Genomic DNA, 861725 nt, shown 5'->3' with positions numbered 1-861725 from the left:
AGATTTTACAATAGTAATGACACTAAAGTTGTCATCAATATCCATCCACTCTGTGAAACATGCACCGTCCTTCTAATGTCTGCCATTGGATCATTTAGCCTAGAAATTCCAAACTAGCTGTCAGGGGTTTACAAAAGAAGATTTTGAATTGATGCACCTGAGTATTTTTAAATGTCAGGAATGCTACAGTGGGTGTGAAGGGCCTGGGAATGAGAGACCAACAAGGTAAGTGGATAATGAAAAAATGTAGAAGGTACTACTGAGAATTGTTGTAGACATAAACACTAGAGGTTCTGTTTTTACTAGAAATGCAGAGTAACACGCACAATATGCCGGAGAAACTCAGCAGGTCAGGCAGCATCTATGCAGAGGAATAAACGGTTAATATTTCTGGCCAAGAACCTTCATCAAGACAGGAAGGGGGAAGAAGCCAGAAAGGAAGGGGAGAGGAAGGAGCATAAACTGGAAGGTGATAAGTGAGGGGGAAGGGTGTTGAGTGAGTGGGAAGCTGGGAGATGATAGGTGAAGAAGAGGGAATCTGATAGGGGAGGAGCAGCAACATCAGAGGGTTTGATAGGCAAGTAAGAAGAGAAAAGGGTAAGAGAAGAGCCAGAATGAGGAAAGTTAAAGGAGAGAAGGGGGAGGGGAGAGAAATAACAAAAGTTTGAAAAATCGATGTTCATGCTGTCAGCTTAACAAATACCCAGTTGGAATCTTAAGTGTTGCTCCTCCAACTTGAGAGTGGCCTCATTGTTTTTCATTTTGGAAGATAACTGGATGTAAGAACATACAACAGCACAGCACAGGAATGGGTCCTTCAGAAATTGTTTCTATTACTGAGTGGTTTAAAGACTGTTGAATGCAACTTCAAAAGTGATGGGCAAAATGTACAAAGGGGTTGTAAGGATCAACAGTGAATTGATTAATCTGGAGCTCATTACTTAGAAGGTTGGAAAAATGAATCAGGTTTTTCAGCAAGAGTTGGGTAGGCACCTGAGAGAAAAGTACTTGGCAGGGATCCAGTGAAATAATGGGATCAATATAGGTGAATGGCTCTGTCGAGAATAATCATGGATAACTTAATTGTGGAATGTTTCTAATAATTTTAAATAGGCATTAAATATTTCTGAAATTGTCTAATATTTAGATTTTTAAGAATTTAAAACATTGTCTTTGAATCAGGACAGAGGTGAACGTGGTTTTCAGTCCACAATGCCTGTGCTGACCATGATGGCAATGTAAACTACTTCCATCTGCCTCCATATCATATGTATTTCTCCATTTCCTACCTCATTGTGTGTCTGTCTATGAACAGTATCTCCAGTAAGTATTGAACGCAGTTCGCTGGAGCTGTGAGGCAGCAACTACACCACTCTTGTTAATTTGGTTCTAGTTCACTTTATCCTTTTTTCCCTAAAGGAAAGTACTCCCATGTCCTTTGTACTATCTTACTGACCAGTCCTGCTAACATGAGGAATCTGTCAAAGTACACTCCAGGTCCCTGTTATTCCAGCCCACCATTCAATGGCCTCCCATTTATTGTATATTCATTTTTCTGGATTTTATGAGCAGTGCGAGTTATAATTGTGCTCCTTGATGTTACTTTTGCAGCCAGTTGAAAGTTTTGCTGTGCTCTTGTATCGTCTGTCTGGAGCTCCCAGCAGAAAGCTGGCTGAAGGTACGTATGCCAGAACACTTTAGTATAGTGGTACAGAGTGACATGTGCACTGTTTATGAATATTGTGAAGAAATGATTATCCATCACAGTGATTTCTTGTCCCTTGTTCTGATTAGTCTAGAAGTTAGCAAATCTCACCACAGGATATACAGCCTCTGGCCTACAGAGTTGTAGCTGCAGTGTTTTTTGTGACAGTCCTGGCAGTGGTTTCTGAGGGTATGCCTTTGTGATCATTTGCATTACAGCAGAGGAGGTACTGAATGTCTTAAAGCATATGAAGCTAAATAAATCTCCAGGACCTGCTCAGGTATGTCCCAGAAGACTGGGAAGCTGGAGAAGTAATTGCAGGAACCCTGGCTGAGGTTCATGCATAAGTGTTAGCCGAAGTGAATTGGTGGAAGACTGGTGGGTGGCTAATTTTGTGTTTCTACTTAAGAAGGGCTGCAAAGGCAAGCCTGTAAACTATAGCCCAATAATACCAACGGCTGTGGTTACAGGGGATTCTGAAGGGTGAAATGAACAAGTAATTGGAACGACTGGTTGATTAGGCCTGGTCAAGATGACTTTGAGCATATAAAATCCTGAATCTGACTGGGTTTGTTGAAGAAGTAACCAAGAAGGTTGATGATGGTAGGCCAATTGATGTGTATGTATTGATAACATGGTATACACTATGGCAGGGGATCCCTACCTTTTTTATGCCTGTGGAACCCTACCATTAACCAAAGTCTCTGTGGACCCCAGGTTGGGAACCGCTGCACTATGGGATCCAGGGAATTGGTAGGAAGAAGAGGGTGATGATCGGAGGTTTTGTTTTGGATCGGCGTTCCCTGGGGCTTGATGCTAATTAAAAATGCTTAATGTAAAAATTAAAGCAAGATACTTAAAGTACATCTTGAACAGTTCAATTTTATCCACCTCGTAGGCTCTTTGAATGCTTACAGCATCCAAAGTTCTAATTTCATTTTATTTCATCCTCCTGTGAATTGTTCAGCTCACCACTTACCATGTAGATCTTTTTCTTGTAGCAATGGTGTTTGTAAAGCTGTCATCCTCTAAGTGATCAAACTTTCCTACAACAATGGTCCCAGGGAGAGAGTAGGTAAATGGTGAGTTGTGGCTTTATGATTACACCTCTGACTCCTGAGCATCGAGTCAGTTATGTGCAGACATTGCACCTTTCTCTGCAGTGTCCAAGGAATGTTCTTATGTTTAAATTTATTTTTGGAATAGGAGGAACAAAACTCCTGTTCCTTTGAACATATGATAGCATATTTAAAGAGAATGAAAGAGCCATTGCCTGTAAGAAGTTTGCACATTCTCCCTGTGACCACATGGGTTTCCTCCAGGGGCTCCAGGTTCCTCACACAGTCCAAAGACCTGCTGGTAGATTGGTTGGTTAATTGGTGATTGTAAATTGTCCTGGGGTTAAATTAGGGGATAGCAGGGCAGCACAGCTAGAAGGGCCTGCACTGCACCGTATCTCAATAAGTAAATACAATTCTCCTGGTTTGTAGCTGGCTTTTCTCTGTCTTTCAACAACAGAGGGTTACTGATCCATGTTGTAAACAAAAGTGTTACAAAAGGGAGTTTGTAAAAAAAAATTGGTGTGTAGAAAGTCATGGTGAAATGTTACACAGGAAAGGCCTTTAAACAAATAGGCAATCTGTCTATTTTCATTGGTGTTAATGAAAACCCAAAATAAGGGATAAGATGCCACGTGTCCACTTGGGCCTGCTCTACCATCTCACCTGAGCTTTGCCCCAGCCCCACATCCTGAGTACCCTCGATTTTTGCTGGTAGTCAGATAACCTTTTACTCAGAAAGCTTTTGCCAGTTCCATTCATGGCATGAATTTTGTCTATAACAAAACCAACATTTGTTTTCAATAATTGGATAAGGAACATTCAGGAGCATTTTGGGGATCTTCAGCTGTTGATGGGGAAACTTTAAATGCAAATATGGAAATGAACATAATTATTTTGTAATCTTCTTTAGGAGAATAGATAGCATGCTGAGTAGTGAATTAGAGCAGGACTCAGTAAAGCAACAGCAGTGAAGAAAATGACATACTCAATAGTGGGAAATCGCTGTCACCAGATATCCACTTGAATTGGGTAAGAACAGTGCATTATGTCTTAATTATAATCTTCCCAAATTCTTCTGACTTTGGAACGGTTCCTGTCCCTCTAATTATGGAACCAGGCAATTGCAAACTAACTAACCCAATGTCTATTATTGGGAAATGAATTGAGTCCATAACTTGATTAAGTTATAATGGATCTTGCAAATTTCAACTGGAGAGAGGCAGCAGAGAAGTACAAAGTGTACTTACAGATCTTAAGTTGAAATGGCTGAGAACTAGACAGTACAATGTTTATTGATGTTATTAGGTGTTCCAGAATACATGTAAATTAGATTATTATTGTAACATGTTCCAAGGTACAGTGAAAAAAACTTTGTTTTGTGTGCCATTCACACAGATTATTTCATTTATTGGATTTATTATGTTATTAAATTTATTATTTTATTGTTATTATTTTATTAATATTATTAATGTTGTTGTTGTCAGGGAACCACCAAGTTTTCTAGCAGCAATGGGTTAAGAACAGTATATTTCTAGCAGTACAAGCAGAGTATTTTTTATCAGCAGACCAGTGGTGTGACTCCAAAAACAATTACTATGTGGCGACCCATTTCCTGGCACATCTGAACCGACTCACAATTAGATAGCCTACGGGGGTTTGCGAGCACAGAGCTTTGGAGCCTCTGCGCCATGGGGGGCAGGTTGAGGGAGGCTTAAAAGTGAGGCTGAAGATTTCGAATAAAGTTTTTTCCTTCGACTGCAGTTACCGACTCCGGGTCGTAATTTTAGCGCTGCGTGTAGCACACCGCTACAATTGGTGACCCCGACAGTCCAAACGATTTTTGGACCAGAAATGACCGACGCCGCCTCTGTTCATGCGGTTTCGTTGAAACTGCTGGGTTTCTGGACACAGCGCCCGAACCTATGGTTCCAGCAAGCCGAAGCCCAATTCCACGTTCGCCAGATCACCTCAGAAGACACCCGCTACTACTACGTGGTGAGCTCCCTCGACCAGGACACAGCGGCCCAGGTCGCGGAGTTCGTACAGTTGCCCCCAGCAGACGGCAAGTACACGGGATTCAAAGCCCTGCTCCTCAGGACTTTCGGACTCTCACGGCGCGAGCGGGCTGCCCGTTTACTGCACCTGGATGGCTTGGGCGACAGACCTCCATCGGCTTTAATGAATGAGATGTTGTCTCTCACCGACGGACACACACCCTGCCTCATGTTTGAGCAGGCATTCCTGGAGCAGCTGCCCGAGGACATACGCCTGCTGCTGTCCGACGCGGATTTCAGTGACCCCCGGAAGGTGGCAGCCCGGGCGGACTTGCTGTGGAACGCCAAAAAGGTGAGCGGGGCATCCATCGCACAGATCTCCCAGCCACGCTCCCGGCAGCAAACCATTCCAGGCCCGGCCGCAGAGCCCGCCAACCCCCGGCCCAATGAACACTGGTGCTTCTACCACCAGCGGTGGGGCGCAGCAGCCCACCGTTGTCGCCCGCCCTGCAAGTTCCCAGGAAACGCCAGGGCCAGCCGCCGCTGATGGCTACGGCAGCTGGCCATCGGGATAGCCTCCTGTATGTGTGGGATAGAAGGTCGGGACGTTTTTGGTCGATACTGGGGCTGAGATCAGCGTTTTACCCCTGACGAGTTACGACACCCGCAACAGGGCACCGGGTCCCCCCCGAGGGCCGTGAATGGCAGCACAGTAAGGACCTATGGCACCCGTCAGGTGCAGCTACAGTTCGGCTCCAGCCAGTTCACGTGGGACTTCACACTGGCCGCCGTAGCCCAACCGCTTCTGGGTGCGGATTTTTTGCGGGCTCACAGCCTACTGGTCGACCTGCCCAGGAAGAGACTGGTCCACGCCGAGACCTTTCAGACGTTCTCCCTGGGTGCAGCCCAGTTGCCAGCCCCTCACCTCGGCTCCATCACGCTGTCCGACAACGACTTCACCAGGGTCCTGGCGGATTTCCCATCGGTTCTGGCACCGCAGTTCACAGCGGCCATGCCCAGGCACGGCGTACAGCACCACATCCCGACCCAGGGACCACCCCTCCACGCCCGCGCTCGGCGGCTTCCCCCGGACAAGCTCCGACTGGCGAAGGAGGAGTTCCAGAGGATGGAGGAATTGGGGATCATCCGGCGGTCTGACAGCCCATGGGCCTCCCCACTGCACATGGTGCCCAAAGCGATGGGGGGCTGGAGACCGTGCGGCGACTACCGCAGGCTGAACGAGGCTACCACACCGGACCGCTACCCTGTGCCGCACATTCAGGACTTTGCAGCAAACCTGCACGGCGCACGGATCTTCTCCAAGGTAGACCTCGTCCGAGGATACCATCAAATCCCGATGCATCCTGACGACGTCCCCAAAACAGCTCTCATCACCCCGTTTGGCCTTTTCGAGTTCCTCCGCATGCCGTTCGGCCTGAAGAATGCCGCACAGACGTTCCAGCGGTTAATGGACGCGGTGGGACGGGACCTGGACTTCGCGTTCATCTATTTGGATGACATCCTCATAGCCAGCAGCAGTCATCAGGAGCATCTGTCCCACCTCCGTCAACTCTGCGCCCGACTGAGTGAGTACGGTGTTACAATCAACCCCGCCAAATGCCAGTTCGGACTCGATACCATTGACTTCCTGGGCCACAGGATTACTAAAGACGGGGCAACCCCTCTGCCCGCTAAGGTAGATGCGGTCCGCCTCTTTCCCCGACCCACCACGATCAAAGGCCTTCAGGAATTCGTAGGTATGGTCAATTTCTACCGCCGCTTCCTCCCTTCAGCTGCCCGGATCATGCGCCCCCTGTTCGCCCTGATGTCGGGTCCGAGCAAGGACATTACCTGGGACGAGGAGTCCGCCGCCGCTTTCGTTCAAACGAAGGAAGCTTTGGCGAACGCCGCGATGCTAGTACATCCCAGAATGGACGCCCCTACCGCCCTCACAGTGGACACATCAAACACGGCAGTCGGTGGGGTACTGGAGCAACTCATCACAGGTTGCTGGGAACCCCTGGTGTTTTTCAGCAAACACCTGCGACCACCCGAGCTCAAATACAGTGCTTTCGACCGGGAACTGTTGGCGCTCTACCTGGCAATCCAGCATTTCAGGTACTTCCTAGAAGGTCGGCCCTTCACCGCGTTCACGGACCACAAACCGCTTACCTTTGCGTTTACGAAAGTGTCCGACCCCTGGTCATCCCGCCAGCAACGCCACCTGTCCTACATCTCTGAATACACGACGGATGTCCGGCACGTCTCGGGTAAGGACAATGTCGTGGCGGATGCGCTCTCTCGCCCTACCGTTCATGCCCTTTCCCAAGGGGTAGACTTTGAGGCACTGGCAGAGGCGCAGCAGGCGGATGAGGAGATTCCGAGTTACAGAACCGCAGTCTCCGGTTTGCAGCTCCAGGACCTCCCCGTGGGCCCGGGTGAGAGGACCCTACTCTGTAATGTCGCCACCGGCCAGCCCCGTCCCGTCGTCCCGACAGCCTGGCGGCGCCGCATTTTCGACTCCATTCATAACTTGGCGCATCCCTCCATCCGGACAACTGTCCGGATGGTTTCCAGCAGGTTTGTTTGGCACGGACTCCGCAAACAGGTCAGTGAATGGGCCAAAACGTGCATGCACTGCCAGACAGCCAAGGTGCAGCGGCACACCAAAGCCCCACCGCAGCAGTTCCATCCCGCCCACCGGCGTTTCGACCACATTCATGTGGATATTGTGGGCCCCCTGCCAGTGTCGCGTGGAGCGCGGCACCTCCTGACTATTGTGGACCGGTTCACAAGATGGCCAGAGGCGGTCCCGCTCACCGACACCACCTCCGAATCTTGCGCCCGGGCACTGATCACCACCTGGGTGTCCCGCTTTGGTGTACCAGCCCACATTACCTCCGACAGAGGCGCCCAGTTCACCTCCAGCCTGTGGTCAGCTATGGCCAGCCTTTTGGGGACTCAGCTGCACCACACCACTGCCTACCACCCACAGTCGAACGGGCTAGTGGAGCGTTTCCACCGTCACCTGAAGTCGGCCCTCATGGCCCGCCTGCGAGGAGCCAACTGGGCGGATGAGCTTCCCTGGGTCCTACTCGGCATCCGCACAGCGCCCAAGGACGACCTGCATGCCTTGTCGGCCGAGTTGGTGTACGGCGCGCCCCTGGTCGTCCCCGGGGAGTTCCTACCAGCCCCAAGGGGGCAAGAGGAAGATCCCGCAGCAGTCCTGGGCAGACTACGCGAGAAGCTCGGTAACCTGGCCCCCATACCCACTTCACAGCACGGGCGGCACCCGACCTGCGTACCCAAAGACCTACAGAACTGTAAGTTTGTGTTTGTACGAAGGGGCGGGCAGCGGCCATACGAGGGGCCGTTTATGGTGCTCCGGAACAACAGGTCCACGTTCGTGCTGGACGTTGGGGGGAAGAGAAGGTTTTCACGGTGGACCGCCTCAAACCGGCCCATGTGGACCTGGCGCAACCGGCCGAGTTTCCGGCACCTCGGCACAGAGGCCAACCTCCCAAGCAGGTTCTGGCCCAGACTGTGGACATTGGGGGGGTGTATCGCCGGTTCTGGGGGGGAGGTTATGTGGCGACCCATTTCCTGGCACATCCGAACCGACTCACAATTAGATAGCCTACGGGGGTTTGCGAGCACAGAGCTTTGGAGCCTCTGCGCCATGGGGGGCAGGTTGAGGGAGGCTTAAAAGTGAGGCTGAAGATTTCGAATAAAGTTTTTTCCTTCGACTGCAGTTACCGACTCCGTGTCGTAATTTTAGCGCTGTGTGTAGCACACCACTACAACCTCATATTTGTTTCATGACCCAATATTGACATGAAGCTACTGATGAATCTGATGTGTTGAATTGACAAAAGAGTGGGTCAAGAATAAATCTGTACACTTACAGGTCAATATTTTATCCCCCAACAATCCAGAATTTTTAAAGATAGCTGAACAATTTACAATACTGTACAAAAGTCTTAGGCACATATAGAGAGAGAGAGAGAAAGCGCTAGTGTGCACAGTCCCAAATTTGTCAATGTGGAATGGTGTGCGAGTTTGTAAATCTGATGGGAACAAAGGATGTTAGGAATGGCGAGGGTGGAACACCACAGGAGGGGTGTGGGACCAGTGGCAGAGAAGGAGCGTCACTCTGGTTCCCAGTACTCTATCAAGTTAGTTTAAACCCTCCCGAACAATTCTAGCCAACTTGTCCACAAGGATATTGGACCCCTCAGGTTCAGGTTCAGGTGTAACTGGGCCGCTTTGTACAGGTCTTACCTTACCCAGAAGATCCCAATGATCCATAAATCTGGGTCCCTGCACCAGTTCCTCAACCAATCATCCTATTTTTACCCCTGCAGGCAGCAAATCAGAGATTACTACCCTGGAGTCTCTGTTTTTCAGCTTTCTACCGAGCTCCTTAAAATCTCTCTTCAGGACCTCATCACCTTGTCTATGCAAGTCATTGCTGCCAATATGCACCAAGACTACTGGCTGCTCACCCTCGCCCTTGATAATGGCACGGACCCGATCTGAGACTACCCTAATTCTGGCACCAGGGAGGTGGAGCACCACACGGGGAGTGTGGGACTAGTGGCAGAGAGGGACTGTCAGGGGCAGGGGGTTGTGCGGGTGCAGATACTCTCAGCCCTGAGAAACCAGACAAGGTCATTTGATTCCAAACAGTTGGTTTAGTGATCACTGCAGAGTGTTTCTGTGATGCTTCTTGGTCCCTCTGCTCTCCGTTCCTCTTTTCCCAACCACGATTCCCCTCTCCCTGCTCCCTTCCCACTTTCAGTCCACAATAGAGATCCATTTTAGAATCAGGTTTACTAGCACTCACATGTATCATGAAATTTGTTTTTTTGAGCAGCGGTATAGTACCAACACCTAAAATTGCTACAGTACTATGCAAAAGTTCTGGTCATCGAATTATAGGAAAGATGTTAACAAAATAGAATACAGAGGAGATTTACTAGAACGTTACCTGGGTTTCAGCACCTAAGTTACAGAGAAAGGTTGAACAAGTTAGGTCTTTATTCTTTGGAACATAGAAGGTTGAGGGGGGACTTGATAGAAGTATTTAAAATTATGAGGGGGATAGATAGAGTTGACGTGGATAGGCTTTTTCCATTGAGAGTAGGGGAGATTCAAACAAGAGGACATGAGTTGAGAGTAAGGGGCAAAAGTTTAGGGGTAACAAGGGGGGAACTTCTTTACTTAGAGAGTGGTAGCTGTGTGGAATGAGTTTCCAGTACAAGTAGTAGAGGCAGGTTCGATATTGTCATTTAAAAAAAAATTGGATAAGTATATGGACAGGAAAGGAATGGAGGGTTATGGGCTGAGAGCAGGTCGGTGGGACTAGGTGAGAGTAAGCGTTCGGCATGGACTAGAAGGGCCAAGATGGCCTGTTTCTGTGCTGTAATTGTTATATGGTTATAAACGTCTTAGGCATCCTAACTATATATATAATGTGCTGAAGACTCTTGCACAGCAGTGTGTGTTCTATAAAAGCTGTATTTAATAAAATAGTTTCTGGCAATCAATCACTTGGAAAGAAAGCAGTCCTCTGAGGTTTCTTTGTGGGGATTGGGTATGTTAGCAGTTGAGCATTAGGGTTTTGATTCATAGCCTTCAGTGGGCTATTGATGTTCAGCCATGTCTTTTGGTACATGCGTGAAAGGGTTTTCAATTAAAGATTTACTTGGCCAAGGTCTGTGCCATAAATAAAAATGCTATTCATTTAAACTCCTGCCAGTTCCTTTAGTATTTTTCTATATCTTGCTCCTACTTTAGTGGGATTTGTATTGAATTACAACACACTATTAGGATAAAAATTAGCTTTAAACTCACAACATTTAATAAGCTTGACCTTAATGTGTATGTCTGAAATAAAGGTGTAAAATTTTAACCTATTTCACATCATCTCAAAGCAATGGGATTGCACTGTTGTATGCTTGTAATCTGGTGCTATCATGGCACAGCAACAAAGTCCAGGCTAAATTAAGTGTTAAATGAAGCTGTGGACTATCAGTCCAGTGACCCGAGTTCAGATCACACCATGTGGAGTACAAATTCAGTTAATAATCTGGAATTATTTTTAAAGCAAATCATTGTAGATCACAAAACTTCCTTTTGTCTTGAGTTTAGTAATGTCATTCAAGGACAAAAAAACCCATTAATGTAGTTGACTCTTGAAATTCGAACAGGCCACTCAGTTTAAGGGAAACAAAGCATTGGCTGTGACAGTTTTTTTAAAAAGTGATACTGTAGCAGTGTGCTACATGCAGCGCTAAAATTACGACACGGAGTCGGTAACTGCAGTCGAAGAAAAACTTTATTCAAAAGCCTCAGCCTCACTTTTAAGCCTCCCTCAACCAGCCCGCCGTGGCGCAGAGGCTCCAAAGCTCTGTGCTCGCAAACCCCTGTAGGCTATTTCCCTTAGCCGGAACGCAGGCTAATCGTGAGCCGGTTCGGATGTGCCAGGAAATGGGTCGCCACATAACCCCCCCACCCCCCCAGAACCGGCGATAAACCCCCCAATGTCCACAGCCTGGGCCGGAACCTGTTTGGGAGGTCGGCCCCTGCACCGTGGTGCCGGAAACTCGACCGGTTGCACCAGGTCCACATGGGCCGGTTTGAGTCGGTCCACCGTGAAAACCTCCTCTCTCCCCCCAACGTCCAGCACGAACATGGACCCGTTGTTCCTGAGCACCGTAAACTGCCCCTCGTAGGGTCGTTGCAGCAGTGGCCGATGCCCACCCCTTCGGACAAACACAAACTTACAGTTCTGCAGGTCTTCGAGTACGCAGGTCAGGTTCTGCCCATGCTGCGAAGTGGGCATGGGGGCCAGGTTACCGAGGTTTTCACGTAGTCTGCCCAGGACTGCTGTGGGTTTTTCCTCTTGTCCCCTTGGGGCTGGTATGAACTCCCCGGGGACGACCAGGGGCGTGCCGTACACCAACTCGGCCGACGAGGTGTGCAGATCGTCTTTGGGCGCCGTGCGGATGCCGAGTAGGACCCAGGGAAGCTCGTCCGCCCAGTTGGCTCCTTGCAGGCGGGCCATGAGGGCCGACTTCAGGTGACGGTGGAAATGCTCCACTAGCCCGTTCGACTGCGGGTGGTAGGTAATGGTGTGGTGCAGCTGAGTCCCCAAAAGCCTGGCCATAGCTGACCACAGGCTGGAGGTGAACTGGGTGCCTCTGTCGGAGGTAATGTGGGCTGGCACACCAAAGCGGGACACCCAGGTGGTGATCAGTGCCCGGGCGCAAGATTCGGAGGTGGTGTCGGTGAGCGAGATCGCATCCGGCCATCTTGTGAACCGGTCCACGATAGTCAGGAGGTGCCGCGCTCTGTGCGACACTGGCAGGGGGCCCACGATATCCACATGAATGTGATCGAAACGCCGGTGGGTGGGATGGAACTGCTGCAGTGGGGCTTTGGTGTGCCACTGCACCTTGGCCGTCTGGTAGTGCATGCACGTTTTGGCCCATTCACTGACCTGCTTGCGGAGTCCGTGCCAAACAAACCTGCTGGAAACCATCCAGACAGTTGTCTGGATGGAGGGATGTGCCAAGTTATGAATGGAGTCGAAAACGCGTGGCCACCAAGGTGCCGGGACGACGGGATGGGGTTGGCTGGTGGCGACGTCACAGAGTAGGGTCCTCTCACCTGGGCCTATGGGGAGGTCCTGGAGCTGCAAACCGGAGACAGCGGTTCTGTAACTCGGAATCTCCTCATCTGCCTGCTGTGCCTCTGCCAGCGCCTCAAAGTCTACCCCTTGGGAAAGGGCATGAATGGTAGGGCAAGAGAGCGCATCTGCCACGACATTGTCCTTACCTGAGATGTGCCGGACATCCATCGTGTATTCAGAGATGTAGGACAGGTGGCTTTGCTGGCAGGACAACCAGGGGTCGGACGCTTTCGTGAATGCAAAGGTAAGCGGTTTGTGGTCTGTGAACGCGGTGAAGGGCCGACCTTCTAGGAAGTACCTGAAATGCCGGATTGCCAGGTATAGCGCCAACAGTTCCCGGTCGAAAGCACTGTATTTGAGCTCGGGCGGTCGCAGGTGTTTGCTGAAAAACGCCAGGGGTTGCCAGCGACCTGCGATGAGTTGCTCCAGTACCCCACCGACTGCCGTGTTAGAGGCGTCCACTGTGAGGGCGGTAGGGACATCATTCTGGGTTGCACTAGCATCGCAGCGTTCGCCAAAGCTTCCTTCGTTTGAACGAAAGCGGCGGCGGACTCCTTGTCCCAGGTAATGTCCTTGCCTGGACCAGACAGCAGGGCGAACAGGGGGCGCATGATCCGGGCAGCTGAAGGGAGGAAGAGGTGGTAGAAATTGACCATACCTACAAATTCCTGAAGGCCTTTGACCGTGGTGGGTCGGGGGAAGTGGCGGACTGCATCTACCTTAGCGGGCAGAGGGGTTGCCCCGTCTTTAGTAATCCTGTGGCCCAGGAAGTCAATGGTGTCGAGCCCGAACTGGCATTTGGCGGGGTTGATTGTTAAACCGTACTCACTCAGTCAGGCGCAGAGTTGACGAAGGTGGGACAGATGCTCCTGACGACTGCTGCTGGCTATGAGGATGTCGTCCAAATAGATGAATGCGAAGTCCAGGTCCCGTCCCACCGCGTCCATTAACTGCTGGAACATCTGTGCGGCATTCTTCATGCCGAACGGCATGTGAAGGAACTCGAAAAGGCCAAACGGGGTGATGAGAGCTGTTTTGGGGACATCGTCCGGATGCATCGGGATTTGATGGTACCCTCGGACGAGGTCTACCTTGGAGAAGATCCGTGCGCCGTGCAGGTTTGCTGCAAAGTCCTGAATGTGCGGCACAGGGTAGCGGTCCAGTGTGGTAGCCTCGTTCAGCCTGCAGTAGTCGCCGCATGGTCTCCAGCCCCCTGTCGCTTTGGGCACCATGTGCAGGGGGGAGGCCCATGGGCTGTCGGACCGCCAGATGATCCCCAATTCCTCCATCCTCTTGAACTCCACCTTTGCCAGTCGGAGCTTGTCCGGGGGAAGCCACCGAGCATGGGTGTGGAGGGGTGGTCCCTGTGTCGGGATGTGGTGCTGTACGCCGTGCCTGGGCATGGCTGCTGTGAACTGCGGTGCCAGAACCGATGGGAACTCCGCCAGGACCCTGGTGAAGTCGTTGTCGGACAGCGTGATGGAGCCGAGGTGAGGGGCTGGCAACTGGGCTGCACCCAGGGAGAACGTCTGAAAGGTCTTGGTGTGGACCAGTCTCTTCCTGGGCAGGTCGGCCAGTAGGCTGTGAGTCCGCAAAAAATCCGCACCCAGAAGCGGTTGGGCTACGGCGGCCAGTGTGAAGTCCCACGTGAACTGGCTGGAGCCGAACTGTAGCTGCACCTGACGGGTGCCATAGGTCCTTACTGTGCTGCCGTTCGCGGCCCTCAGGGGGGAACCCGGTGCCCTGCTGCGGGTGTCGTAACTCGTCGGAGGTAAGACGCTAACCTCAGCACCGGTGTCAACCAAAAAGCGACGTCCTGACCGCTTGTCCCACACATACAGGAGGCTATCCCGATGGCCAGCCGCCGTAGTGGCCAGTGGCGGCTGGCCCTGGCGTTTCCTGGGAACTTGCAGGGCGGGCGACAACGGCGATGGACGCCCCACTCACTTTTTTGGCGTTCGGGCTGCCACCTTCCAGGGGTCACTGAAATCCGTGTCGGACAGCAGCAGGCGTATGTCCTTGGGCAACTGCTCCAGGAATGCCTGCTCAAACATGAGGCAGGGTGTGTGTCGGTCGGCCAGAGACAACATCTCATTCATTAAAGCCAATGGAGGTCTGTCGCCCAAGCCATCCAGGTGCAGTAAACGGGCAGCTCGCTCGCGCCGTGAGAGTCCAAAAGTCCTGAGGAGCAGGGCTTTGAATTCCGTGTACTTGCCGTCTGCCAGGGGCGACTGTACGAACTCCGCAACCTGTGCCGCTGTGTCCTGGTCGAGGGAGCTCACCATGCAGTAGTAATGGGTGTCCTCTGAGGTTATCTGCTGAACGTGGAATTGGGCTTCAGCTTGCTGAAACCATAGGTGAGGTCGCTGTGTCCAGAAACCCGGCAGTTTCAACGAAACCGCATGAACAGAGGCGGCGTCGGTCATTTCTGGTCCAAAAATCGTTTGGACCGTCGGGGTCACCAATTGTAGCGGTGTGCTACATGCAGCGCTAAAATTACGACACGGAATCGGTAACTGCAGTCGAAGGAAAACTTTATTCGAGATACCCAGCCTTGCTTTTAAGACTCTGTCAACCTGACCCCCGTGGCGCAGAGGCTCCAAAGCTCTGTGCTCGCAAACCCCCATAGGCTATCTCCCATAGCCGGAACGCTGGCTAATTGTGAGCCGGTTTGGATGTGCCAGGAAATGGGTCGCCACAATACCAGCATAAGACCATAAGATACAGAATCAGGCCATTTGGCCCTTGTCCATCCTGCCATATCATCATGGCCGATTTATTATCCTTTTCAATCCCATTCTCCTGTTTTTTTCCCTGTAATCTTTGACTCCCTGACTTCGCAGAAACCTGTCAAAGACCCCTTTATATATACTCAATAACCTGGCCTCCACTACTGTTGGTAGCAATGAATTCCACAGATACGCTTCTTCGGCTGTCCATCGATTTCGATGTTGACTATGCCGAGAGTTTAGTCTCTGCAGGCTCGTTTATGGGCCACAAGACTTGCATTGGATCGGTCGCATTTGTGATTTGACAGGTCTAGCACCAAATGTCTGCGTTCATGACCTGCTTCAAATTTCTTCTACCTTTTCTCCTCAATAGCTGGGATTGACTTCTTGACAATCCAGTGCCAACTTCTGTGCAACGCATCTTTCTCCCAGGTGTTGACATTCGTGTCAGTGTTCTTCATTTGGCGCTTGAACACATCTTTGTAGCGCAGCTTCTGACCACCATGCTTCCTCTTTCCTTCACGTAGCTCGCCATAGAAAAAGGCTTTGGGTAAACAATCATCACTCATTCATGTGACATGACCAGTCCAACGCAGCTGAGAAGCTGTGATGAGTGATTCTGCGCTGACAGTCCCAGCACGTTTGAGCACCTCCACATCTGGTACCTCCTCTTGCCACTTGATGTGCTTCCGATACAATGTCATTTTTTCAGTTGAATAAAGCTGAGATGGTAAAACAGCTGTGTTATACACTTTGACCTTGGTTGCCTTTTTAATGTTGTGGTGAGACCAAAGTCACTTCTGTAAAGCACCGAAGACTTTTGTAGCTGATTGAATTCTCCTCTCAACTGCCAGATCTGATGAGTTGGTGCTGGTCACAGCGCTTCCTAAGTATGTGAGAGAGTCAGAACATTTCAGCTCTATCCCATTGACCGATATGACTGATGGTTGGGTCTCACAGGGACTACACAGAGGAGGAGGCTGGTACAGAAGTTCGGTTTTGGAGACATTGATTCTTAGGCCAAAAAGTGACAGCAAACGAGAAGCAGTCTACAATTACTTGAATCACATTAACATCAGTAGCAACCAGGGCTGAGTCGTCTGCATACAGAAGCTCTCTGACACATATCTCTTGATTTGGTTGAGGCTTTGAGTCTTGACAGCTTGAACAATTTTCCATCTGAGCGAGTCCTAATGTACACACCTTTGTCCGAATTATGGTCCATTATTTCCAAAACTGCAGCAAGATATAGTCTGAACAAAGTTGGAGCAAAAAACACATCCCTGTTTTACCCCATGGTTGATGGTGAAGGCTTCACTGACGTCTCCTCCGATAGATACTTTGCCAGACACGTTCTCGTGAAACAACTTGATCACCATAACCAGCCATCTGGACAGCCATAAGCTTAGAGCACTTCCCAGAGTGTTTCTCTGTCCGCCGTATCAAATGCTTGTGAGAAATCAACAAAGACGATGTATAACGGTTGCTGCTGTTCTACTGCCTTCTCCTGGAGTTGCCTCAAAGTGTCAGTGGTTGCTCTTCCAGCCCTAAAGCCACATTGGCTTTCAGGAAGCACATCTTCTGAGATGATCTTGAGCCGGTCGAGCAGTATCTTTGCCATAATCTTGCCAGCTGTGGACAGAAGGGAGATTGCTCGGTGGTTTCCACAAACACTACGGTCGCCTTTCTTCTTGTAGGTGGTGACTATCAGCGCATCTTTGAAGTCCTGAGGGAGACATTGATTCTGCCAAGCATTGTATAAATTCAACAGTTCAGTCTTCAGAGCAGGGCCACCTTGCTTAGAAACATAGAAAATAGGTGCAGGAGTAGGCCATTCGGCCCTTCAAGCTTGCACTGCCATTCAGTATGATCATGGCCAATCATCCAACTCAGAACCCTGTACCTGCTTTCTCTCTATACCCCCGATCCCTTTAGCCACAAGGGCCGCATCTAACTTCCTCTTAAATATAGCCAATGAACCGGCCTCAACTGTTTCCTCTGGCAGAGAATTCCACAGATTCACCACTCTCTGTGTAAAGAAGTTTTTCCTCATCTCGGTCCTAAAAGGCTTCCCCTTTATCCTTAAACTGTGACCCATCGTTCTGGACTTCGACAGCATCGGAAACAATCTTCCTGCATCCAGCCTGTCCAACCTTTTTAGAATTTTATACGTTTCAATAAGATGCCCCCTCAATCTTCTAAATTCCAGTGAGTATAAGCCTAGTCGATCCAGTCTTTCTTCATATGAAGGTCCTGCCATCCCAGGAATCAATCTAGTGAACCTTCTCTGTACTCCCTCTATGGCAAGAATGTCTTTCCTCAGATTAGGGGACCAAAACTGCACACAATATTCTAGGTGCGGTCTCACCAAGGCCTTGTACGACTGCATTAGAACCTCCCTGCTCCTGTACTCAAATCCTTTTGCTATGAATGCCAACATACTATTTGCCTTTTTCACCGCCTGCTGTACCTGCATGCCCACCTTCAGTGACTGGTGTACAATGACACCCAGGTCTCGTTGCATCTCCCCTTTTCCTAATTGGCCACCATTCAGATAATAATCTGTTTTCCCGTTCTTGCAACCAAAGTGGATAACCTCACATTTATCCACATTAAATTGCATCTGCCATGAATTTGCCCACTCACCTAACCTATCCAAGTCATCCTGCATCCTCTTAGCATCCTCCTCACAGCTAACACTGCCGCCCAGCTTCGTGTCATCCGCAAACTTGGAGATGCTGTATTTAATTCCCTCATCTAAATCATTAATATATATTGTAAACAACTGGGGTCCCAGCACTGAGCCTTGCGGTACCCCACTAGTCACTGCCTGCCGTTCTGAAAAGGTCCCATTTACTCCCACTCTTTGCTACCTGTCTGCCAACCAATTCTCTATCCACATCAATACCATACCCCCAATACCGTGTGCTTTAAGTTTGCACACTAGTCTCCTGTGTGGGACCTTGTCAAAAGCCTTTTGAAAATCTAAATACACCACATCCACTGGCTCTCCCCTATCCACTCTACTAGTTACATCTTCAAAAAATTCTATAAGATTCGTCAGACATGATTTTCCTTTCACAAATCCATGCTGACTTTGTCCGATGATTTCACCATTTTCCAAATGTGCTGTTATCACATCTTTGATAACTGACTCTAGCATTTTCCCCACCACCGATGTCAGACTAACTGGTCTATAATTCCCTGGTTTCTCTCTCCTTTTTTAAAAAGTGGGGTTACATTAGCCACCCTCCAATCCTCAGGAATTAATCCAGAATCTAAGGAGTTTTGAAAAATTATCACTAATGTATCCACTATTTCTTGGGCTACTTCCTTAAGCACTCTGGGATGCAGACCATCTGGCCCTGGGGATTTATCTACCTTTAATCCCTTCAATTAACCTAACACCACTTCCCTACTAACGTGTATTTCCCTCAGTTCCTCTATCTCACTAGACACTCAGTCCCTTACTATTTCCAGAAGATTATTTATGTCCTCCTTAGTGAAGACAGAACCAAAGTAGTTATTCAATTGGTCTGCCATGTCTTTGTTCCCTATGATCAATTCACCTGTTTCTGACTGTAAAGGACCTACATTTGTCTTGACCAATCTTTTTCTTTTCATGTATCTATAAAAGCTTTTACAGTCAGCTTTTATGTTCCCTGCCAGCTTTCTCTCATAACCTTTTTTCCCTTTCCTAATTAAGCCCTTTGTCCTCCTCTGCTGGTCTCTGAATTTCTCCCAGTCCTCAGGTGTGCCACTTGTTTTTTTTTTTGCTAATTTGTATGTTTCTTATTTGGACTTGATACTATCCCTAATTTCCCTTGTCAGCCACAGGTGCGGCTTCAGTACATCTGATGGAATGCTGTCTTGTCTGGGTGCTTTACCACTTCTGGTATCTTTTAAAGCCTTATTAAGTTCTGTCATAGTGATGATCCCACATAGCTCTTCTCATACTGGTCTAGTTGTGAGCCTTTCACATGCATTGCAGTCAGCTGCACCTTGTTGATTTAGAAGGTTACAGAAGTGTTCCCTCCATCGCTCAGTGATGTCTTTCCTGTCAGTGCATAGCTTGCTTCCATCTGCAGTTTTTACTGGGGCCACTGTATTGCTTCTTGGACCATAGACTGAGTTATAAGGAAAGATTGAAGAGGTTAGGACATTATTCCTTGGAACGTAGGAGAATGAGGAAGAGGTTGATAGCGGTATACAAAATGATGAGGGGTATTAATAGGGTAATAGTGTAAACGAAGGCAGGCATTTTCCAGTGAGGTTGGTTGGGACTATAACTAGAGGTCATGGGTTTAGGGTCAAAAGTGAAATGTTTAAGGGAACATGAAGGGAACCTTCTTCACTCAAGAGGACTGTAAGTGTGCAGAATGAGCTGCCAGTGCAAGTGGTTCATGTGAGTTCGACTTCAATGTTTTGGAAAAGTTTGGATAGGTACCTGAATGGTAGGGGTATGGCCCAGGAGCAAGATGATGGGTGTAAGCAGTTTAAATGGTTTGGTGCAGACTAGATGGGCCAAAGGACCTGTTTCTGTGCTGTTCTTTTCTATGACTCTAATATGCAAAAGGTTTCAACAAGATCCTCCCTCATTCTTCTAAACTCCATCAAGTACAAGCCCAGAGCCATTAAACACGCCTCATGTGTTAACCCTTTCATTCCTGGAATCATTCTCATTAACCTCCTCTGGACTTTCTCCAATGTCAGCACATCTAAAAGTGGCCCAAAGCTGCTTACAGTATTCCAATTGTGGTCTGACCAATGGCTTATAGAGCCTCAGCATTACATCCTTTAATATTCTACTCTTCTAAAAATGCATTTGCTTTTCATACCAGTGACTCAACCTAAAAGTTAACCTTTAGGGAATCCTGCACGACAACTCTGAAGTCCCTTTGCACCTCTAAATTTTGAATTTCCTCCCAATTTACAAAAGAGTCCACACTTTATTTCTTCTACCAGAGTGCTGTACTATACACTGCCTTATATTCTATCTGACACTTCTTCCCCATTTTCCCAATCTGACGAAGTCCTTCTGCAGCCGCCTTGCTTCCTAACACTACCTGTCCTTCCTTTCTTTGTATTGTCTGCAAACTTGGCCGCAAAGCCATCAATTCCATCATCCAAATCATTGACATATAATGTGGGAAAAAGGTGATCCCAACACACCACCTGTCACTGGCAACACACACAAAATGCTGGTGGAACGCAGCAGGCCAGGCGAAACATTGACAGCGCTTCTCCCTGTAGATGCTGCCTGACCTGTTGTGTTCCACCAGCATTTTCTGTGTGTTGCTTGAATTTCCAACATCTGTAGATTTCCTTGTGTTTACCTGTTACTGGCAGCTAACCAGAAGAGGCCCCCTTTATTCCCTCTCTTTGCCTCCTGCTAGTCAACCAATCTTCTATCCATGCTAGTATTTTTTCTGTAATATCACAGGCTCTTATCTTGTCAAGGAGCCTCATGTGTGTCGCCTGGTCAAAGCCCTTCTGAAAATCCAAGTAAACAACATCCACTGACTCCCCTTTGTCTATTCTGCCTGTTACTTCCTCAGAGAATTGCAACAGAAATAGAATCAGAAAAGCAGCATAGAAACAGGCTCTTTGGTTCACCTAGCCCATGCCAAACCATTTATACAGCCCGCTGCCATTGACCTGCACGACGATTACAGCCCTTTATACCCCTACCATCCAAATTTCTCTCATGTTGAAATCGAGCTCACATGCACCACTTGTGCTGACAGCTCGTTCCACACTCTTACCACCCTCTGAGTGAAGAAGTTTCCCCTCATATTCCCTTTAAACAATTCACCTTTCACCTCTAGTTCTAGTCACACCCAACGTCAGTGGAAAGGCCTGTTTGCATTTACCCTATCTATACCCCTCAGAATTTTTGTGTACCTCCAAATCTCCTCTCAATCTTTTATGTTCCAAAGATTTAAGTCCTAACCTATACAATCTTTCATATAACTCAGGCCCTCCAGACCTGGCAACATTCTTGTAAATTTTCTCTGTATTCTTTCAATCTTATTTACATCTTTCCTGCAGGTAACCGAAACAGCAACCGAAATATTCCAAATTAGGCCTCACCAATGTCTTATACTACTTAAATGTCTCATACCATTTCCTGTACTCAATGCTTTGATTTACGAAGGCCAATGTGCCAGAAGCTTTCTTTCTGGCCCTATCTACCTGTGATGTCACTTCCAATGAATTATGGACCTCTCGTCCCAGATCCCCTTTGTTCCACCACACTCCTCAGTGCCCTACCATTCACTGTTTAAGACCTACTCTGATAGGTCTTACCAAAGTGCAACACTAAGCATTTGTCTGCATTCAATTCCATCAGCTTTTTTTCAGCTGATGCAGATCCCTCTGCAAGCCATAATGGTCTTCCTCACTGTCTACTATACCCCCAATCTTGGTGTCATCAGCAAATTTGCTGATCCAGTTAACCACATTATCATTCAAATCGTTGGCATAGAAGACAAACAGTAACAATCCCTGAAGCATTCCACTAGGTACAGTGGAACAGGCCTCCAATCGGAGAGACAACCACTCTCTGGGTTCTCCCACAAAGGCCATGTCTAATCCATTTACTGTCTTATCTTGAATGCCAAGCAACTGAACCTTCTTGACCAACCTCCCATGCAGGACCTTGTCAAATGCCTTGCTAAAATCCATGTAGACAACAGCCAGTGCCTTGCCTTTGTCAACTTTCTCAAAAACTCTATATTGGATATCACGACCTACCACACATGAAGCCATGCTGACTTTGGCCTATTTTATCATGTGCCTCCAAGTACCCTGAGATGTCATCCATGATAATGGACTCCCATCCACTCCATAATGTACTGGTTAGGCATAGGAGTACATTCAACCAGAGACTCATTCCACCGAGATGTAACACTGAGCGTCATAGGAAATCATTCCTGCCTGTGGCCATCAAACTTTACAACTCCTCCCTTGGAGTGTCAGACTCCCTGAGCCAATAGGCTGGTCCTGGACTTATTTCCACTTGGCATGATTAACTTATTATTATTTAATTATTTATGGTTTTATATTGCTATATTTCTACACTATTCTTGGTTGGTGCAGCTGTAACAAAACCCAATTTCCCTCAGGATCAATAAAGTATGTCTGTCTGTCTGTCTGCATCTTCCCAGCCACTGAAGTCAGGCTAACTGGCCTCTCTCCCTTCTTGAAGAGTGAAGTGACATTTGTAATTTTCCACTCCTCTGGAACTATTCCAGAATTTAGTGATTCTTAAAAGATCATTATTAATGCTTCCGCATTCTCTTTCAGAACACTGGGATGTATTTTATCTGATCCAGGTGGCTGATCTACCTTCAGACCTTTCAGCTTCCCAAGCTCCTCCTTAGTAATAGCAACTGCCCTCACTTCTACTCCCAACACTCTTGAATTTCTGACATACTGCTGATGTTTTCTACAGTGAGAACTGATGTAAAGTAATTATTAAGTTAGTATGCCATTTTTGTCCCCCATTGCTACCTCTCCAGTGTCATTTTCCAGCAGTCTAATATCCCCTCTCATCTCCCTTTTACTCTATATATTTGAATAATCTTCCAGTATTCTCTTTTGCAGTTTTGTCTATTTCATCTTTTCTCACCTTATGGCTTTTTAATTGCCTTCTATTGGTTTTTAAAAGCTTCCCAATCCTTTAGCATAACAATCTTCTAACATGAGGTGATGCCTAATGATCAGGGGGTTCAAAAGGAGTGTTGAGTGATTGTGTTTATGATAGTTGATATTGCCTGTAATAATAAAACTACTTCTTACTAAAGTGCAATCTTGAATTGCCACTGCAAAAAAAATTTAACCTTGGGATTCTTGATGTTGTATTTTTAAAAGACAGTAGCATTTCTTTTGGTAATTATTGCAAGTAAATTTTTACAAGCAGTTCAGTTCTGTTTAAATTTTCTGTCCAATTTGTCAAGAAAATAGGAGAAGGTAGATAACACATGAAAAATTGGAAGTATTAAATTTACAAAATAGATGGTAAAAATCCTGGATTTAATTGTATTCACTCATGAACTTCTTAACATGCTAAACCTGCCTCATATTTTGTTCTTGGTTCAGAATTCCTATGCAAATTACAGCATTTTCCTTAAAATTACATGTATATTTCATTCTTAGCTGCCTTCACTTTTGTTCACTCAAATGACTAGAACCCTTACAAGCTGCATGGGGCAAGTTCCTTCACCATTTGGCTTACAGTGGTTCAAGTCCTCAGCACCATTACTTCACTGTAACTCGGGAAAGGCCAGTCACCCACATCTTCATTCAGCAGTGTCAGCCATGGCTATGCAAGATTGAGAGAGCCAAGCTAAATGCGATAAAGAGGAGGTGAGTCATTTGCCTCATGGCAAACCGATTACTTTAGAAAGTTAAAGTAGTTTAATTTGTAAATTTCATTTGACTTCCAGTTTCTTATGAGATTAAGTTGCCATTAGTAAAGGAGACAAATGATTGGCTGCAATGGCAGCAACAGAAACGCGAAATGAAGCCTGAGGAGGGAAATGGGTGTGATGAAAGTACAACTTTGTAATATACATGCTTTTATTTGTAACTTTCACCCATCACATATCAAAGCTACATATTTGTGGTCTGCTGTTTAAGAACACTGAGAAAAGACTTGGCCCCTCCTGTAGTAAAGTAAGCAGGATGCTTGTAATGGTGAAGAAAATGCTATGTTGCAGCAAAGGGCAATCATTTTGAACACCAGGGCAAAGGGTAATTCTTATGTACGGACAAACTGATTTTGTGAAAAGGCCTGGGAATCAATTTGGTCTTCTGAAAGCAGGATTGCAGGGGTTGTGCACAGAAGGGGGCTCAGAGCACCCGCGGGTTTGGACATGGGTAAATCACTCACACACACCAATGTCCAAATTAAACCATCTGCTATCTTCCTGATAAATTTTCATGACCTCCCAACTCTCTCATTGTCTATGGAACAACAGTGGCAAGGGGATCTCATTTCAAGGTTAAGGCTATTCTGTGCAGATGTTTTGAAAAGATGTCATTGGTAATGTATGCAACATTTTGCAGGTAGCTCACGATACTACCAGATATGTGCTCTCTGAACTACTTTGAACTTCTGAGTAATTTGCAAGCCACCATCTTACTATTGATTTGTGGAAGCAATCAGGTCTTTGAGCACTTTTCTATCCCAAGAGGGCAAATTCTTGGAAATTAAACTGCAAAAGCCTAACAGTTCATTAATTTGGCAATCTACCAACCTGCTGCATCAAACTTAGAATTTTGTCAGTCATTAGGAGTTCAACCAAAGTTGAATGTAAAAAAAAACCTTTTAATGAAATGCATGATAGATAATGTGTGAAATCTGTGATCTATTTGGCAACAACATATACACTTCAAATTTGTTAGCATATGTTTGAATACTTTTAAGAATCTGTTTGTACACAAGATGTACTTAAATATAGAAATAAGTCAAGTGCCAGGATGATAATTTAAATTAGCTTGGAGGTTCATTTCTTTCCAAGAGCTTTGTGCAAGTGCAGAATTGTATGAGACTAAGTTATTTTGATAAAGATGCTTTCAGAAACTCTTTCTTTGATGTGGGTTGCCTTGAAGGGTGGTCCAGTACTCCACAAGACCATGCAGTTTTAAGATTTAGCTTCCCCTTCCTCGTGGCCAAACTACATGGGGATCAGTGGAAAGAAACTGTTGGTCCACACTGAAATTGATGTTAATTCTGCTGTGACCCCAAGGGCAAATCCTCGATCACAATTGGCAAATGCCTGGAGTCAAGGTTGTCTGATTACTTCTATTTGGTAAATATGAAAAACTAGTATAACAGAACTGAGAACAGAATTCCCCAGAAAGATAAACTAGTCTTGTCCGTTGTGCAGTCCTCAGAATCTCAGATGGGAAACATTTCTTTTTATATATTTATGAAAAGGCCTCTCTTACTCAGTATCTGGTCAAGTAAGTGTAGCAGTTTACCTCAGTTCTGTGGATGTGAGAGAAAACAGAATGTATTCCTGCTTGGTAGCATGAATGACTTGTGTCAGGTCAGTCCTGAATGCAGGAAACTTGCCCGTGGCAGATCTGGCACTGAGGAGGGGGAAACTAGGGAATTGGCAAGTTTCAAAATGTGCAACCTGGATCCTGCCCGAATTGTAACTCTTGAGTTAGGGATAGTCAGTATAATGGATGTGCCAATAAGATCTCATTGATGACTACTTTGGCGATGATCAACAAATTTGCTAGAATCAAACCAAAGGAGATATGAAGGTGGACTACGAAGTGTTTTGATTTTAATGAAACTTTGATTTTAATGGGTCTTAAGAAGAGACAGAAAGTAGGTTAGTGACCCTTCTGAAGGCATTTAAAAATGCTTAAGAGACAGAAGCTGGAGAATTAAAACCCTTTGAACATAGGATGAAAATTTGAATGCAATGTTCGTACTGAAACTACAGTAGGTCATTAATGAAGGGTGAACAGGATTCATGAGGATAGGCTGCTAGAATGGTGTTTCTTTGTATCAGTACAATTATTAGGAAGGATTTCCAGGATAACATATGACTAGTTGTGCTTACATGACAAAAAAAAGTAGATGAGGGATTCAGAATGTTGAGCAGCAGAATAATACTGCAGAGGCAGCTGAAATGATAGTCATGATAGTAGTGACAAGGTATTGTTTGAGCACTTTGAACTTAAGGAATTAAATGTATGGACAAGACCATCATTTATTTATTTTTTTTTATTTAGAGATACAGCATATAGACCATTCTGGCCCTTCAAGCCATGCCCCCCCCCCCCAGCAATCCCTGATTTAACCCTTTAGACTGTGTAAGGAATCTGGAGAACCTGCAGAAAATGCACACATTCCACGGGGAGGATGTACAAACTCCTTACAGATGATGTGAGAATTGAGCTCCAAACTCCAATACCATGAGCTGTAGTAGCGTCGCATTAACACTAGTCTACTGTAACGCCCAGAATCATAATCAGAATCAGGTTTATTATCACCGGCATGTGACGTGTAATTTGTTAATTTAGCAGCAGCAGTTCAATGCAATACATAATCTAGCAGAGAGAAAAAAATAATAAAAAATAAAAATAGTAATAAATAAACAAGTAAATCAATTGTATAATTTTATTGAATAAATAGATTACAAAAAACGTGCAAAAACAGAAATACTCTATATTTTAAAAAATGTGAGGTAGTGTCTAAAGATTCAATGTTCATTTAGGAATCGGATGGCAGAGGGAGAGAAGCTGTTCCTGAATCGCTGAGTGTGTGCCTTCAAGCTTCCGTACCTCCTACTTGATGGTAACAGTGAGAAAAGGGCATGCCCTGGGTGGAGGTCCTTAATAATGGACACTGCCTTTCTGAGACAGCACTCACTAAAGATGTCCTGGGTACTTTGTAGGCTAGTACCCAAGATGGAGCTGACTAGATTTACAACCTTCTGCAGCTACTTTCAGTCCCATGCAGTAGCCCCTCCATACCAGACAGTGATGCTGCCTGTCAGAATGCTCTCCATGGTACATCTACAGAAGTTTCTTGAGTGTATTTGTTGACATGCCAAATCCCTTCAAGCTCCTAATAAAGTATAGCTGCTGTCTTGCCTTCTTTATAACTACATCAATATGTTGGGACCAGGTTAGATCCTCAGAGATCTTGACACCCAGAAACCTGAAGCTGCTCATTCTCTCCAGTTCTGATCCCCCTATTAGGATTGGTATGTGACAAAGCCAAAAATAAAACTAAGTAATAATAAATGCAAAAGTACAAAGTTCTTCCAGGTTGAGGGCTAAAGACTGAAATAAGAGCTTGATGGTGTTGCTGCTTGAGTCTTGAGTGCTTTCTTCAAAACTGATGCAATGAGATTGGGTTTGGTTGGTACAGTGATGTGAGAGTGTGGGGAGTGTACCCTCTTAAGATGCAATTCTAAAGTTGCACGGTTCAAGGGAGTAGTTAAGGGAAAAGAAGTTCATAATTCTAAAGGGAGAGAAGCTGATCAGAACTGGAAGAGCAGAACAGTCTTGATGATAAACTCTGGGAGGTGGGCTCAGTTAAACCATAAAGTTTCAAAGACAAAAGGGAGTGCGGGAATGAAAATGAGATGTGCAAGAGCAGTGCAGGTGCTGGAGGAGTGACAAGGCTGATCAGGATAGGGTATGGTAATAATGGACTGCATTCAGAACTTGTATGGCTGAGGAGGCTTCAATAATGGCATACAGCTATTACCTATATGCCAAGTTTCCATCAAAGCCAAATTATTGTTCAGTTATGTATACTACTTCTGAAGCAATCCCTCTGAGCCAATGTGACTTCTTTGTACAAAAAAATGAGAAAGACAGAATTTAAAATTGAAGAGGAAATAGCTAACCATTCAGAAAGGCAGAATTTATCTAAACCTTAGAATGCAATGATATTAGTAAATAATCTTTCAAGAATGACTAACTTCTGGAATAGTTCCAGGGGGCTGGAGAATTGGAAAGTCACTCCACTCTTCTAGATGTGAGAGAGGTAGAAGAAAGGAAATTATAGGCCTGTTCGTCTGACCTCTTGTCAATGGGAGGATGTTGGAGTCGATTGTTAAGGATGTAGTTTTGTAGTATTTGGAAGCACATAGGCCAATCTTGCCTGACAGATCTGTTGGAATTAACAAGCAGGATAGACAAAAGAGAATCAGTGAATGTTGTGTACGTGGATTTTCGTAAAGCCTTTGACAAGATGCTGCACATGAGGCTGCATAACAAGAGCCCATGGTGTTACAGGATAGATAGTAGCATTGGCTGTTTGGCAGGAGGCAAAGACTGGGAATAAAGGGAACATTTTCTAGTTGGCTGTTGGTGACCAGTGATGTTCCACTAGTGTCTGTGTTGGGACCACTTCTTTTAACACTATATGTCAGTGATTTGGATGACAGAATTGATGATTTTGTGGCCAAGTTTGCAAATGATACAAAGATAGATGGAGGGCAGGGAGTGTTGAGGAAGCAGGGAGACTGCAGAAGGACTTGGACAGATGAGAACGGGCAAAGAAGTGGAAGGTGGAATACAGCAATGGGAAATGTATGGTCATGCACTTTAGGAGAAGAATTAAAAGCACTCTTTTTTCTAAATGGAGAGAATATTCAAAAATCTGAGGCGCAAAGGGTCTTGGGAGATCTCGTGCACAATTCCCTGAAGGTTAATTTGTAGGTTGAGTTGGTGGTGCGGAAGGCAAATGCAATGTTAGTATTCACTTTGAGAGGACTAGAATATAAAAGCAAGGTTGTAATGTTGGGGCTTTATAAGGCACTGGTAAGGCCTCACTTGGAGTATTGTGAGTACTTTTAAGCCACTTACCTAAGAAAGGATGTGCTGGACGTTGGAGAGGTTTCAGTGGAGGTTCATGAGAATGATTCAGGAATGAAGGTGTTATCATGTGAGTACCAATAGGTGACTTTGGGCCCATACTCATGGAATTCTGAAGAATGAAGGAGATCTAACTGAAACCTATCGAATGTTGAAGGGCCTCGATAGAGTTGATGTGGCGGAATGTTTCCTTTGGTGGGGGAGTGTAAGACTAGAAGGCACAGCCTCAGAATAGAGGTGCATCCATTTCGAATGGAGATGAGGAATTTGTTTAGCTAAAGAGTGATGAATCTGTGGAATTCGTTGTCACAGGCAGCAGTGGAGGCCAAGTCATTTGGGTATATTTAAGACAGAGGTTCTTAATTAGTCAGTAATGAACCGTTACAGGGAAGTAGGCAGTAGATTAGGGCTGAGAGGAAAAAGGCAGAGCAGACTCGATGGGCCAAATGGCCTAATTCTGCAGTTATATCTTATGGTTTTATGTTGGGATGTTTCACCAGTGATAGAATCATGAACAAGGTGACACCAAAGCACTGGTCACTTAAAACTAAGAGGGTGGTGTAGCTGAAAATTTCTGCCCTGGCAGGTGGTTGGAAGGGGGAATCAAGGTCATAAGCATGTAGGAAAGCAGGGATTGCTAGTATGCAGCGTATTGTGAACCTTTGTGCCTGTTTGGAAATCTTGATCTTAAAATATTCTTTTGAATCAGCCCAAGGCTCTGCTGGCAGTAATGAAATTCTGCCTTTGCTGAGAGGAGGCTCCTGAGATCTGGAAAGTGGCTCATATTTTCAAGGGTCTTCGTGTGAACATTGAATCGTAAGCTTGTGTTGTACTAATAAAGAGCTTGAGAGTCAAGGACCTTTGCCTTCTGAATGTTGAGTTTAAAGTCCATTCTCTATGAACAAGTCCACAATGAATCGGAACTTGACTTCTCAACGTCTGTTGATGCAACTACAGATTAGAGACTGAAGTGACCTTGGTTCTGGAATGCAGATGCTGTAGATTGAACAGTTACCCATAGATTAGTTTCATTCCTGCAGTTTGTTAGAGGTGAGGTGCAGCATTCATGGAGAAAGCATTTGTGACGCTAAGGTTTCAATAGTAAATTAATGTTACATTCTGGATGGCAATGCAGAACTTGACCTCCTCAGATCAGCTGGGAGAGGGAAAGTAAGTCTGAATTCGGTTTAATTTGAATCAATTTGATGCAGCTCCTTCAATCCCCCTTGTCAAATTAGTAATATTGTATACTTTCAATAGCACATTTAATAACAATTAAATGAAAATGTCTCCAGCCATTTCATACAACAGTATTCCTTTGATTCTTTCAAGTTATCATTTCAAATAGGCCGGAAAGCTTTGAATAGAGGGTAGGTTGGTGATTATGATTTTAATCTGGATGTCTGTATCAGAACCATCCATACTAAACACTTTAACCTTTTAACTACCACAAGGTTTAGAATATTATTGGATTCACCATGTAATAATAGATGAAAGAGATCATTTTAATAATGTATAATATAATTACAATTTATGCATGTGTCATACATAATACATGATAAAATCTTAATTAAATGGCTCTATGGAAATGTAATTCACATTATATATTGTAAATTGTTTGTGACATTTGTTAAAAACTGATGCAACCCTGTCAATTTTAGAACAATCATATGACTGATGTTTATAAATAATAATTAAAAACTTGATACAGTATTTTAAACCATTTCAAACTTAGTCATCTCATGATGTCCATAGAATCTGCGGCAAAAATAGAAAAATATTTTGTGGTAAAACTATTATTTTAAATCAATATAATCAACAAAGTGAAACATTTGAGATGAAGATCCTGTCAGGGATTTCCTGACTTCGTGTTGCAACATGTATTTCTAGCTTTTCTTGCTCCTGAGAGATATTTCTCAACAGTGATTCAGTCGTCTTCATAAACCACTTTTGAAAGCCCACTTCTCCGTCAACTCTCCATTTGCCATTGCTGAGCAGCAGAGCCATCACAGATTGCCATGGCGATGTATCCTTTCATGCTGCCAGGGTTTACCACCTGAAGGCACTGCCCAGCTGAGACTTGGTATATGCGGTTATTTATCTGTAAATTTTAAAGCATTTTCCTGGATTAATTTCACTCCCACATGATGTCAAGATAGAGAATAATGAAACTTCCTCACTATACTCTTAGTGATATTGACTGTCCTTACCAAAGGAAGGATTGCAAGAACAGGTGCTCAAAGGGCTGCTTCTACTTGCTGTAACTAAGGGATTGTCTGAAGGTAATGGCTACTTAGACCTGAGATGTGATGAACTTCCTACACCATGACCTGCATTATTTGTTCAAGTGGGGTACTGGGCACAACAGAATATTGAAACCTCAGGTAAGTATCAATCATGATTTGATAAGGCTTGAGTGCTGCTGGACCTGTGACGCTTGCAGTCTGTGGTAGCAGATAGACTTCCCTGGCACATTGTTTGATCTGTGCAGCAGCTGCAAATTTTTTTTATAACGCTGATGACATGTTCGGCAGATGGTTCTGGAGAAATGAAATGCTCTGTATGCATGGGAATGCAAAAGGATTTCCACTGTACTCCCTTCATTTCTGTGGGGACAAGTTTACCATGTATTCCCATTTTATGTTCCCTTTGTCCTTGCGTACCACACCATGAGCCTCTTACACCTTATTCTCCACAACTTCCACCGTCTCCAAAGGGATCCTACCACCAAACATAGCTTTATCTTACCCAGCTGACCCCCACTCTCTGCAGGGATTACTCCCTCCATAATTCCCTTGTCCATTTGACCCTCCCCACTATTTTTCCCTTCTGGTATTTATCTCTGCAAATGGCAGAAGTGCCGCATTCACCTTCTCCCTCACCTCCATCCCGGGTCCCCAACAGTCCTTCCATGTGAGGCAACACTTCACCTGGGAACGTACTGGGGCCATCTATTGTATCCGGTGCTCCCAGTGCGGCCTCCTCTACATTGGTGAGACCCATCACAAATCGGGGGACAGTTTCATTGAACACATCTGCTCCATCCACCTAAAGTAGAACTTCACGGTGTAATTCCAATATCTATTTTCAATCTGACATATTGGTCCATGGCCTCCTCTTGTGCCTCGATGAAGCTACCCTCAAGGTGGAGGTGCAACACCTTATATTCTGTCTGGGTAACCTCCAACCTGATGGCATAAATATCAATTTCTCCTTACGGTAAAAAAAAAATTTCTATTCCCCACTCAGGCCACTTACCTCTTCTCACCTGCCTATCACTGCCCACCCCTGTCCTCTCCTTCCCTACCCACCTATTACCTTCCAGCTAGCCTCCATCCCCTCTTGGCACCCTTGTATTCTGGCATCTTCCCCTTCCTTTCCAGTCCTGAGAAAGGGTCTCAGCCCGAAATGTCAACTATTTGTTCTTTTCCATGGATGCTGCCCGACCTGCTGAGTTCCTCCAGCATTTTGTGTGTGTTGCTTTGTATTTCCAGCATCTGCAGACTTTCTTGTGATTACGTTTTATTTTCCATTATTAAGATCAAACTGAACGATGACCACCATAAAAGTATTTTCCAATTAACTCATCTACCACCTGCTCATTGCTTGAAATAAACCCAGAATTGCTGCATATTGGCTTACAATTCCCGATTTTGTTAGAAATTATCTGAGCACTATAGTTTCATGCAGAACCTCCAGTTAATACAGCAATTGAAAGTTCCCATTGTTACTTCTCCAGGGGCTTTAGCACTTGTCAAAATTTTGCCTCGCCTTTCCCTCAGTTGCAGATACCTACAGCATGTTAGTCCCTTAGTTTTGCTCAATAAGCCTCATATTATTTCCAATCTATCATCCCTCTCAAAGCTATGATTAAGTTACAATTGCAGCCACCCATTCGTTATTTTTTTCATGATCCTGTAGCGGTGTGCTACAAACAGCGCTAAAATTACGACACGGAGTCGGTAACTGCAGTCGAAGGAAAAACTTTATTCGAAAACTTCAGCCTCACTTTTAAGCCTCTGTCAACCGGCCCCCCATGGCGAAGAGGCTCCAAAGCTCTGTGCTCGCAAACCCCCGTAGGCTATCTAATTGTGAGTCGGTTCGCATACGCTAGGAAATGAGCCGCCACATAACCCCCCCCCAGAACCGGCGATACACCCCCCAATGTCCACAGCCTGGGCCAGAACCTGCTTGGGAGGTCGGCCTCTGCGCCGAGGCGCCGGAAACTTGGCCGGTTGCGCCAGGTCCACATGGGCCGGCTTGAGGCGGTCCACCGTGAAAACCTCCTCCTTCCCCCCAACGTCCAGCACGAACGTGGACCCGTTGTTCCGGAGCACCGTAAACGGCCCCTCGTATGGCCGCTGCAGCGGTGGCCGATGCCCGCCCCTTCGTACAAACACAAACTTACAGTTCCGTAGGTCTTTGGGTACGCAGGTCGGGTGCCGCCCATGCTGTGAAGTGGGTATGGGGGCCAGGTTACCGAGCTTCTCGCGAAGTCTGCCCAGGACTGCAGCGGGTTCTTCCTCTTGCCCCCTCGGGGCTGGTAGGAACTCCCCGGGGACGGCCAGGGGCGCGCCGTATACCAACTCGGCCGACGAGGCGTGCAGGTCGTCCTTGGGCGCTGTGCGGATGCCGAGAAGGACCCAGGGAAGCTCGTCCGCCCAGTTGGCTCCTCGCAGGCGGGCCATGAGGGCCGACTTCAGGTGACGGTGGAAACGCTCCACTAGCCCGTTCGACTGTGGGTGGTAGGCAGTGGTGTGGTGCAGCTGAGTCCCCAAAAGGCTGGCCATAGCTGACCACAGGCTGGAGGTGAACTGGGCGCCTCTGTCGGAGGTAATGTGGGCTGGTACACCAAAGCGGGATATCCAGGTGGCGATCAGGGCTCGGGCGCAAGATTCGGAGGTGGTGTCGGTGAGCGGGACCGCCTCTGGCCATCTTGTGAACCGGTCCACGATAGTCAGGAGGTAACGCGCTCCGCGCGACACTGGCAGGGGGCCCACGATATCCACATGAATGTGGTCGAAACGCCGGTGGGCGGGATGGAACTGCTGCGGTGGGGCTTTGGTGTGCCGCTGAACCTTGGCCGTCTGGCAGTGCATGCACGTCCTGGCCCATTCACTGACCTGTTTGCGGAGTCCGTGCCAAACGAACCTGCTGGAAACCATCCGGACAATTGTCCGGATGGAGGGATGCGCCAAGTTATGAATGGAGTCGAAAACACATCGCCGCCAGGCTGCGGGGACGACCGGACGGGGCTGGTTGGTGGCGACGTCACAGAGTAGGGTCCTCTCACCTGGGCCCACGGGGAAGTCCTGGAGCTGCAAACCAGAGACTGCAGTCCTGTAACTCGGAATCTCCTCATCTACCTGCTGTGCCTCTGCCAGTGCCTCAAAGTCTACCCCTTGGGAAAGGGCATGAACGGTAGGGCGAGAGAGCGCATCCGCCACGACATTGTCCTTACCCGAGACGTGCCGGACATCCGTTGTGTATTCAGAGATGTAGGACAGGTGGCGTTGCTGGCGGGATGACCAGGGGTCGGATGCTTTCGTAAACGCAAAGGTAAGCGGTTTGTGGTCCGTGAACGCGGTGAAGGGCCGACCTTCTAGGAAGTACCTGAAATGCCGGATTGCCAGGTAGAGCGCCAACAGTTCCCGGTCAAAAGCACTGTACTTGAGCTCGGGTGGCCGCAGGTGTTTGCTGAAAAACGCCAGGGGTTGCCAGCGACCTGCGATGAGCTGCTCCAGCACCCCACCGACTGCCGTGTTTGATGCGTCCACTGTGAGGGCGGTAGGGGTGTCCATTCTGGGATGTACTAGCATTGCGGCGTCAGCCAAAGCTTCCTTCGTTTGAACGAAAGCGGCGGCGGACTCCTCGTCCCAGGTAATGTCCTTGCTCGGACCCGACATCAGGGCGAACAGGGGGCGCATGATCCGGGCAGCTGAAGGGAGGAAGCGGCGGTAGAAATTGACCATACCTACGAATTCCTGAAGGCCTTTGACCGTGGTGGGTCGGGGGAAGTGGCGGACCGCATCTACCTTAGCGGGCAGAGGGGTTGCCCCGTCTTTAGTAATCCTGTGGCCCAGGAAGTCAATGGTATCAAGTCCGAACTGGCATTTGGCAGGGTTAATTGTAAGACCGTACTCACGCAGTCGGGCGCAGAGTTGACGGAGGTGGGACAGATGCTCCTGACGACTGCCGCTGGCTATGAGGATGTCATCCAAATAGATGAACGCGAAGTCCAGGTCCCGTCCCACCGCGTCCATTAACCGCTGGAACGTCTGTGCGGCATTCTTCAGGCCGAACGGCATGCGGAGGAACTCGAAGAGGCCAAACGGGGTGATGAGAGCCGTCTTGGGGACGTCGTCAGGATGCATCGGGATTTGATGGTACCCTCGGACAAGGTCGACCTTGGAGAAGATCCGGGCGCCGTGCAGGTTTGCCGCAAAGTCCTGAATGTGCGGCACAGGGTAGCGGTCCGGTGTGGTAGCCTCGTTCAGCCTGCGGTAGTCGCCGCACGGTCTCCAGCCCCCCGTCGCTTTGGGCACCATGTGCAGGGGGGAAGCCCAGGGGCTGTCGGACCGCCGGATGATCCCCAATTCCTCCATTCTCTGGAACTCCTCCTTCGCCAGTCGGAGCTTGTCCGGGGGAAGCCGCCGAGCACGGGCATGGAGGGGTGGTCCCTGTGTCGGGATGTGGTGCTGTACGCCGTGCCTGGGCATGGCTGCTGTGAACTGCGGTGCCAGAACCGATGGGAACTCCGCCAGGACCCTGGTGAAGTCGTTGTCGGACAGCGTGATGGAGCCGAGGTGAGGGGCTGGCAACTGGGCCGCGCCCAGGGAGAACGTCTGAAAGGTCTCGGCGTGTACCAGTCTCTTCCTGGGCAGGTCAACCAGCAGGCTGTGAGCTCGCAAAAAATCCGCACCCAGAAGCGGTTGGGCTACGGCGGCCAGTGTGAAGTCCCACGTGAACTGGCTGGGGCCGAACTGTAGCTGCACCTGACGGGTGCCATAGGTCCTTACTGTGCTGCCATTCACGGCCCTCAGGGGGGGACCCGGTGCCCTGCTGCGAGTGTCGTAACTTGTCGGAGGTAAAACGCTGACCTCAGCCCCAGTATCGACCAAAAAGCGGCGTCCCGACCTGCTATCCCACACATACAGGAGGCTATCCCGATGGCCAGCCGCCGTAGCCATCAGCGGCGGCTGGCCCTGGCGTTTCCCGGGAACTTGCAGGGCGGGCGGCAACGGCGGGCTTCTGCGCCCCACCGCTGGTGGTAGAAGCACCAGTGGTCATTGGGCCGGGGGTTAGTGGGCTCTGCGGCCGGGCCTGGACTGGTTTGCTGCCGGGAGCGTGGCTGGGTGATCTGTGCGATGGACACCTTTCTGGCGTTCCACAGCAAGTCCGCCCGGGCTGCCACCTTCCGGGGGTCACTGAAATCCGCGTCGGACAGCAGCAGGCGTATGTCCTCGGGCAGCTGCTCCAGGAATGCCTGCTCAAACATGAGGCCTGTGTGTCCCTCGGCCAGAGACAACATCTCGTTCATTAAAGCCGATGGAGGTCTGTCGCCCAAGCCATCCACGTGCAGTAAACGGGCAGCCCGCTCGCGCCGTGAGAGTCCGAAAGTCCTGAGGAGCAGGGCTTTGAATTCCGTGTACTTGCCGTCTGCCGGGGGCGACTGTACGAACTCCGCGACCTGGGCAGCTGTGTCCTGGTCGAGGGAGCCCACCACGTAGTAGTAGCGGGTGTCTTCTGAGGTGATCCGGCGAACGTGGAATTGGGCTTCGGCTTGCTGGAACCATAGGTCCGGGCGCTGTGTCCAGAAACCCGGCAGTTTCAACGAAACCGCATGAACAGAGGCGGCGTCGGTCATTTCTGGTCCAAAAATCGTTTGGACCGTCGGGGTCACCAATTGTAGCGGTGTGCTACAAACAGCGCTAAAATTACGACACGGAGTCGGTAACTGCAGTCGAAGGAAAAACTTTATTCGAAAACTTCAGCCTCACTTTTAAGCCTCTGTCAACCGGCCCCCCATGGCGAAGAGGCTCCAAAGCTCTGTGCTCGCAAACCCCCGTAGGCTATCTAATTGTGAGTCGGTTCGCATACGCTAGGAAATGAGCCGCATCCAGCCATTACTGGCATTTATCCCCTATTGCTCTCGAGAAGGTGGTAGTGAATTAATTAATGCAGATGGTACTGCCACAAATCTGTTGAGTCAGAAGTTCCATGTTTTAGACTCAACACCAAAGGCAAGTTATTTCCAAGACAGGATGGTGTGAGTTTTGGTGGATAACCTGCACATGGGGATTCTATTTTTCATGACGGCATTGTCCATTTGATGAGAGCAGACACAACTCTGAGAGGCATTTTGGAGTCATCTACATAAGAAATTGAAGTTCTTTTTGTAGATGGCACATATTGCAGGCCCAGTGTGCCAGTGGTGTACAGAATTGAAAGTTTAGGAAGTTGGATGAGCTACCAAGTAGGCTACTTTGTCTTATATTGTGCTATAAGAGTGTTGAAGCCGCATTTCTTAGCTAGGAGAATTTTCTACGGTGCCACAGCTTTTGAATCTGGTCTATTTGAGTCATTGATGAAACCACACTCAGGTTGGAGTAACAACACCTTATATACTGGCTGGGTAGCCTCCAACCTGATGGCATGAACACTGACTTCTCTAACTTCCACTGAATATGTCCCTCCTCCCCTTCTTACCCCATCCCTGATAAATTTAGTTTTTCTCCCCCCTCCTCTTTTTTCCTCTCTCTCTCTGCCCATCACTCTGCCTGTTCTCCATCTCCCTCTGGTGCTCCCCTCCCCCTTTCTTTCTCCCTAGGTCTCCCGTCCCATGATTCTTTCCCTTCTCCAGCTCTGTATCCCTTTTGCCAATCACCTTTCTGGCTCTCAGCTTCACCCCACCCACTCTGGTCTTCTATCATTTCGCATTTTCCCCTGCCCCTCCTACTTTCAAATCTCTTACTATCTTTCAGTTAGTCCTGACGAAGGGTCTAGGCCCGAAATGTCGACAGTGCTTCTCCCTATAGATGCTGCCTGGCCTCCTGTGTTCCACCAGCATTTTGTATGTTGTTTGAATTTCCAGCATCTGCAGATTTCCTTGTAGTTGAGTCTCTGATCATTTGGCGAGACTCTGTATATTGAAGATGGTAGTTCCTGCTGCGTCGGCTGTTTAGTTTTCTGAGGACTTGTGAATAGATTTTAACCAAGTTGCACTTATTCCAACTTTAGAAGGAAAGTCATCGATGAAGTAAGTGAAAATGGTTGAGCCTAGGTCACTACCCTAAGGAATTCCTGCAGGCTGTCCTGGTGGTGAGGTGATTGAATGTCAAGAAATATTTCCCATTGATTTCAATTTTACCAGCATGTCTTAATGTTTTGACATCAAGAACAATCTCCTATTAAATTGAGTATTTTATTCCATTATAAAATTCCATATAGAAACTGAGGGCTTGAGCCAAGTGATCTTGGGTAGACGAACACTATGAGCAAGTAACTGATGAGTAAGTGCTGTTTAATAGCATTATTGACAGGACTTTCCGTAATTTTGCCGGCTGACGGATTTTTAGGAGGGGGTCTCATTGGTCATTTCTGCCTCCTGTATTATCACAATGTCAACATTCCCGATTCCTGGGATTAAGTCTCACTGACTGACTGTGGGAAGTGAAATGTACCAGTGCAAAAGTAAAAACACTCAAAATGTACTTCTAACATATCCATATAAAATCCCTTTAGACGCATTTTGCTATGGAGCTATTTATTTATTTAGAGATACAGCACAGTTCTGGCCAGCAACCCAGCTATTTAACCCTAACCTAATCACCGGCATTTTGTGTATGTTGTTCACTGGACAATTTACAATGTCCAATTTACCTATTAACCACTGTGTCTTCCTATGGAAGGACTTCCATTGAAAGTGGCATCACAGGTAGATAGAGTCGTAAAGAAAGCCTTTATTAATCAAAGCAGTGAGTACAGGAGATGGGATGCTACTTGTTGTATGAAATGTTGGTGAGGCCTAATTTGGAGTAGTGTCTGCAGTTTTGGTCACCTACCTACTGGAAAGATATAAACAATGTTGAAAGAGTTCAGAGAAAATTTACAAGAATGTTGCCAGGTCTGGAGGACCTGAATTATAAGAATAGGTTAGCACTGTACTGTTTTAGAATGTAGAAGACTGAGAAGAGATTTGATCAAGGTATACAAAACTATGTGTGTTAAACATGGGGTAAATGCAAGTAGGCTTTATCCACTGAGGCTGGGTGGGACTATAACCAGAGGTCATGGGTTAAGGGTGAAAGGTGAGAAGTTTAACGAGAACTTGAGGGGAAACTTATTCACTCAGAGGGTCACAAAAGTGTGGAATGAGCTGCCAGCACAGGTGGTGCTTGTGAGCTTCATTTCAGCATTTAAGAGAAGTTTGGATAGGTACATGGATAGTAGGGATATGGAAGGCTCTGGTTCCAGTACAGGTCGATAGAAGTAGGCAGTTTAAATAGTTTTGGCCTGGACTATATTGGCTGAAGGGCCTGTTTCTGTGCTGTACTTCCCAAGATCTCTAAACTAGAGAACATGGAGGAAACATGCAGTCATGGGGAGAACATAAAAATTCCTTACACACAACTCCGGAATTGAACTCCGAACTCTGAAGCCCCAAGCTGTAATGGCATTGTGCTAACCGCTATATTACTATGCACCCAGTAAGAATTACATAATGATTTGTTGCAAGTTTACTTAAACATTAGGCATTACAATTAATCAAAGATGCTCTAGCACCTCAAAGTTAAAAAAAAAACTGCTTACCCCCAAAATCCACTGTTGGGATCCCCCAGATCCATGACATTTCATAAGACGTGGAGAATCTGATTGGTGAGTCTCTGCCATGTCCAAGCAGAGAAGGTTGGCAAGAATTAGTTCGTGTTCTTCATTATAAACCCAAACCTGCAAATACCACCACTGATGAGAATAGTAAATACAAATCAAATACACAAACAGAAACTTATCTTCTATCGTTCTGTGCTTGAACTCAGCTTCTGAAAATCTTCTGACTTAAAGGGATCATCAGAATCAGGTTTAATATCACTGGCATATGTTGGGAAATTTGTTAATTTACTGGCAGCTGTACAATGATAAATATAGGAAAAAATAAAGGATTTACAGTAAGTATATACATGTGTGTATTAGTTTAATTAAATAGTGCAAAAACAAATAATTTAAAAATGAACTTGCTTTCTTGGGTTCAATGTTCATTTCAAAATTGGATGGTGGTTGGGAGGAAGAGGGGAAATAAAAGAGAGATGAGAGTGGATATAGGACCATTAGAAAATGAGGCTGGGGAAATAATAATAGGGGAGAAGGAGATGGCCAATGAACTAAATGAGTATTTTGCATCTGTCTTCACTGTGGAAGACACTAGCGGTGTGCCAGATGTTGAAGGGTGTGAGGGAAGAGAAGTGAGAGCAGTTACTATTACAAGGGAGAAGGTGCTCAAAAAGCTGAAAGACCTCACAAAGTACATAGCCAGCCAGACCAGATGAACTGCACCCTAAGGTTTGGAAAGAGGTAGCAGTAGAGATTGTGGCAGCATTAGAAATGATCTTTCAAAAATCATTGGACTCTGGCATGGTGCCAGAGGACTGGAAAATTGCAAATATTATTCCACTCTTTTAAGAAAGGAGGAAGGCAGCAGAAAGGAAATTATAGGCCAGTTAGCCTGACCTCAGTGGTTGGGAAGATGTTAGAGTCAACTGTCAAGGATGAGGTAATGAAGTATTTGGTGACACAGGACTAGACAGGACAAATCATGCTGGTTTGCTTAAAGGAAAATCCTGCCTGACGAACTTGTTAGAATTCTTTGATGAGGTTACAAGTAGGATAGTTGAAGGGGATGCAATGGATGTCGTATATTTGGACTTTCAGAAGGCCTTTGACAAGGTGCCACACATGAGGCTGCTTACCAAGTTAAGAGCCTGTGGTATTACAGGAAAGCAACTAAGATGATTAGAGCATTGGCTGATTGGAAGGAGGCAGTGGGAGGGAATAAAAGGATCCTTGACTGGTTGGCTGCCAGTGACTAGAGGTGTTCCACAGGGGTTGGTGTGGGACCACTTCTTTTTATGCTGTATATAAATGATTTAGATGATGGAATAGATGGCTTTGTTGCCAAGTTTGCAGATGATATGAAGATTAGTGGAGGGGCAGGTGGTGTTGAGGAAACAGGAAGGCTGCAGAAAGACTTAGACAGATTAGGAGAATGGAGAAGTAAGTGGCAAATGAAATATAATGTTGGAAAACGCATGGTCATGCATTTTGGTAGTAGAAATAAATGTGCAGACTATTTTCTAAACAGGGAGAAAATCCAAAAATCTGCTATGCAAAAGGACTAGGGAATCCTTGTGAAGAACACACTGAAGGTTAACTTGCAGGTTGAGTCGGTGGTGAGGAATGCAAATGCAACGTTAGCATTCATTTCAAGAGGTCTAGAATATAAGAGCAAGGATGTGATGCTGAGGTTTTTTGAGGCACTGGTGAGGCCTCACCTCGAATATTTTGAACAGTTTTGGGCTCCTCATCTTAGAAGAGATTTGTTGGCATTGGAAAGGGTCCAGAGAAGGTTCACAAGGATGATTCCAGGAATGAAACGGTTATTATACAAGGAACATTCGATGTCTCTAGGTCTGTGCTCACTGGAATTTAGAAGGATGTGGAGGGGATCTCATTGAAACCTTTTGAATGTTGAAAGGACTAGACAGAGTAAATGTGGAAAGGATGTTTCCCATGGTGGGAGGGTCTAGGACAAGAGGGCACAGCATCAGGATAGAGAGGCATACAAAGTGTATCCATCCAAACAGAGATGCAGAGAAATTTCTTTAGTGAATTTGTGGAATGTGCTGCCAGATGCAATCATGGAGACCAGGTCATTGGGTATATTTAAGCAACACACACAAAATGCTGGTGGAACGCAGCAGGCCAGGTAGCATCTACAGGAAAAAGTACAGTCGATGTTTCAGGCCAGGACCATTCGTCAGGACTAACTGAAAGAACAGATAGTAAGAGATTTGGAAGTGGAAGGGGAAGGGGAGATCTGAAATGACAGAAGACAGGAGAGGGTGGGGTGAAGCTAAGAGCTAGAAGGGTGATTGGCAAAAGGGATACAGAGCTGGAGAAGGGAGAGGATCATGGGCTGGGAGGCCTTTATGAGAAAGAAAGGGGGAGGGGAGCATCAGAGGAAGGTGGAGAGCAGGCAAGGAGTGATTGTGAGAGGGACAGAGAGAAAAAAGGGGAAATTAATGAATAAATAAATAAGGAATGGGTAAGAAGGGGAGGAGGGGCATTAACGGAAGTTAGAGAAATCAATGTTCAAGCCATCAGGTTGGAGGCTACCCAGTCGCAATATAAGGTGCTGTTCCTCCAACCTGAGTGTGGCTTCATCTTGGCAGTAGAGGAGGCCATGGATAGACATATCGGAATGGGAATGGGACATGGAATTAAAATGTGTGGCCACTGGGAGATCCTGCTTTCTCTGGCGGACAGAGCATAGGTGTTCAGCGAAACAGTCTCCCAGTCTGCGTAAGGCATGTAGAAGGCTACACTGGGAGCACCAGATGCAGTATGTCACACCAGCCGACTCACAGGTGAAGTGTCGCCTCACCTGGAAGGACTGTCTGGGACCCTGAATGCTGGTGAGGGAGGAAGTGTAAGGGCAGGTGTAGCACTTGTTCCGCTTACAAGGATAAGTACCAGGAGGGAGATCGGCGGGGGCAATCAAATGGACAAGGCTGTCACGTAGGGAGTGATCCCTGTGGAAAGCAGAAAGGGCAGATAGAAAAATGGAGGGCTCTGTGGGAGGGAAGGGTTACACTGATCTTAGAATAAGTTAAAAGTTCAGCACAACACTGTGGGCCAAAAAGCCTGTACTGTTCTATGTGCTAAGGGTTTATTTATCAAAACAAAATCACAAATTAAATTCAGCATTTTCATCTCCCCAACTTCGTACAGAAAGTCTAAGTGAGCTGGTTATAACCCAAACCCAGTAGGAACAACCTACTCACCTGATCTGGGTCTGATAAGTTGCATTCTTTGACTACCACTATTCCTCCTTTTTGGCTAGGATGGTTCTGAGCACTGATACATTTGGCTGTCTGTAGATGTCTTATCTGTGAAGACAGGCACCAAGTTTGGTCACATCACATCAAAATGGGATTCATCTATCCAATGGTTCCCAGACGTGGCACATAAAATGCTTGCATTCTAATTACTCACACAGATGAGGCTCAGGTTATTGATACATAAGAAAAAGTGGCCCACAAAGTGTATCCAGTTCTACAGGAGGGATTCATTATAATAGCAAATAGATTGAGAGCTTTGACTGATATTATCAACCCTCCCTTGACTGCAATAATACATTCTAATTACTTTTTACATCTAGATATTTCTCCCGAGTTAATTTACGGATTTACAGTGACAGTGGTTCTGATCTGGTCCAATGAGTATCTTACTTCCTTAAATCTGACCTGTCAGACGCATATGATAACATGGGGAAGAGGTTACTAGGCTGGCATCTGGCAGTCCAGACCATCCACAAATTACACCACAGCAGCTGGGGAATTTAAATTCAAGTAATTAAATAATATTGTAATTAAAAGCTGGTATTACTCATGGCAATCATGAAACTATAGGATTGTTATACGTGGTCCATTCATAACTATTCAAAAGGAAATGTGTCTTACCAAATTCTGACCTCCAAGCCTTAAGAATCACCAATGTGATCGACTCTGACTTTTAAGTGCCTCCTCAGTTTGAGGGTAAACACTGGTGGACAATGAATTCTGATGTTCTCAGCAAGATCAGTATCCCCAGAATAAATTCAACAAAAATTCCTTTTGGATTTGAAGAATCCCTTTCTCCTTCCCCTAGCAAATCAAATCAAATCACTGTCATACTCATTGAATTTAAGAAGCCTCCCAACAGCCACCCACACGTGAGGTTGCTCAGTTCATACTCTCCACCTTCAGATTCTAACTCCATACCTCCTGAGCTTCTGTCATTGTCTCCTGAGAAATGTCCTGTTATAAGGCTTGGAGGTCTGTTAACGAGTTTCCTTTTATCTATCATAGATGTCAGTTTCCTAACTCAATTGCTATCTGTGATCATCTCTTCAGATACATGTACTAATTACTGTGACATATGCATGCCAAAACTAGTTCCTCAGGGTCTCCAATCTCACTTCTCTCTGCTTGGATGTTCCTCATGACTTGTACCACTTTTAAGCAATTTGTGATTTAGATATATATTTATCTCACAGTAGAAATAAATAACTTAATATTTAACTCAAAGTCATACTCTTTGGCTCTTTCAGCCAAACAAGATGCCTACCTTGGCTAGTCCTATTTGCCTGTGTTTGGCACCCACCCCTTAAACTTTTCCTTTCAATATATGTACTCTTCTAGAAGTCTTTTAAACACTGTAATTGTACCCACTCTTACCATTTCTTCTGGCAACTTGTTTCATCCCACGACTCTGTGTGGAGAAACTTTTCTCTCAGATTCCCTTTAAACCTATGCCCTCTAGATTTTAGACTCCCCTGTTCCTGAAAAATGAGTGTATCAATTTACTCTGTCCATCAAGTGCCTCCTCCATTCCAGGGTAAACAGCCTCACGCTACGCAATCTTTCCTTACAACTCAAATACTCCAGTCATTGTCATGTATCTGCATCTTTCTAGCTCATTGACATCTCTCCCACAGCTAAGCAATTTATCAGCCTCACAGAGGTTGATATGGCAACTTCTACTCTATATGCACATGCAATGTGAAATGACCCTGTGGATGCTGGCACTGACCCATCCATAAATGATTAGTGTAAAAAGGGCACCATGATCAATATTGACAAGCACCAAAAGAGCTCATTTGTGTTGCATGACCCAGCACTCATTTCTATATATTCAGTTTCTTTAGCTGAGTCAAAACCTCAATTTTTCTTCTCACTTAAGTCTAAGTCACAATGAAAATGCAAACACTTAAGGGAATTTCTCCCCCCCACAAAATGTTCAAGGAACTTTTGCCTCATCAGCTGCTGTTACCAGTGTAAAATATTAGCACTAGCTGCAGTGGAAGTGATTGGTGATTCTCCCATCAATCACAACTAGAGATCATTCTGATGTAGGTGACTGGAATTGATTTTAACCCTACAATTTATGTTACCATCATTGCAACTTAGGGAGCAATCACCCTGCTATTTTTGGAAAATCTCACAATAGTTATGACTACAAGTTCTTGTTCCATTCTATAGATGATTTTCCTGTAGTGCACAGTAGATTGTTCACTGAACCCTCTATATTTCCAATTCACTGGTTAATACAGTCCTGTCACTGCACATTAGATCAATACAGGTTTTGGTTTTAGAGTTTTGGCCAAAAGCAAATTAGTTGAAAGAGCCATGAGTTTCTTTATAACGTATTTTATTTCAAACACAAGACTGTCGCAATCTGTTGAAAATGAAAAGCAATATCAAAGAATGAAAAAAGGAAGCCAGCCATTTTACAATGATATTTTTTATAACTGAGAAAGGGAAATTGATGAGCAGCAGTAGAATATTGAGGTAGAATATTTAAAATACTTCCCAAGAGCGATTAATTGGTCTCACAGGTACAGGACAGGTTAGCGGTGAAGCAATATAACCACAATCCAGAGACTGGCAAGTACTGCCACTGGAACTCAGGAACTTGATTTAAAACTCTCCAGATTTTTTTAATATATAGATTTTACACTTATTAATATAAACAGTTTCATCCAATTACAATTACAAACTGAAGCAGTTTCACAGAAATGTATCAACATGCTTCATACTTGATACTAGGTATGGTCAACTTGCAAGATTGACTTCAATGTGATAGGTATCCAGTACATGTTAATACAAAACAGTTTAAACTTCCTGTTTCCACCTTGAATACTCTTGCTTTTTACATTGCAGAGTTTTGGTTCAGATGCACAGGCATAAACATAGGTTTGTCCAGCAGCCGGGATAAACTTGGGAACAATGCCCACCACATTCAAAAAGGCTGAAACATTTACATAGGGCCAAATACTGGACAGGAATAAGGAGAAATGAAAGATTACTCGGGGAACAAATAATTTAATTATGCAAAGGTTACTCACTTCTCTGCAAAGCACTGTAGCCATTTTATTTCTCAAGGGTTCTGAATTAATTCCAATCTTATTACAGCAAATTAATTGCCCTTCAGTTAAACTGATTCACAGAAATTGACAGGAAAAAAATGACTGTCAAACACTACTGAATGTTGGTGAACTAACTGTCATTGTCCTATGAAGTTATCACATTTTGGAGAATTGAGCAATAGTTTAACAATGCAGAATTTAGAATACTTTAAGAATGCATTATTTCTGTGAAATTACTGGATGTAAGTTCTATTATTGCATCCATTACTGGACTAAATAATTCTACACTTTTAAACATTTCACATGTCACACTGACAATTGCCACAGTGGAATGTGTTATAGGTGACAGAATTTTGAGAAGTATTTCTCCAAGGACAGAGTGAAGGAAACCAGAGTAGGTATAGCCAATATTATCACAGCTGTTATATTCAGCCAGGAACTAACATTTCAGAGACAATTTTCTTTGTTTTTCAAGATTTCTTTTTCACTACTTAAGCAACACATGTTTTTAAGAAGCTTGTCATTTCGTACCACAAGAATCGCAACCAATAATCAGAGGCAGGAACCGAATTGAAGTTATTGCACTTCAGGTTGCTGGCTTCTGGGGCTTCCAGGCTGAGTTGGTGGATAATGATAATGAGGTTAGCCAATTGTTCCCTTCAGCATTAAGGAGATGAATAATATCAGGTGTAACTGAGCAAATGGCTTTATCATTTTTTTTACAGGAATCCAGCTGGCAGGACAGGTTTGTAAATTATAAACATGAGATTTTACAGAAAATTCAGAGCAACACATACAAACTGCTGGAGGAACTCAGCAGGTCAGGCAGCATCTATAGAGAGGAATAAACTGTCAATGTCAGGACTGGAAAGGAACAAGGTTGGGGGGGGGGGGGGGAGAGAGGATTACAAGGTGGTAGGTGATGGTGAAACCAGGTGAGTGGATGGAGGTGGGGGGGATGAAATGACAAGCTTGGAGATAATTTTTGGAAACAAAGGGCTGAAGAAGGGATCGAAAAGGAGGGGAGAATGGACCATGGGAGAAAGGGAAGAGGAGAGACAGCAGAAGGAGGTGATGGGCAGGTGAGGAAAAGAGAAGGGGCAGTGGAAACCCAGAATGGAGAAGGGGGAAGGGAGAGAAAGTTACCAGAAGTTAGAGAACTCTATGTTCATGTCATCAGGTTTGTCGCTCCCCAGATGGAATAGGAGTTGTTGCTTCTCCAACCTGAAAGTGCCCTCATCATTGTAGTACAGGAGTTCCATGGACTGACATATCAGAGTGGGAAGTGGGTAGCCACCAGAAAATCCCACCTTCCTTTGTTTGACAGAAGGACAGGTTGATTTGAGTTGCTCTGTTATTTCCGCAACTGTTTAATATGTTGGTTCCATTTCACTGACTAGCCTCTGGAATATGATCCATGAACAACAGACCTTCCTAGTCTACACCCACTTCATCAGAGCAGCAGAAATAGTTAAAAAGCAGTTTCTTTCCACCTATAGATCATGGAAATAAAATCAGTTAGGTCCAGGCACTTCTCGGGAAACTGACCTCAGTGACTGAAATACAGTGCAATCAAAATCCAAGGATCATCTAGAGCCCCATGATAAGTTGGACACTGGAAATTTTCAAATAATGATTCCAATGCCTAGTACTTCCCAGCAAATTCAATACATTCTATGTTTCAAGTCTTGTACTCTGGCTGGGTCTGCAATGGACTCTACCTACGGATTCACATAATAAGACCATAAGACACAGGAGGAGGATTAGGCCCTTGATTCTATACCACCATTCCAGAGAGTGGTGAGTGCGTGGAATGGGCTGCCGGCAATGGTGGTGGAGGCGGATATGCTAGGGTACATGGATACTTTTGGATAGGTACATGGAGCTTAGAAAAATAGAGGGCTATGCGTAACCCTAGTAATTTCTAGGGTAGGGACATGTTGGGCACAACCTTGTGGGCCAAAGAGCCTGTATTGTGCTGTAGGGTTTCTATGTTTAATGCTTTTCAAAAGCTCCAGCACACACTCTTTCTTAATGTCTATATACTCAAGTGTTTCAGTCTGTTGTAAATCATCCCCACAATTGCCAGGGTCCTTTTCACTGGTGAATACCGAAGCAAAGTATTCGTTAAATACCTCCGCTACCTCCTCTGACTCTATGCACACCTTTCGACTATCGCACCTGATTGGTCCTATTCTCACGTGACTCATCCTCTTGCTCTTCATGCACTTGTAGAATGCCTTGGGGTTTTTCTTAATTTTGCTCGCCAAGTTCTCATGGCCACTTCTCACTCTCCTAATTTCATTATTAAGCTCCCTGCCAATTTTCTAGAAATCCATCAGTACCTAGTTTCTTAAACTTTCGTAAGCATTTCTTTTCTTAACTAGATTTTCCACATCCTTAGTACAGCATAGTTCTTTTACCCTACTATCCTTTCTGTCTCAATGGAACATATCTCTGCAGAACACCATGCAAATGTTCCCTGAACTTCTGCCACATTTCTGCCGTGCATTTCCCCGAGAACATCTGCTTCCAAGCTCCTGCCTAACAGCACCATATTTCCCCCTACCCCAATTAAATGTTTTCCCAAACTGTCTGCTCTTATCCTTCTCCACTGCTATGGTAAAGGAAATAAGAGTTATGATCACTACCTCCAAAAAGCTCTGCCACTGAGAGATCTGACACCTGACCAGGTTCATTTCCCCAATACCAGATCATGAATCTATCAACCTCCACTTCAAATATACCCAATGACGTACTTCTAGGGGCGTATAGCCCGATGGGAGTTCGGGGAGCTGAGTTAAGCACAATAGGCAGCGATTCAAACAGAGAGAGGAGAAATGGGTTAAAAATTCTATATCTGAATGCACGAAGTGTCAGAAATAAGGCGGATGAGCTTGAAGCCCAGGTGCGAATGGGTAACTATGATGTTGTTGGGATAACAGAGACATGGCTGCAGGGAGATCAGACCTGGGAAATGAACGTACAAGGGTATATGTGCTATCGTAGGGACAGAAATGTGGGCAGAGGGGGTGGGGTGGCCCTGTTGGTGAGGAATGAGATTCAGTCCTTTGCAAGGGGGGACATAGGGTCAGGAGAAGTAGAGTCTGTGTGGATAGAACTGAGGAACAATAAGGGCAAAAGGACCCAAATGGGTGTTGTCTACAGGCCTCCAAACAGTAGCATGGATATTGGGTGCAAGTTGAATAGGGAGTTAACATTGGCATGTGGCAAAGGTAACGTCGCAGTAGTTATGGGGGATGTCAACATGCAGGTGAACTGGGAGAATCAGGTTGGTGCTGGACCCCAGGATAGGGAGTTTGTAGAGTGCCTACAGGATGCACTCTTGGAACATCTTGTACAAGAGCCGACCAGGGACAAGACTATTCTGGATTTAGTGTTATGTAATGAACAGGATTTGATAAGCGATCTCGCAGTAAAGGAGCCATTAGGAGGTAGTGATCACAATATGATAAGCTGCAATTTGAGAAGGATAAGGGCAGCTCGGAGGTGTCAGTGTTGCAGATGAATGGGGAAACTATGGAGCCATGAGGGAGGAGCTGGCCAAAGTTGACTGGACGGATAGCCTAGCAGAAAAGACAGTGGAACAGCAATGGCAGGTATTCTTGGGAATAATGCACAAGGTGCAAAATCAGTTCATCCCCCAGAGAAGGAAGGATTCAAAGGGGGGAAAGGGGCCACAGTGGTTGACAAAGGAAGTCAGAGATTGCATAGCATTAAAAAAAAGGAAATATGATAGAGCTAAGGTGAGTGGAGGACAGATGATTAGGAAGTTTTTAAGGAACAACAGAACTTAACTAAAAAGACAATACGGGGAGAAAAAATGAGGTACGAACGCAAGCTAACCAGGAATATAAAGGAAGATAGCAAAAGCTTTTTTAGGTATGTGAAGAGAAAGAAGATAATTAAGAACAATGTTGGGCCCTTGAAGAATGAATTGGGTGAAATTATTATGGGAAACAGAAATGGCAGAAGAATTTAATGAGTACTTTAGATCTGCACAAGCAATCTCCCAGATGTATGGATGGGCCAAGGACATAGGGTAACAGAGGAAATGAAACAGATTGACATTTGGAAGGAAACGGTGATGAGTAGACTGATGGGACTGAAGGCTGACAAATCCCCAGGTCCAGATGGTCTGCACCCTAGGGTACTAAAGGAGGTAGCCCTGGAAATTGCGGGTGCATTGGTAATCATTTCCCAATGTTCCTTAGATTCAGGATCAGTTCCTGAGGATTGGAGAATGGCTAATGTTATCCCACTTTTTAAAAAAGGAGGGAGAAAACAGAACTAGTGACTTGTCAGCCTGACATCGGTGGTGGGAAAGATGCTAGAGTCCAGTATTAAGGATGAAATAGTGGCATATTTAGATAGCAGTGATAGGATTGGGCCGAGCCAGCATGGATATACCAAGGGTAAATCACGCTTGACTAATCTGTTGGGGTTTTTCGAGGATGTAACTAGGAAGTTAGACGGGGGAGATCCAGTGGATGTAGTGAAGGCGATTTTCAGAAGGCATTTGATAAGGTCCCACATAGAAGATTGGTGGGTAAAATCAAAGCTCAGGGCATTGGGGGAAAGGCATTGACATGGATAGAAAACTGGTTGGCAGATAGAAAGCAAAGGGTAGCGGTGAATGGGTGTTTCTCGGAATGGCAGGTGGTGACTAGTGGGGTACCACAGGGCTCGGTATTGGGACCACAGCTGTTTACCATTTACGTTAACGATTTGGATGAAGGCATAAAAAATAACATCAGCAAATTTGCTGATGATACTAAGCTGGGTGACAGTGTAACATGTGATGAGGATGTTAGGAGAATTCAGGGTGACTTAGATAGGCTGGGTGAGTGGGCAGATACTTGGCAGATGACATTTAATGTGAATAAGTGTGAGGTTATCCACTTTGGGAGTAAGAACAGGAAGGCAGATTATTATCTGAACGGTGTAGAGTTGGGTAAGGGAGAAATACAAAGAGATCTTGGAGTCCTTGTTCATCAGTCACTGAAGGTGAATGAGCAAGTGCAGCAGGCAATGAAGAAGGCTAATGGAATGTTGGCCTTTATTACAAAGGGAATTGAGTACAAGAGCAAGGAAATCCTCTTGCATTTGTACAGAGCCCTGGTGAGACCACACCTGGAGTATTGTGTACAGTTTTGGTCTCTAGGGTTAAGGAAGGACATCCTGGCTGTAGAGGAAGTGCAGCGTAGATTCACGAGGTTAATTCCTGGGATGTCTGGGCTGTCTTACGCAGAGAGATTAGAGAGACTGGGCTTGTACACGCTGGAATTAAGGAGATTGAGAGGGGATCTGATTGAAACATATAAGATTATTAAGGGATTGGACAAGATAGAGGCAGGAAATATGTTCCAGATGCTGGGAGAGTCCAGTACCAGAGGGCATGGTCTGAGAATAAGGGGTAGGTCATTTAGGACAGAGTTAAGGAAAAACTTCTTCTACCAGAGAGTTGTGGGGGTCTGGAATGCACTGCCTCGGAAGGTAGTGGAGGCTAATTCACTGGATGCTTTAAAGAAGGAGCTAGATAGGTATCCTATGGATAGGGGAATCAAGGGATATGGGGACAAGGCAGGAACACCGGGTATTGATAGTAATTGATCAGCCATGATCTCAAAATGGCGGTGCAGGCTCAAAGGGCAGAATGGTCTACTTCTGCACCTATTGTCATATTGACAGCCTCCACAGCTGCCTATGTCAATGAATTCCAGATTCACCACCCTCTGGCTATTCCTCCTCATCTCTGTTCTAAAGGGGCAGCATTCCTCCCCCCAGTATTGAAAACATCCCCTCCATATCCACTCTATCTAAGCCTTTCAATATTTGATAGGTTTCAACGAGGTCCCCCTTCATTCTTCTAAACTCCAGCAAGTACAAGCTCAGAGCCATCAAACACTTGTCATATGTTAACCCTTTCATTCCTGGGATCATTCTTGCACACCTCCTCTGGAACTTCTACAATGCCAGCACATTATTTTTAGGTAAGGAGCTCAAAATACTCTTACATGCAGTCTGACCAATATCTTACAAACCCTGAATATTACACCCTTGCTTTTATATTCTAGTCTTCTTGAAATGAATGCTAACATTGCATTCCCTTTCTTCACACAGCACGGTTGTGTAGTGGTTTCGGTGACCCAGGTTCAGTTCCTGCCACTGCCTGTAAGGAGTTTGTACATTCTTCCCATAACCACGTTTCCTCTGGTTTCCTCCCACAGTCCAAACATGTAACAGTTAATTGGTCATTGTAAATTGTCCCATGATTAGGCTAGGATTTGTGATTTGAAGGTCCAGAAATGCCCATTCCATGCTGTATCTCAACAGATAAATTAACAAATAAAGACTTGCACAGTTGATAATGTGCCTGTAACTAGAGCAGATCAGTCACAATTCACTAAAAAGAGCTCTTTATCTGACCACTCCTGCTATGACAGAATATGCAGCAAGTCTCCCACTTGAGTGCACCTCAGATCCTACAAATCATCCAACGTTGCAGAGTCATGAGCAAATGCTGTATTTCCACAATTTCATAAATACTTAATATTTTATTGCCAGACATAAAGGTTTAACATTGACTATCACAATTCATCATTAATGCTTGTTAAGTGTTCATTACATACAACTTCACTTAGGAGGCACTCTCCAACAGTATGCAACAAGATATGAGGATAATGTGGATACTGAATTTCTGAGATGCTGATGGATGGAAATTTCTAGCTTAGTTTAGAGAGCTCCTTGCTTTGTACATGGAAACATAATCAGTTGGAAACCTAGTATCCATTGGTTGTGGGACTGAGAGGATTCTTCTGTACTGTGATTTCAAGAGGTAGTAATATGCTCTACTCCCATTCTGTTCTACTGTAGAGCATCTCTTACCTAATCTGCAGGACCAGCACAGAGGAAATTAAAGGATACTTTTGATAGCTTTAATCTTAGACTGGATACAGTGAAAGTGTTGTTTCTGATCAGGATGGAAATTACTATTTTCACCGTCAATTGGGCACTAGTATGAATGATTGAAAGTGATTTTGTGCACATTAACTGGCCTTAATTATCTTCCACCCACTGCATTTCTTGCAAGGGATATCACTCTGCTTTTAAAAGGAAAACCTGCTGTATTTTTCCGTCACAAATTTTTCCAAACAATAATTAACTATTTATTATGGCCACTGTCATAAACCCTGTACTAAATTCATTTATTTGGCTGACAAGACTACTGTCGATACTCATACTTCAAAATGCAGCCTGTTTTTTTTTATTGTCAAGGATTTTGGTGCAAGTTGCAAACAGAAAGTTATTAAATGTAAATTTTGTGTTAAGATATTGGTTGTGGAAATTCAGGATAATTGGGATGATCATAATACTAGATTACTATAGGCACCCATTATGCTGTAACTGAAAAACTTCATAAAAAAAACTGAAAAGTACAACAGAAGGACTAATAATACTCACTTAGAAGTTCTGAAAACTAACACCAGGATTTTAGAACAGTTTTTCAAAATGTCTTTGTTAATTTGGCACGATGTGACTGAGCCTTACCCTTCCATGCTGAAGAACCTTTGGCCGTTTCAGAACTCTATTAACCAATACCGGCTGCTGCACTCTGCCTTTTTCATTTGGTCCAAGAACTTGCATCTCTGGGTAGATATTGTCCAGGTACCACTTGAATGATTTGCAACCGAGTCTCTTTCTCAACTGAACACGTTCACTGATGTTACCGTAGCTCTGGGCTGTGAGCTCAGGCCGGAGGGCAAAGTATTGTTCCTAAATTTTTTTTTAAAGAAAAGAGTTTTGCAGTTAAAATTGAAGATGATTTTTAGATTTTTCTTTAACTTTAGATTTTTCTAAAGCCTCAAGTGCAGAGTAATGATGGCACTAAACAGCGACTCCTTTGCTCGCATCTTTGGAAACTGTTAGCTTTATTTCCATCTTTAATACAGTATCTTTATTTTCCCCTTCAGGATTCTTTTGAAGACCCTGACCTGGAGTTACACGCTGACTATGCTTCTTTGCGGGATTGGGACCCACTCTCGGGGTTTCATAACCGGCTATTGTTCGGCATGCCAAGGGCTTGGCCTAAGAGTTCAACGCGGCTTTGTAGGCCTAGGATCTCGGGGCTCTGGAGACGGGTGGATCTAAAGTTGGTGTCACGGCAGGAGACCCGTGTGTTGTCACTGGAATCGGAATATCTACAGCTGTGAGCGCAGATCTTTGGGCACAGAGCTAAAAAAAAAGTGATGTAACAGACACCTCTTTCTCCCTTATTAGGGGGAGAGAGAGAGCCTATGGTATGTCAAATACTGGATGAAACGCCATGTCTTTGGGATATCTGCAAGTCTATGTTTTTGCTGTTGCTTTGCTCACGCTTGAGTGCTTAGTGGCAGGTGTCAATGCTTTTTTAGCTGGTGGATTTAGGGGGTTAATATTGCTTACTGCCACTTATGTGTGGGAGGGAGGGGAGTTGGGGGGGGTAACTTTAGGTTCTAACCTTTAACTGTCATTCATTCTTTGGGGCACTCCTGTTTTTGTGGATGTTTGCAAAGAAAAAGCATTTCAGGATGTATATTGTATACAGTTCTCTGACATTAAATGTACCTTTGAAACCCTTGAAGTGAAGAAACCCTGACAATTATATAATAGGAGAAGAAAACATCTTGATAGAGATATCGTGAAAATAATTAAATTTACATAAATTAATCACAGCATTTGATTAAATAAAGTTCAAAGTTCAGGGTAAATTTATTACCAAAGTAAATCTGAAATATGAATCCTGAAACAATCAGACTGTCATAAAGCCATGTGAAGATAATAGTGATAAATTATAGAAGGATACATACAGGTTGGTAGAACAGACAGATGCACAGAAGATGCAGTTAATGAGGATAAATGTGAGGCGATGCATTTCATTTGGGAGAATGAGGCGAGGAAATATAGAATACTGATCTGAAGGAGCAGGAGCCTGAAATATGGGTGCATACATAATTGAAAGTGGCTTCATTAATAGAGGTTTAGAGTGGGAAAGTGGGGAATTCATGTCTCAGCTGGAGATTTGTGTTCATAGCTGGTCACCCCACTATGGGAAGTACATGAAGATACAGAAGAGATTTATGATGACTGTTTCTGGAATGAAGGATAGTTAGGGAAGGCTGGGTCTGTATTCTTGGAGAAAGCAGAGGAGTGATTTGATAATATATGATATGGAATCTGGATAGAGTGATCAGTGGGAGGAGGGGACATGAACTACAGGTCACAGATACAAAGCAAAGAGAAATGAATTAAATTAAAAATTATTATACAGAAAAAATCCTCATTTTTAATTTTATATATGACTGGAATCTGGAAATCCCTGATGGAAGCAGGTTCCAATGTGGTCTAAAGGAGGAAAATGGATAAAATATATTGTGAGGGAAAATATTACAAGGGTCAGGGTGTAGATCTGGTAGAGAGCCAGAGTGGATACAGTGAGCTGAATGACCTGCTTTTGTGTTGTAGCCATTATATCAAATGGCCAACAATCTTAAACGGACCAGAAATACTTTTGCTACATCTCAAAGCAACTCATTCTATACATCCAACCTTGATAACTTATCCTTTATATGGTCTATGATATAACATACCTTATACTCATCCATCCAGACGTGTGCCAGACGAAGAGAATTGTGCGTCATGGTATCCCGCCCTTTAGGCGAACCATATGGTCGGCGTTTTCGGAAAATATGCCCTACCCTGGAGCATGGAATTATTTCTAGCCGACCGCCGCACATCCAAATCTGAACCAAAGGATAATGAGGGAATATTACCAAATTGCACAAAGCAGGAATCACGAGTAATGGACATAACTTAATATTTCTGAAACTAGGAAGATTTTTAATTATCCATTTTAATTTTTCACAATCAAAAACCCCACTCACCCTGGATATTTAACTCTTCTTCCACCACCCCCCACTCCCTCCAATTAGGCAGAGCCTGAAAGCATCAAGGACAGCTTCTACCCCCACTGTCATAAGACAACTGAATCCATCTCTGGTACAATAAGCTGGACTCTTGACCTCAGAATCTACCTTGTTATGACCTTGCACGTTATACTGTCAGTCGGCAAGGCATTTTCTCTATATTTCTAACAGTTTATTCTGCACTCTGTTCTGGTTTTAAACTTGTATTACCTCAATATACCGTTGTGATAAACTGATCTGTATGAATGGTATGTAAACCAAGTTTCTCACTGTACTCAAGTACATGTGATAATAGCAAACCAATTTACCAATTTGATTTACCGGTTTTGTGGAAGTTCCATTTTAAAGAGTTGACCTGCACATTAACTGCCTAAGCTGCAATAAGATACAGTACTACTGTGAAATCCTTAAATTTATGTATGTTGGTGCCTTACTTGGGGACCAGAGACCAGCTGTGGGGGCCCAATCTGCTGGTTTATAATGAAATGCAAATTTCCAAATGGTAATTTCAACAAAATCATTAGGAGTAGCTGACAAGCAGAGGCCAAGTGTTGTAGTACAGAGGGAGGGGGAGCTCTGACCAGGGGATTGCCCGACTCTTTTCACAACTACATTTAAGAGTGAGACAGGTCAGTTATAAAGTTGACTTAAAAACAGGCTGATACAAAATAGAATTCATGTCACGGATGTGAATCATAAGTCCACTTTTTAATTTTGTTTTGTATTTGGTTTCTCCTGCCTTTCAAATTTTTCAAAAAATTTGATGTTAAAACATACTTCCAGTAGGAGCCATTATGATTTAGGTTATTCCATGTCAATTCTACATAGTTGCATCCACTGAATAAAGGATGGAAATACCATCGTCTTTGGAAAAGAAAAAATTTAATATTAAAATGTCTTGTGTGATCTCAAGATGCCTCAAAGCTCTTTACTTTCTCCATTGTGAGGTAGGATCAATGCCTGCAGTGAGCTTCCACAACCTGGATAACCTACTTTTGCAGTGGTCTTGGGGGGGGGGGGGGGGGGATAATTATCCAGAATGCCAGTTCTTCTCTGAAGCACATTTAAAGCTAACTGAAGGTAGACAAGGCCACTTTTTTAACCTAACATGTCCCATGACATTCACCTAGTTGAACTACATTTGGGATGCAGATGCTGCAATCTACAAATATTATTACACTGTATTTAAGTTATTTGTTTAACACAGCAATTTATCCTTTCTTAGGAAAGTCATTAAAAACTGTAAATTATGACACCAAGCCACATAAGACATATAGACCAGAAGATGCAAAGCTTGGACCAAAAGGTGGATTCTAAGTGAGGTCTTTAAAAAAAATGAGAAATTTCAGACGAAGGCCTAAGCAGCCAAAGGCACAGTCACCGTCACCACTGTCAAAGCAGTGGCATGACTGAAAAAGCATAGATTTCTGGGCCGGCTCCAAGACTGGAGACAAGGATATAAGTAGGAACGAAATCTAGGAGGGAGCTGAAATCCAAGGATGAGAAATGAGGTGTTGCTCAACCAGGAGCCAACACAAGTCTGCAAGAAAACAGTGATGGGCCAACATGCTAACATACTTGTTGGGAGAAGAGCAGCAATTTTGAAAGAACTTACATTTAAAACAGAAAAAGTGAGACATGTTCACCTGGAGTCTATCCTAAAGTAGCAAAGATTAGGGTGAGGGTTTCATCAGAAGATGAGCTGAGCGCAAGGCAGAGCTGTGTGGGTGGAAATGGGCACATTGGCATGCTATTTAAATTAAGTTGGAAACTTATCTTACGGCTAAATAAGAGACTGTGATCATGAAGAACCTTATTCAGTTTCCCAAGGACAGAGAGGAAAGCAATGACTGGAAACAAGTGCAATCCCGTGCTGTTGAATGAACGAGGTACATTTTAAAAGGCTGGTATGTGGTCAGCTTTGTGAAACCATTGCATCAAGCTAAGAAACTGAGGATTATCTTTGTCACCCAAGTTTTGGAAGATGGGAATATGGTCTTATGGGGCTGAGAGGGATAATAAATCAGCCATGATGGAATGACGGAGCAGACTCAATGGGTTGAATGGCCTAATCCTGCTCTTATGTCTTATGGAAACTTGGAGGTTACAAAATATCTGGGGACAGAGGGTTCAAAGGTTGCTTTTTGAGCACAGGGATACATTACCTGATGGGAATGAACCTATGAACCAGTCCCAGTATCAGCCAGTATAGATTTCAGGAATTAATGCGTGGATTAAGCAGTTTAGTGGAAATAGGGTGGAATTCCAAGTTGACGTAAAGGGAAAATGATGGGTGTGTAGGGCTAGGATGGGGGGTAGCTTTAAAAGTCTGGCCTGGTACACTGGAGAAAAGATAAAATGCAGCAGAGACAGATGATTGGATCCACACTTCAGAAGCATTTATTCATAAATCTGTTCAAAATCGTTTTCTTTGGATCTCAGGGAGCAGGCAGAAAGAGAGGAGACTAATTATTTTAACAGGGGCTTAAGACATCAAAAATGATGCTAGGTTGCTAGCTTGGCAGTTGCCGAGGTGAAGGGAGAGCTACTCAGATGGCTGAGATTTTGAAAGTGCAGATGAAAATAAGAGGAGTGGTGCTTGTATTGGGAGAGTATCACAAGGAAGTGATCGTGGAAATACCAATAAAGAATGAGGCGGACAAAGGGAGAAATGGGAAAATATTTACAAATAACTAAGCTCTTTAGCTGACCAAGATTTGTAGAAAATGTATACGTATTATCATTTGGAAAGAAATTTATCTCAGTAAATTTGACCATATTAAAACAGTGCACTCTACTATATTTTAAAACTGAGGGAAAATTCAAATAGCATTACCCTAAATGAAATTTCCAGATTTTCTCCTCCCCAAATATCCATGCCACTGTCATACTGTCCAAGTTCATAGAAGTAATGCCTGTCCATTGCAAATAATCCTCCTGCCATTGTAGGTGACCTGAGTAGGAAGAATTTGTAAAGAACTTTGTAAATGTATATACCAGTGATACAGATCTGAATTATCTTTCAGTTTCTAACTCTGTATACACTAACTGCATTTTAATGACATTAGAACATGGTTGTCCCCTGTTCTTTTCCTAAAAATTGTCAAATGTGTATTTCCTAGAGAGCATCAGCATGGCTGAACCCCAAAATAAAAAGAACCCCTTTCAACACGCTGGTTTTTGTATTATGCAACAATATCCCTCTGCTGACAAAGTAGTAACTATTGTCAGATCAGCAGATTACAAGCTACTGAATGCACAGCCGTTTATCTTCCTGTGACCCCAGATCATGCTGGTATTTTCCTCCCACCTGTGGATATGTTAGGAGAAACTGGGCAAGAAATTGAAACAGCAGCAAGAAGTAGGAAACAAGGATCTGCTGACAACGGAAGATGGGAGAAAATGTGCACATTTATTGGTGTGAGGGGAAAATAATCAGGAAAGGAGGATGCCAGCCTGCAGGATTTAGGCAGAGGCAGAAAGAATTATAGCAATATTTTACCAAGGAGGTATAGCAAATCAAATGAAAAGATCAGGAAGGTCTGCAGGTTGACATAGATGAGTTCAAAGAAATGGCAGAGGGGTATCAGAGACAAAGTGCAAAGAATTATAAAATATTAGGAAATTTAGAGATTATTTTCTGGCATGTTCTGCCTGATGGGATGATAACATTCAAAAGGAAGTTGAACTTGTGCTTGAAAAGAGGACTTTTATTTTTGCCAGACAGATGCAAAGAGCCAATGGCCATCCTCCATGGACGGGGATCACAGAAAGGAAAGCAGAAGTCAGAATACACCCAATATTACAATTCAACAGCACGAAACAATAACAAAAAAGCTGAATGTGAAAATGAAAAGAGAAATAAAGGTTGGTTATCTCAGATACCTTTGCTGGTTGCAAGAGAAATTTTGGTTTAAATTATCAGGCAGTACATTCCCCTTCATAAAGGCAGATTTGCCAGTTGATATTTTCATGAAGGAACCTTTATCCCAGACTGCAAAATAGTTAAGAAAAACTCATATATAAAAAGCATACAAGGAATAAAATAGGTTTACTACTTGATTGGTGCTGTTGATCCCTCCGGTCCATTCAACATTGAGGCAGGCACTGGATCCCACTTGAAATGCAGACCCCAGTTAAACCCTCCCCTCACAATTGGGGAAGAGCTGTAGATTAATGTGTCAGTATTGATGATGTCAATCACCGGGCACACCACAGTCTTGCGATCCTGCATCACGGGAGTCAGCAGGGGTTGCAGCCACAACTCATTCACCTCACAGTGACTGTCAAGAAACACCAGCACATCCCCTATGGAAAGAAAATGCTAAACAATTAGGTGACAGCACTGATTTCAACGCTAAAAATATATTAACACCAAAAAGACAACTCAATTGGTGAATCATTAGTAGGGCCCTTACATTATTTAGAATTTAATTTAAAAAAAGAAAATAATTAGCTCTATCATTATTAATCTTTGGAAGGCCAAGTGAAGTTAATTCAAAAAATCATAAGAAATGCACAGACTTTTATGATATTTAAAAGGGCAGGTCAAAAAAAGCAGTGCAGTAAGAATTTTTTTTTAAGGTTTTCTTTGTGACAATAATTTGGTACAGCAATCTGTCTAATCACAACACAACATTTATTCCAATATTGTACTTTGAATATTGGGAAACAAATCAGGCTTGTACCAAGGTGTCCAGTTGGGTAGGGTGAGGCAAGAAGTGGGTAGGAGGAGCCTGCAATTTTGCCTTAGAAATCAGCTTGTAGAAAATGCACCCCAGACTAGCGGGCATGCTCATTTGGCTACCAAGGAATGACTGTGATGAGAAGAATAAGTACAAACTAATTTCCAGTTTTACTCTATTTGAGTTGCTATAAATATACCTCACTATTTTAAGAGCTTTTGTATTTTAATTTAATTATTAACCACAAATTAATTGCATTTTTAATTTTTAACAGCTCTTGTGTTATTCTGTCAACATTAAACCTAGCCTGAAGGCGTGGAATAAATAACTTTCAAGGACGAGATTCTGCAGATGCTAGAAATCCAAAGCAACACACACAAAATGCTAGAGGAACTTTCAAGGACTTATGGGAATGAGTTGGTACTTGAAAGAATTGGCCCCGAAATAGACTGGACACACTTATCAGCTGTGAAACCGTTTCTGGCAGAAGACAGTGTCAGATCCACTGTAGCTTTAAAAAAAAAGATTTCAACGGCAGTTCACTCAGGCTCTGCAAAAGGTGATCCAGGCATTCAGTTCAATGGAACTGAATGTGCAAGAGGCGAATATAATTTATAACAATACTCTCATGTGATTAAGCTCTGGCAACCCAGACAAACTGCACCACCATTCACCGTAATCTACAATATAATACCACTCTCACAATAAAATGTTCATGAAGTATTACAATGAGGTGGCAGTTAACATTTGCATGATCAGTCTTCTATGGCCTGATTCTATGATGCTCTGACTCAGAGGAGAGATAATGCTTCCTTAAAGCTAATGCTTGCATTATAAAGCAAAAAAAAATTTATACTTCTGTAACCGATATACAGGTTAATGAAGGTTTGTAGAACTCGTGCCAAAGTGTGGGATGACTCTGGGCAGATCTTTTTTGACTGGTATCAGTAAGATGGGCTCTAACACCTCTTCTGTGTTATAAACATTCTGTGATTATGTACTTCACAGTGGCATGTTATTATGCATTCAGTCAGAACTACAGACCTCCTGCATCGTTACCTTTGGAATCCCTCAGTAATCTATTTTAGCACTCCAGCCCATTTTCCCTCCACATGGCAACTGCGTCAGGTTACCTGTTGCATGGGATGCTCCAATCATTCTGCCACGTATCAATCCCTCTCGTTCAGAGTTTCGCACTAGCTTCACTTTTTTGGGTAGACTTTTCCAGATGTAGTTCTCGAGCTCATCTTTCAGATTAACTGGCAAAGCAAATCAGAATGTTAACCTATCTTTTGATGCTGATTCACAAAACCATAAGACACAGGAGCAAAAGTAGGTAATTCAGCCCATTGGGTCTGCTCCACCATTCTATTATAGCTCATTTATTCTACTGCCTTCTCCCCATAACCTTTGACACCCTGATTTATCAAGAACCTAATGAACCACTTTAATGATTTGGCCTCCACAGCCATCTGTGGTATTGAATTCTAGAGACTCACTGCACTCTGGCTAAAGAAATTCCTCCTCATCTCTGTTCTAAAGGGACATCCTTCTATTCTGAGGCGGTGTCCTCTGGTCCTAGACTCCCATACTGTAGAAAACATCCTGTCTTTGTCACTCTATCTAGGCCTTTCGATATTCAATAGGCTTCATTGAAATTCGCCCCTCATTTTTCTAAACTCCAGCAAGTATAGGCCCAGAGCCACCAGAGGCTCCTCATGTGTTAACCCTTTCACTTCCAGGATCATTCTCATGAACTCCTCTGGACACTCTTCACCTGCTAACAGGTGGTCTTGATACTGTGCATCAAGAGATGAAGCTGCCTTTCAGGAGGTTGACTGCTTTTTGGGGTCTTAACCCTTTCCATATGAAGACATCAACTGTAAATGACTGTGGTAAACAGGTACATGGTTGGAATTCGTGTCCCGTGCTGGTGTCTGGTCTGTCTAATCATGGATTATATCTGCTGATTTTGGAATCTGGTCTAAGAATGATACAAAATTCAGCACAGACCAAGGGAGGGATGAATAGAAGAGAAAAACTGAATATGACTCACTGAAATCACTGTTGTCATCTACAAGGATAATTTCATGCAGCAAGTTTGCAGGAGAACGATCCAGCACCGTTTGTACTGTCCGCAGTAGAGCTGATAAAGCCTCATTATAAAAACAGATAATAATGCTGGCAGAAGGCAAATTCACTGGGTAGCTTTTTGCTTTACACCTGATAACAAAAGAGCCATTTAGGGTTAAACCCAAAAGAAGGAAGTCATAAACTTCAAAAAGAAAACTAACTTTGCCAACTAAAACTCTGCAACTTTGGCTTGATTGACCATGTGGCAATAAGGTGGTGTAAATCGCATTAAAACATATTCTAGCGTGGTGATAATTAAATTCTGCAAGTAATGTTTAAATAAATATTCCTCTTGGTGTTAGAGACAATACTTTTCTTTATAAGATTATGTTCCACATGATAAGTTGACGTATTGTCTACCTGCCTAGATTATGATCTATCAGTGGATACAAATCTAACTCATCCAAACATTCCTCAAAAGACACCCATTATATGTATTAGTCCTGAAGACTTTCTCTGAACTGCTTCTGATGAAATAACATCTTTTCCTAAGAATACTGACATTGTCCTTTTGACACACAATAATACTTTGATCTATAATACTGTATTTTTGACTAATGTCTTTTGCCTCAAATCCAGTAAAATTGGAAATTGCATATGTAATGTGCTTTTCAATTGAAAAAGCTCACTGTCCTAATTATTTCTACCATTTACACCTTTTTAATGCAAAGACACTACAATTTCAAGTCCATGAATTTACTGCAGAATACCATCTGATAATCATAGAACCTCACAAACTTTAGATACACCTTTCTGCAAAACAGAACTATCATGCTGTGGCGACCCATTTCCTGGCGTATCCGAACCGACTCACAATTAGATAGCCTACGGGGGTTTGCGAGCACAGAGCTTTGGAGCCTCTGCGCCATGGGGGGCCGGTTGACAGAGGCTTAAAAGTGAGGCTGAAGTTTTCGAATAAAGTTTTTTCCTTCGACTGCAGTTACCGACTCCGTGTCGTAATTTTAGCGCTGCGTGTAGCACACCGCTACAATGCTATAGCATCTTCAATATGGTCACTTAGGAAATTCCAGAGACTAAAGAGTAGAGCAGAGCTCATGACAATATGGTTTAATGAGGTTACAAAGATGGATAATATAAAGATGTCAAATCATGGATTATTCAGCTTACTATGTCCATTTTGCCCACAAATGGTGCTATTCATGCTATTCACTTTCCAGGTGTTCATTCTTCATGCCTTGAGAGGTTGGTCAGGCCCAAATCAGCCCCTGCCTATGCAAGGACCCAAACCTGGTGCAATTTGCCTATCACCACAATAGGTCTACAGCAAGTGCAACCTCATTGGCTCTCCACTCAGCCTTGGAACACCTAGATAACAGCATTACCTACATCGGGCTGCTGTTTATTCATTACAGCTCAACATTCCACATCGTTGTACCCTCAGTTCTAATCAACAAATTCCAAAACCTGGGCCTCTGTGCCTTCCTCTGCAACTGGATCCTTCACTTCCTCACTGAGAGACCAGTTTTTGTGGATTGGAAATAATATTTCCTCCTAACTGATAATCAACACAGACGCACCTCAAGGATGTGTGTTTAGCCTGCTGTTCTACTCTTGCAATACTATGTGGCTAGGCATAGGTCGAACACCGTCTATAAACTTGCCAATGACAGAACAATTGTTGGCAAAATTTCAGATGGTGACGAGGGAGATAGATCAGCTAGTTGAGTAGTGAAGCAACAGCAACCTTGCACTCAACATCTGTAAGACCAAAGAATTGATTGTGGACTTCAGGAAGAGGAAGTCAAGGAAACACACACCAGTCATCAAGGGATCAGAAGTGGAAAGGGTGAGCAGTTTCAAGTTCCTGAGTAAACATCTCTGAAGATACAATATTTCCTTGGTCTAACATATTGATGCAATTAAACAGAAGGCACGGGAGCAGCTATAGGAATTTAAGGAGACTTGGTATGTCACCAGAGACTCTTGCAAATTTCTACAAGCGTGCCATGAAGAGCATTCTATCTAGCTGCGTCTGGTTTGCAGGGGCCACTGCACAGGATCAGAAAAAGCTGCAGAAAGTTGTAAACTCAGTCAGCTCTATCATGGGTACTAGCCTCCCCAGCATCGAGGATATCTTCAAAAGACAACATGTATTCCTAAGGCCCCCATCACACAGGACATGCCCTCTTCTCATTGCTACCATCAAGGAGAAAGTATAGGAGCCTTAAAGCTTAATGTTTTAGATACAGCTTCCTTACCTCCTCCATTATATATATATGTTTGTAAATCTGGCCTGAGCAAAGGATGTTGGGAATGGTGAGGGTGGAGCGCAGTGGAAGAGGTGTGGGATAAGCAGCAGAGAAAGAATGCCAAGGACAGAGAGTGGCACAAGCGCAGACACACCCAACCCTGAGACACTGGCAAGGTCATTTGATTCTAAACAAATGATTTATTGATCATTACAGAACGTCTCTCTCATGCTTCCCGTTCCCTCCCCTCTCCCTTACCCTTTTCCCAACCATGATTCCCCTCTCCCTTCCCCTTTTCCCAACCATGATTCCCCTCTCCCTTCCCCTTTTCCCAACCATGATTCCCCTCTCCCTTCCCCTTTTCCCATGATTCCCCTTAACTTAGCTCCTTCCCACTTTCAATTCACAATAGAGACCCATATCAGAATCAGGTTTATCATCACTCGCATATGAGGTGAAATGAGTTCTTTTTTACAGCAGCAATACATAAAATGAGTATAGTACTGTGCAAAGGTCTTAGGCACCCTAGCTATATATATGTGACTTTTGCACAGTACTGTGTGCCAGTGATGTAACTCAAATATGATTAAGTTATCTGCCTCAACCACACTTTTGCGCAATTCAGATGTAGACCCTCATTACACTTCCAAAAAAAAACTCAACTCACTAAGAGGTGACTTGATAGAAGTGTACAAGATGACAAGAGACATACATTAAGTGGACAGTCAGAGACTTTCTCCCAGGGTAGCAATGGCTAATACAAGGGTTCATAACTAAGATGTCTTGAGGAAGGTATTGGAGGGATGTCAGAGGTAGGTTTTTTTCTGTTTTTATTAAATACACAGACAGTGGTGGATGTATGGAATGTGCTGCCAGGGTTGGCAGTAGACGCAGATACATTAGGAACACTAAAAAGACTCTTAACTAAGACATGGATGAAAGAAAACTGGACAGTTGTGTGGGAGAAATGGTTAGACTGATCTTGGAATGAATTGAAGGGTCTGTATGGTGTAATGTTCGATATTCACTAACAGTTCTTCTACCAAATCAATTTATATTGGCGTCCCTTGTTATTGACCTCCATTCCAAGGGAAGTAGATCTTTTCTATTCATTCCAGCCAGCCTTCTTGGAATTGCTTACACTACACTTAATTTTCCATCAGAAAACAATGTAGACCTGGCAACATCCTTGCACTCTCTGTGTTTTATCCTTCCAGAAGTCTAAAGAGAACTCCAGGGGTATCCTAGCTAGTATTTTCTAGCTCCACCCTGCTCTTATCATTCAGAAGTTTCGCATTTACTTATTTCACTACTTTCAGGGATCTATAGACATGCACCCTGCGCCAACTTTGCTCAGTTACAAGCAGTATTTCAGCATTTACTACGAATAACCTGCCTTTATTGCTCTTCGCAGTTGTAATGGACCCGACGCCTATGGGGATCAGCGTGAATCTGACTGACATGGTGAAAAGGATTAAATAAACCATCACATGCAAGCAGAAGGCCTCTAAAAGAAAAGGGTGATGGACATTTGTCAGCAAGGAAGGCACTGCTAGTATCATGTTCAGAGGAAATGAAGGTACCATGACAGCTTTGAAACTCAGCATTAATATACATCTATACATGCAAATATGAATATGCATCTTTAAGTCAAGTGATAATTAAAGAATAAGAACTTGCTTTGGGTCTCTGGTATCAGGAATAGCTCTTCTGTATCCCAAACGATTACTGATGAGCACATTGAAGGCATGTTTCTGGTAACCAGCATTCCGAATCTCCTGATCCACTTCATTGAAAATCATACCTGAAAAAACATCATTGATATTATTAATATATTCCAGAATACAAAGGCAGATTAGTCTGTTTTAACAGACTATAAACTTCAAAGTCAGAAAATCCATCAATCTGGGACTATGCACGTGTCTACAGCTCTAATCTTATTCTCCACGTTGGCTGATTCCACTCACCAACTCTCAAGCCCCCAAGCAATGCCGTTAGGTACTGACTGCTAGAGGGAGAGAGAGAAAAGGCAGCAAGGATAAAAGGAGCATTATCTGATTGAAGAGATGTGATGACTCTTGTTATCCAGGCAAATATATAGAGGGAGAAAAAACACAAAATACTGGAGAAACTCAGCAGGCCAGGCAGCATTTATGTTAAAGAGTAAACAGTCAACGTTTCAGGCCGAGACTCTTCATCTGGACTACAAAGGCTCTTGGCCGAAATGTCACCTATTTACTCTCCGAAGGCTCTTGGTCCGAATCATTGACAGTTTACTTTCTTCCATAGATGTTGCCTGGCCTGCTGAGTTCCTTTAGCATTTTGTGTATATTACTTTGATTTCCAGCACCTGCAGATTTTCTCATTTGAAATATACAGGGGCCTCAGTTTTTCACAACACACATTATTGATGGTTTAAGGAATAGACTAACTGGGCAGGGGGATGGGAGCCAGAGTTATAGGACTGAGGATGGGGCAGTTGGTATACAAGTAGGTGCAGTGTGTAGTGAGACTATGACTTCAGGAAGGGTAAGATGAAAGAACACATACCAGTCCTCAGAGGGATCAGAAGTGGAGAGAGTGAGCAGCTTCAAGTTCCTGGATGTCAAGATCTCTGAGGATCTAACCTGGTCCCAACACATTGATGCAGTCATAAAGAAGGTAAGACAACTATTAAGAGTTTGAAGAGATTTGACATGTTCACAAATGTTCTCAAAAACCTCTATAGTTGTACTGTGGAGACCATTCTGACAGGCTACATCACTGTCTGGTATGGAGAGAGGGGCTACTGCACAGGACCAAAAGAAGCTGCAGAAGGTTGTAAATCTAGACAGCTCCATTTTGGGCACTAGCCTACAAAGTATCTAAGACATCTTTAGGGAGCGGTGTCTCAGAAAGGCAGTGTCCATTATTAAAGTCCTCCAACACCCAGGGCATGTCCTTTTCTCACTGTTACCATTGGGAAGGAGATACAGAAGCCTGAAGGCACACACTCAGTGATTCAGGAACAGCTTCTTCCCCTCTGCCATCCGATTCCTAAATGGACTTTGAAGCTTTGGACACCACCTCATATTTTTTAATATACAGTATTTCTGCTTTTGCACATTTTTTAATTATTCAATATACGTAATTATTTCACTTAATTATTTATGTTTTATTTTATTTTTTCTCTCTGCTAGACTATGTATTGCATTGAACTGCTGCTGCTAAGTTAACAAATCTCACGTCACATCAGTTCAGTTCAGTTTCAGTTTACTGTCATTTAGAAACCATAAATGCAATGCAGTTAAAAAATGAGACAACATTCTCCAGAATGATATCACAAAAGCACTCGACAAAACAGACTACACCAGAAAATCCACATAACTTTTGGTAATCCCCAAATCCAAAGTCCAGAGAGGCTGCTGCGTATTAATATCGCGCTACCATCTTAGCGCGTTCCCCAGAAAGGAGCTCCAAATCCACCAGACAAGATTACCCAGACACACCAAGTCAGGAGACCAACTACCACCCAACAAACCAAAAACTAAAGTTACAAGACCTACACAAAACCACATAGTTACATATAGTTATAGTTAACATATAGTTACAACAGTGCAGACAATACCATAATTGATTAAAAAAAAGACTATGGGCACAGTAAAAATAGTCCAAAGATGTTAAAAGATTATAAGTTCGAAAGAAACCAGCACACAGTTTGTACAAGTCCTCGGGGTCCCAATAGACTCATCACCCCACGCAGGCGGCAGAAGGGAATACCCCCACTATGGACTTCCACGGCGCTGGACTCAGCCTCGCAGACGCAGCACACGATGAAAGCTCTGGTGATATGCTGGTGATAATAAACTTGATTCTGATTTTGATAGGGCAAAATTAGAGTCAGTTGGAAATGGTGAAGTGTAACATGGGAGCAAAATCAAAGGAGGTAACATATACAAGAATGAAAGTGTTATATTTGAATAATGCAGTATATTGTATAAAGTAGATGATCTGGTAGTGCAGCTAAAGATTGGCAGGTACGATACTATAGGCATCAGTTAACCGTGGCTGAAAGAAGATCATAGTTGGGATCTTAACATCCAAGGATACAGATCAAAAGGGCTAGTAGTAGGTAGACAGAGATGTGGGGTGGCTCTACTGGTAAAAAAATGAAATTAAGTCTTCAGAAAGAGGTGACATGGGATTGGAGACGTAGAATCCTTGTGGGTAGAGTAAAACTGCAAGGGTAAAAAGAACCCTGATGGCAGTTATATACAGGCCTTCAAATAGTAGCCAGGGTGTGCTATAGATTACAACAGGACATAGAAAAGGGATGTCAAAAGGGCAATGCTACAATATTCATGGGGGATTTCAATCAGCAAACAGATTGGAAAATCAAGATGGTACTGGATCCCAAGAGATGGAATTCGCAGAATGCCAAAGAGATACCTTTTTAGATCAGTCTGTGGTTGAGTTCACTATGCGAAAGGCAATTCTGGACTTGGTGTTGTGTAATTTGATTAGGGAGCTTAAGGTAAAAAAAACCTTTCAGAGACGGTGATCATAATATTACAGAATTCACCCTGCAGTTTTAAAGGGGGAAGATAAAGTCAGATGTATCAGTATTACAGTGGAGAAAAGGGAATAACAGAGGCTGGAAAAGCTGACATGAAGGAGATATTTTCAGCGATGATGGCAAAACTGCAATGGCTGGAGTTTCTGGGGGTAATTCAGAAGGTGCAGGAGATATACATTCCAAAGATAAAAAAGTATTCTAAAGGGAGAATTAGGCAATTGTAGCTGACAAGTCAAAGAGAGCAAAAAAGGGGGCATATAATATAGCAAAAATTAGTGAGCAGTTAGAAGGTTGAGAAGCCTTTAAAAACAAACAGGAGGTAACAAAAAAAAGCCATAAGGAGAGAAAAGAAGAAATATGAAGGCAAACTAGCCAATAATATAAAAAGGGATAAAAGTTTTTTTCAGATATATAAAAAGTAAAGAGAGAAGACTGCTGGAAAATGATGCTGGAGAGTTAGGAACTGGGGACAAAGAAATGTGATGCACCATCAATAACTCACACTGAGACGCAAGGCGAGATATCGGCTTTTATTGACTGGAAGAAGGAACCAGGAGTGAGTGTCCATCATACTATGTCCTGGAGACTGAGGCTGAGCGTCAGGCCTCAGATCGCCTTTATACAGGGGCCTGTGGGAGGAGCCACAGGAGCAGTCAGCAGGGGGCGTGTCCAGACAGGCACATAGTTCACCACAAAATGGCATACAAATTTTAAAAATATTATGCATCAGTCTTCATTGTAGAAGACACTAGCAGTATTCCACAAATTCTAGTGTGTGCCAGGGGGAGAAGTGAGTGTAGTTGCTATTACTAGGGATAAGGTGCTTGGGAAAACTGAAAGGTCTGAAGGTAGATAAATTACCCAGACCAGATGGGTTACATTCTAGGGTTCTGAAAGAGGTAGCTGCTGAGATTATACAGGCATTGGTAATAACCTATGAAGAATCAATTCTTGAATGGTTCTGAAGGTCAGGAAAATTGCAAATGGCACTACTTAAGAAAGGAGGTGAGGCAGAAGAAAGGAAATTACTGGCTCATGGATTGGCAGCGTGATGACTGGCTTCATGGCTGTGGACTCACTTCCATGAACTTCCATTCTGAATGTATTTGCTTACTTTTATTGTTCGCACAATTTCCTTTTTTCTGCACATTGAATGTTTGAGGGTCTTTTTTTATAAATGGGTTCTATTGGGTTTCTTTGTTTTGTGGCTGCTTGTAAGGAAATGGATTGTGTATATAGTACACATACTTTGATAATAAATATATTTGAACTTTCATTTTGAATGTTGCAATTATGACGCGATCATTATGGACTGTGCCTTTAAAGAGACAGAGAGAGTGTGTGCACCACTGATTCAGCTCGTGAGTCGCCATGGTGATGGAAGGGCGGAGCTATATGATGGACAACTGGCATTCAGCATGTTTGGGATATATACAAGGTCAGCTGCCGTTCAGACACACGGAAGGCACACAGAGACACAAAAGAAACAGACACTAGATGAATGCCCATGAAAGAGTGGGTTTTGCTCGCAGTGTGGAAAAGCGGCTGACCAGTGGAAAGTTATCAGTGTGTTTAACCCTTGCCTGGGTTGATAGCTTTACTGCGTGAAGACGGAGCCCTTAGTGTGGTCACAGTCGGTGACTTTAACAGGACTTTGGAGGACAAAGTGGGAAGATTGACAGCATCGGCTTACTTGGAAAAACAATCACCTCTCCTCAATTCTACTCAACTCAATATCACGAACTGAACAGATTTTCTTCCTATACTATTGTAAGACTGTATCATTTACCACCTAAGCTTGAAGAAGTTTAGGGTTTTATATTTCCACACTTATATATGCATAAACTCTGCTAACCTGTTTGATTTATCTGGTTTTATATTACTATATTATGTAGATACTAATAAATAGTGTTTCGTTTATAGCAAAACCAGACTCCAGGTGTGTTCATTCCATTTCTGCTGGTTCTTTTAACCCGTTACAGGGTACATAATACAATGAAAATGAAGATCTGAAGAATGCGATTGTCAAAAGCCATTTACGAAGACAGTCTGCATTACCTGTCTATGCTGATTTTGTTAACTTGATGAATTCTATCGATAACTATTAGGAACTAATACACAGTTTTATAGTACTATAATAGTATAGGTAATGTTCTAATTTATTCTGTATTTCATTTAAATACAGAATTGGTTGCTCGGTTAAATGGTGGTTTGCCTTCTATACCTTTTTAACTATTTCCCTGAAACTTTGACTAATTAGTGCAGCCTCTTAATTCAACCAAGATGTACTGTTCCCAATGTGTTCCAAGCAATCGGAATCCCCTGTATAACCCAAGTCCTTCGATGGCATGGCCTGAAGGTTGATAGTGCATGGGATGCTGTCCTGGAGCCATGTTTCTGAAAGAGCAAGCACACAGTAGTTCACTATCACACACCAGTGCAGCCGCAGACAAATGCAATCTAGTCAGTCTTTCACTGAGCAAACACTGAGAGTAGCACCAACAGGACGGATCAGCCCCCAAACCAGTGCACACTTCAGTGTGCCCATCATGCCCATGCTCCCTCCCACATCACTTCCGGCATCTCCTCCCTTGGGTGGCTGCCATGGTGACGGACGCCACGGCATAAGGGCCTCATCTGCACAACAACTGAGGCTATACAGTTTTTCCTTATGCTCTTTTTCATCTTTTACCCACGACCTCTAGTTCTAGTCTCACCCAAACCTCAGTGGAAAAAGCGTGCTTACATTAACTCTATCTATACCCCTCCCCATAACTCTGTATACCTCTATCAAAGCTCCCCTCATTCTTCCTACACTCTAGGGAATAAAGTCCTAACCTATTCAATCTTTCCCTGTAACTGTGGACATATTCTCAACCTATCAAAGTTCTTCTTAATTTTATACACCTGTATTTGGTCACAGCAATGCTGTTTTTCACAATTAAAAGAAACTTCATGTGTTCATCATTTCCTGATAATATACAGTACTGTGTAAAAGTTTTGGACAAATCTATATAGGTAGGGTGCCTAAGACTTTTGTGCCGTACTGTATTTATCAACATGGAGCAGAGAGTAAATTTGTAAATGTGGCGGGAACAAAGGATGTTGAAAATCGTGAGCAGAGTGCCAAAGGAGAGGCGTGGGACAAGTGGCAGAGAAGGAGTGGCAGGTGGTAAAGGTGCAGACACACCCAACCGAGACACCAGGCAAGGTCATTTGATTCCAAACAATTGATTTACTGATCATTATAGACCAGGGGTGGGCAAACTTTTTGACTTTTGGGCCACAAAGGGTTCTAAAATTTGACAGGGGGGCCGGACCAGGAGCAGATGGACGGAGTGTTTTAGTAATACACATCATAAGAGAAAATAAAATATCATGGGATATGTAAAAAACATGTGCTTTAATTTCAATTAAAAATGAACAAATGCATTACAACAAAATATCTGTCTTTGAAGTCCCATGATATTTAGCTATTTATTGAAATGACTTTTAAAACACTGAAAATTCTGTTATCCTTCAAGGTATTATCATCATCACTCTCCTCCTGACTGTCTTTATTTCAAAAACGGTAGGAGATGCGGGTCTACTTGTCCTGCTCCTTCTTATTCAATTGTCCCCTATGCCAAAACTCAACAACGACCAGCACAAGGACAGAACAGTGACAGCGCGCCAGTATGCGGAGCACGTTATTTGATCTGGAGCGCATTTTTTAATTTTGAGAACGTACGTGCACCTGCGCACTACTCATGTCCATCACTTAACAGAAATGACATGTAACATGTAAGGCTTATTGAAAAAAATATTTTCAAATGCATTTTTTACATAACACAACGAAGAAACTTATTTTTAATTTCAGTGGGAACAGTGTTGTTGGTCTCCCTTTTTAGCCAGCGTGTCAAAGTCTGGATTTAGTTTTGTTGTGGCGATTCTCAGGATGGATCTGAGGTGTTGGTCACTTAACTTGGATCTGTGGCTGGCTTTGTTGATGTTCATGACGCTGAACGCCTGTTCATACAAATAGGTCGAGCCGAACAAAGAGTAAAGCCCAAATGTGGAGTAATACGCTGCACCTCAACAAAGGTCAATGTATATAGAGTGCGTCATCTATTGGGAAAACGCCAGAATTGCGGGGAAAAAACGTTAACAAGGTTTATTAATATAATTTCATCAAGTTCTGCGGGCCGGATTAAAAAGCTTAACGGGCCACATATGGCCCCCGGGCCATAGTTTGCCCGTGCCTGTTATAGACTATCCTTCTGGTGCTCCCTGCCCCTTTCCCAACCAAGATTCCCCTCTCCTTGCCCCTTTCCCACTCAGTCCACAATTGAGACCTCTGTCAGAATCAGATCACTTAAATATATCATTAGATTTCTTCTATTTTGCGGCAGCAATACAGTGCAATATGTACTGTGCAAAAGTCTTAGGCATCCTAGCTATATATATGTGCCTAGGACTTTTGCACAGTACTGTATACCCCTGCACTTCAGGCATTAAGCCTCTTCATTGCTTGAATATCCCTTTGCATAATATGACAACTAAAACCACTATATTACTCTTAGATACAGTCTAGCCAAATTTCGGTAAAAGCTCAGCACAACTTCACCCGTTTTGGCAGCAACTGTACACATTTGACTCTGTGGTTCACCATTCTACTGGCAGACAATTTTTGCTCTAAATAGTTAGATATTGTGAACACTTGGAAAAGTCTAAAAGAAAGGAGAAACTACAGGACAAGACAAGACAGTGTCAAGAAAAAACAGTGACAAAAGCAAGTCAGGTAAGCTTACAAACAAATGAATACAGCAAAAACTGCACAAACTTATCTATAGATTTTGGGATTTTTCAGAGCAGTTCACAGCCAATGAAGCACCTCTGAAGTTTAGTCACTGGTGTAACGAAGGAAGCAAGATTTTACATTCAGCAGCTATGTGATAATCTTCATATAATTTGTTTTTCATCTGGGATAAGTTAGCCTCAGATTTTTTCCTCAGGCTAGGGAAGTACAAAACTAAAGGGTATAAATGAGAGGGGAAAGATTTAAAAGGGTCCTGAGGGCAGGTTTTTCCCCACACAGAAGGTACTGAATATATGAAATGAGCCACCAGAGGAAGTGGTAGAGGTGGGTATAATGACCATATGTAAAAGTCATTTGGGATAAGTAAATGGATAAGAGAAGTTTAGAGGGATATGGGCCAGATGCAGGCAAATGTGACTAATTCAGTTTGGCTTCAACAAGTTGGGTGGGAGATGCTGTTTTTCATGCCATAACTATAATTATGACTAAATCAAGGCTGAGACATCATGAGAAACAGTATTTTTAAATAATGCAGTCTTTTATAGCCACTGGAGAAAGTTGCTTTAGAAGTTGTTTTAGCTGAGGATTAAAACATCAGCTAATATTCTGTCTTCTAATCAATGGAGTGGAACTGGAACACATAATCACTGACTTGAAGGTGAGTACTTTCAATTGAGCTACTGTCTACTCCAAGTTGAAAATGCACTTCAGTCTTAAATTTCTGAACAGCTTTCATCAGCATTATCAATAGGATTTAAATTCTGTCTGCTTTGATATTTTTTATTATTTTATTATTTCATCCATTTTGAAAGTATTTTTAAAACTCATGCAGGAGGGAGCCATGGGATGTTCCTGAAGGGCTAAATTATATTTGGAGTTTAAGTTTTAAAAGCATACATAATTCAGAGATAGAATTCTTGCCTATTCAGTCAATAAGCTAAGAATCTTTCCATGATCAGTAACGTAAAATCTTCTAAAGTCCCTTAATACTTTATGAGGGGCATTGATCGTATGAGAGGCTGTTTCCCAGGACTAACACGAGGGTGCACAGTTTTAAGGTGCTTGGAAATAGGTACCAAGAGGATGTCAGGGGTAAGTTTCTCACACAAAGAGTGGTGGGTGCATGGAAAGCACTGCTGGCAGCAGTGGTGGAAGCAGATACAATAGGTTCTTTTAAGAGTCTCTCAGATAGAAGCTAGGGAAATTCTAGGCAGTTTCTAGAGTAGGTTACATGGTCGGCACAACATTGTGGGCCGAAGGGCTGTAATGTGCTGTAGATTTCTATGTTCTAATACCTTGTCAAAATATTGTTTTTATAACAATTCTATTCAGTGTATCTTTAATCTTGACATTAGTACCAGTTGCAATTACAAACCTGCCCAGGAGTTACTGATGACAAAATACCCTGGCCAATATATTTTTAAACATTTTACATTTATAAAATTTGCTATCATATTTAATTTAGCAAAGTTACACTGCCATTCACCAGTAAAATTCAACCCATTCTAATTGTATAATATCAGCATGGCATAATTTTTTCTCAACGTAGATTCCTTAAGCAAACAGTCTGAAAAGCGTCTCCACAGATTCTAGTCTCCAATGTGCAAAAGCAACAGGGCTTTGCCCCAAGGAACACTTGCACCAGCTGCATCACTCTGCACCAGCTGCATCACTCTTCCGAGCATAGTTTTGGATTATGGAATGTGCAAGTAACAAATTTCTATCATGAACAGCTGCTTGCAGTGTAAGACTAATGAGTTTCAGTCAAATTAGAGAGTATTTTCAGCAAATTTGTAATCTTTGAGAAGCTGATATTCATCTGTGGATGCCTCCAGAAACAGCCCACAGTGCAGAGCTGTGTTACACAAATGTTTGAGATGAACTTTGACAAAAAATACTAACACTTTTCAGACCTTAGCAAAGAGATTTTTCAAATGGACTATTGGTCTCCTCCCTAGTGCAGATGCCTCAAAGACAAGTGGTGATGAAGAGACTCGGGCTGTGGGTGAAGGATCTGATGAGGAGGCCCTTATTCACCACCAGCCAAACATGGGTTTGGTACTTGTTTGGAAGTTTTGATGAGAGAATGTTGAGAGAATCATAATGCACAATCATAACGCATAATGTTGAGAGAATCATTTATAACCATATAACCATATAACTGCTAGGCTTACTTCTAGAACCCTTTTTAAACAATGGAACCACATGAGCAATACGCCAATCCTCCGGCACAATCCCCGTTTCTAATGACATCTTAAAGATCTCCGTCAGAGCTCCTGCTATTTCTACACAAACTTCCCTCAAGGTCCTGGGGAATATCCTGTCAGGACCCGGAGATTTATCCACTTTTAAATTTTTTAAAAGCGTCAGTACTTCCACCTCTTTAATTGTCATAGGTTCCATAACTTCCTTACTTGTTTCCCACACCTTACACAATTCAATATCCTTCTCCTTAGTGAATACCGAAGAGAAGAAATCACTCAAAATCTCTGCCATCTCCCTCGGCTCCACACATAGCTGACCACTCTGATTCTCTAAGGGGCCAATTTTATCCCTCACTATCCTCTTGCTTTTAATATAACTGTAGAAACCTTTCGGATTTACTTTCACCTTATTTGCCAAACCAACCTCGAATCTTCTTTTAGCTTTTCTAATCTCTTTCTTAAGATTCCTTTTACATTCTTTATATTCCTCGAGCAATTCCTTTACTCCATGCTGCCTATATCTATTGTAGACATCCCTCTTTTTCCGAACCAAATTTCTAATATCCTTTGAAAACCATGGTGCTTTCAAACCTTTAACCTTTCCTTTCAACCTAACAGGAACATAAAGATTCTGTACCCTCATAATTTCACCATCTCCTTTTTCCACATGGCCTCAAGGACATCCTACATAGCCCACTGTCTGAATGACATGGTCAAAGGTGGTCTTGAACAACTTTTTTATGGAGACAGCATGGTCTAATTGAGGGAACATTCAGCAAGCTGACTCAAAACAGTAACTGGTTTCTTTTTCCATAGTAACTGCTAAACTGGCTGAGTTCTTCCAATGTTTTCTGTTTTTTTTGTTTCAGATTCCAACATCTGCAGTTTTGTTTTCTATTTGTTGTGCATGAATCTGTTGACAAGTGGAAAAATGGATGAATTATTAGACAAAATTTCATCCAGTTTTTCCTGCTTGCCAATTGACTCATGCACAAAACGTTTTTTAAAAATATCATAGTTAAGGCAGCACAGACAGCACTCCAGAACTACCTGCAGTGTAACTTTGATTAAATCCACCGTCAATGTTAATTTATGAACAGCAGAGCAGTATTGAGCTTTGCACCTTGGTGTTTAATGGACGCAGACTTACTGGGTTGAAGTATTTTATGAAATCAGTTATTTAAGAAAAGGTAATATATTCCAAATCAAATGCAACATTACTAATCTGCCTTCTTAAATTACAGTGTCAAACTGAAAGAAATACTCACCCAGTTCTGAGAAGTGTTCTAATTTTTTCTTTGACTTATTTGGTATATGTTTAAGGAACTGGCTGTCTATTTTGTCTTGACGCTGGGATTCAAGCAGATGTTTGGATCCTTTGGTAAATCGGGGCTTGAATCTCCGCTGTACTTGCTGGCTCCCCGGGAAGGGCACATTTCCGAATGTGTAGCTTTCGTTGCTCAAGTTGAAGTAGATGAAAAGGAGAAGTGTCCAGGTCACGGACGTGAAAAGACATCCATAGCAGAAATAGCGAAGCATGACACTGCCCATGGTAGCCGAAGCATTGTTAGAGGCCCATTTTTATTCCTCTGAAACACACAAAGTCAGAGCTGCTTGACAAGTGAACTGTTGGTGATTATCTGCACAACAGAAACTTCACAAAAGTTCCTCTGGAACAACCAACAAAGCATTACAGATAAAAGATTTATTTTCCAATATAAATACTGCAACCACTGCCAATACAGTATAATGAAACATTGAAAAGCTACGGCACAATACAGACCCTTCAGCCTACAAAGCTGTGCCAAATCTGCCCCTACCTTAGAACTACCAAGGCTTTACTTTACTTTACTAAGCCCTCTACTTTACTAAGCTCTACGTAGCCATCCAGGAGTCTCTTAAAAGACCCTATTGTTTCCGCCTCCATTCCGCCATTGGCAGCCCATTCCACACACTCACCTCTCTCTGCATAGAAAACTTACCCCTGACATCTCCTCTGTACCTACTCCCCAGAAAAGGACAGCAACCATCCGAAACAAACATCAATAACCATCTGAATTTGTGTAGCATCTTCTATACAGTTACATACCTCAAACCAACACTGAAAAATAATCAGTTTGCTTGTTGACATGGGTTTTCATGTATATTAGTTGTTAATTAACAAAAAGCCATGTAACATCCCATTATAACACTGTGCTGGTTACTGGACAAAGTTCATTGGTAAGACTAGCACGTTACAGATCAATTATTAACAGTAATTTTTCACAATGAAAATGTTTATTTAACATTTGTAGATACCTGAGGCCCAGGCCTAAACTATCCACTGCTACAATGTGCCTATCTGAAATAAACAGAGGGAAATCTAAGCAGTGAGAGTTATGAAGTCATAGAAAAGTACAGCACAGAAACAGGCCCTTTAACCCTTCTAGTCCATGCTGAACCATTTAAACTGACTAGTCCCATTGACCTCGTTGTCCACAGGAATGGTACCGGAGGATTGTAGGGAGGCTAATGTTGTCCACTTGTTCAAAAATGGTAGTAGGGATAGTCCAGGTAATTACAGACCAATGAGCCTTACATATGTGGTGGGAAAGCTGTTGGAAAAGATTCTTAGAGATAGGATCTATGGGCATTTACAGAATCATGAACTGATCAGGGACAGTCAGCATGGCTTTGTGAAGGGCAGATCGTGTCTAACAAGCCTGACAGAATTCTTTGAGGTGACCAGGCATATAGATGAGGGTAGTGCAGTGGATGTGAACTACATGGATTTTAGTAAGGCATTTGACAAGGTTCCACAAGGTAGGCTTATTCAGAAAGTCAGAAGGCACGGGATCCAGAGAAGTTTGGCCAGGTGGATTCAGAATTGGCTTGCCTGCAGAAAGCAAAGGGTCGTGGTGGAGGGAGTACATTTGGATTGGAGGGTTGTGACTAGTGGTGCCCCACAAGGATTGGTTCTGGGACCTCTACTTTTCATGATTTTTATTAACGACCTGGATGTGGGGGTAGAAGGGTGGGTTGGCAAATTTGCAGACGACACAAAGGTTGGTGGTATTGTAGATAGTGTAGAGGATTGCCGAAGATTGAAGAGAAACATTGATAGGATGCAGAAGTGGGCTGAGAAGTGGCAGATGGAGTTCAACCCGGAGAAGTGTGAGGTGGTACACTTTGGAAGGACAAACTCCAAGGCAGAGTACAAAGTAAATGGCAGGATACTTGGTAGTGTGGAGGAGCAGAGGGATCTGGGGGTACATGTCCACAGATCCCTGAAAGTTGCCTCACAGGTAGATAAGGTAGTTAAGAAAGCTTATGGGGTGTTAGCTTTCATAAGTCGAGGGAGAGAGTTTATGAGTCGCGAGGTAATGATGCAGCTCTGTAAAACTCTAGTTAGGCCACACTTGGAGTACTGTGTCCAGTTCTGGTCGCCTCACTATAGGAAGGATGCGGAAGCATTGGAAAGGGTACAGAGGAGGTTTACCAGGATGCTGCCTGGTTTAGAGAGTATGGATTATGATCAGAGTTTAAGGGTGCTAGGGCTTTACTCTTTGGAGAGAAGGAGGATGAGAGGAGACATGATAGAGGTGTACAAGATATTAAGAGGAATAGACAGAGTGGACAGCCAGCGCCTCTTCCCCAGGGCACCACTGCTCAGTACAAGAGGACTTGGCTTTAAGGTAAGGGGTGAGAAGTTCAAGGGGAATATTAGAGGAAAGTTTTTTTTAACTCAGAGTGGTTGGTGCGTGGAATGCACTGCCTGGGTCAGTGGTGGAGGCAGATAGACTAGTGAAATTTAAGAGACTACTAGACAGGTATATGGAGGAATTTAAGGTGGGGGGTTATATGGGAGGCACAACACTGTGGGCCAAAGGGCCTGTACTGTGCTGTACTATTCTATGTTCTATTACCTGCACCTTGACAATAGCTCTCCATACTCCTACTATCCATGTACCTATCCAAACTTCTCTCAAACACTGAAATTGAGCTTGCATGCACCACCTGCACTAACTGATCATTCCACAATCTCATGACCTTCTGAGTGAAGAGGTTTCCCTGTATGTCCCCTTAAACTTTTCACCCTTCACCCTTACATCATGACCTCTAGTTGTAGGCCCACTCAACCTCAGGAGAAAAAGCCTGCCTGTACTTACCCCATCTATACCCCTCATAATTTTGTATACCTCTATCAATATATTCTCAATCTTCTATGTTCCAAGGAATAAAGTCCTAACTTATTCAATCTGTCTTCAAATTTCAGGTCCTCCAGACCTGACAAAATCCTTGTAAATTTTCTCTGCACTCTTTCAACCTTATTCACATCTTTCCTGTGGGTAGCTGACAAAAACTGAACACAATACTCCAAATTAGGCTTCACCAATGTTTTATACATTTTCAAAATAAAATCCTGTCTCCTGTATTCAATACTTTGATTTATGAAAGCCAATATGCCAAAAACTTTCTTTATGACTCTATATCTACCTGTGACGACACTTTCAATGCATCATGGACATGTATTCCTAGATCCCTTTGCTTTACTGCATTCCTCAGTGCTCTACTGTTCACTGTGCAAGACTGACCCTAGTTGGTCCTACCAAAGTGCAACACCTCATACTTGTCTGCAATAATTTTCATCTGCCATTTTTCACCCCATTTTTCCAGCTGGTGCATTTCCCACTGCAAGCTGTAATCATCATCCTCACTGCCACTACTCCCCCAATCTTGGTGTCATCCACGAAATTGCTGATCCAGTTAACCACATTATCATCCAGACCATCGATATAGATGACAAACAACAATGGAGCCAGCACCTACCCCTGTGGCACACCACTAGTTGCAGGCCTCCAGTCAGAGAGGTATCATCTATTACCACTCTTTGATTTCTTCCACAAAGCAGATGTCTAATCCAATTTACTACCTCATCTTGATTACCAAGCAAATCTTAACCAACCTCCCATGTGGGACCTTATTAACTGCCTTGCTAAAGTCCATGTAGACAACATCCACCGAACTGCCTTCATCAACTTTCCTGGTAACTTTCTCGAAAAACTCTGTGAGATTGATTAGACATGACCTACCGTGCACAAAGCCATGCTAACTGTCCTTAATCAGTTCCTGTCTATCCAAATACTCATACATCAGGTCCATCAGAGAACCTTCCAGTAACTTTCCCACTACTAATGTCAGACTCACTGGCCTACGATTTCCTGGTTTATTTTTAGAGCCTTTCTTAAAGAGTGGAACAACATCATCTATCCTCCTGTCCTCCAGTAGCTCACCTGCCATTAAAGATGATTTAAGTATCTCTACTAAGGGCCCCTACAATTTCTGCACTTGCCTCCCACAGGGCCTGGCTGAACACCTTGTCAAGCCCCGGGGATTTATCCACCCTAACTTGCCTTAACACATCAAACACCTCCTCCTCTGTAATCTGATCATGGCCTTGCTGCTGCTTTGTCTTACTACTACAGACTCCGTTTACTGAGTAAATAGAAATGCAGAGTAAATACAGATACAGAGTAAATACGGGTTATTGCTGTGCAGATAGCTCTAAATGAGAAATATTAGTTCATTACCTTTTGTCATCCCAACCTTTGTAAATGAGTTGAAGAGGCAAAAAAACATAGCAACGTCCAATTTCCCTGGCCACCCACTAACCCCACAGAAAATACCTTGCTGTAATTGTAAAACAACTGCAGGAGCACTGTATGGAGTTCTGGTCTCTTTATCTAGGAAAGGATGGACTTGCATTTGACGGAGTGCAACAAAGGTTCAACAGGCTGACTCCTGGGATAGTGGGACTACCACGTGAGGTGAGATTCGTTTCACTATCTCTGTATTTACCAGGTATTAATGAATTGTTCAATGCACTTGGAAGTAGTTAATTGTATTAAATGTTTCCAGTTTTAAATGTCTTACCATAAAATCTGCTCTACAAGTTGTACATGTTTACAGTATAAGTTGCTTTCCCATTTTTTTTGTAAGGATGTTAATTCTAGGAATGTCCATTTCTTGATGGATTGCTAACAATTTTTCACAAAACTTTTCTCCACCCACATGAGCAAAAGTTGCTCACTTTGCACACTATACAGAATGCGAGAAAACTTGCTGCCCGAATTACAAGGTTTAAAAAAGTTTGCAAAACAAAACTTGAAACTTGCATTCTTACCTGTGGGGTGAATGCTGGCAGGAAGAATGGAATCAAACCAGATCACTATATTGGCAGAATATTGCAGGGGGAGAAAGGAAAGAGCTGACTAGGCTATTCTTGTCCAAATTCAATGAGTCAGAGATGGACCAAGCCATAAGACATAGGAGCAGTTAGGCCATTGGGCCCATCGCGTCTGCTCCACCACTCCATTATGGCTGATTTATTACCCCTTTCAACCCCATTCTCCTATAAAGCCATAAGATACAGGATATATCAAAGAGTTGAGAAGGGAAGGAAAGAGAGGCACTGCATGGTGAGCTTACAGAAATATATGCCAGTGAGAGAGAGAAAAAGATGGTATCTAGGCTAAGATAGATGGGAGAAATGGGATGTGTAGGAAAGGAGAAAGTCTACAGTGAGGATATATGAGGGAGGGAGAAAGAAATGTGGGGGAAGGATCATAAGAGGTAGCTAGGCCATTCAGCCCAATGAGTCTGTTCACCAGTCACTCACAGCTGAAGTATTTAAGGGAAAAAGAGGAAATTCTTGAGTTAGAGAGATGGTATGTAAATAAGAAGGAGATTGTGCATCAGGACATATGGACGTGCAGAAAGATGATATATTAGGTACAAACAGGTGATGTGCGGGCAGAAGAGAAATGGTGTTGGTGGTGTAAGATTGTGCACATTGATAGAGCTGTTGTGGAGAGAAAAGAGATGTCTGTAGGGAGAAAGATGGTGCATGGGGGGGGGGGGATTTTTTATAGTTAGGAGAGATGATGTAAAGGAGAGAGAAAGTGTACATTCAGAACCCTTCACAAACCTCTAACTCTCATTCCCCAAAGCCCACACACTCCATCTTTCCCCCTTGAATACACCAGGGAAGGCATGTCAAAAAAAAGCCCTCCCACAAAAAAGCAGCAGGAAATAGGGGGAGGGCCCAAAAAAGAGATCCAAAATCAGCAACTGGGGCTTGGTGTGCACCACATTAGGATCAGGTGGAATGGCTTACTCAATATGGCGGAGATAATTCTCAGTTTATAGAGCTACCAATAAATGTACTAGTGTATTAAGTTTTAAACACTTCAAATTTTGTAGAAAACAAAAATTCCAGATTATTTAATAATTTTAAAAATGTTTTAATAGAAAGAATTAAGTGTATTGATTTTAATCGATTTGTTTTTAAACTATATTAATTTTAATAGCATTTTGTATTTTTGTATCAGTTATTGGCTGACTGCTGCTTAACCAGTTGACAAGGTGATGCAAGCTCACCAATGACACCTGAGACAAAGTTTTATTGGACTGGACATAGTGGAAAACAAATAATTGCACAAAAGGTGGGGAAAAAAACAAATGAGAATCGTTGCAGTTTTTCTGTACCACTTGGGATCAACAAGTGTGAGCAAAATAATCAGCAATTAAAGAATTCTGAATATAGGTTCAAGTTCAGCTAGACTGATATTTCTTCTTCCAATTTGACCTCCAGGTAACATGGATATAGGGAGGCTTAACCAACCATATGTTTGCAAACCCATTGAGGTCTGCTGTCCCAAGAATGGCTGGTATGAGAAACTAAATAAAATTGCCCTTCGTGGCTCTAACAAGTTTGACGTTGCTACATTTCTGACCATTGCCATTTCCAGGTCACAGAGCAGCAAGAAACAACAGCTTGAGCTCACCAAAGTGGACTGGATGGAATTGTCCCATGGGCCAGATCCTGCCAGCCGGCCATATGTTGTGCACCATGAAGTTATGTGAAACACTTGTCAAACCACACAGCACAGGAGGTTACCATTGAGCTTGCTGAGAAATCCAATTAGTTCCACCCCTTTCTGCTTTTTCCTTATAAGTCTATATTTTATTTAGAGTAAATATCCACCACCCTGCTGAAAGTTGCTAATGAATTTGTTTCTAGGTCCTGCACTGAGACAATAACCTACACAATTCTAATTAATTCTCTCGCTTTCACCAATTACCTTATGATAGAAACTTTTAGAACCTCTATTATTTCTCTGCTAACAATAACAACTTCTATCTCCTTAAGAGTGTTGAGGATTGAGTGAAGCTGCCCAAGGACTCAGCAACCCAGGGAAAAAAACGTAAATTTTTGTTAACACACAGATTCTTGTTTATTAAATAGATCAATCTTATTCCTTATCATTAGCTGTTAATAATGAGTCATTAAAAATAATACATTATGATTGGGATTGATTCAGGTAAAATGGATACCAACTGTGCTCTGCCTGGAAATAAATTGCCTGACAATTACCTGGCAAGTTTGGAATTAGAAATGCTTTTTAAAAAAAAATCAAAGACGCTGCTTACTCAGGTTAAATTGCAAAAGACATGAGGATAAGAGAAACCCAGCCCTGCAGAAATTGTACTTAATATTGATGGAAAAAGCATCTTTAAAGCAAACTGCCACAGGCAAACAACCGGATGGCAAGTATATTAGGCAAGATTACTAAAAGCATTATTAAAATCTATTATTATATACATGATAGAAGAGAGACATCTTTGTAAAGGTCTAAGAAGAGGAAGCAGAGGGACTTGAGACTTAATGAGGAAATTCCAGCTATACTCCTGAAAGCAAGATCTGCAAAGATGGGACGAAGTAAAAATCCAGGGCAACACGGAAGCGCAACTATTAGCGTGACACTATTACAGCTCAGGTCATCAGAGTTCAATTCCAGTGTCCTCTGTAAAGAATTTGTATGTTCTCATCGTGAACGTGTGGGTTTCCTCTGACTGTCCAAAGATGTACCAGTTGATAGGTTAATTGGTCATTGTAAATTGTTCTGTGATTAGGCTAGGGTTAATTAGGTGGGCTGCTGGACAGTGTGGTTCATTGAGCCAGAAAGGCCTGTTCCCACTGTACCTCGAAATAAAATAAAAATAGAATGCACAAACTGGAGGATCACAGGGCTTCAAAAGATTTCAAGGAAGAGTTGCGCCATCATGTAAAGGTTCAAAGAACAGGTTCAGAGTACTAAAATTCCGGCAACATTGGTCAAGAAATACATCAGTGGTAAATGAACAAGACTTGCTGATGGGCTATGTTCAATGAATGGGGGAGGGTAAATATTGAGAGATCTGGCAGAAAAGATGTACGAAGATATTGCCAGAACTAGAGGGCCCCACTTATAGGAAGAGGAGAATGAGGGGCAATATTACTGACATGTTTAAAAATGTTTTTTTCCCCAGGGTAGGGGAGACGAGATCTAGGGGGCATAGATTTAGGGTAAGGAGTATGGGGCAACCTTTTCACGTCAAGGATGGCGAGTACAGGGAATGAGCTGCCAAAGGAGATGGTTAAGGCAGATATTGTAGTAACATTTAAAAAGTACTCGGAAGGGTAGGACTTAGCGGGATACAGACCGAACACAGGAAATTGGGACTAGACAGGTCAGCATGGACTTGTTCAAGTACAAGTTTGGTGCACTGGCATTCAACCATGCATGTATACATTGCCAAAAGAAATAATGTTTTTCTGGACAAAAGTGCACAAGACAGTAAACGCAACTCACAAACACAACATAAAGTAATAATACCACAAATAAATTGTGCATTTACGACACAATCTCAGAAGTAAACAGTATAACTGACACTTCATATGTGATGAGACCAGGGTGGCAGAGAATGCAACAGTTTCACGGCCTGGGGAAAGAAACTGTTTCCTTCCCATCCCATCCCAACAGTTCTTCTCTTAGTGCTACAGCACCTTCTGCCTGATGCTAGGTGGTCAAAGAGATTGTTGGGGTGGATGGGAGGGATCATTGACATTGCTGAGAGCCCTTGTATACAGGGCTCAGCGGTCCTGATAAATATTTGCTAAGACTACAAGATACTGGAGCAGAATTAGGCCATTTGGCCCACTGGGCCTGCTCCGCCTTTTCATCATGGCTGATCCATTCTTCTTCTCAGCCCCAATCTCCTGCCTTCCCCTCCATATCCCCTCATCCCCTGACCAATCAAGAATCTATCAATATCTGCCTTAAATATACTTAAAGACTTGGCCTCCACAGCTGCTTGTGGCAAAGGATTCTGCAGGTTCACTACTCTCTGATTCAGAAATTCCTCCTCATCTCCATCCTAACAGGACACCCCTCTATTCTGTGTCCTCGGGCCTTAAACACTCCCACCATAGGAAACATTCTCTCCACATCCACTCTATTAAAGCCCTTTAACATTGATAGGTTTCAATGAGGTCATCCCTCATTCTTCTGAATTCCAGTGAATACAGGCCCAGAGTCATCAAACGCTCTTCATATGACAAGCCATTCACTCCAGTGTCAGCACATCTTTTCTAAAGTAAAGGACCCAAAACCACTCACAATACTCCAAATGGGGTCTCACCAGGGCTTTATAAAGTCTCAACATTAACATCCTTGCTTTTATATTCTAGTCCTCTCGAAATGAATGCCAACATCACATTTGCCTCCCTCACCACAGACTCAACCAGGAAATTAACCTTCAGGGAATCCTGCACAGGGATTCCCAAAAATCCTTTTGTGCCTCAGATTTTTGTACTTTCTCTTCAGTTAGAAAGTAGTCAACCCTTTCATTTCTTCTACTAAATTGCATTACCATACACTTCCCGACACTGTATTTCATCTGCTACTTCTTTACCCATTCTCCTAATCTGTTAGAGTCTTTTTGTGGCCTATTTCCTCAAAACTACCTGCCTCTCCACCTACCTTCATGTCATTTGTAAACTTTACAACAGAGTCATGAATTCCATCATTCAAATCATTGACGTATACCATAAAAGAATTGGTCCCAACACAGACCCCTGTGGAACACCACTGGCACCTTGTAAAAAGGCCTTCTGAAAATCCAAGTACACAAAATCACAAAATCTTTCTCTATCCTGCTGGTTATTTCTTCAATGAATTCCAACAGATTTGTCATGCAAGATTTTCCCTTGTGGAAACCATGCTATGGTCTATTTTATCATGTGCCTCCAAGAACCCTGAAACCACATCCTTAACAATTGATTCCAACATCTTCCCAAACACTAAGGTTGGAACAACTAGCCCACAGTTTCCTTTCTTCCGCCGCTCTCTCTTCCTGAAGATTGGAGTGTCATTTGCAATTTTCCAGTTTTCCAGAACCATTTCAGAATCTAGTAATACTTGAAAGATCATTACTAATGCATCCACAATCTCTTCAGCTACCTCGTTCAGATCACTGGGGTGTACACCATCTGGTCCAGGTGACTTATTCACCTTCAGTTTTCTAAGAACCTTTTCTCTAGTAATGGTACCTTCATACACCTCATGACCCATGATACCTGGAACTTAAAACATAGAATAGTACAGCACATTACAGGCCCTTCGGCCCACAATGTACTGCTGACCCTCAAACCCTCCCTCACATATAACCCCCCACCTTAAATTCCTCCATATACTTGTCTAGTAGTTTCTCAAACTTCACTAATGTGTCCGCCTCCACCACTGACTCAGGCAGCGCATTCCATGCACCAACCACTCTCTGAGTGAAAAACATTCCTCTAATATTCCCCTTGAACTTTCCTCCCCTTAAATTGAAGCCATGTCCTCTTGTACTGAGCAGTGGTGCCCTGGGGAAGAGGCACTGGCTGTCCACTCTGTTTATTCCTTGTAATATCTTGTACACCTCTATCATGTCTTCTCTCATCCTCCTTCTCTCCAAAGAGTAAAGCCCTAGCTCCCTTAATCTCTGATCATAATCCATACTCTCTAAACCAGGCAGCATCCTGGTACATCTCCTCTGTAACCTTTCCAATGCTTCCACATCCTTCCTATAGTGAGGCGACCAGAACTGGACACAGTATTCCAAGTGTGGCCTAACTAGAGTTCTATAGAGCTGCATCATTATATCACGTCTCTTAAACTCTATCCCTTGACTTATGAAAGCTAACACCTCATAAGCTTTCTTAACTACCCTATCTACCTGTGAGGCAACTTTCAGGGATCTGTGGACATGTACCCCTAGATCCCTCTGCTCCTCCACACTACCAAGTATCCTGCCATTTACTTTGTACTCTACCTTAGAGTTTGCCTTTCCAAAGTGTACCACCTCACACTTCTTCAAGTTGAACTCCATCTGCCACTGCTCAGCCCACTTCTGCATCCTATCAATGTCTCTCTGCAATCTTCGACAATCCTCTACACTATCTACAACACCACCAACCTTTGTGTCGTCTGCAAACTTGCCAACCCACCCTTCTACCCCGACATCCAGGTCATTAATAAAAATCATGAAAAGTAGAGGTCCCAGAACCGATCCTTGTGGGACACCACTAGTCACAACCCTCCAATCTGAATGTACTCCCTCCACCACAACCCTCTGCCTTCTGTAGGCAAGCCAATTCTGGATCCACCTGGCCAAACTTCCTTGGTCCCATGCCTTCTGACTTTCTGAATAAGCCTACCGTGTGGAACCTTGTCAAATGCCTTACTAAAATCCATGTAGATCACATCCACTACACTACCCTCATCTATATGCCCGGTCACCTCCTCAAAGAACTCTATCAGGCTTGTTAGGCATGATCTGCCCTTCTCAAAGCCATGCTGACTGTCCCTGATCAGACCATGATTCTCTAAATGCCCATAGATCCTATCTCTAAGAATCTTTTCCAACAGCTTTCCCACCACAGACATAAGGCTCACTGGTCTATAATTACCCGGACTCTCCCTACTACCTTTTTTGAACAAGGGGACAACAATCGCCTCCCTCCAATCCATTCCCGTGGACAACAAGGACATAAAGATCCTAGCCAGAGGCTCAGCAATCTCTTCCCTCGCCTCGTGGAGCAGCCTGGGGAATATTCCGTCAGGCCCCGGGGACTTACCCGTCCTAATGTATTTTAACAACTCCAACACCTCCTCTCCCTTAATATCAACATGCTCCAGAACATCAACCTCACTCATATTGTCCTCACCGTCATCAAGTTCCCTCTCATTGGTGAATACCGAAGAGAAGTATTCATTGAGGACCTCGCTCACTTCCACAGCCTCCAGGCACATCTTCCCACTTTTATCTCTAATCGGTCCTACCTTCACTCCTGTCATCCTTTTGTTCTTCACATAATTGAAGAATGCCTTGGGGTTTTCCTTTACCCTACTCGCCAAGGCCTTCTCATGCCCCCTTCTTGTTCTTCTCAGCCCCTTCTTAAGCTCTTTTCCTGCTACCCTATATTCCTCAATTGACCCATCTGATCCTTGCTCCTAAACCTCATGTATGCTGCCTTCTTCCACCTGACTAGATTTTCCACTTCACTTGTTACCCATGGTTCCTTCACCCTACTATTCTTTATCTTCCTCACCAGAACAAATTTATCCCTCACATCCTGCAAGATATTGCTGAACATCAACCACATGTCCATAGTACATTTCCATTGCAAAAACATCATCCCAATTCACACCCACAAGTTCTAGCCTTATAGCCTCATAATTTGCCCTTCCCCAATTAAAAATGTTCCTGTCCTCTCTGATTCTATCCTTTTCCATGATAATGCTAAAGGTCAGGGAGCGGTTATCACTGTCCCCCAGATGCTCACTCACTGACAGATCTGTGACCTGACCCCATTCGTTACCTAATACTAGATCTAGTGTGGCATTCCCCCAGTCGGCCTGTCAACATACTGTGACAGGAATCCATCCTGGACACACTTAACAAACCCTGCCCCATCTAAAACCCTTGGAACTAATCAAGTGCCAATCAATATTAGGGAAGTTAAAGTCACCCATGATAACAACCCTGTTATTCTTGCACCTTTCCAAACTTTGCCTCCCAATCTGCTCCTTGGTATCTCTGCTGCTACCAGGGGGCCTATAGAATACCCCCAGTAGAGTAACTGCTCCCTTCCTGTTCCTGACTTCCACCCATACTGATTCAAAAGAGGATCCTGCTACATTACCCACCCTTTCTGCAGCTGTAATAGTATCCCTGACCAGTAATGCCACCTCTCCTCCCCTTCCCCCCCTCCCTATCCCTTCTAAAGCACTGAAATCCAGGAATATTGAGAATCCATTTCTGCCCTGGTGCCAGCCAAGACTCCGTAATGGCCACTACATCATAATTCCATGTATGTATCCAAGCTCTCAGTTCATCACCTTTGTTCCTGATGCTTCTTGCATTGAAGTATACACACTTTAGCCATTCTACCTGACTACCTTTATACCCTTTATTCTGCTGCTCTTTCCTCAAAGCCTCTCTATATGTTAGATCTGGCTTTATCCCATGCACTACTTTCACTACTCTATCCCTCCGGGTCCCATCCCCCTTGCAAATTAGTTTAAACCTTCCCAAACCATGTTAGCAAACCTACCAGCAAGGATATTGCTCCCCCTTGAGTTCAGGTGCAAACCATCCAATCCAATCTGTACAGGTCACTGTATTAGGGACATCCACCATACTGCTAGTGTCCTCCACAGTGAAGACTTTTATATCCCATCTTTACCCTCTTAATTACTTTTTCAGTTGCCTTCTGTTGGCTTTTAAAAGCTTCCCAATCCTCAGCTTTCCCACTAATTTTTGCTCTATTATATGCCCTCTCTTAGGCTTTTATGTTGGCTTTGACTTCTCGTTAGCCACGGTTGTGTCATCTTGCCAGCAGAATACTTCTTCCCTTTTGGGATGTATATGTCCTGAGCCTTCGAAATTGCTTCCAGAAATTCCAGCCGCTGATCTGCCATCATCCCTGCTAGTGTTCTCCAATCAATTCTGGCAAACTCCTCTCCTCTCTCAGGCCTCTGTCATTTCCTTTACTCTACTGTAATACTGATACATCTGACTTTAGCTTCTCCTAAAATTTCAGGGCGAATTTGATCATATTATGACCACATTCCCCAAAGGGTTCTTTTACCTTAAGCTCTTTAATCAATTCCAGTTCATTACACAACATTCAATGCAGACTATCTGATCCTCTAGTGGGCTCAACCTCGAGCTGCTCTAAAAATTAGTCATCTCATAGGCATTTTAGCAATTCCCCCTCTTGGAATCCCACACCAACCTGATTTTCCCCAATCAACATGCAAATTGAAATCCCCCTTGACTATTATAACATTGACTTTTCCCATGCATTTTCTACCTCCTATTGTAACTTGTAGATCACATCCTTACTGCTGTTTGGAGGTCTATATATAACTCCCACCAGGGTCTTTTTACCCTTGCAGTTCCTTAGCCCTATTCACAATGATTCAACACTTTCCAACCCTATGTCACCTCTTTCTAATGATTTGATTTCATTTTTTACCAACAGAGCAACGCCACCTCTTCTGCTTTCCTAACTATTCTTTCGTGTATCCTTGCTCATTAAGCTCCCAGCTATAATCTTCTTTCAGCTATGATTCAGTGATGCCTCCTACATCATACGTGCTAATGTGTACTTGTGCTACAAGTTCTCTGACCTTATTCTGTATTCTGCATGCATTCAAATATAACATCTTTAGTCCTATATTTACCCTTTTCGATTTTTTCCACCTTTTACACTGTAACTCATCCTGTTGACTGCAATTTTACCTTATCATCTTGTTAGGAGTTTCACTGCACATTGCCTCTGTTTGTAAACCAACCTCCTCACCTTCAGCACCATCACTTCAGTTCCCATCCCCCTGCCAAATCATTTTAAATCTACCTAAACAACTCTAGCCAACCTGCCCACAAGGATATTGGACCCCCTTGGGTTCAGGTGTAACTCATCCCTTTTGTACAGTTCATACCTTCCCCAGAAGAGATCCCAATGATCCATAAATATGAACCCCTGCCCCCTACACCAGTTCCTCAGCCATGCATTCAGCTGCCAAACCATCCTATTTTTACCCTCACTGGCATTTGGTACAGGCAGCCATCCACAGATGATTATTCTGGAGGACCTGTTTCTCAGCTTTCTATCTGGCTCCCTAAAATCTCTCTTCAGAACCTTCTCACCTTGTCTACCTATGTCATTGGTGCCAATACGTACCAATACTTCTGGTTGCTCACCCTCGCCCTTGAAAATACCATGGACACAATCCCTAATCCTGGCACCAGGGAAGCAACATACCACTGGGTGTCTCTATCACATCCACAGAACCTTGTCTCTGTTCCTCTGACTAAAGAGTCTTTTATCAACACTGCAGTCCTCTTCATCTCTCTGCTCTTCGGAGCCACAGCACCAGACTCGGTGTCTGGTCACTCTGGCTTCCCCCCCACCCCCCGGCAGGTCGGCCCCCTCAATATTATTTAAAGTTATATACTGACGGATAAAAGAGAGACCATAATGATCCTCTCAGCAATCCTCACAATCCTTTGTAGGGACTTGTGGTCTGATGCCCTGTAATTCCCATACTAGATAGTGATGTAGCTGGTCAGGACACTCTCAAAGGTGCTCCTGTAAAAATTGGTTAGAATGGGGGTGGGGGTGGGGGTTCAGGAGGGGCCTTGTTCACCTCAATCTCCACAGGAAGTGGAGACACTACTGTGTATCCTTGTGGACCAAAAAGGTGATGTTGACGGACCAGGTGAGATCCTCGGTTAGGTGTGCTCCCAGAAACTCTGTCCTTCTAACTCTATATGGAAGAGCTCTTTGTCCTGAGAGGAGTAGTCAGCCTTTACCTTCCTAAAATCCAGAATCATCTCTTGACCAAGTTGAGACTCAAGTTGTTGCGTTCACATCTCTGTATGCTGCCTCGTCATCATTGATGAGGCCAACCACTGCTGTGTCATCAGCAAACTTGATGATTTAGTTTGAACTGTATCTAGAAATGCAGTTATGTGTCAGCAGTGTGAACAACAGCAGGCTGAGCACAGCCCTGGGGAGTGTTGGTGCTCAGTGTGACTGAGCTATTAATGTTTCTGCCAACACTGACTGACTGTGGTCTTTCTGTCAATAAGTCCAGGATCCAGTTACAGAAACAGGCAATGAGATCCAACGAGGATCGTTTACCCACCAGTTTCTGATCGTGTTAAATGCCAAGTTGGAAGTTAATAAGTAGTATCCTGACATATGAGGTCAGAGTAAGTGCAGAGGCTATATGGCATTGATGATGGCATTCTGAACACGAACTGGAAAGGTTCCAATGTAGCAGGAAAATAGGATTTAATGAGATTTATAACCAGCTACTCAAAGCACTTCATTATTGCTGACATCAGTGCCACTGGATGGTAGGTTACTGTCACCCTCTTTAGCATGAGGATGATGGTGGCCACCTTTAAGCTCGTGAGGACAATGGACTGTCCACAGCAATGCTCAAGATGTCTGTTCAAACCTCTGTATAACTTACCAGGTAGTATATTATCAGGCCTCACAGCCTTATATGGGCTGGCCCCAGATAAGGTCGTTCTTACATCAGCTGTGACCAGACAGAGTGCCTGCTCTTTGAGGATAAGGCTGGCCTTTTTCCATGCAACAAACCAAGCGTAAAAGTCATTCAGCCGTATCAGGAAGAGATGCGCCACTGTTGTTGACAGTAGGGTGGACTTGTAGTCTTTTCATTCAGCCCACCAGAGAGGTGTCCATTATGACCTGCATGCCTTGTACATGTGCTTCATGTCCCTGGTGTCACAGAAATGGATGCACATTCTCTATGAATAATCCTGTTGTCTTCCTGATGGAATGTGAAAGCACAGGTCTTGCTGACCAGAGAACCATCTTGTCTACCTTGCCCCCACACCCCACTAATCTGAAAGAAGCATCCTGACTTCTCAGCCATACCCAGACTTCTGCTGTCAGCCAAGGCTTCTGACATCACTCACATAGTTGTGTTTAATAACAGTGATGTCCTCTATTAAGCAAACACGAGGAAATCTGCAGATGCTGGAAATCCAAACAACACAGTGTCCTCTATTAGTTGGGCTGATGCTCCACCATTCTATAAATAGCTGGATGTGGAGGTACAGAAGCACGGTGGTAATCTGAAGAGGCAGGGACAGCCAGTATTTGTCATATTCAGGATATGGGACAAGAAATTGAATTTAAACAGACAAAGGTAACAGAATAAAGAAATGTGCACACAAGAGATAGACAAGAATATAAGCAGAAATATGAGACAGATTTTATCATTCTTATTAATCACACACTGGGAGCACATAGTCAATGCAAAATTGTGCAGAACAGGTCCATCAAATACTGTGAGGCAGCTTGAGAGTATTTCATTACAAATTCCAGCAATTTTTCAGATATTGTACATCCAGATTCTCTATTCAAAATGTTGAGTTACGGTTCAAGGAATTAAGATTTAAGATAGATCAAGACAGGTTAATTAAATTTTAGATGTTGCAGGTCTAAACACAAACCAGACTACATGTATAATGTAAGACTGAAAGCCCAACTTTTTTCTCAAAGCATTATTTGAGAGAGAAATGTTAAACTTTCTTGGAAAGCTTAATCTTAATTGAAGTAACATCCTCTGAACTACACAGGATGGTTTTCCCCTATGTTATTTTATCGATAAACGCACAGATTCACCAAAACAATCTCTTTTATCTAACAACACACACAAAATGCTGGTGGAACGCAGCAGTCCAGGCAGCATCTATAGGGAAAAGTACAGTCGACGTTTTGGGACAAGACCCTTCGTCATGACTAACTGAAAGAAAGGATAGTAGTGGATTTGAAAGTGCGAGGGGGAGGGGGATATCCGAAATGATAGGAGAAGACAGGAGGGGAAGGGGTGAAGCTAAGAGCTGGAAAGGTGATTGGTAAAAGAGATACAGAGCTGGAGAAGGGAAAGGATCATGGGAGGGGAGGCCTAGGGAGAAAGAAAGGGGGAGGGAAGCACCAGAGGGAGATGGAGAACAGGCAAAGAGTGATTGTGAGAGGGGCAGAAAGAGGAAAAAAAAGGGAGAGAGAAAAAAGAGAGGGGCAATAAATAAATAAATAAATAAATAAATAAATGGATGAATGAATAAATAAATAAATAAATAAATAAATAAGGGATGGGGTCAGAAGGGGAGGAGGGGCATTAACAGAAGTTAGAGAAATCAATGTTCATGCCATCAGGTTGGAGGCTACCCAGACAGAATATAAGGTGTTGTTCCTCCAACCTGAGTGTGGCTTCATCTTGACAGTAGATGAGGCCATGGATAGACATATCAGAATCGGAATGGGATGTGGAATTAAAATGTGTGGCCACTGGGAGATCCTGTTTTTCCTGGCGGACCGAGCGTAGGTGTTCAGCAAAACAGTCTCCCAGTCTGCATCGGGTCTCACCAATACACAAAAGGCCGCACAGGAGCACCGGATGCAGTATATCACACCAGCCCACTCACAGGTGAAATGTCGCCTCACCTGGAAGGACTGTCTGGGGCCCTGAATGGTGGTGAGGGAGGAGGTGTAAGGGCAGGTGTAGCACTTGTTCCACTTACAAGGGTATGTGCAAGGTGGGAGATTGGTGGGATGGGATGGGGGAGACGAATGAACAAGGGAGTTGTGTAGGGAGTGATCCCTGCGGAAGGCAGGGGGGTGGGGAAGGGGAAGATGTGCTTGGTAGTGGGATCCCATTGGAGGTGGCGGAAGTTACGGAGAATTATACGTTCGACCTGGAGGCTGGTGGGGTGGTAGTTCAGGACAAGGGAAACCCTATCCCGAGTGGGGTGGCAGGCAGATGGGGTGAGAACAGATGTGCGTGAAATGGAAGAGATGCGTTTGAGAGCGAAGTTGATGGTGGAGGAAGGGAAGCCCGTTTCTTTAAAAAAAGGAAAACATCTGCTTCGTCCTGGAATGAAAAGCCTCATCCTGAGAGCAGATGCAGTGGAGATGGAGGAATTGTGAGAAGGGGATAGCATTTTTGCAAGTGACAGGGTGGGAAGAGGAATAGTCCAGGTAGCTGTGAGAGTCAGTAGGCTTATAGTAGATATCAGTAGATAAGCCGTCTCCAGAGATGAAGACAGAAAGATCAAGAAAGGGGAGGGAGGTGTTGGAAATGGACCAGGTAAATTTGAGAGCAGAGTGAAAGTTGGAGGCAAAGTTAATGAAGTCAATGAGCTCAACATGTGTGCAGGAGGCAGCACCAATGCAGTCATCGATGTAGCAAAAGAAAAGTAGGGGGTGGATACCCCCATAGGCTTGGAACATGGACTGTTCCACAAAGCCAACAAAAAGGCAGGCATAGCTGTGACCCATACGGGTGCCCATAGCTACATCTTTGGTTTGGAGGAAGTGGGAGGAGCCAAAGGAGAAATTATTGAGAGTAAGGACTAATAGTAAGGAATAATATTCCTCCCACTTCCTCCAATAATGTTGAATGTATGTCTTCAGGCCCCTGCACCTCCTCCTTGTAGGTAAAAATGAGATCAGGACATGTCTTGGATATTGGGTGTGCTTAATGATGGATGCCACCTTTTTAAGGCATCACCTTTTGAAGATGTCCTCCAAGCTGGGGAGGCCAGTCACCATGATGTAGCTGGTTGAGTATGCAACTTTCTGCAGCTTTTTCCGATCCTGTGCAGTAGCCTTTTCACCAGATGATGGTGCAACCAGATAGAATGCTCTTCATGGTACATTTGTAGAAATTCACTAGTCTTAGGTGACATACCAAGTGACCTCAAACGCCTACTGAAACATAGCCATGGCCATGCCTTCTTAGTAATTATGTCAATACACTGGACCCAGGAGAGATCTTCAGAGATGTCAACACACAGGAATATGAAACTGCTCACTTTTCCACTGCAGATCCCTCAATGAGGACTAGTGTGTGAGAATTATACCATTCAGCCACTCTGCTCCACCATTACATCATGCTGATTTATTACCCCCTCTGAACCCCATTCTTCTGTCTTCTTGTAACTTTTTCTGCCATTATAATCAAGAACCAATCAACCTTTAAATATACCTAATGACCCAGCTTCCACAACCGTCTATTGCAATGAATTCCAAAGATTTACCACACTGTGGCAAAAAAACAGTCCTTCTTATCTCTGTTCTATAGGCACATCCTTGTTTTCAGCAGCTGTGCCCTCTTGTCCTAGAATTCCACCACCACAGGAAACATCCACTCAAAATAGGCCTTCCAATATTCAACAGGTTTCAATGAAATCCCCCTTATTCTTCTAAACTCCAGCAAGTACAGGTCCAGAGCCATGAAACGCTCCACATAAATGAACCCTTTTATTCAGGAATCATACTAGTAACTCTCCTCTGAAGCCTCTCCAATTCCAGCATATCCTTTCTTAAATAAGGGTTCCAAAACTGTTAACAATACCTAAGCATGGTCTGACCAATGTCTTTTAAAGCCTCAGCATTACATTCTTGCTTTTGTATTCTAGTCCTCTTGTCACAAATGCTAACATTGCATTTGCCTTCTACAAAACCTACTCAACCTGCAGCTTAACCTTTAAGGAATCCTGCAAAAGGACCCACGAAAAGTGGTACCTTTCTGGGTAGATGCTTTTTATGGGCTCCCCCACTTGAAGGCCATTCACATGTCAGTCCCATTGGGGGCTGTGTGAGTCTGTGATGACTCCTCTATGTAGTGTGCTCATCCCCCTGCTCTACTCACTTTTTGTGCAGCTAAGCACAGTTCCAATGTCATATTCAAGTTTGCTGATGACACCAGTGTTGTAGGCTGAATCAAAGGTGGTGGCAATCAGCATATAAGGAGATTGAAAATCTGGCTGAGTGGAGCTGTGGCGACCCATTTCCTGGCGCATCCGAACCGACTCACAATTAGATAGCCTACGGGAGTTTGCGAGCACAGAACTTTGGAGCCTCTGCGCCATGGGGGGCAGGTTGAGGGAGGCTTAAAAGTGAGGCTGAAGTTTTCAAATAAAGTTTTTTCCTTCGACTGCAGTTACCAACTCCATGTCGTAATTTTAGCGCTGCGTGTAGCACACCGCTACAATTGGTGACCCCGACGGTCCAAACGATTTTCGGATCAGAAATGACCGACGCCGCCTCTGTTCATGCGGTTTCGTTGAAACTGCCGGGTTTCTGGACACAGCGCCCGGACCTATGGTTCCAGCAAGCTGAAGCCCAATTCCACGTTCGCCAGATCACCTCAGAAGACACCCGCTACTACTACGTGGTGAGCTCCCTCGACCAGGACACAGCGGCCCAGGTCGCGGAGTTCGTACAGTCGCCCCCGGCAGACGGCAAGTACACGGAATTCAAAGCCCTGCTCCTCAGGACTTTCGGACTCTCACGGCGCGAGCGGGCTGCCCGTTTACTGCACCTGGATGGCTTGGGCGACAGACCTCCATCGGCTTTAATGAATGAGATGTTGTCTCTGGCCGACGGACACACATGCCTCATGTTTGAGCAGGCATTCCTGGAGCAGCTGCCCGAGGACATACGCCTGCTGCTGTCCGATGCGGATTTCAGTGATCCCCGGAAGGTGGCACCCCGGGCGGACTTGCTGTGGAACGCCAAAAAGGTGAGCGGGGCGTCCATCGCACAGATCTCCCAGCCACGCTCCCGGCAGCAAACCAGACCAGGCCCGGCCGCAGAGCCCGCCAACCCCCGGCCCAATGAACACTGGTGCTTCTACCACCAGCGGTGGGGCGCAGAAGCCCGCCGTTGTCGCCCGCCCTGCAAGTTCCCGGGAAACGCCAGGGCCAGCCGCCGCTGATGGCTACGGCGGCTGGCCATCGGGATAGCCTCCTGTATGTGTGGGATAGAAGGTCGGGACGCCGGTTTTTGGTCGATACTGGGGCTGAGATCAGCGTTTTACCTCCGACGAGTTACGACACCCGCAGCAGGGCACCGGGTCCCCCCCTGAGGGCCATGAATGGCAGCACAGTAAGGACCTATGGCACCCGTCAGGTGCAGCTACAGTTCGGCTCCAGCCAGTTCACGTGGGACTTCACACTGGCCGCCGTAGCCCAACCACTTCTGGGTGCGGATTTTTTGCGGGCTCACAGCCTACTGGTCGACCTGCCCAGGAAGAGACTGGTACACGCCGAGACCTTTCAGACGTTCTCCCTGGGTGCAGCCCAGTTGCCAGCCCCTCACCTCGGCTCCATCACGCTGTCCGACAACGACTTCACCAGGGTCCTGGCGGAGTTCCCATCGGTTCTGGCACCGCAGTTCACAGCGGCCATGCCCAGGCACGGCGTACAGCACCACATCCCGACCCAGGGACCACCCCTCCACGCCCGCGCTCGGTGGCTTCCCCCGGACAAGCTCCGACTGGCGAAGGAGGAGTTCCAGAGGATGGAGGAATTGGGGATCATCCGGCAGTCCGACAGCCCATGGGCCTCCCCCCTGCACACGGTGCCCAAAGCGACGGGGGGCTAGAGACCGTGCGGCGACTACCGCAAGCTGAACGAGGCTACCACACCGGACCGCTACCCTGTGCCAAACATTCAGGACTTTGCAGCAAACCTGCACGGCGCACGGATCTTCTCCAAGGTAGACCTCGTCCGAGGGTACCATCAAATCCCAATGCATCCTGACGACGTCCCCAAAACGGCTCTCATCACCCCTTTCGGCCTTTTCGAGTTCCTCCGCATGCCGTTCGGCCTGAAGAATGCCGCACAGACGTTCCAGCGGTTAATGGACGCGGTGGGACGGGACCTGGACTTCGCGTTCATCTATTTGGATGACATCCTCATAGCCAGCAGCAGTCGTCAGGAGCATCTGTCCCACCTCCGTAAACTCTGCACCCGACTGAGTGAGTACGGTCTTACAATCAACCCCGCCAAATGCCAGTTCGGACTCGATACCATTGACTTCCTGGGCCACAGGATTACTAAAGACGGGGCAACCCCTCTGCCTGCTAAGGTAGATGCGGTCCGCCTCTTTCCCCGACCCACCACGATCAAAGGCCTTCAGGAATTCGTAGGTATGGTCAATTTCTACCGCCGCTTCCACCCTTCAGCTGCCCGGATCATGCGCCCCCTGTTCGCCCTGATGTCGAGTCCGAGCAAGGACATTACCTGGGACGAGGAGTCCGCCGCCGCTTTCGTTCAAACGAAGGAAGCTTTGGCGGACGCCGCAATGCTAGTACATCCCAGAATGGACGCCCCTACCGCCCTCACAGTGGACGCATCAAACACGGCAGTCGGTGGGGTGCTGGAGCAGCTCATCGCAGGTCGCTGGCAACCCCTGGCGTTTTTCAGCAAACACCTGCGACCACCCGAGCTTAAGTACAGTGCTTTCGACCGGGAACTGTTTGCGCTCTACCTGGCAATCCGGCATTTCAGGTACTTCCTAGAAGGTCGGCCCTTCACCGCGTTCACGGACCACAAACCGCTTACCTTTGCGTTTACGAAAGCATCCGACCCCTGGTCGTCCCGCCAGCAACGCCACCTGTCCTACATGTCTGAATACACGACGGATGTCCGGCACGTCTCGGGTAAGGACAATGTCGTGGCGGATGCGCTCTCTCGCCCTACCGTTCATGCCCTTTCCCAAGGGGTAGACTTTGAGGCACTGGCAGAGGCGCAGCAGGCGGATGAGGAGATTCCGAGTTACAGAACCGCAGTCTCCGGTTTGCAGCTCCAGGACCTCCCCGTAGGCCCAGGTGAGAGGACCCTACTCTGTGACGTCGCCACCGGCCAGCCCCGTCCAGTCGTCCCGACAGCATGGCGGCGCCGCGTTTTCAACTCCATTCATAACTTGGCGCATCCCTCCATCCAGACAACTGTCCGGATGGTTTCCAGCAGGTTCGTTTGGCACGGACTCCGCAAACAGGTCAGTGAATGGGCCAAAACGTGCATGCACTGCCAGACGGCCAAGGTGCAGCGGCACACCAAAGCCCCACCGCAGCAGTTCCATCCCGCCCACCGGCGTTTCGACCACATTCATGTGGATATCGTGGGCCCCCTGCCAGTGTCGCGCGGAGCACGGCACCTCCTGACTATCGTGGACCAGTTCACAAGATGGCCAGAGGCGGTCCCGCTCACCGACACCACCTCCGAATCTTGCGCCCGAGCCCTGATCGCCACCTGGATATCTTGCTTTGGTGTACCAGCCCACATTACCTCCGACAGAGGCGCCCAGTTCACCTCCAGCCTGTGGTCAGCTATGGCCAGCCTTTTGGGGACTCAGCTGCACCACACAACTGCCTACCACCCACAGTCGAACGGGCTAGTGGAGCGTTTCCACCGTCACCTGAAGTCGGCCCTCATGGCCCGCCTGCGAGGAGCCAACTCGGCGGACGAGCTTCCCTGGGTCCTACTCGGCATCCGCACAGCGCCCAAGGACGACCTGCACGCCTCGTCGGCCGAGTTGGTATACAGCGCGCCCCTGGTCGTCCCCGGGGAGTTCCTACCAGCCCCAAGGGGGCAAGAGGAAGAACCCGCAGCAGTCCTGGGCAGACTACGCGAGAAGCTCGGTAACCTGGCCCCCATACCCACTTCACAGCACGGGCGGCACCCGACCTGCGTACCCAAAGACCTACAGAACTGTAAGTTTGTGTTTGTATGAAGGGGCGGGCATCGGCCGCCGCTGCAGCGGCCATACGAGTGGCCTTTTATGGTGCTCCGGAACAACGGGTCCACGTTCGTGCTGGACGTTGGGGGGAAAGAGGAGGTTTTCACGGTGGACCGCCTCAAACCGGCCCATGTGGACCTGGCGCAACCGGCCGAGTTTCCGGCGCCTCGGCGCAGAGGCCGACCTCCCAAGCAGGTTCTGGCCCAGACTGTGGACATTGGGGGGTGTATCGCCGGTTCTGGGGGGGGGGTTATGTGGCGACCCATTTCCTGGCGCATCCGAACCGACTCACAATTAGATAGCCTACGGGGGTTTGCGAGCACAGAACTTTGGAGCCTCTGCGCCATGGGGGGCCGGTTGAGGGAGGCTTAAAAGTGAGGCTGAAGTTTTCGAATAAAGTTTTTTCCTTCGACTGCAGTTACCGACTCCGTGTCGTAATTTTAGCGCTGCGTGTAGCACACCGCTACAGAGCCATAACAACAATCTGTTACTCAACTCTTACCAAGAAGCTGATACTGATTTCAGGAGGGAACCAAAGGTCCATAAGCTAGACCTCATTGAAGGATCAGATGTGGAGAGGGTCAGCAACTTTAAATTCCTCAGTGTTATCATTTCAGAGGACCTGTCCTGGGACTGGCACTTAAGTGCAATTTCAAAGAAAGCACAGCAGTGCCTTTACTTCCTTAAAGGTTTGCATAGATTTGGCATGACATCTAAAACTTTGTCAAACTTCTATAGATGTGTGCTGGAAAGTATGCTGAATAACTGCATCACAGCCTGGTATGGAAACACCAATGCCCTTGAATGGAAAATCCTGCAAAATGTAGTGGATACGGCCCAGTCCTTCACGGGTAAAGCCCTCCCCACCACTGAGCACATCAACACAAGGCATTGTTGCAGGAAAGCAGTATCCATCATATGGCAATGCTGCACTATTTTCATACAAAATCATGATAAATTCCTAAAATCCGATGGCACCTATCTCTTAATGACTAAGGACATGATGGAACACTGGTTTTCATTATCTAAAGATTGAACTTGAGGACTAAAGGAAAGAGAATATGGAAAATTCCAGATCGGATAGCTTGATGACAACAGTAGGGGAGATGGTTCAAATTATCCCTTGGAGCAGGCATTCCCAACCTTGGATCCACGGACATCTCGGTCAATGGTAGGAGTCCACGGCATAAAAAAAATGGCTGGGAACCCATGCTCAAGAGAAATAGTAACAAGGTGCTAAAAAGGGCCGACCAATGATGTAGTGGTATCAGCACTGGACTTCAAGGCGGATGGTACCGAGTTCAAATCTGGTCGGGTCCCAACCTGGGGCAATATGCACAGAAGAAAGGCCTGGCAATCTACTTCCATATCTTGCCATGAAAACCCCATGGACAACTACACTATCATTAGGGTTGCCACAAGTCAATGATGATCCAATGGCACTCAACAACAACAATAACTAAAAAGACATCACTGGGCAGAGTGGCATTTGACAAATTTGTTTATTTTTGGGTTGGAAATAGCAGATTAGATTATATAAAATCAGTAGATAAATGCATTTGGACTCAAAAATTATTTTTAATAAGTTACACAAGAGCTTATTAAATGGAATAACAGTACAGGGAATGGGAATTATATACTGATATAGACTAAAAATTAGACAACAAACAATAAGAATAAACAGGTCATTTTCAGGTTGGGTACTACTTAGTAATTAGTGCTTATTTCCTTACTGTTTATGATCTATATTGATGATTGATCTTGAGAAAATCAAGAGTAAGAGAGTAAGTAATATTTGCTGGGTGGCAAAACAAATTCTTAGATGGATACAGAATGGCTCCAGAGGATAGCTTAGTGAATATTCAAGGTCATGTCAGACGGAATGTACTGTGGAAAAGTATGAGGTTATTCACTTTGGTCAAAGAAATACAGAAGACTGAAGAGTGAACTGTGAGAGACAACTGTGTTGATATCCACAGCAACCTAGATATCTTTGAGCAGAAATCATTCAAAAGTACAATTAGGAAAGCAAATGGCCTTTACTGCAAGAAGCCATGAATGAAAAATGAAATTACATGGAACTCTAATGAAACTACATCTGTAATATTGTCTAAAGTCTGGTCTTTCTTATGAAAAAGTATCCAACAATAGGAAAGCTTATGAGAGATGAAGTAGACCAGACATACCCTCTCGAGTTTGTGAAGATGAGAAGTGAACTCATTGAAATGCACACAGTTAATATGGGATTTTATAGAGTTGCTGTTTCCTCTGGCTAGGGTGTCTAAACAGGTCACATTCTCAAAATAAAAGAGGTGGCAACTGACGAATCAGAGGAAGCATTGGAAATCTCAACACAAGAGGGCTGCAGAGTCTCAGTTGCTGAGTACTTTAGCTACTTTAGTGGTTAGTGTGGGAAAATGGCATTAAGGTAGATGATTAACCATGATTAAATTGAATGGCAAAGCTGGCAAGAGGAGCCTTGTGGCTCCTCCTGCTTCAGTTTCTTGTGTTCTTAGATTCAAAACTAAGCAACCATTTTACTTTGCCTTGTTTATAACTAGAGTGATGGATCTTAATCCTCCATTACATTTCAAACACTTAAAAATACAATTTTGTGAAATGCAGTATAATGGCTCTTGTTTGTACATATCAAAAAAAATAAGCAAGGACTTCCTTTTGAGTAAGTAGAACACTACTCTAAGATATTTACAAAGAATTATCCCTCAAAGGAGCTTTCACATGATCAAACTCTAAATACTTTAACATTTTTGCAACAATAGAATTGGATGTTAGCCTAGCAATCCCTTTATAGAGTGCTCTTCAGAATCTTGAAGCAACTCCAAAGGGCTCTTAGAAGAACTGGGATTTTTCTTTGCTTCTGTGGAGATAATATTAACTGTTAAATAACCTACAGTAGCAGATGTATCCAGGCAGTGTTAATTGTCCGTCCTGAACTGTCATTAGGAAGATAATGTTGAGTCACCATCTTGAAGATACTCTCACGTTCTTGTCAGGACGACAAATAATTTGTTTTGTCCACAATGAAATAAATAGTATATTTACACATAAGAATGGTTTATGACTTGTAAGAAAGCTTGTGAGAGAGATGAATTTCTTGGCTCAGAAATACCTATTTTTTAACCTGCTTGGAGCCTGTATTCACATACCCTGGTCAAGTTGGGTTTGGTTTCAGTAAATGATGAGCTCTTTGATCTTGATGAGGGGAGGTGTGGTATGAATAACTCCAATGAATGTCAAAAGAAAGGAATAAATTCTCACTTACTGGGATTGGATATTGCCTGATACTCCTACAGAGAAGATGTTACATTTACTTATATTCTTAATTGTAAGAGTACACTTAGGATTAGTAAAGTGTTCACCGTTGGCTCTTAGAATAGTGTGTTCATCATAACAGAAGTTATGCTCTGAGTTTAGAAGGATCTCATGCAAAATATATGCAGGGGTCACATTCTCAAGATAAGGTTTGGACATTCAGTAGAAAGGTAAAATATTTCACCCCAAATAGTAGTGAATCTTTGATATTCTCAATTCAAGATTCAAAAGCGATGTCAAGGAAAGGGTACAGAGGAGATTTACCAGGATGTTGCCTGGATTAGAGAGTATGGATTATGATCAGAGATTAAGGGAGCTAGGGCTTTACCCTTTGGAGAGAAGGATGAGAGGAGACATGATAGAGGTGTACAAGATATTAAGAGGAATAGACAGAGTGGACAGCCAGCGCCTCTTCCCCAGGGCACCACTGCTCAGTACAAGAGGACATGGCTTTAAGGTAAGGGGAGGGAAGTTCAAGGGGGATATTAGAGGAAGGTTTTTTTTAAAAACTCAGAGCGATTGGTGCATGGAATGCACTGCCTGAGTCAGAGGTGGAGGCAGATACACTAGTGAAATTTAAGAGACTACTAGACAGGTATATGGAGGAATTTAAGGTGGAGGGTTATATAGGAGGCAGGGTTTGAGGATCGGCACAACATTGTGGGCCGAAAGGCCTGTAATGTGCTGTACTGTTCTATGTTCTATGTCCAATAGTATTTTGGTTCCTAAAGGAATCAAAAGTTCTGGTTTGAGTGAAAGAAAATGCCTCTTAAGTTAAAGATAAACCTTGGTCTTACTGAATGGTGGAGCAGAAGGAGAGATTGCATTCTTGCTCCTGCTTCTTAAATTCTTGTCGTCAAAATGATTACATTCAGTAAAGAATGCTATCATTCAGAAAACCTGATAGTATTTCAAGGGTCATCAGATGAAATACTTGGCATTGACTGTCATGCAGTCAATCTCCTATTCATTTCTATAAATGTCAATGATTGGAGTAAGGACAGACAGTGGATAACTTCACTCACTTCAACACTGAGATGATCATTGAACAATCCATGGATTCACTTTCAAGGACTATACAACTTATATTCTCAGTATTATTTATTTAATATTAGTAGCAGTAGTATCTTTAGTCCTTGTCTTTTTCACACACTGGTTGTTTTTCAGTCATTGTGTGTAGTTTTTCATTGATTCTATTGTATCTCTTTATTCAATTGTGTATGCCTGCAAGAAAATGAATCCTTGGATAGTGTACGGTGACATACATGTACTAATCTATTTTGAACTTTGAGAAATCACATATGGAGGCACAACAATCAATTCATTACTAGCTACCTTTTGAATGCCTATCAACCACATTTTCACAAAAGGTTTTGCTGGAGGATAAAGTCAATAACTATATGCATAGAAATTATAGCAAGCAAAGAATGTCATCAATCAAGTTTGAAAGTTTTATTTAATACTGTTCATAATCATCTGTTAGAAGAAATTATAAACATTGCCAAATCCAAATAAATATCTACAATATAAAACTATAAAACTGCTTACCAAATTTTAAAAATTCAAAGGCCATTATACTGGTATTATTCAGAACTTTGTAAATTATCTGCAATCCTGTCACTTTAGTGTTCTCTACTCGAGATTTGAGGTGGTTTTACTAATTGCTTATCTATATTATACATTGACTGTTAATATTCTTTCATTGTGAAGCTTTGCATCTGTTCAATTGCTCTAGGCTCTTGAAATCATATGAAATGTCATACAAGAAAATTACAATTTTCTGTAATTGGCCTTAATGAAATGTGGCTTTCATTGTGCTTTTCCCTTACTCAGTTTCTGATAATTATTTCCAAAATGATGTAACCTTTTCTCAAAAGGGTTGGGTGACTTGCGTATAGTATAGCTGCAGAGAGTACATGCTAGAAATACCAGTACTTACATGAAGAGTGTTTAATGGCTCTGGGCTTGTATATGCTGGAGGGAGAATCAGGGAGGATCCTACTGAAAGATATTGAATACTGAAAATCCTTGATAAAGTGGATGTTTCCCATAGAGAAGTCATCTAGGACCAGAAGGCATAGCCTCCGAATACAAAGGTTGCCCCTTTAGAATATAGACGAGGAAAAGTTTCTTTAGCTAGAGGTGGTGAGTCTGTGGAATTCATTGCCAGTGACTATGAAGGCCAAGCCATTGGGTATATTTAAAGCAGAGTTTGATAAGTTCTTCATTAGTAAGGGTGCCAAAAGTTATGGGAAGAAGGCAGGAGAATGGGGTCGAGGGATAATAAACCAATCATAATGGAATGGTGGATCCTTATAAAAATATAGCTTCTTTACCAATAAAAAAAAGTATAGGTCTGTTAAATGCCAGACTGTTTAAGCTCAATCTGCTTTTAAGTTAATGTTACAAATGACTCTTGCAAAACTAACATAGCTTGAAATTTTCTGTTTTAGATGAGTAGGTAAGAAGCTGCATTTTTCACCATTTTAAGGACATATTTGGTACTTACTACATTAGTGCCTGCAATAATGATGTAATCGTGCTGCAATGCAATGATACTGTCATACATGGGACAATTTGGTCCACAGGCATCCAATGCATCAGTCTGCACATGCAATCCCTACTGCACGAAAGCCGTATTATTGCCACTGAATGCAGAATTACACTGCTGAAAGAGGTAGAGAATTCCAGTATGTGGTACCTCAGTCAGCAGAATACAATTACAAATGGTAGGTGCAGCTGGTAATAAATCACTCATTTAACAACACAAATCAATCTGATTTCCAAGACACAGGACTCCAAGCAGTGCCTTAATCTGTGTACCTGTAAAGAACTTAAAAGTATAGAAAGTGAATAAAAGATTATGTTATATGGTCTACGGAGTAGCAAGGAAGATGTTGCTATATAAAGCAGCATTGTCAATCTTCAAGACAGATTTGGGATGTTGGAAAGTTCACTCATATCTGCTCCAGTACCAAGAAAACATAATTGGTTTCCATTTCTTGCCAGCATTCCAGAGGAAGACAACTACTACAATTGAGTAAACTGCCATTTGCTTCAGACATTCTGAAACACAGTTATGAATTATTAGCATCTAGAACTATATGAACAGCATTTATTTCTGATGGCCCTCCAGTGTGCTGAAGATGACTGAGACTTAAATGAACAAATTCTTAGAATCCTTTGGTAACAAAGTGTTGTCAAGCTTCTCTAGCGTTAAATTATTGCCAAGAAGGGAGTCTGCAGAAGGACTTAGATTAGGAGAATGGGAAAGAAGTAGCTGATGGAGTGTAGAATAGGGAAATGAGTGATCATGCTCGTTGGCAGAAGGAATACAGGCATAACACTATTTTCTAAATGGGGAGAAAATATAGTGGGAGAGTCTAGCTCCAAAGGACACAGCCTCAGAATAGAAAGATGTCCCAATAGAAGAGATGAGGAGAAGTTTCCTTTGACAAAGAGTGGAGAATCTGTGGAATTCATTGCCACAGACAGTTGTGGAGACCAAGTTAAAGCAGAGGTTGATAGGTTCTTCAATTAGTAAAGGTAACAAAGGTTATAAGGAAAGGGCAGGATAATGATGCTGTTTTTGCAAGTAAAAACTCTCAACCATGCTTTTGTCTTTTATGAAAGAAACACGATCTCTGCTAAGCAAAGATTCACTGCTTAGCAAAGTTGACTTATCCAACTGAAGTGCAAATTCTATTATCCTAATTCTTCCACATTTTCACACATTTCATCTATTCATCTTTGAACAGTTGCCGCTGAGTTGAACTGATTTAAAAACTATTTGGTCTGGTGACAGTTGGCAAAATCATTTCTTCTGATTGTATGGGGCTTTCCAGATTTAGCAATGAAACACTGTATGCAGCACGCAAACCAGCACTACTTTATTGTGAAGTGCTGGCTAACATGTTTTAAAGTGTTTTACATTTCTGAAACTTTTCACGAGGTGACTGAAAATAAGCCAAGTGCTTCTTTGCTTCATCACAGTATAGTCTCTTCAAATGTTCAAGAAGCCTGAATGATTTCATTGCCTCAGCAGACACATAGGTGGCTGCTTGGTGCTGATACAAATCTATATTCCAAATACTCCACACTATACTGTCTATATTTCTTTTTCATTTGGCCTGCTTCTGCCATCTTCATCATAGATTAACAACCACAGTCAATCACTTACTGTTGTTTAAGTTCAACCTCAAGTGCTGCAATCAATACAGGGGAACGTGACATCATCATAGCTCAGGCAAAACCTGCTTCCTGCCTGAAGGTACATAAAAGGAGGGGGGGTGGTAGTGATATCTCAGTTGGGCTAGAGAAATGCAGTCAAGACCCTTCAAAAGGGCAGAATCTGAACTTTACCCCAATGAACGCCTAATTCACAGGAATTGTGCCACTGCGTGATTAGAGTATGGGACTTGTACCAGTTAACACTTTACTACCGTTGTTGTTTCTCTCTGCACCTTTTGGTGCATCAGGCGACCACCTTGCCATTTCTTTAGCATTTGTCTGTTTTTAACTAGGCTAAGTTGCTAGCTCAACACTCAACACAGCTCAGTAGCAAGAATCCAGATGGATTCAAACTCCAGGCCACTCGCCTCAAATTCCAATGCAGATTCTATAAACCACCAGCCAGCAACTGTACTACAGTATTGAATGGAAATAATGTGCAGGCTAGGCCCATAAATACCATGACTTTTTTCAGTTCAGATCTTTCATGCTATGACTAAAAACAAAAGTGTCACTTTATTCTCTCCCTCTTTTTAATCTCTGTCTCTCCCAGTGTAGAGTGCCATCCTGCTTCAAATTATCCATTGTTCCTGTACCAAAAAAGACCAAGGTGACATGCCTGAACAACTGCAGTCCTGTTGCACTCACCTCAATAATAAGCAAATGCTTTGAGAGGCTGGTCAAGGGCTACATCTGCAGCATGCTGCCACCCACACTGGACCCCTACAATTCACCTAACAACACAACCGATTGACAGATGACACAATAGCCACTGCTCTACATACCGTCCTTACACACCCGGAGAAGAGAGAGAATGTGTGAATGCTGTTCTTGGACTACAGTTCAGCATTCAACACCACAGTTCCATCCAAGCTCGACAAGAAGCTCAGAGACCTCGGCAACCAATCCTGCCTTATGCAGCTGGATCCTGGATTTCCTGCCAAGTTGCCAGCAGGTTGTAAGAGTGGGTTCCCTCATCTCCAACACTCTGACTCTCAATACAGGAGCCCCTCAGGGCCGTGTACTGAGTCCCCTCCTTTACTCCCTATATGCCCATGACTGTATCGCCACCTTCCGCTCCAATCTACTAATTAAATTTGCCAACAACACTACATTGATTGGTCTTATCTCAAACAATGATGAGGTGGCCTACAGGGAAGAAGTTATCTCTCTGACACAGAGGTGTCTAGAAAACAACCTCTCCCTCAATGTCGCAAAAACAAAGGAGCTGGTTGTGGATTACAGGAGGAATGGAGACATCAATGGATCTGGGGTTGAGAGGGTAAACAGCTTCAAGATCCTCAGCATCCACATCACTGAGGACCTCACATGGTCTGTACACACCAGCTTGTGTAGTGAAAAAGGCACAACAGTGCCTTCATCTCAGACGGTTGAGGAAGTTTGGTATGGGCCCCAAATCCTAAGAACTTTCTACAGGGGCACAATTGAGAGCATCCTGACTGGCTGCATCACCACCTGGTATGGGAACTGTACCTCCCTTAATCACAGGACTCTGCAGACAGCCCAGTGCATCTGTAGTTGTGAACTTCCTACTATTCAGGATATTTACAAGGACAGGTGAGTAAAATAGGCCCGTAGGATCATTGGGGACCCAAACCATCCCAACCACAATCTATTCCAGCTGCTACCATCCAGGAAATGGTACCGCAGCATAAAAGCCAGGGCCAATGGGCTCCAAGACAGCTTCTTCCACCAGGCCATCAGACTGATGAACTCACACTGATTTGAGTGTACTCTATATTACATTGACTGTTCTATTTACTATAAATTATTATTAAGTACTATGATTGCACATTTAGATGGAGACACAACGTAAAGATTTTAACTTATGTATGTGAAGGATGTAAGAAATAAAGTCAATTCAATTTGCTTTTCAACAGCTATAACACACTTCGAACAGTCATAGAGAACGATGGGCTAGCAAGAGATGAGGTGATTATAATAATCAATTATGAGGCACGGAGGATCAAATGCTTATAAATAAGCAAATAATTTCTTAAATTAAACCTGTAATCCCTCAGTTGCCCCCATTGCTTCCAAGCATTCCCCCCCCCCCCCCCGTGCCCTCTATCTGTATCGCTCCCCAGGGGGGCTATATCACCCACTTTTGGAACCACTGGTCTAAAGTGTATCTTATTAAAATTATAATCTTTCATCTCTACAGGATGACTTTCCTGTTATGGACGGAAAAAAAGGACAAGTTGTGCAGGAAGGTAAGCAATAGAGTGCTCACTTGCCAGCAAAAACATTGCCATTAAATTAGTATTAAAAGCTGACTATGCTTGATGTAAGTAATTTACATTAGGTCAATTTTATGTGCCACATGAACCAAATGAAAAAGGCTTGCAACACACTCAAAACCAGTGGAATCAAACAGTTAATTTTAGTTTCATATAAAATAAATGCCTTCTTGGATCTGGCTGTATCCCATAGGACAATTTTTGCACAAAGGCTTCAACAACAGCAGTGTATGAGAAAATCTCTCCTGCAGCAGCACCTCCCACTGAGATCACTGACACTTCATTCCACATGTAGCTGCCAGATTGAGCACCAGCCACTTAACCTTGGCACAGAGTGATGCAATCATCCAGGGAACAATGCTCGCTGATGGCTACTGTAAAAAATGTAAGCGTTAATCAACAGAAAGTGCTTGAAATTTACCTGCGAACCTCTTTTGAAGAAATGAAGTGACTTGTGGCCTTTCTTCTTTTATTGGTAGTGCCGAACAGGAAACACAACAGGTACAACAATGTATGTCTTTAGCCCTAAAACAGCTTGACTATTTTCTTTCCAGAAGCACTGCAACTGGGAAAGGTTTCACTGCTAACGTAATGGTCTCTGTAGAAGCAGTGTTTGGGGTATGGCTAGAGATAACGGGTGCTTTGGAATGTGAGCTGGGTCCTTTGTTCAGTTGGAGATGAAGAGGGAAGACGCCAGAGAGAACCAGTTGTAGGATTCGACCCGGTGGGGACTGTGATTCAATGGAGCCAGGTGTCACAGTCAACTGAGGATCGCTGAATATGACTTTTGGAAGAGTTAAACCCCAACTTTGCACATTTGACTTTTAATTATAAAGAGCCCTATTGTTTTTTTCTTTTCTTTACTAACCCTTTAGTTAAGATTCATAAATATAATTTATTTAATTGACAGCAGAGTGCTGTCATTTCTTGGCACTGTGCTGTATGTAACAGGGCAGCAAATTACACAATATCCACACAAACCGGGGTCTGGCGTGGGAGAGCCATCTTAATCTCATGGGCTTGGCGGCACCGGAGTGGGTATTCCCCAGACTTACACAGCCAAGGAAACCAGTGAGGTTTCACACATACACTCAGTGGCCACTTTATTAGGTACATGAGGTATTCTAAAGCCACAGAGTGTATGTTTGTAGTCTTCTGCTGCTGCAGCCCACCCTCTCAAGGTCTGATGAGCTGTGCGTTCTGTGCTCTTCCGCTAACTACTGTTGCAATGTGTGGTTATCTGAGATACTGTCGTCTTCCTGCCAGCTTGAACCAGTTAGGCCATGCTTTTCTGATTTATTTTAATAGCAAAGCATTTTTGTCCACAGAATTATCTCTCAATGTTTTTTTGTTGTTGCACTGTTCTCAGTAAACCCTAGAGACTGGTGTGTGTGAAAATCCCAAGAAATCAGCAGTTTCAGAGATATTCCTTCATAATAAGTATAATAATAATCATGTTTTGACAATGTCCTTCAACTAAATTAACTTCAATGGGTCGATACAAAATCAGTCCAAATTCTGAAGAAAAAAATTGGAATACCAATTCTTATTTAGGAGTTGCTAATACAGAAACTCCTTTCAGTTAGGCAGGATAACTCAATGATTGTAATTGGAGTCTAAGGTTGTAAAAAGTGAAAGAACGCAATTAACCATATCTCAGCAAACTATAAAATAATTCAGTTACACCTCTCGTAACTACATGTGACATTTCAAATTACTTTTTAATAAGCAAAATACACATGTAAATAACTGGATTTTCCATCAATTTACTTATTTCTGAAAATCATAGTTGAAAAAGCTGCAGAGCTATCCACCTTATAAAAGAGCATGACAGCAGCTTCCAGATTTCTACATCTAACATCATTACAAATGCAAAAGTTGAGCCAATAGTAACTTCTTAAAAGAAACTGGATAAATATTTAATGGGGGAAAATCTGTAGGGCAATGGTAATAAGTAGTTGGTTTTTGACCAAGCTACTTAAGAGCTTATCTCCTTCTGTGTCACATCATTCTTTCCTTTCATAAATTCTTGAATACCTACCTTTCTGCTTCCCTGCACTGTTTTCAAAATGTTAGAATCTGATTGCTCAATTTCAAGCCAATATCAGAAGTTTGCCAATTCTTGGATACTTCCGTCCACCAGAGGGAGTAACTATTATCTAACATTTAACATACAAATTCAAATTTATAAAGGGTTTCTGGAAGAAATATGCTGTCCCCAGAGTATTTCTTTCATCAAATAGTGATTTTGGCAATTTGCTCAAATAAACAAGTGTTTTGACAGCAAAATAGTTTTCCCCCTGGCTCTGGCACAGGTAGATGCCTTGTCTGTACTTCTGTATCTGTAGTTTTATTTAGGAAATTTTTGAATATTTTTCTGGCATGATATTTTGCAGCACATTCTTTAGATACATTTTTTTAAACTGACAGCTTCCAAAAAAAAATTGTGTAACTTTTTTTTTTGAAGGCTGCACAATCTTTAGTGACTTAGCCACCTCAACTGGAAAATATCCTGGCAACTATTTCTGCTACAAGCAAAATGAAACCAAGTGGTATACGCTCAAGTAAAAAATATAATTCCCAATTTCAGTTTAACACAGTAAATTTCACGGGTGCTAATGAACATTAGAAGCCAAACAGCAAAATTCTGCCTTCTTGGCTTCAGCTCCTCTGGTATTTGCTCACTTCAGAATCACAAACATGTGAAAATAGCTAAGTAAAACAATGTCCTTTACTCCAATTACACTTTTTAAATCTATGTGGGAACCTACGTACAGATGAGTATTTGCGCATTGAGTTATCTTGGTCTCTATTCGTGCCTTACAGTACAAACACTTCCCATTTCCTATGTCTTTTACCCCTTTCTCCTTCATGAAGTTCCCTATTAGTACACCTATGCCAGTAATAAAGTGTATTACATTTGCTTCAGCAACTCCGTGTTGACAGTTGCAGTCAATTTTGTTTGAATTCCTTCATGGATTTAAAAATCCTTTATTTATGGCTGAGCTATTTAGACTCCCAATTTTCTGTGCAATGGAAATAAACATTACGTACTTATTATGTGCTTATGAGTGCAATTTAGATTTTTTTTAAATGGAATGTTACATGTCTAATAGTTTTTTCTATTAATTTCTCAAGGCAATATTATTTCCATTTCTCCAAATGTCCCAAGGGCATCAATGTCAACCATGCAATGACAGACTAGAGTCACATATATGCTTGGTTAACAGGAACAATAAATTTGTTTCCCTGAAGGGCATGAGTGAATTCATTGGAATGTTTATGACATTGTTACTTGGCACATTTCTAAAAACTGAGTGATTTCAAAATTTGCCCTGGTATGATCTGGGCTCAACAGTTTGCTGTGCACGTATATTACCATAAACACAAAACAAATGACATCTTTCTTGTAATTACTTTAAAAATTAGGAGATTTGCTGATGAATGGCTGGGAAACTAGAAAAATCCAAAAAATCTGGTATCTCATCGGAAGAACAGTGCCCCTGACTGCACAACAAAAATGCAGGACAGTAATTTGACATTTCAGAATATGCTAAGGCACGACCAGAACAAAACTTCCAATATCCTGTAAATGTTTACCTCATCGATATTTTGTGACCTAAAAATTGTTAAGACAGTTAGATATAACACTATACATGATCAAAACAGTTATTTCACAGACATTATGCCAAATAATTTCAGTAAAGTCCTGTAGCACGTACACCATAAAATGTGAAACTTTGAAAACTAGTGTAATATAATGATTACCAGTCTATCTGATTTTTTGCTTACCTTTGTCATTAAACTGTCATATGAAAGTATTAGAATGGCTACAAAAATGATTAAGCTGAAAAAATGCAGTCATTAAACTGAGTTATTATACCTTTTAATAAGTCAATGATCTGTGAAATTGAAATTGAAAAGCAAAGAACAAGTCAGGTTTATTAACAAAGCATGTAATTTAAAATATATTACCAGCTGCACCAAGTTAAAATATCTGTGACACTTTAGTTTTCATACAAAGGAAAATAACTTTTACTAGCAACAGAGCAACATAACTGCTAATGAATTACTTTAAAATATTTCTTCTTCAGAATCCTCAGCAATTTGATAGCCTTCTGCATTTTTAGCATTTCACTGGAATTTATCCAAGTCTGATCAAAATCTAATTACACATGAGCTTAAACAGAGTGGAAACTAATTTTCTAATGTCTGAGATGACATTTGGGGAAATCATTAGTGAGATACTATTTAAGTAAAACAAAGATTGAAGGCCTAAAAAAAGTGGTAACAAAATCTGGAGTCTATGCATTTTCTTTTCAGATGTAGCTTTTACTTTTATATACAATGCCCATAGAAATACTCCGCCCCCAGAAGTTTTTATGTTATATTGTTTTACAACACTGAATCATAGTGGAGTTAATTTGGATTTTTTTGACACTGACCAACAAAAAAATGCTCGTCTCAAAGTGAAAGCAGATCAATACTAAGTGATTCAAATTAATTGCAAATATAAAGCACAAAACAATTGATTGTATTCATCCCCTTTAATAAGAAATACCAAATCATCACTGGAGCAGCAATTGGTTTTGGAAGTCAACATAATTAAACGGGGATCACCGTTAAGGAGGTTCACAGATAAGGAGGTTCTACTGATTATAGTAAAAATACACTTGTGTCGGGAAGGTCCAACTGTTGGTGAGTCAGTGACCCAGCAAAAACTACACCATGAAGACAAAAGAACACTCCAAGCAAATCTGCAAAAAGGTTATTGAGAAGCACAAGTCAGGAGATGGATACAAGATAATTTCCAAGACACAGAATATCCCTTGGAGTACAGTTGTCGCCCATCAAGAAATGGAAAGAATATGGCATGGCTATAAATTTGCCTAGAGCAGGTCATCCTCAAAAACTGAGTGACTGTGCAAGAAGGGGAACAGTGAGGGAGGCCACCAAGAGATCCATGACAACTCTGGAGGAGTTACAAGCTTCAGTGGCTGAGATAGGAGAGTCTGTGCATACAACAACTGTTCCTCGGGTGCTTCTTCAGTCGTAGCTTTATGGGAGAGTGGCAAAGAGAAAGCTACTGTTGAAATAAAACTCACATGAAATCTCGGCTAGAGTTTGCCAGAAGGCATGTGGGAGACCCTTAAGTCAACGGGAGGAAGGTTCTATGGTTTGATAATATCAAAATTGATCTTTTTGGCCATCAGATTAAATGCTATGTTTGGCATAAGCCAAATACCACACATCATCAAAAACACACCATTCCTACCGTGAAGCATTGTGGTGGCTGCATCAAGCTGTGGGAATGCTTCACTGTAGTAGCCCTGGAAGGCTTGTGAAGGTAGAGGGTAAAGTAAATTCAGCAAAATACAAAGAAATCCTGGAGGAAAATCTGATGCAGTCTGCAAAAGAGCAGCAATTTGGGATAAGATTTGTTTTCCAGTAAGACAATGACCCCAAGCATAAAGCCAAAGCTACACAAGAATGGCTTAAAACAACAAAGTTAATGTCCTGGAGTGGCCCAGTCAGAGTCCAGACCTCAATCCAATTGAGAATTTGTGGCTGGACTTGAAAAGTGCTGTTCACTCATGATCCCCATGCAATCTGACAGAGCTTCAGTAATTTTGTAAAGAAAAATAGGGGAAAATTGCAGTGCCCAGATGTGCAAAGCTGATAAAGACCTATCCACACAGACTCAAGGCTAATTGCTGCCAAAGGTGCATCTACTAAAAACTGACTTGAAGGGGGAAGTGAATACTAACGCAATCAATTATTTTACATTTTATATTTGTAACTATTTAGATAACTTTGTAGAGATCGGTTTTCACTTTGACATGAAAGAGTCCTTTTCTGTTGATCAGAGTGGGAAAAAAAAGCCAAATTTAAATCCACCGTGGAATAAATGAGGTGCTCAAGGAATGTAAAGAATGTAAGAAGAATCTTAAGAAAGGAATTAGTAAAGCTAAAAGAAGATACGAGTTTGCTTTGGCAAGTAAGGTGAAAATAAATCAGAAGGGTTTCTACAGTTATATTAATAGCAAAAGGATAGTGAGGGATAAAATTGGTCCCTTAGAGAATCAGAGTGGACAGCTATGAGTAGAGCCAAAAGAGATGGGGGAGATTTTGAACAATTTCTTTTCTTCGGTATTCACTAAGGAGAAGGACATTGAATTGTGTAAGGTAAGAGAAACAAGTAGGAAGTTAAGGAAACTATGACGACTAAAGAGGAGGATGTACTGGCACTTTTAAGGAATATAAAAGTGGATAAATCTCCAGATCCTTGCAGGATATTCCCTAGGACCTTGAGGGAAGTTGGTGTGGAAATATCTGGGGCTCTGACAGAAATATTTCAAATACCATTAGAAATGGGGATGGTGCCAGAGGATTGGCATATTGCTCATGTGGTTCCATTGTTTAAAAAAGGGTTCTAAGAGTAACCTAGCAATTATAGGTCTATCAGTTTGACATCAGTAGTGGGTAAATTAATGGAAAGTATTCTTAGAGATAGTATATATAATTATCTGGATAGACAGGGTCTGATTAGGAATAGTCAGCATGGATTTGTGCGAGGAAAATCATGTTTGACAAATCTTAAGTGAATTTTTTGAAGAGGTTATGAGGAAAGTTGATGCAGGTAAAGCAGTGGATGTTGTCTATATGGAGTTCAGTAAGGCCTTTGACAAGGTTCTGCATGGAAGGTTAGTTAGGAAGGTTCAATTGTTAGGTATTAATATTGAAGTAGTAAAATGGATTCAACAGTGGCTGGATGGGAGATGCCAGAGAGTAGTGGTGGATAACTGTTTGTCAGGTTGGAGGCCGGTGACTAGTGGTGTGCCTCAGGGATCTGTACTGGGTCCAATGTTGTTTGTCATTTACATTAATGATCCGGATGATGGGCTGGTAAATTGGATTAGTAAGTATGCAGGTAATACTAAGGTAGGTAGCATTGTGCATAATGAAGTAAGTTTTCAAAGCTCGCAGAGAGATTTAGGCCAGTGAGAAGAGTGGGCTGAACGATGGCAGATGGAGTTTAATGTTGATAAGCCTGAGGTACTACATTTTGGTAGGAATAATCCAAATAGGACATACATGGTAAATGGTAGGGCATTGAGGAATGCAGTAGAACAGAGTGATATAGGAATAATGGTGCATAGTTCCCTGAAGGTGGAATTTTATGTGGATAGGGTGGTGAAGAAAGCTTTTGGTATGTTGGCCTTCATAAATCACAGCATTGAGTATAGGAGTTGGGATGTAATGTTAAAATTGTACAAGGCATTGGTAAGGCCGAATTTGGAGTATTGTGTACAATTCTGGTCACCGAATTACAGGAAAGATGTCAACAAAATAGAGAGAGTACAGAGAAGATTTACTAGAATGTTACCTGGGTTTCAGCACCTAAGTTACAGGGAAAGGTTGAACAAGTTAGGTCTTTATTTTCTGGAGCGTAGAAAGTTGAGGGGGGGCCTTGATAGAGGTATTTAAAATTATGAGGGGGATAGATCGAATTGACGTGGATATCTTTTTCCATTGAGAGTAGGGGAGATTCAAACAAGAGGATATGATTTGAGAGTTAGGGGGCAAAAGTTTAAAGGTAACACAAGGGGGATTTTATTTACTCAGAGAGTGGTAGCTGTGTGGAACGAGTTTCCAGTAGAAGTGATAGAGGCAGGTTCAGTATTGTCAATTAAAGTAAAATTGGATAGGTATATGGACAGGAAAGGAATGGAGGGTTATGGGCTGAGTGCAGGTCAGTGGGACTAGGTGAGAGTAAGCGTTTGGCACCGACTAGAAGAGCCGAGGTGGCCTGTTTCCGTGCTGTAATTGTTATATGGTTATATGATTCAGTGTTGTAAAACAATAAAACAAGGAAATTTCTGGGGGGGGGTGAGTACTTTTTATGGGCACTGCAGATGTTATCATTTATTTAATATATGTTACATGTGATTGAGTTAAAAACATAACTGGCTATAAAGTTATTTGAGTTATAGAGAATGAATAATGAAAGATGCTGTTCAAATACAAAGCTTCCCAAATGGTTTCCAATCTAGCCCCAGTCAATAATCACAGATTTAAGGAGGGCTCATAACTACGGAAATAATATAATTAACAAGAGGGCCAGAAGAAAGATTGCAACATTCAAATGGACTCTGGATGAATATTTGAACAGGAAGTCAATTGAATAGTTCTTAGTCTTAATGGTAAGACTCTTGGCAGTGTGGAGGATCAGAAGGATCTTGGGGTCTGAGTCCACAGGACACTCAAAGCCGCTACACAGGTTGTCTCTGTGGTTAAGAAGGCATACGGTGCATTGGACTTCATCAATCATAGGATTGAGTTTAAGAGTCGAGAGGTAATGCTGCAGCTATATAGGATCCTGGTCAGACCCCACTTTGAGTACTGTGCTCAATACTGGTTGCCTCACTACAGGAAGGATGTGGAAACCATAGAAAGGGTGCAGCGGAGATTTACAAGGATGTTACCTGGATCAGGGAGCATGCCCTATGAGAATAGGTTGTGTAAACGGACTTTTCTCCTTGGAGCAACGGATGATGAGCAGTGACCTGATAGAGGTATACCAAGATAATGAGGGGCACTGATCGTGTGGATAGTCAGAGGCTTTTTCCCAGGGCTGAAATGGCTAGCATGAGAGGGCATAGTTTTAAGGTGCTTGGAAGTAGGTACAGAGGAGATGTCAAGGGTAAGTGCTGTTTTTTTTTTTTTACGCAGAGGGTAGTGAGTGCACGGAATGGGCTGCTGGTGGCGGTGGTGGAGGCGGAAATGATAGGGTCTTTTAAGAGGCGCCTGGATAGGCACAGGGAGCTTAGAAAAAGAGGGCTACGGGTAAGCCTAGGTAATTCTAAGGAAAGGACATGTTCAGCACAGCTTTGAGGGCCAAAGGGCCTGTATTGTGCTGTAGGTTTTCTATGTTTTTAGCTCCATAAAATAGCCGCTGTGGGATTGATGGCTCCAAGGACCTCCTTTTGTGTTCTGCTTTTCTAATGTTCACCGACATACAATGGCATGCAGAAGTTTTGGCAGCCCCAGTCAAAACTTCTGTTACTGTGAATAGCTAAGCGACTAAAAGATGAACTGATTTCTAAAAGGCATAAAGTTAAAGATGACATATTTCTTTTATTTCCAACTTTTACAGTTTCAAAATAACAAAAAAGGAAAAGGGCGTGAAGCAAAAGTTTGGGCACCCTGCATGGCAGTACTTAGTAACACCTCCTTTGGCAAGAATCACAGCTTGTAAATGCTTTCTGTAGCCAGCTAAGAGTCTTTCAATTCTTGTTTGGGGAATTTTCACCCAATTATCCTTGCAAAAGGCTTCTAGTTCTGTGAGATTCTTGGGCCCTCTTGCATGCGCTGCTCTTTTGAGGTCTATCCACAGATTCTTGATGATGTTTAGTTCGGGTGACTGTGAGGGCCATGGGAAAACTTTCAGCTTACGCCTCTTGAGGAAGTCCATTGTGGATATTGAGGTTTGTTTAGGATCGTTATCCTGTTGTAGAAGCCATCCTCTTTTTATCTTCCCCAAAATTCAGCATCAGAAGTTTGTAAAGGACCATCTAAACAAGCCTGATGCATTTTGGAAGCAAGTCCTCTAGACTGATGAAGTTAAAATAGAGCTTTTTGGCCACAATGAGCAAAGGTATGGTTGGAGAAAAAAGGGTGCAGAATTTCATGAAATGTACACCTCTCCAACTGTTAAGCACAGGGGTGGATTGATCATGCTTTGGGCTTGTGTTGCAGCCAGTGGCACAGGGAACATTTACTGGTAGAGGGAAGAATGAATTCAATTAAGTACCAGCAAATTCTGGAAGCAAGCATCACACTGTTTGTGAAAAAAAAACTGTAAAAGAGGATGGCCTCTACAACAGGATAATGATCCTAAACACACCTCAAAATCCAGAATGGACTACCTCAAGAGGCGCAAGCTGAAGGTTTTGCCATGGCCCTCACAGTCACCCGACCTAAACATCATCAAGAATCTGTGGATAGACCTCAAAAGACCAGCACATGCAAGACAGCCCATGAATCTCACAGAACTTGAAGCCTTTTGCAAGGATGATTGGGTGAAAATCCCCCAAACAAGAATTGAAAGACTCTTAGCTGGCTACAGAAAGCGTTTACAAGCTGTGATACTTGCCAAAGGGGATGTTACTAAGTGCTGCCAAGCAGGGTGCCCAAACTTTTGTTCTGCGCTCCTTTCTGTTTATGCTATTTTGAAAATATAAAAGACGGAAATAAAAGTTTTCTTGCTTAAAATATTAAAGAAATGTGTAATCTTTAACTTTATGCCTTTTGGAAATCAGTTCATATTTTACTTGCTTAGCTATTCACAGTAACAGAAATTTTGACTGGGGGTGCCCAAACTTTTGCATCCCACCGTATATTCTTTAAAGGCAACATCCCCACATAGCAATGATGTTCTAAACAAATAACAAATAGAGTCTGTTGATTAAAAAAAACAAGAATGATAAAATACAAATGTTTTCGTAAATTGAAAATCCATTTACTCTAATCATGCTACTTTATTATATATAGTGGGGCTTCATATCAAAAGGGGTTTGCACGTCACGAGACAATAATTTTCTCCAATTTAGCTACCCTAGAAATAAAAAGCTTTTATGCTCAAGTAATGGAAGCTTCTGACCTTTCTGTTTAACATTTCACCATTAACAGACAGGTGGAATGGTACTTAAGTAATTTCTAATCTTTCTGCTCATTAATGCAACTAGTGGGATTTAATGAGAAATCATATTAAAGGAATCTATTATTCTGAAAACATTCAAAGTCTAAACTGTTGAATAGAAGTGGAATTTCATAACACACAGTTGACAAGTTCCAGTATGTGCCTGTATAGAAGGAATCGCATTGCAGATTTTTGAAGGTATAACACCATTTGATGCTAGATTTCATATAACACCATAGATTTCAGCCTAGTTGAGTGCATAGGAAATATACAGTTTGCAAAATAATCTTAAATGACGTACAAACCAATCCCATTATTAGAGCAGGCTCAGAGATTCCCTGGACCGAGGGCGAGAAGATAGTGAAGGCCCTCTAAATGGTTGCTAACAAAATGTTGGCAGATTAATTTAAAATAAGATAATAACACATATGGATATATAAAATTGTGTACCTTGATAAAAATGCTTTGAGTACTAGAGAGTTTAAGTCACTTCAAAAGCTGTTAGAGCAGCAATAACAAAGATGCTCATTACCAACCCTTCTAAATGCTAAAGTAATTGCAGAGCAAGAAACATGCATCTCTTAAACTATATCTGGTATACTGGTTCTGCTAATATATTCGATAGACGCAGACAGCAAACGTTTCCTATTCTGGGGCAAATTCCCCCAGAATGTTTGGTAGTAGATGGCAGTTACCAACAAATACACTGAAGCAACTTCTAAACTCAGACCAAGGTGGAAAAAGGTCAGTACATGGGAAGACCACCACCTGAGATTTCCTTTCCAGGTGACACCTTTGTCTCCCAAAAATCATCATTCCTTTATCATCGTTCATCCATTAAGTGCCATATCATATAACGTAAGCAAACATTGTCATTTGATGATCATGATTGTTCTTGGCAAATTTTTCCCAAGTGAAGTGGTTTGCCATTGCCTTCTTCTGAGCAGTGTCTTTACAAGACAGGCAACCCCATCCATTTTCAATAGTCTTCAGAAACTGTCCGCCTGGCATCAGTAGTTTCATAACCATGACTTGTGATATGCACCAGTTGCTCATACCACGGTCAGTCACCTGCTCCCATGGCTATACGTGGCCTTGATCTGGAGGGCTATGCAGGAGATACACCTTGCCCAAGGGTGATCTGCAGGTTAATAGATGGAAGAAGCCCTTAACACCTCCTTTAGCTGAGACTTATCTCCACCCCACCACTCCTTTATCATCACTGGGTCTAAATCTTAAACAGTTGGCCCTCCTTTTCCGCAGAGGTTTGGTTCTGGGACCCCCTGCAGATACCAAAAATCCAAGTCCCTTATTTAACCAGTCTCAGTGCAGTGGACTTTAGGACCCGTCACCCACGAGTGCTGCTGAATCCGCAGAGTTTCTGTTCCGTTGATGGAAAATTATCATGATTGAAAATAAAGTGATCAGAAAGAAGTGAAACGCCACCGGTCATTGGAAAAGTGTTGGTCTACAGTCTGTCAACGATTGGAATAATTTTAATAGATAAAGTGAGAATAATGGAGCATGTGAAAGGCCCTGCCCCGATAAAAGCTACAATTGTTACTAAGCAATGCAGTGGTTTAATTATTGAAATACATACGTTTCTTAAGTGTTTTATATTCATAGAAATGTCGGGAAGCTGCCTGGTCGAGGGAAGTGCCTGGTGTGAAAAGTGCTAGTCTTTGGCTCGAGAGTCTTTGGCGAGGAGACTACACCAGGCACAATTGCAGAGGGTGACGACATGACCACTAAGCTGATTCAGTGTGCTACGTGCATGACGTGGGAGGTCAGGGACACTGATGGTGCCCCCGGCTGCTACAGCTGTGGAAAGTGTGTCTAGATTCAGCTTCTGAAGGAGCATGTTGCAGCACTGAAGAAAGAACTGGATGACCTCAGGTTTATCCGCGAAAACGAGGGTTTTCTGGACAGGACCTACAGTGAGGTTGTTACACCGAGGATACCAGAAGAGAGAAAGGGGGCAACGATGAGGAAGGAAAGGATGCTTGAAGTACAGGAGATCCCAGGGGACGTACCTCTCGTAAACAGGTTCACCTTCTTGGAAGCTGTCAGGATAGAAGATACTGCCAGTCTAAGAGGCGGACAGGTCTGCGAGCCGAAAATTGGTGCAGAAGCAGAGCCGAGGAGTCAGACATCAGGAAGAGCCGTGGTAGTAGGGGACTCCATAGTAAGAGGTACGGAAAGGGGTTTCTGCCGCAACAGGCAAGATTTAAGGATGGTGTGTTGCCTCCCTGGTGCTAGGATCCAGGACATCACGGACCGATCGCAGGGAATCCTCAAGGGTGAAGGTGAACAGCCGGAAGTGGTAGTGCATGTCAGCACAAATGACACCGGGAAGAAAAGGAAGGACATTCTGCAGCGGGACTTCAGAGAACTCGGAAGAAGGCTGAAAAGCAGGACTTCAAGGGTGGTTATCTCTGGTTTGCTTCCAGTTCCTAGTGCTGGAGAGGGCAGGAACAGAGAGATAATGGATCTGAATGTGTGGCTAAGGAACTGGTGCAGAAAGCAAGGATTTACATTCTTGGACCACTGGGATCTCTTTTGGGGTAGGGATGAATTGTACAAAAGGGACGGGTTACAGCTTAATAGGTGGGGGACCAGCATTCTAGCAGACAGGTTTGCCACTGCAACACAGATGTGTTTAAACTAAGTAGTGGGGGGAGGGAATGAACTGGAAATATAAGGATGGAGTTAAAGGGAAAGTGAAAATAAGAAAAGTTAAAAAGGACAACAGAATCAATGGAGTAAAAAGCTCAAGAAGAGATCATACAGTATGGCCAAGTGAAATAGGAATTGATATGAAAGGAGAGGGGAGTACCGAATTAAAAGTATTATATATGAATGTACAAAGTATAAGGAATAAAGTAGATGAACTTGAGACTCAGTTGGAAATTGGCAAGTACGATGTTGTGGGAATAACTGAGACATGGCTTCAAGCGGACAGGACCTGGGAAATGAATATTCAAGGATATACATCTTATCGAAAGGACAGACTGACTGGCAGAGGGGGTGGGGTGGCTCTGTTGGTGAGGAATGATATTCAGTCCCCTGCGAGGGGGGGACATAGAATCGGGGGATGTAGAGTCGGTATGGATAGAACTGAGAAATTCTAAGGGCAGAAAGACCCTAATGGGAGTTATCTACAGGCCCACAAACAGGAGTCTGGATGTAGGGTGTAAGTTGAATGAAGAGTTAAAATTGGCATGTCGCAAAGGTAATGATACAGTTGTCATGGGGGATTTCAACATGCAGGTAGACTGGGAGAATCAGAATGGTACTGGGCCCCAAGAAAGGGAGTTAGTGGAGTGCCTCCAAGATGGATTCTTAGAACAGCTTGTACTGGAGCCTACCAGGGAGAAGGCAATTCTAGATTTAGTGTTATGCAATGAACCGGATTTGATCAGGGACCTGGAGGTAAAGGAACCATTAGGAGGTAGTGACCATAATATGATATGTTTTAACCTACAATTTGAGAAGGAGAAGGGAAAATCGGATGTGTCAGTATTACAGTTGAACAAAGGGAACTATGGAGCTATGAGGGAGGAGCTGGCCAAAGTTCAATGGAACAATACCCTAGCAGGGAAGACAGTGGAACAAAAATGGCAGGTATTTCTGGGAATAATGCAGAAGGTACAGGATCCTAAGGGGAGTAAGGGGCGGCCGTGGCTGACAAGGGAAGTAAAGGGCAGAATAAAAATAAAACAGAAGTATAACATAGCAAAGATGAGCGGGAAACCGGAGGATGGGAAGCTTTTAAAGAGTAACAGAAGATAACAAAAAAGGCAATACGCCAAGAAAAAATGAGGTACGAAGGTAAACTAGCCAAGAATATAAAGGAGGATAGTAGAAGCTTCTTTAGGTATGTGAATAGCAAAAAAATAGTTAAGACCAAAATTGGGCCATTGAAGACAGAAACGGGTGAATTTATTATGGGGAACAAGGAAATGGCAGATGAGTTGAACAGGTACTTTGGATCTGTCTTCACTAGGAAAGACACAATCTCCCAGATGTAATAGTGGCCAAAGGAACTAGGGTAAAGGATGAACTGAAGGAAATTTATATTAGGCAAGAAACGGTGTTGGATAGACTGTTGAGTCTGAAGGCTGTTAAGTCCCCAGGACCTGATGGTCTGCATCCCAGGGTACTTAAAGAGGTGGCTCTAGAAATCGTGGACACATTGGTAATCATTTTCCAATGTTCTATAGCAGGGGTCAGCAACCTTTACCACTGAAAGAGCCACTTGGACCCGTTTCCCACAGAAAAGAAAACACTGGGAGCCGCAAAACCCGTTTGACATTTAAAATGAAATAACACTGCATACAACGTTTTTTTTGCCTTTATGCTATGTATAAACAAACTATAATGTGTTGCATTTATGAAATTGATGAACTCCTGCAGAGAAAACGAAATTACATTTCTGCATGCAACAAAAACATTTTGAACTCCGAAAAAAAGACGTTGGGTTGAAAGTTACTTTTAAGTAAAATATTCAATGTCTATTTGAGTCCTTCTTGTATTTATGAAAAACGCCGAACTTAAATTTTCCGCCAGCAGCAAACCAAAAATAACGTCAGCCAGCTGTCATCCTGAAAAATGAAAGGACTATTTCACTGAACTATGAAAAAATATGAATATAAGTAAAATAATAGGCAATTAAAATATTTATCATACTTGGTTAATGGGATTTCTGCTCCTGGACCTCAGCGCACAGCGTCTGCACATCAGGGCTGTATGATGTCACCTTCATCTTTACACAGGATCGCAAGCTGTCATCTGTGAGGTTTTCAATATCACTCCATTTGTGTTTCTGAGCAAGAACGGCCTTCTGACGGGCAACATCTTCAAGGTCTGCTGTCAAGCGTCTAAACTTGGACACCCATATGTCTTTGTCGGCTATGTCGGCCAGTTCCATCTCAAGATCAGGTTGACTCACACCTGCCAATGCAGTCGTATTCAGTAGGGAAGGATCGATGCTTAAGGGAGTGACCGGGAAGGATAATGTGTTTTTTTCCTCTCTGAACTCACAGAAGCGTTTCCCAAACGATGTTTGCATTGCGATGATTGCAGAATGTAAATACTCCGAAATTATCATGTCGTGACCTTGTTTGAACTCTCTCAAATTGGGGAAGTGAGACAAAGTGCCTTTCTGTAAATCTCTGGCAAGCACTGTCAACTTGCGCTCGAATGCCAAAACATCCTCCAACATGTGCAGGGCTGTACGTCCTTTCCCCTGAAGAGCTGTGTTCAGCGTGTTCAGGTGCGCTGTCATGTCTACCATGAAGTGTAGCTTTTCCAGCCACTCTGGCTGTTCCAGCTCAGGAAAGGTGAGCCCTTTGCTGCCCAGGAAAGTTTTCACTTCTTCCAGACACGCGACAAAGCGTTTCAGCACCTTCCGTCTGGACAGCCAGCGATAAAAACACGTTGTAGCGGTGTCAGTAAACTGCAGTCAAAGATAGCTTTATTCGAACTAAACAGCCTTGCTTTTCAGCTTCCCTCAACCCAGCCCCCATGGACGCAGATGCTGCAAAAGACGCGTACTCACAAACCCCCGTAGGCTATCTCCCTTAGCCGGAATGCCGGCTAATTGTGAGCCGTTTCGGATGTGGCAGGAAATGTACAAGATCACCATAATTACATTTCAAAAGCTAACAAACTAACATAAAATACATTTTAATTAAATACTGACCAATTATTTCCCAAAGCCACAGGGAGCCGCAGCACAGAGGTGAAAGAGCCACAAATGGCTCGGGAGCCGCAGGTTGCCGACCCCCGTTCTATAGATTCAGGAACAGTTCCTGCTGATTAGAGGGTGGCTAATATTGTCTCACTTTTCAAGAAAGGAGGGAGAGAGAAAACAGGGAATTATAGACCGGTTAGCCCAACGTCAGTGGTGGGAAAGATGCTGAAGTCAATTATAAAAGAGGAAATTACGACACATTTGGACAGCAGTAGAAGGATCAGTCCGAGTCAGCATGGGATTTATGAAGGGAAAATCATGCTTGACTAATCTTCTGGAGTTTTTTGAGGATGTAACTATGAAAATGGAAAAGGGAGAGCCAGTAGATGTAGTGTACCTGGACTTCCAGAAAGCTTTTGATAAAGTCCCACATAGGAGATTAGTGGGCAAAATTAGGGCACATGGTATTGGGGGCAGAGTACTGACATGGATTGAAAATTGGCTGGCTGACAGGAAACAAAGAGTAGTGATTAACGGGTCCCTTTCGAAATGGCAGGCTGTGACCAGTGGGGTACCACAAGGTTCAGTGCTGGGACTGCAGCTGAAGGGATTAAAAGTAACATTAGCAAATTTGCTGATGACACAAAGCTGGGTGGCAGTGTGAAATGTCAGCAGGATGTTATGAGAATGCAGGGTGACTTGGGCAGGTTGGGTGAGTGGGCAAATGTATGGCAGATGCAGTTTAATGTGGATAAATGTGAGGTTATCCACTTTGGTGGCAAGAACAAGAAGGCAGATTACTATCTAAATGGAGTCAAGTTAGGAATAGGGGAAGTACAACGAGATCTAGGTGTTCTTGTACATCAGTCAATGAAAGCAAGCATGCAGGTACAGTAGGCAGTGAAGAAAGCTAATGGCATGCTGGCCTTTATAACAAGAGGAATTGAGTATGGGAGTAAAGAGGTCCTTCTGCAGCTGTACAGGGCCCTGGTGAGACCCCACCTGGAGTATTGTGTGCAGTTTTGGTCTCCAAATTTGAGGAAGGACATTCTTGCTATTGAGGGAGTGCAGCATAGGTTCCCAAGGTTAATTCAAGGAATGGTGGGACTGTCATATGTTGAAAGATTGGAGCGACTGGGCTTGTATACACTGGAATTTAGAAGGATGAGAGGGGATCTGATTGAAACATATAAGATTATTAAGGGATTGGACACACTGGAGGCAGGAAGCATGTTCCTGCTGATGGGTGGGTCCAGAACTAGAGGCCACAGTTTAAGAATAAGGGGTAGGCCATTTAGAACAGAGATGCTGAAAAACCTTTTCACCCAGAGAGTGGTGGATATGTGGAATGCTCTGTCCCAGAAGGCAGTGGAGGCCTAGTCTCTAGATGCATTCAAGAGAGAGTTAGATAGAGTTCTTATAGATAGCGGGGTCAAGGGATATGGGGAGAGGGCAGGAACAGGGTACTGATTGTGTATGATCAGCCATGATCACAGTGAATGGCGGTGCTGGCTAGAAGGGCCGAAGGGCCTATTCCTGCACCTACTGTGTATTGTCTATAAAGGTAAAATATATGCTATATACCAAGACAAATGTTTGTCTAACTGACGCCAAATAATACCGGATGTACCTGTTCCGAATTACTTATAATACCTAATACAATGTAAATGCTATGTAAAATAGTTGTTATACTGTATTGTTTAGGGAACAATTGTGTGTACATGCTCAAACAACAAGCGCTGGGTTTGTCAAATCTTACAGCACATTTGACTTCATACATTAAAACAAAATGAAAGAAGGAAGAAGGGATAATTATATCTGAGGAAGAATGGACAATAATATGGAGGCAACGATGGAAGTGTACCAGTTCACAGAAATGGAGGGAATTCAGATGGAAAAACTTGATAAGATATTTTATTACACCCTCTCAGAAATCCCATTATGATAGTAATCTCCGTTTGCTGGAGAAATGGAGGAAATCAAAATGCAAACTATTATCATATTTTCTGGGAATGCCCCATTATCAAAGACTATTGGAGGCCCCACAAGACATCTTTAAATGTGAAATACCCTTAGAAAGTAAGACCATATATTTTGTGTATATACCCCAAGAATGTTTGAAAAGAGATAAATATTTAATGAATATACTGTTGGTGGCTGGTAAAAAGACTCTTACTAGGAAATGGTTACCACATGAGAGGCAAACCTTAAATGCATGGATGGAAATTACAATGGACATTTATAAAATGGAGAAGATAACAGCATCTGTTAATCATAAGCTGGAACATTGATTCATACTGGGAAAAATGGTTTAACTACATAACACCTCATAGGCCTGATTTTAACCTCACAAATCAATTAATATGTTATATAAAAAAAGATCACTCCCTACTTGTACATAGCTTTCGCTTGTTCTTTCTTTCCTCTCTTTTCTACAAGTGTATACCTCAGATAAATATTATGTAGATATTTGTGGCAAATATGACTGTATGATATATATGTACAATATCTGAAATACAGCTTATGGAAATGTTTGTTTGATGAACTACAATAAAAAATAAATTAGGAAAAAAAAAAGAAATCCTGGATCAACAGTTCCATGCGAGAAGCACTTACCACACAACAGAGCTTACATTGCCAGCGGTCAACAGGAACTCAAGAAATGCAGCTACGATCTGCACAAAGTCAGCAAGGCAGCAAAACAACAATACAGGGACAAGAATCAGACACCAACAATACACACAGCTTATGGCAAGGTCTGCATACCACTGCAGACTTCAAAGCGAAACACAGTGGAGTTTCCAACATCGCTACCTCTCTCTCAGATGAGCTAAATTTATTTACCCTTGATTCGATGTTGCCAACACCGAACCCCTGAGGAGAGCCACTGATACGACCTGCAGCTTGGTCATCTCCGAGGCTGTGTTTCCAACAAGTGGCCGGTTGCAAGGCTGCGGGCATCCCAGAGCGGGTATTCAGAACGTGCACGGCACAACTGGCAGGTGTGTTTACAGACATTTTTAACCCTTCCCTCTCCCAGTGAGTGCCATCCTGCTTCAAAACATCCACCATTATTCCTGTACCTAAAAAGACCAAGGTAACATGACTGAAAGACTGGGATCCTGTCACATTCACCTTAATAATAAGCAAATGTTTTGAGAGGCTGGTCAAGGACTACATCTACAGCCTGCTACCACCCACACTGGACCCCCTACAATTCACCTACTGACACAACCGATCGACAGATGACACAATAGCCACAGTTCTACACACCATCCTTACACATCTGGAGAAGGAAGATGCTTATGTGAGAATGCTGTTCTGGGATGACAGTTCAGCATTCAACGCCATAATCATAATTCTCTTCAGGTTTGATAAGAAGCTCAGAGACCTTGCCATTCACTCTGCCTTCTGTAGTCGGATCATGGACTTCCTGTCAGATCACAGACAGGTGGTAAGAATGGGCTCCCTCACCTCTGCCCCTTTGACTCTCAACACAGGTCCTCAGGACTGCATACTAAGCCCCCTCCTTTACTCTCTGTATACTGTCGACTCTGTCACCACCCACAGCTCCAATCTGCTAATTTGCTGATGACACGACACTGATTGTGCAAATCTGAAATAACAATGAGGCATCCTACAGAGAAGTCATCATCCTGACATAGCGGTGTCAAGAAAACAACCTCTCCCTCAATGTCGCAAAAACAAAGGAGCTGGTTGTGAACTACAGGAGAAATGGAGTCAGACTAACCCCTATTGACAACATTGGATCTGGGGTTGAGAGGGTGAACAGCTTTAAGATCTTCAGCATAAACATCACCGAGGATCCCACATATCAGCTGTGTGGTGAAAAAGGCACAACAGCACCTTTCACCTCAAACCGATGAAGAAGTTTGGTATGGCCCTCAAACATTCTACAGGGGCACAACTGAGACCACCCTGACTGGCTGCATCACTGCCCAGTATGGAGACTGTAATCGCAGGACTGCAGAGAGTGGTGCAGACAGCCTAGCGCATCTGTAGATGTGAACTTCCCACTTTTCAGGACATTTACAAAGTGTGTAAAAAAGGCCTGAAGGATTATTGGGGATCCGAGTTATCCCAACCACAAATTGTTCCAGCCACTACCATCCAGGAAACGGTACCGCAGCATAAAGGCCAGGACCAACAGACTCCAGGACAGCTTCTTCCACTAGGCCATCAAACTGATTAATTTATGCTGACAATTGTATTTCTGCATTATATTGACTGTCCTGTTATACATACTATTTATAAATCACTATAAATTGCACATTGCACATTTAGAGAGACGTAATATAAAGATTTTACTCATGTATGTGAAGGACATAAGTAATAAATTCAATAGAGCAGACCAGCAGAATTTCATTTCCTTTCAACAGAAACCTATGACAATGAGGTAGTTTATTTACTAGATTATTTTCAGAACAGTTGCTATGAATCCCAACCTCCTATGTGTTTCAGATACATGGACAATTTAAGATAGCTCCTAGCAGACCTATTTAAGATGTCTAGCCCATTATTGATTAATTAAATCTAGGGAAGCTAGAAAGAGTTTCCAAAAGGCAAAGCTCGGCTTGAAAACAGCTAGTTAAATTTTACTTCTTCTCAGACAGTATCTAAAAAAGGGATGATTGGCTTCCTTCCATTCCAGTTAAATGGCCTCTACACACTCAAGGATTCCCATGATTCGACGAGGATGATATTTTCTTTTAAGGAGGCCCAAAATGGCTGGTTTGTCTATTTGAACAATGGAATTGGCAGTTTTTTAAAAGAAGAACAGCGATGGCATGGATGGTACCTTGCCTCTGCTTTAACGCACAAGATTACCCCATTTCCAAAACGTAAAGGAGAGTAGGATCCACTGTTGCTAGATTTGAGGTCTTGATCTTTGAAACACTTTTCCTCATTCAGTCAAAGGTGATGCTGATGCAATGGAAACAAGAAAATCTTCAAATGTTTCCTTTACTGTCTCACAACTATCTCACTAATCCATATCTTCAGGGTCCAATCCTGAATCTTGATTGACAAGAGCAGTATACTAGGTTCACTGGTAGAAGACTTTTGTCTTCTGAATATTTGTTGTAAAGCCCATTCTCTTATATACTTATGAGGAGTCAACTTGATTGGAACTCTACCTCTTAATGTGCACTTAGCCGAGATCTTTTACTCTCAGAAACTGTGACTGAAGTTAGGATGAACTCTGGTTGTAGAGTGGAGTAGACAAAAACTGAATAGTTTCCATTCCTGCTAAAGATTAAATCCAGCAGAAGCTTGTTGAAGGCAAAGTGCAGGAAGGAAAATTGAGGGAAAGTTTTGTGAGATGATATACCTATCCTTGCTTAACACCATAGTACAGTGAGATTGGGTGAGTGATGAACTCTTTGATCAAAGTCATGGAATTCCATAGCATTTTTTAAAAAGATGTAGATTGGTACTGAATTTGAGGATTGCCAAATTTGAGATAGATTCTTCTCAAAGCTATCTAAAGCACAAATACCCAGGATCCAACCTAATGCAGTCAATACAGCTTATCAAAGACAGAAGTAGCCAGCAAAGATTTTACCATGTGAGATTATGATTTACACAAGGGTCCTTGATTTCATCTCACAAGGTACTCACAACCTCAACCACAGGCCAGAAAGAGGATCAAAAGACTATTCAACAAGCAGACAAAAAAAATCCTACTGGAGTACCAAACAACTAATTTAGACATAAATTCATGAATTTATGCCTCACCAGGGTAAAGGAAATCATTAAGAAAGGAGGTTGTGATTGCATTAGAACCAAAGAACATTACAGCACAGAAACAGGCCCTTTGGCCCTTCTTGGCTGTGGCAAACCATTTTTCTGCCTAGTCCCACTGACCTGCACCTAGACCATATCCCTCCATACACCTCTAATCTGTATACCTGTCCAAGTTTTTCTTAATGTTAAAAGTGAGCATGCACTTACCACTTCATCCGGCAGCTCATTCCATACTCCCACCACTCTCTGTGTGAAGAAGCCCCTCCTAATGTTCCCTTTAAACATTTCCCCCTTCACCCTTAACCCATGTCCTCTGGATTTTTTTTCTCCCCTAGTCTCAGTGGAAAAAGCCTGCTATCTATATTCACTCTATCTATACCCATCATAATTTTATATACCTCTATCAAATCTCCCCTCATTCTTCTACGCTCCAGGGAATAAAGTCCTAACCTACTCGATCTTTCTCTGTAACACAGTTTTTCAAGTCCCAGCAACATCCTTGTAAACCCCTCTCTGCACTCTTTCAACCTTATTAATATCCTTCCAGTAATTCAGTGACCAAAACTGCTCACAATACTCCAAATTCAGCCTCACCAATGTCTTATTAATTATGAAGGAATCTCTATATTGACTGCCACAGGTATCACAAGGATTCTTAACTACTTCCTCCCAGTCACTGAAGAGCATCTCCTATTTAAACTACGAATTCCATCTATCAAAAGAATAGACATGATTTTCACTGTGCTTCAAATGCAAGTGTCAAGAACAGCATCAGTTGCTGTACCTGACTCTATTGACTTTTTAACCTCAGAGGTGATTTTGTTTCCATCAATGGAGAGGCATTATAACGAATCTGCAAACGTGTCTGCCCTCATCAATTTATTAGCATTCTACATCTGCTACACAATGACATGCAAGCCATGATCCTGACCTTTATATCCCTAGAGTGAAAGGACATACATATGTATCACTGCATTAAATTGTGCATTGTTCATTAATCTATTTTATGGAGACATACACACACACACACACACACACTCACTCAAATGTTTTGTCCCAATTTAGCTATTCTACAATTTGCACATTAAAGATTATAACTGCTAATGTACAGAGCATGTTGTCCAATTATCATCTTTACATCTCACCTTAGTTTACCCAAATACAATTCAAACTGGATTGTAAGTGTGACAACTGAGGCTTCATCCACACTAGACCAGATAATTTTGAAAACGCCGGTTTCGCGTAAAAACGATAGGCGTCCACACTATGCGTTTTTGAAACTATCTCTATCCATACTGAAATGGAGATTTCGGTGAATCTCCTCCTCCTGCGCATGCAGGAAAACAAGCAAAAACAACCGAAAACAAGCAACATGTTTGGTGTTGAATCTCGCTGTAAAAGTGCGAGTTTGTGTAGTTACAGACCAAAAAAAACTTAAAACGACGGACAGCTGTTGGCTCTCGTGCAGGAGAACTTAAAACTAAAAAAAAACAAATACTGGAGCGTACAGCGGCAACCGACAGGGAATTCACAGACAGATTGACCCGGCTGAAGACGAACATTGAAAAACTGACCAACTCTGTTGCATTAATAACGCACCTTGTTAAATGTATAAAACATGTCTGCATCAGTGTTATCTTGTATTTCCATACAATGTTACATTAGGCTGCTACACATCTATTGTCAGAGAAGTACTTGCATAAATAGGTAAACCACCCTAACTCTTCTGGCTTCAGTCTCGTTGCCGTCTGTTCTGAAATTGTTAGGTTGCGTTCAAGAAAACAATGAAATAGCGTGCTGCCGTCTGACAGCGTTTTCAAAAGTCTCTGGTTACCCCGTCCACACTGATCTGCCTGAGCAGCATTTTCAAAAATACCCACGGTGAAAAGCGTTTCTGAAAAGCTACGGTTTCAGGGGACAAAAACGCCGTTTTAGTGTGGACGGAGGGTAAAAATGAAAACAAAAAGCTTCTGTTACGGATTTATCCGGCATTGTGTGGGTGTAGCCTGAATGTTAACTGTGAACAACTATGTGGTAGACAAGAGATTCATTCCGTTGCTACAGGTACCGAAGTTCCGGCTGTCTGCAAACCAAATATAAGTAAAGCTCACTAAAATTAGTGGCCAATAAAATAATCCAGTGAATACTAGAGAACCTGAAACTTGTTTTTAATGAATCCCAGTAGATTTACCTCTGGCAGGTGGCCAACTACTCAAGTTCAGTGCTTCAAAAGCCGGCTTTCAGACAGTGTCCTCTATGTTCTCATCCATTAAGATTTCCAATTCATTTTATTAAAAGTAATAAATCACAAATTGTGCCTCAGCTAGAGTACCAATTGGGAAAAAGATGTCAAGGTCCAGAAAGAACACAAACGAACCATGTAATACCAAGACTTTCAGTTATGTAGGAAGACTAGAAAAACTGGTACTGTTGACCACAGGACTGAGAAGGGTAATGGTAAATTTAACAGCAATGTTCAACATTATGTGGGATTTTAATCAAGGAGACAGAAACTCTTTTCACTGACTCAAGCAGTCATGAACCCCAGTTAACCATTTTCACAGACGAGATGGGCTGAAGGGCCTATAGCAAAAGAACCACTAATGACAGGAGGAGAGTGACTATGATCTGGTTGATTGGGTACTGTTAGCAGATTCAATATGAATTTCAAAAGAATTACAATTTAAAAGAGGGAACAAAGAGCAGGACCTTAATGAAACAGGAGATGGCCCTTGCAAAGGGCTGTTTTTCAGTTAGATGGTTTAATCAGGAAGCAGCACGGCAACACAGAGGTGAGCACAACGTTTTACCATACAGTTCAATTCCTGCCACTGCCTGCAAGGAGTTTGTACCTTCTCCTCATGACTGTATGGGTTTTCTCTGGGGGCTCTGGTTTCTCCCCACAGTCCAAACATGTACCAGTTGGTAATTTAATTGGTCTTTGTAAATTGTCCCATAATTAGGCTCACATTAAATCAGGAGTCTGCTCGGTGGCATAGCTCGAAGGGCCAGTTCCACGCCATACTTCAATAAACAAATTCATAAATAAATAATGGGAGGGAGTTTGAATAATCAGCAGATTAAATAGCTTCATTTGGTTAATGGTACGCATAAGGATGGAAAACAGAGCTGCAAATAAACACCACATTATAAACGATTTAAATGATGGGACAGAAACCTACCTATCCAGGTTATTTGTTGATACAAAGACAGACAGCATTCTAGCCAGAATGGATGGAAGTAATGAAGAAATGCTAAATGACAAGAGCAAACGAGAAAACTGTCGTAAATGGATTTTAAAATAAACAAATGTGAGGTCATCTATTTTAAACTCAATGTACTTTCTAAATGGTAAAAAGCTGGAAGTAGTGGAGGCCCAATAATACTCCAGGATCCATGACTTATACATTATGGGAAAATCAAGAGCCTCGGCCTAAAACATCAAATGTTTATTTCCCACCACAGAAGCTGCTTGAATGCTGAGTTCCTTCAGCATTTCACACACGTTGCTCTGGATTGCCAGCATCTGCAGAATCTCATGCCTATGTGTAGGTAACTGATGAATTGCAATAAAAGTGAGTTGAATGTTACAAGTATATAAAGTTTAATTAGACCACAGCTGGAAGTTTCAAATATGTACTCTATTCTTTATGTACCAAAGAACTATCTTACTTCACTCCTAAAATTCTGGTTCTGGGATTTTGGAATTTTTTTTGCAACCAACATGGAAAAGTACAGCACAGAAACAGGCCCTTCAGCCCATCTAGTCTGTGACAAAATGCTTAATTGCTGGTCCCATTGACCTGCACCCGGACTATAGTCCTCCATACCCCACCAATCCATGTACCCATCCAAACTTGGAATGATGTGTGGTCATATTTTAATTTTAAATCTGAGGTTGATAAATTTTCATAAATCACCAATGCTTTATAAAGAGTTTTCATTATTTTTAAGTTACCATGTTTGCTTTGATCTGACTCACTTAATTAAAAATAAACTTGCTTTGAAATACTGGATGCCTATATTCTAAAGGTTGTTGGTGCACTTAATCATGATCAGTCTGCCAGAGCATTTTGAAGAACTGGGTTGCAATCATTTGGGGAATTAAATATAGCAACAATTTTTTTCCACAGCTGCTATATCATTTCTACAATAGTCTACAATAGCAAGCAGATAAAAAGCTGAAGACATTTACGACTGAAGACATATAGTGACCACAAAACAGCCAGAAAGAGTACACTGCAAAAATATCCCTGATGTAGGTTAAGGATGCAGTTACAGCAATCAAGACTATAATGACCAATTAATGACAGCATCATCTGACCCACCCTAGTTTATCACAATAGCAAGGTCCCAACCCACTGGTGGCAAGAGTGCTGGGTGTTTCACTGCTGAATTTTTAATGATCATAGCCTGTCCAATCCCCTCCCATCAATGACGCCCCTGCCAAAAACAGAATTTTATCTCATTCAGTGCTCAGAGCTGAATGCAATTAATTTTCATCAAAAGCATTGATGCAAAGAACATCTTAAACCTGCTTGACTTTGGATATTAAAGGAAATTCAAGGCACTTTGTTTAAATTCTTTTATAAACATTCAAAGACAAAAGCTGGAAGCTGAAATCCTTAATTGTTAGGCAATTTAAATATAATCTTATCTCTGAGTCTATCAGTGTAGTTATCCTACATCCTAGGCAAATTAGCTTTTTCCATCACTAAATCAACAGAAAGTGACACTATTGAAAATAACCCCTTTAAATCAAGATGAAAGTGACAGTGGAGAAAATTACACAGTGCACAAGCCATTAATTAAACTGACCAAAAACTTCAGCTGACAGCTTTCAAACTAGAACAGCCAGGTAAATTATGTTTGTAATTTCAAATTATACCTGTCATGCACTGTAAAACTTGAGATATAAGGAGACAGAATTCCATTTACCTTGAAAATCTGGGTTATAACTCAAAAGAATGAAAAAGACACTACTCAATCTATCTTTGTGAAAAGGCACCGATATAGCCCTAATTACCATAAGAAAGGCATATAGGTTACACTTTTGTTAAGCGTCAGGAAATGTAGCAAATGTTATGAATCCATTAGGAACAATTTTAATTTAGTACTAATTGATCAATTACACAGATTAAAGATGGGTTCTATTACTACAAATATTAACTGTCGGGACTGAACCACCTCTTTCCATGTTCTAATCTCCACCACCGGATTTGAAAAAAAGATATCTAAACAACGCATGCCATCATTAAACTATAATATTTGAAACTGCCACAGTTTCTGGACAATTTATGCCACTATCCTGTTAATTTTCCAAATTTTACCTCTAACTATTCTTCATGAAATGAAAGCACATTAATCTTGGCACAAAAGGTTAACAGTAAATTGACGTGATTACTAATCAACATTCTTTAAAAGAGTGGCGTCTTATTCCCTTAAGAACAAAAAACATTATAGCCCAGTACAGGCCTTGATGTTGTGCTAACCTTTTTCTCTATTCTAAGATCATTCTAAACATTCCCTCCAAGTGTTGGACTGGTCTGGGAAATCTAGAAATTCCTAATATTTAATGAGAATTAATAGATTTTAATATAATTCATCTACTTTGAACTCAGAGTTAGAATAACAATGCTTGCTAAAAAGGCAAAATGATTTAGGCAGAGTAGATCTAAAAATATAGAAAATAACCAAAACATTTCATGGAAAACCTGGTATTTACTTCTAAAGAACTGGGATAATAAAGAAGACAGACTTTAGTCCAGTATGTTATGTGGTTATCCAAACTTTAGATTAGAGCAGTGCCTGGATATTGAAAACAATTCTGGGCACCGTACAATTTCAAATTCTAATTTTAACATTTTTTCTATCTACCTCTTTTTTTAAAATTCAGATATATTATTTTGTACCTAGCATCATACTGATATTGTCCTCCTTCTCACCCTGTAATTCTGAATATTGCCTCAAAGAAAGACAAAGCAATAATCTGAGCAAAACAAGTCTAGCAATGAGCAAATATCTTTCCTTGATTGTACAGCTGTGTTAAGTAAATATGTACTAAGGACATTGAGAAAACCTTCACCAGTAAAGTTTCTCCAGACTTTGATAGCCTTCGAGGAAGACAGCATAACAAAGGAGTGTTAACTTGTTAAAGCAAACAATAAAAACATACCAATACAAAATGGAAACAATGACAAAGCAGTGTTCACTTCTTACCATTTCCTCCAATACCAGGGCCACAGTTTATATACCTCAATAAAGCAGGGATTTGTGACTTATCTTTCACCTCCAGACAGTTGTACCAATTATCATTTTGAGTCAAAGCTAACTGGTCTGAATATTTTGGACTATTCAAAACTATTTTACTCACCTTTTTCACTCTCCGTAACATCTGAGAAACAAGATAACTATTAGTGAATGGAAAATACTTTTGAAAAAATGTATATTAAAACCAAGCTACTCATTTGTTTTCGATCCAAATACACTACTGTTACCTGAAAACACCTAGTTTGTAATTGTGCTTAAAACTTTAATGAAAATCTGTTTTTCAAATCTAATGGCATAACTGAATAAAAAGTGACTGTTATTGTGTTAGCATTATTTATTACAAATCTGAGGTAAGCATTTTCTTTACTGTTAGGTATCATTAGTCCACTAATTTATTTGACCAATGACACAGTCCACTCTTTACTGATAATATCAGACAAATGCTGCCAATTGTTTTAATTACCATAACAATTAATTGCACAAGACATCCCTTATTAAATTATCCATATTATCTTGGAAATTTCAATCGCAGTTTTGAAGGCTGTGCTGATTTTAGGCAAAGCCAAGTTTCAAGTTGCTGCAATCAGCTATTGTCAATTTGTTATGACTATAGTAATAAGATTTCAAATGCAACAAATTACAATTTAGGAAGGAACATCTACAAAGTGAAGTCATTTTTTTACAATATTTTTCTCTTTTAAGTTATGAAATTTTCTTCAGAAAACACTTCAAAAAAAACTTAAAAATTGTAAAAAAGGAAAATCTTCAATGCAGTATGAAAAGGCTTAATGACTTTAAGGCATATTGATTTAATACTTAAAATAAGGGAAGCCAAATAGAATGCTATGTATAAATGGATTCAAGGATACCAGAGGATGTTTGCCTAAAACAGTGATTATGGGGTTTTTTTGCACCCTCCAGCACTATTGAATTTGCATTTCTTCCCCTTGTATTCTCCAGATTGTTGTTTAATAAGACATCTAACAAGGTCAGTCTCTTAGAATAGCATTTTCTGGAGCCAACCAGTGCGCAAGCCATTCTAGACCTGGAATCGTGTACCAAGATAGAATAAATTAATGACTAATTGAGAAGGTGTTCAAAGCTGTAGCAATCATAACACAATTAAATTTTATACTTTGTTTGGGGGAGAGATTTTCAAGGCAATTACAAGGACATAAAAGCTGAGCTCATAGATCATAAAGATTGCTACACTGAACTGGAAATAGGTAAATTGATATGCAGTGGCAAATACTTTTAAGGGGATTTTCAGAATACACAGCGTGTAGTCTAATGAGAAAGGAAGAAAGTCAACGGGGAGGACCAACCATCCACTGTTAACTAACAAAGCTAGTTGGTATCAAACAAACAAAGCATACACTCAGTGGCCACTTTATTAGGCATGCCTGTATACCTATTCATTAATACAAATAGCAAATCAGCCAATCGTGTGGCAGCAACTCAGTGTGTATAAGTATGCACAAATGGTCAAGAGGTTCCGTTGTTGGTTTGACCAAACATCAGAATGGAGAAGAAACGTAATCTAAGTGGATGACTTTGGTGCCAAACAGGGTGTTTGAGGATCTCAGAAACCGGGATTTCCAGACACAACAGTCTCTAGGGTTTACAGAGAATGGTGCAATAAACAGAAAAAAAATCAGTGTGTGGCAGTTCTGTGGGCGAAAATGCCTTGTTAATGAGAGAGGTCAGAAGAATGGCCAGACTGGCTCAAGTTGACAGGAAGGCGACAGTAACTTAAATAACCACGCAGTACAACAGTGGTGTGCAGAACAGCATCTCTAAATGCACAACCTTGAAGTGATTGGGCTACAGCAGAAGAAGAAAACGAATATACACTCAGTGGACACTTTATTAGACACAGGAGGTGCCCAATAAAATGGTCACTGAATGTACATTTATGCCAAATATGGCACATATATTGTAAGTCAAAAGACTAGGTAGAATAAAAGACGACAAAGAATAACTAAAATATTAAAGAAAAAAAATTAATTATGAGATAAACCTGGCCAGGCATACAAAACCAAGAGTCACTATTGATGTTTAAAGCAAAGTTCATAAAGTGTAATTAGTTTTGGGAATTAACAATGGAAACTAAGAGATGGCAAATGAATTACTAGAGGATAGCTGTAAATAAGTGGAAGGGGAGAAGGGGACTCAGGAATTTTACAATGATCAGAGAAGTGGTGGAGCTACGATCTGACCTGTCTCGAGGTCCTCATGCACTTCTTCCTAGCAGCTTTAAAGTAGTGTTTGGTGAGTTATGCATTGCTTTTACATAGAGTTGTGCCAGACTCATTAACTAATTCAGTTTTAATTTTCCAATATTTTCCAGATTGGAAGAAGGTTCCATTAGGTTATAATCTTTCAAATGGAACGTCTTTATTAAAAAAAGGGAAGTGACATAAATCAATTTGTCCTAGAGAAAATACTTCTAGATATTATTGAAAGCATGATAGCAGATCATTTAGATTCAGGAAAAGTTAGTGATGTGTCTGAGCAGTAAGGACAGAAGAGATGGTTGCTGTGTTTTCTGATGGTACACAGATAGAAAAGTGAGAAGAAATATAGAGACTACAAAGTGCTTTTGATACTGAAATAATGAGTTAATGACCTGGCAAATGTAGTTCAGTGAGGGGGAAAAAAAACACTTAACCCATGAGGTTTTTTTGGGGGGGGGGGGGGGAAGAGGAGTGAGAGAGACTTTCCTGGCTTTCCTGATGAATAAACTCTTCTTTGGCTTCCAGCCAGGTACAGGTATCAATTACAACTTTGTTATAAACAATATCTGTACCCGGCTAAAAACTCAAGAAGAGCATATTCTTCAGATCCTTATGTGATCTACAAGGGAGCAATCAATTCCATGCTTCTCTATAACTAATAGCAATAATCAGAATGTAACTAGTCGCTATTAGGTCAATAAGTACGCAGTTGAAGTGGAAGATATGGAAATAATACTGTGGCAACCACTAGTCCAGGACAAAGACAGACAAAATGGATTTCATCTTGACTGGACTACTGATGTGAGCAATCATATTGGATGAGAACAGAAGAAATAGTAAAGATAGTTCCTGGAAACAGGATTTAAGTCATTACTCAACACCGGAGCAAAATAAAATCCTGGGATCACAAAGGAATCCCCAAACCAACACTAGTAAGAAGATTTTTGAAGTCCGAGACACAGAGGCTTAAAGGAAGCAGAAAGTCAAACTTGATCCAGTCCTGAAGAAGAAGGGTCTTGGCCTGAAACGTCAACTGTTTGTTCATTTCTGTGGATGCTGCCTGACCTGCTGGCTCCAGCATTTTGTGTGTGTTGCTCTGGACATCCAGCATCTGCAGAATCTCACATCTTGATTCTAATCTCCTTATGTTTTGATGAATAGTAGACTATGCAAGGTGTGAATGTTTGTATATTGTCTTTGCATTTAAGTATTTGAATAAATCCATGTACAATTTTCACCAGTTGTTAGTAGAAAATTTCTAATGTAAATGTGGATGTAACACAGCAAGCTTCGGCATTCTTGGTCCCATTCTCTATGATCTCCTTTAAGAATTCATCAACCTTTTAGAAATCTTCTGTAAACCTAACCCTCCAGACAGGTTTTCAGGAATTCCACTTAAAAGGTTTTCTGACTCTGCTGAGCAACAAACTTATATTGTGTTTTGTTTTCTTAAGAAATAGAAACTACTTAAAAGCACCTTTAAAATAATTTATAAGCATAACAGTTTAAAAGACCACAAGACCATTACACCGTAAGACCATAAGACATAAGAGCAGAATTAAGTCACTGGCCCACCTTTAAACTATTTCAATTCAATATCATGAGATACATGAAACCAAATACTTAAGATATATACAAGGCACAACCCAAAACACCAACTCAGAGAACAGAAAATAAGAAGCGGTTAATCTGCAAGTTCAAGGTCTCTATAAATAACAATTCTACTCAATTCCTGAAATGAGACAAAGCAATGAAGTAAAAAAAATGCAGCACTCATCATTACCCAGAGAAAAACAAAGACAAAGCTTTCTTTATCCCAATATAAATCACTATGGAGATTGTCAGCATGTATTTGCTATGCAAATTTAAAGAATAAAGTTCTAAAATACCTGATCAAATTCCAACAGTGCATTTTAGTTTCCAAAACCGCCATGGACAGTCCCAAACCCAGATGCAAAAGGAAGAGGGTTGTGCATGGGGTAGGAACCACATCTCGTAAAACCCACAACTACAGAAACACCAACAGAAGCTCCAAAGACCTCATCCCTAGACAGAGGACTCTGGCAAGCTGCTGTCAACAGCCTGTGCTGCAGTAGGGATGGGTTTAAGTAAATATATCAGTTCCCATTGTGTAACAGTCAGTAACTTAAGGGTTATGCAGAACAGAAATGGGTCCTTTGCCCTATCATGTCCTTGCCAACCTTTTTGATCTCCACTAATCCTATTAGCTTGCATTAGATCCATATGCTTCTCTACCTTACCTTTTTAAAATATCTATCAAAATGAATTTTAGAAGTACTGATTGTACCCAAGTCCATCACATCACCTGATATCAAGTTCCAATTATAACCATGCTTTATGTAAAAAAAAATTCCCCTTGAATCAGTTTAAAACTCTTTCCTCTCACCTCTGCCATCTTCTTTTTGATACTCAAGATAACAGCTTTCCCCAGGTTGTGGCAGGAATTGTTTTGTAACCCAGACAGTTTGTAAGTTGGAAATGTAGCTATGAATCTAATTCCCAGGTGGTAGGAGATACCTGCAGCCCTGTAGCAGCTGGTAAATTGATTTCAACAGCCTCACAAAACACTCATTTATGTGCACAAGTTGTTCTCAGTTGGGAATTGGTAACCTGAAGATCTGTAGTGGAAATCTGCGGGGAAACCATACTTCCTATAAGTTTATATACTTCTGAAGTTAATATTTTCCAAATACTAACACCAATCTATTTTCAACTCTTCATACTCACATATCTTACAACTCTATCTTCGAGAAACACCATTTACCTCGACACAGCACATTACCCTTTCAAAATTCCAGCACAACAAAACCTTGGATAGTTCAAATATAATGTACAACAAGCAGTTTTCAAACATTGCTAATATGAACCCACATCTACAAATACTTTTCCACCAATCACTTCCCAACTTCTTATTTCATCCACTCATATGACTTCACCTACCACCTGCTGAAACGTCGATTGTACTTTTTTTCCCATAATGCTGCCTGACCTGCTGAGTTCCTCCAGCATTTTGTGTATGTTGCTCAGATTTCCAGCATCTGCAGGCTTTCTCTTGTTTGTGACTGATCACCTATCCCCTTCTAGCTTGCCCTCCTTCCTAACCCTCTCCCACCACCATTTTATACTGGCACTTTCCCCCTTCCTCTCCAGTCCTGATTAAGAGCCTTCAACTGAAATGTCAACTGTTTATTCGTTTCCATAGATGCTGCCTGATCTGCAGAGTTCATCCAGAAATTTGGATTTATTTACAAATACCAGTTTAATTCAACAATGAAGACATCAGCGGAAACGACAAATGGGCCAGAACCATTGGATACAACCATCAACTTGTTCTGTTTTTTCCCTCTCTCCACAGATTTCCACTACAGATCTTCTCCAGGTTACCAATTCCCAACTGATGACAACTTGTGCACATAAATAAGTGTTTTGAGAGGCTGTTGAAATCAATTTACCAGCTGCTACAGGGCTGCAGATATCTCCTACCACCTGGGAATTAGATTCATAGCTACATTTCCAACTTACAAGCTGCCCATGTTACAAATAATTCCCGCCACAACCTGGGGAGCGCCTGTAAGTTGTGTTTTCATTTTTGATTCCCATTCCAGCATTATTTTATTTACTGGTCAACCATGCTGCCCTTATCCACAAATCATCACTCAACATATCCAAACACAATCCATGCTAAAGTAAAAACAAAAAAATGTAAAAAAAAACACCTACCTAATGGTTCCAAAGTTCCTTTGGAAACATAAACAGCTTTGTCAGTCCAGTTACTCACTATCCCATTCACCTGTCTAACATTCACTCTCTCCAACACCAGCATACAATGGCAGGTGTTTACTATCAAGCACTGTAGCAACTGTTAAAGCTGTCAAAAGCACTTCCACCTCAGCCACCACCTAAAAGTAAAAGATCAGCAGAAGAATCACCTTCAAGCTCCCCTTTAAATTGTGCACCATTCCAAAGTGGCAGGGCTTTATTCTTGCTCAGCCAAAAGCCCTGACAAACACTTTGGGAGCTCTTCATCACATTAAATAAACTCTTGGTAGTAAATAAGAAAGGCAATAAATGTTATCTATCACTAATGCTCATAACCAAACAAAAAGTCAGAGGTCACCTTCCAACTTTTCTGATCATTCCTGATAATAAATCAAGAATTATTAAAACTGACAAGTTATATCTGAAATATTTAATGTGTTTCTCTATACACAATTGTTCTCTTGATATGAGTAATCCCATAATTTTCTATTTTGATTATGATTTCCAAGACTTCAACATTTATATAACCTGTGATTTAAAATCCTCACTGCTGATTGAGTGCAGTCATGACAGTAATCAAGCCTAATAATACCAAAATTATCAGTACAGAAGCAGCACTTAAGAAACATCTAAATCAGACGAGCTCATATGATCCGATCCTCAATAACTCACCGGAATATTTATCCCATTAATCAGTAACTGACTAGTTAACCTAGTTAAATGCACTATGTATTGCTGTAATTCACAAACACTCAAATTTTACTGCAACTTTCAGTTATGAATAGTAATACAGTACTGGGTGAAAAGACCCCACATTCACTCCCCATACCAATTAAGCTAGTCATACATCAATCACTACTACTTTCTTGTCTCTTGGTCACTATCCTGGAAATTCCTTAGAAGTTTACTGCTGTGGCATCACCTCCTACAAAGTAAAACTACGTGATGTATGTGACAAAAACAGCTCAGAGCTTTTTATGCTTGTTTTGACTCACAGAGCATGTGGGCACCATCACATGTAATATATAGTAAAGTCTATGTATTGCACTGTACTGCTGCTGTAAAACACTAAGTTTTATGGCATATGTCAGTGATAATAAACCTGATTAAATGTACTGTAACCTTGGACAAACATTTTTTGTTTCTACACACTTTTTTAAATAATTATATATTTTCTTCAAATTCATCTATATTTGCAGATGAATGGTGCAACTCTGGGTCACACAATACTCATTAGTTGCAATTAATTCAGTCCTCCATGACAGGTTTAATTGCTGGTTTAATTGTTCAGTATAATTGATATAATGATCAGCATAGTAGAAGTTGATAAATCTTGAGAAAATTTACACAAATTAAGAAAAGAAACAGATTAAACTAACACTTACCCCTGCTATATATACTGCTTTGCTTCATTCCTTCAAAAAGCACTGAATGTCTTTTTCACCTAAAGAAAGAAAAACTGTATTACCAAAATCATCCAAGTATGCTCAAGAATCATTTAAGAAACAGTAAATATTGTACACAGGATAGTGGTAAAAATTCTAAAAGAATAAAGAATGTCCTAAGTTAGATAAGTCGTTTGTTTGTTTTATTTGGTGGGGATTCAATTTTAAATGATATAGTGTAAATTGTTAACAAGTACGTAATGTATCTAGATGATTTATACAATTTTAAAAATTATACTGCAGAGATGTGCAAGGAAAATAATTGCTTCATGAGCTAAAATAAGGCAGAAATTACAGTCACATATTTTTTTTTAAGGGCCATTGCCGGACAACTGAAAAACTAGTCATTCAACACAAAAAAAAGCTCTTTGGCAAGGTAATCCCATTAATGGTTTGGCCTTCTAAACATTTCCAATCCATGAAACTGTCCAAATGTCTTTTAAAAGTTGTCTTTTAAAAATCTAAGCTGCAAGAGAAGAGAGAGCACTCAGTGTTGGGTAAACTACTGGAAACAATAATCTGGGCAAATTGTGTGGATTAGTTGGAAGCTAACAGAGAACTATAATATTGTATTCATTGACCAGGGGACCAAATATTCATCCACCATTGAAATGAAAATCAAAAACTTTACAGCTACTAGAATAGAGGCACACAGCATTTTGTCATCGATCACCAATTTTTGTCCCCCACCTAGTTTACTCCACCTACTACCCACAGATTTTAACTACCAGATTCCACTCCCCTATCTGACTTATATTGCTACTTCTCCACTAATGGTTCCCATTATCACCTTGCATGCTCAGATTACAGCACTGGTGGTCTTGTGTGCCTACTTATTCTCATCTTCCAAGCGCCTCCACCTTCATACTCCTCTCTCCTCACCTGCTCCATCCACCTCTTTTGCCAGCCTCCATTTATTATCCACCTCCCTATCTCCATCCTTCCATCTATCATTATTCACCCACACGAAGTACACCAATCTTCCCTCTCCAAACATAGTGTTGATATAGGACTTTGACCCAAAAACATTAACAATTCTTTCTCCTCCCCCCCCCAAGGCTAATTGACCACTGAGTTCCTCCAGTAACTTATTTGTTGCAGATACTGGAAATCTGAAAAACTCACAGATCAGTCTGCATCTGTGCAAAGGGAAACAGTTAAACATTACCTTTGTTGCCCTTCAGCCCAGAACGTTAACTGATTATCTTACCACATTTGCTACCTGATTTGCTGAACTTTTAAAATATTTTCTGTTTCTATTTCCCCTCACTTATCTTCCTTTGTTTGGCTAAATGCATTTTCACTTATTTACTCCAAACCTGCATAGATCCAAGTCATGCTTTTGTCTTTTATGGGATACATGGAACAGTCATCATTGGGTGTTCGTCTCTCATTCGTTCATTATGTGCCACGTTGTATGACCATGACTATGATTGCTCTTGGCAAATTTTTCTACAGAAGCCATTGCCTCTCTTGGACACTGTCTTTACAAGATGGGTGACCCCAGCCTTAACCAATACTCTGCAGAGATAATCTGCCTGGTGTCAGCGGTCGCATAACCACGATTTATGACATGCACCAGCTGCTCATACGACCATCCACCAACTGCTCACATGGCTATATAGGCCCTTGATCTGGAGGGCTAAGCAGGAGCTACATCTTGCCCAAGGGTGACTGGCAGGCTAGCGGAGGGAAGGAACACCTTACACCTCCTTTGGTAAACATGTATCTCCACCCCACCACCCTTGCTCCTCTGTCGCCTCTTCTGCTCCCTGTTCTCATAAAATATTCAAGTGTTGACAATCTACGTTTCCAGATTCCATTCTGCTCTTACTTTCAAATGGTCCATTTCTGATTTTTCTAATGTTTTCCTTGACTTTTATCTCAGGGACACAAGTTGGTTACAAGCAATTCTGCAGATGCTGAACATCCAGAGCAACACACACAAAATGGATGAACTCAGCAAGTCAGGCTGCGTTTATGCAAAGGAATAAACAATCGACATTTTGGGCCAAAACCCTTCTTCAAGACAGGAAAGAAGGGGGCAGATGCCAGAATTAGAAGATGAGGGGAGGGGTAAGAGGACTAGCTAGAAAGTGATAGATGAAGTCAGGTGGGTGGGAATGGTAAAGGGCTGGAGAAGAAGGAATCTGATAGGGGAGAAAAGCAGACCATGGGAGAATGGGAAGGAGGGGATCCAGAGGGAGGCGATAGGTAGGTGAGGAGAAGAGGCAAGAGGCCAGAGTGGGAACAGAAGATGATGGAAGGGGGAAAGAAGTAAAATCACCAGAAGGAGAAATCAATGTCAATATTCATGCTATCAATGTTGGAATTTACCTTGATGGAGAGTGACAAAAGAGAAGACCATGAACTGACATGTTGGAACGGGAATGGGGGGCAAGAATTAACATGGTTGGACATGGTTGAGAAATTTCACTTTGGTGAACGGAGCACAGAGTCTTTACATTGCGTCCTAAAATGTTGAAGAGGCCACATAGGGAGCAATGGATACAATAGACAACCCCAACAGATTCACAGGTGAAGTTTGCATCATCTGAAACGACTGTTTGGGGTCCTGAATGGAGGTATAACCCTCTCACCGTAAGCTCATAATGAGTTAGCCAATACTGTGAATGCAAACTAAACAGTAACACTACTCAACAATGCACGGGAATAACGATGAAAAGGTAATTTCCAATAAATAAACACATCTAGAGTAAATACTATTTGGGTAAACACAAAACGTAACAGTTTGAGAGTTCCTTTAAGGGAAAGTAGGGCTGTTACTTGTATGAATACTGACACATCCATGCAAATTTACTGCTCGCCAGGAAGCAAAATTTAACTCACACCAGTATAAGCAAGTAGAAATTGTATTGACAAAATATTTTAAATTATAACAAACAAAATAAAGACAAGGGCCCATTACATGTATATTAGCCTATAGTCACAAAATCACTGGAGCCCATTATTGCATAATCAATCTGGTTTGCTTCACTTCATTTGCTCACAGTACCAAACAATTCTGCCTGAAAACACAGTCCAAGTGAAAAATAAATAAATATCCACACAATATCAAAGGACAAAGTGTCTGACTTTCTCAAAGGTCATGTGAGAACTAGCTAACTAAAAGTTATCTGCACATTCTCTGTGAGACCAAAGTATGCAAGAAGATTTTCGGATAGCAATATCTGTTCTTCTGAATAAGTTCATGTTCCTCTGCTATTTTGTTGTCTTTTTCCATTTTCCTTCTTTCTCCTTCTTCCCCCAAAACTCACACGCTCTCTCCAGAAAATGGCTACCCCTAATTCCCCTAGAATGTTCCAAGGCATCTTACTGGACAAACCATTAACAAGACAAATCCTATTGGCTATTACAACAAGCCTAACTTTATCAGCTGAATTATTATTTTAAGTAAAAAAATAAATACCTGATTGTATAATGAAAGGAACACATTGCATTTTGAGAAAATCTGCAGAAAATAGAACACCTAACAGCATAACTGTATTACTGCAATAAACCAGGTTATTACAGAGGTAAGAAAGGTGAATGGGCAGGTGTAGTATTTTCGCCACTTGCAGTGATATGTGCTAGTAGGGAGATTACTGGGGAGGGACAAATGGACAAGGGAATCACAGACGGAACGATCCCTGCAGAAAGCAGATTGTGAGGAGGAGGAGGTAAACATGTGTTTGGTGAAAGGATCATGTTGAAGATAGCAGAAGTTGCAGAGAATGAAGTGCTGGATGACGAGGTTCCATTACAAGATCACAGCTGTATAACTAGGTCTTCCCCAATCCAGTATTATATAACATTCTATTCTCTCAGTTTCTCCGGTGCTGTTACGTGTTCTGATAATGACATTTTCAACTCGAGTAATTCAGAGATGCCTTCGTTTTTCCACAATCTCAACTTCTACTCCATTAAAGCTCCATTTCCTAAATTACTCCATTAGTTTTATTCTTTAAAATTTGTCCCAAATAAGCAGTTGCCCTGATTAAATAGCCCAATTAATCAGAATCCACTCTATATTCTTATTGTAGTATATAGTAATTTTAAGTATTGTACTGCACTGTTGCCGCAGAATAACACTCATCAGTGATATTAAACCTGATTCTGATACATTTCCCTCTCCTCTCAGCTTACAACTGAGATTATTCCCTCCATCGTACCCGAGTTCACTCTTCTATTTCCACGATCCCCCATCACCTTCTCAATAGACACTCTCAAGTGACCACTTTCCTCTTTCCTGCACAAGGACCCAAAACGTACCTTCCATGTTGAGCAATGATGCACTTGTACATTTACTAATTTAGTTAACAACATTCAGTGATCACTTCATAGTTAGCTCTACAGTGGATAACTCCAGATTAGATGACTATTATCCATGGCGTCTGCAAGTATAATTCTGAGTGCTTGCCACTTTAATTCTCCATTGCACTCTCACCTCTGTCTTCTACACCTTTGTAATTGAAGCAAAATATTAAGCTCAAGGTACAACGTCTATCTATCTAGGCCAGGGGTCAGCAACCTTTACCACTGAAAGAGCCACTTGGACCCGTTTCCCACAGAAAACACTGGGAGCCGCAAAACCCGTTTGACATTTAAAATGAAATAACACTGCATACAATGTTTTGTTTTGCCTTTATGCTATGTATAAACAAACTATAATGTGTTGCATTTATGAAATTGATGAACTCCTGCAGAGAAAATGAAATTACATTTCTGCATGCAACAAAAACATTTTGAACTCCGAAAAAAAGACGTTGGGTTGAAGGTTACTTTTAAGTAAAATACTCAACGTCTATTTGAGTCCTTCTTGTATTTATGAAAAACGCCAAACTTAAATTTGCCGCCAGCAGCAAACCAAAAATAACGTCAGCCAGCTGTCAACCTGAAAAATAAAAGGACTATTTCACTGAACAATGAAAACATATGAATATACGTAAAATAATAGGCAATTAAAATATTTATCATACTTGTTCAGGTTGACTCACACCTGACAATGCAGTCGTATTTAGTAGGGATGGATCGATGCTTAGGGGAGTGACCGGGAAGGATAATGTGTTTTTTTCCTCTCTGAACTCACAGAAGCGTTTCCCAAACGATGTTTGCATTGCGATGATTGCAGAATGTAAATACTCCGAATTTATCATGTCGTGACCTTGTTTGAACTCTCTCAAATTGGGGAAGTGAGACAATGTGCCTTTCTGTAAATCTCTGGCAAGCAACGTCAACTTGCGCTCGAATGCCAAAACATCCTCCAACACGTGCAGGGCTGTACGTCCTTACCCCGTTGAAGAGCTGTGTTCAGCGTGTTCAGGTGCGCTGTCATGTCTACCATGAAGTGTAGCTTTTCCAGCCACTCTGGCTGTTCCAGCTCAGGAAAGTTGAGCCCTTTGCTGCCCAGGAAAGTTTTCACTTCTTCCAGACACGCGACAAAGCGTTTCAGCACCTCCCCTTTGGACAGCCACTGGACTTTGTTGTGCAGCAGGTGCCCCATCAGTGGTCTTTATTCCTTTGGCTCTTAAACAATTCAAGACAGCCTCACAGATGTCCTCCCCCCGTGTTTGGTCTTTTAGAGGTATCAACTCAATCAGTTCTTCCTGTGGCCCGGCAGAGTTTACATACCGGCAGAACAACGCTATTTGTTCAATATCACCTTTGTCTTTAGACTCGTCACAGGCAATCGAGTAGGCCACAGCTGAATTGATGTCTTTAATTTGCTGTCTTGTGATGTCTTCTGCCATTTTTATGGTTCTGTCTTTGACAGTCTTTGCAGAGAGGGGCATATCCCTGATTTTCTGCACAATTTCACTCTTGTTTTTAAAGTCCGTGAATAGATGTTCTGAAATCTTAATGAAAGATTCTTTTATATATTCACCATCTGTAAACTGCTTCCCGTGCCTGACTATTTCCTGAGCGTCAATATAACTGGCGTATGTCGTTGATTTTCCAGACTTCATCCATTTCTGGAAATGATTTTTGCTCAGATCAACCTTCCGCATCAGTTCCGAAACGGCTTTTTTTCTCTCATCTCCATCCGGATATATTTGAGCAAAGGCTGCGTGTTTATTCTGGAAATGCCTTGCGACATTTGACTTTTTGTTGTTTGCTAGTTTCTCATTGCATATTAAGCATACCGGTAAACCAGTCTCGTCAACAGTGAAAGCAAATGAATCTGTCCACGTATCATTAAACGTTCTGTTTTCTTCAGTCACTTTTCTTTTTTTAGAATTCTCCATAGTTGGCTTACCTTGGATCGAAAAATTAAAGAAATCGCGCACTGGCGGGTGTCAGGTATTGGCAGTGGTGACGTATATTAATAGCGATAAAAACACGTTGTAGCGGTGTGCTCACGCAGTCAGTAAACTGCAGTCGAATAACTTTATTCGAACTAAACAGCCTTGCTTTTAAGCCTCCCTCAACCCAGCCCCCATGGACGCAGATGCTGCAAAAGACACGTACTCACAAACCCCCGTAGGCTATCTCCCTTAGCCGGAATGCTGGCTAATTGTGAGCCGTTTCGGATGTGCCAGGAAATGTGTCGCCACACTTAGATTGTACAAGATCACCATAATCTTCAAATTTAGAATTACATTTCAAAAGCTAACAAACTAACATAAAATACATTTTAATTAAATACTGACCAATTATTTCCCAAAGCCACAGGGAGCCGCAGCACAGAGGTGAAAGAGCCACAAATGACTCGGGAGCCGCAGGTTGCCGACCCCCGATCTAGGCATTTTAGAGCCCTTGCGACCTGCTTTTATTTCAATCTTAATGAAAAATCAACAGATTCCTTAGACACTGATAATCTTATTATTTCAAGCATTATTTTATTTCAGCAGCTGTGTTCTGTATCTCAGTTTAAAAATGTGTTTCTTTATTCCTGTCCTTATCTATCTCATTCTATTTTACAATTCCTCCAAATAGATTAATTGCAATTAACAAGCCTTCACCAGCTTCTCGCAGATGCACCTGGGTCATTAATTCTGGTTCTGAGGCTAAGAGAAACATCACTGACAAATGTTGTAAAACATGCTGTTTTGGGGCAGCAGTACAGTGTGATATATAAAAAGATTACAATAAGAAATAGAAAAATAATAAGTAGTGCAAGAAGAGAGCAAATTAGTAAGGAAGTGTCCATGGGATCGTGGACAATTAAGAAATCTGATGGGAATGATAACAAAGCTATTCCTAAGACACTGAGCGTGTGTCTTCAAGATCCTGTACTTTCTCCCTGATGGTAATGAGACAAGGGCATGTTCTAGGTGTTGAGGGCCTTAATGAAGGTCCTTCATCCTATCACACATTGTTTTATTCTGAAGACACCCCCCCCCCCCAGTGTAGCATTTTCTGTGGAATACAATGTACCATCTCCACGTTGTTCAGTTTTTTTGAGGTTTTGAAAGAAAAAGTGATTTTGCTGATTTTCACAAAATACTCCTCAGCATTATAGGCACTACTTGCTAGTCACCTCTTTTTTTAAGGTCAGTATCTGATCTTAGAAAGAATAAATAAGAAATCCAGAAAAACACATAAAATACTCTTACATACAAATGTTTGTTTCCAAGATAAAATGAAAATGTGCTAGCATAGCATTACTGGAGAGTGAAGTCTGAACAGCAGAGATATTAATTGGTGTTTCCATCAGCCTGTCTGTCACCACAATCACTTTGGTGTTTTCAACCATTTTATACATGTGGCAATTCAACAGTAGGTTGTAACTAACTCTAGTTAAAAATATCAATAGTTCATTCTGTACATCAGCATGAGAAGTACAATAAGCATGTATGACAGAAAGAACTGAGGCTCTGTGCAGCCAGTACTTCCTGAGCACACCAAATAGTCTTTTAGATTTCCCACTATCTTTGTCGTCAGCTGACCAAGGATGATCAGATGACCATTCCCTTTCAAGTTTTCACTAGACTAATCAAAATAATCAGGACATAAATAAGAAGCACATAAATCTGCATTAAGCTTCATCTTTTCTAAAAACCTCAAATTCAACAAAGAACATAGAACAGTACAGGTCCACCCACCCCCCCCCCACCCCCCCCGCTATCCGAAGGTAGAGTGTTTGTATGAAACCATTTGTAAGCCGAAATGTCATAAAGTGAAGAAGCAATTACCATTAATTTATATGGGAAAATTTTTTGAGCGTTCCCTGACCCAAAAAATAACCTACCAAATCAAACCAAATAACACATAAAACCTAAAATAACATGAACATATAGTAAAAGCAGGAATGATATGATAAATATACAGCCCATATAAAATAGAAATATTGTATGTACGGTGTAGTTTCACTTATCAAAATCGGGAAGACAGCGAGCCAAAATTAATGTGGAGAAAAAAAATTTGGCACATACACACATGCGCACACAACTGTCCACACAAGGCTTCACCGTCATGGTAGTCTTTCTCAGGGTAACACACGTATTAAGCAGGTGTCTTTTTTTTGTAAAAGCGAAAATCCTCTTTGGTTAGTGAAAACAGGTGCTAATGTAGGTCTTCCGTAACAGTGAGCTGTGGTAAAGCGAACGTTCGAAAAACAGGGGTCACTTGTATAAGACAGTATAGGCCTTTCAGAATATGATGTTGTGTCTACCTTTTAACCCACTCCAAGATCAATCTAACCCTTTCCTCCCACATGGCCCTCTATTTTTCTTTGTTAATGTGCCTATCTAGGAAATCATTTTAAATGTCCATAATGTAACTGCCCCTAGCACCACCATCGGGAGTGGCTTCCACGCACTCACCACTCCGTAAAAAGAAACCTAACTCTTGACATCTCTCCTATACTTTCTTCTAATTACCTTAAAATGATGGCACCACATATAAACCATTGCTGCACTGGGAAAAGGCACTGGCTGTCCACTCTATACCTCTTATTATCCTATGCATTTCTAGTAAGTCCCCTCTCATCCTCCTTTGCTTCAAAGAGAAAAGCCCTAGCTCACTCAATCTTCCCTCATAAGACATGCTCTCTAATCCAGCCAGCATACTGGTAAATCTCATCTGCATTGTCCCTAAAGCTTCCACATCGCTCCTATAAAGAGGCAACCGGAACTAAACACAAGCAACACACACAAAATGCTGGAGGAACTCAGCAGGCCAGGCAGCATCTATGGAAAAGTATACAGTTGACATTCGGGCCGAGACCCTTCAACCCTTCTCCTTCAACTGGAGAAAAAAAGATGAAGAGTCGGAGTAAGAAGGTGAGTGGAAGAGAGGAAGAAAGTCGGTGAGAGGTAAAACCGGGGAGGGAGAGGAGTGAAGTAAAGAGCTGTTAAGTTTATTGGTGAAAGAGATACAGAGCTGCAGAAGAGGGGATCTGATAGGAGAGGACAGAAGGCCATGGAAGAAAGAAAAGGGGAAGGAGCACCAGAGGGAGGTGATGGGCAGGTAAAGAGATAAGGTATGAGAGAGCAATAGGAATGGGAAATAGTGAAGCAGGGGTATTACCAGAAGTTCAAGAAATCAATGTTCATGCCATCAGCCTGGAGGCCACCCAGACGGGATACAAGATCCTCCAACCCTGAGGGTGGCCTCATCTTGGCACAAGAGGAGGCCACAGCTGATTGTTTGGATAACCCCAGAGAATTTTTTTCCCAGGGCTGAAATGGCTAACACAAGGGGGATTTCAGAGGCCAGTTTTAAGGTGCTGGAAGTAGGTAAAAGGAGGATGTCAAAGATAAGTTTTTCCACACAGAGAGTGGTGGGTGAGCGGAATGCATTGCCATTGAAGGTGGTAGAGAGGCAGATACAATAGGGTCTTTTAAGAGACTCTTAGATAGATACACGGAACTTGGGAAATTAGAGGGCTGTGCGGTAGGGTAATTCTCGGCAGCTTCTAGAGTAGGTTGCATGGCCGACACGGCATTGTAGGCTGAAGAGCCTGTAATGTGCTGTAGATTTCTATGTTCTATGACAAGTTGTAAGGGGAAATGGGAAGTGGAACTAAAATGGGTGGCCACTGGGATATCCTGCTTTTCCTGGCAGGCGGAGGATAGGTGCTTGGTGAAGCAATCTCCCAGTCTATGTTGTTTGAGTGTTAGACTTTCTCAAAGAAAGCTTGATGGAACAGGCAGGTAATATTTTAGAAAACTTAGCACATTTACTTTTCAACATAGTCCCCTCCTACATTTACAAACTTAGTCCAGTGGTCACGGAGCATACGGATCCCTTCTTTGCAGGTCAGTGTCTTGGACCTCCAGAAAGTGGACAACAGCAGGGGTGATTGATAAGTTTGTGGCCCAAGGTAGGCGATGAGTTATACAGCTCATTACATGCATGTGCAGTTCAACTCTAAGCGATTGTGCAGAAAGTTTGAAGTTAATAACTTTTGTGGTATTTCTGTTTCAGATAATTGAAAATTGCAAGTAAGCACTGTCTGAGAAAATGGACAACATCGGCCTTCGTGCAGTCATCCGCTACCTTGGTCTCAAGGGCTTATCACCCAAGGAGATCCAGAAGGACATAGTGGCACACTTGAGGAGGGTGAAAAAGAAATGTGCTAGGTTTTCTAAAATTGACTCCTTCTACCTCCTTACCTACGTATATATTGTGAGCTTTCACTGACTCAGGTTATTATAAGGTTCCCAGGTCCTCCTCCTCCATTTTGATCAGTCACCGGTCATGGATTCCTACCTATCCCGTGGTGTCTTGATAGGATGGAAATGAAGAGGACAAGTGCTCATGTGAGTTAACAATTAGGTATCACCGTTTAAAAGTAAAGAGTCATCTATTTAAGCTTAAAATGAAGCACATCCTTTTCTCTGATACTTTGGAACTCAATTTCTCAAAGGCCTGTCAAACAGTTTTTGATTAATTTAAATGTATTAGGAGATAAAATTGGTGAGGATGTTACAGTTTTTATCCCCCCCAAAGGACATTTTGGGTGAGCCTTGAACACTTTTGCTATTCTCGTGGTGATATCTTGATAATGATAGAGCTTAATGTTTTCAGAGCTTGCAGAGGGATTTGGACCAGTTGGAGGAATGGGCTGAAAAATGACAGATGGAGTTTAATGCGGACAAGTGGGAGGTATTGCACTTCAGAAGGTCAAACCAAGGTAGAACATACAAAGTAAATGGTAGGACACTGAGGAGCGCAGTAGAGCAGAGGGATCTGGGAGTACAGATATATAATTCCCTAAAAGTGGCGTCACAGATGAATAGGGTCGTAAAGAGAGCTTTTGGTACATTGGCCTTTATAAATCAAAGTATTGAGTATAAGAGATGGAATGTAATGGTGAGGTTGTACAAGACATTGGTGAGACCGAATTTGGAGTATTGTGTGCAGTTTTGGTCACCTAATTACAGGAAGGCTATTAATACAGCTGAAAGAGTGCAGAGAAGGTTTACAAGGATATTGCCAGGACTTGAGAAACTGAGTTACAGAGAAAGGTTGAATAGGTTAGGAGTTTATTCCCTGGAGCGTAGGAGAATGAGGGGTGACTTGATAGAGGTGTATAAGATTATGATGTGTGTAGATAGAGTGAATGCAGGCGGGCTTTTTCCACTGAGGCTAGGGGAGAAAAAAACCAGAGGTCATAGGTTAATGGTGAAGCAGGAAAAGTTTAAAGGGAACATTGGGGGGGCTTCTTCAGACAAGAGTGGTGGGAGTGTGGACTGAGCTGCCAGATGAAGTGGTGAATGCGGGCTCACTTTTGACACTTAAGAAAAACTTGGACAGGTATATGGATGAGAGGGGTTTGGAGATGCAGGTCAGTGGGACTAGGCAGAAAAATGGTTCGGCATCGCCAAGAAGGGCCAAAAGGCCTGTTTCTGTGCTGTAATGTTCTATGGTTCTAATGAGGAATATTTGTTTCAGGAGGGTTGATTCAGGAATGTGCAAGTGGAATCTCAATGCTAGAATGTTAGCTTGAAATAGAGCATTCATGTTCACACATTGGATTGCTGGTGGATTGGAAAATCTTGCAGTGATCTTGCAGTAATAACTTTCCAGTATTTTGAGGTGTCAGCTACAAGTTATCATTAAATACAGTAGACAGGCATCTCCATGATCAGGCTAGCATTAAATCAGTGGATTGCTGGGCAGCGTGACTCAGAGCAAGAAGGGCCTACTCCACACTGCATCTCAATAAATAAATGGGAAGATCTGTTGTTTGATAGACCATAAACTTAATGCATAGCTTAAGGCCTCAATGTTTGAATAATTTTCTTCAAATAACCAAAGTATGTGGAGGGTGTGGGAGGTAAAGTTGAATTTTATCAGCAATGTTGGCTTTTAACAAAATATCGTTCCCAAGTTAACCAATAAATTCTAGGGTGTTGCCATTAATATTATGCAAAAGCGGGAAGAGGGTGGTGGAGGAAGGGTGGTTATTGTAATATTGAGCAGCAGGTACAAGATGGAAGACTACATCTGTTTTATAGATGCTCAGTGAGAAGATCCAATCTCACATATGCATCAGTTATTGATGACCTGAGCCTCAGCTTCCAAGTTTGATATATGGATAATTTGTAACAGAATTAATGCCTTCTATTCTTACAAATGTGGCTCTTTTGTCATGGGGAAAGTATTAAAAGCCATATTAAAAGAAATTATAGCAAGGCACTTGAACATACTCAAGATAATTGGGCAAATTTGTCAAAGTTTTGTGCAAGACAAGTCACGTTTGACTACGTTATAATCAGAGAGCCATGGAGTTGTACAACATGGAAATAGGACTTCCAGCCCAACTGGTCCATGTGGCCGACAAAGTTCCCAACAATTTCTTTTAAAAACAGTTGCGCTGACCAACCATTGCTCCAACCAGGTGTGGCACTTTATGTCAACATTATATAAAATAAAACCCCAGCTGCGTGGCAACAGCTATATGCATGGGAGCTTTTCAGTTACTGCGCTGCTGCACACCTGCACAACTTGGAGGGAACAGTGCCGACCAAGATTCCCATCTAGGCTAGTCTCATTTGCCCACTTTTGGCCCACATTTCTCTGAACCACAGAATGTCAACTTTTTTTATGCCATGGACCCTATTAACCGAGGTATCCATGAAGCCCAGGTTGGGAAACACTGCTCTAAACCCTTCCTAACCATGTACCTGTGTAAGTACCTTTTAAATGTTATTGTACTTGCCTCAATCACTTCCTCTGGCAGGTCATTCCATATACTGACTACTCTTTGGGTGAAAAAGTTGCTGCTCCTCAAGTTGCTACTAAATCTCTCTCCTCTCGCCTTAAACCCATGCCCTCAGGCTCTTGATTTCCCAACCCTGAGAAAATTACTGTGCGTATGCACCTTATCTATGCACCAATGAAAAACATCCCAAACTGTTCAACCTCTCTCCATAACTCAATCCCTCATGCCTATGCAACATTACTTTAGTACTTTGAAGTTTTAAGTGCTGTGGCTAAAAGGAAATCAGTATATGTACAAGCCTTACATTTCCAAAAAACATTTATAAAGGTGGAAAATAGCAGTGTGGGAAGTAAGACATTGGCACAGATATACTATTGGCTAGCTACCAGGAAAAAGAGTTGGCATAAATTAGTCTCTAACTAATTGAGAAATGATAGTTCAAAGATTGATGCTGAGCCTCAGCATTTTACTAATTATATAAATGATGTCTGAAGGTACCAATTCTAAGGTTGTTAAAATTATGAACAACATTAAGTTAGAAAGCATGTTATGAAAGAACATAAAAGTGGAAATAGAAAGGTTGTGAGTTTGCAAAGATCTGGTAATTATTGTATGATATGGGAAAATGTGAAATTGTCCATTCTGGCCAGCAAAATAAAGGAAAGCATCACATACAGCACGCTGGAGGAACGCAGCAGGTCGGACAGCATCCGAGGAAACAAGCAGTCAACATTTCGGGCCTAGACTACTTATTTCCACGGATGCTGTCCGACCTGTTGAGTTCCTTCAGCGTGTTGTACATGTTGCTTTGACCACAATATCTGCAGTGTACTTTATGTAAAGGAAAGCGTATTGTCCAGAGGCTGAAGGATCTCAGTGACCCAGTGTAAGATTTGCAATAGGCTGACATGCAGGGGTACTATGTAATCCTGAAAATATATATTGTTTAATGCAAAATGAATACAGAACTAAAAAAACAATGCCTCCATTCAGGAATTGGTAAGACTAAATCCAGAGTCATGAAGTCTTCTCACAGCTACCATCAGGCAGGAGGCACAGAAGCCTGAAGCCCCACCTCATCGGTCCAAGAACCATTCAGCAAACCCTAATCACTAAAGAAGGGTCTCTGCCTGAAACACTGTTTATTCATTTCCAGAGATGCCGCCTGACCTGTTCAGTTCATCCAGCATTTTGTGTGTTACCCTAACCAGTACTTTAGCAACACTATGACCACTGTGCAAGACATTGGACTTTTTTTTGTTCTAATTGAGTTCCCTCCTGTTAAAAATTTCTACTTTATGTTTGTCTTTCTTGTAAGTGTTGCTTATTAGATGTTATGGGCCCGTGATGCCATTATGTTTTTCATTGTACTTGTCCATACTGTACATCTGAATATGATAACACACTCAATTTGGTCTTTGTCTTAGTATGTTGCATTAAACATTGGCCTTCTAATTGCATAAACAGCTTAAGAGGCTTACTGGGCTGATAACAGGAATGGATTGGTTATCTGTTGAGCAAAAGTTGGCAAGTTAGGCTTGCGTTCATGGGAATTTAAAAATGGGTGAAGGGGCTTGAATTAAAAACATTCTTAGAGTCCTAACAGAGTGAACATGGATAATGATTCTTCTTGTCAGAGTTTAACAGGAGGAATCACAGTCTAAAAGTAAAAGGGTCACCTATTTTAGCTGGGGACAACTCTCCTTTTGTCCTAGAGGGGTCAAGGTACTTTTGAACTTTCTTCCTTCCAGAATAGTGGAAAAAAGTCTTTTAATGTTTTATGAATGTTTTAAAGTTAATAGTTGACAGATTCATTATAAGCATGGTACTGAAAGATTTCTGGCACAGGGATGCAGATTCATGATCTTAGTGAATGGCATAGCACGTTAATTGAGCCAAGTGAACTTCATGTTCCTAATTAATATGTTTATGTTAAAAAATGTTGCTCTAAATTAAACTAGTACAACTGCAATGCCCTAGTGAGTCAGGGAACTGTCATACATTTCTCAGTAAACATCTTGAAATTATTTCTTGTAACTCAGTTAGGTTTAGCTCAAAATAGTCTCCCATGGAAACAATATTCATTTTAGCAAAGTAAAGCAAATGGAGACAGTGGAAATCTCTATAACAAAGCTGAGTATATTCAGTAGGTCAGGGAGTAGCTGTTGAGAGAGAGAAATTAAAATAATGACCTTTCATCAAAATGTCTGAATTTCCTGATCAAAGATCAACATGAAATGTTAATTTTATATATCCATACAGAAGCTGCCTGACCAATAGATGTATGGTGGAAAGTGCAATGACTGGCTGCATTACAGCCCGGTACAGGAATACCAATGCCTTTGAACATAAAATCCTACAGAAGTAGTGGATTCGGCCCAGTACATCATGGTTAAAGCCTTCCAAACCATTGAGCACATCTACATGATACGCTGTTGTAGGAAAGCAGAATCCATCAAAGATCCTTAACACCCAGGCCTTGCTATTTTCTTGTTGCTGCCATCAAGTAGAAGGTACAGGAGCCTCAGGGTTCGCACCACCAGGTTCAAGAACAGTTACTGCCCCTCAACCATCAGGCTCTTGAACTAAAGAGGGTAACAACACTCATCTATTGAGATGTTCCCAGAACCAACGATCTCACTTTAAGGACTCTTTATCTTGTTATTTCATGCTCTGATTATTTATTGCTATTTGCATAGTTTGTTGTCTTCTATGCGCCTGCTTTTTCATTGCTCCTGCTTATGGTTACTACTCCATAGATTCGCTGAGTGTGCCTACAGAAGAAGAATCGCAGGGTTGTATGTGGCAACATGCATCTACTCTGATAATAAATCTTAATTTGAACTATTGAATTTTTCCAGCTATTTTTATTTTTAAGTAATATTTTCTCATTCTTTGATTTTCATGTAGTTTGTCAAATGATAAATCTACCGTCCTCAAAAAAAATGTTAATTTTTCTAGTCACAGATTCTCATGAGTCAATCTAAAAGAGATGTGCATGTGCTATACAAATCAACCACATTCCCTCCCAAAGGAAAACATTTACATCCTTGTCAGCGTTGCCTCTCACAATAACCCAACAGCTTCACTAATTTGCTTAAGACAGATAAGTCACCATTTCTTCTCTACTTCCATTTCACTTGAGAACCCTTTGCTAAAATGACAATCTACGATGAAAAAAAATACCCCATCTATTCGCATTTCAGACTGTTTTCAGTATTTGACTTGGATGACTGTTTTAAAAGCCACAGATTAAACCTTTTTACCAACATTAAGTTATTAGTAAATAATGCAGACAGGAAAAAGAGAGAGAATTAAAAAAATTAGGAGTACACCTGTGCCAGATAGAATATTGAATGTGGGGTCTTTCATTTTGGGTTTCAATCAAATAATTAACTTTAAAAAAAAGACTATGGATAAGCAAAGGTTTAAGGATCTATACATAGAACCCAAGTGGAAAGTTATAACTGCATTACAAAGACCAAATGAATTTTTGCCTTAACCTCAAGAATACCCTTACAAATCTAAGAGTTAGACGCATTCCTGGAGTACTCTGTTCAATACTGGTAACCATATCAGCAAGGAAGGGACGATCTATGTGATCGTATACACGATCTACATGAGTGTATGTGTGTGTGTACATTGATTAAAGGATATAATAAAATAAATTAATAGCTCAGTTGTACAGAATATGGAACATAGCTTTTGAAAGCTAGAGTTGTCCTGTTAATGGATGGTGTCAGGCAGCATTTCCTTGCTCAAATTATAGCGGAAGTGTGTAATTTTTCTGCCACAAAAACAACTAAGGTTGGAATTGTTGTATATCTGAATTAAATTTGTTTAGATTTTGTTAGGAAGGTAAACAATGAAATTAGATATTTATAAGACCGTTAAAATACAAGGTTGGCAATGACAAAGGGAGGGGAACAAGTCAAAATATAAAACCACAAGCAAAAATTTTAGTGCAAAAGTTAAAATTTGGCATAAGTTTAATGATGACTTTATTTTTAAATGTATTTTTGCCAACAATTGAATTGTGATTGCCTAAAAAGTTTTAAACAAATTTCACTCTCATACTACATTTATGCCTACATCAACTTAGATATTGTTTTAACTTTTAATCCAGCATCAATAAATAACCATTCCTAGAGAGTCCTGCGACTCAAGGGAGGGTCTACTTTCTGCAAGTTTGCAACAGTATTTTTAAGCAAATACTATTTGAGAGCAGGTCTCGATCGCAACAGAAATAATTTTGAAAGAACTAGCAAACGTTAACAAGGATATATAAACAGGTTAACTAAAGATGCAAATGCGTAATTCCTTCAAAGTACACATGCAGTGCAAAAAAAACACTAGCCAATGCATTCTGAATCTATAAACACTTGCCATAATTAATATAGCGAATCAAAGGATACGAGATTAGTGCGAGTGAATTGCAACGAGATAATGGATCAGCCATGATGTTATTGAATGGCGGAGCATGTCGGAGAAGCCGAATGGTCCTTTTTAGTGTTCTTCTCCACACATGCAGAACCAGCCTTCACCGAGAACGGGACGCAATTTACACTACAACCTCCCCAGCCTCCTGTCTATTTACAGCCAAGGTAAAAACGTCACCCCACCTTGCATTGGAATGGCCTTTACCCACTGAGAAGGGAGACGTCTTCCCACGCCGCGCGTTCTGACGTGAACCTCCCCCTTTCCCTCCCCCCGTCGACGGCAAGAGGCTGCTCGCAGATCTGCCATCTTAGTAAAGGAGGTCAGTGAACAGTGGGGGGGGGGGCAAAAAGGGCATTTCGGACGCTGTAAAAGCAAACCGTTTTGTGATTGGAATTGGAGGGAAGAGAAAAATTATTTCTCATCCCTCCTGATAATGCCAACCAGTTGCGCGGCCTATGGGTGCACGGCAGTGTACAGGAAGAACACCAACACCAGCTTCCACAGGTAGGAGAGGGGATGGGGATGGGGAGCGGGCTGGGAGGGAGGAGGTGGTGGGTGGGGAGAAGCGCTTCAGGTGACGGCGGGCGTTGGGGGGCATTGACCATGGGCCTACATTAGTGAGAGAAGCCTACCTGCTACCCAGCTGCGTCGAAGTCCCGCCCACTGCCCGGACGCGGCATTTTGTGTTTTTTTTTAAATTATTAATATATATTCTTGTTTTCTTGTCGCCCAATGATGTAGGGGGTGGGGCGGCGGAAGTCCCGGGGCCCGGCGCGTGCCCGCTTCTCGAGCCCGGCGGCTGCCACCATTTCCGCTGCACGGCGGGGACGCGCGGGCTCGACCCCGGCCGTGCCCGTGCCCCTGGCGGGGGCGCGCGGCCTAATTGCTGTATGTGAGACATTGCAGCTTCAGAATCCTATTTCTCACCCAAACGTGTCGTGGATTTTGTTGTTAAGCAGCAGTACATTGCAATACATGAAAAAATTACAAATACTAAGTGCATAGTGTAAATGAGGAATAATGACAATTTATACGTAGAGAGGAGAAAATCTGCGGATGCTGGAAATACAAGTAACACACACGATGTTGTAGGGATTCAGCAGGCCAGGCAGCTTCTATGGAAAACAGTACAGGCGGAGTCCCTTCAGCAGGACTGGGGGAAAAAATAACAGGAGTCAGACTAAAAGGGTGGGTGGAGCAGAGGGAGAAACACAAGATGATAGGTGAAACTGGGAGCGGTGAGGTAAAAAGTTGGGAGGCAGACTGGTGAAAGAGACTTGGGGCTGGAGGCGGGAGAATCTAATAGGAGAGGACAGAGGTGGTGGAGGAAAGAAAAAGGGGGAGGAGCACCAAAGGGAGGTGATGGGTAGGGAAGGAGATGAGGTAAGAGGTGGGAATGCGGGTGGGGGGAGGGAGTATTCCAGGAATTTCAAAAAATCAATGTTCATGCCATCAGGTTGGAGGCAACCCAGATGGAACGTAAGGCGTTGCTTCTCCAACCTGATGTGGCTTCATTGCTGGCAGTAGAGGAGGCCATTGACTGACATGTCAGAATGGGAAGTGGAATTAAAATGGATAGTCACTGGGAAATCCTGCTTTTTCTGGCAGACAGAGCGTAGATGGTCAGCGAAGTGGTCTCCCAATCTGCACTGGGTCTCACCAATATATATGAGGTCACGCCAGCAGCATCGGTTACAATAGATGACCCCAGCAAACTCACAGGTGAAGTGTCACCTCACCTGGAAAGACAGTTTGGGGCCCTGAATGGTAGTGAGGGAGTAGATGTAGGGGTAGGTGTAGCACTTGTTCCACTTGCAAAGGTAAGTGCCAAGAGGGAGATCAGTGGGGAGGGATGAATGGACAAGTGAGTGATTCCTGCTGAAAGTTGGGGGGGGGGGGGAAATAGAAAACCTAGAGCACAGTACAGGCCCTTTGGCCCACAAAGTTGTGTCGAACATGTCCTGACCTTAGAAATTACTAGGGTTACCCATAGCCCTCTATTTTTCTAAGCTCCATGTACCTATCCAAAAGTCTCTTAAAAGACCCTATCGTATCCGCTTGGTGATGGGATCCCATTGAAGATGGCGGAATTTACGGATAATTAGGTGCCAGATGTGGAGGCTGGTGGGGTGGTAGGTGAGGGTAAGAGGAATGCTATCCCTGGTGTAGTGGCGAGAGGATAGGGTGAGGGCAGATGTGTGAAGTGGAAGAGATGCAGCTGAGGGTAGCATTGATGGTAGGGGTAGGGAAACCCCTGTCTTTGAAGGAGGAGGACATCTCCTTCACTCTGGAATGGAAAAACCTCATCCTGAGAGCAGATGCAGCAGATACAGAGGAATTGAGAGAAGGGGATGGGATTTTTACAAGTAACAGAGTGGAAAGAGCTGTAGACCAGGTAGCTGTGAGAGTCAGTGGGTTTGTAATAATCATCAGTGGACAAGTTGTCCCAGAGATAGAGACAGAGAGATCGAGAAAGGGAAGTGAGATATCAGAAATAGACCAGGTAAATTTGAGGGCAGGGTGGAAGTTGGAAGCTAGTTGATGAAATTGACTAGCTCAGCATGGGTGCAGGAAGCAGAACAGATGCAGTCATCAATGTAGCATAGAAAAAGTGGGGGAGTGACACCAGTGTAGGCTTGGTGCATGGACTGTTCCACAAAGCCGACAAAAAGACAGGCAAGGCTGGGCCCTATGTGAGCTCCCATATCTACACCTTTTGTTTGACAGAAGTGGGAGGAGCCAAAAGAGAAATTATTGACAGTGAGGACAAATTCCGCTAAATAGAGCAGAGTGGTGGTGGAGGAGAACTGGTTGGGTCTGGTGTCCAGAAAGAAACAGAGAGCTTTGAGGCCTTCCTGGTGGGGGATATAGGGACTGGACATCCATGGTGACAATAAGATGCTCAGGGCCAAAGAATTTGAAATCATTGAAGAGATCAAGAGCATATGAAGTGTTACAGATGTAGGTAGGAAGGGACTGAAGCGAGGTGGATAAAACTGAGTCGATGTGTTCAGGTACGAGTTCAGTGGGGCAGGAACAAGCTGAAACAATGGGTCTACCTGGACAGGCAGATTTGTGGATCTTGGCAAATTTATTTATAGAGCATTTTTTCATACAAACAATGTAGTTCATTGTGCTTTACAATGGAATAAAGTGCAAACGTAATAACAAAAGACAAAATGATGTTAGTTAAAAGCAAGGTTAAAGAAATAGGTTTTGAGCTGGCATTTAAAATTGTCAACTGTATCTGCATCCCTTATAGTTTTAAGTATTGAGTTCCACAGTTCAGGAGTGTAGTTAAAATAAGCTGACCTGCCAGTTTTCTTTTGAGTGAGATTGAGGTAATATTCATGGACCATTCAGAAATCTGATTGCAAAAGGGAAGAAGCTGTAACTAAAACATGGAGTGCAGGTCTTCAGGTTCCTCTACATCCACCCTGACGGTACCAATGAGAACAGAGTATGTCCCAAATGAGACTGACTGAAACTGGGCAATACTGAAGCTGTAACTGGGAAGTATGGGTGTCTTTATTCACAGCAAATCTCTGGGAGAGAGAATCCAGGAAGATTCAAGAGAGTCTCACTCGCTTGACTTGATGTTTTGTACTACTACTTCAACACAAAGATAATAAACAATTAACTACAGTTCAACTGCCAGAATCACTTACTTTGACATTTTGAAAATAGATAAAATTTACATATTTACAACAGCAGCACATCAAAACCAGCAGAACTCCTTTAAATATTCAATACTGGTGTTGTTCCAAAAGCTTCTGAGTACAAACTGGGGATATCCAAAATATATCCCTTTTGTTATCGTGTTGAAAGATGGCTCCATGAATACGTAACTAACCAGAAGGTTGAATGATAAAACAGGCTTGTCCTGAACTGTTCATTATGTGGCAGGGACACTTTTGTCCACTAGCCGCAAAATGTCCATTGGAAGTTAAATCGTGTAGTTTTAATTTCCGCAAGACCGTAAGACAGGAGCAGAATTAGGCTGTTCAACCCATCAAGTTTTGCTCCACCATTATATCATGGCTGATTTATTATCCCTCTCAACCCCATTCTTCTGCTTTCTCCCTGTAACATTTGACACCCTTACTAATCAAGATCCACTTTAATTATACCTAATAACTTGGCCTTTGTCTGCAGCAATAAATTTCACAGATTCACCACCTTCTGGCTGAAGAAATTCCTTCTCATCTCTGTTCTAAAGAGGCATTCTTCTATTCTGAGACTGTGCCTTCTGGTCCTGGACCCCCTGCTTTAGGAAACATCCTCTCCAGGTCCACTCTATCCAGGTCTTTTAATATTCAGTGGGTTTTGATGAGATCCCCCACCCCCAATCTGCTAAACTCCAGCAAGAACAAATGCTCTTCGTATGTTAACCCTTATCATCCCAGAGATAATTCTTGTGAATCTAGACCAATTTCCTGAAGCCTGGCTCTCCTTTCAGTTAGTCCATAATTATGCTTTCCATCACTTTTCACCCTCCAGATAATGATCGCTAACAACATCAACAATTTGGCTCTTGTGTCATATTGTTAGAGCAGGATAGGTTTGATTTATTAATAGTTTCTTTGCCAAAGACAAAGGTTCCTGAATTAATAAATAAAAAGGGAGATTGAAGAGGCAGGGAGATTTTCAGAAAACCTTACAGAGATAGTGATCAAAACTGCCAAATTGATAAATGGCAAAGATAAAATTTACATAAGACATTAGGAGCAGAGTCAGGCCATTCAGCCCATCAAATTATCACTGCAAAAATAAGCAATTTACCCAAATGATCCATGTTATTCTCAATGCTCCATGTGCATGCTGTGTATTACCACAGTACTTATCAAACCTCTGAGTATGTCCTGTTCTTTATTTCTTCATGTACTTAATGAACTTTCCCTTGAATCCATTTTTGATATTTATCTAATTATTGAACGATTTCAGATTTTACATTCCACATATACTCTGGGCAAAGTTTTCCCCTAAGTTTTGTTTTAGGTTGTCACTGGATGTCTATAACTTTAAAATGGGAATTTTCCACTAAGTGGCAATATCTGGACCTCTTCCTCTCAAACCTCTTTGTGATGTTAAAGAACTCTATTGATTCACTAACACATATTCGTACATGTAAGGAAAAGAGCTCCAGTCTACTCAATCTTTAAAAATGAGGATGGGATTTTAAAATTTAAGAGTTTATGGAACTTGGAACAATGTAGGCTTTTAAAGACTAGATGGGTCAGCGTAAACATCAGAATATGGACCCTTTTGAGGGTCATGAATGATGTGTCTGAGCTGTCTAGATATGCAAGCAAGGGCAAAACAATGTGGAAAGCAAGCTGTTGCTCGTGTAGCAAACTCACACGCTTCTAATGAATGTTGGAGACCCATACAGTTTGGCACCACCAGCAACAGAGGAACTGAATTGTCTTTGTTTCTTACATCCTTTATATACACGAGGGTAAAAAGTTTACATTGCATCTCTGTTTAAGTGTGCAATTTTTAATAAATAGTGTGTACAACTGGAAAATGTAACATAGAAGTACAGTTGTGTTAGCAAGAGTTAATCAGTCTCATGGCCCAGTGAAGGAAGCTGTCCTGGAGCCTGTTGGTCCTGGCTTTTATGCGGCTGCTGCAGTACTGCTTCCCAGATGGTAGCAGCTGGAACAGTTTGTGGTTGGAGTGACTTGGGCCCCCAATGATCCTTCAGGCGTGTTTTTTTTTAAATGCACACCTGTCTTTGTAAATGTCCCAAATAGTGGGAAGTTCACATCTATGGATGTGCTGGGCTGTCTGCACCACTCTCTGTAGGGTCCTGTGATTGAGGGAAGTACAGTTCTAATACCAGGCAGTGATGCAGCCAGTCAGGATGCTCTCAATTGTGCCCTTGTTGCCAGTCAGCATTGAAGTCAAACATTGTACTGCCTTAGGGACTCCAGCTCCAGATATTTTCCTTGGAATTTACTCCCAAAGACTTCCTCATGAATGGGAATAGCTGCAAGGCAGCAGAGGCTAAAGGTCAGTTTTCCTTCTCCTAGGTGAGATGCGAGCCACAGCTGATGAGCCCCATCAGCCCGAAGCAACTGGTTTTAAGGTGCCAATAACCTATCTTTGTCCCTTCTTCTGTCAGTAGAAATGGCTCCATCAGGCTTGGTAGCTACGCCACATGTGCAGGAGATGCGAGTGACAGCAGCATAGAAACATAGAAAATAGGTGCAGGAGTAGGCCATTCGGCCCTTCAAGCCTGCACCGCCATTCAGTATGATCATGGCTGATCATCCAACTCAGAACCCTGTACCTGCTTTCTCTCCATACCCCCTGATCCCTTTAGCCACAAGGGCCATATCTAACTTCCTCTTAAATACAGCCAATGAACCAGCCTCAACTGTTTCCTGTGGCAGAGAATTCCACAGATTCACCACTCTCTGTGGGAAGAAGCTTTTCCCTCATCTCGGTCCTAAAAGGCTTCCCCTTTATCCTTAAACTGTGACCCCTCATTCTGGACTTCCCCAACATTGGAAACAATCTTCCTGCATTAGCCTGTCCAATCCCTTTAGAATTTTATACATTTCAATAAGATCACCCCTCAATCTTCTAAATTCCAGTGAGTATAAGCCTAGTCGATACAGTCTTTCTTCATATGAAAGTCCTGCCATCCCAGGAAACTATCTAGTGAACCTTCTCTGTACTCCCTCTATGGCAAGAATGTCTTTCCTCAGATTAGGGGGCCAAAACTGCACGCAATATTCTAAGTGTGGTCTCACCAAGGTCTTGTAGAACCTCCCTGCTCCTGTACTCAAATCCTTTTGCTATGAATGCCAACATACCATTTGCCTTTTCTACCACCTGCTGTACCTGCATGCCCACCTTCAATGACTGGTATACAATGACACGTTGCATCTCCCTTTTCCTAATTGGCCACCACTCAGATAATAATCTGTTTCCCTGTTCTTGCAACCAAAGTGGATAACCTCACATTTATCCACATTAAATTGGATCTACCATGAATTTGCCCACTCACCTAACCTATCCAAGTCACCCTGCATCCTCTTAGCATCCTCCTCACAGCTAACACCGCCGCCCAGCTTCATGTCATCTGCAAACTTGGAGATGCTGCATTTAATTCCCTCGTCTAAATCATTAATATATATTGTAAACAACTGGAGTCCCAGCACTGAGCCTTGCGGTACCCCACTAGTCACTGCCTGCCATTCTGAAAAGATCCCATTTACTCCCACTCTTTGCTTCCTGTCTGCCAACCAATTCTCTATCCACATCAATACCATACCCCCAATACCGTGTGCCTTAAGTTTGCACACTAATCTCCTGTGTGGGACCTTGTCAAAAGCCTTTTGAAAATCTAAGTATACCACATCTACTGGCTCTCCCCTATCCACTCTACTAGTTACATTTTCAAAAAATTCTATAAGGTTCGTCAGACATGATTTTCCTTTCACAAATCCATGCTGACTTTGTCCGATAATTTCACCTCTTTCCAAATGTGCTGTTATCACATCTTTGATAACTGGCTCTAGCATTTTCCCCACCACCGATGTCAGACTAACCGGTCTATAATTCCCCGGTTTCTCTCTCCCTCCTTTTTTAAAAAGTGGGGTTACATTAGCCACCCTCCAATCCTGAGGAACTAATCCAGGATCTAAGGAGTTTTTAAAAATTAACACTAATGTATCCACTATTTCTTGGGCTACTTCCTTAAGCACTCTGGGATGCAGACCATCTTGGCCCTGGGGATTTATCTGCCTTTAATCCCTTCAATTTACCTAACACCACTTCCCTACTAACATGTATTTCCCTCAGTTCCTCCAACTCACTCGACCCTCGGTCCCTTACTATTTCTGGAAGATTATTTATGTCCTCCTTAGTGAAGACAGAACCAAAGTAGTTATTCAATTGGTCTGCCATGTCTTGTTCCCTTTGATCAATTCACCTGTTTCTGACTGCAAAGGACCTACATTTGTCTTGACCAATCTTTTTCTTTTCACGTATCTATAAAAGCTTTTACAGTCAGTTTTTATGTTCCCTGCCAGCTTTCTCTCATAATCTTTTTTCCCTTTCCTAATTATGCCCTTTGTCCTCCTCTACTGGTCTCTGAATTTCTCCCAGTCCTCAGGTGTGCCGCTTTTTTTTGCTAATTTATATGTTTCTTCTTTGGACTTGATACTATCCCTAATTTCCCTTGTCAGCCACGGGTGCACTACCTTCCCTGGTTTATTCTTTTGCCAAACTGGGATGAACAATTGTTGTAGTTCATCCATGCGATCTTTAAATGCTTGCCATTGCATATCCACCGTCAGCCCTTTAAGTATCATTTGCCAGTCTATCTTAGCTAATTCATGTCTCATACCTTCAAAGTTACCCTTCTTTAAGTTCAGAACCTTTGTTTCTGAATTAACTATGTCACTCTCCATCTTAATGAAGAATTCCACCATATTATGGTCACTCTTACCCAAGGGGCCTTGCACGACAAGATTGCTAACTAACCCTTCCTCATTGCTCAATACCCAATCTAGAATGGCCTGCTGTCTAGTTGGTTCTTTGACATGTTGGTTCAGAAAACCATCCCGCATACATTCCAAGAAATCGTCTTCCTCAGCACCCTTACCAATTTGGTTCACCCAGTCTATATGTAGACTGAAGTCACCCATTATAACTACTGTTCCTTTATTGCATGCATTTCTAATTTACTGTTTAATGCCATCCCCAACCTCACTACTACTGTTAAGTGGCCTGTAAACAACTCCCACCAGTGTTTTCTGCCCCTTAGTGTTATGCAGCTCTACCCATATCGATTCCACATCCTCCAGGCTAATGTCATTCCTTTCTATTGCGTTAATCTCCTCTCTAACCAGCAATGCTACCCCACCTCCTTTTCTTTCCTGTCTATCCCTCCTGAATATTGAATATCCCTGGATGTTGAGCTCCCATCCGTGGTCACCCTGGAGCCATGTCTCTGTGATCCCAATTATATCATATTCATTAATAACTATCTGCACATTCAATTCATCCACCTTGTTACGAATTCTCCTCGCATTGACACACAAAGCCTTCAGGCTTGTTTTTACAACACTCTTCACCCTTATACAATTATGTTGAAAAGTGGCTCTTTTTGCTTTCTGCCCTGGATTTGCCTGCCTGCCACTTTTACTTTTCATCTTACTACTTTTTGCTTCTTCCCTCATTTTACACCCCTCTGTCTCTCTGCACTTGTTCCCATCCCCCTTCCACATTAGTTTAAAGCCTCCTGAACAGCAGTAGCAAACGCTCCCCCTAGGACATTGGTTCCAGTCCAGCCCAGGTGCAGACCGAGCTATTTATACCGGTCCCACCTCCCCTAGAACTGGTTCCAATGCCCCAGAAACTTGAGTCCCTCCCCATTGCACCATTTTTCAAGCCACGTATTCAACTGAAATATCCTCCTATTTCTACTCTGACTAGCACGTGGCTCTGGTAGTAATCCAGAGATTATTACCTTTGTGGTCCTACTTTTTAGTTTATCTCCTTACTCCCTAAGTTCACCTTGTAGGATCTCATCCCGTTTTTTTACCTATATTGTTGGTACCTATGTGCACCACGACCACTGGCTGTTCACCCTCCCACTCCAGAATGTCCTGCAGCCACACAGAGACATCCTTGACCCTTGCACCAGAGAGGCAACATACCATCCTGGAGTCTCGTTTGCGGCCTATGGTGGAGGAAGGGAAGCCCCATCCTTTGAAGATGTCAGGATGCTGATAGCCGTAGAGGAGTCAAGGGATATGGGGAGAAGGCAGGAATGGGGTACTGATTGTAGATGATCAGCCATGATCACTGTGAATGACGGTGCTGGTTCAAAGGGCTGAATGGCCGACTCCTGCACCCATTGTCTATTGGAGCAGGGATCCATTCACAGACCCAGTACTGTGACGCTGACTTTGTTTGCACCTTGGGATTTGTTACTTGATTAATATCACTGTGTGCACAGTTCAGGCAGAGATCAAAACATCCAGAGAAATCGGGAAACAGGCAGAGTCAATATTCGGATGGACAGAGTACAGATACAAATGCTGGAAATTCACTGGCACAATCTTGCAACAAACAGGTGAAAACACAGGACTGAAATACACTGAGCAGTAAACCGAGAGGCAGATGATAGGTGGAACACAATGAGACAGGGGTGGCAGCAATACAGGTAATAATGAGAAACAAGTGAGAGACGGAGTAATCAGTGATACGGGCTGGAGTAGAGCAGGAACGTGGACAGGAGCACATGGGACATGAAAACAAACAAGAGCACGTGGCAATACGAAACCACAGACTGACAGCTGTGGGAAAACACACAAGACAGAGTTCAGCTGGAGGTACTGACAGAAGAAGGAGGATGTCCTGGAAAAGAAAGCCTCACACTGGGAGCAGATGTGTTGGAGACGAAGGATCTGAGCTGTTATATACCCCGTAACTGGGTGTCTAACCAGCAGAGAAAGAAGAATTCGTTGGAGTCTGGTGGTACTATACTAAAGGTGTTTATTAATAAAAATAAGCAAAACCATTTCAATGATGCAAATATACATATAAAACAAGTTAGCAGTAATAAACCTAAAAGTGTAGGAATAATAATAAACAAGCCCTATGGATGTCTAGAGGTAAATAAATTGTCATAGAATATAAAGTTCAGTTCATGAGTGCTGATGTAGTTATGGTTGTTGTAATTGTTGGAGAGAGAGAGAGAGAGAGAGCGAGCGAGATGTAACAGCTACAGTCAGGCAAACCTTCCTTTGCTTTCTTAATCTGTCGTGTCGGTGTGGTCATTCAGTTATGACCTCTCCGTCCTTCTGCTAGACCGTTCTTCTGTGGTGAACTCGTCACTCTGGCATGAGTGGACACACACACACAAGTGCCCACCGGCCCTGCTTTAACACTGTGAACTTTACTGACCGATCTCCTGGTTCGGTCTCGAAGCCCCCACCTTTCTTGTGGGTTCCAACACTCAATCAGTGTCCACTGGCATGTCTGGAGGGTGTCTCTCCAGACCTGTCTTTTATCCCTACTCACAGGGACTCAGCTATCCATCACTCCTGAATGACTGTGTCCTTCAAATAAGGCCACTCCTTCAGTCCGCTGAGGAATGTTTATGAGCAAACTATTGTCCTTGCAGTGAGACAATAAATAATTCGAAAAGGAGTCACAATACGGTTCATCAGCAATTTCCTCCTCTCTCTTATCTGTCGCCGATGTTCTTGCTCGTTTTTCCGTCTCTCTTTCTCATGGTCAGCATAGCAACAGTAATAGTTCGTGGTTCTCAGAAGGGGAATGGTTAACTCTGTACCCCATTGTCCATCAGGTCTGTTCATCACTCATAACAGAGCAAAGAGAATAACATTTTTACAGGGAAAGGGTTGGGAGAGATTAAGTCAGGATAGCCATGGGAATCAGTAGTTTTATGAATGATGTCAGTAGACTGTTTTGTCTCCTGAGATGGAAACAGAGATCAAGAAAGGAGTGAGGGGTGTCAGAAATAGATCAAGGGAAGTTAGAGGCAAAGTTGATGAAGCTGATGAGCTTAGCAAGGGTGCATGAAGCAGCACCAATGCATTGCATAAGAGTTGGAGAGCTTGGGACATGGACTGTTCGATGTAGCCAGTGAAAGGGCAGGCACAGCTGGGGTCTGTGGGAGTAGCCATGGCTAGCCCTTGAGTTTGTAGAAAGTAGAAGGAGCTGAAGAAAAAATTGTTGAGGGTGAGGACCAATTCTTGCAGATGGAGAAGGGTAGTAGAGGAGGGGAACTGGTTGGGTCTTTTGTTGGGAAAGAAACAAAGAGTTTTAAGGCCTTCTTGACAGAGGATAGAAGTGTATAGGGACTGGACATCCATAGTGAAAATGAGGCAGTCAGGGCTAGGAAAGTTGTTGAAGGGATCGAGAGCATGTGAAGTATCACAGATGTAGGTGGGAAGGGACGGAACCAAGGGGGATAGAGTCGAGGTTTGTGGGCACGAGCAGGCAGAGACAACAGGCCTACCTGGACAGTCATGTTTGTGAATCTTGGGTAGGAGGTAGAAACAGGGTAAGAGAACTGTGAGTTTCGTGGCAGTGAGTGGGAGTCCTTCAGCGCTAATGAGGTTCGTGAAAGTGTCAGAGTCAATCTTCTGATGGTCTGGAGTGGTGATCTTTTCAAGGGGTAAGGAAGAGGAGGTGTCTGAGAGTTGCCGCCTGGCCTCTGCAAGGTAGATGTCAGTTCGCCACACTGCAACAGCAACTCCATTGTCTGCGAGTTTGATGGTAAGGTTGGGATTGGTGTGGGGAGACTGAAGGACAGTGCATTCAGAGGGGGTAAGGTTTGAGGAGGAGAGAGGAGTGCTGAAGTCCAAACAGCTTCCCAGATTCCTCAGATTACCTGATAAATTCTTGTACTTAAAAAGTTTGTCCAAGTCACTCTTTCTTTTCTAGTCATTCTTTTCTTTTCTTTTAGTCATTCTGGTAAATTTATACTGCAGTTCAGGTAAGGCCACTTTATCTACCCTAAAGTAGTTTGGATGATCGATCAAGGCTTTGTATACTTCTAGTTAACTTCTACACTCTTGATGCTCCATTCCTTTAAAATATAAAGACCACCATTCCACTGGCTATTTGATTATTTTCTGCATCACTTCAAACTCCATTGTTGTAATCTTTTACTATTTGTAAGTTATTAAAATCTATCCACGTTATGTCCAAAGTTTATGACTGCAATCTTGCCTGCGGTGAAATCTTTGAACCACAACTACTTATGATTTTACCTAGTCAAGTGCTAGAACCTTTTACTTTAAATAGTTAATAGTTCATGGTACCTCAAAAAAATTACAGAAATATCCCCAAAGTGTATAACAATATTTCAATATATTAAATAATCTAGAACAATGTAAGATAATTCATATTTTATTGTTCTAATGACTTATAAAGTAATCTTAGCACATTGTGGTGGTTTAATTCCATTATTAATGTATTAATATGTAAATAAAATATCATTAATATATAATAAGTGGGATCAGGGCGGCATGGTAGTGTAACAGTTAGCACAATGTTTTACGGCACTAGCTGTAAGAACGGGATTTGATACCCGCCACTATCTGTAAGGAGTTTATACGTTCTCCCCATGGCTGCATGGGTTTCTCCAAGTGTTCCAGCTTCCTCCCACATGCATTTGGGGTTAATAAGTTGTAGCCATGACATGTTGGTGCCAGAACTGTGGCAATATTTGGGGACTACGCAGCACAATTCCCTCTGCCCCCCAGCACTCCATACCAGACAGAGATGCAACCAGTCAGTATGCTTTCCATGTACACAAGAGGTGACCTGATAAAGATGGAGAAGATGATGAGAAGCATTGATTGTGTGGATAGTCAGAGGCTTTTTCCCAGGGCTGAAATGGCTAGCACGAGAGGGCACAGTTCTAAGGTGCTTGGAAGTAGGTACAGAGGAGATGTCAGGCATAAGTTTTTTTTACGCAGAGAGTGGTGAGCGGGTGGAATGGGCCGCCAGCAACGGATAGGGTCTTTTGAGAGACTACTGGAAATATACATGGATTTCAGAAAAATAGAGGGCTATGGGGAACCCTAGGTAATTTCTAAGTTAAGGACATGTTCGGCACAGCATTGTGGACCAATGGGCCTGTATTGTGCTGTAGGTTTTCTATGTTTCTATCTGTCGATCAGTAAAATCGACTCACCATAGATTCTACCGCTCGCTTACATTAACGTTGGATTGGACTGTATAATTGTTACTTCCTTTTTAGCTTAACTTTCCTATGCTTGCATGTATTTTTATGTAATCACCTACATACGTGTAATTCAGTGAATTTTCCAGTGGTTGTGGTGCAGTTACCTCTGTATTTTTCTGGAAACTTCTTGGTTTCAGTGACAAGTGTCAAATTACTTGAATTTGCCTATCCTATTGCTTAACTGTTACAATGGAATACAGTCGGCCTTCCTTATCCACAAGTTCCATATGCATGAATTCAACCAACCACAGATCGAGAAAGCCTGTAAGTTCTCTGTCTAGCACTTGTTGTTCGAGCACGTACAGACTTTTTTTTCTTGTCATTATTCCCTAAACAATGCAGTATAACAACTATTTTACATAGCATTTACATTATATTAGGTATTATAAGTAATCTAGAGATGATTTAAAGTATACAGCAGGATGTGCGTGGGTTATCATGGATCAGGATCGAAAAAAAATCGGAAGTTCTCTTATTAAGTAAGTCAGAACAGGTACATCCGGTATTATTTAGCATCAGTTAGTCAAACATTTGTCGTATATATTTTACCTTTCTGTGCATATAAAACACTTAAGAACATACGTTTCAGCGCCGGGCTTGGGAACTGAAATTCCCGAGTTCGATCCAGTGACAGATCGCTCCTGAGTGCGCTCTCCATCCGTGCCCGGTTGATGTGGAGGATCAAAAACTCAAAACCCAATGTTTAAACCACTGTGTTGCTTAGTATTAATTGTAGCTTTCATCGGGACAGGGCCTTTCTCACTTTATCCTTTAAAATTGTTCCGATGTTTGACCGTCTAGCCTAATGCTTTTCCAATGACCGATGGCGCTTTACCTCTTTCCGATCGCTTTATTATTTCCACTTTATTTTCAATCGTGATTATTTTTGTGAACAGAAACACTACGGATTCAGAGCACCGCCGCCGGGTCCTAATGTCCACCACACTGAGACAGGTTAAATAAGGTCTGGGGTTCTGCTGGGTCCTAAGGTCCACCAAATTGAGACAGGTTGAATAAGGGACTTGAACATCTGCATTTTTTGGTATCCGCAAGGGGTCCCGGAACCAATCCCTCGCGTATAAGCAGGGCCGATTGTATTCTGTTGTAGTTGGGTATGAGGAGTCCATGACTACTTTCTACTCTGATCTTTCCTTTGATTCTCTGCTCTTGAAACACTTGATACGGCCTTAAGCCACAAGTTTTATACCTCATTCTTGACTTCCAAATGACTTTTGGATTGCAAAGGCATCAGGATCTGACAGTACAGACAGTTTACAAAGGGCAGCTAATCTAACAACCCACATCCAGCAGCCCAATCAGTGGCCACAGCACAAGGTTTCTCACAGGTTGGCAACACTTGTTTAAAAGTACAGAAGGGGCCATTGTTGTGAGTAGGCCAGTGGTGAGAGGAGGAGTGTCAGGTTTTGGCTCAAAGGCTTCAGTTCAAAAGAGGCATTGTTTCTAGGTAAGCTTTCATTGAGGTTCCCTTTTTTTTCTCGTACTGTACCTGGTGTAGTAAATGGCTGTTACCTGTTCTTTATGCCAGATGTGGAGTCCCGGGAGACCCCGAGTCTCACAGGGAACCTTATTTGCATGAAGAGCATCTGGCTGCAGCTCCTTGAAGACCATGTTGGGGATCTGGAGCAGCAGGTGATTGACCTTTGGCTTGTACAGGAGAGTGAGGAGATAATTGCTCATAGTAACAGGGAAATAGTTACCCCGAAGTTGCAGGGGGCGAGTTGCTGGGTGACTGTCAGGAGAAATGGAAACTGGCAGTTAGAGCAGAGCACCCTAGTGGCTATTCCCCTGAATAATAGGTATACTAGTCTGGATATTGTTGAGGGGGATGGTCTCCCAGGGGAACGCCGTGGAGACCGGGTTAATGGGACTGAGCATAGTTTTGTGGTGGAGAAAGGAAAAAGGGAGAAGAGGGGAGCAGTAGTGATAGGGGACTCAGAAGTCAGGGGAACAGACAAGAGATTCTGTGGATGTGAACGGGACACCCAAATGGTATGTTGCCTCCCAGGTGTCGGGGTTAGGGATGTCTCAGATCTCATCCACAACATTTTGGAGGGGAAGGGAGAACAGCCAGATGTCTTGATACATATTGGTACCAATGACTGAGGAAGAAAAAGCAAAAAGGTCCTAAAGAGAGAATTTAGAGAGCTAGGTAGAAAGCTGAGTCGCAGGACCTCACGGGTAGTAATTTCTAGATTGCTACCTGTGCCACATGCCAGTGAGGGTAGACATAGAATGATTTGACAAATTAATGCATGGCTGAGAAGCTGGTTCAGGGGACAGGGTTTCAGGTTCTTGGATCATTGGGATCTCTTCTGGGGAAGATATGTTCAAAAGTGATGGTGACTAATATTCTTATGGACAGGTTTGTTAGAGCTGTTGAGGAATGTTTAAACTAATTTGGCAGGGGGGTGGGAACTGGAGTGAAGGGACTCAGGATAGGATGGATAGCTTAAAAAAAAGCAAAGATAGCCTTCAGTCAGACTGTTAGAAAGGGCAGGCAGATAATAAGATGTAATTGCAGCCAGTGGGTTGAGTGCATAAAGGAGGCAGAATCAAAAAGGGTAGCAAATACAGTGTTATATCTCAATGCACAGACTGTATAAGAAATAAGGTGGATTACCTTGTTGCAGTTTTGTCAGGTATGATGTGGCCATCACTGGATTGTAGCTGAAGGTTGGTTGTAGTTGGGAGCTGAATGTCCATGGTTACACATTGTATCTGAGGGATAGGAAGGTAGGCAGAGGGGGTGATGTGGCTCTGTTGGTAAGGAATGGCATTAAATCAGTAAAAAGATGTGATATAGGATCGGAAGATGTTGAATCCTTGTGGGTTGAGTTAAAAAACTGCTAGAGCAAATGGACCCTGATGGCAGTTATATACAGGCCTCCCTACAATAGGTGGGATATGGACCACAGATTACAACAGGAAATCAGAAAGCTGTGTTATAAGGGCAATATTATGATAGTCATGGGAGATTTAAACATGCAGGTCAGTAATGGGAAAATCAGGTTGATAATGGATTTCAAGGGAGTGAGTTTGTTGAATGCCTGCAAGATGGCTTTTTAGAGCAGTTTTTCATTGACCCTACTGGGGATCAGCTATACTGGTTTGGGTGTTGTGTAATGAACTGGAGGCAATTGGGGTGCTTAAGGTAAATGAACCCTGAGGAGACAGGGTGTGAGGGAAGAGACGTGAGTGCAGTTAGTAGCTCAGAAAGCTTAAAGACCTAAGGGTACACAAGTCACCCAGACCAGATGAACTGCACCCTACGGTTCTGAAAGAGGTAGTGGTGGAGATTGTGGAGGCATTAGTAATAATCTTTCAAAAACCATTAGACTTGGGCATGGTGCCAGAGGACTGGAAAATTACAAATATCATTCTACTCTTTAAGAAAGGAGGAAGGCAGCAGAAAGGAAATTATAGACCAGTTAGCTTGACCTCAGTAGTTGGGAAGATGTTGGAGTCAATTATTGATGGAACAGGACAAGATAGGACAAAGTCAGCATGGTTTCCTCAAGGGACAATCTTGCTTGATCAACCTGTTGGAATTCTTTGAGGAGTTTACAAGTAAGATAGATAAAAGGGATGCAATGAACATTATATATTTGGACTTTAAGAAGGCCTTTGACAAGGTGCCACACATAAGGCTGCTTATCAATTTAAGAGACCATGGTATTAAAGGAAAATTACTGGCATGGTTAGAGCATTGGCTGATTAGTAGAAGGCAATGAGTGAGAAGAAGAGGCTCCTTTTCTGGTTGGCTGCCAGTGACTAGTTATGTTCCGCAGGGGTTGGTGTTGGGACCATTTCTTTTATATTGTATGTCCATGATTTAGATGATGGAATAGATGGCTTTGTTGCCAAGTTTGCAGATGATATGAAGATTGGTGGAGGATCAGGTAGTATTGAGGAAACAGGAGGCTGCAGAAGAACTTAGATTAGGAGAATAGGCAAGGAAGTGGCAAATGAAATACAGTATTGGAAAATGCATGGTCATGCACCTGGTAGTAAAAATAAAGGTACAGACTATTTTCTAAATGGGGAGAAAATCCAAAACTCTTGAGATGCAAAGTGACTTGGGTGTCCTTGTGCAGAACAACCTAAAGGTTAACTTGAAGGTCAAGTCAATGATGAGGAAGGAAAATTCAATGTTAGCATTCATTTCAAGAGGTCTAGAATACAAGAGCAGGGGTGTGATGCTGAGTCTTTATAAGCACCTGAGTATTGTGAACAGTTCTGGGCTTCACATCTAAGAAAAGATGTGCTGGCGTTGGAGAGGGTTCAGAGGAGGTTCACAAGGGTGATTCTGGGAATGAAAGAGTTATCATATGAGGAACATTTGATGGCTCTGGGTCTGTACTCACTGGAATTTAGAAGGGTGAGGGGGAATCTCATTGAAACCTTTCAAATATTGAAAGGCCTAGACAGAGTAGATGTAGAAAGGATGTTTCCCATGGTGGGGGAGTCTAGGACAAGAGGGCACAACTTCAGGATCAAGGGATGTCCATTTAAAACAGATGAGGAGAAATTTCTTTAGTCAATAGGTTGTGAATTTGATACCACAGGCATCTGTGGAGGCCAGGTTGTTGGGTGCATTTAAGGCAGAGCTTGATAGGTTCTTGATTAGACACATAACAAAGGTAACGGGGAGTGGGGCTGGGGGGGGGGAGGATCAGCCATGATTGAATGGGGGGGGCAGACTTGATGGACCAAATGGCCTAATTCTGTTCCTCGGTCTTATGGACTTTGAGGTGTGGTAGGAAATGAGCCCGTTGGAAAAAGCTACACAGTTACAGGGAGAACGTGCAATCTCCACACAGACAGTGCCTGAGCTTAGCAATGAACAATGTAAGGTACAGCTCCAGTGTCTGTGGTTGTTTATTTTTCTCCCTTTCAGTATTTCTAAGAAATTGCATTTTTTAAAATCTTTCCCGAAATTTAGGTCTACAGTTCCCAGTAAGATAACTTTTTACTTTTTATTATTAAGGTTTCCCTCTAACCCCAGGAGACGGATGGAGTGGATACAACTTGTTCGGCGGGAAAACTTCAAGCCAAGCAAACACACTTTCCTTTGCTCCAAACATTTTGAGCAAACCTGCTTTGACCGGACAGGACAGACCAGACGCTTGCGAGAAGATGCCGTCCCTACAATATTTGATTTCCCTCCACATATTCAAAAAGTAAGAGAGGGGTTGCACAGGTGTTCTGATCTCCAAATGATCTCAGGCAGCACTGGGATATGGTCTCACTTTCGGTGTGTATGCTAAATTTGCAACTTATTAATTTATGTCATGAACTTTGCAATTCTTTGGAAGAAGCGGAGCTGAAGTGAGATCATTTTAATAGGAAAGTCGATAACCAGAGAATATAGATTTAAGGGTTGAGGGTAAAAAAAATCACCCAAAGGATAGTATGGGTTTGAAAGTTGCCACTATAAAAGGGTGTTGGAGGGGCTCCTATTCAATTAAAGAAAGTCTGAACATGCAGGTGAGTATTTGTAATCTACAAACCAGTGGACTGAGAGCTGAGAAATGGGAGTAACCTTATCAGATTTTTCTTAAGCCAACAAATATTCCATTAACTTTTCGTATCCACTTCTGACTTGGTTTACTAGAACTACATTTCAGGCTCAAGGACATAACGAGCAGAAACTGGAACCTCAGCCCCTCTGCCATTCAGATTCAGATTAATTTTTTGCATGTACGTCAAAACATACAGTGAATTGTGGTGTTTGCATTAACAACCAACACACCTAGGAATGTATTGGGGGCAAACGCAAATGTCGCCGCATATTTGTGCACCAACATAGCGTGTCCACAATGCTTGGCACAGCAACACAGATTAGAACACAACAAGCATCAAAACAGCAATATGAAACCAAGGCACGGTAGTATAGTGGTTAGCATGATGCTTTACAGTACCAGTGACTTGGGTTCAATTCCTGCTGCTGTCTGTAAGGAATCTGTATGTTCTCCCCATGAATGCATGGTTTTCCTCCAGGTGCTCTGGTTTCCTCCCACATTCCACAGACATGCTGGTTGGTAGGTTAATTGGCCATTGTAAATTGTCTCATGATTAGGCTATGGATAAATCAGGGGTTAGGACATTCATTGCTGCCGTAAACATCAGTGGCATAACAGGTATAACTAATTAAATCAGGGATTGCTGGGCAGTGCGGCTCAAGGGGCCAGAAGGGCCTATTCCACACTGCATCTCAATAAAAACATTTTTAAAGGACCCTTTCTTCCTGCCCACTTACAGACATACACAATCACACCTCCAGGCTTTCAGCCTCCAATCTCCAGGCTTCAGTAATTGGGTTTTGACTTCCAGATGGCCAATCAGCCTTTGGGCTCTGACTTTCAGTATTGACCCCAAACTCCAGCCCCATTCAGTAAAGATCATGGTTGACCTTGTCGTGGTTTCTCGTGCCCCACAAACGACCAGGAGATGCATAAGATTCTTCAAGAAGTATTAAACTTTAATTTGCAAATCAAAGCTGAGACAGTCATTGAGCTAGTCGCTGATTGCCCACCGATCCTTGTACATAGCATTTTTTATAGCCATCTCCTGGTTTAGTTGCATTAGCATATCCAATTGGTCTACAGTTGCATATCACAAGTACATCCGCCACTATTGTTTCTACCCATTGACTTAATCATGTTCTAATCTACATCTCTTAGCTACCTCTCATTAACACACCATTATCTTCCACATTCTTAAGATTTCATTCTCCTACTAAATTGGATACATGCATAGCAAATAGCAAACTCAGACTACATAATCTACATCCCTTAGCTACCTCTCATTAACACACCATTGTCTTCTAAATTCTTAAGATTTCATTCTCCTACTAAATTGGATACATGCATAGCAAATAGCAAACTCAGACTACATAATCTACATCAAAACTGACTACATAGTTTTGGTTACACAGCAAACAATGCAACTTTTTTACTCCAATAACCTTTAAGCTCTGTACCACGTTCTGTTTAAATCCAATCTTCCTTGATTTTATTAGCATCAAGATCTATTGGTCTGTCCAGAAAATAGTAATTGAACCTCAACTCTCTTGCATATGAAAATTCAAGGCTTCACTGGTCTTTCTTCTTCTCTCTTCATAAGCTAATCATTTCTAGACTCCCAGCCAAGGGAATTATCAATTTCACATCTACCCTATCAAACTGCATAATAAATTTATGTTTAGTGAGATCAATGACAGACATCTCAATACATTTTTAAAATTGAAATGATCATCAATTTAATTTTTTTTAATTATTGGCATCAATACTGATTTCTGAAAAGTTTAATGTTACAGAAATAATGTTTTCCTTGTGTCTTATTAGCAAAACTTACTGCTTTTGTAAAAGGAACCAAGTACAGGATGTCAAAGGTAGGATGAAAATGCTGAGAGAAAGTAGATTATAGAGACTACAAAGAAAGGGAGTTAATAGAGAGTCATTGAAACACCAAAACAAGTTTTAGCTTAGACAATTGTTCAGTTTTTTCAGTGTCACACTCGTTATCATTGTAAAAGCTGCTGACTCGTGCTTTCTCTCCTTTATTGCTGCCTCCTCTATCTCTTCCACCTCTCTACGCTCCTGTCAACTTCTCCATCCATTTCTTCTATTGCTCCACTTCCTATGCGTGGTAGTGTAGTGGTTAACACTTTCCTTTACAGCGCTAGTTGTGAGATCAGGGTTTGTTTCTCACCTTTGCCTGTAAGGAGCTGAATGTTCTCGCCAGGTGTTCCAGTTTCCTCCCGCATCCAAAGTTAGTTAGCGCCAGAAGCATGGCAGCGCTTACGAGCTGCCCAGCAAATCCTGGCTGATTTGATTTGGCATAAATCAATGTATATTTCAAAGTACATGTGACATCTTTAATCTTTTCTTTGTCAACCCCAACCCATGGTTACCTGCCTGTCACAAGTAAGATTAGGAAGTCAAAAGAGTGGAAATTGGAAATGTGATCAGAAAATTCTGAAAAACACTCAGAAGGTCAAGCAGCTTCTGTGGAAAGCGAGAATTAACATTTCAGGTTAGAAGCACATGAGCAATACGTCAGGTTAGTATTAAGATGCAGAAGGGTTGGGATGGAGTGGAGAGAAAGTTTGTAAATCTGGCTAGAGCAAAGAATGTTGGGAATAGTGAGGTTGGAGTGCCACAGGAGGGGTTTGGGACATGTGGCAGAGAAGGAATGCCAGTGCAGGGGGTGTGGAAAAGGTGTTCAGATACACCCAGCTCTGAGACACCAGGCAAGGCAATTTGATTCCAAGCAATTGATTTGAACATTATAGAATGTCTGTCTGGTGCTTCCTCTCTCTTCCCCTTTTCCCAACCTGTCCCTGCCCCCTTCCCAATCTCTCCACAAAAGAGACCCATATCAGAATCAGGTTTATGATCAGTGACAAATGTAATGAATGTTTTTTTTTACAGCAGCAGTACAGTGCAATACATAAAATTATGGAGTACTGTGCAAAAGGTGCCCTAGCTATTGATATGTGTATATAGTAGGAATTTGCTACAGTGAATTGGCTTGAGAAGCAACAAAGAGCAACATTCAACAATTATAAAGAACTATATAAAAATAAGTTAAAGGTTAAACTAAGGATTTGGAATAAAAATGTGGGTAAATACATAAATACTAGCATGCATTTACATTGCAACCATGTTTATAATAAGCAGTTTAAAATGTTTAAAGTGCGTTGCGGCGTCTGAGGTACTAAATTAGAGGGGGTGGGTGGGAGCTAACTAGAAAGGTTGATCAGATTATTGGCCTGAGGGGAAGAAATTTTTAAAGTGGCATAAAGTACTAATAGTAATTCTTCTTCTTTTTCTTTTGAAGAAATTAGCAGGCAGAAAGTCCCCCCTGACTTCTGGGGGCATCAGTAACGAACAAACCCCACCCAAGTCCTTCACCAGCTCTGGCAGTAACACTAACATTAGCACAAATACATGTAGTAGTACCAGTACCCAAACCAGCAGCATCAAGGAAGTGTTCCAAGAGCACAGTTACTGTTTGGCAAATCCTGTTGTCGCCAAGAGGAAGATAATCCAGCTACAGGATGAAGTGGATTACCTCAGGCAGCAGATAAAGATCAGCAAGCAGCGGGAACGCCGCGTGGTCAAGAAGTGGAGAGGGGTCAGCAATCTTCTCGTGGAGCTCAGAGAGAAAAACCTTCTGCCTAGTGACAAGGAGCCAGAGCTTATTCAGACCGTCTTAAGTGACAAATCGCTTAAAAAGCTATGAGCTGACAGAAATTCACCAGGGCAAATGGTTCTGTGGCCCAGAAAAGGCAGTTTGTTTCATTATCTTTAACTCTAAAGCACAGAAGCAAAATGGTTTTCAGCAGCCTTTCATTCACCAAATTGCAATGCCTGGGTGCTTTTGTGTATTTATTGTTTATCAACAAATCATTCACAAGTGATGCACATTGCATTTGTTGATGTAAAGTGTAACAGTGTTACATGGCACCAGTGTTTGCGTTGGCAATAAATGTCTGCTCAGAAACACAGTCAGACAGGTGCTTTATCATGGTTTGTCAGAAGGTGTTGGACAGTTAAACCATGCTGTGACATTTTTATTCAGCGAACCCTGACAAATAACCAGCTTGAAATGTGCCTTGACACCTCATAACCATTCTGAACTACAGCCTCAAAACCTTTCAGTGATGCATTCGATTTCGATACCAATAGTTCTGTCTGGAAGTGCCCAAGAAGACTTGTGCCAGACAATGGCACACCACAAACACAATTGAGACTTCATTTGATACAGGATTTCTGTGGATAGCAGTAAAAGAGATAAGGTGCTTATTTGACTAACTGGAAAGAACATTTGTCAATAACTGGTGCTACACCTGCTATTGTTTGAGCAACAAGAGGATTCCCCGGCAGATGCAGTCTTTTGATGTGCCATCCGTGGTGGTAGGTCTTTGGCATTTGATTGCCTTTTTTTATGTTTTTTTTAGAAAGTGATAAAATATATTTTGATTTACAGGAAATCTAATGGGAGCACACCAAGCACTTGTGCCAAATCAGAATCCAAACAGTAAACAGGGGAATCAAAACCTAACATCAGATAATAATCTGTTGTTAACTCTTTTGTGTGACACTGAAGGAACTCGTACTAATGAAGTATTACCGTTCATTGAGGTAAATGAGGTCAGTGTGTTCTAATAATAGATTAGTATGGTTTTAGTGAATGTCAAAGAGACACTGCTGGCTAATACAATGAGTCTTGTGTGCCTCACCCTTTCCCAAAGTAATCTTTCAAAATTATGTTGTAATATCTTTCCATAACATACAAAGCCTGCTCCAAATTTCTGTCTCTCCCTGTACCTCCCACTAATTTTTTCCTTATATCTATCCCAACCCAAATGTCATTTCTTTGTGTGGAATTTCTCTGGCCACGTTGTTTGAATTTTCACTGTTGCTATTTGCAGACCCTCACATTCATTAGAGTCATACAGTATTGAAACAGGGCCACCTAACAGGCCTATCTAAGCTGATCTAAATTGCCCATGTTTGACCCATATCCTTCTAAACCAGGGATTCCTATCCTGGGATCCATGGGCCCCTTGGTTAATGGTAGGGACACATGGCATTAAAATAAAGGTTGGGATGCCCTACTCTAAACCACTCCTATCCACATTCTTATTCAAATCTCTTTTAAATGTCGTTAATGTGTTTGCCTCAGTCACTTCCTCCGACAGCATGTCCCATATACTGGTAAAAAAGTTACCCTTCAGGTTCTTTTGTGTGCCGAAGGGCCTGTACTGTGCTGTATTATTCTATGTTCTATGTTCTCATTAAATCTCCTCCCTCACCCTAACCTTGGATCTTCAAGTTCTTGATTACACAATCCATGGAAACAGATTCTGTGCATTCACTCTATCTATGCCCCTCATAATTTTATACACCTCCATAAGATCACCCCTCATTCCCCCATGCTCCAAGTTATAAAGCCCTAGCCTGCTGAATCTCTCTCTTTATAACACAGTCCTTCGAGTCCTTGTAAATCTCCTTTGCACTCTTTCTAGCTTAATGGCATCTTTCCTGTAGCAGGCTGATAAAACTGAGTACAGTGTTCCAAATGTGCCTCATCAACATTTTATTCAGTTGCAAAGTGACATTCCTACTCCTATCATCACTGCCCTGACTGATGAAGGCTGGTGTGCCAAAAGCTGCCTTCACCACCCTACCTACCTGCAACACCACTTTTGGGGAATCTATCCTGCCCTTTCCCTTGCACTGTTTTCCTTCTTGTTATTTAATCTTGGCTGCCTTCCACCCCATTACAGACTTCCTTCGTTTTACTCCCATTTCTTCTCCCTACCCATCCCCAACCCAACCAACTGTGTCTCTTAATATCTTAATATCCATTTCTGATAATAGTCCGCCAAATTATTCTTCTGTTTCTCTCAGCAGGAACCACGTAAACTCCTGGGCAGTTCCACTATTTTCTGATTTTTATCTCAGATTTTCAAGATCTGCAGTATGTACAGTGCATGCAAGATACAGTGCCTATAAAAAGATTTCACCCCCTTGAAAGTTTGTGTGTTTTATTGTCTTACAACATTGAATCACAGTGGGTTTTTTTGGCTGATCTGGCTTTTTAGACACTGATGAACAGAAAAAGACTCTTCCATGTGAAAGTGAAAACTGATCTCTACAAATGATCTAAATTAATTACAAATATAAAACACAAAATAACTGATTGTATAATTGATTCAAGTCAGTATTTAGTAGATGCACCTTTGGCAGCAATTACAGCCTTGAGTCAGTGTGGAAAGGTCTCTATTAGCTTTGCACATCTGGACACTAATTTTTCCCCATTCTTCTTTACAAAACTGCTCAAACTCTGTCAGATTGCATGGGGATCATGAATGAACAGCACTTTTCAAGTTTAGCCACAAATTCTCAATTGGATCTGGACTCTGACTTGGCCACTCCAGGACATTAACTTTGTTGTTTTAGGCCATTCTTGTGTAGCTTTGGCTTTATGCTTGGGGTCATTGTCTTGCTGGAAAACAAATCTTCTCCCAAGTCTCAGTTCTCTTGCAGACTGCATCAGGTTTTCCTCCAGGATTTCCCTGTATTTTACAGCATTCATTTTACCCTCTACCTTCACAAGCCTTTTAGGGCCTACTGCAGTGAAGCATCCCCACTGCATGATGCAGTCACCACCGTGATTCACGGTAGTGATGGTGTGTTTTTGATGATGTGCAGTGTCTGGCTTATACCAAACATAGTGTTTAGTCTGATGATCAAAAAGCTCAATTTTGATTTCATCAGACCATAGATCCTTCTTCCAGCTGACTTCAGAGTCTCCCACAAGCTTTCTGGCAAACTCTTGCCAAAATTTTATGTGAGTTTTTATCAACAGTGTCTTTCTCGTTGTCACTCTTCCATAAAGCTGCGACTGGTGAAGCACCCAGGCAACAGTTGTTGATTGCGCAGTCTCTCCCATCTCAGCCACTAAAACTTGTAACTTCTCCAGAGTTGACATAGATCTCTTGGTGGCCTCCCTCACTGGTCCCCTTCTTTCAGGGTCACTCAGTTTTTGAGGATGGCCTGCTCTAGGCAGATTTACAGTGTGTGCCATATTCTTTCCATCTCTTGATGATTGACTTAACTGTACTCCAAGAGATATTCAGTGACTTGGAAATTGTCTTGTATCCATTTCCTGACTTGTGTGTTTCAGTAACCTTTTGACAGAGTTGCTTGGAGTATTCTTTTGTCTTCATGGTGTAGCTTTTAACCAGGATACTGACTCTCCAGCAGCTGGCCCTTCTAGATACAGGTGTATTTTTACAACAATCAATTGAAACACCTTGACTGCACATGGTGATCTCCAATTAACTAATTGTGTGACTTCCAAAACCAATTGGTTGTACCAGGGATGATTTGGTGTGTCAAGGTGCACTTCAGCACAGTACAGACCCTTCAGCCCATGATGTGCTGACCTTTTAACCTGCTCTAAGATCAATCTAACCCTTCCATCCTCCATGTTTCTTTCATCTGTGTGCTTACTTAAGAGTTTTTTAAATGGCTCCAGTATAGCTGCTTCGACCACCACCCCAGGCAGTGTGTTCTATGGACCCATCACTCTCTGTGTAATGAACATGCCTCTGACATCAACACTCTCCCGCCCCCCCCCCCCACCCTATACATTTCTCCAATTACGTTCTTTTGTATTAGCCATTTCCACCCTGGGGAAAAGTGTTGTGGCAATCCACTCACTCTATGCCTTTTGGTAATACACAAGAGCTGAAAAGCATGCATTGACTTATGGAAATAATAGAAAGAATTGAAGAATACTTGGCATTTACTAGTGATAAACAGAATATCAAACTGTAAGAGGACAATGTCTGGGTTATTTAAAATTTTGAATGTGGAATGAAGACCTGAATTCCCTCCTCCACAGAGACAACGGAGGAGTAAAGAATGGAGTGGAGGTTTAAAATTAAGCATCTTGGAATAAGCTGCCGAGTTGCTGTACACGTCCCTGTTTGAGCCATGCAAATCCAAGCTGATGTTTCATGAGATCGGCCTTTATCAGCACAGTCAGATTCCATGTGCCAAGCCCTGATCACTTCCTCCTGCATTCTGGCTACAACCTCTTGCTGCCTGCCTTCCTGGCCAGACTATTAATCAGTCGGGCTGCCAAGGAGAGAGATGTGGGTGTTGTTGACTATGTCAGTGTAAACCTCTAACCCCTGAACTGTGTGGTTTGTAAGGCTATTTCACCAAAAAATGTACTACGTTGCAGTGGTTCTGGTGTACACTGCAAGGGAGGATAGTAGAATTCCTCCCTTGAGCAGCATTAATGATCCTTTATTTCTGGATCTGGATAAATCTGGATTTATCTGAATTTGAATTTTCTGTGTCGGTATTCAAACATCTACCCAGTTCAACAATCCATGTTTTGGATACACATCCAGCAATTTAACCACTTATGATCTTGAATCCATTCTAGTCTAACCGAACACTACAACACAGAAACAGGCCCTTTGGCCCATTTAGTCTGTGACAAACAATTATTCTGCCTAGTCTCATCTACTTGCATCTGAAACATAGCCCTTCAAACCCCTCCCATCCATGTACCTATCCAAATTTCTCTTAAATATTCAAAACAAAACTGCATCCACTACTCCCATTGGTTCCACACTCTCACCACCCTTTGACTGAAAAAGTACCCCCTCATGTTAAATGTTTCACCTTTAACCCATGACCTATAGTGCGAGTCTCACCCAACCTCAGTGGAAAAAGCCTGCTTGCATTTACCCACCACTCATAATTTTGTATACTGCTATCAAATCTCCCTTCATTCTCCTACATTCCAGGAATAAAGTCCTAATCCATTCAATTTTTCCTCATAATTAAGGTCCTCAAGTCCCAGCAAAATCCTTGTAAATTTTCTCAGCACTCTTTCAATCTGATTGATATCTTGATCAGAACTGCACACAATAATGTGATGGTGGTGTTACTATCAAATGATTCTCCATATCTTGAGGAATCTACATTCACCATTCACTTCTCGGTATCCATCATTCAAACATTGGGCCCCATTATATCTTTGATCAGGTATGTACTTGCAAGGCAGTATAAATTTTACATTCATCATGGATGTGTAAGGGAACATATTTCTGTCATGGTTATTAATGAATTAATCACCAGGAATGGTTGTTGGAATTAAATGTGTCTTAACTTTTAAATAAAGATTTTAATAAGTTGAAAAGAAAGAGGGATTAATTTGGAAAATATCCATCACATACCTAATGATTCAAACTGTGGCACCTATCATTTTCAATTACTACTGGCAACTGCCTGTAAGGAGTTTCTACATTCTCTCCATAACTGTGTGGGTTTCTTCAGGGTGCTCCAGTTTCCTCTCTCAGTCCAAAGTTGGTAGGTTAATTGGTCATTATAAATTATTCTGTGATTAGGCTAGGATTAAATTGGAGAATTGCTGGGTGGTGCGGCTCTAAGGGCTAGAAGGGCCTATTCCGCACTTTATCTCAATAAATAAATTAATATATTCTCAGTGAGACGTATATTTTTTAACAACAATGATGAGTATCTGAGTCCATTTTTTCTCTCTTTTTCATTTTTAGGGCCTTATTCAGAACTCCAGGAAATTCTGAAATGGCTCCCTCTTCCCTACAAACTAAAGCCCTGTGACTGCAATTTACTCCCACTTGGCCACACATTAGTGTCTTCCGTTGAGTCTGCTGGCTGTCCAACCGTGTACTGCAACTGTCGTAAATATGAAATAAACTGAGTGAGGAAAGAGTCATTGAATGCTGACACCTGGCTATTGACCAATTGGAGAAGGAGAAGTATTCATTGTCACATCAGTAGGTCTCATCAAAGAATGATTATGTTCCCTTTAGGATTCACTTGCAGAACTTATAAAACAACTGATATAAGCATACTGGCATGGTTAGATAGCATATTGACAGAATACATATTCAGGAAACCCAATGCAGAATTTTTAATGTCAGTCACATGAGGAGGATGTCAGTTGACTTTTAGGTACTTGCCTGCATCAAGAAGATGGATCATTTCATTAGACATTCTGATACTACATATTGTGGTATTATAGGATCATCGTAACTGGTCTATCAAACATTCAGCTAATTGCATGATGAGTTCAAAAAGCCAGAGACTAATTTCCACCCCAATTCATTATTAAAGAGAAGATGGAATTTACACAATGCTACAGCTGCCCTGAAAATTACAGGTACCGGGGACATGGGACAGGAATAAGGCCATTTAGCCTGTTCTAATTAGTGTACATCTGATCAAATCTTAATGCTGCCCAAGACCTTGGATCACTCTTACCTGACAAAAGCATACCAACTGTGCTGTTTATTTTTTGTGTTACCCATTGAGTTCCCACTGCCAAAGGAACAAATATAGGATTACAGGTTGAAATAGGTCACAGGTTGGATTTCTGTGGTCTGATGATTCCCATGGTCTGACATGTTTTGAGTCTATAATACAGATCTGTACTAATCAACTAACTCTACCTAAAACCTAACCAAGATCTAAAGTAAAATTTGTATTAATCCATATTTAATTGACCAGTGCAACTTTAGCAATATCAGCCAAAAGTTTTCCCAGTTGACAGAAACTTAAGTTGACAGACAGTTCTTACAATCTTCCCATTTCCATTGCCCCAACTTTCCCATTATAAGGATCCTTCTCAGCTATCAAAGGCCCTGCTTGAATGCACGCAAATGAACATTTGGGAGACTGGTGGAATGTATGGAGATGGATTTGTTGGCTGCTGCTGGCATCTTATGCTACCTGGAAAACTGGTTCACAGCTGCCTTTCCACCTTGTGAGTTTATGACCCCTAACGATGACGTGACTGGTCAGGGCAAGATAATCGGGAGAAATTCCTGATCAGCTCCCAAGGGGTCAAGTACTTGTTTGCTGGTATGTTGTAAAAGTGTAGCTCATTAATACTAGACAATCTATATTACTTGCAACTTTTTGTCCGTGAATATTGTTAGCTGCAGGTAAAAACGAAATTCATGCTACACGTTTGTATATTCAAACCAGTTTGCCCAATGCGATTCACAAAATGACACTTTATGAATGTAAAGTTTGTAACATTGAATGTATTTTGAAAGGAGTTTCAATTTAAATTTCAACTACCTGCATGTTGAGAATAAGTGCACCTAATTTAAAGTTTAAAGTCAACCTCCTCTCAGCTCCAACTAATTCAGTATCTCTTTCACCAAATTCAAAAAAAGTTGATTAAAAAGTAGCTTGAAGATTCATAATCTCCAGGACCATGAGGCAACAGCTGGGAACTAGTTTTAAACAAGAGTCCATTTTTGGTTGCCATGGTCACAAGCCAAATGGTGTCCTTTTGTACTGTAAATGCCCCTGCTATTTTCCAGCCACTACACTGAATAGTCTCTGAAAATCTCTTCCTTCTACACTGAATAGTCTCTGAAAATCTCTTCCTAATCTACAACTCTCCATTCCCTTTTTTGTTTAAGAATTTACTTATTTCAAGATATTTTGGTCACCTACCTCTCACATTTTAATTCAGTTTTGGTGTTTACTTTCCATGTGCCCATCTGTGAAGTACCTTGTGATTATTTTTCTGCATTACATTCACTCTATAAATAGGGGTGGTAATCATTAATAAGGGGAACTTAATGTCAATAATAGTTTCAATATGCTATACAAACCATTCAAAGATGCATAATGTTTGACAAATTGAGTGCACAAAGTACAGGAAAACATTTGTGATAGTATGTAGCATGTGAGAGCAGATTTGGAAGCTCATAATTCATTTACTCCTGTTTGGGACTTGTTTTGAGATTTCTTTCAGTCTGTGTTAGTACAAAAACAAAAAAGGCTGGGAATCTGCTCTCAGACTACCATAACAATAGCTACCAGCAAAGGACAGGATATGGGTCCTTATTATTAAATGGAATAACTGACTGAACCTTTCCATGTAAGCAGCAGTTTTGTGCACTAATGAATATCACCATCACAAATATTTGAACAGTACAGAACAGGAAGCACTATCTGACCCACACAGACTGCAATAATTCTGTTGAAGGAATGTACTCCCCTTCATGCCCCTGCGCTGTTTTTACCCCTTAAAGTATTTGTTCAAATAACTTGTAGTAGTTTCTCTCCAGTGTCCTGCAAACAATACATTCATGTGCTAACCCTTCATTATATATGATGCTTTTCTTCTTATCACCTAATTATTTTGCCAATTACCTTAAACCTGTGCCTCTAATTATAGCCCCTGGCATCAGTTTCTTTCTCTAATCTCTTTAAGTGTTTCAAGATTTTTGATATCCCTGTCAAATTTCCCCGAGCCTCCTCCATCATATGTTGTGAACAACAGATTTCATGACATGTCAGTGATAACAAACCTGATTCTGATCCCTAAAGAAACTAATCCTTTATCCCATTAACCATTAAACAAGTGGGCTATAACCATTGGTTTTGGAAAAGACTGCCTCAGTGAGATCACTCTCAGGTTTGATATCTCATATTCTGTCTGGGTAGACTTCAACCTGATGGCATGAACCTTGATTTCTATACTTTCTAGTCATTTCTCTAAACCCCCCACCTTCTCTTTTTCCATTCCCCATTCTGGCTTCTCTCTTGCCCTTCTCACCTTCCCATTGGTGCCCCTCTCCCTTCTCTTTCTCCCATGGTCCACTTTCTTCTATTAGATTCCTTCTTCAGCCCTTTACCTCTTCCGTCTATCACCTCCCAGCTTCTCACATCACCCCTTTCCACACCCACCCACCTTACCTGGCTTCACCTGTCAGCTGCCAGCTTGTGGCATTTCCCTTTTCCTCACCTTCTGGCTTCTTTCCCCTAATTCCCAGTCCTGATGAGTGGTCTTGACCCAAAATGACAACTGTTTATTCTTCTCCATAGATGGTACCTCAAATGCTGAGTTCCTCCAGCATTATGTAGGTTGTTCTCGTTTGTGGAAAAGAAACTACCTGTGCTGTTTTTTTAAAAACTACCCTTTTTTTCTTGTGGAATAATGTTTGCAATTGACCAGAGGAAGAATGGTGTGGATGTAACAGGATAGTGATTGCTGTCCCATTGTGTGCTGTTATTCCACAAATCATTTCAGGGGAGAATTCTGGTATGGCATAGATCAAATGCACCATTTCACAAAGAGACTCTAAAGATGCTGGAAATCCAGAGCAACACACACAAAATGCTGGAGCAACCCAGCAAGTCAGGCAGCCTCCACAGAAGGGAATAAACAGTCTGCGTTTCGACCCCAGATCCTTCATAAGGACTCACGAGGATCTGGTGATGGGTCTCGGCCCGAAACTTCAAATGTTTATTCCCTCTGTAGATGCTGCCTGACCTGCAGGGTTCCTCCAGCATTTTGTGTGAGCTTCGTAAGGGTGAATGCAAAGGAGAAATAAACAGTGAATCAGACTTAACAACTTGCTCCTTTCAAATTTGTGTGTTTAATTTGTTTACAGTGACTAGAGAGGCCAAGGTGCTAGTATTTCAGATTAACTAAAGGAGGTTGAGGAGTACCATCTTTCTAGTCTTGCAGTCACAGATCCAGGCATGAGACTTAACATGGATTCTATTTTATTTAATATTGGTGTTCAGAACACTGTGCATTGTGACAAATGCAATAAAGAATACTTTTCCAAAAAAAAAATCAAGCTCATGTTCTTTAATATTTTTAAGTCTTCGTGCTAGTATTTGTGAATATACTTTGGCTCCATTCTGTGATTACAAATTTCAAGCCTGAGCCAAAGAAAATTAAGTATTTGCTTCCCAAACAACCGCATGAGGATGATAAAAAGGTATTGAATAAGTCAGCCAGGAAACTCTTCCCACGCCTAGAAAAGACCAATAAATGATGTTTGTTTTTACTCCTATCAACAACTATGTCACAAGTAAACTATGCTTTGACTTACTTGTAGCATGATTGGAGTTGTCAGTTGCCAGGCAGTTGTCTATCTAACTGGTGACAAATTACAGTATTATGATTGTAAATAGTTTAATAATCAATTGGATCCATTCATGTAGTTATCCTTTTCAGGGTAATACACACAAAATGCTGGAGGAACTCAACAGGTCAGGCAGCCTCAAAAATAGAGGAATAAAGAGTTGATATTTTGAGTTGATATTTCATCAGGACTGGACTGGAAAGGAAGGGGGAAGATGCTGGAATAAGGTGGTGGTGGGGGGGGGGAATGAAGTACAAGCTGGCAGGTGATTGGTGAAACCTGGTGGGGGTGTGTGAAATGAAGTGAGAAGCTGGGAGGTGATAGGTGGAAAAGGTAAAGGGCTGAAGAAGAAGGAATCTGATAGGAGAGGAGAGTGGACCAGAGGAGAAAGGGAAGGAGGAGGGGAACCAACTGGAGATGAAAGGCAAGTGAAGAGAAGTAAGAAGGGAACAAAATGGGGAATGGAAAAGGAGAGAGTGGAGAATGTACTGGAAGCTGGAGAAATTGATGTTCATGCCATCAGGTTGGAGAGGATAACCAAACAGAATATGAAGTCCTCCAACCTGAGAGTGGCCTCATTGTGGCAATAGAGGAGAGTATGGACCAACATGTTGGAATGGGGAGTGGAATTAAAATCGTCGGCCAGTGGGAAACCTGTGAGTGCTTTAGTTTTTGAGATATAGGTATCCCTGCAAAGGCTGTCATTTGTTATCTACCCATGGTTACCCCTCAAAATTGTGATGAATAATCGTGTTAGACTTCTGTTGGTGAAGGGGATGCCACAGTAATTTTTTCCAGTGAGTTTCAGGAGTCGTAAGCAGCTATAGCGAAAGTACAACTCTGCCATTTACAGTTCCAAGCCTGTCTGAGAGCAGCAGGGTTAAGCATGGGTATAGAAACCCAATTCATAAAAACTCAATGCTACAAAAAGGCCCCCAAAGACCACATCCGTGGGATGGAAGCTCCAAAGACCACATTCTGGGAGAGGAAGGATCTTCGATGGCTGCACGGGGGGACAACTTGAAAGATTGACCCTGGGCGGAGGACTCTGGCAAGCTGCTTGGGCAGTAATTAGGGTGATGGACTCAAGAAGAAGAACAAGACAGTGATTAATTTTCAAATGAAGAAGTTGTGTGACATGAAGGGAAACTTGCAGAAGTTGACATTCTCTTATGCTTGCTGCCCACAAGTAGACAGAGATTAATCTTACATAATTGAATTTGCGTTTGCATTGGTTATTAGAATACATTTAAGAATCCCACTGAAATAATTTATGTACTGGTACTGCAAAATGGTAAACACAAAGAGAACGCAACCATCTCAGTGGGTTATAAACACTACTGTATTGTCTATTAACATAGTTCACATGTCTAGACAGGGTAGATATTAAGAAACCTTTCCTCACGCCAGAAGTATCTGTGACTAGAGGATTTAGGTTCAAGGTGAGGAAGAATTATTTTCACCCAAAGAGTGTTTGAAATCTGGAAGACACTGCCTAAGAAGGTGTAGACAGATGTTCCTGCAACATTTAGGAGGCATTTAGATGAGCACTTGAATTCCACAGCTTTAATTGGTTATGGACCAAGTATTAGTAAATGGGATTAGTGTAGTCATACATGCACAAAACGGCCCTTCGGCCCACAATGTTTGAAATACGTTGTAGAAAGTTGTGAACTCAGCTCCATCATAGGCACTAGCCTCCCCAGCATCCAGGGAATTTTCAAGAAGTGATGCTTCAAAAAGGCAGCATCCATCATTAAGGAACCCTATCACCCAGGATATGCCTTCTTTTCATTGCTACCATCAGGGAGGAGGTACAGGAGCTTGAAGATACACACTGAACGTTTAAGGAACGTTTTAATCCCCTCCGCCATCAATTTTCTGAATGGACATTTAACACATGAACACTACCTCAGTACTACTTTTTTCTCTTTTTGCACTATATTTTAATTTAACTTTTTTAATATGTATACTCACAGTAATTTACACTTTATATTACTATGTATTGCAATGTACTGCTGCCACAAAACAACAAATTTCACAAGGTAAGCCAGTGATATTATACCTGATTCTGATTCTGTTTCTGTGTTATATGATTCTACATCGTAGAATGTTGGCTATTGGTTCCTGCTGCCGTCTATTAGAAGTTTGTTTATGCTGCCCAAGACTGCATGGGCTTCCTCCAACTGCTCCAGTTTCCTTCCACATTCCAAAGATGTACAGGCTAGGATTAGGGTTAGTGAGTTGTGGACATGCTATGTTGACATTGGAACTATGGTGCCATTTGTGGAGCTAATCTCTTTCTTCGTTATGCTTGAGCCAATCCTCTTTGGGAGCTATCAAAGTTCTATCTTTATAGTCTGATGTGCAGCTGAGCCACATAAACAGGAAGGTTCAGTCCCCAGCTTGCACTGTTTGTGAATACAGGCACAAGAGACCCTGCGGGTGCTGGAAATTCATAGTGTAGTGTTGGAGATCCTTCATCAGGATTGGAGAGGAAGGAAGAAGATGCCAGAGGAGGGGTGAGGGGAGGGAGTACAAGCCAGAAAGTGATAGGTGAAGCCAGGTGAGGGAGAGGGGATGTAGTGAAAAGCTGGGAGGTGACAGGTGGAAAAGGTAAAGAGTTGAAGAATAATTAGCAGAAGAGGAGAGTGGGCCATGGGAGAAAGTGAGGAGGAGGGGCACTAGAGGAAGGTAATGGTAGTCCTGTTGAAGGGTTTTGGTCCAAAACATTGACAGTTTATTCCTTTCCATAAATGCTACCTGGCTTGCTGAATTCCTCCAGCATTTTGTATGTGCTACATGTATGTGAATCATCATGAAGTGTTTCGAGAGGCTTGTCATGAGGCATATCACTGGACCCTCTGCAGTTTGTATACCGTCCCAACCGCTCAATAGATGATGCCATTGCCACCACCCTCCACCTGGCCCTAACCCACCTGGACAAAAAAGACACATACGTTCGCATGCAGTTCAGCATTCAACACAATCATCCCTCAGAAACTGATTGGAAAGCTGATCCTACTGGGCCTGAACACCTCCCTCTTCAACTGGATCCTAGACTTCCTGACTGGGAAACTTAAGTCAGTTCGGATCAAGAGCGGCATCTCCAACACCATCACACTGAGCACGGGGGCCCCCGGGGCTGTGTGCTCAATCCACTGCCGTTCACCTGCTGACCCACGACTGTGCTGCAACACACAGCTTGAACCATATCACCAAGTTCGCCGATGACACAACTGTGGTGGGTCTCATCAGCAAGAACGATGAGTCAGCTTACAGAGAGGAGGTGCAGCGGCTAACAGACTGGTGCAGAGCCAACAACCTGTCTCTTAATGTGAACAAAACAAAAAAGAGATGGTTGTTGACTTCAGGAGGGCACAGAGTGACCACCCCCCGCTGAACATCGATGGCTCCTCGGTAGAGATCGTAAAGAGCACCAAATTTCTTGGTGTTCACCTGGTGGAGAATCTCACTTGGTCCTTCAACACCAGCTCCATAGCAAAGAAAGCCCAGCAGTGTCTATACTTTCTGCGAAGGCTGAGGAAAGTCCATCTCCCACCCCCCATCCTCATCACATTCTACAGGGGTTGTATTGAGAGCATCCTGAGCAGCTGCATCACTGCCTGGTTCAGAAATTGCACCATCTCGGATTGCAAGACCCTGCAGCGGATAGTGAAGTCAGCAGAGAAGATCATCGGGGTCTCTCTTCCCGTCATCACGGACATTTACACTACACGCGGCATCTGCAAAGGAAACAGCATTATGAAGGACCCCATGCACCCCTCATACAATCTCTTCTCCCTCCTGCTGTCTGGGAAAAGGCTCCGAAGCATTCGGGCTGTCACGACCAGACTATATAACAGTTTCTTTCCCCAAACTATCAGACTCCTCAATACCCGAAGCCTGGACTGACACCTTACTGCCCTATTAATGCCTGCACTGTTTTTGTGCACTTTATGTAGTCCTGTGAAGTCTGTAGTCTAGTGTAGCTTTCTCTGTGTTTTTTTTACGTAGTTCAGTCTAGTTTTTGTACTGTGCCATGTAACACCATGGTTCTGAAAAACATCTCATTTTTACTATGTACTGTACCAGCAGTTATGGTCGAAATGACAATAAAAGTGACTTGACTTGAATATAAGTGTGTTTTAATTTACCACTGTATTTTCATCTGCAGAAGAGTGAGGGTGGGAAAGATATTTGAGGATGGAAATCAGTCAGCTTTTTTTTTCCCCTGACCTTCAATGACCGATATTGAAAAGTATGCATTTGGCAAACACAGGGTTTGGCTTGGCCAAGATGCAACCACAAATAGCCTGCCAATATTCACTGACCTGGCAGGCATATGAAAATGTTGGCCTAGCATCTGGAGAAGGATAAAGACCATGAAGAACAACTCAACAATTTCAGGGAGGGAGAAAATAGACAATAAAATCAGTAAGATTGTCATCATTATTAAAGCCTTTCTCCATGGAAAAAATAAGAATATAATTTAGAGAACAAACATCTTCTAGCTCTGGTGATTAAAAATTTTGGAACAAGAATTGGATATCGAGGCCACATATGGGATTTCGACCCAAGTGAAAAATCATTATTCTGAATAACAGGAATTATCAGTTAATTGTGAATCTCGATTCTGCCAGCACATCGATTTAAAATTCTACCAACTAGGCTGAAATCACTGAATTTCATGAAAATCAATGAAATACTGGGAATTTAAAATTGTAACAGAACCTGCTAGAGAAGTTTGGTATTGTTGCAGTCTGATGAGCTGGTCTATATCTTGAGGGGCCAAACATCAGGTCTCAAACGCGTCCTTTGCTTGGTAGCTGGAGGAATCCTTTTGATCGACAGTGTGTTTAATATCATAAGATACCTTTTGATCTTGACAGCACCTCTTGGACTTCAAAGAATAGGGGAAACAAACAATTTATAGAATAGATTATTTTACATATTTTCTTCCTAACATGGGAATACTTCTCGAGCTGGTGGGTTGAGGTCCAGAGAGCTCAGCACATAGAAGCACTCACATGGAAGGCATGCCAGCATCTTTACTTTCTTAAAAATGTTCCACCTTGCTTCCTGTAGATACTACTGATGGTGGGGAGGATTGTGACATATTCAGCTGAGTCCACTGTTCTCTGCAGTCTCCTGTGTTCCTGTGCATTCAAATCGCTGTACCAGTCTCCCCTACTATGTGAAATATCCCCTCCATTAACTTACTCCAATCTACTCCTCATCTCTTTTTTCTCCAGTCCTGCTGAAACGTCAACTGTACTCCTTTCCACGGATGCTGCCTGGCCTACTGGGTTCCTCCAGCATTTTGTATGTGTTGCTCTCCATTAATTGTATGGTAACTGGAGCCCCCCCCCCCCAACACACACACATACACACACACACACACACACACACACACACACACACACACACACACACACACACACACAAACACAAACACACTAATGAGTACATTTACAAGGAGAACAGTCACAGGAAGACAACATCAATCATCAAAGACCCCCGCCATCCAGACCATGCCATCTTCTTGCAGTTACCATCAAGCAGGAGATACAGAGATAAAAGTCCCACACCACCAGGTTCAAGAACAGCTACTTCCTTTCCCTTCAACTATTTCGTTTTTGAACCAACTGACAAAACCCTAACCATGATTTTATAGCAAGATTATAACCACTTTGCACTACAATAGACATTTTTTGTTCAAAATGTGATATTCCTTGTTAAAAAAGTGTATAATATATATGTAATTTATGTTTTCCATGTGAATGCTGCTCATGTACTTGTGTTTATGAGAATAATTTTAATTTTGACTTTGACTGAACAAAGCAAATGTAAATTGAATTATCACTTTGGGACCACCTGTATTCAACCCACAAGATTAATCCTGAGCGTCGTATTCCCCAGCTTTTGAATTCCCTGCTCCACTCCCATGACCTAACTGTATGTGGCCTCCTGCAATGTTATGGTTGAGAGACACCACCTCATTTTCTGTCTGGACATGTTGAAGCCTTCTAAGCTGAATGTGAAATTGTACAACTTTTGGTAACTTGCTCGTCCTGTCTGTCTACGCTGGAACCGGTCAATTCTGTGCATCATTATATTGGTTCAGTTTCTTTTCTATTAGTGAAGTCTGGCCTTGTTAAGAACAGCTTATACAAAGAGACACTATATGCTTCCACACTCCCTTGTTTTACCCATCCCTCCCTCTTCCCACCCACCTTCTCTGCTACTGAAATCTAACTTGTTTTCTCTTACCCTCTGTTCTGATGAAACGTCACATACCTAAGATATTGTAGAAAGAGAAATGGTTAGAGGCTGTGTCCTGCTAAATGTCTCCAGCATATAACCATATAACAATTACAGCACGGAAACAGGCCATCTCGGCCCTTCTAGTCCGTGCCGACGCTTACACTCACCTAGTCCCACTGGCCTGCACTCATAGAAACATAGAAAATAGGTGCAGGAGTAGGCCATTTGGCCCTTCGAGCCAGCACTGCCATTCAGTATAATCATGGCTGATCATCCAACTCAGAACTCTGTACCTGCTTTCTCTCCATACTCCCTGATCCCTTTAGCCACAAAGGCCATGTCTAACTTCCTCTTAAATATAGCCAATGAACCAGCCTCAATTGTTTCCTGTGGCAGCAAATTCCACAGATTCACCACTCTCTGTGTGAAGAAGTTTTTCCTCATCTCGGTCCTAAAAGGCTTCCCCTTTATCCTTAAACTGTGACCCCTCGTTCTGGACTTCCCCAACATTGGAAACAATCTTCCTGCATCTAGTCTGTCCAATCCCTTTAGAATTTTATACTTTTCAATAAGATCCCCCCTCAATCTTCTAACACTCAGCCCATAACCCTCATTCCTTTCCTGTTCGTATACCTATCCAATTTTATTTTAAATGACAATACCGAACCTGCCTCTATCACTTCTACTGGAAGCTCATTCCACACAGCTACCACTCTCTGAGTAAAGAAACTCTCCCTTGTGTTACCCTTAAACTTTTGCCCCCTAACTCTCAAATCATGTCCTCTTGTTTGAATCTCCCCTACTCTCAAAGGAAAAAGCCTATCCATGTCAACTCGATCTATCTCTCTCATTATTTTAAATACCTCTATCAAGTCCCCCCTCAACCTTCTACGCTTACCAAAGAATAAAGACTAACTTGTTCAGCCTTTCCCTGTAACTTAGGTGCTGAAACCCAGGTAACATTTTAGTAAATCTTCTCTGTACTCCCTCTTTTTTGTTGATATCTTTCCTATAACTCAGTGACCAGAACTGTACACAATACTCCAAATGCGGCCTTACCAATGCCTTGTACAATTTTAACATTACATCCCAACTTCTATACTCAATGCTCTGATTTATGAAGGCCAACATACCAAAAGCTTTCTTCACCACCTTATACACATGAGATTCCACCTTCAGGGAACTATGCACCATTATTCCTAGATCACTCTGTTCTAGGGCATTCTTCAATGCCCTACCATTTACCATGTATGTCCTATTTGGATTATACCTACTAAAATGTAGCACCTCACACTTATCAGCAATAAACTCCATCTGCCATCGTTCAGCCCACTCTTCTAACTGGCCTAAATCTCTCTGAGAGCTTTGAAAACCTACTTCATCATCCACAATGCCGCCTATCTTAGTATCATCTGCATACTTACTAGTCCAATTTACCACCCCATCATCCAGATCATTAATGTAAATGACAAACAACCTTGGACACAATATAGATCTCTGAGGCACACCAGTAGTCACCGGCCTCCAACCAGACAAACAGTTATCCACCACTACTCTCTGGCATCTCCCATCCAGCCACTGTTGAATCCATTTTACTACTTCAATATTAATAACTAACAATTGAACCTTCCTAACTAACCTTCCGTGCTGAAGCTTGTCAAAGGCCTTATTGAAGTCCATATAGACAACATCCACTGCTTTACCTGCGTCAACTTTCCTCGTAACCTCTTCAAAAAATTCAATAAGATTTGTCAAACATGACCTTCCACGCACAAATCCATGCTGACTATTCCTAAGTCTATCCAGATAATTATATATACCATCTCTAAGAATACCTTCCATTAATTTACCCACCACTGACGTCAAACTGACAGGCTTATAATTGTTAGGTTTATTCTTAGAACCCTTTTTAAACAATGGAACCACATGAGCTATATGCCAATCCTCTGGCACCATCCCCGTTTCTAATGACATTTGAAATATTTCTGACAGAGCCCCTGCTATTTCTACACCAACTTCCCTCAAGGTCCTAGAGAATATTCTGTCAGAACCCGAAGATTTATCCACTATTACATTCCTTAAAAGTGCCAGTACTTCCTCCTCTTTAATTGTCATAGTTTCCATAACTTCCCTACTTGTTTCCCTTACCTTACACAATTCAATATCTTTCTCCTTAGTGAATACCGAAGAAAAGAAATTGTTCAAAATCTCCCCCATCTCTTTTGGCTCCACACATAGCTGTCCACTCTGATTCTCTAAGGGACCAATTTTATCCCTCACTATCCTTTTGTTATTAATATATATCAGCATTTTCTGATTTTATTCACTACACTTGTTTCCATGCTGGATAGGATGTAGTCAGTTATTTGATTCCTGTTGGCTTATTGTCTAAAACAAGGTTGTTTGTCCATCATTGTCGATGAAGACCTCGACACCATTATGATGATGATGGTATCGAGACTAGCGCTTGATTTGGATTTAAGTGAGGGGGAGTTGCGCAGCGAGGGGGAGGACGGGGGGGGGGGGTGCAGAGGCACTGCATAGGATCAAAGTAAGCTGCAGAAAGTTGTGAACTCAGTCAACTCCAAAATGGGCACTAGACTCCCCAGCATCCAGAGCATTTTCAAGGAGCAATGTCTCAAAAAAATGGCCTCCATCATGAAGGCCCTCTTCTCATTGCTACCATCAGAGGCGAAGTACAGGAGCCTCAGAGATTCAGGAATAGCTTCTTCCCCTCTGCCATTAGATTTCTGATTGTACCCATAAACCTTACCTCACTACTTTTTTCTCTTTTTACACAAATTTAACATTTTAAGTGTATACGTATTTACTGTAATGTAGTTTTTATTATGTATTGTAATGTACTGTTGCTGCATAACAACAAACTTCACGACATATACTGGTGATATTATACCTGATTCTGATTTTGTTGCTGTTTCTGAAGCTCTGAAATTTTATGGGATGGGATTGCTAGCCCCATGCCCAACCCTCCTTCTTTTGTAATTGGGCTCGGGACCGTCCATGGTGGAGATGCAAGTTATTTGCTCCAAGTGATTTATGCTGTTAACTCTTTTGCTGAACAATGCAAATCATTCTCTTCTATTTCTTTTTGTTTCCATCATCCTAATAGCATTGAAGTTTAGATCAAAACTTGTACTGCAGGACTCTTTGTTCATTGTTCCACATACTGGGTTCTAAATTTAAATGCGCAATGCCCTGATACAGAGAAAATGACATTATAAAGTCAAGCTAACTCCAACACAGCGACTCTTCAGGGTAGTCACATGGGAAAGAGTATTGTCTGTATGAAAGCAGAGTGGGGAGTAGCTTTATTTGTCCTTTTTGCATGGAAACATTGAAACAAACAGAGAAATGCATTGTTTTGTGTCATTGACCAACAGAGCCTAAGGATTGTGCTGGGGGCAGCCCAGACATGTCGCACCAATGTAGCATGCCAACAATAGTAACTGTTATAAATGTAGAATAATGGTGTTTTCCCAGCAAATTAAACATTTCCAACAAATGAGACATTGTTGTGTTTTTTTATTGGAATCCATATAAACAAATCAGTAAAATAGAAGATGCAATACATTGATAAAATCTTCCAGTTTTTGCTATACAAGAACCTAGTTTATAGATTTGTGTGACTAGACTAACTATTGGGTAAGAGCCCATCGGAGAATGAGTGAATCTGAGAAAATCTGTTCTTCCAGGCCTTTTCATGTTAGTTAGCTAAGATACGCTACCTTTTTTCAGTCATTCAGAAATTATTCTCAAGCTAAATTTCATACCACAATGTGGAATTACAGCCTCCAGTCTCTTGGCTAAGAAAGTATATAAGAGGTTCAGAAGGTTCACAAGTCGATTCCCTACATGTGTTGAGTTGAACATTACTAACCCTTTAATAGAATATTGTTCTTCAACAACAATTGGGTTGCAACAACAAGAGGGAGCAGAAGGAATGTGTGGAGAATAAAATGGATTAGGGTAAGATTAGTACAAAAGTATGTGCAGACTCAATTGTCTCATGGGCCTTTTCCATACTATGTTCGTCAAAGTTCAAAGTAAATTTATTTTCAAAATACATATATGTCACCATATGCAACCTTGAGATTAGTTGTCTTTCAGGCATACACAGTAAATCCAAGAAACACAATAGAATCAATAGGGGGTGAGAGTTGATATTGAACAACTGGAAAATGATGCTAGTGAGGTATTAATGGGGACCAAAGAAATGGAGATGAACTTAATGAATATTTTGCATCAGTCTTCACTGTGGAAGTCTTTTGGTACGCTGGCCTTTATAAATCAGAGCATTGAGTATAGGAGTTGAGATGTAATGTTAAAATTGTACAAGGCATCGATGAGGCTGAATTTGGAGTATTGTGTACAGTTCTGGTCACCAAATTACAGGAAAGATGTCAAAAAAATAGAGTACAGAGAAAATTTACTAGAATGTTACCTGGGTTTCAGCACCAAAGTTATGGGGAAAGGTTGAACAAGTTAAGCCTTTATTCTTTGGAGCATAGAAGGTTGAGGGGGGACTTGAATGAGGTATTTAAAATTATGAGGGGGATAGATAGAGTTGAGGTGGATAGGCTTTTTCCATTGAGAGTAGGGGAGATTCAAACAAGAGGACATGAGTTGAGAGTCAGGGGGCAAAAGTTTAGGGGTAACACAAGGGGGAATTTTTTTACTCAGAGAGTGGTAGCTGTGTGGAACGAGCTTCCAGTAGAAGTGGTAGAGGCAGGTTCGGTATTGTCATTTAAAGTAAAATTGGATAGGTATACAGACAGAAAAGGAATGGAGGGTTATGGGCTGAGTGCGGGTCAGTGGGACTAGGTGAGAGTAAGTGTTCGGCATGGTCTAGAAGGGCCAAGATGGCCTGTTTCTGTGCTGTAATTGTTATATGGTTATAAGTCACTAGCGGTGTGCCAGAGGCCCGTGTGTGTCAGGGAGCAGGAGCGGGTGTCATTGCTATTACAAAGGAAAAAGGCAAACTCAAAGGTCTTAAGGTGGATAAGACACCTAGACCAGATGGACTACATCACAGTGTCCTGAGAGAGGTTACTGAAGAAATAATGGATGCATTGGTCATGATCTTTCAAGAATCCCTTGATTCTGGCATGGTTTCAGAAGACTGGAAAATTGCAAATGTCACTCCACTCTTTAAGAAGGGAGGAAGGCAAAAGAAAAGAAATTATAGACCAATTAGCGTAACCTCAATTGTTGGGAAAGTGTTGGAGACTATTATTAAGGATGAGGTATGAGGTTTTGGGGTACTTGGAGACTAATGATAAAATAAGCCAAAGTCAGCATGGTTTCTGACAAGGGAAATCTTGCCTGACAAATCTGTTAGAGTTCTTTGAGGAAGTAACATGCAGGGTGAACAAAGGAGAGGCAATGGATGTCATTTACTTGGACTTTCAGAAGGCATTTGATAAGGTGCCACACATGCGGCTGCTTAACAGGATAAAATCCTATGGCATTACAAGAAAGATACTGGCAGAAAAGTGGCAGATGGAATATAGGGTTGGAAAATGTATGATAATGCATTTTGGTAAAAGGAATAATAGTACAGACAATTATCTAAATGGGGAGAAAATTCAAACATCACAGTTGCAAAGGGACTTGGGAGTCCTCGTGAAAGACACCTAGAAGATTAATTTACAGGTTGAGTCTGTTGTAAACAACACAAATGTAATATTGGCATTTATTTCAAGGGGAATAGAATATAAAAAACAAGGAGATAATGCTGAAGCTTTATAGGCACTGGTCAGGCTGCACTTGGAGTATTGTCAACAGTTTTAGGCCCCATATCTCAGAAAGGATGTGTTGTCATTGGAGAGAGTCCAGGAAAGAAGGGGTTAACATATGAGGAGCATTTGGCAGCTTTGGGCCTGTACTCACTGAAATGTAGAAGAATGCGGGAGGGTGGGGAATCTCATTGAAACCTACCAAATGTTGAAAGGACTAGATAAGGTGATGTGGAGAGGATGTTTCCTGCCATGGGTGTATCCAGAACAAGAGGGCACAGCCTCAAAATTGAGGGGCAAACTCTTTTAGAAGAGGTAAGGTTTAGCCAGAGAGTAGTGAATCTGTTTAATGCTCTACCACAGACTGTGGTGGGCACCAAGTCCATGGGTATATTTAAAGTGGAAGTTGATAGTTTCCTGATTGGTCAGGGCATCAAAGGATATGGTGAGATGGCAGGTGTAAGGGATTGAGTGGGATCCGGGATCAGCCATGATGGAATGGCAGAGCAGACACAATGGGCTGAATGGCCTAATTCTGTTCCTATGTCTTATGGTCTAATCAATGAAAGACTGCATCCAACAGGACAAACAACCAATGTGCAAAAGACAACAAACTGTGCAAATGAAAGAAAAAATACTAATTAATAAATAAATAAGCAGAAGTTGTCGAGAACAGATGAGGAAGAATGATTGAAAGTGAATCCATTGGTTGTGGGAACAGTTCAGTGATGGGGTGAGTGAAGTTATCCCCATTGATTCAAGAGTCTGACGGGTGTGGGGTAATAACTCTTCCTAAACCTGGTGGTGTGAGGGTACCTTCTTCCTGATGGCAGCAGTGAGAACAGAGCATGGCCGAGGTGGTGGAGGTCCTTGAAGAATATATTTCACGATCGTACACAATCACGTTTCTTTTTCTGGCTTCTGATGCAGACAGTGTTGACAACATGGAGTTTGTGATGAGTTGTCTGCAGGTTTTAAAACTGGCTTATTTATACTGTTTTTATTGAAGAAATTATTGATGCAAAATTTAGTGTGCACATGTTGTCACTGGGCAAATAAATTGCACAGCACAAGAGTTTTGCGCATGATTATCATTACAAATAAGAGGGAACATTGACTCTGAAGGATTTTGTGGAGACACACTCATCTACGACTGTTTATATAATGTCAATGACAACTGTGGTGTATTCATTCACATCCTCTGATGACTAACTGAATATGGTCCAGTTGAATGTCTTGAAGCAATTCCATGGCCACTCCTCTGCCTTCTGCAACCACCTCTCTGTTGTCCTTATCTCAGGAGCCTAGCTCTTTATCTTCTTCCTGGATGCCAGTAGGGGAAGCACAGACAAGTGATCAGATTGAAACGTGATCCAGATAGGCATGGTTAATCGTAGTATAGCAGTGATCAAGTGGGGTGGGACCCTTGGTGCTGCAGGTTACACTGATGATAATTGCACAGAGATTTCCTCAAACAAAACTGATTGAAGTCCCAGACTATGATTTGAAATGTGTTGTGGTAGGATGTTTCTTTTTTGGTGACAGCAGCATTCAATAACTTGAGTGCCTGATGAACATTATTAACTTCAAACTTTCTACAGAATCAGTCAAAGAGTTGAACTGCATGTGCATGTAATGAGAGCTGTATAATTCATCTCCTTCTACCTTAGGTCATGAACTTATCAATCACCCCTCGTACATCTGTGCAAATAGACCATAAGACTTTAAGATATAGGAGTGGGAGTAGGCCATTTGGCCCATCGAGTCTGCTCCGCCATTCAATCATGGGCTGATCCAATTCTTCTAGTCATCTCCATGCCCCTGCTTTCACCCCATATCCTTCGATATGGCTGATCAAGAACTTATCTATCCCTGCCTTAAATACATCCGATGACTGGGCCTCCACAGCCGCTTGTGGCAACAAATTCCACAGATTTACCACCTTCTGACTAAAGTAATTTCTCCGCATCTCTGGTCTAAAAGGACGTCCTTCAATCCTGAAGTCGTGCCTTCTTGTCTTAGAATCCTCTACCACAGGAAATAACTTTGCTATATCTAATCTGTTCAAGCCTTTTAACATTCAGAATGTTTCTATGAGATCTCCCTTCATTCTCCTGAACTCTTGGGAATACAGCCGAAGAGCTGCCAGACATTCCTCATACAATAACCCTTTTATTTCTGGAATCATTCTCGCGAATCTTCTCTGAACCCACTCCAATGTCAGTATATCCTTTCCAAAATAAGGAGCCCAAAACTGCACACAATATTCCAAGTGTGGTCTCATGAGTGATTTATAGTGCCTCGACATCACATCCCTGCTCTTATATTCTAGAAATGAATGCCAACATTGCATTCGCCCTCTTCACAACCGACTCAACCTGGAGGTTAACCTTTAGGTTTAGGTACAACCTTTAACCTTGTACAAGGATTCCCATGTCCCTTTGTATCTCTGCATTTTGAATTCTCTCCCCATCTAAATAATAGTCTGCCCATTTATTTTTTCCACCAAAGAGCATGACCATACACTTTCCAACATTGTATTTCATTTGCCACTTCTTTGCCCATTCCCCTAAACTATCCAAGTCTCTCTGCAGGCTCTCTGTTTCCTCAACGCTACCCGCTCCTCCACTTACCTTTGTATCATCAGCAAATTTAGCTAGAAATGCTCCCCAACTCTTTACGCACTACATTGATGACTACATTGGTGCTGCTTCATTCATGCATGCAGAGCTCCTCAACTTCATCAACTTTGCCTCCAGTTTCCACCCTGCCCTTAAATTCATGGTCCATTTCTGACACTTCTTTCCCCCTTCTTGATCTGTCTCCATCTCTGGAGACAAACAGCCTTAAGACCCTCCGTTGGTTGTGGTAGGCCATGAATGCTACGTCTTAGTTGTCTATGTGATATTCAAGCCAGGGCAACATAATATAGAGAGAGCTAGTTCTTGCCTGTTTAGCAGACTCCCCCTCTCCACACAGCTGATGAATCAAAAGAACGACAAAGATCAATACAGTTTGGCACCAATGGTGTTACGGGAGTTGCCAGTCAGCATTGAACTTAGTATAGGACTGTCGTAGGGACTCTAGCTCCAGATATTTCATCAGAGTTTACTACTGAACCCCTCTCCATAAGTGGGTATAGCTGCAAGGCAGTGGAGGTTTAAGATCAAATTTTTTCTTCTCTTATACGAGCTGCCAGCCATAGCTGATGAGCCCCATCTGCCCAAAGTGACAGGTTTTAAGGCACCAGTAACCTTTGCCTCTTCTGTCAATAGAAACAGTTCCATTTTGTTTAGTAGCTAAACCACATGTGAAGGCCAGGAGCTGGACTTGGTTGTCAGAGGCTTTTTGAGATGCACACCGTTGGGAGCATTTAATAGCTCCCACTACCTTCCCCAACCCAGCTATAACAATCTTAAGGAACCACAAACCAGAAACTGCCTACCAACATCTTTTATAAACTATTAATTCTCACAGCTATTTTGACTATACCTTGTTCCACCCTGTCTCCTGTAAACATGCTATTCACTTTTCTCAGTTCCTTCATCTCTGCTGTATCTGTTCCCAGGATGAGGCTTTCCTCCCCAGAACATCAGAGATGGTCTCCTTCTTCAAAGAACGGTGTTTTCCTTCCTCCACCATTGATGCTGCCTTCAGCTGCATCTCTTCCATTTTCCTGACATCTGCGTTCACCCCTTCTTCCCGCTGCCTTAGGGCTCTTCTTGTCCTCACCTACCACCCCATGAGATTCTGCAGCCGACACATCATTCTTTGCAACTTCCGCCATCCTCAATGGGATCCTACCAGCAGACACACCTTTACTTCCTCTCCACTCTCTGCCTTCCACAGGGTTTGCTTGCTCCATGGTTCACTTCTCCATTTGTTCTTCTCCACTAATCTCCCTCCTGGCACATATCCCTGCAAGCAAGAGAAATGCTATACCTCCGCATTCACCTCCATCTATGGCCTCAAACAGTCCTTCCAAGTGAGGCAACACTTCACCTGCAAATCTGCTGGAGTCGTTAATCTATCTAATGCAGCCTCCTCTACACAGGTGAGATCCAATGTAAATTGAAGGACTGCTTTGTCGAGTACTTATGCTAAAAAGTGGAATTTCCCGGTGGCCAACCATTTTAATTCCTTCCCTCATTCCCATTCTGACATGTCGGTCAATGGTCTCCTCTTCTGCCATGATGAGGCCACTCTCAGGGTGGAGGAACACCTGATATTACTCGCCTTCCTGTAATTTTTTTTTCTCTCACACTCCTCTTTCCCTCTCCGTCTACTCCCCACTCTGGCCTCTTACTTCTTCTCCTCCCTATTAGCTCCCCCTGGGTCTCCTCCTTTTCCCCTTTCTCCCATGGTCCAGTCTCCTCTCCTATCAGATTCCTTCTACTCCCGTCCTTTACCTTTCCCACGAACCTGCTGTCATCTATCACCTTCGTCCTTGTCCTCCTTCCCGTTCGCTCCACCTTTCAATTCAGGCACCTTCCCCCTCCCTTTCCAGCCCTGATGAAGGGCGAAAACATCGACTGTTTATTCATTTCCACAGACGCCGCGTGACCTGCTGAGCTCCTCCAGCATTTTGTCTGCGTGTTTTTGCCCGTTTTAATTACAGATTTTGCTAAATAATTGCTAATTTGAGGGAAAGCCATGAAAGGAGGCGAAAAAAAAAATTAGATGAAGGAGAATGTCGTAGAACATAAACCATATAATTTGGCCGAAATGACCAGCTTCAGCATAAAAAAATTCTCATTTATTATTCACCGAAGTAACTTTATAAGGCAATATTTTCAAGCATGTTGTTCACTATGATAGTTTTAAAAGGGTTACAGAGGGATCTCTGAATACGTTTGACAGCTTTGCGCTGTTGTTATAAGAGCCCCCCTACCTGTGTGTTTGTCTTTTCCCGCCCACGGCCTGAGGGAGCTTTGCGCCTGCGCTCTGGCGCCTCGGACTCCAGCTGTCAGTCAGCAACTATGTAAGAACACTTGCCAACAAAGAGTTTCAGGGTTGCTGTCTCCTTAACGTTCATCATGGAATACAAACGTGGCTCAAAGGGTGTTCTTCTGGAAGGCGACTGCAACCAGGTACGTTCGAAACTTGTGAGGCGTGAAACGGGAATAGTTTTTTTTTGGTGTGGGGGGGGGCAGTTGTCGCCTGAGGAAGTGAGTGAACCACTGTGAGTTCGCTTCGGGTTAATTACGGAGGATGGTTGCAAGTCAGCATTTTTAGGTTAATATCTTTGGGGCACGCATCTGCGGAGTTAGAGCGCCGATACGTTGAGTGCAGGAAGCACCCAGGCGGCACTTGACTCCATCGGTGGGTGAGTCGCTCTCAAACGAGCAAAAAAAAATCCTAACGGGTGCTGGATCCTGAAGTCTGTTCTCGCGGAATTCGGCAATACTCTTCACTGCCAGGTCAATAAGTCTTTTAGCGAAGAATAATTTTTACCTCAATCACCAAATGGTGAAAAAAGGATTTTTCTTCCATCCATTATCATTCAGTCACTGTCGACCTCTGTCGTTTCTTCGATGCACTTTAATCTGTAGAAGCATAGTTATCCAATATCTTCACGGCTGAGAGGTCATGGCAAGAGTTAGCCCGTAGTTCCTGGCTCTGAATAAAGTGAAAAAGGAGGATATTCAGCCTTCCAGCGCCGTGGGGCGATCGCTTCAATATGGTTGAACCATATAATAACTTAATTTTACCTGCTTTGGCTCATATTCCCCAATATCCACGCAAACAAATATATCTTAGCGTTGGTCATGAAAGCACACATTGTCTGATCATTCAGGGTCTTTTGCAGGAGAAAATTCCAGATTTCTACAGAAAGTTACATGGCTTGGTAAATAGTGCTCGGCACAACGCTTTACAACACCAGGGGCCTGGGTTCTATTATCGACACTGCCTGCAGGGAGTTTGTACGTTCTCCCCATGGCCAGTGGGGCTTTTCCCACAATCTGAAAACCCCAATCAAAACCCCATAACGATGTTATGTGCTGGGGCAGCAGGCTGAGGGTAGCAGTATATATATTGACGTGTATATAATCAAGTAAAACAATATTCCTCATGACAGTGCACTCACAATACATATACCACACATAGCACTTAAAACAGATATGCAAAGTGCATGTAGTATGTAACACAGGTAAATAGCTTGATGTCCTGGTCGCGAGACCTCAGTGGTGACAGTGTATTCATTAGTTTCACAGCTTGAGGGAACATGCTGTTACCCAGTCTGGCATTCATAGTCCTGATGCTCTGCACCTTTTTAAAAGCCTATGCCTCAAAAAACAGCAGCACCAGTCATTAAGGAACCCTACCACTCAGCAAATGCCCTCTTCTCATTACACCATTAAAGAGGAGTTGCAGGAGCCTGAAGCTATACACTCAAAATTTTAGGAACAGCTTCTTCCTCTCTACCATCAGATTTCTGAACAAGCAGTGAACCCATGAACACCACCTCACTATTTTTTCTCTCTTTTGCAAGTAATGAAGAAAAAAAATTAGCACAGCAGCTGGTTATGTCAGTGGTAGTAGTGGTAATATGTTGAATTTCAGTACTGTGAAAGGAGCTGGTTAAGTCTCTTAAATAATTTGCAGAGGTGTGAAGGTTATGTTTCATTAGGAGTTTGAGGACAATTGGTATGTTACCAAAGACTCTAGCAAATTTCTACAGAGGTACTGTGGAAAGCATTCTAACTGGTTGCGTCACTGTCTGTTATGGAGGGGCCACTACACATCTACAGACAGTTGCATACTCAGCCACCTCCATCAGGGCACTAGCCTCCCTGGCATCGAGAACATCTTCAAAAGGCGATGCTTCTAAAACTCAGATGTGGGAGGTCCTGGAGACTCCCAGCCTCCTGGATGGCCATATCTGCACCAGGTGCGTCGAGCTGCAGCTCCTTAGGGACTGGGTTAATGAACTGGAGATGCAGCTCGATGACCTTTGTCTGGTCAGGGAAAGTGAGGAGGTGATGGAGAGGAGCTGTAGGCAAGTGGTCACACTGGGGCCTCGGGAGGCAGATAAGCGGCTAACAGTCAGGAGAGGGAAGGGCAAGAGTCAGATATTAGAGAGTACCCCTGTGGCTGTACCCCTTGACATTAAATACTCCTGTTTGACTACTGTTGGGGGGGGGAGAACTACCTGGGGGAAGCAACAGTGGCTGTGCCTCTGGCACAGAGTCTGGCCCTGTGGCTCAGAAGGGTAGGGAAAGGAAGAAGATGGCAGCAATGATAGGGGACTCTAGAGTTTGTGGATCAGTCAGGTGATTCTGTGGACACAGGAAAGAAGCACGGATGGTAGTTTGCCTCCCAGGTGCCGGGGTCCGGGATGTTTCAATTCGTGTCCAAGATATCCTGAAGTGAGAAGGAGAACAGCCAGAGGTCGTGGTACATATTGGTACCAATGACGTAGGTAGGAAAAGGGAGGAGGTCCTGAAAGCAGAATACAGGGAGTTAGGAAGGAAGCTGAGAAGCAGGACCACAAAGGTAGTAATCTCAGGATTACTGCCTGTGTCACATGACAGTGAGTACAGGAATAGAGTGAGGTGGAGGATAAATGCGTGGCTGAGGGATTGGAGCAGGGGACAGGGATTCAGATCTCTGGATCATTGGGACCTCTTTTGGGGCAGGTGTTACCTGTACAAAAAGGATGGGTTGCATTTGAAACCCAGGGGGACCAATACCCTGGTGGGGAGGTTTGCTAAGGCTATTGAGGAGAGTTTAAACTAGAGTTGCTGGGGGGTGGGAACCAAACTGAGGAGACAGAGGAAAGGGCGGTTGGCTCACAAATAGAGAAATCTTGGAGACAGTGCAAGAGGGAGAATAGGCAGGTGATAGAAAAGGGATGCACTCAGACTGATGGTTTGAGATGTGTCTATTTTAATGCAAGGAGATTTATGAACAAAGCAGATGAGCTTAGAGCATGGATCAGTACCTGGAGCTATGACGTTGTGGCCATTACAGAGACTTGGATGGCTCAGGGGCAGGAATGGTTACTTCTAGTGCCAGGCTTTAAATGTTTCAGAAATGATGGGGAGGGAGGCAAAAGAGGGGGGTGGGGTATGGCACTGTTGATACTGTCACGGCTGCAGAAAAAGAGGAAGCCATGGAGGGATTGTCTATAGAGTCTCTGTGGGTGGAAGCTCTGGGTGTTTGTTATAGACCACCCAACAGTAACGGACATTGAGGTGCAGATAGAAGATAGGTACAGAGGAGATGTCAGGGGTAAGTTTTTTACACAGAGAGTGGTGAGTGTGTGGAATGGGCTGCCGGTGACTGTGGTGGAGGTAGATACAATACGGTCTTTTAAGAGACTCCTGGATAGGTACATGGAGCTTAGAAAAATAGAGGGCTGTGGGAAACCCCAGGTAACGTGCGGCTCAGCATTGTGGGCCGAAGGACCTGTATTGTGTTGTAGGTTTTCTATGTTTCTATAAGTTAATCCTTTCAATCCTGGAACCATTCTCATGAACCTCCTCTGGATCCTTTCCAATGCCAGCACATCCTTTCTTAGGTAAGGGGCCCAACTGTTACTGACTGTACAGAGTCAAATGTATCCATAGTCCTGGTGCTGAGTTGCTGACTAGTCCAAGTTTGTTTCTTGTAGATGGCTGATGATCCTGGATGATGATGGATACAAATGCTGTGCTCTTACTTAAGTCTGTGTGCTCAGTTTCTGTAATTGTCCCATCAGGCTGCTTCTTGACAATGAATTATGTAAGTCTGGCAGAAGCAAAAACTAGCTGAATTAGACCATAAAACATATAAACATAATTAGGTCATTCGACCCCTCAAGTCTTCTCTGCCATTCCGTCAAGCTCATTCTCCAGCCTTCACCACATAACCTTTCTTGCCCTTTCTAATCGAGAACCTGTCAACCTCCGCTTTAAATATACCCAATGACTTGGCCTCCACAGCCATCTACGGCAATGAATTCCACAGATTCAGCACTTTCTGCTAAATAAATTTCTCATCATCTCTGTTCTGAAGGGACGTGCTTCTATTCTGAGGCTGGACCCTCTGGTCCCAGACTCCCCTATTACAGAAAACTTGGTCTCCATTCATTTTCTATTAACTGGAGGAATTCTTTTGAAATTCAGTTTTGTTTGACAAATTCTTTCATGTCAGAAGATACCTTTTGATTTTGTTTGCACATTTTGGACTTTGAATGGTGGGGAAGCAAATAATTTATAGAACAGATCCTTCCTGATGGGGGAATATATCTAGCTGTGAGGGGCTGTTGGAGTGAGGTGCAGGGAGCTTGGTGCTGAGCAATGTGTTTAGCCCTCACTGAAGCATGATACAGGCTCTAAAGCATTTCTGTGGCTTTGGGGTTATTGCCTAGAAATTGGTTATATATTAAATATATCCCATACAAAATGCAAATACCCAAGAGGACACCCTGTTTAAGATAAAATCATGATGATCAGAAAATGGTCGCTGATGTTGTGCATAGTTGTCAAAATAAAATGCATTGTCAAAGTATGTTTCTATGTATGTTGCCATATACTATCTTGAGGTTCATTTTCCTGCAGGCAATTGCAGAAAAATAAAGAAATAAATAGAATTACAAAATCCTATACATAAACAAAGACTCAGCAACCAATGTGCAGAAGAAGACAAATTAGTATGCAAAAAGTATACAACAATACTGAGAATATGAGTTTTAGAGTACTTGAAAGTGAGTCTGTAGTGTTACGAAGGTGAACAGCTCTGATGGGCAGAAGGGTGCAAGGTTGCCCATGTCCCCCTCCCCTGGGAGAATCACAAACTGTTACTGTTACCATGCTGCTCATGAGGGAGAATGAGAGAGACACACAGATAAGAGGAAAACAAATTGGAACATCTGCTGCTGATAAGAGAGAGGAGAGGAGCCATTGATTTACTGTTATGTCTTTTGGAGAGGGCTGTTTACTTGGTACCATTCTGTTCATTAAAATTCCTCAATGGACAGCCAGAGTGGGCTGGTTTGATGGGCTGAGCCATTCAAAAGTGATTGACACCTGAGACCCTGTGAGTAGGGATAAAAGTGAGGTCTGGGGAGACACCCCTCAGACGCACCAAGAGACACACTAGTGAGCACTGCTTAAGTGTTGGAACCCACGAGAAAAGTGTGGGGCATCGGAGACCGAACGAAGGATCGGTCAATTTTAACTCATAGTGTTTATAGCTAGGTCAGTGGGGGCTTATGTGTGTGTCCACCCTTGCCTGGGTGACGAGTCCACCATAGAAGAACGGTCTAGCTAAAGGTGAGAAGGGTCATATCTGAATGGCCACAACACATCGACAGATCAAGAACGTAAAGGAAGGTTTGACTGACTGTAGCTGTCACTGTTTGCTCGCTCTCTCTCTCTCTCCCTCCAACGGTTACAACAAAAGAACCAACAACTATCGCAGCCTACATGAACAGAACTGAACTTTATACTTTCCCATGATAATTCCTTATCCCCTAGACAACGATAGAGCTTGTTTATTATTGATTATTATTATACCCACACTTTTAGGTTTAGTATTGCTAACATGTATTATCTGTATATTTGCATTGTTGATATTGATTTGTATATTTTAGACAATAGACAATAGGTGCAGAAGTAGACCATTCGGCCCCTCGAGTCTGCACCGCCATTCTGAGATCATGGCTAATCATTCACTATCAATACCCAGTCCCTGCCTTGTCCCCATATCCCTTGATTCCCCTATCCATCAGATATCTATCCAGCTCCTTCTTGAAAGCATCCAGAGAATTGGCCTCCACCGTCTTCTGAGGCAGTGCATTCCACACCTCCACAACTCTCTGGGAGAAGAAGCTCTTCCTCAACTCTGTTTTAAATAACTGACCTCTTATTCTCAATCCATGCCCTCTGGTACTGGACTCTCCCAACATCTGGAACATATTTCCTGCCTCAATCCTATCAAATCCTTTAATTATCTTAAACGTTTCAATCAGATCCCCTCTCAATCTTCTCAATTCCAGCGTGTACAAGCCCAATCTCTCCGATCTCCCTGCGTAAGACAGCCCTGCCATCCCAGGATTCAACCTAGTGAATCTACGCTGCACTTCCTCAATTGCCAGAATGTCCTTCCTTAAACCTGGAGACCAAAACTGTACACAATATTCCAGGTGTGGTCTCACCAGGGCCCTGTACAAATGCAAAAGGACATCCTTGCTCTTGTATTCAATTCCCCTTGTAACAAAGGCCAACATTCCATTTGCCCTCTTCACTGCCTGTTGCACTTGCTCATTCACCTTCATTGACTGGTGAACTAGGACTCCTAGGTCTCTTTGCATTTCTCCCTTACCTAACTCGACACCGTTCAGACAATACTCTGCCCTCTTGTTCCAGCTTCCAAAGTGGATAACTTCACATTTATTCACATTGAATGACATCTGCCAAGTATCTGCCCACTCACTCAGCCTATCCAAGTCTCCCTGTATTCTCCTAACGTCCTCTTCGCATGTCACACTGCCACCCAGTTTAGTATCGTCAGCAAACTTGCTGATATAGTTTTCAATGCCCTCATCTAAATCATTGACATAAATCGTAAAGAGCTGTGGTCCGAATACAGAGCCCTGTGGTACCCCACTAGTCACCTCCAGCCAGTCTGAGAAACACCCATTCACTGCTACCCTTTGCTTTCTATCTGCCAACCAGTTTTCTATCCATGTTGAAACCCTGCCCCCAATGCCATGAGCTCTGATTTTACTCACCAATCTCCTATGTGGCACCTTATCGAATGCCTTCTGAAAGTCTAGGTACACAACATCTACTGGCTTACCCTCATCTAACATCCTTGTTACACCCTCAAAAAACTCCAACAGATTAGTCAAGCATGATTTGTCCTTGGTAAATCCATGCTGGCTCGGCCTAATCCTATTTCTGCCATCTAGATGTGCCACTATTTCGTCCTTAATAATGGACTCAAGCATCTTCCCCACGACTGACGTTAGGCTAACAGGGTGATAGTTCTCCGTTTTCTCCTTCCCTCCCTTCTTGAAAAGTGGGACAACATTAGCCACTCTCCAATCTTCAGGAACTGATCCTGAATCTAAGGAACATTGGAAAATGATTACCAATGCATCCGCAATTTCCTGAGCCACCTCTTTTAGAACCCTCGGATGCAGACCATCTGGACCCGGGGATTTATTAGCCTTCAGTCCTACCAGTCTACTCATCACAGTTTCTTTCCTAATGTCAATCTGTCTCAATTCCTCTGATATCTTATGACCCTGGCCCATCCATACATCTGGGAGATTGCTTGTGTCCTCCCTGGTGAAGACAGATCTAAAGTATGCATTAAATTCTGTTGCCATTTCCCTGTTTCCCATAACAATTTCTCCCAATTCATTCTTCAAGGGGCCAACATTGTTCTTAACTATCTTCTTTCTCTTTACATAGCTAAAAAAGCTTTTGCTATCCCCTTTTATATTCCTGGCTAGACTGAGCTCATACCTGATTTTTTCTCTCCGTATTGCTTTTTTAGTTAAGATCTGCTGTTCCTTAAAACTTTCCCAATCATCTGTATTCCCACTCATCTTAGCCCTGTCATACTTCTTTTTCTTTAATGCTATACAATCTCTGACTTCCTTTGTCAATCACTGTGGCCCCTTCCCCCTCTTTGAATCCTTCCTTCTCATTGGAATGAACTGCATTTGCATCTTTTGTATTATGCCCAAGAATATCTGCCACTGCTGATCCACTGTCTTTCCTGCCAGGGCATCTGCCCATTTAACTTTGGCCAGCTCATCCCTCATGGCTCCGTAGTCTCCTTTATTTAATTGCAACACTGACACCTCTGATCTGCCCCTATCCCTCTCAAATTGTAGATAAAAACTTATCATGTTATGATCACTACTTCCTAATGGCTCCTTTACTTCAAGATCACTTATCAATTCCTGTTCATTACACATCACCAGGTCCAAAATAGCCTCGTTCCTGGTTGGCTCAAGCACAAGCTGTTCCAAAAATACATCCCTTAGACACTCCACAAACTCCCTATCCTGGGGTCCAGCACCTACCTGATTGTCCCAGTCCACCTGCATGTTGAAATCTCCCATAACGACTGCATTACCTTTAGCACATGCCAATGTTAACTCCCTAATCAACTTGTACCCAATATCCACACTACTGTTTGGGGGCCTGTACACAACACCCATTAGGGTCTTTTTACCCTTACTGTTCCTCAGCTCAATCCACACAGACTCTACTTCCCCTGTTCCCAAGTCACCTCTTGCTAAGGACTGAATCTCATTCCTCACCAACAGGGCCACCCCACCCCCTCTTCCCATATTTCTGTCTCTACGATAGCACGTATACCCTGGTACACTCAATTCCCAGGCCTGATCCCCTTGCAGCCATGTCTCCGTTATCCCAACAATATCGTAGTTCCCCATTTTCATCTGAGCTTCAAGCTCATCTGTCTTATTTCTGACACTACACGCATTCAAGTATAGAAGTATATTTTACTAATAAACACTGTTTTGAAAATAGTACCAGACTCCAACGCATACTTCTGTCTTTGCTGGTAAGACACCCAGTTACGGGGTACGTAACAGTAGGTTGTAGAATCAATTTAGATTTGTGGTGAGTGAAGTTATCCACATTGGTTCAGAAGCCTGATGGTTGTAGGGTAATAACTGTTCTTTAACCTATAGCTTCTGTATTTCCTACCCTATGGCAATAGCAAGAAGAGAGCATGGCCATGGTGGGGGTCCTTGATGATGAACACTGATTTCTTGCAGCTAAATAGTGAGGAGGGCTTTGCCTGTGATGGACTGGGCTGTATCCACCACTTCCTGTGGTCTTTCCCATTCCTGGACGTTGACATTTCTGTACCCTGATGCAATCAGTTAGGATACTCTTCACTATGCATCTATAGATGTTTGCCATAGATTTTGGTGACATGTTGAATCTATGCAGACTTCTATGAAAATAGATGTGCTTTTGTTCCTTTTTTGTGACAGCACTTGTGTGCTGCTCACAGGAGTTGGATAAAATCTTTGTCCTTACCTTGTAATGTGCTGTTCTGCTGCTGGAAAATACTCTGTGTTTACAGTATATGCCTATGACGGTGAATGTGAATTTGAATCAACTTCAAAAGAAGTCTCCCCATGTCAGAAACAAAACAACTTTGGACGAAGGTAAAATGAGAGGGGGAAACATTGCATCGTCACTCACCATGTATTCCTATTCCCCAAATGAGTTTCAATCCATGAGTGACTCCAGAGCTCTTTGAGATGTCCGATTATCAAGAGGCCAGAGAACACAGCACATGTGGCACGTAGTAAATTGAGCTCTGACCAGCGACCAATCCAGACAGCAGAAGCTTGAGTGAAGGGGGTTTCAATCAGGTCACTGACTGAGTAGAAAAAGGCAGTGGTGGATTGTGGTAGCGTAAATTGAGCTCTGACCGGTAACCAATCGGTGTTTGGGGTTAATTAGCTATAGCAAATTAAAGGAAAGAAGGGTCAAGCGCAGCAGCCTTCATTGCAGCTCCCACCGTCTGAGTGGACAGAGTTAGAGTGGAATTATGGAGGTTTCAGCAAAGAGGGGCTTCATTCAGAGAAAGCAAAGGAAAGTAAAGCTCAAGGTTTTTTTTCCTGCCCTTCTTTATATCTTCTCAGCTAAGACAGCAGAGGTGCCAGGCAGGATAGTTAAATGCTCCTCCTGCAGGATGTGGGAAGGTGGGGAGGCCTCCAGTATCCCTAATGACTACATCTACGAGAAGTGCATCCAGCTACAGCTTCTAACAATTCGTGTTAAGGAGTTGGAGCTGGAACTGGATGAACTCTGGATCATTTGGGAGGCTGAGGGGGTGGTAGATAGAACATATAGAGAGTTAATTACACCCAAGGTGCAGGACGCAGGAAACTGGGTGACAGTCAGGAAGGGGAAAGGGGTTAACAGCCTGTGCAGAGTACCTCTGTGATCATACTGTCAACAACAGGTGTACCACTTTTGATACTATTTGTGGGGGATGACCTAACAGAGAAAAGTCACAGTGATTGGGTCTCTGGCACTGTCTGCCTCTGCGTCTCAGAAGAGCAGGGTGGAGAAGAGGTACACTGTGGTGAAAGGGGATTCCTTAGTTAGGGCAAGGGACAGGAGGTTTTGTGGAAAAGAAAAAGATTCCCGGATTGTATGTTGCCTCCCAGGTGTCAGGGTTCAGGACATCTCAGATTAAGTCCTCTACATTCTTAAATGAACAACCAGTAGTCGTGGTCCATATAGGTACCAATGACATGGGTTAGACGAGTGACTAGGTTCTGCATAGTGAGTTCAGGAAGTTGGATGTTAAGTTAAAGGACAGGATTTCCTGGGTTGTGATCTCAGGATTGCTACACGTGCTAGTGAGGCCAGAACTACAAATATTATACAGTTGCTAAGGAGTTGTGTAGGAGGGAGGCTGAAGATTTTTGGATCATTGGACTCTCTTCCAGGGAAGGTGGGGCCTGTACAGAAGGGACATTTTGCACTTGAACTGGAGGGGGACTAATATCCTAATGCTGCATGGTCGGGTTTAAACTAGAATTGTCGGGGAAAGGGAACCAGAGTGCTAGTACAATTAGTGGAGAAGTTGTAGAGGCAGATGTTGTAAGACCTCAGACAAAGTTATGAATGGAATTATTGATTATGGTGTGACTAGTGTCCTGAGCTGTGTTTGAAGAAGCAAACATTCAAATTCTTCATCATTATCTTGGCATAACAAGCAAAATATTCTACTATTTAGAATATTTTTGTGTGTGTATATGGTACTCCATCAGTTGTACAAGAAATTGTGTTCCTAATCAAAACGATGAACTACAGAGTTATTATTCAGAGGAATTGATTTTAAAATACTGGTATCCATTTTGAGAACAGTGATGCACACTTCTGATACTGCAGGCATTACTAATTTTTCATCAGTTTTATGAGATTTTCCACACTTTGTGATGACGAGTGCTCACCGCCTGCAGAGCTATGGTATTTCCTGTGTTCTCATGCCTCATCCTTTTTTTTTGGAAGTGCCTGCTCTACTAACGGCTGGTCAGGTCTCGTGCCTCAAGTTAGGGTGCCACTTACTGCCCCCCACCCCCAAGAATATTCTAATATTTGGCTGACATGGACATCCTGTGCGGAATGCCTTACTTCTGTTAATGTAATTAAATGAATATTGTCTTTTGGATTGCTACAAAACCAGACAGCAACTTGTTTTTTTCTACTACAAGAACTCAGAATCAGGTTTATTATCACTGTCATGTGTCGTGAAATTTGTTAACTTAGCAGCAGCAGTTCAATGCAATACGTAATATAGAAGAGAGAAAAAAATAAGTAAATCAATTACAGTACACGTAAACATAAGCTGGAACTGAGAAGTATATAAGTCTTTATTCACAACAAATCTCCAGAAGGATCCAAGAGAGTCTCACTGTCTTGACATGATGTTTAATACTTCTTCAACACAGATAGCAATAAACAATTACCTACAGTTTCAACTGCTAGAATCACCAGCTTTAACATTTTGAATATAGATAAATTTATATATTTACCACAGCAGCACATCCCATCCAGCAGAACCACTTTGAATATTCAATATTGGTGTCTGTTCCAAAAGCCCGAGTACAAACAGCAGACACCAAAATATATTGCTTTTGATTCTCTGTTGATAATTGTTTTTAACTTGAGAACAGTGATGCGCACTTCTGATACTGCAGGTATCAGTAATCTTTCACCAATTGTATGAGATTTTCCACACTTTGCTACCATTTTGGAAATGTAATAACAAGCAATGAGACTGCTATCAAAATTATTTTCAGCTTTCTTCGCAAATAACTTAAGTGTGTGCCACACTTTTCAAATGCTTCTTTAATCTTCTGGAACCGAGTAATACCATAAGTAGCCTTTTCAGGCTCTCTTTTATGGAAGTGTTCCTGCAATCTTTATGGTTTCATGGCTTCATTAGACAGTACAGTATTACAAGTAAGGCACATGGGGCGTCACTGGTCTGACGGGAATTAAATAAAACCATACTCCAGGTACGTAACATTGTATTAATCATATAACCATATAACAATTACAGCACGGAAACAGGCCATCTCGGCCCTTCTAGTCCGTGCCGAACGCTTACTCTCACCTAGTCCAACTGACCCGCACTCAACCCATAACCCTCCATTCCTTTCCTGTCCATATACCTATCTAATTTTACTTTAAGTGACAATACCGAACCTGCCTCTACCACTTCTACTGGAAGCTCGTTCCACACAGCAACCACTCTCTGAGTAAAGAAATTCCCCCTCGTGTTACCCTTAAAGTTTTGCCCCCTAACTCTCAACTCATGTCCTCTTGTTTGAATCTCCCCTACTCTCAATGGAAAAAGCCTATCCTCGTCAACTCGATCTATCCCCCTCATAATTTTAAATACCTCATTCAAGTCCCCCCTCAACCTTCTATGCTCCAAAGAATAAAGACCTAACTTGTTCAATCTTTCCCTGTAACTTAGGTGCTGAAACTCAGGTAACATTCTAGTCAATCTTCTCTGTACTCTCTCTATTTTGTTGACATCTTTCCTATAATTCAGTGACCAGAACTGTACACAATACTCCAAATTCGGCCTTACCAATGCCCTGTGCAATTTTAAAATTACATCCCAACTCCTATACTCAATGCTCTGATTTATAAAGGCCAACATACCAAAAGCTTTCTTCACCACCCTATCCACATGAGATTCCACCTTCAGAGAACTATGCACCATTATTCATAGATCACTCTGTTCTGCATTCTTCAATGCCCTACCATTTACCATGTATGTCCTATTTGGATTATTCCTACCAAATGCAGCACCTCACACTTATCAGCATTAAACTCCATCTGCCATCGTTCAGCCCACTCTTCTCACTGGCCTAAATCTCTCTGCAAACTTTGAAAACCTACTTCATTATCCACAACGCCACCTACCTTAGTATCATCTGCATACTTACTAATCCAATTTACCAGCCCATCATCCAGATCATTAATGTATATGACAAACAACATTGGACCCAGTACAGATCCCTGAGGCACACCACGAGTCACCGGCCTCCAACCTGACAAACAGTTATCCACCACTACTCTCTGGCATCTCCCATCCAGCCACTGTTGAATCCATTTTACTACTTCAATATTAATACCTAATGATTGAACCTTCCTAACTAACTTACTGTGCTGAACCTTGTCAAAGGCCTTACCGAAGTCCATATAGACAACATTCACTGCTTTATTTTCGTCAACTTTCTTCGAAACCTCTTCAAAAAATGAAGAGAAACCTCGTCAAACTGACAGGCCTATAATTGCTAGGTTTACTCTTAGGACCCTTTTTAAACAATGGAACCACATGAGCAATACGCCAATCCTCCGGCACCATCCCCGTTTCTAATGACATCTGAAATATTTCTGTCAGAGCCCCTATTTCTACACTAACCTCCTTCAAAGTCCTAGGGAATATCCTGTCAGGACCTGAAGAGTTATCCACTTTTATATTCCTTAAAAGCGCCAGTACTTCCTCCTCTTTAGTCATCATAGTTTCCATAACTTCCCAACTCGTTTTCCTTACCTTACACAATTCAATATCCTTCTCCTTAGTGAATACCGAAGAAAAGAAATTGTTCAAAATCTCCCCCATCTTTTTCGACGCCACACATAGCTGTCCACTCTGATTCTCTAAGGGACCAATTTTATCCCTCACTATCTTTTTGCTATTAATATAACTGTAGAAACCGGATTTATTTTCATCTTACTTGCCAAAGCAACCTCGTATCTTCTTTTAGCTTTTCTAATTTCTTTCCTAAGATTCTTCTTACACTCTTTATATTCCTTGAGCACCTCATTTACTCCATGCTACCTATATTTATTGTAGATATCTCTCTTTTTCCTAATCAAGTTTCCAATATCTCTTGAAAACCATGGCTTTGTCAATCTTTTAACCTTTCCTTTCAACCTAACAGGAACATAAAGATTCTGTGCCCTCAAAATTTCACCTTTAAATGGCCGCCATTTCTCTATTACATCTTTCCCATAAAACAAATTGTCCCAATCCACTCCTTCTAAATCCTTTCACATCTCCTCAAAGTTAGCCTTTCTCCAATCAAAAATCTCAACCCTGGGTCCAGTCCTATTCTTCTCCATAATTATATTGAAACTAATGGCATTGTGATCACTGGACCTGAAGTGCTCCCCAACACATACCTCCGTCACCTGACCTATTTCATTCCCTAACAGAAGATCCAACACTGCCCCTTCTCCAGTTGGTACCTCTATGTATTGCTGCAAAAAACTATCCTGCACACATTTTACAAACTCCAAACCATCCATCCCTTGTACAGTATGGGCTTCCCAGTCTATGTGTGGAAAATTAAAATCTCCCACAATCATAACCCTGTGTTTACTACAAATATCTGCTATCTCCTTGCAAATTTGCTCCTCCAATTCTCGCTCCCCATTAGGTTGTCTATAATACACCCCTATAAGTGTTACTACACCTTTCCCATTCCTCAATTCCACCCAAACAGCCTCCCTAGACGAGCCCTCTAATCCATCCTGCCAGAGCACCACTGTAATATTTTCTCTGACAAGCAACGCAACACCTCCCCGTCTTGTCCCTCCAATTCTGTCACACCTGAAGCAACGAAATCCAAGAATATTTAGTTGTCAATCACACCCCTCCTGCAACCCTGTTTCACTAACAGCTACAACATCATATTTCCATGTATCAATCCATGCTCTAAGTTCATCCACCTTTTTTACAATGCTCCTAGCATTAGAATAAATGCACTTAAGAAATTCTCCACCTCTTCCTCTCTGTTTATCTCTAACAGTACAAAGAACTTTACTGTCTTCTTTTTCTTCCTTCTCCCATATATCTGTTCCTACAGTCTGGTTCCCCTCCCCCCTCATATCTAGTTTAAATCCACTGGAGCCTCTCTAGCAAACCTACCTGCAAGAATATTTGTCCACCTCCAGTTCAGATGTAAACCGTCCTGCCGGAACAGGTCCCACCTTCCCTGGAAAACTGCCCAATTGTCTATAAATCTGAAGCCCTCCCTCCTGCACCATGTCTTCAGCCACATGTTGATCTGCACTGTCTTACTATTTCTAAACCCACCTACACGTGGCACTTGGTAGCAATCCTGAGATTGCTATCCTGGAGGTCCTGTCCTTTAATTTGGCACCTAGCTCCCTAAACTCACCTTTCAGGACCTCCTCACTCTTTCTACCCACGTCATTGGTCCCTACATGGACCACGACATCTGGCTGCTCACCCTCCCTCTTGAGAATACTGAGAACTCGATCCGAGATATCATGGACCCTGGCAGGTTCTGAGGAGGTTCCACAGACCCTCCTATCTGTCCCCCTAACTATCGAATCCCCCATCACTACTGCTCTCCTCTTTTCCCTCCTTCCCTTCTGAGTTGAGGGTCCAGTCTCGGTGCCAGAGACGCAACCACTGCAACTTGTCCCTGGTAGGTCGTCGCCACCAACAGTATCCAAAATGGTATACTTATTGTTGATGGAAATGGTCACAGGGGCGCTCTGCTCTTCCTGTCTATTCCCCTTCCTTCTCCTGACAGTCACCCAACTACCTGTCTCCCTGAAACTCCTGTCTATTTCTGCCTTTGCCTCCCAAATGATCCGAAGTTCATCCAGCTCCAGCTCCAGTTCCCTAACACGGTTTGTCAGGAGCTGCAGCTGGATGCACCTTTTGCAGGTGTAGTCATCAGGGACAACAGTGCTCATCCTGACTTCCCACATACTGAAATGGAGCACTCAACTGCCCTAACTGCTGCCTCCATTAGCTACTCCTAAGCTAATTAGATTAATTAAAGGAGCTTACCCGGCCTTACCTCACCTGGAGTGAAGCTTGTACTCAGCCTCTGCTCGCTTTTAAAATTCCGCCTCTGATCTCAGAGGCCGACTTCCATGCGCCTGCGCAGTCTAGCCTCTTTGCCGCAATCAGTTAGAAAAACAGCTTCTCTCTGAGCTTCTTTTACCTCTTCCCTCTCCGCCTCTTGCTGCGATTTAAATATTGACGCACTTTCTGTAGTTTCTTTTTCTTAGCAAGATTAGAATTCTAGGCTTCACTGCCTTCAGATTAATAGAGAGCAGGTATTTATCCATCATTAGTGAGGTTAAAATAAAATTAAAGTTAACACAAACTGGGAATGCCTATCAGATGTTGATGACGGCAGTGAGTTGACACGGATGGAATGATGGTAGTGGCACGCAAAGGAATGGCAAGATGAAGATGATGATGATCACAACAGCAAAAATTACATTGACCAGGTTTCAGATTGGAATCTTAATGCTAGTCGAGTTAGAGCTACTGTTTGGTAAGCTACCTTTAAACTATTCCAGTTAGCACAATTGACCAATTGCTTAAGGTCTCATAATCCCCAAAGATGGTTCTTGATGTAACATCTGCCCAACAGACTGATATATGTCTAGGGCAGGGGTCGGCAACCTGCGGCTCCAGAGCCACATGCGATTCTTTCATCTCTGTGCTGCGGCTCCCCGTGGTTTGTTAGTTTTTGAAATGTAATTCGAAATTTGAAGATTATGGTGATCTTGTACAATCTAAAAACGTTGTGGAGACCCCATTTCCTGGCACATCCGAACCGGCTCACAATTAGTCACCGTTCCGGCTAAGGGAGATAGCCTACGGGGGGTTTGTGAGTACGTGTCTTTTGGAGCATCCGCGCCCACGGGGACGGGTTGAGGGAGGCTTTAAAGCAAGGCTGTTTAGTTCAAATAAAGTTACCTTTGACTACAGTGTCTTTATTTTAGCGCTGCGTGTAGCACACCGCTACAACGTGTTTTTTATCGCTATTAATATACATCACCACTGCCAATGCCTGACACCCGCCAGTGCGCGCTTTCTTTTAATTCTTCGATCCAAGGTCGGCTAACTATGGAATAACCTTCAACCCAACATCTTTTTTTCGGAGTTCAAAATGTTTTTGTTGCATGCAGAAATGTAATTTCGTTTTCTCTGCAGGAGTTCATCAATTTCATAAATGCAACACATTATAGTTTGTTTATACATAGCATAAAGGCAAAAAAAACCGTTGTATGCAGTGTTATTTCATTTTAAATGTCAAACGGGTTTTGTGGCTCCTAGTGTTTTCTTTTCTGTGGGAAATGGGTCCATATTGGCTCTTTCAGTGGTAAACGTTGCCGACCCCTGGTCTAGGGGAAGAACTCCAGCCACTCTCCAACCCCACCTCCCGTATACGCAGGTGCTGTGGAAAACAAGTTAATGCAGCGACGCACACACAATATCAAACTCACACCGGATACCGTTATAGAATATACTTTAAAGATTTTACTAGAAATAAAAGGTTACTAACAATACAGTATATATGAAGGAAAAAGGCACCAAAACTTATCAGAGTTCAGTCAGTTTAGTGCACATCGTTGGAGCTCAACCATCAAACCATTTGACCCCTTGTCGCTTTCCACCGACCTCCATGACCTTGCACCTGGGACCACCCTGGTGGTCGACCGAGCAATGCCGCACATGTCCACTTTCCTCGGCGTCCTCTTCACGACTTCTTGAAAAGACCGTGAAAACCCCCCCAGCCCGCAGCCACGAGACAAAATAACATTTCCCCATTGGTTAACAAATGAATACAATCCCGATATCAGCAAGTCTAAAGCTAAACAACTGCGAGAGAAAGCACTTATCATAACAAAGAAGCATTCCTACTCTTAACAAACAGAGAAGCCATTTTGATTAACATACACAGTACGTTGTACATTCTCTCCCCACCAGCAAATGTTATGCCCTCATGACATTACCAGAGTTCCCCAAGGCTTCTTGCAACACACAAAACCCAACCCAGGTGCAGAAAGCAGCAACATAACTACCCAGGGCGGTAGAAATCACACTCGGTTCTCCTGGCACTGCATATGTCAACCGCTCCGGGGGGCACCTACTTCTCTGAGATCTCCGTACTCTTCTGCCAACCCTTCCGACTCAGACCCCGCAGGGGACACTCCTGTCGGACCCTCCCCCTCCCCCTCACTGGGCTCCCTCTTCACCTGTGAACCCACTGCCTCGGACACCCCAGGTCTACCTTGACTACACATATGAAGCTGAGGTAACTTTGAACACCTCAAGAAGAATCCTCAGGGTCGACAGGTTCACTGAGTGGTTATGTTTCACTCTTTGGTTTGGCCAGCGCTGTATCATTAAACGACCTGTTTTCTATAGATCTGTAGAGAAAGTTGAGAGGGTGTACTTGACATAGGAACTGTTAAATTTCATGAACTCATTCCATGCCTGAGTCAAGGGGAATTGTTGGGCACCCTGGTTGCTGATTTATGAATCCCCAATAAGGTCTGTTTGGTTGGTAAGGTCGGATGAGATTGCTGAGTTTCAGACATGTTGCAACGACAAGTGCTCACCACCTGCAAAACAATGTTTCTTCCTGTGTTCCAGTGCCTCATTCTTTAGAAGTACCTGCTCTATTAACTGTCGGTCAGGTCTTGTGCTTCAAGTTAGGGTGCTACTTACCACCTCCTACCCCCAAGAAACTTTGAATGCCCCACTGACGACTTCTATATTCCCTAACCCTTCTTAGACCACATAACTGTCTCTTTGCGGGGGCGGTACCACCCCCCATTGGTAATCACTGGGATAGAGTTTGTCAAATGTGTTCAGTAAAGTTTCCTTCATCAGTATGTAGAAGTCCCAACAAGAGAGTGAGCGGTACTGGATCTGCTATTAGGGAATTAGACAGGGTAGGTGATAAAGGTTTTCATCCAGTGACCACAATGCCATTAGTTTCAAAGTAAAAGTGCAGAAAGATCCGGGCCCGTGGGTTAAGATTCTAAATTGGAGAAAGGCCAATATTGATGGTATTGGAAATGATCTGGCAAATGTAGATTGGGACAGGCAAAGATGCACTTCAATAAAATTTTGAGAGTACAAAGCTTGTATGTCCCTGTCAGAATGAGAGATATGAATGTGTGGGGAACCTTGGTTTTCAAGAGATGTTGAGGCACTGGCTAAGCGAAAAAGAAAGTGCATAGTAGGAACAAATGAGGTGCTTATGGAGTACAAATAATGCAAAAGAACACTTTAAAAATAAATCAGGAAGGCAAGAAGAAGGCATGAAGTTGCTCTAGCAGACAAGGTGAAGGAGAATCCTAAGGAATTCCACAGATATGTTAAGAGCAAAAGGATTGCAAGGGACAAAATTTGTCATCTGGAAGACCAGAATGGGAATCCATGTGTGGAGCCAAACAGATAGGGGATATTTTAAATGAATTCTTTGCATCTGTATTTACTCAGGAGACGGATACAGACTTTAGAAGTGAGGCAAAGCGGCGTCAACTTCACGGACCCTGTACAGATTACAGAGGTGGAAGTGTTTCCTACTGTTACATACCCCATAACTGGGTCACTTACCAGCAAAGATAGAGAGGTCCGTTGAAGTCTGATGGTACTATTTTTAACAGTATTTATTGATAAAAATACACAAAGATAATATCAATGCAAACATACAGATAATATACGTCATCAATACTAAATCTAAAAGCGAGGGTATAATAATAATCAATAAGAAATACCTCTATCGTTGTCTAGGGGATAATGTATTGTCCGATGGAAATGTAAAAGTCACTCAAGTTCATTCAAGCTGCAGCTTTTTGGTTGGAGAGAAAGACGGAGGTTTAACTTGCCCATTCCTTTTATGATGTCAATCCTTCAAGAGTTGTTGGGGACTGATTTCCCCTTTGTGGTTAGCTAAAGCCATGCTTCTGTGGTAAAGGCCCCACCAATTCCAAGGCAAATGGAAAAGGACACAAGTGGGCTTTCCCACCGGCTTTCGCTGTTACGCTGTTACAGGAGTTCTAGCATTTCTTCTGGTGCATCTGAAGGGGCTATTCCCCAGACCCTCTTTTATCCTGACTCACAGGGTCTCAGATGTCAATCAGTTTGGGATGATGCAATCCCTCCACCAACCCCCCCGGGTTCATTGCCTGGGGGGCTTCGATGCATCGTACAGGATTCAATACACAATTCAGTCTCCAAGAGACAATAGCCGTTATCAATGGTTCCGCCTTTCGCAGGCCAGGACACATTCCAAACTCTTTGTGGATTCTGCATGTCTTTCTCATTTCCTGGGTCTCCTGAACTGACTTAATAGTGATCTTGCAATTCTCAAAAAGGAGGGGGCCACGGACGTAACAACTACCCTGAGACAAATTAGGGTGGATAAATCCCAGGGCCTGACAAAGTGTTGCCTTGGTTTCTGTGGCAGGCAAGTGCAGAAATAGTTGGGACCCTAGCAGAGATATTTAAATCATTCTTAGTGATAGAAGAGGTACCAGTAAATTGGAGGATAGCTAATGTTGTTCCGCTGTTTAAAAAGGCAATGTAAACCAAAAAATCATAGGCTGGCGAGTCTGATATCAGTTGTGCAAAAGTTATTGGAAGGTATTCTAAGGCACCAGATATATAAGTATTTGGATAGATGCGGACTAATTAAGGATAGTCAGCATGACTTCATGTGTGATAGGTCACAACCGACCAATCTCATGGAGTTTTTCGAGCAAGTTACCAGGAAAGTGGATGAAGGCGAGACAGTGGATGTTGTCTACGTGGACTTTAGTAAGGCATTTGACAAGGTCCCACATAGAAGGCAGGACAAGAAGCTTCAGTAGCTTGGCATTCAGGATCAGGTAGTTAATTGGATTTGCCATTGGTTTTGTGGGAGAAGCCAGAGAGTGATAGTAGAGGGTTACCTCTCTAACTGGAGGTCTGTGACTTGTGGTGAGTGACTGGGATTGGTGCTGGGTCTTTTGTTTGTCATCTATGTCAGTGATCTGAATGATAATATGGTTAACTGGATCAGCAAATTTACAGATGATTCCAAGATTGGGGGTGTAGTGGTCAGTGAGGAAGGTTATCATCGCTTGCAGAGATATGCACCTGCTGGAAAAATGGGCCGAAAATGGCGGATAGAATTTAATGCAGACAAGTGCGAGGTTTTGCAGTTTGATAGAATCAACCAGGGTAGGTCTTCCAAAGTGAACCGTAGGGCACTGAGGAGTGTGGTAGAACAAAGGGATCTGGGAATACAGGTCCATAATTCATTGAAGGTGGCATCAAGGATAGTAAGGAAAGCTTTTGGCACATTGGCCTTCATAAATCAGTCTATTGAGTACAGGAGATGGTCATTATATTGAAGTTGTATAAGACATCGGTGAGGCCTAATTTGGAGTGTTGTGTGCAGTTTTGGCCACCTACTTACAGGAAAGAGGTAAACAAGGTTGAAAGAGTGTAGAGAAAATTTACAAGTATATTGCCAGGTCTGGAGGACCTGAGTTCTAAGGAAAGATTGAATAGGTTAAGACTGTATTCTTTAAAATATAGATGATTGAGAGGAGATTTGATAGAGGTATACAAAATTATGGGAAATGCAAGTAGGTTGGTTAGGACTACAACCAGAGGTCATGGGTTAAGGGTGAACGGTGGGAAGTTTAAGAGGGACAGGAGGGGAAACTTCTTCACTCAGAGGGTGGAATGAGCAGCCAGTACAAGTGGTGCATGCAAGCTTGATTTCAACACTTATGGGAAGTTTGAATAGGTATGTGGATAGTAGGGGCATGCAGGGCTTTGGTCTCCATGCAGGTCAGCGGGAGTAGGCAGTGGGCCAAAGGGTCTGTCTCTGTGTTGTACTTCTCGGTGACTCTATAGAACAATACAGCACAGATGAAGGGTCTTGATGAAGTGTCTTGGCCTGAAATGTTGATTGTTTATTTCTTTCCATAGATGCTGCCTGACCTGCTGAGTTCTGTCAGCATTTTGTGTGTGTTACTCTGGATTTACGGCATCTGCAGGATATCTTGTGTTTAGAGTATAGCACAGTAGAAGCCCTTCAGCCCATAATGTTGTGCCAACCCTTTAACCTACTCTAGGAATCAAAATCAGGTTTGCTATCACCGGCATACTGCATATCATGAGATCTGTTGTTATGCGGCAGTACATTGTATTACTTAATAGTAAAAACTGTAAATTACACTGAGTACATATGTCTATATTTTAAAAGTTAAATTTAATAAATAGTGCAAAAAGAGAAAAAAAAGCAGTAAGGCAGTGTTCATGAGTTCAATGTCCATTCAGAAAGCTGATAGCAGAATGGAAGAAGCTGTTCCTGAATTGTTAAGTGTGTGCCTTCAGGCTCTTGAACCTCTTCCCTGATGGTGTCAATGAGAATAGGCCATGTCCTGGGTGATGCAGGTCCTTAATGATGGATGCCACCTTTTTGAGGCATTGCTCCTTGCAGATTTCCTGGATGCTGGACAGGCTATTGCCCAAGGTGCAGCTGACTGAGTTTGCAAGTTTCTGCAGCTTATTTCAATCCTATCCAGTGCTCCCGTGGCCCACCAGACTTGATGCAGCTGGTTAAAATACTCTCCACAGTACATCTGTAGATATTTGCGAGTGTCTTTGGCTGATGTAACCAAATGTCCTCAAACTCTTAATGAAATATACCTGCTGTCACACCTTCTTTGTAACTATTGATATGCTGAGTCATGGATAGATTCTCAGAGATGTTGACAGCATAAACAAAACACTGGAGGAGTTCAGCAGATCGGGCAGCATCCTCCAGCATCTTGTGTATTAAGATAGGATGCTTTCCGTAATGTGCCAACAAAAATTGGTGAAGGTCAAGGAAAATGTTTTGAGCTGAGGGAGTCGAGGCGCTAGTGCGCTTTCTTGGCCGCGGTACCTATGCTGCGGAAGCAGGGCATGCTCTTGGTGATGTTTACTCCCAGGAACGTGACCCACTCAACCATCTCTACTTCAGCACTATTGATGTATTGTGTGCATTGTACCCCTCATGAAGTCAATGAACAGATCTTGTTTTGCTGACAGTGAGGGGAAGGTTGTTGTCATGTTGCCAGGCTCTATATCTCTTTCCTGTATGCCAACTCATCATTACTTGAGATCTAAGATCATAAGTGGGTTCTATAATAAGGCAGCAAAATGGATGTAGCAATCAGTCATCGGATTTCTAACATTGTAAGAGTATGCAGCATATAGATATTAGAACAAAACTGATCTCAGTAGAGCTTTTTATTGGATTTTTAGTGAAGATCTTGGTTTGCACCTATGAGCTTTGATTTACTTCATTAAGTATGTTGTGCAACATTTGCTGCATCACAAGTACCAGCTGTACTAAGGTAAATTCCACCTGGGAATGCCTGCTCCCACTGGACATAATTTTGCCCAGAAATAGTTCAATAACTTTTATCTAACTCAGGCAAAATTAATTTTTAAGTGCAATTTATACATGAGAAACAGGTGCTGATGGATCCAAATTCTCTCTATCATTATTCTGTAGCATAAAAGAATTTAAATGCTTGATGTTTTTGTTTATTAAAGATCAGAATCAGGTTTAATACAGTACTTTGCTACTGTATATATAACTAGGGTGACTGAGTGCCCAACATGGAGCAGAGAGTGAGTTTGTAAATCTGGTGGGAGTAATGGATGTTGGGAATGGCAAGGGTGGGATGTCGCGAGAGGGGTGTGGGACAGATGGCAGAGAAGGAGTGCTAGGGTGTGTGGGGGGGGGGGGGGTGAGGGGTAGTGCAAGTGCAATGTGCCCAGCTCTGAGATACCAGGCAAGGTTACTCGATTACAAACAACTGGTTTATTGATCATTACAGAATGTCTCTGGTGCTTCCCACTCCCTTTCCCTTCCCTCTCCCTTCCCCTTTTCCCAACCATGATTCCCCTCTCCCTGTCTCCTTCAGTCCACAGTTTTTTTGTTGCAGCAGTGCAGCACAATATATAAAAAACAAACTATAAATGAGGATAAGAAATACATTTAATTAAATAAATAGTGGAAATAGCAAAAATAGTGAAGTGCTCATGGGTTGGTTCATTGTCCATTCGGAAATCTGACAATGGAGGGGAAGAAACTATTCCTAAAACATTGAGTGTGTGTCTTCAGGCTCCTGTACATTAGCAATGAGAAGAGGGCATGTCTTGGGTGATGGGGTTTTTTAATATTTCTTGCTGCCTTTTTGAGGCATCATGTTTTGAAGATCTCCTTGATGTTATTGGGGAGGCCAGTGCTCATGATGGAGCTGGCTGAGTTTGCAATTTATTGACTTTGATTTAATGCAACTTAATGAGTCCTCACGAAGGGTCTCGGCCCGACACGTCGACAGTGCTTCTCTTTATAGATGCTGCCTGGCCTGTTGTGTTCCACCAGTATTTTGTGTGTGTTGTTGCAATTTACTGCAGCTTTTTCCAACCCTGTGCAACGGTGATGCAACCAGTTAGAATGCTCTGTATGGCACATCTGTAGAGATTCGCTGGAGTCTTTGGTGACACACCAGATCCTATTGGAATATTTCTGAATCTGCAAAGTGCTTTGAAGTAAAGAGTAATGGGAAAAAATGAATAGTGGTGGGTTGCTATGGTAGCTGTTACATAAAGTAGTAATGAGCAGTTAGATAATCCACTTCTAGTGAAGCTAACGTTTTAAAAATCAGTTTTTTACACACATGCAGGACCTGATTGATGGTTATTATGCAAATAAATCATGGGGTTGCTATGGATTCATAAATTATTCTGTTTTCTTTAATGAACCAGTTGGGAGGGAACAAAAATTTGGCTTTCTGGGGTAAAGGGGAAAGAAAATGCATCTTAGCCCAAACACAGCTGAATGATGAAAAATTGGGTAGTACCGAAGTAGGCCATCAGTCTGTTGGAGACTGAGAGGTAATTTCAGAGACATGGCAGGATCCTGGTTAAAACAGGGCAAAGAGAAAAAGCTTCAAAGCTTCACTGACAGCAGGTTAGTCGCAATCAAAAACATTATATACAGAAAGGTACTGGGAAAAAGGCCAGCAATACCATGAAGGATCCCATCCACCCTGCTCATGCTCTGTTTAGACCATAATATATAGGAGCAGAATTAGGTCATTTGGTCCCAAAACTTTATTCCGTGGATGCTGCCTGACCTGCTGAATTCCTCCAGCATTTTGTGTGTGTTGCTTGGATTTCCAGCACTTGAAGATTTTCTCTTGTTTATGCTTCAGCCTGCTTTGCCATTCCATCATGGCTGATTTATTATCCTTCTGAATCCCATTCTCTTCCCTTTTCCTCATAACCTTTGATGCCCTATCTAATCAAGAACCTATCAACCTCTGCTTTAAGTATACTCAATGACTTGGCCTCTAGTAACATCTGTGGCAATGAATTTGCCAGATTCACTATCCTCTTGCTAAAAAAAAATTCCTCCTTATCTCTGTTCTAAAAGGATGTCTCTCTGTTCTGAGGCTGTACCCTCTGGTCCAAGACTCCCTCAGTATAGGAAACATACTTCCCACATCCACTCTATCCAGACCTTTCAGTGTTTAATAGATTTCAGTGAGATCCACCCTTAAACATCAATACTAATGCTTTATTAATCTCTTCAGCTACCTTTTTCAGAACCTTGGATGTAGTCCATCTGGTTCAGGTGACTTATTTACCTTCAGACCTTTCAGTTTCTCAAGCACCTACTTAGTAATAGCAATTACACTCACTTCTTCTCACAACACTCTTGAATTTCTGACATACTGCTAGTGTCTTCCACAGTGTTTCAATACTTGTTAAGTTCATCTTCCATTACTTTGTCCACAGTTACTACCTCTCCAGCATCATTTTCCAGTGATTTGATATCCACTCTCACTTCTTTTTTTATTCTTTACATATTTGAAAAATCTTTTGGTATCCTCCTTATGACTTTTTTGTTGCCTTCCTTTTATTCTTAAAAGCATCCTAATCTTCTAACTTCCCACTAGTTTGTGCGATATTATATGCCTTCTCTTTTTCTTTTATTCTGTCTGACCTCTCTTGTCAGCCATGGTGGCCTCATCTTCCCTTTCAGAATGTTTTCATCTTTGGGATATATCTATCCTGCACCTTCTGAATTCCCCCCAGAAACTCTAGCCATTGCTGTTCTGTTAGTGTTCCCTTCGAATTAACTTTGGCCAGCAACTTTCTGATGCCTCTGTAATTCCCTTTACTCCTCTGTATACTGATACATGTGACTTTATCTTCTCCCGCTCAAATTTCAAAGTAACTTTACAAGGTATCATCACTATCTCCTAAAATTTCCTTTACGTTAAGCTCCCTGAGGAGCTCATCCCACTCCTATCACAGAAGAGGCTATGCAGCATCCACTCCAGAAGCAGCAGACTCAAAAACAGTTCCTTCCCCTAAGACAAACACGAGGAAATCTGCAGGTGCTGGAAATTCAAGCAACACACACAAAATGCTGGTGGAATGCAGCAGGCCAGGCAGCATCTATAGGGAGAAGCACTATTGATGTTTTGGGCCGAGACCCTTCATCAGGTCTCAGCCTGAAACGTCGACAGCGCTTCTCCCTATAGATGCTGCCTGGCCTGCTGTGTTCCACCAGCATTTTGTGTGTGTTGCTTCCCCTAAGCCGTTAGGCTGATCAACACCCCCACCCACCCTTCCACACTCCCTCCCACCACTACTTCATCATTTTCTGTCTGTAACCTTATGCACAGTTACTCCTGTACCTAGTATCACTCTATGCACATAAGCTAATCTTATGAATTTATACTTACTGTTTTTCATTGTGTTCCTTATGCTTGTTTTTTTTTGTTGATGCTGCATTGGATCCAGAGTAACAATAATTTTGTTCTCCTTTACACTTGTGTACTGACGAATGACAATAAACAATTTTGAATCTTGAGTATATCATCAAAGGACTGGAGGTGCAGATTTAAAATTCTGGGTAAAAGGCACAAGGGGGATGTGAGGGAAAACATTTTTATACATGGAGAGGACTTAAAATTTGGAAGTGTACTTGAAATAAAGTCAATCAGAAATTCAGAGGTACAGTGTGGAACAGGCTACTCTGGTCCAACGAACTGCGCCATCCAACTACCCACCTTTTTACCCTAGCCTAATTACCGGACAATTTACAATGACCAATTTACCATGCTAATGCTGCTAACAAGCCTTTACACTGTGGGAGGAAACTGGAGCACCCAAAGGAAACCCACATGGATATGAAGAGAATGCACAAACTCCTTACAGATAGTAGTGGAATTAAACTCTGAACTCTGATGGCCCAAGCTGTAATAGTGGTGTACAATCCACTAAACCACTGTGATGCCCCAAATTATTCCTTATCATCAGAATCAAAATCAGGTTTACTATCACTGATGTATGCCATGAAGTTTGTTGTTTTGCAACAGCAGTACAATGAAATCCATAAAAACAGTACTATAAGTTACAATGAGAAATGTAAAAAAATACCTAAGGGCACAAAAGGAGAGAAAAATAATGACGTAGTGTTCATGGGCTGTTCAGAAATCTGATGGCGGTGGGGAAGAAGCTGTTCCTAAAACACTGAGTGTGTGTCTTCAGGCTCCTGTACCTCCTCTCTGATGGCAGCAATGAGAAGAGAAATGGTCTTTCGGTTTGGGCTATGATGCTTTAAAATGGAAAGCAATGTTGCTTAGTCTGTTCCACCACCCAAAGCAACTGAATTCCTCTGGAGTCAACAGTTCAAGTTGATTCCAGTGCTGGACTGGAATGGGTTTGACCCCATGCACAGACTTCAATTTGCTTCTGAACAAAAGCATTAATTGGAATGTCTTTCAGGAGTTCCAACTCCATCTCTGAGCATGTCGACAGGAATAAATTGGATTTATTATCTAAAGACCTATTGCATTGGGATGACTGCCCTTTTCTTATACTAAGGAAAAACCATGTCCAGAAATGTGGTATTTATACAGTGTTGAACTTGTAATCAATGATCAAGAAACTGTGATTGATCAATAGACCCTTTCATTGTAATGTTAACTGGGACAAAGCATCCAAATCTAATACTAGAGAGCATTCATTTAAGATGAATTGGGGAAAGTACAAAGGAGATGAATGAGACAGATTTTTTTTACATAGAGTGATGGTACCAGGATGTACTACCAGGATGGTGGTGGATGTAAATATGAAGGAAGAATTTAAGAGGCTCTTGTATAGCAATGTTAATGTGCAGGACATGGAAATGAGTGGGTCATGTGCAGGCAGAAGGGATTAGTTTAATTGGGCACTGAATTAGTTTCTTAATTAGTTTGGCACAACATCATGGGCTGAAAGACCTGTTCCTGTGCAATACTGAAATGATCTACGTTCTTTGATTTGCTTTGTGAATCAGAACTATACACCATCTATAAATTTGTGAGGGACACAACTCTTGTTGGCAGAATCAGATAGTGACAAGGAGATGTCCAGGTGTGAGATAGATTGGCTGGTTCAGTGGTGTTGAAAATTTTCACTGGATGTCAGTAAGACCAAGGAATTGATTGTGGACTTCAGGAAGGGGAAGTCGGGAGAACACACACCAGACCTCATTGAGGGGTTAGCAGTGGAATGGGTGACCAACTTCAAGTTCCTGGGTGTCAGCATCATAGCGAGCCATCCTGGCCCAACATATCAATGCAGTCACAAAGAAGACATGCTAGCCGCTATATTTCATTAGGAGTTTAAGGGGATTCGGTATGTCACCAAAGACTCTAGCAAATTTCTGTAGCTGTACTGTGGAGAGCATGGTGACCGGTTGCATCCCCATCTGCAATGTAGGTTCCAATGCACAGCATCAGAAAAAACAGAGCACTTTTTCCAGTTGTAATGGTGTGTTGGGCCACTAGAGGGGGATATCCCACTTCAGGAGAAATCAATCATCTTTTATCTTCTTGCCTTGTCTTTGGAGAATAATTAGTTTCTCTGTGTATGTCTGTGGAGAGCCGAGTGGCTTAAATTCTTATAGCCATGCCAATTATTAATTCTAATAGAATACTTTCAGTCTCAAAGAACTATGCTGGCTAAACTAAACTAATCCCTGTTTAATCCTGCTTTGAATAATACTACAGTTGTTTAATTTCCATAAAACAATAACTGGAGATAGACATTGCAAGTTCAAAATTTATTGCCATTCTGAGATAACTGTATAAAATCCTTGGAATTCATCTCGTGAAGGGGTTGCCACTTTCTATTAGAGGGAGATTTACAGAGATTTCATATATAGAATGAAAGAACAGGATATATTTCCTACAACTCATGTACCGAAGCCATTGCCTCTGTTTATTAGCGGGAGATTTACAGGGATTTCATTTATAGGATGGAGGGACGGGATATACAAACAGTGGCCGCTTTATTAGGTACACCTATACAACTGCTTGTTAATTCAAATATCTAATCAGCCAATCATGTGGCAGCAACTCAGTACATAAAAGCATGCAGACATGGTTAAGAGGTTCACCTGTTATTCAAGCCAAATGTCAAAATGGGGAAGAAGTGTGATTTAGTGACTATGACTGTGAAATGATGGTTGGCGCCAGGCAGGGTGGTTTGAGTATCTCAGAAACTGCTGAATTCCTGGGATTTTCATGCACAACAGTCTCTAGAGTTTACAGAGAATGGTGCGGAAAACAAAAATCCAATGAGCGTTATTTCTGCGGGTAAAATGCTGTGTTAATAAGAGGTCAGAGGAGAACGGCTGACCAGGGGTTTAGCTGACAGGAAGGTGATAGTAACTCAGATAACCACATATTAAAATAGTACTGTGTGGAAGAGCATCTCTGAACTTACAGCATGTCAAACCTTGAAGTGGATAGGCTACAGTAATGGAGGGCCACAAATACGTATACACTAGTGACTACTTTATTAGGTACCTAAAACTAGGTACCTAAAATAAATCACAATGTAAGAGACTAGTCTTCTGTTTCCTCCCCTTGTTCCAGGAAGTGATAAATCTGCTTTAAACGTCACAATGATAATGCTAATCTGGACAAGATAGCTTCTTAATAAGTCACATGGGATATTGTGGTGATGATCTAGTATTGCTAGTGAGCTATGTGTTCAGCTACTCTCTTAATTCCCATTCACCAAACTGTGGACCAGGGTACTGATTTGGAAAACAATGATTGGAAGTATTATACTATTTCATCGTCTTTATACTCTAGACCTGTCTGGTAATTGACTCAGTCTCCGTCATTCACAGCTGATTAACTCAAACTGTTTGTCCCTCTCCCATCAGGAGGAGGCTGCACAGCATCCATGCCAGGACCACCAGACTCATAAACAGCAAGATTATCAACAACTCCACCCACAAACCCACCTCTCCACACCCCCAACCACCACTGCTTTATCATTTCCTGTCAGAGTCACTTTATGTACAGACAATCCTGTGCCTAGCCTCACTTTATGGACATACATTCTATCTAGATATGACAGAGGGTCTCGGTCCGAAACATCGACAGTGCTTCTCCTTATAGATGTTGCCTGGCCTGCTGTGTTCCACATTTTTTTGTTCTCCTTTATACTTGTGTACTGGAAACGGCATTAAAAATTTTGAGTCATGAATATACACTTGATTAATTCACAAATTGAAATATTGCTATATCCTGTGACCTTCAAATTTTTATGATTTTATACACATCTGTAAAGTCACCCTTTAACCTCTTACATTTCAAGGAATAAAACCTTCGCCTGTCCAAACTCTGTATAAATCAAGCTCTCAGGTCCTCATAGCATCCTCATAAATCTTTACTGCACTTGTTCCAGCTTAATGTGGTCTTCCATAAAACAGGTAACTGTTTATATAACAACACACACAAAATGCTGGTGGAACACAGCAGGCCAGGCAGCATCTATAGGGAGAAGCGCTGTCGACGTTTTGGGCCGAGACCCTTTGTCAGGACTGTTTATATGTAATTTTTCATTGATTCTATTGTGTATCTTTGTTCTACTGTGAATACATGTAAGAAAGTGAATTTCAGGGTAGTATATCGTGACAATAATAAATTTATCTTGAACTTTGATCATTATATGTCTGAACGTCTCTCCCTGATCTCTTGTACAAATAAGCTTATTGATTTCTCTTTAAACTAAAGTCTCTTATCTACCCTTTGGCTCGAAACACTGCAACACACAAGTGAAAGTTTCCATGTGAGAATGTTGAGTAATTATGAACTTCATAAACTGTTCACGATACTCCAAGTGGTTTGTTATTGCATTGCTGGTAGTACAGTTGCAAATTGGGAAGAAATTAATTGCTAAGACAGAGCATTTAAGCTTGGGGCATTCTGCACTGTGCTTAGCAAATGAACCTGAAAAGAGTCCTCTACTGTAATGTACAGTAGATGAACCCATGGACTCTCATAGCTACTTGGACTATACCTCCTCCCACCCTGTTACTTGTAAAAACAATATCCCCTTCTCTCAATTCCTCTGGCTCTGGTGCTGCTCTCAGGATGAGTCTTTTCATTTCAGAACAAAGGAGATGTCCTCCTTCTTCAAAGAAAGGGGCTTCCCTTCCTCCACCATTAATGCTGCTTTCAACCACATCTCTTCCATTTCACGCACATCTGCTCTCACCCCATTCTCCCGCCACCATAAAAGGGATTGGGGTCCTCTTATCCTCACCAACCACCCCACCAGCACATAATTCTCCACAATTTCCGCCATCTCCCAACGGGATCTCACCACCAAGCACATCTTTTCTCCTCCCCCTATTTTCTGCTTTCCACAGGGATCGCTCCCTACATGACTCGCTTGTCAATTTGTCCGCTGATATCCCTCCTGACTCTTTCCTTGTAAGTGGAACAAGTGTTCCACCTGCCCATACACCTCCTCCCCCACTACCATTTAGGGCCCCAAACATTTCTTCCAGGTGTGGCAACACTTCACCTGTGAGTCTCTTGGGGTCATTTACTGTGTCTGGTGCTCCTGGTGTGGCCTGCTATATGTCAGTGAGACCCGATGTAGATTGGGAGACTGCTTCACAGATTACCTATGCTCTGTCTGCCAGAAAAAGTGGGATCTCTCAGTGGCCACCCATTTTAATTCCACTTCCCATTTCCATTCTGATATGTCTGTCCATGGCCTCCTCCACTGTAGTGAAGAGACCACATTCATGTTGGAGGAACAATACCTTATATTCCGTCTGGGTAGCCTCCAATCAGATGGCACGAACATCAATTTCTTAAACTTTAAGTAATGGCCCTCTTCACCATTCCCCATCCCCTCTCCCTCTCTCACCTTACTCCTTGCCTGCCCATTGCCTCCATCTGGTGCTTCTCCTCCCTTTTCTTTCTTCCATGGCCTTCTATCCTCTGCTATTAACCTCTTTTTCTAGCCCTGTATCTCTTTCACCAATCAAGTTCCCAACTCTTTACTTCACCCCTTCCCCTCCTGGTGTCACCTATCACCTTGTGTTACTCCCTCCCATCTCCCCACCTTTTAACTCTACTCCTCATCTTTCTTTCTCCATCCTGCTGAAGGGTCCCAGGGTACAGTCAACTGTACTCTTTTCCACAGATGCTGCCTGGCCCTCTGAGTTCTTCCAGCATTTTGTGTGAGTTGCTTAGATTTCCAGCATCTACAGGTTTTCTCTTATTTGTCACAGAAAATGATGGTGGAACGCAGCAGGCCAGGCAGCATCTACGGAAAAGAGTAAACAGTCAACATTTGGGTAAGACCCTTCATCAGGACTCATGATGAAGGATTCAGCCCAAAACTTCAACTGCTTAGTCTTTTCCATAGATGCCACTTGGCCTCCTGAGTTCCTTTAGCGTTTTGCTTCAGTATCTACAATTGTTTTTTTTAACTTTCTTAATGACCTTTTATCAGCTGATATACATTCTCATGCAAGTCAGAATAAGGCACTGATTTAATCAGAATCAGGTTTATTATCACTGGCATATGTTGTGAAATTTGTTGTTCAAAACTGAAAATTTAAGGGTTCATTTGAATACCAGTTTAGTAGATGTTGACTTAATCAATCAGGAAAAGACACAAACTGTTCTATGATTTAATAGTAAATAGAGTAAAGCAAAAATAATCTGGATAAATAGTATGTTAATTTCTTAAGAGGCCAGACAATTGTGGTCTTAATTTCTACTGCATATTAATTTAAAATGTCTCTGTATATTACTCTTGCATAGAAACTTACACTTGTTGTTGCAGTGTTTCAAGCCAAGGGGCAGATAAAGTGTGAGAGGCTTTAGTTTGGAGAAAATCAATGAGGCTGTTTGTAGAAGAGGTCAAGGAGAGGCATTCAAACATACAGCATTAAGTTAACAGTAAATTCATAATCAAAGTTTGTATATGTCACCACATGCTACCTGGAGATTTATTTTCTTCAAGCATTCACGGCAGAACAAAAAATATATATTAGAATCAATGAAAAGTACACTCAAAGACTGACAGCCAATGTGCAAAAGAAGGCAAAATAAATAAATAAGACTGACAACATGAGTTGTAGAGTCTTTGAAATTAAAAAAAACAGTTTAAGATGCTAATATCCCTTATGCCAATGGGTTGTGAACACTTGCTCGAGATTGCCTTGATGTTGGGAGTGACCAGGGTTGACATGGAGTTTTTAAGTGGGCACCCTCCTTCCTCAATGTTTCATTGATTAGCCCACTACATCTCCAGAGAACTCAACAATGACTTCTGGTGTCCGAGAGACACTCCCGTTGTGTCTTCCCACTCTCTTGATACTATCTTGAAGCCCAGGAAATGTCTTTCGCTTGATTCAGAGCCAATGGCTACTTCTTTCTGCTGCCTCTGATGTGTCTGTGATGGTTTGCCGTAGAGTCTGACCATGGATCCCTAGCTCCTTCAGCAGTTTGATTGTGAATGTGGCTATAAATCCCCTACAATCTACTTCTGCAGGACAAACTTTGGTTTCCCAGCCCCATCACTGAGCTAAAGCTGCTAGATCTGCATAGCGTAGCTTCTTGCACTCATATGCTTCAACCACTAAATCCTCCCACGGGACTGTGAGTTCCACAATGTAGACAATCTGTAATGAATTGGACCAGAGAACCCAGTCTGGCATAAGGTTGGTGGTAGCAATTGACATCCACCAGCATTTACCAGTCACAGGCCATGTTCATCTGTCCTGTTTCTGGATAAGGAGGAGCTGGGCTTGTACATGCTTGAATTAAGGAGATTGAGAGGGGATCTGATTGAAACATATAAGATTATTAAGGGATTGGACAAGATAGAGGCAGGAAATATGTTCCAGATGCAGTTCCACAATGTAGACAATCTGTAATGAATTGGACCAGAGAACCCAGTCTGGCATAAGGTTGGTGGTAGCAATTGACATCCACCAGCATTTACCAGTCACAGGCCATGTTCATCTGTCCTGTTTCTGGATAAGGAGGAGCTGGGCTTGTACATGCTTGAATTAAGGAGATTGAGAGGGGATCTGATTGAAACATATAAGATTATTAAGGGATTGGACAAGATAGAGGCAGGAAATATGTTCCAGATGCTGGGAGAGTCCAGTACCAGAGGGCATGGTTTGAGAATAAGGGGTAGGTCATTTAGGACAGAGTTAAGGAAAATCTTCTTCTCCCAGAGAGTTGTGGGAGTCTGGAATGCACTGCCTCGGAAGGTAGTGGAAGCCAGTTCTCTGGATGCTTTCAAGAAGGAGCTTGATAGGTATCTTATGGATAGGGGAATCAAGGGATATGGGGACAAGGCAGGAACTGGGTATTGATAGTAATTGATCTGCCATGATCTCAAAATGGTGGTGCAGGCTCAAAGGGCCGAATGGTCTACTTCTGCACCTATTGTCTATTGTCTATTAGTTGGTCTTTTCCCTCTCTCCTGGATGAATGCTACTGGTGTCAGAACATTACTCGTTCTAGGGGGCAAGGAGTTTGTTGCTATCCTCTTGTCTTAATTGCCGGTACCAGACTCTCCAAGACCCGTTTGTGATGCCAAGTGTATCTGCCTTGTGTGAGGCTGGTTTTGCAGCTGGTCAGGATATGCTGCAATCGGGCACAGGGCATGTTTGGTCCTCACTGACCACTGGTGGAGGTATTATTTTGTGAGGGAAGTACATCATATGCAGCTCAGATAAGAGAGCTAGGTCTGTGTGCTTCCATCTCTCATATCTCCTTCCAGCTGATTTTCCTCCTCTCAGTGCTTTCCCACTGCTTCCATTGCCCCTGCTTAGCAAGGGAGATAGCCTTTGCACTTCTGTCTCACTCTTCTTATCGCCGCACTTCCTCGACGACCATCTTCCTTCGCTCTGGAATTGTGGCCTTGTGCCAGGTGGGTCCACTTACTGCCAGACCAAAGCTGCCCCTGCCCTTTTGCACTTGCCCCATAATGTCCCTGTGCCTAAGGGCTGCCGTTGCTTGTTGCACTGCATCAGCTGGGGTCCATTTTCGCTTAGTTTATAAGGTCCATAGCATACTGATGGTCTTGTCACAAGAGTCTTTGAGTGTCATCTGTAGACACATTTTAGAACACTTGAATTCCCCTGTAAGGCCAGTGAAAGGTAGTTGAAGGACTCCTTTACCATTGAGATTGATGTTACTGATACACCTTGGGACACCGAGCCACTTATTTTTGAATGACATGATGGTTCACTTGTGTTTCTTTACAGTTGTTAGTGGGATCTCATAGACAGTGAGTGGCCACATTACCTGGGGTAGGAATCCAAACTATAAGCAATGGAGCTTCAGTTTTCCAGGCAGCATGGTCTTGTCGATATTATCCAGACCGTTGGCGATGTGCTACTTTAGTTGCTGCTCTTTGTCCATGAGGCTGGCGTTGTACCATCTACCCAGGCTTTTGATAGGCTGTTCAGACACTGTTGGAATTGGGTCATCACCGATGAAGAACTTTATGTCTTTCAGTATTCCCTTGACAATGGAGATGCTTCATGACTTGCTGGGTTTGATTTTCATTTTGGTTCGCTTGATGTTTTCCTGCAGCTTTCCAAGTAGTTGAAGTCCAGCACTTACTCTTTCACTGCCTGCCACCCATCTTGAGGCCCTGATGATGACCTCCATGGCCATTATCTAGGCCAAGGTGATACAGTGCAACCTGCCATTGCGCTCATTGCTTGCGGAAGCAGTTCAGAGTAGAAGTGAGTTAGATTATCCACACTGGTTCCTGAAGTTCAGGAGCCTGATGGTAGAGGGGTAATAGTGTTGTATTTGACCCTTCTATTAAATTTGAAAAGACATGGAGACCATTTATTCAATATTTTCATATGACGTAATTTGACACTGTTCCAAACCTATTTGTTTTTCCGGTTTTGATTATACATATGTTGAGAGGATCGGAGTTGGCCACACTGATGAGTTTGTATTTTTTTTTAATAGATATTATAAACAGCCCACTATTCATTATTTTTTTTTCTTTTTTCTTCCTTTTTTTTCTCTTTATTAGTTATAAGGTTATTAGATTAGTTTTCTTAGGGTTATTTTTTTTTTCTTTTTCTTTTTTCTGTTTTTTTACATATAATATGATATACCTAGTTTTGCTTTGTTTATATGATATTTGTATCATTCATGATTTGGGAAGACTTAACTATATTGTAACTATTGCTTGTGTATCCTTTCATGTTCAGTTTAAATTTGTAAGTTTGTAATCCCACTATCTATGTATTAATCTTATCATGTTGATATTAATAATAATAATAAAAAGATTGCAAAAGGTAGAGGGGTAATAACTACTTGTGAACTTGGTAGTGTGGAACCTAAGGCTCCTGTACCTGCTTCTCAATGACAGAAACCAGACAAGAGCATGGCTTGGATGGTGATTCCCTTGATAATACTTTCTTGTGGTAGCAGTCCTCGTAGAGATGATGTGGAGGGCTTGGCCTGTGATGGACTGGGTTATATTCCCCACTTTTTGTAGGTTTTTCTGTTCCTGGGCGTTGGTGTTTCCATACCAGGTCATGATGCAATCAGTCAGGATACTCTCCACTGTGCATATATAGAATATTGTCAAAGTTCTACATGACATGCCAAGTCTGTGCAAACCTCTAAGTAAAGGCTATGTCATGCCTTATAATTCTCTGATATAATATAAAACCAGAGGGTATGGGAACAGAATTAGGCCATTTGGCCTATTGTGTCTGCTCTGCCATTCCATTATAGCTGATTTATTATCCCTACCTCATGCCTTCTCCCCATAACCTTTGACACCCTTACTAATCAAAAACCTATCAACTTCTGTTTTAAATATACCTAATGACTTGGCCTCCACAGCCACCTATGGCAATGAATTCCACAGAATCACCACTAAAGAAATTCCTCCTCATTTCAGTTCTAAATGGACATCCCTCTATTCTGAGGCTGTGGCCTCTGGTACTCCCCCACTGTAGGAAACACCCTCTCCACATCCACTCTATCTAGGCCTTTCAGTTTTTGGTAAGTTCTAATGAGATACTGATACACTCTGATGTGATGATACTGGCAAGAGAGTTTACAATTAGAGGATACAGACTGAGGGTATAGAATTAGAGAGGAAATGATCTTGCACATTATAATAGCGCAGCAGGAGGCCATTCAAGGACAGCTTCCATCCCATGGTTATCAGACACTTTAATGGACTTCTCATATGCTAAAAGATGAACTCCTGGTCTCCCAATCTATCTTCTTGTTCTTCTTATGGCCCTTCTAATAACATTCCTGATTGCTGGGATTAGGAGATTGTGGGGGGGGGTATGGAAATATCTGATGTAGTTAAAAACCCCTTTTGCCCTTCAGAATGCATCAGTCGATGAGATGATGAGGTGAAGTGATGATGAGTGACATAGGAGCAGAATTAGGCTATTCAGGCCATCAAGTCTGCTCTGCCATTCCATCATGGCTGATCCTGGATCCCATTCACCCCATGCACCTGTCTTCTCGCCATATCCTTTGATGCCTTAACTGATCAGTAAACGATTAACTTCTGCCTTAAGTGCAGTCTGTGGCAGAGCATTCCAGATTTACTTCTTTCTAGTTAAAAAATAAAATCCGTATCTCTGTTCTAAAAGGCCGCCTCTCAATTTTGAGGCTATTCCTTCTAGTTCTGGATACCCCCACCATAGGAAACATCCTCATCACATCCATCCTATCAAATCCTTTCAATATTCGATAGGTTTCAATAAGATCTCCCCCCGCATCCTTCTAAATTCTGAATACAGGACTGAACATGTTATATTTGAATGCACACAGTGCATTACTTGGATTCCTGGAGTGCATTACTGGAATTATCACAGTACCTGGAATAAGGTAGATGATCTTGTAGTGCAATTAGAGATCGGCAATATGATGTTGTGGGCATCACTGAGATACGGCTGAAAGAAGATTATAGCTGGGACCTTGTATTGAAAGGACAAGCAGATAGGCAGAGGGGGTGGGGTGGCTTTGTTGGTAAAGAAATGAAAACAAATCCTTAGACACAGATGACACAGGATTGGAAGATGTAGAATCCTTGAGAGTGGAGTTAAGAAACCTTGTGGGTTGAGCCCACAAGGTGGAAAGGTAATTCTGGATTAGGTGTTATGTAATGATGGGTGGCAGGATGAAGATATGACTGTACCAAAGGAGGAGTAAGGCGTTCCTTCCCTCTGCTAGCCTGCAGGTCACCCTTGGGGAAGGATCACGAGAAGCCATGGGAGCAGGTAGTGGATGGTCATATGAGCAGCTGGTGAATATCACAAGTCCTGGTTATGTATTTCAAAGTTTCAAAGTGCATTTACTATCTAAGAATGTATAAATTATACAACCTTGAGATTTGTTTGCTTACAGGCAGTCGCAAAGCAAGGAACCTGAAAGAACACTGATGCCAGGCAGACAATCTCCAAAGAGTATTGATAATGGCTTGGCTCATTTGTCTTTAAATACACTGCTCAGAAGAAGACAATGGCAAACTATTTCTATAGAAAAAAATTTCCATGAGCGCCTATGTCATACTACACAGCATATAATGATGATGATGTGTACTGAACCAGTTTGATTAAAAAGCTTAAGGTGAAAGAATTGTTGGAAGGCAGTGATCATACTATGATAGAATTCACTTTGCAGTTTGATAGGGAGAGATAAAGTCAGATGTACCAGCATTATTGTGGAGTGAATGGAATTCCAGGGGCAGGAGAGAGGAGCTGGTCAAAGCTCATTGGAAGGGGATACTAACAGAGATGATGACAGAGAAGCAATAGCTGGAGTATCTGGGGGCAATTTGGAAGGCATTGGACAGGAGAGGTATATCCCAAAGATGAAGAAGTATTCTGAAGGGAAGGATGAGGCAACTGCAGGTGACAAGGGAAGTCAATGACAGCATAACAGCAAAATAGAGCAAAAATTAGTGGAACGTTAGAGGATTGCAAAGCTTTTCAAAGCCAACACAAAGCAACTAAAAAAAATTTAAGGAGAAAAAGGATGAAATAATATGAAAGAGGATACTAAAAGTTTTTTTTCAGATATATAAGGAGTAAAAGAGAAGCAGGAGTGTATATTGGACTGTTGGAAAATTACGCTGTAAGGTAGTAATGGGAGACAAAGAAATGGTGGGCGAACTTAATAAGTACTTTGCACCAGACTTTACTGTGGAAGCTATGTGCCAAAAATTCAAGAGTGTCAGGAGGCAGAAATAAAGGTAGTTGTTGTTACTGAGGAGAAGGTGCTTGGGAAGCTGAAAGGTCTGAAGGTAGTTAAGTCACCTGGACCAGATGGACTGCACTGCAGGGTACTGAAAGTGGTGGCTGAAGAGATTGTGGAGGGATTAGTAATGATCTTTCAAGAACCGCTAGATTTTGGAACGGTTCTGGAGGACTGGAAAATTATAAATGTCACTCCACTCTTTAAGAGAGAGGCAGAAGAAAGGAAATGATAGGCTAGTCAGCCTAACTTCAGTGGTTGAGATGTTGGAGTCCATTAGTAAGGATGAGGTTTTGGGGTACTTGGAGGCTTTTGATAAAATAGGCGAAATTCAGCATGCTTTCCTTAAGGGGAAATCTTGCCTTACTAATCTGTTGGAATTATTTGAGGAAATAACAGCAGGATAGACAAAGAGTCAGTGGATGTTGTTTACTTGGATTTTTAGAAGGCCTTTGACAAATGCTACACATGAGGTTGCTTAGCAAGATAAGGGCCCATAGTCTTACAGGAAAGATATTAGCATGGATAGAAGATTGGTTGATTGGTAGGAGGCAAACAGTTGGAAAAAGGGGGGCCTATTCTGGTCAGCTGCTGGTGATTAATGTTGTTTCGTGGGGTGAGGGGGTATTGGGCTTGCTTCTTTTCACAATATAGCCAGTGATATTAATCCTGATTCTGATTCTGGAATTGATGGCTTTGTGGCCAAGTTTACAAATGATACAAAGATAAATAGAAGGACAGGTAGTATTGAGGAAGCAGAGAGTCCACAGAAGGACTTGGACAGATAGGGAGAATGGACAAAGAAATGGCAGACAGAATATAGTGTAGGGAAATGTATGACCATGCACCTTGATAGAAGGAATAAGGCATAGACTATATTGTAAATGGGGAAACAATTTAAAAATCTGAGTCCTCATGCACAATTCCCTAAAGGTTAACTTACAGGTTGAGTTACTAGTAAGGAAGGCAAATGCAATGTTGCTTAATAAGGCATTGGTTAGATCGCACTTGGCATACTGAGCAGTTTTGGGCCCCTTATGTGCTGGCATTGGACAGGCTCCAGAGGAGGTTCATGAGAATTATTCTGAGAATGAAAGTGTTAATACATGCTAAGGTTTGAAGGCTCTGGGCCATTACTCATGGGAGTTTAGAAGAATGCTTTGGGATCTCATTGAAACATATGGAATATTGAAAATTGGATGTAGAGAGAATGTTAGTTATAGTGTTTCCTATAGAGTCTAGGGCATAATCTCAGAATAGAGGGACATCCCTTTAGAACAGAAATGCAAGCTAATTTCTTTAGCCAGAGGGTAGTGAATCTGGAATTCATTGCCACGGACGGCTGTGGAGGCCAAGTCATTGAGTATATTTAAAGCAGCAGTTAGGTTCTTGGTTGGTCAAGGCATCAAATGTTATGGGGAGAAGGCAGGGCAATGGGCTTGAGAGCGATAGTGAATTAGCTATGATGGAATGGCAGAGCAGACTTGATGGACCAAGTGGCCTAATTTTAAGCCTATGTCTTATGGTTTTATAGTCTTAAGATGGATATACTTTGTCTATACTCTTTAAATATTATTGACATCTTTCCTGTAGGTAGGTGACCAGAACTGTACACAAGGCTCTAAAACAGATCTCACCAATGTCTTAAGTTTATTTATTTATTAAGTTACAGCGCAGAATTGGCTTTATCATACCTTTGAGCCACACCACCCAGCAACCTATGATTTAATCCTAGCCTAATCATGGGACAATTTACAATTAACCTACTATCCGGTATATCTTTGGACCGTGGGAAGAAACGGTAGCACCTGGAGGAAATTGGAAGAACATAGGAAGTCCTTACACAAAATGGAAAATCTTATCTAACTTCAACATCCCAACTCCGGTACACAGTACTCTTGATTTATGAAAGCTGCTATTCACATATATTAAGAAAAACTCTGATTCTTGTATCAACCGTTGGGAGAACTTGATTCAGTAGTGACTTCTCATCTGGAAAATCAATTTTCCCCTACTGCAAACATGAGGAAATCTGCAGATGCTGGAAATTCAAACAACAACACACACAAAATGCTGGTGGAACACAGCAGGCCAGGCAGCATCTATAGGGAGAAGCGCTGTCAATGTTTCGGGCCGAGACCCTTCGTCAGGACTACTTCCAGTACTGCTGTGTGTTTCTTGTTTCTTAATCTATTTTCTGTTCATGTAGCCACAACATCCTTTATTCCATGGCATTAAAGTTGATAACATTTTAAAACACTTTAGGACTATTACATGGATAAATACGATTTAGAGCAGGGGTTCCCAACCTGGGGTCCATGGACCCCGTGGTTAATGGTATGGAGCCATCATATAAAAAAAAACTAGTGGGATATTGGCCAAATGCAGGCAAGCGGCATTAGCTAAGGTAGACAACTTGGTCAGTATGGATGAGTTGAGCCAAAGGAGCCTGTCTTCTGTGCTGCGTAACTCTACAACTCCATGACAAGCCTATTGTGTGGAAACCTAGAGAAGTCTATAATTCCATACCAAACACAATTTGCTCATTTACCCTTGCAAGGTACAGTAGCTAGAATTGATTTACATTTAATAAAGTCTTGGTTGCTTTCTCTAATCAACCCCTAAAATGATATTTACTCAAAATCAGTGATAATCTGACTCTTGTTCACTATTACATTTGCTAACACCGCAATTCAGAATCAGGGTCATTATTACTGACTTGTATATCGTGAAAAGACATAGAATTACTGCAGGTAACATGACACTATTAAAGCTCGGAGTCGTCAGAGTTCAGAGTTCAATTCCAATGTCATCCATAAGGAATTTGAATGTCCTCCCCGTGAACCCATAGGTTTCTTCCAGGTACTCTGTTTTCCAAAGGCATACACATTAGTAGGTTCTTTTTTCATTGTAAATTGATCCATGATTAGGCTAGGGTTGTATTGGAATTAGCAGGTTGCTCATAGCACTGCTCATTAGGCTAGGAGGGCCTATTCTGCATTGTATTGCTAAATAAATAATCAATAAATTGTTGGGGTGGGGCCAAGACTAATAAAATAGCATTTATGAGTTAATGGACTGTTCAGAAATCTAAGGGCAGAGGGGAAAAATCTGTTCCTAAAAAAAAGAGTGTGAGTCTTCTGTACTTACACCCTGGTGGTACTAACAAGAAGTGATTGTGTGGGTCCTTGGTGATGGATGCCACCTTCTTAAGGCATCACATATTGAAGATGTCCTCAGTGGTGGGGAGGTTTGTATCCATGATGGAGCTGGCTCAGTCTACAACCCTCTGGAGCCTCTTTCAAACTTGTGAATTGGGGCCTTCATACCAGGCTGTGACAGAATCACTCAGAATGCCCTCCATTGCACATCTATAGAAATTTGTGTCTTGGTGGCATACCAAATCCTATCAAACTCTTAATGGAGTAGAACTGCTAGCATCCTGCCTGCTGGGTTGTATAAATTTGTTAGGACAGGATAAGATTCTCAGAGATGTTGATGCCCAAGAACTTGAAGTTACTCACCCTTTCCACTGCTGACTCAGCAATGAGGGCTAGTGTGTATTTTTCTGTCTTCTCCTTCCTCAAGCCCACAATCAGTTCCTTGGTCTTGCTGCCACTGAATGTGAGGTTGTTGTTGCGACGCCATTCAACCAGCTGATCTTTCTCACTCCTGTATGCTTCCTTGTCACCACCTGAGATTCTATTAAATATGGTTGTGTCATTCGCAAATTTATAGATGGCATTTGAGCTCTGCCTGGCTCAATAAAAGAATAAACTTTATTGTCTTTACGCAAGATGAGGTTGCGGTGCACGGATCCTTGAGGTGCACCTTGTGTTGATTGTCAGTAAGGCAGTATTTCCATGCAAGTTTGCTGTCTTCCCTTGTCTCTGTTCCCATTGAGCAGAAGATACTAAATACTAAGAGCATGAACCACCAGACTCAAGGACAGCTTCTATCCCTTTTCTCTGTTACTACAAATCAACATTGTGAACTCTGTTTTCTTTTTACTGCCTTGGTGTAATTATGTCTGGTATGATCTATCTGGATGGCTTTTCACTGTTTATGAGACAATAATAAATCATTAGAATTTCTTCAGCATCTTTTCCACTAGTTGGTCATAGTTCCTGTCCTTGGACATTTTCTCCCCTGACAGCACTGCACAAGACTTCTTCATCCAGACAATAATTAAACTTCCCCTCCTGAAACTCTTCTACTCTCTCCGGCACTCATTTCTCCAACGGGACATATTTTGGTGGCGGGGAGAAGCATTAACCTAGATTTTCTGAAGACGGGGGAGAGTCTGTGATGCGTATCTTGCATCTGCAGTGAAAGGTTAGAGACGCTGGAATCTGGAGGGGAGGGGATACAAAGAAAAACACTAGTTTCTCCTCCAGCAGGTTGTGCTTTCTCTTGCACGTTAGTTAAAAGTTTGCTTTTTTCTGCACTCTGTACAATTTAGGATTGGGGATAAGGTTTCCAACTAGCTGCGTTAATGATTATGTAGGAGGTGTGTGGAAGGAATGTGACAGCAAGGTCAGGAACACAAACTGAGCGATGCAAAAAGTTTTATCAAACAGATCTCTGAGAGATGATGGGGAGGGGGGTGGTGGTGAGATGAGTTGTGCTGGGAGGGGTGGTGTCCCAGCATTTATGAAACAGTGTTTCAGATTTCTTTAAGGTTATTAAATAACGAGTAGAGCCTCCCATTGATTGCTACACTTCTAACAAATTATTAAGGATGGCGAGAAGGTGTTACGTAACACGGGGGTCGAAATACTAATGCGGCAGTGTTTGTGTGTTCAGGGAAGGAACGTTCTGGTAGTTTGAAATTGGTTTACAACGTTGCAATCGTCCACCGCCATTTAGTTAAAAACCTACGTTGTGACTTTAAAAGGGATATTTTTTTTCTTTTGCACATTGCCCACGAGCGTTGAGGTGATGCCGGGAGGGGTTACAGCCGGACTGATTGGGTTGAAGAGGTGTGCCTGAATATTGGGACATGACGGGGCTTGGATAGGTCGACACCAACCTCACCCGTTGTCGAGCGGAGAGTTCATTTCCTGAAACTTTTTTTTTCTCTATTCTTTCCTCCCACCGGACTGACGGATGTTTACAGTCGATTTAGACCCAAGTTTCACCAGTTGCAATCTGTGCTCAGACTTCACTGTTACCAGTTGACAGGCGAGCGAATTCGAAAACAGATTAGCTCCTTTAAAACAAAGCTATCTCTCTCTCTCTTCCCCTCAATGTGCATTTGTTTTTTTTTGGAGAGCCTCTGGATTGGGGACTATACTCACGTGTGCAGTGCGAGGAGATATTAATAAACATCTCGTCGGCGTGGAGTTGGACAGTAGGCACGGAGCTCGCAGTGGGCTACGGGTCGCGATCGTGGGTAACTGAGAGCTCCGAGACGGATGGTTGCTGCAACCCGGATTGGCTTTAGAAGTATCGTGGGACTCTCGGAAGGGGGGGTGGGAGACAACTTCGGAGTTTCCTCCCTTCGTAACCCCCGCCCCGACCCAAGGGGTGCGCGGTGCAGCTGTCAACAAGGACGCAGGTTCAAGGCTTGGACCGTCCTCTCCGGCCACCAAGACACCTCACATGGGAAGCACGGCCCTGGACACCAGCAAAAAGAAAGGGGGGATGAAGAGAAACAAACGGCGCATGTTGCGCCTGAATATCCCGGTAGGTTTCGTGTTGCCGAGCGAGGAAGGGGACTGGGTTGCGAGTCGTGGGTTTTGAGGGTTTAGGCCGGATCTCCATGGGGGCGGGCGGCGCGTCGCTGAAATAAGGGAAGTTGCTGCGAGATGCTGATTGGGGGAGGACGGTGTGAGAGCAACGCGCCAAACACTGGCCGCTGAAGCCAAAGTCATTTTAAAGGGGGCTTCCGAAACACCTGGCCAAAGTACTTCACGCCGGACCCAACGGCATCTGTCGGTTTCAGACAAATAGAGCCTGAGGTCCATCAGTGCATAAAACAGACTCCAGGGAACCAAATGCTGGTTAGCTACCCTAATCCTTTTGCCGAAAACCTGGGGAAGACAGCAACATTAAAACAGTATTGAAAGGTGCTGAAATTTAGCAAGTGGTGTTTGAGAATAACATAGAGGAAACCTGATAGTTTTCATTTTCTTACAGAAAATTGCAGTCTTAATTCCCTCTAAGTATTTAAAACAACTATCCCCTGGAGCAGGCGTTCCCAACATGGGGTCCAGGAACCCCACTGTTAATGGTAGGGCTCCATGGCATTAAAAAAAATCTTTGGGAACCCCTGCCCTGGAGGGAAAGGGATATTCTGTCTTGAATACAAAAGCCCCTCTTGGGGATGTACAACCTGCTGAGTCCTGTGCAAATCTTAAACGAGAAAATTTCCAGATGCTGGAAATCAAAGAAATACACACAAAATGCTGGAGAAACTCAGCAGGCCAGGCAATATCTATGGAGAAGAGTACAGCAGCTGTTTCAGGCCGAGACCCTTCATCTGTCCTGATCTGTTCTGGCCCAAGACGTTGACTGTTTATTCTTGCTTGGCCTGCTGAGCTCCTCCAGCATTTACTGTGCAAATCTTGGTGGTATGTGGGTGGGAAGGGCTCATCCCTTATGGCTTTCATTTTAATAGCAGATATTTAAACCAAATGCCACTTAAAGTGAGGCAAAGAATAAGCCCAGCATCTTGAGACAACAGGGTTAACACCGTGGCCTTTAGTTTTTTTAAAACAATTATTCCTGATGTGTTGCATGATGTAAATTGGGAGGTGGGGGCGGAGTAGGAAGCTGGAAAGGAGATGGACAACAGATGGTGTTATTAATTTTCTCTCCAAGATATATCTCCATTCACAGTGGAGGATGTATCATTCTGTTTATGTAGATTTTCACTTCATCAGTGCATCATTGGTTTTCTTTTCATGTATGCTCCATGAGCAATAATATAATGCTGAGACTCTCTAAGGCATTGGACAGAGCACACGGAGTACTGTGAGCTGTTTTGGGTCCCTTATCTAAGAAAGGATGTACTGGCATCAGAGAGGGTCCAGAGGTGGTACATGAGAATTATCCCAGGGATGAAAGGGTTAATTTATGAGCCACTTTGGGCCTGTACTTGCTGGAGTTTAAAAGAATGAGGAGGGAGCTTATTGAGACTTCTCGAATATTGAAAAGCCTACATAGAGTGGAGATGATGTGCTATAGTGGGGGAAGTCTAGGACCAGAGGGTACAGCCTCAGAATACACAGATGTCCCTTTAGAACAGAAATGTGGCAGAATTTGTTTAGCCAGAGGGTGGTAAATCTCTGGAATTCATTGCCACAGATGGGTGTGGAGGCCAAGTCATTGAATATATTTAAAATGGAGGTCGATGGGTTCTTGATTATTAAGGGCATCAAAGGTTATGGGGAGAAAGCAGGAGAATGGGTTCAAAGGGATAATAAACTAGCCATGAAGGAATGGCGGAGCAGATTTGATGGGCTGAATGGCCCAAATCTTCTACTGTGTCTCATAGTCTTGTAAATCTGAGAGGTTTTGCGGCTTCTCTCTGTGCAAAAGGGGAGGATTGTTGAGCTGTGGCGTTTCCCAATGGAGCCTGGGTGACAGCTGCACCAAGCTTTAGTGTATCCCTCAACAACAGGTGGTCTTTCGAGGGTGTGAGACTGCATATTCTGAAGTGGACAGCTTGCTGTTGCTGACCAGAGGGCAGCCTTTAGAGCTGATGACTCTTCAGTAGCTGTGCATGTTTGTTTTGGTGGGTGTTCACGGGAGCAGCCTAAGGAGTGCAGGAAAGCAATACAGCAGGACCTTGGCAGAGGGCAGCACTTCATTTTATTTTAACAACAATATTTATTTTCACAACCAAATTGTAATTAACTTGTATTCAAAGCTCAAGTCCTAGCTACATCCTCACAAATTTCCTCTGCACTCTTTCCAGCTTAATGGCATTTTCCTTATAGCAGATTGACCAAAAACTGAACACAATATTTGCAAACGTGGCCTCACCGATAACTTGTACAACTGCTTTCACGCTTAGTATTCTGCCTGATGAAGATCATCATGCCAAAAGCCTTCTTCCCCACCCTGTCTGCCTGTGGCACTAGCTGTGGCAACTGTGGACTTGTACTTCTAGGTCACTCTGTTCTATAAGACTCCTGAGGGTCCTGCCGTTCACTGTGAAAGTCTTATTTTGACTTGTTTTCCCTAAAGAGCAGTTTCTCCCACTTCTTTGCCTGCTCATCACTGTCGGTGACACCGTCTATTTCACTGTCATTTGCAAACTTACTAAACATACAATGTGCATTCTCACTCTAAATTATTGATAAAGATGACAAATAGCTGCTGTCAGAGATGCAGTGCTGTTTTGTTAACTTTGTGTGACTGATATCTTACTGGTTCATCACTGAAATATTTTCCATATATCATATTTTAAAATTTAAGATAGTCAAAACTGCCTAATGCATCACTGACACCAGCCTACTTGCCATTGAGGACATATATAATGGAAGGTTCTGGAAATCATGAATGAACGAACCCACCCACCCACCCAGCTCATGGACTGTTTGTCCTCCACTCACTAACCTACCCCAGCACACCTGCGCCACCACTATGTACACATCACCCAGTGTCATTTTATGCACATAAATCTGAGTTTATAACGGTTACAGTTCTGTGCAAGTCTTAGGCCCATTTTCATAGTACTGTAGTAATTTTATGTATTGGACTGTACTGCTGCCACAAAAAATAACAAATATAATAACATCCGTGAGTAATGATAAACCTGATTCTAATATGAGTCTCTATTGTCGCAAGAGAGTGGGAAAGGGGTAGGAATAGAGGAAGCATGGTTGGGTAAGGGTAAGGGCAAGGGAGAGGAGAGGGAGCAGGAAGCACCAGAGAGACATTCTGTAATGATCATAAAATTCCCAGAACTCTCCCGCAACGATCCACTCTCACCATACCTAACATCCTTTGCTCCCACCAGATTTACAAAATTCACTTGCCACTTCGTGTTGACAAATACAGTACTGTGCAAAAGGCTTAGGCATCCTAGCTGTGCATGTGCGTAAGTCTTTAGCACGGTATTGAACTTGTACATTGTGTTTTAAAAAATAACATTTATATGCATACTTATTGTGTTTTCTTTTGTTTCTTATTGCGTGTTAGGGTTAGTGAGTTGTTAGTGTACTGTGTTGATGCTGGAAGTGTGGTGACACTTGCAGGCTGCTTGCAGCACAACCCTCGGACTTTGGTTGTTAATGCAAAGCTGTTCATTTCATTGTGTTTCAATGTACGTTACAAATAAATCCAATCCTTAATCTTTAACTATTCCTAGAGTGAGAGCCAGAGAAATATAGAAAAATAGGAAGCAGGAACTGGTCGAGCAGCTGTTTGCACCAGCTCTATTACTCAGAATAATCATGGGTGATCCATTTTTTGCAGAGGTTAACTATTTCCTATACAGTGGATTTCAGTTAATTGGGCCAGTGGTTAATCGAGGCAGACTCCTATTTGGGACAGCTCTTAAAGAACAAAAACTAATCAAGAAAATAGCCGCGCAGTAGCATAGTTGTTAGCACAATGCTTTTTAGTGCCAATGACCTGGGGTCAATTGCTGCCACTCTCTGCAAGGAGTTTGTATGTTCTTCCCGTGACTGCATGGGTTTCCCCTGGGTGCTCCGGTTTCCTCCCAGAATCCAGAGAGGTACTGGTGAGCAGATTAATTAGTGGTTGTAAATTGTTCTGTGATTAGGCTAGGATAGAATCTGGCATTGCTGGGCAGTGCGGTTCAAAGGGCCTATTCCGCACTACCAGCTAGCGGGAGTATTCAAGGACATTTTCAACCTCTCACTGCTACGGGCAGAAATTCCCACTTGCTTTGAAAAAGGGAATAATCATACCAGTGCCTAAGAAGAATAATGTGGGCTCCCTTAATGACTATCGCCTGGTAGCACTCACGTCAACAGTGATGAAATGCTTTGAGAGGTTGGTCATGACTAGAATGAACATCTGCCTCAGCAAGGACCTGGACCCATTGTAATTTGCCTATTACCACAATAGATCAACGGCAGATGCAATCTCAGTGGCTCTTCACACTACTTCAGACCACCTGGACAACACAAACAGCTATGTTAGGATGCTGTTCATCGACTATAGCTCAGCATTTAATACCATCATTCCCACAATCCTGATTGAGAAGTTGCAGAACCTGGGCCTCTGTACCTCCATCTGCAATTGGATCCTCGACTTCCTAACCAGAAGACAACAGTCTGTGCAGATTGGTGATAACATCCTCCTCGCTGACGGTCAACACTGGCGCACCTCTGGGGTGTGTGCTTAGCCCACTGCTCTACTCTCTATATACACATGACTGTGTGGCTAGACATAGCTCAAATACCATCTACAAATTTGCTGTTGATACAACCATTGTTGGTGGAATCTCAAGTAGTGACAAGAGGGCGTACAGGACTGAGATATGTCAACTAGTGGAATGGTGCCACAACAACCTGGCACTCAGTGTCAGTAAGACGAAAGAGCTGATTGTGGTCTTCAGGAAGGGTAAGATGAAGGAACACATACCAATCATCATAGAGGGATCAGTAGTGGAGAGAGTGAGCAGCTTCAAGTTCCTTGGTGTCAAAATCTCTGAGGATCTAACCTGGTCCTAACATATCGATGTAGTCATACAGAAGGCAAGACAGCAGCTATACTTTATTAGGAGTTTGAAGAGATCTGGTATGTCAACAAATACTCTTAAAAACTTCTATAGTTGTACCGTGGAGAGCATTCTGACAGGCTGCATCACAGTCTGGTATGGAGGGGCTACTGCACAGGACTGAAAGAAGCTGCAGAGGTTGTAAATCTTTTCAGCTCCATCATTGTAGGTATTTACCTACAAAGTACCTAGGCCATGTTTAGGCAGCAGTGTCTCAAAAAGGCAGTGTCCATTATTAAGGACCTCCAGCAGCCAGGGCATGCCCTTTTCTCACTGTTACCATCAGATAGGAGGTACAGAAGCCTGAAGGCACACACTCAGTGATTCAGGAACAGCTTCTTCCCCTCTGCTATCCGATTCCTAAATGGACATTGAATCTTTGGACACTACCTCACTTTTTTTAATATACTGTACAGTATTTTTGTTTTTGCACATTTAAACAAATCTATTCAATATACATAATTGATTTACTTGTTTATTTATTATGTTTTATTTATTATAATTTTTTTTCTCTCTCTGTTAGATTATGTATTGCATTGAACTGCTGTTGCTAAGTTAACAAATTTCACGTCACATGCCAGTGATAAGAAACCCGATTCTGATAAACAAGGCGTTTTCCCTCACAGAACTGCCGCTGTCTGGATGCTTTTTGTTTTTCGCACCATTCTCTGTAAACTCTAGAGATTGTTGTGCATGAAAATCCCAGGAGATCAGTAGTTTCTGATGTACTCAAACTGTCCATCACCAAAAATTATTCCATGGTCAAAGTCACTTAGATCACATTTTTTCTTCCTTGTTCTGAAGTTTTGTCTGAACAACAATTCTTGACCTTCTCTGTGTGCTTTTATGCTTTGAGTTGCTGCCACGTGATTGGCTGATTAGATATTTGTATTAACAAGCAGATGTACCTAATAAAGTAGTCACTGAGTGTATGCCATTTGTGTGATAGATCATGCCCAGTTCTCAAATATTTTTCTCCCCTTTTCACTCCCATTCCCTGATGATTTCATTTACTGTACTGTTGTTGATTTATTGCTGCCTTTGTATAAGTAACATTGACTGCAATTCAAAGTCTTTCATTTTGGCTGAAGTACTTTGAGATGTCCTGAAAATTCGAAAGAGGCATCATCAGCATCTCTCACACATTTGTGGTTGGGGACAAACAATATTCTTGGGCCAGATGCCATTTATCCTATGATGATAATGAGGCGGAGGAAATCTGCAGGGTGCAGGCTGCGGTAACAACATATTTATTAGCTCTGGTAGTTGCTCGAGATTAGAAAGTAGCGAATATAATTCCAGGTTTAGTTTGTCATGTTTTGTTTAAAACCTGGTAAATAGAACCCGGTCAACAATAACTGGAAAGAAATAATAGAAACTATGCAAGGAAGGAAGTTACATGAAATTCCACGCACAAATGACTTGGCAGTATGAATTTTAGAAACTTGAGTTTGACAAATTTTTCACTACTGGGTAAGTCATAAAGTTGCAGCAATATCAAAAGACTTGCAGAAATCCTAACAAAAAAGCTTTGTTAAAATAGAAACAATGGAACTATCAAAAACTGGATTAAAAGATTTGGGTGGTGACTGAATGTGCTGATCTGAATACCATCTTAATCCACATTTGGACTGGATATAGAAACAGGACATTATGCTAGTATTTCCAATGATAGTAGTTGTCCTGTGAAATTATTAAGCCTCAGAACAATTGGCTTCACAAGACCATAAGATATAAAGCAGAGTTTAGCCATATGGCATAACGAGTCTGCTCCATTCAATCATGGCTGATTAATTTCACTCTTAACACCACTAACTTTTGGAGAATCTGCAGCTCATGTTCTCAGTATTACTTGTTTACTTTTACTTGAAACTATTTGCATGATTTGACCTTTTTTGCTCATTGGATGTTTGTCGGTCTTTGGTTTTTCGTGGCTATTATATATATTTCTTTGCTTTCTTGAAGGTGAAAATATGAATCTCAAGGTTGTATGTGGTATAGGTAATTTAATAATAAATGTACATTGAACTTGAATTATTTCCATGGTATTACTTTACATCTGCCATTTAGGAGCTGATTTATTTATCTAATCATGGTCGGCAAAGGCAATGCTATTAACTTCATAGTTTTTGTCAGGTCTAGAAGCAATTTTCATGTTGATGGCTTCTAGGTTAAACTATTTGCTTTTCCTCAGCCAGTCATTATCCTGAATTTCTGATCAAAGATGGAAGCAATGCTCTCCTGTTTAAAGAGGAAGAATTTCTGCATGTAGTTTTAAAATTCTGGTATTTTGGCTGGACAGAAACTTTCATTCCTTGGCTTCCTTGTTCCACAAATGAGCTGTCAGGTTCTACCCCTCCTGTTGGTTCAAAGCATAGCTGGTAAAATACTCTGGTTCAAACTTCAAAATATCAAAGTAATCTTATTATTAAAGTGCATATATGTCACCATAAACCACTTCGAGATTTATTTTTTTGCAGAAATTTACGATGGGGGGGGAGAAATACAATAGAATTTTACAAAAGAGACTACATAAAAACAGACGAACATCAATGTGCAAAACAAAACAAGCTTTGTAAATGAAAATCAGTACATGTAAATACAAGTAGGCTTTTTCCACTGAGGTTGGGTGGGACTACAATCAGAGGTCATGGTCTAAGGGTGAAAGGTGAAAAGTTCCGTTCCATTTCCACAGAGCAAAGATGCCTGTGTGTGTATTTGTTTAACGCGTACCTGATGTTGCACTCCAAGAAGCACACAATAATTCACAAATCAACCAACTGATTCCAGTGGCATGGAAACTACAACAATTGGAGCTGATGGATTTGTTGCAGCCTTCATCCGCCTTCACAGCTGTTGAGTTCGAAGTGACTTTGTCCACCTGCTCCACCGTTGAGGTCTTGGTTGGATTGTTCTTTGTCAGGGACCTCACCCTCGACCTTACCACCATGGATGACCCTACCAGGAGCATAGCTGCAGACGGCATCGCTCTCGGGATCTCAGGACCACACAGGCTTCTCCACCACGTCAAGGTGACAATCCACGGAGAAGTTTCATTGTTTTTGAGAAGTTTGGATAGGTACATGGATGGTAGGGGGATGGAGGGCTGTGGTCCCGGTGCAGGTTTAAATAGTTCAGCGTGGACTAGATGGGCCGAGGGGCCTGTTTCTGTACTGTATGTTTCTATCACTCTACATAAGTTGTAAAGAGTCCTTGAAAGTGAGTCTGTAGATCATAGGATCAGTTAGAGTTTTACCCATTGACTCTGTGCTCACATTCACGTACCCATTTACAATAATCCTACATTAATCTCATTTCCTTTCTCCCCATGTAATCACTCGGGTGATTAACCACCCAACTGTACATCATCAGGATGAGAAGGAAACAAAAGCACCCTGAGGAAACCCATGTGGTCAACGTACAAGCCGCACACTGAGAGTGTCGGGTGTCAGGATTGAGCCCTCATCGCAGTGGCTGTACAAGCTGTACCAGTTCTGCTGAGTGCCAAGTGTGTCACTCCTCAATGCATGTGAATGTGAGAAGAGCAATTTAGCTAAGACGTTTTCAAGCCACGTTGACTGCCACACATGATGCACAGTCTCACTCTGTTGTTACTCTTGACACTGTCGTTTTTTTTATTGGTGGGGGGAAGACATGAGATTTTTTTTTTGCTTTAAGTTAAACAGTTAATTAACATCAAACTAAAAGAAAACTGGAGTAGTAACGCACTGGGTGCGGGGTGCCGGGAAGGGTGGGGAGAAGCTGTCCTGGAGAAATGTTCTGCCATCTGTTACCACTGCTGGCATTTTCCTTTGGGAAGAAATGGCAAACTGTGACCCTGAGTAGATGCATCGAAGCAGCAGTTAATAAAGAGAATGAGTCATCCAACCGATTTTCCTTCACAATCTTTTCAGCAGTCACTCAGTTTATTCAATTATTTTGCTTCTGCATCCCCCACGAGGTCATCATGTTTCAGTGGTCAGCTAAGCTGTCTGATTGTAAGTACATTTATTGGCCGCTTTATTAGGAATGTAAGTGTCCACTGAGTGTATGTCGTGGTCTTCTGCTGCTGTAGCCCATCCACTTACAAGGTTCAACGTGGTATGCGTTCAGGGATGCTCTTCTGTGCACCACTGTTGTAACGTGTGGTTATTTGAATTACTGTCGCCTTCCTGTCAACTTGAACCAGCATGGCCATTCTCCTCTGACCTCTCTGATTATACAAGGTGGTTTTTGCCCACAGAACTGCTGCTCACTGGATTTTTTCTTTGTTAGTCACACCATTCTCTGTGAACTCTGGAGACTGTTGTACGTGAAAATCGCAGCAGTTTACCACCCCAGCTGGCACCAGCATTCTTCCACGGTCAAAGTCACTTAGGTCACATTTCTTTCCCATGATGTTTGGTCAGCTGAACATCTTGAACATCTCCACATGCTTTTCAGCACTGAATTGCTGATAATTAGACATTTATGTTACCACATATGTGTACAGGTGTACATAATAAAGTGCCGCTGAGTGTATGTTAGTGTTTTCCAGGTATATAATTCACTTTCTTCCAATTCCTTTGTTTCCTTCTACTTGCTATTTCTGTAATCTCCTCCAGCCATATGATCTTCAGAAATTTCCACTTTTGACCTTATGTGCTTTCCAAGAGACAATTTACAGTGATCAATCAGCCTACTAACCCACATACCTTTTGGATGTGGGAGAAAGTTGGAGCACTTCTAGGAAACAGTTGTTCCACCTTTGTTGGCCCTGCATCTTGTTTTGCAGTCCTGCTGCTCTGAAGCTTCCTTCTCAAACCTCTCTGCTCATCGCCCATCTCTCATTTAGAAAGACATTGACTAAACACTGGCAACTTATTTAAACTTGATAATAAAGTACGTATGTGTCAACATATACAGCTACATATCAAAGTACATATATGTCACCGTATACAACTTTGTGGTTCATTTTCTTGCGGGCATATTCAATAAATCCATAATGGAATCAACTTGGGCATTCAATCAGTGAGCAAAAGACAGCAAACTGTGCAAATAGGAAAGCTAAACTACCAGAAAAATAACAATTCTATGCCCTAATCCAACATTTGATTGTTCATTCTCAAAATTTCTTGGTTAAGTATCTTAGCAAAGGGCTTTGGGATATTAAAGGTGCTATACAATTGCAAGCCATTGCTGTTCCTGAGTTTAAGCTGCCCTATTATTGCCATATTTTAATGTTCTTTGGAGTTGTACCAGATGCACTATCTGTTCATTTGTCTCTTCCCACATTCCCACTGCTCAGTTAAAGTTAACCTCTGTAAGAAAGAATAGGTAACTTTCCCTCCCTGAGTCAGGAAGTTTTAGTGTCAGCAGCCCCAGTGCACAATCTAGGCTGTTGTAATGAAGCATGTCTATCATTAATTTGCATGAGCTGTTGGTATTACTGGCAAGATCAGCATGTATTGCCCATTCCAATAGTCTTCAAAATGACGATAGTGGGCATTCCTTGTCATTGATGACAATCCATGTGTTTTGCAGTGGCACAACAGATGAAAGGTTTGTTTCTATGTTGTATGACTCTACTTCCATGAGTTCTTAGGATGTGGAAAGAGGCCATTCATCCCTTTGAGTAGATACTGGCTCACAGGTCAATGCAGTTATCCCATAATTTTCCTATCATGTTCTGATATTAATTTCAATTCAACCACACACTCTACACATAAGTCAAGTTCCAGTATGTTGCATTTACCAGGTATAAATGTCATGAAAATTAGCTTTTGTTTTCGCAGAAGCAGCACAATGTACCATGAGTTTGACAAGGAGAAATTACATGATCTTAAGTGTACAATGTCCTGTGTATGTTACTCAAAATGGCCTCTTTGGTTTGTTACAAGTAGGAATGCTTCTTTGTCGGATAAGTGTTTCTCTCGCTGTTGTTTCACTTTAGAATGGCTGATATGGTAATTGTATTCATTTGTTAATCAATGGGGAATGTTATTGTGTGTTGTGATGCTGGGAATTTGGGGGAGGGGTTTTTCGCGGGTTTTTGGTGGAAGGAGGAGGCCGAGGAAGACGCCGAGGAAGGTGGACGTGTGCTGGACTGCACGTAAGACCACCGGGGTGGTCCCAGGTGCGACGGCCGGATGGGTCGATTGGTTCGTTGATTGAGCTCCAACGAGTGCACTAAACAGACTGAACTTTGATAAGTTGGCGCCTTTTGTTTTTTTCCTTGTATATATATATATTGTATTGCCTACTACTCTTTTAATTTTAGTAAACTCTTTAAAGTGTATTTCATAACGGTATTTGTTGTGGGTTTGATACTGTTGGCGGGTGCGAGGCATTAACTCGATTCTCACAGCACCTGTGTGTACGGGAGGTGGGTTGGTGAGTGGCTGGATCTTTTTCCCCTAGACATATACCAGCCTGTTGGCTAAGTGTTACATTTGTGGGGGCTCGTCCGGGATTGGATTGTCAGGGGCTGTGGAATCGCGCAGGCAGCAGAGCGGAGATGGACAGAGATAAGATTTTTTGTTGGTGCCAGTTTGAAGATGTACCAGTACAGTACGCATGCGTAGTGAGCGGAGTGGATTTTCGAGTTTCGGGAGACGCGATAGTGCGGGGCTTAAGTTCGGTGAAGGGAATTGGGCAGGTAGAATTGGTAGCTAGACGGTGTGGTAAAGAGGTAGAGTCTTGCTGGGTGTTGGTTCGTACGAGTGCTGAAGTCAGGACGTTGGAACTGCCGGCGACGGTCAGTGTACCGGGGGAGGAGGGGCTGTGGGGGCTCCACTTCTACAAGGATGAAGCTGAGGAGACATCGGAGAAGGAGTTAGAGCTAGAGGTGGACCCCAGAGAGGTGCCCGGCACTAGTAAAGGGAGGTGGGAGGACGGAGTCGTGACTAAGCCCCACTCCCCAGGTAGGGTGGAAGTCTCGGAGCTGGCAGCCGCACTTAACTCCCTGGTGGGGGTGGCCGAGAGGCCACGGCTGAAGCTGGGGGTGTTCTCCGGAGCCAAGCCTACTCCGGATGGGGAGGTGGACTATGAGACCTGGATCGAGCATACGTCTTTGATGTTAGAGGAATGGCCAGGCTCAGAGGAGGAGAAGAGGCAGCGATTGGTGGGAAGTTTGAGGGGTTTAGCAGCCAAAACCGTCCGGGAGTTGAAAGCTGAGAAGCCTGGGGCCTCAGTGGAGGACTGTATAGAAGTTTTGGAGGGAGCGTTTGGGTTGTCAGGGGAACCCTGGCTGCTTTTAGCAGAGTTCCAACGCCTGGAACAATGGAGAGGGGAAAAGCTCTCCGAGTACATATTTAGGATGGAGGGGATGCTTACGGGGCTGCGGCGCCGGGGGGTAGTGAAGGCGACTGATGTGGATAGCGTGAGGATGAGTCAGCTATTCAGTGGCTCTCTGGAGGAGGACAAGGTGGCGTGGACTATCCGGCAGGCTTATAGGAAAGGTCCCCCTCCATCCTTCGGGCAACTGATTAGAGAGGTGCGAGAGGAAGAGAGAGCGTTGGGGCGGAAAAGGGTCACGGGCCTACGGGAGCGATCCTCAGCGATACAGGAAGTGGTGGCTGAGTGGAGGAATGACAATCCCCCGGGGAGTAGGGAACCCCCTTTGGAGGGGAGGGACAGGGGAGGTACCTACTCTCAGGGGTGATCAGTGCAGTGGATTGGGAGCAGGAGCCACTGGGAGAGCCACTGGGAGAGGAGGGGCGGCAGGCAGCGTGTGCTTTAACTGTGGGAAAGAGGGGCATTTCAGGCGGGACTGTGGAAGGCCGAGGGTGTGCTATAGCTGTGGAGAGGAGGGTCACTTTAGGTAGGATTGTGAGAGACAAGGAGTCCCGCGGAGGACAATCCCCCCCATGACTAAAAAGGGAGAGGTGTCAGGAAACTTAGGAGAGGCTCAGTGAGGGAACGGACTGGAGCCTCTGGAGGGACACGTTCCCAGAGATCAGCCGGAAGACCACCGGGTGCCCAGGCCTCTATTCCGGATGGGCTGGTAGGACCCCGTGCCAGTGTGGGTCTACGGATAGAGGGAATTTACGCAAAAGCCGTTCTTTATACGGGATCGCAGGTGACCTTATTGTACCGGTCTTTCTACAATCAATATCTAAAGCATTTGCCCGTAACCCCATTTGACGCCCTGCAGATTTGGGGTGTGAGCGAGGGTGACTACCCGTACAATGGGTACCTATCGGTGAGATTGGAATTCTCGGAGGGCGATGTGGGAGTGTCGGAAGCTATTGAGACGTTGGTGTTGGTGTGTCCTGACCCGGTGGAAACCGGTGGTACTGCCCTCCTGGTGGGGACTAACTCCCCAGTTGTGCGATGGCTCCTGGGAGCTTGTAAGGAGAAAGGGGGGGAAGACTTTCTGGAGACCCTCTTGGTGCATCCAGTGTTTCGAGCAGTGTTCGCAGAAGGGGTTGCCTCCCAAGGGCTGGACCCGGAGTGTAAACGAGGGACGGTATGGTGTACGCAGGCGAGGCCCAAGGTGATCCGACCCGGGGAGGTAGCCCTAGTGATGGGGACCCCCAGATTCCCAGGAGTGCCGACAGGAGAAGCCCTGTTAGTAGATGCCCCAGACGATCTTGAAGGGGAGACACGATTTCCGGCGGGGGCGCTGGTGAGGCCCGAAGTGCAGAGACCAGGGGTGGCACATGCGAGGCGTATAGCTATAAGTGTCAGGAACACCACGGCAAGAGAAATCACCTTTAAGAGGGGAATGCCGCTGGCACATCTGTTCCCGGTGACTGTAATGTCCAGCGCACCAGTGAGGACCCCTACCAGGGAGGGATCGGAACATCGAAGGGAGCTGACCGCTGAAGACTTTAACTTCGGGGATTCCCCAGTGTCGCCGGAGTGGAAACGCAGGCTAGTGGAGAAGATGCTGAAGATGGAAACTGTTTTTTCTCGGGGCGAGTTTGATGTTGGCTGCGCCAAAAGCACTCGCCACACCATCCGGGTAACAGAGGACACCCCGTTCTGAGAGAGATCCCGGCGGCTGGCTCCGGCAGATGTTGAGGACGTGCGACAGCACTTGTGCAAGTTGAAGGAGGCCGGAATCATAGCTGAGTCTCGAAGTCCTTATACATCCCCAGTAGTGGTGGCATGGAAGAAGAATGGGCAAGTGCGCATGTGTGTTGACTACAGGACGTTGAATCGGCGAACTGTCCCTGATCAATATACTGTCCCAAGAGTTGAGGATGCGTTGGCCTGCCTGAGTGGTGCGAAGTGGTTCAGTGTGCTGGATTTAAGAAGTGGGTATTACCAGATCCCAATGAGTGCGGCCGATAAAGAGAAGACCGCTTTTATCTGCCCGCTGGGGTTCTTTCAGTTCGAACGAATGCCCCAAGGCATATCCGGAGCCCCAGCCACCTTCCAGAGGCTCATGGAGAGAACTGTGGGGGATATGAATCTGTTGGAGGTGCTGGTGTACCTGGACGATTTGATAGTGTTTGGATCGACTTTGGAGGAACATGAGGAGAGGCTGTTGAAGGTGTTGGGCCGGCTTAATGAAGAAGGGTTGAAGCTTTCCTTGGACAAATGCCAGTTCTGCAAGTCATCGGTTAACTACATTGGCCATATCATTTCGCAAGAGGGAGTGGCTACTGATCCAACCAAGATAGAGGCCGTGACCACCTGGCCGAGACCCCAGAAAGTGGGTGCTCTGTGCTCATTTTTGGGGTTCTGTGGGTATTACCGGCGATTTGTGAAAGGATACGCCAAAGTGTGTCACCCGTTGACTCAGCTGTTGTGTGGCTATCCCCCGGTGGGGAAGAAGAGGACGGGGAACCAGAGGCAGGAAGCTGGAGGATACTGGAACCCGGCGGAACCTTTTGGCTCGAGATGGGATGATCAATGTGAAGAGGCGTTCCGATCTTTGAAAAGGGCACTGACCCAGGCCCCGGTGTTGTCTTTTGCCGATCCCCAGAAGCCATATGTGCTGCACACGGATGCCAGCCGAAAGGGTCTCGAGGCTGTTCTGTACCAGGAGCATGGCAAAGCATTGAGACTGGTAGCCTTTGTCAGCCGAAGCTTGTCGCCATCGGAGAGAAACTATCCCACTCACAAGTTGGAGTTCCTGGCGCTGAAGTGGGCGGTGGTGGACAAGCTAGGTGATTACCTGTACGGAGCCAAGTTTGAGGTGAGAACGGATAACAATCCTCTCACTTATATTTTGACTTCGGCGAAGCTGGATGCCACAGGACATCGGTGGCTGGCGGCCTTGTCGGTATATGATTTCAGCCTGAGGTACCGCCCCGGAAGCAAGAATGTCGATGCGGATGCATTGTTTCGTCGGGAGCCGGGGGAGGAGGAGAGGGACGAGGAGTGGGAGAGTGTCCCTGCCCCTGGAGTGAAGGCGATGTGTCAGTTTGTTATCACAGTGAAGGCCGAGGGAAGAGGAAGGCTGGAGCGAGCCGTGGACCATTTGGGGGTTTTTGACGACGCCATACCCCTAGTTTACTGTGACCTGACCGCACTGGGGACTAAACAGTTGCCGGAACTGAGTCTGGGGGAAGTGGCAGCTGCTCAGCAAAATGACCCGGGCATTGGCACAGTGTGGAGAGCGGTCGAGAAGGGGGATGGGGCGAAACACCCATGCGTGCCTCTGTTGTTGAAGGAGTGGTCTCGGTTGAAGTTAAAGAACAAAATCTTGTACCGGGTAACGACGCCTCCAGACCAACCCCGCTGTTGGCAACTGGTCCTGCCGGAGGAGTATCGCCAGGCTGTACTCCAGGCCTTACATGATGATTCTGGACACTTGGGGGTGGAAAAGACCTATGGATTACTCAAAGACCAGTTCTACTGGCCCCGGATGAGGGGGGACGTCGAAGAATACTGTAGGGGATGCCGTCGTTGCATCCAGAGGAAGACCCTGCCAGCGTCAGTGGCTCCACTGTCGCACTTGCAGAGTGCGGGACCTCTGGACCTGGTATGTATGGATTTCCTGTCGATTGAGCCTGACACCAGCAACACCGCGATTGTCTTAGTCATCACCGATCATTACACTCGCTACGCTCAGGCATTTCCCACCAAGGATCAGAAGGCGACGACAGTGGCAAAGGTGTTATGGGAGAAGTATTTTGTGCATTATGGCCTTCCCAGGCGAATCCATAGTGATCAGGGGCGGGACTTTGAGAGCTGCCTTATCCAGGAATTACTGACTATGCTTGGGGTTGAGAAATCCAGGACTACCCCTTACCACCCACAGGGAGATCCTCAGCCAGAGAGATTCAACAGGACCCTGTTGGATATGCTCGGGACGCTGGAGATTGGGCAGAAAAGCAGGTGGAGTCGTCATATTGGACAATTGGTTCACTGTTACAATTGTACTCGCAATGATGCTACAGGGTATTCGCCCTATTATCTGATGTTCGGGCAGGAAGCGAGGTTGCCCATTGACGTGTGTTTTGGAGGTGGAGTGGGTGAATTTCCCGGGAAGTCCCATCTAAAGTAGGTGTCCGACATGAAGAGGAAGTTACAGCGGGCGTACGAGTTGGCCGAGGCGGCGGCTACCAAACAAAATCAGAGGAATAAGATGCGGTATGATCGAAAGGTGAAGTTTGTACAATTATTACCGGGCAACCGGGTCCTTTTACGGAATTTGGGACTTCCTGGTAAGCACAAGTTGGCAGATCGATGGGCGGCCAGCCCCTATGTAATAGAGAGCCAGATGCCGAACCTGCCCGTTTACCGGGTGAAACCTGATGATGGAAAAGGGCCTATCAAGGTACTCCATAGGAATCACCTGCTGCCACTGGGTCAAGCGGTGCAGGTGGATAAGGAGCCCGAGTGGGAGGTTACGCCTAGTACAAGGATTCTGCGAGGGCGCAGAGAACGGGAAGAGCCCGCTGCTGAAGAGCGGGGACGGGTCCCTCACCCGGGAATGGCTACCAATTCAGAGGAGGACGACTCAGATGAGTGGGCCCTGTTCCCATTCGCTGGTGCTCCAGTACCAGGAGAGGAGGCTCCTGGCCCTTCCCATACTGAATTGGGTGAAAGGAGGGAAGGTCTTGAGGGTCAGATGGAGAGGCAGCCTACATTGGTGGGAGAGAGGGTGGAACCCGAGCGTGAGCCGGAGAGATCTCAGGTGAGGGAGGACCCCTGTGAGGAAGGGGGTGCGGGTCTGTCAGGTAGACCTGAGGTGTCCGAGACAGTGGGTTCGCAGGTGACGAGGGAGCCCAGTGGGGCAGAAGGGGTATGGAGATCTCAGAGGATTTAGGCGCCTCCCGGAGCGGTTGACATATGTGGTGCCGGGAGAACTGAGTGTGATTTCTACTGCTCTGGGTAGTTATGTCACTGCGTTCTGCACCTGGGTTGGGTTTTGTGTGTTGCAAGAAGCTTTGGGGAACTCTAGTAATGCCATGAGGGCATGACATTTGCTGGTGGGGAGAGAATGTACAATGTCCTGTGTATGTTACTCAGAATGGCCTCTTTGGTTTGTTACAAGTAGGAATGCTTCTTTGTCGGATAAGTGTTTCTCTCGCCGTTGTTTCACTTTAGAATGGCTGATATGGTAATTGTATTCATTTGTTAATCAATGGGGAATGTTATTGTGTCTTGTGATGCTGGGAATTTGGGGGAGGGGTTTTTCGCGGGTTTTTGGTGGAAGGAGGAGGCCGAGGAAGATGCCAAGGAAGGTGGATGTGTGCTGGACTGCGCGTAAGACCACCGGGGTGGTCCCAGGTGCGACGGCCGGATGGGTCGATTGGTTCGTTGATTGAGCTCCAACGAGTGCACTAAACAGACTGAACTTTGATAAGTTGGCGCCTTTTGTTTTTTTCCTTGTATATATATATATATATTGTATTGCCTACTACTTTTTTAATTTTAGTAAACTCTTTAAAGTGTATTTCATAACGGTATTTGTTGTGGGTTTGATACTGTTGGCGGGCGCGAGGCATTAACTCGATTCTCACAGCACCTGCGTGTACAGGAGGTGGGTTGGTGAGTGGCTGGATCTCCTTTTTCCCCTAGACATATACCAGCCTGTTGGCTAAGTGTTACATAAGCGACAAACACAAAATGCTGGAGGGACTTAACAGGCCAGGCAGCATCAATGGAAAAGAGTAAATAGTTGCTGTTTCGGGCTGAGATCCTTCACCAGGATTCCACTCCTGATGAAGGGTCTCAGCCCAAAATGTTGACTGTTTACTCTTTTCCATAGATGCTGCCTGGCCTGCTGAGTTCCTCCAGCATATCTTGTTTGTTGCTTGGATTTCCAGCATCTATAGATTTTCCCATGTTTATGATCTTAAGTAAACTTTACACAACTTCCACGATACCATAAACAAAATAAATTTTAGTGATCAATTAACCTACCAACCCACACACCTTTGAGTTATGGGAGGAATCTACTTCTTCCCATGTGGTCAAAGTGAGCATGTGCAAACTCCTTGTAACAAGGAGCACACAAATTGCTGGAGGAACTCAGGAGGTCAAGCAGCAACTATGGAGAGGAATAAAGAGTTGAAGTTTTGGGCCAACACCCTTCATCAGGACCTTGTAACAAGCTCTGGAAGTCAAGACAGTATCATTTTTCCAGTGCTGTGAAGCAGTTGTGTGCTCCTGAGATCAGTTCTGGCTGAGATGATAAATATGTTCTGACTGCCATTTTAAAAGATTTTGAAGTGGAGAGGAAGTGTCCATGTTATTCTTTGGTCCTCTACTCGTACATTTTAAATTCACAATCTATTTGATATATGTACATATATACAGTATACTTAATGTATTTCACAGGTTTTTCCCCTATGTTATTATGTATTGTGTTATACTGCTGCCGCAAAGTTAACAAATTTCATGACATATGAAATGGCTGGCACGAGAGGCCACAGTTGCTTGCAAGTATGTACAGAGGAGATGTCAGGGGTAAGTTTTTTATGCAGAGAGTGGTGAGTATGTGGAATGGGCTACCGGCAACAGTGGTAGAGGCAGATATGATAGGGTCTTTTAAGAGACTCCTGGATTGGTACATGCAGCTCAGAAAAATGGAGAGCTATGGGTAACCCAAGGTAATTTCTAAGGTAAGGATGCGTTCGGCACAGAATTGTGGGCCGAAGGGCCTGTATTATGCTGTAGGTCTTCTGTTTCTATATGCCAGTGGTATTAAACAAGATTCTGATTCTGAAATGCGAATCTTTTTTAACTTGTGAGCCTAATATCTCAGACTGTGTTGGTCATTGACACAAACTACATGTTTCACTGTATGTTTTTAAATGTTTTGATGTACATGTGACAAATAAAGCTAATCTTTAAATCTTCATCTTCCACCAGCAGTTTGTGTTTTATTTGTTTTCCAGCATCTGCATCACTATCTTGAAAGTGATATTCCCTATTTTCTAATCATTTATTTTGTCTTTAGATGTTGCCACCTCTGGCACTGCCTGCATTTATTGAACATCTCTTGTGACATCATCTGTTTGTTTCAGATTCCTAACTGCTAAGAGGGTAATTGAATCATTTAGACTCTTCAAAGAAATATGTAAATAGTGTTCTATTTTTGCCCAGCAGTGGTTTGCCATTGCCACCTTCTGGGCAGTGTCTTTACAAGACGGGTGACCCCAGCCTTTATCAACACTCTTCAAGGATTGTCTACCTGGCATCAGTGATCGCATAACCTGGATTTGTGATATGCACCAGCTGTTCATACGACCATCCACCACCTTCTCCCATGGCTTCATGTGACCCTGAATGGGGTGGAGGGGGAGGCTAAGCAGGTGCTACACCTTGCCCAAAGATGACCTGCAGGCAAGTGAAGGGAAAGAGTGCCTTACACCTCCTTTGGTAGAGACGTATCTCCACCCTGACACCCAATGATGGTATAATACCCTGCAAAAAAAAGTAGAAGTCTGTTTAAAGAGAGAAGCAAACAGAAAGATCAACATTTTTCCCAGCAGAAAATCAGTGAGTGGAGAATGAATCAAATAACATAAATTAATTTGGCATAATACTATTACAATGTCAGCAACCTGGGTTCATTTCCCGCCCTTCCGCCATGCTCATCCCCCGCTGTAATGAGCTTGCACAGTACTGTATGTTCTTCCTGTAAATGCATGGGATTCCTCTGGGTGCTCCAGTTTCTTCCTGCATTCCAGAGATGCACCGGTTAGTAAGTTAATTGGTCACATGGGTGCAATTGGCCTGCGTGGACTTGAGCTTTTTTACTATGCTGTATTTCTCAATGAAAATTCACCATCAGTCACTTGGAAAATGTGGTTACCAAGTTTGATTGATAGATGATTTACCCAACTTTCTCCACACTGACTACAAGCCCAGAAATAAAAACCCTAGCTGCTGCTTGAACTGATTGACTGCTCCATAATTTAGTCTTGATGGAATAAAAGGAGATGAATTTTGTTTGTGTCAACTTGAAAAACAAGTATCCACTTTCACTTGTGTCAAACAGAATTTGAGGTTAATGCTGCATTTGTTGATGGATATCACAGACTGACAGGCCTAAATTCTGTTTGTAAGGGATATTTTGGATATTTAAAGTTGGCAGTAACATAGATTTTAAAATCCAATAACAATTTGGAAGCACAGAGAGAATATGGCTGAGTAACATGTAGTAATGCAACAGATGCATGTTAATTTTAGATTCTCATTTAGAGGGCTAATTTGATCTTGAACTTTTCTTGGATTGACTGCAATTAATCATAGCACAGATTTTTGAATACCATTTATGATATACTGTTGGTTCAGTGTGTGTGAATTCTAGTTGTAAGATTAGCAAACATTTTTATGGCATTTGACTGTTTGTTATGCTTCTGCATCTTGCATGTTCCATCTCTTATTTGTAGCATTCTAAACACTAATCTCTTTGCACCTTTAATCTTACTTGCTGCTCATTATGCCACCGGCATTTAGGGCGGCAGTGAAAGTCCTCCATCTCTGGTGGTGTTCAGGGCTTCCTTCATCGTGTCAGCAGTTTCCTCATGATTTTCACTACTGTCAGTCATGCACGTCCTGGGTGGAGACTCAGGAATACCATCCTCATTGCTGTTTCTGTAATAATTTTGTTTTACCAGTCAGGGTTGTTAGCCTTGAACTGAACGGAGACTCCTCTTTCTCCCGTATTAGGGAGAGAGCGAGCCTGTGGGATGTCGAATGCCGGGTGAATAAAGTAGTCTGAGGAGTACTGCAAGTCTGTGTCTTTACTGTTGCTTTGCTCATGCTTGAGTGCTCGGTGGCGGGTGCCGATGCTTTTTTTTTGGTCAGTGGGGGGAGGGCAATTGTTGCTTGCTGCCGCTTACACAGGGGAGGGAGGGGAGCTGCAGGGTACTTTGGGGTTCTAACATTTAACTATCATTCATTCTTTGGGGACACTCTTCTGTTTTCCTGGATGGTTGCGAAGGAAAAGCATTTGTGGATATATATTATATACATTTCTGACATTAACTCTGACATCCCCGAATCTGGAAGATGGTGGACCACTCTTCGTCTGGCTCTACCTTTTTGGCATGGGTGACCCTACCATGTGCCAAAGCATAAAGCCCCTAACATCAGCCAACATAGCTCTCTGGATCATTGAGGCACTCACACCTCCAAACGATAACAAGGTTGCGGTCCTCTTGGAGTTTTGCACCTTTTAAATACAAGTTTAATTGTCATTCAACATTACAGATGTATACAGTTAAATGAAATGGTGGGTGTACCTCTGGGGCCAAGATGCAAAATATAGTTTAAATAATCACACACAGCACACATAGCTACAGTAGCACATACAGTCACAAAAAATAATTAGCACAAGTTCCTGAGTGGCAGAACCTGAAGATTGAAGGTGCATGGTATGTTATTCTGGAGCCACATTTCTGCCAGGACAAGTAGGCAGCAGTTCTTCAACTTTCGGTCGAGGGCCTGGTCCATGTAACAGCTGAGCACACAGCTCCAACAGGGTCTTGGGATCACAAGAAAAGCGTTGATACACATTTGCACCATATGTTGGACCCAGAGAGACAATTGTGACCAAGCGTGCTGTCATCTCACTGGGTTTTAATTTAAAATGATTTAAGGCACATGAGATCCAATTGGATCCAAAATTAGAGTGGTCATAGAAGAAAGTGGGTCATGTTGGAAGAAGGTTATTTAGACTGGAGGCCTGTGACTAGTGATGTTCTGCAGGGGCCTCTTGTGATGTATAATAAACTAGATGGGTAAAAAAGTGGGTGGCTGTTTACTAAATTTGCAGATGATCCTAAAAAAAAGGTAAAGTTATGGATCATGAAGGAGGTTGTCAATGGATAAAAGAGTTTAGCTCAGTTGGAAATATAAGAGGACGAATGGCATTTGGAGTTTAATGTGATGTGTTGAACTTTGAGGGAAAAGTATAGAGTAAATAGCAGGATACTTGAAAGCATTAATTTACAGCGCAATCCTGGAGTGCACATCACTGGAAGTATAAGTACAAGTAGATTGGTACAGAAGGTGCATGGTACATTTGCCTTCATCAGTTGGGGCAGTTGCAGCTACATAAAACTTCAGGCTACGTTTGGAGGATTGTGTGCAGTTCTGGTGTCTGTATTATGGGAAGGATGTGGGGGCTTTGGAGAGGATGCAGAAGAGGTTCCTGGTTTAGAGAATATTGTTTAATAATGAGAGGTTGGACAAAGTTGAAATTGTTTTTCCTGGAGCACCTGAGGCTGAGGGGAGCCTGATAGAAATATATAAAATAATGAGGGACATAGCCAGGATTCTTTTTTTTAAAGATGGAAATGTCCAATAATGCAAGGGTGAATTGAAAGTGAGTGGGATAAAGCTGAAAAATGTATTTACAAGGGGTCGATGTGCCTGAACTATTTTGTTTTTTTTTGTTCGGGAGGAGGGATTTAGGGGTCAATGTGCCTGATCTGTTTTGCTCAGTTTTTGTGCTGGAAGGGTGAATTGGCTGATCCATTTTGTTCATTTTTTTGTTATGTGGGAGGAGGGGTTTTGGGGGTGATGATTGTGATGCCTTTTTTTCCTTTCTTGGTTTTGTGGCTGTCCGAAGAACTAAAGAATTTCAGAGTTGCATACTTTGATAATAAATTAACTTTTGAACCATTGAAATATTTCATGTATTATTTGAGGTGTCTCTTTTCTCCTTATGATTTTCATTCAGTAATCTTCAGCATATGACTGAGTGCAAATTAAAAAGTATTTGAAGTACAGAAACTTTCAATAATAAAATCAGAAACTGCTAGAAAAGAGCTCAATAGATCAGGCGGGATATGATGAAAGAAAATCAGGTTAACTTTTCATGACCTGCCATTAGAAGTGTTCTGTCAAAAAGATATGGGTGAATAGCATGGTGGTACAGTGGTGAGTGTAATGCTATTACTGCGACTGAGTTTTGGAATGATTAGGGTTTCAACATTGGAGATCAGATAATTTGCCATTACATTCTTAATGTAAAGCCTCTCTGAGACATCAACAAGAATTGTTCTCTTTCTTCCTGATCTCCTGAGACTTCTGTTTGTGGGGAATTGATCTACTGGTATTTGCAGTATTTTCATATTTCAGTCTTCCAGTCTCTGTACTTCTTTGCTCTTGATTTAGAAACCTGCTTCTAAATGGTTCAAAGAAGACTAATCAGTCACAAAAAACACTTTTTAAAAAAATGCATTTTATTTCATGGAGATCTCAGAATGTGGCAATGACTTTTCAGTTCATAAAGGATTGTTGCCTGCTTGATGGCTTTGAGTTATTCTGCCAGGTCATTGTGACTTCTTGGCTTGTGATTTCCTGTGCATCTTTTTAAAAATAAATTTGTCAGCAGAAGAATAGCTTGTTTGTGGTAATATTGGGAATTTGCCTAAACAATAGTTGATTAAATGTTATTGTAGTCAGGAGGAAAAAGCAAGTTCAAGAAACAAGTTTCTTGCATAACAAGCAAGATGCATTGCTGAACAGATTGTCTGTTGGCTTCAGAATTTGCTTTTTGATTTAGCTAGCCTGTGTCAAGTCCTGGGGACACAAGAGACCACAGTTGCTGGAATCTGGAGCAACACACGAAACACTCCAGGATCACAGTAGGGTAGATAGCATCTATGGGAGAAGTGGAGAGTGATATTTGGGTAAGACTCTTCATCTGGACTGAAAGGTAGAAAGGAGAATAGAGGGGAGACAAGATGACCTGGATTGAAAAAAGTCTGGGTGTTAGAGTGGTGGCACTTCTATGGCTGGTGCTGTCCTACAGATTTATCACTATTGTCCTTGCCTACTTTCATTTAGTCTCCAAATTTAGGGATCAACCATCTAAAATGGAGATCAGAAGGAATTTCCTTAAATTATATTAAATCTTCTAAACCTCTATACCCCAACTATTACATCCCATGTACCATTAAGCATGTCCATCTTTACAATTTTTCATTTGCAAGTTCAAAGTAAATTTATTATCAAAGTAGATATAAGTTGCAATATACAACTACAGAAGTCATTTTCTTGTGGGCATAGTCAATAAATCCATTGTAGAATAATAACCATACTAGAATGAATAAAAGACCATACCAACTTGGGCATTCAGTCAGTGTACAAAATACAACAAACTGTGTAAATGCAAAAAGAAAGAATAAAAAAGCAGGAGCAATAATAATAATAATATATAAGCAATAAATATAGAGAACATGAGATGAAGAGTCCTTGAAAGTGAGTCCATAGTTTGTAGGAACGGTTCAGTGATAGGACAAGTGAAGTTGAGCGAAGTTATCCCCTCTGTTTAAAGAGCCAGATGATTGAGGGGTAGTAACTGTTCCTGAATTTAATGGTGTGAGTCCTGAGGCTCCTGTACCTTCTTCCTGATGGCCGCAGTGAGAAAAAAGCATGTCCTGAGTGGTGGAGGTTCCTGATGATGGAGGCTGCTTTCCTACAATAGTCTGCAGTACCTTGTTTTGAGGGTTTGATCTTATATATAAAGATTAGTTTTATTTGTCATACGTACATCCAAGAAAACAGTAAAATGCATTTTTTGCATCAAATCAAATCAGCAAGGATTGTGCTGGGCAGCTCACAAATATCACCATGTTTGTGTCACCAAGGTAGAATGCCCACAATTCACTAATCCAAACTGTACATCTTTAGATTGTGGCAGGAACCTGGAATACCTTGGAAGAAACACCCATAGTCACAGAGAGAATGTACAAACTCCTTAACTTACAACGGAGGAATAGAACCCCGATCTTTCTGCTGGTGTTGTAATAGCTTTAGGCTAATCATTATACTATCATACCATCCATACTTTGATTATTTGGTGAAGATTAGACAATTGTAATATTGTTTGTAGAATAACTTGCTGGAGGTTCTCAGTGGGTAGAGCAGCATCTATGGGTGGGGAGGGGGAGGAGAGGGAATAGTCAACATTTTTAGTCAAATTTGCATCAGGACTGAGGATGGTAAAGAAAGACAGCTGGTATAAAGAGGAGAGAGAGTGCCGAGGCAGTGTTGTAGGATGTTGGCATGTAGAAAGAGCTGGATGTCCTTGTCCATGAAACACAAAGTCATATAAAGATTCAGATAAGTGGAAATTTCCTTTTATTCTTTTGAGTTCAAGTGCCATGGGGTAATGTTACAGTTCTATAAAACCCTGCTTAGACCACACTTGGAGCATTGTTTTCAGTTCCGGTCACCTCATTATAGGAGGGATGTGGAAGTTTTAGAGAGGATGCAGAGGAGATTTGCCAGGCTTCTTCCTGGACTAGAGAGCATTGTCTTATGAGGGTAGGTTGAGTGGACTAGAGCTTTTCTCTTTAAAGTGAAGGAGTATGAGGGGTTGACTTGACAGAGGTGCATAAGGTGATAAGAGGCATAGATTAAGTGGATAGCCAAAGACTTCTTCCCAGAGTGGAAATAGTTAATGTCTGGGGTGTAATTTTAAGATGATTGGAGGAAAGTATAGGAGTGATGTCAAAGGTAAGTTCTGTACACAGTGGTGGGTGCATGGAATGTCCTGCCAGTAGAGGTGAAAGAGGCAGCTACATTAGGGGCTTATAAGAAACTCTTGGATATATATATGGATGATTTAAAAAAAATGGAGGGCTATGTAGGAGGGAAGGGTTAGATTCATCTGAGAGTAGATTAAAAGATCGGCATAATCTTGAGGACTGAAGCGTCTGTACTGTGCTGTGAAGTTCCCTGCCACACCTAATTACTCTGATCTCCGTCTCAGAGGCCACTGTTAGGCTGTCTTTAAAGAGAGTGAACCCTCATAAGGCTGAAGGTCCCAATGGAGTACCTAGTAAGGCTCTGAAAACCTGTGCCAACCAACAAGCGGGAGTATTCAAGGACATTTTCAATTTCTCTCTGCAATGGGTGGAAGTTCCCACTTGCTCCAAAAAGGCTATAGTGCCTAAGAAGAATAATAATGACAATTGTCCAGTAGCATTCACATCAACAGTGATGAAATGCTTTGGTCATGACTAGACTGAACTCCTGCCTCAGCAAGGACCTGGACCCATTGCAATTTGCCTACTGCCACAATAGGTCAACGGCAGACGCAATCTCAATGGCTCTCCACATGGTTTTAGACCACCTGGATAACACAAACACCTACTTCAGGATGCTGTTCATTGACTATACCTCAACATTTAATACCATCATTCCCACAATCCTGATTAAGAAGTTGCAGAACCTGGGCCTCTACCTCCCTCTGCAATTGGATCCTCGGCTTCCTAACTGGAAAACCACAGTCTGTGCGGATTGGTGATAACGTATCCTCCTCGCTGATGATCAACACTGGAGCACCTCAGGAGTGCGTGTTTAGCCCACTGCTCTACTCTCTATATACACATGACTGTGTGGCTCGGCATAGCTCAAATACCATCTACAAATTTGCTGATGATACAACCATTGTTGGTAGAATCTCAGATAGTGACGAGAGGTTGTACAGGAGTGAGATATGACAACTAGTGGAATGGTACCGCATCAACAACCTGGCACTCAACATCAGTAAAGTGTAAGTGCTGATTGTAGTCTTCAGGAAGGGTAAGATGAAAGAACACATCCCAATCCTCATAGAGAGATCAGAAGTGAAGAAAGTGAGCAGCTTCAAGTTCCTGGGTGTCAAGATCTCTGAGGATCTAACCTGGTCCCAACATATTGATGTAGTTATAAAGAAGGCAAGACAGCAGCTGTACTTTATTAGGAGTTTGAAAAGATTTGGCATGTCAACAAATACACTCAAAAACTCCAAAGTTGTACCGTGGAGAGCATTCTGACAGGCTGCATCACAGTCTGAAAGAAGCTGCAGAAAGTTGTAAATCTAGTCAGTTCCATCTTGAGCACTAGCCTACAAAGTACTCAGGACATCTTTAGGGAACGTTGTCTCAGAAAGGCAGCATCCATTATTAAGGACCTCCAGCACCCAAGGCATGCCCTTTTCTCACTGTTACCATCAGGTAGGAGGTACAGAAGCCTGAAGGTACACACAGTGATTCAGGAACAGCTTCTTCCCCTCTGCCATCTGATTCCTAAATGGACATTGATGCTTTGGACACTACCTCACTTTTTTTGATATACAGTATTTCTGTTTTTGCACATTTAAAACAAATATGTTCAATATACATAATTGATAGACATGTTTATTATTATTTTTATTTTATTATTGTTATCTCTACTAGATTATGAATTGCATTGAAATGCTGCTGCTAAATTAACAAATATCACATCACATGCCGGTGATGGTAAATCTGATTCTGTTTATCTTTTTATTGTGTGAAGTCTCCATTGGTGGGAGTTGACCATGGATGTTGCTTCCTAGCCTTCTGGGCAGTACAATATCAGACATCCCATCTCTCCTGGAAGTTCAGGGAGTCTCCCACATATTAATAGCGGCTCCCTGATGCCTGCAAATTAGATACGATATCCCGGAAATCGATTTTTTTTTGAGAGAGAGAAAGCACGAGAGAGAGAGGGAGAGAGCGGAGAGAGTGAGCCATGACAGAGTGTTGCAAAAAAAGAAAATATAAAACATACTTCACCCCAGACTACACTAAAGTATACCCCTGCCTAATAGGGGTCAAAAATAATGAAATTGCCCTTTTAAGGCTGAGAGAAAGTTATTTAATTCAGAAGAGCCTTGAATCAGTTGTGAAGGCTGAGACATCGAATGTGTTCCAGGATGAGATAGGGATATCTCTGGAAAAGCCCAAGGTCATGGAAAGACGGGCATGAGGAACCAGCTGGAGACCTGATTGGCCTACGTCTGTTCCAATTCTTCGGTTCTTGTGTAACTAACATTAAACTTATTAGGAAATATATTTCCATAATTTAAACCTTACACAAAAATTAACACTTGTGCATAAAAATGGATTTAAAATAAATGTAAAAACACAAAATGCTGGCAGAACTCAGCAGGCCAGACAGCATCTTTGGGAGGAGGTAGTGACGATGTTTCAGGCCGAAACCCTTCATCAGGAGTGAAGTATCATGGGCACTTGGCATCAAAAGCTAATGAGTTCTCAGAGTGGAGTTTATAAACCAAGTGCTGGAGGAATTCAGCTGGTCAGGCAGCATCTATGGAGATGAATGAACTGTCAGCATTTCAAATCCTTCATCAAGGCTGGAAAGGGGAAGAAGCCAGAATAAGAAGGTGGGGGGGTGGGAAGGAGTCCAGTCTCAAAGGTGATGGGTGAAGTTTGGTGGGTGAGGGAGGGGGATGAAATAAGAAGTTGGAAGGTGACAGGTAGATAAAATAAAGGACTGGAGAAGAAGGAAACAGGTAGCAGAGGAGAGTGTATCATGGAAGAAAGGGAAGGATGAGGGTGAGGAGAAGAGATAAGAAGGAAGCCAGAGTAAGGAATGAAAAAAAGAGGGAAGGGGGCATGGAATTATTATCAGAAGATAGAGAAGTTGATGTTCATGCCATCAGGATGGAGGCTACCTAAGCAGAATATGAGGTGTTGTTCCTCCGATCAGAGAGTGGCCTCATTGCGGCAGTAGAGGAGGCCAACATGTCAGAATGGGAAAGGGGATTGGAATAACATTGGTTGGCCACTAGGAAATCCTGCTTTTTGCAAATAGAGCAAAGGTGCTAGATAAAGCAGTCCTCCAAACTATGTCAGTTTTCACCAATGAAGAGAATGTTGCTTCAGGAACACTGGATACAGTTGATGACCCTAGCAGATTCACAGGTGAAGTGCTGTTTGGGTCCTGAATGGAGGTGAAGGTTGAAGTGAATGGATAGGTGTAGCACTTCTCTCACTTGCAGGGATAAGTGCAGGAGGGAGATTAATGGAGAAGGATGAATAGACAAGAGAAATAGGGAGGAAGTGATCCCTGCGGAAACTGGAAAGTGGGGAGGAGGTAAAGATGTCTTTGGTGGTTGGATCCCATTTAAGATGGGATCTTACCATCAAAAGTAATCTCCCTCCTTGCACATACCACCTCTACTCAGGGCCCCAAATAACAACACTTCTGCAAATGTCGGCTCCTGTTTTCCTCTTCATGAATGCTGCCTGACCTGCTGAGTTCCTCTATCATTTTGCATGTGTCGCTGGATTTCCAGCATCTGCGGAATCTCTTGTGTTCATAACCAAGCGGATGGAAAGGGACACACACAACATGCTGGAGGAGCTCAGCAGATCAGACAACATCAATTGAGAGGAAAAATGTGGTCTGTGTCTTGGCCCTAAACTACTTCTGACATTTCCCCTGTGCTTTTCTCAAATCACCTTAAAATCATGCCCTCTCATATTCGCCATTTCCGACGGGGGGGGGGGGGGGGAGGCACTGACTGACTACTCAATCTATTCCTTTCATCATCTTGCATACCTCTGTCAAGTCACCTCTTATTCCCCTCTACTCCAAAGAGAAAAGCCCTAGCTTGCTCAATATATCCTCATAAGACATGGTCTTTCATATCAGTCACTTAATGTCAAGCAAGGATAATTGGTCAGACTAGAAATGGTCATTCCCTTGCAGTAATGTTACTTTCCACTTATCAACCCCTGCCTGAATGTTGTGCTAAAGTGTAATGATGTTGCCTGGTTTAGAGGGCTGGTGAGGTTGGATAAATGTGTGTTGTTTTCTCTGGAGCAGCAGAGGCTGAGGGGAGATCTGATAGAGGTTGATAAAATTATGAGAGGCATAGATAGAGTGGACAGGTAGTATCTTTTTCCCAGGGCTGAAATACTGGTTAAGGTGAGAGGAGATAATTTTAAAGCTGATTGGAAGGATATGGACATTTTCTCTGCAGAAGGGATTAGTTTAGCTGGCCATTTGCTTACTAATTTAATTGGTTTGGCACGACATTATGAGCTGACGGGCCCATTCCTGTGCTGTACTGTTCTGTGTTCTATGACTCTTCAATTGTTGAGGAAATGCAAATAGAAATAAACACAATGCAAAATGATCAGTAAACGTCTTGACTTCTGACTTTACGAATGGAAGGAAGTTCACTCATAAAGCTGTCGATAATGATTGGGCCTGAGAAACCATTGCAGTCATGTCCTGGGGGTGGGGTGATTCAACTTAATCAATCACAACCATTTTTCCTTGCGTGACACGTGACTCAAACTACTGAGGCATTTTCTCCTTGATGCTGGTCTATTTCACTTTTCCCTGGACCACACCCTCAAGTGCTGCCTTGATGTCAAGGGCAGTCGCCTCACCTCTGGAATTCCAATCTCATGTTTTTCTAAACCATGGCCGCATTGAACTCGAGCACCATGTGGTTTTGGCCAATCCCAAACCAGGCATCAGTGTTCAGGTTACTGGTCAGTGCTGCCTGATGAGTGTTTTGACTAATCCAACCATGACTGGGAAAACTGAAGGGGCCTCTGTATGTGCACTGACTGTTACTAATTGGTGTTAAGTATGCATTTCCTCATGTGAAAAGAAAAATCTTGTACGATACCTCACGCAACCACAAGAAATGGTTTCTATTGTGCTGAACCATTCTGTTGAACAGACTGCTCATGTGCTAAAATAATAACTCCTGATCTCCCCAGTCTACCTTGACATTTATTATTTGTCTACTTTCACGGAGCTTTCTCTGTAAATGGAACACTATATCCTGGAGCCTGTCTTGACTTCTGTGTCCTACCTCGATATGTTTACTCATGACGTAATAAGTCTAGATGGAAAGGCAAAGCTTTTCACTATATCTCAGTACATATATCTCGGCCCACAATTTTGTTGCCAACCTTTAATCTACTTTAAGATCAACTTAACCTATCTAAGATCAATCTAACACAGCCCTCCAGTTTTCTTGCATCCATGTGCTGAAAAGGGTTCTAATGTATCTCCCTCTACCACCATCCCTGGTAGCGTGTCCCACGCATCTATCACTCTGTTTTTAAAACAAACTTCTGACATGACACATGATATTGATAAATATCCCAAAGTACCTTGCAGCCCATGAGGCACTTTTGATAGAAAATCCCAATTAAAACATAGAAACAGAGGCACCTAATTTATGCATAACAAGAGCCCCTGAGCAGCTGTGCGATAAAGAGCTGGTGATCCATTTTAGTTAAGGAATAAGTATTAGCCAAAAGACATTATAACTATCCTTGACTATTAAAAGTTTGCCCTTCTGATTTTGTTTACCCAGAACTACTTTTGATCCACCTGCCTATGTTACGAAGGACATGAGCACTTTTAACACTGATGCCATCAAGAGGCAAACTCTGGCCCCATTAAGAAACCGAATAAGTTCATCTGCAATATTCATTCATATACCCAAGTTCTAATTTCTCACTTAACAGCTTTCCATAAATACAGGAGGTTTTGCAGATGCTGGAAATCTTGAGGGACTCAAGTGTTGGAGGAACTCAGCAGGTCAAGCAGCATCTATGGAGGGGAATAAACAGACAATGTTTTGGGGCTGAGACCCATCATTAGGGCTGGAAAGGAAGGGGGAAGAAGCCGGGGAGAGGGAGAGGAGTACAAGCTGGTAGGTGATAGGTGAAGCGAGGTGAGAAGGAAGGTGGATGTGTGGCAAAGGGGGGGGGGTGGACAAAGTATAAAGCTGGGAGGTGGTAGGTGTCGAAGAGCTGAAGAGAAAGGAATATGATGGAGAAGAGAGTGGGAGAAAGGGAAGCAGGAGAGGCAATCGGCAAGTGAGGAGAGAAGGGGCAAAGGGGAGCTAGAATAGGGAATGGAAGGAAAGAGAAGGGGAAGGGTGTAGAAATTACCAGATGTTAGAGAAATCGCATTCATTATGATGCTTCTGCACAGTGGTGACAGTGTGTACCATCCACATAATGTAAAAGGCTAGTAAGTTCAACTGGGTGACACCAGCAGTACCAGCTAACCCATGACCTCTATCACCAAGGCAACAGGCACATGACATCACCTCCCAGCACCTCCCCACCCACCACCACCATGTTACACACCATTGTATCGCTGGTCCTTGATTGCCGCTGGATCTGAATCCTGAAACTCCCTGCATTGTTGGGAGTACCTTTACCAAAAGAACTCCAGCTGTATAAGAAGACACGGTAACATAGTGTAACTCTCTTACAGCGCCAGCAAACAGGGTTCAGTTCTGCCGCTGTCTGTAAGGAATTTGTGCGTTCTCCCCTTTATACCGTGTTGGTTCCCTCCTACATTCCAAAGAAGTACAAGTTGATAGGTTAATTAGTCACACGTGTAATTAGGTGGTGCGGGTTTTTTGGGCCAAAAGGGCTTGTTACTGTGCTGTATCTCTAAAAAAAAAATAAATATTCACAAGCATTTACGGATGGGCATAAACTCTTGTCTTGCCCATATTCTGAAAAATGAATTCGGTTATGTAAGATTATTTCTTCGTACTTGTCATCATAAGGAATGAATAGCTGGCCATTCTGTGTCAGCATGCTTTTAGATTTGGAAAATATGATCTGAGTAATCAATACATTGGCTATTTTAGTTGCTGCGCCCTTGTCAAGTCAGTGATAGCTGATCATAAAGGCTATGAAATCCATTTTCTGTTGAAATATAATGCTTGGTATTTTTTGTTACGGGATCCTCTCATACTTGCATGAGGGAAAATCTGTCTGGGTCACTTGAGGCAAGAGATGGTTATTCCAGAAGGTCAAATACACCTGGAAAATTGACTGTGGACAGCTGAATGTTTTTTAGATCGAATTCCAAAAAAAAACTATTTGACAGAAGGAACACACACAAAATGCTGGTGGAACACAGCAGGCCAGTGAGTATCCATAGGGAGAAGCACTATCAACGTTTCGGGCCGAGACCCTTTGTCCTTGTAAGGGAGGCCACCACACATGTCCGGTTAGGATGACACTATCGAACCATAAGACATAGGAGTAGAATTAGGCCATTCAGCCCATTGAGTCTGCTCCATCATTCCATATAACAATCAATCACAGCACGGAAACAGGTCATCTCGGCCCTCCTAGTCCGTGCCGAAATCTTAATCTCAGCTAGTCCCACCTACCCGCACTCAGCCTATAACCCTCCACTCCTTTCCTGTCCATATACCTATCCAATTTTACCTTAAATGACACAACTGAACTGGCCTCTACTACTTCTACAGGAAGCTCATTCCACACAGCTATCACTCTCTGAGTAAAGAAATACCCCCTCGTGTTTCCCTTAAACTTCTGCCCCCTAACTCTCAAATCATGTCCTCTCATTTGAATCTCCCCTACTCTCAATGGAAACAGCCGATTCACGTCAACTCTATCTATCCCTCTCAAAATTTTAAATACCTCGATCAAATCCCCCCTCAACCTTCTACACTCCAATGAATAGAGACCTAACTTGTTCAACCTTTCTCTGTTACTTAAGTGCTGAAACCCAGGTAACATCCTAGTAAATCGTCTCTGCACTCTCTCTAATTTATTGATATCTTTCCTATAATTCGGTGACCAGAACTGTACACAATATTCCAAATTTGGCCTTACCAATGCCTTGTACAATTTTAACATTGCATCCCAACTTCTGTACTCAATGCTCTGATTTATAAAGGCCAGCGTTCCAAAAGCCTTCTTCACCACCCTATCTACATGAGACTCCACCTTCAGGGAACTATGCACTGTTATTCCTAGATCTCTCTGTTCCTCTGCATTCCTCAATGCACTACCATTTACCCTGTATGTTCTATTTGGATTATTCCTGCCAAAATGTAGAACCTCACACTTCTCAGCATTAAACTCCATCTGCCAACGTTCAGCCCATTCTTCTAACCAACATAAATCTCCCTGCAAGCTTTGAAAACCCACCTCATTATCAACAACACCTCCTACCTTAGTATCATCTGCATACTTACTAATCCAATTTACCACCCCATCATCCAGAGCATTTATGTATATTACAAACAACATTGGGCCCAAAACAGATCCCTGAGGCACCCCGCTAGTCACTGGCCTCCATCCCGATAAACAATTATCCACCACTACTCTCTGGCATCTCCCATCTAGCCACTGTTGAATCCATTTTATTACTCCAGCATTAATACCTAACGACTGAACCTTCTTAACTAACCTTCCATGTGGAACTTTGTCAAAGGCTTTGCTGAAGTCCATATAGACTACATCCACTGCCTTACCCTCGTCAACATTCCTCGTAACTTCTTCAAAAAATTCAATAAGGTTTGTCAAACATGACCTTCCACGCACAAATCCATGCTGGCTACTCCTAATCAGATCCTGTCTATCCAGATAATTATTAATACTATCTCTAAGAATACTTTCCATTAATTTACCCACCACTGATGTCAAACTGACAGGTTTATAATTGCTAGGCTTACTTCTAGAACCCTTTTTAAACAATGGAACCACATGAGCAATACGCCAATCCTCCGGCACAATCCCCGTTTCTAATGACATCTTAAAGATCTCCGTCAGAGCTCCTGCTATTTCTACATGAACTTCCCTCAAGGTCCTGGGGAATATCCTGTCAGGACCCGGAGATTTATCCACTTTTAAATTTCTTAAAAGCGCCAGTACTTCCACCTCTTTAATTGTCATAGGTTCCATAACTTCCTTACTTGTTTCCCACACCTTACACAATTCAATATCCTTCTTCTTAGTGAATACCGAAGAGAAGAAATTGTTCAAAATCTCTCCCATCTCCCTCGGCTCCACACATAGCTGACCACTCTGATTCTCTAAGGGGCCAATTTCATCCCTCACTATCCTCTTGCTTTTAATATAACTGTAGAAACCTTTTGGATTTACTTTCACCTTATTTGCCAAACCAACCTCGTATCTTCTTTTAGCTTTTCTAATCTCTTTCTTAAGATTCCTTTTACATTCTTTATATTCCTCGAGCAATTCCTTTACTCCATGCTGCCTACATCTATTGTAGACATCTCTTTTTCCGAAGCAAATTTCTAATATCCCTTGAAAACCATGGTGCTTTCAAACCTTTAACCTTTCCTTTCAACCTAACAGGAACATAAAGATTCTGTACCCTCATAATTTCACCCTTAAATGACCTCCATTTCTCTATTACATCCTTCCCATAAAACAACTTGACCCAATCCACTCTCTCTAAATCCCTTCGCATCTCCTCAAAGTTAGCCTTGAGGATATAGGGTCATAACTGTAAACATAAACTTAAACCCCTTTTTACCGGGCATCTCTAAAGTTAGGGTAAGGACCTAATTTAGGCACCCTGTTGCCCTGGCCATAGTCTGGCTGGACTACTGCTAACTGTTTTCTGTTCCAGTTCATTGATTGTTTCCCCCCACTAAGACTACTCTAAGCCAGCAGTGTGACAAGTTTATCCTTTCCTGGAATCCAATGCATTTGTTAAGTTCACTTTCCCTACTAACAAACCTGAGGAACAGACTCTCTGTAACATGATCTTATCTGACCCAGTTTAGCAATTCTTTATTTATTTGTGGGATATACAGTGGCGCAGAAGTTTGTGAACCCTGTAGAATCTTCTCTGTTTCTGCGTAAATATAACCTAAAATGTGATCAGATCTTCATATAAGTCCTAAAACTGGATAAAGAGAACCCAATTAAGTAAATAACACAAAAAAATTATACTACAAACAAGAGAAAATTTGCAGATGCTGGAAATCCAAGGAACATGCACAAACTGCTGGAGGACTCTGCAGGCCAGGCAGCGTCCATGGAAAAAAGTACAGTTGACGTTTCTGGCCGAGACTCTTCTTCAGGGCTGGAGGAAAAAAAGATGAGGAGTAAGATGAAGCCCTGCTGACACTTGCCTCCCTCTCATCGAGGACATCTTCAAAAGGCAATGGCTCTAGAAGGCAGCATCCATCATTAAGCACCTCCACCACCCAGGATATGCTGTTTTCTTTTCATCGGTATCAAGGAGGAGCTACACTCAGCATTTTAGGAACAGCTTCTTCTGTCATATTTCTGAATGGTCCATGAATGCTGCCAAATGGCCTGATTCTCCTATATCTTATGGTCTTATGATATTGTATGCTCTATGTGATAAATGTTGTGTGGATATACCGTGGTTGGAGGAATATTGTTTTGTTTGGATGTATTTATGTGCAGCCAGATGACAATAAGCTTGAGCTGGAATTTTTTGTTTCATATGCGTTGTATTGTACCACTGCCACAAACAACATATTTTGCAACATATGTCAGTGATAATGTACCTGATTCTGATAACTGAAACCATTGTTGTGGCTAAAGACAGATAATGTAGCATCTTTTGATCTCCTCATTGTCCAAGGTCAGGCTGTTCAGTTAATCTTCTTGCCAAGGATGTGTTGCATTGTAGCTATCCGTGGAAAGGAGGCTGCTAGATGGCCAGAAGAAGGAGATAATGATGAATCTTTTCAGTTATGGATGGTCAACAATAAACTATTGTTAAACAATGTGGCTGAACTTTCTTAGGAAAATAGAGACCCAAGTAGCTTTTTTTTCCACTATTAGTTGAATAGGGTTTTCATTTAAAACTGTTTAATTTAGGAAGGCATTGGGATGTTGTAGAACAATATGGAGTTCTAGGCAGATGGAGTTCATCCCAGATAAATGTGAGGTGGTTCATTTTGGTAGGTCAGATATGATGGCAGAAGATAGTATTAATGGTAAGACTCTTGGTAGTGTAGAGGATCAGAGGGATCTTGGGGCCCGAGTCCATAAGACACTCAAAGCTGCTATGCAGGTTGAGTCTGTGGTTAAGAAGGTAAACGTGCATTGGCCTTCATCAACCATGGGATTGAGTTTAGGATCCGAGAGGTAATGTTGCATTTACATAGGACCATGGTCAGACCCCACTTGGAGGACTGAGTTCAGTTCTGGTGACCTCACTACAGGAAGGATGTGGAAGCCATAGAAAGGGTGCAGAGGAGATTTACAAGGATGTTGCCTGGATTGGGGAGCATGCCTAATGAGAGTAGGTTGAGTGAATTTGGCCTTTTCTCCTTGGAGCGAAGGGGGATGAGAGGTGACCTGATAGAGGTGTATAAGATGATGAAAGACATTGGTTGTGTGGATAGTCAGAGGCTTTCTCCCAAGGTTGATCTGGCTAACATGAGAGGGCACAGTTTTAAAGTGCTTGGAAGTAGGTACAGAGGAGATGTCAAGGGTAATTTTTATATGCAGAGAGTGGTGAGTACGTGGAATGGGCTGCTGGCGACGGTGGTGGAGATGGATATGATAGGGTCTTTTAAGAGATTCCTGGATAGGTACATGGAGCTTAGAAAAATAGAGGGATAAGGGTAACCCTAGGTAATTTCTGAAGTCAGTACACGTTTGGCACAGCATTGTGGGCTGAAGGGCCTGTATTATGCTATAGGGTTTTCTATGCTTCTGATGGCCTTTACAAAGTTGGAACAATTTTTTTTCAGCTGGAAGCTGGCGATTTGATGACAAACTAGGATTTGAGACCCCTGGATTGCTGGTCTGGCAACAATCACAGGGCAGGGATTCTGTACCTTTGTGAAATTTTCTGCTTGACACACCACATACCCTATAGCCCTATTCTTCAGTTGAGCATTTAAGTGAATGTGGGCTTACACTGGGGGTGGGGGGAAGTGTGTGGATTTGGGAATTGGCTAGATTTACTTTACTGTTAACAAAGATGAGGAAGTAAGCATTTTGGCAAGTGGCAGGGGCTGGAGATGAAAGTTTCATTACTTAAAATAAAGTTTTGCCTTTATGGAGTCAGAGAGTAATACAACATGAAACTAGTAAAAATAATACCGAGTACATGAGTTGTAGAGTCCTTGAAAGTAAGTCAGTAGGTTGTGGAAACAATTCAGTATTGAGGTGAGTGAAGTTATCCATACTGGTTCAGGAGCCTGGTTAATAACTGTTCCTGAAGCTAGTGGTGTGGGTCAAAGGCTTCTAAATCTCTTTCCTGATGGCAGCAGTGAGAAGAGAGCATGGCTTTGGATGATAAGGTTCCTTGGTCAGGAGATGGTCCATGACACAGGCTCATGTACACCGATCTCTTTGTCTATATCCTATTAAAAAAAATTAAGCAATGTCTTACTCTTGCTGGAAATTGAAGTCCACAAATCTCTACAAACTATTACACTCAAGTTTTACAAAAGCCCTTGGTGAAAATGGCACAATTCCCTAAGAATAATTTTTTTTGAAATTAATCTAATTTTCTTCACTAAATATCTTCACTTGCAACCAATGTAATTTTTCTCGTGCCTGAGACTACTAAAATTAGCTTTATTTGTCACATTTACGTCAAAACATTGAAACATACAGTGAAGTACGTTGTTTGTGTCAAATAAAAACGGTCAAGCATCCATCATTAGACCCAAGCCATGCCCTGTTCTCATTATTACCATCGTGCAGGAAGGGCAAAAGCCTTAGCTCCCACAACACCACCTTCACAAACAGTTATGACCCTATATCCTCAAGGCTAACTTTGAGGAGATGCGAAGGGATTTAGAGAGAGTGGATTGGGTCAAGTTGTTTTATGGGAAGGATGTAATAGAGAAATGGAGGTCATTTAAGGGTGAAATTATGAGGGTACAGAATCTTTATGTTCCTGTTAGGTTGAAAGGAAAGGTTAAAGGTTTGAAAGCACCATGGTTTTCAAGGGATATTAGAAATTTGCTTCGGAAAAAGAGATGTCTACAATAGATGTAGGCAGCATGGAGTAAAGGAATTGCTCGAGGAATATAAAGAATGTAAAAGGAATCTTAAGAAAGAGATTAGAAAAGCTAAAAGAAGATACGAGGTTGGTTTGGCAAATAAGGTGAAAGTAAATCCAAAAGGTTTCTACAGTTATATTAAAAGCAAGAGGATAGTGAGGGATAAAATTGGCCCCTTAGAGAATCAGAGTGGTCAGCTATGTGTGGAGCCGAGGGAGATGGGAGAGATTTTGAACAATTTCTTCTCTTCGGTATTCACTAAGAAGAAGGATATTGAATTGTGTAAGGTGTGGGAAACAAGTAAGGAAGTTATGGAACCTATGACAATTAAAGGGGTGGAAGTACTGGCGCTTTTAAGAAATTTAAAAGTGGATAAATCTCCGGGTCCTGACAGGATATTCCCCAGGACCTTGAGGGAAGTTCATGTAGAAATAGCAGGAGCTCTGACGGAGATCTTTAAGATGTCATTAGAAACGGGGATTGTGCCGGAGGATTGGCGTATTGTTCATGTGGTTCCATTGTTTAAAAAGGGTTCTAGAAGTAAGCCTAGCAATTATAAACCTGTCAGTTTGACATCAGTGGTGGGTAAATTAATGGAAAGTATTCTTAGAGATAGTATTAATAATTATCTGGATAGACAGGATCTGATTAGGAGTAGCCAGCATGGATTTGTGCGTGGAAGGTCATGTTTGACAAACCTTATTGAATTTTTTGAAGAAGTTACGAGGAATGTTGACGAGGGTAAGGCAGTGGATGTAGTCTATATGGACTTCAGCAAAGCCTTTGACAAAGTTCCACATGGAAGGTTAGTTAAGAAGGTTCAGTCGTTAGGTATTAATGCTGGAGTAATAAAATGGATTCAACAGTGGCTAGATGGGAGATGCCAGAGAGTAGTGGTGGATAATTGTTTATCGGGATGGAGGCCAGTGACTAGCGGGGTGCCTCAGGGATCTGTTTTGGGCCCAATGTTGTTTGTAATATACATAAATGCTCTGGATGATGGGGTGGTAAATTGGATTAGTAAGTATGCAGATGATACTAAGGTAGGAGGTGTTGTTGATAATGAGGTGGGTTTTCAAAGCTTGCAGGGAGATTTATGTTGGTTAGAAGAATGGGCTGAACGTTGGCAGATGGAGTTTAATGCTGAGAAGTGTGAGGTTCTACATTTTGGCAGGAATAATCCAAATAGAACATACAGGGTAAATGGTAGTGCATTGAGGAATGCAGAGGAACAGAGAGATCTAGGAATAACAGTGCATAGTTCCCTGAAGGTGGAGTCTCATGTAGATAGGGTGGTGAAGAAGGCTTTTGGAACGCTGGCCTTTATAAATCAGAGCATTGAGTACAGAAGTTGGGATGCAATGTTAAAATTGTACAAGGCATTGGTAAGGCCAAATTTGGAATATTGTGTACAGTTCTGGTCACCGAATTATAGGAAAGATATCAATAAATTAGAGAGAGTGCAGAGACGATTTACTAGGATGTTACCTGGGTTTCAGCACTTAAGTAACAGAGAAAGGTTGAACAAGTTAGGTCTCTATTCATTGGAGTGTAGAAGGTTGAGGGGGGATTTGATCGAGGTATTTAAAATTTTGAGAGGGATAGATAGAGTTGACATGAATCGGCTGTTTCCATTGAGAGTAGGGGAGATTCAAATGAGAGGACATGATTTGAGAGTTAGGGGGCAGAAGTTTAAGGGAAACACGAGGGGGTATTTCTTTACTCAGAGAGTGATAGCTGTGTGGAATGAGCTTCCTGTAGAAGTATTTCAGTTGTGTCATTTAAGGTAAAATTAGATAGGTATATGGACAGGAAAGGAGTGGAGGGTTATGGACTGAGTGCGGGTAGGTGGGACTAGCTGAGATTAAGAGTACAGCACGGACTAGGAGGGCCGAGATGGCCTGTATCCGTGCTGTGATTGTTATATGGTTATATGGTTATCCATCAGGCTCCTGGACTGGCATGGATAACTTCAATCACCACTACTCTGAACTGATTCTACAACCTAAACTCAATTTCAAGGGCTGTTTACAGCTCATTTTCACAGTATTTTTTTTGTATTTGCACAGTTCGTCTTTTTTTGGCACGTTGGTTGTTTGTCAGTGTTTGTCTGACAAATGGGAAAAACAAAAATTTGTTTCAGATTGGGTGTTGAGCTGAAGTTGTGAGACTGGGGGTCAGGTCTGAAATGGACTAACAGCGTACAAGTGCCAGTCGTGGCCTAGTTGGTCGCAGTCTCACCCAGGTCAGAATGTGAAGGATTCCCTTGAACGTAAAATCCTACAAAAGGTAGTGGATTCGGCCCAGTACATTGAGCACATCTACGTGAAATATTGCTGTAGAGAAGTAGCATTCGTCATGAAAGATCCTCACCAGCCAGGCCATGCTCTTTTCTCACTGCTTTCCATCAGGTAGAAGGTAAAGGAGCCTCAGGACTCACACCACCAGGTTCAAGAACAGTTACTACCCCCAACCATCAGACTTTTGAACAAAAGGGGATAACTACATTCACTTAAGGACTTGTTTATCTTGTTATTTCATGCTCGTTATTTCTTGCTATTTATTTATTTATTTATTATCTGCATTTGCGCTGTTTGTTTATAGTTTACAGTTCCTGATTTTTACGGTTTATTTATATCTGCATTTGCAGAAAAACATTCTAAACCCCAGGCAAAAAGATAATTTGAAACTCTGGAGAAGCACTGTGAGGTGTCTGTAATGCCAGGGGTGCCACATTTAGGAAGGGATATGAAACAGTGGTCCCCTTTGGAGTTGAACAAAGGAGCAGAAGGGGCATTGTTTTGATCCAGGCCAGCATTTATCTTTTAAATAACTTATTAAAAGAATGCTCAAGATAATTTGATCATTACCACACGTAGATATTTGTGACAACATGCACAATCACTCACCCAAACTCTGAACTGATTCCACAACTTATGGACTCACTTTCAAGGTGTCTGCAGCTCTTGTCATCAGAATTAATTAATTAATCAATCAATCAATCAATCAGTCATTTATATTTATTTATTGTTTGTTTGTACAGTTTGTCATCATTTGCACATTGGCTGTTTGAAGGAATGGAACCAAATAAAGCAGGAAATGAAGTCTGGATATCTTTTCTATACCTTTTCATAATACACTCATGTGGTTCATAGTCATGTGTCAATTGGAATAAACACTGATTTTTATCTTTGGAACGATAAGGTCTTTGTGGTCTTTTTGTTATCTCGATGCTGTAGGTATAAACCTTATCAGAATTGCACAAAGCTAGAACATTTAATATATTTTGCTTAGTTTAATGTGGATGTGGTAATAACTTAAGCTCATTAAGTAGAATAATATAATTGTTCAGCTCCCTCTATTAGAGGCCTGATGAGCACGGATTTCCAACCTTCCCAGTAGACTTTGAGGTGGACGGTGCAGAAAAAAGGCACAGCTCCGAAGTACCTGGTTCAGTCCTGACCTCTGGCACTCTCAGTGTGTAGTGTTCCCAACTTGAGGAGCAAGTTTCGTTACAATCCACATTCAGAGGCCACTTTATTAGGTACACCTGCTTGTTAATACAAATATCAATCAGCCAATCACGTGGCAGCAACTCAATGCATAAAGGCACGCAGACATAGTCAGGAGGTGAAGTTGTTGTTCAGTGCAAACATCAGAATGGAGAAGCAATGTGATCTAATTGACTTGGACTGTGGCATGATTGTTGGTTTCAGTATTTCAGAAACTGCTGATCTCCTGGGATTTTGACACATAGTAGTCTCTAGTTTACAGAGAGAGGTGCAAAAACAAAAAAAAAAATCCAGTGAGTGACAGTTCTGTGGGCAAGGACACCTTGCTCAAGAGAGAAGTCAGAAGAGAATGGCTAGACTGGTTCAAGCTGACAGAAAGGGAACGGGAACTCAAGTAACCATGTGTTACAATGGTGATGGGCAATGTGCAGAAGAGCATCTCTGAATGCACAACGGGTTGAACCTTGAGGTGGAGGGCCACAGCAGCAGAAGTCAACAAATGTGGGATCAGTGGCCACTTTATTAGGTACAGGATGAATGTAATAAAATGGCCACTGAGTGTACATTTACATGTCTCCATGTGGTGTTAATTCCATGTTCTAGTTTCCCCAGTTTCCTCTTGAATGCCAAAGATCTCAAGTAAGTCACTGGTCAATTGTCTGCTGTAGATTAACCCTTGTGTGTGCATCTGTCAAGGAAACACAGGGACAGGTAAACTCGTCTTGGGCTTGCAGCTGGGTATAAGTATTGATTTTAACTGAAGTTTCAACGACAAGCCGCCATCTTCATCAGGGATGATGCCTGGGCATGTCTAGTCCAGAGGTATTTATAACCCTGTAGTCCATCCCTCCTGATTGGTTAGTCCTCATCCAGTCAGATTTCCACTCTCCCACCTTGTTTACAGTCCAATTTTAGTTCTGTTTGGAGTGAGACCTTTGTCTTTGTTAAAATTCTTTTCCTCTAGTTTTATTTCAATGGCTTCTTTTATGAGGTGGTCCCAAAATCCATTGGTGCAGCACAGTAGTTTTGTGCCATCGAAGTCAATCCTATGATTATCGTGAATGCAGTGTTCTGCTACCACCGATTTCTCTGGATAACCCAAACGGATACGCCTTCTATGCTCCTTGATGTGGCTTGGATGAGGGTTAACCAATCAGGAGGGACAGACTACTGGGGTATAAATACCATCAGATTGCACATGCCCAGGCATCATCCCTGATGAAGGTGGCAGAGTTTGTCATTGAAACGTCCATTATAATAGATACCTGTACCTGGCTGGAAACCTGAGAAGTTTATTTCTGATATATGCCGGAGAAGCACTAAGCCTTTTCTCCCAGGGTCAGGTGTTGGGATGAAGGGGATGAGAGAAGGAAAATGGGCTATTGGGCCTTGTTTCTGCACTGTCCAGCTTGATGACTGGGAGACTGGGAATGAAAGAGTAATCTCTCAGGTAGAACAGGTTCTCCAATGGGAGAAAAATCTTCCTCTCGCTGTTTTTAAAATGAAGTTGTTTTATATTTAGTGCTCTTTGAAAAGTTAAGATTCATCTTCTTTGGGGAAATAAAACTGTTTGATTAGGTAGAGGAAAATACCTAAGGCACACTAAGTGAGGAAGAAGATTTGGAAGACAGAATTTTTTCAGAAGACACACATGAAGAATATAGAGCATTACAGTATACTACAGGCCATCTGGCCCACAATGTTCTGCTGACCTTTTAACCTTTTCTGAGATCAACCTAACCCTTCGTTCCCACATCACCCTCCATTTTTCTGTAGCCATGGATGCAATATACGACTTGGACAGAATATTGGACAAAGATTGTATCAGCTGCTATCTATTAAGTTAGGATTAACCCAAATTATTTAATGAAACAGTGTGTTATAGATTATGTATATTAATATTAAATATTTTATAAAAAGTCTTAAAAGTTCCATTGTAAATAATAAACTTCAGAAACTCTGCAGATGCTGGAAATCCAGAGCAATACACATAAAATGCTGGAGGAACTCAGCAGGTCAGGCAGCATCTATGGACTTGAATAAACAGCCGATGTCCTGAAGAAGGGTCTTGGCACAAGACATTGACAGTTTATTATTTCTGTAAATGCTTCTTGACCTGCTGAGTTCCTCACAAACAAGAGAAAATCTGCAGATGTAGGAAATCCAAGCAACACACACAAAATGCTGGAGGAATTGAGCTGGTCAGGCAGCATCGATGGAAAAGAGTACAGTTGACATTTCAGGCCGAGACTCTTCATCAGGACTGGAGAAAAAAGATGGGGAGTCAGATGAAGTCCTGCTGAAGGGTCTCAGCCTGAAACATCAACTGTACTCTTTTCCATAGATGTTACCTGGCCTGCAGAGATCCTCCAGCATTTTTTGTCTGTTTCCATAGTAAATAGTTGTCAGCATGCTTCACTTTGCTTTTGAAAATGCATCCACCCTGCACCACACAATTCCTCATAATTTTCTCATTTCCATGGCATCAAGCCAAAGAAATTGGGACGCGTCTCAACTCTTATTCTCAATGCGAAGATCACAAATCTCACATCGAACACACAACAGATCTGAGATTGGCAAACACAGCGGAGAAGACAATGCAAATTAATCACAGTTTCACAGCAACAAAACTGCTACAAAAATCCAACTTTTGTTCAACATTTTACCAGCTTCGGGATAGCATGCAAATCTTTATCAGGTCTTCAATCTTCCAGCAGTACTTGGAAAGTGCTGGCATGGTGCTGCGCAGCATATTTCCAAGAAATGACTCAGTAGGGAGCATTCAGCGCACTGAGACCATTCTGGCTCCCAAAAAAGCAGTCTCCTCAGTGTCATTCCTTTCTCTTTAATTTCTCTGTATTTCCGCAATTTATTTCTTAAGAAATCCACCAATTCCTCATTCACACTCAGTGGCCAATTCATTAGGTACCTCCTGTGTGGCCACTGAGTTTACATTTGTTGTCTTCTGCTGCTCTAGCCCATCCACTTCAAGGTTCGGCTTGTTGTGCATTCAGAGATGCTCTTCTGCGCACCGCTGTGGTAGTGCGTAGTTAGGTGGGTTACTGTCACCTTCCTGTCAACACGAACCAGTCTGGCCACTTGCCTCTGACCTCTCTCGTTAACAAAGAATTTTTGTCCACAGAGCTGCTGCTCACTGGGTGTTTTTTGTTTCTTGTACCAGTCTGTAAACTCTAAAAACTGTTGTGCATGAAAATCCCAGGAGATCAGGAGTTTCTGAGGTACACAAACCACCTGGTCTGGCACTAATAATAACTCCACAGTCAAAGTCACTTAGATCATGCTTCTTCCCCATTCTGATGTTTGGTCTGAATAACAACTGAACCTCGGCAAAAAACAAAGAATGGGAATAAAGGGATCCTATACCAACTGGCTGCTGGTTACCAGTGGAGTTCCACAAGGGTTGATGTTGAGACCGTTACTTTTTACAATGTATGTCAATGATTTGGACTATGGTATTAAGGGATTTGTGGCTAAATTTGCCAACGATGCAAAGATAGGTGGAGGGATGGGTAGGGTTCAGGAAACTGAGAGACTTAGATAGTTTAGCGGAATGGGCAAAGAAGTGGCAAATGAAATACAGTGTTGGAAAGTATATGATCATGCGCTTTGGTGGAAGAAATAAATGGGTGGACTATTATTTAGATGAGGAGAGAATTCAAAATGCAGAGATGCAAAGACACTTGGGAGTCTCTGAGCAAGATACCCTAAAGGTAAAGGTTAACCTGCAGGTTGAGTCAGTTGTGAAGAAGGCGAATGCAATGTTGGCATTCATTTCTAGAGGTATAAGAGCTGGGATGTGCTGTTGAGGCTCTATAAGGCACTCGTGAGACCACACTTAGAGTATTGTGTGCAGTTTTGGGCTCCTTATTTTGGAAAGGATATACTGAAATTGGAGCGGGTTCAGAGAAGATTCACGAGAATGATTACAAGAACAAAAGAGTTACCGTATGAGGAACATCTGACAACTGTCGGACTGTATTCCCTGGAGTTCAGAAGAATGGGGGGGGGGGGTGGAATCTCATAGAAACATTCCAAATGATAAAAGGCCTGAACGGATTAGATATGGCAAAATTATTTCCCATGGTAGGGGATTCTAGGACAAGAGGGCATGACTTCAGGATTGAAGAATGGAGATGCAGAGAAATTACTTTAGTCAGAAGGTGGTAAATCTTTGGAATTTGTCACCACGAGCGGCTGAGGAGGCCAAGTCATTGGGTGTACGTAAGGCAGAGATAGATAGGTTCTTGATTAGCCAGGGCATGAAAGGATATGGGGTGAAAGCAGGGGAATGGGGATGACTGGATGAAGTGGATCAGGCCATGATTGGGTGGCAGAGCAGATTCAATGGGCTGAATGGGCTACTTCTGCTCCTAAATCTTACGGTCTTGACCATGTCTGCATGCTTTTCTACATCGAGTTGCTGCCACATGACTGGCTGATTAAATATTTGCATTAATGAAGTGTACCTAATAGTGGCCACTGTATGTATACATTCTGCTACAGCAGCTAGTGAACTCATCCGTACATGCTTGGGATGTGGGAGGAGACCGTATTGTCCAATAGAAACTCAGATGTTGGGGCCTTCTGGTGGAGACATGTAAACTTCATACAGTCGGCACCAAAATTGGCTCATCTCCCAATCTTGAACTCCACTGGGGATGGATTGATCCTGTGGTCTCCTAGTAGGAATTTCTACTTAAGTCAGGAGTGAATTGTTAAATCACAGTCAGAATCAGGTTTATTATCACTGACATATGTTGTGAAGCTTGTTGTTTCACAGCAGCAGTACAAAGTAATACATGACATCACATAATAAAAAAAATCTCTGTACTGGGAGGCAAGAATACTTATTTTTGGGTACCAACACTAAAATTACTTACAGTGATCCAGCTACAGTTGCATGAAGATTCCTACAGCTGCAGGAAGAATTTGTTACTTGGATGGTCAAGATGGACTCTTGATCTCACAATCTACCTCACTGAAACCTTGTATTTTATTGTCCACCTGCACCACACTATTATTTTGCCTCATACAACTTCAATGCATTGTGGCGATGAGAAGATCTGTATTGATGACAGGCAGAACAAGTTTTTCACTGTACTTTGGCACATGTGACAATAATAAACTGGACTGTAATTTAGTCTTGTCTTCCGTGTCTCTTAAAATGAAGAATGAATTTTAATTTTTTATCTCATCACAAATTCTTTGCCCCATTGACCAAACACCTTCCCTCTAGACACTTCTTTCTATATCCGTCAATCTACTTCCAACTCTCACCACCTTTATTTTGTTGACCTACCTCCAACTGCATCTGCCCATCACCCACATACTCCACAACCAGATCCCCTTCACCTCCTCCCCCCCACCTGCTATTCCTATCTACCCATCCCACCTTCCTCATTTGATTCCATAAAACCACAAGACGCAGGATCAGAATTAGGCCATTTGGCCCATCGATTCTTTTCTGCCTTTCCATCATGGCTGATTTATTGTCCCTCTCAACCCTATTCTTCTGCCTTCTCCCCATAACTTTTGACACCCTTAATAATCAAGAACCTATCCATCTCCTCTTTAAATATACCCAATTACTTTGCCTCCATAGCCTTCTGCAGCAGTGAAATACACAAATTCACTACTCTCTGGCTGAAAGAATTCCTCCTCATCTCTGTTCTGAAGAGACATCTATCTGTTCTGAGGCTGTCCCCTCTGGTCCTAGACTTCCCACTATGGGAAACATCATCTCCAGATTCACTCTTGTCTAGGCATTTCAATATTCAGTAGGTTTCAATGAGGTGCCCCACCTCTATTCCATTCTCCCTTTCTAACATCTGCAGCCCTTTGTTGTCTCTACCTCTCACCTCCCAGCCTCTGTCACTATTTTCACCCCTCCTTCCTCCATCTGCCAATCAACTCATTCTCACATGAATCCACCCATCCCTTTCCCTTACATCTTGACATGGGCTAACTCCCTTCTACTCTTTAAATTCAGATGAAGGATCTTAACGTAAAATGGCGACTCTCCATTTCCCTCCGCTGATGTACCTGACCTGCTAAGTTCCTCCTACAGCTCAATTTGTACACACATTTCCAAAATCTGCAGATTCTTGTGTCCCTCTTATATTGTCATTTGTGTATAACACATCAAATCTCTTTTGATAGTGAATTTCAACTACTCCCCTCTCTGAGGTGCTGGTTGTGCAGACCAGAGCTTCCAGCATTTCTTGCTTTTACATCGGCATTTAACCTTATTTAATTGAATTCCTCCTTTTATCCCAAGGGTAGTTCTCAAACGTATTTCTCCAAGAATTCAAAGTTCAGGAACAGTTATTACCCTCAGCCTTCAGACTCTTGGACCAGAGGGGGCAATCATAATCGATTGAAAACGGACATGGGAGCAAGGAGGAACATCTGGAAATTTCCAGGAAGACCTTCTTTGTTGCTGCTGCTGCTGAGAGGTCCGGGTCTCTGCTGGGAAAAACAGTCCTCGGGGTTGCATTGCCGATGGCAGTTGGCGGAGCCGTCTTAATGCACTCAGCAGAGGATGGTGCTCGGAGAAGTTGTGCCGGAGGGGATGGTCGTCGGCTCCGATGTTTGACAGACTTGGAGTCCGCTGTCGGTGTGTGCTGTGTCTGCAAGGCTGGTTTCGATGGAGCTTTCATTGTCTGCTGCGTCTGCGAGGCTGAGTCGGGTGGCGCCATGGAAGTCCATAGCGGGGGTATTCCCTTCTGCCGCCAGTGTGGGATGGCGAGTCTGTCGGGACCCTGGGGACTTGTGGAAACTGTGTGGTGATTTCTTTTGAAATTATAGTCCTTTAACATCTTTGGACTATTGTTACTGTGCCCATGGTCTTTTTTAAATCAATTATGCTATTTGTTTGCACTGCTGTAACTATGTGGTTTTGTGCAGGTCTTGTTGCTTTAGTTTTTGGTTTTGTTTGTCTGGTGGATTTGGAGCTCCTTTCCAGGGAACGCGCTACGATGGTAGCGCGATATTAATACGCAGCAGCCTCTCCGGACTCTGGATTGAGGATTGCCAAAAGTTATGTGGATTTTCTGGTGTAGTCTGTTTTGTCGTATGCTTCTGTGATATCATTCTGGAGTAATGTTGTCTCATTTTTTAACTGCATTCCATTTGTGGTTTCTAAATGACAATAAACTGAATCAGAATCCGAATAGCTTCACTTGCCCATTATTGAACCCATTATCCCACAGCCTATGGCCTAATTTTCAAGGACTCTTCATCTCATGTTTTTGATACTTATTGTTTATTTAATTATTATTATTTCGTTTTGTATTTGCAGTGTGTTGTCTACTGCACTCTGGTTGAATGCCCAAGTTGGGCAGTCTTTCATTGATTCTGTTACGGTTATTATTTTATTATGGACTTATTGAAAATACCCACAAGACAATGAATCCCGGTGTTGTATATGGTGACGTAGATGTACTTTTGTTCTAAGTTCAAAGTAAATTTATTATCAATGTGCAAAAGAAGGCAAACTGTGCAAATACAAAAAAAAAGAAAGAAGTATTGGGAACTAAATAATAAAGTGAGGATTTACCACAAAAGCATACAGATGCCAGAAATCTGAAATAGTTAGTCAGTAGGATTGAGGAGAGAGAAACAAGTGACAAATGTTTCAGATCAAGAACCTTGCACAAGGCACTGAAAATAAATGAGGCAAACTTAGGATTAGTTCTCAAACTGAATAATAAGCTTTCAGTCATTTGGAAGAACCTGGATATGAAGCTTTCAGAAAGGTTTTTATTTTATTCACTGATAGGATGTGAGTGTTTCTGCAAGGCAAAGTATTTATTGGCCAGTCTACTGATGATAGAAAACCAGGCCATTTCAGTAGGGGGTTAAGGGTCAATCGCATATCCTTAGACCGGCTAAAGAGAGCAGGTTACTCTTCGCTGAAGCACAGCGATGAAGCAGGTGAGCTTTTGTGCTCCCAAACCACTGGGATCAGTGGGCTCTTGAATCAGTGTGGATAACTTCATTCAACTCAATACTGAACTGATTCCACAACCTATTGGCTCCCCTTCAAGGACTCTGCATCTCATATTCTCAATATTTATTTATTTATTTATAGCTTGTCTTCTTTTGCACATTGATTGTCAGTCTTTGCGTATAGTTTTTCATTCATTCTATTGCATTTCTTTGTTCTACTGCGAAGATCTGTAAGAAAATGAATCTCATGGTGTATATGGTGACATATACAAACTTTGATAATAAATTTACTTTGACTTTCAACAATCCAGAATTTCAGTGTTATAGTTCTCAATGCTAGCTTTATGTTCCAGATCCACTTATTAACCTCAAAATTTGCTTGTTGCCATGATAGGTGTGAACTCTTGCCTTGAGATCAGTAGTCCAGATCTCTGAATTCTTTGATGTTTACGTATGCAAGCCCCATAACAATAAAGGAAGCACAGCATGGTATGGTATGGTGGTTTGTGCAAAGCTTTACAGTACCAGTGATTAACCATATAACAATCACAGCACGGAAACAGGCCATCTCGGCCCTCCTAGTCCGCGCCGAACTCTTAATCTCACCTAGTCCCACCGACCTGCACTCAGCCCATAACCCTCCACTCCTTTCCTGTCCATATACCTATCCAATTTTACCTTAAATGACACAACTGAACTGGCCTCTACTACTTCTACAGGAAGCTCATTCCACACAGCCATCACTCTCTGAGTAAAGAAATACCCCCTCGTGTTTCCCTTAAACTTCTGCCCCCTAACTCTCAAATCATGTCCTCTCGTTTGAATCTCCCCTACTCTTACTGGAAACAGCCTATTCACGTCAACTCTATCTATCCCTCTCAAAATTTTAAATACCTCGATCAAATCCCCCCTCAACCTTCTACGCTCCAATGAATAGAGACCTAACTTGTTCAACCTTTCTCTGTAACTTAAGTGCTGAAACCCAGGTAACATCCTAGTAAATTGTCTCTGCACTCTCTCTAATTTATTGATATCTTTCCTATAATTCGGTGACCAGAACTGTACACAGTTCAATTAGGGTTCAATTCCTGCAGGTATCTGTAAGGAGATTGCATGTTCCTCTCTGGACCGCATGGATTTCCTCCGAGTGCTTCGGCTTCCTCCCACATTCCAAACCACATGCGGTTTGTTGGCACTAGAAGCGTAGCAACAATTGCACCAAGTACACCCTGAGACTGTGTTGGTCACTGTGTTTTGATTTACGTGTGACAAATAAAACTAATCACGTAAAACACTAGTTAGACCACACGGAGTATTGAGTTCAGTTTCTGGTTGCCTCTTTCTAAGAAGGATGTGAAAGCTTTAGAGGGTGCATAGGAGATTTACCAGGATGCTATCTAGATTAGAGAGCATCTTTTATGAGGATCGGTTAAACAAGCTAGGGCTTTTCTCCTTGGAGTGAAGGAGGATAAGAGGTGACAAAAGAGGTGTACAAGATAATACAAGGCATAGATTGAGTAGATTGCCAGAGACTTATTCCCAGGGGAAAAATGGTTAATATCAGGTCAGCATAATTTAAAGGTGATTGGGGGAAAGTATCAGAGTAAGGTTTTTTTTACACAGAGTGGTGGATGTGTGGATTGTACTGCCAGGGGTGGTAATAGAGGCAAATATTTTAAAGATATTTACGAAGCTGTTAGATTGGCACATGGATGATAGAAGAATAGAGGTCTATGTAGGAGGAAAGGGCTAGACTGATTTTAGAGTAGGTTAAAAGCTTGGCACGTCATTGGCCAAGAGGCCTGTATTGTGTTGAAGTGTTCTATGTTCTCTGGAAGGGTCTGTTTCTGTGCTGTATGACTCTGACTTTTGCTGGATCTTTGGCTTGCAAGATACTACAGGGAAGTGCCAACTGTTAACTGTGAGGGAATTGCTTCTGAACACCCTTGGTAGACCCTGTGTGGTTCCTCTTGTTCCCTTGTCCATCTCTGTGTTGCCTGTGCTTATCCTCCTTGTCTGATACTGCCACATGTCTGATTTTTTTTTGTAGAAGCCTCTTCATTCTGGTCAAAGTTCATCCCCACCCAGTGCACCACTCCCTGTAGACTTCAACAACTTTAAAGGAAATCTGGAAAACACTAAGCAGTAGCACTGTGTGCAGCAGCTAAGTTCAAAGTAGTTAATGATCTTAGTAAACTGAGCTGTTGAGGGATTCTTCCTGTTGTTGTTCAACTCTGGATGATTAGTGTTGAGTGTTAGCTGGAACATTAAGTTATGAACTGAAACCACTGATATTATATTCATCAGTGTTACGGTCTGGCTTCTCTGTGTTCAGCCCGAGGATAATGGCTTTGTGCCCTTGCTAAAAATGGGGCAGGGCAGTAGTGTAACACGATTACAGCATCAGTGACCTGGATTCAATTCCACTGGAGCTTGTACATTCTCCACATGACCGAGTGAATTTCCTCCGGGTGCTCTGGTTTCCTCTTATGTTCCAAAGATGTACGGGTTAATTGGTCACATGGGTGTAATTGAGTGGCACAGACTTGAAGATCAAAATAAATTTATCATCAAGGCACATATACTGTATGTCACCATATACTACCCTGAGATTCATTTTCTTGCAGACATTGGCAGTAAATACAAAGAGATACAGTAGAGTCAGTGAAAAACCAGATACAACAAAGGTGGACAAACAACTAATGTGCAAGAGATGACAAACTGCAAATACATAAAAAGGGGAAATAAAACAATAAACATCGAGAACATGAGTCATAGAGTCCTTAAGAGTGAATGGATAGGTTGTGGAATCAGTTCTGTGTTGGGGTGACTGAAGTTATCCCCTCTAGTTCAAGAGCCTGATGGTGAGGGTTAATAACTGTTCTTGAATGCAAAGCATGATAATTGCACCAGTATTTGAGTGAGACAGAGCAGATACCCACAGGCCTGCGCTCTTGACGATTCTACTCGCTAGTGTCTGATTGATAGAAAATATGCTGGATTACCTGCATCTACATCTGAACCAATGGGAGATGAGGGACTGCTGCACACTTTTCCTGAAAGAAACCTGGCTCCAGGACACAATTCCGAACTTGGCCATCCAGCTAGAAGGCCTAGTTTCCTTTTGGGCAGACAGAAATGTTGTGACTTCTGATAAGATCCGCGGAGGAGATCTGTATGTCTACATCAACTACATCAACAGGACTGGAGAAGGGTCTTGGCCCAAAACGTCAACTGTACTCTTTTGCATAGATGCTGCCTGGTCTGCTGAATTCCTCCAGCGTTTTGTGTGATGCTTGGATGTCCAGCATCTGTGGACTTTCCCTTGTTTGTGCTTGGACCCTTTCCAGTTCACCTACCACTCAGACTGGTCCACTGATGATGCCATAGCCTCAGCCCTGCACTCTGTCCTGTCTCACCTGGAAAGTGATACCTCGTACTCCAGGATGTCGTTCATCAACTTCAACTGGGTGTTTAACACAATCATCCCTCAGAGGCTGGTGGGAAGATTGTCCTTGTTGGAACTCACCACATTTTCTGTAACTTGATCATAGACTTCTTGAGGGAAAGACCCCAATCTGTCCAAGTTGGCAGCAACACCTCAAGCTTCATCACGCTGAGCCCAGGGTTGTGTGCTCAGCCCGCTGCTGACTCATGACTACCAGATTCAGCTGAAACCACATCATCAAGTTCGCTGATGATACTACAGTGGCTGGCCTCATCAGTCAGCATACAGAGAGGAGGTAGAGAGGCTTGTCAAATGGTGCAGGAACAACAACCTGAGTCTCAAAGAGGACAAGACAAAAGAGATGATTATGGACTTCAGAAAGGCACATCAATGGCTCTGCTGTGGAGAGAGTGAAGAGCACAAAATTCCTTGGTGTGCACATAACGAACGATCTAACCTGGACCCACAACACCTCATCACTAGTCCAGAAGGCACAGCAGTGATTACACTTTATGAGGAGACTGAGGAGTGCAAGGCTCCCTGTCTCCATTCTAACTTTCCACGGTGGGGGGATGCATCGTAAGGGTTCTGTTGGACTGCATCATTGCATGGTAGGGAAGCTGCAAGGCACGTCCCTACAGAGGAGAGTAAAAACCACTGAGAGGATCATCAGGGACGACCTTCTCCCTATTTGTCACATTTACTGGGAGCATTGCTGATGAAGGGCCTGAAGCATTGTTGAGAATCCCTGGTACTGGCAGGAAGAGGTACAGGAGCATCAGGACTAGGACTGCCAGACTGGGTAACAGCTTCCTCCCGCAGACTGTGTGATTAATGAATACCCTGCCACCACTGAGGTCTCATCACTGGGACAACAAACTGCTTACTCTGTTGTTTATTGTGTAATCCCCTGGGTCGCCTCAGGCTCGCTCAGCTCGTTCTCGTCTAGGGGGAGCAGCCTTCGGCCCCGCCAAACTGGGTAATCAGCTGGTGTGGATGCTGTGTGATGTCCCCGCCTCGCCCAAAAACAGACAGTACACCATATGCGATTAAATGAGTACAATTTATAAAGGTTACTATAACTAAGTGATTAATAACGATACAGTATATATGAAGAGAAAATTAAAGAAAAGGCACCAAACTTATCAAAGTCCAAACCACTTCGTGCACAGCCGTTGGAGCTCAATTTCTGAAGTCTTCTGGCCACCATTCGATCCCCTCCGAACTCCTCGACTCGCAGCTCAGGACCCTCTGAACTCCTCGACTCTCCAAACAGCTCAGGACCCTCCGAGTGGTCAACCAAGCACATCTAGCTTCATCCCCCCCCCCCCTCGGAGAATCTCCCGGCCTCGGACCCCCCTTTGGGGTCCGATCCTCACCCAGCTTAGAGCATTGCGTCCTCTCTCTCGACCCCCTCGCGCCGATCTCCCCAAAAGCCCGTCAACAAAAGCTTACAGACTCAGAAGAAAGAACATTAATCTCCATTTGCTTTACAAAGGAATACCATTCTCGTTATCAGTAAATTAGCATTCCTGCGAGTTAACAAAAGGAAACCCTTTCCCAACAGTAACAAAAGAAAAAAAAGAAACCCCCTTTACAATTGTTTACCTCTGCTGCACTATGCATGCACTTTGAATTAAATTTTATAACTTATTTATGGTAATATATAGTTTTAATGCTATGTGTGATGTAGTATGTCTTATGGGTCCTTCATGGTCTGGAGGAACTTTGTTTCATTTGGTTGTGAATGTGTACAGTCAGATGGCTCCTGTACCATCCCCTCAGTGGCAACAGCAAGAAGGCATGGCCTTGATACTGAGGGTTTCTGATGATGGATGCTTTCCTCCGACATTGCTCCTCATAGATGTGCTCAATGGTGCAGGGGGCTTTACCTGTGATGGTCTGGGCTGTATCCACTAATTTTTGTAGGTTTTTCTGTTCAAGAGCATCGGTGTTTCCATACCAGGCCATGATTTAACCAGTCAGTATGCTTTCCGCCGCACATATATAGAATTTTGTCAAAGTTTTAGATGACATGCTGAATATTCACAAACTTCTAAGAAATTAAAGGCACTGCTCTGACTTCTTCCTAATGGCTGTCAAATGCTGGACCCAGGATAGATGCTCTGAAATAATAAAGCCAAAGAATTTAAAGTTGCTGATCCTTTCCACCTCTGATCCCCAATGAGGACTGGCTCATGGATCTCTGGTTTCCTCCTCCTGCAGTGAATAATCAGCTCTTTGATCTTCCTAACCTAACTGTAAGCCTTTGGGATGTGGGAGGAAACCAGGGCACCCGGAGGAAACCCACGTGGTCACAGAGGGAACTTACATATCCTTACAGACTGTGACGGGAATTAAACTCCGACTGGTGATCGCTGTAAAGCGATACACTTCCTGCTATGTTACCAAGCCACACATTCTTTTGCACCCAGTGGAAGGACTGGAATTAGGGCACAGAATAAACAAGAGGGTATGAAAGAAGAGGATTAAAGTGTTATGATGTAAAGAAAACCAAACGACTGCCTTCAAGCTGTTGCCGAAGGGGCATTGTAGATAAGGTTCTCTTGGTGTTGAATAGTTTAGTTAAATCCACAGAGGTGATTCTGATGGCTGATTTTGTTTTGTGTTCTTTTCTTGTTGGCATGGAAAACATCACATCTGTAAAGTGATCTTCCTGCACTTCATGTGCCTGTCTAAATGCCTTTTAAAAGCCTACTTGAAGGTCTATACTTCTGTTAAAGCATCATGTCGAATCTCTCTGTTTATACACAGCAGCATTCTTCTATCTACGAATATTCCATTTATGAAATAATGCCATTAACTCTAGGATATCAGATTCAGGTTCAGGTTCAATATCACTGGCATACGTTGTGAAATTTGTTGTTTTGCAGCAGTAGTACAGTACAATTCATCATAAAGTACAATAAAAAAGTATATAAAAATTAAATTAACTAAGTAGTGCAAAAAAAAAGAGGTACTATGCATGGATTCATTGTTCACTCAGAAACCTGATGGCAGAGGAGAAGAAGCTATTCCTAAAACACTGAGTATGTGTCTTCAGGCTCCTGCACCACCTCCTTGATGGTAGCAATGAGAAGAGGGCAGGTCCTGGGTGATGGGGGTCCTTAATAACGTATACCACTTTTTTGAGGCATCGTCTTTTGAAGGATGTTTGGGAGACTTGTTCCCATGATTGAGATGGCTGAGTTTACAATTTTCTGCAGCTTTTTCTGACCCTGTGCAGTGGCCCCACTCCATACCAGACAGTGATGCAGCCAGTCACATCTGTAGAAATTTGCAGGTGTCTTTATATAAATTTTCCTGAAACTCCTAATGAAATGAAGCCACTGTGTGCCTCCTTTGTAATTACACCAATATGTTGGGCCCAGGATAGATCCTCGGAGTTACTGACACCCAGGAATTTGAAACTGCTCACCCTTTTCACTTACAATTCCCCAATGAGGACTGGTGTGTGTTCCTTTGACTTTCCCTTCCTGAAGTCCACAATCAGTTCTTCGGTCTTACTGACATTGAGGGCAAGGTTTTTGTTGCGACACCACTCAACCACCTGACCTATCTCGCTCCTGTAAGCCTTATCGTCACTATCTGAAATTTTGCCAACAATAGTTGTAGCATCAGCAATTTTACAGATGGTGTTTGAGCTGTGCCTAGCCACAGTCTATCAGTCTATATCTTTGAAACGTATCTTTGATTTACGGATCTGTATGAAGTTCCATTTTTTTTCAATTTATAAAACTTTTGCTTAAGAAAGCCAGATACCCCTTTCATAAAGTGAAAAAAGACTGTAGCCTTTTATTTCCTTCTCCCTTGCATATTTACCCCAATTATCTATAAATCAAATGAATGGGGTAATGTAATCCACTCTCAGAGTACGTACATAAAAATACTGTACCTCTAAATCGGATACTGCATGAATACTTTATATTTGCCTGCTTGATATTATTTGGGCTGAGGATCTGGTTTTGGCCACAGTCAATAAGGTCTTTCTTACCCCACTCATAGGTGTAGTTGATCCTTACCCTCCATGAATCTTTGTCACCTGTACTGCTTTCACTAAATGGTGATTGTTGACCAGAGTAGCAGCAGTCATGACCATTATACTCTCTGTAAGGGGTGCAGTAGTATAGTGGCTTTTGGGCACATGATCCAGGATCTTCTAGTATTGACCCAGGGATAAAAATTTGTAGCACTCTTTTGCAGCTGAGGCATTTAAATTTGCTAAAGTATATCAAATTGTAATATCAAACACTTGTGACAGTAACTCCAAATGGCACGATTGTTGAAAGACCCAGAAAGAGAGGATGTTTCCAATAGTGGGAGAATCTAGGTCCAGAAGGCACAGCCTCAGAATAAAGAGACATCCCTTTAGAACCGAGAAGAGGAGGATTTTTTTTTAGTCAGAGGTTGATGAATCTGTTTGATTCATTGCCTTAGACAGCAAGCCACTGGTTATATTTGAAGTGCAGGTTGATAGGTTCTTGATTAGTCAGGACGTCAAATGTCAGAGCAGACTCGGTCGGCCAAATGGTCTAATTCTGCTCCTATGTCTCATGGTCTTATGGGCCAGGCAGCATCTATGGAGGGAAATGGACTGTTGATGTTTGAGGCTGAAATGCTCCTTCATTGACTTCTGGAAGTCTTCTGGCAAACCACCAGTGTTGAAGTGCTTATAGAAAAAGCAACTGAATTCTTGCCAACAATAATTTGCAATGAATTATCAAAAGAAATTTGCAAATGTTGTATGATTTGTAATTTCTTTCTGACTGGGGTGACTCCAGATTTTATCTTGGCTTGGAAAGTTGTGGGAAATAGATGTTCAGTTGTGTTTAGATCTCAGACAGACAGCATTTCAAAAGTGTTTGGCAATGAAATAAATAGATAAACTGGCAGCTTTTTAATCATAAAGAGAACTGAGAAGTGTCCTTGTATAAAGACTTATTGCCATAGTAACCGAGTGAATGAAGCGGTACTATGAGACGGCAAATCTTCTTGAAGTGTTTCTGTGTACATGCAGATAAAGGTGCTTAATTATTTTATATACAATGTTAAATAAGCCTAATTCCTGCCAATGTTGTAATCAACACTACTTTGTAACCTGGCTGTTTGATTATTCATACTAATTTATTAGGTTGTCATTGCTCTCATCTGAGATCACAGCAACTGGAAGCAACAACATAATATATATCCAGAAATTCCTGGTAATGTGGTTTAATATTGTCACATGTGCCAAGGTACGATGAAAATCTTCGTGCCATCCACATTTTATCACGTTAGTACATTCAGGTAGTAATATGAGGGATGCTGGATATGGTGTTACAGTTACAGAGAAAAAGCAGTGCAAGCAGACAGTAAGATGTAAGACCCTCGACAAGGTAGATTGTGAGGTCAAGAGTCCACCATATCATACTGGGAAATCGTTCTGTAATCTTATAACAGTGAGGTAGAAGTTGTTCTTGAGCCTGGTGGTACGTTCTTTCATTCTTGTGTATCTTCTGCCTGCTGGGAGAGGGGAGAACAGAGAACGTCCAGGCTGGGAGGAGTTTGTAATTATTCTGGATGTTTTACCAAGGCTTTAAGAAGAGTAGACGGAGTCTGTGGAGGGGACGCCGAATTCCTTGATATGCTGAGCTGTGCCTACAACTCTCTGCAATTTCTTGTGGTCATCAGCCACAGTTGTCATTACCAAGAAATGCATCTAAATGTGATGCTTTCCATGGTGCATCAAAAAGAAATGGGACAGTTGGCACATATTTGTCAGTGGAAGATGCTATCGGAGTAAATTAATTGAGTTTTTTCATTGAACATACCTACTTACTGCCTGTTATGGCACTGTTGCTTAAGGTAACAATAAAGGTCCTCCATCTCTATCTGTCCTTGGTCGCACACAGATATAGAAGCATTCTTCATTGCTGGTTTCATAATAGTTTCTTTAACCATCAGGGTTGTTAGCCTTCAGCTGGTGGCCCTCTATTGGTCTGCCCTCTACCTTTTGACCTTTTTGGCATAGGTGACCCTACCAAGAGCCGATGCACAAGACCCTGACTCTAGCCAGCATAACTCTCTGGGTAACTGAGGCATGCAAACCCTACAAGGTTGTGGTCCTCTTGGAGTATTTTGTTTTCTTTGAAAGGTAGCAAAATATTTTGATCAGTAAAAGATCTATACAGCACAAAAATGCGCCCTTTGGCCCATCTACTCTAATCCCATTTACCTGCATTAGGTCATTTTCATTCATGACTGCTGTCTGTGTAATGAGTAGGGGAGGGTGTGCCTTCAACACCTAAGCTAGGGTTAAAGTGGGTGCTGCTAGAAGGCATGGCTCAAAGGGCTTATTCTGCACTGTATCCCAATAAGTAGATAGATTGCTCAATCAATCAACCATATGATAAAGTTATTGTGGGGCATTCTAAAGGGGAAGGATAAAGAGCCAGAGGTCCTATTGTCAACCTGTAACTGTTACCTGCTCAGTTGAGGAAAAACACCAGAGACACGAAATTATCTGTGAAACTGTTTTTATTCAGAGAGGAGTTCACAGCCCCGCACACTTCGGGCATAAGGTAGCCAACTCCCAATTTGTCGGTTTACAAAGGTCATACTTATACCCAAAAGCAGGGCACTACATTTGCAAATATGGTTACCGATTCAAATTCATCAATTGATTGGCTATTGCATAGCTAAGCATGCGAAATACTCAGAATTTAGCAAAGGTTAAAGTGTAATACCTAGAATTAATACTGACGTACTTCAGGACACTTGAAATAGGTATCCTTAAAATAGTTTGCCAAGCACATTGTCTTGTGGTCATAGGTTCCCTTTTCCTTGTGGTCTCCACGTCTGGCCTGGCACCTTATTTTAGCTACCTCTCCTTACTTCCCCAATGACGTACCTCTCTCTTGTCCTATCTACATATTTTGCTACATTTACCCCTCGCCCACTCCTCTACACGTACCCCTTACCCTCTTCACATTCTGATTCCCTCCTGTGATCATGAAATGATCACTTGTCAATATTGTGAAAATCCTCTGGTGCAGGTTCAAGGAGTTCGGTGGCCTCGCCGGTTGCCCGCATTATCATCAGTGGCTTAGCTGGCAGCATGTCCCCTAGCGAGGCCATCATACGGTTCAGGACACATTTGACAATGACGATAGAGACAAAAATCCCAATAATAGCCATCAGCGTGTAAATAGCCCCATTGATCAACCAGTCCTTCCACGCACTTAGTCCCCAGTCCCCCCACCCTGTCCAACCTGTTCCTTCCTTGATGGATCCTAACTGTTCATCTATTTTGTTCATGTACCGTGTTATGTTGGTGGTAGCATCGTCTAGCCCCATAATGCATTTGTCCTTTACGACAGCACAGAGCCCACCCTCCCTGGCGAGGAGATAATCAAGTGCATAGTGGTTTTGCATGGAGAAGAGCCGCAGTTGGTTAAGGCTGTCAGTTATGAGTCTTAATGCTCCCCTGGTGGCGTTCCTGAGGCTCATGAGACCACAGGCCAGATAATTCCGATTGTGGGCCGCCATAGCGGCTCCTGATGCCCCCAAAGAGAAAAAGCCAGCTGCCCTGTATCCGGCCACCTGACCTGCGGTTAGGGTGGTCAGGACTCGGTAATCTGCACAAAATTCTTTGGAGACTTCTCTCTTGTACCTCCCAGGCGGGTGGCGTGAGGGACCCCAAGTTCCAGGGCAAGGGACTGCTGTAGGGAGGAGGGTGCCATAGGCCATCGAGGAAGGGTAAGGGTACTTCAGGAAGTTGGTGGCAATGCCGTTATAGAAGAAAAAATACCCTGGGAGGGTATACATGGTCTCAATGCAACCCTCACCCTTTAGGTGTACGGTATCACTCCATTCTGCTACACCGGCAGGGGCGTACATGCATTTGGCGCCCCTGTGATACTTAGGTCGTAGGAATACCTGATTGTTGACTCGGAGGTGGGTGCAGTTCCCCTCCCCACAAAGAAGTTGCACCCCCTTTGGCCAGGGACTGGCACTTTGTCTCATGGCAAGAGCAAGAGATCCCTAAGGGGTCCTTGGTGGGGTGACACTCCCTTTTCCTACAGGGCTTGGAGAGGCAGGCGATGTTTTTTTGAGACATACACTTCTAAACACTCCCACCCTGTTCCGAAGTAGCAGTTCTCATATACTCGGTCACCTTTCGGGGGCTTGGGATTCCCCTCCCACCAGAGATCTTTTCTCATCCACCTGTTGGACGGGGGAAGTAAACAGTCCACGACCGGGGCCGTGGAAGAGTCATAGGTGGGTTCCACCCTCTTTCCCTCAGGCAATGTTTTGCTGGCGGGGGCACATTGGAAGGGCTGATCAACACGGTCCCAGTGCGGGAAAACGGTGAAGAGCGAGGAGACACTGGCAGGGTGGGGATAGGAAACGATGGTTGTAGTGCCATACAGTCGTTTGTGCACGTTTTGGAAATAGTTGCCACTTATAAACTCCAAGGAGGATTTTTCAAGGGTGGGGCCTTTGGGGAAGCCCCAATCCCTTTTCTGCCTTGAAATGTCCCCCTTTGATCCTTTTAGGGTTTTGGTTCCTCGTCCAGTTGTTCCTCAACCTCTGTCCTATACCCCACTATCCCTAAAAGAATATAGATAACCAAGAGCATCCTACCTTCCATTGCCAGAGCACAATTTCAACGATGTGACACCACACCACAAGGAAAAAGGAATTTAAACACACAACAGTTCAATCAAGTCCGTTTATCAGTTCCTTCATTTATCTGTGCTTTCTAGCGAGTCCGAGGTCCAGCACTTGCAATCGCTCAGATGAATCCAACGTTCTTGTCCTTTCACTTTGACAGCACAGGGGGTCTGCAAGAGGACCTGGTACAGTCCTTTCCACCGGGGTCCCAGCTTGGGTCGATCCCAGTTCCTTATTAACACCCAATCTCCTGGTTCTGCTCCCTGCCACTCACCTTCTCTGTCAGGAACAGGTCTTGAGGCTTCCTTCACCTGAGTGTGTAGGGACTTAAGAGACAAAGTTAAATGCTTGAGGTAACACTGCAGTTCCTCACCCATCATTTGTAGATCTACTTGTATTGGCGGGGGGTTGTGGTCACTGCCCCACGGGGTTTTGTTTGGGCGCCCATAAACTATTTCAGCAGCAGTTAGCCCGGTACTGGTTTGAGGTGTAATGCGCATATGATACAGTGCCAGGGGAAGGACTTTAAGCCAATTTAGTCCTATTTCAAGGGTCAATTTAGTTAGTTTGTCCTTCAGGGTGCCGTTTGCACGTTCCACGATTCCTGCAGCTCAGGAGTGGTAGGCACAGTGGAATTGTTGTTCAGTCTTTAGTATTTCGCGGAGTTCTTTGTTTACTTTCCCAACGAAGTGCGGGCCGTTAGCAGATGACAGTCTTTGTGGGATACCAAAATGAAGAATAACTTCTTTCAGTAGCATCCGCACTCCTGTGGAAGCCTTGTTGTTCGTTGTGGGGAAGGCTTCAATCCATTTACTAAAGACGTCGATTATAACCAAACAGTACTTATAACAATTTACCTTAGGTAACTTGATAGAGTCCATTTGTAATGTGTCAAACAATCCTGCTGGGGTTGGGGTGCACCCCTTATCACATCTAATAGATTTACCCGGGTTTACTTTTTGGCAAATTAAGCAACCCCTTGCCCGTCTCTCCACTGCCTCATTCAAACTGGGGGACAACCATGTTTTTAACAACAACATACACATTCCCTCCTGGCCGAGGTGAGTGTCAGAGTGGAGGCGGTCGACCAGGACAGGCAGGAGAGTATCAGGAATACAAATCTGACCTGCTGGGGTCTGCCAGAGGCCCGTTGCGTTATTAATAATACAACCATGTTTTTTTCCAACATCAATTTCTGCTGCAGGGGTGTCCCCCTGTAATCGCACGATGTTGGATATGCCTGGGTTATCAACCGACTGCCTGACAGGCAGAAGGCGTGGGGTCAAATCCGCAGTTATTGCTTTAGAGGAGGAGGCTTGCTTGGCTGCCAGGTCTGCTCTGGCATTGCCTTTACTAACGGGAGAGTCATCGGCTAAGTGGGAGATAGTTTGTGTCCTCCTCACAGGCGTACTGAGTGTCGCTAGCCAAAAGCAGGTCATCAACGTACTGGATGAGTGCTGAGTTTTTAGGGAAGGTGAGATCCTTCAGTTGGCCACAAAGGGTCTGTGGGAAAACAGTGGGGGAGTCCCTAAAGCCCTGGGGAAGTCGGGTCCAGGTGATTCGGCAATCCCGGCAAGTGAAGGCGAATAAGTAGCGCGAATCCTCATGTAAGGGTATGCAGAAGAAAGCATGTTTTAAATCTATAATGGTGAACCATCGTGCAGTGGCGGGTATCTGGCCCAGAATGGTTGTGGGGTTGGGGGCAGCGGCATGTAGAGGAGGGATTATGTCATTAATTGCCCTTAAATCTTGCACAAGGCGCCACTCAGGGCGTCCGGGCTTTGGCACCGCTAAGATCGTGGTATTACAGGGCGAAAGGCAGGGGACCAAGACCCCTATTCTAAGAAGGAGGTAATAAGCAGGTGGACACCCTGAACGGCTTCCGCTTTGAGAGGGTACTGCGGGATCCGGGGCAATCGTAAGTTGGGCTTTACCTGTATCTGGACGGGGGCTACCGGGGTAAAGCCTACGTCGGTTTTGGAGGTTGCCCATATTTGGGGGGATTCACAGCAGGGGTCAGTTGGAGGCTGATGGTGGTGCAGGGTTCCTGAGGTGTCAGATTGCTTGTTGAAGAAAAGAATGCTACCACTTTCCACTTCCTGCGGGTTTCCTATCAGGGAAGGGTCTGCCTGCTGCAGCACCCTAAAGGCGGCAGGGCCTAATTCCTAGCTGCATGACCCTCATTTACGCGGAAGGTTATATGAGGACTTATTCCAGGGGACTGCTGCCACAGGAAGTCGGGGATATAGGCAGCTAAGGCTACACCTGCCTCCGCAGTCACAATGGCAAAGACTGAAACTGGGAATTCAGTTCCCAAGTGTGGGGCAAATAAGGCTGACAAGACCTCTGAGCGTCCCGAAGGGTCGTACGCAAGGGTCACATGGGGAGTGTATGGGGGCTTGAGGGCGACTGGCGAGCAGGAGGGGAGATGGGCGAGGTCCAACGCCCACCATTGCGGGGGAACATGAAGCCAGAACGCCCAATGGGTAGGAGGTTTGGTCAGGGTGAGACCATCACTGGTGCAGGTGACGGTGAGATGGAAACGACAGAGTATATCCCTTCCTGCCAGGTTGATGCCCGAATTGGGGGTCACTGCAAATCTGATAAGGGACTCATGGTGGTTATAGCGAGTGGGGAGTTCTTCGGTCATCTGGACTCCTGCACCAGAGCTGACAATCCCGAAAAGAGAAGTCGGGAATGCTTGGGGGAGGGGGGGAATCATGGGTCAAGGGCACAGGGGGGCGGAAGGCTCCGAAGGTACAGGCGGGGGCGGGATTCACAGCCCTCACCAACGAAGGGACCTGCTGCTCCCCCTCAGTGTCCTCATTAGGGTCAAATAGGGTCTGCAGCCCAGTCATATCCGGTGCCGGCCTTTTATCACCAAATTGTACATCATGATCATCAATCCTACACTATTCATCATAGATTTCACATAAGGCCTTCAATATCGGCCAGCCCCTGGGTTTTCCGTTACTATCATTGATGGGTATCTTTCTATTTCTTGCATTCACCTCCCACGAGGTCTGGCGGGAGTGCTCATTAAGTCTGCTGGTCACGGTATACCACGCGTAATTAGATCTTTCCATTTCTGTGAGACATTCTGTCGCCACACCTGTCTCTCTGCTTGTTTACACTTCTCAAGATCCCAAGTTCCCCCTAATGGCCAAAATTCATTCCCCAACTTCTTATTCATCCGTGCGCTCAGTCTCCGTAAATCTGTCTCATTTTCAGGGAATTCTTTACACATTTTCCATAATGGCGTATTCGGTCCTGATTTATCTAGAGTCTGGTCCATTTTGGTAACTTACTCTCACATCCACTTCAGTGTCCTGACCTTCGCGTGGCAGATTTCTGCTCTTAACAACCAGTCTAAGGCAGGATGCAGTTTCAGTTACATGTTGGGACCAGATCTTAATCAAATTAAATATGTATTGCCACAAAGCTTCCAACCCCAACCCCATGCAGGGACTCTAACCCCGCTTCCTATACCGGGGACTCAAACCCCAAACTTCCTTTTTTAAAATATTTTATTTTTTACCAGGGGACTCGAACCCCAAACTATTTTAACCAGGGGACTCGAACCCCAAACTATTTTACCAGGGGACTCGAACCCCAAACTATTTTACCAGGGGACTCACCCCTCGCCCACCCCTCTACATGTACCCCTTACCCTCTTCACATTCTCACTATTTAACATTAATGGCATAGGGAAAGGGGAGAATATCCAGCAGTTTTAATCTGCCAATCAACTCCTTAAGTGAAAACACCGAATTACTTCTGGTTGATTTCTCTAACTTCCAGTAATTTTTGCCCCTTCTCCCCTTTTTTCTTTTTCAATTCCTCATTCTGACTCCCCTTTTATCCCTACTCTTCTCCTTGCCTGCCCATCACTGCCCTCTGATGCCTTTCCTCCTTCCCTTTCATGTATGGTGCACTCACTTCTCCCATCTTCCCTTCTTCTTCAGTCCTTTACCTTTTCCACCTATCACCTCTCAGCTTCTCACTGCATTTGTGTATGTTGCTCTGGATGTCCAGAATCTGCAAAATCCCTTGTGTTTGTGACAGAAAGATCATTTTGCTAGTGATCTTCTGTAGTCAGCAGGAGATGGAAGGGCAAATATGTAAACAAATGTAAAATGGAAAAGCAATGTAAAGTAATTAAGCAATAATAGACCTGACATTAACTGAAATTATCATTGTGTGGAAGGGGGTGGAAGTTTTCTGGTCAGATTATCAGTAAGGTGGTGGCGTGCTTGGACACAGCAAATGGTGCAAATGTTTGCCCTAAATATTTTTCTTATTTATCACGAGATATTAATAAAACAAAATACTCTAAGTCCAGTTCATTAGCAAGACAACGGCAGAGGAGCAGTGTAGCCACTGGACTAGGCCCTCATACCATGGTGTCGCCTGTAACCACATAACAATTACAGCACGGAAACAGGTCATCTCGGCCCTTCCAGTCCGTGCCGAATGCTTAATCTCACCTAGTCCCACCAACCTGCACTTAGCCCATAACCCTCCATTCTTTTCCTGTCCATATACCTATCCAATTTTACTTTAAATGACAATATCGAACCACTTCTACTGGAAGCTCATTCCACACAGCTACCACTCTCTGAATAAAGAAGTTCCCCCTCATGTTACCCCCAAATTTTTGCCCCCTAACTCTCAACTCAACTCATGTCCTCTTGTTTGAATCTCCCCTACTCTCAATGGAAAAAGCCTATCCACGTCAACTCTATCTATCCCCCTCATAATTTTAAATACCTCTATCAAGTCCCCCCCTCAACCTTCTATGCTCCAAAGAATAAAAACCTAACTTGTTCAACCTTTCCCTGTAACTTAGGTGCTGAAACCCAGGTAACATTCTAGTAGATCTCCTCTGTACTCTCTCTATTTTATTGACGTCTTTCCTATAATTCGGAGACCAGAACTGTACACAATACTTCAAATTTGGCCTCACCAATGCCTTGTACAATTTTAACATTACGTCCCAACTCCTGTACTCAATGCTCAGTTTTATAAAGGCCAGCATACCAAAAGTTTTCTTCACCACCCTATCCACATGAGATTCTACCTTCAGGGAACTATGCACCGTTATTCCTAGATCACTCTGTTCTGCTACATTCTTCAGTGCCCTACCATTTACCATGTATGTCCTATTTTGATTAGTCCTACCAAAATGTGGCACCTCGTACTTATCAGCATTAAACTCCATCTGCCATCTTTCAGCCCACTCTTCTAACTGGCCTAAATCTCTCTGCAAGCTTTGAAATATCCACAATGCCACTTAACTTAGTGTTATCTGCATACTTACTAATCCAATTTACCAGCCATCATCCAGACCATTGATGTGTATGATGAACAACATTGGACCCAGTACAGATCCCTGAGGCACATCACAAGTCACCGGCCTTCAGCCTGACAAACAGTTATCCACACCACTACTCTCTGGCATCTCCCATTCAGCCACTGTTGAATCCATTTTACTACTTCAATACTAATACCTAACGATTGAACCTTCCTAACTAACCTTCTGTGCGGAACCTTGTCAGAGGACTTTCTGAAGTCCATATAGACAACATCCACTGCCTTACCTTTGTCAACTTTCCTAGTAACCTCTTCAGAAAGTTCAATAAGATTTGTCAAACATGACCTTCCACGGACAAGTCCATGTTGACTATTCCTAATCAGACCCTGTCTATCCAGATAATTATATATACCATCTCTAAGAATACTTTCCATTAATTTACCCACCACTGACATCAAACTTACAGGCCTATATTTGCTAGGTTTACTCTTAGAACCCTTTTTAAACAATGGAACAACATGAGCAATATACCAGTCCTCCGGCACCATCCCCATTTTTAATGACATTTGAAATATTTCTGTCAGAGCCTCTGCTATTTCTACACTAACATCCCTCAAGGTCCTAGGGAATATCCTGTCAGGACCCAGAGATTTATCCACTTTTATATTTCTTAAAACCACCAGTACTTCTTTCTCCTTAATTGTCGTAGTTTCCATAACTACCCTACTTGTTTCCCTTACCTTACACAATTCAGTATCCTTCTCCTTAGTGAATACTGAAGAAAAGAAATTGTTCAAAATCTCCTGCATCTCTTTTGGCTCCACACATAGCTGTCCACTCTGATTCTCTTAGGGACCAATTTTATCCCTCACAATCCTTTTGCTATTAATATAACTGTAAAAATCCTTTGGATTTATTTTCATTTTACTTGCCAAAGCAACCTCGTATCTTAGCTTTTCTAATTTCCTTCTTAAGATTCTTTTTACATTCTTTATATTCCTTGAGCACTTCATTTACTCCATGCTGCCTATATTTATTGTAGACGTCTCTCTTTTTCCGAACCAAGTTTCCAATATCCCTTGAAAACCATGGCTCTCTCAAACTTTTAACCTTTCCTTTCAACCTAACAGGAACATAAAGATTCTGTACTCTCAAAATTGCACCTTTAAATGACCTCCATTTCTCTATTACATCCTTCCCATAAAACAAATTGTCCCAATCCACTCCTTCTAAATCCTTTTGCATCTCCTCAAAGTTAGCCTTTCTCCAATCAAAAATCTCAGCCCTGGGTCCAGTCCTATCCTTCTCCATAATTATATTGAAACTAATGGTATTGTGATCACTGGACCTGAAGTGCTCCCCAGCACATACCTCCGTCACCTGACCTATCTCATTCCCTAACAGGAGATCCAACACTGCCCCTTCTCTAGTTGGTACCTCTATGTATTGCTGCAAAAAACTATGCACACATTTTACAAACTCCAAACCATCCAGCCCTTTTACAGTATGGGCTTCCCAGTCTATGTGTAAAAAATTAAAATCTCCCACAATCACAACCCTGTGCTTACTACAAATATCTGCTATCTCCTTATAAATTTGCTCCTCCAATTCTCGTTCCCCATTAGGTGGTCTATAATACACCCCTATAAATGTTACTACACTTTTCCCATTCCTCAATTCCATCCAAATAGTCTCCCTAGATGAGCCCTCTAATCTATCCTGCCAGAGCACCACTGTAATATTTTCTCTGACAAGCAACGCAACACCTCCCCCTCTTGTCCCTCCGATTGTATCACACCTGAAGCAACGAAATCCAGGAATATTTAGTTGCCAATCACACCCCTCCTGCAACCATGTTTCACTAATAGCTACATCATCCTATTTCCAGGTATCAATCCATGCTTTAAGCTCATCCACCTTTCTTACAATGCTCCTAGCATTAAAGTAAATGCATTTAAGAAATTCTCCACCTCTTACTCTCTGTTTATCACTAATGATGCAAACAACTTTACTATTTTCATTTTCTTCCTTCTCCCATATATCTGTTCCTACAGTCTGGTTCCCCTCCCCCCTTGCATCTCGTTGAAATTCACTGGAGCCTCTCTTGCAAACCTACCTGCAAGAATATTTGTCCCCCTCCAGTTCAGATGTAAACCATCCCTCCAGAACAGGTCCCACCTTCCCGGGAAAACTGCCCAATTATCTATAAATCTGAAGCCCTCCCTCCTGCACCACTACTTCAGCCACATGTTGATCTGTGCTATCTTACTATTTCTAAACTCGCCTGCACGTGGCACTGGTAGCAATCCTGAGATTGCTATCCTGGAGGTCCTGTCCTTTAACTGGATGATCCGAAGTTCATCCAGCTCCAGTTCCTGCTTGGTTTGTCAGGAGCTGCAGCTGGATGCTCCTTTTACAGGTGTAGTGATCAGGGGCAGCTGTGCTCGCCCTGCCTTCCCACATACTGCAAACGGAGCACTCAACTGCCCTAACTGCTGCCTGCATTACCTACTCCTAAGGTAATTAAATTAATTAAATGAACTTACCTGGCCTTACTTCACTTGGAGTGAAGCTCGTCCTCAGCCTCTGCTTGCTTTTAAAATTCTCCTGCTGCCTCACGGGCCGACTTTCATGCGCTTGCGCAGTCATGCCCCATTCAAACCTTGCCTCTGCCTGTTCTCGCTGAAGCCTGTTGAGCCAAAGCCATCCCACTCTACCTCAGTCCACTCCGACGATGGCCGCTGTATATGGCGGTTTTTTTTAAACCTTTGGCATGCTACGTCACGCGCCTACGCAGTCTAGCCTCTTTTCCCCGATCAGTTAAAAAAAAGGCTTCTCTCAGAGATGCCTTTACTTCTTCCCTCTCCACCTCTTGCTTTGATTTAAAAGACCATTGAAAATTTCCTCTCCTTTTTAAACCTTTGGCACACTACGTCACACAACTGCACAGTCTAGCCTTTTTTCCCCAATCAGTTAACGAAAAGACGGCTTCTCTCTGAGATGCCTTTACTTCTTCCCTCTCCGCCTCTTGCTTTGCTCAATGTCTGTAACCCACGGGTCTGCTAGAAGCCAAAGGAGATGGCCTGTCCTGGGGTTGGAGGACTGTGTATGTGCGAGTTTGGGAGGGGGGATAGGGGCTTGTTTTGCTGTTGTTATTTTGTCGCTTGTTGTGTTCTGTGTTGTTAGCCCAGAAGACATAGGAGCAGAATTAAGCCATTCAGCCTATCAAGTCTGCGCAGCCATTCCATCATGGCCGATCCTGGATCCAATGCAATCTTATACACCTGCCCTCTCCCCATATTCCTTGATCCCCTGACTAATCAGGAATCTGACTGTTCCACTGAGCATTGTGGACATGCTATGTTGGCAGTGGAGTATATGGTGACACTTGTGGGCTGTCTACAGCACTTCCTTACGTGCAAAAACATATTTTTCTGTATGTTTCGATGTATGAGTGATAAATAAAAGTGATCTGAATTTTTATAATGGGTCAAAGAGAGCTGTTTGAGCCCAAGTGCATATATTCAGACGCTCTCAACATAGAGTGAGCACCCAACATTTCAGGAGCAGCTTCTTCCCCTCCGCCATCAGATTTCTGAATGGAAAATGAACCCATGAACACAACCTCACTATTTTTTTTTGCTCTTTTTGCACTATTCACTTAATTTATGTATATATACTTTTTCTTTCTGCAATTCATAGTTTTTTAAAAATTTTTATGTATTCCATTGTACTACTGCCACAAACAGCAAATTTCACGACATATGCTGGTGATAGCAAGCATGAGTCTGAGAGGGAAATAGCATGGAAATGGGCCCATTGGCCCACAGAATCCTCACTGACCATGAGGCAGCCATTTCCACTCCTCTGACGTTCAGTCCGTTTCTCATTCTCGCCGCCACCTCATTAACTCCTCACAGCTGTTTTACAACTCCTGATGTATGATGGGATATGTACCACTATCGGAGCCAAGTGCAGGAAGTTCATACTTGTGTTCACATGCAGCCCCTGCAGTTTAAACATAACATGAAAATGCTGGTTTGTTTTTTGGTTCTGGGGAATGCGAGGAATTCCATGAAGCAGTTGCTTTGATCAGTTCTTCTGTGCCCGTTTGAGAGCACTCTGTAAAAAACTTGAGTTTCCCGCACTCCAAAGGAAGAAAGTCTTGAGCTCGACAGACTGTGTAATCAGTCGGAGAAGTGAGCTCATGGGCACAGGGCTGATCATCAGTGACTTTTAAAAGGGCACAGCCTTTTCCTAGTATCCTCGAGGGGCTGTTTTAAAATACTTGGAGCAGTTTCAATACAGGATTGTTATTGCTTCTCTCTAAACAAAACTGAATTTGACTGCTTCCATGGTAAGTTCTCACTGAAAATTAGTCGTATGAGTGGCACAACTTGCAAAGTTTTAACTGGTGTTTGTTTCTGAAAATCTGAATAGACGGGGCTGTTTGGATGGCACGTTGAGCAGTTCAGCTGGTTTCATGTGGTTTTTAGTGTGTGTCGAGTCTATTTAGTTAATCTGCTAACTCTTATTGTATTTATGTACACATTCTGAATGATAGGCTTTCACATTGTGGCTTGTGATGCAATTGGTCCCATTGACCCCTTTGTTTTGCAATAGTTGCTTTTCTTTCGCTTACTCAAAACAGAGCGAAGTACTCATCCGATAAGTGGATTACTGAAACTTTGTACACACATAGTGGGAACATAACACTTCCAACAACAAATAAAAGTGTCCATGTTGCATAGGCCTACCGCAAAGGTTGTGCAATGCTTTCTGTTTGGTACCAGTCAAGGTTTTTGTTCTAGCTATGAGGTGGGCGTGTGTTTGTAGGGTTGGTGTAATGCCAACGAGCATGTGGTCTGCTGAGTTATTCTATTACAGCGCTCTGTTCAATGTAATGAGCATTCATTTTATGCAGTGGCTTTTGCAGAAATGCAGATTGCCCTGAACTGAAGAGAGTGGGAAAGCACTGAATTCTATTGCCACATGGATCACTGTCTAGAATTTTTAATTTCCTAAGTTAGAACTCATAGAACACTACAGCACAGAAACAGGTCCTTTGGCCCATTTAATCTATGCAAAAATATTCTTCCTAGTCCCATCGACCTTCACCCGGACCATAGCCCTCTGTACTTGTACCGGCCAGGTACAGTACAGTGCAAAAGGCTTAGACCCATATATGAGTGAGTTTGTAAATCTGGTGGGAGCAAAAGGTTTTGGGAATGGTGAGGGTGGAACACGGTCTGGGACAGGTGGCAAAAAAGGAGTTCCAGGGGCCGGGGCAGACACACCTAAAGACACCAAATAAGGTCAATTGATTCCAAACTATTTAGCAGCTTACTGATCCTTACAGAATGTCTCTCTGGTGTTTTCCACTCCCTTCCTTCTTCCTTCCCCTTTTCCCAGCCATGATTCCCCTCTCCCTGCCCCCTTTCCACTCTCAGTCCACAATAGAGACCCATATCAGAATCAGATTTATCATCACTTACGTATGTCATGATTTGTTTTTGTGGCAGTAGTACTGTGCAATACATAAAATTACTACAGCACTGTGCAAAGTCTTAGATGCTCTAGCTATGTACACATGCCTAGACTTTTGCACAGTACTGTACCTAAATGCCTCCCACAGTCCAAAAACATATTAGTTAGTAGGTTAATTGGTCATTGTGGATTGTCCTAGGGTTTAGATCAGTGGGGTGTTGAGCAGCTCAGCCTGGTGGAGCAGAAGGATCTGTTACCTTACAGGGGGCCTACAAGTTGTGAAGGTGTCTGAAAGGTTAGATAGATGAAAGATCTTAATCCAGTTGGTTAATTGGTAGGTAAATTGTCCAGTGATTAGGCTAGTGTTAAATCAGGGGTTGCTTGTAGGGCAAATTCTGCACTGTGTCTCAATAAAATAAAATTAAAATATTTTTGATAAATTCTATGAGGGAATTCAGAAATAACTTCTTTAATCATTGTGGGACATGCTACCACATGGAGGTTCCAAGCAACGTTGTACTAATGGCCTCAAGGGAAAGCCTGATAAATACATGAGAGAACATGAAAAATCTGGAACAGGAATAAGCCATATGGCCCCTTGACTCTTCTCCATTATTCATTAAAACCCAGAATGGTTCTCTGTCTGCAATACCGTTTTCCATCCAATCCTGATATAACATCTTTTATTGTGTTCAATGTCCTCAGTTGTGAATAAGTGAGCAGGCAGTGTCGCTTCAGGGCAGAGATTCACAATGTTTTCAGCAAAGTTATTTCTCTTCACTTCTACATGGCTGACTCCTTACCCTATGTTGCCTAGTTCCAGGCTCTTCAACTAGGGAAAACTACTTTTTGGGAATAGCCCCATTTACTCCTGAGTCATTTTGTGTTCCCAAACGTTCATAAGAAGCTGCGGGACCTGAGCAGCTCTGACCTGCTGAGTTTCTCCATCATCTCTGCATTTCCAGCAGCTGCAGAAACCTCTTGTGTCTATCACAAGCACTGACGGTTTTCTGATGCCTCTTTTAGAAACAGTCAAAAATCTTACAAAACAAACTAATATTTAATAGCTTTACTTTAAGTAACATAGTATAACACTTTACAGAGCTTGTGAGCCCAGGTTCGATTCCCACTGCTGTCTGTAAGGAGTTTGAACATTCTCCTTGTGACCACATGCTTTCCTCCAGGTGCTCCCGTTTCCTCCCACGTTCCAAAGTTGTACAGGTTTCTAAGTTGTGGGCACGCTGTGTTGGCACCGGAAGCACGGCAACACTCGCAGGCTGCCCCCAGCACATTCTCAGGATTGTGTTGGTCTTTGAAGTAAACAGCGCATCTCGTGACCATGTGGCGGTGTCCGATAATGACCGGAAGCCTGGGCGGAAGCTTTTAAAATGGGGCACTTCCACTTCCTTGATCACAGAGTTCCCGGTCCAACAGTACGAACAACCGTCACAAACTGGGGTATTCCTTGGCCGCAGTGGATCACCATGATGTCTTCTGTGCCCTGTTATGCCCTTCACTCTGCACGAAGCATTTCAGTACCACCTTCCTAGTCATTGGACTTCGCTGTAGATCTCAACCACACAGTCCGCTGAGGCTGACTTTGCATGCTAGGACATCTTACCTCACCAGGGTATGAGGCCTGCTGTCTGTCCTCACCCGGTTTAGCCGGCCTGTCGAAGCACTGTACCAGACTGTGGCCGCTGTCGCATGCAAACAGCTGGTGAGAGCTGAGTGTCTTCTGGGGACCAAAGGTGAGTGAGCTGTCCCGGAATAGACACGACCCGCCCCTTCACCAGTGTTATTACCCCTCCCTGGACACCACATACACCCCAAGTGTCAGTGAACATGTGACAAATAAAACAAATCTCTATTCTTAAATCACTTCACTGGACACTTGCTCCTTGTTAGCCATTCCTCTTCAAGTGACAGTGTTTCCTTCAGAATGAGTCATAGAGTTATCCAACATTTCACTCGTTTGTCACACAGTGCAGAACAAATACCAGTGTGTGAAGAGATGTACTTGTCATTGTAGTCCAACCTGCTTCATCCATACTGAAGGTCACACTGCTTCAGAATGTAGCAGCCGAGCATCCAGTAACTCCCAGGGTAGAGAACGATGTTTAGCTGTTGGGCAGTGCTTATCAGTGCAACCTGGAAGGGGAGACACGGTGAACAGGCTGGAGCTCATTCTACCCGGCACCTTCATAGTCTAGCAAAGTGGGCAAGAAGGGAAATGTTTACAGTGATTTATTGCTTCTGTCTGGTTGTTTCAAGACTCCTTAATGGATTCATATTTAGACTCAGATTTATTTATCACATGTACATCAAAACATGCAGTGAAATGTGTCATTTGTGTTAACAACCAGCACAGTCTATGGATGTGCTGGTTGTTAACACAAATGACACATTTCACTGCAAGGTGGGGGACAGCCCGCAAGGTGTTGTCACACATTCCAGTCGTCAGCCCACCATGTGCAGCAGAACAATGCAGAGCACAAGAAGAAACTAAACAACAGCAAAACAAGCTCTTTTCTTCCTTTGCTCCCATACATCCACACAGACAGTCCTCCAACCCCAGGATAGGCCTCCAGGCCCCCAGTGGACAATGAGCCTCCCACTTCCCAGGTGCACTCAGACTTGCAGGTTCAGGGCTTCAGGCACTGGGCTTTGACTTCTAGACTTCTGATTGAGCTGCAAGCTTCTATCTTCCATATCAACCCAGGACTAACCAATGATAAGACCCTGAACTCCAGGCCATGAACACTGGACTCACCAACTCACGTACCAAGGGGGACACTGGCTCTGCCTGGATGGACATCTGATCCTAGGACCCACCAGCCTTGTCCTCATCCATAGCTCTCTCTCTCTCTCTCTCTGGCTATCCATCCCATAGAATGATGATGGTCCTCACAAAAGGAACAGTGTGTGTGTGAATGGATTTTAGGTGAGTAGGGGGTTGCACAGGTCTAGACCCACCCTCTCGACATGTGATTGCTAGATGGCCGTTGTCCCTACGAGAGGGTTCATATGCCCTTTGACAGGTTTGAAACCTGTCTTGATTTTCGTCCTGCAGGGTGTCTAGCCTCCCTCCGCAGCAGGCAAGCATGGGGGTGGGGGGGAGCCGGTTTAGTTGCCGACCGCCCAATCAGGCGACAGGTAGTACTGGGTTACATGGTATCAGTAGCACACAGACCAGTGATCTGACGGTCACTTGTTAGCCCAACATCCACAGGTATCCTTTGACGCCGCTGGGTTCACAGGTTCACGCCGCTGGGCTATAACTCTAAAAGTGAACTCTTAATCTTTCAACACACATAAAATGCTGGAGGAACTCAGGTCAGGCAGCATTTATGGAGGTGAATAAACAGTCGATGTTTCAGGTCCTGATTCTTCATCATTTCCAGCATCTGCAGAATCTTTTATGTTGTTGATCTCTCAATCTACTATTTTTTTGGTGATGTTTTTACTTTTATCCTGGCTGATTTGCTTCACTCTGGTATTGTGGTTTCTAAGGTAACTGGTCATGGCAAACACAGACTTTCCACAAATCCATGTTGGAATGAGATGTAGATAGAGAACGGGGTGTGAGCCTCCTCTGAACCTTCTCCAAAGCCAGACGTCTTTTCTTAGATGAGGAGCCCAAAACTGTTCACAATACTCAATATGAGGCCTCATTGGTGCCTTATAAAGCTTCAGCATCACTTGTATTTCAGACCTCTTGAAATGAACGCTAACGTTGCATTTGCTTTCTTCACCATCGACTCAACCTGAAAATTAACATTTAGAGTGTTCTGCATAAGGACTCCCAAATCCTTTTACATCTTAGAGTTTTGGATTTTCTCCCTGTTTGGTAAATAGCTCATCCCCAGGGGAATGGGAACCAGAATAATAGAGCTGAGGATGAGCCAGCCGGTTTACAAGTAGATGAGGTAATATGAGTGCAAAGCAGGACAATCCAGTGATTGGGTACACTGCAGACAGAGCAAAGAATTAAATTGTACCACAGAGGCAAAAATTCAAAAGGGGAAAGAAAGCTGGAATGAAGGTGCTGTATTTAAATGTGTGTGGCAGTCGAAATAAGTTGGACAATTCGAGATTGGTTGGTATGACATTGTGGCTGAAAGAAGGCCATAGTTGGGAGCTTAACATCAAAGGATATACTCTGTATTGAAAGGACAGGTAGGAAGGCTTAGGCAGTAGTGTGGCTCTGATGGTAAGAGATGGAATCACATCATTAGAAAGAGGTGACATAGGGTTAGAGAATGTTGAATCTTTGTGGATGGAATTAAGAGACTACAAGGGTGAAAAATCATTATGGGAATCATATATAAGCCTCTAAATAGTAGCCAAGATATGGGGTTGAGATTGCAAAGGGAGCTGGAAAAGGCTTGTCACAATTGTAATGGGGGACTTCAATATGCAAAGGGATGGGAAAATCAGGTTGGATCAAAAGAGAGGGAATTTGTTGAATGTCTACAAGATGGCTTTTTAGAGCAGCTTGTGCTTGAGCCTATTCAGGTAAAGGCTAACTTAGATTGGGTGTTGTGTGATAACCCAGATCTTATTAGTCAGCCTAACATAAAGGAACCTTTTGGAGGCAGTGATTATAATATGATTGAATTCATACTGCAGTATGAGAGAAGTCACATGTATCTATCACAATGGAATAAAGGGATTTACAGAGGCGTGAGAGAGGAGCTTGCCCAGGTGGTTTGGAGGGGGTCACTGGTGGGGATGATGGCAGAACAGAGGTGGCTGAAGTTTCTGTGAATAGTTCATAGGTCGCAAGATAGATATGTCCCACAGAAGAAGTTCTCAAATGATTTGGGAAGGCAACAATGGCTGACAAGGAAAGTTAAGTACTGCATGAAAGCCAAGGACGTATAAGGCATAAGGGCATATAAGGTAGCAAAAGTGAGTGGGAAGTTTGTTGATTGGGAAGCGCTTAAAATCCAACAAAAGGCAACTAAAAAAGATATAAGAAGGAAAAAGATGAAATATGAGAGCAAACTAGTCTATAATATAAAGCAGGATACTAAATGTTTTTCCAGTTATATAAGAATAAAAGGGAGGTGTGAGTTGATATTGGAATGCAGGAAAATGATGCTGGTGAGGTAGTAATGGGGGACAAAGAAATGGGAGATGAACTTAATAAGTACTTTGCTTCAGTCTTTACTGTGGAAGAGAGTAGCTGTATGCTAGAGGTCTGTGAGTGTCAGGGAGCAAGAGTAGGTGACTTTGCTATTACAGAAGAGAAGGTCTTAAGGTGGACAAGTCTCCAGAACTAGGTGGACCACATCCCAGCATCCCGAAAGAGATTACAGAAGAGATGACTGATGCATTGCTCATCATCTTTCAAGGATCACTTGATTCTGGCATAGTCCTGGAGGACTGGAAAATTGCAAATGTCATTCCACTTTTTAAGAAAGAAGCAAGAAGAGAGGAAGTCGTAAGTCAGTTAGCCTAACCCTCAGTGATTTGGAAGGTGTTGGAGTACATTATTAAGGACAAGATTTTGCAGTGCTTGGGGACTAATGACAAAATAAGTCAAAGTCAGCATGGTTTCTGTCGAGGGAAATCTTGCTTGACAAATCTGTTAGAATTATTTGAGGAAGTAACAAGCAGGGTGGACAAAAATGAGGTAGTAGATGCCATTTGCTTAGATTTTCAGAAGACATTTGATAAGGTGCCTCACATGAGGATGATTAACAAGATAAAATCCTACGGCGTTACAGGAAATAAACTGACATGGATAGAGGAATGGCTGACAGGCAGGAGGCAGTGAGTGGGAGTAAAGGGGACCTTTTCTGGTTAGTTGCCAGTGACTAGTGGTGTTCCTCAGGGATCAGTATTGGGACTGCTACTTTTCAAATTGTTTGTCAGTGATTTCGATACTGAAAATGATGTCTTTGCGGCAAAGTTTGCAGGTGATACAAAGATAGGTGGAGGGGTAGGTAGTGCCTAAGAAGCATTGCAATTGCAGCAGGACTTAGATAAATTGGAAGAATGGCAAAAAAGTGGCAGATGGAATACAGTGTTGGGAGATGTATGATAATGTGGGTCAGTAGTGCAGACCAGATGTGGAGAAAGTTCAAACAGCAGAGGTCCAAAGGAACTTAGGAGTCGTCATCCAAGACTCCCAGAAGGTTAATTCACAGATTGTCTGTGGTAAAGAAAGCAAATGCAATGTTGGCATTTATTTCACGGGGAATAGAATATAAAAACAAGTAGATAATGCTGAGCCTTTATAAGACACTAGTCAGGCCGCATTTGGAGTATTATCAACAGTTTTGGGCCCCATATCTCAGAAAGGATGTATTGTCATTGGAGAGAGTCCACAGGAGGTTCACGAGGATGATTCTAGGGGTTAACATATGAGAAGCATTTGGCAGCTTTTAGTTTGTACTCACTGGAATTTAGAAGAATACCTGGGGATATCATTGAAACCTACTGAATGTTGGAAGGACTAGATAAACTGGATGTGGAGAGGATGTTTCCTCTGGTGGGCGTATCCAGAACTAGAGGGCACAGCCTCAAAGTTAAGGGGTGACCTTTTAGAACAGAGGTAAGGAGGAATTTTTAAAAGCCAAATAGTGATGAATCTGTGGAATGCTCTGCCACAGACTGTGTTGGTGGTCAAGTTCGTGGGTATATTTAGAGCAGAGGTTGATAGATTCCTGATTGGCCGGGACATCAAAGGATATGGTAAAAGGACAGGTGTATGGGGTTGAATGGGATCCGGGATCAGCCTTAATGAAATGTCAGGGTAGGCTCAATGGGCTGAATAGTCTAATTCTGCTCCGATGTCTTATGGTCTTATAGTCTGCACATTTATTTCTATTACCAAAGTGCATGACCATGTATTTTCCAACATTGTATTTCATTTGCCACTTTGTCGCCCATTCCCCTAATCTATAAGTCATTTTGCAGCCTACCTGTTTCCTCAACACTACCTGCCCCTCCACCAATCTTCATATCATTTGTAAACTTGTCAACAAAGTAATCTATTCCATTGACTGAGTCATTGATATGCACCATAAAAAGAATTGTTTTCTCCACTGACCCCTGAGGAACACCACTAGTCACTGGCAGCCAATCTGAAAAGGATGCTTTTATTCCTACTCACTGCCTCCTACCAATCAGCCAATGCACTAACCATGCCGGTAACTTTCCTGTAATATCATAGGCTCTTAACTTGGTAAGCAGCTTTATGTGTGGCACCTTGTCAAAGGCCTTATGAAAGTCCAAATATACAACATCCACTGCATCCCCTTTATCTATCCTACTTGTAATCTCCTCAAAGAATTCCAACAGGTTCGTCAGGCAAAATTTTCCCTTAAGGAAGCTATGCTGACTTCGTTCTATCTTGTCCTGTGTCACCAAGTACTCCATAACCTCATCCTTTAACAATTGACTCCAACATCTTCCCAACCATTGAGGTCAGGCTAACTGGTCTCTAATTGGACTCCAATGATTTTTGAAAGATCATTACAAATGTCTCCACAATCTCTACGGCTATCTCTTTCCGAACCCTAGGGTGCGTTCATCTGGTCTGGATGACATATGTACCCTTAGGTCTTTCTTTTTGAGTACCTTCTCTCTTGTAATAGTAACTGCACTCACTTCTCTTCCCCCAGACCTTTCAATATCTGGCACACTGCTAGTGTCTTCCACAGTGAAGACTGATGCAAAATATTCATTTTGTTCATCTGCCATCTCCTTGGCCCCCGTTGTTATTTCTCAACCCTCATTTTCTAGCAATCTTATCTCTTATGTCCCTTTTATGTTTTACATACTTGAAAAAGGTTTTACTATCTACTTTGATATTGTTTGCTAGCGTGCTTTCATATTTTTTCCCTCCTAATGATTATTTTGGTTGTTCTCTGTAGGTTTTTAAAAGCTTCCCAATATTCTATTTTCCTGCTAATGTTTGTTTTGTTGTATGCCCTCTCTTTTTGCTTTTACATTAGCTGTGACTTCCCTTGTCATTTGACTATTTCTTTGTTGTCACTGCGGATGCTTTCTTCTTCACTCGCACTTTGGGTACATCCGTAACTTACGAAGCTGAAGAGAGTTGTGAACCAGCCTCCTTTGCAAGGACTCTGTCCACATTTCTTGCAGCCTTATTAAAGCCATCAACATAAAAGAGTAAACAGTTGATGTTTTGAGTCCCGATGAAGAGTCTTGGCCCAAAACATCCACTGTTTACTCTTTTCCATAGATGCTGCCTGGCCTGCTGAGTTCCTCCTGCATTTTGTGTGTGTTACCTTGTCACTTGGTATGTTCTGTTTTGCTGTGTTCCATGTTGTTCTGCTGAGCATGGCAGCATGCTATGATGGCACGGGAATGTACAGTGTGTTGGTGGTTAATACAAGCAACACATTTCAATGCATGTTTTGATGTACATGTGATAAATTAATTTGAATCTGAATCTTTTGATCTCCAGAAAAGTGAAGGATAGAGAATTATTAGGGTGGAGAAGTGAAGTGCAGTGTACAGGAATTGGCACCTTGTTTCAATTATTTAAGGCGTTTAGGGTTAATCCAATCCAGTTCTTTTTCAGTTTACCTTTGCTTTTCTTAGAGTTTATTATTCTTTTTGTTCTCATACCTGCTTTGTCAGCACTGCAGTAAACTACTCTGATAGGTTTATTGCATTATGAAAGGAAAATTGTTACCATTCAAAGCATGCATTGTGAAGGAGTGAGCTGAAAGTCCTTGTAATTGGCATGTCACTGTCTAATCAGCTATTGACAATCTTGAGTGTATAATGGAACAATAAATGTAAGACGGTACAAAAAAATGAGAAGGGTAGGTGCAATGCCAAAGCAATTTCTAGCAGAGATATTTAATGATATTTGTTGACAAGTTGTAATACTCCCTTTCTAGGTGTACCTGACTGAAGGTCCAAAATTGTTTTCCTTTTCAGATAGATAGGGTTGTAAAGAGAGCTTTTGGCACATTAGCCTTTGTAGATCAAAGTATTCAGTATCAGAATCACCGACATGTTTTGTGAAATTTGTTGACTTAGCAGCAGTTCAATGCAATACAGGTTTCCCCCCGCTATCTGAAGGTAGAGCATTCCTATGAAACCGTTTGTAAGCCAAAATGTCGTAAAGCGAAGAATCAATTACCATTAATTAATACGGGAAAAATTTTTGAGTGTTCCCAGAACCAAAAAATAACCTACTAAATCATACCAAATAACACATAAAACCTAAAATAACACGAACATATAGTAAAAGCAGGAATTATATGATAAATGTATAGCCTATATAAAGTTGAAATATTGTATGTACGGTGTAATTTCACTTATCAAAATTGGGAAGACAGTGAGCCAAAATCGATATGGAGAAAAAATAATCGGCACATACACGCACGTGCATGTACACGCACACATACGTACATGCGTACACACGTACACTCATATGCACGTACACACTGCCCGCACAAGGCTTCACGGTCATGGTAGTCTTTCTCGGGGTAAACACATGTATAAAGCAGGTGTCTTTTTTTCGTAAAAGCGAAAATTCTCTTTGGTTAGCAAAAACAGGTACTAATGCAGGTCTGTTGTAATAGCGACCTGTCGTAAAGTGAACATTTGAAAGACGGGGGCCATCTGTACATAATATAGAAGAAAATAAATAAAGTAATAATAATATTAATGAATAAGTAAATCAATTACAGTATATGTATATTGAATAGATTAAAAATCGTGCAAAAACAAATAATAAATAGTAAAAGAATGAGGTAGTGTCCAAGGGCTCAATGTTCATTTAGGAATTGGGGAAGAATCTGTTCCTGAATTGCTGAGTCTGTGCCTTCAGGCTTCTGTACCTCCTGCCCGATGAACAGTGAGCAAAGGGCATGTCCTGGGTGCTGGAGGTCCTTAATAATGGATGCTGCCTTTCTGAGACATCGCTCCCTAAAGATGTTCTGTGTACTTTGTTGGCTAGTACCCAAGATGGAGCCAACTAAATTTACACTCCCCTGCAGCTTCTTTCAGTCCTGTGCAATAGCCCCCTTCCCATTACCAGACAATGATGTAGCCTGTCAGAATGCTGGGATGTTATGTTGAAGTTGTATAAAATGTAGTTGAGGCCTCATTTGGAGTATTGTGTCCAGTTACATTCATCTGTTCTACAGCAAGGATATCAAAATTGAAAGGGTACATTTTCAAGGATGTTGCCAGGACTTGAGGACTTGAGTTCTAGGGAAAGGTGGAATAGGTTAGGACTTTATTCCTGAGTGTAGGAGAACGAGGGGAGATTTGATTAGGGTATACAAATTATGAGAAATATAGGTAGAATAAATACAAACAGGCTTTGTCCACTGTGGTTGGGTAAAACTAGAACTAGAGCTCATGGCTTAAGGGTGAAAGTGAAATGTTCAAGGGGAACCTTCTTCACTCAGAGGGTGATGAGAGTGTGGAATGAGCTGCCAGTGGAAGTGGGTTTAATTTCAATATTTAAGAGAAATCTGGATAGGTATATGATTGGAGAGATATGGAGGACTGTGGTCCAGGTCCAGGTCGATGGGACTAGGCAGCATAATAGTTTGGGATGGACTAGATGTGCTGTGTGTTCTTTGACTTTAAAAACTAGATTTTTGTGTATCTGCACATTCTGGCACCAAAGTACTTTCGCTGATGTTTTCCCTTTTCCCTGTTCACTTTTGATTTGAAATACAACCCAGTGTCATGTTGAATGATGAGTTATGAATCAACTTGAAACGTTTTCTGGACAGAGTATAGAGGGGAGGCTGCTCCTGTTGATGGGGGAAGGCAGTCAAGGACTAGGGGTCCCCACTATAAGATAAAGGGGAAGAGAACTACCAGTGATGTGAGAAAAGAACACTTTTTTAAACAAGGTGTGTTGGAATTTGGATTGGAGATGCACTGGAAACAGATTCCACTGCAGCCTTCAATAAAGGATTAGATAAATACAGATTAAGGAAACATTTGCAATACTGTGGGGGTGGGATGGAGTGGGCAATGAGACTGTTGAGGAGCTGTCATGGGCATAATGTCTTTGAAAGCCTCTTTCAGAGCTGTAACCTTCAGTGATAATCACAAGAGGTTCTGCAGATGCTGGAAAGCCAGAGTGACACACAAAATGATGGAGGAACTCAATAAGCCAGGCAGCATCTATGGAGAGAAATAAAGAGTCAATGAAATTTTGGGCTGAGACCCTTCTTTGGTAACCCTTCAGTGATTCTGTAATTTGTGTCCTGCGAAAGTAAAACCTTTCAGTATCCCACTGTTCATGGCTGAAAGTGACCTAAATCTACATACTTAGTTTTTCCGTATCGCTGCCCCTTTCTTCAGTATCTCAGAACAACTTGGTTATCAAGTTGGTTGCTGTTACCCAGCACACATGTACACCCTGTCTGAATGCCCTACGGCCCCAAACCACATTGTTGACCCCACTCCCCAGCTTACAGACACACTCATCCTGTGCTGGTCACTTATTATTTCTGCTGTTTCACGTATTAATGTGACTTTGTTTTATTATAATAGTGACAGTAACATTATACTGTCTTACATAAACAGGCATCTCGCACTTTATGTCAGTCTCCAAGCCATGCTACTCAGGGACTTGCTAGAATTATTTTATGGCTATATGTGCTAAGTGTAATGATATGTACTGTAGTTTGAAACTTGGCCCCAAAGGAATGATGTATTGTTTAGTTGTATACATGAGTATGGTTGAATGAAAATAAGCTTGAACTAGAAGTTGAAAAAATATCTAACACCTCAGATGTAACATTAGCAATTGAGTCATCATTGACTGTGGTTTACGGAAGAGCGCTCCCAGCTTCAACCATCCTTGGATTCTCATACAGGGCATGTTGATTCTCCATCTGTGCTGTCTGTTCATTTTAACAGCCTAAAGACTGGGATTAAATTAAGCCTTCATATTTGACTTGTTTATGCCTGGTTGGGCTCTGGCACATAACTAGTGGCCAGCATTGAATTTTTAACTGGAATAAGGTTAACGGTGAGGGAAGAAGCTAAATATTTTCCAAGGCCATCTGTAGAAGACCTCATTTATTTAGCGATACAGTGCAGAACAAGCCCTTACGGCCCAAAAGTGTGGCATGGTAGTGTAGTGGAAATTATAGGCTGGTGAATCTGACATCAGTTGTGGGAAAGTTATTGGAAGTTATCTTAGGGATTGGATATACAAGTATTTGGATCAACATGGATAGTCAGTATGGGCCTGTGCATGGTAGGTCAAGTCTAACCAATTGTGGAAAGGGTTTGAAAGTATGAATGACCTGATTCTGTTCCAATGAGGACTAAAGAAAACATATTATGGAGCACTGAAGTTCATTTCTAATTGTATTTTCCTGCATTATGCACTAAATAATTCCAGCTAAGACCTTAGGCGTAGGTGTAGGAGCAGGTACACTAAGGCAAAGGGAGAGGAGTGGAGGAACAAAGGGTCTTTAAGTGTCCATCGACGGATCTTTGAACCCAGAAGGGTGGTTAGAAAGGCAAGTGGCATTTTTTTATTAGCCAAAAAAGAGAATAGAAGAATAATTTGAGTTTATGCTAGAACTAACTTCAACCCCAGTTAGACCACAGCATGCATTTAAGTTGAGAGGGGGATAAGTTTCAAAGGAGATATGATGGATAAGCTTTTTTGTACACAGGTGGGAGCCTAGAATACGCTGACTGGGGTGGTAGCAGAGACAGAAACATTAGAAACTTTTGAGGAAAATGGAAGGATATAGGCATTGTGTAGGCCGAAGAAATTAGTTAGTCATTTGATTACTAATTTAATCGGTACAGCTCAACACTGAGGGCCGAAGGTCTGTTCTTGAGTTGTACAGTTCTATGCTGTATGTTGTGTGCTTTGAAAATATATATAGAGATGAACATAGAACAGTACAGATCCTTCAGCCCACGATGTACTGGCCTTTCAACTTATTCTACTGGATCTTTGACCTCCATAGTTTAAATCCCATAACTTCCTACCTAACAGTACAGTGGGAGCACCTCATAGGAAGGGCTTTAGCAGTGGAAAGAGACAGTCTGACATCACCTTCTCAAGGACATTTGTGGATAAAAGCTCACCTGATCACTGATGTCTGCTTCCCAAAGAATGAATAAATATTTGTGTGGGGGGGGGGGGAAGAATTGACTTTGAAAACACCTTCTCTGTCACCTGTCACCTTGTACTCAGTCCCCTCCACCAATATTCTGGTTTTTGCCCCCTTTCTCTCCAGTCCTGATGTAGGATCTTAGAGTAAAATGTTGATTATTTATTCATTTCCATAAAACATCAAATATTTATTCCCCTCCATAGATGCTGCCTGACCTGCTGCGGTCCTCCAGCATTTTGTGTGTGTTATCTTTGAAAACTGCTTCAGTTCTAAAAAATGTGAACACTCTGCTACTCTAATTAAAGATTCAAACCTGAAGAGAGTTCTCAGGACTGTTATTAACTTGTCAACATCCGACAAAGTGAGAGCTAAGACAAAATTACAGTGCTGGTAGATTTCAGCTCACCTCTTCGGGTGTCATTTATGCCTGAGTCAGACGATTGTAGTGTTGAGTCCCGCTACGTATATTCTGAAACGCATTATGTACCTAATAAAGTGGCCACTGAGTTTATGTTCATGGTCTTCTACTGCTGTGGCCCATTCACTTCAAGGTTCAGCATGTTGTGTGTTCAGAGACACTCTTCTGCACATCACTGTTGTAACATGTGATTATTTGAGTTACTGTTTTTTTTCCTGTCAGCTTCAACCACTCTGGCCATTCTCCTCTGACCTCTCCCATTGACAAGGCATTTTCACCCACAGAACTGCTGCTCACTGGATGTTTCTTTTTTTGGTTTCTGCACCATTCTCTGTAAACTTTAGAGACTGTTGTGTTGAAAATTCCCGGAGGTTGGCAGTTTCTGAGATACTCAAACCACCCCATCTGGCGCAAACAATAATTCCATGGTCAAAGTCACTTAGAATTCATTTCTTCCCCATTCTCATGTTTGATCTGAACAACAACCAAACATATCTGCATGCCTTTATGTATTGATTTGCTACCACTTGGTTGCCTGTTTAGATACTTACATTACTGAGCAGGTATACCTAATAAAGTAGCCATTGAGTCTATAGTAATGAATTGCTGGTGGCCTAATCTTTGGAATGAGATATTCATATTCATTGCACCTTTTAACATGTCCTTGTGGAAATCGATGTTCTTCCAGTTTGAGTTGGAAAATTTCCCTAGAGCCTTGGATAATGTTTAGCTCTCAAAGGACACCACTAAAACCATATTATCTTATCATTATCTCATTGTTACATTATGTGTAGACCATTGTTGAGTGCAATATTCCACGTTACTTATTACATCAGTGACTGTCAATCAACAGTTGTAAATTGTTTCATAACACACAAAGATACATTATGATTCCAAGTTCTTTTACTGATTTCTGCTGGTTATTGTAAATGACATGTAGGTATGAATGAGTTCAAGGTAATAAAATGTACCAAGGTGCCAAACTGTGCAACAGATTATACTGTTCCATGTTTTGTTGTTTCATGCAGCAATCAGTTGTGTACTGCACGATTGTCAGCAGGCAATGAAAGTAAACATCTGTTAGGCTCAGAACCATAAATGGGGTTAAACAGGTTCACAGGATGACACGAGATGGCAAATGTTGATTTTGGAGCTTCTGTTTGCGTGTTTGCGTGTATGGAAATTTGCACTGATGTTGAGAAATCTGAGACAAAATGAAGTAACGCATCAGGAAATCTACAGAAAATGCACGTGAATCACCCATAGCAAATTAATCACTTGCTGCCTCAGTAAAGCTGCCAGGATCCTACCCACCCTGGACATTCTGTCTTTACCCTTCCTTCCATCGAGCAGAATATACAAGAGCCTGAAAGCACGTACCACCAGGATAAAGGACAGATTCTACACCATCGGTATAAGACTATTAAATGGTTCCCTAGTACAGTAAGATGCACTCTTGACCTCTTTATGATCTTGCACTTTATTGTTTACCTGCACTGCACTTTCTCTGTTGCGGTTATACTTTTATTCTGCATTTATTGTTTTACCTTGTTCTACTCAATGCACTGGGTAATGATTTGATCTGTCAGAACAGTATGCAAGACAAGCGTTTCACTGTATTTTGGTACATGTGACAAAAATAAACCAATTCCAGTTCTAATTTCAACATATTTAAGTGTGAGGTGATGGTTCTGAGCATCCTCTACCGCCTTGGAAAATGACTGTTTAAATTAGAAAATGGGTAGGAAAAATCCAGAAGATGAGATTTACAGTAACGAAACATGTTAATAAAGGCATTAAAGTACCAACAGTGAATGAAAAGAACAGAATTTAAAAATCGATATATATAGACTAATAAGGAACCTTGGTGAAGACACTCTTACAATACTGTGTGTGGTTTAGTTCCTCACATTATAAATAAGATATAAAAGCACCTAAGAATGTTGTTCTGGATGATATCAAAGTGAGATGATACCAGTGTTTGGAAAGACAAGATAGGCAGTCATCTTCTGTTTTCTAGAGGACATAAGGCTGAAAAACATTGGTTCTTGAATTTCCAAGGCTGATACAGAGAACATTTTCCATTTAGAAACATAGAAAGTAGGTGCAGGTGTAGGCCATTCGGCCCTTTGAGCCTGCACTGCCATTCAGTATGATCATGGCTGATCATCCAACTCAGAACCCTGTACCTGCTTTCTCTCCATAACTCCTGATCCCTTTAGCCACAAGGACCATATCTAATTTCCTCTTAAATATAGCCAGTGAACTGGCCTCAACTGTTTCCTGTGGCAGAGAATTCCACAGATTCACCACTCTCTGTGTGAAGAAGTTTTTCCTCATCTTGGTCCTAAAAGGCTTCCCCTTTATCCTTAAACTGTGACCCCTCGTTTTGGACTTCCCCAACATCAGAAACAATCTTCCTGCAACTAGCCTGTCCAATCCCTTTAGAACTTTATATGTTTCAATAAGATTCCCCTTCTAAATTCCACTGGAATCTTCTAAATTCCAGTGAGTATAAGCCCAGTCGATCCAGTCTTTCTTCATATGAAAGTCCTGTCATCCCAGGAATCAATCTAGTTAACCTTCTCTGTGACATTCTTCTATGGCAAGAATGTCTTTCCTCAGATTAGGGGACCAAAACTGCACGCAATATTCTAGGTGCGGTCTCACCAAGTCTCACAACGGCAGTAGAACCTCCCTGCTCCTGTACTCAAATCCTTTTGCTATGAATGCCAACATACCATTTGCCTTTTTCACCGCCTGCTGTACCTGCATGCCCACCTTCAATGACTGGTGTACAATGACACCCAGGTCTCGTTGCATCTCCCCTTTTCCTAATCGGCCACCATTCAGATAATAATCTGTTTTCCTGTTCTTGTAACCAAAGTGGATAACCTCACATTTATCCACATTAAATTGCATCTGCCATGAATTTGCCCACTCACCTAACCTATCCAAGTCACCGTGCATCCTCTTAGCATCCTCCTCACAGCTAACACCGCCGCCCAGCTTCGTGTCATCTGCAAACTTGGAGATGCAGCATTTAATTCCCTCATCTAAATCATTAATATATATTGTAAACAACTGGGGTCCCAGCACTGAGCCTTGCGGTACCCCACTAGTCACTGCCTGCCATTCTGAAAAGGTCCCGTTTACTCCCACTCTTTGCTTCCTGTCTGCCAACCAATTCTCTATCCACATCAATACCATACCCCCAATACCGTGTGCTTGAAGTTTGCACACTAATCTCCTGTGTGGGACTTTGTCAAAAGCCTTTTGAAAATCTAAATATACCATATCCACTGGATCTCCCCTATCCACTCTACTAGTTACATCTTCAAAAAATTCTATAAGATTCTTCAGACATGATTTTCCTTTCACAAATCCATGCTGACTTTGTCCGATGATTTCACCTCTTTCCAAATGTGCTGTTATCACATCTTTGATAACCGACTCTAGCATTTTCCCCACCACCGATGTCAGACTAACCGGTCTATAATTCCCTGGTTTCTCTCTCCCTCCTTTTTTAAAAAGTGGGATTACATTAGCCACCCTCCAATCCTCAGGAACTAATCCAGAATCTAAGGAGTTTTGAAAAATTATCACTAATGCATCCACTATTTCTTGGGCTACTTCCTTAAGTACTCTGGGATGCAGACCATCTGGCCCTGGAGATTTATCTGCCTTTAATCCCTTCAATTTACCTAACACCAGTTCCCTACTAACATGTATTTCCCTCAGTTCCTCCATCTCACTAGACCCTCGGTCCCTTACTATTTCCGGAAGATTATTTATGTCCTCCTTATTGAAGACAGAACCAAAGTAGTTATTCAATTGGTCTGCCATGCCTTTGTTCCCTATGATCAGTTCACCTGTTTCTGACTGTAAAGGACCTACATTTGACCAATCTTTTTCTTTTCATGTATCTATAAAAGCTTTTACAGTCAGTTTTTATGTTCCCTGCCAGCTTTCTCTCATAACCTTTTTTCCCTTTCCTAATTAAGCCCTTTGTCCTCCTCTGCTGGTCTCTGAATTTCTCTCAGTCCACAGGTGTGCTGCTTTTTTTTGCTAATTTATATGTTTCTTATTTGGACTTGATACTATCCCTAATTTCTCTTGTCAGCCATGGGTGCACTACCTTCCCTGGTTTATTCTTTTGCCAAACTGGGATGAACAATTGTAGTTCATCCATGCAATTTGCTGAATAGTCTATAACAGGCCTAAAATCTAACAAGGATTTGGGAGAAAATGTGGCATGAGGCTAAGGATAAATCCAGGCAAGGATTGCTTGGACCAAAAAAAAATTATTTGTGTCAAAATTATTGTGATTGCACACATTTTCTCTTGATCCCTGAATTTGACTGCTTCAATATTAGTCTCTTCAATAGCCAAGGCCATAAGATCTAATATTCCCTTCATAATCCTCCTCTTCTTACAGCATACACTTATAGATTCAGAAGACAAGTGGTTCTGCAAATCTTGAACACATACAAAATGCTGGTGGAACTCAGCAAGGCAGGTAACATCTATGGAGGGTCCTATGAAGGATCTTGGCCTTAAACATTGGCTGCTCATTCCCTTCCATAATGTTCCCAGACCTGCTGAGATCCTCCAGCATTTTGTGTGTTTTGCTTGTACATTCTGGCCTGATCAGCATGTTCCAGCAGCTCAGATTGTACTGCAACACTAACAACACATTGCACAGGCAAAGGGACTTAATCATAGCTACTTCATTTCACTCTATAACAGACATTACCTTTATGCCACCCATTGTACTCCCCTACCTTCTCTGTTTGACCAGCTGGCTTTCCTTGTTTCTCAGTTCTGACCTCATTGGAACAGGTCCCCCAAGGTTCCCCTTATATTTTCACCTTTCACCCTTAACACACAACCTCTTGTTCTAATCTCACCCAACTTTGTTGAAAAAAAAGGCCTGCCTGTATTTACCCTATCTGTATCCCTCAAAATTTTGTTTACCTCTATCAAATCACCTCTTACTCTCCTGTGCTCTTCAAAATAAAGTCCTACGCTATTCAGCCTTCCCCTTTAACTAAGGTTCCCAAGTCCCAGTAACATCCTGTAAATGTTCTCTGTAATCTTGCAAGCTTACTGATATTTTTCTTGTAGGTAGGTGATCAGAACTGCATACAATTTGTGTTAGAAGGGCAGCCAAATGAATGGTTTTCAAAATCTGGAGATAGTAACTGGGCTCCAAAGAGTTTCTGATCCTATCATCATCGTTGTTATGAGCTGTGCCTTATGGCTTAGACACATAGTGAACTCAAGCAAGTTATTAATATGCACTGTCTAATTCAGAAATTTCTGGATGTTAAAGGAACAGAGGAATTCCAACTGGTTGAGGAATACAGGTAATGCAAGCAAGGTGATGCTTGTCATCATCATCACTGTGTGCCATCTTGTATGACATGGGTGATCATGGTCCTATGACCATGATTGTTCATGGCAAATTTTTTCTACAGAAGTGGTTTGCCATTGCCACCTTCTGGGCAGTGTCTTTACAAGATGGGTGACCCCAGCCATTATCAATTTTCTTAAGAGATTGACTGGTATTAATGGTCGCATAACCAGGAATTGTGATATGCACCGGCTGATCATACAACCAACCACCACTGCACCCACAGCTTCATGTGACCCTGATCGGGGAAGGGGGGCTAAGCAGGTTAGTGGAGGGAAGGAACATCTTACACCTCCTTTGAAAGGAGAGATGTATTTCCACACAGATACAAGGTGGTGGTCCTATACAAGATAGCATTCTTCAGGTTACTGTTCTGCGTGATAATGCATTCAAACATTGTGTGGCTCAATGCGCATACGTAACATTTAACCTTTGTAATTTGAAGAGTTACAGGATATTCTTTCTTACTCCTAAATCCTCCTTTTTGCATGTAACTCTTGTTATACAATAAACTATTTGCCTAGAATGACTTTGCTATGGATGAAGATTTCAGTGAGGCCATAATACAAAGGAGCAGAATTAGAATATTTAGCCCATCATGTGGGTTTCACAGGTCAGGCAGAAACCTTAATGGGAACTCAGTTGTTTTCAGAATTAGATTGTGCAAATTCTGGTTCCAGCATTTTATGCTTAATTTTCCTCTTTTGTTCCCATTTCCCTGAGACATCCTTATAGGTGTAAATAACTCAAATCTCCTTCAAAAGTACATTTAATGTCAGAGAAATGTATACAATATACATCCTGATATGTTTTTTCTTCACAACCATCCACGAATGTGCCCAAAAGAATGTACGACCGTCCATTCTTGGGGTTAGAACCCCAAAGTACCCCCCCCCCCGCGTGTAAGCGGCAGAAAGCAACAACCCCCTTGCCTCTTCATCCTTGAGAGGATAGTTATATTCACCCTGTGTTTATTTGATTCGGATTGAGCACAGTATTCCAAAGGTTGCGTGCTTCTCTGTTTAATAATGCATTAAAATAATAAAAGGAGTAATTTGACAATCGTGCATTAGCAAAGTCCCTGAAGATTAATAAAATAATTTCAAAACTTAGAGCTAATGTTTAGAATGCATTATTAAATAAAAAGTAGCAGGCAATTCAGTAATTTCATACTTCAAGGTCTCAAATTGACCACTGTCTCCAAGTTCGTGGGCAGAATGTTAATTAGCAACGTTGTTATGCTCTCTGTTCCTCACTGAAGCAACCTTTCAGTTTCTTTAGCATTGTGACTGTTTTTTTTTACGAGGCCGATGCTAGCCTGATGCTCAACCCAGTACGGGTGGAAGGTATGCAAGGAGCCAGCTGGATTCGAACCCAGGACCACTTGCCTCGATGTCCGGTGTTGATGCTACTACACCGCCGGCTGGCCTCTGGCTAGGTTATTTGCTAATATTTGTTTATAATATTCCCACTAACTGCAGACATTTAGGTCTTAAATTGATGCCCTGTAGAAGAGTTCAGACATGATTTAAAAGTGCAAGCTACATTTCTAATTATTTATCACAAACGTATGCAGTTCTTGTGACGTTTGTGGGCTATACGTATGCTTTGAGGAAACTTCTTCTTTGCATTGAGATCTTTTTTTGAAGTTCAAGGTAAATTTATTATCAAAGTACAAATACGTCACCAAAAACTCTCCTGAGATTCACTTTCTTGCAGGCGTTCACAGCAGAACAAAGAAGTGCTGTAGAATTAATGTAAAACTACACACAAAGACTGACAATCTGCAGAAGAAGACAAACTACAAATACAAAGAAAATCATACATAAGTAATTCTGAGACATGAGTTGTAGAGTTCTTGAAAGTGAGTGCATAGGTTGTGGAAGCAGTTGAGTATTGAGGTGAGGTTTTCAGTGGGATACGGGTTTATTGTTGGCAGCTGGGATCAGCATAGATGGGAGTCTGGGTTGACAAGGACCACATGAGCCAAAGGGCCTGTTCCATTTGTATGACTCTATGACCTAGCATTCTTCTAAATTTCAGGACCATCTCCATGACCCTGGGAGTAAACACCTCCCTCTGCAAATGGATCCTTGACTTCCCGACCAACAGACTGCAGTCTATAAGGATAGACAGCAACACCACCACCATGATTATGCACTCCTGCAAGTTTGCAAATGATGCCCATAGGTTGACTAAATTTCAGTCATTCAACTGAAAGCATCTGTTCCATGGGGACCAAGATTCCCGTCTATGCTGGTCCCATTTGCCAAGGTTTAGCCCATATCCCACTGAAAACCTCACCTCAATGCTGAACTGATTCTGTAACATATGGACTCACTTCCATGAACTCTGCAACTCATGTTCTTTGTGTTACTTATTTACGTATTTGGTTAAGATTTTCTTGTATTTGCAGTTTGTCTTCTGCACATAGGTTGTTTGTCAGTCTTTGTCTGAATCAGAATCAGGTTTATTATCACTGGCATGTAAGAAATTTGTTAACCTAGCAGCAGCAGTTCAATGCAATACATAATATAGAAAAGTAAATAAAAAAGTTAACAAAATAAAATAATAAAAAATAAGTAAATCAATTACACTATTCATATATTGAATAGATTAAAAATCATACAAAAACAAATAATATATATTAAAAAAGAGAGGGAGTGTTCAAGGGTTCAATGTCCATTTAGGAATTGGATGGCAGAGGGGAAAAAGCTGTTCCTGAATTGCTGAGTGTGTGCCTTTAGGCTTCTGTATCTCCTACCTGATGGTAACAGTGAGAAAAGGGCATGCCCTGGGTGCTGGAGGTCCTTAATAATGGATACTGCCTTCCTGAGACACTGCTCCCTAAAGATGTCCTGGGTACTTTGTAGGTTAGTGCCCAAGATGGATCTGACTAGCTTTACAACCTTCTGCAGTTTCTTTCGGTCATATGCAGTAGCCTCTCCATACCAGACTGTGATGTGGCCTGTCAGAATGCTGTCCACGGGACAACTATAGAAGTCTTTGTATGTAGTTTTTCATTAATTCTGTAGCATTTCTTTGTTCTACTGTGAATGCCTGCAAACATGAATCTCAGGATGCTTTATGGTGTCATATATGTACTGTGATAATAAAATTTACTTTGTACTTTATGCACTGTGTAATGAGCTGATCTGTATGAACAGTATGCAAGACAAGCTTTTCATTGTATCTTGGTAGATGCAACAATAATAAATCAATTCCAATTCCAGGAATCACTCCATGGCTAGTGGACTGAGACCAAAACTGCAAACATTTCTCTAAGTGATGTCTCGCCAAAGCCCTGTGAAATCAGGGGAGAACATCCCCATAGTTAAAGGGCCTTGTGATAAACATGTTACTTGGCTTTCGGATTCCTTGCTTCAACTGCACTAAAAACCTGTGGATCAATAAAATGTCAAAGAAGTGAGAGAGGGAGTGTGTTGGCTTGGTGGCAAGGTCATGCCCAGTCAGTGTTCAGTGCTGCACCCTGCCCGTAACCTTAAGAGTAGACTCACCTGGTTTAAGCTTAATTGATTTTTACAGAAGCTCCTGTTTGAGTTTAGTTCATAAACCATTAAAGCACAATGCCTTTGCTTGATCTATGATCCACTTCTTCTCAGTCCGGATTCTATGGCTACTTTTATGTTTATACTTGAGGCTTAAAAGAAGTCTTTATGTCTCCAGGCTTCATCTGATCTGGTCGATTGTGATTCCAATGAGGCAGTAAGACGGGAAGGAAGCATTAAAGATTAAAGATAGCATTTATTTGTCACATAGAGAGAGAGAGAGAGAGAGAGAGAGAGAGAGAGAGAGACACACACACACACAAATGCATTGTTTGCATCAAATCACATCACTGAGGATTGTGTTGGGTAGCCGGCATGCTTCCTCTAGCACTAACATAGCAAGCCCACTACTTATTAACCCTAACCTGTACGCCATTGGAATTTAGGAGGAATCTGGAGCACCCAGGAGAAACCCAAATGGTTACAATTACTTGCTGATAGTGGCAGGAATTGAACCTCGATTCTACAACCAGTACAATAAAGCAATGTGCTAACTGCCACACCTCCATTTGCCCAGATGTTTAGTTATCATGACTCCTACACTGGGAAGATGTAGTGTTGGGCTCTCGTGTGAGTAGGGTCACTCTTTTTAATTCCTTCTCTTCTCCACATCTCATATAATTGTACAAATGCTGGAATCTGCTGGAAGAACTCAGCGGGTTGAGCAGCATCTGTGGGAGGAAAGGAGGTCCCGGTGGATTGGAAGACAGCAAATGTCATGCCACTTTTTAAAAAAGGATATAGGCAAAAGAAGGGCAACTATAGGCTAGTTAGCTTAACATCTGTAGTCGGGAAAATGCTTGAAACTGTCATTAACGAAGAAATAGCAAAACATTTAGAAAGGAGTGGTTCCATTAGACAGACATAGCATGGATTCAAAAAGGGCAGGTCCTGTTCAACAAACTTACTGGAGTTATTTGAGGACATAATGAGTGCAGTGGATAGAGGGGAACAGATGGATGTCGTATACTTGGATTTCCAGAAGGTGTTCGATAAGGAGTGCACAAGAGACTTATAAATAAGATACAGATGCATGGAGTCAGAGGAAGTGTATTAGCATGGATAGTGGATTGGTTAACCAATAGAAGGCAGAGAGTTGGTATAAATGGGTGTTTCTCCGGTTGGCAGTCGGTGGTGAGTTGGGTGCCGCAGGGGTCGGTGCTGGGCCTGCAGCTGTTTACAATTTACATTGATGATTTGGAAGAGGGGACTGAGTAGCACAGCAAAGTTTGCAGATGACACTAAACTGAGTGGAAAAGCAAATCGTATAGTGCATGTGGAGACTCTGCAGTGATATAGATAGGTTAATTGAGTGGGCCAAGGTCTGGCAGATGGAATACTACATTGGTAAGTGGAAGATCATCCACTTTGGAAGAAATAATAGAAGAGCAGATTATTATTTAAATGGTGAAAGATTGCAGCATGCTGTTGTGCAGAGGGACTTGGGAGTACTTGTGCATGAGTCGTAAAAAGTTGGCTTGCAGGTACAACAGGCTATCAAGAAGGCAAATGGAATGTTGGCCTTCATTGCTAGAGGGATTGAATTCAAGAGCAGGGAGGTCATGCTTCAACTATACAGAGTACTAGTGAGGCTGCACTGGAGTATTGCATGCAATTCTGGTCTCCTTACTTGAGGAAGGAGACACTGGCTTTGGAGGCAGTGCAGAGGAGGTTCACCAGGTTGATTCCAGAGATGAAGGGATTAATCTATGAGGAGCGATTGAGTTGCCTGGGACTATACTCTCTGGAATTCAGAAGAATGAGAGGGGGTCTTATAGAAACATAAAAAATTAGATAAGATAGAAATAGGAAAGTTGTTTCAATTGGTAGATGAGACTAGAACTAGGGAACATTGCCTCAAGATTCAGGGGCGAAGATTTAGGATGGAGACGAGGAGAAACTGTTTTTCCCAGAGAGTGGTGAATCTGTGGAATTCTCTGCCCAGGGATGCAGTTGAGGCTTCTTCAGTAAATATATTTAAGATGCAGTTAGGTAAATATTTACATAGTAGGGCAATTAAGGTTTATTGGGAAAAGGCAGGTAGATGGAGCTGAGTTTACGGACAGATCAGCCATGATCTTATTGAATGGCAGGGCAGGTTCGATGGGCTGGATAGTCTACTTTTGCTCCTATTTCTTATGTTCTTATGTTCTAACTGTCAATGTCAATGTTCTATTCGAAAACCTGCATCAGATCCTTTCCTGCACGGATGTTGCTTGGACCCGGTCAATCCTTCCAGCAACTTGTTTAGAACATAGAAGGTAGAAACCTTTGTGCAAATAGAGTCAAGATTCCAGATTTTTCCAGTACACAAGTGGAACAAAGTAATTATCAGTCCAGATCTGATGCAGTACAATAAAGAATACACAATAAGATAACCAGCATAATAATAATAATAAATACATAGATAGCTTATATAGATAGATTGTATGTCCATAAAGTGACGCTAGGCACAGGAGTGTCTGTGCATAAGGTGACTCTGACAGGAAATGTTAATTCAGTGGTGGTTGGGGGTGTGGAGAGGTGGGTTAGTGGGTGGAGGTGTTGATCTGTCTTACTGCTTAAGGAAACTTATTGAGTGTGGTGGTCCTGGAGTGGATGCTGCAAAGCCTCCTCCCTGATGGGAGTGAGACAAGCAGTCCATGAGCAGGGTGGTTGTGATCTTTTACTGGCCCTTTTCAGTGCCCTAGGTGAGAATTCAAAGGAGCAAAGTTCCAGTTCCTCATCCACTCCTTTATTGAGAAAAAAACTTCTTTGCCAATCCACAGCTGCACCAATTTTCATAAACTTTAAACAGAATTTAGTGTTTTATTAATTTTACAACCATTTTATTCTTGCTGGTGCAAACGGAAGTTAATTCTCTGGTTTTAGTATTTTTCTTTAGGTTGATGGTACCAACTTTTATGTAATAAAAGCTCAGCACATCAGAAAAGTTTGTTAATATTTCATGTCATTATTGTTGCCTTTGGGAGGCAGGGAGATTTTGCAGCTTGAATTGCCATGCTGGCATTACTGTAAGAGGTGATCTGTAAAGAGCAAATGAGAGTAAGCGACCTGATCAAAGTTCAAAGAAAATTTATTTATTTATTTTTAATTTTTTAAATTGAGTTTTCAAATTATTACAGAAAGAAGAAAAAAATTATCAACCCTTCCCCCCCTCCCCTTAACCCTTCCCCCCTAACATATCCCTATAGAAGGAAAGAAAAAGAAAGAGAAGAAGAAAGAAAGAATGCCTGGATATCGGAAGATCCCCACATGCTCCATGGAGTTCATAATAACTTTAGTATATATATATTTATTTCTTTCTGCAAATAACCAATTGTTTTATCTTCAGAGCACCTATATATTTAATCCTGTCTTTTGTAAATAAGGGCGCCAAATTTTCAGAAATGTTTCTTATTTATCTCTTAAATTATAAGTAATTTTTTCAAGTGGAATATAGCTGGAAATTTCGTTCTTCCAGCAGTCTATACTTAAGTATAAATCCGATTTCCAAGTAACTGCAATAGCCTTTTTGGCTACTGCCAATGCAATTTTTATGAATTCTTTCTGATATTTATTCAATTTGGGTTTCGGTTTTATCCCTTCAATATCACCTGATAAAAATAATGTTGGGTTATGTGGAAGTTGTGTTCCAATAATTTGTTCCAGTAAAACTCTTAAATTTGTCCAAAAAGGTTGAATTTTAGAACAAGACCAAGTAGAATGTAAAAAAGTTACCAATTTCTTGATTACATCGGAAACATTGATCAGATAAATTTGGGTTTAATTTATTTATTTTTTGTGGTGTAATATATAATTGATGTAAAAAATTCTATTGCACTAATCTTAACTGGACATATGCTGTATTTGTCATACTATCAAGACATAGTCTTAACCAACTTGTTTCTTCAATTTTAATATTCAAGCCAGTTTCCCATTTTTGTCTTGACTTATGGATTCCTTGTTTAATTGCCTGTTTTTGGATCAAACTATACATACAAGAAATAATTTTTTTAATTTTTCCTTTTTGACTCAAAGTTTTTATTTCATTAGATTTCGGCAATAACATTGTTTGACCCAATTTTTCTTTTAAATAAGCCCTTAATTGGAAATAACAAAAAAGAGTGTTGTTTGATATTTTGTATTTATTCTTTAATTGATCAAATGATATTAATATACCTCCTTCAAAACAATCTCCTATATATCTAATCCCTTTTTGAAACCAGTTGTATAAAAGTTGATTATCCATTGTAAAAGGAATAAGTTTATTTTGAATTTAAGATCTCTTTGCTAATAAAGATTTGCTTATCTCATTATCAACATTTATTTTATTCCATAGATCAATCAAATGTTTTAATATAGGAGATTCTTTCTTTTCCCGTATCCATTTAGATTCCCATTTATATATAAAATCTTCTGGTGTATTTTCTCCTATTTTATCTAGTTCTATTCTAATCCATGCCGGTTTATCTTTATCAAAAAAAGATGCAATAAATCTAAGTTGATTTGCTTCATAATAATAAGTTTGGAAGTTGTAACCCTCCTAGATCAAATTTCCATGTCAATTTTTCCAACAATATACTTGACATCTTACCTTTCCAAAGGAACTTCCTCACATCTTTATTTAACTCTTGAAAAAACTTCTGGGGTAGTTGTATTGGTAGTGATTGGAATAAGTATTGTAATCTAGGGAATATATTTATTTTTACGGCATTTACTCTACCTACTAATGTTATTGGTAATATCATCCATTTATCAAGATCTTCTTGAATTTTTTTCAATAATGGTAAATAATTTAATTTATATAAGTTCTTAATATCATTATCAACTCTTATACCTAAGTATTTTATACCATCTATCGGCCATCTAAATTGAGTTATTAATCGACATTGACTATAATCTCCTTTAGTAAGAGGTAGAATTTCACTTTTATCCCAATTTATTTTTTATAGCCTGATATTTTCCCATATTCTTCCAATCTAGAATTTACGCAGTGAGTACAATGGGTTTGTTAAATGAAGCAGAACATCATCAGCAAATAAGTTAATCTTGTATTCCTCCTGGTTAACTCTGAAACCCTTAATATCTGGGTCCATTCTAATTAATTCAGCTAATGGTTCTATCGCCAACACAAACAAAGCAGGTGATAATAGACAACCTTGCCTAGTTGACCTTGTTAACTGAAATGGTGTTGAAATTTGACCATTTGTCACTACTTTAGCTTTGGGATTAGTATTTAAGGTTTTAATCCATTTTATAAAGGATACTCCTAATCCATATTTTTCCAATACCTTAAATAAAAAATCCCATTCCAATCTATCAAATGCTTTTTCTGCATCTAAAGCAACTGCCACATTCATTTCCTCCCTCTTTTGTGCCAAATGAATTATGCTAAGTAACCGGGTTACATTATCTGCCAATTGTCTGTTTTTGATAAATCCTGTTTGATCCATATGTATTAATTTTGGTAAATATTTAGATAATCTGCTAGATAAAATTTTTGCTATTATTTTGTAGTCAGTGTTTAACAAAGAAATAGGTCTATATGATGTTGGCTTTAAAAGATCTCTATCTTTTTTTGGCAATACTATTAAGATAGATGTCGAAAAAGATTCTGGAAGTTTATGCGTTCTTTCCGCTCGATGTATTAACTCCATAAAAGGAGGAATTAGTAAATCTTTAAACTTTTTGTAAAATTCGGGCGGAAAACCATCTTCTCCTGGGGATTTATTACTTTGAAGTGATCCTAGAGCTTCTTCGACCTCTTTTAATGTAAAAGGCATATCTAATCCCTTCTGTTCTTCCGAATTCAATTTTGGAAGAGTTATTTGTGATAAAAACCTTTCTATCTTGACATTATCATTTTGGGATTCTGATTGATACAGTTCGGAATAAAAATTCTTAGAAGTTTCATTAATTTCTAAAGGTTTGTAAGTAATTTTATTTACTCTTGTTCTAATTGCATTTACCATTTTAGAAGTCTGGTCTGTTTTTAACTGCCAAGCAAGAACCTTATGTGATCTTTCACCTAATTCATAATATCTCTGTTTAGTTCTCATAATTGCTTTTACTGTTCGATATGTCTGAAGTGTATTATATTGTAACTTCTTGTTAACAAGTTGTCTTCGTTTTTCTTCTGTCATATATCTTTGAGATTCTTTTTCTAATTTTGTAATCTCTTTTTCCAGTTGATCTATTTCTATTGTAGCGGTGTGCTACACGCAACGCTAAAATTACGACACGGAGTCGGTAACTGCAGTCGAAGGAAAAAACTTTATTCGAAATCTTCAGCCTCACTTTTAAGCCTCCCTCAACCTGCCCCCCATGGTGCAGAGGCTCCAAAGCTCTGTGCTCACAAACCCCCGTAGGCTATCTAATTGTGAGTCGGTTCGGATGTGCCAGGAAATGGGTCGCCACATAACCCCCCCCAGAACCGGCGATACACCCCCCAATGTCCACAGTCTGGGCCAGAACCTGCTTGGGAGGTCGGCCTCTGCGCCGAGGTGCCGGAAACTCGGCCGGTTGCGCCAGGTCCACATGGGCCGGTTTGAGGCGGTCCACCGTGAAAACCTCCTCTTTCCCCCCAACGTCCAGCACGAACGTGGACCCGTTGTTCCGGAGCACCATAAACGGCCCCTCGTATGGCCGCTGCAGCGGTGGCCGATGCCCGCCCCTTTGTACAAACACAAACTTACAGTTCTGTAGGTCTTTGGGTACGCAGGTCGGGTGCCGCCCGTGCTGTGAAGTGGGTATGGGGGCCAGGTTACCGAGCTTCTCGCGTAGTCTGCCCAGGACTGCTGCGGGATCTTCCTCTTGCCCCCTTGGGGCTGGTAGGAACTCCCCGGGGACGACCAGGAGCGCGCCGTATACCAACTCGGCCGACGAGGCATGCAGGTCGTCCTTGGGCGCTGTGCGGATGCCGAGTAGGACCCAGGGAAGCTCGTCCGCCCAGTTGGCTCCTCGCAGGCGGGCCATGAGGGCCGACTTCAGGTGACGGTGGAAACGCTCCACTAGCCCGTTCGACTGTGGGTGGTAGGCAGTGGTGTGGTATGGCTGAGTCCCCAAAAGGCTGGCCATAGCTGACCACAGGCTGGAAGTGAACTGGGCGCCTCTGTCGGAGGTAATGTGGGCTGGTACACCAAAGCGGGACACCCAGGTGGTGATCAGTGCCCGGGCGCAAGATTCGGAGGTGGTGTCGGTGAGCGGGACCGCCTCTGGCCATCTTGTGAACCGGTCCACAATAGTCAGGAGGTGCCGCGCTCCACGCGACACTGGCAGGGGGCCCACAATATCCACATGAATGTGGTCGAAACGCTGGTGGGCGGGATGGAACTGCTGCGGTGGGGCTTTGGTGTGCCGCTGCACCTTGGCTGTCTGGCAGTGCATGCACGTTTTGGCCCATTCACTGACCTGTTTGCGGAGTCCGTGCCAAACGAACCTGCTGGAAACCATCCGGACAGTTGTCCGGATGGAGGGATGCGCCAAGTTATGAATGGAGTCGAAAACACGGCGCCACCAGGCTGTCGGGACGACGGGACGGGGCTGGCCGGTGGCGATGTCACAGAGTAGGGTCCTCTCACCCTGGCCTACGGGGAGGTCCTGGAGCTGCAAACCGGAGACTGCGGTTCTGTAACTCGGAATCTCCTCATCCGCCTGCTGCGCCTCTGCCAGTGCCTCAAAGTCTACCCCTTGGGAAAGGGCATGAACGGTAGGGCGAGAGAGCGCATCCGCCACGACATTGTCCTTACCCGAGACGTGCCGGACACCCGTCGTGTATTCAGAGATGTAGGACAGGTGGCGTTGCTGGTGGGACGACCAGGGGTCGGACGCTTTCGTAAACGCAAAGGTAAGCGGTTTGTGGTCCGTGAATGCGGTGAAGGGCCGACCTTCTAGGAAGTACCTGAAATGCCGGATTGCCAGGTAGAGCGCCAACAGTTCCTGGTCGAAAGCACTGTATTTGAGCTCGGGTGGTCGCAGGTGTTTGCTGAAAAACGCCAGGGGTTGCCAGCGACCTGCGATGAGATGCTCCAGCACCCCACTGACTGCCGTGTTTGATGCGTCCACTGTGAGGGCAGTAGGGGCGTCCATTTTGGGATGTACTAGCATCGCGGCGTTCGCCAAAGCTTCCTTTGTTTGAACGAAAGCGGCGGTGGACTCCTCATCCCAGGTAATGTCCTTGCTCGGACCCGACATCAGGGCGAACAGGGGGCGCATGATCCGGGCAGCTGAAGGGAGGAAGCGGCGGTAGAAATTGACCATACCTACGAATTCCTGAAGGCCTTTGATCGTGGTGGGTCGGGGAAAGAGACGGACCGCATCTACCTTAGCGGGCAGAGGGGTTGCCCCGTCTTTAGTAATCCTGTGGCCCAGGAAGTCAATGGTATCGAGTCCGAACTGGCATTTGGCGGGGTTGATTGTAAGACCGTACTCACTCAGTCGGGCGCAGAGTTGACGGAGTGGCGTTTCCCGGGAACTTGCAGGGCGGGCGACAACGGCGGGCTTCTGTGCCCCACCGCTGGTGGTAGAAGCACCAGTGTTCATTGGGCCGGGGGTTGGCGGGCTCTGCGGCCGGGCCTGGACTGGTTTGCTGCCGGGAGCGTGGCTGGGAGATCTGTGCGATGGACGCCCCGCTCACCTTTTTGGCGTTCCACAGCAAGTCCGCCCGGGCTGCCACCTTCCGGGGGTCACTGAAATCCGCGTCGGACAGCAGCAGGCGTATGTCCTCGGGCAGCTGCTCCAGGAATGCCTGCTCAAACATGAGGCAGGGTGTGTGTTCGTCGGCGAGAGACAACATCTCATTCATTAAAGCCGATGGAGGTCTGTCGCCCAAGCCATCCAGGTGCAGTAAACGGGCAGCCCGCTCGCGCCGTGAGAGTCCGAAAGTCCTGAGGAGCAGGGCTTTGAATTCCGTGTACTTGCCGTCTGCCGGGGGTGACTGTACGAACTCCGCGACCTGGGCCGCTGTGTCCTGGTCGAGGGAGCTCACCACGTAGTAGTAGCGGGTGTCGTCTGAGGTGATCTGGCGAACGTGGAATTGGGCTTCGGCTTGCTGGAACCATAGGTTCGGGCGCTGTGTCCAGAAACCCGGCAGTTTCAACGAAACCGCATGAACAGAGGCGGTGTCGGTCATTTCTGGTCCAAAAATCGTTTGGACCGTCGGGGTCACCAATTGTAGCGGTGTGCTACACGCAGCGCTAAAATTACGACACGGAGTTGGTAACTGCAGTCAAAGGAAAAAACTTTATTCGAAATCTTCAGCCTCACTTTTAAGCCTCCCTCAACCTGCCCCCCATGGCGCAGAGGCTCCAAAGCTCTGTGCTCGCAAACCCCCGTAAGCTATCTAATTGTGAGTCGGTTCGGATGTGCCAGGAAATGGGTCGCCACACTATCATATATTCCTTCTTAATTTTAGAAGTGTAACTTATTATCTGGCCTCTCAAATATGCCTTCATTGCTTCCCACAATATAAATTTATCATCAACTGAATGTGAATTTGTATCTAAAAAAAACTGAATCTGCTTTTTCATAAAATCATAAAAATTTTGATGTTTTAATAATATTGAATTAAATCTCCATCTATAAATCAATTCCTCTTTCTCTATCATTATCATTGTCATTATCAAAGGAGAATGATCTGACAATATTCTTGCTTTATATTCCATATTTTTCACTCTGTCTTGAATATTCGTTGTTAATAGGAAAAGATCTATCCTTGAATCAGTTTATGTCTATTTGAATAAAATAAGTAATCTTTTTCTTTTGAATTAATTCTTCTCCACATATCAATCAAATTTAAATCTTTCATCAATGATAAAGTTAATTTTGCTACTTTTGATTTTGTAACAACCTTTGTTGATCTATCTAAAATTGGGTCTAGAAAAAAATTAAAATCTCCGCCTATTAATATTTTGTCATGTGTGTCAGCCAAATTCAAAAAGGCCTCTTGTATAAATTTTACATCATTTTCATTTGGTGCATAAATATTCATAAGAGTCCATAGTTCTGAAAAAATTTGACAATGTATAATTACATATCTCCCTGCCAAATCAAATAATACATTTTGTATTTTAATTGGTAAAGTTTTATTAACCAAAATTGCAACTCCTCTCGCTTTTGAGTTAAGTGAAGCCGCAATAACATTTCCAACCCAATCTCTTTTTAATTTCTGATGTTCTATCTCTGTTAAGTGTGTTTCTTGTTAAAAAGCTGTATCTATTTTCATTTTCTTAATGTATGTTAAAATTCTTTTTCTTTTCACCTGTCCATTAAGCCCATTAACATTAAAACTTTAAAAATTCAGTAAATTAGTCATTGTTTTTAATTGGGTTACTCCAATCTATAATAATACCTAATCTTTCAACTTTCATGGTACCTTGGGCAGTCTTTTTAAAATTCTCCATGTTGCTATGTGTGTCCCCACCGATCATCCAGGCAAAGAAAGAAAGATAGAAGAAAAATAGATTATAAAGAAAAAAAACAAAATACCCCCCTACTAATGTTGTGGATAAAAAAAAACACAACATTACCCCCCTCTGTTGTACGGGTCATGGTAATCGCCATGATTACACACGTGAATCCCATAGCAATCGATCCGAAGCTCCCCCAGCTCCCCCGCAACATAAAAAAGTATATATATGAGAAGAGGAAAAAAAATATTATCACTACTCTCAATTAATATTTCTCAAATTTTTACCTTTCTCCCTATAATTAAGAATATATTTAAATATTTTTCTGTCCTTAAATGTCCATCAAATTCCATTCACTGTTCCTGTCTTCATCTTTAATCCGTTTCGCTTTGAAGTCTTTGTGTGTAGTTAGCAAATATTTGGGAGTTTTTGTGCGAACTCTTCCGCGTCTCGATAATCGGTAAAAAATCTTCTTTTTCCATCCTCCAAAAAAATGATCAGTGTTGCCGGGTGACGCATTATGAATTTATAACCCTTTTCCCAAAAAACTATTTTTGCTGGGTTAAATTCCTTCTTTCTCTTCAAAAGGCTATAACTTATATCAGGATAGAAAAGAATTGCTTTCCCTTCTATCATCAATGGCCCATTTCTCTTTCTGGCACTTTGGGCAGCTGCCTTCAGGATCTTTTCTTTATCTTGATATCTTAAGCATTTTATCAAAATTGATCGTGGATTTTGATCAACTTGAAGTCTTGATCTTAAGGCTCTATGAGTCCTTTCAATTTCAATTAACTGAGTTCCTTCTTCCATTTCCAAGTTTTCCGGGATCAATTTTTGAAAAAAATTTATTGGATCTTCTCCTTCTATTTCTTCTTTAAGTCCAACAATCTTAATATTGTTTCGTTTGCTAAAATTTTCAAGCATATCCACTTTTTCCAACAACTGTTTTCTTTCTGATGTCCAGGCAGAGATATTATCTTCCATTTTGTTCATTCTTTCAACAATGTCTTCCGTTGTGACTTCCAAGTCTGTAATTCTCTTATCCATTTTGTCCTGTCTTTTTATCATTTTGGCAAACATAATCTTCATATTTTTCATATTTTTTTTGATTTCTTTTAATGCGTTTAATTTTTCTAATTTATGCATTATTTGCATCAAAGTTTTTTCTATATTTCCAGAAAAACTTTTACCTCCATCTTCGTCTGATTTATCCAGAGAATCTGAATCTACCTCAGATTCACTTTCACTTCCGGTTTCAGTCGTAACTGGGATTTGTAGTTCAGGTTGCTCGCGTTTGCGCATGCTCCTTCCTTCATGTTTGCACAATTCTTGTTGGTCTTTTTCTTTAGAAATGGTTGATGTTGCCGCAGTTTCCTGTTCTGTATCACTGGAGGTAAAATGTACTTGAACCCGCGGTTCTTTTGTAGCAGCGGGCCTTGATTCTGTTCCAACTTGCGTTGTCTTCAAGCTAATAGTTTTCTTCTGCTTCTGTTTATGAGACATAGTTTGAAACAATCCGGAGTAGTTTATAAGTAACATTTAGAAAGTATTTACTAACTTTTCTTCACTTAAACATTAATTTGCTGATTTTTTACCGGAGAGCTGGATTCCCACGTCTATTTCCTACGTCATCACGTGACGAAGAAAATTTATTATCAAAGTACATATATGTCACCGTATACAACCCTGAGATACATTTTCTTGTGGACACAGTCCATTAATCCATAATAGAATCAATGAAAGACCGCACCAACATGGGTGTTCAACCAGTGCGCAAAGGACAACAAACTATACAAAAAGAAAGAAAAGAAATAATAAATAAATAAGCAATAAATATTGAGAACATGAGATGAAGAGCCTTTGAAAGAGAGTCCATAGGTTGTGGGAGCATTTCAGTGATGGGACAAGTGAAATTATCCCCACTGGTTCAAGAGCCTGATGGCTGAGGGGTAATAACTGATGGTGTGGGTCCTGAGGTTCCTGTATCTTCTTCCTGATGGCAGCAGCGAGAAGAGAGCATGAAGGGAGAAGAAGCAACAGAGTTTTGTGTTTACCAGCACTGTGACCCACTTCCCTCAGTAAACAGGATTGTGTTGGGGGAGACACCAGCAGCAAGTTTCATTTCCTGTTTACTGCTGACTTGTAAATATTATTTGAAAATTCAGTGAACAGTGGGAAACTGTGAGAACAGAACCAAAATAAAATGATTTATGCTTTCTCCTGGGCAAGCGTGATGTCTGTGGAGGTGACACAGCGACGCAGCCAGTAGGACTGCTGCCTCACAGTGCCAGAGATTTAGGTTCAGTCCTGACCTCTGCAGTCTGTGTGGAGTTTGCATGTTTTCCCTCTGACCGGAGATCTGGTTTCCTCCTACATTCCAAGAGGTACAAGTCAGTGAGTTAAATTGCCCCTTGTGTGCAGGTGAGTGATAGGTGCTAAGTTAGTGTGATAAGTCAGAGTTTGGAATTCGATTCTGATGTCAGCCGTAAGGAGTTCTCCTTGTGACCGCGTGGGCTTTCTCCAAGTACACCATTTAACTCCCACAGTCCAAACACATACTGGATAGTAGGTTAATTGGTCAGTGTAAATTGTCCCGAGATTAGTCTAGGATTGAATTGGGGGTTGCTGGGTGGTCTGGCTCGAAAAGCAGGAAGGGCCTACTCCATGCTGTATCACAAAATTTCAATAGTTTTACTGACCCACTTAATTGTATTTTGTAAATATACACAAATTTAGAATTTGATGGCTGCAACACACTCAACAAAAGTTGGGACAGAGTTAAAATAAGATCGAAAAGTGCACAGAATATTCAAGTAACACCAGTTTGGAAGAATCCACATTAGGCAGGCTAATTGGTAGCAGGTAAGGGATCATGACTGGGTATAAAAGTAGCGTCCATCAAAGACTCAGTCTTTGCAAGCACAGATGGGTCGTGGCTCACCCCTTTGTGCCAAAAATTCATGAGAGAATTCAGAGACATCTCAGTGCGTAAAGGGCAAGGTCGGAAACCACTGTTGAATGTGCGTGATCATCGAGCCCTCAGGCAGCACTGCCTAAGAAACCGTCATGCTACTGGGACAATTATAGCCACCTGGGCTCGGGAGTACTTCGGAAAACCATTGTCACTTATCACAGTCTGTCGCTACATCCAGAAATGCAACTTGCAACTGTATTACACAAGGAGGAAGCCATACATCAACTCTATGCAGAAACGCCGGTGAGTTCTCTGGGCCCGAGCTCATCTCAGATGGACCAAAAGACTGTGGAACCATGTGCTGTGGTCAGATGAGTCCACATTTCAGCTAGTTTATGGAAAAAAACAGGCGTCGAGTTCTCCGTGCCAAAGATGAAAATGACCATCCTGATTGTTATGAGCGAAAGGTGCAAAAGCCAGCATCTGTGATGGTATGAGGGTGCATCAGTGCCCAAGGCGTGGGTAAGTTGCATGTATGTGAAGTTACCATTGACTCTGAGGCGTATATTAGGATTTTAGAGAGACATATGCTGCCATCAAGGTGACGTCTCTTCCCAGGACGTCCGTACTTATTTCAGCAGGACAATGCCAGACCACATTCTGCATGGGCTACAACAGCATGACTTTGTAGGCACAGAGTGCGTGTGCTTGACTGGCCTGCTGCCAGTCCAGATCTATCTCCTATTGAAAATGTATGGCGCATCATGAAGAGGAGAATCAGACAACGGAGACCACGGACTGCTGAGCAGCTGAAGTCTTATATCAAGCAAGAATGGATAAAATTTCCAATTGCAAATCTACTACAATTAGTATCCTCAGTTCCAAAATGATTAAAAAGTGTTATTAAAAGGAAAGGTGATGTAACACAATGGTAAATATGCCTCTGTCCCAACTTTTGTTGAGTGTGTTGCAGCCATCAAATTCAAAATTTGTGTATATTTACAAAATACAATTAAGTTGGTCAGTAAAACTATTGAAAATCTGTTCTTTGTATTTTTGTCAGTTAAATAAAGGTTCACGTGAATTAACATATCACAGATTTTTGTTTTTATTGCATTTTGGAAAATATCCCAGCTTTTCTGGAAATGGGGTTTGTAAATAAATGAAATTAATCTGGAGGGAGTTGCTGAGAATGTGGGAAGACTGAAAATTGAAACTTAGTCATCATTTTGTTAGCCACCCCTGTAGACTGGCTCATTAATGCACGTATCTCAGCAGCCAATCATGTGGCAGCAACTCAATGCATAGAAGCAAGCAGACATGGTCAAGAGGTTCAGTTGTTGTTCAATCCAAACATTATAATGGGGAAGAAATGTGATCTAAGTGACTTTGACCATGGGAATGATTTTTGGTGTCAGGCAGGATGGATTCTGCAGTATCAAACTTGATGAGTCAGTTGAATGTCAACTGGTTGTGATAAAGAGGTTAGTGGAGGTCACCAACATATTAGAGACATGACATGGAAATGGGATTTCACCAAATAAGGATTGCAGTTTGATGCTAAACAGCATTTAGCATTTAGTGAACCTAAACTGGTAAGTTTAAATATTTATTTAAAGATTTTTAAATTCTTTTTATTTAGATACAGCAAGGTAACAGGTCCTTCCAGCTCAATGAGCCTGTGCCACCCAATTACATCCATGTGACAAATTAACCTACTAACCAGTGTGTTTCTGAATCTGGGAGGAAACCCTGGAGGTCACAGGCAGAACACTCATACTCTTTAGAGACAATGGTGGGAATTGAACCTGGGGTGCTGGCACTGTAATGGCATTACGTTAACCGCTGTGCTACAGTGCTGCTCCCTATTATTTTTGTTTTAAATTATGAAAATGTCATATTCCCATTTTATAGGATTAATCTTGTAGCCTACTGATTTATTAAACTTATTGACCAAAAGTAAAAATAAATTTTGATCCTAATTTCATATTCTGAACAAATTTCACAACATATGCCAGTGGTGTTAAACCTGATTCTAATTCTGATAATGATTCTCTACTTGATTCCTTTCTTGGGTGTTTTCCATCTCTTTGTTGTGTGCGCTGCCTGGTGATTACATGAATGAACAATTTACTTGTCAAACTGGTACTTTGAAAGAAGGATTTCAAGCATCTTTTCTATTTCTGAAAAGCTTTTTATTTTGTTCTACATAGCTGAGCTTTTGTTATGCTACTGCTATTGTTTCAGGCTGGATTTTGCACATTCAGATTGTTACTCTTGTTCTTTGTGTCCACTCTTGCCTAAGCTTGAAGGAGGTATATCCTTGCCCACCTCATTCACCAGCTTCTCCTTCCAAGTTATCATGAGAACCAGTTTGACTACATACTGGTTGCCAATATCTGCTGGAACAGCCCAGAGAATTGTATGCTCAGTGGCCACTTTATTAACTATAGGAGGTACCTAATAATCTATGTTTCTGGTCTTCTGCTGCTGAAACCCATCCACTTCAAGAGCCTCTGTCTATTGTCCTGCCCTTTGGTCAACTCCTCAATTCCTCAAGAAAACCAAACCAAACTCATAAGATGATTTCCCACCCATCACGAAGTTATGTTTTGTGTGTTCAGAGATGCTCTTTTGCGCATCACTGTTGTATCACATGGTTATTTGAGTTACTGTCGCCTTCCTGTACTCAAGTTGAAAACTTCGTCACCTCCATCATGGGCACTAGCCGCTGTAGTATCCAGGACATCTTCAAAGAGCAATGCCTCAACAGAACAGCATCCATCATTAAGGATCTCCATTACCCAGGTCATGGCCTCTTCTCATTGCTACCATCGGTAAGGAGGTACAGGAGCCTGAAGACACACACTCAACAATTCAGGAAGAGCTTCTTCCACCCTGGTATCTGATTTTTGAATGTACATTGAACCCGAGAACACTACCTCACTACTTTTTAAAAAAAATTGTATTACTTATTTAATTTAACTTTTTATATATATCTGTAATTCACAGCTTTTTTCTCTATTATTTTTTGCATTGTATGCTACTGCCACAAAGACAGTGAATTTCACAGCATATGCCTGTGATATTAAACCTGGTTCTGATTCTCATTCTGTCAGCTTGAACCAGTCTAGCTATTCTCTTCTGTCCACTCTCAATAACAAAGGATTTTCATCCACAGAACTGCCACTCATTGGATGTTTATTGTATTTCACACCATTCTCTGTAAACCCTAGAGACTGTTGTGCATAAAAGTCCCAGGAGGTCAGCAGTTTTCTGAGATACTCAAACCACCCCATCTGCCACCAACAGTCATGGTCAAATTCGCTTAGATTGCATTTCTTCCCCATTCTGATATTTGATATGAATAACAACTGAGTCTCTTGACCATGTCTGTAAGCTTTTATGCATTGAGTGGCTGATTAGATATGCGTATAAACAAGCAAGTGTACAGGTGTGTAGTGGACACTGTGCGTAGTTGCATTATTTATGTGTGAACTATGATATCTTCTCTGCACAAATTGGTACAGTCCGCATCTTGATGGTTGGGAAATCATCTTATGAATTTGGTTAAGTTTTCTTGAGGAGTTGACCAAAAGGCAGAGCAGTAGACAGAGGTTCTTGACAAAGTTCTGCTGTGATAGGTTGGTCTGGCGGGTTAGAAAAACATTGGATTCAGGGTGAGTTAGCAAACAATACACAAATTGACTTGGTGATAGGAGTGAAAGTGTGTTAATTGAGGACACCTATGCAGTTTGGAAGTTGGTGATCGGTGGAATGCCACAGGTATCAGTTTTGGGTCCCCTATTGTTTGTTATAAATATGAATAATTTGGCTGCGGAATCTAGGTGGAATGATTCTTAGGTTTACAGATGACACCCAAATTGGTGGGACCATGGACATTTAAAAATGAGGTTGTCTATGGTTTCAACAGGATCTCAATCAGCTGTCAGATTGGGAAAGGGAAAGAAAAAGACAGTTGAACTCTGACAAGTGTAAATTGATGCATGTTGAGAATTTAAAGCAGGACAGACCATACACAGTGAATTGAAAAGCTCTGGGTAGTGTTGAACAGAGTGACCTCAGAGTGTATGTATGTTGTTCCTTGAGGATTAGAACATTGGGTGATGTGAATGGTTTGTGGCGTGCTTGAGTCGAAGTATTGAATTTAAAAAGTGGAATATCATATTAAAGTTGTGCAAGGTGTTGATTGGGCCATGCTCGTGCAGGTCTGGTAGCCTAGAAAGGATGCGGAAAAGACTCACAAGGATATTTCCTGGATTGGAAGCCTCGAGTCATTTGGTCAGATTGGATAGGCTATGTCATTTTTTTCTCTGAAGCAGAGAAAGCTGAGAGGTAACATGATAAAGGTATATAACATTGGGAGGCATAGAAACATAGTTCAGCACAAGACAGAACTAGGCCATCAAATCTGCTCCACCATTCCATCGTGACTGATTTATTATCCCTCTCAACCCAATTGACCTACACCACAGAACAAAGCTATTCAGTGTAACAGGATGACAGCAGTTGAACTGGAAAGCCAACAGGCAGCAATAAGTTCACTAATAATCATTGCATTTATACTTGATTCCCCCTGGACTTTGATATGGTGGGGTACACGGACTATTCAAAAACCATATAACAATTACAGCATGGAAACAGGCCATCTCGGCCCTTCTAGTCCATGCCAACACTTACACTCACCTAGTCCCACTGGCCCGCACTCAGCCCATAACCCTCCATTCCTTTCCTGTCCATATACCTATCCAATTTTACTTCAAATGACAATACTGAACCTGCCTCTACCACTTCTACTGGAAGCTCGTTCCACACAGCTACCACTCTCTGAGTAAAGAAATTCCCCCTCATGTTACCCTTAAACTTTTGCCCCCTAACTCTCAAATCATGTCCTCTTGTTTGAATCTCCCCTACTCTCAATGGAAAAAGCCTATCCACGTAACTCGATCTATCCCCCTTATTATTTTAAATACCTCTATCGTTCCACCTCAACCTTCTATGCTCCAAAGAATAAAGACCTAACTTGTTCAGCCTTTCCCTGTAACTTAGGTGCTGAAACCCAGGTAACATTTTAGTAAATCTTCTCTGTACTCCCTCTATTTTGTTGATATCTTTCCTATAATTCAGTGACCAGAACTGTACACAATACTCCAAATTTGGCCTCACCAATGCCTTGTACAATTTTAACATTACATCCCAACTCCTATACTCAATGCTCTGATTTATAAAGGCCAGCATACCAAAAGCTTTCTTCACCACCCTATCCACATGAGATTCCACCTTCAGGGAACTATGCACCATTATTCCTAGATCACTCTGTTCTACTGCATTCTTCAATGCCTTACCATTTACCATGTATGTCCTATTTGGATTATTCCTACCTAAATGTGACACCTCACACTTATCAGCATTAAACTCTATCTGCCATCGTTCAGCCCACTCTTCTAACTGGCCTAAATCTCTCTGCAAGCTTTGAAAATCTACTTCATTATCCACAACACCACCTACCTTAGTATCATCTGCATTCTTACTAATCCAATTTACCAGCCCATCATCCAGATCATTAATGTATATGACAAACAACATTGGACCCAGTACAGATCCCTGAGGCACACCACTAGTCACTGGCCTTCAACCTGACAAACAGTTATCCACTATTAGTCTCTGGCATCTCCCATCTAGCCACTATTGAATCCATTTTACTACTTCAATATTAATACCTAACGATTAAACCTTCCTTACTAGCCTTCCGTGCGGATGGTTATTCCTAACTGGTTTTGGTCCATGGGTGCAAGGTAACATAGAGAGAAGCAGCAAGAGAAACCCTCTTTTCAGGCCTTTGAGTTTATTTTCATTTAGAGATACAGCATGGTAACAGGTCTTTATGGCCCATGGAGGCTTTGCTGCACAATAACATCCATGTGACCAATTAACCTACTAATCTATATGTCTTTGTACTGTGGGAGGAACCTGGAGTCCCCAGAGGAAACACACATGGTCACGGGCAGAAAATACAAACTCCTTACAGACAGCAGCAGAATTGAACCCGGGTCAGTGGCACTGTCATAGCATTACACTACCAGATACCTCCATTTTCTGCATATTCATGTGTCTTCCTAAATGTCACTATTGTATTTGCTTCCAAAAGCTGATGACAATTTATACTGCAGAAGAATCTGAAATTTAAAAAAAAACAGATGATGGAAGCACTCAGTTAGTCAGGCAGCACCTGTGGAAAGAGAAACACAGATGACAATTTAAGGAAGAGACATCTCATTAGAAGAGAGAAAGGCAGAATACAAAAGGCTAAGGAGGGAATGGATAGGACAGAGGGAATATCTCTGAGAGGATGGGGTGAGGGTTACTGTGATAAGCTGTTGATAGAAAGAGAGAACCTAAAATAAAGGGTTATAAATAAATAAAGGGTTCTGGTCACCTCACTACAGGAAGGATGTGGAAACCATAGAAAGGGTGCAGAGGAGATTTTCAAGGATGTTGCCTGGATTGGGGAGCATGCCTTATGAGAATAGGTTGAGTTAACTTGGCCTTTTTTTGCTTGGAGTGACAGAGGATGAGAGGTGACCTGATAGAGTTGTATAAGATGATGAGAGGCATTGATCATGTGGATAGTCAGAGGCATTTTCCCAGGGCTGAAATGGCTGGCATGAGAGGGCACAGTTTTAAGGTGCTTGGAAGTAGATACAGAGGAGATATCAGGGGTAAGTTTTTTACACAGACTGTGATGAGTGCGTGGAATGGGCTGCCGACGACAGTGGTGAAGGCAGATATGATAGAGTCTTTCAAGAGACTCCTGGACAGGTATATAGTGCACAGAAAAATAGAGGGCTATGGGTAACCCTAGGTAATTTCTCAGGTAAGGACATGTTTGGCCCTTTGTGGGTCAAAGGGCCTATATTGTGGTGTAGGTTTTCTATGTTTCTATAAAATGCAGGTTATATGTGGAGGAAATGTCCAGCAGATTTGATGGTGTCAGTGAAGAGAGAAAGTGATTGGTCAGCCACAGTGGAACTGTCCAGATTTGACGCAAATAGAGAAATTGAGTTGTCTGAAATTATTGAATTCATTATTGTCTGAAAAATTGCAATGTGCCCAGATCAGAGAGTAAGACGGGGGAGTGGGGGAATCCCAGGGCACAGCCTCAGAATAGAAGAAAGGGGGAATTTCTTTAGCCAGAGGGTGGTAATCTGTGGAATTCGTTGCCACAGATAGCTGTGTAGGCCAAGTTATTGGGTATATTTAAAGGGGAAGTTGATATTTAAAGGGAGATGTGCTGATCAACTCTGATCATGCCCTGATCAACCAGAGTAACACACACAAAGTGCAAGAGGAACTCAGCAAGTCAGGCAGCATCTGTGGCGAGGAATGGGACATTTCGATCTGAGACGCTTCATCAAGTCTATTCCCTGCTCAGCCAAGTTGACAGATTGCAACCTGGGAAATGTTGGCCTACGAGAGGATGTTGGAGTGGAAGTGCTGCATGCTGGTTGGTTGCAGTATTTAGGAGAAGTTTGTATAGAAATTTGGATGGGAGGGTATGGATGAGTCTATGATCCAGGTGCAGGTCAATGGGACTAGGCAGAATAACAGCTTGATGCAGACCAGGTGCCTCCAACAAGAGAACAACCTTATTGTGATTTGGAGGCTTATGTACTCCAATGACCCAGAAAGCTATGTTGGCTGGAGTCAGGGATTTATGCTTTGGCTCTTGGTAAGGTCTTCTATGCCAAACAGGTCAAAGGGGAGAGGACAGACTAAGAGTGGGCCTAAAGTTGGGTGTTCAGCTCAGGGCTAACAACCCTGACTGGTAAAACAAAGTTCTTATGGAAACAGCAATGAAGAATCCTACATCTGAGTGTGACAGTATTCCCAAGTCTGTACCTGGGACTTGCATGATTGACAGTAGTTAAAACCTTTATTTATTCCCTAAACACCAGTGGCATAACAGAAGTAAAGGACAGACCAGCTGGGTCAAAGGGCCTGTTTCAGTTCAGTAATGCTTTATGACTCTGTGACTCTTAATTGCAGAGGTTTTCTAGTGGAGCATTTTCACACTTTGACGTAGAGTGACGTTTACAAAGTGATATTTATTGTTTCACACTTCTGCATTTGTTGCCAATGACTTGGTACAACATGTTTTATCAATGATGTATATCCTAATTATGTGAAGCAAATTATTAGCAATTTAAAATAAAGTTTTTGTCTAAATTATCAACAGCTAATTTACCCTAATTTGATTTAAAAAAATTTAATACTGATAATTGTTTTTCAATCATGCCATATGGGTACCAATACAGTCTCCATAAACTCTGCCAAGTTTAGAGGGAAGACAAGTGAGGCAGCGAGTTGAACCGGCCCATCCCTTGCCTCAACACCCTGACCTTTCCAATCTGGCGCGGTGCCTAAATCATTGTCCAATCAGTGAGTTTACTCACTTCGATGCATTCTGGTTCCTGGACCCCATTGCCTCGATTTGGCCGGGTACTTAAATTTTCATCGAAACATCAGGATCAGTTACTTTGATATACTCAATGACCTGGACCCCACTGCCTCAATTTGGCCTGTACCTGACCTTTCCAATTCAACCTGGTGCTTAAATTGATCAAACATTGGGTCTATCTTGCTCTCAGCAACAGGCCCATGTCTTGCCTTGTCTCGGTTCTGCCACATCGAATTGCCTCCAAGTCCGAAGGGAAGTATAGATTATTGCTTGTGATGATCATTTACCAGATGATCATTTAACAAAGTTTTTAATTGTTTTCCTTGTTTCATTGGCCACCAGCCAGAAGTCCCTGAGATTCACCAACAGCTTAAAACTTAATTGTTACACGTACATTGAAACATACAGGTTTCCCCTGCTGTCTGAAGGTAGAGTGTTCCTATGAAACCATTTGTAAGCTGAAATGTTGTAAAATGAAGAAGCAATTACCATTCATTTATATGGTAAAAATTTTTGAGCGTTCCCAGACCCAAAAAATAACCTACCAAATCATACCAAGTAACACATAAAATCTAAAATGACACGAACATATAGTAAAAGCAGGAATGATATGATAAATATACAGCCTGTATAAAGTAGAAATGTTGTACGTACGGTGTAGTTTCACTTATCATAATGGGGAAGTCAGTGAGCCAAAATCGATTTGGAGAAAAAGAATCAACACGTACACGCACGTACATGTGTGTGCACGTACACACATAGGCACGTACACACATGCACACACAACTGCCAGCACAAGGCTTCACGGTCATGACAGTCTTTCTCGGGGTAAACATGTGTAAAGCGGGTGTCTTTTTTGTGTAAAAGCGAAAACAGGTACTAATGTAGGTATTTCGTAACGGCGACCTGTCGTAAACGAACGTTTGAAAAAAGGAGGCCACCTGTACAGTGAAATTCATCTTTTGCGTTAATGACCAACACAATCTGAGGATGTGCTGGGGACAGCCTGCAAGTGTCAGTATGCTTCTAGCATCAATATAGCATGCCCACACTTTACCAACCTTAACCCTAACCTGTACATTGTCAGAATGTGGGAGGAAACCGAGCACCTGGAAGAAACCCACATAGCCATGGGAGAACATATAAGCTCCTTATAGATAGCAGTGGGAATTGAGCCATGATCGCTGGTGCTGTAATAGTGTACACTAACTGCTGCCTTACCATGCCACCCTGCTGCCATTCTGAGGTAACTAATACCACCTTTGCCTGGTTTAGTTTTCGATCAGTGAACAGATGCAAAAATGAAACAGAGTTGTAACTGATGTGAAAATACTTGGATTTTTTAAAAAATCAAATAAAATGTGATGGACATCACATTTCTGAAGGCATGACTTGAATTTTTAAATGTCATTTTTTGGTAGTTGGTTTTATTGACCAAACCTAGATGTCATTATATTGTGGTTCCCGTCAAAATGCAGCAAACTCTGTACTTGGTCAAAGATTACTCTAACCCTTGGATGTTTTTTTGTCTAGGATTGATATTGTTTTCATTATCTCTTACCGAGAGTGTCTTCATTTTTGCGTGGGCTTGTGTTGCCATGAAGGACAAGCTGTTCTGTTACAGAAACAACAAAAGAAATTGTTTGGGTGATCTTTTTTTCCGGTTGAGCAAAGCTTGTTGTGTTTTACTTCTATTTTTTAAACCCTATACATTTCACACAGACCATGATCTCTCTGCGTGTCTCTGCAGTAGAGGCGGAGTGTGATTATGCACAGGGCCTGTTGACAGGTATAGTGGGTCTGGAAGGGTTGTGAGACACAGAATCTCAGTACTGCTGACCTGGTGGTTATTCTCTCCAATCACTCCACCCTCACCATCATCCTTGAGTGAAAAGGTAATAGATACTAAACAGGAACAGAAATTAAGTTTCCAAAAGAGCAATTAATGCATCTAGGCTCAATGATTTCACGTTTGGACTTTAGTTAATGTACAGCAATGAGACATTAAGTAATCTAATCAAGACCTGAATGGTGAAAGATGATGCTGCATCACAGCAGCAGGGAAGGCTCCCAGTTGTCTTGCATTCCATACCAGGGGACCTGACCCTGATCTGTTGACCACCGTTCGGTGTCTGCTCATGTATCAACCTCCACATGTTAAGCAAGGTCACACACAGGCATTCTCTGCTAAGGGAATAAACCCTTGGGAGAACATCATGCTCAACTCGTTTGCAAGTTGTGTTTAGCGAGCTCTTTGGCGATAAAGATGAATTGCCAGCGACGTTTCTACAATAGTTCCAATTAAATATGCTATTAGACCTAGAGTCATAGAGCACTACCGCAAAAAACAGGCTCTTCAGCCCATCTCGTCTGCCATTTGCTGTTATTCTGCCTAGTCCCATCAACCCACACCCAGACCATAGCCCTCCATCCATGTACCTATTCACCATTTCTCTTAAATGTTGCAATCAAACCAGCATTCAACATCTCCACTGGTAGCTCTATTCACTCTCACACCACTCTCTGAGTGAAGTTCTCCTCCCCCTGACCCTCCCCCCAGGTTTGCCATAAGCATTTCACCTCTCACCCTTAACCTATTACTTATAGTCCTACTCTCACCCAACCTAGTCTAGTGGCAATCCTTCTTACAAAGGTCAGGCAGCACACATCCTTGGCAGTAATGAGAATGGACAGGGAAAGATTAAGGATAGGATTTTGTAAAATTAGCTTTGATGTTAAAACATTGTGCTTGAGGGGCAGAGTGTTCCTCAGCACAAGAGGTTCTGCAGGAAATCCAGAGCAACATTCACAAAGTGCTAGAGGAGCAGCCCTGATGAAGGGTCTCAGCGCAAAATATCAGCTGTTTATTCCTCTCTGTAAATGCTGCCTGTATCTGCTGAGTTCTTCCAGTATTTTGCATGTGTTACACTTGCTCCTAATTTGTGTGGTCCTTTGAAGTGGCCAATATCAACTCCCAATGAGAAAGGAATTGAAGGTGGAATGAGATATGGAGAAACAAAGGGGTTGAGGAAGAGAGCTCAGGTCAAGGGAATGAATGGCTGAACACTCTGCCTCTGATGGATGAGTAAAAGAGAGGAGATGGGCAGGAAGTCTCTCACTGGAGTCTGAAAGGAATATAGTGCAGATTCTGAAAATCATGGGGCTGCATGATAGTGTAGTGGCTAGCACAATGTTTTACAGTACAGGTGATCCGATTTAGTTCCCACCACTACCTGTAAGGATTTTGTGATCTGTGATCGCATGGTTTTCCTCCCACAGTCCAAAGACACACTGGTAGGTAGGTTAATTGGTCATTGTAAATTTCCCCGCGATTAGACTAGGGTTAAATTGGTTTTGGTGGGTGGCTTGGCTTGAAGGACTTATGCCGTGCTATATATCAATAAATAAATAAACTGTGCTGGAAATGGGTAACGGGTGAGAAACGGGTATCATATTGGCCAGTGACCAAGAGTCTGTGAGGGGTGAGACCAAGAATTTGCTGAAGAGAACCCTGGTGAGATTGAACAAGGACAAAGATATTAAAATGAAGACAGTTCCAGGCTATGAACATCGTCAAACACGGGGTGACGGTGTAATGGATCTTAATGTTACGTGGAGTTACAATGCATATATCAGAGACGTGGAGGAATTGAGGCTTCAAGCTGGTCAATGTGGGAGGCTGTCTCAGATGTGACAGCATAACCCAGCACAAGTGAAACTCATATAAGCCACATCGCTTGTGCTAACAGGACCGTATTGTCATCAGTTGCTGTTCTAGTTCAAATCTGTTTTCACAGGGAATTCTGAAGGAGACCAGGGCACAGTATGCATTTCCGTTCACACTTCTCTTGCATTTTTTCTCGCATTTCAAATACAAATCTGTGTGTGCAATGTGCTGTAATTCACAGAAGTAAATAAGCAATTCTGTAAAGTCTCATTGCCATGCCTTAGTTCTTATCTGCTGTGTGTGTCGTGACTGGCATTTTTGCTTTTCTCCCCCATTGCAAAAGGGTGTGGAAGCAGGTGAAGGATCAGACTAATTTTATTGGTGACTACTGAGGCTACGTGGGCATGAAGTGTAAAGAATAGAAATAATATGCTGATGTTGGTGGGTAACAGTGAGGCAAAATGAAAGCTTACATTGAATAAAGCACTGCTTTAGGATTGAAATGAATTTAAACTCTTCTCAGACCTTGCACATGTCTTCAACCATGAGACGTAAAAGCAGAATTAGGCCATTCAGCCCTTCGAGTCTGCTCCACCATTCCATCATGGCCTGTATATTTTCCCTCTCATGCCCATTCTCCTTCCTTCGACTAATCAAGAACCTGTCAACCTTTGCTTTAAATGTACCCAATTACTTATCCTTCACAGCCATCTGTGGCAATGGTCCCACAGATTCACCACCCTCTGGCTAAAGACATTCCTCCTCCTCTCTGTTCTGAAGGGACACTATTTTATTCTGAGGTAGATAGTGAGGTCAAGTATCTATGATCATATGAGGGAACTGTTCAATAGCTTTATGATAATGGACTAGATGCCGTCCTTGATCCTGTTGGAAAATGCTTTCAGGCCTTTGTATCTTATACCTGATGGGAGGGAGGGGAATAGATAATATCTGGGGTGGGTAGGGTCTTTGATTATGTTGGCTGTTTGACTGAGGCAACAAGAAGTATTGGCAGAATCTGTACAGGGGAGGTTGGTTTCTGTCATGTGCAGAGCTGTGTCCAAAACTCTCTGCAGTGTCTTGTAGTTGCGGGCAGAGCAGTTGCCATACCAGGCCATGATGCATCCTGATAAGATACTTCCTATGCTGCATTGGTAAGGATTGACTGGGACATGCACCATTTCTTTAGCCTCTTGAGGAAGTAGAGATGTTGGTGAGCTTTCTTGTCTGTGGGTCTACATGGTTTTATCAGGACAGGCTGTTGGTGATGTTGCACTTGAAGCTCTCAGCCCCTCTACCATAGCACCGTTGATGTAGGCAGGAGGAGGTGCACTGCCCTGCCCCTTCCTGAAGTCAATGCCCAGCTCCTTTGTGTAACTGAGATTGAGGGGAAAGTTGCTTTCATTATACCATGTTACTAAGCTCTTTATTTCCTTGTGAACTCTGATTCATTGTTATTTGAGAACTGTTAAGATGGAGAAGTTATCATTTTCAAAATACAAATTATTTTCTTTGGAATAGGTGATTCGTCATCAATGATTAGATATTTCTTGGGCCATTTTGGAAGCAGGATGTTTGATCCACCACTCATCACTTAGTACAAAGAAGTGGACAAATGGTACATGGTGAATGCCATCTCCTTCTCAGAAATAAATAATTGGACCCTATCAATAGTGATTGGGCTTGCATTTCAGATTGAAAGTGATGTTGAGTGAAATTGTGACAGAGATGGTGTACATCTGAGTATCACTCCATCTTGAGCTTCTTTGCTCTGAGTTAAAAGTTGGCTCCAAAGTTGACCACAAACCACATGATAGGTGAACCACTAAAATGCATTAATGGGAATAAATGTTTTAGAAAAGTAAAGTGCTGGCACTGTCCAGCAGCCCAGGTAACATCTGGGCACAGAGGTGTACAAAATGCTAAGAGTGGATAGGCAGAGATTTTTATTTTCCAGGAGCAGAAAAGACTGATAACCAGGGAGCATAATGGTGATTAGAGGAAAGTAGAGGGGAATATCCGACATATGTTTTTTACACAGAGAATGTGGGTGCGTGGAAACCTGTCAGGTGGTGGTCAAGGTAGATACATTAGGGGCATTTAAGAAACTCTTAGATAAAGAAAAATGGAGCGCTATGTAGGAGGGAAGGATTAGATTGAACTTAGGGTAGGTTAAATGGTCAGCACAACATCATGGGCTAAAGGGCCTGTACTTGATGTTCTAAACAGTGTCAGCATTCCACCACAAATATCTGTTTATGAGAACAGCTCGACCTGCAGATTATCTTCAACATTTTCTGTATTTTTGATTCAGATTTCCTCCACCTTCAGTTTTTTTTTTGCTTTTGATATTTGTCATATCTGTGTCTTGTAGCACACCAGCCCACTGCCATGTCTTGCTTGATAGTATCATATAATGACAGTGAACAGAGTATTGTTTAACTTATGACAGGAGATCTAGCAGTAAGTGCAATTAAAAGCATATACTCAGTGGGCACTTCATTAGGTATACATGTATTCCTGCTCATTAATGCAAATATAGCAGATTCTAGTTAATTGGGACACAGTCAGGACTAGTACATTTGACCCAATTATATGGTTGTCCTAATTAACCAAAATTTCTTGGAAATAATGTAAAATTACAAGGGCATTGGCAGGACTGGAGGACCAGTGATGAGTTATAAGGAAGGGCTGAATAGGTTAGGACTTTTTTCCTTGGAACATAGAAGATAAAGAGGAGATTTGATAGAGGTGCATTAGGACCAAACAGGGTAGGTCTTACACAGTGAACAGTAGAACAAAGGGATCTGAGAATACAGAATAATTCACTGAAAGTGGCATCACAGATAGGAAGGTTCGTAAACAAAGCCTTGGCACATTGGCCTGCATGAACCAATGTATTGAGTACTGTCCGCAGTTTTGGTAACCTGCCTGCAGGAAAGATGTAAATAAGGTTGAAAGAGTACAGAGAAAATTTGTAAGGATGTTGCCGGATCTGGAGGACCTGAGTTATAAGGAAAGATTGAATAGGTTAGGATCTCAGAGGAGGTTCGCAAGAATGATTCCAAGAATGAAAGGGTCATCATATGAGGAATGTTTGATGGCTCTGGGTCTGTACTCGCTCAAATATAGAAGGATGTTGTGGGGTGGGGGGAGGGGGAACTCATTGAAACCTTTTGAATGTTGAAAGGCTGAGACAGAGTAGATATAGGAAGAGTATTTCCCATGGTGGGGGAGTCTAGGACAAGAGGGCACAGCCTCAGGATAGAGGGGCATCCATTTAAAACAGATGTGGAGAAATTTCTTTAGCTAAGGGTGGTGAATTTGTGGAATTTGTTACCACAGGCAGCTGTGGAGTATTTAAGGCAGAGATTGATAGGTCCTTGATTGGCCATGGCATCAAAGGTTATGGAGAGGCTGGGGAGTGGGTCTGAGGAGGGAAAAGACAATGATTAGCCATGATTGAATGGGAGAGCAGACTCGATGAGTCAAATGGCCTGATTCTGAGAGGAGATTTGATGGAGGTATACAAAATATGAGGATTATTGATAGGGTAAATGCTAGCAGGCTTTTTCCACTGAGGTTGGGTTGGACAACAACTAGAGTCAAGTCAAGTCAAGTTTAGTCAAGTTTATTGTCATTTCGACCATAGACTGCTGGTACAGTACATAGTAAAAATGAAACAACGTTCCTCCAGGACCCTGGTGCTACATAAAACAACACAAAACTACACTAGACTATCTGAGACAGCACAAGGCTACACTAGACCACATAAAACAACATAAAAACTGCACTAGGCTACAGACCTGCACAGGACTACATAAAGTGCACAAAACAGAGCAGGGCAGTACAATGGTTATTAAACAAGGCAATAGGCACAGTAGAGGACAAATTACAATATAATAATAAATGATGTAGATATCAGTCTAGACTTTGAGTATTGAGGAGTCTGATGGCTTGGGGGAAGAAAATGTTGCACAATCTGGTCGTGAGAGCCTGAATGTTTCAGTACCTTTTGCCAGATGGCAAGAGGGAGAAGAGTTTGTGTGAGGGGTGCGTGGGGTCCTTCAGAATGCTGTTAGCTTTGTGGGTGCAGCGTGTGGTGTAAATGTAATGGCGGGAAGAGAGACCCCAATGATCTTCCCATGGGTTAAGGGTGAAAGGTGCAAAGTTTAAAGGGAACATGAGGAGAAACTTCTTCTCATAGATAGTCATGAGAGTGTGGAACAAGCTGCCAGGGCAAATGATGCATGCAAACTTGATTTCAACCTTTAAAAGAAGTTTGGATAGGTAAATGAGTGGTCGGGGTATGGAGGGTTATGGTCTGGGTGCAGGTGGATGGGAGTAGAGAATTTAAATGGTTGAGTATGGACTAGATGGAATGAATGGCCTGTTTCTGTGTTGCATTTTTCTATGACTCTATGTATGTCACATGTTCTGATGTAGCAGAAAATTACAGATGGGTGGTTTTTATTTCCAGGACTGAAACAGAGTTGTAAGGATTTCAAAATTAAAAGAAAAATTGTCACAAAGGCAAGCACGTCAAATTTGGCTTCATAAGCTGTGGTTCGGAGATTGGGCAAATCACTGCATGATTTGATAAGACTGTCTGCTGTTTATTTTATCCCTACATCAAATTTAACACTGGTAGCTTTGTTTTCTAAAGCCTTGGGACAAATGGCCTTTGAGGGCTTGAAATGTCTATTGCTCATCCCCAACCTGATGACTGATTATGTCCCAATCTCTTACCTGCCTCCCAGTACAATTTTGAACGCTTGCATAATACCTGTTTTTAGTAGGATTTCTGAGATGCCTACATGTCAGGATTTGGCAAACTGGTGTATTATTGTTACAAGGTGCAATTTAAAGCTTGATTTACATACCTATCTAAACCCAACCCTCATCATTCTGCTCTCTGTAGCACTCTTCCCACTTTGCAGTTTTACTTAAGTGCATAAAGAATGCAGCTTTGGAAATTATCCACAAAAGAGCCCAGTGTTTCTGATTTCCAATCTGGCTTTCATTTGACATGAGCCTTTATTTTAACAATGTAGGGTAATTCGATGAAGCAATGCAAGGCATTGTGCTTTAGCATTCAACAGCACAATAGTACATTATAGGCATTGTTTACATTATACTGTATGTACTCAGTGCCACTTTATAAGTTACCTCCTGTAAACTAATAAATTGGCCACAGAGTGTATGCTTGGGGTCGTTTGCTGCTGTAGCCCATCCACTTCAAGGTTCGGCGTGTTGTGCATTCAGAGATGCTCGTCTACACACCAGTTATTGTCAGTTATTGTCAATAACTCAGTTATTGAGTTATTGTCACCTTCCTGTCAGCTTGAACCATTCTGACTATTCTCCTCTGACCTTTCTCATTAACAAGGTGATTTGGCCGATGGAATTACCGCTCACAGAATGTTTTTGGTTTTTCGCATCAGTCTTTGTAAATTCTAGAGACTGTTGAGCATGAAAATGCCAGGAGGTCAGCAATTTCTAAGATACTCAAACCACCCTGTCTGATGCAAATAATCATTCCACTGTCAAAGTCACTTAGATCACACTTCTTCCCCATTCTGATATTTGGTCTGGACCTCTTGACCATGCCTGCATGCTTTTATGTAATGCGTTATGGCCACATGATTGGCTGGTTAGATATTTACATTAATGAGCAGGTGTACCAACTAAAGTGGCCACTGAGTGTAGTGTGCACTGTTGAAATTGGTGGGTCTGATCTGAGAATAGCAGTAATGATCTGAATTAATAGGTTCATCAGATTATCTGATTACATCTTGACGCCAGTCCAATTACAATGAGGAGTCTATTTAGGTGGGAATCCACTACTTAAAATCATAAGACATCGGAGCAGAATTAGGCCATTTGGCCTATCAAGTCTTCTCCACTGGCGGATCATGGCTGATTTATTATCCCTCTCAACTCCACTCTACTGCCTTCTCATTGTAACCTTTGACACCCTTGCTAATCAAAAATCCATCAACCTCTGCTTTGAATATACACAATGACTTGGCTTCCACGGGTATCTGTGGTAATGAATTCCACAGATTCATCACCCAAATTCTTCCACGTTTCTGTTCTAAAGGGATATCGTTGTATTCTGAGGTTGTGCCCTCTGGTCCTAGGCACTCCCACTACCTAAAGTGAGCATCTTTGGTCCTTGATGTGCACCTTTTTCCTTAACCACACACTCAGTTTATTTTCCTCACCGCTGCCTGGAGCCCACTAGTTCATAGCCCTGGAATCCAGTTTGACACAGAATGCTGATTCCTTTCCACCATCCATAACTCCAGCTTCCAGTTTCCATCTCTGTAATGGGGCCATTTGCTGCTCTTGGTGGCAGCCTCCAACCTCATGACATGAACATTGACTTCCACCCCCCCCACCCCATATCCCACTGACCCGATCACTGCTTCTCTTTCCCCACCCCCTCCTCTTGATCTGTCCATCACTTCCACAATGCTCCCTCTAGTTCCTTCCTCCTTCTCTTTATTCTGTGGTCCACTGTCCTATCAGATTCTAACTTCTAAAGCTCTCTGTCACTTTCACCATTCACCTCCAAACTTCTTACCTTTTTCCCACTCTCCCCCCCACCCCACCTGACTGATGTTTCCCCCTCTCACCTGGACCTATCCAGCTCTAGCTTCACCCTTTTTTATACTGGTTATCTCCCCTCTTTCTTTCCAGTCCTAATGGAGGGCGCAACCTGAAGTGTCGACGGTCCATTTCCCTCCCCGGATGCTGCCTGACCTGCTGATTTCCTCCTGCATTTTGTGCAGCTACTGTCAACGCTTTGTTACTTTTAGACAAGACTCCTCTCCCCCTTTATATGCTTTCATACTTTCATGGCATTTTAACTTATTTGGCCGAAGGGCATGTTTCCATCCCATGTTTCTGACTTTTATAATTTGCTCCTTTCCTACTCTAACTCACCCCTGAGCTCACTGACCTGCATTGGCTTATATATGAAAACAAAAAGAGGCCAGAAACACTCAGGCAGAATCATTAGCTTTAGCTAACAGGATCTCCTTGAATTTGTCAGTGTTTCGCTTAATATTGTGAGTTTTGCCAGCAATTTCATCAAATACTCCAGTAAGTTTAGACACACCTCCCCATCACAGATGTTTTGTAAGTTCTTGTCACTGCCTCCCTTTTGCCATCTGTCCATTTCTCATTGTTGTGCTGTGGCAGATTTAGTTGTTGCTCTGTGACACATGCACTCCGAAGAAGCTTGACTTAATTCTCAGTTTGTTGCTAGGCAACTGAAACCATGCCGTGACTGGAGGTGAGCCCGCTGTTTGTCATTGTCTATACGCATCTTTCTTCTCAACAGGAATGTCTTGAAGTAAATTATGTAACAACATTTCCACAGCAAGTTTGTGTCCTATTGTAAGCATGAAATAAAAGAGGAGATGCAAGAAAACACAGATGCTGGACTCCGGAGCGAAAAGGAACTCTGGGCCAGGCAGGGAGTGGACAGCACAGTCCCTTCATCTGGACTGAAAGAGAGAGGGGAGGCAAATGAAAAAAAAATAAAGTAAATGAAAATAATGTCCGTCATTGGTTTTGACTGCGATGTCAGCCCCCTCACACCCTCTAACCAGACATGCCTTGCATACCAGTGAGTTATATGTGCTACAACCTGTAAGTCCCACTCCTATAGCAACCACAGTGAACAATTGAATTGAGGCAGAGATGTGATAGCTGGGCCCATTCCATGGAGGTTTAGTGAGAATAAATAGTGGACCAATGGGCAACTGGTCTTCTACAAGTGGGATTGGTTGATTATTGTCACATGTACCAAGACGTTTTCATGCCATGTCGGCAGGTCGTACCATACATAATCTTGTTAAAAAATAAAAGGAATGTAGCTACTGAGGAAATGCACAGCAGGTAAACAAATAAAGTGCAAAAGCCAAGCGAGGGAGATTGAGATCAAGAATTCATCTCCAGCATTTGAGAGACTCATTCAAGTGGGAGTGAAGCCTTCCTTAAATCTGGTCTGGGATACGCTTTCCAAAACTGTGTCCAATCAGTGCTTAATGTGCTTGAAAAATGATTACATTATGCACACATCATAAAATATTCTTATTTTGTGTTTCCATTAAAAGCTTGTTTACTTATTGCTCGTACAATTTCCTAATTTGAGCATAGTCATGGTCAAACTAAACATTAATTGTATATTCGTGGATGCATCTGTGAAGATAGTTGCTGGAAGTTGCTATTTTTGGGGATTTTTTTCTGTATTGAAATATAACCTTAAACTAGAAAATTCAACTTATATATTTTTTATTGTGTAAAGTAATGTGGATTAATATTTATATGTGTTTTTTATGCTCCTAGGATCTCAGTTCATTTGCTATGCCTTTCCTGGACGGAGATGTGGAATCCTCTGACAAAGATATTTCTCAAAAGGTACGATTACCAGTGTTCCAGTGCCTCCATGCCTAATCATTGAAGAGGTGTCCTTCAGCACCGCAATTTTCACTCAACATTTTATGAACCGCTGAAATAATTTTTTAAAAATGCTGCAAGTACTTAATAGGTCACCGAGAGGGAAATGGCAGTAATGTTTTGCATCAGTGATCTTTCATCAGAACAGGAGAAATGAGAAATGGAATATTTTAAATTATAGAGAAAGGACGGGGTTGGGAGAATGGAAGGAATGTCTATAGGGCACAGACTGAGAAAGACTGAATGACACAAATAGTAGCATTGCTGGCTGAGAGAGAATGAGAAGGGTTGTGACTTGTAGCTGATCTGTCTGGAAGAGGTATAAATAGAGGCAGATAAACAAATTCAAAGGAGGGAAAACAAAACACTTTTCTCAGTTCAGCATAGCAGTTAACATAATGCTATTACAGCACCATCAATCTTGATTCAATTCCTGCTGCGACCGGTAAGGAGATAGTACTTTCTTCCCATCACTGCACAGGTTTCTTCTGCATTCTCCAGTTTCCTCCCACAATCCAAGGAAGAAAAGGTTAGGGTTAGTTAGTTGTGAGAACACTATTTTTGCACCAGAAGCGTGGCAACACTTGCGGGCTACTCAGCACAATCCTCTGATCGTGTTGGTCATTGATGCAAATTACACACTTCACTGTATGTTTTGATGTACATGTGACAAATAAACCTAATCTTTAATTTTTAAAAATGCAGCAGCTGTGAGATAAAAAACGTTGCAGCTGCTGGAAATCTGAAGTAAAATCAAAAGAAGACCAGACATAATAATGGTGTTCAAGGGGCATGTAGACAGAGACATGAACATGAAGGGAATAGAGGGGATATAGATCATCTACAAGCAGATGGGATTAGTTTAATTTGCCATTATGAATCTAACCACAGATGATGGGCTGAAGGGCCTGTTCCTGTGCTGTACTGTTCTGTAGTTTATGTTAGCAGTGGAAATACCCATCAGGTCAGGCAGCATGTGTGGAGGGTGAGAACAGTTATGCTTTGTTAAGCTGCAAGCTGCCGTATCCATTGATTTTGATTGCTAATTGTTTGTTTATTTAATTATTATTTCACTATTTTTGTCTTGCACAGTTTTTTTGTCTTTTGCACACTGGTAGGACACCCAAATCAGTGTGGTATTTCACTGATTTCTGTTATGATTATTATTGTATGGATTTATTGAGTATACTTGCATGAAAATTAATCTCAGGGTTGTATAGGGTGACATATATGTAGTTTTGCAATAAATTTGAACTTTGTACACTGCAAAAGTATATTATTAGCTACAAAAGACCAGAATGCTTTGTGGTCCTGAATCATAGAAATATTACAATAGCAGCAGATAATTGTCCAAACCATCAACCTGTCCAAGGAAACTCCTTTATTCTCATTTATGCCTTGTGAGTATCGCAAATTGTTTGCTTGGATTAACCTTCATGGCTAACTTCATTCCTGTGGGTCTAAGATCTAACAACAGAACTGTGATATGAACTGGAAGGGATGGTTATCTGAAACTGTTAAATTTGTTGTTGAATCCTGAAGACTCTTAACATAGTTAGTTGGAAGATGAGAAGTTGTTCCTCAGGTTATAATGGAGTTTCATTGAATAGTGTTAGAGGCAAAAGTAGAGTTTTAGCCCCCTTCTCATAGCAATCATTCAGGTGTCTGTAAAAATTTTATCATGGTTTTAAGTTAAAAAAAATAGACAAAAATGCTAAAGAAACTGCAAGGTTGCACTACAAGGCACAGAGAGTTAACTAAGTTAAAATAGTTATAAATTAGAATCGGGTTTAATATCACTAACATATGTCGTGGAGTTTGTTGTTTTGTGGCAGCAGTACATTGCAATACATAGTAATAAAAACCTATAAATTACACTAAGAAATATATAACATTTAAATTAAATTAGTAGTGAAAAAAGAGTGCAAAATAAAAGTGAGGTAGTGTACGTGGGTTCATTGTCCATTCAGAAATCTGATGACAGAGGGGAAAAGATGTTCTTGAAAAGTTGAGTGTGTGTCTTTGCGCTCTTGTACCTCCTCCTTGATAGCAGCAATAAGAAAAAAGCATGTCCTGCGTGATGGTGGTCCTTATTGATGGATAGCACCTATTTGAGGCCATTGCCTTTTGAAAATGTCCTCAGTGCTTGGGAAGCTAGTGCCCATGATGAAGCTGACAGAGTTCACAACTTTCTGCAGCTTGTTGATTAGAACTGAGGGTATGATTGTGTTGGGATGCTAAACTGTAATCAATAAGCAGCAGCCTGACATACGCATTGCGATTGCTCAGGTGATCCGAGGCCAATGGAAAACCAGTTAGATTGCATCCTCTGTGGACCTATTGGAGACATAGACAAATCGCAGCAATCTCATTGTTATACTATTTGAACAAAGATTTGAAGCTTGTTGCAAGACTCCTGTCTGAATAAGGTGTCTTTGTAAACTTCATTTAATGAAAGTAATTATGAACAGTTAACTAGCAATATACTCTTCTGGAATTTATTTTATTATTTGTTATACAGTATAATTTAATTGTGGTAACATTACTCTATGTATTGTGTTGTGCACCTTGGTCCTGAAATATAGAGTATGTGTCTTCAGGATCCTGTACCTCCTCCTTGAGGGTAGCAATGAGAAGAGGGCATTTCCTGGGTGATGAGAGTTCTTAATGACAGATCCTTAATAATGTGGCATCATCCTTTGAAGGTGTCCTCGATGCTGGGGAAGCTAGTGCCCAAAATGTAGCTGGCTGAGTTTAAAACTTTCTGCAGTTTTTTTCCAATCCTGTGCTGTGCCCCCTCCATACCGGGCAGTGTTGCAATCAACAATCATTCCATGGTCAAAGTCACTTGGGTCACATTTCTTCCCCATTCCAATGATTGGTCTGAACAACAACTGTACCTCTTGACTATGTGTGAACTTTGAGTAGAGAGAAAGTAAAGACTTTAGATATAATGGGAAAGGGTCATTTTAAAGGAAGGATGTGGGGATAATTGATGGAGCCCTAGAGTGGAATTCCCTGGGAGTGGCTCTCAATGGTGGAGCAGAAGTTTTGACCAGTAGCAGTGGTTCAGTGTTAGAGTCGGCATGGTGTCTACAGTGAATCAGAATCAAGTTTGTTATCACTTGAGTCAGAAATAAATTTATTATCAGGTTTATAACGTCATGTTTTGTGGCAGCAGTACAGTGCAAAGCATAAAGCAATTACTATAAATTACAATATGAAATATATAAAAATGTAAGTTGTGCAAAAAGAGAGCAAAATAATAATGTCGTTTTCATGGGGGTTCATGGACTGTGCAGAAATTGGATGGGGGGGTGTGCATTCAGACAGTGTGAAGAGGAGGAATTGGGAACAGTAAGATGCCTGGGTTTTAGTTGATGAGGCTGCTGGTATAATGATGAGCAGCCACCTTTAAACCACATCACCACCTAATAACAGCAGCCCAGACTTCAGTTTCCTGTACAAATCTGTTGATGTGAAGGAGAACAGGATTTGTACACAGACCAAACTGATTCTGCTACAACGATCCAGCCGTTTCCTTGGGGCACTGGTACTGATCAACAAATAACTATACCCGTTCATCTTTGACTGCGCAACAAGCATAATTCATTAAGTGCAAAATGTTTCGGAACACTCTGTGGTTCTGAATCATGGCAGCATTACAGCACAGAGGAAGGTTTTCCAGTCTGTCAACCTCTGCTTATTTCCACTCGCGGCTTGTCAGCTTTACAAAATGACTTGCTTGAGTAATTGGACAAGGTTAATGACCCTACAACTCATGTTCTCAATATTATTTATTTATTTTTATTTGCAGCGTTTGTCTTCTTTTGCACATTGGTTGTTTGTCAAACTTATGTGTATATTGATTCTATTCTATTTCTGTGTTCTACTGTAAATGCCTGCAAGAAAATGAATCTCAAGATAGTATATGGTGACCCATCAGTATACTGATAATAAATTTACTTTGAACTCATGGTTCACGTCATTGCTGTGGATCTAAGGTCAAATAGAGAAATAAGGCAAAGCTTAAAGGGAAGAAGGAGTAAGGTGATCATTTTCCTTTCCTGAAGGTCACTAATAATGCAGATCATTTTTAATTTTTAGTAGTTTAATGGATGTTAGCAAAAATGTGAGCTTTTCCATTATTATTTATTAATTGAATTTAAAATCTCTAGCTCTTTTGATGGGATTTGTGCTCTCTTCATATCAATAGTCCAAACTTCTACATACTATCGAGTAACATAACTGCTATGCGAGTGTGTCATTTTGTATCATTTTCCCATTAGCTAGTCAATTTTTTATTCATGAAAGATGAGCTTGCCAAGACCAGCTGAAATACTAGATGACTGAGGAATGGACTGGAGGGCCTGAGTTATCAGGAGAGAGTGGATAGGCTGTGGATGGTTATCCTTGAAATGAAGGCGACTGAGGAATGACCTTGGAGAATCAGAATCTGTATATTTCTGTGCCTCATTAATCTGTTAAGGCAAATATTATGTTTTGTAACTCCAAAATATAAAACTAATTGAAAGAAAAACATGGAAACCAGGAGAATGTGTCTTAGTTTTGATTTTACTTTCAGTGAGGCATTTACTTATGACATTGCGCTGTAATGGTATATGCCATTTGCCTACTTTTACATATAACCCGTAGTGAATTATGTAAACAACAAAGAATGCTTAATCAAACAATATATTTACAATGTTACTCAAATTTACTGATATATGTACATACTCACGAGCAAAGAAAAGAGTAATGATAAAAAGCCAGAAAAGTCCAAAACAACACACAAAATACTGGAGGAACTCAGCAATTCAGGGAGCATCTACAGAGAGGACTAAGCAGTCAAAGTTTTGGGGCAAGACCCTTCATCAGGACTAGAAAGGAAGGGAGAAGCCAGAATAAGAAGGTTGGGGGAGGTGAAAGAGTACAAGCTGACAGGTGATAGGTGAGACCAGGTGAGGGGAAGGGTGGATGGTGAGGGGGGATGAAGTAAGACACTTAGAGGTGATAGGTGAAAGAGGTGAAGGACTGAAGGAGATTGCAGATGTCAAAGGTTCATTTATTATCAAAGTAAATGACTCTGAAATTCTTCAATTATCCAGGTAGCCATGAAAGCAAGAAAGAAAAGAAAGGCAGCACGATCATCAACCCCCAAATCCCTCCTCCTGCACAAAAACCAAGCAAAATAGGTCCGGTACATTGACCCTCAAATCCCTCCTCCCAAGCAAAAAAATGAACAAAATGGATCAGGCACATTGCCCCCAAATCCCCCTCCCTGAACAAAAAAAACCTGAGAAGATTAGGTGGAAAAACATAGAATATAAAAACTCTTAAGACTGAATGAAAGAGTATATAGTCCAAGTCCACATCCAAAATGCAGAAAAAACCTGGGCAACACTCTCCGGGCCTAATGGCAGGCTCTCCCCTCTACGGTACAGAGCAGCCAATCTAAAGGCAAGCAGCTGACACTCATTCTCTGCATTTGCTTCGATGCTTGAATCTCCTTTATCACTTTAATTGGCAAACAATGGAAACTTAAATCAGTAAAATTAAGCCAAACATCAGCTTGCAATCTGCGCACTGTGATGTTCACGCACACTGCCTCTGCCTCCTGGAATCCTCTCAGAGACTGCAGAGTGCTGGAACACCCAAGCCATCTCCAAACTTCTGCTCTCATCTTGATGTTCAGTGCCCAAAGTGAAGTGAGAAAGACAAGATCCTTGAGACATTTTGGTCATGGATAAGAGAGCAATTTTTTGACCATGCTCAAAACTTGGAGGCAGTTGATATCAATTGCTAACCAAAGTATTTTACGAATAAACTTTATGGAGAAATTCAAGGCAATTTGCTTTTCCACTGTTTTCCTCAAACAAGGTACCATTTTATTTATGTTTCCTCATAATTTTGTTCTTTTATTTGGTTTACTTGCCACAAATGTGTGCAACCACGCACAAAAAACCAAGTCTGCTGTCTGATGATACACACAGGAAAAAATGTTTCCACTTTGGAGTCCAAAGCTCACAGTCATAAATATAAGAGACTCAATAGTAGATGTAGCAAAGAATTTTGGGAGAAATCCTCCTTGACGCAAGAAGTGAAAACATATGAGTGAGACAAGAATCAAAGGTTATAGTAGGTAAAGAGGGATAAGGAGTGATCTGAGGAGCATATAGGCCTATGAGTTTGTAATTGTTTAGATACTGGGACGATGTTTCTAGGTCAACAGTCCAGGCCTCTGGACATGAAGTTGAAACCCACCATGCCATCTGAAGGATTAATTCTATCTGAATTAAAAAGACCATAAAACCATAAGATATTGGAGCAGAATTAGGCCATTTGGCCCAACGAGAATCTGTCTTTAAATACACTCAGTAACTTAGCCTCCACAGCCGCCTGTGGCAGCAAATACCACAGATTCAGCACCATCTGGCTAAGGAAATTCCTCCTCCATTCTAAATGGACATTCCTCTATTCTGAGTTTGTGCCCTCTGGTCCTCGACTCTCCCATTGTAGGAAGCATCCTCTCCACATCCACTCTATCTGGGACTTTCAATATTCAATAGGTTTTAATGAGATCTCCCCCTTGCCCCCACCCCATTCTTCTAAACTCCAGCAAGTACAGGCCCAAAGCCATCAAACACTCCTCATATGATACACCTTTCAATTCTGGAATGATTTTCATGAACCTCCTTTGAACCTTCTCCTATGTCAGCACATCCTTTCTCAGATATGGTGCCCAAAACTGCTCACGGTACTCCTGGTGAGGCCTCACCAATGCCCTACAAAGCCTCAGCATTACATCCTTGTTTTTATACTCTAGAAGCTTGTGTTAAAAATGTTTCAATGAAATAAGCATTGCAGTAAACATACAAAAGATGTGGAGGAACTCAGCAGGTCAGGCAGCATCTACAGAGGGAAATAGACAGTCGACGTCCATTTGTCAGCACTGGAAAATTGTACCGCTCTGGCTGTATCTAGACCAAGACCTCTAATGCTGCTGTTAATTCCTCCTGCTTCTCTTCTGGCTTGTCCTCTTCCCACCCACTCTGGTCTCCTCACTCATCACTGTAGACATACCACCTTGCTTTGTCTGTCTGGGACTTTATAAGACTACCAACGGAGTTGACTGATAACTGCCTCAATTAGGGATGGGTTTGCCATCAAATATCCTACTAACATTGAATTTAAAGAGAAACAGATGTCCTGGTCAGACATTATTTGTAGTTTCAGATTCATCACCATCCCTGACTGTTAATTGTCCTCTACAGTAGCATACCAAATAACAGAGTTCAGGGGATGATTAATGCTGGACAACAGGTTCAAACCTTGCTGATGATGTTCACGTCCCATAAACAAAAGAACAAAACATAGAATAATTAAAGACAGTTAAATGGCCTTTTGTTTGCAATTCTGATTGTAGTGATGTTGTACCCCATGATCTATAGACCTAGACCAGGTCTGTGGATAGAGCTCACTCAAACTCATCTCGCATGCATACCACAGCAAGCCTCAGAAGGAAAGAGATTTCAAATCCATCATAGTGTGAGCATGAAAGAGAGGCACACTATGGTTGAAAAGTGGAAAAGAGTATGAGGAGGATAAATTGAGGAGAGGTGACCTTGAACAAAGTTGCTGGGTTTGTGGAGAGTCTGTACCTGTTTACAGGGATTGAACATAGTGACCCTGCAAGAGACATGGAGGCAGTAATGTTGAGATGCCTAACGAGAGAAAGTGAGAGAGAGAAACCGTTACATGCAGACACCGTTCTCTGCCAGCAACAAGCGAAAGGCTGGGAGATGGTGCCTTCCACACTTATTAATCTTCCTTGGTACTTTAATTGGTGAATTTGGTGAGAAATGGAAACGATCATGGGCTCTGGCCCCGTCTCAAGGCTGCACACTTTGGTCAAAGCCTCTTGGTAACCTCTCAGAGACACATTGCTCCATCTGCCCAAAAACACACCACCAAAATGTAGATCACAGGCTTCAACAGTAGCAGAGCCACATTTGAAAGAAGTGAGAGTAGTTTTGTGAACCGTTGGGAGGACGTTGCACTTGGCCGTGTTGTTTGCTGGCGCCGTCCTCTTCTGGAATACCTCTTCTGCAACAAATGGAAGCAGCAGTTGACCATTAGACCATAAGACCTGGGAAAATAATTAGACTATTTGGCCCATTGAGTCGGCTCCACCATTTCATGTGTCCCTCTCAACCCCATTCTCCCCATAAACTTTCACACCCTCAAGGAAGTTTGTCAAAGGTAGGGATAAATCTTTGAAAGGTGTGAGGAATTGAGGGCTATAGGGAACTGGTACAGAAAAGGAATTGAGGCCTGGGACAGATGAAGCATACAAAAACTGATAATAACAAAATATATTAAAAAGACAATTCAACATCCTCAGGACATGTTTGATATGTAAGTGAATTAAATGTTGTAGTTCCAAGTTACTTGTAGAGCATGGCTTCCCAAACTTTTTTATGCCATGGACCCCTGCCATTACTTGAAGAGTCTGTGGACTCAGGTTGGGAACCCCTGTGTAGAGTTATTTTATTTTCCTAATGCTGTTCAAAGATAATTATGGTCATTGCTTTGAATAAGTGCACAGAAGTTTCTGTTTGTCTGACCCAACAGATGTTCTTGCATCAATGCTATGTTTAAATTTTAGAGCTTCCCACTCAATTCCACAGTGGGTGACTTTGGCCAGAAGAACTGCAGTGCTTCAAGCTCAGCTTTGAACTGCAGTCAGCTCAATGCCACCCCAACCTTCTCAAGAAAATTATATATTCCTTACCAGGGCTCTCAAATCCCAGAGATGAATATTTTTGTTTTGAAAGGTGATTAAATGGCAGCATCTCTAATAATCTATTTGCCACCAAGATTATATGTTTGGGTCTTAGGAACAGGTCTGAATTCATTACCTTCTGACTTGCTGGTGAGAATCGTGAAAATGGAGCCAAGCTGAGATTTGATTATAATGCATGACTGGATTGCTTTTTAAGTAAGGTCACTCTACCACATAAAACACTTTTACTACAGTCATTAGCTCTAATCTTCCTTTATTGGTTTAAGCGCTGAGAGTTTAACTTTTTAATTTGCTCTTGCACATTTAAGACGGAATCAGAGGTTCACCCTTATGCAATTTCTGTAATTGAAATTCAAGCCATCATTAAGACAAAGCTTAGAGTCATAGTGCATTGAAACAGCCTCTTCAGCCCAACTGATCCATGACAGTAAACCATTAAAAAATAGGAGCAGAATTAGGCCATTCAGCCCATCAAGACTGTTCCACCATTCCACCGTGGCTGATTTATTGTCCCTGTCAACACCATTCTACTTCCTTTTTCCTGTAGGTTTTGACATTCTGACTAAACAAGAACCTATCAATCACTGTTTTAAATATACTCAGTGACTTGGCCTTCTTTGGCAGTGAATGCCCCAGATTCACTACCCTCTGGCTCATCTCCTCATATCTGTTCTAAAGGAATGTCCTTGTATTCTGAGGCTGTTTCTGGAAGGTCCACCTGCCAGTAAGTCAGTATCCTGGCAAAATCTACACCATGGAGACAAAAGAACACTCCAAGCAACTCCACAAAAAGGTTATTGAAAAACACAAGTCAGGATATGGATGCAAAAAAATTTCCAAGTTACTGAATATCCCTTGGAATGAGTGCAGTTAAGTCAATCATCAAGAAATGAAAAGAATATGGCACAGCTGTAATTCTTCCTAGCGCAGCCGTCCTCAAAAACTGAGTGACTGTGCAAGAAAGGGACCAGTGAGGGAGGCCATCAAGAGACCTATGACAGAGGAGTTACAAGCTTCACTGGCTGAGATGGGAGAGACAATAACTGTTGCCCAGGTACTTCACCAGTCGCAGCTTTATGGGAGAGAGGCAAAGAGAAAGCCACTGTTGAAAAAGCACACATGAAATCTTGGCTAGAGTTTGCCAGAAGGCATGTGGGAGACTCTGAAGTCAGCTGGAAGAAGATTCTATGGTCTGATGAAACCAAAATTGAGCTTTTTGGTCATCAGACTAAACACTATGTTTGGTATAAGCCAAACACTGCACATCATCAAAAAAGTACCATCCCTACCGTGAATCACGGTGGTGGCTGCATCACGCTGTGGGGATGCTTCACTGCAGCAGGCCCTGGAAGACTTGTGAAGGTAGAGGGTAAAATGAATGCAGCAAAATACAGGGAAATCCTGGAGGAAAACCTGATGCAGTCTGCAAGAGAACTGAGACTTGGGAGAAGATTTGTTTTCCAGCAAGACAATGACCCCAAGCATAAAGCCAAAGCTATACAGGTATGGCTTAAAAACAACAAATATCCTGGAGTGGCCAGACCTCAATCCAATTGAGAATTTGTGGCTGGACTCGAAAACTACTGTTCACTCATGATCCCCATGCAATCTGACAAAGCTAGAGCAGTTTTGTAAAGAAGAATGGGAGTAAATTGTAATGTCCAGATGTGCAAAACTGATAGAGACCCATCCACAGACTCAAGGCTGTAATTGCTGCCAAAGGTGCATCTACTAAAATCTAACTTGAAGGGTGTGAATACTTATGTAGTCAATAATTTTGTGGTTTATGTTTGTAATTAATTTAGATCACTTGTTGTCACTTTGACATAAAAGAGTCTTTTCCTGTTGATCAGTGTGGAAAAATAAAGCCAAATTAAACCCACTGTGATTCAGTGTTGTATAACAATAAAGCATGAAAACTTCCAGGGGGAGAGGTGAATACTTTTTTATGGGCACTGTACTTTAGACACATTTTATAGTCTTGAGCACAGACATATAACCCATTAATAATCCTGTAGTATCTGTATCTAACTTTCTGTTGCAATGTAAAACTTGTGTCAAACATCTGTAAGCAGATTACAGATCGAGTGCTCAATTTCTAACAGTGGATAGTTGATTATCTGTGTGACACAGCAGCATAGTGGTTAGTGCATTGCTCCCCAGCGCCAGCGATTGCAAATCGGGGGTTCAGTTCCCATCACTTCCTGTGAGGAATTTGTACATTCTCACTGTGACCGCGTGGGTTTCCTGCAGGTGCCCTGGTTTCCTCCCACTTTGCAAAGATGTATGATTAGGTTTCATGAGTCAGAGGCATACTGTGTTGGCACCGAAAGCATGCCACACTTGCAAGCTGTCTAGCACAATCCTACCTGATTTGATTTGATGTAAATGACACAGTTCACTGTATAGTACATGTGATTAATCTTTAATCTTTATGTAGCCCTATAACATCCTGTGTCTGACTTTCTGCTGCAATGTAAAACTTGTCAAATTTATGTGTACACATGACAAATCTAGCATTTAATTTTTTAACAGCAGCTGATTGACAATCTGTGTGAGTCAATCTACAAACCCCATTTCCAGAAAAGGCATATTTTCCAAAATGCAATAAAAACAAAAATCTGTGATATGTTAATTCACGTGAACCTTTAATTAATTGACAAAAGTACAAAGAAAAGATTTTCAATAGTTTTACTGACCAACTTAATTGTATTTTGTAAATATACACAAATTTTGAATTTGATGGCTGCAACACACTCAACAAAAGTTGGGACAGAGGCATGTTTACCATTGTGTTACATCACCTTTCCTTTTAATAACACTTTCTAATCATTTTGGAACTGAGGATATTAATTGTAGTAGATTTGCAATTGGAAATTTTGTCCATTCTTGTTTGATATAAGACTTCAGCTGCTCAACAGTCCGTGGTCTCCGTTGTCTGATTCTCCTCTTCATGATGCACCATACAGTTTCAATAAGAGATAGATCTGGACTGGCAGCAGGCCAGTCAAGCACACGCACGCTGTTGTAACCCGTGCAGAATGTGATCTGGCATTGTCCTGCTGAAATAAGCATGGACGTCCCGGGAAGAGACATCGCGTTGATGGCAACATATGTCTCTCTAAAATCCTAATGTACTTTATTAGTTAGCGGTTAGTTTGTTAGATTAGTTTTCCTTAGGGCAATAATTTTTTTTCTCTTTTTCTCTTTTCTTTTTTTTCTCAACATGATATACCTAGTTTTTTTTTGTTGTTTCGTTTATATGATAGTTGTATCATTCATGATTTGGGAAGATTTAACTATATTGTACTTATTGCTTGTGTATCCTTTTATGTTCATTTTCATTTTGTGTATCCTTTTATGTTCATTTTAATTTTGTAATCCCAATAACTATGTATTAATCTTATCATGTTGATATTAGTAAAAAGATTGAAAAAGAAAAGAAAGTAAAATCCTAATATACACCTCAGAGTCAATCGTACCTTCACATACATGCAACTCACCCATGCCGTGGGCACTGATGCACTCTCATACCATCACAGATGCTGGCTTTTGCACCTTTCACTGATAACAATCAGGATGGTCATTTTCATCTTTGGCACGGAGAACTCGATGCCTGTTTTTTCTGAAAACTAGCTGAATTGTGGACTCATCTGACCACAGCGCACGGTTCCACAGTCTTTTGGTCCATCAGAGATGAGCTCGAGCCCAGAGAGCTCGCCGGCGTTTCTGCATAGAGTTGATGTATGGCTTCCTCCTTGTGTAATACAGTTGCAAGTTGCATTTCTGGATGTAGCGACAGACTGTGTTAAGTGACAATGGTTTTCCGAAGTACTCCCGAGCCCAGGTGGCTATAACTGTCACAGTAGCCTGACGGTTTCTTAGGTAGTGCCGCCTGAGTGCTCAAAGATCACGCGCATTCAACAGTGGTTTCCAACCTTGACCTTTACACAATGAGATGTCTCTGAATTCTCTGAATCTTTTCACTATATTATGTACTGTAGATGTAGAAAGACCTAAATTCTCTGCAGTCTTGCGTTGGGAAATGTTCCTTTTGAACTGACTAACAATTCTCTCACGAATTTTGGCACAAAGGGGTGAGCCATAACCCATCTTTGCTTGCAAAGACGGAGCTTTTGATGGACGCTACTTTTATACCCAGTCATGATACCTCACCTGCTACCAATTAGTCTGCTTAATGTGGAGTCTTCCAACCTTGAATATTCTGTGCAGTTTTTAATCTTATTTTAACTGTCCCAACTTTTGTTGAGTGTGTTGCAGCCATCAAATTCTAAATTTGTGTATATTTACAAAATACAATTAAGTTGGTCAGTAAAACTATTGAAAATCTTTTCTTTGTACTTTTGTCAGTTAAATAAAGGTTCACGTGAATTAACATATCACAGATTTTTGTTTTTATTGCATTTTGGAAAATATGCCAACATTTCTGGAAATGGGGTTTGTATGTTTATGTTTGCCTTAGACACATGATCCAACAAACCTAATTCTTTTTGACTATTATGAATATATTCATGTGTTATTGTGCAAAATGGATGCCTTTAATTCAGGCAGGTTGGCTTCTGCCAAATTTTCAGGCTGCTTGAGTGGGTAGCTGCTGACAAGATGAATCCCCATCGACTATAAAACATAGGAGTTGCATTAGGCCATTCAGCCCATTGAGTCTGCTGTTAAATTTGATCATGGCTGATTTATTATCTCTCTCAATCCCCTTCTCCTGCCTTTGTTCCGTAACCTTTAACACCGTTAAGGAAAAAGTGCTCGGCACACTTAAAGGTCATGAGGTGGATAAGTCACCTGGACCAGAGAGAGGTTGCTGAAGAGATAATGGATACATTGATATGTGATCCTTCAAGAATCGCTTGATTCTGGCATGGTCCTGAAGGACTGGATGATTGCAAATGTCACTCCACTCTTTAAGAAGGGAGGAAGACAAAAGAGGGGAAATTAGAGGCCAGTTAGCCTGACCTCAGTAGTTGGGAAAGTGTCAGAGTCCATTGTTAAGGATGAGATTTTGGGGTACTTGGAGACTAATGATAAAATAAGTCAAAGTCAGCATAGTTTCTGTGAAGGGAAATCTTGCCTGACAAATCTGTTAGAGTTCTTCAAGGAAGTAACAAGCAGGGTGGACAAAGGAGAAACACTGGGTGTTATTTACTTAATTTTTCAGAAGGCATTTTATGGTGCCTCACATGAGGTTGCTTAATAAGATAAAATTCTATGATGTTTCAGGAAAGATACTGGCATGGATAGCGGAATGGCTGACAGGCAGGAGGCAGCGAGTGGAGATAAAAGGGGCCTTTTCTGGTTGACTGCCAGTGACTAGTGGTGTTCCACAGGGGTCGGTATTGGGACCACTACTTTTCACATTGTTTGTCAATAATTTAGATAATCGAATTGTTGGCTTTATGGCAAAGTTTGCAGATGATACAAAGTGGAGTGGTAGGTAGTGCCGAGGAAGCAATGCAATTGAAGCAGAACTTAGACAAATTGGAAGAATGGGAAAAAAAAGAGGCAGATGGAATACAGGTTGGGAAATGTATGATAATGCATTTGGTAAAAGGAACAATAGTTCAGACTATTATCTAATTGGGGAGAAAATTCAAACATCAGAGGTGCAAAAGGATTTAGGAGTCCTTGTGGAAGACTCCCAGAAGGTTAATTCACAGGTTGAGTCTGTGATAAAGAAGGCAAATGCAATGGTGGCATTTATTTCAAGGGGAATAGAGTATAAAAACAAGGAGATAGTGCTGAAGCTTTATCAGATACAAGTCAGGCTGTACTTGGAGGGTTATCAACAGTTTTGTGCCCCCTATCTCGGAAAAGATGTGCTGTCATAATAGTACAGAGGAGGTTCACGAGGATGATTCTGTGATTGAAAGGCTAACATATGAGGAGCATTTGGCATCTCTGGGCTGTACTCACTGGAATTTAGAATAATGTTGGGGGATCTCATTGAAACCTATCCAATGTTGAAAGGATTAGATAAGGTGAATGTGAAGAGGATGTTACATCTGGTGGGGGTATCCAGAACTAATAGACACAGCCTCAAAATTGAGGGGGCAACCTTTTAGAACAGAAGTAAGGAGGAACTTTTTAGCCAAAGAGTGGTGAATCTGTAGAATGCTCTGTCACAGACTCTGGTGGAGGCCAAGTGTGTGGATATATTTAAGGCAGAAGTTGATAGCTTCGTGATTGGTCGGAGCATCAAGGGATATGGTGAGAGGGCAGGTGTATGGGGTTAAATGAGATCTGGGATCAGCCGTGATGTATGGTGGAGCAGACTCGATGGGCTGAATGGCCTAATTCTGCCCCTATGTCTTATGGCCCTGAATAATCAAGAATCCGCTTTAAATGTACCAAGTGACTTGGCCTGCTCAGCTTGTCTAAGGCAATGAATTCCTCAGATTCACCACTCTTTGGCTAAAAAGTTAATAAATTCTTCATCTGTTTTAAAGGGATATTCTTGTATTCTGAAGCTGTGCCGTCTGGTCATAGACTCCCGCACTATTAGAAACATCCTCTCTGCATTCACTCTATCTAGGCCTTTCAATATTCAATATGTTTCACTGAGATTCCACAACCCCACCCCCATATTCTTCCAAACTCCTGTGAGTACAAACTCCAGAGCCATCAATTGCTTCTCATACATTAACCCTTTCATTCCTGGGGTAATTCTTGTGAATCTCCTCTGGACCTTAAGGAAAGCCCTTGTGACACTTACATAGCAACATGAGTTTCAGTGTGTTAAAAATCGAATCAGTGTTGCCTATAAATAGTGGGTATCAGCTAGACGGACCAAACAACCACCTATACTGTGACTTCAATCTATGATTTATTATGCTTTTTATTTTTTGAGTTTGCTTTCTATTCAAAGCAACCTCCTTTGAAGGGGATATTCAGCCTTAATGCAGTGTGACCTTCACCCTTTGCAGCGCTCTATCAACAATTCATTCTTTAAATAATGATTGTTGGACATCAAATAGGATTTTACATTTCACCTGAAGAATTCCATTCTGCCTCCACAGTATTTACTTTTAATCATACCCCCAGATGTAGGTGTCAATGCCAAGGGCAGTACATTATTGTCACATCTGAAGGCTCAAAAGAAGATGGGGGTGGATGGTGGGCTGTTAGCTTGGACTGCTGTTGTTACTTCCACTACTCAATAGAGATTTCAGGATTCAGAAATTTAAGTTTAAGGACTTGCCATGAGAGGATAATGTGTAATTTGGAAGGAAAATGTCGTTGCTCAGGGGATCCTATGAGCCTGCTATGTTGTGTATTTAATATTGAAGTAATATTTGAGTGATCTTGTACATATGTTGATTGATTAAGCATATTTGTTCACTTCAATAATTCATTATGGGTTATATGTATAAATATGTAAATTGCAGATACATGTGCCTCACTTAAAGTAAGTTCAAAAGTTAGACTCGCATTTTCGGTTACCGATTCTTCCTTTGAATGAGTTTAATGTTTGAAGTTACAAAACATGACCTGCTACCTTCCTCCTTGGTGGTTTGGGAGGTGATAACAGAATAGCTAGAAGAATCAGTGCAGAAGTACAGGGTGTGTTGATGTCGTAGACCAGGCATGGTCAGAATTATCTAATCAGCCAATCACGTGGCAGCAGTTCAGTGCATAAAAGCATGCAGATGTGGTCAAGAGGTTCATTTGTTGTTCAGACCAAACATCAGAATGGAGAAGAAATATGATCTTAGTGACTTTGACCATGGTGCCAGACATGCTGGTTTGTGTTTTCAAAAACTGCTGATCTCCTAGGATTTTCACGCACAACAGTCTCTGAGATAACAGAGAATGGTGGAAAAAGCAAAAAAAAAACATCCAGTGAGTTTTAGACTGCCCTACCCTGGGCTAAAGACTATCACCCTTTAAGCTTTTATAAATCTCCACAAGGTCACACCTCAATCCTTATCTGCATAAAAATATTCTAGACAATCCAGCCTCTCCTTAAAACTCAAGTCTAACATTGAACTATTCAAATGAAGATGGAGTCTAAAATATGGGTGTAACTTTGTCTGTTACTTTTAAATGAAGCGTGCACATATCATGTAGTGTGATGATATATGTTTGCAATGTATTTTTACATATAACCTATAATTATTTAAACAAACAAGAATGTTTAATGAAACATAAGTCAAATATAACTGAAATATTAAATACACGATACTTACCGTCCCCAACGACATTTTATAAATTTTTTCAGCAGCCTTTCCAGCTTAATGACTTTGTTCCTTTAGCTGGGTGACCAGAAATGCTTACAGTACTCCAATTCTGATCTCACTGTCTTTTACATTTGCAACATGATATCCCATCTACAGTGCCATGACTGATGAAGGGAAATGTGTCTGATGCCTTCTTTCCCATCCTGTCTACCTATGTTCAGAGTGATGGATGTGGTGAATGAAATGAACTGCTTTGACGTGAGTGGTACTGAGCCTATCAAAGCTGTTGAGGTATATTTGCCTGGGCAAGTGGAGAATCCTTGAAATGCTTTATAGAGTTGGCAGTTGAGTTGGTCACTGCAAAACAAACAGTCTCTGACGTACTCTTGAGAGCACAGTATTTATTTGGCAGTTTCAGACAAGGTTCTGCTCAATAGTGACTCGAAGACGATTAGTGTTGGAAAGGTTAGCCACAATCATGTTGAATGGTGGACCAGACTTGAAGGGCTGAATGGCCTTTTCTACAATTTCATGATGATAATGCCATTTACAATATATCAAGAATTTCTGATGGTCATTGTGTGGCAATTGAATGGGGCAAATGCTACTTGCAACATTCAGTCAGGGTTGACCAAGAAGCCTGGAATTTGCTGCATGCCTGCGTTGTCCACTGAATACTGGAGTCATGGAGTGAACATGGAAAGGATGTTTCCTATAGTGGGGGAGTCTAGGACAAAAGGACACAGCCTCAGAATACAGACCAGAGATGAGGAGGAATTTCTTTAGTCAGAGGGTAGTGAACTTGAGGAATTTGTTGCCGCAGGCAGCTGTGTAGGCTAAGTCATTGGGTAAACTTAAAGCAGAAGTTGATAGGTTCCTGATTAGTTAGGGCATTAAAGGTTATGGGGAAAAGACAGGAGAATGGGGTTGATCAGGATAATAAATCAGCCATGATCTACTGACTGGCAGAGAAGACTTGATGGGCCAAATGGCCTAATTCTGCTCCTTTGTCTTATGTCCTCAGTAAACATCTGCACATGGTGACGGGAATAGTGATGAAGCAGCTGGAGATGTTTGGACCTGAGGAATTCCTGTGGGCAAATGGGACCAGCTCTGTGACCAATGCAGTGGGCATGAATGAGTTGGACTGAAGGGTCTGTTTACATACCATGTGACATAACAAGCTTGCAGCATAAGCTGCACACATACATTCACACAGATGTAAGATCTATAAAGTATCTTTTCTCTGTTTGACTGATCATTTTATTTTAGTTTGTTTTCTTTGCTCAAATAAAGAGTGCTGTTGTGTACTAAACTGACTTGGCACTATTTACAGCTGCTCAAAAGAAAGTGACAGAGACCAATCCATTGCATAAGCCACTGCCAGCCCACAGCTAAACAGACTTAACTCCACAACAGCAACCAGAAGGCAAACTCTGTGGGGTGGAAGAACTTCCCAAGTCCTTGAATCGCATGTCCAACCATTCCCCCCCACCACCACCACCCATCACCACAACCTGACAACTCCTTTGTGCTATGAGAGCTTTCAGAAAAGCAATGAACATAAAAAGGCAACTTTCCATTGAAAAGGGAGAGGATTTCCTAGGACTGGCCATGTTCTCTTATCGCTGTTGCTATCAGGAAGAAGGTACAGAAATGTTAAGTCCCACATCACCAGGTTTAGGAACAATTATTATACTTCAACCATCAGGCTCCTGAAGCATCATGGATAACTTCACTCGCTTCAACACTGAACTGATTCTACAACACTCACTTTCAACAACTCTGCAACTCTTGTTCTCAGTATTTTTTTGTGTATTTATGCAGCTTGTCTTCCTTTGCACGTTGGTCAGTCTTTGTGTGTAGTTCTTCATTGATTCCATTGCATTTCTTTATTCTGTGAATGCCTGCAAAAAATGAATCTCAGGGTAGTATATGTGTTGACATTCACTTACAGTACTCTGCAAAAGTCTTAGGCACATATATATAGCTAGGGTGGAGCAAAGAATGCGTTTGTAATTTGGGCGTAGGATGTTGGGAAAGATGAAAGTGGAGTGCCAAGGGAAGGGTGAGGGATAGATTGCAGAGAAGGAGTGTCTGGGGCGGGGGGGGGGGGTGGGCCCAGATACACCCGCCCCTGAGATAATAAGGCAAGATCATTTGTTTCCAGACAATTGGTTTATTGATCATTACAGGATGTCTCTCTGTGCTTCCAACTTCCTTTGCCTTTTCCCAACCATGCTTCCCCTCTCCCTGCCCCCTTCCCACTCTCAGCCCACAATGGAAACCAATGTCAAAATCAGGTTTATCATCACTCACAGATGTCAAGAAATTAGGTCTTTTTTTTTGCTGCAGCAGTAGGACAGTGCAATACATAAACTTAGCACAATACTGTGCAAAAAAGTATTAGGCACCTCAGCTATATATGTGTGCCTAAGGCTTTTACACAGTGCCATACTCTGATAATAAATTTGCTTTGAACTTTGATATGTCCTTGATTGTAGACAGGCTGGTTTTTATAGAAACTACGGATGCCATGAAATAGGCCCTGGTACTCAGCTCTGCAAAGCACTAAGTTAGTAAGTGCTTTTTCCCCCCAAAGAAGCTATTGATTAATCTGCCAGGCAAGCCAGCAGTTTGTTTGCACGAGGGAAAATGATTGGCTATAACTATATTTTAGTGGTAAAACTGGAAGAATCAGATTTGGCTGCAGCCACTGGTGGAATAATCTTCTTGGGTTAAACAAAAGAAAGAGGAGCATCTGGAAACAGCAGCATAACAGCTTGGTGCCTGTTGGACAGAATTTCCGGTGTCAGCAGAGCATTCGGTACCACAAACCCATAATCGTGGTCCAAAAATCCAGAAAATGCCGGAAATATTCAGCATGTCAGGCAGCATCTGTGGGAAGAGAAACCGAGTTAATAATTCAAGTTGAAACTCTCCGTTAGACCTGCTGAGTGTTTCCGGTATTTTGTGCCTCGTTTCAGCTTTCTGGCATCTGTAGTTTTTTTTAAATAAAAAGATTTCTATTTAATAGATTGTGGGTTTGCTGTGTTGGTGCTGAAAGCGTAGAAAGTCTTGCAGCTGCCCAACACAAAATCCTTGCTGATTTGATTTGACGCAAACAATGTATTTCACTGTACGTTTCAATGTGCATGTAACAAGAAAAGCTTTATTTTCTTTTTTTTTCCGTGTTTATGATCTATGCGAACTTACTTCTGCTCTTACCTGCAACTGTCACCACGTACTTTTATTCTCATTGCAAAGTCAAAGTCGATTAACATATGCACAGGTAGCAATGAAAAACTTACTTTCAGCAACGTCACAGGCACCTTGCATCAGATACACAACATTCATATGAAGAGCATGAAATAAGTGTCAATTTTACACAATTTTTGCAAGATTGCAATTCGAACAAAAGATAATTCCATTGTGGTGTAAAGTGGTCATAGTGTGCGATACTGAGACAATAATTTGGATTGTCTGGGTTGCTTTTGTTCTGATTCAGATTTATTTAATACAGGTACTGTACGTGGTAGGATGGAGATACGTCTCTACCAAAGGAGGTGCACTTGGGCAAGGTTTGGCACCTTCTTAGCTTTAGGGTTTATGATTAGGGTTATGTGAGGCTATGGGAGCAGGTCGTGGATGGTCATACGAGCAGCTGTTGCATATCATAAATCCTGGCTGTGCAACCACTGATTCCAGGCAGACAATCTCTGAAGAGTATTGATAATGGCCGGAGTCACCCGTTTGTAAAGGCACTGCCCAGAAAAAGGCAATAGCAAACTATTTCAGCAGAATAATTTGCCAAGAACATTCATTGTTATGAAAAGACCATGATCGCCCATGTCACACAACAGGGCACATAACGAATTAACGAGCTGCACAAAGAAACATACAGAGAAATGCAACTTTTTTGCTAATGACAAATGCATCCAACGATTGGGTTACTTGGAGATAAACACTCTCAAAATTGGATCCAGACAAGTATAATGGTAGGAAGTCAAATTATACTTAGAGGTTGGAGGAACTTGGGGGGGGGGGGGGGTAACCATCATTTCAGGAGCGGGTCACAGAAATAACCAAAGTGGCAGCTTTTGAACGCGTGTATTACAGCAGTTTGAAAGATTGGATATCTATACACAAAAATGGGGCAAATATTTAGGTTTCCTGGGGGGGGGGGGAAGAATAGTGGTGAATGTGGTGGTGAAGCATATTGCTGAATGGTAGTCTTTTCTGTTATTAGAGGTTATACATTGATATTTATTTCTGCCATGTTTGTTTTTATTTTATGAATAATTTTATGTTTTGTAAGCTATGGTTTACATAATTTTAACACTGACTCAAGGGTTTGGGGAAAAAAATTTCTAGAACTAAAATTTGGAAAGAAAATACATCCAAGGACGTATTGGGGGCAGTTTGCAAGTGCCACCATAGCATGCCAACGTAGCATTCTCAGCCAAAATTCTGGCGCCAACATAGCATACCCACCACACTCAGCAGAGCAACACAGAACACAACAAAACCGAGCACAACAAGCAACAAAGCAAATCAAGCCTTCCACCCCCATGCACTCACACAGTCTCCTAACCACGGAACATACTGTCTTCTTCAGCACCCAGCCTCCAGCGGACTCACTAGTTCAACTTCCCCAGCAGAATCATGTCTTTTCTCATGTGGTCCTTTCAAAAGCACAACTCCTCTAAGCACAACTATGCTTTGGCTGTTCCTTGTGGTTGCAGAAACTTCCAGTTCATCACTCAGTGGTAACGAGGTTTCTTCTGAATTCTGTTCATCCCTGCTTTATATCTATCGTTCCTAGTTCTGAATATCTCTATGGCCATTTCCCTCTCACTTCTTACTTTGCTCGTCAGCAGACTGAAACTGCAGTATTGACAACTGCACCCTCACACCCCTGGAAACATTATCTGTAACAGGGAGTTCTCAACATCCATGGGCAAGTGGTTTCCTCCCCAATGGTCCAGATGCATCTGCTTTTCATAATACTTGTGGGAGCAAGAAATATTTCTTGCATGTTCAAAATTAATACCTGGAAAGTCGAGCAAAAATAATCATGGCAAAATGAGTTGTTTTCTTTTGGAAATTTCTGTTTGACTTTCATTAAGAGGTGCACAGAAGGGGAAGCAATATGTGGGCAAGTATGGATGAGTTGGACTGAAGGGTCTGTTTCCTTCTACTAAGCTATCAGAATAGGTGGTAGAACCATATATTACTGCGAAAATTTAAAAGGCATTTGGGCAGGTACTTAGCAAGTCAGGCATCATCTACGGCAGGGGTTCCCAACCTGGGGTCCACAGACCCCTCGGTTAATGATAGGGTCCATGGCATAAAAAGATTGGGAACCTCTGAAAGGAACAAACAGTTGATATTTCAGGTCAAGACCCTTCATCAGGACTGGAAAGGAAGGGTGACGAAATGAGAATCTGGCTCCCTCCCACTTCCTCTCCAGTTCTGATGAATGGTCTTGGTCCAAAGCGTCTATTGATCATCCTTTCCATAGATGCTACCTGACCTGCTAAATTCCTCCAACATTTTGTATGTGTTACTCTGGATTTCCAGCACTTGCAGAATCTTTTGTGTTTATGAGCAGGTACTTATATAGAAATGGCATAGAGCGATCAGGCCAAATGCAGGCAGATGGGATTAGCAGAGATAAACATCACAGTCTGTATGGATGAAGCTGGACAGAGGAATCTGTTCTGTACTGTGTTCCTGTGTTTCTATAATACCTCATTGTATAATCTAGATTTAAGACAGTTTACTTGGAGCTTTGTGACAATTTATTGGATTGAAGGTTTGCTTTAGCACGAATTGGTACACTGGAAAACAAGTCATTTATGCCGTGTAGTTACCTCTCTTAATGCTGCAGCATTTGCACTGGGAGTTTAAAACCTTCTTGATTAAATCTACTGACCTGATTTTGAAGAAGGTGGGTTGATGATGGAAGTGACTGGCAGTGGAAATTTTTACACTTGTTCATCACGTAAACGTGAATATGGAGTAATTCTAAGTTTATTTTTCAAATCACCTCATTATCTGAATATTGATGTTTGTTCATATTTATTCAGGCAATAAAATTGTAAAAGATAACAGTACATTAGAAATGAAATAAATAGGAATTCAAGATATGATTTTTTTGTCCTTCTGCTGAAGGTTATAAGGAAAAAGCTAAATGTATTTTAAAGATAACAACAGTGTTTCTATAAAATTGAAGTTGTCAAAACAAGGTAAGCAGGTTGTGCACCGGTGTGATTTGTACTTGAGATTTCATAAGCCAGTATAGTAAATCTTCTGAAAAGGAGTGTAGTTGTTTGATAAATGGTAGGAGGACCCTGGAAAGTCTGCTTTGCAGTGATGCTCCCTTCAAGAGCAAGTAACACAATGAACGACTTCGATAAACATGAAATCCCAACTGGACTTTCAACCAGTAATCTTTCGGGAGTGAATACCCCTAACCCTGGCTTGATGTTGGATGTTAGACAATCTACACACTTTTTTTTTGGAGATCAAAACTTGTTCCTTTTCACACCTCGGGCGGCATTTTTTGCCATCTCTGTAGCATTTGACTGTTCTTTTTAGAAGCCGAATTTTTAGCTCGACACTCAATCCAGAATGGATGGAAAATGTGCAAGGAGCCAGCTGTGTTCAAACTCAGGACTATTCCCCTCGAAGTTTGGTGCTGATGCTACTGCACCACCAGTCGGCAGAGATCAGAACTTGCTGATAAAATTATGACATTTGGACAGCGTTGTGAAATTCAACACTGGGGAGAGGTGAGGAAGAGAATCTAGTTTATTGCTCACAGGGGGTTGCTGAATGATTTGTGTTGTTTTTTTTTCTGGCATCTCACAGGTATCTGTTCCCAGTGTGCTTTTTTGTTGGCATCAATTCCTAACCTGTAATTTTGTATGTTTTGTTTTGGCTTTAAAACTATTCTATTAAAGTATCAACTGTAATAAAACCTATTGTCCTCCTTTTCCTGAATACCTCTGTAGTGTCTACAGGTTCCGGGGGAGATGGGATTGAACATAAACTTGGGGAATGGGTCAGGCATTTGATGTTGACAGAGCCCCCCTCCTACCCACCACCCTTGCCTGTGATTGGCCAACCTAGCTCACAAGGCTATAGTCCAGATATAAATGTGGACAGAGGAATGACAGCATTTAGTTCAGGCAAGTGTGAGGTGTTGCACTTTAGGAGATCAAATGCAAGGGGAAAGTAGACCCTAAATAACCGGACCTTTAGGAGCAATGAGAGATGTTGTGAAAGGCCATAGCTCCCTGAAAGTGGCAGTGCAGGTAGATAAGGGTGGTTTTAAAAAAAAGGCATATGGCATGCTTGCCTTCATTTGTCAGGGCTTTTAGTATAAAAGTTAGGAATTCATGTAACAATTGACAATCTATATTTGGAGTATTGTGTGCCATTCAATATTTCCATATTGCAGGAGGGATGGCAAGGCTTGGCATATTTTCTCTGGTGCATCAGAGTCTGAGGGCAGAGGGAAAAGCCCTAGTTTGCTCAACCTATTCTCATAAGACATGCTCTGTAATCCAGGCAGCTTCCTTGTAAATCCCTGCTGCCTCTCTAAAGCTTCCAGGCAACCAAAAATGAACAGAGCCAAGTTTCCCTGGATCCTGTGCCTCCTGTTCTTCTGAATAATCCTGCCATGGGGAACCCTATCAAACACATTAATAATATCCATATACACCACATCCACTCCTCATCCTTCATCAATGTGCTTTGTCACATCCGCAAAGAATTTAGTCATGACCTGCCCCTCACAAAGCCATACTGATTATCGCTAATCAGCCTAAGCTTCTCCAAATGTGTGTAAAATCCTGCCTCTAACAAACTGCTTCAAAAATTTGCCTGCCATTATAAACTCACTGGTCTATAATTCCCAGGGTCATCCCTGTTCCCTTTCTTGAACAAAGGAATAATGTTTGTCACCCTCCAAGTGTGTGGTTTTACTCTTGCGGCCAGTGAGGGCAGAAAGGTCGTTGCCAGATTACCATCTCTTCCTTCGCTTCCCATAGTAACCTGGCATATATCCCATCTGACACCAGGGTTTTATCTATCCTAGTGCTTTTCAAAGTTCTGGCACATCCTGTTTCTTAATATCAACATATTTAAGCATATCAGCCTGTTTTATGCTGCCCTCACAAATGTCAAGGTCCGTCTTACTGTGAATACTAAAGCAAAATATTCATCAAGGACCTTCCCTACCTCCTCCGACTCCAAGTGGACGTTTTCCTTTTCTATCCCTGATCGGTCCTAATCTTACTCTAATCCTTCACCCATTCTTCAAATAGGTATAGAACACCCTTAATCCTACTTGCCAGGCCATTCTTAAGCTCCTTCCTGTCTACCTTCTCAAGAACCCAGACTGATCATTGTTTTCTAAGCTTCTTACTTCCTCTAGACCACTATGGTTCCTTCACCCTACCATACTTTCCCTGTCTCAATGAGACAAATCCACCCAGAATCCCATGCAAATGTTCCTGAAGCGACCTCCAGATATTTATTTTGCATTTCTCTGAGTACATCTGTTCCCAATTTATGCTCCCAAGATCCTGCCTAATTACATCGTAATTAAATATTAAATATTTTACCATACTGCCTGATCCTACTTTCTTCGAGGCCAGGGAGTTGTGGTCACTGTCACTGAAATGCTCTCTTGCTGAAAAATCTGATGCGACCTGGTCCGTTGCCTAACACTAGATCGCCACTCATGGGCTTGTCTACATATTGTGTCAGGAGTCCTTTCTAGACAAAAACTTCCCCTTCTAAACCTTTTGCACTAAGGAGGTGCCAATCAATTATAGGAAAGTTGAAGGACCACATGACAACAAACCTGTTACTTTTGCACCTTTCCTAAATCTGCCTCCTGAGATCTGTTTCTTGGTGTCTGTGTTGCTATTGTGTTGTCTATAGAATACCCCCAGTAGAGTGCTTACTCCCACCCTGTTTCTGACTTCCACCCACACTGACTCAGTAGACAATCACTCCAGGATGTCCTCCCTTTCTGCAGCTGTGAATTATGAGTGATAATCCAGAGCCTTTCACTAGTTAAAAATACCCCCTGCAGTGCACACGGCCACTGGAACAGTAAACTTCTTAATTACTGAATGAATAAATTGATGATTTCTGTCACCTCAAGTTCAAGTTCAAATTTATTGTCGTCTGCCCATACGTATATGCAACTAAATGAAACAATGTTCCTCTGGACCATAGTGCACCCATAATATATATCACACACAGCCATTAAACTAAATACTGCCACAAAGAAGCTAATAAAATGTAATTCAAAATGCATAGAAGTGTAGAGCGGAGGTGAACAGTAAACAGCTCACTGTTCTAGTGATGAGACCTGGATGGTGGCAAGGTATTCATTAGTCTCACAGCCTGAGGGAAGAAGCTGTTACCCAGTCTGGCAGTCCTAGTCCTGATGCTCCTGTACCTCCTTCCTGATGGCAGTGGGTCAAAGAGATTATAAAATGGGTGGCAGGAACCCTCAACAATGCTTTGAGCCCTTTGTTTACTATACTCCCAGTAAATGTCACAAATAGTGGGGAGGGAGACACTGGTGATCCTGTAATCCCTTTGTCCTGTCAATATTGACACTCATGCGTCTGAGAATGTTGAATTAGTCATTGTGCAATTTTTGTAATTAGATTAAAAAGAATGACAGATTATAAAAGTTCATTCCTTTTGGATTCATTTTGACAGTGCACTGTTGACAGAGCAATTTCCCTTTTAAGCTTAATCTTTGTTAGCTGTGGACAAATTAATAACTGTTGTCTGTGAGTATTGCGGTTGAATATTTGAGCACCTAATTAGGGTGGCTGAACTAGCAGTCATTTCAGGAGTGTGATGTACTTTTAAGAGGAGTTTTGAAATGAGTGTTCTTGATGAAGATGTTAAGTGACTCACTGTTTTCTATGTATTAGGTAAATGTGAAATCATCCTTGTTTGAGACTACTAGCAGAATATAGTCAACAGTGGATTAATCAGTCAAGAGGCAAGGTATATAAGCCTGAAGACACACACTCAACATTTTAGGAATATCTTTTCCTTCTCTGCCATCCGACTTCCGAATGGATAATGAATATTACCTGTCTATTTTTTGCTCTTTTTAGCCCCACTTATTTATTTTCTTTATACATTTCTTATTAGAATTTATAGTATATTTTATGTGTTGCTCTGTACTGCTGCCAGGAAACACCAAATTTTCTGATCATTTTTTTATTTGGAGTTACAGAATAGTAACAATGAGCCTAATTAACCTACAAACCCATACATCTTTAGAGTGTGGGAGGAATCTGGAGCATCCGGAGGAAATCCATGTGGTCATGGACAGAACGTGCAAACTCCTTACAGACAGCATGGGGAATTGAACGCAGGCCACCAAAGCTGTAGTACCATTATGGTAACCACTACACTATCATGCCGCCCTAAAGTTTGATTTTCTTCAGCACTGTCTGCATGCTGAAGAAAATCAGTTCAAAGTTGTTGCTTTTTTTTAGTTCTTCAACACTTTATCTTTCCCGTCTCTTTGATAACCCATGTTTCCCATGCCATCCGAGAGACTGCCCATGATAGTGTGGACTTTCATTAATTCTATTATGGTTATTATTCTATTATGGATTTATTGAGTATGCCCACAAGAAAATGAATCTCAGGGTTGTATATGGTGACATAGATGTACCTTTGATTATAAATTTACTTTGAACTTCTTAGTTCTCTGCTTCCAGTGAATTACCTCACACAAAGATGCATCAAATTTCTTCTATCATTAGAATCAGAATCAGGTTTATCACTGATATATGTTGTGAAATTTGTTGTTTTGCATGACAGTGCAAGGCATAAAAAATACTATAAGTTACAATAAGATAGAAAGAAAAATAAAGAGAGAGAGAGAGAAAGAAAAGAAAGAAGAATGGGGTCATGTTAATGGGTTCATGAGTTGTTGAGAAATCTGATGGGAGAAGATTAGCAATGATCTTTCAGAAGTCAATAGATTCTGGCATGGTTCTGGAGGACTGGAAGATTGCAAATGTCACTCCGCTATTTAAGAAGGGGGCAAGGAAGCAGAAAGGAAATTATAGACCTGTTAGCTTGACATCGGTGGTTGGGAAGTTGTTGGAGTCGATTGTCAGAGATGAGGTTACGGAGTACCTGGAGGCATGTGACAAGATAGGCAGAACTCGGCACAGTTTCCTTAAAGGAAAATCCTGCCTGACAAACCTATTGTAATTTTTTGAGGAAATTACAAGTAGGCTAGACAAGGGAGATGCAGTTGATGTTGTGTATTTGGATTTTCAGAAGGCCTTTGACAAGGTGCCGCACATGAGGCTGCTAAACAAGATAAGAGCGCATGGAATTATGGGAAAGTTACATACGTGGATAGAGCATTGGTTGATTGGCAGGAAATAGAGAGTGGGAATAAAAGGATCCCATTCTGGTTGACTGCCGGTTACCAGTGGTGTTCCACAGGGGTCCGTGTTGGGGCCGCTTCTTTTTATGTTGTCTATCAACGATTTTGATGGTTTTGTGGATAAGTTTGCTGATGATTCAAAGATAGGTGGAGGGACTGGTAGTGCTGAGGAAACAGAGAGTCTGCAGAGAGGCTTGGATAGATTGGGAGAATGGGTAAAGAAGTGGCAAATGAAATACAATGTTGGAAAGTGTTTGGTCATGCACTTTTAACCATATAACAATTACAGCACAGAAACAGGCCATCTCGGCCCTTTTAGTCCATGCCAAATGCTTACTCTCACCTAGTCCCACCTACCTGCACTTAGCCCATAACCCTCCATTCCTTTCCTGTCCATATACCTATCCAACTTTTTTTTAAATGACAAAATTGAACCTGCCTCTACCACTTCTACTGGAAGCTCGTTCCACACAGCTACCACTCTCTGAGTAAAGAAGTTCTCCCACATGTTACCCCTAAACTTTTGCCCCTTAACTCTCAACTCATATCCTCTTATTTGAATTTCCCCTTCTCTCAATGGAAAAAGTCTATCCACGTCAACTCTATCTATCTCCCCTCATAATTTTAAATACCTCTAACAAGTCCCCCTTCAACTTTCTATGCTCCAAAGAGATTTCTTTTGTAGAAGAAATAAATGGGCAGACAAAATGGGAGAAAATTCAAAGTTCTGAGATGCAATGGGACTTGGGAGTCCTTGTGCAGTATACCCTTAAGGTTAATCTCCAGGTTGAGTCAGTGGTGAAGAAGGCGAATGCAATGTTGGCATTCATTTCTAGAGGAATAGAGTATAGGAGCAGGGATGTGATGTTGAGGCTCTATAAGGCACTGCTAAGACCTTACTTGGAGTACTGTGTGCAGTTTTGGGCTCCTTATTTAAGAAAGGATGTGCTGACGTTGGAGAGGGTTCAGAGAAGATTCACTAGAATGATTCCGGGAATGAGGGGTTTAACATATGAGGAACATTTGACCGCTCTTGGACTGTACTCCTTGGAATTTAGAAGAATGAGGGGGGACCTCATAGAAACATTTCGAATGTTGAAAGGCATGGACAGAGTGGATGTGGCAAAGTTGTTTCCCATGGTGGGGGAGTTTAGTACGAGAGGACATGACTTAAGGATTGAAGTGTGCCCATTCAGAACAGAGATGCGAAGAAATTTTTTTGGCCAAAGGGTGGTGAATCTGGAATTTGTTGCCACGGGCAGCAGTGGAGGCCAAGTCATTGGGTGTATTTAAGGCAGAGATTGATAGGTATCTGAGTAGCTAGGGCATCAAAGGTTATGGTGAGAAGGCAGGGCAGTGGGAATAAATGGGAGAATGGATCAGCTCATGATAAAATGGTGGAGCAGACTCGTTGGGCCAAATGGCCAACTTCTGCTCTTTTGTCTTATGGTCTTATGGTCTAAGATGCTGTTCCTAAAATGTTGAGTGTTTGTCTTCAGGCTCCTGTACCTCTCCTTGACGGTAGCAATGAAAAGTGATATGTCCTCAAGCCACGAAAATCTGCAGATGCTGGAAATCTGAGCAAAATGCAGGAGAAACTCAGCAGTTCAGGCAGCATCTGTGGAATAAAGTATAGTCAACGTTTTGGGTCAAAACCCTTCGGCAGGACTTTTTTCCTTTGATGCTGCCTGGCCTGTTGAGTTCCTCCAGCATTTTGTATATAAGTCCTCGGTGGTGGGGGTCTTTAGTTTTGAGGCATTGCCTTTTGAAGATTTTTAGCCAGAGGATGGTAAATCTGTGGAATTTGTTGCCCCAGGTGGCTGTGGAGGCCAAGTCATTGGGTATATTTAAGGCAGCATTTGATAGATGCTTGGTTAGTCAGGGCATGAAGAGATACAGGGAGAAAGCAGGAGGTTGGGGCTGAATGGATCAGCTATGATGAAATGATGGAGCAGACTTGATGAGCCAAATGGCCTAATGTCCTTAATGTCTTATTGGTCTTAAATGGTCCTATGTCCTCAATGCTGGGGAGGTTGGTGTCCTCAATGGAGCTGGCTGGGTTTACAAGCTTCTGTGCCACTCCGCTCTGCAGCTTTTAGAACATCAACATGTGGCCTCTAGTTCCCTTTTCTAGTGAGCAACCGATTTACAGCTTCAGCTTAACCGTACAGTGTCTCAATGCCCTGCACTCTCAGGTCTGGACTTCCTCGCTAAATAGCTTGTCTCCAGAGAACCTCCGGGCAATGAGGAGGACTGTAATGTATTGACTGGAATTCAGTAAGAGTGCATTAACTACAGGAAGATTACGTAATAGGGCATTAATGGCAGGTGCAGTAAAAGAGTATTAAAAAGTGGTTAAAGCTTCTATGTATATCAAGCCAGCAGAGAAGTTAGTAATTCTGTACAGTTAATATGTGAATGGGAATTTGTGAATCACTAAAAAGAAACTTGGAAAGCTTTTAAATCTGGGAAGAGAGTATCCCTATAAAGTAATACACACACACACACACACACACACACAAAATAGTAAGATAATTTTCATAAAAGTAGCTAGAACTGCAACACATTTAATCCATTTTGCTTTCCTTCCTCACCCATCTGGTTCTACACTCAGTGGCCAATTTATCAGGCATCTCCTGTACCTAATAAAGTAGCCACTGACTGTATGTTCATGGTCTTCTGCTGCTGTAACCCATCTGCTTCAAGGGTTGATGTGCATTCAGCACACCTCTGTTGTAAAGCGTGGTTATTTGATTTACCGTCACTTTCCTGTCAGCCATTCTCCTCTGACCTCCCTCATTAACTAGGCGATTTTGCCCGCAGAGCTACTGCTCAATGGCTGTCTTTTTGTTTATCACACCCTACTCTGAAAGCTCTAGAGACAGTTGTACGTGAAAATCCCAGGAGATCAGCAGTTTCTGAGATGCTCAAACTACCCTGTTTGGCACCGACAATCATTAATCATTTCATAGTCAAAGTAACTTAGATCACATTTCTTCCCCGTCCTGATGTTTGGGCTGAGCAGCAATGCCATGGTATTGTAGCAATAAGCACGATGCCATTACAGCTGCAGGCGATGCGGAGTTCAGAGTAAGCTGTTCTGTAAGAAGTCTCTGTATTCCTCCCTGTGGAATGTGCGGGTTTCCCCTGGGAGCTCCAGTTTATCCCTACAGTCCAAAGACGTATCGGGTTGCTTACTTGCTCATTGGAAGTTGTCCTGTGATTAGATTAAGGTTAATCGGAGTTGTGGATTTGCTGGGGTGGCATGGCTCAAAGGGCTGGAAGGGCCTATTTCACGCTGTATTGCTAAATCAATCAATCAATCAATCAATAAATAAATAAATAAACCGAACCTCTTGACCATGTCTACGTGCATTTTGCATTGAATTGCTGCCACCTGATTAGCTGATTAGATATTTGCAAGAATGAGTAGGTAGGTGTACCTGAGCATATCTGCCCATCATACACACCCCTCCCTCTCCCAGCCTGGATCCACCTATCAACTCTAGTCTCAAGCCTCCCTCTGTTCTCTTTATTGGCTCTCTTCCCTCTGCATTCTGTCCCGATGCAAGGTCTCAGCGCCAGATGTTAACTGTGCCTCCACAGATGCTGCTTGACCCATTGAGTTCCCACAATAGTTTGGTTTATTGCTCCAGCATCTCATGGTTCAAAGTAATTTATTATCAAAGTACATATGTCACCATATACTACCCTGAGATTCATTTTCTTGCATTTATTCACAGTAGAACAAAGCAATACAACAGAATCAATGAAAAACTACACATAAAGACTGACAAACAACCAATGTGCAAAAAAAGACAAATTGTGCAAATACAAAAGAAAATAAATAAATAAACACACTACACTGAGAATATGAGATTCTCAGTGGATATAGACCTTGAAAGTGTGCCTGTAGGTTGTGGAATCAGTTCAGTGTTGAGGTAGTGACGTTTTCCACGCTGGTTCAGGAGCCTGACGGTTGAAGGTGATAACTGCAGTGTGTTGTGTGTCCATCTTGCATTATCCTTGTGTTACATATGGACCATCAGTGCTATGCGTTGTGCATGAGACACCCCCTTCCTTAACCTTGGACAATTGAGAGTTCAACTGTACTGTAAACAGCAAGCTGTACTCTCTGTATTTCTGTCAATGTAAAGAATTCTGTCTGCTAATGCAACAACCTTTGCCCAGCCTCTACCCACAGCTTTTGTTTGCTTTGTGGTCACTCTACAAGATTTCATTCAGCCAACTGTATTAGAACATAGAACACAGAATAGTACAGCACATTACAGGCCCTTCGGCCTACAATGTTGTGCCGAACCTCAAACCCTGCCTCCTATATAACCCCCCACCTTAAATTCCACCATATACTTGTCTAGTAGTCTCTTAAATTTCACTAGTGTATCTGCCTCCACCACTGACTCAGGCAGTGCATTCCATGCACCAACCACTCTCTGAGTGAAAAACCTTCCTCTAATATCCCCCTTGAACTTCCCTCCCCTTACCTTAAAGCCATGTCCTCTTGTACTGAGCAGTGGTGCCCTGGGGAAGAGGTGCTGGGTGTCCACTCTGTCTATTCCTCTTAATATCTTGTACACCTCTATCATGTCTCCTCTCATCCTCCTTCTCTCCAAAGAGTAAAGCCCTAGCTCCCTTAAGCTCTGATCATATTGCATACTCTCTAAACCAGGCAGCATCCTGTTAAATCTCCTTTGTACCCTTTCCAATGCTTCCACATCCCTCCTATACTGAGGTGACCAGAACTGGACACAGTACTCCCAAGTGTGGCCTAACTAGAGTTTTATAGAGCTGCATCATTACATCGCGTCTCTTAAACTCTATCCTTCGACTTATGAAAGCTAACACCCCATAAGCTTTCTTAACTACCCTATCTACCTGTGAGGCAACTTTCAGGGATCTGTGGACATGTACCCCCAGATCCCTCTGCTCCTCCACACTACCAAGTATCCTGCCATTTACTTTGTACTCTGCCTTGGAGTTTGTCCTTCCAAAGTGTACCACCTCACACTTCTCCGGGTTGAACTCCATCTGCCACTTCTCAGCCCACTTCTGCATCCTATCAATGTCTCTCTGCAATCTTTGACAATCCTCTACACTATCTACAAAACCACCAACCTTTGTGTCATCTGCAAACTTGCCAACCCACCCTTCTACCCCCACAACCAGGTCGTTAATAAAAATCACAAAAAGTAGATTTCCCAGAACAGATCCTTGTGGGACACCACTAGTCACAACCCTCCAATCTGAATGTACTCCCTCCACCACAATCCTCTGCCTTCTGACTTTCTGAATAAGCATACCATGTGGAATCTTGTCAAATGCCTTACTAAAATCCATGTAGATCACATCCACTGCACTACCCTTATCTATATGCCCGGTCACCTCCTCAAAGAACTCTATCAGGCTTGTTAGACACGATCCGCCCTTCACAAAGCCATGCTGACTGTCCCTGATGAGACCATGATTCTCTAAATGCCCATAGATCCTATCTCTGAGAATCTTTTCCAACAGCTTTCCCACCACAGATGTAAGGCTCACTGGTCTATAATTACCTGGACTATCCCTACTACCTTTTTTGAACAAGGGGACAACAATCGCCTCCCTCCAATCCTCCGGTACTATTCCCATGGACAACAAAGACATAAAGATCCTAGCCAGAGGTTCAGCAATCTCTTCCCTCGCCTCGTGGAGCAGCCTGGGGAATATTCCGTCAGGCCCTGGGGACTTATCTATCCTAATGTATTTTAACAACTCCAACACCTCCTCTCCCTTAATATCAACATGCGCCAGAACCTCAACCTCACTCATATTGTCCTCACCGTCATCAAGTTCCCTCTCATTGGTGAATACCGAAGAGAAGTATTCATTGAGGATCTCACTCACTTCCATTGCCTCCAGGCACATTTTCCCACTTTTATCTCTAATCAGTCCTGCCTTCACTCCTGTCATCCTTTTGTTCTTCATATAATTGAAGAATGCCTTGGGGTTTTCCTTTACCCTACTCGCCAAGGCCTTCTCATGCCCCCTTCTTGCTCTTCTCAGCCCCTTCTTAAGCTCCTTTCTTGCTACCCTATATTCCTCAATAGACCCATCTGATCCTTGCTTCCTAAACCTCATGTATGCTGCCTTCTTTCACCTGACTAGATTTTCCACTTCACTTGTCACCCATGGTTCCTTCACCGTACCATTCTTTATCTTCCTCACTGGGACAAATTTATCCCTAACATCCTGCAAGAGATCCTTAAACATCGACCACATGTCCATAGTACATTTCCCTGCAAAAACATCATCCCAATTCACACCCGCAAGTTCTAGCCTTATAACCTCATAATTTGCCCTTCCCCAATTAAAAATGTTCCTGTCCTCTCTGATTCTATCCTTTTCCATGATAATGCTAAAGGTCAGGGAGCGGTGATCACTGTCCCCCGGATGCTCACCCACTGACAGATCTGTGACCTGACCCCATTCATTACCAAATACTAGATCTAGTATGGCATTCCCCCGAGTCGGCCTATCAACTTACTGTGACAGGAATCCATCCTGGACACACTTAACAAACTCTGCCCCATGTAAACCCTTGGAACTAATCAAGTGCCAGTCAATATTAGGGAAGTTAAAGTCACCCATGATAACAACCCTGTTATTTTTGCACCTTTCCAAAATCTGCCTCCCAATCTGCTCCTTGGTATCTCTGCTGCTACCAGGGGGCCTATAGAATACCCTCAGTAGAGTAACTGCTCCCTTCCTGTTCCTGACTTCCACCCATACTGACTCAAAAGAGGATCCTATTACATTACCCACCCTTTCTGCAGCTGTAATAGTAACCCTGACCAGTAATGCCACCCCTCCTCCCCTTTTTCCCCCCTCTCTATCCCTTTTAAAGCACAGAAATCCAGGAATATTGAGAATCCATTCCTGCCCTGGTGCCAGCCAAGTCTCTGTAATGGCCACTACATCATAATTCCATGTATGTATTTAAGCTCTCAGTTCATCACCTTTGTTCCTGATGCTTCTTGCATTGAAGTACACACACTTTAACCCTTCTACCTTACTACCTTTACACCCTTTATTCTGCTTCTCTTTCCTCAAAGCCTCTCTATATGTTAGATCTGGCTTTACTCCATGGTCTTCTTTCACTGCTCTATCGCTCCGGGTCCCATCCCCCTTGCAAATTAGTTTAAACCCTCCCGAACCATGCTAGCAAACCTACCAGCATGGATATTGCTCCCCCTCAAGTTCAGGTGCAACCCATCCAATCTGTACAGGTCCCACCTTCCCTAGAAGAGATCCCAATGATCCAAAAATCTAAAACCCTGCCCCCTGCACCAATTCCTCAGCCACACATTCAACTGCCATCTCCTCCAATTCTTACCATCACTATCACGTAGCACTGCCAGCAATCCTGAGAACGCCACCCTTGAGGTCCTGTTCTTCAGCCTTCTGCCTAGTTCCCGAAACTCACACTTCAGGACCTCATCCCTCTTCCTGCCTATGTCATTGGTACCAACATGTATCACAACTTCTGGTTGCTTTCCCTCTCGTACCAAGATGTCATGCATCCGATCAGAGACATCCCGGACCCTGGCACCCAGGAGGCAACAAACCATACGGGTTTCCTCCTCACGTCCACAAAATCTCCTGTCTGCTCCCCTGACTACACAGTCTCCAATGATGACAGCTCTCCTCTTCTCCGCCCCATCCTTCTGCACCACAGGGTCAGACTCAGTGCCAGAGGCCCTGCCACTGTGGCTCACACCTGGTCAGTCGTCCTGACCAACAGCATCCAGGACGGTAGACTTATTATTCAAGGGAATGGCTACAGGGGTGCTCTGCACTACCTGTCTACTCTCCTTCGCTTTACCCCCTCAGACTGTCACCCAACTACCTGCTTCTGGCAGCCTAGGTGTGACTATCTCCCTGTAGCTCTCATCTATGACTGCCTCATTCTCCCTTATGAGTCGAAGGTCATCCAAGGTATTAGTATGCCAACACTGGACTTCGAGTTGAGTGGTCCTGGGTTCGAATACATCCAGTTGCTTGCATGCTTTCCATCTGTGCTGGGTTGAGAGCATCAAGCTAGCAACTTAGCCTCACATAAAGAAAAGGACAGAAATGCCAAGAAAAAAACAGCAAGGTTGCCGCCCGATGCACCACAAAACGCTGAAAGGAACAACAAGTGGATTGGTAGCTAAAGTAAGTCTACTATTTATGAGAGGAAGGAGAGAGATATCAGAACTACTGTATAACTTTAAACACAAGAACGTCTGCAGATACTGGAAGCTCCAAAGCAACACACACGAAATGCTGGAGGAATTCAGCTGGTCAGGCAGCTCTATGGAAATAAATAAACAGTTGACGTTTCGGGTCAAGACCCTTCCTCAGGACCGAAAACAAAGGAAGAAGATGCCAGAATAGAAAAGTGGGGAGAGGGGAAGAAGGTCAGCTGGAAAGTGATAGATGAAGCCGGGTGATGGGAATGGAAGCCGTGTGGAAGAAGATGGTGTTGAAGACAAGCTCCCAGGAAGGATAGGTGGCCTATATGGCCATGCTAACGGGCCTGAGTGAGTACATTGTTGAAGAATTGGAGGGCAGCAGAGATCACAGAGGAGGAACAATGAGGGAGGGTTTCACTGAACATTCATTTAAGTGAAGACTGTAACCTGTTTGTCTGACATCTTTGATAAGAAAAATGGCAAGAATCTACTATTAAAGGTAACAGGAATCTTGGAAAATAACAATGGGGTTGGCAGAGTAAACATAAAAGCATGAAGGGAAATTGCATTTGATAAAGCTGTTAAGGGTGTTTGAGATTGTGACTGACAGAATAACGAGGGAGAGTCAGTTGGGAATAAAATGGTGTTGGTTCATGTAAGATTGTGTGTTCAATGGTCAGCATGGACTCACTGGATCAAAAGGTCTGCCTCTGTGTTGTATGAATGTAGAGCACAGTATGAACAGTACAGACTAGACAGGACATTAGGCTAAAAGGTATTGTGCTGATCTTGATGTCAATTTACACTAAATGTCCTCCTCCTGTGTATCATCCATATCCCTCCATTCCTTTCATTTACATCTGTCTAAAAGCCTTTTAAACTCCAGCAAACTGCCTGTTTCCATGACTACCCTTTAACCTATTCCAGGCACCTACCACTCTTTACATTAAAAAAATTCTTGTCTCTCATTTTGCCTTTTTAAATCCATATTTAGAATTTGATTATTTGTCAATCCTTGTTTATGTATAGTTGTTCATAAATTCGATTGTATTTCCATATTTTCATGTAAATGTCCACAAGAAAATGAAATGTATCTGAAGGTAGTAAATGGTAACATATACATACTTAGATAATAAATTTTACTTTGACCTCTCCCCCCCCGCCACCCAAATTTTAAAAGCACATCTTCTGATGTTTGACGTTACTACCCAGTGGAAAGATTCTGACTCTATCCTGTCTCTGCCTCTTAATTGTTTTAAAAACCTCTATCAGGTATCAGGTCTCTCCTCAGCCTCTGATACTCTAAGGCAGTGCTTCCCAACGTGGGGTCCACGGACCCCTCAGTTAATAGCAGTGGTCAATGGCATAGTGGTCCATCCTCTCGAATACCAGCACAACCTTTCTTAGATTAAAAGGCCCAAAATTGCTCACAATATTCCAAGTGTGGTCTGACTAATGCATATAAAGCCTCAGCATTACGCCTTGCTTTTGTATTCCAGTACTCTCGAAATAGATGCGAGCATTACATTTGCCTTCCTTACCACTAACTCAACCTGCATATTAACCTTTAGGAAATCCTGAATGAGGACTCTTAGGTCCCTTTGGACCTTGATTTTTGAATTTTTTCCCCTTAAGAAAATAGTCTAGCCCTTTATTCCTTCAACCAAATTGTATGACCATACACTTGCTTTCAGTATATCCGATCTGCCACATTTTTGCCCATTCTTCAAATCTATCTAAATCCTCCTGCAGATTCCCTGCTTCCTCAACACTACTTATCCCTCCACCTATCTTCATATCATCTGCACAAAGCCACAAAGCTATCATTATGTTATCCAAATCATTAACAAATATCATGAAAAGAAACAGTTCCAATACACCACTAGTCACCGGCAGTCAACCAGAAAAAGCCTCCTTTAATCCCATTCTTTGTCTCCTGCCAGTCAACAATCTTCTATCCATGCTAATATGTCTCCTGTAATAGCATGGGTTCTTACCTTGTTAAGCAGTCTCATGTGTGGCATGTTGTCAAAGGTCTTCTGAAAATCCAAGTAAACAACATCCATTAATTCTCCTTTGTCTACCCTGCTTGTTACTTCCTCAAAGAATTGCATCAGATTTATTAGGCAAGATTTCCTCTTAAGGGAACCATGCTGAATTTGACCTAATTTATTATATGTCTGCAAGTACCCCAAAATCTCATCCTTCCTAATGGATTCCAACATCTTCCCAACCACTGTAGTCCAGCCAACTGACATTAATTTCCTTTCTTCTGCCTTCCTCCCTTCTTAAAGAGTGGAGTGACATTTGCAATTTTCCACTCCTCCCGAAGCATTCCAAAAACTAGTGATTCTTGAAAGATCATTACTAATGCCTCCACAATCTCTTCAGCCACCTCTTTCAGAATCCTGGGGTGTAGTCCATCTGATGCAGGTGACTTATCTACCTTCAGACCTTTCAGCTTCCCAAACACCTTCTCCTTAGTAATAGAAGCTACACTTAACTTCTGCTCCCTGACACTCTTGAATTTATGCTTACACTCTCTTCACTCAACTCAGGCTTGCTGCATCACCTCTTTCCTCTGCTAGTATTACCTTCTAACTAAGCCCAGTGTTATGTTTAAGCTAAACCAGAAAGTAAGACAAATATTCAATAGGTCAGTCTGTATCTCTGGAAAGTTGAGCTTTATCTGTCTCTTGTACATTGAAGCACACAGTAAAATGTGCATTTTGCATCAACGCCAAACACAGTCCAAGAATGTGCTGGGGCCAGCCTACAAGCTGGTGGTAGTATTCCAGGCCCATAGCTTACTAACCTAAACTATATGTCTATGGAACAACAACACACGCAAAATGCTGGTGGAACACAGCAGGCCAGGCAGCACCTATAGGGAGAAGCGCTGTCGATGTTTCGGGCCGAGCCCCTTCATCAGGTCTGACAGGTCTTCGTCCTGGCGAAGGGTCTCGGCCCGAAACGTCGGCAGCACTTCTCCCTATAGATGCTGCCTGGCCTGCTGTGTTCCACCAGCATTTTGTGTGTGTTGTTGTTTGAATTTCCAGCATCTGCAGATTTCCTGGTGTTTGCTCTATATGTCTATGGAATGTGGGAAGAAACTAGAGAACCTGGAGGAAACCTGTGGGGTCAGTGGAGAATGTACAAACAGAAGCAGGAATCAAATCTTGATTAATGATCGCTGGTGCTATAAACTAACTGCTACACTACTCTAACACTAGCCAGACACTTTATTAAATCTGAGGTGTGAACTCTTTCTCATCCCACAGATACAGCCTGAGCTGTTGAGTATTCCCTGTGTTTTCCTTTTTTGTTAAGGATTTCCAGTATCTGCAGTTGTTTTTATTTTCATTCATAAGATTCATTGTTACTCTTGTTGAATTTAGATGTTTGTGTACGTGTTTATTATAAGAAACTATCTTTTAAATGTTTCCAAATGCAAGAGGGGATGGATTTAATTGCTCAGTATTATTTATTTATCATAATTATTTTTGTATTGTCACAGTTTGTCTTCTTTCTTCTTCTCCTTTTTCCCCTCTGCCAACCGATTCCTAAATACTACCTCACTTTTTTAATATATATTATTTCAGTTTTTTGCATGATTTTAATCTATTCAATATATGTATATTGCAACTTATTTATTTATTTTTTTCTTCTAGATTATGCATTGCATTGAACTGCTGCTGCAAAGTTAACAAATTTCACGACACATGCCACTGATAATAAACTGGATTCTGATTCTTTTCACTTTGGTTGCTTCTTGGTCTTTGTGTGTAGTTTTTCATTGACTCTTGTTGTATTTCTTTGTTCTACTGTGAATACCTGAAAGAAAATGTATCTCAGGATAGTATATGACATGTCCGTACTTTGAGCTGCTGCAACACGATTATACATTGAGTTGCATGCCACGCTGACTAGATATTTGCATTAACGAGCAGGTGCACTGACAACCGAGTATACATTTCTCATGTTGTAAATGTTCATGTATAGCAACTTGAAGGACATACTGTAGGTTGTTAGCAAAACATACATCTGCGTCCCTTTCTCCTCGTGCAGTTTTATTCATTTCCCACAAGTTAAAAGTACATTATTACCAAGGTATGTATATTATATACAGCCTTGAGATTCATCTCAACACAGGCAGTCACAAAAAAGCAATAGAACTCATAAAATACTTCACTATTTTAAATCTCTATTTTATATACCCATGAATGCTTTTATGATTCATTTATTTGCTGAAATTATGCTTTGCAAATTTTCCTGCTGTGACCGTCTGCTCAAGTTTACATTCCAGGGCTTAGGTACCTTGTTTTATGTTTACATTGCTCTGAATTCACTCCTTTACCCTTGGAGGTATCTGGAGGAAAGGGGACCGGTATTTTGACAATGCCCACAGATTTACTAAGTGCAAGGTATTAGTGTGGTCATCTTGCCATACCGGTAGGGTGTGCTGAGTGACAGAGCCTTAAAACAAATGTAGGTTTTCAAGCAGGGCATCAGTATAACATTGTGAAGTACCCATTTAACAATTGGTTTAATACCAAGGCCTGCTGTATGTGTTGCTCAATATTGTTAAAATTGTGCACGGTAGGAATTAATTTGAACTTTTGAACTCTTTGGACTCAGTATCCCGCCACCCAGCAATTAAATAATTTGTTCTTTTGATTTTAGACCCAAGAGTAAATCAGTTGAAATAGGACATGCAAGTATAGATTATATTGATCACAGAGATTTAAAATTAAATGGTTTAGCGCTATTTTCTCTCAGAAAAGGCTGAGGAATGGCCTGAAAGCAATGAGCACATTCCTTTACGGTGCCACCAATCACTGATTGGGGTTCAATTCCAGCTGCTGCCTTTAAGGAGTTTGTACGTGCCCCCTGTGACTGCATAGGTTTCGTAAGAATGGTTGGGGCCTCCTCCCACATACCAAAGACGTACAGTTAGTACAGTGAGTTGTAGGGATGCTATAGATCAGTGATTCTCAACTGTTTTTTGGCCATAGCCCCCCCTTAGGAGCTCTTCTCAGGTTCCAGGGCCCCTCTTTCAAACAGGGATACAACACGAACAGACAGACAGAAAATCATTTATTGAACACCAAGAAAACTTGAACATTTTGATGTACTGGACAAAACTTAAAACAATGATAAATGTATGAAATTAAACATCTATCAGGCCTAATGCGATCCTTGAGCTTGGTGCTTTTCTGCAAGTTTCATGATATCGGACTCCAAATTAGATAATGACAGCTGGAGGTCACTTCTTGTTGCGATATCAATTCTTTTCCTGGGTTTTGTCAAGGAAGCTACCTTAAAGACTGCAGTCTCAACCAAATATGTTGGGGGAAAGGCAATAAAAAATCTTTGGGCTTTTTCCCACAGTGCAATAATAAACACTTTTCACAACCTACCTTAACATATAATATATTCAAACACATAAACTTTGAAGTTACTAGGCTAAAAAAGGCCTAGCAAGACATGCTGATCTTCCGAGAGTGACGTATGGCAATAATTAATTGAATACGTTGACCCTGTGCAATCTGAAGTGAGGCTGTGTGGGAGGAACTTAAGCAATGAATTTACCAAGTGCGCCAAATTCAAACAGTGTGTTGGAAAGATATTACAAATAGGAGGGAAACTATTGACTGCAATGAAGGTTGCTGCTTGTGTATTTCATCGGTTCAGTTACCAGGGCCCCCATAAATACCTGGGGCTCCCCTTCTCACAGTTTTCAGTCAGTGGCCCCTTTCAAATGTGCCAGGGCCCCCAAAAGGCTCATATGGCCCCCGTTGAGAATGGCTGCTATAGATGACACTCATGGGCTGCTCTGCACAATTCTGCTGATTTGATTTGACACAGGTGGTGCATTTCACTGTATGTTTTGATGTACATATGACAAATAAAGCTAGTCCTTTTATCTTTATCGTATAGCACGCTGTGAACAGCAAACTCATATGTCAATGATAATAAAACTGATTCTGATTCTGAAGGGTTTGATTTAGAAACAAATCAAGAGGTTGTAACTGAGAAGAATGCACAGTAACGTAGTGGTTAGCACAATGCTTCACAGTACCAGCGATCCGAGTTCAGTTCCCAACGCTGCCTATAAGGAGTTTGTACATTCTCCCTGTGACAGTGTGGGTTTTCTCTGGGTGCTATGGTTTCCTCCCTCTGTTCAAAGATGTATTGGTTGGTAGTTTATTTGGTCATTGTAAATTGCCCTGTGATTAGGCTATGGTTAAAATTGGGAGTGGTTGCTGGGTGGCATGGTTGGGAGGTGTGGTTTGAAGGGCCATAAGGGCCTATTCCACGCTGTATCTCAATAAATAAATAAATAAATAAATGGATACGTACATACAGAAATAAATAAATGCGGAAATAAAACTATCAAACATAAGAAATTAAAAGAGAAACTTGGAAATTCTCAGCAGGTCAATCAGCATCAATGCAGAAGAGGTTTGCATACCCATGCCACCACAGACTCTCAGATTAACATTGACTTATATACCGACTCTGCCCTTGAGTACATCAACAAATGTGTAGATAGAGTGACATCACAAAAACAAATAAAAGTTTTCCCCAATTAGAAACCATGCATGAACAGAGAGGTTCGCCTCCTGTTCAAAGCCAATGATTCAGCCTTCATGTCTGGAGACCGGGAGGCTTACAGCTCAGCCAGGGCCAACCTGAGGAGGGGAATCTCTCAGGCTAAACACATATACAAGCAGAGAATCGAGGAGTATTTCAACTCCTCGGACCCCCGGCGCATGTGGCATGGCATACAGGTCATTACAGGCTTTAAACCACCTAGTACTGTGCCCCCTTCCAGCTCTGCTTCCCTCCTGATGAGCTCAATTACTTCAATGCTCGCTTTGACCGAGAGAACAAGGAGGTCACCCTCAAAGCGGACCTTCCACCTGGTGAACTGCCTCTCTCACTTTCCACCTCTGATGTTTGCACCACCCTGAGCAGGGTGAATGTACGGAAGGCGGCTGCTCCGGATGGAATACCTGACCGTGTGCTCAGAGTTTGTTTTCTAGGCAGTTGGCTGGGGTTTGCATGGACATTTTCAATCTGTCCCTGACCCAGGCAATTGCCCCACAAGCTTCAAGATCGCCACCATTGTGCCAGTGCTGAAACATTCCACTGGCACGGGCCTGAATGACTTCCGCCCAGTTGCACTTGCCCCTATCATTGCAAAGTGCTTTGAGAGGCTGGTTCTATCACACCTGAAATCCTGTCTGCCCACTACCCTGGACCCCCATCAATTTGCCTATCGCACCAACAGGTCAACAGAGGATGCCATCTCCATGGCACTTCACTCTGCCCTGACCCACCTGGACAGCCCCAACTCTTATGTCAGAATGCTGTTCGTTGACTTTAGTTTGGCATTCAATACTATGATCCCCTCCAAGCTGATCACCAAACTTCATCAGCTTGGTATCAGCTCATCCCTCTGCAATTGGACTTTCTGACTAACAGACCCCAATCTGTTAAGTTAGACAACCTCTCCTCCTCCATTCTCACCCTGAACACCGGCGTGCCTCAAGGCTGTGTGCTGAGCCCTCTTCTAGACTCCTTTTTCACCAATGACTGCGTTCCTGTACCTGGTTCTAACTTCATAATCAAGTTCGCAGACATCACCACGGTAGTTGGCCTGATCAGAGGGATGATGAGACGGCCTACAGGGATGAGGTCCAGCACCTGGCACTGTGTTGTGCCAACAACAACCTGGTCCTTAACATCCAAAAGTCTAAGGAGATCAGCGTGGACTTCAGGCATCCCCATCTACATCAACGGAGTCGTAGTGGAGCGTGTATCAAGCTTCAAATTCCTTGGTGTCCACGTTTCCGAGGATCTCACCTGGTCCCTGAACTCCTACATCCTGATCAAAAAGGCGCAATAGTGCCTTTATTTCCTGTGGAGCATCAAGAAAGCTCACCTCTGTCCCAGGATACTGACGGACTTCTACCACTGTACCATTGAGAGCATACTCACCGACTGCATCTGAGTGTGGTATGGCAATTGTCCCATATTGGACCGCAAAGCACTCCAGCAGGTGGTGAAAACTGCCCAGCGGATTATCCCACCTTTGAGAACATCTACCATAAACGCTGCCTGGGCAGGGCGAAAAGCATTATCTCCTCACATCCGGTAAAGGCTACAGGAGCCTCTGCCCCCGCACCAGCAGGCACAGGAAGAGCTTCTTCCCTGAAGCTGTGATGCTGCTAAACCTCACATCACAGCGCTAAGCAGTATTCCACCCAAATTGTACTGACTCAGTACTTTTATATTTGTGTGCTGTAGCACTTACTTTTTATTTGCAGTTATTTTGTAAATAACACTATTCTGTGCACTTCTGGTTAGATGCTAACTGCATTTCATTGGCTTTGTATCTGTACTCAGCACAATGACAATAAAGTTGAATCTAATCTAATCTAAACATGCTATTTTGATGCCAGAAGCTTGGTGACACTTGCGGGTTGCCCAGCACAGTGTCCGCTGATTTGACTTGTTGCAAACAACACATTTCATTGTATATTTTGATGTTTGTGTGACAAATAAAGCTAAGCTTTGATGCTCTATCATTAAAATGGGTGATTGGTAGTCAGTACAGACTTGGTGGAACAAAGGACTTGTTTCCGTGAATTATCTCACTATGACCTCCAAGAGGACCACAACCTTGTCGTAGGGTTTGGAGGCATGTCTTAGTGATCCAGAGAGCTATGTTGGCTGGAATCAGGGCTTTATGCTTTGGCTCTTGGTAGGGTCACCCCTTGCCAAACAGGTCAAAGCCAGACTAAGAATGGTCCACTGGCCTTTCAGGTTTGAAGGTTCAGCTCAGAGCTTACAATCTAGAAGATTATAAGGCTACTAGGAAGGAGCTTAAGAAGGAACTTAGGAGAGCCAGAAGGGGCCATGAGAAGGCCTTGGCGGGCAGAATTAAGGAAAACCCCAAGGCATTCTACAAGTATGTGAAGAGCAAGAGGATAAGACGTGAAAGAATAGGACCTATCAAGTGTGACAGTGGGAAAGTCTGTATGGAACCGGAGAAAATAGCAGAGGTACTTAATGAATACTTTACTTAAGTATTCACTATGGAAAAGGATCTTGGTGATTGTAGTGATGACTTGCAGCAGACTGAAAAGTTTGAGCATGTAGATATTAAGAAAGTGGATGTGCTGGAGCTTTTGGAAAGCATCAAGTTGGATAAGTTGCCGGGACCCGATGAGATGTACCCCAGGCTACTGTGGGAGGCGAGGGAGGAGATTGTTGAGCCTCTGGCGATGATCTTTGCATCATCAATGGGGACGGGAGAGGTTCCAGAGGATTGGAGGATTGCGGATGTTGTTCCTTTATTCAAGAAAGAGAGAAGAGATAGCCTAGGAACTTACAGACCAGTGAGTCTTACCTGAGTGGTTGGTAAGTTGATGGAGAAGATCCTGAGAGCCAGGATTTATGAACATTTGGAGAGGTATAATATGATTAGGAGTAGTCAGCATGGCTTTGTCAAGGGCAGGTTGTACCTTATGTGCCTGATTGAATTTGTTGAGGATGTGACTAAACAGATTGATGAAGGAAGAGCAGTAGATGTAGTGTATATGGATTTCAGCAAGGCATTTGATAAGGTACCCCATGCAAGGCTTGTTGAGAAAGTAAGGAGGCATGGGATCCAAGGGGACATTGCTTTGTGGATCCAGAACTGGCTTGCCCACAGAAGGCAAAGAGTGGTTGTACACGGATCATATTCTGCATGGAGGTCAGTCACCAGTGGAGTGCCTCAGGGATCTGTTCTGGGACCCTTACTCTTCGTGATTTCTATAAATGCCGTGGATGAGGAAGTGGAGGGATGGGTTAGTAAGTTTGCTGATGACACAAAGGTTGGAGGTGTTGTGGATAGTGTGGAGGGCTGTCAGAGGTTACAGCGGGACAGTGATAGGATGCAAAGCTGGGCTGAGAAGTGGCAGATGCAGTTCAACCCAGATAAGTATGAAGTGGTTCATTTTGGTTGGTCAAATATGATGGCAGAATATAATATTAATAGTAAGACTCTTGGCAGTGTGGAGGATCAGAGGGATCTTGGGGTCCGAGTCCAAGGGATGCTCAAAGCAGCTGCGCATATTGACTCTGTGGTTAAGAAGGCATATGGTGTATTGGCCTTAATCAATCGCGGAACTGAATTTAGGAGCCGAGAGGTAATGTTGTAGCTATATAGGACCCTGGTCAGACCCCACTTGGAGTACTGTGCTCACTTCTGGTCACCTCACTACAGGAAGGTTGTGGAAGCCAAAGAAAGGTTGAAGAGGAGATTTACAAGGATGTTGCCTGGATTGGTGAGCATGCATTATGAGAATAGGTTTTCTCCTTGGAGTGACAGAAGATGAGGTGACCTGATAGAACTGTATAAGATGATGACAGGCATTGTTCGTGTGGATAGTCAGAGGCTTTTTCCCAGGGCTGAAATGGTTGCCACAAGAGGACACAGTTTTAAGGTGTTAGGGAGTAGGTACAGAAGAGATGTCAGGGGTAAGTTTTTTCACTCAGAGAGTGGTGAGTGCGTGGAGTGTGCTGTCGGCTGTGGATACAATAGGGTATTTTAAGAGGCTTTTAGATAGGTGCATGGAGCTTAGTGAAATAGAGGACTATAGGTAAGCCTAGTAATTTCGAAGGCACAGCTTTGTGGGCCGAAGGGCCTATATTGTCCTGGAGGTTTTCTGTGTTTAATCTTGACTGGTAAAATGAAATTGTTACAGAAACAGCAATGAAGAATCTTTCTACATCTTTGCTGATGACACAAAGATTGGTGATGTAGTGGACAGTGAAGAAGGTTTTCAAAGCTTGCAGAGGGATTTGGACCAGCTGGAAAAATGGGCTGAAAAATGGCAGATGGAGTTTAATACAGACAAGTGTGAGGTATTGCACTTTGGAAGGACAAACCAAGGTAGAACATACAAGGTAAATGGTAGGGCACCAAGGAGTGCAGTAGAACAGAGGGATCTGGGAATACAGATGCAAAATTCCCTAAAAGTGGTGTCACAGGTAGATAGGATCATGAAGAGAGCTTTTGGTACAATGGCCTTTATAAATCAAAGTATTGAGTATAAGAGTTGGAATGTTATGGTGAGGTTGTATAAGACATTGGTTGTATAAGACCGAATTTGGAGTATTGTGTGCAGTTTTGGTCACCTAATTACGGGAAGGATATTAATAAGGTTGAAAGAGTGCAGAGAAGGTTTACAAGGATGTTGCCAGGACTTGAGAAACTGAATTACAGAGAAAGGTTGAATAGGTTAGGACTTTATTCCCTGGAGCATAGAAGAATGAGGGGAGATTTGATAGAGGTATATAAAATTATGATGGGTATAGATAGAGTGAATGTAAGCAGGCTTTTTCCACTGAGGCTAGGGGAGAAAAAAACCAGAGGACATGGGTTAAGGGTGAAGGGGGAAAAGTTTGAAGGGAACATGGGGGGGGGGGCTTCTTCAGACAGAGTGGTGGGAGTGTGGAATGAGCTGCCAGATGAAGTAGTAAATGCCAGCTCACTTTTAACATTTAAGAAAAACTTGGACAGGTACATGGATGAGAGGGGTTTGGAGGGATATGGCCCAGGTACAGGTCAGTGGGACTAGGCAGAAAAATGGTTCGGCACAGCCAAGAAGAGCCAGAAGGCCTGTTTCTGTGCTGTAATGTTCTATGGTTCTATGATTCTATCTGAGTGTGGCGGTATTCCTGAGTCTCCACCCAGAACATGAATGACTGTGAAAACTGATCTAATGACATGATGAGGAAAGCCCTGAACGCCACCGGAGACGGAGGACCTACATTGCTGCCCTTAACACCAGTGATGTAAGGGGCAGTAGGATCTCGCTACGTCGCTTTATTGGAATGTTCTTCAATGAAAACGATGACAAAAACCTCGTTCCAAATCATGGGCTTGAAAAGGAGCTATTAGAGGATAGGGAGGCAGAGATGATCATCCAGGCTTAGTGTGAGAAGCCATAAATGTGTACCTACATATAGGTTTGGCAGAGAAAAGTAGACTGAGTCTCTTGTTTACACTACTGTCTGTCAGCAGAATAGATTAATTTGTGCATTAGCGGTTAACTTAGATACTACTTGCAAAGCCTTCAGTTATGTTTTAATTCCACCTCCTGTACCTAATAAAGTGACCTCTGAGTGTGTATTTGTGGTTTTCTGCTGTTGTAGCCCATCCACTTCAAGGTTTGACATGTGCATTCAGAGATGCTCTTCTGCACACCACTGTTGTACTGTGCGGTTATTTGAGTTACTGTCACTTTCCTGGCAGCTTGAACCAGTCTGGTCATTCTCCTCCGACTTCTCTCATTAACAAGGTGTTTTCACCCACAGAACTGCCACTCACTGGATGTTTGTTTTTGTTCCTCTCACCATTTTCTGTAAACTCTAAAAAAAATCTCGGGATCATTAGCTTGAACCAATCTGGCCATTCTCTTCTCACTTTCCCCAATAATAAGGCAATTTCACCCACAGAACTGCCGATTACTGGATGTGGGTTTTTTTTGGTTTTTTTCTCTGTTGTGCATGAAAATCCCAGGAGATCAGCAGTTTCTGACATACTGAAATCACCTTGTCTGTCACCAATAATGGTCAACGACACTTAGATCACATTTCTTCCCCATTCTGATGTTTGGTCTGAACAGCAACTGAACCTCTTGACCAGGTCTGCATGCTCTAATGTATTGACTTGCTGCCATATGATTGGCTGATTAAGTATTTAGATTAATAAGCAGGTGCATGTAAATAACATGGCTACCGAGTGTGATACCACTCAGCCCCCGACTCTACTAGCTTACACCTATAACTGTGTGGCTAAGTACAACTCCAAAACCATGTTCAAGTTTGCTGATGACACCACTGTTGTGGGCCATATCAAAGTTGGTGATGAATTGATATATGGGAAGGAGATTGAAAATTTGGCTGAGTGGTGTAATGACAACAACCTCTCACTTGATGTCAATAAGGAACTGATTGTAAATTTCAGGAGAGGGAAACTGGAGGTCCATGAGCCAGTATTCATCAGAGGATCAGAGATGGAGAGGGTCAGTAACTTTAAATTCTGAGGTGTCACTTTCTCAGAGGACTTGTCCTGAACCCATAATACAAATGTAATTGCAAAGAAAGCATGATATAACCTCTACTTCCTCAGGAGGCTGCAGAGATTCAGCATGTCATCAAAAACTTTGACAAACTTATATAGATATGTGGTGGAAAGTGTATTAACTGGCTGCATCATGGCCTGGTATCAGAATACCAATGCCTTAGAGCAGAACTCCTACAAAAGTAGTGGATTTGGCCCAGTACGTCAAGCTAAAACCCTCCCAACCACTGAGCATATCTACATGAAACATTGCTGTAGAAAAGCAACGCCTATCATCAAAGATTCTCACCACCCAGGCCATGCTCTTTTGTCGCTGCTGCCATCAGCTAGAAGCTACAAGAGCCTCAGGACTTGCACTACCAGGTTTGAGAACAGTTACTACCCCTCGACCATCAGGCAAAAGAGGATAACTAGACTGATTCTATTTCTGGTGTTCCCACAGTCCATCATTTCATTTTAAGGACTCTTTATGTTGTTATTTCATGCTCTCCTTACTTACTACTATTTATTTATATTTGCATTTGCACAGTTTGTTGCTCATGTGGTGACATGTATGTACTCTGAAAATAAAATTTTTCTTTGAACTTTGTGCCAGATGTGTGGCTTGATCAGAGCTGGGTGAGTACCACACCAGCAGCAGTCTGATCAGCTGATATCAGACTTGTGCCCCATGCATGGTGTTATTAATATTTTATCATGTAGAGTAATTGGGCTCTCTCTCTTCAGTTACTGATCTGTACTTTTGGGTTGTGGTTTAGTAGTCTGAGCAGGTAACCGTTGGGATCAGTGGTCCCAGGACCTCGTGCAAACGTGTGACTGAGGCTGGCGATTTCGTCAACCTCAGCCTGTCAGCTTTGTGGTATGGGCTCACTTTTGTTCTAAATCCTATTTGCGTTTTTATTGTTGCACAATTTTTTCTCTCTCTGCACATTGGGTGTTTGAAGGTTTTGTTTTATATAGATTCTTTTGGGTTTCTTGGTTTTGTGTGGCTGCCTGTAAAGAGATGTATGTGAACGTTGTGTAATATAGATACACTTTGATTGTAAATGTAATCTGAGCTTTGTGCTATCAGTCTCACAGGAACAGAGCATTAGAGAGGACATGTTCACAGAGAAAGGTCTGTTTTGGAGCTAAGTGATCAAGTCGCTGAACTACAGTTGTGCTGTTTGGTTCAAGAAATTAATGTTTGAAGGGAAGTAGCTGTTCTTGAACCTAGTAGTGTGGGACTCAGAGTTTCTGTACCTCCTGCTCAATGGTAGCTGTTAAGAGGAAGGCATAGCCCACATGCTGGTGATCTGTGATGAGAGATAAACACAGGAATTTGCAGTTCCTGGAAATCCAGAGCAACACACACAAAATGCTAGAGGAAATCAGCTGGTCAGGCAGCATCTATGGAGGAGAATAAACAGTCAATGTTTTGGGTCGGGACCCTTCAGCAGGAGCCAGAATAAGAAGTGGGTGGAAAAGAGTACAAGCTTGCAGGTGATAGATGGATAGATGTTGCTTTCTTGAGGCATTGCTTCTTGTAGTTGCTACTAATGGTGGGGGGGGGGGGGGTGGGGGTGGGGGGAGTATTTTCCGGTGATGTATCAGGCAGGGTCCACTACATTCTGCAGCTTCTTGTGTATTTGAATTGCTGTACCAGACCACCATGCAACCACTCAGGATACTTTCAATAGTAAATCTGTAGATGTTCAAGAGTGTGTGGTAAGTTTTTTTTTCTGAAAATATATTATAGAGATGGAAGCCACTCGGCCCATCTTATTGATAGATTTCCACTTCTTGGCTCTCCATCCTTAGAAATCAGGAAAATGGTAGCAAATGGACTTTAGTCCTCTGAGACTGCAGGTTTTCAAACTGAGCTCACTTGTTTATCATTTTTTATGCCTGTCTTTTATAACTTAATGGTAAAGAGAAATTAATGATTAAGTAAATGAGATGAAATAAAATCATGCTCCATAGATAATTGGTAATTGGTTTATTCTTGTCACAAATACTGAGGTACAGATAGCTTGTTTGCATTCCGTCCACACAGATCATGCCACTCCTAAGTACGTCAAGGTAGTTCAATAGAAAAACAGAACAGAATGCAGAAATGGTATTGGTCTATTACTGTCACATGAACCAAGATGCAATGAAAAGCTTGTTTTGCGCTGTTCGTGCAGATCTAATTATTACATGGATGCATAAGGTAAAACAATAACAGAATGCAGAATATAGCATAAGCACTACCAAAAAGGTAGAGTGCAGGTTAGCAATAAAGTGCAAGATTATATCGAGGTAGATTGTGAGACCAAGATCCATCTTGTCGTATAAGGAGTTAATTCAAGAATATTAGAAAAGTGGGATAGAAGCTGTCTTTTAGCCTGATGGTAAGTGCTTTCAAACCTTTGTGTTCTCAGCTGAATGGGGTAGAGGAGAAGACAGAATGTCCAGGGTGAGTGCCGTCTTTGATTAAGCTGGCTGCTTTGCTGAAGCAGTGAGAAGTATAGACAGAGTCCATAGAGGCGAGGTTGCTCTCACCTGTAAATGTTATTCTGTCTGAAAGAGCTGATTGTAGACTTCAGGAAGGGTGAGACGAAGGAACACATACCAATCCGCATAGAGGAATCAGAAGTGAAGAGAGTGAGCAGCTTCAAGTTCTCCGGTGTCAAGATCTCTGAGGATCTAACCTGGTCCCAACATATCGATGCAGTTATAAAGAAGACAAGACAGTGGCTATACTTTTTTAGAAGTTTGAAGCGATTTGGTATGTCAGCAAATGCACTCAGAAACTTCTATAGATGTACCGTGGAGTGCATTCTGACAGGCTGAATCACTGTCTGGTATGGAGGGGCTACTGCATAGGATCGAAAGAAGCTGCAGAGGGTTATGAGTTTAATCAGCTCCTTCTTGGGTACTAGCCTGCAAAATACCCAGGACTTCTTCAAGGAACGTTGTCTCAGAAAGGCAGTGTCCATTATTAAGGACCTCCAGCACCCGGGGCATGCCCTTTTCTCACTGTTACTATCAGGTAGGAGGTACAGAAGCCTGAAGGCACACACTCAGTGATTCAGGAACAGCTTCTTCCCCTCTGCCATCCGATTCCTAAATAGACATTGAACCCTTGGACACTACCTCACTTTTTAAAAAAATTATATATTATTTCTGTTTTTTGCATGATATTTAATCTGTTCAATATATGTATACTGTATAAAGTATACTAAGATTTATGTATTATTAGTATTATTTTTTTCTTCTATCTTATGTATTGCATTGAACTGCTGCAACTAAGTTAACAAATTTCACGTCACATGCCAGTGATAACAAACCTGATTCTGATTCTGACATGGTTAGAGCTTTGCCTGATTAGTAAGAGGGAGCAAGTAGGAATAAAAGGATCCTTTTCTGGTTGGCTGCCAGTGACTAGTGGTGTTTTACAGGGGCCGGTATTGGTACTGCTTCTGTACCTCCTCTCTGATGGCAGTAATGAGAAGAGGGCATGTCCTGGCTGAGTGGTGAGATTCCTTAATGATGGATGCTAACCTTTTTGAGGCTAGTGCCCATGATGGAACTAGTTGAGTTTACCTCTATTTTCCAGATCCTGTGTAATGGCCTCTCCATACCAGACGGTGATGCAACCAGTTAGAATGCTCTCCATGGTACAGCTATAGAGATTTGCTAGAGTCTTAGGTGACATACCAAATCTCCACAAATTGTTAATGAAATATAACTGCTGGTGTGCCTTCTTTTTAATTGCATCAATGTGTTGGGCCCAGGTTCAACCTTAAGAGATGTTGGCACCAGGAGCTTGAAGCTGCTCACCCTTTCCACTGCTGACTCCTCACCGGTGTGTGTTCTCTTGGCTTTCCATTTCTGAAGTCTACAATCAATTCCTCTGGCTCCAAACCCCCTGATCTTTCCAGAGGGTTGGCCCATTTCAGAATTCTTAAAATTACTCATTTCGACCTTTGAATGATTGTTGTCCCTTTCAGTTTTGCAGTTTGTTCTCGTAATATGTGCAGTTTCACTGTAGTCTTGACTGTAATCAGTTCAGGCCCTGCGCTGAAGTTTTTTTGTTGTACATTGTTGCTTTTCTTTGCTCTCCGTGTCCTTCAGAAGTGCGGAGAAGAAGTAGAAATGCTTCAGTGTATCATCTCCTCAGTGGACTTTTGTGCTATGATTTGTGCTCCCAGACCTGACTCTTGTGCCTCTCCACAGGGAGAAGACAGTTTCCACTCCTGCGGCAGCCCCTCCAAAGGATTTTTTTCCCGGAATTTTTACCATCGGCCGTCCAGCCCTGTCTCTGCCCCAGTGAGAGTGAAGCAAAGCCCAGGTTCCCCCAAAACGGTCTTCCCTTTTCCCCAAGACTCTTCACCAAGGTCTCCCCGACGAATGAGCTTCAGTGGCATATTTCGCTCGACATCAAAGGATTCCTCTGGCAGCTCAACCTCTACCTCACCCGTCTCAATGAAGTTCTTCTCCAGGTCCAGGAAAGGTAAGACATTATTGTGGATAGACATTGGAATAGGGAACTGGGTGGTGGGATCATATTCCGTCTCCTCTCCTGCACTTTCTTGATCCCTGCTCACAATTCAACTTTTTCTCCTTCACAAATAATTTCAGACCTCTTGTACACCAGCTCTGCTTTTGTCCAGAATAAACTCCAGCTTCTCAATGTTCAAAATTCAAAGAAAATTTATTAGCAAAATACGTATATGAACTACATACTACCCTGCGATACATTTTCTTTTAGATGTTCACAGCAGAACAAAGACAAACAATAGAGTCAATGAAAAACTAAATGCAAACACTGACAATCTACATGCAAATGACAAAACGTGCAAATACAAAAAAAAGAAATAATAATTTAAAAATGCCAAGAACATTGTAATGTAGAGTACTTGAGAGTGAGTCCATCTTTTGTAGTAAGATCACAAACAAGAGAAAGTCTACAGAAATTCAGAGCAACACACACAGAATGCTGGAAGAACTCAGCAGGTCAGGCAGCATCTACAGAAAAGAGTAAACAGTTGACTTTTTGGGCTGGGACCCTTCAGCTGGACGTTCAACAGTTTGTAGAATCAGTTTTGAGTGAAGTTTTCTATGCTGATTCAGGAGCTTGATGGTTGAAGGGTAGTAACTGTTCCTGAACGGTGTAATGGGACCTGATGGCAGCATCGATAAGAGAGCATGGCCTGGATGGTGAAGATTCCTTGATGTTACCCCTAAACTTTTGCCCCTTAACTCTCAACTCATGTCCTCTTGTTTGAATCTCCCCTACTCTCAATGCTCCTTGTAGGTAATTCCTTGTATGAACTTTTTACAGTGGAGGTGGATGATTTCCAGGAAGTTAGTACTCCTTATCCTTTTTGTTTTCTATCTTGCCACGCAGGCAATCTTCTTCTTTTTCTGAGGTTTTTATGGCAACTGACGAACAGCTTTAAAATGCATTACTGCCACCTTCTGAACTGGAGTGTGGGTCAGGATATCTAAATCCTATGTGTTTTATGTTAGTATCAACTTCTATACAAAAGACTTGTGTTTTTAAGGAACAGCACTAAAATAGTGATCTTGAGATCCTTTTTGCAAACTATCGTTAATGTTAAATTGTATTTTATTCTGTGAAAACTTTAAAGTCAACCACCCCCTCTCTTGATTATATCTTGGACTCCTCACCGATGCGTGCTCAACCGTTTCTTGCCGATTACAATACTCACACCTTCCATTACTGTGGGGTGGCACGGTAGCATAGTGGTTAGCCCAACACTTTACAGTACCAGTGACACCGTTAATTCCTGCCACTGCCTGTAAGGAGTTTGTACGTTCTCCCCGTGACTGTTTGGGTTTCCTCTGGATGCTTCAGATCCCTCCCACAGTCCAAAGACATACTGGTTTGTAGGTTAATTGCTCATTGTAAATTGTCCCATGATTAAGCCAGGACTAAATCGGGGGTTGCTGGGTGATGTGGCTCAGCAGGGTGGAAAGGCTTACTCCATGCTGTATCTCAATAAATAATTTTTTTGTGTGTTTCTTCATGAAAAACAATGTACCATTTAACTCTGTGTGTTTAAACCTTAATCTCTATATTATCACCTTCTCCCTCCTGCTCTTCCTGCATTCCTCAAACATTCCACTACTTTCTGGATATTATAAAGATGTCTTCCTGTTCTGTCTTTATCTCCTTGTTTTCTCCACAGTTGTTTGATTTCACATCTTTCATTTCTTCGTTACTGTAATTTATTTGTCTACTTCTGCTTGTCTAGTTGCCTCCTTTGCTAATTTATTCACTTGCTCGTTCCCTCCAACATGTGCAGGAATCTGCATAAAACATACACAGAGTACCATCATTTAATTCTAAATAAGCTTTGTATTATCTCATACGTAATGTCTGATCTTGCCTCTGAACGCAAATCTGTTAGACTCCTGATTGTTGTGCTTGAATCAGTCAATACTACAACTGTCCTCGGTCATAATTCCACCGCCCACTGCAAAGCTAATAGAACAGCTGTCATTTCACCTGTATACACTGAGAAGTCATCATTTATTCTCACTTGCTTTTTAATGTTAAAATCAGGCAATACCAATCCTACCCCAATCTACTATTACCATTTTTTAGCAACTGCTGTCCACTCCTTGTTGCACATAGGCATTGGTAGAGAAAGTGAGACCAATGAGATTCTCTGATTCAAGCACAGCAATCAGTACTGTCATTTTTAAAAGGGATCAGGAAAAATTCTTGAACAATATTCACAGGGCTTTAGTGAAACCAGTGATCTATCCCTAAAGCCCTGTGATTATTGTTCAAGAATAGTTCCCGATTCCTTTTAAAAATTATCGTACTTTCTTCTTCTCTTGCCATTTCAGTCTCTATGATCAAGTAGGAATTCACTGTCCAAATTAGTTTTCTGCATTGTTCACTCAAACTCTTTTGAACTACTTTAATGATCTTCTCTGTTTTAAAGAGAACAATCCATTCAGTGTTGAGGGAAACTGAGGTTAAATTTAGGTTTATCTATTAAACACGTACACCTTGAAACATACAGTGAAGTCTGTTGTTTGTGTTAATAACCAGTGCAATCCGAGGATGTGCTTGGGGACACCGGCAAGTGTCACCACACATTCCAGCAGCACAATAACATACCCACCTTGTCCAGCAGCCAACGTACAACAGGGATTGCGTGATGGTGTGGTGGTTAGCATAACGCTGTTACAGCACCAGCAACCTGGGTTTCATTCCAGCTGCTAACCTTAAGGAGTTCCTATGTTCTTCCCGAGACCACGTGTGTATATACATTGTATAGTATATAAACATTGAACAAAGAAACACCACAATGTTATACCGACCTTTTAAGCTACTCTAAGGTCAATCTAACCTTTCCCTCCTCCGTAGCCCTCCTATTTTTCTATCTAAGGTGCCTACCTAAGAGTCTCTTGTACTGTAGGTCTCTTATGTAGCTGCCCCTACCACTACCTTGGTGGTTCCACACACCACCACTCTGTGTAAAAACAACTATCTCAGACATCCTTTCTATACTTCCCTCCAATCACCTTAAAATTATGTCCTCTTGTATTAGCCGTCTCTGTCCTGGGAATAAGTTTCTGGCTATCCGCTGGATCTATGCCTCGTATCATCTTGTACACCTCTATCAAGTCACATCTCATCTTCCTTCATTCCAGAGAAAAGACCCAGCTTGCTTAACGTATAAACCTATCCATGCTCTTTAATCCATCCTGTAAATCTCTGCACCCTCTCCAAAGCCTCCACATCCTTCCTATAATAAGACGATCAGAACTGAACACAATAACACAATGTTCCAAGTGCGCGTGTGCGTGTGTGTGAATAAATCTTGATGATACTATGGAAAACAAAGAAAAAATACTTGTGCTTTTTATTTAAAGTATGGAATAAGGATTTGACCGAGATGTAATCAACTAATGTTCCTTTGACAAGTGAAGAACAGAGTAACTACCCAACTGGTTTGTAATCTTTAGTATTTAGGGTCATAGGAAAGTACAGCATAGAAACACCCTTTGGCCCATCTAGTCCATGCTGAACCATTTAAACTGTTTACTCCCATTGACCTGCTCTGGGCCCTCCATACCCCTATCATCCATGTACCTACCCAAATATTTCTTTGAAAAGCATTGAAATGGAGCTTTGCATGCACCACTTGTGTTGGCAGTTCATTCCACACTCTCACAACCCTCTGAGTGAAGAAGTTTCCTCTCATGTTCCCCTTAAACTTCTCACCTTTCACCTGACCTCTGGTTGTAGTCCCACCCAACCTCAGTGAGAAGAACCTGCTTGCATTTGAGTGCCTTTGAGTTGTTGTCAAGTCATGCCACCCTATAGATAGTGCAGTTGTCCATGGGGTTTTCGTGCCAAGATACAGGAGTAGATTGCCAAGCCTTCCTTCCACGCAGGTACAGACCGGGAACCAGCTGGATCCGAACTCAGGACTATCCACTTTGAAGTCCAGTGCTGATGCCACTATACCACCAGCCGGCCCATAATTATGAGGAGTAAATTATTATTCTGTATACCTCTATCAATCTCCCCTTAATCTTCTATATTCCAAGGATTAAAGTCCTAATCTATTCAATCTTTCCTTATAACTCAGGTCCTCCAGACCTGGCAGCGTCCTTGTTAATTTTCTCTGTACCCTTTCAAACTTATTTACATCTCCCACTCCCATTTATTTCACACTCATATCTGAGAAAAGTGTTGTTCACTTTGTAACAGAGCATTGTTGCAATTTTTTTTTGTACCTTGCTGTTTTTGAAGGAACTTGTTTATAGAATCACGGCGGTAAAGGGAACTAAGTTGAAAGTCAGCTTTGGCCTAATTGATGAAGGTACGATCAAGAGAATAGCTGATTCCCAAGGTGAACTGGGCTTTGAGGTGACTCGTTTGCCCGTTTTTCCCCAAGATTAGACTCTTCCCGATTCCTGATGCATGCCAATAGGTACCTGAAGATGTTGTCCTCCTATGAGGCATTCATTTTATTAGTAGACCTTGATGGATTTATTTTTCCTGACACAATACCCCTTTTGGCCGCACTGAAGTTATTATGAAGTAATTATGGAGAAGGATAGGACTGGACCCAGGGTTGAGATTTTTGATTGGAGGAAGGCTAACTTTGAGGAGATGCGAGAGGATTTAGAAGGAGTGGATTGGGACAATTTGTTTTATGGGAAGGATCTAATAGAGAAATGGCGGCCATTTAAAGGTGAAATTTTGAGGGTACAGAATCTTTATGTTCCTGTTAGGTTGAAAGGAAAGGTTAAAAGTTTGAGAGAGCCATGGTTTTCAAGGAATATTGGAAACTTGGTTCAGATAAAGAGAGATCTACAATAAATATAGGCAGCATGGAGTAAATGAGGTGCTCGAGGAATATAGAGAATGTAAAAAGAATCTTAAGAAAGAAATTAGAAAAGCTAAAAGAAGATACGAGGTTGCTTTGGTAAGTAAGGTGAAAATAAATCCGAAGGGTTTCTACAGTTATATTAATAGCAAAGGGATAGTGAGGGATAAGATTGGTCCCTTAGAGAATCAGAGTGGAGAGCTATGTGTGGAGCCAAAAGAGATGGTGGAGATTTTGAACAATTTCTTTTCTCCAGTATTCACTAAGTAGAAGGATATTGAATTGTGTAAGGTAAGGGAAGCAAGTAGGGTAGTTATCAAAACTGTGACGATTGAAGAGGAGGAAGTACTGGCGCTTTTAAGGAATATAAAAGTGGATAACTCTTCGGGTCCTGACAGGATATTCCCTAGGACCTTGAGGGAAGTTGGTGTAGAAATAGCAGGGGCTCTGACAGAAATATTTCAAATGTCATTAGAAACGGGGATGGTGCCGGAGGATTGGCGTATTGCTCATGTTGTTCCATTGTTTAAAAAGGGTTCTAATAGTAAACCTAGCAATTATAGGCCTGTAAGTTTGATGTCAGTGGTGGGTAAATTAATGGAAAGTATTCTTAGAAATGGTATATATAATTATCTGGATAGACAGGGTCTGATTAGGAGCAGTCAACATGGATTTGTGCGTGGAAGGTCATGCTCGACAAATCTTATTGAATTTTTTGAAGAGGTTACGAGGAAAGTTGACGAGGATAAAGCAGTGGATATTGTCTATATGGACTTCAGTAAGGCCTTTGACAAGGTTCCACATGGAAGGTTAGTTAGGAAGTTTAAATTGTTAGGTATTAATATTGAAGTAGTAAAATGGATTCAACAGTGGCTGGATGGGAGATGCCAGAGAGTAGTGGTGGATAACTGTTTGTCAGATTGGAGGTGAGTGACTAGTGGTGTGCCTCAGGGATCTGTACTGGGTTCAATGTTGTTTGTCATTTACATTAATGATCTGGATGATGGGGTGGTAAATTGGATTAGTAAGTATGCAGATGATACTAAGATAGGTGGCGTTGTGGATAATGAAGTAGGTTTTCAAAGCTTGCAGAGAGATTTAGGCCAGTTAGAAGAGTGGGCTGAAAGATGGCAGATGGAGTTTAATGCTGATAAGTGTGAGGTGCTACATTTTGATAGGAATAATCAAAATAGGACATATATGGTAAATGGTAGGTCATTGAAGAATGCAGTAGAACAGAGTGAGTGATCTAGGAATAATGGTGCATAGTTCCCTGAAGGTGGAATCTCATGTGGATAGGGTGGTGAAGAAAGCTTTTGGTATGCTGGCCTTTATAAATCAGAGCTTTGAGTATAGGAATTGGGATGTAATGTTAAAATTGTACAAGGCATTGATAAGGCCAAATTTGGAGTATTGTTTACAGTTCTGGCCACTGAATTATAGGAAAGATGTCAACAAAACAGAGAGAGTACAGAGAAGCTTTACTAGAATGTTACTTGTGTTTCAGCAACTAAGTTACAGGGAAAGGTTGAACAAGTTAAGTCTTTATTCTTTGGAGCGAGGAGGGGGGGACTTGATAAAGGTATTTAAAATTATGAGGGGGATAGATAGAGTTGACGTGGATAGGCTTTTTCCATTGAGAGTAGGGAAGATTCAAGCAAGAGGACATGAGTTGAGAGTTAAGGGGCAAAAGTTTAGGGGTAACACGAAGGGGAACTTCTTTACTCAGAGAGTGGTAGCTGTGTGGAACAAGCTTCCAGTAGAAGTGGTAGAGGCAGGTTTGATATTGTCATAAAAAAAAAATTGGATAGGTATATAGACAGGAAAGGAATGGAGGGTTATGGGCTGAGTGCAGGTCGATGTGACTAGTTGAGAGTAAGCGTTCGGCACGGACTAGAAGGGCCAAGATGGCCTGTTTCCATGCTGTACTTGTTAAATGGTTATAAGTTCTTCCAACAAGCTGGGGCCACACGGTAGTGTAGCATTTTGAGGCGGCACAGCAGCATGGGTCAAGGCAGTGTGGCAGACCAGCGGTTAGCGTAACGCTGTTACAGCAAATGTGACCCTGGTTCAATCTCACTGCTGTCTGTGAGGAGTTTGCACTTTCTCCCCGTGACCACATGGGTTTTCTCCACCTGCTCCTTTTCCCTCCTACATCCTGAAGGCGTCTGGTATAGTAGTTAATTGGTCATATGGGTGTATTTGGGCAGAGTTCTAGCTCATTGGGCCAGAACTGTGCGGTGTCTTTAAAGAAACTAAAAATGAAATAAAAGCTCCAAAGGTTGTGAATGCAAGAGATGCTGAAAGTCCAGAGTAACCAACACAAAATGTTGAAGGAACTCAGCAGGTCAGGCTGCATCTATGGAAAGAGATAAGCAGTTGATGTTTTGGGCTAAGGCCATTCATCTGCGTTCAAATCCATAATCTGAAGTTTGTGGATTTGAAATCCCTACTTAAATATATCATCTGGAACACTCATTTAACCTAAGTACCTTCAAAGAAGCAAGTTAACACAAAAACAAAAGCATTGTACCAATTGTTTTTAGGTTCTTTTGTAACGTGTTCCTGGAATTGCTACATACATTCGGTCCTCCTTATCTGCAGGGGATTGGTTCCAGGACCCCCCCTGAATACCAGTAAACGTGGATGCTCAAGTCCCTTATTTAACCTGTTTCAGTGCGGTGGTCTTTAGGACCTGGTGCAGCTCTGAACCCGCAGTGTTTCTGTTCACAAAAAAAATCACGATCACAATTGAAAATAAAGTGGAAGTAATAAAGCGATCGGAAAGAGGTGAAACGCCATCGGTCATTGGAAAAGCAATAGACTACAGTCGGTCAATGATAGGAACAATTTTAATGGAGCATTTGAAAGACCCTGCCCCGATGAAAGCTACAATTATTACTAAGCAATGCAGTGGTTTAATTATTGAAATACATATTTCTTAAGTGTTTTATATGCATAGAAAGGTAAAATATGTACTATATACTAAGAAAAATGTTTGACTAAACTGAGGCTACATAATACCGGATGTACCTGTTTCAACTTCAAATCTGACTTAAAGACGGACTCAGGAATGGAACTCGTTCATAACCTGGGGACTGCCTGCACTTTTAAATCATCTCTAGATTACTTATAATACGTAATACAATGTACATGTTATGTAAATAGTTGTTATACTGTATTGTTTAGGGGAAAATGACAAGAAAAAATAGTCTGTACATGCTCAAACAACGATTGCTGGAGAGAGAACTAACGGGTTTTCCTGATCCGCGGTTGGTTGAATCCGCGCACGCAGAAACTGCAGATAAGGAGGGCCGACTGTACTCTGTGCTGGACTGCACGGATAAGATTATCTCAGTCCATAGAGCACTGGTAGGGGTTGGAAGGGCACCCATTCCTTTTGAAGTCTCATGGGAATCCCCCACCCATCTTCTTTTCACACAAAATAGACATGAGGAGGTCCTCCGAGTTGATAGTGGGGGTGCCTCCTCTGATACACCCTAAACATCTCAGATCATTCTGTCCCCCTTCCCTCCCTCCACTGATAAAGTTCCACTCTTCTTCCTCATCCTACACTTGGAGTATTGTGAGAAATTCCGGGCCCCTTATCTAAGAAAGGATGTGTTGTCATTGTAGAAGGTCCAAAGGAGGTTTATGAGAATGATACACACAAAATGACCCTTCGGGTCTCGGCCTGAAACGTCGACAGTGCTTCTCCTTATAGATGCTGCTTGGCCTGCTGTGTTCTGCCAGCATTTTGTGTGTGTTGTTTGAATTTCCTGCATCTGTAGATTTCCTGGTGTTTGCTTATGAGAATGATCCTGGGAATGAAAGGGTCAGCATATGAGGAGCATTTGATGGCTCTGGGCCTGTACTTCCTGGAATTTAGAAGAATGAGGGGAGATCTCATTGAAACCTATCAAATATTGAAAGGCCTAGGTAAAATGGACATGGAGAAGATGTTTCCTATAGTGCGGATCTGAGGACACAGCCTCAGAATAGAAGGACAACCCTTTAGAATAGAGATGAAGAGGAATTTCTTTAGCCAGAGGGTAATGAATCTGTGGAATCCATTGCCTCGGGAGGCTAAGTCATTGAGTATATTTAAAGTAGAGGTTGATAGGTTCTTGATTGGTAATAGTTACAGGTAGAAGATTGGAGGATGGGGTTGAGAGGGATAAAAAATCTGCTATGATTCAATGGCAGAGCAGACCTAATTTTGTCCCAATGTCTTATGGTCTTCCCAAAATCCTAAACTACCAACAAGAAACCTTTTTAACTTTGACGTTCTTTTCATATTTAAACCCCTTGTGGATTTGGTAGCTGGTCTGGAAATAGAAGCAAAGCTCTGGAGTATCAGAAGTTCTGTCTATCCAATGTGCTGAGCAGCAATCTAAAAAGAAGAGGACCTACATGTCACATCAGATTCCATTTGGGGTATTTTTACAGCCTTCCCTGGTCTCTAAATTAAAACCCTTTCCTCATTTCAAAGCTTTGCAAAAAATCTGGATGGAAAGGAATTTGAAAAAAAGTTAGCTGTTTTATTAATTCCAGTCACCTCACTCTGTCTGAGAATTTTGACTTGAATCGTCTAGTCTTGACTCTGATTACATGGCTAACTTCAGCACATTTCATCTGAGTTATTGGGGAAGGTTGAATAGGTTAGGACTTTATTCACAGGAGCATAGGAGGATGTGGGGAGATCTTATAGAGGTATACAGAATTATGAGGGGCATAGATAGGATAAATACTTTTTGACCTCAGGTTAGGTAAGACTAGAACTAAAAGTCATAGATTAGGATGAAAGGTGGAATATTTAAGGGGAATCTGAGGGGGGGGGGGTGCAAGTTGGAATGAGCTTCCAGCGGAAGTGGTAGGTGAGAGTTCAATTGTAACATTTAAGAGGAGTTTGGATTATTACATGGATGAGAGAGGAATGAAGGCCTATCATCTAGCTGCAGGTAGATGGGAGAAGATTGGGCTGGCGTGGTCTAGATGAGGCATAGGGCCTATTTCTGTGTGTAGTGCTCTGAGCTGAAGGAAATTGTGTGTTTTGGAGGCATTCCTGGATGAAGCCCATGTGTGATTTTACAGTTTCAGAGAGCAGAGTTTAAGATGTTTAAAATATGAGGTGACAAATGGCTTAATGGAGCAATTTGCCCTAATTGAGACTGGTATCATCCAACATTGCTTCTCTCTTGCAAACAATGTGCCAATTAACAATTTGTAATTAAAACAAGTCACAAGCAGTGATACCCATGCCATCATCTTATCTCTGAAGATAGGGGATCTGCAGTTGTGTATACTGCCTAATGAAGACCTGAAGCCTTTCCAGTGATTTATCATATAATCATTGCTGGTCCATTCCTCTGGGGGATCAATGTAGCATTTGGCTCCTGCCTGTTATTGTAACTGAGAAAATTGCTGTTCCCCGGGGAACAGGGCTCTCTGATAGATTCATTACATCAGTTAGAAGCCAATGTGGAACTCCTTTCTAAGGTTATATCTGGACTTGCTTTAGCTAAAATGAGCATTTTAGAATATTAAGATGTTCAAAGTCTCAAATGGATTACTGATGTTCTTTGTGGTAAAGAATTTTTCTCTGCTTGGTCAGGGTTATATAGTAGATCCTTAATGTCCTTGGGCCACGGACGAGAGGCATTTACTTGTTTTACCCTATCAATATAATATTAAACTTCCCCCAATAATATTCTTGGTTCCAAGTGAGGGTCTTCCAATTTTTTAATAAATTTTAATGAATTTTTAAATTTTTAATAACTTGCTCTACATAGCTGAAGTCTTGTATCCCTGATTCTAACCTAGTGAATCTTTAGGATGTGTGGGCTCAGAATTATTCAATTGCATGTGGTCTGTTGACCAGAAAGTCAAAGATCCAGTTGCTTAGGGAGGTGTTGTGTCCCAGGTCAAGGAGTTTGGAGATGAGTTTATTTGGAACTATGGTATTGAAGGCCATGTCTACTTTATCTCTGCTCGCAGGACAAACCGCATCCTGCCATGGTGAACATCTGCTGTAGTTCTCCTATTGCAAATATGTGTTTCCTCAGATAGAGAGAACACACCTTTAAGCAATGCACCCAATGTGGTCTCACCAGGGTCCTTTGCAATTAAGGCTTTATCTTTCTAATTGCCTACTTGTTGAGCCTACATAGAGCACTACAGCGCAGAAACAGGCTCTTTAATACATCTTGTCCATGCCGAACTGTTATTCTACCTAGTAACATTGATCCAGACCTGGACCATAGCCCTCCATACCCCTTCTGCAAGCTTTAACAGCCTCCCTCACTGTCCACTATACCCAGAACTCTGGTGTCATTCATAAATGTGCTGATACAGTTTACGTGGGTACGTGGACAAGTGGTTAAGGCTTTGGGCTAGCAATCTGAAGTTCATTAGTTTGAGCCTCAGCCGAGGCAGTGTTTGTGTCCTTGAGCAAGGCACTTAACCACACACTGCTCCTGCACATTTATAGCCAGTGGCGGCAGTTGGTGCAGTATGGATAAGACAAGACATCATCATCCAGATCATTGATATACATGGCAAAGATTAACAGACCTAGCACTGATCCCTGCAGCACACCGCCAGTCACAGGCCTCCAGTCAGACAGACAACCATCTACTACCACTCTCCGGCTTCTCTCACTAAGCCAATATTAAATCCAATTCACGAACGCGAGAAAATCTGCAGATGCGGGAAATCCAAAGCAACACACACAAAACGCTGGAGGAACTCAGAGGGTCAGGCAGCATCAGCATTTCATGTGCGTTGCATGCCAAGAAGTGGCATCAGAGCTAGATAGGGTTGTAAAGAGAGCTTTCGCCACTTGGTGAAACCTAATGTGGAGAACTGTGTACAGACTTAGTCAGCTACTTACAGGAAAGGTATAAATAAGATTGAGAGAGAAAATTTGCAAGGATGTTGGTGGGATTTGAGGACCTGAATTATAGGGAAAGGATGAGTAGGCTAAGACTTTATTTCCCCTAGATCAAGGGGGCGATTTGATAGAACCTACAAAATTATGAAGGATCTAGATAGAGTAAATGCAAACAAACTTTTTCCATTGAGCTTGGATGAGACTGGAGCTAGAGGTCATGGGTTAAGAGTGAAAGGTGAATTGTTTAAGAGGAACATGAGGAAGAACTGCCTAACTCAGAGGGCAGTGAGAGTATAGAACAAGCAGCCAGCGCAAGTGGTGGATAGGGGTACGTTTTCAACATTTAAAAGAAATTTGGATAGGCACATGGATGGGAGGGGGGTGGAGGGCTATGGACTGGGTGCAGGTTGATGCGAATAGGCGGATTAATGGTGTGGCACAGACTAGATGGGCCGAAGGGCCTGTTTCTGTGTTGTAGTTTTCTATGACTTTAGGACTGTATGGAAGTTTGGATAGGTACACGGATGAGAGCAGTGTGGAGGCCTATGATATAGGTACGGGCAGATGGAACTGGGCAGAAAGCCAGGCCACAGCAAACTAGATGGGCCAAAGGGCCTGTTTCTGTGCTGCAGTGCTCAATGACTGTGTCTGTTTAATAAGGTTACCAGGCATTAGGCGCTCCTCTGACAATGCTGTGGTTTCTCTGTACTTGCCTAGGACAGACAGCCCAGCTGTTGAGCTCTGGTTTCTGGAGAGGACTTGGAACCACAATGTGACTCATAATTGTGAGAGCCACTCACTGAACCACAGCCAAAACTTCAGCGTTTCAGAGAAATAAATTGTCTTGTCTCACGTGGCACAAAGTAAATGTCTCTGTTGCAAAACTTCTGTCTTTTTTTTGCTTAATTATCTATCAGCACTAGGAAATGCCTCAGGGTGAAAACTTACATAGCTATTCTGTGGGGGTAAATGGGGTCCCCAGAGCCAGAGTCAGTGAAGACTAGAAACACACCTCGATGCAGAGTTTGGGCCTAAAGTGTTGACAGTTCCTTTCCCCAGTGGACACTGCCTGACCCACTGTGCCAATCAAGATTCCCCTGTAATCTTGTCCAGTTTGCCTGCATTTGGTCCATGTCCCTCTCAACCATTCCACTCCATGTACCTGTCCATGTACCTTGGAAAAGTTGTCAATGTGCCTGCCTTAACCACTTCCTCTGGCAGTTCATTTCATATACTGCCACCCTCTGGGTGAAAAAGTTTCCCCTCAGGTTCCTGTTGCCCCTCCGACCTAAACCTTCACCCCCTGGTTCTTAATTCCCTGACCCTGCAAAAAATATGTGCTCATTGACCCTCTCTGTCCCCTTCATAATTTAATACACTTTTTTTTTTGTTCTGCATGTACAAACTTTTTATCTACATGTATTAGCTACTTGAGTTTAAATGCTCCCGGGTGACATTTGCATCAGCTCAGCACTGTGGATACAGCCAGAAACCTCAGCATTGTGTCACCACTCTCTGTTGAATGGGTTGGCGAGGCTTGGAGCGACTGGAGGAAACTGAATCATCGGACTTGACAGCTCATGAAACAGCCCAGCACTTGCCACATAAAGAACCTACCTACAGGGGCAAATAATGCGAGAAGAGGGGTTGCACCTAAGCCAGGGAGCCAGCTGTACACACCAACATCAAACATAATGCTGTATTGACGATTTAAGGGAAGAGGAAGTTTCCAAAGCCACAAGACATCTTCACTTCCTCCCTAAATGCAAAAACAAAAGGCTTCTGGCTTTGCATTTTTATTTTTGCATGCACTTGAGCTTGTTTTTGCAATCACTGCTATTTGTCACTGCTGCCATCAGGGAGTAGATACAGGAGCCTGAAGACACACCCTCAGTGATTCAGGAACAGCTTTTTCCCCTCTGCCATCAGATTTCCGAATGGGCAATGAACGCATCAACACTGCCTCACTAATTTTTTTTGTCTCTGTTTTTGCACTATTTACTTGATTTAACAATTAAAATATATATATATACTTCTTACTGTAATTTACAGTTTTTATTATTTTGTATTGCAATGTACTGCTGTTGCATAACAGCAAATTTCACAAATATGCCATTGATATTAAACCTGATTCCAGTTCTGATTTTGAATGAACCATAGAACACTACAGCACAGTACAGGCCCTTCAGCCCTCCATGTTGTGCTGACCCATATAATCCTTTAAAAAAGTACTAAACCCACACTACCCCATAACCCTCCATTTTTCTTTCATCCATGTGCCTGTCCAAGAGGCTCTTAAGTACCCCTAATGTTATAGCCTCCACCACCATCCCGGGCGAGTCATTCCAGGCACTCACAACCCTCTGTGTAAAAAACTTACCCCTGATGTCTCCCCTAAACTTCCCTCCCTTAATTTTTTACATATGCCCTCTGGTATTTGCTATTGGTGCCCTGGGAAACAGGTACTGACTATCCACCCTATCTATTCTCATAATCTTGTAGGCCTCTATCAAGTCCCCTCTCATTCTTCTACACTCCAAAGAGAAAAGTCCCAGCTCTGCTAACCTTGCTTCATACGACTTGTTCTCCAAACCAGGCAACATCCTGGTAAATCTCCTCTGCACCCTCTCCATTGCTTCCACATCTTTCCTATAATGAGGTGACCAGAACTGAACACAATACTCTTAAGTGCAGTCTCACCAGAGATTTGTAGAGTTGCAACATGACCTGTCAACTCTTGAACTCAATCCCCCTGTTAATGAAGCCTAGCATCCCATAGGCCTTCTTAACTACCCTATCAACCTGTGCAGTGACCTTGAGGGATGTATGGATTTGAACCCCAAGGTCCCTTTGTTCATCCACATTCTTAAGTAATTGACCATTAATCCTTACTCAGTCTTCTGGTTTGTCCTTCCAAAATGCATCACCTCACACTTGTCCGGATTGAACTATATCTGCCATTTTTCTGCCCAACTCTGCAGCCTGTCTATATCCTCTTGTAACCTTCGACAACCTACAGCTCCATCCACAACTCCTCCAATCTTCGTGTCATCTGCAAACTTACTCGCCCATCCTTCCACCTCTACATCCAGGTCATTTATAAAAATCACAAATAGCAGGGGTCCCAGGTCAGATCCCTGCAGCACTCCACTAGTCACCGACCTCCAGGCAGAATACTTTCCTTCCACAACTACCCTCTGCTTTCTTTCTTTAAGCCAATTTTTTATCCAAACAGCCAAGTTTCCACTTATCCCATGCCTCATGACTTTCTGGATGAGTCTCTCATGAGCGACCTTGTTAAATGCTTTGCTAAAGTCCATGTAGACCACATCCACTGCCCTACCCTCATCAATTTCTTTTGTTACCTCTTCAAAAAACTCAATCAGGCTCGTGAGGCACGATCTTCCCTTCACAAAGCCATGTTAACTATCCATGAGTAGACTGTACTTCTCCAAATGCTCATAGATCCTATCCTTAAGAATACTTTCGAGTAGTTTGCATACCACTGACGTAAGACTCACCAGTCTATAGTTCCCAGGTTTCTCCCTATTACCTTTTTTAAACAGGGGAAGTACATTTGCCATTTTCCAGTCCTCCAGCACTTCCCCTGCAGCCAAAGAGGATTCAAAGATCATGGCTAATGCTCCTGTGATCTCTTCTCTCAATTCCCACAACAACTTGGGGTGTATCTTATCCGGGCCTGGGGATTTATCAATCTTCATGTTTTTAAGAAGATCCAGCGCTTCTTCCTTAATCTCCACATTGTCCAGCACACAGGCCGACTCTACTTCCACCTCATCCTGATCAAGATCATTTTCACTAGTGAATACTGAAGCAAAATATTCATTTAGGACCTCCCCAACCTCCTCCACCTCCAGGCACATGTTGCCCTCTTTATCCTTTAGCGTTCCCACCTTCGTTCTCGTCATCCTCCTGTTTTTCACATACACATAGAACACCTTGGGGTTCTCCTTAATCCTACATGCCAAGGCCTTCTCATGCCCCCTTCGAGCTCTCCTAAGTCCTTTCTTTAGCTCCTTCCTGGCTACCCTATATTTCTCATAAGCCCCTCCTACTTCCTGCTTCTTATATCTAACATATGCTTCCTTTTTCCTCTTGATGAGTTGCCTCACATGTTTCCTCAGCCACGGTTCCCTTTCCCAACCATTTTTTTCTTGCCTCAGAGGGACAAACCTATCCTGAAGCCAGCTCAAGTGGTCCCTAAACTTCTCTCACATTACATCTGTGCTCTCCCCTTTGAACATCTGTTTCCAATTTACTCTGGCTCGTTCCTGCCTCATCTCTTCTAAGTTAGCCCTTCTGCAGTTAGGCACTTTCCATAGCTATGCTGAAGCTAAGGGAGTTGTGGTCACTCTCACCAAAATGCTCCCCCACCAAGAGGTCTGTGACCTGACCAGGTTCATTACCCAGAACTAGATCCAGTATAGCCTCTCCTCTGGTCGGCCGGTCCATGTACTGTGTCAGGAATCCTTCTTGAACACACCTGACAAATTCAGCCCCATCTACCCCCCTTGCACTCAGGAGGTGCCGGTCAATATGAGGGAAGTTGAAATCACCCATAACTACTACCCTGTATTTCCTGCTCCATTCTAAAATCTGCCTGCTTATCTGCTCCTCGGTGTTCTAACGGCTATTTGGGGGCCTACAGACTACTCCCAGCACAGTGATTGATCCCTTCCTATTTCTGACTTCCACCCAGACTGACTCCGTGGACACTCCTTCTGCAGTGTCCTCCCTTTCTATAGCCGTGATACTATCCCTGACTAGCAATGCCACTGTCACCCCTTTTCTACCTCCCATCCTTTTCCTTTTAAAACACCTGAACCCCAGGACCTGCATCATCCAATCCTGCCCTTCCTCCAACCAAGTTTCAGTAACGGCCACAACATCATAGTTCCACTTTCTAATCCATGCTCTAAGTTCATCCTCCTTGTTCCTAATACTCGTGGCATTGAAGTAGAGACATTTTAAGCCCTTTAACTGGCTACAATTATGTTCTGTCCCCTGCCTGTCCTTCCTCATCAACTCCGAACTCTTAGCATCATGCCCTTGTCCTTCTGCCTTAATCCCTGCACTCACTTTCTGATTCCCACCCCCCTGCCAAACTAGTTTAAACCCTCCCCAACAGCTCTATCAAACTTGCCCACCAGAATATTGGTCCCCCTGGGATTCAAGTGCAACCCGTCCTTTTTGTACAGGTCACACCTGCCCCAAAAGAGGACCCAATGATCCAGAAATCTGAATCCCTGCCCCCTGCTCCAATCCCTCAGCTACACATTTATCCTCCACCTCATTCTATTCCTATTCTCACTGTCGCGTGGCACAGGCAGTAATCCCAAGATTACTACCTTCGAGGTCCTGCTTTTCAACTTCCTTCCAAACTCCCTGTAATCTTCTTTCAGGACCTCTTCCCTTTTCCTACCTATGTCATTGTTACCAATATGTACCACGACCTCTGGCTGTTCTCCTTCCCACCACAGGATATCTTGGACGAGATCAGAAACATCCCGGACCCTGGCACCTGGGAGGCAAACAATCATCTAAGTTTCTTTTCTGCGTCCACAGAATCGCCAGTCAGAACCCCTGACTATAGAGTCCCCTATCACTACAGCCTTCCTCTTCCTTTCCTTACTCTTCTGAGCCACAGGGCCAGACTCTGTGCCAGAGGCATGGCCACTGTCGCTTCCCCCCGGTAGGCTGTCCCCCCCAACAGTACTCAAACAGGAGTACTTATTGTCAAGGGGTACAGCCACAGGGGTACTCTCTAGTACCTGACTCTTCCCCTTCCCTCTCCTGCCTGTGACCCATTTCTCTGTCCCCCGTGGCCCCGGAGTGACCACCTGTCTGTGACTCCTCTCTATCACCTCCTCACTCTCCCTGACCAGATAAAGGTCATTGAGCTGCAGCTCCAGTTCCCTAACATGGTCCCTTAGGAGTTGCATCTCAATGCACCGGGTGCGGATGTTGTCGTCCGAGACGCTGGGAGACTCCAGGACCTCCCACATCTGACACCAACCACAGAAAACTGGCCTCACACACATACTACCTCCTTTTGCAATCAACAACTGCCTCACCACTTCCTGTTACCACCGAAGCCAGTTGAGCCAAAGCCCTTTCCTTCTGCTGCCTCTCACTCCACTGCCCACTCCCAACGCTGCCTGCTGGATATGGCTGCCTTCTTTTAAACTGTTCGCGCTCAACTGGCGGACGTCACGTGCCTGCGCAGTCTGGCCTCTCTCTTCCTCCAAGTACCTCTAAAATACCCCTTATACTTCTCTCCAATCACCTTAAAATTATCTCCCCCACCAAAACAGTCAGATTCTAATAGGGTGTTAGATTAGAATAATATTTTCTGTGCAGGAGGAGGGATTTGGGGACAGATGTGCCTGTTCCGTTTTTGTTTTTCCTGCGGGGTGGTGGGATTTTGGGGGTTGATAATCATGCTGCCTTTCTTTTCTTGTGTAGTTTCATGGCCACTCCTAGAACTGAAGAATTTCAGAGGAGTTTAGTTTGATAATAAATGAACCTTTGAAGATGTCACAGGTTCAAAATGTTACCATTTATCTTTTTATAGGTGTTTTTAAACCTGCAATTCTTCCAGCATTTTCTTTTTTCACTTCAGATTTCCAGAATCAGATATTTAATTTTTAGAAACACAAACACAGGTAAATGCTGGTGGACGTCAGCAGGTCAGGCAGCAACCATGTAGAGGAATAAAAAGTCAACGTTTCAGGCAAAGACCTTCTACCAGGAGTTCCTCCTGCTTTTTATGTGTAATAGTTTTTATCTTTATGAATTTGAACGACAGAAATTTGAGCCCAGGCAGATGCGACTAACTCACTGGGCAGCTCAGTAGCATGGGTAAGTTGAACTGAAAGGTCATTCAGTTTCCATGCACGGTGACTCTATGAACTCAGCTCCATATCATAGTGCAGCTGGCAAACTTTCTACACCTCAGTTCCAGTGACATAGGGTTTGCGTTGTCCCCGTAACCACATAGGCTTTCTCTGTGTGCTTTGGTTTCCTTCTACATCATCTGGTTGTGTTGGAAGGTTAACTTGTGAACACACATTGTCTGGGGCAGTGAGGTGAGAGATAGGATCAGAATCAGAATCAGGTTTATTATCACCGGCGTGTGACGTGAAATTTATTATCTTAGCAGCAGCAGTTCAATGCAATACCTAGTCTAGCAGAGAGAGAAAAAAAGAATAAATAAAATAATAATAATAAAAAAAATTAAATCAATTACATTTATTGAATATGTAACTCTCAGTTCGGCTAGCAACTTAATATAGGGGATGACAGCCCCCCCGCCTGGCCAAACTTAAGAAATCTCATTTGGGTGGATGCTGCACGATGTGATCCCCTGTTACAAATCAGTAGTGAAATAACAAACTGTACACAATATGCGATTAAACGATTGAGCTTTATAATTCTTGATTTGACTATATGGTTAGTAAAGAAACCAAAAAAGAAAAGGGTCCATTCTCATGAAACAGTCTAATGTGCAAACGTCATGTGTATACAGCGAGTAGAGCAGTGGGCTAAGCTCACACCCCTGAGGTGTTGATCGTCAGCGAGGAGGATATGTTATCACCAATCCGCACAGCTTGTGGTCTTCTGGTTAGGAAGTAGAGGATCCAATTGCAGATGGAGGTACAGAGGCCCAGGTTCAGCAACTTCTCAATCAGGATCACTGAAGGAAGTTGATGTGTAAGTCAGGAGGATGAAGTGCGATTGGCGTGAGTGGTGTTTGATGGTCAGCGTGATCTTGAGGAACTGAAAAAGCACAGTATGATATAATTGTGTGGATGGGTCTTTCCACTGAGAAATGCAACGTGTGAAAGGGTTGAAAATGTACCGTACATAGTGGAATCGGTGTGTGTGTGTGTGTGTGTGTGTGTGTCTGTATTAACTGCTACAACACCCGCCTCTCCAAAATGAATAATGAAGCATGCACAAAATGCCTATGAGCATATAGAACAGTACAGCATGGTATAGCCCATTTGGCCCATGTTATTGTGTCAACCTTTTAACCTACTGCAAGATCAATCTAATGCTTACCTCGTGCATGGCTTTTCATTTTATGTTCATCCATGTGTTTATCTAAGAGTCTCTTAGAAGTCCCTGATGTGTCTGCTTCTACCGCCACCCCTACCATGCACCCACCACTCTGACATCACCCCTATACTTTTGTCCATATCCCACCATATCTTAAAGTTATTCCCTCTCGTATTAGCCATTTCTATATTCTACTTTCATATTCATATGTGCTTTGTGCTGTTGGTATTGTATTTGCACCTTGGCCCTGAAGTGACACTATTTTGTTTGGCTCTATTCATGCGTAGTCAGGTATGGTTGAATGACAATTAGACTTTAATTGATTTGAATTGAGTATCTGTTGTAACTTAATGAACTTCCACCCTGGGGAAAGGTGTTTGCTATCTACTGTATCAAGACCGGATAAATCAAGAAGATACTGTGTGATGCAGTGTCTTTGGGGAGAGAAACAGTGCGAATGCATTGAAGATGTATCAATGAGACTGAGAAAAACTTGGAATCAGGTATGTTTTAACTTAGAGAAGTGAGGAGGAATGGAGAGAACATAGGGTGGAGAGAACAAGAGAGGTTCCTGGGAAAGGGATGTGGTCTGGAGGGAAATGGAGACCAATGTGGATGAAGGAATGGAAATGCCATCAGAGAAAGGAACAGAGCTTTCACAAAGGGATGAACTCAGCAGGTCAGGCTGCAACTACTGAAATGAATCAACAGTCGACGTCTTGGGTCAAGACTCTACTGATGAAAGGTCTCAGCCTGAATATTGAGTGGAGCAGACTCGATGGGCTGAATGGCCTAATTCTGCTCCACTGTCTTATGGATTCGAACCACTCTGGTTATATGTACTTTGTATAGGCTGGACTGGTCTGTGGGTATACAGATGGCTGGAAAGGCTAATCCACCCTATGGGGCTCTCCACAGCGTGACAAGGTAGTGTAGTGGTTAGCATAATACTTTACTGACCTGGGTTCAATTCCCGCCACTGCCTGTAAGGAGTTTGTACGTTCTCCCCATGACCACGTGGGTTCCCTCCGGGTGTTCTGGTTTCCTCACACAGAAAGACTTACTGTTTGCTGGATTCATTAGTCATTGTAAACTGTTCTAGGCTAGAATTACATCAAAGGATTGTTGGGTGGTTTGGCTGGAAGGGCCAGAAGGAACTATTCTGCACTGTATCTCTATCGATCAGTAGGTAAGTTAGTTCTTTGGCAGTGTGGACAAAAGATGGCAGTCACGTTGGTTTGGGGGAGGTCGCTGGCTCGGCTTTTCCTGGCGACCCTACGCCTCTCTGCGATTGTCCTTCCTGCCCTGAGTCACTGCACCCTTACGGAGGGAGGAGCGCCTTTCAAACTGATCCTGGGACGTACGTTCCCATGTGTCTGTGTTGATGCCAAAGTGAAGTTTTCCGGGGGTCTTTGTACCATTTCCGTTGGCCTCCTCGGGAATGCTCTTCTTTCTGTAGTTTGCAGTAAAGCAGGCAGCCGATGATCTGGTATAAAAGCTACGTGGCCTGCCCAGCGTAACTGGGACTGCATCAGGATGATGTAGATACTGGGCAGGCTTGCTTTGATAAGTAGCTTAGTGTCAGGGATTCTGTCTTGCCACTTAATGCTGAGGAAAGGCGAAAGGGGAATAGCTTCTTGGTACTCAAGCGTACGTGAATACTCATGCATACAGCCAAATGAAACAGCGTTCCTCTGGGGCCAAGAGGCAAAACACAGAACCAACAGTCACACACAGCACAAGGTACGCAAGTCACATATAAGGTAGCAAGTAACTATATAGTCAGAAAAAATATATATATATAGCCCAAGGCCCTGAGTGTTGTGTCCTCTAAATTGATGCTGCATGGTGTTATCGGCAAGAACAAGCAGTTCTCAGCAGTCCACTGATGACCATTCGCACGCACGTGTATGTGTGATTTATTTATCACATGGAAATGTTGTGAAAAATGTCATTTGGTTAATAACTAACACACCAGAGGATGTGCTGGGACAGCCTGCAGTTGTAACCGCACATTCCAGCTCCAACATAGCATGTCCACAATGTTCAGCAGAACAACACAGAATACAACAAGCAACAAAATAACAACAGCAAAACAAGCCTCTTTCCTCCCTCCCACCCACACACATAAACAGTCCTTTAATCCCAGGACAGGCCATCTTCTTCAGTCCGTGATTCCAGCAGACTCAGACTCAGGCCTGCTGACACTGGGCTCTGATTCCCCTCACAGACTCAGACTCAGGCCTGCTGACACTGTCTCTGATTTCCCTCACAGACTCAGACTCAGGCCTGCTGACACTGGGCTCTGATTTCCCCTCACAGACTCAGGCTCAGGCCTGCTGACACTGGGCTCTGATTTCTCTCACAGACTCAGACTCAGGCCTGCTGACACTGGGCTCTGATTTCCCCTCACAGACTCAGGCTCAGGCCTGCTGACACTGGGCTCTGATTCCCCTCACAGACTCAGACTCAGGCCTGCTGACACTGGGCTTTGATTCCCCACACAGACGCAGGCTCAGGCCTGCTAACACTGGGCTCTGATTTCCCTCACAGACTCAGAGTCAGGCCTGCTGACACTGGGCTCGGATTTCCCTCACAGACTCAGACTCAGGCCTGCTGACACTGGGCTCTGATTCCCCGCACAGACTCAGACTCAGGCCTGCTGACACTGGGCTCTGATTTCCCCTCACAGACTCAGACTCAGGCCTGCTGACACTGGGCTCTGATTTCCCTCACAGACTCAGAGTCAGGCCTGCTGATACTGGGCTCTGATTTCCCTCACAGACTCAGACTCAGGCCTGCTGACACTGGGTTCTGATTCCCCACACAGACTCAGACTCAGGCCTGCTGACACTGGGCTCTGATTTCCCTCACAGACTCGCTCAGGCCTGCTGACACTGGGCTCTGATTCCCCTCACAGACTTGCTCAGGCCTGCTGACACTGGGCTCTGATTTCCCTCACAGACTCAGACTCAGGCCTGCTGACACTGGGCTCTGATTTCCCACACAGACTCAGACTCAGGCCTGCTGACACTGGGCTCTGATTCCCCTCACAGACTCAGACTCAGGCCTGCTGACACTGGCTCTGATTTCCCTCACAGACGCAGGCTCAGGCCTGCTGACACTGGGTTCTGATTCCCCACACAGACTCAGACTCAGGCCTGCTGTCACTGGGCTCTGATTTCCCCTCACAGACTCAGACTCAGGCCTGCTGACACTGGGCTCTGATTTCCCTCACAGACTCAGACTCAGGCCTGCTGACACTGGGCTCTGATTCCCCGCACAGACTCAGACTCAGGCCTGCTGACACTGGGTTCTGATTCCCCACACAGACTCAGACTCAGGCCTGCTGTCACTGGGCTCTGATTTCCCCTCACAGACTCAGACTCAGGCCTGCTGACACTGGGCTCTGATTTCCCTCACAGACTCAGACTCAGGCCTGCTGACACTGGGCTCTGATTCCCCGCACAGACTCAGACTCAGGCCTGCTGACACTGGGCTCTGATTTCCCTCACAGACTCAGACTCAGGCCTGCTGACACTGGGCTCTGATTTCCCACACAGACTCAGACTCAGGCCTGCTGACACTGGGTTCTGATTCCCCACACAGACTCAGACTCAGGCCTGCTGTCACTGGGCTCTGATTTCCCTCACAGACTCAGACTCAGGCCTGCTGACACTGGGCTCTGATTCCCCGCACAGACTCAGTCTCAGGCCTGCTGACACTGGGCTCTGATTTCCCTCACAGACTCAGACTCAGGCCTGCTGACACTGGGCTCTGATTCCCCTCACAGACTCAGACTCAGGCCTGGTGACACTGTCTCTGATTTCCCTCACAGACTCAGGCTCAGGCCTGCTGACACTGGGCTTTGATTTCCCCTCACAGGCTCAGGCCTGCTGACACTGGGCTCTGATTCCCCACACAGACTCAGACTCAGGCCTGCTGACACTGGGCTCTGATTTCCCACACAGACTCAGACTCAGGCCTGCTGACACTGGGCTCTGATTCCCCTCACAGACTCAGACTCAGGCCTGCTGACACTGGCTCTGATTTCCCTCACAGACGCAGGCTCAGGCCTGCTGACACTGGGTTCTGATTCCCCACACAGACTCAGACTCAGGCCTGCTGTCACTGGGCTCTGATTTCCCCTCACAGACTCAGACTCAGGCCTGCTGACACTGGGCTCTGATTTCCCTCACAGACTCAGACTCAGGCCTGCTGACACTGGGCTCTGATTTCCCACACAGACTCAGACTCAGGCCTGCTGACACTGGGCTCTGATTCCCCTCACAGACTCAGACTCAGGCCTGCTGACACTGGCTCTGATTTCCCTCACAGACGCAGGCTCAGGCCTGCTGACACTGGGTTCTGATTCCCCACACAGACTCAGACTCAGGCCTGCTGTCACTGGGCTCTGATTTCCCCTCACAGACTCAGACTCAGGCCTGCTGACACTGGGCTCTGATTTCCCTCACAGACTCAGACTCAGGCCTGCTGACACTGGGCTCTGATTCCCCGCACAGACTCAGTCTCAGGCCTGCTGACACTGGGCTCTGATTTCCCTCACAGACTCAGACTCAGGCCTGCTGACACTGGGCTCTGATTCCCCTCACAGACTCAGACTCAGGCCTGGTGACACTGTCTCTGATTTCCCTCACAGACTCAGGCTCAGGCCTGCTGACACTGGGCTTTGATTTCCCCTCACAGGCTCAGGCCTGGTGACACTGTCTCTGATTTCCCTCACAGACTCAGACTCAGGCCTGCTGACACTGGGCTCTGATTCCCCACTCAGACTCAGGCCTGCTGACACTGGGCTCTGATTCCCCGCACAGACTCAGACTCAGGCCTGCTGACACTGGGCTCTGATTTCCCCTCACAGACTCAGACTCAGGCCTGCTGACACTGGGCTCTGATTTCCCCTCACAGACTCAGACTCAGGCCTGCTGACACTGGGCTCTGATTCCCCTCACAGACTCAGACTCAGGCCTGCTGACACTGGGCTCTGATTTCCCTCACAGACTCAGACTCAGGCCTGCTGACACTGGGCTCTGATTCCCCTCACAGACTCAGACTCAGGCCTGCTGACACTGGGCTCTGATTCCCCGCACAGACTCAGACTCAAGCCTGCTGACACTGGGCTCTGATTCCCCTCACAGACTCAGGCTCAGGCCTGCTGACACTGGGCTCTGATTCCCCTCACAGACTCAGACTCAGGCCTGCTGACATTGGCTCTGATTTTTTTTGGAGACTCGTTAGACCACAAGTTAAATTAGTTTATTTTTGTCACATGCACTGACATATGCTGAAATAATTTGTCTTGCAGGCTGACTGTACAAATTATTTCATTATATTGAGGAAACCAATGGAACGGAGAATGAAGTGTTATGGTTCTAAGTTTACCACTGTGTTTCAGTGATGGAAGAACAGAATATTTAGTTGGTAGATGGGGGACCAATAACATGGGCTGCTTTTTCCTGGATGGTGTATAACTTTCTAAGTGTTATCGGAGCCGTACTCTCCAGGCAAATTGAACGTCTTCCATCTGATGCCTGATGTGCCTTGCAGATGGTGGATGTGGTTGTGGTATCTACAACACATGAGTTTATAACTCACGTTCTCAGTCACCATGCTGCATGACATGGGTGATCAAGGTCTTATCCATGATTATTACAGTTCTTGGGAAGTTTTTCTACCGAAGTGGTTTGCCATTGCCTTCTTCTGGTCAATGTCTTTACAAGACCGGTGACCCCAATTCTCTTCAGAGATTGGCTGCCTGGCGTCAGTGGTCACATAACCAGGACTTCTGATACGCACCAACTGTTCATACGACCATCCACCACCCGCTCCTATGGCTTTATTTGACCCTGATCGGGGGGAGGGGGGCTAAGCAGGTGCTGCACCTTGCCCGAGGGTGACCTGCGGGCTACTGGAGGGAAGGAGCACCTTACACCTCCTTTAGTAGAGATGTATCTCCACCCCGCCACCCAACTAGGAATAGGAAACAAGATGTTCTCAGTAGTATTCTTATTTACACAATTTGTCTTCTTCTGCACCTTGATTGTTTGACGCTCCCTCTTTATGTATTGTTCATTCTATCATATTTCTTTATTTTCCTGTAAATGCCTGCAAGAAAATGAATGTTGAGGCTCTCATGGTAACATACAGTATGCGTGCTTTCCTAGGAATCCAAGAAATAGGAGCAGGAGTAGGCCCTCCGGCCCATTGAGCCTACCCCGCCATTCAATAAGATCTGGCCATGGACTCATCTCCACTTACCTGCCTTTTCCCCATAACCCTTAATTCCCCTGTTATGTAAAAATCTATCCAACCTTGTCTGAAATATATTTATTGAGGCAGCTTCACTGCTTCACTGGGCAGAGAATTCCACAGATTCACCACTCTCTGGTAAAAGCAGTTCCTCCTCATCTCCATCCTAAATCTACTCCCCTAAATCTTGAGGCTGTGTCACCTAGATTTAGTAATATACATAAATAACATATACATTCCTTGACAATACGTTTACTTTGACTTTAACCTTGACATTTGATCTCTAGTCTGCTCTCATGGCTGTTCTGTTTTTGCCACTGATCCCGGTGAGCGTCAGCACCTTGACGTTGATAGAAGGGCTTCATTGACCCAGAAGTCAGTGATGGTTGGAGTTGGTTAGTTCCTGGCAGTGAAGTGCTAATGGACACCAGGGTTGAGTGATATGTTCAGATTCAAAATCCGGTTTATTATCACTGACTTATTTGTTGTTTTGTGGCAGCAGTATAGTACAAGATATAAAAATTGCTGAAGTTATAATAGCACAAAGGAAGAATAGTGAGGTAGTGTTCATGGGTCATGAACCGTTCTGGAATCTGATGGCATAGGGCAAGAAGCTGTTTCTAAAAAGTTCAGTGTGCATCTTCAGGCCTCTGTACCTCCTCCCTGATGGTAGTGTTGAGTAGAGGATATGTCCCGGATGGTGAAGGTCCTGCATGATGGAAGCTACCTTCTTGAAGCACTACCTTTTGGAGATGTCCCCAGTGGTAGGAGGAGTATGCTTGTAATGGAGCTGGCTGAGTTTACTTCACTTTATGAAGGTTTGCAGACATTGTTCAGTCATCAGCGAGTATCATCGCCCTGACTTAATGACAGCAGGAAGATCATTGTTGAAGCAGCTCAAGATGATTGGGCCTAGGACTCTGCTCTGAGAGACCCCTGTAGTGTCATTCCAGGGCTGTGATGGCTGACCTTTATAGCCATGGCCATCTTTCTTTGTGTCATGTGGAACTCCAGCATAGCAGTGTTTCTCCTCTGCCCTGTTAAATTCAAGATTTGGTAGGGCGTCTTGACCACACACATGGGAAGTGTCGTACTGATAACAAGGCCAGTCACACATAACGTATCTCTAGATCTCTGCTCTTTAGACCAAGGCTATGCTGAGGTCCACAGTGCTGCCTTCGAGTCCTGGTGACTCCTCAGCGTCAGGGAGCAAATGAAAATCAAGGAACTGCAGCATCTGGAAACAGGAGATTCAGTGGGGAGAGACAGCAACTGAGGGAAGAGAAGCAGCTAATGTTTCACATCAAGGGAAATATTTCATACCTTTAAGCAGAAAGCTTAACTTTCCACTGAAGCTGGCCTTTTGAAGCAATCTCTGTTTTTAATTTTCAGTGAGCAAGTTCTGATGAGTAAGTACCAGCCTCAGGAGTGACGGGGCACCGTGATAACACAGCAGTTAGCGCGATGCCACTACTGCTTGGGGCATCAGAGTTCAATTCCGGTGCTGTTCGGAGTTTTTACACCCTCCCTGTGAACGCATGGGTTTCCCATGGGTGTTGCAGTTTCATCCCACAGTCCAAAGATGTATCGGTCATTGTACAAGGGGTGATTGATAAGTTTGTGGCCTAAGGTAGAAGGAGTCAATTTTGGAAAATCTAGCACATTTATGTTTCAACATAGGCCCCTTCTACATTTACACACTTAGTCCAGCAGTCATGGAGCATATGGATCTTGGACCTCCAGAAAGTGTCCACAGCATGGGTGGTTGATAAGTTCGTGGCCCAAGGTAGAAGGAGGTGAGTTATACAGCAGTCATTACATGCACATGCAGTTCAACTCTTTGACTGATTATGGTAGAAAGTTTGAAGTTAATAACTCATTTCCTACCTTAGGCCACGAACTTGTCAACCACCCATGCTGTGGTGGGTAAGACTAGACTAGAGGTCATAGGTTAAAAATGAAAAGTGAAATATTTAAGGAGGCCCTCTTCAGACAATGGTAAAGAGTGTAGAACAAGCTGCCAGCCTAAGTGGTAGATGTAGATTCAATTAAAATTCTTAAGAGAAATTTGTATCTGTACATGGATGGGAGAGGTATAGAGGGCTATGATCCAGGTGTGGAACTATGAAGAATAAGTTTGGCACTGACTAGGTGGGCCGAAGAGCTTATTTATGTGCTGTAGTACTCTACGACTCTGAAGTGAATGGTCTCTCTTCACCAAGCTGCAGTTAAATAATTGAACACCAGGGGGAAGTCTTGTTCCATGTTGGTGAGCATTCTAACTGGTAATCTTTGAGCACGTTTTCTCTGCACTTCATTTGTAATGAATGCTTCAACAGGATTGATGGGAACCACAAAAAGAATTACCTTTATTTGGTGTACAATTATTGTAATGCTGGTGACCATGGATGCAATTAGAATTACGTTCCTTGTTTAAAGGCAAGAAGAGCCCCTGAGGAGAAGTTTTGTTGCTATCCTTCTGGATCACATTTCATAGCTGCCAAGTTATCAGAGGAACTTGTGGAACTTTGGCCATTCTTTTGAGGCGGGGGACATGAACTTGGGACTTGAGACGTTATGTTGGTTGGAGTTCCATGTGCAGTTCAGGTTGCTGCGCTGCACAGGAAGGATGTGATTAAACTGAAGGTTTCACAGCTGCAGGATAGATTCACAAAAATGTTGCTAGGGCTGGAGGTGAAATTAAAATTCAGAAGGTGAAATGAAAATCAATATCAGATTTATTATCACTGACATACGGTACTCTGCAAAAGTTTTAGGCACACATATATAACTAGGGTGCCTAAGATTTTTGCACAGAACTCTAGTAATTTTATGTATTACACTGAACTGTTGTAAAAAAACAAATCATGACATGTGTGAGTGATGATTAAACCTGATTCTGATGTGGGTCTCTATTGTGGATTGAGAGTGAGAAAGTGGCAGGGAGAAGGGAATCATGGTTGGAGAAAGGGGAAGGGAGAAGGATGGGAGCAGGAAGCATCAGAGACATGTTCTGTAATGAACCGTTAAATAGTTTGGAATCAAATGATGTCGCCTGGCGTATCAGGGCTGGGTGTGTATGCCATTTCTGCCACCTGTCCTTCACCACCCCCTCCTCCCCCCCCCCCCGTGGTGCTGCACCCTCACCACTCCTAAGCTACAGCACAATACAGGCTCTTTGGCCCACAATGCTGAGCGGAACATGTACTTATTTTAGCAATTACCTAGGTTTACCCATAGCCCTCTATTTTGCACCTGCCAAATTTACAAACTCGCTCTCCATTCCACGTTGACAAATACAGTACTGTGCAAAAGTCTTGGGCACTCTGGGTATATATATGCGCCTAAGACTTTTGCACAGTGCTGTACGTTGTGAAATTCTGATATTACACAATTTTTTTTACTGTAATCTGTTGCATTTTTATGTCATGCACTGTATTGCTGCAAAAAAAGCAACGAAGTTGTGCAAAGTTGGAATAGTGTAGTGTTCACGGGTTCATGGATCGTTCAGAAATCTGATAGCAGATGGGAAGAAGCTGTGCCTAAGACGCTGAATGTGGGTCTGATGGTAATAATGTCCTGGATGGTGAGGGTCTTTGATGATGGATACCACATGCTTGAGTGTACAATTAACTGATAGCTTTAAGATTTTAACCCCTGCTTGTTTGTGATATTAAACCTCCTCATCTCTATCAGAGAACTCACCAGGCTGAAGTCAAACTGCATTTGGTGAGTTGCAGGAAAGATGAGTTAACTGTGTCTGTCTTGAAAAACAGGACTTGGAAGTTGCCTTTATGGCCACTGAAGTGTACGACTTGCACAGGGATCTGATGTGTGGAGGTTTGCCAAAACTCTATGTGATCCATCAGATCTTCCATTAATAGCAAGAGATTACTGCCTGTGCCACGCGACAGTGAGAATAGACTGACATGGAGGATAAATGGTTGGCTGAGAGATTGGAGCAGGGAGCAGGGATTCAGATTTTTGGATCACTGGGACCTCTTTTGGGGCAGGCGTGACCTGTACTAAAAGGATGGGTTGCACTTTAATCCGAGGGGGACCAATATCCTGGCAGGGAGGTTTGCTAAAGCTGTTGGGGAGAGTTTAAACTAGAATTGCTGGGGGGTTGGGGAACGAACTGAAGAGATGGAGGAAGGGGCAAGTTGGCTCACAAATAGAGAAAGCTTATAGGCAGAGTAAGAGGGAGGATAGGCAGGTGATAGAGGAGGGATGCACTCAGACCGATGGCTTGAGATGTGTCTAGTTTAATGCAAGGAGTATCATAAACAAAGCAGATGAGGTTAGAGAGTGGATCAGTACTTGGAGTTATGATGTTGTGGCCATTACAGAGACTTGGATGGCTCAGGGACAGGAATGGTTACTTAGAGTGCCAGGCTTTAGATGTTTCAGAAAGGACAGGGAGGGAGGCAAAAGAGGTGGAGGCATGGCACTGCTGATCAGAGATAGTGTCACAGCTGCAGAAAAGGAGGAAGTCATGGAGGGATTGTCTACTGAGTCTCTATAGGTGTAAGTTAGAAACAGGAGGGGGTCAATAACTCTACTGGGTATTTTTTATAGACCACCCACTTAGTAACAAGGAGATCAAGGAGCAGATAGGTAGACAGATTCTGGAATGGTGCAGTAATAACAGAGTTGTCGTGATGGGAGATTTTAATTTCCCCAATGTTGATTGGCATCTTCCCTAGAGCAAGGGGTTTAAATGGGGTGGAGTTTGTTAGGTGTGTTCAGGACAGTTTCCTGTCAGAATGTGTAGATAAGCCTACAAGAGGAGAGGCTGTACTTGACCTGGTCTTGGGAAATGAACCTGGTCAGGTGTCAGGTCTCTCAGTGGGAAAGCATTTTGTAGATAGTGATCACAATTCTATCTCCTTTACCATAGCATTGGATAGGGATAGGAGCAGACAAGTTAGGAAAATGTTTAATTGGAGTAAGGGGAAACATGAAGTTATCAGGCAGGAACTTGGAAGCATAAATAGAGAGCAAATGTTCTCAGGGAAATGTATGGCAGAAATGTGGCAAATATTCAGGGGATATTTGCCTGGAGTTTAGCATAGGTATGTTCCAATGAGACAGGGAAAGGATGGGTAGGGTACAGGAACCATGGTGTACAAAGACTGTTGAAAATCTAGTCAAGAAGAAAAGCTTACAAAATGTTCAAAAAACTAGGTAATGATAGAGATCTAGAAAATTATAAGGCTAGCAGGAAGGAGTTTAAGAATGAAATTAGGAGAGACAGAAGAGGCAATGAGAAGGCCTTGCTGAGCAGGATTAAGGAAAACCCCAAGGCATTCTACAAGTATGTGAAGAGCAAGAGGATAAGATGTAAGAGAATAGGACCAATCAAGTGTGACAATGGAAAAGTGTGCATGGAACTGGAGAAGGTATCGGAGGTACTAACTGAATACTTTGCTTCAGTATTCACTACAGATAAGGAACTTGGCAATTGTAGGGATGACTTACAGCAGACTGAGCATATAGACATTAAGAAAGAGGATGTGCTGGAACTTTTGGAAAGCATCAAGTTGGATAAGTCACTGGATCTGGACTAGATATACCCCAGGCTACTGTGGGAGGTGAGGAAGGAGATTGCTGCGCCTCTGGCAATGATCTTTGCATCATGAATGGGGACGGAAGAGGTTCCGGAGGATTGGAGGGTTGCGGATGTTGTTCCCTTATTCAAGAAAGGGAATAGAGATAGCCTAGGAAATTACAGACCAGTGAGTCTTACTTCAGTAAGTTGATGGAGAAGATCCTGAGAGGCAGGATTTCTGAACATTTGGAGAGGTATAATATAATTAGGAATAGTCAGCATGGCTTTGTCAAAGGCAGGTCGTGCCTTATGAGCCTGATCGAATTTTTTGAGGATGTGACTAAACACATTGATGAAGGTAGAGCAGTAGATGTTGTGTATATGGATTTCAGCAAGGTGTCTGATAAGGTACCCTGTGCAAAGCTTATTGAGAAAGTAAGGAGGCATGGGATCCAAGGGGACCTTGCTTTGTTGATCCAGGATTGGCTTGCCCACAGAAGGCAAAGTGTGTTTGTAGATGAGTCATATTCTGCATGGAGGTAGGTGACCAGTGGTGTGCCTCAGGGATCTGTTCTGGGACCCCTTTTCTTTGAGATTTTTATAAATGACTTGGGTGAGGAAGTGGAGGGATGGGTTAGTAAATTTGCTGATGACATCAAAGTTGGGAGTGTTCTGGATATTGTGGAGGGCAGTCAAAAGTTACAGTGGGACATCAATAGGATGCAAAACTGGGCTGAGAAGTGGCAGATGGAGTTCAATCCAGATAAGTGTGAGGTGTTTCATTGTGGTAGGTCAAATATGATGGCAGAATATAGTATTAATGGTAAGACTCTTGTCAGTGTGGAGGATCAGAGGGATCTTGGGGTCCAAGTCCATAGGACACCCAAAGCTGCTAATCAGATTGACTCTGTAGTTAAGAAGGCATACGGTGCATTGGCCTTCATCAACCGTGGGATTGAGTTTAAGAGCCGAGAGGTAATGTTACAGCTCTATAGGACCCATGGTTGGACCCCACTTGGAGAGCTGTGCTCAGTTCTGGTCACCTCACTACAGGAAGAATGTAGGAACTATAGAAAAGGTGCAGAGGAGATTTAAAAGGATTTTGTCTGGATAGGGAAACTTGCCTTATGAGAATAGGTTGAGTGAACTTGACCTTTTCTCCTTGGAGTGACGGAGGATGAGAGGTGACCTGATAGAGGTGTATAAGATGGTGAGATGCATTGACTGTGTGGGTAGTCAGAGGCTTTTTCCCAGGGCTGAAATGGATATCCGAGTTTTAAAGTGCTTGGAAGTAGGTACAGAGGGGATGGCAAGGGTAAGGTTTTTATGCAGAGAGTGGTGAGTGTGTGGAATGGGCTGCTGGCAATGGTGGTGGGGGCAGATATAAAAGGGTCTTTTAAGAGACTTTAGGATAGGTACATGGAGCTTAGAAAAATGCATAACCCTAGGTAATTTCTAAAGTCAGTACATGTTCACAGCTTAGTGGGCCAAAGGGCCTGTATTGTGCTGTAGGTTTTCTGTTTCTAGAATACAATCAGTGGAATTGTGCAGAACTTCTCACCTGCAAGGTTGCATTCAGTTCTGGTCGCATCATTATGAGAAGGATGTGGGAAATTGAGAGAGCATGCAGAGGAGATTTACCAGGATGCTGCCTGGATTAGAGAGCATGTCTTATGAGGATATGTTAAGCAAGCCTGATCTCTACTCTTTGGAGTGAAGGTGGATGAGAGGTGACTTGATAGACTTATAGAAGTAGATAAAAGGCATAGATTGAGTGGATAGGATAGCCAGAGACATTAACCAGGGCAGGAATGTCTAATACAAGGGACATGATATTAATGTGATTGGAGGAAAGTATAGGGGGGGGATGTCAGAGTTAAGTTCACCACTCGGAGGGTGGTGAGTCCATGGAGTGCCTTGCCGGGGTAGTGATAGAGGCAGGTACATTATGGGCAGTAAGGAATACTTACATAGGCACATGGATGAAAGAAAAATGGAGGATTATTAAGGAGGGAAGGATTAGATCGATTACACTGGTTTAAAAGGTCAGCACAAAATCATGTGCTGAAGAGCCTACACTGAGAGTAGTGTTCTATGTTCTAAATTGGTTACACAGGGTGTGTACCATATCAGATCAACTGCAAGAATGTAGCAGGTGAGATCGCATGGTAAATCTATTGGGCCTTCGAGGCGTGGGATGCACTCCCTTTCGAGTACGGGCTTTACAGTGTGCACGTTTTCGTCTTTGCGGGGCTGGCTGTCATTCCTACACTGTCAGTTGCCCACGTGTACCTTAACTAGCATGACTCAGTAAAAAGGTTTAGTTATCTCACTCTGACGTCATTCTCGTTCCATGGACAGATAACAAGGAGAAGACCATTGCATTACAAATGCACACAGTAGTCCTGCTGCTCTTGGCTCTGAATATCTATTGTAACCTGTGCTGCATTTGAAAGAGGAATCTCACTCCACTCAACCTTCACATGCTACACAAAAAAAACTACCAGTATTTGTAATTACATTTTAATGAGTTTAGGTTTATAAATCTGCGGTATTATTTAGAGGCTGACTAGTTGTCAGAGAAAGCAGTAAAGCCAGACACTTGGGTTTTAAAAGCAAGACTTACATTAAATTTTCTTTACAGTGCTTCCTTCTTTTACCAGCTTAATTTCCTTTAATTTACAAGGGTTATGGCCGCATGATGGTTAGATTTGTGAGTTCAAATCCCACTATGGGAAATGGGGAATTTAAGCTCAAGTAATTAATAGAAATGAAAATAGAAGCTATATCATCATTAATCATTACTATAGAGCTGCTGGATTGTTTTATGCAGTCATTTAGTTCACTGAAGTCCCTTTGGCAAGGGGATCTGATGTTGCTCTATTGCTTGGCCCAATATGTCACTTCAGTCCCAAAGCAGTGACTGTAGCAACGAGCAATGTGATTCAGATTCAGATTTTTCTTTATCACGTGTACATCGAAACATAGAGTGAAGTGTGTCGTTTGTGTTTAACAATAATGTGCTGGGGGCAGCCCATGAGTGTCAGCACACATTCCAGCGCCAACATAGCATGCCCGCAACAGTCAGCAGATCAACACAAGCAACAACAACAGAGCAGAGCGAGAAAACCAGCCCCCTTTCCCACCCTCCTGCCCACCTCACACACATAGACAGTCTTCCAACCTCAGGGCAGGCTGCCTCCAGGCCCCCAGATTCCCAGACTTGCAGACAATGGGTTCCAACATGACGTTTCTGGCCCAGATTTAAAGACTCGACCTTCAGGCCTCTACCTCCATGCTCACTGACTTTGGACTTTGACCTTTGGCTTTGCTCTCAGTCACCACTGAACTTTGAGTATCGACCCAGGACTCATAGGTCACGGGTTTGACCCTTGGGCCTCGACATTTGGACTCACACAGACTACAGACCTTTGACCCCAGTGACCTGAAGGGTGGTCATAGGCACTTGTGATTCCCACTGCCCCTCCGAACAACCATATGGGCCTCTGTTTCCAGTCTCTCCTGACCAGCAAATTGTTGGTTTCCTGAGTACCTGCGTATCTTTGATTGCAGAGTGCTCAGCGGATTGAGCAGCATCTATTGTCAATATTTTGGGTTGAATCTCTGCATCAGGATACCCATTGTGTCCCCATAGTTGTATTAATGAGTAAGCACTGGAGCCGGCCCAGTCGTGGTGAACATCATCAAGCTCATCTGATGCTTCTGTTAGATCATCGTTTAATTTCTGATCCTTCGTGTTCTTCTGGGAGTCAGAAATGACGAGCAGGCTTAATTACAAGATTTCAGTTTATTTTAGAGTGCAAACAAACATACAATTACTAAGCAAACTAAATAAAGAGCTGAGAAACAATGCTAAAAAGGGAATTAATGCTAAGGGGAGTAAGACAAAGGAATAAAGAGGTATTCTTGAAAATCTATCACTTTTATAGATAAGGGAAATTCCTTAGATAGGAATGAATTAGTTAATAGGCTACATACGTCATATCCTTGTTATATGCGTCTTCAGACTATGCAGATCCACAGTTATGCAAGGAACCTATTTTGACCATTGTCTCCTTATATGCGTAAAAAAACCAGTTATGCGAGGAGCACTGCTTTCCCGCCAGTACGAGTCAGGTGCGCGCACCTCAGTCAAACTCCCTCCAGACTCGCACTGGTTTTGGCAAGCTGTGGATGTGCGATCTTGCACTCTTAAACTTTTGTTGGTTTTACTTATGGTGCAGTGATTTTGTGCTTGAAATATTTAACTATGCCTCCTAAGCGTCCGATGTCATGTCCTGGGCCATCAGCCGAGCATCAGAGAACCGCTTTAACATTTGAAAAAAAGTTGGAAATTATAAACAGCGCGGCATCAGGTAAAGGTAACACAACTCTGGGACGCTGCTGCCGGGAACAGAATCTTGCCTTTAAAGTCCTTCTGTTGCTTGACAATGCGCCAACTCATCCTAAACATTTGGGCAGCATTCATCGTAATATAATAGTGCATTTCCGCCACATAACAACATCACTGATTCAACCACTCGACCAAGGTGTGATCCACACTCAAGTTTTTTTTACGGCGAACTATCTCTCAGATGCTGCAAGCAACAGGCGATTTTGAAAATCCCGGGAGTTTACCAACAGTGAGGGAATGGTGGAAGTCGAAACACTTGGCACAAATGGCGATGGACACGGACCCAAGTTTAGAACAGAGTCAGCATTTCCGTCGTTCCCTGCTGTCAACCCTTCTTCCCTACAAGCAGATTTATGCTGAAAAACAAAATGCTGCCAAGCAAACAACCCTCACCACTTTCTTCAAACCAGTGTCATCCCCTGCTGTCATTCTGTGAGTCTTCCTTCACCCGTTGCTGTGCTCGATGTCCACTTTATACATGTAAAACTGCCCGACACCACAACAACCACTCATCTCCCAGAGCGAACACACCTGCCACTGTTGGTGAGTGCTGTACACCCTAGTATGTTAACTTTCTATGTTTATTACATTGAACATTACCTTAAATTGATGAAATATAATACAAAAGTGCCTTGTGGTATTGCTTTTGCATCGTATTGGTATGAAAATGTGAATAAGTTATAGGTAAAACATACTTAGGAAGCCCTCCGGAATGCATCCCTATTTTCTCCATTTAAACAATTATTCATATTATGCGATTTTGGCATTATGCGTCGGCTGCAAAGACCTTATCCCCCGTATAAAATGAGGATAGGTGTAGTAAAAGCAATGACATCATGTGGGTAATGTGCTAATGCTTAGCCAATGAAAAATGAGAAAGGTGATAAACTGTTATTTTAGCTGCCAGTGAGTGTGAAAATACACAACTTTGTTAAAAAGTACAAATCTTACAAAAAGTATTATAGAAAAAAACAGTGGTTTCCATCATTTGTCAAAATCAATACAAAACTGCAGATACATTGAAACAGGCCCTTCAGACCAATTCACTTATGCCATCTATGTCAAGGTTCAAAGTAAAATTTATTATCAGAGTATATAAATGTCACCACATACAATCCTGAGATTCTTTATCCGCGGGCATACTTAGTAAATCTATTGAATGGTAACTGTAAACAGGATTAATGGACAACAAACTAGATATAAAAATGGACAAGGGAGAGCCAGTAGATGTAGTGTACCTGGACTTCCAGAAAGCTTTTGATAAAGTCCCACATAGGAGATTAGTGGGCAAAATTAGGGCACATGGTATTGGGGGCAGAGTACTGACATGGATTGAAAATTGGCTGGCTGACAGGAAACAAAGAGTAGCGATTAATGGGTCCCTTTCGGAATGGCAGGCTGTGACCAGTGGGGTACCGCAAGGTTCGGTACTGGGACCGCAGCTGTTTACAATATACATTAATGATTTAGATGAAGGGATTAAAAGTAACATTAGCAAATTTGCTGATGACACAAAGCTGGGTGGCAGTGTGAAATGTCAGGAGGATGTTATGAGAATGCAGGGTGACTTGGGCAGGTTGGGTGAGTGGGCAAATGTATGGCAGATGCAGTTTAATGTGGATAAATGTGAGGTTATCCACTTTGGTGGCAAGAACAGGAAGGCAGATTACTATCTAAATGGAGTCAAGTTGGGAAAAGGGGAAGTACAACGAGATCTAGGTGTTCTTGTACATCAGTCAATGACAGCAAGCATGCAGGTACAGCAGGCAGTGAAGAAAGCTAGTGGCATGCTGGCTTTTATAACAAGAGGAATTGAGTATAGGAGTAAAGAGGTCCTTCTGCAGCTGTACAGGGCCCTGGTGAGACCCCACTTGGAGTATTGTGTGCAGTTTTGGTCTCCAAATTTGAGGAAGGGCATTCTTGCTATTGAGGGAGTGCAGCGTAGGTTCACAAGGTTAATTCCTGGAATGGCGGGACTGTCATATGTTGAAAGATTGGAGCGACTGGGCTTGTAATCACTGGAATTTAGAAGGATGAGAGGGGATCTGATTGAAACATATAAAATTATTAAGGGATTGGACACGCTGGAGGCAGGAAGCATGTTCCCGCTGATGGGTGAGTCCAGAACTAGAGGCCACAGTTTAAGAATAAGGGGTAGGCCATTTAGAACAGAGATGCGGAAAAACTTTTTCACCCAGAGAGTGGTGGATATGTGGAATGCTCTGCCCCAGAAGGCAGTGGAGGCCAAGTCTCTGGATGCATTCAAGAGAGAGTTTGCTAGAGCTCTTATAGATAGCAGGGTCAAGGGATATGGGGAAATGGCAGGAACGGGGTACTGATTGTGTATGATCAGCCATGATCACAGTGAATGACGGTGCTGGCTAGAAGGGCCGAATGGCCTAGCCCTGCACCTACTGTCTGTTGTCTATAGATTTAAATAAATAGTAATATATAATGAGCATGAAGTAACAAGTTAAAAGAGTTCTTAAATGGGTGCAGTTATCCCCTTTTGTTCAAAAGTCTGATGGTTGAGGGGTAGTAACTGTTCTTGTGGTGCAAGTCCTGAGGCTCTTGTACCTTCTACCTGATGGCAGCAATGAGAAAAGAGCATGGCCTTGGTGGTGAGGATCTTTGATGATGGATGCTGCTTTTCTACAGCAACGTTTTATGTAGATGTGCTCGATGGTTGGAAGGGTTCTACCTGTGATGTTCTGGACCGAATCCACTACCTTTTATAGGAATTTCTGCTGAATACATTAGTGTTCCCATACCAGGCAGTAATACAGCCAGACAGCACACTTCCCACCACACATCTGTAGAAGTTTGCCAAGGTTTTTGATGACATGCTGAATCTCTGCAGACTTCTGAGGAAGTAGAAGCTCTGTCGTGCTTTCTTTGTAATTATATTTATATGGTGAGATAGTGGCACTCAGGAATTTAAAGTTACTGACCCTCTCACCCCTGATCGTCCAATGATTACTGGCTTATGGATCTCTGGCTTTCCCCTGCTGAAGTCTGTGTTTTTGCTGACAGTGAGTGAGAAGTTGTTGTGATTACACCACTCAGCCAGATTTCCAATCTTCCTTCTGTATGTGATTCATCACCACAGTTGATACAGCCCAAACAGTGCCCTTTTGTCTAAGTTTACACGTTCTCCCTGTGTCTGAATGGTTTTACAATGATATTCCAGTTACCTAAAGTTTTCTAAAGGCGTGACTGTTGTAATATGCCCATTGTGCACGGAGGTGCTGATGAGAATTTGCAGAGATTTCAAAAGCAGGATTAATGTCAGATTAGTAATGTAAATAGATGGTTGATGGTCACCATCAATTTAGTGGGACAAAGGGCCTTTTTTGTTACTGTGTCTGGCTGCCCAAGAAGTCAGGCTGGGTCTCTGCTGAATATCTCATCTGAGAGAGGTGCTTCTAACAGTGTAGCCCTCCCCTCGCTACTATGCTGGAGTGATCACCTAGCTTCTGGCCTCAAATCCTGGAACTGGGATGTCAGGGGTAAGTTTTTTTTTACACAGAGAGTGGTGAGTGTGTGGAATGGGCTGCCAGTTACAATAGGGTCTTTTATGGGTAACGCTAGGTAATTTCTAAGGTAAGGACATGTTCGGCACAGCATTGTGGGCCAAAGGGCCTGTATTGTGCTGTAGGTTTTGTACGTTTCTATGGATTTGAACTAACAATCTAACAGAGTAGTGGTACTGTGCTGGAAATTGGCCTAGATCCTGCCCTCACACGTCTGGGTCTGGACTTGAACCAGCAATCTTGTCTCCAGGAGGAGAGGCTTTACAGGAAAAGTGACACACACAAAATGTTGGAGGATCTCAGCAGGTCAGGCAGCATCTATGGAGGGAAATTAACTGTCAACATTTTGATCCGAGACCCTTCAACAGGACATGACACAAAGACTTCTTCCAAATTATCTATATTTGGATGAATATTTGATGAATAACAAGAAGATAGCCATTTGGCTGACAATACCCTTGCTAGTACCTATGGAGAAATCCCATTAGTTCTATATGCACAATATGCATGAGAAACTTGGCTGGTCAGGTATCAGTTATGGAGGAAAATGAACAGTCGACATTTCAGCCCAAGACCCACTATCAGGAAGATCTCACACACAAGGAAATCTGCAGATGCTGGAAATATCAGGAAGATCTCAGTAGGTCAGGCAGCATCTACAGAGACGAATGAACAGTCGATGTTTCAGGCTGAGACCCTTCATCAGGACAGGCCAACCAGGCCATCTGTTGATCTTTTTGTCGTTTAAGATGCACCTTAATTCCTGCCATTCAAACACCTGTCCTGATGTTTACTATAATGTCCAGTTACATTTTGCATTTGTGTCTAAGTTGCTCCCCTACACCCACCCCCATACCCCCTCACACATTACCTCTTTTGTGATCTCTGTGCTTCCTCAGTTCTGCCCCTGAATATTTCATCCTTGGCTCTATAATTTCCTGCCTCCATTGAGGAAATGACCTCTTCATCTTTCTAAGATGTACTTTAAATGCTACAATTTTTGACTCAGTCTGCCCTGATGTTTACAGTAACATCCAGTACATATGAGTTACATTTGTGTGTACGTTGCTACTCCATAAGCCTCCCAACCCTTTGGGACTACAACTATAGGGGAAAATATTTAAGACCATAAGATATAGGAGCAGAAGTAAACCATTCGGCCCATTGAGCCTGCTCCACCATTCAGGCATGGGCTGATCCAATTCTTCCAGTCATCCCCATTCCCCTGCGTTTTCTGCATACCCTTTGATGGCCTGGTTAATCAAGGGCCTATCTACCTCTGCCTTAAATAAACGCAATGACTTGGCCTACACTGCCACTTGTGGCAACAAATTCCAAAGATTTACCACCGTCTGACTAAAGTAATTTCTCCGCATCTCTGTTCTAAATGGATGTCCTTCAGTCCTGAAGTCATACCCTCTTGTCCTAGATTCCCCTACCATGGGATTTCCTGAGGAATCCTCCAAATCTTCCCAGTGGAGAGTATGCTGACTGTTTGCATCACGGGCCTGGACAAATGTTCAAGAACAGAAAAACCTACAAAAAGTGGTGCTACAGCTCAGTCCATCACACAAGGTTCCTCCCCACATCTGAGAACATTTATGAGGAGTACTCCCACAAGAAGCCCGCTTCTCACCATTGGCATCGGGCAGAAGGTAGAGAAACCTTAGGTCCCACACCATCAGATTCAGCAACAGTTATTACCCTTCAACCATCAGAGTCCTGAACCAACGTGGATAACTTTATTCGCCGTGACTCTGAATTGATTCTATGACCTACAGGCTCACTTTCAAGGAGTCTTTGTTTTTCATAAAATTATACTGTATTTTCATTTTTCCTCTAAATGCCTGCAAGTAAATGAATCTCAAGGTAATATATGGAAACTTATCCATATGTAGTTTGATAATAAATTTACTTTGAAAGTTGAAATATATTCTCTGTTACTCTACTGACATCAGATTTTCTTTCCCGACAACTCTTGTCTGTGATTAGTGACGTTGAAGTTGATGAATAAACACGGGTTGTTGTGGGTTAATACCAGTTAGAGAAGCTCAATAACCCTGCTGTTTATTAAACAGGGAAGGCTTGTAGCTGGTAGCCACTGGCAGGTGGCCTCTGCTGTGTGACGCCACTGTAACCAAACAAAGCCAGCTAATGCCAGAGGGGGAACCTGTTTTCAGGTATCAACGCTCTCAACTGCCTCAACCCATTTACAACATTCCCTCTAAGTTTTGTAAAGCTACGCAGAACAACCATTGCTCTGAGCAGGAAATGTTTACGCAGCCTGAAAACTGTGTGGCAGTTTAAATATGCAAACTATGAATATTTAAAATGAAAATTGAAAAATTACATTTGTTTTTATTTATTAATTTAAGTGTATAATGAAATACAGTACAACAAAAAATCTTCCACGTTTCATAAACTTTTTCTACCTGCATCCAATTCCGGCTGCCCAGCAACAAACGCTACGTGCGTGGGAGCATTTCTGTTACCGTGTGGCCACGGACCCATGCACCTTAGAGGGAACAGTGTTTGACACTGGAGTACTTATTAAAAAATGTTTGATTAGAGATACAGCGTTAGTCTGGCCCCCAATTATACCTATGTGACTAACTAACCTACTAACTGGCTTAATTTTTGGAACGTGGCAAGAAACCAGAGGACCCAGAGGAAACCCACGAGGTTGCAGGAAGAACATACACACTCTTTACAGACAGCAGCGGGAATTGAACCCTAAAAAAATGATTGTTGGCACAGTGAAGCATTACACTAACTGCTACGCTACTACTGCAATATCCTTTGAAGGACAGCGATAAATTATTGGAGAAAAATCTCCTGTTTTCCTGATGGAGATTCTGCATGTGCAGTTGAGGGAGCAGATGAGCCTTCATTTAGCAGGTCGAATTCCGCTGGAATGAGTCAAAGAGGAGTACAGCGCAGGAACAGGTCCTTCCGCTCATCTAGTCTGTGCTGAAACCATTTAAACTGTCTACTCCTGTTGTCCTGCACCTGGGCCATAGCCTTCCATACCTCCACTATCCATATACAGTACCTGTCAAAACTTCACTTAAATGTTGAAATTGGGCTCGCATGCACCATTTGTGCTGGCTGCTCCTTCCACACTTTCTCAACCCTTAAGTTTCCCCTTAAACTTTTCACCTTTAACCCTTAACCCATGATCTCTAGTTGTAGTCTCACCCAATCTCAGTGGAAAAAGCCTGCTTGTATTTACTCTATCTAAACCCCCTCATAATTTTTTATACCTCTAGCAAATCTCTCAATCTTCTACATTCTAAAGAATACAGTCCTAACCTAGAACCATAGAACACTACAGCACAGTACAGGCCCTTCAGCCCTCCATGTTGTGCTGACCCATATAATCCTTAAAAATAAGTACTAAACCCACACTAACCCATAACCCTCCATTTTTCTTTCATCCATGTGCCTGTCCAAGATGCTCTTAAATACCCCTAATGTTTCAGCCTCCACCACCATCTCTGGCAAGTCATTCCAGGCACTCACAACCCTCTGTATAAAAAACTTATCCCTGATGTCTCCCCTAAACTTCCCTCCCTTAATTTTGTACATATGCCCTCTGGTGTTTGCTATTGGTGCTCTGGGAAACAGGTACTGACTATCCACCCTATCTATGCCTCTCATAATCTTGTAGACCTCTATCAAGTCCCCTCTCATTCTTCTACGCTCCAAAGAGAAAAGTCCCAGCTCTGCTAACCCTGCTTCATATGGCTTGTTCTCCAATCCAGGCAACATCCTGGTAAATCTCCTCTGCACCCTCTCCATCCTCTCCATAGCTTCCACATCCTTCCTATAATGAGGTGACCAGAACTGAACACAATACTCTGTGCAGTCTCACCAGAGATTTGTAGAGTTGCAACATGACCTGTCAACTCTTGAACTCAATCCCCCTGTTAATGAAACCTAGCATCCCATAGGCCTTCTTAACTATCCTACCAACCTGTGCAGCAACCTTGAGGGATGTATGGATTTGAACCCAAGGTCCCTTTGTTCATCCACACTCTTAAGTAACTGACCATTAATCCTGTACTCAGTCTTCTGGTTTGTCCTTCCAAAATGCATCACCTCACACTTGTCCGGATTGAACTACATCTGCCATTTTTCTGCCCAACTCTGCAGCCTGTCTATATCCTCTTGTTACCTTCAACCACCTATAGTTCCATCCATAACTCCTCCAATCTTTGTGTCATCCGCAAACTTACTCACCCATCCTTCCACCTCTACATCCAGGACATTTATAAAAATCACAAATAGCAGGGGTCCCAGGACAGATCCCTGCGGCACTCCACTAGTCACCGACCTCCAGGCAGAATACTTTCCTTCCACAACTACCCTCTGCTTTCTTCCTTTAAGCCAATTTTTTATCCAAACAGCCAAGTTTCCACTTATCCCATGCCTCATGACTTTCTGGATGAGTCTCTCATGAGGGACCTTGTTAAATGCTTTGCTAAAGTCCATGTAGACCACATCCACTGCCCTACCCTCATCAATTTCTTTTGTTACCTCTTCAAAAAACTCAATCAGGCTCGTGAGGCACGATTTTCCCTTCACAAAGCCATGTTGACTATCCATGAGTAGACTGTACTTCTCCAAATGCTCGTAGATCCTATCCTTAAGAATACTTTCGAGTAGTTTGCATACCACTGACGTAAGACTCACCAGTCTATAGTTCCCGGGTTTCTCCCTATTACCTTTTTTAAACAAGGGAACTACATTTGCCATTTTCCAGTCCTCCGGCACTTCCCCTGCAGCCAAAGAGGATTCAAAGATCATGGCTAATGCTCCTGTGATCTCTTCTCTCAATTCCCACAACAACCTGGGGTGTATCATATCCGGGCCTGGGGATTTATCAATCGTAATGTTTTTAAGAAGATCCAGCACTTCTTCTTTCCTAATCTCCACATTGTCCAGCACACAGGCCCACTCTACTTCCACCTCATCCTGATCAAGATCCTTTTCACTAGTGAATACTGAAGCAAAATATTCATTTAGGACCTCCCCAACCTCCTCCACCTCCAGGCATATGTTGCCCTCTTTATCCTTTAGTGTTCCCACCTTCATTCTCGTCATCCTCCTATTCTTCACATGCACATAGAACACCTTGGGGTACATGCCAAGGCCTTCTCATGCCCCCTTCGAGCTCTCCTAAGTCCTTTCTTTAGCTCCTTCCTGGCTACCCTATATTTCTCATAAGCCCCTCCTACTTCCTGCTTCTTATATCTAACATATGCTTCCTTTTTCCTCTTGATGAGTTGCCTCACATGTTTCCTCAGCCACGGTTCCCTTTCCCTACCATTTTTTCCTTGCCTCAGTGGGACAAACCTATCCTGAAGCCAGCTCAAGTGGTCCCTAAACTTCTCTCACATTACTTCTGTGCTCTCCCCTTTGAACATCTGTTTCCAATTTACTCTGGCTCGTTCCTGCCTCATCTCTTCTAAGTTAGCCCTTCTGCAGTTAGGCACTTTCCATAGCTATGCTGACGCTAAGGGAGTTGTCACTCTCACCAAAATGCTCCCCCACCAAGAGGTCTGTGACCTGACCAGGTTCATTACCCAGAACTAGATCCAGTATAGCCTCTCCTCTTGTCAGTCGGTCCACATACTGTGTCAGGAATCCTTCTTGAACATACCTGACAAATTCAGCTCCATCTATCCCCCTTGCACTCAGGAGGTGCCAGTCAATATGAGGGAAGTAGAAATCACCCATAACTAGTACCCTGTATTTCCTGCTCCATTCTAAAATCTGCCTGCTTATCTGCTCCTTGGTGTCCCGAAGGCTATTTGGGGGCCTACAGACTACTCCCAGCACAGTGATTGATCCCTTCCTATTTCTGACTTCCACCCAGACTGACTCCGTGGACACTCCTTCTGCAGTGTCCTCCCTTTCTACAGCCGTGATACTATCCCTGACTAGCAATGCCACTGTCACCCCTTTTCTACCTCCCATCCTTTTCCTTTTAAAACACCTGAACCCCAGGACCTGCATCATCCAATCCTGCCCTTCCTCCAACCAAGTTTCAGTAACGGCCACAACATCATAGTTCCACGTACTAATCCATGCTCTAAGTTCATCCTCCTTGTTCCTAATACTCGTGGCATTGAAATAGAGACATTTTAAGCCCTTTAACTGGCTACAATTATGTTCTGTCCCCTGCCTGTCCTTCCTCATCAACTCCAAACTCTTAGCATCATGCCCTTGTCCTTCTACCTTAATCCCTACTCTCAAATTCTGATTCCCAGCCCCCCCCCCCCCCGGCTAAACTAATTTAAACCCTCCCCAACAGCTCTATTAAACCTGCCCGCCAGAATATTGGTCCCCTGGGATTCAAGTGCAACCCGTTCTTTTTGTATAGATTACACCTGCCCCAAAAGAGGACCCAATGATCCAGAAATCTGAATCCCTGCCCCCTGCTCCAATCCCTCAGCCACATATTTATCCTCCACCTCATTCTATTCCTATTCTCACTGTCGCGTGGCACAGGCAGTAATCCCGAGATTACTACCTTTGCAGTCCTGCTTTTCAACTTCCTTCCTAACTCCCTGTAATCTTCTTTCAGGACCTCTTCCCTTTTCCTACCTATGTCATTGTTACCAATATGTACCATGACCTCTGGCTGTTCTCCCTCCCACCACAGGATATCTTGGACACAATCAGAAACATCCCAGACCCTGGCACCTGGGAGGCAAACTACCATCCAAGTTTCTTTCCTGAGTCCACAGAATTGCCAGTCAGAACCCCTGACTATAGAGTCCCCTATCACTACTGCCTTCCTCTTCCTTTCCCTACCCTTCTGAGCCACAGGGCCAGACTCTGTGCCAGAGGCATGGCCACTGTTGCTTCCCCCAGGTAGGCTGTCCCCCCCAACAGTACTCAAACAGGAGTACTTATTGTCAAGGTACTCTCTAATACCTGACTCTTCCCCTTCCCTCTCCTGACTGTGACCCATTTCTCTATCCCCCGTGGCCCCAGAGTGACCACCTGTCAGTAACTCCTCTCTATCACATCCTCACTCTCCCTGACCAGACAAAGGTCATTGAGCTGCAGCTCCAGTTCCCTAACATGGTCTCTTAGGAGTTGCATCTCGATGCACTGGGTGCAGATGTGGCCGTCCAGGACAACAGGTGACTCCTGGACCTCCCACATCTGACACTGACCACAGGAAACTGGCCTCACACACATACTACCTCCTTTTGCAATCAACAACGGCCTCACCTCGTCCCATTACCGCCGAAGCCCGTGGAGCCAAAGCCCTTTCCCTCTGCTGCCTCTCACTGCACTGCCCACTCCCAATGCTGCCTGCTGGATATGGCCTTCTTTTTAAACTGTTCGCGCTCAACTGGCTGACGTCACGCGCCTGCGCAGTCTGGCCTCTCTCTTCCCCCAAGAACTCAAAAACGTCTTCCCGCTGGAAATCCTTAGGTGCTCTCCCACTGCCTTCTTGTTCCGAATCTTGGCCCATGTGACAATAATAAACACATTGCCATGTAAAATTCCAAAAAAATGTAGACTGACTTCTTTGGTAACAGTTGCCATGGTGGGATTCAGAATGTCTCCAGATCTATTAATAGTCCATAGCTCTCTGGATGCTCTTTCTTAACTACTGTCCTGCTGTATTTTAATGAGGATCTTGATATTTATTGCATACATAACTAGAAACATCCGTTGCATAGAGACCTTATCAAGTTAGTTGATAATTTTAAACGGCTCTGTTCAGTATTCCCAGGAGCCACACTGTTAGAATTATAAACTCCATCGAGCAATTTCATTTTCTAAAAGCCAAGGCTCAAATCTCCGGCAAATTGAATGAGATGCTGCCAACATTCATGCTGTTTGCTTCAAAGAGTTGTCAGTCTCTTTGACAAAAGTAAATCTACTCTTCTTTTGAATTGAGACTGTCGGTATCAATTTAGATCCGCTATTCCACTGTGAGCCAGTACATTCCATTACTGGAATTCTTTCGGTCTCGAAAGAATTGTAGCCATGGTGTTGCATATGTGATTACTGTCTATACTTATCTTGAAGTCCCTGTCAGTGCCAATGTGCCCATTCTGGTTCGATTCTTGTCCACTGATTGGGTAGCTGAGAGACTGGCACCGCTGGTTAATCTGCTGTTGTAGCGGGAACGTGACTCTCCCCATGCTGCTGGGGATAATGGATGTGTGAAGGTAGACCTTTGCTCAAAGTGCATTGTGTTCAACTCTGCTGACTTCCAAACCAGCATTTCAGTAGTCCTGTCATCACACATTCAGCTCTCCTGTTTGCAAATCAGCTAGCCAGCAGTGGAAGCTGAAAGTGAGAGTGACAAGCACTACCCACTACACTACCACACTAGATGCATCAAAACAACCATTTGGCACACTGTGGTGTTACAATCACAGAGAACGTGCACTGCATGTAGACCGGTAAAGTGCAAGTGTCAAGACAAAGTAGACTGAGAGATCAAAGATCTTTTCTTCCCCTGCATGTGTAATTGTTGTGCAGGAAAATCCTCAAGTATAAAAAATTCACAAGATTGCTACATTCTACATACTTAGCATAGTTTATAATTCTAATAATATTGCCTGATTTCTCATCTGTCAGAAGTATGTTGAAATGCGATTTTATTTAAAGTGCTCATTAGCCTGTGGGAGTGTAACATTTTACAGTGCCACTGAGTCTTCTCGACATTCCTTCATGGCTGATTAATTATCCCTCAACCCAATTCTCCTGCCTCCTCCCTGTAACCCTTGAGGCCTTGACTAGGTAGAAATATCAACCTCTGCTTTAACTATACTCAGTGACTTGGCCACCACAGTTATCTGTGACAGCGAATTCCACTGATTCACCACCTTCTGCCTAAAGAAATTCCTCCCCTCTCTGATCTAAATGGATATCCCTCCATGTCCTCTGATCCGAGACTCCCCCACTATTGAAAACAGCCTTTTATTGATTGATTGATTGATTGCCACCCAGAACGGAGTAGGCCCTTCCAGCCTTTCAGGGTGTGCTGCCCAGCAATCTCCCAGTTTGATTCTAGCCTAATTAAGGAACAATGTACAATGACTAACTAACCTACCAACCAGTATGTCTTTGGACTATGGGAAGAAAGCAAAGCACCCAAGGGAAACGCACATTGTCACGGAGACATCTTACAAACTGCTTATAGGCAGCAACGGGAAATGAATCTGGGTTGCTGGTACTGTAAAGCGTTGTGCTGACCACTATGCTACCATGCCACCCCAATCCTCTCCACATTCCTTCTATCTAAGCCTTTCAATATTTGTTAGGGCACTGGCCTATCTCCTTACATGTTAACCCTTTCGTTCCGGGAATAATTCTCGTGAATCTCCTCTGGACCCTCTCCAGTGCCAGCACACCTTTTCTTAGATAAGGGCCCAAAACTGCTCACAATTCTCCAAGTGCGGTCTGACCAGTTCTTTAGAAAGCCTTAGCATCACACCCTTGTTCTTATATTCCGGAATGAAAGCTAATATGCCATTTGCCACCAATTCAACCTGCAAATTAACCCTTGAGGAATCCTGCACAAGGACAGCCGAGTCCCTTTGCAGCTTTGATTTTTGAATTTTCTCCCATTTAGAAAATAGTCTATGTTTTTATTCCTTCTACCAAAGTGCATGACCATACACCTCCCTCCACTGCATTCTATTTGCTACTTTGCCAATTCTCCCAATCTGTCCAAGTTCTTCTGTAGACTCATTGCTTCCTCAACAACACCTGCCCTTCCACCTATCGTTTTTATCATCTACAAACTTGGCCACAAACCCATTAATTCCTTCATCTAAATCATTGACATACAGCATGAAAAGAACTGGTCTCAACACCGACCCCTGCAGTGCACCATTAGTCACCAGTGGCCAAGTAGAAAAGGCCTCCTTCATTTCCACTGTTTGCTTCTTGCTAGTCAGCCGATCTTCTATCCATTCTAGTATCTTTCCTGAAATACCATCAACTCTTAATTTGTTAGCAGCCGCATGTACAGACCTCCTTGTCAAAAGCCTGAAAATCTAAATCATCCGCTGACTCTCTTTTGTCTACTCTGCCTGTTATTTCCTCAAAGATTTCCAACAGATTTGTTAGGCAAGTTTTCCCCTGAAGGAAACCATGCTGACTTTGGCCCATTTTATTATGTGCCTGAAACTTCATCCTTAATAATGGAGTCCAACATCTTCCCAACCACAGATGTCAGAAAAATAAATAATGATGTGGATTGAACAGCTAGCACAGGAGTGGCTTGTGCTGATGATAAAAACTGATAATAGTAGCCTAAGGTATTTGTGGACTAAGCCACACATGCCTGGCGTTGGACGTATGTCTTTGTGCTTCCAATTTTTTTTAAAGATGAAGAGTAACATGTGCATCAAAACATACAGTGAAATGTATTGTTTGCATTAACAATCAAGACAGCCTGAATCTGTGCCGGCAGCGCCAACATTGCATGCACACAATGTACTAGCCCCTAACCCATACATTTTGGACTGTGGGAGGTAACCAGAGCACCTAGGGGAATCCCAGACAGTCACGGGAAGAACATGTGGGCAGCAGCAGGAGTAGAACTCTGATCGTTGGCACTGTAGACCGTTATACTAATTGCTGCACTGACATGCCACTCCTTCATGCCAACAATTCTGAATCTGAAAGGTCATGAGAGTCACGCAACCGGAGTTAATGAATGCATGAACAGGAGGAATGATGTAAAGGTCACTTCCTGGAACAAAATAATGCAAATTATCATGGAATTGAAAGGGTTAACATGTGAGGAGCATTTGATGGCTCTGGGTTTATACTTGTCAGAGTTCAGAAGAACAAAGGGGGGAGGTCATTGAAGCCTGTCAAATATTGAAAAGTCTCGACAGAGTGGATGTGGTGAAGATTTTCCTATAGTGAGGGATTCTAAGACAGGAGGGCACAGACTCAGAATCAGAATCAAGTTTATTATCACCAGCACGTGTTGTGAAATTTGTTAACTTAGCAGCAGCAGTTCAATGTAATACATAATATAGAAGAAGAAAATAATAAATAAATAGTAAATAAATTACAGTATTTATATGTTGAATAGATTTTAAATTGTGCAACAACAGGAATAATATTGAAAAAATGTGAGGTAGTGTTCATAGATTCGATGTCCATTTAGGAGTCACATGACAGAGGGGAAGAAGCTGTTTCTGAATCGCTGAGTGTGTGCCTTCAGGTTTCTGTACTTTCTACCAGAGGGCATGTCCTAGGTGGTGGGGGTCATTGATGACGGAAGCCACTTTTCTGAGGCTTCACTCCTTGAAGATGTCTTGGATACTACGGAGGCTAATACTCGAGATGGAGCTGAATGATTTTACAACTTCCTGTAGTTTCTTTTAGCACTGTGCAGTGGTCCTCCCTCCCAGATCAAACAGTGATGCAGCCTGTCAGAATGCTCTCCACAGTACATCTGTAGAAATTTTCGAATGTTTTAAGTTTCTTCGAACTCCTAATGAAACTGTCTAACTCCTAATGCCACTGTCTTGCCTTCTTTATAGCTGCATCAATATGTTGAGACCAGGTTAGGTTCTCAGAGATCTTGGCACCTGGAAACTTAAAACTGCTCACTCTCTCCACTTCTGATCCCTCTATTGGTATTGGTATATGTTCCTTCATCTTACCCTTCCTGAAGTTCACAATCAGCTCTTGCGTCTTACTGACATTGAGTGCCAGGTTGTTGCTGCGACACCACTCCACTAGTTGGTAAACCTCACTTCTGTATGCCCCCTTGTCTCCATCTGAGATTCTACCAACAGCAGTTGTATCATCAGCAAATTGATAGATGGTATTTGAGCTTCCCTTTAGAACAGAGATGAGGAGGAATTCCTTTAGCTCAAGGGTGGTGAATCTGTGGAATTCAATGCCATAGATGTCTGTGGAGGTCAAGTCATTGGGTACATTTAAAGGAGAAGTTGATAGGTTCTTGATTAGAAAGGATGTTAAAGGTTATGGAGAGAGGGCAGGAAAATGGGATTGAGAGGGGAAAAACCAGCTATGATTGAATGCCGGAGTAGACTTTATGGGCCAAATGGCCGAACTCTGCTCCAGTATCTGAGATTCTAGCATACTGGCTCAAAAAACTCTGCAGGATGCATTTTAAAAACAGTGAGTTTCTTCTAGCCCTGTTGGATGAAGGTGACCTCAACTGATGACAGTTGTCCTTTGTGGATTTATGGCAGTAACCCTAAGTTATAGAAGGAGTAATTGTAGGGGAGGAGTGGTCCCCAACCTAAATTGCTGAAATTGAGGAAGGAATTTTTTAATATCATAGGACGTGACCTGGTGGTAATAGACCTGGAGCAGCTCAGAGAAATTAACCTACAGAAAGGTGTTATAAAAAGGCCAGGAATATCACAACAGATCCCACCCTCTTCATGGACTGTTTGTCTCATTCCCATCAGGGAAGAGGCTATGCAGCCTCCACACCAGGATTACCAGACTCAAAAACAGTTACTTCCTCCAAGCTGATCAATACCTCCCCAACCCCCACTGCCACATCACCAAGTGTCACTTTATGTACATACAATCAGTCTGTGGATATAGCAGTTACTTATACATTATATGTTGTAAGATTGCTTTTGTGTTTATATTTACTGTGTTTTTTAATGTTCCATCTGATCCGGAGTAACAATCATTTTGTGCTCCTTTACTGAAGAAGTATAATAATCAATCTCGAACCTTGAGTCTTGAAACGGACAAAAAGTGAGGAGCAAAATTTGGCGTTGTTGGAGCTTGACCTCCCTGTTACACCTCTCTGCGATTTGCCTGCATGTTCTGCTCTTCTGTCTCCTGCAAACTAGTTGAGAAACTTGTAGTATATGATCAGTAACGTAATCGTCCATTCTTATTACTTCTGAACTCTACCCATACAGGCAGCCCATCATCCTTAGTCACAGATGCAGGCTCGCAAGTGCCCTCTGATATGGCTTAGCAAGTGACTCACCAATTTAACTTCCTGGATATAGCCAACCCAACTGTTGCTGTGGGACTTGACCATGTTTCAGGATCAATCATTGAGACCCTTGTATTTTAGTCAGGTGACCAAAAGCATTATCATCCCACTCTGCTACTGTTAAGCAGATTATATGGAATACACTTACGGATTAAGGCTGCAGGGAATAGCTTTCATGGATTGCACATAATGCTCTTGATCTTAATCTTCCCCCTGGCAAGGATTTTTTAAAGATTTTAAGATTATTGCAGAAGTCAAAGTCAAGTCTTTCTGTGCAATGCAGAGCCACAACCACAGAGAGGGAAAGTTAACATTACATACACACAGTAGCTTTCAGAACTTCGAACACCTCAAATGATTCAGCTTCAGATTTATTTATCACACATCTATGGAAGCATACAGTCAGAGGTACACCTGTATGCCTCACTAATGTGACTATCTAATCAGCCAATCATGGGGGAGCAACTCAATGCATAAAAGCATGCAGACATGGTCAAGAGGTTCGGTTGCTGTTCAGACTAGACATTAAAATGGGGAAGAATTGTGATCAAAGTGACTGTGACTATGGAATGATTGCTGGTGCCCGACAGGGTTGTTTGAGTATCTCAGAATCTTCTGCTCACCTGGGATTTTCCCGCACAACAGTGTCTCTGGAGATTAGAGAGACTGCTGTGAAAAACAAAAAAAAATCCAATGAGTGACTTTTCTGTGGGCAAAAACGCCTTGTTAATGAGAGAGATCAGAGGGGAATGGCCAGATTGGTTCAAGTTGACAGGAAGGCAAAAGTAGCTCAAATAATCGCATGTGGTGTGCACAGTGGTGTGCAGAAGAGCATCTCTGAACACACAACCTTGAAGTGAATGGACTACAGCAGCATAAAACCATTGGGTACCCTCAGTGGCCACCTTATTAGGTACAGGAGGTACTCAATAAAGTGGCCATCGAGTGTACAGTGAAATGCATTGTTTGCTTCACAACCAACAGGTGCTAGGGTCAGCCGGCAAGTGTTGCAACACATTCCAGCACCAACAAAGATTCTCACAAAGCTCGGCAGAACAACACAGAACACAACAGCCAACAAGACAACACCAAAGCAAGCTCCAGTCCTCTCTGCCACCCACATACAAGGACAGTCCTCCGGGCCTGCAGTCACCCGGTTTTGAGTTTCAGGCTTCCAACTGACTTTTGGGCTTTGATCATGAGCTTTCAACTTACACCTGCCATGTTCCCCCAGGCACCAACTTGGTAATGACCAAGTTGTTTATTAGAGATAGAACACCATAACTGACCATGTGCTCACACAGGTGTAATTGGCTGGTGCGTTCTGTTACCGTGCTGTATCTCTAAATATAGCCGTGCAGACAAATCATAGAGGTGTAAGAGTGAAAATGTGACAGTGGAAGTTGTTTCAGTTCTCTCCATGTCAGCTGAGGCCACCTTAATAAAATAAAATAGGCCTAGAGCAGGGGTCGGCAACGTTTACCACTGAAAGAGCCAATATGGACCCATTTCCCACAGAAAAGAATACACTGGGAGCCACAAAATGAAATAACACTGCATACAACGGGTTTTTTTTGCCTTTATGCTATGTATAAACAAACTATAATGTGTTGCATTTATGAAATTGATGAACTCCTGCAGAGAAAACGAAATTACATTTCTGCATGCAACAAAAACATTTTGATCTCCGAAAAAAAGACGTTGGGTTGAAGGTTACTCCATAGTTAGCCTACCTTGGATCGAAGAATTAAAAGAAAGCGCGCACTGGCGGGTGTCAGGCATTGGCAGTGGTGATGTATATTAATAGCGATAAAAAAACACGTTGTAGCGTTGCAGCGCTACACGCAGCGCTAAAATAAAGACTGCAGTCAAAGGTAGCTTTATTCGAACTAAACAGCCTTGCTTTAAAGCCTCCCTCAACCCATCCCCGTGGGCGCGGATGCTCCAAAAGACACGTATTCACAAACCCCCGTAGGCTATCTCCCTTAGCCGGAACGGTGGCTAATTGTGAGCCGGTTCGGATGTGCCAGGAAACGGTGTCTCCACAAAGTTTTCAGATTGTACAAGATCACCATAATCTTCAAATTTCGAATTACATTTCAAAAGCTAACAAACCACGGGGAGCCGCATCACAGAGATCAAAGAGCCACATGTGGCTCTGGAGCCGCAGGTTGCCGACCTCTGGCCTAGAGGGAGTGACATTTTTTAACTGCAACCTGGAGTGCCTTCTGAGCCACTGTATTACTTGTCCTTCTGGAGAAGGAGAAGTATTGGATCTAATCTGAGGGAATGAAGCTGGGTGAAGCTTTGAAGTGTTTGTAGATGAATGGTGGAAAGGAGATGGTGTAGGATCTAAGCTGTTGAATTGGATGAAGGCTGATTTCAGTATTAAAAGACAGGATCTGGTAAAGCTTCTAGCAGGTAAATCCACAACTGACAAAAAGTGAAAAGTAAAACTCGGAGACTTGCAGGACCAATGTGTCACTGTAAAGGTGAAAGGTAAGGAGAGTAGGTGTAGAGAAATATTGAGATGTCAAGGGATATTAGGACAAGACAGTTGGGCAGAATCTGCCGGGTAATCAGTGTTCGCAAAACCAGTCAAAAATCGAATCAAATCAAATTCAATTTTAATTTTCATTCAACCATTCATGATATATAGCTGAACGAAACAACTTTCCTCTGGGGCCAAGGTACAAAACATACACAGCACATTCAAAATAACGAGCAAAATAAAAGTCATGCAAAAAAAGCCATGTATATAACCCAAGTCCCTGAGTGAGATGTCCCGTAAGTTGATGGTACAGTTGCTGGTAGTGCGTAGACCAGGGGTCGGCAACGTTTACCACTAAAAGAGCCAATATGGACCCATTTCCCACAGAAAAGAAAACACTGGGAGCCACAAAACGAAATAACACTGCATACAACGGGTTTTTTTTTGCCTTTATGCTATGTATAAACAAACTATAATGTGTTGCATTTTTGAAATTGATGAACTCCTGCAGAGAAAACGAAATTACATTTCTGCATGCAACAAAAACATTTTGAACTCCGAAAAAAAGACGTTGGGTTGAAGGTTACTACATAGGTAGCCTACCTTGGATCGAAGAATTAAAAGAAAGCGCGCACTGGCGGGTGTCAGGCATTGGCAGTTGTGATGTATATTAATAGCGATAAAAAACACGTTGTAGCGATGTAGCGCTACACGCAGCGCTAAAATAAAGACTGCAGTCAAAGGTAACTTTATTCGAACAGCCTTGCTTTAAAGCCTCCCTCAACCCGTCCCCATGGGCGCGGATGCTCCAAAAGACACGTACTCACAAACCCCCGTAGGCTATCTCCCTTAGTCGGAACGGTGGCTAATTGTTCGGATGTGCCAGGAAACGGTGTCTCCGCAAAGTACAAGATCACCATAATCTTCAAATTTCGAATTACATTTCAAAAGCTAACAAACCACGGGGAGCCGCATCACAGAGATCAAAGAGCCGCATGTGGCTCTGGAGCCACAGGTTGCCGACCTCTGGCGTAGACGCATGCAATCCTGCCTGTCACTTCACTGATTGAACACTGGAGGGCAGCACTGATGGTAGAGGCTGGCCCCAATTGAGCTCGGACGCCAGGCTACATGCCCAGTGACCCCAATGCCAACTCCCCACCCCCCATGCTGCTCAACAACCTGAGTTCCATCAGATTCCCGATTCCAGTATCTGCAGTCTCTCATGTCTCCAAGGAGTATTAGGGTTTGATAAATGAAAATTAACGGAAGCATGTGGCAGATATAGAGAGCTAAAGAGAGGCAGAATCTGAAGAGAGAAGAAAAAACACACCCTGAGATTGACTGTAATCTGGAATGTCAGGAGGTGGTATCAGGTACAATAATATCACAGGCATATGTCATGAAATTTGTTAACGTTGCGGCCGCAGCATGCTGCAATGCATGATAATACATAGGATGGCAGAGTGGTAGAAGCTTTTCCTGAATCACTGAGTGTGTACCACCTTCCTGATGGTAACAGTGAGAAGAGGCATGCACTGGTTGGTGGGAGTCTTTATTGATGGATGCCACCTCCTGCTTCCTGAAGATGTCTTGGATACTGTAGAGGCAAGTGTCCATGATGGAGCTGACTAATTTTACAACTCTCTGCAGCTTACTTTGATTCTGTGCAGTACTCCCCCCGTGCCAGATGGTGATGTTGAATCACCAAGACAATGGACGAAGTGCGGATGAATAAGGATGAGTACAGATGGGAACCTGATTCATCGACTTACAGCTATCAATCACAGTGTGCAAGAAAAGTACTTTGCAGCCAAAGAAAACCTTCTGAACAGTGTCCTGAAGAAGGGTCTTGGCCCAATATGTCGACTGTTTATTCCTTTCCATAGATGCTGCCTGACTACTGTGTTCCTCTAGCATTTTGTGTCTGTGGCTTCAGATTTCCAGCATCTGCAGACTTTCTCATGTTCTGAACATAGTGTTGTGATGAAGGTGTCAAACAGGATAGGAATAACGGGCAAATGGTACATTTCTTTGCTATGATATTCATGATTTTACTGATATTCTTATGGTGGTTCCAGTATTAGACTTGTAATTGATTGGTCATTGTTACACGTACCAAGATCATTATGCAGTGCATTAAGATAGAACAAGGTTCTATGACCTTATCTTCTTGAATTTCCTCTCTAAATCCCTTTCTCACTACCTTTAAAAGTTCCCTAAAATCATCTTATCCCTTATCACAATGGTTGGCTTCTTCTTTGACAATATTCTTGCAAAACATTGTGGGTGGGTTGGGCGTTGACTGATTGGTATTTATTACTCTTAGATAAGTTGGTGAGTTGCTAAATTGGTGAATTATTGTTACATTTACTGAGATACTAAAACCAATTTGGCCAGGGGATGGGAACCAGAGTGAAGGGACTCAGTATAGGCTGAATGGTAAAAAAGCAAAGATTGCACGCAGGCTGACTGTCAGGAAGGGAAGGCAGATGATAGGACAAAATTGCAACCAGCAGGGTGAGTATCAGTACATTATGGATACAGAATCAAAAAGGGTAGCAAATATAATACTCAAAGTGTTGTATCTCAATGCGCAGAGTATAAGAAATAAGGTGGATGATCTTGTTGCACTATTACAGATTGTTGGGTATGGTGCTTATGGCCATCACTGAATTGTGGCTAAAGGATGGTTGTAGTTGGCAGCTGAATGTCCAAGGTTCACCTTATATCAGGCTCCTTTTATCCTTGCAGTTTGGAGGGATATTGGAGAGATAGGAAGATAGGCCGAGGGGGTGGTGTGAAAGAATGGCATCAAATCAGTAGAGAGATGGTGACATAGGTTCAGAAGGTGTTGAAACCTTGTGGGTAGAGTTCAGAAACTGCAAGGATGAAAGAACCCTGATATATACAGGCCACCAAACAGTAGCTGGTATGTGGCCCACAGATTACAACGGAAAATAGAAAGGATGTGTCAAAAGGGCAATGTTATCATAGTCATGGGAGATTTTAACATGTTGGTAATGTAATGTAATCAGGTTGGTAATGGATCTCAAGAGAGTGAGTTTGTTGAAAGCCTACGAGATGACTTTTTAAAGCAGTTTGTCATTGGGTATCAGCTGTACTGGATTGGGTATCATGTAATGAAACGGGGGCGATTAGGGAGCTTAAGGTAAAAGAACCCTTAGGGACCAGTGATCACAATATGACTGAGTTCAACTTGAAATTTGACAGCGAGAAAGTATTTCAGTGGAGTAAAGGGAATTATGAGACAGGAATTTGTCAAAGTAAATTGGAAGGAGTGGCTGGCACGGGTGACAGTAGAGTAACAATGACTTAAGTTTCTGGGAAAAATAAGGAAGGTGCGGGATAGATGTATTCCAAAACGAAGAAATAATAAATAAATAATAAATGCAGCGATTCATTTTACTATACACGGTCAGGATAGATCTATAGAGTCTCTCAAAAGCAGAGGTGGAGGAGTATGCTTCATGATCAACTCTTCTTGGTGCACGAATATATCAGTGCTGTCTCAATTCTGCTCACCAGACCTGGAATATCTAGCATCCTTTTCACCTATCACAGGAGTTCTCTAGGATAATTTTGGTAGCAGTTTACATTCCACCTCAAGCCAATTTCAGTCAGGCTTTAGATGATCTGAGCAATGGGATGAATTTGCACGAAACAGCACATCCTAACGCTTTTACCATTGTTTTGAGAGATTTTAATCAGGCCAGTCTGAAAAAATCACTAAGCAATTACCATCAACAGAACACTTGCAATACCAGAGGAAACAACACACTGGACCATTGCTACACCACCACCACGAATGCCTACCGTGCTATTCCACGCCTTCACTTCAGGAAGTCTGATCACCTGGCTGCACTTCTACTCCCTGAGTATAGGCAGGGACTGAAGACTGCAGCACCAGTACTGAGGACCAAGAAGGTTTGGACAAGGGAAGCACAGGAGTGCCTACAGGACTGCTTTGAACCAGTAGACTGGATTGTATTCAGGGATTCATCTTCGAACCTGGATGAGTATGCTACAACACAGACAAAATGCTGGTGGAATGCAGCAATCCAGGCAGCATCTATAGGAAGAAGCACTGTTGACGTTTCAGGCCGAGACCCTTTGTCAGGACTAACTGAAAGAAAAGATAGTAAGAGATTTGAAAGTAGGAGGGGGAAGGGGAAATCCGAAATGATAGGAGAAGACAGGAGGGGGTAGGGTGAAGCTATGACTATCCATGGTCCCATTCCCATTCTGATATGTCTATCCATGGCCTCCTTTACTGTCAAGATGAAGCCACACTCAGTTTGGAGGAAGACCTTATATTCCGTCTGGGTAGCCTCCAACCTGATGGCATGAACATTGATTTCTCTAACATCCATTAATGCCCCTCCTCCCCTTCTTACCCCATCCCTGATTTATTTATTTTCCCCCCCTCCCCTTCTTACCCCATCCCTGATTTATTTATTTCCCCCCCTCCCTTTTTTTTTCTCTCTCTGCCTATCACTCTTTGCCTGCTCTCCATCTCCCTCTGGTGCTCCTCTCCCCATTTCTTTCTCCCTTGGCCTCCCGTCCCATGGTCCTTTCCCTTCTCCAGCTCTGTATCCCTTTTGTCAATCACCTTTCCAGCTCTTGGCTTCATCCCACCCCCTCCTGTCTTCTCCTATCATTTCGATTTCCCCCTCCCCTTCCTACTTTCAAATCTCTTACTATCTTTCAGCATTTTGTGTGTGTTGCTTAAATTCCCAGCATCTGCGGATTCCCTGCAGTTGTTACTGACTTCATTTAAACCTGTGTGGATGAGTGTGTGCCTACAAAGACTTACTGTACATTCCCAAACTAAAAGTTGTGGATAAACCAGGAGGTACATTGTCTGCTGAAGGCTAGATCTGTGGCATTCAAGTCTGGCGATCCTGGCCAGAAAACCAGGTATGATTTGCGGAGGGCTGTTTCAAGGGCGAAGAGACAATTTCGAACGAGGTTGGAGGCAACATCAGATGCATGGCAACTCTGGCAGGATCTGCAAGACATTACTTCCAACAAAGCAAAACCCAGCTGCCGTGAAATTAGCAAGAATACAAGACTTATTTCCCTTGCTCTTACCATGCCCCCACTAATGTGACTAGTTACCATAAAGTAAATACAGAACAGATACATCGCTCGTACAAAGGTGAAACAATAACAATGTCGAACAAAGTGTCACAACCACAAAGAAAAATAACAGCTACAGAGAAGCTGGAGGATGTGTAGGTAGGAAAGAGAATTACATAGAAAGAGCAATTAGAATACCCTGTAGCCCATTGAGAATTGCAATTTGGAGCATGTGCAATTGGTGAACAATAATCATCTATCTGAGCGTGACAGACTTTCACTCTGTGAAATTTACATGATTAAGTTCCCTTCCATTTACAGTACCTTCCCCCTCACATTGCTCAGCTCAGCACAGTCAGATTACCATGAGCAGCAATCACATGTTTCACGTCACGCATGCCAAGAATTCTTGCTCGTCTGCCAAAAAGACAAGATTGCGCATTGGAATCACGTTGGTTTGGGGTGATGTGAGAGTGGGAAGGGGGTGACTGTGCCGTGTGATGTAGACTAGGAAAATCATCTGATGCAAGAATGCATCATTGCTTGGGCACAGTGAAAGGTCGCTGCCTTCAGCTGCTCGGTGCCCAGTCTCCTGACTGTTGGGTTCAGCAGCCAGGCAGAGGCTTTAACTGCTAAAATAGTCTTGAGCATCAAGCAATCCGGTCCTGATGCAGTGTTTCGATGCGAAACATTGACAGTTCCTTTCCTCCCACAGATGCTGCTCGACCTGCTGAGTTCCTCCAGTAGATAGTGTGCACTCCTCATTCCAGCATTTGCAGCCCCTTATCAGAATCACTCTTATCATCACTGACATAAGTCATGAATGTCGTTGTTTTGTGGCAGCAGTACATTGCAGCTATAACAAAATACCATAAGTTACAATGTGTAAGTAAATGGTGAGGTAGCATTCAGGAGTTCATGGGCTGCTCAGAAATCAGATTTCAGAGGGGAAGGGACTGTTCCTAAAGCATTGAGGTAGGAGGAAATAATACCAGATGCAGAAAGTGCACTGCTGCCAGACAATGAAACCAATTCCATGAGAAGGTAGACTGAGATCAAGAGTCCATCTTATCCTACTAGATTTCAAACTTCTGCTTGATGGGAGGGGGAAGAAGAGAGACTGTCCAGGCTGGGAGGGGTCTTTGATTATGTTGGCTGCTTTACTTTTTAATTTTGATTTGTTTTATTGAATACAGCATGGAGTAGGCCCTTCCTGTTCTTCAAGCCGTGCTGTGCAGCAACCCCTGATTTAACTTTAACTCAATCACGGGACAACTTACAATCACCATTTAACTTAACAAACAATACATCTTTGGACGGTGGAAGGAAACTGGAGGAAACCCATGTGGTCACGGGGAGAATATATGAACTCCTTATAGGCAGTGGCAGGAATTAAACCTGGGTGACTGGTACTGTAAAGTGTATTAACCACTAGGTTTATGAAGAGAGAGCCTGTGGCTGGTTTTCATGATGTACTGAGCTGAGTTCATAAATCTCTGTAATTTCTTGTGGTCCCGGGCAGACCAGTTGCCATACCAAGCTGAGATACATCCAGAGAGGATGCATCATCAAACTTGTAGCACAGCACCACAATACTGACCTCAATGTCCAGTCAGTTGCTTGGCATTATTGAATTTTTTGCTCACTGTAAATAGTAACATTTCTAAAAATCCACAGGAATCTAATGGGTTACAAGTTATTGAGGTGTAATGCTTTAAACTGAGAAGTCTTTGATAAAGAGACAGTTGGCCTGATGATTTTTTATTATTCCTGTGGATCCAATCTGCAGTTACAGTTGCAATGCAGAGACGTCCTCTAGAGGGCGGCAGTAATGTGAAATGCAGCAATGGCTCCTGGAATGTGAGAACCAATTTCTATAGTCTCCTTTTGAGTGGCCAAACTGTTTGTTGGTCAAAGGTAAAACTTGGAGTTTTTCTTTTGGATTTTTATAAAAATTTGTTATTTGAAGGCTAGTGGGGAAATAGCCCAGGATATCATTGTAACATTTCAGCAATATCACAGAAATCCTGTGTGTAAAATGTTAGGACAGTGCTATCATTGGTTTTTTGAATGGCTAATGTACAAAGATGTTTCTGGAACTCGAGAACCTTGGAACACAATACTAAAGGAAGACATTATCAAAGTTTAGGAAATTATGTATCAGAATCAGGTTTATTATCACTGGCTTGTGTCATGAAATTTGTTAACAGCAGCAGTTCAATGCAATACATGAAAATGTAGAAAGAAAGGGGAAATAAATAAATCACAGTGATTATATATGTGTATATTGAATAGATTAAAAATAGTGTAAAAACAGAAATAATACACATATTTTTAAAAAGTGAGGTCATGTTCATGGGTTCAATGTCCATTTAAGAATCGCATGGCAGAGGGGAAGAAGCTGTTCCTGAATCGCTGAGTGTGTGCCTTCAGGCTTCTGTACCTCCTTTGTGATGGTAACAATGAGAAGAGGGCATAACCTGGATGGTGGGGGTCATTGATGATGGGTCGCTTTTCTGAGGCATCGCTCCTTGAAGATGTCTTGGATACTATGGAGGCTAATACCCGAGATGGAGCTGACTAATTTTACAACTTTCTGTAGTTTCTTTCAGTGGTCTCCCCTCCCCATATCAGACAGTGATGCAGCCTGTCAGAATGCTCTCCACAGTACATCTATAGAAGTTTTTGAGTGTTTTAATTGACAAACTAAATTTCTTCAAACTCCTAATGAAATATAACCATGGTCTTGCCTTCTTTATAGCTGCATTGCTATGCTGGGACCAGGTTAGGTCCTCAAATATCTTGACACCCAGGAACTTGAAATTATTTGCTCTCTCCACTTCTGATCCCTCTATGAGGATTGGTTTGTGTTCCTTCGTCTTACCCTTCCTGAAGTCCATAATCAGCTCTTTTGTCTTACTGACGTTGAACGTAAGGTTGTTGCTGTGATAGCACTCCAGTAATTGGTATATCTCACTCCTGTATGCCCTCTCATCTCCATCTGAGATTCTACCAACAATGGTAGTATCATCAGCAAATTTATAGATAGCATTTGAGCTATGCCTAGCCACATAGTCATGGGTATAGAGAGCAGAGCAGTGGGCTAAGCACACACCCCTGAGGTACGCCCATGTTGATTATCAGCGAGGAGGAGATATTATCACCAATCTTCACAAATTGTGGTCTTCTATTTAGGAAGTTGATGATCCAATTGCAGAGGGAGATACAGAGGTCCAGGTTCTGAAACTTGTTGATCAGGATTGAGTGAATGATGGTGTTAAATGCTGAGCTACAGTCAATGAACAGCATAATGGAAGCCTCATTATGGGGGAAGTGCATACTCTCTCCAACCAGGTCAAGTCATATCAAGTCAAATTTATTGTCATTTTTTTATATCTGTGTATATGGTCAAACAAGATAATGTTTCTCTGAACCAGGGCGTAAAGCACTGGTAATAAACATAAGACACATAATAATTTATGGAAGTAAAGATGAAATTTACAGATGGATTAGACAAAAAATAAACAAACTAAAGTGCATGAGTTAAATATTGTAAGATACAGAATAGATTAACAAGTGCAACTTTGAATGCTATGCGGCAGGGAGTTCTGAAGCCTACCGACCTGAGGGAAAAAACTGTTTCCCATCCTGACCGTTCTTGTTTTTATGCATTGGAATCTTCTGCCTGATGGTAAAAACTCTAAGAGGATGCTGGATGGATGGGTGGGATCCTTGATATCACTAAGAATCCTGTGTACACAGCGCTCCTGATAAATGTTCTTGGTGGATGGTAAGGAGACCCAAGGGCTCAGATTTAGATTTATTTATGCTGTACAGTGAAATGCATTGTTTGAATTAACAACCAACACCATCTAAGGATGGACTGGAGACACCCCACAAGTTTGCCCACACATTTTGGCACCAACATAGTATGTCCACCAGCTCAATAGAACAACTCACTTACACGGACAGACTTTCAACCCCAGGACAGGTCACCACCAGACATGCTGACATTTGAGCCTTGACCTCTGGACTTGGGCCTCTAGCTTCAACTCCAGACTTTGCCAACCTCTGGATATTGATCCTCAGGGCACAAAGCAGCATGAATATAAAGAAGCAGAATTAGGGGAATTAGAATTAGAGAAAAATCTTCTCATCCAAAGGTTGTACGGGTTGGAGAAACACAGCCTGAAGCGGAGCTTAAGGCAAAACTCACCACATTATTGTGGCACTACACAAAAAGTGCTGGAGGAACTCATAGCAACGGTGGTATAGTGATTAGGGTAACACTATTACTGCAGCAGCAAACCAGATTCAATTCCCACCACTGTCTGTAAGGTATTTGTACGTTCTCCCTGTGACCACATGGGTTTCCTGTGGGTGCACTAATTTCCTCCAACGTTTCAAAGACAGATGCAATTAATAGGTTAATTGGTCACATGGGTTGTAATTGGGTGGCACAGGCTTATTGGGCTGGAAGGACCTGTTATTCTGCTGCATTTCTAAATAAAATCAATAAATAAGCACACACAAAATGCTGGAGGAACTCAGCAGGTCAGGCAGCATCTATGGAAAGAAATAAACAGTTGTAGTGATGTGCTACACACAGTGCTGAAACGACGACACGCAGTCGGTAAGTTGTTTTGAGACTAGTTTATTCAAACTTCACGGCGCTGGCATTTTATCCCTAGCGTCTGCCCTCTCCGGGCAGAAATGACATCAGGGGTGCATTAACAAAGTCTCCCCCTGCGCTGGCTATTTGTGAACCGGTTCGCCTGCGCAGAAAGTGGGTCACCACATAACCACCACCCCCCCCCCCCCCACGAAACGGCGATACACCCCCCCCCCCAATGTCCCACAATCAGGATCAGCCTCTGTTTGGGAGGTCTGCCTCTGTGCTGCGGTGCCTGAACCGCGACCGGCTGCGCCAAGTCCACATGGGCTGGTTTGAGTCGGTCCACCATGAAAACCTCCTCTTTCTCCCCAATGTCCAGAACGTACGTGGACCCATTGTTGTTTATCACCCTGAACGGCCCCTTGTACGGCCGCTGTAGCGGTGCCCGGTGTCCGCCCCTTCGTACAAACACAAACTTACAGTTCTGCAGGTCTTTGGGTACATGGGTCAGGATCCATCCGTGCTGCGAAGTTGGTACGGGGGCCAGGTTGCCGAGCCTTTCACGTAGTCTGTCCAGGACTGCTGCGGGTTCCTCCTCTTGCCTCCTTGGGGCTAGTATGAACTCTTGCCGTACACCAACTCGGCTGACGAGGCGTGCAGATCCTCTTTGGGCGCTGTGCGAATTCCAAGCAGGACCCAGGGAAGCTCGTCCACCCAGTTAGGTCCTCTCAGGCGGGCCATGAGAGCCGACTTCAAGTGACGGTGGAAGCGTTCCACTAGTCCGTTCGACTGTGGGTGGTCGGCAGTAGTGTGGTGTACCTGCGTTCCCAACAGGCTGGCCACAGCCGACCACAGGCTGGAGGTGAACTGGGCACCTCTGTCGGAGGTAATGTGGGCTGGTACCCCGAAGCATGCTACCCAGGTTGCAATCAGTGCTCGGCCGCAGGAATCGGCAGATGTGTCGGTGAGCGGGACTGCCTCTGGCCACCTCGTGAACTTGTCTACCGTAGTTAGGAGGTATCGCATTCCTCAGGACACTGGTAGGGGGCCCACAATATCCACATGAATGTGGTCGAACCTCTGGCGGGTGGGTTCGAACTGCTGCGGCGGGGCTTTAGTGTGCTGCTGCACCTTGGCTGTTCGGCACTGCGCACACGTTCTGGCCCATTCACTGACTTGCTTGCGAAGTCCGTGCCACGCGAACTTGCTGGAGACCAGCTGGATGGTTGTCCTGATAGATGGGTGCGCCAAACCGTGTATGGAGTCGAAAACTCGCCGCCTCCAGGCAGCCGGGACGATGGGGCGAGGTTGGCCGGTAGCCACGTCACACAGGAGGGTCCTCTCACCTGGGCCTACGAGAAAGTCCTGCAGCTGCAAACCCGAGACTGCGGTCCTGTAGCTGGACATCTCATCGTCTGCCTACTGCGCCTCTGCCAGTGCTGCACAGTCCATCCCCAGGGACAGGGCCTGGACAGCCGATCTGGAGAGTGCATTGGCCACGACATTGTCCTTTCCTGAGACATGCTGGATGTCCGTCGTGTACTCCGAGATGTAGGATTTTGGGCCAACACCCTTTGTCCTGATGCTGCCTGACCTGTTGAATTCCTCCACCATTTTGGGTGTGTTGCTCTAGATTTCCAACATCTGCAGAATCTCTTATATTTATGATTTGCTGGAGGAACAAATAGTCAACATTTCGGGCTGAAGCTGTTCGTCAGTACTCTGATTTCCAGCATTTCAGAATTTGTGCACCTAGAGTTATGCCCTACAGGGATCAAACAAGTATTAGGCAGCTCGGTTTTTTTCCCAGCACGGACAAGGTGGGCCAAATAGTTTCCCATGTTTTAAGTTTTCAATGATTCTAAATACAAGGAAGCATCCAGATATATGCAGGAAGTGGAGTAATATAGGATTAAGATAGAACCTACCACAGGAACCCAGGCAGTTCTGCTGTGCTTTGTGCTCAGCGACACTCGGTAACCGCAGGCTGGATAAGGCCACCTCGGTGTCCCGGAAAGTGCCTGCTCACCCTTTGTAAAACAAGTAGCAGCAGTAAACACACCTGCAACTCGTCAAATCCCTGGCCTAGCTGCAGTCCTTCGGAAATTAAATCGGCATTCCCAGCAGCTTGTTTTGAGTTCACACTGAGTTGCTCACCTGAGTTGAAATTGGAAGAACTTTTGTTTATGCAATATTTCACTAAATCTTGTCAACTGCTTTGTTGAGATCATAGAATCAATGCAATCATACCCACAAACGGTAGTTTCTGTGACTATTACTATTCCTATTATTCAGCTGCAAGGTGAGTTCAAACCCCATTTTGGCAACTGGTAGATTAAAATTCAGCTGATAAATACAAGTGCAAACAGCAAGTGATGTTGGCCAGAAGTGAGAATACTCCCAACTCAGAAGTACAAAAAGAGAGCGTGATACATCTTCCTCCCTTCAATTAACTACTAAATAAACACATTTATTCCTACTCTTTAGTGACAGAATTCCACAGAATGATTTTTGTAACATAGAACAGGACAGTACAACAGCACAATACTGTACTGATCCTTTGGTCCAAAACAATGGGCCGCCATTTTTACTTACTCCAAGATCAGTCTAACACTTTCTTCCCACTCAATTTTCTTTCATCCATGTACCCATTTCAGATCCTCTTAAATCTCCTGAGTGCCTCTACCACCATCCCGGCAGCACATTCCACTCTCTGAAAAACCTACTTCTGACAACCTTCTGTACTTTCCTCCACTCACCTTAAAATTACGTCCTCTCTTATTAGCCATTTCCATTCTGGGAAAAGGGCGCTAAATGTTCTCTCAATCTATGCCTCTTATCATCTTGTACACCTCTGTCAAGTCACCTCTCTTCTTCCTTCACTTCAAAGAGAAAAATGTTTGCTCAAACTATCCTCATAAGATTTGTTCAATAATCCAGGCCTCTTCTCTAAAGCTTCTGCTTCTATATATAGTGAGGTGTCCTGAACTGAACACAATAACCTAATAACTCAGTGACAGATTGCAAGGAGTCATTGGATGGTGCATAGAGGGAGCGAGATTTGAAAAAAGCAAGTAGGGTCATTCCAGTCCTTCTGCATTCCATAGATTCCGAGGAGCCATTGAAGCAGCACAGAAACAGGTCCTTTGGCCCATCTCATCTGTGCCAAACTATTATTCTGCGTCATTCCATTAACCCACACCCTGACCTGACCTGACCTCCATCCCACTCCCATCCATGTACTTATCCAAATTTCCCTTAAATGTTGAAATAGAAACCGTAATTCTTTCCTCTGGCAGTTTGTACCACACTCTCAACGCCCGATGTGTGATGAAGTTCCTGCTTATGTTCCCTTGAAATGTTACTTCTTTCACTCTTCACCCAACCTCAAGCCTGCTTGCATTTACCCTGCCTGTACCCCTTATCTTTTTATATACCTCTATCAAATCTCCATCCTCATTCTCCTATGCTCCAGGAATAATATCCTAACTTCTTCAATTTTTCCCTGTCACTCAGGTTCTCAAATTCCAGCAACATCTTTGTGGATTTTCTCTGCACTTTTTCAAACTTATTGAGAGCTTTCCTTTAGGAAGATGGCCAGTACTGCACACAATCGTCCAAAATCGGACTCACCAATATCTTACACAACTTCAACAGAACATCCCAACTCCTGCACTCAATGTTCAATTGTTTCAAAAAAGATTTTATTAAAAAAGAACGGACATAATCAGAATGACAAAGCACAGTAGTTAATTTTGGACAGATGTTTCACTCCTCAGGGTGTTCCACTGGGTTTAAGTGGTTGAATATCCATAAATCGAAAGCAATTCTTGTTACGAGCCTCGGGTGTTTCTTTTTAACATTCGGCAATACCTATTAATTTTTCAGAGAAGAAAAATTGGTGCCTTGTGTTACTGTGTTGACGCATGCTGATTCCACACCAAACACTGACAAAAGTAGCCAGCGAACCACAGATTGCTGTGCAGGCAAGAGGTATTTTCACGGAGCTAGGCTTTGAACAACTTGCTGTCAGAGCAGCAAAAGGCTTTGGCTATCTATCACTTGGAGCTTTAATCAAAATAGATGTGATGTCATGTCACAAGGAGGAGCAGCTACAACCAATCATCACCAAGAGTTGTCAACACAGGGAGGTTTCCTTTTACAGTCTAATCCATCCCAGCTATTTTAAAGCCACACCGTCCACAGCTGCACTTGACGATCAGCTGCAGGAGTCTCGTAACTACATTTCTGCATTCACTGTACCTTAGTCAAGTTGAAGAGTTGGAGGTATTGAATCGGATGCCTTCTTCTGCCATCCTGGATGATGCTTGCTTAATGAGGCGCACATAATTTTGTTGGCTGGGATTGGAAAGGAAACATTGCAGAGTTTTTTTTTTAATTAGCACGTTGGCTGTCCTGAATCCCAGCTGCGAAGATCTGCAACTCCTGAGCCAGTGGCCAGCATTTCTTGCCGGGAGTGATCCCATCATCACCTGAAACCTGGCATGACTGGCTGCCACACCTACCAAGCCCACTGCCGCTCATGAAGCGTTTTGGTAGCCTCAGAGGGAGTAAGAGACGCAAGGAGCAGGAAGACAGACCAGAGAGATGGCAGTCAGAGCCTCATGGTCTTTTAGGTAAGCATGTAACTGTCATAGGCTGTGCACCAGAAAGTTTACTACTTCAGGACACAACAATTACTCTGGTTTATCTCTGTCCGTGGGCTCCTCTACTGCCGTGATGAGGCCAGACTCAGGTTGGAGGAGCATAATCTGCCTGGGTAACCTCCAACCTGATGGCATGGACATCAATTTCTACAATTTCTGGTCATTTATCCCTCCTCCCTTTTCTCCCTTTCTCCATTCTCCAAACTGGTTGCTCTCTCTCCCCTTCTCTTCTCCTTACCTGCCCTCCTTCCCATTCTTCCATGGGCAACTATTTTGTCCTATCAGATTCCTTATTCTTCAGCACTTTACTTAATCCTCCTATCATGTCCCAACTGCTTACTTCATTCCCCCCCTCCCCCACCCATCTATCTTCCCCCTCACCTGGTCTCACCTTTCAACTGCCAGCTTGTACTCCTTCCCCTCCCTCACCTTCCTGTTCTGGCTTCTTCCCCCTTCCTTTCCAGTTATGATGAAGAATCTTAGCCTGAAACACCGACTGTTTGCTCTGTCTGACTTACTGAGTGTCTCCAGCATTTTGTGTGCATTAATCAAGATTTCCAGCATCAGCAGAATCTCTTGTGTCTCTGTCCACTCATTTTAAAGGGTTGTGAAACCTCCTTAACTCCCCAGCCCTAACATTAATGCAGCATGCAGCGTTACTGGGGAAAAGTCTGTCCACCAAATGCATGGTGAACAGCCCTTTATGCAACGCATTCCTGTAATCCACTGACTGCAATGGAAGCAAATTTCAAAGTACGGGTTCAACACGCCCGTTGGCCAGTATTTGCATGTTTAGCACAAACAACCGTGTTTCTATACATTTAGTTGTTTTAATTTGAAGGACTTTTGATCTGCATTTCCTACTTTGCAACTGTGGCCCATTCTGAGAATCAGAATCAGGTTTATTATCACTGATATACTGAAGGTCATAAAATGTTTTGCTTTGCGGCAGCAGTACAGTGCAAGACTTTAAACAATGAGTCTAATTTTCAATTGTAAATAAATAGTGTGAAAAGAGAGCGTATGAAAGGAACCCCAGAATGCAGAGCTTTAAAAATTCTTTGAAAGTTGTCAACAAGGATCAAAGATCAACTTTATTCACCATGTACACTTACATGTATTAGGAATTTGCTGTGGTGTGTTGGCCAGGGCGTAGCTTGCAACATTCAATAATGATAAGCAATAAAGAATTTCAAAAAAATAAAGATAAAGGTTAAAGTTTGGATATGGAATAAAATGTGTATAAACACATAAGTACCAGCATATAATCACAATGTGAACAGCGTTATATAATGTGATTTAAGGTGTTTACCATGCAGTGCACAGTGACGGGTATAATAGACAGAGGGCAGTGAGGTGGCTAACTAGAATGGTTGATGAGATTAACGGCTTGGGTTATCTACAATGGTTTTAACAAGTTCCAATATTGTAGTTAAGGAGCAAATAGACAAAAGGTAGCAAATTGGTAGCCGGCTGTAGCTGGTAAGGCTTCAGAATGGAAAATAGATTCTTTGCTGAAGTTTCTTCATTCACCAATACACCAGATTTTTAACCTCCATTCAACTGGTTGCCTCAACCGAGGGGTAAAATTCAAAACAGCTGACCTGTGCACATAATGTCAGGTGCTTTGTCGTGGCCAATTTCAGGGTCATTTCACGAATGGGATCCTGTCCATACTCACTACCCAGGACATGCCCTCTTTTCATGAGGGAGGAAGTACAGGAGCCTAAAGATGCACACTCACCATTTTAGCAACAGCTTCTTTCCCTCTACCGTCAGATTTCTGAGCAGTCCATGAACCCATGAACACTACCTCACTATTTTCACTTTCTTTTTGCACTACTTGTTTTAAATTGTAACTTATAATAATTTTTAAAATATATCACACTCAACTGCTGCCACAAAACGACAAATTTCATGGCATTTGTCAGTGATAATAAACATGATTGGGATTAATGACACAGTGCACAGGAAACTAGTTATCAACTAGTTATTATCTGTGAGTGTGAGTCTCTTAAGTAATCCTCATATTGCAGATCTTAGCAAGCGGAACTTCCATTTCTCTGGGGTAAGTTAGGCAACAATGAAATGTGATATCTGAGATTAATGTGCTGGAAGAATATATATTAAATTCACTAAAGTCTTCCGTTTTATCAAAATCAGGTTTAATATAATTGGCATATATTGTGAAACTTAGCGGCAGCAGTACATTGCAATGCTTAATAAAAACTATAAATTACAGTAAGGAGTACAGTGCTGTGCAAAAGGCTGAGACACATTTATATAGCTAGGGTGCCCAAGACTTTTGCACAGTGCTGTAGTATTTTTATGCATTGCACTATGGTGCTGCTTCAAAAAAACCCAAATTGTATGACATCTGTGAGTGAAGATAAACCTGATTCTGATATAGGTCTCCATTGGAAGGGGGCAGGGAGAGGAGAATCATGGTTGGGAAAAAGAGAAGGGAGGGGAGAGATCAGGAAGGACCAGAGAGACATTCTGTAATGATCAATAAACCAATTGTTTGGAATCAGATGATTTCGCCTGGTGCCTCAGGGTTAAGTGTGTGTGCACCCACGCCAACCCCATCCCTGTACCTACCAGCTGTCTGACAACCCTCTTGTGGCACTCCACTCTTGCCATGCCCAACATCCTTTACTCTCACCAGATTTATAATCTCGTTCTCTGCTCCAATTTGCACAGTACAATTTGTGTATTGACAAATTAAATTAAGTAAGTAGTGTAAGAAGAAAGGAAAAAAATAGTGAGTTAGTGTACATGGGCTGATTGTCCATTCAGAAGTCAGAAGGTGGTATGGAAGAAGCTGTTCCTGAAACTTTCAGTGTGTGTCTTTGGGCTCCCGTATCTCTTCCTAGATAGTAGCAATGAGAAGAGGATGTGTCCTGGCTGATGGGGGGCCTTAATGACAGATGCCGCCTTTTTGAGCATGGCCTTTTGAAGATGTTCTCGATTCTGGGGAGGCTAGTGCCCATGATGGAGCTGGCTGAGTTTGTAGGTTTCTGTAGGTTCTTCCAGTCCTGTGCAGTGGCTCCTCCGTACCAGACAGTGGTGCAACAAGGTTATACAAAGCCTCTCATAACACAATGTTCGTAAGTCTTTCATAGGGAGTGCAATGCTTCAGAACTGTGGAGGAAAATGCTCAACAGTTACCTGAATAGCAAGGTACCACAAACTGCAGTGTGATAATAGGCAGATAGTCCTCTTTTGTTAACACAAAGTGCACTGCAGATGCTGGGGTCAAAGCAACATGTACAACATGCTGGAGAAACTCAGCAGGTCGGGCAGCTTCCGTGGAAATGAACAGTCAATGTTTCGGGCTGAGATTCTTCATCAGGACTGACGAAGGGTCTTGGCCCAAAACATTGACTGTTCATTTCCATGGATGCTGCCTGACCTGCTGAGTTCCTCCAGCGTGTTGTACGTAGTCCTCTTTTGTTGCTGTATAAGGGATAAACGTTGGCACAGGGCACTGTGGATAATAGTGTAGCATTCTTCAGAAATAGCGCCGCTAAATATATCTAAGACAGGACCATGAGGCCAATAACCAGACAATAGCCAGAGGCCACAGTTTAAGAATAAGGGGTAGGCCATTTAGAACAGAGTTCAGGAAAACCTTTTTCACCCAGAGGGTTGTGGATCTATGGAATGCTCTGCCTCAGAAGGCATTGGAGGCCAATTCTCTGGATGCTTTCAAGAAAGAGTTAGATAGAGCTCTTAAAGATAGTGGTATAAAAAGGACAAGCTACCTTTTAATTAACTAACATTGTAATAAATTAAATACAGAACGAATTAGACCACCACCAATACTACTACAGGGTAAAACTGTATTGGTTTCTAATAGTTATTGATGAAGGAATTCATTCAGTCTGCGCTGATGTGTTCTTTGTTTGACTGTAGATGAATAAAATCTGCACAGACATCTGGTGCAGATAATGGACTATCTTCATAAAATTTTTGACGATTGCATCCAAATCTTCATTTTCATCATAAAGTTCAAGATAATTGTCATTATCTTCAAATTCTTCATAGTTCCTAACTTAGCTGAGTTTAGCCATAGTTTCTCATGGTAGCATAGTGGTTAGCACAGCACTTTATAGTACAGGTGACCAGGGTTCAATTCCTGCTACTGTCTGTAAGGAGTTTCTGCATTCTCCTCGTGACCATGTGGGTTCTCCCATATTTCAAAAGCGTACCAATTGGTAGTTTAATTGGTCATTGTAAATTATCCCATGATTAGGCTAGGGTTAAATTGGGGAATTGCTGGGCAGCACAGTTTGAAGTGCTTACTCCATGCTGTATGTCAATAAATGTCTGTCAGTCAGTCAGTCAATTATTCAATCAATCAATCAATAAATAGACTGCTGAGTAGCAAAATCTTCATTTTCACTGCCAGCTGTTTCTGGCATCTCCAAGCCTGAATGCTTGCAACTGGAGTGAACAAAGTTGTTCTGAATTGTCTTACTACTTATTTCTTGCCAACTATGAGTGACAAAGATTACTGCTCTTTGAATACAAGCATATACAGCTATAGTTATTTGAAAACTTTGCCTCTAAGCATGCTGTAATGTCTACGGTCACACAAGTTCATGCAACTGATGCTAGTTAGAAACTGTTTGGCAACATTCTCCTGTCCCAACTAAGGGGAATAGTGTCCCAAATAAACAGAGGGAATCCCAGTTATTTTCTTAATTATTCCGTGTTCTGTCCCAACTAAGTGGCTGTACTAATTAACCAATGGCCGAGTGAACTGGAATCCACAGTATTTGTTTAAACTTTCATTAACAAAAGCATCAACTACAAGTTTGCCTAATGAGAGATCAAAATTAATTGAAAAGCATTTTGTATAATTCTGTGCAATAGCTTCGTACATTCAATCTAGACGCCATCTCTCTACCACCAGTCTCCCAGAACTGGAATCTCCGCTGCACCCAGGATCCTGGGACTGGGGTTCCCCTTCAGCCAAGTCCCAGACCCAATCTCCACTGCGTTTAAGGTCCCTGGACTGGGGTCCCCCTGTATCTAGACTCCCAGTCCCAGATTCCCAGGACTGGGACCCCACCCCCCCATCCTTTGTAAACAGACTGAATTGCCCCATGGCCAATGTCCCAGGACCAGGGTCCTCCTCATTGAGTCCTAAGACTGGAGTATTTCTGTACCCAGGGTTCCGGAACTTAGGTCCCCCCTCACCCAGAGTCCCTGGACTGACTGGGTCCCCCCCCACAAATCCACACTGCACCCATTATCCCCGGACTGCGATCACCACTCCTTGTCAGAAGATCGTGGAGAGGGTTGCCCCTTCTTGCCCAGAGTCCTGGGACCAGCAGCTCCCTCCCTCATCCAGGGTCCTGAGACTGGGTTCCCTTTGAGCCCAGAGTCCTCACTTCACCCAGTAACCTGGCACAGGGTCCTGCAGTGGCCAGCATTCTTATACAAGTAACTGTAGAGACTGACATCCCTAGTGTTGCAGGATGAAGCAAGCTGACGAAACAGTGATGACACAGGAGACACACGTGGCCTTGCCCACAGTCCTGTCTATCACTTATGTATAGAATTGTTTGTTAATTCAAAGACATTCATCGTCAGTGCATTCTGCAATTATTAAATATAGCCCTTCCAATTCTGACCTTTTGATATTCACTGCTGAATTATGATCTCCATGCTCTCAGCTGCCAATTTCCTAATCCCTGGAATATCGTCCTAGATCCCTCTGGATGCTATTGATATTTCCCACTCTAATATGCTTCTTACTGACAAAGGTTTTGGTCACCTGTGCTATTCTCTCCTTTGGCCATTTTTTTTACAATCTTCCCGTGAAGTGCCTTGGGACATACAGAACAGTGCAAATACTGAGTACATAGATATAGCTAGGGTGCCTAAGACTTTTACACAGGAGTGTAGTAACTTTATGTATGCACTGTACTGCTGCCACAAAATGAAACAAATTTCATGACGTGTGGGTGATGATAAACCTGATTCTGATATGGATCTCTATTGTGGACTGAGAGTGGGAAGGGGGCAGGGAGAGGGGAGGGAACAGGAAACACCAGAGAGACATTTTGTAATGATCAATAAACCAATTGTTTGGAATCAAATGACCTTGCCTGGTGTCTCAGGGTTGGGTATGTCGGCACCCGCCCCACCTTCCCCACTCCTGGCACTGCTCTGCTACCTGTCCCACACTCATCCCGTGTTGCTCCACCCTCACCATTCCCAACATCCTATGCTCTCACCAGAATTACAAACTCGCTCTCCACTCCATGTCCTCAAAATCTTAGGCACCCTAGCTATGTGCCTAATAGATGCTCTTCAGTGCAACACTTTTGTAACCCATGTTTTTTTGACTTTCTGTTTCCTTTCTGTGAGCTTGAATCAGTGTAGCCGTTCTTCTTTGACCTCTCTCTTTAATAAGGACTTTTCACCCACAGAATTGGCACTTATCCAATTTTTTCCCCCCACTTTTCACACTGTTCTCTGTAAACTCTAGAAAATGTTTTGGGTGAAAATCCAAGGAGATCAGTGGTTTCTGAGATACTCAAACCTACTGTTTTGACTCATTCCAGAGTCAAAGTCACTTAGACCATATTTCTTCCCTGTTCTGATGTTTGGTCTGAACAACAAGTAAACCTCTTGACAATGTCTGTATGCTTTTATGCATTGAGTTGCTGCCCCATGATTGGCTGATTAGATATTTGTATTAACAAGCAGGTGTAAAGGTGTAGTTGTAACTGTTGCTTGGAAATCTGGAAATGAATATTGTAGTTCTTCTGTGGTATGCTAAAAGCTCCTTCTCTACTTCGAGTAGTTATGGGTCAGTGATTCCAAGGAACCTGTGACAAGGAAGTCAAAGGAAATAATTCAGTTAAATGCCTGAAGTACTTACTAAATCATTTCCTCTGACTTCCTAGTAATCTCTTTCAGCTAGAGTTTGGAATAGAGGAACCTAAAGACCCACTGTCCACTGAGCAGCCACGTTATTATGTGCACCTGTACACCTGCTCATTAATGCAAATATCTAATCAGCCAGTCACATAGCAGACTTATTCAAGCTGACAAGATGGTGACGGCAACACAAGCAAGTACACATTACAACAGTGGTGTACAGAAGAGCATCTCTGAATGCACAACACATCGAACCTTGAAGTGGACGGACTATAGCAGCAGAAGACCACAAACTCAGTGACCACTTTGTTAGGTACAGGAGCTATCTTATAAAGTGGACACTGGGTGTGTAAAACTTTGGTTATACCACACTTCTATTATCGTGTAAAGTTCTAATTGTCTCATTATAGAAATGTGTTTCATGTGGATAGAGACTTTAATTTCTTATGGGCCTTTTCTGCATTTGTCAAAGCAACCAGGAGCTTAACTGCATTGAAAATTACAACAAATGCAGTTTGACCTGAGCATTTTTCCACAGTCCACATTGACTCAGCTCTGCAATTCATCTCAGAGACTTGCATTCTCAAAATAGCTTCCTGCAGGAGACAAGGGTCTGGCAAATATCAGCCATGGTCATATTTATTGTAGGGGAGAGAATTGTGAGGGATAGAGAATAGTGCAAAAAGTGAAAGAAAATCAGATGAGTGGCAATTCTGTGGGTGAAAACTTATTAATGAGAGAGGTCGAAGAAGAATGGCTACACTGATTCACAGAAAGGAAACAGAAGGTCAAAAAAACATGAGTTACAACAGTGTTGCACCGAAAAGCATCTATTAGGCACATTGCTATACAGCTAGGGTGCCTAAGATTTTGACAACATGGAGTGCAGAGCGAGTTTGTAGTAAATAGGGATGTGGGTTAAGCTAATATGGTGACAGAGAACTGCAGACAAAGCCTAGAAGTAGAGACATGGAATGCAGCAGCGACAACACCCAAGTTTCAGGAACTTCACTAATTATGTTATAGCGTTCACCCATTGTTGAAAATAGAAAACTGGATTTGCTGTTAGACTTGTGGATAATTAATTTTATTTTATAATCAGGACCTAGTCTGTTACTTAATTAAGTCTTCCTGCAGCCACCTTTTTGTTATCAAAATATATTTTTATTGGTAATTTTGTCAACTGAGAATGTAAAAGCTGTACCTAGTTCATGCTGAGGTAGAACAGATTTGGCTGGTCTCCAGGTGTGTATCAGTTTTTTTTCCGTAAATCATCCCTTACTTCAATGACCATCTGCAAGTGGCTTTTCAATTTAAGTGTATTAAATAAAAGGGTAGTGTTGACGGGTCAAATGGCCTGCTCCTGTTTTTTTATGCTCTTGTAATTTCACATCTCATCAAATCCCTCAGCATGATAGTACTGAATGACTTGCCTAGTGTTGTGCCTCGGAGATGAAGATGTGTCATGTTTGACAGTGTGCCTTTGGAGTGTCACCTCAAGCTCTCTCAGAGAGTACTATTTATGGAAATGCTTTGCAAAATGCCACTGCTCTGAACTCAGATAGCAGACATTGACACTCAGGAAGAAGAATGACGCTAATCCTCAAAGCAACATTTCAACGAAGTGCAGTGCAGAAGACCGTGAGTGTTAAGCGCTGCAAGGAATAAAAAGCCTTATAGAGCTTCACCTTCCCATTTCATACGATTTGTTTTGGTCAATAAAACAATGGTGAGGCTGTGCCTGAAATATGGCTTACCCTTTTGCTTACCATGTTGTAGAAAAGAGTCATTAAACTAGAAAGAGTGCAAATAAAATTTTATGAGCATGTTGCCAAAACCTGAGGGTCTGAATTATAGGGAAAGGTTCAGCAGGCTAAGGCTTTATTCATTGGAGTGTAGGAAACTAAAGGGTGACCTTATAGGAGTGTACGAGATCATAAGGGTATCAAAAACAAGATAGCATTGGGAAAGATTTAAAAAGAACTTAATGGGCATCTTCTTTATGCAGAGCATGGGAATAAGCTGCCAGAGGAAGTTGTTGAGGCAGGTAGAATAACAATATTTAAGATACTTGGAGAGTTATATGGATAGGAAAGATTTAGAAGGATATCAGATTCAGATCCATTTGTTTATCATTTGCACATCAGAACATATAGTGACATGAGTTGTTTGTGTTAACAAGCAACACAACCTAATGATGTGCTGGGTCAGCCCACAAGCGTCACTACACATTCCGACACCAACATAGTTTAACTACAGTGCTGGGTGGAACAACACTGTACAGTAAAGCAGAAAACAATGAACCATGAAACAACAGCAAAGCATGCCTTTTTCCTCCCTCCCAATCTCTCTATGTGTGTGCACACACACACACACACACACACACACACACTCCTCTGTGAGCCAAAATGGAATTAGTTTTGATTCAGAATGCAAATCAGGTTTATTATCACTGACGTTTGTCGTGAAATTTGTTACTTTGCTCAAAAATTACTATAAGCTACAATAAATAAATAACGTGCCAAAGAGAAATGGCAAGGAAGTGAACATGTGCTCATAGACCATTCGGATATCTGATGGCAGAGAGGAAGAAGCTATTCTTAAAACACAGGGTGTGGATCTTCAGGGTCCTTTACCTGCTCCCTGATGTAGTAATGAGAAGAAAGCATGTCCTGGATGGTGAGGGTCCTCAATGATGGATAGCACCTTCTTGAGGAACCACCTTTGGAAGATGTCCTCAGTGGTAGAGAGGGTGGTGCTCATGATGGAGAATCCCGGTGGAAAGATGAGAGTCTTCGTTGGCATGGATGAGATGGGCCGAAGGGCCTGTTTCTGTGCAATAGTACCCTATGACTCATTCTGCAGATCAGCCTCATCTGTACATCATGAGAATTAATGCATACTTGTGGGTGCAGACTGGTTTAACTTGCCTGACTAGCTGAAGATTGTAAAAGCAATATATTATGATGGAAATGTTGGGTGAAATCAAGGTCAAATCTTTTCTGCAGAAGTAGTGCTGGACTTCCCCTAGGAAATATCTGAATAATTAGACATGATCAATCTTCTCATGTCATGGATGCAATGCTACCTTCAGTAATCACTTTATTAGATACCTCCTGTACCTAATAAAGGTCCAATAAAAGACATACCTGAGTGTATGTATGTTCATGGTCTTATGCTGCTGTAGCCCATCCACTTCAGGGTTTGGCATGTGTGTTCAGAGATGCTCATTTATTTTTGCCCTTGTAATTAATTTTGGTTGTGTAATTGTGTAAGGTACAGGAGTTTGAGGACCCAAACTCAGTGTATTAAGAACAGCTCCTTCCCCTCTGCCATCAGCTTTCTGAATGGTCCATGAACACTACCTCACAATTCCTCTTTTGCAAGATTTATTTTTGTAACTTCAAGTAGCTGCTGTCTCTTGCACTATCCTGTAGCCACAGAACAACAAATTTCATGACATAACACCAGCGATAATAAACCTGATTCTAATTCTGATTTATATTTTGTCTTTGGCAAGTCCCTCACAGCTAAGACTTTGTAAGGGCTCACACTTTTGCTTCATGCCTTCAGGAGCCTCTGGAACAGCCACTCTGCTTCCAGTATGTGGTATACAGCAGTCTGACAGCTTCCACCAATCACCTACACATTGGCCACTGCAAGTTGTCACCAATGAACCTACCAATCTGCAACTCTTTGTGACCTGGAGGAAATCTTGGGCATCCACATGATCCACGCAGACAGTAGCCTTTCAAGTCACACCCTATCAGTGCACATCAATGTCCTAACTTGCTATCCATTTCAAAAAAAACAATACCTATATTCTAGGATGAGGCCAATAATTTCCATTTGTATAACACTTTTAACAAAACAATCATAGCCACAGCATTTTACCAGGCAAAAACATTGATACCAATCAACATGAGATCTTAATCATCTTGCACAGGATTTAATGAGCACCCTCATTAAGATTAATGATGTCAGAATCATTGGGGTAAAAATGGAGTTGAGAGCCAGGAAGGCTAAGAAGGGAAATTAGGATATTGCCAGGCAAGGACTCGGCCATAAGTGGAGCTGTGATTAAATCTGTGGACGTTCAAACTCAAATATCACTCAGTGATATTTCTTCTGGGAATATGCAGTGCACAGGGTATCATATTTAGAATCAGAATCAAATTCAGAATCAGGTTTAATATCACCAACATGTGTCGTGAAATTTGTTGTTCTGCAACAGTGGTACATTGAAATACATAATAATAAAAACTGTGAATTACAGTAAGAAATATATATATTTAAAAAGTTAAATTAAATAAGTAGTGCAAAAACAGTAAAAATAAGCAATGGGGTAGTGTTCAAGGGTTCAATGTCCATTCAGAAATCTGATGGCAAAGGGGAAGAAGCTGTTTCTGAATCATTAAGTGTGTGTGCCTTCAAGCTCCTGTAACTTCTCCCTGATGGTAGCAATTAGGGATTTATTAGGGTGTTATTGAGCGGTGGCGTTTAGAAGGACAAGAGATGCACATATTGAACCATGTAAGATGCTGAGAGGATTCCTCCTTAATGGAAATCAGGATAGTTGTGGAATATCGGTTGCACAGTTAAAAATGGATGAAAGACATTTCATTCCCTTAGTGGCATGTGAATCTTTGTACTTCTCTAACCCCAAATAACAATGGAGCCTGAATCATTAAATATATGCAAGGCCAAAGCTATTTTTCGACTGTTCAAAAGATGTTCATCCTTGAATACAGTACAGTAAGGGCCATGGGGAATGGGTAGGAAAGTGGTCAAGATTATTATAGCCATGATCTTATTGAATGATGAGACAGCATAGCCTGTTCGTCTCTCGTGTTCCTACTTAGTGATTTATCAGGGTCATAAACAAAACTGGATTAAAACTGGAAAATGCTGACAATATTCAGCAGTTCAAGTAATACACCCAATGTTAACTTTATTTGATACTCCTGTACACCTGTTCATTAATCTAATCAGCCAATCATGTGGCAGCAACTCAATGCATAAAATCAGACGGACATGGTCAAGAGATTCACCTGTTGTTCAGACAAAACATCAGAATTGGGAAGAAATGTAATCTGAGTGACTTTGACCATGGAATGATAGTTTGTGTCAGACAAGGTGGTTTGAGTATCCCAGAAGCTGCTAATATCCTGGGATTTTCATGCACAATAGTCTCTAGAGTTTACAGAGAATCATGTCAGAAACCAAAAAAAACATCAGATGAGCAGCAACACGCACACAATGCAGGAGGAACTCGGCAGGCCAGGCAGCATCTATGGAAAAAAATGCAATCGATGTTTCAGGCCAAAACATCAACTATACTTTTTGCCATCGATGCTGCCTGGCCTGCCGAGTTCCTCCAGCATTGTGTGTGTTTTGCTCAGATTTCCTCTTGTTTGTCAGATGAGCAGCAGTTCTGTGAGTGAAATCGCCTTGTTAATGAGAGAAGTCAAAGGAGAACGGCCAGACTTTTTCAAGCTGATAAGACGGCGACAGTAGCTCAAGTAGCCACACATTTCAGCAGTGGTGTGCAGAAGAGCATCTCTGAATGCATAATACGCTGAGCCTGGAAGTGAATGGGCGATAGCAGCAGGAGATTATGAACATACTCAGGAAGTAGCTAATAAAGTGGCTGCTGAGTGTATCCGTGCAGTGAGAAATTAAGTTAATGTTTGAGACTGATGTCCTTACATCAGAGTAGTTCAAAGGTAAATGGAATATTTCCTGTTGGCTTCCATCCTGAACTTGTCTTTTGAGTCCGAGTCCACTGGAAACTGGAGGCCTGTCCTGGGATTAAAGGACTGCTTATGTGTGTGAGTGGGAGGGAGGGAGGGAGGGATAAGGGCTTGTTTTGCTATTGTTGTTTTGTTGCTTGTTGTATTCTGGGTTGTTCTACTGAGCATTGTGGACATGCTACGTTAGCACCAGAATGTGTGGCAACACTCGTGGGCTGTGCAGCACGCCCTCAGGTGTGTTGGCTGTTAATGCAAATGACTCATTTCACTGCATGTTTTGAAATTCGTTGGTCGTTATGTGCTCTGTTGTTGTATGTAGGCGATCGCGGTCTTTCCACGACCATGATTGTTTTGGGCAAATTTTTCTACTGGAGTGCCTTGCCATTGCCTTCTTCTGGGCAGTGCCTTTACAGGACGGGTGACCTTAGCCATTATCAACATTCTTCAGAGATTGTCTGCCTACCGTCAGTGATTGCATAACCAGGACTTGTAATACACACCAGCTGCTCATACGACCATCCACCACCTGCTCCCGTGGCTTCATGTGACCCTGCTCAGGGGCCTAAACAGGTGCTACACCTTGCCCAAGGGTGACCTCTTTGGCAGAGATGTATCTTCATCCCATCACCCTTGTTTCAAAGTACACATGATAAATAAACTTGAATTTTGAATGATATTCATCACTTTTCTTTTCATGTTTTGGTTGAACCCTTGAAACGCCTTAGACCTGAAGACCGTGGACAAAGAATTGCTTAGCAATATGAGACAGCTAGTTTGATTCAACTAGTTTGAACATGATGGGCCAAATAATCTACTTATGTGATTCTAGGGATCAAATACTGGCCAATACACCCCACCTACACCCGTGGTCCTCTTTACCAATTCACCCATTTGCTGTTCTTAACTCTTCCCTTTTCTTCCTCCAGGCATGACAGCTAACCACTGACCACAATAAACCCACGACCACTTTCCCTATGCATGTCGCACCCCAGTTCCCAAAAGGGGCCCATTCCATTTCCCATTCTCTTTTAATAAAGAGATGAATTTTGTTGATAGGCAAATGAATCTGTGTGTGGTAAGTTAAATTTGTGTATGTGAGAGGATGAATGTGTGTGTTAGAGTGAATTTGACTGGGGTTAAGCATGACTGACGAGTGTTACGTGAAGTTTCACAGCAAGTTTTATGTATGCTACCTTGCATAAAATGTTCATGTATGCATACTACGTATCACTAACTGTAAATTATTTCATAGTAATTCGATACATTCTTCCTTTGAACAATCTGTGGATGGGAGATTAAAGACATCAGGTATTATTTTGGATGAAGGCATCCAATTTAATGTTTAAGTTTTTAGAAATTCTCCCTGCTCAGTCGGAAGGATGGGTTTGATCAATACCAGCATTAGAGATTTTAATCAGACAATGTAAAGGGTGGTCCAATCCAGAGATTTAAAATGACATAAAGATTCAGTAGGTTTTATTTCTGCAAATTTCAAAACCAGTAGATTTTGTTGCGTGTGTCAGCAGATTATAAGTTGACATTAGAATACGTACACAATGCTGGAAGAACTCAGCAGGTCAAACAGCATCCGTGAGAAAAGAGTAGCCAACATTTCGGGCCGAGACCCTTCATCAGGAATGGGTGGGAAGAGAGGGCCAAAGCCCAGTAATAGAGATGGGGAGGGGGTAGGACCTAGAGGCACCAGGTGGAAAACCAATCAGAGGAAAGATAAAGGGGGGAGGGGATAAGCATGAAAGAACTGTAGAGATAAAGAAGCAGAAAGTTGAAAGGGGAGAGAGCCAGAGAGGGATAGAGGGAGGGGAGGTGCCTCTAGGCCCTACCCCCTCCCCTATCTCTTTTACTGGACTTCGGCCCTCTCTTCCCCCCCACCCATTCATGATGAAGGGTCTCGGCCCGAAACGTTGGCTACTCTTTTCTCACGGATGCTGCCTGACCTGCTGAGTTCTTCCAGCGTTGTGTACGTATTCTTTGATCCACAGCATCTGCAGTTGTATTTTTGTGTTTTTATAAGTTGACATTATGTCGGTGAAGGACTGAAAAGATTGAAAGATCAAGTACTTTACCCCTATTTAAAAATAGGTGAACAGTATATATATAAGGGTGAAGCTTTGATTTGAAAGAAGAAGCATCTGCTAATTATAGAGCGCTGAAAACGAAGGAGGAGGGCTTTCAGGGATTATATAGAGTGTAGAGGCGAACTAGAGGCGGTAACTATACTTACCCCAACACTGAACTGATTCCACACCAATGGACTCACTTTGAATCATGTTCTCGATATTTATTACTAATTTATTTATTATTCTTATTTATTTTTCTCTGCTTTGTGTTACTGTTTGTTGTCTTTTGAACATGGATTGTTTGTTGTGTGCGTTTTCACTGATGCTATTGTATTTCTTTGCATGTACTGTGAATGCCCACAAGAGAATGAATCTCAGGGTAGTTATATGGTGACATCTATGTATTTAGATAGTAAATTTACTTTGAATTCTGAACCTTAAATGAGAAAGTAGGAGAGCCAAGATGTCACTGGCAGATAAGATCCAAAGTTCAAAGTAAATTTATTATCAAAGTACATATACATCATAGAAACATAGAAAATAGGTACAGGAGTAGGCCATTCAGCCCTTCGAGCCCACACCGCCATTCAGTATGATCATGGCTGATCATCCATCACAGAACCCTGTACCTGCTTTCAATCCCTTTAGCCACAAGGGCCATATCCAACTCCCTCTTAAATATAGCCAATGAACCAGCCTCAACTGTTTCCTGTGGCAGAGAATTCCACAGATTCACCACTCTGTGTGAAGAAGTTTTTCCTCATCTCGGTCCTAAATACATCGCCATATTCTACCCTGAGATTCATTTTCTTGTGGGCATACTCAGTAAAATCCATAATAGAATAAGAACCACAATAGAATGAATGGAAGACCACACCAACTTGGGTGTTCAACCAGTGTGTAAAAACGACAACAGACGGTGCAAATACAAAAAGAAAGAAGTAAGGCAGAGAAATAACAAGGGAAAACACCAGAATCCACAATCTATGGACTCACTTTCATGGCTCTACAGCTCATATTCTCAATATTATTTGTTTGTTTGTTTGTTGTTTTTTTTGTATTTGCACTATATTTCTTCTTTTGCACATTGGTTGTTTGTCAATCTTTGTCTGCAGTTCTTCATCGATTCTTTTGTGTTTCTTTGTTCTACTGTGAATGCCTGCAATAAAATGAATCTCAGGATAGCAAGTGGTGACATATGTGTTCTTTGATAATAAATTGACTTTGAACTTTGAATAAATTGTTAGTTACAGAGAGAGTGCAGTGCAGGCAAACTATAGGGTATAAGGCCATAATGAAGTACATTCCAAGGTCAGGGTCCATCTTTTTGTGCTAAGGATTGTTCAGTGGTCTTATAACAACAGGATAGAAGTTGCCCTTGAGCCTGGTAGTGCATGCTTTCAGGCTTTTGTACCCTTTTTCCACATAACTAAAATCCTCCGAACTAAGAAACATATTGATGAATCGCATCCAAAGTACATTACCTTAAGGAGAAAGACATCACAGTTAGAGATTTCAATTGGGATAGTGGAATTCTAGAGCATGATAAGATTAAGAATGAATTGTGGATGCCTTAGTGGACTTGAAGGTCACAAAATCTTCAGGGCCTAATGAAATGTGTGCCAGACTGCAATGAGAGGAGCTTGCTGGATCCCTGGTAGAGATATTTAAGTATAAGCATTTCTGCAGATGCTGGAAATCTTGAGCAACACACACAAAATGCTGAAGGAACTCAGCAGGTCAGACAGCATCTGTAGAGAGGAATAAATGGTCGACATTTCAGGCCAAGACCCCTCATTGGGACATTACTGGCCATAGATGAGGTGTCGAATGACTGGGGGACATCAAATATGGTATCTTTTTTGAAAAGGTGCAGCAAGAATAAGGTAGCATTTTACTAAACTGTGAGTTTAATGTCAGAAAATTACTAGGAAGATGGGAGATCCTGTCTGGTGAATTTATGTAAAATTTATGTCAAACCGAGAATGTTGGAAACACTGAACAGATTGGGGAGCATCCTCCGTCTCTTGATCTCAAAATTATTTGTTTGTTTATTTATTTATTTATTATTGTTGGGGTTTTTTCTTTTTTGGTTGAACACTGAAGTTGGTGCAGTCTTTCATTGATTTGAAGAGGTAAGTGAATGGAAAATGCTGGAAATACTCTGAACATATTTTTAAACTGGAAATAGGCAAACACCGTTAATGGCGAGAGAAACAGGGATAACATCATTCCACTTCATCAGGTGTCTCTGCCCTGAAATAATAATTTAGGCATTCTAGCTCCAACTTCAAAGTTCACAGTAAATTTGTTATCAAAGTACATAACAACCATGAGATTCATTTTCTTGAGGGCATACTCAATAAATCCATAATTAAATAATAACCATAATCAAATCAATGGAAGACTGCACCAACTTCAGTGTTCAACCAGTGTGCAAAAGACTACCAACAGTATAAATACAAAAAAAAAGAAAAAAAAACAATCATAATAAACAAATAATATTGCAATCAGGAGACGAAGGATGCTCCCTAATCTGTTCAGTGTTTCCAACATTCTCGGTTTGTCAGCTAGTACCATTGATTACTGCTTGAAAGGCATTTTTGTTTTTTGTGTTTGCCACCACCAGTGCATAAACATCTCTTGAAGGATAATGTTGGGTGTGTTGAGTAAATGGAACTTAGTCTTTTTCTAAAACTGTGTAAATAAAAAGACTTCAGATAAAGAGTTTGTTACTAAGCTGCTCTTGGTAGAAATTATGAGGGGTACAGACACAAAGGCAAAATGAGTCACTCTGTTTCATAGGTAGAGCATCTTTATCAAACAAATTTATCTTTTCTGTCGCCTTTCCCCCTGTGACAGATCTGCTAGCTATCTCTGGTCACATTACAACATGTGATTAGGTGGCATGAGCTTTGTCTTGTGTCCTACTTTTCCATTAGAGACAGCCAGAGCTCTTCTAGTGTACCTGAAGCAGTCAGTATTATATTGAGCATTAAGTCTTTTTATGTATTTACAGTATATGTTCAAAGTTCAAAGTAAATTCCTTGTCAAAGTACGTATATGTCATTTTCTTACAGGCATTCACATTAGAACAAAGAAATACAATAGAATCAATGAAAAACTACACACAAATAAAGACTGATAATCAATGTGGAAATGAAGACAAACTGTGCAAACACAAAAACAAACATAATAATAAAAATAATCAGTAAATACATAATACTGGAAACATGAGTTGTAGAGTCCTTGAAAGTGAGTCTGTAGGTTGTGGAATCAGTTCATAGTTGAAGTTTTTATTTAGATTTACCAATTATTGAGATACAACATGGAGTTGGTCCTTCGAGCTACATTGTCCAGCAACCCTCAGTTTAACCCTAGCCTAATCACAGGATAATTTTACAATGACCAATTAACCTACTGATTGGTACATCTTTGGACTAAGAGAGGAAACTGGAACACCGGGAAGTAACCCAGGTGGTCATGGGGAGAACACACAAACTCTTTCCAGACAGCAGCGGGAAACCACTCTGGTTCAGGAGCCTGATGGTTGAAAGATAATAACTGTTCCTGAATCTGGTGGTGTGGGGGCCCAAGGACTCTGTACTTCCTACCCCCTTTGTAGGAGAAAGAAGAGAGCATGGCCTGGATGCTGGGGGTCCTTGATAATGTATGCCACTTTCTCATGGCAGTACTCAATGGAAACATTGAGCAGATTAGGGAACATCCTTGGAGTTAGAAAGGCTTAATGTTTGCTACAAGTAAATTATACACCAGTTGTCCAGATCTCAATGGTTGGGAAGATGTTGGAGTCAATTGTTAAGGATGAAGTTATGAAGTACTTGGTGACACAAGACAAGATAGGACAAAGTCAGCATGGTTATTTAATGAACCAGAGGCGATTAGGGAGCTTAAGGTAAAAGAAACCTTAGGAGACAGTGATCACAATATGATTGAGTTCAACATAAGATTTGATAGAGAGAAAGTAAAGTCTGATGTAACAGTATTTCAGGGGAGTAAAGGAAATTACAATGGTATGAGAGAGGTGTGGGCCAAAGTAAATTAGAAGGAGGTGCTGGCAGGGATGAGAGCAGATCAGCAATGGCTTAAGTTTCTGGGAAAAATGAAAAAGGTGCAGGATAGATGTATTCCAAAAACAAAGAAATAAATGGGAAAATAGTACAACCATGGCTGACAAGGGAAGTCAAAGCTAAACAAAGGGCATAAAAGAAACCAAAAATTAGTAGGAAGATAGAGGATTGGGAAACTTTTAAAACCCAACAGAGAGCAACAAAAAAAAATCATTAAGAGGGAAATGATGAAATATGAAAGCAAGCTAGCAAAAATATCAAATTGGATAGTAAAAGCTTTTTCAAGTATGTAAAATATAAAAGAGAGATGAGAGTGGATATAGGACCGCTAGAAAATGAGGCCAGATAAATAATAACAAGGGACAAGGAGATAGCAGATGAATTAAATGAGTTTTTAATATTATATGAGTTGAGTTCAGTTTCAAATTTGAAAAGGAGAAGCTGGTATCAGGTGTATCGATATTTCAGTGGAACATAGGAAATTACAGTGGTATGAGAGAGAAACTGGCCCAAGTTGATTGGAAAAGAAAGTTAGATGGAGGGACGGTAGAGCAGAAGTGGATGAAATTCCTACAAGAAATAAGGGAAGTGCAAGAAAAATATATTCCAAGAAAAAAGAAAATCATGAATGGAAAATGGCACAAATGTGGCTAACAAGAGAGGTTAAGGCTAAAATAAAAGCAAAAGGGACAGCGTACATGGAAGCAAAAATTAGTGGGAAAACTGAGGACTGGATGACTTTTAAAAACTTACAGAAGGAAACTAAGAAAGTCATTAGGAAAAAAGATAAATTACGAAAGGAAGTTGGCAATTAACATAAAAAGGATCCTAAGAGTTTTTTAAATATATGAAGAGTAAAAGAGTGACACGGGTAGATATAGGAATGATTGAAAATGATGCTGGAGAAATTATAATGGGTAACAAAGAGATGGCAGAGGAACTAAATGAGTATTTTGCATCAGTCTTCACAGTGGAAGACATTAGCACCATACCAGAGGTCTCAGGGAATAGAATTAGGTATAGTCAAGATTACTAGAGAGAAAGTGCTTGGGAAGCTAAATGGACTAAGGATAGATAAGTCTCCCGGACCGGATGGATTCTGAAGGAGGTATCTTTGGAGATTGTGGAGGCATTGGAGATGATCTTCCAGGAATCAATAGACTCTGGCATGGTTCCAGAGGACTGGAAGGTCGCAAATGTGGTTCCGCTGTTTAAGAAAGGAGGGAGGCAGCAAAAAGAAAATTACAGACCTATTAGTCTGACATCGGTAGTTGGAAAGTTATTGGAGTCGATCCTCAAGGACGAGGTTATGAAGCACCTCGAGGTGCATAACAAGGTAGGCCCAAGCCAGCATGGTTTCATGAAAGGAAGATCCTGTCTCACCAACCTATTGGAATTTTTTGAGGTAATCTCGAATAAGATTGACAAGGGAGAGGCTGTGGATGTTGTGTATTTGGATTTTCAAAAGGTCTTCGATAAGGTGCCGCATAAGAGGCTGCTTAATAAGATGAGAGCCCATGGAATTACAGGAAAGATATTGGAATGGGTGGAGCATTGGCTGATAGAAAGGGAAGGTGGGAATAAGGGGATCCTATTCTGGTTGGTTGCCAGTTACTAGTGGTGTTCCGCAGGGGTTGCTGTTGGGGCCGCTTCTTTTTACACCGTATATTGATGATTTAGATTATGGATTAAATGGTTTTGTGGCTAAGTTTGTGGATGACACCAAGATAGGTGGAGAAGCAGGAAGTGTTGAAGAAACAGAAAGGTTGCAGAGAGACTTGGTCAGTTTAGGACATGGGTCCGCAACGTTTACCACTGAAAGAGCCAATATGGACCCATTTCCCACAGAAAAGAAAACACTGGGAGCCACAAAACCCGTTTGACATTTAAAATGAAATAACACTGCATACAACGTTTTTTTTTGCCTTTATGCTATGTATAAACAAACTATAATGTGTTGCATTTATGAAATTGATGAACTCCTGCAGAGAAAACGAAATTATATTTCTGCATGCAACAAAAACATTTTGAACTCCGATAAAAAGACGTTGGGTTGAAGGTTACTCCATAGGTAGCCTACCTTGGATCGAAGAATTAAAAGAAAGCGCGCACTGGCGGGTGTCAGGCATTGGCAGTGGTGATGTATATTAATAGCGATAAAAAACACGTTGTAGCGGTGTGCTACACGCAGCGCTAAAATAAAGGCACTGCAGTCAAAGGTAATTTTATTCGAACTAAACAGCCTTGATTTAAAGCCTCCCTCAACCCGTCCCCATGGGCGCAGAAGCACCAAAAGACACGTACTCACAAACCCCCGTAGGCTATCTCCCTTAGCCGGAACGGTGGCTAATTGTGAGCCGGTTCGGATGTGCCAGGAAATGGGGTCTCCACAACGTTTTTAGATTGTACAAGATCACCATAATCTTCAAATTTCGAATTACATTTCAAAAACTAACAAACCACGGGGAGCCGCAGCACAGAGATGAAAGAGCCGCATGCGGCTCCGGAGCCATGGGTTGCCAACCCCTGGTGCAAGGGAAGAGAAGTGAATGCTGTTAATATTACAAGAAAGAAGGTGCTCAAAAAGCTGAAAGATTCAAGGGTACAGAAGTCAACGAACCAGATGAATTGCACTCTAGGGTTCTGAAAGAGCTAGCGGTAGAGATTATGAAGGTATTAATAATGATATTTCAAAAATCTTTGGACTCAGGCATGGTGCCAGGGGACTGGAAAATTGCAAATGTCATTACACTCTCTAAGAGAGGAGGAAGGCAGCAGCAAGGAAATTATACACCAGTTGTCCAAACCTCAGTGGTTGGGAAGATGTTGGAGCCAACTGTTAAGGATGAGGTTATGGAGTACTCGGTGACACAGGACAAGATAGGAGAAAGTCAGCATGGTTTGCTTAGGGGAAAATCCTGCCTGACGAACCTGTTGGAATACTTTGAGGAGATTACAAGTAGGATAGATGAAGGGATCAGTGGATGTTGTATGTTTGGACTTTTAGAAAGCCTTTGATAAGGTGCCACACATGAGGATGTTTACCAAGTTAAGAGCCCATGGTATTACAGGAAAGCTACTGGCTGATTGGTAGGATGCAACGAGTGGGAGTAAACAGGTAGGCTGCAAAAGGACTTTGACAGATTAGGAGAATGAGCAAAAAAGTGGCAAATGAAATACAATATTGGAAAGTGCATGGTCATGCACTTTGATAATATAAATAAATATGCCAATTATTTTCTGAGCAGGGAGAAAATCCAAAACTCTGAGATGCAAAGGGATGTGGGATTTCTTGTACAGAACTTGCAGGTTGAGTAGGTGGTGTGGAAGACAAATGTAATGTTAGGATTCATTTCAAGAGGTCTAGAATACAAGAGCAAGGATGTTTACTTTATTAGTAACCATTGTGGCCTTACCTCAAGTATTGTGAACAGTTTGGGGCTCCTCATCTAAGAAAGGATGTGCTGGCTTTGGAGAGGGTTCAGAGGAGGTTCACAAGGATTATTCCAGGATTGAAAGGGTTATCATACGAGGAATGTTTGATGGCTCTGGTCTGTACTCACTGGAATTAAGAAGGAAGAGGGAAGAATTTCATTGAAACCTTCTGAATATTGAAATGCCTAGACAGAGTAGATGTGGAAAGGATGTTTCCCATGGTGGAAGAGTCTAGGACAAGAGGGCACAGGCTCAGGATACTAGGGCGTCTATTTAAATCAGATACAGAGAAATTCCTTTTGCCAGAGGGTGGTGAATTTGTGGAATTTGTTACCACAGGCATCTGTGAACGTCAGGCCGTTTGGTGTATTTAAGATGGAGATTGATAGTGTCTTGATTGGCCACAACATCAAATGTTACAGGGAGTGGCGCTGAGGAGAAAAAAAAGATCAGCTATAATTGGTGGAGCAGACTCAATGGGTCAAATGGCCTAATTCTGCTTCTATGACTTATGGCCTTATCCCTGTTTCTCTCGCCATTAAAGACGTCTGCCTATTTCCAGTATAGGAATATATACAGAATATTTCTAGCATTTTGCATTTCTATTTACCTCTTAAAAAAAAATCTAACTAATTCACCAGACAAGATCTCCCATCAACAAATCCATGTTAAGTATCCCTAATCACTCTGCCTTCTCAAGTGTGGATTAATCCTACTCCTCAGATATTTTGTGAAGATGTGCGTAATGATGGGAAGGGCTGTTATTAATGTGATGTTATAATGCTGCCAGTCATAAAGAGTGTTGGTTGAATTTACTTAATTGAGTTGCAGAGTCTTGGATGGGACTTTTTTCTCTTTGACCTCTGTCTTGGTAATAGATTTTCTCAATCTTTACAACTTTGTTGCATATGTTGCAACTGGATCCTTGACTTCCTGACCAACAGACTGCATTCAGTAAGGATAGGCAGCAACACCATCACCTTGATTATCCTCAACACTGATACCTCCTGAGGCTGTATCCTCAGCCCAATACTCTTCTCCCTGTCGACTCATTAGAGCATGGCCAGATTCTTCTCTAAGGTTATAGGTCATAACTCAAATAGCAATGAGTCAGAGTGCAGGAAGGAGGTGGGGAGCGTAATGACATGGTGTCGTGACAACAAGCTTTCGATGTCAGCAAAATAAAAGAGCTGGTTGACTTCAAAAGGTATTTGGGAGGGGGTTTGTGGAGATGTTCATGTTTGTATCAGTGGTGCTGAGGTCAGGAAAGTTGAGAACTTCAAGTTCCTAGGAGACGCATCGCTGTTGCCTGTCTTGATCCAACCACATGGACAGAATAGCCAAGACAGCTCATCTGTGCCTCTACTTCTACAGGAATTTGGTATGTCCTCTTCGACCTTTACCAATTTGTGTTCCAGCAAGCATCTCATCCTGACACATCATGGTTTAGGATGGCAACCGCTCTGCCCGTGACCACAAGAAACTGCAGAGTCACGGATGCACCTTAGCGCATGGCTTCACAGAAACCAGGCTTCCCCCTCCATGTACTCTGTCCAGACTTCTCACTGCTTCAATAAAACAGCCAGAATAATCAAAGGCTTCACCCACCCTGGACATCCTCTCTCCTCCCTCCTCTTGAGCAGAAGATACAAAAGCCTGAAAGCATGTACTAACAGGTCCAAGGACAGATTCTATCCCACTGTTAGAAGACTATTCAATCGGTCGCTAGTGCAACATGGCAGAATCTTGACCCCTTGATCTTTAGCTCATGACTTTGCTCCTTACTGTTTACCTGCATTACACTTCTTCTGTTACTGTAGCATCTTACTCTGCATTCTGTTGTTGTTTTCCCTTCTACTGTGAGTTAGTGCGCCTCTCTTTGTCAAGAAAATTGATGAGATAATTATGATTTAAAAATCCTACTTCCACTGCCGGCGTCCAACTGAAAAATAGCAAGTCAGTAATAATGCAGGAAGGAGGATTCAATAATAATGAGCAGAAAAGTATTTTGTTCTGTGGTCTTCAGGGAAAGAAGGGAGGAAGTTGGAACCATTTAATCAAGTGCATCATCTTTGTAAAAGTGGATGCCTTGTTAGCTGTCAATGGGCACTTTGGTTCATTCTGATACCCATTTGTTGGTTCTATGCTGCTTCACTAGAGAGGAAATGCATGGCTATTCTTCAATGATTCAAAGAACATTTATTATCAAAGTATGTATACAGAATACAACTCTGAGATTCATACTCCCACAAGCACTTTACTCTTCACTGACAGTAGTCCTGTCACTGTGAGATTGTTGTAAAGTTACAACCAATTTACCAGTGTTCTTTCTGGATGGAAATCTGGGATACTGGCAAAGCTGATACCACATTCCTCTGTCCCATTTTCTGTTTTATCTCACTAGACCCCTCACCCCATCCCCTCCCCCACCCTCATGATCTGCCCGTCACCCACACATTCCTCCTCACCTTCTTACAAACAAGAGAAAACTTGCAGATTCTGAAAAGCCAAGCAGCACACACGAAAAGCTGGAGGAGCTCAGCAGAAACTGCTGAGTTCCTTCAGCATCTTGTGTGTGTTCCTCACCTTTTTCCCTTTATTTCATAGTCCTCATCCGCTCCTATCAGATTCCATAATCTGCAGCCCTTTGTCACTTTCACCAATCACCTCCCAGCTCCTTACATCATTCCCACTGTATCCATCCCTCACCTGTCAATCACCTCCCCTCTTATCTGGATCCTCCAATCACTTGCCAGCTTCTGCTCCACCCCACTCTTTTGTACTGGCTGCCTCTCCTCTTTCTTTCCCGTCCTCATGCAGTACCTTGACCTGAAACGTCAACTGTTTGTTCCCCTCCATTGATACTGCCTGGCCCTCGCAGTTAGAGTCATCAATAACCACAGCACAGGATCTAGACCTCCAGTCCCGACAACATCCTTCCAAATTTTCTCTGTCCTCTTTCAATCTTATTTACATCCTTCCTGACCAAAACTGCACACAATACTCCAAATTAGGCCTCACCAACATCTTGAAAACTTCAACATAACATCCCAACTCCAGTACTCTATACTTTGGCCAATACACCAAAAGCTTTCTTTACGACTTTATCTATCTGTGACACCACTTTCAATGACTGATAGCTCTGTATTCCCAGATCCTTTTGTTCTATCGCACTCCTCAGTGCCCTACCGCTCACTATGTAAGACCTACCCTAGTTGGTCCTTCTGAAGTGCAACATTTCACATTCGTTTGCATTAAATTCTATCTGCCACTTTTCAGCCCATTTTACCAGTTCTTAGTGTATTGCTCCAGATTCCCAGCATCTGCAGTCTCTCCAAGTCTTGCATTCTTACATATACGTGTGTACATATGTACATGCAGTAGCCATTTTATTAGGTACCTCTTGTACCTAATAAAGTGGTCACTGAGTGTACCATATGTTCGTGGTCTGCTGCTGCTGCAGCCCATGGTTTGACATGTTGTGCATTCAGAGATGCTCTTCTACACAGCACTGTTGCAACACGTGGTAATTTGAGTTATTGTTACCTTTCTGTCAGCTTGAACCTGTCTGGCTATTCTCTGACCTCTCATTAACAAGGCATTTTCACCCACTGAACTGCTGATCACTGAGTCCTAACGAAGGGTCTCAGCCCGAAACGTCGACAGCGCTTCTCCCTATTGATGCTGCCTGGCCTGCTGCGTTCCACCACCATTTTGTGTGTGTGTTGCTTGAATTTCCAGCATCTGCAGATTTCCTCATGTTTGCTGATCACTGGATGTTTTTTTTTATTTTTCTCACCATTCTATGCAATCTTTAGAGATTTTTGTGTGTGAAAATCCCAGGAAATCAACAGTTTCTGAGATACTCCAACCATCTCATCAACACTCATTTCACAGTCAAAGTCACTTAGCTCACATTTCTTCCCCCTTCTGATGTTTGGTCTGAACCACAGCTAAACCTCTTGACCATGTCTGCATGCTTTTGTGTATTGAGTTGCTGCCACATGATTGGCTGATTAGATATTTGCATTAACGAGCTAGTGTGCAGAGGTTCCTAACAATGTGACCACAGCATGTATAAACAAAATGGCATGGTAGTGTAGTGGTTAGTGCAATCACTTCACTGCACTAGCGAACAGGGTTCAACTCCCACAGGTGTCTGTACATTCCCACTGTGACCATGGGGTTTCTCCCAGGTGTTCTGGTTGCCTCCCACATTCCAAAGACGTACAGTTAGGATTAGTGGGTATGCTATGTTGGCGCTGGAAGTGGGCTGCCCCAGCACAGTTCTCGGAATGTGTTGCTCATTGACAAAAAATGACACATTTCACTATATATTTTGATGACTCGATGTATAAGTGACAAATAAAGCTAATCTTTAATCTTTATCAGTGTGAAAGCAATAAGTAGACAAACCATCTGGATGTGACATCAACAAGATGATCTTAATGATCTGCCAGTGAGCATGTGTCTAATTAAAGTAGTTTTTCCTGAAGAAGTGTCTCGGACCGAAACAATAACTCTTTATTCACTTCCATCGACGCTGCCTGACTTCCAGCATTTTATGTGCGTTACTTTTCCCTGGTCTGTTAAGCAGACGGCTACAACCCCAAAACACAAGTGGCATTGTATGACAAGATGGCCTTTATAAACCTTCGCTCTTCTTTGGTCTTCAAATGGTGTTGGCAAGCAAACACTGCAATACACAGCTTTTAATGACAGCATGCCAACCAGCAATTGTAAGATAACAACAAATTGTCTGTAATGCAGCACCACAAATCATATGGGCCATTGAAATTTGATCAAAGAGGATTGTTGCCAATGTGTTTAGCTAATGTAACACATTCAATATATGATTAGTATTTTAAAAGCTCTGGTTTTGTAATTGCCACAAACCCACAGAAAATGAGAGAGCAGTATAACTGGCATTCCTACAAGCTCAATGACTCAAGGAAAGTCTTTGCCGATTTTGCCCGTGTTTTCAACGTATGAAACACTGCTTCCCTGGAATAATTAGTTCAGGTTCTGTGAAATGTTTGCCTCCTGCAGATCCTCCCATCAGACCCGTTTGTATTCATTGAACACCCCATCAGAAAAATAACAGTGGCAATCTCAGCTCTCAATTTCCAATCGGTACATGGGAGAACTAAAACAATTGTTTTGTGCTATATATTTCTGTGAATGATTATGAAGTCACTTAGAATACTTTTTATATTCTCGGGGATATTTCATATTGCTTTGATATAAGCTGCTGTTAGAATTCCAAAATCCTGTTTCAGCAGATTTTGCAGCTGTATGAGTCAATGAGTCATACAGCATGGAACCAGGCCCTTCAGCCCATCTCATTGAGGGATGGTGATTGCAAGTTAATACAATCTTCATCTGCAAAGGCAGACCAATCCCTGTTGCATTGGTCACTAGGTATCCCTCATAAACATTTCTAATATTATGAATTAATACTATCAGTGTGAAAGTAACAAGCCGACAAATAAGACAAATAAATAAGTTGCTCTGTTTGCACTTTTTAAAAATACTTTTTATTATAACTTCTAGTAACTTTTTTAATGTATTGCACAGTACATTTCCCAAAATGTGTCAGTGATAATGAATCTGATTCTGATTCTGTTTATGGTAGCAGAGCTTTCTGCAATTGTTGACTACACTTTTAAAACATTTTGTTTCCTGCAAAATGCTTTTGGATGTCCTGAGGGGGCTTTAAAGGGAGGTATATGCAAGGCTTTTCTCCATTTCAGTGTATCCAGTTCTCTCTGATGCATTTTATCCAATTTCTATTAAATGTAAAATCTGTGCACCCTCTCCACATGATAACAAACTCACCCACCTCCAACACGGACACGAGCCTCCCAGCATTGAGGATATCTTCAAATCACGACCCAACAAAATGGCGACATGCTTCATTAAGGACCTCATCACCCAGGATATGCTATCTTCTCATTACCACCACCAGGGAGGGGATATGGGAGCTGGAAGACACACATCCAGTGTTTTAGGAACTGCTTCTTCCCCTCCACCATCAGATTTTTGAACAGACAATGAACCGATGAACATCAGCTCACTGTTTTTGCACTACTTATTTAATTTTTTAAATACATTTTTTTACAAAATTTATAGTTTTTAAAATGCATTCCTTTATACTACTGCCACAAAACAACAAATTTCAGTATTGGTTTTGTCAACGTGGAGCAGAGGGAAACTTTGTAAATCTGTTGGGAGCAAAGGATGTTGGGAATGGCAAGGGTGAAGCGCTGCGGAAGGGTTGTAGGACAGGTGGCAGCGAAGAAGTGCCGGGGCAAGGGGGTAGCGCAACTGCAGACACAGCCAGCCCTGAGACACCTGGTTTATTAATCATTACAAAATGCCGCACTGGTTCTTCCTGCTCCCTCCCCTCTCCCTTTCCCTTTTCCCAACCATGATTCCCCTCTCTCTACCCCCTTCCCACTCTCAGTCCACAATAGACCCATATCAGAATCAGGTTTGTTATCACTCACATATGTCATGAAATTTGTTTTATTTTGGGGCAGAAGTACAGTGTAATACATAAATTGACTACAGTCTTGTGCAAAAGTCTTAGGCACCATAGCTATATACTGTATACGGGTCCAGCACTTTACAATACTGTATGTCAGTGATATTAAATCTGATGCTGATTCTGAACTCCACATTTTGCACCAATTCCTGAGTAAAGCCAACTCTCACCTTCAAAAGGATTTTCTTTCAAGAGAGCACATAGTTAGTTTCTGCTGGAGTACCACAACCTCACCATGGGTGGGTCCCGTGTCCAGCTGCGAAAGGAGATGGGTTGAGCATGGGCTATCAACCCCATCATTAAAAACCCTGAGTTACAGAAATGCCAACAGAAGCTCCAAAGACCTCATCCCGGGCAGAGGAAGGATCTTTGAAGATGGGCTACACTCAGGGACGACTTGAAAGACTAGCCCAAGACAGGGGACTCTGGTGAGCTGCTGTTGGTGGCCTATTCCCCAGTAGGGCTGATGGGCTTCAGGGAAAATGCTGGAGAACTTCATACAGTTTTAGTCCCCTTTCTTGGATTAGAGCAGGGGTGGCCAACCTTTTACATTCCATGCATCAATTTTTTCATGCACGACTTCAGATGCGCCGTACAACTTTTGTAACCCCATCGAATTCTTGTAAAAATATGTTAATATAGACATATTTAGCATTTTACATGATATATTGATTTAATATAAAAACAAGATAAACATTACTTACCTTAATGAGACTTTTAACAAATATATTTTATCATCTTTTGATTTCTTTTTTCTTAATCACATTTTCTTTCTGTAACTCAGACCCAAGCACTAGCTTCAGTTTTCCTTCTATTTCAGTCTGATGTTGTGTTTTGTAGTGTCTATTAAGATCATGTCTTCTATTATGTGAGAAAGTGTTTTCACAAACAATGCACAATGGTTTTCCTGACGGACTTGCTATAAATAAGAACTCATTTTCCCACTGTTCATTGAATTCACGCTTACTATCACTTTCTGCTTTTCTTTTGCACTGTGATGGGTAACTGAATGTAAAAACAAGGCTTAATTTTCGAATAAGTACAAAACTGCAAATGTTCACAAAGGACGAACAAAGCACAACTCCGTAGCACACGATTGTTAATTGTAAACTGACTGGCAAAAACCTGCAATGCACCGTTGGTGCAGACCCCTTACTACCTCTAAGCTACTTGAATTCCTGTTAGAGATTTTTTTTTCAACAAATCGGTTTTTGCACGAGTAAGCTTACTTTTTTATTATTATCACTGGGGTGCAATGCGCCACTTCTAATCATCCAATGCACCACAGGGTGGCCATCCCTGGATTAGAGTGTAATATTGTGACTTTTCTCTTAGTTTGCTTGTATTTTCATATAATCATCTATTTACATAGAATTTATGTAGCACAACTGTTTCTGTATTTTCTGGAAGCTTTTTTTAAGAGACTACCAGACAGGTGTATGGAGGAATTTAAGGTGGGGGGATATATGGGAGGCAGGGTTTAGGGGTCGGCACAACATTGTGGGCCAAGGGGCCTGTACTGTGCTGTACTATTCTATGTTCTTCTGCAGCAGGTGAATCTGGCTATTTTATAAGTTATTAATTGTTACGAATGTCATTATTTTCTCTAGTCTGAGCTAATTTTGATATAAGGTGACCATGACTTCTTTGTTCTTTATCTTTTTCTTTCTTCATTCTCATTACACTTAATAAGCAGCCACAACCAACAAATTTAATGCCCCGTTCTTGACTTCCAAAGAACTTTTGGATTGCAAAATCACCAAGAATTTACCTTTCACCCTTTACCCGGAATACTGTGCACAGTGTTGGTCACCTTACTGACCAAGGGATGTACTGGCACTGGAGGCAGTCCTGAAGGGAATTACCAGGCTAATTCTGCAAAATGAGAGATTCCTCATATGAGTGGCTCCAGAAATTGGATCTACATTCATTGGAGATTAGAAGAATGAGCTGTGATTTTATAGGAATAGGTAAGATCTTGTGAGGATATGGCAGGGAAAATTTTGAATGATGAAATGAAGTTCCAAGAACGAGGAGCATTTGTTTTCAAGTGAGGTCCATCAGAACTTCTCTCGGAAGGCAGTGAACCTCTCAGAATTATTGACACCAGAGGGCTGTGAAGGCCGGATCATTGAAGAAGGATAAGAAGGAGGCAGATATATTTTTGAAAGATCGAGGAATGGAGGAATGTGGAGAATTGGCTCAGAAAAGGAATTGAGGCCTGGTGCAGATTAGCCATGATCACATTGAATGCTGGACTAGGTTTGAGGGGCCCTCCAGCCTATCCCTGTTCCTATTCTCTTATGTTCTGCTCTACATCTGCAATACAACAGTTGATATTTGAGAATTAGATGACCAAGTGAAGTCTGCCATGTCCTCTTGTGTTCTTGGGGCATGTTGAGGTTTTGTCTGTCTTGCTCATTAAGACCAAAAGAGCCAAGAGCTTCAGATTTTTTTTGTGACCAGCTTGACTAGTTACTTTCTGTGCTTCATAGAAGAATTCCTTTCATGCATATCTGTTCTTTTTATGTATTTCAAACTCTCATACTAACCTTTTTCAAATTACTCCTCAGGGAACAAAAAGTAATTTCAAATAGATCATTCCTCTTTGCTGAAAACATGGAATATATAATGGCTCTGTAATGCATTCTATTGACTTAAAGATCAAGTGTTCTAGCCCACGTGAAATTAAGGTACTTACCGGATAATTCTCCATGGACATAGTTAAAGGTTCAAGGTTCAAAGTAAATTTATTATCAAATCCCGTATATGTCACATACGCTACTCTAAGATTCATTTTCTTGCAGGCATTCCCAGTAGAACAAAGAAGTACGATAGGATTAATGAAACAAAACTTATACACAACAAAAACTGATGAACAACCAATGTGTAAAAAAAGACAAATTGTGCAAATACAAGAAAACAAATAATAGAAAGGAAAGGAAGGAAGAGTTAACTGTAGCGTTTTTCAGCATTTTGTGTGTGTGTTGTTTGACTGTCGATGTGTTGTATTTTTCATTGCTTCTGAATAGTGTTTTGATAACCTTCACTGCTGGTGAACATAGGTTAGTGAAATATTGAAAAAAAATCTGTAGGGCATTAGGATTCCTTGCTGTAAAAGTTTTACAACATACCATTCATTTATTAACTACCAAGTTCAAGAACAGTTACTTCCCTTCAAACATTCTGTTCTCGAACCTAACTGTATGGCCTAATCACTGCATCAGTAAACAGCATTTTGACCTCCTTGCATTAAAATGGAATGTTAGCTCTGTTCTAATAGTGTTTTTCTGGTAGTAATTGTGTTTAGTTTATGCTTTTCTTGTGAAAGCATCTGGTCAAGACAGTACTGAACTGCAGTCTCTGTCGAGTTTGTGGCTCCGACTAGGTTGTTTTTTTAGGTTGGTGGGGATGGGGGGGGGGGTGGATTTAGAGGACAGCACAGAGTCTGTTAATGGCCAGCAACGTGGACGTGGTTGGATATAAGACTGGCAAATAAGTGAGGACATTCAGGGTCCCGTCATCAGTGAATCCATAGCTTGAGATTCTTATCCTGGGACCTCATTAGTCATCATTGGTGAGTTCTGGGTCGATACCGAAGATTGAAGGTCAGTCAGAATTCCAGATTGAACCCTGAAGTTCGGTCCAAAGTTCAGGTTGGTCCGAAGTTCAGTCAGAAGTCCAGATTGAAGCCGAAAAGCTGATTGAAAGTACAGAAGTCAAGGGCCAATGGGAACACCGAGTCTGCAAAGCTCTACAAATACTGCCAGGTAAGCTGAAGGCTCGATGTCTGCAAAGCCATGCTAGAGGCTGAAGACAACCTGCTCTGGGGTTGGAGGACTGTGTATGTGCATGGCTGGGTGGGAGAATGGAATGGGGCTTCTTTTACTGTTGCTGCTTTGACCTTCATCTGTTCTGTTTTGTTGTGTTCTGTGTTGTTCTGCCGAGCATGGTGGGAATCCTATGTGTGGCATCACTGGTGGGCTTTCCCTAGTACATCCTTGGATGTGCTGGTTGTTAACACAAGTGACACATTGCACTGTACACTTCGATGTACATGTGACAAAATAAACTGAACCTGAACCTAAATCCTACTTAGACAACATTTTGTGCTGCTCAAACAAGTTTCTCATTGACCCTGTGTGTGTATATAATACTTGTGCATATGACAATAAATTTAAATTTAACTTTGATTTTGACTTTCAAAGTTCAAAGTAAATTTATTATGAAAGTACATATACAGCACATAAACAGGAAAGGACTAGATCTTTCTTCAAAGTATGTATATGTTACATACTCCCCTGAGATTCATTTTCTTGCAGGCATTCACAGTTAAACAAAGTAATACAATAGAATCAATGAAAAACTACACACAAAGACTGACAACCAGTATGCAAAAGAAGCTAACTGTGCAAATCCAAAAAAAATTATTATTATTATAATAATATTGTGTTGTGTATTTGGACTTTCAAAAATCCTTTGATAAGGTGCCGCATAAGAGGCCATTTAATAAGATGAGAGCCCATGGAATTACAGGAAAGATATTGGAATGGGTGGAGCATTGGCTGATAGGCAGAATGCAAAGGGTGGGAATAATGTGATCCTATGCTGGTTGGTTGCCAGTTACTAGTGGTGTTCCGCAAGGGTCGCTGTTGGGGCCGCTTCTCTTTACACTGTATATCGATGATTTAGATTATGGATTAAATGATTTTGTAGCTAAGTTTGCGGATGACACCAAGATAGGTGGAAGAGCAGGAAGTGTTGAAGAAACAGAAAGGTTGCAGAGAGACTTGGTCAGTTTAGGAGAGAGGGCAGATGAGATACAATGTTGAGAAATTACGGTTGTACATTTTGGAAGAAGAAATAATCGGGCAGATTATTATTTAGATGGGGAGAAAATTTAAAAATCGGAAGTGCAAAGGGACTTGGGGGTCCTAGTGCAGGATACCTTAAAGGTTAACCACCAGGTTGAATCAGCAGTAAGGAAAGCAAATGCTATGTTGGCATTCATTTTAAGAGGAATAGTGTATATAAGAGTAAGGAGGTGTTGATGAGGCTCTATGGGGCACTGGCGAGACCTCATTTGGAATACTGTGTGCAGTTTTGGGCCCCCTATCTTAGAAGGGATGTACTAATGTTGGAGAGAGTTCTGAGAAGATTTATGAGGATGATTCCTGGAATGCAGGGGCTAACATACGAGGAGTGTTTGTCGGCTCTTGGACTGTATTCATTAAAGTATAGAAGAACGAGAGAGGATCTCATAGAAACATTCTGAAAGTTGAAAGGGTTGGACAGTATAGATGTGGAAAGGCTGTTTCCCTTGGTGGGTGAGTCCAGGACAAGAGGCCACAGTCTTAAAATTAGAGGGTACCTATTTAAAACTGATGAGGAGAAATTTTTTTAGCCAGAGGGTCATGGATTTATGGAATTCATTGCCACATACAACTGTGGAGGCCTGATCATTGAGGGTATTTAAGGAGGAGATTGATAGGTATCTAGGATAGGGTATCAAGGGATATGGGGAAAATGCCAGAAATTGGAACTAGATGGGAGAATAATTTAGCTCATGGTGGAATGGTGGAGCAGACTCGATGGGTCAAATGGCCTACTTCTGCTCCTTTGTCTTTTGATCTTGTAATAAACAGTAAATAAATAACACTGAGAACATGAGTTGTGGAGTTTTTAGAAGTGAGTCCATAAGTTGTGGAATCAGTTCAGTGTTGAGGTGAGTGGAGTTGTCCACTCTGGTTCAGGAGCCTGATGGTTGAAGGGTATAACTGTTTGTGAACCTGATGGTGTGGGATCTAAGGCTCCTGTACCTCCTGCCTAATGGTAATAGCAAGAAGAGATCATGGCCAGGCTGGTTTACTGGCGGTGGGGGTGGGGGAGGGTTCCTTGTTGATGGACTTGACTGCTTTCTTATGGTGGAGCTCCTTGTGGGTATGCTAAAATGGTGTGGAGTGCTTGTCCTGTCATGGACTGGGCCGTGTGCACTACGTTTTGTAGGATTTTCCATTCTTGTGCATTTGTGTTTCCATATTGGGCTTTTTTTCAAAAACAGGTAACGGCAGTATCTATGCTAATAATAAAAGCATATTTTAAATTGCAGCTAATGGAAATCTGAAATAAAAGTAGAAAATGTTGTTTATGTTCCTTTTATTTACACCTCCCCTGCACCCTGTAACCTTGCTGCTTTATCTAATTCTATTTTCAGTGCCATTGTATGAAGGATAGTGGAGCGCCACAGTAACATAGCAGTTAGTGCTTGGAACATCGGATTTCAGAATTCAATTCTGGAGTCTCTGTACATCCTCTTTGTGGGGTGTGTAGGTTTTCTCAGCATGCTCTGGTTTCCTCCCACAGTCCAAAGACATGTTGGATAGGTTAATCGGTCATTGTAAATTGTCCCATGGTTAGGTTAAAGTTAATTTGAGGTTGTTGGGGGTTGCTGGGCAGCGCTGCTGGAAGGGCCAGAAGAGTTTATTCTGCACTCCCTCTCTCTAACCTAATAAATAAGTAATATGATATTTTCAAATCAAATCGAACTTGCTTTGATGGAGCATTTTTTGCCTGAAGAAGTCTGAGGATCAGAATGACAACAGAGGCCAGCAGTTGGAACATCAAAAGGCTCAGCAGGGATTTTTATTTGATTAGATTTAGTCATTGGAAGTTAGATTCCATTTCCATTCCTCTCACTGTAGAGGGAGCAATAAATTTACAAACCAGTTCATACTGCCTCCTCTCCATAAATCTCATTTGTTCAGCTTGAGTGCTTTTTAGGAGCTGGCTAGTGGGGGGAAAAAAGAGGTTTTCTCTGGAGAATTTTAAGTTTGCTGAAGTTTCGCCATTGTGCCTGTTTCACAACATTGTTGCTGGCTGCATCACTTACAAATCGCTACCTTTTCTGGACCATGCCTGTCGTACATAATAAGTACTGTAGATTTCTTTCAAGTAAGAGAATTGTATATAGAACATAGAACAATACAGGACAGTACTGACCCCTCATACTATGATGTTGTGCTGACTCCAGCCGACATAGCCCTCCAGGTCATTGAGGCATGCACTCCTCCAAACCATAACAAGGTTGTGGACCTCTTGGAGGACTTTAACGTACATTATTAATTAAAACTGAGGTTAAATAAACTGATTAAAATGAATCTTGCTTCAATCAAATTTTAACAAAAAAACTTTCCTACAATGGATCCAAAATCCCCATTAATTTTCCCACATATAACTTGGCTATTTATTTAAAATGAAGTCCTGTTGCCTTGATGTAAGAGCATTGACCTGAAACTTGTTTCTCTCCTTATAAATAGCTGTCTGACCTGCTGTGAATCTTTAGAATTTTCTGTTTTCTAGCCCCTGTTGTTACTTTTTTTTACTTACTTCAGGTTCATACACAAATTGGAAAACATTAGGTAGGATAGAGAATCGCTGTTCAAATTGTAAAGGGTTTTGAAGGAGTGGTTGAGGAAAAAGATGTTTTGGGAAAGCCATTGGCCGCTGCTGCAAAATATTTGGGAGAAATAATCCCTGTTGAAGTCCATGGAAGTCAAGAACTGAAGATCAAACAAGTTCCTTACAAGTGCGGAAGTCGAGGCCTGAAGCTAAAACCCGTAATCAGCAAATCCTGGGGTCGATATCCAGTCATCAGTGAAGTCTGGAGGGTAAAGCCGAAAATCAAAAAACAGTGAGCCCGGAGATAGAAGATAGGTTCAAACTGGAGGTAGAAGCCTGAAGGGCAAAGACCAAAGGTAGAGGCGCGAGGGAGTTATGAGGTGCCAGCTCGTGCAGGCTGTCCCAGCACACCCTTAGGTGTGTTGGATACTAACGGAAACGAAACATTTCCCTGTATGTTTCAATTAGGCAGATAGTTACTTTATTGATCTCAAAGGAAATTACACTGCCACAGTAGCATTACAAGTGCACAGATGTACAAGTACACAAATATTAGAAGTAAGAATGAAAATTAAATTACCTCAAGCAGTCTAACAGGAGGGGGTGATCACTTCCCTGGCTATAGGTTGACTCATTATAGAGCCTACTGGCTGAGGGTAGGAATGACCTTATGTAGATTTCTTTGGAGCAGCACAGTTGTCTTAGTCTTAGATAGAACATGTGAAGGAGAGGCCTGCATACCCCTAAGGACCTCAGTCTCCTCAGGAAATAGAGGCTACCCTGGCCCTTCTTGTACACAGCCTCTGTGTTGGTGCTCCATTCAAGTCTGTCAACCAGGTGATAAATCTGAAATCCATTTTGAATTTTGGGAATAAGTGGGTGAAAATTCGGTGGGCTGAAGGTTTGGTTTCCATATCACTATCAATGTACTCAAGTTCCCTGTCATAAATCATAGAGTTTTAGAGCACTACAGCACAGAAACAGGCCCTATGGCTCAATTAGTCTATGGCAAACTATTATTCTGCCTAGTCCCATCAACCTGCGCCTGGACCTCATCCCTCCATATGTCTCCCAACCATGTACTTATCCAGATTTCCCTTAAATGTTGAAATCTCAAACTTCCACATCCACCACTTCCACAGACAACTCATTCCACACTTTCACTGCCCTCTGAGTGACAAAAGTTCCCCCTCATATTTCCCCTTAAACATTTCACCTTTCACCCTTAACCTATAACATCTAGTTCTAGTCTCACCCAAACCCAGTGGAAAAAGCCTGCTTGCGTTTACCCTATCTATACCCCTCATAATTTCCTCATTCTCCTATGTTCCAGGGAATAAAGTTCTCCCCTTTTCAAACCTTCCCTATAACTCAGGTTCTCAAGTCCTTGTAGATTTTCTCTGCACTCTTTCAATTTTATTTAGGTGAGAAACCACTTTAACCAGTGGTTCGACAAGTAGCACTGAGCAACTACTGGTAGTAGCAAACTTTGCCCTGACCAGCACTGTCTTCATCCTGAAAATGATTCGTGTTTTGTGAAATCTGTTTCCTTATTGACCCATCTCCCGGTGTTCGCTCAGCAACTAATTCCATGCAGATGCATTTCCTCTTGAAAGCCACTAAACAAATTTCAAGCCTTGTTTTAGTGGAGTTTCCAGTTAATTCATTAGGTAATAACATCTGGATTTTATTTTTGACAATGCGGACATGAGCTTCTAATACATTCTGATAGAGCATAGTTTTATTTTAGCTGGCATTATAAGATAACAGGTTTGTTTGGCAAGCCAATATTTAGATTGCAGCTGTTTGAAAAAAAACCACTCACGTGATCACTCAAATGGCTTATATAACCAAAGTAACTCCACTGTACTGTAAATCCAGCTTCTGTCGTGAACCTCTAGTCCAGGAGTACTGAAGATGTTTGCCAGAAAATCTACTAGTAAGAAAACAATTTTGTTTCCTTTATTCTGATTGCCATTGGCACAATATGGTTTATTCATCTTTGTAACATGAGGACTTCCAATTCAACTTTACACCCAGTAGCTAAATATTAAACTCCTTTTATAAAATGTAAAAAACCCTGTTAGCTAATGGTGAATGGTCAGACCTTAAAAGATTTGTTTTAGGGTTGTAACTTTCTAAGTGAGGATCCTCGCTTTGAACTTTCCCACATGAAACATGTGTCTTAAAGCCATAAAAGAGCAGCATGGTAGTGTAGTGATTAGCACAGTTGCTTTACAGAACAAGCTGTAAGTTCAGGGTTCAATTCCCACCACTGTCTATAAGGGGTTTATACTGAATGTTCTCTTTATGACTGCGTGGGTTTCCACTGGGTGCTCTGGTTTCCTCCCACATTCCAGAGACGTACTGTAGTGTTAGTAAAAGACATGTTATTTTGGCACTGGAAGCTTGGCAGCACTTGCTTCAGACACAGCTCACATTGTGTGTTGGTCAATGATGCAAGCAGCACATTTCACTATATGCTTTGATGTACATGTAACAAATAAAGCTCATCTTTAATCTTTAAGACTGTCATTTTGGGAAATCAGAGAATTTGATTTGGGAGGTGCAGGTCAAGCCAAGTTTATAAAGCCAGTCTAGATTGAGGGAGTGGACCCAAAATGTCAGCTGCTCATTTTACTTCCATAGCTGCTGCCTGATTCACTTATTTCTTCCAGCTCTTTGTGTGTTGTGTTTAAAATTTTCCTGCACGTTTTCAAATCCCTCTGTGACGCTGATCCTGCAGCTGAATTACATGTGCTGTCCCCTTGATTTGAATTATTGATTTCCGTACATTCAGCTTCAAAGTTCCTAAGGTCTGGAATTCACTTCCTAAATCTGTCCACTTCTCTAAACCTGTTCTCCCTTTAGAACACTCCTTCTAACCTATCCTTCATCCAGATTTGTGGTCAATTCTTGCAGTATCTCCTTACTGTATGTTTGCTTCTCATACACACTCTGGAGTACTTTTTGTGAGTGATAGGTGCATAGAAATGAAGACTGATGTTGCACAATGGCATATTTCTGATTACAGATAGTTTATTTTTGACATTGAAATGTGTATTTAACTACTTTGGCCAATGATTTACTGCTGGAGCAACTATTTGCAGTAAGTAGTTAATTATTACAGATACAACAATGTCACTGGCACCTGGGTCATGAAAATCAGTTGCCAGTTTGCAGTAGGGTAGTTTTGCACAATGGGGGTTTTGATTTGAAGTTTAACTAAACGATTACATGCCTTTATGTAGCTCTTTTAATGCCTAGAAATTGTCCCAAGATGCTTAATAAAAAACGTAATCAGAAAAAATTGACATGAATTAAAAGGCTCAATATGTATTACCTGATGGCATGAACATAGATTCTTTAACTTTGTTCCTTCTCCCCCTTCTCTCTTTTTTCCATTCCCCATCCTGGCCCCCTTTTTACCCCTTCCCTTCTCCTCCCTCTTTCAGCATCTGCAGACTTTTTCGTGTTTATTTCTAGAAGACTGGCAATCATTTATCATACTTCAGTTGTGAACAAATGAGCTTAGAAGTCTGGTTCAAGTTTAATTATTTCTTTAGCTAAGACAAATATTCAAAGTCAAGTTGACTTCAGAATTTATCTCCATCCAGATGTGTAATTTGGTTTATGTTTGTCAAGCTGTATGTACCGAGATACAGTTAAAAAAAATCTTCCAATATAAGCTCAAGTTCAAGTTTATTGTCATCAACCATACACATGTATACAACTAAATGAAACAGCATTCCTCCAGGGCCAAGGTGCAAAACACAGCACATCCAATCACACACAGCACATAGAGTTATAATAGCACATATAGTCACAAAATAATATTAGCACAAGTTCCTGAGTGGCATGACCTGTAGACTGATGATGCATGGGATGTTTCCTTGGAGCCACGTTTCTATAAGAACAACCGCACAGCAGTTCCTCATCTTGTGTGGAGTAAGCTGCAGGCGAAGGCAATCCAGCTTGTCTTCCCAGGAGTGAACACTGGAGAGCAGCACTGAGGACGAAGTGTAGTGAGACAGACAATAAGATGCAAAATCACAACAGGGTAGATTGTGAGGTCAAGAGTACACCTTATTGCACTAGGGAAACATTCAGTGGTCTTATAATAGAGGGGTAGAAGCTGACCTTGAACCTGGTCGTACATACTTTTAGGCTTTTCCATCTTCTGCCTAATGAGAGGTGAGGGAGAAGAGAGAATATCCAGGGTGAGTGAGGCCTTTGAGTATGCTGGCTGTTTAATGTAAGAGCCCACAGTAGTACAGGAAAGATGCTAGCATGGATAGAAGGTGGGCTGACTAGCAGGAGAAAAAGAGTGGGAATAAGGGAGCCTTTTTTCTAATTTGCTGCCTGTGACTAGTGGTGTTCTGCAGGGGCTGGTATTGCAGACAATGCAAAGATAGGTGGAGGGGCAGGTAGCATTGAGGAAGCAGAGGGTCTGCAAAAGAGGTTAGACAGTTTGGGAGAATGGGCAAAGAAGTTGAAGATGGAATATGGTGTGGGAAAGTGTATCGTCTTAGTTTTTGGTAGAAGGAATGAAGGAGTAGATTATTTTCTAAATGGTGGATTTAAAAATCAGAGGTGTAAAGAGACTTGGGAGTCCTTGTGCAGGATTCTCTGAAGTTTAACTTGCAGGTACCGTCAGTGTTAAGGTAGGCAAATGCAATGTTAGCATTAGTTTCGAGAAGACTAGAATATAAGAGCAAGGAAATAATGCAGAGGCTTTATAAGATGTTGGTCAGACCTAACATGGAGTATTGTGAGCCATTTTGTATCCCTGATCTAAGAAAAGATGTGTTGGTATTGGAGAGGGTCCAGAGGAGGTTCACGAGAATTATTCCAGGAATGAAAGGGTTCACATATATGGAGTGTTTGATGGCTCTGGGCCTATACTTGCAAGAGTTTAGAAGAATGAGTGGGATTGCATTGAAACCTATTGAATACAATATTGAAAGGTATAGATAGAATGGATGAGGAGAGGATGTAGTGGGTGAGTTTAGAACTATAGGGTATAGTATCAGAATAGAAGGATAACCCTTTGGAGGAGAGATGAGGAGTAATTTCTTTAGCCAGAGGGTGGTGAATCTGTGGAATTCATTGCCACAGACAGCTATGGATGCCAAGTCATTGAATATATTTAAATCAGAGATTGATGGGTTTAATAGCTTAGGGCATCAAAGGTTATGGGCACAAGGTAGAAGAATGGGGTTGAAAGGATAACAAGTCAGCCATGATGAAATGATGGGAAGAATGGCCTAATTCTGCTCATTGTGTTATGGTCTTATGGTGTTTCCTGAGGTAGCAAGAAGTATAGACAGAGTTCATGGATAAAGGCTGGTTTCCATGATGTGCTGAGTTGTGTCTACAACTCTGCAGTTTCATGTGGTCCCATGCAGAGCAGTTGCCATACCAAGCTGCAATGCATCCAGCTAGGATGCTTCCTATGCTGCTCCAATAAAAATTGGTGAGAGAGATAGTGGACTTGCCAAATTTGTCTAGCCCCATGTGGAAGTAGAGGCACTGGTGAGCTTTCTAGGCTGTGGCATCTAGGTGGTTGGACCAGGACAGGCTATTGGCAATGTTCACTCTGAGGATGCTGAAGCTCTCAACCCTTTCTTGACCTCAGCAATGTTGAAGCTCCCCCTCCCCCTCCATTTCCTGAAGCTATGATCAGCTCTTTAGTTCTGCTGACTCTGCGGGGAAGGTTATTGTTACAACACCACATCACTAATCTCTTTTTCTCCTTCCTGTATGCCGACTGATCATTATCTGAGATATCACCACTGTGAGATCACTGACCAGTGCCTCCCACAAACGAATAGTGTGCATCAAATGGTGTGGTAACTAAAAACATAAAATGTATGTGTAAGTATATAAATAAATTGGTTGAACACCCAAGTTGGTACAGTCTTTCATTGATTCTATTAAGGTTATTATTCTATTATGGATTTACTGAGTTAGCCCCCAAGAAAAAAAATCTCAGGGTTGTATATGGCAACGTATATGTACTTGGATAATAAATTTACTTTGAACATTCTGCAAGGTTGAGACACTTGATTATGGCACTGTTTAACCAGTTTAAAATTGTTTTTTGTTGAATTTTTATCATTTATAAAGTGAAGAAAAGCATTGTTGTTACTTCCGTAAAGTCGAATGAATTTATTGTCATTGTCATATGCACAAATACATCTATGCATAGGTGCTGTGAAAACCTGCTTGTAGCAGCATTACAGGCACAGAGCACCATTTCAGCTCTATTCACAAGAACAACCGTTAGTCATCTGTTCGGAAAGTGGTTCTTCCTGGAACAATAATCTTATGTGCGATTTACTACAGACTTCTTGTCTTTCTTTGTGCGATGTTCTTTTCACAGCCTTCCTGCCGATTCTTTCAAGCCTTGGTTCATTCAACAGTGTTAATTCAATGTCCCAAGTAGCTTTTTCATTCCATTGAAAACTTTCTTCACTCAGGGATACAGTTGCCCTCAGAAATTTGTCATTATTATTGTAGTAACACATTAATGAATGATAATCATGGGATAAACATGGTTATTATGATCATTGAAAAAAATTTTGAGCAGGAGGTTATCTTATGTTCCCAGCAGGGAAGTAAATCTTACAGAACTGTATAAAGCCCTTTATTCAAAGCTAAAAGTTACTAGCTGACTTTGAAAATCTGTCTTGAACTTAAGTGGACAACTTTACTTAATTTCAGTTACCAATCATTGAAATGTGCCCTCAAGCAATGGACTCGCTTTGAAGGACTCTTCATCTCATGTTCTTGATATTTATTGCTTATTTATTTATTATTATTATTATCATTATTTCTTTCTTTTTGTATTTGCACAGTCTGTTGTATTTTGCACACTGGCTGAACACCCAAGTTGGTACTGTCTTCCATTGATTCTATTAAGGTTGTTATTCTATTATGGATTTATTGAGTTAGCCCCCAAGAAAAAAAATCTCAGGGTTGTAAATGATGACCAATATGTACTTGGATAATAAATTCACTTTGAACTTTGACATTGTTTGGGTCTGGGTAATACTGACCGGCAATTATTACCTCATAAGACATAGGAGCAGAATTAGGCTATTCAACCCATCGTCTGCTCCATTATTCAGTATTGGCTGATTTATTATCCCACTCAACCCCATTCTCTTCCCTTCTCCCTTACTAATCAAAACTCTTTATCAACCTCCTCTCTAAATATACCAAATCACTTGGCTTCTGCAGCTGGCTGTAGCAATGAATTCCATAGATTCACCACTCTCTGGCTAAAGAAGTTCCTGTTCAGCTTTGTTCTAAAAGGATATCCCTTCATTGTGAGGGTGTTTCCCTCCCCCCTCCCCCAAACCCAGTGCTAGAGTCTACCACTACTGGATATATTCTCTCCACATCCACTGTTCCTAGGCCTTTCAATATTCTATCTGTTTCAATGAGATTCCTCCCCCTCCCCACCCACTACCTCATTCTTCTCCTCATTTCAGCCCATCAGGTTTATGTCAGCTCACAGATCAAAACCAATTCACTGCCAATTTTCTCTGCAACCTCTCTCCTCCACACTCCCATCAACTGCCTCCAAATTTTGCCAGTCACCCACACACCTGGGACAATGTACAGTGGCCCATTAACCTGCTAACTTGTAAGCATAAGCTTCGCTGGAAACCAAAGCAACACATACAAAATGCTAGAGAGACTCGGCAGGTCAGGCAGCATCTATGGAAAGGAATAAAGAGAACACATCAGGTCCTGATGAAGGGCCTTGGCCTGAAATGTCAACTCTTTAAACCTACCAACATGCCTGTCTTTGAGAAATCAGAATTCACAGGGGACATCCACACGGCCACAGGCATGACCTGGAAGGCATCTGAAGGCACGGTTGAACCTGGGTGTCTGGAGCTGTGAAGCAACAACTCTACCGACTGTGCAGCCAGTTGAGATGTTGATGATGAGCCGCCATCTTGTACTCATGGTCTTTCTTGTGGAAAAAGAAACTTGCACAATGATGTTGGATTAGATTGACTGTTCGAGGATTTAGCAAAATTAAAGGGACAGTAACAAACTACAGTGGCAGTGGCAGGTTCAATCTTACCCCTGATGTTCGTACCTTTTCCCCATGATTGTATGAGATTCCTCCAGGAGCTCGGGTTTCCACCCACCTTCCACAGATATACAAATCAGATTTAGTGAGTTGTGGGCATGCTATGTTGGCACTGCAAGTGTGGAGATACTTGTGGGCTTCCCCCAGCACATATTGACACTGTGTTGGTCATTGATGCAAGCGACATGTTTCACTGTACGTTTGAATGTTTTGATGTACATGTGACAAATAAAGCTAATCTCTAATCTTTGTCTTTTCTTTCATATGCTTGACATGTGCACTGTGGATGGGGGATGTCTTTGGAGCATCAGGTGGTACAATCAGTGCGGGGTAGCTAACTTTTGACCTGATTTTAGAGTCATAGGGTAGTACAGCGCAGGAACAGGTCCTTCGGCCCTCCTGATCCACACTGACCACTGCATCCTCCCTGCTACTCCCAGTTGCCTGTGTTCAGCCTGTAACCCTCCGAGTTTTTCCTTCCATGCACCTGGTAGAGCAGCATCCGTGGGAGAAGAGGAATTATTGACATTTCAGCTTGAAAGGCCGCGTCAGGAATTGGTGAGATGGCAACAATTCCTGCCTACAGACACTGCTCGACAATGCTGGTGAGTTCCTCCAGCACTGTCTTTGCTGTTCAAGATACGAGTGTCTGCGGCCTCTTGTGTGATATCAATGAACTTGTGCTGCTCAATAGCACCTAATGACACCTTTCATCACCTTTACGCTAACTGATACAGCGGTAACTGGCAAATTGGATTTATCCTGCTTTTTTGTGTACAGGACATAGATGGACAGTTTTCTATTTTATCAGGGGTAGATGCCAGTGTTCTAAATATCCTGGAACAGATTTGGCTGGAGGCTGAGCTAGTTCTGGAGTTCATGCTTTCAATAGTCAGTTTGGACCTTTAGCCTTTGCTGCATCGAATAAACCTGATTCTGATTCTGATGTGATTAATTGTAATTGGAAAATACGCCGACTGTAACCCTTTGCTTGTAGATGTGATTTGTCCTCAGTCTCACAGTAGACGTATAAGGTTTGGGAGGTGCTGTCAGAGTAACCAATTGTCCTTCTCCTCCACCCAGCCTCGGGACTCTCTACCCCCTCCACGCCGATACAATCAACCAAGCCTGCCTTTCCCCTGGAATCATATAAACAGGAGCCCGAACGCTTGGATGCCCGAGCTCGTTCCTACTCATCTCCACCGGACTCAGGCCAGCGGTTTTCCGTCCCGCTCGCAGCCACGGCACCGCTCAAGCCTCTTGCTCCCATTACCAGCTCCGGTGCTACCTCGAAAACCGTAAGTACCACGTGTTCATTCTGTACCAGCTTGTTCCAGTTTAAACCACTGATTCCTAAACAGGGCAGCAGTAACAGCTCGGAAACCTAAATGCTGTAACATAATTCTAATTTTAATTCAGTCTTGACTATTTATGCATGGTCCGTCGAAATCCAGAGACAAATTTCTAGGAATACAGATGCCCTCCACAATACGACGTGGGTTTACATTCCTGGAAATGGTCTGTATCGCAAATATCTGTGTGCATCATTTGTGCGTGTGTCAGAAAACGGCAGTGGAATAAAAATGGATTTTGCAACTAGTTGTGTAATTTCTTATCACACAAGTTCTGTGAGAGTGAATTTTACTCCATGTCTCATAATTATGAATAGAAATGTGTAATTCTCTAAGGGTGTATTCCTGCTACCCGTAGAGCTGTAATGCAGAAATTGCTTGTACATTGAAGTGCACCACTAAAAAATGAAATAGGAAATAATTGTCTGCTGTATACCCATCTTTGCATCTTCATTTTCTTTTTGAGCCCATCACCCTTACTGAGGCATAAACCACTGACAAGCTTTCCAGAGTCCTCTGTCCTGGGTCAGTCTTTCAAGTTGTCCCCAAGTTTAGCCCAACATACAGCTTCTAGGTGAAGATCCTTTGGAGCTTCTGTTGGTGTTTCTGCTCTGGGTTTTATGAGATGGGGTTGCTAACACCGTGCCCAACTCTCCTCCTTTCGCATCTGGGCTTGGGACCGTCCATGGTGAAGTTCCCTTTGCATGTAAGTGTGTGCTCTTTGCTGGAAACGTGAGGGTTGTGTTTGCACTGTAACAACGTAACATTGATTGGAACATTCGGCCTGTAGCAGGTGTTGTCACATGAGCAGTGTTACCAGAGAGGAGTACTGGTAGATATGAAGCGGTCTCTTTCTTGGACAAAGTGAGACACAAGCAGGCATTGTGTGGAGACCCTTTCGAAGGAAGAAGCCGGCTTGACCCAACATTACACCACATTTTATATGCTAAAGATCAAAGGACAATTCCATATTTACAATGCATCCACAATGCTTCCTTTGAACTACACACAACCTTCACACTTCTCTTCGGACCCACACTACAGACACCCAAATCATGGTGTCCCCTTCTCCTCTCCCCAATTTTTTATTCTAGCACCTTCCCCCTTCCTTCTCAGTCCTGAAAAAGGGTCTCGGCCAGAAATATCAACTGTTTATTCCTTTCCATGGGTACTTTCTGACCATCTGAGTTCCTCCAGCATTTTGAGTGTGTTGCTTTATTTCTCTGTTGTAGAAACCATATAAAAATGGCATTGATATAAAATCAGGCCTTATTATTTCAAGGAAACAAGAGAAACAATTCTTATGTTTCCTTGAATTGCCCAGTTCTAATGCAGCATGGTAGTGTTGTGGTTAGCACAATGTTTTACAGTAACGGCGAACCATGTTCAATTCTTGCGTCTGTCTGTAAGGAGTTTGTACATTCTCTTCTTGACCGTTGGGTTTCCTCAAGTTTCCTCCCACAGTTCAGAGATGCACCAGTTGGTAGGTTAACTGGTCATTATAAATGTTCCCATGATTAGGCGAGGGTTAAATCGGGGGTTGCTGGGCAATGCAGCTCAAAGGGCCAGAAGGGCCTATTCCATGCTGCAGCTAAATAAATAAATAAATTGTTATCCCAATGAATGGTAAAATCTGCACCACAGGCAAACAGGTTAAAAAGTGTACACACATGCACACACACACACCCTGCCCCCCCCCCCCCTTGCAAATTCTGGCAATCTGAAAACAAAATCTGAACTTAATAGACATACTCTCAGGAGGTCAGGCAACATTGGTAGAGATAGAAAGCCTCAGGTCAATGACCTTTCATTGGAATCTTTTCACCATTCATTGATGGGTTTTGTTAGGAATGGCCAATTAATATCACAGAACCACTGCTGATAATTGGGGTTGTCCATTGTCCATTCATTCAGCTTCAAAAAGAGGGCAGACTTTATATTCCATCTTGGCAGCCTCCAACTTGACAGGATGAGCATTGATTTCTCTAACTTCAGATAACCACTTCCATTTCTTCCCCTTATCCCACTGGTTCTATCAGTTCACATCTTTATAAAAATAAGAGTCTCTGCGGATGCTGAAAATCAAGAGTCGCAACACACACACACACACACACACACACACACACACACAACTGAGGAACTCAACTGGACAGGCATTCTCTCTGCATCTGTTCTCTCCGCATCCGGAGAGAAATAATCAGTCAACACTTCAGGCCGAAATTTCCCTCCTCTCCTCTCTTGACCTGGCTCTCGCCCATACTTTCAACCCTACCTCGTTTTCTACCCTTTACTCTATGTGCCACTGTCCTCCCTTATCAGATTCCATTTTCTTCATCCCTTTGTCAGTTCCACCTATCATCACCAACCAGTTTCTTAGATCATTTCCACCTCCCTCCACCATTGCCCTCACCTGCCTGTCACACCCGCACAACAGAGCCAGCTTTTACTCCACACCTTCACCCCCTCATCTTTATATAACAGCCATCTCTACTCTTTTTTTTCCAGTCCAGATGAAGGATCTTACCCTGAATTGTCAACTATTTCCCTCCACAGATGCAGCCTGACCAAACAATTTTTGTGCGTTGCTTTAGTAACTACAACCCTGATTGCAGTTTGAGCTTCCTGCCATCCATAGTTAGCATTCTTCATCAGACTCCCTGTTCAAAGAAAGATGATGATGATGTTCCTGAACAAACCATGGAAGTTCTGCCTTGCCAATGCACACTAATTGGAATTAATGAGTGTGACCTTTTGCTTTTCTCTTTACATGTTTCAATTTACAGTTCCTGTGACCTGAGTTCAATGCCTGCTGCTTTCTGTAAGGAGTTTGTACGTTCTCCCCGTGACCGTATGGGTTTCCTCCCAAATTCCTAAGAAGGATGAGTTAATAAGGGTTGAGAGTTATGTCCGTGCTATGTTGGCACCGGAAGCATGGCAACACATGCGGGCTGCGCCCAGGGCATTCCTCGGATCATGGTGTCGTTGGCTCAAAATGACGCATTTTACTGTATGTTTCTACTTGTGACAAATTAAGCTAATCTTTAAAAATCTTTAATAGTGGCTGTCTCTTCCTCCAGGCCAGTGGAAGCAAACTTAAGGCAGAGATAGATGATTCTTTAGAGAAAAAGTCTGCAGATGTTGGAAATTTGAAACAGAATCACAGAATTTGAGAAGGAGAAGGGAAAATCGGATGTGTCAGTATTACAGTTGAACAAGAGGAACTATGGAGCTATGAGGGAGGAGTTGGCCAAAGTTCAATGGTACAATACCTTAGCAGGGAAGAGAGTGGAACAACAATGGCAGGTATTTCTGGGAATAATGCAGAAGGTGCAGGATCAGTTCATTCCAAAGAGGAAGAAAGATCCTAAGGGGAGTAAGGGGTGGCCATGGCTGACGAGGGAAGTAAAGGGCAGTATAAAAATAAAGGAGAAGAAGTATAACATAGCAAAGATGAGCGGGAAACTGGAGGACTGGGAAGCTGGGAAGAGCAACAGAAGCTAACAAAAAAGGCAATACGCCAAGAAAGAATGAGGTACGAAGGTAAACTAGCCAAGAATATAAAGGAGGATAGTAAAAACTTCTTTAGGTATTTGAATAGTAAAAAAATAGTTAAGACCAAAATTGGGCCATTGAAGACAGAAACGGGTGAATTTATTATGGGGAACAAGGAAATGGCAGACAAGTTGAACAGGTACTTTGGATCTGTCTTCACTAGGAAAGACACAAACAATCTCCCAGATGTAATAGTGGCCAAAAGGACTAGGGTAAAGGATGAACTGAAGGAAATTTATATTAGGCAAGAAATGGTGTTGGATAGACTGTTGAATCTGAAGGCTGATAAGTCCCTGGGACCTGATGGTCTGCATCCCGTGGTACTTAAAGAGGTGGCTCTAGAAATCGTGGATGCATTGGTAATCATTTACCAATGTTCTATAGATTCAGGAACAGTTCCTGCTGATTGGAGGGTGGCTAATGTTGTTCCACTTTTCAAGAAAGGAGGGAGAGAGAAAACAGGGAATTATAGACCTGTTAGCCTGATGTCAGTGGTGGGAAAAATGCTGGAGTCAATTATAAAAGAGGAAATTACAACACATTTGGATAGTAGTAGAAGGATCAGTCCGAGTCAGCATGGATTTATGAAGGGAAAATCATGCTTGACTAATCTTCTGAAGTTTTTGAGGATGTAACTATGAAAATGGACAAGGGAGAGCCAGTGAATGTAGTGTACCTGGACTTCCAGAAAGCTTTTGATAAAGTCCCACATAGGAGATTAGAGGGCAAAATTAGGGCACATGGTATTGGGGGCAGAGTTCTGACATGGATTGAAAATTGGCTGGCTGACAAGAAACAAAGAGCAGTGATTAACGGGTCCCTTTCGGAATGGCAGGCTGTGACCAGTGGGGTACCGCAAGGTTTGGTGCTGGGACCGCAGCTGTTTACAGTATACATTAATGATTTAGATGAAGGGATTAAAAGTAACATTAGCAAATTTGCTGATGACACAAAGCTGGGTAGCAGTGTGAAATGTCAGGAGGATGTTATGAGAACACAGGGCGACTTGGACTGGTTGGGTGAGTGGGCAAATGTATGGCAGATGCAGTTGAATGTGGATAAATGTGAGATTTATCCACTTTGGTGGCAAGAACAGGAAGGCAGATAATTATCTAAATGGAGTCAAGTTAAGAAAAGGGGAAGTACAACGAGATCTAGGTGTTCTTGTACATCAGTCAATGACAGCAAGCATGCAGGTACAGCAGGCAGTGAAGAAAGCTAGTGGCATGCTGGCTTTTATAACAAGAGGAATTGAGTATAGGAGTAAAGAGGTCCTTCTGCAGCTGTACAGGGCCCTGGTGTGACCCCATCTGGAGTATTGTGTGCAGTTTTGGTCTCCAAATTTGAGGAAGGACATTCTTGCTATTGAGGGAGTGCAGCGTAGGTTCACAAGGTTAATTCCTGGAATGGCGGGACTGTCATATGTTGAAAGATTGGAGCGACTGGGCTTGTAATCACTGGAATTTAGAAGGATGAGAGGGGATCTGATTGAAACATATAAGATTATTAAGGGATTGGACACACTGGAGGCAGGAAGCATGTTCCCGCTGATAGTGAGTCCAGAACTAGAGGCCACAGTTTAAGAATAAGGGTAGGCCATTTAGAACAGAGATGCGGAAAAACTTTTTCACCCAGAGAGCGGTGGATATGTGGAATGCTCTGCCCCAGAAGGCAGTGGAGGCCAAGTCTCTGGATGCATTCAAGAGAGAGTTAGATAGAGCTCTTATAGATAAGGGGGTCAAGGGATATGGGGAGAGGGCAGGAACGGGGTACTGATTGTGTATGATCAGCCATGATCACAGTGAATGGTGGTGCTGGCTAAAAGGGCCGAATGGCCTACTCCTGCACCTACTGTCTATTGTCTAATACTGGTACATGGGGAGAGAACACAGTGCTGCTGTTTCAGTTCAAAGTCCTTTCACCAAAACTGGGGAACAAGCTTGTTTTAATTTACACAGAGTTATAGGCTTGGAGAGGGAATGCTATATACGTGTGACTCATAAAGCTAATTGTTCTTTTTTTATATTTTTGGCCGTGGAAGGGTGGAGTACAAATTTCTCAAGAGAACAACTACCTGTAGTTAGAGAGAGAATAGAATATAGACACTGGAATGAAAAACCATGTGTGTATGAAAAGGGGAAAAAAGATTTCATTACCTGAAATTGATCATTTTTTTACAAGCTTTCCTCCAGATCATGAGGGGATTAGGTGCCTAAAGAATCCTTAATATAATAAAAATTCATGTAGAGGGCAGAGCAACCATCCTTTAGCTTTTTAAGGGGACATCAGTTGTTGTGGATGGGGACATCAGTTGTTGTTGAGATCCTCTCTGTTAGGATGGAGGTCATCAAACCACCAGGGCTTTGACAAGCTGGAACTTACAAATCAGTGATCTGGTGGCGTCATTTCCACATGAAAGAGCATAAGTACTCAATGTTTATCTTTAAATAGCTTGTTTATTTTATAGGCTTTTTCCTGTTCACCCAATCAAAAAGGTATTTCCATGTTTTTATGGTCCTGTGCTTGAAAGACTGTTTCCCATCCTTCTGTTTAAGTCAGCAAAACCTTTAGGCTGGAGGCTGAAGATGACCTGCCCTGGGTTAAAGGACTGTGTCTGTGCATGGGTTTGAGGGACGAAGGGTGTTTGTTTTGCTGTTGTTTGCTTACTGTGTTCTGCCGAGCATTGTGAACATGTATCGGTGCCAGAATGTGTGGTGACACTTGCAGGCTGCTCCAGCACACCTTTGGGTGTGTTGGTTGTTTACACGCACGCCACATCTCACTTTATGTTACGCTAAACATATAATAAGTGGGTACCATGGTAGTATAGCGGTTAGCATGGCACTATTACAGCTCTCACGGCATTATGGAGTTCAGTTCCAGCGCCCTTCTCTAAGGAGTCTCTGTGTGTTCTCTCCATGGAATTTGTTAGTTTTCTCCGGGTTGGTTAATTGATCATTGTAAATTGTCCTGTCATTAATTGGGTTTGTCAGAGGCTGGGTTGCTCGAAAGGCCGGAAGAGTCTACTCTGCGCTGTATCACTAAGTAAACAAATAAACTTGAACCTTGAATCTAGTTACATCATAAATCAAACTAAATGAAACTTCTTTGTCGTGTCAAAGATTAATCAAAAAAATGAAGACACGATTCATTCTGAAAAAAATCAGACCTAATACTCACTACTGAGGTGGGTGGGTGATTGCATATTGAAGGGAGGGAGGTGGGGGGGAGAACAGTATTAAGTCCTGTAGTGTGTAATGTGTCTAGCAAGAACTGTTCCTCAAAGGAACGTTTGGAAACTCTGGATGGTGGAAAAAGGTGAGAGCAAAGGGCAGCTGCTTAGGCAACACATGGGAGTAGCTGGTAAGTTCCATTGTGTCAAATTGACAGAGATCTGGGTTCAATCCTGACATCCAGTGTTGTCTGCATGGAGTTTTTACATTCTGCTTGTGACTGGTTGGTGGGGTGGAGATACGTCTCTACCAAAGGAGGTGTAAGGCACTCCTTCCCTCCACTAGCCTCCAGGTCACCCTTGGGCAAGGTGTAGCAGCTGCTTAGCCTCCCCCCACTCCCCCATCGACTATGATCACGTGAAGCCTTGGGACCAGGTAGTAGATGGTGGATGAGCAGCTGGTGCATATCACAAATCCCAGTTATGCGACCACTGATGCCAGGCAGACAATCTCTGAAGAGTATTGCTGAAGGCTGAGATCACCCGTCTTGTAAAGATGTTGGCTAGATGAAGGCAATGGCAAACCACTTCTGTAGAAAAATTGCCAAGAATGGCCATGGATAGACCGTGGATTGCTCATGTCAAACAACATGGCATATAATGATGCTTGTGACTGCATGGGCATCTTCTCACCTCCCAAAGATGTGCAGGGGTTGGTAGGTTCTTTAGCCATTGTAAATTATCTCCAGTGTGTAAGTAGATGGTGGAACAGGAGTTGAGGAGTGAAGATTGGAGAAGGTTGATGAGTATGGAAGAAAAAAAGTTAGAATATTGTATAGTACAGAAACAGGCTCATTTGTCCAACTCATTCATGCCAACCAAGGTGTCTATCTAATTTAATCCTATTTGTCTACATTTGGATTTGGCCCATATCCCTATAAATCTTTCCTTTCCATGTTTCTAACCTTTTTTTTGTACCTGCCTCTATCATTTCCTCTGGCAGCCCATTCTATATATGTACCTACCACCCTCTTAGTGGAAAAACCTGCCACTCAGCTCCCTATTAAGTCTTTAAGTTTTACACTCCCTTACACTGGAAAATGTGAAACATTGGCTATTTCCCTCCACAGATGCTGCCTGACCCTCTGAGTTCATCCAGCAACTCATTGATATACAATTTGTGTAAATGCGTTGGCCCAGACTTGGTGGGTCAAAGGGTTTGTGTTTGTACTACATGGGTGTATAGGCTCTGTATTTGTTTGATAAAAAAAAGAGCAGTGGTGGAGAGGGAAGACTTAATATTGAATTTTACCCTTTTACAGGTAACCAGCTATGTTTTTCTCTTCACAATTGGGACTGCGTATTTCAGTTTCAATTTGTTCTTTCCTGTCTTTTACCAGCATGGTCGAAGTAATGAAAGGGTTTTGGCTTGGAACCTCAACTGTTTGTTAATTTCCAGAGATGCTGCCCAAGTTCCTCCGGCATTTTGTGTGTTTCACTTTTTATTTAAAGTCATTGTTACCTTAACAGCTTTGGGCTCCACCCTTTCACCGTCTGTTTGTAACAAGAGAGCTGGCAGTGAACCCAAGTGCAGAGTAAGGTCTAGAATTAACTCAGACTCAGAAACAAAATAAACAAATTGACACAAACAAAATCCAAAGGCGAAATCACAGACATTAGTGCTAGAAATGGAACTCTTACGATTGAGCACAGAGTGCTCAGCTCAGGGCATTTAAGTACAGACTTTCCAAGGAGGAATGTGGCAGGCAATAATTGCCTTTCTGAGTCTTAAAGGGACAGTGGCAGCTAACCATACTTAAAGGAATTGGAGCGCGGATAACTGGATATCTAACACTTGTTGGAAAAATTGGTTTATTATTGTCACACGTGCTGATCATACAAGGTGGAACACTTTATTTTGCATGCCATTCATACATATCACTTCATTTACTACAGCACATTGAGGTAGTACAAGGGAAAATGGGCAGCTGTCCTTGAGCCTGGTGGTTTGTGCTTTTCAGGTTTTTGTTTCTCCTGTGTAGTGGGAGGAGGGAGAAGAGAGGAGGTCCCGATGAAGGGTCTCGGCCTAAAAGGTCAACTGTTTACTCTTTTTCATAGATGTTGTGAGGCCTGTTGAGTTCCTTCAGCATTTTGTGTGTGTTGCTCTGGATTTTCAGCATCTGCAGGTTTTCACACGTTTGAGAGAACGTTCGGGGTGGATGAGGCCTTTGATTCTCTCTGAAACTTGAAACTCGCTTATTTCCTTGCATTTCCAATTCTGGCGAAAGGCCCATTAACTCTCTCCCCGCAGGTGGCATTTGACTGGCTGACTGCTTCTGATCTTATGGTAGCTCAATACTTGTTCAACTAGGAGCTGGGAATGTGAGTCAATGAGGTTTCTGTCAGATCTTATTAAATCACTAAGCACCTCTAGGAGGACGAAGTCACAAGAAAGCAGCATCCATCATCTAGGATCCCCACCATCCAGGCCATGCTCTCTTCTCACTGCTGGCATTGGGAAGGAAGTACAGTTCCCATACAACCAGGTTCAGGAATGGTTTTTATGGCATAATTTTAAGGTGTTTGGAGGGAAGTATAGTGGGGATGTGAAAGATTTCAAGGCAGCTCAAAGGAAAGAGAAATATCTATAAAACTGAAACAGATTAAAAATATGTTCATGTGAGATCAGCTTCTGAACAATGGGAAGGTAATGTCTCCTCTTCTCATTTTGTTCTAGTGATAATTGGTTTATTATTGTCACATGTACTGAGATACAGTGAAAAGATTCTCTTGCATACTGTTCATACAGATCAGATTATTACAGTGCACTGAGGTAGTATAAATGCAAGTTCATAATAAGGTAGATTGTGAGATCAAGAGACCATCTTATTGTATAAGAGGGCTTTTAAATAATCTGTTAACAATGGAGTAGAAGCTGCCTTTGAGTTTGGTGGTACGTAGTTTCAAGCTTTTATAACTTCTGTCCAATAGGAGATGGGAGAAGAGCCAATGTTCAGGGTGGGTAGGATCTTTAATTATGTTGCCTGCTTTACTGAGGAAGTGTGAAGCATAGACATAGTCCATGGGTGGGAGGCTGGTTCTTAACATGTCCGTATCTATGTCCACAACACCCTGCAGTGCCTTATTGAATCTGTGATAGTACCTAAGATAAAGGGTGATTTGCTCCTGTTTAAGTTCTCTCTGGGTCCGGACCCAAAGGTAAAGTCACATTTAATTATCCTGAGATATTCACAGACAAAATTTAGTTCAATTAGATATTAGGTGGAACAAAAATTGAGTCCTGCCAGGTTATGGAACTGTTCATGTCGAATTTCACTTTCTCTGGATAACAAAACACTTGCTTTGAGGAGATTACAAGTAGGATAGATAAAGGGGGTGTAGTGGATGTTGTATATTTGGAATTTAAGAAGGCTTTTTTTTATTAGTTTTTTTAATACATTTTCTACATAGTTACAGATAAAAAAAACCCCAGATCAAAATGAAAAACATTGATACAGTGCAAAAATAAACATACAATAATAATATGATACAAAGAAAGATAATTGAGAAAGCACCCAAATTGAAGACCTGTAAAATTAGTATCCTCCCCAAGCCCCGCAACAAAAACAAACTCCAGACCAACCACAACACAATATAGAGAATATAAATCAGGACAATCATGCCCCCAAAACTGTAAATACACTTAGCAACAGAAGATATTAATACCTACTACCAAAAAAAAGGATCTGAAAGCAAGGGACCGAAAGATTCAATCCCTTTACATTCCAGCTCACAAATTTAAGTGTATTAACCATTATCAATTGTTAGTGCATAGAAGGCAGCAGGCATATAAAAAGTCAAGCAGTACAATAACAGTCTGGGAGCAAAGATGTAAACATAGATTCGTAGAATCAAAACAGAAACATGTCCTGAGTAACAAAGGAAGGCAAAAGAAACAGTGAGTAGTGTTGGAACTGGAGAACCCACCCCACTCTCGCAACTAGACGGCTAACAAAAAAAAGCAGCTAGCTCTACCAAAAAAAATTAACCCAAGTATGACTTCCAGTTCTGTGTCGTTAACAACAGCTCGGTATAAATACTATAGCAAATGGTAACTAGTTTATGCACTGGAAAACATAATTACAAATAGGAACAACTTCAACAGAAGTATAAAACTTAATACAAAGAAAATCAGAAGAAAAAAACTAACCTACCCGCGAAAAATTATAGAAGATTAAAAGAAAAAAAAGGAGGGAGAAAAGGGGGGAATTATAGATTCGAAGAGAGTACTTATCAACCATTTACAGAAAAAAAAAAGCAAAACTTAAACTATGAATCAACCAACAGGGAGGCCTTCAATAAAAACTCCAAACCTCCAAAACAAGATAGAGTCAATTGTAGATCTCTATAAATAAAGTTATACAAGAATAAAATAGATTACACAAGTACAATCTAAACGTCCACAGGGAAACATTAAACTCAGATTATCTATTTAGGAAAAACGCACCAAGTCCAGGGAGAGATTGTCTACAGCCCTTAGAGTTTCAATAGATAATGTCTGAATTATTCAAATAAAGTCTGAGTCTGGAAAAAATAGCTTTACTACGAGAGGTACTTATCCACCAATTTTAAAAGGTCAGACCGGGTTCCGAAGGAGACGGGATGACCGGGAGACTTCCAACAAATGCCTCAGCCTCCTTCACTGATTTAAACCACTTATATTCTCCAGTAGTAAGCATAATTCGAAGATTGGCTGGGTTTCGAAGGGAGGGTCTGAGTCCGCGATCAAAAAGCACTTTCATTACACCTTTAAACTCAGCATGCATCTTCAGAACCTGGGGGGCAAAATCCTCCACAAAATGAATGACTGTATTTTGAAAAGCAAAAGTACCTCTGTGGCGTGCCTCCTTAATCAAACGGTTTTTCACCTGGTATTGATGAAAGCACAAATTTACCGGCCGTGGGCGGGAGCCCAGAATTGCACAGGGAACGTAGATCCTGTGTGCCCTTTCAAGTTCAGGTGGAGTCGGAAGAAATTCTTTCCCAAAAATCTCACAGAGGAAATCGGAGAAAAATTTCACGGGAGAACCCTGTTCGGTGGCCTCTGGGAAACCAAAAATTCGTAGATTGCAACGTCTGCTCCGGTTTTCAAGATCCACCATTTTGGAAAAACGTTTACAATTCTTCTCCTCTAGGCTGGAACAGAGAGTTTCGAGAAATTGAACACGGCGTTTTAAATCTTCAGAAGTTGAGTCGATGCAAGATAAATGTTCAGCATGTTCGTCCACTCTAGCGTTGATCCGATCCAATTTGACATCCAGCTGGTTGAAAGAAGTTCTAAATTCCTTTAAAATATCTTGTCGATGCTGTTCCAAAGCAGTGAGAATGTCAGCCGGCAAAGCCGTAGAAGTTTCCTTTTTCTGGGTTTTAGTACTTTTGGTAGCCATTATAAAATAGATGTGTTCGCAGGCAAGTAAAAGAAACCTAATAAAATACCTAACTAAGGTTTAAGAATGGAGACGTATAGTGCAAAGATAGGGAGAATGACGGAGCAAAAGTTCAGAGCAGCTAAACAATCGCTATCTTACCGGAAGTCCTCAGAAGGCTCTTGACAAAGTGCCACACATGAGGCTGCTTACCAAGTTAAGAGCCCATGGTATTACAGGAAAGTTACTAACATGGTTAGACCATTGGCTGATTGGTAGGAGGCAGCGAGTGGAAATAAAGGTATCTTTTCTCGTTGGCTGCCAATAACTAATGGTGTTCTGCAGGGGTCAGTGTTGGGACCACTTCTATTTATGAAGTACAGTATATAAATGATTTAGATGATGGAATAGATATCTTTGTTGCCAAGTTTGCAGATGATATGAAGATTGGTGGAGGGGCAGGTAGTGTTGAGGAAACAGGTAGGATGCAGAAGGACAATGGGCAAGAAAGTGGCAAATGAAATACAATGTTGGAAAATGGATGGTCATGCACTTTGGTAGTAGAAATAAACATGCGGACTTTCTTCTAAACAGGGAGAAAATCCAGGAACCTGAGATGCAGAGGTACTTGGGAGTCCTTGTGCAGAACACCCTGAAGGTTAACTTGCAGGTTGAGTCGGTTGTGAGGAAGGCAAATGCCATGTTAACATTCATTTCAAGAGGCCTAGAATACAAGAACAAGGATGTGATGCGGAGGCTTTATAAGTCAGTGGTAAGGCCTCACCTTGAGTATTGTGAACTGTTTTGGGCTCCTCATCTTAGAAAAGATGCGCTGTCATTGAAGAGGGTTCAGAGGAGGTTCACAAGGATGATTCCAGGAATGAAAGGGTTATCATAGAAGGAACATTTGATGGCTCTGGGTCTGTACTTGCTGGAACTCAGAAGGATGAGGGGAGTCTCAATGAAACATTTTGGATGTTGAAAAGCCTGGATAAAGTAGATGTGGAAAGGATATTTCCCATGGTTGGAGAGTCTAGGACAAGAGGGCACAGCCTCAGGATAGAGGGGTGCACTTTCAAAACAGAGATGCGGAGAAATTTCTTTAGCCAGAGGGTGGTGAATTTGTGGAATTTGTTGCCACATGCAGCTGTGGAGGCCAGGTCATTGGGTATAGGTCATAAGGCAGAGATTGATAGGTTCTTGATTGGACATGGCATCAAAGGTTACAGCGAGAAGGCCTGGAACTGGGGTTGAGGAGGAGAAAAAAAAAGGATCAGCCATGATTGAATGGCAGAGCAGACTCGCTGGGCCAGACGGCCTAATTCTGCTGCTATGTCCTGTGGCCTTATTGTCTATAATTGTCACCTGCACCTACTTGCTCGCCGTATATCCTGAAATAAAGTTCAGGCCTATCAGATTCCTTCTTTTTCATCACTTTTCCTTTTCTACCTATCACCTTCCAGCTTCTTACTTCATTCCCTCTCCCCATCCACCTGACTCCACTTATCACCTTTTACCCTGTACTCCTTCCCCTTCCCCCACCATCTTATTATGACTTATCTCCCCTTCCTTTTCAGTCCTGTTAAAGGGTCTCAGCCCGAAATGTTGACTGTTTATTTATTTCCATAGATGCTGCCTATCCTGCAGACTTCCTCTAGCATTTTATGTGTGTTGCTCTGGATTTCCAGCATCTGTAGGATTTCTTGTGTTTATGAAATGCAGTTGTAATAAAGGTACCTTAAAATGCAAGTTTCCTCACAGCAGTTTTGATTTCAGTAAGGTATTTGATAAGGTTCCCCATGCAAGGCTCCTTCAGAAAGTAAGAGGAGACCTTACTTTGTGCATCCAGAATTGGCTTGCCCACAGAAGGCAAAGGGTGGTTGTAGATGGTTTGTTTTCTGCATGGAGGTCGGTGACCAGTGATGTTCCACAGGGATCTGTTCTGGGACCTCTCCTCTTTGTGATTTTTATAAATGACCTGGATGAAGAAGTAGAAGGGTAGATTATTAAGTTTTCTGATGACACAAAGGTTGGAGGTGTTCTGGATAGTCTGGAAGGTTGTCAGAGGTTACAGCGGGACATTGATAGGATGCAGAACTGGGCTGAGAAGTGGCAGGTGGAGTTCAACCCAGATAGGTGTGAAGTGGTTTATTTTGGTAGATCCAGTTTGGAGACAGAATATAATATAAATGGTAAGACACTTGGCAGTGTGGAGGTTCTGAGAGATGTTGGGGTCTGTGTTGATAGGAAATTCAAAGCTGCTATGTAGGTTGACAGTGTTATTAGGAAGGTGTATGGTGTATTGTCATTCATCAGCCCATGGGATTGAGTTCAGGAAACCGTGAGGTAATGTTACAACTATATAAGACCTTGGTCAGACCCCACTTGGAGTACTGTGCTCAGTTCTGGTCACCTCACACAGGAAGGATGTGGATACTATAGAGAGAGTGCAGAGGAGATTTACAAGAATATTGCCTGGACTGGAGGGCCTACCTTATGAGAATAGGTTGAGTGTACTTGGCCTTTTCTCCTTAGAGCAATGGAGGATGAGAGGTGACCTGATAGAGATGTATAAGATGATGAGGTGCGTTGATCATGTGGATAGCCAAAGGCTTTTTCCCAGGGCTGAAATGGCTAACATGAGGGGGCATAGTTTTAAGGTGCTTTGAAGTAGGTACTGACAGGATGTCAGAGGTAAGTTTTTCACATAAAGAGTGGTGGGTGCATGGATGCACTGCCAGTGAAAGTAATAGAGGTAGATACAATAGACTCTTTTAAAAGCCTCTTAGATAAGTACATGGAGCTTAGAAAAATAGAGGGCCATGCACTAGGGAAATTCTAGTCAGTTTCTAGAGTAGGTTACATGGGTGGCACAATATTGTGGGCTGAAGGGCCTGTAATGAGCTATAAAATTTCTATGTTTCTATGTAACACAAAGCAGTACCTTATCTCTGAAGGGAAACCATCTTGTTTTATAAATGTATGTAGCTGTTTTATTCCAGGACTCCACAGAGAGATATAACTGTGCACAAAGCATGTATCTTTGACTGAGGTTATCTGGCTGAGATGTGTACAAAGTGGCCCCCACTGATTATAATATCAGTGTTGATTCCACCTCAATACCTGGTGTTCTGTACTGAGGGTAGGCAGTGGGGAATTTCCACAAATCCATGCCCTCTGGCTGTATGAGGCCATCATCAAAGCCTCATCAGCAAAACATGGCAGACAGCTGATTGCACTTCGGGACCATTGTGTCTATAGGGGAACCCTGAAATGGTGGGCATTTAATGGGAGAAATATTGTGCACTGCATTTTCCCATAAAGTTGTATACCTGTGTTCTATTTATTTATTTACTTATTTATTTAAAGAATTGGCCCTTTGAGCCACACCACCCATCAATTCCACCCAGCCTATTCTTGGGACAATTTACAATGACCAGTTAACATGGATCTTTGGATTGCGGGAGGAAACAGGAGTGCCTGAGGAAAACCCACACATTCTACAGGGAGGATGTACAAATTCCTTACAGAGGACGCTGGAATTGAAACCCAGACTTCGGCACTCTGAGCTGTAATAGCATCATGGTAACTGCTACACTACCGTATGTGTGAATTACTATTCAACCGTACATGATACTCATGAATACAGCCAAATGAAACAACGTCCCTCCAGGGCCAAGGTACAAAACATAGTACTAACAGTCACACACAGCACGAGGCACATGTGTCACATATAAGATAAGTAAGCAAATCCAGATCGTCTTCCACGGAGCAAAAACTGAGGTGCAGCAGGGACGGGAGGGGTCAGCTCCAACCAGCATGGATGCCACACTGCACCGTCTCCAGTGTCTCCTCTCCTGGACTGCTGCAACAGACAAGCCTGCGGCTTGACACCTAGTCCTTGCGACAACCAAGATCAAGCAACTGTCCCGCCACCTTTCTCGCCAATAAACAAGGGAAACGGACTTGCAGCATTTTACATTAGTAATGTCTGACAGGGTCTTGCGATCGCAAGAGAAACATTCAAGACAGTCACTCGCTGTTAGAGTGCCCACCACTCTTGCGCACCGACTTCGATGGCTTTCTGTAGAAAGCAATACCACAGTCCTCAATTCCTGCTTCTCCACCAACAAGCAACTCGCTGATGGGGTAGACCAGCCATACTTGAAGTTCTTAACCACATTGTCATAGAAAATAAGTTTAAAAAACAAAAAAAATACCTTTGTTTGGGCCCCAAGTGGCCATTGTGTCTGAACTTACCACCATCTTTCCAGGAGGAACATGGTGCCAAAAGCACTGTGATCTTGCAGTCCCTATGCATTTTTCACTTATGGACTTGGCACCATTCTTCCCTGGCAAAGTACTGAAGTGTGTCCTATCTGTCTGTTAATAATACATGTACATGCAGTGAAATGCACATTTGCTAGGCTTTTCTCTTGGGAATGAATGAGGACGAGAAACTTTTAGTATCCTGCTTTATATTATTAGCTTGTTTTCTCTCAGATTTAATCTTTTCCCTTCTTATAGCTTTTTTAGTTGCCTCTTGTTGGGTTTTAAAAGCTTCCCAATCCTCCAACATCCCACTCACTTTTGCTACCTTATATGCCCTTTGCTTGGCTTTTATGCAGTCCTTGTCAGCCATGGTTGCCTACCCCTTCCATTTGAGAGCTTCTTCTATGGGACATATCTATCCTGCATCTTGTGAACTATTCCCAGAAACTTCAGCCACTTCTGTTCTGCCATCATCCCCGCCAGGATCCTCCTCCCCGCCAGGATCCTCCTCCAATCCGCCTGAGCAAGCCCCTCTCTTCTGTCTCTGTAATTCCATTTCTTACATGTGACTTATGCTTCTCCCTCTCAAATTGCACTTTGTTTATCAATCACTGTGCATCAGATGAAGGGTGTGGTAAAATTCCATCATCCCCAGAACATACTGGTTCAATTCTGCAATGCCGTCACAGAGAGCATTGTCACAACAGCCATTACTGTCTGGTTTAGTGCTGCATCCTCTCACAATGTATGAAAACAACAGCAAACTGTCATATCAGCAGAAAAGGTCATTGGCTGCCTTCTACCATCACTGTCCAGGACAAAGAAGTGGACAAGAAAAGCCACCCACCCAGTAAACTGCTTTTTCCAAAAGCTCCCTTCTGGAAAGTGCTATAGGCTATTAAAACAAAAACTTAATGCCATCTTTTAAATTTATTCTCTCAGGCAGTTCATCTGTTCAAGCATTCTGATTAGCCCCATTCCCCCTCTATTTATTACCACGGTGACTGCACTGCAAACACTTTAAACCACTTTTTATAATGCTGTTTACATTGTAAATGCATTCTGCTATTTATTCCATATCCATACTTTAATTTTTGTATTATTATTCTTTAAGAATGTTGTTTTTTGTTGCAAGTTGAATCAACACACCACAACAAATTCCTAATACAAGTAAATAATATATTTGGTGAAAAATTTGAACCTTGATCCTTGAGGGCTGGGTTTTGGTTGGGAGGTGAGTGATAATTGGTGATGGAGCGGGAAGAAAAGTAAAGCGAACCTTTTATGCATGTCATGACAAGAGATATATTGCAGATAAGGCTTTAAAACAACATATATTTTCTCTGAAGAACATGCAAAAGACACGTAGAATCGTAGGATTGTTGTCCAAATGTGATTTATCTCTTAAAGCAGATAATCAGGTGATCATTACATTACTGTTTGAGAGAGTTTACTGTACACAATTTGATTACTTTGCTTCCTGGAGTAAAAACACTGACTGCATTTCAAAAGTACTTCAATGGGACTCCTTGAAGGTGTAGAACAGATAATACAAAGGTGCAAGCTTCCACTGTTTTGGAGCCATTAGATATAGGAGCAGAATTAGGTCATTTGACCCATCAAGTCTTCTCCACCATTTCATCATAGCTGATTTATTATCCCTCTGAACCCATTCTCCTGCCTTCTCCCCATAACTTTTGTTGCCCTTACTAATCAAAAACTTATCAACCTCTGCTTTAAATATCCCCAATGACTTGACCTCCACTTGTTTGTGTCAGTGAATTCCAAATATTCACCACCTTCTGCCTAAAGAAATAATTCATCCTTATATCTGTTCTAAAGGGATGTCTTTCTATTTAGAGGCTGTGCCCTCTGGTACTAGACTCCCCAAGGAAACACCCTTTCCACTTGGTCTAATCCTTTCAATATTCGATAACCTTCATTGAGATCTCCTTTATTTTTCTAACCTCTAGGGAGTACAGGGCTAGAGCTATCAGACACTCTTCACAACATTTTCATTCACTCTCAGGAACTTCCATTATATTTATCTTGTAATTGATGTCACAGCAACTTCAGAGTGAGAAAGAGATTTACATATATTTCCTGACTTGCTCAACCTCATGACATGAAGAAATATCATGTATTCATCAATATGCTGTTACATAGAAACATAGAAAAACTACAGCACAATACAGACTCTTCGGCCTATAATGCTGTGCTGAACATGTACGTACTTTAAAAATTACCTAGGGTTACCCATACCCATAGCCATTTTTCTAAGCTCCATGTACCTATCTAGGAGTCTTAAAAGACCCTATCATATCCACCTCCACGACCATTGCTGGCAGCCCGTTCCATGCACTCATCAGTCTGCGTAAAAAACTTACCCATGATTTCTCCTCTGTACCTCCTTCCAAGCACCTTAAAACAGTGTCGTCTCATGATAGCCTTTTCAGCCTTGGGGAAAAAGGCTCTGACTATCCACACGATCAATACCTCTCATCATATTGTTCACCTCTATCAAGTCACCTCTCATCATCCGTCTCTCCAAGGAGAAAAGGCCAAGTTCACTCAACCTATTCTCATAATGCATGATCCCCAATCCAGGCAACATCCTTGTAAATCTCCTCTGCATCTTTTGTATGGTTTCCACATACTTCCTGTAGTGAGGTGACCAGAACTGAGCACAGTACTCCAAGTGGGGTCTGATCAGGCTCCTATATAGCTGTAACATTACCTCTCGGCCCTTAAGCTCAATCCCACGGTTGATGAAGGCCAATGCACCGTATGCCTTCTTAACCACAGAGTCAACCTGTGCAGCAGCTTTAAGTGTCCTATGGACTTGAACCCCAAGATCCTTCTAATCCTCCACACTGACAAGAGTCTTACCATTAATACTATATTCTGTCATCATTTTTGACCTACCAAAATGAACCACCTCACACTTATCTGGGTTGAACTCCATCTGCCACTTCTCAGCCCAGTTTTGCATCCTTTCAATGTCCCACTATAACCTCCACACTATCCACAACACCCCCAATCTTTGTGCCATCAGCAACTTTACTAACCTATCCCACCACTTCCTCATCCAGGTCTTTTATAAAAATCATGAAGAGAAAGGGTCCCAGAACAGATCCCTGAGGTACACCAGTGGTCACCGTCCTCCATGCAGAATATGACCCATCTACAACCACTCTGCCTTATGTGGGCAAGCTAATTCTGGAACCACAAAGCAATGTCCCCTTGGATCCCATGCCTCCTTACTTTCTCAATAAGTCTTGCATGGGGTACCTTATCAAATGCCTTGCTGAAATCCATATACACTACATCTACTGCTCTACCTTCATCAACGTGTTTAGTCACATCCTGAAAAAATTCAATCAGGCTCGTAAGCCATGACCTGCCTTTGACAAAGCCATGCTGACTATTCTTAATCATATTATGCCTCTCCAAATATCTCTCAGGATCTTTTCCATCAACTTACCAATCACTGAAGTAAGACTCACTGGTCTATAATTTCCTGGGCTATCTCTACTCCGTTTCTTGAATAAGGGAACAACATCTGCAACCCTCCACTCTTCCGGAACCTCCCCTGTCCCTATTGATAATGTGATGATCATCGCCAGAGGCTCAGCAGTCTCCTCCCTCACCTCCCACAGTTGCCTGGGGTACATCTCATCTGGTCCTGGAGACTAACCCAATTTGATGCTTTCCAAAAGCTCCAGCACATTCTCTTTCTTAATGTCTACATGCTCAAGCTTTTCAATCTGCTATAAGTCATCCCTACAATCGCCAAGATTTTTTTCTATAGTGAATACTGAAGCAAAGTACTCATTAAGTACTGTTAGGTATCCCGTAACTGGATCACTTACCAGCAAAGATAGAGAGGTCCGTTGAAGTCTGATGGCACTATTTTCAAAAGTTTTTATTTATAAAGGGGCACAAAAGTAAGGTTAATACAAACATTCGGATAATATACGTCATCAATACTCAATCTAAAGCACGGGTATAGTAATAATCATCATTAAGAAATCGTTCTATCGTTTGTCTAGGGGATAATATATTGTCCGCTGGAAATATAAAAGTCACTCAGAAGTCTGCAGGCTTCAGCCTTTTGGGGACCGCTGGGTTTCACTTGTTGGAAAGAGAGATTTGTGAGAAAAGAAACTTGCCCAGTCGTTTATGAAGCAAATCCATTGAATTGGGAACGTTGGTTCCCTGTTGTTAGTTCGAAGTCCTTTTCGGTGTTATCAGCCACCCGCTCCCCAGGCAAAGGAGAACGGAACACACGTGGCTTTGAATGGCTTCCCGCTAGCACAGGAGCGATGAGCGATGGTGTGTCCTTCTGGTGCATCGCTGAGAGACTGCCCCCTGCAGCCTACCTTTTATCTGGACTTGCAGGGTTGTAGATGTCAATCAGGGTGGGGTGATGCAATCCCCCAGCCCACATTGCCTGAGGGTGTGCACGTAGCCCAGCCCACGTTGACCTGAGAGCTGGCACGTAGTATAGGATCGTAATTCACAAAGATGTCTCCAAGAAACAATGGCCAAATCCGTTGCTTTGTCCTGCTGAGGATTCTCTCTCATTTCCTGGGTCCAAGACCTGAATTAATAGCGATCTGGCGATTCTCAAAAAGGAGGGGGCCGGGATCATAATAGTACCTCAGCTACCTACTCCGGTTTCATACACACTTTTCCACTGTCACACTTGATTGTTCCTATTCTCTCATGTTTATCCTCTTGCTCTTCACATACTTGCATCGGACTGCCTGACTAGTCTGATGGTAGTGGGTTATCATTGATATTTACTTACTCATGATTAACACACAAAATGCCGGAGTAACTCAGTGGGTCAGGCAGCATTTGTGGAAGGAATAAAGATTCAACATTTCAGGTTAAGACCCCTCAGCATGCCTGGAAAGGAAAGGTGTCAGAATATAAAGGTGGAGGTGCAGGAGTACAAGCTAGGAAGGTAGGTGGCTGGTGTAGGGGTGATGAACTCAGAATTTGGGAGGTGATAGGTGGAAAACATAAAGGGCTGAAGAAGACTGAATTTGATTGGGCAGGATGGTGGACCATGGGAGAAAGGGAAACAGCAGGGGCACTAGAGGGAGGAAATAGACAGGTGAAGAGAAGAAAAGGGATAAGAGAGGAGCCAGAATGGAGAATGGAAAAGGAGAGAAGGGGGAGGGAGGAGAAATTACTGGAAATGCTCTTGAAATATGATCTCCTTGACAATGTTGAAGGTATGGTAGCCAATTTGTTCACAGTAAGATCCAACAGACCTGACTGTGATAATGACAAAGAGGGCTGTACTTTGATGTGGAGGGATAAAATTTGTCCAGTTATCCAAGGAGGGCTGCCCTACTCTTCAACACTGGTCACCTTCTTCTCCATATGAAGAGAGCAGCTGAGTTTGGGAATGATGCTCCACTGGAAGTAAAGGGCCTCTGACAATGAATGGTAACTTTGCTCCAGCATTGCACTGTGACTGTCAGTCTCAATGTGCTCCAGTCTGTGGGTGATGAATGTGTTGGCTTGAGAGGCAGGCAGACCAGATGACCTGTAGGTGTTAGATTAAAGGGCTGTTTTACTGGTTATCTATGCATTCCATGTGACTTCATGTGCAAAATACCAAATCAATTATCACTGCTCTCTATTTCATTTACTTCAGGCAGCAGGAATGTGTTGATCTGTAATTTATGCTGATGGTAAGCTAAGTACAGTGACAAATCCATTTGTTAAATATTAAATAATCAAACTATTAAAGTACCATCTGTGCATGACACTTTGTACTGAGCAGCTTTTTCAGTGAATTGATTTGCAGGATTTTACTGTGCTAATACAGGGCCTGTACATTTGCCCTGATACAAGGAATATTTTAAGATAAATCTCGGCCCAACGTGTGCATGTAACATCCTTCATAGGCTTTAAATTGATAACAACCGTTTCTCGTTGAAATCATGTCCATCGTGAATGCAGAATCCAGAATGAGATTAATTATCAGTGATTTGAGAGTGGTGAATCTGTGGAATCTATTGCCACAGGCGGTTGTGGAAGTCAAGTTATTGGGTATATTTAGAGTCATAGAAAAGTACAGCACTCAGAAACGGGCTCTTCAGCCCATATAGTCCATGCCTAACCTTTTAAGCTGCTTACTCCCATCGACTTTCACTGGGACCATCACCCTCCATACCCCTACCATTCATATACCCATCCAAATTTCTCTTAAAAGTTGAAATCTAGCTCGCATGCACCACTTTGTTGAGACTACACTCTTATGACCCTTTGAGTGAAGAAGTTTCCCCTCACTTTCCCCTTACAAGCTTTTAACCTTCAATTTCTAGCTGTAATCCCACCCAACCTCAGTGGAAATAGCCTGCTTACATTTACCCTATCTATAACCCTCATAATTTCATGTACCTTTATCACATCTCCTCTCAGTCTTCTGTGTTCCAAGGAATAAAGTCCTAACCTTTTCAATTTTTCCATATAAATCAGGTCCTCCAGACCTGGCAACATCCTTGTAAATTTTTCTGTACTCTTTAACCTTATTTACATCTTATTTACAAAGCGGAGTTTGATAAGTTCTTGATTAGTAAGGGCATCAAAGGACACATGGAGAAGGTAGGAGAATTAGGCTGAGTGGGACACTATATCAATCATCATGGAATGGTGGAGAGACTTGATGGGCCCAATAGTCTTATGGTCTATAATCCTCATTATTTTATATACCTCTGTTAAATCTCTCCTAATGTTCCTACACTTCAGGGAATGACGTCTTAGCTTATTCAGCCTTTTCCTATAACTCAGGTCTTCAAATTCAAGTTTATTGTCATCTGACTGTACATTTATACAACCAAATGAAACAATCTTCCTCTGGACCATAGTTTATCCACAATACATATATCACACACACCACATAAAACAAATCTTAGCACAAATAAGTTATTAAAATATAATTCAAAACGCATGCAAAGTGCACAGCACAGGTTAACAATAAACAGCTTACTGTCCTAGTGCCGAGATCTCGATGGTGGTAGGGTATATATTCGTCTCATAGCTTGAGGGAAGAAGCTGTTACCTAGTTTGGCAGACCTAGTCCTGATGCTCTTGTACCTCCTTCCTGACGGTAGTGGGTCAAAGATTCAGCTCAAACTGTGTCAACAGGTTTGTAGATGACATAATAGTGGTTGGCCCTATCAGGAACGATGACAAGACGGAGTACAGAGAAGAAGTGGAGTGGCTGGAGGATTGGTGTAAGACAGAAGGTGGAGAAGACTAAGGAAATCATTGTGGACTTCAGGAAGGTGCAGATGAATGATGCCACTCTGCGAATACATGGCTCCTCCATATAGAGAGTTACATGCACTAAGTTCCTGGGAGTTCACATCGTGGATAACCTCACCTGGCCCCTTAATATCACCTCCCTGAACAAGAAGGTGCAGCAGCGCCTCCATTTCCTAAGAAAATTGAGGCAAGCAAGGCTCCTACCCCCCATTTTAAATGTGTTTTACTGGAGCACCATTGAGAGCATCCTGACAAAGTGCATCTCCATCTGGTATGAGAGCAGACGAGTGTTGGACTGGAAGCCCCTACAGAGGACTGTGAACAGCTGAGAGGATCATCGGGGTCTCCCTACCATCCATTGGGGATATTTATCAGGAGTACTGCATACACTGCCTTAATATTATTAATGATCCCAACCATCTATCCAGCATTCCCTTTGACTTTCCACCATCAGCCAGGAGACTCCGATGCATAAAAACAAGAATGGTTAAGATGTGAAACACAGAAGATGCTGGAGGAACTCAGCAGGCCAGGCAGCATCTATGGAAAAGAATACAGTCAATGTGCTGCCAAAGGGGCTTGGCCCAAAACATCCATAGATGCTGCTGAGTTCCTCCGGCACTTTGTGTATGTTGTTTGCATTTTCAGCATCTACAGATTTTCTCGTTTCAGGATAGAAAACAGTTTCTTCCCTCAGGCCATTAAACTTCTGAACTCCCAGCCTCATCGTATTCGAAGTGTCAGTGGTTAATCTGCTCCATACCTTACAAAATTTAATTTATGCACTTTAGTTTGTTATTTATGTGTGATTCATCTGCAGGTTTTTTCCTTAACCTCATTAAGTTATCGTGTGTTATGAGTACTACAGTGCTTTACATCTAGGTTCAGAGAAATGTTGTTTCATTACTATATACAGTGTATAGTTATATATGTTTTATACATGTATATAGATAAATGACAATAAACGTGACTTGATTTGACTTGACATTCACAACAGTAACGATGTTTCGTTTGTCTCTATTCATGTATAGTTGAATGACAGTTAAACTTGAACTGAACCATTTGGCTATCCTCTCTGCATGCCGACTCATCGTTGTTGCAGATGAAGCCAACCACTGTTGTATCATCAGTGAACTTGATAATGTGGTTCGAGCTGGATCTGGCAGTGCAGACGCGAGTCAACAACATGAACAGCAGTGGGGCTGAGCACACAGCCCTGGGGGCACCATTGCTCAGCAAGATGAATCATCAGATATTGCTGCGGAGATATATCAGTTAGATCTCCACAGAACAAGGAGTTGTCTATTGAGTGGCTTAGGGGCCGTGAATCATATGGTGGAGTCGGCCCTTTGCCCCACCATGTCAATACTTACCATTAAGATCCAATCTATGCTAATCACAGTTACCAACGTTTGGTCTATAGTCTACAGTAATGTGACAATTCAAGTGCTTATCCAGATGCTGTTTAAATCTTGTGAGAGTACCTGCCTCCCACCTCTCACATATGAATTCCAAGAGTCAGATGTCATCTGCCTTCTTCAGCAGCTTTTGCAGCTCTGGGTATTTCTATTAGAGCTGTAGAATCTTACAGCATGGAAACAGGCCTTTCAGCCCAACTCATTCATGTTGACTGCATTGCCAGCAAGCTGGACCCATCTGTCTGCATTTGGCCCATAGCCCTCAGAACCTCTCTTTTCCATGTACTTAACTAGATAGCTTTAAAATGTTGCAAATGTGCCCACCTCAACCGCAATTTCCCATTCCAATTATGCACCATCTATTGCATGAAGAAGCTGCTCCAAGATGTATTTCTTTAATCTCTCACATTTTAAACCTATGCCATCTTGTTTTTAGAACCCTATCAATGGGGGGGGGGGGGGGGGGAAGCTATGTACTTTCGCCCTGTCTGTGTCTCTTATGATCTGATATATCTCTATCAGTTCATCCCTCTGTCTCCTATATTCCAGGGAACGAAGTCCTAGTCGACACAATCTCTGCTTGTAAATCAGGCTCCCAGGTCCAGATAGCATCTGTTGAATCTTTACTGTGCTCTTGATAGTTCTAACAACATCTAACAAGGTGACCAAAAATGTGCACAGTACTCAGGTGCAGCCTCAACAATATCTGATATAATTGCAAGATAGTTTCCCAACTCCTGTACTTACTACCCTGATTGATTAAGGCCAGTGTGCCGAAGGTCTTCTTCAATACTTCATCTGCATGTGACACCACTTTCAAGAGTGTTTAATGTCATTTCCAGTGCACAGGTGTAAAGGAGAACAAAGTAATTGTTCCAGTCCAGCACAAAAAGCAAACACAATTAGATAAAGAGCACAATAATAAAAAAACACGATAGATATGAATAAATAAGATGGTTTATTTATAGAGATTGATCATATGTCCATAAAATGACGCTAGGCACAAGAGGGTCTGTACATAAGGTGACTCTGATAAAGTAGTGGTGGGGTGGGTTAGTGGGGGAGGTGTTGATCAGCCACACTGATTGGGGAAGCAATATTTTGTTTCAGTCTTGTGGTCCTGGCATGGATGCTACGTAGCCTCCTCCTTGATGGGAGTGGAACAGACAGTCCATGAGCAGGGTGGATGAAATCCTTTGTCATGTTTCTGGCACCTTTCTGTATATACTGTAGGTCTTTGATATTGAGTAGGCTGGTGCTGGTGATGTGTTGTAGAGCCTTCCTGTCCACCACACTGTAGTTTCCATACCATACTGTGATGCAGCATGTTAGGATACTCTCTACTGCACATCTATAGAAGGTCATGAGGTGCATAATCCAGCCTTCTCAGAAAGCTGAGGCATTGGTTATTTTTCCTGACTGCATAGGATGTGTTCTGGGACCATGAGAGGTTATACAAAATGTGCATTTCCAGGAGTTTGAAACTGCTCATGGTTTCCACTGCAGTGCTACCCATATAAAGGAAGGTGTGAGTTCTCCTGAAGTCAATAGCCATAAGATATAGGAGCAGAATCAGGCCATTTGGCCCATCAGGTCTGCTCTGCCATTTCATAATGGCTGATCAAAATTTCTACTCAGCCCCAATCTCCTGCTTTTTCCCCATATCCCTTCATGCCCTGACTCATCAAGAACGTATGAACCTCTGCATAAAAATACATAAAGACTTGGCCTCCACAGCTGCCTCTGGCAAAGAATTCCACAGAAATTAAAGAATTGCTCCTCATCTCTGTTCTAAAAGGACGCTCCTCAATTCTGAGCTGTGTCCTCTACTCTTAGATTCTCCCACCATACGAAGCATCCTCTCTATCAAGGCCTTTCACCATTCAACAGGTTTCAATGAAGTCACCCCTCATTCTTTTGAATTCTAATGAATACAGATCCAGAGCCATCAGATGGTCTTCATATAACAAGCCATTCAATCCTGGAACCTCCTTTGAACCCTCTCCAGTTTCAGCACATCTGTTAAAGGGCCCAAACCTGCTCTCAATACTCCAAGTGAGACCTCACCAGTGCTTTATAAAGTTTCAAAATTACATCCTTGCTTTTATATTCTAGTCCTCTGGAAATAAATACTAACATTGCATTTGCCTTCCCCACCACAAACTCAAGACTTCCGGACACTATTCCATCTGCCATTTCTTTGCCCATTCTCCTAATCTCCTAATCTGTCTAAATCCTTCTGTAGCCTCTCTACTTCCTGACAACTACCTGTCCCTCCACCTATCTTCATATCTATCATCTGCAAGCCTCGCAACAAAGCCATTAATTCCATCATCCAAATCATTGACATATAACACAAAAAGTATCAGTCCCAACAAAGACCCCTATGGAAATTGCTAGTTACCAGCAGCCAGTCAGAAAAGGCTCCATTTACTCCCACTCTTTGCCTCCTGCTAATCAGCCACTGCTTTATCCATGCAAGAATCTTTCCTGTAATACCATGGGCTCATAGCTCATTAAGCAACCTCATGCGGCACCTTGTCAAAGGCCTTCTGAAAATCCAGGTACACAACATCAACCAACTCTCCTCTGTCTATCCTGCTTGTTCCTTCTTCAAAGAATTCCAACAGATTTCTCAGGCAAGATCTTCTCTTGAGGAAACCATACTGACTACGGCCTATTTTATCATGTGCCCCCAAGTACCCTGAGACTTCATCCTTAATAATTGACTCCGACATCTTCGCAATCACTAAGGTCAAACTAACTGGCCTCTAGTTTCCTTTCTTCTGCCTCTGCCCCTTCTTGAAAAGTGGAGTGCCATTTGCAATTTTCCAGTCTTCTGGAACCATTCCAAAATCTAGTGATTCTTGAAAGATCACTACTAATGCCCCCATGATCTCTTAAGCCACCTGTGTTGAATTCTGGGCTGTAAACCATCTGATCTAGGTGACTTATCTACCTTGAGACCTTTCAGTTTCCCAAGAACCTTTTCTCTAGTTATGAAACTTCACACACTTCATGACCCCTGAGACCTGGAACATTCACCATACTGCTAGTGTCTTCCATTGTGAAGACTGATGCAAAGTACGTGTTCAGTTCATCTGCTATTTCGTTGTCTCCCATTATTACCTCTCCTGCATTGTTTTCCAGCAGTCCAATATCCACTCTCGCCTCTCTTTTATAGTTGATGTACCTGAAGAAACTTTTGGTGTCCTCTTTAATATTATTGGCTAGCTTACTTTTGTGTACCATCTTTACCGTTTTAATGACTTTTTTAGTTGCCTTCTGTTGGTTTTTAAAAGCTTCCCAATCCTCTAACTTCCCACTAATCTCTGATATATGCCCTCTCTTTGACTTCTATGCCAGCTTTGACTTGAATTGTTAGTCATGGTTGTGTCATCTTGCCTTTAGAATAGACTACCTCCTTTGACTTGTTAACATTGAGGAAGTGGTTCTTTTCCTCGCACCAGGCCTTGAGCTCTTCCACCTCCTCTCTGTAGGTCATCTTTCAATGAATTGTGCACTTGCACTCTTAAATCCCTCTGTTCTATAACAGTCCCCAAAGTTCAGAGGGAATGTATTACCGAAGTACGTATACAGTGCCATGCAGAATTTTGGGTACCCCAGTCAAAATTTCTGTTACTGTGAATAGTTAAGTGAGTAGAAGATGAACTGATCTCCAAAAGTCTTAAAGTTAAAGATGGAATATTCTTTTCAACATTTTAAGCAAGATTAGTGTATTATTTTTGTTTTGTTTTGTACAATTTTAAAATGAAAAAAAGGAAAGGAGCACCATGCAAAAGTTTGGGCACCCCAAGAGATTTGAGCACCGATGACTTTTACCAAGGTCTCAGACCTTAATTAGCTTGTTAGGGCTATGGCTTGTTCACAGTCATCGTTAGGAAAGGCCAGGTGAAGCAAATTTCTAAGCTTTATTAATACCCTGATTCTTCAAACCTTGTCCCAACTATCAGCAGCCATGGGTTCCTCTAAGCAGCTGCCTAGCACTCTGAAAATTAAAATAATTGATGCCCACAAAGCAAGAGAAGGCTATAAGAAGATAGCAAAGTGTTTTCCGGTAGCTGTTTCCTCAGTTTGTAATGTAATTAAGAAATGGCAGTTAACAGGAATGCTGGTGGTCAAGTTGAGGTCTGGAAGACCAAGAAAACTTTCCAAGAGAACTGCTCATAGGATTGCTAGAAAGGCAAATCAAAACCCCTATTTAACTGCAAAGGACCTTCAGGAAGATTTAGCAGACTCTGGAGTGGTGGTGCACTGTTCTACTGTGCAGCGACACCTGCACAAGTATGACCTTCATGGAAGAGTCATCAGAAGAAACCTTTCTTGCGTCCTCACCATAAAATTCTGCGTCAGTAGTTTACAAAGTAACATCTGAACAAGCCTGATGCATTTTGGAAACAAGTCCTGTGGACTGATGAAGTTAAAATAGAACTTTTTGGCTGCAATGAGCAAAGGTATGTTTGGAGAAAAAAGGTGCAGAATTACATGAAAAGAATACCTCTCCAACTGTTAAGCATGGGGGTGGATCAATCATGCTTTGGCCTTGTGTGGCAGCCAGTGGCACGGGGAACATTTACTGGTAGAGGGAAGAATGAATTTAATTAAATACCAGCAAATTCTGGAAGCAAACATCACACCATCTGTAAAAAAGCTGAAGATGAAAAGAGGATGGCTTCTACAACAGGATAATGATCCTAAACACACCTCAAAATCCACAGTGGACTACCTCAAGAGGTGCGAGCTGAAGGTTTTGCCAGGGCCCTCACAGTCCCCTGAAAATCTGTGGATAAATCTCAGAAGAGCAGTGCATGCAAGACAGCCCAAGAATCTCACAGAACTAGAAGCCTTTTGCAAGGAAGAATGGGTGAAAATTACCCAAACAAGAATTGAAGGACTCTTAGCTGGCTAAAGAAAGCATTTACAAGCTGTGATACTTGCCAAAGAGGGTGTTACTAAGTACTGACCATGCAGGGTGCCCAAACTTTTGCTTCGGGCCCTTTTCCTTTTTTGTTATTTTGAAACTGTAGAAGATGGAAATAAAAAAGTAACCTTGCTTAAAGTATTAAAGAAATGTGTCATCTTTAACTTTATGCGTTTTGGAAATTAGGTCATCTTTTACTCACTTAGCTATTCTCAGTAACAGAAATTTTGACCAGGGTGCTCAAACTTTTGCATGCCACTGTATGTCACCACGTACTACCCTGAGATTCATTTTCTTGCAGGCATTTACAGGAAAATAAAGAAAGAAATGCAGTAGATAAATAACAAAGATTGACAAACAAAATGGCTCAAAAGCCAAATTGTGCAAATAATTAAAAAGTAAATAAATAATACTAAGTTAAGAGTCCTTGAAAGTGTGTCCATAGGCTGTAGAGTTTGTTCAAAATTAAGCTCATTGAGCTGAGTGAAATTATCCACGGTGGTTCAGGAGCCTGATGGTTATAGGGTAGTAAATGTTTCTAATCTTGGTAATGTAGGACCTAAGGCTTTTGTACCTCCTGCTTGATGGTAGTAGCGAGAACAAAGCATAACCTGGGTGGTGGGGATACTTGATGATGGATGCTACTTTCTTGTGGCAGCGCTCTTTGTAAATGTGCTCAATAGTGGGGAGAGCTTTTCCTGTGATTGACTGGAAAAGGCAGTATCCACCACTTTCTGTAGAACTTTTCCATTCCCAGGCATTGGTGTTTCCAAATGTGATGGAACCAGTCAGGATTTGCTCCACTGTGCATCTATAGAAGTTGTTAACACTTTAGATGATGTGCTGAATCTACACAAACTTCTAAGAAAGTAGAGGCACTGTCATGCCTTCTTTGTGATGGCATTTACATGCTGATCCCATGACAGATCCTCCTGATATGGTAACACCAAGGAATTTAAGGACCATAAGGCCATAAGCTATAGGAGTAGAAGTAACCCATGGTTGATCCATTTCTTTCTCAGGCCCAATCTCCTATCTTTTCCCTGTATCCTTCATGCCCCATCAAATCAAGAATTTATCAACCTCTGCCTCAAATATGTCGAATGACTTAGCTGCCTGTGACAATGAATAAAATTACTGATCCTCTCCACCTCCAGTCCCCTCATGAGGACCTCTGGTTTCTTCCTCTTGCAGTTGATAATCACCTTTATAGTTTTGTTGATGTTGAGAGAGATGTTGTTATTATGGAACTATTCAGTCATGTTAACAATCTCCTCAAGGCCCTACCTGGTTTGATCACCCAAAATGCAATACCTCACATTTATCTTAATTGAATGCCATTTACCAATCTTCAGCCTACATGCTTAGCTGATTAAGATCCCCCTGTAATTTTTCAAAATCTCCACTAGCTATATTTTAGTATCATCCACAAACTTACTAACTATGCCTTTTACATTGTGTAAGAGGTGCTACATATGTTCCCCTGCACCTTGGTTTGACTCATCTCCATTTTGTAAATTTTCTTATCACACCCATTGAGTCTGTGCTGTCTCACAGAGCAGTCCCACTCCTACACTAATTTTCCTCACCTATTCTTCCTATATTCCCATCAACTATCAGCCACCCATCTAGGTGTGACTATCATGGCCAATTAACCTTCCAGAATCTGGGGGAAAGCTCGTATGGTCACAGAGAGAGGATGTGCAAACTCCAAATCAAACGTCAGGATTGAGAACAGATCACTGAATTTGTGAGGGATTGCACTGTTAGTTGTGTCTCTGGGCCACCCAATAGGAGTCTTTCATGCTCTGAAAATGTATACTAGGATTACACTGGAATGCTTTGAGCTAAAGTCTCTGTGGTGAGACCAGCAACCACTTGATTCAGAATTGTAAATTCTCCCTAGTGAGCCAAGCTACTACCTAAAGCCAGACATTCAGAACCAGGGAGAAGGTGTGAATGTGTTTTTATTGCAGTAGTCTAGTGTCATGAGATTGGTCTGCAGTAACCCAAGGGTAGAATCAGATTGTTATAGAGACAGCTCTTGGAACCTTTCCCACCCTCAAGCAAGGAAGAAAATTGAAAATGAAATATTAACAAATTGGCTTTTTGTTTTGAATCAGAGTGCAATTTAGTCTGTAGAATTAATTATAAATGTACATCCATTCTGGTTTATTAATTTTTAATCCTAAATTCTTTTGTCTGAAGCCACAATCTCTGGAAATAAAATTCTGACATATGGTACATTATATTCATGAGACTCTAGCAGATTTCTGTGGGTGTACTATGGAGAGCCTTCTTACTTGTTCCATCACTGACTGGTGTGGAGGCTCCATTGCACAGGATCGAGAAAAGCTGCAGAGGTTGTAAGCTCAGCCAGCTCCATCATGGTCACTATCCGCCTCTCCATCAGAGTCTTCATTGTTAGGCAATGCTTCAAGAAAGCAGCATTTATCATTAAGGACTCTCCCAATCCAGGACATGCCCTCACCAAGCACCGAGCTGAACACCCATATGTCCCTTACCTCCAGCCTCAACACTCTGACCTTTCCAAGCGGGCCTGGTCCTGCCGCCTCAACTCTGCCTTGCCCCAGATTTTCCACTTCGAATCAGCTCCTAGCCTGCCCCAGCACTGGCCAAACATTGGTTTGTTCCATACTCTCGATCCTGGATCCCACTGCCTTGACTCTGTCTCGCCTCAGCTTGCCTCATCCCAAGTCTGTCGGTTGGAATCAGCTCCAATTCTGCTTCAACAATGGTCAAATAATTGGCCTATCCCTCGCTCTGGGGCCTGGGCCCCACCGCCTTAATTCGGCCCATATACACCTTGCTCCAACTTCAGTTTAGTTGAAAAATGCCAAGTTGTACAGGTGGTTCAGAAGCTCAACTTGAAAGGGAAGTTATAGGCTATTGATTACAGCGATCATTGTCCAGAAAAAGTGTGATTAGTAGAATAGTTAGTAGTTCTGTTTGCTGCTACCAGTAAGTCATCACTGTGCTTCACCAGTGCCATCTTCTCAGACACATGGGTCTACATATGGAGTCCATGTTGTGATGAGGGACAGAATTAGCATTTCATAAGGATTGAGGCCCAAGGGTCAAATTGGAAGTTGAAGCCTGTTGGCCAGAGCCCGGTTGTCTGTGAATTCTTATGGGTGCACTGGGGTAGTCGAAGCCTCAATGTCTGCATGCAAGTCCAAATCTGAGTCCCCCAGAGGCTGGAGGCCAAAAGAGGCGGCCTGTCTTGCAGTTAGAAGATTGTGTATGTGTGCAGGTGGGCGGGAGGAGCAGGACTTGTTTTTATGTTGTTGTTTTGTTGCTTGTTTGTTCTGTTTTGTTCTGCTGAGCATTGTGGGTGTTCTGTGTTGCCCTCAGCACGCCCTCTGGTGCATTGGCTGTTAATGCAAAACAACACAGTCACCATATTGTTTCAATGTATAAATGATAAACTTCAATCTCGAATCTTGAATCTTAAATAGGGTCTTTGAACTGAAAAATTGAGTGTTTCTCTGACCCGCTAAATATGTTCTGCATTTTCTGTGTTTATTTAAATGCAGCTCTTGTCCTCTAAATATTTTGTTTGTGGAAAACAGTCAAAAGTCACGACAGTGACATCTGCATCCTCCCATTACAAAGTTATTCTTCGTGCCCAACCTCACAGCCCGCCAGCAGCAATTATGTACGTTCCTTGGTAGTTGCACACCCTGTCTGCTGTGACCTCTTGCCTAGAAGCTGAGCCAATTCCTCTGAATCGAGAAAGCTAAGTTGTGCAACAGGTTTCACCCGTGCGGTGAGCCAGAATCGACTGCTGTGGTCAGACGTGGAATATAGCTTAATTTCAGTATGATCATTTATCACTGCCACTAGCTTCTATCAAGATTCTCTGAGTGACCCTGTGAAATGTGAGTTTAAATCCAGCTCCAAAGACTTCAATGCACAGTCTTTACTAAGACTCCTAGCAGATGATATGTTTACATCTGCTCCTTTCGGGTAATTCGTTTCTGTGTCCTCACTGTGCAAATGATCTGCTTCTGAGTTTGGGGCATGTTGTATAGAAAAAGAATCTTTGGTCATATCTTGAGGGAAATTGATTGAGTTCTTCCCAATATTCTGGTCAGCGTTTAATCTTAAAGGCAACACCTACGGACTTATTGAGTATGCCTGCAAGAAAATGAATCTCAGGGTTTTATATGGTGACGTAAATGTACTTTGATGATAAATTTACTTTGAACTTTGAATACCTGAAGAAAAACACACTGTAATTTTGAAAATGAACTTTAAAAAAAGTAAATTTTCTTCCTTTATTTTCTAGGAAAGTACTCAGAAATCAAGATAAAAGTGCTTTTCATTGTGAAGTAACACTATTTTCAGTTCCTAACATGGCAACACGTACACAATTTGACACTAAATTTACATTGACTTTGACGTTGTCCTAGATCTTCCTGTTCCTCTTTTTTTAGCTCGAACACTGGGTTCACTTTACCTCCATTCTTAAAACAATAAACATGTCAATTTTTCTCCTTCCTGCCATACTATCACTTACAGTAGACTCACACTTCAAAGTTCACAATGAACAGCAGATCACATCCACCGTGGTTTTTTTTATGATTGATGGTCTTATATAATCCCTTACTCTTTATAATTGTTGAATGGTGTCTCTTGTTGGATGTCGCGCCCCTGACCAACACACCAAAGCAAATTCTCAATGGGCACTATGGTAGCATAGCGGCTAGCACGACACTACTACAGCTCAGGGCATCAGAGTCTGGAGTTCAATTCCGGCATCCTTCCCAGGGTGCGTGGGTTTCCTCTCAGTGCTCCGGTCCATCCCACAGTCCAGAAATGTTCCAGTTAGTAGGTTAATTGGTCATTGTAAGTTGTCCTGTGGTTAGGCTAGGGTTAAATTGATGCATTGCTGGGTGTCATGGCTCGATGGACTGGAATGGCCTGCTCCACACTGTATCTCTAAAAAAAATTAAATGTAAATGTACTGTATATGGCAAATAAAGTGTATCCTTGATCTTTGTGAAGGATAATTGTTGGGAATAATCAGCCTTTGCTCCTCAGTTGACTTTGTTACATTGAGGTTAGTTTCGTCCCCAGAGGGGAACAGCTTCTGTCCCTCTGACATTAGGACATTAGATTTCTAAATGGACGTTGAATCCATTAACACTACCTCACTACTTGTTTTTCTCTTTTCGCACTACTTACTTAAATCCATATATATATATATATATTTAAGTAAGTATTTAGGTCATTTATGTTTTTTTATTATTATGTATTGCAATGTACTGCTGCCACATAACGACAAATTTCATGACACACGCCAGTGATATTAAACCTGACTCTTGATTCAGACCCGAGATGGTTCTCAGCTTGTTTTCTGATTGAAAGAAAATGATGTAAAACTCTTTCACAGTTTTCATCGTTTAACAGATTATTCCTTGCTCTCTTTAGTGTGAATTCCAGTTGTCCTTTTCTTAATGAACTTGCGTGTGGGTGTGGGTTACTAAGCAGTGAAGTGGATAATTAAATTCCGACTGCTACGCATCCTTGTGTGAATGTCAAGTCCATTTTGTTTGTGTCTTTGAATGACTTGTATTTCATTTTGTTCAGTTTACATTCTGCTTTAAAGGCTCATTGAGGAAAGGATCCCGCAACTTGTTGCACTAGGAAAGTTTAGTTGATTTTTATGTGTGAAGGACACAAAAATGTAGCGCAATGGTTAGCACAACACTTTGCAGTCCAGGCAACCAGGGTTCATTTCCTGAAGCTGCCTGTAAAGAGATTGTACGTGAATGTATGGGTATCCTCTGGGCACTCCAGTTTCCACACACAGTCCAAAAAAATACCAGTTGGTATGTTAATTGGTCATTATAAATTGTCCCATGATTAGGCTAGGATTAAATTGGGGATTTCTGGGCAATGTGGCTCAAAGGGACAGAAAACCGTGTTCTACGCTGTATCCCAATCAATCAATCAATTAATTAATTACTGCTTTCATTCTCAATGGGAGGGAGATGATTGGGAGAACTATCAATGACCAGTGTCCACAAAGTGTCACCGGAGCTTTTGGAAAGCATTGAGTTGGATCAGTCACCAGGACTGGATGAGATATACCCCAGGCTACTGTAGGAGGCAAGGAAGGAGATTGCTAAGCCTCTGGCAATGATCTTTGCAACATCAATAGGGATGGGAGAGGTTCCGGAGAATTGGAGATTTGCAGATGTTGTTCCCTTATTCAAGAAAAAGAGCAGAGATAGCCCAGGAAATTATAGACCAGTGAGTCTTATTTCAGTGGTTGGTAAGTCGATGGAGAAAATCCTGAGAGGCAGGATTTACGAACATTTGGAGAGGCATAATATGATTAGAAATAGTCAGCATGGCTTTGTCAAAGGCAGGTCATGCCTTATGAGCCTGATTGAATTTTTTGAGGATGTGACTAAACACATTGATGAAGGTAGAGCAGTAAATGTAGTGTATATGGATTTCAGCAAGACATTTGATAAGTACCCCATGCAAGGCTTATTGAGAAAGTAAGGAGGCAAGGGATCCAAGGGGACCTTGCTTTGTGGATCCAGAACTGGCTTGCCCACAGAAGGCAAAGAGTGGTTGTAGATGGGTCATGTTCTGCATGGAGGCTGGTGGCCAGTGGTGTGCCTCAGGGATCTGTTCTGGGACCCCTACTCTTTGTGATTTTTATAAATGACCTGGATGAGAAAGTGGAGGGATGGGTTAGTAAATTTGCTGATGACACAAAGGTTGGTGGTGGTGTGGATAGTATGGAGGGCTGTCAGAGGTTACAGTGGGACATCGATAGGATGCAAAACTGGACTGAGAAGTGGCAGATGGAGTTCAACCCAGATAAGTGCGAGATGTTTCATTTTGGTAGGTCAAATATGATGACAGGATGTAGCATTAATGGTAAGACTCTTGGAAGTGTGGAAGATCAGAGGGATCTTGGGGTCCAAGTCCATAGGACACTCAAAGCTGCTGTGCAGGTTGACTGTGGTTAAGGAGGCATACAGTGCATTGGCCTTCATCAACTATGGGATTGAGTTTAGGAGCCGAGAGGTAATGTTACAGCTATTTAGGACCCTGGTCAGACCCCACTTGGAGTACTGTGCTCAGTTCTGGTCACCTCACTACAGGAAGGATGTGGAAGCTATAGAAAAGGTGCAGAGGAGATTTACAAGGATGTTTCCTGGATTGGGGAGCATGGCTTATGAGAATAGGTTGAGTGAACTGGCCTTTTCTCCTTGGAGCGATAGAGGATGAGAGGTGACTGATAGAAGTTTATAAGGTGATGAGAGACATTGATCGTGTGGATAGTCAGAGGGTTTTTCCCAGGGCTGAAATGACCAACATGAGAGGGCAAAGTTTTAAGGTGCTTGGAGATGTACAGAGGAGATGTCAGGGGTAAGTTTTTTTACACAGAGAGTGGTGAGTGTGTGGAATGGACCGCCGGCGATGGTGGTGGAGGTGGATACAACAGGGTCTTTTAAGAGACTCCTGGATAGGTACATGGAGCTTAGAAAAATAGAAGGCTATGGGTAACCCTAAGTAATTTCTAAAGTAAGTACGTGTTCAGCACAGCATTGTGGGCTGAAGGGTCTGTATTGTGCTGTAGGTTTTCTATGTTTTGTATCTGGTCTCTTTGCTTTGCCACTTGGCTACTGGCAGAGCTTTTATTTATCTTGGTTAATGAGTACAATAAGGAAATGAAATATTTCTTACATTATAATTTTTCATCCAAAATGAGATCAGCATCATTCCATAGAATTCACTTATTTATTTGTTTATGAATACTGATACTCGGAAGCCTGTGTGGGGTAACTGTGGGCAAGAATTTGGGATTAGCTGAATTCATTCCCATTAGGAAGATTGAGATTAACGATTAGCCTTATTTGTCACATGTACATTGAAGTATAGAGCGAAATGTGTTGTTTTGTGTCAATGACCAGTGCAATCCAAGAAAGTCCTACTTCCGGTGCCAGCATCGCATGTCCACAACTCAATAACACTGACCATACATCTTTGGAACGTAGGAGGAAACTGGTGCACCCATGCGGCCGGACACTCAGCTTGTCGAGTCTGTGCTGACCATCAACTACCCACTTACAATAATCTTACACTGATCCCATCATCTCCTCCCAGCCTCAAGGTTTTACCCCACAACTACCCATGAGGGACAAATCACAAATAACCCATCGACCTGCACACTTTTTCGCTGTGGGAGGATTCTGAAGCCCACACCGACACCAGAAGGATGTGAAGATTCTACACTGGAATTTGCAGAGGAGAAAACGTGAACGTTTGTGAACATGACTGATGAGAAGATACACAGCACAAGATCTCCACACACACTCTAAGCTGCTTGAACACAGGAGATAACAGATTGTTTGCTCTGGCTGTTTTAGGAACAGAGTTAATCCATTGTCTACCTGCAGCTCAGATTCAGATTCATTTATCACATGTACAGTGAAGTGCATCGTTTGCATTAACGACCAACACAAACAAAGGGATGCAGCTCACTTGTGTGGCCACACATTCCAGCACCAACATAGCATGCCCACAGCGCTCGGCAGAACAACTCAGACAAAACAAATGACTAAACAACAACAGCATAACAAGACCCCTTTCTTCCTCCCACCCTCCTACATACAGGGACCGTCCTCCACCTCCAGACAGCCTCCAGTTTCCAGCCTTCCAGATTTCCGATCAACCCTCAGGCTCTGAGTTATAGTATTAACTCCAGAACTAGACCTATGACAGGATCCCCAACTGCTCTTGGGAAGAAATGGTCAGTGTGGTCTCAAAGAGGCTGTTTCCTCGCTGTGAGTCCCTCTGACCCCATGACTAGTGTGTAGTTACAATAAGTTGTTAGAAAAGCTAATATAATGTTCTTGTTTATTTCTCAAGGTAGTAACATCACAACATTAGCAACACGTTACACATGCCATGAAGCTGAACTCTTCATTTATTTTCAACCTTTGACCAACATTCTCTTTGTCAAAACATTGCCCTCCCTTTCTTCTCTCCCAGTTTGATCAGCTTTCTCTCTTTCCCAGTTCTGATGAAGGGTCATTGGCCTTTTTCTCTTTCCACAGATGCTGCCTGACCTGCTGAGTTTTCCAGCATTTTCTTATCTTGCTTGTTTAACTGGCATTTGTTCATCCCATCCAACCCAGATGAGCCATTACCTTGTTGACAGGGTGGATGGAGAGAGGATGTTTCCTCATGGGAGGGTCCAAGAACTAGGGCCATTGTTTAAAAAAATAAGGGGTCTCAGCACCTGTCAACCCAACATCCATCCACAGAGATTGATGACTTTCAACCACAGAGCGCTCCGACCACCAGCTCCTGCCCCTGACCTCTGACTCCCCCTTACCTCTGTCCCCAAGCTCCCTGTGCTGCCCCCATACCATCCCTGCAAATCTAAAGAGCAACTAAGTCTGAGCAATGATCTTGACAGACATCGCAGTTCAATGCCACCATTTAGAACCTGGCTTTATTAGCCACAATGAACTGTGATACAAAGTCAATTAGACATTTTATGTAGAAATTGGATGGTATTCTCATTAATAATTAAAGGTTATGAGACTAAAAATTCATTCCCAGTTGTATTCGAAATGCACTGTGTACCTGTGGTTGCCATTGGAAATTAATCTTGGAGACTCAACATTGCGATATTGCTGTTATGTGATGCGTTCAGCATTACCAGCTGGCGATGAATTTCTGGGTTGTAGGATTGAGCTGTTCTTCATCAAGATGCAGAGAGGGTATTGTTTTGGTAGCCTACTTACTTTTGTATGTCTAATGGTGCAAATTGTCTGGGTCTAGATAGAAAAATACTACAAATCCAGAGGATAGAATATATGCACACTGGCCACTTTATTAGGTACCCCCTGTCTGTTTATGGTGTACTGCTGTTGTAGTCCATGCATTTCAAAGTTCGATCCGTTGTAGATTCTTCAATGTTGTGCGTTCAGAAATGTTCTTCTGCACACCACTGTTGTAATGTGTGTTTGTTTGAGTTACTGTCGCCTGTTTGTCAGCTTGAACCAGGCTAGCCATTTCTCTCTGACCTCTCTAATTAACAAAGCATTTTCGCCTTCAGAACTGCCACTCACTGTATAGAAACATAGAAACACAGAAGACCTACAGCACAATACAGGCCCTTTGGTCACAATGCTGTGCCGAACATGTACTTACTTTAGAAATTAAGTAATCCTAGGGTTATCCTTAGCCCTCAATTTTTCTAAGCTCCATGTATCTATCCAGGAGTCTCTTAAAAGACCCTATTGTATCAGCCTCTACCACCGTCGCCGGCAGCCCATTTCACGCACTCACCACTCTGCATAAAAAACTTACCCCTGACATCTGCTCTGTACCTACTCCCAAGCACCTTAAATCTGTGCCCTCCCATGTTAGCCATTTCAGCCCTGGGAAAAAGCCTCTGATTACCCACATGATCAATGCCTCTCATCATCTCATACACCTATATCAGGTAACCTCTCATTCTCTGAAGAGAATTTTCCAAGGAGAAAAGGCCGAGTTCACTCAACCTATTCTCATAAGGCATGCTCCCCAATCCAGGCAACATCCTTGTAAATCTCCTCTGCACCCTTTCTATAGTTTCCACATCCTTCCTGTAGTGAAGCGACCAAAACTGAGCACAGTACTCCAAGTGGAGTCTGACCAGGGTCCTAAATAGCTGTAACATTACCTCTCGGCCCTTAAACTCAATCCCACGGTAGATGAAGGCCAATACACAGTATGCCTTCTTAACCACAGAGTCAACCTGCATAGCAGCTTTGAGTGCCCTATGGACTTAGACACCAAGATCCCTCTGATCCTCCACACTGCCAAGTCTTACCATTAATACTATATTCTGCCATCATATTTGACCTACGAAAATGAACCACCTCACAACTTATCTGGGTTGAGCCCCATCTGCCACTTCTCAGCCTAGTTTTGCATCCTATCAATGTCTTGCTGTAACCTCTGACAGCTCTCCACACTATCCACAACACTACCAACGTTTGTGCCATCAGCAAATTTACTAACCCATTCCTCCACTTTCTTATCCAGGTCATCTATAAAAATCACAAAGAGAAGGGGTCCCAGAACAGATCCCTGAGGCACACCACTTGTCACCGACCTCCATGCAGAATATGACCCGTCTACAACCACTCTTTGCCTTCTGTGGCAAGCCAGTTTTGGATCCACAAAGCAATGTCCCCTTGGATCCCATGCCTCCTTATTTTCTCAATAAGCCTTGCATGGGGTATCTTATCAAATGCCTTGCTGAAATCCATATACACTACATCTACTGCTCTTCCTTCATCAATGTGTTTAGTCACATCTTCAAAAAAGTTCAATCAGGTTCGTAAGGCAGGACCTGCCTTTGACAAAGCTATGCTGACTATTCCTAATCATACTATGCCTATCCAAATGTTCATAAACCCTGCCTCTCAGGATCTTTTCCATAAACTTACCAACCACTGAGGTAAGACTCACTGGTCTATAATTTCCTAGGATATCTCTACTCCGTTTCTTGAATAAGGGAACAACATCTGCAACCCTCCACTCTTCCGGAACCTCTCCTGTCCCCTTTGATGATGCAAAGAACATTGCCAGAGGCTCAGCAATCTCTTTCCTTGCCTCCCCCAGTAGCCTGGGGTACATCTTGACTGGTCCCTGAGACATCTAACTTGATGCTTTCCAAAAGCTCCAGCACATTCTCTTTCTTAATGTCTATATGCTGAAGCTTTTCAATCTGCTGTAAGTCATCCCTACAATCACCAAGATCCTTTTCCATAGTGAATACTGAAACAAAGTACTCATTAAGCACCTCAGCTATCTCCTCCGGTTCCATACACACTTTTCCAATGTCACACTTGATTTGCCCTATTTTCTCACATCTTATCCTCTTGCTCTTCACATATTTGTGGAATGCCTTGGGGTTTTCCTTAATCCTGCTCTCCAAGGCCTTCTTGTGGTCTCTTCTGGCTCTCCTAATTTCATTCTTAAACTCCTTTCCTGCTACCCTTATAATCTTCTAAATCTCTATCATTACCTCTTTTTTTTGTGTTTCACACCATTTTCTGTAAACTCTAGAGAGTGTTGTGCATGAAAATCCCAGCAAGTCAGCAGTTTCCAAGATACTCAAACTACCCCGTCAAGCACCAACAATCATTCCATGGTCAGAGTTACTTAGATCACATTTCTTTCCCCATATTTGGTCTGAACAACAACTGAATCTTTCGACCATGTCTGCATGCATTTATGCATTGAGTTGCTGCTTCATGATTAGATATTTGGATTAATGAACAAGTGTTCAGGTGTACCTAATAAAGTAGCCACTAAGTGTAGAACTGTACAGTTTAGGAACAGGTCCTTCACCCCACAATGTCTGTGCTAACCACACTTTAGACTAATCCCATCTGTCTGCACAAGATCCATATCGCATTATCCCCTGCATGTTTATGAAGTGGACATCTACAGAAGGTGAGGCCTCAACAAGGCGGCATCCTTAATTAAGGACCATCACCATCCAGGACAAGCCCTCTTCTCATTGTTACCGTCGGGGAGAAAGTCCAGGAGCCTGAAGACACACAATCAATGTTTTAGGAATAACTGCTTCCCCGCTGATCAGATTTCTGAATGGCCCATGAACCCATGAACACTACCTCACTTTTTGCACTACTCATTTATTCTTGTAATCTATAGTAATTCTTATGCATTGCACTGTACTGCTGCCGCAAAACAACAAATTTTATGACATAGTTCAGTGATATTAAACCTGATTCTGATTATGTTCAAAAAGTTCAAAGTAGATTTATTATCAATGTACAAATAGTTTATTATCTACTACCTTGAGATCCATTTTCTTGTAGGCACTTACAGGAGAAAGGAAGTACAATCGAATTTTACGACAGACAATCAGTGTGCAAAAGAAGACTGGCTGTGCAAGTAGAAATAGTACAGAGAGTATGAGTTGTAAAGAGTCCTTGAAAGTGAGTCTGAAGGCCGTAGGCTCAGTTCCAAGTGCTGTAGTGGTGATTCAAGTTATCCACGTCGGGGAAACCCGATACTGTTCCTCAACCTTGTGGAGTGGGACAAAAGCATAAATACTTCTAAAGGTTTGCTATTGTATCTGCTTCCCCTAGTAGCATATTCATAATGTGTAAATAAAAAAAATTGCCCTGGAAATCACCTTTAACCATTACCATTACTTGCATAAGTAAATAGAAACTGTAGAAATTGTTTACTGCGGTGTCATATCACTGGGTCCAATCTGTGTTTGTTTTCACCTTTATTTCCTTCAGTCCTTAATAATGATTGTTGATTCCCCTTCCCCCCTCCCCTCTTCATCTATTCCCTACTCTGTCCTTTTACTTCTTCTCACTTGCCTGTTGCCTCCCCCTGAGTACCCTCCTCCGACCCTTCCTCCTATGGTCCACTCTCCTCTGCTGTCAGATTCCTTGCTGCCCAGCCCTTTATCTTTCCTACCACCTAGCTTTACCTATCACTTTTGGCTACCTTCCTTCTCATCCCCCAACCTTTTTATTCTGGCGTCTTGCCCCACTTCCTTCTCAGTCCTGAAGAAGGGCCTGAAACATTGACTGTTTAATCATTTCCACAGATCACTGCCTGACCTGTTCAGTTTCTCCACCATTTTATGTGTGTGTTGCAAATGACTGTTGTAGTTTCAATTCAGGACAGTCATTAGCACATCCACCTGCCACTTATCAAGAGGTATTTTGCTTTTCATCATAACAGGATACTATTCTGAGTAGTGAAATAGGTGATCTTTTTGATTGGCTGGGTGGTACCTTGGGCAATGAATTGTCTTCTTTTTAGTATTAGGTTCACACCATGTTGCAAATATTGATGTCTCATTTGTCTTGTGATTTGGTGACTTTAAGCATTAAATTCAATCCACATTGCATTCATTTCATTACATGGTGTGAATGTACAGTATTGTTGTACAGCTATATGTTAGTGTAACTTCCAATACAGCAAATCTGCAAGTGGCTTCACCCATAAGAATCTGCCTTTCTGTGATATAAAAATCAGAAAAAAGGACAGTTGCTAGAAATATGTTTTTAAATGCCATTCCTAAATAGAACAGTCAATGTATTAGGTTGTAAATTAATTTTCAGATCTTTAGAAATTGTAGAAAATAAAGATTTCCAAAAAGATTTTAATGAAGGACATGACCAGAACTTATGTGACAAAGTGGCTACTTCAGTTTTACATCTATCGCAGTAATTGTCTATGTTAGGAAATATTTTGGATCGTCTCTCCATTGTTAAATAATAACGGTAAACAATCTTGAATTGAATTAAATAGTGATTAGCACATATCGAAGAAGAATTGACCATTTTCAGAACTCGCAACCAATCTTTGTTAACAAAGATCATATTAAGTTCTCTCTCCCAATCTTGTTTAATCTTTAGTGAGAGGTTATCTTTTTGTAGTAAAAATAAATTTTGACATTGACTGTTCTATTTGGAATAGTTCCGCATCATATTCAGGGTATTTCATCTTCAGACCAACATGTAATTGCATTTGTTACATTGTTGGCAAGAAGGGCTATTTTATTAAAATGGAAGGATACCTCTGTCCGTACATTAATTCAATGGTTTTCTCAAGTAATGTTATATCTTAGTTTGGAAAAAATTAGTAGAACTTTTGATCCTCAATTTGATTTTGAGAGAAGATGGGGTCTTTTGCGAAATATTATCATTTAATTTGAATTATTTTATATGGTTTCCTTCCAATTTTATTTTATATAAACATGAATTGGCAGTTGATGATTCTTCTTTATATATATATGGATGACGGTAAGTCGTATTGCTCTGGGAGTTGGTTCCTAATGGGTTTTTTTTCCTTCTTTTTTTCTTTTTCTTTCTCTTGTAGTTAGTGGGGTTTCTTTTTTAGGAAGTTGGGGTTCTCTTTTTTCCTTCTTTTCTTTATGAAAAATATTTTTTATTATCCTTTTTTGAAAAGTTTTTTTCTTCAGCTTTATTAATTGTAAGCATATCAACTTGTTGAAGTTTTGTATCATTTTATAGCTGTAGAAGATTATGTATCAATAAAAAGATTCTAAAAATGAAATAAATGCCATTCCCTCCCTCTGGCGCCCCTCTTCATCTCTTTCTGCCATGGTACACTCTCCTCACCTATCAGCGATCTTCTTCTTTAGCTCTTTACTTTTTCCACCTATCACTTCCCAGCTTCTCACTTCACCCCCTCTCCCCCTGCAACTATCCACCTTCCACATCACCTGCTCTCACCTATCACCTTGTATTCCTTTCCCTCCCCCACCTTCTTATTCTGGCTTCTTCCCCCTTTCTTTCCAGTCATGATGAAGGGTGGCTACCCAAAATGTCAGCTGTTCATTCCCCTCCACAGATGCTGCCTGACCTGCTGAGTTCCTCCAGCATTTTGTATGTTGCTCTGGATCTCCAGTATCTGCAGAATCACTTGTGTTCAGAAAAGGCTGGATATATTCTCCATTTCAGGATGCATTGTGGGAAGACAAACGGAACCCATGTTTCAGCTCAAAAACCCTTTATAAAAGGGCATTTGACCTGAAATATTAATTGTTTCTCTTCCCTGAGATGTTGCCTGACCTGCTGACTGAGATGTTGCATATACTTTAAAATATATCAAATAAACAAGATAAGATATAGCATGCTTCTGAGAAAGGTGACTTAGTTTTGACATTGAGTATAGTGGCACTTATCTTCAGTATGTGCAGCATGTTTATTTGGCACGTTAGAATAACTCCAGTGTTTTCCAGCTGATTATCTTGCTCAGATTGACATGAAGGTTCACTCTATTTTCTTTGTACTTGTTTTCGGCTTGCATTCTGTTCTTGAACCATCCTGCACAGCCCTAATCACTGCCTCAGTATATCAGCACTATTTATGTACGTGGTGATACAGTACGCAGTCGGCCCCTCGAGTCACGCCACCCCAGCAACCCCCGACAAACCCTAACCCAATCACCAGACAATTTACAATGACCAGTTAACCAACCCGGTCCATCATTCGACTGTGGGAGGAAACAGGGGACCTGGGGAAAATCCACACATTCCACTGGGAGGATGTACAGAGACCCCTCAGAGAATGGCACTGGAGTTGAACTCCAAACTCCAGAACGCCCAAAACTGCAAGAGTGTCATGGCTTCCACATGCACCGTTTTACACTGCAATTAACTTTGTTTTGTTTCCTTTTATTTTAATTGTGCTCTTCGTTATAGAGTCACACAATACTACAGCACAGCAACTGGTCCTTTGGCCCATCTAGTCCATGCCAAACTGTTATTCTGTCTAGTCCCATTGGCCTACAACTGGACCACAGCCCTCCCTTCCATTCTCTTATTCAATTTTATCTCAAATATTGAAATCAAACCCACATCTACCACTTTCGCAGGCAACTCATTCCACACTCTCACCAGCCTCATTTCACGTTTAACCTTTATCCCATGACCACTAGTTGTAGTCCCACCCAACCTCAGTGGAAAATGCCTGCTTGCATTTACTGTATATATACCCCTCATAATTATATTTTCCTCTATCAGATCTCTCCTCATTCTCCTCCACTCCAGGGAATAAAGCCTAATGTATCCTACTTTTCTCTTTTACTCAGGTCCTCAAGTTCTGGCAATGTTTTTGTAATTTTCTCTGCACTCTTTCAACCTTATTTCCATCTTCCCTGTCGGTAGGTGACCAAAACTGTACACAATATTCAAAATCTGGCCTCACCAATGTTTTATAGAATTTCAACATAACATCCCACCTTCTATATTCATTACATAGATTTATAAAGGCCAATGTGCCAAAAGCTTTCTTTACAGCCCTATCTACCTGTGCTGCCACTTCCAATGAATTATGGATCTGTATTCCCAGATCCCTCTGTTCTACCACACTCCTCAGTGCCCTACCCATGAACTCCAGTTTTAATCTCACCAGCCCTGATTACATTTACCCTATCTATCTCCTCATAATTTTGTATAACTCTATCAAATCTCCCCTCAGTCTCCTACACTCTAGGGAATAAAGTTCTAAATTTAACTCGGCTCCTCAAGTCCTGGCAATATCTTTGTAAATTTTCTCTGCACTGTACTGTTGTATAATTCTGTTTTCTTGAGAACGTTGTGTTTTTGTTTACTTATTTGTTGAGAGACAGCACAGAATAGGCTTTTCCGGCCTTTCGAGCCATGCCATCCGGCAATTCCTGATTTAACCGTCGCCTAGTCAGGGAACAATTGACAACATTGAGGGGATTGACTGGAAGTCCCTACAAAGGACTATGAGAGTGGCCAAGAGGATCATAGGGGTCTCCCTACCATCCACCAGTGACATTTATCAGGAGCGCTTAGTACTATCACTAAACCCTTGGTATTATCAAGGATCCCACCCAACCATCCAGCATCCTGTTTGACTTTCTACCATCAGGCAGGAGACTCCGATGCATAAAAACAGAACGATCAGGATGAGAAATGGTTTCTTCCCTCAGGCTGTTAGGCTTCTGAACTCCCTGCTGCATTGTATTCAAAGTGTCACTGGTTAATGTTCTGTATCTTACAATATTTAATTTATGCACTTTACTTTGTTTATTTATGTGTAATTCATTTGTAGATTTTATTCTTACTTTCCTAAGTTATTGTGTGCTATGTGTACTACTGTGCTTTACACCCTGGTCTGGAGAAATGTTATCTCCTGTGATGGTATACACATATATAGTTAAATGACAATGAACTTGACTTGACAATTAACCTACCAACTGGTACATCTTTGGACTGTGGGAGGAAACCCACGCAGTGAGGGAAGAAGGTGCAATCTGCTTATAGGAAAGGCAGGAATTGAACTCAGGTTGCCTGTACTGTAAAGTGTGGTGCTAACTACTATGTGCCTGCTATCTAATGCTATGTGCCTGTGAAGCTGCTGCAACTTTTTATTATACTTGAGCACATGACAATAAACTCGACTGTGACTTACCACATTAGGAAAAAGGAAGCAGCTGATGGTGGTCCAGTATCTTTGATATAATTTCTACTTCCAGTCTGCGCTGTGCTCAAGTGAAGTCACAGTTGAGTTTATTGTCATCTACTCAAGTCCAATAAAAAGTTACAGCGGCTTCACAGGCACATCATGCTTATCATTCTGACATTTCACACTATCCAGTGCATACAGTATAACAGCACACTCTTATCTCACTCTGACTGCATATTTGATGTGGTGTGTGTCAGAGAAATGCAAGACTATTTCGTTATCTAATACAGTGTATGCACTTGTTTCTTGGGGGCACCACCATAGCATAGCATTCAGCATGGTCCTATTGCAGTTCTGGGTTCATTTCATAAGAGCTGTGTATGTTCTTCCCTGTGAATGCATGTTTTTTAAATTTTATTGAGATACGGCACAGAACAGGCCCTTCTGGCCCCATATACACAGTGCTGTTTGTAAAATGTCCCATGATTAGGCAGGGTTAAACATGTGGGTTCCTGGGCAGTGCGGCTCGTTGGGTCGAAAGGGCCTGTTCCGTGCTCTCTAAATTAATTAATTAGATCCTGCATCTAAATCCTCTATCTGAGGTTCAGAATTTATTTCTCGTGTCCTGTCATGAGCTTTTCTTCAAAGGACTGCGTACATGTCCTTTGGTATTGGTTTATTATTGTCACACGAACAACGATAACAGTGAAAAGCTTGTCTTGCGTACTGTTTATACAAATCATGTCATTGCCAACCCAACTGAGCTAGAATAAGGTGAAGGAAATGACAATGCAGCATAAAGTGTAAAAGGTACTGAAAGCGTGCAGTGCAGGTAAAGATAACGAGGTAGACTGAGAGGCCAAAAGTCCATTGTACTGTACAAGAGGTCCATTCAAGAGTCTGATAACAGTGGGACAGAAGCTGTCCTTGAGCTGGTGACATGAGCTTTCAGGCTATCACTCCTGAGTACGTAATGAACCATATTTTTAGAACATAGAACAGTACAGTTTGGTTGTGCCAACCATTTAAACTACTCCAAGATCAATCTAACCCTTCACTCCCACATAACCCTCCATGTTTCTAACATCTGTGTGCCTATCTAAGAGTCTCTTAAATGTCCCTAATGTATCTGCCTGTACCACCAACCCCTTGCAGTTCATTCCATGCACTCATCACTCTCTGTGTAAAAAAACACATCTCTGACATCCCCCCCCCCCATATTTTCCTCCAATCACATTAAAATCATGCACCCTCAATTTTTCTCTGTCCTGGTAAAAGTTCTCTCGCTGTCCACTCGATCTTTGCCTCTAAATGTTTGTTGACGTAGATAGGATTTGTAATGGGCATTAGCTGCAATTTAATCTACCAAAATGTGTTGTGCTTTACCAATTCCTTTCCTGCCTTTCAATGACATTAGAACAGTTATAACTCGCTTTACTGCTGTTGTGAAAGCTTCACAGAGGAAGCAGTCTTCAGCTGTGACGTTTGTCGGGCTGCCTGGTGAACACTGACCGTGAAATTGAGAGTATAGGTGACTGGATGCTGTTCTCTATTGATCTGTTGCAAGTTAGCCAGGTTGTTGCTATTTAGTATTGTAGGTGTGATGTCTGCAGAGCTTCTTTTTAAAGGACACACCACAATGCAAGCCGCATTCCATGTAGAGGGGAAACTTTCTACTAATTATATAAAATTGTAGTGTGATACAGTACAGAATCAGAACCTTTGGCCAGCTTTGTCCATGCAAATCATTGAATGCCTATCTCTCATCCTTGGTCAGTAGCCTTCGAAGTGGATGCAGAGAGTGAGGGTGCAAGATTTTCCCCGTCTCCTCCCCATCAAGTTACCCCTTGTTCTCTCCACCTTTGTCCTTGTCCGCAGCAGCTTTCTCAATTTTCCACTTCCAAGGGTCATTGACCTCCAACTCCAACTCCATGCTCCTCCTCTCCGCAGATGTTGGGTAGCCTTCTGAGTATCTCCAGCATATTCTGATTTTACTTCAGAATCAGTGAAAAACTACAAATCAAGATGGACAAACAACTAATATGCAAGACAAGACAAGCTGTGCATATACAAAAACAAATAAATAAATACTGAGATAGGGAGATAGATAAATAAATAATTCTGAGAACATGAGTTGTAGAGCTCTTCAAAGTGAGTCGATAGGTTGTGGAATCAGTTTAGAGTTGAGGTGAGTAAAGTTATTCACGCTGTCCAACGTTGATGGTTAAAGGGTGATAACTGTTCCTGAACCTGGTGGTGTGGGTCCTGAGGTTCTTTCACCTCCTTCCTGATGGCAGCAGTGGGAAGAGAGCATGGCCTGGATGGTGGGGTCCTTGATGATGGATGCTGCTTTCCTATGGCAGTGCCCCTTGTAAGTGGGTAGGGAGGGATTTTCCTGTCACAAACAAGAGAAAATCTGCAGATGCTGGAAATCCAAGCAACACACACGAAATGCTGGAGGAACTTAGCAGGCCGGGCAGCAGCTAAGGAAGAGAAAAAGCAGTCCTCCAGTCCTGTTAAAGGGTCTCAGCTTGAAATGTCAGCCATACTTTTTTCCATAGCTGCTGCCTGGCCTGCTGAATTCCTCCAGTATTTTGTGTGTGTTGCTCGGGTTTTTCTGTGATGAACTGGCCTGTAATCCGTTATTTTCTGTAGGCTTTTCCATTCTTGGGCTTTGGTGCTTCCATGCCTGGCCATGAGGATATGTTGAGCATGTGGCTTGATCCATGCTTTGATGTTTATTGGAATAGGCCCTTCCAGCCGTGCTGCACCAGCAACCCCAAATAATTCTAACCTAATCACAAGATGATCAATTAACCTACCTGGTATGTCTTTGGACTGTGGAAGGAAACCTGATCATCTAGGAAAAAACCCACGTATTCCAAGGGAAGGGCATAGAGACCCCTTACAGAATGGCGCCAGAATTGAACTCCAAACTCCAGAATACCCTGTGCACTAATAGCGTCACACTAACTGCTACGCTACCGTGACACAGCATGTTACGAAAAATACTCTATCATCTGCGTATGTACACAACACAACCAGAACCTGTATGCTTGCACTAAAAATGTTTCTATTTAATGTGGTGTATTTGATTTGCTGCAGTTACATTGTCAGATATAGTATTATCTTATTAGGTGTGCTATCTGTAATCATAGCAATGTCTATACCCAATGGAAGTGAAGCATTATGTTGGATGCCACATCTACCAATTGCAATCGTTACACCTGGTGACAGTACAATACTTTAGATACAAGAGACTGCAGATGATGCAACACAAAAGCAGCAAAGGAACTCAGCGGTCAGACACCATCTAGGCAGGGAAATGAACAGTTGACTTTTCCAGTCCACAGGGGTTTTGACCTGAACGGAGTCTTTGGTGTTACTTTGTTGTTATTTTGTTTTGAATGTAGGGTGCAGACATGACAATGCTTGCATTCAATGACAGCACAGTACTTACATTTTTAATGCAGTGTGCAACCTGCAATTTCTTCACTCAGTGACACTGTAATATTTACGTTTGGACTGCAGTATGCACAAATCACAGTGCTAGCATTGAGTGACAGTACAGTGGTTATGTTTAATGCTAGGTGCACACATTAAATCTAGCGGCAGTATAATATTTCCTGCTTTGAATTGTCTGGATCCAATGACAGTGATTTATGCATACTGGATGTTCTGTCTGCACGTTATAATGTCCATAAATGTTGACAATGCACTGCACAGAATGCCCTCTAAATACTTTGCATTGTCTGCACCTAGTGACAGTACAATATAGAGTACATTTAATGCAGTGCGTGCACTTTGTACCTAGTGGCAGCATATTGTCTGCATTGAATGCTGTACACACACATTGCAGTGTTTACATATGCTGACAATATACTATTGATAATGCAACATCGAATGCATTGTGCACACCTTGCGTGGTTGACATCCAGTGACAGTATAACATTGAATGCAGTGCGCACACGTTGCATTGACATCCAGTGACAGTACCACATTGAATGCAGTGCGCACACGTTGCACTGTTGACATCCAGTGACAGTATAACATTTTATGCAGTGTGCACATATTGCTTTGTTGACATCCAGTGACTATAACATTGAATGCAGTGCGCACACGTTGCACTGTTGACATCCAGTGACAGTATAACATTTAATGCAGTGTGCACATATTGCATTGTTGACATCCAGTGACTATAACATTGAATGCAGTGCGCACATGTTGCATTGTTGACATCCAGTGACTATAACATTTTATGCAGTGTGCACATATTGCATTGTTGACATCCAGTGACTATAACATTGAATGCAGTGCGCACATGTTGCATTGTTGACATCCAGTGACTATAACATTTTATGCAGTGTGCACATATTGCTTTGTTGACATCCAGTGACTATAACATTGAATGCAGTGCGCATACGTTGCATTATTGACATCCAGTGACTATAACATTGAATGCAGTGCGCACATGTTGCATTGTTGACATCCAGTGACTATAACATTGAATGCAGTGCGCACATGTTGCATTGTTGACATCCAGTGACTGTAACATTGAATGCAGTGCGCACATGTTGCATTGTTGACATCCAGTGACTGTAACATTGAATGCAGTGCACACATGTTGCATTGTTGACATCCAGTGACTGTAACATTGAATGCAGTGCGCACATGTTGCATTGTTGACATCCAGTGACTGTAACATTGAATGCAGTGCGCACATGTTGCATTGTTGACATCCAGTGACTGTAACATTGAATGCAGTGCGCACATGTTGCATTGTTGACATCCAGTGACTGTAACATTGAATGCAGTGCGCACATGTTGCATTGTTGACATCCAGTGACTGTAACATTGAATGCAGTGCGCACATGTTGCATTGTTGACATCCAGTGACTGTAACATTGAATGCAGTGCGCATACGTTGCATTGTCTGCACCCGTTGACTTGCTTCCAGGTGAGCTGCGGCTCGCGCTCACGTTCTGACTGCAGCAAACAGGACTATTCCAGTGTCTCCGTGAATTTGGAGGGGGTGGGTCTTTATATGACTTCCAATCCTATCTTGGTGATACACATTTTAAAGTTGACAAACAAAATAAAGCCAAGATATTTAAAAATAATTAATTCATAATGAGTTGCTGACAAACCAGCACTTCCACAGAATATTTGTATTTGGGGAACGGGAACTGGCCCCCCCCCCCCGCTGACCTTATTTTCAAAGGCCGGTTTGCAGCAGCAGAACGAGAGGCAGCGCAGTCCGGTGAATCGAGCAGCGCGCCGGGCAGGAAATCGAGCGGATCGCGCGGCGAATCAATCGAGCACCGCGCGGAGCGGAGGCAGTGCGCGGGAGGCCAGGGGCTCGGCGCCCGGCAGCGCCTCTGTCAGAGCGGAGCGGAGCAGCGCAGCGCAGGGCAGGGCAGGGCAGGGCAGGGCAAAGCGGATTGCGACCTCGCTGTTAATTCGCATCTTGTGTCTGTGCCCCTCTTCCTGACCCAGGTGCAAGGCTCGGTGGAAGGCATGCTGGAGAAGCTGGAGCTGGATGATGAAGGTGAGAGTCGATTCACGGCCCCGATGTGGGTATCGCCGACAGCAGGGGCACCTCTCCTGCCCCTGAGCTGGGTGCTGCTTCGATCCACCCTCCTTTGTTCTCTTCCTATTCATTCCCTTCCCTCTTTCATTCACCCCTTTCTTCCTCATTCACTCCATCGCAGTCTCTTTCTCATTCACTCACCCACCTCTCAGTGCGTCCTCCCTTCTCGTTCACTCCCTTCCCTTTCACCCTCTCCCCTTATCCTTAATGACTCCCCCCTCATCCTTTCCTCCTAGATCAGCCCCCTCCTCTCCAATCACTCCTTCCCTCCTTAATCCCCTACTCCTCAATCAATCCCTCTTTTCCTTATCTCTTCCCTGATCACTCCCTTTCCTCCCCAGTCACTCCTCCTTGATCCCCTCATCCTCTCCTCCTCGATCCTCTCATGTTTCCCCTTCTCGATCCCATCGACCTCAAGCACTCCCTGCCTCTTCAATCACTCGCTCCCCACCTCCTCCTCAGTCTCCTGCACCCCTCCTCAATCACTTGTTCCTTCCTCATCCCTGCGACCCCCCTCCCTGTCCCCTCAACCCCCTTCCTGTCCCCTCAGCCCCCCTCCCTTTGTCCCCTCAACGCCCCTCCCCTCCATCCTCTCAAACACCTCCCCTGTCCTCTTGAGCCCCCTCCCAGTTCTCATGAATCCCTCCATCCTCTCGACCCCACCTCCTTGTCCCCGTGACACCCTGTCCCATTAACTCCAACCCGTCTTTGTTCAGTCCTCTCCTCCATCAGTCCCTTTCTTCAACTTTTTTCCAAATATTGTGTGTAAGATAAGTGGTTGGCTCAGATTCAGGCCATGTTATTTTAGTTTTTGCCCATATGTATCTCTAAGGTGAACAACCATTTTAAGAGGAAATTGTAGGCATTTGTTCTTCCCTTCCCTCATATAACCCTTCCCTGCCCCTACTCTCACAGTCCCTCTCTCCACCCCCCCCCCCCACACTTCCTTGTGCTTGCTCTCCTTCTCTCTTCTCCTCACCCTTGCTGGCTTCCACCTCCTCGCCTCCCTCCACCCCTCCTCATTCTTCTGCACCCCAGCCACATTACAAACGTGTGTGTGATCTATGGCTGGTGTAAGTTCAATTCAGGCAATTTGAAGTAGTGATCATACATAAACTTAATGTGAGTGGTGTTTGCTGAGGTGCAGTGCATCTGCTTTCCCCCTTTCTTGTAGCTTATATTTTTTGATAATTTCCCTTTTATTTGTTTGTTACTGCATCTGTTCCTCCCATTCATATATTCAGCTGAGTCTGTGTCACTAGGAATATTTAATGAACAAATACAAGGAAATCTGCAGATGCTGGAAATTCAAGCAACACGCACAAAATGCTGGTGGAACGCAGCAGTCAGTTAGTCCTGACAAAGGGTCTCGGTCCGAAATGTGGACAGCGCTTCTCCCTGTAGTTGCTGCCTGACCTGCTGAGTTCCACCAGCATTTTGTGTGTGTTGCTTGAGTATTTAATGAATACAGTTTTTGATATGGATTATGTTACAGTTTTGCTTCTGAAATACTTTGTCTATGGGTTAGGCAGAAGGATTTAGATTTACTGCTGCTCTTCCGTCTGACTTACTCTGCTGCTTACATTCTGTTAGTAATGCTGTGAAGTGTTGCTAGCCATCACCGTGATTGAGCAAGGGCTGTGAATTCTAATTGGAAGGAAAGGATGTGCTTATGTGTGGTGTAAAATCATTGATGGATTAAAGAACTAATTGTGTGATTTTCTGAAAAGGAGCCTCTTACTTTTTCCCTGAAGCTGCAAAACCAAAGCAGATGACTCATAAGATGTCAGCTAGAACTGCAGTATTTATGAAATGCTAATCTTCCAGAAAAAGGAAAAAACGAGATTTAGAAGTGCCAGATTTAATAGGAAGCCAGGGTAATCATTAGCTCTGGGTCAAATGCTGGATAAAACCAGCCAAGACCTTGTCAAAAAATGCAATCTCATTGAAAAGCATAATTCCTGCTTTGCCATGGCCACTTCCTTTTAAGAGGATGGAGACATTTATTTCCTTTCTAAACATAAACCTACTTTGTTTCTGGCTTAGCTTACATTGTTAAATAAATTTGACATTTTACTGCAAGCCCTAAAAGTCAAAGGAGAAGCTGATACTGGATAAAAATTGGTTTTTGATCAAGATTCCCTTTCAGTTTTGAAGGATTTTTACATATTGAAATTCCCTAAGACTGCTTGCAGGTATTAAGCAAATTCTGTCCAATATACTTCAACTTTAAAATATGTAAGTGGAATACTTGGTAATATCTTTGTGCGTATTTGTGTATAAATATGTTACATTATGTATGGACACACACACACACACACACACACACACACACACACACACACAGTTTTACATTTATTGGCTTCAATCAGCATAGCTGTTAAGCCTCAGAATGAAGCCGTGAATGGGCTAATGAATTAAACCAATTCTTCAATAGATTTGACAATTGCCCTCCTGTTCACACCCCCCTCAGCACAACAGTCCAGGTGCTGAGGTACCCAATGCTCCCAGCACCAACATCTCCCCTCCTCCCTCCAGTTCAACCTGTAGATGAATAACACAGGCTACCACTGTCTACATTCCATACTTGCTCTACCATCCACACCTCCACATACCAACTGCTATCACCCAATCTCCTCCCCCCCCCCCCCCCCCCCGACTCCCACATTGCACCAACTTCCTAGTCATCATGGACTCACCTTTACGGTGAGAAGAACTCTTAGAAAATCATCGGGACCAGATCGTGTGAACCCAAGATCCTGAATGATTGTGCTGAGCAGCTGTGTGGAGTTCTCCAGTGCATTTTCGATCTGAGTCTCAGCCTGGAAAAGGTCCTGACTGTGTGGAAAATGTCATTTGTGGTCCCAGTATCCAAGAGGGGCCAACCGAAAGTCTTTAATGACTGCCATCCAGTGGTCCTGACCTCACACATCATGAAGACCCTGGAGAGGCTGGTCCTGGCTCACCTCCAACCCCTGGTCAGATCAGCCCTCCATCCCCTGCAGTCTGTCTACCACATTGGAGTCGACGATGCTGAACAGCTTATTCCCATATGGATAAGCAAAGCAGCACTGTGAGGCTTGTGCTTTTTTGATTTCTCAAGTGCCTTCAGTACCATGTAGCCCTCATTGCTGGGGGGGGGGGGGGGGGCGGGATTCCTGGAAATCTTTGTTCAATGCAGATTTGTACTTCCATTGTATCCTGGATAATGGACTACCTGATTGGCAGACCACAGTTTGTGCAGCTTCAGAGCTGTGTGTTGGACATGGCTATAAGCAGCACTGGGCACCACGGGACTGTAGAGGCTCCCTTCCTGTTTATCCTGTATATCTTGGACTGTAGCTACAACACTGAGTTAAGGGTCATCTGCAGAAATTCCCAATGGTTAAGTGTATAAAGGGATGATAGGAGGATGAATACAAGGCCTTGATAGAGGACTTCATCAAATGGTGCAAATTGAATCATTTGCAGCTCAATATCAGTTAAACAAAGGATGATGATGGACTTTAGGAAGACTAAGCCTGCACTACTCCCTCATTGTGTGTGTGTATGAGATTTCACAAGTAGAAACATAGAAAACCTACAGGCCCTTCGGCCCACAAAGCTGTGCCGGACATGTCCCTACCTTAGAAATTACCTAGGGTTACCCATAGACCTCTATTTTTCTGAGCTCCATGTACCTATCCAGGAGTCTCTTAAAAGACCCTACTGTATCCACCTCCACCACTGTCACTGGTAGCCCATTCTGGTACCTGGGAGTGCACCTGGATTGCAAACTTGGAGTGGAACACTAACACAGACGCTGTGTACAAGAATGGTCAGAGTCGCCTCTACTTCCTGAGGAGACTGAGATCCTATGGAGTGTGCAGACCTCTCCTTCACATGTTCTGCCAGTCTGTTGTCACCAGTACAGTCTTCTATGCAGTGGTGTGTTGGGGCAAAGGCATCAACACAGGTGATGCCAACAGGCTCAATAAACTGATTGGAAGAGCTGGCTCTTCCGTAAAGCTGGAGTCAGACCGGACACACTGGAGGCTGAGGTAGAAGAAAGGACCCTATGGAAAATCCTGACAATCCTGGACAATGTTTCTCACCCTCTGCATGTCACCTTGGCTGAACAGAGAAACACTTTTAGTAATAGACTAAGAGAACTACGCTGCTCCAAAGAGCTCTATATGTTCATTCTTACCCTCAGCTGTTACGCTCTTTGATGAGTCAACCTATAGCCAGGGAAGTGATGGCTGCCTCCTGTTGGACTGATTTTTATTCTTTTTTTTTACTTCTATTTGTATATTTTTATATCTGTGTACTTATAATGCTACAGTGACAAATTTCCTTTGTGACCAATAAAGTACCTATCTGTCTCTCTATCTGTTACGTATGGATATACCTGTGTTATTTGTGTGTGTATGATTTTACATGTAATCCTCAGCTAGTAAATATGTGGATGCTTTAACTCTAGCATACGGTGTGCACAGAAAATTAAAAAGCAGTTGGAATGAAAATGTTTACACTGCAACTTGAGTTAATTGTTAACTCAGCTATATTGATCAAGGAAAGAAAATGCCTGAGCACAGCTTTACAGAGCTATTGATTTCTAAAATAACCTGTCTGTGGCTAAGAAACTACGTGTGCCTGTGTGTTTATTTCACATCTGAAGCTCAATATCAATTCACTTGCTTTCCCTGTCCAAGTGTTGTTTTACATATCGTTAATTTGAAATGTTTGCATCCTTTGTCGTGGCTGTTTACATCATACTCCTCTGTTTAGCTAGTTAGGTCTGCATTAATCTGCTCCAGTCTGTTCCCATCCATCCACAGAAACACCCCAGAAAATAGTCTCTTTCCATTTCTGTACTATTACTCTTAATGCCCCATGTTTCTCATTTACATGTTACTCAACAACATTATTCAGAAACATTCTGCAGTCATTAACAAAAGAGATTCTGCAGATGCTGGAAATCTTGAGCATCACACACAAAATGCTAAAGGAGGTCAACAAGTCAGGCAGCATCTATGGAGGAGAGTAAAGAGTCAACATTTCGGGCCGAGACCCTTCATCAGGACTGGAAAGGAAGGGGGTTGAAGCCAGAATAAAAAGATAGGGAGAACATAGAATGTAGAATAGTACAACACACGAACAGGCCATTCATCACACAGTGTTGTGCCAAACCAGCTAAAAAGCAAATCAAAAGCACCCAAACACTTAATCCGTCCTACCTGCAACATGCCAATGTCCCTCCATCCTCATTACATCCATTTGCTTATCCAAACACTCTTAAAAGCCTCTAATGTATCTGCCTCTACCTCCATACCAGGCATCGACTGAGTAAAAAACATCCTCACATCCCCCTTGATCTTACCTCCACTTACCTTCAATACTTGATTTAGATTTAGACATCTAAATTTAGACATTTAGATTTAAAGATTTAGACATTTCAACCCTGGGAAACAGATGCTCTCTGTCCATTCTATCTATGCCTGGCATAATTTTGTAAACCTCTCTCAGATCTCTCCTCAACATCTGGCACTCCAGGGAAAACAACCCAAGTTTATTTCTCCAATCCAGACAGCATCCTGGTAAGCCTCTCCTACACCTTCTCCAAAGGCTCAATTCTAACCCTCCTTCCTACAGTGGAGGCAACCAAAACTGGATGCAGTACTCCAGATGTGGCCTAACCATAACTTTATAAAGTTGCAATTTAATCCTCTTGATTTTTGAACTCAATGCTTTGACTAATAAAAGCAAGCCTTCTTAAGCACCTTATTGACCTGTGTAGCCACTTTCAAGGAGCTAGGAAATTGAATCCCAAGATCTCTCTGCTTAGCAGTGTACTGTCTCCTTGCATTTGCCCAACAAAGCTGCAAAACCTTACATTTATCTGGGTGAAACTCCATCTGCCGTTTTTCTGCCCATTTCTGCAACTGATCTTTTTCACTCTGTATTCTTTGTCAGCCTTCTACACAACTCTACCAATCTTGGTATCATCCACAAATTTACTAACCCAGCTTTCTCATCCAGGTCATTTATACACATAACAAACAGCAGATGTCCCAGCACAGATCCCTGCGGGACACCACTAATTACCGGCCTCCAGTTTGAATAAGTCTCTTCAACCACTTTTCACTGTTTTTATGCGCAAACCAGTTCTGAATCCAAACAGCCAATTAACCATGGACCCCATGCATCTTAATCTTCTGGATTAGTTTCCCGTGAAGGACTTTGTCAAAACACTTCACTGAAATCCATGTAGACAACATCCACTACCCTACCCTCATCAATCTCTCTTGTCACCTTGATTAAAAAAAATCAATCAAGTTGGTAAGGCATGACCTGCCACTCAAATGCTGTCTCTCCCTAATTAAGCCATGGGTTTCCAAATGCTCCTATATCCTATCCCTAAAAATTTTCTCCAGCAATTTCCTTACAACTGACCTGAGACTCAGTGGACTTTATTTTCCAGGATTTTCCCTTGTTCCCTTCTCAATAGAGCTACAACATTAACCACTTGCCAGTCCTCCGGTACCTTGCCTTTAGCTAGAGAGGACATTCCAGCAATCTTGTCTCTTGCCTCCTTCAGTAACCTAGGGTAAGCAGAAACTTCTTGCAAATAAAGACCCAAGCAATTGTTTTTTTGTTCTTGTCATAGACTTCAGTCAGTGACAGTCTCTGCATCAAAATGATGTCATTAAGCTGGACAGAGTGCAAAAAGATCCACGAAGATGTTACTAGGACCATGGAGCTTGAGTTGTAAGAAGAGAGTGGGTAGACTGGGATCTTTATTTCCCCTGAAGTGTAGAAGGCTTAGGGGTGACCTAGTAGAAGTTGATAAAATCACAAGAAACTTTAGATAAGGTGAATGGTCCCAAGTCTTTTCCCCAGGGTAGTGAAGTCTAAAACTGGAGGGTGTTGGTTTAAGGTGAGAGAGGAAAGTCTTTCACACAGTGGTGGGTATATGGAAAAATATGTCAGAGGAAATGTAGGGCCAGGTACAATGCAGTTGCTTAGATACAGTTAGACGAGCCTGCAGAGCCTTTTTCAGTGCTATATAACTCTGGCTCTGTGACTATATTCTGAGGCCGCAGGAGACCACTTGTAACCGTGGTCCCCTTTTACCCAAGATGAGTTTCAGGTGACATATCAACATCTACATTCCATCTCCTGCAGTACCGCCATTTGCACAGCTGTTCCAAGCTGACTGCAGAAATTCTCAGCCATGCAATTGTCACCTCTTAAATATATGAGACAAAAACTGATAGACTGGTTGAGAGTTTAAACTGTAGAATGTTCAGTGGACAGAAAACTGCAAATGGAATTTAATACAGAGAAGTGTGAGTAATGCTTTCAGGGAAGTGCAGTGAGGTAAGGGATTACTCTGTAAGTGGAAGGAAATCATAGGGTATGGAGGAACCTGGGTCCTTGGACCTTATGTTCCATAAATCCTCAAGTGCAAATGGACAAGTCAGTAATGTGTACAGGTGCATTCCTCTGTTGCTGCATTGCAGGATCATTGCAGGATGCAGAGATCTGCATGAGTGTTCAAGATTGAAAAATTGCAGTAAACAAAGATGAGATCAGCTGCGAATGTTTCCTTTGGAATAAGGGAGGCTGAGGGGAGATTTAATTAAGGCATATAAAAGGAGGGGCATGGAATAAATTGGAATGACCTGTTTTCATTAAGGGGGAACTAAAAGCCAGTGGCATAGATCTAAAGTAATTTGAAAAAAGAATAGAAAAAGGAATGACAAAACATTTTATCTGGGGTGTGGGAAGAATCTGGGGATTTACAACGTAAAAACTGGTAAGAGCAAAAACTCATCAGATATGAAGATGATTTGGAATAACGTGCAAAATGCTGCCTGACCTGCTGAGTTTCTCCAGCATTTTGTGGGTGTTCCGCTGGATTTCCAGCATCTTCAGAATCCCTTGTGAAAATGATTTAGATATGCACTTAAAGAGCTAAGATCTGCAGTTCTGATAACTTGGTGTTGGAAGATGAGATGAGATTCCATGGTGTTTTTGATGAATATTGGTGTAGTGAGCCAAATGGCAGCCTCTGTCTCATTACTTTCCTTAGATTTACATAAAATTAAAATTTTTACACTCAGTCTTGAAATGTCTTTCTTTGTTAAGCTGTCTGTAATCTTGAGACTTAATGGGTTATGCTATTCATTCTTTGCTCCCATTCCCAGTGATCTATGTTGGTTTCTGCTTGAGTAATGCTCAAGTTTTAGAATTTCCAAACTTATTTTCAAATCCCTTTTCTGGTCTTGAGTAACATGGCCAAATCTTCATCTGTTTATTTACCTCCATAGATGTTGCCTGACCCATTGAGTTCCTCCAGCATTTTGTGTTTGCATATGTGTGTTGCTGAAGATTTTCAGCATCTTCAGAATCACAGTGTCTCCTTTTCTAGTATTGTCCCTTCTATATCCACTGTTGTTGCACCTTTCTCAACTGTTTGTTCTCTTCCGATTCTGTCCCAATCACCCTCATTAAGTTGTTCCAGCACTGACAGCAATGGCTTCAGTTGCTAATCTTAAACTGCAGAGTTCTACCTTAAACCGCAGTGTTTCCCTTATAAGATGCTGTAAAGGCCAGCGCATGGGAAGCTTCTGTTTATCTGTCCTAATGTTTCGTTATGTGCCCTGTTATCAAGTTTTGATTACTAGTAGTGCCTCAAGATAGTTAAAACATTAAAGATGCTTTGTATATGTCCTCCCAGGTTCTGTTCTGGTGAACTGTTTGTAACCAAACAGTTCACAAACTGGAAATGCAGCCGCCCATAATTATATTAAATAAAAACACAGGTCAACTGAGGGCAATGTGTCATTAAACCAGCCTCTTTAACCTGACCATTCAGCTTTCTCTGATGGAAACCAAGTACCCACACTGGTGATGCAGCAGTTTTTCACATGATGCCAACTAAGCCCATGTGTGTTAAGAATGTTTCTGAATATCCACCTCTTGACATGAGTCAAGTCAGAAAGCAATTTCTATAAAAGCCACTGAGGCTGCCAGTAAAGTATTAGACAAGAAGTGAATATTACCACTGGCCACCAAGATTGAGCAAACCCTGAGGCTGACTCCAAAATGTCAGAAGATGCCTGCAGCCTGGCAGCATTCGGCAAGTCCAGCCAGTCAGTATACCAAATATTCGTTTGTGTGTACAGGCTTAGGTCAGGTGTGTGTAACCTGGGGAGAAACAATAAATTTATTTATTCATTATTTGAATTCAATTGAGTTGACTTTAATTCTTACTTCCTTCATGTACATGAGGAGTAAAAATCTTTATGTACATTTCCATCAAATATGCAATTATAGTAATTTATAATAAATAGTATGTACAACAGGATAGTCAGTAAACAGAAATACAGTTGTGTCAGCATGAATTAAGCAGTCTGATGGCCAGATGGAAGAAGCTATCACAGAGCCTGTTGGTCCTGGCTTTTATATTGCGGTACCGTTTCCCAGATGGTAGCAGCTGGAACAATTTGTGGTTGGGGTGACTCGGGTCGCCAATGATACTTCAGGCCCTTTTTACACACCTGTCTTTGTAAATCTCCTGAATAGTGGGAAGTTCGCATCTGCAGATGTGCTGGGCTGTCCGCACCACTCTCTGCAGAGTCCTTCGATTGACGGAAGTACATTTCCCATACCAGGCAGTGATGCAGACAGTCAGGGTGCTCTCAAATGTGCCCCTATAGAAAGTTGTTAGGATTTGGGGGCCCATTCCAAACTTCTTCAACCATCTGAGATGAAAGAGGCGCTGCTGGTATTTACAGACCACATGAGATCCTTGGTGATGTGTATGCCGAAGAACTTGAAGCTGTTCAGCCCCAGATTCATCGGTGTCAACAGGGGTGAGCCTGTCTCCGTTCCTCCAGCACCTTTGTTCTGGCAACATTGAGGGAGAGGTTTTCTTGACACCATTGTGTCAGGGTGATGACTTCTTCTCTGGAGGCTGTCTCGATATTATTATAGCTTAGGCCAATTTAGCGATGCAGTGCGGAGAAGGCCCAATGAGCCCTGCCATCCCTCAAACCGCCTATTTAATCCTAGCCTAATCACAGGACAATGTACGATGACTGATTAACCTACCAACCAGCTTGTCTTTGGACTGTGGGAGGAAACCGGAGCACCCAGAGGAAACCCACACGGTTCACAGGGGAAGTACAAGTTCCTTACAGATGGCACTGGAATTGAACTTCGAACCCCAGAACACCCAGAGTTGTAGTAGTGCCACATTAACCGGTACCTACTGTGTTGAGAAGTAGAGAACAGGTTTGGAATGATTTGGAATCTAGGCCGTGTAACTTACAATAGGTTTTTGGAAATTAGCTCAAAAGCAAGTTTAGATTGTTATCAAATGAAGTTAATATGTCACAGCATATTAAGTGTACCTCAGGAATTTATTTTCTGTTCTTTTGGTCCTCCCCAATCCTCATTAAAATAATATGCCAGACTTTTGAATTATCAGCTATTGAAGCTTGTAATTTCAAAGCAGCAGTTTTCATAATGGTGATTTGAGTATTGAATTTTTTTTTCAGTGCCTGTTCCTGAACTCTGCTAGGAGTCTCTTTTTCTCCCCTTTTACTTCTCTGAAGACGCTGACTCATGCTGGGTTAAAGTTTCACAGGCAGTTGGGTGTTTTCCGGTAATTTTATCCAGTTGACTCTTGTGTAAGCCTTGTCTCTCTTCTCCCTCCTGCTCTGACTGAGTCATATTCCCAAAGGGGTTAGGTGCCTCTTCCCCTTCTCGTCCCTATACAGGGTCCCCTGTACCTTGCCATCTGTACCTTTGATCAATACTGCTCTGTTCTCTCCAGATATTTCCTATTACAGCCAACCTGTCATAATTGACCATTTATTGCCAAAATGGCACAAATCTAAGGCCTGTGGATGACTTTGGGATCAATACCACAATGTAGTACAAAACCCACTCAAGGTTCCTATCCCTTCTAGACTCTAGACCAGGGCTGAGCAACCTTTTAGTCTCTGTGGGCCGGATCACGTATTAAGGAGAAGACGGTGAGCCAGATAAATGCCATAAAAAAAAACTTGAAATATGGGAATTATCCATTTAAATACATCTGCCTCAAATTAATGAATAACGCATGCTAAAAAATCATTTGCGCTTAAGGTTGCGTACCCCTGCTCTGGACTAGTGTCATTTCCAGTATACAAGGGTAAAGGAGAAAGAAAAGAATTGTTACTCTGGATCCAATGCAGCACAAAAAAATCCAATAAGGTGAAGAACACAATAATTATAGAAAGAAAACATAGTAAGTATAAATAGTAAAGAGAGCTTGTATACATAGATTGATTGCATGTACATAAAATGGCACAGGAGTGTCTGTACATAAGGTGACTCTAGGAAATTATAAAGTTGGAGGTTCAAGGGTTTGATCAGCCTGACAGCTTGAGGAAAGTAACTGTTTTTGAGTCTGGTAGTCCTGGCATGGATGCTGCGTAGGCTGCTCGCTGATGGGAGTGGAACAACCAGTCCATGAGCAGGGTTGGTGGGATCCTTTATTACTTTACTGGTCCTTTCCATGTGTCTATCTAAGAGCCTAAGTACCGCTGTCATACAGGCAGTTCCCGAGTTACAAATGTCCAACTTACGGACAACTCGTACTTACGAACAATGGAAGGAAAACGCCGTCTGCCATTTTCAGTTAGATCGCGACGCCGTCTGCTATTTTAAGTCAGATCGTGACGCCATCTGCTATTTTAAGTCAGATTGCAACGCCATCTGCCATTTTAAGTCAGATCACGACACCATCTGCTATTTTAAGTTGGATTACGACACCGTCCGCCATTTTAAGTCATTGCCATTGACACTGTTGAGTGTAACTTTGTATTTGGCTTAAGTTGTTCTTAGTAAGATTCACCCTGACCACGCCCCCCCCCCCATTTCAGTCGGCTGGTGGCACAGTGAGATCAGCGCCGGGCTGGAGAATAGAGGTTCGCGACTTCGACCCAGTGACAGACCGCTCCGGTGCTGGGTTGATGTCAAACCAGTGACTCCTGTACCATCCGTGCCGGGTTGATTTCAAGCTTGCAGTTCGACCTCGTAAAAAAAACACAGCCACCTCCAGTTTAAATTTCCATGCAAAATATTGTGGAGGATCAAATACCCAAACCCAACACAGCCCCCACTTGTCCCTTTTAGCCTTTCTTTTTCAATCTTTTTATTGAATTTCATATATAAAAAAACATATAATATTGAATAGGTTATAAGTGCACTAGACTTGAAGTTGAATTAGTAATAAGATAACAATATCTTATTAAAATATCAGCAAAAAAAGTACATTAATCAATCAAGCCTATAATAATTATACATGAAAAAAAGTAAGAATAATCATCAAAAGAAAAAAAATAAAAAATACAAGAAAAAAATATATATTGAAAAAAAATTAAACCTAAACTAAACTAACATGGGCAGTAATAACAGTTTATATGATAGCATCAAAAACTCCGGAACTCCATACCAGAACAAGAATAAAAAGAGAAAAGGTCTGGAAGAGGCCAAATTAATTCATATGAAAGTGTCGAATGAACGGTCCCCAAGTTTCTTCAAATTTAATTGATGAGTCAAAAATAATGCTTCAAATTTTTTCTAAGCTCAAATAAGAAATAGTTTGAGAGAACCACTGAAACGTGGTAGGAGGATTTACTTCTTTCCAATTTTGTTATATAGACCTTCTGGCCATTAATGTTACAAAAGCGATCATTCGTCTAATTGAAGGGGAAAACCGATTACCATCCTCATTTCGTATACTAAAAATTGCAGTAATAAAATGAGGTTGTAAATCAATATTCCAAATTGAGGAAATGATAGCAAATATGTCCTTCCAATAGTTATGTAAAGTGGGACATGACCAAAACATGTGGGTCAATGAGGCCACATCTAAATGACGTCTGTCACATTGTGGGTTAATATGAGAATAGAATCGAGCAAGCTTATCTATAGACATATGGGCTCTATGTACGACCTTAAATTGTATTAAAGCATGTTTAGCACATATAGAAGAAGAATTAACCATTTGTAAAATTTTTTCCCATTTTTCTGTTGATATATTGAAGTTCTTTTTCCCATTCTTGTTTAATTCTACCTGATATTTCTGGTTGTATCTTCATAATCATATTATAAATAAGAGCCACTAATCCCTTCTGACAAGGATTCAAGGTAAAAATCATATCTGAAAAATCGATCAAAGTTGAGTTAGGGAAGGATGGTAGATCTTTATGTAAAAAATTTCTAATTTGTAAATATCTAAAAAAATTAGATTTAGGTAACTTAAATTTGTTGGAAAGTTGGTCGAAAGACATCAAACTACCTTCAAAAAAAAGATCACGAAAACATATTATACCTTTCCTTTTCCATATGCTAAAAGCTTGATCTATCAAAGAAGGTTTAAAAAAGAAGTTAAATAAGATAGGGCTATTAAGAACAAAGTTTTTCAGAGTAAAAAACTTACGAAATTGAAACCAAATTCGTAATGTGTGTTTGATAATAGGGTTGGATATCTGTTTATTGAATTTAATTAAATCAGCAGGAAGAGAAGAACCAAGAACAGAGAATAGAGAATATCCCTGTGCCTCATTGCATTCTAAATTTACCCACTGTGGGCACAATGGTGAATCCAAATCTAATTTCCAATATATTAAGTTTCAAATATTATTCGCCCAATAGTAAAATCTAAAGTTAGGTAAAGCTAAACCACCATCTTTTTAAGATTTTTGTAACTGCCTTTTACTTAACCTGGGGTTTTTATTTTGCCACACAAATGAGGAAATTTTTGAATCAATGTTATCAAAAAAAGATTTAGGAATAAAAATTGGTAAGGCTTGAAATAAATATAAAAATTTCGGTAAAATCATCATTTTAATAGCATTAATCCGGCCAAGGATAAAGGAGACCATCTTGTAGTAAGTTGTTGAATTTGATGAAGCATAGGTAAAAAATTCAATCTGAATAAATCTTTATATTTCTTGGTAATTTTTATACCTAAATAAATAAAGTTATCAGTAACAACTTTAAATGGTATCCTGTCATTCAATAAAGTTTGCGCATTTAAAGGGAATAATTCACTCTTACCCAAGTTTAGTTTATAACCAGAAAAACTACCAAATTGAACCAATAAGGATAAAATAGCGGGAATAGACCTGTCAGGATCAGAAATATATAACAACAAGTCATCAGCATAAAGTGATAACTTGTATAACTTCTCATTACGAGTAATACCAAAATTATTAGGGGATTCACGAATAGCAATGGCTAGAGGTTCTAATGCGATATTAAATAATAAAGGACTTAAGGGACAACCTTGTCTCGTACCACGAGATAATTGAAAAAAAGAGAATCTGTAATTATTTGTAAGAACAGAAGCAACAGGTTTATAATATATTAATTTAATCCATGATATAAAATTAGGACTAAAATTAAAATTTCTCAAGGCATTAAGTAAGTATATCCATTCAACTCTATCAAAAGCTTTTTCAGCATCTAATGAAATAACACATTCTGAGGTTGTAGGTGAAGAAGTATAAATTATATTAATCAATTTTCTAACATTAAAAAAGGAATACCGGTTCCTAATAAAACCAGTTTGGTCTTCTGAAATAATTTGTGATAGTAACTTTTCTAATCTAATAGCTAAAATTTTTGTAAGAATCTTAGAGTCTACATTTAATAGCGATATAGGGCGATAAGATGCACATAGAGTAGGATCCTTATCTTTTTTAAGAATTAGAGAGATAGTAGCTTCATAAAAAGACTGGGGTAGTCTCTTCTTAGTAAATGCATCATTAAAGATTTCACATAACCAAGGGGAAAGCAAAGTAGAAAAAGTTTTTAAAAATTCTACAATATAACCATCAGGACCAGGAGCTTTCCCTGAGTTCATTGATGAGATAGCCTCTCCTATTTCAGCCATAGAAATAGGAGCATCGAACAAGCTCCGATCTTCATCTGTCAGTTTAGGAATATTCAAATTGTTAAAAAAATTATCCATCATGGATAGATCGCCATCAAATTCTGATTGATATAAAGATTTATAAAAATCTTGGAAAGTATTATTAATTTCTTTATTATCAGTAGTCAGATTACCGTCTTGTTTACGAATTTTAATAATTTGTCGCTTAGTCGAAATAGCTTTTAATTGGTTAGCTAACAATTTACCAGTTCGATCACTATGAATATAAAATTGAGCCCTGGTCTTAATTAATTGATTCTCGATTGAAGAAGATAATAATAAACTATGTTCCATTTGAAGCTCAACTCTCTTCTTATAGAGTTCTTTGGTAGGAGTCACAGAATAAATCTTATCAATTTCTTTAATTTTATCCACTAATAAAGCAATATCTAAATATCTTTGTTTTCTTTTACCGACGGAATATGAGATAATTTGTCCACGGATAAAAGCCTTAAAAGAGTCCCAAAGTATTCCTCTGTCAATCTCTTCGGTATAGTTTGTTGAAAAAAACAAGTCAATTTGCTGTTTTATGAAGGTGATAAATTCTGGATCTTGAAGCAAAGTAGCGTTAAGTCTCCAAGATCTAGTATTATTGAAAGAGTCCGAAATCTTGATAGATAACTTCAAAGGTGCATGATCCGAAATGGCAATAGAGTCATATTTACAATCAGTAACATCTGTTAATAAACGATGATCAATAAGGAAATAATCAATTCTAGAATAACTGTGATATACATGTGAAAAGAATGAAAATTCTTTATCTTTAGGGTTCAAAAACCGCCATATTTCAGTAATTCCCGAATCAACCATAAAGGAATTAATAAGTAAGGCTGATCTATTCGGAAGAATTCGAATAGGTTTAGATCTATCCATCGAAGGATTCAGACAACAGTTAAAATCTCCACCCATTATCAACATATATTCATTTAGATTAGGGAGGGAAGTAAATAAACGTTTAAAAAATTCAGGGAGTCAAAGTTTGGAGCATAAATATTAACTAGAACCACTTTTCGATTAAAAAGTGAGCCAGTTATCAACAAAAATCTGCCCTGTGGATCAGAAATAATTTCATGATGTGTAAACGAAATTGAGGGGTCTATAAAAATAGACACACCCCTAATTTTGGCAGTACAATTCGAGTGAAATTGTTGACCCTGCCAGAACCTAAAAAAGCGTTAATTATCCTCCCTCCTAATATGAGTCTCCTGTGCAAAAATAATATTAGCATTTAGTCTGTGGAATACTTTAAATTTTTTTTATGTTTAATCGGATCATTTAAACCATTAGTATTCCAAGAAATAAAATTAATAGACTTGTCCATCATGCCAATATTAATTGTATATATCATAAAAGGTTAAAAAGACACATAACCCATAATTCAGGAAGAAGGAAAAATGATTCAGGAACAATCAGAGAACATGACACTTCAACAATATTAATAATCTAAAGTCGGCCCATAAACTAAAAGCAAAAAAATAAAAAGCAAAAGCGTGAGAAAAGATCCCTACCCCCTCCCCCAACCCCAAGAAAAAAAGCCCAGCGGCAGGCGCACAAACTAATACTAATATTACCCCCATTTCAAGATGGCAACTCCATGAAAAGAAAAAAAGACTATATAACACCCAGATATAAATACAGGGTTGTAAAAAGAAAGAATATATATCAATCAAAATGAAAAAATAATATAATAAAGCAAAAGATTAATAAAAAAGGATAAACATTAAAGTTTAAAATAGTGTAATATGCCTTTAAAAAAAAGATTCCATATTCAAATACAAGAAAATGACGTTTCAAAAACAAAGACTTATGGGAAGAAGAAACAACATTTTGAAAAAACCATATTACAGAATATAAATGTAAATTCACGAATCTATTAAAAAAGGTCATCAAAATAGGATTAAAAAAGGATTCAATAATACTACAATACGTAAAAAAAGGGCCAAAAATCCAAAACATTCGTCCCATTTTCAAGTCCAAGCAAATAAATGCTTACGGAAAGCAAAGTCTTATGGGAAGAAGAAACAACATCTTAAGAAATAAATCATTATTACAAAGTATTAACGTGTATATCCAATTCAGAGGGGAAAAAATTAAGAAAAAAGACATTATAGTAAAATTAGAAGAGCATCTATAAACCATGATAATAATAAAAAAAAAACAGGTCTACAGACCACAGTAAAAAGCTATACCGCAGCTTCATAAGTTAAAGCCCAAAACGAAATGGCATCTTCTCTCCAAAATTTCTTCAACATAACACATAGTTCAACTTGTACTAGAAGACCGATATTCTTCGACGAATTTCTTCGCTTCTTCCGGAGTATTAAAGAAGCGCTGACTGTCATCACTCAACGTAATTCTGAGATTCACTGGGTTTCTTAAAGCTTGTTTAAGTCCAATCGAATGAATCTCTGCCATCACTGGTTTAAAAGCGATTCTCGCCTTCATCACATCAAATGAATAATCTTCAACAATACGAAACTTGTTGTTTCTGTGAGAAATCATACCTTTCTGACGAGCTAATCGGATTAAAAGCTCTTTCTCCCGAGGATAATGGAGGCGAACAATCACAGCTCGTGCCTTGTCTCTCAAGATCAAAAATCTTGAAACGATCAATAGTAGGTTTAGCCCGCAAAGCGTCCTCGCCAAAAATTTCCCACAATAAGTTAGAGAAATATTCAGTTAAGTCACCAGACTCAACATTTTCGGGAAATCCGATAATTCGCAAGTTTTGTCTGTGAGATCGGTTTTCAAGATCGGTGATTTTAAACTTATTCTGCTCCACTATTTTAGTGGTCGACCGTACCTTCTTCTCCAAAGTTTCAATAGTACGTATTTTTTCACAAATTAACTTGTCAAGAGCCGCAAACTTTTCTTCACGCCGTTCAATATCTGCTGCCTGCGATTGAAGCTTGGTATCAAAAGATCTAACGACTTCTTCAAGCTCAGACATTTTCGCAGTAAGCTTATTCTCCAGACTTGCGAGTTTAGTATCCAGAAGACTGGAAATTGCCTCAAGAGATGGAGGGTCTTTAGACGAATTCTTAGATACAGACATTTTAAGTTTGAAAAGATTAAATCAAGTATTATTTTAGAAAAGAAGTAAATCGTAAATATCAACCCATGTAATTAAGTACGAAAAGATTTGATTAAAGGGTGATTATAGTTTAAAAAATGAAGAGCGCCTAAAAGGCAAATGTCTACGTCGCCATCTTGAAACTCCGCCCTCTCTGTCCCTTTTATCCTGTCTCAGTGTGGTGGCCTTTGGGACCCGCCGCCCACAGTGTTTCTGTGTCATTGATGGGAAGCAATCGCGATTGAAAATAAAGTGGAAATAAAGTGTTTGGAAAGCAGTGAAACACCATCGGTCATTGGGAAAGTGTTAGGCTACAGTCGGTCAACAATCAGAACAATTTTAAAGGATAAAGTGAGAATAATGGAGCATTTGCAAGGCCCTGCCCCGATGAAAGCTACAGTTATTACTAAGCAACACAATGGTTTAATTATTGGAATACATATGTTTCTTAAGTGTTTTATATGCATAGAAGGGTAAAATATATACTATGTACAAAGACAAACGTTTGACTGATGCTAAATAATACCAGATGTACTTGTTCCGACTTACATACAAATCCAACTTAAAGATGAACTCAGGAATGGAACTCGTACGTAACCCAGGGACTGCCTGTAATTTTCTCCAATACCACCCTGGCACTGTGTTCCAGGCACCCGCCACTCCGTGTCAAAAAATAACAACTTGCCCCACATGTCTCCTTTGAATTTACCTTAAATGTATGCCATCTGATATTCAACATTTCTACCTGAGGTAAAAGATACCAGCTATCTACCCTATCTAGGTATCCCATCAACTTATTTGTCCTTTCAAAGTTTCCTTTAAATTTGTGCAGACTTTACTTAAATGTTTTGTGCTCATTTTCCTCTTTGGATGCAGAAGTTTAGATCCCAGCAACAACCAATGTGCTGGAGGAACCTTCATGGGTTGAGCAATGTGTGGGGATTGAAGGGAAGGAATTGTTGGGGTCTTGGGTCAAAACCCCTCATCGGGATTAAGAGCAAGAGGAATGAGGTCAGATCCCAGATCTTTGTTTTAGAGTATGTGGTGATTCCATCAGATACAGGAGTCATGCTGATCTTATTTGCTTTATCTTTATTGAGCAACTGCCAACATATGGAAGTCACAGTACAAAATCTGGCTGCTTGGTTCATCCACTCTGTGCCAGTATTTATGCTTGATATGAGTATGCTTCCATCTTAACAGCAGACCCTTTTCTTTGCTTCTCTTATCCACGTTCTCCTGAAAGGTATCCATATTATTTGTTGAAACTACTCTGTTCAGCAGGGAAAGTTTTAACCATTCCAGAATTCCTTGGCCAGACCATGCTCTCTTCTCCCTGCTGTCATCAGGAAAGAGATACATGAACCTCGGGGCATGCACCACCAGTTTCAGGAGCAGTTATTACCCCTCGAACATCAGGCTGTTGAACCAGAGAAGATAACTTCACTTAACCTCACTCACCCCAGCACTGAACTGTTCCCACAGCCTATGGACTCACTTTCAAGGACTCTTCATCTCATGTTCTTGATATTTTTTTTGTATTTACTGTGAATGTCTGCAAAAAAATGAATCTCAGGGTTCTATGGTCAGTCTTGCCATGGGCAAATCTGCCTTTTTTAAAGCAAAGAGCAATCCTTTCCCCTGCGCCCCTGCACTGGGATCAGTGCTCCTTTTGCTGTAACCATATTCGTCATAGGCAAGGTTGAATTAGAATGAACAAGGTGTACTGCATAGTTTCTGTGTGATAATTTTTTTTAGAGATACAGTGCAGAACAGGCCCTTCTGGCCTAATGAGCCACACTGACCAGCAACCCACCTATTTAACCCTAGCCAAATCACAGGACAAGTTACAATGACCTTAACCCACTAACTGGTATGCCCCTGGAATATGGGAAGAAACTGGAGCACCTGGGGAAGCCCACACGCTTACGGGAACTCTGAACTCCGATGCCCCCCAGCTGTAAAAGTGTTGTGCTAACCGTGACATTACCATGGTGCCCAGCTTTCTGTGATCTAAATTTAACAATTCAAATAATCACTTTTACTTGATCCCAAGACAGTAGCTTGTTTGTGTAATTAGAATTGGATTGTTATTACATTCAGAAGTAAACCACAGCCAGCCAGTCCATGTGATAACAAACTCTACATGAGATGTGACAATAATTTGAGATGATTTCTCTGTTCTCAAATTCTTTTGTGGCCTGAAACATAAACTGTACTTCTTCCACAGATGCTGCCTGGCCTGCTGAGTTCCTCCAGCATTTTGTGTGTGTTGTTCAGATTTCCTGCATTAGCAGATTTTCTCTTGTGTTTTTCCTGATGTTGACATTGCTTCAATCACAACCCTGCTCTCTGTCCTAATTTTCTTTCCAATTAGGTTGTGTCTCTGTATTTTGGACCGTTCTGCCATGAAAATGTCAGTTTCTACATGGGTATCTCCATTATTTATTCCCTTAATTAACTCTTGTAATGTGAGAAATTCTCCCTTAATAGTAGTTCAATTTACTATAATTTCTTCGCTTAATCTTAATGTCCTTTCCCCAAAAATCACATTGTTATAAGTTTATTAACAGATTACAGTTGATGATGACGTTCTCATTCTCATCATGGCAAAATTTAATGGTGCCCTTAAATAACTTCCACACAGTTTCCCTATTCCTGTTTTAAGAAAAACTTAGAATGTTTTGCAGCTTTTCTCGGAAGCTATTTGTAATGATAACTTTTGCATCCTCTGAATATCCACAACTATTTTGTTGCCAACAATATGCAGACAAAACATGATAGACAATTATGCACAGTAAGGTCCCATCAACAGCGGTGATATGAAGTGATTTTGGTTAAAGTTTAAATTTCGAAAGGAGATGTTCACTTACAATATTGTCCATGACCTTGAGCTATCCCAAAACCCTTCGATTTAATAATTTTTTTTAACATGAAACATATGGGATCCAATTTGCACACAGAAAATGACCATCTAACCTGTTTGTTAGTTGGTTGAGATGTAAGTATTGGTTAGAGCACCCAAACTCCATTGCTATTCTGAAGGAATTTCTGTTATGTCTTGTATCTACCTGAGAAATAGACCGGGTCATGATAACTGACTAAGTGGTAATACTAGAATGTGCATAACCCAGCATTTTCGGTGTAGGATTAAAGCAGAATATGAAAATCACTCTCTTTTCAGTGGGTAGGAAAGAACTGTGTTTGGAACCAATTTGATTTTGTGTTGAGCAGAGAACAAGCACTAATACTTGTTGGCATTCTCATCAGCTGGTCGTGATGTGTAGGTGCTGAATGAAGTTCAATCTCTTGCTCTAACCTTTGTTCTCCTTTTTCTTTTAACAGCTGAAGAGTCTGACAGTGATATTTATATGAGATTTATGAAATCCCACAAGTGCTATGACATCGTTCCCACCAGTTCAAAGCTTGTTGTATTTGATACTTCATTGCAAGTAAGTTCTTAATTAATTTTGAGAGTTTATACAATTGTGTTATCGTGTTCAGTATATTGGACCTCACTGGCATTGTTGACAGTTGTTGAAGTATTTTTACTTAGGTGAGATTGTTTTAATAAGGCTCCAATAATAAATGCCAGAATCTTGGGATGTGAACTGAATCTGTAATGGCTATCATTACAATGTACCAGTTACCATTATTGCTAACTCCAAACATCAAAGCAGGTTCATTAGTAGCAATAACAGCAACAACCTGTATTTATGTTGTGCCTTTGATGTTAAAGCGTAATAAGGTGCTTCAAAGAAACACCGCCAAGCAAATAATTAAAGCTGAGTCACACAAGGAGAAAGTAAAGCAGATGAAAGAGCTGGATTTTTAAAAGTACATCTTAGAAGGAGGAGCAAAAATTAAAAGAGGACACATTTAGAGCAGCACTTCAGAATTTAGACCTTAAGCAGCTAAAGCATGTCCTGCTCTGGTGAAGGAGTATGAGGCCAGTGCTACATGTTGTTTTGGAGAAATTTCCATTAGTTTTCTTTATTATCAGCCCTTTAGCTTTTCTACCTACCACTTCTCCGTTTTTTTACTTCACCCCTCTTTCCCCCATCCACCTGGTTTCACTTATTGCCTTCTAGCTATCCTCCTTCCCCTCCTCACCTTCTTACTATTGCTTCTTACCCCTTCCTTCTCTGAAGGGTCCCAGCCAGAAACGTTGGCTGTTAGTTTCCCTCCATAGATGCTGCCTGACCTGCTGAGTTCTTCCAGCATTTTGTATGCATTAATCTTTATTAGTTGCTGTTTTTTGATTTGGGATGATGTCTGGACTAGAGAGGAACTTGCCAAAAGGACAGGGGTTGTAAATAAAACTGCATATTCTACTGAAGCACACATCAAATGGTTCAAATTATATGTATGTTGTAATATTTTAAGTTATGTGCATTCTTGAGTAAAATAGCTGTACATTGGGTTCCTCAAGATAAAACTTTTTGATGAAGAATGAGTTGTTTATGAGTATATGGAAAAGGTGCAGTTGTAAATTCTGGATGACGTGTTGCAGTGGGTTTAGAAGGTTTTTAGGAGGTGCCGAAGTCCTTTTTGAGATGGTACAGCAAGACGGTTTGACATGGGTTTCCAACCTTTTTTTATGCCATGGAGCTTTACCATTAACTTAGGTTGGGAACCCCTGATCTAATATCATTCAACAATGGGGAAACATTAATAAAGCATAAATAGAAGTAGATTGTGACTGCCTTAGATACGATAAATAAGGACAGCTGTTCTAATTAGTGGATGACCAAGAGATCTAAAGTTTTAGATCAGAGGTTAGCAAAGAACTCTGGGGAATGATCATTGGGCAGTGCTGAGATCAGTGGATTAATAACTATTGAAGATACAAATTGACAATTCATAATTGCTCTTTCAACACTCAAATATCACTGCGTGAAACAAACAAAATGTCACATTGATGGTATTTGCTGGATTACACAAAAACTTTCCAATAGCTATGGAGCCAACACAGATGAGAAGGAATTCCTTCAGCCAGAGGCTGATGAATCAATGGCATTCATTGCTATAGAGGGCTGCAGAGGCCAAGTTATTGGGTATATTTAAAACAGAGGTTAATAGGTTCTTGATTAGTAAGGGTGTCAAAGATTACAAGAAGAAGGCTGAAGAATGGAGTTGAGGGGGATAATAAATCAGCCATGATGGAATGGTGGAGCAGACTTGATGGGCTGAATGGCCTAATTCTGCACCGATGTCTATGTCTTATGGTCTAATAGACTATAAATTCCCAGCAGCAATTTATATGAACATTTGGAAAGACATTGACAACATTGCATGTACAAAAATTTATTGTGTATAAAGCTACAGTGATTAAGGACATTGAGCAAACTGTAAAATAATTGGGAAGTTTGAGTAATCCAGTTAAGAAGTTATTGAACAGAATCCCACAAGTGTCAGTGATTAGAATTTGTGTAAGTGAGATGTATAATCAAAGCATTTGAATGTTTACCAACGTAATTTCATTGAATAGGACATTAGAGCAGTAGAGCGTAGTGTAGTGATGTCTAGGTAAAATCTTTAAAACTAATTATAATGCACAAAAGTAGAAAGTGACAGAGGAATTGGTAAGTTGTTTATTATTGTCTCATGTACGGTGGAAAAAATTTCATTCTATTCCTACAGATGAATTAATGATAGCAGTCCATTGAGGTAGTACAAAGTAAGATAATAAAGTGTTAAAGTTACAGAGAGAGTGCAGCACAGGTAGTCAAAAGGTGCAAGGCTGTGATAAGGTATATTGTGAGGTCAAATGTCCATTTCTTTACATTGTAATTGATTTAAAAATATACATCATTCATGATGTGCATAGAGTGAGGATATGGGATTGGAATCTGAGAGATTTGTGGAAAACAGAAATGACCATGAGTGGATGGGTAAAATGAAGCCATTTTGAAAAGTTAAAAAGGGTGTAAACATTCCAGTCAGTACAGCATAACATCATATCTCTAAGAAACAAATATGTGAAAGGCTCATTAACAAAGTACAGATATTTATTCCAAAGCCCAGATGGTAATTATCTAATTTACTATTTACCCCCATTTTCCTAGGAAGGTAAGACTGAGCAAAATGACTGGACTCTTGTTTAGATTGTTCTGTCAGCATTGAATTTCATGCTGATAGTTATTACACCTTCACTTTACTTCATGTTCCTGTCTACTGGATTTCATTTTCACTCTAATCTTTGAGCTGCCTTGTTTAGTTCTTCAAGTCACATTATCTGCTTGATATGGTGTTCTGCATTTTTAATAACTTACTTATTTCTTCAGGTGAAGAAAGCCTTCTTTGCTTTGGTGGCAAATGGTGTTCGAGCGGCACCACTTTGGGAAAGTAAAAAGCAAAGTTTTGTAGGTAAGTAAATGTAGTTGTTGAACCACTGGTGGGTAGAGCATTTAAAATATTTTTATATATTTAATGTTACAAAAACAAAATGGTACAGATGCTGGGAATACAAACATGAATTGCTGGAAATGCTCTGCAGGTCAGGCAGCAAATGTGGAGAATAAAATCATTAATGTTTTGGATTAGTGACCTTCCATCATAATCTACTAAAGTACATTTCTGATTATTCAAACAGAAGGCAGTATTATTGTCATTTGAATTGCATTTGGGCAGCTTCTTGGGTAAGCATTTTGCAGTTATGACTGTGGCTGAGCATAGCTCCAATGCTGTATTTAAGTTCAATGCCAACACCACTATCGCTGGCCGAATCAAAGATGGCAATGAATCAGCATATAGGAATGATATTGAAAATCTGGCTGAGTGGTACCACAGCACCAGCCTCTTACCCAATGTTAGCAAGAACCAAGGAACTGATTGTTGACTTTAGGAGGGGGAAGCAAGAGTTCTAGGAGCCAGTCATCATCGGCGTATCGGAGCTGCAGAGGGTCAGCCCCTTAAATTCCTCAGTGTTATCATTTCAGGGGACTCATCCTGAGCCCAGCACTTAAGTGCAAATGGAAGAAAGCATGGCAGCACCTCTAATTCCTTAACAGTCTGAGAAGATTCGGCATGTCGTCTAAATCTTTGACAGACTTCCATAGATGGGTGGAGAGTATATTGACTGGCTGCATCACAGACTGATATGGAAGCACCAATGCTCTTGAACGGAAAAGCCTACAAAAAATAGTGGATATGGCCCAGTCCAACACTGGTAAAGCCCTCCCCAACATTGAGCATAAAGCAGCATCCATCATTAGGAACCCCACCACCCAGGTCATGCTCTCTTCTCACTGCTGCCATCAGGAAGATGGTACAGGAGCATTTGAACACCCACCACCAGGTTCAGGAACTGTTATTACTGCTCAACTATCAGGCTCTTGATCTAGAGGGGATAGCCTCACTCCACTTCACTCACCTCATCACTGATCTGTTCCCACAACCTATTGACTCACTTCCATCTATGTTCTCAATATATATTGTTTATCTATTTAATTTTATCATTATTTCCTTTTTGTTTATTTATTTTTGTATTTGCACAGCTTGTTATCTTTTGCACATCGGTTGTCTGGCCTGTTGGTGTGGTCTTTCATTGATTTAATTTCTTGTCTGGTAATTTCCATGTTATTGAAAAAGTTGTATTAGAGCAATATAATAGCCTGGCAGAGTGGACGAGGTTGACATTCAAGCGTGACGTCCTCTCTGCGAAAAGTGATTGAGTTATTATGCAGGTAATTTATATGTATCTGTTCTCCATTGTATCTGTTTGGAGAAAAACTGAGCTTTTATTGAGATTTTTGTTTTTTCTGCTCTTTAAATAGACTTTGTTTTCAGAATCAATTGACTTTATTTCTTGTGCAATGGACTACTGGGTATCTGTGCTCCCACTTCCCAACTCATTGGCTGAAACAGTGATGTCAATGAAATGTACCAAGGGAATACTGCACATTGGTATTTTTTATATAAATTGACAATCTTCTGCCTGAAGCTGCCAAGGTTTCAATATCAAATCATTCTGGCATTGTCGTTGCCAATTTTACTTCACAGGGCTCTTCTGTGTGGTGATGTTTTCTCCCCATCTCAACATTCTTTGACCTACAGAAATTAGTTTGAGGGGTCTTTTTTCTCCTTTGTGGGTTTTTTAAAACATCATTATATTCACCTTGTGCCAGGACTGGATCTTAGGATGCTCTATTTATTTCCTAAAACCTGTGGAAAGGTAAATAAAAGTTAGTTAATAGATTCTTTTAGTTTGAATGATGACCAACCTACATAGGAACATAGAAAATAGGTGCAGGAGTAGGCCTTTCGGCCCTTCGAGCCTGCACCGCCATTCAGTATGATCATGACTGATCAACTCAGAACCCAGTAACTGCTTTCTCTCCATACCCCTGATCCCTTTTGCCACAAGGGCCATATCTAACTTCTGCTTAAATATAGCCAATGAACCGGCCTCAACTGTTTCCTGTGGCAGAGAATTCCACAGATTCACCACTCTCTGTGTGAAGAAGTTTTTCCTCATCTCGGTCCTAAAAGGCTTCCCCTTTATCCTTAAAATGTGACCCCTCATTCTGGACTTCCCCAACATCGGAAACAATCTTCCTGCATCTAGCCTGTCCAATCCCTTTAGAATTTTATACGTTTCAGTAAGATCCCCCCCTCAATCTTCTAAATTCCAGTGAGTATAAGCCTAGTCGATCCAGTCTTTCTTCATATGAAAGTCCTTCCATCCCAGGAATCAATCTGGTGAACCTTTTCTGTACTCCCTCTATGGCAAGAATGTCTTTCCTCAGATTAGGGGACCAAAACTGCACACAATATTCTAGGTGCGGTCTCACCAAGGCCTTGTACAACTGCAGTAGAACCTCCCTGCTCCTGTACTCAAATCCTTTTGCTATGAATGCCAACATACCATTTGCCTTTTTCATTGCCTGCTATACCTGCATGCCCACCTTCAATGACTGGTGTACAATGACACCCAGATCTCGTTGCATCTCCCCTTTTCCTAATCAGCCACCGTTCAGATAATAATCTGTTTTCCTGTTCTTGCAACCAAAGTGGATAACCTCACACTTATCCACATTAAATTGCATCTGCCATGAATTTGCCCACTCACCTAACCTGTCCAAGTCACCCTGCATCCTCTTGCTTCCTGTCTGCCAACCAATTCTCTCCACATCAATACCATACCCCCAATACCGTGTGCTTTAAGTTTGCACACTAATCTCCTGTGTGGGACCTTGTCAAAAGCCTTTTGAAAATCTAAATATACCACATCCACTGGCTCTCCTCTATCCACTCTACTAGTTACATCTTCAAAAAATTCTATAAGATTCGTCAGACATGATTTTCCTTTCACAAATCCATGCTGACTTTGTCCGATGATTTCACCTCTTTCCAAATGTGCTGTTATCACATCTTTGATAACCGACTCTAGCATTTTCCCCACCACCGATGTCAGACTAACCGGTCTATAATTCCCCGGTTTCTCTCTCCCTCCTTTTTTAAAAAGTGGGGTTACATTAGCCACCCTCCAATCCTCAGGAACTAATCCAGAATCTAAGGAATTTTGAAAAATTGTCACTAATGCATCCACTATTTCTTGGGCTACTTCCTTACGTACTCTGGGATGCAGACCATCTGGCCCTGGGGATTTATCTGCCTTTAATCCCTTCAATTTACCTAACACCACTTCCCTACTAACATGTATTTCCCTTAGTTCCTCCATCTCACTAGATCCTCAGTCCCTTACTATATCCAGAAGATTATTTATGTCCTCCTTAGTGAAGACAGAACCAAAGTAGTTATTCAATTGGTCTGCCATGTCTTTGTTCCCTATGATCAATTCACCTGTTTCTGACTGTAAAGGACCTACATTTGTCTTGACCAATCTTTTTCCTTTCACGTATCTATAAAAGCTTTTACAGTCAGTTTTTATGTTCCCTGCCAGCTTTCTCTCATAATCATTTTTCCCTTTCCTAATTAAGCCCTTTGTCCTCCTCTGCTGTTCTCTGAATTTCTCTCAGTCCTCAGGGTGTGCCACTTTTTTTTGCTAATTTATATGTTTCTTCTTTGGATTTGATACTATCCCTAATTTCCTTTGTCAGCCACGGGTGCACTACCTTCCCTGGTTTATTCTTTTGCCAAACTGGGATGAACAATTGTTGTAGTTCATCCATGCGATCTTTAAATGCTTGCCATTGCATATCCACCGTCAACCCTTTAAGTATCATTTACCAGTCTATCTTAGCTAATTCACGTCTCATACCTTCAAAGTTACCCTCCTTTAAGTTCAGAACCTTTGTTTCTGAATTAACTATGTCACTCTCCATCTTAATGAAGAATTCCACCATATTGTGTGGATTATACATTGTGTCACATACATTGTGTCAGTGGGATTTGAACAATTTGTAGTGTGTTTTTATTTTAAAATAACTTGTTTTAATTTGAATGTATCTTTCTCTTAAAACTGTCAATGAGCGTTACACAATCTACACTATTAATTTGCTATTTTGCACACCATTTGGAATTCTTGATGAACGGTATCTTGATTTTTAATATCAATACTAAACATTGTTCTCAGGGCAATCAGATTTCCTTGAGGAGCACAGAATTTACTTCAGATTTCCACACTCTTTGCAACGCCCTCAGTCGGACTAAACTTGGAAGCTTTCCATGTCACAGATTGGAAGGAAGTGCTATAATTTAGATAAGAGTAAACAGATATAGTCCATTTAACCATTTATACTGTTTTTGTAGCATGCAAAAACATGCTGGATCCTCTTTGAGATTCATCTTGCTGAATAAGTCTTCCACAAAGTGGTGGTCTTTGTGCCATGGCTTCTCGGGAGAGACATCACGATTATTGAGTTGTTTACCTGGTGCTTTCGCATTTCATCTGTGGCCAAAGAAAGCAGGGCTGGGGGATTGGGTTTAGTCAGGCACTGGGTGGTGTATTGGGATTCAAATTCTGTCTATTGTGTCATAGATTTATCCACATTACACATCATCTGTACATATACTTATGTACAGTATATTTCAATGTAGTCTCTGTCTCCACTTTCCTAGGTTTGATTCTATCCTTGGAAGCTAATAATAATGATGTAAATAGCTGATACCTCTGCACTGCTCCTCACATAAACACTCCCCACTACTAACAACTTCCCAACATAAAAATAACGAATCTCTTGACTTCTGGTCAATTCTCTATTTATAAAAATTTACACTTTCTGCTCTGCAATTAGCCAGTGCTTTTGCTTGACCATTTTTATAACATGTTTATTGTGTTTTCTGTTTTGATGCCAAATACATAATGTTTGTTTATGTGTTTGCAAGGGCTGAATAGCCTAATTCTGTTCTCATGTCTTGTGGTCTAAGTATTTCATTATCATTTCTCCTGATTCTAACCTCACCTCTGTAAGACCAATGTTAACTTTATCTGCATTCTTCTAGATCTAGTTTCTTATCTACAAGTTTCCAGGCCATGCTTTCAACAGTGGTAGTAGAAAAATCTCCTTGCTAGTTATTACAAGACGATTTATTTATGATTTGGAAAAAAAATGGAAACACCAATCAGATTGTTCGCCTTTCTATTTAAGTTATAAAGGGGACTGGTTTTAGTACTCTTGCAGCTGAACAAAGCCATGGTTGAGCCACGCCTGAATTTCAGTGAATGTACGGCATGAATTTTTTGAGAATTTAACAAAATTGTCCCCAGGGCCTCTGTGGGAAATGGACTTTTTTTCCCACCCATATCATCAGCTGTGTGGAATTTAAATTTTTGCCCGCTTCTTGACTTTGTTTACCCATAGCATGAAGGTGTTAGTAAAGTCCAGAGGAGAAAGATATGATGAGCCTGAATGTGATCCACCCAGTCCTAATTGATCTGTATTTTGGGAATTCAGATAAAAGTATCCCTCAGAGACTGGGGCAGTGGACAGAATGACTGATAATTAGACTATGTAAAAAGCTTTCTAGGGGAGGCTGATTGTTGAGGGAGTAAGTGTACTGCTGCGTGCTTAGTAATTAAAAAAGTGATTCCTCACCATTAGTGATTTTCAGTAACTGCTTTAAGGTTTCTTTATTTTTTTATTCCATGATGGTTAGAGCATTATTGAATAAAACAAACAGCAAAGGATATATAAAGCAGGGATTCCCAACTTGGGGCTACAGGCCCTTTGCTGAATGGTATTGGTCCATGGCATAAAAAAGGTTGGGAACCCCTGATTAAAAACTCAAATTCCACATGAACCAAGCCTCTATATGGTACTCTTGCCTCTTAAAACTTTACTGCACAGAAACATGTCCTTTAGCCCAAGATGTTGTTGTGTTGTTGTGAACTAATTAAACATGTCGTTGAGTGCTAAACTAAGCTAATTCTTTCTGCCTACCTGGTGTCCATACCCCTCCATTTTCTGCGTATTCATGTGCCTATCTATTGTATTTGCCTCCACAACCACCCTGGTACCCACCACTTTTATGTGCATTAAAAAATACTTGATCCACACATCTCTCGTTAACATCCTTCTCACTTTGAATGCACGCCCTCTCATATCAGACATTAGATCACTGGGAAAATGTTTGTCTGACTTTCAAATTCTTAAACTTCTATCAGGTCTTCCCTCTGCCTCTACCATTCCAGAGCAAACAACTGAAGTTTGTCATACTCCTTCTGGCATGTGCCCTCTAATCCAAGCAGCATTCTGGTAAACCTTTTCTGAACCCTCTCAAAAGCCTCCACTTATATACATGAGATATTTGAAGCAGAAAGGTATTTTGGTCTTTGGAATGTGAGAGGAAACTGGAGCACCTGGAAGAAACCTACACAGTCACAACGAGAAGGTTCAAACTTTTTACAGGAAGCGATGAAATTGAACCGTAATTGATAGTCACTGGCATGGCAAAGCACCATGCTAATTACTACATTAATCACACTGTCTCCTAATTTTATTACTTTTAAGTTTATTGACTAAAATCTTAATTGTTTCCCTCTTCACAGTTGCTGCCTGATCTGCTGATTTCTTCATGTATTTTCTATTTTTGTTTCAGATTTTCACCAAAAAAAAATACTGAATGGTCATTTCTTCATTTGTTCTTTGAGAAAAGCTGCAGAGCTTTTACCCAAATAACACTATGAAATAGTTATTATGTTACTGAGAAGCCTGGACTACGTAAGCCAGTTCATTCAAATTTTGTGACAATTACATTTCTTTCAGTATAAAATTCTGACTTGCTGTGGTTCTTAACTTAAATCATAGCAATTTTCTTTATACCTGAGCCAATAGCTTTTGAATTGTGCTGTATATCACTCAGAGGCCACTTTATTAGGTACACACCTTGTTAATGCAAATATCTAATCAGCCAATTGTGTGGCAGCAACAATGCATAAAAGCATACAGATATGGTCAAGAAGTTTAGTTGTTGTTCAAAATAGAGAAAAAATGTGATCTAAGTGACTTTGACTGTGGAATGATTGTTGGTGTCAACTTGTTTGAGTATCTCAGAAACTGCTGAACTCCTGGGATTTTCATTTACAACCATAGAGAGCTTACAGACGATGTGAAAAGTAAAAAAAATTCCAGTGAGTGACAATTCTGTGGGTGAAACTGCCGTGGTAATGAGAGAGGTCAGAGAAGAATGGCCAGACTGGTTCAAGGTGACAGTAAATCAAATATCCACATGTTACAATTGTGGTGTGCAGAAGAGCATCTCTGATTGCACATGTCTAACTTTGAAGTGGATGGGTGCAGGAGGTACCTAATAAAGTAGTCATCAAGTGTATAGACATGGGATATTAGAAGCAGAAGGATATTTTGGTTAGTTAATCTTTGCTAATCATAATATCATCCAGGAAGTTCCTTGCATACATTCCCACTACCTACACCATCTTTGACTTCGTGTTCCCCCCCCCCACCCCACCACCCCATTTTCGCCCATTTCCGTACTCCTTTTTAGTTATTTTCTTTTCGGAGCAAACTAATGTTTTGCTTCCGTTACGTTGTGTGATACTGAGCTGCATGCTCTAACCATTCTTTCAAGAGTGGATATTTCTCTTTGGTGCTCAATTGGGTCACTGGCTAGTTTTGTAGACTCTTGTGTGGAAAAGTTCTGGGTAATCATTACCCGATGCACAAAGATCATCTCTACAGTTGCCAACTGCAGCTGGTAATTTTCAAGGATCCATCGATACAAGTAAATTTAGACAAACTGGTGCAGAACATTAAAAAAAATTCGTTGTTAAGCAGGGAAAAAAGTTTGTTCAAACAGTTGTGTATCCCATACATTTTATTAGCTTTTCTTAAATAGTTTCTACTTTGTACTGCTTTAGCAAGTTGAGGAAATTTCGTCTTATGTTCTTACGTTCATTTGCTAAAAAACCTGTCTCTGTGTTCAATGTACTTGCCTTCTCAGTAACTCAAGACATTTTGTAAATCTAAAACTAATTGAATTAGAATTAGCTTTTATTTAATATTAGATTGAATTCTAATTAATTAATTGCATTTTTCTGTACTGTGAATATTTGCCAACCAGTGCAGTATTTGATTGTTGCTTAGCATGATCAAAGAATTAAATGCTCAGCTAAATTTTATAGTCTTAATAAATCCTCTAATCAAAGTTCAAAGTAAAATTTATTATCAAGGTATATACATGTTACCACATGCAACAATTAGATTCTTTTTCTTGTGGGCATACTAGCAAATCTATAGAATAGTAACTATAAACAGGATCAATGAAAGAACAAGAGCATAGAAGACAGCAAACTGTGCAAATCCAAATATGAATAAACAGCAATAAATAACAAGAGCATGAAAGAACAAGATAAAGAGTCCTTAAGGTGAGATCACTGGTTGTGGGAACATCTCATTAGATGAGTGTAGTTATCCCGTAGTAACTGTACTTTAACTTGGTAGTGCAAGTCCTGAGGCATTTGTACCTTCTACCTGATGGCCCAGGTCATGAGGATCTCTGATGATGAATGCTGCTTTGCTATGACAGCATTTCATTTAGATATGCTCAGTGGTTGGGAGGGCTTTACCCGTGATGGACTGGGCCAAATCCACTACCTTTTATAGGATTTTCTTTTTTATACCAGGCCATAGTGCAGCCAGACAATTCACTTTCCACTACACATCTTTAGAAGTTTGTTAGAAGTTTTTAATGTCATGCTGAATCTCCACAGACTCCAAAAGAAGTAGAGGCGTTGTCGTGCTTTCTTTGCAATTACGTTTATATGGTGGGTCCAGGACAGGTCCTCTGAGATAGTGACACCCAGGAATGTAAAGTTACTGAACCTCTGAAGTTTTTGATTAATGGATTGAAGATTATTTGGAATATCTGGACAAACAGAACATACTTGACTGCATAATTCAGTTCAATTATGAGGAGAGACTGGATAGTTTAGATCTTTTCTGCCTGGAGTGGAGGAGGTTGAACATTCAGATTCAATTACCTATCACACGTAGTTTGAAGCATTCAGTGAAATGCGTTGTTTGAGTTAACAACAAACACAACCTGAGGTTATGCTGGGCCAGCTCACTAGTGTCTCTGAAATCAACATAGCATGCCCACAATGTTCAGCAGAACAACACAGCTACAACAACAACAACAACAACAGCAAAACAAGCCACTTTTCTCCCTCCCAACCACCTACTCGCACACATAGATAGGTTTCCAACACCAGGACAGGCTGCCTCTAGGTCTCCAAATTGATTGAGATATATAAAATTAATGAGGGGTGTTGATGGGGTAATCCTCAGGAGCCATTTCCCTTTATCAGATGCAGATTAGGCAGAGGAATATGTTTAAGTAAAGGGAGAAGAGAATTAGAGGGGATATGAGGGGGACCATTTTCACCTAGTGGGTGCTAAATACTTGGAATGCACTGATTAAGAGTGATTAAATTCAGGCCACGGACAGCATTTACCAAGAGTCTAGACCAGGGGTCAGCAACCTTTACCACTGAAAGAGCCACTTGGACCCATTTCCCACAGAAAAGAAAACACTGGGAGCCGCAAAACCCGTTTGACATTTAAAATGAAATAACACTGCATACAACGTTTTGTTTTGCCTTTATGCTATGTATAAACAAACTATAATGTGTTGCATTTATGAAATTGATGAACTCCTGCAGAGAAAACGAAATTACATTTCTGCATGCAACAAAAACATTTTGAACTCCGAAAAAAAGACGTTGGGTTGAAAGTTACTTTTAAGTAAAATACTCAATGTCTATTTGAGTCCTTCTTGTATTTATGAAAAACGCCGAACTTAAATTTTCCGCCAGCAGCAAACCAAAAATAACATCAGCCAGCTGTCAGCCTGAAAAATAAAAGGACTATTTCACTGAACAATGAAAAAATATGAATATACATAAAATAATAGGCAATTAAAATATTTATCATACTTGGTTAATGGGATTTCTGCTCCTGGACCTCAGCGCACAGCGTCTGCACATCAGGGCTGTATGACGTCACCTTCATCTTTACACAGGATCGCAAGCTGTCATCTGTGAGGCGTGCGCGATGTTTGTTTTTAATAAAGTTCATGTTGGAGAACACCTGCTCACTTACATATGTGGATCCAAAGATCGACAGGACTCAAAGCGCATACTTTTTAATGTTTACATAAATGTCGGGCATAGCATTCCATGTTTCGAACACAAGTTTGTCCGGTTTTGGAAGGTTTTCAATATCACTCCATTTGTGTTTCTGAGCAAGAACGGCCTTCTGACGGGCAACATCTTCAAGGTCTGCTGTCAAGCGTCTAAACTTGGACACCCATATGTCTTTGTCGGCTATGTCGGCCAGTTCCATCTCAAGATCAGGTTGACTCACACCTGCCAATGCAGTCGTATTCAGTAGGGAAGGATCGATGCTTAAGGGAGTGACCGGGAAGGATAATGTGTTTTTTTCCTCTCTGAACTCACAGAAGCGTTTCCCAAAAGATGTTTGCATTGCGATGATTGCAGAATGTAAATACTCCGAAATTATCATGTCGTGACCTTGTTTGAACTCTCTCAAATTGGGGAAGTGAGACAAAGTGCCTTTCTGTAAATCTCTGGCAAGCAACGTCAACTTGCGCTCGAATGCCAAAACATCCTCCAACATGTGCAGGGCTGTGCGTCCTTTCCCCTGAAGAGCTGTGTTCAGCGTGTTCAGGTGCGCTGTCATGTCTACCATGAAGTGTAGCTTTTCCAGCCACTCTGGCTGTTCCAGCTCAGGAAAGGTGAGCCCTTTGCTGCCCAGGAAAGTTTTCACTTCTTCCAGACACGCGACAAAGCGTTTCAGCACCTTCCGTCTGGACAGCCAGCGATAAAAACACGTTGTAGCGGTGTCAGTAAACTGCAGTCAAAGATAGCTTTATTCGAACTAAACAGCCTTGCTTTTAAGCCTCCCTCAACCCAGCCCCCATGGACACAGATGCTGCAAAAGACGCGTACTCACAAACCCCCGTAGGCTATCTCCCTTAGCCGGAATGCTGGCTAATTGTGAGCCGTTTCGGATGTGCCAGCCACACTTAGATTGTACAAGATCACCATAATCTTCAAATTTAGAATTACATTTCAAAAGCTAACAAACTAACATAAAATACATTTTAATTAAATACTGACCAATTATTTCCCAAAGCCACAGGGAGCCGCAGCACAGAGGTGAAAGAGCCACAAATGGCTCGGGAGCCGCAGGTTGCCGACCCCCGGTCTAGACAAACGCTTGAATTGCCTAGGCATAGAAAGTGGGACAGGATCAAAATATAAATATAAATACAGGAGATTCTGCTGATCCTAAAAATCTTGAGTAACACACACAAAATGCTGGAGGAACTCTGCAAATCAGGTAGTATCAATGGAGAGAAATATACCGTTGACATTTCGGCCCGAAATGTTTATTCCCCTCCATTGATACTGCCTGACTTGCCGAGTTCTTCAGTATTTAGTGTTTGTTGCCCTGGGATCAAAACAGAAGGGTGCCCACAGCTTGGAATTAAGTCTCATTTCTTACTCCTGTTTCATACGAAGATCTTCATTCTGTTGCGGCCCACTCCCCTACAGTGTGAGCTTATGAGCTTTCAGAAATGGTTGAGCTTTTAATGAAGACCTATTTAGAGTAGAATTACTTTCAATATCTTGTTATTGTGGAATATTCTCCATATTAAGAGAAAACATGGGATTTTCAGAAGAATCACTTCACTTTAGTTAATAATATAGTGATATTCTGACACTGCTGGCTGCCCTTGCTGCTTGAAGGATCAAAGATAGCACAAGTAGAGACTCTCAGAGCTTTCCATCCCGCTAATGGTAGAAACATCCATTTAGAATCTCTTGTATATAGCAAAAGTAGTGTGTTAATAGAGGTGTTCAACCATCATCTTGCTGTATGCCTGAACAGATTTAATGAGCTATTTGACCTTTTCCTGTTCCTATTTTCTTCCTCTAAGAAAAAGATTACAAAATTAGAAGACCTTGAGCAAAATGAGCTGAAGAATAATTTTTTTCTTTTGCGTTATGATCTTGTGTTGTGAATGAGCCCTGTTATTAAAGGATGTTACAGTATAAGGAATTGATACTGGCTGTACTTATTTTTTTCTTGTGTACACTGCCTCCCAGCTCCAAGCTCCATCAGTCCTGGTTTAGTTTTTTGATAACAGATGGTCTAGACATAAGGAGGATAGCTTTTTTCACATTCTGACTTAACCAGCATTTGTACCTTCTCTCACTGACCACCTGGGTTTCCTTAGTCTCCTGTGGTTGCCCCCATATCCTAAAGATGTGTTGGTAGGTTAATTGACTACTGATTGTTACCATTTGGTGTAGCCTCATGGCAAAAAGAATCAAAGAGGAGTTCATTTGTGAATGAGTTACAAGGTAAAGGGACAAGAGTGGGAATATGACTAATTAGATTGCTTCTTTTGAAAGTGACTTGGGCCAAATGGCTAGCTTTAATATAAAGAATATTACAACAAAAGTTTTCTTCTTCAGAAGGGCAGCATGGTAGAGTAGCAGTTAGCATAATGCTATTATAGCCACAACTACCTGGGTTTAGTTCTGCTGCTGTCTGCAAGGAGATGGTACATTCTCTTTATGACCATGTAGGTTTCTTCTGGGGCCTCTGGTTTCCTCCCACATCCCAAAGTTGTACGTTTTAGCAGATTAATAGGTCACATGGGTGTAATTGAGCAGTGCAGGCTGTTATTGTGCTGTACCTAAAATAAATAAAAATGAATTTGACAGAGCTTTTGCATCTGTGGTACAAGGTTGTAGGACATAGCAACAGAATTAGGCCATTCAGCCTATTTAGTTCACGCTGGCATTCAATCATGGCTGATTTATTACCACCCTCAAACCCATTCTCCTTTCTCCCCATAACCTTTGACACCCTTACTAATTATAGTCAATTAAATTCATTTAATTAGTAAATATCAGGGGCAGAGTGTCCACAGATTGAAAGCTACAATCAGGATTTCAGAAAGGGGCAAAGAAATGAAATGAATTGGACTACACAGTTATGATAATGTAGAAGATAAAAGGTTCCTCATGTCTCCAATCTCATTTCATGGTTGATACTTAGCCTTAATTCTCATCTCTAAACCCTTTGATTTAATTTATCCAAAAAATGTTACTCTCTGTCTTGAATACAGTTAATGAACACGCAAACACAAGGAAATCTGCAGATGCTGGAAGTTCAAGCAACACACACAAAATGCTGGTGGAACACAGCAGGCCAGGCAGCATCTATAGGAAGAAGCACTGTCAACGTTTCAGGCCAAGACCCTTCGTCAGGACTAACTGAAAGAAAAGATAGTAAAAGATTTGAAAGTAGGAGGGGGAGAGGGGAAATCGGAAAAGATAGGAGAAGACAGGAGGGGGTGGGGTGAAGCTAAGAGCTAGAAAGGTGATTGACAAAAGGGATACAGAGCTGGAGAAGGAAAAGGATCATGGGACGGTGATGCACCATCAATAACTCTCGGAGACAGGAGATGAACGATAGGCTTTTATTAGCAGCAAAAGGGAGCACGACATCTCGGAGACTGAGGGAGGAGCAGGGCCTCCAATCGCCTTTATACAGGAGTCTGTGGGAGGAGCCACAGGAGCAGTCAGCAAGGGGGCGTGTCCAGACAGGTATACATAGTTTACCACAGACAGGAGGCCAAGAGAAAGAAAGGGAGAGAGGAGCACCAGAGGGAGATAGAAAACAGGTAAAGAGTGATGGGCAGAGAGAGGGGGAAATAAATAAATCAGGGATGGGGTAAGAAGGAGAGGAGGGACATTAACAAAAGTTAGAGAAATCAATGTTCATGCCATCAGGTTGGAGGCTATCCAAATAGAATATAAGGTGGTGTTCCTCCAACCTGAGTGTGGCTTCATCTTGACAGTAGGGGAGGCCTTGGACAGACATATCAGAATGGGAATGGAATTTAAATGGTCTCCCATTTCCAGCAAAACGGCCTCCCAGTCTGTGTCAGGTTTCAGTGAAACAGTCATTCAAGGCCCCAGATAATCCTTCCAGGTGAGGCAACATTTCATCTGTGAGTCGGCTGGTGCGGTATACTGCGTCCAGTGCTCCTGGTGCAGCCTTTATATATATTGGTGAGACCCAACGCAGACTAGGACACTGTTTTGTTGAACACCTACGCTCTGTCTCCCAGAGAAAGCAGGATCTCCCAGTGGCCACACATTTTAATTCCACGTCCCATTCCCATTCTGTTATGTCTATCCATGGCCTCCTCTACTGTCAGGGTGAAGCCACACTCAGGTTGGAGGAACAACACCTTATATTGCGTCTGGGTAGCCTCCAACCTGATGGCATGAACATTGATTTCTCTAACTTGCGTTAATGCCCCTCTTCCCTTTCTTACCCCATCCCTGATTTATTTATTCCGCCCCTCCTTTTTTTCTCTATCTCTGCCCATCACTCTGCCTGTTCTCTATCTCCCTCTGGAGCTCCCCTCCCCCTTTCTTTCTCCCTTGGCCTCCTGTCTCATGATCCTTTCCCTTCTCCAGCTCTGTATCCCTTCTGTCAATCACCTTTCCAGCTCTTGGCTTCATCCCACCCCCTCCTGTCTTCTATCTTTTTGGATTTTCCCCTCCCCCCCCCCCCACTTTCAAATCTCTTACTATCTTTTCTTTCAGTTAGTCCTGACGAAAGGTCTTGGCCCGAAATATCGACAGTTCTTCCTACAGATGCTGCCTTGCCTGCTGCATTCCACCAACATTTTGTGTGTGTTGTTTGAATTTCCAGCAGACAGGCAAAGCCTTCAGGTGGAGAATTTCAAAGATTCACACCCTGGAAGTGAAGAAATATCTTTTTTCCTTCTGGTCTCAAATAGCTAACCCCTTTCGTTATGTATCTTATGTGTATTTCTACTTATCCCTTCAAACTCCCCTAGCCAAATGGAACAGCTACCTGTTAAGCAATCCAAAAATTGAGATTTCGGTGTAATTCTTTTTCATTCTTCTGAACCTTCTTTCCCATTCAAATTCTTATAGAACATTCCTCTCATCTTGGAATTCATCTGGCAAACCTTCATATGCACTTCCTTGGGTACAGGGTTCAAGCTACATAGTGTTTCAACTATGATGTCTCCAAAGCCCTGTACAACTGCTGAAAGAGTAGTTACTCTTGTACACAAGCCCCTTGTAATAAAGATGAATCCCATTATTTTCATTCCTAATTGCATGATGTAGTGACATGTTAACATTTTGCTTTGTATATACCCAAATGCAGCTGAACTGCATTTAATAGTTTCTTGCTATTTAGGTCACAATAGTTTATATTGTTGCTTCTCAGCTTCCAGGACCCTGGTTTAATCATGACCTTGATGCCTGGTCTGTGAGACTTTTGCATGCTCCCTCTGTTACATTGTGGGTTTTTCTCGGGTTTCCGGTTTACCCCACATTCTAAAGATGTGCTAGTATTTTAAGTGGCATCTGTAAATACCCAGTGCAAGTTAATGAAGGAAGAAAGCATTGATGTACATGTGTGAAAGACAATAAGTTGCAGGGTTCAGAGAAATAGAAAAGGCAGGAAAAATCTGATTAGATTGCCCACTTGAGAACCAGTGGGTCAAGTGGCTCTTCTTTGCACCATTGTAAATATGGTAAACGTTTTTTATGAGGGAGAATAGAAAAACAACTTTTTGTCCATGATTCAACTTATTTGTCCTTTACAGTTCCTGAGAGCTTATTTTCCCACAAGTTATGTAAGCCTGCCATCTTCCTAGGTGTTCTTTGCCATTTTTACATTTCCCAGTTTTCTGGACCTTGTGGCGACCCACTTCCTAGCGCACTCAAACCGGCTCACAAATAGCCAGCGCGCCGGCACAAAGGCCGGTCCCAAAAGGGCGGCAGGTCTGCTTCACCAACAAAGGGAAAAGCCTGCGGGGGATTGTGAGTACGTGCCCCTACAGCATCCGCGCCCGGGGAGGGCGGGATCAGGGAGGCTTTAAAGCAAGGCTGTGAAGTTCGAATAAAATCTTTCTTTAACTGCAGTTTACCAACTCCATGTTGTTATTTCAGCGCTGCGTGTAGCACACCGCTACAACCTAACCTTTAATTATCTTCATTCAACATGGATATCCGACATATTCACTTTTATATCACATCAGGGTTGTCTGAGGGTCATTGACTGTTTCCTTGAACCAAGGCTCAGTCTCTCCCCTTCCACCATCACTCTTTTCTCCTGGCTGAACTTGTTCTTACACTGAGCAACTTCACTCCTGTTCCCTTTCCCTAAGCCAGGGGGAGTTTGCATGGACCCAGGTCATGTCTGCTGCTTCTTTGGATATGTGCAACTGTCCTTGTTTCAGCCCTGTTTGGGTCTCCTCATGGAACAGTACAGCATAGTACAGGCTCTTTGGCCACATTGTTGTGCCAGCCTTTTAAACTACTGCACAACCAATCTAATCATTCCCACCACATAACCCTCCATTTTCCTTTATCTGTGTGCCTAATTAAGAGTCCCCAATGCATCTGCTTCCACCACCATCACTACAGCTGCATCATATGCGCTTTATTTTACTGTGTAAAATAAAGTTACCTCTGACATTCCCCTACACTCACCTTCATTTACCTAAAATGGGAGAGCATTTTGGAGACAGTAATCACAGTTCTATCTCCTTTACCATAGCATTGGAGAGGGATTGGAACAGACAAGTTAGGAAAGAGTTTAATTGGAGTAAGGGGAAATATGAAGCTATCAGGCAGGAACTTGGAAGCATAAATTGGGAACAAATGTTCTCAGGGAGATGTACGGCAGAAATGTGGCAGGTGTTCAGGGGATATTTGTGTGGCGTTCTACATAGGTATGTTCCAGTGAGAGGGGGAAAGGATGGTCGGGTAGAGGAACCTTGGTGTACAAAGGCTGTTGAAAATCTAGTCAAGAAGAAAAGAGCTTACGAAAGGTTCAAAAAACTAGGTAATGATAGAGTTCTAAATTATATGGCTAGCAGGAAGGAGTTTAAGAATGAAATTAGGATAGCCAGAAGGGGTCATGATAAGGTATTGGCGAGCAGGATTAAAGAAAACCCCAAGGCATTCTACAAGTATGTGAAGAGGAAGAGGATAAGACTTGAGAGAATAGGACCAGTCAAGTGTGACAGTGGCAAAGTGTGTATGGAACCAGAGGAGGTAGCAGAGGTACTTAATGAATACTTTGCTTGTGTATTCATTACGGAAAAGGATCTTAGTGATTGTAGGGATGATTTACAGCGGATTGAAAAAGGCTTGCGCATGTAGACATTAAGAAAGAGGATGTGCTGGAGCTTTTGGAAAGCATGAAGTGGGTAAATCTCAGGGACCAGACAAGATGTACCCCAGACTACTGGGAGAAGCAAGGAACGAGATTGCTGAGCCTCTGGCAATGATCTTTGCATCATCAATGGGGACAGGAGAGGTTCCAGAGAATTGGAGGGTTGCGGATGTTGTTCCCTTATTCAAGAAACGGAGTAGAGATATCAGAGGAAATTATAGATTGGTGAGTCCTCCTTCAGTGGTTGGTAAGTTGATGGAAATGATCCTGAGAGGCAAGATTTATGAACATTTGGAGAGGCATAATATGGTAAGGAATAGTCAGCATGTCTTTGTCAAAGGCAGGTCATGCCAAATGAGCCTGTTTGAATTTTTTCAGGATGTGCTAAACATGTTGATAAAGGTAGATCAGTAGATGATGTGCATATGGAGTTCAGCAAGGCATTTGATAAGATACCCCATGCTAGGCTTATTGAGAAAGTCATGAGGCATGGGATCCAAGGGAACCTTGCTTTGTGGATCCAGAATTGGTTTGCCTACAGAAGGCAAAGTGTGGTTGTAGATGGGTCATATTCTGCATGGAATTAGGTGACCAGTGATGTGCCTCAGGGATCTGTTCTGGGAGCCCTTCTCTTCGTGATTTGCGGGCGTGTTACGATGGAACTGGAAGTGTGGCGATACTTGTGGTCTGCCCCCAGCACAATTCTCAGACTGAGTTAGTCAGTGATGAAAATGACACTTTTCACTGTATGTTTCGATGTACATGCAACAAATAAAGATAATCATTATCTTTATTTTGTTAATTGTCCACCCTCTTGCTTCATCTAAATTTTTAAAAACCAGCATTGAAATGTGTCCTTCAGCCCAATCAATTCAACCACCCATAAGGACTGATTTGCAAAATTCTTCCATTTTATTTTATCTGCTCCATTAAATGGTTCCCTGGTATTATAAGGTGGACTGTTGTCCTCGCCATCTACTTGCAGTGCACTTTTTCTGTAGATGTTACACTTTATTCTGCACTCTTATTATTTTATTTTGTACCACCTTTTTTGTAATGAATTAATTTGTATGGATAGTATGTAGGACCTTTTTTTTTCTGTACCTCAATAATATACCAATTTAACACACAACCCCCCAGATCCTACCACTCACCTGAACCTGAGAGACAGTTTACAGTAGGGAATTACTTAATAACCCCCAGGTTGAGTCTTTGGTGAGGAAGGCAAATGGGGCATTAGCATTCATTTCAAGAGGACTAGAATATAAAAGAAAGGATGTAATGTTGAGAATTTATAAAGCACTGATGAGTCCTCACTTGGAGTATTGTGAGCAGTTTTGGGCTCCTTATCTTAGAAAGGATGTGCTAAAACTGGAGAGGGTTCAAAGGAGGTTCATGAAAATGATTCCAGGAATAAACAATCATATAAACAACATTTGATGGCTTTGGGCCTGTATTCACTGGAATTCGGAAGAATGAGGGGCGCCCTCATTGAAATTTATCGAATGGTGAAAGGCCTTGATAGAGTGGATGTGGAGAGGATGTTTTCTCTGGTGGCAGTGTCTTAAGACCGGAGAACTCAGCCTCAGTATAGGGGGTCATCCTTTTAGAATGAAGATGAGGAGGAATTTCTTTAGCCAGAGAGTTGTGAAGCTGTGGAATTAATTGCCACAGGCAGCTGTGGAGGCCAAGTCTTTATGTATATTTAAGGCAGAGTTTGATAGATTCCTCATTGGTTAGGGCATGAAGCGATATGGGGAAGGCAGGAGATTGGGGCTGAGAAAAAAATATGGATCAGCCATGAGAAAATAGTGGCACAGACTCAACGGGCTAAATGGCCTAAATATGCTCCTGTATCTTATGGTTTTATGGTCTTTGGGTTCTGAGAAGAAACTGCAGCACTTGGATGAAGCCCAAGTAAAACCCACTTGGAGAGCATTGGAGGCCATGATTGTTCTTGGATCACTGGAGTCTTGAGCTAGCAGTCCACCAACCTCATCACTTTCCTACCTAATCACATTTACATTTCAAGATTCAGATTACTTAATATACTGGGTTTACAAACCCCATTTCCAGAAAAGTTGGGATATTTTCCAAAATGCAATAAAAACAAAAATCTGTGATAGGTTAATTCACGTGAACCTTTATTTAACTGACAAAAGTACAAAGAAAAGATTTTCAATAGTTTTACTAACCAACTTAATTGTATTTTGTAAATATACACAAAATTAGAATTTGATGGCTGCAACACACTCAACGAAAGTTGGGACAGAGTTAAAATGAGATTGAAAAGTGCACAGAATATTCAAGTAACATCGGTTTGGAAGACTCCACATTAAGCAGGCTAATTGGTAGCAGGTGAGGTATCATGACTGGGTATAAAAGTAGCGTCCATTGAAGGCTCAGTCTTTGCAAGCAAGGATAGGTCGTGGCTCACCCCTTTGTGCCAAAATTCGTGAGAGAATTGTTAGTTCAAAAGGAACATTTCCCAACGCAAGATTGCAGAGAACTTAGGTCTTTCAACATCTACAGTACATAATATTGTGAAAACATTCAGAGAATTCAGAGACATCTCAGTGCATAAAGGTCAAGGTTGGAAACCACTGTTGAATGCGTGTGATCTTCGAGCCCTCAGGCGGCACTGCCTAAGAAACCGTCGTGCTACTGTGACAATTATAGCCACCTGGGCTAGGGAGTACTTCGGAAAACCATTGTCACTTAACACAGTCCGTCGCTGCATCCAGAAATGCAACTTGAAACTGTATTACGCAAGGAGGAAGCCATACATCAGCTCTATGCAGAAACGCCGGAGAGTTCTCTGGACCCGAGCTCATCTCAGATGGACCAAAAGACTGTGGAACCATGTGCTGTGGTCAGATGAGTCCACATTTTAGCTAGTTTTCGGAAAAAACGGGCGTCGAGTTCTCCGTGCCAAAGATGAAAACGACCATCCTGATTGTTATCAGCGAAAGGTGTAAAAACCAGCATCTGTGATGGTATGGGTGTGCATCAGTGCCCACGGCGTGGGTGAGTTGCATGTATGTGAAGTTACCATTGACTCTGAGGCGTATATTAGGATTTTAGAGAGACATATATGTTGCTATCAAGGCAACGTTTTAGCAGGACAATGCCAGACCACATTCTGCACGGGCTACAACAGCGTGGCTTTGTAGACACAGAGTGCATGTGCTTGACTGGCCTGCTGCCAGTCCAGATCTATCGCCTATTGAAAATGTATGGTGCATCATGAAGAGGAGAATCAGACAACGGAGACCACGGACTGTTGAGCAGCTGAAGTCTTATATCAAGCAAGAATGGACAAAATTTCTAATTGGAAATCTACTACAATTAGTATCCTCAGTTCCAAAATGATTAAAAAGTGTTATTAAAAGGAAAGGTGATGTAACACAATGGTAAACATGCCTCTGTCCCAACTTTTGTTGAGTGTATTGCAGCCATCAAATTCTAAATTTGTGTATATTTACAAAATACAATTAAGTTGGTCAGTAAAACTATTGAAAATCTTTTCTTTGTACTTCTGTCAGTTAAATAAAGGTTCACGTGAATTAACATATCACAGATTTTTGTTTTTATTGCATTTTGGAAAATATCCCAACTTTTCTGGAAATGGGGTTTATACTTCTACCCTGATTTCTGCTTAACTTTCTATGGTTTTCCTTGCTTTGGTTGAGTCAAAAAGCTTCAGGTTTTCACTGCTTTGTGTCCATCTATTTTTAGACGTTTTGTAAAGTCTTCTCGGGTTTCATTATTTTTCCCAAACGATTAAAGTGCTGAAATTTTTTTATCTACTACATTTCTTGGAAAGGATTCCACAGCATTAATCTTTAATAAGCTTGCATCAATAGTACAGCTAATTTGCATTAGATGCCTTATGACTTAGTGGCACAAGTGCTAAGCTATGCAGAGCAGTGAGGTCTCTTGTTATATCTGAAGACACCAATGAGATAAATGTTTTCAAGTGGTTTCCATATCTCTAGGCTATGAAATGGAGGGGCAGGGGGAAAGAATAAGCCCTTATCTGGATAATTTAGCTCTATAGTCACCACATTGAGGAAAGGCCATTTAGCTGAAGTAGTGAGGTACTGGATAGCTCCCCAGCCTGGGAATCAAGTCCAAGTGCAAGTTTAATTATTCAATCATACATGAATATAGCCAAATCATACAGTTTTCCTTTGGGCCTAAGATGCAAAACACATTACCCTCAGCACACTGCACATAGTGCATGTGATTACGATTGCAGAAAAACATAGTCACAAAGGAAAATAATAATATAGCCCAAGTCTCTGAGTGGCATGACTGTAGATTGATGGTAAGTTGTCCTGGTCTAGCTTGTTCTTCTCCAAGTGAACACCGGAGGGCAGCACCAATGGGAGGGGCCACCCCCAACCCAGTACAGATTCCAGCACGTCCACAGAGGCCTCGGCTCTCTCCTACAGTTCCTTAGTGTCTCCTCCAGACTACTGAGAAAGCCGAGCCCGTGCTGTGGGCCCAGTCCTCTCCACAACCAAGGCAATGCAGCACCCCCCCCCCCACCGTCGGATTCACCAATGAACCAGACTTGCGGTATTCTACATTACTAATGTCTAACATGGTCTTGCGATCTCAATTAAAACATCCAAGACAATCACTTGCACCACATGCACAACAACGATATGCAGTAAGTCCAATTCCACCACTATAGAGCAACTTGCTGATGGGTTAGTCCTGGAGTACTTGATGTTAGTATCCAGCAGTGACTTATGATCGTAAAAAAGTAGTAAAGGATGAACAAATACATCTTTGATTGGAGTGGCTGCTGCACCTGAGCATGCCATAATCTTACTGGAAGAGGATTATGATCTGTCCTCTTCTCATTGCTTCCATTCTGGAGGAGATACAGAATCCTGCAGATGCACACTCAAAATTTTAGAAACAGCTTTTTCTCCTTTGCCATCAGATTTCTAAATGCCATCGGGTTCATGTACCCATCAACTTACTTTCTGCCCAGCATGCCTATTGGTATTTAGGATAGCAAGAAATGTCCTCCATCTTGTCTGTCATGCCACTCAGGGACTTGGGCTATATTATTATTTTTTTCTCCATCTTTTTACTTGTGTTATTATTATTATTATTTTTCTCCATCTCTGTCTGTCTGTCCTTGGCCATCTTTCCAGAAACCAATATTGGCCTTGGTCTTGGCAATGTTCAGGGCTTCCTTCATTGTGCCAGTAGTTGCTTCTTGGTTTTCACTACTGTCAATTATGTGAGTCCAGGGTGGAGACTCAGAATACCATTGCATTAGATGTAGAAGGATTGCTGTTTCCATTACAGTTTTGTTTGACCAGTCAGAGTTGAAGCCCTGAGGTGACACGACACCCCCTCCCACAAGCCTAGAAGACTCATAGTCTGGCCTCTACCCTTTGACCTGTGTGGCACGGGTGACCATACCAAGAGTCAAAGCATAAAGCTTTGGCTGTCCGGTCATTGAGGTTCAAAAGTCTCCAAACCATGGCAAGGTAGTGGTCCTCTTGGAGAAACCCATCAACATTATTTCGTTGTCATTTTTTTTTTGCATTATGTATTTCTGACTTAATTCTAATGTAACTTTTTATGACTTCTATAGTATTGAAGCCATAAAACAACAAATTTCATGGCAAGCAGTTGCAAGAAAAAGTTTGTGAACTCTTTGCAATTACCTAGTTTTAGAAACATAGAACACCTACAGTACAATACAGGCCCTTAGGCCCACAGAGTTGTGCCAAACATTACCCATAGCCCTCTATTTTTTCTGAGCTCCATGTACCTGTCCAGGAGTCTCTTAAAAGACCCTATTGCATCCACCTCCACCACTGTCGCCAGCAGCCCATTCTACGCACTCACCACACTCTGCATTAAAAAAAACTTACCCCTGACATCTACATCCAAGCACCTTAAAACTGTGCTCTCTTGTGCTAGCCATTTCAGCCCTGGGAAAAAGCCTCTAACTATCCACACAATCAATACCTCTCATCATCTTACACACCTCTATCAGGTCATCTCTCATCCTCCGTCGCTTCAAGGAAAAAAGGCCGCGTTCACTCAACCTATTCTTATAAGGCATGCTCTCCAATCAAGGCAACATCCTTGTAAATCTCCTCTGCACCCTTTCTATGGTTTCCACATCCTTCCTATAGTGAGGCGACCAGAACTGAGCACAGTACTCTGTGGGGTCTGACCAGGGTTCTATGTAGCTGCAACATTACCTCTTGGCTCCTAAACTCAATCCCACAATTGATGAAAGCCAACGCACTGTATGCTTTCTTAACCACAGAGTCAACCTGCGCTGCAGCTTTGAGTGACCTATGGACTCGGACCCCAAGATCCCTCTGATCCTCCACATTACCAGGAGTCTTACCATTAGCACTATGTTCTGCCATCATATTTGACCTACCAAAATGAATCACCTCACACTTATCTGGGTTGAACTCCATCTGCCACTTCTCAGCCCAGTTTTGCATCCTATCAATGTCCAACTGTAACCTCTGACAGCTTTCCACACTATCCAGAACACCTCCAACCTTTGTGTCATCAGCAAATTTACTAACCCATCCCTCCACTTCCTCAACCAGGTCATTTATAAAAATCACAAAGAGTATGGGTCCAAGAACAGATCCCCGAGGCACACCACTGGTCACCAACCTCCATGCAGAATATGACCCGTCTACAACCACTCTTTCTTTGCCTTCTGTGGGCAAGCCAGTTCTGGATCCACAAAGCAATGTCCCCTTGGATCCCATGCCTTTTTACTTTCTCAGTAAGCTTTGCATGGGGTACCTTATCAAATGCCTTGCTGAAATCCATATACACTATATCTACCGCTCTACCTTCATCAATGTGTTTAGTCACATCCTCAAAAAAATTCAGTCAGGCTTGTATGGCACAACCTGCCTTTCACAGAGCCATGCTGACTATTCCTTATCATATTATGCCTCTCCAAATGTACATAAATGATCTTCAATCATTTATCTCTCTCCAGTACTATGGTAAAGGAGATAGAATTGTGATCACTATCTCCAAAATGCTCTCCCACTAAGAGATCTGACACCTGACCAGATTCATTTCCCAATACCAGTTCAAATAAAGCCTCTCCTCTTGTAGGCTTATCTACATATTGTGTCAAGAAACCTTTTTGAACACACCTGACAAACTCCACCCCATCTAATCCCCTCACTCTAGGGATATGCTAATCGATATTTGGGAAATTAAAATCTCGCACCACGACATCGCTGTTATTATTACACCTTTCCAGAATCTGTCTTCCTATCTGCTCCTCGATGTCCCTGTTACTATTGGGTGGTCTACGTATAAAAAAAACACCCAGTAGAGTTATTGTCCCCTTCCTGTTCCTAGTTTCCACCCACAGAGACTCCGTAGACAATCCCTCCATCTCTTTCTCCTTTCCTGTAGCCATGTCACTATACCTGATCAACAGTGCCACGCCCCCACCTCTTTTGCCTCCTTCCCTTCCTGTCCTTTCTGAAACATCTAAAGCCTGGCATTCGAAGTAACCATTCCTGCCCCTAAGCCATCCAAGTCTCTGTAATGGCCACAACATCATAGCTCCAAGTACTGATCAAAGTTTTCTGCACTAATTATTCATAAAATGTGGACTGATCTTCATCTCAATCACAATAACAGACAAACATAATCTGCCTCAACTAATAACATAGAAACAATTGTTCTTTTCATGTCTTTATTGAACGTATTGTTTTATCATTCATTGTACAGGCTGAACGAAGTATGTGAACAGTTGTATTTAATAACTGGTAGAACCTCCTTTAGCAGCAATTACCTCAACCAAATGTTTCCTGTAACTGCTGATCAGATTGCACAATGGTGAGGAGAAATTTTAGACCATTCGTCCATACAAAACTGTTTCCGTTCATCAATATTTCTGTGATACCTTGCATGAACAGCCCTCTTCAGGTCATGCCACAGCATCGCAATTGGATTAAGGTCTGATCTCTGACTTAGCCATTCTAAAACACAAATATTCTTTTTAAACCATTCTGTTGGTGATTAACTTTCATGTTTCAAATCATAGACTGGTTGCATTATCCAACTTCTAATAAGCTTCAGGTGACAGACTGCTACCCTGACGTCCTCCTGTAAAACTTCTTGATATAATTTTGAATTTATTGTTCCCTCAATGATTGATTGCAAGCTGTTCAGGCCCTGAGATAGCAAAACAGCCCCAAACCATGCTTCACAGTTGGGATGAGATTTTGATGTTAGTGTGTGGTACCCTTTTTCCTCCAAACATAGCAATATGCATTTCTGCAAAAAAGTTCAACTTTTGTGTCAGCCGTCCACAGAACGTTGTCCTAGACGCGCTGTGGAACATCCAGGTGGTGTTTTGCAAACTTGAAATGTGCAGCAATGTTTTGTTTTGGAGAGCAGTGCTTTCCTCCGTGGTATCCTTCCATGAACACCATTCATGAACCAGAGACTTTAGCAAGTTCCAGGGATTTCTTCAGGTCTTCTGCTGTTATCCTTGGGTTCTTTTTCACCTCCTTCAGCATTGCACATTGTGCTTGTGGTGTGATCTTTGCAGGATACTGACTCCTAGTGGGGTACCCTCCATTTGTAGACAATTTCTTTTACCGTGGACTGATGAACACTCAAGTCTTTAGAAATGTCTTTTCCAACTTTATGCGTCTCTACAATTCTTCTGAGGTTCTCTGGAAGTTGTTTTGATTGCTGCATGGTACACATAAACATATTCCTCGAGAAGAGCAGGTTCTGTGTGTAAACTGACTTTGTGTATGTTTTTATAGGGCAGGGCACCTCTACAACCCACACCTCCAATTTCGTCACATTGATTGGAACACCTGACTCCAAAAGAGCTTTTGTAAAAGGCATTACTCCAGAAGTTCTTATATTTTTTTGAACTTGGACTGTGATTGTTTAAATGGTGTACAAAGTATTGACTTGGAGCAGTATAATTGTGTGTTATTATTTTGAGGCAGATTGGTTTTGTCTATTATTGTGACTTAGACAAAGATCGGGCCATATTTTATAAGTAATTAATGCTGGAAACAAGGTAATTGCAAAGGGTCCACAAACTTCCTTTCAACTGTACGTCAGTGATAATAGATTTGGTCCTGATTCTGAGGAGCCAGCATGGCATTGTGCCTTTCAGAAATTTAGAAGGTCAGAAAAACAGATGAGGATAAGAAAGTGGATATTGAGTATTTACATTTTATAAGGCCTTTGACAAGTCCTGCATGGTAGATCTGAAAGGTTAAGTCCTTTGGAATCCTGAGAGAGCTGGTTAGGTAGATTCCAAATGGACTTGAAGCTAGAAAGCATAGGTTGGTGGTTGAAGGTTGTTTTTCAGAATGCAGATTGGTAATAAGTGGTGTGCTACAGGGATTGTTGTTGGGATCCATGTCATTCATTATAGCAAAGATTTGTATATAAATGCATGACAAATGTATGTTTGCGATTGATATAGAATTAGCAGTGTGATAGTGAAGAAGGTTATCATAGATTGTAGGTTTTTCAGATGTGGTGAACCGGAATCAGGTTTATTCTCACTCACATATATTGTGAAATTCATTGTTTTGTGGCAGCAGTACAGTGTAACACACAAAAGTGCTGTAAATTACAATAAATAAATAGCACAAAGAAGCAACAGCAAAGTAGTGTTCTGGTTTCATGGAAGGATCAGAATCTGATGGGCAAAGGGAAAAAAGTTGAGATGTTCAGTGTGTGTCTTCAGGCTCCTGTGCCTTCTCCCTGATGTAGTAATGAAGAACTGGGGTGTCCCAGATGGTGAGGGCTGTTAATGATGGAATCTGCCTTCTGGAGGCATTGCCTTTTGAAGATGCCCTTGATAATGGGAGGATTGTGCTAGTAATAGCTGATCTTGATCATTACAGAAGTGGGCCAAAGAGTGGGAAATGGATGTCAGTACAGCTGAGTGTGAGGTGATAGATTTTGGAATTTCAAATCTATATTGGACATAGTCTGGATGGTAAAGCCCTTGAGAGTATAATGAATTAGGACCCTGTAGTTAATTGAAAATGGCTTCACAGGTAGAGAGGGTGATGTAAAAGGAGTTTATCATGTCGGCCTTCATCTATACAGGCATTGAATATCAAAGTTGGGAAGCTATGTTGCAAATGTCCAAGTCGTTGGTGAGGCCACGCTTGGGGTACTGTGTACAGTTAGAGGAAAGATGTGCTTAAACTGGAAAGAGCACAAGAAAGTTCTAGGAGGATGCTGCTAGGATGAGAGGTTGTGAGTAAAATGGAGAGATTGGGTTGGCTAGGTCTTTATTCGTTGGAATATAGGAGAATGAAGGGAGATCTTAAGGAAGTGTTTAAAGTTGCAAGAGGCAGTTCTTTCCCCAGAGTTGTTGAGTCTAAAAGTAGGGGGCACAGATTTAATATGAGATGGGAAAGATTAAAAGAGGACCTGAGAGGTTACAGTTTCATGCAGAGGCTGGTGAGTTTATGGAATGATGTGCCAGAGTCAGTGGCTGAGGTGTCATTTAAGAAACAGTTGGATGAGAACGTGAATCAAAGGATCCTGGGAAAATAGAAGAAAAAATGTAGGCAACTGGGATTAACAGAGTCAATGCAGTGGCTTCATCTGGGAAGTCACTCTGGAGTTGCTGCTCTGGACTCTGGACTTGATTACCCAGAAATCAGAACTCGGGATTCAATCACTCAGAACTCTGAAATCAAAACCAGAAACTTACTTTGTATCAGTCCTTGAGCTAATCCCCCTGCCCCACTCTAACCCACATTCCATTGTCAGTCCCCAAGCAAATCACACAGGCCCACTCTCTCCCAAGAGCCATATGTTGGTACCAAATCATATGACACATCCCCTCACTCTTCCTCTAGCCCTGTATCAGCCCTCAAACTAGTTGCACTAGCCTGCTCTCTCCTCAAAGCCCTGTGTCAAGTCCCCAGATTAATCTTACAGGCCTATTCTCCCCCCTTCCCAACAGCCTTGTGTCAGTCCCAAACACAACTTCAAACTCTCCTTCCAGCCCAAATTAATCCCACAGGTTCACTTTCTCCCTAGTCTTTGGTGCAGTCCCCAAACCAATTCCAACACCCCACTCTCTCCCCAAAGCCCTGTTGATCTCAAACCAGCCTAATGCCCTGCTCTCTCTACCCCCAGTGCCATTTCAGAGCACAAACAAATACCACTGCCCAGCAGTCTTCTCACAGCCCTATGTCAGTCTACAAACTAATCCATGACCCTCTCTTTCACAGCCTGTATGAGTCTCCAAACAAATGCCACTACCCCACGCTGTCTCCATGACCCTGCATTGAAATGTCGAGTGTTTATTCACTACCTGATCTGCTGAGTTTTTCCAGCATTTTGTACCTATTGCTCTGGATTTCCAGCATCTGCAGAATCTCTTGTGTTTGTACTTACAGGTTTTGTTCTGCATTTACTGCTTTATGGAACAGAGCCCATTTTAAATTTCAAACAAGGAAGGATGATAAACTGTCCTAAATAGAAATTGCTTCCCATACCTCAGGAGTCAACAATTTGCAAGCCTTCTTTATGTGAACCATCATGTAGCCCATGACACTAATCCCATTTTCCAGCACTTGGTCTTTAACCTGTCACATGACCATTCAAGAGCTCTTCTAGGTACTTTATAAACATGACAGTACTTATCCTCATCACCTATTCAGGCAACAAGTTTCCAGACTTGCAGCCACCCTCCTGGTGGAAACCATTTTCCTTAGATTCCCTATAACTCTTAAACACTGGTTTTACATGTTTCTCATTATAGGGAAAAGTTTTGCGCTATGCACCTGATCTGCACCTCATAATTTTCTAAAGAGGGTAGAGCTAGATGAGAGGTTCAGGTTCTTAGGAGTTAAGATGATCCACACTTCCCGCTGGTCTAGCCACATTGATGCCACAGCCAAGAAAATGCGCTAGTTCCTCTACTTTCCCTGAAGGCTCAGGAATTTAAGTGTGCGGCTGATGTGATTTTCACCAGTTTTTGCAGATGTACCATAGAAAGCATAAGGGTGTGGCACAGCAATTACTCTGTGCCAGGTCCTCAGCACTGCAGAGAATTATGAACACTACCCAGTCCTTCACACAAACCAGCTTCCCTTCCAGTGAACAACACACACAAATTGCTGTGTTCTACCAGCAATTTGTGTGTGTTGTTGTTTGAATTTACAGCATCTGCAGATTTCCTCGTGTTTTTCCTTCCAGTGTCTCTGTCTACACTTCCCAATGCCTTAGGAAAGCAGCTAATATGCTCAAGGAATCCTCCCAGCCCAGCCCAATCATTCTCTCTTCTCCTCTCTCCCAATCAGCAGTTTATAAAAGCTTAAGAGCACAAATCATGGTGTTCAAAGACTGCTTTGTTATCTGACTCTTGAATACACCTCTAATATGTTAATAGATGAAATTTGATCTCGCAATTGACCTCCTCATGTTCAAGTTTAATTGTCAATCAACCATACTCAGGAATATAGCGAAATGAAACAGTGTTCTTCTGAGGCTAAGGTGCAAAACACAGTACCAACAGTCACGTATAGCACATATAATTATAATAGCAGAAAAACATAGCTACATTTTTTTTTAAAAGCTCAAGTCCCTGGGTGTCATGGTCTGTAAATTGATGGTACATGAACGTTGTCCTGTCCGCAGAACAAGCCCATAGCAGTTCCTTATCTTGCAGGAGTACAGCTGCAAACACAATCCAGCTTATTTTACATCAAACAAAAACTAGAGGGCAGCTCCAAAAGGAGGGGCCAGCACCCAACTCAGCACGGAATCCAGTGGCACATAGCCAGCCCCGGCATCTCCTTCCTCAGCAGTCCCAACAGGAAACTCCGAGGCATGAGGGCCTTGTCCATGCAACAGCCAGGTGCCTTTGGTCTCGCCAATTAGCCAGTGAATCAGACGTGTAGTATTCTACATTACCAATCTCCAACAGGGTCTTGTGATCACAAAAAAATCATCCAAGGCAATCATTTGCACCATCCATTGGATGCGTCGCCTCTGACATCCTCTTTACTGGGTGGCTGAAGCAGGTTACAATATAGTGCGCAACAAGTCCAGCTCCACCTCTATCCAGTAGTGTCGTGCAATCATACAAAGGTATAAAGGATGAACAATTACACCTTTGTTTAGACCTAGAGAGTGCGCCACCATCTTACTGGCTCTTGTAGATTGCTTACAAACTGCAGTGCACTGCACTTTCTCTACAATTTGTTTCCCTTCTACTGCCTCGACCCACTTATGCATGGAATAATCAATCTGGATGGCAAACAAAACAAAAGCTCTTTATTGTATCTCAGGAAACATGACAATGACAAAAGAACACCAACAAATATCCACCAGTTCATCCCTTCACCAAAAGGACAAATTACTTCAGCTGAGTGGGACTCAAGATCTATATCAAACCACTGCTTTTCCAGGGCACACTCTGGGTCTCCATTATTGTAATGCAGCATTTAACAGAAATGCCCGTGACTGAGTGTCATAGAAAAGTACAGCACAGAAACAGGCCCTTTGTCCCATCTAGTCCATGCCAAAACCACTTAAGCTGCCTACTCCCCTCGACCTGCACCAGGACCATAGCCCTCCATGTACCTATCCAAACTTCTCTTAGATGTTGAAATCGAGCTCTCATACAATACTTGTGCTGGCAGCTCATTCCAGCTCGTTATTTTTAGTCTTGGCTAATGGCCACAGCCATGCCTACTTTTTCTCCAGTTCTCCCTATTGACATTATGTGGTAAAGTGATACATTAATAAGCAATTATTTACAACAAAATTATTTATAGTAAGGCATCTCTGCGAAGCCTGAAGAGTCAGAAAGCTTTGTCAGCTGTCACTGCGGTGGGTTTTGGATGCTTACTTCCAGGCTTTAAAGAAAGTGCGTTGAAAGAAAGCCACGCTGGCCAGCGGATCTGTCTTGGATGCCGCCCTCCTTCAGTTGATTGGGAATTTGATTACTAATTGCAGAGGCTGTCATGGGAGGCTGTTAATTGGAAACAATCTCTTGCGCAAGATGGCAGCTTTTCTTTGATACGTTTTCTTGGCCCAGCAGAGGGTGATGGTAGAAATATCCTCACCCTCTCTACCTGAGTTGAACTCGATCTATATCAAACCGCTGCTCTTCTGGGACTGGCTCTGGATCTCCATGAGGTAATGCAGCACTCAATGGAAGTGCCCGCCAGCACTTTTTCTCCAGTTTTCCATAAACCCCACCACCTCTGTCATGGGATTGCCCTTGTCTATCAGCAAAAAGTGTGTCCATGTCTACTTTATAAGGCTAACTCCTCCTACCCCTCCAAACATCAGTCTATCACTGAAACTCTTATTTGTGTTAACTGGAGTAGATGTTGCCCTCTTTGCTTTTGTGATCCCTTGAGAATATCTGTTTCATATCATTTCAGAGAAGGATGCTGAAGAGTCCGTGGAATGCCAGCTTTGGAGCAATCGTATTCCTGTCCTTACTTTTATTGTAACCAATTCAGTTGAACACATTCCTATCAGTTACCACCCACCACTCACGTATTCTAGGGGCAATTTACAATAATTAATTAATGTGACAACAGCACACTTTAGTGAGGAAATTGGAGCATATGGGGAAATATGTGTGGTTACAGAGAGAGCATACAAATTCAGAGGTCAGAATTGAGTCTGTGTGACAGCCTTGCAGCTTCTTTGCTGAACTGTTTACCTCCCAGTCACACTTGGAGAGGTGCCTTCTGGAGTAGCATGAATACAAGGGGGACTGAGTGGCATCAAGAAATGTTGTTTGAGCCTGAAGATAAAAGTCCTGAAGTACATTATCAGCTGAATACCGTGATAGATCGGCTTACAAAAAGCATTAAGCTTTCTTCCCACAACCTCAGTGACCCTGGTGCCAAGTAGTGGCTGCTATTCTGTTTAAGACTCTATTTTTATTCAGTGCAGTCAAGCGATGTGAGAAATTGAAAGCTCCAAGGCTTAGAATGAATGTTAATCTGATACTGCAAGAGCTCCTGACTAGGCAAAATAATGAATACATATTATCCCTGGGTGTAGTAATTAAAGGAGGCTACATTATATTTGGAAATGTGCAGGACTGATGTGCTCTACCCGGCCAAGTCAAAGTCTGGAAAAAAAAACTCACTATTCTGTTTATCTTGTACCCTGCATAATTAGTTTTTAACCAGTGTTAGGGTTTGATGTTGGTGGCTTTAATAACAATTTAATTATGATGTATGGCTTCTGAGGGGTGTGGAGTTTTTTCCAGCCTGTAGTCACTCTTAGCAGTGTTTACTGTTTACCAGATCTTAATGAAACAGCTTCTGCACTAGATGACGTGTTTCAGTCATGCTGTGATATCCTGCGATCTCAATTAATATTAATTCTTTCTTTTCTTTAGGAATGTTAACCATAACAGACTTCATAAACATACTGCATAGATACTACAAGTCACCTATGGTGAGTAGTCTGAATTGTTAGCCTTAATTTTTGGACGCTAGAATCAATAAATTGCATGAAAATACAATCATATTTTATTCATGTAGTCTGGGGTGTCTGAAGGAAATTTCAATCTATTTTGTTACATTGGAATTGACTGTTCAATAACCCCCAGTGAAGAAAAGACAACCATTGGGAGTCACTTAATTAATTCAACTTCATAGCAAAGTTGCAACTTGCATTTACAATTTATTCCAAAGTATAAGCTGACACCCCATTTTCAAGGTTAAAAAAGTGACTTTTTCATGTTACCTTTGTATTAAGCCAACCCCTTTTGTAGAGGTTTTTGATTTAACCAGAAAGATCACAAGATCTCACATGCCGGTACTCAGCTTTGCTGGATCCAGAACTGGGAAATTTTGTGAATCGATACCTGCTAAGAAAACAGGCCTACACATTGTAGAGCATTATAGGCGAATTCTTAATAAATAAATCAGGGAGAGAAATTTTGGATTATGTTTCCAATGGAAAAGAATCCTCTGAAATGTAACCCCCGTGAAACCATTTAGCGCCCATCATAATCTCGTTAAAACATAACACAGGGTGGTGGGATCAGTACGTCTACTCAGTATTGAGTTTGCAACCACCATGTACAAAAGATTAAAATGAATGCAATATGATGCTGGCTTCGAGCTGAAGGTTGTTGATTTAGCTAAAGGAACTAGTAATTCTGCAGCTGCTAAGAAGTTTAGTGGAAACGAGAGAGAGTGAGAGAGTGAAGAGGACACGCTGAGGGAAATGCCAAAGACGAAATGTGCAAACTGCAGGAACTGGAAGAAAAGGTTTTTGAGTGGGCGAATCACCAGCGATCATTTGGATACATTATTACCAGAGAAATGATTCGAGTTCAAGTGTTGAAATGGGTCGAAAAACACTGTGAGGTCTGCGAAAATTTCAAAGCTACGCGAAGTTGGTGCACCCGATTTATGAATAGACGTGATCTTGTGTTAAGACAAAAAACAAAGATTGCTTAGAAAATTCCCATGGGGTATTGTTTATGTCTAAAAACGCTGCTGGATGGACGAAGCGAGTTGCTTGAAGTAGGTTAAAGAGGTGTGGCGTCGAAGTCCCAAAGGTTTTGGGAAGGAAAAGTCGCTTTTCTGGACGTGTTCAAAGCGCACTTATCAGGTGAGACAAAAGTAGCATTGGAAGCTGAAAATACGAACATTGCAGTCGTCCCCAATAGTTTGATTTCCGTGCTCCAGCCACTAGATGTGAGTTTAAACAAACTATTCAAAGAATTCATGCTTCAACAGTGGAACAAATTTGACTCAAAAACAGCCAATAAATACGACCTGTCTTTTGTGTATTTGTTTTTCCAAAGTTGGCACCCTCTGTATAAGCCGACCCCCTAATTTTAGGACCGAAATTTAGGGCCAAATTCTCAGCTTATACACCGGAATTTACGGTATTATTGAACTTTCGTTACAGTGTAAGGCGTCAAGGTGCTTTACAGCAGAGCGAGCAGACAAAAAACCATGTGTGTGTATAAAGGTACTATTATTCTGAGAGACCTTGGTGTCCTTGAACACAGATGACTGAAAGCTTATGTAAAGGTAGGCCAAGCAATTAAGAAAGCACACAGTATGTTGGCCTGTATGGTAAGACAATTTGAGAAGAATAGAGGTGCACTTGTGCATTTCTCCCATTACGTAACACTCTGGTGAGACTGCACTCGGAATATAGTGTGGAGGTCTGGTCTCTTTACCTGAAGAAAGATATACTTGTGATTGGAGTGATCAAATCACATACATACAGTATTTACACAGTACATAATGTGTGGGTGTGACTGTACTCCCTCGAATTTAGAAGTATGAGATATGATTTCATTGAAACCATACTAAATTATTACACAGCTTGACAGGGTAAAAGCAAGGTTGAAGCTTCCCCAGAATGAGAAAATAGAGAGGGGAGTCAGGAGGCAGAATGAAAGGTCACTATCTCAAAGATGCGAAAAAAAACCTTCACCCACAGGATGAGAATGTTTGACTCTACAGAAGGGTTGTGGAGGCTTGGTTGTCAGATTCAGATTGAATTATCACAGCTACATGGAAAGATAGAGTGAAAAGCATCATTTGTGTTAACAACCGAAGAATGCGATAGGGGCAGCCTTCAAGCCTTCAGCCACACGTTCCAGCACCAACGTTGCATGCCCACAGTGCTTGGCAGGACAACACAGAAAACAACAGCAAAATAAGCTCCTTTCCTCATTCCCAAGTTGACTGACTTCAAGTGCAGATCGGAGGCCTGACCTCTAACTGCCCCATATCCCTAAACCCTAACCTGAGCCCTAACTCCCTTTTCTGTCCCCAAAACCATCCCTACAAACTTAAAAAAAAACAACAAAGTCTGAGCCACGATCTCAGTGGAGACTGCAGCTTGACACTATTTTGACCAAAAGAGTTGGCAGGCAGAGTTTAATATCTACACATCTATCAAGGGATCTGGATTGGTGTAGAAAAATAAAACTGAGATAGAATATGTTCCATGATCTTATAGATGGCAGAATACTCTGACAGAATTGAACAGCTGTGTCCTGTTCCTACAAATGCTGTAATCTGTGCTATCTAGGAACAAGGCATATTTTAAAATCAAAGCATTCACTGGTGATGATGCCCTTTAAAACAAAAAATCATACGATCGTACTCTTCTGCTGTATCACTCATTTATTTCATAGGGATTCAAGTAGCCTTGCTTCCATTTTAATTATGTGGATTAAGAGGTGACAGATAAGGCCAATTGCATTTTCTACCTGGTGGAGAAGGAGTGCCTGAGAGGACATGTGGGTGGGTAGTTTGTGAGGTGCTACACTCCTGTGAATGTGGTACTTCTCGTCCTTCCAAAAGGAGATTCTCGGTGCTGTCACTCCTCCACTTCCCAGGAATCAATTGCACTTTCTCAAAGTGGATTTAAGCACATATGTGAATCTTTTCCTTTGTCCACCTGGTAATCTCTTTCCATAACAGCTTGGAATAGAACACCTGTTTTGGGAACCTGGTGTAAGGCATGGGAACAATGTGGTTATCAGATGCACTATCTGACAGCTAGTTTGCTGTCAGGAAATCATTGTTGTGCTTCATTAGCACCATCTTAAACCAAACTCCTGGATGGGAAGGACTGGATTGATCTTGGAGCAGGTTAAAAGGTCGGCAGAACATCCTGGGCTAAAAGGCCTGTACGATGCCATTCTAAAAACAGAAATGCTGAAAGTGCTTAGTCAGTCAAAGAGTATATTTGGAAAGAGAACTGGTTCATGTTTCAGGTCAGGGATCTTTCCTCAGAACATGCTCTCCTGGGTATTGTCATGACCTTTATTGTCTGTACACAACACTTCATTCAGAGATATTCTTTATGCTGCTCCTATTATTGTTCTCATCAGGTGAAAGTCGTTATTGTTTCCCAGCTGAGGAATGTGAATCATTGCTCAGTGTATTTCTTGCTAGGCCAGAAGGTGGAGTTGATATTGGAGAGGCATAGGTAATGCAACTCGGCAGAATAGGTGTCCAGGATAGATTATGAACTGTAGGTAGAGGAAGGCAAACCGAAAGAAAATGTGTACAGAGGAATGCAAATTAAAGTGTATCGGTATCTGCATTAATGTATTGGATGTAACAACATTTTGGAACCAGAGTCATTGGTTTTTCAGTAGAAATCATGATATATCTGCAGAAGCCAAAGTCATAACTGGGCCTGGATTAAGCATGGTAATGCAATATTGTGAAGTGAACTGGAGGATCAGGACAGTAATAGAGAAAGAGGAATAATAATACTGATCATAGAGTCACAGAAATTTGAGATGCAGGAGTTGGTTATTGTGTCTGTGCTGATATTCAGATTACTTTTATTCCCCGATTCTCTCGCTGGTTACATCTTCGAGTGTATCCAGATATTTTTATGAATGTAACAAGAGTTTCTGTCTGAAGCAACGTATTTTCAGGCCATGAGTTTCAAATTTCTACTTACATATCTCCAGTTTGGATGAGGGGTCTGGACCTGAAACACTGACTGTGCATTTCTTTCCATTGATGCTTCCTTCCCTGCTGAGTTTCTCCAGCGTTTTGTGTGTTGCTCCAAATTGCAGCACCTACAGTTTCTTTCAGTTCCACTCGTTGAGATCTGCTCGCTAGTTATTGACCACTCTCCAGGAAATTTGATCCTTCCTTTTCAACCTGTCAGTTAAATCACCTTCAACTCCAAAGGATAGTAGTCATTCCTCGTTGGTCTATTGACTATAATTCTCCAGCTCTGGAGAATTATTTCTTTTTATTTAGAGCTATCACATGGGTCACTAGGTCAGTATACATCTGAATAGCCTTAACCAAAGGTTTCTAGACTAACCCTTTCCTCGCCCTCACCTCTTTTGTATTCCATGTCTCAGCTGATAAGTGCATGTGCCCAATAAAAATGGGAAAGGAGAAGAGGATGGAAGCGTTCAGTGGGTCAGGTGGCATCTGTGGAAAGAGAAATAGTTAACCTTTAAAGTTGAGAATCCTTTATCAGAATTGGTATGTATCTCGCTTGCTTAGCCACTTTATACCTGTGCCACCACTCTCATGTGGACATCCTTCTGTTATTCTGCAGCAGTTGCATCCTACCATTTATCATTCATAAACACTTCTTTTTATTCTCCACGTTATCTCAGCTCTCTAAATTAGGCAATATCATTATCGTGAAGCCATATCATATGAATTGAATTGGATACAGAGCTGCCATGGCCTCGGTGCCGAAAGGCCTTTTTCCAGTGGCACAAGAGTTCTATAATTGTACCTAATCCATAGTAATCCAGAGCTAAGCAAATTAAAGAGGCAGTAATGATGCTGGGAGTTTGTTGTTGAACTGTGGGAAATCAAAACGCAAATGAAGGATTATTTTGAAGCAAGTTAAGGAGACAGGTATTAACAATATGATCAATGAGGAGCAGTTTTCTTGAAGCTTTGCTGAACAATTCAGCTTTGGCAAAGACACAGTTCATGCACATAAGTGGTTTCTGCTGAATTTATAGCACTGAGGCAGAAAATGTGAGGAAAAACTGCCCCCAGCATTCTAATTCGTCAAAAGTGATTAAGTAAAAGGGAAAATACAGATATTAGATAAGACTAATCACTTTTGACAAATTAGTGTTGGGGGCTATTTTTCTCACATCTGCTTCACTACTGGTGCATGAACAGGATGTCTGCCAACATTCTGCCAAAGCTGAACTGTTTGACTTAATTTTATTTAGTGTAGCAATGGCAAGAGGGAACCCTGTGGCAGCCAGAATACTGCTAAGAATTCAGGTCATGTTCGGGTTAAGCACAAAGGATTGATGATCAGTGATACGGATCAGTAGTGCGAAAAATTAAAATGAGTTAGTAAGGATTTGTGTTTCTGTGATATAAAACTGACAATGAATGAATGAAATTTTATTATGGTCAGTACAAACATAACAAAAAGCATCATTTTCAACGATGATTTTATAAGACAAAATTTAAATAATGAAAATGGTTAAAACAGACCGAAAAGGTGTAGGCTGAAGCTACAGCTTATTACGCCTAACCCTCTTATTTATACAAAAATACTTGGTGTCAATCATCACATCAAAACAAAAAAATTCATAATCTTTTAACACAAAGTCCAATTTCAAGTATTATTTATTTACATTACTCCCATGCATTTAAAATCATGTATTTTATATTTGTTCATTAAATTATTTTTAAATAATTTTTTAAACTTGTTAAGTGTGGTGCATGTTTTTAAATTCTCACTACAACTGTTCCATAGATTCACCCCTCTGACTGAAATACAAGGATTTTTTACATTTGTTCTTATCCTTTGTTTTTGAAATATACATGTTCCTCTCAAATCATGTTGACTTCCTCTCATTTTAAATCATCTTTGGACATTTTGTGGTAACTGTCCATTTTTTACTTTATGCATAACTTTATTACTTTAAAATCTATGAAACCTCTGAATTTTAAAGTGTTTAGTTGAATAAATAGTGGATTGGTTGGCTCATAATAACTTGTCTTATTTACAATTCATATGACTTTCTTTTGGAGTGGAAGAATCGAGTTTGTATTTGTATTGTATGTATTTCCCCGTACCTCTACACAGTAAGTCATGTATGGGACTATAAGTGAATAATGTATACAAAAATTCCTTTCTTTCTTTCTAAATCTTTTTATTATTAGTAGTAATATGGACAGAATACAAATGATATATTGTTAAAGAAATTACAAACATACAAATTCCATTACATATGAAAAAAAACATAAACAATAGTTACAATATAAATGAGTTTACCAATACATAAGCCATACAATATATGTATGAACATGGTAAGTCTAAATATTTCATAATATATGATATTAAAAAAAAACAGAAAAAAGAAAGAAAAAAATATAATGCAAAACTAGCTAATCTACTAATCTAATAACTGATAACTAATATAGAAGAAAAAAGAAGCAAAAAAAAGAGAGAAAAAAAGGGGGGCTGTTTATAATATCTCACAAGAATAAATATTCATCAATGCCGTCACTTCCGGTCCTCTCAACGTACTCTCATATTAGTCCTATCTGTGATAGATGTCAATCTGAAATTGCGTCTTTAACTCATATGTTTTGGTCTTGTCCATTTTTGGAAAAATATTGGAAAGATATTTTTGATATTATTTCTGCGGTTTTGAATATTGATTTACAACCTCATCCTATTACCACAATTTTTGGTTTACCAATGTTAGACTCACTGCATTTATCTTCTTCTGCCCGTCGAATGATTGCATTTCTAACTCTGATGGCTAGAAGATCTATATTGTTGAATTGGAAGGAAATTAATCCTCCCACTGTGTTTAATTGGTTCTCTCAAACTATGTTATGTTTAAATTTAGAAAAAATTAGAAGTGGTGTTTTTGAGACTTCTATTAAATTTGAAGTTATGGAGACCATTTATTCAACATTTTCATATGATGTAATATGACCCTGTTCCAAGTTCATTTGATTTCCCAGCTTTTAGCTTACAAAGATTCCTGATTTAAGAAATCTTGTGCTTTGTACAGTATTGCAATAGATTTTGACATTTTTGCTTTGACATAATTTATATGTGGTTTCCAGCTTAATTTATTATCTATTACCACTCCTAAAAAATTTTGTTTCAGATACATTATCAATTTCAACATTATTTATTCTGTTTACTATACGAGTTTGGTACGCAGTTTCCAAATATTATGAATTTAGTTTTATTTAGATTCAGTGATAATTTGTTAGTATCAAACCATTTCTTTATCATTTTTAGTTCTTTCTCCACTGTATCCAAAAGTTGTTTCAGATGTTCCCCACTACAAAATATAGTTGCATCATTAGCAAATATTATACATTTTAATGTCTGACAAATCATACATATATCATTTATATACAAAATGAACAGCAATGGATCAGGCACTGAACCTTGTGGAACCCCACAAGTTACCCTCAAAAGTTTTGAATTTGAGTTGTTTATATGTACATACTGATATCTGTCTTCCAAATAACTACTTAACCAGTCATGTGCCACCCCTCTAATACCATCTCTTCCTAAATTTGTTAATAATAATTTATGGTCAGTGGTATCATATGTTTTTTTTAGATCAAGGAATATTCCCGCTGTGTATTCATTTCTTTCTATAGCGTTTGATATTTCTTCAACAAAACCTATTAATGCTATTGTAGTGGTTCTGTTTTTTCTGAAACCACATTGCTGTTCACAGAGTATATTTTGTTTTGTTATAAAATCATTTAACCTTCTTAAACGTATTTTTCCAATATTTTGGAAAACAGTGAGAACAAAAAAACTAGTCTATAATTTGAAAATACATGTTTATCTCCAGCTTTGTATATTGGAATGACCTTGGCTATTTTCATTTTATTGGGAAATTTTCCAGCAATCAAAGACTGATTACAGATATGAGTCAGTGGTTTCACAATACAGTCAATGATGTTTTTGATTAAAAACATATTATATCCATTCCAATCTGTTGATTTCTTGCTCTTTGATTTATATACTATATCAATTATTTCTTTTTCATCAGTTGCTCTAATAAACACAGTGTAATTGTTTATATTGATAATATTACTATTCACTCCATCTTTATTGCTGGGTTCAGTAATTGATTAGCTAATTTAGTTCCCACATAAACAAAGAAATCATTAAACCTATCTGCAACCAAATTAGTATCCTTTATTACCATATTGTTTGAATTAAAGTAATATGGGTAAATGTTTATGAAATGGAAATGGGTTTTACATGTGGTTACGTAGCTGAGAGCAAACCTAACCTTAAAAAGGAGCACTTAATACCTAAAATAAAAGAGAATAAAGCTACCTAAAGGAGAGATAATCAGGGAATACAAAAAAGTAAGCAAAATAGATACATGGAAATACCTTATCTCGGGATAGTGCAAGTCTGCAGGATTTGGAATACTTGTTGAGATTGAGAGAAAAGTGAAATGTAAAATAATTTTGTCTTGATTTTCACAGAGAAAGTAGTTATTGAGATGAGAGCAGTATTGAAACTGTTTGCTGGAAGGTAATACTAAGGAAATTGGCCATGCATAAATCGTGCAGTACAGTATCATAACGGTCAGTGTAACAACTAAACTCTTCTCACGCTTCCAGCCAGGTACAGATATCAATTATAACTGATGACAAACTCTGCCATCTTCTTCAGGAATGACAGGCATGTCTAGTCCAATAGTATTTATACCCCATATTCTGTCCCTCCTGATTGGTTGGTCCTCATCCATTCAGGTTTCTAATCTTCCACCTTGTTTACAATCGAATTCCAGTTCTTACTTAGAGTGAGACCTTCATCTTTGTTAAAATTCTTTTCTTTGAGTTTTAACTCAATGGCTTATTTTACCAGGAGATCCCAAAAGACATTAGCAAGGCACAGTAGTTTTGTGCCATCAAAGTCAATCCTATGCCCAGTGCAAATGCGGTGTTTTACTACCGCCGATTTCTCCGCCAGTGACCCAGGTTCAATTCCTGCTGCTGCATGTAAGAAGTTTGTATGTTTTCCTCGTGACTGCAAGGGTTTCCTCCGGATGCTCCAGTTTCCTCCCACATTCCAAAGACCTACAGGTTAATAGGTTAATTAGTCACAAGGGTATAATTGAGCGGCACCAGATTTTTGAGATGGAAGGGCCTGTTACTGTGCTGTATCGCTAAACAAATTTTTAAATAAATAAACAAACAGAGAGATAGAAATTATTAAATAATTTGCATGCAGGAGCATTTTCAAGGTTTAGTGTGAAGGAATATTTTGATAGAGAACTATGGGGTGGATTGCATTTCTGAATAATACTTCCTTAGGTCCATTGTGCTCATTGTAACTAGTCAAAGTGAGTTACGTTTGTCAGAACTAAGGAATTTATCCATGCATCAGCATGTATTGTTATGACCAGGGGAAAACATGTCAAATTAAACAGGCAAGCCAAAACTTGTTTCAAATCTTTGAGCTGTTTTATTTTATGTAGAGCAAGCTAAAGGAATAATTAAACCCAAATGTAATGTTGCAAATGAAGTACCTGTCTTTGTATAATGGCTGCAATACTGTATCCCGGAGTTTGGAATCAAAACGTTGGTTATAATAGATATCTTTACCTGGCTGGAAGCCCAAGAAGAGTTTATTTTTCTGTATCCCTTGTTGAAATTATATCTGCATTTTTTTCTCTCTTAATATTTTTACTAGTATAAGTTGTATGGATATAATACAAAATTCATAAGGATACAAGTAATTATGAATTACATTTAAATCACAGTAATATGATCACAGTATCCCATATTCCAAATCAATCATAGAAAAAAAATTGAATTATGAAATGAAATAAAGTAGAATGATTGTATTTTATTAAACAAAAATCTACCCCCACTACCAAAGTGAGCTGGTTGGTGAAAAAGAAAAGAGGAAAAAAAACCTTACCATATAATATTATAATAATAATGGCTCAGAACCATACTTTAATAACAGTTCAAAGATTATGAAAATATCTCAGAAAGGGTCCCCATAACATTATAAAATCATGTTTAGAATCAGAAATCAAACAACGAATCTTCTCTAGATCAAGGCACAACATAACTTCAGATAGGCATTGAACATGAGTGGGCGGGGCAGCCTCCTTCCACTTGAGCAAGATCACCCTCCTGGCCATAGGAGACATGAAGGCCAGTACCCGCAAATTAGATGGCTTCAGTTTTGTAATACTATCCTCAACAATACCAAACATGTCAGTCAAGGGATTGGGCTTAAAACTAACATTGAAGAGTACAGAAAAGTTTGAAACACATCTTTCCAAAATTTTTCAAGGCTCAGACATGTCCAAAACATATGAATTAGTGTGGCCACTCCATTGGTACATTTATCATAGTAGGGGGAAATATCTGTGTAGAAACGAGAGAGCTTGTCTTTAGAAATATGAACTCTGTGTACCACTTTGAATTGTAATAATGAATGACGAGCACATAATGATGAAGAATTAATCAATTTTAAAATAGTCTTCCAGTTCTCTTCAGATATGAGAATCTGTAAATCATTTTCCCAGTCTCCTTTAATTTTATCTAAAGAGGCCTTTCCAGTCCCAACAGCAGATCATAAATGTGAGATATTGAACTGTTGTCAAAGGGTTTCAGATTAAAAATTGTATCTATTATATTCTTATCTGGGCTTGTAGGAAATGTATGCAGTTGGGATCTTAAAAAGTCTCTAATCTGTAAATATTGAAAAAAGTGAGTATTAGAAAGGTTAAATTTCGTTGAAAGTTGCGCAAAAGAAGAAAAATTCCCTACATCAAACAAATCCTGAAATCGTTTAATGCCCAATCTATCCTGTTCTTTAAAAGATAGGTCCATTAAAGGTGGTTTAGAAAAGCAATTAGAAAAAGATGGGACTCGAGGAAGAATCTCAATAAACCAAAATGTTTTCTAAACTGTAACCAAATCCTCGAAGTACGTTTGACCACCGCATTGTCAGATTATTTAAAGATAGAGGAAGCGAGGATCCAAGTAAAGAAGTAATGGAAAATTTCATAACAAAATTGACTTCCAAAGAAACCCATATAGGGCAATTCTCACGGTTAATGTAATATATCCAGAACATAATATTTCGTATAGTAACTGCCCAATAATATAATCTAAAATTCGGTAAGGCAAAGCCTCCGTTCTGTTTGGTTTTTAGAAGGTGAACTTTATTTATTTGAGGTTTTTTATTCTTCCATATATAGGAAGAGAGAATTGAATCCAAAGAGTCAAAAAAAGATTTAGAAATTAAAGACAGGTACAGCTTGAAAAGGGTATATAAGTTTAGGTACGATATTCACTTTAATAGAATTAATTCGGCCAATCATTGATAAAGAGAACGGCGACCAATTAGAAAGTGTTTTTTAACATAATTCAATAAAGTTAAAAAATTTTCTTTAAATAAATCTTTATAATTCTTAGTGATTGTTACTCCTAAATACATAAATTGTTTTCTTAAAATTTTAAAGGGAAGGTTAATATTGGATGGTATTAAATTGTTTAAAGGAAACAGTTCACTCTTATGTAAATTTAATTTATATCCTGAGAACTGACTAAAATTGGTCAGTAAACAGAACATAAATGGTAAAGAGGTTGTAACATTAGATATAAAAAGCAATAAGTCATCAGCATAGAGTGACACTTTATGAATAGTACCTCACCTTAAAATACGAGTAATCTCTTTAGACTCTCGAAAAGCAATTGCTAAGGGTTCTAATGCCAAATAAAAAAGCAGAGGGCTCAAAGGACAACCTTGTCTAGTTCCACGTTGAAATTTAAAAGCTTTAGAATTCTGAAGGTTAGTAAGAACCCAAGCGGAGGGAAATAAAGTAATTTAATCCAATGAGTAAAATTAGGTCCAAAATTAAATTTCTTTAAGAATGTAAAAAGATAGTTCCATTCAACTCAATCAAAGGCCTTCTCCGCATCCAAAGATATCACACATTCCGATATTTCCTTAGATGGAGAATGCATAACATTTAACAAATGCATAACATTTAAAATGGGAATATCGATTTTTATTAAATCCTGTCTGATCATCCGAAACTATAGAAGATATAATATTTTCAAATCTGCAAGTCAACACTTCAGATAAAATTTTAGTATCAAAATTGAGTAAAGAGATAGGTCTATATGAAGAATATTCAGTAGGATTCTTATTCTTTTTGAGAATAAGAGGAATGGAGGCTTCGTAAAAAGACTGCTGTAATCTTCCTACCTTGAAGGAATCTGTAAGGGTAGAACATAAGTGTGGTATAAGCAAGGAGGAAAGAGCCTTATAAAACTCTCCAGAGAATCCATCAGGTCCTGGGGATTTCCCAGAATGCAATTCTCAAATAGCCTGAGCAATTTCCTCCTGGGAAGTGGGTTGATCCAATTGCCTACAGTCATCTATCGAAAGATTAGGAATATTTAATTGATATAAAAATTATTAATTGCAATATTTTCATAAACAGGGTTAGAGCTATGTAATTTGGAATAAAATTCCCTAAAAGTGTCATTAATTTCAAAGTGGTCAGTTGAAATATCCCCATTAATTTTATGTATTTCTTTAATTTGCCTATAAATGGTTTCAGTTGATTAGCCAGTAGTTTACCAGTTTTGCCTCTGTGAATATAAAATTGACTTCTATCTTTTAAAAGCTGACTTTCAATTGGATAGGCTAAAAGGAGATCATATTTAGTTTTGGTTTCAATATGTCTCTTGTATGTTTCAGGATCAGGTACCAAAGCATATTTATGATCCAGTTGTTTTAACTGATTAGCTAGTTCATTTCTCTCTTTGTTAGCTTTTTTAATGATGTTTGCAGTATAAGAAATAACTTGACCCCAGATATATGCTTTAACAGTATCCCATATAATAAGACTAGACGTCTCTTCTGACATATTTTCTTCAAAAAAAAAGAGTAATTTGATTCTTCATAAATTTTTAAAAGTCCTCATTGGATAACAGAGTTAAATTAAATCTCCAAAACCTACTCATAGAGTTGGGACCAGGAAGATTTAGAGATAGAAGTACAGGAGAGTGGTCAGAAATAACAATCTCTTTATATTCGATCGATCAAATCAATGGAATCATTCAACTGTCAATAAAAAATAATCAGTCCTGGTATAAGAATGATAGACATGAGAGAAAAAAGAATACTCCCTGTCCAGCAGATGAAGAAAACACCAAGCATCAACTATACCACATTTAGTTAGAAAGGATTGGATAAACAAAGCTGACTTATTAAGTGTGGCTGGTTTGACGGATGAGTGATCTAATATTGGATCTAACCAACAGTTAAAATCTCCTCCCATAATGAGAGAATAAGTACACAAATCTGGCAGAAATGAAAATAGGCGTTCAAAAAATCCTGGATCATCTACGTTGAGGGCATATACATCAGCAAAAACAATCAATTTACTGCCTAAGCTCCCTGATACAATGACAAATCAACCATTAGGATCCGAAACAACTTTATGCTGAACTAAGGAAACTGTATTATCTACAGAAATGCAAGTGATCTTGCATTAATCAAAGAATGGAATTATATACCCTTCCACAGAGTAAAAAAACATAAGCTATCACAGCTGTGTATGTGCATTTCTTGTAAAAGAAAAGGGTGCTTTTAATTTTTTAATATAAGCAAACATTTTGTTCCGTTTAATAGGATGATTGAGCCCTTTCACATTCAAGCTAAGTAAGTTCATCTTTCGAACCATTTTCAATACAAATAATCATGTAATTGAAAGATCTGGCTGTAAGTTATTGAAACCAGAAAGCAAATTGTAAGGTAAGGTAATCAAACTGACAATCATAATCAACCCAACACAGCTCCCAGAAAGAATTAGACCCTAGTCCCTCCCACACCCAAAGACAGAAGTCTGACCAATAGGAAGTCAGTGAGCTAAGAACTAAGTACCTCCCCCCCCCCAAAAAAAAATCCTATTTACAGAAACTCCGGTCCTTCAAGGTCAATTATGTCCCTACCAAGACACAACATAGAAAGAAAATTAACTCAGTACAGGTTTCCCCCGCTATCTGAAAGTAGAGCGTTCCTATGAAATGGTTCATAAGCCAGAATGTCGTAAAGTGAAGAAGCAATTACCATTTATTTATATGGGGAAAATTTGTGAGCATTTAGACCCAAAAAATAACCTACCAAGTCATGCCAAATAACACATAAAACCTAAAATAACAGTAACATGTAGTAAAAGCAGGAATGATCTGATAAATACACAGCCTATATAAAGTGGGAATACTTTTCTGCAATTATTGCAGCAACTATCCACCATAGCGAAAATCTCACGCAAGTGTTTTCGGCAGCACTCGTGGCAAAAACACTCCGCAAAAGTGTTCTTGGCAGAAACACACGGTGCAAACGCTCTCGGAAGAAGCACTCTTTCCAGTGACCTTTAAGCTATAAAGCTACCGAATAACACATAAAAATACACAGCCTATATAAAGTAGAATTAATGTACGCCCAGTATAGTTTCACTTTCCAGAATCGGGAAGACAGTGAGCACACTGATGATGGTGTGTTAGGCTGAGTCGTCGGAAGTTGAGGGGGTGGTACACTGGGGTGTCTTCTCACCGGCGTCTGTTTCCATCAGGCAGGCAGGTCACCTTCTTCTATGTCTGCCTACCTCGATGTCGAAGGTTGAGTTTCATCGTCTGCTGTGGCTGATGTGGAAGGCTTGAAAAACGACAGTATGCTTGACTGCTTAGCCTCGCGCATTTTTCTATCATATAGTTCTTTGTAAGCACTCAAACCATTCTGCAAATATGCCCTAAACCTACGTATCCTTTCAGAATTAAAATCATACTTTTCTGCAATCATTGCAGCATTGTCAATCACAGTGAAAATTTCACACAATTGCTTCATGTTCAGTTCTTGGGCGCTACTGCGTTCAGCTTCAATTGTTATCCTTTCCCCTTTTTCAGCTATTCATCTGTCAGTTCTTGGTCGTGGGATGTCAAAACCTCTGCAACATCATCTTCGTCAACTTCCACAAACCCTCAGCCAAACTCACTATATCCTTACTTTGTTCACCACGATTGAAACACACTATTATGTCTAGTTTTACGCTGTGTAACACCCTTACGTGCTCTTTTAAGCTTTTCCGAAACCTTAGAACTCATCTTGCTAACGGATGCACAAAATAAATCAACATAAAGCACAGATGCTCACAGGCACATGTTTATGCAGTTCCAGGGGAGGAGCTTGGCTGCTCAGGGCATGTGCAGCCTTTTTTTGTAACTGCAAGGTGTCGTAAAGCGAACTTTCGAAAAACGGGGGACACCTGCATTCAAAAATATAAAAAGGTCAATTTAAACAAATTGGAAGTAAGCTATATTAAAATAAAGCCTCAAAAAGGGATAAAATAAAGTATTAAAAAAAGGCAGTATATGAACAGCCAAAATGTACGCTTATTGAAACCTTATTTCAGATTCATATTAACAGAAGAAAAAATTGATCAAATATGAAATATAAGTTTTAGACTTCCACCTTCAAAAACTTTTGCATCTTCAACCGACTTTATTCTTCTTTGCATTCCGTTCTTCAAAACAATACTCAGTCAGGCTGGAAACCAAAGGGATGGTTTAAATCCTTTATCGTACAATTCTGACATAACTTCTTTGTATTTCATACGTTCAGCCATGACTTCAGGCTTCCACAAATCTGATCTTGTAACCAAGGAAATTGATCATTCCTAGTCGATGGGTGTGGTGAATTAAAAGGTCCTTAATAGGAAATTCATGAAAACTTAGAATGACCAACCTGGGTCTCGCTGCCCACGACAATGGCTTTGAAGTCGGCGAGTGATATGCTCGATTGAGCTTCGGCTCGGAAAAGAATAAAACAGGAAATAGCTGTTTCAGAAAGTTTGCAAAGTACTTCGTAGGGTCAGCACCTTCAATTGATTCTTCAAGACCCAGAATTCGCAAATGATTTCTCTTGTTTCTATTTTCTAGACTGATAATCCTTTTCATCATTTTTTCATTGGATAAGGATAACCCTTTGTAGAATTTAATTGTATCTTCATTCTCTTCAAGTGTCACCAGTCTTGCAGTATTTTCCTGAATTCAATTCTCATGCTCAATTAAAGTTAGTTGGAATGTATCCAATTTGCCATTAAGTTGGTGAAACTCCTCAGAAAATTCCGATTTTTGCCGTTTAAGGAAGTTGCTGATAGAATCCAAAGTGATTGGGGATTCATCTTCCGTTTCTCTTTCCTTTGCAAAAGCTTTTGTTCTTTTCCCAGTCATAGTAGAGCAGTATTGAAATATTATAATTAAGATTTCAAAAAAAACTGGTAGGAGACAACAAAGTAAGTAGGGTAGGAGCAATCTAAGACAATGTTACTCCATTGGCTGCCAACATGAGGTACCTTTATCCGGCTGGAAGCCCAGGAAGAGCTTATTTGCCTGTATCTCTTGTTGATATTATATCTGCATTTTATCACAGAGACCTGGTTTTGAAATGTGAGAGTTAATATGTTGTTTAGATTTGGTTTTTAAAAGATGTCTCCATCAAAATAGTTGTCACCCACTCAGACTCTCAGATGAACAGTTTCCCAATACCTCTGAATACCAAGATTAATTAGAAAATCACTTACTCTGTGATCTCAGAAATAAACTACTTCTGATCAGCTCACTAAGTGCACTTTGCATTGATAGTTTTTGGAAGAAAATTGATAAAAATGCCAATATTTATATTTAAAAAATCCAGCCTAGGTAGGACTATGGCTAGAGCTTCTACAATAAATGTGCAATGAGGCTACTGTATTGAGATTAATAGAACCATGTTTGAAGGAGAAACGTGTAGCCATTACTAGCTTGTGTTTTGAGCAATGGAGATTGATGTAGAAAATAATGGCAAGCAACAGTCTGTGAAAAGCAGCCACACAGATAATTGTAAAGCAGAATGAAAGGCTTTGCATAGAGGAGAGAATGTGTTGTTCCTGCTCATTTATTATACACTTGACTGAACTCAAGAAATTGGGAGGATGACATCTAACTTTAATGATGACACCAAGGCCCTGAGTTTCTCTTGCCTTTCTTCCATTGTGCTCATATTGTTGTAAACACAGTTTATTGGAGTACAGCATGGAATAGGCTTTTCCAGCCCTTCGAGCCAAGCCACCCTGGCAATTCCCTGATTTAATCCGAGCCTAATAATGGGGCAATTTACAATGACCAAGTAACCTACCAACTGGTATATCATTGGACTGTGGGAGGTAACCGGAGCACCTGGAGGAAATGCATATTCTCACAGGGAGAACGTACAAACTCCTTACAGGCAGCAGTGGGAATTGAACCTAGGTCACCTGTACTGTAAAGTGTTGTGCTAACTACTATGCTACTGTGCCTCCCACTGGTATGGTACACTCTGTTTAGGGTTGAGTAAGGACCACAGAGGACAACACAGGAATACATTCACTGTGGAAAAAGTGCATGTTGAGTTCAAAGCTGCAAGGTAGTTTTGCAGCCCTATAAAACTTTGGTTAGACCACACTTGGAATTGTGTTCAGTTCTGGTTGCCTCATTATAGGAAGGACTTGGAAGCTTTAGAGAGGGTAAGAGGAGATTTACCAGGATGCTGCCAGGATTAGAGAACAATTCATATGAAGACAGGTTGAGTTGAGCTTTTCTCTTTGGAGTGAAGGAGGATTAGAGGCTACTTGATGGAAGTATACAAAATGATAAGAGGCAGAAATTGAGTGGAGAGCCAGAGACCTTTTGCCAGGGAAGAAATGCAGGTTGGCACTTCCACTGTATCCTCGATAATAGTCTACCTGACCGGCAGACCACAGTTTGTGTGGCTTCAGAGCTGTGTGTCAGACATGGCTATAAGTAGCACTGGGGCCCCACAGGGGACAGTATTGGCTTCCTTCCTGTTTACCCTGTATACCTTGGACTTGAGATACAACACTGAATCATGTCATCTGCAGAAATTCTCTGATGACTCAGCAATAGTTGGGTGTGAGGATGGGACGATGAGTACAGAGTGCCCTGGTGGAGGACTTTGTCAAATGATGCAAACTGAATCATTCTCAGCTCAACATTAGTAAGACTAATGAGATGGTGATGGACTTTAGGAAGACTAAGCCTGCACTGCTCCCTGTTAATTATTAATGGTGAGGACATGGATGTGGTGAGGACCTACAAGTATCTGGGATAACACCTGAATGACAGATTTGAGTGGAACACGAACACAAAGGTTGTGTACAAGAAGGGCCAGAGTTGCCTCTACTTTCTGAGGATACTGAGGTCCTTAGGGTATGCAGGCCACTCCTTTTACGTGCTCTACCAGTCTGTCGCCAACAGTACAGTCTTCTATGCAATGGTGTGCTGGGACAATGGCATCAACATGGATGATGCCAACGAGCTCAATAAACTGTTTAGAAAGGCTGGTTCTGTTAAAGGAGTCAAAATGGACACAGTGGAGGCTGTGGTAGAACAATGGAAAATACTGACAATTCTGGACAATGTTTCTCACCCCTTGCATGTCACTTTGGCTGAACAGAGGAGCACTTTTAGTAATAGACTAAGACAACTGTGCTGCTCCAAAGAGCTCTATGTGAGGTCATTAGGCTGAGTCAACCTATAGCCAGGGAAGTGATGACCTACTCCTGTTACACTGTTTGTGGTAACTTATTTTTTATTCTTTCAACTTCTCTTCTAATATTTGTATATCTGTGCACTTGTAATGGTACAGTGACACTGTAATTTCCTTTGGGATCATTAAAGTATTTACCTATCTTTTTAAAACATTAATTAAATTGGAATATTTATTCTCAGCCTTAATACCATATTAATGTACTGTACAGAAACAAGCCCTTTGGCCCATCTTGTCTGTGCCTGTCTACATTAATCCTATTTGCCCACTTTATGTCCATATCCTATACCTACCTAAGCTAAGTACTTGTGCAAATGCCTTTTAAACATTGTATCTGCCCCTGCCACCTCTTCTAGCAGTTTTTTCCAGATATTCACTACCCTTCATGTGGAAAAACTTGCCCCTAGACCTCTTCAAAATTCTCCTGTCCACCTTAGGCCTGTGCCTTCTAGATAGATATATAGATACTTCTTAATCCCAAAGGAAATCAGTGTCACAGTAGGATTACACATGCTCAGCTATACAAATATTAGAAGAGAAGAAAGAATAAAAAAGTTACCTTAAAAATAAGGTGTACAAGATTCATAAGTCAAAGATTAGAAGATTTACAAGTTCACACTGATAAGGTAGTACATGAATTACCGCAATATTATACAGTAATGGGTGAACATTCACACCATCCAGATAAGAAGTGACAGTAGTATTGCATCGGGTGTGGTAAACAGAGCTTAATAACAGTCTGACAGGAGGTGGGTCATCGCTTCCCCGGCGAAAGGTTGACTCATTATAGAGCCTGATGGCCAAGGATAAGAATGACCTCATATGGTGCTCTTTGGAGCAGCGCAGTTGTTTTGGTCTATTGCTAAAAGAGTTCCTCTGTTCAGCTACAGTGGCACGCAGAGGTTGAGAAACATCTAGAATGGCCAGGGAGGGTCCTTTGTCCTATCACAGTTTCAGTGTGTCCAGTTTGACTCCTGTAACAGAATCAGCTCTAGATCCTGAATTTCATTCCATATGTCATGTCAGAATTTAACTTCCCTGGATTAAATTCCATCTGCCACTGCCATCTTTCACCCTTGGTCCCTTTGTAATTGCATCTGTGTAATGGCTGTTAGCTCATACTTAGAGATATAAATTTTCCCATTTGCTCCCCATGCTAGGTACATTTGTATAAATGGCTTTAGTGTTGCCACCTTACCATTTTTCCATTTAATGGCTAATTGAATGATGGAGTCAGAGAGTTACACAGCGAAGAAACAGGCCTTTTGGCCCACCATGATCAAGCCAATTATCAAGTCTAATCTCTAGTAGTTCCATTCATTAGCACTTGGCCTATGGCCAACTATATTTGTGAACTAGGTTCTTACTATAGTTTGCCCCAAGCTACTGTCTTGTGCATTTACATAGAACACTATAGCATTGAACAGACCCTTAAGCCTATGATGTTGTGCTGACCTCTTAACCTACTCTAAACTCAATCTAACCCTTCCCTCCCACATAGCCCTCGATTTTTCTCTCATCCATGTGCCTACCTAAGAGTCTCTTAAATATCCCTATTGAATCTGCCTCTACCATCACCCCTGGCAGCACATTTCTCACACCCACCACTCTCTATGGAAAAAAATAGCTCTGACACAACACCCCCCACACTTTGCTCCAATCACCTTAAAATAAAATATTCTCTCTAACTTTTTAATATCTCCTCACCTGAACCTCACTCCTCTTCCAACTAACTAATTTTAAACGTCATGTACTGTTCTTGTTATTCAGTTTATTAAGGATCATCAGGTGAAGCTTGTGACAGGTAGCAGCTTTGTTTACCCCCAGTAAACATGACACTGTAGCGGTGTGCTACACGCAGCGCTAAAATTACGACACGGAGTCGGTAACTGCAGTCGAAGGAAAAAACTTTATTCAAAAACTTCAGCCTCACTTTTAAGCCTCTGTCAACCGGCCCCCCATGGCGAAGAGGCTCCAAAGCTCTGTGCTTGCAAACCCCCGTAGGCTATCTAATTGTGAGTCGGTTCGGATACGCTAGGAAATGAGTCGCCACATAACCCCCCCCCAGAACCGGCGATACACCCCACAATGTCCACAGTCTGGGCCAGAACCTGCTTGGGAGGTCGGCCTCTGCGCCGAGGCGTCGGAAACTCGGCCGGTTGCGCCAGGTCCACATGGGCCGACTTGAGGCGGTCCACCGTGAAAACCTCCTCCTTCCCCCCAACATCCAGCACGAACGTGGACCCATTGTTCCGGAGCACCATAACCGGCCCCTCGTATGGCCGCTGCAGCGGTGGTCGATGCCCGCCCCTTCGTACAAACACAAACTTACAGTTCTGTAGGTCTTTGGGAACGCAGGTCGGGTGCCGCCCATGCTGTGAAGTGGGTATGGGGGCCAGGTTACCGAGCTTCTCGCGAAGTCTGCCCAGGACTGCTGCGGGTTCTTCCTCTTGCCCCCTTGGGGCTGGTAGGAACTCCCCGGGGACGACCAGGGGCACGCCGTATACCAACTCGGCCGACGAGGCATGCAGGTCGTCCTTGGGCGCTGTGCGGATGCCGAGTAGGACCCAGGGAAGCTCGTCCGCCCAGTTGGCTCCTCGCAGGCGGGCCATGAGGGCCGACTTCAGGTGACGGTGGAAACGCTCCACTAGCCCGGTCGACTGTGGGTGGTAGGCAGTTGTGTGGTGCAGCTGAGTCCCCAAAAGGCTGGCCATAGCTGACCACAGGCTGGAGGTGAACTGGGCGCCTCTGTCGGAGGTAATGTGGGCCGGCACACCAAAGCGAGATATCCAGGTGGCGATCAGGGCTCGGGCGCAAGATTCGGAGGTGGTGTCGGTGAACGGGACTGCCTCTGGCCATCTTGTGAACCGGTCCACGATAGTCAGGAGGTCTGGCAGGGGGCCCACGATATCCACATGAATGTGGTCGAAACGCCGGTGGGCGGGATGGAACTGCTGCGGTGGGGCTTTGGTGTGCCGCTGCACCTTGGCCGTCTGGCAGTGCATGCACATTCTGGCCCATTCACTGACCTGTTTGCGGAGTCCGTGCCAAACGAACCTGCTGGAAACCATCCGGACAGTTGTCCGGATGGAGGGATGCGCCAAGTTATGAGTGGAGTCGAAAACGCGGCGCCGCCATGCTGTCGGGACGACCGGACGGGGCTGGCCGGTGGCGACATCACAGAGTAGGGTCCTCTCACCCGGGCCCACGGGGAGGTCCTGGAGCTGCAGACCGGAGACTGCGGTCCTGTAACTCGGAATCTCCTCATCCGCCTGCTGTGCCTCTGCCAGCGCCTCAAAGTCTACCCCTTGGGAAAGGGCATGAACGGTAGGGCGAGAGAGCGCATCCGCCACGACATTGTCCTTACCTGAGACGTGCCGGACATCCGTCGTGTATTCAGAGATGTAGGACAGGTGGCATTGCTGGCGGGATGACCAGGGGTCGGATGCTTTCGTAAACGCAAAGGTAAACGGTTTGTGGTCCGTGAACGCGGTGAAGGGCCGACCTTCTAGGAAGTACCTGAAATGCCGGATTGCCAGGTAGAGCGCCAACAGTTCCCGGTCGAAAGCACTGTACTTAAGCTCAGGTGGTCGCAGGTGTTTGCTGAAAAACGCCAGGGGTTGCCAGCGACCTGCGATGAGTTGCTCCAGCACCCCACCGACTGCCGTGTTGGATGCGTCCACTGTGAGGGCGGTAGGGGTGTCCATTCTGGGATGTACTAGCATTGCGGCGTCCGCCAAAACTTCCTTCATTTGAACGAAAGCGGCGGCGGACTCCTCGTCCCAGGTAATGTCCTTGCTTGGACCCGACATCAGGGCGAACAGGGGGCGCATGATCCGGGCAGCTGAAGGGAGGAAGCGGCGGTAGAAATTGACCATACCTACGAATTCCTGAAGGCCTTTGATCGTGGTGGGTCGGGGGAAGTGGCGGACCGCATCTACCTTAGCGGGCAGAGGGGTTGCCCCGTCTTTAGTAATTCTGTGGCCCAGGAAATCAATGGTATCGAGTCTGAACTGGCATTTGGCAGGGTTGATTGTAAGACCGTACTCACTCAGTCGGGCGCAGAGTTGACGGAGGTGGGACAGATGCTCCTGATGACTGCCCCTGGCTATGAGGATGTCATCCAAATAGATGAACGCGAAGTCCAGGTCCCGTCCCACCGCGTCCATTAACCGCTGGAACGTCTGTGCGGCATTCTTCAGGCCGAACGGCATGCGGAGGAACTCGAAAAGGCCGAATGGGGTGATGAGAGCTGATTTGGGGACGTCGTCAGGATGCATCGGGATTTGATGGTATCCCCGGACGAGATCTACCTTGGAGAAGATCCGTGCGCCGTGCAGGTTTGCCGCAAAGTCTTGAATGTGCGGCACAGGGTAGCGGTCCGGTGTGGTAGCCTCGTTCAGCCTGCGGTAGTCGCCGCACGGTCTCCAGCCCCCCTTTCGCTTTGGGCACCATGTGCAGGGGGGAAGCCCATGGGCTGTCGGACCGCCGGATGATCCCCAATTCCTCCATCCTCTGGAACTCCTCCTTCGCCAGTCGGAGCTTGTCCGGGAGAAGCCGCCGAGCACGGGCATGGAGGGGTGGTCCCTGGGTCGGGATGTGGTGCTGTACGCCGTGCCTGGGCATGGCTGCTGTGAACTGCGGTGCCAGAACCGATGGGAACTCCGCCAGGACCCTGGTGAAGTCGTTGTCGGACAGCGTGAAGGAGCCGAGGTGAGGGGCCGGCAACTGGGCTGCACCCAGGGAGAACGTCTGAAAGGTCTCGGCGTGTACCAGTCTCTTCCTGGGCAGGTCGACCAGCAGGCTGTGAGCCCGCAAAAAATCCGCACCCAGAAGCGGTTGGGCTACGGCGGCCAGTATGAAGTCCCACGTGAACTGGCTGGAGCCGAACAGTAGCTGCACCTGGCGGGTGCCATAGGTCCTTACGGTGCTGCCATTCACGGCCCTCAGGGGGGGACCCGGTGCCCTGCTGCGGGTGTCGTAACTCGTCGGAGGTAAAACGCTGATCTCAGCCCCAGTATCGACCAAAAACCGGCGTCCCGACCTTCTATCCCACACATACAGGAGGCTATCCCGATGGCCAGCCGCTGTAGCCATCAGCGGCGGCTGGCCCTGGCGTTTCCCGGGAACTCGCAGGGCGGGCGACAACGGCGGGCTTCTGCACCCCACCGCTGGTGGTAGAAGCACCAGTGTTCATTGGGCCGGGGGTTGGCGGGCTCTGCGGTCAAGCCTGGACTGGTTTGCTGCCGGGAGCGGGGCTGGGAGATCCGTGCGATGGACGCCCCGCTCACCTTTTTGGCGTTCCACAGCAAGTCCGCCCGGGCTGCCACCTTCCGGGGGTCACTGAAATCCGCATCGGACAGCAGCAGGCGGATGTCCTCGGGCAGCTGCTCCAGGAATGCCTGCTCAAACATGAGGCAGGGTGTGTGTTCGTCGGCGAGAGACAACATCTCATTCATTAAAGCCGATGGAGGTCTGTCGCCCAAGCCATCCAGGTGCAGTAAACGGGCAGCCCGCTCGCGCCGTGAGAGTCCGAAAGTCCTGAGGAGCAGGGCTTTGAATTCCGTGTACTTGCCGTCTGCCGGGGGCGACTGCACGAACTCCGCGACCTGGGCCGCTGTGTCCTGGTCGAGGGAGCTCACCACGTAGTAGTAGCGGGTGTCTTCTGAGGTGATCCGGCGAACGTGGAATTGGGCTTCGGCTTGCTGGAACCATAGGTCCGGGCGCTGTGTCCAGAAACCTGGCAGTTTCAACGAAACCGCATGAACAGAGGCGGCGTCGGTCATTTCTGGTCCAAAAATCGTTTGGACCGTCGGGGTCACCAATTGTAGCGGTGTGCTACACGAAGCGCTAAAATTACGACACAGAGTCGGTAACTGCAGTCGAAGGAAAAAACTTTATTCGAAAACTTCAGCCTCACTTTTAAGCCTCTGTCAACCGGCCCCCCATGGCGAAGAGGCTCCAAAGCTCTGTGCTCGCAAACCCCCGTAGGCTATCTAATTGTGAGTCGGTTCGGATACGCTAGGAAATGAGTCGCCACAACACTACCCCACAAAATGAAATCCTTTGTTCTCTGAGCTGCACGTTGTGAGGTATTCTTCTTCTTCTTGTGACCTCTGGTTGCTTCTGACACATATAGTGGGGGATCTTCATGTCATGCTGAATGCTGTTCCTCACTTTGAGCTATTGTGGGCTAGGAATACTTTGAGCACATACTGGAAACTTTTCTTAGGTCTTCTTGGAATAGAATGCACATTTTGGAGCCTGGTATATTTCTATATGGCTATTGAAATAGGCCATACAAAAAAGCTGGATGAACTCAGCAGGTCAGGCAGCATCCGTTGAAAGAAGCAGTCAGCGTTTTGGGTCGAGACCCTTCGTCTTTCAGTGGATGCTGCCTGACCTGCTGAGTTCATCCAGCTTTATTGTACATCTTGATTTGACCATAGCATCTGCAGTGTACTTTGTGTTTACTATTGAAATAGGCTGTTTGGCATATTGTACCTGTTAGCTAACAAAGCAATCCCATTTGCTTATAACTTGAGTAGTTTAGCACATTTGTAAATGCTATTTATCTAATGCTTTGTGCCTGTGCTGCTACTGCAAGTTTTTTTTTCATTGCAGCATGATTGGAGGGAAATGTACAGTCAATATTTTGTATCAAGACCCTTCATCTGGAGTTGGTTTTGGAGAGCAGCAGTCCAGATGAAGGGTCTCAATTGGAAACATCAAACTTTCCATTTCACTCTGTAAATCTGCCTGATCTGCTGGGATCTTTCCAGCTTTTTGTGTGTTGTCCAGATTCTAACATCCACAGTCCCTATCCCTATTCCTTTGTAACCTTATTCTCTGAGGTTCTGTAGTTCATCTACATAAAGAGCAGCTTACACTGGCCAGATGAGTTGCAGCAGCAACTGGAATTGCAGAACATTGTGTGAGTCAGCATTTGGTTATTAGCCTGAGGTATCCTTCGCTATTGAATAAATGGAACAAGAAGCTGAGGTCAAGGATGCCAGCCAGGCTGTGGTTTTATTTATATGTACAAAGTTTAAAATAAAACTTGTCATGACACAGTATTCACCCCCTCAGGTTCTTGCCAACTTCCAAAAAAGTTATTGAATCATTCCCATTTCCTTTCATTCCTTGTATCCCCGCAATGTATTCCCTCTCAAGTCCAACTCTCCTTTAATTTTGCCATTTTTTTTAAACTAAGGGAGGGTATGTGGGATTTCCCTTCTACATACCAACACCTCCAGTATGTGGGAGGGAATTCGGGTGCCTGGAGGAAATCAGTATTGTCATGGTGATAATGTTCAGTTTCCACCCACATTGTTAAGGAGATCTGGACTGAATGCAAGTCACTGGAGCTCTTATCCGGACACATCACAGCTTGGAATGGCAACTACTCTGCCATGACTGGAAGAAACTGCAGTAAGTTGTCGACACACCTCAGTACATCATGGAAACTCTATCTACATTTCTTGCTGCCTCAGTAAAGCAACCAGTGTAATTCACATCAACTTACTTTCTTCTCCCCAATCATATCAGGCAGAAGATACAAAAGCCTGAAAGCATGCACCACCAGTCTCAAGGACAGTTTCTATCCTGTTGTTGTAGGACTATTGAATGTTTCCCTGGTTCGATAAGAGACTTGACATCACATTCTACCTCATTGTGACCTTGCACCTTGCTGTCTATCTGCACTGCACTTGCTCTGTAACTGTAACTCTTTATTTGCATTCTGTTATTGTTTTACTGTGTACTAACTTAATGCATTGTTGTAATGAATTTACCTTGCAAAACAGGTTTTTCACTGTACCTCGGTTCATGTGACAATAATAAACAGTTTTATCAGTTTCAGAGTTGCACCTCAGCAAGAGATAACCAGGTGGACAGTAGGGACATTGCAAGATGTTCTTGAAGCTTCCCTAAAAAGGTGCAAAATTCCTCACTGACTCATGGAATTCCCTGGTGCATGACTGTTGAAATTCAAGGAGGAATATTTAGGATGTCACTAGAGATCCTGAGTTTCTTCAAGAGCACATAAGACCAGCAAAAAGGCCAAAGTAATACCTTAGCTCCCTAAACATCCACTATCCAGCCCCATTTACTGCCACCTTTTGTACACATGGCAAGGTTTGTCGGTTCTACATTGACCTTAGCTGCCAACTTGGAATCTCCAAAAGTCATGGAAGCAAGTCCACCATTGCCTGTTTCCTAAGATTTTTAATCATATTTTAGTTCCTTTCTTAGTTCCATGTGTATATCGTAATCTGACGTAATTAAATATGAATTTTGCTGTTTATCTCACTCAGTTGCCTGAGAATTCACAATATAATTGTTGGACATTCAAAAGGTTTCAGTAAAGGGTGCTAAATTGTGGTATTGATCACAGGAGTTGGGTTCACTACCACCATCATACTTCTTTTTCCTCATAAGCTATGCATCACCTCATCAAAGACTGCATGAGACTATGACATAGGAGCAGAATTAGGCCATTCATCCCATAGATCATGGCTGATTTATTATCCCTCTCAACCCCATTCTGCTGCTTTCTTCCCATAAACATTTACATCTTTACTAATCATGAACTTCCACTTTAAATATACCCAGTGACTTTTCGTGTACAGCCGTCTGGCAATTTAATTCCATACATTCACCACCCTCTGGCTGAAGAAATTCCTCTTCATCTCTGTTCTAAAGCAGCTGTGCCCTCTGGTTTTAGACCCGCCCACTATGGTAAACATCTCCAAGTCCACTCTATCTAGGCTTTTCAATATTTGATAGATTTCAATGAGATTCCCCCCCCCCTTCATTTTTAATTCAAATGATTGACAGATTGGACCTATAACTGGTCTGTTTGTTCAGTATCACTCATTGCCCTATCAATTGACCAATTTTCTACATACAGTTGGCCCTCCTTATCCACGGGGGATTGGTTCCAGAACCCCCCCCACGGATACCAAAAAACACGGATGCTCAAGTCCCTTATTTAGCCTGACCAGTGCGGTGATCTTTAGGACCTGGCGCAGCTCTGAATCCGCGGTGTTTCTGTTCACGAAAATAATCACAATCACGATTGAAAAAAAAAGTGGAAGTAATAAAGCGATCGGAAAGAGGTGAAACGCCATCGGTCATTGGAAAAACATTAGGCTACAGTCGGTCAACAATCAGAACAATTTTAATGGAGCATGTGAAAGGCCCTGCCCCAATGAAAGCTACAATTATTACTAAGCAACACAGTGGTTTCATTATTGAAATACATACGTTTCTTAAGTGTTTTATATGCATAGAAAGGTAAAATGTATACTGTATACTAAGACAAACATTTGACTGACACTAAATAATACCGGATGTATCTGTTCCGACTTCAAATCCAACTTAAAGACAGACTCAGGAACGGAACTCGTTCATAACCCGGGGACTGCCTGTACTCTTCTAGGTTACTTATAGTACCTAATACAATGTAAATGCTATGTAAATAGTTGTTATACTGTATTTATGGAATAATGACAAGAAAAAATAGTCTGTACATGCTTAAATAACAAGTGCTGGAGAGAGAACTTCCGGGTTTTCCGGATCCGCGGTTGGTTGAATCCACGCATGCGGAACCCGCAGATAAGGAGGGCCAACAGTAGTCTGCTTTGTTCAGTGTTATGCCCTTGTTCAAGTAGGAGAAAAGATAATTTGATTGACACCTTTGAGAATATTTCACTGATAAACTCTCTTTTTTCCCCATTGTAGGTACAAATCTATGAACTGGAGGAGCATAAGATTGAATCGTGGCGAGGTAAGAATAACATAATTTACTTTTGACTCCCATTAATTTTCTCCCAATGTCACCTAAATGAGCTATTGTTCTTGTGTGAGCAGTGACAGTGATCTCTTCCAAAAACTCGGGGCTTTTACAGTCAGCTGTTATGCTGCTGTTATTGGCCTGGCTGAAATTTAAGCCAGTTCAGATCTACAGACATGAGCAGAGTTTACTTGTGAACCATGGGGACTGCTTAAAAACCCAATATAGAAACAGCTTTTAGGTTTATTGATAAGTTTAGTTATGTGCTGTCTTCACAGATGTTTTGTGCAGCATTTGTAAGCTACCTATAAGGTACAACTAAATACCTTTTGTGGATCATTTTGTTATCACTGTTTAAAAGTTTGCCTAACCTGCTATTCCTATCGTTTTCAAATTTCTGTCACATTTTGTTGTCAAAGAATCTATAATCTCTGGTGAGTAACCTCAGCACTGCACTTTCAACAGTTATAACCCATAGACTGAAAACAGTTAGACTTCGACCTTCCCAGGGTAGTTAAACTCTATTCACTTATTTGGTATAAAAACATTGTTTTATCTTTTGAAGAAAAACACAGTATTGCTTAAAATGGTATGGTATGATCCTTCTGAATCTTGCCCTTTGTGTGTGTGAGAGTAAATATGTTCTATTTCTAAGTAATTTCTTTGGCACAGATCATTTTCCTTATTGGAAAATTGAATGAAATTAAGCATTTGATTTCTCAAATGGTATCAGAAGATGCCATAATTTGACATTAGTATTGGCAATTTATACAGCATATGCATTTCATATTTCCCCATTGTTGAAAATTATATTACATTGTTGAAATATTATATTTAATTATTGAAGAAAATTTACCAAATTAAAACTGAATCAGCTGTTGTTCTACAAACTGTTTCTGGCTGCCATTTTCTTTGTGAGGAAATATCTTGGTCTTTAGAACATAGAACAGTGCAATATTGGCCTTTTAGCCCACAATTTTGTGTTTACCTATATAAACTTACTCCACGGTCAATTTAATCCTTCTCCTATAAGGTCCGTAGTCCTCCATTTTTATTTAATCAGTGTGCCTATTTAGAAGCCTCTTAAATGTCCCTGTTTAATCTACTAACACTCCAGGCAGTATGTTCCAAGCACCCACCACTCTTTGTGTACATAATTTGATTTAACAAAAAGCCTACCACTGACCTCTCCCCTAAACTTTCCTCCACTCACCGTAAACAGTTGTCCTCTGGTATTGGCGATTGCCAGCCTGGAAAAAAGGCACTGCCTTCTATCAAATCAATTCTCATCCTTCACTCCAAAGAATTTTTTTTTAGCCATGGTGGGGTTTGGAGGTGAATTTGTGGAATTCATTGCGACAAATGGGCAAGGAGGACAAGTCATTGAGTATATTTAAAGTAGAGGTTGATTAGTAAGAATGTCAAAGATTACAGGAAAAAGGCAGGAGAATAGGTTTAAGAAGAAAAATAAAACAGCCATGATGAAATGGCAGAGCAGATTCAATGGGCTGGGTGGCCTATTGCTGCTCAAATGTATTATGGTCAAAGAGAAAAGGCCTAGCTTACTCAACCTTTCCTCAGAAGACATGTCATCTAATTCAGGCAGCAGCCTGTATTGAAATTGGTTTGGATTTATTATTTAACTTCTCACAATCAATGTGAATAATTATCCCATTACCCTGTAATTTCCAGGACATCATGGGGTATTTTGATTTATTTTTACAATTGTAAATGAACACACAAATGCATTACACTTCACCACGTAATTGAAACAAGATGCAAGTGCTTTGATCTCCAATCTGATGCTGATCCTGTGTTAAAATTACCAGTCTAAATTATCTGAACCTCAAATTACTGCAGAAGAATTTGTGCCTTTCTAAAAAAAAGCATTTGCATCTTGTAAAACAAACTTCCTCTACCTTTAGTTCTGTACCTTACCCTTTGCTTATTTACATAATATCCTTGGGAAACCTGTGCAGTACCTTCCCCCTTCTAATAAACAGGTTATCATGAAACTTGACATGGATATTTGCAAATGTAACTTGTCTTAATTCTCTCTCTCTTCCTGATGAAACACCAATGCCCTTGAATGGAAAATCATACAAAAAGTAGTGAATACAGCCCAGTCCATCACTGAGCATATCTACATAGAAAATTGTCACAGGAAAGCAGCATCCCACCACCCAGGTCATGTTCTCGTTTTGCTGCTGCCATCAGCAAAGTGGTTCAGGAGAAAATCTGCAGATGCTGGAAATACAAAGCTACACACAAATAGCTGGAGGAACTTAACAGGCTGCATTTGTGGAAAGGAGTAAATATTCGAGGTTTCGGACCGAGACCCTTCATCGGGACAGACATAAAGGGACATTTTTCAAGACTCATACCACTAGGTTCAGGAACAGTTATTACCCTCAACCTTCAGGGTCTTGAACCAGTGGGGATACCTCATTTAACTTCACTTGTCCCATCACTGAACTACTCCCACAACCTATGAACTCACTTTCAAGGACTTTAATCTCATGTTCTCTATACTTATTGTTTATTTATTTATTTTTTCTCATTTGTATTTGCAGTTTGTTGTCTTTCACACACAGGTTGTTTGTCTACCCTGTTGGATCTGGTCTATCATTGATTCTATAATAGCTCTTGGATTTACTGAGTATGCCCACAAGAGAATGAATCTCAGGGTTGTATATTAAACTTACTTTGAATTTTAATACCAAAGCCAATGTGGCCCGTTACCCTTTGTTAACCTCAGTGAAATATTGGTACTCATCCTAAACCATCCCAGTCCCTGCTCTATTCCAAGTCCCTTTATAATCTTGATCCAACAAAAGTTATTATCAAAGTACATATGTGTCACTGGATACTACCCTGAGGGTTCCTAAGGTAGTCATAGCCGAAAGGTACTAGTGGGGACGAGCTCCCACTGCTAAACAAATGCTCTTAATGGCATGCGTCTCAAACAGCCTCTGACATCCAAGTCCAACTCCTGGCCACGTGTGGCATAGTTCTTATGCCCACCGGCGCTGTTCTCACTGGTAACTACTACACCAGGCAAGAAAGAAAACAAATCGAATAAGACAACTCCCTTCAAGTTGGGATGTTGGAATGTCCTCACAATGATGACTGAACTTGACCAAAACCTTCAGGATATCAAAGAAGCATAAAAAACAGTGGTCATTAACAATGAGCTACTCAGGCTCAAGGTAGGTATAGCTGCCTTACAAGTAACACGTATGGCGGATTCAGGTACACTGAAGGAAAGGGACTACACATTTTTCTGGCAGGGAAAGAACCAAGACAAGCCCCGCAAGCATGGAGTGGGTTTTGCCATAAGGAACTCCTTGCTGCAAATGGAGGAGCCACCAGAAAATAGATCAGAACGGCTTATGACTCTCCGCCTACACACCAGTCATGGCCCAGTATCTCTCATCAGTGTGTATGCCCCTACCTTGATCTCCACCTCTGAGGCAAAAGACAGGTTTTATGACAAATTAGAAGCTGTTGTTAGGAATATTCCCACTGATGAGCTCCTCGTACTCCTTGGTGACTTCAACGCCAGAGTGGGAGCTGATAACAATTCCTGGCCGTCCTGTCTTGGCCACTTTGGAATTGACAAAATAAGTGACAATGGACAACGTCTGCTGGAATTCTGCTCCTATCACGGCCTGTGTGTAACTAACTCCTACTTTCAGATGAAGTCACAGTATAAGGTCTCATGGTGACATCCACGTTCTAAACATTGGCACCAACTAGACATGATCATCACCAAGTGCTCTTTAATCAACTCTCTACTAAACCCCCACTCATACCACAGTGTAGACTGCGATATGGATCACACTTCAGTATGCTGCAAGATCAAATTACGTCCAAAGGAAATCCACCACTCCAAATAAACTGGAAAACTTTGCATCAACACAACTGAGATGAAACAGTCAAAAAAGGTTGACCAGTTTGCCAAGTCAGTACAGGATGCTATGACTACCTCCTCACAAGGAGACACTGCAACAGAACAATGGTCATACCTTCATGACACCATCCACGAATCAGCACTCTCTATTTTGGAAGAAGGACCACAAAGAGCAGTGACTGGTTTGAGGCAAAGTCCAACATCATGACTCCTGTCATTGAAACCAAGTGTGCAGCTCTCACAGAGTACAAGCGCTCACCATCCGACAAAACACTCCAAGCTCTTTGAGCTGCTAGAAGCAAAGTGCAACAGACTGCAAGGCAGTGTGCAAATGAGTGAAGACATTCAGACAGCAGCTAAGACAGGCAACATCAGATTGATGTATGATGGTATCAAGAAGGCCCTTGGCCCATCGCAGAGCAAGACAGCACCCATGAAGTCATCCAGCAGAAAATTAATCACCAATAAAAGCAAGCAGATAGAATGCTGGGTAGAATACTACCCTGAGCTGTACTCGAGGGAAAATGTTGTTGTTAGCTCAGCCACTGATACCATCGATTCTCTACCGGTCATGGATGAACTCGACTCTGTACCAACCAGTGAGGACCTCAGCGAGGCAATTGACAGTCTGGCCCCAGGGAAAGCTCCTGGCAATGATGGGATTCCTCCAGACCTGATCAAACACTGCAAGAGCTCACTCCTCCAACCTTTACACAAGATCCTCTGTCAGTGCTAGAAGGAAGGAGCCATACCACAGGATATGCGCAACTCCAAAATCATCACTTTGTACAAGAACAAGGGTGATAGGAGCGACTAGAACAACTACAGGGGAATCTCCCTCCTGAGTATTGTCAGCAAAGTGTTTGCTCGTGCAGCTCTGGCATGTCTACCAACTCTGGCAGAACGAGTCTACCCTGAGTCCCAATATGGTTTTCGCACAAGGAGGTCAACTGTCGATATGATTTCCTCACTCCGTCAACTCCAGGAGAAATGCAGGGAACAACAGAAACCCTTCTATGTCACTTTCGACCCTGTCAGCAGGGATGGGCTCTTTCAGATTCTCCTCAAGATCGGCTGTTCTCCGAAACTCCAAAGTATCATCAAGTCATTCCATGATGACATGAGGACTACTGTTCAGTACGATGACAGCTCATCAGAACGCTTCTCTATTTGTAGTGGAGTCAAACAAGGATGCGTGTTGGCCCCAACATTATTCGGCATCTTCTTCTCTATGCTATTGAAGCATGCGCTTGGGACATCATCAGAAGGCATCGACGTGCACACCAGGTCTGATGGGTGGCTGTTCAACCCTTCATACCTGAGAGGAAGAACAAGGGTGCGAAAGATCTTAATATGTGACATGCTCTTTGCTGATGACACTGCTATAACCTCGCACACCAAAAAGCAACTACAAACGCTCATGGACCGCTTCTCAAAGACATGCAAGGACTTTGGGCTCACCATCAGCCGAAAGAAAACAAATGTCCTTTCTCAGAACGTAGTGGAGACACCAGTCATTACCATCGACAATTATGGTCTAGAAGTGGTCCACGAGTTCATGGGGTCGACCATTAGCAACATACTCTCCCTCAATGCTGAAATCAATAGACGTATCGGCAAAGCAACATCAATCCTTGCTCGACTCTCCTTGCGGGTCTGGAAGAATCTGAATCTTGCTATAAAGACCAAGACTGCCTTGTACAATGCATGCGTTATCAGCACCCTCCTGTATGGTAGCGAGACTTGGACCATCTACTCCAAACAGGAGAAGAAACTCAGTAGTTTTCATCTGTGCAGCCTTCACCACATCCTCGGCGTCACCTGGAGAGACAAAGTCCCAAACTCTGAAGTCCTTTCCCGTGCTGGACTTCCCACAATGTTACGCTTTTAAGACAATGCAGACTGTGCTGGCTGGGCCACATCCGTCATATGAAGGATGGTAGACTGCCAAAGGACATCTTCTATGGAGAACTAGCAAGAGGAACGTTGGTAGACCCCAGCTTCGCTTCATGGACCTCTGCAAGAGCGCGACATGAAAGCCTTAAAAATCAACACTGTGCCAGGAGGATACAGCAGATGATGGCAACAAATGGCGATGTACTCTTCGGCAACACCTAGAATGTAAGAATGAAAAGGCATTTTGCAGTTTATTCTTGTTTTTTTATTATGAATAAGGTTTATTTTGATATTAAAAAATATCAATGACTTCTATTTCTTTATGTGGCGGGATGTCAAGTGCTTTATTTAGCTGGGTTTAAGGGCACGGTGGGCTGAAGGGCTTGTTTCAGTGCTGCACTGTGCAATATTCTATAACCTGATACAACATTACTTAATCTAACTCTAAAGTGTGACCAGGTTGAAGCCATCTACTTTTTGGGCCCCCCTTCTACCAGTTTTAAAAATTAATTTTCTCTGTTATGGGTACATCTTTGCTGTAGTAACTGTAATAGCATCTTAGCAACTTGTCAGAATGTTTTCATTATCTTCTCCTAAACCCGTAGTTCCCAGAAGGAAAAGAGTATCTATAAATAATGTCTGAATTATTCAAGTAAAGTCTGAGTCCGGAAAAAATAGCTTTACTACGAGAGGTACTTATCCACCATTTTAGAAGGTCAGACCGGTTCTGAAGAAGATGGGATGGCCGGAAGACTTCCAACAAATGCCTCAGCCTCCTTCACTGATTTAAACCGCTTATATTCTCCAGTAGTAAGCGTAATTCGAAGATTGGCTGGGTTTCGAAGGGAGGGTCTGAGTCCGCGATCAAAAAGCATTTTCATTACACCTTTAAACTCAGCACACATCTTCAAAACCTAGGGGGCAAAATCCTCCACTAAACGAATGACTGTATTTTGAAAAGCAAAAGTACCTCTGCGGCGTGCCTCCATAATCAAACGGTTTTTCACCTGGTATTGATGAAAGCACAAGATTACCAGCCATGGGCGGGAACCCAGAATTGCACGGGGAACGTAGATCCTGTGTGCCCTTTCAAGCTCAGTTGGAGTCGGAAAAAATTCTTTCCCAAAAATCTCACAGAGGAAATCAGAAAAAAATTTCACAGGGGAGCCCTGTTCGGTGGCCTCTGGCAAACCAAGAATTCATAGATTGCAATGTCTGCTCTGGTTTTCAAGATCCACCATTTTGGAAAAAAGTTCGCAATTCTTCTCCTCTAGGCTGGAGTAGAGAGTTTCAAGATATTGAACACGGCGTTTTAAATCTTCAGAAGTTGAGTCGATGCGAGATAAATGTTCAGCATGTTCGTCCACTCTAGCGTTGATCCGATCCAATTTGACATCCAGCTGTTTGAAAGAAGTTCTAAATTCCTTTAAAATATCTTGTTGATGCTGTTCCAAAGCAGCGAGAATGTCAGCCGGCAAAGCCGTAGAAGTTTCCTTTTTCCCGGTTTTAGTAGCCATTATAAGATAGATGTGTTCGCAGGCAAGTAAAAGAGACCTAATAAAATAACTAACTAAGGTTTAAGAATGGAGACGTATAGTGCAAAGATAGGGAGAATGACGGAGCAAAAGTTCAGAGCAGCTAAACAATCGCCATCTTACCGGAAGTCCAGGAAAAGAGTATCTGATGAATGGGAATACCACCACAATATTCCCTTCCATATTTTCACCATCTGGATTTGGAAATGTGTCATTGTTCCTTCATTGATGTTTGCATAAAATCCTCTATCCCAGCAGTTTGAGTGCCTTATCTACCCAGGAGAGATTCCAAAAGGTTTCACCTCTGCCTTATCAAAAAACAGATATAAGGATGCTCAATAAATAACTGCTTTCCTAGAATAATTACATCCCATTAACAGATATGTTGACAACAACAGGACTTGCCCATTCCAATGCACCTGCCATCTTGTCCTCATTAATTTAGGCTTATAGTCCAAATTCACTATATTCAAAATTCAAAATCTTGCTGACATGGAATTTATCATGTAAGCACAAAACAGGCTCTTTAGACCACAATCTTGTGCCAACCTTTTAATCTATTCCAAGATCAATCTAACGCTTCCATCCTGCATAATGTTCTTCTATCATCCATTTGCCTATCTAATAGTCTCTTAAATGTCCCTAATGTATCTGCCCCTACCACCCCCACCCTGCTGGTAGTGCATCCAACCAAGAGTAACTCCAATTACTGTACATCAGAACCTGAGTTTTGAAAATACACTCGTTCTTTGTTCCTAGATTCCTCCTGGGCAATTGCCTCACTGCCACTCTGCTGTTCTCCAGTTGAAAACCTCTAGTCTAATTCTGATCTCCAGCTCGTCCCAGTGTTAATGGACTGCCATTGGCAGGCCTGCTTCTTCTGCCGCCACTGCCTTGAGCTCTGAAATATATAATCACCTCTGTAGCAATCTCTTTGACCTCCTACCATCAGGCAGAAGCTACTGCAGCAAAAGAACAAGGACTGTTAGGCTGAGTAACAGTTTTTTTCTGCAGGCTGCAAGACTTCTGAACAACCTGCTACCACCCAGTACATATTATTACTGATTGTGCCAGCAGCATTATACTGCTGTATATTTAACCATTTTGTCATATATGCACTTTATGTCAACTTGCAAATCCATATATTTTTAAAAATTACCTTTTAATATTGTTGTGTTGTATGTGAAATATGGTCCCAGGGGAACATTGTTTTGCTTAGGTGTATACGTATGTACAGTTGAATTACATTAAACTTGAACTTGAGCCTAATGTTCCTTCTGATACCTAATACCTCCTTTTATTCCTGTTGTTAAATTCTATTTTCCGGTTTTGTTTTGAAATGCATGGATCATTTCATTATGCTAAATATATAGTTGTTAATGTGAAATTTGACCTTGGAAGTTACCAAGTGTACACAGTCACATTAGCATGGTATTAGCAACTGTATTTCAACCCAACAGATACAGGAAGGAAATGGGAATTAAAACACAAGTTCTATTACTAATATCCATGTCAAGTTTCGTGATAACGTGTTTATTAGGAGAAGGAGGATACTGCACAGCTTTCCCAAGGATAAAATGTAAATAAGTAAAACGAGAGGTGGAGAATTCTCATTTCAAATAAGCTGGCAAGCTCCATGTAGATTTGTCCATCTGTACCGTGCTAAGCACTTCAACTGCTCACTGAACTAAGGTGAACAATCATTAAAGCTTTGAGTAGCCATGTGATTTAATTTCTGTGTTTTGGGAACACTGACATTTTGGAAGAATTTCTGTCGGCTCCATTGCCTTTCTGGTTTTCATGTTTTCAGAAGTCTGGGTGGCTCAGATTTTGCCTGCCTTTGGCAGGATTTCCAAAAAAAATTACCTGTCCACATCATGCTGTGGTTCTGTGAAATCTCTGGATGCAGCGATGGACTGTGTTAGTAACAATGGTTTTCCCAAGTACTCCTGAGCCCAGGTGGCTATAATTGTCACAGTAGCATGACGGTTTCTTAGGCAGTGCAGCCTGAGGGCTCGAAGATCACATACATTCAACAGTGGTTTCCGACCTTGCCCTTTACGCACTGAGATGTCTCTGAATTCTCTGAATCTTTTCACAATATTATGTACTGTAGATGTTAAAAGACCTAAATTCTCTGCAATCTTGCGTTGGGAAATGTTCCTTTTGAACTAACTAACAATTCTCTCAGGAATTTTGGCACAAAGGGGTGAGCCACAACCCATCCTTGCTTGCAAAGACTGAGCCTTTGATGGATGCTACTTTTATTCCCAGTCATGATACCTCACCTGCTACCAATTAGCCTGCTTATTGTGGAGTCTTCCAAACCGATGTTACTTGAATATTCTGTGCACTTTTCAATCTCATTTTAACTCTGTCCCAACGTTTGTTGAGTGTGTTGCAGCCATCAAATTCTAAATTTGTGTATATTTACAAAATACTATTAAGTTGGTTAGTAAAACTATTGAAAATCTTTTCTTTGTACTTTTGTCAGTTAAATAAAGGTTCACGTGAATTAACATATCACAGATTTTTGTTTTTATTGCATTTTGGAAAATATCCCAACTTTTCTGGAAATGGGGTTTGTATGTTTCAATAAGGTCTCAGAATTTTATTGGGTTAACTCTGGTATCTTGTACAACAAAAGCATTGAGAATTCATTGTGATATGTCCAGAGAAAGAGTATCTATTATTTTGGCAGCAGCTTCTAAGTTCTGCTAGATGTATATCTGCTTTAGGATGAATAGGCAATCATTCGGAATAAAGAAATAATGCTGTTTCCTTATATTGGGGTTCCCAAACTGGGATAAAAGATTAGGAATCCCTGCCTTATCAGAATCCCACATTGAAAATAAAAAAGTAATTCAGTGGAAATCACTGTTACCAAAGTAGTGAAGGAAGGAGTTGCACCTTTCTAACCTGCTTATATGTAATTTTGATTGTCTGGTCCTAAATAACTCAAACTCCAAGGAGCAAGATTTTATCATCTTTTGCTGTCTCTATAGAATGGTCATTAATTTTTTTGCTTTTCACCAGGGAATAGCATTATTTCTATCTTGTGAGATTTCACCTGGCAAACCAGAATTGAGTGGGACTTTAAGAGTGTGAATGCCAGTTAAGCATATTGCAAAAAGCATCGATTTACAAAGTTCTTCAATAGTGTAGTAAATACTCTTCAGTGTGTTGGTGAACAATCTAAACTGTTGAACCCCATGACCTGTTTTTGCTGTGAATCTGACAAGTGCTTTGTTTTCTGTCTCCAGAGCTTTATTTACAAGAAACATTTAAGCCTTTAGTGAACATAACACCAGATGCAAGGTATGTTGACCACCTGGCATAATTTGGAACTCAAATGTGGTTGGTTTTGTTTAAGTCTGTAAATTGTCTAAGTCTCTACCAGTAGAAAAAAGATTGAAGAGCAATGGAGGGTGAGAACTGCAGCTAGAGTCTATAGAAATCAGAGTTGGCAAACAAAAAGTCAAATAACCTACTTACTTAGAGGAGTGGTGCAGAATAGACCCATCTGGCCCTTAAGAGTTACACTGCCCAACGATCTCCGACAACCCTGATTTAGATCATTTAGCAGCAGAATTAGGCCACTCAGCTCTGTCATTCCATCATGGCTGTTTTATTAACCCTCTCAACCCCATTCTCCTGCCTTCTCCCCGTAATCTTTGTCGCCTGCCCTAATCAACCAAGAACCTATCAAACTCCGTTTTAAATATACTCAATGGCTTGGCTTCCACAACTGTCTGTGGCAATGAATTCCACAGATTCACTGCTCTCTGACTAAAGAAATACCTGCTCATCTCTGTTCTAAATGGATGCCCCCCTATTCTGAAGCTCTACCCTCTGCTACTAGATTGACCCACTATAGGAAATATTCTCTATCTAGGCCTTACAATATTCGATAGGTTTCATTGAGATCTTCCCCCCCCCCCCCCCCCATTCATCTAAATTGCAGCAAGTACAGGCCCAGAGCCATCAAACACTCCTCATATGTTAAACCCTTTCATTCCTGAAAACATTCTTGTGAGCCTCCTCTGAACCCTCTCTGGTGCCAGCACACCTTTTCTTAGATAGGACCAAAAACTGCTCACAATACTCCCAAGTGTGGTGTGACCAATGCCGTACAAATTCTCAGCATCGTGTCCTTGCTCTTATATTCCAGATTCCTCTCAAAATGAAGGCTAATATTGCATTTCCTTCCTTACCACTAACTCAACCTGCAAGCTAACCTTGAGGGAATCCTGCATTAGGATTCCCAAGTCCCTTTCCACCTTTCATTTTTCAATTTTCTCCCCTTTAGAAAATAGTCTAGGCCTTTATTCCTTCAACCAAACTGTGTGACCATACACTTTCCTACATTATATTCCATCTGCCACTTCTTTGCCCATTCTCCCAATCTGTCCAAGTGCTTCTGCAGACTCCCTGTTTCCTCAACATTACCTGTCCCTCTACCTATCTTTGTATCATCTGCACATTTGGCCACAGAGCCATCAATAATATCATCCAAATCATTGACATATAACATGAAAAGAAGCCATTCCAATACCAACCCTTGTAGGAACATCACTACAATAGTCACCAACAACCAACCAGAATAGGCCCCCTTTATCCCCACTCCTTGCCTCCTGCCAGTCAATCAATCTTCTGTCCATATTGGTATCTTTCCTGTAATGCTGTGGTCACCTATCTTGTTAAGCAGTCTCATATGCAGCACCTTGTCAAGGGCCTTCTGAAAATCCAAGGAAACAACATCCACTGACTCACTTTTGTCTGTCCTGCTTTTTATTTCCTCAAAGAATTCCAACAGATTTGTCAGGCAAGATTTCAACTTAAGGAAACTATGCTGTCTTTGGCTTACTTTACAATGTGCCTTGAATACCCCAAATCCTTGTCTTTAGTAATAGATTCCAACATCTTCCCCAACCACTGTAATCAGGCTAACTGGCCTATAATATCCTTTCTTCTGTCTCCCTCTCTTAAAGAGTGATATTTGTAATTTTCCCATCCTCTGGAAGCATTCCACAATCTAGTGATTCTTGAAAGATCATTACTATTGCTTCCACTTTCTTTTCAGCTACCTCTTTCAGGACCCTGGGATGTAGTTCTTCTGGTCCAGGTGACATATCTACCTTAAGACCTTTCAGGTTCCTTAGCACCTTCTTCTTAATAATACTTACTTCTGCCCCTGACACTCTTGAATTTGTGGCTTCTAAAAGCTGCTCAATCTTCAAACTTCCAACTAATTTTTGCTCTATTTTATGCAGTCTCTTTTGCATTTATGTTGGCTTTGGTTTCCCTTGTCAGCCACAGTTGCCTCGTCCTCCTTTTAGAATACTTCATCTTTGAGTTATCTACCCTGCGCCTTCCGAATTGCCCCACAAACTTCACACATTGCTGTTATGCCGTCATCCCTGTTAATGTCCCCTTCCAATCAACTTTGACCAGCTCCTCTCTCATGCCTCTGTAATTCCTTTTACTCCACTGTAATGCTGATACATCTGACTTTAAAGGTTCAGAGGTTCACTTTATTATCAAAGTATGCAGAATACAACTCTGAAATTTGTCTTCTCCAGATAGCCATAGAATACAGAAATCCATAGTAGTTGAAAGACATCAGTCCTCCCCCCAACAAAAACCGACAGATCACCCAAGCCTCCAGCTGTGCAAATTGGCAACAAGAAAGAATGGGAGAGAACATGACAAAAACATGGAACTGCAGTCCAATCCATAAATCTCAGAATTTCAATAACATCTTCAATAGCATCGGGATCCAGTGGACTCATTGAGGTTAACAACTCGAACCAGTGCCTCCCCCCCCCCAACCAACCAAGGGATGTGACTCAATCCAGCAACCTCTCTGAGGGATGCAACATGAACCAGCAGCCCCTCCAAGGGCAGCAACTCGAACCAACGGCCCCTCCAAGAGCAGGGACTTGAACCCAGTGGCCTCTCTGAGTGCCGCTCGATTTCCTCCACATTTGTCTTGATGTTTCAATCTTCCTTGATGCTTTAATCGGTGAGAAATGTGGTTGATCCTGGCCATCTTTCTCGTCTCTGAGCTCCTCACGACAACTTATGCATTCCTCTTCTGGAGTTTTCTTTGAGATAGCAGAGCGCTAGCTCACTCGATCAAACTGTAAAGTCAAACTATAGACTATAAAGTCACGGGCTCCAAAAGTTTCAAAAACAAAATTAAGATAAAAAGAATAAGTAGAAGACTTAGAAAAACTGAAATGATCGACTAACTGGAAGATGGTGCTCGAGATAGTGTTATTGGCTGGTACCATCTTGACCAGAAAATCTCTCCCTTTCAAACTGCAGGATGAATTCTATCATATGATCACTGACTCCCAAGGGTTCCATTACCTTAAGCTCCTTAATCAAATCTGGGTCAATACATAACACCCAATCCAGAATTGCCATTCTCCTAGTGGGCTCAACTACAAGCTGCTTAACGGGTCATCTTGTGGGGATTCTACAAATTCCCTCACTTGGTATCCAGCACCAACTTGATTTTCCCAATCGACCTGCATATTGAAAACCCCCACGACTATCATAATATTGCCCTTATTACATGTCTTTTCTATTTCCCACAGGAATTCATATCCCACATCCTTACTACTGTTTGGAGGTCTGTATATAACTCCCATCAGGATCATTTTACCATTTCAGTTTCTTAACTTTACCCACAAGAACTCTACATCTTCCAATCATTTGTCACCTCTTTCTGAAGATCTGATTTCATTTTTTTACCAGCAGGGCCACCACACCCCTTCTGCCTACCTGTCTGTCCTTTCGGTACAAGATGTATCCTTGGATGTTTAACTCCCAACTATAATTTTTTTTCAGCCATAACTCAGTAATGTCTGCAAAATCACACCTACCAATATCTCGTAACAGTGCTACAAGATCATCTGCCTTATTCCATATACTGTGTGCATTCAAATATAACACCTTCAATTCTGTATTTATTAGACTTTTTGATTTTGCCCGTGTTACACTTCACCTCATCCCACTGACTGCAATTTTGCCTATCATCTGCCTGTCCTTCCTCACAGTCTCACTACCCATTACATCAACTCATATACCAACTGCCCCATCCTTAGCCCTATCACTCTGTTCTCATCCCCCTGCCAATTTAATTTAAACCCCCCGCAACAGTTCTAGCAAATGTACCTACAAGGATATTGGTCCCCCTTGGGTTCAGGTGTAACACAACCTTTTTGTATTTAAGCCTAATCTAATCATGAAACAGTTTACAATGACCAGTGAACCTATCTGGTACATCTTTAGACTGTGGGAGGAAACTAGAGGGCCCAGATAAAACCCACACATTCCACAGGTAGATCGCACAGAGTTTCCTTATAGAGGACACAGGGACTGAACTCCGAACTCTGACTCCCTGAGCTGTAATAGTGTTGCACTACCTGCTATACTTCAGTGGCGACCTAAAATATTAAAAGGGATTGGAAGGGTTAAGATGCTTTCTATGACATGACGTTGCTTTGTCTTTCTCGTTAGTAGTTTGAGTACAAGCTGCTTATGTGGAACTTTTCTCTTCAATTCCCAAAACACTTTTGAAGATACTTACCTCCTGTACCTAATAGAGTGGTCACTGATTGCATGTGTGTGGTCTTCTGCTGCTTTTACCCATTGTCTTCAAGGTTTGACATGGTGTGCATTCAGAGACGCTCTTCTGCACACCACTGTTGTAATGCGTGATTATTTGAGTTACTGTCAGCTTCAAGCAGTCTGACTATTCTCCTCTAACCTTTCTCATTAGCGAGATGATTTGGCCCACAGAACTGCTGCTCACTGAATGTCTTGTTTTTCGCATCATTCTCTGTAAATTCTAGAGACCGTTTTGTGTGAAAATCCCAGCAGATCAGCAATTTCTAAGATACTCAAACCACCCTGTTAAGCCCAAAAAATCATTCTACGGTCAAAGTCACTTAGATCACATTTCTTTCCCATTTTGATGTTTGGTCTGAACAACAAATGAACCTCTTGACCATGTCTGCATGCTTAACTGCATTGAGTTGCTGCTACACAATTGTCTGATTAGATATTTGCAGGTGTACAGGTGTACCTAGTAAAGTGACCACTGAGTGTATGTATTAAAGTCTGCTTATCTGTTTGCCCAGTCCTGAGGAAAGGTCAGTGACTTAAAACACAGGAGAGCTGCTAGGAATCAGTCACACAATTTGTGAATCACTTTGAATCCCTTGGAATTGAAATTCAGTGTTTATTAGACAAATACCAAAACCCTATCTGAAGGTAGAGCGTTCCTATGAAACCATTCATAAGCTGAAATGTCGTAAAGTGAAGAAGCAATTACCATTAATTTATATGGGAAAAATTTTTGAGTTGAAAAATAACCTACCAAATCATTCCAAATAGCACAGAAAACCTAAAATAACACTAACATATAGTAAAAGCAGGAATGATATGATAAATACACAGCCTATATAAAGTAGAAATAATGTACGTATAATGTAGTTTCACTTACCAGAATCGGGAAGATTGAGCCAAAACCGATTTGTAGGAAAAAATTGGCACATACACACATGCACACACACCTGCCCACACAAAGCTTCACAGTCATGGATGTTACTGAGCACCATTTATTTGTGCTCAGCTTTTTGATGTGGATTCAATAGACTAGAGAGATGTAAACTGACCACTCTCCTTTGCCGGTATCTTGTCATGCTGGTGACACCTTTAATTGCTTTGTCCTTTCAGCCTCTTCGACGCTGTGTATTCGCTCATTAAGAACAAAATTCATCGGTTGCCTGTCATTGACCCTGTCAGTGGAAATGCACTTTATATCCTCACTCATAAAAGGATTCTAAAGTTCTTGCAGCTGTTTGTAAGTATTATCTCCGAAACTACTTCAGTTGTCTGGATATTGGTGTGTCAGTGAGGAATTTTTTTTCTCTGATACATTTGTATGTGCAGTACCTATCGAATATTGAAAGGCCTAGATAGGGTGGATGTGGAGAAGATGTTTCCTGTAGTGAGGGAGTCAAGGAGCAGAGGGCACAACCTCACAATAGAAAGACACCCTTTAGAACCGAGATGAGGAGGAATTTCTTCAGCCAGAGAGTGATGAATCTATGGATATCATTGCCACAGATATCCTGGCTGTAGAGGCCAGGTAAATGGGTATATTTAAAGCCGAGGTTGATAGATTCTTGATTAACAAGTGTGTCAAAGGTTACAGGGAAAAGCAGGAGAATGGGGTTGAGAGGGATAATGCATCATCTATGATGGAATGGCGGAGCAGACTTGACATGCCAAATGGCCTAATTCTGCTGCCATGTATTATAGTCTTGTTGATGAGAAAATGGCTTATCAAATCACCTCAACAATTATAATTGAAAATAACCTTTTTTCTTTGCTCATGTTAAGAGGATTACCCTTTCCAACTTCATGCCTGGCTTTCTTTTAAAAATTTGTTCTCAATTTGTATAGAGGATAGAACATTATAGCACAATACAGATCCTTTAGTCCACAATGTTGTGCCGACCTTTTAACCTATTCTAAGATCAATCTAACGCTTCCCTCCCACATAGTCCTCCATTTTGTTTTCATTCATGTGTCTTAAATTTAAGAGTCTCTTAAATGTCCCTTATGTATCTCTCTCTATCACCACCACTGGCAGAGCATTCCATTGTGTGTGTGTGTGAGAGAGAGAGAGAGTGTGTGTTACTCCTGACCACAAAGCACTCACAAAGAGTATACTAATTGAGTACTTCTTATCTGAGAACCTCCAAATATGGTTCTTTTCAATGCTGACTTGAGATCACAAATGGAAAATTCCACAAAGCACTGGGAAGGCTCCCAGGCGATGCACAGATCTCTGCACATCACAGACTGTTCTGAGAAGTGGCTTCACATATGTAATCAACAGAGTTTAATGAAAAATAAAGAAACACTGAATAAAGTGAAAAATGAAGATCTCAAACGTGTATTGAAGGAATGGATTTGTCAGCATCGGAGTGAACCATACTGCTTAACCATATGCTGATCATGAAACAAAGCTGTATCATGAAGAATTGAAAATTGAAGGTAATTGTGAATATTCAGCTGGCTGGCTACAGAAATTTAAGGACAGGCATGGCATCGAATTTTTAAAGATTTCAAAAATTTTAAAGATAAAGCATTTTCTGATCATGAAGCTGCAGAGAAATTCATTGATGAGTTTGTGGAAATCGTTGCTGTTGGAAAAACCTGAACAAGTCTACAATGCTGATTGTTTTTATACCTTACATAAAACCTTAAAAAAAGTAAAATAAGGTTACAATGTATTGTAACCTAATCAAAACACTGCATCATAGGCGGAGACTGAAAGCTGCCATTGTTGTTGTTCAACAACGGCTGATTCAGATATTCTGAGGCTGTTTTGCTGCTAAGTACATATAAGCAAATGTAAAACAAAGGCTACTTACTGCTAGCACATGAATTCAGAGTCAGAAGAGAAGGCGATCCCAAGGTATCTCATTATATATTACAAAATCCAAAATCTGAAACACATCTGAAGCATTTCAGATAAGGGGTACTCAACTTGTATCACACACAGCACATAAAACTAAATATTACCACAAAAAAAGTTTAAAAAATTCAAAGTACATGTAGTGCACAGCACAGGTAAACAGTAAAACACTACAATAAACAGTTAGCTGTCCTATGTAGGCAAGGATTTCAGAAGTCCACTGGAGACCAAATCAGATTTTTAAAAACATTTTTGCTTTTTATATCACTATATTTTTGGTAGTCAATTGAGAAAGCTGCGGTGTTGTGACTTTTTCTTCAGCTGTATTGTCTCTCATCTTGTGGACATCCTAGATACAACTTTTGAAATATTATGAGGTACAGGCAGTCCCCAGGTTACGAACGAGTTACATTCCTGAGTCCATCTTTAAGTCGGAACAGGTACATCCAGTATTATTTAGCATCAGTTAGTCAAACGTTTGTCTTAATATAGTATGTACTTTACTTTTCTATGCATATTAAACACTTGAGAAACATACGGATTTTAATAATTAAACCACTGCATTGCTTAGTAATAATTGTAGCTTTCACTGGGGCAGGGCCTTTCACATGCTCCATTATTCTCACTTTATCCTTTAAAGTTGTTCCGATCATTGACCGACTGTAGCCTATTTTCAATCGCAATCGTTTGCCATCAACGGAACAGAAAACTGCAGATTTTATGTTCCATCGCTGAGCAGCAGTGAACCGTCTGATTGGCCTATCAGAGTTCTCTTTAGGAACTAGTTGACTTGATCAGCATTTCTGATCTGGCTGTTGTTCATGATTGCACTTAATAAAAAAACTACAGCAACAGCCGTGGGCAGCGGGTCTTGTGCTGCTCCAGGTCCTAAAGTCCACCCACACTGAGGCAGGTTAAATGGGACAAATGCTGAATGGAAAAGGGGGGGCGGGTGTAAGGGTGAATCTTGTTAAGAAATATTTAAGCCAAATACAAAGTTACACACTCAATACAGTGTTAACGGCAATGACTTAAAATGGCAGACGGTGTTGTGATCCGACTTAAAATGGCTGACGGTGTCCTCCCTCCGTTCGTAAGTATGAGTTGTCTGTAAGTCCGACGTTCGTAACTCAGGGACTGCCAGTATATTGTTGCAAGATTAAGTTTTTGATTATCCCAAAAGCCAAATAAATCTTCCAGTTGTGTATTTTTCATCTTACTAAGGGTAAGAACAGATTAAGTAGCTGGCTTGAAATAAGTAAGTGTTAACACTGTTCATGATTCTGACTAGCTTTGGAAAGAAAAATTAATTTTGGGACTATAAGCTTTTCTTTCCTTCCCCTATAGATCTCTGAGATGCCAAAGCCTGCCTTTATGAAGAAAACACTGGAGGAACTTGGAATTGGAACGTACCTTAATATTGCCTTTATACATCCAAACACTCCTATATACAAGGCGCTGAGTATATTTGTTGACAGGAGGGTTTCAGCATTGCCGGTTGTGGATGAGTCAGGTTTGTGATGGATCTTTTACAAACTTTAAGCTCTGCTAATGATGAATACCATGTTGAACAAAGGCAGGATGTGTCAGGGTCTGTGGTACGGACCAACAAGTAATCCTTCCAGAAAAACAAAATATTATGGATGTTGTAAGTCTGGAAATACTCAGCCAGTCAGGAAGCATCTTGTGGAGAGAAGAATAGAATTGATGTTTCAGGGTGATGACCTATCATTTGAACTGCTATTTATGATGAAAGATTAGACATCCCTTTCATTCTGAAGGACGAGTTACAAATGAAAAGCTTATTTTCACTATCCAGATGCATTTTTATGGTATGTGTTTTTGTTTCTACTTTATGATTTTGTTTATGATACTTGGAACTACATATTTGCATCTTGCTGATGTCCAATGGTAATATTTGAAGAGAAACTGTTACTTGTAAATATTTGATATTGACCCAAGAGATCATGTTGGAAGTTCTGTTTGCAATGGATATTGATTGAGAATAAGTTCTGGCTCTCCACTAATGGCTGTATGCCCTGTCCTTCACTATCTCTCCTGTTTGGATCCAGCAAGTTGTTTCTGTACTGCACTATTCTATGTCAAAATCAATAGGGTATTCAGCTGCAGACTAAACCTCAGTCAAGGCTGGCCTTGTCACAGAGCACTACAGCACAGAAATAGGCCCTTTGGCCTATCTGCTCTGTGCTGAACCATTATTCTGCCTAGTCCCATTGACCCACACCTGGGCCATAGCCGTACATACGCCTCCCATCCTCATACTTGTCCAAACCTCTCTTAACCGCACATCTACCATTTCTGCTTGCAGCTCATTCCACACTCATAACAGCCTCTGAGTGAAGGAGTTCTCCCTCAGGTTCCACTTAAATATTCCATCTTTCATACTTAACCTGTGACCTCTAGTTCTCTTTTTAGCCAGGTCACTAAATACTAATCTGAAGCAAGAAACTTGGCAGGTTTTTGTGAAAGGGACTGAAGTAGTGAGTAGGAATAAAAGGAGCCTTTTCTGGTTGGCTGTCAGTGACTAGTGGTGTTCGTTAGGGACTGCTACTTTCGCATTGTTTGTCAGTGATTTAGATAACAGAATTGATGGCTTTGTGGAAGTGTTTATGGATGATACAAAGATAAGTGAAGGGGTAGGTAGTGCTGAGGAAGCAATGCGATTGCAGCTGGACTTAGATTGAAAGAATGGGCAAAGAAGTGGCAGATGGAATACAGTGTCGGGAAATGTATGATAATGCATTTTGGAAAAAAGGAACAATAGTGCAGACTATTATCTAAATGGGAAGAAGGTTCAAACATCAAAGGTGCAAAAGGGCTTGGTCCTCATGCAAGGCTGCCAGAAGGTTAATTTACAGGTTGAGTCTGTGTTAAAGAAGGCAAATGCAATATTGACATTTATTTCAAAGGGAATAGAATATAAAAGTTAGGAGATAATACTGAGCCTTTATAAGTCACTAATCAGGCCACACTTGGAGTATTGTCACTGTTTTGGGCCCCATATCTCAAAAAGATGTGTTGTCATTGGAGAGAGACCAGAGGAGATTCACAAGGGTGATTCTGGGAATGAAGGGGTCAGCATGTGAGGAGCATTTAGCAGCTTTGGGCTGCACTCATTGGAATTTAGAAGACTGCATGGGGATCTCATTGAAACCTACCAAATGTTGAAAGGACCAGGTAGGGTGGATGTGGAGAAGATGTTTCCTATGAAGTGGGTATCCAGAACTAAAGGGCATAACCTCTAAATTGAGGGGAGACCTATTAGAACTGAGGCAAGGAGGCATTTTTAGCCACAGAGTAGTGAATCTGTGGAATTCTCTGCCACAAACTAATGGAAGTGAAGTCCTTGGGTATATTTAAGGTGGAAATTGATAGTTTCCTGATCGATCAGGGCATCGAAGGATATGGTGAGAAGGGAGGTGTATGGGGTTGCGTGGGATCCAGGATCAACCGTGATAGAATGGCGGAGCAGACTTGATGGGATGAATGACCTAATTCTGCTCCTATGTCTGAGGGTCTTATAGACTGGAGTCTTTTGTCTCACCCCAACATAATCTAGCTTGAATATCATTCAGGAATGGAACCAGACCATCTTTAGTTTATAATAATTGGTTTGGCACCAGCAGCCAACTGCATGTTCTTGCTGAGCTGCTGAGGTCAAGCTGAACTTCCATCAAAACCATTGAAAATCATAATTTGTTGTGTTTGACCTTGGTGGTTGCATCTTGACCTGCAATGCTTGGATAGAACAGCAGGGTTTTCATTTTTTTGTTATTCTGTTATTATTGTGTCAAATATATACCTTGTTTGAATCAGAGAAGCTAAATTAAACAAGACTGAGTAAATACTAATAGTAAAATTATTAGTAAACTTATAGAATTGGAGATTCAGTATGAAAAACTACTAGAAAAAAAATTTAAGTTTATTGTCATTTGCAGAAGTATGGTGAGGTAGAAGTACAATGATGTAACAGCATCACAGGCAACGCACAGAATATAAATTATACAACACGGGAAGAGGGGGAGAGAGACAGCAGAAACAAAACCTTAATACAAAAAAAAAGTCAGACAATTCCATGGTAGTTCAAAAGGTGTTCCATAGTGTTTCATTGCTCAGATAAGGCGATGTGGGTTAGTTCAAGAGTTGGATGGTTGTAGGAAAACAACTGCTTCTGGACCCGGTGATGTGTGACTTCAGGCTTTTGTACTTCTTGCCTGTTGGTAGCAGTGAGAGTGAGTGTGACCTGGATGGTGGAGATTCTTCATGATAAATACATTTAGAAAAATTCAAAGGACAAAATTTTGCTTGAGAGGGTATAACTTCAAAATATGCATACAGGTGGCCCGTTTTTCGAATATTCGCTTTACAACAGGTCGCTGTTACGAAAGACCTACATTAGTACCTGCTTTCGCTAACCAAAGAGGATTTTCACTTTTACGGGGAAAAAACGCTCACTTTATACGTGTGTTTACCCTGAGAAAGACTACCATGACCGTGAAGCCTTGTGCGGGCAGTTGTGTGCGCAAGCGAGTACATGCTGATTTTTGTTTCTCCAAGTGAAACTACACTGTACATACAATATTTCTACTTAGTATAGGCTGTATATTTATCATATCATTCCTGCTTTCACTATTTGTTGGTGTTATTTTAGGCTTTATGTGTTATTTGGTTTGATTTGGTAGGTTATTTTTTGGGTCTGGGAGCACTCAAACATTTTTCCCATATAAATTAGTGGTAATTGCTTCTTCGCTTTACGACATTTTGGCAAACAGTTTCATCATGGGGGAAACCTGAATTCTGAGATGTGGCTAGCCAACTTTCTGTGAGCATGTCCCAATTTGGTGCAAAATTAACACTTCCGTTCAAGCTTGTATTTGTTGAAATAACTGTTAAAAATATGACTTGAGACATTTGTTTGCATATAGCCTTTTACATAATTTGAAAACAGATTCGTAGTTCTTTCCACATTGTATCTTGCTATCTCAGCTCTAAAACTTTACAGCCACAGTAAGATTATTGTACTGATCGTGTTCATTAAATAACCTGCTCTGAATTGTTATGTGAAGACTGGTTGATCCCTTCAGGAATGTCATTACCTTAGGCAATCCCTCCAGATTGAGGATGATTGCTGAGGCCAATGTGGGACCTGCAGATTCTGCTACATATGTGGCCAAAAGTTACAGGAGGTTAATTTGTGACCTGGTGTCCTCATCTAGTTTTCTCTGTGCTCCAGCACATGAATGAGTTGGCTAAGGATTCTCAAGAGTCTTGAGAGTCAATGGGAATGTTCGATCTTTTTTCCAGTATACAGTACAGTGCAGAAGTCTTAGGCGCAGATGTAGATATAGCTAGGGTGCCTAAGACTTTTGCACAGTACTACATTTGTCAACGTGGAGTGGAAAGCAAGTTTGTAAATCTGGTGGGAGCAAGTAGTGTTGGGAATGATGAGGCTGGGGTGTGGGACAGGTGGCAGAGTGCCAAGCTGGTGGGGGGGGTGGTGGAGTTGAGGGTGTAGATACACCCAGCCCTGAGATATCAGGCAAGATCATTTGATTCTGAACAATTGGTTTGATAATCATTACAGAATGACTCTCTGGTGCTTCTTGCTCCTTCCCCTCTCCCTTCCCCTTTTTCAAACCTCTTCCTGCTCCCTGCCCACTCTTAGTCCACAACAGAGAACCATATCGGAACGAGGTATATCATCACTCACATATGTCATGAATTTTTTTTTTGTGGCAGCAGTACAATGCAGTACATGATATTACTACAGTACTGTTCAAAAATTTTAGGTACCCTAACTATATATGTATGCCTAAGACTTTTGCACACTACTGTACATTGAACACATCTGTATCCACCTGGCAATAGCTTCCATGATAGAGATAGAAGTTGAGCATTTGTTTTGGAAGTAAAATATGACAAAAAAATAGTAGATATGGGCCCGTCAAAGCCCTCTCCACTATTGAGCAGATCTGCACAGAGGACTGTTGCAGGAAAGCAGCAAATGATCTGGATGATGGGGTGGTAAATTGGATTAGTAAGTATGCCGATGATACTAAGGTAGGAGGTGTTGTGGATGATGAGGTGGATTTTCAAAGCTTGCAGGGAGATTAATGCCAGTTAGAAGAATGGGCTGAACGTTGGCAGATGGAGTTTAATGCTGAGAAGTGTGAGGTTCTACATTTTGGCAGGAATAATCCAAATAGAACATACAGAGTAAATGGTAGGGCATTGAGGAATGCAGAGGAACAGAGAGATCTAGGAATAACTGTGCATAGTTCCCTGAAAGTGGAGTCTCATGTAGATAGGGTGGTGAAGAGGGCTTTTGGAACGCTGGCCTTTATAAATCAAAGCATTGAGTACAGAAGTTGGGATGTAATGCTAAAGTTATACAAGGCATTGGTAAGGCCAAATTTGGAATATTGTGTGCAGTTCTGGTCACCGAATTATAGGAAAGATATCAATAAATTAGAGAGAGTGCAGAGACGATTTACTAGGATGTTACCTGGGTTTCAGCAATTAAGTTACAGAGAAAGGTTGAACAAGTTAGGTCTCTATTCATTGGAGCGTAGAAGGTTGAGGGGGGATTTGATCAAGGTATTTAAAATTTTGAGAGGGATAGATAGAGTTGACGTGAACAGGCTGTTTCCATTGAGAGCAGGGGAGATTCAAACTAGAGGACATGATTTGAGAGTCAGGGGGCAAAAGTTTAAGGGAAACACGAGGGGGTATTTCTTTACTCAGAGAGTGATAGCTGTGTGGAATGAGCTTCCTGTAGAAGTAGTAGAGGCCAGTTCAGTTGTGTCATTTAAGGTAAAATTGGATAGGTATATGGACAGGAAAGGAGTGGAGGGTTATGGGCTGAGTGCGGGTAGGTGGGACTAGGTGAGATTAAGGGTTCGGCACGGACTAGGAGGGCCAAGATGGCCTGTTTCCGTGCTGTGATTGTTATATGGTTATATACATCATCAAGAACCCCCCTCCCCACCCACGCCCACTATGTGAAAAATACCTACCTCTGACATCCTCCTTATACTTCCCTCCAATCATCTTAAAATTATGCCCTCTCTCTGTCAGTAATTTCTAGCTCAGTGGTTGGGTGGGAAGCCAGTGTATATACATGTGCTGTGGTAAGGGAGTTGAAGGAAGCATGACAAACCTCACCCTCGCCATCCAAACAAAAAGATCTGGAAGGAATTTGTTTCTTTTTATGCATTCATCAGTGTCGTGGATTTTGCTGCATTTTGCCTGTCCTGAACTATCTTTTGAGAAAATGGTGGTGAGTCAATATCACAAGCCATTTTCTCGTGAAAGTTACTACCACAGTGTTGGGTGAAAAGTTCCATGATTTTAATTAATTCAAAAGAAAAATGATTTGAACGTGTAAGAAAGACTAATCAGTGCCAGAAACAAAAGTAGTACATGTAACATGGACAACTGACTCTCAAGTTTTTATTGCCCTTCAAAACTACCTGTTGTATTGGTTGATTAATAATCAGAACTACCTGTGTCTGAATTGATTTGAGAAGCATCAGTTATTGTTTGATGTGTAGTGAAAGCATCTTAAGACATGAGGAATATTGGTTCACTGACTGTACTGTGAAGGTTATCGATCTATATTGGTGACTTCAGAGATTTTGCAGAGGAAGAGGAGAATTCTGTGTTCTTCATGTCAATCATTTCAACTAATTTATCTTTCTTTTACAGGGAAAGTTGTAGATATTTATTCCAAATTTGATGTTATAGTAAGTACACTTCTTTTTGGATCTTATGTTGTCATTGTGGTAGATTGAATTTTTGAATGCATCTATAATTGCAGCTATTAATCACATTATCAGGCAATAGCTGTGTTATGGCCTTAGATCTGACCTTTAATGTAATACTCATTATGTGCCTGCGTTCTTTATCATTTGAAGGTGACTCATGTAGTTTACTTTGGGCCTGTTGTAATATGTGAGCTCTTGATTAAATAGAATTGCACAATATATTTCAAAACTCAAGTGCTGTGGTTTAGTTTTGTCAGACTCAGCTGCATTTACAGTTACCAATAATGTACAATCACAGCTTTCATCATCCCGTCATAAGCTTGATTACTAAAATTCAAGGCAATTCTCTTAAAAATAGGGAAAATCCCACATGATAAATTTTAAACTTTGGCATTAAAAAGGAGGGGGGCAAATCGCTGTAAATGCTGGAAATCTGAAATAAAGAACAGCACAAACAGGAAATTATTAGAAGGTCAAGCAGCATCCATGCTGATAGAAGTTAATTAACCCGAGTTATTAATTACATTGTACAGGCCCTTTAGCTCACAATGTGGTCCCAACCTTTTAATCTGCTCTACAATCAATCTAACCTTCCCTGCCTGCACAGCCCATAACCCTCCATTTTTCTTTCATCCATGTACCTATCCAAGAGACTCTTAAATGTCCCTAATGTATCAGCTGCAACCATCACCCATGGCAGCATGTTCCACACGCCCACTACTCTGTGAAATACCTACCTCTGACATCCTCCATTTTCCTCCAATCACCTTAAAATTATGCCCTCTTTGTCAGCAATTTCTAGCTCATTGGTTGGGTGGGAAGCCAGTGTATATACATGTGCTGCAGTAAGGGAATTGAAGGAAGCATGACAAGCCTTCCCCTCACCATCCAATCAAAAAGATCTGGAAGGAATTTGTTTTTTTTTATGCATTCATCAGTGTTGTAGATCTTGCTGCATTTTGCCTGTCCTGAACTATCTTTTGAGAAGGTGGTGGTGAGACAATATCATGAGCCATTTTCGCGTGAAAGTTACTACCACAGTGTTGGGTGAAAAATTCCATGATTTTAAGAATGAATAGTGATGTATTGTATTAGCCTAGTGTCTGTAGTGGAAGGGAGTTCTCCCATCCATCTAATAGTGATCACTCTGCAGCAATAAATTCCACAATGCTCTACTCTATGGCTAAAGAAGTTTTTCCATTGCGGTCTAGCCAATACCTTACAAAGCTTCAGCATTACACCCTTGCTTTTATATTCTAGAGCTTTCGTAATGAATACTGACATTGCATCTGTCTTCCTTACCACTGACTCAACCTGCAAGTTAACCTTTAGGGAATCCTACACAAGAACTCCTAAATCCCTCTTCACCTCTGAGTTTTGAATTTTCTGCCCATTTACAAAATAGTCCACACCTTTATTCCTTCCGTTAAAGTGCATGACCACACACTTCCCTACATTATACTCCACTTGCCACTTCTTTGCCCATTCCTCCAAACTGTCTGGGTCCTTCTGCAGACACTACTTTTTCCTGAATACTACCTGCCCTTTCACCTATCTTTGTGTCGTCCACAAACCTGGCCACAAAGCCAAATCATCTAAATCATTAGCATATAACATGAAAAAAAATGGTCCAAACACCAACCCCCACAGCACACCACTAGTTGCCAGTGGCCAACCAGAAAATGCCCCCTTTATCTCCACTGTTTGCCTCCTTCTAGTCAGCCAATTCTCTATCATTCTCGCAGCTTTCCCGTAATACCATGGGCTATTATTTTGTAGCAGCCTCGTGCAGTTCAAAGCCTTCTGAAAATCCAAATCACACATTTATCCAGAGGGCTGAAAACTCAGTAAAGCAGCCAGTAGGGACGACACAGTATTGTAGTGGCTAACGTTATGCTATACAACGCCAGTGACCTGGGTTCAGTTCCTGCTGCTGTCTGTCAGGAGTTAGTACTCCCTGGAATGCTCTGCCACAGAATGTGGTGGAGGCCAATTCCGTGGTTATATTTAAAGCGGAAGTTGATAGATTCCTGATTGGTCGGGGCATCAAGGGATGTGGTGAGAGGGCAGGTCTATGGGGTTGAATGGCATCCAGGATCAACCATGATGAAAAAACAGAACAGACGATGGGCTGACTGGCCTAATTCTGCTTCTATGTCTTATGGACATGGCTAGTAGACGCTTGGGGAATTGAGAAGCATCAGGGTCAGTATCAAGAGTTTTAGAAGCTTATTTATTTCAGAGGAAATATATACATTTGTAGCAGAAATAGACCTCAACATGGTTAATAGGATTAACCATTAAATAAAGGAACAGAATTGCTCACTCTTCCAGCTAGTACCTCTTATGATACCATCACTGTGTGCCTCATGGTAACATGGAAACGTAGAAAACCTACAGCACAATACAGGCCCTTCGGCCCACAATGCTGTGCCGAACATGTACTTAACTTAGAAATTACCTAAGGTTATCCATAGCTCTATGTTTTTCTAAACTCCATGTCCCTACCCAGGAGTCTCCTAAAAGACCCTGTCATATCTACCTCCACCGCCATCGCTGGCAGCCCATTCCATGCACTCACCACTCTCTGCATAAAAAAACTTACCAAAGTTATCTCCTCTGTACCCACTTCCAGGCACCTTAAAACTTGTGCCCTGTTGCATTAGTCATTTCAGCCCTGGGAAAGAGCCTCTGAATATCCACATGATCAATGCCTCTCATCATCTTATACACCTTTATCAGGTCACCTCTCATCCTCCGCTGCTCCAAGGAGAAAAGGCTGAGTTCACTCAACCTATTCTCATAAGGCATGCTCCCCAATCCAGGCAACATCCTTGTAAATCTCCTCTGCACCCTTTCTATGGTTTCTGTGTCCTTCCTGTAGTGAGGTGACCAGAACTGAACACAGTCCTCCAAGTGGGGTCTGACCAGGGTTCTATACAGCTGTAACATTACCTCTCAGCTCTTAAACTCAATCCCATCGTTGATGAAGGCCAATGCACCGTATGCCTTCTTAACCACAGAGCAAACCTACACAGCAGCTTTGAGTGTCCTATGGACTCAGACCCCAAGATCTCTTTGATCCTCCACACTCCCAAGAGTCTTACCATTAATACTATATTCTGCCATCATATTTGACCTACCACAATGAAACACCTTACACTTATCTGGGTTGAACTCCATCTGCCACTTCTCAGCCCAGTTTTGCATCCTATCAATGTCCCACTGTAACCTCTGACAGCCCTCCACACTATCCACAACACCCCCAACCTTTGTGTCATATCACTATCTGCTGCACAATAGCAATTTTTTTATCATCTGTACCATAAAATTAATGAGTTAAGTGTTTAATCCAAATTGAAGGTAGCTTTAAATTGCTTTAAGTTAGTTGATTTATAGACACACTACAGAACGATCAGAATTTGACTGTTCTTGACTTAACAGGCCACTGTTAGCAAAACTAAATTTATTTGGAGGAATGTGCCCAATTATTAGTTTATGTAATGTATTATAATTGAGCAATATTAGCAGTGATTGTCATTAGATACATCATGCTTGCATTGTATTCTCAAATGTTATTGTAGTTGTGTTTTGTGTACAATAATTTAAAATTTTCAATTAGTTATAATCACCCTCTGACCTCACTAACTACAGATAAAGATTAGCTTTATTTGTAACATGTACGTCAAAACTTTGTTTTGTGTCAACAGTCCAATGATGTTCTGGGGGTGGTCATCAAGTGTCGCCACACTTCCAGCGCCAGTATAGCATGCCTGCAACTTACTAATCCTCAATCATGCCTCTTTGCAATATGGGAGCAAACTGGAGCATCTGGAGTAAAGCCATGTGGTCACAGGGTGAACATATAAACATTCTTGCAGACAGCAGCAAGAATTCAACTCAGATCACTGGCACTGTAAACTAACCGCTATGTTACTGTGCCACCCACAGCTACCTGATTTTCCTATAAATGTAGTGATCTTAGGCCGGGATTGTAGATTAGAAGTTAAATCTCATAATTGGTGGTCTGAATTGTGAAGAATATCACCAGTAGTTGCATCCAAAGTTCTGACTAAATTCTTCAGCAGGCTGCTATCTTCGTGGTGAATCCCTCAGTAGAACATTAATAATAGAGGTAGATAAAGGAAGTTGTTGGAAAGTGAAACTGCTTGGGATAAGATTAAGCTTTTAAGATGTGGTATAAGTAATCTGAATGCTCTTCGTGGAATAAGGTATGGCAGGGAAAATGGAGATGGGTGTGCTGAGGCCTAATTAAAACAGATTGATTTAGCAAATTCATCAATTACTTCTTCATTGTTCAACAACCACAGCATGAAAGGAAAGTCTTACCAAATGTCATGCAGCATTTCTTTTGTTCATAGCTACATTCATTCCTTTTTGTTTTTAGTTCTCTGATTTAATAACAGAGAATGTTTACAATAGACAACCTGAAGTTCTTACTCACCACAGACATCCTCAAAACAAGAAAAAAATTCCCATACAATGAATGACAGAAATACTTAAGAAACCCAAACCCTGCTTCCCCCTCTCATGCACAAGCAGCAGCAAGCAGCATCAATCCTTCCCCCTCCCTTTCACCATTCCATAAATTATTCTAGCATAGAGCATCAGTTTAGATACTTATTATTTTTAGAATTTGGCACTGTGAAAGGCTTTAAAACAAAAAAATGTTACTGGTAACTACCATTCCAACTTTTCTTTGCTTTAGGATGATGTCACCCAAAGTCTGAATGTGGGTTTTGTCCAAATTAAGGAAAAGTTATTGAAAGATCTAAATAAAAGTCAGCTGAAAAGATAAGAGCTTCACTTTTCTGAAGGCAGAGTAATGTGGAATGCTCTGCCCCAGAAGGCAGTGGAGGCCAATTCTCTGGATGCATTCAAGAGAGAGTTAGATAGAGCTCTTATTGATAGCGGGGTCAAGGGATATGGGGAGAGGGCAGGAACGGGGTACTGATTGTGTATGATCAGCCATGATCACAGTGAATGGCGGTGCTGGCTAGAAGGGCCGAATGGCCTACTCCTGCACCTACTGTCTATTGTCTATTGTAAAAATGTAAACATTACATATTAATAGAAGTTATTTTTTCCTGTGCTCAGAATCTTGCTGCTGAAAAGACATACAATAATCTGGACATCACCGTGACACAGGCACTGCGGCACCGCTCACAATATTTTGAAGGGGTTGTGAAGTGTCACAGGCTGGAAGCACTGGAGACAACAGTGGACAGAATAGTTAAAGCTGAGGTAAGAGCATGTTTTGTATACCGTTCACAGAAGCAGACCGTTTGGGCCAGCTGGCCCATGCCAACCAAGTTGTCTATGTGAGCTAGTTCCATTTGCCTGTGTTTATCCCATATCCCTCTAAACCTTTCCTGGCCATGTATCTGCCTAGATGTCTTTTGAATGTTGTAATTGTAAATTGTACTCATCCCCACAGCTTCCTCTGGCAGCTTATTCCATATAACCAATATCTACTGTATGGGAAAAAGTTACTCATCAGGTCCCTTGAGTTTCAGGCTCCCCTCTCCTGGAAAAAAGATCATGACCGTTCACCTTATCAGTGTCCCTCAAGATTTTATAAACCTCTTTAAGGTCACTTCTCAGCCTCCTACACTCTAGTGGTAAAAGTCCCAGACTCTCCTTATAACTAAAACCCTCTAGTCCTGGTAACATCCTTGTGAAGCTTTTCTACACTTTCCAGTGTAATGATATCCTTCCTATAGCTGAGTGAACAGAACTTCACACAATAGTCAAAGTGTAGTCTCACCAACTACGTGTACAGTTCCAGTGGAGGCACAAGAGATGCCAAATGCAAGAATGTGGAACAACACACAATCTGCTGGAAGAACTCAGTAGATTGAGTAGCAGGACAGCTGCACTACAGATTTCTGTGACATAGGTGTTCGCACTGCATACAATCTGTCTCCCATTTCCCCCCTCTTAAACTGCTATTCTCCTTTTATGAAGCCTATCCTCAAATATCTTACTCTATGATTGTTTTCAGTCCCTTCAACTATTCCTTGTGCTCAACATTCTTTCTGTTAGCCAAGTAATGAGGATTCTCCTAGATTTCCTAAATTTCCTAGATTTGTTGTTGACTATCTTTCCTCCACACATCTTCAAACTCCTTCATAACCTTAAACATCTCTATACGAGTCATTCTAAAGTTCTGCCTTTAGAAAACAGCCTCCATCATTTCGATCTTTCTTGATATTTGTAAATGCTGTTACGGTAGCTTTTTGCATCTTCTTTTATGGTTTCATAATTAAAGTCAGAAGGTGCTGGAAATGTTTACTCAGCAGGTTAAGTTAGCATCTGGAAAGAGAAATAGATTCTTCTTCAGAGAAAGGAAAGCGCAAAAATATGTAGGTTAAGAGAGGGGAAAGGGTGGAAAAAACAGAATCAAGTAAAAGAGCAGGATTATTTCCATTCACAGCTTGTTGGATGAAGTAGCTTGTGGGTACATGCAGCACACTTCAACATCTAGAGCTGACAAGTGTCGAGTAGTATTTGTAGCCCAAAAGTGACCATTTCCAAAGAAGCAAGTACACTCATCAATCCTTGTCATTCTATGATATTATCTCTGCTGAGCCCCGACCTTCAACATCTTCAGAGTGAACGCTGACCAGAAGCTTGACCAACCCAAGCATGTAGATATTGTGCTTACTATCGCAAGTCCAAGGCTGGATATTCTGCAGTAAGTGGGCCACCTTCTGAGACCTAAAATCCTTCCACGGTCTATAAACCAAGAAGTCTCAAGGAGCACAATGTCATCAAGACCAAAGCAGCCGGTTTGATCCACAACATACTCAGCACCATAAACATTCTTTCTCCCCACTGCCACCGATACAAATGTACTGTGTTTATTGTGCAGTGTACTCTGACAGCATCTTCCAAATCTGCGACCTTTAGTCATAAAAAACAAGACAGCAGCAACAGGGGGATATCAACACTGGCGCGTTCCTCTCCAAAGTCGCACGCTCATCCTGACTTGGAAATATTATTATTGGTCCTGTCCAATAGCGCTCTGGAAGTATATTATTTGGGCTGCAGCTGTTCAAGGTGAGAGATGACTATCACCTCAAAGGGTGAGTCATGCCCTAAATATTGGCCTTGCCTTCCTCCCGAAAATGAATACATTAAAAAACAAGGTTATCCAGGTGAGATAATACTTTTAAGCTGCCCAGTTAATAGATAATAGGGCAATTAGAGATAGCAGAAAATGAGCATGTTACAACTAAGAGGGGTGTACAAGACAGCAGTTAGGCACCTGGAAACTTGTGAACAGTGGTATACTAGAACATTTGATTTTTATACAGTACCGTGCAAATGTCTTAGGCACATACCTGTATATACTGTAAAAGACCTGGTATTGTGACCTAGCACAGTACTGTGTATTGTTTAAATTAGGAAGATGGTTGAGAAGCAGAATAGAGTACTTAGATTTGTATTAGCTCAGTAGTATTAAGTGTGTTATTTGGTAACTGGAAAAATATAATATGCAGTAGTGTGCAAAAGTCTAAGATACCCTAGCTATATGTACACACACATGCATACAATTTTTGGATGCAAATATAAATTTGATTAATAAGTTAACAAATAACACAAAAGTTGGTGGTGGTGTTGTTAGTGTGGGGGATAATCTTGGATTGTAGGAAGATATTGAACAATCATGGCAGATGGACCTTTGAGAAAACTAGTACAGAGGGACCTTGATGTACAAGCCTAATGATCCCCAAAGACAGCAGTACAGGGTAGTATGATATACAGGTGTAGTAGAAAGAATAAGTTAGAAAGACATATAACCTCATGCTGTTTTCTTACTGTATTGTCAGTCTCTTGTATTGTTTGATACAATTCGACTTTTATGACACAACAGTTACAAATCTTTCATTTTACCATACAACAATTACTCCTTTTTTTCCCATTTACACTAATCATTCAAGTGGTCAAAATGTGGCTAGTAGTAAAATCTTCTGTGTCATGGCAACAGCATTCAATCCTGGAGTATGTGGTTCTTAAAATTGGCAGGCATGAATGTAAAAACGCAAACGAGGAAATCTGCAGATGCTGGAAATTCAAGCAACACACATAAAATGCTGGTGGAATGTAGCAGGCCAGGCAGCATCTATAGGAAGAAGTAGAGTCAACGTTTTGGGCTGAGACCTATGACCATAAACCTATTAAGTCTGTTCTGCCTTTCCATCATAACTGATTTATTTTCTCTCAACCCCATTTACCTGCCTTCACCCTATATGTAATATGTGTTTATTGAATAACATAATTCATAAGCAAATTATGCATAATACAAAATAATTAGTTGTTTACAACAATAAATTATGTTCTGGTGCAGATGTTTGTAGGAATTGCTGAATGTTATCCTTTCTTAAATTTTCAACAATTCCATTAGATTCTCAGCTCTCTGCCTGAGTTGTCACATTTTTGTTCGAATAAGTAATACGTTTAATTTTGGAAAGATTGGTGTTCCACTAGAACTTTAACATTTACCCTATCATTTTAGGCACTGTTGTCTTGGTAACTGGATTATGTTCTGAAATATTTTAACAAAAATGGCTTTGTGATATATTTCATCACAAATCTTTTTTATGACTTAACCTTTTCATAAACATCTTTCATTTATCTGCTTTCAGGTCCATCGGCTTGTAGTGGTTGATGAGAAAGACAGCATAGTGGGAATCGTCTCACTGTCTGACATTCTGCAGGCTCTTGTTCTCACACCAGCAGGTATAGATGCACAATATTCCTAATCCTCTGGAGTCTGACCTCTCACCCCTTCCTGTAAGCATTCAGGTAGGGTACACCACAGCATGTTGTACCCACTCAAGCTTGCTGAATCAATATTGCCTGCTGAAATCCCTTTGCTGCTGTCTGCTGGTTAGCCTGAACAGCCATTGGCATGGCCAAAATATAGCCGCTGTTGGCCTGTATAATTTTGTTTTTGTCAGCAGAATGAAGGTCAGTTTTAAATGTGAAATGTACAATCTCCAGGGGTGATTGATGCATTCAGACTAAAAGGGAATAATACCCTCAAATCTTGCATTTGTAATGTGCAAATATGCACCAATGTTTTTTTTCTATCGCAAGGTAATGTATTCTAAATTATTATTATTAAAGTGTTCATAATTCTATAACATCTTACATTTATAAATAGCTTAAGAAGAATTGTCTATTAAGCACATGGGCATTGGGAGAGGATTAGAAGGAGACAGTTGCAGCATCTCAAAGGTTTGAAGAGATAGGAAATGAAATCTGGCCATAGTTGGAGAACCAAAGCACTTGGAAGAACATGGAGGCCGTAAAGGACTAGACTACGTACCCATTTGAAGATAAAAGTAAAATCCAGAGTTGTTCAGGATATGAAATAGATGTATACAATAGATGCCAGGGCCCTTGGGAGCACTGATATACTGAAGAGATTTACCATGATGTTACCTGGATTAGAGGGTACAAGGTTGGACAAACTTGCTTTGTTTTTAATATGTAATGTCAGAAGTTAATGGGTGACCTATAAGCCTATTTTATAGGCTTATAAAATAGTGAGAGGCATAGATGGAATAGATGATCAGGGTCTTTTTCACAGGATGGAAATGTCAAATACCAGGGGCCTAGCTTTACGTAAGAACAGAAGAGTTTAAAGGAGATTTATGGGGCAAGACTTTATTCTACACAATGGTATATGCTGTCAGGACAGGTAGTGGAAGCAAATCGAACAGCATTATTTAAGAGACATTTACACAGACAAATGAACAGACAGAATGGAGAGTTATAGATCTTGTGTAGGCAGATGGGATTAGTCAGGATTAGCATCATGTTTGGTACAGACGTAGCAGGCCAACTGTTCTATTTGATTGAGACTCCTTTGGCTGTCTGGATGATGTCGTACACCATTGTGTTCTAGATTCAGTGAAGAGGTATAGTCATTAAGTAGCAATAGGCTACAATTTTAATGACACAAGTTGATACAGGCAAGTCCCACAAGGTTCCATACTTTTCGGCTAATATTTACTTGGCAGATGTGAAAGATGGCCAATGCCATCTGTGCCAGATCTTTTGGCAATAATCTGGAAGAGATTGTGAGTTTTGTGTTTATCTATCCAGTATTATTGTTGGAAATGCAGAGACTGATTTGCACGCACACTGATATATTATTTAGTCATCTACACCATACATCTTAACAGAAATACAGTCAAGCTGTAAAAGCTGGAAAGTACCCTGTCCAGTGGACACATTTAACTGGCATATATGGTGTGGACTGCTTGCATGGAATTACCTTAGAAATATGAATTGCATGTGTCTGTAGAGCAGTGATCTGATACTGTGTTCTGGAGTACTAACATGAAGAAACGCATGGCCAGTGAAGAAGTGTGTGCATTGAATGCCCTGTTTGTATTTTAATTATTGCTCTGCCAAAACTTCATTGTATGATGATTTGATGACTTCTTGTAGAGATCAGTGCAAGAATTGAAGTTGTGAAATCTGTTTTTACATTCTGGTAACTGAATAAGACTTCCCCTCCCAACTCTCCCCTTATCACTATAAATTTAGTAATCTAACATCACTTTGTGTGGGTTGTAGTCATTATTTTATGGATCTATTATTTTAGTACAAAGGTCTTTGGGTGATGTACAAAATACTTAACTTACTGCACAAGATTACGCTGGACGGACATAGCTTCTGCCTCTTACTCCCTATACAACCTTACTGACCTTCAATAGACCCTGGAGAACTTGCTCCCACATTTCAGACTATTCCACTGTTTCTAAATGTTCCTGACGATAAGAGACACACGGTTTTAAACAGTTTACAGTTTTAATTTAAAATTAAACAGTTTTAATTTTTAAAAATTGAAATAAAATTTAATCTTTGAAACATAATATCTTCACTATCCAAGCCAGCAAGCTCATTTAAATGAACAAACACCAACAACAGAGCTACCTGTAAGGAGTTTGTACGTTTTACCTGTGACTGCATGTGTTTCCTCCAAGTGCTCTGGTTTGCTCTCCCAAGTCCAAGAGTACCGGTTGGTAGGTTAATTAGTCATTGTAAATTGTTATGCTAGGTTAAATCAAAGGTTGCTGGGCAACACAGCATGAAGGGCCAGAAAGGTCTATTCTGTGCTGTATCTCAAAAAATAAAACAAAATGCTGGGAGGAACTCTCATCAGGCAGCATCTAAGGAGGGAAATGGGCAATTGACGTTTTGGGTTGAGACCTTACTTCAGGACCTGATACAGCAGCTGTCCATTTTTCTCCATAGGTGCTGCCTGACTTGCTGAGTTCCTCCAGTATTTTGTGTGGTGCTCCAGATTTCCAGCATCTGCAGTCTCTCTTACATCTCCATGCACCAGCCATGGCCGCCAGTCCTCAGCTCACTACCACTAAGCTGTTAACTCAAACTTGATGTGAAGTCCAGCACTAACCCTACAATGTGTCAGCACATTTAAAAGAAAATGGTAAACATTGGAGATTCTGCAGATGCTGGAAATCCAGTGCAACACACACAAAATGCTGGAGGAACTCAGCAAGTCAAATACGTCTTGACTTCTTGCGCCAAGACCCTTCATAAGGACTGGAAAGGAAGGCAAAAGAAGCCAGAGTATGAGCATGAGGGAAGAGGAAGGAAGAAAAGCTAGAAGGTGATTGGTGAAGCCAGGTGGGTGGGGAATTAGGGATGAAGTAAGAAGCAGAGATGTGATAGGTTGAAAAGGTAAAGGGCTGGAGAAGAAGGAATCTGATAAGAGAGGAGAGTGGCCACAGGAGAATGGGAAGGAGGAGGTAGGGTGATGAGAAGAAAACAGAAGTTACTCCTGCACTCTGAGAGTGGCCTCAGTGTGGCAGTAGAGGAGGCCATAGACCAGCATGTCAGAATGGGAATGGGGATTGCAATTAAAATGGTTGGCCACTGAGAAATCCTGCTTTTTGCACTTGGAGCGATGGTGCTCGATAAAATGGTCCTTCAACTACAGAAGAGGCCTTATCAGGAGCACTGGATATGGTAGACGACTACAACAGATTCGCAGGTGAAGTGTTGCCTCACCTGGAAGGCCGCTTGGGGGCCTGAATGGAGGTGAGGGAGAAGGTGAATGGGCAGGTGTAGCATTTCTTCCACTTGCAGGGATGTGACTGGAATGAGTTAGTAGAGAGGGGTGAATGAACAAGGGAATAACAGAGGAAGCAATTCCTGAAGAAAACAGAGAGTGGGGGGGGGGGGGGGGGAGGAGATAAAGATGCGTTTGGTGGTGGGGTCCCATTGAAAATGGCAGGAGTTGCAAAGAATGGTGTGCTGAATGCGGAGGCTCATGGGTGGTAAGTGAGGAGAGGAGGAACTTTATCCCTTTTAAGGCAGCAGGAAGATGGGGTGAGGGTGAGTGTTCGGAAAATGGAAGAGATGGGGCTGAGGGCAGCGTCAATAGTGGAGGAAGGGAAATACGTTGGGTCAGGTGTCACCAATGTGGAGAGGCCATGGACTCACATATCAAAGATTCAAAATATGTATAACCCTCTCACCAGGCTCATATGCAAACTTACTCATTAGCTACCTCTGTTAACAGTCACGTGACAGTGGTGAGAGGGCCACCTCTCATAAACAGTATACCTCGAGGCTCGGTATGATACGGGGTTCAACCAAACAGGAACGTCGTGATGTTCCCATTAAAGAAACTTTGACAATCAAATGCTGTGAAAATACTGCCCATACACAATTATTGGTTAGCAAGAAATAACAGATCTTACACACATAAAATTGTAAAGAAAGTATATTTACCAATTTCAACTTTATCAAACAGTTATCACGAGAAAAAAAAGAAGTCCCATTACAGTTAAACCCATCTAAATGTACATATGACTGTTAGAGCTCATCTCTTCCAAAGCTGGATATAATTGTTACTCATGGCTCTGAACCCACGGTCTGCGCGAAACCTTCTGCCACATGTTTGAACTTCCCTTGAGGACCACCTCAAACAAATTGGCTCTCTCTCAGGAGCATTGGCCCTCCTCCTTGGAACCATTCATCTGCATGAAGCACTTCTGGCAGTGGCACAGCACCTTCTCTTCTGTCCCGCTCCGTAGCTCCACCAAGGACCCAAAACCAAACTACAGTCCTTCAGAAAGCTTTTCCCCACAGCTCTGTAGAACCTTCTCTCACATCCCACAGTCCTGATTGGCTGATTCACATTCCTAAGTTGGACAGCATAGGTCCTCATCTTAGCCAAAGCCAAAACACACTTTCCAGCACGGCACACTGCTTTTACAGAAAACTGCTGATATAATCTATCTCACAGCAGACCAGTAACCAGGGCTTTACATACAGCATGTATGCGGTATACAACCCTGAGATTCGTCTTCCCACAGCCAGCTACGAGACAAAGAAACACTATGGAACTCATTCAAACATCAAACACAAAATGTGCAGAAAAACTAGATAAAGCACGCAGACAGAAGAAAATCGAGCGATCAACACACAGAGTTGCAGAGTCACATGATCCTTGAAACGGTCCAGGAATGTTCAGTTCAGTTCAATTTAGTCCCAGTCAAAATCATGCAAAATAGCAATTAAAAAAAGAATAATAAACACATGTAACATGAACTGCAGAATCCTCTAATGAGTCCAATCCACAAACAGCATCGACCAAACCTTGCCCAAGACCTTAGATTCCTGCACCTTCCTCTGGCAGCAGAGAGGGAAACCAGTCAAACGCAGGGGGGTGGCACTAAACACCCACCCGTCTTCCGTTCTTGTCCTGGTCAATTTCAGTTTTGCTCAATGCCTTATTGGGCGAGATTGATTAGTAATAGATCCGATCATTGTTTGTACTCTGCCATTAGGCCACACATTCTGTTCTCAACCTCACTGAATTCCTTCAGAGACAGCGCAAGTACCAGATTGCTCAACTGGCATTATGGAAATGTAAATTAGAGACTCCAATCACACACAGATTAGAGGTAGCAGTACATTTAAAAGAAATTTCATCAACCGTCTGCAGGATCTCGTCATTGGTCACTGGCGCCATCTTGCTGTGATGACAGAATGGGAATTGGAATTGGAATTAAAATAGTTGGTCATGGTAAAATCCAGCTTTTTGCACAAGGAACAAAGGTACTTGACAAAATGGTCCCCCAATCTACTTTGGGTCTCGCCATTGTAGGTGAGGCCCATTAAAAATAGTTTATTTTCTAATCATATCCACATTTCTGAGATAAAAGGGGTATTAGATGCTGAACATTTCTAAATAAGAATTAACAATATCCAAACATTGTAATGTCAGATTAGTAATCTATAATCCTGAAAGGTGTATCATCTTGCTCTTTAATTTCAGATTCAAGATATAGTAGTTTTGCATTTGGAGAATAAAGCAAGAAATGGTCTCCTACATTAGACAAATACAGTTTTAACAATTCAAAGTGATTTTTGATAATGGAGGGGAAAAATAAGTCTTTCCTAATCCTCTTCTGCATCCCTCAGACCAGTATAGAATAAAGCGATGTGGATTTCTTGCCACAGATAATGGGTATTTTTTGGGTAAATTGATAACAATAAAGAGAAGATTGTTCAATGTTTACTCAGGAAAATGCCAGCTGTAGAAATATTGGTATTATTGCTTATATTTTTAATTTTTAGCAAAAATGGGTAAATGTTAAAAACAGACCATGATGCTAGAGAAATGGCTTAATAGGAGAAAAATACGTCCTCAATTTGGAATTCTTTGGATATGCTTTGGCACATGATAGCCTTCCCAATTTCATTTAAATAGTGATCAGTAAGAAAATGATTTCATTTTCCTGGATTCATTCCTGTTTAAAAAGATGCTGAAGTCTCTCACCTCTGTGACTCAAAATGGGAATCTTTTGTTCCTTAAGTAGTATTTGTGTTGACCTTTAAGATGTAGTGCCATATATTCAATAATGTAATGCTAATAAATGATCATGTTCACTACTGTTTTAGTGTACATGTTTATGTAAATTACATATAAATTTTGACAGGAGGCAAAACTATATTTTTTTTTCCACAGAATTGTGGATGTCTGAAAAATACTGCTGGGATAGTAGTGGAAGCACATACAATAGAGCTGTTTAAGAAGCTCTTACGCACACGAATATGCAGAGAATGGAGGGATGTGAATATTGTATGGGCAGAAGGCATTGGTTTAGTTAGGCATTTAATTACTAGTTTAATTAGTTTGACTCAACATTGTGGGCTGAAGGGCATGTTCCTGTGTTGTAGTGCTCTGTGTTATAGCTAAGTGGGCAATTCTTTAACATTAGAACATAAGAGTTATTTGGATCCAATGTGCTCTTGTCAGAATGACCATGAACTTGTTACTGTTTAATGTAGATGATCTTATATGTCAACCACAACAAATATCAAACATATAGTGTTTGCAATACAGCACAATTGGTACCAAGCCAAACGAGTTATCAGATGAATGAAAGCATTTAGAGATTGATTGTAAGAAACATTTTTTTTTAATGATTTTATTGAGTTCTAATTATTAACTGTTTTCCTGATCTGGATGAATTTTGTTCTTTATAACCAGTTTTATTGTCTCAGCACTGGTTTCTCTTTCAGAAAAGTACATAATGTTTTCTGTTTGTACTTTAAAGGTTCTGTAAGAAAGGAAAGTATTTCAGAATGACAGATGACAATAGAACATGGACGATTGCTGACAAGAATGCTTTGAAGCGTCTTATTCTGTTCTGGGCCAGATGAACACTGACTACAGCAGAGAGGAGAAGGCACGAGATTATGAAATCACAGAAGTGACATGGTTTAATCAAACACTGTAGCTGGATCTGAAAGGCATTTGTGACAATATCTGAAACCAAACACGTGATCTTGCTCACTGAATAGCTATACAGATACAGCTGTAATGTTGTAGCTAAAACTCTGAAAGAATTTATTTTGCAAATAACTATTAGCAACTATACCTAAAGATATTTTTTAATGTGTTGAAGCCATGGCAATTTAAATGGCTATTTATTTCCACAGTTTGTCGATCTGTTTTTCATGACAGGGAGTGGAAGCCGATGTTCTGCGTAGTGGGAATTCTCATGAAAAACTTCAAACTAAGTTTGGACCTGCCATGGCACCACAATCCTCCATTAGGAGCATGCAATGAGAACTGTTAACTGTACTGTACTGTAAATAGGAAGCTATTGAGGGAAAATGTGCCAGAGAAAGGTATATTTTTAGGTGTGTGAAAATGTAAAATTATGTTTGTACAATTGCACATTAAATTTTTTTGTAAATTATATTGTTTTCATATGGCTGCAAAAATGGGGGGTGCTTGGGCAGAGGTGGTATTGTCTATGTAAATGCACAAAGGCATGAAGATGATGCTATATATAGGTTTTCCTGCTTGGAAGAGAAGGAAAAAGGGGAAATTTTTGCCTCAGTAAACATTTATAGGGCGTGAGAAGAAACACTTAAGGCAAAACATTGATAAAGTAATATTGCACTTTAAAGCACGGCCATTCATTGTGTAGCAAATTAACACAAGTAACAGATAAGGAAGTTTATAGCCCCCCCCCCCCCCACCTCTCTACCCAACTCACCAATTCTGCTTGAAGATTTGCAGTTACTTATTGGTGGATAACCAGATCTTTGCACAGATCAAAATGCTAATTTAAAAAAAAATAACAGTTGGGATAGATGCCATCTCCTGCAAACCTGATACTGATGCCAGGAGGCTACACTTCAAATCTGTTGAGATCTGAGACAACTGAATTAATTGTTTGGTTGATTCTAGAGCCTTGCATTCTCTTCCTTCCACCCTTCCGTCAGTGCCCCCTCCCCAAAAAATTTTCAAAAAAGAAACATTAATCATTGGTGGTGATTGAGTAATGTCAGTGAGTTCTATACTTTGACAATAATAAGGATTGTGTAATAAGTAAATGGATGTGTATGACAAGAATGTGTATGTAGTATCTCGGAATACCTTGCTGAGAACCTTGAAGCTAAAAATGCAGTCCTCCTCTATAACTGATGTGAATAGAGGACCTTTTTAAAAAAAAATTTAGCTCATTCCAGACCAATATTACATTCTTGGCCTTTTGATCTGGGTTGATGAAGTTAACATCACATTGTTGCAATTTTAAGTGCCATTAAATGATTCAATCTGAAAGTGATGTGAACTGATTCCAAACATAGCTTATTAAAACATTTCTTGTATTATACTTTGAATGCTGTCCTGCATTACTTCAGTGCATTATCTTATGTATACAGTATTGTACATTGTTAATGTTGAATAAAGAAGGTTTCATTGCCAGGTGCAACTACCTAGCATTAGTCTTTTTCTTTCTTCTTCTCTTAGAGATACAGCCAGAATTGGCCCTTCAAGCCATGCCGCCCTTTCAAAACTTGACAACCCCAATTTAACCCTAACCTAATCAGAGGACATTTTGCAATGACTAATTAACCTACCCAGTACATGTTTGGACTGCGGGAGGAAACCCACACATACCACAGGAGAATGTAGATACTCCTTACAGAGGACACTGGAATTGAATTCCAAAACTCTGGCATCCCAAGCTGCAATAGCCTTGCGCTAACTGCTACATCACTGTGGCACCCAAGCGGTTTAGGTAGTCATTGCCTGACTGATACAGGGTGGGTGCAACTGTGCGCAAAAGTATGTTGTGAATTGACTTCACCTTTAGTATAAGTTGGTCACAAGATCAGTACAATATTAAAGGTATTGAATTTTTTTTTCCCCCCGGTGCTTTACTGTTCTATAGTACAAGTGCAAGGAATTATCTATGGAATCTCAGCAAGATGAAGGAATTGGTTGTTGACGTCAGAAGGAGTAGCGGACCGCACAACCCCATCTACATCGGTGGTGCACAGGTGGAACAGGTCAAAAGCTTTAAGTTCCTCGGGGTGATTATCACAAATGACTTGACTTGGTCTAACCAAGCAGAGTCCACTGCCAAGAAGGCCCACCAGCGCCTTTACTTCCTGAGAAAGCTGAAGAAATTTGGCCTGTCCCCTAAAACCCTCACTAATTTTTATAGGTGCAATGTAGAAAGCATTCTTCTGGGGTGCATCACAACCTGGTATGGAAGTTGTCCTGTTCAAGACCAGAAGAAGCTGCAGAAGATTGTGAACATAGCCCAGCACATCACACAAACTAATCTTCCATCCTTGGACTTACTTTACACCGCACGCTGTCGGAGCAGTGCTGCCAGGATAATCAAGGACACAACCCACCCAGCCAACACACTTTTTGTCCCTCTTCCTTCCGGGAGAAGGTTCAGGAGCATAAAGATTCATACGGCCAGATTTGGGAACAGCTTCTTTCCAACTGTGATAAGACTGCTGAACAGATCCTGACCCGGATCTGGGCCATACCTTCCAAATTTCTGGACCTGCCTTGTACTACCTTACTTTCCCTTTTTTATTTTCTAATTATGATTTATAATTTAAATTTTTATTATATTTACTTCGATTTGTACTTAAGGGAGCGCAAAGCGCAGAATCAAATATCGCTGTGATGATTGTATGCTCTAGTATCGTTTGGTGACAAAGTAAATTTTCCATCTCCTTACCTCCTAGATCTATGTCATACCTAATCTTCACCCTCCTGAATACCCTTGCGTAATCTTAATCTTTTTAGTTATCACTTGTCCCAAAGCTCCTAAACCCAATGTATCTTTCCTTTTTCTTGACCAAAGCCTCAATATTTCTTGTCAGCCAAGGTTCCCTAAACTCGCCAGGCTTATCCTTTACCGAACAAGAGCATGGTGCTTGTATTTCGGAGTTATCACTCTTTAGAGACTCGCACTTGCCATTTGTTCCTTTCCTTTAAACAGGGTGTCCCAATCAACTTCTGCGAGATCCTACAAATCCCTACAAAATTAGCCCTATTCTAGCTTAGGACTCCAACCTGGAGAATAAAATTGAAGACCTCAGAGCAAATTTGCTCTATCTGGGGGACATCAGCTACAGCTTTGTGTTCTGCTTTACAGAAGCATGGCTCACACCAGGCATTTCAGATGCACACTGCAGCCCAACAGCTTCACTATTTTCTGTGGATACAGGTCTACTAAATCTTTTGAATGCAGAGGCAATGAAGTATGTTTTATGATTAACTCATCCTGGTGCACAAGCATGGTGGCTCTGTCTTAGTCCTGCTTACTTGACCTGGAACATCTAGCAGATAAATGTATCCATTTTAGACCATGGGATATAGGAGCAAAATTAGACAGTTTGGCCCATCGTGGCTGGTTCAATTTTCCTCTCAGCCCCAATCTCCTGCCTTCTCCCCATATCTCTTCATGCCCAGACCAATCAAGAACCTGTCAATCACTGCCTTAAATATACGTAAAGTTATTGCCTCCACAGCTGCCTGTGGCAAAAAAATTCCACAGATTCACCACTCTCTGGCTAAAGAAATTCCTCATCTCAGTTCTAAAAGGGTGCCCCTCTATTCTGAGGCTGTGTCCTCTGGTGTTAGATTCTTCCACCATAGGAAACTTCATTTCCATATCTATTTTCATCAAGGCCTTTCACCATTTGATTGGTTTCAATGAGGTCACCCCTCATTCTTCTGAATTCCAGTGAATACAGGCCCTGAGCCTTTCTAAGATAAGGGCCCAAACTTGCTCACAATACTCCAATTTAAGAGTAGTACTTTAAGTCTCAGCATTACATCCTTCATTTTATATTCTGGTCCTAACATTGCATTTGCCTTCCTCACCACAGAATTAACCTTTATGGGATCCAGCACAAGGACTCCCTAGTCCCTTTGCACCTCAGTCTTTTGTATTTTCCTCTCCATTTAGAAAATAGTCAATCTTTTCATCCTTCTTCGTAAGTACATGCCCATATACTTCCCAACACTGTATTCCATCTGCCATTTCTTTGTACAATCTCCTAATCTGCCTAAGTCCTTTTGTAACCTCTCTACTTCCTCAAAACTATTTTCCCCTCCACCTATCTTCATATCATCTGCAAACTCTTCAACAAAGCCATTAATTCCATCATCTAAGTCATTGACTTATAACATATAAAGAATTGGTCCCAACACAGATCTCTGTGGAACACCAGCAGACAACCAGAAAAGACTCCCTTTATTCCCAGTCTTTGCCTCCTGCCAGTCAGCCACTGCTTTATCCATGCTAGAATCTTTCCTGTAATACCATGGGCTCATAGCTTGTTAAGCAGCCACATGTATGGCATCTCGGCAAAGACTTTAGGAAAATCCAAATACTGTACACAATGTCAACTGATTCTCCTTCATCTGTTCTATTTGTTACTTCTTCAAAGAAATCCATCAGATTTGTCAGGCAAATTTTTCCCTTGAGGAAACCATGTCGACTACAGCCTATTTTATCATGTGCCTCCAAGTACCCTGAGACCTTATCCTTAATAAGTTGACTCCAACATCTTACCAACCAATGTCTAACTGCCCTATAGTGTCCTTTCTTCTGTCTCTCTCCCTTCTTGAAGAGTGGAATGACATTTTTCAATTTTCCAGTCTTCTGGAACAATTCTAGGTCTAGTGGTTCTTTATAGATCATTACTAATGCCTACACAATCTCTTCAAGCACCCTTTTCAGAACCCTGGAGTGTACACCATCTGGTCCAAGTGACTTATTTATCTTCAGACCTTTCCAGTTTCCCAAGAACCGTCTCTCTAGCAATGGTATCTTCACACACTTCATGCCCCCAACGCCTGGAACTTACATCATACTGCTAGTGTCTTCTACAGTGAAGGCTGATGCAAAATACTTATTCAGTTCATCTGCCATTTCTTTGACCCCTTTACTACCTCTCCAGCATTGCTTTACAGTAGTCCGATACCCACTCTCATCTCTCTTTTACACTTTATTTATCTGAAAAAACATTGGTGCCCTCATTTAATATTATTGGCTAATTTAAATATTCCATCTTTCTCATCTTAATGATATTTTTAGTTGGCTTCTGTTGGTTTATAAAAGCTTCATAATCCTCTAACCTCCCACTAATTGTTGCTCTATTATATGCCCTCTCTTTGGCTTTTATGTTGGCTTTGACTCCTCTTGTTAGCCACGGTTGTGTCATCTTGCCTTTAGAATACTTCTTCCTCTTTGGGATGTATATTTCCTGTGCCTTCCAAATTGCTTCCAGATATCCCTGCCTGTGTTCTTTTCCAGTCAATTCTGGCCAACTCCTCTCCCATGCCTCTGTAATTCCCTTTACTCCACTGTAATACTGATACATCTAACTTTAGCTTCTCCTCAAATTTCCAGGGTGAATTTGATCAGATTATGATCATTTGTCCCTTAAGGGTTCTTTTACCTTAAGCTCTCTAATCAATTCTGGTCCATTGCACAACACCCAATAGTTGATCCCTTAGTGGGCCCGACCATGAGCTGCTTTGAAAAGCCATCTTGTAGACACTAAAATTTCCCCCTCCTGGAATCAAGCACCAACCTGATTTTCCCAATCTACCTGCATATTGAAATCCACCCCCCCCCCCCCACGACTATTGTAACTTTGCAATTTTGGCATGCATTTTCTATCTCCCGTTGCCATTTGTAGGCCGCATCCTTACTACTGTTTGGGGTTCTGTATCCAGCTCCCATCAAGGTCTTCTTACCTTTGCAGTTCCCTGGCTCCATCCACAATCATTCAACATTTTCTGATCCTGTGTCACCTCTTTCTAATGATTCGATTTCACTTTTTACCGACAGAATAATGCCATCTGGAATGAAGGTGCCACTGCACAGGATCAGAAAAAATCTATCCTGAGTTGATTTAAATTTTAAGTACTAATACCAAATATTTCCAACAGTTTTGTTGGTCGAGGGCTATTGGTCAAGTGCGAGTAAAAGGGATTACAAAACACAGTACCAACAGTCGCACACTGCACACAGTACATAGCACTTATAGTTACTTCTGCAGCCCCCAAACCAGCACAGCTGCCCTCTGTGCTCACAGAGGCCCCTGCTTTCTCCCACACTGCCTCTGGTGTCTCCTCACCTGCAGCCGGCAACACCCTGGCATAAGGACCTGGTTTGCACAACTACTAAAGCTTTACACCTCCCCTGTTGTCGATCTCACCAATGAACGAGATTTGAATTGTACTACATTACCAGTGTCCAACAAGGTCTTCCTGGTTAATCATCAGAGAAGCTCTGCAGGGTGGACTTCTGGCCAGAGTTTAGCTGATGTGCAACTAGTGCTGGACCACGTCTAAGGCAATGGGCATTGTGTCATGCACATACGACATTATTGTCAATACCAAAGATCTATGGCTAGAGATTGGAGACTGGAGGCCTGTCCTGGGGATGGAGGAGTGCCCACATGTGTCAATGGATGGGAAGGAGAAAAGGGCTTGGTTGGTTTGCTGTTGTTTTGATGCTTGTTGTTCGATGTTGTTCTGCCAAGCATTGTGGGCATGCTATGTTGGCAACATGTTCTTAGGTAGTCAGAGTCATAGAATGCTACAATACAGAAACAGACCCTTCAGTCCATCTAGTCTGCGCCAAAATATTCTGCCTTGTCCTATCAACCAGGTTGTGCCGGTTGTTTCAATATACATGTTTTAAATCAATTACTCTGAATCTGAGAGCAAGGAGATTGTTTTGATGACACAGTGTAATCTGATTTCAGATTACGAGCCTCCAGAACAAATGTTGGTATTTTATATAGCACCTTTAATGCTGGAAAATCTCCCAAGTGTTTCTTGTGTATGAAATTTCAGTTTAATTGCTGCCTACAGTAGTGTCTTGGTGATAAAGTTATCATGACTATAGAGACATCAGTTTAAGCCCCACAAACTGGAAAACAAACTCTGTAATTTGGAAAAATCACATTAGGAATGATGAAATCAATCACCTGTTGGAAAACCTCACTTAGTTCCTTTGGAGAAGGAAATCTGATATAGTCACTTGGTCTAGTATGTATGCGATTCCAGACCAGACTATAAGACATAGGAGCAGAATTAGGCCATTTGGCCCATCGAGTCTGCTCCACCATTCCATCATGGCTGATTCATTAACCCTCTCAATCCCATTCTCCTGCCTTCTCCCCATAACCTTTGATGTCCTGACTAATGAAGAACCTATCAACCTCCACTTTAAACATAGTCAATAACTTGGACTCCACAGCCATCTGTGTCAATGAATTCCATATATTCACCAGCCTCTGGCTAAAGAAATTCATCCTCATCGCCATTTTAAAGAAGCATCCTTCAGTTTTGAACCTTGCTGCTTCGGTCAAACAGTGAAGGACTAAAACCAGCGGACCAACTGACATTGACTTGGGCACCAAAACAGGATACAGCAAAGCCACTCCCGCCCAGTCAACCTTACAAGTCAATCTTGTAAAAAAGATTGGGAACCCCTGCAGTCAATCTTAGTTTCTTGGCTATCTGGAGAAGAAGAATTTCAGAGTTGTACACTTAGATAATAAATGAACATTGGAACCTTTGAACATGAAATTAGGAGTTAATAACGAAGAAGGTTATTGTAGACTACAACAGGATTTTGATCAGTCAGGGCAGTGGGCCAAGAAGTGGCAAATGGATTTCAATAGAGGTAAGTGTGAGGCAATGCACTTTATAAAGTCAAACCAGCGTAGGGCTTGTACACTATGAATGGTAAGGTGCTAGAATGTGTAATGAAACAGAGGAGCTGAGGAATACAAGAGCATAGTTTGTCATAGGTAGACAGGCTGGTGAAAAAGGAGTTTAGCATACAGTGAGGACAGGGGTTGGCATATCATGTTGCAGTTGTATAAAACAGTGGCAAGGTCACACTTAGAGTTCAATGTACAGTTCTGGTCTCCATGTTATGGGAAAGATGTGGTTAACCCAGGGGTGGGCAAACTTTTTGACTTGTGGGCCACAAAGGGTTCTAAAATTTGACAGGGGGGCTGGACCAGGAGCAGATGGACGGAGTGTTTTGGTAATACACCTCATAAGAGAAAATAAAATATCATGGGATATGTAGAAAACATGTGCTTCAATTTCAATTGAAAATGAACAAATGCATTACAACAAAATATCTGTCTTTGAAGTCCCATGGTATTTAGCTATTTATTGAAATGACTTTTAAAACACTGAAAATTAAATGAATAAAATACAGCTTTTTTTTAATAGTAACAGTTATTATTTTAAAGCACTGAAAATTCTGTTATCCTTCAAGATATTATCATCATCACTCTCCTCCTGACTGTCTTTATTTCAAAAACAGTAGGAGATGCAGGTCTACTTGTCCTGCTCCTTCTTATTCAATTATCCCCTGTGCCAAAACTCAACAACGACCAGCACAAAGACAGAACAGTGACAGCGCGCCAGTATGCGGGCGCGTTATTTGATCTGGAGCGCATTTTTTTATTTTGAGAACGTACGTGCACCTGCGCACTACTCATGTCCATCACTTAACAGAAATGACATGTAACATGTAAGGTTTATTGAAAAAAATATTTTCAAATGCATTTTTTACATAACACAACGAAGAAACTTATTTTTAATTTCAGTGGGAACAGTGTTGTTGGTCTCCCTTTTTAGCCAGCGCATCAAAGTCTGGATTTAGTTTTGTTGTGGTGATTCTCAGGATGGATCTGAGGCGTTGGTCAGTTAACTTGGATCTGTGGCTGGCTTTGTTGATGTTCATGACGCTGAACGCCTGTTCACACAAATAGGTCGAGCCGAACAAAGAGTAAAGCGCAAATGTGGAGTAATACGCTGCACCTCAACAAAGGTCAATGTATATAGAGTGCGTCATCTATTGGGAAAACGCCAGAATTGCGGGGAAAAATTGTTAACAAGGTTTATTAATATAATTTCATCAAGTTCTGCGGGCCGGATTAAAAAGCTTAACGGGCCACATATGGCCCACGGGCCGTAGTTTGCCCATGCCTGGGTTAACCTGAAAGGAGTGCACATTTACAAGAATGGCATTGGGACTAGAGGGCCTGGATTATAGGGAGAGGTTGCCAGGGCTAGTTCTTTATTAGTTGGTATGTAGGAGAATGAGGAATGAGAATAAGGAAGAAGTGCTTAAAGTTATGGGAGGTGTAGATAAAGGTAGATAGTAACAGTCCTTTCTCCAAGTTAGGGGACTCCAGAGCTATGGGCTAGGTTTAGGGCAGGGGTTCCCAATCTTTTTTATGCCTTGGACCAATATCATTAAACAAGGGGTCTGTGGAGCCCAAGTTGTCGAACACTGGTTTTGGGTGAGAGAGGAAAGATTTCAGATGGACCTGAACTTTGCAGAGGGTAGTGAGTGTATGGAGTGAGGTGCCAGAGGAAGTAGTTGAGTCAGGTACAATGCTATCATTTAAAAAGCACTATGAGGATGGGGCTATATGGAACTGGGAGGGCTAAAGGGCCTCATTCAGGGATGTATTGCTCTATGACTCTAGGAAAAAGCAGTCCATTTGATTGGTACCCTAAATATGCATTCAGTTTATCACTGAGGCACAGTGGCTGCAGACTGGACCGTCTGCAAAATGCACTACAGTTACAGTTATGACCTCACTTTATTACTTACACCTTTGCACTATTTTTAATTTAACTTTAATACTATATATATACTTACTGTAAATGAGCTACTTTGTATTCCCTATATTATCATGTATTGAAATGTACTGCTGCAGCTAACAAATTTCACAACATACGTCAGTGATATTAAACCCGAGTCTGTTTCTGACTGAAACCAGCGACCTCCGCTGGCAGGGGCAAATTCAGCAGGTACATGAGAACATTATCACAAGCAGATGCCCCTTCAAAGTCACACAATGATTTAGTAATATGCAGTACAATGTAAACGTTTTAGGAACATATATATATTTAGGCGCTGGGGTGCCCAAGACTTCGCACAGTGCTGCAGTAATTTTATCATTTGTACTGTACTCCTGCCACACAAAGAAAAAAATCATGACATACGTGAGTGATGATAACCCTGATACTGATATGGGTCTCTGTTGTGGCCTGAGAGTGGGAAAGGCGAAGGGAGAGTGGAGGAAGCGGTGAACACCAGAGAGACATTCTGTAATGATCAATAAACCAATTGTTTGGAATGAAATTACCTTGCCTGGTATCTCGAGGCTTGGTGTCTCTGAACCCGTGCCTACATCCACCACCAACTCCCCCCATACTCTTTCTCTGCCACCTGTCCCATACCCTCCTGTGGCGCTCCACCTCATCATTCCCAACACCCTTTGCTCCTGCCAGGTTTACAAACTCGCTCTCTGCTCCACGTTGACCAGTACAATATTATACAAATTTCTTAGGCACACTAGCTATACTTATATGCCTAAGAATTTTCTACAGTACTGTATATACAGACCTTGATCATTTCTAGATCTAAACTTTGGAACATTGCCCTCAGACAGCACTGTCGGAGCACCTTCATTAGAAGGTCAAATCAGTCCATAAGAGCATTTCACCATCACCTTCTCAAGGACTACTAAGGATGTGCAATAAATGCAACCAGTCAGAAAATGCTCCCTTTATTCCCACTCTTTGCCTCCTGCCAATCAGCCACTGCTTTATCCATGCCAGAATCTTTCCTGTAATACCATGGGCTCATAGCTTGTTAAGCAGCTTCATGTGTGGCACCTTGTCAAAGACCTTCCGAAAATCCAAGTACACAACATTAACCTTTGTCTATTGAGTTTGTTATTTCTTCAAAGAATTTCAACAGGTTTGTCAGGCAAAATTTTCCCTTGAGGAAACCATGCTGACTATGACGTAGTTTATCATGTTCCTCAAAACATCCTGAGACCTCATCCTTAATAATCAACATCATTTTCCCAACCACCCGAGGTCAGACTGTCTATAATTTCCTTTCTTCTGCCTCTCTCCCTTCTTGAAATGTGGAATAACATTTGCAATTTTCCAGTCTTCTGGAACCATTCCAGAAACCAGTGATTGTTGAAAGATCATTACCAATGCCTCCATGATCTCTTCAGCCACCTCTGTCAAAACTCTGTGGTGTACACCATCTGGTCCAGGTGACTTATCTACCTTAAGATCTTCCAGTTTCCCAAGAACCTTCTATCTAGTAATGGTAACTTCCCTCGCACAATTCATGAACACCAACACCTGGAACTTCCACCATACTGCTAGTGTCTTCTGCAGTGAAGACTGATGCAAAATACTTATTCAGTTCAACCCATCATTTCATTGTCCCACATTACAACCTCTCCAGCATTGTTTTCCAGCGGTCCAATATCCACTCCCACCTCTTTTATACACTTGATGTATCTGAAGAAACTTTTGGTATCCTCTTTAATATTATTGGCTTACTTATTCCATCTTTACATTCTTCATGACTTTTTAGTTGACTTCTGTTGGTTTTTAAAAACTTCCCAATCCCCCAACCTCCCACTAATTTTTGCTCTATTATATGCCTTCTCTTTGGCTTTTACGTTGTAGAAACATAGAAACATAGAAAACAGGTGCAGGAGTACGCCATTCGGCCCTTCGAGCCTGCACCGCCATTCAGTATGATCATGGCTGATCATCCAACTCAGAATCCTGTACCTGCTTTCTCTCCATACCCTCTGATCCCTTTAGCCACAAGGGCCATATCTAACTGCCTCTTAAATATAGCCAATGAACCAGCCTCAACTGTTTCTTGTGGCAGAGAATTCCACAGCTTCACCACTCTCTGTGTGAAGAAGTTTTTCCTCATCTTGGTCCTAAAAGGCTTCCCTTTTATCCTTAAACTGTGACCCCTCATTCTGGACTGTTTTCCTGTTCTTGCAACCAAAGTGGATAACCTCACATTTATCCACATTAAACTGCATCTGCCATGAATTTGCCCACTCACCAAACCTATCCAAGTCACCCTGCATCCTCTTAGCATCCTCCTCACAGCTAACACTGCTGCCCAGCTTCGTGTCATCCGCAAACTTGGAGATGCTGTATTTAATTCCCTCGTCTAAATCATTAATATATATTGTAAACAACTGGGGTCCCAGCACTGAGCCTTGCAGTACCCCACTAGTCACTGACTGCCATTCTGAAAAGGTCCCGTTTACTCCCACTCTTTGCTTTCTGTCTGCCAACCAATTCTCTATCCACATCAATACCATACCCCCAATACCATGTGCTTTAAGTTTGCACACTAATCTCCCGTGTGGGACCTTGTCAAAAGCCTTTTGAAAATCTAAATATACCACATCCACTGGCTCTCCCCTATCCACTCTACTAGTTACATCTTCAAAAAATTCTATAAGATTCGTCAGACATGATTTTCCTTTCACAAATCCATGCTGACTTTGTCTGATGATTTCACCTCTTTCCAAATATGCTGTTATCATATCTTTGATAACTGACTCTAGCATTTTCCCCACCACCGATGTCAGACTAACCGGTCTATAATTCCCCAGTTTCTCTCTCCCTCCTTTTTTAAAAAGTGGGGTTACATTAGCCACCCTCCAATCCTCAGGAACTAATCCAGAATCTAAGGAGTTTTGAAAAATTATCACTAATGCATCCACTATTTCTTGGGCTACTTCCTTAAGCACTCTTGGATGCAGACCATCTGGCCCCGGGGATTTATCTGCCTTTAATCCCTTCAATTTACCTAACACCACTTCTCTACTAACATGTATTTCCCTCAGTTCCTCCATCTCACTAGACCCTCGGTCCCTTACTATTTCCAGAAGATTATTTATGTCCTCCTTATTGAAGACAGAACCAAAGTAGTTATTCAATTGGTCTGCCATGTCTTTGTTCCCTATGATCAATTCACCTGTTTCTGACTGTAAAGGACCTACATTTGTCTTGACCAATCTTTTTCTTTTCACGTATCTATAAAAGCTTTTACAGTCAGTTTTTATGTTCCCTGCCAGCTTTCTCTCATAATTTTTTTCCTTTTCCTAATTAAGCCCTTTGTCCTCCTCTGCTGGACTCTGAATTTCTCCCAGTCCTCAGGTGTGCTGTTTTTTTTTGCTAATTTATATGTTTCTTCTTTGGACTTGATACTATCCCTAATTTCCTTTGTCAGCCACGGGTGCACTACCTTCCCTGGTTTATTCTTTTGCCAAACTGGGATGAACAATTGTTGTAGTTCATCCATGCGATCTTTAAATGCTTGCCATTGCATATCCACCGTCAACCCTTTAAGTATTATTTGCCAGTCTATCTTAGCTAATTCACGTCTCATACCTTCAAAATTACCCTTCTTTAAGTTCAGAACCTTTGTTTCTGAATTAACTATATCACTCTCCATCTTAACGAAGAATTCCACCATATTATGGTCACTCTTACCCAAGGGGCCTTGCACAACAAGATTGCTAACTAACCCTTCCTCATTGCTCAATACCCAATCTAGAATGGCCTGCTGTCTAGTTGATTCCTTGACATGTTGGTTCAGAAAACCATCCCACATACATTCCCAGAAATCCTCTTCCTCAGCACCCTTACCAATTTGGTTCACCCAATCTATATGTAGATTGAAGTCACCCATTATAACTACTGTTCCTTTATTGCACGCATTTCTAAGTTCCTGTTTAATGCCATTCCCAACCTCACTACTACTGTTAGGTGGCCTGTACACAACTCCCACCAGCGTTTGCAGCGTGTTATGCAGCTCTACCCATATCGATTCCACATCCTCCAGGCTAATGTCCTTCCTTTTTATTGCGTTAATCTCCTCTCTAATCAGCAATGCTACCCCAGCTCCTTTTCTTTCCTGTCTATCCCTCCTGAATATTGAATATCCCTGGATGTTGAGCTCCCATCCTTGGTCACCCTGGAGCCATGTCTCTGTGATCCCAACTATATCATATTCATTAATAACCATCTGCACATTAAATTCATCCACCTTGTTACGAATTCTCCTTGCATTGACACACAAAGCCTTCAGGCTTGTTTTTACAACACTCTTAGCCCTTATACAATTATGTTGAAAAGTGGCTCTTTTTGCTTTTTGCCCTGGATTTGCCTGCCTGCCACTTTTACTTTTCACCTTACTACTTTTTGCTTCTACCCTCATTTTACACCCCTCTGTCTCTCTGCACTTGTTCCCATCTCCCTGCCACATTAGTTTAAAGCCTCCTGAACAGCAGTAGCAAACGCTCCCCCTAGGACATTGGTTCCAGTCCAGCCCAGGTGCAGACCATCCTGTTTATACCAGTCCCACCTCCCCCAGAACTGGTTCCAATGCCCCTGAAATTTGAATCCCTCCCCCTTGCACCATTTTTCAAGCCACGTATTCATCTGAAATATCCTCCTATTTCTACTCTGACTAGCACATGGCACTGGTAGTAATCCAGAGATTATTACCTTTGTGGTCCTACTTTTTAGTTTATCTCCTAATTCCCTAAATTCACCTTGTAGGACCTCATCCCGTTTTTTACCTATATCGTTGGTACCTATGTGCACCACGACCACTGGCAGTTCACCCTCCCATTCCAGAATGTCCTGCAGCCGTTCAGAGACATCCTTGACCCTTGCACCAGGGAGACAACATACCATCCTGGAGTCTTGTTTGCGGCCACAGAAACACCTCTCTATTCCCCTTACAATTAAATCCCCTATCACTATAGCTCTCCCACTCCTTTTCCTTCCCTCCTGTGCCACAGAGCCACCCATGGTGCAATGAACTCGGCTGCTGCTGCCTTCCCCTGATGAGACATCTCCCCCAACAGTATCCAAAACAGTATATCTGTTCAGGAGGAAGATGACCTCAGGGGACTCCTGCACTACCTGTCTACTGCTACGCTGTCTAGTGGCCACTCCTTCCCTTTCTGCCTGTGTAGCCTTTACCTGTGGTGTGGCCAACTCACTGAATGTGGTGAACTATGTGCCTGTCTGGACACGCCCCCTTCTGACTGCTCCTGTGGCTCCTCCCACAGGCCCCTGTATAAAGGTGATCGAGGTCTGATCCTCTGCCTCATTCTCCAGGATGTAATCTGATGGTCACTCTCTGATGGTCACTCACTGCTGGTTCCTTCTTCAGTTAATAAAAGCCGATATCTCGCCTTACGTCTCAGAGTGAGTTATTGATGGTGCATCACTGAACGTGCTATTCACGACTTTCTCAGCATCGCGGATGCTCCAGTATGAATCCAATTGCAGCTCCAGATGCTCAATGCAGTCTGCCAAAAGCTGCAGCTGGACACACTTCCTGCACACATAGTCGTCAGGGACACTGGAAGTATCCCTGATTTCCCACATGCTGCAGGATCAACAAACCACGGGGCCAATCTCAGCTGCCATGACCTACCCAATACTTGCCTCAACTTTTGAAATTTTCTCCTTTGAAAGGAACTTACCCGGCCTTACCTCACTTGGAGTGAAGCTCGTCCTCTGCCTCTTCTCATCGAAGCCTCTCGAGTCAAAACCTCACATCTCCACTCCTTCACAGGCCGCTCCGCTTGAGGTAATCCTCTATTTATTTGTTTGAGCTTTTCAAACTGCTTGGTCACCTGATCTCAATTGCCCAATCAGCTGCTTTCTGCTGAGTCTGAGCTATTCAAATCTTGATTGTCTAATCAACGGCTTTCTGCTGAGCTATTCAAATCTTGATTGACTTGATTGCACAGTCCAACTGCCAAAACTGCCAGAATCTCTCAAGTCAAAGCCTCAAATCTCTACTCCTTCACTAGCTCAATCACTCACTGGCCGCTTTCCACTTGTCTTTGACTTCTCTTGTTAGCCATGGTTGTGTCATCTTCCCTTTACAATACTTCTTCCCTTTCAGTATGTATATATCGTGAGCCTTCCGAATTGCTTCCAGAAATTCCAGCTGCTGCTCTTCCGTCATTCCTACCAGTGTTCTTCTCCAATCACTTCTGGCATATTCCTCTCCTCTTTGGAATTCCCTTCACTCCACTGTAATACTGATACATCTGACTTTAGCTTCTCCTTCTCAAATTTCAGGGTGAATTTGATCAAATTATGATCACTTGTCCCTAAACTCTCTAATCTGGTTCACTGCACAACACCTAATCCAGAAAAGCTGATCCTCTAGTGGGCTCAACCACAAGCTGCTCTAAAAAGCCATCTCAGAGGCACTTTAGAAACTCCCCCTCCTGGTATTCAGCACCAATCTGATTTTTCCAATCTACCTGCATATTGAAGACCCCATGACTATTGTAACATTGCCCTTTTGGCATGCCTTTTCTATCTCCCATTGTAATTTGTAGGCCACATCCTTACTACTGTTTGGGGGTCTGTATACAATTCCCATCAATGATGGCGGTGGGGAAGAAGCTGTTTCTGAATCGTTGAGTGTCTTCAGGCTCCTGTACCTCCTGCTTGATGGTAATGATGAGAAGAGGACATATCCTGGGTGATAGATGCTGCCTTTTTGAGGCATCGCCTTTTAAAGGTGACCTCAATGCTGAGGAGGCTAATGCCCATGATGGACTGAGCTTACAATTTTCTGCAGCCTTTTCCAATCCTGTGCAGTGGCCCCTTCATACCAGTGATGCAACCAGCTAGAAGCTGCAGTCCCTCCTACAGAGTAGGAGGCAGCTGGTGGGTCAGCTGTGCAATTTGAGACCGTGTCAAAGGAGCAGAATTCGGCCATTCAGCCTATCGAGTCTGCTCCATCATGTCTGATTAATTATCCCTCTTAATCCCATTCTCCTGCCTTCTCCCCATAACCTTTGACACCCTTATTAATCAAGAACCTGTCCACCTCCTCTTTAACATGACCTTTTCATGACTGGGGAATTGCTCTGCTGCTAGAGAGGGGAGACTGCCTTTTTCTCATTGGTGAGATCGCCCTCTTATGGGAGGGAAACTGCCTTTTTATCGCCAGTGAGATCACTCTGTGTGTGGGTGAAGGGAATTCGGTGGTGGGGCATTGGTGTTCCTGTTCTGTTTTTATTCACTTTTTGTGCGGGGAGGGGGGATTTAGGAGTTGATGTTCGTGCTGCCATTCTTTTCTTTCTTGTTTCATAGCTACCTGAAGAAAATCAATTTCAGAGTTGTATACTTTGATAATATATTAATCTTTGAACCTTAAATATACCCAATGACTTGGCTTCCACAGCTGTTAAAGGTGGTGTGTTCTTTCTGCTGTTTATACAGAACATGTTTGTCCTGTGCCTGGTATGAAGATTGATAAAAAATTGTGCAACATAAAAAAGGCTCTTTGAGCCTACCTCTTCCATTTCAACCATGTTGCCTGTCTACGCTGATCATTTCTGCTTGTATTGCACCTGTTTCACACCTCACCTTTCATATCCAAGTACCTGTCCAAATGCCAATATCTGCCTCTACCACCTCCTCTGGCAGCTTATTCCAGATGACTATCACCCTATGTATTTTTTTACCTTCCCAGAAGCACAAGAGTCCTACAGATGCTGGAAATCTTGACCGACCTGTACAAAATGCTCAAAGAATTCAGCAAGTCAGGCAGCGTCTATGGAAATGAGTAAACAGTTGACATTCGGGACTGATGAAGGTTCTCGGCTCAAAACTCTGAGTTTATTCCTCTCCGTAGGTACTGCCTGACTTGCAGAGTTCTTCTAGCACTTTATGTGCATTTACTTACTCAGATCTCATTTAAATCTCTCCTCTTTCTCCTGAAACCTTTGTCCCCTAATTGTAAACTTCTCTGCCCTTTCAGACTCTATCTGAATATCCCTCAGAACTTTATAAGCCTCTTTAATGGTGACACGGTAGCATAATGGTTAGCACAACACTTTACAGTACCAGCGACCCAGGTTCATTTCCCATCTACTGTCCATAAGAAATTTGTATGTTCTCTCCGTGACCACGTGGGCGTCCTCCAGATGATCCGGTTCCCTCCCACAGTCCGAAGAGCTACTAGCTGGTTGGTTAATTCCCATGATTAGGCTAGGGTTAATTGAGGAGTTCGGTGTTGGGGTGGAGATACGTCTCTGCCAAGGAGGTGTAAAGCGCTCCTTCCCTCTGCCAGCCTGCCGGTCACCCTTGGGCAAGGTGTAGCACCTGCTTCGCCCCTGATCAGGGTCAAGTGAAGCCACAGGAGCAGGTGGTGGATGGTCATATAGATAGCACATCACAAGTTCTGGCTATACGACCACTGACACCAGGCAGACAATCTCTGAAGAGTGTTGATAATGGCTGGGGTCACCTGTCTTGTAAAGACACTGCCCAGAAGAAACCACTTCAGTAGAAAAATTTGCCAAGAACAAACAGACCATGATCACCCACATCATACAATATGACACATAATGAATTAATTAATTATTTCAGACACTGCTGGGCTGAGTGGCTAAAGGATTGGAAGGACCGACTCTGTACTGTATCTCAATAAGTAAATCAATATAAATGTGGTCTACATTGCAATGAGAATAAAACCAGCCTCTCCAATCTCTCCTTGTAAGTACACTCCTCCATTTGTTGAATCGCTTCAGCCCTCTTACACTGTTATCATATCCTTCCTGTAGCTGGTAACCACAACTGTACACAATACTCAAAGTCTGGTTTTGTACAGCTGCAACATACCTTCCCCACTCTGTTACTCAGCTGATGAAGGTAAGCATACAAGATGTCCTTTCCACTCCCCTATTCACCTCTGTCACCACATTCATGGAGGTACAGACGTGCACTTTCTTTGTACATTGGGGGTCTGTAACAAAAATATTTTAAACTTCATTTCTTGTTGTTTCCTGATTCAGTAGCAAGAAGTATCCACAAACACGTGTTAAAGGCTATAAAGTACATTAGAATTACGCAGATATGCAAAAAGGCAGAATTCTTAACAAAATAGAGAAGAAAACAAAATAATATTTATCATCCATAAGACTATAAAGCTGATTAGGCCATTTGGCCCATCAGGTCTGCTCCATCCTAGCTGATTTATTATCTCTCTCCACCCCATTCTCTTGCCCTGTCCCTGTAACCTTTAACTGATCAAGAACCCATCAGGCTCTGCTTTAAATATACCCAATACTGTGGCCTCCACAGGTGTCTGTGGCAATGAATTCCACAGATTCAGTACCCTGTGGCCGAAGAAATTTTTCCTCATCTAAGTGGATGTCCCTCCACTTAATGAACTGATCTATACAATGCTGGAGGGAACCACAGACAACCTTTCACCCAGCCTTCTCTCTCTAACCTAATAATGGTTGTGACCCATCCTGAGGGAAGATTCCGACATGCCACCTTTTATACCCATCAAAAACTATTTACCCTAACTTTTTCAGTAGTAGGAAGTATTTACACCTGCAGAATTATCTTTTCCTTTCCAGCCAAACATGCTTTTCACCATCATCTATTCTGAAGACTGTATTCACCGGGAGTTCTCAAACCATGGACAGGTTCTCTTGTGCTTCCTCAAAACATGCTCACATTCCTGACTAACACTACAGTAGTTTCCGGTTCATTGGGCCATCGGTTATTCAGGGTAGCTGCTTATTTGGGACAATGCTTAAAGAACAAAAGCTAATCAAGACAATAGCCAGGATTCCCTTCTCTTATTTGGGACACTAGGCCACTTAATTGCGACAGGAGACTGACCATAGTGTCCGTTGCATGCACTTATGTGACCGTTAGACACAATACCATGCTTCAAGCTGTTACGAATGAGGAGTAGCTCTGATGGGCAGAAGGGTTCAAAGTCGCCCCCCCCCCCCCCTTTTTGAGAATCGCAAAATCGCTATTATTTCGGGTCTGATACCCAGGAAGTGAGAGAGATACACAGCATGTCAGTAATGAGAAAGAGACAATGCAGGGATACACAAAGGTTGGAATGTCTCCTATTGACAAAGAGAGAGATTACTGCTATTGTCTCTTGAAGAAGGAATTGTGTTTTGAGTACTGTTCTATTCATTGAAACCCCTCAGGGGGCAACCAGAGTGGTCTGGTTGAGGGCTTGCATCATCCCAACCTGATTGACACCTGAGACCCCATGAGTGGGGATAAAAGTAGGGTCTGGGGAACACCCCTCAGACGCACCAGGAGAGACGCTATGAGACCGGTAGGGGCTTGTGTGTGTGTCCACCCTTGCCTGGGTGACGAGTCCTCCACGGAACGGTCTAGCTAAAGGACGGAGGGGTCATACCTGAATGGCCACAAAAACAATGCATCGACGGATCAAGATCGTAAAAGGAAAGTCAGCAAGTTACTCTCTCTGTCCAACAATTGCAACACAGTGATCAGCAACTACCGCAGCCTGCATGAACTGAACTGAACTTTATATTTCCATCAGACAATTCATTATCCCCTAGACAACGATAGAGCTTATTTCTTATTGATTATTATTATACCCGCACTTTTAGGTTTAGTATTGATGATGTATATTATCTGTATATTTGCATTGATATTATTTTTGTGCATTTTTTCTAATAAATACTGTTAACAATAGTATCATCAGACTTCAATGGATACTCCTATATTTGCTGGTAAGACACCCAGTTACGGGGTTCGTAACAAAGCCAACAGTTTTTGAATATTGTCAGTCACATGTGTTTGCGTTCAAAAAGCCATGATTCTTGTCATTGATATTTGGTGGGAAGTAAGCAGTAAGACAATTCAGAACTGTCTTGCTCACTGTTGTTTCAAGCATTCAGGCTTGGAGATGCCAGAAACGGCCAGGAGTGAAAATGAAATGATTTCACCAGATCAACAATGAAGAATTTCAAGATAATCACCTTGAATGTTACAAGAAAAATGAAGATTTGGAGGATGCAATCACTGAAAGCATTGTATGAAGGCAGTCCATTCTCTGCATTAGGTGTCTCCATTGATTTTGTTCATTTACAGTCAAAAGAATGCAATACGCATGAATTCCTCCATTGGTAATTATTGAACTAAACACAATTTATAGTACTGTAGTACTATTGGCAGTGTTCTAATTTGTTCTGTAATTCACATAATTTGTTACTTAGTTTGTATTTTTATACCTTTTTAATTATTTCCATGAAACGTTGGCTAATCTTGGCAGCAGCTTAAATGTACTGGTCCCAATGTGTCCAAATTAACTAGAATCCACTGTATTTTGATTTACAAACTTCCATCTTGTGTTACACGTTTTAGCAAATATCAAGGAGGGATCAAATTTAACTCATTCCTTACAGGTTCCTAAGATCCCTGCCATTTACTCTATATTTCCTACCAGAATTTGACCTCCCAAAATAAACTATCTCACACTTGTCTGGATTAAATTCCATCTGTCCTACTCAACTTTCCAGGTGTATCCTTAGACAAAGGATTATTATTACTTTATTGTTACTTTATTATTAACAACTCCACCAACTTTCATGGTACCTGTAAACTTATATCACCTACATTCTCATACAAATCATTTATGCATATTACACGCAATAGAAGTCCAGGCACTGATCTTTGCAGCACTCCACTTGTTGGAGGTTTTCAGTTAGCGAATCACCTATCCAGCACTATCCTCTGTGTCCAATCATCAAACAAATGTTACATTTCTTTTCGGAGTATTTGAGCATATTCTTGAATCATTTCCTCTATAGCTGGCAGTATCTTGCCCTGATTCTATCACTGACAAACTCACTTTCGAAGACTGTTTACAACTCATGCTCCCAGTATTTTTAAAATTTGCAGTAGTTGTTTGATAGTTATACAAATAAAATGCTGGAAAAACTCAGCAGTTTAGGCCACATTTACGGAGAGGAATAAGCATTTGACATTTCGGGCTGAGACCCTTCAACTGGACTGGAAAGAAAGTGGGAGACAGACAGACATACTTTATTGATCCCGAGGGAAATTGGGTTTTATTACAGCCGCACCAACCAAGAATAGTGAAGAAATATAGCAATATAAAACCATAAATAATTAAATAATAAGTTAATCATGCCAAGTGGAAATAAGTCCAGGACCAGCCTATTGGCTCAGGGTGTCTGATACTCTGAGGGAGGAATTGTAAAGTTTGATGGCCACAGGTAGGAATGACTTCCTATGATGCTCAGTGTTACATCTCGATGGAATGAGTCTCTGGCTGAATGTACTCTTGTGCCTAACCAGTACATTATGGAGTAGATGGGAGACGTTGTCCAAGATGGCATGCAACCTGGACAGCATCCTCTTTTCAGACACCACCGTCAGAGAGTCCAGTTCCACCCCCACAACATCACTGGCCTTACGAATGAGTTTGTTGATTCTGTTGGTGTCTGCTACCCTCAGCCTGCTGAGCCTGCTAGAATAAGAAGGTTGGGGGGGGGGGGGGGGGAAGGAGTACGAGCTAGAATGTGATAGGTGAAGTCAGGTGGGTGGGGGAGGGGTTCATTTTATTATCAAAGTATGTATGCAGAATACAACTCTGAGACTTGTCTCTTCTCCAGATAGCCACAGAACACAGAAAACCACACAAGACATCAATAAAAATAAACAAAATCTTGCAAACCCCAAACCCTCCCTTGTACAAAAACTAATAGATCACCCAAACCCCCAGACTGCCAATCCACAAAAAGAAAGAATAGGGAATGAAGTAAGAAGCTGGGAGGTTAGGTGGAAAAGGTAAAGGGCTGGAGAAAACGGAATCTGATAGGAGAGGGAGAAAGGGAAGGTGAGAGGCAGGTGAGAGGAAGAGGTCTTTGTTTAGGTATAGTTTTTCTTAACTTCCTTTGTATTTTTTCCTGTAATCACCATTTTCTTGCAGGCATTAGTGAAGACAATAAATTTACGTTGAACTTTGATGAAGTTTGGAGTAAGTCTCTGTTTCAGGAGTTTGGTGTTGTGCATAACCTACCCTACAGAGCTGACCAAATATAACTCAGGCCTCAGTATTGGGGGCGTTGACCTGTCAGAGGATACTACTACTATGAGTTCATTTCTCCTTCCAGTCAAATTGAACCACCTTGTAGATCTATAGGAAGCATTCACCAGTTGACTACTATCAAGGGCAGGGATCACATATTTGATAAGGGGTCTTAGCCAAAATGTCAGCTAATCGTTTCCCTCTATAAACATTGCCTGATCTGATGAGTTTTTTCCAGACTAGAGTGTTGCGACGTTTCTGACAGGTGCTGTGCTAAATATACAGTATATCGCCAGCAGGGGGCAGTAAACCTTATTAAACTGTTGACATTAAGCTGATGCAGATGTCTTATGTACACCTGTTTTATACATACTGCCAACACCACGTGGTAACTCTATATAATCACCAATGCCCATTAACTATTACACATGCGGTTTTCAAACCACATGTGGAATTGCAGATTCTGGGAATGAAAGGCAAGGAGAGTCTGATGACTCTGGGTCTGTACTTGCTGGCTTTAGGAGAGTGAGCGGGGAACCTTACTGAAACCTATTGAATATTGAAAGGCCTGGATAGAGCGGACGTGGAGAGTATGTTTCCTGTAGTGGGGGAGACTAGGATCAGAGAACACAACTTCAGAACATAAGTTCATCCCTTTAGAACAGAAATAAAAAGGAATTTCTTTAGCCAGAGGCTGGTGAATCTGTGGAATTCATTGCCACAGACAGCTGTGCAGGACAAGTCACTGGGTATATTTAAAGTGGATGCTGATAGATTCTTGTTTAGTAAGGGTGTCAAAGGTCACAGAAAGAAGGCAGAAGAAGGGAGTTGAGAGGGATAATAGATCAGCCATGATGGAATGGTGGAGCAGACTTGATGAATGGTCTAATTCTGCTCCTATGTTTTGTGGTCTTATTCTAGTTCAATGCACAGTGTAATGATTTGATCTGTATGAACAATAAGGAAAACAAGCTTTTCACTGTCTCTTGGTACCCATGACAATAACAAACCATAACCAAATTTAAATATAACACAGCAGCACATTTCCAATTCTGTAAGATCAAAACGTACACACAAAAAATAAAGTCTTCTCAGACTTCCAGCTGGGTGCAAAGAAGGCTCGCCCTCTCTTTACACAATGATTCAAAGCGATGAATATTGCAGTGAACTTTCCCCCTGTAGAGGTAAGTGAAAAAGGATCTAGTGCTTTCCTGGTGTATATGATGAATAAACTCTTCTTGGTACAGTACCTGGCTGAAAGCCCAAGAATTTATTCCTCATGCATGTCAAGAATACATGATCCTTACACAAGAAAATTTGTGCACATCTTGAAGGATGAGGCAAGGAAAGAGGTTACATTTGGGAATCATCACAATGCAACAGTGAGGAGGACAACACAGGCAGTGCCGAGGTATCAACTACGGGCTGTAGGTTAATCATTTTCATAATGTGCAGCTTAAGCCAATGGGTGTGCGTTGAATGGCATCCAACTATAGAACCAGGGAATAAGTCCACTGCCCACAGCCAAATTGAGCCCCCTTCTTCCAATATGTCAACTCACTTTTTAACAGTTAATTAATTTGCATTATTGCTTCCCAAACACAAGAGATTCTGCAGATACAAACGAGAGAAAATCTGCAGATACTGGAAATCCAAGCAACACACACAAAGAGCTGGAGGATCTCAGCACCAGTAGTCAGCTTTTTGGGCTGAAACACCGCATCAGGACTGGAAAGGAAGGGTGAAAAATAAGAAGGGGGGTGCAGAAGGAGAAACTAGAAGATGGTAGAGGAAGCCAGGTGGTTGGGGGAAGGGGGTTGAACTGAGAAGCTGGAAGGCAAGGGCTGGAGAAGAAGGAATCTGATAGGAGAGGACAGTGGACATTGGGAGAAAGGGAAAGAGGAGGTGCACTGGGGTAGGTGAAGAGAAGTTGCTAGAGAGGGGAATTGAGGAAGACAGAAAAAGAACGGGAAGTTACGGAAGGCTACCTAGGCGGGTGCTGCCCCCACCCTGAGAGTGGCCTCAGCGTGGCAGAAGAGGAAGCCATGGGCAGTCATGTCCGACCTGGAATGAGCTGAGGTGCTCGACAGAACGGTCCACCAACCTAGGCAGGTCTCACCGATGTAGAGGAGAGAGTACCGGATGCAGTAGATGGCCTCAACGGATTCGCAGCACTGTTTGGGGCCCGGATTGGAGGTGAGGGAGGGGGTGATGATTGAGGAGGGACGAATAGACGAGGGAATCACGGAGGGAGCGATCCCTCGGAAAGCGTAGCGGGGTAGGTAAAGATGTGCTGGGTGGTAGGATCCCGTTGAAGATGCATTTTTCTTTCAGATCCATCACTATCTGTTTCACATCCGAGATTTAGAAAAAGATTCAGCACCTCGTGGAAAAATTGTTTCGCAAAACAATAAACTGAAGCAGGCTGCACAATAAACTACGATTCCCAGCAACCAACGCGAGTAACGGAAAACAGGGCGGTATCAGGCTATGACCTCGATTGCAACCATTCACCGAGCTAGTATGCGATAGACGGATTCTCCGGCCAATAGCTAGCTAGCTTTGTGGTCCCGTCGGACGACTGAGCTAGACTGGCAGAGCTAAGCACCATTCCCGAGCAGCCACCGTGAAGCGCGCGAAGAGCAGGGGCGTGGCTGGTTGGCTGCTGGGTTGCCAACCAAACAGCACAACAGCTGGCCGGCCGGGCGGATGATGGATAGCCCATTCCTGCAATGGAAAGGCGAGCACACCGCCGCCAACGCCCAACGTAACCCAATCGGGTAGCGGGCTACGAGAGGCGGGGGCGGTGACATCTGGTGAGGCGGGTTTCCGGTCGAGGCAGGAGGTGGGGGGAAGGGAGAGAGAGAGAGAGAGAGGGAGAGAGCGCTGTGCGATTCCCAACGCTTCGATACGCATGAGCTCAAAATTGAAAATACTTCAGGCATATATTCCCACATTTACTGCAGGACACCGCCTCATTGGCTTCGGTTCACAAACTTCGCTTGTGCTTTTATTTTTGAAGCCAAAGCGAAACTCCACATTCATGTAGTTTTGCTTTCTGCTGGGGTTCGAAGTTCCTTCCCCTGCTTCGGGGGGATTGGGTTCCGTCGCCGGCCAGAGACCTTTATCTTCCTCTGCTCGCCTACCGTAAACTTTTTGTTTTTAATTTTGGGGGGCGGGGTTGAGGCGCCGTTGTTAACATGCCACAGCCGAAGTCTCGGAAGGTTGCGATCCTGGGATACAGATCCGTGGGTGAGTAAGGCGCCTGGCACAAGCCCGGGCTCTGCGTTAAGGACAAGTCATCAATCTCTGGCAGAAGTGTGTGTGTGTGAGAGAGAGAGAGAGAGAGAGAGGCGACAGTCCACCGCTGATCGCTTTTACCAAAAAAAAATCCCCTAGTAAAGCTGCTAACTTAATGTCTGCCTTGGAGTGAAATCCAATTTGATCACTCTGTGTGTGCTAACCTCGGGTAATGGCTGACCTTCCTCCCTTCCTCAACCTTTTTATTTTGGTATTTGACCGAGTGGTGGTGTGCTACCGGTTCCAGCATGCCAACTCAACTTTATGTAATTTTATTGAGACGCAGTGGCGAATTTTCCTCGGCTCTTTTCCGTTTAAGGTTAACTTCCCCCACATCCTGCGTGGTATTGTTTATTTTCATCTTTTTCCTCTTCCCCCCCCTCCCCTTTTCTGGTTTGTTCCGGCAGTTTCGACTCAGAAAGGAATTCCGTGGGAAAACTAACCCCGTGGAATTCCCGTCCTTAATTACCCTCCCCCTCCCCCAAGCCGCCAGCTTTGTATTTAGTATTTTCACTGCCCGCTATTGTGATACAAACATTGTCAGAGTAAAGGTACTGCACATATTTGCTTGAATTTGTAATTTAAAAATAATAGGCTAAACAAAAGACATGAATCGGAGTTTAATTTCATAATTTAATGAGCCTCTTGGGGGAATGTTTTCTGTGAATGCAAGTTAATGCATGCCTATTACCAGTATTTAGATTATAGTGTTTTAGTCGATATTTTTAAGCAGTTTTATCTATCCTAGTAATTGTTTTCAATCATATTAAATCCATTTGATGCTGGGAAGATCAGGTCTGCAGCATTTTGAAATTGTTATGTTTCACAAAGTAAATATGGAACAAGATTTATATGCTTTCAAGTTTTTTTGATTGTGGTTAGATTAAAATTTGCATGATGTATGGTTTAACTCTCTGTCTTATAAAGTCCTGTGATGCATTCAGCAGGGGGAAAATCTTGATATGACCAGTAGATTCTTGATGTATTCGAAATTTTTGCTGGTTTTGCCTCACATTCAAGCTGAGGAAAGTATAGGTAAGTCAGAAAGTGAGGAAAGTCAGAAGTAAGTTTGTTTGCACAATGAGTTGTGGGTGCGTGGAATGTCCTGCCAGGGCTAGTGGTAGAGGCAGATATCTCAGGGGCATTTAAGAGACTTTTAAAGATGTACCAAAAAACACTGGAGCAGAATTAGGCCTTTTGGCCCACTGAGTCTGGTCTGCCTTTTCAGCCCACTTTCCCTGCCTTCTCCCCATAACCTTTGATCTACTTACTAATCAGGAATGTTAGAGCAGCTAGGCACGTGGATGATAGAAGAATGGAGGGTTATGTAGGAGGGAAGGCTTACATTGATCTCAGAGGAGTTTAAAAACCTGGCGCAACAACATAGGCTGAAAAGACCTGCACTGTTATGTTCTGCTTAATCCTTTTGAGCTGTTAAGACATTTAAAATGATTGCTTTAGTTGTAGTTAGTAAATGCCTATCTTGGTAGGCATTTTGCTTTATATTTTCAAAATCATGACGTCTACAGTTTGAGCATAATTCTGGATGTTGAAGCAGTGGTATATATTTTCAGTGCTGCCATGTTAAAGGAAGAGTGAATACTTTTGTTTTCTCATGATATGTTGGCATCTTTATATCACTGTTATTTTCAGTTTTTTGTTGAAAGGAATTCTGACAGTGATCAGAATCAAGTTTAGTATCACTGCCGAACGTCATGAAATTTGTTTTAAAGCAGGAGTACTGTGAAATATGTAAGAAACAAATTACATTAAGAAATATATATGTGTATGTAGGCATATATGTATGTGCACACACAAAAAAAGAGCAAAAATAGTGCATTGGCCATTCAGAAGTCTACTGTTGGAGAAGAAGCTGTTCCCCAAAACGAATGTGTCTCTTCAGACTCCTGATGGTAGTGATGTGAAGTGGACGTGTCCTAGGTGATGGGGTTCCTTAATGATGGATTAGGATGAGGACTGGTATGTGTTCCCTCGACTTCCCCTTCCTGAAGTCCACACATCAATTACGTGGTCTTACTGGTGTTGAGTGAAAGGTTGTTGTTTCGGTACTACTTGCCCTGCTGATCTATCTCACTCCTTTACACTTCCTCGTCACCAACTGAAACTCTGCCAACAATAGGTGTGTCATCAGTAAATTTATAGATGCCATTTATAGATAGCTACACAGTCACGGGTATAGAGAGGGTAGAGTTATGGGCCAAGCATGCATCCTTGAGGTGCGCCAAAGTTGATTGTCAGCAAGGAGGCAATGTTACCATCTGAGGCTCTGCCAATGACAACTTACTAGTATTTTTGTATGAAATTGATCTATCTAGTGAGGATGTGACCTCTTTTTACTGGTTATGTCAGCTGTTATAACACGATAACATATGTTCATCAGATATCAATGCTCACATCAGTGAGACACTTTATGCAATGTTAGAACCATTAGTTATAAATGGGAAGTACAAGTGTCCCCCCCCCCCCCCCGCTTTACGAATGTTTGCTTTACACCACTTCGCTTTTTACAAAAGACCTACATTAGTAACCTGTGTTTGTATTACAAAGAGGAGTTTCAATTTTATGAAAATTTTTCCCATATAAATTAATGGTTCTTCACTTTACGCCATTTTGGCTTAAGAAAGGTTTCATAGGAATGCTCTACCTTTATAAAGGGGGGGGGGGAACACCTGTAACTTGTCTACTAAATTGTTTTTCCCACTAGAAATGTAGTGTGCATTTGAGTGAAAAAAGATCAAGGAAGCTGACATAATACTAAACTCAACCATGAATTAAATCCAATGCATTAGCCTTTCTATATGCAGCTTGATTTTGTCCAATTTTTGTATGTTCTAATGATGAGCTGATAGCCCACTGTATGGGACATTAACTGAATTGGTTCTACTAGAGCTAGTTTTGAATGGTTTACACTCAGTGATCACTTTATTTGATACCTCCTTTATCTAATAAAGTGGCCACTGAGTGTATGCGTGTGGTCTTCTGCTGCTGTAGCCCATCCACTTCAAAATTTGAAGTGTTGTGCATTCAGATGCACATCATTGTTGTAACATGTGGTTGTGAGCGTTACCTTCCTGTCAGCTTGAAACCCGTCTGCCCATTCTCCTCTGACCTCTCTCATTAACTCTCACTGGATTTATTTTTGTTTTTTGCATCATTCTCTGTAAACTTTAGAAACTAGTGTGGAAATCCCAGGAGGTCAGTGGCTTCTGAGATACTCAAACCACCCTATCTGACACCAATCACTTGTATCACATTTCTTCTCCATTCTCAAGTCAAGTCACATTTTATTGTCATTTCAACCATAACTGTTGGTACAGCACATAGTAAAAACGAGACAACATTTTTCAGGACCATGGTGTTACATGACACAGTACAAAAACTAGACTGAACTATGTAAAAAACTACACTAGACTACAGACCTACCCAGGACTGCATAAAGTGCACAAAACAGTGCAGGCATTACAATAAAAAATAAACAAGACAGTTTGATGTTTGATCTAAACAGCAACTGAACCTCTTGACCATGCTTTTATTTATTGAATTGTTGCCACATGACTGACTTAAATATTTGCATCTTGTGAATTTTTCATTGTGTAACAATTATTGTCAGACCTACGTCAATTGCTCTTCTCCAAAGATCATCTTCTTGTGGTGGAGGGTCTGGAGCTTAGTTCCTGGTAGGGTCAAGGGGGGAGGTTCCAGTCAAAGAGCAATCCAACCAAGACTTCAATGGCAGAGCGGGAGGAAGATGACATGTTGCAACAACAGTGAAGGTGGAGGAAGGCTGCAATGGTGAAGGGTCTCCAGCCGTTCTGCAAACCATTCCCCTGGACCCTGATCTGTCAAGGACTGTGTACTGGCTGCCCATGCATCAGCCTCCCCATGTTAAACAGTCATCACATAAGTGTTTGCCATTAAGGGAGGAGCCCCTGAGGACCACATAATCAACTGGAGTGATCACACTCAGTACATACCTAGAGTACATCTGACCAAATGTTTCCAGCTATACCCACACAGCTAAATCTCTCACCATTACTCTACAGATTTATTTCCAAGAATTGCAGTTTTATTTTTCAGCATGTTGCTCCATTTTCTTTAAGGTCAATCTATTTTTAATGTTTCTGGATTTTATACCTTTATACTTGGTTGAAAATCCCACTCCACTTGTTCTACTTCATTTTAAATCCCCAAAATTCTTTTCCTTAATCTGTGTGGTATTTTGATGATCGAGTGCTTCTTGGAAAGAACAAATACAGATGTGTAAGGCATGTTGTTAAATCTTATAAATGTTTCCATTTCCTCTTTTAATCTTGTTTGGGAGATCCAAAATTATCTGTTTTAAGAAAGTATTGAAAGTCAATCTTAGTAATTGTACACTACGGTGAATTTTTTTTCTGTTGGGGTTCAGTTTGCTTATGACCATTCTTGTAATGTTTTTGCTTGGGTTTAGGCTTCTGATGACTGTGGTATTTTTGTTTTTGAATAAAAATTTAATAAAACTGCAGATGCTGGATATCTGAAATAAAAGCAGAAAATGCTAGAAAACGTTGAGGAGGTTGGACAGCTTCTGTGGAATAAGAAGAACCGTGAATTTTTCAGGTTGACTGGGATGTTAATTTTGTTTTCTTGCCACAGATACTTGTTTTCAGTATGGTTGTTATTTTGCCATAATTGGCATCTACATATCGTCTCGGCAGTCGAGCTGAAGATCTGCAAATGTCTCCTTTGTATTGCAGGATTTGTGTTGCTCATGAAAATAAAGATGTTACTGTTCAGACCTGAAACTGCTTCGCAATCTATAGACTTTGAAAATAGGTCACTCAAAATATTCAGATTGTGTAATGTGTAAGGAAGACTAAGTTGTAATGGTTAAATGATAGAGATGTATCTTCTTTCATGCAGTCAATTAAAGCAGTGGTTACGGATTAATGGTATTTCCCTAATCACCTCTGTATGCTGACACTATGCAGCTTTTCTAAAGTTGTTGAACTCAATTTTTATTTTATTGCATACAGCACAGAATTGGCTCTTTGCTGCCCAGCAATACCCCAATTTAATCCTAGCATAATCACAAGACAACTTAAAATGACCAATTAACCTACCAGTCGGTTTCTCTTTGGACTGTGGGAGGAAGCCAGAACACCCGTAGGAGTCTCTCGCAGTCACAGGGAACAAAGTCCTCACAGGCAGTGGCAGGAGTTGAACCCTGGTTGCCTGTCCGGAAAAGTGTGGTGCTGTGCAGAGGGGAAGCATTGTGCCAGCTTGATGAATTAGTCTCTCTGGGGTGGTGTCGGAAGCTAATGACAGCTTGGCTCAATGTAGGAGTCAGACAAAGTGATGGGATTGAGATCGTGTTTGTTTAAATGGAGCAGTTGAGTGAAGCGTTCATTTGTGTAGACATTTACACCAAATGCATTGTACTAAATTGAGGAAGGTTCAAGCAGGTACAAATGTGCCTGGAAGTATTTTGAACTCCTGGTTGTCTTAATGTGTAAACCATGTCTTTCTAGTCAGTGGAACTGGAATTGATTTATTATTGTCACGTGTACTGAGATACAGTGGAAAAACTTGTCTTACATGCTGTTTGTATGCGTTGCTGTATTCGTAATGACAGGGAATTTAGATTTTAAAGAACAAAATGATTATTAAAGCAGTAGTAAGTGGATTTCCAGGGAGCCACTTGCAGTGATTTTCATGTCCTGGTGCTATCTTGCAGGACATTATGGAGCAGATAAGGATGTTGTGAGGACCTACTTTCAGAATGCTGAAAAGGCTGCATTTCATGACCAGTGAAGAATGTTGAATATGGAGTCTGCAAAGGTGAAAGACGAGGTGAACTCATGCTATTGATCTGGATAGGATGGGAAACGGTGACAGTGGAATTGTATTTTCAGTTCTTTAAATATAAACTCTCGTTTGAAGGTGTCTTCGCTGGAGGCGGTGTTATGCTGTTTTAACCATTTAAGTTTGCAACTTCAATGCTAATTTTCTACTCGGGTATTTGGATGGTCTTAAAATGTTTTATGCTGATTTCAGTAGGTTATTGACTGGATTGACAATTTAAAAGAGCTTTTCAAGGGTTGTCCGGCAGGCATTGGCTGAGCATGGTCTGTCTGTTTTGGTTCCTGGTATTGATTACCATTAAGCACTCTAATCCTTTATAGAAAAACTTAGTTGTATGCTCTGGCAACTGGGTGAGTGATTGTTATTAATGTATCTAGTGAAAGACTATTCCATTTTTCCACTAGCCAGAAGTGGAGAAGTAATTTCTTGAAGTGGAATGCTAGGATACAAATACAATGAATGACATCATTTTCATAATCTATATATCTTAGTTTTCCTTGTATCTAAGGTGTTGTTATCTGTATATGATAGGACAATCACCAGATTTCTCTCCAAAATTAATGGTGGTTATACTGTTTCTCTTCATTACTGCGCCTTGTCCCATAGCCAGATATTCCTACTTGATGGGAGAATGTGATAAACGCAGTCAACAACTTCAAACACTTATAATTATTAATGAATAGAACTTCTGTTGGAACTGACTCTAGTTTGGTCTTCTGATATTAATGGAAAATAACCCAATTTGTGTGACAGTAGAAATAGGTTCAGTTGACATTAAAAGAATTGCCTGTGTTGTACAACACACTCTCTGAGAGCTTTAATGAAATCTTCCCAAAACTGAAGGTAAATTAAGGTTTATCTATGCATCTGCCCAAAAATGTTCATGACAGTTCTGATTATCTGTGCACTTTTCACACTGTTACTGTCTGGAAGCAGGTACAGAAGCCTGAAGGCACACACTGAACTATTCAGGAACATTTTCTTCCCCTATTCCATCTGATTTCTAAATGGACGTTGAGCCCATGAACACTACCTTATACTTTTTTCCCCACTCATTTAATTTAACTATTTACTATACTCTGACTAATTCAGTTTTCTTTATCTCTCTATCATGTATTACATTGTACTGCTGCTGCAAAGTTCGCAACATATGCTAGTGATATTAGTCTGATACTGAGTCCTTAATCCTTTTTCTTGTCAATCTCACCCCAGCTTCCTTTCCTCTAGCTACAAGTCAGTCACATCCATTGCTTCTCTCCTGTAATCTCAACATAATCTAAACAAAATGATCATGCTAATAGCAGATTTTTAGACTAAATTCAGGTTATGTTTCCTAGCTGGTACAGTATCCAGAGGTGTTAAAGGCACATGGTTATTTCTTTACATTAGTTGGGAGATTTGAGTTCAAAAGCCGTGAGATGATCAGTCACAGACAACTACAGCACAGAAACAGGCCCTTTGGCCCATCTAGTCTGAGCCATTATGTTGCAGCTCTGTAAAACTGGTTAGACCACTTGGAAGTTTCGTGCTTAGTTCTGGTCACTTTATCATGGATGTGGAAGCTTTTGAAGAGATGCAGAGGAGATTTACTGGGTTGCTGACTGGATTGGAAGCATGTAGCTAGGGCCTTTCTCCTTGGAGTAAGAGTATGAGAGGTGATGATAGAGGTTTACAACACAAGAGGCATAGACAACCAGAGGCGTTTTCCCAATGGCATCATTTTAAGGTGACTGGAGGAATGTATAGGTGGGGTAGGTCAGCAGTAGTGTTTTTACATGCTGGGTGTTGCGACACGCTGCCAGCGGTGGGATTAGAGGCAAATGCATTAGGCACATAGATGAAAAAAAAATGGAGAACCCCGTAGGAGGGAAGGGTTAGATAAGGTAGATTTAGAGGTCAGTACAAAATTGTGGGCTGAATAGCCTGCATTGTGCAGTGATATTCTATGTTCTGTTGTCAAATGCAGCTGTTACACTCTTCGTGATACTCCTGATGTTTGACCCACAATTCCCATCTTGTCAAAGGTCACCCAACTGTCACATTCTAGTGGAATCATTGTTTCTAGACCAGTGACTCCTACAAACTTGGGTTTGAGGAGCTGAGAATTACTGAAATATAAATTATAGTAGCTGTAACTGAAATTCATTAATCCAAATCTGATTCAGTGCCATGGCATTCTTTCAACGTTACTGAAATGTTAGAATTAAGATGATCCCTGATAATGCCTTTTATGAAGAGAATTCCTTTGCTGACTGGCCTATGTGTGATTTCAGATCCACGTCATTGTGTTTGATTGCTACAGATGCCGGCCTTTGTCTCGATAGGTGTCACTGGCAATTTATGCCACCCTTCAGTTCATCATTTATACTGCCAGTAAAGGCTTTCACTGCTCTTAAGCTATGCGCTTTAATGTGAAGGGTTCTGCTTCTCCAGACATTCAGATTTTTCCCCTGCCATTTGGGTGTAAAAGTTTGTTACATCTCTCTAATTCTGCAGTTACTCTGCTCTTTATAATAATTAAAAAATATTTTTTCTATAGAAAATTACTCCAGCTTAAGCTAAGAATGAATTTCTAAAAATGGCATTTAAAAAAAATTTCTCCCATCTCAGCCACAAAAAAATTGCAGACACTTTGTACTGACAATATTTATGTGGATATATATCTAAATGACATTTAATTTATCATTATATTTGCAGTTTAAATGAAAATGCAATCATAATTTAAAACTGAATATGATACTTCTGTGCAGTATTATGAAGTTAAAATAATAATTTGCTTAAAATAGAGCAGTTTATATGTTGACCCATGAGCTTTTAATTTGGAGGTCTATTAACTTCAAATCCTGTACACTTAATTTAGAAATCATGTTGCCCTCAGATTTTGTCTGTCTGTCTCCCAAAATGGATCTAATGTTCAGCATATTAATTGACCTTCAAATAAAGCTGGCAATTAAATATGGCAAAATCAGTTTAATTTTGTAATGTTCGTGTAGCAGGTCTCTGGTTTAGCGGAATATTTTCTGCAGTGTATAAACCATGTAAAACAATCGATCCATTGTATTCTTTGTTGTCAATAGTATTTGATATTCTGTCATTAAAAGTGTTTATATTTGTTACTTTGGCATGATGATGGATAGAGTGAATGTTTCCAGTACTGGGGGAATCTAGGACCAGAGGGTACAACCTCTAAATAGAAGAGCATCCGTTCAGAACAGCGTTGAGGAGGAAAATTTTTAGCCTGAGTTGTTGAATCATTGCCACAGATGGCTATGGGTCATTGGGTATATTTAAAGCAGTGATTGAATGGTTCTTTATTGGGGAAGAAGCATCAAAGGTTACAGGGAGAAGGCAGGATAATGGGGTTGAGAGAGACAATGGATCAGTCAAGTTGGAATTCTTGTTCTTCTTTGAACATGTGTAGCTTCCCCACTTGAAAGAGATTGAATGCGCCTACCCGAAGGTTTTTTAACTGGATTCCACTCAATGACCAAACAACTTTTCCTTTTTCCTCCTTTTGTTTCTCGCAAGTGCGGCAGTTTGATAGTTCCATTAGTTCCATCAGTCATTAGTCTAGTCATTAATCCTTAGTCATTAGTAATCCGTCATAAGGTGAAAACGCTGGCTGCCTCTCGGACTTTGTAGACGAATTCCGACCTGCACAGTCTCCATTTCTCGAATGGACCATCATGGTCTCCAACCATTATGTTTTCAAACCAGGTGAACCCTCCGGAAGGTCCATGAGCTCTTCTTAAGCCTCATGCCATTTCCGAGAAGTGCCTGCGGCGAAGATCCCCGTGGCGAAGCTAGCGCTAACCCAAACATAGTGACAGCAGTGCTCTTTTCCATGAAAGAATCTCTCAAGTTATTTAAAGTTCAGCATCTTACCGCAGATTCCAACGCTGTTCCTGGACTGCCACTGTGATGCTATAGGGTCCGCCCAATGTTCCGGGCAGAAGCAGCACTCAAGCAGTAGGTTCCATCCAGTCTAACAGTGGATTCTTGCTATTACTTTTAAATTTTATTTTCTTTTGCTTCTAGGTCCCAATACCTTCTAGAAACTCAAGTTTGACTTGACAGGCAGAACGCCATAATTATGCTCCCATGTCTTATGGTCTTATTTGAACTTGGAGAAATGTAGGTATTTGTTTCAAACTGAAACAGTCATTCTTTATAAGCAGCACCTCGCAATGTATACTTTTAGGGTTCTTAAATCATATGTTCCCTGAATAATTGTTCTCTTTGAATTAAGCTCTCCTAAAATACCTAAAATAAAGCATTTTGCAAAAAAAAAGTTGTATATCAGTTAGTGGATAGTGTGGAAAGAAGCCAGAACCTAGTCAATCACCTTTTAATGACGGAATAAATCAAAAGCAAGCTGTCTGTTTTGACAAACTATAACTTACAAGTCATTCATCCAGTGGCCATTACTGTCAAGTGGAAGAGCACAGGTGTTTGTGTGTTTTCCCCTATTTAAATAGTATGGTTAACAGGCTTCTTTCCTTGTGATTGAGTCAGTGTTACTAGAAAAAAGTGATTTCAAAATGTGTTCCTTGCCTTTCATTGCAACAGATCTTTGTTAAATAATTTAAATGAAGCAAAACAAAACTTTGTTGAGCTGGAGATTTATGTTCACAAACTGCTCTACTACCTTAGTGGGACATAGCAATGTTTCAGAATACTGTTATAAATCAGCAAATATTTACATAGTATAAATAAAGCTGTGGAGTACAACAATTATTTAATGTGTTTTTGTAACCTTTAGTTTACATTCATATACTCTCTTTATTCCATAGTCAGTATATACCTTTATTCATTATGAAGGCTGCATAGAGCATAGAACAGTACAGGCCCTTTGTCCCAAGATGTTGTACTGAACTTTTAACCTACTCCCAGATCAATCTGTTCGTTACTGTCCATAGGTGCTGCTTGACCTGCTGCATTCCTCTAGCACGGGGGTCGGCAACCCGCGGCTCCGGAGCCACATGCGGCTCTTTTACCGCTGTGCTGCGGCTCCCTGTTGCTTTGGGAAATGATTGGTCAGTATTTAATTAAAATGTATTTTATGTTAGTTTGTTAGTTTTTGAAATGTAATTCTAAATTCGAAGATTATGGTGATCTTGTACAATCTAAATAAGACATTGTGGCGACCCATTTCCTGGCACATTGGAACCGGCTCACAATTAGCCAGCGTTCAGGCTAAGGGAGATAGCCTACGGGGGTTTGTGAGTACGTGTCTTTTGCAGCATCTGCGCCCATGGGGGGGCGGGTTGAGGGAGGCTTAAAAGCAAGGCTGTTTAGTTTGAATAAAGCTATCTTTGACTGCAGTTTACTGACTGCGTGTAGCACACCGCTACAACGTGTTTTTATCGCTGGCTGTCCAGAGGGGAGGTGCTGAAACGCTTTGTCGTGTGTCTGGAAGAAGTGAAAACTTTCCTGGGCAGCAAAGGGCTCACCTTTCCTGAGCTGGAACAGCCAGAGTGGCTGGAAAAGCTACACTTCATGGTAGACATGACAGCGCACCTGAACACGCTGAACACAGCTCTTCAGGGGAAAGGACGTACAGCCCTACACATGTTGGAGGATGTTTTGGCATTCGAGCGCAAGTTAACAGTGCTTGCCAGAGATTTACAGAAAGGCACATTGTCTCACTTCCCCAATTTGAGAGAGTTCAAACAAGGTCACGACATGATAAATTCGGAGTATTTACATTCTGCAATCATCGCAATGCAAACATCGTTTGGGAAATGCTTCTGTGAGTTCAGAGAGGAAAAAAACACATTATCCTTCCCGGTCATTCCCCTAAGCATCGATCCATTCCTACTGAATACGACTGCATTGTCAGGTGTGAGTCAACCTGACCAAGTATGATAAATATTTTAATTGCCTATTATTTTACGTATATTCATATTTTTTCATTGTTCAGTGAAATAGTCCTTTTATTTTTCAGGTTGACAGCTGGCTGACGTTATTTTTGGTTTGCTGCTGGCGGCAAATTTAAGTTCGGCGTTTTTCATAAATACAAGAAGGACTCAAATAGACGTTGAGTATTTTACTTAAAAGTAACCTTCAACCCAACGTCTTTTTTTCGGAGGTCAAAATGTTTTTGTTGCATGCAGAAATGTAATTTCGTTTTCTCTGCAGGAGTTCATCAATTTCATAAATGCAACACATTATAGTTTTTTATACATAGCATAAAGGCAAAAAAAAACGTTGTATGCAGTGTTATTTCATTTTAAATGTCAAATGGGTTTTGCAGCTCCCAGTGTTTTCTTTTCTGTGGGAAACGGGTCCAAGTGGCTCTTTCAGTGCTAAAGGTTGCTGACCCCTGCGTCTAGCATTATCTGTATGTTGCTCTAGATTTCCAGCATCTGCAGAATCTCTTGTGTTTATTAGTTTTTAGGTTGCTGTACAGTTGAATGTTGTGATTTTTTTTAAGAAAGCAGTGTTTTTACAGCTTAATTGTGGTGGGGCCACATGTTTAAAAAAACCCTGCTTGGTCTGAGTGTTCTTGTCACTCTGCTTTGTTTGGCAACCGTGGTTGGTCTTGATTATATCTCTATCGCCATAGGTCAGCTCCATATGTATTGAGAGCATGTTGTCCTGCAGTCTTGGATCCAGAGCAGAAACAAAAATGCACTGCTGTTGCTGAATACATAATGCTTCACGGGGAAAGCAATGGCGATACGCTGCTGAACAGATAAATTCTAATGATAAACTCAGCAAGTTGCAATTGGTTATACAGGTACATGACTTCACAATTCCAACAGGGTAATAATGCACTGTGGAATATTTAAATAGCTTGCTAACTTCACATGTTATAAAATTTATTTTCTGGCCAGGAGCGAAATCATAACATTTGAAATGGCCTTTTGGTGTCTTTAGTACTGTTTCCTCCGAATGTAGCTGTCAGTACAGCTATAAAGAAGGCAAGATGGTGGACTATATAACACTGAAACTTATACAGATGTACCATGGAGCATATTCTGACTGGCTGCATCACTGTTTGATATGGGGGGGGGGGTGTGGTGGAGCTAATGCACAGGATCAAAGTAAACTGCAGAGAGATGTAAGATTAGTTAGCTCCGTGGGCACTAGCCTATGTAGTATCCTAGACGTCTTCAGAAAAGCAGTGTCCATTATTAAGGAACCTCCCCCCACTCAAAGCATGCCCTCTTTTCGTTAGGAAAGAGGTACAGAAGCCTGAAGGCACACACTCAGCAATTCAGGAACAGCTTCTTTCCCTCTGCCATCTGATTTCTGAATGGACATTGAGCCCATCAACACTATGTCACTAGTTTTAATTTTGTTTTTGCACTACTTATCTTAATTATTTTATATATACTATAATTTGATTTTTCTATATTTATATATTGCATTGTACTGCTGCTGCTAAGTTAATAAATTTCATGATGTGTTGGTGGTATTAAACCTGATTCTGATTCTGATGTGTAGCTCAGCCTTTTGAAACAAGTAGGCTAGGCACATTCTTCAGATGGAAAATGCTTAAATGACCTTAAGCAAAGTGTTTGCAGGAATTTGGGAACTGATTAGTCTCTCAATGTGGAATTAGCATGCAAGTACGTAAGGAAGTTCCACATCTCTGTTCAATGAAGTAAATACCATGGAGTTATAGTACTAAAGGTGCTTCCTTGTTCCTCATTGTTGAAACCAGTAATAGGAAATGCAGCTGTACAATGGTGGGCAAGTTCTTGAATTTGGAGTGGTAACCAAATTTTGAAACTTTTGCTTGGATTAGGTGTTCTATAGAAGAAATGAATCTTGCTGTTGGCACATGGGTTTATACTGACCTAATTAGTTTATTTTGAACCAAGCAACTGGTCCTTGTGAAAATGGAAAATTTACTCTGCCGCTGAGTACACAAGTTCCATATGTCTAGTGAGTGCATCCAATCGGTGTGTTATGACAAAAGCTTTCAAGTCTTGAAATCTGAGCTGATCAGTCAGAAGTGAAAATTTACGACAGTAGTCTTAGTTCAAAGTTGTCGGTCCATAATTTATCATTAAATGGTATTTTCACAAGCATACTATTAACAGTAATTGTGCTTGTCTTCATTGTTAGGATTTTTCAATGTTGTAAATTTTTGAAGCATTTTGTTTTACGACACCACCTCTGACTTTTTAATCTATTAAAATGAACCTTGATATTTAAGTGCAAATAATTATTTTTATGATCTTTGTAGTGACCTGTACACCAGAGTTCTTCAAGTTGTTTCCAAAATTGCTGTTAAGTTTGTTAAGACATTAATGGACTAAGCTAAGAACTGAATTGACTTTCTTTCTTACATCTTTCACATACATGAGGAGTAAAAGTCTTTACGTTATGCCTCCATCTAAATGTGCAATGTGCAATCATTGTAATTTATAATAAATAGAACAGTCAGTGTAACAATAATACACTCAAATCAGCATGATGGCCTGGTGCCTGTTGGTCCTGGCTTTTATGTTGGGGTACCGTTTCCTGGATGGTAGCAGCTGGAATAGACCGTGGTTGGTGTGACTTGGGTCCCCAATGATCCTTCGGGCCTTCTTCTCACACCTGCCTTTGTAAGTGTCCTGGATCATGGGAAATTCACAACTACAGATGCACTGGGCTGTCCACACCACTCTCTGCAGAATCCTGCAATTGAGGGAGGTATAGTTCCCATACCAGGCAGTGATGTAGCTAGTCAGGATGCTCTCAATTGTACCCCCGTAGAAAGGATTTGGTGGCCCATACCAAACTTCCTCAACTGTCTGAGATGAAAGAGGCACTGTTGTGCTTTTTTCACCAGACAGCTGGTTTGTACAGACCACATGAGGTCCTTGGTGGTGTGGATGCCGAGGATCTTGAAGCTGTTTACCCTCTCAACTCCAGATCTTTTGATGTCAATAGGAGTTGGCCTGTCTCCATTCCTCTTGTAATCCACATTCCTCTGTTTTTGTGACATTGGGGGAGAGGTTGTTTTCTTGACGCCACTGTGTCAGGGAGGTGACTTCTTCCCTGTTATTATAGACAATAGGTGCAGAAGTAGACCATTTGGCCCTTCGAGCCTGCACCGCTATTCTGAGATCGTGGCTGATCATCTACTATCAATACCCGGTTCCTACCTTGTCCCCATATCCCTTGATTCCCCTATCCATAAGATACCTATCTAGCTCCTTCTTGAAAGCATCCAGAAAATTGGCCTCCACTGCCTTCTGAGGCAGTGCTTTCAACACCCCCATAACTCTCTGGGAGAAGAAGTTTTTCCTTAACTCTGTCCTAAATGACCTACCCCTTATTCTCAGACCAAGCCCTCTGGTACTGGACTCCTTCCAGCATCTGGAACATATTTCCTGCCTCTATCTTGTCCAATCCCTTAATAATCTTATATGTTGCAATCAGATCCCCTATCAATCTCCTTAATTCCAGCGTGTACAAGACCAGTCTCTCTAACCTCCCTGCGTAAGACAGTCCAGACATCCCAGGAATTATTGTTTGAGATTAAGCCAATCAGTGTAGTGTCATCAGCAAATTTAATTAGCAGATTAGAGCCGTGGGTGGTGACACAGTTATGGATGTACAGGGAGTAAAGGAGGGGATTTAGAACACAGCCCTGAACGGCCCCTGTGTTGAGAGTCTGAGGGATGGAGGTGAGAGTGCCTTCTCTTACTAGCTGCAATCTTACAGGAAGTCCAGAATCCAGCTGCACAAGACAGGGTTGAGGCCGAGGTCTCTGAGCTTCCTGCCGAGCTTGGATGGAATTACGGTGTTGAATGCTGAACTGTAGTCTAAGAACAGCATTCTCGCATAAGCATCCTTCTCCAGATGTGTGAGGACGGTGTGTAGAACATTGGCTATTACGTCATCTGTCGATCGGTTGTGTTGGTAGGTGACTTGTAGGGGGTCCAGTTTGGATGGTAGCACGCTACAGATGTAATCCTTGACCAGCTTCTCAAAGCATTTATTTATTATTGAGGTGTTTCCATGTTGAACAACTCTGACTCTGTGCAGGACAAAGAAATCTGTTTAATTAAAATACATCCACCAGTCAAAACATTAAATTCACCTACCACCAGAAAATGCCACAGAATGCACTGTCTACAATGTGCACTTGTAATGTTAATCCGACAACACTTTCTAACCCTCAGTACAGAGGGCATGGGTAGCAAGTCATGAGCACATCAGGTCAGTTTCCAAGTTGCATCTCATCTTGACCTGGAAAAGTGCTTGCCTTTCCTTCATTGCTGAGTCCAATCCCTAGCGTTTCCTCTTCCAGGCTGCTATTGGAACACCTTTAGCAAAAAGGCCAACTGATCACTACCATCTCAGCTGGAACAGTCATGCACATACTTTGCTTGCAAACGCTGCAGTGAAAGAAATAGCATAATGCCTGTTAGAAATGGAGCAGAAAGCACAAAATATTTTTGAAATAATGAATGATGCTCTGGTAAGAATTCTTTCTACTGAGATTAATGCCTCTATCACAACATAGTATCTTTTGATGAATTAATTAGGCCTACATTATGAGCCAGGGTGAAATGCATAAGTGCTTTTGATGAGCAGGTTATGAATTGTTTAATGTATATTTTCATGCTCTGGAATAATAGCTGTGTAATCTGTACATCTAATAAACCAAGCGTCAGTACAACCCTGAAACTGTATTTCTAGTTATGATTAAATGTCTGAATGAAAGCTGTTTTTCCACCCAGCATTCTTATCAAGTCAGTAGTTATGTAACAGACACCTTCATCAGAAGCTGGTGTTAGATATTTTCTAATTCAAAACCTCTGACCTTAAAATGGCATGCACATTTGAGTGCATGTAATTTTTAAAAAAGGCTTTTTTCAATGTTTATGCAAAAGGTTGTTAATTTCAGCTACATAGAAGTAATTGCAGAGTATAAACTGCTGCTTTAGGCATTAGCATTAATTATTTTCACAGCATGTTTCAACAAAGTCAAGTTGGGATGTTAGTAGAGAAGGTAGTTTGTCTTTGTACATCCGAAATGGTCCAGGTTGGAAATTTTAAAGTTATATTCACAAATCTACTCTGTTTTTATTGTCTGCTGTTAGTGTAAATTAAATGCTTGGGAAGTTTATGCCCAATAAACAAGAGGTAAATGCAGAGTAAAGGGCAGCAGCTCTCAAGAGAATCTAAAGGGGTAATAAATTGGTTTATATTGTTGTACATACTGGGGTAGAGGGTTTTAATTTTAGCCATCCATACAGATTTCATTTCAGCAGTGCATTGAGACCAGCCAGAGGAAAACAATAACAGAGTGTAGTGCTGCAGTTACAGGGAGGGAGTGCAGGCAGACAGCAAGGGTGCAAGACCATGGCCAGGTGAATTGTGAGGTCAAGAGTTCATCTTGCACTAGGGGGCTATTCAGTAGTCTTAAAATAGTGGTATTGAAGCTGTCCTTGAGCCTGGAGGTAGATGCTTTCAGGCTTTTGTATCTTCTGCCTGGTTTTTGTGTGTCTGTGTTTGCTAGGGGTGGGGGTTGCAGTGGCGGGAATGATAGGGTAAGACAGTGGTCCACAACCACCAGTCTGCGAGGAAATGATATGATTTGTCGATATAAAATATGAGTCAGCTGCACCTTTCCCCATTCCCTGTCACGCCCACTGTTGAACTTGAATGCACGTGAGGTCATTACCGACACGAGGACATCAGTTGCCTAAACGCAGTGATACCCTAGCGCCAGGGATCACTGGTTGGCCTTGCGCAGCGGATGAGAAGTGCCGTTGCTACTGGCCTGGAGCGCGGACAGATGGGCGCTGCCTCTAAACCCAGTTAGCACACAGAATGTTTGTGGGGAACCCGGTGCTAAAATATTTGCAGACGACCTAATTCGGGCTCAGGGTTTCGTAAATAGCAGAGCAGCTACTTTGCTGCGATCTACTGAAAGTCATCCCTCGAGCCTAACTTTTGTCGGCCTTTCTCTCCGGACTGCGACTGCCATGGCCCTAGTACGGGGACCTCTGGCTCTTAGCTTGGCCTCTCTCTGCTGTGTTGCAATGATTTTATATGTTCATACGAGGAAAATTTAGGCTGTGTGTTTAATATCCAAATGTTATGATGCTATTGACTTAATAGTGAGTTATAATTGACTTATCACTATATTCATGCAAGGAAAATATACGCTGTGTGTTTAAATGCATTAGATAAACCCTTTTAGAAATGAAACAGTGTATTAGCCACTTATAAGTGACTCATAGTTGACTTACCACCTATATTCTGGTTGTGATTAACACCCCCCCCCCCCCCCCCCCCCCGTTCCAGAGATGCATGATTAGGGTTAGTACTTTGCAGGGATGCTGGAGGTGCAATGTTTGCAGGCTGCCCCCAGCACATATTCAGACTGCTGGTCATTGACGCAAAAGACAAATTTCACTCTGCTTCGATGTACATGTGACAAATAAAGCTAATCATCATGCTTTATGAAATACTGGTGATAGTATTAAATTCTAGTTTGGTTTCCAGCTGTGATATTTTTACAGCAGGCTCTGGCTTTAAATTAGATTCAATGTTGGCTCAGTGGGAGAAGCCTGAGAGTTGAAGTACATAGTTCCCTTTCCGATTGGAGGCCTGTGGCTAGTGGAGAGTGGCAGGGATTGGTGCTGGGTCTGTTGTTTTCTGTCATCTATATCAACAATCTGGGTGATGCGGTTCATTGGATCAGCAAGTTTTGACCATAAGATATAAGAGCAGAATTAGGCCTTTTGGCCGATAAATTCTGCTCCGCCATTTCACCTTGGCTGATCTATTTTTCCTCTTAGCCCTGATATCATGCCTCTTCTCCCCAACCCCCCAAGCACTTTATGCCCTGGCCAATCAAGAATCTGTCTTAAACATATGACCATATAACAATTACAGCATGGAAACAGCCCATCTCAGCCCTTCTAGTCCGTGCCAAACGCTTACTCTCACCTAGTCCCACCGACCTGCACTCAGCCCATAACCCTCCATTCCTTTCCTGTCCATATACCTATCCAATTTTACTTTAAATGACAATATCAAGCCTGCTTCTACCACTTCTACTGGAAGGTCGTTCCACACAGTTACCACTCTGAGTAAAGAAGTTTCCTCTCGCGTTACCCCTAAACTTTTGCCCCTTAACTCTCAACTCATCCTCTTGTTTGAATCTCCCTTACTCTCAGTGGAAAAAGCCTATCCACGTCAACTCTATCTATCCCCCTCATAATTTTAACTACCTCTATCAAGTCCCCCCTCAACCTTCTACGCTCCAAAGAATAAAGACCTAACTTGTTCAACCTTTCTCTGTAACTTAGGTGCTGAAACCTAGGTAACATTCTAGTAAATCTCCTCTGTACTCTCTCTATTTTGTTGACATCTTTCCTATGATTTGGTGACCAGAATACTCCAAATTTGGCCTTACCAATGCCTTGTACAATTTTAACATTACATCCCAACTCCTATACTTAATGCTCTGATTTATAAAGGCCAGCATACCAAAAGCTTTCTTCACCACCCTATCCACATGAGATTCCACCTTCAGGGAACTATGCACCATTATTCCTAGATCACTCTGTTCTACTGCATTCCTCAATGGCCTACTATTTACCAAGTATGTCCTATTTTGAGTAGTCCTACCAAAATATAGTACCTCACACTTATCAGCATTAAACTCCATCTGCCATTGTTCAGCCCACTCTTCTAACTGGCCTAACTCTCTCTGCAAACTTTGAATACCTACTTCATTATCCACAACGCCACCTATCTTAGTATCATCTGCATACTTACTAATCCAATTTACCAGCCCATCGTCCATATTAATGTATATGACAAACAACATTGGACCAAGTACAGATCCCTGAGGTCCTCAGTGATGTGGATGCCTCGGAACTTAAAGCTGTTTGTCCTGTCAACCCCAGATCCATTGATGTCAATAGGGGTTAGCCTGTCTCCATTCCTCCTGTAATCCACAACCAGCTCCTTTGTTTTTGCGATATTGAGGGAGAGGTTGTTTTCTTGTGTAAAGGGGGTTTCTTTTTTTCTTCTTTGTTACTGTTGGGAAAGGGTTTCCTTTTGTTAACTAGCAGGAATGCTAATTTACTGATAACGAGAATGGTATTCCTTTGTAAACCAAATGGGGATTAATGTTCTTTCTTCTGAGTCTGTAAGCTTTTGTTGACGGGCTTTTGGGCAGATCGGCGCAAGGGGGTCGAGAGAGAGGACGCAATGCTCTAAGCTGGGCGAGGATCGGACCCCAAAGGGGGGTCCGAGGCCCGGAGATTCTCCGGGGGGGGGGGGGGAGATGAAGCTAGGTGTGCTTGGTTGACCACTCGGAGGGTCCTGAGCTGTTTCGAGAGTCGAGGAGTTCGGAGGGGATCGAATGGTGGCCAGAAGACTTCAGTAATTGAGCTCCAACGGCTGTGCACGAAGTGGTTTGGACTTTGATAAGTTTGGCACCTTTTCTTTAATTTTCTCTTCATATATACTGTATCGTTATTAATCACTTAGTTATAGTAACCTTTATAAATTGTACTCATTTAATCGCATATGGTGTACTGTCTGTTTTTGGGCGAGGCGGGGACATCACACAGCATCCACACCAGCTGATTACCCAGTTTGGCGGGGCCGAAGGCTGCTCCCCCTAGACGAGAACGAGCTGAGCGAGCCTGAGGTGACCCGGGGGTTACACTTGATACCAGTCTCTGACTTCTTCCCTGTAGGCCACCTCATTATTGTTTGAGATTAGGCCAATCAGTAGAGTGTTGTCTGCAGATTTAATTAGATTAGAGATGTGGGTGGGGACACAGTCATGGATATACAGATAGTAAAAGAAGGGATTTAGTACGCAGCCCTGGGGGGCTCCTGTGTTGAGAGTCTGAAGGGTAGAGGTAAGGAAGCCCACTCTTACCATCTGCCAGCAATTTGACATGAAGTCCAAGATCCAGCTGCACAAGGCAGAGTCAAGGCCAAGCCTGGATGGAATTATGGTGTTGAATGTCGAACTGTAGAACAGCATTCTCACATGAGCATCCTCCTCCTCCAGTTATGTAAGGACAGTATGTAGAGCAATGGCTTTTATGCGGTCAGTTGAACGGTTGTGCCAGCAGACGAATTGGGGGGGGGGGGGTCCAGTGTGGGTGGTAGCAAGCTGCAGATGTAATCCTTGACCAGCCTCTCAGAGCATTTGCTTATTATTGAGATGAGTGTGACAGGATGCCAGTCGTTCAGGCACGTTACCTTTGTTGTTTTTGGTACAGGGACAATGGTGGATAAATTCAAACAGAAGGGCACTCTACACTGGGAAAGGGAAGATTAAAAATGTCTGTAAACACACCTGCCATTTGTGCCGCGCCCATCCTGAGTACTCGCCATTCGGTCCCACAGCCTTGCGGCTGTCCACCCGCTGGAAACATCTGCATACCTCAGCCTCAGAGATGACCAGGGTTATAGCAGTGGCTTTCCTCAAAGGCTCTCCTTGGCTTTTATGTTGGCTTTGACTTCTCTTGTTAGCCATGATTGTCATCTTTACTTTAGAAAACTTCCTCTTTGGGATGTATGTATCCTGTGCCTTCCAAATTGCTTCCAGAAATTCCACCCATTGCTACCTGCCAGTGCTCTTTTCCAGTAAATTCGGCCAAGTTGTCTCATGCCTCCTGTAATACTGATGGCTCTGACTTTAGTTTCTCCTTCTCAAATTTCAGGGTGAATTCAATCATATTATAATCACTTGCCCTTCAGGCTCTTTTACCTTAGCTCTCTGATCAATTCTTGAGTATTTTACCACGGGCTACTCTAAAAAGCTACCTCATTCGCATTCTAGAATTTTCACCTCTTAGAATCCAGTAACAACCTGATTATTTTCCCCAATCTACTTGCATTTTGAAATCCCTCATGACTATTGTAACACCACCATTTTGACATGCATATTCTATCTCCTGTTGTAACTTGTAGATCATATCTTTGTCTGTATATAACTCCCATCAGGGTCTTCATACCCTTGCAGTTTCTTAGCTCTACCCACAACCATTCAACACCTTCCAACTCTATATCACCTCTTTCTAGTGATTCAGTTTCATTTTTTACCAACAGAGCAGCCTCTGCCTTCCTGCCTGTCCTTTCAATGCAGTACGCATTCTTGGACATTAAGCTCCCAGTTGTAATCTTCTCTCAGCCATGATTCAGTGATGCCTACTACATTGTACATGCCAATCTGTAACTGTGCTGCAAGTTCATTGACCTCATTCTGTGTATTGTGCGGATTCAAATACAGCACCTTTAGTCCTGTGTTCACTTTTTCAATTTTATCTACCTTTTACATTGCAGCTCATTCAGTTGACTGCAATTTTACCCAGTCATCAGCCTCTCCTTCCTAGGAGTCTCACTACTCATGCCTCTGTTTATAAACCAACTACCTCATTTTCTACGTTATCATTCTAGTTTCCATCCCCCTGCCAAATTAGTTTAAACCCACTTGAACACTGCCCGCCAGCATATTGGACCCCTTCAGGTTCAGGTGTAACCCGTTCCTTTGTACAGGTCATTCCTTCCCCAGAAGGGATCCTAATAATCCATAAAATCTGAACACTTGTCCCTTGCACCAGTTCCTCAGCCATGCATTCACTTGCCAAGTCATCCTATTCTTGCACTTACTGGCATGTGAGACAGGCAGCATTCCAGAGACAACTATCCTGGAGGAACTTAGCAGGCCAGGCAGCATCTATGGGAAAATGTACAGTCAAAGTTTCGGGCTGAAACACTTTGGCAGGACTGCCCTGGAGCTCATGTTTCTCAGCTTTCTGCCTAGTTCCCTAAAGTCTCTCTACAGGGTCTGCTTGTCTACCTATGTAATTGGTGCCAGTATGTACCAAGATTTCTGACTGCTCACCCTCGCCCTTGAGAATATCATGGATGGGATCTGACGCACCCCTGATTTTGACACCAGGGAGGCAACATACCATCTGGATGTCTCTGTTGCGCCCACAGAACTTCATCTCTGCTCCTCTGACTAAGGAATCTTCTATCAAGACTGCAGTCCTCTTCATCTTTCTGCTGTTCTGTGAGCCACAGCACCAGGCTCAGTGCCAGAGACCCGGTCACTGTAGCTACCTCCTGATAGGTCGTCTGTCTTAATTGTGTACACTTAATATTGAGGCAAACGACCACAAGTATACTCTGCACAAGTTGTGCATTTCCTCTCTTTCTCCTGACAGTCACACAGTTATCTGTCTCTTGTAAGCTAGGGATGACTATCTCCCTCTAACTCTTGTCTGTCATGGAAGCATAGAAAACCTACAGCACAATACAGGCCCTTTGGCCCACAATGCTATGCTGAACCTATACTTTAGAAACTACCTCAGGTTACCCATAGCCCTCTATTTTTCTAAGCTCCATGGTACCTACCCAGGAGTGTCTTAAAAGACCTATTGTATCTGCCTCCACCACCATTGCAGGCAGCCCATTCCACACACTCACCACTCTTTGCACAAAAAAAACTTAACCCCCGACATTCCTTTTCTGTTTTTATAATTTGTAGTCCACATCTTGGCTACTGTTCTGAAGCCTGTATATACAAGTATCTCCCATCAGGGACTTTGATTATTCCTTATCATATTATGCCTCTCCAAATGTTCATAAATCCTGCCTCTCCATCATCTTACCAACTACTGAAGTAAGACTTGCTGTCTGGTCTGTAATTTCCTTGAATAAGGATTTTCTTGAATAAGGGAACAACATCTGCAATCATCTAGAACCTATCCTGTCCCCATTAATGATGAAAAGATCATTGCTAGAGGCTCAACAATCTCCTCCCTCACTTTCCACAGTAGCCTGAGGTATATCTTGTCCTGTCCTGGTGACTTATCCAACTTGATACTTTCCAAAAACTCCAGTACATCCTCTTTCTTAATGTCTGTATGCTCAAGCTTTTCAATTGACTGTAAGTGATAGCTCCTCCTCATTCTCCCATATGTTGAAGTTCATCAGGCTGCTGTTCCTTAATATGTTCTCTCAGGTGCTGCAGCTTGGTGTAATGTGTTCTCACATCCCACACTCAGTACAAAACATTGCCCCTGGAACCATTCTGACTATACTGTGCACTAATATAGATGAGGAATGAACAAATAACAAGAGAGAGTAACTTACTGCGCTTAAGCCCGATGAACCAAAGCCACTGGCACACTCACAGGAATGGCCGCTGCACTTGCACTTGAATTATTATTATTTGCCCTTTTAATGAATCCCGCTTGCTGATTGTTGCTCCTCAATTCAGAAAAAACTGCTTTCAAAATCTTATTTGCCATCCTGTTTAAAAAGTAGCTCTTTTCATGCATCCCTGGTGTGGATTGTCCAACTCTGAGAAAGCTGGATGGAAGTTGTGCCTTTTAAATCTGGAACGCAAATCTGACTAAAAGGTAATTCTTTTTGCGCTCTGCCATTTGCGGATTGGTCAATCCTCAAATCAGAAAAACAGCTGCTAAACCCTGCCTTCAAAATCTTGATCGCTACCCTGGTTGTTCAGTTTTGTAGATGACAACCAGTTTGAGGGAGTAACAGACAGTGAGAAAGGCTATCAGAGCTAGCAGCAGGATTTGGACCAGCGGGAAAAATTGGGCTGAAAAATGTCAACTAGAATTTAATGCAGAAGAATGTGAGGTATTGCACTTTAGGAGGACAAACCAGGGTAGGACTTGCAGAGTGAATGGTAGGGCACTGATGTGTTGTCGGAAAAAGGGATCTGGAAATATTGAGCCATTCCTTGAATTAGCGTCACAAGTGGTTAGGGTTGTTATAGCTTTTAGCACATTGGGCTTCTTAGATCAAGAGTTTTGAGTACAGGAATTGAGATGTTATGTTGACATTGCATAAGAGGCTGGTAAGGCCAAATTTGGAGTATTGTTTGCAATTCTAGTCAACTGCTTACAGGAATGGTATCAATACGATTGAAGGAGTACAGAGAAAATTAACAAGGATGTTGATTTGAAGTGAGGATCTGCGTTTTCGGGAAAGGTCGAGTTGGTTAGGGCGTTATTCCCTGCGTGCTGCAGCGAATTAGGGAGAAACTTTACAAAATTGAGGGGTATAGATATGATAAGTACATGCATGCTTTTCTCCCCCTAGGTTTGGGTGAGAGAAGAACTAGAGGTCTTAAGGGTGAAAGGTGAAATATTTAAGAGGAACCTGAGGGGGCATTTCTTCACTTGGTGGTGTGAGCATGGAATGAGCTACTAGTAGGAGTGTTGCAACAGTTAAGAATTTGGATAGGTAAATGAAGAAGGGCTATAGTGCAGGTAAATGGGGCTAGGCAAGCATGGACTAAATGGGCTGAAAGGTTTCTTTTTGTGTAGTGGTGCTCCATAACTATTTGTCTGAAGAACATTACTAAATGTTACAGAAACCCTGCAGCGATTGGTAGTTTGGAATTTGCATTGTGCCACTTGCTAAAATCCCAATAAGACATTTTTTCTACTCGTTTTAATGCTGTGTGGTCGGAAGTATACAGAACCACATAGTTTAACACATGTCAGCTCATTCCTAAGAACAGACAGCAAATTTAATGTGTAGATATGCCATACTACACTTCCTTTGCCAAAGATCCTGCTGGATATGGTCTTTATGTGCACACAGGGACAGCAGAAACAAAGTCTTCATTCTTGTGTGTAAACAATTAATGTCTTTTTTAGGTTGAAATGAAGCATTTTTCAAAAGTCTTTGTCTTCATTGCACATATATACTTAACAGTAAACATTATTACATACCATTCATATAATAGAGAAATACAGCACAGGGCCGGGCCCTTTGGCCCATCAAATCCAGGCTGAAGCCACTTCCATCGACTTGCACTGGGACCATTGCCCTGCATTCCCCTACTATCCATGTATCTATCTAAACATCTCAAGGTTGAAACCGAGCTCGCATGCACCACTTGTGCTGGAAGCTCATTGCATATTCTCACAGCCCTCTGAGGAGAAAAGAAGTTTCCTCTCATGTTCCCCTTAAACTTTTCACCCTTAACCCAACCTCAATGGAAATATCTGCTTGCATTTGCCCTATCTATACCACTCATTTTGTACACCTTTGGCAAATCTCCCATTCTTCTATGTTCTAAAGAATACAGTCTTAACTTATTCAATCTTACCTTATAACTCAGGTCCTCCAGACCCAGCAACATCCTTGTAGATTTTCTCTGTACTCTTTCAACCTTGTTTGCATCTTTCCTGTAGGTGTGTGACCAAAGCTGCATACAGAACTTCAAATTACACCTCACCAATGTCTTATATAACTTCAATATAACATCCCATCTCCTGTACTCACTACATTGATTTATGAAGCCTAGTGTGCCAAAAGTTTTCTTTACAATCCTTTCTACCTGAGATGCCACTTTCAATGAAATATGGACCTGTATTCCCAAATCGCTTTATTCTACCACACTCCTTAGTGCCGTACTGTTAACTGTGTAAGACATGCACAGATTGGTCCTACTGAAGTGCAGAACCTCACACTTGTCTGCATTAAATTCCATCTGCCATTTTTCAGTCCAGTTTTCCAGTTGATGCAGATCCCTCTGCAAGCCACAAAAGCCTTCCTCACTGTCAACTATGCCTCAATCTTGGTGTCATCTGCAAATTTGCTAATCCAGTTATTATCCACATTATTATCCAGATCATTGATTATAGATGACAAACAGCATGAGACCCAACACTGATCCCTGTGGCACACCACTAGTCACAGGCCTCCAGTCAGAGACACAACACTCTATTACCACTCTGTGGCATCTCCCAAGAAGCCAATGTCAAATCCAGTGTACTACCTTGTCCTGAATACCAAGTGACTGAACCTTCTTGACCAGCCTCCCTTGCAGGGCCTTGTCAAATGCCCTACTAAAGTCCAAGTAGGCAACATCCACTGCCTTGCCTTCATCCACTTTCCAGGTAACTTCCTCAAAAAGCTCTTAAGATTGGTTAGACATGACCTACCATGCACAAAGCCATGCTGACTGTCCTTAATCAGTCCATGTCTATCCAAATACTTATATATCTGGTCCCTTAGATAACATTTCGGTAACTTTCCCACAACTGATGTCAGACTCAGTGGCCTATAATTTCCTGGTTTACGTTTAGAGCCTTTTTAAACAGTGGAACAACATTGACTTTTCTCTAATCCTCTGGTACCCCACTGTCGCTTAGGATTTCAATATCTCTGCTAGAGACCTGACAGTTTCTGCAATTGCCTCCCATAGGATCCAAGAGATCACTTTGTCAGGCCCTGGGGATTTATCCATCCTGATTTGTCTCAGGGTAGCAAACACCTCCCCCTCTAATCTGTAGAGGGTCTATAGTTGATGCAGCTTTGCTTCACTTTTGTAGACTCTGTGCCCATCTCCTGAGTAAATGCAGAGGAAAAAAATTCATTTGAGATTTGCTTTGACTCCACATGTGGGTTACCATTCTGGTCTTCCAAAGGACAAATTTTGTCCCTTGCGATCCTTTTCCTCAAAATATACCTGTAGAACTCCTTAGTATTTTCCTTCACCTTGATTGCTAGAGCAACTTCATGCCTTCCTGATTTCTTAAGTGTTCTCTTGCATTTCTAATACTCCATAAGCTCCTCATGTATTTCTACTTGCTTATACCCTGCTATGGGCCTCCTTTTCTCTTAACTAGTACCTCAATATCTGTTGAAAACATAGGCTCCCTATGCTTATTATCTTTACCTTTTATTCTAGCAGGCACATACAAGCTTTGTACTCAAAATTTCATTTCTTGATAGCCTCCCACTTTCCAAGTACACTTTTGCCAGAAAACAGACTGTCCCAATTCACAAGTGCCAAATAATTTCTGATACAGGTCGACCTTCTATAATCTGGCACCATCGGGACCTGAGGAGTGCCAGATTAGTGAAAATGCAAAATTACAAAAGGATCACATTAAGCAATAGCTAACCACCTCACCGTACCTTTAAAATATCATGTAAATCAATAAAAGTTAGATAATGAAACAAATATTAGATGAGTAGCAAGTGAAATTTTAATGAATATACTGTACAGGCACAGATAAAATAGAAGGTATAGGTAAATGTACAGGAATTAACCTATACAGAACAGTCGAGCACTTTCGCTTCTAAAGTGAGACGTTTAATATACCTTCAGGCAAAGTTACATGTCTGCAAGTGTGGGGTTGTCAGGATCATCAGCATCTTCCATCTTGAAAAATTTGCTGAAACTGGCATCTTCAGGAACTGTTGATGATGGTGGTGGCAGCACCCCTGGGTGAGCAGAAGCAGAAGTCGGAGAAAGGAGATCTTCTATACGCCACATTTCACGCAACCACCAGGTGGCTGGGGATTCTTCGCTGGGCTCTTCCCTCTTCACTCTCAGTTACTGAGGGAATCTTCGTTAGTTTATTTTCCTCCGTTCAGTAATATGCTTAAATTCAGTGGGTCGCCATGTCTGACCTGAGGTCGTAAGCAGATGAGAACGGAGCGCAGGCCAGGCGACACCAGAGGGCAGTGCGCGACTGCCAGTGGGGGGTGGAGAAAGCGGACCGACCCAGTGCGCGTCAGCTCGCCTGCCGCTAGCGTGTGAGACAGGCGGGTGCCGGGCAGCCACGCCTCATGCAAATGATATTAATAAATGCAGGAATTGCCTGTCTGAGCTTACAAGAGCACGCCAACACGTGAACAGATCTAGCGCAACCAAAACAATATTCAGCAGATTGGTATGGTGGCCCGGGAAATTTGAAATTACAGATGCGTGGAAAATTTGGAGTCAGTGCCAGATTATTGAAGGGACCAGATTCCAGGTAGTCAGATTAGTGAAGGTCGACCTGTACCATCAAAATTGGCCTTTCCAATTCTGAATCTCAACCTGTGGACTAGTCCTACCTTTCTGCATACTTATTTTGAAGATAATGAGATTGTGGTCACTGGATGCAAAGTGTTCCCCTACATAAATTTGTCACCTGCCTTGTCTCATTCCCTAATGACAGATCCAGTATCGCATGCTCTTTTGTTGGGACTTGTACAAACTGATGAAGGAAGTTTTCCTGAACACATGAGCCATCTAGTCATTGTACAGTATGGGATTCCCAGACACTATGTCGAAAGTTAAAATCACCTCTTATCACAACCTTGTGTTTCTTGCAATAGTCTGCAATCTCTTTACAAATTTGTTACTCTTAAGTCCCTAGGACTGTTGGGTGGTCTGTAATATTGCTCCATTAATGTGATCATTCCTTTCTTATTTCTCAGTGCTGCCCATGATGCCCATGACACCTCTAGTTGAGTTCTCCAGTCTGTTCTGACTGAGCACGGGCAAGACATTCTCTCTGACTGGTAATGCCACCCTTCCTCCTTTAATCCCTCCTGCCCTGTCACATGGAAAACGGTGGAACCTTGGAATATTGAGCTTCGAGTCCTGCCCCTCCTGCAACAAAGTCTCAACAGTGGCTACATCGTAGTTCCAGGTGCCAATCCATGCTCTGAGGTCATCCACCTTTCCCTACAATCCTTGCACTGAAAATATAGAGTGCAAGGTAACAAAAGCAGCTCAAGCATCGGGATTTCTAAATCAGTTGTTGAACAGCAAGCAATGGCAGGCTTTCAGTCTCCACCTTCAATGCTGTGTTTTTCTTAAAAGGTTACATTGCTCTGTATTTATATTTTACTTTTTTAAGGTTTTATATAAGGTATAAAAGCATTTAGCGTTGTAGACTTGTTCCAGTGTTAGATTTTCATGATCAGCAGACGCTTTAAAATTTTAACACTGTGCCTTTTCTTAAAAATTTCTGCAACTGGCCTGGTGAGTATTCACAGTTAACCTCAATTTTCAGTTCGTCATGATAGATCTTAGCATGTTTCAGATCAGCATACTGTTAAGCAGCATATATTTATTGCAACTCTGAATCCATCCTTTCAATATATGAGATCTTCACTTTGCAATATTTTTCTATTTTCTCATTAACTTCTGTTCATTACATATGTAAGGTCACTTCTCAGAGCCATTTGTGATGTGCATGTAGAATTTTTCAATTTGTGACATGTCAAAAGAATTTGGATTTTGAAGTTTCAGGTCGGGGTACTCATCCTATTTTTCAGAATGGTTCTTCTTAGGAGATGATGAAGGTAGGAGAGTTTCTGTAGTCTGGAATTTTATTTGTAGTCTGGCACTGATCTGCTTTCAAGGGTGCCAAACTAGAGAGTTTCAACCTTTAGTATTCAGAAGGTTGGGTATTGATTATGAACATTTCCAAATAAATCTTAACAGCCAACAAATTCAGTTAAATGTAAGATTAAAAAGTTGGTATGAAACTGAAAAATTTATTTAAGAAGAGTAAAATATTGTGAATGCTGGAAATAAAACTGAAAAGGCTTATATTCCCCAATTCAGAAAGCTCATTCAATTTCCTCCTCCATGAATATCTGATATGATTCACTAATGCCGTTTGAGGAAGTTAACCTATCAATCCTGCCTTGGATGTGACTGCAGTTGAAAGCAAAATAGTTGATCTATAACTCCTATCGGAAGTGGTCTAGCAGAATTTTCAGTTGATGGGCAATTTGGGATCAGTACTGCTGTCCAAGCCAGAGGCTCATTTATTCCTCTAGTGAACAAACAAAATCATTTTCCCACTCTGCATATGTATTTCTTTTTGAACTCGTTCATGGTATGTGTGTATCACAGGCAATATCAGCTTTTATTACACACTCCCAGTTGCTCTTGATAAGTAGGCGGTGAGTCTGCTGTTTGAACCAGTCTTCAGTGCAAAGATACAGCTACAGGATGTTAGCTAAACAATCATGGCGATGTTGCTATGAATTTTGGATGGTACAAATGCCACAGTGTACCAACAGGTGTATAAATGATTAAGGTAAGGTGAAAAGTACAACCAAGTGAGCTAGCTGCTTTTTCTTGGATGCTTTTGAGCTTGTATTTTTCAGGTTGCATTAACTTAAGCAAGTCAAAACTATTTAATCACAGCCCCAATCTGTGCTTTGCAAGGTCTTTTGATTTTAAGGAATTAGTCGCTTGTTGCAGCCCACGTAGGCTCTGAACCGCATTTTAGCTCCATGATTTGTGGCTCGTGTCACTGAGTTTCAGGTCAATGGTGGTGCTTGGAGTATTGCCGTTCAGTGTTAGTTTGAAGGCGTTGGGGTTAAATTAGATTATATTTGAGATGTCCATAGTGTAGAATCAGCATGTAATACTGAACAACATTTGGACCTGGGCTGATCATTTGAAGACACATTTGCATCACCAGTGCAGAACCATTCTTATCAGTTGACCACAGTGATGTGTGAACATTTCTTGTTTTGCCCTTACGTGACTTTCTTCCCCATTTCTGGGACTGAGATGGTTGGCCTATGACAATAGTCTTTCTACCAGGTTAGCCAACAACTAAAGGACAATTTTCTCCTTCAGCTGCTAATTGGAGTAGGACATGATTGCCATGATGGTGGTAAATTCTGTAATGGCTTCTAATTTATAGAAAGCTGTGGGAATATTTGTTGTTTATGCGTTAAACACTTGGAAAGCCACTACTGAATACAGTGTTTCCTCAGTAAGTGAAGTTGGTTTTGTTAAGGTTATAATGCAGATGTCAGGCTCACAAGTACTGCAGAGTGTTATGAAATTGAATCTTACTCACTGATTTCATTTTTCCAAGGACTCATTGATGCAATAAGACTATCTGCATTCTTGATCTCAAATCACCTCATTCCTGATGAATCCCTTCTGCACATTTCAGTTGCATTCTTCAGATGGTGTGACACACAACTGCATACAGCATCCTTGCTGTGACTTAAGTTGTCCCATAGCCATCCCGTGCTTGCCTTCATTAGATGCAGGATAGAAATATCCTATTGCCTCAGCTTGTTGATCTGAAACTTTTCACCTTCTGCAATTGCTAACTGACTTGGGTATTTTCATCATTTTATATTGTAATAAAGCACAAGTTCTGTTAAGAGATTTTACAGGTCATTTTAATTGGTTTATATTTACTACCATAAATAATTGGAAAATGCTTGTCTTTGACTTATGGAAAGTCGGTGTTAAAATTTAAAAGCTGTGCGGAACGAAATCATCTGAAATAATGCCCTAGATGTGAAAGATGCAAACTGTTGTAAGTAACAATTATTGGAAATTCCACATTTCAGCCAAGTTTCTTGGGAGCTGATTATTTGGAAGTAGTTTGAAGATGTGGCAGTTGAACTCAAATTTTAAAAAATAATTACCAAGAGACCATACTTTAAAATCTAGTTTGTTTTCAAGGGTTTATTAGTCCTTGTCATGGACTGTAGGAAATGTACATTAAAAGTGAAAATGACTAGTGTTACTCTTGTTGCAGTCAAATTTAATACATGGCCCTGAAAACCAAAGGATTCACAACTCCAGTAACTTCATTTTAAATATACTTAGTTTGTAATGTGCTGCACTTGGAGGCAAAGGGGTAAACATGGTTGCAGTAGAACTGGAGATGAAGTTTTAAAACTTAAATCATTTGGGAAAAATTAGTTTATTCATGTATATTTTTTCCTCTTTGTTTAGGGAAGTCCTCATTGACTATTCAGTTTGTTGAAGGGCAGTTTGTGGACTCGTATGACCCCACAATAGAAAATAGTAAGTATCATTTTTAATTTATCTAAAGCTATGTTTGACACAATTTTAGGAGTAAATCCTAATGATTAGTAACACACAAAATACTGGAGGAAGTTAGCAGGTTAGGCAGCATCTATGTAGGCGAATAAACAGCTAATATTTCAGGCTGTTCTTGAACTGAAACTCCTTATTCTTGGCCTGAAACTTGTTCCTCTCCAAAGAGAGAAATGTCCTTAATAGTTAGAATGGATTTTTCCACTCTTCCTCTCGTGCTCCTTGTGTCTGCTGAGCAAAGGCTCTGCAAGAAAGCTAGGTTTTGTTTGAATAAGTGAGTGTAAATGGATCAGAACAGAAATGGCTCAACTCATAACCACTGCTTCCAAAAAAGGTATGTATGCTGTGCATCTTGAAAATACACATAACAATTGCATTGCACTTCCAATGATTAACTTTGACCAATTTATACACAGGCAGTTAGCTTGTAGGTGATAGTATTTTGTGTGCAAATTTCTTGTGTTGCCATTATTAGGTTTTAATTTAAGTATTGGAAGAACATTTCTTTTACTGATGGAATAAAAGGCAGAAGAAGCTTACTCATGGATATTACACTTCCAGAACTTGAATAGAAGGAATAGCAACACAGAAGTGGCATTGAAGTTAACTTTTCTGCAAGATACATAGAACACAGAATAACATAGAACAGTACAGCACATTACAGGCCCTTCAGTCCACAATGTTGTGCCGACCCTCAACCCTGCCTCCCGTATACCCCCCCACCCTAAATTCCTCCATATACCTGTCTACTAGTCTCTTAAACTTAACTAATGTATCTGCCTCCACCACTGACTCAGGCAGTGCATTCCACGCACCAACCAATCTCTGAGTGAAAAACCTTCCTCTAATATCCCCCTTGAATTTCCCTCCCCTTACCTTAAACTGAGCAGAGGTGCCCAGGAGAAGAGGTGCTGGCTGTCCACTCTGTCTATTCCTGTTAATATCTTGTACACCTCTATCATGTCTCCTCTCTTCCTCCTCCTCTCCAAAGAGTAAAGCCCTAGCTCCCTTAATCTCTGATCATAATCCATACTCTCTAAACCAGGCAGCATCCTGGTAAAACTCCTCTACCCTTTCCAATGCTTCCACATCCTTCCTATAGTGAGGCGACCAGAACTGGGACAGAGTACTCCCAAGTGTGGCCTAACTAGAGTTTTATAGAGCTACATCATTACATCGTGTCTCTTAAACTCTGTCCCTCGACTTATGAAAACTAACACCCCCCCCCCCCCCCCATAAGCTTTCTTAACTGCCCTATCTACCTGTAAGGCAACTTTCAGGGATCTGTGGAGACGTACCCCCAGGTCCCTCTGCTGCTCCACACTACCAAGTATCCTGCCACTTACTTTGTACTCTGCCTTGGAGTTTGTCCTTCCAAAGTGTACCACCTCACACTTCTCCGCATTGAACTCCATCTGCCACTTCTCAGCACACTTCTGCATCCTATCAATGTCTCTCTGCAATATTTGACAATCCTCTACACTATCTACAACACCACCAACCTTTGTGTCGTCTGCAAACTTGCCAACCCAACCTTCTACCCCCACATCCAGGTCGTTAATAAAAATCTCGAAAAGTAGAGGTCCCAGAGCAGATCCTTGTGGGACACCACTAGTCACAACCTTCCAATCTGATTGTACTCCCTCCACCATGACCTTCTGCAGGCAAGCAAATTCTGAATCCACCTGGCCAAACTTCCCTGGATCCCATGCCTTCTGACTTTCTGAGTAAGCCTACCATGTGGAACCTTGTCAAATGCCTTACTAAAATCCATGTAGATCACATCCACTGCACTACCCTCATCTATATGCCTGGTCACCTCCTCAAAGAACTCTATCAGGCTTGTTAGGCACGATCTGCCCTTCACAAAGCCATGCTGACTGTCTCTGATCAGACCATGATTGATGCCTTACTAAAATCCATGTAGATCACATCCACTGCACTACCCTCATCTATATGCCTGGTCACCTCCTCAAAGAACTCTATCAGGCTTGTTAGGCACGATCTGCCCTTCACAAAGCCATGCTGACTGTCTCTGATCAGACCATGATTCTCTAAATGCCCATAGATCCCGTCTCTAAGAATCTTTTCCAACAGTTTTCCCACCACAGACATGAGGCTCACTGGTATATAATTACCTGGACTATCCCTCCTACCTTTTTTGAACAGGGGGACAACATTGGCCTCCCTCCAATCCTCTGGTACCATTCCCGTGGACAACGAGGACATAAAGATCCTAGCCAAAGGCTCAATAATCTCTTCCCTCACCTCGTGGAGTAGCCTGGGGAATATTCCGTCAGGCCCTGGGGACTTATTCGTCCTAATGTATTTTAACAACTCCAACACCACCTCTCCCATAATATCAACATGCTCCAGAACATCAACCTCACTCATATTGTCCTCACCGTCGTCAAGTTCCTGGACTACAATCAGTGATCCCGGACCTGGACCACAATGGGACAGCCTATTACTGGTTGTGGTACAAGACATGGATTATATTAAATTTGGGTCTCTGACTTGTGCAGTTTATCTTGACCAGAAATATCAATGCTATTAATCCCCACAGGTGCTTGACCTGCTGAATACATCATGACGCACATTTCCTTTAATATGGTAAAATATAATGGGAGCAAATTAGAATATTCCTTGATGCTTTGACAGCAGCATATGTTCTTAACAATTCTTCATTCAAAATCTATTGGGAAGAGCATTTAGCTATTCACTCCTTGTATTTGTGTGTGGGAGTTTGAAATACTTCTCACTTTCCTGTTTAAGTGTAAGGTTGTGTCTCATTTCTCTGTGTTTCCTTATCAGTGTGGTGTACAATTAAAACTGATAATCTACAATCTTTTGGCACTTGGAGTCACACTAGCAAGTTATGTGGATGATTGGATATTACTCCTATAAATAACTAAATATTTTTTTCCCAGTGAATATAAAGGGTATGGGAAATGTACAAGCATTGTGGACCCCAATCTCACCCACAAACCTGCTTGTATTTATGATCTCTGTTCTGTGCATTAGTTGCTCTCCAGACCTTTGGGTGTGGCTGCACTCCTGCTTGTGCTTTGACCTGTCATTGCTTACTCCACAGTTATGAGTGAGACAGGTACTTGAGAACTTCAAAGCAATTATACGCTAGAATAATGAGTAATACTACATTGATAGATATAAAGCTACATATTTTCACTTGCATTTCCTCAATCTCCTGGATATCTGTTTGTACGTTATCCCCATAACCCCATGGGTTTCATCTGAGTGCGCTGGTTTCATAGAAACGTAGAAAACCTACAGCACAATACAGGCCCTTCAGCCCACAAAGCAGTGCCAAAGGTGTCCTTGCCTTAGAAATTACCTAGGGCTATCCATAGTTCTCAATTTTTTTTAGAGCTCCATGTTTCCTCCCACATTGTAAAGGTTTACTGGTTATTAGGTTAATTGGTCATTGTAACTTGTCCCGTGATTAGATTAGGGATAAATTGGAGGATTGCTGAGCAGCATAGCTCGATGGGCTGGGGGTGGGGCCTATTCCACGCTGTATCTCGATAAATATAGACGCGGCAAAGGTTTAGTTCCTCTATGCCACAGCCATGTTAACATGGTCTCATGTCACTTCCACTCCCCTTCCCTGTTCTTCTGCTTCAAATATTTCTAATGATCTAAATAATGGGGCACAGAGGGGCAACTTTCATCCTGACTGTAGGGTTTGCATGTTCTCTACGCAAATATGTGGGTTCCTCTGGGCAAATTTATTAACAAAGTATGTACAGTATATGTCACCATATACTGCCTTGGGATTCATTTTCTTGAAGGTATTTGCAGAAAAATTAAGAAATTGTGTCTTCTCACCTCCCAAAGGCATGCACATTGGTAGCTTAATTGGCCACTAAATTCTGTCTAGCTTGTAGGCAAGTAATTGAATCTGTGCATGGGAAGAATAACAAAGATTAATATAGGACTATACTTTGTATTTTATGACTGATAATAGATGTAAACTTGAATTGCCAAAGCTTTTCCTCATGGAGTTATGTTCCTCATTTTTGAAATGGCCAGTCCCTCTTGTCATCTTTGACCAAAGGGTTGCTTAATAACAAAAACTTAGACCGTAAGATATGGGAACATGTTCTAAGTGGTTGTCGATCTATTCTGAGGTTGTGCCTTCTGGTCACAGATTACCCCACTATCGGAACCATCCTCTCCACTTCCACGCGATCTAAGCCTTTCAGTATGCTCCGCATATGTTTTCATTCTTTTCATTCTTGGGATCATTCTCATGAACCTCCTCTGCACTCTCTCTAATGCCAGCACACCTCTTCCAAGACCAGGGACCCAAAACTCCTCCCAGTACTCCCGTGTGTGGTTTGACCAATGCCTTCTAAAGCATCGGCATTACATCCTCGCTTTTGTCTTCTAGTCCTCTTGAAATGAATGCTAAAATTGCATTTACCTTCCTCACCACAGACTCAACCTGCACATTGCACGAGGACTTCCAAGACCTTTTGCACTTCTGTATAAAATTTCTCCCTAAACAGTCCACACCTTTGTTCCTTTTACCAAAGTGCATAACCACTATATTACACTACACTATATTCCATCTGCAACTTCTTTGCCCATTTTTTCAAATCTGTCCAAGTCCTTCTGCAAACAAGTCCTGCTGCCTCAGCACTACCTGAACCTCCACCTATTATTGTATCATCCACAAACTTGGCCACAAAACCATCAATTCCTTTATCCAAATCATTGATACAGTGGTATGCAAAAGTTAGGGCACCCCGATCAAAATTTCTGTTACTGTGAATAGTTAAGTGAGTAGAAGATTAACTGATTTCCAAAAGTCGTAAAGTTAAAGATGAAACATTCTTTTTAACATTTTAAGCAAGATTAAAGTATTATTTTTGTTTTGTACAATTTTAGAGTGGGGAAAAAAAGGAAAGGAGCACCATACAAAATCTTGGGCACCCCAAGAGATCTGAGCTCTCAGATAACTTTTACCAAGGTCTCAGACCTTAATTAGCTTGTTAGGGCTATGGCTTGTTCACAGTCATCGTTAAGAAAGGCCAGGTGACGCAAATTTCAAACCTTTATAAATACCCTGACTCCTCAAACCCTTGTCCCAACGATCAGCAGCCATGGGCTCCTCTAAGCAGCTGCCTAGCGCTCTGAAAATTAAAATAAATGATGCCCTCAAAGCAGCAGAAGGCTATAAGAAGATAAGCTTTTTCAGGTAGCCGTTTCCTCAATTCATAATGTAATTAAGAAATGGCAGTTAACAGGAACGGTGGAGGTCAAGTTGAGGTCTGGAAGACCAAGAAAACTTTCCAAGAGAACTGCTTGTAGAAAGGCAAATCAAAACCCCTATTTGACTGCAAAAGACCTTCAGGAAGATTTAGCAGACTCTGGAGTGGTGGTATACTGTTCTACTGTGCAGTGACACCTGCACAATATGACCTTCATGGAAGAGTCATCAGTAGAAAACCTTTTGTCCTCACCACAAAACTCAGCGTCAGAAATTTGCAAAGAAACATCTATATAAGCCCGATGCATTTTAGAAACAAGTCCTGTTGACTGATGAAGTTAAAATAGAACTTTTTGGCTGCAATGAGCAAAGGTATGTTTGGAGAAAAAAGGGTGTAGAATTTCATGAAAAGAACACCTCTCCAACTGTTAAGCACGGGGATGGATTGATCGTGCTTTGGGCTTGTGTTGCAGCCAGTGGCACGGGGAACATTTCACTGGTAGAGGGGAAAATGAATTGAATTAAATACCAGCAAATTCTGGAAGCAAACATCACACCGTCTTTTTTTAAAAAAAAGCTGAAGATGCGAAGAGGATGGCTTCTACAATAGGATAATGATCCTAAGCACACCTCAGAATCCACAATGGACTACCTCAAGAGGCGCAAGCTGAAGGTTTTGCCATGGCCCTCATGGTCCCCTGACCTAACCATCATTGAAAATCTGGATAGACCTCAAAAGAGCCCAAGAATCTCACAGAACTAGAAGCCTTTTGCAAGGAAAAATGGGCGAAAATCCCCCAAACAAGAATTGAAAAGCTCTTAGCTGGCTACAGAAAGCGTTTACAAGCTGTGATACTTGCCAAAGGGGGTGTTACTAAGTACTGACCATGCATGGGGTACCCAAACTTTTGCTTCAAGCCCTTTTCCTTTTTTATTATTTTGAAACTGTAAAAGATGGAAATAAAAATGTAATCTTGCTTAAAATATTAAAGAGATGTGTCATCTTTAACTTCATGCCTTTTGGAAATCAGGTCATCATTTACTTACTAAGCTATTCATAGTAACAGAAATTTTGACCAGGGGTGCCCCAATATTTGCATGCCACTGTATGTAATGTGAAGTGAAGTGATCCGAATGCTAACCCCTTTGATACACCACTTGTCACCGTCAGCTAACTAGAAAAGCCCCCCTTTATTCCCACACTTTTCCTCCTGCCAGTCAGCCAGTGCTGTAATCAGACTAGTATCTTTACTGTAATACTATGGGCTCTTGATCTTGTTAAGCAGTCTCATGTATGGCACTTTATCGAAAGCCTTCTGAAAATCCAAATAAACAACATCCACTGACTCCTTTGTCCATCTTGTCTGTTATTTAGACATAGAAACATAAAAATCCATTCAGGCCCTTAGGCCCACAATGCTGTGCCAGACATGTACTTTAGAAATTGCCTAGAGTTACCCATAGCCCTCTATTTTTCTAAGCTCCATGTACCTATCCAGGAGTCTTTTAAAAGACCCAGTTGTATCTGCCTCCACCACAGTCACTGGCAGCCTATTCCATACACTCACCACTCTCTGCGTTTTTTAAAAAAAACTTACCCCTGACATCTAATAGTAATAAGTAATGAGAGCATGAAATAACAAGATAAAGAGACTATTGGTTGTGGGAAAACCAGAAATACCTTTCAGCCCTGGGAAAAAGCCTTTGACTATCCACATGATCAGTGCCTCTTATTATCTTATACACCTCTATCAGGACACCTCTCATCCTCTGTCGCTCCAAGGAGAAAGGGCCAGGTTCAACCTATTGGTGTAAGGAGGCATGCTCCCCAATCCAGGCAACATCCTTGTAAATCTCCTGTGCACCCTTTCTATTATTTCCACATCCTTCTTGTAGTGAGGTGACCAGAAATGAGAACAAGTGGGGTCTGACCAGGGTCTTATATAGCTGTAACTTGCCTCTCGGCTCTTGAACTCAATCCTACGGTTGATGAAGGCAGATGCTTCGTATGCCGCCTTAACCACAGAGTCAACCTGTGCAGCAGCTGTGAGTGTCCTATGGACACAGACCCCAAGACCCCTCTGATCCTTCACACTGCCAAGAGTCTTACCATTAATACTATATTCTGACATCATATTTGACCTACCAAAATGAGCCACCTCACACTTAATCTGGGTTGAACTTCATCTGCCACTTCACAGCCCAGTTTTGCATCCTATCGATATCCCTCTGTAACCTCTGACAGCCCTCCACATTATCCACAACATCCCCAAACTTTGTGTCATCGGCAAATTTACTTACCCATTCTTCCACTTCCTCATCCAGGTCATTTAGAAAAATCATGAAGAGAAGGGGCCCCAGAACAGATCCTAGAGGTACACCACTGGACACCAACCTCTGTGCAGAATATGACCTGTCTACAACCACTTTTGGCCCTCTGTGGGCAAGCTAATTCTGGACCACAGAGCAAGGTCCCCTTGGATCCCATGCCTCCTTACTTTCTCAATAAGCCTTGCATGGGGTACCTTATCAAATGCCTTGCTGAAATCCATATACACTACATCTACTTCTCTACCTTCATCAATGTGTTTAGTCACATCCTCAAAATTCAATCAGGCTCGTAAGGCACAACCTGCCTTTGACAAAAACCATACGGACTATTCCTAATCATATTATGCCTCTCCAAATGTTCATAAATCCTGCCTCTCAGGATCTTCTCCATCAACTTACCAACCACTGAAGTAAGACTCACTAGTTAAGGAATTCCTTAATGAATTCCAACGGATTTGTCAGGCAAGATTTCCCCTTGAAGAAACCTGCTGACTTTGGCCTATTTTATCATGTGCCTCCAAGTACCATGAAACCTCATCCTTAATAGTAGACTCCAGTAGCTTCCCAACCACTGAAGTCAGGAAGTCAGGCTAACTGACCTATAATTTCCTGTTTTCCTGTCTCCTTAGACAGGAATTGCAGTTTTTCAGCTCTATCCACAAGGATTCTACAACTTCCTATGTCACCCCTTTCTGAGGATTTGATTTCATTTTTTGCCAAAAGCCACCCATCCCCTCTGCTTACCTGCTGATCCTTTTGATATAATGTGTATCCTCGGATGTCAAGCTCCCAGCAATGATCTTCAGCCATGAGTCAGCGATGCCTACAACATCGTACCTATCAATCTCTGCATACTGCGTTCATTCAAATATAGCATCTTCAGTCATGTATTTATCACTTTTTGATTTTGGCACCCTGTTACACTTTGACTCATCCCACTGACTCTTATCATTAAGCCTGTACTTCCTCAATCTCAATACACACTGCATCTAGTTGTTGCCTCATCCCTAGTCCTATCACGCATGCTTCCGAGCCCCCTGCCAGATTAGTTTAAACTCTCCCTAACACTTTAGCAATCTTGCCCAGAAGGATATTGGTACCCTTGGGTTCAGGTTTAACTTGTCCTTTTTCTGCAGGTCATACCTTCCCCAGAAGAGATCCCAATGATTCAGAAATCCAAAACACTGCCCCCTTGACCAGTTCCTCAGCCATACATTCATCTGCCAGATCGTCCATTTTTACCCTCACTGACGTGTTGCACAGACAACATTCTAGGGATTACCACTCTAGAGGTCCTGTTTCTCAGCTTTCTACCTAACTCTCTATATTCTCTTTTCAGAACCTCCTCCCTTACCAATACGTACCACAGCTTCCAGCTCTTTACCCTCTCCTTAGAATGCTGTGAACCCAATCTGAGACATTCCTAACCTTGGCACCTAGGATAAACATACCATCTGGGTGTCTCTTTCACATCCACAGAATCTGCAGCCTGCTCTTCTAATTATGGAACCCCCTATCACTACTGCACTCGTCTTCAGAGCCACAGAGAGAAAGATTTAGTGTTGCTGTGGTTTCCCTTGGTAGGTCCACCCCCACACCTCAATGGTACCCAAAGCGGTATACTTATTATTGAGAGGAATATCCATGCAAATACAGGTTTCTCCTGCTATCCGAAGGTAGAGCGTTCCTATGAAACGGTTTGTAAGCTGGAATGTCGTAAAGTGAAGAAGCAATTACCATTTATTTATATGGGAAAAATTTGTGAGCATCCGCCTACCCAAAAAATAACCTACCAAATCATGCCAAATAACACAAAACATAAAATAACAGTAATGTATAGTAAAAGCAGGAATGATATGATAAATACACAGCCTATATGAAGTAGCAATACTTTACAGCAATCATTGCAGCACTGTCCACCGTAGCGAAAATCTCACGCAAGCACTGTAGGCAGAAGTACCCTCTCCTGTAACCTTTAAGATATGAAGTTACCAAATCATACCAAGTAACAAATAAAAATGCATAGCCTATATAAAGTAGAAATAATGTACATCCAGTGTAGTTTCACTTACTGGAATCAGGAAGACAGCGAGCCCACTGATGATGGTGTGTTAGGCTGAGTCGTCGGAGGTTGGGGTGGTGGGAGACTTGGGTGTCATCTCATTGCCGTCTGTTTCTATCAGGACAGGCAGGTCACTAACGTCTTCTATGTCTGCCTACCTCGATGTCAAAGGTTGAGGTTCATCATCTGCTGTGGCTGATGTGGAAGGCTTGAAAAACGACAGTATGCTTGACTGCATAGCCTCGCGCATTTTTCTATCATACAGTTCTTTGTAAGCACTCAAACCATCCTGTAAATATGCCCTAAACCTATGTACCCTTTCAAAATTAAAGTCATACTTTTCTGCAATCATTGCAGCATTGTCAATCGCAGTGAAAATCTCACACAATTGTTTCACGTTCAGTTCCTGGATGACTTCACTTTCAGACCATTCGCTACTGCGTTCGGTTTCGATTGTTATCCTTTCCTCTTACAATTGCATAAGCTCCGCATCTGTCAGTTCTTGGTCATGGGATGTCAAAACCTCTTCAACATCATCTTCGTTAACTTCCACGAGCCCAGTCTCCTTAGCCAAACTCACTATGTCCTTACTTTGTTCACTACGATTGAAACATGTCTAGTTCTACGCTAAGTGTAACACCCTTACAAGCTCTTTTAGACTTTTCTGATACTGTACCTTAGAACTCATCTTGCTAACGGATGCACAAAATAAATCGACATAAAGCACAGATTCTCACAGGCACGTGTTTAAGCACTGCCAGCTAGAATGCAGTTCTGGGGAAGGCTCTGCCTTTTCTCGCATGCTACCTTTTTTCCTAACAGTAAAAATACCTGTTAGCGAAAATGGGTAACTAATGTACGTCTTTCATAACAGCGAGGTGTCATAAAGTGAACGTGCAAAAAACGGGACACCTGTACTTTGCACTGGTTAGCTGTTGCCTTTCCTTCTCCAGACAGTCACCCAGGCACTTGCCTCCTGCAACTTAAAGGTGACTACCTTCCTGTAGCTGCTGTTGATCACCACCTCATTTTCCTATACTGTATTGGCCGAAGGTTATCTCACTACACAATTGCAGCTCATTGAATGGTTTATTGTACACAATTTTATTTCTGAATAAAGTATATTTTGTTTAAAAAAAATTGCAGTTCCTTAACAGTCTCTAAGGAGCTGCAGCTCAATGTACTTCATGCAGATGTAGTTATTAGGGAGATTGAAGGTCTCCCAGAGTTCCCACATCTCACACAAGGAACATACCACTAACTCTGGACTCCATCTAGCAATGTTCTAACAGAAGTAAAACTTATTAGTAAGTTTTTATTCATACTAGAAACTTGTTTAGAACTTCCACTTGTGCTTACCAAAGGCTGACCGCTCTAACACTGTCTACTCATACAATGATCACTCTTGCTTACACTGTTTTTATTGACCTTTGCCAAGTGCCTAATAGATCGATATGATTGCAGCCTGCTGAAAAGTCCCAAAAGCACTTAAGCTCTTTTCAAACCTCACACTGCGTCACCAGCAAACTTTTTGCACTGATTGCAGCCTGCTGAAATTGAGGAATTAAAAGTTTTTCCAGTTGTTATTCGCATAATGACCAACAGTTAGGTAATTATATGCACATTTTCCACAAATTTGTGGTACCTTTGTGTCCCATGTCAGAAACAGCATCAAATCTATTCAATTAAAAATGTAATTATGAACCACTTCATACAGAACATAAGTTATTGCAGATGGCATTACTAAACAACAGGCAAGAGATAAAAAACTGCATTTTCATTGAAAATCACTTGCCACATTATTGGTAGGGCTCACCATCAATTACGTTATTGCTGAGGGGATGTGTATTGCACTCAACCGAGATTGAGCTCAAGTCTCAGAGCAGGCTTTGGCTGCTGAGGTAAAAGTACAGCTGATATCCAAATTGGGACATGGTATGTTTACTGAGAACCAGAGGCTGGGTGATAAGACATGATGATGCATACTTTGTCTTTTGCTAATGGAGCTATCCAGGAATTCTTGTTCTGAATGTTATGAATGTCTTCAGTATTAACTGCATGCTCTGTCATCACCTGGGAGGTTAAAGATACAAAAGGCCAATGATGCCAGCTGCTACTGTTAAATAAATGTAATTAAGAAAATTATTTGCAGCAATAAATTTAAATGACTTAATAAGAGAATTAGTTATTAGAAAATTCTACTCTTCCTGTAGTTCTGTAGGTTTGGAGAAAGGCATACGAGCAATATTAGGCCATTCGTCCTTGGTCTGCTGCCCTTTTTGATCATGGCTGATTTACTTTCCCCCTCAGCCTCATTCTTCCTGTAATCTTTGACACCCTTGCTAATGAAGAACCTATCAACCTCTTTGTATGTATCCAATAATTTGTGCTCCACAGCAGTCTGTGCTAATTCCACAGATACACTATTCTGTAGCTAAGAAAATTCCTCAATTCTGTTCTGAGTGGCATCCTTTTAATCGGTTTCGAGACTCTCCCACTACTGGAATATTCTCCCCATGTCCACTTCATCTCGACCTTTCAGTATTCAATAGGTTTGAGTGAGATCACCCCTCCACCCCACCCAATCTTTGTAAACTCCAGCGAGTATAAGCCCAGAGACATCCAGTGTTCCTTACCTATTAACCCTTTTTCCTAGGATCATTCTCATAAGCAATCTCAGATGCACTCTATTGCCACCACATCCTTCCTTAAATATAGGACCAATGCCTTATAAAGACTCAGCATTATTTTCTTGCTTTTTATATTTTAATCCTCTCAATGAATGCTAACCATTGCATTTACATTCCTTACTACCAATTCAATCTGCAAGTTAACTTTTAGGGAATCCTGCTCCAAGACTCTCAAGCTGCTCTGCACCTCTGATTTCTGAATTTTCTCCCCATTTAGAGAAATTGCATGCCTTTATTCCTTGTACCAAAGTGTCCGACCATTCAATTCCCTACATGGTATTTCATCTGTCACTTTGCCGATTCTCCCAAAACTGTCTACATGCTTCTGCAGATTCCCTGTTTCCCCAAAACTGCTTTCTCATTCAGGTTACTTGGTATCATTTGTAAACTAGGCCCCAAAACCATCAATTCTGTCATCCAGAACAGTAACATCTAGCGGTCCAAACACCAACTCTTTCTAACACCACTAGACACTTAAAGAAAACAGGCCTCTTTATTTGCACTCTGCCTTTCAGCCTCATGTGCTCCTTTAACATCCACCTTTGTGTATGATTGTTAAAGGTCCTTCCGTTTTCTCCATACTTTCCTCTTGCATTTGATTGCCTACAGTACATCACCTTGCCTTATACAGATTAAATGGTAACTGCCATTTATCCTTGAATTTCCAACTGACCTGTATCCTTTGACAGTTCTTTGTTATCCATAATTCCATCAATTCTTATGTCATCTGCAAACTCACTAATCTATATTTACATACAGATTATTGATATATATTGCAAATCAGAGGCCTTAGCACTTCCTTCCCTCTCTTCTAAGACCCAGCTGATTTTTGGATCTGATTTATCAGCTTTTTACCAGGTTAAATTTTGCTTCCATTTATTAAAATTTATGATTGTTTTTTTTATATATAAATCCTGCATTTAGTTTTATGTCCATCTCCTTATAGCAGTTATTGTGGAGCAGGCACAATAGGCCAAGTGACATAATTCTGTTCTTGTGTCTTATTGTCCTAAATTGTGTTCCTGTTTTTAGCTGCTATATCCTGAAATACTGAGTTCATTCTAGTTCATCTGAAAAATAGGACAGCTGTAATCCTAGGCCGCTTCTGCAATTTATATTCGATCTTGTGTAATTAAAACACTATCAACTCATTGTGTCCTAGTCATTGTAAAGTTCCCATTGTTATATTTTCACACTTTCATTTTGTTTTTCCACAAGTTGAAAGTTAGTTCCTCATTATGACAAAATCTTGAGCAAGTCATGGTTAGATTCTTAATCCTGATTATCCTGTAGTCTGACTGTGGATGATCCAGTCTGATCATTGACATTTGTTGTAGCTCTAAAAAACTCCAGGGAGCCACATTTGGGGTATTGCTTTCATTTCTGTTTGCCTCATTATAGGAAGGGTGAGGAGGCTTTGGAGAGGGTGATCCCAAGATTAGAGGATTTGTGCTATGAGAGGATGGACAAACTTTAGTTGTTTTCTTTGGGGAGGCAGAGGCTCAGTAAACTTGGAAGTTTATGAGAGGCACAGAGAGACTAGACAGCCACCATCTTTCCCCACGATTGAAATGCCTAATACTGGAGGCTCTGCATTTAAGATGAAATGAGGTTCAAAGGAGATGTGCGAGGCAAGTTTTTAACCCAGAAAGTGGTGAGTCCTTGGATTGCACAGCCTACAATGGTATTAGAGTTAAATACCACTGGTCACCGAATTATAGGAAAGATATCAATAAATTAGAGAGAGTGCAGAGACGATTTACTAGGATGTTACCTGGGTTTCAGCACTTAAGTTACAGAGAAAGGTTGAACAAGTTAGGTCTCTATTCATTGGAGCGTAGAAGGTTGAGGGGGGGATTTGATCGAGATATTTAAAATTTTGAGAGGGATAGATAGAGTTGATGTGAATAGGCTGTTTCCATTGAGAGTAGGGTAGATTCAAACGAGAGGACATGATTTGAGAGTCAGGGGGCAAAAGTTTAAGGGAAACACGAGGGGGTATTTCTTTACTCAGAGAGTGATAGCTGTGTGGAATGAGCTTCTGTAGAAAGTAGAGGCCAGTTCAGTTGTGTCATTTAAGGTAAAATTGGATAGGTATATGGACAGGAAAGGAGTGGAGGGTTATGGGCTGAGTGCGGGTAGGTGGGACTAGGTGAGATTAAGAGTTCGGCACGGACTAGGAGGGCCGAGATGGCCTGTTTCCGTGCTTTGATTGTTATATGGTTAAATATGATGTGTTTTTTAAAAAAGCAAACTTTTGGATAGGCAAATCAATATGCAGAGAATGTTGAGATATGGGCATTATGTATACAGGGTTGCTTAGTATTCAATAGCTAGCTTAATTAGTTTGGCACAACATCATGGGCTGAAGAGCTTGTACTGTGCAGTATTGCTGTATATTAATGAGGTTTTGTTGTAAACTTCTTTTGATCTACCCGATGCAAAGGCACCACGTACTACGGTGAAAGTAACTTTAACTCTTTATTAACAAGTTACTCGAGAGAACCCTCCTTAAGCACTTTCTGTCGGAGGCTGCTTCGAGGGTCTCTCTCTCCTGAAGCAAATACAGTTCTTTTTATATACATGCAGTCACGTACACAGATACAAGTGGGTTCACCCCCTTAGTTTCTGTACAGATGAGTATTGTTAACTTTATCAATCATAAATTGTTCGTATAATAGTTTTAATTGCTACTATGTCTGGATACAGAAAGGCACAGGCTTACCATTCAAAGCCTCCTGCCCTTGAAAATAGCCACCCTTTAATGCTTATCTTGCAGGTGCCTTAAGGAATACAAGGCAAAATAGGTTTCTCACAGCAATTAATCAAGCAATGATACAAGTTACTCTAAGCAAAACCGAAGTTAAGTGCAGATCGCATACCAAGGATTATGTCACCCTCTCAGTTTAACTTATGAGAAAGCATTTGTGCTTCTGTACAACAACACACACAAAATGCTGGTGGAACACAGCAGGCCAGGCAGCATCAATAGGGAGAAGCGCTGTCGACGTTTCGGGCCGAGACCCTTCGTCCTGAAGGGTCCGAAACGTCGACAGCGCTTCTTCCTATAGATGCTGCCTGGCCTGCTGTGTTCCACCAGCATTTTGTGTGTGTTGTTTGAATTTCCAGCATCTGCAGATTTCCTCGTGCTTCTATACTCTTTTTCTCAAGCTCTTAGTTGCTGTGACCCTTACAAAAAATAACCAGGCTCACAAGCCTATGAGATGCTAACTTCTTAATATTACAGTTTGACTCTTAAAGCTTGTCTTAATGTAAGTTGGGTTAATGGAAAGTGATCAGATGAAGGTTTCTCTCTGTACAGAACTGTTCTCCCACCAGGAGTTGGTGTTCTTAAGTGTGATGGAGGAAGTAAATTGAAATTCAGTGCAGACTTATCTGAATGCTTGGGGCCGATGTGTTTCGTATTTTGGAACATATGATGAGATAGCTTGTGATTGCCATAATTTCTGACTGAATTTATGGGCTACTGGTAAGCAGTCTGTCTTGCAGTTGTTCATCGCACATATGCACTTAAAAGAAAAAATTATATCATGCCGTTAATATAATGTGTGCAGGGTAACAAAAGCAGCACAGCAGCATCAGAATATCTGAATCAGCTGTTGAACAACAATAAACAATGGCAGGCTTTCATTCTCCACCTACAATGCATTGTTTTCATTATATACTGTATCCGTGTTTTGCTTTACTTTTATACCTTACATAAAGACAAAGATCATCATTGTAGGCTTGTTCTGGTGTTAGATTTTTATCAGTGATGATCTTCACAAACTCATCAATGAATTTCTTTGCAGCTTTGTGATCAGTAAATGCTTTATTTTTAAAACCTTTTAAAATTTAATGCTGTGCCTTTTCTTAAATTTCTGCAAGCAGCCTGCAGAATATTCACAATTACCTTTAAATTTAATTTCTTCTTGATCTTTGTTTCATCATCAGCATATGTTCACCCCAACATTGATGAATCTACTCTTTCAATACACGATTAAGATCTCATTTTTCATTTTAAGCAGTATTTTTCTATTTTTATTAACTTCTGTTCATTACATATGTGAGGTCACTTCTCAGAGCTGTCTGTGGTACGCAGAGACTTGTGCGTCGTTTGGGAACCTTCCCAGCACCTTGTGGAATTTTCCACTTGTGACATCCTGTTGGCGGTCAAAATTTTTGGATTTGAGGCTTTTTAGATTTTGGATAAGGGGTACTTAACCTGTACACCATTAATTTTTAATGAGTGGTTATTTCTATTATGTTCAAGCCAGCCATAATGTCGGGAGACATCACATGATGACGTAGGATCGAGACGTGGAAATCTAGCTCTCCCGTTTAAAAAAAAAACAATAAAATAATGTTTAAGTGAAGAAAAGTTAGTAAATACCTTTTAAAAATTACTTATAAACTTATAAACTTCTGAAGAAGGATTGTCTTCAGATATGCTTCCTAAACAGAAGCAGAAGAAAACTACTATTTTGAAGACAACACAAGTTGGAAAAGAATCAAGGCTGGCTGCCATGAAAGAGCCTCGGGCTCAAGTGCAATTTACCTCCGGCGATACAGAACAGGAAACTGTGGTAACATCAACCGTTTCCAAAAAAAAAAGAGCACCAAGAATTGCGCATGTGTGAAGGAAGGAGCATGCGCAAACACGAGCAACCCAAACTACAAATCCCAGCTATGATTGGAAGTGAAAGTGAATATGAGGTGGAATCAGATTCTCTGGATAAATCAGACGAAGATGAAGAGACAAAGAAGAGCAACAGGAAGAGGTTGGAGGAGATATTCGAGACATAAAAAAACTTTGGTGCAAATAATGCATAAATTAAAAGCATTAAAAGTAATAAAAATATATTAACAATATGAGGATTATGTTTGATAAAATGATGAAAAGACAGGACAAAATGGACAAGAAAATTAAAAACTTGGAAGAAACAATTGGAGACACCATTGATAGAGTGAATAAAATGGAAGATAATATTTCTGCCTGGACATCAGAAAGAAAACGGTTGTTGGAAGAAGTGGATGTACTTGAAACTTTTAGCAGATGAAATAATATTAAGATTGTTGGACTTAAAGAAGGTACAGAGGGAGAGGATCCAATACATTTTTTTCAAAAATGGATTCCGGAAATTTTGGAAATGCAAGAAGGAACCCAGTTAATTGAAATTGAAAGGGCTCACAGAGCCTTAAGACCAAGACCTCAAGTTGATCAAAACCCACGATAAAATGCTTAAGATATCAAGATAAAGAAAAGATCCTGAAGGCGGCTGCCCAATGTGCCAAAAAGAGAAACGGGCCATTGATGATAGAAGGGAAAATAGTTCTTTTCTATCCTGATACAAGTTATGACCTTTTGAAGAGAAAGAAGGAATTTAACCCAGCGAAAAAAGTTTTATGGGGAAAAAGGTTATAAATTTATATTGCGCCACCTGGCAAACCTGATAATTTTTTTGGATGACGGAAAAAGATGATTTTTTTTTAACTGATTATCGGGATTCAGAAGAATTTGCACAAGAATTCCCAAATATTCGCTAACCACAGCCAAAGATTTAAAAGTGAAATGGATTAAAGATGAAGACGGACAGTGAATGGAGTTGATGGATGTTTAAGGACAGAAGAATATTTAAATATATTCTTAATTATATGATACAGGGGGAGAAAGGTAAAAATTTGAGAAATATTAATCGAGAGTAGTGATATTTTTTCCTTTTATATACTTTTTTATGTTACGGGGGAGCTGGGGGAACTTTGGATCGATTGCTACGAGACTCACGTGTGTAATCATGGCGATTGCCATGACCCATACAATGGAAAGGGATAATGTGTTTTTTTTTAATTCACAACATTAGTAGGGGGGTATTTTGTTTTTTTTTGATCTTTTCTTTTATCTTTGCCTGGACAATCGGGGGGGGGGGGGGGAGAGACAAAACAACATGTAGAATTTTAAGAAGATTCCCCAAGGTACTACGGAAGTTGAAAGGTTAGGTATTACTATAGATTGGAGTAACCCTGTTAAAAATAATGATTAATTTACTGAATTTTTTAAGTGTTAATGTTAATGGGCTTAATAGACCGGTGAAAAGAAAAAGAAATTTAACATACATTAAGAAAATGAAAATAGATATAGCTTTTTTTACAAGAAACACACTTAACAGAGATAGAGATTGGGTCAGAAATGTTATTGCAGCTTCACTTAATTCAAAGGCGAGGGGAGTTGCAATTTTGGTTAATAAAACTTTACCAATTAAAATACAAAATGTATTAATTGATTCTGCGGGGAGATATGTAATTATACATTGTCAAATTTTTTCAGAACTATGGACTCTTATGAATATTTATGCACCAAATGAAAATGATGTAAAATTTATACAAGAGGCCGTTTTGAATTTGGCTGACACACATGACAAAATATTAATAGGCGGAGATTTTAATTTTTTTCTAGACCCAGTTTTAGATAGATCAACAAAGGTTGTTACAAAATCAAAAGTAGCAAAATTAACTTTATCATTGATGAAAGATTTAAATTTGATTGATATGTGGAGAAGAATTAATTCAAAAGAAAAAGATTACTTATTTTATTCAAATAGACATAAAACTTATTCAAGGATAGATTTTTTCCTATTATCAACGAATATTCAAGACAGTGAAAAATATGGATTATAAGGCAAGAATATTGTCAGATCATTCCCCCTTGACAATGATAATGATAGATAAAGAGGAATCGATTTACAGACGGAGATTTAACTCAATATTATTAAAACGTCAAGATTTTTGTGATTTCATGAAAAAGCAGATTCAGGTCTTTTTAGATACAAATTTACATTTTGTTGATGATAAATTTATAGTATGGGAAGCAATGAAGGCATATTTGAGAGGCCAGATAATAAGTTATACTTCTAAAATTAAGAAGGAATATATGGTAGAAATAGATCAATTGGAAAAAGAGATTACAAAATTAGAAAAAGAATCTCAACGAAGACAACTTGTTAACAAGAAGTTACAATATAATACACTTCAGACATATCGAACAGAAAAAACAATTATGAGAACTAAACAGAGATGTTACAATCCAGGTGAAAGATGATTCTTGCTTGGCAGTTAAAAACAGACCAGATTTCCAAAACGATAAATGCAATTAGAACAAGTGTAAATAAAATTACTTATAAACCTTTAGAAATTAATGAAACTTCTAAGAATTTTTATTCTGAACTGTATCAATCAGAATCACAAAATGATAATGTCGAGATAGAAAGGTTTTTATCACAAATAACTCTTCCAAAATTGAATTCGGAAGAACAGAAGGCATTAGATATGCCTTTTACATTAAAAGAGGTCGAAGAAGCTCTAGGATCACTTCAGAGTAATAAATCCCCAGGAGAAGATGGTTTTCCGCCCAAATTTTTTAAAAAGTTTAAAGATTTACTAATTCCTCCTTTTATGGAGTTAATATACCAAGCGGAAAGAACGCATAAACTTCCAGAATCTTTTTCAACAGCTATTTTAATAGTATTGCCAAAAAACGATAGAGATCTTTTACAACCAACATCATATAGACCTATTTCTTTGTTGAATACTGACTATAAAATAATAGCAAACATTTTATCTAATAGATTACGTATCTAAATACTTACCAAAATTAGTACATATGGATCAAACAGGATTTATCAAAAGTAGACAATCGGCAGATAATGTAACTCGGTTACTTAGCATAATTCATTTGGCACAAAAGAGGGAGGAAATGGGTGTGGCAGTTGCCTTAGATGCAGAAAAAGCATTTGATAGATTGGAATGGGATTTTTTAATTTAAGGTATTAGAAAAATATGGACTAGGAGTATCTTTTATAAAATGGATTAAAACCTTAAATACTAATCCCAAAGCTAAAGTAGTGACAAATGGTCAAATTTCAACATCATTTCAGTTAACAAGGTCAACTAGACAAGGTTGTCCATTATCACCTGCTTTATTTGTGTTGGTGATAGAACCATTAACTGAATTAATTAGAACGGACCCAGATATTATGGGTTTCAGAGTTAACCAGGAAGAATATAAGATTAATTTATTTGCTGACAATGTTTTGCTTTATTTAACAAACCCATTGTATTTGCTGCATAAATTATCTTCTAGATTGGAAGAATATGGAAAAATATCAGGCTACAAAATAAATTGGGATAAAAGTGAAATTCTACCCCTTACTAAAGGAGATTATAGTCAATGCCGACTCAATTTAGATGGCCAATAAATGGTATAAAATATTTAGGTATAAGAGTTGATAATGATATAAAGAATTTATGTAAATTAAATTATTTACCATCATTGACAAAAATTAAAGAAGTTCATGATAAATGGATGACGTTACCAATAACATTAGTAGGCAGAGTAAATGCTGTAAAAATGAATATATTCCCTAGTTTACAATATTTATTCCAGACACTACCTATACAATTACCCCAGAAGTTTTTTCAAAAGTTAAATAAATGTGTGAGGAAGTTCCTTTGGAAAGGTAAGATGTCAAGAATATCGTTGGAAAAATTGACATGGAACTTTGACCTAGGAGGGTTACAACTTCCAAACTTTAAGAATTATTATAAAGCAAATCAACTTAGATTTATTGCATTTTTTTTTGATGAAGATAAACCGGCATGGATTAGAATAGAATTTGATAAAATAGGAGAAAATATACCAGAAAATTTTATATATAAGTGAGAATCTAAATGGATACGGGAAAAGAAAGAATCTCCTATATTAAAACATTTGATTGATTTATGGGATAAGATAAATGTTGATGATGAGATAAAGAAATGTTTATTAGCAAAGAGACCTTTAATTTAAAATAAACTTATTCCTTTTACAATGGATAACCAACTTTTATACAATTGGTTTCAAAAAGGGATTAGATATATAGGAGATTGTTTTGAAGGAGGTATATTAATGTCATTTGATCAATTAAAGAATAAATACAAAATATCAAACCACTCTTTTTTGTTATTTCCAATTAAGGACTTATTTAAGAGATAAATTGGGTCAAACAATGTTATTGCCGAAACCTAATGAAATAGAAACTTTAATTCAAAAAGGAAAAATTAAAAAAATGTATTTCTTGTATGTACAGTTTGATTCAAAAACAGGCAATTAAACAAGGAATTCATAAGTCAAGACAAAAATGGGAAACTGATTTGAATATTAAAATTGAAGAAACAAGTTTGTCAAGACTATGTCTTAACAGTATGACAAATACAACAATTGTCCGGTTAAGATTAGTGCAATATAGTTTTTTACATCAATTATATATTACACCACAAAAAATAAATAAATTAAACCCAAATTTATCTGATCAATGTTTCCGATGTAACCAAGAAATTGGTACTTTTTTACATTCTACTTGGTCTTGTTCTAAAATTCAACCTTTTTGGACAAATTTAAATATTTTATTGGAACAAATTATTGGAACACAACTTCCACATAATCCAACATTATTTTTACTAGGCGATATTGAAGGGATAAAACCGAAATCCAAACTGAATAAATAATCAGAAAGAATTTATAAAAATTGCATTGGCAGTAGCCAGAAAGGCTATTGCAGTTACTTGGAAATCGGATTCATACTTAAGTATAGATCGTTGGAAGAATGAAATTTTTAGCTGCATTCCACTTGAAAAATTACTTATAATTTAAGAGATAAATATGAAATATTTCTGAAAATTTGGAGCCCTTGTTTACAAAAGATAGGATTAAATATATAGGTGTTCCGAAGATAAAATTATTGGTTATCTGGGGAAAGAAATATATATACTAAAGCTATTATGAACTCCGTGGAGCATGTGGGGATCTTCCGATATCCAGGCATTCTTTCTTTCTTTTTCCTTCTCTTTTTTTCTCTCTTTCTATAGGGATACATTAGGGGGAGGGGGGAAGGGTTGATAATTTTTTTAATAATTTTTTTCCTTCTGTAACCTATTTGAAAATTCAATAAAAAAAATTTATTAAAAAAAAGTCAGCCATAATGTCAACATATGAAAGGCTGTAAAGTAGTTGATTTCATATTTGGAGCTGTGGGAAATTATTTAATACTTTTGGTCTCTAAAGATTTAGATTTTGCAGTCTCAGTGAGACTTACAATTAATATAATTGATAAGAGGAGCATAACTAGAGATAGTTCAGCATTTTATTCTCTAGCAGGTGCTGCAGTAATGTTCTTGTTAATTGGATTTCATAGGTACAGAAAAAAAAGTAATGTTAACCTCACTATAATTGTACTCTTTGAAATCTTTCTGCCCATGTTAATGACTACATTGGTTGGTGAAGAACTGTTTCAGAATTACTACAGCTTGGTAAATTGTAGCAGTCAGGTCTTTTAGTGACAGAATTCTGATAACTTGTCTGTTCAGTGTACCTCTGAGCTTGAATTGGTGTATAGAATTTGCACAGTACATTGTTAATTCTGTAACCAAACAATCATCCAGGAAAAAATTCATCAAGTACTTAAATCCAACTATATTGCTGAGGGTCAAACTACTTCATCCCTGTTATATATATTTACATATTTTTTCTGATACATTTGGAAAATGGGCTTGTTTAAATGTGATTTGGATTAAAGTTCAGAGTAAATTTATTATCAAGGTACAAGTTTTTTACCAAGTACAGTCGGCCCTCCTTATCCGCGAGGGATTGGTTCCTGGACCCCTCGTAGATACCAAATTCTCGGATGCTCAAGTCCCTTATTCAACCTGGCTCCGTGCGGTGGACATTAGGACTTGGCGGCAGAGATCTGAATCTGCAGTGTTTCTGTTCTCAAAAATAATCACGATTGAAAATAAAGTGGAAATAAAGCGATCGGAAAGAGGTGAAATGCCATCAGTCATTGGAGAAGTGTCAGTCAATGATCGGAACAATTTTAAAGGATAAAGTGAGCAAGTCTATGCCTCGATGAAAGCTACAGTTATTACTAAGCAACGCAGTGGTTTAATTATTGAGTTTTGGGGTTTTGGGTTTTTGATCTTCCACATCAACCCGGCATGGATGGAGAGCGCACTTGGAAGTGGTCCATCACTGGATTGAACTCGGGAACTTCCCGAGCCTGGTCCTGAAACATATGTTCTTAAGTGTTTTATATGCGTAGAAAGGTAAAATATACACTATATACTAAGACAAACATTTGACTAACTGACGCTAAATAATACAGGATGTACCTGTTCCAACTTACTTGGTAAGAGAACTTATGATTTTTTTTCGATCCCGATCCATGATAACCCACGGACATCCTCCCGTACACTTTAAATCATCTCTAGATTACTTAATATACCTAATACAATGTAAATGCTATGTAAAATAGTTGTTATACTGCATTGTTTAGTGAATAATGACAAGAAAAAAAGTCTGTACATGCTCGAACAGCAAGTGCTAGAAGAGCACTTCCAGGTTTTCGCGATTCGTTGTTGGTTTAATTCGCGGATAAAGAGGGCCGACTGTACAACCCTGAGATTTATTTTCATGCGGGTATACTCAATATATCCAATAACCATAATAGAATCAATGAATGACCTCACCAACAGGGCAGGCAACTAGGTGTGCAAAAGACAAACTGTAAATCAAAAAGAACAAAACCAAATAATAATAAATAAATAAGCAATAAATATTGGGAACCACCTTCTGGTAGCAGCAGTGAGAGAGAGCATGGCCTGGATGGTGGGTTCTTTGATGTATGATGCTTTCTTGTGACAGCACTCCATGTAAATGTGCTCTGTGGTGGGTAGGGCTTTGCCCATAATCAGTTAAGCTGTATCCACTGCTTTTTGTCGGCTCTTGGATCACAGTGTCATTGGATTTGAGAGAGTTCATGAAACTGCCTCCATGTTTTGATGGTCAAAGAGAAGGTATTGAGCTCACCTGGGAGCAAAGCCTTGTTTTCACTTTGTAGGAGGTGATAGCATTCAAGCCCTGACATAGTTAAACATAGTTTGGTCTGGAAATGCCACTTTGCATATAAGATAGCTTTTTGTATATCATACCTGGACTCCTTATATTTAACTTGGCCGTTAGACCTGAATCCCGCTAGTCTGGTCCTCAGTAGATTGCAGATCTCATGGTTTATTTGTGGCTTCTGATTAAGGAAGACTGGCTGATTTTGCGAGGACACACTCATTTACAACTGTTTAAAGTCCATGACAACTATGGTATTTTGGTTCAGATCTTCTGAGTCTTCGAATACTGCCCAGTTTACCAGCTGAAAGCAATCCTGTAGTGCTCCTCAGCTGTCGTGATCAGTTCTTTGTTGTCTTTATCTCTGGAGTTTTGCAGGTTGGAGGTGAACAGCCAAGTGGGATTTCCTAGATTGTGGTGTAGGCATGGGATAGTAGGCATTCCTAATCATAGTGTAACGGTGGTCAAGTGTGATAGGATCCCTGGTGCTGCCGGTGTTATGTCATTTGGACTATTTGTCATCTTTTGCATACTGGTTGTCAGTTTTAGTTTATGGTTTTTTCATAAATTTTATTGTATTTTATTTTACAGTTAATGTCTGAAAGAAAATGAATCTCAAGGTAAAATAATGTGACATGTACATAGTTTGATAATAATTTACTTTGAACTTTGAATCGGCTGTATTGACCTACTTTGTTGGCATGCAGTGTTGTAGTTTAAGGATGGATGCTTACTCCCAACGAACTGCAGATACATCAAGTCTATTTCTTTACAAAGAATTAATGCTGTACAAAGTAATTGCATTGTGATTAGATACCTTAGTTAAACAGTGATTTGCCATGTTTTATAGTGTTCTCAAACTCAAGTTTTTTTTTAAACTGTTACCTAATTGGGAGCAAGTGAAGACTTAACAGACAATTTTAAGTTTCTGGTCTTTACCAGTCAGTTTTTAACAGAATGAATGTTTCATCTTTTGATGACAGGCTGAAATGTCAAATTGTTACAGCTGTTTTTGTCAGTGTGTTTAACTATGTTGGTTTGTCTTTGAACTCAGAGCTCATGGCATTGGGGGGGAAGATATTGACATGGATAGAAAACTGGTTGGCAGATAGAAAGCAATGGGTAACAGTGAATGGGTGTTTCTAGGAATGGCAGGATGTGACTAGTGGGGTGCCACAGGGCGCGGTATTGGGACCACAGCTGTTTATGATTTACATCAACGATTTAGATGAAGGCATTGAGAATAACATCAGCAAGTTTGCTGATGATACTAAACTGGGTGGCAGTGTGACGTGATGAGGATGTTAGGAGAATTCAGGGTGACTTGGATAGGCTGGGTGAGTGGGTAGATACTTGGCAGATGATGTTTAATGTGAATAAGTGTGAGGTTATCCACTTTGGGAGTAAGAACAGGAAGGCAGATTATTATCTGAACGGTGTAGAGTTAGGTAAGGGAGAAATACAAAGAGATCTATAGTCCTTGTTCATCAGTCACTGAAGGTGAATGAGCAAGTGCAGCAGGCAGTGAAGAAGGCTAATGGAATGTTGGCCTTTATTACAAAGGGAATTGAGTACAAGAGCAAGGAAATCCTTTTGCATTTGTACTGGGCCCTGGTGAGACCACACCTGGAGTATTGTGTACAGTTTTGGTCTCCAGGGTTAAGGAAGGACATCCTGGCTGTAGAGGAAGTGCAGCGTAGATTCACGAGGTTAATTCCTGGGATGTCCGGACTGTCTTACGCAGAGAGGTTAGAGAGACTGGGCTTGTACACACTGGAATTAAGGAGATTGAAAGGGGATCTGATTGCAACATATAAGATTATTAAGGGATTGGACAAGATAGAGGCAGGAAATGTGTTCCAGATGCTGTGAGAGTCCAGTACCAGAGGGTATGGTTTGAGAATAAGGGGTAGGTCATTTAGGACAGAGTTAAGGAAAAACTTCTTCTCCCAGAGAGTTGTGGGGGTCTGGAATGCACTGCTTCGGAAGGCAGTGGAGGCCAATTCTCTGGATGCTTTCAAGAAGGAGCTAGATAGGTATCTTATGGATAGGGGAATCAGCGGATATGGGGACAAGGCAGGAACTGGGTATTGATAGTAGATGATCAGCCATGATCTCAGAATGGCGGTGCAGGCTCGAAGGGCCGAATGGTCTAATTCTACACCTATTGTCTATTGTCTATTTCACTTCTGAAATCATTCCATATTTGGATTCTGAAAACTTTGCCATGCAAGGGTTAATTTTGCAGCAGGTTCCTTAGTACAATGAACGTAATGTGAAAATGTGAAGCCAAAGATTGTATGCTTTATATGCAGTTGAAGCTATATTTAGCAGCGGCAGATTGCAGAATTGACGTGCGTAAAATGCTGTGCTATCCTTGTCTGTGGGTCAGTTGCTGATTCTGACAGAATTACAATGAGGTTCAAAAGGCACTTTCATTCTGAGTATTTTCTTTCCTTCTGGTATTAAGTGGTAAAACAACTAATGACGCAACCTTGCGTAGCTAAATAGCATCCTTACGAAGAATTAATGTTGCATAAGTAAATACGTTGTGCATATGAAACCCTAGTTAAACAGAATACAATTCTTATTTGACACTGGCTGAGATTTGCCATTCTCAATCTGGCAAATGATGTCAACTACAAACATGTTAATTGGAATAGTTGAATTTTTACTTATTTGCTTCTTCTGGGGCAGGTGGGACCTGTACAAGAGAGATGGATTACACCTGAACTACAGGGGGACCAATATCATTGTAGGGATGTTTGTTAATGCTATTGGCGGGGGGGGGGGGGGGAAGGAAGGGGTTTAAACTAGATTTGCAGGGGGATGGGAACCAGAGTGCCAGAGCAGATAGTGGAGCGGGGGTGAAAATAAATGATGTTAAAGGTTCATGCAAAGTCACAGATAGAAGGGATGTGTGTGGTGGTAATCTTCTGAGGTGTGTCTATTTCAATGCGAGGAGTATTGTGGGGAAGGCTGACAAGGTGAGGGCATGGTTTGATATGTGGAATTATGACATTGTAGCCATCAGTGAAACTTGGCTACAGGAGGGGCAGGATTCGCAGCTTAATGTTCCAGGGTTCCGATGTTTCAGACATTATAGAGGCAGAGGGATGAAGGGTGGGGGGGGGGGTGGCATTGCTTGTCAGGGAAAATGTTACAGCAGTGCTCAGGCAGGACAGATTAGAGGGCTTGTCTACGGAGGCCATATGGGTGGAGCTGAGAAACAGGGAAGGTATGACCACATTAATGGGATTGTATTATAGACCACCCAATAATCAGCGAGAATTAGAGGAGCAAATCTGCAGAGAGATAGCAGACGACTGCAGAAAACATGAAGTTGTGATAGTAGGGGATTTTAATTTTCCACATATTGATTGGGACTCCCATACTGTTAAAGGTCTAGACGGGTTAGAGTTTGTAAAATGTGTTCAGGAAAGCTTTCTAAATCAATATATAGAGGTACCGACTAGAGAGGATGTAATATTAGGAAACGAGTTAGGACAGGTGACGGATAACACCATTAGTTTCAACTTGATCATGGATAAAGATAGATCTGGTCGTCGGGTTGAGGTTCCAAACTGGAGAAAGGCCAAATTTGAAAAAATAAGAAAGGATCTAAAAAGCGTGGATTGGGACAGGTTGTTCTCTGGCAAGGATGTCGTTGGTAATTGGGAGGCCTTCAAAGAAGAAATTTTGAGAGTGCAGAGTTTGTATGTTCAGGATTAAAGGCAAAGTGAATAAGAATAAGGAACAAACACGAGGAAATCTGCAGATGCTGGAAATTCAAACAACAACACACCAGGTCCAACATATAATTCTCCGTAACTTCCGCCACCTCCAACGGGATCCCACTACCAAACACATTTTTCCCTCCCCCCCCTTCTGCTTTTCGCAGGGATTGCTCCCTGCGCGACTCCCTTGTCCACTCGTCCCCCCCCCCCCATCCCTTCCCACCAATCTCCCTCCTGGCACTTATCCTTGTAAACGGAACAAGTGCTACACCTGCCCTTACACTTCCTCCCACACCACCATTCAGGGCCCCAGACAGTCCTTCCAGGTGAGGCGACACTTCACCTGTGTGTCGGCTGGTGTGGTATACTGCGTCCGGTGCTCCCGATGTGGCCTTTTATATATTGGCGAGACCCGACGCAGACTGGGAGACCATTTCGTGGAACACCTACGCTCGGTCCGCCAGAAAAAGCAGGATCTCCCAGTGGCCGCACATTTTAATTCCACGACCCATTCCCATTCTGATATGTCTATCCATGGCCTCCTCTATTTGTCAAAATGAATCCAAACTCAGGTTGGAGGAACAACACCTTATATACCGGCTGGGTAGCCTCCAACCTGATGGCATGAACATTGACTTCTCTAACTTCCGTTAATGCCCCTCCTCCCCTTCTTACCCCATCCCTGACATATTTAGTTGTTTGCCTGTTCTCCATCTCCCTCTGGTGCTCCCCCCCCCCTTTCTTTCTCCTGAGGTCTCCCATCCCATGATCCTTTCCCTTCTCTAGCTCTGTATCACTTTCGCCAATCACCTTTCCAGCTCTTAGCTTCATCCCACTCCCTCCGGTCTACTCCTATCATTTCGCATTTCCCCCTCCCCCTCTACTTTCAAAACTCTTACTATCTTTCCTTTTGGTTAGTCCTGACGAAGGGTCTTGGCCCGAAACGTCGACAGCGCTTCTCCTTATAGATGCTGCCTGGCCTGCTGTGTTCTAAGAATAAGGAACCTTGGTTCTCTAAGAATATTGGAACTCTGATAAAGAAGAGAGAGAGATATGAGATGTATTGGAAACGGAGCAATAAGGTACTTGAGTATAAAAAGTGCAAAAAAAACGTAAGAAAGAAATCAGGAGGGCTAAAAGAAGACATGAGGTAGCTTTGGCAGTCAAGGTGAAGATAGTCTCCTTCAAGGAGACTCGTGTTGAAATTGCAGATATATTTAAAATGTCAGTATCTATGGGTGAGGTGCTGGAGGATTGGAGGATAGCTCATGTTGTTCCATTGTTTAAAAAAGTCTCAAACTAATCTGGGAAATTATAGGCCAGTAAGTTTGACGTTGGTAGTAGGTAAATTATTGGAAGGAGTACTAAGAGATAGGATCTACAAGTATTTAGATAGACAGGGACTTACTAGGGAGAGTCAACACAGCTTTGTGCATGGTAGGTCATGTTTAACCAATCTATTAGAGTTTTTCGAGGAGTTTACAAGGAAAGTGGATGTTGTCTACATGGACTTCAGTAAGGCCTTTGACAAGTTCCCGCATGGGAGGTTAGTTAGGAAGATTCAGTCGCTAGGTATACAGGGTGAGGTAGTAAATTGGATTAGACATTGACTCAATGGAATAAGCCAAAGAGTGGTAGTGGACGATTGCTTCTGTGGAGGCCTGTGACTAGTGGTGTGCCTCAGGGATCAGTGCTGGGTCCATTATTATTTGTCATCTATATCAATGGTCTGGATGATAATGTGGTAAATTGGATCAACAATTGGAGGTGTAGTGGACAGTGAGGAAGGTTTTCAAAGCTTGTAGAGGGATTTGGACCAGCTGGAAAAATGGGCTGAAAAATGGCAGATGGGATTCCGGTGACGTCATCGTCGAGAATGACAGCTTACGTCACTAGCTCCTCCAGAAAAACACGTATTAAGCCCCGTTATCTCATCAAATATAATATTTTTCAAAAAATATTTGAACTGAAAAGAGGGGCAAGAATGAGGAGAAGAAATGGAAATTAAAAAACAACACTGCGGAGCCTATGTCTGAGAGGAGTGCAGCGAGCGGCTCTCCTGCCCGACCGCATGCTAGCGAGGCGGCTGCTGGGCCTCGTTCAGACGAAGGGGCAAATATCTTCGAAATCCTGAAAGAAGTAATGGAGGTCCAGAAAGAAATAAAGCAGCAGCTTTGTGATTTTAAATCAGAGCTCACCAGCGTTAATCAAAAAATAGCGGTGGCAGAGACTCGAATTGAGAAGGTGGAAGATCGCGTTCAAAATGTGGAACGGATACTGAGCAAGGCAGTAAAAATAATACATCACCAAGAAGGTAAACTACTTGACCTGGAGGGAAGGTCACGGCGGAAAAATATCAGAATCTACAATTTTCCCGAAGGAGTGGAGGGCTCATCTATGAAGGAGTTTGTCGAAAAGTTACTGCGGGACACGCTGGATATTCCCTCTGCTATGGAGCTGGAAGTTGAGAGAGCCCATCGCGCGTTCGTTCTGAAACTTACCCAGGATAGAAAGCCATGCTCAATAATAATTAAATTCCTTCCGTACAGCACCAAGGCACATATTCTACAAAGGGCCTGGGGTAAGAAAAGAGTGTTTTACGACGATAAATTAATATATTTCGACCAAGATTACCCCCCCCCCCCCCCCCGCGGTCCTGCAGAAACGCAAAGAATACTCTGAACTAAAGTGAGTACTAAAGCAAAACAAGATTAGATTTCAAACTCCATACCCTGCTCAACTTCGAGTGTTTTATGACAATGGGACACGGTTGTACCAGACAGTGGAAGAGGTGACTACAGACATGAAGGCCAGAGGGTTGCCCGTTAGTGTCACCAAAACAAGGGAAAGCCTGACTGAGGAATTATCCCGCTCCACTTGGGAAATAGTGCGAGAATCAAGAAGGCAGGAGACGGGAGGAGGCTGAGAGAAATATACCAGGAAGAGACCGGGAGTTTCCCAAAGACAGTCCTCACCCCCTTCAGAAGGTTTGGCTAACTTTAAAAATGTTGAGAAGCTAAATGGAAGCAAAAGTAGACGGTGATATACCTATCTCGAGAAATACTTATTGTAATGTGGATTTTATATTACTTAGTTGTTATTCCTTATTCGTTCACTTACTCCTTTTTCCCCACCAAAATGAGAATATATATATGTATGTGTCTGTGTGTGTGTGTGTGTGTGTGTGTGTGTGTGTGTGTGTATATATAGTATAGTATATAGTACACAGGGAAATCTTTTCTGTGTAATGGATTTGTTCACTGACTTTTATGAATACTGCATTAGGGGCCCTCAATTCACAAGTAGGAGGGGTTATCCCCCACAGCTAGACATTTCTTCTAGCTCAATGCAGGGTCATCTACTAGAGACCTCAGCCTTGGAATCATACGTAAGTTGCCATTTTTGTTGTTGTTTGCATTTCTTGGTTCTTTTTTGTTCAGGGAGTAGATAGATTAAGTTTTATTCTAATTTCAATGGTACATTGACAGATGGCTAAGGACAAGGTAAAATTCATTTCTTTTACTGTCAGTGGGCTATTAAATCCAATCAAACGTAAGAGAATTTTATCCAATTTGGAACAATTTGATTGATACTGGGGAAAATGGTTTAACTACATAATGCCTCATAGGCCTGATTTTATTCTCACAAATCAATGAATCTGTTGTAAAAAAAAAGTCACTCCCTACTTGTACATAGTTCTTTCCTTGTGCTTGTTTATTCTTTCCACTCTTTTCTATGAGTGTATACTTCAGATAAATACTTTGTGGAGATTTGTGATATATATGATATATAGGTACAATGTCTAAAATACATCTTATGGAAATGTTTGATGATGAACTTCAATTAAAAAAATAAATTATTAAAAAAGGAAAAATGGCAGATGGAGTTTAATACAGACAAGTGTGAGGTATTGCACTTTGGAAGGAAAAACCAAGATAGAACATAGAAGGGCACTGAGGAATGCAGTAGAACAGAGGGACCTGGGAATACAGATGCAAAATTCCTTAAAAGTGGTGTCACAAGTAAATAGGGCCGTAAAGAGAGCTTTTGGTACAGTGGCCTTTATAAATCAAAGTATTGAGTATAAGAGTTGGAATATTATGGTGAGGTTGTATAAGGCATTGGTGAGGCCGAATTTGGAGTATTGTGTGCAGTTTTGGTCACCAAATTACAGGAAGGATATTAATAAGGTTGAAAGAGTGCTGCAGAGAAGGTTTACAAGGATGTTGCTGGGACTTCAGAAGCTGAGTTACAGAGACAGGTTGAATAGGTTAGGACAGGGGTCAGCAACCTTTACCTCTGAAAGAGCCACTTGGACCCGTTTCCCACAGAAAGGAAAACACTGGGAGCCGCAAAACCCGTTTGACATTTAAAATGAAATAACACTGCATACAACGTTTTTTTTGCCTTTATGCTATGTATAAACAAACTATAATGTGTTGCATTTATGAAATTGATGAACTCCTGCAGAGAAAACGAAATTACATTTCTGCATGCAACAAAAACATTTTGAACTCCGAAAAAAAGACGTTGGGTTGAAAGTTACTTTTAAGTAAAATACTCAATGTCTATTTGAGTCCTTCTTGTATTTATGAAAAACGCCGAACTTAAATTTTCCGCCAGCAGCAAACCAAAAATAACATCAGCCAGCTGTCAGCCTGAAAAATAAAAGGACTATTTCACTGAACAATGAAAAAATATGAATATACATAAAATAATAGGCAATTAAAATATTTATCATACTTGGTTAATGGGATTTCTGCTTCTGGACCTCAGCGCACAGCGTCTGCACATCAGGGCTGTATGACGTCACCTTCATCTTTACACAGGATCGCAAGCTGTCATCTGTGAGGCGTGCACGATGTTTGTTTTTAATAAAGTTCATGTTGGAGAACACCTGCTCACTTACATATGTGGATCCAAAGATCGACAGGACTCAAAGCGCATACTTTTTAATGTTTACATAAATGTCGGGCATAGCATTCCATGTTTCGAACACAAGTTTGTCCGGTTTTGGAAGGTTTTCAATATCACTCCATTTGTGTTTCTGAGCAAGAACGGCCTTCTGACAGGCAACATCTTCAAGGTCTGCTGTCAAGCGTCTAAACTTGGACACCCATATGTCTTTGTCGGCTATGTCGGCCAGTTCCATCTCAAGATCAGGTTGACTCACACCTGCCAATGCAGTCGTATTCAGTAGGGAAGGATCGATGCTTAAGGGAGTGACCGGGAAGGATAATGTGTTTTTTTCCTCTCTGAACTCACAGAAGCGTTTCCCAAACGATGTTTGCATTGCGATGATTGCAGAATGTAAATACTCCGAAATTATCATGTCGTGACTTTGTTTGAACTCTCTCAAATTGGGGAAGTGAGACAAAGTGCCTTTCTGTAAATCTCTGGCAAGCAACGTCAACTTGCGCTCGAATGCCAAAACATCCTCCAACATGTGCAGGGCTGTGCGTCCTTTCCCCTGAAGAGCTGTGTTCAGCGTGTTCAGGTGCGCTGTCATGTCTACCATGAAGTGTAGCTTTTCCAGCCACTCTGGCTGTTCCAGCTCAGGAAAGGTGGGCCCTTTGCTGCCCAGGAAAGTTTTCACTTCTTCCAGACACGCGACAAAGCGTTTCAGCACCTTCCGTCTGGACAGCCAGCGATAAAAACACGTTGTAGCGGTGTCAGTAAACTGCAGTCAAAGATAGCTTTATTCGAACTAAACAGCCTTGCTTTTAAGCCTCCCTCAACCCAGCCCCCATGGACGGAGATGCTGCAAAAGACGCGTACTCACAAACCCCCGTAGGCTATCTCCCTTAGCCGGAATGCTGGCTAATTGTGAGCCATTTCGGATAAGATCACCATAATCTTCAAATTTAGAATTACATTTCAAAAGCTAACAAACTAACATAAAATACATTTTAATTAAATACTGGCCAATTATTTCCCAAAGCCACAGGGAGCCGCAGCACAGAGGTGAAAGAGCCACAAGTGGCTCCGGAGCCGCGGGTTGCCGACCCCCGGGTTAGGACTTTATTCCCTGAAGCGTAGAAGAATGAGGGGTGATTTGATAGAGGTATATAAAATTATGATGGCTATAGATAGAGTGAATGCAAGCAGGCTTTTTCCACTGAGGCTAAGGGAGAAAAAAACTAGAGGACATGGGTTAAGGGTGAAGGGGGAAAAGTTTAAAGGGAACATTGTGGGGGCTTCTTCACACAGAGTGGTGGGAGTGTGGAATGAGCTGCCAGATGAAGTAGTAAATGCCGGCTCACTTTTAACATTTAAGAAAAACTTGGACAGGTACATGGATGAGAGGTGTATGGAGAGATATGGTCCAGGTGCAGGTCACTGGGACTAGGAAGAAAAATGGTTCAGCACAACCAAGAAGGACCAAAAGGTCTGCTTCTGTGCTGTAATGTTCTATGGTTCTACTTTTAAGTAAATACAGACAGCCTTTAATCGAGTCAGAATAATCAGAATCATGTTTAAGTTCACTGAAATATGTCCACACTTGTATGTTATACAGCCTGGAAACAGGCTTTCAGCACAACTTAACCATGCTGACCAAAGTGTCTACCTGAGCTAGTCCTACTTGCCTGTATTTGGGCTATATCTGTCCAGATCTTTCCTATCCATGTACTTGTCCAGCTATCTTAAATGCTACACCTGTCTTAACCACATCTCATATTTTGTTCCATATACCCACTGCCTTCTGTGTGGAAAAAGTTGTCTCTAAACTTTACCCTGTCACCTTAAATCTATGCACTCTAGTCCGGCCTCGCCTGGGGAAAAGACTGTAGCTGCTCTTCCTACTCTCTGCCCCTCATGATAATATAAGTTTCTCTACAGTCACCCACCAGTCTTCACTACTCCAGAAGAAAAGCCCCAGCCTAGAGTCTCTTTAATGACTCCAAGCACTCAGTCCCAGTAACATCTTCAGTTCTGTGGATTCAGTAATGATAGACATGGGTTTGGTAGGCACTGACACAGATTGAGTAAGGAGTGCTAACCAGAGCAGGAAGGTGGATGGTATTAGAGTTGGGCATCCTTTCCCCATCTTGGTATAGCTTTCTCCTTTATCTAAAAGGAAATCCAGTCTCTTAATGCCATTCTGAATGTTGTGCTTTCTTGGACTAGAATTCCTACTGAACTATTTGAGCTTTGAATGACTTTAAAGTGTTTCCTTTGTCCTGATGATCTCTTACCGTCACTGACATTGTCTGTTTTGGGTATCTGCTCACCCAGCTGATACCAATATGTTCAGCTGGGTGTAATTGGTATAGCTGGCAAGACCACAAGACATAGGAGCAGAATTGGGCCATTTGTCCCATTGAGTCTGCTCCACCATTCAATCAAAGCTGATCCTATTTTCCCCTCCTCAGCCCCACATCCTGGGCTTCTTTCTTTGATATTGTCTCCAGTGCCTTAAATACACTCAATGACAGCCTTCACAGCTGTCTGTAGAAACAAATTCCACAAATTCATCACTCTCTGGCTAAAGAAATTTCTCTGCCTCTCTTGTAAATGGACTCCCTCTATCCTGAGGCCATCCCCTCATCCTAGACTCCCCCACCATGGGAAGCATCCTTTCCACATCTACTCGGTCTAGGCCTTTCAATATTTGAAAGGTTTCATTGAGACCCCCGCCCCCCCCCCCCCCATCCTTCTAAATTCCAGCGAGTACAGATCCAGAGCTATCAGATATTCCCTGTATGTGTTTTATCTGTCTATCTAAATGCTAGCATTTAATGTACAACCCTAATCACTCTTGGAGGGAGTGGTGAGTTACTGCTTTGGATCATCGTTATCTTGTTGAAGATACTCCTGTAATTCTGTTGGAGAAACTTCCAGGATTTGACCCCATGACAATGTAAATAGGGAGGATGGTGTATGACTTGGGTGACCCAGCTGGTGATGTTGATTTCTTCTGCATATTTCTCTGTCTACTTCAGAGGAAAAAATCTTCTAGTTTGGGAGGAGCAGAGGTAATAAGGCAAAAGTACATCTTTATCAATAGTGCATACTGAAGCCAAAGCACTACAGCAGAGGAAAGAATGCATCTTAAGTGGTGGAGAGAGTGCCAGTCAAGCAGGTTGCACTGATCAGAATCAGACTTTAATCGCCAAGTACCTGTGCACATACAAGGAATTTACTTCCAGCAGATGTTGTCTCTCTGCTCATAACAATAATAATGATAAATGTAAATGAAAATACAGATTATACATATAGGTAGTGCAATCCAAGTAATAGTTAGCCGACAGTTAACCGGCAGTTAACTGTTCAGCAAAGTGACCACAGTAGGGAAAAAACTTCTCCAGTGCCTATTAGTCTTAGTCTGGAGGGATCTGAAGCGCCTACCAGACGGAAGCAGTTCAAACAGTCCGTGCGCAGGATGGAAGGAGTCCTTTATGATGTTCCCCGCCCTCTTCTTCAACCTGGAAGAGTACAGGTCCACAATAGAGGGCAGGGAGGCTCCAATGATGCGCTCGGCAGTCCTCACTGTGCGCTGTAGTCTGGTTCTATTCTGCTTGGTGGCGGCTCCAAACCACAGGTGTAGTTGAGTTCCTTGAGTAATTACTGAATTAAATGCATTGAGGCAAGTTGAGAGTGTACCATCACATTTCTACTGTGCCATTGTAGGTAATGAAAAGACTGATTTGTCAGGAACTGAATTGTGGAGGATACCAAAGTTGAGAGCTTGTCAGTGATGACCCAAGTTATTTATGCTGTTCATTTGAAGTGACTGATTGCTCTCCTGACAAGCTCTGTGGTGAGGGTGCTTGATTTCCAGGAACAATACTGTCTTTCTTTGTGGAAGATGTGACTCCATTCACTTGAAAGCTTTCTCGTTAATGGTCTTGGTCTTGTATTTGATACCACCAGTGTGTTTTGCTTCTTAATGTCAAGGCAGGATCATCCTTCTCACTTTTGAAATGCTGTTCTTTGGTCAATATTTGGACTAAGATCTATAACTGAACAATCCTAGATAACGTAAACCTTTTTTGGAGAGTAAATGACATTTGATAGGCCTACTAATGTTGCTTGCAGTCACTTTTCTATCGATTTTAGGCTGGTCAGTCAGTTAGATTTATTATGCTTTGTGTATTTGTAAAATATTCCAGTTGTCAACTAAATGCCTTTTCTGTAACTGCTGGTGCAGAATAGTTAGACGCAGGGTTTTGGAGTGCATGTCTTCAATGTGGCAATGAGAATGTTGTCTAAATGAAAGCCTTTGCTGTATCCAATGCTGTCAGCCACTTTAAATCATTGTTTGTTTATTGAGATACAGTGGAATAGACCCTTCCGGCCCCTTGAGCCATCCTGCCCTGCAATTCCCCAACTGAATCCTTGCCTAATCATGGGACAGTTTACAATGACCAATTAACCTGCCAGCCAGTACACCTTTGGACTGTGGGAGAAAATCAGAGCATGCAGAGGAAACCCTTACTGGTGGGGGGTGGGCGGGAGGCGGAGAGGTTGGTGGGTCTTGCCCTATAACAAGAATTTACAGACTGGTCTTTACTCCTTTCTGATTTTAGATGAATGAGAATTGATTGCATTCATACCTCATTCAGTGCTTGATACTCTAACGTTGGCTGCTGGGGGCACTGACTCTGGCCATTCAGGTGACCCAAAAGCTGAAGTCTTTGAAATTCAGTACACGAGAGCTCTGGATAGCAGTTTGCAAGACAGGTCTTGAAAGAGTTTTCTGAGAGCGAATGAGTATAGTACAGAAATGGTTTCTTTGGTCTTTCATGTCATGCTGACCATCAACCACCCTTTTACACTAATTCTACATTAATATCGCTTTTTATTCTCCCTCAATCTAAGGAAATTGACTGACATACACCTAGTGCTAGAATGTGATATTATTGTGCAAGGACCAAATAGCCTACAGCTTCTGTTTCTATTTTTATTGATCTCCTTGCAGAATGGCCCTGCCATTAGAATCATATGCCAGTGCAGCATAATGCTTGTCCAGGTTGTTGCTTTTGTTGCAGAGCAACTGGCCATCCTACTGCAAAAAGTGACTGACTGAGGCTCCAAACAGGCATAAATCATTTGTTTAAGAATGTAACCAATTTTGGTTACACTTTAACGAAAGTTGCTTGAGGGTTTAGGTACTCTGAATCCGAATAGTGATTTTTATTTATTATATTAGTGGGATTGAATTAGGTAGTGGTGGAGTAATTAAAGAATTGCTTACCATAAAAATTATACTCAGTGTTAAAAGACATTTAATAACGTAGAGCTCTGCCCTTTTGTGTGAATGCCTTCGGAATGGGACCGCTCGCCCTAGAAAAAGTCTGCACTGCATCCAGCCATCTCCATTCCTCACACTTCATCCACTTTCTTTCAAATAGCTCAACATTGAAAGCTTTGATCAATCTGCCTCCACTCCCAGTTTTGGCACTGAATTGCAGATCTGACAATGTGTTGTTTTACATTTGTTTCCCCCACCCCCCAGTTACTCTCATACTGTGTCCCACGTCCTTGACCTTGGTGCCAGTTGTCCTGTCTAATCTCATCTGTACCCTTCATGATTTTAGATGCTTCTATGTGCAACCACAGCAGAGTATTTAAAGTACTGTTCCAAGGAGAGAATCGTCAGTTTCCCCAATCTCTCCACATAACTTTTAAGCCCATCATCTGTAGAGTCAATCATTTAATAAATATTTTCTGCCCACTCTCCTGAAGCTGCCTTTGCATCTTTCTACAGCTGTGATATTCTGAGCTGCATGCAGTACTCGTGAGCAAATGAGTTTCAGCAAGACTCCTCTTGAACTCTATTCTGTTGCTTAAAGCCCAAGGGCTGCACAATGGCGGCACAACTAAGAGCTGGTGCCTGCCGGTTCCAGCAACCCAGACTGATCTGTCCAACTCCCCTACTCACTGTGCTGCCTGTATGAAGCTTGCGTGTTCCACGGGGTGGGTGCTCCTGTTGTCTCCTAAATCCGAAAGATGTGGGTTAATCCCTTAATTGGCCATCATAAATAGCCCCCAGTATGTGAGTGAATTGTTGAATCTGGGAGGAATCAATGAAAATTTGGGGGAAATATGGGATTAATGTTGGTGCAGGGGTTCCCAAACTTTTTATGCCATAGACCCCGACCATTGACAAAGGAGTCTGTGGAACCACTGTGTTAGTGGGTGCTTGATCATTGACGCAAGTTAGGCTTGATGTCAGGTTCTGTGCAGTATGACTGAGATCTTACAGCCACCTTTTTTCCTAGTCTGTGATGTCAATTTCAATGAACTATGCATATTTATTCCCTAATCTCTCAGTTTTTGTACCCCTTTTACAATTGAGCCCTCTCATTTTCATGGCCTCTTCTTGTTATTCATTCCAAAATATAAAATGTTACATTTATCAGTTTGAACCTTGTCTGTGTACTGCCATCAAGCTATCTCTAGATCCTTGGATGATTGCTGTCATCATAATTTATTGCTCCTCTAAGTTTTGCGTCATATACTTCAGAGCTGTTTTTGTAGATTGCGCTTTATTGCTTTTCTGTTTGTCTAAAGCAGCCCTTTCTAAGTGTCACACAGACTGCCTGCAGTATATCTAGCTGGACCCGACAATATTCCCCTGACACATGACAATTCAAAACATGCTCTATTTTCCCCTTGAAAGTCCATGGTGAAGGAATACAAGTCAAATCACCTGTGGCATCAGTGTTATTTTTCTTGTTATTCTAATAGGTGTGTTTATAACATCTCTTCAGTATGAGGGTTAAATTTCTGAAGCTACTACAATCTGGTAGCGACCCCCTTTAGCCAATAGAATTGGTGTTCCTGCTGAAGTTCTGCAGGTGTCAGTGAAGTGGAAAATAAAGAAAATTTACCCTAATTCAGATCCAATCAAAATATTTTACTTGAACTTTTCAGGTGCAATAGTGAATTAACGACAAAATTAGCATTGTGCTTTATGTTTGTGGTTTGCAGCTGTATGTGATGTGGTTGTTTGTATCAAAGGGTCTTCTGTCTAACACAGTTTGTGCTCCACTCTGGTTGAGTTATTTGCCTTTTCTTGAAGAATCTTTAACCATTGATTTTTTTTAAAACTATCTCAATACATGATGTAGACATACTGCTGAAATGGTAGTTATTTAATTTTTTTTAAAAAACCATGTTCTTTGTGAGAAGATCCTTATCTAATTACAGCACTAATACACCTTAGTTGCTTCATACCCTAATAAATGTCAAAGGCACAGGATTAATCATTCTCATGCAAGGACTTGACCTGAAACTTCAACCTATGTTTTCTACTTCAGTAGTTGCTGCTTGGCCTGTTAAATTCTGTTTTCTCAGATCGATTGTCTCAAGTGAAACAATTAACAAATATAGTTTACGTGTTGGTGAATAGAACAGGAGGTAGCTAGGGCAATGTAAGTACTTGAAAGAGACTTAATTCCTGAAGCTAGGCAACTATGTACATGGCTGTCATAACCCCAATACAATCTTCAAATTCATGTTGGAAGTTGTTATCATAAATGGTAATTAAAATTTGATGACAGGTGCATCTAAATAACCAGAATCTGACCAGCAGTGAGGCAATAGTGTTTACAGAAAGAGGTGCTGCAGCTTTTCTGGGTTTGCTTGCAATGAGTGTTGGTGCTGTTTCACGAGCTCCCTTTGGAAGCATGGAGAAAAAATCTAAAGGGATAAGGGAGTATGCTTGTTCCCTGTTGTGTAGATGTGTGGGGACTTGGTGAGATTCTGATTATCAGGTAGCTGAAACCTCAAAGTTCATGTGTGACGCAAATCCATGTTCAAAGTCAATTTGTTATCTAAATATGGAGATGTAGCTATATACACTGATTAATTTTCTTGTAAGCATTTACAGGAAAATAAAGAAATTATTTATGAAAAACTGTACATGACAGTGACAAATCCAGGTTGCAAAAGATGGCAAATCGTGGCAATAATAAAAATAAATACTGGGAACAATAAGAATGCAGATAATTAACTAATGTATTGTGCTTTCCCTTTCTCCTTTCCTGAGCAGGTTTTTGGTTGGTTGTCTTTATCTGGGCAGTACAGTGTGGAACCAGCTCCTGCTTGTTGATCTGGCTCATTACTGCTGCCTATCAGTTCAGTGCATCACCAGCTATTTCCATCCGCTATGCAGATGGCTTTATCTGTGTTCCTTTGGGACTAAACGCTCGCCTGTAACACAGTGCTGACTGTGCTTAACAAATCAGCGTTTTTAATGATTGACTGGAAAATATTATTATTAATAATTTTTGTTATTGTTATTTCATTGCCCTGTTAATGTTACTTACTTTAATGATCTGTTTGAGCCTTTTATTATTGAAATTGAATAAACTGCATCCCTAATGCCAGAGTAATTTTCAAAATGGCTGAGATCCAGCACCCTTTAACAGGGTATGCTCTCACCGCAGTTCACCACAGCTGAAGGAGAACTACATCTAGGAGAGTGCTGCTAGTCTTTCATGCGACATTTAGGCCAATGTGTACTGTGTTTCAGATGTGAATTAACATTGCTGTTGGAAAACGGGTGCGGACTTTCAGCTTTTGTATGATGTGCATTTATCTCTGTAGCATTGATAAAAAGCAAGTTAAATGGTTATTCTTTTGCTTTATCAATATATTACTGAATTTCCCAACTTGATAGAAGTAATTACACAAAAGTAAGTCAGACACTTTCAAATTACTTGTCATAACACAGTATGATGCAATGTGAACTAGTTATATTTTTAAACTGATAGGTGTTGCCATAACTGATATAAATGTCATGATCCTTGTTGAGTGCGTTGATTAACAATATCATTAATCACACAGCGTGTTTCCTGTGTTTGGACAGTGGGAAGTTTTTAATGATTTATGAAATATTTAAATAAAGAAACATCTATGGAAAAATTGAATTTGTTCCCTATTTTATCAACTCTTAATGTTGACGTCAATTTTAGCCATTTTGTATTTGTAACAGTTTTAAAAAGTGTGTTAGCCATTTCATTTGAAATCCTTGAAGCTGCTAAATTAGTGAAGATTGAATGGATTGCTGCTGTGTTAATGCCTTAAGCACAAGAGATTTTGCAGATACTGGAAATCCAAAGTGTGTGTGTGTGTGTGTTGCTCTTGCGCCTCAACAGCTAGTTGGTACTTCAGGCTGTTTGTTCACCCCCATAGATGCTGTCTGACCTGCTGAGTTCCTCCAACATTTTGTGTGTTGATGCCTTGAGATTTTTACAGAATTTCTAGTGATATTTCAAATGTCTAATTGTTTAATTTAAATTTTTTGACCATCTACAGTTGCAAGAATAAGTTTGAAGAAACCTTTGCAGTTACCTGGTTTTTTGTATTAATTACTCATAAAATGTGGTCTGATCTTCATTTAAGTTACAATACTAGAAAACACAATCTACCTAAACTATAACACACAAACAATTGTACCTCTTGTCAATACTGAGTACACCATTTAAACAATCACAGTTTGGGTTTAAATAAAGTTTTTGAACCTCTGGGGTAATGGCTTCTACAAAGGCTATTTGTGTTCCAATCAGTGAGGTGAAATTGGAGGTGTGGGTTGTAGAGGTGCCCTGACCTATATAAAAAAAGACATACTAAGGCAGGCTACTGACAAAGCCTGCTCTTCTCGAGAAAGATCTGTGTTTATTTGCACCATGCCTCGATCAAAGCAACTTTCAGAGGTCCTTGGGGGAAGAATTGCAAAGATGCATGAAGCTGGAAAAGGCTACAGAAGCATTTCTAAAGACCTGAATGTTCATCAGTCCACAGTAAAAGTAATTATCTACAAATTGAGGAAACTCAGTAGTGTTGCTACTCTCCCTTAACAATAGGTATCCTGCAAAGATCATGCCAACAGCACAATGTGCATTGCTGAAGGAAGTGGAAAAAGAACCCAAGGATAACAGCAAAAGACCTGCAGAAATCTCTGGAACTTGCTAAAGTCTCTGTTCATGTGTCCACTATAAGAAAAACACTGAACAAGAATGGTGTTCATGGAAGGACACTAGAGGAAACCACTGCTTTACAAAACAAAACATTGCTGCACGTCTCAAGTATGTAAGACACCACCTGGATGTTCCTCTACGTTTCTGGGACAATGTTTTGTGGACAGATGAGACAAAAGTTGAACTTTTTGGCAGAAATGAACATTGCTATGCTTAGAGGGAAAGGGGGCACTGCCCACCAACATCAAAATCTTATCCCAACTGTGAAGCATGGTGGAAGGAGCGTCGTGGTTCGGGACTGCTTTGCTGCCTCAGTGCCTGGGCAGCTTGCAATTGTTGAGGGAACAATGAATTCAAAATTGTATCAAGACATTTTACAGGAGAATGTCAAGGTAGAGTTCTGTCATCTGAAGCTTAATAGAAGTTGGATTATGCAACAGGACAATGATCTGAAGCAACAGAATGGTTTAAAATGAAGAAAATTTGTGTTTTGGAATGGCAAAGCCAGAGCTGGACCCAATTGAATTGCTGTGGTATGACCTGAAGAGGGCATGAACAGCCCAGAAATATTGAAGAACTGAAACAGTTATGTATGGAGGAATGGTCTAGAATTCCTCCTCGCCATTTTGTAAGTCTGATCAGCAGCTGCAGGAAACATTTGGTGGAGGTTATTGCTGCTAAGGGAGGTTCTACCAGTTATAAAATACAAGGGTTCCCCTACTTTTTCCAGGCTGTACTGTGAATCTGTGAATGATGAAACAATATGTTCAATAAAAACATTAAAAGTACAATTATCTGTGTTATTAATTCATTCAGATTGTGTTTGTGTATTATTGTGACTTGATCAAGGGTAGTTATAGCCGAAGGGTGGTAGTGGGGATGAGCTTCCACTACTAAACAAATGCTCTTCATTGCGTTCATCTCAAACAGCCTTTGACAACCAAGTCCAACTCCTGGCCCTCACGTGTGGCATAGTTCTTATGTCAGGCGGAGCTGTTCTCATTGACAGGAGAAGGGACAAAGGTGAATCACTGGCGCCTTAAAACAAGTGACTCCCGGCAGATGGGGCTCATTAACCACGGATGGTAGCTCATCTAGGAGAGGGAAAACTCCAATTTCAAACCTCTGCTGCCTTGCGGCTATACCCGCTCACAAGAAAGGCTTTAGGAGTAAACCCTGAGGAAAAATCCGGAGTCAGAGTGCCAAAGGCAGCTGACTCTGTACCCAGCACCGGCACGGCAACTCCTGCGATGCTGCTGGCACCAAACTGTATTGACTTTCCTCGTTCGTTTGGACCTGTCATCAGCATGGAGAGGGGGTCCCAATGCATGGGCAACAGACGGATCTCCATATCAACTCTGCCCTGGCTTGTGCCCTGGAGAACCCATTACCAATGACTACCAGAGGCACAGTACCCATGGTTGACCACAACTGATGGAGGCCACACAAATGAAGTTCAGACCACATTTTGAGTAATTAATGCAGAAAGCCAGATAATTGTTCAGAAACTTTTTCTTGCAACTGAAACTGTTTTGGAATATTTATTCTTTGTCTTCAACTAAATATGACAGACTGGTTTTAGTAACTATACTCTTTGTTTTTAGCATTTACCAAACTGATCACGGTGAATGGACAAGATTACCACCTGCAGCTTGTGGACACAGCAGGGCAGGTAAGGCTGTAGGGAAATAGTTTTACTTGGTATTCTAGTCCGGTTGATGCGGTGTGAGAATTGTATAGCACAGCACAACTTGCTTGAAATGCAAGGTTGTAAAAATAGTTCCATGGTTATTAGGGTAGTTCTTTCAAGTTTTGGGATGCTGTTGGCTTGGGTTTGTCTGATTGATTGCCTATTTTATTTTCTGATTGTTGTGGCAAGAGGGGTATGTCACTATTTTGTAGTGGCCTTCAATATTGCCTTCTGTAAATTGAATTGTTGATTCTGTACAGGCTATCAGTTCCTTGAGGATTTTGAATTTGTCCCTCTTCTGTCAGGCGAGTGAAATGACGCTCAGTCTTTTAATGTTCTAATGGCTGTGAAAGAATCAGTTCTGAGTTTTTAGCTTCACTTGCAGGTCAGACTTGGCATCGTCCCTAGTCCTCAACAGACAAACGGCTTGACTGGACCAGCTTAGAGAAGCTAAGTTTCCAGCAGCTGATGGTAAGATGTTGCTAGCATCTGAGGTGGACAGTGCTAAATACAATAATTATTCTTTGGTGTTGTCATCACCTGTTTGATCAGTATGCAGAGGGTTACAGCTTTCTCTTCTTAGCAGCACCTCCTGGCACTCCTGGCATTCATGTTAAATGAGGTTTTTGATTCCAGCAGCTGTTCACACTTGCATCTGTACAAAGGCTAATCAATTTGTACTTCAATTACTTTCAAATTTACTTGTTGGTTACACCTCAGTTTCTGAAATCTTCTGGTCTTGGTCTAAGCATTCTTTTCCCTTGAAGTGTTGCTGCATATTGCTGTTGACGTAAGCAATTTGTAGTTGAAGTAAACTTCAGAAGAGGACAAGGTTTATAATGCCTGTCCTTATTTGGTGAGCCTTAGGATTTTGAAATCACATGTGTGTTTCTGTCTCTCAGACCAGCACAAATTGAATTCATTAGCTAGTCGTGTTACCTTTGCTGAGCACTGTCTTGATTTGCTGGCCTAAAATATCACAGGCTCTATACTCAACTAAATATTTGGAAGATCTATTGCAAAATTCTGCATTGTCTGGTTTCCACCTTGCATATAGATTAAGTGGAGGTGGTATTGTGTGCAGGTAATGGCTTCCTATAAATGATTTTGTTTTGGTCTTTTGTTACTTTGGGACAAGAATTGAATGTTGTGGAATGGAAATGGGGAGAGTGAGTTTAGAATGTTAGCAGACATTAAGGGAAGCTTAAAATGCTATTTGTTGGTAAACCTTAATTGTCCATTGTAGTTTAGGATTATCTTTAACTGTACTGTGCTATTAGTAAATCATTAATGATTTGGATTTACACCTCCCATTTCCATTGAATTTCTCAGTCTTATTTCTAACCTCACCAAAATGCTAGGAATACCTTAGTAAAATTTGTAGATGGCAGTTTTGTTCTTTTAATCCTATATCAATTGGCAGTATTCCCATCCAAGAAGTTGAGCACCTGTTTGCAGAACGCCACTCCCTCATTGTAACTCAAGTTCCATTCTAAGTCCCATTACATATTTGTCTGGGCATTGCTTTTCCACGACATCACATAGGAGATGCAGATTTGGCTTCTTTATTAGTTTTACAGCAATATCTTATTATTTCATTTTTTTACTGTGCTGTTCTTCTATGGTTTTTTGTAACTTATTCTGTAAGATCAACCCATCAACCTCCAGAAGCTTTTCCAGCTACCATTTTCTCTCCAAGTTGAATGATGAACTTGTGTATGCTACTTATTCATTCAGTGTTAAGCTGAAAGTCCCATCACCAAAATAGTGCTTAATTTCATTACTTTACCATGAAAACATTAATCTGTTTAACTTGTCCATCTCCCAACCTACAGTGAATCTCACTTCACCGTCAATTATGACCTTCAAAACCTCTTCTTTCCTCCCTTGGCCACCTTGCATGTCACTGCCACTCTTTTAAGCACCTTGGTTGTTTCATCCAGCTCCGCCCATTTTGTCCTGTCTCTACATACATGCTTAATCATGCCATCGGCTGTCTGCTAATTATTCTATCTACATTGTTTTAAATTTTGTCTTTGAAAATATTCTTTTATTATTTACCATATTAAAGATGCCATATAAATTAAGATAACCAGGTTATAAGCTATAATTCAAATGCCTCTTACATTATCTGCAAGGTAAGTGCACAGCAATAGTACAGTACTTTGACCTTAAAACTATTCCAAGATTAGTACAGACATTTTAATTTCCAGCCGCCATTATATTTATGATAGCATTGTATAAATCCCCCCACGAAAATACTGGAATATTTTGTACAACCTAAATGTACATATGCTTTAGGATACAAACCTAAAAGAAATAAAATTAAACTTACTATTAAAGCTTTGTGATTGGTGGTGGCTGACAGCGCATTATGCAGTGAACTTGAATTCTTGTAGGAATCCTTCCTCAACACAATTACAGGTCATGATTTATATATTGCTTCTGAATCTAAATGTAGGCAATAAAATAGATAGACTCATTGGTCTGACAATCTGATATTTGTCTTTTTAACTATTAGGATGAATACTCTATCTTCCCTCAAACGTATTCCATAGACATTAATGGGTACATTTTGGTGTACTCAGTTACATCTAGCAAAAGGTAAGCATTGCCATTAGTATTCATTTTTAGCTAGTTAGCTGCATTAGTTTGTGATGGCATATTGCTGCTTTAAGGTGGCAATTTGTATGTCACATTAAAGTTGTTTCTGCTATTATTCAGCATAATTCAGAAAATGATGGGCTGCTTTTTAATGCAAAAGCCAGAGTGTGTGCTTTTTCAAAAATGCTGGGCAGTGTGGTTGCTGAGTGGTAATGTAGTGATTGCGATAATATTGAACAACATATTAAAGAATCACTCTTGTAGAATAACATTTGCAAACTCTGAAAAATCTTGGATATCTTAAACCTCTATCTCTTTAACTTCCTTGCATTGTGTGCTCTCTATTTAACTTGCAATTTCTATTGAGAAGGACAATTTATGGGAGTTAAATGGGAAACTTTCATCTTGGCAGCGTTTTAATTGCTTTCATTACTTATGAACCGGAATAAGTCACTGATTCTGTATGTCATTCAACAAGGTCATGGCTGTTCTGTCTTAATCCCATTTTTTACATCCTTGAATTCTGACTATGATATATGGAAATCTGACTTTATTTCATACATTCCCCACTATCCAGGCCATGCTCTCTTTTCTCTCTTACTGCCATCAGGAAGGTGGTGCAGGAGCCTTCCCACCCCACCAGGTTCAGGATTAGTTATTAGTCTACAACTATCAGGCTCTTAATCCAGTATGAACAACTTTACCCGTCTCAAATCTGATCTGATTCCAAAACTTTCAGACTCACTTTCAAGGCTCTACAGCTCATGTCCTCGGTATTATTTATTTATTGTACCAGTTATCGTATTTTGTACAATGGTTGTCAGTCTATATGTATAATTTTCATAAATTCAATTCTATTTTCTTATTTTCCTGTAAATGCCTGCACGCAATGAATCTCAAGGTAGTATATGGTAACATATAGTACTTCGATAATAAATTTACTTTGCCTGACAAAGCCTAAACTTTTGAGTTGATGAATTGAAAAATATGAGCCCTAGTGAGGAGAAATAGTTTTTGCCATATGAGATTTTAGGATTGTTTAAATTTTTTAAAAATCTGCCTGTTTCATCATTCAGGAACGCTGGTTTGCAAGTGGGAGTAGCATTCATTAACTTGAGAATGTAGATTGTGAGATTTACAAATCCATACATTCATTTTAATATGCCCACACAGAATTTCACCAAAAGCACAATTAGTTTTGGGGCTTAATTGTTTTACAAGTTGAGACTTCCAGAATTTTAGTCAAATTACATTCACATATACAGATCTATCTTAAAAGGTATTGTACAGGCCACAATAATAAGCTAAACAGTAACTTCGATGCTTGGCTACCATTGAAGGTTGTCAGAATTGCACATCCATGCTGTAGACGATTTGTTTTACAAATCAATTTATGGGTTGGAGCCAAGTAGCTTAAGTTAAACATAGAATGTGAGTTAAGTTAAGTTTGAAGATGAGTTATCTCTAAAACTTGAAGGGAAACTATCCATCAAAAATAAGGCCTAATCTAAGTTTTAAAGTATTGTTAGCTTTGTGCATGTATGATATGCACAGTAGAATTTCTGTCTGTCTGGAATGTGTGTTGTGGTCCGAGCGTTGGTGTAATTGAATCATAATAGAACAATTCAAAGGAATTCAAATTCTGTTCTATTTATCTTGCGAATGTTCTTGTATTAGCTGGGAAAAGATCACTTCATATAGTAGAGGTTATTCAAAATGAGTTTTTTAATCATGTTGGATCCTTTGAATCTAATTTGACTAATCTTGAAAAGAAGTTCAATGGGGAGCTTCAATCACAAATCATTTTCTGCAGAAAATCTGCAGATGCTGAAAATCCAAGCAACACACAAATCAGTTGTCAATGAAGCTCTGCATTGAAACACACAAAATGGTGGAGAACCTCTGCAGGCCAAGCAGCATCTATGGAAAAGAGTAGGACTGAATACTCTGAGCCCAAAACGTCGACTATTTACTCTTTTCCACAAATGCTGCTGGTCTGTTGAGCTCCTCCAGCATTTTGTATGTTGTTTCAATGCGGAGCTTCATTGACACCTGATTTGTGCCTTTCTGGCATTCAACTGCTAGGTAAGCTTAGTCAACTGATCCTTCTATGCTCATGATAAAGCTACTATGGAACTTAGTTATGTTAAAGGTGGTGAGCTACGAATGTGACATGCCTTTGTTTATGGCAAGTTATATTTCAATTAAATATTCTGAATTTGAGTTGGTAGAATTATTTGAAGCAAATGTTTTCTTTAGTTTCTTCCTTGCATTTTGGGGCTAAGAGAAATTAAAAGGTGATGCAAAATTATTAACGATAAAGGCCTAAGCATTAATATTTGGCTTTAGTAATGGTAGGATCGGACCAAGTTGTAATCATTTCATCTTTTAACATTTGCAGTTTTGAGGTGATCAAAGTGATTCATGAAAAATTGTTGGATATGGTGGGGAAGGTTCAGTAAGTAAAATTAAAATTGCAATTTTCAATTTTTTTCCAGATTTTACTTATACATTACTCATTAAGTTTGTTTTTTTATATTGCAGAGTGCCCATTATGTTGGTTGGAAATAAGAAGGATCTACACATGGAAAGGTGGGCGGTTATTTCACATACATTGGGATGTTCAAATGACCCTTGACAAAATGATATTGATTGGTTTCTATTTAAATTAAAAGATGAATTTAGAAATCCCAAGTCTAATCATTAACTCCACCATGGATGGTCCTAAGCTCAGCTGCAAAAGGAGTTAGATTTGGGCATGGGGCTAGCAGCCTCACCCTGTTGGAAAACCCAGAGCTACAGAAATGGCAACAGAAGCTCCAAAGATCTCATCCCTGGGAGGTAGGATCTCTGCTGAGAAGGTGTATGAAGTTGTGTGGTGAAAGCCACACGTCCATGGAAGCATGAAGTGTAAAGACAGTGCAAGCGGTGGCCAAAGTGAAAAACTAACCACTGAGCTGGCACCAAAGCAGAGATTTTTCCAGTTTTTCGATTCTGACCACCAACCAGCCTTCTGGTTATGCAGTAATCAAACCAGAAGATGTCTGCATGGAACATGTTTGTCTAAACATTAACCACACAGTTCTTTCAGACATTATAGGTATTAATCTAATCTGCAGGAGCTAGCAACAGACTTTATTCTCTGCTTTCTGAGCTGGTGTTTCCTTTGCTGCTGAATTTGCCAAGAAATATCGCTGATAGCTAAATTATCTCCTAACACTAGGGGAAGAAATGTTTAGCATCAGATGTGTATCTTTTTGATTTGGGTAATACTACTAATGCATATGAACTGCAGAAATTAAATATGCAGTTATTAGTGATTTTATAAAGTGACAACTGACAAATTGTTGGAAATTAATGCAATGAATTTAACCATAATTTTCAGCTGCACACATTTTGAAGCTATATCTACAATATCTTTCGCTACAGTGGATTATGCTAAGTTTGCAAGTTAATGGAATTTCAATTTTACCTCAACACTATAAATTTCCATGTGTTTAATCTTTTCTCATGTACCACTCTGATTGTAAAGCTTTTAAACTGTAATATGCACCATTAGAATGATGGGATGATGGGATATATTTTTTTCAACCTGATAGGAAGTCAAAAATATCCATTCTAGTTGAAGATAACTAACCTGTACTATATAATTAAAAGTTTAGGATAATTATCTTTCAGAATGGATACTGTTTGACCATCTATCAGGTTGAAATGTAAAAAAAATAGTTGGAGACAGCTGGAGGAAGGGTAGGGTGATAGGAACACAAATCCCAAAGCTAGATGGTGATAATGGGAACCATTATCCTCAGTCCACTAATCACTTACTTGCTGGCACCCCATCTCATCTCTTTCTCCTCTCCTCTTTATTGATTGTCTTCGCCCTCCAGGGCTCCATCTGAAAATCAGTATTTTCTCTCTCTCCCTGCCCTACTACCCCTGTTCAGCCTGTTGAGTTCCTCCTGCAGATTTTTATTTTCTTTAATTTCTACAGATGTTTTAAAATTATTTTGGGATCTGTTCAGTCTGATCCATCAGACAACTGGTATTGATTTTAAAAAAAAATGTTTTTAGGGTGATCAGTTATGAAGAAGGGAAGAGTTTAGCAGATTCCTGGAGTGCTGCCTTCATGGAGTCCTCTGCTAAAGAGAATCAGGTAAGAATCTCAAAGTTATGGAGTAACTCAGAGGAGTATGAAGCAATATTGCATTTAAATTGCAAGGTGTTGGTCTGGGCTGCAGAATCCAGAGGTACAGCTAACCATCGCAGTGTGCTGCTTTGATAAAGTACTTTTAACCTGCAAACTTTGATGGAAATGTGGCAACTTGCTTATGCATAGCAAACTTCTGCACAAAATAAAAGGGTTTACACATTGGTTCATCAATTAATATTGCCCAAGGCTTTTGAGGAGAGCTGCTTTGCTTTGCAGAATTGATCCTTGTTTGACACTGTCTGAAATACTGCAATTCTGGTTCTAAAATACTCCCTGCTGCTGCACTGAAATCCTACTGAATGTCAGAGGAGGCCAAATGGAGAATGTGCTTTAGTTTCTAGCAAGTCCGAATAAGGCAAATAAAGGCTGGGTAGGTTCATTTGTGACTCAGGAAACCTGGAAGACCTTAAACTCAAATATTTAGTATAAGCTCATTGGGCTTCTGTGCAGTATTTATCATTGAGATAGAGGGGCTGACACCTAGTAACAGGTCATTTGTGTTAAAGCACATAGTCAGTCTAATGAATTATGATCAAAGACCTCACATTCAGAATGCCTTGTATCCTTATGGAGCTTATCAATTTCATCAACTTGGCTACCAACTTTCACCCTGCCCTCAAATTCACGGTCTTTCCTTTTTGATCTCTGTCACCGGCTCCAGGGACAGATTATCTACCAACATCTTTTACAAGCCCACTATTACCTTGACTACATCGCTTCCCACTCATCACTTGTAAGGATGCTGTTCCCTTCTCTCAGTTCCTCCATCTCCATCACATCTGTTCTCATGAGGTTTTCCATTCCAGAGCAGCAGAGGTGTCCTCTTCAGAAAATCTGCACTCACCCTATCCCGTCTCCAACATACCAGTGTTAAGCTTCCCCTGGTCCTCATTTAACACCACTTCAACCTCAGCATCCAAAATATTCTTCATATATCTTCCATCAGTTCTAATGGGATCCCACCACTAGGCACATTCCCTCTCCCACCCCCCCACCCAGATCAGTCTCTCCTCAAGTCTCTTATTCACTTTTCCCTCTCTTTCAATCCTCTCCAGCCACTTATTTCTGCAATCATTGCAAGTGTTAGACCTGACCCCTACACCACCACCTTCACCTTCAGTGAGGACCCTAAATAGTCTATCCCGGTGAGGCAGCACCTCATGTATGAATACATTGATGTCATTGCTCTGGGTGCAGTGGCCTCCACATTGGTAAGATCAGACACAGATTAGGAATTTGCTTCCTTTGTTCTGACTGCCAGAGCATCCATGATCTCCTATTGGCCAAGCATTTTAAATCCAGTCCCAATTCCACATTGGCAGGTCTCCATGTTGAGACTAGATGCATATTGGATGAATGACATCAATATTGATTTCTCTAACTTCCAGTATCCACTCTTCTGTCTCTTCCCTCCCATCTGACCTACCCCAGCCTCACAACCCACCTATCACTCCACTCACTCCATCCACTGCCTGCTTCCCTTTATTCCATGGTCCACTACCCTTAATCTTCAGTCCTTGCTACCTGAGTTTTTCACATTTCCAGTTCACGTCCCCCACCCCAAAACCTCTCTCTTTCCCTCTGAAATAACCTATTACCAGTCTGCTTGTCCTCCTCTGTCTCTCCTTCTTCCCCCCCCCCCCCACCCCATAACCCTTTTATTCTGGTTTCTCTTTTTTTCTTGGCCTAAAGAAGGGTTTCAACCTGAAGCGTCTACTGTTCATTTCCCTCCATTGGTAATGCCTGACTTGCTGAGTTCAGCAATTATTGTTGCTCGAGATTCTAGGAGCTGCAGTCTTTGTGTTCAGTGTACCAAAGAATGGTGATCCCTGTACTTCTGGAAAGTTTGGAGATGTGAGCTACTTTAAAATACTATTGATTCTGACTTAATTGTTCAATTATTGACAGAAGCAGCAAATGTTAATGGGTTCTTCCAGGCCAGTTGCAGGACTCTGCTTGATGGATAAGCCACACCAGACCTTCTAACAGATACACCACTCTGAATTCCATCGCAGGAAGGAATTTTCAGAGCAGAAAAATGTTCACAGATGTTGCCTTGGCAGTAGGGAGTGGTGAGAAGAGAAATTGTACGGCTCTCACTAACTCCTGGGAAATCTTTCCCAGAATAATCAAAGGAGCATTCAATACCAAATAATAAGTGTAAAGTAAGCTTCAGACTATTCTCTGTAAGAACTGTGGAAGCTGGAGCAAGGCAAGGGTTAACTTAGGCTACGTCCACACTAGACCAGATATTTTTGAAAACTGGGTTTTGTGTAAAAACTATTAAGCGTCCACACCAAGCATTTTTGAAAATACCTCCATCCACATTAAAACAGATATTTGGGCGAATCTCCTCCTACTGGGCATGCACAGGACACATCTACAGAAAACAAGCGACATGTTTGGTCTCGCTGTGAACGTGCGCATTTTTGCAATTACAGACTAAAAAACTTAAAAGGAAACTGCCAAACCACGAACAGCTGTTGGCTCTCACACAGGAGGACTTAAAACTGAAAAAAAAACATACTGGAGCATATGGAGGCAACCGATGCAGTTCACAGACAGTATGACACGGCTGACGACAAACATTGAATAAACTGACTAACTCTGTTGCATTAATAAAGCACCTTGTTCAATGTATAAAACATATCTGCATCAGTGTTACCTTGTATTTCCATACAATGTTACATTAGGCTGTTACACATCTATTGTCAGAGAAGTACTTGCATAAATAGGTAAACCACTTTCATACAAGCAAGGACAGAAAACAGGGCAAAGTGAGTACACTTATTTATTCAGTAAGTTATGGGTCAAAGTATTTGGTGAGTACATTTCTAACTCTTCTGGCTTCAGTCTCGTTGCCATCTGTTCTGAAATTGTTGGTTGCGTTCAAGAAAATAATGAAATGCTGTGCTGTCGTCACCATCTGTTCCAGCACGTCATGACAGCGTTTTTAAAAATCTCCAGTTACCCCATCCACACTACTCTGCCCAATTGGTGTTTTCAAATTTACACACCAGAGGGCGTTTTAGAAAAGCTCAGCTTTCAGTGGAGGAAAGTACAGTTTCAGTGTGGATGGAGGGTCAAAACAAAGAGAAAAATCTTCGTTTATAGATTTATGTGGTCTAGTGTGGATGTAGCTGTAATGTTCAGGCAAGGTTAGTGTAGACAGGCCAGGCAAGAAAGGTCTTTGAAGAGTATAGCCTCCCTTTACAGAGCAGAGGACTGGAGACTAGAATGAAACAGAAGGATTCAATGATCAAGTCATCACTTTTTATTGTCATTTCAACCACAATTGCTGGTACAATACACAGTAAAAACAAGACATTTTTCAGGACCATGGTGTTACATGACAAGGTACAAAAACTAGACTGAACTACGTAAAAAAAAACACTACTCTAGACGACAGACCTACTCAGGACTGCATAAAGTGCACAAAACAGTGCAGGCATTACAATAAATAATAAACAAAACAGTAGGGCAGCAAATGTGTTAGTCTGGGCTCTGATAGCTTGGGGGAAGAAACTGTTACATAGTCTGGTTGTGAGTGCCCAAATGCTTTGATGCCTTTTCCCAGACGGCAGGAGGGAGAAGAGTTTGTATGTGGGCTGCGTGGGGTCCTTCATAATGCTGTTTTCTTTGCGGATGCAGCGTGTAGTGCAAATGTCCATAAAGGCGGGAAGATAGACCCTGGTGATCTTCTCAGCTGACCTCACTATCCACTGCAGGGTCTTGCAATCCAAGATGGTGCAATTTCCAAACCAGGCAGTGATGCAGCTGCTCAGGATGCTCTCAGTACAACCCCTGTAGAATGTGATGAGGATGGGGAGTGGGAGGTGGACTTTCCTCAGCCTTCGCAGAAAGTAGAGATGCTGCTGTGCTTTCTTTGCTATGGAGCTGGTGTTGAGGGACCAGGTGAGATTCTCTGCCAGGTGAACACCAAGAAATTTGGTGCTCTCAACGATCTCTACCGAGGAGCCGTCGATGATCAGCGGGGAGTGGTCGCTCTGTGCCCTCCTGAAGTCAACAACCATCTCTTTTGTTCACATTTAGAAACAGGTTGTTGGCTCTGCACCAGTCTGTTAGCCGCTGCACCTCCTGTCTGTGAGCTGACTTGTTGTTCTTGCTGATGAGACCCACCACGGCTGTGTCATCGGCGAACTTGATGATGTGGTTCGAGCTGTGTGGTGCAGCACTGTCGTGGGTCAGCAGAGTGAACAGCAGTGGACTGAGCACACAGCCCCGGGGGCCCCTTGCTTAGTGTGATGGTGTTGGATCACACCTACTAACTTCAAAGTATTGTCAGTTGTTAGCCTAGTGTTTCTTTTGACTTTTAACACCGTTATGAATGGAATTTTGAGGATATGCAATGGTGCTAAAATCTGTAACTGTTCGTCAGTTCTGGGTAAAATCGTCATTTCTCTGTTTGGACTTCAGAACAGTGTGGATGACAGGCCCATGCTGTTCTTCTTGTGCACAAGGACCCTATCTGTGCCATGCTGTGTGCGATATGTTGTGTGGTGCAGTGGTCCAAAGGAACATTGTTTTGTTAGGTTGTATGTTAGATGACACAGTTAGATGACATTAAATGTGAACTTGAAGTTCATGAAGTATGAATGAGGAATGAGTGTGAATTTTCAGATCCCAGAACCTCCAAAACTTGGGTGAAACCAAATGATCCTAGAACTCTGAAGGGCCACCAAAGATGTGGGCACAGACCTCCATCCTCAACTAATCTCCAGCACAGCTCTAAGGTAACCTAAAATTCTCAGATCACTGTACATTCAGCAGCCACGAAGGTCACCTTAAGACAGCTGTTGTGCTTGTGAACACCTAGTGTTGGTGTATTATGTAACATTTCAGCAGAATTATTTATCTCCTCTGGATATTTCAACACACTTCGCAACTGATTAATTACTTGTATTACAACAGTGGAACAATTCTAAAATGTGGGCAAGCAAAGACTTTTAAATGGAGTTCTGTGATTCATTGCCTAAATCTCTCATGACTTATTTCCTCCTCAGCTCTATAGCCAGCACTACCTCCACACCATTTTTTATTTTTATATATTTTATTCAGTGATGCAGCAGGGTAACAGGCCCTTCTGGCCTAACACGCCCTTGCTGCCCTGTTACACCCATATGACCAATTACCCTACTAACCCCAACATTTTTGGAAACCGGAACACCTGGGGGACACCCATGCAGATAGATACATGGATGGGAGGGGTATGGAGGGCCATGTCATAGTCAAAGAACTGTATCTGGCCTTTCAGTCCATCTAGTCCATGCCAAATCATTAGTCTGCCTTGTCCCATTGAGTGGCACCCAGACCTTCTATCCATGTGCCTATTCAAGTTTCTCTTAAGTGTTGAAATCAAACCTGCATTTACCATTTTCACTGGCAGCTTGTTTCACACTTTCACCACCCTCTAAGTGAAGAAGACCTCCTTCATATTCCTCTCAAACATTTCACCTTTCACCCTTGGCTCATGACCTCTAGTTCCAGTTTTACCCAACCTCAGAGGCCTAATTCTGCTCCTGTGTCTTATGGTCAAACCTTCCTGCTAGACCTCTTCAGTTCAGGTGCAAACTGCCCTTTCTCCTATACTAACTCCTTAGCCACATGTTCAACTGTATGATCTTCCTATTTCTGGCCTCACTAGCACATGGCATGGGTAGCAATCCTGAGATCACAGCCCTGGAGGTTCCATCCTTAACTTAGCACCCAACTTCCTGAACTCACTTTGTAGGACCTTGTCACCCCTCCTACCCATGTCATGTTACCAACACGGAGCATGACCACTGGCTGCTCACCCTCCCAGTTAGGATTGCTGTGGACTTGATCCGTAATGTCCCTGACCCTGCATCTAGGAAACAACATACCATTAGGGAATCTTGTTCTCGTCCATAGAACCTCCTTTCTGTTCGCCAGACCAATGAATCCCATAACACTACAGCTCGCCTCTCTTCCCTGATTCCTTTCCCAGCCATAGAGCCAGATTCAGTGCCAGATACCTGACCTATGTGGCTTTCCTCTACCAGGTCATTAACCCCCCTCAACATTATCCAAGTGGTACGCCTGTTGTTGAGGGGAGTGGCCATAGGGTGCTCTGCACTGGCTGCCTATCCTCTTCCTCTCCTGACGGTTACTCAGTTACCAGTGTCCTGCACCTTGAGTGTAACTACCACCCCTCACCCTCCCATTGTTCATCCCATTCCAGTTCTGCTTGTTATGATCTGTTAGAAGCAGTAGCTGGATGCACTTCTTAAAGATATAATTGTCAGAAACCCTGGCTGAGTTTGCAGTCCTGTGCAGCTCTTTCTGATGTATGGTGTATGGTGTACTCCTCCAATGCTGCACGACAGGAAGGATGAAGAGTGCAGGATTTCTTGGGAGCTGCTTGGAGTGGAGGCCTGTAGTTATAAAGAGATCAGAGTCTAAAACTAGAGGGTATGGGAATGAGCGGAGCAGTGAGAAATTTTTAAGGAGATCTGAGGGACAGGTTTCTCAGACAATGGTCATATGGAGTGAGTTGACAGAAGTGGTGATGAAGGCTGTTACAATGATTAAAAATGCATTTAGGCCGTGACTTGGATAATAAAGGCATAGAGGGATGTAGGCCTAATGTAGACAAGTAGAATTAGCCTAGATGGGCAGATGGACTGCACAACTGATGATATTGTAAGCATGTAATCAAATCTCTTGTCCATCAGCTTACAGGGAAGGATTAGGCTGCAGAAACTAGAAAAAAACAATAACCTTCCTTTCAGAAACAGGTTTATTATCACTGACTTAAACGGTGTAAGATGTGTTGCTTTGCAGCAGTGGGGTGGTACAAAGACAAAAATTTGCTATAAATTACAAAATAGTGAAAGTAAAAAGAAATAATAAAGCCGTGTTCATGAATCTGATGGTGGAGGGGAAGGAGCTGTTCACCGCAACTCTCCTGCTGGCTTAGTGCCATGAGAGTGAGTCTGCAGATTCACTGCAGCTGCACAGGCAGGTTTTAAACACCCAGCAATTTGCAGTTAAGCAGTTTAAGGACCATCTCGGTTTAAAGGCAAGCTTTGACTGGCTTCACTTTATATTAAAAGTCATGAAAAAGGATTTATTTAACATGACTCAAAATCAACTCTGGGGTAATCTGAAAAGCCATGAGCTTATGGTATTGAATTAACCTTGACTGTAGAACAGTACAGCCATTTGGCCCACAGTATCGGTTCTGGTCAGCATACCAAAAGTAATTCCACAATGTGTATCTCTATTTCCCTTGCTGTTCATTTGCCTCTTAAATGTTGCTGTCATCACTGTCTTTCATGGTCTTTCATCACCTCTGGTAGTGTGTTGCAGGCACTGCCCACTGTGTGTGTGTGTGTGTTTGTTTTGGGTGGAGGGCACCTTGCCTTGCAGATCTCTTTCTTGTCACCTTAAAGCATATGGTCCCCAACTACCGGCCCGCAAAGCATATGCTACTGGGCCGCGAGGAAACGATATGATTTGGCGATATGAAACGATACGAGTCAGCTGCACCTTTCCTCATTCTCTGTCACACCCACTGAATGCATGCGAGGTCATCAGTTGCCTAAATGCAGTGGTACCCTCGTGCCAGGGATCACAGGTTGGCCTCAGGTAACCAACCGCCTCGCACGGCTGGTGAGAAGTGCCATTGCTACTGGCCTGGAGTGCGGACAGATGGGCACCGCCTCTAAACCTGTTTAGCACGCCAAGTGGTCGTGAGGAACCTGGTGCTAAAATATTTGCAGACAATCTAATTCGGGCACAGGGTTTCGTAAGTAGCAGAGCAGCTACCTTGCTGAGATCTACTGAAAGTCATCCCTCCAGACAAACTTTTGTTGGCTACTTACTTACGGGGGGGGGGGGGGGGGGGGGGGGATGGTGGCGCCTTGTTGCACTCCTCGCTCGCTCAGTTGCTCTCTGTGGACTCCGGTCCTGACTTCAGCTGGTTCGCAAGAGTATTGTCAATATTGAACTGGTCCATGATGCAAAAAAGTTTGGTGACCCCTGCCTTAAAGCTTTGCTGAGGGAGAATGGAAAATCTCTTAACTGTCCAGTTGATCTAGTCTTTCATTGTGATAGTGCCTTATCTCTGACACTCCAGAGAAAACAATACAAGTTTGTCGTATCTTGGAGCTAATAGTTTTTAATTGAGACGATGACCTTTTGTGAACCTCTTCACCCTTTCTAAATCTTTCATGTCTTTACTATTATAAGAGAATAAGATGTGGACTAGCCAAAATTTTACACAGCAGCAGGGTGACTTGTCAACTTGAATATGAATTATGAGGGAGACCCAGATTTTGTTCCCTTTTCAAAGTTGGCACATCCCGAGAAATGTATTTGAATTGATTTTTTTAAATAAGGTTTATAATTGACATGATAGATATTTTAAAATTTACCCCTCAACCTCACCTGTTTGTACTGTCTTTAGGGTTACCAATATTGACTTCCACGTGCCCTAAAATTCTTTTCTCCCTCACTTGTCATAGAGCATACAGACAGCGGTGGAAAATGAGCCCTGATTGGTGATCCTTGGTACTGTAATAGTGCTACGCTAGCCGCTCTGTTAACATGCCATATTTAAAGGGGAACTAGATGGATTTCTGGACATAGAAGGCAGCAGTTGACTTGGGAAGAGGAATTTAATATTAAGATACAGAATGAACCATGATGGTAGAGTAGGCTTGAGAGCTGATCGAAGTATTTGCTTTTCTGTTGTGTGTCTTTATTACTAAGGAGTCTAGTGAATGGAATTCAACCTTACAGATACACACAAAGGTAAACAGCCCCTCACTTTGCTAAGTAAGATGCCGTGCGGTGAGTGTAAAAAGATTCAACGCTATCTTGGGCTGCAGCCAGGCAGTGATCATTATCTAATTTCTTTATCTAATTCCCTATAAGGTGCTGGTGGTGTAGCTACCATGAAGCCTTCCAGTCTATATTAACTTCCTACGGAATGTGATAGAAGTTGGGCTTGCTGGCATGTTTCTGCTGGGAAAGAAGCGACTGAGTTGACCGTATTGCTGTGGCTCTTCAAGCATAGACTAAGTTTCATTTAGCAGTTCATTCCCATTTCATAGGTTTCATTTCCCTAAAGGACTAGAGTTCTAACAGTCTGGTAGTTTCACAATCATCATTGTTGATGCTGCCTTATTATTTAATTAACAGTGTAAATTTTCCAGTACTGTGAAGTGTTATGAACATATTACCCAGTCTAGAAACATCTTCAGCAGTTGGAGGGGAATCCCCCTCATCCCAAGAATACAAATAATCATTGGGAATCTTCAAATGTCATTTCCTCTCTTTCAGACCACAGTCGAGGTGTTTAAGCGGATAATTATGGAGGCTGAGCGGGCAGATGGAGGGTGTCAGCAAGCCAAATCTTCGTGCTCAGTAATGTGAGCCCCAATGATGACGACGACTCTGAAACTGCTTTACTTGAAGAGGCAAACTGCCACTTTTTCTCCGAATTTAAAAACTCTGCCTTTCTTTTTACCAGTTCTACAGATGGTCAGAGACTTCCTTTTCTTTCCTCACTTATGTTGAATTCTGACCCTATTGCAAATGGCTTCACTTCTGCATTTAAAAAAAAACACTTCAATTCTTACTTTTCGGATTGTGTATTGTATTTCTTTACAAGCAATGGATAGTCATTTGCCAGCATTCATTTTCCATGCAGTAGGGATGTCAGTTGGAAGTAGTTGATTGTAAACCAACAAAAAATGCATATTGTTACACTACTATTTACACACAGGCTTGGATATATCAGTGTTCTTCATGTGTTGTATGTAAACTTGTAAATAAAAGTTAGCAGCAAACTGATTTGTTTTTAATACTTGCTGGTAGAAATATACTAGAGTAAAACTTGTGTTTGTACCAGATTCCATGTATTATACAAAGCTATTTTAAAACAATCGAGATGGGTTTTATGAGCTTGCATTTTGTTCTTGCTTTGAAGGCAGCTCATGGGATCCTAAAGTTGACTGACATCTGCTTTTTGTTTTAACTAGTGTATTTTCTTTGTTTTTAAATCATCTAAACCAGTGAAGGCTACCTTTGTTAATTGAATAGCTTGCTGTGTGCAGATTTCTACTGTGTATTTAAAAGGGTTTTTGATGGTCTAAAAGTTAAGATTGGGGAGGTTAAAATGCAATGCAACCAATTGTATATATTTGAGAAATTACCATTTACCTGAGTATTTTGTTCCTTCGAAACATAACGTGATTGATTAATGTTGTCGACAATCTGCAGTAGCACAATTGCCTTATAATCTACATTCTAAGCCCATCACCCTACAGTCATTACTTGCATAGGCACCAATGCATAACTCTTCATATGGACTATTTTTGATTTCTGTTGTGTTGCATTAGTCAGTGAAAACAAATTAGTTTCTATTTTTCCTGCAAACTCTACTGAAGGGTTGGTAAAGTCCTATTCAAATCATTTACTAATTTCTAAATACAGGGTAACTTAAAGCGGGGTTTAATCCATGGTAGATGAGATTTGCTCACTGCAGAAATGCAAGTATTTGTGTTAAGTTAAAGTAAGATGAAAATTTAGTTTGTCTTTAGTATAAATTTGTTGTGATTCCCAACTGATCTGTACACTTGGGCAATGCAGTTTACAGCACATGAAAATATTGCTATGATTGGTCAGAAATGCAATAAAAATATTTTACTTTCACCTCACTTGAATGATGACAACTAATTGAGTGGTTTGATTTGGAATTGTCGCACTTCAGCTCTAATCTCTCAGAATGATCAGATATGAGCAGTTCAGATCAAAAAAGGGAAATCTAAAAATACCGTTCAGAAATCACCAGTTCCTCAAATTGCACCATGCCTATGATTACATGGTTGCTTGTGGCTAGCAACAGAGTCCACATTTCAAGCTGGCATTTAAAAACTCTGATTTGTGCCCAATTTAAAGGGTAAAGAATTGGCACTTTGCCTCCATGTGGAAGTACAAAAACCCTTTATTAATACGATTCACATAGAAAAACAGAAAAATGAATCAATTGGCATAGTAAGCCTGCTCCACCATTCAATGCCATCGTACTTGATTCTGTACTTAAGTA

At 42.0% G+C, this 861725-nt stretch overlaps 5 protein-coding genes and 1 long non-coding RNA gene across 27 annotated transcripts; 3 read left to right on the top strand and 3 right to left on the bottom strand.

Moving 5' to 3' along the window:
* Window positions 1-30028: 30028 nt before the first annotated feature.
* Window positions 30029-165834, bottom strand: galnt11 (UDP-N-acetyl-alpha-D-galactosamine:polypeptide N-acetylgalactosaminyltransferase 11 (GalNAc-T11)). 7 transcript variants are annotated; one of them, XM_059971818.1, is made up of 13 exons: window positions 165692-165790; window positions 147446-147504; window positions 77569-77889; window positions 66424-66547; window positions 62457-62623; window positions 61534-61659; window positions 59774-60023; window positions 58552-58669; window positions 55380-55532; window positions 53302-53526; window positions 42605-42709; window positions 39357-39494; window positions 30029-30645 (listed from the first exon to the last, which is right to left on the bottom strand). In XM_059971818.1, exons 3-13 carry the CDS (start codon window positions 77849-77851, stop codon window positions 30514-30516), a joined length of 1821 nt encoding a protein of 606 aa, XP_059827801.1. In that variant the 5' UTR covers window positions 77852-77889; window positions 147446-147504; window positions 165692-165790; the 3' UTR covers window positions 30029-30513. The 7 variants fall into 7 exon arrangements, with proteins under 7 accessions (XP_059827801.1, XP_059827803.1, XP_059827806.1 ...); XM_059971820.1 differs by lacking the exon at window positions 165692-165790 and adding an exon at window positions 165242-165297; XM_059971823.1 differs by lacking the exon at window positions 165692-165790 and adding an exon at window positions 165006-165203.
* On the bottom strand, window positions 126883-127769 carry LOC132394969 (general transcription factor II-I repeat domain-containing protein 2-like). The gene is made up of 2 exons (XM_059971310.1): window positions 127002-127769; window positions 126883-126916 (listed from the first exon to the last, which is right to left on the bottom strand). The coding sequence occupies exon 1, from the start codon at window positions 127606-127608 to the stop codon at window positions 127006-127008; it is 603 nt and encodes a 200-aa protein (XP_059827293.1). The 5' UTR covers window positions 127609-127769; the 3' UTR covers window positions 126883-126916; window positions 127002-127005.
* LOC132395349 (THAP domain-containing protein 2-like) lies at window positions 165280-198006 on the top strand. Of its 10 annotated transcripts, none has more exons than XR_009512579.1 (4): window positions 165389-165563; window positions 183815-184007; window positions 187672-188750; window positions 193943-198006. XR_009512579.1 is itself a non-coding variant. In XM_059971833.1 (4 exons), the coding sequence occupies exons 2-4, from the start codon at window positions 180434-180436 to the stop codon at window positions 188074-188076; spliced, it is 621 nt and encodes a 206-aa protein (XP_059827816.1). In that variant the 5' UTR covers window positions 165442-165563; window positions 180353-180433; the 3' UTR covers window positions 188077-190376. The 10 variants fall into 10 exon arrangements, 3 of the variants coding, with proteins under 3 accessions (XP_059827817.1, XP_059827814.1, XP_059827816.1); XR_009512578.1 differs by having other exon boundaries at window positions 187672-188987; XR_009512573.1 differs by lacking the exon at window positions 193943-198006 and adding an exon at window positions 188824-190376.
* A 17348-nt stretch (window positions 198007-215354) lies between these two features.
* Window positions 215355-742102, top strand: LOC132395348 (5'-AMP-activated protein kinase subunit gamma-2). Of its 5 annotated transcripts, none has more exons than XM_059971827.1 (16): window positions 215355-215423; window positions 390191-390262; window positions 444357-444633; window positions 559517-559731; window positions 613368-613419; window positions 634860-634966; window positions 637802-637883; window positions 670632-670690; window positions 699104-699149; window positions 709763-709817; window positions 715251-715377; window positions 718351-718516; window positions 724732-724769; window positions 729909-730055; window positions 733463-733556; window positions 740432-742102. In XM_059971827.1, exons 1-16 carry the CDS (start codon window positions 215370-215372, stop codon window positions 740461-740463), a joined length of 1623 nt encoding a protein of 540 aa, XP_059827810.1. In that variant the 5' UTR covers window positions 215355-215369; the 3' UTR covers window positions 740464-742102. The 5 variants fall into 5 exon arrangements, with proteins under 5 accessions (XP_059827810.1, XP_059827809.1, XP_059827811.1 ...); XM_059971826.1 differs by lacking the exon at window positions 215355-215423 and adding an exon at window positions 260180-260495; XM_059971828.1 differs by lacking the exons at window positions 215355-215423; window positions 390191-390262; window positions 444357-444633 and adding an exon at window positions 513517-514088.
* On the bottom strand, window positions 234681-245493 carry LOC132395351 (uncharacterized). Its single transcript, XR_009512580.1, has 3 exons — window positions 242659-245493; window positions 241962-242127; window positions 234681-239747 (listed from the first exon to the last, which is right to left on the bottom strand). It is a non-coding gene; the product is annotated as an uncharacterized LOC132395351 (long non-coding RNA).
* Window positions 742103-766279: 24177 nt separating the features above from the next.
* Window positions 766280-861331, top strand: rheb (Ras homolog, mTORC1 binding). 3 transcript variants are annotated; one of them, XM_059971836.1, is made up of 8 exons: window positions 766281-766693; window positions 799104-799175; window positions 843728-843795; window positions 846335-846417; window positions 848819-848875; window positions 848962-849009; window positions 850489-850570; window positions 859958-861331. In XM_059971836.1, exons 1-8 carry the CDS (start codon window positions 766642-766644, stop codon window positions 860048-860050), a joined length of 555 nt encoding a protein of 184 aa, XP_059827819.1. In that variant the 5' UTR covers window positions 766281-766641; the 3' UTR covers window positions 860051-861331. The 3 variants fall into 3 exon arrangements, with proteins under 3 accessions (XP_059827820.1, XP_059827819.1, XP_059827818.1); XM_059971835.1 differs by lacking the exon at window positions 766281-766693 and adding an exon at window positions 767707-767776; XM_059971837.1 differs by lacking the exon at window positions 799104-799175 and having other exon boundaries at window positions 766280-766693.
* Window positions 861332-861725: the final 394 nt, after the last annotated feature.

This window comes from Hypanus sabinus, chromosome 6 (genome assembly GCF_030144855.1).
Source record: "Hypanus sabinus isolate sHypSab1 chromosome 6, sHypSab1.hap1, whole genome shotgun sequence".
Classification (NCBI taxonomy): Eukaryota; Metazoa; Chordata; class Chondrichthyes; order Myliobatiformes; family Dasyatidae; genus Hypanus; species Hypanus sabinus.
The sequence above is the reverse complement of the archived record's forward strand: the minus strand, read 5'-3'. Positions and strand labels throughout refer to the sequence as shown.

What these genes read in the sequence shown, in the direction of transcription:
- galnt11 (XM_059971818.1), bottom strand. Translation starts at nt 77,851, where the DNA reads ATGGGCAGTGTCATGCTTCGCTATTTCTGCTATGGATGTCTTTTCACG. An exon ending in GGATCAACAGCACCAATCAA is followed by an intron (nt 58,670 to 59,773) that starts GTAGTAAACCTA and finishes CTTCCTACTCAG; the next exon opens with GTCACCTACAATGGCAGGAG. An exon ending in ATCTGGAAATTTCATTTAGG is followed by an intron (nt 55,533 to 58,551) that starts GTAATGCTATTT and finishes CCTTTGGTTCAG; the next exon opens with ATTTGGATGTGCGGCGGTCG.
- LOC132395349 (XM_059971831.1), top strand. Translation starts at nt 165,493, where the DNA reads ATGCCAACCAGTTGCGCGGCCTATGGGTGCACGGCAGTGTACAGGAAG. An exon ending in ACCAACACCAGCTTCCACAG is followed by an intron (nt 165,564 to 183,814) that starts GTAGGAGAGGGG and finishes TTTATTATTAAG; the next exon opens with GTTTCCCTCTAACCCCAGGA. An exon ending in TCCCTCCACATATTCAAAAA is followed by an intron (nt 184,008 to 187,671) that starts GTAAGAGAGGGG and finishes TTTCTTTTGAAG; the next exon opens with AAATTAGCAGGCAGAAAGTC.
- LOC132394969 (XM_059971310.1), bottom strand. Translation starts at nt 127,608, where the DNA reads ATGGTAGACATGACAGCGCACCTGAACACGCTGAACACAGCTCTTCAG.
- LOC132395348 (XM_059971826.1), top strand. Translation starts at nt 260,412, where the DNA reads ATGGGAAGCACGGCCCTGGACACCAGCAAAAAGAAAGGGGGGATGAAG. An exon ending in CTTCTCCAGGTCCAGGAAAG is followed by an intron (nt 444,634 to 559,516) that starts GTAAGACATTAT and finishes TCCTCCACCCAG; the next exon opens with CCTCGGGACTCTCTACCCCC. An exon ending in ACAGAATAGTTAAAGCTGAG is followed by an intron (nt 730,056 to 733,462) that starts GTAAGAGCATGT and finishes ATCTGCTTTCAG; the next exon opens with GTCCATCGGCTTGTAGTGGT.
- rheb (XM_059971835.1), top strand. Translation starts at nt 767,722, where the DNA reads ATGTATTCGAAATTTTTGCTGGTTTTGCCTCACATTCAAGCTGAGGAA. An exon ending in TGACCCCACAATAGAAAATA is followed by an intron (nt 799,176 to 843,727) that starts GTAAGTATCATT and finishes CTTTGTTTTTAG; the next exon opens with CATTTACCAAACTGATCACG. An exon ending in TTGTGGACACAGCAGGGCAG is followed by an intron (nt 843,796 to 846,334) that starts GTAAGGCTGTAG and finishes TTTAACTATTAG; the next exon opens with GATGAATACTCTATCTTCCC.